The sequence below is a fragment of the Alligator mississippiensis genome, chromosome 2 (genome assembly GCF_030867095.1).
Source record: "Alligator mississippiensis isolate rAllMis1 chromosome 2, rAllMis1, whole genome shotgun sequence".
Classification (NCBI taxonomy): Eukaryota; Metazoa; Chordata; order Crocodylia; family Alligatoridae; genus Alligator; species Alligator mississippiensis.
In genome coordinates, this window is record NC_081825.1 from 72,901,157 (window position 1) to 74,054,589 (window position 1,153,433).

Below are 1,153,433 nucleotides of genomic sequence, written 5' to 3' on the forward strand. Positions count from 1 at the left end.
AGACACATACACAGATATAGACACACACAGACATACCCGTACAAGACACGCATGCACACATATAGACACAGACACATATACTCGCTCGCAAACATCCACGCACACAGACCCGTACACACGCAGGCACACACATATATACACACTCGCAGGTACCAACGTACACGCCCAGAGACACACGCATATAAACACACACTCGTAAACGCGCATACATACGCGCATATAGACACAGACACACTCATACAGACCCACACACATGTACACACTGGCAGACACAAGCACAGAGGCAGACAGACAATTCCTCCCCCGCCGCTCCTCCTCCCACGACCCTGCCCCCGAAGCCAAAGGCCAGGAAGGCAGAGCAGCGCTCGCCTTGGCAGTGACACCCCTGCACGCCCCCCACACCCCGCGACACAGGGGGACAAGTCTGCTTCCCTCTTTCTCTGCCCGAGAGAAGTTTGCCACATGAAGTGTGAACCAGGCAGACCGGCTCTTTCAAAAGCTGAACTCTGCTCAAGTTCCCTGCTACGGGACGCTGATTTTTCCACCCCCATCTGAGATGTATCTATCACCACCCGACCTCATCATGCTAGAGGCACCCCTATGTTATCTTCGCACCCCCTAAGCAAGCCCCCTGTGCTCCCCAGATCGGAGATGACTGTCAATAGCGAGTAACCGGAGCAAGTCTGTTGCAGCTGTTGCTGCGACTTGTGATCCACCTAGCGAGTCTCTCTTCTGCAGCGTTTCCCCTCTCTGTTTCTCATTGCACTGGGGGAATGAGAGGCAGGGTATCTGGATAAGGACCCCCTATACATTACAGCAGGTCCTGCTCCAAAAAGGACCGATCATCTCTCTGCATGATCAAAATTGCAGCAAGAGGAATAGCCAAATCCACCTGATCCAGCCCTCCCTTACGTGGGCAGCCAAAGGGTCATTTCCGAGCAAACAGCAACCTACAGCAAACAGTCCCGGTATTTTCTAATAGAAAGGACTTTCTTTTCTGCTCTGGCCAAGTTGCAGCATTGTGAGCTAAGTGACTTTAAATGCCTCCAAACAGTTGTAGACAAGTTCGTGGAGGTACTAAAAATAAAGCAATGGGTCTGGAATGAATAATTTACCGCCGGCTCGGGTGCGGGTGGCGTTACTTAAATGGTGGGGATTTCAGGGTAAAAGGCAGGAAACATAAACATGTCTCGAGCAACAGTTCTCCAGGTTCTCTTTACACCCCTCCTGGGCTGGATCATTTTAACACTTACCGTGCAATGGGCTGTACAGACAATCCAGGAAGAGAAGCGAGCACTTTAAACCTGCATCGCGACTAAAACACATCTGGAGTCCCTAACAGAAAAGCAACCAGAATGGGGGGGGGAGGACTCCAAAAATGTGAAGGATGCTACACTGATTTGTTATCCAAGCATATTTGACATGTTAAACCCGAATTTCTAACAGGCATAGTAATTGCCTGGGTGCAGGATGAAGTTCAACCTTGTAGCTGAATTGAAAAACTTAAGGCTTTGGATACCATTTTTCTTGTTTTCATCTGTATTCTTCAACCGTGAAAAGAAAAAGGCTGTTCTCGCTGGTGTTGAGCCCACGCCCCTGTTAACATGCAAAAGGCACCCGGAAAGGTGACAAGGCATTTGCTCTGCCTTAGCCAAATCGACTTAGCTAGAACCCAGCCGAACTTTTTCTCCTCTCCTGCCCCAGTGAATGAAGATGTTGCCGGGCTGCACAGAGAGACACCGCAGTTTCTGCCTGGATCAAAGCCCAGCGGAAAAACAACAAATGTCAACTACTGATTAAGGCAGATTTGAAGTTCATAGTAAATTGTTTCTAGTACCCTATCTTTAACACTACCGAAGGAGTATTATTAAGCCTACTACAGTTTAATTAAATTTCAGCCTTCAGAGTTTAAACTAATTTAAGAAGTGTAAAGTCACATTTGTTTTAAATCTCTCTGGGACAGTATCCTTCTAATGTCAGCCATTAAATGTGACTAAACTTACTGAAATCACCGCCTAGCCTTTTCATTCCCCCCCCCCCCTTTTTTAAGAAGCTTTACTGTTTTAGGCTGCTAATAAGCTTTTAATTTTGTCGTGCAAGTGCAAGAGAATATGTACTGCCTCGATTAATTCAGCTGGGAGACGTCGTTTTATGGGACTATCAATAAATCCTGCTCCTTTCTGGGCTCTAGGTATTCAGAAGGGAGAGGGGAGAATGGTCTTTGACACAAGACAGGCTGGCTCCAGCACTAATCTACCAATAAAACCCGAAGAGGAGGTAAATTCAAGACAGTTATGCACTTTTCAAACTTGCTAAATTACTTTGTGTCCTTCTGCGTGCGTTAGCTCCGGCTTTATGCGCCGGGCAACAGCACAAAGCTTGGAAGCACTTGCTGTTTCTCCACTTTTTAAGATACTCAAGTGTCTGAAAGTGAAATAACACAAAGCCCCTTCGCTGTCAAATGCCACTGAAATACAGCTTATACAAGAGGAAATCGTTTCTAACCACCGATTTTGCTTTGGGGGTAAGCATCAAGATGCGGTTTAGGGCAGTTAGATCAGAGATTGCCTATATGGGATCTAAAGAGCTAGCTCTGCGCATTACTGTGGATAAGGATAAAGCATAGGGGGAAAAAAGGAGGGGGGGGGGGTGTTTCAGTCGCTCCATCAATCTTGTTGCTGACCATAATGTGACAGTTACTATTCCCATTTGTTCTTGGTACAATTAGCCTCATGGTTTGTTTGTTTGGTTTTTTTTTTATCCCTGTGTAGGATCAGGTTGATACTGAGTTAACAGCTACATAGTATCTTTCGAAAATACAGAGGAGTTGTCTCCTCTCTTTTGCTGCCCTTTTATAGTCTGCCTCTGTTTATGGGGAACCTGCATCACACAGCACTCCAGCACCACGTTTTCCCAAGGCTCAGAGAAGACGGCCTCTCGACTTCATAACCATACTTTACTGTTATTACTGCAGTCCAACACATTACCGAAATGAATATTTGTGGATCAGCCTGACTTAATATGCTCTGAATGTACCTTCTGCAAATGCCATCCTGCTCTAGAGCTGAAATCTTTCTTAGTGTAGGTCTTAAAGCAAGCTGTGGTGGGTACTGCATTCCTCAATGTGGACAGAAATACTTTTGGATTAAAGCAAAGGTTTAACACAAGCCTTATTAAAGTGACAACTCATTGTTATATTAGCAAACACAACACACATTATTCTTTGGTTAGAAGAGAATCAGATGGCCTAGACAGCTTAGAGTACCCAAGGTAGTTCAAATTTTTACAATAATCTATCGATACTGCATGAAGAGCATAGTGAGCACCAAGTAAAATGGACAAGTTGGATAAATTAAACTTAAACTATCCCCACAAACATCACTACTACAGGTTTTCATTAGCAGCTTTTACTGCCAAAAAATAAGCCAGGACATTTATTTTCTTTGGGTGTTAAATTGTGGCAAAATTGTAAACTAAATATTCTAATCTGATCACTGACAAAGCCATAAAATTAAATAGCTGTCTGCAGAGGGAAATATGTCTTAATTACCTTAATTAAGGCAAGATAGGGCCCTATATACATTCATTTTGGAGTCACTGAATATACTGATTATCATACAAATCAACCTTTAAATGGGGGTCATGCTTTTCCACTACATTAGTTTGTGTTCCACTGCATAAACCAATGCTATATGTGAAGCTGACCTTTGGTGAAAATGATGTGCTTTAGCTACACACAACTGCTGACCCTCTTTACTATGGTCTCATAAAAGAACCTGAAGGAGTTTGCATGTCATTTAGAATAAAAACGTGGCTTTCACATATTGCTACTACTGAACTTGGAACTATTGACTGAGGTAAGTTTATGGTTTTATAAACAACTGCATAATTATTTCCTAATCACTTTGTATTCCTAATTAGTAGCCATCAGAAAGTGCCTTTATTGTCTTCATTGAATCATGTATATTACAACACAATGAGAAATTTTAGGAGCATGCTGACTGGTACAACAATCTTCCATAAAATCTTGTACCCATGAATGCAAATGTATATTACTTATAGTCAGACATAAATTAATATACATACTTCATATATGACTACTTAGTTTTCTCCAGCATACATCCATTTTATGGGGAATTTATGAACCTCTGGTATTTTTCTGTGTAAGGAGAATGGGGCTTTGTTATAAATAAGACTCATATCTATAATGAAAGGGTTTTTTAAAGCTGTCTGATGATATTCTCCCACCTTGATCAAAACATGTTTGAAAGTAAACCTACTAATCATTACAACAAACTCCAGAAATTAACTGTTCAAACATAGCTGGATTTCACAAGAAATATTACTTTTGAAAGATTATAGCACTGGGGGAAGGCAATAAGTAGACAAAAGTTGTTACCTTTTTTTTTTCTTCGCTGCCCTCACCCCACCATAAACATATCACTTATAAATGAAGTCTGGAAAATAGTAAAAGCTCTGAGGGGACCTGGTGAGCTGCTGTTCAATTTTAATACATTTGGATGCTAATTGCTTTTTATCTGCTGTGTCTAAACTGAGATTTTAATAAAATATTACTGTTTTCTAAATTTCCTTGGACTGTTGAGAGTAAAATGCATAGTACTCAGGATGATTGCTTTCATTTCTAGAAGACAGGAGTTCAGGCAGTTTAGTGGCAACAATCTCTGTTTGTTCCTGTCTGCTCAGAAGAGCTGTTTCTAATTGATCTGGCATGGAATTTAGTTGGAGATGTGTATGTTGCAACCTAAGCACAAGTCCCTGTATGCTTTGTAAAGTGATCACCATATGGGCCTTATTTGAAACATTTGAGGTTTCTAGCCATTAACCTTCATTAAACTGTGCTGTAAATTCAACTCAAATATATATATACTGACCATTGTCTGATCTTTTTTATTTAGCCTGTGTGTGTATGTGCCTAATTAATAAGGCTAGTGGCTATTTAAAAACCTGAAATAAAGCTAAAAATGTCTAGGAAGGCATACTGTACAAAGTAAGTTCAGCGTATTTCACAAACGTTTTCAACTTATGCCATTTTTACTTTTTATTTTTTATATAAAAACCAAAGAAGAAATATGTTCAAAACTACTTCTATGTATTATACTGTATTCTTAAAATCACTCTGCTGTCATCATGGAGATTTAATTAAGAAAACTCAGCTGTGTGAAGTTCCTACTCACAGAAAAGTTTTAAAAAGTAGTTAATTTACTATCACATATTTAAGAACAGGAACAATCATCACTTTTAACCCTCCAAGATTCTACATATTGATATCTGCTTCCAAATTTAAAATGTCTGACTCTGCTTTGTTACAGTTAATAGTACTAAGTTATGAATGCGGATGGCCTTCTAGCGCGGCCTTAAATTACACTGAAAAAGATACAATTTCTTTAATTAAAAAAGATGCACCAAACTAATCCCTCTAGCTGAAAAAAGAAAAGTTTTAAGCAATCTCTTTCTGCTCTGGGAGAGAAAAGCAGACAATACCATAACAGATCAGAAACATAAGCTATAGTGTGCAGCCAGGAGCACAGCAGGGAACTGAATACTGCTCCGACTGTGTCATTTTTTAATCCCCCATCCCAGTTTTCCCCGTCTGACCTCATGCTGAGATGAAGTTATCACAGAAGACAGCTTTACTCTCACCAATGAATCCAACCCTGGATCTGTATTATCCTCAGCAGATCAAAACACCGCTTTCATCAAATAGCATTATCTGCATAAAAGGCATGCAATTGCCCGATAATTTCACCCAAACTATGCTATTCATTTAAAGGACAAGAAGAGAAATGTAATTCATTCCTTTTTTTCCTGGAAAAGCTAACTTACACTTCACTCATGGGAACTTTTCTATTTTAACACAAGATCCCAAGAAGAGGTCCATTAAAAGCCCTCCCCCCATGGGTTTAGCATTAATTGTTGGAGTATCTCTGTGCAGCTTGAGTGACAAAAGTGTAGTTATGCAGAAAACTGGCAGTGAGAATTCACAAAGCTTGCTGTAGCCATGATACTGATTCCATTAGCCATGCTTCCACTAACCCTAATAATCAAATCATATATGACATAATTTTAGAAGCTTAAAAATAAATACCAGCTAAAGATATTTCCAGGAGAAATATGGTGGTATGGCCCTCCATACAAATAGAAAGTGTGCTTCTTATCACTTCCATTTAGCATGGACAAGCTGCACATAAGATCCTGATATATAACTATAGATATGTATGCCATTTATAACACACATTCACATATATTAAAAACACATGCTGTCTTGTCTTCTAGAAATGTAAGAATAGGATGGTATGATTCAGATTGTATTGGTATGCCTTACAAGTGGCAAAGTTATGACTAAGGTAGATAGCTTATTCCAAATAAATGGCAACACAACTCCTATGCATTCTGACTATGCCACATATTCTGCAAAAAAACTTTTAAATATTATTTTTCATGTCCCTCTGAGTGTGAAGCTGACAGGCTTAGAATCATGTGTTTCCACCACTTGATGCTTCTACGACAGAGAAAAATTATGACTAATTCATTTTAGAAACTTCTAAAACATCAAAAATAGTTTTTCCATACATTTTTGTGTTGCAGTATAAATGCCCACTGTTTTGTGATTAAGGCTAGAAATAAATTTCTTCCATCAACAGAAACGCTGGTCCTTTTTTTCACAGGATATCCATCTCAACTGTTCAGAGACAGAAACAAATGCTAGTCTGTACTAGAAGGATGGGACTGTTTCCCTCCATTTCTAATAGTATAATACCTCTGATATATCATAAAGCAGTGTGAATTAAATTGGTTACTTATCGTAACCTGAATATTGCCTATCCTGTGCTTGAAATCAGTTAATAGTTTTTACTGAATGTATGGGGAAGAGACTGTTCCACATCTAAGGGAGAAACTTTTTTTTCCCAGCAGGGCTTTGATACTTTTTAAAATGACAGTTCTTTGAAGTTGCTCAGAGGTTTGGATTGCTAGAAGTAGTCTCAGAGGAGGTGGATTAGTGGGCACAGTACAGGTGAGGTGCTCAAAGGCACATGATAAATTTATCTCATGGATACAATCACTATATAGATTGTTTAATACACATACAGTATAAACTCTATAAAAATCAGACTTTTAAAATTCAGTTTAATCCAGAATGTCCATGTGCCTTCTCAGTCTGATGACAGAATAAATTGCTTTCCCCAATTTTATGGAAATTTTAGGTGTTCCACTAAATATTTATAAAATTTGAGCACAGTTATATGCATACACACCCTTCATTGGCAATACATTTCTCACTTTTTAAATAGAAAATTGGCTGTATCATATCTTAACTGTGGGACAATTGGGAATTTGGAACTGTTTCTTAAACAGTACTTCATATTTCCACTGAAGACTCTGAGTTTATAATGGGTTTCTACTATAATGGAAGATCGCTCCTTAGTGAATGACATCATTTGTTTATTTCACAGGCTATACTGTTAGGCTAGGGCAATCAGACCAAGTTCTTTGTGTCAAGGAAATAGCATTAGTAAGAAGTATTAAAATTCCCATGTGGGTGACCTATTATGTACATGTAAATATCCTAATGTGTGGTACCATACTCAACATATTGTTAATCATTTAGGGTCCCATGCTACTCTTCTGTTTATGAAGTGGGAGGCAGCAGACCTACCTGGAGACTGGAGAAGTAGGAGAGTACCAATTCAGCAGCATATTCCCTGTTCTTCCAGAATTCCAGGGGGCTCCTCCACTACTACTTTTGTGAGGGCTGGAGATTCATACTGTTCAGAGCTGGGCTCAAGGCAAGTGCAGGAAGAAATTATGTCTTTGTCATTCTGAGCTTCTTAGGATATGGGCAGAAGCATGTACAGATATGGTGCAAAGCAGGTGCAGTGGTATGGTTGCACCCTGCTTTTAGACCACACCATTGAAGCAGCAGTGAGGGACTTTTTTAAAGCCCCTGAATAGATAAGAATCCCCCTCTTCCCCTCTGTGCTCAGTGGCATGTCTCTTTCCCCACTCCCATTCCCACTTCCTTGCCCACAACTGCTGCTGGTCCCAGCTGCCCTGGGGATGGGAAAGCTCCACAGTCACTCCTACTCCACTCCAGCTCGGTTGTGTAGAAAGCCAAGGACAGCAGTAGTGATGGATGAGTTCCTCCTCTCTGTCCAATCCCCTGGGAGTAGGCTCAGAGAAGGCGAACCTGACTGTCACCACTGCTGCTGTCGCTGTCCCCAACTAAGCCCAGCTTCCCATGCTATCCATCTGGAGTGGAGCAGGAGTGGCTCTGGAGCTTCTCCTCCTTTAAAGGCAGCCACAGACAGCAGCAGAGAGCAGAGAACAGGGGAATGGGACGGGGGAGGAGACATACCACTGAGCACAGATTGGAAGGAGGGGGATTATTACCTGATTTTGGGGACTTAAAAATAGTTGCCACGTCCTGCTTTCGTGGTGTGGCTGGCACACTCTAGGAAGCTGGGAACAGGGGTGTAACCACTCCTATAGCACTGATCACTGCTCCTGTACAAAATCCTGTCTCTGCCTATGGACAGGGGTATCAGAGGGCTATTTTGGTGATATCTGAAACAGTAATGCTTGAGACTTTGCATCTGTATACCCATTTTGAAAGGAGTTTGTTTGGGGAAGCATGGGCAACTGGTGCCTCCCCCAGAGACCAGTCAGCTACTGGGGGGGTCCCCCCATGGTGCAATTGGCCATGGGGGAACTCTCTCCCCCAGTCAGCACAATTGGCCATGGGGGTCCGCAGAGATCACTTCTCCTGGTGCCCTGACTCCCCGGCTGGCACTCTTATGGGCAAGGCACCAGTGCTCTTGCCTGTCCCCCCGCCTGTCACCTAAGCAGGGAATGCTGCTGTCAGGGGGTGCACCAGCACTCTTAGGGAGTGTATGTGCACCCCTGTACACCCCCTGCATGTCACCACTGGAGGGAATCCTGCTCAATGGCAGAGGAAACAGCATGGATTAAAAGAGTAGCAGTCAATTTCTTTCCTCTGTAGAAATTGAGGGTTATTTTATAGGTGCTATGATTTCATTGGTGCATCTACACATACAATTAATGTGAAGCAATAAACTCTGGCACATATTGCGTTGGAGTTTACTGCTCCCAGGCACCACATTTACATGTGTGCCTGGGACTGCAGTACATTGAGCCAGGTCGGAGCAGCCCCAGCTGACAGGAGGGTCTGGGAGAGTCAGCCTGCCAGCCACGGGCTGCTCCGACTTGGCTCAGCATGCTGTGGAGGGGTTAACTGGGGCACAAGGGTGCTCAATGTGGGGATAGTTGGCAGGCAGCCCCCACACTGAAGCATCCTTATGCCCCAGCCAGCCCTAGTGTTTACACATGAGTTACAGTGCACTAAATAATGCTGCCGTAGGATAGTACTTGTGTTTACAACTATGAACGCATAGCAGCGTTTATTAGTTTACTGAAGCCTAATAGGGCTACACATGTAGACACTGAGACTTTACTGTAGCACTACCTAGGCAACTCCACAGTAAACATCTCGTGTACATGTGCCTGTACACTGCAGTTTTATCTGCAAAACTCTAATTGACCATAACTGGAATTATACACATGGAAAAATACACTGCTCAACAGACAAATTCTGCCCTCAAATAAAAGTTTTGAAAAGTTGTTATTTCAAATCAATCAATCCTTCTGCCCAGGCAAAAACATACAGCTACAGTGGACCTCTCTGCTAGAGTATGGATATCCTTGTGTGGACAAAATCACTAAACTGGAGGCTGTTTCTGCACTGACAGTAGATCACATCACATACACCGGACAGCAAAGGAACTTACACTCCCATTCTGATTTAGAAGAATGCTGTCCGGTATGATAATATTGTTTCAATAAATGCATACACTTTTCATACTAATATTTTAGTTAAAAGAATCTAGTGAGCTTTCCAAATTGGGCCAGGACTTATTTGTTGCATTTTAATTCAGTGTTTTACTCTCTGGTATTGACTAATGTGCATTATTTGTAGCAACATGAGGGCACTGAGAGTGCCTTTTAGTTATTTTAGGAATCTAAATATATATAATAATGGAATAAAATAGACAATGGGGGTGGGGGAGAAACAATTTTTCTTTTTTTTTATCAGTTTCAATTTGTGGTTCTCATGGTTAGCCTAATGTTGCAGTACTTGTGCTACTGAAATTCCCAGGCAACATTTCAATTGAATTGGAGGGGCTGATTCCATGAGACTCCCAATGAATTCAATGAGATCTGGATGAAAGCCACAACATTACAGTCACTGAAACTTATAAAAGGATAAGACAATCAGTCTTTTTAAATCTAAATTTGAGGCCTACCTAGCAGACTTTGATTGAGTTTGCGATATCACTGCAGGATACTGAATGCAGGGCTATGGGTGAAATCCTAGGAACCTAGGTCTTCAATTCAACCAAGTACTAAGTCCTATGCTTAAATACTTTGTTGAATCAGAGGTTTAGTGAGCAGAACAGTTTCCTGGCTTGGGAGGAGAAGCTGGGCAAGAGGGGGGAAAAAAGAGAGCAGCAGTAGGACCTACTAAGGCAAATCTAATCACATGCATAAGGATTTGGAAACTCAAGCTTTTGGGGGGTAAATGAAAGAGGAAACAATTTGCAGTTATTTCATTTAAAAATGCAAATAACTTGATAACATTTTAATGCATGTATCTGCAGTTAATCTTTCTAAAACATTCAGTGTTAGAAGGAAAGTAAAACTCATATGGAAGAAAACTTTTGCATTTTTACATTTATAGAAAATAAATGGTGCAGGAAATAGGTTTCCATGTATGTCCCACAGGTTCAAGAAGAGCTACAGGCTTGCTTGTAGCTGTGATACTTTTTTCCCATTACAGGATAGGAAAATTCTCAAAATAAACCTAGAATAAGAAAATTGTAATATTTGTCAAAAGAGATTCTATTATAGAAACTGAACAATTAGGCTGATGGTGTCACTGATACAGTCTTGACTGGCTCTCATGAATTTAGAATGCTGCCACAAAGATAATTGTTATAGCCTAATTGCCTTAGCCATGTCAGCTTCCTCTTCCCTATCACATCAAACATTGATTCATAGATTGTTAGGGCCTGGAAGGGACCTTGTAGATCATCAGGTCCAGTACCCCTCCCTAGGCAGGAAAAGACAATTGGGGTCAAGTGACCCCAGCGAGGTGACTGTCCAGTCTCCTTTTGAAGATTTCCAGGGTAGGTGACTGCACCACCTCTGGAGGAAGTTTATTCCACAGTCTGGACAACCTGAGTGTGAAGGAGTTTTTCCTGGAATTGAGCCTGAAGCAGCCTTCCAGGAGTTTGTATCCATTGCTCCTAGTCTTCCCCAGGGGAGCCCTGGTGAAGAGCTTTTCACTGAGTTTTTGGTGTACTCTCCTGATGTAGTAGTAAGCCGCTACCAAGTCCCTTCTCAGCCTTCTCTTCTGTAGGCTGAAGAGGCACAAGTCCCTCAGCCTCTCCTTGTATGGCTTGTCTTGCAAGTCCCTGATCATGCAGGTGGCTCTTCTCTGGACCCTCTCAAGTTTTTCCAAGTCCTTGTTGAAGTGCGGCACCCAAAACTGGATGCATTACTCCAGCTGTGGTCTCACTAGTGCAGAGTGCAGTGGGAGTATCACTTCCTTAGTTTTGCATAAGATGCAACGGTTAATGCATGCCAGCGTGTTGTTTGCCCTGCTGGGTACAGCATTGCACTGCCGGCTCATGTTCATAAGATGGTCAATCACTACCCCTAGGTCTCCTTCGGTCATGGTGCAAGTCAAATGATCACCACCAATGAGTTTTTCCAGGATTTTCCCTGGGATGGAGGTTAGGCTGACTGGCCTATAGTTGCCCGAGTCCTCCCTCCTCTCCTTCTTGAAGATGGGCACAACGTTGGCCCTCTTCCAATCCTCAGAGATCTCCCCTGTGTGCCAGGATTTCTGAAAGAGTTTTGCCAGGGGTTCTGCAATGACCTCAACCAGCTCCATCAGCACTCTCTGGTGAAGTCCATCTGGTCCTGCTGACTTATAACTGTCTAGCTTTTCTAGCTGGTTTTGCACCAGCTCAGCATCCACAGTGGGAAGGCTATTATTCCCACCATGCCCCTTGTGATCCTTATCTCGCTTGTTTTTCCCCTTGGTCCGGTGAAATATGGAAGCAAAGTGGGTATTCAGGAGTCCAGTTTTTTTCCTAAGTGTCCATTACCAGCTGTCCCAAGGTGTTAAGCAGGGGCCCCACACTTCCATTTGTTTTCCTTCTGCTCCCTACATACCTAAAGGACTTGTTGTCCTTGACTCCCTTGGCTAACTTAAATTCAGTTGCTGTCTTAGCTTTCCTAATCATTTCCCTACAGGTGCGGACCACTGTTGTATAGTCCTCCTTGAGGACTGTCCCTAGCTTCCACTGTGTGTACGCCTCTTTTTTCTTTTTCAAGGGGACCGTGATGTCCCTATTGAGCCAGGAGGGCTTGTCAGCCCTTCTGCTACCTTTCCTCTTCATGGGAATGGTTTTCTTTTGTGCTTCGAGGATCGTGTCATTGAGGAACAACCACTCTTCATGCACCCTATTCGCCTTCCATCCCTGGTCCCGCATTGCCTACCCTACTAATGCCCTGAGCCTACTGAAGTCAGCATTTTTGAAGTCCAGGACTTCAATCCTGCTAGTTGATTTGTCAAGCTTGCGGCAGACAGTGAACCTGATGAACTCATGGTTGCTGTTGCCCAGGCTACCCTCAATGTTCAAGCCACACACCAGATCATCTCTTTTGGCCAAGACCAAGTCTAGGAGAGCAGTACCTCTGGTTGGCCTTTGCACTTCCTGGGTCAGAGAGAGCTCCTCGAATACAGTTAAGAAGCTACATGACCGATCTGACCTAGCTGAGTGTTCCTCCCAATCTATGTCCAGGTAATTGAAATCGCCCATGACAACCAAGTCCTTTGCCCATGCGGCTCTGTCAGTTCTTGAGAGAACTCCAGATCAAGCTCCTCCCCTTGGTTCAGTGGCCTGTAGTAAATGGCCACAGTTAGGTCTCTCTCACTTCGCCCCCCCGCCCCACCAAAGCCTTACCCAGAGGTTTTCAAGCTGCTTATCTCTGGATTCAATGTCAGCCTCCAGAGAGGTGTACTGCTCCCTCATGTTATTTTTCATTTCTTTTATAGTCCATCCTGTCCCTACCAGTTATTGTTCATATGGTATCAAGAAGCAGACTCCCACATCAGATCAACTCTTGCTATCAGCTTCCTTCTCCCATCTGTTAAAATTTCAAACAAGCACCTTACTTGGACATATTTGGAGAAATTCCTAGTAAATAACTGCAAAATTACCTCATTGACCTTGTAATCCCTCCTTAAAAAGTCTTAATTTCTGTGATGCCTATTAAAAAAATCTTAGTTTGCCAGTGAATTGAGTTTACTGATTATCATGCTGACCAATATTTTTTTCTTATACTTCCCCATCAATCTGTTTGCAGAGCTCTGTTGTCTCTTGTCTTAGACTGTTAGCTCTTTGGAGCAGGGAATATCCTTTTGTTCTCTTTATAAATTCCCTAATACAATGAGGTATGGTCCTGGCCTGGGTCTCATTCTTAATATAAATAAATAATAATAAAAGCAAACATACTCAAGTTGATATGATAAAATACAGGAAGATATGGTATATGATGTCAATAGTATATGTTTTTGCTAACTGTATTTTTCAGTTCTGCAAACATGCTTTTCAAATGGCAGGGATAAAGGACTTATGCTTTACATATGCATTAGCATTACTTTATATCTCAAACAATAAAGGATGCTGGGTGCAACACGTGCAGTACTATAATAATGTATGTTTTATACCCCCAAAATTACCTTAGTGAAAGAATAAATGGTAAAGTCAAACAACCAAAAGCTAGAAAATGGTTGCTGGTATAACTTTAATTCAGTACCCTTGTCCTTATACATTATGATATAGTCTTTAATGATTACATACTCCACCTTTATTCAAAGAATAAGTAATTATTCAATATTTTTCTCCCCATTCAATTAGTACCTGTTAGTCTCAGTTTCTGTATGCTATTAGTATTCTTTACTGAATATAACATTATTAGTTTCTTCATGAATATTATCAGTTTCCTATACTGCTCCAATCACAGCATCTGATTGCTTCATAAATTTTAAAGAATGTATTTTACCAATACCTATTGACATAAAGGTGTATTACTATCCCCACTTTTCCGTAAACTGAAGCACAATGATAAGAGGCCAGCATTGTCAAAAAAATCCACTAGTTTTGGATGTTTAGTTTGAAACATATAGTCCCTGGTGATATCTATACCTTCAAGTACCTGGCAATATATATACTACATCAGTTGTTCAAAGCTCAGCTCCTGTTGACTTCAGTTGCAGTTGTGAGCATGCACCATTTCTGTAAATCATACGCTTGTGTCTCAGCATCCATGGAAATGTTGTCATCCTCAATTAGAGGCCAAAAGTCAAAATTCTGGCTTAAGTTATTGTAGTCTAACTTCTCTAGTGCTGGAAGCTGCTCAGGGAACTACTGTTTAGCCCTTGCACTGCTCATTGTGCTGGCAATACACTGCACCCTTCGGCTCTATGCCCTCTGCTGCATAGGCTAAATGGGTAGTGTGTTGTCCCGCACTCCCTGGCTAAATACAGACATTCAAAGAGCCCAAGCCTGAATTGATTCAGTCTTTGCAGGTTAGTCTAACCTGCATAGATTGAACCAACAAGCAAGTGAACAGATATTCTCTTTTGATTCTGGAAATGCAGCCACATGCTTGCAGTAGCTCAGGTTAGAAGCTGGGGGTGCTAGAGTGAGGCCCTCTTCCCTTCTGCAGTGGCTGGAAGGCTGGAGGGAAGCTGAGCTGAGGGGAAGAGGGCATGGCTAGGCCCTGGCAGTGTGACTATGATTAGGGAGGGGTTTAAACCCCCACCCTGGCCTGCAGGGACCCCAGCAGGTTGTGCCTGGAGGGGGAGGGGAGATGAAGGCCATGCTAGCCTTTTGGGCGGGGAGCAAATCCAGACCCTGGCCCCTGGCTGGCACCAAAGGGTTGAGCAGTGAGTACAGGGGCATGGCCAGACCTCTGGCCCCGGATCTGAGGTGAAGTGGGGGAGGAAGGGTGGAATCACAGAAAAGCATGGTTGGCAGGGACTTCCAGGGGTCCTCTAGTGTCTAGTCCAGTCCCTGCCTGAGCCCTGGCCAGGCTGTCCGGTACAAGCACAAGAATCAAAAGAGTGGAAGGTTTGCTTGCCAGAGGGGCTTGTACTGCTGGGGAAAAAAGCCACCAAGGGCATCCAGCAGCCAGTTTTCCCCCCCTGCCCCATGGCGGGGCCCAGCATTGCACCCCTCCAGCCCTGAGCCCTGTGGCTGATGAGGTGGAGGAGGGGGAGATCCCTGTCCACTGCAGTGGCTCCATGAGAGCCCAGCCTAGGCACAGGGAGCCAGGAGCAATCTGGGTGCACAGCTCCCACAACCTCAGCCCAAGTTGCAGCCTGCTGGGAGGGGTCCTACCCCCACGGGTTGACCTGGCTTGGCCCCACCATCCACCTGCCTCACCAGAGACTGGGGTTGCAGGGCTCAGCTGGGCTGGCCTGCAGGTGCTGGTGAGGGTGGGCATGGAGGGGTGCAGCACTGGGTCCTACTGTGGGGCAGGGGGTGGAAAACCAGCTGCAGGAAGCCCTTGGTGGTTTTTTTCCCCAGCAGTACAGAGCATCCTCAAGTAAGCAAACCCCCCACTCTTTAGATTCTAGTGCTTGTACTAGAGGGTCTGGCCATGGCTCAGGCAGGGGCTGCACTAGAGGACTTCTGGAGGTCCCTTCCAGCCCTACTTCTCTGTGATTCTCCCCTCATTCCCTTCCCCCTTCACTTCAGGCCTGGGAGGAGCAGGGTTTCCCACACCCACACCCTTCCCAGCCAGCCAGGGCAGTGATAGTGCTCTGGCTAGTGTGGAGATGGGTTGGGGCTAACCCTGCTCTGCTGGAGCAGATAGCACAGCCCAGCTTAGTCCAGCCCAGGGCTGCAAAGCATCCTGGGATGCTGGGGCACTGTGAGTTAACTTAAACCAGGAAGGGGTCTGGGACAGAAGTTTCGTAAACTGGTTTGACCTAAATCAGTTAAGTCTGATACTACATTCTACCAGGTTTATCCTAAACCAGTTTCAGACATTTTGAAAGTGGTTTATGCACCACCCCCACTGGGAGTCTATTCCAGAGTCTGGTCACATGAACCATGAAGAAGTTTTTCCTTATATCCAGCCTGAAACCTTCTTCTAGGAGTTTATGACCATTGCTCCTGGTTTTCCCCTGGGCTGCTTTGGTAAATAGTTGTTCACCTAGCCCCGATGCTCTCCCCTCAAAGATTTGTAAGCTGCCACCAAAGTCTTCTCTTTTCTAGGCTGAACAGTCCCATATCTGTCAGCCTTTCTTTGTATGGCTTGCTCTTCAGGCCTCTAGTCATACAAGTATCTCTTTGGATTCTCTCAAGCTTCTCCACATCCTTCTTGAATTTCTGTTCTGCTACAGGTTTAAACTGGTTTCTGATCACTTAAACCAGTTTATATGTAACTTCTGTCCCTAGCCCAGGGAGGGCAAAATGCGGCCTGGGGGCCAGATGTGACCCACCAGGCCATTCTATCTGGCCCATGGGGCCCCTAAAATAGTTAGAAAATTAATATTAATCTGCTCTGGGCTGCCTGTCACGTGGCCCTTGATAGGTTGCCGAAACTCAGTAAGCAGCCCAAAATAATAGCCAGCCCCTGCCCTAGCCCCTGTTATAGGGGCAGCACTGGCAACATGAAACTCACCCCCCACCCCTGTGGCCCTCAGGCCTTCCTCTGCCACATGGCTATGGGAAAGGGAGCAGTTGGGGATTGTGGGGCACATGTGGCTTGAAGGGAGCCAGTTTGACAGCTTCAGTTGAAGTGACTTGCCCTGCATCACACGCAGACACTGTATCAGAGACAGACACCATATCTAATTCTCAAAGAATCATTAAAGTTCCTTAACCATGAAGCCATGTTTTCTCTTTCTGCATTTGCGTGCTTCATTTGTACTTCTGCTAAAGAAGCTCTTCAATGGAAAAAAAAGGCTCCAAATCTTGCAACAAATTAAAAGGCATCCTAAAAGACACTATACATCCCTGATTAGTTCCTATTAAAAGTCCATTCCATGCACTAAGTGAGGCAGGTGTGAGAAAAAAACAGTATGTGATTATGTAATTAAAGAACGTATCATAATACAATTGGCCAGATACAAGGTGACACAAGAACACTCATTTTGTATTTCTTACCTTATATATGTTAATTTTACAATGTCCACACTATTCCAATGTAACTTTTGGCTATAATTTTCTAATTAAAGACAACTTATAAACAGAAATGTATCATGTTAGTCTGAGCGTTCATACCTTTCGATCCAAAGCACAGACCTTTATCACCAAAGCTACTACAGTGACTAGTGGCAAAGTTAGACTGGCAGCAAAGTTACACTGGCAACTTCTATGTGGACTAGAACTGTAACTTTTCAGCAAAAAAGAAATTTGCTTAAATATTAAGTTTCAGGGGACTGAAACCATTAGCTAATTCTGGCTAAATGCAGAAATCAGTTTCAGCCAAGGAAAAAGGCAGCTGGTGAATTAAAAAAGCAGGGAAAAAGTTTGATTTTTTTTTAAATGAAAAGTTTAGTTTTGGAAATGGTGAAAAGTTAAAATTAAGGTAAATTTGTTAAAAAAATGTACCTGAATTAAAAAGAAAGAAAAAAAATAAAAAGGTTCAATAACCTCAAAATGAAAGAATAAGTCTCATTTGGGGTTCCTATACATGGTCAGAGAGGCTGCTCTGATGTGCTGTACTTAGAGTGTATCGGAGCAGACTCCATTAATCGAGTCTGCTGAAGCGTGGTAGCTACTGCGCTCCAAGAGACTGCAGCGACATGTGTATCAGTGTCCCTGCACTGAAAAATGGTGGCAGGGCACATTAAACTAAAGCTTGTTTGACAAGCTTTAATACAAAGCGCCCCATCACCATTTTTCAGTGTGGAAATGCTGGTACATGTGATGCTCTGGGCACTTTAATTAGCATGGCTCTCAGGGTTGTACTAATTAAAGCACCACACGCCCTTGCTCTCACCACTCACCCTTGCTTCCACATCTATAAACACCCTTGGGGTCTAACAAAATGTTTTGGCTCGACCCTAAATGAAATGTTTTATTTCATTAAAAACATTTTCTGTTTTAGTTGAATGTCACCTAATTTCCCCCCCACCCAGTTTTTCAGAACTGAAAAAAGAGTCCATTACTTGATTGGTTCAGTGATTTTAAACCTTTTTTTTTTACACTCAAGGCATCCCTGTGGATAGACTCAAGGCACCGTTGGATAGACTCAGAAAATACTAGCTCTTAGTTTTCATTCTTGTGTTGATTAGAGAAAAACAACAGAAAAGTTTTTTTCCGTTGCAAATAAGTCAGAAAGACCACAACCATGAAAATAGAGATTTCTATCTGAAATCTCTATGAATTGTGTTTGCACACCTAACAGTGCTAACATTGTGGAGCAGCTTACACCACACTTGAAAGAATCTCAAAGCATGCCAAAGCACGGTTGAGAATCACTGGCCTGGCTTGTAATGTGGGCAACTCACTGGCTCCCTCCTCTCATTCTTCCTACTCCAATCAGTGAGCCTCTTCCTAGCTCCTGCCTCCCTCCACCTTTGCTTCTGTTCATACTTTTCCCCACCAGTTCCTGTCTCCTTTCCTTTCTGTTGCCTCCTACTGTCTGGCTCTTGTAACTTTTCTCTCCACCTCTATACATTTCATACCTCCAAAGTCAAGTTGGGATTTATCTTCTCTCTTTTTCTTTTGCCTTGGCACCAGCAGGTGAAGTACTCAGAGCAAAGGAGAGAGCCTGTTTTCTCTCAGTTCTGGTGCCCATTACCGCAACAACCATCAGCATTCAGGAGAAGGAAGTCCTGCTTTGACCCTGCAGTGTAGATGGGGGCACGTACTTAGTACAGATGGACACTTCATAGAAGTTATTTTCCAAGAGGCATGTCTGTCTACACTGTAATCCCCTCCCACTAGGGTAAAAAATCCCAGACTGGGCTCAGTGCTAATACACTGCTACCCGTATGTGAAGCAGCTAGTTTAAAGCTCATTCAAGTATCTCTATGCAACACTGCAATGACTGCAGTATAGACATACCCAATACGTCTCTAATTAGCATGTGCATATAGAGAGTTGTCAAAGGTTTACCATTTGGCCAAATCTGGGCACATTTTTAAGAAGACCTTTGACAGCAGGGTGACCCCCAGCCCTCACCTTCTCCTTTGTTCCTGCCAAATTTCAAGTCCCTGTTTTAAAGATTGGAGGCAACTCAGATTTTGCTTTTCCCTAATTTTAGTTTTGGAAATACTCGAATAATTTTATTTTCAGCTTTCAAAAACATTTTCTTTTGAGGCAGACACTTGGGATGGAAAAATAGCTGTCCAAATTTAGTAAGCCTAGTGAAGTTATATGTACCTGAAAACAAGATCTTATAAAGGCAAGGTTAGCTATAGAGATATCTGATACCAATATGTATAAAAGTACCATTTTTTCTTGCATATAAAGTGCATCTTATCCCCAAAATTAAGCTGTTGGAAACTGGCATGTACACTATACTTCAGGAAATACAGCTGCTGTCACTTAAGCCTCTGTGGAGGGGGGGGGTGGTGGTGGTGAGGGGAGGTCAGGGAAAGGAAAGTAAAATGGTACTTGCTGCACAGTACTGGCTGCAGACACTTTCCCTCCTGCTCATTGGCTCTGGGTCCATCAGGGTATCAAACAGAGCACATGCCCATGCCAGCCCCCTGTGTGGCATGCAGCCTGCCTTGCCCCACATTGCTGTGGGTCAGTTGGGAAGTACAGGCAGCAAGGAGAAGCCAGAAGAGTCAGGAAATGAGAGATGGGCTGGGGAAAGGCTCCGCATCTGGTTTCACCTTGCTCCCCATCATTCAGCTAAGCAACAGGGTCAGCAATTTAAAAGCCAGAGGGACCAGGACTTGCTCATGTGGAGGCTTTCCCCAGCCTCGATTCTAGCTCCTGCCTCTTTCTTGAAACACTGCTGCCCAGCAGGGTGGCAATTTAAAAGCTGGCAGCATCCCTGAGCTCTGTTCCTAACTGCTGGCTTTTAAATTGTTGCCCCATTGCTCAGCTGGGTGGCAAGAGGAAGCTAGCAGGAGCTGGGACCTGGGTTAAGGAGACTTTCCCAGAGCCCCACTCCCAGGCGCCAGCTTTTAAACTGTTGCCCCACTGTTCAGGAGCTGACAAAGCCCTCTGTCTGTTCCTGAAATCAGGGACTGTCTGGTTTTGGGAACGAAGGGGCAGGGAGCAGTGGCTGCTGCTCCCGTGACCCCTCAGTCTATTGGATGGGGAGGTAGCAGCTGCCCCCTTCTGCTTCTCAAAACCAGGAGCTTTTCCCCCAGCTCCATTCCTCCTGGTCCCTCAGGAGGACTTAGGCTGGGGGAGAGTGTACAAATATTCAGTCTCCTAGGAGAAACTCTCTTGGAAATAATTTAACCCTGGTTGCTGCTGGGATGTTTTTTTTCCTTCTGGAGTGGCAATTTTTGCTCCAGGAGAAAAAGCCTGAATGTCCATCTGTACACTTTTGGTTTCTACTAAAAGAACAGTAATTTTTCCAGTAGAAGCTGAACGTCTGTACCTGCCTGTCATATCAGCCCTAGGGGCTTGGGGATGGAAGGAATAGAACAGTGACTTACTTCCAATTACTGCCACGTGAAACTTGAGTTGGTCCTCTGTGGGTGTGTCTACAGGAGATACTTTACTGTAATCTACTCTACTGCACAGTAAAGCATCAGCATTTACATGTGTGCACCCTTTACTGCACAGTAAATTAGTCTACTGCACAGTTAGCTACTACCTGTAAATACAGGTAGTAAACTAACTGTGCCATAGCTACTGCGCAGTAGCATATGTGTAGACACTGCTGGGGACCAAATTTGCTCCCTGGGAACCCCCCAGGACCAGGGGAGTTCCCCATCCTCTGTGGCCTCCTAGTGTTGGGGCTGACCAGGAGCAAATTTGCTGCCTGCCAGCCCCAACGCTGGGGGACCACAGGGGATGGGGAACTCCCCTGGTCCTAATGCTACTCAGCTCCCAGGTCCCCCCAGAAGCTGGAAGGCAAGCAATACCAGGATGCGGTAGATCTCTGCCCCCAGGTTCTGGTGCTGCTCAGCTCCTGGCTTCCCACAGGTGCTGGGAGCTATGCAGAACCAGGACTCGGGAGCTCCCTGCTTCCCTGTGCAGACAGGGGCTGACTGAGAGCTGTCCTGCTACTGGGGCAGCTCCAAGGCATCTCTGGGCAGTGCAGGGGTTTTCCCGAGCAGCCTGGGGCTGGTTGGGCAGTGCCCCAGAATGGGAACAGATCCCGACCAGCCACAGGCTGCTTGCGGAAATCCCTGTCCAACCCAAAGCTGGCTGGGCAGTGCCCCGGAAGGGATAGTTCCTGGCCAGCCATGGGCTGCACAGGGAAATCCCCACCCAGCCCTGACTGGGAACTGCCCCAGAAGGGGCACAGTTCCTGACAGGCCCCGGACTGCATGGGGAAGCCCCTCTGGGCACAGGGTTTGTCCCTGTGGGCATAGGGTCAGGAGAGCTCTGCACATGTAGCTGTGCCCTGTGTTTGTTTTTAAATTGGGACTTCAGTGAATGGGCAAGTAGTCAGTTGTCCTGGGCTTGTTTACAGAAGTTATTATTAGTACTCTGTTCGTAGGAGGCACACTTTTAACAAACCGAGCACTAAAGAAATAATAATCAAGTTGTAAGAAAATAGCTGACTGGAATTTTACAAAAGCAAATATTTTTCTTGTGGCAAGTAATATTAAAAGTTGGCTCTGATTCTCTGTACAAAATATAGCTCAAATGCAGCAAAATATCATCTCTGGTTCTGTAGTGGCCATGACTGTTCCCAAACAGTTTTACCAATGCTTTTTCTCAAAATTTTCAACAAATCTTAAAATGACCTGGTTTCAGATTCTATATTCACTGAAGTCAGTGGAAGTTTTGTCATTGTCTTCATCAGAAAAGTAGAAAAATAAGGTCCTAGAAAAAAGATGGAGTGGCTCAAATGTGTTACATTTAAGTTCAGAGTTGTCCTCTTGATGCATTTTTCCAAATTAAATCAACCTGTACTTTTTAATCTAGTTTACTGGCATATACACATGCATATATTTCAGTACTGGCATTCATTGTTATTTCTGTTACCAAAATGTGTTAGATGCAAAACATAAAGGAAGATGGTTCCTGCCCTGAAGGAAAAAAAACAAACCTATTATGAGTGACAGGTTATGATATATAGGCAGAGAGAAATATGGGTGATACATAGCAAACACACTGTTAGTAAAGTTTCCAAGTTCTTTGGTTTTGCTTTCTGCTTTGTTTATTTTGCATAATCTATCCCAAGATGTGATTATGCCTATACATAATTAATTGGCTAATTTCTTGTAGGTGTCATCACAGAAACATACTTTCAAACGGAATCCAAATATGGAGAATGTAATGATCTTGCAGGCCAGCATAGAAAGTGGATCTATTTATAAATGGTTGCATGGAAATAAGCAGAAACCGTGTGAGACTGGATATTTAGTCTGTCATTATTTGCAGAACAAAGAGGGAAGGGAGACAACATCTTCCAGCCCTTTAAGCTGTGGATGGAAACCCAATATAACTGACAAGCCAGTGGTTCTCTCATAGTCTCAGGCAATTCCTGGATGGTGCTCTTTCTCTCCAAAGAGGCCAGGTGGCCAGAGTGGCTGAAAAGCTCTGTTTTCCAGGAGTTCTCATCAGCATAAGGCCTTTACAAGGCAGTATCTTAATGGCAGACTATGTTGGGTCTGCAGCAAACATGGACTGGAAAGCTACAAAGGACTTCTTTGTGGTTTTTCTGCTTAGCTGTGCCTAGCATTTATGATTGAGCTGGAGGTTGAATAAGTAGGTATGAGATTTGCTTCCTTGCCTGATACAATCTCATCCTTTGTATAAAAAGAAATAACCTATCTTAATGAAGTATAACACAAGTTAATCTTTATTTTGAAGAATTGAAGCAGTTTCAGTATTTTAAACAAATGTTACTCTATAACCCTTCAAGAAAGACTCAAATGGCCATTAGGTTGCAGTAGCTGATAATGTTGTTTCTAGCATTGGGAAAGATGAATACACATCATTACTGACCCTTTTGTGCATTCTGTTGCTTTTTATTTTTATGCTTTTTTTTTTCTCCTATAGCATGTAAAAATAGTATTAAAATGTTATTTTATTCTGTGGATGTTACACTAAAATATGAACTTTCAGAAGAGTGAGACTAGAAAGTTCTCAATTTTATCACACCATTTGCTTTATCCAAGTATTGATGTAAACACTATCATTGTTAATGCCATATACCTGTAACGTCAGCCTTTATACAAGACTAGAGGAGGTTGGAAATCTTTTATTTGATAAGATATATTTGTATACAAGTACAACCAGTTTTCACTATGTTTTTGTTTGTTTTATGGGTGATGTGCTACACTGAAAGTTGTACATGTTATAATAATACAGAAAAATATTAAAGCAATAAAGCAAGAGCAGTAAGGCAAAGAAGATTTACCAAGGATCTGAAAATTATTTGCATGGTAACATAATACTTCTTAGAAAACAAACATTTTCTCAAATTGCTGTTCCCCTGAAAAGTTGTTTTCCCTTCTCTCAAATATTTTTACCAAGCTGATGGGACAGCAAGAGTCACCTTTCTCTGATGTTATATTGCAATGTCATTTGCATTTGCAGGCTCTTCCATCAATGCATTAATAACTTGAGCATTTGTATGTTATATAAAACAACTTTACAATGATGTTAAATATTTTACTTGTACTTGATTTGTATGCATACAGATAATTGCAGTACTTGTATTTATAAGAATATTTTAAATGAATATTTTAAGTTACCACTTATTTTTAAAAATAATTGCAACTCAGAACAGTAATTGCCCAAAACAAAGAGATTGCAGACTGTGAGACTGTGCTCTTCACTGTGAATCTGGTAGGTGGTTTGATATCTGTTTTATTCTTTTCATTTTTTTGGTTTAAAAAAAAATATCAAGAAACTTTTTTTTGTGTGTGTTTTTTTTTTTTTTGGCGGCTGTCCTCTACACTAGCCAGTCCAGCAACTAGTTAATTTCTTCCTAAAGGGAATCAGGGCTCCCTGATGGTTTATTCCAAATCATTGCTTCGGACTTATGGATTTGTGTCTTTTGTTGGCTCTGCTATACCTTGGTCATCAGCAGGCAAGCTGTTGCCACTGCTCACTGAGGCAACTCTGAGGTGGAAGAAGCCTTTCCCAACTCAGGACCATCCTTTCCCTAGATTGGTCAGATATTTCCCCCTAGAAAAATCAAATTTACAAGACATGTTGCTCTAAGTCAAGCCAATCTTAAATCAGAATGCTTGCCTCTATAACTTCATTTACAAATCTATAATGTTCCCATCTATAGCTACATTCATATATATAGCCAATCTTCAATCAAAAGATTGGTTTGTATTTTGTGGCTTTAAAGACAACAATCCACAAACTGATATGTTGAAAATCTACGCTGCTGTAACATTTTAGATTTTTAAAATTATTTACCTTTTAAGAATCCCATAAACTTGTCATTATTTATGTTCTTTATTTACTGTTTGATCTCTTATAACTTGGACATGAAAATTAATCAAGAAAGTTTCATTTTTAGATTTGTTCTGGTGCAATTTTGGGGATTAGTACAGAATGGGGTTTAATAGGTAGAATATTTATCCAATAATAAACATTTCACTGGGTTGGCAAATAAAATATCAAATAAATATAGAAATATTTTGGGGATTTACTTTTGCAAAAGCTTTAAAAAATATATTTTTGTCTAGACTTACGTTGACAGTACCTTATGTTTGATAGGAAGCACACATATCTAACAAAATGCAAGTGTATATCAATCCCTGTATTACCCAATTTATTACAGTATTCCCACTTAATTATACGTGCTTTACTTTTGTTTAATTTTGTCACCAATTTTCATACGCCTAGCATCTACTCATACTGATCTCATATAGATGTTTTCCACTGATCAGGTCTATTGATGCATTCTATCATTTTAGTTATATTGTCGTACGTCCACTCACTGTCACATTTTTTCTCATTTTTTCTTTTGAGGGAGATGTGCCATGTGCCCCTCTTATCTGGTTGTTGTCTAAAGACTTTACCCATTTTATTTTCAATACTGAAAACTGAAGATTGATTTTAAGAATGGTAACCTATATCTGCCCAACCTTTTTTCTCTAATACACTCAATGTATAATTTTAATATACCCACTATACTTTTCTGTATAGGTTATCATACAACATTCATCATCATAGTATCTAATTTATGAGTTAACATACCTTATTTTTTTTAAATGCACAAATTTAGTTGACTAGCATTTAAGGGGACAACCCCACAATCACCAGCCCCCTAAGACAGAAAGTAATAAAGTAGCCGAACAAGAAATGTGGACTTAATTATATAACTGAGAGGGAACAAATTTTACAACTGGGTGCCTTTCACTGACAAAACACTGCCCCCAAGCATATACATACTTATGATTTTAAGTGAAATTGCATCAGCTGGGATTTTCAATAGTCACAAACAGTTACATTTAGAAGGGTAACCTTTCTGATAAACAGGATCCACACTATATAGGGGTTAAAAATCCTTAGCAAACCTTAAACTACACCAGAAACAAAATATATACCTAATGTTATCTTTGCAGCACTGGTTTTTATACTTCCTGTGGTTTAACACTAATAATAGACCACTGCATTCTGCATTTTACTTACCTTTTAAGCATTTAAGGGAAGTTTCATTTACAGCATATTACATTCGTTCAATTCAGAGGTCACAAGGGCATGAACTATGACAAGGTCCACATCACAGAAAAAAACTTTCATAGTCATTACCAGGGGCATGAATCTGCATACTGCTGTTAGGGGCTATAGCTGACTCAATTTGTGGTCAACAATATCAAAAGCTACTATTAGTTCCAAATAAATTAAATACGACTAACATTTGTCCACTGGTTGAAGTAGACTGTCAGCTAATAAGGTGAGGTCTCTATAACAAATCCAATTCCTAATTGAAAAAAATTGAATATTTGTCCTTTAGGTATTAATCCAATGTAGAATGAATTTTAGAAACAAACTTTCTGTATACATCAGTTCATTTTTCGCTCTCTTGGGGCCACAGGGGACAGGACAAGAAGTAATTGTTTTAAATTACAACAAGATTAGATAGTAGGAAGAACTTTCTAACTCTGAAGGGGGGTACTCTATGGACCAGATTAAGTAGAAAAATAGAAGAATCTCCATTCTTGGAAGTTTTTAAGAGCAGCTTAGAAAAATACTTATCTGGAATGGTTGATAGAGTTGATCCTGTCTGTGGTCCTCCTGAGGTTCTTTGCAGCCCTGCTTTTCTTTGATCCTCTGATTCAGTTTTTGGAATGTCAGGACTTGTGATTTATTTTGCCCTTGTTAATTTTTCTTGATTTATAACTTGTTTCCAAAGTGATGTAGTAGAAGGTACAGAGAGTCATAACAGGTTATCTCATGGGGAAAAAAACCCCAAGAAAAAATCAAGGAAAGTTAAACTTAAATTTATGGATCTCACTATATCTGAAGAGGTTGGTACATTTATACAGGGGACCTGAAACCTATCCACCTTCCAAGAAGAAGTGATTTTGCCCATATGTGGGCAATCAGTTTTTCACCTGGCCCTGGTTTATTTTTGACTAGCTAAACCACAGAATGTAAAAATTACCATATTTACCCAAATCCAAGGTGACTTTGAATTTAAGATGAACCTCCCCATAAGTAGATTCTAGACAAATTCTAGACAAATTTATTAAAAGTTTCTACATCTGGAATCTAGTTATTGGGGGGGTCATCTTAAATTTGTGCTCCCTACTATTGAGACAGGGATATGGCAGCAGGGGTCAGGCAATGGGGAAAGAAGAGGCAAGGGAGCAGGTTGTGGGGAAGCAGAGGTAGAGGTAACCAGTGGGGAGTGCTGGGGCAGGAGTGGGGGGAAGCAGAGGCAGGGAAAAGGTTGGGGGAGAAAGCAGGGGTGGGAGAAAGCAGGGATGGGGGAGCAGGCAGCCTGTCCCTCATCCCTTGCTCCCCTGGGTTTGGGACAGAAATTATACATAAATCAATATAAGGGATTGGCAACTGGTTTAAATCTGTAACACAACAGACGTTTAGTGCACATAAAACACTTTCAAAATGGCAAAAACTGGTTTAAGATAAACCTGGATAGATGTAGTATCAGACTTAACTGATTTAGGTTAAATTGGTTAATTGAACTTCTGTCCAAGATCCCCTCCAGATTCAAGTTAACTCTCAGTCCCCCAGGATCTTGAGATGTTCTTCACCTTCTCTGCAACCCCCTTGCAGCCTCGCAGGGTAGGCAGGCTAGTTTTGGCCCAGGCTGTCTGCTCCAGCTGAGCAGGGAGGTGTGCTCTAGTGCCTCCCAGCTTCTGGCCTGGGTCACATCAGGTATGTGGCTGCATTTCCAGAATCAAATATGAATGTCTGTTCACTTGCTTATCAGTTCAATTTACGCAGCTTAGACTAACTTGTGAAGATTGAATTGATTCAGCCTTGGGCCTTTTGACCATTTGTACTTAACCTTGGTAACTATTTCTCCGCCCCTTACCTCTTCCTTCCACTGCTTTCCCCACTAATCCAGGTACAGGTAGAACCCCAGAGACAGGAAGCACCTGTCCTGGGAGCATGGCTCTGCACCACCTACATTTCTTCTTCTCTGCACTGCTCCCCTTCCCTTTCCCCTGCCACACTGCTGGCTGTGAGCAGGCAGAGATGAAAGGAGGAATCTGCATGCTGCTGATGCTGTCCCTGCCCCAGCCACTTCTCACAACTCCAAGCTGCAAACCTTATTGATTCTAAGATGAAGCTTTGTTTTCCTTATGATGAATAGGGGGAAAATACCTCATCCTGGAATCAAGTAAATACAGTACCTATGAAGTCACTGGTACAACATCACACAGAAAATATGTGGCAGAGCTCAAAATGGAACTCTCCTTCTTGAATCCCAAACTGTTGACTTCAGCATCAGACTAATCTCCTTTTTGCACTTCAGCTACATAGCATGATGCTCAATAAAAAAAATAAAACGGTCAAACCAGATGACCTTGCAATTGTTATGAAAAGGGCAGCTGGTAACAGCCCTCTGAGGAGGGAGAACAAAAAGTAGGAGCTTACAGTTCATCATAGCCTGCTGCTGATTAGAGTTGGTTCATGCATTTAATTCACATACACAGCAGTGTAAATAGAGGTGGGAGGCTGCGTGTTGGTTTTGAGGGGGTACTAAAAGGGTGCCTTTGATATCTCACAGGCCCCATATTTTGCACATGCACAAAAATGGAGGTTTCACCCCCATTCTTATCAACAATTTAGTGACAATGTGCTGCAGTAAGGTGGCAGATTACTCAGATTTTATTATTTAAAAAAAATATATCGCAAGACATTTCTGAGCAACTATGAAGTATTATAAATAATTAAAACTAAACTACAATTGTCAGATGAACAACATACATTTTGTGATGCAGTACTCTTGCATTATTAGTGTCTGTTTGCATACTCACTAATTCATAGAATTCAATCATTTGCAATTGTTCCCCTAGTCATTAGTGTGAAGCAGTAAAGTTATACAGAAGAATCATTTACATCCTTGTAATTCCTCACATTCCTAACATTATCTCAGTGTCAAATTTACTGTTACATATAGAGCTAAACTCTTTTTATTGTTGGCTGGATTTCTACTAAGCTATTCATTTTCCACACAAAAGGACCACATTTTCCTTTTTTTAAAAAAACAACAACAATTTATCAAGTAGGTACTGTCTGCTTTCCCCCAACTTTTATATTATGAAGTGAATCTTTCACTCTATCCAGGAAAAGAAAACATAAAGTCTTAGGATATATTTAAAAACAAGAATTTACCATTATGCTAAAATAAATTCTGTCTGATTTGGGAAGACTAGATCCTTTTAATAAGAGACACTAAATAGTTTAGCATGGCCTTTTCTTTATGTTTTATTTAAGATGTTAATGGAGCATATCCATAATTCTGATAATTTATGTTTGAATCACTTTTCTCCAGAATGATGCATTGTGAGTACAGTAATATGAAAGCAAGTCCTCTTAAAGAACACGCATCAATTCAGTTACTTTCTGAAGCATACTGCAAATGCCCTCTAACAGGGCACAGTAACATTACATAAATCATCTTATATGAAAAATTAACATGACATCAAATATTTATAAATATTAATGTGTATGTTAATATAACCAAAGCTGTAACAAACAATCATAACCTTGCCAAGTTTCTTAGGACAGGCGCCGCTGATAATGATATCCATTATCTCTGGAGGAACACACAATTACAAAAGTATACATGGGATGCTATAGTCTTATCTGCTTTTAAATTCATCCATTAAATGGTCCACCTTATATTTGATATTAACCCTTACCTTGTCTGTGGTTAAAATTGTGCCCATGCTTATATTATAAAACCCTGAAATCAGAAGCTTCTAAAAATTCACTTTGTATTTAAACATGATATACATTAGGAGGTCTCAGTTTCAGAGCAAGTTTGTGTGGTAGTTAATGATTTCAAACACTTTTTTACTGCAATTTATATTAGACCATCAATGCCCAAAATACCTTAAAAAAAATGTTGAGCCAATAGCTCAAAAGTAACTTTGTTTTTCAAATTGATATTATGCAGGGTTTTAGGTTATGTATCTTAGAATAGTGACTACTAGAAATGCACAATAGATTGACCTGTGGAATTTAGCAAGCTGAATTGGAGCCAGATTATATATTTCATATTTACAATTTACATTTATATATTAATTGTACATGTATTAATCAAAAAGTGCAGGAGTGGTTTGTATATGTGAACTAAAATATGCCTGCAGCCCTTTTATTGTTGCAGTTGTCACTGGGAGAACAACTTTGCAAGACATATTCCTAGAAAAAAATAACACTTGTGAAATAAGTACCAATCAAATCTGGAATAAAATCTTGGACACTGTCAACAAGACTTGTCTGACATCAATGAAGTCAGTTATAACATTAATAATTTTAATGTGGTAACTTTTTTAAAAATTATTGCTGGAGCTGCTCTGGGGTATATTTAGATGAGTCCCACACAAGAAAACCAAAGTTCTTTTCAAGGAATAGTGAATTAAGATAAAACCCTGATTCTCTGGAAATGAACACCTTGGTTTATCAGATGGAGGAACTGAGGAACAAAAACGTTAAATGACTTGCCCGAGTTCAGAAAGAAAATACGTGGCAAAGTCAGCTATCCCTACACTACAGACTGCATCTCCAAGCAGTGATTTATGTGGCAGACAGTACTCATGTGTAGGTTTGGTAATTTTAAAATTGTATAACTAGTATGGGAAAAGAGTCTGCACTGTTCTTTGGTTGATTTCTACAGTCTTAAAATTTTGCTTGCTTACTTTTACAGTGCTTAGGTTGTTTTTTTTACACAAAAATACCACAAATCCATTCCCTGGATAAACTGAGAACTCATGAGATATCCAGACATTGTGGTTCTGGAACCAAAGTCACAGCTTCCCTAGCCCTCATTTGAGCTGGGAGGAGATACTTGGATTGTTTGTCATGTTACTAACACTAGTTCAGATGTATGTAGATGCACTTCTCTTGCACTTACTGCTATAGTATAACTGGAAGAAAAATGGAGTGTTTTTTGAATGAAAAGTAATAATAAAAATAAAAATCCAGATTTTTAAACAAATTCTGACTCAGATCTTCCTGCCTCCTCAGACAGGGTTACAGACTTTTGTGACCCTTATTCCAGTTATATTTTGCCTTCACTGAAAACCAGGGATGCCAAGACTTGATGTCTCTTTTCTGTTACTAAAGTAAAAGGGGGTGGGGAACCCAATTAAATGATATAACAATGGAGCAACAAAGGGCACAATCAATTTTCAAAGGCAGTTCACCTTTAAAAGGTCATCAACAGTTTCCTGAAGAATGGGGTTATTAGACTCCCAAGGCAATACTGGTAGATATGTTTTACATCTCAGTCCTTTCCTTCCTTAAGGAAAAGATAGTCCTGCGGTTAAGATACAAAGGTTTAGTAGATCTTGTTTGAGTTACAGGTGATATTTTACCCTTCCTATGAAACTTGGGCCAATCAGTTCATACCTCAGTTTCTCATCTGTAATATAAATGCTTCCCTTTGGCAGCATTGGCTTTTCAAGGCAGGGAATCTATTACTATGTATTTGCAGAGCAGCTGGTATAATGGGGCCCCAGTTGGGGTCTCTTGGCTCTAACATAAAACAAATAGTGATAGTACACAATAAATAAATAAATGCAAAGCCTAGCATCTTTAAATATCTACATAAATAATTAAGTCATTTGAATTCTGAAGTTCTGTAAGCGTGAACTTTATTTCTATGGTAAACCATTCAAAGTAATGACTGTATGTTAATTCTAAAAAGAAAGAATTAAAAGAATAAAATCTATTGTTGATTACAAGAAAGGGGAACAAACACAGCTACATGAAAATAACTATGGCACAAACCAAGCCTTTTAAAATATAGTCACCCAGGCTTCCACTCTGTCTCTGTTTTGTTTTGTTTTTATTATATTTTTGGGGTGCACAACTTTTGGTCATTGTTAGTTTAGATCACAACCATTCACTTACTGTCTTGATTCCTCTTGTTTATTGCTAGAAGGTGCCCTTTAGTGTATTTATAGTTTATGCACTAGAGATTTAAATTTCGGAGCCTATGTTATCTACAGAATCGGAAAAGTATATGCATACAGTGTGAAATCAGAAACGCATTCCCACACAAAGATGCCAATCTGAATAGGAAATTTATGCATCTGCAGTTTTAATTTTTATTTATAAAAAGAAAATCAATAGTTGTTGAGGAAAAAGTTACCCTTGATCTTTGCTAGCGAATGATAGTGCATTTTGCTTATATTATGTATAATTAACAGCACATTTTTTTTCCTGGCAATTACCTTTGTACGCTTCCACCCTCTCCTGCAACAATCTGTTAATGGAAAGTCAAAATATTTAAGTTATAGGTTTAAAATAATGTCTAATGCCTGCAGTTGCATAAAAGGACAAAAATATACTTGCTTCCACATAATTTATATAATTTTATGAAGGGCTATAATCTGCCTATTTAAACAATCTGCTGCTTGCTCTGTATTATTATTCTATAAAAATCAAAAAAGATACTTGTTCATTTGTTTGCTTTAATACAGCAGAACTCTGCCCCAAGTTTAAAATTTTTGGTCCCTATCTTCCTGTATAAAGTGGATATGTGATTTTTTTTTTATTTACTTAATTTACTATGTAATGGTTAGATGTCAGAATCTTTACAGTAATGTTTGAAGGTGGTAACAATGCAAAAGGCAATTTTTAAAATATTACCTAAAACAGATTTTTTTTCTAGAGTTCCCAATGTGAAGGTTCTTTTAAATGTCCAGTTAAAATACTATTTTATCAAAGAAAGCTATAGGGCCTTAAAACACCTCTTGGAATAAAGTATTTTTATTATACTTAGAACTTAAAAAAACCCTATTAAAATAGCTATAAAACGAAGTATAAAACAGTACGAAGCAAAGGTCTTATGGCACTTTGGAAACTATCCCTCAACTTACACTGTCAAGCAGAAGTGGTATCTTGGTTAAGTAAGCGCTTGTTAGACTTTACTGATCATTCAGCCATTAGTGTTGTTATAAAATAAGAGCAAAATGGAAGTACATTTTTAGGTTCCCTTAACAGATTGCAAATGTGATTCTTGCAGAGCTCATTTATCTATCACTGGAATAACATATTATTTGTAGCATAAGGGGAAATTCCATGAATTTCACTTGAATAAGTGGAGACACAGCTGGTCTACTGCCACGGTGGACTGTATTCAGCAGCCAGTGGGGACTGGGTTCAGGAATGAATGAGGATCCACGGCTGGAGGAAACTAAACATGTTGCCAAGGTGACATACTTCATCTTGGTGGGACAGCTGTATTATTATTACAGCATCCCATTTCAAATAATCCATGGTGTGCTATTACTGAGAGAAATGTCACTTAACTTCTCCAGTAGAAAGATGCTGCAGTATCTGTGCTATTGCAGTATGTGTTCACAGAAATAATTCAAGAAACAGAGGTAGTGTACATTTGGGGAATGAAGAGATAACAGTGGGGGGAAAAAGTTGAACACTGTAATGATATTTCTAGGTTATTATTTTTTATACATGCAGCTTAGAGGAGGCCACTTAATAAAGATTACTTGAGAGTTATTTACTATTTTACATTCAATATAATTATTGTCCTAATTGTAGAACAATGTTTATGGAGTTCTGAACAGTAAGGAACTAACTTCAAGAGGGAAGAAATGTTTTCAAAGTTGCACAAAGGGGCCTCCTTTCCTTGGTGTTACTCATGTTAGACAGAAGGGATTGCTATAGGCAAGAGAGAGCAGAATTGCTATCTGGAAGGTAGAGGCTTTCTTCAAGAGGAGGCTGTGCATGAACAGTGGGAGATCTCTGTTCAAAGTAAGACAGTCAAGAGCTCTATTCTCACTGATTAACATGTATAATAGCAATTCCCTGCTCATTTATTTTCAATTATATTTTTAAATTTTAGTTGTTGCATCTCATTAACAGAAGTCCTGTTAGGCACAAATGTATGTAGTCAAGTGAGGGGGGCCTTTCATCTACCTGAAGAAATAATGATTACATAAATGGCATGAGATCAGAATGGATCTTTTTTGCTTTTATTGTTCTGGTTTTTGTTCTTTTTTTCCTCTTTGTCAATATTTAACCAAAATTCCTAAGCCTTAGACTCTACTAAAATAACATCTAATATTTTCTCTCTCCAGGGATGGCCACCATTCTGGATGCATATGTACTACAAGGTGACTTTTGCACGCTGAGCCTGCTAAAGGCACAGAGAACGGCTCTTTGAACGCATGTTTCTGGCATATGAGCCATGAGGTGTGAAAAAGTAAACACAAGGCAGTACTTGACTATGACTTTCGAATTTGGTGGCTGTGTTTTTTGTTCTGATTGTAAAAATGGGCAAATTGCCAGGGATAGAAATGACAGCTCCAATAGCAGCTAGGATGGGTTTTTCTTGAGGTGGGGATTGTACAGTTAATGTGGTTTAGGATTTGGAATGCTCCAAAAATCAGTTTTTTCAGAATTTTTGTTTTGGGTTATTTTCACTATACATGATTCTATGCTCAGGCTAATAACATCAAAACCTCTCATTTTGTACCATTACTGATCCATATCTAAGTTAACAGAATTTGACCTGGTTACTTTTACTCTGAATTTTAGCCTAAGAGCTTACATCACTAGAGAGATATGCACAATGACCTCTTTATTGCAGCTCTTGCTTACTCAGCCCAGAAAAAAAAGTTCTTTTGGCTGCTGAGGCAGAGCTGGTGAGCTGCATAAGATTCAGCAGTTGAGTGTCAGGCTGGGAGTCTCCATTAATTGGCTAATACTGCTCTCCTATCTTGGATCAGCTTCCTTAGTCATCTATGGACTCCAGTGACTTCCCCATTTACTGGAAGACTATCATCCTCACATTGAGGGATCACTGATAGTGACTATCTGGCCATAAATTGACAAAGGTTGCATCTACACATTGCCCTACAGCGATGTTGTTACTGCATTGTGATTTTTGAAAGTACTAAAGCACAGCACAGTAAGTGCCCATACTGCGCCTTACGTGCAGCGCATGGTTATTTTGAGCAGCTACTTCGCCATAGCAGCACGCTATAAGGGGGGAGTGCGCTGCTATGATGGAGTAACTGCTGGTCACATATAGACATCCATGGATGCTATATCACTGTAGTGGTTTGCTACGGCAACATAGCATCACTTGTAGATGAGCCCAAAGAGAACAACTGGCTTTTATGTGCAGCACACGAAATGGGAGGCAAGTATGTACAAGAGTGAATTTGTCAGAGCCAAATTTGATCTAGTTCCTGCTCTCTTGGCCAGAACAAATTCTCCTTTGTAAAGGTCCAAAAAACACATTCAGAGTCCTAGAATTTTAGCTCTGGTCAGCAACATTAAAATTAACTAGATGAACCAAGACTGGTACTTTTGGGGACAGGGAGTGATGGCCACAGAAAAAACCCCAAGGACTACTTGTTTCAAACATGGAAAAAGTGATAAAATCAAATCCAAGGGCCTAGATCAGCTTAAAACTGCCATTCCTAGAAGTGAGCACTCTTCTGGGATATAGGATTTTCACAGTCTGCTCAACCCACAGTCTTAAACCTATACAGACTGTGTAACTGGCAGAGTACAGGTACAATATACAGTTAGCTTTTAGAAGCTGTGCAAGCAGATATTTAGGTACAGGTGTGAGTGCATATGAAAAACATATATTACTGAGTGTAAATGAAAAATGCCTACACTTTTAGTTGCTATAGTATTTATAGATGTAAATAGGTAGTTGAGGGAGAGAGGTGCTATCTACTCCTCCAAACACAGAATCAGAACTTTCTCAGTACAGCTCTGACATAACTCTCCCTAACTTTGGACAAATCACTTTAAAATTCCTTCCTTAGTTTCCCGATCAGTAAAAGGGAGACAGTTTTTACTTACCCCCTTTTCAGGCATATTACAAGAGTTAATTACAGTTTGTTAGGCACTTTGAAAGTAATAATTTCTGCAAAGTTCCATTGTTATACTACAACATAGTGTCTTATGCATATTCCCCTTTGAACAAACAATAGATCCATGCTCAAATTTGCAGCCGCAGTGCAGACACCCATATTTGTATATTTAGTCCCACTGATTCTGAGACTTCGCTAATTGCTAGTGTCTGGACAGGAATTGGCAGCTAGATTTTACAAACCAGCAGGGCTAGAAGCTAATTTTAAAATACTCCCAAGTATCTCATATGAGGAACAAAAGCATACAATAGCTAGAAAACAGTAGTGGTATTCATTATCCATTACTTTAAAACAGTAACACTGAAAAACGTCTTAAAGTTTTGCACCTATCAAAACTCAAGAAAATGGTGGGCTCAGCAGATCTGTACTGTATCAAGAGTCTAGAGTTTTTAATCTCTAAGCAATTTTTGGAGTCCAGAAGTATAAACCTGATCATGAGATGAATAATTCTTTAGACGCTGAATTCTGTTGGGACTATGTCAACCCTTAATAATTAAAAATAATTCTTCTGGTGGTTGCCCAGGAACAAGTTGGGCCCTGAGTCAATATTGCCTTTATGAATAGTGCAGCATATTAAAAGTACTCATTTTTAATACAAAGCAATAAACTGCATCTTTTCCCTAATGACACTGACAACTAATTTTATATAGATTTACACTTGGGACCCCTGGCTGAAACCCTTTAGTAATCAGTATAATGGTATATAAACAGAAAAGCTTGACACAGCTGTAAAAAAAATAAATGATACATTTATAGTCCCCTCACCACTTCCTCCCCCAAAAAAGCTCAGCAGTTTGAAACACTGAAGCTGCATATGAAGCACAGATAATATTTATCTATGCTTACATCTGAATTAACATCACTGGATAGGTCAACTTCAAACATCACAATGACCAAGTACAGGCTCAGTGTACCAAAGGTCGTGTAAAACTGTCCCTGCATTGAGAGCTATTTTGTCCGCCTTGTTTATTAATGCTGATCCATCTATACTAATGGATTTAGCATGAAGCGGGGTGGGGAGGGAATGAGAGTCACTATATCTCAGACTTCATCCTTCATTAATATTAATATTGTCTTCAACTACAGCATCTTCATTCCATAAATGCTAAGAATTTGTTATGGGGCAAATGCTTGACAGGTATATGTATTCATTTTCAAGATAAAAAACATCTATAATATGATATTATATTAATTTATTAACTGCAAGCTTACATGATAAAGATAAACCTTGCTTCAGTGCCATCTGCTCAGAGTAAATGGTCACTCTGTGTGCGATAAAATAACGCTTAACTTTCTACATGTTCTGGCATATTTTAGGCACAAGGAAAACAGATTTAGGGCACAGTCTTGAGTCCCCACCCTTGTAAAGTTCCTACTGCTGTCAGAGCAAGAGTCACTACATAAGCATGGACGAAACAGGGCATTAGGACTCATTTCTGCAGACCCTTCTTCACATGAGCAATCCTGATGCATGCAAGCAGTCCCATTAAATCATTGGAAATGCTCCTGGCTATCAGGACTACTCATGTGAATAAGGACCTAAGAACTGAACTGCTATTTTTGTAATTCAGAATAATATTCATATTAATGCAGCTCTCTGCATTATCATCATCACAGCTCAGCCACTGGCTGTACAGTTAGCTAAACCCTTGAACATTAACAGGGAGGTTTTCAAAGGCACAACTGGTGGTTAGACACCTAAGTCCCATTTAAAGTCCATGGGGGTTATGTGCTGAAATGTCAGTTGAGCTTTTGAAAAATCTCCTAAAATGCCAATTTGTGGAGGAAAAAGAAAAGAAAACAAACAAACAAAAAACCCCACTGATACTCATATTGTTTCATATCTCTGAGCAACACAAGGTAAACAAGACATCAAAATTAAAATCCGCTTTCCAGACTCTGAACAGCATTTAGGCAAAGGTTTTGTGTGTGCATCTGTGTGTTTTCCAGGAGAAAGAGGTTAATGAAAAAATCTTATTCGTTCATTAAGCAAAAGAAATGTATTACAAGGATGCCAAAACTGGAATCTTTTACAGCAATCTCATGGACGCTGATTGTTCAAATCAAAAGACACCTGGATAGAAACTACTCCTGATAGATACTTTTACAGTGTCTATCTAACAAAGTTCTGCAAAACCCAAAATATTGCTGCAGCTTTTCTTTCTCTCTTAAAGCAGAAATGTGATGTTAGATAGGTACAAAAGGGAACTGCTAGATCAAACAGAATCCAGATGCACTCACCACTATTATACTGCTTTTCCACAGCATATTTTTAGAAAAAAATGGGTCCATCATTGTTGAAAGTAATGCAAGAGAAGAGAAAATATTTAGATATGGGGTAAAAAGGCTGAATAAAAATGAGATGTTGCTACAGCTTCTTTTTCACATTAAAAGGTTTAATTCCTTGTCAACAGTCAAATTACTTTAATTATGCTTAAGGGCTTTTTTATCTCTTATTGGAACAATCAGGCCTGAGCTAAATCCCATGATATAATTTCCTATTTTTTTATTTCAACATTTTTTAAATCAGTGTTTCCTTCATTGTTGCTTCTTGCTATATACAACAAGCATTCTATTTTACTCATAGTCTTCATTATATTCAAAAGTGATTTTCTCTTATTGACAAGTCTAAAATGGTGATCAAGCCTTGACACTTTAACAAGGCTATGATAAAAACATAGTAACTGAATGGAATTTAAAAAAAAATCTTTTGCAAAACAAAAGTAAAAAAAATAAAAATTGAAACATGTAAAAAATAGCAGCTTTTAACACCACATACAACAATGCAATATATGTGTGGAAAATAAATGCTTCATATGAATTAGTATTTACATGTTTTGTAAGCTAAAGTAATATATGCTTTTCATTATTTTAGTAAAACTAAAGAATGGGTATTCAGCAGTATCTTTAAAATTTCATATTGCTCAAGCTAGTTTAGGCATGCCAAATCATTTTAGTATGATGAATTTCTACACAGCCACCATATGGATACTTATAGACACTGTAATATTTTTGTATAAATGTGAATTTAAGGAAAATATTAATAGATAGTTTTGTTTTTATGTAAGCCATTATTAGAATTTACTAACGAGAAACCAGATATACTATTTCCTACTGCTTTAATATGAGCTATATATTACAGAGTGCTTTTCTGTGTTATGTGGCATTCATTGGAGCAAAGGTAACTGCAGAATGTGGTAACAGCTCAGTGATTTGTGGGTTAGAGGTTGATGGCTTGTGGGGGTGGAGGGCATTCAAAGGTATTTTGACCTCTGCCTGGACCTATTATGATCTCAATAGAAGAAGGACCCCTACAAATATTTTTCAAGATATTCTGGAGGGCAGTAATTATTTTAGCATGAGACCTAAAATTTTAGGTCTTGTTTCCTCCCTGCATCATTCGTGTTTTATACCAATATAACTCCATTAATTTTAGTAGAATTTCACTAGCACAAAATTGAATGCTGTGGCCCTTTGAGTATGTGGTGCTCATCCCCTTGGTCAAACACAGAGAGGAAATAGCTTGCCTGGTAACAGTTGCTGGAATTTCAGAAATCATTTTGGAGACATATTATACAATTCTCTCCTCTCCCTTCATTAGAGGCAATCACTTGTATTCAGATTGAAAAAAAGAAACCTCCAAAAATTATTGTTCTCTTGAATAATTCCTCTATCTTTTATAGTGCACTGGTGATTCAAAAGTTGCTCTAAGTTTTGTGATCCCATTATTGTGTGTTATGGACTTTTTGAGCTGTTCAGTCTTTCCAGATATATTTTTTTTATCTTCCACTCAGTTTTGATTGAGGAATTGATGGAATTTTATCTGTCTAAAGAGGACTGATACGCACAAATGTCTCATGATTTTATATGAAGGCTTTTCTGTTTTAATAAGGAGTACACGTATGCATGTTTTTATAGGTTTCTAAGAAGCAGCTTTCAGGCTATCCATGTATATGAATGCATTCCATTTGAATAGAGTTTTCAGTGTAGGCAAGGATTCAGCCTAGAATTTCTTGAAGGAAAATATGAAGGAAATTCTTCATATTTAGTAAACATCATTTTAGATATAATCTTAAATAGAATCCTAGACTCTCACCATTAGGTAGAGAAATACTATCAGACATAAGATTTGCTTTCTTTTCCAATTTTTTTTTTTTTTTACCAGTCAGCATTAGTCTTAAACTCATCTTCAAGAAGGAAAGTTAAGAATGACTGCTACTAATTTTACAAGCTGTCCTTTTGACATGAGCCAAGTGAATGCTGTCGCGATAATCTAATCTTGAGACAAAGCAGATTTTGTTAAAGTGATTATTAAAACAATTGCTACCTTCTGGTGTAAAGTGATGTCAACAATGAACAATCAACTAATGCCCTTTCTTTTTGGTACAGTCAAGCACTCAAAGCTACCATGAAATAAGATTGGACAGGACCTTTCATTTCATATGAGAATTAATTCTCTAAGGGCAGTGAAGAAGAGGGTTTCTTTTTTTTTTTTCTCCAGCAAGCAGCTAGAAACGAGTCTGTGGGAGGCCATATTTCTTCCTGAAACACGACTATTTTTCTAAGGAAGGGTGATTTCGAAGAATTGCATTCTTAAGATAAAACTTCACATGGAACACATCCAATTTTGAGCATGGCTGAAATGTTATGCTGAGATGTTATTACAGTTACACCATCAGATTGTTTTCTAGAGCTGGAGAAAAGGTCACTTTCTTCTGCTCTCAGCAATAACTTCCTTTACACTTTGGACTGTCAGATAAAAGGGCATGACTCTGCTGTGGTGCTTACTCTGAGTTTTCCTAGGAAGAAAGTATTCATATGTAATTTTGTGGTTAGCCAAAGTACTATGTGGTTATACTATATGGAATCCTAGGGCTTTTATTAGTTTCAACCAAGTTAAGCGAGTAACCGTAAAAACCCAAAAAGGAACATGTACTGCACACTGCTGAAATCTCTGTACTATAGAACTGATGTTAATGTAGGACTTTTGGTGCTCGCTACCTTGTGTTGTATTTTTTTATTCTTGTGTATGTTGCCAACACTGAAATCTTCATAGTTTCTCCTGGAGGTGTACTTCCTAACACTTGATTCTCTCCTCCAGATTCTCAGCTGATATTATCAGCATAGCTCCATTAAGCTCCTTGGAATGAAGCCATCTTGCATCAGCTGAGGCTCTGACCCATTATTTTTAAAATACAAAACACAAAACTATGAGGTGGAGCAATGTGAGGTTTCTTTCAACCATATACAGACAAAGTCTTTTAAACAAATAATCTTTTTTATCTGTACTTAGTGCCAGATGCAAGCTGGAAATGATAATAGCATTATGATCCTCTTAAATTTAGGAGGAAAATAACTGAAAGTTTATTCTATTGAGATGACATGGAAATGAAGAAAGTATGATGATAAATTATATATAAATTAAAGGCATATAAAAGGATATTTCTGAATCTGAACAAACGAATTAAAATCAGTAGTGTATCTTTTATAATTTTAAAGCATCTCAAGAGCTAATTAAATGCACACACTGTTTATTACTTTGCTGTCTCTTGCTATTCCATAAGCCTCACAATTCTCCAAATCAAATGCAAAAGATCAAATGATAGTAAAGGCTGGGGAAACATGGGCACATATACTCAGACCATTTAATCTATATATTTTTGTTGCATCCCTGTTGATCCTTGGATCTCAAGATGATAAATACAGGGACCAAAACAAGTAACCATACAAAAAAAGTTCAATATTGAATATAAATATTCAGAATGATGCATAGTAATGGCTGAAATCCTCTTTTGTTCTAGTTCACTGAGGTTCTTTATATCTGACTGAAGTTATCACCTACTACGGATCTAACAGAGCTATTCTATGTATCCACTGGTATAGCAATTGAAATGAACAGTTTTAGATAATTTAATTAAGTTATAGGTCTTCTAATATAATTCAGTAAGTTGAACTTTTAACTTGTGTTAACTCAATTTCCTTATGCTTTCATTTACCATTTGTTGGGGACATTACAGTGATTAGCCAAAGTCCTTTCAGCTCTTAATGTTCTCAATAAATTCTGATTTAAATTGACTGTCATTTTCTTGCTATAATAAAGTAGACATTTGACATCTCAAAAGGAACCTGGATGGTGTCTATTACATTCTCTTGAAGCAAACCTTTCTATCACACAAAATCAACACAAAACTAGTTTTAATAAAGGCTGCAATAAGTAGCCATAGTAGCTAAGTGGGTTGAGCAAGTACATTTTCATAGGCAATTTCACACTTCTGTTTCTTTCTGGAATTAAAATGATGTGGTGTGCCTTTGATATCACAAGTTAAATAACACTATATTCACATTTAATTGTTGTGTTACTTAGTTACTATCAGTGTCTAAATACTCTGAGTAAAAACAAGTTGTTCAACTTGTCAGCATAAGAAACCTACTCTGTTGAGACACAAAAGCAACAGCTGTGTTATGTTTCAGTTGAGTTCAAAGATTAGCGTTGGCCAAGTGGTCTGAAAGCAAATCAAGCCCCCACACTTTCTCAGTTCTGGTAACTGTAAATGGCAAACGATGCAACCTTATACTGAAAATTCTGTGAACATGTATTTGTTCTGGAAATTTTTTCTGAAGTTTTTTTTTCATCTTAAATACAATGAAGTGATATTTATTCAGACAAGAACTGTTTACATTTAAAGTCATATTTTAGGCTTCTAATTCATTTAGTCAAGTAAATGACAGGGGTGAGATATGAGATGGAAGATGTGGCGTTCATTCCCAATAGCCTCTCTCAGGCTCCCTCCAGACATTACGTTTGTTGTAGGATATAAGCAAGTGTCCTGTAACAAATGGTAACATGCCCTGACATTAAAGGAATTTGTCCCACATTGAAAATACCAGGTCTGCCACAAAAATGGCAGATCCACAACAAAGAAGTTGCTGTTTAAACTTGCTGTATTGACCAACCCCTGTATCTTACAATCCTGGCACCTATACTTCATCGACCACAGCAACTTCTTTGTCAGACATATTTAATATCTGGCCAAGTAGGGGGCCTAAGAGAGACCTGGGACATTTACCTAATCCACTTGCAGCCTGGATGCCTGATCTCTAGTCAGCAGGGATCTGACTCCCAGTCTGCAGGTACACTGGGACCTTAAGCAGCTATGCCTCCTGCCTGGGAGCCTAATCAGTCAGTAGCAATATGGGCTTCTGGGCTGCATCTTTAAAGGGTGAGTGGCATCCCTCATTAGATTTGCAATCATCCAAGGCTCATAGGAAGCTCCGTCACCCTTGCCACCTGGCAGTAAGGGTTGAGGAAGCTGCCTACAGCCTGGGATCATTAAAGTGATGCTGGTGCTGGAATACCAGCATCCCATCAATGCAACAGGACATTTAAAGGACTCCAGGGGATTCCAAGACCTGCTGGGCTTTTGGGCTACCCAGGAGCTGGGCTCACAACCTTGGGGGTGAGGGCAGCTATGGAGCAGCCTTTTTCTGTCCCTTGGTTAGAGAGCTTTTGCTGCACTCCAGCCAGGGATTTTGGAATGTGTGACTGCCCCTAGTGCTTGTTATTTTTGTAGAGCTACAAACCTTGTAGTACTACAAAATAAATGTCTGGAGGCAGCCTCAGTCTAAACATTCTCTGATCACCTCATTTTCCATAAGTCCCTGTATACAGTGATGAAGATCCCACATATCACCTAAATGACACTCTGAATGCTGCACTCAGTAAATCATATTCTGCTGCTCTTCTTCCCTGACTGCTGACTCCATTAGATCAGATCACCTTGACCTTATCACAAAGATCTCCTGTGAGCACTAGGCTTACTCTATCTGTGTTCTTCTTCTGGAGCTAACTCCTGCTTGACTCTCCTTATTACAACACTTTTCCTTATGCCGTCTCATCTACTTAGATGCTGCTCATCTATTAAGTACAAAAGTTTAAAAAAATAGAAGCCTAAAGTTAGACTTCGAAATAAATATTCAGGTACCTAAATAAGTGTCCTGATTTCCAAACTGCTGACCTCAATGGAAGCTATTGAGTGCTCAGCACTTTTTAATATCAGGTCATTTATTTAAGTAACTGAATGTAGATTTAGGAGCCTAAGTTTAGGCTTCTGTTTTTTCAGGAAAAAAATGGCCTAAAGTAATTTTCTCTCTAATTTTTTTTTTTTAAATCTCCATTTTAGCTTAAGGCTATGTCTGACTAAACCTTACTCAACTGTCCATTTCCCATTGCTGAATTCTTTCCTTTTCTCCTCACACTCTGAATATTTTAACATTTTAGCATTTTAATAGTTTAAGACTTTTTGGTTTCATTTATATTTGCATCATTCTCCAGTCTGAGAATTACTATACTCTAAACATTCATCCTCTTTCAGTTCTAGCTCTCTCTGCAAAATTCTTCATGATACTTCATACGAAAGACACCAAAAAAAAAAGAAATGGGATTGGATTGTGTTAGATTATCTGTCTGTTTACAATATAATTCATTATATCATGCAAGTTTAAACTAGCAATCAGATACTGTGCAATGATGTTTGGTTCAAATGTCTTGTTTTCACAGCAAAATGATATGCAACTTAACAACTCTATGTTTAACTCAGCCTCAGAATACCAAGTCAAATTACATTTTTACCTTGTTCTGAGAGTGCATACTGTCATTTCTCTCTGTCCACCAGCTCTGTCCTTGTAATGTATTGTAGGACAATCTTACTCACTAAAGGCTATTTTGAGAAAAAAATGACTTAGGCCCCATCTACACATTACTAGGGACCTACTGAAATCGCAATATTCATGGAAACTGCAATTTTGGGTGGGCTTTGTGAAAAAGTGCATGCTCTGTAAAAAAAGCATGGGCTCACTGAAGGGGAAAAAATGCAAAAAAAAAAGGGGGGGGGGTGCAAGAACAGAAAGGTGTGGGAAGCCCTGGCATCCTGAAGCATGAGGGGAGTGAGTAAGGGTGCAAAGGGGGTGAAGGGGAAGAGGGAACAAATCCGAGGCTGAATTCCTGATGTAGATTCAGTCCAGGAGCCAATCCAAGCCAGCCAGGGAAGCAGGAGGGTTTTGGCGCTGGCTTTTAAAGCTCCCACAAGCATGCTGATAGTATCCTGCAGGGACCTTGCACGTAGATGAGGGCAGACTTTTCTGTACCTCCTGCAGTGTAATTTTGGACCTGTTCAGGAAAACCAGTGAACCCCAAAAGATTTGCCAACTGGAAACAGCTGTGTCAGCTGTCTGTTTAGTCTATGGCCGAATCTTCAAAGTGGCCGAATCTTTTCTGAAACTTTTCTGAATTGATTTGGATGCTTTGAATTGATTCAGAGCTTTTAATTGGTCTCCTGATTCAATCTGGATACAAAGCTTCGGTCCCCGAATCAGGCCAAATTTCCTCCAAATTGAATGAGCTACTGAAGCTTTGTACAGCCTTAGTAGGTCCCAGTCTGTCCAGCTCCCTGGTACAAATAAGATGTGCAGCACATAGTTGTCCTGAGATTTGGTGGCTTCATTAGCCACAGTGGAGAAGGAAACATACTCTGCCAAGGCAGCTTTCATGGACTGTATATGTGAAGCAATCACTGCAGGGAGATAGTTGTAGCGAAGCTTGCTGCCACGCAGAAAACTGCCAGCATTTGGCCTATTTTGGTTCAGGTAGTCCCTTAACTTTGGGTGATCAAGTTTCTTCAGCAGGATATTCACTGCCACAAAAGCCTCCACAAGGGAAAATGCTGCCTTTTGCTTTGCCAAGCTGCTTTCTGTGTTCCTTTTAAGCAGGGAGGACATGGTTGCTTACTTCTTGCTCTGACCTTCAGCATCTGCAACAGCCTTTCTCTTCATGTGCACCTCGGACTCTAAATGATAATCTATGGGGGAGGGAGGAGGGAAGGAGTGTAGGGGAGGGAGGGACTGGGGCTGGGGCTGTGACAAGCTGCCCAGCTGGGGCAGGGGGGCATGTTACTCAGGGAGGAGGGTGGGGTGGGGTGGGGCACAGGATGTGGGCACAACAGAGCTGGGAGTGGAGGCTCTGCCCTGCTGCTGCTTGCACAGCCGGGGCGGTGGTGGGGGAGGGAAGGATATGGGTGTACCTCACTCCAGGCAGAAGGGGGCAAGTGGCAGCAGGGAAGAGCCCCCACTCCCAGCACTGCCGCATCTGCATCCTGTGCCCTCCACACCAGCTGGCATGTGGTGGCAGGGCAAAGCCCCCACTCCTAGTGCTGATGCAGGTGCAGCAGCACTGGGAGTGGGGGCAATGTCCTGCTGCCACCTGGAGCAAGCTGTGCTTGCATCACGCCCCCCCCCACCCTGCACTGGCTGGGCAAGTGGCAGCAGGGCAGAGGCAGGCACAGCTAGAGGAGCAGCAGAAAAAGCCCCTATGGCTGCCTGGCCCAGCCTAGCCCAGCCTCCTGGCACTTAAAAAAAAATAAAAAATCCCTCCACTCACCAGCTCTAGCAGAGGCACTCAGGGCCTCTGAGGGCTCATACCAGAGTCCCGCCATGCAGCGCAGCAACAGTGAAAGACCCATGCCACTAAAAGTGCCGGTAGCTCCACAGGATACTGAGCCGCGGGGACATGGCGGTGATGGCAGGACCGCCACGCCGCCGGTAATGCCAGCAACCCTGCAGCATGTGGAGTCATGGGAAAAGGGCAGTGGGGACAGAAAAGCCACTCCAGGACTAGCACAGCCCCTGGGGATCCAGGAACAGGACGCTGGCAGTGGGTTTGTTGTGCTGCAAAACTTAGCAATGGCCCAATGGCATCCTTTGCTGCAGCCAGCTGGAGCCCAGAGGTGGACAAAGAAAAAAAGCCGGCATGGACATGCTTTGTAAGCACATGCTGACACCGATTTGATGCCTGGGGCAGAGAGATGATGATAAAAGCCCTGTGCGCTGGTCCAATGGCAGGACCAGAAGGAAGTCCCCAGCAGTCTAGGGCAGGTTGTGGGACAAGTGGAGAGGTGAAGGATGACTGGTAGTTTAAAAAAATCCCATGTGGGGAGCTACCTTCACACGCTGACTCAAAGGAGTTCACCAAAACATCAGAAGAGATGTGGGAGCCCTACTAGGGAGAGGGGTGAGAAGGACCAAGGAGGAAGAACAAGAATAATGGCCAACAACAACACTGTGTCCAAGCAATATCCAAGTAACAACAGGTTGGTGCTAGGTGGGATGTAGGGAAGGTGGAGCCCCAATATCCTTGCACTACCAAGTGACCGTAGCAGGACACCACTGAACTGGCATAACAACAGTCCCTGAGATAAAAGTTTTCATCAAACACGTGGCAGATGAGAAGCTTCAGTGGGTTAGATAACTGGTACTGGGGCAAACTGTCAGCCCACAGGACTGCAGTTGGCCCAGGATGACTAGAAAAGCCTAAGTGGGGAGCTCTGGACAGGCATGGCAAGTTGCAAAGTGCCGAATCTTCCGAAGTCAATTCAGCCGAATCGAGTCACTGTCCTCTGAATCGGCTGAATCTGAATCAAATACTTCCCTATTCACACAGACCTAGGACCTACCTGCTTGTGTTTCAAAGTGAGCTGGTCCACTTCACATCTGTCAGTTTTTCTACCATGCCTGAAGCCATCATGAACGTAATTGTCAGCTGTGGCATACACTTTAACAAGATCTCAGCATTCCATCTGACAGTGCCATGCACGTGCAAGGCTTTCTCTGATGTGCTTCAAGGAATGCTGCCCAACGCCGTTCACATCACCTGCAATGCACACATTCTAGTAAGTGACATCTGGCGTATGCAGTTCCCTGATGTGGATAGCCTGGTGTCTTCCTTCAGGAAAGCCTTCAAGCACTGTCCAGGTCATAAGGTCTGGTACAGAGAGTCTGTCGTCAGTCAAAATAGGGACTCACATGGTATTGTGCCACTGCCACCAGAGCATGTGCTCCCATGGTGGAATTCATGATTCAACATAGTCCATTACTATCACAAGTATATGCAGCTGTACCATCAATTTGTGAGTGAGGAGCTGGAAATCACACCCAGCACACAGTGCATGCTTAGGCTTCATGATCTCATAGAGTGAGGTGATGTTCAAGATCAAGTGATGTTTGTGGTTGGCAATGCCACCTGGTTCATGGAGCTCCTTATGTAGTTTGAAGGCTGGCAGGCTGTGATCCACCAGACACACCACGAGCTGATGGATTTGATAAGCTGGGTTGAAGGCAGGGCATTGCAAGAACTGTCAAACTGTCCTTGTGAAAACCAGCACAGAAGGGACCTGTTCCAGGTAATAACTGTAAAGCTGAACCACCACTACAGGTATAACCCATCACTGCCATCATAATTCAGACAACCAGCTGCCTGCTTCCTTAGTGCTGTTTGCATTTTGGACCCCAACCAGGTGCCTTTGTGGGACCCCTGGCTGCTGAAAGCAATCTTGGGATGGGAGAAAGAGCATGACAATAGATATGTTTGCCGCTTATGTGAACTGTTAAAGAGTGCCAGATGCCTGTGCCTGTTTTCTGGGACTCTGTCTGTGACCACATACTTGTGCCCTGGCAAGATGCTACTTCACCATTCCAATGAACTTAGTGGACATTGAACATGCCATCTCAGTGTATGGACAAGTATTCATCCCAGAGAGACAGAGAATGTCTCCAGTCACTGTGGCTGGGTGCAGCATGCTTGCATTTAATACCTAGCATAAACTGCCTGCCTCAAGGTTACCATTCAGTTTCAGTAAACTCTTTTTTATAATGTACTTTAATAAAGCGTATATAGTTTGTATTAGTTACAAGCCATGTTTGCATATCAGTTTAGAGTTAAGTGCTTAGTTGGTATTAGTTAATAAAGTGTATATAGTTGGTATTACTTGCAATTCATGGTATGCATAGCTTTATTTTAATAAGATATTTCATTTTGACCTTAATTAAGTGCGTAGATTGCTTAATAATGCATCAATTAATGGCTTCCATAGGCTTAATCCCCTGATTAAGCCCACAGAAACCATTAACAGCCACTTAGACTGCTTAATAAATGCATCAATGAATGGCTTCCATGGACTTAATTAGGGGATTAAGCCCATGGAAGCCATTAATTGATGTTACAATCTAAGTGGCAGTTTGGGACCATCTGGCAATCTGTGGGGAGGGGCAGGACTACCAGGACCACTTGGCTAGGGGCATGGGGGGACCTGCTGTGCTTGACCTGTGAAGATGGGTGCTGGCACCAGGATCTTCCTGCAAAATTGGCCAGCAGCCACCTCAAGTTTGGGAGACCTCTACACATTATGCTTAAAATGGGGTTAATCAGTTAATCATGCCTTAAGTGGTCAGCTAGCCACATGTTCAGTCAATAATGGTGTGATAAAGAGAGGAATAAGCTACAAAGTTATTCCACAAAATATGTGGAATGACTTTGTAGCAGCTTCCTATCATGCCATTAATTGAACTTGTGGACATGGGCCCCTGTGGCTGGGAACCCCTGTCAGCTGATTGGTGCTCCCAGTTGGGGGGGGGCATGTGCACCCCTCACCCTGCGAGCTCTCAGCTGACAGGGGTCCCAGCCATGGGGATGTGTGGTGCACTCCCACAGCTGGGAGACCACAGCTGATGTGATCTCCCAGCTGTGGAGGTGCACCACACATCCCTGCAACTGGAATACCATAGCTGATATGCTTGCTCAGGTGCAGGGCTGCCTCCCTGGCTGGGAGTTCTGTCAGCTGGAGGGGGTCTCCTAGCCGCAGGAGCTTGCTTGTTGCCAATGCAGGAGGAGCCTGGGATTGGGCTCTCTCTGCACTGGCGATAAGGCATGATGAGATCTGATTCATGATCCCACAATCACACCTCCTGCTATGTGCGCCATGGCAGGAAGTGCAATTGTGTGGATTACACATTAGATCCCAACATGTCTTTATCCATACATATAGAAGGGTCCTTAGGGGCTAAGTCTAATTTAAAAAAAATTGCTTATAAGGCTGTGGATGTCCAAACTTTTTTTACAAAAACTTTCTTTGACCCGTAAAGTTCTGCTATTGTGCATACCCAGAGCTGTCACCATCTTGGTTAAACTGAGTATCTTGGTAGCCATCTAAGTCAAAGCCTGTTCAGGATTTAGGGGGCAATTGGGCATTTTGGGGCCTAAATCCCCAGAAGGGCCAATTTCATTAGGCATTGTCAGAACACATGCGACACAGCCACATTCATTAAAAAATATGGCCAGGCGTTTCAACATTTTACGTAATAAAGTAGTGGTTAGCCTGAGAACTGAAAGACTTGGGTCCCAGGCCTTCCCCAGTCTGAAAAGGTACAGATCCACAACTCTTATAAGAATACTTTAACTAAAAGGCCCTAGGTTGGGATTGACATACTTTTTGTCCTTCACTTCAGCTCCCCTGAAGCTGGGCAACTATTTAAAAAAATTTTACTATTCCAAATTAATGATTTGTGCTGGCAGAGAGAGAGAACAAGCAAGATGGAGTATATCTTTGCACTCCAGTGATGAAGGCCCTCCTCACACAGGGAGGAATCCTGAGTTCTGGTTTTGATCTGAACACTGTTTATACATTTTGCATTAGAGTCATTAACTAAAATGCATAAACAATGTTGGCAGCAGGGACCCAGACCCAGGGTACCCCCTTCTCCATGGAAGGCTTTCATTCTGTGACTATAAAATCATGATTCTTCTTGCTTAATTTGTTCCCTCTAGCCTAATGAATCTCAAATGCTTTTTTTACACAGTAGCCCAGCTTCAACAGAAAGTGTGGAGGGTACAACACTGTACCAATCAGCGTTGCCAATTGGCTGTAAATTTACAGAAAGTCTGCAAAAAAAAGAATGAAAGCACTTGTCCGTAAAGGTTGGAAAAATATTTAGGTGTCCATAACGTTTATGGATGGTTGACAACCCTGCTCCCCAACTGCTGCCCACTGGTGCTTTTTGCTGTTTCCAGAAACACTTTGGATCAGGGTTCAAATTATGGAGGAGCTCAGGAGGATGAGCCCCCTCATAAGAGATGAGAGCCCTCCTGTAAGATTTGAAAATCATAACCTGAGGCAGGTCTCTGATTTTATTACAGCATTGTGATGGGCAGCCCAATTTTTTTTGCAGACCCTGCCAAGAGTCAAGGTGTAATGTGAACCAAGCTTTGGATATTGTGTATATGAGCCTGGGGATTCCTCCTCACTTGCTTTCAGGGGGAGGTTAAGGGTGAGGCAGATGAGGGCAGGCAGAAGGCATGTCTAAAGCAGAGGGCCTGGGGCTTGGGGTGTCCCCACCCTGTGCTTGGGTTCCCCTGACCCTGTCCACCTTGTGGTACATGTGCATCCTCTCTTCATTCCACTGCCTCCCTCCAGCCTCCTGCATACAGAGGTTTGCAGCAGCAAAAGGAAGGGGAAAATCTGGCTCTGCTGCAACAGATAAGGGAGTAGCTCATAGCAGAATGGGGTTACTCACAGCCTGTTCACAAGAGAGAAGCAATAGGCTTCTCTCTCCCACTTCCTTCAAGGGAAGGTGCAGTTAGGAGACCCTTTGCACCTCAGCCCTCCTCTTGGGCAAGCAAGCAGCAATTTGCACAAATTGGGATGGGTGAAAGCACTGTGAGGGGAAGTTTATTTGAGGAAAAACAGGTAGTGCCTGGAGCAGCTTCTAACTAAAGTAAATAGGTAGGCAGGCAACTACTAGGTGAGGTAGTTGGGAAAGTTGTCTCCATGTACACCCAGCATTGGATTTTACTGCTCCTACTGTCCTATGTCTAGGGGAGCTTTAGCTCTCACTTCTGGAAGAAAAGTTTTGCTTTAAAAAACCCAACAAAAATGCAAGTGTGACAGAAAATGTTATGAACTGCTCTACTGATATTAAGCATTTAAAAAAGTCCCTGCCTTCTGGGGGCACAGGGGAAGCGATTCAAATGCTTTCATGCCTATGAACTACACAAATGAAGTATTTTTGCACTTTGCACTCCTTTGTGTTATATAAGAATGATGTGAGCAAAAAAAGTTTGATGGTCTATAAAAGGATTGCAGGTTGTCAGCAAAAAAAAATACTGAGTTGGCAAATCTGCTCCCATTCCACCCACATCTTCTACGTTTGATCCCAGCCTTGCTTAATACCTAGTGGTTAGACACAACACTGGGAGATGGGAAATGGGTGTTTGGCACTCCAAAAGGTCTTTCATTTCTTGAATTAGTGTTCTAACAACTGAACGGCCCCGCCTTCCTGATCCCACGCTGCATGTGCTAAATCCAGGGAAATGAGGCAGTGAGGTTGCCCTGAAGGTGCCCTACCAACTGCTTCCTTGCTTCATTTTTGTGTTAGTTTGTGAGCAGCATGAGCTGGTGGGCAGGGCTGCTTAGCAGCACTCTATGGAGCATGGCAGAAACAATATATAAAAGGATATTTTATTGCAAGTGAAATTTTGGATGTGTCAAAGCTTGATAGTGTCCTTTAAGCATCATCTTCTCCTTGTTCCCTTTTCTCTACACCAATGGTCACCAACCCGGGGATTCCAATTGACAGGTAGATCCCAGAGTCTCTTTGGGTTGATCCTGGGTTGGGGGTACAGCTGAGCATGCGTACATGTGCACACCTACCGCCCACATTCCCAGCAGGTCAATCTGTTGGGGAGGGAAGGGGCAGGGGCCAGATTGAGGCCCCTCTGGTGAGCAACTGACTGTGCAGCCCAGCCAGGAGTAGGGGAAGGTAAGTAGGGCCCCAGCTCAGCCAAGTGGTGGAGGGTTGGAGCCCGGGGGGTTCCCTCCCCATCTTTGTGGAGGTGAAGGCAGCAGAGGCAGCTGTTGCTGTGCCTCGAGTCCCACTGCAGCTGGCCACATGCAGGCGCAGCTCAGCAGTGGGGACTCATGCGGGGACAGGCCCAGCCCAGCAGGGTCTGAGAAGATCTGGTCATCCAGGGGCATGTGGGGGGCTTCTGCAGCTGGGCACAGCATGGCAGAGGCCCCGGAGGCCCGTGCCCCCCCACCTGTGCTCAGGACACAGCAGGCAGCCTGCAGCAGCGGTTGCCTCATCTCAAGCACAGGTGTGTGGGTGTGTGTGTGTGTGGGGGGGGGCACGGGCCCCTGGAGCCTTTGCTGGGCTGTACCCAGTGGCAGGAGGCCACCCCAGGTGTCCCTGGGTGACCAAAACTTCCCAGGCCTGGCTAGGACAGGGCTGATCCCACTTGTGTGCCACGGCTATACTAAGATGCACCCACCCGGCGGACAGATGAATGTGGCATTGGGCCCTGGCCCAGCTGGGTCTGGAAGTCTCCATGGTCCAGGGGCATGTGGGAAGGGCTCCCGCCACTGTGCGCATTCCAGTGGAGACCCTGGGGGCCTGTGGCCCCCCCACTTGTGCTCCAGGAAGAGGCTGCTGCTGCTGTGGGCTGCCTGCTGTGCCCAGAGCAAAGGGTGGGGGGGCATGGGCCCTAGAGGCCTTTGCCAGGCTGAGCTCAGCAGTGGGAGCCCCCATGTGCCCCTGGGCCATGGAGAGTCCCAGACCCAGCTAGGCCAGGGCCCAACCCCACTTCTGTGCTGCCACTGTGCTGTGCTGAGCTGCACCCACCTGGCAGCCAAAGGAACATGGTGTTCAGCCCTGGCCTGGTGTGTGGGGGCTCGTACTGCTGGGTGCAGCCTGGTGGAGGCCTCAGGCGCCTGTTTCCTTGCCACCTGTGCTCTGGGTGTAGTGGGCAGCCTGCAGCAGCAGCAGCCTGCTCCTGGAGTACAGGTTGGGGGGGCGGGGGGACAGGACACAGGCCCCTGGGGCCTCTGCTGAGCTAGAAGCAGGAGCCCCTACCCATGCGCCCCTGGATTGTGGAGAATCCCAGACCCGGCCAGGCTGGGGCCTGACTCCACATTTGTATGGCTGCCAGGTGGGCACGGCTTATGGCACAGAAGTGGGATTGGGCCCTGGCCCGGCCTGGCCAGGTATGGGACACTCCATGGTCCAGGGGTGCATGGGGCTAGAGACAGGGCAGGGGTGGGGCGCGGAAGATCCTGGGTGCCCTTTACTTCCAAAAAGTAATATTCGCCATAAAAGTTGGAGACCACTGACCTATACCCTGAAGGACTCATACAGACAGTATGTTAGTTTTTACATTGTAATTTTGGTGGAGCCATGCAAGCCATTTTGAAAACGTTTGATGAATATAAAAATTACTATTTAAAAATATTATTTTAAATACCATGATCTTACTATGAAATTTACCCCAGAGGAAAAAGGGTATATTTGTCTCTTTGATTGCAAGTGAAAACAAGTTTGTGTCAATGAAACTTATTTTTTCTTTTCTAAAATGCTAATGTGTACATTTAGGTAGAAGAAGATATGAATGTCAAAGGTGGAACACAACTTGCATTTTGGCAGCTGGCACGAAGCTTGTTTACTCAAAGATCTCTCTCTCATCTACAGCTGTTGGAATAATTTTATAAAATCCTTTTTTAAACAAAAAAAATTAACTTTCCTATTGGCTAATAGTAATGCAATGTCTGGTCGTTCTAGAAAAAGGATCAGAAGATATCATTTTTACAGAGGCATGCCTCAACATAATCAAGGCAGTAGAGGAACAGATTAAATCAGACATGAGGCTTCTGCTCCAACCCATCTCAGATCCAGCAAATGAATCTCTACAGGGAGATCCCTAAATCTGTCAAAGAGTCAGATAGTCTACTGTGGGATGTTGTCTAATACAAAGTTCCACAGACACTGAACAAGACAGAAGTACTTGGGTTTTATCTTTCAATATGGTAATTGAGGTACATGACTGATAAAAACAAAAGAAACTCTAAATGATAAAATGTGACTTAGGATGTGGGTGTGCTACATAATTATTATGGAGTAATTTACCCTGTATTTTACACAGTAGTAATTTACCGTAATTATATTGTAGTAAGGAGAAGATCCACGACCACCTCTTCTAAGCTGGCAGTCTATAAAGGCTCTAGGTAGCAGCAGAATCATTGCATTCAGGAAAAGACTTCACAGGGAGGACACTACTCTGAAGAAAATATGTTGTGTGTCCATACTTTTATATCTTAGGTTGCTCAGCATTGAATGCATCAACACTACACTTGCTAAAAAGCATGTAACCACCCAAAGACAACCGGAGCTCATGGAAAGCTAAACTGAAAGCTTTAACCTGAGAGGTATTTGAGCAGCTCTTGTATCTTTGCAGTCTGTGAAAGATTCAAGAGCTCAGCTCCCTAAAAGTCTTACAGTAGTAATTAATTAAAATTATTGGGAGGTATGGAGAGAATTAAAACCATGTATGGGTGGAGGGATCTGCTTGAAACATTCCTGTAAACAAAAACTGATCCACTATTCATGGTGAACAAGTATCAATACACAGTTAACATGACTACTGGTATATAGAGTGAATTACTTTTTTATTGATATCTTCAAGATCCATGATGTATTATAAACCTAAAAATCACATAATTTTAAACTGTGGAAAAAATTACACACCTTTCCAGAGGCTTTAAAGGAAACCTTGCTAGTAAAATTAAGAAAAAGGAACTGTACAAGTTTAACTTGGAACCTTCTCAAAAACTGGGGGCCAGACACTATTTCATACTGCAAGTCTGTCCATGAGTTTGAGAGAGGAAAATCTCTTTCCTCAGATTACAATGAGCTGAAACTCTTTTGGACTTGAGCTAAAAATTTCCATTTAATAGCAATTACATGGAGAAGGAACAAGGTTAATAACGTCTTAATTGTAATGTCTACTGGGGGCCATAGAGGCAGGCAGTGAGGCAGGCAGCAGTGAGGTAAGCACGGGCCCCGGGAATGAGGTGTGCCTCCCCCTGCTTGAATCTTTCTGGCATTCCTCCCTGTAGGCAACTTCCAGGGCACAGGCTCCACTCACCCACCGCACATTAAGCTTCTGCCACGAGCGGCCTCAGGGAACACCTAGAGGTAGTCTCCTGTGAGCTACCTGCTGATGGTGCTGGAGTCTTTTCATTTCCAGCTGCTAACTTGGATTAAAAGACAGCTAAAATACATACTTTCTTAACAAAAGACCCTGTGTCAGGTATTACTGTGGCTGCTGCCAAGATGCTACATGGGAAGAGAGATGCAAATTGCAAATAGGAAGATTGTCAGGGAACAAAATATGTTCTACCTTTAGGAAAAAGAAAGTGTGAGGACCCTTGTGCTGCCTATTGGCATAATGACTGCTGTGTAAGCATTTACTGGTTGTCTCTTTTAGCCTTTATATTCCATTGTAAGAAGCAGCTTTCCATTAACCACAGACTACTTGAGAGTAAGTTCAGCTGCATTGCACTTCCATCCATCCATCCAGTCACACTGGCTCTCAGCATTGTGGTATCTGAGTGTTTTATACACTACTATATATACATAATTTGCAATATAGTTAATAATGAAAGCTATTTGACAATACTGATATATACTTTTATTTCTCCCTGTTATGCTAAAAAGGGTTGTGAAAGTATGTTCTCCATTTGTGGCATTTAATATATTTTTTTTTGTATTTTAAACATTTTTAACTGGCGCCACTATTCTGATAAAGTTAGAAATCCTGCAGCAGGATTAGTTTATTAGTCTATTAGTTTATTGCAGTGTACTAATATAAATTAGGATTCTGAAAAATAAATGAATCAGCACATCCTTAGCTGAGATGTTTTCCCATGTGGCTTATACTACTTAACTTTTTCTTCCTGTAATTCATTTATCATATTAAAAATTCCTTTTGAGTTCTGCTGCTTTAAGAAGAAAAACAACAGGCTGGTTGAAAATGTTCAATCATGGCATAAAAATAAGGCAACTCTTTGTTGTCCGTTATATGAAAGGGATTACAGTTAAGCACTAGTATCATAAAAAGGAGTATGTCATAAGGAATTAAGCTAAAGGCCCAAACCTTTATTTAGTCTGAAAAAAAAATAGTAGAAACCACCATTTTATTTTTTATAGAAGATATTGTCCAGTCCTTACCAACAGTGTTACATTTAAATTTAGCTAAGAATTCAAAACTTTGCAAAGCTGTTCAGTTGACTTCAGATTGGAAGGATCTTCTTGATAGAGCTCATCTTAAAATCACTTGGAGTCCAAAGTGTCTATGCAAAACCATTAATCTCAGAATGTGTCTAAACACTATCCTGGAGACAGGCTGCAATTTACAGTTCTCTGTGACAGACAAATAGCTAGTAGAGCTCTGTCATTTAACCCCAGCGATTTCTTTGGTAGTCATAGAAAGAAAGGTTTTTATATTGCCCTGTCATGGGAGGACTACAGAATCTGTCAACACTGTATAACTTTACATACAAAAGTAATACAATGCATAGGTATTTCAGTCATCATGAAAAAAATTCAGCAAGACAGGTTTTTAGATCATTGTCATTGACAGAAGCTAGCTACATGAAGTATAAAGAGAGCTTTTATGCTTGTAATAGAAAATATATGGGAATAAAACTTCTTGCTTGTTTGTCAGCTTTTTGTTCTCCACATTTTAAATGTAAGATGGAGCTTGTGTAGTTGTACAAGCCCATGTTATAGTTTCAGTCTCAGTTTATCCAATAGTGCATGTTTGATAGCAGTACAGCACACTAGAGCAACAGTCATGCTTATTTGCCCAATATACACAAATCCCATCAGAACTCTGTTACTAAGAAGAAGATAATGCTTTTTAAAGCATATATAGTCTAGTTGAATAATATTTAAGTGTCAATATATTTAATATGTGCTGCTTAAACATTAATCAGGCTGAAAAAAATCTATGCAAGAATCTGTCATTAAGATTTTCAGATATCTGCAAAATATCTGTACTCTGTAAGAATATAGGGGAATTGTAAAATGTCTACCCGTGTATCTACACAGAAACTGTTCAGTAAAATATCATAAGCCAAATTAATCCTTTTGAAACTGGCCTATTATGTATGTAAGTTTTTATTTGAACATTATGTTTTAACTAGATACCCAATTGAGATGCATCATCCTATTAATAGTGTTTATGAACGTACCACTTCAGTGCCTTTGAAGAAATGCATACTGTCAACACTAGCAACCATCTTAAAAGTTTCTGGACACTTGTCTCCTTTACCCTATGCCTATTTATATAAGACAGGCCTCCTAGAATTCACCTTATGCTAGTGTAGGGGCAGGGAATATACACAAAGGTAAGGCATTATAGAAAGGTTTTGATTGGTAAATAAGAACAAAAAATGAAGAGTCCTTTAAAGAGCGTTGTAATGATTTTTAAAGTTGTTCCACACTTTTTTTACCCGCAAGCTACCCTAGATGCTTTCTTTGTCTTCAGCTCTGTTTTAGGCTCTGCTAACCATTACCAGATCCCATCTTTCATCTTTTAATACCAAGCCCATGGGTAAAGATGACACAAGTCAGAATCCCCAAATCGCAAAATTCTTGGACTAAAATAATCGCAATTTAATTTTTGATGTTCTATTTTCATGACTCCCTCTCCCTGCTGCCAGTATGTGTATGAGAATTGCAGTTTACTGCCTAGTAAGATTTTGATCCTTGTTTCAGAAGCTTTCCTAACAATTTGAAGACTTTTTCCTTTATCCAGTCTTGGAGCAGGTGATTCTAGAAGTGTAAAGTCAGTACAGGGCCATGCATTACATTTCTCACCAACAAAAGTGTCACCTAAATTTACCCTGTTTGATTTACTGCCACTTCTGCAGATTTGGAAGAGAGGAATGCCATCATGTGAGGGATATTAGACTGTTCACTAATGAGAAATGCTACAAGTAGAGCTGCACAAAACTTCAAAAACAAATTAGGACCTTCTCCTTACTTCTTTGTGGGTCATGCTATTTCCCTTGATCTTAGAAATCATAGAGAAATATGGCAGCCTAGAAGGGACCTCCATAGATAGCACGACCATAAGGAAATCTGGGACATTCAGAACACTGATCCTCTTCCCCAAGCAGCGGCAGAGGCCAGCAGGCAGGGGCACAGATGCAGTCTGGTGGGGAGGCAGAGCTGCCTGGCACACCATGCCACTCCACCCGCCTGCTTGGCTGCACCCTGCACCCCTGAGATTCCAGGACTTTTGTTTTAATTTTCACCAACCAGTCGGGACTGGCCTTCAAAATCTGGGACTGGCCTGCCAAACCAGGACCTATGGTCACCCTATCTATAGGTCATCTAGTCCAACCTCCTGACTGAGGTAGGATCATCTCTATCCAAACAATTCTATACAAATCCGTAATATAACCTCTTAGTAAAAATACCATCCAACCTGACACAACACAAGACATAAAACCCTAATGTGCCACAGGTAAAGCAAGGGGACCATGGTGGCCAATGTCCTGTTGCTGTAATGCTTGTTGATATGCGCTCAAGAGATCCCAGGTAGAGGGCCACACCTCCCACTGCAGAGGAAGGCAAAAAACCCCACAGTCCATACTAATCTAACTATGGAGTAAAGTTCCTTCCTGATTCTAAACATGGTGATCATCAATCTGACTGAGTGGAGGGTCAAGATCTTTTCTTATGGGCCATGCTACTTTCCTTGATCCTGCAGGAAGCCCTCAATCAGAAGTGGAGGATGCTGGATAAGATGATGGAATCTTAATTTCCTGTTACAACTAGCTGGGAGAAGCAACAGCAGCTTGAACAGGATCATCCTATTTAAAGTAGCTGGAATGTGCAGCCACTGCAGAAGAGGTTCACTGAATTCCTTTAAACAACAAAGTGCGTCTGAGGGCAGAAGGAAATGGTCATGGAGATGGCTGAGCAATGGCAGTGAGGCAAAGCAGGAGGAAGAAGAAGGATGTAGTTTTTTTATCTTCCACCCCCAAAGTGAGAAAGGACTTCCCTTAGTTGACCTGTGTGTGTGAAGAAGAAGCTGAAGACTAGCTCTTGACTTAGTTAAATAGTGTTCCAGGAAAAGAAAAGCCTTTTCATTATGTTGAGGGATTACTCCTGTACAGGTGTGGGCCTTTGTGGGCAGTGCTTTTTCAGCTTTGCCTATACAAGGCCAAGTGTAGTGCTCGGGTGCTAAGGGCATGTCTATACTGACTCTCTGACAAGCATAGGACCACTGCTGAGAATCAAGCCACCCTCATTCATGCCCAAACCCAACAATCAGCCACCATAGATAATTTAGAGGATTTCTGAGGACACAAGTCCCAGACAGAGAGCCCAAGAGCCATCTACTCTGCTTATCTGCCTGGCTTGCTCACACACCAGACAGGAGTGAATGGGTTGATCCTGATTCTGCGTAGTGGTGTCAGGCCAGGCGGGGAGGTAGTACAGACACAGGCATGACTGCACCCTGAGTTAACTGGGTGGAATTAACAACTCTGGAGTTAACTGGGAATTCTGGGATTGAATGCTGGGCACTGGGACCTAGATCCAAAGCTCACTGAAATCAACAGTAGGACTAGCAAAGATTTCTCTGGGCTTTGGAATGGGGTCACTGTGAATAAATGACATTTTCACACAGTGGCATAATTGGTGGAAAATTTAAACTCTCTGATGCAGAGTAGAAAGCAAAGCAGATGCTATTTTTCCAGGCACTCTTTCCATAGTAGCCATACTTTGAAACAAAAATGTTCAACAAACAAGCAAAACAAAGAAAAAGACATATTCATTTGTGTCCTTCCATTCAAACTTACTTATTTAGAAAAAAAAACAGGGATGTCAAGAATATTAATTATAGCTATTTTTAAAATGCACCATGCTCCTAGTTAATAATCTGGACAATAATAAGATGGTGATCTACTGACCTTCAGTGCAGGTCACTAATATAGCACACTATTCATGGGAACTAGTAACTAATATCAGTTGAAAGTGCTCCTTTAAATTTTTAAACAATCAGTAGCATACATAATGTGGCATTGAGTTATATCATTTAACTTCTCACAGTGTGCCAGAATCAATGTTGTCCTTGCAAAATCGAAAGCTAAAGTAGTGGGTAAACATAATGCTTATTAAAGTGAAAGACTGATGGTACTGGTTAGAACCACACATCAGGCAGGTGGAAGCCCTGCAAATTTCTATGCCCCGTTTGGTCCAGGCACCTCAACCCTGATTCATTTTGCGAGTGAACAAATATCCAACAGGGATCAGGGCCTGAGATTCCTTTTCATCTAGGACTTAAGTTAAAGGCACCTGAGTTGAGAATCACTTAGATACAATCTACATTTAGAAAAGCTATGGAAGGTGCCTTGAGGCTAAAAAGCTTAAGAACCATTGATCTAGCTGGTGCCAGGTGAGGGTAGCGAGGGCAGGACCTAACCCTGCTGTGACCTGTTCTTTCCCCTGTTTGCCTCCTTCCTGTCCCAATTGCCAAGACTGCTTCTGTGGAGTCTCACATGCTGGCCACCACCCCTACAGCCCTTCTCACCAGTCCCCAGGAGCATGGCTGGAAGAGAGGAGATGAGGTGGGCTGCGAAGTGCCACTTTGGCCCCATGTCCTCCTGCCTAGCATGGGGGCAACACACATGAGGGTTGCATGCAGGACTGGGTAGGACACCAAAGGTGGCAGCTCTCAGAGGAGCAGCTGCAGGTGCCACTGAGCAGCTGGGGTAGATGCAGGATGCCAGACAAGGGAAGGACAGCATTTACATCCTCACAAAGGGATCGAATGGTGTGGCACCCTTAATGGGATCTTGGAGAATCCTAGGGTGCCACAGCACCCAGCTGAAAATCGCTGGCTTGAGGTAAAAGTTTTTTTGTGAAACATGTATTTTGTACCCTACGTAACTCTAGACTATTTATTCTGCTACTTCCTACAGCTTCCGCTTTTTGTGTGCATAAAATTCCCCACCTTAACCTTAAATATTCTATCCCTCTGGTGTTCATTGATGGTCTCTGAGGCTCAAGCTTTATTCTCCTTCAGGGTTCATTCTTCCTCTAAATACTCATCATCCATTGCATTCTATAAAGAGAGTTCCCAGCAGTAGTTTTTAAAATAAAAGATAAAATGTTCAGTATCTGAACATTTAAAGCCCTAGTGTCAGTACCTGGAATGCCTCCTGTTGACAATGATGGTTATCACTGGGGGCAACTGAAATCTGTTCATTCTGAACTGTCTTCAGAAATCAGCCTTATCTGATTGTTCTTTCAGATCAAAAGAAATAGGAAGACAAAGTAAGCCGTGCATATTCTTTCACTCTGCACTTCGTTGTTAAAAGGGGGAGGAATCCCACTAGGACCCATAAACTACTTTTAGATATTACTAATCTTTGCTATGGATTTCTATTTTTTCCATTTACTGCCAGCTGACTGATTAGGTTTTGATATTTTAATGGCACAGAACAACACTGTTAAGAATTACCTGTGCAATACATATAACAAAATTTAGACAGACAAAAGAACATTTATTGCTCTAAGGGAAATGGCATGTAATTCCCAGTATTTACAGCTGAGATTAGACCATTTTTCCAAGAGGTAGTTATGTATTTAGCAATAAGAACACTTGCCATGTCTCCAAAATCACATCTGGAGCTCCTGGATTTAGGCAGAGTTGCCCTATATTTTAGATACCCCTGGAAGATAGACTTGCATTGCATCTTATACCAAGTTCAGTTTCAATTACTAAATATATGACTACCTCTGTCTGCCATGCAGAGGGTAGATGAGAAGAATACTAGCCTGTTTTACCAGCAGAGCTAGCACTGTTGCAGGCAAATAATCTTCTACAGGCAGGGGATATGGCAAAGTGCCTGCCAATTCAACAGCAAGGAAAATAGCAGAGTAGTTGGCATTCTCCTTAAAATGCATTTCTTGTTGGACACAAGAAGTCACTTTACATTAAATTGGGATGCAACATAATGTAATGTGTCAAAGGCTTTGTTAAAAACAAATTGGAACTGAACTGCATATAGTACATCTCAAATCTCATATTTGCACTTTAAGAAACATACACACATGCAAAGCTTATAAATTCTATTAGTGGTGCAGTTTTTGGAGTGCTTCCCAAAACTCAGTGGGATCTTGGTAGGGACCCCTGCAAATATAAAACAACGTTTACCCCTGAGCAAAGTAATGATATGTAAACAAATGAACAGTTTGCTCCAGTAAAATTAAACCATGAAGCATTTGCTGAAGCATATCTTTGACTGTATTTTATGGTCTTTAGTGCTGGCATTAATCAGTGACTTAGATTTTTAATTCAAATTCTGTATCCTGAACCTACTTCTTGCCTGCACAGTGTAGTACTTCTTTGTATCAAGAGAGTGAAGTTTACACATAACTGGTTCTCTATTTCCCAGCTAGCTAGCTGTTCTGTTCTGTTTTTCGATGTCATTCAAATGCTCCCTCTTCTGATTTCTCTTTCACATTAAAAGACAATCAGACCTATGAGTCTGCCTTGCCTGACACCTTTGCACTTTTTGCTCACCTTGGGCAGGGTTTCCAAATCTAGCAGTAATGTTACAAAGATTCTTGTGAACAATTTAATGTGTACACTAGCCTCTAGCATGCTGAGCCACTGCACTGACTCTTCTAGGGAGTAGATGTTTGATACTGAAGTAAAGAACATGGATGACAATTCAGTATGACACCAGATTGCCATTGACTACAAAGTACAGAATGGCTGAAAATGCCCCCTGCTGTCCCTTTTCATTAGATGGAAAATGGACTCTTAAACCTGTTCCAAACCACACTAGGGTAGGTCTCAAGGTCAAAGTCTGATATAGAAGGGGAAGAACTTCTGTATTTTACACACTCCATCCCTTCCTATAAGAACAGTTGTACTTAGTGTGACTACAACTTGACACTCAAATAAAAGCTCTTTCATCACTGTACATGAAGTGTGCAGGTATTAAGCTTTTTCAACAAAAAGAGAGAATGTTAAAAAAACCCTTAAATTATCTGTTCTTGAAGCAAAAATTCTCATTGAGAGGCTCTATAAGAAGTACCAGCTCCAGGCTCTCTTGATTGCTATGTTGTCTGACTTCTCTTCCCCAGGCTATGTAGGTCAGACAGATACTCAACATAAATATAAAATCATAACACAACGTATCACAAATCGGTCTTAAAATAGTACAAAGAGCTCTTAATGGACCACATGAAAAAAGGTTTCCAACCTCTTGTATGGAAATAATAGCATATATTATGAGACCATAGTTGAAGTGTTTGAGAACAATTGAAATGGTATTTTAAAATAAATGCGTTTCAGCATTCAGGTAGCACTGTCAAAAGCATCAGTTGGACTACTTTTAGGCAAGGAGGTTGCTACTGTGCTGAAAAAAATAAGACTGACTTTTCATGATTTCTTATATATATATATATATAACTTTCTTTTTAACAAACAATGTGTGAATGCTTTTTGGTGCACAAATGATGTACAGTATGTGGAGAAAGAAAAAAGAGATTCTTTTGTAGAAGAACAAAATCTAGGCTTTTACACCCAACATGCTGCTTGATTGAAATCACCTTTGTCAGTTCAACTATGCCTGTAATATTGTGCAAACCTCAGCTTCTCTTTCTTTGAAAAATTTTGTCCAAAAAAAGTATATTGTACTGCAATGTTTTTTCCCTACCAGTGTTCCAACTTTACACATCAGCAGCAACACTCACTTTTTTGATCACACAGGACCAAGTTCTGTGGCTCTTAAGTAAAACTTCCACTGATGCCAATGGAATTTGGAGTGCAGAGCTACTGGACAGCAGAACTGCTGGCTGGCACAAAGTTGTGCAAGCCAGCAACAGGGTCAGAGAGACCATTATTGAATCTATGTATTGCCTGGATGTTTGCATACCCCTGGATTCATCCTTTTTCCAAAGCTGTACCTCCTGTACTATGCAGCTGCTTTGCACTAAAGAGGCAGGGGCCTAGATTTGAGTCACCGTGTCTGCCAAGTTTCTTAGTGAGTAGGTAGAAGTGAAAGGAGAACAACCATTAATTACAAAAAGGGCTCCCAAGGACAAAGACAAATGGCAAAGGAACTTTTCATTTTTTCAGATCTGATAAAGTCCCAGAACTTAAAGGCCTGTCATTTGAGGGCCTCCTCATTCCTATATAGAATGTGTCAGTATCTGGTTGACTGGAACTTAGCACAGGGTCTCCAACTGGTGACTTGCTGTGAACCTATGATGCGGCAAACAGTGTGCTAGATTTTAGCAGGGTCTCTAACAAAAACAGAGTGTTATAAGGGTGTACACAGCTGCACAATAGGAATGTATGAAGCCGGCCCTATTTGATTTGGATTCGGGCCAAATCAGGGACAGTGATTTGATTCGTTGATTCGGGTAACTGTCCCTGATTCTATTTGGCTGAATCTAAATCTGAAGATTCAATGCTGATTTGGAGAACCAGTGATTTGGACATAGACACAACTTTAAATATTTTTTCTACATACCTCTAGGTATCAGGCGGCTCATGTGATACTGGGGTGGATAGAGTGTCCCACAGGAGTGTGGTGGGGTGGGAGGCGAGGCCCTCCATGTGCTCGGCAGTGAACCCGGAAGTAGACTGCAAGTACTTTTGGTCCACTTCTGGGTCTTTCGGGGAGCACGTGGGAGGCCCCCCCGTGCCCCCTCAACTCAGCAATTAGCTGTGGGGGGACCCCAGGTGCCCCCCACAGACCCAGGAGGCACCAGTTGCCAAGCTAGAGGGTACCCCCTGTGCTCCCCAGGAGATCTGGAAGTGAACTGGAAGTGCTTCTGGCCACTTCCAGGTCTGTTACCGAATGTGCTGGGGAGCCCCCCATGCTTCTGTGGGACACTCCATGCACCCCAGCATCGCAGCTCTCATGAGCCGCCTGCTACCTAGAGGTATGTAGAAAAAACATTTAAAGCTATGTCTATGTGCTAATTGCCATATCCTCCCGAATCTCTCCAAATCATAGAATCATATCATAGAATCATAGAAATAGGGTTGGAAGGGACCTTGTAGATCTTCAAGTCCGACCCCCTGCCTGGGCAGGAGAGAAACTGGGCTCAAGTGACCCCAGCCATGTAGGCATCAAGCCGCTTCTGAAAGACCCCCAAATCAATTTGGAGGGTTCTGATTTGATTCGGAGAGATTAAAGTGTCCTCTGATTCAATTCAGATTTGGAGATTTGGTCACTGAATGGGGTCGAATCTCCACCAAATTGAATCAGAGACTGAAGTGTTGCACAGCCCTACTGCACAGCCCTCTGGCTGGAACACTGGTACCACAAAGGTGTTGTCTCCTGTCAGGGGGCATTAGGGGGCTGCTCCTTTGCTCCCCCACCCTCAGGGGAGCCTGTCAGTGAGTCCAAACACTGACAATCTATCCTCTCCCCTGCTGGGGAAGGGGCTGGCTATCAGTGATCAGTTGGAAGCTGCTGCTCCGGTCTGCTGCTTTCAGACCAGAAAAAGCAGCTGTCAAAGCACATCCAAGCCCAGGGCACTGGTAGGGGACAAGGCCCCTTGCCTTCCTTGCCCTCCGCCATCCCTGTGTGCAGGAGGGGGCTGTCTCTGACAGGTGCTGCTGTTTCTGGGAGTGGAAAGGGCTGCTCTCAGTAGGAGAGGGGGCAGACTGTCTTGGCCAGTTTTTTTTCCAGGACTGTGTCCCAGAACAGCAGATCTCTTTGTGGCCACCACCAGGCTGAGGCAGCAGCTCTTTGTGCTTCTGAGGCAGCAGTAGAGGGCTAGTGTCACTGCAGGGGCAGCAACACTGGTCTCTGGTAGCATGGTGAAAGCAGCCATGTCCCCTTGCAGAGCTGGTACTCCCCTGGAGCAGCAATTGCTCTCTGATAGCTCACTCTGGTGAGTGCAACCAGTGGCAATGAACAGACGGTGCATGGGGGTGCACATGCACCCCTTGAGAGAGCTGGTGCACCCCCTGACAGGCCGTGCTCCTCATTTAGGTGATGGACAGGAGGGGGCAGGCAGGAGTGCTGGTGCTCCCCCTGCGAGCACCAGCCAGGGAGTGGGAGCACCAGATGAAGCGCTATGGCCACTTCTGGGACTGCCAAGTTTGCCTGTGTGGGGAACCCCTCCCGGCTGGGCTGGAGCTCTGCTCCTCGCAGGCTGTCAGGAAGCCATCCACTCTCCCTCCATCCCCCTTGGAGGGAAGAGGAAAGTGGAGCACTATGAAATGCTGGTGGCCCAAGAACCCTACTATACCAGTACGTGTAACTGTACACACAGCTTGAAACAGGAACCTTTTTGTGGTGACTCAGCTATCTTTGTGGTGCTACAGACAGACTGAATGTATGCACACTCAGGTTTTGTAGCAATATATGGGTGTACATAAGCACTACTAATGTAATGTATGGCAAGGCCTAAGTTACTGTTCCTGCCAGGAACTGTAGGAGTGCTGGCAGGCAGTCAGTCAATGAAAGATCTTGCCAATGTGGTAAATAAGGAGCTACATATACAATATCAAGTCAGAGCAAGGAACAATGAAGCAGCAATATATTGGAGGGGGCAGGCAGTGGGAAGAGCAGGGCACAGCAGGGTGAGGTCTTGCCCCTACCATCTTTAAGTGGCACTGACTAGATCAGTGATTCTCAATTTTTTTTAGCCACAAGGCTCCCCTCTATATCTCTTCTGAATTTAGATCTTGGTGATGTTTAATTGGGGTGCTGCAAAATTTAGAACAGGAGACGGATGCCATGAGGCTAAAAAAGAGAACCACTGGTATAGAGACCAATCCTTTGCTGAATGAAAGATGTATTTGGTATAATTTTTAACAGTACATCTTAGTGCTAGTATGATTTCCTCTGGGAGGGGAATGGAATATGCTATATGTTCTGAACACACACACACACACACAGTTTTTGGGTGTAAGAGTACCACCAATCCTTTAATGGGTGCCACCAATTTTAATCCTGAAAAAAGTGTGCCCTGGGTACACTTGTAAATCTGGTGACCAACATGGAACCATCAACTAGTTGGATGCTAAGGCTCAGATCTACAAAAAACATTTACATGCCTAAAGATGGACTTGTACAGAATTTAGGCACCTAGGCTAAGGACAGGCATTACACATAAACTGGGTTAAGTGATCAGAACCAGGTTTAAACCTATAACAGAACAGATGTTCAGTGCACATAAACCAGTTTGAAAATGGCTGAAACCAGTTTAAGATAAACCTGGTTGAATGTAGTATCAGACTTAACTGATTTGGGTCAAAACGGTTTATACAATGTCTGTCCCAGACCCTTTGCTGGTTTAAGATACCCCAGACTCTCCCAGCATCCCAGATGTTTTCTGGGCTGGGAAGGGCTCTCTGCTCCACATCAGGGCTGGTCCCTCCCCTCTGCTCCCTGGCTGCAGCTCTGGCAAGACTGCAGGCTGCTTCCCCTCCTCCCCCTCACCACTCCCTGCTAAGCAGGAATCCCCCCTCCCATCTGCCTTGTGGAGAGGTATCTGTGTATTAGCTAGCAAACCACATGCTGGCAACAGTCCATGCTGAATCAACAGGCAGAATCAACAGGTAGCTGGTAATGTCCCTCTGTTGTTTTCTTAATGGGGTGATAAACACTGAGTTAGGGGTGATAAACAATGTTATCAATTCCCTGCTGGGCTAATCAGAGCAATCTGCTGGGGCCTGGCCATGCCCCACCCCCTCACAGCTCAGTACTGTACAAGTGAAGGGAGGGTTGCTTTAGTGGTTCCCCCCCCCCCCCCCCCCCCCAGCTTCTAGCCTGAGCCACTGCAGCCATGTGCTGGCATTTCTGGGATGTTTGTGCAGTTACAAAGTGATTCAGCCTAGCCAGGTTAGACTAACCTGCAAAGATTGAATCAATTCAGGCTCAGGCTTTTTTTAATGTTTGTTTGAATTTTTTAACTGCTAAGGAAAATGCAGTTAAAAAAATTCTTGCCTAATCAACTTGGCTCTACAGTGTGCATAGGTTCGTAAACCTTCAACAGTTTCTTAGGCTCTTTGAATGCTGCTACTGAACAAACTAATATTACTGACATTTTTAAGGGGTCCAATATCTTGTTGCCTATCTCCTGCCTACAGCTGTTTGGGCTTCAATCCAAATCTAGAGCCAATGGGAGACTTTGGTTCAATGTTCTCTTCAGGCTAAAGGGGTAGGAACATATATCTCCTCTCTGCTACATAGCACTAACAGACCATGCTCTAGGCTGGGATGTGGCATTCTCTACCTGTCCTGCTGAAACTGTGACCTTCTGTAACTGAGATGAAAGATTTGTGGCACCATACAAGCAGTAAGGAAGAGGTAGGGAGATCTAGAGCTTTATGAGGATACTCAGTCCCCACCTGCTGCTCCACCCATCTGAAAAGGACCTTAACCATGGGTCCCCCACTTCCTGGAGAAGTGTTCCAAGCACCAAGCACCATGCTATTATGTCAAAGTTGTGATGCCACCAATATCTGCTATGGTCTAGAAGAAGCAAGGGAGACAGCTCTCCATAGCCAAAGGGTGACTTAGGAAGGTATTCTGGGATGTGAAACAACTGAGTGCTGAAGGTTGGTGGCTAAGCTCTGAAGACAGACAGTATTTCAAACAGTCCCCTCCTTTCAACATTTTCTACTGGATGGGTTATGTATCCTCCTACGCATTGATTCAGCATTATGGATCCCATCTTGAGATATCCAGTTCAGGGTAGTTAATTCTGCTTCTGGAACTGGGTGCAGTTAAGTGTGGTGATACTGAGAACACCACATACAAATTTGATATTGCATCTTTAGTGGAACAATACACAGATGTATTCAGGGATTAGCAATGTTACAAGCAATCTATTAAATCTTACAGCAAGAAGTGCAGCTTGTCATACATGTAGCCTGGAAAGTATGCCACGCTTTGAGGGCTGACTATAGCCTGCAGCAGCTAGAAATCAGTAGTTTTTACTGAATTTTCAAAATCATGACTACACCACAGAACTTGCTCCATAAAGTTAGCTATGTCTGTCAATTTTTTCACTGCCTGGAATGACTACCCTTCATAATTAGCATCTGGAAATGGAATTTGGCATTGATCCCTACAGTAATAGTGGAAAGTATTCAAGTGCTATGTGACTTCACAAGTTGTATGTTTCTAGAAAAGATGATATGCTATTATACAGTGGTTCTCAACCTTTTTTAGGATCAAGATATCCCTAGTTAGACTCTTGACACCCCTCAGAAAATGCCACCCCTTAGTTTTCACTTGGTTTTTACTGAAATATAATAAAGCATTTCTTCTGTTCCAAAGAACTCAGGAAGACCACAGCAAGTCAGAATGTTTTTAAAGCTATGAATTTCTATTTGAAGGGTCTGGCTTTATCTTGTGAATCATGTTTGTACACCTAACAGTGCTAACATTGTGGCACCCCACAGCATCCTTGAAAACATCTTAAGGCACCCTGGCACCTTAAGACACCTTAGGGTGCCATGGCACCTTGGTTGAGAATTACTGCTATAATCTATATATTTTGAACAATAAACACAATCAATGCCTAACATGTACAACAGACATGACGGCCCAGATCTTTTTCTGTCTTTGAGACACCTAAGTCTCTATGTGTGATCCCACCCTGCTCAGCAGACACAAAGTCATTAAGACCTTAATTAAGTCATGAAGTCCTTAATGAACCTCTTTTTTGGCTTGAAAAGATCCCTTTATGAGTAGACTGGGCTATTCCACCTAGATACTTTGTTCCCACCTAATCTCCACTGCGATTCAATTTTGTCTGAGATGTGCATAAGTACATATCCACATAAATCACCAATTTCTGAGAAAATCCAGGCTCAGCAACTGGAAGAGAACCTCTCAACTTTATCCCAATGGCCGACAGTCATTGGACACATGGTCAGGAAGTGGTAAATATGGGTTTTAGGCCCTATTCAGTCTGAGGGGGTTTGAACCCACGTCTCCCACATCCCAAAGAACTGCTGTACCAACCAGGTTCTGAACTAAACAGGGCTGAGCAAAACCTCCATTGCTTTTGTTGCACTGGACTTGGCTGTCCAATGCCAGAATGTGCAGCCAAGAGCGTAAAATGAATGGAATCAGGAGAGCAAGCAGAAGGAAATGTAACTCTCTGGGAAGGAAGAGCCTTGCCTAACTCACAGCTTGGTAAGCAAGGCACTTTTTTGGTAAATGAGAGATGTTTCATACTGTTTCAGGGTGAGTGTGCAATCAGTTAAACAACTGGGCAACAGATGACCCTGCTCATTGCCTCATCCACCTCCTCCTTCCACTGAAGTTAATGCCGCTGTCAGGAACACTGCTATTATCTACCCTCAGAGTTAGATCCCAACATGATGGAAGCAATGTCTTGCAGCCCTAAGGCAGGCATAGGCATGGGGGTTCAGATACTTACCTGCACCTAGCATTTCCTATTGGCTATACATGTTTTGGAGGTGCAATTGAGACTAATGCCAGAATGCAAGAGCTACTCCCCCTCTAGAATGGAACAGAATGGGCTTCTGCAGGGATCTAAGCTGACCACTGAGAGAGAGGGAAAACTACTTGCCTCCCAGGGAGAAATAGGATTATATCCCTGAGACAAGACTTTTTTTGTGGATTGGCTTAGATGTCTCCTATGCAGAGGTGGATGTGGGCTGAAGTCTTTATATTGGATTGTGTTCTTCATAAAGTGAGCATATTATGACCCTATTTGGAATCATTTTTGTAATACTTCATGAAAGGCATATGAAAACGGAAAGAACAAGAGGACAGGAGTATAGGTAGCAGCTGTGTTGGTTTAAGGACATAGGCAGACAACGTTCTTTGGGTAAATCTGATATCTTTTATTAGACCAACTCAAATAGTTGGAAAAATCGTATTAATACCCGAAAGCTAGCAGAAAAGAATTTTTTCCAACTATTTGAGTTGGTCTAACAAAAGATATCAGATTTACCCAAAGAACCTTGTCTGCAAGAAGACAGGAGGTATTTGTAATATAAAAATGCTCGTGCTACAGAGTTCACTATTAGGCTACTATTAAAGGCTCAGCTGAAGCATGGGACATGCAATTTTCACTCTACAGAACAACTTTTGAGTGTCATTAATTTATTTTCACTCTAACTGCTAGCATGTAAACTAAAGGAAGCCACTTCAAAGTAGGTGATTTTAAAACCTGCAGCTATTTTTGCCATGTTTGGAAATCCAAAAAATAATGAGGAAGGACAACCAGCTTCCATGTGCTGGCATGCATTTTAAAAGGCACAAGCCTATTGCTCTGAGCATTGCTTGCAGTACTAATTTTCCACAATATAATGGACTGACAGAATGTGGAGCTAACATTTTTAAGAAATTGTTGAAAATGACTAACCATTCAATGGGAGCCCCACATCTCTGTGACAATTTGTGAGCTTTTTTAGCCACGTTAACCAAAACTGCTGAGAACTACTGCCAATCTACACTGCTGCAAACTATTGGAATTCCTTTGCACATCTACCTGAAGCAGAACCAGTGGGCTCGCTTGGTAATGGAAGTGATGGACACAACAAAAGAGCAATAAGCAGCAGCTGCACCGCCACTGAATCTCCAGCTGACTGGTCTGTTGCAACTCTCAACATGCACATAGTTCTGGAATAGCTTAAACATAACAAATCTAAGACTCGCTTAAAGTCATTGTGTGTTGGCAGAATGAGGTGTTGTGAATAAAAGTTTCAAATGATTTGTCTTATAAAACAAAAGTTAGGTGAATATTTGTTATATTCTTGTGTGAGGAAAAAAATGTACTCAGCATGAGGCTGCAGGAGTACCTTTACTCTTATGTTAGCTATCTGTATGAAATTACAGAATCAAAGTGACAGCTGTCCCTGTTTGTTAAATCGTTCAGCTGCTGCCACCCTACACTGAGTGGTACTTATTGCTGGTGGTAAGAATTCAGTGCAGCAAGGTACAGGTGAACCAATAGTAATTTTAGTAGTAAGAATAGGACCTTGAATAGGTCAGACTGGTTGAAATGTGAGGTGTCAAGTTGGGGCTGTTTGCAGTTTTGTGCTAGCATTTTGCAGATATATTCTCTTCCTACTCATCACTGACAAAGAAAAATGGTTTTTTTCTGGTTGTTGGTCACTGGATACCCAAACATAAAAAATATAGACCCTATGAAAACTTTCTTTTCTCTCAGGAGCACTAAGGAGCACATTTGAGTTTATATATTAGCCATTAAAGCCTAAAAACTTGTCCCATGTAAAAGAAGAGCATATTTCAAGGGACAAAGGAAGAGTTTGAAAAGAGAATATTTAAAAGACAGAGAAGGTTGATGCATTTTACTGCAGTAGTATTAATAGTTAGCTGTTTTTCTCAGGTGAAAAATACTACTCCAACGGGGCTAGAGAAGTCAAGGAGGAGTGCTAGCAGGTCAGTAGAATAAAAGTATTGCCTTTGAATTGCATATTCAATTATTCTTCTACAGCAAAAAGCTCAATTGATTACCATGTCAGCATAGAGTGCCTGCAATTAGGTTAATAGATTACTGTTAATAATAATAAAAGTTGTGCACATAATTCCCTGAATACTACATTGACTATTCTCTGAAAAATGTATATTTAACTGTATTATAACTTTCTCAAGATTTATCAGGTATAAAGCATATATTTCACTGAAAATCAAATAAAGTTGAGAGGCTGTCATAAAATAATTGTATTTAAAACACTGATTCTATATACACAAATTAGGGGTATTTCTATCATATGTTCATACCCAGAGCAGGATTTGTTTATTTTCGAAGGAAAGCTAGAGATGAAATCTACAATGGTAAATCATTAAAACCTACTTTATCTTAACCAGTGTAAGTCTTAAGCTTTGCTATGTTCTGAATACAAAACAATAAAAGAGACTTATACTGCATGCAGGATGTGCATACAACCCATCCATTCCTTCCAGAGCTTTATTTCAGTTTTGATTAATTACGCACAGGTTGGGTTTTTTTTTAAGGGCACATTATCACTTTTCTCCTAGGCCCCCATGGGGAAAAATAAAAGTCAGTGCCTGAGAGGGATATTAAAGAAACCCCTAGTGATCAGTAGTATTGTATGCAACATTTAAACCACAATTATCTTCTTGAGCAACCCTCTCTTATCTTCACACTTCCATGAGCAAGACACCCATAGCTCTTCTTATATGCACTGGATCTCTGTCAGATTTGAGGGGAAAGCTGTTGTTCAGGGCTTACTTTATACATTTAAAATTAAATCTGAAACACAGGTGAAAACAGAGGAATGGGTAAGAGTGTAACAAAGTGCCTAGCATTATGATGAGAGAGTGATGAATCTTCTAAACCATTTTTCCAGGGTGTTTTGTCTTATATAATAATAAAAAAAGTGGTCCATGAATGATCAGCACAAAAAATAAATTATGGTCAAGCAACTGAACTTTTCTGATGTGTAAATTGAATCATTCCCACACGCTGGTGTTTCATAATTAAAAGACCCTTTTCACTGTGGGAAATTTTACTGAATTTTGTATTAAAAGAAGAAACAAACCATCAATCAGGAGGAGGTAGGGAAACTCAAAGAGCTCAACCCATTAAACTTGAAGAGTGCAGTCGAATTCTGAATGATTTGCTCTAGGAAACTGTAGATCTTTTAAGGCAGACTACTGTACAAACATTAATGAGCAGAATGCTTATCAGATACGCTGCTCTAAAATCTTCTGTAGTTCCTAGTAGAACACACTTTCCATTTGGTGGAAAAGCCCCAGAATATGGTTTTAAATGAACCCTTTTTGCAAGGTTCACAAGCTTTAAATTACTAGGCTTTGGTTACCATTGAGAAAACTCACTGAGCTATAACCACAGAAAAAATTAACCAGGTACAAGTTCACTGTGGTTGCTATGTAAGTGCTGCTCAGGCAGATCAAGACTTGCTGAGAACAAGACTTTTGCCAAACAAATACTTCCAGATGGGCACGGGCAGTTAACATATCATGCTTATCATAATCTGAATGATTTCCATTGAGTTTGGGATCATGGCAACAATGAAACGATCAAAAGCTAGAGCGGGGTGCTGCTACCAACCCCCCACCCCCAAAACAAATGAAGATAAAAGCAATTACCCCTCCCACAAAAAGCCCATCTACCACAGTATAGCGTAAACATGTCACTGCAACTTATACTGAAAACACAAAAGCTATCGTGATAAACTAAGTTTTGCAATGTGGCAATGATGTATTATCTCATTCTTTGCCCAAGTGGGAGAAGGTGAAGAGGGAGCTGGAAACAGAGAAAAGCAGGAGAGAGAGAGAAAGAAAAAGAGATGATTGGTCAAATCCTCAGCTCACTGAAATAGATGTAGAACCCTTCAAGTCAAAACTACACAAATTCACATCAACTCTGTGTTTGGCTGGATATTAATTCTAGAAAATTAAGGTCATATTCACTGATCCAGCAGCAGACATGATTGGTAGTAAGAGAGTAATAATTGGGTAAGAGAGCAAAGTATTGTAAAGGAAAGAGGGATTGAAAGTTGTGATTCTGCTGTTATTGTATCAGTTAGGCAGATGCGTATAATTTAAACATATTCATTGCAATGTATCAGTTCCAATAGAACCTGAGCCCGTGGGATATTTTGCCTTACCTTTCTTTCTGTTTCCCCCGACCTCCGGTTTCTCTCTGATACAATGGTATTACTCCAGCTACACAGAGACAATCCAAAAATCTGTAATGTAAATAGATTACAAAGCCTGAATTTATCAAAATGAATTTATTTTTTTTTTTATGTATAATTACTTGTGTTTACAAAATATTGTAAGGCCTTCAATTGTATTTGGGCTGAAAATACTGGATGACAATCTTTTGCTGGAATATTATTTTTGTTTTCTTTTTAACAGGGATACATAATGTGCTTCATAAATGGAGATCTTATTTAAAAATCTAAATCTAGGTTAACTACTATAAAATATTATGGCTGCTCTTGGACTGACAAGCCATTACATTGTAAAAGATAATTTTAATTGTTTCTGCTCAGTGTGGCTATGCTTTCAATACCAAATGTAATAATGACATTTTGGGGGTCCATGTTTATGTTCTCTCTGCTTTCCATATTTTCTCAGCTCACCATGAAAAAAGGCGTTTTCCATATACTATCATTTAAGCTGAACCTGTATTCTGAAACTTTAGCTGTGTTCTTTTTGGCTTTAACAGTGTCAATAATAATGATTTTTCAATTGCAACTTAGCAATTCTGTTGATGTGTGAACCAGGAAAGATTCTAACTTACTCTCCCATAGCTCCAAAAAGCCAATATAGTCAACAGTAGTAAACAACAAACAAACAAAAGGTAATGCTTATTTTTCCTAAGAAAAGTTAGCAGGTATGATTCAAAATACATACAGAGAGCAGATCTTTTTGAGTAAGAAGCATTTTTACATACTTTCATTTCTGAACATAATCAATTTACACTGTTCAGAAGTTAACTGTAATGTGATTTTCTCTTTTTAAATATTCAGCAGTTTTGGGGTACTTCCAGTCACAAAAATAGAGCATTAATAATTAAAAGTGCTGTATAGAATCAAGCTTTACCCTATAGCACTAGCATCTGAAATAATGTTACATACTTTTCTCTCTCACTTTTTAAATCTGCTCAGTTTTGGTATTCAATACTGCCTAAAGAGGGTGAAAAAGAAAAGCATGCCATGCTTTTTAATTTTATATTATTTGCTTTCAGAACTTCTCTCCAAACATTAGTCCAAAGAGTCCACCCATTTTTCTTTTTATCTAGAAAATACTCTAATTTTCTATTATAATGAAATAGGATACCAATGGAATAAAAATTATCACCTTTATTTTAGTTATGCTAATGTATTTTAGGTACTATGCTTTATTTCAATATATTTTAAGCATCCTGCCACAAACATGCACTGTGAATGACAGTTTTTCACCAGAATTTTATTTTTAATTGAAAAGGTTAAATCCAAAAGAAAAAAATGTCCATCTTTCACAATTTTTTCTAGGTGTGCCAGGGTAGACAGATCAGAGAATGAAAATAATGGGTAAAAGCATAATCCAACACATAGGCAAACAACAGACAAGGACATTTTAGTGTTTTCTAGATTCTTTTTATAGGCAGAGGTTAAGAAATGTTGCAGGTATCATGTTTTCAATTTATGAGGAAGTGACAGTGCATATTACACTGGCTACTGATACTGAATAGCATTACTGTCTGAAAAAAATAACTCACTTGAGGGTTTGTGTAGCCAGATAAAAACAGAATCACAAAGGACAACGTTATCTGGTGATATTAGGGGCATGTCCAGACGAGTGTGAACATGTGCAGGGCCACAAACTGCACATGGAGAATGTGCAAATGTGTGCTGCATTGCAAATTTGCAGTCCAGTGCCACAATTTGATACTGGGATGTCCTGGTATTAAAAAAAACAAACCACTGCAAAAAGTGGTGTGGTGTATGCAGTAGCAGGTGGCCAGGATCCGTGTGGCTGGATTGGCACCAGTGCTGCCAGGGATAGCCACCCAGGACTCCAGGCTCCTCTACCCTACCCAGGACAATCTGGTGCACACCAGAGTGCATGTGCAAGGGCATGCCTTGGGGCACAAAATAATGACACAATTATGTGCTGTTGCTATTTGTACCATGGCAAGCACATGTCACTGCATGTGGGGATGCACCCTAAGTGCAGTTGGAGTTCTGGGTATTCTGCCTTGTAGCTGTGTGCTAGTTTGAAAGGCCAGTCGGGGGGATTCCTTCGGTATATAATTGCCTATAAATGCGGGGAACTGGATTCAATGGCCCAAGAGGCCACTTCCAATCGTTTGTTCCTATAAATATAAAAGTAGTTAATGGAAATCCCAAAAGTAGTGGCAAGCACAGACTCACTCAAGAGTGGCCCAATATCTCGAGACGTTGCCCAGGCTACAACACATGCTTGGGACAAGAGACAGAATATCATCATTCAGATGTTTTTCTATTATGAAACAAATTTTAAAATCTAAAATGGATAAACTTCATTAATGTATTCTCCCAACTAAATATCTGAAAATGCTGAACACTTAAAAAAAACCTGCTAATGATTACCTGAAGAAAGCTTAAGGAATAATGAAAAAATGTTAACTCTGTTCCATTGGTTGATGGTTGATACAGAAATAATTGATTTATGTATCAGTTGAGGACGTAAGATGTAACATAACAAGGGGTGCATAACTGAGGCACGAGCCCTGGGTCCTGATCATGGCAGAAGGGCACTGGAGCGCAGGCAGGGGGCTAGGCTCAGCAGGGGTTCACCCAGCTTCTGTTAGCTCCAGCAGAGCAGATCAGGTAAACCCAGCCTCACTCCACATACCCATGCTGTGCACCAGCATTAACCCTTTCAGAGTTGCCACTGATTTGAAGCTTTTATAGGCACAATTTATACATAAGTAGTGGCAGCTGTGAGAGGGTTAAACACAGTAGGGGGTGAGTAGGGCTCAGGTGGGAGTTCCACCTCCACTTTCCATAGGGGTCCTGTAGCCCCTGGGTGAGCCCCTGCTGTGGCAAGTAAGACTCAGCCTGCTCCCCACCCCTATTCTTCTACTCTCAGCATAATCCTCTCCCTCCCCAGCCCCCCTCTGTGCCCAGGGCGCAGAAATGACTAGCTACACCCCTGGATCTGTGTCTGTAAGTCTACTGTTAAAAGGAGGGGTTTTTTTGGTGTTCTTTCAGTTTGCTTCCTTTCCACTTACTGTTAATGGATTTGATGCTCATTTAAAAACTCCTCACATCTAGTTTAATAAGGTGTGAAAATTTCATAATCCTGTAGAGCTACTTAATGCTTTACTGCATGTCACTAACTAACATTACCGACCCTTACTTCACCTGCATAAACACATATTCATACGCATTTTTAAATTAATATCTATCATATTAATCATACCAAAGTATTCATCACAGAAACCACATATTGTAATGGGAAATCTGGTCTCCCTTGCCATAACAAAGCAACTACCTAAGCAACTATAGAGGTGACAGAGCATAAACTGAGTTCATAAACTCAGTTACTGGAACATGAAGAAAAGCTACTGATCTGTGCACAAAAGGAGGGGAGCTGAAATGGTAGTCAGCTTTAGCTAAGTAGATAAGCAGTGGAAGAGCATCCCAGTCCACTATCTTTCAAGCTACTCAGGGAATCTCCTCCAGTTTAACAAGATATGCAGAATGTAGTGCCAAATGCTGTTAATAAGGAGTCCTAGCACTTAGGAAACCTCCTTCAGTGGAGACTTTTACTTTAAACTTAAGAGAACCAGAGACTAACAAGCAGTATCAGTTTCAGAGCTAAAATAACTTCTACCTTTGCTCAAATTGCCCTCCAAAATAAAAAAAAAAATGACATTGACCTTGGTTCTTGCTCATCTCTGGAGCAAAACCAGGAACAAGATACATCATTGATTGGAAGTGATCTACATAAAGCCCCCCACTTTCAGAATAGACAGAGCAAGATTGATAAAACACTTTTGCTATTGAAGGGTAATTTTACTTGAAGTCAAGCCTTCACCTTTCCCTGATGGGTAACACATAGGAGCAATCCAATGATGCACACTGCATGTCCAGAAGCTATAAATATTCTGTCTCACCTTGCTTTATCAAACTCTACTTTGGCAGTTAACTCAATACATGGACATGTTGTCATTCATCAGAATGTAGTCAGGTTTGGATGGAATTATAAGGAGAAAACCTAGTAGGCCAGGCAATTAGAAACAAATTGGGAGACTCAGAAGTGTAACTTCATCTCCTGCAGAGTTAGTAGATCTTGAACAGTTTAGATTATCTTCATCCACCAACAGAGTTTAGTACTGCAGAAAGCCAAGGGCATAATAAATTTTTTTCACATGAGCATGTTGTTCTTTAGCTTTCCTAATAAAAATAGGACATTCTTGCTAAGCTTGACCTTCAGTAACCATTATTCAAAGAGAGTGAAATGTTAATATCAACCCAGACAGATTTGGGCACCTTATCCACTTTGGAAAGCACCTGATGCCAACTTCTGGATTCAGTTAAATGGGCATATGATTAAATGCTGAACAGATAGACAAATGCTGAACAGATAGACAATTTAATGGGAAAACATTTTGGTAGCTAATTAAGTCATGGGCTTGACATCAGCCTTAGTTAGTCCAAATGGATTTGCAGTCATTAGTTCCAGAATCTCCTAAGTCATTAGTTCTACAGAGGTAATTCTGGAGTGATATCAGATATGAACAGCCAAAGACTGCAGTATTGCTTATGCTAAGTATGAGATTAATTATGTCAGACCAAGTCAATCTGAATGAATGTTATGGACCTCAGACCCCTGGATCCCATAAGTTTGTAAGCGAACAAAAAAAATTAACACTCGTTTATTGCTTTTCTTATTAAGAACTAAGTCATTTTTCTTGAATATTTATTCTCTCTTCTCTAGGGCTAAGTACAGACTTTCAAAAAGCTCAAGCCTGAATTGATTCAGTCTTTGCAGGTTAGTCTAATCTGCATAGACTGAATTGACAAGCAAGTAAATAGACATTCACTTTTGATTCTGGAAATGTAGCCACATGCCTCCAGTGGCTCAGGCCAGAAGCCAGGGGGCACTAGAGTGAACCCTCCCTTCACTTCTGCAGTAGCCAAAACGCTGAAGGGAAGCTGACCTGGGGGAAAGAGGCAAGTGTGTGCCCAGGCCCTGGCAGGCTAAGCATGATTGGGGAGGGGACCCTCCCACCCCGGCCTTCAGGGACTCCAGCCTGGAGGAGGAAGCAGCTGAGTGATGGGGGAATGTCCCTGAGCAGCAGGGGGACTGGCCAATCAGTGGCCAGTGCAGCACCTCAGGTGAAGTGGGGGGGAAGGAGGGAGATTAAACCCCCTGCTTCCCCTTTCTCATTGGCATGGAACCCCAGCTGGGGTCTGCCCTTGCTTGTGGCTCAGCATGGCCCAGGACCCCCAGCACCCCCAGTGATCCCACTGCATGTTCCTAGCCACTGGGGTAGGGGTTTCACTTGGGGCAGCCCAGAAGCAAAGGCTAGATTGGGCAGAGGGAGGGGAATGAAACGCAGGTGGGGACATGCACAGAGCAGAACACAGAGAGATTGTGGTGGTGGTAGTGGTGGTTCCATCCTGGATGTGAACCCTGCCAAGCAGAGGGACCCAGGCAGGGTGGGGAGCAGGAGGAGAGAAGGGGCTTGAGTTTGTCTCCGTGCTAGCCTGGGGCACAGCCAAGCTAAGCTGAGCATGCAGCTGGGGGAGCAGCTCCTGCCTGGCTTCCCCTTCTATGCATTCAAGAGTGGCCCCAGCCCCAGCAGCGCCTGGAGGTGGACAAGAGCACTAAGAAGCTGGGTGGCGCGTTGCTGGAGGCTGAGCCAGGCCAGGTGCAGGGCTCCTTCACAGGCTCCAAGGCAGATGGGTGCAAGGGCTCCCTGTGTGGTCAGGAGCTGGCTGTGCCTGCCACTGCTGCATGGTACTCAAATTGCCTCAGCCCCAAGTGCTACTACCTGCCATCCCCTGGGCCACCAAGCACTGAGCTGGGCATGCCCTGCTCAATTTTCCCCTACACAGCACAGCCCTGTGTACCAGGCAACAGGCATAGGGCGATACCACTACAGCTTCCCTGCTACCACCGCCATCACTGGTGCCTGCCCTGGTTGTACTGGTAGGTGATGCCTGTGACTCTCAACTGTGGTCAGCCACTGGGCAGGCAGATGGTGGCAGCAGGTGCTGGGGCTGGGGCTGACCTAGGCGCTGCTCTCCAGTAGGTATAAATGGCTGCTGGGCAAGAGCGGCTCTCCCAGCTACGTGCTCAGTTCAGCTCAGGCTAGCATGGAGACATACTCAAGCCCTTCCCTGGGATCACCCCATGGCTGAAAGGGGAGCTCTGGGGGTCCCAGGTCATGCTGATCTGCAAGCAGGGGGGGAAAGCCATGAAGATCCCAGCTGGGGACCAGTAGGAGAGGGGAGGAAGGGGGGTTTAATCCCCCTCTGCCTGAACCAGATGTCCCATGCCTCCACCTCCTCCACTCCATCTGGGAAAAGTCTGGTAGAGTTGCTCTGCCCCAACCAAGCAGACCAGGCTGTGTGCCCAGCTGGGTTTCCCATCCTAATCCCCTTGCCAGTCAGCCCTCACTGTTCTGGCTAGACAGCAGAGGGGCAGGGCCAACCCTGCTCTGCTTGACCAGAAAGAACAGCCCAGCTCAGGGTTGCAAAGCACCCTGGGATGCTGGGGGACTCTGATTTAACTTGAACCAGGACGGGGTCTGGGACAGAAGTTCTATAAACTGGTTTTCACCTAAATCAGTTAAGTTTGATACCATGGGTGACTGGTGCTGCCTTAGTCGGGGGGAGGGGGGGCACATGCCCCCCAGTGACCAGTCAGTGACTGAGGGGGGTCCCCCCCATGGCTGATCCTGTCGACCAGGAGGGGCCCCTTCACAGCTGATCTCGCTGACTGTGGGGGAGAGGGTCCCCCTGCGCCTGATCGCTGCAGCCAATCGCTGCAGCTGCTTCCGGGAGTGACTGCGGCCACTTCTGCGGATGCAATGGTGCTCCACTCGCTGGCTGGCTCTTGCAGGGGAGGCACTGGCGCTCCCACCTGCCCCACTGGGGGTCTTCAAGAGGAGGTTAGACGAGTATCTAGTTGGGGTCATCTAGACCCAGTACTCTTTCCCGCTTATGCAGGGGGTCGGACTTGATGATCTATTGAGGTCCCTTCCGACCCTAACATCTATGAATCTATGAATCTATGAAACTGCCCATCATCTAAGCAGTGAGCACGGCCAGTCAGGGGGTGCACCGGCTTTCTCAGGGAGTGTATGGGGTACACGGGGGTGCTCACCCTGTGCACCCCCTACACATCGCCACTGTCTGATATTACATTCAACCAGGTTAATCTTAAACTAGTTGTGACCATTTTGAAACTGGTTTATATGCACTGAACTGTTCTGTTACATGTTTACACCAGTTTCTGATCACTTAAACTAGTTTATACGTAATTTCTGTCCCTAGCCTAGAAGCAAGCTTGAAACTGCACTTTGTCATGTTAAGTGCCTAATCTTTTGGTTCTTGTTCTGGAACTCAGTGTTCTGTACCAGCTCATTACTTCGCTTCTTCACCAACAAAACTGCATTTTTATAGAAAAATCTACGATCAGAATCTACACAAATACTTTCTTTTAAAACCTTGTCACAATAAAATGAAATAATATACTACAACAGAGCTACCACCTTCTACAGTAAGTGCTCCTAATTTTGATTTCATTGCAATTGGAGTATACTGATATGATCTCCATGGAGTCTTTCATGCTGCTAATTCATTTTGTTATTAACAATAGGGCACACCCACTCGAGCTACAGCTAGCCAGTACATTTCAATAACAATGGTTCTGGAATAGAGCATGGGAAAATACAATATTTTACCAGTAAAAAATATCATTAGTTAGAAATTCAGCACTTAGGCTTTTAATGAGTGAAACTGTTTTTTTGTGGCAGGTTGTCTGTGGTGTTCCTCTTCACTGAACATACTGTTTTTAAATATTATTTTCATTTTCAACAGGTAGAACCTGCTGAGATGTAACCTCCCATTTACAGGATGTCAATGATCTGTCATACATACTTAAAATAATTGGTATCATAGGAGAAGGCAACATTAAAGAACAGTCCTTCTTGTGATATAATCTGCACACGTTCAAGATGTATGTGAGAATCCAGGCACTACACCTTTCTCTTCTCAGACTGAACCTGCCAGTATTTAAACTGTTTGGAAGTAAGAAATTTCATGCTGTAATTACTAGTTTTAGTGATTCAAAATCCAGAGAATTATCTTCAATTAAATATTCACCTACATTTTCTAAACTTCATAATACTTCAGCCCATACAAAGACCCATGCCAAAAGCAAACAAAAATGCAAACAAACCATCTTTTCTCTATTAAATATTGATTGTATTCACACTAGCAGGAGGAAAAAGGTAAGAATACTTAGCAATGAAAAACGAGTAAAAAAGCATGTTTAAAAACAGGCTGCAATATTTTATTGCTTAAATTAACGTGAGCCAGGAGCAGGTTCCTTGCCACGTTTTTAGAGGCATTTCAACAAAGCTCTAAATAAGCTAAAACAAACAATACACCTCATCTTTTTGACCTAGATTACTGCTTAAACAGAGGTATGTATTCTTTATTTACATGAAATACAATTAGGTCTGCTGCTGACAGAACTGTGAAAAATGCACCTGCTCAAGGGAGGCTGTGCATCTAAAAAATATAAATATATTTTTAAAAAAGGTGAAGGATGATTTTGTGTGTGGAGACAATATTCACTGTGGGAATGTAAATACCATTCACAATTTTAAATTGGTTTGGGACTAAGGGTATCATTACTGGTGCAGTTGCTTGAAACACTTATTCAAAAGGGGTTTCTCAACCCTCCCTCTCTGCTCCCCTTGATCCCATATTTAGATTCATGCTGGACATTTGTATGTAACTACTCAGTATATCTGCATTGAATGACATAATAAAGAGCCTTTTTGTGCATATTTCGACTGTAGATTGCCTCTGAATGCTGAACAAGCTAAATTTGGGCCGTTCTGAGAGAAAACCAAATATCTCTGAACACCAGATGTTAAGGAATGTTTGTATTTGGATCTGAACTGTCTGCATAGTCAAATGTTTGAAGCTTTTAAAGGAACAGTGGCTCATTTTGTGCAAAGGTTCTTGGTGAATCAAGGAATTATTATTTTAAACACTCAAGTTTTCAAGATCAAATTGTGAAAACAGCAACATCAACTTTAACTGCATGTGAATGCTGCAAAGGAAGATTCAGCGAGTTAATACACTGAGTGCTCGCCATCCATGGTCATATTCTAAGAGCAGAGGATTTTTGTTTAAGTGGTCTTTGTCCACTGATTCCCACTTGCTGTCATTAATAAGTCTGAGTGAGGACTAGCACATAATTTTCCCTAGGTAAATCAAGGGACATTTTTGTATAAACATGCCAAAGATCCTTTTTCCTGCAGCTCCATCCCATCCCCCCAAATACCCCTTGATAGCTTTTGTCGTACATTCCAACAGGAAAAAAAAGGCTGTGATAGATTAAAATCTGGTTGGAAAAACTGCAAATACAATTCTTCTGCCACTGATTCTTGACCTGCGCTAAAGCAGTGGGGGCCAACCTTTTTGCCAGGCATGCCAAAATGAGCCCTGCACCCTACCTGACTCCAGTCCCCTTCCTATGTTGCTCTGCTTTCTGCTCTGAGCCCTGCACTCTCTGCCTACTCTGCTTCTCTGCGTCTGCTTCCTACCACGTGTGCCTTCTCTGATTTGTTGCTTTGCTTTCTACTTCCTGCCCTATCTGTTGCTGTGCTGCCTGTTCCCTCCTGATCAGCCATGTGCCATACACAGAGGCTGCACATGCCACTTATAGCACTTGTGCTGAAGACTGGCCACCCCAGTGCAAAAACAATAGCTGGAATCAGTTTGCTTTGCTATTTAAAACAGGGGTGTCAAATGTACAGCCCACAGGCTGGATCTGGCCCACGGTGCTGTACCATCTGGCCCACTGGGCTTCTTGAAGGTCTGCCAATTAGGGGGCAGGGTGAGCGGAGATGAGGCCTGGCACCAAAATCCAGGTGTGGACTCCCAGTGGGGACATGTTTTAGTGTTTAGTGCTGGGGGGAAGCAACAGTTGTGTTAACTCCACATGTCCTTGACACTGCTCACTCTGCTACTACCACTGCTGGAGGTAGGTCTGGTTCTGGCCTATGAGGAGTCCCAAGGTCCAGATCTGGCCCAAAGAGCTAAATCAGTTTGACATCCCTGATTTAAAACATAGATTTCTTTTCAAAGCAGTTTTGGATGATCACAGTCTTAATTCCTAGTACAACATGCACAGCCTTGGAAGGTGCAAATTTGCAGAATTGCATGGAAAGGTCCCTATAAAACCTGCCAAGAAACAAAACACATCCATACACTATAAAGGTTTTCAAAGACAATGATAATGTATAAGAATTTCAGTTATTAAAAAAAAACAACCCCCCCCAACTCTTCGTACCTTCTTACTCTCCCTGGTCTTTAGCATCTTATTGAGAGAAGCATAGATTTTCAAAAGTATGTAAGTATTTTTGTGTATCTTACTTATATACACCAATTTCACATTTGCATCTCCAAATCAGATACTTGCATATACAAATAGCTAATGAGATACCTCATTTCTGCGGCTCTTATCTTTCTTTTTATTTTACAAAAACTAAAATGAAGTATAATACAACCTAATACTTGGCAAAATGTAAAACCCCACTATAAACCCTGAGTACTTCATTCAAATGTAATGATAATTCGTTGGTTTTGTCTTTCAATTCTCATAGCAAGTGATAATGAAGGACAACTACTAAATCAGAGTTGATCATGTGGGAACCCACTAAGATATAATAACAGTAGGGGTTCTCTAAGAAAACTGCAATTGCGCCTCCAACAATTTGAGAACAGCAAAACCCTCAAAAATTTAAGATGAATTACACAGGATGGGCTGTATTTCTCTTAATTCTCTTTAACAATTGCCAGCTGTGAGCCTTCACTAACACCATGTGCAAACTGAGGCAAAGTTTTAGTTAGTTTGCAGATATTCAAGTCAAATCATGTATCAGATCTCGTTCACCTAAAACTAAAGATTATCACCATAGGCTAAACCACTATGTGGTTTTAGATGCACTGTTCTTTGCTCCTCTTTTTGAAGTTGTTTTAGAAAGGTGTGAAACAGTGAGAATGAGAAAAGAGAGGCTAAGTCTTAAAAGGTTTTGATGGTTTGCTCTTCAATATCCGTGACTGGATTAACTGAAAGAAACCAAACGAAATGTTTAAAAAGCTTATGCTGATCAGCAAACATATGCCTCAGGCTAATACTTAGAGAAATTGAGGGGATGTAAATTTTGTCTCTTCCTTGTTTTGGAAGAACTGAACATAGCAATGAAAGGGTGGTATGCCTAAAAATCCAATAAGTGTTTTGTTGGAAATCAGTTCCTTAGACAAGTATGGTGACTGATATCTGCTGGTGGGATATAATTGCCCTTGTCAACCTTGAACACACAGTGACTAAATACTAGGAAGATAAAATCAATAATACACCAACTGCGCACATAACTACAATGTTTCTACATTCACATGGAGAAAACAAAAATCAATTTATTGTTTGAAAACCTACAGTCTTTTCAGAATTGTCTGTCTACTGATCTATTAATACTATTGATTACACTGAATTTAACTTAAAAAGTATCAAGACTTGTCACTTTCAAAATTGTCAGTCATGGGTTATAGTTGAAAGATTTCATTTTCTTCTATGGGCTATATACTGCCCATTGATATACATAGGAGCTCTGTATGAAGGTCTATGCTTGAAGAAGAGGGAAAAAACTCCCACACACTGTTATACACAGAATCTTCCTTTCTAAGAACTCTGACAAGATGGACATGAAATATAATTGCAATTAGAGATGTGCTGAGCTACTAGAAAAATACATCTGGATACTAAGTCATGAGGAATACCTGCTGATTCCTGGGTAGTGTGGGTACTTAACTTACCTGCATGCTGTGCATCTAGTTACTGTTTGTATTTCACAGGAGAGATCCATTACCCTTATCAATAGTGGCCATCCAATTATAAACAGAGTATGTTATTTTAACTATCATAATATATAAGGTAGGAGAGCAGCAAAATCATGAAGATAATATATCATAATTACAACAGACTGATACCAGGTTATATGCCTGTGTGATTCATCAAGCCAGCAACACATTACATCCAAAAATCAACACCAGCTCTTCAGCTAGGCAGAGTGGGGTTTTTTAAGTTTCTCATATGGATTACAGTGACAGAAATACCACTGTTCACCTATCATACTGAACATCAAAGTACTAATGCTTCTGCTTTTGAATTATGATTTTTAGTGGCAGGATTTTTATTCCCATAATGGCAGGTATGTACTTTTCTTTTTACCCTGGAGGACTTCTTGTTGTTATGAGTGAAATGCCAATAGTATAGTAGACCAAGATGTGGTGTTTGTCTCAGTGGAAAACTTGCATCTATTTTGAAAAAGTTTGTTCCTAGGGTAGATCTAATTTGTGTGCCTTTATTGGTCTAGAGTTGTTTTAAGACATTCATATGTTTCCTGTAAACGAAAGCAAAACGCGATTAACTTTTTTTCAATATAGACTCAACTAATACAGGCAAGACTCAACTCGTTCAGCTGGAATGTGGGAAAACGTTAATGATGTTTCAAAGGATTTTTAGATAAGGTCCCTTATTGTTATGTGCACATTATAGAATTGTAAACTTAATACAGGTATCTGTGCACTATGGCATATGGAACATATATATTACTAAAAAAAACAATTACAGTCAATGCGGTGATCTGCTGTCCTTGATCAAAATAACCCCTCCACACCATGTGGAAGTAGTGTATAGTGACTAGTAAGCACAGTAAAATCCTAACAAAATATGAGGGTTTTTTTATTTTAACTGAAAAGCTTGTATTTTTGTTGGCTTGTTATTTTTAGTTCCATCAGAAGTAAAGGAGTCAACAAGAAATAAGCCTTACTATTTTCTTTTAGAACATTACATAAAAATATAAATGCACAGATAATACATATATTATTTTTATTATGAACCATAATTTATTGGCTGAAAGATGCCAAACCATCATACACACTATTGGTTTGATCCTCCACTATTGAAGTCAATGGGATATATGCTACTGGCATCAATGGGCACAGGGATAGGTCCTATGTTTGTAGTTCTAACTATCTGTACAGTGTTGACAGTGTAGTCATTATGGCAAAATAGAAAAAAAAAGAAAAATATTCCAGTTTCAAAGTTTACACACTCACAGATGCAACAAAGACAGGCCACACCAGGAAATCCAGAAGTGTAAAAAGCTTGATTTTATAGTTTGTGTTTTCCTCATTTCTTTTTATTCTTGCATTTAGCCTTAAAAGAATCTTAGAAAGTCTGTGTTTATTATCTATTTGCCCATAGTTATCCTGATGGGTTTAAGGGGTGGGAGGACTTCTGGGCTGTAACTAAAATTCTTGATTACAAATGGGTACACTTTGATCCACTAAAGCAGGGCTGAAAGTCACTCAGTGCCCCAGGCCATATCTGAACTTTGGAGTTCCTTGCAGGCTGGATCTGGATATGGCAGCAGCAGTGAGACTACTTGGAGACAGGGTGAATGGAGGAGGAACTGCAGGGGTTAACTCAGTTGCTGCCTGGTCTCACTACCTACATGCATCCCTAGCGGGGCTCTGTACCCCAGATGCCAACAGTGGATCCCATCACTGCTTCTACTCTTGTCCCCCAGATTCCCAGGCACTCTGAGAGACCCACAGGCCAGACTACATGGTTCTGTGAGACATACTTTTGATATCCCTCTACAAATTAACTAGTTAGTGAAATAAACAGGACTTTAGGGGAATAACTTGTAAGGAAGAACTCCACACTGAATGGGTTGAATAACCATGGTGGTTGTCATCCAAAGTAGATAGACTGTGATAAATGCAAAAAGAAAGAAAAAAAAGGCTGATCTTCAAGAATGATTTATCTTGATGGTGAGAGAGTATAGGCCTTAAGTGAGACAGATCAAATCCAAGCTGAGTTAGACCTTGCAAAGGATGATAAATAGCAAAAGATTCTTTAGTCATAGAAATAAAAAGAGAATATGAAAAAGAAAATTGGAGTTATATGAAGTGCAGATTGTGGTAAGTGAAAATTCTTCATAGCAATAAGAAATTCTGTATTAAAAAGGATGATGTTACTGAACCTACATGAAAAGACAGGCTAGCTAATGAGCATGATGGTATGGAAATAACCACAATCACGGTAGAAAAGTTTAGTGTATCCAAGTCATTCCATCCCAGAATTCTGAAAGAAATGATGTGAAATAGCAGGTCTGGTAGAAAAAGCTGTAAGGTACCTGTTGAATTAGGTATGTGGCACCATATGATTTGGGGCCTCGCAAATAAGGTACCTCTTTTCAAGAATGAGGGGAAAAAAGTTTTTACAACTAGAGAACTATTAGTTTTATGTCACCCATATGCAAAACTTGAGTACAAATTTTGAAAGAAAGAATAATTAAAGACATGGAGATAAAATGGAAATATGCAACGGGTTTAACCAAGATAGATTGGGCCAGACTAACTTAACATCTTTCTTTGACAAATTAACTGATTTTAGAGACAAAGGAAATGTGGTAAATATCATCCTTTTGGACTTCAGTGAAACATTTCAAGTGATGCTCCAAGGAAAATATTAAGCTGTTATTCACCATCCTGTGGTGCATAAATATCCAGCCAATCTGACAGAATGCTTGATTGAATTTTTGGATACATCTGAAAAATTAGTTATTACATCCTATCAGTCTACAGGGGTCACTGCAGTAGGAAAGGAAGCTTTAGGTGGCTTTTAAGTATAAACTACAGAACATAAGATTCATTGTTATTTTCTAATTTCTAAAAGTATATACTTTTCTAACATACTACAGGGTGTCCTGTACTCCTTTGGTTAATGCCAAACATCACAAGCCACAAAAGATAAGTTCTTGGTATCTCTCAAGCAATGAATAAAAGCACTTTATAACACCAGAAAGACAAAGGCAGAGAGACCTTATAAATATATGGCCTATGTCTTACAAATAAATGGGAAAGTTATCCTAGAAGTGATTTAGCCTCCTAAAGCAGTTTTCTTGGTGGTAATCACAGATTGTAAGGGGCTGGAAGGGACATTGTAAGATCATTGCGTCCAGCCCCCTCTATACTAGGCAGAAAAGACAACTGGGGTTGGGTGACCCCAGTGAGGTGACTGTCCAGTCACCTCTTGAAGATTCCCAGGGTAGGTGACTGCACCACCTCTGGAGGGAGTTTATTGCACAGTCTGGACTCCCTGACTGTGAAGAAGTTTTTCCTAGTGTTAATGCTGAAACAGTCTTCCAGGAGTTTGTGGCCATTACTCCTGGTTTTCCCCAAGGGTGGCCTCGTGAACAGTTGTTTCCTGAGCCCTTGATGTATTCCCCTGATATAGCGGTAAGCTGCTACCGAGTCTCCTCTCAGCCTTCTCTTTTTTAGGCCCAAGTCCCTCAGCCTCTCCTCGAATGGCTTGTCTTGCAAGTCTCCAATCATACGGGTGGCTCTTCTCTGGACTCTCTCAAGATTTTCCGCATCCCAGTACACCAGCCATGGTCTCACCAGTGCTGATTAAAGAAGAAGAATCACTTTCTTGGTTTTACTTGAGATGCATTGGTTGATGCATGCCAGAGTATTGTTTGCCCTGCTGGCTACAGTTTTGCACTGATGGCTCGTGTTCATACTATGGTCTATTATTACCCCTAGGCTCCTTTCAGTTGTGGTGCTAGTCAAATTGGTGCCACAAAGCCTGTAAGAATGTTGGGGATTGTTCATCCCCAGATGGAGCACTTTATACTTTTCAATGTTGAACTTTATCTGGTTCTGATCTGCCCAACTTGCCAGCCTGTCTAGGTCCTCCTGTACCTGCAGCTTATCTTCAAGCATGATGATGCTCTCCCATAACTTGGTGTTGTCTATGAACTTGGCCAGTAAGCTCTTCACCAGGACAATACAGATTCATTCATCAGAAATCTCTGTGTCCTACCCTGCAGTCAGCTTCCTACCCACCTAACTGTTGAGCAGTTAAGCCCACAATCCTCCAATTTTCCAATGAGAACATCATGGGATACCAGATCAAAGGCCTTTTGGAAGTCTAGGTATGTCGACCTACTCACACCTACAATGTTGACCTACTCACGCTTGTCCAGGTGGTGAGTTACCTGGTTGTAGAAGGAGATGAGATTGGTAAGACAAGACATGCCTGCAATGAAGCCATGCTGGCTGTCATTCAGAATCCTACCTTCTGCAAGCTTATCGGACATAGACTCCTTGATGGATTTTTCCAGAATTTTCCATGGGATAGAAGTTAGGCTAATTGGTCTATAGTTGCCCAGGTCCTCTCTCCTGTCATTCTTGAAGATGGGCACAACACTGGCCCTCTTCCAGTCTTCAGGGACCTCCCTGGAGCACCATGAGGTTTGGAAGAGTTTCGCCAGAGGTCCCACAATGACTTTGGCCGGCTCCTTCAGCACTCTTAGGTGAAGTTCATCTGGTCCTGCTGACTTATAAATGTCTAAGTTTTCTAATTGATCATGCTCCAGCTCAGCATCAACAGTAGGAAGGCGATCATTCTCACCATGCCCATTCTGAACCTCATCTAGCATGATGTTCCTCTTAGTCCAGTAAAATATCAAAGCAAAGTAATCATTCAGGAGTTCAGTTTTCTCCTGAGTATCAGTAACCAGCTATTCTGAGTTGTTAAGCAATGGCCCCACACTTTCATTTGTTTTCTTCCTGTTCCCTACATACCTAAAGAAGGACTTCTTATTGTCTTTGATTTTCATTGCTAGCTTAAATTCAGTTGCTGCCTTAGCTTTTCTAATCTTCTCCCTACAAGTGTGGGCCATTGTTGTATAGTCCTCCTTAGGCACTGTCCCAAGCTTCCATTGTCGGTATGCCTCCTTCTTCTTTTTCAAGAGGACCATGATATCCCTATTAAGCCAAGAGGGATTACCAGCCCTTCTGTTACCTTTCTTCCGCATGGGAATAGTCTTTGTTTGTGCTTCGAGGATCATGTCCTTGAGGAATGACCATATTTCACGCACTCCTTTTACTTTCAGTTCTTATGGATCTTTCTGACATTTTCCTCCTACAGTGGAGGTTCCCTGAGAGCTATAACTTGCAGTATTTTCCATTGGTTACTGCCACAATTTACTTCTCTATTTCACTGTTTTTAGTGATTACTCCTATACAATGAGTGATTTTCCTGGATACAAAAGAGGCCAGAATGGATTACAGTTCACAATAAAAGGTATAGGATGTTTAAAGTGGTGTGTGATGTATAATAACAAATTTTGAGTTATATCCTATTTAAAGAAGGGAGTTATTCATGATTAAGATAGTAGAATCATAGGGATAGAACAGACCATCCAGCCTCTTCCTGAAATTTTTCAGTGAAGAAGAGTCCACAGCTTCTTAAGTTAGCTTGCACTACTGTCCTACTGTTCTTGTAGTTAGGAAAGAAGTTTTTTCTCATATTAAGATGTTAGCGTTTGACAATTACATATCCTTTACAATATGAATTATATGTTCCAGATTCAGGAAAACAAACAAAACAAAACAAAAAACATTAAACCTACTCTTTTGACCTGGATTAAATTGGATAGATCTTCCCTCAAAAACTACAAATGCGTTGTGGGAGTCTTATATGCTTCTACTTCCTGTAGGATGAATTTTTTTACCCTAAAAACCACCCTAGATGAGCAAGTACCTCAGTTATTTCCTATACTCCTTCTAAATGTCACAAATTGTCTATCAACAAAAAGATGATGCCAGGATCTATTGAACATTTCCCCCCATTCCCTCATCATTTAAGCTCCAAGTGATTTTAGTCCTTTTCAAAGATTTCAAAATAGACAAGAGTGACAAGAGTCCTTATTTTATACTACAATCAAGTAAAGCAGAGACAACAGCTGTATAAACTTCCTCCTTTATGCAACAAATTGTATTCAGCATGGACCATATCTAACTATGACAAAGCAATTCAGTTTCTGTCATTTCTATGTTATTTCAGATAATCAGTGGGAATGCTAATTTGTATTATTTGTGGTAATGTGTTTCATTATGAACTGGGATTATCAAAATTTATATCAACTTTACTTACTGGTTATTTGCATTATGGCATTGAGCCACCACAGAAATGGACTGATCTTAAACTGGTGGAATGATTTTAAACCCAGAGGTAAAAAATTTTCTTTGATGTGCAATATGGGAAAAAGTTACCAAGTCATCTTGTCTGTTTCCAGAACTCTAATTTATCGAATTTTGAAGCAATGCTATATTTTGAGAGAATTTTAATACCTATTGCAGCTCTTGCAATCTATTGTGTAACTGTCCAAACAGGGCTCTATGGAATTATGGTAATCTGTTTAGGAGTGCAGCATATATACCTAATTGTAGTAAAAAAGACAGAGGTTGAATCAATTAAATCTTTGCAGATCTGTGTAGATTGAATCAATAAGCAAGTGAACAGACATTCACTTTTGATTCTGGAAATGCAGCCACATGCCTGCAGTGACTCAGGCCCAAGGAGGCATGCTCTGGGCCTGCAGGGGCCCAGAGCATGGCTTCCTACTGGGCAGGTGCAGACAGCTTTGGCCAAGGCTAACCTGTCCATCCTGCAGAGGGGTTTGTGGGGGAGGTGAAAAGCATCCTGAGATGCTGGGGGACTGTGCGTTAACTTAAATCTGGATGGGATCCTGCACAGAAGTTCAATATTCCAATTTAACTTAAATCAGTTATACCTGATACTACATCTATCCAGGTTTATCTTAAACTGATTTTGGCTCTTTTGAAAGTGATTTATGTGTACTGAACTTCTGTTGTGTTACAGATTTGAAGTGGTTTCTGACCCCTTATATTGGTTTATATGTAATTTCTGTCCCTTGCCTACAGGTCTGAAGAGAACCTGTTTATCTAAAGTGGGTACATCTATACATGCGATTTATTTCAGAGTAGACTAATTAGTTCCACAATAAAGCGTCACCATCTACATGTGCTCTACAGTATTAGGGCACAGTAAAATAATTAACTCTGCTGTAAGATAGTATTTTTGGGGACAGTACTATCTTATGGCAGAGTAGTTAACTGTGCCAAAACACAAATGTAGACAGTTACTGGGCAGAGGCCAGATTCCTGCCCACTGCCTAGCCACATGGCTCCGTAGGTGCATCACCCTCATGCCATGGCCAGCCCCTCCACTGCCACCTGGAGCTGACTCCCTGTGCCCCCTGCCAACCCCAGGCCTGCTCTGCCCTGGTTCAAATTGCTGCCATCCCAGGTGCATGTGTAGACACTGTACCTGGGAGCAGTATACTCCAGCTCAAACAGCTCCAGAGTTTATTGCTTCACCTTAATTTCACATGTAGATGCACCCAGTAATAGCTATTTTTCTCCCATTCTTTTCATTTTCTCATTTTTCTACCATCAGGCTCCATATTACAGTGATCTGCTTCTTATATAAATCAATCCTGTTCTGAAAATAGTGAGCTTGGGTTCTTACTCCAGCAATGCAAGGCGCAGCCTCTACTCCTTAGCATTGGTTCCATCTGGGGAAGGGGGAATTGGGTATTACAGAGACTGTTGTGTTATAGGGTAAGGTTTGGAAGGCTGAGCCATCATTCTTGGATACTATCATGATGCTTGCCCATCAATAATAATCCTGTATAGTTGAGAGGATTGCAATAAACCAAACTCAGCTCTTTAGACAAGTACAAGACTGTCACAAAAGGATTCCTGTAAAAGTTAATACCAAAATAGAAGCACTATCTTTCTGCTTCATCACTCACCACCACAAAAATTCCACTTTTCTTTTTACTTTATGGTTGTATGAGACATGGATTTCCTAATGTTCTCTTTATATCTGTTTTTGTGCTGTGTACTGACTCAGCTTGAGAAGTCACCAGGAATGTATGGATATGAAGCAATTTTGAAGGTTTTGTGTTATGTAGGAATAGTCTATGTGCAGAACAATTGCATGGTTGTTAGTTCCATTAATTTACATTTGATATACAGAATTATATTGTTGAGTAAGGAAAGCAAAGTTAGAATTTCTATGAGTGAGGAGAGAATTATTAGGTAATGATGGTTGGTTTTTGTACCTGTACATATATTAACAGCTGGGAGTACTGTTCTCATTTCTTGCACATTAGATCGCAAATTCAGTTCAGAAGGGATTAGATGCTTAGAAAGTCTAGTGTTTTTAAAGAAGGCCCAGCTTCTCTTTCAGTTAGTAGTCTGTCACAAACTCAACAGTGGTCTGGAAGTTCATGGGGGTGTCATGAATGTGTGTGTGTGTGTGTGTGTGTGTGTATGTGTGTTTTGATGCACTGATATGGCATCTGTGGTCTTGTTAGAAAACCCACATTAGGCTGTTACTTTTATCTCTGTATAGATTATGTTACGCTGACTTTATATATCTTTATGGTTTTGGATATGTTTTAGTCAAGGAAAGCGAGTGGGTGGAACTGCCAAATCTCCTTTGCTATTGTGAGACTATGGCAAGACAAAATGCCACACATACAGAAGCAGACATTACTAGGCCAGACACCTAAGGAATTATCTGTCTGTACTAGGAAAAACAATTTATCTGTAGAAAGGGCATCTGAGAGAAATGGCCCATCAGCTAAAGGAATTCTAGGTGCTTCAGGAGGAGACAAGAACTTTTTGGAGGATTTTGGGGACTTGTGAGTAGGGGTGGATCTAGATGGTGTGCGCTGGCATGACCCACCCCTCTTTCTGACCACGTGGCAAGAGCAGCAGCCTGGGACTTTTTAAGTACCCAAGAAAAGGTAAGAATACCTTCATTCCTCTCCCCTCTATGCTCAGAGGCATGTCTCCACCAGGGCAAACCTTGTTTTGTTTCTTGGGACAAGCAGTGGGACAACCAGGAGAAACTTAGGACTCCAAGTGAACCCTGCAGATGGGTTTGTGACATCCTGCATGGGTTGTAGGCCTTGATTAGCACAAAGAATGGCTGTGAACTTTGGTTAGGCTTAACATTTTAGTAAGTTGGTTAAATGCAGGACATGTTAGAATGCTCTCAGTTTCAACACTTTGATGGGGAAAATAGGCAGTATGCCTGTCGCTTTTGGCTTTTGCTAGGACAGTGTGCTCTTAAGAGTTATTTCATTTGAAGTTAAAGGTTCAAGAGGGGTTCCAGCCACTTGGCTAGAAGATTCTTATACTCAGTCTTCTGGCCATCAGCCATTTGCAATGTGAAGATGATAAATTAAGGCCTTCCACTTGGCAGAAGATGCAAGTATTAGAATATTTTTAAAAATTCAGGTGCATTAGTTAACTCCGTTCCAGAGAACACTTTGTCTCCCAGGCAACAATTGTCTCATTCTTACCCATAAAACTCTGGGATCGTCTAGAAATTTAAGGTTTTGTTGTTTTTTTTAAACAGAACTGTTCCTCAGATACTCAAGCGTGTTTTCTATTTCTCTCCTCATTGTGTAAGAATTCTTGTATTAGCATTTCTTATTGTTCAAGAAATAAACAATACCCATATTCCAAAATTTTGTTTTATTTAATGATCAGTGTAAACAAAACTAATTCAATTTCAATGACTAATCTCTGAATTTTACAGTGCAACTGAGAACAAAATATTATGTACCATTCAGGGGAACAGTGCACCCTGATTTATTCTGGTATCAGTTGTTTATGTGCTTTACCCCTAGCTCAACAATTTTTGTTTGAGGAAGTCACTTGAATCCTGCAAGCTACTAGTTAAAATTCTGCTTGGTATGACCCAGTTTTTTACTTTTTCCCCTCTGTTGATTTTTATTATTAGTTTAACAGTATGAAAATGTGGCACTGATGTTTGGGTCAGCACTTTTATTTTCTTATGTCAATCAGCAAGTTACTGGGTCTTATCAATACAAATATCTGCTGCTGCAAGATAGAAAGAAAGTTGCCTAATAAAGTTCATGCTGGGCTAACGAAGCAGAAACAACTGCTGAAATACCGCCTGGGTGGTGGGTTTCTTAGCTGAATTCAGTAGCATAGAAACCTGTAGCTAATCAGCTTCTTCTTTCTTCCACCAGCAGGTATGACTGTAGTGAGAGGATAATACTCCAGAGGCTTATAATAGTAGGCATAATTAAGTAAAGTCTCTAAATTTTCCTTATTATTTGTACAAAAAATGAAATTCTGATATATCTTTTATAATTTTGGTGTGGTAAGAATAATTTTATTACAGTTTTTAAGTACTATGGCCCTTTAGAGAAGCCGTGTAGAATTATATAAAAAGATCATAGGAAAGTAGACCTCAAGGCCATGTCTCCATGAGCAGGGGGGTGTGGTTGCCATGGGCAAAAAAGCAGTGGCACAAATTCGTGTTGCTACTTTTTGCTTTAGCACACACCCCTGCACATGGGGTTCATGTGGGGAAAAATGCTCTGGGTAGGGTACAGGAGGCTGGGAAAAGTAGCTTTACCTGGCATCCTGAGGACCTCCTTGGGCTCCAGCAGTGGTGACCTGGGTGCGCGGATCCTGCCGGCAGCCAGACCATGACTCTGGCTGGCTAGGCTCCAGTTTTGGGTGGCACATGCTGCTGCCATATGCGCTGCCCTGCTTTTTTCAAGCATGGATTTTTTTGACACTGGGCTCTCCTGGAGTCCAAAAAAATAAAAACCCCTGCCACGCTCCAAATGAGCAGTGCAGAGCACATTCTCATGTGTGGCATGTGTGGTTTGTGGCATTGCAGGTGGGTCTCCAAGTGCTGCAAACTATGTATACGCTCATCTGGATGTGCCCCAAGGGGTCATCTTGTTCACTCCCCATATCAAGGGAGGATTGTCCCTGACTAAACCATCCCAGGGAAGTGTCTGTCCAACCTGCTTTTGAAAATTTCCAGAGATGGAGATTCCACACCTTCTCTAGGTAGACTGTTCCAATGCTTGAGCAGCCTCAGAGCCAGAATCCTAATCTCCAACCTACATTTCCTCTGCTGCAGCTTGAGGTGCAACTGAGACCAGTTGCTTTTAGTCCTGCCCACTACAGCTATAGTCACAATCCTCTTTGTAATGGTCCTTCAGGTATTTGGAGATTATCATCAAATCCTCCCTCAGTGTTCTTTATTCCAGATTAAATACAGTAACCCTAGTTGTCAGCTTTCATTCATAAATCATGCTTCCCAGGTATCTTTATGAGATTTTTTTTGAAGTACTTCTATAGAGCTGGTTATCAACTTTTACTCTACTCCAGTTCAGCAAAATGTATAATCATATTAAGTCTCATTGACATCATGGGATTTAAACATTAGCTTAACGAAGTCTGTATTTCTATGTGACTGCTGAATCAGGGTTTAAATTTGTATGAACTGACTGGGCGCATCTACACGCAGCTGCAACAGCACCATGCTTTAGTATTAACCAGTGTCTGGTTAGATTCTGCCACTATGCTGCTGTAGCAGTGCACTAAAATGGGGGAAGTGTGTTGCTATGGCAACATAGCTGCCAATGATGTGTACATGATCGCTACATCACCATAGCACGCTATATGGTGACATAGCGCATTGCTATACATCGCTGTAGGGCAATGTGTAGATATACCCACTTAATATTAATTCATCATTACATTCTTTAGGTTTTTAGATTAATTTTTTGTAAAAAACAAAACCAAACATTTTTAATTCCTAAGTAGTTTTAACCTACTAAAGCTCTAAAGATCTGCAAGACTAATTTTGACTTTTGTATTAGAATTCTCTTTTTTAACCTTATGCATAACCCTGTTCTGCCCATATCTGTATCATTTATGTGTTATGGATTCTAGGAGAACCAGTGTGTTGCTGCTGGTTTAAAATTAAACTGCTCAGCGTAACAATCTAACACCTACATCAGTCTGTTTTTTATGTATTTCAAAGTGTAAATAAAATGTTTATATTAAACATCAAATGCATTTCGAAAGGTAATGGACAAATCAGTCTAACACACTGAAGCTTTTACAAGATGATATGGTGTTACAGTACAAAGTTTATGTTTAGTGAATGGAAATGTTTACTGAACATAAACATTTAAAGTTTATTAAGAAGAATAGGGCATTGAAATTGCCTCTTTTAAAAGCTAGAATGTCATCCATGGAGGCTTTTTAACTATTTGGGGAGTTTGGAAAGACACAGTGGAGTTAGGAAAGAAAGAGGTTAATTTGTTGATTGCACTGTATGTTTGTTCTAGCTATAGAGCCCTGGCACTTATTCAGGAATATTCTCAAGCATGAATCGAAGAGTCATAAGTGACTGTTACAAGAATCAGTTCATTAATTTATCTAATTTATCATGTCCAGACTAAAATCCCTTGCTACAGTAGATCCAGCAATGTCATTCTTTTATATAAAACTAGTAATTAATAAGCTGAAGTGAAAGTTGTGCAATATTTCTGATAAAATAACATAGATATTATTATTAACTCTGTCTGTAACCAACATCTGAGTGGAAAAGAGAGTATTTATGGAAAAGTCCAGCTGTGGGGCATCTAAAGGTATTGTGAACTGACCTCTTAACTGAAACTTAATGAGTAAAGTTTAACATCTGCACCTCAAATAAAAACTTATCAACATGCCTATTAACACAATGAGAAAAAAAACTAATTAAAGTAAATTAGCTTAATGTGCACATGCTGGATAAGACAGATTACTTCTAAAAATCCAAGAAGATAATAGTACCCATATGGGATATGTTTTTGGCATTTTTCATATAAATTGGACAGTTTTAGAGGATAAATATGGTACAAGAGTCCTTACAGGCAATTATGTCTTTACAATGCTGGTGGCTGACATCATAAAAGTATAATTTTAATTGCTATTAATTGCATTAAGTCTACTCTTATTGAATACTTAATGCCATCTTTGACAGTGGTACTAATTTATATACTTTAATGAAGCTTCTTGGTAGAAGTTTGGAATTACAGGGACATTTACACAATGTTTAAAGCAGCACATTTTTTCAGTCGGATAATGCAGGGTAGTAAGGCATTTCTTTTTCTTCTTTTTCCTGTTATCCCTGCATTATAAAGTAACATGGCACATTCTGTCACAAGGATTTTCTGAATGTTTCATCTGCATCAGAATTTACTGCATATCTCAACAAATATAGATTGTTTTGCCTTCTGACATGCTGCAGACAATGAAGAGAACACTTTATTTAAGGAGAATGTCACATATACTGAATGGCAATAAATGGTTAAATCACACAGAGTGATGTGAAGATTACCATGCCATTTGAGACTATACCGCTAGCAAGACATCACCTTGACATTAAATATTCAAATACAAATTCACCCAACGCATAATGTAAATGGATCTGTTACCTGGATGATTTTGGCCCTACATATTTATCTCCCAAAACAACAAAAGAAATGTAAAGTAACAAAGATAAAGAAATGATTCAGAGTACTTTTTGAACAAATTGAAAGATAAATAGCATTATCAACTTTGCAATTCTGTGCTTACGTTCATAGTCATTCCTTTAGTGCCACTAGTTAATGTAGGTCTTTGCTGTTAGTGTGATTTGCATTATTAAATTATGAGAAATTCATTCATCTCAATCAGTGCTAGTTTCAATATTTGTGAATTAGAAATCTGCCCAGTTGCACTAATGGGACAACACATCCATTATTGCTTTTTCAGTCTGTTTTTATGTTAATTTTTATTTTCTTACCTAGTCTATTTAAAATGGTAAAGGCATATACTCAAAATAAATTATTGAATGGGGTACAAATCTGCTTTAAAGAACTCCCAGACCTTTTGTAAATTCTAGACTGTTGCCAGAACTCTGTAAGGAATATTTAACAGAGTGAAAGAACAGAGGAAAAAATAGGCAAAACATGCCATTTATTTTTGTCTGAGCTATCAAAGCTCCTTATAATTAAGGTGATGCCCTCTTATGGATCTTGTGATGATGCAAAATGGTTTTAAGTGGTTTTGGACTGAGATTTCCATCCGACACAGTTTCAAAGACATATCAGTGTCAAATATAGCTGCTGGCTATCAGTCACTTCTACTCTGTTTTCTATGAATCATGTAAACCAAGCTAAAAGTTTTCAAAAAATACTTGCACATGCTTTACTCTATTCTAAACGTTACCTGTTTTCCACTGATCTGGCACTGAAGGCTTAATCCCTCTTCCCCCCAAGAAATTTCAGCCATTGGTGGGCAGATAAACAATGACCTTCTTTCAGATAGCACGTGGGAAGGGGGAAGTGTTTTTCAAGTCCCAGAGAGCAGGAAAAAAAAAGTTTGCTATTGGTTCTAATATTTTAGTCAGGAAAATGCATTTAAAACTATTCTTTTTTAAAAGGAAATACAAAGAATAGTTGTACTTAATTTTATAGACACATAATTAAAAAAAAAAAACGTGCTCTGCCTGTACTGCATACCATGGTTACCTATATGTGGGGACCTACCTAAAATGTTGTGGAAACTGCGGAAAACAGTGGTGTCTGCAATTGCTGGGAAAGCCAGCATTGGACGTGATTTCCTGTGAAATCAACCAAAAGAAGTGGTAGTGATGTAGACTGACTGACTGTGCTCTCCGTCAATCAGTGGCAAGCCGTGGGACTGCTGGAAAATGCCTGAGAAATCAGCTGTGTGTGCTGTGAGTGGGCTGTGGAAAACCCTTTGTCTCACCATGACTTAGGTAGGTCCCTATGTATATGGCACTTGAGGTATGCAATGTCTTGCATTAACTATACAGCTTTTGATTTTTTATTATGTACAGAAAGAGCCCAATCCTTCTTTCCCCAAGTAAGAGGCACTGCAGCTGATGTAAATGAAATCTTTGCTTACATCAGAATGGTAGCATTTGGTCCAGCTGGTCAGTGCCTGGTGGTATAGAACTGGTAAATTGGCTGGAGACTGTTCCATTTGAAAGAGTGAGGGGGGCAATTCTTCACCTTAATAAGTTTTTTATTTCATTATTTATGAGTCATTTAATAATTCAGTAGAGCTATTTGCATTTAAAGTGTCTCTTACCCGTTTGTACAGTATGCTACCCAGATTTGCTTTATTGTCCCAACCAACCCACTAAAAAATCTTCTTAAGATAACCTATACAGAAACTGATGCCCTCAGAATGCTATACATTTTTGTATGATAGAACTTTTTTGTACCAGTTGTACCATTTAAGAAAAGTGAAATCTTCAGATTACCTAAACCTAGGATAAGACTTATTTGTCAAGCAGCATGTGAGGAAAAGAAGTTTAACAATAGCTTTCAATTTGCTGAACATTTTTTACATTGTTTGAATAGAAATTTTATTTGAAAAAATGTCTGATTTCTCAAAACAACATTAATCAAATTTAGCAGAAATGGAGCAAGCTGCCTATTATTAAGCTTCCTTTCTTTTCATTCCTGGTTTCCATCTCCCTTTTACTATGATTGGGGAAAAGAAGCCCATCAGTTTTGGAACAGAGCGCAATTTGTCAACCAGCCAATGAAACAAAATAACATAACACGATGATGGGAAAGTGACATAATGTCTCTACAAATACAAAGGATTATTTCTGGATTGAATATCCACTTTCCATTCAGAGCGAACATGAAAGTAACCTAGAAGGCCAGAGAATAGCATGTCTTAAAGTATCTTCCAACTAGGAGATATGGTTTCCCAGACTTTTCACATTATTTACAAATAATTTCCTATGTCTCGGGACTATTAACTTGCAAACAAGCATTCCATTTAGTATCTCCCCATGCTACACTTCTGAAAGCCTGGGAAGGACAGGAAAACTGAAATGCTACATACGCTAAACAAATAAATTTTACATCCTGTAAAATTTTGAATTTTTAAAAAATGTGTCTTTTGACTGCATTGGGAAACACGTATTTCAATAGATAAAAAAAATGAGAAAAAACATTTCAATGGTCTTTTAAAGCTTTCTTACATTTAAGGTCCTTAAAGGACTAGAAATTAGAAGCTCATTTTTAAAATCACCACTGTAAAATAATCAAAGCAGTAAATCTTTTGTGTGTTTGGTTTCCCAACAAGCATTAACATTGCTATGAGGATATTGCTGGGTGATGGGAACCAAAATCTAAGTTCTATAACACTAAGTTTGTGTCTGGAGATGGATGAATGAGGTCAGGGAAAAGTGACAAATCTCAAAATCTACTACATCACAAACTCTCACACAGTTTTAGAATCCTGTTCAACACCAAATCTTATTTTTCCTATTCTAATTAGCCTTGCTGCTTTGTCTGTTGCTTTGCTTACCTCCAAGACTTCCTTTCCAAGACTGAAATTGTCAGAAATCTCACAAGAGAGCTGGTCTCATGATGATAAGAATGCCAAATTAATTTTGTACTCTAAAGAGTTTTTGATAAGCTTTGGTGAAGCATCCAGACTGATATTTACATGAACACTTGATATCCATACATATAGAGAGCTTTACTCCTGATGCACATGGTTCCCCATGCTGAAGAAAATTTGCTACATATCTATGCTCTTTGATGGGAGAGGAAAAGACCTTGGTGGGTTACAGGAAAATTGAAGGGGAATTTACATGATCACCCGCTCTGCACAGCATCTTCAGAATAGATGAAATACACATAGGCTGCATATTTTTTCATTGACAGTCTCTCAGGGGGTTCTCTTTGAAATGTCTTCCTTCAGGTTTTATCCAGAGAGTGAAGCTATTGAAACAAAATATGCACTCCCAAGGTCCTAATCTCCTCTTATTCACATGGGGTAAATTAGGAATTACTTCCTTGAACGGTCCTGGGTATGCCCATAAACTGCATCTGACTGAGGGCCTGGTCGCAACATGGTGGGGCTACTCATGGTAGCTCCTATAAAATACCACATTCAGAGTAAGTATCCAGAGTAAGGCGAGTATAGGGTGCCTCAAAGCCCTAGCCACCACTGCCTTGTGGGTATACCTTGGTTGGAGAAAGGCTAAGGGACATCACTCTGACAGAAATGTGCCCTGACAGAAATGTGCAGTCAGCAGGAGGTATTTTTGCTTGCTACAACCACTGAGGCAGCAAATGTCTGGACTCAGTGTGGTCTTTGGATTTTGTCCCAGTTGTCTAAAGGAGGGGGGTGGTAGGTCTTGACCAGCTCCACTCTTCCATACTCTTGCCTAGGCATACGCACTGAAGGTCTTCTTGTGCTGGTCACAGGGCTCCGTACAAGAAGAGGATTCATCAGTTTCCTAACTAGACCTCTTACACATTTCCCATGATCCAGAGAATTGACAGTTGCCTGCTTTCTTGAAGCAAACAGATTTACACTAAAACAAAGAGAGGAGAATCACGACCTAACCTTTTAAATTTAACAGCCGAAGCCAGAAAAAAAAAATCAAAGTTAAGGCTGAGAAACAAACAAAAAATGGCCCAACATAAAAGTTGTTATAATTTTTGGTTTATTTTGATTTAAATTTGGATTATTTTTCAAGCAAAAAACAATGCAATTTAAACAAGAAGAAAGAATTTAGGTAGCCAATCAGTTACACTTCCTATGCAAGGGGGAAAAGTAAAGCCTAAGGACTGGGAGGAGGGAAGTGCAAGACAAAAAAGAGAGAAAATGGTCCCCAGGAGATCTGACAAGATGGAAATGGCACAGGGGAGCTGGTGGAGGATCAAAACACAGTACAGAAAATTGAGAGAGGATTAAAGTGACACGAAGAGGCTTTGTGAGGATCAGAGTAAAATGAAAGGGGAGGAGGTAGGATAGACGAGTGGAGTAGCCATAGGAACTATTATACTATCAGTGGAAATGTCCAAAGTGATAAAACCATAGAAAACAGAAAAGGAATTAAATACCAAGATGTGGGTGACCTTAAATTCTGCCTGAAACCTAGAAAAATAAAGTAAATTCAGATTTCAGGAAGGAGTAGGTCTGTATCTGAGATCCTTCATACCAGTAGGTTATCTTACTCCATTCTTAACACACCTCATTGAGTTTTTGACTTCACTGTCATACACTGTGAGAAGCCAGGATTCACAGAAAGTTCATTATACTGAGAAATTCACTGTGGCTGTGTTTCACAGTATATCTATATCTTTATTTTTCAAATAGACAGAAAAGAACCAAGAGCAGTTTTTCAGGAAAGAACCTCGATCCCGATGGATGCAGATCAGTAGACAGAAAAGAGATATGTCAAAGGAAAAATAATTGACAAAATGAAAATCTATTTTAAAAATATAATCCTACACTGTTAGAATTTCAGTTTGTTTCTGCACATTTTTTTCTTCTTTTCTTTAAATCAACTAGTAAAAAAGCTTTTGATGACAATGGAGATTGCTACATGACTTGCTCAGTTTGGTCAATAGAGTTCTTATAATTGCACTTGGACAAATTCTGCCTCCTCTATTTCTGTGAAGGTCTCCAGATGCAGTGGAGGCTGTGTATAGGAACTGTACATAACTTTGTGGGGCTCATGCATAAGAATGACACTGTCTGCTCAGGATTTACAGATTCCAATCTCTTGAAGGTCCCTTCCTTATATTTGAAAGGAATGGCACTGCAAGGGCCAAAGAAAGGCATGGCCGAGAAATCTACTGCTATGGAAATCTAGTAGTCATTGCACATTGCAAGGTGGGAGAGAGAGAGAGAGAGAGAGAGAGAAAGAAGAGATTGTTGCAACTTTATTCCACTGCCATCCTGCTGCCTTTGGACTAGGATGTTAGTTGGCTAGGGAATGACTATTGGAGAGCACTGGGCAAATACCTGGAGAAAATACCTGGAGAAGAACTGGTTTATTCTTATTTCTGCTTCCATGGTGGAAATAAGCCCAAATGTTTATGACTCCTAAATCACTTCTATCTCATACTATTCCTGTTTTTGGCTAATTGACTATGATGCCTAAAGTCTATAACATGGATGCTAAATGAACCATAGTTCTACTTTAGATAACAAAATTATCATTATAATAAAGTTTCCTAGAATGAATAGTGCACCAAAAATCATGTTTAGGAGGCTATTTATTGGTTTAAAATTACCCCCAAACCCCCATAAACCATACTTTGGCCACTGTCCTATCTTTAAAGGTCTTTATACAGAAATAGACTATTCTTTATCTGATATCTTAAATCAATTATCCCTAACAATAGAAATATAAACAAACAAACACAAACAAACAAACAAATCCCACCCCGCAAAGATGCACAGCTTTGAGACACAAAAAGTATCTTGTGTGTAGCTAATAATTTTCCAAATTATTCACATATAAAGTCTTGTTTCTTGCTTTCTAATATTCTAAGAATTGCAGATGAAGAGATACATGGAATATATATATATAAAGGACTTAATTGAGCTCTTTCTTAAAAGGTAAATCAATTTTTTTGATCTACCAGGTTTTAAGAATCCCTTAGAATAATAGTCCAGGACACACTTGGCTCTACTACACCATAACTGACAGCAAGGAGAATTGTAAGCCAAATACAGGAATGAATACCAAAAGTCAAAGTCAATTACTGTCACCAGTAAACCTTACTGAATGTATTTTAATTGCAGGTTCCAGTTCGTATAAAAACCTTAATAATGTTTAAATTGGGCCATTAGTGTCAGTGAGTATATGGTTATAAAAATAAACAGATAAAATATCTGACTGGTCCACTGGGTTTCTAACAGGATTAAGAATCCACAGGGAAATAGAGCTGATTGGTTGAGTTCTAAATTTCTGCAAAAAAACAAAACATTTATTTTGTTTAAGTATGACAAAACATTATGGCAGTGTACCTAATAATGCAGCTAAGACAATATTCAAAGTAATCATATGAGTTTAATAATGCTCTAAAAATATTGTACATGACTCAATCAACATATTTTCACCAATATTATTTTTTTATGAATTTATTACATTAACTAGGCATCAGCTAGGTCCAATTCCAGCAAGATGAGCCAAAGCAGAATAGAATTTCATGAGATACAATGAAATTTTATTTTAAAATATAAATTAAACTGACCGACCCTCATATTAGCAAATATTTTTGAGAAGGAATCAGATTATAATTATGCTGAATCTTGACATAAAATATCTTGTTTTTCTTAAGAATAACAATTGTATTTTATGTTATCCAAATCAAACATTTCACAGAATAAGAGGAAGAAAAATATCACCCAGCCATCTACACCATTTTAAAAATAGAAGAATGATGGATATTTTAAAAATTTAAAAACCCCAAGAATTATTTAAGAAAAAAGTGCTATCAAAGACAATGGGTATGCATTTATTAATCCTGCTTGAAAAATCAAAGATCTAAATGTATCCAGATATATATAGAGGGGGAAAAAATATTCCTCATTGTCAGCCACCCAAAACCATTGATTTCAGTGAGCCATATCTCTTGGTTTGGTTTGATCTTTTTTTATCCAATCATTTCTTTTCGTGAAATGTGTAGGAATGTTCACTCTTCTTCTGACCCTGTTTCCCCTTATAACTTCTTCTTCTATTCCTTCTTCTTCTTTCAGTTCCTCCTTTTGCCTATCTGTGTACTGTTCCTATCCCTGCAGCCTACCCTTGTGTTCTACCTTTGCCTCCTTTTTTGTTCCCCGCACTTGTCTTCTTTTGTCCCTGTTCCTAAACCTTCTTCTCTGTTCTTTTTGTCAGAGATGTAACTTATTGTCACTGGTGCAGCTACTAGTTACCTCCTCAGACTTCCCCTCAGTGCTCATGCCTAGAGCCAGAGTGACCACATCATGATCAGTTGGAAGAACTGCTGTTCCTGTAGCCCTCAGGTATGGATGTAAATCCAGCAGAGCTGTAGGTATGTATGAAGGGAAGATCAAATGCCTGTGAAACTTATGTGCAGTGCATGCTGGGCAGGAATTATCTACATTGCATCAGCAGTGGGTCCCAGGAAGGATGGGCCTAATTATGCCCAATCCACCTCAGTTCACTGAAGCACTCCAGTGTGAGAAGTTCACCAAACAAGCTTCTCTAGGTTCTTATCCAATGCCAAGTCTCAAGCCTTGTTTCTGGCAGGCCCAAGAATGGTTGTGGAGGATGACTCTGGAGTAGCTTTCCTGGAGAACTTCTGGAGCTATAATATAAAAGCAGACTTGGTAGACAGGGTATGGGTGAGGCTTTGACATGGTATATAGCAAGCCTAGATTTTGTCGCAATTTCTCTATATATTAGTCCACTAAACTACATTTCTAACTTCCTTTTCCTTCTCCAGTTTCCTGTTGACTATAGTACTTTCTTTCTAGGTGCCAGAAACTTGCTAGATATACAGTTGTGAAATTCACTCTGACCAGTAAGCAGCACAAGGACAATGTCTGCACTACTTAAGACCCACTTCAACCCTCAAAACAGGGTGTAATTAAGTGGTGCTGTAAAATTTTCTGCTGGTTCACTACCCAGTAGTGAATTTAATCTGTATAAGAGAACCAGAGCTAGGCTAAAGGAAAACCATTCAAATCAGAGGTGTTTCATTACAGATTAAACTTTTGGAGGATCCATAGGAACAAAACCTTGTGATACTGTTGTCCTCACTTCTAACCTTCTAATCTGTAATGATTCTAATCTCCATGTGACAGAAAAATGGGAAGTACAAGAGGATGCCAGCCTGGCTTGACAGCAATCTCTTTAAATGAGTTGAAACTCTAAAAAGTGTCTTGTAAAAGGTGGTCATAGTACTAGGGAAGACTATAAGAGTATTGCAAGGGCATGCAGGTAGGTCAAGGCAAGATTTTAGATGCAACTAGCAAGAGACATAAAATGTAACAAAAAGGGATTCCACAAGTGTTAAGAATAAGAGGAAGACTGAAGAAACCCATTATTTTTTGGAATGAAGAAGACAATCTAATTATGGATAATACAGAGAAGGATAAAGTATTGAAAGACTTTTTTACTTCAGTCTTCACAAATAGGGGCAACTACCAGAAAATGAGTGCAGTTGGCAATAAAGATAGAGAAGGAGACAAAACAGCTCAGAATAGTAGAAGAACAGGATAGGACTTACTTAGGGAAGCTAGATGACTTCAAGTTGGCAAAGCAGGATGGGATGCACCCTAGAGTACTGAAGGAATTGGCAGAGCTAATTACAGAACCATTAGCTATCCTATTTGAGAACTTGTGGCGGTCAGGTGAGGTTCTGGATGATTAGAAAAGGACAAATATAGGGCCCATCTTTAAGAAAGGCAAGAAGGAGTAGCTCGGGAATTACAAATCAGCCACCCTGACCTCAATGTGCGGAAAGATCATGGAACAAGTCCTCAAAGAATCTACTGTGAAGCACCTAGAGGAGAATAAAGTGATCAGGAACAGTCAGCATGGGTTCACCAAAAGCACATTATACCTGACCAACATGAGTTTTTCTATGATAAGTTAACAAGCTCTGTGGATGGCAGGAAGATGGATATGATATACCTGACTTCAGCAAGGCTTTTGACATTATCTCTGATGACATTCTCATTAACAAGCTAGGGAAATACAGATTAGAAAAATGTACTGCAAGGTGGCTGGATCATCATGCTTAATGAGTAGTCATCAATAGCTCAGTATCAAGTTAGGTGGAGATATCAAATAGATTTCCCCAGGTGTCTGTCCTGCCTCCAGTAATGCACATCTTCATTAATGATTTGGATGCTGGGATTGAGAGCACACTTAGCAAATTTGTGGATGACATCATGTTGGGTACGCTCTGAAGTTGCAGAGACTCTGAAGGGCAGGGCTAGGATCCAGAAAGACCGGATCCAGAAAGGATCCAGATAGACAGGATAAATGGTTTACAATCAACCAGATGAAATTCAACAAGAACAAGTGTAAAGTCCTGCATTTGGGATGGAATTAGTTCATGCACATATACAGACTGGGGGATGACTGACTAGGCTGTAATACTACAGAGAAGAAGCTGGGGGTTACAGAGGATCAGTGTGTTCCTGTAAAGAAAACCCAACAGCCCATTGGGTTGTTTTAGCAGAAGTGTCATTTACAAATCAAAGGAAGTGATGCTTCCACTCTATTCAGCTTTGGCGAGGCCTTACTTGGAGTACTGTGTTCAGTTGTCGACCCCACATTGTAAGAAGGTTGTGGACAGACTGGAAACTCCAACACAGATTAGGGGCCTGAGAAGCAAGATTTGAGGGAAATCTGAAAGAACTAGGGCTATATAGTTTGGAGAAGAGACTGAGGGGGGATTTGGTAATAGTCTTAAATAGGACTGTATGAAACAGCACCATTTTGTCTCGACTTCCGTTTCACCATTTCAAAGGGACAGTGTTTTGTTTAGCTGTTTTGAAGCACTGCTTTGTTTTTTGTTGAAACTGCTTCACTGTTTCAATGCTGGTTCAATGCGTTTCAATGTTTTGCCCATAGGATATAATGGGGAATCACAAAAATGCCTATAGCTTTGTCATTTCTTGCTTGATTCAGATGAAAATTGCAGGGATGGTAGCCCCTTTCAAGGAGATAGGTTCAGGGGTTTCTGGGAAACTGCACCTCAAACTGTTCAAAGCAAAATTCACATCACTTGCTGGCAGCGGCAGCCTGCTATCATCCTGCATGCAGATCTGGGGGGCCCTGTGCCCCCTGGGAGTGCTGTGGAGCTGTACCAGACTCCTCCCAGGGGAAACAGGCCCCTGGATCTGCATGCAGGATGACAGCATGGTGCCACTGCTGGCTGGGGCCAGCACTACCCGAGTCTGCCCAGTGAGTGGCAGGCTGCCTGCTGAAACCCGGCATGCAGATCAAGGGCCTGTGCCCCCTGGGAAGAGCTGGGGAAATGATCAGTGAGCTGGGGGAAGCAATCAGAGAGCTGGGGAATCAAACCAGGAGTTAGATGTCAATATCAGAGCAGTCCTTCTCCTCTTGCTGATGCCCCTGCTGCTCCTAGGCACTGGCTCGGCTGCAGTCCTGTGCCCTGCAGTTGGTGCAGAAATTATGCTGCTGCTGCCACCCACACTGCTGCTAGGACCTGGATCTAGCCAGGCTGCAGTCCTTGGGCCTCTACTCCCTCCCACACATTTCCCCCCTGCCCCACAGCCTCTGTCTCCCCTGAAGCTCCTGCTCCTTCAGTGATTACTTTTGCTCCAGTGCCAGCAGGCCCCATAGCAGTGGTGCCAGGTCCATGTTGTTGCTATAGAGCCAGGCTGGGGCTGTGATCTATGCTCCAGGCTTGAGTGAGCCTTACAGGCAGAAAAAGCCAAACTCCATCCTATCAATGATAGCTCTCCAGATATTTGAAGACTAGGGCTGTGTGAAATTTTTACAGGTGTTTCATTTTGAAGCAGTTTTGACATGTTTCGAGCTCAAAACAGCAAAATTGAAACAAAATGAAAGGCTTCAAAACAGCTTCAAAATGAAATGAGGGCACTTGAAATGTTTCAAAAATTTCAAAACATTTTGAGTTTTGAACCCGGCTTGCTTGTAGCTAAACAGAAACTAAGGAAAGGGAGGAGGAAGAGGCGGGAAGGACTGCTCTGATACTGACATCTAGCTCCTGGTTCAATTCCCCAGCTCTCTGATTGCTTCCCCCAGCTCACTGATCATTTCCCCAGCTCTTCCCAGGGGGCACAGGCCCCTGATCTGCATGCCGGGTTTCAGCAGTCAGCCTGCCACTCGCTGGGCAGACTCGGCCCCAGCCAGCAGTGGCACCATGCTGTCATTCCACATGCAAATCCAGGGGCCTGTGCCCCCTGGGAGGAGTCTGGTACAGCTCCACAGCCCTCCCAGGGGGCACAGGCCCCCAGATCTGCATGCAGGATGACAGCAGGCTGCTATATGAGCAAAGATAAGCAGTAGATGAGATGGAGCAATGACTGGGGAGGGGCAAGGCTGTGTTAGGTGGTAAAGATGGGGAAGAGGTGGTGGTGGGCAGAAGCAGTGTAGGGAGGAAATGGTGGAGGGAAGGCAGAGGCCTGAGGCTGCAGGAGGAAAGGCATGAAGGGCAATAAATGCAGGGGGACAGGTGGCAGCTCCACCCCCCACCTCCCACCAACTTTCTGTCTCTCCACACCACCTATCCCCCCTACTGCCTGGGCCACACTGTCTGCTCTCCACTGCTATGCTACCACGTTCCCCCTTCACCATCTCTCTTACCACCTGTCCCTGCCATCCTCTCCACCTGCTCCCCCATGACTGCTTTCCTTGCTGCAGTGGTGTTGGGGATGGATTTAAGTCAATCCTCTAATATTTAGATTCTGTACAAGGAAGATTATTACACATTTATGGATTTTCCATGTATATCATCTAATTATTGGGGATTCATCTTGGATTTAGGTAAATATAGCATATTTTTGAAAAACTAAAGGATGACAATTTTTGCATGATTTAATTTAATTTAATTTAATTTAATTTCTTTTTTTGTGAAAAGACCAGATTTAGTAACACAAACAGCAATAGTTCACTACTGCACATTCATTTAACCAAATTCTCATGTTTAGATTCTGTAAGTTAGGACAAACATAAGCTTTTTTCCACTCAAACATCAAACATTTAAACATCACAAACCATACACATTCCAAAATGTAATTATTTCAATTTCCCAAAGTGAAATGTTTCAATAGAAACAAAGTTATTTTCTATCATTGCAACCACCTCCCCCCACAAAAAAATATGTTTCTGAATCAGTCTGAGGTGCTTTACATTTAAAAGCTGCCAACAAACAAAAAATCTGTTTTTTAAACTAGCTTTAATTCAGTCTTGGTTTGAAAGACCTGAGGTGGCAGTAAAGCCACTGCAATCCTGAAACCAGTATTTTTTATACTGTAATTAATTACCAAGAAATCTGGTAAAGGGAAGCAGTGTAGTACAGTAGCAGATGACCATACCCCAAGTCAGGAAGCCTAGGTACTATGAGCATTTTTAAAAATAATTTACTTTATAACTTTAAGAAGGTGAATTCTCTATCTACCTCAGTTTTCAGATTTGTAAGTGGGAGTGATAATGTTTACTCATTTTTGTAAAAGGGTTTGGCATGTACAGATAAAAATATTTTGTAAATGGAGTATTACCAGAATCTGATTATTAAATAACATATAGTTTTCAAAGCAGCCATTACTTTCAGAAGAGGTTCTTAGAAAACTCTTGGAAAATTTTTGCAAGAGAAGAGGGTGGAATTGGTAAAAATGAACTGGCAATTAGGAGCCCTTGGCTGCTTAATGGCAACCAAAGATTTGCAGTACAGTCACCATTCTGTGTTGTGATTACAGAAAAAAGTAGTTATAATACAATCTAAACCACCCACCAGATGTGAATGATTTATATACACATTTTTCAAAAGAATGTAACTCAGGATCCTCAGTCTGATGGTAAAAAGCAACTCCCTTTTTCCAACTGCTTGTATGTGACAGTATTGACTTATTAGCAGTAACTGCAATATCATTTTAGTTATGTTATGCATAGGAATCTGCCCAGCTTGAGCAGGTGGCTGGCTAATTTTGCAGGGAGATCACAGGGCTGGTCTCCACTTTCATGGGCTAATCACAGCAGAGCCCCCTTCATGCTCCTGGCTGGCCAAAGGGCCCAAATGGCCCTGCCCCTCACTGCTGATTGGTTTGGAGGGCTGTCCATCATGTGGCCCCATCCCTTGCTGCTGATTGGTGGGAAGGGGTAGTGCCAAGTGACAGATAGCCCCCTCAGCCAATTAGCAGCAAGGGGTGGGGGTAAAAGGCATGCTGGGCTCCCTTTTGTTTTGGCAGCCCTCTTACCCCTGGCAGGCTGAATGGCAGGGCTACAGCACCATGAGGACAAGTTACTCCCTCTGGGGTGCCAGCATTTTATTTTCAGTAAATTGTCTTTTTTTTGTGCATGGATTTTTAGGACATTGCCAACTTTCGCAGGCAATGCCTCATTTCACAATTTCCATGATTTTGGTATGTCTCTACTTATGCATATTCTACTTTATTTGTTAAAATCATTTTTCTAGCTTAGAAAACACAATCTGAGTAAAAATACTTTTATTTTTTCCTCCTCTGTCATATTTGTCTCTGTGACACTATAAATGTGACTGTTCTTTGAACTTATTGCGTATTCATAAATTAATAATTTCATTCAGTAATAAAAATAACTGACTTTAATGGTCACAGTTCCAAAGGACTTCTAACCATGAGTGTGGCATTTTATTTAATTCAAATCTATGTTCCATTTCTCAGCTAATGGTACACTGTACACTGTGAGTTACACAGTGATGAAGTTGTTGTAAAACTGGAATAGCGAGAGAAATCTCCTTTTTATGACTGACAGGGCTGTGTATGCCCCCTACAGCTGGAGAGCAAAGAAAACCCATTTTTGAAAAAATTAGCCATAATGAATTGGAGAAACAGAAATATTCTTTTTGTAGCCTGGCCTGATTTACTGCAATATGATCAGTATCACGAGTCATCAACACAAACAGGTAGGTCCTTAAATGCTTCCTTATTTTAATCTTTTCTTCTTATTTGTATTGCAGTACCTATTAGTGTGGTCCCATTGTGCTAGAGTCTGCACCAGAATTTAGCATTCACACATGACTGAATTGTACAGTCTAGATAAAACAGACAAAGGAAGGACTACTAACCATTTCTCAAAGAATACCAAAGTCTAAGGTTATATGTCTATTTGATAGGACCAACCTTAAGATCAAATGTCTACCTCATACCTGCTTACCATTTGTACTATGAACCCCTAACTCAACCCCTGGCAGCGGTTTAGTTTGATCCTGAATGCTTTGCTTAATCTCTAGGTGTAAGGTTGATCCAACACTCACTTGCGTTCTAGCCTTTCCTTTCAATAGTATGTTGGGAATTTACACATGCATTGTAAACCTTCAGCACAGGAAATGCACCCAGAGTTATCCTAGAGTTCCCTGTTCCTGACTTCCTGTTCTCCTGTACCCCACTTCTGTCTATTAGCCACAATGGAGATAAGCCAAGAAGGAGAGACAACTCAGTCTGGTTTCTAGAAGGGTTCTACAAATGAGTCTGGGCTACATTTTAGTGTTGTGTTTAAGAAATAAAAAGTAAATGTGGTCACAGGTCACATGTCTCAGGCTGACTGAGGATGACTAAAGGCACGTCTTAATTGCAGCAGCTGGACTATCATGTCCTGTCCAGTGATTCCTCCTTTCCCATTCCAAATCTAAGAAGATGCTGGTGAGGTCACTCTGGGGGTATCCCTTTTTGAGCTCCTTTCAAGACTCCATGTATGAGAATGGTATGTATGAGAATGACAACAGGGGGCTAGCCCTAGGACTGCCTCACAGGCATACTTCCAGGTTTGGAGCATCCAAGCAGGCCTGGGTGGTAGGGCGGCTGCAGTTGGGCTCATTGCCACTGCAGTATAAGTATACCCTAAATACTGACATAGATATTCCTGAATGACTTCCCTAGAGTCAGTTGGGAAGTCTGTAACTAAACAGAAAACTTTTAGGTCTCAGCCCACTGCACTAAGTATAAAACTATCTCTTTCTCTTAGCAAATGTTGATGGAAGAGTAATGTTGAAAGTTCAAAAGGGTTTTTTGGATTTACTTCTCTCTACATTTCTACAGATGGGGGTATCCAAAGAACAGTATTTAAGCAGGCATTTTTAAGCTTCAGCACTGTAAACTTACCCTTAGAATTCATTAAGGAGAAGAAATAATAAGGAACAAATTCAGGGGTTCCTAAACTGTGGTATGCACACCCCTGGGGGTATGCAAGACATCTCTGCAGGGTATGTGGGAGAAATTGTATGTAATAGTGGATTTAATTTTCATTATAATTGGCATTTAAGGGGTTAAAATGTAAAACATGCTGGTAGAGGTAAGCAGGCAGCTGGTAAATGTGGAAGGGGGTGCCCAATAAGAAAAAGGTTGAGAACCTCTGCACTAATTAGTTAATTTCAGTTAACTGCTTAAAATTAAACAAAGGTAAATTGAGTATATTTTGTCTTGGAACTCACTGCTTGAAGTCTAAAGAAAAGATAAACACATTTGAGTTTCTTTTGTTGTTGAGTTTCATCTTAAGACTATAAAAAAACAGTAAAGAGAGCTCCCAATTAGGTAAGTTTAGAATAACTTTGGAAAAGCAAAGATTCCCGTGATATCTTTCAGACACCATCTAATCTCCACAAGTTGTTGTAAAAGCCAAATAAAATCAGCCTGTCATCAATTCTAGCTCTCTCTGCTTTAAGGGGAAAAGATGCGCTTCCTGTGGTCTCTTAAGAAATGACTGCTTCTAAGAGAAACAATATATGTGGAACCTACAATATAGCTGACTGAATATCCCCTTGTATTTCTATCTGTCAGGATGTCAACATACTGAGTATAATAAACAATGCGCAGATAAAGACCCACAGTGACCTGCTGTATGTTTATGCTTCGGCACCTCAATTCTGCTATTATCCCTGTAAGAGGCTGTATCAAAGAATATCTCAAATCTATAACCTCCCAAATTTAATTGTATCTACCTGTAACTTCAGGACTTTCCTGTAGAAGCTGTATATCTACACCCAACAATCAGGATAAAAGAAAAAAAACTTCTGGACACAGACTTAAAACTTTAGCTCCCTGTGGTTTAACCTAAAAGACAATATATCTGCTTAACATCAAGCAGTTTTTAGAACTCTCCTTGAGAATTTTTCCTTTTTCCATGATTCATGGTATACCCTTTATCTGCTCACACTATGTTTCTTTTAAAGTTCAGATTTTTAAGTCATTTTTCTAATAGAGCAAAAGGCATGATAACTAATAACTGAAATAAAAATAAATGTGTTAAAAGAATACATTTGTGCCTTCAGACTGTGCATTTGTAGTCATACCTTTTAAATGGATGTTGGATAAAACAAATTCTGCAAACAGATATCCCACATAACAAAGAACAAAGCACACAGTCTCAGAGACATTTTAAAAGTAAAAAATAAAAAACCCCCAGTATTGCATCAATTCGTGTAAATATGATAGAATTTAACTACAAAGCTAGTTACTAAAGGGATCTTCTTTTAACTGTTGCCTTAATTTTGTGTGTCAGTTCAAGCAAATTTTCAGACACTACCAACTCCCCTCCCTGACTTCAATAACTATAATTCAATGCAACCTTCTTCTATCACCTGCCAAATCCAAACCATGCAGTAGTACAGTCACTGCCCATCTGCAGCAGCATCTGGTGAAGGAAAACAGCAACATTTTCCTTACCGTGCACTCAGAAGGCACATCTACAAGTGCATTAAGGCTCTTTTCCTAATGCGCATTAAATTTAATACCTCCAATGTGAGGTAGTAAACAAATGCACATTAGGCTACCTTAATGTGCAGTAACAAATGCACATGGTTTTTAAGTGACACAATGCACAGTAGCCTATTTTACTGAACATTAGCATAATAGCAGAGTTTTTTACATGATGCTTTAATACGCAGTAAAATAGGCTGATGTACATTAAAGCGCAATTGTAGATGTGCCTAGAGAGTACAGCCTATAACAGCAAAGCCACTTAGGAGAAACAGAACAATAGGAGACTGATACGTTGGTACTAGCAGATGTTGAACATCATCACAAAGCAAAGGATAACAGGTTCTGTTCCTAATGTGGCTTAGAGTGAAGTAGATCTGGGTTCAGCTCTCAATTTCTTCACAGAGTACCTTCATCATAATTAACATATCTTTTAATTACTCTGCTAGGCACCAACTGTAACATAAAGATAACTTCCTACTTGACAAGTTATTATGTAAGTCCACGGGATTCCTGGGGCTGTCGTAGAATCATAAACATCGTGCCAGAAGGGTTCTCTGAAGGTCATCTAGTCCAAGCCCTGCTCGTGACAGGATCAGCCCTATCTGAATTATCCTACACAAGCATTTGTCTAACATGTTATTAAAAACTTTGGGAATAACTCAGACATACAACTACCAGGCATAATGCTGGAAGCATCAAAAACACCCTTTAACTTACCACAGGTAAAGCAGGGGGACAAGGGCAAACACTATGAGTCATATATAACAAGCATGACTGGGGGGGTTGGGCGCACATAAAAACATTTCAATTTGTCCAGAGTGAGGACTTTGGACCTCCATTGCACATCACGGATATTAAGCAGCATTATGCATACAAAGATGAGCAGTTTTATAGAAATCTGCAGGACCTAGGAGAAGACAGGATGAGGTGCTGAGCTTCTGAAAAAAAATGAGTCTCTGTTATTTTTTTTAATTGAGATGGTTGTGTTGGAGGACTATCTTTACTAAGGTCCATACTGCTAACTCTCCTGCCAAGGACAGATATGAAATCTCTAGTAATATGTCTTCAGGTTCAGTGTTTTTGGTTCATGATAAATACTTTGACTCTCAAGATGAAACTTTGCTCACTACTGCTTCTTTTTGCTTTCTTGGTATTGATCCCAGGATTTATTGCTGTAGGTTCTGAGCATCTTGAGAAGGATTATGAGAATGTGACCTTGTCTTTCAGATGCAGAAGTGGCTACAATTATCCATGTCTCTTTCTCTTCCAGTTCTGACAACTGGAAGGCATCTGCGGTGTAGGCCTTATGATCATTCAGAAACTGAAAGTGGTAAATGTCCCACATGACTTTGTGACCCTGTAGTATATGAAATGTGCCAGCACTGAAGGGTTAATTGGTTCTGTGTCAAAGCTTATTTTGCTTGCATATGTTAATTTTCATGTTTTCCTTCTGAATGTTTTTCCTGTATCTATGTTTACTCTCTGACCTGTGGCTAATGCATGTTTTCTAGCTGAGAGCTAGCTGAGCCTGTGCTGGTACTTGTTATATGTTGACAATATTCAATAGTGCATGCAGTATTCAAACAACTTCAAACAGATAAGAGAGGGGAATGCATCAGTATTTAGAGTTTATCAGCAGAACACCAATCTTTGTACAGATATCAGGAGTAAGAAAGTTAGTGGAATGAAAAGCAATGATACTCTGCTTTGCAGACACATTAGTGACAAAAGAGAAAGCTGCAATAAGCAATTTCCTCAAACTGAATGGGTATCAAATAAAAATTCCAAAAAGAGCCATCAAACCCAAACAAGCAAACAAAACAATGAGGCCTACAACTAGATGCATGTCAAAGATAACTAGAGTGTGAAGTTTTGAAGGATGGTAAAAATAACCCTCAAGCTTCTGTTGGACATAGTGAATCTAATTTGGGCGGTCAAAGTTAAATTTTGTCCACACCCCTGATAAAGTTCAATCATCCCACCTAACCAAGGCAGTTGGACCTCTAAGATTGCTCATCACTCTGCTTCAAATAAATGAGAGTTACTACTCACCATGTTCATCTCCAGTGGCCATCTTCCTATATTCTTTAGCCATCACAAGTGTGTTAACAGATACTCACAGCTTATTTACATTCTCTGAGAGAATGTTTTACATATTATGTTCTTGTAAGTTTCTTTATATCTAATCCATGCTTCCAATGTCCTTGTATTACTTACTTTATGCCCCCAAATATACTTTCAAATGTGTTGTTTAGGGCAACTGGATCTGATTCTCCTCTACCTTACACCCTGAACAATTACACCTATGCCACTGGATGCAAAAGTCTACCAAATCCAAATAATGTTACATTGGTACAAATGGCAATAGAACATATAAGAAAGTTCAGACTCTGTTTCTCAGATCTTGGTTCAGAACAATATTCTGTTTTATTCATTTCCACATCCATTTAGCCAATCTCATATCAAAATGCTATCCAAAAATATAATGAACCATTGACCAAGAAAAAGTACTGAAAGCTTCATGCTAAAACATACTCTTCATGGTTATGATTTTTTAAAACAATGTCACTGATTAATATTAGTTCTTTAAAATTGATTTTGACATCCTTTGAAAATTAAGGGCCAGTGTGTATTTGTGTTTCTTAGAAACAGTGCAGAAAAGGAAACACAGCAAATATGTTTAGGAAAAGGTGGTCTTATTCTAATTCTGAAAACCTCTATTACATAAAGATATGGAAAAAAACATGCTATATCAAGAAAAAAATCAATTTTTAAAAAGTACTCAGAGGAAAAAAAAATCAATGCATGTCTAAGCATCCCGTGAAGGAACAAATTCCACTGTCTGAAGCATTAGAACATATCAAGAACAGAGGATTTATCAAATAAGCAGGAAGTGGCTGATTAAGATTTAACTTTGAAAAAAGAAACATCACCATAGCACAAAAAAGAATATCCATTTGGTGGTAGAGAGATCATTACTGATGTATTTGGATTTTTGATGTGTCAGTTTATTCATTCTGCCTTGCCTCGAGTCTGTGAAATAGTAAGATTACTTTTTACAAGAATACTGGCATTTAAATTAGAGATGAGATGAACTTGGCAAGAAGTCAGTGCCTCACAATTCAAGGACAGCAGTGGTGTCTTTATGTGTTCTCTACTCTGCCTTTTGGCTTTATTTTGGAAGCTGATAACAAGCATCTAATTCTTTTTTTAAGATGAAACATCACGAGGCACTCTTTACACTAGGTTATTTGATTCTATGTGATAGAAAGTGATGTACTTTAAGCTCTACAGCTGGACTCTTTTTGGCATAAATGTGACATATTATGTCCCAACCAGATTCCTACTTTTAATCCTTTCAAAGCAGGGAGACAAGTTCTCTTGGGAGATGCCCACTGCCAGCAACACATGCACTGAAATTGCTGGCACCACGCAGTTAACAATTAGATTACAGTTCTTTGTTTATTAAAATGGGTGGTGAGATGCAGAGATTATAGCCACTCAGCCAGATATTACAATATGGATCAAAATGTTAAGTCTAGTTTCTGTTTTTGTTGATTTTAATATGCAAGAATTTTGGCTCTAGCTTACTTAAGTTTTCATTTTTTTCTATCATCACTAGATATATGTTAAGGTTACTGCCAAATGAACAGAGAAAGTTGTGGGAAGAAAAGCTTTCTTGCCTAAATGGATCATTTCTGACCTCTATCCTGGCAACTCCCACTCAGTGTAAGATGACCCCTCATTTTGCTTTTAGATGGGAGAGCTTTACACAGCATGACAAGAACTGCATGCTGGATATGAGCCAGATTCTCCCAAAGGCTGTATTGCCTCCTGAAAGGGGCTGGAGCTTTATACAGCTTGTAACATCTGCTGCTGTGATGGAGAAAGTAAATATTTTATTTTTAAAGATTAATACTGTTGTAAATTCAAAAAAACCCAACTTGATGATATTATGTTCTAATTTCTAAGACCATAAACATTTGACATTTGTGTTTGGCATACATTGGATCTGGATCCTAAGCTAAATGAAATCAGTGGGAGTTTTGACATGGATTTTAACTCAGTGGAAATAGCCACTACCTTTTTTTTTTTATGTTTTGACCTTTTCTTACTTCCCTGCTCTTCCTCTTTGTATCACAAAACACTAAGCTACATTTTACAGGAATTAAAAGCAGCAATGTCAACTCTTTTGGTTTATTTACGATTAGATTGTGCAAAGTCCTAAATCAGCTGCACAAGGGAATTAGGATACACATATACCTCTCTGCCCCATGCAATCACAATAGGTCTACCTGGATAATGGGTCTCAATCTTCAGCACAACTTTTGTTCCAACTCAGTGGATAAGGAAGGAGCAGGATGGAGACGGGAACAGATAGAGTCATGCCTTGTAACGGGCTGAGGCAGCATCTTAAAATTGCACACACAAGCAATGGGAAAAAAAGGAAATGTGGAGCTGTGCAGCTGAAGCACAATGCCTTCTGGGGTGATGCAGTGGGCAGCGAATATAAAACCCAAATACCCTGCTCAGCCAGGGTAGGACCCCAGTGAAGCTCAGAATAGTTATATTACAATACCTTTTCTCCAAACCTTTTACAAATATTTACTTTCCCCATTAATGTCATCATCATTAAATATAACAAGGAAACCACAGCAAATTATTCCAAAAAAGAATGATTTACAATCATTCTAAATATAGGTATATAGTATATTAGAACTTCTTCTCTATAAGATACAAATATAATGTTTAAAAATATCTGCATTGCCCTTTTTACAGTTGGAAACACTGAGCACTTAATTCTAAACTCGCTGAATATGGTTTTCATTTCTAATTCTATTTGCAGATCAACTTTAAATTTGGAGGCAAATATCAGAAATTTGATATATCAAAACCATGAGCCATCAGAACCATGAAAATAAATCCTTGAAAAGCAGCACAAACCTACTTCATTGTTTAAACACCCTAAAAGAAAACACAGGCATTTTGCAGTTCTCGTTTCTATATCATTCAAATTCCTTTTTATCTGTTACTTTAAAATAATTAAAAAACAAACAAACCTAAACTATTGCAACAATAAGGCATCAAGACAAACTAAATTTAAAATAATCTATAATAAAGGCAGACATTAATTAGGTTATATTTAAAAATACCTCATATTCTCACTTGCTCTGAACTCCTATTATACATAAGTCAGTCTGGTTCACACTTGCTCTTCTGCCCTGCTTACAACGGGCACTAAAGTGTGGACAAAAGTTGACAGCAAGAGTCACTTTAAAGAAAATGCACAGTTGATCCAATTATTTTAAAATAGTGGGTGACTGAGGGTAATTGCTTACATTCCCCCAGCTAATTTAGATCTCAGGGCTCTAGAATGCCCTGTCCTAGTAAGCCCCTCTGCACCCTTGGGCTAGATCACACTGCTAGAATCATATTCATTGGCAAGGTGTTAGCATTAACAAGAAGTTTGAAAACCTGTCACAGAACTGTGTGAGCAGCAGGTGGTATGTTGCCTGACCATTTCCCCTATGTTGAGAAATTTAAAAAATATTGGGGGCAGAACAGAGTGGAGAGAAAGAAAAAGGCTTGATGAAGCAATACAGTGGTTAAAAAATTGTAATTTATCAACCCAAGTTTACAAGTCCTGATACAAACTGCTGCTGAACAATAATCACAGTAAGGCAGACCAATTATATAGAAACTTATGCCTTCTGTTAAGGCTACAGTTTGTATAAACTTATAGATGTTGGGAGACTTCCCCACTGTTTTGCCAAACATCAACCCTATTTACTTAAAGACACCACTATTTCCCTAGGCAAACTGAGTTTCCATGCTCAGTTGATTCTGAGCCTGTTTTGAGGAAAGGCTGCCAAGTGTGTCAAAATGTGCAGGGATTTTGTAATGTACATAGCATTTCCAGAGGATGGAGTTGAGATCACCAGACTCAATCCATTTGTGACTTGACTTGGATTTAAAGTGCATCTTCAGAAACGGTCAGCAGTCATAAAAATGCACGGAATTACTTTACTTTGAGATCAGTTGTTCCCTCTCCCTTGACCTCCTGGGCATGTGTTGCTAAAATCCTTCTGAGCAATTTTGAAAATGCGTTCTATTGTTAGAATATTCATTAAGTTAGTATAAAGGCAAAATAGTGCTCCGAAGTGGCGGGGCCATTTTAAGCAATTTGTTCTACTTGTCATTCTCTAAGAGAACAGATTTCCCTATAAAATTAATACTAAATAGAGGGAAAAGAGTACAAGGAAAACAGAAAATGTGGTCAAATTGCTTTTTAATTCCTCCTTTTCTGCTTAAGCTGATGTCAAGGATAAAACAAAATGTAACTACGGACTCTACAGCAAATGTTTAGGAAATGATGTCTAACAATCAAGTGAAGAAAAATATGTCATTCATTAGTTTTTCGTGTAAATATCTTGCCCTTGAACTTTATTTGACTCATTATCACTAGCTTTCAATATAAAAAATTCATGAGTTCTGAATTTCAGTGAAGGAAAAAGCTGAGAATTCATCAAGGTTTTTTGTTTTTTTAGTATAAAGAACAATAACTTACCTACCAGTAACTGTGATTCTTTGAGAAGTTGTCACAGCGGATTCAGCAGTAGGTGTACATATGCTTCACACACACAAGATTAGCAGCTTCTGAATAGCCACATCTAATATGACACTTATGTACCCTGTACCTCATTGATACTCCCCACACAAGGGCATAAAGAGTGGAGCAGCCATGGCCCTCCCTCAATTCAAAGTAGCTGAAAATTCCAAAAGCAGGGCTGGAGTATAGATCATGGGACTCACACTGACATCATCGCAGAGAACTGTTATCGCTACAGGATAAGTAACCACTTTTTTCTTCTTCAAGCACATACCAGCATGGCTCTCACAACAGATGACTGGCAAGACAGGAACTCTTTTGGATAATGGAATGAGCATTATCAGATTTATCTGCCAAACAGGGACGGTAGAACTGCTCTCCTGAGCTTGGCATCTGTGCTAGCAGTGAAGTGAAATGCATAATGCTTGAGAACAATTGCTCTATATTACCCTTTTGAGGATCCCAGAAACTTGGAAGTGGAGGATCTTGCTTGAGCTCTTGTTGTTAAGGACCCTTTTTGATGGCAGAGCTACTCCAGCTGCAATGATACTGGGCACCAGCCAATGTACAATTTATGATTTCTGGTTAAAGTTATGAAATTGCTGTATCATTGGATACCACCGTGTACATGGAATCATTGGATACCACCGTGTACATGGAATCAGATTTGTGCTGTCCTGGTTTTGTCATGAATTTGCCAGACAAGATACTATGGAGAGTACTTAAACTATGATGGCTTCCATTCAAGTGAAAGCACTTTAGGGCAATGGGAGGGCTAAACTCTAGGGAAGCCAATCCAGCCACATTGCCTGTATGGAGGGAGCTGGAGTCGTGGGATTTCTCCAGTAGCAAAACAAAAAAGTGATCTTTATATGCTGAGTCTTAAATGCCATATAGCCTAAGAGACCTACTCCCTGTGACTCAGAGCAAGAGAGAAATTGGGCAAAGAAAAGGAGGAGATGGCATGCTTTCATAGCAGGTGGGGCTAGTTTAACTAGAAGGACCAGATCAAGAAATAAAAAATTAGCTACACAGGAGTATGAAACTCCATGATACAAACTAGAAATAATGTGCAGGAGGAGAACCTTTAAGGTTTCTAAATAAAAGCTCAGGGGATATTCAAGATTAGTAAGAAAAGTGAGACAGGGAAGTGAATATAATAAGCTTTTATTATTGTGATTGCATCTATTATTTCTTCTGCTAATAATTGTAAGTATAGATTGGTTTTTGAACACTTACAAAGCCAAAATGTCTCTGCTTTCACTGTCTTGTATCTAGAAAAGATTAATTGTAAACCCAAGTTTTGGAGCTCTGGGAAGTTTGGACTGCTTTGGAGTCTAGGGCCGTGTGTAGACAAAATGGGGGCCATAAATTGAAGTGGTGGGCTTTTAAAAATACCGCTTCAATTTAGGGTGGATTAAACCCCTGTGTCATGAACACACCCAACTTACCTGCCTCTCTGGCAGCAGGGAGGGGAAGGCAAGCTGCTGGCAGGCAGAGCGGTCCCTGAGCTGTGTGTGTGTGTGTGGGGGGGGGGGTGGCAGTGCTTCCCTCCGCAGCAGTGGCGACCCTCCCACCAGGCAGTGCCTGTCCACAGACACATAGCTTAGGCAGTCTAGGGGGGGCACCGCAGTTACGGAGGGAAGCACCACACAGCTCAGATAGGCAGGCAGATTCCAGGGGGAAAAAAAAAAAGATGAGGCTCTCCGCTTTCCTTGGGCGGAGCCTGCCTTCCTGGGGTGCTGCCAGGCTGCCTGCAGGGCTTCCTGCAGAGCCCCTGAGCTGCATGGAGTCCGGTGCTTTGTTCTGTGGCCATAGGGTCAACAAACTAAAACTCTTCCTTGGAGTTTTAGTTTGCTGCTCCCCAAGCCATTTAAGGCGCATTACGCTGCTGAATTTCCTCCAGAGGCTGGAATTAATGCACAGTATGCCACTGAGGTGTGCAAACACCGACACCATTAAAATGGTACAAAAGCATTTAGCCCACTTTAAAGTGTCATGTGCACATGTTTCTCTTTTCATCTACACATGGCTTTGGCGCTGGCACTGCTACTGATTGGGGGCGAAGCAGCTGGACTGTAAGATCCCATCTCGGTAAAGATAGAACTGGGAGAGAACCTGTGCCCAGAGTGGCGAAAGAAAGAGCCAGTGCTGCAGCTTCTTTAGATCAGGACAGAATTAACAGCTCATGGGCACAGTGAGGTAGAGCTCAAACACAGCAGTTCAGACACTGCAGCTGGGGGAGCTCTATTGGGATTGTGTGGCACCAACCATTTGGCAACATAATGAGATTCATTTGTTATTATTCATGGATATGCCCTTTATGATGAGATAACCCATTCCTTAGAATGGTTGGTTATAGCCAAAAAGAAATGGGTTTTTTTGTAACCATATAATTGAAGTAAGGTTCTGGAAATATTCTTTTCTCCCAAAGTAAAGAGGGAATTTGGAATGGAGACAAGCCTGCTAACTGACTCAGATAAAGTCCTGAACCTTACTGGGAGCATATTTAGCATGAAGTATGAGTACCACCTGAAACACGATCAGCCATAAGCACTCAGAGCCCACACATTCTCCTGCCTGAAGTGAGTGAATGTAGAATGACTGTCTTCAGAATAAGATGAGGTGAGGAAGGAACACTCTGAAAGGGCATCTTGAGAAGTATTACGTATCTTAAGATGATGATGTTGAGGTTCTATGCAAGAACAGGTTCTCTGTTGAGTGAATAAGTCTTTAACAGGCCCTTGACAAATTTCTTGACATAGTTAATGTGAAGAATTATTTTTAAACGTTAAGGGGAACATCAGGTTGGATACTGTCTTGCTGAAATGGGCCCTGAGAAGGAGCTGAGGAAGGATCACATGGAAACAACAGGCAAGATGTGCATGAGAAAGGTATCCATCCGGGAGTCTGCATTCAAAGTCCCTCTGGAACTGAATGTCTACCACTTCTTGTTCTGATCTATGGCTAAGGATGTCCTGCAGGGCTGACTTTTTGACAGGCTGTTGGTTGTTGGAGAACTGCCTGTCCAGTTGATCTGCTAAAGTGTTCTGCAGACTGAAAAGATACAAAATCATTGTTGATTTTATTCAGAGTCCAATAGTTACAGAGGTGATTGGTGTCCTGACAAAATAGGAATGATTGTATTTCTTTCTTGTTGTCTTACTGCATACTTACATTGTAGATCCCTGAAGAAGAGGAAGGGAATCTGTTTTCCAAACACATGTCACTTAGAACTAGGACATTCATCTAGAGAAAAGCTTCTCAAGGAGACAATGATTCCTGACTTTTAAAGTAATGTAGATGAGTTCCATCTCCCACCTCACTGTGGAAAGGAGTCACATCTCAACAGTCTTGATAAGCAGAAGTATTAAGAAGGGTCCTTGACTGCACAAGTGATGAAGATCTTCCTGTTGTTTAAAAAGGAAATAACTCCTTGTGGGCCCATGAACATCAATTTCATATGACGTTCACAAGATAGGTATACTGATTTCACCTCTGCTTTCAGAGAGCATATGTGATATGCTATGCGACAAATGCATAGCTTCCCATGATCTTAGAAAGCAAGAGATGTTCTCATTGATTTTCTTCATTAGCTTGAATTTGATTGATGACTCTTATAATTATTTGGAATATGTATTGTGAAAGATAAACTCTCATTGACCTGGCATCTGACCACATGCCCATGAACTCCATGCACAGAGTTGGTCAGTTTGCTGAGGGGCAAGATCAGCCACAAATGAACACTGTTTGTCAAAGAACCTGATGTCACACTGTAAGGTATGGCTATATGCTAACATATGGATAGCCACTCAGGGAAGCAGATGAGACTACTCTTCAACATATTTCTTTCTCCTCCTTCCTTTCTCCCTACTTCTAAAAAAAAATAAAGTACAACCAACGTAACTAAGAAACTTATGTCAATTCCTCACCAGATCCATTACTTAGTGCGATGCATCCACATCCCCTACTATTTGTCAGAGTAGACTGTAAGCCCTTAGGGGATGGCTGTCTCTTTTCCATTTTTTTTTCAGGCCCAGAATAATGAGGTCCCCAGTTCTGACAGGACTCTTCACTGTTACCAACATAGCAATAAATTGGTGTTATTTATATCAGAATAATTTGTTAAAACAACTTCTTTGGTACCTATAAACCTTAAGAAATATTCCCTTGAATGCGGATGACATTTTTTAATATAACCTAGACAAATTTCATGGAGCAAACTGAAAAAGTTGCATGGGAGCAACCCTCCATCCATTTGCTCATTAGCAAATACAAACTAGAAATTATTCAAATATTCAAAATTATTCATAATTATTTTAAACCAGAAAAGGAAAGCTGTACTTTCATTTAAATGCACATCACTAGCACTTATCCAGCCCTCCCTCTCTGTCTGTATTTGGGCCAACTTTAGATTACAATATTTCATTTTATCAACACATCATTAGCATGGAGGTGGTCTCTTCCCTACTGAAAAGCAAACGGAAGTTTGGAAAATGTTCATTTTCAGATCTAAATGCCATGCACATAAAGAGGCAGATGTATTTTTAATAACATTTGTAGCACTAATTTGTCTGAACCAAGCCGTATGGTCAAAAGCCGATCATCTCAAATAATGAGCTATCATTAAATTTATCTTTGAATTCACTTGATCCTTTCTTATATTAATCTCCTTAGGAGTGGACAATAAATGATATAGCTGCACATGCTGAGAAAGGTGGACTAGAACAATCACTAGACCCTTTGAGTCAAGAAGGAATGTGTGACTGGATTTATAAATGAGGGACAGCATGGTTTTCATTTTTCATTTTTCCCACAGTGCTAAACACTATCCTTCTTATCACTGAAGAATGTAACCTCTGTGCTAGTACAATGTAAATTCAGAAAAAAAGTAATGGAGCTGAGTTCAGTAGAGTTTGTTTATGTTTCCCAAGGAAGCAAGTCAATTTTTATTTCTTTTGAAGAATGTCAGAATATGATAGGTGAAAAAGCAGTTAATAATTAGATAAAGTGGTAGGATAATCCCTGAAGAACCAATACATTGTATAAGAGATCTAGAAATCCAGCAAAATCTGATGATAAGTTAGAATCTCAGCTGGGCTTTGAACCCATACAGAGTATTAAAGCTGGAATGATTAGTGCACAGAGCCACTACATTAGCTTTGGCTATCATTCTTCATCAACATCCACATTTTTAGATAATATACCACCACTGGACTTATTTTCAATGGTTTCCCAGAGAGCAATTTTTACTGTCAGATGTTAATAAACTAGTGTCAGCGTAGTCATATGATTTAGATGTGCTTGGATTGTTAGGATGTTAGGGGTGTTTCATCACTATTGTAAATTACTGTAGTTCAGAGGAATGATAAATGTTGAGAGTCTGCTGATGTATGGGAACATTTAAATTAAGTTGCACTAACATATTTTTGTCTGCTTCAACAAGAAAGAAATTAGGAATCAAGTGTAATTAAAAGTTAAATATTTTGAGATACATAAAAGCAATTCTGTGATATTACTTTGTTCTTAATTTTTTACAAAACTAAACTGCACACGTTTCAGTGGGACTTGACCTTAATTAATCCTGCACTTTGTGATCCACTCTCTTACTGAAATAGCCTTATCAAAAAGAATGCAAACTATGGACAAAGATAACAATCGGTCATTAACTTGTGTGTGTGATGTTGGCTGTAGTCCACAGACACTGAATTCAAAATCCTTTGTACATAGCAATGTCCGGGGTTTAGTGCAATATGGCAAGGAGACAAAACAAACTAAAAAGAGCAGCATCTTTACACTGTCTACACAAAGTTACAAAACAGCAAACAGTGTAGTTCTTAAATGTTTATCTTGCAGCCTTCATTTTGGTGCACAGTTCCTTGTGTGACAGTTTACATAGGATTTAGAAGGTTTTGACAGTATAAACAGAAGAATAAAGTACATCTATTATGAACCATGATGTACAGTATACATTATTTAGAAGGCTATTTTCTCAATTGTCTTTTAAAAGGGATGTGGCAATATTTCTTTTATTTAGATACATCAGTATAAATAAATGCAAAATATACCTTTGTTCATTTTTTTTCTGTAGATTTATAGAAAGGAGGCCACAGGAAACAACCCTGATTTGATGCACAGGGTATCTACAAGGGATGTTTACAGATAGATTGAGTTTGCTTTCCATCCTATCTTCACTCCTTTTCCCTCTGTATTTCCGTGTTTGAGGTTTCTCCTTGGGATGTGCCTGGCCTTTCAGCAGTATTGGTCATTACAAAGAGGAAGTGGCACTGGGACATTTATAAAACAGCTCTGAAGAGCTGAAGGCTCTGCTCTTTTCCTCTTGCTAACAACGTGAGTTCTCCTATTCAGCTTCTCCTAGCACTGTCCAAGAATGTACACTTTCAGTATATTAATCAAAGTGATCAGCTAGGCTTTGCTGTTATAATTACTGCTTGTATTGATCTTTATTCATATAATCAGGGTGAATTTGATTCCAATAACTGGAAATGGATAGTGATTGCATCTTCTGCATGGCATGTTGTCCCAGTTAATGAATTAATTTTCCATTCCCTTAGAAATTTAGTGTAGGTTTTTTATTGTACCATTTAGTGGATCATTTCTTTCACCCTAGGAAGACTACTGGCTGGAACACAAATTGGAAGGTGTGGCATCATGTATGCTGAGTTGATGATTGGGTTTTCTGCTCATTTGCTTTTCTTTCCTAGCACTGTCTCCCTCCCTCATCTCTCTTTCTCTCTCCCCTCTACCTTGTCTTCTGTATTCTAATTTCTTTCTCTTTTTTATACTCTGCTTTCTGCAGGTCCTTTCACCTGCATCTGATTAAATGAACTTGGGTTCACAAAAGCATGTGCTGTCTCTCTCTATTTTATTAAGTAAGTCTACAAAGGTGCATACCTACCCTGCCTTCTGACCCCTAGTTAAGGACATTAAATGAGCCAGCTCCCCAGCTCTAGATTGTCTAGGATATGAGGTTTTAAAAAAAGTGCTATTTTTTTTTATTTCTTTTTTAAAGATAGCACAGGTACTTGATCAGGCTTCCTACATTATACATCAATAACAAGACAACATTGACCATCTAATACTAACCTTGTGCACTCTTTGAATATTGACTGAATAGAGAGAAAAAAAAGAGTCACCTATACTGAAATAGCAGTACTGCCTCCATCATACAAAAGATGCAGCCTAACCTTACTTAAGCTATAAGATCTGATGTGCAAAGCTATCAGGATTGTTCTCCTGTGTTACAGTACACATACTTTTGTTTAAACTTAAATAAAAAATTACTAATGGACATAACAGTAAACTTCTAATAGGTACATATTTGCATTAACTGCTAAGATATCACATATAGCTCACAATCTTTTTCCTAATCCCCCCATGTTGTCACTTATGATTTCTTCTTTCCTACACCCTAGTTATGATGCATGAAAACATCATTAGGCTGCTGTCATGAATTTTATCTTCCACACACGGCTTTTATATCACTTGAGAAGACAGGTAGAGAATTTTTCCCATTTGTTAATCTACTTGAAATAAAGCAACAAAAAACCTTCACTAGATTTCATAGTACACTTGAAATGGAGTGCTTATGCTAGTGCTATCAGAGAAGGCTAGCATTCATGAAAACCAAGAATGCACTCCTTGTATAAATGATGGGAAAGAAAGAAAGGTCCCAATTTAGAAATACTGTGTGATTCTGTCTTAAAAGAAAAACTGTAGAAATGGGTTAACTAAAAACAGCAGTTCTACAGATCACATCCATAATTACTTTCCTAGCTTAAAGGCTTGTTCTGCTCAAAAGTAGAGCTGTGACTACTATAGAATAAACTATGCTGAGATTTTAATGGGTCACCTTTTGTTGATAGATTAAAATGTCCATCAAGACAGTGAAATCTGGTTTTCCACTAACACTGTCCACTCATTAAATTACAGTTCCTCGAAAGAGTATAAGTTGCTAAGGACTAGTGGCCATTTCTGTATCTGATAGACTGAATGGGTGACAGAGGATTTGTAATGTTTAAGTATTTATTCTGTAGCTTTTGTAGGGGTTGGGAAAAGGGAGCCCCGCCTTACCTTGAACCTCCTCCCCCCCCAGCTACCCCAACTGGGGTATTAGGGGGAACTGCTGTCAAGAGTCTCTGTTCTTCATAGGATCATAAGAAAGGCTCAAGGCAGGATTCCTGAATAAACCATCCCAGCTAAGTGTCTGTCTAACTTGCTTTTGAAATCTTCCAAGGATGGAGATTCTACAATTTCTCTAGGTACCCTGTTCCAGTGCTTGACCACCTTCATAATCTGAAAGCTTCTCCTAATCATCAATCTAAATTTCTCCTGCTAAAGCTTGAGGGTATTGCTCCTAGTCCTGTCTCTGACGGTCATGGAGGAAAGCCAATTTTTATCCTCTCTCTAATTGCCCATCAGGTATCTGAAGACTGTTATCAAACCCCTTCTCATTCTTTTCCAGACTCCAGATTTCTCTTCTCTGTATGCTTGTATGAAGTTGAGAGTTTGGGTTTTAAGAAGCCACATTTCATAAAAATGGCTGCACAAATTGGTTGGCTTGTAGTTGGCAAGTAGAGCAACGAGTGCGGTAGTAAGGAGGGAGAGTGGGATGACTGCCCCAGGTGCTGAAGTGGGGGGGAGCCAACAGGTGCTGCCAAGCCTGGGCAGGGCATGGGATGGAGCCAAGAGTGGCTTGTCGGGGGGGGGGGCATGGGGATGTGGGGAAGGCAGCTCCCACCCAGGCAAGCATAGGGGGCCACATGCCCTCTGGATCTGTGCATGGGGTGAGGGTGGACTGCTGCTGTGGATTTGGCCCGGATGCCAAACTTATAGTTGGTAGGGTCGGAAGGGACCTGAGCAGATGATCAAGTCCGACCCCCTGCCATGGCAGGAAATAGTTTCATAGTTGGTAGGGGACTTAGATATAGTTGGTAGCAACTTCCTTGCTACAGTACTGAGGTCAACACTAAACTAACAATGTAGAGGTAATGTACTAAGGCACCAAATAGGGTACAAACTCAGACTCAACATACTGTGAACAGATTGAGGCAACATGACAAAGGAAGTCAAGACAAAACATTCTTCATTTACTTATGTACCAATGGCAAATGTCTGGATAACATGCAAGAAGAATTTGAAATTCTCATGTGCAAAAAATAAATACCAAATTTGCTCACATACCACATATAACTTTCCCTCCAAAATTTACCCTCCAAAATTTGCATATCTTAAGTGGGAAGTTGACTTTTATACTGAAATAAAAGCAGGGGGGAATAGAAGCATGGAGACGCTGTGTTCACATGGCTGCTGAAATGGCTGCTGCTTCTCTCTGGACTAGAAGGCAGCAAGAACAGTGTAGTGTTAAGTCTACCACAAGTGCTGCTGAACTGGCAACAGCTTTTGGCTGAGGAGTCACTGAGCTGGTTGAGGGTGAGTGAGCTGCTACATGCAGTCAGCTCTCTGGCATGACTCTGGGAAAACAAACAAACAACTTTTTTTTTTTTTTAACATTCTGCCTTTTAAACCAAGGTGCATGTCTTATTTGGGGGGGGTGTTATATGTGAGAATATGTCATTACAATTGGATTTGCTGAAACCTGCTGTGATGTTTTACATGGTTAGAATATTAAAAATCACTAGTAATAACCACTTTGGGAAGTACAGAATGGCTAAAAGTGGTGGGATATTGGTGACACGTAGCGGGTGCACGCAAGTGCACCCTTTGAGCTTGGCAGTGCACCCCCTGCAAAAAGCAGGGGCTCCCACAAGTGGCAACACTGCCAGTGGTGCCTGCGGGCGATCTTCACCTCCCCCCAACCCTTGCTGCCAACGTGGCTGACAGCATCTGCGTGTGGTCCCCAATTGCTGCTGGGGTTGGCACTTGCCACTCCCCCACCTCCACTGCTGACAACACCGTGGCTGCCTGAGGGAGCTCACTGCTCACTGCTGCCATGCTCCCACTGCCAACAGCACTGCTGCCACTTGTGGGAGCTTGCTGTGCCCCCCCCAGCCTCCAGAGACACCAGAGAGTTCATGTGGTAGAAAATAGCACTCAATATTGAAGTTTCCATTACTTATTTTAGGTTTACTCAGAAGTGTAGGATTTTGACTACATACTGATCAACAGGATAGCAGAGCTCAGGAGTTTGTTACAGACCACATCAAACCACAGAATAGGATAAGTAATACCCTAAATGCATGTCTGTAATGTGAAAAGAAAAACAGTTATACGCGTTACTTTAGTTTGGGATACATATAAAGAAGGCCTCAAGCAGTCAGTAATAAAAAGTACTTAGATTTCTTTTTAAAGTTACAGATAATTTTCTAACATAAAAGATATTGTGTTCAACATGAGTTAACTATTTTGGATACCATTTTGAATAACTCTCATTATGATGAATAATACTCATTATGATGAATAAAGAAGAATTAATTACTGAACAGGAAACTGGTGATTGCCTAGGGACTAATGATCATGACCTGATTACACTCAATAGGAAGACAGGACCAACCAATAATGCATACATGTTGTGCCTCTAAAGGACTAAATTCCCTAGAATAAGAGAAATTATGAACAATGATTGGAAGGAAAAGGCATAGAGAAGTCTGAACAAAAATTGGGAATTATTTTAAATGAGTTTAACAGGTGACCAAAAACATTATTCATCAATCATGTAATAGGAAAACTGGATAAAATCCTAACATGCTTCACAGGCATAGTGAAGGCAGCAATAAAAATATCAACACAAATTAAATATCAATATATTAACAAATGGAATCCAAGAGAGATGTAATTGATATAATTGGGAGCCTCTGAGGCATGTTAATTCAATAAGGGAAGCTGAAGACATTAAGGAAAAAAATCCATGGCTGGCAGAGCTATGGACAGTAAGGAGTTATTTAAGTCTTTGGGGAAGAAATAAAAACTTATCAATGATACAAGCTAGTTTCTAGATGAAGATGGTAACTTCTTTATTAAAGATGCAGATAGATACAGAGGAGTGTTCAGTAAACATTTGTTGCTTACTTGCAAAGAAGCAGGATGAGGTATTCATATCATGTAAAGGTGATAATGTATTTTCCAGCCCATCAATAACCAAAGAGGATGTTGGAAAAAATCAAGTAGGGATAAAGAGTAGACCCAGATAATTTGTATCCAATAGTTTTAAAATAACTGACTTGGGAGATTTCTGACTCAGTTATGCTAATTTTTAATTTGTACTACGAGGGAGATTCTAGGCAAATAAGAGTGCTAATATATAAAAAAAAGGGGGGGCAGGAATATTCAAATATTTTAAAAAGGGAAAGTGGGATGCCACACATGGCTTTAGGGTGATTAGTCTGATACCAATCCTGGTCACAATTACAGAAAAGCTAGTCATGACAATTTGTGGGAAAGAGATCTCATTAACCTGACTTCATTCTCTGACAAGATTACAAGTTTAGTTGATAAAAATTACTATGCAGATGTAATAGACGTAGTATTGCATAATATTCTGATTAAAAATAGCTTTTCATAATCTGAAGTGAACACTGTATAACCAGATTAAGAACCAGGTAACTGACATCTCAAAAAAATGGTTATCAGTAGGTCTGCCAGGATTCCTTTTTTATTGATGACATTGATAAACAGAGTTTTCACTTGACACTCACAGAAATTTATAAAAGGGGATGTAGTTTATAGAAAGGGGCTGTAAAATAAAAATCCGGGACAGGGGTAAGGAAATCCAGAGTAGGGGGCACTGTGTACACACACACACACACACACACACACACACACACACACACACACACACACACAGAGCAGCTGCTGTTAATGCTTTTAACAGTATACTGTCATTACTAAACTGTCTGCCCCTCGCATGCCTAATTTCATGCAATCCTAAACACTTTAAACGATAAAAATTAACGTTTGAAAAAAAAATAAAGTTTGATATTAGCTGTCAAAATTATAAGAAAATAAAAATTAACTTCTGCCAAGCCTAGTTATCAGTGAGGAATCACTATCATTCTTAAGGCGTTATTGCAGAGAACAGCAGAAGGTCAACTAGTCATCAACATTTTTATCATTAAATAAAAGTAAAAATAAATATCACAACCATTAAAGTGTGCATGTGACACAAGGACTGATAAAATGGTAACTAACTAATGAGAAAGACAGAGAGTTATCTAGAATAAACTGAACTTCTTGGTGACCTGATCCATTCAAATAAAATCTCTTTTAACACAGCCAAAAAGGAAAGTTAAACATCCAGGAAGAAGAAATATAGGTGTACTTAGAAAATGAGAGACTGTGCCTGGAAAGCAGTGACCTTGATAAAAATTTGGAGGTCACAGTAAAACAAGCATCCAAAGTAAAGGATAACAAGAAATTGTTTTTTAGATATATAGGGAGTAAAAGGAAGGCCCAGGGAGGAATAGGACCCCTACTAAATGGACAGAAGCAATTGGTGACGGACAGGGGGGGCAAGGCTGAACTCCTCAACGAGTTCTTTGCCTCAGTGTTCCTAAGCGAGGGGCATGACAAGTCTCTCACTGGGGTTGTAGAGAGGCAGCAGCAAGGCGCCAGACTACCACGTGTTGACCCTGAGATGGTGCAAAGTCACTTGGAGGAACTGGATGCCTTTAAGTTGGCAAGCCTGGATGAGCTCCATCCGAGGGTACTGAAGACACTGGCCGACGTCATTGCACAGTCACTGGACATTGAACGCTTGTGGCGCATGGGCCAAGTCCCAGAGGACTGGAAAAGGGCCAATGTGGTCCTCATTTTCAAGAAGGGGAGGAAGGAGGACCCGGGCAACTATAGGCCAGTCAGTCTTACCTCCATCCTTGGCAAAGTCTTTGAAAAAATTATCAAGGCTCACATTTGCGAGAGCCCGGCAGGGCAAATTATGCTGAGGGGGAACCAGCACGGGTTTGTAGCAGGCAGATCATGCCTGACTAATCTAGTCTCTTTTTATGACCAGGTTACGAAATGCCTGGACACAGGAGTAGGGGTGGATGTCGTATACTTAGACTTCAGGAAGGCCTTCGATATGGTATCCCACCTCATACTGGTGAACAAGTTAAGAGGCTGTGACTTGGATGACTACACAGTCCAGTGGGTGGCGAATTGGCTAGAGGGTCACACCCAGAGAGTTGTGGTGGATGGGTCGGTTTCAACCTGGAAGGGTGTGGGCAGTGGGGTCCCACAGGGCTCGGTCCTAGGACCAATACTCTTCAACGTCTTCATCAGCAACTTGGACGAGGGAGTGAATTGTACTCTGTCCAAGTTTGTGGATGACACAAAACTGTGGGGAGAAGTGGACACGCCGGAGGGCAGGGAATAGCTGCAAGCAGACCTGGATAGGTTGGACAAGTGGGCAGAAAACAACAGGATGCAGTTCGACAAGGAGAAATGCAAAGTGCTGCACCTAGGGAGGAAAAGTGTCCAGCATACCTACTGCCTAGGAAACGACCTGCTGGGTGGCATGGAAGCAGAAAGGGATCTTGGAGTCCTAGTGGACTCCAAGATGAACATGAGTTGGCAGTGTGACGAAGCCATCAGAAAAGCTAATGGCACTTTATCATGCATCAGTAGATGCATGACGAATAGATCCAAAGAGGTGATACTTCCCCTCTATCGGGCGCTGGTCAGACCGCAGTTGGAGTACTGTGTGCAATTCTGGGCACCGCACTTCAAGAGGGATGCGGATAACCTGGAGAGGGTCCAGAGAAGGGCCACTTGTATGGTTAAGGGCTTGCAGGCCAAGCCCTACGAGGAGAGACTAGAGAACCTGGTCCTTTTCAGCCTCCGCAAGAGAAGGTTGAGAGGCGACCTTGTGGCTGCCTATAAATTCATCACGGGGGCACAGAAGGAAATTGGTGAGGTTTTATTCACCAAGGCGCCCCCGGGGGTTACAAGAAATAATGGCCACAAGCTAGCAGAGAGCAGATTTAGACTAGACATTAGGAAGAACTTCTTCACAGTTAGAGTGGCCAAGGTCTGGAATGGGCTCCCAAGGGAGGTGGTGCTCTCCCCTACCCTGGGGGTCTTCAAGAGGAGGTTAGATAGGCATCTATGCTGGGGTCATCTGAACCCAGCACTCTTTCCTGCCTATTCAGGGGGTAGGACTCGATGATCTATTGAGGTCCCTTCCGACCCTAACATCTATGAATCTATGAATCTATGACTCTATGAAGCAACTCAACCTGTAGCACTGTGGTAAATGTCTAATGCAATCTTTGTATGTGTAAACATAGGCATAGTTAGTATGAACACAGCAATAATTTTACCTGCATATGCGAGACAGATACCAGAATGCCAATCATAGTTCTGCAATTCATATTTTAAAAAGGAAGTTGAAAAATTGGAGAGGCTGTAAATATTCACAATATTGGTTTGGAAGTTTTGATTCAGCTTTGGGTTATTTGACCCTTTTGCTTAACCTTTCTTGTGTAGTTTAGGTCCATTCATAAATGAAAAAAGTTGAACCATTTTGTTTCACTAGGAAATTATTTCCTGTATCCAAACCAAAATATTGCATTTAGAAAATGTCAGCAGGGAATATTTTGACATTTTTGAAATTTTACCATTTGTTGAGCCATTCACAAAATGTAACTTAAATTTGTGAATGGCTTCAGTCCCTGCTTGACTACATTTTTTGGAGAATTTATTGTTTGTTGAAACAGTTTTGCCCGGACATACTTAACAGTTCAAATAGCACAGAATAATTTCTCAGCACTCCACAGGCTGAAATATGTTCACATAAATCATGTGTCAAACAATTTCATATAACAAGCACATTTGTAAAAATCAAAGATGCTAATTGATCACTAGCAACGGTTCACTAAGCTCTAGTTGCTGACACCTCATGATAGGCCCTTAATATAAGGAAATGCAAACAGGCACTCCAAATGCACAAGAAGTGTATTTATTATATATCCTTGATGTTCTATATTCTTGCCATTTTATGTCTTCAACTTTTATTTTATATTATTGGCAACCTTCTAATATCAGCTCATAATACTACAAATGGAGTTCCCTGAGCATGTTCTTATCTCAGTGTCTTCTCACAAGCTTTGATAAAGTTTTTCACACTTTTAAAGATGCCTTTAGTTTTTATATACGGTTTGCAATTTTTTCCCCTGAATTGTTATATTCTGTTATGTTTATTTTTAACCTGTTAAGAAACTTGGGATTTGTCTTCCAATTCAGATCAGGGACTTTATTTTAAAACTTAACAAAATAAAATTACAACTGCATCTTAACCACATTTTTGCCACTAATCAATAGGCTCAGAGACTATTTATTTTTTTATAATGCAAGCACAGGGTGGCAGACAGAATTGTGATTTGTTTAGACCCCTGAGAGGCTGCAAGACTCCTGGGAGAAAAGAAAGTGAGAATTACTACTAGATATCCAGAACTGGAAAGCCTGTTTGAAGCCACTCTTCCTGCACCCCCATCTGCCCTGTCTTTTTTTGGGAACATCAACTGACTTTATCAGTTAGTACAGACTGTCCCATTGTGCCATGAAGTCACCCTGATCTTAATCCTAAAAGAGTCATTTGCAGTTCAGATTTGGGTTCTGATAGCAATCTAATTCAGACATTGAGGGCAAACACATGCACATCAGTAACTTTGGAGGCATCATTTCTGGATTTAGGGAAAGACATACATTTTTGGACAGACTCCAGCTTCTTTATTTTGTTAGCTACAATTTAACTGGAGTATGCACGTTCATAAATTCCTTGGCAAGAATTCTGCATGTGTGTGCAGGAGCACACGCATACATCTCAACAAAACAGAATAGCAGCAAAATAAAATATACCATAAAAACCACACAGACAAAAAATGCCACTGCTTCAGTTATTTGAAAGCAACCCAAAGAGACCAGGAATATTTCAAGAGGACAAGTTATAAATCAGATAATCCAACATAATCCAGGAAAACAGTGATCAGTCAAAGATGATAAAAAACTGGAAAACGGACCCTATTTTATCTCATTTTGTAACACACAGTGACCTGACAAGGAGTACTGCATGTGAAAGCTGGCTAGATACCATCATAAATCATTTTCATCAGCACAATAATCCCAAATTGATCTCTACAGTGTATAGGGTTAAAATGATACACTTTAGAATTAATCACATTTGAGGGTCTCTTGAACGGTGGAATCAATTAGGGCCATCACCCACTGCCATGCTATATACATTTGATGATAAAAGATTTAAAAAAAAAAAAAGATGAAAATAAGTCCATGTCTTGGCACATATTCAGTTTTGTAAAGCATAGCAAATATATTAAAAGGAATACTAGCTAAATGAAATGAGCTTTTCCAGAGAGCAAGTCATTATAACACAACAAATCCTACTCAGTAAAAGTAATAAAGAATTTTAAGATACTTACAACTTCAATAAGAAATTATTGGATTCCATAACATGGAATAGAACAAAGGAAACAGAGAGGAGAGCATCCCTGAAGCCCTTTGACAACGGGGTAACTGTAATCTAGTGCATTTGATGCTCCACTTTCCCAAACCTGTCAAAAACATTTTGAGTTGGGATAGGGGAGACACGTGTCAGTGGCTCTAAGAGAAAAGGATGAGCAGACCAGCAGAATTAATGGGAATCATCTTCTCATAACACACTCTTAATTTAAATCCACTGGATTTTCTGTCAGAATATCTGCATGGGAACTAAAACACCTGTTGGGAGGGAAACCTATTAGAAGAGTAACATTAGTCATTGGCTGCATTGATGCTAAAGTTACCTTGAGCCTATGTTGGGGAGGGCAGCATAGGAATCAAATAAATAAATAAATAAATAAATAATGGGGAAGCACCACAGAGGGTCAGCTTTACAAGTATGACCCAGAACCCCTTTGGTTATTATTTCTAACCTGACAAGGGTGAAAGCTGCTTCACAATCAGAATAAATGATAGCATATCCCTGCCACAGACATTCTAATCTGTATTAGGTATAATGGGGTTAGAGCATGGAAAGGAAGTGCCACAAAAGCTGTAACCTTCGGATTGGGTTTGGCTTGCATCTCATTAATTCCTAGTGGTGCTTGTAGATGTGCAGGACGCCTGCTCTGATGCACTGTAATTACAGTGCGTCAGAGCAGACTCGATTAATTGCGGCTGCTAGAGTGTGCTAATAAGCATGCTCTAGAAGCACTGGTGTCTCATGTATACAGCATCTCTGCACTTCAAAATGATGACAGTTTATTCAATAAGCTTTAGTTAAAGCACCCACACTGCCATTTTGAAGCACAGGATGCTGAATACACAAGAAGCTGTGGGCACTTTAATTGGAGTGGCTTCCAAGAGCTGCTCCAATTTAACTGCCCTTTCCCGCTAGCCCTGGAGCATATGTAAATGCCCTAGATGTCTTCAATTTTTTTTTTTTTTGTCAAGAGAGTTAAAATTCTATAATTAGAAACTGAAAATTCAGTTTAAATGTAAATCCTTAAGCAACTCTGTTCTTTTTACAGGATCACTGAACTCTTTCCTTAGGGAGGACAGTGCAGTCTAACTCTCCAAAGTTCTTGAGGTTTAGGAACAGTTTTTCTTGTGGTTTTCTTGCTGAAATCAGTCATTTCCATTCAAACACCGCATCACTTCTTCTGGTACATGATAATGTGGAAAGAGAAGGACTTTTGTGATGACTCCTTGAATGTCCTCCAAAAAGGGACGTGTGGTGAGCCTGAGTGGTATTCATCCCTTCCTTTCAAAACTTTGGGAATACCTCTTAATGAATGTCAGGCATTTGAAGTTCTGGGAAAGAGTGTCATTTAGTGTTATCTGGGATGTTACTGATAAAATCATTTTTCATCTGAAAATGTAGATTTGTGGGGAGCCCTGCAGGCTGTGGCTGTGCATGCATAGTAGGACCCAATCCTGGCATGCAGGGGTGGCACAAGGCCACTGGAGCCTGATCCTGACTGGGCAGGAGTGGTGCAGAGCCTCTGGAGCCTGATCCTGGTCAGGCGGAGACAGCACTGGAGTGCCTGTACACCGCAGGGTTCCTGTACATGAGTGCAGAGGTTGTTCTGATGTGCTCTACATGTTTCACTCGATTCATGCGGGTTCTTTATATGCAAATTCGCTCTTATGTGATGAGCATATTTAGACCCATAATTCATTATATGCGAGGTAAATTCACTCTTATGCAATCAGCATAGATGCCCCCTGCCCAAGCAGGCAAGTCTGTGGGGGGAGGGGAAAGGACTGTGGCCCCACTCACCCCAGCTCCAGCTGCAGCAACCCCAGGAGCAGCCGATTCCAGCTGCCTGCAGCCGCTGGGCTTCAGTGTGCTCCACCTGGCCCACACAGCTGGGCTCACCCCAGCTCGTGGTCTGCGCCATGCTGTGGTGCAGGCATCTGGTGTTGGCTGCTCCCAGGGCCACTCCAGCATGGGTTGGGGTGAGTGTGGACAAGTGGAGCCCTGGGCGGCACAGGGCACGGCATTCACCCCAGCCCCAGCTGCAGCAGACCCAGGAGCAGCCAACACCAGCTGCCTGCATCAGGACACAGCACAGCCCAGGAGCAGAGGTGAGTGGGGACAGGCAGAGCATGGTGCAGCCCAGTGGCTGCAGGCCGCTGGCACTGGCTGCTCCCAGGGCTGCTGCAGCTTTATGCAAATTCGATTTATGTGCCTTTCTCTGGGAATGCATGTACCACATAAATCAAGGGAAACCTGTAATTACAGCTTGATTAATTGAGTCTGCTGGAGTGTGATAGTTACCATGCTCCAGCAGCCTCCCACATCTCGTATATCAGCATTCCAATATCTAAAAATGGCAGCAGGGGCACTTGAACTAAAGCTTGTTGCCCCAACCACTATTTTTAACTGTGGGGACACTGAGGTGTTTTAATTAGTATTTACTGGTAGGGGGGCAAGCAGTAGGGGTCAGGTGGTGGTGGGGGTGATGGGAGGTAGGCAGCTGGAGGGCAGGTAGTGGGGCAGGTTGTGGCAATGGGGTCAGTCAGTTGGTGGGCACGTGATAGGGGGCAAGCAGTGGGGGAGACATTGGAGGGCAGACAGCTTGCCCTTGCCATCTGTCCCCCTCACACTTACCCTTTCTTGTTCCTGACTCCCGCACTCTCTACCCCCCACTGGTCCTGCACGGCCTCAGGCCTCTGCTGCCCGTAGCCCTATCTTCCCCAACTCTCCCCTGCAGCTTCCACCACCCCTCCTCCCTGTCTCACCCTATCCCTCACCCCTTGCTGTAGGTGTGTGGTCTTAGGCTGTGTGGGGACTAGCATACCCAGGGCCGTGCTATTTCAAACTTCTGCCCCCTGCTCTGATCCTGCTGCAGCCTGGGGCATAGAGTATGGCCCCAGCCCAGCCCTGTAGCAGTGGGGAAGAGCTGTAACTACTGCTATGGGGCTGGGCTAGGGTTGTGCTCTTTGCTCCAGGCTGAAGCAGGGACAGAGCCTGATGATGCCACAGCAAGGGTAAAGGGTGGAGGGAGACATTTAGGGCAGGCAGAAGCAGCATAGGGGGAAGATAGGGGAAGAGGGGCAAGGAGGAAAGATGCGGCAAAACCCGAGTCTGTGGGCAGGAGGTGGCATGCGGTGCAGAGGCAGCAGCAGCAGCTGTAGCTCTGGCTGCAACCTGGGCCATAGCAGCTGCCTGCTGCCTTGTACTCAATTCCAAGATGAGAGGCTCTCCCACATGTTAAATGGGGAAAAATCCTTGTCTTGGAATTGACTAAATATGGTAGATATATTTTGAGGATAATAAGGAGTTTTCTATTCAAGAATTTGCTGAGCCTGCGAGCTCTGCTGAGAAGTCGGCTGCACCCACACACTCTACACACTCTACTGTGTGTGCATTAGATCTGAGAAATGAAGCGATATAGCTACTATAAGGAGAAGCTGAGTGTGCATCTAGAGCTGCTCTCAGACTGTCTCAAGTGTGCTTATTGGCACACACTCAGGGCTGTTCTAAAGCCACTAAATTGCCTAATTCAAACAGGATTTGGGTAGGCAGAGTAAGAGTGAGTGTACTTCTCGGCATGTCTCCTGAGCTTGGCACACAGACAGTGGAAAAACACCCTAAATCTAAGTCCTATCAACAGGACAACATAAGTAATCCCTCAAAGGGATTACTTCTCACACCTGTTCTTGTAAAAGGTTGGCTCCCATTGCTTTTAATCTGGTCAGTCCACATGGTTGATTTCCTTTGTGGGAGTAAATGATGAAACCCTATGTATTTGTGAGTCCTGGGCTCTTCCCCGGCCCCGCCCTCCCCTCCCGATTAAGGGCAATAGTCCCTTTCACTGGAGACACTACTACACCTAACTTCCACTAAACATTAAGAATTATCCACGCGTGTTATCAAATTAGGCAGTTAATTCAAAGCTACTTCTTATTAACGCTCTATTATAGATTTTTTAAAGAAAACTGAGCTTAATAAGGGAAAGAAGCAAGCTTTTTTAATTTTTTTTTTTCTTCACATAACATAGATGGACTGGAGGCAAACAATACTACTGATTATAATAATCAGCTGCCCTGGAGAATCCCTTAAGGGCTAAAAGATTTATTTAAATAGTGCCTATAAAATAAGTATATGACTAATTGTAAACATTTGAAAACACAAAAAACCACAGGTCCAATTCTGCCCTTTGTTAAGCTTGGTCAACATCAAGGAAATCACTAAGATGCAAAAAATGTTAAAGACCATATTCCTTAGGAAAATCAAGTATTAGATGCTGGTCATTTCATAAACCTCCCTGTATCCCATGTCTTAGGGATACAGGGATTGTCCAATTCCATTTTTATTTGAATTGCTGTCTCTTTATCCCAAGTTGTTAACATTAATGTATTTAGCTCCAGAGGTCGCTGCTTCAGTCACTACTGTTGAACAAGATGGCAGCCTTCATATGAGCTCTGGCTTATTCAATGCACTGTAACATTCTTTCATTGTAACTATGCATGTAAAATACTGTATTCAAACTGCTTATGCTTTAAGTAGTATTTTTTTCAATGCTCATAATTCTGCTATACCAAAAACAGATGCCAAGCCTCACAGTAACAAGGTGTAAGGCCAATTTAACCAGTCCTCTGAAGATTGCCTTTGTAGACAAGGAATTATAAATGACATTCAACTGCTATATTAGCTCTATTCACCTACATTTTCTGATCACAGCACAGAGGGTTTTCTGAGGAGAAAGGACGCATTGCCAGGGCGTTCCTGTACTACATTAATCTTTGGCTTCCTGAATAGTCCAATTCTTGGATCTATGGCCATGCAAGCAGATGTTATATTAGAGGCTGACTCATACCCCATCAGCCAAAGGATCAGGGACATACAGAGGAGTTAAAAAATTCACCTCTGCTATAACAGAGAATTTAACCTAAGATGATTCAGTAATTTAAATAAAAAATCTGAAAACAGAATTGCCTACAAATGTATTTCAGAGTTCATACAGTCCTGGTCTAGACGTTGGTTACATTTAGCTGTGCTAGTATAGACCAGGGGTGGCATGTGCAGTCATTTGCTGCTCCCAGAAGCCATATGGGGACACTGGTGTAAGTAATTTAGGGTGGGGGGGGTGGGATTGGGGTGACCAGTGGATCTGCAGGTGGAATTGGGGGGGCTGTGGGCAGGGGAACTTTGCCTGGGTCTGTGGGAGGGAGTTGGCATAGCATGGCCCTGGGCCTGAGGCAAGTGGATGAGTTTTCCCAGCCCTGAGGTTAGCTGTGAATTCATACAGGTGTTGATGAGATTGGGTTAACCCTTTCTTAGATCAGGTTAATCTGATCTTGATCTAAATTAGTGCACCAACTGGTTAGGTGGATCTAAAGATATACCCTATATATACCCATAGGCTGCGTCCAGATATGTAGGCACATTCAGTTTAGGGGACTGCAAATCTCTTTACAGTGCCACAAACTGCAGATAAGTAATGTTAAAACATGCCCCACACTGAGAATTTGCAGCACAGGGACAAAAGTTGCTACTGGGAAATCCTGGTTGCAAAAAAATAGTGCCGGCTGGGTAAAAGAGTGACACGGTGCATGTGATAGGACTGTGTGCCAGAAGACATGGAGGCTTAGTCCTCCAGGGAGATGCTCTGGCTGCTGCCCAGAGCATCTCTACTCCTGCAGTTGTGCCCTGGCTTATCCAGCATGCCAAGAGCCAGGAGGAGACAGGCATGGGCACTTTGTCCAAAACAGGACAATTTGTCTCTCGCCAAAGGGGCACATGCAGGGACATGTGCTGCAGCAAAATGCAGCAGCAGAAACTTGTGCCACTACTATTTTTGCTGCTGAAAGCACATGCCCCTGCACATCTGGATATGGCCATAGTGGCCAGGTAATGACATTCAAAAAGCCTGAGGTGGAATTGAGTTATGCAGTTTTCTATGACTGACATAGTTTTGATCAGTAGCAAACAGAATACACAGTCATCCTTTGGTGGGAGGGGGTAGGGGAATCTTAGACCAGGTCCTGTCATTTTTAAACCAGTCTATGTATGCCGAACTTTTATTCTGTTACAGGTATAGATTGGTTTTGTATGCTGAATTTCTGTTCTGTTATGGATACACGCTGGTTTCTGAACACTTATACTGGTAAAAGCGTAATGTCTATACCTAGCCAGAGATAATACCTAGAAAGGATTCTAGCTTTCATTTGAGATAATTATTTTAATTTGCATGGCTGAGATTTTTTTAACCTTAATATTTATTATATTTTAGCTTGCAAAGAAGTTTTTAAAAAAATCATTGTTTTTAAAGTTCATTTAAATACTTAAAACATTCAATCTAAAACAAATCTAAAATTCTCATTTTAAGACTATTGTACTGAAACACTGGCTAGTAAAATCTATCATTCAATGTATCTATTTCAGTATATGCCAGATGTAGCATCACATCCCTTATTAAAAGTAGGTGTACTATTGTTTTTAGCTATGGTGTATTTCATGAAAAAAATTGAGGATGCTTAAATTATATGCCTACTTTGAACTTGTCCTTTAAGGTACCTTAAGAACAAATATAACAGTATCTTCATCACTATTTGATCCTTGGTCACATAAACATTGCTAGAATTCCTAATAATAATAGCAAGTGGTGGCTAAATCTAGTTGACTAGATATGCTTTGGGAATGAACAACTATTAGATGCTTTGAGCAAGTGCCAGTATATAGATGCAAATTGGCTTTATGAATCCTGCTTCTTTTTCTCTTTATCTGAGGCAATGTTTCAGAAAGGACAGATGCCCAGATCATTTGGAAGATTATTCTTCTTGTCCCCATGGCCAAAAGCAGATTCTTATTAGACGGAAAGGTTCTACTAATCCCCAAAAAGCAAATTGGCTGCTTTGGAAAAAATATTTCTCAATATGCATGCTATAATCATGCCTTGACCCAATTTTAGCATCGTTTTTATCATATAAAATCTTCCCATTATTTTTATTCTTACAATACAGAACAGTTTATTGCTCTTAATTGGCTGCAAACAGATGTCACATTTATCCTAGGATAAGCCATTTTATCTTGTCCAAAGTGCAACCAAACAAACATCTATCTCTTGTCCCAGGGAATAAGTTAAAAAGTTTCCTGGTTAGAGGTAGTAACAGTTTATCCCAGAATACTGGAAAGTATGTTTGTATAGTTATCCTGGGATTGCATCACTGAATTAATGGCACAAATGTAGCACTGCATTCAGCTACTCACTGATTAAAAGGTAATATGTTTATATGCCAATCCCAGGATATTTTTGTTTTGGAACAAACATAGGCACAACTTATCCAGGGACAGTATCTATTCCTAGCCATTCTACCTCTTTTCCTTCTCTTTTCAGGCTTTTTCAGTTCCAAATTTCAATTGTTATACTGTCCCTGATAACTGGCTTCTTTTACATATCTGTGTAAAATCCACAAAGCATTTAAACGAAAGAAAGACAGAAAGAAAATCTGACAGAAACTCTGCTTTCTTGAGCAGGAAGGAGACACTCAAACTATCAGGAGTCTTTCATAGATTCCTTGGAAAGGACAAAGTTGCAGCCCAAGACTTTCCTGGCAAAAATAAATGAATGTAAAACTCAATGTGCTTTTATTGTACATCCTTATCCGCTAATCTATTATTTCAATAATCTTGATATGTATGAAAGTCAATGCACAAAGAATATTTCACATAATAATCAATTTGTAGAAATGTATAGAATGATAAATTATTGGTTACTTTTACAACTTATATTTTGCGCAGAAGAAAAAAACTAAAATGAAAGCACTTCTTTTTACTAAGGTAAAACTGCATAAACATTCCATTTTTATTAATAGTCAAAACTATTCTAAAGGCTTAATTCAAACTGTATATTTGAATTAGTTATGGAGGTTTCTTCCTTCTCTTAGAAATTTCTTCCATGCTCTCTCTTTGTGTTTTTAATATTAGAAAAGAGTAGGACATATTATTTCTCTTTTCAACTTTGGCCCATCTTTTATTTACTATGTGTTACAGTAGACAAATCGTCATTTATTTTCTCATTGAGCTGCCATCCATAACAATAATTTAAAACCAGCTAATAAACATTATAGGTTGTTAGAACTGCTACCGATTAAATCTTAAGCGTCTAAAACATACAAATATAAACAGAATGTAAATAGTGCTATTTAAAGAACCCATTTTTAACTTAGATTAACCATACTTTCCATTTGCTAGGGATAAACACTCATAAATGAAACCCATTGCTGAACAAGAAGCAATTACTTCAGTTTAAAATATTAATACGCACTGCCTTTTAAAAAGCTGTGGAAAATCATTTATGTACTGTACAATACAATTTCAATTCATATTGGGAATGAAAATGGGATAGCATTCTGAGTTCTAAGTGAGCTGCAATCATCTTTGAGGTACAGTTTGTTCTTACCCATTTATGAGTCCATTAAACTATTTTCTTCAATTAGCAGTGCTCTCAAAATAATTTTCAAAAAATAAAAATACATACTTGTACTTTAGCTAAGCTAAGAACAAAAAAAGAGCACTTTGTTCTTGGAGAGAGAGTTCTCTCAAAATATTCATTCTTAGTAATATCTCAGACTGGCTAATAATGCAAACTAATAACTGACATATGGCATCTATCTAGGCAGTCTGGAAGGGAAATACTGCAGACTGTTGGCCTATCCCTAAACATACTTTGTTGAAGCACTGACCAAAAGCAACATATTCTATATAAATTTTAGAGTGGGTTTTGTTGTAATAGCTAGCCTTTTTAGTAGCTATTACTTGCAAGATGTTGGGAGATGCAATTTTAGGAAGAAATAGGTTAGCTTTTGTTTTGATAGTATTCTGACTAAAAAATTACTAGGATGCTTCCAAACATCCCACTAAGGTCTTGAAGGTATCATTTTAAAGCTGAAACCGCACAATATTGTATTGCTTCAATCAGACACTGAGGAAGATCTGCATTTTGCATTACCTTCATCTGTAGCTCTACTCTGTCAACTAGGGCTAAGTACAGACATTCAAAAAAACCCCTCCTGGCAGAAGCGCTCTAACTTACTACACTTTACTCAAACTGCTGTAAGTTAGTGTGGGAGCTAACTGAACAGACATTCAGTCTTTGATGTGGGGGAGGGTGCCTTCCCTGGAACGCTTTCCCGTAGCCCCACCATTCAGCCAAGTAGTTGCTTACTGCCAGGAAAAAGACCCTGGACCCCTTCCTCTGCAGCCTCCCCCTTTTTCTCCCAACCCCTTGGGCAGAGCTGTGGTTCACTGCAGGGCTGGGATGGCCTCCCACATCACCAGGCTGTGTGCAGGGCTGGAATCAGAGGCTGTCACTGCTTTGGGTCAGTGACAGCTGGGGTGGGTGAGACCAGCCCAGGCTCAGGAGTAGCAAACAAGCTGTACCTGAGGCTAGAGTGCAGCCCTACCCAACGCTACCTGGGATGGCAGCAATTGCACCCTAAGTTTTATCAGTATTTGCAAAGAGCTTGTAAGTGTAAAAGGGGCCCTCCCTGCCAGAAAGCCCCATTTCGGCTCCTAAGAGAGCCAAGTGAAGCTTACGCTACTGGGCACCCCAGGATTCCAACACTTGGATGTGACATGAGGGTAGCACTGTGTGCCAAGCTTACACCTTTATAAGTGATTGGAAACTGGTCTATATCTGTAACAGAACTGAAGTTTGTTATACACAGATTGGTTTAAAAATGGTGGAACCTGATTTAAGAGTTGCGCCACACCAAAGGGTGAACGTGTGTTTTGTTTGCTACCTATCTAAACTATGCTGCTTATAGAAATCCATATAACTTTGCTTGATTCTGCCTCGGGCTTTTTGAATGTCTTTGTGTGTGTGAGAACTTAAAAGGAGAGCTCATTTTCTGCATTTGTTTCTTCTTTATTGGCACTGTTTTGAGCAAACACCAAAGCTGTGATTCATATTTTTCTAGTTTTCACTAATTCCTCACTTTAAGTGGACAGAATTAATTGGCAATATTGTTTGGGAAATATTTGAAAGCTAAGAAGATTTAATAAATTGTTAATTATCCAAACCCTATAAACACAGTATTTTTATATTTATAATCAAGTGTATGGAAAAGGCAATTAGCAATCTAGCAGTGTGAATAGTAAATTATGTGTAATTACAGTGAAACTGCAGATGAATAGTAACATATTACTTGTAAATTGTAACAGTGTGATAAATTATAGCAATTATAGGTAAACCAATAATGTTATTTAATTAAGCATCTATGAGTGAGAATCTGCATTTTGCATTTCCAATAATGCATGACAAAGTTACATTTATTAACTTGTATTTAGATTGACCATATTAGGTTTTGTTCCAAAAAATGTTTCTAGTTCATTATTGCCATCCTCTTGGTAAGGCATTCAGTAATGTTGAAAATTAGATAAAATGAGCATGCTTTGTAAGCTAGATCACCAGAATGGAACTTTGCTCTTCAGGTTTTCCCAAGATGTTGCATACTACTATAATCCTGCCCCCACCCCCCGCCCCGAAAAAAACAACAACATGAAAAATGTTAGGTGCAAATGAGAATAAAAGAAACCCTAGTATTAAAGGAACAAATTAATACCTGTAACTTCAGCTATGGAACTGCAATAAAATTTAATTTGAAAAGCAACATGAAAAAACTAAAACATTAAAATTAAAAGTTTCACTTAAAAGGCAATTATCTCTAAACAAAATTTTGGATCCCTTTAAAAAACCCCAGAATAAACAGCACCACCAGAATTTGGAGCAAAGAAATATATGGTCAGGCTGTTTTTTGAGAAATGTGACACAAAAAACCTAGGGAATTTCAGAATTGGAAAATGCTCAGTATTCTAGTAATACCTTAAGCCGTATATTTCAAAAGTATACCCCACACAAGAAATTTCAGGTACAGAGGTTATTTTGACTGAATTGAAAGAGATAATTGAAATAGTTTTTTACAAGAAACCTAATTAACAACTTAACTATGGAAGAGAATATCAAATTTATAAAATAATGTAACTTCTTTAACTCATTTAAAAGGTTATTGTATTGAACATTGATGTGGCTAGTGATCATCATAATTCTATTAGTAAACTGCATTGTCTAAGGATACTCAACAGCAATTTCTACACTTCTGTAGCTACACAGTAAGTTTCATTGCTTTGATGCTAATTCCTTGAATTTTGTAGGCATAGATAAACCACACTATAAATAATTCATTCCCCATACAGAAGGATAATAGTTACAATTTACTTCCTGCTACAAGATAACTTTTGAGGCTAGAAAGCAGGAAGTACAAGAGTACTACATCTGTTGTTATAATTAAATACAAGACTTGAAGTTTAAATACTTTCAGAAGGTTACAACATAGAGAGAAGCACAGAAAAAACCCTGGATATTTAGTTATAGATGTCATTCCAATTCTTATTTGTGTCACTGAGAAATTAGATAAAATAGGCAAGACCTCAGAACTGGTATCATCCTAATACTTCATTAATATTTTTAAACTTTCCAAATAGCTGAGTAAAATTGTTGTTTATGAAAGTGACAGAACCACCACCAAGTAACCTGTTCCAGTGCTTCACTGCTTTCCTAGTGAGAAAGTTTTTCCTAATATCCAACCTAAACTTCCTTTGCTGCAACTTGAGACCTTTGCTCCTTGTTCTGTCATCTGCCACCACTGAGAACAGTCTAGCTCCAGCCTCTTTGAAACCACCTTTCAGGTAGTTGAAGGCTGCTATTCAATCCCCGCTCAGTCTTCTCTTCCGAAGACTAAATAAACCCAGTTCTCTTAGCCTCTCCTCATAAGTCATGTCCCTCAGCCCCCTCACCATTTTTGTTGTCTTCCACTAGACTCTCTCCAAGTTGTCCACATTCTTTCTATAGTGGGAGGCCCAAAACTAGACACAGTATTCCAGATGTGGACTCACCAGTACAGGATACAGGGGAATAATGACTTCCCTCGATCTCCTGGCAAGACTCGTACTAATGCAGCCCAGTATGCTGTTAGCCTTTTTGGCAACAAGGGTACACTATTGACTCATATCCAGCTTACTATCTATTGTAGTCCCCCAGGTCCTTTTCAGCAGAGCTGCTGAAAAGCTAGTTGGTCCCAAGCCTGTAACAGTGGCAAAGTCAATCTAACCCACTACATAAGTTACCCATCTCAGCAGCTTTAACTTCACATTTTCTGGTTCATATGTATTTTTGTCATAATCTTATTACAATGAAACCTATGAAAGAAACTAAATTTATTAGGAGCCAATATGTTATAAAAGACTGCTCTGAATCATCTGCCAATATAGAGAAGACAGTTCTGCTCTACTGTTATTAAAATGCTACCTCTGCAAACAAATTATTTTTGCTAGTTTTGCAATAGGGTCACTTACATGGCTTTCACAATTAATTTAAGTATACAGTAGTATTTAAGTATTCTTAAGTATTTAAGTTTCACCTTTAGTTAATAACTATTTAAAATAAAATAAACAGAATAGCCAAACTTTTTCAAGGAATGTTGTAAGTTGCATATTTTTTATGTACGCAGCCAGAAATATGTATGGAGAAGAAATACCTTACGTAATTAAATATGGTATCTAATGGTTTCTTAATATGTGGGATATTTGACCTAATTCTGTTGCCTGAACACTCAAAAGGCTTCTAGCTTTATTCTTTGTTCACAAGTGAACCTTAGTCTTTTCAGACTTTGGGACTGCTTGTGTTCAGGAAATGCTTCAAAACCACAACTCTACACAGCAACTTCAATCCATTATAATCTTTCCCCTGTAAAGGAGAAATAAGAGAACTGAGGGAACTGAAGACTGTTTGATGGTTTCTGAAGGTCTAGACAGAGAAAGCTGAGGGCTAGCTGGAGACAGAAGCAGGAATACTGACTATGTCTTTCAAGAGTTATGGCCTCAACATTTTCCGTATCAAATTCAGGTAAGGTTTGGATAAGTATTCAGCCTTTCTGGGCATGATCACCATATAGACTGGAAACAAACCAGTCTGCTGTGTAAGCCTATCAGGTTTTTTTTTCTAGTCATAGATTTTTCTAAAATCATAACATTATATGACTTTTCTATAATCATAATAATAGCTTAGGGCAAGTTGGAATTCAGGCAGTCCAACACTTAACTTTTAGGCAACTCAATTAATTGAGTCTGCTGAAGCGTTTTAATTAGCATGCTGCAGCAGCCTCCGTATCTTGTGTATTGAGCCTCCCCGCAGTTCAAAATGGCAGTGGGGGTGCTTTAATTAAAGTTCATTGAACAAGCTTTAAAGTGCCCCTGCTTCCATTTTGAAGCATTGGACACTGTATACACGAGATGCTGTGGGATCTTTAATTAGAGCAGCTCTTGGAGCCGCTCTAATTAAAGCACCTCCCCACACCCTAGGTGCCCAAAGTGGATTACAAAGTTTAGATTTATGTGCCTAATTTCTCTCTAAAATGCACAGGGAGAGTGAAACTTTTCAGAAACATGATACATTAAAAGCAGTACATGAAGCAAGGAGCCAGTAGGAAATACTAAAGGGTAGGTCTTCAATTCCACTCCTCTCTAGACCTAGGGTGTCACTCTCTGTAGGATGCATGTACATCAACCAGGGATTTTTAGAACTAAACTCTTCCTTGGAATTAGGCATCTAAGTGGCCTCTATCAAAAAATGAGACTGGAATGCTCCTTTCTTTTAAAAGCCACTGAGTCTAGCAAGACTAACCAGTCCTGGGCCTGGACAGAAACAGAACTTAAAGCCCCTAAGGTGGACAAAGACATTGCTCGATGTCTCATTTGTGCCACCATACATTTTTTTTATGAAGGCACAAATGCTGTGCAAATAGATATTAATAGCCTTTGCTGCACCACAAGATAGGAAAAGTAATGAGCAACAAACGTTGATAATACACTCTGTTCTTTATTGTGTCAAACATCTATTACCTCTGTTGCACTTTCCCCACTCAGCCAGACCTGGGTCCTGGGCCTGACTGGCTGGGGAGATCATATTGCCCCTTGTCTTGCACCATCAAGGGCCGTCAGCACCATCAACACATTGCAGCACAACTTATGTGCTTCATTCAGTGATGTCTATTTCTAGTCATAGAGCTCTTCCCTTGTGAAAGATTAGGACAGGGTCATCCAACTTTAGACTGGCTGGAGGCTACACACTGCACTGGTGATGCAACCTTACATGCCTCATGCCGCACAAGCCCCCTCACTAACACCACTGCATGGGCAGTGTGAGCCCTCAGTTTCACTGACAGTGTGAGCCCTGACCCTGCTGCTGTTGTATTAGTGGTGCAAACCCTTCCTGCTACCTTTGCTGGCCCTCTCCTGCCATGCTACCTTGCTCCAGAGACCCTGGCCACTGCTGGCCACTGCAGCAGCAGGAGGAACGGGGGGAGTGGTGACTGGGCGGGAGCCTGTAGGCTGCACATTATCCCTTTGTGGGCTGGCTACGGCCTCTGGGCTGCCAATTGAACAGCTGTGACTTGGGGCATGCAAAAAATCACTGTAAGATAAAAGAGATCAACAAGTTTTGGAATTTCAGTTGCTCTGTAGTTAGTGCCCATATTCATGCTATTATCTCATGGTAAATGAAAGCTAACCTGTGGTAGCTTAGCTAGCAGTGAAAGTCAGCTTCCATTTATTGCAGGGTAAGAATCAGTGGTGACACGTAGGGGGTGCATGTGCACCCCCTGAGAGCACTGGTGCACCCCCTGTCAGCCAGCATTCTCAGGCAGGGGGGACAGGCAAGAGCACTGGTCCCCCACTGAGAGCCCTGGCCAGGGAGTGGGGGTGCCAAGAGAAGTGGTCCCCCCATGGCTGGAAGTGCCAACAGCACGCTGTTGCCACTTGTGGGGTGGTGGGATCAGCCGCCTTGCCCCCCAGTCACTGACTGTTCACTGGGGGGGGAGGGGACAAATGCTCCTCCTAACTCAGGAGGCACCAGTTCCCATGGTAAGAATGTAGCCAAACTAAACAAGGTGCTCTCTGTCTTAGATATCTACATTTTGAATAAGTCCTACTTTAAGCACCATAGGTCTTTTGTTTATGTAACCCTTAGTGCTTTAAAGAAAAACCTCAGTGAAATCAATGAGCGAGTGACCTACTACAAATAAACACATTTTTCTTTATAACAGGCATATCACAGTGACCATAGCCCTCTACCCCCACACAATGTCAGATGGTATGTATTGTTTTCAGCTTTTTAAACAGTGTTCATTTCTTTGTAATAGGTTTTCCAATGTATACGGTATTTGTTCCCCAAAAAAGCAGGACTAAAATTAAGTTGCAGCTTAAACACTAAGGTCATGTAAAAAAATATAATTGCAAATATTGAATAAACCTGACATAAATCAGTCAAAATTTATGTTAAAAATTCTATTTCCAGAGTTTTATCCGGTTTTGGAGGAGTGCATCTTTCACATAGGTGAATCTTTTACACCAGAAAGGACAGTGCATATGATCATAGGAAAGTAGGGATGGAAGGGACTTCACAAGGCCTAGTCCAGCTTCCTGCTCAAGGCAGGATTTTAAATAATCCTAGCAAAGTGTCTGACCAAACTGTCCTTGAAAATTTCCCAGGATGGCAATTCCACAACTTCTCTAGGTAGCCTGTACCAATGCTTGGTCCCCCTCATAGTCAGAAAGTTCCAAACTAAACCTCCTCTGCTGTAGGCTAAGGCTTTTTCTGGTCCTGTTTCCTACAGCCATAGAAAACAGTCTAAATCAATCCTTTCTATAACCATCCTTCAGGTATTTGAAGACTGTTATCCAATTCCCTTTGGTCTTTTCCAGACTAAATAACCCTAGTTTTTTCAGCTTGTCCTTGTAAGTTATGCTTCCCAGGCCTCTAATCGTTTTTGTCACTCTCTGCTGGACTCTTTCCAATCTGTCAACATATTTCTTGAAGTGTGGGGCCCAAAATTGGACATGGTACTCCAGCTAAGACCTCAGTACTGCTGAATAGAGCTAGGCAATCACTACCTTGATATGCAAGTGATGCTCCTATTAACAGGGGTCAGCATACTGTTGACCATTTTTGCAACAAGAGCATGCTGTTGGCTCATATCTAGCTTCCAGTCCTCTGTAACTCCCAGGTCCTTTTCTGCACTACTGCAGTCTAGTCAGTCATCTGCCAGTCTGTATTTGTTTATGCAATTTCATCTCAAGTGCAGGACTTTGTACTTTGTCCATTTTAAATTTCATCTGATTGACTGCAGACCATTTCTCCAGCCTATATAGATCATTCTGGATCCCAACCTTACCCAAATCCACCCAGCTTGGTGTCATCCACAAATTCTTAAGTGTATACTCAGTCTCATCATCCAAATTATTAATGAAGATGTTAAAAATACCAGACCCTGGGTATTCCCATGGGCATACCCCTGGGACAGATCCCACTTGATACTTCCTCACAAGTAGACATTGAGCCATGGATGACTACTCCTTAAGCACAATGATGTAACCAGTCATGTATGCCAAAATAAGTCATAATGCTGAGTTTTCTCCCATACTGCACAGCCCCAGATAAAAAAAGCACTTTGCTTTTGGAAGGCAGAATGGAAGAAAAAAGATTTTTCCAGAGATATTGCTTTGGGTATGACATAGAGTAAGTCCTCCTGGAAACTATGTCCAAGAAGTGACCTCCCAGGAGTCAGTCTGGATGTGGCAGCAGGAACTTCCTGGCAGCAGGAACTTCCTGGTTAGGAACAGTAACAAGGTTAGACCCCAGACTTGTGCAAGGGAAGTAGCATGGCTGTTACTTTTTTGTATAAACAAGTTTTTATATAAGTTCCTGTATATAATAAAGTACTATTTCCACACCACAAGCCTTGTCAGCATACTACAAACTGCATGCAGCAGTGCATTCACCCTCAGCCAGTTCAGTAGTTTTTCAGCCAAAAGTTACTTCATCCCCAGTGACTCTGTGAGGTTTAACACTAAACTCTGTCTCTACTGTTTGCAGCCCTAGCCAGAAGTGGCAACCTTCTTGGCAGCCCTGAGGTAGTATCTACTTGCTCTTTCCATGCTGTTTCTAGTCCACTGAAGAAAAATGAAAATCTTTGCTTAAGATGTGCATGCCAGCTTTTTGGGGAAAGGTGCATGGGATATGCAGGTAAATATGGTAATTCATTTCTGTGATGCCACTCTAAAGTCTGAGTAGAAAACAGGTTACAAAGCTTTTCATCCCATACAGGTTATGAAGTATGAGTAGTGTGTGTGTTAGTGTAGCTTATCTGTAATTAGTATTGTAATATCAATCCAAACTACTGTGTTAAACAATACACGTATAATATTATATTATTAAAAATGTATAATACCTATGTATCTTATGTAAAAAAACATTTTTCAAATACAACAACTTGGCTGTCTGTTGCTCCTCTGTAATGTCCTTTCATACACTGGGCACAAATAACTGTTAAGATTACATTTAAAACAATAAAGTTGATTAGTGATTATTGCTATATCATACCAGACACTTACCAGTATCTCATCTAGGCAACTGATAAAACCCCACATCTGCTTTTACTCCCTCTTTGTTAAATTCATTCTTTTAACCTTTTTAAATCATGCTACACCTGATGATTCTTTTTTATTTCCTGTCTCTACCAGCATTGGCTAAATTACTAATGCCAATAAAGTCAGTAGGGTTGAACCACTGACTTCAGTGTGGACAGGATCACTCTCAGATGCTTCTGCAATTTTCTCTTCCCATCAGTTTTGAAATTGTGATAAATAACTCTGTTTTTTAATTTGACCCATTATTGGACTCACCAATTCTCAGATTTCTCTTTTATCTCTCCCTTGACTATCCCTGCTTATATTTCTCCTTTCTTCCACTGTCTGTAGCTCTCTCCATGTCTCTTAATCATTTACTCACTTTTTCCTCCTCTTCAACATCTCTTTTTTTTAGATCTTCGAGAAAAGAAATCTTAATTTTACCATCTTCTTACTCCCACATTTTCTTTGTCCTCAGAATTCTAGAATATGATACCTGCTACCACTGTTTCAACTTCCTGTCTTCCAATGTGTCACATTCAATTCAGCTGCTTCTTTCTCCACTAAACTTAAATTACCTTGACAGGCTAACCAAGTATCTCCTACTAGCTGAACCAAACCAATATTTCTGTATTTCAATTATTACTTTCTCTGATGCCCGTATACTTTTTCCTTTCTTCTGCATTTCCTTATATTAATTTATTTTCTTTACTTCTCCTTGCTTGCTGAAAAGTCTTCAGTACTCTTGTTCTTTATTCTTTCCTCTCTCATCATAGGTCAGCGTTTCCAAAAGTTCCTCTCTTTCTTTCTATATCTTATGGTGCTTAAACCCGCTGGCCAGATCCAGCTGATGGAGCCATGTTATCTAGACTGCAGGGCTCCCCACAGGCCCAGAAATGTAGTGGCAGGAGAGGGGTGGGCAGCACTGATTATTACTTCCCTTCCATCAAATTTCCAGATCCCTGGGGAGATATGTGGTCTAGAAAACATGTACCCATGGACCATGGACCAACCCCACAAGTCAACCCCATGCAAAATCTGGCCTACAAACTGATCCAGCACCACTCATCCTGCCTGTGGAACTGTAAGGTTGAGTGATAGTTTTATTTCATGATCTCATTCATTGTTGTGGAATGCCATGGACATTTAAGTGATCCCCCAAATATCTGCTCTAACTTATATCTCCATCTGTATCTAGAGCTGCAGTTTTATCTGACATCTTTCCTTGGAAATCCTGCCACTGGCCCAGAGTCTGGTTTTCCAAAATTATTATACTAGGCTTTTCTCAGTCGGACTCTCATCTTCTCTGTCCCAACTCCTCTGCCACCTTTGAATACAAAAAAGTCCTAATTATCATCTTTGGTGCCATCTTTGACTCTTCTACCTGTCATTTTCTCTTCATATTCAGTGTTTTACTACCCACTCTTCTTCATCCCTCCAGCTCATTAAGATCCCATCCATACCTTCGTCATTTATTACCTTCATTATCATAAATACAAAATAGGAGAAGTAGAAATTACATTTTTGATTAGCAAAAATATGCCATAGAATTTAAACCCTCTAATATTTAGTTTCAGATTATAAAAACTGATACCAAGGCAGTACAAAAGCCTGAGGCTGAATTGATTCAGTCTTTGCAGGTTAGTCAAAGCGGCAAAGATTGCACCAATAAGCAAATGAACAAACATTCATTTTTATTCAGGAAATGCAGCCACATGCCTGCAGTGGCTCAAGACAGAAGCCAGGGGGCATTAGAGCATGGCTCTCTGGCACATATGCCAGCATGGGCTGCGTGTTCACTTTCTCTTCCTGCTGCCCCCAAGGTCTCTGGGATTTGCAGTCCAGAATCTTACTAGCAGGATTCTGCAGGGTTACTCATCACTTCCTCTTCCTGCTTCCAGGTGCCTCTGGGATTTGTAGTTCACAATCACAGCCAACACTAAATAAGCATGGTAGGGCAGCTCCGTACAGGGGAAGGGAAGTTTAACCCCCATACCTGTCCCCAGACACCAGCAGGGGTTTGCCCCTAACCAAAATCAGCCTATATCCTTTTGTAAAGCATTCTACAAGTAGCCAGTTATTAAGCCATAATATCTAAATATAAGCCAGTCTTTCTTACCAATTTTAAGGAGTCATTACTTCCATGTTAAATGCTATTTTGTATCTGTTTTTTTCTAATAGCCCAGTATAAATAATCCCTGGGCACTTCTGTAAGAATATTAGAATCAGAAAATATATATTGTATGGATTTCTATATGACAGTTTACTACACAACATCAAAAAAATCAGTTTTTTTAACTTTAACTATAGCACAAATTATATCTATGATTCCCTCTCAGAGTCCAGTGATAGACTGCCAGCTGTTCCACATCCAAAAGACTTACACAGACAGAGAATAGGTTATATGTTTCATCATTTTAGTGTATAGGCACTTCTTTTTACATATAACCTGGCATATGCCACAAAAGGAAAACTCAGCTACAGCAGTGTAGGTTAGTCAGAGAAAATAGAAAAACCACAGTGGGTGTGTATTTGTGTTTGCTTCTATATGGCTATCACAGCTGTCACCCACCTTATTAATATATTTACTGACACAAGGTACAATCTTCACTGATACTGGCTATTGTTTCTTGACATTATCTGTGGATTCAGTTGAGAATGACTGAAAAGCTGGTTTTGTAAATATAAATGTACTGAGTAGAACAGTTTTATTGGCTAACTGACATAGGGGTACTTCTTTGCATGGCAGGAGATCCATCTTGCTTGTCTAGCATGGGGCAGGGAGAGCTATGAAGGCAGCATGAGGAGAGCCTCACCTCACAGAGGAAAGATCCTTTAGTCAATTAAAGGGTTTTGTGGATGGGCTAAAAGGAAATCTTGTCTTCCTCTATTACCAAGAGAATGAAATATGAGGAGGGGTACAAATGGAGTGTTTGAATTCTAATGGAGAGCTGAAGGGCAGCACCTTACAAATGTAGAAGCAGTACTGAACATATTAAACAAATGAATGAAATATTTAGTATTTTAGGAGATTAACATAAAAAGTATTACCAGAATTCAAGAACCACCTCAGAATTCACGAGTTAAACATATTTACAGACTTCAATTATCATTATAAGTTGATATCTTTTTTATACATGATACTATAAATAATACTAAAGACCGATTTGTTAGTTACATCTTACATATCACTCCAGTCAACTAATAAATATTGCTTTAACGAGAAGGTAGCACTGAAGATGTGAATAATATCCACAGATGCATTTTTTTAGATTATTAAGTTAGGGATAAAGAAACATTGTGAAATAAGGAAAAAGTTGAATTTGGATTAATTAGAGGGCCTCTACCCTGTAAACATAGACTCTGAAAGTCTCTTAAAAAGCCTCTTGTGTATTCTCAGTAACATCCTTAATTCACAATAATCTAAGATGTCACTTTTATTATTCTGCGTATTAGACATTGCTTAAAATTAAAAACATTAATCAGAAAATTGCTGTCTTAGCTAAAGAAAATATTGCCCAGTCTCAAATATGAATATTAAATTATTTAATTTGTAATCTGTGGAGTGCACAATATCTGCAATACGTTACACAGTATCTGTATATCACTGGATGTCTGTGTAAATATGCATCACAATGTGTAGAATGCATATTGTTGAACATTACATAAAATCCAGGGAAAAGATTATGAAATCTAAATAGAGCTCAAGGTATACATTTTAAAGTCCTATGATATCAGCTATTAAAAACCACCTGGTAACACGCTGTCAGCTGGAGAGCATTTCTGGATAGAGCCCTTAATTATCAGGATCCACCAGTTGAATTTGTAGAACATTTATACTCCTGGTGTGCACTCACATCCAAGTTTCAGGGTCCTGGGCTTCACTACCCAAGTAAATAGTTTATATGCACAGTTTCACTGTGTCGGTGCAGGCACACAGTCTTGGAGAATTTTTACTAGTATTCATCTGGTACATACGCACCCTGTAGGTGAAGTTACATGTTACACTTAGACCATGCTGAGGGCACTTAAAACGTAAGCACCCACATGGTAAAGCTTGTTAAATCATTCTAACTGCCCTTTGAGCATCTGAAAGTTATGCCACTTTAGGAGAGGGTTAACTCTGGGCCGAACTACCTAGCTCATGTTAGGGTAACTTCAGTCTGCTCCACAGAGATAAAATGAGCAATATGCAGTCCTTCAGCATCCTAGGCTGCACTGTTCCCAGTCCTCTCCCACGTAAAGCAGGGATAGAGTCCAGGTGTCCTGGTCTCCAGCCCTCTCGTGCAGAAGTGGGCAATTATTTGGGCCGATGGGCCACATAGGCAGTTTTGGGGAGCTGCTGTGGGCAGGTCAGCAACCCCCCCTCCCTGCAACAGCTCAGACCCTGCGCACCCTGTGGCTCCTCCCTGCCACCATCAACAGTGTACAGCCCTGACCCCAGCCCACCGTGTGCCTGCTCCAGATTCACTCTGGATGGACTGGACCACTGGAACACGCACACACAACCCTGACTCCGGCCTGCCCCACGCTTCCTTTGGATCAACTGCCCATGCTGAGGTGAGCAGTGGCAACAGCCAGGCAGAAGCTGCTGCTTGGCATGGGTGAAATGCAGTCCTTCCCCTCACCAATGCTGGGCTCTTGTTGCAGCTGCTCAGAGCCTGTGCCCAGGCTTGCCTGTGGCTCCTCTCCGCTGCCATCACTACTGCCTCTGGGCCACCCAGCAGGGCAGTGGTACCAGTGCAGAGGAGCCACAGAGCAGCCCAGGCGTGGGCTCTAGGTGGCTGCAGCAAGAGGGCCCAGCAGCGGTGAAAGAGAGGGGCTGCTTTTCCCTGGGTCAAGCAGCAGCTTCTACCCAGGTGCTGCTGCTCAGTGTGGGCAGGTGAGTCTGAAGCAGGAGCAGGGTGGGCTGGGGTTGGGGCTGTGAGTGCGGGTTTTGACTGGTCCAGAGCTGGTCCACTCCACTGGGCCGAGTCCAGAGCAGGCATGGGGCAGTACCATGGTGCTGGGGCCAGCAGCGGCAGCAGCCAGAAGAAGCCACCACCACTGGGTTTCCTATAAAGGCAGTTCAGCTGTAGAGCTGCTCCAGCCCTGCTGCATGTCCAGGGGGCAGTGGGACATGTCACAGGCTGGATGACACCTGGGCCAGGCAGGACTGAAGGATTTGCCACGGGCTAGACAAAGTCCCTCCATGGGCTGAATCTGCCCTGTAGACCTAATTTTCCCACTCCTGCTCTACTGGCAAGTCAGCACAGAGCTAATATTAACCTTTAGTGTGTGATTGCTCATAACACATTCTAACTGTAACATTACTTAGCATTCAGGAGACTTAGTATGGTCTAAGTGTAACGTGTAATAACTTCACCATTCCTTTCATGCTGCACATAAATGGCATAAAGGGCAATGCATACTACTTATTCCTCAAACTTCCTTTAATTGCATAATCTCATAGTGGCAGGCATTTTGAAGAAAAGAGATAGGAGGGCAGGGTGTGAACTATGCGTATCCATACCATCACAAAGCACTCCGCTTGTTAGTAGCAACATGTTTTTCCTTTTTTTCCTCGCTTTGGGGGGTTGTCCCTATACTCCTCCCATTGTGGACATTCCAAAGCAATTCTCATAACACTTGGAAGTGAGCCTCAGAGTCCCTGGGAGGAGGACTTCTTTGGTAACATGGTGTTTGACCTTGAGGCCTCAGCAGTGGCTCACTGTTCAGTGAAAGTGTAACAGAGATCCTGGTGGTAGATGTCTGCAATGAATAACTTCTAAAGGGAAGCTGCCAAGTTTGGCTGGGCTTTGGTGGAACAGTTTTGGATTACAGTTGGTGATTTACTTTAGTGATCCTGTAGTATACACTTTGACATATTTCATGATCCAAAGAAAGTGTTTGGCAGCAATCATTGTGTTTAGATCTTTCAGTTACAGAAACAAATAGCCAAAGAAATTTCTGGGAATGTATAGTCCTATGTAATTTTTAAAAAACCCAAAGTTTTTCTTATGTTAAGCACGTGTAGAGATGCTTCAGCTTTTGAAGATAAGACTTTGAGAAGAAAACTATAGATTGGGGCTGTCAAACTGGAGTTTTACAGGCTGCATGTGGCCCACAAGTAGTTAAGGTGCAGTTGAGTTCTCAACCAGACACTGATCCATGGACCACTCCAGCTGATGTCCAGACCTAGTCTGAAAATCTAGTCCATTTAGCCAGAAAAGTCCATCTGACAGAGTCTGTCTTGAGAAATGAGAATGCCTCTGATAGGAGACAAGCAGTCAGCTCTATCACATAGTGCCATACAGTATGCTGCATGTAAAGATGTGTAGATGGGTGAAATCCCTTTATTCCAGAAGAGCATATCCAGCAGAAGTGGTGGAATCGCAGAGCTCTTCTTTATTGATTGTGGTTCAATATGAAAGTTCATTTCTAGTCTATAGGATTTTTTAGAGCTGAGTGGCATACTTCAGGAAGTCTTGGAAACACTTCCAGCTTTCTATCTGTGGTGGTGAAGGAAGGAAGACTGCATTTTCAGGTGAGGAGCAAGATAACAGGTTAGGATTAGGAACTCCTCCATTCCAGAGCCATATTTTAGACAATACAAGGAGCTGAAGATCAAGGTCTGAACAAAGATGGCCTGCAATGCTGAGACAGATGACCACAATTCTGAGTATTCATCTGGAATTGCTTTTTGAATATGAGACCATTGGCCAGAAAGGCCACATATAGATGGAAAGCCCTTGTGGCTATTGATCTGGAAATCAAAAAGCAGGAGGTGGTAGTCTAGAGTTACTTAGATTCCTATGAAATGTTTCTCAGAATCCAGGGAAAATAGATGCAAAATGATAGCTATATTAGGAACTATGATCCTCTTTATAGTAAAAAAATAGTCAGATAAGAAGACCTCCATTAGCTGTGGTGGCAGACAAGGAACTGGGGACAAGTTCCTGGAGGAATAGAGCCGATGGGTGTGGGATCAGTGTAGAGGAACCTACGAAGGGCACTCAGAATTTCCATTCAGGGTATATACTAAGACCACTTGAAACTGTCAAATGATGCAGCACTACAGGAAATGCTTGAATATATGAGTGGGATGAAGGCACAGGAGATCACTTGGTGAGCAAGTGGCACCAGTGTGAAAGCCCTCAATGCCAGGATGGAAGGCCATGTTCTAAGAGAGCTAGATGTCAAAAGCAAAGCCAAGGAATGACTTTGGTACTTGTTTTTATGTCTTCTAGGCAAGGAAGACATGGAATTTTCAGAAACAGGCAACTTCTGAACATCTTTGGAATTTGCACTGGGCCATCAAGTCTTAGACCTGGAAGGGCAAGGAGAGATCAAAGAACATTTGCTGGAGGACCACATTGGATGTGATATTGAGAATGATCTTTGCGAAAGGAAACTTGTGCCCCTAGAGGCACTGCACCTAGACATGTCCTGCCCTCCAGGGTCTGAGGCTGACCCTAAAGATTTAGCCAAAAGGCACACTCCTAGAGTCAAAACTTTTCTTTCTTCCAAGCCTTGGAAATGAACAATAGCACACATCTCAGGGTTATGAAAGTCCCATAAAAGATAATGTAAGAGGCAAGGATTTCTTTGGGTTCTTTAGACCAACTTCATAATTGGGATAGAGTTAGACAAGCTTTCAAATGTCAGATTCCCTTCTTCAGGTCTTACAGTTGAAAGCTTGTCTAACTCTATCTCAACTATGAAGTTGGTACAATAATGAAATTCTTGCCTCTTACATAATTCCTGGACCAGCATGGCTACAACATCACTCTAAGACTATCTAAATATTTAGCATGCCATCTCTACATTCACAACTGCAGCATGGGACAAGGAAGGGAGGGATGGGGCATATCTTAAACCAAGACTGCCTCAGGGAATGCATGACAACTATTCAAGAGAGGCGTGGAGAGGATCAGGAGAAAAATCAAGTGTCACTTGGCTAAAAAAGCCCTGTGGAACAGGATGGGAGAGCCTCATACCTCACTGAAAAAAATGATGCAAGTTGGAAACAAAACTAAGAACAAGCAAAAAAAAAAAAAAGCAAGCTAAAGCAGTTTCAAAAAACATGTGTGTTGTATGGGTATTGATAGGGCAAAATTTATCCAGCCCAGAGTATATGAGATGCACACATAATCACAGTGGAATGTGCATATGGATAAGCATATTTTTTCCTTGGGGAAAGCAGACAGATTTTCATGGCGACAAAGTTAGCTACAAACACATTTTCACTGAAATGTAAATTAAATAGTAAAGGTTAGTTTGTCTGAATTCTGTACAAGCTATGTGAGGTATCAAGACATGCCTGATACTAAAAAGTCACCCAAGTGATGAAGCAGCAGTGAAAAGTAGAACTTTTCTTGCTTTAAAAAATCTGGGGCATATATTTAAAGGGACATGAACAAATTAAGTCCCATTCCTGCCTGCTTTTTAAAAAAACCTACAGTTGTTTAAAGTAACAGATACAAAAGAGTTTGGGGGAGGGGATTCTTCATCTTTTAGCTAGTTTTATGCATCTGAGAATAGTTTGTGGATAGTTATTTTCACTTATTCCCCTGTTGCATCAGGCAGGTGGGCAGTTTCTTGTTGGGCTTGACATTTTCCATGCAGCAATTTGTTTTCAGTTTAACTATGTTCCTGTAAGACTCTGAAATCCAGGACACCTTTTTATAAAGATGATATGAGTATTTATGAAGTTAAGAAGTACCTAGTTGCTGTTAGAAATATCTGTCTGTCCATTATTCAGTTACCTAGAAAAGCAGGCCATCCATCCATCTTGAAGACATTTCTCCCTCTCTGTGATATATGGCACCACAGAAAGAGTTTGTAGTTATTGAAGAGAGATATATGGGGAGAAGGATTTTTTCTTTCCAAAATAAATGATGGGGGAAGATGATCTGAAAAGCACGACTCATATATTGAGAGGCCAAGAGGCGAGAAAACAAGTACTGCATAGCAGAATGGTCAAAGCAATTCAAATTGTGTAATAATGACTTCCCTTTACTCTCAATCAGAAATATAATCTTGGTTGCCATTTAGCCAATAGGGGGATGGGAGAATCAAGAATACAAGGAGGGATCTCTGGGCCTTTTGGCTCACATTGAAACATTTCAGTGTACTTAGAGGAACAGAGATAAGATTAGGGAATAATGTAGTGGTTATAGAAGGGTGGGATACAGAGAAAGGAAAAGGTGTGAAAAGGCCTGGATAAGTGTCCAAACTGATCCTCTGGACCTTTTGATGTCCAACCATCCATGACTAAACACTTCCTTGTTTTCCTATATGGGCTTCTTTTCCACAGTTTTCTGTGTTTTTGGGAGGGAAGGATTTTTCTTTTCCTAGAGGGAACAGTTTTCCCTTCCTGTATTATTTTCTCATCATGAATTTCTTAGCCCTTTTGTACTCACTATGGGGACCCCAGTCTTTGTGGGGAGTCTTGCCTTGGCCAAACCATACTTTCTGTTCCACGTTATCTGGCTTCAGAATTGAATCGGATCTGCCCACCTTACCTACATGCTTATCATAATTCATTATAGAAATGTGTGTGTCCACATACTATGTAGTATTTATAGCATATGTGCAGTATTTTAAAGCAGGAGTGTCAAACATCTAGGCCTGCAGGCTGGATGAGTGTCACTGGGTCAACCTGTGGGCCAAACTGGACCAATTCCAAGTGCAGGAGGTCTGTGGGGTGCAGGCTGCATGCAGCACCCTGAACTGACCCCCTGTGCTGCCCGCAGCTTCCTGGGTTCAGCCTGTGTACTGTGTGTAGCAAGTGTGGTTTGTCCAGTCCTGTATGCCGCAGGCAGAACGCACCAGTTCTAGGACTTGCTGTACATGTTGGGCTGGCACAGGGTGCATGCTGCTGATGGCATGTGGGCTGGCCCTGGTGCTGTACATGGCATGGGGGGGGGGAGGGTCTGGGAAATGGGCTTCATGCAGTCCCCCACGTTGGTGCCTGTGCTGTGCACAGTGTGTGGGGCATCCAGTCCAGCCTGCGTAGCTCATGCAGTGCATGAGGCAGGGGCCAATGCATGGGGTTTGTCTAGCAGCCTACAGGCTGGATCATACGGTTCCATGAGCTGCATCTGGTCTGTATGTTTGCACCCCTGCTTCAAAGCATATGCATGTTAAAGTCTGTGCATGAGTGTGCATCTGTAGATGCATATACAAACATGGGCCAGATATAGACATTACACTTTTACCGGTATAAGTGTTCAGAAACAAGTTTAAATCCATAACAAGTACAGAACTTCAGTGCACACAGACTGGCTTAAAAATGGTGGAACCTAGTCTAAGATAGACCTGGATCAATGTGCACTCAAACAATCAATTTAGGTTTGACCAGGGAATTGAACTTCTGTACCAGATCCCCTATTGATTCATATAAGTGGTGTTTGCCAGCATCCCAGGAGTCTTTGCAGCCCCCTGCTAGCCCCCCCTTGCAGGAAGGTACACTATGCCTTGCTCTTCCTGAGTGTCCAGCCGGCCCCACCCCTGGAGCTCTAACAGAGCTGAGTCAGTACAGCAGATGGCGATGAGGAGGGATGGAGAAGCATGGGTACTTAGCTGTGCCCTGCAGTCGGCTTGGGCTCTTTGGGGCTGTGCATGCTCATGGGAGGTATGGGGGTCCATGGGTGGAGTCTTGGGGAAGGCATGCTCCCCCATGCCTGGCAACCAATCAGGGGTGGCTCAGCCACTCAACTGTGCTTGGCTGTGCTCAGCAGTCTCTGGCAGCCCAGGAAGCCTGTGGGGAGGCATGCAGGAGCGCCCCCAACCTGCTGGCCTTAGCCAGCACATGCAACCTACATGCCATCCCCCCCCCCGTCTCGCCCCCACCCCCCCGCCACCAAAGGGTGAATGTGTGTTCTGTTCACTCCTGAATTAACCTAAGTCACTTACAAAAACCCATGTTAGTTTGATCAATTCTGCTTTGGGCCTTTTGAATGTCTGTACTAAGCCACAGACACAGATGTACCCCCCATATTCAATCATTTGTGTGAGAACTACCATAATTTTTTACAGCTTACTTCTATTTTATTGCAAATTATTTTTCCCATTCTGGTGTCTCTATGACTTTGCTATTTTGGAATTGATCGTGTTGTTTAACACTTTAAAAAAAATTATTACAGATCAGGTCATAAGCAGAGCGATTCCTTTATGCTATTGTCAAGATGCAACCATTATTTGGCAGCCAGTATCAAGAAAATGGGGGCAGTGTGAAGGTAAATGTTGGCCCCCTCTCAATAAATAACCTAAAGTACTATATATAGCATGCTCAAGCAGTCTATTGTGTTTTCTCCAAGATCAGCCACAATTCTGTTTTAAATGTGTCTCTTTTCAACAGGGTGAAGGATTAATCAATTAAAATATTTTGACTGGTAGTTAAACTCTTCCAGTCAGTGGATATCAAAATAAGGACACAACCTAAAAATCCTATCACTCTGTAAATGGTCTGAAGGCAGAGAAAGACAGGGAGAGAGATTTTACAGTTCGGAGAGAATCTCAGAAAAAGCAGATCTCTGGCACTGCTTATTACAGAAGGAAACAGGTAGGGCATGAAAATGATGGATAGGTGGAAATACCGTTTTTTCCCCCCCACTAGTTTCAACAGAATACCCCAGTATTTTCAGTTCACTGATGCATACACAGAACCACCTATGGTGCTCTATTCTAAACAAGAATTCAGTCAGAAATTATTCCTCTCTCACATCAGATAGTGATGGTCAGGGAAATCATGTAGAAAAATATCATCAGTCAGGATGAAAGTACCATAGAAAGCAGGTGTTTAATGCTCACATTATTTCTAGTTTTCTTCAAGGAACGATATCTACAGTGACAGTTCAGCAACAGAGGTTCACCAAGGCCTTCCCTTCTCATGTAGTTGAGACTTACTGCATTCCTCCCCACCTCCCACAGATTGAGTTTCAATTCTACTTTCACTGGAACCATCTCAACAGCATCACGAGCAGTAAGTGTTTCTTGATGCGGATACTTCAGATCATAGTCACTTCCAGATTCTTCCCATATAATATTCTCTCTAAATCAACCTATAAAGGTCTGAATCAATCCTAAAAGGGCTATTTCTGTAACAGACTTTTCAAATAATTTAACTGATAAATGCCCTTTGGATCAGACTGTGCAGTTAATGCACAACTTCAGTGTTAGAGGGAGAACACTTAGAGGCACTTCACTTTGTGGGCATACTTTCTCAGAAAGTTGCTTGGCCATGCTCAGTAACACCCCACTCTCTGCATCTGCATCACTTCTTATGGGGCTAACATATGAACTGCCCCACCCAAACTGGGTGATGAGAGGGCCCTTGATAATGTTCAATGTCCAAACAGGAGGTACGCATATTAAGTAACGTTGTGTAAAAAGTTAGTGGCAAAAACAGAAATTGAACCTAAGCCCAAGATTTGGTTCTTAACCTTAAGTTCTTCTAGGCCACCTGGCCTGCGGACTATTGACTTACACTTCGAAGGGTGATAGGAAGAAGCTATTTCTACGGTTAGGAGAAAAGAATTACACTTGTGTTTCTTGGGTGGTGGGCAGCCCCTTGGATTTACTGATAGAATACTGACAGAAATCAAATTCTGCTAATTGTATTTACATACAACACATACTGAAGTTAAAGCATACAGAAAGTGAACAAAACATGGTCCAGAATGGGTATCTGTCAATGGCTAGACAGTAGAGTTTTATGAAAAGTAAACTGAACCAGGTAGTCACTAGTTGAGATGGTAAAAGAATCTTAAGACCTGAACCAGAAGGGTTACATTTTATAATGGCTCTAATGTTGTCAGTGCAGCATTTGGGTCTTATCATTCTCCAGGTTTTTTAAACCTGTGCTTTTGTAAATAACAAACCAAAAAATGGGGTGATACTTAAAAGACGATAAAAAAGAATGCTTGACATTGCCATGATTAGAAACTACATTTTTAAAAATATAGAATGTGCAGACACTTAAAAATGCATTTATCTAAAATATCTGTAGTGATTATATCTGGAACTCTGCTTTTAGCTCATATGCCATTACCTCATGTGTTTAAACTGAGATGCTTCAGCATATTAAGCCAAAGGCTTTTTATATGATGTAATAAAACATAAAAACTAGACAGTGTCAATAATAGTATACAGAGTTTGGTGTAGTGTCTTCACTGGTGTTTCTAATATTTTCACTTTTTATATTTGGATAGAAAAATGTAACTACACTTTCCAGCTGCAGAGTCTGACTCTATGCAAGTGAAAAAAAAGAGAGATTTTTTTCTGATTCCCTCTGTTTAGTGCCACTGATTGTGAAGAAGATGATTGGTGAAACTCTGTACCAGATTTCAGATAAAACCTTCCATTTATAAATATCAAATCTGCTGCTGCAGTTTTGGATTAAAGAAGCTGACCTTAAAAGAAAAAAAAATCTACTTCCAAACAGGTTTCTTCTTTGTAAATACGATAAACTGCTGGCTATTTGCTCACACACCCTGACAGGAATAGGATAATGTCACTCTTCAAATAAGTTCTTACTTGTTTGTTACATCTTTTGATGGGTTTATCTACTGCCAACCAATAATGGATAACTTTTCTGGTGAAGTCAGTCATGTCAGGCCTGTAAATGAGAGCATCATTGTGGGGAGTCTGAGCAACACAGCTAGGAGCCCATGATGTTGAAAGAGAGCTTTTTGAATTTTTTTAAAATGGTCTCTCCAAACCACAGCTGGAATAGATGGGAATCATTTTTATTTTCTTTTTGATTTTTAAGAAGTGTGTTTAGTCTATGAAGAAAGTTATTATATCAGGAGTTTCCAATAGGTCAAATGAAGCTCCAATTTACTGTATATACTGTAAAAACACAGTATAATACCTTCTATAATCTCTTCCACTTCAGTATAGTTTCCTTGTTTCTCATTTATTCTAACTGGTAACCTTAGAATATATACACATACAAAGCACTAAATATAGGCAGGAAAAGTCTGTAACAAAACTAATTCTAAATCAATGAGTAGGCAAATAAATACAAATTAAAATAGCCCTTATAATTACGTTAGCAGTTCATAAAATAAATTTGAAAACTTCACAAAAAAGAGAATGCTGTCTGTCAGCAATCTGTGGTCCCAATCTTGCAGGAAGTACTTTGGCAATTCCTTTTGCAAGATCAAAGCCAATGGGCCTGATTCTCTTCTTGGTTATGTTAGTTTTCAATTGGTTTTGACTGAATTACTGCCAATGTACAAGACTGGAGGAAGGTCAAACGTGATGTCTTTCTGTGCCGGACCCTGTGCTGGATCTGTGCTGGGACCTATTTTGTTCTACATTTTCATCAATGACTGGGAAATGGGGGTACACAGTGAATCTCCAAGCTTGCAGATGATACCAAAAACATACTGAAGAACATTATAAACTAGAGTTTCTAACACAACGTTCCTATATTCACACAAACAAGGACCTACTCTGCCAACTGTGAGCACTTCCTATTTTACATCAGCTTAAACAGCAAGCGTTTAGGGCTTGCACGTCAGGACACTGTGTACATACCAATCTGAGCTCCTATATAACAGCCTGATCATGCCCGCGTAGCATAATCCTCAAAAGCTAAGGATGCATGCGCTCAGCATCACACTGGGGTGAATATATGTAGAGCAGTAATCTTGGAAACTGGTGTAATGTGTATTAATCTATCACTGTTGGATACAGAGCAAGTTTACTCATTCAGAATGTTTATATCCAGCATTTTAGGATGTGGATGATATAATGCACCTTCAGGAACAAGTGTAAAAAAGCGTAAACAGAAATGAGAATGATTCATGGACCATAATAAAGAACTTCAGTGAGAGAGCAAGGGGAAAGAGTGAAAACTGTGAGGGAAGGGGTAATGAAAGTAATGAAAAAGAAAAAGAATTAATATGAAAAATAGGTTATGTTCATTTCTGTGGGGAGATGTACTGGACTTTCATCCAATTCATGAACAAGCTAGCATAAAAAAATAATGACAATAAACCCATTTTTGCCCAGTTAATTTATCCAGTTTTACTTTAGCTCAACTAACTTAAAATGTTTTATCCCTTAAACAGCTGAAAGTTTGCATTTATATCATCACTGCTTTCTCTGTTATTGTTTCAATAGCAAGTCATGTAGCTAACTTCTAAAGGTTTTTGCTGAAAACAAAGTTTCTGTAAGTTACCATGCCAGGCAGACATACTGGACGACGGTCCTGGCAGTTGCAATATGGCAGAGGGAGGGAATATTTAAATATATTGTTCTTTTGATTGAAAGTTTTGATTAGCAGTTTCTTTGACACAGAACCATTCTGGCTTTGAGAAGCTGCCACAATGCTGTGGTTGGCATGATCAATAAGCAATGGAACAAGATAACTGTGTGAAGTTAGCACAAGCCCTGGAATTCCAAGTCTGTGATTGAGCTCAACTCAGATGAATGCAGAGCAGAATATTACCATTCAACTAAGTTAAACTGGTTATATTTGAAATTAAAACACATAAAAAAGGTTTGGGTTACTTTAAATAGGAAAAAAAACAGGCACATTTCTCTAATACTCAGTGGGCACATCGACACATGCTATAAATGCAAAGCAATAAACTCTGGTGCATATTGCTCTGGAGTTTATTGCTCCCAGGCACTGCATATACACATGCTCCTGGGACCATCGCATGTTGACCCGGGTTGGAGCAGCCCTGGCTGACAGGGAGTCCAGGGGGTTAGCCTGCCATCCCAGGGCTGCTCAGACCCAGCTCAACATGCTGTGGAGGGGCTGGCTGGGGTACGAGGGTGCTCCAGTGTGGAGCTAGCTGGCAGGCAGCCCCCACACTGAAGCACGCTTGTGCCTCAGCCAGACTGGTCCCTGTCTACACGTGTTGCTATGGAGTACTTTACTCTGCTGCAGGGTAGTACTTCTACAAGTACTATTCTGCAGGGGAGTAAGTTAGTTTACTCTAGCTTAATAACATTGAACGTGTATATGCTATTTTACTGTGGAGCTAATTAGGCAGCTCCACAGTATCATAGAATCATAGAAGTGGGTCGGAAGGGACCTTGTAGATCTTCAAGTCCGACCCCCTGCCTGGGCAGGAAGAAAACTGGGCTCAAATGACCCCAACCAGGTAGGCATCAAGCCGCTTCTTAAAGACCCCCAGGGTACGAGCCAGCACCACTTCCCTTGGAAGTCGGTTCCAGATCCTAGCCGCCCTGACTGTGAAGTAGTTGCTATGGATGTCTAAACTAAACCTACTCTCCAACAACTTGTGGCCGTTATTCCTTGTTATCCCGGGGGGCGCTAGGGGAAACAAGGTCTCCCCCAAACCCTTCTGGTCCCCCTAGTGAGTTTATAGATGGTCACCAGGTCCCCCCTCAGCCTTCTCTTGTGAAGGCTCAGGTCCCATAGCCTGTCATTGTAGGGTCTGCCCTGCTGTCCCCGGATCATGCAGGTGGCCCTCCTCTGGACCCTCTCAATGTTGTCCACATCCCTCTTGAAGTGGGGTGCCCAGAACTGGACACAGTACTCCAGCTGTGGCCTGACCAGTGAAGCGTAGAGGGGGAGGATCACCTCCTTGGACCTACTTGAGATGCACCTGTGGATACACAATAAGGTCCAGTTAGCCCTGCCGACCGTGATCTTGCATTGTCGGCCCATGTTCATCTTGGAATCAATGATGACTCCAAGATCCCTTTCTGCCTCCATGGTCTCAAGAAGGGAGTTTCCCATCTTATTAGTGTGCTGCTGGTTACTACTGCCCAAGTGCAGCACCCTGCACTTGTCAGTATTGAAACACATCTTGTTTTTGTTAGCCCACCCCTGCAACCTATCCAGGTCTTTCTGCAGTTTTTCCCTCCCTACTAACATGCCCACCTCACCCCAAATTTTGGTATCATCAGCAAATTTGAACAGGTTGCTTTTCACCCCATTGTCCAAATTGCTGATAAAGAAATTGAACAGCGCAGGCCCAAGGACCGAGCCCTGGGGGACTCCGTTGCCCACTTCCCACACTAAGGGTGTGGGCAGTGGGGTCCCACAGGGCTCGGTCCTTGGACCGATACTCTTCAGTATCTTCATCAGTGACTTGGACGAGGGAGTGAAGTGTACTCTGTCCAAGTTTGCGGATGACACAAAACTGTGGGGAGAAGTGGACACGCCGGAGGACAGGGAACAACTACAAGCATACCTGGACAGGTTGGACATATGGGCAGAAAACAACAGAATGCAATTCAACAAGGAGAAATGCAAAGTGCTGTACCTAGGGAGGAAAAATGTCCAGCACACCTACTGCCTAGGAAATGACCTGCTTGGTGGCACGGAAGCGGAAAGGGATCTTGGAGTCCTAGTGGACTCCAAGATGAACATGAGTCGGCAGTGTGACGAAGCCATCAGAAAAGCTAATGGCACTTTATCGTGCATCAGCAGATGCATGATGAACAGATCCAAGGAGGTGATACTCCCCCTCTATCAGGTGCTGGTCAGACCGCAGTTGGAATACTGCGTGCAGTTTTGGGGGCCACACTTCAAGAGGGATGTGGATAACCTGGAGAGGGTCCAGAGAAGGGCCACTCGTATGGTTAAGGGCTTGCGGGCCAAGCCCTATGAGGAGAGACTGGGGCACCTGGACCTCTTCAGCCTCTGCAAGAGAAGGTTGAGAGGAGACCTTGTGGCTGCCTGTAAGTTCATCATGGGGGCACAGAAGGGAATTGGTGAGGTTTTATTCACCAAGGCGCCCCCGGGGGTTACAAGAAATAATGGCCACAAGCTAGCAGAGAGCAGATTTAGACTAGAAATTAGGAAGAACTTCTTCACAGTTAGAGTGGCCAAGGTCTGGAATGGGCTCCCAAGGGAGGTGGTGCTCTCCCCTACCCTGGGGGTCTTCAAGAGGAGGTTAGATAAGCATCTAGCTGGGGTCATCTGAACCCAGCACTCTTTCCTGCCTATGCAGGAGGTCGGACTCGATGATCTATTGAGGTCCCTTCCGACCCTAACATCTATGAATCTTCCCCCCAGGTCGAATATGACCCGTCCACCACCACCCTCTGAGTACGACCCTTCAGCCAATTCGCAATCCATCTGACCATGTAGGCACCAATGCCACAGTCACCTAGTTTTTTAATGAGGAAGGGGTGGTCGACAGTGTCAAAGGCCTTGCAGTTAAATATTCCCTCCCTCTGCCATATTGCAAAGGCCAGTAAACATCTTATGTAGACACACCCAGTTAAAAATAAGGTAACTGATCAAGAAAGCACTGATTTCTTCTCTGGAGGTAGATGTTATGTCTTAGTATAAAACTATTTGATGCCTGATATTCATGCAAAGAAAAGGCAAACTATTGTTGCTGACATTTGTAAATTGCTTAAATATGTAACTCCCAGGCAAGGCCCCTTTTACATGTTATATTTATGCCACGATTAACATGTTAGTCATGGCATAAGTGGCAAGGGTGCTACATGTGCACCCAATTCAAGGCACTATAACAAAGCAAACCACCCATAAACAATGTTCTACATATAATGTAGAACATTTATATAGCTGGATTGCACAGCACCTTAAACTATGTGTAACAGGTTTGGGCCTATTGTCTGCTCCAGCCAGAGACTACTAATTGTCCGCTGCAGCCAGAGACTGCACTGGGGTCTTGAACCAGCCCTTATGTAGTCAGGAGCTGTGTTGACAATCAGGTACTTTTTGGCTTTAACCAGGGACTGCACTGTAGTTTCAAACTGGCCCCATGGAGTTAGGGGCAGGGCTAACCATCAGCTGATTGTCAGTCCTCATACCAGACCTTCAGGATGAGGCAGATCCAGGGAGGGTGAAATGATGCAACTGCACATCTCCTTTCTAACTATGTAGCAGGAGCAGCAGCCTGGGACTTTTAAAAATACTTTCTGTGGCCAGAGGCACATGTTTTCCCTGTCCCCTTCCTTCCCATTCCCCACTCTCTTGCTTGCCATTGCTGGTGTCCCCCCTGTCCCAGGGGTAACAGGAACACCTGTCCACTTTGGCCAGGTGGCTGGGCTCTGCTTGGGACATGGGCAGTGGCAGGCAAATGGGTTTCCCTCCCTGCCTACTCCACCTGATTGTTCCCTGCCAGTCTAGGAGCCGCTGTTGCCATTGCTACTGCTGTTGTGCCAGGATGAGCCCAGCCTTCACACAGTCTGCCTGGAGTGGGACAGGAGCTCTCTTCACCCACAGCATAGAGTAGACAGCAGGTATGCAGGCAGTGGCAGGCAGGGGACAGGCAAATAGGAGGAGATGGAATGGGGAGATGAGATAATGTGCCTCTGAGCACAGAGAGGGGATGCTTACCTGCTTTGGGACTTAAAAGTCCACAGCTGCTGCTCCAGGGATACATTCTGCCCACCCTGCTGGGGAAGAGGGGAAGGAAGGGGAGGTAGGAAGGTGGGAGCAGGGATGCAACCACCCCTGCAATATCAGTTGCTTCTCCCATGCCCCCTTTGTAAAATCCTAGATTTGATTCTGCCTGTGGGCACCCAGCTTTCCACTTGCTAGTACAGATAGAGCCTGATATCACGTTCCTGGGCTCCCCCTACATTGGCAAGTAGAAAGGGCATGATTTGGCAAGTAGAAAGGATACAATTCTTGTTCTCAACCTGCTGGTGACATATTCCGTCTCTGGCCATGAACTAATTCACTGTAGACCAGATGGAATCACGTGTTTATACTCAATCCAAGCGTATGCCATTGGGGCTGATAAAATTAAAACATACTAAAGTTGGTAGCTTATGCTTTGTATTAACTCAAAATAGCTTAAGGTTCAAATTACTATATTCAGAAATTACAAATTTTGCTGTCCATGTTGCCATGATAGTAATCAGACAAAATGGGCCAAACCTATCCCTGGTTTGAGCTCATGGAAGTGAGAAGTCATATCATTACTACAGTAGTAAGTAGTAGTACATATTGTAGGTGGCATCTAGAAACCACAGCCAAATCAGGACCCTTGTGGAAGCCATTGTACATGAACAGAAATAGGATGACTGTTACAACAAGAACTTACAGTCAAATTTAGGACAATACCCAACACGAGATATGCACGAAGGACTAGAAGGAGTAAGGCAACACAAACAGCAAAACAATAATGTGTTAACATATGGCAATGCTGTGCACTGAAAGATCTTTTTTTCTTTCTTAGCTCTAAAAACATATGTGCAAAAATAGACTGGGCAGCTCTCCAGCTTCTATTGGTGATCTATTATAGATGCCACTGAAGAAGTCCATTCTGAAGACAGTTTTGAGGGGAACAGGATAGTAGCTGAACAACTAGGTCAGGAAGTATGTTTCATAAAGGACAGCACTGGAGAAAAGTGTAATGGTTTGAATGGGAGAAATGGATGCATGAGCAACTGGGGCTAACAGTTACTGCTGATGGAAAAAGATGCCAGAGGCAACAGAAGTGAACCATTGAACAAGTGGAATGATTAGTGGATGAAAACAGATGGGTGGCAGGTGGAGAGAAACATAATGGAGCAGAGAGGAAAGAGAGGTTGCATCCAGATATTAAATAGGCAGTAAGAATTTCTGACATGAGAATTTGTGTACTTTTTGTGTATAGAAAATTCCACTTAATGTAAGAAAACAAATGGAAAATAATAAAAAATGGCCTATTCAAACATCATTCTAACAGTGGGGTAACATGTCAGCCCAAGTAATCAAATGTATAACTCCCCTTAACAACAAGAACACTTTGAAATTCCCTTGCTTACACTGAAAATGTAGCCCAGCATATAAAAATGGGGGTGGGGGGTAGGGGGCGGGCGGGAAGTGTGGCAAATAACCACAATATTGTGCAGGCAGCAGTATCAGAAGTGATATTTCTGATTTTGAAGTAGTCAATATTTATTTATGGAGGATGTCATTGAGGGCATTACTCATTTCACTGACTCATGCATGTAGAGATGGTGTGAAGAGAAGATTAGGAATGTGGAGATGTTTGAAAGAAGTACACTATGATGCATTTACTTTACACAAAAGTAATCTCAAAGTCTCACTAGATATTCAAATACAAATCTACAAAGAAAGCAATAGAAACCTGTGGATAATTATTTTTAGTGGACACCTTATTTAAAATGTCAGTAGCAACTATCACCAAAAGAATGTCTGCATACATGAAGCTGAATAAGAAAATAGATTTCCCAACTGGTGACATGATTTCATGAAAACCCTTTTGGACATGAACCAGGCACCTCCTATACTGCTACACTGAAGACTCTTGGAGGAAATCTTGGGCAGAAAACACTTTCCCAAATAAACACCTTGTCTCTAACCCAACAATGCAACAACTGGGCTTCACCAAAGAGGAGTATACCTCCTCTGCTTGCACTTGTAGGGAGGCAGTTAGACGGGCCAAAGCTACCATGGAGCTGAGGATGGCAACCCAAGTAAAGGACAACAAGAAATTGTTTTTTAGATATATAGGGAGTAAAAGGAAGGCCCAGGGAGGAATAGGACCCCTACTAAATGGACAGAAGCAATTGGTGAAGGACAGGGGGGACAAGGCTGAACTCCTCAACGAGTTCTTTGCCTCAGTGTTCCTAAGTGAGGGGCAGGACAAGGCTCTCACTGGGATTGTAGAGAGGCAGCAGCATGGCGCCAGACTACCATGCGTAGACCCTGAGATGGTGCAGAGTCACTTGGAAGAACTGGATGCCTTTAAGTCAGCAGGCCCGGATGAGCTCCATCCGAGGGTACTGAAGGCACTGGCTGACGTCATTCCACAGCCACTGGCGGGAATATTTGAATGCTTGTGGTGCACGGGCCAAGTCCTGGAGGACTGGAAAAGGGCCAATGTGGTCCCCATTTTCAAGAAGGGGAGGAAGGAAGACCCAGGCAACTATAGGCCAGTCAGTCTCACCTCCATCCTAGGCAAAGTCTTTGAAAAAATTATCAAGGCTCATATTTGCGAGAGCCCGGCAGGACAAATTATGCTGAGGGAAAACCAGCATGCGTTCGTAGCAGGCAGATCGTGCCTGACCAATCTAGTCTCTTTTTATGACCGGGTTACGAAACGCCTGGACACAGGAGTAGGGGTGGATGTCGTATACTTAGACTTCAGGAAGTCCTTCGATACGGTATCCCACCCCATACTGGTGAACAAGTTAAGAGGCTGTGACTTGGATGACTACACAGTCTGGTGGGTGGCGAATTGGCTAGAGGGTCACACCCAGAGAGTCATGGTGGATGGGTCGGTATTGACCTGGAAGGGTGTGGGCAGTGGGGTCCCACAGGGCTCGGTCCTTGGACCGATACTCTTTAATGTCTTCATCAGCGACTTGGATGAGGGAGTGAAGTGTACTCTTTCCAAGTTTGCGGATGACACAAAGCTGTGGGGAGAAATGGACATGCCGGAGGACAGGGAACAGCTGCAAGCAGACCTGGATAGGTTGGACAAGTGGGCAGAAAACAACAGAATGCAATTCAACAAGGAGAAATGCAAAGTGCTGTACCTAGGGAGGAAAAATGTCCAGCACACCTACTGCCTATGAAATGACCTGCTTGGTGGAACGGAAGCGGAAAGGGATCTTGGAGGCCTAGTGGACTCCAAGATGAACATGAGTTGGCAATGTGACGAAGCCATCAGAAAAGCTAATGGCACTTTATTGTGCATCAGCAGATGCATGATGAACAGATCCAAGGAGGTGATACTCCCCCTCTATCGGGCGCTGGTCAGATCGCAGTTGGAGTACTGAGTGCAGTTTTGGGGGCCACACTTCAAGAGGGATGTGGATAACCTGGAGAGGGTCCAGAGAAGGGCCACTCGTATGGTTAAGGGCTTGCAGGCCAAGCCCTATGAGAAGAGACTGGGGCACCTGGACCTCTTCAGTCTCTGCAAGAGAAGGTTGAGAGGCGACCTTGTGGCTGCCTATAAGTTCATCACGGGGGCACAGAAGGGAATTGGTGAGGTTTTATTCACCAAGGCGCCCCCGGGGGTTACAAGAAATAATGGTCACAAGCTAGCAGAGAGCAGATTTAGATTGGACATTAGGAAGATCTTCTTCACAGTTAGAGTGGCCAAGGTCTGGAATGGGCTCCCAAGGGAGGTGGTGCTCTCCCTTACCCTGGGGGTCTTCAAGAGGAGGTTGTATAGCCATCTAGATGGGGTCATCTAGACCCAGCACTCTTTCCTGCCTAGGCAGGGGGTCGGACTCGATGATCTATTGAGGTCCCTTCCGACCCTAACATCTATGAATCTATGAATCTATGAACCTTCCACGGAGCACGTGGACAACCCTTAATAAGGTATGAATTGGACACGGCCAGTGTGGCCACTGATGTATAAGTGGCGCTTAAAAACTTCACCTGGCTGTGACTGTGGAAACCCTGACCAAACCATGGAGCACATAATAATATCCTTCCCCAGATATGAATTTGAGGGCGACAACCTGGAGTTACACTTGATTTCCAGCAGGGTATTGGTCTGGTTGGGGAATTTGGAATTAAATTTGTGATGATAGCTCTTGCTCCCAGAGCCATAAGAAAGACAGAAAGACCAAAAGAAAGAAAGACTGAAAGAAAGATCTAGATTATATGCAAAAATTTTAGGTATCCAGTCTCCAAAAATAAAAAAAGAGTCACCTTAGTGCATATTAGTTGAGGTTGTGGACTTAATGTTGAAGGTAACACCAGCTAGGCTGACAGATTTCTTAAATCATCCAAATTGCCTAACCCTTGATAACAGCTACATAGTCCTGAGATAGTGGCCACTATCTTATTTTCTTCCAGTGATAATGATGATACTATATGTAGTACAGAATGAGGACAGACTTTCAGGGCCTTTGAACACACAACAAAATTGGCCTTTAAAGCAGCTTAAATGCCCTTTTGTACCACTTTAATGGCATAGGAATACTTTGGAGACTGTTATCTAGGTATCCTGTGGTACTCTGGCCTACTGTGGGGAGCAAGTAAAGTTGACTGCTGTTGGCTACCTGCTGAGAGGAGAGAATATGCCTCGATTCCCTCACATCCTACTTTGTTTCATTTTAGAAACAGAATTTTTTTGGGGCATAGCCTGCCCTCTCTGCTCATAGACACTGATGCCCATCTTTACTGCGGCAAGCCAGAATACCTTTGAAGAGCCCAGAGGCAGCGGCATTCTAGGAATGATGGCACCACTTCTGTCCTACTCAGAACAGCAATCCATCACACGTCTACTAAATGGATGCTTTCCCCTCACATTAGTGGCATCTCTCAACAATGGAATACTATCATCACTCTATCATCAACATGGAGAAAATGGGAGGCTCTTTAGGGACTATATATTAATGCCAGGGGGTGACTTAACATGACTCCATCCCTTCCTTGATAGCATAATTTCTGTCACGCTAGCTTTTCCTCTGGAAGTACCAGCACTTTTCTGCTTTGCACTTCAGTGGAATTCCACTTTCAGTCAGAAGTTTACAGAAGTGGGGAATTAAAATGGTTTTACTATCTGAACTGCAGTTTCTAATGAAAGGCTTTTGCCACCGCTGCATGTCTTTAAAATTAGGAGCTGTCTTTTTATGCATATGTATAACACAAAGTAATGCAAACCTTCACACATTGCAATAGGAAGGAGGCAGAAAAATGCGAGACTAAACATACGCTGTCTGCAGCCCAAGTTTATTACAACAGACAATAAGAGAGTGGACAGTAAGCATTTGAAGTGTATGCAGTGTGCTGACTAGTCAAAGTACTTCTGGATACTTCTTCCATACATTTCCAGTTTCCACATTTCATTCATGTTGACTCTAGGGAGCATTCTCTCTATCATTGGAAAGGACATTCAGCGTAAGTCAGCCCCCAAGAGGAATGTCAAATATGATACTAAAAACTAAACAAAAAACTAAATAGAACAAAAATGGAACACAACAACAGTTTAGATCAAATATATGGCAAACTTTGTCTCAGGGATACTAAGTTTACGAGTGAAGGAAGATCTCAAAAGAAAAAAAACAGTTAATAAAAGAATATAAGTAATAACATGGGGTTTAAAAACAGTTTTTGGTTTACAGGTTATATTTGAGTTGTCACCTTAGATTGCACACATTAAGACACACTGTGTAGAACATAGACTAAATGTGAGAAACTGTATATAAAATTGGCATATAGAGCCTTATTAACCTTAATAGAGTATTTTAACCTGCTGTTCATTAACCTAGTATAAACAAAGGACATCAGATATGAAAAAAATGTAAGTAATTGAGTAAAATAAGTAACATAGGGGCATTTTGCAATGCTTATTAATTCATTTTCATGTTGGGTTGACATAAGTTTTAAAATTAAAAGCAGGGGATTCATCTTTCCTTTTATCCAAGAGCCTCATTGCTTTCAAACCTGCTTGGGAAGGCAAGCCTAAAGCAATATCTCTAGGAGGGAAATGCTGCAGGGAATTCCTGAAGCATGTTGCTTTGTATAATGTTGCTGAGATACAAAAAAAGGTACTAGGCAGAAAAACAGGTAATGGATTGCAATTTACTTCCACATTTTGGAATAATGGAAAACATTTTCCCCAGTTAATTTCTCCAACATTTTTAAATTATCATCATTTATTACTTATATCTGGTTAGCATCCAGAGACCCCAAGAAGGACTGGTGCTTTTTGTGCTAGGTGCTGTAAACACATAGAAAATGAGGGAATCTTTCTCTCCATTAGGCAGAGATACTTCTTTTTGTTCAATAATTTGGATACCTGATCACTGATAGTATTACTTAATTCAAGCAATACACATGCATTACTATTTTAAATTTCTCCTTGAATTTACTTTAACATTCTATACTAAGTGATTACAAAGAATTTGCTTCTAATTCTGGAAATAACCATACATGCTTTAACACTCTGATATGACTGAATGTGGATAATAATGTTACAAAATTCTCTTCCTGTGATTTTAACTCTATATAGTAAGTGTAAATATAAATTCTTCAATACACTCTATTCATTGTCAAGGATTTCTTAAGAACAGAACATCACAAATAAAAATATTAATATACTTGCTACTTCCATTTCTAATATTTCATCCCTTTCTAAAATATAGAACTCTACTGCCCAGGGAGGGGTTCTGGCACTAGGCTAACTCCCGGTTCTACCCTGGCGAAATATAGAACTCTACTCCCAGGCGTGCAAGCCTAAAATGATAGCCTGCAGAGCACATGCCAGTTAGCCAGGTTGCAGGGCACAGACTTGTCCAGGAGTGGGGTCCAGGAGTGGGAAGTGGGGGTGGAAGGGAACAAGGTAGAGGGCTGTATTGGGACCCCATGAGATGGGGATTTCTTTCCAGGGCAAGGGCAGTAGCTCCCACAAAAGCACCTTCCTTTGCCACTCCCACCTTCCAGCCACCACAGGAAGCATCCCACATCCCAATCCCAATTTACTAAAACATGAGGCCTTCCTTAATTTACTTCCTCTCCTTTATTACTTTTTTTTTTTTTTTACTTCTTTTTATTTTATCCTTCAGTGGCTGACATCTTTCATTTCATCGCGCTTCCCCACCCCCGTTTCCTTAACACCTCCCATTTCATTACCCACCCGCCCTCTAGAAGCAAGTCACAGGTGGGGGCAAGAAGGTTTTTAGCCTTAGATGTGACTGCTTCAAACTCAAGCTTACACTGATCAACAACTGAACAGCTAATAGTGCAAGGTTTAACAAGGCCCTCAGTGCTCAGTTAAGACGCCTGTATTATTATATCCCTTTCTACGTTCCCAAGTAATGATCTTTCAACATACAGCAGCCAGAAAGCATGGCATGGTAGCACCTCATGATGTCTATACATGCGCAACAAAACTGCTCCAATGTGCTGTAATTACAGTGCATCAGAGCAGACTCAATTAAGCCAGTCTGCATGGTAATTACCATGCTCCAGCAGACTCCAGTGTCACATGTATAAGTATCCCCGTGCTGAAAAATTATGGTGGGGGTGTGTCAATGAGCTTTAGTTAAAGTGTTCCTGCTGCCATTTTTTCAGCACAAGGGCGCTGATACATATGATGCTCCAGGTGCTTTAATTAGAATGGCTCTTGGAGCCATTCTAATTAAAGCACCCCCCCATACACTTCTGGTGCATGTGTATAAAGGCCCTTAGAGACTAAGTGGTTCAGAAAGGCACAAGCTTTCAAAGTTGACAGCCTACTTTGTCACATGCTCTAAATGGTCCTGCAGAAAGCAGGGGTTCTAAATAAAAGGGAATTCAAATTATTAGCCTTTAAGGGAAGAGAACCCAAGTTTTTCTGTTTTAAGAGTACAGGCGTGTATAGTACCAAAAGAGAATATTTAAGATCCACCATTCTCTTAGTGAATGAAATAACCGTAAGCTCTTGAACACATCAGATTTTATCCAGTGGATGGTAGTGCTACACATAATCAACAGCCAATGAATTATGGGCCATATCTTCAGCTATTCTTTATTAACTGAGCTTCACACAGTCAATGATGCTAGACTGATTTACATGAACTGAGAATATAGCCATAACAACAAATGTAAAAAAAATGACACTGCATTTAGTTTTTCCAATGAACCTACAGTCTCATTGATAGAAGCCCTCCCTCCCGTAACAGTGAATGTTTTGGATGGGGAAGCATGACAGCCAATTTGCATGCCTATGGCTAGCAGTGGCATGATGTCCCTACAACAGCAACTCAATAGCCAACTTATGCATTGCTGTAGGATGCCTCAGAACTGTTCCATTGTTCTTTAGCAATTTCAAGCCAAAATGTTTTCTTCAGAGGTAAGGCAGAAAATGTTTGCCCTTGATGTGGGCTATGCATTCAAGCCACTGAACCACTGGGACATTTCCATATCATACATAAAAGATGAGTTGGTTCTGGATCCATGTCACAACAAAAAATACCCATGTAGAGCTCTAGAAGGGCAGAACTCAGAACGTCATTCTAATAGTAAATCAAGGCAAGACAGACAAGATCTATACCCCAGAGCATAAGATGAGGCAGGACTGAAGATAAGGCACTAGAGATAAAGAGTTGCACTGAAAAATTCAGGGCTTGTCTGCGCTAAGAAAGAAGGCATGTTTTTTTCACCTGTTGGTGAACAGACGTAAAGCTGGCTGAAGGCAAGATGGTGTGTGGTTTATTGTCGAAGTTTGGTGTCTTTGCTCTTTGGGGTAGTACTTACTTTGACCTGCTAACGTGTATGAAAGCTAAAAACTATTTCTGTTTTTACTATGATTAGTTATCTGTGAGTTAAGTTTTTTACCTTGTATGGACACAGCATGGAAGCACCAATCTGGTAACTGAATCAGGGCTTCCAAAACAGCACCGATGAAGAGGCAGTGGATAGAAAAAGTGAGAATGAAAACAAAGCTCAAAAGAGCCAAGAAAGAAAAGAGAGATAAGAAGCAAATAAAAGATGAAAGACACAGCCAACCAAAGAAAAACTGAAAAAACAAGAAAGAGAAGAAAAATGGACAGAAGACAGATGACAGGCACTGACAGTGCCTAAGAGCAGCATCAAGGTATATGTGTGTGGAAGAGTCTTGGCACACAACATTTTCACAAAGACTCACATTGATAAAAAAAGGGTCAGAAACTAGAGTTTACAGAGAATTTGATCACTCTATTATCAAATTAGCTGCCAGAGAGGAATTTTATGAATTCCTGGTACTGAAAGTCTTTTAAACCTATGTTTGAAAGGGATATTTCTTTAAAAACAGTAACAAACAAAGCATTTTTATGAGAATATTGAGGTGCTTCTTAACACAAGTGGAAGTTTTGAAGATTTAAGATATTAATAGATTTTGTTATTTGATTTACAAATATCCTTTACACTTCTGAACAACTTTATCTTTCTTCTGGTTCTGATATTGAGAAGTGTTTACTATTTGTGTAGCCAGTTTGCTTTAATGAGAAAAAAATCATTAAAAAATTTAATTGCATTCTTGTTAAAACAACATCCTTTGGAGCTAAGTACCTTGAATGAGATAAAGAGGTTTAACAGTCATTTGTAATCAGGGCTATTAGGTAGACAGGATTAGTGGGGGTGACAAATTTGCTAACATTTAAACCAACATTTCAACTAATTCATTGTACATTTGCTTAGCTTGCATTACTGTCTGTTTTCATTCCTGGTGAATATCATAAGCATACTCAGAATTTTAAGCACCCTCGCTAGAGACACCCTCAGAGTATAAACACCCTCACTAGAGACAAATCTTAAAATCTCAGTCAGATGCATAGTTGTAACAATGACCTAAGCAAAAATCAGCCTGTGCTAACCTACTGTAACTGTAAACACACACACACACACACACACAAAAGGGGTGGTTGGAGTTAAGATTGTGCTATGTATAAAGGTTTGAATAACTGAAACTATGACACACTGAACTTGTGTCAAAGACCAGAAAGTTTTCTGGGAGGATCCAGTCATCTGAAGTGGTTGGAAGGAAGACCAGTGGGTACCAGGTGTGGCTTGTGAATGCTGCGATGGTGGGGCAGATGGAACATCCCACATGCCAATGGGTGGCACGCATTTTGGCGCACATAGTTAGCCAATTACAAGGGCTTGTGAAGTTTAAACAAATGTAGTCGTTGGGCTTGGCGGGCTTTTCACTGTGCTGGGATTTTCCACTGTGCCATAGGCATTTACTTAATGGGTTCTGACAGTGAGTAGAGCATTTATCCAGAAAGTAGGAAACCTGGGTTGTAAGCCTTTCCAGTCCAAGGGGATATAGGCCTATGTCCCAGAAGAGTACCACAACCACCGAGCTATACGATGAACTGGGTGGCAGCCTTCTTCAGCCTTCCTGTTGAAGATGTGCCATAGTACAGCCAAGAATATAAGATATGAGGTCAGAAAGAGAGCAAACCCAACATTGTAACCTAATAGTTATGCATTTTCCTCTGAAAAGGTGGAGACCTGGTTTTACCCCTTGCTCAAAGGACTGCTTATTAGGGCTATGCAAAGCTTCGGTTGCTGATTCGATTTGGTAGGGATACGGCCTGATTTGACAGCCAAATCTCTGAATCCAAATCAAATCAGGAGACCCTTTAATCTCTCTGAATCAAATTGGAACCCTCCAATCGATTCAGAGAGATTTGGAAAGATTTGATGATTCAGACATAGATACAGCTTTACATGTTTTTTCTACATACATCAAGGTACCAGGAAGCTCATGAATGCTGAGATGGTGGGGCAGATGGAGCATCCTACAGGAGCATGGGGAGGTCCCCAGCGCACTTGGCAGCAGACCCAGAAGTGGACCAGAAGCACTTCCAGTCCACTTCCAGGTCCACCGGGGAGCACCCTGGGGGGGCCCCCTATATCCCCCAGTTCTGTGACTAGTGCCTCCTGGGTCTGGGGAGGGCACCCAGGGTCCTCCTGCAGCCAATTGCTGAGCTGGAGAGGCATGGAGGGGGGCCCCAGTGCACTTGGCAGTGAACCTAGAAGTGGACTGGAAGTACTTCCGGCCCACTTCCAGGTTCATTGCCGAGCATGTGGGGGGCCCCCCCTCACTCCTGTGGGATGTTCCATCTGCCCCACCATCGCAGCATTCACAAGCCACACCTGGTACCCACTGGTTAGGTTAGGTTATTAGAGTAGGTTATTAGAGTACTTGTAGGTCACTACCAGTGACAGCAAGATGCCTATCCTTAGAAGATGACTTTGGATCCAAAGTGTACATAGGTGTCTAACGTGCAGCCCTGCATCAGGTGCCTAAGCTCTGGATGGTAAAAGTTCAGACATACTTCTGAGAATTTCCTATGGGCTAAGTTTAGATCAGCATGTGGATTTTTGTGTGTCACCTTTTGGAGTCATCTATCTTTTCTCACTGGCTATAGAGGAACCATAGACATCTTACTCCATCATCCTGAATCATCCTCTTGAGGTAGACATTTAGAAATAGATCCTTAATGGCAGTTACCTAGCAACATAGGTGCCATTTTTGGTACAGTTTGTGACTCTATTTCACCCTCTGGCTAAAACATGGGAGGCTCCTCCTATAGCTAACACATGCTAGTCATATTTTTTGCCAAGCTACAGTTTTGCCCAGCCTTCCATATGTACTTGAGAGCACATACAGCACTCCTTACCCACCAAGACAGAGTTCAGCCCTACTGCGCTCTTTCATATTCATACTGCATCTGGAATAGAACTTCAAACTGTGCAAAAGCATTAAAAATAGCATTTATGCTGTGGGGTAAGTGCCAGTTAAGTGTGTAAAGCTTAATAGAATCTAACCCCTAATTTTTAAGTATCGTAACACCTTTGTTTGAGGTGCCTGGCACGTGTGCCTCTCTCAATCTTACCCTGAGTCCCCACTTAAAAAAAAAAAAAAAAGAAAGGATTCAATAATCAAGAACTGGACTAAACAAAAAGTACCTGGAAAAAGTACAATGACCAGATTCCTAAATGCCAAAGAACAAAGACGTGGGCTATGTACTGAAATCAGAATCCTGTTCCTTAGGATAATGTCCCCCCCCACCCCCCCATCCTAAAAGGCATTGCAAGCCACCAATTAGGGTCACTTTGTTGTACTAATGAACCTAATATGTCACCATTTTATTTTTCCCAGCATATGTTACTATTTGTATCCGCTATTGCCAGTTTGTGTGTGTGTGCTCGCTTGCATTCATCTGCATATGTGTGTGTGTATGCTAGTGGTTCTCAGCCTTTTTAGACTCAAGACATCCTATGTTAGATTCAAGGCACATCCTGGGAAATGCCAACTCTTAGTTTTCAATTATTTAATTCATTTTATTACTACATAAAAATAACAGCGCAAATCTTCTGTTGCAAAGCACTCATAAAGAACACAAAACATTGGAATATTTTTTGAAACTCTGGATTTCGATTAGAAATCTCTGGGTTTATTTTGTGAATCATTTATAGGCTTGCACACCTAACAGTGCTAATATTGCACAACACCATTAAAAGTATCTTGTGGCAGCCTATGTGAGAATCACTGGTGTATGCCAACACATGCTTGTTTAGACACGCTCACCCTGTCATCCCTTCAAAAACTAAAGGAATAGTGTCAAGAAGTTTTTAGAACTGAATTAAGAATGCCTACAATCAGTAGTGTATTCTTTATTTATCTCTTAACTTTCTCTAAACTGTCCCTAATACAAACACATTGCTAGCTTCGTAACAAAAAACTCCAACACCTACCATCCTATTATGGCTGTTTAGTACATAGAGTAGCTTGCAAGGGTTTTAGAGAAAAGTTTTACTGTCAAGGCTAACCATCCCATTTAAAAGTCAACGCAGGTACCAAAGCATTTCCAATGAATGAGATGCATCTTGTTGTTGCAGTCAACTGTGCACAGTTTTTCTGCCTTGATGGTATGTTAGAGTTACAGTCACAAATGAATGTAGCAGGTTTTTGAATGTCACAAAAGGGGATTATTACAGCAAGAATGCATTAGAACAATAGATTATGAGAGGATCACGCAAGGCAATGCTTTTTTAGGCTGAGCTGTATGCCCAGTGAGAGAGAGAAATATATTAAGCTTCTGCCTGAAATATGTGCTGGCAGCAGCACTGAGGTGTGAGAGAAGTTCCTTTCCCCAAAGCAATTCAGTAAGGGGATGGCATGCATAGGGAGAGAGGGGGGAGTAACATGGACTAAGAAGGGAGCAGAGCAAGTTTCCTGGTAAGTTACAGATCCCCCCTAGCACCTGCTCTCAGATCTTCTTTGTGCTTTATCCTCTAGGTACTGCCCCTGCCCATTTCCTTCTGACTCCAGAAATTCATATCTTTTCATACCATAGCTCACCTTCTGCTCCCATTAAACTGGCTAGAAATTGCTCCTACAACACACACATGCACAGACCTCAGGTCCTTTCTTGTTGAACCAATATTTGCAGAGGTTGCATTGATAAGCCAAAAGTTTCTTATAAAAGACCTGCTTGAAACCTTAACCACTTCTGGATTAATGATTTGCCATCTTTAACACCACTTCCCTCCCAGCCCTGCTGACTGTTTCCACCCCAGAATGCCCCGCTTCTGGGATCCTGCTTCCTCTCCCCTGCCAATTCTCTGTTTCCCTTGCCACTAACTTTTTTCCCCTCTAGGTCCCTGCTCCTTACCCCTGTCATATACCTTTATGTTCCTGCTGCTTTCCCTTCCCAATCATACAGTTAGAATCATAGAAAAGTAGGGCTGGAAGGGACCTCCAGAGGTCACTTAATCCAATCCCTTGCCTGAGGCAGAATTGTTCCTATCCAAACCATCCTATACAAATTAATTGTCTACCTTATTAGCAAAAATACATTGTCAACCTTGATACAATCAGAAGACATAACACGCTAAGTTATCCCAGGTAAAGCAGAGAGACCACATTGGCGAAGAATCTTTGCACATGCTGCTGCAAAGTTTGTTAAAATACAATTGAGACATCCAGGGAGGAAGGCCATGCTCCCTGCTACAGAGGAAGGCAAGCCCCTCCCCCCCCAGACTGTACCAATCTGACCATAGATAACATTTCTTCCTTGCCCCAAACATGGTGATTAGTCTTACCCTCCTTCCTTGGCAACCATCACTCCTCTGTCACTCCTTTTCAGATACTTCTTCCTTGATTAGCACTTTTCCCTCCCACATTTCCCCCAACATCCTTCCTACATCTTTGCTTTTCTATCTCCCTCTATGCTTGCAACACTTGATAGTCTATTAGTTTGATTTTCCTCTTAGGCAGTTTTGCATTTTCAGCAAAATCTATGTAATATTGCTCCTTGAGGGTTACCTCAAATCACGAACGCCGTGTGGCCCCAGAGGCTGGGGGAGCACGGCAAGCTCCCACAGGCAGCGGTGGTGATGTTGGTGGTGGGAGCGTGGCAGGTGAGGAGCTAGCGCAGGCAGCTGCAGTGCTGTCAGCGGCAGGGGTGGGGGGGGTGGCGAGTGCGGCAAGCACTGACCAGTGGTTGGCGACCACCTGCAGACACCGCCGGCAGTGGTGGCAGCAGCTAGCGGTGATTGTGGACTGCCCGCTGGCTCTGTCGGCGGTGGTGGCGGCGGGGGTGGTGGTGGTGGTGAGTGGCAACCACCTGCAGGCACTGCTGACAGTATCAGTGAAGCCTTTTAGCAGGGGGTGTGCCGCCATGCTCAGAATGTGCACGTGCACCTGTGTGACACCCTGTGTGTCACCAGTGCCTCAAATCTTGGAATTGATCAGCTATAGCAGGAGTTGTTAACCAGGGGTACATGTACCCCGGGGGTACTTGAGAAGTCCCTAAGGGATACGCGCAGGTGGACAGGGATGGAGCACTGCCATGCAGCATCCCATGCTGCCGCGCAGGCACTGCCTGTCCAGCCTGACACAGGGGACAGTGGAAGATCACACGCAGTAGCAGCCGTTCCTCTACATTTGGCTGTGGGCCTCACCCCCACCCCTTTACCACTCCGTGTTCGGCTGCCGGGGGTACACTGCTCCACATCTGGCCACCAATGCAAAAAGGTTGAACCCCACTGAGGTGTAGTATTTACAAACTATCATATTCCATACACACAAGCTGAGAATAAGGTCTCACTTTGCTCAGTCCATCAGCTGGGCATATATACCTCTACATGTTCCTACTTGTAGCTTTCTGAAAATTGGAGAAACTTTACTGCTATTCAATGTTCAGATTTGTATATAGGAATTGCAAGATATTCCAATATGCCATATTTTTCACCTGTGTCTAATTTTTCGTTCTTGAGAAAATTACAAATTCATTTTCCATGGTGTAGACTACTCTCCCTGAAATGCATAGAGTGTTTCACAACATTTTCTACATATTTGCTGTTTCTGTGAGGTTTTTTTTTTATTAGTCTGTATTAATAAACCACCGTGCATACATAATTTAATGAGTTGGTGTGATTTTGTAAAAAATGAATTGCCTCCATTTCTTTGAAGAAATGTTACATTTCTTACATACAGCCAAGAAAGACAAGAAACAAGAAGTGCATGTAGCGCAGAATGTGGACTACAGAAAGAATATTCAATTGTTCTTTGCTTTTTGTGAAGTTAATGCATTTAATCAAAGGTTTAATTCTCTCTAAAACTACACTTTTGCCAGCTTTTCAGAGCACAATATGAGGGCTGAAGTGCTGTCCGTGAATGCTTTGCAAAATTCCATTGATACTGTAGCCATTTAAAATACTGTCCTTTCATTTCACTATCATTTCCTTAATACAGAAGAGAGCAACACAAAGTTAAATAACATCCAGCAATGAGGTAGGACTATGTAAAGATGTAGTGGCTATCACGGATCAGAATGAGAGTTTGGAGGTTCATTCAACAGTTATTGTTCATACTGCCCTATAAATGGCAATAGGCCAAAAATAGCTTTGATGTGTGACTGAAGGCAACCTCACTAAGTTAGGAGAGTAATGACTGGTTATACCAGACAGAAAGCTTAAATAATAGGAAGGGTCAATACATGATACTCTTTTCTATCAGTACAGAGGAATTTTGCTTTTATTAGACAGTAAATTAATACTGAACTAGATAAATATCAACAGTATTCTTCTTCATGAGCAGGTAGTAAACAGTCACAAATTTAACAAGAGTTTACTAAAATAACAGGCAACTATAAGAAGTTGATATATGAAAAGACATATACTGGTACTCTGTTGTGTCACTCTGGCTTGTCCTGATATCATTTGTAGAGCTAAGCAAGTCAAGTTTGCTACAAGGTCACAATGTTAAGTACTATCATTTATCAAGATATATTATGTACCAGAGATATTGTGACAAGCCGCAGCTCTTCACAGTCTTAAAAGGCATTAGGGCCAAGGATGAGGAGGTAGAACAAACTGAACAGATAAGTAGTGACTGTAGGGCTCAGCAATTTCTTACCATTCTCAGATTTTTGTCTACATGACGAATATTTCAGATACATCTTGCAATCTGTATATTCTTCACTGACAAGGAGACAAGATGCATTTTACATCTGTTAAAGACTCCTGATTGGCATATATGTTGAAAGACTGGCCCAAGACTGAAAGACAGAATGTTCTTCAAAAGCTGTAGCCATGAAATATTTATTCTTCTCTCCTTCATAGAAATGCACTTGATGACTATATGACATAAAGTGCTACTAATAGCTCTGAACAAAATTATACTGTTCCAAAACTATTAAACTATTATTCTTGGAAAGTTAAAAAGGTCTGATTTGACACACAGGATCAAAACAACATTAGGTAAATGTTGTTTACAACTTCCTCTAAGTAAGAAAATCTGGTATACTTTCAAGTGCTCCTGGACCAGAAAAGTACTGTCTGATAATTGTGACCCTGGCAATGTCAGCTGTATTACGTTCATTAAGTTCTATATTTCATTATTTCATTTCCATAAACTCTATAGCCATTTACTGTTTTAAAACATGAGTATAAATAAATACTAACCTGAGGCTTTTTAATAGCTTGTTTAGAACAATTTTTTTAGTTTTATTCTGAAGTATATAGTCCATAAGTCAAGTCAAAGGCTTGTGTACCTCCAAATAGTACTCAAATATTTTAAGGTAGCTGTATTAATTAATAATACATGGTCTGGCATCTTAAACTCTGCATTTTCTCCCTCTGACATGAATCATATGAGGAACCCTTACGCATGTTCAAATGGTGGAAGTTTTAAGAACGCTTGTTCCTCCATAAAACTAATTGTAATACCTTAGACTATATGTGGGGATTCTCACGTGAAAATGTGTAATCAGCAGGCAGTGACTTTGTCCTATAAACCTTATAATCAGTCATGGTGCCAAGATAATAAAATAACATAATATGGTCCATTAAAGGACATAATCTCAACATCCATTTACAACCATATACATTTAATAAATTTCCTCCTATTGCAAATTTCTTGGCTGTATTTGCCATTGAATTGTCTGTTTCTCATTATCAGTGTCTAACGAAATTTGATACATTCCTAACACTTGGTAAAATGGACTCAGAAAAAAACACATTCCAGAGAATCCTGTTTATCTTTTCTCTTCAAAGTGGTATCTGCTGTCTGACTTTCTTTTGCCTGAGAGCCCAATCAAAAGAAGGGTGAAAAAAAATCAAACTAAAGTAAATTAAGCAATGGCATCATGCCCAAATCAATCACAGACATCAGCTTTTAAATACTGAATTGAAACTAGCAGACTCTGGTCTAACAGTCACATGAAGAATTCTTATTATACAAAGTCACTTTGGCTAAAAGACTTTTAACATGCTATAGAAGGTCATCCAAGCCATGCTATTCTGAGAGGCACACAATGATAACTAGACGTGACTGTACCTGTTGAAAGAATGAAAATGATTGTAGTCCTAACCTTGGAAATGGAGTTGCATCCAACACAGACTAGACTACAGCATCCAATGCTGGCACATGTTGATCCACGATGGTCCAAAAGTCCAGTGTCTGAATAAAAGGCTCTTACACTTGCCATGACAAAACAGTTCTGTGGAATGGATACTATTTTGACAACTGTGAATTTTATCAGCCTTTTCTGATACTAGCTGTTCCGATTACTAGCCAGTATGGATACACATACCTCCTCCCAAAATACTTCATTAATCTGTTTTTATTTCTGCTGTTGTTAACTTTATATTTACAATACAACTACATAATTATAATGTATAATTTTGTATTATTTAATTCAAACTTCTGAGAGTATTTGCCATAATCATTATAAATAAAAAACTTAGCAAATACATGTAGAGATTTTGATTGTCCAAATATATTTCTAAACTAAATACTCAGCTGGCAGTAAACAGAACTATGTAGGTCATCATTTCCATGTAGAAAGGGTAAAACATGTATTTTTATTTTAGATTAAGGAAAACAATAGATGCAGCCAAGTATAAATCTTAGGCCGGTGTTCTGAAACAGGGCATCCTAAACCTCCTAAATCCTATATTTAGGCATCTAAATATAACTGGCCTTATTTTCAGAAGAACTTAGCAACTGCAAATCTCAACAAGCCAATCCCTCATTGTAATCAATGGCACTGGAATGAGGCTTCTGTCCTGTAGGACACCAGCGCCTTTAAGAATCAAGCTTTGTATTTGCATGTATAAATATAGGTTTAACAGACTAACTTCAGGCATTCCTGCTTTAAAAATTTGCCTTAGAGACAAACAAGGCTCTTCCTTAAGTCATTTCATCACCTCACTCCTAGAAGTCACACAGGATGACTTTGGTAATTAAATTTAAACAAAACAAAAACCCCCAAATTAAACTACAGACAAAAACTGAAATTATCTCAATATTTCATGGTATGTGTCTCACCTTAAACATTGATTTCAGTCTGTAATTAACTTCTGATAATAAGATACACTATGAAAAAACTCTTACAAATTATCCATGATTTTCCATAAGATGGGTATTTTTTTAAGGCTTCTGCCTTAAAAAAGAAAACTATTGATTAGTGCTCATATGTGCCAGTTTGAGAAGATTAATTTAAAATTTTAAATGACATAATTTTTCATTCATAATTTGTATTCCTTCCCACAGACTAAAGAACACCACAAACACTCAGGTTCATTGGACATAAAAAATATCTTTGCACCAGGAAAGAAGTTGTATGCTAACTTGGCACAACATTAACGCTGCTTTACTTGAATAGCTCAACATGGCTTGGATGGACAAGATATGTAATCAGGCTTAATGCTAGACAGTTGACTAAATAAACAACATTACTTCAGTATTTACTGTATAATTTATACGTTGTCACTATTAATCATATAGAATGCTACAAACATTAAGGGAAATATATCAAGGTCTCCAAGTCAAACTTGAAAGATGGTATAGACAATCACTTGTATGTGTAAATAGTGGGTATCCAGTGTAAACCTGCCAAGTCTCAGTGTTAGAATTTTTAATCAGCTTGCGCCCTTTAGCCACAAGTTCTTCTACCAATCAGTCTTTAAGGTGCTATCCCGCCCAGCTTTCCATGTGTGATGGGGAGCAGCCTTAAAAAATTGTTTATATACCATGAGTTTCCAGGTAGAAAACAGGCATGCAACTTTGTGGGAAGCACCAATCATTCATTAAGTTTGTTAGTAATGGCAGCCATGCAATAGAACAATACTTACAAATTTAGGAGCATAGTATTCAACATATTCATGATTCTGGGCCCAAAATATGTATTTACAAATATCAATTCTCTTGCTAGCACAACTCACAAAGAATATGAGCCAGCAATTTCATCATACACACACAGTAATCTGAAGTGGAACATTTGAATTTAACGCTAGTAAAGCCCTAATAGCAAGCGACACTACTGTTTGTAACACTCTATAAGCAGTACATAGTCTCAACTGTACAAGTTTTTGAGAATACATGTATGACTGGTAGCATCCACAGAAAGATGATTCCTACAGCATGATTTTCCATGCTGGCCTTTTTTATACAAAAATCATTACTTCTGTGAAGAGGCAAGGCTCAAGAATAGTTTACAATATGTGTACCATTCCTATTTTTAAGTTGCATGAGTTCTTTTTCTTACTGTCAAGAGGATCCTACTCTAAATATCAAGAACAATTTAGATGCCTGTATTGCGTTCCCAAACCCATCTGCGTTCCTCGCTACATTTTAATTAATTTGTGAGTCACTGTTTTGTACATTTATGAAGCTGCATGAACAAAACAAGGGAAATAGGCCTTCTTTTCAAAACATGTAACCTTTTTTCAGAATATGTTCACTCTCCATGACATATGGATTATGTATTAAAATACTATAGCTAAGGGGTTTTTTTTGATCACACGCCTAGTGCCTTAGCTTGTTTTCATAATATTTAATTTCTTATGTTCTTTCAGTATCTTCAATTTAGACTGTCAAAGCAACAATGCAAGCAATGTTGCATTGGCTCCAAAGTCAGTGGAAGTGTGTGGAAAATTTCCACTGACATCAAAGTAGCTAATCAGATACTATTATAATAGAGAGCTGATTCACTGGGAATAACTTGGTGATTCACAGAGAGGCAGCCAAGTCAAACTACTGGTGCGCTGATTTAGTTTATCACAAACAAAAATAAATCTATATACTCTGGTCTGCAATGTCATATTTTAGATTCGGAAATGTATAAGACTAGGACATCTATCACATCTTCCAAAATCAGTTATTTGTAGAGACCCTATTTGAGTTAGAGAATATGACTGTGCATATCTATGCTGAGAATACTTGGTTCTTTTCTCACTGCATCCAGACATAGCTGTTGATAGGCTTGCCCAATGTCTGGCATGAATTGGAAGGTCGATGAAAGCCAGATGGCTGAAACTTGACCCAGGTAAGCTAAGGTGATGCTCAATGGTTTAGGAAACACTTTAAAGGGATCTAAATAAATCTATCAGTGCTTCATCCATTAGGGGGATATCAGCTAAGTCACTGCCAAAGATGTCAACAATCTCAGGGTTTTCTCCTACCTTTCACTGTTTCTCTCAGTGGGTAAAAGCACTTTTTTTCTTCTAAAAACTGCAGATTTTGCCAAGAGTTCATGTGTCTAGCTCTTGCCCAAATCATCCATCCAGCATTATCTCTAGAGTCCCCTCCTATAATAATCTTTTCCTGAATCTAACCACAAAATATAAATGAAAGCATTAATGCACGTAGAATGCTTCTGCTTGCCTTATATATAGGGTAAGCTGGTGACACTACAGCACAGTTACAGTCCATCCCCAGTAGTAGCAGCTCATTGGCCTCCCTGTGAAATACCAGGGGTTAGGGCTTGATTTGGTTCCTACTAAAAGTTAGTGGAAGGGCTTTAGTAAGTCTTAAGTAGTTATGTTTCAGTTATCTAAGGAAGTATTTTTAATACATACAATAGTGGACTGCTATAAGGAATCCTTGGTAAGGGTACACAGAAAAACAAAAATGAAGAGAACAGAGGCATAATGTGTCTTAGTTATATGATTTTGTTCTGTTTTGTGAAATATACAGTTACTGCTTAGTATGGAAATGATATGTCATTTCTGATATATGATTAGCATTTTCAAATTTGAGAAGTAACTGTTGGTAATGTAAATTTAAGTTTTCATCTTCAAGTGTATAAATAATTACTTATTTACTGATATCATATTAAGTGGATAAGAACAATAATTTCTTTCTCTAAGAAAAAGCAGCTATTAGTAAATTACCATGAATAAACTTCTTAGCAGAATACAGGCAGTCCTTGGACTTACGACACAATTGGTTCATGAAAACCACGTCTTAAGTTCAAACGTTGTAACTTGGAACCAATTTTCTCATAAGAAACAATGTTATAAATGGGGGATAGGTTCCTGAACCAAAGCCCAATACCCTATTTTCACCAAAAATACCTCAGAATTTTGTACTCTATCAATTATAGATGAATAATATAGCTTCATTAATATATTTATATTGTAAATAGCAATCATATTGATTTGGAAGGACTTCTTTGAGGCAACTTTGCTGGACTTCTTGAAAGGCTCTTGGTTGGACATTTTGAAGGGTTCTTGGCTGGAGTCTTCTCAGGAGTCTTGGCTGCAGGATTTTCTGGAGCCTTGTCTGCTTTCTTAAAGAAAGTGTCCAAGGAAATTTGGACAGATGTTCTACAGGGAGATGAGCAATGTAGCCAATTTGTTTGCTGGCGTGGCATGGCGTGGCATTGCATTGGATCAAGCATTGTAAAGTCAAAACTGACATCATAAAGTTGAAACAGGGTGCCAATTTATAAATGTTGTAAGTGTGAAACATTGTAACTCAAAAATTTGTAAGTCGAGGACTGCCTGTACATGGAGTTTCTAACCACCCTCTTTCCCTTTATAAAAGATTTTTTTAATTCATTTTTAAAAACACTGGGTTGAGGCTGGAGCCACAGCCAAAATAGCTGCCTGCCCCCGTCCCCACTTCATACTGGAAAGCAAGGCAATGGGGTCCCCACCATGTTAAATGAGGGAAAAAAACCTTGTCTTGGATTCATGTAAATACAGTAGCATTAAAGGAGGGTGGGTCCTGCTCCTCTTGTCTTTTTGACTCACTCTTAAGGGTAATATGACAATACATTACAAAAGTTGATGGATATTCAGGACTTGAACAGGGTCGAATAAAATTGCACTTAGGCTTCCTATCTACTTAGATGCCTATTAGATGACTAACATATGGAATATTAAATACCTAATAGGTAGAATAGAATCTGGTCTCATGTCACAGCTAATTCGTAAAAGCATATCCTGTTTCCAAGTAGCATCACTTTGATCTTGCCCAGGGTCAGCTTGAACTAGGTGAACTTCATTCAACAGCTATATATTTTTGTAGGTATTCTGACCTTATGCTAATTCTGACACCATTTGAAAATAAAATATGTAGCAGAGTTAAAAACATAATGGTTGCAATAAAGGAAAGGTTTATCCTATGATAAATGTCAGTAGTATGTTCTCATGGGCCAGAAAAATTCTAGCATCAAAGAATTCTAGAGGGAATAAACCTACTGGATCATATACAATCCATTTACTGCCTATAGACAGACTCCTTTTACTCCACACTGTGACCTAAAGAGTTTGCAACTGCAAACATGTAAACATGATGGCGATGGCAGCTACTCTCCTGTTTTTCTCCATCTCATCTCATAATAAGCTACATAACATATATGCCAATGTGCTACAGGAGATTACAATTGAATGAAAGTGCACATATTTAATTAACAAGCTGGCTTTTTCGATTGATTAACACATAATGTTGGAAATACTGAAACACAGTCATCAAAAATGAACTTCTATATGAATTTGATCTTTCATGGACTTGTGCTATGTCTATTTATAAACACATGACAAAGAACTGAAGACAGTAACCCTAATTTACACTTCTAGTCTCTAGAAGGGCTAAGCTGTACAGACCAATATGGTGTTTGGCATGAAATGGTGGCCAATTAACCAGGATAAAACCCAAAATATTTTAGAAGAAAGAGATTCTGGTCTTATTACTCCTTCTTTTAACAAACTCACTATATCTGATTAACATTTTTTAACAATCTTGCTCTATACTCTTAAGGATATTAGCTATATCCTTTTTAATAAAGAAAATATTATCTTTATTCCATTTTGGCTTTTGTAACAATAAATACAAATGAGGTATCTAAGAAGAGGTCTTTTGATGATAGTACGGCTGCGAAGAAATTGAGGACTCGGGAGGGGCACACTCTATTCCTTGCTTAAGTGACTTAGTATCTCAGCTGCCTGAGCTCTGAAACAGTTACTTTCTTTGCAGTTCTTCTTGCCAGTCCTGCCCCTGTCTATTTAGATTGTAAGCTTAGGGCAAAGATTCTCTCTTAGTATGTAGCTTGTACCAGAGGTGTAGCAAAGCAGCCAGGCACCCAGGGCAGTGGGACACATGAGGACAGCAGTGACTTCTGGCTACTGCTATGCCACTGTCATAATTGTACAGCTGTGGCAACAGCTATTTTTCTGCAACCCCTCTCTTGTGTTGCTGCCTAAGGCAGCTGTTTCTGTCACCCCTCCCCAATTGGCTTTTGTACAGTTACAAGGACAGGGGGGCGGGGGGGGGGGTCTTCATAATAGCTTGGTCTTTTAGGCTCTACCATTCTTCATTATATATAATAACAATAATACTAACTGTAATCTTAGGTAATGTCATTTTATTAACTCATAATATATATTAATTGTTAATTTAAGAGGAAATTTGACTGTGGCTGCAATGGGTTATCACTTTCTATTTTAAAAAATAAACTTGCCTTTCTCAAGCAAATCCTGAGCATAATGCTGGATATTATATGGTATATCAGCTGGAGGTTGGCTTGAGGCATTGATCTCTAGTACTTAGCTCTGGATGCAGCAGAAGAAAAACAATTTCTTTAGAAATAAAAAGATCTAAAAAATAATTAACTCATGTCCTAATCCACAGCTTCAGATGCAGACAATCCCTTCCAAATGGTAAGGAACTAAAAATTAGAAATTTATTAACTAATAATACCATAGGGGGTCATTTGCTTGGGCTTTACCTATCTAAAATAACTATAGTTGTTAAATGTGTTGGGAAAAAAATGTAATACTATGTTGTCCCAGGCATAAATGTACAAATTAGGTTTCCTGTTACACAGATTGTTTCAAAGATGTAAAAGCCATTATGTCATGATTCAGCAACAATTTATTTGCAATTTAACAGTGTATTAAAGTTAGACATTATCATTTATTGCCAATTGGAAAGAAAAAATGTGAAATTCCATGCATCTAGGGAGAGATTTTGCAGTTTGGCACATTTGCTGGTTCTTAAATTAAAGTGCTTTGCCAATAGAGTTTGCCTAAGAGTGTGTGGTAGCCCAGTATTCTTTCAACTAATTTGGATTGCCTGAGGCCATGGGCTCATTGAGTGGTTCCATTCATGAACAGCAGATGATGCATGACAAAGCTGTAATGCTCTTAGGAGGAAGTTTTCTAGGAAGAGCTGTATTATACCAGAGGGGTTTTGATAAAACTTCCATTCAGGCTACAAATTGTAGACATTGATTTGAAATAAATTGTGACTGATGATCAGTCGATGACGATTTCCATAATCATTATGCCATCAGTAATGTATCAATGTAATGATATTTGTGTCCCTGATGTCACATTTGTTGTGCAACTAAGGGACTCAGGCACATGCTGTGATTTTTAAATGCCTTTATTAAGAACCAACATTTTTTTAAATACTTCCAAGAGTAAAATAGTCAGGGAAAGGCTGAGAGTGAATACAACATTTTAAAAATCCAGCCAGGATTGTAATAAAATTCTTTTGACAAAAATCTTATATAGAGGAAGGGGAGATCTTATGCTGGCAGCATTTTAATGAAATCTTCCTTATCAAGATGGTTCAGCATAGTTTGCCAATATGCTTTGGGAGGAGATATTACAACATGTTGGGTAAAGCAATCTGTCAGAGAACCTCTTCTTAACCCTACAAGAACCTTTTAAAAATGTTGTGCAAGTTAATTTCCTTTTGATTGCACTATTATCCAGCAACTGTGGATCAGTGATTTCTGGAGCGTTTCTTATGTTGTCATCAGGAATACACTACATTTAAAGTATCTTTATATTTAAAAAAAAATCTATTATGATATTCATTTTTCCTACAAATATTGCATAATATACTAATGACAAAATAAGCAGGTGATCACCTCAACAAGCTTTACATCAGAGATTTAGATAGATAAAATTATGTGTATATCAACAGTCTGAATCTACGCTTTGTCTTGAACAAGGTTTTTGCAATTAGTAGCATAAAAAAGAATAAAGGTGTCACCCTGTAGGCAACTCATTGCCAAAAGAGGCACTAGTGTGTTTCAGGCAGAGATGGTCTACCCATGTCAGAAAAGTCATGTTGCCACTCTGGCAAGTAGTGCATGTAGCTACCATATTGGAATCCAAGAAAGCTGCTGTGAATTAAAATTTTGGTTAATACTTCAGCCCCTGCTAGGATTACAAAATTAATTCCAATGACGAAACCAACATTAGATGAACTGAGGAGATCAACTGTAACATTTCCGTTGTAGTAGCCATATTGGATTTCAAGACGGCTGTGGCAAATTTAAAGGTTTGTTCATTATTAGATACCTAAAAGGTTTGCAAAATCGCTACATCAACTCTGTTCTGTTTCAGATTACCTTGACATGAAGACCTCTGATGGAGACTGTTGGCAAGAGACTTGCGCTTATTGCCTTTAAGCAGATGTTACAATAGAGCTGATAGCATCACTTAGCTCAGTGAAGCATGAGAAGTATGACTAGGAATCTACAAGATGCATCATGTGTTTTGAAGTAGGTTTGCAGTCAACGATTAGCCAAAGTATACTGGCTGGAATTGTGTGAATAAATGAGGCACTCGTTTAATATAGGACCGTTGCTGAATTTGATACCTGTTATGACAGTTGTGTTGATTCTTGACACGTTGTGTTGATCTTGTGATGCAACATTCCAAAAACCTCAACTGGTACCATTCTTGCTACAGTTCTTTAACACACACAAGGCATATCAAGAGACTATAAAGAAAGTTGCGCAAGGTAGAAGATGAAAGGGAAACCCTATAACAACATCAAGTGAAGCACACACTAGGACATCAAGCAGATTGTCTGCTCTGGCAGTTCACTGCAGGATGTGTATATTCCGCCAGAAACAGTCTAATAAGAGACTGAATCAAGTGTTGGTATTTTAATCAGCCAAAGTAATAGATGAGCTGGCAGAGAAGAATGAAGTGTTCCGTTACCAAATTGGTGTAAAAAATCTAATAGCTAGTGAAGCATGTTACCATTTTGAATACAGGTGGGAGGAACAACAGAAGTAACAAGTTTCTTGTTCCCATTTGCATGTGAAGATTGTGCAAGAAAATATTCTTCTCTGTTCTGAAGCGAGAGCATGGCATCAAATGACTGATGAACTAGATGCCAGTTTTGCACGGAAAAATGTGTACAGTGTGAAAGATATACTAGAAAGATATTGTTATTTAGTAGAAGATGAAAGTGGTGAATGTCCTCTGACAACACTGAAACAAATGAAGCATGAACTTCAGACTTACTTAGATATTCTGAATGCACGTGACAAAGGAAAAGAAACTGTGAACACCATTATCCATAAATATTGTATTGCAGATGCTACAGAGACCTTCTGTACAAACATACCCAAATCAAACGTATCCAAAATTGAAAACCTTCAAGGATATAAAAGTCAACTCTGGGATAGCTCAGCAAAATGAAACAGATACAAAATGCAAAGTACATCCAGCAAAGGCTACTTGCGGAGGTTGTAGCAGGTAGAAGGTTCGAAGTATGCTCTCACCTACAGCAAGAACTGTCTGGATACCGTTTGCCATTTTTTAAATCTAACAAATCACTCAACATGGCTTACAAAGCAGTCTTGTCATGGATCTTGATAGGAGATAAAGCAGTAACTATTCTGCCAGATGCTACTTCTGAGAAATCAGCTACTTCTGAGAAATTATCAATGGAATGGCTCTTGTACAGAGAATAGGAAAGCTGAAAACTGCACGAACATTTGGAGATTTGGCCGATTCCTGTGTGAAAGAAATGTTTTCCAACACATGCAATCAAGTTGATGCTGTCTTTGATCAATACATATCACCAAACATAAAGGCAGGTGCAAGAATATTAAGGACTCAAGCTACTAGGCTGATCACAGAATCATTAGTTGCAGATCTCTTCTGTTACCGGCATCATGGAGTAGTTTCAAGACCTAGTTAATTTTCTAAGTGAGCAGCTTCTTAAAGAATCATGCTGATGTTTCTGAAGTGAACAAGTGCTCATTGTTGGTGGCTTCACTGATGGAAAAACAGAGCACTCTGGCTCGCATAATATTTTGCAAATACATTCGCAGCAAGAAGAGGCAGACGCAGGAATGCTCTTACATGGCAAAAATGCAGTTAGTCAGGGATACTCCTTTCTAGTATTCTCTGGTGATGACACAGATGTACTGGTCCTTCTTTATGGCATAATTTTGCAGCTAAGGTTTGGATGAAGAGAAGCAACATAGTGAAATTAATTCCAGTTAATGATATTGTGTCAGAATTGCCTGAGCCAGTCTGTGCATCTCTAACTGGGTTCTACAATGCCCCTTGTTGTGAGACCGCCAGTCAGTTCAGTGGTTACACTAAGAAAACTGCTAGGAAAGAGTTAATTCAACATCCACATCTACTGGCAGGTCTAGGAAGTAGGCCTGATGTTGATAAGGATTTGTACAGTTGTGTAGAAAATGTTGTTGTGTTGCTGTATCAGCCGTCAACAACTCTGACGACCCTTCTGGATGTTAGGGTGAAATTATTTCATCAAGGAAAAGCTCTGGATAAAGTTCTGCCTACACATGACTCCCTTGTGCACCATGTACCTAAAGCCAATTATCAAAGTCTCGTTTGGCAACGTGTGCTTGAACCTAATCCACCATTGCTATCACCTGACCAGTCTGGTTGGCAAGGTGAAAATGATGGTTATGTTCCTATCATAAACATGCTTGAACCATTACCAGCAGAATACCTTTGGATAACAAGTTGGAAGTGCAAGATGGAATGCCAGGGACCAGCATGCTTGTGCAAGTAGGTTAATGTGCCATGTACTCCTGGCTGTGAGTGCTATGAGACATCATGTTGCAATCCATATAATAACAAGGATTCAGAAATGGATTCAAGTGATGAAGAGATCTAAAAAACTGCAGTTACTCATTGTATGGATATTATATATACCATTGTATTACTGTTATATTACCACTGGTTTAGAATATTGTATTTTCCCATTGCCATTGAGTTATGTATTATTAATATCAGACTTACCTGCATTCTGAAAAAAATGTATTGTCATATTCAATAGAACTCAAACAAGTAGGCTAGCCTGAGTTGTAATGTCATCAGTACTGTAGGCCTGTTATGAAATCTGTAGGGATAGAATTTGTGAGGTTTTAGTATTAGAGTACTGTTTACTAGGCTTTTTAATTACAATGAGTCAATATATACATACAAATGTGTCAGCCATCTTGGAAATGGCTACCACAACAGGAATGTTATGATTGATCTCCTTGGGTCATACAATGTTGGTTTTGTCACTGGAATTAGTGTTCCTGGTAGGGGCTGCAATATTGACCAAAACATGAATTCACAGCAGCCATCTTGGATTCCAATATGGCAGTTACACACACTATTTGTCAGATTGGCAACATGACTTTTTTGACATGGGCTGACTACTGCTACCTGAAACACATTGATGCTGCTTGTGGCAACGAGCTGCCTATGACAACAAAATCTAGAGACTTTATTGGTCAATTTATACCCTACTAAATGGACTTTTTGAATTTGAATGTAATGCAAGACTTCTGAACTAGTGAGGCTTCCAGTGACTTGAACAAATTTTTAAAAAATATTGTAGGGATTCAAAACCTTGGCCCAGCTATGCTGATCAATATTTTGTCTCCTTCTCTCTCTTTCAGCTTTCATTTTCCAGCAGCATGTGTCGTCTGATATTTTAGAACAGGAGGAACATATTCCTTTATGATCTGTGGCCTCCAAGCTCTCCAACTCCCACACAATATATACTGTTCTGTTGGCATAACTCCACGACACCCTTCAGGTTCTAATAGCTTTAAAATTAAACATAAGCAATACAGATCAATGACTTATTGTGGCCTTAAAAACAGTGGGAAAAACAGGCACGTGCTACAAAGCAAGTATCCTCTGGTGTTAATTATGCCAGCCAAAAGAGGAACAACACATTTGTTAATGCACATCTCCTTTTTTATTTAAATTTACACTCTTCAAAGCTTTTTATGATGGTGCACAATAAATATACTATAACCTTATAGAAAGCACTGGAAATGTTAGATTTGTTCATGCTGTGACATTCTGGGGTCAGTAACAATGTCAGCCCACCCATCTATCTAGGGCAGTCTGCCCATGTGACTCGTCTTTCACACCTTTGTTGTAAGTGGAAAAGTTGTTTCTAGGAGGGAGGCTGTCTATTTAATGTCCTGATACCTAGGGCATAATACATGGCTCCGACTTCCCTTTACCGTGTCCCATGCCACACAGATGGCATCCAGATCTGCTGTTACTCCCCCAGTCCCTTAACTGGGCCACACTCAGCCTCTGGCCCAAACTTGGCCTCAGGTGTCCTCAGACATGCCTTGGCCACATGCCCCCCACTGCGGCCTCTATTCTGGCTGGCCTATGCAAAGTCCTTTAGGTCTCCATGGACCCTACTCTATGTGTCCTTCAGATGCCATGACTCCGGTCAGCCTATGCACAGTCCTTCAGGCCCCCACAGACCCTACTCTATGCAGCATCTGGCTTTCTATCAGACACTGGGCCAAACTCAGCCTCTAGCCCCTCTCTGAGGCCACTGCTCTGCCCCTCACTGGACTGCTGGATCTTATGCCCCTTGGACCTCAGGTGTTTGTTGACATGCCTGGACGCCAAGCCTGTCCCTTCTATGGTGTAACACACCAGGTCATGGGGGCTGAGGCTATATGGCACCCTATCCTGTCCTTTCACTGGAGAGGCATAGGTGTGGCATTTCCTGGAGACTCTCCTCCCACAAGCAGCCCCACCACACCATTCAACCCTAGCAGGGTGTAGTTTCTGGTTTTACCCAGGACCAGGAACCTCCTCCATCCCCATAGTTCCTATCCTGACCTCCAAATGTTCTGGGAGCAGCAGATCTCCAGCTGGGTGATGTTACTTCAGAGACATCCCTGCAGCTATTGCCGGCTCTGCCCTCAGGGCCTGTTCTTATATCCAAGCTGCACAGCCCTGCACCAGTCAGGCAGCCTCCTGACTGCATGACTGCCTGATTAGGTCTGCCCTCACCTGTAAACTGGTCTGCCACCTGCTCAACCCCTTAAAGTGGCAGGCACCCAAAGGTGCTCTGCTATGCACGCCATTCTGTTTGCAGGTGTTAGTCATGCTGGGAATGTGTTAAATGATTTTTGCTGACTCACTAGTGCTGGTGCCTTATTAAACAGAAAGATGTAAAGAGAACATCTAGAAGTATGGGCAAAGCAGCTTTAAGAGAGAAACACTATAGGATTAGTTAAATTTAAGAAGAATCTTCGAGAGAAATTGTGTTACTTTGTTGTGCTCTCTAAATACAAAGCAGAAGTAGGTTTGGGTTGCAAAAATCCATAATCTGATTCCCATTTCCCACATTTTCAGAGGATAGGTTATCTGTGACAACCCAACCTGCACAGCTTGCTTCTCCAGCTGCACTGGCCAGCATGCTGAAGTAGGTCACAATCATTGTTCAGCTTACTCTGGTCCCTCCCCCTATGGGAGAGAATACAATAACCATGTTCTTTTTGCATGATGCATGCATCAGCAAATGCAGAAAAAGAAAAAACATTTTATGATGCTTTAATCCTTGGATGAGGAGTGCCGGCCAGATCACAATTTGTTCCTTATGTGCTAAGATTCACAGAATATGAAGAAAGCCTTCCAGAGGTTAGAACAGTCTACTGGATGTCCAGCTTATTTGAATGATCATTCTTTGGAAGATATGTTGGCAGTGATACATGATGCATGTTCGTGTGATCAAAGCAGTGAGGCATCAGTAGCATTTCAAGAAAGAAAGGATAGTTGCAGAAATTGCTTCATTGGCCTAACCAAAAATAGAAAGCTCGCTATGCTACCGATTTTTAGGATATTTCCAAACATTTGCTACAGACAAAACCAAATAGTCCTTCGTGCAAAGAACATGGATTATTTCCTCTCATCTCACAAAAGCACCAATGTTTAGCTTACAAACATAGGCTTTCATTTCTATGGAACAAAAATAAACAGTAAAAGGCTTACATTTTCTTAAAATGGGGGAAATATAGCCATGTGTTCAGTGGCTCCACTGGTGAAGATTTTTCCACAAAGCATTCTGTGTGACTCAGGTACCTTTAAACCAGGACCTTTAATATCTGTGTCATTTACATAAGTAATTGACATACTGTATTTTCTCACATATAACACACACCCAAATATAACACCCTCCTGTTTTTGAAAAGGCGGCACAAAAAAAAGAAAGACCTGAGCTTGGCTGAGTAAGATATCTTGGTCTGAGGCCATATGCCAGGTCCATGGCCACGGTCCAATCCAACATGCTGGGTCTGTGGCTGCATGCTAGGTCTTACGTTGTGGCTGAATCCAGTTTGCTGGGTCTTGGGCCACAACCCAATTTGGTGTGCCAGATCTGGGACCATGGCCCCAGATATGGTGTGCTGGGTTTTGGGCTACATGCTGACTTCATGGGCCAGCCTGATCTGGTACTGTGGGGCACATCATTCAGGCTACGTGTAGACATACAGGAAGGTTAGGGGGAGGTTAGAAAACATTAAAAATAGCCACCCGATCTAAAGTAAGTCAGGATGGGGATGGCTAGCGGGGGGGGGGGAGGGATGGAGGCTGGAGGGATTGGAGGGGCAAGCAGGTTCTGGGTGGGATCCATATGACGATTCAGGGCAGGTGGGGTTTTAACTAGGATCAGGGGAGCAGGTAGAGTCTGCAGGGGACAGGACTGGTGGAGTCTGGGAGGGTTTGTAAGGATCAGGAGGGCCTCTCCCCTTGGAACCAGGGAATATATTTAACTCCCTCATTCCCCCCCCCAAGACAAACTTACCCCTAGTGAACCTTCCCCCCATCCTCCCACCCTGCCCCCCACTCCAATTTACATCCTCAGCTCCTGGCATTCACATATGCTGATAAAACTGGCACCAGAAGAAGCTTGCAGGATAGGGGGGTTTGTTGGTTGTTGCAGGGGAGAGGGCCAGGCTGGTCCATGGGGAGGGTTATCCTTCTGGGGGTGGGAGCAGGGGCTGTGGAGCTAAAAAATAGCCTGGTGCCAGGGAGGGGGTAGGAAAAGTGTAGCCCTGGAGCTGGGGCCAGTGGCTGGGCTTTCCCCTGGGACTGCATTGGGAACTGTATATAAGTTCAGTTAGATCAGTCTTGGCAGACCCAAGCTAAGTAAGAGTACTTTGGAGGTGCACTTAACTTAGATCAGGTTGGCCATTTTTAGACTGATCTAACTGTCCTGAACTTGTGTAAAGTGTGCATGTAGATACACCTAACTAGTTTAAATAAATTGGGAGAACTAAGTTAGATTGGGTGGCCATTTTTAATATGATCTTATTTCCCACAAGGACAGGTACAGACATTACACTTCCATCAGAATAAGTGACTGGAAACCAGTCTGTACCCATAACAGAACAGAAATTTGGCACACAGACTGTTTTAAAAATGGTGGAACCCAGTTTAAGATGTTGCGCCCCCCCTGGGCGAATGTGTGTTCTGTTCACTATGGATCTAAACTATGCCACTTGCAGAAAACTGTGTCATTTAGATCAATTCCTCCTTGAGCTTTTTGAATGTCTGCCCCTACCCAGAATGTCTGTATGCAGTCTCAGCCTCCAGAGCTGTGTCCACATGTGTAGGAGCATTTGGTTCTCCGGGGACAACTAGAAGGGTGCACCTTGTGCCGCTGCTATTTGACCCTGGGGAATGCCAGTGCCACATGCCCTCTGGCACCTATGGTGTCCTGATGCAGAGTCTGGTTGGCAGGTGGAGTGCGACTCCGGCTGGCCAGGCTCTGGTTTTTAGTGGTGTATGCTGGCCCTGAGTGCAAGGCTCCACTTTTCTTTTCCATGCATTTTTTTGATTCTTGGATATCCAGGAGTCAAACCCCTCTTCCATGCTGCTCTCTTGCAGTATGGAGAACAACTGAACATTTAGTATATGGCGCCACAGACATGTTGTGTGCGCACCGCATGACTGTGTTCATCTGGATTTGGCTTTGGGGGTCCATATTTCCTTGCATAAAATGCCCATTCCAATTTCTACCAGCTAGTTTTGGGAAAAAAGGTATGCATCATATGCACAAAAGTATGCTAAGTGTTTTGTGGAACTGCACTTTTGGCTTCAAATAAGCTCAATGGTCAGACAAAATAATCCTATTACCTCATATCAGAAGTGGCTCTTTCAAACTCTGGTGCTGCAGTGAGTTCACTACTGGTAGAGCTTTGTATCTGCAGAAGGTAAATTAGTAGAGCTCTGTACAGGCAGAAAGAACTAGCTGTGCCCCTGTTTGCAGTATCCAGGTCCTTAATTTGGTGTTGGAAAAGTTTGCCTCTCCCAGAAGCAGGGGTGTTTAGAGTCATATTTTATGTTTTTATGTAACCGTTTGTAATTTACTTTAATAAGAGTCATGAGTACCCAGTTCATCTCAGAATCAGGGCACTATACTGTAGTTACAACATCGTACTTTAAGAAACCAGAATAATTTTTTTCTAATGCTGTTTCTAAAGGTTGTCTCTAAAGTTTCTCTTTCTGCAGTGCTGGACAACTTAGAAATGAACCAGACACCCACCACTGAATAATAAAGTAAACAGGCTTATGATTTAATTAAGTCATAATAAACCTCTTTCTGTTCTTTATGACAGAACAAAAATTCTTGTCTAACAGCCTGTGATCTAGGCTGGATACAAATTTCTGTGACAAATGCATGCTCATTATCTGTAGAGATTAGAAGCTCATCTAAAGAGTCTTTAAACAAATCAAAAACACCAGTGGGTTGACCTCTGCAAGAGATTGAAAGGTTTTCAACTTCAGCATTGTAGGTTGCATAACAATTTTAAAGCCTAGTAATGTCAAGGCAGATCTGATGAATAGAAAGGCTTGATGCAAAAGAAGGTGGAAAATACAGAGAAATAGCTTGTAAGGAGAGAAGCTTTCAACCAACCTCCCAACCAGCACAAATAAATAAAAGATCATTTGGCTGAGAACAGTCACCATTTTGGGCTAAGTCTCCTAGAAAAAAGTATACCAATCTGAACTTGGCAAATACTTTTGAAATGATCAGGTTAAAGTAGAGAATATGATACAGACTTGTAAATTTTAGTTGCTTTTTTCAACAATAAATGTGATAGATGCTAATTATTTGTAACTTAAATTCCCCAGCGGAATGCTCTTCTGTGAAGTTTTCTTCTTGATTATGATTTGACAGCTTGCTGGTTCCCCATGTGGTTTTGGTTAGAAGTAGCCTTTACAGAAAAATATTTTTCTTTAAAAAGCTAATCTCAAAACACCATAGTTATTATTTGATGATGATAATTCGATATACTGACAAAGACATTAAACCCACCTTAGAAATCTGGAGTGACTTTTTAAGCCTTTTTCCTAGGTGGAATTTCATTTCACTGTTTTAAAGCATATTGCATTAGATGACAATTTGCATTTAAAATTCCTACAACTGAAATTCCTTAAGTTTCAGTTCCTTCTACCCTTATAAAATAAGTAAGACCGAAACACCAGATGTTTTTGAGAATATGTCACTAATGAGATGTTAAGAAAGAGACAGGCATTTTTAAAAACAAAGTATACAAAGATAGATCAAAAATAGCTGAGGATGTTTTTGAGGCCTACCTAACAGTTCACGGGTGTAGTTTTTAAGCCATGCAAAGTTACAACTGCTATGCCTCTGTATCCAACAGCATATCTTAATGGTCTATTTGCAAATTTTCAATGATCATTCACAAAAATTCCAACCATGCCTGTGCAATGTCATACAGAAAGGTCTGGCAGAAGAGAACATACATCAGTTTGAAGGATGACACCATATTCCATTAGCTTGACTTCGGTTTGACTTTTTAAGTGGCTTTTAAAAAACATTTTTGAATTTTTAAACACATTAAAGAAACACCATAAATGCTTTCCAGAGTGTAAGTATGTAAAGTACATTTTTCTGTAGCATAATTGAAATCTAATTAATCTTTCCCTCTGGAGATCTTTTAAAAGTCGAGCGTAGTGACTATAATAGGAGGAAGACTTTGTTACAAGAGACATCTCCATTTACAAATATTTCACTTGAGGCCTGAATGGTACGTTTGGAAATAAGCTACAATGATTTCATTTCAATGCATTGGGTATGCACTGCACAGATCATTTAACCTGGCTTTTCCTCACTTTCCCCATCTGTACAAGAGGGATAAGAATATTTTTTCACTAGACTTAATGTTGTTTGTAAGGATTCACTTCTTTTTATCTGAACAGCATTTAGGAGGTGTTCTGTACTATGCATTTGCTATTATTAGCCACGGTAATGACAGATTAAAAAAAAACACTCAGCAGGCCCAACTGAAATTTTCATGAAACCCTGAGTATTCATTAGGGAAAAGAAAATAGCACATGAAAACTTATTTTATCTCTGGTTTTCTCTGTTTTTAATAAAGGATGTTCATATGTTATATCCTTATTTTCTAAATAACTTCCAGGAAGTTTAAGAATATTTTTAAAGTTACGATAAGAATGAGAGACTAACAATCTCAACTCAAGCCAGGGAGGTTATAATATTTTTCTTATTTTATGGTGTGGACAAATGGGGACCAGCATGAGATCCAATACATCTGCAGCTGTGAGCTGAGGCAGGATTGTAACCATAGAATGAAGATTTAAAAGGCCAGGCCATTTGTGTACTCCACATTATCAACAAAAGTTCTGAAGTTAAGACAGCAAAACAGATGCTGAAACTTACTGGTGATAAAATATATCTTAATTTACATGACCCTTCTTCTGCCTAAGCATAAATTACTTAGTATTAATGGGGCCAAGATAGTGGTGGTGAAATGTAAGGTTAGAATTTGTCTTAAAAAATGGATAATGTCTCATGCCAAAGTTCAGAGAAACTTAAGGAAAAAAAGCTGTTTCCACTATAGAGAGTATTTTCTTTATTTCCTTTTCAACTTCATCATTCTTTATTGTGCTCACTTGATAAACGGATCTTTGTTTCTTAAGAGTGCATGCTCCTAATGCATTTTGACCCACCCAATATACTTCTATTCCAGATGTAACGTTTGTGAAAAAATAGCTTTTGGAACAATTAGGCAAAAAAAGTTTTGCTAGATATGAAGAAATTAACAGTTTGCTTATTTACCTGTTTTCAAAAACTAAGGTTGAAACTGATTTTAATTGTGCCAACACATTTTCAATCACAAGGAATCATTTGGGAAGTTCAGTCTCTATAGGCTTTCTCTACAAAGCTTACTTCTGATTCTACTTATTTGCACCAACTACCTAAGGGATGATGTTGTTTATTCTTCAGTGCTTCAATGTAAGGCTGGTATATAAATTAGAGAGAGACAGAGATACACAGAAACATTATTTCACGTTTGGTAAAAAAATCCCTTGAAAATTCTTATATGACGTTTATCTTGCCGCAGGAAACAGCAATCTCAGACTTGTGAAGTCACAGCTACTTAATTTTCACATCTCACTAAGTACCCAAGAACCCCACATTATCAAAGTCACTTACTTCTTCCCGCATCATGTATGCTACAATTCCTGCCTCAGTGCTTCCAGTTGGTAGGCATTTGCTCTTGGGAAACACTCAAGCAGTAAGGACCATTTTGTCAGAGCAGTATTGTGTCTCAAAGGCTTTTTTTTCTCTCTTTCCACTTTTTTTACTCATTTTCCCCTCCGAGAGTCTTCTGAGCTCAAACAACAGACCACCACTTCACTCAATTCCCTATTTCAATCACTTGAGTATTAAAAGCATTACACATCAAAGTGCTACATCAATAATTAGAAAGACTTAGTTAAGTATGGGGCTGTTATTTTCAAGGATGACATTCCTATGAAAGAACAAAGAAAAATGTGCAAAGCCCAGTGAAGTCAATAGGAGTCTTTGGGCTTATTCAGCTAGGGGTTTGAATGTTTGTTCCTAACATGAACATTTTTTCCCCAAAGTTATCTCATGAGGCAAAGATACTGAAACTTCAATGCATTTTTACGCTGAAAAATTACCTAAGAACATTTAATGGCAGAGCAATACTCGCTCATTTATATCCTACGCAATTCACCATTTTGCATAATGTAATAAAGCCATTTTGCATGTGTTTGTGTTGACTGTGTGGTTTAAGGATGCAAGCTGAACTCATGAGACTTCCTGAGACCATCAGCTCAAGTTCCAGGAGAGCTGATTCAGTTTTCTATCCATCTGAGTTGGTTAAATATAATTATCAAGCAATTTACTGCATGGATTCTTTTCAAATGACATCTGAAAAACCAATGCCAACATTTTGCTCTGTTGGCTGCATCATCAGAGCTTGTAAGTGCCATCTCTTGTAGTGACAAGACTTCCATGCATTCTGAATCACAGATAATTTCTCACAGCATCCATAAGACCTGCCACCTGAGCTGGCAGAGTTTGTAAGTGGCTTCTATCTCTCCTCAGGACTTACAAGCGATGCTGGCTTTTTCAGAGGAGTTTGAAAATGTTGTGAACCGTAACTATGTTTCTAAGAGAACTTACAAGTTCTGCCATCTGAGCCTGCAGTGCTTTAAAGCATCATAATACGAATATGTAGATATTTCCACCATAGGGTTTACGAGCTCTACCAGCTGCATCAGCAGATATTGTAAGAGCTATGAACCACAACCATTTATCTCTCAGCACAGACTACTGAATTACCTTTTCACTCTTAATAATCTGTAGCTTTCTGACTCACTGCAGTTTTACATGCTTGTGTATATCCAAGTGCAGTAGATGTTCAATTTGCATACATCTGCAAATTTGCAGTATTTGCGTAAATTTAAATATGTCTTGTCTAGACTGGGGATTTGCCCCAATTACAGCTAACAATGCTGCTGAAGCGGTTGCAAACCTTTGTGTAGACAGAGAAAGCCACAGTTTTCACTGGCAGAGTTCTGGGTAGAGATTGAACTCCACCAGTGCAAAAAGTTGCTTTGCCTGTTTAAGGAATGCACTGCTTCACTTCATCCATCTATTTTCATGTTACACAGAGATACATGAAGACACCCTCCCATGAATTAATCTCTTGCCTCCCTCAGACAGAGGGAAACATAAATTAATCTTCCTTCCCAGACCTCAACACTAATTGTTCCCTCCACACATACCTCCTCAGATTCTGCTGCTTCAACTCCCGGCCTCTTTCCTTTACTCTGTTTCTTTTCCAACTACTCTGTCCCCTCACCTGTTTCTGGTGCTGGAAGAGAAGGAGAATGGGGACAGGGAAAAAGGAAGGGCAGTAGGAAGTTTCTTCACATATTCCTCCCCATACTACACATTTTTAGCTCAGTGATGATATTGCACTGGGTGTCAATGAGGAGGAGGGGTAATTTTAATTAAATTATGGGGGTTTTTTTGGAAAATTGGTGCCCAGTTTTACTGAGGAATAATACAGCATGCATCTGTCTGCAGGGCTTGCAACATATCAAAATTTTGATAGGCACCCAGTGGATCTTGTAAGCAGACCTGTCATCTGATGACTTTTCCTGCTTATGGCCAGGTACATACATTACACTTTTACTGGTATAATAAGTGATTGGAAATCAGTCTATACCCAAAATAGAATAGAAGTTCAGCACACAGAGACTGGTTTAAAAATGGCAGAACCCAGTCTAATACTGGCCTTCCCACCAATGTGTGTTCTGATGGCTACCAACCTAAACTACATCTCTTATAGAAAACCATGCAACTTAGATTGATTCCACCTCAGGCTTTTTGAATGTCTGTACTTAGCCTATGTGTCTACAGAGAAAACCTGTCTGTCCCCAGGGAAATCTCTGATAGACTCCTTCCTGTATTGTCTTGCCTCCTGGAAAAAGTCAGCTAATCAGACTACTTTATGCACTCATAGGGCATGCCCAGATGAGCACACATGTGGTTTGTGTTATTTGAAGTACTGCAAACCACACGTGATGCATATGCAACCATTTGCCATGCTGCTAATTTGTAGAGCGGCACCAAAGTTTGACAGCAGGAGATCCTGGTGTCAGAAAAAGCTGCAGCAAAAAAAGGCAGTGCAGCACATACGCTAGGGGCGTGCACCGGGAGACACAGAGGCTGGGTCCTCCAGGTAGATGTTCGGCTGTCAGTCAAAGCAGCTCCTCTTCTCTAGTTGTCCCCCAGCTCCTTCAGCATGCCAGGAGCCAGGAGGAGCAGGGAAATGGCATTTAGCTCCACACCAAACCCCACATGGAGGGGCCACTGCTATTTTTGCCACAGCAAGCACATGCCTCTTCATGTGTGCAGTTGTCTGAACATGTCCATAGACTTGTTCCTCTCTCAGCATATGAATAAGAACAGAGCTCTTTCTTATCCATTCTTTCAAAGTGTTGACTTTCTTCCTCATGTGCTCAGCCCTCCTGTTACCCCTCCTCATGAGAATTACATTTGATACATTTTACATGTTTTCACAAAAACAAAACTCAAAAAGGAAAAAGAAAAGAAAAGAAAAGAAAAGAAAGTCTCAAGATCTCAAGGCAGGCTTAAAATGTTGTCTACCCTAGTTTTAACTAGGGAATAACGAATTCCTGGATCCATTATTAGATAACTATGATCCACATTTGCTCTATGAAATTAATCTGGCATGAATATTAAAAAATTCAGTTATGTTCCTTAACTGTGTTCCTTAACTGTGATGAACAAGGAAGTCATCAGATACTATGTTCCTTGTTTGAATTCATGTGTTCATAAATTCATAGATGTGTTCACACACTATTGCACACACAAATTACAATTTTGTTTTATACCAACATTAATTCATCCATCTTGGTAATTCTTTTTTTTCCACTAAAATGTCCTCTGAATAAAGCTCAATTGCCAATCTTTAATGGAAAGTGGACACAAAAGAGCATGAAGACTGGTGAATTCAAACACTACACATCCATCCAAAATTCAAACACTATACATCCATTAGGACTTTTTTGTCTTTTTCTCTGAGGTTTAATCACCAATCATACAAGAGGTCATATGTAATCCTCAAGGGAAAAGGATTAAATATTTCACTGATTTGTGCTTTTTTTTTTTTTCTCTTAATCTTCTGAAAAAGGGCACTGAATTGAAAAATCCCCATAAGAATCTAAGTTTTGGTCGCAATCCATTAAGAGGGGAGAGAACTTTCCTGGGGGCATTTGGTATTCAGCTTGAACTCTAATTTTAAATTTGCGTATTCACATGCACAGCTATAGCACATAGGCAAAACATACACATCAGCATGCCATCGTTGAGATACATACAATAAGGCAATCAATCCGGAAGTGAGTTATTCTAAGAAGTACTGTATGCACCAATTACATCACTATTTTGCAACCAATAAATAGAAGTCACTCCAATCTGTACACGAATGGACAGAAGGTTGTAAAAACGTCTAGGAAATTCATCTACAAAATAAAACCTATGGAGTGGGTTGCCAGTATGATTTTCTTCTTGTTAATAATATGAATATGTAAACATAGTAGAGGGCTTATTGATCCCCAATACTTAAATGTTAGATCATATGAATAACACATGAAATATGATATAAAATATGCAAAATAATAGTACATTAGCCTAAATAACACTAATAAATTGCAAAGCTTAGCATGAAATTGAAAATCACTAATGGAACAGTGTGCAGTTTGTTGAAACAATGAGCAGTCAAAGAATCATACATAATGTAACAGTACAATTGCTAACAGCAGGCTCATAGAAGCCAATTTAAACGTATTTTTTATGGACAGGAGGAATTGATCTTTGAAGCGGTTCCTGAAGAGATTCTACTTAGCCCGAACAGCATCTTGGGAGGGTACTCCAGTTTACTTCTTGTATCAGATGCATATTTATAAGATACCCAGTAAGGACTCATTTAAATTACACATTAGGTTATGGTTTATGAACTTTAACCAGAAGAGGTGAAAAAGTAAGTATAACGCCACCATATCTGAAATTGGCCTTAAAGTGAGTAGTTTAGCCATGCTGTTCTGACATGCTCTACTGAAAGAGAGACCATGCACCAGAATTACACCTCCTTAAAAGTCAAAGGAGATACAAAAAAACATGATAAATAAGGAATATAAACAATGAAATCAAAGCAGAAATCGACGTACAATCTAAAATACTGTATCATCACCATCTCAGTTACACTGCCAGGAAAAACAACTCATGGTTAAAGGACCAATATAAAAAACAATCATAGAAAGGTAAATATGTTCATAAATGCACCTGCATTTATGAATATATCATAAACATTTCGTAGGTAAATTTATGATCGATAAGATCTCCCAAATTATTTCTTGACTAGGATTTTTTGCAGCAAAATATGAAATTTCCTGCCTCTACTGGATATGATTCCAATGTGGTTTACTTATCTCTTGGCAAAGCCTTGCAGTAGCAAAGATCTGATATGTTTTAACTAGGCTGCCATGAGAAAAGCGAAAAGGAGAGCAAAACGTGAACTCTTCATACCACAAAACAGCATATAGGAAAGTATCTTATTGTTTAGTAAAGACAATATTATATAAATATAGTCTTATAATATCCACTTGAGTTTAATTTCTTCCTGCTATTTAAAACAGTAAACATTTTTATAGCTATAACAATCTATCATTTTCTCTGATAGACATGTACAGAGAATTCTTTGAAAAAAATATATCCTATTTTATTCCTTTATTTCAGACTCAATGGTCCCAAAGACTTATGAATTTCTATCTCTGGCCTACCACCATGCTGTTTAATTAACCATAATGAAGAATGAGAATCTTGAGGAACAAAGGGACTTTCGTTTACCACTTTCTTTGGGGTTCATTTCTATTTTAACTTTCAATCCTGCAAGATTGCATGTTTCAAGAAGTCACGTAAGTCAAACTTATATAGAAATTTATAGTCACATCCCTTTCCCATGCAGCAAGGGTACATTTAAGCACTAGCTTTGGATATAACATAGCGGCATATAGCTTTTTGGATGGTAATACTGATGGTGATATTTTCCACTTTGTTTCTATTCTCTGCCAAACTGGGATGCATTATGCATTTAGATCCAAATCTGGGCCCCCTTCATGACAGTATATTACTGTAGCAGAAATCAAAATCAGATATTATGTGCAAACAATGAAAGGCATCTAGCCTGTAAAAGGTGTGGCTTCACTGTGTCCTGGGAAATAATTTATTTTAGCAAGGAGATTACTCAGATTTAATATTTGCACCTCTGACCCTTTCCAGCAGACAAAAACAAGCAACATTTTTAAATGTCTGGAAAAGGTAGGCTCTCTAGCCAAAATCGGTGTTTAAACTCCTCAAGTTGTGTAATATCATAACTGAATAGAGTAGTCAAGGTAAAGCCCAATCTACTCAGCGATACTTGTCTTTTTTTCAGTTGCTTATTTTTAGCCAATCTAATTGCCCTCCTAGCTCACTCTGGTTTTTTAAGGTCCCATCTTCTCTTCCTCAGGGTCAACAGAGCACGGTTGCATAATTTTCTTCCTACTAGTAGTTATGAACTGGTGAAAATGAATAGTGTTGTTTTTCAATAGTATGTGCCTCTTTGGGGATGGTCAAAATTTATTTTAACCTGCTCATTTTTCAAGCAGATGTCTTGCATTGTACTTTACAATAATAATTGTAACAGTGGGGATAAAATTTTCAAAAAGGGCTCTCTCAACTTCACCTTAGTTAAAAATTGTACTATGTTTTCGAACAAAGTGTTTCCCTGTTGACCGTGACAGCAAATATTTATCAATTTTTTTATCAAATCCAAAGGAAACATCCCCTGCCTCTGTCAAACCTATACATTCCATACCCTGATCCCAAATTCCACCTGGTCTATATTCCACATTCATTGAAAAAAAAAATCAGTCCCATATTCCTTTGCATACTATTAATCTATTAGATCTCATTCTTTCCCTTCAAGGGTACCTGATTTGCGGGCAGAAAGGAAAAGGAATGTCACAGTTTATTATACCTTCCCTGGATAGGAGGGAGGAGAGGTTCAGTGGTGATGATTTCCCCTGGAAAATGCTCAGGGTGGTGAAATCCTTGAGGAGGTGAGGCTCCAATGTTACTGGCAGTACTAACTCTTCAACCATGGTCTGGCACAGGACAATTCTAATTAGCCCGCAGAAGTGCTACACACAATACTGCTGAGTTCAAGATCTTATTAGGATTCATAGAATGATCAGACTTTTAATGGGTAATGAAATCACCATGATAGACATAAGAATGGATGAAAGGCATCTAAGTAATATAAACCCTTATTCTTTAGGATATAAGATACTCACTCAGGGTCAGATTTACAAAGGTATGTAGGCATCTCACTCCCTGTGATTTCAAAGGAAGAAATCCCCTATGGACCAGTTATTACATCATTGGCAGTTATGGATTTTCTTGCATCTTCCTCTGAATAGAAGTGATACTGGCCACTGGCAGAGATAAGACTATGATTGCATATGACAATTGCTAAATTTGTTTGCACAAGACTTGCCTAAAGATTGTAGGGAGGGGTAGCTACATGATTCTTTGGGTTACTCTCCAAACATATCTGACTATAGCTTACATCAAATATGCATGAGTGGAACAGACAAACTAATACAGAGAGATCACTTAGATTCCCAATGTCCTGCACCTCCCAGGTGCATGCTCCTTTTCGCCCTTACAGGCTGCGTCCAGATAAGCGTGGCTGTGCAGTACATAGTGCTGCAGACAAGTTTGCAGAGCTACATACATTCAGCTGTTCCCCATGATGCAAGGGAGCAGTACGGGGCTTTTTCTGACCCCTGGATAGCCAGGGGGCAAAAAAACCTACACAAAAAAAAGCAGAACAGCACACATGGGGGCAGTGTGCGCTGCTGAAAATGAGCCTGGCTGGCCAGAGCCACACTTTAGCTGTTGGCCAGGCTCTAAGTGGCAGGATCGCAACTGCTGTACCTCCTGGGAGGCCCCCTGAACCCTAGGTAAGGCTGCTGGGCCCAGCCCAGTGCTGGCCTCAGCCTCCCCTACCCCACTTGGGGTAATCTGCCGTGCACCAGAGGGTATGTAGCACTGGCATGCCCAAGGACAAATAGTGGCAGCAGAAGGTGTTCCACTGCTAACTTTCCCCGGGGAAACAGATATCCATGCTCGTGTGGACATAGCCACAGTGTATAGAAAAGTCATTAAAGTTGACTTCACAAGGAAATGTTCTTGCACATTTTTTGAAAGCTGTGATTCTCCCGCACAAAAATTACTCTCTTTTAACAGAGAGCTTGTGGCAATCCCTCCAGTTCATCAATGACCTCTAAAAATAGCTGAGCAAAAAATAAGTCTCTGCCACATTAGCTTCCTATTCATCTGCAAAAGCCAGTGATTCTCAGTGGATCAATCACAGAAGAGAGGGGCCTTATTTCAGGGGCAGAGCTTGCTGATTGGGGCCTATGTTGCAAGCCATAACATCTACAATGGCAGGGGGAACAGAAAATAGAAAGATCATGATTCACAGCCTCTCATCATCCCTAAGATAAGAGCTAAACACCAAAAAAGAAAGTAGGATCATGTAGCCATTACTTCTTACTAGCAACTTACCAAGGCATTTGCACGACTCCATAACCCTTTGATAATATCCATGAGAATTAGAAAAAATGAGTCTATTTTTGCCACCTATTCATGTCTAGATAATATGTTTTATTTTTCTAACAACATATTTTTCTTATAAAGTTACAAATTGTCAATTGTTACTTGTTCAGGATATGCTTTTGGGCATCTGAAAATGCTAAAATTCTGGTTATAAAGGTAATAAAAAGACTTATGGAAAAAAATCTAAATATAGAACTCAATTTGTTGTTTAGCCTGGATAAAAATCCTGGGGCAATTTTAGATGTGAAAAGGTTCTCTTTCTTTTTCTTCTGTGTTTGATTCAGAATTGTTAGATTCCAACAATGAAAAGAATTGTTAACATATGAGAGTTTCATTCCTGTGGATCTTTTTTTTTACTCTCAGCGTAATAGGACTATATAAGCCTAATTGATACAATGATATAATTTTCTGCTCCATAAAGAAGAGAGAACCCAAATTGGCATCACATATCAGCTTGTAGAAGTTCTGCTGTAACTGCAGGATATAAAGAACAGTACAAAAGAAGTTTTCTTTCTTATTAATCAGATTCAGAATATAGACACATATGAATATATCTATATTAATATATATGTGTATATGCCACTTTATGCTCCTCAGCACAGTGGACCCATAGGAAAAGTATGGGGACACTGCAAAATGACACACCTATTTGGAATCTCCAAAAGGATAGCTATTCCTCTAGAGTTCAGAATTCACAGTAATGAGGTGTGACATATTCATACTTAATACATTTCTTTTCTTATTTTTCTATTAGTACCTGCAAATTTAGTACCTGTGAAAAGTGCCAGACTGACAGCACTCAAACAGCAGAGTCCTGAATTATTCATAGCAGAGCAAGGCTCCCCAAATTCCACTGCCAAAATGCATCAACTCTGACTTTGAAGGGCTAGCTGTAATGGTAAGACAGTGATTTAGTTTATATACCCCAGTCAACAATTAGTCATTCTGCTAAAACTGAAAACAAAGGTATCAAAATTGTGATGTTAGCTTTTTTGATGTAGATACCTGCCAGTCAGGAACAAGATTAGCCAGCTCATTTCACAGAGAAGAATAGTAATCATCACACAATAATCTTCTTGGACTGTTTTCAAATTGGCAACCCAAACATGCAATGCTTGTTGTCCTATTTCTAATGCCAATTAGAAATAGTGCCATCCAGTCCTCCTAATTCTGTTCATATGACCATGCCACTAGTGCTTAATATTAACTACACTACAACATTATCTGATTATATTCAGATTTCACGGCCCTTTTTAATATTTTATCTTACCAGTTTTGTCCCTTATCACTCCAGAAGATGAACAAGTGCTATATACAGTAACAGCAATGTTCAAGACAGATCACTTTCCTCATTAAATACCCCCACACTGGATTATTGAGCCTACCACATTTCAGATTGTAATAGCAGATAGACTACCAATCTCAAGAAAACATTTTAAACTCATAAAAAGCAGCCTGGAACTGATTGCTTTGGTCACTAGAAGTAGTTGACTTCGCCTACCACTTATGGTAGCCCTTCAATGGTATGCTGGAGCCACATTATTCACATAATTACTGTAATTATTATGACATTAATGACTCTGTTGAAGTCTAAATGTGTGAAATTAAGTCACTAACAAGTGTAAATATCTCCAGCAATAAAGTCAATGAACGGTCACTGCAATACACACACCCAAATGGAAAAAAAGCAAGGATTTTATTCTCAACAGACAATGTGTAGTTGGCTAGTAGGGTACACTGATACCTATTCCAGATTTCTGATAAATATTTACAATTTCATCACATTTTTTCTTAAAGACAGCCCGAGCTTGACAGCCTTCCACTTCAGGAAAAAAGTTAGTCTTTTTTTGCTCCTACAAGCAATGGATGAAAAAGTTTGCCAGCACATTCTTGGGTCTGCATACTTCAGCAGAATAACACTTCTTATAACAGTGCCAGTACATCCAGCTTAGGTCAAAAGTACCTTATAGCAGTGGGACAGCTGATTTGCTTGGGATCTATGTTTGCATTTGATCAGTCCAACTAAAACCAAGGGTACAGAGAAGAAAGATCTTACCAGGTTGAACCTTTAAAAAGCTAAAACTTTGGGGAGATTATTTGACCTGGTCCTTGTTTTACTTCAGACATTACTGATATCACTACTTTCACCAGAAACAAGGTAATAGATGTATTATATTTTTCTTAATCAAAATGCTTAATTGTCTACAGTGCTTAACATATATATATGACACAAGGTCCTTGGAGCTAACTCTCACAGTGTAATTTAGGCAAATACATGAGACAATACCTTTCAGTGCTTTAAATGAAAGAAAATGAGGTGACATTGAAATGAGATCAGGCCAGAGAAAGCTTGAAGAAGAAAAGGATTTGTGAGAGAGATTTGGAGAGCCCTCAGCATTGGGAAAACTGAAGAGTAATTCTTCACATAAAGGGCTGCATGGAATTAAATGCAAAGCTAATACATAAACTTCTAGGAGAAAGAAGGGGAATAGGAAGGAGTAAGAGAAAACAGAAGAGGGACAGAAATTATGTAGTATTTACAATTTTTGTTGCAGGATCAGTAGCGCTGGGGATGTGACTGGCAGATACAGACATCACCTGGGGCCATTATCCTGTAGGATCAGGCCTCTATTGCTCCCAGGATGCAAATAAGAAGCATGGTCCCCTACTCTGAAGCATCAAACACATGCCCCACAATTGCCTGCCCAGGGTGGCTGGAGAACACAGGTTAACCCAGACTTGAGGGATCGTGCCATAAGCAAACAGATATCCTCCATGATAAGGCGCAACAAACTGTTACCAGGAATCATTGCACAAACATTGTTGGGCATGTAGGGCAAAACAAGGGGCAAGAATGTCTGTTTCCATTTTGTTCCACCTTAAAATTTTTTTCCAGCATGACAAGGGCAACATCTGCTTGCAACCTAAGTGAGCAATGAAGAAAAGTCAGGGAAAAGAATTCAGTACTGGAAGCAAGAGTCAGTAGCAGAAAGGAAAAATTTAGATGGAAAAAACTTTCCCAGAGTGAGGCCGATTAAGCTGTGGAATAAGCTATGAAAGCAATGAGGAACTCTTACCATTGGGCATTTAAAAAAATGCTACACTAAAACATCAGAAAAAACATATACTGTGGAAAATAATACTGTATTGATAGCAGGACCAAATTGACTGGACTGGAGGACCAAATTCATCTTTTCCATCTCTACTATCTAGGAGTCAATGGTAAAAAGAGAGAGGATACAATTATTATTTTCTCATCATCCTATCTTATCTAAATCACATTCACTCATTCTCTCCCTTTTACACTGGAGGGATTACACCAACTATTACACACTACTTTTCCTTTAAATACCATTTCAGAATGTTTTATGTCTGCATTTGTCTTTTTCCTATACCATTTCTTTGACAGGTATTCAACAATGTATGTACATCTGCAGGCATAAAACGCTTATACCACCTACAGTGGACAGCGCTGAATTATAGCATAAATACTGAAGGCCTGGGTTTAAGTCTCTGGCTTGTGGGATCATATAAAAACATCAAAATATCAGTTTCTTTTTTTTTTTTTTAATTATGTGCTTAGCCCTTACAGTTACAAAAAGAGCTTGAAAAAATGAACTAAGGAGTTGTTGCAGTGATGTCAGCCTAAGTCTGCAGACTGTCTGAGACTGTTATGTTGGGAGGTGTCAGCTGCCTCACTCATCTAAATTTAAAGTTTGCTTCTCCTATGAGGAAAGAGTCACTGTCCCAGAAGATTCCTTTGTTTCTAGGGGACCCTCACTGTGGTCATAACATTACAATGTTACTATGGCATTGGTAGAAGACTCAGACTGTCCCCACAGATCTCTCTGTAAAGATGGACTACAATTTCCCTTCTCCAAAAGGGACCTCACCAAACCCGAATATATAGGAGTGGTGCTAATAGGGGAAGTTTCAGTCTGAACACACCGCAGCAAGGGACTCATCACTAGACTAGCAAACAGTTTTTGTGGAGATTATTTTGTCCCTACTAATAGCCTTTCAAGGAAAAGGGCCTTAAAAGGGCCTTATGCAGGCACATGTCTGGGTTCTCAGACCCTTTTAATTCACTCCTTTGGACTGCTTTTGAAAAAGGAAGAGAACTCCTCTAGGTAGCCGTTAAAATCTGAATGGATGAGAAAGGGACAAAAAAGATTCCCCATCCTTTGTACCCGGAAAAGTCTTTTAGGACTCAAATGCTTCTGTTAATGTGGAGCTTTTTGCTTCTGGAATTACCAATCAAGAACCAATTATTGTTGAGGATTGTTTACCATGTATTCTCTCTTGTTCTTGTATTTTCTTAGCCTTATTATACAATTGTATTTTTACCATTGGCAGTTCTACAGCACACTGATGTTGAGAGGTAATTAACAAAATTCACTCTGACTTGACCTGTGGTCAGAGGGAATTTTACCAATTTCCATTCAGTAATGGGGGGAACTAGAAGCACAGTGGAGCTGCTGGACTACTCAACTATGCCAGAATAGACACTGTATTTTGACTGGTCTTTAGAGGTTTCAAATTATTTTAGTGAAGGGATCAGAGAAATGAGGTCAGTTGTAAGTCAAGCTCTTTATTACTTGGAGGAAATTCAGAGAATTAAAAAAATGATTAAGGGTACAGGAAGTAATGTATTAATAGTTGCATATTAAAGGAATGCATATCTTAGCGAAGGGCCACTTTCTCTCATGCAGCCACCCAGAGGAGAAAGACCTCGTCCCACTGTGCTACATACCTGCAGCAGGTCTTCCCTCACTGTAGGTCCCTGGGGGAAGAGAGAAAGCTGTTTGCTTGATATTCAAATACCTAACCCAAAACAAGTGGTCCTGAGTTGGGCAGATAAGGATAAAGAGTGAGCAGACCTTTGGCTTTGCCCATCTTTAACATACAAACCAGCAAATTGGTGCTGGCATAAGGCAGGAGGGGAAAGCAGGAAATATGTGATGAAGCTTACAGTACCTTACTTCCTCCAGGAGGAAGGAAAACAAGAATTTGGATCTGAATGTGTAGTTATTTATCCAAGGAAAAGGTAAAGCCACAGCACTTGAGACATTTAAAGAAGACAGGACAAAACACTTGGAAAGTTATTGTAAAAACAAGCCTATGCTGGCAGGAGGAAAACAATAAAATTGAGATGTATATTTTCCATAATACCTTGGACAAGCATGCTTAATTAGTTCTAATCCAAGGTGGTATAATTATGGAATAGCACTAAAGCTTATCAAAATGACTTCTGTTCATACCACTCCTGTGATATGATAGACTATTAATGATATTCACTAGAGAGTAAGAATGGAGGACTAGTAAACAGGCCAGAGAATATAATTGAGACTAATTCTAATTTCTCATGCTAGTTTTCACATAAAACTGTTAAAATTAGAAAAAATGGTAGTTCCAGGCATCGTTTTGTTCGTTGGCCTTGGGAAAATGAATGAAGGTTGTCAGTTCAATTCAAACATCTACGTCAGGGGTATCAAACTCATCTGGGACCGTGGGCCTGATGAGCTCTGTGGGGCAGTCTGCAGGCCAGATCAGGCTCTCAGACTCCCTTGCCCCCCACCATCTGTATTCACCACCTGTGGTACCCATTCTGGACACTTTGGGATGCATGCCATACAAAGTGCCCACTCCAGCCAGTGTGGGACTCACGTTGTGTGTGATGCTGAGGATGCTGCATGCATCCCAAACTAACTGGAGTGGGCGCCACATGTTGTGTGCATCCCAGAGCCAGAATGGGCATCACATGTAATGCAGTTTGCCTGGCATGAGTGCTGCATGTAGCGCAGGTCCCAGACTAGCCAAAGCAGGAACTGTGTGAGACCCTACATATAGCACCACTTCTAGAATCTGAGCTGCATGAGAGACACCCCCCACACCCCCCCAAGTTGATACAGGAGCATGCCACATGTGGGCACTCCATACAGCATGTGTTCTGGACCAGCCAGAGTGGGTGCTGTTTGCAGCATGGATTTCAGAGTGTCTGGAACAGATGTCACATGCAGTGCACATCCCAGATTCTTCCCATGGGGATGATCTAGCGTGCATGGTATGTAGGTCAACTCAGATCCAGAGCCAGCATTGGGGCTTGATGACAGAGCATCCCATGCTAGATCTGGCCTGTAGGCTATATATTTGAAACCCCTGATGCCGATTGGCACTTCTTGGTATAGACCCTTAGCATGAAGGGAAGTCTGGGATTGATGTGCCACTGTATTAGCTCTATGTTTCTAGGGAAGAAGAGTGGCTTCATGTCACCTTTATCTTCTTCCCTCCTAAGCAGCTAAAATGAGAGTTAGGAGGTAAGTTAGAGTATTCCCCAACAGGAACTGTAGGATATTTTTTTCCTGTGACAAGTGATGATAAATTTCCACTAAACATAGTTATGCTGTTACAAAGCATGTGTGTTTGCTAAATTATCTACCAAAAGAAATGTTCATTGGTGGAAATGTTGTGGTTATGTTATAAAAGAGACAGCCACAATGACAAAACTGAGCAGTATGTCAGGAACAGTTTGTATCTTAGGACTTAGTGAGTGTTTTGCAAAAACTAATCTGGAATACAATTCATAAAACATTACTAAAGTTGAAATATTTCATTTAAATACTGAATGATATATTTATGGAAATAATACAGCATTGAGAGTGATGAACCAAAATTTTATTAAATAAACTTAGGAAGGAACACTTTTCTATATTTTACGCTACTGTAATATCTCTCTTGAGTTGTTACATAAAACTCCCACTTCTACATGGCTGTCATTTTATACAGCAAGTTATATTTTAGCTATTATAACATTCTTTTCACCTTTCATTTACTACTAAGCATGAAAATTGAAAGGTTTGAGATGCCAGTATTTCTAAGATTCATTTTTTAAAAAACAGATTCCATTTTTAATAAAAGTTATTTTTGTGAGTAATTCTGTGCTAACGATCTCCAGAGGTAAAATTCAACAGCAATTTGTTTAAAGTAAGACAGACATTTTTAGCAATACAGGCACTTTATAAAAAGGAGTAAAGAATTTGTATTGTCATAGCAAAGACCTAACCTAATCTTTGCCTCTTATTTACTGAAAGGAAAAAAAATTCAGATGGTTCCTAATAGGATTTTGTTGCAGCTGTATACAGGTCTTATTGCAGAATCTTCTTTTTAAAATGTCTTGAAATATCTCTATTTAAAATGCGGCAGTCTACAAAATAGATGTTGCCTCACCATCTATACAAAAGCCAGTGCTTCAAAAGTATTTGATTAATCTGAGCACAATCAAGGGCATGTGAGATAGCTGCCATTTAGTTTAGCTAAAGCAATCCATGCCAACTGCAATAAACCCATCAAACTGTCATAGAGTCAAGCTGTGAGAAAGAGACTATGGTGATTACACGCAATAGTTTCCTTCACTGGTTTCATAATTTCAATTTTTGTAACATTTCAAGATTTCCAATACTTAAATAGGAATACTTTAGTATAGAATATTTTCCCTAGGAATTACTATCAACAACTTAGCCTATTGGTTTTTTTCCCCATCATTGAATCAAACATAGAAGCTCATCAGACAAGAAATACTGTGATTACATTCATATATAAATTATTTAAAGAGGTTCAGCCAATCAAAACAGATATTTAAGTATCTATTTTCTGTGATGTGTGCATATAACTCCCATTAAACGGACACAGTCACGGTTGAGAGGCCTGAAATTGAACCTATTCCTAAAAATAAAATTAAAAAAAATCTTCTTCCTGAAAGTCCTGTGTCCTTCAGCAGTGACCTTTCTTGATGATGAAACTGGGGACCCAACACCCATATATTGTGCTAGAAGATCTATTAAATGAGCAAAATGAGGTGATCACTGGGGCAAGTGAACAGAGATGCACATAAGATCAAGGAAGTTTAAGATACAAACTCTATTTTTAATTATTTTGCCCTAAAGCTTTGCATTATTTATGAGACTCCATCAAGCAGATGGAATTTTGTAAACTCAACGTATGTTTTTCTCTCCAAATATACATTTTAGTCATCACAATTGCTGTTGGGCATTTCACAACGGCACCGCAGTGCGTGCACCGCACAGCAAGTAGTAGGGGACAAGAGTGAATGATATGCTTCTCTACAAATTTCTGGCTGTGGAGATATGCTTTTTAAACAGAGGCCAGAATCAGATCTAGCATCAATAAAAAACTACTGTGAATCCAGAATAAAACAGTTGGTGAGGCTTTCCCATGTCACATCTTATCAGGGATATTATTTAGCAAACGTTTGTAACTGAAATACCTGCTGTATACTGATAGCCTGGAGTATTTCTGAAATACAGGCAAGTATATAATATTACTGCACTGTGTTCTGGGCTTTAAACCAGTCTCTGTAAATTTAAATGTGTGGGTCTCCCTCCCTACCCAACACAAAGACTCCCTTTACATTCAAAAGATATCTTGTTGCGTCATGATCTTCCCACCCTCTCAGACTGTATATGGGGGTACTGAGAAGAAGCAGAACAACAACTGGCAACTGAAAAATGTTTTGAAGAAAAATGACTTCTGTTTCCAGTAGAAACAAAAACAGGTGAGGATGGCTGGGTGACCCCAGTGTCTGGTCTAGGACCCCCTACAATATAACTACCATCCAGCTGCAGCTGACTGCTGCATCTTACTGACGCTCCTGACAAGGTAAATGCATGCCACATTTTAACAGAGAGAGAAGTCAAGTTAAAATTCCACTTCTGGTGCGCTTGTATCAGTTTTGCCACTAGTATTACTGGATGGGAAAGATGTGTGTTATGCCTTGATTCAGCAAAGCACTCCAATGTTTGAATAATACTGCTGGCTTCAAGGTGACATGCTTAAGTGCATTGCTGAACTTGGACCCTAGAGAGAGGGGCCATTTTATCTGGCATAACTTGTGTGGCATATTAGCTGTGAGAATGTGTTGCACCTTGCAAAGCAAGGTCATTTGTAGGCAAAACTAGTAAAGACCAAAGGCTGACATCATTCAGAAAAAGTGGCACAATTAGTATTTCAGGAAGACAGTAATTCTGGAGAATCCTATCATGACACCAGTTTATCATCATATTTTTGAGAGTATAGCAATTGCTTCAGAATTTGAAGGTGTATAGGGAGGACTACGTAGGTTAATGAAAAAGCTGGTGCTCATAAAATTAACAAATTAAAAAATCCCAAAACATTCTTGTTCAGTGGGATCTGAATTTAACTGGTCTTGTCTGCCACACCTCCACTGCATTCAGGATTTTGTTTTCATTAACAGCATATTTTTCTTTTTCTGACTCTGTTGCTGTTGCTGAGTTTTTTTTTAACTTGTTCTTTAAAGTGTGGCCAGGTTAGGGCAGTCCACTAAGATCTGTAAGTAAGCGTAAAGCCTGTAATTCAGCTATACAACAGTCTAATGAGAACTTGTGAGTGGATTCTTTGTACGACAAGGGCTGTGATAAAAAGTGCTTTACATATTCTGCAAAAAATGACCTCTAATTCTTTTACCTATCTCTGCCTTGTATTTTAATTTCTTTGATAAGTTTTCCTCTTACTTTATCTGGGATCATTCCAAGTAACACTATTTTCATTAGTTTCTCTTAGCTTAGTATTCATTATGAACATTATTTAGAATGCCATTTGTATCATAGTATTTCACTTGTATTTATCTGTACCTTTTGCACATAGATACTTAATACTGCACAATAATATGAGGAAATTATTCAGAATTCTCACATTTGTTCCCTTCCTCTTTCACTCTTACTTTGGCTACAGTTTTCTACATAGCAAATGTGTCCTGAAGCCTACTTGAGATAACATCTTTTTTTAGTCATGAATTTGGTATGGTTAAACTCAAATATTGACTCTCTTTGCCAGAAAATTAATAAAATAATGATAGACTTATATACTTCAGTTCATCATGGGAAAACTAGGGCTTTTTAATATTTGGCAACTACTTATTAACTCTGAAGATAGGAATGATATAAAGCAGGGGTGGACAAAAAATGGCCCGCAGGCCAGATCCGGCTGGCAGCCCATTCTACCTGGCCCGTGGAGCCTCTAAATATTTATAAAATTAATTTTTATCTGCTCCTGGCTGCCTGTCAAAAATGACAGGCAGCCAGCAGCAGCAGGACCCAGTAGGAACCTGTGGCTGAGCAGCAAGACCAGCCTCGCTCCACCCCACCCCCAGCCCTCCACTCCACTCCCTCCCTCAGGTCCCAGCTGGAAGCTTCTGGACTCATGAGCCTGGAACTGTTTCCTCCCCTTCCCCTCCATCCAAGTGGAAAGTAAGGTAAGATTGGAGGGGGGCGAGGTGGGAACAGCTCCTGCCACTCCCTGCAGCCCCCCTGCTGCAGCCACTTCCTTCCTCCCCTGCCTGCTGCTTTCTGTCCTGGCTCCAGCCTGGCCCAGGAAGCACCAGGGGGCTTCTGGCTGCTGGGGTGTTCACAGCGGTTCTCCCCCTCCCTCTGTCTGAGTGGAAAGTAAGATAAGATTGGATAGAGGGGGTGGCGGGGGGTGGGGAAACATTGTGAACAGCCCAGCAGTTGGGAGCCCTGTGGTGCTTCCTGGGCCAGACTGGAGCCAGAGTGGGAAGCAGGGGGTGGTGGGGAGCAGTGTGGGAAGTGGCAGGGGCTGCAGGGAGTGGCACGGGGTGGGGACTGGCAGGGACCCAGGGTGGGAGAGCAGGAGTGCAGAGCCTGGGTGTGGAGTCTGCCTGGCTGTATTGCATAAGGGTCACATGCAGTCTGCTAGAGCTGCATGTAATGGAACAGCAGCCCAGCCCCATCTTTCTCTCTCTCCCATCCCACCCACCATAACCCCACAGCCCCCACCCCAACCATATACCCTACACCCACCCATCATACACACACCCCACCACACACACACCCCCCCGCCACATACACCCACTTACTGCCCACACATAATGTACAGTAGAACTGTATTTTGAGCTATTATTCAGTAACACCTGGATACACTTTGTAAACACACAAATCAGTACAAAAATATTTTAAAATAAAATTAAAATAAGTTATAGTAGATGTTTGATTTTTTTCTATATAATTTGAGGGTTTTTTCCAGTTTCAGGATTGCAGTACCCTTCTTCCCAAAAGGAGTACTTCCGGGGCAAGGGGAGGGACTTCCTGTGGCAAAGGTCAGGGGTTGGGGGCAGGACTTCTGGTCCCAATATGGTGACCAGGGATGGGGAAACTCTTAAGGGATGGGGCTACCATTGCAGCCCTTTACAGCTACCCAAAACTTGGTAAGCAGCCCTCTGCCTGAAATAATTGCCCACCCCTGAAATAAAGGAAGAATTACTTTTTGCTTTATTTTCTTTTTCTGTCATTAATTGAGTAGTTTACAGTTGCTTGTATTAAACAACATTTAAAAAGAAAAAAATTAAAGAAAACCATAATATTAAATGAGAGAGGAATTTCCTTTAAATCATGTTTGCTTTTTATGACTGGTATTTATCATTCATGGATATCCCTAGTCTAAACCCTAATAGTTGGGGTACTGTACAGGGGTACAAACCACTGTTTATCACCTAGGGCAGAGGTTCAACCTGAGGCCAGTGAGACTGGATCTGGCATGTGGCAGCAGAGGCACCACCTCTGCCCTGTGCCCTGTGCTGCTGATACCTTCCATAGCACTGTTGCCTGTTGCCACCCCAGCCTTTCGTATGCTGTGCTAAAGGCCAGTCTCATGAATCCCTCTTACAGCTTCCACTTACCCTTGCCTTCAAATATGGCACTCCCCATCATCTTTGGTGATAGAAATCCCTAGTACTGGGTGATGAGGGTAAGCAGAGGCTGTACTAGGGAGTTGTGAGAGCAGCCCATAGCACAGAGCAGGGAAGGTTGGGTCACTGCAGGAAGAGGGATTTGCAGAGGAGAGCAGTGGCCTGTGGTTGTGGCTGAGGTGCAAGTGGCAGCCCACCATACTTAAAAGTTGCTAAACCCTGAGCTAGGGCTTGAAAGTCCACTGAAGTCTACAGCAGTCTTACTAGCTTTAAGGTCCTGCTTTGGTTCCTCATTATAATGTTACATAACTTTAGTTATGCCATTGCATTTACTAGTTTCCTTTCTTCTACATTCTATGAGCACATTCTTTTGCTAAAATATCCCCAAATACTGTGTAGTTTGTCATTGCCTTTAAAACTTTTTCTATAACTTGCAGGAAAATCTACACCTGCATTTTCTGTTCAGGGCAGTAAAACAAATCAATTACAATATTTTAAAAAAAAAGAACAAGAAAAATCTAAACCAAACCAAACAATACAATAATCCTTTAAAAAATAATCGTACCTATTTGATTCTTCCTTCTGAATCATGTTTATACTTCAACTTCTGTGGCAAGGATTTGTGGATAATACTTATCACCCTCTTAAGCATTTTTATGAATCATACTTTAAATAATGAACAAGAAAGATTCTTGTTCTTCAGTCTTGCCTACCATAGTTCTAGGATCTTAAAGCACAAATAAGAACAAAGGACTGCTAATACACTGCCGTATTACAGAATTCGGTCTGGCAAGTAATTTATCTCTTTCCTTTATCTGTTTAGAGTTTTTATTTCACTGTGCAAGCAAATTTCAACTGACAAGTATTTTCTGGAGAAAAGCCAAAGCAAAAACAAAGATGAAGAACATCTCAAGAATAGTATAGCTACTGTTTTTTTCTTCTGTCAGTCTATCAGAGGATGTTCCTTTGTTGTCTTAGTTTTTACGTGTTAATGCACAAAAATAAAGTATAATGGACTACTATGGCTAGGAGATATGATGCTTTCTTTGTGTGTGTGAGAGAGGGGAAGAGTGTATCTCTGCATATATATGTTATTCTACATAAACAATATGGTGGCTATATTCATGTGATAATTTGTATGGAATTGAGAGAGAGAGATTAATTGTTTTATATATGCTCTTCGCACTAGTTCTTTTCTGGAATGACTAACAAAGTTCGGGCTCCACGGGTGACTGTGGCACTCCCTGGTGCCCATGCAACCCTTATCCAACTCCAGCTGTAGGGTGTCTGTTATGTTTTGCTGTAATTGTTTGACTGGAAGGGAGGCTGCCTAATGGATCCCAGAGTGATCCCAGTTCCTCTAAGATGCCAGCTTCCTCTTCTGGGCTCCTTCTGGGCTCCACCCTGCCTTTGCTATGTACGCCCAGATGGATGGCCCATCAGTGCCCGTCTCCAAGGCACCTGTTAGCCTTAAGGCTAATCATGGCCTCTGACCTCCCCTACAGCCATGCCCATGCCTCGCAAGTGTTACCAATTAATGACTTGGTTGGGCACTTGGCCTCAGCTCAATACCAGGCTGCCTGAGGGGGCCTCAACCTTCCCAGCCTCCACCCCTTTTCTCTTGCTGGTTCCTTTAGCCTAGTCCCACTGTGCTGGGCCTGACTTCTGGGTCCCAGCTCAAGTCTCACCCTCTCAGGTTGTGCCCTTTTGGGGCTCGAGGCCACTGGCCTTGATCTCACCCCTCTAGGGCTGTCTGTGCCCTGCCTAGGGCAATAAAACCACTCCAGCTCCATCTGAGCCTCTGGCCCTGGTGTCACTGGCTCTGGGCCCCTGCCCTCTGTCTCTGTCCCTTTCATACTTAGGACCCCCTGGCTCTGCCCTCCCTGGGCACTCAACCCTGTTGCCATTGTTCAGCTCCTATACAAGCTAGGTTTTAGCCTTTCTTTCTCTCTCTCTAGGCTTCAACCTCTTCCTCACATCTAAGCCCTGAATCAAGGGCCCTAGGAGGGCTCTAAACACTGGCATACCTCTGGCACCCTGCTGTGGGTTAAACCCCACAGGCACTCCACCATGGCTTCTGCTCCATCCTCTTTTATTCATGCCCAAATCACTGGTCAAAACTGTAACCAAAGAATAAGGCTTCTGGAATATACAAACTAACCCCCCTCTGGGTCCAAACAGAAACAATAGCTACCTGCCTGCATAACAAGGCTTTCCCTTACCCCAGGCAATATTCCCCAGCAGAGCAGCAGCACACTGTTCACTTTCCTCAAGGTAGCCCTGGTACCAGCTAGGAGCGATACTGCATTCCCCTTCTCTGGACCTCTTGCCTCTGCAGGCTCCAGGCCAGACTGCCCCTCCTGGCTCCAGCTTTTGTTTCTATATCTCCCTGGCTCTGTTCCCTTTCATCTCTGACCCACCGCAGGTGTTTCCAGATTCAGCTTGCTGGCTTAACCCCAGGGTAACCTACTGCTGCTGGCCTCTGCTGTGCTCATATCTTATCTCCCATGCAGGGCTTTAGCCCAGGATGGGCAGCAGCACAGCTTGTTCTTCCGTGTTTGTATCAGGTAAATCCCCAGGTACCTATTCCCTGGCAGCTCATAATGAGCAGCTTTCCCTGCCTGAGGCTCTCCCTGCTGCTCCTTCACCCTTAAAGTAACAAGAGCCTTTGGCTCTCTGTTTACACTAACATCCAACCCTGAGGAACTTTCTGATATGTACTTTTGAAAAACCACCAGCCACAAAAATCCTGGATTCCAATAACTCAGGGAAATAGCAAAAAAGGCTGGCAAGCTTGCTTATCCCCCTGTGTATGCCATACATTGGTCAGGTTAGTGGGATTTGATGCTGCTTCCTGGAAAATAGCTGTTCATCAGGAATTTAGGAAAAGTCTGATTCACTACTGCTTTCCACTTTGTTTAGTCATTTAATCCAACATTTAGCAAAGTGAAAATGGTGTTAAAATCTCTCAGTCATGAGTGTCAAATGCTCCTATGGGCTAGGGACAGACATTCAAAAAGTGTGAGCCTGAACTGATTAATTCTTTGCAAATTAGTCTATCCTGGCTAGGCTGAACTGGTTTGTAACTAGACAGACATTATCTCTGAAATGAGGAAATTCAGGCACATGCCTGCTGAAAGGCTCAGGCTAAAAGCTAGGGGGTGAGGGGGCTAGAGCAGACATCCCTTCCCTTCCACAGAGAGCTGAGATGAGGTGGGGGTGTGGCCAGACCCTGGATTAGGGAGGTCTGTCTGCCGGCTGCTCAAGGGGCAGGGATGTTGCCAGCCCCCAGCCCCCTGCAAGCACTCTGAGGCAAAGGTGTGGAGGGGGGAACAAGTGCAGAGTATACATCTGCTGATGATACAGAGCTTTTCAATCTGTCTCCCTGCTTCTTTATACTGCCTGCAGCAAATTGACAGGCAAGCAAGCCAGCAGGGGGCTGATAACGGTGTTTATCACCCGATCGGCAAAACCATAGCTTCTCTCCATTAGTTCAAGCTCTTCTTAAACAGATTACTAGCTTTTCTGCTTTACCTGTTTTACTAGCAGGTTTGTTGATTAGCTCCAAAAAGCCCTAAGTGGTCACTGTTCTGTCTGCCTGTCCCAGTGATATTGGAGACATGCACACACAGATATCTCTCGGCATTAGCAAGTATACCACATGCCTAGAGTCTGTGAGGCTGGGGTCCATGGTGTGGGAGATGGGAGGGAGAGAAGAAAGGGAGACCCCTGGTTGTCCATCAAGCAGTGAAGGGGGGGAGGGGGGAAGTCAGGGGGAAGCCAGGCAGACTCTGCTGCACCTGCAGTCTCTGCCGGAGCTCTAGCCAGGGAGCAAAGCGGAGGGGCCAGCTCCGCTGTGGAGCAGAGAGCCCCACCTAGCCCAGACCAGAGAGCATGCCTGGATGCTGGGGGAACCCGGTTTATTTTAAACCAACAAGGGGTCTGGGACAGACATTGCATAAACCAGTTTGAGCCAAATCAGTGAAGTCTGATGCTACATTCACCCAGGTTTATCTCAAACTGGTTTCAGCCATTTTCAAACTGGTTTATGTGCACTGAACATCTGTTCTGTTACAGGTTTAAACCAATTTCTGATCACTTAAACCAGTTTATGTGTAATGTCTGTCCCTAGCCATGGTGTTTTACACCCAGATTGTATTCACTTTGCAGACTATGTGGTGTGAAATACCTTGACTATAAGTGATACTGGGAGACCAGGAAGCCCAACTCTTCCTGGCAAAATCTAAGAAGGATATAACTCCCTCTGTAAACATATATCTCTAACCTCTGTTTCCTGAATCACTATATTAATGTAACTCATTTTCAACAATAAAAGTTAAGGGATATCATGTTGCAGGGAATATGGATAAATGTGAGGCTGAAATGACATACTCCAAATGAAATATAGATAGCATATATGTAGAATATATATATGTTCTGAATTGCTGAGACGATCTGTCCCTTCTAAAATTTACTTGAGATATGTCAGTCATGCTTAGCAGTGGATTCTCCACAATGCAGAACTAATTTGCTTAATTGGAATAATGAAATGCATTTCTTCTGACAGCAAAACTGGAAAGTAGTGGAGGGAAGGAGGTTATCATCATCATCTGGTACAAACTGGTAGATTAGTTTATTTAATGTGGCTCCACAGAGGGTGATGACAGTGTCCTAAACTTTGGCGATTCCTAGCTGCTGGCTGGCTCCTCTGGAGCCATAAACATTAGAGTTCTTTTGCCCCTGACTCTTCTAATCTCTGGTAGTTCTGAACTGGCCCCTGAACTGGGAAGCCATTACTAATGCCCCAAGGTCATGAAAGAGATTATATGATGACAGTAGGACACTGATGACCAAGGATGTCCCTTTCACAATCTTACATTCTTAAACAGCAAAAAATCTGACCCAGGGTTTTGGAAAGGATTGATACAGAAGGCTGCAACATTAAAGTATTTATTGTTTTCATGAGCAGTTGTTGTGATTTCTTAATGCAGAATATAGCCTTGATCCTGAAATGATATATGCACAGATTGTGCCATATACTTGTGTGCCCACCAGTCTGCTTGACTTGCAGGATCAGAGTATATATGGGCGTAATTTTGCAAATTCTGCCCCAAATACCTGTTCAAGTGAAATACTTATTCTGATTTGTTAAATTGTAATTAACATCTAAATTTCAATTACATTCTAAATTTAATTAAATAAATTTGTTACTATTCAGAATATATTTCCATGTTTGTTGGCTCCTTTTAAGGTAAGTACAGACATTCAGGGAGGTTAGAGGGAGGTTAGATTGAGTTAAAAATGACCAACCAATTTAAGGTGAGTCAGGATGTGAGGGTCAGCGGGGGGGGGGGGGGGGGCTTGTGGGGATTGGTGGGGTAAACAGGTTCCAGGGGAAAGGGGGATCAGGAGGATTGGAGGGCAGGTGGGGTCCATGGTGGGGTTTGGGAGGGTTTGTCAGGATCAGGAGAACTTTCAGGTTCCATGGGGGGTGTTGGGGGATTAGGGTGATCTCTCCCCTGGGACCACGGGTGGTTTTAACTCTTTAACCACCCCAGATGAACAACCCCCTCAGTGAACCAACCCCCATCATCTCGCCCACCCTGACTTACTTCTGGCACTTACTTCCAGCTCCTGGCACTGGCAAATGCCAGTAAATCTAGCACTGGCAGTGGCTTGTAGGATGGGTGGGGGATTGTTGGACTGGTGGAGTGGGGGTGGAGCTGGCCAGTCTGTGTGTGGGGGGGGTTGTCTTCCTGGGAATGGGCAGAGGGGTGGGGGAGCTAAAAATAGCCCACTGTCTGGGAGAGGGTAGGAACAGCACAGTTCCAGGGCTGGGTCAGCAGTTGCACTTTCCCTGCCCTGGGGCTGTTCTGGGAACTGTAAAGACGTGCAGAACAGTTAGATCAGTCGAAACATGGTTAAACTGATCTAAGTTAGACTAATCGAACTGTCCTGAACTTGTGCAAAGTTCTCAGTTAGAGGGACCTAATTAGGGATCTAAGTGTAAGGTCCACATCTACGTGAACTACATTAGATTGGGGCATTTTTAACATGCTCTAACCTCCCCCTAACCTCCCTGTAACAGGGAACCCTAGCCGTGTCACCAGAAGACAGGTCCGCCCCTTTAAGGCTAGAACTTTTTGGACACAGAGTGCTGGTAAGGAAGGGGTTAAATGCTGAGCCTGGCCAGCTAGTCAGCTGACCAGAAGGGGCAGGCCAGGACTATAAAAGCCCCGGGCAGAGCAGCAGCCAAAGGGGAAGGTGTGCATCCCAGAGTTCCATGGAGAGGCTTGGTGAGTGATCCAAAGGTGGGAAGAGGGGAACTATGGAAGCCCCAGAGAGACAGCAGCCGTACCACAGCAAGGATTGTAGCCAACGGTGGGGAGCTGAAGCACGAACCCTGCAAATGTAAGCTGACCCGCTGCTTTCCTTAATCACATTTTTTTGGTGGCAGTTATTGCCCATGGATGGGACAGTTTATTTTTTTCTTTTGTTATTCTTATTGAATAAGACTGGTGGTCTGGGTGAGGTTATTAGGGGAAAAAGTAGGCCTCATTTTGGGGCCCACTATGAAGTGGGGACCCCGGCGCCAGTGAGGGCACAGTTTTGGGGGGCACAGACCCCAGCGCCAGCAAGGGCACAGCTTTTGGGGGCACATAGGCCCCAGAGCCAGTGGGGGCACAGGATTTTGGGGTGCACTGACCCCAGCGCCTGAAGGCATGATCTTAAAAGGCCAGGGAGGTCTGGTGCACCTGAGGTGCAATCTTACTTTATTTTTTTGTTTGGACTGAGAGAGTGCAGGTTTGAGGCCACCCCCTGGTTTTGAACTTGTGACCCCCTGGCTGTAGGGCCAGTGGCTGGGCCTCTGAGCCAGGCTCCAGATTGGAACAGGAAAGGGGGCCACGTGCCTCAAGGCACTGGAAAAGGCTAGAGCCTCAGAGTCAAACCCTGTTTGGTGGGTTTAGACGGGGAGGCCTAGCTAGAGAAAGACAGGGGTCAGACCCATGTAGGTGAAAGGCCCCAACATACAAAATACAATAGGCAGTCTCCTGCTCACAAGAATATCAGCATAATAATTTCCATCAAGACGTGGCAGGTAAGTAGAGGGTAGGTCATAAGGACTTCAAAGAAGACTTCAAGGGCGCCCCACGTAAGGTGCAGATGAACAGGGAAGATGGTGCTGGGGAGGGCAACCTGCTACACTCCCCAAATAACTGTATGTAAACTAATTATGTGTTGTTGGGTTTTTTTAAACAATAAAGACTTGTAGTCTAACTAATTTCTAGTAAGATTCCACTAACTTCATGGTGAATGTGTTTCATCCTGTGTATATACGTAAGGAATCAGAAAAGTCAGTGATGTTGAGAGATACCAAACTAATATTGGATTAGCAACTCTCAGATTTTGACAGTAGAATAAGAAAATAAGTGAAGTGAAATCAGAGGGTTTTAGTTTTTTTAATTAAATAAACCTTATTCTGTACCTCAGGAATTAGAAAACAGAAAATGTTCATGTAGAACAACAATTGTGTGTTCCTATTTGTACATGTTTTTATATTAATAGTATTTTCTTCCTCGGACTGTTACATGTTCTTAAATAAAGAGTTTCTACTTTTGAGAACTATAGAATTCTATGAAAGACAGCAGCCCTTTAAAAATTAGAAGGTAGTTTAAAATCACATCCACACATCTGGTTCCCTGGTTAAAAGAAGGCTCATCTACCAACATAGGATCTGAATGTACATCTAGATCCATTAATATTGAACTCTTTGACAGCAGAGTCCCATTACCTTCAGGTAATGGGGTATAATAGATGAACTCGGAAGCTGTCATATGTCAGGGCAGACATGGAGAGGCAGCAGTGCAATTGGGTACCTAGTGGGGTTTTTTTAGGTCAATAGCAATCCCAGGCCTCTGCTCAGTCAGACAAAAGAAGCTGTCCTGTGCTATCTCCTGACTGCAGACAGAGTGAAAGAGCGGAGTAGCTGCAAACTTTTCTTTCCTCTTCCCCAGGTCAGCATACCAGAACTCTGTTTGAAGTTGCATGGTTCTGTCCATGCCTCTCCAACAAATTCAGAAATCACAATTATGATGCACCTTTGTCATTACTCACATGATTTTTGGGAGAAGAGTATGCACTAAGAAACATAACACTGATTGCCCACATGATCTTTATTTGCCTGTGTGCCTAACTTAATTCTTATAGATAATCAGAAGCATGGTGACTAGCAAATTTCTACTTGGGGTATTTTCATGTTCACAGTAGTGTAAGGTGGAGTGGGTAAGTGGGGTGCCAACTAAGTGGGGGCACCAAAATGGTGGTCCCTATTGGGGGGGTCCATGCCATAGCAGAAGCAGCAGCAGCAACCCCATACCATTGATGATACATCATCAGCTGAGTGCGTGCACACCATGCTGCTGCTGAAGCAGGAACTGGGGTGAGCAGATCACACCACTGCAACAGTAGCCAGAGACTTATTTTTGAATCCCTGGTGCAGGTGAGAGTCCTCTCTTCCTTTCCCCCTTCCTGGGTCTCAATAATTCCTCTCCCCTCAGTGTTCAGCAGCACCCTTCCCCCCGGGTGTGCAGTGGCATCACCACTCTCTGCTTTTCAGCAGGGCTTGCCCAGGGCACAAAATGTGCTTGTTATACAGAGATTTGTAATGTGTTTCTGCACTAGTGAGGATGCATAATGAGAGCAAAGGAACAAGCAAAAAGATTTATGTGAAAATTAGGACAGCTCCCATTTTATTTGCAAAATAAGACCTCATTAAAAGTGTTTATTGGTATGACTAAGTTTTACTATTCTAGACCTATATTATGTTAGTAGAGGGTCCTTTCCATAAAATATTTTGTATTTTAGGAGAAAAAAATATTGTAAGTCCACATAAAACTTCCATACAAAAGGAATTCCAGAAAAATTCTGTTTCAGGACAATTCAAGTGGCTTTTTTTTCTTTGCTGCCTGCCTGCCCAGAAGGGTCGTTAATCTCTGTTTGCCCTTTAGTCAGAAAGAAGACTGTCAAGAGCCTCCGAGGCAGTAAGCCATCATTTAGATTCTACAGAAAAATCAACATTTTCATGTGTAAAACTTCAATTTTCTTACAAGGGTGCTGGCCTGCAGAAAGACATTCTCATTTGATGTTCCTGATCCTGACTTCTATTAGCATTGAAAAATGACGTTTGCTTTTGGGTTGCAGTGCTTTTCATCCCAACCTAATATCACTGGTATGGGCTCTAGGCTAAATCAGTAGGCTTCAGGAGCAACAGTTCCTTAAAGGTTCGGGTAACTTGAGTCTACCCAGCATGTGTGGAGGGGAAGTATCTTTCAATCTCCTATACATACACATGTCTTCTATAGAAAAAGGGTGTAAGAAAAATGGAAAAAAAATAGAGAGAGAAAAGAAGCACAACTCAAACTTCAGGGTCCAAATCTGGTCTCTGCACTCTTTTGCAATCTTCAGAAAGAAGTGATTGCCAGAATTCTGGGTAACCGTGGTCAGCATTTTCAGGAGCTACAATGTATTAACAACATTCATGACTCCTTACATGCCACTACAAGAATCATCCAAGAGGCTAGTCATTTCAAATTAAGTACTCCCTAAATACCCTTGTCTCACTACTTAGCTCCCCACTTCAGAAAAATACCAATTCTAAAGTCTTGCTTAAAATTTCTGTTGCAACAAAACAGAAAAGTAGATGAAGTGGTTATATAGCCTTATACACCTCACAGGGATGTTCAAGCACAAACAATGCTCACGTAATGGATTCATTTCTGCAATAAATATTTCAGTAAGATAAACCTGAAATGAATATGTCTTGCTTTCACAAATTTGGGAGCTGACCCTGAAAACATGCATGAGTGTAGCTTTAGCTACTCAGCCTTTACACAACTGGAATAAAATTCACATTTGGCAAGTACATCTTTACAGGGGAAAAACTGATGTATCTGGATTAGCCTTTGGCTGAGCTGAATCTGGCTTTCTTTTTATTTGCTATTGGAGAAGAATTAATTCAACAAAACATATTTGACCCTTTTTTCAACCTTGACCTTAAACAGTGGGCAGAGTGATGAAAATGCTGATGGAATAGGGTTGTAGTGGCACTGGAAAGGAATGCCCACAAAGAGTCCCAAATAGTCTGTGAAATAAATATATGATACAGACCTGGTAGATCCTTAGGGTACTATGGAAACCTTGACTAAAACTAAGGCTGATCATCCCTAGATATAACCACCTAAAAAGTTTAATCATGGAAATAGCACCTGCTTTCTTTAAGCTAAATTTGTCTTTATAGTATAACTTGGCTACTTGGCATAGTGACATACAATTAACTGAGAGAACTGACATTAGTAAACTATTTTGACCAAATTTGTCTACAACAAATATATAGTCTAAACAAGGTATCTTCCTACACAAGATATCTTCCCTCATGATCCTTGTGACATTTTGGAAGTGCAAGGTCTGATGTGGGCTAGCGTTAAACCAATTTTCATGAAGAAGGCCAGGGAAGGCAAAAACGACTAGTTTCATGAATGCATATTGGAATGCATATTGCATCCTTTCAAGGACAGCAGCAGTAACTGCATTCACAGAGTGTTTCATCGCCTCTTCCCCACCCTTCTCGGCTGCAGAGTATTACGTAAAGTCATTATCTAGCCTGTATTCCACAGCATAGTTATCTTTCTTATTCTTAATAATCAATATTATCTCTGTCTCCTAACAAAAGCATAGATTATGGGTGTTCTTATGAATCTTGTTTCCCCCCCTACAGTAAACTATATTATTTTCTCTAGCAGAAAAATAACCCAAAATAATTAAGGCAAACCCAAATACAGCTATATGAACAGTGCAACATTGTACAAAGCCCACATCATTTTAATCCAAGAATGTATTACTGTAGAAATGATGAAAGCTAGGATAAAAGGAACAGAAAGCCATCGCTTTTATTTAAGGATGATGTCAGCTCCAGTTAAGCTACAATGTCAGACCTATTGCTAGGAAATTAAAAGAAAACTGTTTGCTTAATAAAGGAGGGACGTAATTTCTCTATTTTTTGTTAGCTGTTTACCTATCAATAAAAAGTATTTTTCATTTTAATTTTGTGAAACCTGCTTAAGTAAAATCCAATTTACATCAGGACTTTTTGTTAAAATAATTATAAAATCATGTATTTATTATAATTCTCATACTATATGCAAGGGTACACTATAGAACAGATTATGTTTCAAGTAAAGATTTAAATTCTTACAAATATATATTTCCCTAAATTACTTAGGTCATTCTACTATTAAGGTCAGGAAATATGTGAGTTAGCATTATCTTATTTCAATGGCTCTCCATGTACATACCTTGTAATTCAAGACATACTAGTAGATTTTCATGCAATTTTAATCAGTATTTGTGGATAGATATTCATTTTTAAGTACCCAACACAAAACTATAATCTATTTCTGTAGAGAAGCAAAATATTTTGATATTGGACAGTTAACAGTGATGAAAACATGGGTTTTTATTTCATATTTCTGGATGTCCACACAGGGAACTAGAATATGCACTGCACATCATTAGGAACTATGCAAAAACATTATGAAGATTTAATATAAAATAACAGATACTAAAACTATACACATTTCCTTCCATCTTAGGACCTCAAAGTTTAATCTAAATATAAATTAAGCTACACAAAGTTCCCATTATTTAAGAAAGTACTGCTAGTACCAAGGGGAAAATTAAGTGATTCACCTGACTAAATAGTGAGTCAGTGATAGAGACCTTTTTAATCTAATTATGCCTCTGACCCCTGGAGTCCATTAATACGTACACTATGTTTTATCTCATAATTATTTGGTACCTTGTGTGAAGTGGCATATGATATTTTCTTGTTTGGAAATACTATATCCTTTGAGATGTTTTGATTTTAAAGTTAAGTTAAAGTTGTTCACTGTTGATTTTGTATAAAATATTTGAGAATAAAAACATAATTTTGTATTTATATAAGGGCACAAATAAAAATATGTCTTTTTTATGATAATATCAAAAGTTTCTTCACTAAGGTAAAAAATCATAAATTCTTTTGCAGGTTGGGGAAGACATCATGTAAAAACACATTCAGATTTTCTGTTGGCACTATTTCCAGTGTGATTTATTTTAATCAGTATTTGTGGATAATTAAAGGATAATTTGTGTATTACTAACTTCCATAGTAATAAACAAATTATTCTTTCATAATATAGAAGTAAGGAAGGAAGTGTCATACATTTCAAATGTGCCAAAATAATTTTAATGATCACTTTTGGAATTTATTGTTGAAAGGAAGTCACAGTGGCCGTGTCTACATGTGTGCTTTACTGCGGAGTAGACTAATTAGCTGCAGAGTAAAGCATAACTGTCTACACATGCAATGGTATTAGGTTGCAGGAAACAAATTAACACCGCTGTAGGGTAGTACTGACAGTACTGTATTATGGTGGAGTAATTCACTTGCAGCTAAATGCATCTGTAGACACTGGTTGTGAGTGTAAATTATGCCTGGTCTATTCAACCAGCAGGGGGCCAGATTTCTCCCTGGTGCCTAGCCACATGGCTCTGCACTTTCAGCACACTTATGCCCCAGTCAGCTCCTCTGCTGCCTTTTGCTGCTACCCAGAGCCTGGGGCAGAGCAGAGTGGGAGCAGACCTGGTGTCTCAGCCTCAGGTAAAATTGCTACTGTCCTGGGCACACATGTAGATGCTGTGCCATGAAGTAGTTTATTCCAGTTCAAACTGCTCCGGAGTTTATTGCTTTGAATTAATTGCACACGTAAATGCATCCAGTGTGACTGACTTCAAAACCTGACCACTATTAATATTAACCACTGCAAATATAATAACCAAGACAATGGTGTTTGAAGAGCTAATCTCATGCTTGAGAGTATCAAATGACAGCTAGTGGTGGTTAAGGATGTATTCTCCTGCCTTATCTTTGTCATCTCATACTACTTTCTTTAATTATACCAGCTTTTTTCCTTCTGCTAATGCAGGAATGGCCAACCTGAGACATGAACAGCCTGTGTATGCACCATCCTGGCAGATTGGAGAGGGGACAGGTAACACAGAAGCTGAAAGGGCAGGAAGTAGAAAGAAGAGCAAGAGATCAGACAGGGTGCATAGAGCATGAATCAGAAAACAGAGCAATGGACTGGGCAGAGGAAAGAGATCAGCAGAGTGATCCTTTGGGTGGGGAGGGGGGTGATCAGGGCCACTGTCCCAGGCCCCGTGCTTTGGGGGGCACCTGCGGACAACACCATTGAAATGTGCCACGGGTGCCACCACTCCACCACTCTGCGTGGCTGCTGTGTGCTGCCGGCTTTGTGCTCTGGTCACTCACGCCCCCACCCCTCCACACTCTGGTTACTTGCTCACCCCTTCCCTGCTCCCTATCCCCCTCACACAGGCTCTGCACAGGCTGATATGCCCTGGGCCCTTCACCCCTAGGGGCGGCTTTGGAGATCAGACTGTCATTTGGGGAGGGCACTGGGCTAATTTGTGGCATACCTGCCAAAAAGTTTGGTCCCCACTGTACTAAAGTATCAAGATCTTGGGTCTAACTACAGAGCTTGCATGCACTTGCAAATAAATTTAACAACATGACATAAAAATAGGAGCAGCTTCTAGATAGAGGAGTGTGTCTTGGCTTTCAAGGGTTTGAGTTAATTTAAGTTTAAAAGTCCAAAATATGCAAGTAAAATTCACATTATTAACACTCCTTCTGCTGCAGTCAAGCATCCTTCTTCATTTACCTCACTGCAAACAAAGAAAATAACCACAACTTCGTACCACACTGACATTTTAACACTTCCCTTGCACCTGATCAAATGCAGTGTGTGGGTTCCTTCCATGTTCTCTCGCTGTTAGATTCCACAAAAAAAACCAACCTAATCACTGGAGCCACTCATGTGATAAACTGGCAGTTGAAACACTCAAATGTCAAGATGTTTTCATCACTTCACCAGCAGGTCTTAGACTTAATCTTTTCTTGGTTTATGCCAGGGCTTTGCCTTAGTTTTGTTGCAAAACGTGGAATTGCCTTGTATGCTAATGTGAAATGCCTTCCCCATTAGTTCTCCAATTTCATCTATATTACCCTTCACCTGTTAGTGAACAAGGCAATGGTGCATATTATTCTCCCCTCGATGCACATCCCATTAGCCTTGAGAGGAGAATACACCCCCCTTGTGTGTATCCAAGATGAGATTTATAGAGATTTACATTTGTGTTTACAAAAGGATTGTTTCTCTTCTATAGCATAGACTTTTTTTTACGTTCATATAAGATTGGCCACAGACCCAGACTTCGGATTGGCTCCAAACTTCCAAAGTTCAAGGACATTTAGATCCATGGTTGTGGTTGAGACCCACCTCTAATTTATGCCAATATACTTTGGAATGCTCATATTCCTTACTGGTATTACTTTTTATCCCACTTACATATCAGAGTCTATTATGAATATCAAATACCACACATAGACATTATCTTATGTGTTGACATAGGATAATTATCTGCTTTTAACAAGTAAATGTATTTGCAAATAAAGGAATATCTATAAAATCTTTCCTAACAGAAGTTCCCTTGTCCATATCTAGAATGAAATTATATGGGTGTAATTAAACTTTTGGTTTAGATTTGCTAGCATTCCGATTAATAAGGTTCTAGCTGCTGAGTCTGTTCTATAGTTTAAATATTGCTGTGAACAAGCATTGTATGCTATCCAAATATCTTGTGTTATACAATCAGAAAAATAATTACATATCAAAATGGATGTATTATGTTAGCATATTCAGCAGTGAAATCGTATTTAGGTTCCATTATTTAGTGATAGCAGGATATAATTGAATAAATAAATTTCATCTCCTATATATGTAAGTCCATGAAAGTCAGTGATATGAAGAGATATGGCATATTGATTTTGTTATGGACCGCCTCTAAAATGTAGGTGGGTATTACACCAGCTTACATTTTCAATGTCATGCTGCAGCTTAGTAATATAAATCGTTATCTGGAAACCTCTGAAACCAACAGAATTATAATCAATTTTTTATCTGTGGTTAGACACTGGAAGTCATGGTAGATTTTCTGTCCTCATTCTGCAGTTCTCTTGTTAAAATATTTAGGTGGCTCCCAAGGGAAATACTATACTATACCTAGGTGGAACCTGTTTACATTAGGAAGTGAAAGTCTGCTCTTTGTATCCTGTTAGCCACATACATATCCTAGTCTCATACTGTCACTTCCCCAGAGGGTTATGGATGTCATTCTGCTGCAGTTCTTGAACGTACAAATACACAGTTAGTCTGAATGGCTACAGGGACTGCTTGTTTCATCCTTTTTCATCCTTGATTAAAGTCCGAATGCGACAAACATTTTTACATGGTGTAGTTTTTATTCTAGAGGGAAAATACCAACTGGGTAGGTTAACTACATTCCCAGTATAATACTTAGATGTCTCAGCTGGGGAAGAGGGGTGGGAGTGAGAAAATCCAGCCTTGTAAATGAAAGGAATTCATAACAATATATTCTAAGTGACCAGTGCACTATAAAACTGATCTGCACCCCAAAATGTGTGTATATCTTAGATGTAAAATTTAATGTTTCTGACTAGCATGAGTTCCAAATGTGCACTCAGTGTTATAATGCAATTTGCTGTATAAACCTTGCAGGGTTTGGTATTGTAAATTAACACAACTACTCAAAGATCCATTTTAATTTACAGTATAAGGGTGTACTCACTGTGAATTGCAGTACTCCTGTGTGAATCCTTTAAAGATGTCTTAATCTGAGGATTTATTTTTATAATAAAGCCATAAACATTCTGGCTAGGCATTTTTTTCAGATTTACAGACAAATTGATGTGTAATGAAAAATGACAACAAACTACAAGCCATTTGAAATGAAGCTTAAAGCTTGTTTCCCAGTGTTTGAATAGAATATTTTCTTCAGGCTTACAAGTATTCATAAGCCAAAAACATATCTAATGAGGCCTCAATGACCCAGAAAACTCAGTGTATGGGAACAGCTTGAATAACTGAGGTTTCTTTAGAGTCACAGAACTAGACAGATATAGATATCTTGTATGTGCATGTCTGTATGTGCACATATGTGCATGTGCACACATACACCCACATACTACATACATGTACAATACACACACAAATACAGATATTTTATATATGTGGGTATGTATAATATTATTATTTTCACATTTTAAAATGTGCGATGAATTAGCACAGGGCTGTCACCTGGTGGTCCATGGGCCACTTACAGCCTACAAGAAGTTAACTGCAGCCCTGAGGCTCCCATAGGGTTGCCAGCTCTCCCAGATTGGCCAGAAGACTACTGGAATCAACATCAGTCTACTGGTGACTATTGAAAGCAACCTGGGAGATTGATATTGTGAATAGGTTGAACAGTACAATTAAAGACATCACGTCATGTTGGAAAAAAAAAATCTCCCATAATAGCTTCAGTCAGAGTTGGCAACTCTAGGCATCCACCAGGCTGTTCCCAGGTGATGGGGCCATGCAGCATGGTAAAGCCCATCATGCTTGGGAAACCCATGGCCCAGGGCACCCAAGAGAAACAATGTAGCAGAGGAGCTAAGGGTAAGGCAGGGCACCCAGACACATTGAGTAGCCAGGCACATGGTGTAGCACAACTAGGAGTGGGAGGGGGAGCACCAGGGCATGCATTGCAGCAGGGCACATGCAGTGCAGTGGAGGGGTGCCAGGAACACAGTGCAGTGGGAGAAGCATATGAGGTATCTGGCTCCAAGGGTCCCATTGCCTCTACTAGGGGGGTCCGTGGGGTATGCATTCCTTGACTGCTTAGAAGTTGGGCAGCCCTGGATTAGGAAAACCATGTAAAGAAAATATTTGCTGTCTTACAAAGCACCTGTCCTTACAGGCAAACAGAGAATTTCCTTCTGCACTACCAGAACCTACAGAGAGAGAACCCAGCTCTTCACAATGAAGAATGGTTCCTTAGCATAGTAACTATAATCTTTCAAGATGACTGTCTGCCAAAATCCAGGATATGGGTTGTATGCCCACGAATGTGTGTTGCTAGATGTATGTAGGACATCAGTTCTTTTCAGGTATAGGGCTTCTTACCTTGATCAGATATCCCACAAGTTCAGCTATCAGGCCATATAGGCACTAGTACCTGTTTGCTGTGAATGAGCACCCTTATGTAAGGTTCAAACTAAAGGGCAATTCATTAGGGTTGGCACAAAATGTCACACACGGTGATGGACTATGGGATTTATTCTAATGTGTCATGTGTTCATATTGTTATAATGTTGTGTTCCCTAGTTTACCCATAAAGTTAGTACTCAGGGAAAGAATGGGTAAAGAGACAGTGAAGCAAGAGATCTGCCTAGTGTGGGAGAAGACAAGATGAACCTCTAGCATCAACAGAGACTTGAATAGCTTTGTTGACTCATGAACAATGTGGGAAGGCCTACACCCAGGGGGTTGGTGTGAAGGGACCTCTAGTTGGGTGGTCTCTGCCCCAGTAAATGCCTTTATGGCACAAGAGTTCATTTACTCTAGGCTGGCTTTGTGGGGCCTTTTCAGAAACCAGACAAGGCTGCAGTGGTTCTGAACAACTCCTGAGAGACTCTGTGAAATATATAATCTAGGCTCACAAGTTTAAACAGCATCAGTAATGACGAACAACTATATATCCTTGCTTCACCTACAGGGGCAATTCAAAGGAGTGTTGGGGGTCTCAGATCTAGTACTCAGGGAGTGTGCCTACACATTCATTAATGTGCCATAGTTACTGAGCATTAAGTTCAGTACTTGGTTAGGCAAGTACTAAATCAATGAGTAGTAACTTGTGCTACTGCACAGTAGTGCTGGCACGCGGGCTTTTAGTGACGCTTACTACACAGTAGCCTAATACTACTATACAATAGTATATTAGCATGTTTTTTGCCAGGCACGCTACTGCACAGTGTTATTAGGCTACTGTGCAGTTAGCATCTCATGTAGACACATTGAGGATATACTTTTTGGGGGGGGCCTCTTGGGGACTTTCATGCCAATCATGCTATTTTTAAAGTTGACTGATGATATTTTAATGCTTGGGGTTACTGATACTGGAGAAGGCCACTGACTGTACAAATATTGACAATATGAGGCTGGCTTGGTAGATGGTGAATATGGGGATGTTGTTGAGTCATGAAGCTGACTGAAAGAGATGCAGGAAATAATGAGGACAGTAGAAAAATTAAAAATTAAGGAGGGGAAGAAGAATTTAGGAGGAGGGATAAGCGTGCCCAGAAATATAGGAGTGGTAGCCGGGGGAGTGTACAACATAGTCTGGCAATGACCCAGATAACAGTTCCAATAATTTGATCAGTGATTCCAAACAGGGTAAATCCCTTTAAATAAATCTTTTAAAAATCTCCTTCTAATATAGGATGAGATCACACATTTGATACCTATGAATTTGCAACTCTCCCTGAGCTATGGAAGAGACTGGATTGCTGAAGTAAAACAAGTGTTCAGAAAGAAAACTGGGGCGAGGTCCTAACTCTTTATAGAAAACTTTCTATCACAAACAGCAGATAACCTTTCATTTGAGACCTCCATGTGCAAACTTTTCAGAATGTCTATGGAGTAGTTATAGGTGCTCAGCTTACAAGCCCAAAGGCTTAGGCTCAGGGACCCTGGGTCAGGCTGAACGCTGCTCCTGGGTTAGAAGGCTGAGTACACAGGGGGAACAGGACTGGAGGATCCAGTCCAGAAATCAAAGGATCAATCTTGACAAGCCCTGACTTAAATTGTAAGCAACATCTTATTCCTGCTCAGTACCAGGGGATGGGAGGAATCAGAAGAAATGCAAGGAAAATATCTAGCTACTGAGGAATACATGTTAGAGACTGAAGGCATTTTCCTACCCTGGAGCGGAATTAAATACTTAAGTTTTCAACACGGGAATGAAAAAAGCTAACAACAGACATTGCTGTATTTCTCTTTGTAGCCTACACTGGGCAGAGAGAATGTTCTCGTCTGGGGCTGTTTTGATTTATATATCATCAAGTGAGTTTATAAGAATGGAGTTAAAATGTAGGCAGTGCAGAACAAAAATTACCTTTCAGAAAAGTGGGAAGGTAAGTGGGATCCCACCTGCATAGGTGGGACCTAAGCAGACAGTTCTGTAAAAAGAGCTTTAGAAAAGGTATAGGACTAACAATTCAGAGAGTTGAGGTTAGCATTCAGGTACTAGGACTTCACGTCGGAACATTTTCATTTAATTCCATCATGAAAAGTCACCCAGGTTTCCCTAGCATTACTTCTGACATGATTTGAACACTGCACACATTATAACACACAGGCAGTGCATTTAAAGTGGTTGCCATTTTTTAACAGAAAAAAATACTGTCCTGTATATGGGTCAGATCCGAATTCCTCCAGGATAAGACTGTGCATTCAGTCCCATTACAGAACACATACAATCAGCTTGCATTTTTACTACATGAAGGCCAAAATGGCAGAAGAACAACTGTGCACAGCTTGGGAAATACTACTGAGTTATCAGTAAATATGATTTTGCTGTTTTACTCTTTTTTAATTTGAGTCAAAGGCCACAAATATTAAGGCATAATATTACATGCAATTATGTATATGTGAAGAGAGAGATAAAGAGTATGTAATGATGATTCACTTAATACCACTGAAAGTTATTATTGCCCATTCCCAGAACACAATAAAGGAAATCTAAAAATTAAAGAGGAGTGAAATTCCAACATAAATGGACCTGTTAAGAACAATCAGCAGCTTCTCTGAGATCAGAGAGTGAAAAATTCCTCCCAGGAAAATAAAGATAAAATTAAACTATAAAATCACCTTTTGGATTTTTTTTTAACTTAGTGTCCCCTGGAGCAGTAAAGGTAGAAATGGTCCTCCTGTAAAACTGATATCTAAAACTTCCATTGCTTTATAATAGTTGTGTCAAATTTGTATTTAAGTGGTTAATTTAATGTGGAATGGAATAAATCGCAAAAAGTGAGTCTTACACTGAGAGATGCAAAACACTGCACTGAGACGATCTCATTCAGCAGGCAGAAAACAGGTGTGGTAAGAAACAGTCTTAAGAAATACCAACACCAGAAAACCTACTTCGTTCTAGATTTTGGACAATTTCAGGATGATTCTTTAATAATAAAACTTCAGGAGATCGGATGCAAAACCTCTCCTTACACAGCCTGCCTCTTGAATCTAAGTGCTAGAGGTAAGGTAAGATACTAACAGTTACAAGCAGCCCTCTAATGATACAATAGGTTTTCATAGCCTGCATGGACTCTTGTGAATGCTGAGCTGCAGCACAATCTTTTCATCCTGGGAGGTTACATAATTCCTTTAGCAATGGCCAAGTACTACAGATTTATACATCTTGTCCACCTTTAGCAGAGAGACTTAGAGTCCACCTCACAGGAACACAATGGCTGTAATAGTACCCATCATAGAAGCTATTCTCCTCAATTGTAGAGGCACAGCGAAATCACGGAGCCAAAGCTGAGCCTTGAAGTGTTTGTAAAATTGCAATCAATGAGAAATTTTTGTGCCATAATTTAACAACCAAGCAAGGAATGGCCATCCTGGTGTCAAGACAGCATGTATATACTATCAAAACTAAAGCATCTCCCCTGGAAAAAAATGAAATGCTTTCATCGTAACACAACAGGCTACCCTGACAATTCTGGATACTTTTGTGTCATCTGGGACCATAACAGCTGAAGTACAAGATCAGACTTCAAACATTTAATCAAGGTCAAAACACCTACCTGGGAAGATTTCTGTGGGACAATTTTACAGACAGTTTCTGATACCTGCTGCAAAAATCTCTAATTAAAGAAATACAAATCAAATATGCATTTTAATTACAGACCTTTGTCAGGGCAGATTATGAGACCATGACACTATGATATATACAAATTATATGCATACCACTTAGATATAGTGCATGTCTCAATCTTGAGGATGGCTGGAAATACGGTTTTATGTGAAAAGCAGTTATAGGAGTTCTGTCTGACAACCTGGGCAAAAAAACACTAAAATCATGATTTTAGTGACTCCACACATTTCACTGATTTTTTTTTTCAAGCAAACTTCCCTCAACTAAAATCTTATGCTTCAGGGCATAAACTATTGGTAAGAAGTATGAACAATTCCTCCCTTTCTTCATGCAAAACACTGCTTGCACATTTGGCAAAGTGATTTTGTGTGCTTTTCTTTTACATTTATATATTGGTCAACGCTGGAGGGACAAAACTGCAGTTGATGGATCAGTGGTCTGATCTAATATAGCATACACTATGGACCAGACTGTGACCTACTCCTAGGCAGGGGCACTTGACAACTGCAATCTTTCTCTCTTCCTAGACAAGGACTGCTTAAGGATAGCATCTCCAAAAGGGACAAGGAGGTACACTGACCAGAGGATCTGGCTAGGCATGGAGGAAAAAAGAAGATACACACTTCCTATAGGGCACACAGCAGTTGCACTACTCAGCTGCACAGAGAAGGGCACAAATCAATGTCCTTTAATTGTAATTTCTGGCCTCATGGGCCATATGTAGGCTTTCAGCAACCATATTTCCTCCTAAAATGTAAGATTTGTTAAAAATCAAGGACCACTTGTACTTTATTTGATTCTCTTGATTTAATGAATGGTAAGTGACTTTATTAAGGTAGGTAATATATCACACTGGTTTGATGTTTCAGACTTTCCTAGGTTTCTTACACCCTTGGATAGCTGTATAAAACATTGCTTGTATACTTTACCTAATACAATTGTACAAATATTACCTATCAGATTTTATGGACATTTGTAAAAGGCATTGTCAAATAATGATTATGCTTTGATTAAATAAATATGCTATTGAAATGTTAGTTAGGACATAATTTAAATATGGCATGACTAATTTGTTAGCATATCTGTCCCCCCATCTCAGATATAAATTCTGGATACATTTGTTAAAAAGCCATCCTGTTTTGCAAATTTGACAGTGGTAGCTGTTTTCTCAGTGTATTTGACATTATTTCCTACATTGTTTTATGCCAATCACTTTTACTGTGAGCTGTGCTTATTACTTTATTGCTGAAAACTGCAACATGTATTTATTTAGCTTTTTATTTTAGAATCAGTAGGCTATCACTTGCTTTATTAATCAGATCCAACCTGGAGAATTACAGCCCCCAGTTTCAAGCTTATCTAATTGCTGCTTCTCAAAAAAAATGAGAAATCAGTAATGCAGTTGCATGAGCTCCCTTGAGGAGTTACAGTTCATAAGGACCATTTCTCCATTTATCATTGGAAAGAGGGGAGTTCTCTGGCCTTTTCAAACTGCAGATGGAATACCTGGTATGTGTGGTATTCGAACTCCTGGGTACAATAATTAGCTAAATTCTACTAAATGCAGAAAATGATATATTAGGCTTATGAATTAAATGCAAAAGAGTGGAGAAATGACAAAATAAAGGGCGGAGTTGGTAAATATCCTATAACCAGCAGATGATACTTGAAACATTCCCCTTTCACTCAGAGAGAGTTATTGATCACTGCTTTGGGAGACTGAGATAAAGGAGTTGGGATTTGCTTCTTTTGACAGATCCCACTCCCTTGTTGATAGCTTCTCTAACTCCATCTGGGTGCAACTGAATACACTAATACCTTGCTTCCTCTGTTCAGATTCCTCAGCAAAAGGATGGTTAGCAATTTGTCATTATGGGCAAGATAATGCAAGTGTAATATTGCAATATGGGAGAAACTACTGTATTTACCCAATTCCAAAACAACACTAAATTTAAGAAGAACACTACAGTAATTAGATTCTACACATAGGAAACTTACAAGTTTGTTATAATTTTCCATGTATAGAATATAATTATTGGAGGGTCATCTTCAATTGGTTCTACCCCACTTTGCTGCCATGGGGAAAACAGTGGCACAGGGGCAGGCAGTGGGGCAGCAAGTGTCAGGTGAGGCAGTAACGGGAAAGGGCAGTATGGGAAGGTCAAACAGCTTGCCCTTTGCCATGAGACCCTTCCACCACTTGTTCTCCTTGCTGCCTGCCTACTTTGTGCCTGACCCCCTGCCGCTTCTGCCCTCCATGCCTATCCTTTCCCCCTCTTTCCCCATTGCTTATCCTTGCTTTGGCACTGGCAGGCTTCATCCCCGCTGCAGCCTGGGGCACAGATCAGTAGCAGCAGCAGTGGCGTGGCAGCCCCAGCCCCAGCTCTGGTCCCTGGCTGGACAGTATGGAGGTGTGGAGGTGGAGGAAGAAGTTGTTGGAAGGAAGGTAGCAGGTGGGGCAGGCAGCAGCTGCAGCTCCAACCCTGAGTCGGGCCAGAGCTGGAGCCACTGCTGCTGCCTGAGCCTCTGCTGCCTTATACTCTATACCAAGCTGAAGGCCTCTCCCCCCATATTAAATTAGGAAAAAAACCCTTGTCTTTGAGTCATGTAAATATTGTATGCCAATTTCCATGTTAAATGGCTAAGCATGACCAGTGTAAACAGATGATTTCAGAACACTGAATAATGTCAGACTGAGACAGAGCCAATCCTATGCCTGATCAATCTATTTGGTGCTGGCTACATATTTTACCATGAAGAAGATAGGGCTACACTAATCTTATGCACCATTTTATCCTCTTGCCCCAGAGGCGTTGCTATCCTTGGGACTTATATAAATCAAAGCAGGTTCCTTCTGGCAGCTGCCTCCTTATTATAGGGTGCAAGCCTGATAATACAATATAATATTAATTTTCTTCCTACAATTTCAAGTGCCCATGTAGTATTCACTGGGAAGTAAATTGGACAATATTGTTATGCTAGAATGAAAAGTCTGGAAAGAGGAGAGAAGGAATGTAAAGATACAGACAAAGCCTAGTGGATACTCAAAAAAAAAAGTGTAGTAAATCAAAAGCCATGGAGTTAAACTCACATTTCTTCACATTACGTGTGGAAAAGATTTCCCACTTCTCTATTAGTTATAAAAGTGATAAGAAGAGCTGAGAGAAACCATTATTATTATATTCACTGATGCCAGAGACCATGCAAGAATGCTTCACGCAGCAAGTCTCAAAAATATGCTTGAATATGGTGGACTAAAGATCTTAATTTTCTCAGGTCTCAGCATTACAAAGCAAATGAAGAGTAAAGTGAAAAGCATTAGACGGGACTTTGCAGAGGAAGGAATTGAGTAGGCAATACTATTTACTGTTAAGCTTTTGGTTATTTTTAAAGGAAAGGCTTATATCTTCTGGGACCTGAAAGCAGCTTGCAGCCTGCTGGAAAGAATGAAGGAAGATAACTAGGTCCAAACCAGATACTTTGATTGACAACATGCAGACTGGTCCACAAGTATTAAAATTGTAGCTAGTACTTCATATAAAGATATATCCCAAAACCTAGGTTTACTCAGCCAGCTTTTAATTTGTTTGTGTATATTAAGAACAAATGTGATATGTAATTAGTGCAGTTTCTTGCTGTTTTTAACAGGATAGTAGATTATTGGGGAATGCATAATTATTCTTTGGAGTTCTCTTAATATCATTTGCTTTTAGAATATAAGACTTGAAGGCACCTCCTGGGCTACTGAGTCTAATTCATTGTGTTCATAGACAACCACTTGTTCAAAAACGGCCCACAAAGCTATCTACCATATGCCCTCTCACAGTCCCACAGGTCCCCATGGTGTGGCTGCAAATATATCGACAAAGTATTTTGTGAAAAACCCCTACTGGGTGCCACAGGTTAAGAGAAGGGGAGAAAAAGGCATGGCCAGTTCCTTGCCACTGCAAAGGAAGAGGGCCATGCTCTGTGCTAAAGAAGTATACATGTGTGCACACATATGCACGCTCACACACACATACACACACACACCTCATCACCACCAAAAAACCTCCCAATGACCTGTGACAAACTGACTTGGAGGAAAATTTCTTTCTGAACCCAAATCTAGTGATTTCTTTGATGCTGAGCATAGTTACAGAGGTATTTTTGCTGAATGACTTTGAGGTTAGAGTAGGTGTGTCCAACAAGTTCCAGTCTAAGATGAAACATGGGGACGCAGCCGCTAGTAGAAGCTAAAGAGATTAGGAGAAGGGAGAAAGAAATATACACTTGCAACTGCCAAGCCAGAGAGAAAGCTTAGCCTAGTGTTTACATTCTGTTAGCTTATATCTAGACCAGAGTTTACTGCCTATTAACCTGAACTAACTACCACAAGGATATGTACATGTGGATGCTCCACACACATTTGCTTTGGGACACTGAATCTTAACATGAACTATGGTGGGTGAAATTTAGTGAATTTTTTTATCTCTCTCTCTCTCTCACACACGCACGCACGCACGCACGCACACTAACTAGGGTGATCATACGTTCCCATTTGGATGGGACACTCCACAATTTTGTATCCCAGTCCCAGTGATTTGTTAAAAGGCCTGGGCTGGAGTTGGCAGGTAGGCAGAGTGACACAGTGCACCAGTCAGGCATCGCTGCTCCTGTGTGGGAGGTAAGGTGGGTGAACTGGAGCAGGCACCACCCTGCCTGCATGTGGCATGTCCTTGCTTCTGTGCAGAAGCAGAGGTGGCCTATCCGGCTGACTGCTTGTATGTATTGCCACGCTACCCCTGACAAATGTTCATCTTAAGGCATCATGGGATCTAAGCCGTGATTCCAACAATCAGACCTCCTGCCACACCACATGTGCATGGCAAGACATGCAATCTTGGGATTAAAGACTAGATCCCTACTACACCAGCCAGATAAGTCCAGGTGCTGGCAATGACTGTCAGTTGGGACCAGGACAGAACCGGGATCTGAAAGCAGCCTCAGCCAACAATCAGCTGATACTCAAAACCTCAGCTGGGGTTTTAACTCCACTTCCCAGTGTCACAACCCAAAGTTGTGATTTTTTGTTTGTGTGTGCTTCGGCACTGCTAAATTATTTTTCTCGCTAAATTGCAGCTTCTTTGCACGGTAGAGTTTTCTGCTGCAAAAGAGAACCCCGGTGCAATGGAGAATTTCCCGCCAATTTGAAGCTTTCTTTGCATGGTGCATTTCTTTTGCATCTAAAGAAATGCACGGTGCAAGGAGTTCCCACCATTTGTATGAAGATTTGTGCCACATTACTGGCTGATTCTAATACATGCACACGTGGCGGCTAGCGATTGGCTTGCTAGCCGTATAAAGGGCTTGCGTGGTTTCCGCCCAAGTTGGAGAGAGAGCAATTGGAGTTCGAGAGGGAGAGCGTGAAGATCTCTAAGTGCTGCGGATCCTTACGGACCCAACGCTTTTCTTAAAATGCAATAGAGGCCTGATAACCAAAGCCGTGGAGCTTCAACAACTCCGGGGAACAGAACGAACAGCCTCTAGCCTCTCCCCGTCGCCGATAAATTCCTAGACGTATCCCTTCCTGTACGAGAAACTACCGAACCCGCGGAGCTTCAATAACTCCGGGGCAAAGAACGAATTGTCGTAGTCCTCTAACGAGGATTTAAGCGGAGCTGAACCTGGAAACTGTCCAGCCTACACCATGACCATCTTTGGTGTAAGTAAACAATCTTTAAATCAACCACTACGCGTCTGTGACTAATTCTAGCTTGTCCCCGGTCTTCTCCGGCCCCGCGTGCCCGGGCTGCTGGCCACAGCCCGCGTGCGCAAAGACGGGCCCGGCTCGCCCCTGGCCCGCACACCCAGGACATGGAGACCCCTGGATCAGGCTGCTGCAGACTGATCCCAGGGTCTCCATGAGCCAGGGCTGAGTTAAAACCCCTTATGACACAGCTGTGTCCTCAGTCCTGGGGCTGCCTTATGCTAGATCCTCAGTAGCCTAACCTCAGCTGAGTATCTGGATCTGTCGTGGGCCAGCCCTAATCAGCCACACATTCAATATAAGGTGATGCAAACAAGCCACAAAGTTGTTACACATTATATGCAGAATAACTTTGTGGCTCGTTAACTGTGTTATCATGCCTTAAATTGATGTTAACATGTGGCCGGGCTACTATTTTAGGCATGATTAATCTATGAATCATGTCTTAAATGTAATGTGTGGGAGGGCCCTTAAGTATATAATTTGCATGTAAGAGTACATATTTCAAATAAAAATAAATAAATGATATTTTCTGAATAGTTTTAAACAATGGCTACATCTTCATCTGGTGTCAAATGGCAGTCCCACCTGAAGATCTTGCACATTTTTATCAACTTATGAACAGTCACTGACAGCCCACATGCTCCATGTCTGTAAATTATTCTTGTTAATTTAACTAGAGCCAGCAAGGTATTGCACCTTTGAGGAAAGGGCCCTTGATTCCCTTACAACATTCAAAACAGTTGGCACAATTTCTCCTTATATTCCCTTTGAGATCTGAATTCAGTTTCTTTTCTCTCTTCTTAGCATGCCAACGATTACCTAAATATAACAAATGCCGCAATCCCATTCCAGGTGACTTTATTAGAAGGCAGATGTAATAGCAAAATAAGAAAAGTTTATTAAAACAAAGAATAGCTCAATATAAAGACACCCCAGACTGATTCTGCTAAACAGACTAGATGGAATGGCAACTCATATTTCAGAAGTCTGCATAGTAACCTAAAAAATCTTACTTAGCATAAAGTGCTTGATTTCTCACACACAAGAGAACATTGTCTATTTTGACACATCTTCCTGGGTTGTTCTTATATCACCATGCCAGTATACATTTATGTTCACATGTTCTTGCCTACAGGGGGATTTACCTGAAATCCATCAATTGATGCAACAATTGTTGGACAGTCATTGATGCAGCTAAACCCCTAACAGTCTGCAGACAGGAAATGGCTGTATTAGAGCTAGTACAACTCTTGGGAAACAGATAGGAAGGGCAATGAGCCAAACTTTCCAGAACCTCAAAAACTGCAAAGTATTGAAGATGATTCAGAAAATTCCTAAGTGTACATCCAAGACAAAACTACTATTTGGACCAGTGGTTCTTACCCCTATTTGAAACTACAGGATACTAAAGTAAAGGAAACTAAAGTAGTGGATGGGTTGGTATTGACCTGGAAGGGTGTGGGCAGTGGGGTCCTGCAGGGCTCGGTCCTTGGACTGATACTCTTCAATGTCTTCATCAGCGACTTGGATGAGGGAGTGAAGTGTACTTTGTCCAAGTTTGCGGATGACACAAAACTGTGGGGAGAAGTGGACATGCCGGAGGGCAGGGAACAGCTACAGGCAGACCTGGACAGGTTGGACATATGGGCAGAAAACAACAGAATGCAATTCAACAAGGAGAAATACAAAGTGCTGCACCTAGGGAGGAAAAATGTCCAGCATACCTACTGCCTAGGAAATTACCTGCTTGGTGGCACGGAAGCAGAAAGGGATCTTGGAGTCCTAGTGGACTCGAAGATGAACATGAGTCGGCAGTGTGACAAAGTCATCAGAAAAGCTAATGGCACTTTATCGTGCATCAGCAGATGCATGATGAACAGATCCAAGGAGGTGATACTCCCCCTCTATCGGGTGCTGGTCAGACCGCAGTTGGAATACTGCGTGCAGTTTTGGGCGCCACACTTCAAGAGGGATGTGGATAACCTGGAGAAGGTCCAGAGAAGGGCCACTCGTATGGTTAAGGGCTTGCGGGCCAAGCCCTATGAGGAGAGACTGGGGCACCTGGACCTCTTCAGCCTCTGCAAGAGAAGGTTGAGAGGTGACCTTGTGGCTGCCTATAAGTTCATCATGGGGGCACAGAAGGGAATTGGTGAGGCTTTACTCACCAAGGCACCCCTGGGGGTTACAAGAAATAATGGTCATAAGCTAGCAGAGAGCAGATTTAGACTAGACATTAGGAAGAACTTCTTCACAATTAGAGTGGCCAAAGTCTGGAATGGGCTCCCAAGGGAGGTGGTACTCTCCTCTACCCTGGGGATCTTCAAGAGGAGGTTAGATAGGCATCTAGCTGGGGTCATCTAAACCCAGCACTCTTTCCTGCCTATGCAGGGGGTTGGACTCAATGATCTATTGAGGTCCCTTCCGACCCTAACATCTATGAATCAATGAATCTATGATACCACCAGTATAAAAAGCAGCTTCCCAAGCTAGCACAAATACAAGAAGGACTAACTATCAGTAGTTGCAATACAGGCTAATCTTCAGTCCATATAGAGTCTGTGTCTGTAATCCCACTCTTCTATGTCCAGAAATGGCCCTAGGAAAAGTCTCTCTTCTGAAAGACTTGGGTTTATTTTGGTAATTTTTACCTCAGCTCCTCAAAAGTCTTTGTGGCATAATTTCTGTCCCAAATCCATATAATTTCTTATCTTTTTATAGCTTTTCATTGCAAGTTATACAAATGCTTCCCAACAATTTTTGCTCCCTCTACTTTCCTGATACCCATCTGTAAAGGAATGAATCAGGACTTGTTACCCAAAGCCCCCAGCAGACATTAATTTATATGTACAACGATCTCCAGATCCCTAAAATTATTTTTTGCCACTGCAAATTTCAAGGATTTGGCATGGCAGGATGCACAATTTGGGGTTTTGGGATAAAATTCCTTGGAACAAATCATAGATTCATAGATGTTAGGGTCGGAAGGGACCTCAATAGATCATTGAGTCCGACCCCCTGCATAAGCAGGAAAGAGTGCTGGGTCTAGATGACCCCAGCTAGATACTCATCTAACCTCCTCTTGAAGACCCCCAGGGTAGGGGAGAGCACCACCTCCCTTGGGAGCCCGTTCCAGACCTTGGCCACTCAAACTGTGAAGAAGTTCTTCCTAATGTCCAATCTAAATCTGCTCTCTGCTAGCTTCTGAACATTGTTTCTTGTAACCCCCGGGGGCGCCTTGGTGAATAAATACTCACCAATTCCCTTCTGTGCCCCCGTGATGAACTTAAAGGCAGCCACAAGGTCGCCTCTCAACCTTCTCTTGCAGAGGCTGAATAGGTCCAGTTTCTCTAGTCTCTCCTCGTAGGGCTTGGTCTGCAGGCCCTTGACCATACGAGCTGCCCTTCTCTGGACCCTCTCCAGGTTATCCGCATCCTTCTTGAAGTGTGGCGCCCAGAATTGCACGCAGTACTCCAACTGCAGTCTGACCAGCGCCCTATAGAGGGGAAGTATCACCTCCCTGGACCTATTCGTCATGCATCTGCTGATGCATGATAAAGTGCCATTGGCTTTTCTGATGGCTTCGTCACACTGCCGGCTCATGTTCATCTTGGAGTCCACTAGGACTCCAAGATCCCTTTCCACCTCTGTGCCACCCAGCAGGTCATTCCCTAGGCTGTAGGTGTGCTGGACATTTTTCCTCCCTAGGTGCAGCACTTTGCATTTCTCCTTGTTGAACTGCATCCTGTTGTTTTCTGCCCACTTGTCCAACCTATCCAGGTCTGCCTGCAGCTGTTCCCTGCCTCCGGCGTGTCCACTTCTCCCCATAGCTTTGTGTCATCTACAAACTTGGACAGAGTACATTCGACTCCCTCGTCCAAGTCACTGATGAAGACATTAAAGAGTATTGGTCCAAGGACCAAGCCCTGCGGGACCCCACTGCCCACACCCTTCCAGGTCAAGACCGACCCATCCACCATGACTCTTTGGGTGCGACCCTCTAGCCAATTTGCCACCCACCGGACTGTGTAGTCATCCACATCACAGCCTCTTAACTTGTTCACCAGTATGGGGTGGGATACTGTATCGAAGGCCTTCCTGAAGTCTAAGTATACGACATCCACCCCTCCTCCTGTGTCCAGGTGTTTCGTAACCTGGTCATATCATGTGCTTAGACCTTTAAAAGCTCTCAATACAGCCCTGCACTGAAGTTGTCCCCAGTAGAGATGTGTAAAATGGGCTGTATTTGATTTGGATTCAGATTCAGCCCAAATCGGGGACAGTGACTTGATTCATTGATTCAGATCACTGTCCTGATTCGATTCATCTGAATCCGATTCTGAAGATTTGATGCTGATTCAGAGAATTAGAAATTTGACCATAGACACAGCTTTAAATGTTTTTTCTACGTACCTCAAGGTACCAGGCATGGCTCATGAATGCTGCGATGGTCGGCTGGATAGAGCATCCCACAGGAGCGCAGGGGGTACCCTGCGTGCTTGGTGGCGAACCCGAAAGTGGACCGGAAGTACTTCCAGTTCACTTCTGGGTCTGCCACCAAGCACATGGTGGCCCCCCCATGCCTCCCTGGCTTGGCAATCAGCCTGGTGGGCCCAGAAGTGGACTGGAAGTACTTCTGGTCCACTTCTGGGTCTGCTGCTGAGTGTGCTGGGAACCCCGCACCATGCTCCTGTGTGATGCTCTATTTGCCTCACCATCTCAGCATTCACAAGCCACCTGGTACCTTGAGATATGTAGAAAAAACATTTAAACCTGTGTCTATGCCCGAATCATCAAATCTTTCCAAATCTCTCCAAATCAATTTGGAAGGTTCCGATTCGATTTGGAGAAATTAAAGCATCTCCTGATTCAATTCAGATTCGGAGATTCAGCCACTGAATTGGGCCAAAACTGCTGAATTGAATCAGTGACTGAAGCTTTGCACAGTCCTAGTCCCCAGTACTAGGTTGCATGGAATTCCTTTCAACTTGCCAGTGCATGGGAAGCCCAGATCTTTAAAGCCACACTGGACATCCTGGCATTGGGGAAGAGTTCCTGATGCCAGGCTAAATAGTGCAGCTTTAAGCTTTCCAGTGTGCAGGGAGTGGCTCCCCAATCCCAGTATCCCTAAAAGCCATGATTTTTAAAGGTGTTCAGGCACTCCAGCTGTATACATGCCCTTTCAATCTACCAGCACTTGGAGTAATTACTCTGGGGGAGTCTCTCTACCTGGACTCTGCATGTATCCTTTTAAACTTGCTGGCACCTGCAGAGCCTGGCATTGGACCCTGGCTCCCAAGACTGATTTCCATATTCGGGCTCAGGAAGAAATGTTATTCCATGGTCAGATTAGTATGGACTGTGAGGGTTTTTGCCTTCCTCTTTGATGGGAGGCATGACCCTCTTCCTGGGATCTCTTAAGCATGTATTAACAATTTTTAGAGCAGCTGGGCATTGGCTGTTTTGGTGTACCCCCCCCCCCCCACTATACCTGTGGCAAGTTAGGCTGTTATGTTTTATGTTTTTTCAGGGTTGACTGCGTAGTTTATTAAGAGGTTAGACAAAGGATTTGTATAGGATGGTTTGGATAAGGATGATCTTGCTTAAGGCAGGAGTTTGGACTAGATGACCTAGGGAGGTCACTTCCAGCTCTGCTTCTCTATGATTCTCTTTGAAGTGCTAGGTTCCATGCATACCAGGAAATTTAAATGTGTGGCATCCCAATACTGGGAGCTGACTGCTGACCTAAGGTGCCTGGATGCTCTTTATAATGCTAGATGTTCAAATCAAAGCACAATACAAATGTGGAACATCTTTATGGCTGATCTGCCATTTTTTATCACCTAATAAATTGGTTGAAATTGTGGTATGTTATACATTAATTCTATGATAAATGCAGTGTTTGCCAGGGCTCCAAGTTTCTCACTGAAAACCTTTTGTACTATTTTAAAAAAACCCTGCCACAATACATTAATTAATAACAGATGAAGGAAATGGGGAGGACAGAAGTCCCGTCTAACAATGATTAGCATTAAATGGCATGGAGAAGCTTTGAAAATCACAGCTTATGAGAGTGGCGTACATAAGCTTATAACTTTGCACTTGTTCTTGTTCAGATGCTAAAGTGGTTTTGCCAACCAACAACATATTTCTTATCTTAGAAAATCTCTCCTTTTACAAAAGGAAAAAACCCCAGACATTTGATGTATCCTAATGATCTCATTTTGGCGTTAAAGCCCTTAACAATCCCTTTTTTCCTCTTCCTACACTTCATCTGGCATCAGCAGTTCCTGTGGGGATGGAGTAGGGTTGCAAACTGTTCATAAATTTACAGTCAGTCAGTACAAATTAAAAATTTGCCTGTCTGTAAAGTCTATAAACAAACTTGAGCTGTCTGTAAAAATTTTAAGCAGTCAGAGCTGATTGAAGATCTCTGGTTAGAAAGACACTAGAGATAGTCTTGAAGGACAGACAGAGCATGGCGGTGCCATATGGTTACAAGCAGGAGTGCTATACCGTGCAGAGTCTTCTCTGAGGGATTTGTAGGCCCCACCCTGACAGCCATGTGCTGTTGTTGTTGCTGCTGCTGCTTCCGAGTCCTATCAGCTGCCTCTAATACTGTTCGGTCATGGGTAGGCTTCCTTAGGGGTCTGTACCAGAAAAGGAATAGTAGAGACACTAGGGACATAGTTGGGAGGGCAGCATAGTGTTCAGGGGCATCAGGGTGGGGGGATGATAAGGGATCCCTAGGGAGTTGCAGCACTGCTACAGTCAAACAAGGCTGCCCCCCCAAAACAGTGTTGTGTTTTTCTACAGCAAACATTTTTACCCACAACCAAACGTTTTTACTATGGTTACTGTTAAATGCCTAAATTGGAACCCAGTCTTCCAACTTGGACATAGTAGCAGGGTGGGACCAAGCAGAAGAGTTACATTCATATTACGTAAAATGTAATGTTCGTATCAGCAAAAAACTATCAGTAAAACATTTGCAGACTGTCAGTAAACAAACAAACAAACAAACAAACATTGGGAGCCTTAAAATGGAGAGAAAGATTTGCCAAGACCATCAGATAAGATACTGGATTCTGTTGCATTAGCATGGGGCAGTAGTCCTCTTGGTTATCTCAAGATGACACTAATAGAGATGGATCTGCCAATTTATTCTGTATGCAAGGATGTAGGAGTGATGCACACATCAACCAGAACCATGGTGCACTAAGCCACTGCATTACTAAAACAACATTTTTGAAGGGGCATAGAACAGCCATTATGACTCTTGGGAAATAAAAAGGGCACTTAACCAAATACTCCAGAATCTCAAAAAGTTGTAGTTTCAAATTCAAAGTATTAGTGAAGGTTCAGTGAGTTCTTAAACAAATTAGTTCATCCAACCCTTATAACTAATACTGACTCAAGCTGATAATTCTGCAAGGTAGATAATTAGACACTTCTCATTGGTAGGTAATTGACTTTGCTGTTAGGCAACAAAATCTGTTTGTAGTTTAACGTAATAACAGTACACCCAGATGTGGAGTATTTTGATGAAGAAAACCAATTTGATTTTGCATCTGGCTTTTGTGCTGCTTAGATGAACTAAGTTTGGTGGTTTTGATTTAGCTGGTGTGTATGTTACAAGACTTAACATAGCCATAGATATCATTATTAGTTGTTCTTCCTGTACAACACGAGTGAGCATGAAAAGTATAGTTTGCTTTCAACACATGCCTGCAATTCCCATTAGTTCTAATGAGCATATGTCTGTGCAGCAAAAGCACACTACATACTCAGCTGTCTCATCTCTAGAGAAAGGAATATGCCAGAGACATATTACTGAAGATAAAGAGCAGAATAAGCACATTTTATGCCTTTATTTGTACAATTATCTTTATCCATTGCAAATGAGGGGCATTAAGTGACTTTTGCAGCCAGAGTCTGGCTCAGTCAAAATACTAAAAAAACAGAGAGGACTTCTTTAGCACTAAATCTTCATGGGTCCCACCTAAAATGGATAAAGTTTCCAGGGTAGCTCAAATCATATTTTTTGTAATCTCAGTACTCACAGCCATTGCAGGCGTACAACTCCCATGGAGACAGAGACATTCTGGGAAAAAATAGTTTAAAAGGAATAACAATGACAATCTAACTTTTGGTCATCAAATAAATTCTGTCTGACTCTAACACCGGGGCAAACCCAGCATTTTCTTCTTTGTGTGTATGTAGGGGAAAGCCTGTTCTTTTGAGAGTTCGAATAGCTAAGACTTCTGATTTAAATTTCAAACTCTTGGTCAGAGCCAGGGAGTAAATGTTTTTATCTTGGAATTGAAAATTGGGTTCTTTAGCTCTATAGCAAGTGAAAATATTAAGCATTTTGTTGTATCCACTATGTGTGCCAAGTTCCCCACTGTGCCTTCAAATCCACAGTGAATGAACCATATTTGGATCTGCTTATCAGAAGGAGACATTTAGAAAGACAATGAGTCTGTCCAGCTAGACGGAGACTCCTGATGCTTTTAGATAGGCCTGTGGTGAACTGCAAAATGGGGCCTAAAATCAGGCTGACATGGTCGCTTAACAAGCTGTGGTATTAGCTGTTGGCTCAGAGAATTTCTAGTGTCACCCACAGGGCTGATGATGGCAGCCATCATAATTAGAATGCATGAATCAAAAACACCAGGTGAAGATTTTGCCTTGGAAGAAAGAAAGACAGAAGGAGGGAATTACCATGCCCTTTGACTATTAAGCTGATGCATGCAGCTGGATCAGTGACCAACAGTGGCTGGCCGGATTATGCTATGGGGATGCTTTCTACAATCTTATACTTCCCACACCCAATGGCTGTCAAAGCAAACACTGTGAATTGCTTCAAAGAAAGTAATACAGCAGGCTGCAGGAGGAAAAAAATAACTCCATTAAATGTGAAAGAAATAAGATTCTATGCTTTCCCCCAGGTTTAGCAAACAATTTTGTCTGGAAGTTGGACTATTTTATTAATTCCATCACTCTAAATTAGCACCTAGAAATGGATAAACTGTAATGTTTGCTGAAGTGGAAAATCTATGTAATCTTAACTGATATGACCTTGAAAGGGATTTGTTGAACTTTTGTATGATTGGATTTTTTCCAACCTTTGTAGATTCTTGATTTTAAAATCTGCCTAACAAAAGCTCTGCCAGGAAAGCTGTTATTACAAAGATGCTTCTCAATAGGGAGAAGTGGGCTAATTGCAAGCTCTCCAGTGAAATAAAAGAAGGTTTTGCAAACAACTACAAAATTGACAAAATGTACCACATTGCTGTTAGCAGAAAACTATGGGGGAGAAAGATCTGAAATGGCAAAGATGTCTGATATAAATAGATGCTGTAAGACTTGCTGGAAGAGGCTATACAAGATTTCAGATAATTCATAAACAGTAATTGCTCATCTGACCTTGACGTGACTACAGAAATTCCATTAGCTCACACATCTTGACGTATAATTACACACTGAAAAATATTCTCCCATTTATTTTGACAGGACCTACAATAATCCTGTATTCAACTTTTCTCTATGTTTTCAGCTTTTTTTTTCTCTCACTGAAGTTTTGTTTCCCAAAGTCACAAAGAAAAGAACATATCATAGGGCTATAAAGTTGCGCACAATACTTGCTCTGTGTTACTCTTTCAGAAATTTGGATTGAGCTATTGTGTTGGAAAGAAAGGCCCAAGAAGATATGGTCCCCTCCATCTCTCAAGTCACGTAAGTGAAGTGAACATCTCTTAAGGTTTGGACTGTGGACAACAAAGACCTTTATAGCTGCAGTATATTTATTATTCTGTAAGAGTAAAATAATCATACCTGGAAACTACTATTTATGACAGCATTTGACTATGCCTAATATTTGTAAATAGAATTTGAAAAAAAAAAAAGGATGAAGACACAGCCAGATATTTCACCCATGCTGAAATTTAGTGCCACAAAAAGCAGGTATCCTTAATGAAGTCTAACTCAATATAAACTAAAGAGAAGAGAAAATCTGAATTTTCCTGTTCATGTATCCTAAATGTAATAGGTTCTATGGTACAAATGTCTGTATATTGTCTATTAAGTGAATGAATCTGCTCCAGAAATAGTAGATTTCTGTGATACACAAAAGTTCTAATTGTCTACTTACATTTTAGTGTTAGTCTAGTCAGTATAGTTCTTCTTTATCATTCAAGCTCATTTTAGAAGCAGTTAAAAGGGGGAGGGAGGGAAGGGAGGGAACGGGGAGTGCTACTGGGAAGCTGGAGCAGGCTCATGGTGCCCTATGCATGGAGGCACCAATGCTTACCTCCTCTCATGGGGGTTGGTCACCACGGCACCCTTTTAAGGATCATGCAGAACCTTAGAGTGCCACACCACCTTTGTCGAGAATCGCTAAGTTAAAGCGAGACTCTTCTCAACTAGCTATGGATAATGAACATCTGCAACCATGATAATATAAGGACACAGTGGGAAAATTTTAGGTTGGCATGGTTTACCGAATTATTTTTTCTATGTGTTTCATTTCATTTCTACTTTTCAAAATAGAATGTGTTTTAATTAACAAAAGGGGTCAAAATTACACGTAAAGAAGGTATTAATAAAAACACGGTTAAATATTTGTTCTTATAGACTATGACATGAAATAAAAAAGTTTAAAACTGAAATTTTATTTTCCCTCTACCTATCCCTCCTACTCCCTTTTCTCCCATGTTAACAGTTTTGCTTTTCTCCTTGTCTCCAAGACTATTCTTACCCCCAACCCTACCTTTTAGCTACTTGACAAATCCTGTTTCCCCATAATATCCCTAAGACATGCCTGTGTCTTTATGAACACACTGCCAAATCTTTGGTTCATTGCTTGATACGCTGTGTTCCTTGCCTTCTTTGTATTGGCCTCCTGTCACCTCCCATCTCTAATCTATCTGAAAATAACTTTACAGGCAACCCCTTCTTAACGCTGTTTTGCTTAGTGCTATTTTGCTATAACACTCATTTTAAATTGATACCTGATTTTACTTAGTGCTCAGCAAGTCTCACTATAATGCTCATGGTTGACATCTTTGATCATTAAAACACTTGTGATCGCTATCTTGGGTCGTCAAATACTTTCAGTTTCGCTTAACGCTTGTTTCGCTTAATGTTCAGTTTTTCAGGAACCATTTAAGAGCGCTAGGCAGGGGTTGCCTATACTCTTTCACCGCTTCAAGAAGTATATTTCTTCAATAGATTCCCATCTCCTTCTGTATTGGGTTCATTCTTCTCATTCTTCAAGGGTCCACCCAAACTTATTCCCTGGTTATATCCTTGTCTTATGCTCTGCATTCTGCCAGCTTTCTTCCCCCTCCCCCTTTTCTCTCTGTCATAACTTAATGCCTAAACAGCACATGTCTCCATGTGCACTAAGCTACTTCACTGTCCATTGATTAGTTTTCACCTTTGACACTGATGTTAGCAGTGTGTTCCCTCTCCTCTTTTTACTCTTCTAACTATTACAAAATCATAAAGCAAAATGGGGCAGATCCTTAGCTAGCATAAAATGGTAACAGCACTACTGATTTCCATGGTGGCATGATTATTTTCAGCAACTGAAGATCTGCTCCAAATTTTTTAAATAGCAACAACAGCTAAGAAATTGAATACAAAACTAAAACAAATTGCCTGATTTTATCTCATCATATTATGCCTTCTGATGAGCAATTTCTCCACAGGTTCTACTGTCACATTCCTTTCCACTCCACACCCCATAGTCTATTACCATTTCAGGCTCTGAATGCATAAGTATTCGGAAACTAAACTCCAGAATGTGATCAAGCTCTTAAATGAGGAAACTCCTTGGGAAAACAAGTGTGTCTTATTTGTATCCTGTTAGAAACACTGATTCTGCAATAGAAATACTATATTTTCTCACATGCAATACTCACCTTTTCCCCCAAAACTGGGGTCTGTGCTTTAAGTGGGAAAGCTGATTTTCTGACCGGGATAGATTCAACGTGCTTTGAATCAACTGGGATAGATTCAACCTGCTTTGAATCCTTCTCCACAGTGCAGCAGCTGTTGTATTCTATATTCAGCCAGGGAATCAATTGACTTAATGGTTCATTGTTCTTTACTCCAAAGGTCTCTCCTTTTTAATGATATCAATGTTCCACTAAAGTGAAGCTTTCTTAGGGCAATTTTGAAGGTTTGCTACCTGCTCATTCTTTCTCCACCTATTCACAGCCCCAGAAACTCTTTAGTTCTTTAAAAAATCAGAGGTATTTGGTTAAGTGCCCTTTTTATTTCCCAAGAGTCATAATGGCTGTTCCATTTTTCCATTTGTTTTAACCAAATACAGGCTTTGAGCTTTAGTTAACCTGGAACAAGAGAGTAAATCAGCTGAAGATTAGTCTCTGTCCTTTCTCTGTGCAGCTATTTCCAACCCCCCTCCCCTCCTCATATTCTGCCTTTCAAAAACAAGGTGTGTATTATATTCAGGGGTGTGTTGTATACAAGAAAATATGGTAACACTGTTTTGTGTACAGATGTGTTTTGGGACCAATTCTGCACCAAGGTACATATTTCATCCAAGCAAGTTGGTAATTATTTTTGCTAGTTTGGCTCATTGCATGTGACTGACTTTCTGAAATATAAGTGTTTGCTGAATTCTGTATTATGAGAAGGATCTCAGACCTACATTTTGCAGAAGACAGCAAATTCTTGTAATATAAAACAATTGTGTTGCTGACACATGCCATCTGAATTATTATGCCAGTTATAAACCAAGGTGATAAGGATCAAATAGATATGATTAGACTAGAGAGACAGATAAAAGAAGCCATGTGACTATTATTTTCTCACAGGTTTTGGAAGCAGATCATAGTCAGCATGGAAAAGGACACATGACTTCCTTTTTTTCTTCTCTTCATATCAATTATGGCATCTCTGGAGGGGAAGAGCATCCTCACAGCTTTTTTCATTCCTGCCTCCAACGTACTGATGGCTGCTGAATTAGCAACCTTTGCGCTGCCTGCTAGAAGAATGCGTCCTCTCCTGAGATTAGGTTCTTCTCTGCCTTCCTTAGCTGAGCACATCCGCAGGAACATATCACCTCCCCCCTCTTCAGAACAGAAAAATCACAAAGGAAATATGCCAGGTGAGTTCATCTCCCTACGTTTCATACTGGAAGAAAGAGACCTAGATGAAAACAGATCAGCAAATTTCCTTGCTCTTCCCAGTAGGCAGGTGCACACGTGGTCAGGCAGAGCAAGAAACGTGATTTCCACAGGACCTCAGGCAGCAGCCAAATACCACAGCAGGGGGTGGATTCCGTGGCCACTTCTGAGGCTGCAGAATTGAGCAAAACACTAGGCTTTCATTATAAGGTTGTACAATACTCTAGAGAATTTCTGCTGTTGCTATATTAACAACAAATGAATGGTTTGTACATGTTACCAGAGCCCTGAGTTAAAATTACTGCCTTGTGTTATGCACAGTAGTGCATGTATTTCATTTTCGATAACACATGGAGAAATCAAAAGAAAGAGGAAAAAAAGGATTTGTTGTATTAATCCTCTAGCTCCATGTGGAAGAGCAGCACAGCTTGTGACAGGCATCATGACATCACTGAATTGTACAATAAATGGAGGCTTGAGGTTCATCTTATTTTTCAGCTGGTATCTTATGTGTTTCAGAAGTTTCTTCTATTACTTTCATGTAATTCTTTAGTAGATTTCTATCATGTAGAGTCACTTTTAATATATTTGAATTTTTTTGATCTTCAATAAATTCCTCTCTCTTCCTCTGAGAAAAATCTTGGTTACTTTGAAGACATGTCTCTGCTTGCCTGCACTATGTGAACATCTTCTTAAAACAATAAGTATAAATTCACCTTATAAAAGTTGCCTTACACATTTAAATATGAGGTTATTTGTTATGCAATATAAAGCTATAAAACCCCAAACTGTAGGATTATAAATTATTTGATTATTCTTTTTGCATATATTAAATGTAAAGTCTAAGCTAATAATATAAGTACTTGGGTCTTTAAAAGGAGAAATTTACAAATTTGAAAATAGTTCTGAGCTGAATCAGTCGGGAGAAAGAATTAAACAAAAAATTGTGTGTGTTGACTGGGAAGACTTTAAGAATATTTTACTAGATGCCCTCAAATCCCACAGTCAAAAAAAGCTACACTACTTAAAAAAAACTGGGGAAGTGAAGCAGCTATAAAATATGTATACACAAGAAATGGAGAAAAAGGGGAAGTTAATAGCACTTAACACAAATCAGAAAGGTATAACAGAGAGATATATAGAAGAGTATTAAGATAGGAAGGGTACAAAATGATAAGGGAAGTGTTCATTAAATAATTTTATTATGTATATGGGAAGAAAGAAGATATTTAATTTATAACAGCTGATGAAGAAATACTTTCAGTTTAATAAGACTAATATTAACAACTATGAAAGTCAGTAATCTTTAAATCAACACACCTGCACAATTGACATGGATGAGTTTTGAAAGAGCTACCAAGAAGTTCTCTGCCCTACGAATTTTGATTTTCAGTAAGTGTTGGTATCCCTAGGAGTACTGTAAGAAAGCCAGTGTTGTATAGTATTGATTATAAAATGGGTAAAGGGGATGACCCATTTACTCATAGGCCTGTGAGATGATAATAATAGGCAAGTAATAGACTAGTATGGGGCGTGGTTAATAAAGATTTTAAAGAGTGAATGCTAGCCAGCATGTTTGTAGAGAATAACTCTTATCAAGCTATTCAACATGTTTGATGTTTTCACAAGTTTGGTTGCTAAAAATAATGATGGTGTAATATTCTTATTCTTATGTGAAGCCTTCATATGTGATAAAATCTTTGATTAATCAAACTTAAATTATAAAAAATACCATGTCACATATTAAACGTGTTAAAAACTGATAAAAGGTCTCAAAATGTAATCGTAAAAGGAAAATAAAGAAGAGTCTGCACCTCCACTTCTCCCAATTTCTATATTTATCAATTGGTATCACTGTAGAATGGGTAAGAACGATGATGATGATGATAATAAAGGTATTTTAAGTGATCTGATATTTCTAGATGAATGTTGACAAATCACTCTCAAAAAGATCCCACATACTAGATTACAGGGGTTCAACCTTTTCTACATTCTAAGGCTTTACATTCCACTTGACCACTATCATTTTTTAAGAAAAGTTACAAGTACAGTTATTTAATCAATAGACATCTATCTAACAGCTGGTTAAGCATCTATATTTTTTTTCATCGCCTTACTAGGTAAGGAAATGCATAATGAGATCCTGCACTCCTTTCCAGCATACATGTCCAAACCTTGTCAGGGAAAGATCTCACTGTTTAGCTCTGAAGCAACCACCATAGCGAAGTTGGAGGAAGGTTTCCAAAGAGCTTCCAGATCCTATACAGAAAGGTATGCTGTCTGTGATCTCCATATTTTTGTGCAGAGGGACTCAGACATTCTGCTACATCTGCTGTTTTTAGCATACTTAAAGTGTATTAGGAAGAAGATAGCCCCCCCCAAAATAAAGACTTTTTAAAAAAGAAAAACATTATCACAAAACATTTCTTCTACGTTGTAAAAATAGATGAAGGTTCCAGGGCTGGACATGTCTGTCTATCCCATATAAAGAGGATGCCATTATCTTTAGAAATATAATATAGAAATGGAAAACAAATCACTTTTAGAAGGTTTAATTGATGACTGAACTAAAAAATATTTTTTCCTCTTGTGAAGATGATGAGTAAAACTGACCTAACTAAACCCTCCAGCAACCAAGAACATGACAGCAAGAGAATCCAATCAAACAATTATGAGCTTTTTACATAAAAAGAGCTAAATTAAGCAACTATAGTACAGAAGCAGTTTCATGAAAACATATGAAATAGGTTAGGACGAAGGTCATTAAATCAAGTGGCTTTCATGCTCAGAACACAACAGCATTTCTCTGCCAAGATAATATAAAGCCAAGGAGGGAGGAAATGGAAAAATGGAAATGAGGAAAACTAAAGGAGATGGCAGGGTGGGCCAGTACCTTCTTCTCTCTTTCAAACTCTTTATGTTCTCATGTTTTAATTGCCCAGATAATTGTGACTACATCTCTTTCCATAAATATTTTATCTCCTTCTATCATATCATAATAAATCACTTGATAATGTTCATGTCCTTTGTTCAAACATAGCCAATATGGTAACGAAAGCATATTTGTAGCTAGCTGGAAGTCTTGGTTGTATGCTATCAAAATGCACGAACACTGTCCTATGCAGTTCAAATTGTTAGTCAATGGCATCATTGTACTTAAAAATTATATAATGCTTAGATAATGTACCTATGACACCTGTCCTCTTGATTAATGGACTTTATTCTTTGCCAAATCTGAACACAGAGGCTTTGTTCAGATACGCTGGAAGTTATTTCCAGAGATCAACTCCTTTTTTAAGCCTAGAATGGCAATATCTCATACTCTCTATTTTATTTTTATTTGGTGTCAAAATAGTAAGATTTCCCCATAAAGAAAAGATACAATGTTCTCAAAATGACAGAATGGCATTAGATACTTTTAATATTCTTGATCTATCCTTGATAATTAATTATGAACAGAATATACCTTTTTATTATTTTTATTTAACAAGATACAAATCACTGGGTGCCTTTTCCTTATACTGAGACATTACTGATATTAATGAGAGATAAAACGTACACTCCTGTACTGTCTACAGCTTTTAATCTGACCTGTCAGTTAGGAGTTTAATAAATTGGGAGGCTTTAACGAAGTGGGGAAGTCTTGCAGCTCTTTCTAAAAGTAACAGAGATGTGCTTAAAAGCATTTCAGCAGTATAAACAGGTACTGCTCCTAAACTGTTCTTATATACAGTGACAGTGTAGAATAAAATTAATTAATTTCCTGGGTTTAGTTTAATTAACAGAAAAACTAACAGCAATATAACACAAAGTTTAGTTCAAGCCCAGGTTTCCAGCTTTTGAAAACTGTTGGTGCTCTGGTGTAGTGCCCGAAGACTGGAAGAAGGCCAATGTGGTGCCTATCTTCAAGAAAGGGAGGAAAGTGGATCCAGCTAACTATAGGCCCATTAGCCTGACTTCTATCCCGGGGAAGATCTCAGAAAAGTTTATTAAAGAGGCCATCCTTAATGGACTGGCCGACGCCAACATCTTAAGGGATAGCCAGCACGGGTTTGTTGCGGGTAGGTCTTGCTTGACCAATCTCATTTCCTTCTACGACCAGGTGACCTATCACCTGGACAAGGGAGAAGAGATTGATGTTATATATCTTGACTTCAAAAAAGCCTTCGATCTGGTGTCCCATGATCGCCTCTTGGAGAAACTGGCCAATTGTCGCCTTGGGTCCTCCACGATCCACTGGCTGGAAAATTGGCTCCGGGGTCAGATCCAGAGGGTAGTAATTGATGGAAGTCACTCATCGTGGTGTCCGGTAACCAGTGGGGTCCCCCAGGGCTCTGTCCTTGGACCCATACTGTTCAACATCTTCAATAATGATGTGGACACTGGAGTCAGAAGCGGACTGGCCAAGTTCGCCGATGACACCAAACTTTGGGGCAAAGCATCCACACCAGAAGACAGGCGGGTGATCCAGGCTGACCTGGACAGGCTCAGCAAGTGGGCGGACGAGAATCTGATGGTGTTCAACGCTGATAAATGCAAGGTTCTCCACCTTGGGAAAAAAAACCCGCAGCATCCTTATAGGCTCGGCAGTGCTATGTTGGCTAGCACTATGGAAGAAAGAGACTTGGGGGTCATCATTGACCACAAGATGAACATGAGCCTGCAATGCGATGCTGCGGCTAGTAAAGTGACCAAAACACTGGCTTGCATCCATAGATGCTTCTCAAGCAAATCCCGGGACGTCATTCTCCCCCTGTACTCGGCCTTAGTGAGGCCGCAGCTGGAGTACTGCGTCAAGTTTTGGGCTCCACAATTCAAAAAGGATGTGGAGAAGCTTGAGAGAGTCCAGGGAAGAGCCACACGCATGATCAGAGGTCAGGGAAGCAGACCCTACGATGACAGGCTGAGAGCCCTGGGGCTCTTTAGCCTGGAAAAGCGCAGGCTCAGGGGTGATCTGGTGGCCACCTACAAGTTTATCAGGGGTGACCACCAGTATCTGGGGGAACGTTTGTTCACCAGAGCGCCCCAAGGGATGACGAGGACGAATGGTCACAAACTACTACAAGATCGTTTCAGGCTGGACATAAGGAAGAATTTCTTTACTGTCCGAGCCCCCAAGGTCTGGAACAGCCTGCCACCGGAGGTGGTTCAAGCGCCTTCATTGAACACCTTCAAGATGAAACTGGATGCTCATCTTGCTGGGATCCTATGACCCCAGCTGACTTCCTGCCCTTTGGGCAGGGGGCTGGACTCGATGATCTTCCAAGGTCCCTTCCAGCCCTAATGTCTATGAAAGTCTATGAAATCTATTTCTGAGGCCCCTGGCACATGCTCATCTAAACTATGCTGCTTACAGAAAACGATGCAACTCAGATCTATACCGCCTTGGTGTTTTTGAATGCCTGTACCTAGCCTTAAAGGCACCATGATATCTGATCCCCAGTCCCAACATTTGCATCTCTTGCTATGCCATGCATACACGTAGAATATTTTTATGGCTGATTTGCCATTTTATGGCACCTTAAATTGCATGCACATGTATTACTCCTGCCATTTATACCATAATTAACATGTTAATCATGGCATAAATGTAACATGTAGAGAGGGTCTACATTTTTGCTTCAGACACTGTTCAGTCCACAGTCTACATCCCTTTTCCAGAGAGAAGCATTTATAATTTTCTTATTTATTTATTTCTTATTGACCACAAGGAGATGTTATTTATCTCAGTGAGACAGAAGAAACACCTGAATAAAATGTAAGTATGATGAACAGTAGTTAGCAGGGTGCGGTAGTTATGCAAAAAGAGCCAAACCTGCTATCATGCTGCAAAGAATATGAGTTCTACAGGCTCAATACCAATAATACTGCCTCCAAGCTCTACAAGCCTTTGCTTTCCTCCTAAGAGGAAAAACATGTGAAAGAAGAGATTTTAAGATCCAAGCTTTTTCACTATATGTGAAAGAAATGTGCCCAACATAATACTAATATCTGAATGAAATACAGCATGAAAGTTAAAGAGTAAATGTTATTCTCAAAAAACTCACTTAAAAAGTAGAATGCCAAAGTAAGACATTTCTAACACCTGACAATGAGCATACCATATTCCAAAACGTGAAGTTTACTAACCTTATAATACATTTTTTCTGTTTATATAAATGTACTTTTCGTAATCACAAATATATATAACTTAAAAAAAAGACTTAAGAGCCTCAGAAATAAATTACAGGAGATTTTACAGGATAATTATATACTGCACACAAATCAATATTTAAAACATCTTTTTGTTCCACAGAAGAGAGTAAAGAGAAATGCCCAATTAGGTTTCTTAGAGTACTCCACATTTTATGTTTCTTTTTATTTTCTCTGTTGAAACTAAATACAATGTTTTTGATTTGTCTGTCAAAAAGACATTTAGTACAAAAAATCAAAAACATAAAAAAGTTGATTCAACATGAATTTAATATGCAAGGCGAAGATGTACAACAACGTTAGAATATTTTTCATATTATTCCCCGTGCAACCTAACATATTATTCACTTTTTTGACCTCTGCTACACATTAAGCAGACATCTTCATTGAGCTGTCTACAGTGATGCCTAGATCTTTTTTCCTGAGAGGCCACATCTAATTCAGAACTCATCAGCGTGCAATGTGTAGTTTAAATTGTCCCTTTCTTATGCTCATGTAGGCTGAATTTCATCATCCATTGTGCAGCTCAGTTTCCTGGATGTGTTAGGTCCTTCTGGACTTCCCTGCAATTCTCTGTATTCTTGACTGATCTGAATAAATTTGTATTACTGGAAAATGTTGCCTCCTTGCTATTTCACTCCCTCATCTAGGTAATAAAATATACCTAGAACAGACCTCTAACATATTCTATTGTTAACATTCTTTCAGCCTTTCTTTCTGGTTCTCCTTCTCCTTTCAGATAAACTTACACCAGTTTAAGACAGACTATCTGGATATTTTTCTTTATATATCTGCGTAATTACACTGAACAGATGTTACATACCCCCTATATTTAGTAAAACGTTTATGTATGATATTATTAATTCTCATGGTTCCATTCTTAAGGATGAAATATATAACATACATACAATTGCACATAGTTGATTTTGAATCTTCCCCCTGTCCCCACCTTTTGAATGCTATTTATCTTCCTAGCTCATGAATTTTTAGAGTAGGGACAAGAGCATACAGAGACTAGCTCCCATCTGTGAGGTACTACTAAAGAGACACTCTCCAGAGAGTACAGTAATACTGGCCATATCTACATGAGACACTTAATGCTCAGTAGCCTAATAACACTGTGCAGTAGTGTGCTGGGCAAAAACCATGCTAATATGCTACTGTGCGGTAATATTAGGCATAGTAAGTGTCACTAAAAACCCATGTGCCGGTGCTACTGTGCAGTGTAACTCAAGTTACTGCACATTTAGTTAGTACTTCATTAAGTACTAAATTAAATGCGCAGTAACTACTGTGGATTAATGCATTTTGTAGACATGCCCACTGAGTACAAAAATAAGGGAATAAATAAGAAACAGAACCAAGAAGCATATTTGTAATACAACAAGGGTGACACAATCTGGATTAACATAGGTCAGTCTACTACTGTTTCCTCCTAAGAAAAAGGGGAAAAAAAAATTGTAATACTGTACCTGCCATTTCTTTGATATGCATATGATATAGTGAAACCCTGGTACTACTGTAGTTATTTTATCCACAATCTTTACTTATTATATTATAAAATATTTACTATACACATTATATATGTAGAAAATATTAGACAGCCAAAATTACCCTGTGTCTAATAGGATGTACTGGTTATAAAGTCTATTGTTTGTGCTGTATCTAACAATTTTAATGGCACTCCTGATTTTATGGGACAGTCATCCTAGTTTGAACACAATCATGGAAAATCCTGTAATGTCAGCAAGAATTGCAGCAAACAATCCCTACTCTGCACATACTCTTATCATTGATGTCAGGCTCACACTGCTTTACATGGAGACTAATATAGCTTCATTGTGTACATTTTTTTTATCTGAAATGTCAAGGTAAAGAAAGCAATGCTTTCTGTGATGCTGTATAAGATGCACGTGATATACAGTAAATATCTTCTCTTATGTATGTGTCCACATACACAAATGCAACATACACTAACCCCACTCCTTCAGACCTGTATGCATGTTTACTGATGCCCAAAACACTTCTCTAATCTTGTATAATCTAGCCATCTGATACATATACTCTACACCCCCTCACTTCTTTGCAGACAAGAAAACATCAATTTAAATCTATCATTTTTTCCAGTGACAGAGCCCTTTTACTTAGAGTGAGACAAATTAAGGATTACCTATGACAGCTTCCATTTGCCAACCACTCAAAACAAAACTATCTTTAAATAACCAAATTGCTTGCAGACCTAATCTAAGAGTACAAACACCAATTTTTAACTAAATTTTCATTTGCAAGGTACACATATTGAAAAACATGGTACAAAGTATGTATTTTGTAACAAACACTGCCTCAGATTTAACCAAAACAGTGCCAGCAACTGCAAAGAAGACAATTTAATTCATTCCTCTCTAATCCTCTCAACCTCCATTCCCTTTTAATTACATAAACCCACCTCAAAAAATGTAAGGAACTAAAACAATGTTTGTTGGCATTACTTTGTTCACTTTCTTTCTGTATTACCATATATGCTTGAATACCATTCACCTTTTCCTGCAAAATCAGCCTTCCAAAATTGGGGCACTTTCTTAAGCAGGAAATGATTTTTCTTCACCGGAATACAAGCATGGAGACACTGTGTTTGAATGGCTGCCAAAATGGTTCCCACTTCTCTTTGGCCATTCCCTCTAGGGAGAAGAGGGAGAGTCCTGTATCAACTTTGTTACAGCTGCTAAAGTATTTGCAGTAGGTACTGGATGAACATTGTAGCTTGTGCCTGAAACAGCAATTGAGCTGGCTCGGGACAAGTGAATTGCTATATGCAGTCTTTATTAGTATTTTGATGGGGTTTGTGGTATGGGAACACCACTTTATCATTTACAGGAACTTATGTAAAGAACTGTTTATAGTAAAGAAGTAAATAGTTCTTCTTACCACTCCTCTTGCATTGCCCTTGCAAGGGTCTGGAGCCCAGCCTTGTTGATGTCTTGCCACACCAGGAAATTCCTGCTGCTTCACTCAGGCTGTCTCCTGCGATACCATTCTTAGTGGACACAGGGAACAGACAGAAGAGCAGCTCTCTGCTGTAACTCATAACGCTTTGCAGGAAGCATTCTGAGTTACAGTGATCCCCCAGACCAAACAGAAGTTCACTGTTGGGTGCAGGGAGAGAGGGGAGTTGGGGAATCCAGCTGCTGGCTGCAAACCTGAAGCCAATTTCCCCCACCAATGGCTTCTCCTCCCTCTCAGCCTGGGTGCTATGTTCAGAATGGCAAGGGGGAAAGGTGCGAAATGGGGGGTCCCCAGCCATTGCTGGAGGGGGGGGTGGGTGGGTTGGAGCCCTGCCCTAGCTGAAATAAACCCAGACTGTCCTCCCTCCATTCCCTTAACTCATCCCATTCTGAAAAAGCTCAGAGGGTGGGAGGCAAGCATATATTAATGACTGAAGATGCTTTGTTTTGAAACATCTTCATCTGAACCTACACATGAGGGTTCATATTTTTGCAGGATTGGATCCTTTTAAATTGCCTTGCAGCCATGCACTTCTGTTTGGTCATGGCTGTAGAGTGCTTTTAGGGGCCAGATCAGGTGAAAATTGTCACTTCTGTCTGCACCTACAGTTTTTAGTAGAACTTACTTTATGCTATGACTCTGGAATTTTTTTCTCCGTACATTCTACCTTCTGAAAACAAGAAATGCATCTTAGTTGGAGGTGTTTGGTATGCAAGAACATATGGTATTCCTTTTCCCTGACCTATTCTGGCTATTCAGGTTGTAAACTTGTAGGGATAGGGACCATTTACATCTCCATGTTCATGCAGTGCTGAGCAAAAAGGGGCTTAATTTTTGATCAGCCCTTAGGTGCATTGTAAAAAATATGATTGTAAAAAGGGATGATCTATGTAGACAATAAAAGGCCTGGTCATAATATAATAGCTAATTATTAGAGGACTACAAAATAACATTGTCATTCATCTTTACTGTGTGTTATGAAGGCAATTAAACAAGCAAACATAAAACATGGTATAATTTCCTGATGTGGTAATTGATCTCATAAAGGATTCCAAAACTACTGCACAAAAAAAACCCAACAGAAATTAGTTTGGTAATACAAGAGTCAAAGCACAGTGGCCTTCAGATTCTTCCATCTGCCTGCTGAATCTGACCCCAAGCAGTTGTCACTTTCTTTATGATGCTGTATTTCTGTGCATGTTCACTGGGTGTGTACTGTGGCATACCAAAGGCAGTGATGATTATTTTAAAATGATGCTATAGCTGCTTAGCTTTGCATGCATTACATTTGGCAATGTATTATAATGGTAAATACTTACTTTATGGTTATTCACTTGATAGATCATGTTTTAAGACCTATATAATATTTTTAAGGTTCACATTGTAAAAGCCATGTACTAGCCAAGATTTTGGATTTTCTCTGACAAGGTCAAGGGTAGAACCCAAGGCAACATGAAATAAATATTAGCACTATTTAATGTTTGATACAAGTACTATTTGAAAAGGTCCTGTGTCCCTTGATCTCTCTCTCAGAAAATATATAATAAAGTTACAAATGATAGGAGAGGTAGGAAATATCTTTTTGGTACCTAGTTCACTTTCTTTACCTGTTAAATTAGGATCAGGGAAAGCACTAGAGTGATGACCCACTGAAATCAATGGGACTTACTAGACATCAAAATACTGTAGAGAATCAGATTTTGGGCCTTGTAAGGCCTAGTCAAGATGGTAAGCACTTACTTTAATGGATGCTCAGTTCATTCTCAAAATCAGGTCCAGAAATCATTCATGTTACCAGAGGATAAATGAATATAAGCTTTGCCACAGCATTTCAGTGCCTTCTATGTAAAATGTATTAGCAATAATACAAATGTCCTTAGTGAACTTTATGCAATCTCTGATGTTTCTCTCTTTAGGACACAAAAATATCAACTTGTTCTAGTATTTTACTTTTCTGTTACTTAAATGGGTGCTCAGTCCATTAACTGCTTTGAAAATCAGGGCCTTAAACTGGTATTTGAAATTGACTAAAAACCAGTAGTGAAACAGGAGCATGGGCTTAACGTGTACATAGTAGATATATATACAGCTTTTATATTCAGCTTCAAACAGGGTGAATTACAGTAATCTAGTCTGGAGTATAGATCACCATTCAGCAAGGGATCACTTTCAGTGTGCAAGAGCCATTGCATTGCTTTCATGATCAATAAGACCCTGATTCTTCATGCCTTACTCATTAGACCAAATGGGTTTAGTTGAAAAAGAAAATGCTGGTCAACATGAATAAAGGCATGTCTGCACCATACATTTACTGTGTAGCCAGTGGCTCCTTATGGGTTATATCCTGAACTGGAAACGCTTGATGCAGCATATTCACCAATTAGAACTGTTACTTTTTTTTTCATTTAATATCAGAAAAATGGTAAGAAGTTTTATTTTAAAGCACTTGGAGCAAATCTCATTGAAAGCTGATGTTTAAGTGCCTTTTAAATGGGACTTGGGGGGCTTTTGAAAATTTTATTCCAGTTCTTTGTGAACCTGGATTCACACAGAATCTGATGTCATCTCCATTCCACTGTATAAAGAGTGATCTATAATGAGAACAGCCTAATGTTTGAACTGAATTTATACAAGAGAAGATCAACTTGTTATAAATGCAAGCATTTCAGATCCCAAAAGACAGAAAATGTAGAATTAACATGTGGCGCTTATTGCTATGGGATGTTCTGTTATATCAGGGGTGGGCATAATGGTGAATCTGGCTGTTGGCTGGGCTCTATTTCCCAGCAGCCCCTCCCCACATCACTGCAGTTGGTTTCCATGGAAATCTCAGGAGCTGTGACAGCATGGGGCCAGGGAGACCAGCCCCAGCAGCTCTGGCAGGGTGGGGGGATGGATGGGTAGCTGCACTGGGGCCGGGGTCAGGATCTTTCAGCGGTGGCAGCATGGTCTGGAGCCAGGACAGAGCCACGGTCCACTGCCTCCACACCCTTGCCTGGGGCATGCGGGAAGTGGATTGCAGCTCTGCCCTAGATGCAATCCAGAATACACTGTCACTGCTGCAAGATCCCAGCCCCTGAGCAGCTCCCTGCCCTGCTGCGAGCCCTGCCAGCGCTGCTGGGGCTGGTCTCCATGGAAACCCTGGCCCCGCACTGTCAGGGTGCAGCTGCTCCTGGATTCTCCATGGAAACTGGCTGCAGTGACACTGGCAGGGGCTGCTGGGATATGAAAATCACCACGGGTCCAATCCAGCCTGTGGGCCAGTCTTTGTCTGCTCCTGTGTTAGATGGATCACTGCACATGTCCTTTTTCCTTAAATTTAGCCAGATAGAGCCTGGAACCTTTAGCAAGCCGCCTTAACTTTATATAGGTGTTGGGGCAGTGTCTAGATTCCCTAAACACTGTCCCTTTATATGTTGCATCCCTGACAAACCCGTATATAACCTAACTGGTTTGTTCATGAACCAGGTGCTTAAATTGTTTGGTTTAGCTGAACTACATTACATAAAACATGGGCTTTTTATTCAGATAAAATAAAATTATGTAGACATTCTTTCCTGCCTTGACCCAGTGCATAAGGTGAAAGCTGGCATGGAACAGCTTGAGTTCTGCATCTTTGCCTATTCTCTACTTTTTAGGGCAAGAGCATGATTTACGTATTAAGTGCTGTCATTCTAGCTACTTAGCAACTGACCTCTGCCACTGGAATATCTATAAACAGATTAGCTGTTGTCTTGACCATATTTTTATGTAACATATATTTTGACACACTGTGAGGTCTGATTGTGTTACCTAAGCAACCACTGCAGAAAAACCTGTTTCTTTGGCAGTCACAGGTATAGGAAAGCCTCCATCTACATTTTTTCTGGGACTTGTGCCTGGTTTGTATGCTAAAGATACCAATAAAAAATATCAAGTGCAAAAAACAAAGGAGTGTCACTCTAGTACTATGAGTCATGGAAGAAAAAAAGCATGGTACTATCTTGTTTCTGTGTACTACTGGGTTGCTAATCAAAAGTCCCAGCAGTAAAGACCAACCTGCAGTACTTCATGTCTCTCCAAATATGGAAGCCCTCATAATAATCAATTTGTAAAAGGGGTTATGAACCAGGATGTCCCTTCCAATTCTGTTCCTATCTAGCTCAACTACACATTGTTCAACGCACATACATTTTACTTGCTGATATTAGCTAGTTGTTATTGTTTGTCTTCTTCAGCTTCAGAGAAGTTTCAGAAAGGAAAAGAGATCTCTAATTGAAAACGTCATGCAATCATATCAAAATATAAACAGCATAGCATAGCATTGTACATATGGGCACATGATTATTCCTACAGATGCCATTTGTTTAGGCAGCTAAGGGGCAATGTGAGAGCATTAAAGGTTTTCTAATAGATCAATATATCCAGTCTAGAATGTCAGAGTGACTCTCCCTACTGAATGTATGCGCCTATTTTAGAATTAAAGCACTGTCACTCTGCACAGGATTCATGCATTAATCCTGTGCTGTCAAGCTCTGCAATGTATTAATCTGGGACAAAGAAAAGTAGGAATACTGTTATTTTTGGCTGTGTTCTTTGTGGCTGTCCTGAAGTCAGGCTGACTGTCTGGTTATGGGCAGGGTTTGAGAAGGAGATGCCCAGTTCATATGTTTCAAAGAAAGCTTGACCTTATTTCTGCTATTGAGGAAGGATGACTGCTAGACTGATTATTTTGCAGAAGAACTTCATTCCTCTAAACAAACTGTTCTGCAAGAGTAAGAAAGACTTCTGCTGAATAGTAGCTCTATTAAAGTCAAATGTTTAAATTATATACATTCTATAGGTTTAAGAAATACCAACACAAAGGTAATTGACACTGAAAATTGTGTAAATTTTTATGACTATGTAAAACTATCAAATCTTGTTATAGTGTGTAGAACCTTATCAGGAATCTTAAATTTGATAACTGTAATTCACAGTTATGTTACCAAATAAAAGCTGCTTAAATGTTGACATGTTATATTGCAGAATCAACTGTTCTTCTTTCAGAGACTTTGTTTTTGATGACAGAAGTTCTCAACAAACAAGAGGCCTTCTTTCACTGGTAAATCACTAAGAGATCTGTTGCACATGCAGTACTGACACTATTTTTACTGTATTTACTCAAATGCAAGATGAGGTCCCCACATCCTTTCACCATGGGAGAAAAAGCCCATCATTCTGGATTTGAGTAAATAAAAACCAACGACCCCCCCCCCAAAAAAAAGGTGAAGTGGGGGAGGGGGGAGGGAAATGTAGGCTGTTGCAGCTCAGACTCTGGCTTGGTGACTAGGACAAAGCTAGAATCAGAGTCAGAGACACAGCAGCCACCTGCCACCCCTTCTGCCTGCCCTCTGCAGCCTCTGCCTATCCCAACTTTACTTTTAGGTGTGGCTCCAGCTCCAGCTTCATTCACTCCTGGAGAACAAGAATGGAAAGTCTATCACCTGCTCACCTGCCAGGCCAATCAGCAATGGTGCAGGTCCAGCCCCGGGACACTGCTGTGTGGCCAGATAGGGGCTATGTTTCTAAGTGCTCCATGCTTGGGAGGAAATGGAGCCAGAGCAGTATCTGACAGTAAGGAGGCGGGGGGAGGGGGCAGAGGCTGTGGGGAGCAGTGGGGGTGGGGGTGGGGAGGGGGAAGATGCTGAAGAAAGGCAGAGGCTATGACGAGCAGTGTGGAGGAGATTCTGTGGGGGGGTAGAAAGGGAGAGAGCAGTGCAGGCACTGCAGGCTTGGGTAGGGGTGGAGGCAGGCTGCAGAGGGGAGAAGGAGGAAGAGAGGACAAGGAGGCCACCTGACCCACCAGCTGCCTACCCCTCTGCTGCTTTTTCCACTGTAGCAATGGTAGAGAGGAAATGACAAATTTAAGATGAACCTCCGATAATTAAATTCTGTATTTGGAAAATTATAACAAATTAAACAAAATCCATAAATACAATCTAATTATTGGGAAGTCATCTTAAACCTCAAGTCATCTTGGATTTGGATAAATATGATAGTGCTTATCAATCATTGTGTATACTTGTTACGTAAATGACATAAATATCATATTAGATTGGGAACATACATTTATGTTAAATCTCATTCTTAAATGTCACAACCTGAACTTGCTACATGCTTTGTATTAAGGATCTGAGAGTTAATCCATTGTCACAATGAGCACTACATGGTTTTTTGTTTTAGCTATCAATAACTATGACAATATGCTGGAAGAAGAAGAATAATGAGGAGGCTCTTCTTTTTTTAACCATCTTAGTATAATTGACAGTAAAAAAATATCAATATACATCTGTGAGTAACTGACTTGAAAGATTAACTAATCATAATTTCTCAATGGTTTATTAACATTTGAATTCACTCTACTGATGGGAAATAGTACATTCTGGCCAGAAACTTCCATCATCTAATGATTACCTGAGATATCCAATCTATGTTTTGGAGGACTTGTCCGTCTGACAATAACATTGCTAGCAAGTTAGATAGAAGTTGATATCTCTGCCTACTGAAGTCAATAAGCAATTCCCCGGTGACTTCTGTGGGTGCAGGATCAAGTCCTTCTTTGCAGCAACCATTTTCCTAACTCAATTTTCTTAACTATAAGTGATGTATACCAGGCCCTTCACCTGTCACTGAGTTGGACTGTTTTTGTGCCTTTACAGCACTACAGTTGAAGTATTTTATCATGTTGCTATCACTTAAAATATTTAAAATACATCTATTCTCCAATACAACACCACAGAGAAACCCCCTCCAGGTATACAAAGTTATTGTATCTTGCTGGCACTATGGAGAGACCCAGATTACTTTCATATACTTTAGTACAGGGATTCCCAAATTGTTCCTTTGGGGTACACAAGACATCTCTGGTGGGTATGTGGGAGAAATTGTGTAATGGTGGATTTAATTTTCATTGCAATAATTGGCATTTAAGATGTTAAAATATAAAATGTATGCTGGTAGGTGTATGTGGGCAGCTGGTAAATCTGGAAGGGGGTACGCAATAGGAAAAAAGATTGGGAACCTCTGCTTGAGCATGTAAAATGAGTGATAACTCAGAGAGCTTTACTTTGTAATTTCAACATAAAGTTTTTGTATTAAATTCATTATGAAGTGGGTAATTCTTGAAGGAAAAGATAAATGAGACTGTTGCAAGGACTGGAAACAAAGCTTTTTGTGCTGTCTTGCTTTCTATGTTGTGTCTTTAATTAAATAAAAAAAGAACATTAAGTATATATGCAACAAAAATGAGATACCTGAAGGTGTCTAGGCATGTTGTATCTTTGTAATATACAAGACAAAGAGGAGAATTTGTAAGAAACAAAATGTCTACAAAGAAGAGAAAAAGGGATACAGGAAAGGAGAAGAAGTTGAAATAAGGGAAGGGAAGGAAGAGGAAGGTGAAGAACAGAAAGGATATTTCTCTTTTGATATTTAAATTTTAAAAAAATCTTTATGTTCAACACAGTATGTTCCAAACCATCAGCCTAGATTGTTTCTCTTTATGTTGAAATGCACTTTCTAAATGTTAGCAACTGTAGTTTAGATTTGCAGCTAAACAATATACTTGCCTCTTGCCGTGATCTCTTTTGCAAAAATATGTCCAGAAATTGTAATTCTAATTATTTTAAACACTTTGATTAATGTCTTTTAAAAATGTGTTGAATTGTATCCTATCCATTGTGTCATATGTTTGGCATGTGTAGTCTTTGCAGATAATAGACACTCAATTACAACAATGGACAGTATTTGTCACTTATAAAAATAATGGAATATTCTATGCTAATAAGTTAAATGCTGAAGTATCACCATTCTACCTACTGTGGTATTACGCTTAGTATTTTTAATGTAAAATTCTATAGTATTCCTTTATATACATAACCCTAAACAAAGCTATAAAAGACTAATGCAGTAATGCACATTTGTGTATTCATATTTGTATTTGTACATTCATAAACATGTGCAAACACATGCACATACAGGCATAAACAAGCACCAAACTCACATACATGGGGGAGGGGGCAGAATAGTGTAAACTAGATGTTTTTAATTCAAATGATCACTAAAGTTTTCTTCTTTGGGACTAGAATTAGTCTATGATTTCTTATAATCCTCAGAGACCAATGATATCAGACAAATAGGAAGGCAGTCAAATATTTACAAGCTGCACTTAGCTAGAAATCAGGGCTTGGCCAAATTATAATGACTGGTTTATTTATTAATATATTCTATTCTGCAAGGTACAATTATCCAGTAAACATATCATCCTAACATAGTTTAAAAAGCTAATTAGCTTCAGGCCTTTGGATGCTTTCAAGCATTTCTGCCGAAACTCATACAGTTCGTTCTGTACTCCCTTAGTTCTGCTTAACTAGCTGGCTGGGGGAATGAAAATCTTTGTAGATTTCACAAATATTTCAAATCACCCCCTCATCACCCTCATTTCACTTCATTTTCAGCTATGTGTAATTTTTCAAATGAATGCCACAAAATGATTAATAAGAGGCTGATAGTCTTATTGGTTTTTTTTTTAATATGACCAGTGTTGCACTCACGTCAACGAAGAGTAGAAATCTAGAAGTGATCGCTTTGATGTACTGCATTCTGCTTGTTTACTCAATACACATCTGATGCCATAATATGCTAAACAAATGTAATAGATTCTTGCTTATTTTATTCAAATCTCTCTATTGTCATATTCTGGAGAACACTCAAAAACTGAGCTGGGGAGAAGTAGTTAAAAACAGCAACTGGCTGTCAGTAGTGCAGTTTGTCATTGTTCCACAGACAAAAGGCAGACAGTCACAATAAACAGCATTTATTCATTTCAGATTTGTGGCTTAGGACTGGGAAGGGGAGGTGTCATTCGTAGTAATTGCAGAACACATAAATAATAACAGTAGCTTGCAAATCATATATCAAAGAAAACAGTGGGAGTTGGCAGTGATGGAGGCAAGAAAATGGATGCTTCCAGCACAACCTAATTTACTGCCCTTTTAAAAAAATATATTTTCCTTCATAACAGTAAAATGCAATATTTTGTGGTTCCTCTTTGTGCTGCGGGTAAGGAAGAGGGATCTTTTAAATCACACATTTAATGGCTTATTTTAAAAAAATTGTTGAGTAGCTTTCAAAAGCTATTGCTTGGTACTGTCACTTTTATTAACTTAATTTTACTAATTAGAAACCATTTAATATTGATATCCTTGTTGTTTGCACCACCCATTCTTCTGTAAAGAAGCAGCTTGTTAAAACAAATTATATTGCCACACAAAAATACTTTAAATTTCCTATAAGAGAGAACTCTTTTATCTCACACTAGTCAACAATTTAGAGTTAAGGTTGCTCATGTGCATGTCCTATAAATACAATCACTAAGAATCAAGGAGATTAGTAGATAAGACAACCATGACAACCCTACTAACCACAATTCGCATGCCTTCTCTATGAGTACACATCAAGAAATCCAAACACACCCTCAGAATTTTGAGTGCCCTAACAACTCCCTCTCAGGTCTCTTATACAATCACCCATCATGTTCATATTGCTTGTATCACACCACATCAAACATCAAGCCTTAACTTTGACCTCACAATTTTGTAGGTAGAAATAAAAAGAATATATTGATAAACAGCTTAACCCTTCGGAGGCTGGAATTAAGAGTGTATATGTTAGAATGCAGCTTTAGAAATGATTCTTCTATCTGGTGAACCATCCTACAGCTCACCACATGGGAATCCCAGTTCAATGACGTTAACGCAATTCATCACTTTGTGACTTCCACTGGCCACCCTTTTTAGCTCTATGACAAACTGGCAGGAGATATAGAAAAGCAGGGGGTGAAACATAGGTCCAGGTAGAGACCTTTCCCCCCCCCCATACTTCCTGACACAAACCCTACATCTTCCTCCCCTCTAACTGACCTCTCCAAGATTTCCATTAAACAGATAAAGTTAGCCAAAGAATGAAATATCTGGAAAAGAAAGATGGTGCTGAGCTTTTTCCTTTGATGAACAACACAATTCTCATCACATGGAGAAGGTACCTCCTGTGTAGCTTCCTTCTCAGGCAATTTCACCTGCAGATTATGCCCCCCTCCCCCCCCGAGTATGTCTCAGGGCATGAGGGCATATGAAAGAACATATATGCCTGTGAGGTAAAACTTATAGCCTCCCTTGTTTGGCTAATCTTAAAGAATTCACCGAGATAGAGAGATATGTCCTAGAATCAGAAAAAATAGGGCAAATGGGACCTCAGGAAGTCATTTAGTCCAACCCCCTGCTCAAGGTAGGCCCATCCCTATTTAAATTGACCTATAGAAAAGTTTGTTTAACGTAGTCTTAAAACTGCATAAACAACGGTCTTACACAACCAGCATCAGGCACTATGCCTGAAAATGTTGAAAAACACCTTAAATTAACACAGGTAAAGCAGGGGGACAAGGGTACTGTCAGTGTCCTAGCATTACAAGGACAGGAAACAGTGTGTTCAAATATGCTCAAGAGATCTAAAAAAGAGAAGCATGCTTCCACACACTGATATGACCATGACTTCTTGGTCCCAAATGTTGCAATAGATCTGACTCTGAGCAGAAGAGCAAGACCCACTCACGGGGAACCTCTGTTTTTTTCAGGAACGACAGTACACTCCAGTTAAACTCCCCAGCTATCGCTGAAGCCAATGCTCAATGCTTTGTAGGAAGGCAAACCCCCCCGCCCCCCCAAAACAAAACAAAACAAAACAAAACAAAACAAAACCAAAAACCCCACTCGGAAACCCATCTTGCACCTACAGATACAGGTGTATCATATCTATACTTTTACTACAAATTTTATCAAGCCTGTGGGAGGCTGGAGAGCCTTTGGCATATGAATTTAGGATTATAGGATGAGACTATGGCTGCTCTCTGTACAACGAGAATGGCCAGACAGCCAAATAACTGTAAATGAGTTATGAGGGCTAAGTTTGGGGCTAGGGAGTGGATAGAGGGCAAGGGAGTGGATGGAGGGCAAGTTTCCTTCCAGCTCATTCTGACTCCTTAAGGTGAAGGACTGGATAAATTTATCTTACATATCTAAGAATCAGAACAGAGTCACAAGGAGGCATAGTGCACAGCAGGTTCAGGGAAACAGTATCACAGAAAAGGATGTACATGGCTAATACCAAGATAGCTAGAGGTGGTTTTGGCCTAGATAAGAAGGTTACTGGACAACAAGGGACCTTTTTTATCTTTGATTTTAAAATTGAAAAAGTGGGTTATGTCTGGGCAGTTGCCATGTGTATGTATGTGTAAAGTGCAACTATAAGGTCAACATTTCAAAATGTTGATTGCTAGTCATTTCTCTGGGATAGTAAACTTTTTTTTCAATGAAATATGACAGAAAATGAAAATATCTTCAGAACAGGAGTTGTGTTAAAACCAAAAACTAATCTCAAATACTGAAGTATGACACACAAGATTTTAATTTTGTCATCAGGGAAATAATCCGTGTATCCATAGCTAAATTGGTGCTAATGAAGCTTTTTTAACTACCAACAGACAACAGAGACTGTTTTAGCTAATCTTGCTAGCAGTTACAACCATTATCCTTAGACTAAATATTTTCAAACTTGTGTAGAGCATAATTTATAGAAAAATCACTCATTTAGCACTGAAAAAGTCAGTTTATTAGGGTAAAAACAGCATTATCTGTAATTTTGTTTTGCATCTTTCAGCACGTCATAGTTTCTTTTAAAATTCCTCCCTGTTGCTAATCTTCCAGCTACAGATTTAAACACCACTATACATGTAGGCTAGGTACAGACATTACACATAAACTGGCTTAAGTGATCAGAAACTGGTTTAAACCTGTAGCAGAACAAATATTCAGTGCACATAAGCCAGTTTGAAAATGGCTGAAACCAGTTTGAGATAAACCCGATTGAATGTTAACTGATTTGGCTCAAACCAGTTTATGCAATGTCTGTCCCAGACCCCTTGCTGGTTTAAGTTAAACTAGACTCCCCCAGTATCCTGGCATGCTGTCTGGGCTGGGTGGGGCTCTCTGCTCCACAGCAGGGCTTCCCCCCCATGCTCCCTGGCTGTAGTTCAGAAGAGATTGCAGGCATCTGCCTGGCTTCCTCCTGTTCCCCCACTCCCCTTCCCACTCCCTGCTAAGCAGGGATTTCCCCCATTCCCTCTGCCTTACACAGGCACCTCTCAGCATTAGCTAGCAGACCACATGTGCTGTGGAAGATGGGGCAAAAGCAGAATCAAGAGGTAGCTGATAATGTTCCTCTGTTATTTTCTTAAGGAGTGATAAACACTGAGTTAGGGGTGATAAATACTGTGGTATCAATTCCCTGCTGGACTGGTCAGAAATGGAGGAGGGACCCCTCCTTAATCAGAGCATCCCGCCAGGGCCTAGCTATGCCTTCCTCTGCTCAGCAATGTGGAAGGGAAGGGAGGGCTACTTTAGCACCCCCCCCGGCTTCTAGCCTGAGCCACTGCAGGTATGTGCCTGCATTTCTGGGATGTCTGTGCAGTTACAAACTGATTCAGCTAAACCAGGTTAGACTAACCTACAAATACTGAATCAATTCAGTCTCAGGCTTTTAGAATGTCTGTCCCTTGCTGTAGTTTCAGAGTACTGGTCATCTTTTGGGTTTCAAAAACAGACTACAGTCTCAAACTTGACAGAACAAGATGTTCACAGCGAGTCACTTTCTCTTGAGGACTATCAGAATGTTAAATTTCCTTTTTCTCCAGGTAAAAACTTCTCTTCAGTCATAAAGAATGTCTGAAAAGATATGCAGACAAAAATTGGATTTTGTTGCACATGTCTGATTCAATCTTCACTGTTTTGGACACTGCTCCCCCTCTCTTCATGAAAGAAAATATATGTGCTCCAATCTTAGTTTCAGACAGGAACATGGCTGCTTCCTGACAGCTTACATGCAATTGTCCAATGTGGCTAGAATATGCAATAATTATACAGCAATTATAGGCTATACTTAAATTACATTAAAACACCATTAGTTTGTGATGGCTCTCTTCAAAAGAAAATAGGCTTAACCAGAGCAATACAGTACATACACAGAGTAACATTGTTTCTGCAATTATTCTCGCAGCCAGCACAAGTCAGTGGACACTAAATCAATCATATTATAAAGTGATCATGCTGTAGTTAGTGCATGTCACTACTTATTTGGGAGAAAATTTTTGGAATCAAAATTTGCATGGTCTAGTTGAAACTTCACTGGTTGATATATCTAACATTTAGCTTTGTAACAACAGTTCTGACAGTAGTACTGCTCACAGCAAACTGCCACTGTCGTTTGTTCTGCTCCAGTGCTGCTTGACTGTCACAGCCTGTCATGTAGGAAGAAAGCACCAGGTCTAACCCCATGTGACAGAGTTTAATCATTCCTATTACTCCTGTTGGCTGTTTATGCCACCTTGAAGGATATAACATAGAATTTTAGCCCAAAAAGAATTTTTCTTCTATATACCAGACATGCCATGTTATTAAGAAGATAGCTGGATTGATCCGGGCAGGGGCTGAAAATATAGATAACGCTGATTTGTAAAGATTTCCTAAATTAAACAATTTTAAAATCTCAAGTTCTTGATACACTGTGGCTAGGCTTTTCATCTCTTTTTGAACCATAAGTGATATGAAAACATTTCCTTTTCTAAGAAACTGTTTCTGCTGGGATTTTATTTTTTTGGGTAGATACTGTTTCACATGGCTAAATTCAGATTTTAAATTCTTTACTGCAGTTTGTATGCATATTTTAATATTCCCACTGAGGTACCTTAAACATTATACACTAATGATTTTTTAACAAAAAAACCCCCAATAGAAATAAGACTGTCATAGAATCCAGGGCTGTGCAAATATGCATCATGAACCAAAAATTAAATGAGGATTAAACAAATCTTGGTTTGAGTTAGACCATCACTTACAAACCAAAATTGATATGTTAGAACTGTGGGCATGTCTCAGAGCTGTTCAAAGAAACTTTGTGAAAACTTTGTGAAATTACAGACTCATTCTGTCTTGCAAACACTGCAGTTTTTGAGACTGCTGCTCAAGTCCTACTTCAAGTTTGAATCACAGAGAGAGGTCACTTGGGGCAAGTTGAATGGTACTTTCAAATATAACCAAAGACCCTCATGTTCTTAGCCACCTAACTAACACAAAGCAAAGCTGTACCCATGAACAAACAGATGCATTTAAAACTAAACTTAAGAAATACAAAGCCTTTATACCTATACTAAATGATTACATTTAAAAAACAGCTAACTAACATGATTCTAATGCTGTTCCATTTACTTACCCCAATAAAGTAATGAAAAACATTTCTGAAAAATCCCACAGCCAGTTCCTTGGAGCCACCAACAATGCTGGAGCTGGGCCCTCCAGTCCTGGTCCCCTCTACTTCTCCCTTCCAACTAGGAGAAAAGGGGATTTGGGAGTCCCAACTGCTCATCTATCCATGCTTTTCTTTCTTCTCTGGGTCTCTCTTCTCCTTTACTTCCAGTCCCTACAAGGGGAGGTGTGATGGGAGAACTCAGAGCAGAGCCACAGGTTGCTACAGCTGGCTGTAGTGCCCCGTGCTTGAAAGTAGAGGTGAATGCAGTGTTTTGAAACACTTCAGATAGGAACAACAAAGATGTATATTTGTGTCCAGAAATGGCTGGAACATTTCTTTTTGGAAGAGTTTCCAAGTGCATTTCACTTGGAAAAAAATCAATTGTTATGTGCATCCACACCCTATATTCATGTTATTTCAACTCACTTATGATTGAATAATATCACATTTCTTGTGATGGGCCAGACAGAAAACATATATTCTGATATATCTTTCAATAATTAATATTGGAACAAATAGACTTTCCTATCTAGGTTACCAATTTGGTCCAGGTTTTTAGTAATTATAGTTTGGTCATCTACAAGAAAAGGAATTTGTGGCCTCTTTCCAATTCCTAGTAAGTGTCAAGTCACAAAAACAACACCAGAGGTGGTAAAAATTAGCATTACAGCTGACAGTTTCAGCAAAGAAGCCAAAAACTGAATAACTATAGAGCCTTAATGATGTTCCTTTTCTCTCTAGAATATGGATACCTCAAGAAATCTTTTTAAGGGAATGTGAGGATGAATGCACTGCATGTGTTGGTGGTTCATTGGTACAGTGGAGAAAATGAATTCATTTTGTTTGAAAACTACTGATTTCAATTAAAGCTAAATACAAATTATTAAAAACCATTTTAAAAACTTAAAAAAGTTTGTGTGTTGGAGGATGATTTCACTGTATAATGGTTTTTAATTTTCAAAAAGGCTCCAGCTAACAGGAACTTCAGTTGGCTGTACTTACACAGACACTGTACAAATACTGCTTCTATTTCAGCATGCTTTATTTCCAGCCTAGAAAAATAGTGATCATGGTGAACTACCTTTTATACACTCTCCTGTCAGTTGAGCAAACTTAGAAGACTTTTACCTATATATTAAGGGATACAGTTCATCTGGCAGATGGTGCCATGTTTATATCTAATTTTAGCCCATGACTCTACTACCTGCCTGAAGATAAAGGTACAGAATTTGATTTGGGGTAATGTGGGGAGAGAGAAAATGAGAGCAATGCATCTGACTCAACTACTGACACTTATTTTTATTATTAATGCTAGAGGATAAATGCTATGAAACAATTGTGAGATCATCCAACAATATCTGATTACTAGCTAGCTAACTAACCAGCTATATACAGCTATATGTGGGCTGCTGCAGCTGATCCATCTGTAAAACACACTGCATGCCAGCTCTTGAATTATGGTGGGTTGGGAGGAGAATCCATTAGTTAAAGATTACACAACACAGACTCTCACTGTTCTCTTTTTATCTTCTCTCCACTTAATTTAACAGGATATTTTTCCCCTTTCTTCTTCAGTCTTTGGCAGTGATTCTGGATGCCAATGAAGCAGAAGGTAATCCTACATCATGCAGTCATTTTGGGAGTAATTTCTTTTAAAACTATGAACACCTGGGCCCCCATATCTGAGGTACAAGGGAGTTCAGGTTACCTGTGAAAATTATGGTAGCACTGTAAGCAGCCAAGCCACAATACTTTGTCTTTTAAAGGTCTACATTGTCAATAAAATACTCCCAAACTTTTGACTTCTGCTTTTTCTTCTTTAAATAGCCCTGTACATGCTACTAGACAAGGATATCAATATGAATCTTTGGATATGAATCATAATAGCAGATTTTCACATCAGGTATTTGATTCCATCTCTGAACTCTGAAGCTTCTGTGGTGTGAGTGGCAGCAGGAAATGGCTTTCAAACTCTTCCTAACAGATGGAATAAAATCTGCCAGGTTATTAAATTACCACATAACTATTTTTAGTTTCCATTTCTAAATCCTTTTTTCTTTCTTCTTTTGTCATACAATATGTCATTGTTAATCAAATCTCAAAACCATTTCTATTTTGGAAACACAGCAGCTATGACTGGCACTTTACTACCCTTTACCTTGCAAAATGTTCATTACTGTCTTATTTTTCTAGTAAAATTTGGGGTTGTTTGCACAATTTACTAATAGATTTCCAGAAGGGCCCAAGAGAGTAAAAAGAGGCAAAGAAGAACATATAGATAAATATGAAGCTTAAAGCATTACAATGTGAAGTGATACATAATCTAGGCCACCAATTGATCCAAGCACTCATCTCAATTCAAAGACACAGGCTGAAAACTATGGTAGCATGTGGTAATGCTTTTCTATTCACTGTAAAAGTAGAAAACATAGCCCAAACTTCTCAGCTGTCTGTACTAAAACAAATCAGAACTGACACACTTCATTTGTAAAGAATATGCCAGGAAAGAACGGAGAGGTCCTCAAATGATTTTAAAATTAACCATTAAAATTACAATTGTTTCCTTTTCTTGAACTTCTTTTTAGTGACAAATGTCCTTCATGTACTTAGAATCCTATCGGAGGAAAGACAAATTTGCTTGGTGAAGGATAGAAACACCCCTGTGTAACATGAACCCAGTGACTACAGTAACATCTTTCTAAAACTGTCTTAGTCTCTTTGTTCACCAACTGGACCTGAGAGAGCAAGCTCTCTGCTTATCACCACTGCAGCTGCATTACAGTATTAAAGACAATCTAATACAATGTTAACTGGAATAGGAATGCTAAAAAGTTGAAAGGAGACAAAAATGTTGAAACTGGATTAAGTTGACATGAAGTAGACATTTGAAATTTGACTCAAAAGCACCCAAACCCAATTCCCCCTAGGGCAGTATGGATAATTTGCCTGGAGCCTGATGACTACACCCAGTTTTCATAAAATGGAGCAGTTTGTAGGCACTTTCAAACTGAACACTGAAATGAATTGCACAAAACCTGAGTAACACAAAAAGTATTACTCTTAATACTTTTAAGCATTAAGAACCCAGAAAGAATTCTGATCTGAAATAGTGTTTTAAGGGTGGAATATATAGCTTCCAGCATTACATTGCAATATTAAAGGTAGACTTCTTGGATACACTTGGCTGTCCCCTGATTTATCAGAACATATGGAGTATTAAAGTTATAGTAATCACGTGGGGAAATGTTAACAATGAAAACAGAACCATGAATCTACTGTATGTTACTGTATGTCATACTAAAGGAGGAACATTTTTTTTGGCAATCATGAATAAAGTATCGTTGTTTCAAGAGCAAAGACCTCATATTGTTAGATAGTTAAGCCTATCTTCATTACAAGATTCTCCTTATCCTGCCAAAAATGAATTATATGTAAAAATCCCAAATCAGGTATGGATTTACAGACTATTCTAGCAAAATAAACTGGCATGGCGAAATACAGTGTGCATTAAAGCAAACCAAACCAAACCAAACCAAAACACCTACCTACTTGATATGTTTTATCCACATCAGATTTTATTATGCCGTTACACCAACAAAAGGACAGAAAATTTTACTAGGTCAAAACTTTTTTCAAAATGTTTCCTATTTTTTTTTTAAGTTGTACTGAATTTACGGCTCTGTAGCAGAAAAAGCGAGTAGGAGCTTTCACTTCCCTGCCATTCAGGTCTCTCCCTATTGACATCCTCTTGGATGCTGCCACAGAAAAGATGGGAAATTAAAAAAAAAACAAAAAAACCCCCTAGCCTCAGAGATGAATTTGAAGGACTTCACAAATGAGGGCCTTTTCAAAAAGGGAGCCAATAGGGAACAAGAAGAATAGGACCTGTTATTCTTTTTAAATGATACAGAAATAGTAATAGTAATAGCAATAATATGTTCTTCATAAAATCCTAGGTTTCTGAGAAAGGGACGTATACAAGGGTATGACTTAACTGCTTTTCATTAGTTAGCTCTGCCCAGTGAAAGACAAGACCTAACAGAAGCTTGATTCTTAATTTCGCTGAGCCATCTGTCTTCTACTTGTCTTAAGAAAAGTAGTATCAAAATAACATTCTTTAGGAATCTTCCATTAAGCAAGACCAGCTCAGTAGAATCTAATCACCATCTAAACCTAAAGAAAATAATCAGAGCAAAAACCTTTTCCCATTAACCTATGCTTTTGCAACACAGAATTTTTATTATGGGGGAATCTATATGTAGTGACAATTATAATTTTAAACATATTTAGGGTATTTATTTTTAACAGGATAATATTTTATAATTATTTCAATAAGGCACTGCAGGGTTTGAATTACAGCATAATAATTCATGCCTCCTGCATTCAGTGGCACTCGGCCTTTGGCCTCTTGCCTAACAATGCACTAGACAAGAATTACTATATTGTAATTCACACCCTGTCATGTCTTATTGCTTAATTAAAGCACAACCCTCCTCAACATGACAAGCAATTGAACTGTCACCATAATAGATTATTATCCCACCTAACATATTTTACCTTTACAAGCTCTCCTTCCTTTCTTTATACAAGGGTTGGAAAATATCTGAAAAAATTCAGATCTGCTTCTTTCTTCTTTTTTCTATAAAGCGTGAAGTGTGAACAGTGGAAAAGTAAATAGGAACAAGGGTCCAATTTATATTATGAACCCTTTCAATAACCTTCTAAATCTTTACAGCATTTTTCATTTGCAACTAATTGTAGGCACAAAGCCTAGGTTTCATACTTTTCATTGTTATTAGATACCTAAATAATATTTTTCCTTTTGGTAAATGAGAGTGCAGTACTATACCAACAATAGAGTTTTGGTTGTGGATGCTTTAAAATTCTTATGATCTGGTTGCAACAAGGCAGTTATGCTTTGCTCAACAAAACCTGCTTATTAACAAATGTTGCAGGAAGTTTTTTAATTGCTTTCTTAGTAACCATGTTTCATATATTGGCCTGATAACACTAAATAAGATTATTGATTATTACTAGGCTGATGCATCTGATTATTGGCATAAATACATTGAGCGAAAGCCAGTACCCATGGAAGTCAATGGCAGAAGGCATTGATTTCAACAGAACTAGAATTTGACCCATCAGGCAAAACACAAAAAAGTCACTTTGATACAGATGAATATGCTTTTTTACTCCCTTGTTACAGAGCAACTTAATTAATTTTAGTAATATTTTCATGGTGCCTAAAAAAAGCCTATTCTGCAAATATATAGGAAAAAATGGTCATTGCATCCCAAGAGTTTACAAAAGACAAATGAATGTAAGTGACAACAAAACTTCATGTCATACTAAATGCGCTGACAAGTGATAGTCTCAAAAAATACTTGTAAAAGGCAATATAAGCCAAAAACTTTACTACTGAAACTACATGTACAACACTTGATAGATGTACCATAGTGAACTTTCAGGTTCATGAACTATCAAGGTGCAATTTAATGAGAATCCACTGTACTTTCTATGTCTGCAAGGTGACTAGGATATCCCTGCAATTGTAACTCTGCTGTAACAGTAAAATGACTATGGTGTCACGGTGATATAACTGAAACAGCTGCAGCCTTTGATCATGTGCTGGCAGTTTATGTACAGATGCAGAATATGTAATAAGGCCAGATTTTATTAGCTTGAGTAGTATTCTGTTATGTTAATGGTTCCATTTTAGAAAGGGTAGGCTTTATAATATTATGCTGATTGTGCTTTATTATTGTAACCATTCAAAATGAAATATCTGACATTAATGCTTTAATTGCTTATCATAAGCAAGGAAAGTAAAATTGTCCTTAACTGGGTTGACACTCATTATTTTTTTAAGTCAGTTCTGCAGCCAAAATTCTGCTGTGGAATTGACACAACATACATTTTAACTACAGCAAGAACATCTGATTTTCAAGCAGAGTTAGCTGCCAACATTATGAACATATGCTTATTTTTTCTACTAATAAATACTTCCACAAATACTGAATCTAATGAATCTCATACTGAGCTATTGTCATTACATGATTGTAAATATATAAACTCTCAGAAGATGTGATCTCAAAGTTAGAGCACTTTAGACGATGAGGCTAGATTGTATTTTTATTTCACAGAAATTCTCTTAATTTGATTATACTGTAAATAATTTGATGAATGGGCATCCAAACGACCTCTATTGTCTTGTGAGGTGCATGTTTCTAGGGAATTAAATTAAACAGATTTTTAAAAGAAAAGTTATACAAATACCATTCATTCTGTTTTTAAGAGACAATGTACTAAGATACTAGGACTAGGACACTGTAGTCCTCATTAACACATCTTAAGTATTAGGAACTTTAACACAGCCTCCTTCTAGAATCCTGTACTGCTCTTAGTCAGGGAGGGATTAAAAAACAATCTGTGGATTCAAACCCTAAGATGTGGAAGGGCCCATGGACCCATAACATTTACATGTAAATGGTATACAGGACTAGTTGGTGCCTACCCCAAAAAGTGTGAGGGTCTGTTATCTGGATCTAGGTGCAAAAAGGGTATATTGACAAAACAGAGAACCGGGATTGTCCTGAGTACTTTGTTTTGCCATGGTAAACTGAATCTTGACTGGGCCCAAGTTCCATTTAGGCTTAACCAATCTGGCTTCTGGCTTTCTTTGCCAGTTCACAGTCAAATCTTGATAGAGGATCTATGGGAGCCTGTGTACTTCTCATCTCAGAGTTTGTCTATCACCTATAAGTTACTTCTGATTTCAGAATAATGCTTTGGTTTTGTTTTGTATAATCAATACATTTCAGTCAATTTGAAACAGTTTTTTGTTGTTGTTGTTTTTTAAATTTCCATAGGATTGGAACAATGTAGTATGTTTAGCTCTCCTCCAGCTCCCAAAAATGCATGCGGCTCATTTGGAGACAAGGTTCTTTGGGTAAATGTGATATCTTTTATTAGACCAACTAAATATTTTGGCATTCTTTGGGGAGATGGGGCACAGAGCATCTCCAGTGCAGTGACCCTACACCTAGAAGTTCAAAGACCAAAACAGTTTGTTCCCTCAAAGGATAAAGGTATGATTAAATTTTCACTTACCAAAATTACCTGTTGCATCGAGAATCCTGTAACACAGACTGGATGCAAACAATTCAGTCCTCAATGATCTCTGGTCTTCATTCCTATTCCCTTTCCTTTTTTTTTTTTTTTTAATTTTGTCCATCTTCCTCTCTTCCTTGCTTTCTATTTCTGCCACTCTATTCTTCAATCTATACTTTATTTTGGATTAATCTCTGCTATCCTTGAGGTACAGAACCTGTCCTGAATTTTTGTTGGGGGAAAGGAGGGCTTGAATTTACTTCCATTCAACCCCTTGGCAAAATCTGATTTCTTCATACTGCAGTTCATTCTGTCTCAGACCAAATGGTAATAAGAACATGAGAATTTAAGAGCTGTAGGGGTTAGTCCAGTGGTAGCTTTATCCCAGGATCCTTTCTCTGGCACTGGCAGTACTGGATGCTTTAGAGGGAGTACTAAAAAGAGCATATATGGTGATCTACCCCTCTGTTCATCACCTTCCCTGGCATCTACCATTATTGGTGAAGAGATGTCAAAAGATATATCTCTGATGGTTGTATTTAATAGCCATTAATAAATCTATCATCCTTGAATTTGTCTAGTCCCTTTTTTAATCTTGCTATTCTGTCTGTCTCTACAGCTTTAACTATCTGCTGGTAAAAAATTAATTTCTCTTGTTAATTTTAAACCTGTCTCCTGCTAATTTCAGTGGGTGCTCCTAGTTCTAGTATTCTGGACTTGGTGAAAAATCCTATTCATTTTGTCCACACCCTTCATGATTGTATAGACCAATGATTCACAACCAGAGTGCCGAGGCACCCTGGGCTACTTTGACATCCTTTAAAGGTGCCCCTGGGTGCTACTCAGTAATAGCACTGTTAGGTGTGCAAACATGATTCATAAGATAAATGCAGAGATTTCAAATAGGAATCCACAGTGTTAAAAACGTTATGAACTGTTGTGTTCTTTCAGAGTTCTTTGCAACAGCAGAATTGCTCTATTATTTTTCTGTAGTCAAAAAAGAATGAAAACTAAGAGCTAGCATATTCTGAAGGGTGCCTCAAATCTAGTGAGGAGTGCATTGAGTCTAAAATGGTTGAGAATCACTAGTATACACTTATTATATCCACCCTCAGCTTTCTTCTTTCCAGATTGAAGAATCCTGTGTTTTTAGTCTGTCCTGATATGGCAACTGCTCCATACCATGATCATCTTGGCTGCCTTTCTTTGTACCTTTTCTAATTCTATTACATCCTTTTTGAGATGCATAGATCAGAACTTCACACAGTAGTCTAGATATGGGTGCACCATGCATGTACCCACAGGAAAATGAAACAGTCTCTCACTCTTCTTGGAGGGGAAGGCAAAACACTAGATGTTGATGTCCTTCTCCTGTAAGGCCCTTGACCAACACCTGCCATGTTCTTCTTCTCCTCTGCCCCTAAATTCTTCTCTCCTTCAGCCTTTCTGACTAGTTCCTAACTGTGCTGCAGTGGATGAGACAGTGGATATAGTAGAAGTGAAGAGGAGAAAAATTATGAAAGAATTGTAGGTGTCTGGTATAAAAATACTCTCCAGTTGCAGAGAAAACACTGCCCTCTTCTTGCACCCAATTTTCATTGTTACTCTTTGAAGAAAGGAATTGTGACTGTTTTTCAACTGGTTCTTAATTCCCATTGGGCAGTACAAAATTAGGTAGATGCTGTAGTCTCTGTGGTGCTCTAGCATCCCACATTTCATAACAATCCCATGTGTTTCTCCTAAAGTGATCAGCAATGAAACAGTTAACAGTGCTTTCAGACTTGAGGATTAACATCCTACTGAGATGAATACTGTGTTTCACATTTTCAGAAGTGTTTCAGTGTCTCTGCCTAGATTCCGTAAAAGAAGGCTGCACTGATTCACTATATGGAAAACTGTCTTTATAATATCTATAAGGCTTATCCTGTTTTTTTAATGAAACATTACATTTGGAAGAATCTTGTCACAAAAGCCTTGTAAATATAACCAGCAGGCCAGATCCAGCTCATGGGACCTGATGTTCAGTATCTTAGAACTATCAAGTTTCTAGTACAGAAATTCTCAACCAGGGTGCCATAGTACCAGGGGATGCCTTGAGAGCCTTTCAAGGGTATCACAGGATACCACTTAATTTTAGCACTGGTAGGTGTGCAAATAAGTATTCATAAGATACACCCAGAGTTTTCAAACAGGAATTCAAAGTGTTAACATTCTGACTTCTTGAGATCTTCTAAGTTCTTTGCAGCAGCAGAGTTGCCCTACTATTTTTATGTAATCAAAAAGAGTGAAAATTAAGAACTGGCATTTTCTACGGGGTGCCTCAAATCTAAAAAAGGTTTAGAACCACTGTTCTGGTAATTTGTTAATGTTGCCACATCTCTGTGTGACATCTTCTCCCTAGCAAGTGTGTATGTAGAACCCTGTTCCCTCATAATTTGCTTTTCAGCTAAAATGCCAGAAGTTTCCATTATCAGTTAGGATTAAATAAGCATCTGGTCAACACATAAGTGTGGCAGGGCACTGGTAGTGCTGACACTTTAGGGACTGGGCCAGGGAGGGCCAGGCATCTGATGTGGGCAGCCATGTTAAGGCCCAGGTCCCTGAGCTGAGGGCATTTCATCATCAGCCAGCAGAGGAGAAACATCTTTCTGCTGAGCTCTGCCAGGAACATCTTGGAGGTAAGGGTGATGTTATGGGGATGGCTTGGAGGCCTCATTGGTCCAGGCCATGACCTAAAACTGCGCCCTCCCAGAGCAGGAAGACCTGGTGGGGCTGTTGGTGGCACTGCTGTCCCCATGTAAATGTCAGGAGTGATCACCTCCCCAGTGTAAGGCAGGTCAGGGTGTCTTAACTTCAGCCCCATCTTCTGGTGGGTTATATAATGCAGGGAAGGCCAGGGAAGCTTCTTGAAGCACCTGAGCCTGCTGGGTTGAGTGATCCTGTGGGGCCAGGCATGCTTTGCAAACCACCTGAGCCAGGAATAGGGGACCCCCGAACCCCGAAGCCAGGCAAGCAGCTTAGACCTCAGCTGAGGGACCCAACTGGTCCAGGCTGGAGCCAGGAACCAGAGAGGGGTCAAAAGGGCCAGGGGCCCACCATGAAGGATGCCCACAGAGCAAAGCAGCTTGCAGTCCTGAATGGCCTGAGATGGGGCCTAAGGAAGAGCTGAAGGTCCCAGAGAGGGGACCACAGCTAATGAAGCAAGGGAACAGCTGAGTTTAGCTGCTTGGGATGCCATCTGAGAAGCATGGGCCATAGTATAGGGGTGGAATGGGGCTGTGGATGCCCCCTCCCCCCATAACATCAGGGTTCAAAATGGGCAGCCTCCTGCCTAATTAACACCTCAATACTATTACATCAAGGTGTGCCAGGTGAGTGAGGTGGGCAGCTGGCCCATAGACAGGAGTCAGGCTGGTGCTTGCACCGGGCATGAAAGTCTGCCCCTGTCACAATAAGCACCCTTTCTTCTTTCACAGATGCATCGATTTGCATCTAGATACAAATAATTCTTGCTTCCTTGTCCAGGGGAAAGTAAAGGTTTGGTAGTCTATAAAAACACATTGTAATTTACATTTTTTCAATATGTATGCCCCCTCAAGGAAACCTTCCTGCACAACTCCCCCAGCACTGCATACACAGTCATTAGTTATTTGTCTGGCTTATATAACAATTATTAAAAAATATATTTTAGGCTACATAAATGTTTTACAAGCCATGAGTGCCCACATAGGCTAAGTTAAGTTACACCTGGTTAAGTGATCAGAAACCGGTTTAAAACTGTAACAGAACAGAAGTTCAGCACACAACTGGTCGAACTTGGTTTAAGATAAACCTGGATGGTTGTAGAATCAGACTTAGCTGATTTAAGTTAAACTGGTTTATGGAACTTCTGTCCTAGATTCCTTCCCAACTCAAGTTACATTACAGTCCCCCAGCATCCCAGGATGCTTTGCAGTCCTGGGCTGTGCTGTCTACTCCAAAAGAGCAGGGCTGGCCCCATCCCTGGACTGTCACAGAGCTGAGGCAGTAAAGCCTCCGCTCCCTAGCCTGCATCCTGACTGCATTTGTCAGCCCAGTGGGACAGAGCGGGAGGGGAACAGACCTCCAGGCTCCCTTAGCACAGTGTGAAGGAATGAAAAGTCCCCACTGTAGGGGCTTCCTGTGCGAGCCCTGCTGGGGGTACCAGTACTAGGCTGGGGGGCTGTTATCCCCCCACCTCTCAGAGAGGTGGGCAGCTGGTGAGGGGGCAGGGCGGGGCAATCCTAGCCCAGCTTGCTGGGCTGTGTGGGGATGAAAGCCCCTACCATACGGGCTTTCCTCCCCTGCACTGTGCAGACCCTGGTTGGTGGGGCCAGTGCTGGGTCATGGGAGTGTCAATGGTGGGCCAGGGGTTGTGCTAACCCCTTGCCAACCTGCCTTTCAGAGAGTGGTTGGCAAGGGGGTGGGGCTGGGGAGAGGTTATCTACTGGCTCCTTCCCTGTGGCTGACAGCAGGGGGTGGATTTGTGTGTTCAGCAGCCAGTCAGGCATGGACTGCTAATCCAATGGGCAGCCTTCGGCAATGTCTGACATGAGGGGTGGTGCATTTGAGCACCTCCAGGCTCCTGACCTGGGCCAATGCAGACTTCTTCCTGCCTTGCCTACCAGAATACTGAACATCAGTTCAGTTTGTTTATGGTTCAGTTTATGCAGCTTAGAAAAAACTGTGAAGATTGAATTGAGTCTTGGGTTTTTGAACCTTTTGTACTTAGCCTAAGTGATTTGGAAACTGGTCAATACCCATAACAGAACAGAAGCTTGGCGCACACAGACTGGTTTATAAAAGGTCAGAACCTGGTCTAAGATTTGCTCCCTGCACCAAAGGCGAATATGTGTTCTGTTAGCTACCGATCTAAATTGTACTGCTTAAAGAAAAACACCTAGGGCTTTTTAAATGTCTGTACCTAGCCATAATCACAGTAAAAAAATCATACACCAGGAAGATGTAAAAAAATTAGTACTAATATTGAACATATTTTTACTCATACAATTCTTATCATGAGTACTCAATTTCACTGTAATTTGCAATTTAGAGAACAAAAATAAACTTAATTTGTGAATTGAATAAATATTCAAAATAAAGAAAAAATATTTCATCTTAAAATGGGCTTCAGTTGTCTGGACCATCAGGTAAATTGGACAAAACCTAGTTTTCCCAGATCAAGTCAATTTTCTTTATAAACTAATATGTTACTAAAGCCATACAAAAGGGTTTTATGTTGACATGTAGATATGTTTTGGACTCTGTTCCATTTTTCCTCCTTGATTGCTTCTAGCACCTTCCACACTCCATTTGCAGTTTCTCTCCTCTGCCAAATATCTGCCGGATATGTTCCAGCACCCTCTTCAGTCTCTTTTTATCCACCCTGTTCTAACTGATAACTCCTTCTTTAAGTGACCATAAGTTTAGATGACCAGAGTGTGTTTGGCTCAATGACTACCTTTCAGCTGGCTGACAGTGTAATGCAATCTTAAATTAAATGAAAAGTAAAGTTCATTAAACATAGCCAAAAATCTTTTATCTTTAGTTCCTACAAATAAATGAGCCTATACTTAAATATAACTTGATCACTAATTGAGATTATGGGTCCAACATTTGAACAGAGAAATCTCTCCAGACAGAATAGGTAATTCATTTTTTCAAACCATACATTACTTGAACATTATTGAAGAGTACACAGACAGCACTTCTGACACTGATGCGAAATTCACAATACCCAGAATATCTCTCCATCTTTTTTTACTGACAAGAACTTGCAGTTGCTTTTAAATTAATAAATATACTCACCATAAAAAAGTTAATCCATAAAAATCTTTATATTAATTTAAAATGCAATTAATATATATATTAGAGAAAGATTATGGCAGGATCTTTTGAACCAAAACTTGGGACAGTAATTATTAGCTAAACATCTGGGGGATAAAATTTGGTTTTAAGTCCAAACAACTCCTGTTTAGAGAATGTTTGTGTTGCTATACAACATAATTTGGAATCAACAAATGTTTCCAAATTATTTTTGTATATAGTTATTGACTTGTAAGGTTTTCCTGCCAGTAGATCAAGAAGAGTGTGTGGTTATTACAATTTAAATGGCTACATTAAAAATACCTATTTATTTTTAATAATAAAACAGAAGCTAATTCTTAATTATTAAGAGAAAAACTGCTTCCCTGATAACAAATGTTCAGTAATCTGGCAAGTTTTCCCCCTTGGGAAAATATACATCATAGTGAAATAACTTTTTTTTTAATGTTGGTCTGCTCACCTACCTTCTCTGATGAGTTGGCTGTGAATAGACTGGATAGATGCAAAGCTCAATTAGTGTAATTTATGTATCCTTGGATGTCAATCACTACTGTTGAGAGGTGGGACTCACAGGCTCTCTGTGCATTAATTAAGAGCTCATCTCAGCAGAGTAATCTTTCCACCTAAGGACCAAAAAGTAAGTTTTAATTAGATTCTACAAGACAGTATGTCATATACATAGTAAAAGTAGTTCTTTAGCTAGTAAAAAAAAGAACAGTAAGAGGACATTATTAACAACAATGTAAAGGGCATCAGTCTCTTGCTCATATTTAACTACACAGGTGTAGAAGTATTTTCAGTATGTGCAGTGAACACTGCTTGAAAGACTGTCCATATCCTGTAACAGTATGTGGAGACAACTCAAGTTTTGACTGGGTTGTTTGGATGCCAACATTATTATTGGACCCCTGTCTAATTATTGATGCTGAGCTGATGTTGATAGAGTGCAATTACAATGCTGAAGTTAGACCATATTTCTCTCTGATGGCCAGCTTTTTGTTCCAGGCTACCTTCTAACTGAATATGCAATAGGAAAAACAATGCAAGTTCAGCAAAAGTGAGTGAATGGACTTGCGCAATGCATCAGTTTCACTGGCTGAGTGATGGAGTATGTATGCAATTGTTGGCTGGCCCTAAACGTACTAGGACTCAGGAGAGGTTAAAAACTAGCTGGGCTCACTAGTGTCAGCTGCTTGAGAGACGCCTCTCTCATGGAATGACTTGTGTTAGCACCATCAAATATTCTGCTTAGGACTCACTGGGGAAATAATATATAAATAATTGATTATATAATTTATAAATTAGGGAAAGGAAAACAAATTTAAAAAGCTCATCTGCAAAATAAATGTGTCAGCTAATAATTTGTGCATATGAAAAAGGGGGAAAATTGAGAGAAAAAATAAGTTTACACTTGAGAGAACAAGAACAAACTAGTTTGTCAATGGCTGAAACAAATATAATGGAAGAGTTAAAAAAGCAAACAAAAGAAAGGCTGCTGTAGGAAGGCTTGGAAAGAACAAATAAATGTCAAACTCCAAAATGAAAAATTGTACAGAGGAAAAACCCCAGAAAAATAGGATTTCAGTGTTCTGAAATGTAATAGGCAGCTGGGTACAGAAGCTAAAATACACTGCATACACATTACATGATGTAATTAATAATAATTATAAAGGAGGTTCTTGCATAGAAAAATAGCACAATAGGAAGATGTGTCAGAATGTGGGAAAAGATTTACTAACTATCCTAAAATAACAGAACACATGTTCTGGTGTTTTTCATTGCTATTATATTTCACAACCTCTTTACAAAAAGACTATGTTTGGAAAGTATAGCCACTGTATATGCTATAAATTTGCCATGTAACTTGTGGACCTGATGGGTACTGACTAACAGCAGCAAAGCTGGCAAAATAAACTGCAGATATTACAGGTACACAGTGTAAAACTGTTTACTTCAAAATAATAGTGGGTGACGAAACCATTACTACTGCATAAGAGCAAATGGTTTCTGAAATAAAGTAGGAAATTTTAGCCAATACTTTATGTTAATGTTTTCATAAAGATATTTTATAATCCTTTCCCAGATTCTCTATCACATATTTGCTCAGCCATTTATGTAGTGCTTACTATACAATAGGTGTACAAGCATTCCCCAAGGAAGCATAGGCTAGTAATATGACTCATTAGATTTGCCATACAAGACCCCTTAAATAAAATACAGCCATAATATACTGCATTACACCACTGACAACATTAATATCAGACATTTGCTATATTATTAGAAGTTCAACGTTCTTCATATGAATCATTAAGCTGATCGGTCACATGGTATACAAGAATTGCTACATTATATCCCTGAGCACGTGCATGTTTTTGGATCTGAAATCTCATTCATCTTTCCACACAGTTGTCTAAGTTTTCTGTCTGAGAATGATGGACTTTGGACAAGAACCAAATTAAATGTTCTCTAATACCTTAAGCAAATATTTTAAATAGAACCTTTGCTTTGTCATTTTACTCTCTTAACTGAGGCAAATTATTAAGTCTTGTTATCTACGGCCTCCTACTAGTCATATTTAGCACATTCCTTGTCAGCTGTTTCTCTTGATTAAGAGGATGACAAGGATAAAAGACACATTAAACTCTTGAACAGACAGTAAATCTTTGTTCTTGTAAACAAAGATATGAATTTTATAACTGCTTAATTTGTTGTTATTCACAAGGGACAATGTCAAGAACAGAACCAAAAGACTGCTAGTGAAGTATGAATTGAATATTAGCAGCATGATGTCTTCTTGGTCCTTTCCCTCATGTTTCTTTAGTTTGTTCTCTGCTGAACTCGCACTACTAGTATGCTGCTTTGGAAGCCAGCCATAAAAACAAGGCTAACTCAAATAATAAAATCTGGACAATATACTGAACTGTGACTGAGATTTGTGACCTGCCTTGAAGAGAATCAAATTCAGCATCAAAACTTCTTAGAAGCAGCTCTCACCAAGTGCCTGGCAGAATGTCAACACAGTTGTACTAAATATTCTAAATAAAACAGGCTGAGAACTATCAAATATGTGCTATTATTAAATAAATGTAAAATATGGATTAATTCAGTGAGATAAACATTTGAAATGTGAAGCCAAAAATTTTACTATTCTGATCTGCATTTTTTTAAAATATGTTGTGTGACAGCAGAGAGAAAAGGAAGGTTCAGATTTTCAGAAGTGTGTATACCCCTTTTAGGGGTATAGGTTGTAGCCATGTTGGTCTAAGGACATAGGCAGACAAGGTTCTTTGGGTAAATCTGATATCTTTTATTAGACCAACTCAAGTAGTTGGAAAAAATTCTTCTTTGCAAGCTTTCAGGCATAAACACTCTTCATCAGTCTGAGGAAGCATCTGTAGGTGGTCTGTGCCATTCTTGGATGGAATGAATAGTCCAGAAAGAGCACAGACCAACTGAAGATGCTTCCTCAGCCTGATGACGGGTGTTTGCAAAGAAGAATTTTTTCCAACCACAGTAAAAGCTCTTTTATCTGGCATGAGTGAGGAATGGGGGGTGCTGGTAATCTAAAACTGCTGGTTACCTGAGGCAGGGGTTTTTGGCTGAATGTGGTGTGGGGGGTGGGCAGGTATGGCAGTGACTGCACATGGAGCAGCAGCAGCACAGGGTGGGGGGTGGCAGCAGTGGCTGCCATGTGTGACCTTTCCCTGTCTGCCACCCCCGCGTCTGGGCAGCCGGCCAGAAATTCTGGTTAGTAGAGTGTGCTGGTTACTAAAATGCTGGTTAACACAGCTTTTACTGTATTTGAGTTGGTCTAATAAAAGATACCTGGATACCTTTAAGAGTGTTGTTATATTTGCCAGGGGATTGCAGGAGGGAATAGCAGAACAGTAGGCAGAGTATTGCTCTCTGAATAAACAAGCTTTATCATTCTGTAAGCTTAACTCATTGGTCTTTTGAGAACTACACATGGTACCAGGAGTGGGGTCTGAAGAAAGACCAAAAAAAAAAAAAAAAAAAAATGGAGCATCTCAGAATTCAGAGGAGTTAAAGCTGTCCAGCAATGCAGCAGAAAACTGGAAGATATTTAAGCAGAGCTTCACCCTACATATGATGGCCAGTGGAACTACAGAGAAGGAAAATTAACTCAAAGTAGCATTTTTTTTTTAAATATAGCAGGCCCAGAAGCTCTGTCTCTTTATAATAGCCTACAACTGTCAGAAGCAGAACAGAAAAACTATGGCATAGTAATAAAAAAGTTTGAGGAATATTGTATACCCAAACTAAATGAAAACTTTGAATGGTATAATTTCCACATGACACAGCAGAAAGAATATGAGACAGTAGAGGAGTTTGTTAAAGCCTTAGACTTCTGAGCCAGACATGCAACTTTGTAGACCTAAAAGAGTCCATGATCAGAGACCAAATAGTATTGGATATAAAGGCTACAAGCCTCAAGAAAAGACTGCTAGAGGATCCTAAGCTTAATTTGGAAAAGGCAGTTAGAATGTGACAAGCAGCTGAGATAACAAACGTCCATCTGCAGAAGCTGGAAGAAAAAACAGAACAAGCTGAACTAGACAGGATTACAAGACTGCAAAAATCTAAGGCAACATGCAAACAACACAGAAAGGAGGACCTCACTATGAAGCAGGCAAGTGGAGGCAAAAGAGAATTGCTTGAAGAAACAATGGTCAGCTGCAGATGCTGTGGGGGTTACCACAAACCCATGCAATCCCCTGCATTTGGTAAACTCTGCAACAGATGCAAAAGATGCACTTTGCAAGGGTTTGCAGAAAGGAACAGGATGCACCACACGAGAAACAGGAGGTGCATGCTCTATGGAGCAAGGAAAACCAAGAATTCCTTATTGGCACAATGGAAGAAGTTCATTCTTCTGAGGATTGGACAATCACTCTGGTCACCAATGGACTAATGGTAACTTTTAAATTAGAAACAGGAGCTGGCGTCAATGTAATACCAGAGTACATTATTTCAAAAGTGAAAACTGAATCTGTGCGCTATGAGAATAAGAAAGTGAAACTTATAACATATAATGGGAACATGATTGCAACCAAGGGTGTTTGTGCACTGCATGTAGACATAAGAGTAATATAGTATTAATTTAGTTACTAACAGTCCCAGAGAAACCAGTGCCAATTATTGGGTTGCAAATGTGTAAAACTCCAGGTTTAATTCAGAGAATGGATGCCATTGAGGGACTAGAAAGCAAGAACTTAGAAGAAGAGTTTTATGATGTGTGTCAAGGCATAGGGAAACTGTCAACTGGGTACAAAATAGAATTAAGAGAACCAAATACTCCCACCATACATGCTCCAAGAAATGTTCCCCTTGTACTAAGGGAGAAACTGAAAAAGAAATTAGAAAGATTAGTTAACATGGATATAATAGACAAAGTACAGCAACCAACTGCTTGGGTTCATTATTGGTCATAATAAGAAAAACAAGATGGATCCCTGAGATTGTGTCTGGATCCTAAGCAAATGAACAGGCATATCAAAAGGGAATATTTTCCCATTCCTACCAGGGGAGAGGTTTTTGGCAATGTGGCAGAAGCTAAATATTTTTCTACTTTCTGGGTTTTGGCAAGTTCCCCTAGAAAATGGGGAATGGAATTCAATGCAGACAAGTGCAAAGTGCTGCATCTAGGGAGAAGGAACCTGCAACATACCTATAGGCTGGGGAATACCCTTCTCATCGACACAGTGGCTGAAACGGATCTTGGAGTCATTGTTGACTCCAGGATGGACATGAGCCACCAGTGTGAGAAAGCAGTTAATAAGGCTAGCTGCACCTTGTCATGCATCTGCAGAAGCATCACAAGCAGGTCCAGGGAGATAATTCTTCCCCACTATGCGGCACTGGTCAGGCCACAGTTGGAGTACTGCATCCAGTTCTGGGTGCTGCACTTTAAGAGGGATGTGGCTATCCTTGAGAGGGTCCAGAGGAGAGCTACTTGCATGATCAGAGGGCAGTAGGCCAGGCCCTACAAAGATAGACTAAAGGGCCTGAATTTATTCAGCCTCCACAAGAGAAGACTGAGATGGGATCTGGTGGCCATCTATAAACTCACCAGGAGGGACCAGCAGAAAATAGGTGAGGCTCTGTTCCCCTGGGCACCACCTGGGATAACAAGGAATAATGGCCATAAATTGATTGAGAGTAGGTTCAGGCTTGGTATCAGGAGGCATTACTTTACGGTTATGGCTGCCAGGCTCTGGAATGGGCTCCCAAGGGAGGTGGTGCTGCCCCTACCTTGGGGGTCTTCAAGAGGAGGTTGGATAGATATCTGGCTAGGGTATTATGATCCCAGCACTCGTTTCTGCCCAGGGCAGGGGGTTGGACTTGCTGATCTGTTCAGGTCCCTTCTGACCCTAGAAACTATAAAACCTAGAAGCTATGAAAAGAATAGCACTAAATTATGTACCTTTAATACGCCCTTTGGACGGTATTGCTTTTGTAGGCTTCCTTTTGAACCGTGTTCTGCATCTGACGTATTTCACAGAAAGGTGCAACAAATTTTTGAAGGTCTTCATGGAACTATGGTTTATATTGATGATGTATTAGTTTTGGAAAATACTATGGAAGAATGTGACTTGAGGCTAAGAAAGGCACTAAAATGAGCACACAGAGCAGGTTTTGAACTGAACAAACAAAAATACAAATTCTGCATCAAAGAAATAACATATCTGGGAAAAATGCTCTCTGAGAAAGGAATGTGAATTGATCCTGCAAAGGGTTAAAGCCATTACAACACACCAGTCCCTACAGGTAAGGAAGGAGTGCAAAGATTACTGGGAATGATCCATTTTATAGGGAAATATTTACCTAACTTAGCAGAGCAGACCAAACACCTTAGATCACTCCTACAAAAGAATGCTCAATGGATATAGAAACATGAACATGAAGCTGACTAAAAACTTGAAGGAGAAATTAATGAAAGCTCCAGTACTAAAATACTATGACCCTAAAAGACCCCTTAAATTGTCAATAGATGCTTCTAAAGAAGGCACTGGAGCAGCTTTGCTTCAAAAATATCGGGATAGCTGGAATCAAATGGCATATACATCTAGGACACTCTCTAAGTCAGAGCGTCTATATGCACAAATTGAGAAAGTTTAGCTCTGGTATATGGCTGTAAGAAATGTCATATATTCATTTATGGGATGCTTGTGACAGCTGAAACTGTCATAAGCCTTTGGTAACTATAGCAAAGAAAGGGTTATCAGACATGCCACCCAGATTACAGAGACTTTTCTTTCAACTGCAAATGTATGATCTAGATGTACAGTAAACACCAGGAAAACATCTACTTATTGCAGATACATTGTCCAGAACATATGACATAATGGAAAATGACAGCATTACAGACTCAGACATAGTACACGTTAATTTAATTAAGAGAGAGATTCATGTCACAAATAAAATGTAGGCACTAATTGCAGAAGCTACAGCTCAAAACACTTCATTGCAAAAAGTAATAATAGCTATTTGTGCTGGTTGGCCTGGAAAACACATATTTAGCCCCTACTCTGTTCAAGGAAGAGCTGTCACTATTGGATAGCATTTTGTACAAAGGCTCATGACTTGTTGTTCCAGCAGTACTAAAGAAAGACATGTTAAACAAAATACAGAAGGGGCATCTAGACATTGAAAAATGCAAAAGGTGAGCAAGGGGTGCTCTATATTGGCCCAACATAAATAATGACATAGATGATGCTGTAAAAGCTTGTACAATGTGTCTAAAGTACAGATCAGTACAAAGAGGATCATTCCATGATGGGCCCATGATGGTCATGGAGCCTGTAGCTCCATGGTATCAAGTGAGCATTGACTTATTCATACATGTAGGAAAAAATATGTATTAGTGCTGGATTATTATTCTCACTATCCTGAAACTGCATTGCTTGAACACACAACAGCAAACCATGTCATAGCTCACATCAAATTGATTTTTGCTAGACGTGGGATTCCACAAATTGTGAGAACAGACAACCAACCTCACTTCAACTGTCTTGAATTTAAAGACTTTGCAAACAAATATGGATTCTGTCACACCACTTCAAACCCTACATACCTACAATCCAATGGTCTGGTGGAAAACGGTGTACAAATAGTGAAGAAATTCTTGAACAAAGCTACAGATTCAGACACCAATGTTTACCAGCCAATCTAAAATTACAGGGCAACATCCATGAAACATGGATTGTCCCCAGCAGAAATGCTGTTCAACAGGGAACTCAAAACCGGGGTGCCAAATCTTGTTGATTACGCACATCAGAATGAAAAGCAATATGTGAAAACATTAAAAAAAAATTGCTAAACTCAAACAAAAATGGTACTATGACAAGGGCTCCTGGGAGCTACTACAACTGCATAACAAGATATGGTACTTATTTTAGATGGATGAATGTGGAAACAAAAAGCACTAGTTTTCTATCAAGTAGCTCCCAGATCTTATAAAGTAGTCACACCAGAGGACAGGTGTTAAGAAGGAACAGACAACACTTGTGGCTTGTAAATCGGAGAAAAGAAGCAGCATCATGAGATTTACCAAAGAAAACAGAGCTAACATCAAAGCAATAAGAAATGACAGAGAAGATTGAAAATGACACAGAAGACTGACAATAACAGAGAAGTAGAGATATCTGAACAAGGAAATCAAACAAGAAGTGAAGCAATAAGGATTGAGAATGCAGAGAAACTGAAAAGATCACTTCAAGCTAAAAAGCCAACATAAAGATAACAAAGATATGTTAAGATGTGCTTTAACTATAGGTTGAACTAAACTTCCAATGTTAGCATTACATGGGGATATGTTACATATACATATAAGGGGGAAGATACCTTTAAGAGTGTTATGTACATATATGCTGTTACATTTGCCAGGGGATTGCAGGAGGGAACAGCAGAACTGTAGGCAAGGTACTGCTCTCTGAAAACAATGAGCTTTATCCTTCTATAAGCTTAACTCCTTGGTCTTCTGAAAGCTACACAAGAAGTGGCCACGAATTCTTAAAATTTTGACCATCTATTTTCAGATGCTTAGAATCCACTTTTCAGAGCTTCCAAGTATCTAAAATTTAAACTGAAATCCATAGGGGCTGTGGATGTTCAGTTTCACTGAAAATGAGGCCCAAAGGAACTAAAGATGGAAACCCATACTTACTGGCTACTTTTGAAAGTGTGGTTCTCATTAACAAGTAGAAAAATGTTAGTGATGAATTAAGAGAACACTGTCGTTAACTGCTATATTTTCTGAACTGGATCTAAAATGAACATATTTCTACTTGGAAAAAAAAATAGTAAATAGTTAAATTATTCCTTACAGGCCACAGCTTTTAAAAGCATTTAGATACTTAAATCCCACTGAAATGAATGAGAGTTTTGGAACCTACATTTCTTTAAGAATCTGGGTATATATAAGTTAGAGAGAATTTATAAACTAATTTAAATTTATGAACTATAATGACCATCAAAGCATTTGAGCAAAAAAGAATAAAAATATTATAGTGTCAGCCCTCTTTTTGCATTCTAGCTTATGGTGAGGATGTCTCAGCTTGGCTTCTTACTGGATGAAAAATCAATTAAGTAAAATTTGGTTATATTCTTACTGCAACTTCTTTAATTTACACAAAATAATAACAGTCATTGAACAGATATGTTTTTGGAGCTAATCAATGGCTCAGCTGGTAATGTCCCTGCATTCCTTCCTTTGGAAAAAGGTGTTTAAGAAGAGCTTTAATTAATGAGTGAGGCTTTGTTTTCTGATGGGGTGCTAAATGCTGATAACAAAGCTGATAAATGCTCTGTTATCAAGGGGTGTGGCTAGGGGGGTAGGAGAGACCCCTCCCTAATCAGAACATCCTGCTGAGGCCTGGACATTCCCTGCTTCAGCTCAGCCCTGTAGAAGAAAAGGGTGGGCTGCTCTAGCACCCCCAATCTTCCAGCCTGAGCCACTGCAGGCATGTGCCAGTATTTTTTAAGTCCAAAGGGGATGTCAGTGCAGTTACAAAATGATTTAGCCTAGCCAGGTTAGACTAACCTGCAAAGACTGAATCACTTCAGGCTCAGGCTTTTTGAATATCTGTCCCTAGCCTATATAACTAGTTTGCACAAACATTTAGAAACGTTTAGCGATTCATAATCGGGGATCCTGGCTTTCTCTGATTTAAAAACAAATCCTGAATTTTTGGATTTAAAAAAGTAACCCAAAATCCACATTTTTCCATGATTAAAATGAAACACCACTAATATACATATCTATATAGTGATGTTTCATTTTAATCATGGAAAACTGGATTTTGGTTTACTTTTCTTAATCTGATAATTGGCGATTTTTTTAAATCAGAGAAAACCAGGATCCCTGTTCATAACCCACAGCTGAGGAGCCAGTGCCATATTAAGAATCAAGAATACATTATTTGAGGGACAGAATATGAACCTCAAATTAAAGGCTGTATGGTAACATATCTAAATAAAGTGCAGAGCTATAAAATATGCATTAGTTTGCAATATCAGAGCTTTAAGATCTTAAATTATTTTAGAGGGAAGAATTTCTTAGAGTGGTATCTTTTACTGGACCAACTGTGTAGTTGGAATATAAAGTTAGATAAGCTTTTGAATGCAAGTCATTCTTTGTCAGGTCTCTCCAACACATTTTTTTACTATTAAAAATAGCATTTTTAATGCAACTTCAGAGGTTTTTGCTGTGGTGGTGATGATGGCTTTAGGAAAAAATAGACAGAAAATAAGTTTTTAAAAGTAATGGTAAAACAGGAACAGGGAGTAAGAATGAAAATGCAGCCCTATAGTTGTTGTTAACCTTTCTTCCATATAATAGAACCACACAAACACTCTCAACATGAGAGAAGTATAAGAAGAAAAATATTTGCCAAATAGTCACTGTTCTTGATAAATCGATGGATATTATTACAATGAAAAGAATCATGAGTACTTTTATATTTTATATGTCTACAGTAGCAGTTCAAAAGGAGGTGCCTGTATGTATGTGTGTGCACATGTACACACGCATGTGTGTTTGATTATAGACATACTATGTATAAATTCTTTAGTTCTTCTATAGTCCATCCCACTTTAGACATCCCCAAAAGATAAGAATTCTTCAGGTTCAGTTATTTATTGTAAATTAAAACACAAAACAAAACAGTATATAGAGATTTCTTTATGGTCACGGATTTATATAGATCTGACCCTCTTTCTCAAGTCTATCAGTTCATCATACAGCATTGGAGTCACTTTGAAAATGATTCCATTGCAGTCAGCAGCACCCAAAACACGAATGGAAGTCATAAATCAAGCAGCCATACAACAATGTTTTCTACTGTCAAGTCAACAACCATTGCTGACTCTAATGAATAACAGAGTTCATTTTAAATTAGGATGCACCTGTATGTGATAACTTTGGTTTCAGCATTTTGCTGCCTCAGTCTCCCCAATTATCCTGTCCATTTGTCACATCTTCCTCACCCAGTCTCATCTCAGTTTCTATTCCCAGATTTATTTCATGAGAACCTTCAATTCCTGATTTGAGAAAGCATTTTCTATAAATTGCAAACTTAAGAAAATAATGATTTATCCAACAAATAAGGAATTAGGGTTTGCTGGGGCTAGTGACGGTACCTTTGTTTTATTTTTTATTTTTTACTTATTTCAGTATTAACTACATAATCACTTGAAGAACTCAGAATAGTATGATGTCATTATAGTATGATATGTATTTTTCTATCAGGTTCATAGTGTTATAGTAGTGATGGCCTGGGGATTATGGAAGAAACAAGGTTTGTTTGTTAATACATTTTATTTGACTTTTCAGGCACATAGGCTTGTCTAACATTTCTCCCAACTACATAGTTGGTCCAATCAAAAATACTACCAAACAAACCTTGCTTCTTGCATGTCCTTTAACAATTCCGGAGGACAACAGATGCTTCCATATTATTTTTATGAATACTACACATACTTCAATTTATCTATTTAATATCATTCTAAGTCCATGATGTTCAATCAGTGGTTCTCAACCTTTTCAGACTCGACACTCCCCTCATTGGATTCTAGGCACCCTTTGTTAGACTTGAGGCAGCCCTCAGAAAATGCTGGCTCTTAGTTTTCACTAGTTTTTATGACTACAGAAAATAATAGAGCAGTTTCTCTGTTGCAAAGAATTCAGAAAGTCCACAACAGGTCAGAATGTTTTTAACACACTGGATTCTGTAACACCCTGACTGAGAATCACCATGTTAAATCAATGGTGCTGTTAGGCTGTACAAGCAATAAACTAAACCAGGGCTATCTAACTGGTAGCCTGTCCATCTAGACACCGTTCACTCTGGCTGCAGCAACAGCTAGGGTCTCCAGACTCTCTTGCCACTAGCTTTTACTTCCTGCCCCTGACACAAGGCGGTGGCAATCTATAATGCCAAAGGAGACCATGGACCCGGGAGCCTGCAGCCAGGAAGCTGAGGGTGAAGCCGGAGTATCAGCATACACACAGTGTGCTGGTGGAAGGAGGGTGCATCGTGCAGCAGGAAGCTGCTCGTGGCCCATGCAACTCTTGCTCATGTGGCCCACAGGGTATGCTGTCCCCGGCTGCTTAGCAGTTGAGAAGCCCTATATCAAAATATAACTACAAGGAAAGGTATCACCTAGGAAAATACTAAGGTTCGTTAAGAGAACACAGAGAAACTTTTAATGGGGCTTCCTGTCTGGCTCCAGTCAAGTTAACAGGCTATTTTCTATTCAGAGCCCTAAGATCAAGGGAACATTACAATGTTAAAAAGCCCTGCCTTGACAGGAACGGGGCAAGGACATAGCTGCTAGATGTGTGGTGTGCTTGGAGAGACAGGGCAGAGAGTGCAACACATTGGAGAGAGACAGGCTCTGTGGGATGTATTTGAGGCAGCTGGGCTGGCTTAAGCTTTGAGAAGGTGATGAGGTCACCAGAGATGACCTGAGCAGGGTGAGGGGCTTGGGGCAAATCAGCCTGCGTAGGGCCCTGCCCCAGGATGTGAGAAAGCCGATGGTGTATTCGGTGGGGGGGGGGTGAGGGGGGGGAGAGGGTGCTGTTACGCCTCAGCTCTGTATTCTTGGGCAACCCTGGCACAGGATGCAGTCTGTCTGACTCACAAAGGACTCACCCCCCCTCCCCTCCCTCCCCTCCTCTACCTAAACGAAACTGATTAAGATGCAGTGAGAGACACACCTAAGACCCTCTAGATAAGGGTGACAAGAGTGAATCAACTGCCCTAGGTCTCATTTACATCTGAGATGGAACCAGATGACCATTCATTTACATGAGAGATGGAGAACAGAAAGCCTGAAGCAGAGACTGCAGTGAATTCTGGGACCAGAGAAGCAGGGAAGCACTGCATGATGGGGAATCTGTGCTTCAAATGTTAATCAACCCATGTTCACACACACCCAGCTCAGCATTTATCAGACCAGTTCTAATCTGGATTTACTAAGGACTTTTCCCCCCCAGACACACACACACAGCTCTAAGTTTAATAGGCATCTCGGGCCGCACATTCCCAGGTCCCACTATGGCAGGCCTATTTAAACTTGATTGACTAAAACTCAGTTGCCGGGTTAGGGAATGCTGAGGCAAGAGACCGAGTCAGAGGGGGTATGGGCAACATTTGAACAATGGTTAAGGGTTCATCACAGCATTCAGCCTGCTGGAGCCCTAATCCCAGGTGTTGTCATACTTTTCCCAAGATGACTGGTGGGAGTCCTCTCCACAAAAGGTTATGAGCACCCCAATAATTGTCTTAAGTCTGTTAAAAGACTATAGTACAATCTGGAAAAGTCATGCTAAGCTGAGGCTTGTGCACAACAAGTAAAAATCCAAAATCCTGATGCTGCAAGCTATCTATTGTTCCTGAAGAAACCATGAGATATCCCATCAGTATATCTGCCATCCATAGGAATCTCAAGCTGGCTCCCAAGTATTTGGGTTACTCCCTAATCTTAAGTGTTTCCTGATCATCAATCAGTTTCCTGAGATGGTCCAAACCAGATAACCCCTTGTCAATAGAAAAGACAATGATTTACACTACTGAGGGTGCTTCCAAGCAGCTGAACTGAGGGTATAAAAATCTGTAAGTGTGTGTGCTTCAAGAAGAAGAAAAAGAAGAAGAAGCAGGAGGGAAGAAGGAAAAGGAAAGAAGAAGAAAACTCCTGTGCTGACACCATCTCCTGTCGTTCTTGGGACGCTGGAAGAACAGATCATCTCTCTCTTCAAGGATTGTGCTACGGACTGTGCCTGTCAGCTTTGCAGCCTGAGTACCTTGGACTAGGTGAGATCCCAGCGCTCACTTTCTTTCTCTCTCTTCTCTCCAGGCATAAACTTCTGAACCTGAACTGTATTAGTTAAGCTTGAGCTAAGTTTCCCCAAATACTTAGTGAAACCAGGGTAGTATTGTCATTGTTGGTGTTTGTTTTTCTTTTGCATGTCTATTACTACTAGTACTATTATATATTTCCTATGCTTAGCAATAAATAACTTTTATAGTCAAACTGGTAGTAATTGGGTATATTTTTCCTTCTCTGCTTCTCTTTCCTCCCGGGCTCTGCAGCAACACTTCTTTTACCTAAGCTAAAGATCCCTGTGAAGCCCAAAAATATTGTGGGGTCTGCTCATCAAGAGGCCAAAGATTGGGACGTGCTGAGTTTGAAACACATAAGGGGATCAGCTTGTACAGGCTGATTGACCCAGTTTGACTCAGACGTGACCTTATGAACTGAATGCTGGCCCATGAGGGTGTCAGCTGGACACCCAGCCGGATTCAGAGGGATTCTGTTCACCTGTGTGCTTGTGTCTGACTGCATTTTATTGTTACTCTTATGAACTGATTCTTGGCATATGAGGATGTCAGCCTGTCCATGCTGATCAGCCCGGCCAGGTCAGGCGTGTCACATTAATTTGTGTGTGTTTGTGTGTATGACTGATTTGGTGACTGGAGGAACCCAGTCCCATTGAGATTGAGTCCTGTAAGATAGTTCCACTGGGGGTGAGGGCTTGCAGAAGGGAGAAATACAGCTCCGTATAGTAACACAAGCAGCACATTGACAGAATCACCAAGACCCTAGAAACTATCCCTAATAAATGAGCACACCCCAAAGTAATGGGCAAATTTGGTAACAGTGCTGAGCAGCTGGATGTGCCAGATTCAGCAGTGGATTTGGCAGGGAGAAGGGGTGCCTAGTGGCCGGATGTGAAGCTGGCGGCAGTGCAGAGTTGCTGTGGCCGCTCCACCCAGCTCTGCGGGGCCCCAAAAGCATGGGGCCCAGGGCTGTCACCCCAATTTGCCCCCCCCCCCAGGGATGGCCCTGGAGGTCACCCAAGGATTTCCTTGCCACTTCCATGAACAAATGAAGCAAAGGCAGCGTGAGCAGCACACGAGCTTTGGGCATCCCAGTATGAGGGGCATCAAATAAAATGTGGCTCCAGTCATTCACAGAACAGGGGCTCAGTACACAGCTAGTGGCACCCAGCGAAGGCATTCAAACACAGTGTAGTGAAAGACACTGATCCCCAGCTAGCACTGCCTGGCTCCCCCAGCACTCAAAGCACACACCACTCAGCCCCTACATATGAAACACATAACACAATGTGTACACTTGGCACATGCAAACATGCAGCAGACAACACACATTGAAAAATATGCATAAAAACTAGGGCCGTCAAACAATTAAAAAATTTGATTGAGATTATAGTTGTACAATTAATTGCAATTTTAACTGCACAGCTAAAAACTCAAAATGATGCACAAAAAACCTCAAAGTTATGCAAAATTATGCAAGTCCTTTGTATGGTTAGGGGGTGTGTGTAGGATGTGTGTGGAGGGGTGGAATTTGTGAAGGTGTGGGGGGCTGTGGGGGTGTGTGGGGCATTTGGAGCCTGGGGAGGGGATGTGTGGTACTGTGGGTAAGGACTCGTGTGCAGTAGCAGGGCTGTAGGGGCTGTGGCTTGGGAGTGAGGGACAGACAGACACGCAGACACAGATACACAAACACAGGGAGACAGACACAGACACACACGTACACACACACACTGCCTAGCAGGTAAAGTGTGGGGGAGGGAAGGGGCATGGAGAAGGGAAGGGGCGGGAAGGCAGATCTCTGCTGCCACCACTGCCCTGTGGAACGGCCCAGAGGTGGAGCTGACAGCAGTAGAGTAGAGTCCAGGTGCAGATTCCAAAACCACTTGCATGATTAACACATTAAAAAATTAACATGAACAACAATTAATGTATTAATCGTGTATGTTAATCACGATTAATTGACAGCCCTAACAAAAACCCACCTGGCAGCATAGATCCAGGTACTGCACACAGTTCATACAAAGCCCATAACATAAAACAGGGATGGCCAACCTGCTGTACATGTGCCACAAGTGGCATGGGCAGCTCTGTGTGACATGTGTCAGACCAGGGAGTGAACAGGCACCAGTGAGAGAGAGAGCAGAGAGCATAAAACAGAGGAGAAGACTGGGCAGGGAGCACAGAGTAGGAAGCAGAAACACAGCAGCCAGTCAGACAGGGGAATAAGGGGATCACAGGGGCACTCGGGAAGGGTGAGAGGCTAATTTGTGGCATGCCTGCCAAAGAGCTTGCCCCACACTGACATAGTACATGTATATTTTTACACACTTCTCCCCCTCCCCAACAGTATGTATATGGGGAAACAGATCTTTCTGCAAACATGTGCATTCATGGGGAGATCCAGGATTTCATCAAGGAGGCAGGAGGACAGTGATTTGTCCTGCAAGTGTGACTGCACCCTGACTCTAAGCCTCTCCCTCCTCCCTGCCACAGTAGGGGGAGCAGACCATGCCACAGAAACAGCAGCGAAGGTCTTTTAGCACCTCAAGCACCTAAGAATCTTCTCTATCCCTTCATTCCTCTCTGTGCTCAGTGGTACATTCCCTTCCCTCCCTAGCCATTCCCACCTCCCTCCCCACAACTCTCAGCTGCTGCTGCTGTCCCTAGCTGACCCATGGGCGGGAGATGATCTAGAGCCAATCTTGTACAGCTCCAGCTCCAGGCTGTACATGGAGCCAGGCTGAGCTAGACAGCTGCACCAGCAAGTGGATTCCATGCTTCAACACCTGCTTGAGGGCTGGCAGGGAACACTGGGAGGGGAGCCGGGGAGAATGGGCAAGGAGGAGGGACCCACCTGCCAGCTGCTATTGCAGCTGTCCTTGTCTGAGCCCAGCACCAGCTGGAGTTTCTCCTTCCACTCCTCAGGACAGCTCAACTGTGGCAGTGGTGGGTGGGCCTGAAAGGGAGGAAAGATCAGGGAGGTAGGTGCCACGGAGGGGAAGGGAAGGATAATTCTTACTTGCTTCAGGGGTTTAAAAAAAGGTCCCTGGCTTCTGCTCCCCCAGTAGTTAACTGAAAAGGGGGTGCACCTGTGACACTGCAAACACCTGTATCTGCTTCTGCCTGCCTGCCTAATGCAGCTGCACCTCAGACTGTAGTATCAAAAGCTGTCTAATACAGGTACTTGCTAGGTCATATTATTACCACACTTCCCTGGCTGGATGCCACATATCCTCCCATGCACGTGGAAGAAAGGGCAGTGCTCGTACTCTCCACTGTACAGATGGGAGCTTGCCCAATGAAGCTGGGACAGAAGAAATTGAACACAGATACCTAGTGCCAGGAAAGTGCTCTAACCCCAGGACCAGACTTCCACTTTGGTCAGGACATGTGCCTCTGCTCTTCCATACTCCAATGCACACACTGGTCCTAATTCAAATACATATGTTCCAGCAGAAATGCAAGCTCCACTAGAGCACCTTCAGGCATTTCAACAGCCATCCATGCATAAAGCCACACTCATCCACCACCCCCATACATGTCAGGGTTTTTGAGCAACACGCATCTTTATATGTACTTAAGGTATTTCCATATTATGTCATGCAACTATTTTCATTAAAAAGTAGATAACACATAAGAAATTTTGTTATGTAGTAGTGCCTAGGGGAGCACTCTACGCATGACCTGTACCAGATGTCAAAATGCCTGGATATAGCTTTGCTACTGTGTTCCAGGGGTGGGCAAAATACAGCTTGTGGGCTGAATCCAGCCCACTAGGCAATTTCATGCAGCCCACGGGCGGATGCCTACCAATTCAATGATCCATTCCATCCCTGGGCTGCTCCTGCTGTGGTCACATGGAAGCAGTGCACACTGCACTCCCACCCTTGCCTGTGGGATGGCCCTGACCCTGGACCTGCAGGTAGGGAAACAGTGGTGGTGGGTGGGGGAAGGACGGTGGTGGCGGTGGTGCCAGGTGGGGGAGGAGCAATCGTGGTGGGCAGGACGGTGGAAGAGGCAGCAGCAGTGGCAGTCGGCAGAAGTGGCAGTGACAGGTGGGGAATGGCAGCAAGTGGGTGGGTGTGAGTGAAGGGGTGGTGTGGGGTCCACCTGGCTTCATCACATGGGGTTCCTTGGGGCTCACATGCAGTTCCTGGGTTCTCTGCCTGAGCCACACACCTTTGGGGGGAGCCCCATGTGATAGAGCCAGTGGCCTGGCCTGCTCAGTGCCACATGTAGGCCATGGGGAAAGGCAGGGAGCTCTGCACTATGGAACCGGGCTGGATCTGCCCTCTCCCTGCTGCCCCTGCTGAGCCTATGACCTGCACTGCTGGCTTCATCGTGCAGGGCTCCTGTGGTGGTAAGGGGCTCAGGCAGAGAGCCCAAAAACTGCATGTGAGGCCTATGGAATGGAGCCATCAGCCCAGCCTTGTGCAGTCCTGGGACTCGGTGGGACCACATGCTATGAGCACCTGCTGTGGGCCATGAGCAACCTGAGGGCTTGCTGCCTGTTGCTGCAACTGGCAGCAGGGGCTGTGCACAATGGAGAGGTTTGTATGAGCAGGCTGTGTTTGTAGGGGAGGCACACGTACCCACACCACTCCATGCACACCCCACATTCACTCCCCCCACACACCCTCCCCAGCTATACCCCTCCACACACCCCACAACCCTGCCCTACATGTATCCCCTGACATACTCCCCCAACACACACACACACACACCCTATACCACACCCCACATACACCCAGGAACTGGGAGCTGCCACCCTGGGGTAAAAACATAGAATTGCAGGGAGCCACCAAGACAGAGGAGTCAGTTTATTAGCTGAAATTTGCACTTACGGGGACTGCCCTGTCAGGAGTGCAAGTCAAGCAGATTAGCCTGGGCCCAGTCCTGTCAGGGACTCTAGGCAGGCAGACCAGTTCAAGCTAAGTCCTGCAGCAGCCATACCTGCGGTAAGCCCCAGCTAATGAATTGTACCCCAGTTTAGGAGCAGTAAGTATCCTGATTAGCTGCTGGGAGCAGTACATACCCATTTAACACCAGTTGGTGGCCTAGATCTGCAGGCCAGTCAACAGTTTTGCTGTTGCAAGTCTCCTCGTTCCCACCCCTGGCTTTCTGCTTATCTCTGAACTTTAGCTTTGGATTTCCCTGTGGTTCTGTTTCCTGGCTCCTGACCCCAGTTTGGCTCTGTTTTTGGAGTTCACCTTGTGGTTTGCCCTCCAGATTGGTACTTGGCATCTGACTCCTGTATCCTGCCCCTGGAGTGTTATAGGCTCTGCTTTGGAATTTGCCTCTGGCTTTGGTATTTGGCTTCTGCCCTCTGACCCAGTCCCAGCCCCAGCACCAGGCCTTGCTTCCCCTTGGTAGCCTAACCATTAGGAAAAACTACCTCTGTCCTGCTTTTTTACCTGGAGAAGCATATAAGGCACCACTTGTCTGTACATGTTATAGGACATTAGACTCATGGAGTGTGGGATGGTGATCTAGTCCCAAGTGGGGTGAACTGCATATGCATATTTCTCATTCTCGGAGAATCACTCAAAGCCTGCTGCTTGGAAAATGTGCCCATGGTACAGACTGAAGAAGAGATCTCAGGTGCAGCTTGCCCCTGAGCCATCATAACAATAAATAAGGTTATCTGTCATGATCAAGCCACCTGGAGCAGCACTTTATACTGTCCTTCCTAGATATTCCTCATATTTATCTAAGATTACAAACAAAAGCTTGATATAGCATATTGATGTCTTAGGAAATAGTTTGTGCTCCTATAATTAAAGGCAACACCATGCCGCAGATGCAGAATTAAGACTGCATGTTGCAATTAGCATTGTACATATCAAAACACTACTGGTTATGAGATAGATGATTCAACACTAGAGATGAGCAAATCACAGAGGAAAAAAATCATAAGGTCTAACCACTAGAACATTACACAGACCTCTCAGTTCAATGTCCCTTCTTTACCGCAAGTGTATCTCCCCACTGTAAAAAGTAATTATTGAACACACAGGTGAATGATACCAGTCATATATGAGAAAAATACTACTATGAGAAAATAATAAGCCTGAACAGCAGTAGAAAATATATCAGGGACTCTCAGTTTGACTCTCACAAGAGATGCCCTGCCAATTGTTAACAATATGTGTAACAATGTTTTGTTGACCTAGTAATGTATGGTGATTCCTAGTATCATGATGGTCCTTTGCAACAAAAGGCAGTCTGATATGTATGACTGAGACCACCTCTACATATGCAGGTAAAGACGTGATTTGATCTAATGTGTGACCCACCCAACTGCACTATCTGCCATGTTACACATGCATGGCAGAAGGCACGATTGTGGGATCACACATTAGATCCAATCCTGCCTTAATGCTGGTGTACGGGGAGGTATGTTGTGCTTCCTAGTGCCTGGGAGATTGCAACAGGTGCGGTCTCCACATAGACTACCTACATGTGCAAATTGAAGCTGGATAGAAATAAACTTTAAAGTTATTACACATTTTCAACTATAAAGTTATTACTATAAAATGATTACACATTTTCAAGTAATAATTTTATAGTGGATTATACCTTTTTAATGTGGAATAGTTAATTTCCATGTGTATCCAGTCTAAATTTATTGTTCAAGTAACTAGGTAATTGTACAATAAATATAACATGTATAGGGGGCCCGAGTACTGCTGCTCTTCTAGATGTGGCTGGGTGTCCAGGGCAAAGCAGAAGCAGCAATTTCTGTTCACTACCAGGATCGCAAACATGGGACTGGTGGCAGCAGCCATTTTTTTGTACCCCTCACAAGTTGGCTGTTGCCCCTATTGCCATTTCCCCAGGTACGCCATTGAGCTATAAGCTCCTTGGTCCAGGAAAGGAGCATAAAGATAGCCTCCTTTCCTCCCTAAACACTGAAATTTAGACACAGTCCAGGTTTGTGGGGTTAAAATAATATTCAGTTGAAGAAAAATCTGGAAAATTGTTTTTGGTTATAGCTACTAGGGGATTGAAAAGAACAAAGAATGAATTTCCATAGATGGGAGTCTGTATTTTTAAACAACCTGCACAAACATTTCCCAATACGCTACCATAACAGTTCTAAGGATGTGCAGGACTTGCTCCTTGAAGGACCTAGTTCATAAATTGTAAGTCAAAGTAAGGGTATGAGATGACAGGAAAAAGTAGTACAGATGTAATGTTTCTGCTCATGAAGCAGTTTCATGACAATCTTGCCCTTAGAGTAGTCACAAAATCTTCTCCTCTCAGTCCTAAGCAAAGGCAGCTGCTTCAATTGATAAGGGAACTAAAATCCAAACATGCAACTAGTCTTAACCAAGCCGCTCTGAATTTTGGAAAATTTCCTTGAAATTTCTTCAGGCATCCAGGGTGTGGGAAAATGTTCTCTCTCTTCTTTTATAAAATGTTTTTCTTGCACACAATATTTGAGGGAATATTCTAGATTTTTGTGGAGTGTGTGAATTGTAAATGGCATTTTTTCAGGTAATATTTATGACAGCTCAAGCAAAAGCTGACTAGTCCACACTGATTTTTAAAAATGTCAGTATTAAAATGTTTTACCAGAATTAGATTTACTTCTTTGCTCATTATTTATTATAGTTTGCTCTGTCTTATTGGGAACCTTGATGTATGGATTTACAATACTTTTGTATCCTCCGGTGAAATGCTATTTTGTGGCTTATAACAGAAGCACTCTTTAGTGAATCACAACATATATTCCCCCACTCCCGCAACAGCAGTGAAATAAGCAGGAGGGGGAAAGAAGGGGAGGTTGAGGAGGGCTATTATTCCTTTTCTTTGTCGGTGCATGCCAGCATCAAAAAAGCTTTGCTTTATCAATACTTTTTCAATAGCAATAAGTATATTTTTCGCTTACAATTTTTTTTAAAAGGTCAAGAGTAGCATTTGAGTAGTTGTTCTACAGCAAACCAGTAGTTAATTGAAGTTGTTGGAATCATTAAGAAAAAAAAAAATCAGAAATATAATTATAATATTAGGGGGGTGTTGTTTTTGGTAATATTTAGGTTTTTTTGTTTGTTTTCTTTGTTTTTTTTTAACAGATAACTACAGCCACAGCTCAAACACAAAAGCAGAAGCTGTCATTAATTCTTAAAGTCATGGAATTTGCAGTGAATGGGGAAGAAAGATTTTTATTGATGGGTAAGAAAAAAAAGGACAAAAGGATCATAGACTTAACCTTGCTGAATATACCACTGATTTTTGCAGTGGGATCTGAATTGTCTCAAATTCAACACATCAATTTTTTGTTCAGAGATTACACAAACTACATGAGTCATGTCTGGAGATCATATGGCTATGATCTCTGTTCAAATTAGTCATGTGGACAGAAAATACATACTAGGACATCAAGGTTATTCCCCTGTATGCAGTTTTTCATTTGTTTTTTTTCCCTATGCTTAGGCAATAAAATAAAAGGTCCAGTTCAGACTGAAGGTAGAAAAAAGTGATTTGAACAACTGTTGTAAAACTAACCTTTGAGCCAGGGTATAATCTGTAAGAATATCCACTACTACTGATCACTCAGAATCAAGGTGATTTACCTATTTATATCCTTGATTGCCAGTACTAATAGCATACTGGACAAACACACACACAACCATTTATTTGCTAGTCTTGTGAGACTTTGCCAAATCCCAATTTATGTTCCTGATTCTGCACACTTAGAACCAGATTCTCTCATTCTTCCTAATGTCCAGTAGTATAACTTACTCTGTCTTTAGCTCTACTAAAATGTAGGGTACTACTAGACACGAGGAGTAAGTTTAACAGAGACAACTAGCTTGAGGGCTACCCAGGCTTTGCCACAAGCCTGGACCTCCCTGCAGAACAGAATGGGGTGGGGGAGGAGGGAAATCTGAGAAGCACAGTTTCTCACTGACTCATCCTGGCATACAAGCAATGCATTACTACACCTTCTTCAGTGGCATAGCTGCTCTTGCAGACACACACATATGTCAGAGGTCTACACTTTCCTCATTATTTTTCAGCTTCAGCTAATGAACATTTAGGCAAAGGTGCAGAGAACACCTTTGGTGCCCCTGAGCAGAGTGGGATGGAGGGGTGCAATGAGGTATAGGACCAGAGGCATAGCTGGTAGGGTCTGTGCATTAGGCAGCTATAGGACACCATTTGGTGTCCAGGACCCACAGTGTAAAGGCGGGGGGGGTGGACACTAGGATCCCGGCAGCTGGAGGCTTCTGCTGCACTGAGAATGGGAAGGAGGCAGGGAGTAGAGCCGAGATAGCTCGTGTCCCAGCCAAGGAGTTACGCCTTTTGCCTGCCCCCCACAGATACTGCTGAGTACCATTCGGGGTGAAAATATAAAACCCCTAATTCAGTGGCAAGTTGAGGGGTTCTTCCCATCTCTACTCCCTGCTTCTCCCCACAAGCCTGTGGCTGCCAGGACCCTAGAGTCTCCCTGCCATCACTCCCTGCTCCTTCCCCTACTGCACACAGCCAGAGCCTGTAGCTGCCGGAGTAGCAGTGTCCATTCCAGTCCCCACTTGCCTACATTCTGGCACCCTCTACTTAATCACCAACCAGGGCTTGTGCTTTCCTCACCCACCCCTAGTTATGCTACTGCAGTTATGCAACATCTACATAAGAGACACAAGGGCACAAGGATGATTCTTACTTCTCCCTTACGGTCTTCCACAGATGTATAGCTGAAGAGGTAATTAAGCCTTTAGATAGGTGCAAAGCTTTGTTCAAAGTTCACTAGCTGTCTTAGCATTCAAAACCCTTTTCACAGACCAACATTTATATTCCTAGTTGCTGAGATAAAATTAGAAGGCTATTTATTTTTAATTAAGCACAACTGTATATGCAGAGCTTAATTTGAATAAACACTGTTTTTACTAAGCCATCCCTTCAGTTTAGAAAATGACAGATTTGTCTATCATAGTGATACCTCTTTTTCTTTTTTTAGCCATTACAAATACCCTTCTGTAGGCAATCTCCTTTTCACAAGATCAATAACTTTGGTACCTAGCTTTTGCCTATGTCTGTTTTATTTTTATACCATCCAAACGGTTGCCATTCACAGGAAAAACGTCTGTCCTGTGCCACTGAAGAAAGGTAGAACTGCTCTTGTCTTTTTTAATTATTAAAGGTCTTTTAAGTTAAACTGAGAAAGACTACAAGGGTATTCAGCACAGTGTTACAAGACAGAAAGGTACTGAATCAAAGACTTGCCTGCAGGCACCAAGGGCCCTTGTTACAGCAGTTCTTTTTTTTCCTTGCACAATTAGAATACTTGTTTGAGTCTGATAAGATTTTACTGCATATGGCATTTATTTCTATTTTATATTTATATCCCGTGACAGCATTATTCATGTAGAATGCACAGGGCTAATTTACTCATGTCCTAATAGGAATGAGTTGGTTGATGTCTCTTGTGATAAACTGTTATGCATTAGAATTCTTTCTGTATATAAGGTTGTAATTGTCACAGTGAGAGAGGACGTTGCTAAACTCCTTAGACAAAGTGAACATCTTGTTCCTTGTAAATGTGCTCTGAGAAAGATATCATCTTCAGCTGGAAAGGGAGCAGTGTACAGAGGTTAAAAGAAACAGAGAATTTATTTTATACAAATGCAAATGAAGAATCTTAGACCTTCCTGGAAGAATTATTTCTGCATATAGTAAAACAGGCTTTTATGTAGAGTAGTTTTAGCAGGTGAAACACGGTGCCTTCATATATACCATATACACAGAATGATTCTTCCTAAACATCACTAGAGATTTTTCTCAATGGGAGGGGTGGTTATTATGTTATTACTTATGGCAGTTCTTTAACTGTGATCAATTTTCCTGGCATATTTATATATATGGTTGTTAAGAGTTTTAAGCTTGATGAAAACTTTTTACCTATAATGCATCTTCAATTGCAAAGCAGAATACGCACGTAATGTCTGTGACACAAAGGTGAATTAAATCTACCCTAAAGGTGATCTAGGGATTTCCTTCATGAAAGGCAATCCCTGGACTATACAGGACTTGCACTCATGACTTTGCATTGTTCTTAATTCATAGCACACTGATGGGGATGCTGGAAGAGGGGGAGAGGGTAGAAGTTGTGGCCTCTTGAATTTTCATTGATGTAATTATCTATAGAAATCCATTACAAACTAGCACAAACCAGAACTACCTTGAGGCTGCTCTAATCTGTGCACCTGCCCAAACTCCCTGTTTGTCCTGAGGATCACATAAGAATATCATTGCACCAAAGGAGAGAGAAAGAGTGGAAAATTGCTGCTGTGGGCTCAAAGATTTAAAAAAAATATATTAATGGAACATTGTGTAAGGAAAAGATACTGACTGTTTTTCAGTGAGTGCACAACACAACTTCCTGACTGCTTTGTTTGTTTGTTTTTTTAATTTTGAATAGTCACTGGGTACGTCTACACATGTGCTTTACTGCAGAGTAGACTAATTTTCTGTGCCATAAAGCATCACCATCAACACGTGTGCCCATGTTAGAGAGCAGTAAATTAACTCCACTGTAGGATAGCACTGTCCAGGACATGTATTATCCTATAGTGGAGTAATTTATGCCTCCGCAATGCAGTGTAGACAGTGACTGAGGCATGATAGTGTTAGTGTTGCGGGATGCCTGCCAGCTCCTCTGCTGCCCTCCACTGCCACTTGGAGCCCAGAGTTGACCCTCCCTGTCCTCTGGCCTGCCCAGAGCTGCTCTGCCCTAGCTTAGTGTGCTGCAGTCCCTGGTGCATGTGTACACATTGCACCCAGGAGAAATAAACTCTGGTGTGAGCTGTGCCAGAGTTTATTTCTTCATCCTAAATATACATATAGATGCACCCACTGTGTTCAAATTTAGTTTTACTAGCAAGAACTCATGGAATAACCCATAAAAACATGATAAAAGAGGAATTTGGGATGTGGCAGATGATAATGATCATAAGGAGCTGGAGTGGGCAGAAAGAACAGGAGAAGCTAGATTCTATGGTGAGCATGACTTTTAGGACCTGCATGGATTAAATTAACTTGGCTTCTGAAATAGATATGCTTGTCCTGAAAGGTGTATGTGGAGAAACTTGTTGAGTATAGCAAGGTAGGGTGGAAGATATGGAAAACATCACTGAGGCACAAAAATCCTTGTGGCTGGGCTCAGCGATCCCTGCAGATGCTTGGGGTCTGTGATAGAAAAGCTTCCCCAGTTCCTCCTCTGGGCTAGGGACAGACATTACACATAAACCGGTTTAAGTAATCAGAGACTGGTTCATGCACATAAACAAGCTTGAGGACGGCCAAAACCAGTTTGACATAAACCTGGTTGAATGTAGTATCAGACTCAGCTGATCTGGCTCAAACTGGTTTATGCAATGTCTGTCCCAGACCCCTTGCAATTAAATCAGACTCCCCCAGCATCCCGGCATGATCTCTGAGCTGGGCAGAGCTCTGTGCTCCACAGCAGGGATGGCCCCTCTCCTCTACTCCCTGGCTGCAGTTCCAGCAGTCTCTGCAGGCATCTGCCTGGCTTCTGCTCCCCATACCTCCTCTCCCTACTCTCTGTTAAGCAGGCATTCCCTTGTCCCTCACAGACATTTCTTAGCATTAGTTAGCAGACCACGTGCTGGCTACCTCTGAGCTGTGGTACACGGGACAAAGGCAGAATCAACAGATAGCTAGTAATGTCCCTCTGTTTTCTTAATGGGGTGATAAACACTAAGGGGTGATGCACATTCCCTGCTGCACTGTTCAGAAAGTGGGGAACCCCTCCCTAATCATAGCGTCCTGCCAGGACCTGGCCATGCCCCCCTCAACTCAGCACTGTGGAAAGGAAGGGGGGCTGCTTTAGCACCCGCTCCAGCTTCTAGCCTGAGCCACTGCAGGCATGAGCCTGCATTTCTGGGATGTCTGTCTGGTTACAAAACTGATTTAGCCTATCCAGGTTAGACTAACCTGCAATGATTGAATCAATTCAGGCTCAGTCTTTTTGAATGTCTGTCCCTAGCCCTGCAGGTTTCTAAAACCTCACCTCCAAAGGGAGTTTCTGAAGACAAAAATGTTGCAGAGGTTCCTGAATGCATTGACTGCATATTTTTTCACGGCAGGGTACAATGTGGCCCTTGGGGACACAGCACATGCTGCTCCCGCAAACTATTGAAATACAGAAACCCACTTTCCAATCTACAGTTTTCATAGGTAAAAATCACAGATAGCTTGTCTCTATGTATAACTATAAGTAAATTTGCATATATACCTACCTACTACATCATTCATATAACTCCTAATATATGATCTAGCAACAACTAGAATGTATGCCCAACACTGAAATAATTATAAGAATGCTGTTGCCTGCATAAATTCCTATTTACTTAGAAGTCATCAGGCAACCTCCAAATTCAAATTTACACATTCCCGGACGCATGATGTGTGTTGAGGGATCAGAATCAAATCAAAGCTCTAAGACTCAGTCTCAGGAATGGCTAACATGCAGGGTATGCTCTGCAAGTCTGTTTATCCACCAAAGTGAGGAAGAATGCATGTTAATAATCCAAACCTTAAGGAAACATCATCAGATATAGCTTTGTTTTGAAAGAAAAGTTGTACATGGTATTATATCAGCTGACAATGAAAAGCTACTTCTAATATAATTTTAATGTTTATACAATCTGGCTTTACATATTTTTCTGTTCCCTTTCTAATAAGCTGTGAATGAATAAAATATACCTTGTGACTACAGTGAAAGCTCTTTAAATCACACAACCCTCAGAGAACTCTGAAAGCAAAACTGGATGCAGATACTCTGTTTTATTTCTACTGTAATTAGAGTAATTATTGTACTTGGTACAGTAATATAACCATATTTAAGTGCCATAGTTGAAGTGAGATCTTAGATAAATAAAGGCTATCCAATGAACTGACTGGATACATTATTTATTTTTACAAGTTATTGATGACCACATAACTCACAAATGGTAGAGAGAAGCAGAGGTACAAGTGAATTTGTAAAAGACATCAATAAAGCGTGGAAATTAATAATGTATCCAGGTGCAGACCCACCGGATACTTGTTTTATACAGTACTGCTTTTAAATATACAATGCATATATATTGCAATCTATTTTAAATATACCATATATATTAAAAACCATTACCATTATATATATAAACTGTTATATACCTGTGGGTGTTTTAGAAATTAATACCAAAATGGCTGCCATGGGGGGAAAAATGTGTTTTTGTGACAAAGTGGGAAACTATACAGCAGTGGGGAACACTGATGGCAGCACTGTCAAACACAGCCATTATTTATAACTACATAAAGAAGTGATGTGGTCTAGTACAAAATAGTTTTATTTCAAAATTTCTGTTAGTTTTTGAAACACACTTATGTATGTGCATGTGTGTATGCATATATATGTGTACACAGACACAGACACAAAGGTTACTTGAATTTTAAAAAAATATTGTCACACAAATCTATAGTCTTGGTATATATAAATCAGCTATAGTCTTGATATATATAAATCAGATGGATCATTTCTCAAGTGATACACTTTTTCTGCATATCGTGATGTTCCATTTCAGTCTCCTAATGACTCTTCACTTCTGAAACAAGCAGAATACTTATCTAACATATAACTTAAAAACTTGGCTTTACAAGCATAAGCATGGAAGGAGAAGGGGAGAGAAGTGAGCACTTGACTAATCACGCAGGAGTTTTAGTAGTTGCAGTGGCAATATCTACAGCTGCTGCCCCAGCACAAGCTTCCTGAATGCAGGCTGCTGCTATAGTGGCAACAGCACAGGTTCCCAGGGGGTTGCCATTCTGCTGCTGCCTCTGAAACAGTGCCCACAGCTGGTGTCCTACTTTCTGTCCCTTCCCTTCAAGTTATTCTACTGCATACAGTACTTGAAGTGTAGTGTCCGTATGACTTCAGTAATACTAATCCCATTCCTGGAGATAAGCATGCATATAACATTTGCAAAGTCTGTTCGTAATCTTCTTAGTGGTTGCTATTAAAAATTAATGACTTACCAGTAATTTACAAACTATGGCAAGAAAAGGCTGTAGCATTTCTGTGACCACAAGAATAATTGCAGTAGGCTAGTACCACCAGGTGTTAACTACCAGAGTGGTTGTATGGGTTACCTCTTAAAACAAGGTTCATGAAACTTTAGTCATTATGATCAGAATCACTAATGAATACCTTTTCCTTCAGACACGCCTTTAACAAATTCAAAAATGAAATTGTGAGTGCTCCCATTCTGGAAAATTCTTCTTTTAATAACTGAAACAGTGATGTCCTCTACCTGGTTTTCTATAGAGAAGTCAGGAGACATCAGAATGCATATATCCTCAAACAATATAATGTTTGCCCTTATCAAAACTGGCCATAAGTGATCATTCCTTTCTCCTCTGGGCCTTGTATTGAAGATGCCCTACTTGCAGGAAAGCAAACTGAATTTGTATTCAAAATGTGTTCAAGTGTAGAAGACATAACAGAAACTGGATCAGCTTCTTCAATTCCCTCCTTCAAACCTAATATACAAAGGTTGGAGTCCAAGGATTTATTTTTCAGGGGCTCCAGTGCAAAATTACATTATCTTGCTGTAAGGTATGTGAAAGAGGCTTTCATGTCTGGAGATCAGTTTTGATTTAATCCTGCTCCTTATAAATCTTAACTTATTCATTTTTATTCTTTGTATAGTTTCTTTACATTTACCTGTTGTCAGCACAAGTACAGCAAACTTATGATCTGCTACTAAAACAAGATTATATATGTATGGTCCTCCTTTCTTCATCTGGACCAAGAAGTCTTAAGTCTACTTACAGTGAAAGCAAAAACTGGCATTTATATTTCAGCTGGCTGCTATGGCCTCTTCTGCCCTCATCTCTCCCATTCACCATCAAGTAGACAGAAACGGTAGGATGCTGCTGCTTTCTTACAACATTTGGTAAGTGGAATAAGGAGGAAAATTTTTTGATTTTTCAACTCTTTAAAGGGTAGCACATTTTGATTAAGGCACTGCATTTTGGGATATTGCATATACCAGATGGGGTGATGAAGTGAATGATGGACATGTCAGGAGACCCTGGAGATAGAGTAGCTGGGATACCACAGCAGGAAATACTCATCTAGGGGAACACATTTTACATATATAAATAACAAATTATGCAACTTTGATATTTCAGCAATCTGCCAGGCCTACTTAGACTTTAAGAGTGTTTATACATGTGCTCCGGGAGTGTGCATGGAGGTGAGGGTGCTTTATTTAGCGTGGCTCCGAGATCCATGCTAATTAAAGCGTCTTGTGTATCAGTGTCCCTACACTTAAAAATGGTAGCAGGGCTGCTTTATCTAAAGCTTGTCAACTGAGCTTTAGATACAGTGCCCCCATTGCCATTTGTAAGCATGGGGGCACAGATACACAAGACGCTGGAGACTGCCGGAGCACAGTAACTATCACGCTCCAGCAGACTCAATTAATCAAGTCTGCTCTGACACGCTGTCATTACAATAGCCAAATAGGAGCCAAATAGGCTGAGCACTACCGATGTGGTACAGATGCGTTTTTTATAGAAATGAACACATATATACTACACAATACATGCAAAAACCACAGAGCAGCTAGGAGAAAACAGTTCAACCTGGTTGTGGCCCCTCAGACAATGCCTCAACACACTTGTTAATAAAAATAATATTTTAAACTAGTGTCTAAATTCTAAGTGGCAGCTTTACGTATACAATAATATGAATAAGAACAATAAAGTACACAGTTTGGGTTTATGTAAATGTTCATCTATCTCTACAAGCATTCCTTTTCTAACTGGTACCATATATCCAAGAAAGGCATATATCTGATAAGTCAGGACAAATGAGCAATCAAGACACTATGCAAACAAAAGAGGATATGCTCCTATTGACATCTCTGGATCTCTCAGTATAAAAGAGCCTAAAAATAAATTAAACATTTCTTTAAAAAAAAAACCCTAAATGAATGACTGTTAGCCTTCAGCAACTCCCCCCTTCCCCCCATGTAATATACCCACCCAGAAGTATGATTTTACTGTACATCCTAACAAAATTTCTTGCAAGTAAACTCAGGATCTCTGTAACTTCGACATACACCCTTTTAAACAGTAACTCTTTTTCATGTAGTTTCTGGCTAAGCACACATGCAGTAGATGGGCAACCTCTGGATCTCCTCTTCTGCTTTTGTAGAATGAAAGTCACCTCTGTGCACACAGGCCAAGAAAGATCTGACTGCTAGGTAAAAAATAGGTCTAAGTCTAACTTAAGCAGTTCACAGGTCTAGTGCTGGATCATTTCGAAGATGGAGCTTAATCAGTTTATGAAGGGATTATATGTTGTGGTTGCCTGTGATAAGGGACTCAACTCAATGACCCAAAAGTTCCCTTCCAGGCTTATATTTATGTTTTCTTATGAGTTTCTAGTTAGTCTCTGATTCTCAACTATGGGACAATTTCTTTTTATAAATGCATACTGCTTTAAAGACATTTAATTTTTGTGTCCTGATCATTTCACTTTATTACTAAGACATCAGTGTGCAAGAGTTTGTAGCAGGCTTGCCTTTTGGAGCTTGGGTTCAGTCCCAGGCATGAAATCTTGCTGTTTTGATTGGTGGAGCTCATCCCCCAATCAGGAGGCACCAAGAGGAGTGCAGTCATGCCCCTTTCCTGAAGGGAGGCGGAGAGGACTCCCCCCCCCGTGGACCTGATTGAAGACTGCAACACTCAGGTCTGGAAGACTTCAGGGATGGAGTCCTGGAGCATATAAAAGGAGCTGTGTGCCCAGCATGAGGAGAGCACATCCAGAAGAAAGAACAGCAGGGCTTAGAACAGCTGAGGAGAGCTGTTCAGCAGGGTGAAGCAGTAGCCCAGAAGGGCCCCTAAAGACTTCCATCAGCGGGGAACGGCAGACAGTTCCAGCAGCTAGGCTCTCAGTGTGCAGCACGGCACACGGCATCCAGACCCTGGGAGCTGTGTAAAGTGGCTCGGGTCTGCAACCTCTGGCGTGTGGCCAGAGACACGGTGCACAGGACGCTGCATGGAGTAGGGCCTTTAGAGCACTTGGGTGGCTCAGGTCCTCAACCCCCTGAATGAGGCTGGGAGCTCAGTGCAGGAGACGCTGCATCAAGGGTCTGGGAGCAGACCGAGCCTTATGCTGCACGAGGCAGCCCAGACCTCTGACCCATAGCAAAAGGTTGAGTCTAGAGAGCCAGACAGTGATCGGGCTAATGAGCCAGCAGACAGGGCCAAGCCAGAGCCCCCAGAAGCCCTGCATAGAGGATCCCTGTTCCAGGGCACAGTGACCCCCCCTGAAGCCCACTGCAGGCAAGAGAGCAGCTTGGCACAAAGGACGAGGACCACCCTCCAGGCCTGGGAGCGGTGAGTTGCAGGGAAAAGAGGATTCCCACAGGGGAGAGGGAACCCCCCCCCCCGTTAGTTAAGGGCTCCTGAAAGGGGAGGGCCCACTGGGAGGGCCCCGCTAAAGTTACCAGTTTCTTTGTAGGGCTTGGGAAAAGCCCAAGGGCATTGGGGTTCCCCCTCAGGATTAAGTTTATCTTTGGGGTTTATCTGTTTCAGATCACATACTTACCTGTGACTTAACTGTATCTGGTGCACTGGTATAAGGTTTTATGTCATTTACCCAGAGGGTATTGTTTATATTACTGGTTTAGACATCATACATATATATATATATATATATATATATATATATATATATATATATATATATATGTTGTACTTATGTTTATATCCATGTTCCTTTCCCTTGTGATAAGTTAATGTAAATACATTTGTATATAGTTAAGTCCCCTGACTGTCCTGGCCTGGTTCTATAGGGACAAAGGGAAACTGAGCTGTCTGCATTTCCCCCACAGCACACCTGCCAGCTAACAATCCTCTTCAATTGGAGAAGGGGAGTATATACCCAAGTTACCTGGGCTACAAGTTCAAACTTACAAATGCTTCTAAGTTGATTACGGTGAAATGGTGAGGAGGAAATACAAACTGTTACTGTCTACTGCAGGTCATTTGCAATGGAATACAAAGCCAGTACTGCTATAAATAAATAAATAAATAGACACATACTATAAATAAATATATAAATAGACACATGCTGGTCAATGATCATCCTTTTGGCATATAAACCGAATGCCTTAATTTTTATATTCATTCTTTAGCATAGCAATAATTACTTCTGAGCTGGACATTCTCAGCAGGGAATAATCAGAGATGACTCAAAACAGCAGCCAGTAACCTTTGCAAGCCACAGACTGGCACAACTCAGCTCCAATCCTATTCAGGCTGGATGGCCTCTCTGGTATGTTAGCACCTGGGGGCTCTGCCTGCACCTGTGCTAGGGCCAGGTAGCTGGGAGTTGTGCCTGTGTTGCCTCCACTTCTTCTAGACTCTCACTCCTCAGCTTATAAGAATTGCTTCCAACGGGTGGGGACATGCCAGGGCTAGGCAGCTGGAAGTTGTGTCCATATTGAGGATGCTTCTGTGCTACACCTGGGAGATGAGAGGGGATGAAGGGAAAGGAGGGAGGAATGGCAGCAGTATGGATTCAGCCTCTAGCTGCCCAGCCCCAGCACAGCTTCTTGCTGTCCATATCACAGCTGAGGAGAGGCTAGAGGGTAGAGGAAGAAGCAGCAATAGCAAGGGCACAGCTGGAATTTGTTGTGGTCAGTTCTTGTGGCTCTGTGGGCTGGCCATTTGTTGCCAGGCCTTGCTTCACAGGGTTTCAGTCCACTCCTTCATGAAGTACAGGATTTGTATGCTTAAAGTACAAGTACATGCTTAATTGCTTTGCTGGAGGAGGTTACTTAGTTCAAAAGAAAATATTCATGCAAATAGATCCAGCAAAGCAAACAGGACAGCATATGTAAGGATAAACTGCTCATATGCAAGGACTGCAAAGTTTTCAGGACTGGGATACGTATAATTTAAGAGGTCTTGAATTTGCCCTCAGAACTCTACTCCCCCACAAGGTCAACAAACATGAAAGGATCTCTAAATCAACCTTTTAAAATTAAGGACATTAAAATATTATGAAGTAATGACCAATGAATCAAGGGCAAAGTGAGTTAGTCATGTATTGTCACATTGCCAATTAACTTCCTTATCTCCCGCCTGTTTTGAAAAATGGTTTCTGAGATCTGTCATATAGTTGCAAGCTTAAGAATTTTATAAAAAATCTTTTTCTTCCTTCACACAAATAAAGTAACCATTTTCTGGATGCTCTTTGATTGTTTTCCTTACAAAGTCTGGCATTCAGCTCTAAGGTTATCTATGGCTTCCTGAAAGAATGTGAGTAACGCTTGTAACTGTGTGATAATTTATGAACAATTTAATGAAGCTCTGTACTTCCAGATATAAACACCTATCCCCAAAACAGAAACAAAGGCAAATCATGCAATGATCATGCACTTTAATAATGGAAGAAGCTAACACACAGGCACCCGGCACATCTAGAAGAGATGTTTACTGCAGAGCTGCCTAATTAGCTCCACAGTAAAGTCTCACTATCTAAACGTGCAGGCCTATTAGGCTACAGGAAATTAATTAACTCCACCATACCACCATAGGTTAGCACACCTATTTTACAGCAGCATTCTTAAAGTGTGTGTAGATGAATCGGGGGCCCTAAACTGAAGCAATGGATTTTAAAACACACCACTTCAATTTAGGGGTGATTAAACCTCCATGTCATGCACACACCTTACCTGCCTCTCCAGCGGGGAGGGGAGGTCAAGCTGCTGACAGGTGGAGTGGTCCCTGGGCTGCGGGAGGGGTGGGGGGCTGGTGCTTCTCTCCATGGCAGCGTTGGCCTCCCCCCCCAGGTGGCACCCACCCACAGGCATTCAGCTTGGGCAGTCCCAGGGGGCACTGCAATCATGGAGGGAAGCACTGGGCCCCCATGCAGCTCAGGCAGGCAGGCTCGGGGGAGGGGGGGGGGCAGATCAGGCTCATTGCTTTTCTTGGGTGGAGTCTGCTTTCCTGGGCTGCTGCCAGGCTGTCTACAGGGCTTCCTGTAGAGCCATGAAACCCGGTGCTTTGCTCCATGGCTTGAAGGAGTTTTAGTTTGCTTCACCCCAAGTCATTTAAAGCACATTTTGCCACTGAGTTTCCTACAGCAGCTGGAATTAATGCGCAATACACTGCTGAGGTGTGCAAACACTGATAGCATTAAATTGGTGCAAAAGCATTTAGTCTGCTTTGCACACAAAGACTCTGACAGGGGTGGCTGGAGCATGAGGGTGCTTCAGTGCAGGGGCTGCCTGCCAGCTAGCCCTGCAGTGGAGCACCCTCATGCCCCAGCCAGCCCCTTTGCAGCATGGTGAGGTAGGATGGAGCAGCCCTGGGCTGGCAGGCTAACCCCCCAGGTCCTCTGCCAGCTGGGGGCTGCTCCAAACTAGCTCAACATGCTGCAGTCCTGGGTACACATGAAGACACTGCCCCAGGGAACAATAAACTCTGGTGTAATATGTGCTGAAGTTTATTGCTTTGCATTAATTACACATGTAGACCCACCCACTAACAACTATTTTAGGACATGCTTACTTTTGCATTAAATGGTAGACAGAAAAGTTAGCAAATTAGACTTCAATAGTAGATGGTATTAAAGTTGGGAATCTGACACTGTACTGGTGTAAAGACTGGACAACTCTCAAGAATGCTTCAGCACTCTCAGACTTACAATGTGATATTTTGAGTTCTCAAGTCTGTCAGATTACTGCTTTACCAGACTTTGATAAAAAGGCTTACATTTTACCATGGTTTGATGGTAGGAAAGGAAGAGAGCTTCCAAAAAGCAGCAGTAACTCTAGAAAATGTGCAAAGTCATCTCAATTACTCAATGGCAAAATATTTGAGTAAACTGTATTAAATACAGTATTTTCTCTATACTTCTGGAATTTTTTGCATGCAGGGGATGTATTAATAGGAAGCTTAATAAAAAGTGCAGCTCTTTTCTCATGTAACAAAATGTAGGATTTGGTTTTGTTTAATGCCATTGCTCATATTAATCGTGCAGATTTAATAACTCAAGGTTAAGTACAATATGTACCTGGTAAAAGTATTAGTTGGCATATTTTTTCCTCCTTGCAGTAAAAAAGATTAAATTTCACATACTGACCATTTATTAATTTTATAAGCTGAAGGTCTTGGTGTGATGGTCACAAAAACCTTTTGTGTGTACACCATGATCCAGAGGATTGATGGTTGCCAAGATTAACATTTTTCTATGGCACTCACTGAAGAATGTAAACACCTTACCATTTTAAATGACTTCGCACACACAAAACCTCTGTGGATTAATGAAACATTTTGGTTTCTGTTTTTAGGAGAGGAAACTGTAGCACCTGGTTCATGGTATTATCATTATTCATATTGCAATATATTCCTAAGGCTTAAATCAGGATGGAGGTTGCATTTTGCTCTGTGAGAGTCAGAAATATAGCTCTGATCTCCAGGTTTTCAAGTCAATGTTTTAATTGCATGACCATGCATCCAGTTTATATAATTGCTCACTTTAAAAAAAACTCTTAAAAATAATTTGCTATATGATGGCTGCTTTCTGGGACCATACATCACTATTTATTTTCCAGTGAATATAATCAAATAATAGTAGTCCAGACATATCCACAGGTCTTTCTGTCTCATTTCAAATGCACAGTAAGTTGTGGAAAGGTGGCCCTGCTATAAACACACATGTTATATGCTTGTGCTTTAGGGTATGGGCTGTCAGGGTAGAAAACTTTCAGCAGCTTCAATAAATTTCTGGAGTCATTGCACCTTCACTCGGTTTTCACTTCCCTGTGTAAATCAGAAGTAACTCTCCAGAAGCCTATGAGCTAACACTATTTGAAAAAATCTGCATAAAAACTCAGTGTTCACTACAAAGTTTTCTGCAATATTGATAGTGGAGCTAAAACATCCACACTAAAACTCTAGTTCATTTTGTTGCCCTATTCAGGTGATTTTTTTTTTCTGAGGAAAGAGGTGACTCGGAGCTAGATTTTATATAAGGATAGCAATGAAATTCCATTCAGTTAGTATGCCAGTGAATTGATAATCAGAATCAAATTCTGATGTCACCCTTATCTACTCAATTTCCAAGAAATTTATTTATGGTTCCAGATCTGTACTTGAAAGTACAATCTGGCCAGTGTTGTAGTAAAGTAACAACTCTGGATAATCTTTTTAATAGGTAAAAACTTATTACTGTAGAGTTACAATGGACTATATTCCAAACTGAGTTAATATTACAGCGTAATTTGAAAACTGTAAGCAGAAATCACACTAAGTTAGTTCTAGAAATTTCGTTTGAACAAATGAATTGATTCCAGAAATATGTGGAAATGCCTTGCAAATCAAGTTCTTAATGAAATATTTATCCCAAATCAGCATAAACTACATGAGAACAAGTTTTTCCACCATAAATGCAAGTGTTTCATTTAGTGCACTTTGTTCTGACCTATGGCAATGTTGCAACAGCTTAACATTATGAAAACTGACTTATTTCAGGATCAGACAATTTATATAGAATGCACCCTTGCCATTCAGGTAAAAGCACTTGCCCTTGGCTATTACTTAGCCTGACCACAGGGCTTTCGGGAAACAGCAAAGCGTTATAAGTGTCAGCTCATGGCTAAATCAATGTTTATGCATGATGTACCTTTGAATAGCAAACACTTGCTGCCTGCAAGCTAAACAATGTTTTTATCTGTTTGCCTATTTCTGGTCCTTCAACCACAGCACAGGGTGTTGCAAATCGCATTTAGTAACAATTATCTGCTGGAATTTCATGAAGAGGAAAGTAGCATGATTAATGAAAAGTGACACACACAGATTACTTTGCTATGCCAGTCTCCTTGGTGAACGGGTGACTCGGTTGAACTGAAGCTTGACCTTTGTTACCTTTAACAAGGTCAACGTGAATGCTAAGTGCTTGAAAGATTAGCTACTACAAATGCTCCAGTATTACTTAATGATGCTGCCACTAATGAACTGCAGGTAGCCAATTAAATATAATGATACAGTTTTCACCTCTGAAACAAAGGTTGACGAATAAAACAAAAGATGACATGTTTTCTGTTGAGGTCTGTAGAACACAAACCTTGACATGCTGCTACAGTGCGACTTCCCCACCCACAGGTAATTAACAGTTCAGCCAGCTCCTGAATTTGGGCAAACCCAATTGTCCTGTTTGGAAGGAACTTTGTTCCCAATTCAGTTCTGAATTATTGCTCTGCAACTGTAACCTATCCACCTAATTTTCATTCTAGACTGGCAGCATGGCTCAACATCTTGCATCTTGCTATGATGGTGGCTGCTGATGTTATTACAGGCACTGAAGTTTTTAAAGTAACTTTATTGTGGCAGAAATAGTATCAGGTTGCCTGTAGCAAAGCTGTATGTGTGAACAGTAAAACATGGGAAGTGTGTGGGCAGAATAAATACTAGTCAGATTAAATAAATCTTCTCTTAAGGTTTCACCGACTCCCCCCTGCATTTGTCCATTAGAGTGGACAAATGAACAAACAAAATTGGGAGGATAGGGAAGATTCTGAGCAGGTTTTGAATCATGGCTTAAAGATACAGAATCCTGAGGTCTTCTTCATAGAACTTCCACCAGTAAAATACAAACTCAGGAAGGTAAAATAACCCATTTTAGGTTTGTTTGCTTTGCGTTCACTGCTGTTGGACTTTTCCTTTTGCTGCACATTGGAACCAATAATCCTCTCTGCTTACCCTAAAAAGGGTCAATTTTTAACCTTTTGGGGGGCATTACTATTCCCTTCTTGAGCCTTGCTAAGATTATTCCCTGCCATGAGACTTTATTAAACATAGCCTCTTTTTCTAGAGAACACCATAATGAAAAAGCATGGGCAAAAAAAGAACGACAAATTTGAAGTAGATAGCACACATTGTGTTTCTGTATATTTATAGGTACATCTGTAGCTGCTCTGAGCTTTTCTGATAGGGTGAGATATACATCTAAAAAATAACTAAAATGAATAATAACTAAACCTAGGGTATCTCACACAGACTTTTCATACACAGTATTATCATTTAAATAAAGTTGACCCAAACCAGATAGCCAAAACCTACATTCTTATTGTAATACTGGAGATTGTGGACACAGAGCCCAAGAAAACCCTCCACAGTTTCCCTGAAATGTGCCCTTCACTTGGACAGGGATGGGGAGGTCCAGAACTCAGTAAAATAATTAAAAAACCCTCCTGCCTTAATTACGCCAGCCCCTCATGACTACTCCTCCTCAAAGGCAATGCAACTCTAGACTATTCCTTGTTTGCTCTGTCCCCATGAATTACCAAGATCCAAGACTTGTAGCACTATTAATTAATTAACACTATTAATTCCCACTCACATATTTGCTAGAATTACACCATCACATGGCACTGCTCCACCTTACCCTGAGCCTAATACTAAAGCCATATTAAGTTCCAGCACTACAGATTTCAGAAAGAGCTGTTTCATAAACTAAAGTGATAGGCTGTGGTGTTCAAAGAACTAAGTAATTTCCTCTTCCTTGTTCCACAGCTCAGTTCTGTCAGCGCTTTTAATGTTTTCTACATGCGACTGTGATGGAAAATGTATAGACCAGAGTGAATATTACACACGACACATTCTTGCTTTGCAGCTAAGATAATCATTAGGTCCTGTCTTACAATTTGTACCTAGAATTATCTTTGATATTAGATTGCAACATAAGCAGTATTTCTTTACAAGTTTAAGAAACCAACATGCACATCTTCTCAAAATTTGCATACTAACAATCACAGCAAGTCAGGAAATATGCCAAAGTTCAGGTTCCAACAGCACATTACATCAGTCATCAAATATGTGCTGCCCTATCACAAGTATCTCAGAACAATGATACAGAATATTAATCAAAGCTAGTCTGCATGGCAAGTCTGCAAAGTCAATATTGCTGTTGAAACAGCTAAAGAGATGCTACCAAATGAAAAGTCACACATCTGCCTAAAAATCATTTATGTCTTAGCTAAAGTTTTAGGTAAAATTACTACAAGTGAAAAAGTAAAGAAAACACCTTTCTTATTGTTTTTCAGCATTTTTATATTGTGCACAGATTTTGTTATTTTATATATTAGGTGTTTGGTTTCCCTGATACTCCCACATACATGTTTTCCCTTTTTTTGAATATGTGGCTCCTTCCACACAAAGACTTTTGTTTAATTTAGTAAATGTGACTTTGAAACCACATAAAATGTCAGGGGAACCAAGAAGTAGGTTTTGTACCTTGGAATATTTTTGCTTCTTTTTTTTTTTTTTTAACTGACAAGAATAAGAGTACGATTGTCTCCTCAGATATAGTTGTGTATGCTATCATTACAGATCCAGATGCAACTAGTGGAGTTCCCAAGGTGCATCCTCTGTATAAGACAGCATACCGTTGCCTAACAATGCCCTTCCCCACTGTGCTAGCTCCAGTAGAAGAGCTAGGCTATAGCTATAGCTGAGATAGAAGTCCACCTTTGGTGTTACTAAAATCACATTGGATTCTGAGAAGTATACTGTTCCATAGACCAGTGGCACTCAAGCTTTTGGCCCTGTAGGCTAGATGAGTGGATCAGAGCCTGCATGCCAGGATCAGGCCCCAGGGCTGGACTATCCCTTCCCTGCCTCAAGTGCCAGGATTGGGCCTTGGTAGTTTGGACACTGGGGGCCTGATGTTGCCCCCTTCCACTGTCTCCCACAAGATTTGGACCCTGGGGCCTAGCACTGCCTCGGCCCAACTTTGTATACTGGGATCAGGCACCTGATCCAGTGCATGGGGCCCAGGCAACCCAGAGATTCATGGGAAGCTCTGCAGGCTGGGTGACATGGCATTATGGCTTGAACCTGGCCCATGGGCCTGGGGTTGAACACTCTGCCACAGACTATCAGTAACATGCTAGCTTCTAGGTCACTAGTACAGGGTCAGTGCATGGGGATGGATAGCATGGGGTCAGTCCACAGGTGCACTCCACGGCTGTGCCTGCTCAACTTCTTGATCTTTTCCCTCTTGGTCTACAGTAGGGAAGAAGTATGGGGCCTGCATACCCTTGTGCATACAGAACTAATGTCATCAGATCTGGATGGCCTGCAAAGGGTTTAATTCAGCAACTGAACAGGCATAGCCTTGGTTACATGTGCCCAGCAATATGTAAGGAAGCACAGCTGAGGTGGTGCATGGAGTTCTCGTAATTTGTTGTCAGTTCAGGCAAGCCCTTCTTAATTACCTCTACAGTACCAAGAATTAATTTATACCTCAGAGGGTACCTCTCGGGCAGTAGTGAGGGGCAGATGAGTGGCTCAGGATCAGTCAGTGGGTCAGATCTGGCACATGAGGTTCGTTTGTGGGTCTAATTCAGCACACAGGTTCAGCCCATGGGTCCAATCTACTACATAAGGTTGGTCTGAGGGCCCAATCTGGTTCATAGAGCCACATCATCTCACTCACAGTGCTCCATAGAGGTCTGGACATTAGCTAGTGGGGGACCTTGCTCCTGGAGCAACAGCAATTATTTCTGATGGCACCTGCCCTGCTGCACATTTCCAGACCCTGGGGGAGCCCTGCAGGCCAGATGACATCGCTCTACGCTTATATCTTGTTCCCTCTGCTTTAAGGCATTATTTTTCTTGGAGCTCTTCCTGGCACAAGGTACTTTATATTTCACCCCTTGCATTGTGGTTAAAAATACAATCTGAGTAAAATTCTTAAATCTTTTAAGATCTATTTTTTACAAAAAAGGACATAGGAACCCAAATTCCAAAGATATATAACATTCAACTAAGTTATCTAGGCACTTTTAAAACATTAATCCCCAGTGTTAAACTCACTGCAGATATATGGGCATTGCAACCATGTATTTATTCATACACTTATAACTGTATATTTATAAGCTTTTCTGCATTTTCCACCATATTAGCTCACAGTAAAACGCCATAAAAACCCATTTTTGCTCAAAACCATAGATTCATTTTCATTTTTGCCTTTTGTAACTGTAGCTTTGACTAATGATAAATTTCAAGTAAGAACTGATTATGAGCATTTTAATCCAAGTGATAAGTTCAAGTAAGAACTGATCATGAGTATTTTAATGTCCTCTAGAAAAATAGCAGTACTTAAATGCAGGAATAATAATGAAAACAATTTTCAAACAATCAATGTTAGTGACTGTTACTGAGCAGGTATTATGATGATGCTTTTTACATACTAGAATGATGAAGCATAAAGCCATAATCTATAATAAAAATTAACTGCGTATACTAAACACTTATTCAACATTTATTCTTTTTTGCACACTATTTGAGTATTTTATTTGAGAAAATTTTACATTGTTGATTATAACTGTGATATCTTTCCTCTTAATACATTTTACAATTTGTATATAATGGTTTCAAGGGAACTTGTAAACCATAGTAAATCATAAAATTCATTTTGCTTTGCATCAGTTCATTCATCCATGCTACAACTAATCACCTCATTTCAAAATTCAATAAACCTAAATACCTGGATTTATGATGCTTTGTCAGAATTAACAAGGGAATATCAACAACATGGAATTAGAAGTCCATTGCAACTTAAAGACAAGCACCTAGTTGAAAACAATTAAAAAGACTCTGCAGCAATAATTATATCCACAGTGTTAGCAAATAAAATAAATTAAAACTGATTTAATTTCTGCTCTGGGAGATTGTGGGAAACACTAAAAAGCTTTAATTTAGTCACTTAAAACAATGAAGTTGTTTTGAAGTAAAACTTTAAAGAGAATGAATTGGGCTTGCAGTGCTAAGTGTTCTTAATTGCACATAAAAATGCGCATGCAGGTGTATTTTTAAAAGTATATTGTTCTGTGCATTGTGGTATCATTATAAAAGATTTCAAGGTTTCTATTTTTTCCTTGAGAAAATTTAAAGGTAAAGATCTTGTAGGATTTTATTTAGTAAAGGCCAATTACTATACTATTTAAATCTAGAAAAATAATGTACAAAAATCATTTTAAAAAAGGAGAAGAAAAATGTATAGAATATGGAACCATTTGTGAGGAATCAATACAAATTTAGAATTTACTCTTACTAAACTGATTCACTTCATTAAGGATTGATAAGCCACTACTGTAGAAACACTGAAGGTTACTTAAAATTGTATAATTATATTTACCTTTTTATGTCTAACTTTATAGATATTTTACTCTTATTTGGAAATAAATCTATGACAAATTGTCAGCTATCTTGATTTAAGTGCAACTGTTGTCTTCCATTGTAGGTTTAAATTAACATCTAGTTTATGGATGATTTTACTGTAGATTCTTACTTCTACAAACTACCTATCCTATAAGTATTAACTGGATGAAAAACATGCCAAACATGCTCTTGAAAGTATACTACAGTTAGCAAAAATAAAAGTTGTATATTTTCTTTAGAAAGGCATAAAAAGCTATTCAATTGTTACAGTCACAAAAAGCTCTACACATTTCTGTTGCCCCTTTAATTAAATTCTTAGAAGTAATCAGATGCAAAATGACAAATGGTAAGAAGAGAACATGCCATGCTGAATAATTTTATCATTTATTTCTATAAGCGTCAATCCACGAAGGGCTATTTTTTATGTGTCACCTAAATCATAGGAGCTAGTACCTTCTCCTGTGATTCATGTTAGCTCTATTTTATGATTTACTGCTGAATTATTTCCCTTCTCTTTGAGATTTTCTGATCTCGTATGATTAATCTCTATGATTTGAATGAGAAAAGCTTTCTGGATGAGTATCACAATTTTATTCAACATAATTTGTTTCCAAGCACATATATACATGTTTTTTAAATGTTCTTAGAAAGACAATTATTAGTTTAAATCCTTGCATACAACTTCAGGTAGATATTTTCAGCTTTCTCATTGTGAATGAATATCTTTCTCTGGGTAGACATTGTAATGTTGGTGATGGAAAGTATTATCATAATAGTAGTGCTTTGTCATAAAGCAAATTGCACTAGTTTGAGTGCTATAATACATCTTTGCTTCTAGTTTCCTTTTGAGGCTAATGCTAAATGGCACCTTTTCCCCCCTTCAGTTCCTATTTCAGGCATTCTGAAATTGTTTTATATGCATTTAACTAACAGTATCAAAATCTGATTTTTTTTTTTTACCTTCTTTATATAGGGAGCAGATATATCAAACTGTTTTAATGCGATCCATCAAATAATCTGACACTGCACTTGGGAGTTCCATTGAAAACGAAGGAACACATACCATGATAAGATTAATTTTAGGATTGTAGATTATGACAAAAGGCAACAGTTTCATCAGGGCACTACCCAATTCTTGCATGTTACAGCAGGATCTGACTCTTGCTGTCCCAATGCACTCATTTGACTATATCACAACTGGTAGCTATACCACAAAAAGTAATTTTCTTCTAATATTCATATTGAAAATACTCTTTTGTTAATGCTACTAATTACTATGAAAGATTGGTCTTAAAGTTATTAACATTTTTTGGTAGGAAAAAAAGGGACTTTAACACTCAGGCTGTTGCCCCATTTGTGGGGGCAGATTCTTAATGAACTTACAGGGCAATCTTCAAGTGGTGTGAATTGACATGTTTAGAAAAAGTAACTTTCAATTCTGAACTGCTCAATTGTTCCTAGTGATTAGTGGCATATTATAAATTGACATTCCATTGATTAAACATGTAAAAGAGCTGAGATTTGGCAAGGAAGGCATTAGGTAAGAGTTCAGTTATACTGACTGATCACCAAGTACCAAACTCGCACTTTGTGTATAATCACGGGCTAGCACAAGAAAGATATAAACAGGCAGTTTTTGAAAAAGTGAACTGTTGTCACTTTTGTCCCTGTGTAAAAATGGCATCTTTTCACTCAACTGATCTGGTTCACATGTGTATTCAGAATCATGTCCATTTACTTATTCTATAAATTGTATCTCCATCTAGTGTAGCTAAATGATGCAAGACTGAGCCAGGTAATTTTCTAGCTCCTACTTTAAAAGAATCGTGAACTTTGGGTCTAATCCAAAGCCACTGAAGTCAATGATGTGATTGAAGTGGACTTATTACTGGTGATGATGCATGGCCCATAAAGAATACAACTTGACTTTTAGATTGCAAAGTGCATTTACAAGGCAGGAAGTTGAGTAAAAGGTGCTTTTGCTAAACAGAGAACATTTGATATGCAGTCATCTAAAGATAACAAACCTGTACTTTTTATCAGACCCTGGTGAGACTTGTTCTCCCATCTGGGCAATATTTGAAAATACACAGTCTGTGCCAAGAGCCATATTAACCCTTTATCCAGCAGAACATTGCCACAGAAATCTTAATGTTAAACATGGGAACTCCAAGTGAATTTAAAGTTAGATGCCTGCATAAGGGTTGGCAAAATTGGGGTCATCTTAATTTTCAGTTTTCCCTATTTTCCCAGGGATAAAGTTCAGCTTTTGCATTGAATATTAAGATGCTTTAGATTCCATGTTTGATACCTGAAATTGAATGGAATTAGGTAATGGGCAGTCCAGTGCACAGGAATGGGACTATTACTATTGCTCATTGTTCAAGGGCAGCTTGATGTGCCACGCAGCTGGACATACCTCCACTATGAAGCACATCACTGAGCTATTGATAGAGAGCAATGAGGATAGATTCAACCCTATGAAAAGGAGAAGTAGTGTGGAAACAGAAATGATAATCCTTGTGTTTTTCAAAAACTGTCCAGCAACTTTGTTCCTGTGATCTCCTGTTCAGTGGCTGGTGACATGCTTTTAAATCCCAAGAGTTGCAGTTTCTCCTGACTGCACACACACACACATATGTACACACACACACACACACACACACACACACACACACACACACACACACAGTCACAGGTCTCTCCTTCCAAAAAAAAAAAAGTGTTATCCATTGTCCATTTTACAGCAGGAAATGTTGAAGTCATGATGCTCATTGGACCAGGATGACATTTATGGGTCAAGATGCACATTCAAATGCAAGCGGATTTTCACAGCAGGGATGTGAGGCACAATGACACCCCTAAGCAAACGCCTAAGCACTGATTCTGAACAAGCTCCATTTTTTCCCCCCACAGGCAACAGCATATCAATTTGTTACTCCTGGGAGAAAAAAAACTTTACTTTTGGGGGTTTCAAGACATGGCTGGAATGAAAAGGGAGATGACGGTTTTTGATTTCTATCATCCAGTTGAAAGAGTCTTGAAGTTTTATTTGTATTATTTGTACAGTGAAGGCAAGATGCTCAGAGGGAGTCAGCCTCTTTCTGACCTATGCATCCAAGCTTGGGAGCTCTCTGCCATATGCCTGTTAAATTTGTGTCTGGTTGCTTAGCCCTTTTCTACTGTATGAATTTATCTGATCACCTCATTCTTGCGTGACAGACAGATCGCTGGTGACACCATCTTTGAAACGCCTTGGTCTGTTCCTTAACTAACACAGTTACTTGAAATCAAGAAAGAAGGTACAGGTACAGTCAGCTTACAAGAGGCACAGAGTTGCAATTTTTAACCTTTTTGTTATGCATAATTTTAAATTTTTTTTTTCCAAAAAGACAAAAATGAGTGTGGGGATAAGAATTTCTGAAGCTTGTAGAGAAAGGAAGGTTACCAGATGTATTTTGATATAACATTAAAGGCAAAAAGGCTAATTTTGTAGAAATGCAAAACAACCTCATCTACAATCTACATGAGAAATTTAGACGTGGCATTGAGTAAGCTTACTGCAACAGAGAGATTGTTTTATAGAAAACTTCAGGCTTTATCCTACCAAGATTATAACCATTTGGTTATTTAGCAGAGAAAGACAAAGATATGCATCATAATCCAAAATCATTTTCTCTCTCATATTGAAACAGTGATCCGAACAGCATATTTTCTAAAGGGTTTGACAGCTTTGCTGTTTATGTAGTCATGATTCTTTTCTTCTGAGATCTTATTTGACTTCCTAATGCAACAGTTTTCCTTTGAAAAAATGAGTTAAAGCAATTAAAAGAATTTGTAACAAATTTATCCAAAGAAATTAGCTTCCTTCCTGTTCGCAAAATATCCAAAATAGAAAACCATTTCTTTTAATTTATGTTATGTTTGGTGAATATAAACATTTCTATAATATTCCCAATTTTCTGTGAGCATTACATTTCTCACTACCATTATGGACAGTATGAACATTTTAATCACCTGGTTCTTTTTCTGTTCAAGATTGCAATAATTATGCCAAATTTTATTTATACCCTTTTCAAATATATCATTTGAAAATACATGAACGTGGAATATTGCAACTTACTTTTAACAAATATTCACGGTAAAGAAGCTCAATCTTTATGATGCTCATGCCTGCCAATGTGAAAGGACTAGAAAATGGTAAAAGCAAATTCACTTAACAATTCAAAGTTCCTAGAAAATTATTGGATCAACTGCATAGTTAGGATGGAGTTAGGCAACTTTTCAAGTGCAATATGTCCTTTTTACCAGGGATCTTATGAAGAATGTCTTGCATTTGAAAGCTTGTCTAACTCAACCCCAACTATGCAGTTGATCCAATAAAAGATATTCTTGACTCTGTCATAATTCCTAGATTATCAAGGCTATGCTACTAACACCAGAAAATTATTTGGATCTGACATTCACATCCAAAAAATTATATCACTTAATACTACTTCCATTATAGTAACATGGCTGAATGACTGAAGGGCAGTTTTTCTGTTGCTAAAGCAGGACTTTGAGTTAACAATTAGAACCTTGAATTAGCTTCCCTTTCCAAAACGGATCATATGATTATTTTTCCTAAAGGAAGCATATAACATTTAGCAACTCCCTTCAGATAATTATATCAGCAAATGAGGGGTAATTATACAGACAATATACATTTTTTTTCTTTTAGGGTAAGTAAGATGTCATATGGAATACGCTGCCAGATAAATTACATTATAAAATGGGTGATGTACCTGTATGAATCTACTGTAGAATCCTTCACATTGCAAAGGCCCAAGTATTTGCTTTAATAATATATTACCTGAAAAAAATCTCTTTGTATAAACACTTGTTCCAGTAAAAAAAAATTCTTAGAGGTAATGGCAAGTTCACAGGCTTCATGAGAACATTTCTTAGCAGAACAAAGTTGGCCATTGGGATCTGTACTGCCGACATTTCTGCATAATGCTTATTGGTATTTGAGTCATTTTACCATTAACAGCAGCTGATTTCAAAAGCCTGGCTGTAACAGTAGTCTTTATTGTATTAAGGTGCAAGGACAGTAAAATGTGTTAGTCCTAGCACAGGAAAGGGTAGAGTGATGCAGAAAAATATGCATGCTGATTTTACTTGGTTGATTTTCCTTTGTTACCCTGTTCTTTTGTCTCCCAAACAAAAACTCTCAATTACTAAAATGTCAGGACAAGTAGCAACACCCTGAAAACAATGTTTTAAAAGTTAAAATTAATCTGAGAAACACTCACTAACAGATGGGGAAATGTGTATAGGATTTGGATAGTTGCTTTGTATGACACACACATCCTCTGCAAAAGAGCAAAACAAAACACTATATATTTTTAGAAAACAATTCAATTTACAGTAATTGCACCCTGCCTTTTAAGTGAAGTGTAATCATGCAATGCAGAAAGGTACATTCTCATATCCACACCTGAGCCAGTCTGATATTATATGCATGAAAATGTTACCTGATTTGGTTAGCTTGCCACACATTTCATGGCAAACTCAATACTATGTTGAAAAGCTAATTTATAAGGTTGCCTGATTACCAGTTCTTTAAAAATGTAAACTGAGTATAGGTTATTGGTAAATTAAAAGAAAAGAAAAAAAATCCCAAAGAAAAGTCCATTTCAGCATCAGTGTAAAAAAACCTCATAGAAACATACAACCCCCAGTCCACTCCCTGCCAAACCTCCCTCCCCCAAACTCTGGCTCATCAGGTTTCCTCATACACAGAAAAAGGAGCTTCAAATACATCTTATCTCATAATTTCTCTAATGTAGGCAGTCTTGCATATCTGCCAGATCTTTGTCCCAGTAGCTGGAGGTGGCAGAACAATGAAGGGGCCAAAGAGCATTGCTCAGATTTGCATCAGGTAAATGCCTGAGAATACACAATGCAGACCAAGAATATAACTGTCTCAATGTGGAGATGCCCTGTGCTGCTAAATTATTCACAGGTTCCCTTCAAAATGGCAACTAGAAACCCTTGGACAGTTACCACAAACAGAGATAGTGTGTGAGCTGGAATGGCCTTCTCCCAGCTGGAGGTAGGTGGGCAAGCAAGCACCAGGACCCTGCCGCTTGTCTCCCCAGCAGCACAAGGAAAATGCCCATAGCAAGCAATTTTCCCTACAGCAGTGTGGGGAGAGGCTGTGACCTGGATCCAAAGGTTCCAGGGATTGGATCCAGCCTGTGGGTCATAGGATACCGACCTCCAATATAAAACACGGTAGCACTTATTGAATTAAATTTCTGTCCTAATTTCTATATAGTATTCCAATTCCTATTTTCCAATGGTGATTAAGGTATGGGATATACTCTGATCACACTAACCCCCTTTTATGCAAGCACAACAGGAAGAAGAGTATTGGAGTTATTCCTAATTAAAACCTGGGAGAGATCAATACCTGACCTAAGCTACTTTTGCAAACTGGTAGCTCCTTAATGTTTTTCAAACTCTAATGACACAAGACATTTTTGATATATTTGTAAAACAGACTTAATTTCTGCTGGCTACAAGGATTCACAAACAGATGTTATTTGATTGTGCATAAAGATCCCTTCAGGGAGCAGATTTTCTGGATGCTGCAACTTAGGGGCAATAACTTGATGAACCTATGGTCAAATCCTGCCCTCAGCCTGCAAGAACAACAGACTCAAATCCTATTCCCTGGTCCATTTTCCTTGGGAAATCACAGTTTTAAGGAAGCTATAAGGGGAGGGTGGGGGGCAGAAATGATGTTTAGGATGTGTTCTGAGAGAAGTGGATGGTTCTCTATATCTGTTATTACAGCAGTTTCAGGATGGAAAGTGTCCAGATAATCTCTGTGATCTCATCCTTCTTCTCTGCAACACCAATAATTGTTGGTGCCTGGCAGTTCTCCCTGGAAAAGGTGAGCAGGGATCAATGTCTATGGAGGATTTTAAAATTTAATGATATTTTTTTAAGAAGGAGCTTGGCTAGTCTGGGGTGGGGGGAGGAGGGGTGCTGCAGGATGGGCTGTGACTTTCATTCTTTACTTAGGAAAAGCTACCAGTGTATTAAATGGGAGTACCATTTATAACACTGCATTAGAGACTGTAGGATTAGGCAGGAAAGAAATAGAAGAAAGTGGAGGACTAATATTTTGACTCTCAGAAAAAATCCTTGAGAGCAAAAAAGCATTATGGAAGTGAAATGGATGTACCAAACTTCCATCCCATAGTGATAAGGCAAACATCTCTGCCTCAGACACAGAAGTTGACTTATCTCCATATGTAATTATTTGCTTACTGTCATCTATTAGCATCTATGTGGTATTTGTATAGTCCAGTGAGTCTCAATAGGGGTGCTGCAAGATTCTTATAAGGGTGCTGCAATGTGTGAGGAAGTAAAAATACTGCTTCCTTCCCCCCTCACCAGGTACCCCACCCAAGCATGCTATGAATGAGTGGCAGTCACAGCTACCCCACTTCACCTCCCGGCAGCCTATGCACCAGATATTATGAGCAACATGCCCTGCCACAAGCAGACAGACAGATCAGAGGGAGGGGGAGAGCTGCGCTTTTCAACGTGGCTCATTCTCCCTCTCCCTGCATGCTCCCATGCTCCCAGGAGAGGTGGCTCTGGTCCCCAGGGTGCAAGTCCCTGAAGGAGCAGGGGCTATATTTGTCCCTCAGGTACAGACTATGGGTAAGGAGGGGGTTCACATCCCTCACCTTTGGGTCTTGCATTCTGTTCTCTCCCCCCTTTCCAATTTGACCCCTCAGTGCTCTTCACCTGCCATGTGTGTTGGCCCACAGCTTGTCTCTGCCAAACTTGTCTCCAGGCTGTGTTTCAGCCCCAGAGTTGAAGTGATGGGGGATCACTGTGGGAAAACTAAGAGCACAAATTGGCTTGCTAGTCCCCAGTTCCTAGCAGTGACATGAACCTGTAAGTCCAGATACCAGCTAAGAGCAAATGTACATGGGGCCAGGCAGAGACAGGGGATCTCCCTAGTAACAACCTGAAGTGGAGAATGTATTATTAATATTAATAATACATTCAGTAATAACACACATATGTTTATATTATAATATTCATATTAATGTGTCCTGGGTATGACTGTAGACTACATCCAACTAGCGGGCCTGGTGGCAACATGGTGGGGCTACTCATAATGGGGTAGCTGCTATAAAATACCACAATGTTACAGCCTCCAGAGTAGGGTGAATATAGGGTGGCTAAAAACACTATTCCTCATGGCTTTGTGGGTACTCCTTGGCTGGAGAAAGGCTAAGGGACAGAAACATGCCCTACCTGAGGTGTTAGACAGTCAGCAGCAGTTCTTATCTGTTGCTCTCTAGCAGAAGCTATAACCATGGAGGCACTGAACATCTGGACTTGGTCTAGCCTTTGGATTCTGCCTCAGTGGCCTAAAAGGGGGATGGTAGGTCTTGGGCAGCCTCCATTACTCTGTACTGTTGCCTAAGTGTATATGTCAAAGGTCTTGGTGACTAGGTCACTTATGTGTACACCATGATCCAGAGGACTGATGGTTACCTACTATTTATATTAATTTATTTAAATGGGGAGCCTTGAATCTGAAAAAGATTGAGAACTACTCGTGTGGTCATTGACTGCCATCCTAAAGTGCTTCTCATAGGAAGCCAAGTGACTAAAAAATGGGATTTTTTCTCCGTTCAAATTGAGATTATCTTTTGCTTCAGTTAATGGATAATTGTCATTTTCTGAATTTTGCTAAAAAGTTAGCTTACTTTTTAGGTGCCTTGAACTAGTTTAACCCCCAGTCTATGCCTGCTCCTATTAGTGCCAGGGACAAAAGTTTAGATCCAATACAGGATTTAAGTGCTTAACATTAGATGCCTGGCCCTCAGAATAGAATCCAGAAACCTGGCCGTGGTGCCAAGGCTGCCAGCCCAGACAGTGATAGGGGAAGAGTCAGTCACCTCAACATTGCAGATATAAAAAAATACCTGTTATGCAGTGAGGCTAGGTACAGATATTACATATGTCGGGCATTAAGCAGGAAGCAAGTGCTCTAAACCTGTAACTAAACAGATGTTCACATTTCTTAGAGTGCTTTAAAAATGGTGGATTGTGGTCTAAGTTAACCCTTGATGGATGTGTACTAACCTAAAGCACTTTCTGCTAAAATACTTTATTGAACGTGTGTGCCAGGTCCCATTGAGCGTGAACTTAGTGTGATCGCCACCACCCCAGGTAGTATTGGGCAGGGCTCTGCTATAGCTAGGCTGTCCCTAGTCAGTGATAGACTTTGAGCTCAGCCTGATGTGGGAGACGGTGGGGGTTGGGAAGGAGGTTTCTGTCCCCACAGGTGCTCTGGAGCTGTGGCATGCCACAGCCTGGCAGGGGGCCTGCAAGGGATGGGATATAGGGTCTCTCTCCCCAACAGCCATCCTGGTCTGCAGTGGTGAACCTCTGTCTGGCCAGGGGGATGCTGTGGGGAGTCGGTTTTCAGGTATCTCTCTCCACAGGTGCCACTGCTGAGCTGTGAAGCAGTGCATCCTGGACAGGGGGGTTGTGTGGAGGGAGGTCCAGGATCTCTCCCTTCCCCCAGCCACTGCTGATAGTTGCGAGCTGTGAGGGAAGGCAGGTCTGGGGAAAGGGGCCACTGTGACAGCCTCCTGTTGAATGAGAGGCATGTGTGAGCAGGCTCCAAGCCCATACCCGACTGAACAGCAAACATCTGTTTGGTTCACTCCTGCTCTAACTGATAGTGGTTTAAGTAAAATGTGATATTAAAGCACTTCTGCCAGGGGCTTTTTGAACATCTGTACATGTACACAGCCTGGGTCACCAAGTACTTTATATTCAATAGACACTGGATAAAATGCATAAACCATCCTAAAGTGGTGCCTGGAACCTAGGATTATCTCTTCTTAGATGAATATCCTAACCATTAGGCTATACTCATGCTCTCCTTCACTCACTCTCTTTAGCCCCAGATATGGTGCATTCCTTTCTCCAACTTCAAAAGGAAGGGTGGGGTGTGCCGCAATGCATGCCTCTAGACTGATGACTAGGGTACTTTCCTGGGCTTGAACATTGTGGAAGGCTTATTGCCAGATCACTTCTTGGGGGGAACGTCTTCTAAACAGTCAGTTTTCAGTTCTCACTGTTAAGTGAAGATAAACATGAGATTGCTCCTAGTTGGCTAAGGAACATAACCCTCGGCACCTCAGGTATTTAATGTTGAAAAGGCTATGTCTACACTGTATAGTGCAGTGCAGTGCCATGCACAGCTACCTGAACTAGCTCCAAAGATATTGGAAACAGGATAGAATTTGTGTTGTCTTTGGCCTATATTCTGCTTTCTATTCAGAGCAAATTAAGACAGGTGGGGAATACCTGGCAAATGTGGCTATAGAGTTTATAGTACCTAAGCTACCAGGTATCTCTACATGACACAGCAGCGTATTCTGTAGGCATGCCCCGAGTGAGTTTTCATGCCTGCAAGGTAAGGCAGCAACCAAATGAAGGATTTTTGGATCATAATTTTGTGCTTAGTCATCTCAGTTCTGCTTAAGTCCCCCTCCTGGAGCTGCCTAAGCCCTTTATTGAACCTGGTTTAATGTTTGCAAGCGGGGAAAGAGGCAGCTTAAGAACACATCCACATCATCATTTTACATCTGGACATTCATAAGTTTTATCCTAAGCAATGTTGGCTATGAAGGGAGAATAGCTATGATGGTTAGCTATGTGTGCTCAAATTCAACAGCTTCCTGCAGTGGCTCCCACCCACCAAAACCCTATGAAACTCTGATGTGAGCTTACTGACTCCTGTTGGGAGGTCCAGTGGATGAAGCAGCAACTCTCCACACTGGCTCCCACACTGAATCATTCCCTCCTGGACTTTGGTGAAGAAGGAGAGTGTACTTGACACATCCCCACACTAGCTTGGCACGAATGCTGTTAATAACAATTCAGTGCATACAACTTCTGAAGGTATGATTGAGCCTAAATACTGTCACAGCCCCATCCCATCTGTCCAGCAATGCATGTCTTTTTAAAAAGGTGCATTTGTATGAAGTTTAGAGTAAAATTTTCTTTATATTATTATTATTAGACTTAATGACTTGGTCCCTACAAAACTAATGAGAGAAAGAGTGTGTATGTGTGCATACACAGTTGCCATGTAAGTGGTTTTGTAGACAAGTAAGAAAATGCGTTTGATTTGTGGACTCATGAGAAGTCACTAGGGTGTCAGTTATATTCCAGCTAGCTTGCACATTCTAGCTAATATCACCATGTAGTTAAAACAGTATCTTCTGCACAGTAAAATAAACAAACACTGGAGCATACTGCACTGGCTAATCAAGGTTTTCATTTGAAAGTCATTTATGCAGCAGGGCTAGTCCACCTAAGCATTAAAGAAAGAAGTGCCACTCAATGACAGCATGAATGTTCTACTTACATCTCAGATATGTTTTATGTATGATTAATATGTATGGCTTATATTATGTTGGGCTCCACTGTACACAGCTGATTTAGTCAGTAAACTCCTGGAGCAATGACATTTTTCCCCATTTTTGTTTTGTACAATGCTGAGAACATTGTTGGTGCTCAATAAATAATAACCAACCAACAATCCAATTCTGAATAGCAAGCACAGTAGCTGGATAATGACATAGTTTGTACAGTACTCTGCCAAGTATCCAACGCAGCAATGGCCATGCTACAGCAGTAAAGGCTTTTCATACAAATATACATTTGTATACAGCAGTGGTTTTCGACCTCAAGGCACCCCTTGGAAAATGCAAGCTCTTAGCTTCTTTTAAAAAAAGTAGAGCAATTCTTCTGTTGCAGAGAACTCAGAAAGACCACAACAGGTCAATGTTTTTGATACGATGGATTCCTATTTGGATTTATTTTGTGAATCAAGCATAGGTATTAAGGGTGCAGCACCCCGTGGCATCTTTAAAAATTTGTCATAACACCTCTGGGTGCCACAGAACTCTGGTTGAGAATCAATGGTATAGGGCAATTTTGGAATATAAGGAGGGTGGGTTATCAGATTTTTGTAAAGCAAATGTAACTATCCTAATTAAAATAGCCATGATAATTAAAAATAAAATGAGAGACATGAGACAATACTGTGATTTTGTTTGAACCATTCAAAATATTTCTTGATTCGTAGGTTATTTAATACACAAAAGTGCAAATCACTTTATATATGGCCTTTCTGTCAACTAGTTTTGTAAAATCACTGTGTTGTCATGATACTGGCAACTTCTGCTCATAGTTTGGCTTCTATACTATTGTACCACATTAGTTTCTGCTGTTGCATACGTTAGTCAAACACAGTGTCTTGGCATCTTCCCATTCAGCAGAACAAAGAGAAGACGACAGCTCCAAAGTTATTCTTTTTTCTAAAACAGCTACCTTTCTTCTAAGACTTGATAAGAAAAGAGTCTGAACACAATAAATTGAAAAAAGTTTGAACTAAACACAAAACATGTTTGAGCTATCACAAAACTCCATTTCCTTAATCTAAGGCTTATAGGAAACTTACAAAGAGGACATTCTCCTCCTGTTATGCCTGTAATTCCCATTACCATCAATGGGGGTTATGTGCATGTCATGACAAAGAAAAAACCCTTGTGTGTTAGCACAGCCTGTGTTTAACTGCATCTAAATTCATTTGCAATGATTTGGTGGTTTTACTTTAAATATATTATGACTCATTTTAAATTCAGCCTTCACTTAACTAATGAAAGATTACATTTTAACCCTTCTAATCAGGGCTTTGTAAAACAGCAAGTGGAGCCTGACCCAAAGCCCATGGAAGTCAATGGGAAACTTTCAACGGACTATCATGGGCTTAGGATCTGACCCTTAATGAGAAAAGCACACCAGAGAGAGAAAAAGAAGAAAAAGTTTCTGTAAAGAAAACAATCTTGTCTTGAAACTTTTTTTCTGGCAGATCAGAATGCCTTTTGAAATGCCAATTTGGAAAGAGAACTTCCATTTCCATTCCTCCGTGTTAAAAAAAACAATGAAGTGTAAACCGTGTATAGTCTATAGGCCTACTTTAAACTACTTATAGCTCAATGTGCAGAAGTTATATTAGAGAACAAAAGTAACAGTAGAGAGAGATTTCTATGTGGTGCCAACATTTTCTTTCCCTATTCCACCATCTCCAATTAAATTCCTTCTTGCCCCTACCCCCTACCACATGAAAAATGAAAATATATCATTATGCTGGTATGTGAACAGAAAAACAAGGTTTATGGTGAGAAGTATATTTTGTTGCACTACTCTTTCCCCTATATTACATTAGCATTTGTTTCCACTACTGTGATATGAAAGTCTAATCACATTAGTAACTTTGAAATCATATTAGAGAAAACTAATACTAAATGTGATATATTACTTTGCTGAAACAATAGACATTTGTGTGGTAAGCTATTTGTATTGTAGTAATGACAATGTTTTACTCTTCACTGTCCTTTGTTCCCAAGTCATTTCCCAAAGTGTCTCAGAGAAAATGGCATAAAGAAAAATGTGGCTACACATTCATCTGATTTTAGAATAAGGCCAATTTCCTACTAGAAGGAAAAGTCTGCTGCTTTTCTAGTGGTCTTAACCCCTGGATTGTCCACATATTAACACCTTAAACTAATTTTAAGCACAGTTAGGTGACTTAAAGTTGTGTCACTCCATGGCAGGTTCATTTATGATCTGTGTTACCCAGCTTGTGTTCCATTAGTATGTGGCTACTCTCCACAGATAAGCCACCCAAATTGCAGTCCTCCAGCATCCCAGGATGCAGTGTTCCCTTCCCCACCCCCCTGTTCTGTATGGACAAACTTTCTGCCCCATGAACTCTACTATCCAGGGGTGGTGGTGGTGGGGGGGGGTGTTCTGGTACCAAGCCAACTTCCCCTCCTGCCCCTGAGGGTGTGATCTCCCCAACCCTAGAGGTACAGCCCCATGCAAACAGCCTGCAGAGCACATGACAGCTATTCAGACTGCAGGGCAAGGATGGTTCTGGAAGTGGGGTCTAGGAGTCATTGTGGAGGAACAAGGTAGGGGGGCAGACTGAGTCCCCATGAGCTGCTCAAAGTGCAATGTGTAACAAGGCCCTTAGAAACAATTAAATTAGGTAACATGGTTCTCCTGTAGCAGCACAGCCACACTGACCATGTTTGATAGCTCTAAAGCAATGGTGCTCAAACCTTTTCCCTGGTGGGATGAAGGAAGAGTGCTCACTATTTGCAGGCCAGATCCAGCTGGTAGCCCAGATCCAGCAGGCACAGTGGGGTCCCATCTGGCCATGTGGTGGAGGTGGGGGGCAGCCCTAAGGGAAATGACATGGGAATTTGGCAGCACGGGAGGGTGGTGATATTAATGACCACTGCTCCCCCACCACCAAATTTCCCGACCTATAGGGAGCCCCATGTGCCAGATGCCACAGCTGCATGGACTGCATTTGGCCTGCAGGCCAGAGGTTGAGCACACCTGTTATAATGCACTCACCAGACTTAACATTCTGATTTTACAAACATTTATACCCAAACTTGAATGATTTGGGAATAGTTAAATAGGATTTACCGAAGACACTTCACTTGCATCACTGAATAGAACATCGTTCTGTAAATGTAGAGGCATATTATTACCATCTGAAAATGAAATGTTCCTTTAAAGAGAAACAAAAGAAAAACTATTTACTGGGTGGAACTGCTTTTAATTTTCATAAAACATGTGAAGAAAACAAAAGTTATTTTGGTAAATAATATATTTTCATGACTTTTGCCAGTAAAGAAGTATTTTCATCTGAAAGTCTTATTGTACTATGGATTGAGTGGCTAAGGTAATAAAAAAAAATAATAAAAAAATTAATAAAAAAATCTTTATAATAGTTCTCTGGCTAGGAACTGACATAGCTTGTTCATGGGCAAATTATGTCTTTATTTGTCCCAGAACAGAAATATCCTGGGATTGGTATATATACATATTGCCCTTCTAAATGGGGTTCAGTGAGTGGCTGCATGCACTGGCACTTTTCTGCCATTGATACCACAGTGCAAACCCAGGATATCTGTATAGACACACTGCAATATCCCAGTACAAACTATTAGTACGCCTTGTCTCATGAATCTTATTAGGATTTATCTTGGGACAATGTGCATGGATGGCTGAATGATTGAATTTTGTCCCAGGATAAAATGGTTTATCCCAGGACAAATATAACATCTGTTTGTAGCCTTTGTAATTTTGGACGGCATCTTCAGCAATTAAAATTCATCTGAGTTGGCTGATTAGAGTCTGAGAGCCACTGCTCTACAAACTGCAGACTTAAACAAAGGTGGAGCTGCTATCAAGTAACACTGGCAGCATTTTGCATTTAAACTGGTATAAATGGCTACAAAAAGAGCAGGCAATGATGAAGCAAGCTCTGGAACTCTTGTTTTCTAACTTCTGATACAATTTAGGTCCAGGTTCCAAAGAGAGAGTTACACATTTATCATGATTTAGGGGGTAGATTCTATTCCCAATAGTTCCCTTAATAAAACTTGATTACAGGGGAGGTGAAACTTCAATTTATGTGAAGATGCATACAAAATCTACAAATACGTACTTTTTCTCAAAAGATCCTAAATAGCATACAACCTTGAACACAGTCAGTATTTCCAAAATTACAATGGTATTAATATTTCTATATTAAATGCTCAACATTACTTGCCATTTTATGGTTGAACACTTTTTACTTTACATAAAAAGCACTGCTATACCTTTTTTCATCAAATAATTAAAAACTTCACTCATTGAAAAAACATAAATTGAGACCTGTTTTCCTACAAAATGTATATCAATATGTGTCTTCAAAATACATCTTCTGCTTCGGATTTAGTTTAGGTACCTGCTCCATTACTTTAAAAACTCTCTCGTTTGCCGTATTTCTTTTCATAGAGAACACTACCTACACATGTCGGGAGATCACTTTCTATAAATTATGTACAACAGGAATAGCAGTGTATAATAGCTCTACTTAAATAAATATGTATTATTTATAGTGTCACAGGTGAAGTACTGAAAGAAATGATACAGTCTGCCAAGAATCTTTTTGCAGGAGTAAGTTCCCCAGAACAGTGAACATGTGCAATACTGGCTTTTTCCCCCTACTATTTAGATATTTTTAGTAATAAATATGTTATAATAAAATATTTCAAATAAACACTGCATTATTAATGTACCTTTTATTTGCCCTAGGGCAGCTAAGACATAAATGTTTCATTTACATTCTGTGCTCTTCCTGCAATACATACACTGGAGCTGATCCTGTCTCAGTTACTTCACGTTAACACCAGAGTAATTCCACTGACGGTTACAGATTTACACCTGATTTACGCCAATTGGTATGGCAGCAGAACGAGGCTCAGCATTTCTAAGAGTTCCCTATGTCAGGGCTCTTGGTAACTTTATTGTTTCCATTTCCACTTCAGTGCTGAAAGCTGAGGTAGCACCTGCAGTATTTAATGCTCTAAAATGAATTGCAATCAATATGTTGTGCCCTACATCTCTGTTGAATAACATATGAGGACTGAAACAAAACAAGGTATTTTCTCTACCTCTGCCAGTAGTTCTCAAAAAGAAAATGTATCCTGATTAATCCATCTCTAATTACACAAATTCTTTATAGTTTCAATACTTGTCTTTGTATGTGGTAAAAACAACAGGATCAATCAACGGAAAATGGGACTAAAGTACATGGTTCTTAAATTACATTATAGATCTCTTCCCTGTACAGAGGGAATTAATATATCAGTATCACTTTGTAGTTTGAGGCATTAATAAATGAGAATTACCAGGGAAGAAAACATGGGAACACATTGGTCTCTTTCTTTAACGAAGTCTACCAAAAAGGTAAAACATTTTTAAAATTCACGTCTTATAATGTGCCCATTAAACAGAGTCTAGTGGTTAATTACAAATTACAGTACTACATTCATTCATGTAGTATCAATCAATAACTGCAATCAATTTACCTTAAATTAGAGAGCAAGACATCAGCTCTCAACAACAGTGAAAAAAAATATTTTCTTTTAGCTTTCCACATTTTTATAGTCGAACAGAACATATTTGAATACCTTCTCTGTAATAAACTACAGCAGGCAAGTGCCAGTGCTATGTCAAGATACAGAGATTGAATAGTAAGGCAAAGTTACAGTTTTGTCTGGTTCTGTTGACAAAATCTCCTTCAGTTAACCTGTTCTCTGTTGCCAATGCCCGTAAATACAAAAGGGCTCAAGGTCTGTTGTAGAAATATGCAGGTACCTCCAGATTGTTGGCAGGCTGCATGCAAACAAAGCAGTGGAAATCAATCCATGTGGAGCTTGATGTGCACATCTGTCTGTTTCCAGATCTGTCATCTTCAGTGTTCAGCCAATCGCTTACCCAATATCTGTGCCTGAGTTTAAAATCATGTTATTGGTTCAAGGTGCCTTATTCTAGATGCCAACTACACAACAGGGAATTTGGTTATTTTCCAGCCCAATTTTCTCAGGACGTTCTCATACTTAAGACCATTAGCTGAAGCACATTTATAACTATACCTGGAGACTGGGAGACAACAGGTAACTTGAAAGAATGCCCACAATGGATTATCCAGATGTTTCAGAACTGGTAACAATGTTACCATGATCTAAGATCATGCTATTCTTCTGCAATGCCCTCCATCAGATATATGCACTGCCACTTTTTCTTGCTTTCATGCCAGTTAAGGGGACATAATGTCTCCCCTTGCTTTCATGCCAATTAAGGGGAGACATTTGCTTGTTTCATACTGCCTGTTTCATGTCACTTATCGTTTCCAATTAAATTGTGTTATGCAAGATGTGAAACACTAGTGAATGTTAGCCTACCTTAATGCCCTTATGCCCAAACAACTGCCACCTTTCTCCCACAGATTGGTGGAACAATTTTAAAAGTAGTAAAAAGAAAAGTAAACCTTTTTTTCCTCATTCCAGAAGTCGGCATTTTTTGAAAGACAATGCAAAATGACTACGTATACATTTCTGAGTTTATTCATGCTGAGAGGTGCTGCTTCTCTTCTGAAATTTCATCATGCTGGTTTGAGAAAACAAGTACATTTTAACCTTTAAACAGCGTGACTCATGCTGTATGGCAGCAGAATTATATCTGTGCTACGCTGCCAAAAGTATTTCCTTGAACTAAAATATTTAAAAGATTGTTCCAGATCCATGCTGTATTCTTGTGAATTAATGGCAACCCAGGAATCTTTATATTAGCAGATGCATGTGCTGAAAAATCATATACAATTCTACAATAAATAATGCCTCTGTGTCAGAGAGGACTGGTATATACCAGATTGCCCACATATCCAGCTGAACTAGCCTTCACTTACTCCAGAGACAGAAAAATAAAATTCACATTAGAAATGTTAGAATAAAAATAAAAAAGTCTATCTGGGTACCATCTATACATCCTTTTTTTGAGACCCATTAGTGCATAATAAATTAGTCCTATTTTGTAGCTTTTAATGGCTGAGACAACACCATATACCAGATGTTCTTTGGATCCATCCCTTTCCCCAGCTACCTGTATGCCCCCATCATCCTCTAGCTCACTCTATTTCATATACTCCCTCTAACACCTGGCATTTGCCCCATCAAGGCTGGGGAGAAGGGAGGGTGGGAGCCTCCACTGCTCCTCACTCTGCTCTAGGATTGCCTAGTTTTTCTCTTTGCCATTAGTTCCTTGACCTCCTCCACCCCATTCTTCATCTACATGAGATTTCAGAGTTTTTCATTCCTCCAAATTTGTCTCCTTATAGATTGTATGTGCACCCCTATTACACTCTCTCTCACCCGAGAGAGACTGTCAGTCTTCAATTTCTCCTTCCCTCCCTTACCAGGAATTTCCATGTGCTTTTTTTTCACCCTTCTCCCATATCAAGGTCTCTAAGTTTTTCTCCCCATATGCAAGGCTGTGGGTATGTTATTAATCTCCAGCTTCCCCTTTGCCACACAATGTCCTTTCTCCTCATTTTTATTATTCATCTAATCTACCCTGGATAGAAATCATTCTGTGTATTTACATGTGAAATTCTGCTGGGAAGCAAGGCAGAACTGAGAGCTGGGTACTGATATGTTGCATAGATTAATGAATATGATCAAGCATTTCTTTTATTCCATTGACAACTGTAAAGGTGCTTGAAGATGTGACACCTCTAAACAGATGGCAAAGGTACCAGCTGTCCCTTACTTGCTTCTTTTAGAGCTTCTGATTTCACCCAAAGTCAATAGGCTTGGATCCATTGAAGTCCTGAACATTCCCTGAAATTCTGGAATTGATCAGAGGTGGCATTTACAATTTGTTCTGTTACATACACACGGTGAAATGTAGTTGAGTTGAGTGTTAGGACCCTGCCATCTCAGTCAAAGATTTGAGTTGAAGAAAGTCAAGCCTGCTTAAGAGCAGCATACTGATTGGGGTTTTCTGGTGCCTTGTTTCACAATTAAAAAAAAAATCTGTAGTTAATGTTTCATATAAATTTACCTTCTGGAGATGAAAATAGATGGGTAAGCTTGCATGAGTGAGTGGAAGAGATGTCTCTATCCTTTTGCAAAAGCAGCCACTAGCCACTCCTGTTTGATGTCTCACCCTGCAGATGCTGAGTTTTCACTGTATTTTCTGAGCTGAAGTAAAACAGATTTCCCTACATCTTTGTCTAGGCCTCTAGTGGACAGCCAAAAAATAAGCAAAGGAGCTTCTTTGGTTGAGAATATTAATACTTCTTTGGTTGAGAATATTAATATTAGAATATTTTTCAAGAAAGGGGGATTATCGCTTTATCTTTCTCCCTCATGCTAACTTTGGTGAGTAAATTTTAAACATGAAGAGGTAGCAGAAATATCATAGCCAGATACTAAAGACAGTATAATTCTCCTGAAATATGAATGAAATATCACCAGGAGCTGAGTGTTCAGGTTGAGAAATCTAAGGTATTACCTTGCAGAAAATATGACTTAAGGAACTATATTTTAAAGTCAATCTTACTACTTCTAGGGGCCTAACTCATGATTCATAAACAACTGTAATCAGCAATACTGTGCTTTCCTTTTCTCTATAACACAGTGGTCATTGTAAAATATAACAGCGTAAAAACATAAGAAGTGTCATACTGGGTCAGATCAATGCTGTCTCTAGACTAGTATCCTGTCTCTGACAGTGGCAGAAGTGGATGCTATATAGGGAGAAAACTGAACTAGATATATCTAGAGCGATTTATCCCCTATTCAATACCCTCCCTGGCACCAGAAGAAGCCTCCCATGACAGCTGTAGTGAATGCTGGCCTTCTATAGGGTATGTGCAGTTTTAAACAAGGAAAACACGGAGGAACAATACTACAGGAAAGAGAAAAAAAGACAGTGCAAAATGAATTGATCTGGATGAATGTATATGACCCTTCCTATTCAATGAAAATAAAGCAGCTAATTATCTATTGTTCTAAATGCCTTGCAGTTTATAGCAGAAATGAGCCTTTATATGGCTCCACTACAGTTATTCATCACACTGAGATATGAAAATTATTCATACAAAGCACCCATTACATTCTTAAATCACTGCTTGGTGAGCTAAGAGATTCTTTCGTCTATATTCTGGCAGAGGTCATGAAGTAAAAGCCCACACTAAGATTCTTGGGCTCAACTGCCTTTTGTAAAAGAAAAGCAGTAGAGTACTTAACATACTCTGCAGCCATAATAAATGGTAAAGGACATAAAAAGTATGAATGAAATAAAATGTTACAGGACATACAAGCAAAAATTAGAGCTCTATTCAGTAGAAATGTTATGCCATCTTTTAGAGCACAGAATGATTATCTGTTAAAGGAACTGAAGCCAGTACACTTGTACCCTTTGTGGTCTAGTTACATAAAGTGATCTCAGTAAAAGGCAGAGCTTTGCAATTTCAAATGGGGCACTCCTCCCCCAAATCTTCTATCGAATCCTAAGGGACTAATAGTGTTAATAATAAATGTTTTAAACTACTTTTTTTTTTTAAACCAGGTTTAAAAAATGAGTAGGAACTGCAACTCCCCTGCCAATTTTTGAGATGGTGTTAAGCACTTGGTGGTTGTCTATCCTTAGAACAAGCAGAGCTCCTTTGTAGCTAATCAGAAAATATAACATGAACTAAAAAGTTTAAACTTATGCTATTAAATACCTGCAGAGGAATCCTTTACCAACTGGAGTGGGACATACTGAAGTTGTTAATGCGAATATGAAGTTGAGAGTGCTGAGTGCTTTATCCCCCTTCCCCTAACAAAAAAAAAAGAGGAGGAGGAAAGGTCTTTATCTAGCTGACAGAGTACTGCTACAGAGGTCTGTAGTGTTGTTCAAATTGTGAATCTGAATGAAAAATAAGAGGAAAAAAATCTTTTCTAATGTTTTATTAATTCTAAAAAAATAACAAAACCTCTCTCTCCTTTCATTAAGTATGTAAAAGCTTCATTAATATAGAAACCACATCAAGTTTTCTGGCCCCTATAACATTTCTCCCATGACAACAATAGTGGCATATCAACAATCAGTATTCTGCATTTTAATGGTGGTTTTCAAGCAAGCCTCATAGTTCAGATGGGGGCAGTAAAAGCTTACACTATCCCTTTAAGGTTTGCTTGATGTCTTTTGGCGCACTTTTATAATTACAGCTTTTACTGTAAGCATCGTATTGGAGGTACTCTGCTGCAATTGAGTCCTGTAAAATGGTTTCAGCAAAACAGTGTGAATGCTACTTTTTTTAAAAAAACAACAACTAAACAGGAGAACATTTGACTTCCTTTTTACAACACAAATGCAACTAGGACAAATATGTAATTAACTATCAAAGAGAATGTTGGTCTTGGAGATTTGGGCAATTTCCTGTTGAGTACTTAGCAGATTAAACACATACAAACAAACAAACAAAAACAAAACAGTTTTTCTTTTGGCAGCTCCAAAAAATAAATGAGAAAAATGTCACCTGCTATTGTTTAGCTATTGAAATGCTTGTCTTAAAAGCTATGAACACCTAAAATATTAGAACAGCATACAGAAAAGTATACCTATAATTCCTCAATGGGTAAAATGTATTGAATGAGGGTTTGCCAATAAGACAGGAAGAATTGAGCAGATGTGCTTTGTACCAAATGATTTTCATATTTCAATGTGACAAAATAGATGAGCCACATAAAGCTTAATTTCAGTTGCAAATTGCAAGCTGGAATAAGTTCCAGAATAGTAAACAATTAGCTGCTTTATTTTCTTTTTAATAAGACTAAATTACCAGATAATATCTACTGGCATCAACTTGGCTAATAAAAATCTGCTTAATAGGATTTGCCATTTTTCCAATTGCTATCATGATCAGCTTTGCATTTTGATTATCTCTAAACTTTGCCTCAATTTTCTCATAGAAAAGCTCTCAGTAGTAATTGCTTTAACATTTATTCCAGGTCAAGTGGTTAAGTATGAATAATGATGTGTCAAAAATGTACAGTAATGCTGTCAATAGAGCAATTACCATTTAGCTGGAGATTATTATGGCACAAGAGCACATTAACTGGGCACAATAAACAGAACAACAAAGAAAGAAGGGGCAAAGGGACCGACCGTTTTCAAAACCTGCCAGTGTTATACAGTATGGGTTACTGACAGATATTAGTTGTTGCATAAGAGCAATTAACTTTACAATGGGCTTCACAATGTAATACCAGATTAGACTTTCCAATTATAAACAGGAACAGAAAAAATCCCACATTGTTATAATCTCAAACTTGTTCTTGTTCCTACGTTTTTTATGTAGTTTCAAAATGTCTGTGTTTTTTCCTTGCATTTTGTTTAGCTTTGTGAGAATGTTAATCAGCAACTGGCATTACGTTGATATATTTAACAAATAACTGGGAAGTACTCTAATAAAGATACAAATGCTTTTGGCTTTAGTCATTAGCATAACTGCAAAAGGACAGTTTTTTAATTCAAAGTGATTTTTGGTGAAGGGATGTTCTAATTTGAGGTTGGCTGCTACAATGTAATGGCTGCCTGACTAACTCCAAAAATATTTAACTGGGAGTCACATGTTAAGAGGTCCTCCTTCCCCTGCCACAAACTCTGATAATTGATGGTATTCTATTCTTATTCAGTTTCCTTGATGCAGCACAAATACTACATAAGTCATTTTATAAATTGTATTTGTTCATATATGATTTTAGATGGCTATACTTAATGCCACTCAAAAATCAAAGTTTTGGTAGAACTCAGAAGCATGATCCAACCAAAGCTTTCGCCTTTAAGAGTTAATGTCATTTGAGTTTTGGAAGGTACTCTGGCTGCCTGACGGCCCAGTCCAGTAAGCTACTGAGCATACCCTCAAAACAATCCCAAAAGTTCAAAAACAGTGAGTTAACTCTGCTTCTAAAAACAAGGAAAGTGAACAAAAGTGGTAGTTTATATTAAGTCCTATTTTTGACATATCCCCTGATTTTTCTAAGGGTATGGATAGTAGAAACTGCTGGTGTTCTTAAAAAAGTTGCATTTGGCAATTTCTTTTCTCCTGTGGCAATATCTGACAAACTCCTTCTCTGATAATTATCTTTTCTCTAGCAAGGAAAGCAGCCAAGCAACTGTGACATGTCTATTTTCACCTTCAGCAAGTGCATCCCTTCTTGTCCCCATAATTTCCTTGAAGACTCATGCAGCCTCTCCCAGCTAGGGGAGGAGAGATCGTGAACAGTGATTCAAATTCACAAGTCAAGGGCCCGCAGCTTGCAATATTCCCGGACTGGCTGAAGACACAAATTGTCATTTAAAAATCAACTGAGAAAAGAATTCTACTATATATGACTTATTGCCTTTCCCCACCTGATCCCATTTATATAGCTCACACTAGTGATGATGGACATTTGGTGGGAAAATGGCTTTGGGCTTCCCATTAACTATTGTAATCACCAGCACTGAAAATCAATGGAAGACAGATTTTATTTTAGCAGTTGGAAATCAACGAAAACAATTTTCACTCGGTTACACTTACTATTTTTATTCTGCATTACTCAAAAATATTAATAAATTTGAAAGCTCAGTCTTTTGTTCAGTCTACTGGAAGGTAAGAGTAAGAGAAACTTGAGTGGAGGCACCTGCAGTTGGAATGAGGCCTGCATTCAAGAGGAAAGGCACCCAAAATATGCAAAAATTAAAAATAGGCATAATCCATATTTTGAATAAAAAGAAGTCCATATCATTCAAACATCTGTAAATGTTTTGTAAATTGCATTTAAAAAGCCATCAAACATTTAAAAATGTGTTTAAGTCTATAAACAGTCCTAATGACAACAGTGATGCACTCTCCTTGTGGAGTCAAGTCCAGCCTGTCAAAATGATAGTAGTTTTGCATCTGAAATTTCATATATTTACTTTAGAATAATTCAACATCTGATCAATGGGAAAGAAAGAGGTAAAAGAGAGAAAAGACAATGAGTTTAAGCCAAAGGATTAGAAGCTCACATAACAAAAGGTGACGTAGGGCTGGGATATTATATTGCAGAACAGTCTTGCATGATGGCTCCTATGTTAGGATTTACTGATTTAATACCTACTTAGATGCAGCATGAAGCTCAAGAACGGAATGTAGTAGATGAACCACCAAACAGGTTAACTAAAACTATATTTGAAATACTAGCAGTGTCTGGGGAAGTTACATCATTAAAAAAAAAAAAATCAAAATAAAGCCATCATCCTTCAATCCAGAACAATGATAAAATACATATTTACTTGCAGAGGTTATTTCTCCTGGGAATTTATATCTTCTACCTTTGCATTCTTGTAAAATGGTTTTTACTTGAGAAGCAATGGACAAATGGGTTACCATGCGATTTCAAATTACATGCATTGCCTTGAGACTCCTCTAGCTATTTCAGGATTTATACCCTGATGTTCCCTTCATTAGTTCTCAAAAATTTATATTATGGAACTTGGACTATTTTATTCTAGTTAAACCAGCAGAAGTTTTTATTATGCAAGAATTTAATATTAAACATAAACTTTAATCTAAACATTTTTTTCAAAATATATTGGATTATACGAGAAATTCTTCTAAGGAATCTGAACTTCACAAAGTATTCTCATCTCCAGCAGCAGTTCTTTAATATACCCTACTGGGCAATGACAAGTACTTATGCATAGATATGTATGGAATTTGACATATTACTTGACAGTGTTATCACAGTAGAATAAAGACTCAACCACTGGTTATATATGTTGTAGAAACAGCATAGATTCTTAAATTACTGGCTGAGTCAGTGATATTTACTGCATTATTTTCCTTCAAAACACAAACAACAGAATGCTTAGAGACTGAAATTGCCCTTTGTTGTGTAAAGAAACTAATTCTTCCAAAACATAAAAGCTTTTGTGTTAAAAGTCTGGTATATTAAACTGTCAGAAATTGTTCAGTAGAACATCTTGTATACAAAATTGCACATAACAAACAGTATTAAGATTGCAAAGTTAAGCACTCGAATATTAGGAAATGCCAGAAATAAGGTGGAAAATCATGTTATTTTAAGGTAAGATAGAACATGGATTTTGTGTCATATAAAACATTTTAAGATTTCAAAAACATTTAATTCCTATCAAAAAAGTCAATATTTCAAAATGTTTCATGAAATGAAATGCTAAAAAATAAGTACTAAGACAATTTCAATGTTTCATTTTTTATTAATTTTTTTTAATCCAAATGAAAAATTAAAGCTTTCCAGCAGGAATTTCTTCTACTTTTCATTTTTTTTCAAAATGGAATTATAGATGTTTGGGTCGGAAGCAATCATTGAGTCCAACCTCTTCCCCTGGGCAGGAAAGAGCGTTGGGGTTAAATGACCCCAGCCAGGTTCATGTCTAGCCTCCTCTTAAAAACCCCCAATGTAGGGGGAGAACACCATCTCCCTTGGAAGCCCATTCCATATTCTGGCAACCCTTACCATAAAGAAGTTCTTCCTGATGTTTAACCTAAATCTGCTCTCCGTCACTTGTGGTCATTATTCCTAGTTACTCCAAGGGGTGGTCTGGGGTGGTCCAAGGAATAGGAGCATCTCCTATTCCTTGCTCCCTTCCACTCCACCCCTTGCACCTCCAATGAATTTGTAGGCAGCCACAAGATCCCCTCTCAGCCTTCTCTTGTGGAGGCTAAAGAAATCCAGGGCCCTCAATCTCTCCTCACAGGGCTTTGCCTGCAGGCCCTTAACCATATGAATAGCCCTCTTCTGAACCCTCCTGAGGCTGTCCACTTCTCTCTTGAATTGTGGCACTCAAAACTGGATGCAGTATTCAACTTTGGCCAGACTAATGCCACATAGAGGGAAAGTATCACCTCCCTGGACCTGTTTGTCATGCACCTGCTAATGCATGATAAAGTGCACTTAGCTTTACTGATCACTTCGTCACATTGACTCTGGTTCATCTTGGTGTCAACAATGACTCCAAGATCTCTTTCTACTGTTGTGCTGCTGAGAAGGTACTTTCCCAGCCTGTAAGCATGCTGGTGATTCCTGTAAGTGTGCTGGTGATTAATGCAATTTCATGAGAATTTGGTTTAATTAAAATGGAATTTTTTTGACAGGAAAATTGTTCAATAAATATTTTCTATCCAGCTCTCATTATAATGTATATCCACTAGTTTTCTCAATTAAAGTTGCACAACCAATCCAAATTCTGGCATTTCTTAATTTTTGAGATCTTGACTTTTCACCCTTCATACGATTTTTCACACTGATTTTTCAGGTGTTATTTCCAAGGTTTTTTTTTTTTGTTTTAAAAATAATGTGAATAATAATAATAATAATAAACTCCACCATAGTATCATTCAGACACTCATATGGATCATCATCAGGATTAGAAGTTTTAGATTACATTCCCAAACTGTTTAGACTGAAAGCACCCCCAAGAAAACTCCAGCTCTTTAAAGTCTTATATTTTTACTACAGAAAAATAATATAGCACTTTTGCCCGTGGCAAAGAACACAGAACATCTACAATTATGGATTTCTATTTGAAATGGATGGATTTATCTTTTGAACCACGTTTGCAAATCTAAAAGTGTTAATGTGTTGCACCCTGCAACACCCTTGAAAAGGGCACCCCAGGGACAATGGCACCCTGGTTGAAAATCATTGCTTTAGATGCACAGTACAGATCTCTACTACTCAAAGTGGAAGAATTAATGAGAGCAATATCTGACTGTAATTTTCTGTGTAAACAAGCACCAGATATTTGTTGGCAGCAAGGAATTGGTGAGACTGAAAAACTGGGATTCAGTTCCAGTCTCTGAAGGGGTGTGTGCTAACATAGACAGAGAGCCAAGCAGGAAACCTGCACCTTTGTCTTATGCCAATTTCTTTTTTCCCTGTCACTCTTTTATTCCCTATCTCCTTGCTTAGCCAATACGAACCATCATCAGCCTACAGTGCTTTACCCAGCTGTTCCTAGACTTATCTCCCAAAATCCCAGCCTCACCTCTCCAGGCTCTTTGTCTTAGTATAATTCCAGAGAACAATCTCTAGGCACAGCTGTTGTGCCTACCATCTTTGAATCAGACAGCTTTCCCCATTTGCTCTGCTTTTGCCCCAGCAAGAATGTGGGGAAGGATTTGCAAAAAGGATGTAGTTCATTGCAAGTATGGGAGAGACATCTTCCCTGCACTCAGTTCTACAGTCTAGCCTTCACAGCAATCATCTCTCTTCAGCCTTGACTGGAACAAATGCAGAATGGACAAACCCTTTGGGGAACTTAACTGCCATGTTTTAGGAAGTCTCAACTAAGCATGGGTGCACTGCCCTCACTCACAGCATCATTGAACCTGCTCTTACTTCAAAAGTTTCCAATTATTAGTTTTGGGCCAAATCTTAAGGTTTCTAGTCAAATGTTTTTCTCCCTGCCACAACTGACACTTAGGCTATGTGCAGATGTTACACTTATTTTGCATTAAATGTTCAGAAAGTGCTTTACAGCTGTAACAGAACAGAGGTTCACGGCACATAGGGTCTTTATACATGTGCTCTGAGACTTGGGGGGAGGGGCATTAATTAGAGTGGAACCAAGAGCCCAGAGCATTAATTAAAGTGCCCAGAGCATCTCATGTATCAGCATCCCCCTGCTTAAAAATGGTGGCAGGGGCACTTTAACTAAAGCTCATCAAACGAGCTATAGTTAAAGCACCCCCCCTGCCATTTTTAAGTGTGGGGATACTGATACATGAGATGCTGGAGTCTGTTGGAGCACAGTAATTACCGTGCTCCAGCAGACTCGATTAATCTTGATTAATCTTGAATGCTCTGACATGCTGTGATTACAGTGCATCGTAGCAGCCTTGCTACTCATGTATAGACATCCATAAAGCTCTGTAAAAATGTCAGATCCCTCTTTAGGGCACAGACAGAATAATTTTCACCTGATCTGGCCACAGAAAGTGGTCTATAGCCATGACTATACACAAGTGCATGGCTGCAGACCACTTCAAAAATGGCCAGCTGGGAGAAAATCTGAACCTCCATTACATGAGGGGTCAGATGAAGGCATTTCAAAACATAGCATTTTAGTATCTTCTGTCTGTGCTGCCTCTGTTTTTGCATAATATAGCTTTCCTTCTGTGTTTGTTTTAAATGAAGAGCTCAGCAATGTTTTGCTAAAATAATATTTTTAGGTAAGCATAGATCAGGCTTGTGAGAATGAATAACTGGGTATCTAGAGCAGCAATGATTTAGATATACATGAATCTCAAACTCTCATTCTGAGCTGTAATAACTAGTCATACAACTGGGATGATGAGGTCATTTTAAATTTCTAGGTATACCCAAGAATAATGTTAGTTAAATGCAAATTATAATAAGTACATTTCATACTGAATCTGACAATGAAGTATCCAGTCCAGAATTCTTCCTGAGCTTTTATAAAATACCCTTACACAATAGTATACTGTATCAAGAGAAGTTCCTACTTGAATCCAGCTGATGATCATCAGTGTATGCCGAAAACCTAAGTACCGATAATCACTGTAATTTTATTATGTTAGGGTACATGTAGATGTTTGGTGGTGTTGGTAGTCATGCTGGGGACCTGGTGTGAGTAACTTGTGGTGGGGGAAAGGGTCGGTGGGATCAGGGAGGCTAGCAGGTCCATGGAGAAGGGAGTTAGAGGCATTGGAGTGGGGCAGACAGATCTGTGAAGGTAGGGTGTGGGGGAGGTTGGTGGGTCTGCAGGGGAGAGATGATCCTTCTGGGGCTGGGGAGTATTGGGGAGCTAAAAATAGATTGACGGAAGGACGAGCACATCCCTGGGGCTGGGGTGAAGGGCTGGGCTTTCCCAGGCCTGTGGCTGTGCTCCAAACATGTGCAGATGGTCACTACACTGGGATAAATCATTCCCAATCTAAATTATTTCATCTCCTCAGGTGAACTAATTTAGAGTGGGCCTGCTATTTTTGCTATGTGCTTGTACTTTGTGTTTCTCAGTTTTGACAGCTAAAATCAAAGTACCAAGTTTTATCTTGGTTCACATACAAGTGCTAATTACATTTAGATTCTCTTGTCTGAAGAAGCAAGTGTGGATAATGCAATAGACTGGGACTGAAGAGACCTAACCTTTCCCACTAAATTGCTGTATGGTACGTCTTTACGCCTCTTGTTTCCTTTCCACTTTGCCCCTCTCGTCTGTTTAGATTACTAGCTCTTTTTTATGCATTTATAAAGTGCCTGTTGCAACAGTCTCAGCTGGAACTTCTGGGCAGTACTACAATTATTACTGTAATTCTATGGAGTAGTTGAGGTTTGCACCCTAGCTCATCTAACACTAGCTTGTTCATGCAGCCATACCCTTCAATTCTGTAAAAGACCTAAAGGTGGGACAAATGTGACTTGGTGCAATTTTTATACTTATTTGTTGAAAACAAAACAAAACAAAACAAAAACACTACTTCATTTGATCTGTTATAAATCTGTTGTTTATTAATATAGCAGAATGCCTGCCTACTCTTGCCTGATGGGTAACAGGCACCCAACTATCACTGTGTAAATCGTTTGGCCCATAAAGCTCCCTGTTGTGGGTCTCAAATTGAACCTGCATGCCAGACGAAGTGCAAGTTAGACCAGCCCCATGCGCTACATGCAGTACACAGACAAGCTCCAGCCCCATGCTCTGCATGCAGCTTGCATTAGATCTCCTCACCACAGACCTAGAGTCAAAGCATGCACTGCATGTGGTGTATGGGGCTGGTCCAGAGTGCAGGCTGCATTCAGCACCAGGGTGGGGGGCAGTGCAGGGCACATGCTACATGCAGCACATAGCATGAGGAGCCAGTCTGTGGTGTGCATTGCATTCAGTGCCTGCACTAGACTGGCTTTGCACATAGGGCTGATCTGTGGGTCCCATTTGGCTCCCAGACTAGCCCTATGCCCTACATCTGGCCTGAGGGGCCTGATGAGTTTGATTCCTCTGGTGTAAATCGTTCAGAGCCTCATAGTCTTTTTTTTTTTTTAATCCTGGTACTCCTTGAGTATTCCTGGTCTTTTTTACTGAAACTTTAAGAAGTGTAAAGGTCTGTCTATACCTGTACTGCTCAAACTTTTGGCTTCAGGCCAAATAAATGGTGCACCCATCTATGGACTAGATTGGGCCCTAGGCCATGATACCACCCTCTCCCTGCCCAACATGCTGGAACTGGGCCTTGGGATCTGGTACCACCCCCTTCCACTCCTCCACATACTGTGATTGGGTCCTGGGCCCCACCACAGTTCCCTCCCAGCCCCTGCACATTGACATAGACCCCATGGGCTTGGCACTGCCCTGGCCTGGCCCTGCTTGCTGGGATCAAGTGCCGGATCCAGAGCACAGGCCCCAGCGCACCCCTGGGCCAGAGATTTTTCAACAGGGGAGCGTTGGCATTGCTTCCCTGCTGACAGATTTATGGACCTGTGGGGAGCCCCACGGGCCTGGATCTGACACACATGCCAGAATTTGGGCACTCCTGATCTAGAAAATGTACCAGTGGTCATTTCTGTTACCTACCACATATATAAATTTGCAAGCTACATACTTTTTATGAGGTTATTTATTTTCTATTAAGGAAAGGGCACAATTGTGCTGGATTTTAAGTTTTGCCAAGAGAATCATGTAGTTGGCAAACCCAAGTTTCTTTTTAAATTTCTGTCCAATATAACAATTTTGTCCTTTGTATGATTATCTTTGCACACAATGATCTAGGATTGCCTACCAGCCTACTAAAGATCTGTCATCATTCTGTAATGAAATTTAAGATGTGAGTGACAGGTCTTAGTATCCTAGAGTATGCTAGGGCAATTTCTCTCAGAAGTCCATTAGAATCAGGATCTGAGACTAAATATCAATGAGAGTATGGGCGTGTCTACACTGCAAATTTTAGCAAGAGCAGAGATACCAGGAAAGCTTGAAATGAGCTAATCCAGGTATTGGTAGCAGTCTAGCAACACAGAATTCTGCCTGGTCAATTTTAACCTGCTGAAACAGTGATTAAAACTTCATGATGCCATAGTTGGTGTCTGAGTTAGCTCGTTTAAAGCTGACTCTGGTATCTCTACTCTCCACAGCGATATGCAGTATGCACAGACTGTTGGCCTCCTTAGTTAACTTAAGATAATTAAAATGTTACCCTTAGGCTTCTAAGTGGCATGTATTGAAATTTTTACACAGAATTAAGACCTGGCTTTTATTATCTACACACAAATACAAATATCAGACATATAGATAAAGGTTCCTTTTATACTTACGCAGATTCTAAAGCATGCATGCTCTTCTAAGTATAGATGGCTAGTAGAAAAATGTTATCAGATATTCATGCACCTATATTACCTTCAAGCACATTATTTTTAAAAAGTATAGTACTTTTTGGAATATTCATAGCATTTAAAAGGAAACAATAAACCTGTAAACACCTACGGGCACCAACAAAATTTTATTACAGAATATCTGCACCATTTCTTTTGAGTAATGAACCTTGTATCTATTATTACAACTTATACTACCTAAGCATTATGAATATATTTCTGTATAAATGAAAATCTCTCATTTTGAAAGGAAAAATAAATGAACTGAGAAATAAGCTAAGGTGCCTACCATCACACATGTAGTTAGAGTACACATTCAGTGATGGTGGTAGTTTTATGGCAGACTAACAAGATCCCGCAATGCATACGCCTAATGCATTCAGCATTAAGTGCTTTGAATCTGGAAAACTTCCCAGTTTATACATCTGCCCTTCTAGTTGCACTGTGGAGGATGAAACTAGAGAGAAGACAATAAAAGAAAAGACTGGAGAGCTACCTCTAAGTAATCATACGAATATAATTTTAATAAGAATAAAAGCACAACAGCTTGCAGCTTCTAATAAACTGGGAAGAGATGATTCATAATGATGCATTTCAATACCAGTTAAATACTGTCTACCCAACCTCAGGGATTACTTTACTGTAACTTCTGATTTTGACCACTCTTTCTCCATTTCACCTTTAAACAACAATTTATATATTTTACCCTTTCAAGTCAGCCATGTCAGTTAATTATATGACTTGATCTGCATTCCAATTGGTGAAGAATTGGTGGTGGGTATAAGAGGCAATGGAGCATAGCAACTCTACAAAGTAAATGCAGTAGAACAAGCAATAACTATATACAGTGTATCTTAATACCTTTCTGAAATATAGTCTAGTTTTTGTATCTTAAATATCACCTCAACAAACCACAGAAATATTAAACTATGGAAAGGAAAGGAAAAGAAAACAAAAGGAAAAAAAGTAGAAAAGGAAAAGAAAAGAAAATAGAAAGAAAAAGACTGTTTTTTCCTAACTATTACTCTTCACCCTGCTTGCAGATTAGCTTGAAAAATATGTTTTGCCTAAACAAACTGATTTATTTTTCTTTTTGCTGATCAGAACTCAAGATGGGGGTTTCTCTAGGATCCAAAAGAGACAGTTTTGATATACATAAAAATGATATCAGCAACTTAGTTTATTTTGCATTTTGTTTTCCAGTATCATTAACTAGTTATCTAGAACTGGATGCTTTCAGAAACCTTAGTTCTGAATTAGACTTCCAAATCTCAAAACATGATGATCATATAGAAAATATTCATAATGGTCAGGTACAGACACACACTGGTATAAGTGACTGGAAACTGGACTATACCTGTAACAGAAGTGTGGCACACACACACTGGTTTAAAATTGGCAGAACCAGGTCTAAGATCTGCCCCTCCTCCTCCACCAATGGCTAAATATGTGGTCTGTTCACTACTGATCAAAACTACGCCACTTACATAAAACTGTGCAACTTAGATTGATTCCTCCTTGAGCTTTTTGAGTGTCTGTACCTATCTATACAGGCTTAAGTATTTTTCTTTGGAAAAATATTTGAGTTTCTTATTAGTCTAGTGTGACAGATTGGCAAAGGCTATTACCCTTGTCTGATTACTTATGTCTCCCTACCACACTGATCTTTTAATATTTTTTTCAAGAGGTCAGTTTAGAACTGGGTAAGTAACAAACTTCAACTACTTCCATCTGCCACACTATCCTCAGAAAGATAGCCCATCTGAATGACACATCATTATTCATAAGTAGTTTAAGTACTTTATTGTGAGAGCCTCATTCATACTTTTAGAAGCGCATTAAATAATTTTGAATTGTGAAACATATAGAAAGAAGCATAGTGAGTAAAAGTTAACCTATCTAAATAAGTAAGCACTGCATAACCCGCTCTAACATTTAAAAGTTGGCAAGCTTTGTCTAACTATGGTAAAAGACATTCATAGATTGAGATAAAAAATCATCTGTTTCTCCTATTGCCTGCCACAATATCATACAAGCTGAATTTTCAGGAGTTAACACTTGTTAACACTTGTCTTGTATAACATGATCTAAAAAATTGAAAGTTTTTAGGGCACAATTACAGTTTCTTATGGACATGCATTGGCTAAAGAAGAGAAGTGTGTCAGTTCTTATTAGGATAAAAGTGACGGTTAAATGCCCAGAACAGCACCTAAATGCTAAGGTAATGGGTGTTATGTAAATGCAGATAGACAGTTTTAACTAAAGGCAACTAAACCGTAAACTTCTCAGGACTTGTAGCATGTTTTCATTAAAAATACTACACATATAAATATCTTGAAAGATCTTTATTTAACAGTTCCAGGATCTGATCCTGTATTCATGTAAAGTCCCTTGTAGAACTGGAACACCAACTGCCTTGCTAGCACGGGAGAAGAACGTTAATTGAGAGCAGGTCTGGACCTCTAATGTAGTTAAATGAAACTACAAATGAAACTCCTATACCTCTAATTTGGGGTAAAAAATCTTTATTTTGCCCAGTGAAAAGTGATCTGAATTGGAAAATTTGTTTTATGACTGCAAAATTTAAGGGATTCTGTTGGATATTGTGAGAAAATTGGTGAAACTACACTGAAAACAACCTATGTACATCACTATATAAAACCAGAAAATTTCCACTTCGTCAGCTGTAAGATGGAACTGAAATCAAGTTGTGGGGAAGAGATGACTTTATCTGACCAATGAACAGATCAGGATCAGTTACTCACACCTAAATATATTAAACAAAGAAAGGGTTGGAGTGTTGTTGTAGCCGTGTTGGTCCTGGAAATGCACTAGGGCCAAGGATTTTTGTGATAGCTCTTATTAGACCAACTGTAAAGTTAGAGGAATTGTTGGGAGCGCTTTCATATATCAAATGCTCTTCCTCAGAGGTACTTGATGCCTGAAAACTTGTCTAACTCCTCTCCCAATGATACAGTTGGCCCAATAAAATATATCACAAAAGTCCTTGCACCTTAAATAAACAAATTAATTAATTATAATTCAATCACAATGCCTCTTTAAGGGCTTAGCTTGTAAATGCTGAATGCCCTAAACTCCCGAACATGACAATGGCAATTGATGGTACTTGGTATTCTGAAGGTCTATGAAATGCTTTGAAAAAGATTAAAGTCCAGGTGTTAAGCTTAAGCTAATTCCAAGCTAATACCTGGAAATGCATATAATACATTGGACTGTTCCATGTTACCATTACATTACTCTCATTAGAAGCTGAATTTGCAGTATGTTAAGCTCATAGTAAACAGCCTTGGTTCCTGCATGCCTTATAGTTTGCAAAACTCCTGCCCCCAAGTTTAACTCATTCAAGACTTAGATTTACCTTATATTAACATGAGATGACATTATGACTTCTCTATCCAGTGGTTTTCCCCTAGAGAGTGTCTTTCCATACCTCTTGGGGAAAGAAGAAGTAAGGCATTTCATTCTTGCCATCTCATCCCTAGGCCCTGCATTACAGCTAACACTTCCTTTTCCAGTCAATTAGAACTGAAGCCCTCCTCTCTTTTCAACATATCATCAGTGAAGGCATCACTGCAGATTAATACAAGGCAGTCTCTTTACTAGAGGTTGAGTTCTTTGCTGTTATACTGCTTCCAGGCTCTGTTGGCCCAGAGAATCAGAGACTGAATGAAGAAATCAGATCACTCTCCCTTTGAAACAGTATCATTGATGTTGATCAAAATAATGATCTTTACAACTAATGTGAGAAAGCTACAGATTCAGTTTAATAATACAGGCACCATAAATCAACACTTGATAATGGTATCTAAGTACTATATTTTGAGTAGAGAAACCATGAATCAATTAAGAGATTAATAAATAAGTTCTTCAGGTATAAGCATGAAGGCACCCTTTTGATATGACCTTTGCATAACTACAAAATGTCAATTATATACTTGGAAATGTTATTGTAGCAATTAATTCCTTTTCCTTATATAAATCTAATATATAGGTAGGTACCTGTTCTCCAAAACAGTAATTCAGAACACTTCAAACCAGAAATCCCAACTTTGACTTATTTTTTTTGCAATACTGTTTATATTTTAAGTGGGTTTGTGAAATATAAATAGACTATGCGTGTGTAGATCTACTGCATTCCAAATAGAATATAAATATAGATTGAAATTACCAAGTTTTCTGCAAAGGTATAATTTTCTTTTCAGTTATGTTAAAGAAAAGAAAAAGAATTGTAGAAAGAGGTTTGTGAGGCACACTGCCTGTGTTGAGCAGTGCAATGTGCCTGAGAGGATGACTTTAAAATACTCCATAGCTTGTTTACGGTTCAGTTTTAACAACACTCAGCAAGCTTGCTAGTTACTTTCTCTACACTGTAAATACAAAACAGTAGATGTGTGAGAGTCATTTACTGTATCTGTATTGCTGCTGCTACTGTTGCTAATGTATGATGTAAATGATTTAACAATTACTATCAACATTAGGGCCTTAGGGAGCAGTTGTCTAACATGTTTCCCTCCGTCGATAGGCATCTATCCTCCTATTGATGCATGGGGAGCTTTAACCAGATGCGGCATGTCCCCTCACTGATACTGATAATGTTGCTGACCTGTAGAAAATCCCACATGTATCAACTGGAAAATAAACCCCTTAAATTACTGAGATAATTCTTATGCAGTTATGAAGCCTCAATTGACTAGTGCAGTCTACCTCATGGACCATGGAAAAATATTTTTTATTTTCCTATGTCGCTGAATGTTTCTTCCCTTCTGCTACTATTATTTCTTAACTCTTTAAAGAATTTTGGGAAGCAGGGGATGTATCTACACATGTGCTTTACTGTGGAGTTGACTAGCTCTGCAGTAAAGTGCTACTGTCTACACGGATGTAGGTTGTGCACTGGTATTAGAGTGCAGTAAATTAATTAACTCTGCCATAGGATAATACCACTGGGCCATGAGGGTGCTAAAGTGCAGGGGCTGCCTGATGCCTAGTCTCACACTTTAGCACCCTCATGCCCCAGTCAGACTCTCCACCTCCAACGCTGCCAGTCAGAGCATGGGCACCAACTTTTATTTTTGCCAGGGATGGGGAGGGCCTACGATGATGGACATATGGGAAGTTTTACACATTTCAGGTGATAGCCCTTTTCCTGAGAAGGGGAGGGCCCTCAGGCTCCCATGTACTTGGCACCTTTGACCCAGAACCGGGGGCTGAACCCTGAAGCCCCCTGCAAAACTGTGGCTGCTCAAACTGCTGTGGTCCCAGGCACATGTGCAGATGCTATACCTGGGAGCAGCTAACTCCAGTGGAAACTGTGCTGGAGTTTATCAGGTTGCTTTAATGGCACATACAGATGCTCCCAGGGTATGTGAAGCATCATACAGAACCTAGGCTATACTGTAAACCAATGCAACTATTTCTCAGATGCTTCAAAAATATCACTGTTTTGTTTTTTTCCTACCTGTTATGTTGCCTGCAAATACTCTCCCTTCCCCCTGGTGATAAAGTGTTAGTTAGAGGTAACTAATATTTTATAATAAATGTGAGTTGTTAAATAGCATCAAAATCTAGAATGAATTGTTCTGCAAGTAAAAATAATCCCCAGTATTTCTGCTAAATTAACAACTGAAAACAGATATTGATCAATTATTCTGTAGCAGTCATTGTGCTTATAATAGTAAGTAGGAAAACATCCAAATTAAATAAATTACTATTTTGATACTAATTATGACCTACCTATTAGAGATGACCAGTCTCTCAGCATATTAACCTAGCATAGAAAGAGGAACATATGATGATTTCCTAGGAGAGAAACTTAAAATATATGCATCTTTAGCCTGAACACAGCAGCAAGATCAATCAACCAGAGCATATGGTACCTTTAATACAAGATACCTGGGAAAACATATGGGTTGTATTTACAAGGCATACCATCTGAAAAGATATTTCACACCTTCCCATTCAATTTAAATGGGTATAAAGAAAATAAATCCCCTCCTAAAAAGAGCTGAATTGAAATTTCAATACAGAAAAAATTAATAAAATAGTTCAAAGAGGAATCATCTTATCTTAAAGATCATGAAAAGCTGGATCTATATGAATAGCAGATTTTGTTAAAATCTGTGAACTCCATATTTTATTATACTGAATTTTAAACTGAGCCTGGTTATAGAATAACTAAACCAAAGATTATAAAAAAAGAATAATTTCCATCTAGGATATAAAGGATATTCTCAAATATGTCACTGTATTTTAGAGACTCTTAAAGAGAATCAGTACAGTGAAGTTATTTAACTCTTGCAACTAGTGTTCTTTAAGATACATTGTCTATGCATGGTCTATTTCTAGTGGATGTAACCCACCAGTTGCAGATCAGACCATCATAACCAACACCAGCTTTTGGCTATACCTGATCTCTACTGACCTTGAGTCCCCAGTGCTTCTCTACCGTTAGGTGCACAGAAGCAGTAGAGCAATCAACTCACTCAGCTTTTGCAATTCAAGTCACTTTTAAAAAATATGACAGCAGGCTGAAAAGGAAGATGGGTTGAAAAAACATGCACAGACAATCTATCATGAAGAACTCTAGCCACAACATTCAAATGGCTCCCTTTAAGTTTTGGTCTATAGCTGTCCTACTTCTGATCACTTGCAAGCAATTTGTTAGAAACAGAGGTGGACATTGAGAATATAAATAGAAAGTGACTGAAATGAAGGTCTGCCAAATCAGACATCTCACTGGGATGTCTGAACACTCAAGTCATGCTTGGTGAAGGCATAGATGCTACTCCAAGTAGCAGTTTTACATCTGCCACTTAAAGAGGCTGCTGAATCTGTCAGTGCCCTAATAAAATAGAACCTGATACTCAGCAATGAAAATAGGGTGTTTAGGGGAAAGTTAAAATCCTTCCTTCTACGTAAGGAAAAACTGGAAACCAAAGGGCATCTGATTTGTATAAGGCGTCTTTCCTATTAGATGGAAGTGGATTGAAGAAGAATGCAAAAAGATGACTAGGTTTGTTGAAATTACAATTCTGACAATCCCTTTGGAAAGATTTTAGGATGTGGTTTGAATAAAACGTTATGAAAAAGAATTTTGAGAGAGGTGCTGGTACTAGGATTCGTGTTTTACCAATTTTGCATCCTGAAGCCATTGCCAAATAGAAGATTGCCTTTATACATATGAATGAAGTCATGGACATGCCCATTAGTTCAAAGGAAGATTCTCTAGTTTGATGTATAGTGTACTGAGATGTCAGGAATGTGATAGTTCTTGTACAGAGGAAAAGCTTTACTAAGTCCTTCAAAAATGTTGCTACTAAAGGTGCCAGAAAGGTTTAGTAGTAACCTTCCTGAATTTCTAAAAATAAGTTTTCTCTATGTTTGTTAACCAGATTCAAGTACTGGGTGACAGAGACACCTATTGTTCTGACTATCAGTAATCCCCAACTTGCTCAGAGAATTAGGAGACACTGATAATTTCCTGAGTTCCAGTTCTGGTATGGTTTAGACAGGGATAACCATGCCTTGAATTGGTCTAGACTAAACTCTTAAGCTAGGGACAGAAGTTACACATAAACCAGTTTAAAGTGATCAGAAACTGATTTAAACCTGTAGCAGAACAGAAGCTCAGTGCTCATAAACCAGTTTCAAAATGTCTGAAACTGGTTTAAGATAAACCTAGCTGAATGTTGAGTATCAGACTTAACTGATATGGGTCAAACTGGTTTATGAAACTTCTGTCCCAGACTCCTTCTTGGTACAAGTTAGAGTCCCCTGGTATCCCAGCATGCTTTCCAGCCCTGGGCTGTCTGCTCCAGAGAGTAGGGCTAGCCCCACCCCTCTGCTCCTTAGCTGGAGTAGTGAGGGCTGGCCCCTGGGGGGGAGCAAGCCTGGCTGGGGATGCAGCCCAGTCTATGGTGGGGGGGAATGCCCGCCCCCGCTCCAGCAAACCCTAGCTGAGGTCTGGGGCCAGTGAGGGGGTTAAAAACCCATTCTCCAGCTCAAACTTACTGCTGGCTGCAACTGTGGTCTACAAATCCTAGAGGTACCTGGAAGCAGGAAGAGGAAATGATGAGCAAGAGAGCACGCAGCCAGAGAGCCGTGCTCTAGTGCCTCCCTGACTTCTGGCCTGAGCCACTGCTGGCATGTGGCTACATTTTCTGAATCAAAGGTAAAAATGTCTGTTCACTTCTGTTTCAATTTAATCTGTGCAGTTTAGACTAACCTGGAAAGACTGAATCAATTTAGCCTCAGGCTTTTTCACTGTCTGTACTTAGCCTTGAGATGAACAGGGGTTGGAATTGATTTACCTCTTATAGTCTCTTCCTGTTCTGTAATTCTACACCAGTACTGTCTGGGCTACTAGAATTTTCTTTGCTCTTTTTTTGACCTTTGCCAAATACTTGCCAAATTCACCAAATACTTGTTGAATTTAAGGGACTGGAAGGTGGGCATGTTATAGACTGTGAATCAATGAAACTGAAAAAAAAATTCCTTGAGAACCTGGAGTCTGTCCCTCTCTAGAGCAGAAGGTGTTGCAATTCCTGTTGTCCTCTGTTTCAAACAGATGTGACAGCATTTTCATCATGCTCAATGCTTTAATGCTCATTTATGGTTTTGGAAGATATGTCTGCTGAGACAGTCTGCTAGCATATTTTGGAAGTCTGGGAGATGAACTACTAACATAAATATGCTGTGGCAAATGCACCCATTCCATTAAAAATGTCTTCCTTACGCAGAAAGGGCATTACCCATCCCTGTTTATATAAAACTTTCCAGAGTTTTTTGTTCATGATTTGAATCCTTTGCACTTTTATAACTATCTCTTTACAAGTAAAATGAACTGTTCTGACTAACAAAATGTTGATGTGGGGATGATCTGACCTCTCATGACCAGTGGCTCTGCAGGGTCATATGTTTAAGCTGTGCCTCACATTTCTGTGTTGTTGAACTGTTCCCTAAGGATAACGAGGGAAGCAGTAGGGCAGTCTATATGGGGTACCACTACCTGCTATGGTATGTCTAGTACACTTACCCTTAATATCAACATGCCTTCATAAGAATTCCCTTGAATGTCTTCTAGCACAGGTGGATCCAAGGGGCTGTGGTAGTGTAGTTGTACCCCCTTCTACCACTGTTGCTATTGTTTCCAACTGACTTGGGCACAGGGGGAACCCTAGAGATGCTCCTATCTTGCCAGGTTCAGCAGGAGACAGCAGTAGTAACAAGCAGGTTTCCTCTTCTTGTACCTGTTCCCTACTTCTACCTCACTGCTGTCCCTAGCTAATGCCACTCTTGCTCTGCTCCAGCCACAGGCTACAAGGAACAACTGTGTATGGTGCTGGGTATGGCCAAGGACAGAGGTGACAACAAGCAGGTTCCTCCTTATACTGTCTGTACGAGCCAGCAGGGGGAGGGGTGGGCAGGGAGCAGGTGTTGGAAGGAGAAACCTGCGTACCACCACCACTGCCAATGACCACAGCCAAGCCTAGCACCTCATGCAGCCACTCCCCACAGCCCCAGCTGCAGCTGGGCAGGAGCAGCTCTGGGGCTTGGCTGCCCTCAGGGTCAACAAAGGACAAAAGGCAGTGGCAGGTATGGTGACAGGCAGGGTCACCCACCCCTCTGTGTGAGCCAGCTCTCTGTGTAGCTCCCTGGCATCTCCCTCTGGCCTGGGGGCTCCAGCCATGCCTTGATCCTGTCCTCTCCATGGTTTTAGGGGTAGTGCTGTACCTCCCTTTAGCAAATCCTGCATCTGTCCATGCCTTCTATGGACCCCCTCCACCAAATGAGAGATTTAAAAAGTTCCAGTGTAATGTGTACTCTCATATCTATCTTGTACATATATATGCAGCCTGATGTAGGTGATCATTGATGTTCACGAGGCCATATGAATCAAAGAAATATTCTTCTGTGGTCTATGGAATGAACTAAAGCTGCATGATCAGATTTGGCCTCTCTGTAATAAAGCATATTAGAAACTCTGTTTTCTGAGTTGAGATTGGATGTGATTTGTCCATCCATTTTAGTAGATAGAGGACATACTGAATACTCTCTGTAACTTGGAGGGGACAGGATCTTTGTACTAATCAATCATCCAGATACCAGACATTTAAGGACATTTCTTGTTCTGCAAAGTTTGGTTACTTGTATAAGTGCTTGGAGCTGTCGAAGACAAGGTTCTTTGGGTGAATCTGACATCTTTTATTAGCCTAACTTAAATAGTTGGAAAACAAAATTCTTAGCAAGCTTTTGGGTTTAAAAACCCTTTGTCAGGCTGAAGAAGCCTCTGCTTTTGGTGTGTGCTCTTCCTGGATGGAAGCCTGAACAGCAGCACTCTTTTGACAGTATAAATTGTTCACTGCAAAATACCCAAACTGTCTGTGTACCAGATTGATGAAAATGTGAAAATATATATCTTGGATATTAAGAGCTCTGAACCAGTTCAGGGGATCTAAGGAGATAAAAATAGAGAAGGGAGTTAAAAACCAAAACTTGAACTCATATCCCTCAGATCTAATTCTGGACACTAACCCCCTGACTATGAACAGTGAAAGTAAAATTTGTAAAAACCAGGCAGGAACTTCCTCCATTGCTATAAGAGATGCAAGAGAATGAAACACTTATTGAAATAAATTCTCTAGTGGGTGAAAACATCCTGAACAGAAATAGTGATGGTGGTAGAACAGGTAGTGAATCAAGTAAAGTTTGGAACTGAATCAAGTAAAGTTTACATATTAATTTCAGTATCAAATTGTCAGTAGTAACATAGTTTTAGGCTTCCTGGAACTAATAAAATGTTCCCCCAAGAGAATGCATATAAGATCCTGAGAGTTTGGTTGGCAGCTCTTAATATGAGTATCAAGATCACTGCTTGAATGTAAGTACAGGGTGATTAAAAGCTGTGGTTACAGCAAGAATAGTTTTTTTTTTTTCCCCTATGATGCTATTTCTTTTTAAAATAGTCAGAATAAGGTTGATAGGTACAGTATAAAAGGGAAGCTATAGGTTGCCTCTGTTGTTGACAAGGTGGCTGTATTTTCATCTGTGGGGAACAGAAGGCTATATATGGGGTTTTTTTGTTTGATTTTTTTTAAGTGCAAGACCACATTTATTGTAAAATCATATTACTCCCACGAAGAGGAGGTTCTTCTGAAATGGCTTGGACTTCCTTTGGCAAACCAGAGGATAGTAACCAATTGTAACTTTTATAATCACAGACCTTAATGTAGTATCTACTGTGGCTACCGCAGCATGTAGAATGTCTCGGGTATAGCAAGGGCAGTGCTGAAGTGGTGTTGTTGTCATGATGGCACAGGCAACTAGTAGGGAGGATGGGGGGGATATGTGCTTCCCCAAGATTGGTCCCCAACTTGGCACTGCTCAGGATGGTGCAGTTTTTTTACAGCATGTTTGGGTGGGGTGCACAAAGCCAAGGGTACAGAAGTATAAGAATGGTTATGGGGCTTTTGGCCCACCTACAAATGATGTCCCCCAGACTCAGGAGGCACCAGTCACCCCTGCATGATCGTGCAGAAATATGCAATGCAATAATTCTTATGGGTGATATTTTTTATTGGACCAGCTGTATGATTGGGATAGGCATAGATAGAAAGACTTTATTGGACCAGCTGTATGATTTGGGATAGGCATAGATAGAAAGAAAGTACCCTTCCCTCAGGTCTTTGCCTTAAATTTCCAATGTTCTCCTGCACAGTTTTGTGGCATATTCACAGAGACCTGAGGAAGAAGGATACTGTGATACCTGAAAGCTCTCCTATGTCTATACCAACCATGCACTGGTCCAATAAGGATATTACGCACAAGAAGTCTTGCCTCTAACCTATAGTAAATATTCTGTAATCAGTGCCTTAAAGTTATCCCTGTAGCCAGGATAAAGTTATTTATGAATCTAGAACTTTTAACACAGTTTAGATGGCTATATTCCAACCAAAGAGCCTGCTGGTTAGCTAAGTGAAATTGAAAATCTGTCAAAGAAATAGCTTCGGTCAAGATCCTCATTGGTAATGCTTGTAAAAGGTAGTTGTGGCTCTTTTTAAGAAGTACCGAAACAAAAAGTATAGTCTGAGCAGGGTGCAGAGCACATCTTTTCTGTCAGAGGTAGAAGCTGAACCAGAAGTGGAACACATGTACTGTACACAAGTGCTTGAAAAAGAATGCGTAAGTGCATAAGTGCCACAGGGAAAAATCACCTAATGCCCACCTTCAATATTTTAGGATTATGTTTTAACAATTAAGTTGGAACATGTTAATGAATGGAAAGCCTGTTCTCTTGACTATAATAAATAATCTTAGCACTTGACAATCACAAAGGTCTGAAGAAAATGCTTAAGAAAGAAATGAGAATCAGAGGTGTATATACTGCCTTTATAGGAGCCATAAATACAAAAACAATACTCTATTTATATGGCAGTTTTCATCTTTCACATCTATTCACCGTCTGTTGATCTCACCTTTTGAAAAAGCTTGGTTTTATAATATCTAATTTAATCTCAATTTTTACCTGACAGCATCCCATCAACATGTTTAGATAAATCTAATCTTCACTGTGTCAGTCAACAGATCTTTTAGTATTTCTATTTGCACCACATAATAGTTGCTTTTGTGAACATCTTTAAATATTAAATGCATTATCATTAACAAGCTTTTGCTGGTTTGATCTGTATGTGTTCACTGAAGGTTTACATTTATGTCACTTTTCCATAGAAATGTGTCTATAACAAACCAGAATCAGAACTCATAGCAGACATGATATCTTTTATTAGATCAACTACATATTTGCAAAAAAAGTCTTTATTTGCAAGCTTTCAGACAAATAAATAATTTGTTTTTGCAAATAATAATAAAATTGTTGGTCTAATAAAAGATATCAAGTCTGCTATGAGTTCTGATTCCATTTGCCTGTAGACCAATATGGCTACAACCTGTATCTCTATAACAAACCTAGACTCCTGTATCTTAGGACCTGGAAACCCTGTAGCTCCACTGATTAAGGAGGGTGTTTGGAGAGCAACAGCACAGTAATTGAGGGTGCAGACAGAAGTGCAGCTCCCTGCTGTAACTCATGGAGCTTTGCAGGAAATGCGTGAGTTACAGCTGTCCCCAGGACTCAACAGCTGTTTACTGTTGGGTTCTGGGGGTTGGGAGAGCTGCAGTTTAGAGCTGCTGTGTCTTTGCAGCTGCCGTCTGCTAGAAATGCCCCTCTCCCTTCCCAGCTCTGGTGCTATTTTCAGAAAGGGAGGAGAGAAGGGAGCAGCGGTAGCTTGTTCTGGGGGTTGCCCAGCTGGTGCTGGAGGGTGGGGCAGGCAACTTGGACTGCCTTCAATCCACCTGCCCCACCATCTAGCACGAGCTGGGCAACCCCCAGAATGAGCTCTATGTGATTCCTTCTCCCTCCGCATTCCAAAGACAACTGAGCGCTGCTCCTGGCCGCGTTGACAGACATTAATAGTAGGGCTGTACTAAGCTTCGGTTGGTGATTTGATTCGGAGAAGATTCATCCCAATTTGGTGGCCAAATCTCCAAATCCAAATTGAGTCAGGGAACCAATCTAAAGGTCTGAATCAATTAAAAGCTCTCCAAATCTTCGGAAAAGATTTGGAGAGCTTTGATGATTTGGGCAGTCCCCAGTGGCTGCAGCAGGGAGCTGCAGCTGACTCTAAGCTGCTAAGTACTAGGGGCTGGGGGAGCGGGCCACGGGGAAAACCTTTTTTTCATTTTTTTTTCTTAAAGGGCCAGAGCTGTCCCAGGCAGGGCACCCGTGGCAGGGCTGGGGGAGTGACGGGGGGGGTGTTCAGAGGCTTGTGCAGAGCCCCCCACGCAGCGTGGTGCAGTGGGGGGTAGTGGGAATCACCCCTCCCGCTCCGCAGCACCTGCTGACCCGGGGCTTTTTTTTTCCAAGTGCCAGGAGCTGGGACAGCCATTGCTGGGCTATGAGAGGGGTGGGGGATGGGCCTGGACTGGCTGATTCAGAGATTCAGTTGAATCAAATTGGGACAGTGATTCAAATCACCAAATCAAATCACTGTCCCCTGAATTGGCTGAATCTGAATCCAAAGTGAATACTAGCTGCTTTGCACACGCCTAATTAATAGTACTTTGGAGTACCCTCATATAATGAGGGTTCAGACTGTCATGGGATGAGGCATTTTAAAGCAGTTCTGTCAGTTCACAGCTATAGAGCGCTTTCAGTGGCCAAACTGTGACGTTTGTCAGTGCCTTGAATGTATGAGGTCTAGTTCTCTCTAGAGTGTATTATTTGAAGCCAGATGGGGCTTGTGACAGCAACAAAGATTCGGGTTAGCAAAATAAAGAAATTTCCCAGGATCTGTGAAGAATTGAATTCTGCAATGATAACTTATGCTAGTATCTATATCATATTTATAAACTAATTTAATCTGTCAAATCTAAAGTTGTTTTTGAAAGTCTCAATGAAAATTGTGGTAGCCTGGGGTCAAAGTAACTATGTTTGCTTTTGAAAATATCTTGCCTCTGCTAGTTGCACATTTAAACTCCAGGGAATAAAATAAATAAGTGTTTGAAATACATACAAAGTGCCCAGATCACTGAATAATATATAAAAGATCTCATTAAATATTGGAGTTACAACCTTAACATTTTTAAAGGTTATTAAAACTGACCTCAGTCATGAGGTACCCTAAAAGGAAAACTGAACTTTTCTAAATTATTTCTCAGATGATCTGTGTGACTATGTGTGCAACTGAATTTGTTCATGAATAAGCAGCTAGCCCTAGGTACTGGAAATAAGGTTAGAAAAATTCACATAATTTTATTACAAAGCTGCCTACTATATAAGGTTATCAAAGGGGACCAAAGCACTGCTGTGCTGAGCACTGCAACATTTAACCTTTCAGGCATTTGGCACTTGGCTCCTGGCATGGAATCCACAGCCCTGAATGAGAAACCTAAGCTCACCTATATTCATAATATGCCTGAGGACTCCCAGGTGCCTCACAGTGGGCTTCACAAAAGCCAGCATGCTACACAGGAAGCCAAACAAGGTAGCCAACTGGAAATGTTGAGTATCAGTCTATGCATTAAATTTCACCTCCTTCAGGAGTTTACACAAATCCCTAGGCTGCAGGGAGAGCTAGATCAGTATTCACAGCCCAAAGTCCTCCTCACTTTGACTCCTAATAAGTTGCTCATTTGCAAATACTCAGCAGACTTTACTGTTATGAACTCCCATGGAAGCAGAACAGTTCTGGGGTTTGTGGAATATTATGTGTAGATACTTTCTTCAGTTAGGTTTACTGATACAGTGCTTGGTCTCTCTTTGTAGCTAATGTTAAGACACATTTAACTTAAGATGAGAGGCAAGGAGTGTTGTGGTTTATACTGAACCAACTGTGTGGTTGGAACAGACTTAGAACTGATTTCTAAATTTTTTTAAATTAAAAAAAATCTTTTACATTTTTCTTTTGGTTTAGTTTTTAATCATTTCTATGTTTGTATGAACCCCCATATTTGATAGCTATGTATTTTTGCATTTTGTAATATGACTGACACTAGCTAGTTATTACTGATTAGGTGTTAGGGCCAGATCATAAGTATTCACAACTAAGATGAATAATGCCTGCTGGTGGGAAAAAGTACTCTGAGAACTTGCATTTGAAATGGCTATGGATACTTGTCAGCCAAGTGCGGGGAGGGTACATAAGTGAACCAAAGCCAATCCCAATGGTGGTTTATATTTCAAAGAGGGAAGCGGTTAGTTGGAAGGTGTCTGATCACAGACTGGTATTTGCCATGCTAGAATAGAATAAGTGAGAGAATATATCTCCCTGGACTAACTGATAGTAAAGGATATTGGATTAACAGTATATGTCTGAAAGGATATAAATATCTCCTAGATATAATTGGATCAAGAATGACACCAGGATTGATAAACAGATGCATTACTGGGAAGAGGAAGTTATCTACACAATACATGCATTGCTTCCTGAACACTGAATAGAAGAAAGTAGATGAATGGATAAGGAGAAAGTAAGGCATATCTTGAGAGGCAAATGCTTGTCTAAGGCATGGAGGCTAAGTACAGATGTTCAAAAAGTCTCTAGTGCAAGTGCTCTAACTATTGCACTTTACTTAAAGTGCTATAACTTAGACTGGTTCTGTGCAACGGGGGGGTCCCTTCCCTCTAACCCCAGTTCCTGTTGTAGTGAAAAGCCAGCTGGGAGCTCCATGCTGCAACTGCTGGCTTCAGCTATCAAGAGGCTTGGGCAGGGCAGGGAAGGGAGCCTCTCTGCTGTGTGGAACCAGCCCACTCCCCTCCCCACCCCCCATGACCCCAGCAAGCAAGCTGTGGGGGAGCAAGATCACCACAAGAGGCTCTCTTCCCCCAGTCCCTGCCCGGCTACACAGGGAGGAGGCAGAGCCTTTCCTGCCATGGGGTTCACCCAGAGCAGATGTATAGTGATGAAAGGCTAACAAGCTGCCTAGTGAGGGGCCCCTGGGATGCAGGGGGAATGTGACCTACCACGAGTTGCAATGCGATGTGGTACAAAAGTTCTGTAAAGTGCTTTAACTTAAAGCTCCTTAGTCTGATACTGCATCCATCCAGGGTTAACTTAGAGCAGGATCTGCCATTGTTAAAGCACTTTATGTGCTGTGAATATTTGTTCTGTCATAGTTGTAAAGTGCTTTCTGCACACTTATGTGTGACAAGTGTATTGCCTGTACCTAGCCTGGGTGACTTAGGGCCTTGTTACACATTAGACTGTGAGTCACACTAATGTTGACTGGCATGTTGTTAGCTTGATGTCACACTTTCAGTTTGAGTAGCACATCTGTGGGGAGTGGCTGGGTTTTGCAGAACAGGAACTGGGTTATGCAAATCAAGAGATAATCCTGCCCTGGTGTGGTGTAACTTTGATCCATATAATGAGTGCTTTAAGCCACTTAAAGGTGTTAAGGTGCCAACAATCTAAGTGTTAAAAGCTCCAGGAGCTGCCTCAAATTCACGTGTAACAAGGTCCTTAGTTCCCCAGGTGGCAGAAGCTGGGTAGTGCAGGTTGACAAGCTGCTTGCAGAAAACTCTGACACATGTCAAAGGCAGAAGCTGCATTTTATTTGAAAGTGTAGGGTAAAATCAGAATTAGATCCAGGGGATGCAGCCACACCCACCTTTGGCAGGACAGCCCATGTGCAGTGGACTTATCAACTTGTTGAAGCAGCTCTGGAACCAGAGGGTGAATGCTGCTCCTACTTCTCATCCTGCTTTTCCCCTTCTGCTGAATTCATCAGTGAGAAAGGGGATGGGAGCGTGAGAGACAGCAGCATGCACCTTCTGGATTTCAGAGCTGTGCCAGTGCAGTCTTCAGCAGCCGCACTGACAAGCCAATAAACTCAAGATCATATCTAGTTCTTATATTTATTTTCCTTGTGTTTCTGTCTGTTTCAACATATGGTTAGCTTTTTTATTTCTCTTGTTTATGCAATAAATCCTTTTTTGCTATTTCTTCTACCTTATGGATTGTCTATGTTAATTGCAATTTCATTGCAAATGATGACTACAGGCTGGTCATTTTTATGGAGGTGAAGTCCTATAATATTTTACACAAGCTGGAAAAGGGTGTGAACTTGAAGCTGACTTAGACTGTAACAGGTGGAGCTGAGGTTCACCAGACTAAAAGGATGGCCTAGTGGCAAATCTCAGTTTGTTTTGAGTGGTCAAGCAGCAGAACACTGAAGGGAGGTTTGGAGCTGAAGGTGACAGCACCCCTGAGTGTATTGCAGTCACACCTTTCTTTTAAAACATTGCCAGAGGAGGAGGACATCCTCTGTCCTTGTTTTATCCAACAGATGAGTGGTTAAAGCAGCTCTCCTATGGAAGGCCTGGATCCAATGTCCTTTTCAGCTCACAGGGGCTTAAAACTCACATCCCCATCTCCCTAAAGAGTGTCCTAACCACCATATTATAAAATATACTGAGCTGGGTTGACTTTTCACCCCAAAACAATTTCAAAATATACTGGATCACAAAGGGAGCCAGAAGGAATATGACCCTCTGACCCACTGATTTTCACTGTTCTGCAGTAGGAATTAAGCCATCCCCCAACCCAAGTACATTCAACCTTCTGCATTTTGCTTCTGCATCAGCTGTGGAAATTTCCATTAATTCCCAATGAAAACGTCCACACAGGTTTTAATACATAGATTCATAGATTCATAGATGTTAGGGTCAGAAGGGACCTCAATAGATCATTGAGTCCGACCCCCTGCATAGGCAGGAAAGAGTGCTGGGTCTAGATGACCCCAGCTAGATGCTTATCTAACCTCCTCTTGAAGACCCCCAGGTAGGGGAGAGCACCATCTCCCTTGGGAGCCCATTCCAGACCTTGGCCACTCGAACCATGAAGAAGTTCTTCCTAATGTCCAATCTAAATCTGCTCTCTGCTAGCTTGTGGCCATTATTTCTTGTAACCCCCGGGGGCGCCTTGGTGAATAAATACTCACCAATTCCCTTCTGTGCCCCCGTGATGAACTTATAGGCAGCCACAAGGTTGCCTCTCAACCTTCTCTTGCGGAGGCGGAAAAGGTCCAGGTTCTCTAGTCTCTCCTTGTAGAGCTTGGTCTGCAGGCCCCTAACCATACGAATGGCCCTTCTCTGGACCCTCTCCAGGTTATCCGCATCCCTCTTGAATTGCGGCGCCCAGAATTGCACGCAGTACTCCAACTGCGGTCTGACCAGCGCCCGATAGAGGGGAAGTATCACCTCCTTGGATCTATTCGTCATGCATCTGCTGATGCACGATAAAGTGCCATTGGCTTTTCTGATGGCTTAGTCACACTGCTGACTCACGTTCATCTTGGAGTCCGCTAGGACTCCCAGATCCCTTTCGCCTTCCGTGCCACCAGCAGGTCATTCCCTAGGCTGTAGGTGTGCTGGACATTTTTCCTCCCTAGGTGCAGCACTTTGCATTTCTGCTTTTTGAACTGCATTCTGTTGTTTTCTGTCTACTTGTCCAACCTGTCCAGGTCTACTTGCAGCTGTTCCCTACCCTCCGGGGTGTCCACTTCTCTCCATAGCTTTGAGTCATCTGCAAACTTGGACAGAGTACATTTGACTCCCTCGTCCAAGTCGCTGATGAAGACATTAAAGAGTATCGGTCCAAGGACCGAGCCCTGCGGGACCCCACTGCCCACACCCTTCCAGGTCGAAACCGACCCATCCACCACAACTCTCTGGGTGCGACCCTCTAGCCAATTCACCACCCACCGGACTGTGTAGTCATCCAAGTCACAGCCTCTTAACTTGTTCACCAGTATGGGGTGGGATACCGAAGGCCTTCCTGAAGTCTAAGTATACGACATCCACCCCTACTCCTGTGTCCAGGCATTTTGTAACCTGGTCATAAAAAGAGACTAGATTAGTCAGGCATGATCTGCCTGCTACGAACCCGTGCTGGTTTCCCCTCAGCATAATTTGTCCTGCCGGGCTCTCGCAAATGTGAGCCTTGATAATTTTTTCAAAGACTTTGCCAAGGATGGAGGTGAGACTGACTGGCCTATAGTTGCCCGGGTCCTCCTTCCTCCCCTTCTTGAAAATGGGGACCACGTTAGCCCTTTTCCAGTCCTCCGGGACTTGGCCCGTGCGCCACGAGTGTTCAAATATTCCCGCCAGTGGCTCTGCAGTGATGTCAGCCAGTGCCTTCAGCACCCTCGGATGGAGCTCATCTGGGCCTGCCGACTTAAAGGCATCCAGTTCTTCTAAGTGACTCTGCACCATCTCAGGGTCTACTCATGGAAGTCTGGTGCCTTGCTGCTGCCTCTCTACAACCCCAGTGAGAGACTTGTCATGCCCCTCGCTTAGGAACACTGAGGCAAAGAACTCGTTGAGGAGTTCAGCCTTGTCCCCCCGTCCGTCACCAATTGTTTCTGCCCATTTAGCAGGGGTCCTATTCCTCCCTGGGCCTTCCTTTTACTCCCTATATATCTAAAAAACAATTTCTTGTTGTCCTTTACTTGGGATGCCATCCTCAGCTCCATGGTAGCTTTGGCCCGTCTAACTGCCTCCCTACAAGCACGAGCAGAGGAGGTATATTCGTCTTTGGTGATCTCTCCCTGTTTCCACTTTTTATGTGCTCCCCTTTTGGCCCTTAGGCTACCCTGGATTTCTGTGGTCAACCAGGGAAGCCTCCTGGCCCCTTTCCCTCTTTTACCTCGCATGGGGATCGTCTTGCTTTGTCCCCGAAGGATCATTTCCTTAAGGCACAGCCACCCTTCTTGGGCTCCCATCCCTTCAAAACTCCTACTCTGCAGTGCGTCCTTGACTAATCACCTGAGTTCATTTAAATCATCTTTCCTAAAGTCTAGCACTTTCACCCTACTAGTTACCTTACCCACTCGACGTCTTATGGTGAATTCTATTATTAGGTGATCACTGTCCCCCAGATGGCTACCGATCTGTAGGTCCCCTACCATGTCATCCCCCATTGCCAATACCAGATCCAGTATGGCATTCCCCTAAGTGGGACCATGTACCTCCTGTGTCAGGTGGAGGTCCTGTACACAGGTTAGAAACCTGCGTGAGCGGTGGGACTTTGCCGTCTGTGTCTCCAAGCAGATGTCTGGGTAGTTTAGGTCCACCATGACTACCGCCTCTTTAGCTTGTATGGTCTCCGAGAGCTGCCTCAGGAGCCCCGCATCTATTTCTTCCCCTTGATGTGGGGGTCTGTAGCAGACCCCTACCACCAAATCCCTTTCTCCTTGCCCCCCATGTAGCCTAACCCACAATCCTTCTACTTCCTCATCCTTGGATCTTAATCCAACATTTTAAATAATCTACTTTAAACTCAAACCTTTGATCAATTTGGATTAAATTCCTTCTCATACTCATGCAGGACAAGCCCTAAGGTGTGAGGTTCAATGTATCAAGCTGAAATAAGCTGGAGGCTTTCCTGCTTCACGGCATGCTTCAAGGACACCTTGGGCTTGGTGGAGGGCACATCTCTGTGGCAGGGAGCTTTGCTGGAGTTCACCAGTGACTGAGTTTTGTTGTCTGCTCTGGAATTCCTATTCTTGTTCTTGTATTTTATATAAAAAATGCATTGAGCTTAGAATAGGTGCCTTTTTGGATTTGTAAAAATCATAATAAAAATGGATTAAGATACATTATATGGGACAAAATTTAAGGAAAATAGTCCAGAGGAAATTTTTACAGTTACTAAACGCACACACAACTGTTTAATTTAAGAGATTTTTGCATTTTCCTCTGAAACTTCTGATATCTGTCAGGGTTGCAGAGAGAGTACTTGATTAGATGGAGATGACCAAATAGGAGAGTTTCTGAATTCATCACTACATTGATATATCAACTCATGTTTATTTGGGAAATCACTCTATGTCAGCTTTTGAATTCATGGGTGGTGTATGTGGAATCCACTATTTTCTATTAGTACCGTGACACACTTTCTCCAGACCACGGTTCATGGAGAATTGCTAACAATAGGATTTTCATCACCAAAACAATGAATGTGCTAAGGCGAGTGCCCCTATAGGAAAACCAGGTCAATTGAGTTTATATCAAAGGAGAAGGTGTTAGAACTGTAGTGGGAAAAGCAGCATCAGGGGGGTAAGTAGTTTGATCCCTCCCCTTGCTGGCTGCCCTCTGCCCACCCCAATTACTTGCTCCTCTGAGGCACCTCTCCTCCCCCACTTGCTCTCCTACTTCCCTCTGGCTGCCTGCCCCCTGCTCTGTTTGGTCCACCCTGCTGTCCACTCCACACCTCTATTCCCCTGCTGTGGCTACTTACCCTTTGCAGCTCTGGTTCCAGCAGCAGACTCACTCTGGCTGGAGGCAGAGAACATGTACCCCATCTTGACTCCAGCTGCAGCCCAGTCCAGCCCAGCCACACAGCAGCTGGCATGGCACTGGCAGCTTCAGCCCTGGCCCTGCAGCCAAAATCAGAGTTGCTGCCGCTACTGTGTAGCTTGGCCTGGGCCAATGGCAATATGCGTTGCATGGCTCATTTCCACAGCCAAAGAGGGACCCCAGCAGGAGCGGAAGCTGTAAGGGGAAGGTAAGCAGGGATGGGGAGCAAGGACTACAGGGAGAGCAGAGGCTATGGGGAGCAGATGGCGGGGTGGAGGTAGCAGCTGGGGCTCCAACTGCAACCCCGGACTCAGAGCCACTGCCTATGTTAAGGGCCTTTTTCCCCTCCCATGCTGAATGGATGAAATATGGTAGTAATTCTAGGCTTCTGGTTGGCTGATGGGCCAAAACAGGTACAACCCCCTTTTCTTTTGGACACTGGAGAAGGGCACACTAGAAATGTCAGAATTTAACACTCCTCCACACAGGGGACAGATCCATTCCATGGATTCTAACTCCTGTGGATTTAACATTTTCACATACCCAAATGTTAATTGACATTTTTTGATGAAAAATGGTTCTGTTTTCCAACACTTTTTATTTCTAACCCTCTCTGGAAGGAGGGGCTGAAGCTGCTAAGTTTTGTGCAATTCCATAAAGAATATTTCTTGGCAGTCACTCTCTGATATCTCACAGGGGTACCTCTAAGCAACAAAACAAGTGCACGGAGGAAGCAAGAAACTATACCTTCCACCCCAAACCAGCCCCAAAAGGAGTCAATGCAGAGGAAATATAGCTCAGCCCCTGTAACCCAGCTGAATGAACAAGTTTTAGTAGGGTTGCAGGCAAGTATAATGACAGATAAGGACAAATATATGGCACCTGGCAGCCTTGAGAGTGAAGCAGCTAACAGCAACACTGCCAAAAAGTTATCTATGTTGTCAGAAAAAAGGCAGCCCTGGCTTACACAGCCCTGAGATCAACAATGTTAGGACTGAGATTATACAACGGTTTTATACTAATAAAATATATCAGATTTACCCAAAAAACCTTGTCTGTTTATGTCCTTAGACCAACCCAGCTACAATCAACACCCCCCAAAACATGGTCATTTTCCTTCTGTGAGTTCTTTCACTTTTCCATTCTGTGGATTCTTTGTGGTATGGTTTTTGCCTTCTATAGGTATGCAAAGAAGTGACCTCTTGTAATTTTCTTTAGCTATCTGGATAACCTTAAAATTAAAATTGCATTATAGGAAGTCATGATGAAATGACTATAACTGATATTTAAGCCAAGTTGTTACTATTTCATATTTTTCTGGTTTGGTTTTCTGTCCTATACTGTAACTGCAAATATGACCATTCTGTAAAACATAGCAAGAGGCACAAAAAAAAATAGTAGTGTCCTTGTCCTGGTCACTGACTTGAAATAATAAAAGGCAGCGAAGATTTTAAGTGTTCTCTGATCCCACTTTCACATCTTAACCAAAGGATCTTTGAGATCTCTAAGCTGTTTCTAATTAGTTGTTAATAACCTCAGAGTTTTGCCGGTTTAGCATCTTCTGCATCTCATTTGATTTCCCCCTTGGGCTAAAACAATATCAAGAGGGCCAAAATGAAGATGAGATACACCTCTATGGGCCCTGTGGTAACTGGATCAGAGACATATACACATAGAAGTCCAGGGGGAAAGAACATCACTAGTTCTGTAACCCATACTAACAAAAATACAGAAGTGATATTACTAAAGAGTATAATCCTGCACTCTTTAGTCAAGCAAAACTCCAATTCAGCTCCACAATTAAGTATGGACTGCTTGATTCACTCTACCGTGTCTGGAAGGAAGTTCTTTGAACTCATGAAAAAAATTCTGAAAACAGCTATAGTTTCTCTAAAAGATTCAGGGGATATTAGTTAGCTCCACCATAAAGAAGAAGAATAGCTCAGCAAGATCCAATCTCAGGTGGGTTGAGGGGAAAAAACCCCCAAAATATACGGAACTGATCTGTATTTTCTCATCATTAATTACCATTTGCTACTATGAGTAACTTTGTAGTTTAGAAAGTTATACGAGTATGTATGAAAGTGGCGCCCAATTTAGAAAATGCATAAAAGCCCCCAAGGCTTCAAAGGTAATTAGTTAAAAATATAAAACTAATCAAACTGCTGAATTTATTAATTTAATGACTGCAATATTTGTGCAAACTATGGCTATATACCTGTTTCCTATTTGTGAATAAATGAAGAGAGGGTAATGTTAGTCTTTAGTAATCCTTAGTGCAACATTTTTTATTTGCTTTTTAAAATTTGGACTCATTATAGCTATATAATTGGTTATATATCATACTAAGAACTCATTCAGTTGTAAAACATCTCCACATATTTTAACTAAGAACTGCCTCAAGGTGATAAAATAGCAGCAATACAAAATTTCAGTGTTGTAAAGCTAGACAGAAAGTCTCTTTGAAGAGCTGTTAAATCTATAAATCTCACAAACACTCTAAAATATATCTTAAAATAAAGTGACCAAAGCTTGTCATTGAAAAAGAAAAAATACTGACAATATGCTATTAGAGCATATTGACTGAGAGGCTAAAGTCACCATGATTAAAATGGAGCAATTCACTTTGAACTAACTCTAGTTGACTCATTTAATGTGCCTGAGGATTGTCTGTGGCAAGCCCAGAGGAAATCTTTTGTGCTTCAGTTAGCAATAAAGCTTGCAAATCATTATTCTTTCAAAGACTAGCATAGATAACTGAGGGTACCAGTAATGTTTGGGCTTTTGTTTGCACTTTAGCCCCTAGGTGTCCAATATACTGTTTAAACACAGGATGTTAAAATCTTAGATTTTTTTTATAGCTGTGTTAATTGAGGCTACATGTCCTTCATTACTAGCCATTAGGATTATGTAAATGAAAATGTATAATTGTTTAGAAATTCACCATATACCAATAAATGTAATTCACAACTCAGACTGTCTGCAAATCCACCAAAGACCATCATTATTAATCAAATCTTCAGATCAACTGTTCTCTTTGTTGTTTCAAAGGGATTGGCCACATGGTATTACATTTTTTGTAATGTTTTGTGGAAATACCAAACAATCTGTTACGAACAGATGTTTTGTAATCCTTTGGTGGCAGAACAGTGGTGGGATTAGGAAGCCCTTGTGATTCTTGTACTTCTTGCTCTGCACTGATAAACATGTAACTTCCATTACAAGTATACAGCTTGATGACTGCATATCTGGCTACACATACTGTAAAAAGCACCTGAACAGTCTATTACCCCTTCTAGGGAAACAACTGCTGTTATTTATGAGGTATTCTTACAGTGTATTTCTACACGTGAGTCATTTTCACATTCCTCACTTTTACAATTTTAAAATAGAGAAATGAATTTAAGAAAGGGGTGGGGTGGTGGGGGAGAAGACTAAATTGTTTCTTTGTTCCCCCATAGGATAAACTCCCACATTTCTAGGCTTTCATACCATTGAATTAAAAACAGTGAATTAAAGTACATAAAACTCGGGTAAAAAGCCTAATATAACTACAGTAGGTTGAAAAATCTGGAATTAAAATTCAGTCATTCGTGCCAAAGTGTAATAAAAGAATGAAAACGTATGTTAGGGGTCATTTTGACTATAATGGCACCTTTGTGCCATGGAATCCAAATAGCAACAGTCATCTTATACACACCTCTCAAATGAAATAACATTAGATTTCTAGGAACTCACTTGCACACAACAAAGAATGAGGCCTATACGCATGGATTTATTGCATGCAAACACTGGGCTTGTTGAGGCAACTTATCAGTCAAAGATAGTACTCCATTTAAAGCTGCTGCAACATTAATGCTGTAGCTCGTCTCTATTTTTCAGCTAAATAGAGGTTTTCTTTTTCACATCACATAAAGTCTTCAACCAGCTCAAGCCTTCTAACAAATTGCAAACTCTGTAACAGTATATCTTCTATTATGCTGCTTGTTACTTTACTAAGACAGGAAATTAAAGCAATAAAACACTTTCAAAATGATAGGGCACACTCAGGCAGTCATTTTTCTTATGTTCTAGTATTATTCTTCAAAAGACCTTTTATGATACTAATATTAAATTCTTTGAAGTTGGAGGAATCTGTTGAAATGGTTGGATTTCTAAGATATACAGCTCAAATATACCATCTACTCATACATTTATTAAAAATGAATATGTGGTACCAAATTGAAATACACACACACACACACACGCACACACACACACAACTAAATAATATATGGCCTGATACATTTGAGATCCACATTAGAGAGTAAATTGTGTGGAAATTTGATTTAAAGCTAAGGAAAATCTATTTTGCTTTTGTCTCACCTTACGTGGCCAACTGCACACCAGATGTGGTCATTCGTATAAAACGTTGGTAGCTGCAAACTGAAGCACAGAGAACCAGACAAATACTATAATGGTCACTTATGCAGCATGTTCACATAAAGGAAATTGAATCAAGCTTATGAGGCTGTGCATTCTTTATTAACCCCATAGAACAAGGTCATACAGACTGATCTTTTAATGTATGAACACTATCTGAAAAGGTTGAAAGAGATCATGTAAAAGAAAAGCAAGCAAAGTAAGACCTCAAAATATTTTAAAGAAATGTTATTGCAAACATCACAGACAGTGATACACAAAGTGAAAAAGAAACACTTCAACGACTAAGTGAAACATAAAAAGCCTTATCTTATATTTAAGAATTAAATCGTATGAGACCTCTAGCAAAACACACATAAGGTCACAGAAACTGGTTCTACATCTGCTAACTGATTCAGCATGATGATTTAGCCAATGGAATCTCTTTCTACTATATATATATTATTCTATCATGCTGTGCTAAGCCATAGTGTGATACAGAGTAGCCCCAGAGGAGAGTAAATGTTCCTCCTCTATAATCCTGATTTCTATGGGATTTTAAGTTTCTCTCTCACTTGCTAAGCAGCTAATTGGGGGAAATTCACCCTCTTTCATTACAGCAATCAATGCCTTTACTGTTCCAAGTCTTATTTGGTTTCTATCGTGTATAATTTTAAACAATTTCCTGCTCAACAGGTGAGAGTGTTCCAATCCAATACCTAGACCTTTTAATTTATCGCACTACAACAACATGATACTTTTAGACGCTGCACACCATTTGCCATTCTGATTAAAGTTTACAGCTTAAAATTAAAAACAAAGTCTTCTAACCTTCAGCCTTAGCTATATACAGACTTACCATGAAAATGAAAGTGTTTTATATACACCAAGGGAAGTCAAATTGGCTTTTTACTCTGTCAATTTATTTCAGTTCCGCACCAATCACTTTTTTCCTCCCTTAGCACCATCTTTGCTATTTTTCAAACATTTTTCATAAATTTCCAACTATAAAATTAACTGGTCCAAGTCTTAGGTATTACCACTCAATAATGTATGTTTCTCTTCTTGTTTTGACACATTTCTTCTCTGTTGGAATTCCAAAGCAATCAACTACCTGGGGATATATACTTCTCCAGAGATCTCTCCGCCACTATATCAATTAACACAAAAGCAATTTTAGACACCCTCCAATACATTACCTCCATCTGGTCTCCCTTAAACCTCACATGCTGGGGAAGACTTGAATTGGACAAAATGATGCTAATTTTCTAAATTATTTACAAATTAAGCATGCTCTCATTCTGTTTCCCTCATTCACTTGGTAAAGAAATCTCTTGGCTACTTAAACTCCTGGGTAATCACTAAATACCCATGACAGGTGTCAAAAAGTCCAATCACTCAGATTCATGCATGAGTCAATATTCCAAATCTATCAAAGTATCCCTTTATTTCACTTTCCCTATGAGACTAGCTTTTCTGTCTTATTTCAAATAGGTTCTTATACCACACTATCACTGTACCATCCAAGTGTGCTAAGTAATGTGACTCATATGTCACAGGTTTGTTCTCCCCTCTGCCTCCCAGGCACAAAAGCATATGCAGCAGAGTGTCCTGTTTTGGTTTCTGGAGGTGGCATGATTTTTAAAATATACAGCACAGACATTTAGATTTGAGAAAGCAAGATGGTTTAACATTCTACTGACTAACTCCATGACTCCCTATTGCTAGATGGATCAGATTTTTCACTTTTCTTTATTCCTAAGCTACAGTTTAGGAACCTCTTCATGATCATCTAGCCTTAAAAGCCAATGTATCAGATGTGATCATAATAGAAAATCTGACAGAAGATTTCATAAAATGTCATTCATAAACAAACAAACAACTCTTCCTCTAGCATCATGAGTCACCATAAAATATTAAGGGAGGAATTCTTTCCATCTCAGCTGCAGCTACTACACACCCTGAGATTGCATACCGGGCTTGGAAAAAATCTCTAGCCAAAATGAGAAATCAGTTGAGAACAAGCAAGCCTACAGCAGCCAAAGTCTGTCCTATGTACAGGCCCTTCTATGCCCAAGCATAGGGGATTGTGCTTGTGGGGAGGCCCCAGGAATCCTTGAAGTGCCCCTATTCCAGCCTGGCCAGAGTTTCTGTAGCTTAGAATGCCAGTGACTGCTCCAAATTATGCCATAGGACATCTGAAACTGGACTGGGGGAGTGCAAAGGTTAACTCTGCATCTCTTCTCCTGAGATGTTTTGTGCCCTCCTTTACTGTCACTGAAAAGTTACAACCACAAAGCGCTACCCATTGAAAAGGAAAACCATTTCCTATCAGGTTTCACAGACATGTAAGATACCACTGGTCATTTTCAGTTGTTATGACTGTTTGGTAACTGGTTGTAAATACTGATCATTGGAAGGGTTACTTATAACTGAATTTTACATTATAGCAAAATGAGTGCTGCTCTATATAATCTTATTAAACACAGACCTTGAAAAGAAAACACTAAAATAGAGCCTGTGACCTACAAACCCAGATTTGAATACACACATCCTAAAGACTAGGATGGGTTCCAGTGTCCCAGATTCCACTTGCAAAATTAAAAAAAAGAAGCAAAATTATTTGAAAACATTCAGAAAGCAAAGCAGACATTATGATACATGTATTTTTGTTTTGCTAAGGTAATAAGGAAGCTGAGTAGTTTAGTGTTTAGAGCAAAGGGCTTCGGGCAAAAGGATTCATAGTTATAATCCCCACTGAGTCAACCTCAGGCAAGTCATTCAGTTTCCTTCTGCTTCCATCAATCCAGCTTCCATCAATCCAGCTTTAAAACTGAGTAAAAAACAGGACCTCACTGAAACCATATGATGCAAGATATGCCAAGCTATCTCTTGGGTAAACAAACTACAAAAATATATATATATATGCATGAACCACAGTATGTAAAGGAAGGAAAATAAAGGTTCTTAATTGTTTGAGAGAGGTTGAATGGAGGCCAAATACACTGTACTGCTGACAAAGAACATTTCAGAACAGAATATAAGACATTAGATTGAACTAGGTTCATTTGCTATTTAGATTTTTCACTTAATACCATTTTGTCCAACATTACATTGCATCGTATTTAAACAATAATTCAATAATTAAGAAATAGGATTTAGGACCCTTTTGGCCTCTGCAGTGGAAAACTATTCTAAGGTACTTTAGCAACTTAGTATATCATCACTTTTAAAATAGAGAGAGGTTTCTTTTCACATAAAATTAACCTACAAATCACAGTTGTTCAGTGAATTCCCCTACGCCCTGAACATTTTGCTAAATGGATGAATATGAAAATAGCATCAGCAGCTTTAGGGTGTGATACACAAATAAGAGATAATGAAAACTAGAATTAAATTCATGGGCTGCATTTGTTTTCTCTGCATGCTTAATAGAGTCTCCCATTGTTAAAGACTCTGTAAGTAATCATAGATTTCTTATTTAGTCTGTTTGAATAAAAAGTGAGGCACTCAGTGGATTAAAATGCTACCAATTAAAAAAGTAGATAAAATATACATATATGGGGTATCAGCTTGGAATTCTTTCTGCCAGCGTGTAAAAATTACAGATGTGCTAAACATTCCAGAAATCATTCAACTTGCAGAATAAGCATGGGGTTGTCATAGGTAGCCACAGAGCTTTCTTAATATCTATCAAATGTATAGCTTAAAGTGAATGGATGGATGCATTTACTCTGCTTCTTACATGGATATATGCAGGAAACTTTGAATCCTGGAAAATTTATTCTTCTTGTGAAAACAATACTTTCTATAAGCTCTCTTCCTTGATGCTACATATATGAAATAGCTAAAAAACAAAAGTAAAGGGAATTGAAATATATACGGAACATAGATAATGTTGGTATGAAACTGAGTAACATGCATTCAAAATATAGAACACTTGAAAATTATTGGCTCAATAGATTTGGCTTGATGGTCCTACTGGACCCACCATCTCACTCTGAACTAAGGTGGGTTCAAAGATCTCCTCAAAACGTTTGCAGTCCTACCAAAAGAAAGAGTTTTCCCATCATTGTGACTCTTGCAGGTGGCATAGTGAATGGGGGTGGTTGAGAGGGAAGTCGCCCAGTCACCTACCCACCAGCTTGCACAGAATTGTATCAAGTGTTGTAATATGCCCGAGTTGTTATTAGACTATATTTCCACATAGGAACTTGTGAAATATAAACTAAATAGTAGTTAGTGACAAACCTAACTTGCAAGTGATATAACGTAAAGGAAAGACAGTCTTTTCTCATTTTTTGTTTCTGAATGTAAAACTGGTAGCAAGAAAGACTTGCTTGTAAGCACATGCGGATGCCTGGCATGGTAACCATTTACTGAAATCTGGAAAAGTTTAAAATATCCTCTACTCTGAACTGGTGAAGCTGAAAGGGTTAAAATGAGTGAGAACAGTGGTAACTTTCTTATTTCTAAGCCAAATCTTTTCAGACATGTCACATGCACTTGTTTTCATCAAGGATTAACTGCATGACAAGTTTGAACTTTTAACACCAAGCCATTTGAGTTATGGGAGAGCAAAAAAAGGTCGCAACACTTTCACAAAACTGAAACATGTAAATTTTTCACAGCAGCAGAATTCAGAAGTGACTTCCCTTATTTTGTTCCAACTTTCCAAAATAATTAACCATTGGTCCAAGGCTAGGAACAAGAAATTCCAGCATAAATGCTTTTTTCCCCCTTGGAAGTTAAAAGGAATGAAAACAGGGCTTAGAATGCAATGGTTCATGCAACCTTGACTCTGGCTCTGCCACCCATAATACAGTTTAACACGCTGCTTAATTTGCATTCAGCTGTGACACAGGACATCTTGGAAAAAAAGAAAAGGAGAGAGCAGCTATCTAACTTCTCCAGTCCCCTCATTGAACTAGATATAAGAATTTGAACTCCTTATTCAAACTGTTTCCAGGTGATTATTTTGTCAAATTAATGGAATACCGCACCAGACTTATGAGGTAGAAAAACAGGAATATTATATGATGTTGTCTGTCAGCATCTGAATCACAGGCAGAACAAAATTATTATGAATAGAAATACCTATTAATTGCCAATTAATTAAGTTTGCCAGTGTTCTGTTCAGTTTAGCTTTTTTCCAGGAATGATTTGAGCTGGTAAAGAAGCTTTTTGTTGGTTAAAATGCTGTTACAATCTGATTCTGAGACCTGCAGATAAGCATCGTTTGTGGAAGCTGCAGGTTTCTGAATCTTGTAGGCCTTTTTAAATTAAATTTGTACTCTTTATATGTTCCATTTGTTTACTGATTTCAGAGGTTAAGTGCTATTTCTCTGGGCTCAATGTATAGTAACAAGTTAAGACTGAATTTGTTAACTTTTAAAATTCCTCCTATTCCTGCTCAGCTTTCCTCCCTTCCACCTAAAAAAGTTTTTTGAAATTTTAAGTACAAGTATAAATGTTACAAGGAAATTGAGCTGTAAATAACATGAGAACAAGTGGAGACAGCCTCTTTTAAAAACGTCAGCAACATTTTATAAACCCAAGAGATAGCTCAGATAAGCATTCAACATTAGGGATTTTGCCCTTTGAGGCTTGGCAGTCACTGGATTCTAGATAGATAAATGTGTCTGCACGTTTTTGAGAGGTTACTTTCTTTCTGTGCTTTTCTTTTGGGTAAAGCAAGACAGTTACCTACTATTAGGTTAAGTCTAGGGGTATGCACAAAGGTAAAAGAAAGAAGAAAACATTGGGTAGCTGGGATCCCTATACTCCAAAATTTGATCTTCTCCCCAAAAACACTGCCTTAGACTTAGTATCTTTTGAATGTATAAAAGTTGACAAATATCAGTTTTTCATCACGTTGCATTTTTACAAAAATAAAAAATGTGAACTTCAGAATAATAGGTTATCAATGGTCTAGTAGAGTAGATAGTATGGTAAGCAAATCTGTGAATGATATGCATCTACAACGGATCTAAAATTCTTTCAGAGAAAGGACTGAAACACACTATGATCTTTCCTTTGGAAATGAGCTAGCAATATTTTAATGATATTTTACTGGATATACATGGCAATGTTTCTCCTGACCTTTTGAGGGAAAAATGTACTTTCCCAAGCTTACATTACTCTAATCTGAATTTCAGATTGTATATTTCATGTTAATAATGACATTTTATCTTTATCTGGTTAACATTACAAAATACTTTTTATTTACCAATTAGTGATGTTTATTCCTACATGCAATAATTAACTGTATTTCCTTTAATTCTTATATTCCTGTGCACTATGTTTCTATAATGGGTATTGCACCCCTATATCCGTAATCACAAATTTTGACATTTCTGACATTTCTATGTCATTACTGCATAGCATTATTATTTATAGTATTAAGAGAAGACATGCTCTGAGTCAGGGTGGTTGAAGTAATCCTTTAAGGACTGTTTTGAGAGAGCTACTCTTGTTGCCTCTGCACCACAAAAGTGAGGGATTGAGGTTCCAGCACTACAAGGGGGCCTGAGTGGCTGTCACACATGCTCTCAGGCTAGATCTGGCCCACAGAACCATATGGTGAGGTCTGTGAGGCTTGGAGAGGGGCCAGGAGCTCAGAGGTATGTCCTGCCTATGAGATCCAGGGCACAAAGAATTACTGATAGTGCCTGCCAGTACCATGGAGGCAAATGACAGCTGTGTTAACCCCTACCGCTGCCACTGCCACCATAGAAGGATCTGGTCTGTGAGAAGCCCCACATTCCAGATCTGGCTTGGGGGCAGGGTGAGTTTGACATCCCTGCTCTAAAGAATTATCTTCAGTCTAATGTTCCGAATTTATAATGTATAAAGTCTTCAGTAGATAGATGATACTTACTCCTGAGTATCATTTTATTTCCTTATGACTTTTTTTTATTAACACTGTCCCTGATGGATATAACACCACTGCTTCCATTTCTCCTAATGTTGTGCTTCATTTAAGCATGAAGTTATCAAGCAGCTTGCACAGTTATAGCTTGAATGATAATCGCTGGTCTCCTTAGCCCAACTGCTCTGAGTTCTCACTTTAGTTTTGGGCATGATGTAGCAAGTGTGTGATAGGCAATTTAGTGTAAGGGTGACAGAAAGATGATAACACCAGCAACAATCCTGTCAAAACACAGTACTATCTTGCAAGTGCACCTATTTCCTGCCTACAGAAAACAAATCCATTAACATTTGCTGGCTAGGAAGCCTGTTTTCCTGGCCTCTATTGATACTTAACAGTCAGAAGACTAAGGTCCTTCAACAAAAAGCTCTTAATGAGAAGTCCCCAGCTCCAGTAATTCTGACAAGGTGAGACTCTGGAGAAGGTTGAGTATTTCCTGTACCTTAGAAGTGCTCTCTTGCAGAAGGCTGACGTAGATGAAGAAATCCAACATTACGTCAAATGTGCAAGTGCAGCCTTCAGATATCTGAGGAAATGGGTGATTGAAGATCATAACATCAGATCTGAAACCAAGCTCATGGTTTATTAAGCAGTTGTGATTCTCACTTTACTGTACAGAGCTGCGACATGGACAATGTACAGGAAATACCTCAAGTCTCGTAGGGAAGTACCATCAAATCTGCCTGTGGAAGATCCTTCAAATCTAGTGAGAAGATAGATGAATCAACGTTAGCGTCCTCTTGCAAGTAAATACCACAAGCACTGAAGCGATGGATGAACATCCAACATCAATGTTGCTTGGCCAGCCACATCAAACTGACTCCAGATTCCCAAAGCAAGTTTTATTCTCCCAGCTCAGTCAACACACATGCTTGACACAAGAGGGCAGAGAAAGTGCTTCAAGGATATTGTCAATGCTAATTTTGAAACCTTACAGCAATAACAGGAGATGGAAAAGTGGAAGTGGCAGAAACAGTATGTCGTGGACCGAATCCAGAATCTGGAGCCATCCACCCCAGGAAAACATGTGCCTGAAACATGTGCCTGAGCTGCAACACACACTGTCAATACCTGATCAGCCTCATCAGCTATCTTCAGACCCACAGATAAGACGATCATAGAAGACAATCATCCTTGACTGAGATTGCCAAAGAAGAAGAAGATGAGAAGCTCTTCCCCTTGGATGCTATACTTGATATTTCAGAAATGTAGAACTGGAATGGACCGCATGTTTCATCTAGTTCAACTCCCTAAAAGTGTGGCATTCAAAGTATGACTAGAATTCAGGTTTGCTAATATCTAGACCTACCCCATAGACTCTGATGGAGCTGCTATCATATTTCAATCATATAGGACTGCCACACTGAAATTTATTAGTTCTTTAACATATCTGCATCAGTGAGAGTCCGTACATGAGGAATTCTGCACCTTGAAGCTTTGTGTGATCTGTCCTAAATGTGACGTGGAAATGTCAAGAATGATTCATTTTTAAGTATGTTCATCAACTGAAAGCAGAGATTTAAATTTCCAATTACACTTCCTTCTCTTACTCTCCCTTAATTCCAGCATAAAAACACAGCCAGCAGCACTGGCACAGTTCCATCTTACGTATACTCTACTGAATAGGGAGTTTTATGTAAGAAGACAATTTTCTGCCCATTTCAGAGGCAATATCTTCAATAACAATTTTGTCTTTGCTCTTTAAAGATGTTCATTTGATTAGCTTTCTGAGACTCTCAACATATGCATTGCTCATACTGTGATACAAGAATCCTATAAATAGCAAATAACAACCAACCTAAATGTATGTTTCAGAGAGACAAATATCACTATAGATATCTCATGCAAATAAAGTACATTCTAATCTGATATCCTCTTCACATATTACATTACTATAATGTAGTCTCAATATCTGAACTTAAAATAGCAATTTCCATTAGAGGACAAGTTCTTACACCACTATGCTAACACTTGGCATCTTAATCAAATCCTGCTCTATAGGGTGAACTTACAAGGCTGGCTGAGAGTGGAGGTTTCTGCATGTGTGTTTCTGCATGTGTGTTTAAGATGGCAATTCAAAATTTGTGAAAATAATGAATTTAATTCATACGGTTTTTACAATCCTGCTAAATGGAGTGGCAGGAGCTCCAGACACCCATGCAGTAATCAACCCCTGATTTACTGCATTATGTAAATAACCACAGGCTATTCATAAAGCACTTGGAGATCTTCAAATGAAAGGCACCACTATTCAATGCCTGCTATTAAAAGTCAACATTTGCCCAGAGTTAACATAAAGGGATATCTAAGACTCTCAATATTTCAGGTTTTAAGTATAAGAGAATCCTGGTTGTGGTAAGCCTGGGGAAAGAGATTTTTTAATGACTGTCATTGTAAAAGAACACTGCTAAAGGCACACAGACCTGCTCTACAGAGAGTCAGCATCTTTACTCTTAAGATTTTTACAACTTCTGTTTTCAAGCCATCGCTCTGCTGTTTCCCCTTCAGTGCAAATTAGAGCTGCCCTCTACAAAGAGGGTTTTTCCACTCACCAGGCTCTGTGGGAGTCACCTGAACTTTTGTGCAGCTTCTCTGTGTGACTGGTGCAGGGGACTTCAGAGCTGCAACACTCCTTCTTGAAGCTGTGAGTTGCACTGTCTTTTAACTCAAACAAGCAAAAACCGGGAATTCAGCCATCCCTGATCCACCATGTAGCTCCTTCACCCCCTCTGACTTGCTGGCCCTTCCTTGACCAGTAATTTCTACTTCCTCCATCCAGACCCAGTTTCCTCACTCCAAGCCAAGTATCTCTTCCAAATCAGAACTGGCCTTCTGAGCTCCTGAAGCCTTTGTGCAAATTTCCCTGCATTCCTGTGAATGCCAATACTAACATTTGGCCTGTAAATGCCAATTGGCCTGTGTATGCCAATATTAACATTTTCAATTATGGTTTAAAATAATTTTATGAGCTGTTTTTGGTTCACAGGCAATTCAAAATGGTTAAAAATAATTGCATTTTCACATGGAGATTTTCCAGAAGGAAAAGAAAGAAAAAGAAAAAGGGTAGGGTGGCAAGGGAGAGGAAAGCGTGAGATTCCCCACCTCCTCCCATTCACCCTATGCCTTCCCAGGTCTAGCCATTGGAGTTCAAGAAATTCAGGACACTGGATTTGGGGGAGAAGGAGTGCTGTACCAAAACAGATTTTGGAGTGGCTTCAAACTACCCATGTGTGGATCTAGAATTTTGAAATGGGTGGTGAACAAGGTGATGTGCGTTATGAGATCTAAAACAACACATATTTTTCTTCAGTTAAAAATAAACTTTACTAATATGCTAGGGGACTAGGGCCATATTATTCAGTTTAAGATTGAAGCAAAGACAAATATAACTTTATTGGAATCACTTAAAAACAATCTGCAGGAGAAGCTAATACAGGGTGGGCAATTACTTTGGCTGGAGGGCCAATTACTGAGTTTTGGTGAGCTGTTGAGGGTCGCAAAGGTAGCCCACCCCTTGACAAGTGCCCCACCCCCTGGTCACCATTTTGGGATTGCAAGTCCCACCCTTAACTCCTGACCTTTGCCACTGGAAGTCCCTCCCCTTCTCCCCAGAAGTACTTCTTTTGGGAGGGTTTCCATTTTATAACCAGAAAGAAAGCAAAACATACTCAAAGTCAAACACCTACTATAACATATTTTAATTTTCTTACAAAACATATTTTTGTTATTATTTGTTTTTGTGTAGTACACATAGAGGTGATTGCATAATAGTTCAAAAATAAAGTCTTAGTCTTGTATATTGTGTGTGGGGTCTTGTTGGGGGTATGTGTGGGGGTGTGTGAGAGGGTATGTCTGTGTGTGTGGGGGGGGTATAGGGCATGTTGCCGTTTTGTATGTATATTGGGAGGGGGGTTGTGGGGGCAGGGAGGGGATAGGTGCAATTTTTGGGATGTGAAGGTGGGGGGATGAGGACCCCTCCCACACATTTCTCGCTATGGTGCATAGGCCCCGCCGATGGTGGCAGCAGGAGGCAGCAAGCCCTAAGGGAGCATGTGGTTCATGGAAGCACTGCTGCCTGGTGGCGCACATCTCCAGCCAGAGCTGCACATGGTGGCAAAGGGTGTAACCAGGCCACCCTGCATTTATTACATGAGGCTCCCTGTGGTGTAGGTGCAGCTCCTGGCACTTGTGCACCATAGGGGAAGCCCCACGCAATGAAGCCAGGTGCTTTCTCTGCTCCCTGATGCCACTGAAGCAGGGAGTGGAATCCCAGCAGCTGCAGGTGGCAACAGGGAGTGAGGAAAGCAGCCAGTTCCATCTTGTAGGGAGCATGCGAGTGCCAGGAGCTGCAGGTGCACCACGGGGAGCCCTGTGCAATAGAAGTGGACCAACCTGGCTGCAGCTGTGGCCAGAGATGTGGGCCACGAGTTCCCTGAGGGCCCACTGCCTCCTGTTGCTGCCGCAACTGGCAGTGGGGGCTGTGTACCATAAGAGGGGGAGCGTGTGGGGGGGAGGTCTTGACACTCTTCCTCACATCCACACCCTGTCCACCTGAGCTCCATATTCTCGTCTCCCCCCTGGGCACGGCCTCCATGTCAATGTTCCATCCAAGCTGCGCACGTGTGCAGCCACGCAGGATTTAAAACCATGCCATGCACAAACTTATTAATGCCGTGCACCCACCCAGAGAGGAGCTGGGCTGCAGCAATGAGCTGGGTGCAGAGCGTGGTGCACACACTGAGGCCAGCACGAGATACTCACCAAAGGTAAACTCAGGCAGCCACTGGGGCTGGGGAACTACTTCCGAGCCCCGACACCATGTGCCTCCCCACTCCCAGAGGTGAGGCGGGGGCTGGGGGCTGCAGCCGGAGAACTGCTCCGTTCCCCAGCCCTGACACCATGTGCCCTTTGCTCCTGGAGGTGAGGCGGGGGTTGGGGCTGGGGCTGGCACTGTCCGCTCCCCAGCCCCTCCAGCTGCATATACCACCTGGGCAGCTCATCTATTTCCTTCCCTTCACCCCTCCTGTGGGATAGGCAGCCTGGCTCCCCTCCACTGTGTAAACAACACCTGCCCCCTCTCTCCCTCCAAACAAACCACACACCATTCTTGTTCTAGTTTAATACTCACCATTAGTTTTACTCAAAATCCATTATTGCAAAATCCATTACATGAGGATACTTGTCTATTAGGCTGAGTGTAGTCCAGATCCATGTAATGGATTTTGTTCCTTTGGGTATGTTAGCTGTTAGGAAGAAGCTGTGATCTTCCCCAGGGCAGTGTTGCAGGGGGAGGCGGGACCAATCTGGAAACAGACCAAAGCGACACGCTCATGGACCAAAGCAGCACGGTATGCTCAAGGACCAAAGCAGCATGCTCACAATTTGCTACACCTTAGAGGGAACATTACTCCATGCTCCCACCAGACCCAGCAAAGTTCCCCACCCCTGTTCAGTTGCAGCTCCCTCTGCCCCCACTGCTTTCCTATCTGCTTCCCAGAGCGAGACTTGCAGCAAGGAGATGAGGAGCCACTGGACACGGGGGAAACCAAACAGGTCCCCCAGCAGCTAGAGCAGCATCCCCGTCCAGAAGCTGTGTGCTGGCTGGGCCAGAGCCCTTCTGCACATAAGGGTGGGAGCGAGGTGTGTGGGCTGGGTGGGGTACAATTAATTGGTGGGTGTCTGAGGGCTGGATGAAATTGTCTGGTGGGCCAGATGCAGCCCACAGGCTGTATTTTGTCCGCCCCTGCGCTAACAGATGACAGAACTGCAGAACAAAGGCTAAGTATATCATCAAGACCATTAAAAAGAAGAAAGGGTCATTAATACCTGTGGAGTGAATAATATAGAAGGTAGAAGGTTTAGGTAGATTATAATGAACCATGAAGTCAATTGACTCCTCTGTACTGCATAACTAGAAATACTGCTGCCACTGCCAGGCAAGTAGTTTAAAACTTTGGGTGGACCTGGAATCCAAGTGGGGTGCAAATGCACCAGTTTATCACCCTGCCCACCAGACCCACCCCTAAGATTATCTACTGCCAACGGTAAGAAAACTCTTGCCAGCTCTTCCCTAGCCACTGGTTAGTGACTGTCAGCCCTTCAGATGAGTTCCTGTGCTGCCTCTCCTCACGGAGAAAGACATATCAATTAGGTGAGAAGGAGAGTCTAATCTTGATAATGTAGACAACCGTATCCTCTGGATCATGGTGTGCATGTAAGAGGTCTAGTCAGATGCCTGATGAGTCTGTTTGTGGCCGACAAGACCAATTTGAGAGCAACGCAGCTTGTTACAAGTTTTACAGATCCATTTGTCTGATTTGGAGTCCAGGTTTACAGCATGCTGCTTTCTTCCTTCTTCCTTTGTTTCTATCCTCTGGATAAAAGCCACTTCATGTTGAGCAGCACCCAGTGCCAGATGTTCCCCCTTCAGATTGGACAGGATTCTGCACATTTCTCCCAGCTTTCTATGTTAACATTGAATGATTTCACATATTTTTGCACACATTGTGGTATCACCATAGAGGGTGATGCCACTTTCTAGAGCCCTCTCAAATCTCACTATACCAAATATTCTTGGGGATAAAGTGTCTTCCCAGTCTCCTAACATGGCCAATCCATCATAACCTCCTCCTTCTGATAGTGTTTTCTAAGTGTGTCAGTCCTGCATACTCCAGTACCTCTGCATTTGGTATTCTGTCTTCTCACTTTATTTTCAGGATCTTATGCAGACAACCCAAGTGGAAGCTGTTCAGTCTATTGATGTGCCTAGCATACATAGTCCACTTCCTGTTTGTGGATGATGTGGTCTTGGTTGCTCACAGTGAATCTTTCCTGCAAAATTTCTTGGGCAGATTTCTGAGTCATGCAAGAGCTTCCGGATAGCAATTAGTCTCAATAAGATTGATAATGTACCAAGGGGTGGAAGAACCAATACTTGACATCATTCTGGAAGGTAAATCTCTTCGTGCTTTTGACAGTTTTTGGTACTTGGATTCTACGATCAGCAGGAATCTTGACTTTCCGACTGAACTGACTAACAGAATCAGAAAAACAGCAAAGAATTTTGGGCTATTACAGAAACATGCATGGAATAAGAGTAAAATATCAGCTAAGGTGAAGATGGGAATCTATGAGACTTTCATGCTGTCATCCCTGCTTTATGGTGCAGAATCTTGATAAATAACTAAAGAAAAAGAAACACATAATATAAAATTCACAGAAAAGCCCACAAGTTACTAATGGCTGCATCCTGTGCATGCAATATTCTCTTAAATCTTCATGTTGGTGATTTTGCTTCTTTTACAGCAGGGGATGTAGAAAGCCAAAGACCTCCTTTAAAGGAAGTCAATTAGTACTGGAAGGCTTCAAAAATCATGTTAGTGATCCTCTTCAGAGTCCAAACATGGGTCCTGTCATTTTCCTTTGATCATAAAGGATTGGAACACAGAAGGCCTGAAAAGATTCTTTCCAAAGTACAGAACAAAATACTGAAAGAAGAGTAGGGGGTCTTTGGGCTCATGAAGTTAACATTTCCATGGATTAGTATACCTTTTTCCAGATCCAAATCATAATCCTGGATCAGGCATACACTACTATGAATTTTGCAGAAATTTTCATCTGGCCTACCTATCTTACTAAAGAAACCAAAATGATCCACAAAAATAATTAATCTTTGAAACTTTCAGTGGTTAGTATTTCCTCACTGATTTTCTCTGCATGTAGATAGGCTGCTTTTTTAAGGTGAAGTAAAAGTTTTTATTAAAAAAATAATATTATATTATATTATATTATATTATATTATATTATATTATTAAAAGAATATTTGATTCTTTGCCCCTGCCATACACACACACGCACATCATTATATTTGCCATGACAACAGTATACTGTAATCTAAGATAGCTGAATATTAGTTCCTTCTTAGTAAGCTCCAATGTCTTCAGTTAATTTTGTATTTGGATTTATATGTCACTGAAGTCATCAGATTTTGTAAGTAACATACACAACCTTAAATTCCAGCCTTAGAAGATAAAATGTTATTATTTCACCTCTGGCATCACTCAGTTCACTGAATAAAACACACAAGGTTCAGAATGAGGTACGGACAAACAGGATGCTTATATGGCCTAGATTATTTTTTAATTAAAACTTTTAGGGTTTTTTTTATTAAAAAAGAACTTCCAATCAATCCAATTTTCTCTCTCTCTTTGTCCTTCGATTTAGTGTTGTTGTTGATGTTTGTCTTTTTTTGTGTGTGTGTGTACGTGTTTTCCTTTTTAAAGAAAGAGATGGTAAGTGAAGTGCAAACGCTAATCACAGTTTAAGAGGAAACTCATGGTGGAAGAACCTCACAAATCTCTTGGCTGAATTTGTTGTCAAATTCTGTTGTACAATGATCAGTTCTTTGACAGAACATCTGCTCATTTCATCCTCTGCAAATTAAAATCTATATTATGTCACTGCTCTGTCTTTAGGATAGACTGGCTTGACATATTTTTGGCTCTGCAGTCCAATATACTGTATCAAGAGAAAGACTTCTATATTTGTCTGTTGCTGTTATGAAGTACCCATAGAATTGATCTTCCATACAGATTTTTTCCTATGTGCTATTTCAAAACCTGAACTGTCTCTGTTGTGCACAAAGCATCCAAGTCAACTCTGCAGGGTTGCATTTACCAGCTACAACACCACTTTGAAAATCTGTAAGCATAGACAAGTTTTTTGGGTATTATCTGAACTAGTACACTTGTGGCATCCAAACAGACTTTAGGAATCAGGGTCCTACAAGTGGAAAATGAAGACTGCTAACCTATTATCATTTTAGTTCTCCAATCCTTGTCTATATATTTTTTTCAGATTATTAATTTGTTTCAGCTAGACGGGAAATATTTTTTCCATACCACAAGATTTTTCAATAATTTTTTCCCATTCAGACAAAGGTTAAAAATGTTTAATCTCAAAACTTTTCATAAAGTAATAATACACAAAAATTGGATTGAGTCAACCAAAATGTTTAATTTTGAATCTTTCAGTTCCTTTCCATTATCTTTATATTTTTACAAATACTAGCATGTCCAAAAAGAACTAATTTCAAACTGAAAATGAAAATTAAGCCAATGAAAACAAACTTTTTGTTCTGAAAGGGGAAATTTTAATAATTTCAGAACTTATGTCGAAGATTTTTCAGATCTGTAGATGCACTGAAACGGACCCTTCCCTGTGAAATATTTCTACATTTGTTTTTGCAGAATACATTCCTCATTCTGATGTAAAACTGTCAGAGAGAGGAGATAAAGAAACAATTTTTTTAGCACATAACACTCCACACACACATGAAGAAACAAAAAGACCAATTCATCACAATGGACATTGATAAGATAAGAGTGATGAGCTACAGATGAAAAATAATGAAATTATCTTAGTGGATACTAGAAATAAGATTGTTGTTAATACCATGGTCAGACATCAAAACAGATCACTAATCCATAATGTCCCTGGCCTAGGGAAATATTAAATACTTTTTGTAGGAAGAGATGAAGAAGGTCTGTTTCTGCTTCAAGGCAGGGGCTGAACTAAATAAACAAGGAAGTCTTTTTAACTGCTGCTATTTGTTACTCTTCTTAAACAAAGGGCCAAATACATTTCTATCATAATTCCACCCAAATCAATAAAACTGCAAATTTGCCTTAACAATACTGAACTTTACTCCTCATTCCTTGCCACTTTCTTGTTCTCTGTATCCATTTCTCTGCCATTCTGTTTTCCCCTCAGGCTTGTACCCTTAGGGCATGTCTAATGTGTAATTAATGGACCTGAATTTTCTTCACTGAAAATTCAGGCACATTAAACTGTGCTCCTGTACGCATCTAAACATGTGCTTGTCAGGACCAAATTTGCTTCCGATGGGAGCAGTTCAATGTAGGGTTACTCCTGCCCTGCTCTGCTCTGGGGGAGTTCGAGGCTCCCGTGTATGCCAGCTCTGGGCTGGCAGCAGGCATGGGGGCTAGTCCCAATCTCCATGGGACACAGGGGAGCTGCCCCAATGGCTAGGCAGCTACCTGACAGCCATGTGGAGATTGGGACCCAGCCCAATCTCCATGTGGCTGGCAGGCAGCTGCCTGGCAGGTGGGACAGCACTCCCAGTCACATGAAGATCAGGACCCATCCTGATCTCCACATGGCTGGCAGGTAGCATCCCGCCAAGCTGGAACAGCTCTCCCCACCCACTGTGGCCCTCTGGTACCTAGGCTGACTGGGAGCAATGTGTTCCTGATCAGCATCTACCTGCATGCTTTGGCACATCAGTTTAATGCACTGATTTCTAGTACCTGTATTTACAGGTACTAGAATATGGTGCATTAGATTAATCTAGCTCACAGTAATCACTGCACAAGTGTAGATGGTGACACTTTATGGTGCATTAGTCTAATACGCTGTAAAGCATCTCATGTAGATGCACCCTCAGGCCACATCTACACAAGCATGGTCATTTGGGTCCCTGGGGAAAACTAACAGAGTTTGTGCTGCTGCTAGTTGTCCCTGGGGAATACCTGTGCCATGCACCCTCTGGCGAGCAGCAGGTTACCCCGAATGGGGTAGGGGAGGCTGGGGACAGTAACTGTGCTGGCCCCAGCAGCCTTAGCTGGGATCCTGGGGGCTATGGAAGCTGCAGCTGCATTGCTCTACAGTTGGGAGCATGGCTCTGGCCGGCCAGGCTCCAGTTTTGCATGATGCACGCTACCTCCCTATACACTGTCCCACTTTTTTCTGCATGGGTTTTTTGACCCTGGCAGAAGTAGCAAAGTGGAAAATGTCTGAATGTGTAGTGTGTCTGGAAGTGGGCTCAGAGTTCTGCTTCCTCTTAAAGCCAGAATCCTTATGTTCTACAACTTTTCTTCAATAAAGTTTTAATATCTACCATGATGCTGCCATACCTGGTGAAATTTTATTCTTTGTTTTCCCAAATCCTCCCTTCTGTAGATTAATTTGATCTCACCTCTCTTTGTTTTGCTGTATGCAAAATCATTGCTTTTGAAGCCATCGTGACATGGTTATTTAACCCTACAGGATCTTAAACTCCACAGACACCTCCATTTCCAAAATTAAAGTTTTCCAGGCACCAAAAGTTCTTATTCTGTATTCTCTTAGAAGTACCTCAGTATCTGACACTGCAGGGAAAAATAATAATGACCAAAGTTTTTAGTAAATTATAACCAAAGGGACAAAAATATTGCTTAATTTCTGATGCATATATTCCTGAAGATGCATGGGGTATGTTTTTCAAAAATAAGTTTAACAACTTACTTGAAGATGGTGAAGGAAATGGTGGCTTCTTGATGAAGGACATTTTATCTGTTAAGCTACAAGCATATCATTATGTCACTTCTGAACCTCATGTAAGATCACATATATATCCTGACTGAGAAAAGGAAAGGCCCCTGGCCTTCATTTTCTTCCTACAGAAATCTTCAAGGAATTCATTGACTTGTGGTGTCCAATTTTGACCAAGATATTTAATATAATCATTTTAGAAGGCATTTATCTAAAACACTGGAATGAAAATGTAATAGCTCCAATGTTTAAAAATGGTGATAAGAAAGATCCTGCATATCACTCTGTTAGCCTTATGTATATTCCTGTCAAATATTTGGAAGACATTTATTTTTCATTTTTAGATGTGAATTTCTGAAAATAATATTTTGGGAGAAGAGCAAGCTGGTTTCAGAGGAGGCTATTCTTGCATGGACCATTGCTTAGTGCTGCACTCTTCAGCATTTGAATACAAAATATGAAATATGAAAATGAAAAAGGCAAAATCATTAGTATGGAGCCTTTATAGACCTAAAGGGAGCTTTTGACTCCATAGACAGATAAACATTATGGAAGAAAGTAGCAATAACATCAATGGATAAAGCACTTCTACAATTAATCATTATTTACTATTTATATACAGCATCTGGGGTGTGTTATGGGATTGGTGGTGCCTTGTCCAATACCTTCCAAACTGACAAACAGGGATGTTTGCTTGCTCCATTACTTTTTAATTTATTCTTGAGTGACCTAAAACAGTGCTACTAGGGAATCAGTTCCATGCATCCACGATACTGAATGAACCTATCCCTGTTTTGCAGATGATGCATTAATAATTTCACAATCTCAAATCTGTCTCCAAAGACAGCATTAGGGCACCTCAAATACTGTTTTTTGGGAATGAGGAAATGAGTTTGGTTTTTACAGGACAGGAAAGTATAGGTGATATCTTCTTTTAAATACATTGGAATCTACTTAAGCAAAACTCTTAGCTATAATCAGCACACTAAAAATGTAATACTAGAGCAGTGGTTTTCAACCTATTTTCATTTATGGACCCCTAAAAATTTCAAATGGAGGTGCAGACCCCTTTGTAAATTTTGAATGGGGGTGTGGACGCTTTTGAATTATAAGTGTGGCTATTCACATACTTCTGATTGATTATCACCATCTTTCACAGACCCCTTAGACATAATCTGCAGACCTCCAGGGATCCACAGACCACAGGTTGAAAAGCAACGCACTAGAGCAAAAACAAGCGTTGGGTGAAGTTTTATCCTTTTACAGTAAGACAGGCAGAAAGACTAAAGGTCTATAGATCTAAGGTAGAGTTCGTTTTATTGTATGAAGCAGAACTCTGGAGTGATAACCCTATGATCCACTCAAAAACAAAAGATTTTTCTAGTTACTTTTTAAAGCTGTTTTTATCTCTGCCTAATTTTATGATAAGGGGGAAGGGGGGCTCATGCTAGTTAAACCAAATTGATAAATGTGAGCAATTTAGCTCAATTACAAACTCTAAACTTCTATATGAAAATTAGATCATTTACACCTACCAGAAGCCCTAAGAAGTACAATCTAGAAGCTCCACTTTTTCCAAATAAAACCTTGTTTTTATGGTTAAATAATATGTATATTCTCCTCCAGACAAATGGCTTGGGAAATGTACTGAGAGTTACCTGCTCAATATTTCCTCAATATTTAAAACAAGACATATTTTGAAGAATTAAAGATACCAGCAGGCAGACAGAGTTGTTGCCAATGAGACTTTTTTAAACTTCCCCTTTTTTAAGATTAACAAAGCACTCCTTAGCATAGAAGCCTACCTGTCTGCAGTGCAAATCTACTAACAACAAGAGGCCGTTACTAGACTGAGATTCACTCTAATGAGATCTGCAGTTGTCGTGGGCAGGTGGTGTTGGACCCCATACCCGGACAGAATATATTCTTGTGGGGAGAATAAGATAGATGACTTAAATTGCTATTTGTGGTCTTGTTTGTTCTTTGAAGAAATAAGAGGGAAATGGATTTCTCCATTAGTGGGAAATTTTAAATGTTGGGCTAATGAAAAACAAAACAAAACAATCTGGCTTCTCTCTAACAAACCGGAAGCCTGTCCTATCCTTCTTAAGAGTATTTGAATGACTTACACAAAGAATAAGGGCCAAAATCAAATAGGATTCCCCTGTTTTGTTTTACTGTCCACTGCTTCATTTGATCTTATCTGTTCTTTTTCATTTTGTGTAACTGATAGAAAGATAATCTTACTGTATGCTTTCTGCAAAAAAATATTAATTATATACATGTTATTTTATTATATACATTTATTGTTCATTTTACTGTATTGTTTTAGCAAAATCTGTAAATACACTATTACTACTATGTCTGACATGGCTGAGTAGTTCAGCACTTATCTCTGGCTTAAGCCTAATTTTCTGGATTCCCTACTTTTGTTCCCTGAAGGACTTAATCCAGTAGGTGTTCTCAGAACATGCCTAATTTATTGGGATCTGTAGAAAATACAGTGATGGCTACAGCTTCCTTTTAAAACATACCTGGAGGAGGAATCCCTACCTCACCTTCTAATAGCTCAGTGCTTAGAACACCTACTCAGGAAGTGAGAGATTTGGATTAAGTTCTTTATTCTGCCTGAGTAGTGACCTGCACTAATCTCCCAGTGACCTGCACTAATCACCAGTCTCTGGGCTATTCTGGGGTCCAGGCATCCTTAGATGTTCTTGTTAAAGTAGCTCTATTTTGCTGGCATACTTAAATATTCATTGGGTTAAAGAGAGACAGCTCAAATGAGCATGCCTCTTTAAATTCAAGCATTCAGCTGGGGATGGGTTGTCTTGGGTCCCAGTGTCAGTTTCAATGATTCTTTGTGCACGTTACATTAAAATTTCACTGGATAAAATGCATGGAGAATCTTGGAAACAGGAACTGCAACTAAAGAATCCTTCTACCAAGGTGAGTGCCCTAGTGATTACTCCCCATGGTAAGGCTCATATGCCTACCTTTTCTCTGGCTCAGTGAATCTTTAATTCTTTAATTCCAGTAGGAAAGAGTGAGAGTATTCCCACCCAAGAATAGCCGACAGCATCCTCCAACATACAAGAGAAGACTAAAAGAACTTAGGATGAATCTTATTTCACTTCTCTAGGCAATGAAGACCTAGTAGCTGCTCACGTCACATGCATGTGTTAGAATTCAAGAATAGGATCCCATTCACCCAATGGGCAGCCTTGTGTGCACTGAGAGGCCAATCCTATTCCATCAAAGAGGATGGATAACTCACCCACTCTGGCTATGCGTCGGGACATAGTTAACTTGAATTGAGATGAAGCCATTTTTGTGACTTGTTCATGGCATGAAGGGTTGATTTCCTGGTCGCCCTGACCCTTGCTGCTGACTGGCAGAGTGTTCCCACCATCATGGCAAGCAGTCAATAAGTCTTAAGCATGTGAGAGTGCTGCAGGGATTGTTGCATTGTGTAAGTATCATGGTAAGAATTGGAAGATTCTAAAGCAGTGTATTATATGAATAATATGCTGGGTGTTTTGGTTCTTTTTGAGTTGATTTCATGGGAAATCACAGCTGGTGGAATATTTCCCAGCAATCATGGATACTGCTGGCTTTCACCATTTCTGTTAGGTACCTAGCTAAGGGGAGCAGGCAACCTTGTGTGCTTTCAAGAAGTGACTTTACCTGCACAGTTGGATGCATGCATATTCTGTTTTGCGATATGCAGATCAATGCACATTTATCTCGGGATCAGGGTTTGGACCCAACTTGCTAAGAAAGGAGGCGCTGATTGAGATCCAAGTCACACAGAGGATACTTGTGGCAATGAAAATAATACCTGCCTTTTGTCCAAAGATGGTTAAGGTACCAACCATAGGACATGGAAGACTCACCTCAAGGATCTTTTTGAACCCAGAAGATCTGCTTAACCATCAGGCCTGTTGAACTTGGCCCAGCGAGGTAGGCAGTATTTGGGGAAGGAGGGAGGCCCCTAGTTCTGGTCCCTAACCCAATGCTTTTTTCTCTCCCACTAATGATTTAATTAAAAACACATATGTAGTCTTAGCAAGAAGACCAGGAACACAGGACTCCTCTCTCTCAGCTGGGTTCCCTAACAACTGAAAGGCTATTCCCTTTTGCTTGCTCCCTGGAATATTTATTCATTTTATACTACACCAGGGTTCACCAACATATGGCCAGTGGGCTGCATCCAGCTGACAGAGCCAGGGGGCAGGGGAGGGGGAGCTTTTCCTGTACTCACACCCATGCCTGTGCCAGGGCCTGGCAGCAAGTTTATGTGTGGGTGCCAGGCAGCTTTCAGCTGTGCCCATGCTGCTGCTTCTTCTTCCACCCTCCTGGCTCCTGTCTGATACAGGCCAGGTTGTTTTGGTAGTATGTCAGTGGCATGGGACCTTGGCCTACACCCATGGCAGAGGCAGGCAGTTGCCATTTTCTCCAGCCCCTGGCTTCCTGGTTGTGATGCAGGTGCAACTTTCAGCCTGTGGGGAGCTGTGCCTGAGCTGGGCATCTATAAACTGTCTGTGGCGCAGCCACTTCTCACCCCCTCCAGCTGTGTCATGCACATAGCTTCCAGTCAGTGAGGAGCTGTGTTGGTGATGAACTGCAACTGGGGAAAGGGGAAAGAAAGCAAAAAGTGGTGGCAGCATGGACACAAGGGCTGTGCAAAGCTTCAGGTGCTGATTTGATTTGGAGGAGATTTGGCCTGATTCAGCAGCTGAATCTCCAAAGCTGAATCAATTCAAAGCTCTCTGAATTGATTCAGAAAAGATTCAGAAAGCTTTGGAGATCTGGGCAGTCCCCACTCACCACCGCAGGGAGCTGGACCCAGACTCCGGTAAGTAGGGGGTGGGGGGCAGGGCTGGAGGAGGGACTATGGGGGAACCCCCGCCAGGCCCCATCTCCCACCCACTCTCCAAGGCACCTGCCCCCCATGGCTACCCCGCCCAGCCCCAGCTCTGGGTTCTTTAAATAAAGCCCCACACTCACTGACTCCTGCCAGGTGGGGGGGGGGCAATCTTCACTGCCCCCCACTGCCCTGCACTGCATGGGGGGCTCTGCCATTATCCCCCATCCCCTGCCCACTCTCTCAACCTTGTCAATGGCTGCCCCACCTGGCCACAGCTCCTGACTTTTTTTTTTTTTTTTAAAGCCCTGCACTCACCGGATACTGCAGTGGCTGTTGGGGCCTCATGTCAGAGCCCCCAATGCAGTGTGGGGTAGTGGAGGGCAGCTGGGATTGCCCCCCCTGCCTGGTAGGAGCCTATGAGTGCGGGGCTTTTTTTTTTAAAGAGCCAGGAGCTGAGGCCAGGCGGGGCAGCCATTGACGGGGCTGGGAGAGAAGGAGGGGGATGGGGCTTGTTTGATTCAGAGATTCAGCCAATTCGGTGGCGGCTGAATCTCCAAATCTGATTCAGTCGAATTTGAGTATTCGCTGAATCCAAAATGAATACTAGCCACTTCGCACAGGCCTAATGGACGCAGTTTGAAGATACCTGGTCCCAGCACATCTCCCCAGCAGCTGGAACCTGCACCTGCATCGTAGCTGGAGATTGTGAGGCTGGAAGAAGTGGTGTGACACAGCTTTCAGCTGCCTCACTTCAATGTGGGTGTGGAGAAACACTTCTACTGCTGATGTGCTTCTAAAGCCACCCAACCACTGTTGAAGTGAAACCAGATTGTTCTGGCATGCAGTTTGTAAAATGTTGCTGCCCCCTGCCTTAGACTGGCAAGCTTTTCTGGCAGCAGGCTCGAATGACCCAACTTGGTCTGAGATAGGTCAGCACTAAGGCCCAGCTGCTACCTCTACTGCTTCTCTGCCACCCAGCTGTGTTATGGGTGAAGCTCACCTGTGGCAGCACAGACAAGGCTCTGTACTGCCCAACTCAGCAGGGTTGAAACTCCCCACTCCAACTCCAAATGCCACCAAAGCTCCCAGGATCCTTGGGCCAGATCTAATAGTTCTGCAGGACACAAGCTGTCAACCCCTGACCTAGGCCTAGTGGTTATGGACTATCCTGGGAAACAGGAGGTTTGAACTCATATCCCCTAGACTGATGACAAGCAGAACAAATACCCAGGTAAGCAATGCTCATAGTATGAGGAACAAGCAGGAGGAACTTACCTTCCTGCTAGCTGACACCAACCCAGACATAGTGGGGATCACAGAAACATGGTGGGACCCAACACACAACTAGGCGGTGAATATCAAGGGCTATAGGCTGTACAGGAGGGATAGGACAGGAAGGCAAGGTGGGGGTGTGGCACGCTACGTCAAGGAGGAATACACATCCTCAATGAGTAGCACAGGGTCAGAGGAGGGGCACACTGAAGTGCTCCGGGTTAGAATACAAGGAAGTCGAAGGGAAAGGGACTTAACGGTGGGGGTCTACTACAGACCACCCAACCAAGGGGAAGAGCTAGACCGGGAATTCTTAAGTCAGCTCACAGAGGTAGTTAGGTCAAAGGACATGGTCATCATGGGTGACCTGAACTTTCCAGACATCTGCTGGGAAGAGCAGTCAGCCAGGTCTGACTGCTCACATAGGTTCCTAGGTAAGATACAGGACCTCCATCTAACCCTGGTGATGCACAGCCCCACCAGGAGAGATGCCTTGTTGGACCTGGTCCTGGCCATGGGCGACGACCTGGTGAGGGGTCTGCAGGTGCTCGACCACCTGGGCGACAGCAATCATTGCCTGCTGGAATTCACCATCCAGCGCAAGGTGGCAAAGGCCTGCAGCAAGGCAGCAGCCCTGGACTTCAGGAGAGTGGATTTCAATGAGGTAAGGAGAATAGTTGGGGAGGCACTGAGGTCCTGGAGGGGAGAGGAGCCGGGGGTCCAAGAAGAGTGGTCGTGCCTTAAGGAGACTATCCTCCAAGGGAGGATTATCCCAACATGGATCAAAGGGGGCAAGAAGGCGCAAAAGCCCCCATGGCTCACCAAAAGCATATGGGAATGTCTCCTGGCTAAAAGGGAGGCATACGATGGAAGGAAGGGGCCATCACCAGGGAGGACTATACCTCGGTTGCTCAGGGCTGTAGGGGGGCATTCAGGAAGGCCAAGGCAGAGATGGAACTGGGACTAGCTACTTGGATCAAGGACAACAAGAAGTCCTTTTTTAAATACATAGGGGGTAAAAAGAAGGTACCGGGTAAAGTGGGGCCTCTGCAAGACATGCTAGGAAATCTGGTCATCACACCAGATGACAAAGCTAACCTATTTAACAATTTCTTTGCCTCCATTTTCCTGAGCAAGGACCGGGTCACCCCCCCCACCACCGGGACCTCCGTAGGCCCCAAGGGAGGCGCACCCAGACCTAGGGTCAGTGAGGATCTAGTCAGGGAACTTCTGGAGGGACTGGATGTATTTAAATCAGCTGGTCCTGATGATCTCCACCCCAGAGTGCTGAGGGAATGAGCAGAGGTCATTGCGAGACCCCTTCCTTCAAAAAAGGGAGGAAGGAGGACCCAGGAAACTACAGGCCAGTTAGTCTTACCTCGATCCCGGATAAGCTTTTTGAGAGAATTATCATAGTGCATATCCATGAGGGGCCAGCAGGGGAGATTATGCTTAGGGGCAACCACCACGGGTTCATTACAGGCAAGTCCTGTCAGACCAACCTGGTAGCCTTCTATGACCAGGTCACAAATGCAGGGGTAGCAGTGGACATAGTCTTTCTGGACTTTAGGAAGGCCTTCGACACTGTCTCTCACACCATTCTCAGTAAAAAACTAGGGGACTGTGGCATCGACACCTACACAGTCAAATGGGTCACTAACTGGCTGGAGGGCCACACCCAGAGAGTGGTGGTGGATGGGTCATTTTCAACCTGGAGGGACATGGGCAGTGGGGTTCCATAGGGCTCAGTCCTCAGGCCCGCGCTGTTCAACATCTTCATCAGCAACTTGGATGAGGGGGTAAAAAGCACCCTGTTCAAATTTGCAGATGACACTAAGATGTGGGGAGAAGTGGGCACACTAGAAGGGAGGAATAGACTGCAATTGGACCTAGACAGGTTACAGGGGTGGGCGGATGAGAACAGAATTGGTTTCAATACTGACAAGTGCAAGGTACCGCACCTGGGGAGGAAGAACCAGCACATACCTACAGGCTGGAGAACTCCCTTCTCGTCAGTGCAGAGGCAGAAAAGGATCTTGGAGTCATTGATGCCAAAATGAACATGGGCCGACAGCGTGGGGACGCAGTCAGGAAGGCCAACCGCACCTTCTCATGCATCCACAGATGCATCTCAAGCAGGTCCAAGGAGGTGATCCTCCCCCTCTATGCAAGACTGGTCAGGCCGCAGTTGGAGTACTGCATTCAGTTCTGGGCGCTGCACTTCAGGAGGGATGTGGACAACATGGAGAGGGTCCAGAGGAGGGCCACTCACATGATGGCGGGCAGCAGGGCAGGCCCTACGAGGAGAGGTTAATGGACCTAAACCTGTTCAGCCTCCACAAGAGAAGGCTGAGGTGGGATCTAGTGGCCGTTTACAAACTAGTCAGAGGGGACCAGCAGGCATTGGGGGAGTCCCTGTTCCCCTGAGCACTCCCAGGAGTGACAAGAAATAACGGTCACAAGCTGGCAGAGGGTAGATTTAGACTAGACATCAGGAGGTGCTACTTGACTGTCAGGGCAGCTAGGATCTGGAACCAACTTCCAAGAGAAGTGGTGCTGGCTCCTACCCTGGGGGTCTTTAAGAGGAGGTTAGATGAACACCTTGCTGGGGTCGTTTGACCCCAGTACTCTTTCCTGCCATGGCAGGGGGTCAGACTTGATGATCTGCTAAGGTCCCTTCTAACCCTACAAACTATTAAACCCTACACACTATGAAAGAAACTCCAGAATGCAGATCCTGTACCATTTGTGAAAGAACTAGGCGACTGTGCCATGGCATCATTTAATTTCAGTTTCAGTTGCTAGGCGTGGTTTTTATTTTAATAGGATTTGGGGTCTTTATGTGAATTCCCAGACAAAATACTGCTGCAAGAGGGCATATGTGATATTAGACACCTAAGCGACCATGTTGGGTGATTTCTGAGCATGCAGTGGCCAAATATACTGACTAGTCTCATACAGAAGTTACTTGTTCAAAAAATTCGCTATCATTCAACTGTTGTTCTCTTGGAAAAAAATTCTTGCAGATGTTTAAGTGTCACTCATCTAAATAAAATAATAAAAAGTTGAAAGCTTTAAACATGATGCGTCACTAAATTAAAGCATTATGTGCATCAACACACTGAAAAAATGAGATAGCTAAAAACTGTGGCTTGTCTGGTAGAAAATATGCTTTTTTGGATGGATTTTTTATTGCCTTTGCTACGAAGATTACTGACAGGAACATCTATTAACTGCCTAATTTGCATAAACCTTCTGCAACTTAAGTTCAAGTATGCCTTAAGCATTTAATTTGGAATCATCCTATTCAGTATTTTTCAGCACCGTATTTCCTATTCAGTTTTCTTTTCTTCCCCCCACCTCCCTTTTTCATAGCAATTGCCCTAGAACACTGGTGGGGACTATCCTCCATGAAGTTTTCTAGTGATTGAGGTAAAAATAAAAATGTTCTGATATTTTCCCCCAGGAGAGTGCTTGTAGTTTCCCTAGCTTAAATAGGCTTTAACTACACCCCACAGAGAGATGCTTCATAGTATATTATTAGTCTGATCAAAAAAGGATGTTACTAGGAAGAACTGAGAACCAGCCCACATTAAGTATTATTATGTGTATTTCTCATCTAAGCTTTCCATACAGTGGAGTTCCTATGCACAGTCATTTCTGCAATACTTTGGTTAGTGTTTTGTTCTCTTTTTATGAATTTTAGTTATAGGATTACATACAAGGCTGGCATATGGCATTTTCAAGTCTTTCATACATTAAGCATTAAAAGAAACATGAATATGAATTTGCAGATTCTTTAGGACTAAACTGGACTCCAGCCACCCTATATTGCTTCTGCCAAAAAAAAAAAATAAAAAAAAATCATCTATGGACCCTGAGTATATGATTAAAATCTATTAGCAAAATAATCCTAAACTATTTCTGGCCTTCTGGCCAGTGGATGATATACCTAACCCTCCCTCCCTGCCCCCCCCCCCCCCCCAATCTAACAAAAAACCAAAACCAAACAGTTGAGTTGGCTACTGTTACAGCTCTGCAGAAAAGTAGTAACATTCTGATTAAAAAAGGACTGAATGAATAGAAGATGCCTCATGGTAGCTGTGGTGTTCAGGTTACATATTTACCTCAATTTAAACAAAACAGCACTCAGTACTAGAGACATAAGTCTCTATAACCAGAACAATAAAAATGAAGCAGGGTACCACTGGCTTGAGAGCTGGGGAGGATAAAGCTAAAGCATGAGTATATTTTATTGCAACTTTTAGACAATTTCTCTGTCCCCAGATTTTCCACAGTGGCTCAATGTCTCACAATAATCCTTCTTTCAACAGTCTCACACAGTCCAATAATCCATTTTTGTTCATTACCAAGCTTGATTTCTTGTGGGATTATTATTACAGATAGTTCAAAGGACAGAATTATAGGCTTAGCAATTGTGTGTGAAATTCTCTGGAGTATCTGGAAAAAAAAATTTGGCCAAAATTATCCCTGAAATAACTCCATTGATGTCGCTGTAGTCACTCCAAGGATGAATTTAGCCCTTTCACTTTAGGACAATAAAGCATCATATCAATCCACATACTCAATTATTGTTTGTAATGACAATATGACCTGTGGCTAACCAGCCTCTGTTTATACATCTTTCTTGTTGTCAATAAAATCGCTGAAGCTATCTAAATTGTGCCAATCCCATTCTAGCATCTAATCCAGAAAAATGAAGGGTGACTTCATTGGGACTGAAATGTTAAATGTGCTAATATTTTATGTAGAGTTCTGCTTCAAGGCTGATCAAAAATGTTACTTTATGCTGTTCTATAGTACAACTACAACAGAAGTCAGAACATATTTGGGACCTTAAGATATATTTCGTCCTTATTCATAGATTCATAGATGTTAGGGTCGGAAGGGACCTCAATAGATCATCGAGTCCGACCCCCTGCATAAGAAGGAAAGAGTGCTGGGTCTAGATGACCCCAGCTAGATACTCATCTAACCTCCTCTTGAAGACCCCCAGGGTAGGGGAGAGCACCACCTCCCTTGGAAGCCCGTTCCAGACCTTGGCCACTCGAACTGTGAAGAAGTTCTTCCTAATGTCCAATCTAAATCTGCTCTCTGCTAGCTTGTGGCCATTGTTTCTTGTAACCCCCGGGGGCACCTTGGTGAATAAATACTCACCAATTCCCTTCTGTGCCCCCGTGATGAACTTAAAGGCAGCCACAAGGTCGCCTCTCAACCTTCTCTTGTGGAGGCTGAAAAGGTCCAGTTTCTCTAGTCTCTCCTCGTAGGGCTTGGTCTGCAGGCCCTTGACCATACGAGTTACCCTTCTCTGGACCCTCTCCAGGTTATCCGCATCCTTCTTGAAGTGTGGCGCCCAGAATTGCACGCAGTACTCCAACTGTGGTCTGACCAGCGCCCTATAGAGGTGAAGTATCACCTCCCTGGACCTATTCGTCATGCATCTGCTGATGCACGATAAAGTGCCATTGGCTTTTCTGATGGCTTCATCACACTGCCGGCTCATGTTCATCTTGGAGTCCACTAGGACTCCAAGATCCCTTTCCACCTCTGTGCCACCCAGCAGGTCATTCCCTAGGCTGTAGGTGTGCTGGACATTTTTCCTCCCTAGGTGCAGCACTTTGCATTTCTCCTTGTTGAACTGCATCCTGTTGTTTTCTGCCCACTTGTACAACCTATCCAGGTCTGCCTGCAGCTGTTCCCTGCCCTCCGGCGTGTCCACTTCTCCCCATAGCTTTGTGTCATCTGCAAACTTGGACAGAGTACATTTCACTCCCTCGTCCAAGTCGCTGATGAAGACATTAAAGAGTATCGGTCCAAGGACTGAGCCCTGCGGGACCCCACTGCCCACACCCTTCCAGGTCGAGACCGACCCATCCACCACGACTCTTTGTGTGCGACCCTCCAGCCAATTCGCCACCCACCGGACTGTGCAGTCATCCACATCACAGCCTCTTAGCTTGTTCACCAGTATGGGGTGGGATACCATATCGAAGGCCTTCCTGAAGTCTAAGTATACGACATCCACCCCTCCTCCTGTGTCCAGGTGTTTCGTAACCTGGTCATAGAAAGAGACTAGATTGGTCAGGCACGATCTGCCCGCCACAAACCCGTGCTGGTTTCCCCTCAGCATAATTTGCCCTGCCGGGCTCTCACAAATGTGAGCCTTGATAATTTTTTCAAAGACTTTACCAAGGATGGAGGTGAGACTGACTGGCCTATAGTTGCCCGGGTCCTCCTTCCTCCCCTTCTTGAAAATGGGGACCACGTTGGCCCTTTTCCAGTCCTCCGGGACTTGGCCCGTGCGCCACGAGCGTTCGAATATTCCTGCCAGTGGCTCTGCAATGATGTCGGCCAGTGCCTTCAGCACCCTCGGATGGAGCCCATCTGGGCCTGCCGATTTAAAGGCATCCAGTTCTTCCAAATGACTCTGCACCACCTCAGGATCTACGTATGGAAGTCTGGCGCCTTGCTGCTGCCTCTCTACAACCCCAGTGAGAGATTTGTCGTGCCCCTCACTTAGGAACACTGAGGCAAAGAACTTGTTGAGGAGTTCAGCCTTGTCCCCCCTGTCTGTCACCAATTGTTTCTGCCCATTTAGCAGTGGTCCTATTCCTCCCTGGGCCTTCCTTTTACTCCCAATATATCTAAAAAACAATTTCTTGTTGTCTTTTACTTGGGTTGCCATCCTCAGCTCCATGGTAGCTTTGGCCCGCCTAACTGCCTCCCTACAAGCACGAGCAGAGGAGGTATATTCATCTTTAGTGATCTCACCCTCTTGGTATCTACCTTCGTAAAGGAATTCATCTGTGATTTATTATAATTTTGCATGTATAGCACAGTGTTAAATCATTCTGTATAAATATTTTTGGTGATACTTTTATTCAATTCAAAGAGAATTGTTTCAGAGTAAAACAACATGCTAGCATGGGATTTCATGTGTTGACTTTCATTTGCAATAATTAGCAAATGGAATTTTAATAGCTGTGGTTAGTTCAGTGGGATTTTTCTACTCCAGAGTGTTTGTTTACATTTTGCTTTTGAATGCAAAAAATGTGCATATGTGCAAAGAAGTGACAACTGATGATTGGCAGTATCATATATTGTAAAGTATTATTGTACGGATATATTATCAAATTTTATTTGCCTGTATTGAAGACATTTTAGGCCAACAACATTAAACTCACCAAGTTGGTAAGAGGTCACAAGCTTTTCTCCCCTATTTCCCCCTTGCTTCTCTTTATTCTGTCCTTCCCTCCACATACAATGTCTCGCTACAATTTTAAATCCATTGCACTTATAAGCTAGTCACTACAAGGGAGGCTGATTGTGTTTGGATTTATAACCTGTCCCTACCATTTCTTCACTGATCAGGAAATGAAGTGTGCATGCTCCTAAATGTGGTGCTATTCCTGTATCATAGAATCACAGAAAATGAGGGTTGGAAGGTACCTCAGGTCATCTAGTTCGAACCCCTGCTCAGAGCAGGACCATCTCCAACTGGTTCATCCCAGTCAAAACTTTTTCCAGCTGGGTTTTGAAAGCCTCCAAGGATGGAGCTTCCACCCCCCTTCTGGGTAACCTGTTCCAGTGTTTTACTACCCTCCTAATGAGAAAATTCTTCCTAATATCTAACCTAAACTTCCCTTGCTGCAACTTGAGACCGTTACTCCTTGTTCTGTCATTTGCTATCACTGAGAACAGTCTAGCTCCATGCTCTTTTGAACCCCCTTCAGCTTGTTGAAGGTTGCTATTAAATCCCACCTCAGCCTCCTCTTCTCTAGGCTAAATAAGCACAGTTCCCTCAGTCTCTCCTCATAAGTCATGTGCCCCAGCCTCCTCACCATTTTTATTGCCCTCTGCTGGACTCTCTCCAATTTGTCCACATCCTTTCTGTAGCGGGGTCCCAAAACTGAACACGGTACTCCAGATGTGGCCTCACCAATGCTGAATAAAGGGAAATTAGAACTTCTTGGCAACAAGGGCACACTACTGGCTCATATTCAGCTTTGTGTCCACTGTAACGCCTAGATCCTTTTCTGCAGAGCTGCTGCCCACCTTGTCAGATGCCAGCCTATACCAATGCATGGAATTGTTCCATCCTAAGTGTAGGACTTTGCACTTATCCTTGTTGAACCTCGTGCAATTTTTTTTGGCTCAATTCTCCACTTTGTCTAGGTCACTCTGAATCCTAGCCCTACCCTCCAGTGTATCTAATACTCCCCCCAGCTTGGTGTCATCTGCAAACTTGTGAGGGTGCACTCTATACCATCTTCCAGGTTGTTGATGAAGACACTGAACAAAACAGGCCCCAGGACCAACCCCTGGGGCATTCCACTTGATACCAGCTGCCAACTAGACATCGAGCCATTGATTAAAACCCTCTGAGCCTGATGCTCCAGCCAGTTTTCTATCCACTTTATGGTTCATTCATCCAGCCCATACTTCCTTAGCTTGCCTGCAAGAATGTTGTGGGAGACGATATCAAAAGCCTGGCTAAAGTCAAGGTACCACATCCACTGGTCTCCTCACATCCACAGAGCCAGTTTTGTCATCATAGAAGGCAATCAGGTTGATCAGGCATGACTTGACCGTGGTGAATCCATGCTGACTGTTTCTAATCACCTTCTCCTCCAAGTGCCTAGAAATTGATTATTTGAGGATCTGCTCTGTGATTTTTCCAGGGACTGAACTGAGGCTGACTGGTCTGTACATCCCTTGATCTTTTTTCCCTGTCTTAAATATGGGCGCTATGTTTGCCCTTTTCCAGTCATCCAGGACCTCTCTTGATTGCCATGAGTTTTCAAAGATGATGGCCAGTGTCCTCTCCAAACTGTGCTGCTTGGTGCAGTAGTCTGGGAGCTGACCTTGCCTGGAAAGTCTGAGGCCAAAAGGCATTGAGCACTTCATCCTTTTCTGCATCTTCTGTCACAAGGTTGCTTCCCCCATTCAGTAAGGGAACTGCACTTTCCCTGATCCTTCTCTTGCTACTGAAATACTTGTAGAAACCCTTCTTGTTACCCTTCGCAACCCTTTCTAGCTGCAACTTAAATTGTGCTTTGGCCTTCCTGATTCATTCCTGCATGCCTGAACAATGTTCTTATATTCTTCCCTAGTTTATTTGTCCTAGTTACAACTTCTTATAAGTTTCCTTTTTGTGATTTATTTTACTGAAGAGTTCCCTGCTAAGCTAAGCTGGTCTTCTGCCATACTTGCTAGTCTTCCTGCACATCGGGATGGCTTCTTTAAAGGACAGCTAGCTCTCCTGGACTCCTCTCCTCCTTAGACTGGCTTCCCAGGGGATCCTGCCCATGAGTGCCCTGTGTGAGTTGAAGTCTGCTTTTCTTAAGCCCAGGGTCCTTACTCTGCTGCTCTCCATCCTTCCTTTCCTGAGGATCCTGAACTCAATCATTTCATGGTCACTGCTGCCTAACTTGCCATCCACTACTACATTCCCCACCAATTCTTCCTTGTTTGTGAGAAGCAGGTCAAGAAGAGCCTGGCCTCTAGTTGGATGCTCCAGCACTTGTACTAGGACGTTGTTCCCAACACACTCCAAAAACTTTCTCCTTTCCCTATGCACCTCTCTATTGCCCTCCCAGCAAATGTCAGGATGATTGAAGTCCCCCAGGAGAACCAGGGGCCTGTGATCGGGAAACTTGTTTGAAGAAAGCCTCATCCACCACATCCTTCTGGTCTGGTGGTCTATAGCAGACACCCACCACAGCATCACCCTTGTTGCTTTCCCCTCTGATCCTAACCCAGAGACTCTTGACAGGCCTATTTCTGGCTTCATACTGGAGCTCTGAGCAATCATACAGCTCTTTTACATAAAGAGCAATTCCTCCTCCTCTTCTCCCCTGCCTGTCCTTCCTGAACAGTCTGTACCCATCCATAACAGTCATGCAAGCTATCCCATCAAGTCTCTGTTATTTCAGTCATGTCATAGTTCTGTGTCTGTTCAACAACTTCCAATTCTTCCTGCTTGTTTCCCAGGCTCCATGCATTTGTGTAGAGGTAACTAGTTGATTGCCCACGAAATATGAAAGCACCTCTCCTGTTGCCCACTCCTGCTTGCTCTTCTTCCTGGTCTCCTGTTTCCCCACTTACCTCAGGGCTTTGGTCTCCATACCTTGGTGAACCCATCTTAAAGTCCTCCTCACTAGGTTAGCAAGCCTGTCTGCAAAGATGCTCTTTCCGCTCTTCATCAGGTGGATCCTATCTCTTCCCAGCATTTCTTCTTCTGGGAAAAACATCTTATGGTCAAAGAAGCCAAAGCCCTGCTGGTGACACCACCTGTGCATTCAGGTGTTCATCTGCAGGATGCATCTGCCTGGACCCTTTCTCTTGACCAGAAGGATTGATGAGAACATGACCTGCGCCCCAGGTATGCCAAGGAATATTTTGTTTTCATTGAGGGACTTACTATACTTATGTTTATAATACATTATATATGTCTTCCAGGAGCAAGATATATCTACATTGTCCCAATAAGTGGGACAAGGTTTTAATGATGCAGTCTAATACTTGAGACAGAAATGGAAAAAGAATCACAATTACTATATTTACTTGCAAAACACACATACACATTCCCCCTCAAAAACATTCCCGTCAAAATTGCATCAGCAGGGAAGATCATTTTTTGTCACTGGGATGGAAGCATACAGACACTGTGCTCTAATGGCTCCCAAAATGGCTGCCACTTATCTCTGGGCCAGTAAGCAGAAGAGGCAGAATCCTGTATCAGTCCTCCACAGCTGTAGTAGCTATGGGCTGAGCACTGTAGATTGTGCCTGAAGGATCACCTGAGCTGGTTTAGAGCAAATGAGCTGCTGTATGCAGTCTGTAGTATCTTGATGAGGCTTGTGGTATGGAAACAGCATTTTATTAAAGTGCAACAGAACTTACATAAAGAACTATTTACAATAAAGAAGGAACAGCCTTTCTATTGCTCTTGAAAAGTTCTGGGGCCTACCCTTGTTGCTCTCCTGCCACACCAAGAAGTTCCCACTGCCTTACCAAGGCTGTCTCTTGGGATGCCACACTTCCTAGATACTGGGTGTGTACTGTGCATTAAACCATCACTATAAAATTGTTTTTTAGATATATAGGGAGTAAAAGGAAGGCCCAGGGAGGAATAGGACCCCTACTAGATGGGCAGAAGCAATTGGTGACAGACAGGGGGGACAAGGCTGAACTCCTCAACGAGTTCTTTGCCTCAGTGTTCCTAAGCAAGGGGCAAGACAAGTCTCTCACTGGGGTTGTAGAGAGGCAGAGAAGGCACCAGACTTCCATGCATAGACCCTGAGATGGTGCAGAGTCACTTGGAAGAACTGGATGCCTTTAAGTCAGCAGGCCCGGATGAGCTCCATCCGAGGGTACTGAAGGCACTGGCCGACGTCATTGCACAGCCACTGGCGGGAATATTTGAATGCTCGTGGCGCACGGGCCAAGTCCCGGAGGACTGGAAAAGGGCCAATGTGGTCCCCATTTTCAAGAAAGGGAGGAAGGAGGACCCGGGCAACTATAGGCCAGTCAGTCTCACCTCCATCCTTGGCAAAGTCTTTGAAAAAATTATCAAGGCTCACATTTGCGAGAGCCTGGCAGGACAAATTATGCTGAGGGGAAACCAGCACAGGTTCATGGCAGGCAGATCGTGCCTGACTAATCTAGTCTCTTTTTATGATCAGGTTACAAAATGCCTGGACACAGGAGGAGGGGTGGATGTCGTATACTTAGACTTCAGGAAGGCCTTCGATATGGTATCCCAGCCCATACTGGTGAACAAGTTAAGAGGCTGTGACTTGGATGACTACACAGTCCGGTGGGTGGTGAATTGGCTAGAGGGTCTCACCCAGAGAGTTGTGGTGGATGGGTCAGTTTTGACCTGTGACTTGGATGACTACACAGTCCAGTGGGTGGCGAACTGGCTGGAGGGTCGCACCCAGAGAGTCGTGGTGGATGGGTCGGCTTCGACCTGGAAGGGTGTGGGCAGTGGGGTTCCGCAGGGCTCGGTCCTTGGACTGATACTCTTTTATGTCTTCATCAGCGACTTGGACGAGGGAGTGAAGTGTACTCCGTCCAAGTTTGTGGATGACACAAAGCTATGGGGAGAAGTGGACACGCCAGAGGGCAGGGAACAGCTGCAAGCAGACTTGGACAAGTGGGCAGAAAACAACAGAATGCAGTTCAACAAGCAGAAATGCAGAGTGCTGCACCTAGGGAGGAAAAATGTCCAGCACACCTACTGCCTAGGAAATGACCAGCTGGGTGGCATGGAAGTGGAAAGGGATCTTGGAGTCCTAATGGACTCCAAGATGAACATGAGTCGGCAGTGTGACAAAGCCATCAGAAAAGCTAATGGCACTTTATCGTGCATTAGCAGATGCATGACGAATAGATCCAAAGAGGTGATACTTCCCCTCTATCGGGCGCTGGTCAGACCGCAGTTGGAGTACTGTGTGCAATTTTGGGCATAGCACTTCAAGAGGGATGCGGATAACCTGGAGAGGGTCCAGAGAAGGGCCACTCGTATGGTTAAGGGCTTGCAGGCCAAGCCCTACGGGGAGAGACTAGAGAACCTGGACCTTTTCAGCCTCCGCAAGAGAAGGTTGAGAGGCGACCTTGTGGCTGCCTTTAAGTTCATCACGGGGGCACAGAAGGGAATTGGTGAGGTTTTATTCACCAAGGCGCCCCCAGGGGTTACAAGAAATAATGGCCACAAGCTAGCAGAGAGCAGATTTAGACTGGACATTAGGAAAAACTTCTTCACTGTTCGAGTGGCCAAGGTCTGGAACGGGCTCCCAAGGGAGGTGGTGCTCTCCCCTACCCTGGGGGTCTTCAAGAGGAGGTTGGATATGCATCTAGCTGGGGTCATCTAGACCCAGCACTCTTTCCTGCCTATGCAGGGGGTCGGACTCGATGATCTATCGAGGTCCCTTCCGACCCTAACATCTATGAATCTATAACCATGCACAGCAGCTCCTGTGCATTAAAATAGGGTAATGCATGGTTTTCTACTACCTGTAAATACAGGTAGTAGATTTGCTATGCATTAACTAGTGTGCAGTAGCACATGGTTACATAGCTGGCTAGGAAAAAATTGCTCCTGGTCAGCCCAGGCAGCAGGAGCCTACTTCCCAGAGCCCACTCTAATCGACACTGTCCCAGCCCCGGGTCTGATCTTGGGATCAGGGCCCAGCAGCTGCCTGCTGCTGGGGCAGGGGACAATGTCTTAGCTCTAACTCCAATCTTGGAGCAGGAATTAGGCAGCAGGCAGCTGCCAGGCAGGTGTCAATGTCTCAGCCCTGACTCTGGTCTTGGAGCAGGGTTTGGGAAGCAGCCACCTGCCTGGGGTAGAGGTGCAGAGTGGGAAGCAGCTACCCTGGAGGCAAGACAGTTCCCTCTGCCTCCTTGGAGCCCAGGCTTGACTCCATGGCTGCCATATGGTAGCAGAGCAGGGCAGGAGTAGCCCTGTCCTGAACTGCTCCCATCAGAAGCAGATTTGCTCCTGATGGTCACTTGTGTAGATGTGTTGCTAGGTAAAGCTTACTGGACAGTAAAATAGTATTTTACTGAGCAGTAAGCTTTCTCTGTATTAATTGCACATGTAGATGTGCTCACTCTAATGTTTCCCAAATGATTTGCTCTGTCACACAGTCACCCATGACTCTGAAAACAATCTTTTTTCCTACAATTTGTTTCTAAAAAACAATATGCACAACTTATTTGGAGGTGTGTGGTATGCAAGGAAATGCAGTATATAAACAATTACCATTTTGTATGATATAAAGGAAGGCTGAACATATAAACAGGTGCATATATTGTGTATGGAAAATCTATATGAAGCTATTTTACAGTCACAGTTTATTGGACTATATGTAATATTTCTCTATCTTTTGCCTTATTTTTTGGCAAATTCATTTATGTAAGAAATTAAATAAACTTGATTACAAGCAAATATTACAATTACAAGAGGTTAATATTTCACCAGGATTATTTCATATATATTAGAAAGGCAAGCAATGTCTGCCAAAAGTGCTAGGAGAATAAGATAACAAATGCAATTTTGTACCCAGCATGTTTCACTTAAGAGAGGGCTTGTAATTTTCAACACTTTCAAGTATCTTTAATCTTAAAATGATACTATATGGCAGTGCCAAATACCTCCTGCAACACAGCAGATGAGGCTCCTCTGGTAATGGTGTGATACCTGCTTGACACAATTTTATAAAATATACCGATTAGTAAATTTAAAAAATCTAATAGGGACTCTGCATTTCCAAATTCATATGGCACATTATTCACAACTTATTTGCTGTAGAAATTCAAAGGGTCTCTCTCCTCTAACCTCTCTTATGCCCTAGTGTTACCACCTGGTTATCCAGCAGGTAAAACAATGCTAGACTCAAACTGGCTGGGAGGGCAAATGCTACTAAAAAATTCTATGTCACCTGGCAATTCTCCTTCTTAGTAGTAGCCCAGTGAGCTGAATATCTAGCTGCTTCAAACTACTGACATGCTTCAGAAAGCCAGAGTACACAGGAGAGTTTAGCCTACTGGCTTCACTGGAATTATACTGAAGATAAGAATCTGGCTCAAAAATTTTATTGGACTTCCAAAATATACGGTCTATTAATCCTGCTAGATTAAGCCATTATGTTTACTCTTAAAATCTTATTCTCTCCTGTTTTGTTACTTCTCAATTACATTTTACTTCAGTCACTTCATTCCAACTGTTCTCCATCCTTCCCTAGATTCTGGACTGATGCATAATCATCCACTAGCACAAGTGTTTCAAACGGGAAACCTTGTTAAGTTGATGACGCACAGTTATAAAGCAGAGACATCTGCATTAAAGTTTTACGTATTTGTTTACCAGCAGAATAAGATGAGATAAACAGAACATACAGCAAGGAACTGAGGATTTAAAAAAAAAAATCTCTCTTGAGACAAACCTAATAACTTGCTCCAAAAGCTCTCATAAATTATTAGCTTTGAAATCACTCAAAGTGTCTGCAACGTAGTAAGTGTCACTGATGCACTTGAAGTTCACCAAAGAAACTGTATCAACAAAATGTGCCGACAAAAACTGCCAGGAGCTACGCCACCTTGCAATCAATCACATATCTGTTTCAGAGTTATAGAGTGTCTGAGAGCTATAATTTCATCTGCTGCTAGCTGCATACATTTAAAACTTAATATTTTTATGGAAGGAAAAAGACCAAAAACATTTGTCAGCTCCAGTTCCCCCCATCTCATTATCTGTATTTCTTAAGGAAGCCTTAATCTTTTCTTGTAAATTAATAAAGTATGTGGACAGTGATTTTTTTTTTAATTTCACACAAATTTATGGTTTGTGACAGGTAACAACCCCAGAAACGTTCATAATTTGTTTAGTCCAAGAAGAGATACACCATGGTAACACTATAAGCACCTCCATATTGCCTGTCCATGAGGTCCCCAAAGATTTAATGAATGAATCACTTCTAAGAATATAATTCAGTCTCTATATTCATACAATGTATTTCCATACTGAACTGTCCACTAATGTGCTAAAATTGTAGGAGTGATACCACATATACTAATTGATTCATAACAATAGTATGTTTGTCTAAGTGGTTGGTGAAAAAGAACTCTTATACATATTTTTCAGTTGCCTCCAAAAAAAATAAGTCACTGGTAGATTCTTAATTACAGGCATTTTCAGTCTGTGCAAGTGGGGTATGTGCAGTCATAGATTCATAGATGTTAGGGTCGGAAGGGACCTCAATAGATCATCGAGTCCGACCCCCTGCACAGGCAGGAAAGAGTGCTGGGATGACCCAAGCTAGATGGTTATCTAACCTCCTCTTGAAGACCCCCAGGGTAGGGGAGAGCACCACCTCCCTTGGGAGCCCATTCCAGACCTTGGCCACTCTAACCGTGAAGAAGTTTTTCCTAATGTCCAATCTAAATCTGCTCTCTGCTAGCTTGTGGCCATTATTTCTTGTAACCCCCGGGGGCACCTTGCTGAATAAAACCTCACCAATTCCCTTCTGTGCCCCCGTGATAAACTTATAGGAAGCCACAAGGTCGCCTCTCAACCTTCTCTTGTGGAGGCTGAAAAGGTCCAGGTTCTCTAGTCTCTCCTCGTAGGGCTTGGTCTGCAAGCCCTTAACCATACGAGTGGCCCTTCTCTGGACCCTCTCCAGGTTATCTGCATCCCTCTTGAATTGTGGCACCAAGAGTTGCACGCAGTACTCCAACTGCGGTCTGACCAGTGCCCGATAGAGGGGAAGTATCACCTCCTTGGACCTATTCATCATGCATCTGATGATGCACGATAAAGTGCCATTGGCTTTTCTGATGGCTTCGTCACACTGCCGACTCATGTTCATCTTAGAGTCCACTAGGACTCCAAGGTCCCTTTCCACTTCCATGCCACCCAGCAGGTCATTTCCTAGGCTGTAGGTGTGCTGGACATTTTTCCTCCCTAGGTGCAGCACTTTGCATTTCTGCTTGTTGAACTGCATTCTGTTGTTTTCTGCCCACTTGTCTAACCTGTCCAGGTCTGCTTGCAGCTGTTCCCTGCCCTCCGGCGTGTCCACTTCTCCCCATAGCTTTGTGTCATCTGCAAACTTGGACAGAGTACATTTCACTCCCTTGTCCAAGTCGCTGATGAAGACATTAAAGAGTATCGGTCCAAGGACCAAGCCCTGCGGGACCCCACTGCCCACACCCTTCCAGGTCGAAGCCGACCCATCCACCACGACTCTCTGGGTGTGACCCTCCAGCCAATTCGCCACCCACTGGACTGTGTAGTCATCCAAGTCACAGCCTCTTAACTTGTTCACCAGTATGGGGTGGGATACCGTATTGAAGGCCTTCCTGAAGTCTAAGTATACGACATCCACCCCTCCTCCTGTGTCCAGGCATTTTGTAACCTGGTCATAAAAAGAGACTAGATTGGTCAGGCATGATCTGCCTGCCACGAACCCGTGCTGGTTTCTCCTCAACATAATTTGTCCTGCCGGGCTCTTGCATATGTGAGCCTTGATAATTTTTTCAAAGACTTTGCCAAGGATGGAGGTGAGACTGGCTGGCCTATAGTTGCCCGGGTCCTCCTTCCTCCCCTTCTTGAAAATGGGGACCACATTGGCCCTTTTCCAGTCCTCCGGGACTTGGCCCGTGCACCACGAGCATTTGAATATTCCTGCCAGTGGCTCTGCAAGGATGTCGGCCAGTGCCTTCAGCACCCTTGGATGGAGCTCATCCGGGCCTGCTGACTTAAAGGCATCCAGTTCTTCCAAGTGACTCTGCACCATCTCAGGGTCTACGCATGGAAGTCTGGTGCCTTGCTGCTGCCTCTCTACAATCCCAGTGAGAGACTTGTCCTGCCCCTCACTTAGGAACACTGAGGCAAAGAACTCATTGAGGAGTTCAGCCTTGTCCCCCCTGTCCGTCACCAATTGCTTCTGTCCATTTAGCAGGGGTCCTATTCCTCCCTGGGCCTTCCTTTTACTCCCTATATATCTAAAAAACAATTTCTTGTTGTCCTTTACTTAGTATGCCATCCTCAGCTCCATGGTAGCTTTGGCCCGTCTAACTGCCTCCCTACAAGCATGAGCAGAGGAGGTATATTCGTCTTTGGTGATCTCTCCTTGTTTCCACTTTTTGTGTGCTCCCCTTTTGGCCCTTAGGTTGCCCTGGATTTCTGCGGTCAGCCAGGGAAGCCTCCTGGCCCCTTTCCCTCTTTTACCCCGCATGGGGATTGTCTCGCTTTGTGCCCAAAGGATCGTTTCCTTAAGGCACAGCCACCCTTCTTGGGTTCCCATCATTTCAAAGTCAGAGACATCCCTAGGGGTGTGTACAGCCCGGGGCATATCAGCTCATGTGGGGCCAGGGGGTGGCAAACAGCTGGAGCACAGAGCCGGCAGTGCATAGCACCCATGGCAGGGCCTGTACGGCACTATCCACAGGGCCCCCCAAAGCATGGGGCCTGGGGCAGTCACCCCAGTTCACACCCCCTAGTGACAGCTCTGTATGCAGTTTATCAGCTTTTCATCTAAACTTCATGATGATCTTCATTTCTAGATACCAGCCTGAAAGTACATGGCTTCATAATGGTAGTAGTTCCAGAGCTAAGTCATACTCCCATTACAGCAATGGCAAACTCTTACTGATTTCAAGGTTGCATTATTAGGGTGGCAATATGTTGCCCATACTTTGATCTCCCCCCACTTACACTGACCTGTCCATCTCCTCACCAGTACCCATCTAACACTTGCCTAGATACACACATATGTGCACTACCCAAGAAAAGCACCAAAACAAGCTTTGAGAAGTACTTTGTAAACCTCTCATTATTGCAGCCCAGAGACTACTCATTAATTTCGTGATGGAGTGTACTGGCCTTGCATAAAACAGGAGCCTAAGGAAGGTGACAATATAAGATACTGCAAGGAAGTTTGTTTTACTTCTCCCCATATGTTTTACTCCTCCCCAATTTGCAATGTTAGTGTAGAAGAGAGAGGTAGTTAGCTATGTTAGCTGGAAGTCAGGCAGAAGTCAGGAAATGGTATTACCTTAGGGTGCAAACAAGTGTTTGTAGGACCCAGTTGAGGTTTATATGACTTACTTTAAGCCACCTAAACCTGAACTGGGAGCATCACATGCAGGCATTCACCTCTGCTGGGAATAGTATGGGAAGACGGAGGAAAGTAAGTTGTGGAGGAGAGGGGCTAGTGCGACCTGGGGGGGTGGGTGTGCAGGGAGCTAGCAGGTTGGGGGGTGGGGTTGGTGGGTCTGTGGGGGTAGAATAGTTGGGGCAGGGGGGTGGTAAAAATGACCTGTTCGAGGTTGGGGAGGGTAGGAACAACACAGCCCTAGAGCTGGGACAAATGGCTGAACTTTCCCAGTCCTGGGGCTGCATATACATACAGGCATTCACTAGACCAGGTTAACCCATTTTAGATCAATTAACCCAGGTCAATCTAAACTTAGTTCCCCTCAAAGGTGGGGCTGCATAAACATATAGGCATTCACTAGACCAGGTTAACCCATTTTAGATCTGGTGCATCATGTTTAGGGCTATGTAAGCTGTGAATGCCTGCATGCCCGGTTAAATGGATCTAACCTTGGTTAAATGGATTTAATGCTGCCACCCTGTTTTGCTGCCTTAGTGCAGAAGGTGAGGGAAAACACAGATTATGTAGCTGGGATAGGGAAGACTGGGAGATGAGGCAGACAGTGCTTAGTCGCTAGCTGATCTCAGGTGAAGGTTTGAAAAAAAACCCAGCAAAAAAAGGATTGGGAACAAATACCCTATCTAAAACCAAATGCTTACATAAATAAAACTTCCTTTGTAGGTGTCTGCCTTAGAGCCTACCATTTGGTCGACACATGCAAAACAATACAAATATGGGTAATGGGTAACAAGAAGTAAAAGGAACAATGTCATCAGCCTGATCCAGCCTGTATAATGGTGAGTAAAGTGCTTCATTTTTATGTTGAGTACAATACGGGAGAGTGAGCTATGTAACCTATGCATGGGATTTCTTTCTTTCCCTTTTTTTTTCTTGCCCTGACTCTTTCCCCCTCCCATTTTTTCCTATGAATAAAGAGCACCAAAGTGCTTCTTGTTCTGAGCTACAGGACTCATGCTGGGTGTAGCTCTTGAAGTGAGCTCAGCAAGGGTTGGGAGTAGGCAACACTGTGAGCTAATGGAAGAATAATTTAAAGTGAGCTTGGGTGGTTGAAAAAGAAGGACGCACACATAGTGGTAATAAGGCTTGCCTTTCTTGTTTCTGTTAGGAGCTGTTGATAAGTTCAGACCTTTCCTTTCAAAATCTATTTCAAATCATGTCTGGAATAGAAAAGTATGTTTAGCTCTTATCTGTCACTTTTTGATCATTTCTATTAACCTTGCTCTCAGAGTATTGATGATAACTATACAAAGACTAATTAAATGCTGTTAAGAACAGTAATTTGGAATATGTAAATTTATTATTGCAGAGATTTCCATATATTATTTGAATTTTTCTTTTGTAACACAGAATACAGCATGCTCTATTTCCTGATTGAATCCAAGTTTTAATGGCCTTCCTCCCCCGCCTTTCTTTTTAAAGACATTCCAGGCAAAATCCTATTTTAGTTTAAGTACCTAAATGGCACTTACCAAGCTGTGGAACTACCATTTTTGGCCCTGAAACATAGTTTGTAATTTTGTTCCATGAGCCCTGTAGATATGTAAATGTCCACACAGCTACAGAGCATCTTTAGTAGGCTGTGCTCTGGCTGGGTAGGTAAATAGCTCCACACATGCAAGTCTGAGCAAAACTGTAGCCTGGCAAAAGTAGCAATGGTGGGTGGGGGGCATGTTTTAGCCCAATATTTGGGTACTTAAGGCATTTAGGCAGGAAGCTAAAGACTCAGATTCCAGACCCTCCATCCTCCAGAGGAGCTTAAACCTACTTCTCTTCAACTTCTCTACACTTTGCTCTAACCACTAGGTCAAAGGGTAGGCATCACATCTATTCCCCTCATTAGGTCCTTCTCTTGAAGCTGAGTCAATGCACCTTGTATTGCGTTCTATGGATGGAAAATAGTGGAAGTTTTTGCCTTTTTGGGAGCAGGCTAGAACCTAGCCCTGTTCCCTTCCGGAGCAGAATCCTTCTCAATGAGCCACACACTTTCTAGCTTGTCCTTTTTTCCTGGCCTCATATACCTCCCTCTCTTCAATGCTGTGACAGATTATAGTTTTATTGTAATATTTCTTGTTTAAATGTGTTCATGCTGTAATAGTGTTACATGCCTCAGTTCCTCTGACTAATTTGTACAGGGAGAAAGAAAAGGGTCAGGAGACACTGAAACCAGAGACAGAAGACTCATCCATTAACAAAAGAGGATTGGAAAATAGCTTTGTTGACACTTCAACAAAGTGGGATTGGAAAATACCCTTTGGAGGTGGTACCTAGGAGGCATTAAGGGAAGCAGATGGAGATAAACTGGAAGTAATGGATGATGAAGCAGCTTGAACAGGAGGGTGTTAGCCTGAGAGGTACAGGAGAAACAGGGAACAGCCAAGCTAGCTTTTGCGTGTGCAGGCTGGGCTGGGGACAGAGGGACTGCTTAACCCTTTGGAGTGTATGAGTGTATGTGGACTGTTGCCCCAGTAAATACCTTCATTGAAGAAGAGCTCTTTGTTTTACTACTCAGTACTTCAAAGTGCTCTCTCTTTCTTGTGGGATCTGAAGTGGAAGGTAACTTCCTGAGGCAAGGCAGCTTACAGACATGAAAATATAAAAACCCAGTGTTTTACTTGCAGTTTGGCACACACTAATGCCAAGCACAGCCCATGTCCAGAAGAGGCATCATATTAGTTTGACCGGGCTCACCTAATGTCTGTATAGATCAGATGCTTCAGCGGGGCTCTTTGGCATTTTTATCTAATAGCTGATTGAATCAGCCTGCGATAACGATACCAAAAAGCCCCACTGAAGCACATAATCTATACAGACGCTGGGGAGCCGGGTCAAACTAATGTACTTCCTCTTCCAGTAAAATGCTGTTTGCTTTTTTTTTTTCTTTTCATTTCTGTCAGCAGCAGGGTCTGAAAGTCTAAAGTCTCAGATTTGTAAGGAGAAGGGCTTTTCCTACTCTAGAAGCCAAGCCTCCAGCTGGTTTCAGGGGATAACAGAGACTAGACCAGTGGTCACCAACCAGTGGATCTCGATCCACCAGTAGATCTTGGAGCCTCTTGCGGTAGATTTTGGAGCCTCTTGGAGTTGATCTAAGGCTGGGTTGGGGGGCTGAGTGCCCCAGCCCAGCACGTCAGTCTGTGGGTGAGGGAAGGGGCGGGGGCTAGATCGAGGCCCCTGCAGTGAGGGACAGTGCTGCAGAGAGAGGAGGAAGTTCAGTGGGGCCCCCAGCTGGGGAGGCATACCCCCAAATAATTTTCTCTCTGCCTCAATCTGCGCCCCACTTCCCTCCCCACAGACTTACCTGCTGGGGAGGCAGATGGTAGCAGCTTGCAGTAGATCTTGGGTTGCTTTTAAATGCGAAAGGTGTTTGCCTACTTAAAAAGTTTGGAGACCACTGGACTAGACAATGGCAAGAGTCCCAAGTAAGCACTCCTTGGAAGAAGTAATAACAGATTCCCAATGGGCTAAAAAAGAGGCATGCGAAAAGGAATGAATAATGCATAGTAATGCCCACAGAACATTGGGCTAAACCAGGGGTGGGCAAAATCTGGCCAATAGGCTGGATCAGGCCTGCGGCAAACTCCATTTCACAGGAGCTTCTGCCCACATGGCTGCGGCCAGTTTCCATGGAGACACCAGGAGTGGTGGCGCCGTGAGAGCATGGGAAAAGGATTTCCATAGAGACAGGCCACAGCAACACTGGCAGGGCATGCAGCTGGGTGGGAAACTCTTGCCCAGGGCATGCAGCTGGGTGGGGAACTTGAGGTGGTGACAGTGTGGACTGGAGTCAGAGCTCAGCTGTGATTTGTTGCCCACACACCCTGGGCAAGGGTGTGAAAGCAATGGATTGTGGCTCTGCCACAGCTTTGGACCATGCTGTCACCACTGCAAGACCCCAGCCCCGGCTCTGGAACAGCTCCCTGCCAAGTCATGCCCCTTGCCAATGCTGCTGGGGCTGGTCTCCATGGAAACCTTGGCCCTGTGCTCTCATGGTGCTGCCACTGCTGGGGTCTCCATGGAAACCTACTGCAGCAACATGGGCAGGGGCCGCTGGGAAATGGAGTCCAGCTGCAGCCAGATCCACCATTTCAGCCCCCCCCGGGGTAAACCATGGGAAGGTCTTCCTTGTCTGTCTAACACTTGTTGGTTATAGGTTTTTGCCCTGCTACAATTTTGGGACTTACACTTGTTCAGTTATGCACATATAGATTCACATCCTTGCCTAGCAGCCTACTGTACATCCACAGTGCTTGATCATCCATATTACATATGGAATAGGATCACAAACTGTGTATATGTGCCAAAACCAGCAGTTGTTGGGTTGGATAATTGCCATTTGGGTGCCTAAAGTGAAGCAGTATTCTGTCCTTCCTGTATTCATCAGCAGCCTAAAAGTATAGCTTTTCCAAATAGAAAAATGTTTGTTTTTTTCTGGTGTGATAATATAGCTAGTGTGTGATGCTTGTTTACAAATTCCAGTAATTGCATTAATTAAGAATTTATGTATCTAGCATACACCAGGATACACTTTTTAGCTTTAGAAAATCAATGTGCTAATATAGATACTGAATAGCTACAAGAAAATTTGAACCCTTTTCTCTAGTTCCTAACTCTTTGCTGTAACCCTTGCACTAGAGTCAATACTGCCTTTGTGTGCTTTCTAAACCCTTATTATTGAAAAAGCTTTTGTAGTTTTTGCAGTAACTCCAACAGTTGAGTTTGTTACTGTTGCAGCTGTACAGACAAACAGTAGGATTCCGATTTAAGCAAGGACCGACTGAATAGAAGACCTGTCATGGTACTTGTGATGTTCAAGTTGCCTATTTACCTCTTGATTTCTGCATTGGATTATTTTCCTTATGAAATCTTTTGGTGTAAATTTAATGCTCCTGATGCAACTGTGCCAGATTACTTAAGTCCTGTGTTGGTAGGCAAAGTTAAAGTAGACCACAGACCTGAATTTGACTGATTATAAGGGATGACATACAGAAACAGGGATGGGACTGTAGGACACAGGATCTAAATGAAGGATCCAGAAAGAGACACCAAATAAAGAACATTAGACACCAACTTCTCTAAAATAAAGAAAGAAATAGTCAAGGACTGTGAAGACACTGCTCAGAAGAACTCTCCTTGCATTCTCTCACAGATGATAGGGTGGTAAATGTCACAAGTGTCACAGGGAACCCCAAACCCCAATGAACATCTTCCTCCTTGACTGAGGGATGGTCATCTTTGGCTGCTGCTAAGAGGAAGGTGATAAGATGGTCTCAAGACTGTAAAGTCATGGACGTAAGGGCCATGGACATGGTGTATGTATAAGCATTGGGAGACATGTAGTTCATGCCTTCATAAAAGGTTTTCAAGAAGGTTGCAGAGGCATTGCAAGTTGGTGAACCGCAGGTAGGCATGCACCAGGATCTCCATTCTGCAACAAACAGGGCAGATGATGGGGGTAATTATTCAGATTTCCTTGCTCATTTTTATATCATGGACCTGTCATTAGTTGTGCAAGATCACTTGGTCACAAGGACAAGTCTATCAGAAATAGGAATAAAACCAGGTTCCTCTAACAGTTCAGAGCACTCTAAATATCCACTGAGGGGTTACAGTACCTGCAGTAGCACTTCAGTCTTCCCCACACTGTTCTGTCAAAGTACCTCAATCCTGATCTTGAGGGAATCACCTGTAAGGGAGAGAGAATACTTTAATTATTGACTTTTTTTTAACAGTCTGACAACAAAGCTATCAATTAGTTCCAGTGTTGGTTGCTTTATTGATGTGAGCACTTCTCCCAAAGGAGCTGGCTTGAGACTGAATTTATTTTAAGAAGTAATATTCAGTTTACAGTGAACAGACTACTTGACTTGGATTCTCATGGCTACCTATAAAATGACTCAGTTATCCCAAAATGATTAAATTAATTGCCTTCCTGAGGGAAAACACCTTGACAATATGAACACAAGGAAGTTGATGATGGTCTCCATGAACTAAGGAAGTAAGATTTTGGAATCATCTATTAATCCACATAATTAAAATATCTTTTAAATGGCCAAACTTTTTTTTTAATATGCAGAAAAGTTTGGCTTAGATTCATGTCACTCAGAAGAGATCTCAGAGATGGGGGGATGGAAGAGGATGTTCTCATTTTATTAAAACTTGTTAGCCTGTTTCTAGTGAACATGAGTGTGATGCACTGTCAGATTTTATTGAGTCTCTTGTAATACAGATCAAAAATAGCATGAGGTTTCTATTTCATTTTACTGATTCAACTCCCAATCTTATAAAAGTAATACTTCCATCTTTTTTCACAACTTCCCCATTGGTTTTGAACTGAATCTGTTTCTGTTCTAATTAATAGTTATGTGGTAGTTAAGTACTCTATCTTAGGTTAGAAGCTGGTAGTCTTCTAGTAGATTTTCTTTTTTATTCATTTACTTATTTTACACTTAGCTTATGATCTGAAAAACATGAAATACTCCTGTAGCAGCCTTAGGATAAATGCAACTGAACATATGCAAACCACAGAGAAAAAGGATGCTTATTTTTCCCTGTAAACAAAAATTACCCTGAGAGATATTCAAGAAGGTCATACTTTGGCACTGGGATGGCCAGATCCTGGTGCTCACACAATACTGCACACACATGTAGACCAACATTAGGGCAAGCATGACCAAGAAAATTTGGTGTTGGAAACACTAGACTACCCTAGTGGATTTACATGCAGAATCAGGTCCTGAATAGGTAACCATCTAAATGAGAATCCTTCTCCCTCATTTAGGGTTAGAACATTTAACGGTGATTTGCCAGCCTTTCCATATAAAATAGCATTTGGGGTCTCAAAAGTCAATGAATATATTTGACAACAACATTTTTCCTTTCTAGATCAATAAACATTACAGATCAACTTCCTTTTTTATGCTTACACCTGTAGTGAGAATTTTTCTTTTCCATTATTTTAACTGAACACAAAAAGTAAGAAATTACATCTTATTGCTATTTAGCGAGCTGCTGAGTGTCCTGTTGAAAGCCCATTAGCTGTTGCTTGGATTAGCAAGTTGTTTGCACTGTAGTAGAGCCTGGAAAAAAGTCTTTTGATAGGCTGCAAGTAGGGTATGCCCAGGGATCAGTACTCACTTGTCTAGCTCAGCTGCATATGATTTGATTTAAGAAAATAAATACACGAAAAGTAGACCAAATGAGAGCACAGCTTGGTTAGTACGGCTTTAAACAATACTCTAGCAACCTCTTCTTCACTGTGACACTTATTGATGAGAGATCACTTCCCAAGATCATTACTGGAAATAAGTTCTCTAGTAAGAATTAATCTATTGGTGCCCATATAATACAAGATTTCAATTATTCATTCATCTTATTTATTACCTAATATGTGTAAGGCTACTTAGTCATCTAGCTGTCCTGATTTTAAGAAGTATGTTCTCTGAGCACAGAAATAAAAAATAGTTGAATACAATTTAGCCTGATAGTTAGGATGCTGTTTTAAAAAAATGTAATTATTGTTTCTTTCCTAGCCACTGCACAAATTAAGAAAACAATTGTACACAATGTTTTTTTTCAACTTGCCAAGGTTAGTGAACTATTAAAGAGAACAACGCTTAATGTACTAGAAAAAGTAGATGCATGCAATTCTTTAAATTACAGTAGCATAAGCTTTTTAATCCCTTTTGCTGCATTCCAAAATTTTATAGCCTTTGGGTCTCACCCTTGTTTTAGCTAGTCATCAGGACATGAATTCTGGCTCCTATCTTGTTCTCCATACTACAGAAACAGTATTTATTTTGCTTCCACAACTTCAAGGTAAGATGAATGTCATTTTCTGAAGGTTTATGCCCTAGAGGGAAGATGAATATCATCCAAACCTACTGTTCTCATTCCTGTCTCACTGAACTGGGATTAACAAAAGTTACAAAAATATCCCCAAAAAACATGTTTTAAGGATACGCAACTGTGTGGCTTCACATCATGCACTGATACAGGTTCGTAAAGAGTACCCATTAGCTTGATATCCGAGCACCTTGACAATAAATAGTATTTTGGGCTTCATTGTCAAAGATTTCAAGCCCCAGCAAGTATGGCAAAGATAAAACAGTTTGTCTTGCCAATCTGCAATGAGCTTAAAAGTTTAGATTTAAAAAAGAAAAAAAATCCATAATGTTGGCTTGTGTGTTCTGTTGAACCGTCATGCAGTTTGATACTGTCAGCACTGTCAGTTACAATTTACATTTACTAAAAAAAGAAAGACTGGGAAATTTTTCAATATATCATTTTGGATAAATTTCACATCCACATCTGCTAAAATAAGACAAGTAGAATGAACATACTGCCTCAGAAAATACTTCTGGTTAACAAGCAGTATCAAGGGTGGCCCTTTACATGAGAGACATGCCATCTTAAGTAGATTACTGTTTTTTATTCATCTCAGTTTGGGATCTGGACTTTATCTTTTTTATTCCTTGTGCATTTTCCATACTCTTTTCTAGTGTAGGTGGGTTTGCATACTTTTGAGCTCTCATGGTTTACCTGCAAGATTAAACAGTAACTCAAAAATGCCTAACCCTTTTTGTTTTCTTTGAGTTGTATTTTGAGTCATTTCCATTTTTGTTAGAGGATGTTCTGGCTGTCCTTTTTCTAAGACTCTTTAGTTTTTTTTCTTATTCTTTTTTCCCCCCTTTGTTTGAGGTTAAAAAGTATAGTTTGATCCAAGGCAGGCAGTTATGCACAAGAGATTTCTCAGTACTAAATGAGAAACTTTCATGCAGTGCATTTTTGTCTCTTGATTGCTAGAGTAAGGGTCTCTGATTTATTATTTAGTAACACTTTCACACACTATGTGAAATTTAAAGTTTTCAAACATAAAAATTCAATATTATGTGATTTCGGTCATAAATAAGATACACGTGTAGCCATTGCCATCTGAAGACAGCATTTTACTGCCCTGTCCTACATGCCCTTTTATGTGAATAAGCATGTGAAATTTGAGTCACCAATTTACACCATTACAATCAAAGATTTAACCTAAAAGTTGGAGCTATATTTGTTCATTCACTTAGCTTATCAAGAAACATACCACATTTTAGTGAGACTGACATCATCACTACTAGGGAAAGATTCTCCACTGCCTTTTACCTTGCAAACGACCTTCACGGGTCATATACATCTGTGTAAACTGCATGCAAAATAGATATAAAGTATCCCCAAAGTCAAATGGGAACCCTTGACACTCACTTTATACATAGACACGCACTCAAAACAGTGGAGAATCAGGTGTTTTTGTTTCTCGAATGGCTAATGTAGTTTAAGCGCCTCATCAATAATCACAGCAACATAATAGCATTGGGTTGTACCATTCTAACTAGAAAAAAAAGAAGGTTTAGATACCATCTATACATTTTCACACAGAAATTATTTGATTTACCCTCATTACACATCTCTGTGCCAAAAGAACTGCATGGTTGGTAAGTGACCAGGGACAGTGAGACCACTCCATTTGACTATCTCCACGATGGTGCACACACGCACACATCTTATTTTTTCCATTTCTTGCTGCTCTACTTCTGTAACCTTAGTCTTGTAACTCTCTCAAAGAAAAATAAGAAGTGGAAGCAAGTGCTTGTTACTCTGTTAAAGTCTTAATTTAACAATTTAAAGCAGTTTTCTGGATTCTGGCTACATCTTCAATGTTTATCCTGCTGAACTCCAGTAGGTTCAATTTTTATTTATAATGAAGCCCCTTTACATTGCTGAGCTAGGCTCAAACCCATGTACACACTCTTTATGCTCTTTTACAGTGAAAGAGCAGTGTAAACCTGAAGTGAAAATAGGACTCATGCTTTAATGTAGTGCTGCTTTGTTATTACTGCTAATTTATATAGTTTAAAAAGGGAGATCAAAATGCTCTCAGTACCACAGTAAAATATAACTTAGATTGATTGATTTTTTCTGGTATTTTGTAGTGGCAGATAGCACTGGCAGGGAAAAAATGTGGGGGAAAAAAAAAGAAACCAGGAAGGGTGTTTTTTACTCTCCGTTCTTCACCACAAAATAGAAAAACTGACACAAGGTATACACTTTTGAACAACTACACAAAGAGATTTAACAAAGCAGCTGGTTTCACAAGCCTTTCTTGACATGAATGTTGGAGTTCCATGTTTGAACAGTTTAAGAGGCAAATGTGCAACTTTGATAACAATAGGGGTCTGCCAAACCGAGTCACGGTAATTATCCATACACAATCAGCTGCTTTTCAACCCTCCTACAAGTCAAAGGCGCATATGCTTGAATACTTTGCTTCCCGTTCTCTCCTCTATTCTAGACCAATCTTTAATTAACAGTTACAATGTTTTGTATTTGATGTGCTACATGAAAACAGACTTTACAGAACATCGTGCAATGCACAACTGGTTAAAGCTTGGATTGTAAGGGCAGGATTCAAATTTCTGCTGAACAGATGATGTTGGGAATATACCTATTTAGCTCTAAATTTGAGCTACATGAGCCACTGAGATACCCACCACTTGGAGCACCAGAATGAACAGTGTTAAACCTTCAAGGTTTGCCAGGTCTGCAGGGCTCCCAATCCAAACAGATGGATTGGCTGAAAGGAGAGCTTTTTAAAATTCTTGCTTAAAAAAGCATACCCCCTGCTTCGTAAACCAGCCTCCCAGCATAGAAAACAAAAAATATATATATATTTAATGGCCCCCTGTTCTGTTTCATTATTTACACCTCTCACATGTATTACGCCAACTGAGTAATGCTCTTTGATGATTATATCTCCAAAGAACATTGCTGTGATCATGTAATATGCTGTAGAACCATAGATAATCAATCAAAATGAGAGAAACAGAGAAGGCAACTTTTTTACTTTTTTTTTTTAAGTGAATTTAATTCTCATGAAAAATGCCAGATTGACAGCTTCTTAGATTGAAGGCATTTTTTCCAGAAGCTTGAGCACTGCATGTGAGCTTAGAAAATTCTTCCACTTTGCTGCAGCCCTGCCCTGGGCTTTTAGAGGCAGAGGGATTGTATCTCCATAGTCCAAGTGGTCAAGTCTCTAGTGCCCCTCCTGAGATCTTCAGCAAGAACTACAGTATGGCGATGAAGATATCTGTAGCTTGGGAATAAGACTGAAGCCACCAATGTATTTCTTCTTCTGCAAGCCAGGAGACTGTTACAGCTCTTGGTCATGTCTTAGGCACATTCAAACTAGTGACCTACTGTACTGCAGAGATTAATGGCTTTGTATTTTAGGCATTTGAGACTTTCAGACTTTTTAAAAAAAATATTTCTAACTAATTTCAGGTTTGAATGTCTCAGGATAAGCAGCTTATGCTCTGTGAAAGATGCTTGCATAGTTCTGTGGAGGAAGACTGAAGTGACAAAATGTATTCTGGCATTCAGAACCCTTTAAAGAAGATGCTTTATATGACCAAATCTAGTATAATCTTGGCTGTGTATGGGGGCTGAGATATGAAGGTGTAAGAGAAAACTGAAAGACCTTTGGTGTATAAAAGCAGATTATTAATGATTTATTTTGTTGTTGAATAAAAAGGTCTTTGGAAGTGAATAAGACCACATATGCTACTGTTTATACCTCTGAAAGCTATTCCACTGCTGTATAACTCTAAGTATGTCATTCAAACAAAGGAAGTGTACACTTTTGAAGATTTAAAAGTACTTTGCAGTGTAGTGTTCTGAGGGTGTGTGTTAAGATTTTTGCTTCAAAATAAAGAGTTTGTATTAGGAATAACAAAATTGGAGGTCAGATTGATACTGAACTGTAAACAGTACAGAGGAGGACAGAAGGGAAGCCATATGGTGTGAATCACTACTACAACAATTCAAGGGAGGAGAATAATAAAAGTAAAGTTTCAGGAAAATATTCCACATGTAGCCTAAGTAACTTTAGATTCACTATTGTAACAAAGACAACAACGTATTGAGTTTCAGTTAATGAGATTTATGCTGCTATTGGATATTTCTACTGTTGTCGGTGCCTGTTTTTTTTCTTCCTTTTTTGATTCTTGTTCTCCACGCCGCCCCTTTAATTGCACTTCAGTCTTCATCTTGTCATGAGGATTTAGTGCTGAAAAGCTGCAGCTGCAGCTGTACCATGATCCAAGAACAACGTGGTATGTTAGTAAAGATGTACTTCTAATGTTGGATTCAATTTGTCCAGTTGTTACTCATGTGTTATCATGAGCCTTGTAGCTTGAAAAACATCATCCTTTTACACCCCCAGAAGTGACATAAGATATTCTGGGGACAGACTTTTAATAATTACTGCAGAGGGGAAAAAAAAGCAGAATGTTCCTAACAGATTAGTTCAACAACAGTGTGCCCTGCTTGTTACAAACTCTTGTAATAGAATCACCTGCATATTAGAATGAAAATCCCAAAACCAAATACTGAAAGCATTGTGCTATGTGCATTTTCCACCACTATTTATCATTTTGCTCTATAGAATCAGCCGCTGATTAGAATAAAAATTTTAAACCATAGTCTATGTTTACAAGCTTTTTTTTCTGTTGGTTCCTGGATTCGGATCCACTTTAGTTCACGTTGCCTGTCTGTGTATATTCGCTATACATCTAAGGAGTAAGTGAATGAAACAGAATGAAGTACCAAAACTGCATAGAGGTTTTCTTGGGCAGGAATCTGCCCAAGATCTTTATTTCACTCACTTTGCTTTGCTACCACTTTTCAGAGTTGCCAGTTATTAGAATCAAAAGAGCTCTGAGCGATGTGATTCTAATAAGCAGAGGACATAGTAGTAGGGATACCGCACACTTTTTATCCTCTTATGAATCACAGGCATAGACTTAAATAAAAAGTGACAGAACAATAAAATCCTTGTTTCATTTTTTTTTTGCCTTGTTTGTAGAGTGGGGAATGTGTTCACCTTTAGGCTAGGGACAGAAGTTACACATAAATCGGTTTAAGTGATCAGCAACTGGTTTAAATCTATAACAGAACAGAAGCTCAGTGCACATAAATCAGTTGCAAAATGGCTGAAACTGGTTTAAGATAAACTTGGTTGAATGCAGTATCAGACTTAACTGATTTGGCTCAAACCGGTTTATGAAACTTCTGTCTCAGATGCCTTCCTGGTTTAAGTTAAATCAGAGTTCCCCAGGATCCCAACATACATTCCAGCCCTGGGCTGGGCTGTGCTGTTTGCTTCAGAGAGCAGGGCTGGTTCCTCCCCTCTGCTCCCTAGCTGGAGTAGTGAGGGATGGCTGACAAGGGGCAGCAGGGGAAAGCCCGACTGGGGATGGGGAGAAGAGAGGAGGGAAGGGACAGCTGGGGCCGGGGGGGAGGGCGGGATTAAACACTCCTTCCCCACTCAAACTGACTGCTGGCTGCAACTGTGGACTACAAATCCCACAGGCACCTGGAAGCAGGAAGAGGAAGTGATGAGCAACCCTGCAGAGTCCTGCTGTTATAATTCTGGACTGCAAATCCTAGAGACCTCAGGGGCAGCAAGAAGAGGAAGTGAACACATTGCCAGAAAGCTGTGCTCTAGCGCCTCCTGGCTTCTGGCCTGAGCCACTGTAGGCATGCAGCCACATTTTCTGAATCAAAGGTTAATGTCTGTTCACTTCTATTTCAATTTAATCTGTGCATTTTAGATTAACCTGCAAAGATTGAATCGATTCAGCCTTCGGTTTTTTGACTGTCTGTACCTAGCCTTAAGGTACATCATTGCAAGTTTTGCATGACTCATTTTGATATAAAAATCACAATCAATGCCAAGGTTGGACAACAACAAAAATCAGATGGGCATTAATGAGTGCACATAGATAATTATGTAGGTAACAGGACTGGCAATAGGCCATACTTTCTGAATACTATGGGACATTTAAATAATTTTTATGCATCTCAGTTTACTTTTTTAATCTTGTTCTGGAAATTAGAAAACAAAGGGTTCCAAATTAGCCTTATTGAAGAAGGTTTGGCCAAGACAGCAGAAGGACATGAACTCTGATTTGGTGATCAAGCAATAGGCATTTAGAGAACCAAGTAAACAAAAGGAATATACCTAATGTCCTTAAATGACTTTGACCTAAGGTCAAGAGTGCTTAAGGATGGAGAAGAGAGCTAAACCCATTCATGTTTACATCAGTATAACCCATCTATACTCCGGTGTGCATATGCCATACATCAGTGTAATTTACTGGAACCTGGTGTAAAGCTACAGCAGGAGCAAGCAACTCTAAAACTATACCTGTATTAAGTACACTGATATAGTTATTAAGGGTCCACAGTTATCTCCAGAGTAGCTGTTTGATTCACAACACTATTGCTTGCTCTCCTGCCACCTTGTTGGAAATGTGTTGTAATATTTTTTATTCCAGCAATTGCCTTGCGATAACTGGATGCATGCCCCTTCTGGATCCCAATGAAATTTACATTAATTTATAAAGCATTTAAATTATACCAATATTAATGTTTCATATATCCTTGAGGCAGGGAAGTATCTGCAGGTGTTCATTACTCTGTCTTAATCTACAGATTTCTTATGTTAGTTAAAGTGAAGAGTATTTATTCTTTGACACCTTTACAAAACCTGCATAGGTCCCTGCTTCTTTTATTCTCACATTTCTGAAGAAGTTAACTGTAAACCTAAAGTGGTCACATGGGTTGAGGTCTGGAATGGGTTTGCTTAACATACAACAGAGTCTTGGTGGAGTCAGAAAGTGAGCACTGATCCTTGGTTTACAGCTGCCAAGTCATTTAGTCCCATTTCAGTGGTTGAGTAAAGACAAAAGGCATCTATACACATGCTCCAGGTTGTGGGGGGAGGGGGCACTTTAATTAGAGCAGTGCTCAGAGCTACTCTAATTAAAGCACCCACAGCATCATGTGTATTCAGTGTCTTGTGTTTTAAAATGCCAGCAGGGTAACTTTAACTAAAGCTCATTCAATGAGCTTTAGTTAAAATGCCCCTGCCACCATTTTGAAATGTGTGGAAACTTGAATACACGTGATACAGAGGCTGCTGGAGTGTGTGCTAATTAGCATGCTCCAGAAGACTTGCACTAGACTTTGACATGTGCTAATTATCATGCATTGGACCAGAGGTCCATCACATGTAAGTTGCCCAGATAGTCTGTAAATCAGGAAATATGTCAGATACGCTAGAGCCTACCTGGCTGCAATGAACCTTAAAGCAGCTATGGTGGGACCCAAGCACAGCAGCCTTGTAAGTGTAAAGCATCTGGAAGCTCTACCAGAATTGTGTGACATGTTAGATACAATACGATACTCCTTTTATATTTCTATTACCTAGAATACTAAAAATATAATAAGGGGTGTGGGTGCACAAAAAATTTACCGTAGGATAAAAGCACATCATCTGCTTCATAATACTCTGGGTGTACATGCTTATCCTGCAGTGGATGAGAGCTAAACCACACAAGCTTAGCATGCTTTTACTGAGGGCTAATTTACCACTTACTAGATTCTATTTGCCATAAGATTAGTATATGCACATGGGCAATTGTAATGGATCAGGTGATGTGTGGTAAATCCCTGCCCTTTTTATTATATACTAAATCTCTTGCATGTCCATGCCCTAAATCTGAACAGAATATTATATCTATTTAATTGAAGAATATTCAGAACAGTTTTCTAACACTGGGCCTTGTCACACACTGATTTTAACAGCAGCAAATCATTGAAGCATTTTATTAAAGTTAGTATCTATGATGGGGGTGTCACATGTTCACTTGTAACAGTCATAGAGCTATAGAATTTAGGTTGAAGTTACATGTTACACGTAGACCAGTGGTTCACACCCTTTTTTTGCCGTGACCCGCTGCTGGGAGTGGAGTGCAACGATGGCGGCAGCCCAGGGGAGGGGGAGGTCCCACCACACGGTGCGGCTCATCCTTTGTATGCAGCACTGCTGGTATTGCCCCTGCAACCCTCATTCAGGCCACGATCCAAGGTTGGGAACCGCTGACTTAACATTCAATAGATTTAGTATGGTCTAAGTGTTAAAGTTAGAGAATGTGCTCTGATCTGTTGCGTGTTAAGGGTTAATATAATTTCTTGCCTGCACAGCTTCAACTTGCCACTAGAGTGCAAGTGAGCAGGAGTGTGTCTAGAAGCTAGGACACCTTGGCTCTATCCTGATTCTGGGTGAAGGTGGGGGGTGGGGGGCAGGAGGGTGGTAGAAGCAGTGCATCTTGAGATGCTGAAAGACTTTTAATTCCTCATTTTATCTCCATGGAGCAGACTGAAGTTACTTTAACACAAGCTAGGTAGCATAGCCCAGAGTTAACCCTTGCCTGAAGTGGCATAATTTTGAGATACTCAGAGAGCATTTAGCATTAGTTAATGAGCTTTAATGTACAGACTTTTATGTTAGTATGGTCTAAGTGTAAAGTGTAGTTTCACCTTTAGTGATGTATTCAAGTTAGTATATGTTATGAGATAACCCTCACCTAAAAGGGAAAAACTTTGTAATGTCAAGAGACCACTTAACTGCTTTAAGGTACATCTGCTTGCATTTTAACTATACTTAGTAACTGTTATGCTGAACATGTGACACTGTCCACTGATTTCAGATGCATATGACTATAATCACTGAAGTTTGGTGAAGGTCCCAAGTCAGTTAATGTTTTTTTTAGTTTGGGAGGGAGAGGGGGAAATGAATGCAGATTTTTTCTCTCCTTTGATTACATGTACTGGCATATAGCTTTACCCTCTTCTGAATCAAGCATTTCAAAATGTTATAAGCAGGGATCCGGGTTTTCCATTTCCCACAGAAAAATGGAGTAAACAGCAGATTTTACCTTTTGCCAGAGGCAAAAATGGATTTCTTGTTTTACTGGAGAAACCTGCAGATTTTCCAGTTTTGCAATGAGTTCCCAGCAGGCAGTATGGGGAACAAACAGGAGGAACTTGCCCTCAGAATAGCCAGTTCAAACCCAGACATAGTAGGGCTTATAGAAACATGGTGGGATTCATCCCACAACTGGGCAGTTAGCATTAGGGGCTATAGGCTCTAGAGGCGGGATAGAGAAGGAAGGAAGGGAGGAGATGTGGCGCTCTATGTCAAAGAGCAATACACATCTTCTGCCAGCAAAATGGGGTCAGAGGAGGGGCAAGCTGAGGTGCTCCGGGTCAAGATACAAGGGGTCGTGGGGAGAGGGATTTAACGGTGGGGGTCTACTACAGACCCCCCAACCAAGGGGAGGAGCTGGACTGGGAATTTTTGGGCCAGCTTGCTGAGGCACTTAAGGCAAGGGATGTAGTTGTCATGGGTGATCTAAATTACCCAGACATCTGCTGGGAGAAGCAGTCAGCCAGGTCGGACCGTTCCAGGAGGTTCCTGATTGAGGTACAGGACCTCCACTTAACCCAGGAGGTACACAGTCTCACCAGAGGAAATGCCCTGTTGGACCTGGTCCTGGCCAAAGGCGATGATCTGGTAAGGGGGCTCCAGGTCCTTGACCACCTGGGTGATAGTGATCATCGCTTGCTGGAATTCATCATCCAATGCAGGGTGTCAAGGGCCTGCAGCAAGGCGGTAGCCCTAGACTTCAAGAGGGCCAACTTCAACGAGTTGAGGAGATTGGTGGGAGAGGCACTGGGGTTCTCGAGGGCAGGGGGACTCAGTGCCCAAGATGAGTGGTCGTTCCTTAAGGAGACGATACTCAGGGCCCAAGGGGTGACGATCCCAACAAGAAGCAAGGGGGGCAAGAGTGCCCAAAAGCCTCCCTGGCTCACCAAGGACGTTTTTGAATGCCTGGTTGCCAAAAAGGCAGTGTACACGTGGTGGAAGGGGACGCTATCTCCAAAGAAGAGTATACCTCCACTGCTCAGGCCTGTAGCGGGGCTGTTAGGAAAGCTAAGGCAGACATAGAGCTAGGACTGGCATCCAAGATCAAAGATAATAAAAAGTCCTTTCTCAAATATATAGGGAGGATGAAGAAGGCACCGGGAAATGTGGGGCCCCTGCAAGATGCGCTGGGCAATCTGGTGGTTGCGCCAGAGGAGAAGGCAGACCTCTTTAACAAATTCTTCACCTCCGTTTTCTTGTGCAGGGACCGGGACTCCCCCACCATGTTTCAAGACGGACTCAAGGGGAATGCCTCAAGACCTAAGGTTGAGGAGGACCGGGTTAGAGTACTTCTGGAGGGGCTGGACGTGTTCAAGTCAGCAGGTCCAGATGCTCTCCACCCCAGGGTGTTGAGGGAGCTAGCAGGGGTTATTGTTGGGCCCTTGGCACAGCTTTATGAGTGCTCGTGGTGCTCAGGCCAGGTGCCAGATGATTGGAAGATAGCCAATGTGGTCCCCATCTTTAAGAAAGGGAGGAGGGAGGACCCGGGCAACTATAGGACCGTCAGTCTTACTTCAATCCTGGGGAAACTCTTTGAGAAGATCATCAAGGAGCACATCTGTGATGGGCTGGCATCGGGGATGATGCTCAAGGGCAACCAGCATGGTTTCATTAGGGGCAAGTCATGTCAGACCAACCTGATTGCCTTTTACGATCAGGTCCAAAAGCATTGGATGCAGGTGTCGCCGTGGATATAGTCTTTCTGGACTTCAGCAAGGCCTCTGACACCGTCTCCTACCCCATCCTCATTAAAAAACTAGGTGACTGTGGCATCAATGCCTACACAGTCAGGTGGCTTGCTAATTGGCTGAAGGGTCGTACTCAGAGGGTGGGGTACTCCGCTGCCCACTTCCCCCCAGGTCATATTTGACCTGGGGGGAAGTGGGCAGCGGAGTACCCCAGGGCTCGGTTCTTGGGCCCGCACTGTTCAATTTCTTTATCAGAGATTTGGACGATGGGGTGAAAAGCAATCTGTTCAAATTTGCTGATGATACCAAAATTTGGGGTGAGGTGGGCACGCTAGTAGGAAGCGAAAGACTGCAGCAAGACCTGGATAGGTTGCAGGGGTGGGATAACAAAAACAGGATGCGTTTCAATACTGACAAGTACAGGGTGCTGCACTTGGGCAGTAGTAACCGGCAGCACACTTATAAGATGGGAAACTCCCTTCTTGAGAGCACGGAGGCAGAAAGGGATCTTGGAGTCATCACTGAATCCAAGATGAACATGGGCCGACAATGCGAGGTCACGGTTGGCAGGGCTAACCGGACCCTATTGTGCATCCACAGGTGCATCTCAAGTAGGGCCAAGGAGGTGATCCTCCCCATCTGCACGACACTGGTCAGGCCACAGCTGGAGTACTGTGTCCAGTTCTGGGCACCCCACTTCAAGAGGGATGTGGACAACATTGAGAGGGTCCAGAGGAGGGCCACCCACATGATCTGGGGACAGCAGGGCAGACCCTACAATGAGAGGCTACGGGACCTGAACCTGTTCAGCCTTCACAAGAGAAGGCTGAGGGGGGACCTGGTGACCGTCTATAAACTCACTAGGGGGGACCAGAAGGGTTTGGGGGAGACCTTGTTTCCCCTAGCGCCCCCCGGGATAACAAGGAATAAAGGCCACAAGTTGTTGGAGAGTAAGGTTTAGATTAGACATCCGTAAGAACTACTTCATAATTAGGACGGCTAGGATCTGGAACCAACTTCCAAAGGAAGTGGTGCTGGCTCCTACCCTGGGGGTCTTTAAGAAGCAGCTCGATACCTACCTGGTTGGGGTCATTTGAGCCCAGTTTTCCTCCTGCCCAGGCAGAGGGTCGGACTTGAAGGTCTACAAGGTCCCTTCTGACCCTACTTCTATGATTCTATGAGGAAACTGCTGGGGAGCAGGAGGAAGGCAGTGAGACAGGGGGTACCACGTGAATCTACATGCACATGGCCCTAGGCAGCCTGAGAGCACTCCCACAGGTAAGTGTGGCAGGCAGAGAGAGGGGATTGAGGCCCCTTTAAGGATGGAGGGAGCTGGTCAGGGCTGGGGGGTGGGGCTTGGGGTCTGAGGCCTCAATGCACAGGGTCCCAGCGGGGAGGGGATGGGGCCCCAGGCAGCTTGTCTGGAGGGTGGGGGTGGGGGGGCTGGCTTCCCACTGTGGCACTCGCTCCCAAGAAGCGTAGGGGGAACCTGTGACCCCCAGGTCTGTGCACTGGGCAGAAGTAGGCTGTAGACATGGGCTCCTGCCCTGCTGCCCTCCCCTGGGGCCTCTACAGCCCAGTGGGTGTGACCCAGCACAACAGGGCACAGTGGGACCACACGAAGAAGCTGCTCACTGCTGGGAGGTCCCTACTGTCCTGGCCATGTACCTCCTGCACGCAGGGCTGCAGTGTGGGCAGCAGCACATGGTTGCGCCCCTCAGAGCAGCCCTATGTGCAGGAGGCACGTCGCCAGGGCAGTGTGGAGCTCGCAGCAGCAAGCTGCTTCTTTGTGTGGTCCCGCTGTGCCTTGCTGCACTGGGTCACACCTGCTGGGATGCAGAGGCCCTGGGGGAGGGAAGCTGGGCAGCAAGGCACAGCGGGGCTATGTGGAGAAGCTGCTCACCTCTATGAGCTCTGCACTGCTCTGGTGATGAAGCATGTTGCCAGAGCAGTGGGGTGCTCCCAGTAGTGAGCAGCTTCTCCATGTGATCCTGCTGTACCCTGCCACACTGGGTTGCACCTGCCAGGGTGTGGGGGCCCTGAGGGAGGGCAGCAGGGTGGAAGCCCATGCCTACAGCCCGTGCCTGCCCCATGCACAGAGCTGGGGGCACGGGTTCCCCCCCCAGTTCCCTCAGGAGTGTGCACCATGGTGGGGAGCCAGCCTCACCCCCCCTACCCTCTGGACAGGCTGCTTGGGGCCCCATCCCCCTCCTGCTGGGGCCCTGCAGCTGTTCCTTGGGGCCCTGGGCCCCAAGCCCCACACTGCTCCCCCCCAGCTGGGCAGCAGCCTCAGCCCTGCCCCCCCCTCTTTACAGGGGCCTCAATCCCCCTCTCTCCCATCACACTTCCCCCTCAGTCCCCTCCATCACACTTACCTGTGGGAGTGCTCTCAGGCTGCCTGGGGCCATGTGCATGTAGATTCACGTGGTGCCCCCTGTCTCACTGCCCTCCTCCTGCTCCCTCCCCCCCCCCAGCAGGCAGCAGACAGGAGCAGGGGCAGGGGGCTGCAGACCCAGGTTCATAGCCCTGGCAGCTGGGGTCCCTCTCTGGTAGGGCTGGGGGAGCAGGGTCTGTGGGTGAGGGGCGAGGGGCACCAGCAAGGCTATGGGGGGAATAAGAGGCATGAGCAGCGCCGAGGGAGGGGGGACTCTGGGGAGCCTTTAATTTTAATAATGGATTTATTAGAGAATTGGTGATTTTTATTTTTTTATCAGAGAGTTTGGGATTTTATATCAGGGAAAACCAGGATCCCTTGTATAAGCAACATGATTGCAAACAACTGTTACACATAAAAAGGTAATACATATGTGGTTTGTATAATATCTAGCAAATAAACACAAAAACTACCTAATGACTTTTGTAAGAGAGATTTTTGCTCAAGGTAGAGAGCTGACATGCAGTCATGGTTTTCACAAAAGGAGTAACAAAAAACAAAACAAAAACCATCTGGAATAAGCAAGCTGGTACAGTTCGACAAGCACACATGAATATAATTCACAATAGCTCCTATAGGATGCAGCTCAAGCACTGTAGCAGGCACTCAAGCAATGTATCACCAGGGTCACAGATTTAAAGAGACGAATCTCTCTTTGGCCCATGGCTGCTCAGATTGTGCCTTTTGATTTAATCTGAAGCATTCAGATAAAAGGCCCTGGTGGCATATGCTTTCCATTGAAGCAGCCTATTTTTCTGAGATGTTAAGAACTCCAGAGAGACATGAGTAAAACACAGGAACACATGCAGCCAATCCCTTTGGGATTTTCTCTTTCATACATGCTAATGAAGATTAAAATATAAGTACAGGCATCAGTTGAACAGATAATTAATGAAGACTGTTTTATTTTTAATTTATGTTGCAAGTCTAAGTCAGGTAATAATTGCAGAGACTAGAACACTTCCTTGTTTACAGGAAGTTCTGGTGTTCAAAATGCACTTGTGTAAGTTTAGTGTAAAAGTAATCTTTCATGTATACCAAGTTGTCAGCATGAGAAAGCAACAAAAAGTCTATTAGCATTTCATACTAATTTTCACTAACGTAGCCATAGAGAAGCAGTAATTTGCTTGCAACTCTGTTTTACTACTTCAGCTGTACTTTTTCTCCTTCACCTTTACCATTGCTGTTTTCAGTTCCAGCCAGATTACCATTTTCCTGCAACTTAATACACATAAATTCGGTTGCAGCTACTTTTTTTTCCCAAACACTTCTAAATTACTTGCTTGATCATATCACAGAATATTCTTATTTTGAGATTTACCTCATCACCATCAGCCTAATGGTGAAGTAGAGACTGTAGTTTCTCATGGGCAGAAACATGTTAAGAAATAGACCATAGATCCATAGAAGAAAGTGTATCAGCAATTTTCCTTTTTTGCCTGCACAGCACAATGTCATTTTTTTTGTTGGTTGTTACTGTGTTTAGGCTACTACTGTGCATGTTGTGCATCAGCAAAGACAGTGTTAAGCACCATTTCAAAGCTTGTGGCTGTTCACAACTGTTAAATTCTTGGGGGCATCAGTTGCTTCACTGAGTGATTCTTTCTAATGATGCCAAGTACATCAAGTTATTAAGTAATTGCATTTTTAAGACTTATGGGCAGGCTTTGGTCTACAAACTGGTAGCCAGCCATTTGAAGAAAATCAATTAGTAGAATCCCAATTCTAGTGGCTGCATTGAAGGTGCCTATACATGAGCAGTGAGGCTGCTCTGATGTGCTGGAATTTAATCATATTGAGGATATTGCATTGGCCTTTTGCATCAGGATATCTTGTTATTCCCAAAGGGAGGAATTTAAGTAAAGCAAATTCTGAGGCAAGTATAACAGATTCTTCAGTCACAGCCATGACTTCCTTTTGGCTCCTTTGGTGAAGATTCAACTTTTAGACAGTGGGGTCCCAAACCAGATTCATCACTCTTCCTACATCCTACATGCTAACCCGTACACAGACAGGTATGGTACCACGCACACTCTCAGGGCACTCCTCTGGGAGCTGCTCTAATTTAAGCACCACCACATATCCTGTATTAGCATCCCTGTGCTTAAAAATGGTGGTGGGGTTGCTTGAACTAAAGCTTGTTGAAGCGCGCTGAAGCAGACTCAATTAATCGAGTCTGCTGGAGAGTGGCAATTGCTGCACTCCAGCAGTCTCCTACGTCTCATATATCAGCATCCCCAAGCTTAAAAATGGCAGCAGAGGCGCTTGAACTAAAGCTCAAATAAGCTTTAGTTGAAGCACCCCTGCTGCCATTTTGAAGTGTAGGGACACTGATACAGGAGACCGCTCCTGGAGCACGCTAATTAAAGTGTTAACCCTCCACACCTGGAGCAAATGTTCAAGTGCCCTGAGAGTGTTCATGGATACCTTGTCTGGGTTTGAGTGCAAGTTAACATTTAGGCTTACTAAGAGAGTGATGGATTTGGTTTGGGACCTCAGTGTCTAAAACCTGAATCTCCACCAAAGGAGCCAGAAGGAAGTCATGGCTGTTACTGAAAAATCTGTTATACTTGCCTCAGAATTTGCTTTACTTGTTATTCCCAAAGGGAGGAATTTATCCTGATACAAAAGGCCAATGCAAGATACTCAATATGCTTAAATTTTGTATTGTGGCTGTCCTGGGGGACAGGCATTGAGGAGGTAAAGAGTCACTGTGTGGAAAGTATCATGTCATGGGGTCGCTTACAGAAATACTTAAAGAAAGTATAGAAAATCACAGATATATTTAATCTATTTACAGAATCAGAAAACTCCATCCCTGCTATAGAATTCTACATGATGGGTCAAGATCTATAGAAAGGATCTATTTTCCCTATTATATTTTTAAGACTATAATTTATATAGAACTTTATTTGGTTTTTATCTCAAATTCCACAGAAATTTTTTACAATGGATCTCTGATTAGGCAGAGAACATGCGATTGCTATTCTAAATCCACATGCTTGGAGGTAGTGGGACTCTACTGACACCTTTACCCTGCCACTGCATTGCAAGGGGTGGATTTTGCCTTCTCCCACAACATTCTTTATTTAAAGAATGAATGCAGACAAAATTAATTTAAACTTAAATGGTGCAGCTGAGTAAACAATTTGCAGTAAACAATTTATTTAGCAAAAGTAGCCCTTAATCCTGGTTGCAAACTGTCCAAAAAGAAATTGCAACTGTTACAAATACCATAGTTGCAATTCAGTTGTTTGGCAAATGTTTCACATGAACATATTGCAGACCATGCATTTTCTGTAAATTGCAAGGGTGCAATATTCATTGTTCAATATGGCAACTGTGGCATTGTCCGCCCACCCCCCACCCCTCCATCACATGGCATTTTTCTCTACTTGCTAATGTTTTTTACACTAGTTTCACTAGTATTTGAAACAAATGCTGTTTCATAAGTAAATGGATCTCAGCTTTAGGTCTGCTATTTGCCTTCTATGAACATGTGCTTATACATACTATTTAGGAGAAAAAATGGGCAAAGATTGTTGAGACATATTTCTCAACTAGGAGAAAGCATTTTCAGATACACTTTCTCATAGCTATTCATTCCACTCTGCTAAATACAGTATGCTTTTAATACTACTCATATTTGCTGTTCTTTGAAGTATTAAGTGCAGTTGAGTACAGATGGGTTGGCTGATATTATTATTGCAAGGAGGAACAACTCTTTTGTTTATCAAGAACACTTCGCATTTAATGTTCCAGTCAAAAAAAGAAAAGTGCAACATAGTTGTAAGAGTATAAAGAGCTGGGTCTTATTCCTGACCTCTAGGCTCGGGACAGACATTCAAAAAGCCTGAGCCTGAATTGATTATTCAATCTTGGCAGGTTAGTCCAACCAGCCTAGGTTGAACTGATTTACAAGTGAACAGACATTCCCTCTGGACTCAGGAAATACAGGCACATGCCTGCAGTAGTGCAGGCTAGAAGCCAGGGGGTGTGGGAGCACCCCACCCTTCCCTTTCATAGTGCTGAGCTGGGGAGAGGCATGGCCAGGCCCTGGTAGGATGCTCTGATTAGGGAGGGGTTTAACTCCCACCGTGCCTGCGCAGTCCCAGGCTTTTCCCTGTTCACTGCTCAAAGGACAAGAGTGTTGCCAGACCCCAGGCCCCAGCTAGCATTCTGAGGCAAAGGGGGGAGGTGGAGGAAGGCTTGCTTATGTGCAGTGCATGCATCTCTTGATGATACTGAGCTTTTCAATCTCACCCTCCTTGCTTCTTCATACTGTCTGCAGAAAACAGGTGAGGGAGCCAGCAGGTAGCTGATAACACAGAGTTTAGCAGCCCATCAACAAAACAAAAGCCTCTTATTAGTTCAAGCTCTTCTTAAACAACTTTTTTCTAAGGAAGGAATGGAGGGACTTTACCAGCTGACCTGTTGATTAGCTCCAAAAAGTCCTAAGTGGATACTGTCCTGTCTGCCTTTGTCCTGCCCCAGTGAAATTGGAGACACACACACACACACACACACATCTCAGCATTAGCTAACATACTACATGCCTTGGGTCCATGGGGCTAGAGCCCATGAGATGTGTGTGAGGGAGAGGAGATACTTGCTTGAGCAACAAGCAGTGAGGAGGGTGGACAAGGGGAAGCCAGGCAAACCCTGCTGTACCTGCAGTCTCCACCAGAGCTCTGGCTAGGGAGCAGCAGGGTGGGGCCAACCCTGCTCTCTGGAGCAAACAACCCAACCCAACCCAACCCTGCCTCCACCCCCCCACCCCCCCTGCCAGGGCTACAAGTATCTGGGATGTGGGTGGGGGGGAGGGGACTCTGGTTTAACTTAAACCAGGAAGGGGTCTGGGACAGACATTGCATAAAATGGTTTGTCCCAAATCAGTTAAGTCTGATACTATATTTAACCAAGTTTACTTTAAACCAGTTTCAACCATTTTGATACTGATTTATGTGCACTGAACTTCTGTTCTGTTACAGGTTTAAATCAGTTTCTGATCACTTAAACTGGTTTATATGTAATGTCTGTCCCTAGCCCTACTGTGTCTGTGTTACTGGGCAGGTTACTTAATCTCTTCATACCTCATTTCCTTCTGAAGTAAAATGGGGACCTTCCTCCCTTGTAAGAATAATGTCAGGAAGCTTACTAGAAGATTATTTAAATGTAGGATTGTCTTATAGGTATAGACTATTATAACATCTGAACGTTTTCTCATTGCACATCATAACCTCTGAATGTTTTCACAAATTTGTCACACAATGCATTACTTTGATTTGATTTCTTTAAGCCTAATGTTCCTAATCAAGTACTATTTTAGCCATTTTATTATCCTACTCCTAATAATTCAGTTAGGCTAAATTAATGTTTGCAAAATATGCTCGTATCCTTTCTTCAAAGATACTATGGAAAGGTAGAGTACAGTTACTATTACTGTTGTAATAGTACCAAGATTAATAAGCATCTTTGAGATTCTCTAAAGAAAGCAAGCATAGACTGCAGGTGTGGAGAATATTATTATAAACCAAGAGGAAAAAAAAACAGGGCCAATTATAATATGTCCAGTGCAAAATGCTTTCCTCTAATGGATAAGGAATTTTGCAAAACATCATTAATACATAACTCACATCTAAAAAAAATTACTGACTTGTTATTTTTTTCCCTCTTTTGGATTTCTATAAGAAAGACTAAAGCAAAAATAATGATGAGGATCCAGTATTCAAAAGAAAACAAAACTAATTTATAAGGCAAGATCCACTATTTCAGTATCAACATAATTTACAATAGCCAAATAAGGAAAGATAACATTTTAACTTCCTGATCATAATTGTGTGTGTGTGAATAATTTAACTTCCTGATCATAAGAATAAGTGTGTGTGTGTGTGTGTGTGTGTGTGTGCGCAGTGAGAGACTCGTATTTTAAAGAAAGTTCTCATTTCTCCTTCAGACTAATGGTATAAGAATCTAGTGCTTGTAACCCCAGATACTGCTAAAGAATCACTGATTTAAAATTATTTTCTTTTTAGTTCCTTTCTTTGTTTCGGTGACATTCACTGTGTACTCATTCACCATATCCTGCTGGTACAAATAAGTTTTCACAGTGTGGAGGTGGTTTGCCACTGGATGTGCTTGCCCATCTGCAGTTTTCCAGTCTAAATATCTGCTTCAACCATCCTTTGGTATTTCTAGCAAATATTTGATTTCCTGGTATTTTAAATGTGTGATATTTTCTGTTAGTCTGTCATTTTAAACTCTGCAAACTCCTGTACTAATTCTATGTCACATTCCTCCTCCATAAATGACTCCTGTTTAAGATGTTACATTTAGATTGACCTAACTAGGGATACATTGATCTAAATGTCCATCTCTGTGGATGTTCAAGATGTTTAAAACTGGGCAGAAATGACTGTGGTGAATTTAGATCAGGAATGGGTTAACCCAAACATCTGCACATGTCCAGAGTGCTGCCCCAGGGCTGGGAAAGCCCAGCCACTCACTCCAGCCCCAAGGCTGTGCTCTTCCTACTCCCTGACCAAGTTATTTTTAGCCCCCAGACCTTCCCACCCCTGGACCAAACACCTGCCACCCTCCCCACCACACACTGTGGATGCAGCAATCCTCTCTGCAGACCTGTCAGTCCCTCCTGATCTTGCCAATCCACACACCCTGGACCCACCAACTCCCTCTGTGGATCTCCATGGATATACTCCATTCTTAAACTGCCCATGCTGAATACAGGAAGAAGGGAACTTGACTTGTCTCCCATATCAGCTATAAGGACTTACCCTCTGTAAGACACAGAAAAAGGTATGGGTAGGTGCCTCAAAGCTGGAAAAGTTGGGTTATGCAGGGTTAGGTAGGGAAGACAGCCTAGCAGCAGTTCAATTGGCTTTTGTGTCTTTCCCGGAATTCAACTGCACACATATCACATGACCATAGACTAGAATCAAGAAAAGGAAGCAATGTAGGCAGTTAGCTAGTGAAGTCAATCCTAGGCAATGCACGACTTTTGGAATGTACTTACTTAGACATCTAAGAATTAAACAGAATGATTGCTGTTTTTCCAAGGGCATTTTGCTAATATACACAGTATTAAATAGCAGTATTTTTAGTGTTCAGTGCTTACTGAGCACCCCTGTACCTGTTTCTATTATTCATTAACAAGCAATGTGTAAAGATAGGAGTATGTTAAGAGCAGTGCCCTAATATTCATAAAATGATGCCTTGAGTAGAGTGTTGAATATGTCATTTTGCCAACTGGATATGTAACATTTGTAGTCAAATTCCATGTCTAATTATATTTTAAAAGACTTTAAAACATTGACATTTTACATTCCTTAGTGAGGAATACCCAGTTTGAATTTTTACCACAAAAGCTAATGACCCTATTAACTCTAATTTGTTTACTCACCAGTCTGGAACAGTTTCTTCCACAGGTACCTCTTTGATGTTCAAAATTAAGCTTCCTAGAGGCTTGAGAAATTAAATGCTAAAGGAGGTCAATTATCCAACAGTTGCCTTAAAGATAAGGCCTGCCCTCCCCCCTCCATTCCCCCCCAACGCATTGTTTTAATTTTTTTTTTGGTGAACACTTGAATACAAAAAGATGATTGCTGCTAAGTATGTTGTGCCCTCCCACAGGCTTGCATGGGTGTAATGGAATGCTCTGAGTCTGGCCATTGTGGAGAGTGCCTAATTATATCAGTTAAGATATAAGCTCGATTGCTTGTGTTTAGATGCAATTGGCAATCAAATCACAAATGCAATTAAATATTCATCCATAATATTTCTAAGTTTGGAACTTACATAATCTCAGACAGAACCTGCAGTAGCTGTTGGCTAGCAACAAAGTTATCACAGCATGTTTACTACTGAGCCTGCAGACTAAGAATAGATTTAAAATGGATTATGCATTCCATGTAGAAGCATGCTGTACTCCACCTAGCAATGCAAATAGTGTGTGTTAGAAGAGATGTCCTATATATGCAGAAACTCTAAAATTGTGGCAACCTAACCTGGGGATGTAGTAACATGCGAAGTATTTGCAACATAACATAAAGTTAGAAAAAATGAATTTTTGAGTCTTTTATTAAATACTCAAATCTCAGCCCATGTTTGCAGAACTTGGCTGAGGTTTAGAAATTTTACAATTATGAACCATGTTTTCCTCACAGTTTCTCCACAGCAACATCTTGCTTCCAAGTGCAAACCTTCTTGACCTTTACATCTGGGTGAGTTGTATAGAAGACTCCAACACTCTGCTACTCTTCCTTGAAGAAAACAGTGCTAGTCCAAATTTAGTAAAATTGTTAACATTCTCCCACTTTTGCAAAGTTCTCCAAGAAATATTAGATAGCTACTTCCATTTTATCCCTTTGTGTCTAGCCCTGTTATTCCTTAATCCTGCTCATATATTTGATGGACGTGAAGCTCCCAGTTTTTTCATCATTTGAGTTAAGAGAGTGAAGGGAAGGTCTGCCTTCTGACACTACCATAAACTGGTTGTCAGGGATAGTCACTTATCACTTCTATCACCTTTCTATAGTAAACTAAGTTATAATTTAGAGATACTCCCTAACAGAAGACTAAGGAAGCTAGGAATTGAAGGCATCTTTACATGCACTCCGGGATGTGGGAAAGGGATTTAATTGGTAGGTGTTCAATGAGCTTTAGTTACAGTGCCCCCACCACCATTTTGAAGTGCAGGGACACTGAATACATGCAACACAGAGGCTTCTGGAGCATGCTAATTAGCACACTTCAGATGTCTCGATTAATCTTGATTAATCTCAAAAATTGAGTCTGCTTTGACGTGTTCCAATTAGAACGCACTGTTAGGCACATGTATAGGTGCCCTGACAGATGGTCCCTAAGCTAGGGAGCAGTTAGGTAGCGAGCCAAGTAGTCAGAGACAAGGGGTCTGCAGAGGTTGCCTACTTGTCCACAATTAAAGGTTCTTGTTCAGATCTTGTCATTCATGCATGCCTGTTTACACTTGCCTTCTCAGCATTTTTCTGAATCTTAACCCAACTGCGGTTAGTCGCTTGAAGAGCCTGAGACCTCATCATCTCACTGAGCAGATTTTATCTACCTCCAGGAAACTGAGTTGCAGATAAAGAAATACCAGGGTTAACTCTTACCCTACTCAAACCCTAACATAGTTAACTGGTGATGGAAGGAAGGAAAAGACTTTTCTGCACCATTACTATTTCATTAGGATTAAATCAGGTTGTGTCCCTCTAGCATCCAAAAATTCTTGGTAGGTATGGGAAAGGTAACAGTTTTCTAGGTAGATTCCTCAATTCAAAGATACAGCTTTGGTATAACTGAGGAAAAACCCCTTCAAATCTTAAAACTGAGGTAAGCTAGTTTTGGGAGATGAGAAATTCATAAGGATTCAGCTCAGAGTTTAACATCAAATTTAAAACACACAGGAAGCCTCAGTCATCTATGAATTTTTGTACCAAACTTTTAGACATATGGAACCTGTTGGGTTTATGAAATTAATGTGAAATTGCAAACAGATTTTCTCCTGCATTACTAGTATAGTGCAGTAAACTTATGTAAACAGTATATCTGGTGAAAGTAGAGTTTTACATCCAATGCATCTATGAGTACAGAAAGATCATTAGCTGTGTTAGTCTGAAGCAATAGTGGAACTTAAGGAAAGAGAGTGACCAAGGCAGTAGGGGTGTGCAAAATGGGACCCCTTCAATTTGGATTTGGCCTGAATCAGGGATAGTGATTTGATTCATTGATTTGGATCACTGTCCCTGATTTGATTTGGCCGAATCTAAATCTGAAGACTCAATGCTGATTCAGAGAATCAGCTTTTTAAAGTTTAAACCCTTTAAAACTTTTTCTACATACCATGAGGTAGCAGGCACAGCTTGTGATTGCTTCGATGTTGGGGTGGATAGAGCGTCCGACAGGAGTGTGGGGGGACCCTTCTCATGCTTGGCAGTGAACCCAGAAGTGGACTGGATGTACTTCCGGTGCACTTCTGGGTCTGCTACACTCCTCCCCCAGCTTGGTGATTGGCCACATTGGGACTCCAGGTGCCCTGCCAGACCCAGAAGGCACCAGACACTGAGTTGGAGGGGCACAGGGGGCCCCCATGTGTGCCCCCTAGCAGACCTGGAAGTGGACTGGGAAGTACTTCTGGTCCACTTCCGGGTCTGCTGCTGAGTGCGCTGGGGAGCCTCCCTGTGCTTCTGTAGGACACTCCATGTGCCCAAACACTGCAGCATTCATGAGCCCCTGCTACCTAGAGGTAAGTAGAAAAAACATTTAAAGCTGTGTCTATGTCCAAATCTTTCCAAACCTCTCATAATTGATTCAGAGGGTTCTGATTCGATTTGGAGAGGTTAAAGGGTCCTCTGATACAATTCGGATTTGGAGATTTGGCCACTGAGTCGGGCTGAATCTCTGCCAAATTGAATCAGGGACTGAAGCCTTTGCACAAGCTTTCCCCATGCACCTCTTTTGTGTGGGGGGGTGCAAAGGAAGCTGTTGCTGCAGTGGCAGCTGATTGCAAACCAGATGGTAGGAACTGGCACTACCCCAGGCACTGTGCAACTGCCCCAGGTACAGTGCTGCACTGCTATGCCTCTGGTCTGATGTCAGGAAGGCATCTGAAGAAGTAGGCCAATGCTTACAAAAGCGAATGCATATCTGAACAGGTTGTTAGTTTATGAGGCGCTACACTGCACTAACTTCTATCCCAGGCTCCTGTAATATATTGTGTGATGTCCAACTGAACTATCTGGTTGGCTGCTAAGGCTCAAACTTGCATTTGCATCATGAGAACTGTGAACAAGGAAAACATTTTGGTTAATCACATGCAAAGTGGTACACTGACTGCAGCATAATTATTTTAATGTAATTGTAATAATAAACACAAATTTAAGTGCCACAATGTGCATAAAGAAAGCTTTTATTCAGAGTGGCTTGAAAACTGTATATTATTTTGCTTTGGGTATTTTTCAATTCTTTAGAAAAATGTGACCATGTTTTAAAATGTGTTTTAAAAAGTGACTCTCTGTTAGAAGTTCAAAAAGCTCTAGCAGGCACATGTTCGCTAAGGAATAACAAGAACTGCTTCTCACTGCTCCCATTTATCTTAATAATAGATTTTACCCATTGGAGGATATAAAAATGTCTTTTTAGGGGCTGATTTGGCTAATGCTCTGGAAATACTGAAATTTTAAGTCTGAGTAGAGGCAAAAGACTAAACACAGAATAAACTGAAGGGGAGATTTGCTTTTTTCTTGGTTACAGCTTCAGTTCATTCCACTCCCTTTTTCAGTTCAAGGAGGAAATAAACCAATCCTTAGTGTGCCATCTTTTGCTCTAAGCGTCATAATACAGTATGTCCTAGACTATTTGTAAATTAATCTAGACTTACAAATTGCCTCACATTATTGAATTGCATGTGTAATATATTGTACAGAGAACGGGAAAGTAAATCAATATTGTGCTAGAGGAGTAAGGAATGCTTCACTGTTCTTTAATATTTTGTATTTTTATCTATAGTTACTAAGTAATAAAGGCTTCAAAATGCACATTTCCTGCCTTCACATCATCCATATATTTGGTTTCAGAGAGGTTTGTGACTGAAACACTTTCGCTTGTCAATGTGTATCTAACAGAAGAAATAATTTATGTTTAAAGACACTAACACATGTTTAGTACCTTAACCATGGTTCATTGTTTCCTACTCATTATGATAAATATAATTACAACAGACAAGCCATTCCATAAGATTTCTAATTTGTATATGTTCTAGTTTAAAGTGCATGTGGAAAGACTGACGCCAACTGTGTAAATAGGATCCTGATACTGTAAAATTTTGACAGAGTCCACAATGTAGTTAACATACTGTCGGGACCGAGGGTCGGTCTGAGGCTATGGCCAGTAGCCCGGACCGTCAGGTGGGGTTTTTCCACGACGGAGTAGAGTTAGGCACGGAAGCATATTGGTTTTATAAAGAAAGCTTTACTTACACTGCCGATGGTCACGTGCAGGGAGGAAACTTGCTTGAGTTGCAGTTGCACACAAACAAACACAAATGAGATCTCTTCCGAACTGCACCGAACCGAGATGAGTCGTCAATATACGACTCCACGAGCGCTTCACACAGGGGATACGTCAAATTCACACTATGATGGGGAGTGGCTAAGAGCTGATCAGGCCTCTCTGTCCTCCTCCAAGACACACGCAGAGTTTGCTAGGCTCCACAGCGCGCTCAGAGTTCCCCACGAGATGGTTGTGGAGTCCTCCAACTTGAGCAGAAACTGCTCTAACCTTTTATACGGCTAGTGAGCCAATTGCTAGCCATCACATAGGAATAATTTAGAATCAGCCAATAATGGGGTACAAATTTGCATGTGTGTGGCGGGAACTCTTTTGCACCCGGGATTTCTCTCTGCAGCTGAGAAATCCACCGTGCAAAGAAAGCTCCATGTGGCGGGAAAAGTCCAATGTGCCGAGGCACTAAAAATCATTGAGTTATGACACATACATGTGTTTATTTCAGTCGCCAAGCTTTCCAATAAACCTAAGCAACTTTACTGTGCAATATAGCAATTGTATCTTCATAGGCATCAGCCATGGTTTAGACAAAAATAATAATATGCTGTGTGCTGCATGTTTCATCTTTGAAATGAAACTCTTGGCATTATTTACACTCTGCCATATGAATACTAGAGCATCACACCTTACTAAGAAGCCAAAGGAACTTAATAGTTATCACTTTGTTATTTCTTGCAAGATATCTTAAACCAAGTCCTTAAGTACAGACTTTTCTGCCAGTTTACATTTTAAAATTAAGTTGCTTAAGTTCAAAATTAAGTTTAAGATTAGGTTACAGCAAAAACGGCCATATCACCCCTTCACTTCAACTACTCCCACACAGGGAACAGGAAACACTCACTTGTGCTTGAAATTCCCTACACATTTCTCCTCTTGTGTTGCCCCACACCTGCCCCTGGCTGCACAGACAAAGCAGGCACAGACCAGCAGCTGCCCGAGCAGCAGAGGGATCTGTTTGGAGCAGTACCCCAGGGCACGGAGTCCCCCTTGTATCCCAGCCAGTGTTCACGGCTTCCATTCCAGGGAGCCAGCAAGCGCCAGGTCGTGCAATACGTTTATAATGAATTGTCAGCAAATGGGTAATTACTGAATGACCCCCTGCGAGACTGGAGAGGGATTAGGGAGCAGTAATGAGGTGCTGCCCGGGCCGGCTCTGGCCATGCCCCAGGTCGCATGAGCAGCCAGCAGGGCAGAAAACCCGGCAAATCCCAACTGGGGTCCCTGTGCCAGTGGGAGAGAAGGGAGATGGGGGATTTAATCCCCCTCCGTCCCTTCACCTGAGGCTACTGCTTGACCAGGCTCTGGCCACACCCGCTGCTGCACAAGCAGTGAATGGGGAGAAAGCTGGGGCCCCCACGCCTGTGCCCAAGAGAGGAGGCCAGGGGGTTTAATCCCCCTCCCTGCCCCCCTTTACTTGAGGCTGCTGCCCGGGTGGGCTTTGGCCATGCCCCCCTGCTGCTAGAGCACTGAGCAGGGGGAAAGCTGGGCAGACCTGGGCTGGGGTCCCGAGTGGGTAGGAGAGAGGGGAAACAGGAGAGTTTAATCTGCCTCCTGCCCCCCTTCACCTGAGGCACTGCCCGAATCTGTGTCTGGCCACATCCCCCTGGGACAAACCTGGCAGGGGCTGCTTCCTCCTTCCCCCTCCAGGCACACCCTGGCTGGGGTCCCGGCAGGCTAGGGTGGGGGTTTAAATCCCTCCCCAATCATATTTAGCAGCCTGCCCAAGCCTGGCCATGCCCCCTCCCCCTCCCAAGCTCTGCTTCCCTCCAGCTTTGCACCTACTGCCAAAGGGAAAGGAGGGCCCACGCTAGCGCTCCCCAGCTTCTAGCCTGAGCCACTGCAGGCATGTGGCTCCATTTCTGGAATCAAAAGTGAACATCTATTTGATTGCAAATCGGTTCAATCTACGCAAGTTAGATTAGCCTCCAAAGTCTGAATTAATTCAGGCTCGGGCTTTTTAAAATGTTTGTACTTAGTCTATATGTTACTTTCTTCAAAACAGAGGTGCAAGTAGTCAGTACTGCAACCAGCCTACCCTAGTCCTGCACCTTTCTCCTTCCCTGCTCCACTATCATTCCCACTCTTGCTCCACTGATAAGGACAGAGCAGCAACAGTGGCACTGGAGCAGTGGCCAGAAGTTCACTGCTGCTTTGAAAAACATCATCTCCTTTTATTTGCCACTGACCTGTGTATCAAGAAGCCAAAAACCCCACCAGTTTTTAGTGGTAACAAAGGTGGTGACATCTCTCCTGAGAGCAGTAAATTACCAGCCATTTTTCCTGCACTGCATGCCATCGCTGCTGGAGCCACTGCAGCTAGGGCAGGGGAGAGAGAGGGTATGGGAGGATAAAGCATCCCCTTACCAGTAGTCCAGTGCTGAAACCCTCCCAGCCCCTAGGCAGCACCAGGTTTGTGCTCCACTTACCCACCCACTGTTATGGTACTGCTCTGAATCCCTGGATCCAGGAGGTAGGGAAAGGAGGGATTCCCTCAATACTGAAAGGGACAGTGTGCCTGTTAATGCTGGTAAGATCAACAGCAACTTATCCTCTGAAATTTTCCTTCAAGGATATAGATAGGAGGCAGCAGCTGTCCATTCAACCTGACTCCATCCTCTGCCTTTCATCACAGCACAGTCTGAATCTTCTGGCTCCCCCAGCACAGGCTATGGCAGGGTTGGAGAAAAAATAAATGAAGAATGAAAAATGTTTTCCTTACCCTAAGGGATGAGATTTGTTTCCTGTATTTAGAAAGAAAAAGGAAACTATGTACACCTACATGACTGAACATTTTTTTATGTGTAGTGGAGGAGCTGCATCTCCCCCCTTACTTACATAACTGAAAACTTTTGGGCATGAGCAATGTCAGTCCTCAAAGGATCCTTTTTTTCTGCGTGTATAATAAGTAGAAATGGATAAAAGTGGCGTTTTCTTTTGATTTTGCAAAACCTTGCTGGTTGTGTTTTCATTCTTTAGAGACCAAAAAAAAAACAAAAAACACCAAACCAAAAAACCCCAGTTCAGAAAAAGCTCCCATCTAATTGCAACATTCTGTTCCAGTTCCTAAATTTTGGGTTGCATTTTGGTGGCAGCAAAAACAAATGTTTTAAATTTTTGGTTCATCTCCTGTTCTGCCTGCAATGAAGGCACCTCCTCACAACAGAAACTATCATGCCACGACTCTTCACTTAAAGAAGAAAAAGACATTGAGATCAAAAGAATAAAATAAAAGGTTAAAAGGAAATCAAACTTGAAAGAAGGGCAGAGAACAGTTAATTGGAGGGTCCGATTCAGATATATTCTGCAGTGCTTGCTCCTACTTTGCCACCTACAGCTCATCTCTGCACAGCAGAATAACAGGAATCCCACTGACTCATTTCCCTCTTGACTGTACCCCCCAGCTCAGTTCTGCACTGCAGTCTTACAATACTTTCCCCAGCTCACAGCTCCTATTTTGAGCGTTCGGGCCTTTACACACTCAGTATCATTCCCTACAATTTTAGGATACCGGACTTGGATGCAGGCACTCCCGACTTCAGGATCAGAAGATTGTATACAGCAGGGTTTTGAGTTCATTTCTGTGAACTCCCTCCTAACACTAGGGAGATACTTGCACAGACATAAACAAAGGAGACATCCTACACAAAGAAAACATGGAATGCAAACGGACAAATCGGGGAGCTTTAGATTAAGGCCAGCATCAGCTAGTTTTAAGGTCCCTCAACAAATTACAAAACGTACAGACGAAGAGCTCAGCTCCCAAGTAACTCATTAACTTTTGAAATTTTTGGAATAGCAGGAGATAAAGCTACATTCATGAGGAGGACTCTAATTCAGAGATTTGTTTCACACAGACCAAATTAGAGTCCGTATTACTGCTTTGTTGAATTAAGCAGAGTCTATTTCATCCCCTTTCAGCAATTTTAGGCTTCAGGTGCTTTACATCTACTTACAGAAAGACTTCCCAGACAGTTGATTTGAGGAACAGCATTATTGGGTTTTTTTTCCCCCGTTGTCGCTCCTCCTTAAATAAACAAGTGAGCACAGGGCACAAAATTCCCATTTACCCCCACAGCCTCTTCTTCCTGCATATTTTCAGTTGACTGCTAAGTGTCTCATTTCCAGGGAGGGGCACGCAATTAAAGCTAACACAGTTTAAACAATACAGAATGCACTGACAGAAAGAATAAAAGATCAGATTGCTCATGCTGATCTAACTTTGTCTTCAATTACTTCTTCCCTCTGTTTATTGTTATACTGTCCAGAAAGGTGTGCACGTAATCCCCTTGACTGCCCTTGATGTCAAAGGTGCTTTATGATTCAAAAAGACGAATATGTTAGCTGCAAGTGATGTGAATAAGTAGCAGTTTGACCTTCCTGATATCAGCTGGACTACATGAAGACAGAGTAAGCTGCATGCACCGTGGTAAAGACAGAGCAGAAATGGTACAGAATCTGGGATACTGCATTATTTGTCATCATTTAGATTTCTCTCTTGGGGCCATTAGCAGCCTCACATTATCCTAGAATGTCACCTTTCCTACCAGGGTGGACATTATAGCACTGCAAAAGAGGAGTGCATGGCAGATTAAATGTTATGCCCCACAGGTTGATAAAATCCTAAAGAGTGAATTAATTAAACAACAAAATAAATAAAATCTTATTCCTTCTCAACACTCGTCCCACAGTCAACCTTAAAATACCTCATGTAAGGCATAATGCCCACTTCAGTCATGCCGGCTGCTGATCATTAATTGCTTCAGAAAAAGACAATATTTTATCCATCCTCTTTGGAGTTCGAGTATGAATGGTGAAGCAAAAGAGAGCGAAACTGAGTGAAACATGAAAAGCTTGATTTGTTAGGACCCCTGCTGTCTGAAAAGAGATCAAAGCTCAGGAGGAGGCTGTAAAACAGCCGAATGCACTGCACAGAAACATGGCCTGTGGCAGCTGCTCTGGGCACGCTCTCACAACACAGGTGTACCTCCAACTCCACTTTGCCAGCTGAATCATGGGAGCAGGTTACCTCTTCCCTTCCTTCATTATTTCAGCCGCAGTCACTGAGGAGATGCGGGCTCCATCCATCACAATGCACAAATTCACAGTGCGCAGATTCAGCACAGGCCTAATTAAAGCTTTTCCTTTCATTTGTGGAGATAATTAGACTTTCATCTCACCAGGAAGCTTCAGAAAGATCTATTTCTTTCTTCAATAAAAGCTACATCAAACAAAAGCAGATTTTAATCGCTTTTTCTTTGGGGCATGAGTCAATAATGAAAGATGTCATGGGTAACAAAAATTGTATGCAGGGGGGAAAAAAAAGGAGGGAAAAAAGCCGAAGCAATGTTCTTTAATTAACATCATGTTTGCAAACACCATTAATTTCTCTCATTAAAATGATTTTTATCTGCAACTGATTGTTGATAAAACAATCGATTTGAGCATCTCATCTGTTTCACCGCTATGCAGGAACCCATCTGCTGTGCTGTAAAGCAGTAATCACGCAGACTGTTAAGCAACATGTGAGAACAATAAAAAATGCATATGTGTGTCTCAGGGATTTGTGAGGCTGACTGCAGGGCAAGGGCCACCTTTCCACAGAACATGTATAAAAAATGACTTGGTGGCAGGCCAAAGGACAAAATGTCACAAAGATCAGGAGTGCATAAATAACAAATGAATTAATATGTGCAGGAGGAAAGGGTTCCATCTGTGTTGAGGAAGCAGTTATAAGTAGGTTCGGAAAAATAACACAGAGAGAATTTAGAAGTATTTAACACTAGCCTATTAGCTGTTGTGATGTAATACCAGATGACAAATGTGCAGAGCTTGCTGCCTGCTTTTCAAAATTATTAGCATCAAAGCACAAGCATTCTCTTGTACCACCTTTCCCACCGGTGCAGTAGGGAGAGCATTTTTTGGCTCTGGGACAACTCTGCATTATTTATTTATTTAACCATTTGACAGTGCTTCTGAATGGATTGGCTGGCACACAGACTTACAAATACGGTGCAGCTGACGCCCAGGGGAATTGAATCCTGGCAGTCTAGAGGGCAAATAAAGCATTCCTGCACCCGGAGGCTTAAAGCAGCTTCAAAGAAATACTAGGTTTATTTCATAAGAAAACTTTAGGGTAGCATTAGGGCAGCTTGTTTAAATACCTCTGTAATGATTCTGTTTTCTTTGCAAGGAGAGAGGGGCGACAAAGTGTTTTTAATACTGGATACTAAAAGTAAAATGAGAATCCCCCATGCCAGTTGGAAAGCACGGCATCCGCCTGGATTGGCCCAGAGGGGTGATGCAGCTGTCTGACCTGGTTCTCCATCACTGGCAAAGACTCACTAAACCTAAAGGTTCCAAAACCTGAACACAAATCAAAATAAACTGCAGAAGGTTATTTCTAGCTTGGGTATAAGCCATGTTCTCAGCATGCATGACCCTGAGAATCAAATGTGCAGCACTGAATGCAGGCCTGTGCTCTGGAAAACTAAGGAAACTTAAAGGGGAAAATAACCCAAGCAGATGAATAGATTTGATGCTGCTCCTGTCTCAGTCATGAAGTGTTTCTAACCACGGTCCAGCTGCAGCAGACCCAGTCAACCTTGCTCTGTTGTTTTTTTTTCCAGAACCAACTGATTCAGTTTCCCTTGGGTTTTTTTTCTTAACCCTCTTAAAGCTTTACACCGAGAGCTCTTCAGAAATCCATCAGCCCCCAAATTAGATTACAAGTAAATTCAGTTATGTGGTTACTGGGAAAATATAGCAGCTGCACTTCTTTCTAATGGAGGTTACAATTCAGTATTGCATGGGCTATGCCAAGAATCCTGTATACTATAAACATGTACAATAAGAACGAACCACCCATTCATGAAGGATATTTATATCAGCCCGAGTCATCACCCCTATTTCAGAGACCAATCCTGTCACTTGTATGTGGTGCTAAACTGTCATTGGCCTGGAGATCAAAAACTGAATCCTAGGTTCAATTGTTGCCAAATCTTGCAGTATAATTGTAAGTGTCATGTTAAGCATTTTTTTTCTGTTAGGGCCCTGTTCCTAGAAGCATGAGACTGTAAGAAAGTGTCAGTTTTCAATTTTTTAAACTTCAGGACCTTATAGTTATGGAGAAAAAACTGTAAAATATGAACCCAAAAGCTAGGTACAGACATTGCACATAAACTGGTATAAGTGATTCAAAACCAGTTTAAACCTATAATAGAACAGAAGTGCAGTGCATATAGACTCGTTTAAAAATTTTGGAACCTGGTCTAAAATAGTCCTGGATGGATGTAATATCAGATTTAATCAATCTAGATCGGTCTATTGAACTCCTGTACCAGATCCCCTTCCAACTAAAGTTAGGTTCCCAGTCCCCTTGCATCCTAGGATGCTCCACTAACCCCCACCTCACAGGGCGGGTGGGTAACTTCAGCCAACGCTTGTTTGCTTTGGCTGAGTGTGGGCTGATCCCACCTCCAGGCTGTCACAGAGCTGAAGCAGTAAAGCTGCTGCTTCCCAGCCTTGCATCCTGCTTGCATCTGTCAGTGCAGCTGGGGGCGGGGTAGGGGAACAGAGGCTCCCACCCTGGCCACCCCAAGCAGCACAGTTGGGGAGCCGTGCAGTGGGGCCCTTCCTCCTCCCCCCACTGCCTGTCCTGAGCCCCACCAACTGAGCACCCCCCAGTCAGCAGTCGGGGTGGAGGGGTCCCATCATGTGGACCTGGCCATGCCCAGACTGAGCCAAAACATCTGGAAGGAGACTTAATGGCAGGGGTCTCTGCTTACTCCCCTCCTCCTGACCACTGGCAGGGGGCAGAGCTGGGAATAGAAGCCATACTGGGTCAGGCAGCAGAAGAGGGGGGAAGCCCCTGCTGAACTGCCTCCCCCCATTGTTCTGGGGCTGGAGGGCCAGTTCCATGCAGCTGGGGCCTCTGCTTTCCCCCTGTTCCCACCCTGCCACTAACAGCTGGGGAGAGATATTGTTCTGGTTCCTCCACTTCCTGTGGCTAACAGCAGAGGGTTGGGGAAGTGTGCCCAGCAGCCAATCAAGGGTGTCCCGCTGCTTGGCTACATTTGCCTGCTCTCTGCCTCCCAACATGCTGGAGACTGCTTGCAAGAGTGCCCCAGCCTGCTGCCACCCCCTCCCCCACCTACCCCCTGGGCAAATGTGTATCATAGATTTCATAGACATTAGGGCTGGAAGGGACCTCGGAAGATCATTGAGTCCAGCCCCCTGCCCAAAGGGCAGGAAGTCAGCTGGGGTCATAGGATCCCAGCAAGATAAGCAGCCAGTTTGCTCTTGAAGGTGTTCAATGTAGGCGCTTGAACCACCTCCGGTAGCAGGCTGTTCCAGACCTTGGGGGCTCGGACAGTAAAGAAATTCTTCCTTATGTCCAGCCTGAAATGGTCTTGTAGTAGTTTATGACCGTTCGACCTAGTCATCATCCCTTGGGGCGCTCTGGTGAACAAGCATTCCCCCAGATACTGGTGGTCACCCCTGATAAACTTATAGGTGGCCATCAGATCACCCCTGAGCCTGTGCTTTTCCAGGCTAAAAAGCCCCAAAGCTCTCAGCCTGTTGTTGTAAGGTCTGTTTTCCTGACCTCTGATCATGCGCGTGGCTCTTCTCTGGACTCTCTCAAGCTTCTCCACATCATTTTTGAATTGTGGAGCCCAAAACTGGACGCAGTACTCCAGCTGCGGCCTCACCAAGGCCAAGTACAAGGGGAGAATGATGTCCCGGGATTTGTTTGAGAAGCATCTATGGATGCAAGCCAGCGTTTTGGTCGCTTTACTAGCCGCAGCATCGCATTGCAGGCTCATGTTCATCTTGTGGTCAATGATGACCCCCAAGTCTCTTTCTTCCATAGTGCTAGCCAACATAGCACTGCCGAGCCTATAAGGATGCCGTGGGTTTTTCTTCCCAAGGTGGAGAACCTTGCATTTATCGGCATTGAACACCATCAGATTCTTGTCCACCCACTTGCTGAGCCTGTCCAGGTCAGCCTGGATCACCTGCCTGTCTTCTGGTGTGGATGCTTTGCCCCAAAGTTTGGTGTCATCGGCAAACTTGGCCAGTCCGCTTCTGACTCCAGTGTCCACATCATTAATGAAGATGTTGAACAATATGGGTCCAAGGATGGAGCCTTGGGGGACCCCACTGGTCACAGGACACCACAATGAGTGACTTCCATCAATTACTACTGTCTGGGTCTGACCATGGAGCCAATTTTCCAGCCAGTGGATTGTGGTGGACCCAAGGTGACAATTGGCCATGTTTCATGTTCGTGGTTGCTTCCAATTCAAACTATGCAGCTTAGAGAAACTTGCAAAGATTTGGTTGATTCTGCCTTGGGGTTTTTGAATGTCTGTACCTAGCCTAAGGGGCTAAACACGTAAAAGAGAAATAAATAAATAACCCCCCCCAAAACTTTATTTAAAATAAAAAATTTGGGGGGGGCCTGACTCATGACCTTTTAATGCTTATGGTTGGCAATACTGGCATATGGCAACTGCTTTGGGAAACTGAGATTTCTAAAAACTTTGCAGACATTCTTTCATGCTGCATTCAGCCAATTGCATCCCTAATTAATATTAAGATTTTAACAGGGTTGTATAAATCTGTGGTAGAGGCTGGAAAGTTAGAAGCTTTTCTAGTTTGGGTTCATTTTGCCTTGGGTCTCAGTTCACCCATAGCTCATTCATTAAAAAAAATAAAAAATAAAAAAAGCCAAATGTAAGCTTCTGGACACCTTGCTCAGTGAAGCAGAAGGTAGCTTCTGTCGAAAAGAGACTTTTTTGTAATAGTGTTTGAATTTGGTAATTAAGACAAAAATGTATGCACATTTCACTGCATTGATTTAGTCTTCTAGGATATTCTCACATGCTGAAAAAACTGGATTCAATACAAAGTAGGTGGTTTAGTAGAAACTTTTGTAAATTTTTTTAGAATCACTTCAATAAAAAATAAAAATAACATTTGAGTCTAATTATGCTTCAGTTGTTATTCTGATTGTCCAAAATCTCTGAATTGCAATTTGAAACTCAACCTCAAATTGCCATTAATGTCATTTTTTCCCACTGATTGCATGGGAGCTGATTCTGGACCCTACTGGGATAACAGAGCAGGGTGGGGCAACTCCAAACAACAAAGCAATGGACAGCAGCCGTGGGGACATCACTGGGAAAAGAAAAATGGAAATAATCATAAGAAGTGATCCTCTCTAACGACACAGAGATATTACTGGCAATATTTCTTTTTGTTGTTGTTGTTTATTTATGTGCATGTATTTCTGTGGTCGGTTTACTTGAAAGGTAGCAAAATCTACCCTCCTTTTGTTTAACAAGCATTTTTCTAGGCAGGGAACTTGACTGTAAAAACACATGAACAATCATGATTTCTGCCATGTCTATCAGGGATATCCATACCATATAGGAAACTCCTGTATTTTTTACATTGTGCATCTAACTGTGCTTTTAGAGTCATGTGTGATACAAAGCTGAGGACAAGAAACAGACAAAAATAGAGATATTACTGGAGTAGGACAAAGATGGCTTAAAACAGGCTTCTGTGAAACTAACAGCTGGAAGCTAAGCATCCTATCATCCCCACACGTACTATAGACCTGGCCTTTCTGTCTCTCAAAAAAGCAAGCATAAAGTTGTTATTGAGAACAAAACTGATGAGGTTCTGTTCGACTCTAGACACTAAGTGCTTCAAAACACACAATAGGCCCGTTCCTCTGCTGAGATAAATCAAAGTATGTCATACTATCATGCAACCAAAGGACTTGGCATCTAAGAGACCTTGAGTGCTAGATCAGGCCAGACCCTCAATTGGTATAAACTGGCAAATGCAGCTATACCAATGTAAGCATCTAGGGATTTGATGCAATTTAACTAGTAACATAATAGAGTGTCTCGTGGATCATCTTAGATTTCAGTTCCCTTCCTTTTATGAATGCATAACTGCCATTCCAACTGGGTAGTCTACATTTTTTAAGGCAAATACTAACTGCTGATTTAAATAATGTAAATTGAGTACTTGTTACAGGTGCTGTCAAGCAAAGATGCCTACCATGTTATTATTGTACCTGCCAGAACTAAACAAAATTGAAAGCACAGGTTGGTTTAATAAATGTGACTTAATAAAGCCTGTGACTGGTTGTAATACAGTTAATCTATTGAGTTTTGCTTGGTTCCCTGTCTTATTTTACTGAGTAAATCTGGTCTGGCATTCAGGCTGGGAGGCTAGATAGATGCAGGTATGTTACTTGAGGCTGCTTATACATACATAAACTCAGCAGCTGAAGGAGCTTAACAAAGAAAGATGGGATCACCAATGCTGCTATTCATAATTCTCAGCAGCATGTGCTAATGAATCAAGAAGACACAAATGCTGAAAATAGAAGAAACGTGTTTACATTCATTTCTTGTCTTTTGTGAGACTCTAGATAGCCAGAGAAAACTTCCTTCCTTCTTTGTGTCCTTGTGACAAGGTATTTAGCAAAGTTCGCAGATTGACTGGAATCTACCAGGCCACACCGTAACTTCTACTATGGTCTCAAACATGTGCCTTAGCACCTTTGCCACCTCAGCCCCTGCCAGAGAAAACTAAATTTGTGGGGTTTTGTGTGCAAAGGGTCAGGGTAAATCCTCCTACTGTGTCATACCTCAATTTCCACAGATCAAGACATAACTAGGATGCAGACTGTATTGTAATCAAGGCCCTACATGTCCTCCCGTGGTAAGTGATAAAATATCTGTTGCAATTTTCTTCACATTAGATTTAAAACAATATATATGGAAGATTATATGTCACAATGTATTATTTACCTAGTTATACAGGAGATTGAGGGAAGAAGTGAGTGATAGGGGCTCCTTTTACCACCCACTTGTAGATGATAGTAAGAGCCAGAAAAACTCCATAGCTAGGCATTAACTTCTCCTACAGCCCCTTCACCAGATTCTCTTGTCTGGGGAGTGCTCACTTTACCAGTCAGATAGGAGGGGGCTTTGATGCCGTTTAACTTCAAAAAGACAGTGAAAAGATGACAAAGGACAAACTCTTTATCTGTCTTATGAAGGGGGGAAAGAAAAGAAGAAGCTGTATTCTCCTACGAACCCCTTATTTGATCCTCTGCATCGCTATAACTTTAGCAGTGCTGTTGGCAGGAAGGTAAAGAAATGAAGAAAAAGTAATATGTCCTTGCTTCAGTGCTTTTTTAAGAAATGCAGAGTAATGTTTAGTTCCCAAGGAGCTTGTCAGTCTTTTTGGGTACAGGACTGTGTAAGAACACAGCCGTTACTAATGAACAGGGAGGGAGAAGGTGGATAGGATCTAAATGTTAAGAGCCTGGCACAAAATAATGCAATGGGTGAAAGGCTCATTTCCTCATGTATATCAACATGCTGTCATGAGGCCGTGTGGCAAGGACAAAGCCCACTTCTTTTAAAATGGGGTTAAGTGGCCCTGAAATTACACTTACTAATGCCCCCACCAAAAAGGAAAAATAAAAAGCAGCAATTCTTTGCAGCCCATTGAAATCCACCAATGAGACATAATCTAATTAGATTTGAAGTATTATGGATAGAACTGAAACTCTTCAAAGATTTTTTCCAAATAGGTATTACATTTAAAAATAAGATTAATCAGACTTTTTTTTTATTTCAACTGAACTTTTGAGAGAGAAATGTTAATGTAAGACTGTCTTACAGATCCAAATGGACTTGGAGTAAAAATATAAACTTATGTCAAAGAAATTATAGAAAGACAGTTTTCTACAGTTATGCACCAAATCAAAAGAAAAGCTGATGACCAAGGTAATCAAATATAGTGGTATAAACAGTACTTAAAACCTGCAGACTAAAATGGCAGGAGGGCTGACTCTCCCCCTTGCATTTCTGTGATAAAATAAATCCACTGCAGTTTTTTGTGTACAAGGGTCTCTTGGGTTACCATTTAAGAACAGCCATGTAATGCATTGATTATCAGAGCCCATTAGACTGTTGTCATTCTCCATAACTGTGTGATATATTGAGTTCTGACAGGCTGCTGTTGACTTCTTCCTCACAGGTAGATGTATTTCAATAATGTGTTAAAATTTATATTAGGTGAATGATCTGGGATTCCTTGGAAATGTTTTGTATAAAATAAATAATATCTATTAAAATATAATTTACAGAATAACATCTGGAAATAGAGATATGAATTCTGTCATTGGCCTTTGCTGAAAATATCTGTTCCTGTACAAGTGATTTCCCTTTGGAACAGCAAACATACATAAATACAAGTATGTACAAACATAAAGGGTATCAGCATGTGAAGAATATGAGATTTGTGAGTTTAAATTTGATAACAGCAAGTAAACTACAATATATGACTTCATGTTTTCAACTGCAGTTTCTCAGTGATACATGATAAACACTTGATTTATAAAATGGAAGCCATGGCAATTTATAGGGTATAAATATCTCAAGTGTAAAAACAGTTGATTGATGATCTAGCTTTACTACCCTGACCAGATATGCAATCTCAGAAACTGGAGCCACAAATTTTAGTGACTCTCTATGTGTGCAGTCTACCAAGATTGGCAGTATCTGCTCCTCATGATAAAGGAAAATGTACGACATACAAGAAATAGTATGTATACAAAAAGGAGTATTTCTAGGTGCAAAGGAGATTTCAAGAGAATGTCTGCCATAATCTTATATTTAAAACAGTGTCAAGTCATTCACAAACTCTAAACAGGGACCACAAACCTGTAAACAACAATATAAATTGATAAGAGTTTGTTGTGAAAAATATGCTTAACATTTGAAATTCAAAGCATATGATTCAGGAGTCAAAACTGCAGTCATGCATAAACCTCCAGTTTAAAGTTAAAAATAAAAAATATTTGATTTTGAAGAATCCTTATTTAATTTGTTAGGTCCAATCCAAAAATCTATTGAAATTATTTGGATACTTCCATTAAATGCATTGGCCTTTGAACTAGGCCCTACATAAAATATTTGGAGGCATCATTTTTATAGTAAAAGTATATTTGTAAATAATTATGTAAGAACATTAATAAATGATTAATAAATTTTCATAATATCTAACAGGTTGCTTATTACCACCTGTAATACCTTCTGTTACTTTTCTTATAATCATTTCTAACACATCCCACTCATGTCTGTAATATGCTCAAAATTCTTTTTATTTATTAACTCATTATAAACAATTTAGGGATGTATCTTTAACTTCAAATATAAAACACACATTAAGTGAGAAAACTGCTAATCAAATGCTATTGTTTCTCTTTCCTGATTGGAAGACTGTAACTCATAATCAAAGACAGCTTGAAGAATTCACCAACACACTGAAACTCTCAGGGAGAGAGAAATTTTTTAAAAAGTTTAAACCTTTTCATTACTGGGCCACAAAGGCTCTAACTAAGGCCTCAGTTTGTGTCAACTGTGGTTCCTGTGCAGTTTTTCAGCAGAGTACTGTTAAGATTTAAATTTTTGCTTCTCATTACATACTTGGAAATAAATCATATGGAGTATATTGCTCTAGCTCTGAAAGGTGTGTCTAATCTTTGTCTGGTTTAATTTCTGCTATACTAGGGCTCTCCAAACAGCATTTGGATATACATTATATGGCTGTGTCTATTCCACATAATATGCATCACTTATAGTAGTATACACACTTAGAAATCATTTTTGATCTGTCCATGTAAACTGCATCACTTGATGTCTGGAAACATCAAATCTAAAGGACTAAAACATGAATAAAGCCAAATTCACTATAGACTCAAATGGATACTCTGAATATTTGCTTGAATGTTGTTGCAGTCATTCTTATACAATGAAAAACTAAGTAGTCCATAGGCACAGATTCAGGTTTTGTTTCTTATGAGAGTCTTGCTTTTATTTAGTTTTGAATCTCTCCTGATTGATGCACAAGGAATGAAGTGATATGGCTTAGGCTACCCAGCAAATCAGGAAACTGATTGAATTTAGAACCCGAGACCTGTCTTATTTTCTGACATTTTCCCCCACGGCAATTAGAATGAAAATGTATCTTATCACTGCATGTGCAAGAGAGAGGACATGTGCCCAACCAAACAGTGGTCAACCCTACCAGCTGTTTCAGATGGGCAGAACTCTGTTTCTTACAGAACTATGTGGCTAGTGAGGTCTGCCTGCTTCAAACATTTACAGGACTAGGGCTTATGTCTTATTTGGCGGGGTGGAGGAGGGAGTGGGGGGGAAGCAACTAAAAGATGTCAAAAACTATTTTTTGCAACAGATTTCGGCATAATAAGGGTACTAACTTGTTGAGAAATTAGAGTGTGAAATTGTTTCTTTTTTTGTGCTAGGTGGCATTTTTCACACAAAAAAGATAATACACAGAAGATAATTTCACAGAAGAAAAGATAATACTTTATCTTGCACTGCCTAATTAATGAATATTTTATGATTTGTAAAACCCGTTACATGGGACATGTTACTCTGATTCTTGCTGAATTATAATCCTCTCAAATCAGGGTACACTAAAAAGGTTGGACAGATAATCTTGTATTACAGTTTCCTGGCTGTGTTTAACTTGTGGATAAAAGGAAAACATTTGTTTCTAACAATGGTGGGCTTTTGACCTTCACAAACTTAAATACCAGAGTAACAAGCAAACACAAACACAAACAAAATAAAGGAAGATTGGTATATCCAGACTGGCATGGACCCACACTTAAAAGTCAAGCGCACAATAAATTTCCTGATAAAGTCAGATGTCCTTCTAAAGGATAGAATTCAATGGTGAAACTCTGAGTATATGCCAAGATTTAGCTCGAGACAGTTTCTACTCTGAATGCAGACTTCCAATGCAAAAAAAACAACAAAAAAAGTATTTATGGCTTTTCAAACATCTCAAAGACTTTAAAGTAACGTAAAAGAAATGATGCAGGTCTAATTTAAGCCTAAAATGACTTTCCTAACAGAAAACTGGAAATGAAGATGCTTTTCCAGCATCCAGGTGTTGATGAAATTTAAGTGCCCACCAGATTGCTGGCCCACCCATAGATTATTAATGCACAATTAATCTACTAGTGCAACTGTAGAGTGTCATTTAACTTCAGAGCCCATAAGTATAAAACAGCAACACACTGTGAAATTAATGGTAACACTTAAAGGTCCCATTGTTATTAATTCATTTGACATTCACTGTAATCACACCAGTCTTAATGAATTCATTTGCTATGTGAATATTGCATGTACTTTCAAACACATTTCACTGAAAATCAGTGCTAATTAATGCCCAAGATTCAAATAGTCTCTTTTGTTAGGAATACTATACATTTTTTTAAAGCGTCTTCCTGAAGCCAAAATTTGTCCCATTGTTCAAGCTCAAAAAAAAGCAATTCTAAGAATTAGATTTCTCTTAGTGGTACTGACATATAAAATTAAATTGCAGACACAGGACCAATGGCAACATGGGGTGGCATAAAGGTTCACTGCCCCTTTAGAAGTTCCCACAGACATAGCTCCTGAGGCATGCCCCATGTATCTGGGAGCACAACAGAGAGCTATTGCTTCTTTGGAAAGGGTACAGTATGTTTTCTCCCTCCTTCAAACTGCCTCTAAATGTCTTTGGCTGTTATGTTAAAAGTACTGGTGCCAAAGTCTTGGTGTCACCATTGGTAGTTTCTACCGCTGAGTACAATGAGTATAAATGTGCATGTCCTATGCTCACAGGTATATAAAGTAGAAGTTCTTGCATCTCCCCCACCATTATATTCTTTGTACAGGATATAGACAGACACTACCTAAGCCATTCTCACATACTTAGTGCCTGAGGATTTCCTTCCTCTGGCCAGTCATATAAAAATGCAATGATGGTGCCAGCTAAGCAGTTATGATATTGCCAGTCTTTCTTTCCAGGGGTGTACATGGAAAGTTGAAAGACTGGAATAAAAATTTTCATCATTTTAGTCATCCATCAATCTAGACCTACATGTCAGAAACATAACAAGCACTACTTCAAGGAACTGTGGGGTGAGGAGAGATTTCCTGTTAATGCCAGATTTGATTACTCACCTAGTTCCAACAAAGGAAAGGCTTTCCAGATGGCTGCATGACATAATTCTACTCCTAAAGCTTTTGTTTCAAACATAATCCTCTAAATTGAATTGAAAAGTTGTCTCACACCAGTAGATGAGGTGACATTATACATGTAACTTTCTGACTGCATTTCCTTAGATATCTAGCAACTGTCTTTAGATAGCCTTGCCTCCCAAAATAATAAGATGTCAAACAAGCCACAATAACCTGATATCAACCATTTCCTAAATCCTTTCTTATGTCTCAGGCATGTTATATTCAAGAAATTTTATATTTCAATCTTACAGTAGATGAAGGGATGGGTGGGGGGGGGAGGTTCAATTGTGACTTGTACTGTAAGAACCTTTATATCCATCCTTAAAGAGAGCAGGCACGTTTAAAAAAATGATACTCCTTTCCTTTTTGTGCAAATGCAAATCCTGTGAGCGCATCTCCACAATCAACACACCCCATGTCAGAATCCACATATCCTAACTACATCTATAACTAAATGTGATATACCCCGCTCAGTGCAACAAATGAAAGCCCCTCTCGTGGAAATGATGTGGATGAAACTAACCCACTGTTCTCTAGAACAAACTTACACAGAAAAATAAAGAATAGAAACATCCAATTATCAGTGAGAGGACACGTTACAAAATAATTACTTCATCTGATCTCTTTGACCTAAGGGGAAGCCTACAAAATGTCTTCAAACAATGGGTCTAGGATCAAACTTTCATAATTTTTCTGGACATCAACATGGATTTAGACAATGGTTTTACGACTCATCAACATTTATCTGCTCCATCTGGAAGATAACCTGTCTGTGGTCCACAGATACCAAAACCTCCCTCTTTCATTTTGAGTGTTCTTATTCCTTTACATGATTAGGTTTCTCTTTTTCAAGTATACTTTACTTGGTCTGTAACTACTTTAGATCAAAGAGAAGTTATCCACATGTTTACCACCCACTTCCATTTTAAGTGATCACTTGCAGTTGCATCATTGGGTTAAACAATTGTAATTGTTCTGAGTGGAATTCAGCTCAGGCTAGATGTGCATCTTTCACAGACATAAAAATAGGCATTTTGGGGGCAAAATCTTGTCTAATCTCACTGCCAAATGTAAAGTTGGCATGAAAAAATATATTACCCAACACATCTCATTTCCTGCATTTTTCAAAGACCATCATGACTATAACACTACCACAATCCTTTTGCCTAAATTAGTCATTTTTTAACGTTTTGGCCTAATACTACACTTCAGATGTCCATACTTGGTCCACTCAGGTGAAAACTATGCAGGTAATTATGTAGATAACTCCTTAATTCCAATCACTGACGTTAGTAGGACTGCTTATTGAGTGAGGTACTTCCAAAAGTGAAAAAAAATGGTAGAAACTGGTCTTATATTTTCCAACTGAAACCTTTCATAGGAAGTGTTGAGTATTTTCTATTTAGTGGGGCTTTTTCTGAGAGAGGACATTGTTTAAGACTGTACTGCACACACTGCATAGTGCATAGGATGAGGAACATCAGAGATTTTTGTCAATTCAAGATGCAGAATCCCTTAAAGCAGTAAAGAAAACTAGTTAACCATGTTAGTCTGAAGTCAGGCATAAGACAAGGTAGATTTGCACCTTACAGACTAACTACATCAGAGATGTATAATATAAAAGCATTTATGATTCTGGGCTCACTTCATCATATGAACCTAGTGAAGTGAGCTTAGGCTTATGAAAACGTATGCTCTATATCTCTGATGTAGTTAGTTTATAAGGTGCAAATCTACCCTGTTTCTGCCTTAAAAGAGTAAGAATTTTTCTGGAATGATATCTCTTATTGGACCAATTGTATGGTTGGGATAAAGTTAGACAAGCTTTTAGATGCAGTGTGTATTGTATTCCAAAGCTTGTCTAATTTTATTCCAGCCATGCAGTTAGTTCAATAAAAGATACCACCCCCCAAACATCATTGTGTCTCATGTAATTCCTGAACCATTACAGCTACAATATAACTCTAACACTACCTTAAAAAAAGTAAATAATCTTGTTATAGTTACTTCACAGGAAAATCCCTGACTCCAAGACATGACTGTCCTATTCACTCTCTCCCTGCTGAAAGACAAAATTTTCCTATGATTTGATTGCCAAGCAAGGCCCATTAAATAAAACTATTTTAGGAGAGGAGATAGACAGATGAATCAGAACTGCAAATCAAGAGTGTCTTGCCATGAGGTACTGATTAGAGTTAATAAGGATTTGTCTTCCTTCGGTTTCTTTAACACATTGAGAATGATGAACAAACTGTAAATGGAAAGAGACACACTGATTTCAGATTCCTCTTCATTTTTCACTAATGTCCTAGAGAAACAGAACATGTAGTAAGGTTCAACTATATGTTATTCCATTTGGCATGACCTGATTTGAACAATGACTGAGCTCTGGTGCTACCTATTTGAAAAGCTTTCTGCCTAATTTAGTTATTTTGTGAATGTCTTTTGCAATACATTATTTGGAGGAAAGTAGTTAATGTTTCAAAATGCTATCAGTTTCTTTCATTAAAAAGCCTGAGGCCTCAAACTTCAAAAAAAAAAGGAAAAAAAAAAGAACGTCTTGTTCTATATCAGCGCAGGAAGTAACACATGCAGATAAGGCTGCCCAACGTTTTCCATTATAAGACCGTATTGTCAGATGATTATAACTTTGCCAAAATGTAACTGCTCAAGCTGAAACTTTTCATGCCAAGTGTCTGCCTCAGGCAGAATTTTTTTTGGAAAGATTCAGCTAATACACTTAAGCCATTCCCAAAAATAACGTTAAGGGTAAATACAATGTTTTGTCCATAATACATTCTTACAATGGTTTCACTGAGAATTCTAGCACATATGTATTCTGGATCAGGGACTTGAAATCTGGGTACCAGGGGATCAAAGGGTGTTCTTTGTTGTTCCTGGATGTTATGAGCGTCTCGAAATGTTGAAGGAACATAGAACTGGAAGAGAATACCCAGGTGATACAGTCCATTTTCCTTTAATACCAGGCAACAAGGTAATAAATATATCTGTCCAGGAGGGTCACTGTCCACTGCCAAACATCACACACAAAAAAACCAAACCAACAACTAAAAATCTAAACCAAAAGGAAAGGAACAGGAGTGGCAGGAAGCACCAATATCTTGGGCTCTAATTTGTTAGGTAAAAGATGTTCAAATGACCATAGGAAGCAGATCACACACCACATTACAGAGAAAGCAAAATGCCCAAATAGTCCTTGTCAATTTGACCTGAGGCAAATTTTCTTTCTGAGTGCAAATCTGGTGATTGGTTTAACCTTTAGCACAACCCACCAGCCAGGTACCTGAGGTGCCTCTTAGTACCATTAGGAGCACTAACTACCCCTTTAGGCAAATTAGAAGTGCTGAAGTATGGGATTATTACAATACAATATAATACAATTATAATGTAAGCATATAAAACATTTAAAAGGCTGGAGAATGAACAACTAAATAACCCAGGCTGACCCTCCTTACATGTTCACAAAAAAGCCCACAGAATTCCCTGTAATCTAAAATAAAACATTTCTTCAAAACACAGTTGCCTCAAGAACCCCAGGATATTGCAAGAACCCCAATGCAAAACTGCTCTAACCAGCAAACTGCATCTCACTCTCAGACCACTCTCTGTAGCTTCAACTTCTGCCTTCAAATCCTTCCCTTATGCCAGCAAGATCAAGCAGCTCTGTTCCATCAGATACCTCCAACATATGGCAGGCAACCTACAAAAGTAACAGTTTTATTTCAACCTCCATGTGGGAATATTGACTACTCTGTTAACTCCTCTAAGATCACTCCTATCCTATCATACCATCCCTTCTATGTCAAGCTTCACCATTCTGATTCAACAAAAACCGGATGCGTTTCAATACTGACAAGTGCAGGGTGCTGCACTTGGGCAGTAGTAACCGGCAGCACACTTATAAGATGGGAAACTCCCTTCTTGAGAGCACAGAGGCAGAAAGGGATCTTGGAGTCATTATTGACTCCAAGATGAACATGGGCTGACAGTGCAAGGTCACAGTTGGCAGAGCTAACCGGAACTTATCGTGCATCCACAGGTGCATCTCAAGTAGGGCCAAGGAGGTGATCCTCCCCCTCTACATGACACTGGTCAGGCCACAGCTGGAGTACTGTGTCCAGTTCTGGGCACCCCACTTCAAAAGGGATGTGGACAACATTGAGAGGGTCCAGAGGAGGGCCACCTGCGTGATCCGGGGACAGCAGGGCAGACCCTACAATGAGAGGCTACGGGACCTGAACCTGTTCAGCATTCACAAGAGAAGGCTGAGGGGGGACCTTGTGACCGTCTATAAACTCACTAGGGGGGACCAGAAGGGTTTGGGGGAGACCTTGTTTCCCCTAGCACCTCCCCCCCCCGGAATAACAAGGAATAACGGCCACAAGTTGTTGGAGAGTAGGTTTAGATTAGACATCCGTAAGAACTACTTCACAGTTAGGGTGGCTAGGATCTGGAACCAACTTCCAAGGGAAGTGGTGCTGGCTTTTACCCTGGGGGTCTTTAAAAGGTGGCTTGATGCCTACCTGGCTGGGGTCATTTGAGCCCAGTATTCTTCATGCCCAGGCAGGGGGTCGGACTTGAAGATCTACAAGGTCCCTTCTGACCCTACTTCTATGATTCTATGATCTAGCTCTTTCTTGAAGCAATTCAGTTCTTTGTCCTTGTTACCTTGTTTGCAAGACCTGACTAGAACTTTTGTTTGCATAGGGTCCTTAGAGACTGGTGAATGGCTTGGCAGTAGAGCATGCTATAGCCCAGGGATGCAGGAGCTCACTCACTAAGAGTTCCCCTGAAATTGCTTCTCTTGGCAACTGGGGCTAGCTGTGGCCTCTGGCACAGGAGCAGAGAGCAGAATTCATTCAGTGAAAACGACAGGGCAGTACTTTGGAAATGAATCAGAGTTATACAGTAAGCGATCTTATTCTCTGTAAAGCTTCTGGCTTATTTTGTGTAGAAGTTGGAAGGTTTGCAATATATCAGGTATGTCAAACTGTTGGCACTGGGACTGCCTGTGGCATGTAAAGAGATAATTTTCAGCCCTTGGGCTCCCACCTGGCCATCCAACACTCCCCCCATTGCTCCGGCATCTCTATGTTCCCTCTTCCACCTCTGGCTCTACTTCCTGCCCCTACCCCAGGAGAAGAAGTGGTATGATGCAGCTTAGAGTTCCCATGAAGCATGGTGTAGCAGGGGAGCCCGTGGCTGGGGAGCTAAGGGTGAGGCCAGAGTGTCCACATGGCAGCCAATGGGCCTGTGGCTTGTACTGATGCAGCCTGCAGGGTGTGCAACATTCATGAGATGTGGCCCCCTGCCACCTAGAAGTTGGACAGTCCTGCAATAAATGAAATGGGATTGCAGAAGGAAAACATAGTTTCATAGCTTTGAAATGTAGTGGCTCACCTCGACAACTGGATTCTGACCCTCCCTTTGATTTAGAGCTCATTTGTGATTCCCGGCCTGTCACTTATACTAAACTTAAGTGCCTCTAGTAGCGTATGCTTATTTTGTGGGCACCTGGTTTGAGAAGTCTGAAGTTTAATGTGAAGAAGGGCTAAACACTCACAACTGCAGACAATGTCAATGTCCTATGAATATACAAACTGATAATAAAATGCGAAGTTCTCTGAAAAATCAGGCCTTGTGAATCTCAAATCAGGCACCCCAAGTCTGTGCATTTTTGTTTTTCTATTAATGTCACTTATGCCTCAGTTCCCCGTTAGCAAAACAGAACTATAATTCCGTTTAATCTCTCATGAATATTAGGAAGACAATTTCATTAATGTTTACAAGTTATTGAAGATACTCGAATGAAACAGAAAAATACATGAGGAAATTAACAGTCTAATATTTGGAATAGGGTTTGGATGGTGTATATCCAAATCAATAAGGCATGGGGACACACACTGAATAATGAGGATAACATTGAATATTTTATGGATACTTATTAAGTAAATTCTATGTCAGCAGTAAAGTAAGGATCTTCTGAAAAAGAAATATGTAATAAAATAATTGAAGACCATCAAAGTATACATATGTGGAAGCCAAATCAAGGCTACATAGGTTGTCTTAATTTAAGGATGTCCAAATATTTGAATATATGACTTGACAACTTTGATGCGCTTTTAATATACTTATTTTTAAGATAGATCGATAGATAGATAACTTATGTAGACTGTGCTTTAATCTACGAAATCAACTTGCAGATGAAAACTGTTCCTATCTAATGTTTGCTGGGTACATCTGGAGTTTCCTTGATCATGGTCTAAATTCGAAGTTTAGACTAGCATCTTGTCCTGAAAGAATGAAGAACAAGCTTTTTCTAACTTTTCACATCACTTGAAATGGAATTCCACAAATTTTTCTCAAATAGTTTCTTGGGTAGTGATTGAATGAGCAAAAAACTAGATAAAACTTTAATTTGCTTTTTCTTTGAACAGAAAAATTGGAAGTAACCAAAATATGGTATTTACCTCAGGCATGAAATTTACACAAAATATAACCTCACAGACAGTGAAAGACACGCACTTCCAGAAATCAACCAGATATGATAATTATATAAAATTCAAACAGAGGAATACAGCATGGTAATACTTTCAAGCTTGCTCTCAGCTGATACGGAAAGATGGTCACAGATGAATGAGATTATAAAATGGATTTATGAAGTCTTTTGTTATCTGAATGCTTATCAAAAACTTCTAAGTTTTTAAGATTGCATACCTCTGGGAATGCACAAAGTATTCTACATGAAAGGAGAATCAACTTTGATATCTGGGTGGGGGGAGTTGGAGTATATGAGAACTTAGACTCTTCAATGGTAGAAACCTTCCTTGTTCGGGTAGAAATTCTTCCATGGCTAGCTACTGTCTTCCAAGAATGGCTATTTTTGAGAGACTTTGGCTGCACCCAAATAAAATAACTCCCTTTAACCACAGAGATGGCATCATATCTAGTTATTCAAATCTGCATAAACATATGAAAAGCAGAGAAGAGGTTTGGATTTTAAGATCTACTGTTTTGGCTCATGTCTACTGATAGAAATATTCACAAAGCAAGAATACAGTGAACTGTGAAAATAATTTATCAACCTATAGAATGTCTAACAGGATTGATGGCAGAATGTCTAACAATTATTTTAATTATTATTTTTTTGTGTGTTATGGTAGCACTTCAGTACACTAACTAGAACTAGTGCTCAGATTTCTGGATGTTGTAGTTTGACACAAATAATATCTTTGTTCAAAAGAGCTTACTGTCCAAATAGATCAGACAGACAAAGTATGGTAGAAGGAAAGTTTTACAATTCCCATTTTACAGATGAATAATGGAGGTACACAGAGATGGAGTGACTTGTCAGAAGTCACTCCGAATTTCTGCAGCAGAACTGAGATTGAACCCAATTCTGAAGGGTTTTAAAACTGAAGTACGTGTGCATGTGCATGTGCATGTTCGTGAGAGCGAGCAAGAATGTGTAACCTTAATACACATAATAAAACATCAGGTTGTTCATAATTTAGTATAACATACAAAGATGTCAAGGTTTCTTCCCAACAGAGACAAACTCAACCTATCAGATTCACATTGATTAGAATAATCAGCCTAAACAACAATTAGAAACAATTAATGGTTAAAATGAAATAAGCTGGTTTCCAAGTTAATGATAAAAAGCTCTGACCCCTTTTTATATACTATTTTCCTAGGAAATAATATCTCAGTATTGTTGAAAGAAGGAACATTTTTCACAAAATAGATGTCACTTTGAAATAGTCTAGGGAGCCATTCCTGTAGAGATAAACCTAAAGCATACCAGATAACCACTGAGTTTATAAATGATCTGTAATTTAATGACTTACTCAAACACTCAGCCTTTGTAACTCTCAGCTTTTCACATCTTTTCATTTCAAAAGATATTTTCATCCCCTTTCCAGCTTAAGTAATTTTGACTATTTAAGAAAAATAATTTAAAAATATATTTTAGGGTTCACAATTAGGCAAGGTAATGACCAGTGCAGACAAAAGCTTTTGCTGGGAACACTATTTTTTGTTTAAGTTGAGATGAATTTCCCATACGTTCTGTGTAAGATACACTTACAGTTTGACAGCTGTACTGCTGCAGTCCTGAAAAGGGAGGTAATATCTGAAGGCCACCTATTGTGAATTTTTTTGAGGGCTGCAGCAGCAGTACCAAAGGCCACCTGCAGCAGCAGACGGTGCCTAGTTATTTGGGCTAAGGAGTCAAAGGTGGCTGAATGCAATTCTTTTCATCACTTCATTTTGAGCCACTGGCTAAAGCAGTGGTTCTCAACCAGGGTTTCAAGGCCTTGAGATATTTTCAAGGGTGTCATTCAATATTCGCACTATTGGGTGTGGAAACATGATTCTCAGGATAAACCTAGAGATTTCAAACAGGAAGCCATAGTATTAAAAATATGTTGACCTGTTGTGGTCATTCTAAGTTCTTTGCAACAGAAACATTGTTCAATTCCCACAATCATAGAGAAGTAGGGCTGGAAGGGACCTCCAGAAGTAATCTAGTTCAACCTCCTTCCTGAGGCAGGATCATCCCAATTAAAACCACTCAATACAAATGATAATCTATATACTCTACATAAGACTACCATCAACACTGACAAAACACAGACCTAACAGCCTAATCTGCCACAGGTAAAACAGGAGAACTATGGCAGTCAATGTCCTGTCAACTTCTATGAAATGTTGTCAATATATACAAAAAAGCTCCTGGGTAGAGGACCACAGCCTCTACTAGAGGAAGACAAAATCCCCACCAGGTCCATACCAACATGACCATGGAATAAAATACCTTTCTGACCCCAAATATGGTGATTGGTCTGACCCTGTATGGAGGGGCAAGACCCTTTAGCCAGGAACCTCCAGCCCTGCAGGAACATTAGCACACCCCAGTCAAAATCCCCAGCCTTGGCTGTAGCCAATACCCAATGCCTCTGAGGAAGGCTTAAAAACACCCTGACACATGTAGCAGAAAGGGGGGAAGGGAGGTGAGATGGGGACAACCAGCAAAGAGTGGAAAATACGCACAGCAGAACAGAGGCATACCTCTGCCTAGATCATCCCTGCTGCATATGAAAACTGTGAAAGCTTGGACAGTAACTCTTGGACAAAAATGCAAGGCAAATGCTAGGGCAAGACTGGATTGTGGTAACAAGACTGCCACAAGAAAAATCAAACTGCTAATGACTTGCAGCCCATTAGGCGTTGAGACAGTGGAGTGTTTGCGATACCCAATACCAGACCCATGTCAGAAGATAATAAAAAGTGATGGTTAAAATTGTTGGCAGAGACCCAATGCACTCATCACATGCATGTACCTAAGAAAGCCAAAGAAAAGGCTTCACCAGTGTAGCCAATGAAGACAAGGAAATGACATAAGCATTTCAATTGACCTAGCAGCTAAAGAAAACAAAAGACTAAATATGCATCTCAAGAGAAATCTATAAAAGGTACAGCAAGAATGCCCTGTATGTGACATGCTAACATTTCTCCAAACAAGCTAAGGTGTTACAAATGTCCCAACTATTCAATATATGTCTGGAGTTTGGTAAACCGACCATCACCGGTACAAGCTACTGCAAATATGCCTCGTTGATATACAAATCCCCAAAACACTTCTAAGCATCCTGTTTGACTACTCCAGGCTCATCACTTGTAATTAACCTATAATTTCAGAGGCTACAGAGAAATACAAGTCTTCACACCTAAACAAATCCAAAACAGGAGCCAGACAGTTTAACAGTTGTGATATTATGGTAACCCTTTTCCTCCCAGTTTTGTTCTGACTTTAATTGGCCAGCTATCAAGGAAAAATGCTTTGAAGCTATACAATTAAACAGTATAAAGCAAGACAGAACTGCCAGTGAAGTGCGTGCAGTCCAGCAAAGACCAAGGCCGCGTGTAGACAAAATGAGAGGCGTGTGTGCATGATGCTTTCAAGCAGGCTAAATGCTTTAATGGTGTTGGTGCCTGAATGCCTCGCCAGCATATTGCACATTAATTCTAGCCACTGTAAGAAATTCAGCAGTGTAATGTGCCTCAAATGACTTGGGGCACAGCAATCTAAAACTCCTTTGAGGAGTTTTAGTTTGCTGCTCCTACAGCTGTGGACCGAAGCACCGGGCTCCATGCAGATCCATGGGTCTGCAGGAAGCCCTGCAGGCAGCCTGGCAGCTGCCCAGGAAAGCAGGCTCCACCCAAGAAAAGTGGCAAGCCTGATCCCCGCCCCCGCAGCCTGCCTGCCTGCCTGAGCTGCATGGGGGGCTGGTGCTTCTCTCCACGGCTATGGTGCCCCCCGGGACCACCCGAGCTGGGTGCCTGTGGGCAGATTCCACCTGGGGGGGCCCCACTGCTGCTACAGAGGGAAGTACCAGCTCCCGCCGCAGCCCAGGGACTGCTTCACCTGCTGGCAGCTCGCCTTCCCTTCCTCGCTGGAGACGCAGGTAAGTCAGTATGGTGTGTGCATGACACAAGGGTTTAATCAGCCTTAAATTGAAGTGGTGTTTTTTAAAAGCCACCGCTTCAATTTAGGGGCCCCGTTTCATCTAAACATGACCCAGCAAGTCATCCTTCCACCCAGCTGATAAGCAAAGGATCCACACTGTGACGCTATACAAGAACTGCTTCCTGCCTCCATTGGGTAAAGATCTCTTTGCAACTAAGATAATACAAGGACTAATAGCTCATGGTATATTGAGAAAGAGTTTTTTTCTGTCATTTAGTTTTGTAGATTGTTGATAGTTATTAAAAAAAGCCTTTCTGCTATTCATCAACCGAGTGTTGTGCCAATTCTCAGATCACTAGGTTTAAAAACACACTTTCTAAGTGCAACAGTCCCCAGTGGCTGTTCAAACTCTTCTTGAGTGACGGAGAACTCACAACTTCCCTAGCCAGTCTATTCCTCACTCTTCTCACAGTCAAGAATTTTTTCTGGGAATCCAATTTATACTTACTTTGCTGCAACTTAAAGCCCCTGGTCCACATCCTCCTCTCTGAAATAAGAAAGAAAAGGTGCTTTGCCTCTTCTTTATGGCAGTCCTTCAAGTATTTGAAGACTGCTATCATGTTCCCTCTAAAGTGCCTTTTCCACAAGCTGAACATGCCTAGCTCCTTCAGCTTACCTTCCAAGCCCTTTATTATCTTTGTTACTACCTCTGGTCCCTTTCCAACTTTACCATGTCCTTTTTAAAATGTTGAGCCCAGAACTGCACCCACAACTCCAGATAAAGCCTAACTCATGCCAAGAAAAGATGTACTACGATCCCCTGCACCAGATGCTTCTATTGATGTATCCCAAAACTGCTTTGGCTTCTGTGTGGCTGCATCACACTGCAGCCTCATATCGAGTTTGTGGTTTACCAAGACTCCCAAGTCCTTTTCCATAGTCCTGCTATCCAGCTACTTCACCCATTTTATATTTGTGTTTTTGATTATTCCTCCCCAGGTGCAGCATGTCGCATTTGTCTACATTGAACTTCATCTTGTTAGATCTAGCCCAACTTTCCAATCTGTCAAGATCTTTCTCAATTGCACTCACACACTCCAATGTATTCACAATCCTTTCCAGTTTTGTGTCATCTGCAAACTTTCTCAAGAACCTTTCTATGTCAGCATCCAAATTGTTAATAAACACTTTGAACATCAGTGGGCCCTGTGGGATTCCACTCAAAACCTCTTGACATTCTTACATGGACCCATTAATAATTATCCTTTGCTTGCAGCTATTGAGTCAGTTCTCTATCCGCCTTTTTGTAGTTTTTTCCGGACCACATTTATCCAGTTTGTTTATGGGATGGTCGTGTGGGACCTTGACAAAAGCCTTGCTGAAGTCCAGATACACTGCATTGTTCCTCTACAGCATTCCCTTCATCCACCCAACTAGTTACTTTGTCAAAGAAAAAATATTAGGTTTGTTTGACAGAACTGTTTTTCATAAAATCTATGCTGGCTGCTTGCTATCAGTCCTTCCTCCTCCAGATGTGTGCAAATTGCCTTCCTGAGGATATGCTCCTGACTTCCCAGGTATTGAGGTGAGGCTAAACTCCTTCTTCTCTTTTTTTTTTTTTTTTTAAAGGGCCACTACACTGGCCCTTTTACAATCTTCTGGTACCTGGTTCATCTCTCTCAACTTCATGAAAGATCACTGCCAAAGGCTGCAAGATCTCTTTTACCAGTTTTTTCAGGACCCTAGGATGAAGTTCATCCATCCCTGCTGACTTGAAGTCATTCAGACCCAACAACAGCTCTCTGACCATCTCTTCTATTATCTCCTTCCTCAGCTTGCCCCCTTCTTTATCCAGATAATCGTTGTTGGGTGTCTGGCTGCAATTTAATTTTTTTGGTGAAGACTGAGGCAAAGCAGCTGCTCAGTAGCCCTACCTTTTTTGTATCCTTGGTTTAGGAGTTCCCCCTGGCTTGATAACATGAAACACAGCTTCTTGGTCTTTCTTTGCTGTCTAACATACTTATAGAACCTCTTGTTGTCCTTAATCTTCTTTACCAGGTAAAGCTCATTCTTAATCTTTGCCTTCCTGATTTTGTCCCTTAAGGTTCTTGCTATTTACTGGTACACTTCCTTGGTGAGCGGCTCATTCTTCCATTGCCTGCATGTTTTCCTTTTGCATTTAAGGGATTTTAAAAGATCCTTGGGCAGCCACATGGGTCTCTTGCCATTCTTCTTATGCTTCCATCAAGTCAGAAAATTTTTTTGTTGGGCTTCCAATATTTTGCCCCTTAGAAGCTCCCAGCCCTCCTGGGTGCCTTTATCTTTCAGTCTGTCCTCAGATGACACCATGACTATTTGCTTCTTGAGTCAGACTAAATCCATCTTTTTGGAATCTAATATCCTAATTTTGGTGACCTCAGGTGTTCCCTTGCTCAGGATCTGGAATTCTATCTTATTGTGACCACTTCCCCCCAAGTTACTCATCACCTTCATATGCTCCACTGATTCTTTCCTGTTGGTCAGGACAAGATCCAAGACAGAGGAACCACTCATTGTATCCTCCACTTTCTGGAACAGAAAGTTGTCCTTCACAGCTGGGAGAGCCAAACCAGGGCTCTTGTACATGCTTGCACGCACACACACACAGACAGACACACTATATGCACAGTTTCCTGCTCTCTTAACCACGTGTGCCTGAAAATCTGGGCTTAGTCACAGCCTTAAATTATTAAGACTTTTTACTTGAAGTAGTATAAGATAGATTTTCGACCTTTTGACTTGGGAATATACAACTACCTTTCTTGACCACAGAATAGGACCTAAGCGCTACTGGCAAAGGCTAACAAACTTTACCCTGAAGTAGGTAAGTGTCAAGAGTGGACAACCAGAGATATGCCAGTCCTAGAATTTGTAAAATTATTAAGGCTGATGATTCTTCTTATATTAGTAACCAAGTGTTGCACACTTGATACAAGCACCTGAAAAAACTGCTGAAAGACCAAGGGCCAAATGCATGGGGTGGGAATGCTTGGCAAGTATACATTATTCAGTAATGAAGTACAAAAACCATTGATAAGTACCATTAACACCCTAGTTTTACTTAAAGCAGAATTGTATATGGAATATATTTTAATGCTATCTTGGGATAGCAGACCTTCAACAATGATTTATTATAAAAATAAGCACTTAGAGCCTCTAAGTATGAACCCAGATTCTTTCCTTGAATTATAGATATTAAAATATCTTTTTTTTTTGCTGTGATTCCACTCTAAAAGCAAATCTACTGGAAATATATGAAAATATAGTACTGTCTCTTGTGGGAAAAGTATGGAAAAATGCAAAAAATAGTTCAATAGCTCTTGAATATTAGCATAAACTGTACAGTGAGCTGCTGTGAAGTATTTCTGCCTTTTTTTCTACTGTAGGTGAATTTAATGTTCCACTGTGCTGCTTCTACCTCAGGTTGGCCCATAAACTGTTTAGCCTCTCTTGTTGCTATTGGAGCAAAGAAAATTTAGGGCAGCAGTAGCAAAAAATTATAAATGGAAACAACATAATTTTATGAGACAAATTTCTGGTCCCATAAACAGCAGAAGTTCAGTGATCTCATAGAGATTTTATACCACTTAATGTAATTGTGGGATGGTATGTACTTTGACTTTTAAGGTTAAAGTACTCAGATATTGTCCTTTTTTCCTGAATGGGAAAAAAATCTCTCAGAAAAAAGCAGTTGCCTATTCACAAGCATTAGCTATAACAAATCTACCTGGCTACACCCTAAAGGGAAGCACCTTAACCTTTCTCTTCAAATTTCCTGCTCTTGAATCACCCTGTGATACAGTTTTTCAAACATCATTTTGCAGCAGAGAATGGCATGTTAGTTTAATTATAATATTTGATAGTGTCATTAAATCTAATGACAACAAAAATCCCCTCTCAACCATTTTCCAGGATGCAGACAATATTATGACATCAAGGGCACTCCACTTAATGAACAGTGGTAAAATTCGAAATCACCACGGATGAAATTGCATCAACCTTGAATAACAAGTTCCTGTGTGCATGAAGGCCCTGAATGGGAGAGTTATTGCAGTATTAGGAACTTGAAAACCTTTAGCATATACAAAGTAAGATCTTGATGTGAGAAATTCTAGGAAAAGAATTTCACATGTGAAAAGTCTTTCACATTTACTATATTTTTCCTGGTCAGCATTCTCTTTCTTGTGCAAATTTGAAAATAAATAGTGCATTTTGGGCAACTTCAGCTCAAGGAATGGAGGTTGGAGGGAACAGTACCAAGATTTTTAGCTTTCTAAGTTTAAAAGTTTTGAAGATGGGAACTCCTTTTGAGAACATAAAAAACGTGGTAAAAAAACAAAAACATGGACCAGGAAATTCTAGCCCTTGTAATCTGCTCTTGCAGCATAGGGGCATCAAAAGTTAGCCTGAGGCAGCCAAGGAAAATTTCTTTCAGTAGAAGAACATCAACAGGATGACAGAAATTATACTGCCCTACCATCATATCCTGGCATAAGAGGCCAACACATGCAGTTTCTCTCAGCCTGAAACCATTCATGACTTCAAGCCCAGTTGGCTGAATAGTTTTAGCTGAAGTGATTATTTTCAGGCTAAATCCTCTTGCAAATGATGTAGAAGACCCAGGTTCAATTTTATCTACCACCTGACAGACTGTGAGCCCATATCCCCAGCCTCTCAGCAGAGCACCCAAACCACAATGGCACAAGGGTGCTCTGGTAATGGTTGATCTCAGTCTCTCAAGTTAGGGCTGTTCTGCTTTTAATAAAATACTTACTCTATCATTGGAACAAAGACTGAAACATACTCTTCCCAGCTCTCAGGCAAATGCTAAAACTGAAATGGGTTTCCCACTTCCCTGTTGGAGCTTTACAACTTGCACGGAATATCAGGTATTCATTAATCCAGCAAGTGAAAGTGGAGGTTGAGACACTCCCCTGGGAAGTAAAAGGCCTGGATTCAAGTATTTGTTCCAATGAGAATTTAAGGTAAGTACTTCATACTTACCAAAGAAATAGAGAGTAGACCATATTAGGATCTGTTAAGCTAGGACATGATTCTTGAAAAGTGGATGTGATTTCAAATTCCTTAGGCAGAGGAGGGAATTGAGCCTTCTTCTCCCACCTTGGTTGACTGCCCTAATCTCTGGAATACTGGATAAAGGCAGGGTAATGGTGATAGGTTTTCCTGCTTCCTGATTTTGTGAGTAGTGACTTATTTTTCATTTTTGGTCTTTTGCGCTTGATTTTTTGGTAGGGCTTCCAACACATCTATTAATCACTTAGCCCTACATTTTGCCGCCACCAACAGTTTGAAGCTTGGGGTTTCCAGTGGGGCATAAATGCACTTTTGCCCTCAGCTATGTATTCTGTGCTGAGTCTCTCAGGGGCACAGCAACAAACCTAACACACCTTATTGACAGTAAGGGCCTTGTTACACCTTATGCTGTGAGCTACGGAAATGCTGATGGCTGTCAGTGCTAGCTCCATAGTACATTAAGCCACATAATGAGTGCTTTAAACCTGTGACAATGTGCAGACAATCCAGGGGTTAAGAGCTCCAAAATTACCACATAAAGCTCATGGGTGGATCCAGGTTTTACTTAAGGGGACATGGCACACTGCTTCTCAGATCATGGAGGGATTGGGTTGAGGTATAGCTGGAACCCTGGTTAGTGGGGACCCCGGGGAGTGAGAAAGGGAGCAGGTGTGCAAAGTGGGGTGGAACCCACACCCCATCAACACTCTGCTGTTCCTGACCATCCTGGCTGCAGCGGGGAGAAGAGGCACTCCTGGCCCACCCCACCCGGAGGCTGTGGGGACGGGCTGTGTGGGGAGCCACGTTCTGCTGGGTAGAGGGACGCAGTTTCCTCCTTCCAATGCCTGCTCCCTGCCCATGCACCCTCCCGTCATGTTCCCCACTGACTGGGAGCAGGGACTGAAAGGAGGAAACTGTACACTGCTAACCTGAGCCATCAAGCCTTTTTGCTTGCACAACCACTCCCTGCAGCACAAGGCAGGAGCAGCTCTGGGACCCCCTTGTCAACAAGGGGCATCAGCTGTGGCAGGTTGGTCTTTCCTCCTAGCAGTTGCTCTCAGTCAGCAGGGGACATCAGCTAGTGGGGACTGGGAGCATGCACTAGATGAAGGACCCTGGGCACTGCCACTTCCACTGTCCTCTGCTGCACCTGGCATCCCACACAGCCATAGCCATTGGAGCAGGTCAGCTTCTGATGTTCCTCAGCACCTGGGTCAGCCAATGACAGTGGTGGCAGTAGCAAAAGGAGGATGCGTTCAGTCCACACCACTGCACCCCCGTGGACAGTAAGCACCGAGCCATGCAAAAGATTCATAGATTCATAGATGCTAGGGTCGGAAGGGACCTCAATAGATCATCGAGTCCGACCCCCTGCATAGGCAGGAAAGAGTGCTGGGTTCAGATGACCCCAGCTAGATGCTTATCTAACCTCCTCTTGAAGACCCCCAGGGTAGGGTCTTCAAGAGAAGACCTCCCTTGGGAGCCCATTCCAGACCTTGGCCACTCTGACTGTGAAGAAGCTCTTCCTAATGTCTAGTCTAAATCTGCTCTTTGCTAGCTTGTGGTCATTATTTCTTGTAACCCCCGGGGGTGCCTTGGTGAATAAAACCTCACCAATTCCCTTCTGTGCCCCCGTGATGAACTTATAGGCAGCCACAAGGTCGCCTCTCAACCTTCTCTTGCGGAGGCTGAAGAGGTCCAGGTGCCCCAATAAGATAAAGCCTATTACTTTCTTTAATATGTTTTAAATATTGGAAAACAAAAATTCTTCTAATATTCACTTCTGATTCCAATTCAAACCATTTTTTTGCAATATATACTTTTTGTTGTAGTGAATAACCTGCAATATTTTTTGCATTTTTAAGAATGAAGTAACAATAATTAATTCTATTAGATTTATATTTAAACCTATATGTTTAAACTCCTAAAAGGATATTAATAGCCAAACTGATTTTCTTAAGTAATAAATAAATAAAGGAATTTTTTGTGCTGGGTTCTTTTTAACCCTGAGCAAATGTTTATGGCCCAATTCTATTCCTCTGAATATAGTGGTTTATAATGAAAACTATAACACAACATTAACTACACTGCTATAGACAGCAGGGTTATAAACTTGCTCTGCTGGGATGAATATGGTACATTACGATGAGAAGTATGCATGTCTAGATTGAAAGTTCATAAACATTCAATGAAATCTACTTCTTCTAGTTTTATTTCAGCCTTTTTGCCATACATGCAATAAGCCTAAATCAATTACTACTTTCCATGCACAGATCTAATTTAGGTTTGGTTTCTTTATATACCATGAAGATCCATAGTCTACAAAATAATTTGATGGGACCTGATTTGTGTATCTGCCATGTGAGGTCAGACTTTGGCCCTAGCACAATAGACCACATTATCTGGACCAGCCAAGTTATATTAATTACAAGACTGAAGGTACGGCATGGTTACACTTTAAGAATTAACTGGTTCAGAGGTGTGTGCTTTTGTAGGCAACAACCTACCTGTTTCATCAGATGCTATGAATGGGGCTAATGAGTGTTCATTAATAGTATCTGATGAAGTGTGTTGTTGCCTATGAAATCATGCTTCTCTGAACCAGTTAGTCTCTAAGGTCCCCTCTACCTGTTATATCTATTGTGCAATTACCTTGTTAACAGCACAATAAATTTAAACTGGCTACACATGCAAATTACCTTCGGCATTTTCAAAAGGTCCAACCAGCTATAAAGTTATTACTCAAAAGTGTGGAATAACTTAATAGCTGGTTTCTATTGAGCTTCAATTTGCATGTTTAGGCAGCCTGTGGAAGGGAGACCACACCTACTGCAATCTCCCAGCCACAATGCAATCCGGAGTCTGAGAGAACCCAGCCAATGTGGTCTCCCAGCGGCAGGGCAGTGGAAGCACTTCAGGCAGTGTCTGGGAGATTTCAGCTGCTGCAGTCCCCCAGCCATTGTGATCTTCCAGCGGTGGGGTGCTTCATGAACCCTTTGCAACTGGGAGACTGCAGGCATGGGGCTAAATCCTGCAGCTGATGGGGCTCTTGGTCCCAGCTGCCCATGGGTTGCAGTTGGGACTGGGAATCCTGTACCTGACAGGGCCCTCGGTCCTAGCTGCACCACACTTGTGAGACTCTAAACGAATCATACAAGTCCTCTGGGATTCTGTTCCCCATCTGTAAAAAATGGGGATAATAATATTGCCCTATTTTATCTCCCTGTTGCAAGGCTTAATTTATTAGTGACCATGCATTGCTGTTATATTACAGTGATCTGAACTGGGCTCCTCTGATATGGCATAGCAGCTATACAAAGGGGAATGGAAAAAGCTGGTGAACCCTTCCCGCAGTCATATGATCCTCAGTGGTCCATATATTGATGCCTCAGAGGTGACATAAGTCATAATTTCCCAACTCTTGAGCAGCGATAACTAGGTTGGTCTCTCCCAAGAGTTCTTGGACCCAGTCTGTGTAGAAGCAGACAATCCTCCCCTCCCCCCAGGCTAAGACTTAAAACAAAAGCTCCTGCAACTGGCAGAAGGGAAATTAAAATAAAAGATAGTCAGGTCTGTCAGGTTTTCCAACAAGCCTTATCCAACAACTAGGTTTGTGAAAAACACCCTTATCTAGGGGAACAGCTAATATTGGTACCTGTGTGGCACAGTTGTAAATAATGGAGTTTGTACTCAGATCACTACAACGAGTTTGGTATAATTAGGAGACACCAGATTACATTCACTTGTGCAATCTTAATTTGGTCCCCTTATGTATATGCGTTATGATATCACACTTAATAACATGATCACATGCTAGGTTTCCCACAGAATTCCTGGCTCATCTAGTGCACAGAACACAGGCACAACAGGACTGAATTAAAGTTGCATGGAAAATTGTAGGTGTGGCTTTTGAGTGCCTAGCAACCTTAATTACATCCTTAATTACCTCTTGAGGATCACAACCTTTCTGTAATGGAGAGCTTTTTTGCACTACCAATGACCTGGAGAGTGATGCCACCTGGAGTTTTGTATTTATGGTAGGGTCACCCATGGTGGTATGGTTGACCGTGAGGTTTCCAACCTAACAGTGATCCAAACAAAGAAATAAAAGTGCTCAACAGAAGATCAGGCAGATGAAGAAAGAACAGTTCATAATGACTGCAAAGGCAGATAAAGGCTGCAGCATAATAGAAGCCTCCAGTCACCTACATTTTCCTTGCTGTCAGATTAAGCTTTCCTTCCTGTGAAGTACTCTTGGCATTGCTAATGTGCAATAGTATCACTACATTAAAAGATGACATAACCAGATGAAGAACAACAAAGCATGAGGTCCTGAAGAAATACCAGCTGAAATTTATAAGAAAGGTGGAAAAAAAACCTCTTTCACCAAGTAAATATAGTTATTATGAAAATCTGGAACCATGAACAGATTCCCAGTGATTTGAGAGGTGTCAAAATCATTATCATGTTCAAGAAAGGAGATATATTGGACTGCAGCTATTATCTTGATGTTACAGTCCTGTCCATAGCAGAAAAAATCCTCACTTGCATTCTCCTCAAAAAACTCACTTTCATCACTAAGGAGATTCTAACACAAATCCCAGTGTGGTTTCAGACCACTCAGAGGTCCAATAGATGCGCTATTTATTGCTATACTACTACAGAAACCCTGTAAACACCACCAAGATTTTTGAACAGCCTTCATTGACCTGAGGAAGGTCTTTGATTCAATCAACAGGGAGGCCCTGCAGAAGATCCTTATGAGATTTTAGGCCTGTGCGAAGCAACTAGTATTTGCTTTGGATTCAGATTCGGATGATTTGGGGGATTCGATTCAGCCGAATCTGATTGGGAGATTTGGCTGCTGCTGAATCTCCGAATCAGCCAGGTCAGGCCCATCCCCCGCCCCTCTCCCAGCCCAGCAATGGCTGCCCCACCCACCCCAGCTCTGTTAAAAAAAAAACCCTGGTGCTCACCGGATGCTGCCAGGTGAGTAGCAATCCCCGCTGCCCCCCACTGTCCCTTGTTGTGTGGGGGGTTCTGCACAAGTCCCCTGACCCACCCCTCGCTCCTCCAGCCCCCCCACAGGGCCAGCTCCAGCCCTTTAAAAAAAAAAACCCAGGGCTCACCGTTCCTACCAGTGGTGGGGGGTGGGGGAGTGGTGTGCAATCCCTGCTTCCCCTCGCTGCCCTGCACCATGTGGGGGGCTCTGCATGAGCCCCTGAAGCTGTGAGGCTGCACCAGGAGTGGTGAGTCCCGGGGCTTTTTTCGGCTTTTTTTTTCTTAAAGGGCTGGAGCTGGCCCAGGCGGGGCACCCGTGGGGGGCCAGAGGAGTAGGAGGGGGCCAAGGGACTGATGCAGCAGAGCCCCCCCATGCAGCGTGGGGGCAGTGGGAGGCAGCAGGGATTGCCCCCCAACCCAGCAGCATCCGGTGAGCACTGGGGCTTTTTTATAAAGTACTGGGAGCTGGGGCAGGGGCAGCCATTGGTGGGGCTGGGGGAGCAGGGTGGTTGGGGGGCTGGCCCCTGCCCCTGGCCCCTGCCCCATGGTCCCCTCCTCCAGTCCCCCTTCCCCCACCCCTAGTACTTACCAATTTAGAGTCAGCTGCAGCTCCCTGCTGCAGGCACTGGGGACTGCCCAAATCATCGAAGATCTCCGAATCTTTGAATTGCTCCCCTGACTCAATTCAGATTTGGAGATTTGGCCACCGAATTGGGCCAAATCTCCTCTGAATCAAATCATTACCCGAAGCTTCGCATAGCCCTAATTTGGATGCCTGCCAAAATTACAGCATGACAACACCCATTTTATGCAATGGCTCAGAAATGGGCTCCTTCATAATTATAACTGGAGTCAAGTAAGGATCTGTAATTGCATCAGCACTCTTTTCTATCTATATCACAGTTTTGCATCTCATTGCTAACAGACTTCCATCTGGAGTCAGCATCCAGTACCGTATGTATGGGAATCTTTTTAACATCAACCAATTACATTCCAAATCTAAGATAACCAACCATAAATCTAGGATAAACAACACCTCCATTACAGATTTTCAGTATGCTGAGACTTGTGATGTGTGCCTACTCAACTGAAAAGCTTCAGTGTACTCTTTATTGCTTCTGTGAAGCATATAAACTGCTTGGACTCACTGTCAGCTTTATAAAACCTAAGATCCTTTACCAACCCACCCCCAAACCAACCAGCTGTTCCTCCACATATTACAATTCAAGGACAGTCCTTGGAGAATGTAGAGCATTTTCCCTACCTGGGTAGCCATGTTTTAAAAAAAGTAAATACGGACAATATTCAAAACAAGATAAAACCTGGTAGTGCTGCCTTTGGACATCTCCTAACTCATCTCCTAACTCAGTGATCATGATATTGGGACCCAAAAAAACCTTCTTGTCTACCAGCCTGTTGTTATCCCTACCCGGTTGTTTGGGTGTAAAATTTGGATGACATATCAGAAGCAGCTGACAGCTTTGGAATGTTACCATCAGTGATGTCTTCAGAAAATCCTCTATATCAACTGGAACAATAGAAGAACAAACACCAGCATTCTGGGTCAAGCAAATACCACATTCATTGAAGCCATGTTTACATGGCACCAGCTTCATTGGACCTGTTATTAAGGATGTCTGTAATCAACTCCCAAAACACGTCCTCTACTGCCAACTCACTGATGGTCCCATGATAGAGGTGAGCAAAAGAAAAGCTTCAAGGACACCATAATGGTCAATCTCAAGAAATGCAATATTAATACCAATACCTTGGAAACTCAAGCACTGAATTGTCCTGAATGGCACCAGCATGTATATAGCACCAGTGTATACTCCAGTGGTGTACAACAAGGTCACCTCATCATGGAGGCAGATACATGAGACAGACAAAGAGAAAGAGCTGTGACCTGAAATCACCAGGATCTACTCTTTCCTCCCAGAATTATTTATCACATCTGCAGTTGAACCTGAGGATTTTGGATCGGCCTCCTCAGTCGTCTACAGACTTGATGATGACGTCCCTATTTACTGGAAGACTGTCCTCCTCCTACTGAGAGTCTACAGCTGATTTAATTAATTAGGAAGACAGGCATTGCTAATGGTAATAATTAGAACTACTTTTATTTTCTCTTCATTTTCAAGAGGGTATCTTCTGCTGATAGTCATCTATTGTTTCCATTTCTTCTCAAGAAAAATATTTCATAAGAAAATATCATTGATTTAATTTTTATAACTCTTTAAATCAATATTTTACAGAGGTGGGTAATCATTTCTAGGATCTTAGCATGGCTATACATGAGATCAGGCAGAGTAGGAAATTACTTTCATTACTGCTTCTTTCTCTTATCCCTTTCAAAGACTAAGAAATTAATTCATCTGTTAGGCTACATGTAAAAAAAATAGTTCTGATCTTTATATAGTAGTTTAATTTAAATTAGTACCTGATTCACTAAAGTCCACAATTTAGGACAGCACAGAATCTACTGCAACAACTAATTAAACACTTACTGTAAGGTTAAGTTTTTCATTAAATCAATAGGCCCCTAGTGTCAGTTACAAAGCCCTAATTACTATGCAGTAAATTTAGATTGAATTTGAATTAAGGACTGATTTCAATCTAACCGCAGCATGTAAATATTGTAAATTACCAGAATTACAGTTCAATAAAATTGAATGGATTTCACTTTAGATAAACCAAATGCAAATGAGCCAACAAGACCTGCACAAATTTTCCAAACATCTTGGCAACTCTTATACATGCAGCTTACAGTATATTGTTTTGGCAATAAGCGTGTCAGAACTCGATAATGCTGCCACCGTTTACTCTAACATGTTTTAAATATTTCATTATCTCTTCTGAAAATGAATAAATTTAATCTCTCCCAAGTGATCAAGCAAAATGATGGCTAATGTGCCCACTTACTGTGTTGCTTTAGTTTGATGACTGTATTGTTGTGCTAAAGCACAGTATGAAATCAGGTTATCAGGTTATAACTGGCAGGGATAAAAAAGGCAAATGCTGGGAAACACAAAACAACCTGTTTTCTAGGCATGAATCATGCACTTTGAAGATTCAAAAAAAAAAACCTGGAAAAATTACAGACAATAGCACTCTAATCAAACAAGTATAAAATTGAAAATAATTGGAAGTTTGTGAGGCTTTCGCTTTGCTTCAAACAAGTAGTGTATCCACAGGATAATAATAAAAATTAGAGAATCGTACAGTATGTTAGGTTACACTACACAGAAAAATCTGAAAAATGCCTGCTTTGAGGGTCATGTATGCTATTACAATAAGCTTACTGTTCACCTGTTTACAGTATTTCAGTGTACTGCATTAAAAATTCTATTGTTATAATAATCTTAAGAAGTCCCAAGCAAGGAACATCTAATTCCTTAACATGATATCCTTTATTCATTCAGTTAGCTAAGCCATACAAATTGAAATGGCAGAATAACAAAAGTCAAAATTAAGATGAAAAAATGTATATATTAATAGTGTAATGAGACTCAGAAAATACGTGTATTAAGAAGATGAATGGTAATTATATTCATTTTATGCCTGTCAAATGAGGAATATAAAATCAAAACCAAGGGAAAAAAGGGATAAATATTAAACGTTTAAAAAAAAAGTTAGGCAGGAGAAAGTGAATGTCCTTTATTTTTATTTCCAGCACATATGCAAGTATACTGCCTGGTCTTTTAGCTATAGCCAGTTTAAAACAAAATTAAAAACAAAAACAAAAACCACAACTTACTATATGAGTCTTTGATTTGTTCGTTCCTTGGAAAATTATATTGTGCCAATGAAATTTGCAGGGCACATGCTGCAAGTCTGGTAATAGCCACAAAGACAGTATCATGGAGTCAAAAACTCTTAATTCCTGGGAATATTAAAATTACATCTAAAAGTAAAGTATTCCAGCACCTGCAACTCTGTGCCATCAAGAAATGTAATACTGCCCAAACACCCTTTATCAGCTGAGCATGGAAGGTACAGGCTCAAAACAGTTAACTATGCTTGCATTGACTAGGCAAATCACATTAGGAAATCAAATCATCTTGTGTGTGACAGGTCACCAGACCCCCAATGTGGCCCACTGGTGTGCTAAATTAATCATTGTTTAGGGCATGTTTCTATTCTGAACTCTGGAGCTGTGTGGGGGTGCACAGGAACCAAGTTGTAAAGAGTCCCAAGGAATTTTGGTAAGTTAGATTTCCACTTGGGAGCTTCTGATCAGGTGAAGTCATAGCTCTGTGCCCCACAGGGAATGTGTAGTATACTGCTAAACATGCCATGTGAGTCAGAACCAATGAGGATTGCGGTTAGAATCAGTCCCCTACCTCTTACGGTGATTTCTTCCATACAACTGTCTACCTACAGACAGTACAACCAATTATACTTGATGATGGGATTCTGCCTATTCTGTGCCTAAAGTAAAGTATTCTCCTTCTTGCACTTACATCTGTATATGGAGAGGTTGCAAAAGTCTAAGGCCAGGTAAAGACATTACACTTTTACCAGCATAAGTGATCAGAAACCAGTCTATATCTGTAACAGAACAGAAGTCTGGCACACATAACTGGCCTATACCTGTAACAGAAAAGAAATCACACAGACTAGTTTAAAAATGGCAAATCTTAGACTGGTTTAAACCTGGTGTAAGATTTGTCCCCCAAAACCAAAGGGTGAATGTATGTTCTGGTTGCTACCAATCTAAACTACACCACTTACAGACAACCACCTAACTGAGGGCCCAGACAGAAGTGACAATTTTTGCCCAAATGTGGCCACAGAAAGCTGCAGTTACAGTGCACAACTGCAGACAGCTTAAAAAATGGCCAATTGAGTTAAAATCTGATCCCTCATTACATAAGGGATCAGATGAAGATGTTTAAAAATGTAGCATCTTCTGTAACATGTGTCTGCCAAGCTCCCAGCCTGCTGCTGTTTTTGGAATGAGAGGTGGGAAAGGGAGTGGAGGGAGTTCAGTCTGTGGTTTTATTCAGCCACCTCTGGGGTGGGTGTATTGGGTGGGGGGGGGTTCCAATTCACCCACCTCACCTTTCAGCACCAGCTGAAGAGCCCCAAGAATGAGATCCTTCTGCTGACTTTCCCCATTCTGAAAACAGCGAGCACTGGCACAGAGCCATTGCTAGGGGAACCTGGCTGTAGGCTCTCATCCCACAGCTAGATTACACTCCCCCACCCCTACCAGAACTGACAGTGAACTTATGTTTGGTCTGGGGTAATGCTGTAAATCAAAACACTTTGCAGAAAATGTTCTGAGATACAGCTGGGAGCTGCACTTCTGTTTGCAACATTGGATTGATTCTGTCTTGGGTTTTTTGAATGTCTGTACCTAGCCTAAATGTGTGATAAATTAGTTGATTGCATAATAGTTTAGATTTGTAGTACAACATGGTTGTCAATAAGACCAATGCAGTTTGGCTCTTCATATACGAAGCTACCAGATCACAAAGTAAGCTGGGATTTTCCACTGTCTTAAAGTTATCCATATGTTTACATGCCTGGATGAATTAGGAAGAAAAAATGCGTAAAACTTGGAGAAACATTATCTTTTTATGTTTTACTAATACGGCTATCATCATGATAGGGCGGCTAGGATCTGGAACCAACTTCCAAGGGAAGTGGTGCTGGCTCCTACCCTGGGGGTCTTTAAGAAGCGGCTTGATGCCTACCTGGCTGGGGTCATTTCAGCCCAGTTTTCTTCCTGCCCAGGCAGGGGGTCGGACCTGAATATCTACAAGGTCCCTTCCGACCCTACTTCTACTACTTCTGTGATTCTATGATGTCATAGGAAGATTGGATTGGAAATGTTCACTGGGCCATCAAGTTCTGTCCTTTGCATACATGGGCAGTCCTAAAATTTCCCAATTCCAGTCCTTCACAAACCACAGTCACAACGCATGTTATGAAATCAAAACCAAAACTATAATGCAAATCACCACAACCTGCCATAGCGCAAAAAACTGATGCTGCCAATAATCTGACACAAAACAACAACAATCTACAAATATCTGCTGGGTGTACATGCCATAGACAGAATGGGACTGTCCCAGATATTCCAAGGGTGTATAATACATAGCAATTAGGGCTCTGCGAAGCTTCAGTCCCTGATTTGATTTGCCAGAGATCTGGCTCAATTTGGTGGCTGAATCTCTGAATCCAAATCAAATCAGGAGACCCTTTAATTTCTCTAGATCAAATCAGAGCCCTCCAAATTGATTTTCAGAAAAAATTGATGCTTCAGAAAGATTCAGCAATTCGAACATAGACACAGCTTTAAATATTTTTTCTACATACCTCAAGGTCCCAGGCGGCTCATGAATGCTGAGATGGTGGGGTGGATGGAGCATCTCACAGGAGTGCAGGGAGCTTCCTAGCATGCTTGGCAGCAGACCCAGAAGTGGACCAGAAGCACTTCCAGTCCACTTCCGGGTCTGCCGGGGAGCGCATAGGGCCTCCCTGCACCCCACCTTGCTTGGTGACTGGTGCCCCCTGGGACTTGGAGGGGCACCTGTGGTCCCCTCATGGCTGACTGCCAAGCCAGGTGGGGGGGAGCAGGGGAGCCCCGCAGTGCACTCCCCGGCAGACCAGAAAGTGGACCGAAAGTACTTCTGGGGGTTCACCGCTAAGCACACGGGGGGCCCCCCCCCGCACTCCAATGGGATGCTCCACCCCAACATCGCAATGTTCATGAGCTGCTCCTGATACCTCGAGGCACGTAGAAAAAACATTTAAAGCTGTGTCTGCGGCCAAATCGCTGATTCTCCAAATTAGCATCAAATCTTCAGATTAGGATTCGGCCAAATTGAATCAGGGACAGTGATCTGAATCAATGAATCAAATCACTGTCCCCGATTCAGGCCAAATCCGAATCTGTATCGAATACAATTCATTTCACACACCCCTAATAGCAATAACATGAAATTAAAATTGCAAAATATTAAACCGAGTAACTTGATAGTGAGTTCTCTTGAAATAACTAATCAGAAAACTCCTATTGTGTTTAGGATTCAAAGCAACTTCCTAACAATATATTCTTAAATCATTTGTGAACTTCATTAAAGGAATGTATCACAAAACTGAAGCCTAAAAAAGTATGATTGATGGCCGTTTGTCTGGATGGGGAAAAAATAGGTATGTAAGTGGCAACAGACTGCCACAGTTGTGTTTCATTTGTCAAGTACAAGATTGTACTCAGCAGTCATAGTGAGTTGTATATTTATTAACAGAAGAAGCCCAAAGTTCTATTTTTAGGTCCCTGCGACTAAATACTGAAATCTTACTCACAGATAACTTATTATTTTGCTTTGTTATACTCAAGTGAATTCTGTGCAGCTCTGGAAAAAAAGATCTAAACCTTCAGTGGCAAGTCAGCAGATACAAACATTATCCATCATTCCTGATAGTATCATGTAAAATACTTAGAATGGCTTTTGAACATGTTACATGAAAATATCACTATATAAAAGAACAGTCTGAGATAAAGGTAACAATGGCAATACCATATTTTGCAATGAAACAGCAGTTACTTTAAATCTGGATGAAAATATACTTAAAGAAAGGCATTAATTTGGCATGCCGGCAACAGATACATTAGTGTGATCTTTGCTGTCAGCTCTGGGTTATCTGTGCATTTTAGCATTTAACTTCGCTGCATGAAAATCTAGAAAAGAAAAATGTGCATAAAAATATACAGGGCATTACTTATTTATATGTAAAACCTTTATTCTATTTTGTTATTTTAGATTAAATCCTGTTTCAATTCTATTCTCTCAGGGAAGCACTAACAGTTTGAGCTCAGCATGAAAGCCATCAAACACTTGAGCTGAAATTTAGATTGGGCAATTTTGCCTGGTGAAGTAGAAAAGGACATGTGGAATGGCAGAGAACAGAACGGCTTATGGAAAGGCAGATGTTTTAATAACATGTTGTCTCGTGGGAGCCTCAAATATCTAAATTTAAACACTGTAATATATTTTAAGGAGTTATTTTTGGAAAGAGCTAGTTATCTTAAGAATCACTGTAAAGGTGAGTATTTAATGCAAGCATGGATTCCAATATGGACTTTAAATGCAGAGTTAAATTCAGAAATAATTGTAAGGTGTTAATAGAAATGTGTATGAACTATAGAATTTGGATTGAACCTGCACCACAAAATACCCCATACCTAGAGCTTAGGGGTGCCTTTGACTCCCTGGGCTTTGATTTGGGGTGAATGCATGAATGAGCTGATTGTATATGTGAGATCTCTAGCTGCTTTGTTTCAGTTCAGATTGTTAATTCACACAGGGCTGAGAAAGCGTGAGCCTTAGTGCGTTGCTGAAATCGTATACTAAGCTTAGATAGTAAAATATCCAGAAAGAAGCTAGGTAGCTCTTTGGTTAACATCTTTATGAAAGAAAATCTATAAAAGACTGCAACTACTGTGGGTGGAGAGAGGTTTAAATCTAATTCATTCAAATAATTACATAACATGCAACCTGGCAGATTTAAGACAGTTAAGGAAGAAAAATCATATTAATAAGCTGCAGGCCAGCCTCCCATATGTTCACTAGCAACTGGGTCCTATTAAAGGACAATGAAGGCCTTGTCACTTGATTTTAGGAGGTATGACTGTAGTTTTTTGTTTTGTTATTTTTTATAGAGTGCTTGGTGAGCTAGGCAGTGTCTAATTGACACTACCTTTCATATATTTCATCTGATGTTCTGCACTTGAATTCCATGAATACTAGACTGTGTATTTCTCATCAATATGAAAATGTATAATATTTACCAAACATAAATAAAAATTAAAAGTGCTTTTAAAAAGGTACAATAGCTCAAGAGCCATGGAGCAAATGCTTTGCGTATGTGAATGATCAGTTGCTGGTATGTATAAAAACAACATTGAGAGGAAAATGTGTCTCTATAGGCATGACTGTATAAATATAATGATTTTTTTGTAATATTCTAACAAAGGTTGCTGATTTGTAGATATGGTTAAAAGACTTAACAAGGTCACTAATTGTGCTGCTGATTTGTCATTATATTGTTACTAACTGCAGAGTACCGTAATAAGGCAGTTATTGAGTAACTGAAGCAATAAAAATACTCAGTGAAGTCTTGCTAGTCACATTTTTCAGCATGTTTTCTTGTATTTTTTTCTGAAGCTGTAGAAGACAGAATACAAGTGAAGGTTTGCTAGATATGTGCTCTTGGGGGATTTGAGAAGGGAAGGCCAAGCCGATAAAATAATGCAAGAAAGTACATTTAGATCAGGAAGTTGATTAGAAAGTGAAGAAGAGTCTATGCAAAGGAGCCAGAGTAAGCTTGAAAAGAATAAAGTGGATGAAAAAGATAACAAATGAAGTCAAGACTAGAGAGATGGGGGGACAGCTGTTTTGGGAGCCCTAAACATATTGCTAGTGGAAATCCTAGTAGATCTAAAGTACACTATTAGTGGAAATACTGTAAAACCATTATATTATAAACAGACCCATCTTAACTTTTCATTCAAGTGGATATGACACACAGCACCAAATTTGCTTGAAAATCTCTTTTTAAATACAGGCTATGTGTTCCATCTCTCACAACAGGCATAGCAACATAGGAGGGTTGCATGCTGCTAGAATTGTTGCATGATGCTTGCTGTGCATACTGCACAAAAGCTGAAAACAGAAATATGATGCATCTTAAGCTTGTCCCCTTATTCAATTATTTCTCTTTTGGGATTGGACCCCAAATGCAGAAATTGTTATAAATCATCTCATTCCTAAACTTTGTAAGTCCAAATCTCCAGTCAAAATTGGCACTGCTGATCAGCCCATAAAAACAGGGAAGCCAGACAATTATGACAAATATTTTGCTATAATCATATGTTAAAAACACCCCTGATAAACTGGCTCTGAAAAGAGTTATGACTGCAGTTGGAACCAGCTAGAATAACATCTGCCCCCCTTATCTTCCATTTCAATTCAATATTCGCAGTGTTAGTGGTGCCTATATTATCAATGTCAAAAAACTAAAAAGTCTTATCTTCAACTTTCATTCCAATGCTTCAAAAGAGCTTTGAATTTGCATCTTACTCTAGGGAAGATGTAGTTTAAAAACATTTTTGCCCAGCTTGCTCCATTAATTTCTGAGGAAAATGCACCTACTGCTGTGAATATGACAGTTCTCAACCTTGGTGTTTTTACAGGATGTCCCTCCCCAGGGAACAGCCAACACCATTCTGACTTACCCTGCTGGAACTGCACCTCCTGCTGGGTAATCAGCTACTGCAGTACTAAGGGAGAGACCTCAGTATGATTAACTGAATGCCCCTTGTGAATGCTAAGAAAAAGGAGACGGCAAGTTTTCTGGGGGGCAAAAGTGCTTTCAGTAATCATCTATTTTCAATTCAAGAAGCTAATTTACAGTTGCATAGAGTTGCTCAATTATCAGCAGCACTTAGTATTTTATACATCCCAGTAAGCTTTAACTTTAAATAATATTCATCACTCTTTCAAATATTTTCCCTCAATTACTTCCGTGAGTCAAGAACAAAATTCATTTTGTAATGATTATCTGACTCAGGTAAAGCTGATTTTCTATTACTCTAGGCCAAAGCCACTGACAAGGGCACAAAAAGGATTATTTTTCAGCAGTTTTCAACTCAGCTAAATCAGCAGATAATGCCATCTATGATGCAGAGTGATTCTGACCTAAAGCCCTCCTCATTGTTAATATTTCTCACATCTCAAATATGCCACAGTGGCAAAAATATTCTATAGACCTCTTCCCAGTCTCCCAGGAGAAAAGAGACTGTTTTAGGATTTCTTGGCTTTTATCGTTTTACTCAATTAACAGTATTTTCTCAATAGAATTCCAGAGTCCTACCCCATCCTAAATTGCATTATCACACAGAGAAAGTGCATCTCCTGATACAGACAGTGGTGGTAATCCATCCGTACTGCTTTATCATACACAGGACATCAAATGAACGCTCCATCTACTCCAAGAAAAATGAACACACAGTGAAGAAAGCCACACTAACTGTCAAAGGGCAGAGTGAGCTAAAGCTCATGGTTATTGGCTGCTATTCAGATAAGATGTGGTTTCTTTTTAACACTAACAGAATAGTGTGTAGATTTCTTTTCCTGCTGAAAGTTTCCTTTATTGTTAAATTTATTGTTGGAATTTATGTGCCATTTTTAAACCATGGCATTTTAAGCGAATCCTTCTTTTGGTTTAAGAATAGTTTTGTCATCAATTCCTTCCTTCTTACAGTAAAAATGCATATGATTTTTATAAGTACGAATCAATCACTTGGGTGCTTTTTGGGTTCTGTCTCTTCTGATCAACATGTGTGTTTCAGAAACAGTATGCATGTTCTATGCATCTAGAAAAGTATACATACCATCAAATATTCTCCATCTTCAAGCAATAAGTTGCATGTTCATTTTACTTTGTATAGGTTTTACAATGGTTATGATCGTACCTCTGCTCATGTAACAAACATTAGTGGATTCATTCTCACAACATGCCCTTAAGTTAGGGAAATATTACCATCCCAGCTTGCAAAAGTGATTTGTCCAGTATTACATACAGACCTTGTGGGAAAGCTGGGAACAGAAGTCAAATGCTGATATAATTACACCAGAGTGAAACCCTTACAGAGATGCTTTACAGGCATATAAACAGGGACTGCTGCAACTTAATCCTGATAAATCCTAGGAGTATGTGGTTAGTGCCTAGCAAAAAATGCTATAAAGTAGACAAAGTTAAGATCTTTTGATTCCAAGTTCAGTGATTTAACCGCATTATGGTTCTTGCTCTTCAGTTAGACTGATACATAAATGAGACTTAGTTTTAACTGATGTGGGCTGCATGTCATCTACTTTTCTCTTAATGGGCAATATATTCTACCTATCTTCCACTTACCTGGTGAAACTACTCACTATGGTGAGTCCCTTACAGCCACATATCATTTTCAGGAGATTTGGAACTTGAGTGTAGAGAAAATGGGCAAAGTTCTGCTAATAAATGGGAATTAGATAGTAATTGTAGGTACTCCTTGTACAACAGCTTGTGGTAAAGATAAGTTATAGTGCTAACCAGTGATTTTCTAAGACTAGAGTTCAAGTTCTTCGGTTGGAATCAGAACCTGAATCTTGGTCTCTCATGCTGCAGATGTTTAAAATAATCACTGGAGTGAGGGCTTTTCCAATATAGACAAGGGCTTTGTCTCTGTTCTTCCATGAAACATTTTTAAAAAGCCTTTGGTTTATCCCCATGTAGAAACAAAAGATGTCCGTCTTCTTTTCTCACCATGGAGCCCACAGAAAAATTAGAGAACAGCTCTTGCCTCATTTTCCCCTCATCTGTATCTCCTATCTGCTACTCATCCACCCATCCAGGTTCGTTCCACATCTCCTCTGCATCATAGAATTCATACTCCTCTTATTGTCTACTTCCTTCCCTCTACCAAGTCCATTTCCCCATCCTCGTTATCACCACCTTTCTATAATTCTACACATTTTATCTAGTCCTCTATTAACAGTTCTCAACCTCCCACAAGAATCTACACTGCCTTGATTCCTCTCAGGCTACCATTCCTGATCTCACACTCCTCTTTTCCCCTCAACTTATCTTCCTGTCTCTGAAACACCTATTCTATCACTAGAAAGATCACATACACCCATGTTCTTATTATATTCCCTCTCCAGCTCCTGTGTTTCATAAAAGCTCACCTAAAACTTTCCCATCAGCCTTCTTTGAGTTAGTTTCCTACCTGTCTTTCTCTTCCTGTTCTCACAATCTCTCAACCTTTCCCTTCCCATCTGCATATTTTCTTGCCCTTGATCCTTCATTCAATTTGTAGCTGCTTCACTTTCTCTCATCTTAAAAATGTCACCCTTAATTCGATTTGCCTCTTGAATTACTGCTCCATCTCCCTTCTGCCTTTCCATCATAAAGCTCACTGAATATACCATCTATAATCACAGTTTGGCATCCCACTCCAATTCCATCCTCGACTTTCTATAGTCTGGTTTTCTTATCCTTGCATGCCCCTGAAACCAGTCTTGCCAAATCTCTAGCGTCTTCTCTTCATAATCAAAGTTACTACCAGTACTCCATCCTTATCTTTGGTGATGTGTCAGCTGCTTTTAACAATAGCAACCATTCCTTCTGGAAATCTTGTCCCCTTTGGCTTCCGTTACCCCTTAGTTCTCTTTCTACTTCTCTAATGACTCTCCCAATATGTCTTTGGGAGGAGCTCACTCTCTGGGCAGGTTCCACAGGACTTATTCTTTTCTTTCCCTGCTTTTTGTATTTCTGGAATGTTTTGTACAAACACAAATTAAATCTCCATCTCTATGATGACAACTAACACATCTACCTCCATGGCTAAGTACAGACAATCAAAAAGTCTGAGGCTGAATTGATTCAGTCTTTTATTAGTTTAAGCTGCAAAGGTTGAACCAATAAGCAAATGAACAGACATTCACTTTTGATTCAGGAAATTGAGCCACATGCCTGCAGTGGCTCAATCCAGAAGCTGGGGGGGCGGGAACTAGAGCATGGCTCTCTGGCATGTAGCCAGCATGAGCTGTGTGTTCACTTCCTCTTCCTGCTAACCCTGAGATCTCTGGGAATTGCAGTCTAGAGTCACAGCAGCAGGACTCTGCAAGGTTGCTCACTACTTCCTTTTCCTGCTTCCAGGTATCTCTGGGATTTGTAGTCCACAGTTACAGTCAGCACTAAGCAAACAGGGTAGGGCAGGGCAGGGCAGGGCAGGGCAGAGCAGCTCCATACTTGGTGGGAGGGAAGTTTAATCCCGCTCCCTGACCCCAGCCCCCAGCAGGGGTTTGCCTTGGGGAGCAGAGGAGCAGGGCCAGCCCTGCTCTCTGGAGCATACAACACAACCAACCCAGCCCAGCTCAGGGCTGCAAAGCATGCTGGGATGCTGGAGGACTGTGATTTCACATGAACCAGGAAGGGGTCTTGGACAGAAGTTTCAACAGAAGTTTCATAAACTGCTTAGACCTAAATCAGTTAAGTCTGATGCTACATTCAACCAGTTTCAAAATGGCTGAAATTGGTTAATGTGCACTGAACTTCTTTTCTGTTACAGGTTTAAACCAGTTTCCGATCACTTAAACTTTTGTTCCTAGCTCATTTGTGCAAACTAGATATTTGGCCTCTCTGTCTAGTCCTCAGCCTTACACTAGCTAAAACTGTTCTCTTAATCTTCCTGCTTCTAAGCCCTCCCTGCCATCTCTTTTTCTTGATTGTTGCACACAACAGTACAATTCTGCTTCTCACTCTAGCCTTGAATCTAAGTGGCATTTTTGATTTGATCCTCCCTCAAGGTTCTCGTATCCAGGTTATGTCTAAATCTTTGATTCTTCCTGCATAACATCTCTAAGCTATGGCTTCTCTTACCCAGCTACACATCTAAAATGCTCGCTCAGGCTCTCATCATCTTGTGCCTTAATTACTGTAGCATCCTTCTTTTTGGTCTTGACAAATGCAAACTTACTCTACTCGTATACCCTTAGGATGCTGCTGCTAATATTATTCTTTTAGTCAGTGCTTCAACCAGGTCATCTTTCTTTGCATTCCTCCACTGGCTTCTTCTATTCTGTAACATCAGACATTAACTACTTGTCTTCATTTTCAGGAGCCTTCATGGCCCGTTTCAACCCTATCTATCATCTCTCATTCACTATCAAGGTACTAATTTCCCCTTAAAGTGGTCTATACCAGTCTTATTACTCTTTTAAGAGAATGCCTTGAAGCTCCTTCCCCTGCTGACCCACATGTTTCCATAAGTCCACATAAGTAATGCATTGATCTCCTTCAAAATCCTCCTTAAAATTAGCTATTTATGCATCTGTGATGCCAACAGAAAATGACAATGATCAGGCAACTGATGTGGTAAAGCTGTTGTCTGATATACTGACCACTGTTGTGCCATTGTTTCCTTGTACTCCCCCAACTGCTTGTATTCATCTGTCACCTCTTGTCTTATACTTAGATTGTAAACTCTTTGGGGAAGGCACCATTTTTTTCATTCTGTGTTTCTATAGCACACTGGTGTCCTAGACCATGATTAGGATGTTTGCAAAGGGAAGAGGAAAATAGAATTATGTGCTAAGTATCAGTACAAATCTGGAGTCAGAGTGCACATCTAAAAGAACAGCCTACAAGAGGTGAAAGTGTGAAAAGTATTTATTTTATTATACTTATAAAAACTGAAGTTTCAGCAGCTACAGTGATGAAAGCTTTGAGGGCCCTCTTTAGTGGATTGCCAAAGAATCTTATAGGTGTCAGCCATCTTTGATGTGGCCTCAGTACAAAACCTCAAACTACTTGACATACTTAAAAAGAAATCGCATACAGTACTGTTAGTAATAAAAGGTCCATAGAGCTAAGCAGAAAAAAGCAGTACTACAGAGTCTGAAAGAAAACAATATAAAAAGGTACAATTAGTTTAGTTCTCTTATAGAAAAATCCTGCAGAATTCAGAGGACTGTATATAAATATATAATAAAATTATATAGACTTTCTATAACAACCTATAACATTTAACTGAAATTTTGGCATTTTTATTGGATTTTTGAACTGTACTATATAATTGCATACCAGTGAAATAGATTTTTCCCCCTCTATAGAGTGTCTCAAAGAGAAACAATCACAAGATTTACATTCTCTTTTAAATTCTTTTAGCCTTTTTTCACAAAGCTTTTTCAGACAAACTAAACAATTATGAGGCTACTATTTCCATTACAGATAATTGAGACACAAGTAGATAGTCCTTGCAGTAGCTACTGCAAAATTTTATTAAGAACTCCAGTGAATGCAGAGACACTAAAGTTCTACTACAGCCATCTATTGGCAACTTGGCCCAGGGCTCAACTCAATAACTTAAAATTAACTTAGCATTTCTAAGGCACTGTCACACAGAATATACAGTCCCTTTTAGAAGACCTCCAAAGGGCTTGGTCAGAGTAGACAGCAGATCACTTTCTGTGATGTTGATGACATCAGACCCTGATAGCTGTGTTTTTTGGTAAGTTAAGAAACTACATATTTGTATTAATATCTCTCTTAAGTCTTTTGGAAAGCATAGCCCTACCACAGGGGGCTTTGAATAGCTTTAATGTCCTAATTACCTTATGTAAGGGAAAAACTAATTGGCTACTACTGTGTAGTATGCATGTACCTGAGATCAAGTCATACACATACATCCCATATAATTATTTGGGATTCTCTTATGCACAATGTACAAATTTAAACTTGATTTTATCATCTCTCTGGGACCTCATGTCTTATGACAGCCTTTACTGTGCCCTGCAGGTGGGCTGAAGTTGGGCTCAGCGCATCTAGCATTGAATAGGTCATTAAAGATCTTCACATTTGAACAGATTTTGGCACAGCATTAGGTAGGGGTATTTTCTACATGAAACCAGCTTTTTGTAATTTCTCTAGAGCAGGCTAGGATCTAAAGGAATGCAATTTATCCAGAAGCAAAATACCAAGGTGTTTAAAGTGCTAGAATTTAAAAACTGAGGAGAACGCACAAAGGCAAAGAAAGCTTGTGGAAGGAAAGAACAAAAATCCAGGCTTCCTTCCCCTCCAGAAACTTTTCTGAGGATCAGCCATGGTCAAAAGAATCTGGCAGGAAACAAGAGGGACAGATACCATGTTGCAGAGGAGAAACCATAAAGTAAGGGAGAAGAAAGCTGGAACCCTGAAAGAACACTGACCTACATCATAAAAGCTCTTCAGAATAATGAGAAAACTGAGTCAAGAAATCGTACCTAGGTGCTTTATGATGGGTTTGAGGGATGGGGGGAAGAAGGGTTTGGAGACTATTTTTTTTTATGCTGGCTAAAGTAAAAAGTAATTGGTTTGGAAGGCCTGTGTTACATGCTTCACTTACCACATACCTCTGGAGACTTAAACTCTAAAATAGAGATCCTATAGGATTTGTATAATGAACACGGTGTTCAATAAATGTAGGCATATGTGAATGAGACCAATGACAAGAAAACAAACTTTAGTTGTAGAACTGTAAGTAATCATTATAGACCTTTTTTCTGTTTCTCACACCAGATAACCTGAGTCAGGGACCATCTTCCAGTTCCCAACTTGTGTAGTCTTCTTAGTTGGGGAACAAAGTATCTTTAAATTACAAATTCTATCACTGCAGTTAGAACTTTGGAAAAGAAAATACTTAGGCCATTTGTAGACAACACTTTAAAGAGGGTTTCAAGTGGGTCAAATGCCTTTTGCACTGCTTTAATGGTGTTGTTGTTTGCATGAGGTTCAAATGTGCCAGTGTATTGCATGTTAATTCCAGGGGCTGTAGCACATTTGGTGGCGTAATGTGCCTTAAATGACTTTGGAATGTAGTAAATGACTTTCAGGTGCTGCAAAGTAAAATGCCTCCGAGGATTGTTAGTTTCTTACCTTACAGCCATGGAGGGAAGCACAGGGTTCTGTGCAGCTCACAGGGTCTGCAGGAAGACCGTGTAACCAGCCTGGCAGCAGCCTGGGAAGGCAGGCTCCACAGAAGAAATAATAAAAAAAGCAGCAATCTTTTTGATTTTTTTCTCCCCTCCCCCACCCAAGCCTGCTTGCCTGCCAGAGCTGCATGGGGGCCTGGTGCTTCCCTCTGAAGATGCAGAGCCCCCAAGGACTGCCTGAGTCCATGATCACTGCTAGCCACCAAAGTACCTCAGTAATTAAGGCCATTTGTAGATGACACAGGGGCTTCCTTTGCCCTAAATTCAAGCAGGTGCCTGGGAGTGGGTGCTGCCTGCAGGGGGAGGGGGCATCACTGCTGTGGAGGGAAGCACTAGCCTCTCCCCCCACCACAGCTCAGGGACTGTTTGGCCCCCCAGTAACTTGCTCTCCCCTCCTCGCTGCTGGAGAGGCAGGTAAGGGTTGGGCTCCGACATGGGTGTATACGACACAGATGTTTACTTCGCCCTAAACTGAAGTGGTGTTCTTAAAAAAAAAACATTTCAATTTAGGGCAAAGGAAGCCCCTGTGTTGTCTACAAATGACCTTAATTACTGAGGTAACTTGGTGGTTAGCAGTGATCATGGGGCCTAAAACAGCTGGACTGAAGGCTTCAACTTAGGTAGGAAAGGAATAAACTGACAGTCTGTTTAGAATTTGTCTCCATTTCAGTGAGAAGTTGTGGATTCATTTGAAGTCATGGCGGATAGAGGTCCTCCACATCACAGAAACAGAAAGAACAGAATAGGGTCCCTGTCTTTCTTCAAGGTACTGAAGGACCAGGAAGCATGGCAGGGGGGCTGAGGGGTCCAATTTGTCACCCTTCCCAATTATTTGTGTAATACTTTGGTCCTTAGGCTTCACCAACTATGCTAGCTTCCATCATTTCTCTGTCAAAACTGTTACATAGATTCATAGATGTTAGGGTCGGAAGGGACCTCAATAGATCATCAAGTCCGACCCCCTGCATAGGCAGGAGAGAGTGCTGGGTTCAGATGACCCCAGCTAGATGCTTATCTAACCTCCTCTTGAAGACCCCCAGGGTAGGGGAGAGCACCACCTCCCTTGGGAGCCCGTTCCAGACCTTGGACACTCGAACTGTGAAGAAGTTCTTCCTAATTTCTAGTCTAAATCTGCTCTCTGCTAGCTTGTGGCCATTGTTTCTTGTAACCCCCTGGGGTGCTTTGGTGAATAAATCCTCACCAATTCCCTTCTGTGCCCCCGTGATGAACTTATAGGCAGCCACAAGGTTGCCTCTCAACCTTCTCTTGCGGAGGCTGAAAAGGTCCAGTTTCTCTAGTCTCTCCTCGTAGGGCTTGGTCTGCAGGCCCTTGATCATACGAGTGGCCCTTCTCTGTACCCTCTCCAGGTTATCCGCATCCTTCTTGAAGTGTGGCGCCCAGAATTGCACGCAGTACTCCAACTGCGGTCTGACCAGCGCCCGATAGAGGGGAAGTATCACCTCCTTGGACCTATTCGTCATGCATCTGCTGATGCACGATAAAGTGCCATTGGCTTTTCTGATGGCTTCGTCACACTGCCGACTCATGTTCATCTTGGAGTCCACTAGGACTCCAAGATCCCTTTCCGCTTCCGTGCCACCAAGCAGGTCATTTCCTAGGCAGTAGGTGTGCTGGACATTTTTCCTCCCTAGGTGCAGCACTTTGCATTTCTGCTTGTTGAACTGCATTCTGTTGTTTTCTGCCCACTTGTGCAACCTATCCAGGTCTGCCTGCAGCTGTTCCCTGCCCTCCAGTGTGTCCACTTCTCCCCGTAGCTTTGTGTCATCTGCAAACTTGGACAGAGTACATTTGACTCCCTCGTCCAAGTCGCTGATGAAGACATTAAAGAGTATCGGTCCAAGGACCGAACCCTGCGGGACCCCACTGCCCACACCCTTCCAGGTCGAGACCGACCCATCTACCACGACTCTTTGGGTGCGACCCTCTAGCCAATTCGCCACCCACCGGACTGTGTAGTCATCCACATCGCAGCCTCTTAACTTGTTCACCAGTATGGGGTGGGATACCGTATCGAAGGCCTTCCTGAAGTCTACGTATACTACATCCACCCCTCCTCCTGTGTCCAGGCGTTTCGTAACCTGGTCATAGAAAGAGACTAGGTTGGTCAGGCATGATCTGCCCGCCACAAACCCATGCTGGTTTCCCCTCAGCATAATTTGCCCTGCCGGGCTCTCACAAATGTGAGCCTTGATAATTTTTTCAAAGACTTTACCAAGGATGGAGGTGAGACTGACCGGCCTATAGTTGCCCGGGTCCTCCTTCCTCCCCTTTTTGAAAATGGGGACCACGTTAGCCCTTTTCCAGTCTTCTGGGACTTGGCCCGTGTGCCACGAGTGTTCGAATATTCCTGCCAGTGGCTCTGCAATGATGTCGGCCAGTGCCTTCAGCACCCTCGGATGGAGCCCATCCGGGCCTGCCGACTTAAAGGCATCCAGTTCTTCCAAGTGACTCTGCACCACCTCAGGATCTACGTATGGAAGTCTGGCGCCTTGCTGCTGCCTCTCTACAACCCCAGTGAGAGACTTGTCATGCCCCTCACTTAGGAACACTGAGGCAAAGAACTCGTTGAGGAGTTCAGCCTTGTCCCCCCTATCTGTCACCAATTGTTTCTGCCCATTTAGCAGCGGTCCTATTCCTCCCTGGGCCTTCCTTTTACTCCCAATATATCTAAAAAACAATTTCTTGTTGTCCTTTACTTGGGTTGCCATCCTCAGCTCCATGGTAGCTTTGGCCCGCCTAACTGCCTCCCTACAAGCACGAGCAGAGGAGGTATATTCATCTTTAGTGATCTCACCCTGTTTCCACTTTTTATGTGCTCCCTGTTTGGCCCTTAGGCTGCCCTGGATTTCTCTGGTCAGCCATGGAAGCCTCCTGGCCCCTTTCCCTCTTTTGCCTCGCTCGGGGATCGTCTTGCTTTGTGCCCGAAGGATCGTTTCCTTCCATGTAACCCCTTTCCTACCAGATATCCTCCATGAAAGATTCTATAAGGCCACTTGTTTGTAATCATTAAAATCCCTGATCCAGACCCATTTTTACTGTCATGTGTAACAGATAATTGCTACGTATGCAGTCAGTAAAATGTTTTGTTATTTATTTGGCTCATAAGGCATGGGAAAGAAGTTACACACAAACTGGTGATGAGAAATTGGTTTAAACCTATAACAGAACAGAAACCCAGTGCACATAAACCAGTTTCAAAACAGCCTCCGTTTTAACATAAACCTAGAGGAATGTAGTACCAGACTTAACTGACTTGGATCAAACTGGTTTATGAAACTTCTGTCCCAGACCCCTTCCTGATTCAAATTAAATCACAGTCCCCCAGCATCTCAGCATAATTTCCAGCCCTGGGCTGGGCTGTCTGCTCCAGAGACTAGAGCTGGCCCCACCCCTCTGGAGAAGTGAGGGCTGGGGCAGTGAAGGCTGGCTGACAAGGTTGGTGGGGGGGGTGGGACAAGCCTGGTTGGGGATGCAGGCCAGTTTACAGAGGAAGTCTGGCCCCTCCTGGCAAGCCCCAGTTGGGGTGTGGGGCCAGGGAGCAGGGTTAAACACCCCTTCCCCCTCTCAAACTTACTGCTGGCTGCTACTGTGGACTACAAATCCCAGAGGCACTTGGAAGCAGGAAGAGGAAGTGATGAGCAACTGTGCAGAGTCCTGCTGCTGTAAGTCTAGACCGCAAATCCCAAAGACCTCGGGGGCAGCAGGAAGAGGAAGTGAACACATAGCCAGAGAGCCTGCTAGCCCCCCAGTTTCTGGCCTGAGCCACTGCAGGCATGTAGCTGCATTTCCTGAATCAAAGGTAAATGTTTTTTCACTTTTGTTTCAATTTAATTTGGGGGTGTAGGTTGTAGCCTTGTTGGTCTAAGGACAAAGGTAGACAAGGTTCTTTGGGTGAATCTGATAGCTTTTATTAGACCAACTTAAATAGTTAGAGAACAATTTTTAAGCAAGCTTTCAGGTTCAAAAACCCTTCATCAGGCTAAGGAAGTTTCAGCAGTTGATGTGTGCTCTTTCTGGATGGAATAAGAGCACACTATTTAAGTTGGTCTAATAAAAGATATCAGATTCACCTAAAGAACTTTGTCTGCCACTTTAATTTGTGCATTTTAGAGTAACCTACCTGCAAAGACTGAATCTAATCAGCCTCAGGCTGTCTGTACCTAGCCTAAAAGTTACCTCCCAATCCATTATTTTTTCCCTTAACCTTTCTCTCTTGTCTCCTCTGACCATTTGTTATACTTACTTATTCCATCTGGTCTTAATGTGATTTTAACATTTACAGGGTAAGGACACCGTTATCCCCATTTTTAGCCAATTTCTAGCACATAGAGGAACCTAAGATGGTGAGGATCACCAGGCATCACTTTAATACCAAAACTGTAATCTAGTGTTAGCTGGGACACAAGGTTGGGAGAGTGTCAGACACTGATCATGTACTCCATAGTAATTCAGCAATCTCCTTGCAAAGCTAATGACTTAAAAAAAAATGTCCTGTGCCAGGCTGTTAGAATAGATTAATTGAAAATCAATTCTTTGCACAAAAATGAAGAGCTAGATCTTTCCGTCATCAGAATACGTGAAAATACATGCAAGTTTGTTGCCAAGACATGATCAGTAGGACTGTTTTTTAGTCCTGTGTAGACTTTCCCACTACAACCACATGTCCTGAAGAACACTGTCATATTACATTGCATCACAACATTCAATTGTAATTTATTCTACCAGAGACTCATCTATCTCCTACTTTTTCTTCAACTGAATGTCATCTGAAAAAATTAGACAACTTCAAATCAGGATGAAAACTGAATTGATTGTTTTCTCTTTCCCTGATGTCCAGAAACATAATATTTGCTGCAAGCTGTCAGTCATCTCTGGGTCAGTCAAAAGCTAGCTGACCTGCTCCAAGATCTCCATTAAATTTTTAAAAATGTTTACTCATTGACATCAAATGGAAAAAAATAATCAGTGAGCAGACAAGGGTAAATGTTTGAAATTAAAATTTCGGGTTGAGATGAAAACAGTCTGACAGGAAAAGAAATTATGGCCTTTAACGTTGTATCCTTATGTTATTTTGCTGTTAAGGTGATTATCCATCTGTGAAAATGCTGATCATTTACCTTTAATGAGAAGAACATTTATGATTTAAATAAACTCCTTGGTAAATTATCATTTTCTCATAGCAGCTTTTGGATTGGTTGTGTTTTTTCCCCTTCATTAGTCTATTTCAAAACAGAACCTCTTTTGATCTTAACTTTATTCCAGTTAGCCAGTAAGAACATATGTTGATGGAAGTCAGCATTCTTCAAAACAGATTGTTACTTTACCCTAGTGGGATTAACCCTTTTGTATACCTGCAGTATTCTAAAACTTTGTTTCGCTGCACATGGCCCCAACCTTAAGCAGAAGGAAGTGTGATGGCATTAGACAGTCATGTGCCTACATTCTCCATGTTACCAATAAATTAAGTCAATCAAAAAGGACTGAGCAACTGGATTAAAGATTTTGAGATCCCTATAGAAAAGGCTGAAGATTTAGGTACAGATATTTTGACTACAAGCGAAAAATAAATGCAGAGTGGATAATAATTGAATTTAAAGGAAACAAAGTAGGTAGTAAAGTAGGAAGGGATTAGAGTCATGGCAGAACTGTCAATTTATTAGCAGAGTTAATAGAAGGATGCCATATTCAAAGGCAAGAAAAAATGCTAAAAAGATTTTTAAAGAAATAAGGTCTAAATGATAACAATAAAAGAGAACAAGCCTCATGACAGTCATGACAGCTTTGGCAGTAATAGAGAATTAGATGGTTATATAAAGTCACAATTTGCCTGTCTGTAGATGAGAGGACTGTAAAAGTAAAAAAAAAAAAATTCCAGCACTTAAGTTTCATATTACATGTCCTTATTCATAAGTGGCAGATAAAAAAACCCGAAAAGAAGTTTAATAGGGTGCTAGAAGTGGTGCAGATGGTGCCCACATCAAGCATGATCTGCTATGGCTTAAGTTGATTTTAAAGCCCAGTTGGAAATAAGCTTTGATGTATGAGAAAAGTTCATGGATTGACTCAGAACTACTTAACAAAATGAGTACTGAAGGCTGGATCTGCGCAAGCATTTTACACTCAAAGCAGCCCTAAGAAATGCGATCTTTTTGCTAATTCTGAATCTTGAAATATCTAGTATCTTGCACATACTTTTTTTGACAGACGTAAAAAACATTTTTCAGAAGAACAAAGAGTGATCCTAATCCAGCTTCTTACTGACACAAAATTTGCTTTTTTATTTCAAAACGTTATACCTGAATGATTAACTTTAAAACGTGAAAACACAACATACGCAGCTCTACTGAAAGCAGATATTTGATTAATTAATCATTTTGAGAAATAAAAAGATTTTTCTAGAGCACCTCTTTCATGTAGCCCCATCTTAATTAATGTGAGAGGGAAGGAGAAGATAGTTCATACTAGATCTGTTTGCAAAGGAAAAACAGGAAGCCCCTACCTAACATTTATCTACAGAAGTAAGGGAAATAATAAAGGACAATAACAACTGTACCTCTATTATATCCACAAGTACATACTGACATTTTGAATGGTGAATACTAAATAGAAAATCTAAAATACTATCTGAACACTATAATGTTGTAAGCAAATATTTAAATAAAGTAAATACTGAGGTGAAACAAACCCAGTAGAATTAGGAGAAAGAGGCTGGTTGACATCTTGAGTAACTTGTTGATCTGAAAACAGATCTGCCAAGTCTGTCACTTTTTCTTATAGCCTATCACTTTTTGGCCTTTTTTTATCAGTTTTGGAAAGCCTGATCAAGCTATTGCTTTTTGCTGCCAGGTTCTGGAGAAAGCAATTCCATATAAAGTCAGTGCGTGTGTTAAGAAACAGTGATGGCATTAAAATATTTACAAGTAACCTTCTACCTCATTGACCCCTCTCATAATTTAAATAAGTATTCCCCACACTCTCTGTGGGTAATCTGACCAAAATCTATCAATTGTTCTGCATCTTCCTTATATTTTAATATTTATATTACTTACATGATCATTCTTATTTTGAAACTCAATATGTGAACTTCCTGGACTTACTACAATATTACAATATTTTCCATAAGAAAGGAGAAACAACTCTCACAGAAGCAAACAAGCAAACACATGAGAATGCATTTTTTTTTTTAATTTCTGACTTCCCCATGCTCAATCTCCAGATGTCTTTTCCAATTCTTCTAAGCAAATGTATAAATAGTTGGTGAAAATGCCTTGACTTTGGCATTTCCCTTCCTCTCTTTGAGTTATATCAGTAATAATTAAATTAGGGGCAGTATTAGGAAGTACTTTTCCCCATCTCCCATCTTACTGATGACTGTTGCATAAAATATAGTAGAGGAATAATATTGAAAACATGGCCTTGGAAAGCATGCAATTATCTTCCTTATTAGAGTTTTGTAGCCATGCTAGTTTAAGGTAGGCTGTGATAAGTTTATAGCGTTTTGTACTAGATGTTATATAAACATATGATAATTTATACATATTTACTTGATAGGTCAGAGATAAGGAAGGACATATATAGTTAGGAGTCTCCTGAACTTGAGGAGGTGGCCAGCTGATTTTGTGGGCACATACTGGGGCTGGTCACCATATTCGCGGGCAGTGAGATAGCAATGAAGTTTGGTGCTTGGGGCAAAGCCCAAAGTGGTAGCTTGCCCTCACCCTGCGCATAGATCCAGGGGGCGCACACCCCTCCATGCTTGCCTGGGAGTGCACAGAGACTGCCAGGATCTTGGGGAATAACCAGGAGGAACTCGTCCTCCTGCTTAACACAAATAATTATGACATCATAGGGATAACAGAGATCTGGTGGGAATCCACCCATGACTGGATCATGGGCATAGACGGCTATATCTTGTACAGGAGAGATCGAGTAGATAAAAGGAGCGGGGGTGTAGCTCTCTACGTTAAGGAAAACTACACGTCCCTGCAAGCTGATATTGGTGACCAGGGTGGACTGGAGACCCTCTGGGTTAAAATCCATGGTGAACATGGCACAGGGGACACAACGGTGGGAGTCTACTATAGACCTCCCACCCAAAGTGAAGAGCTTGACCAGGAGTTTGCCCAGGAAATAGCTGAGGCCACATGCTCCAGGACCATGGTTGTCATGGGTGACTTCAACTACCCACACATCTCGTGGGAAGATCACTCAGCAAAATCCAAGCAGTTGCAAAGCTTCCTATCATGTGTGGATGACCTCTACCTGACTCGAGAATTCTACAGGCCAACAAGAGGTAAAGCGCTGCTCAACCTGGTACTGGCAACTGGGGATGACCTAATCAGCGACCTAGTGATTGATGGGAAGCTGGGTGACAGCGACCATGAGCTGATCACCTTCACCATCCACCGTAAAGCTGGTAAGTCAGTCAGCAACACTGAAGTCCTTGACTTCAGGAAAGCCAACTTTGACAAGCTCAGGAGGCTTGTCAGTAAGGACCTAAGGGACCATGACCCTAGGGGGAGGGGAGTTCAGGAAGAATGATTGCTCCTCAAGGGAGCAATCCTCAATGTACAAGCTATTTCTATTCCATCTCGGAGGAAAGGTAGCAAGAGGGCACAGCAGCCCCCCTGGCTCTCCAGGGATCTAGCAGACCTCCTAAGGCTAAAAAGAAAGGCCTACAAAGGATGGAGGATAGGATTCACCTTCAAGGAGGAATATTCTGTACTGGTTTGGTCCTGCAGGGAGCAAACAAGGAAAGCCAAGGCTGCAACTGAACTCCAACTAGCTTTGAGCATCAAGGACAATAAAAAGTCCTTTTTCAGATATGTGGGGAGCTGGAAGAAAAGCAAGGGCAACATTGGACCACTGCTAAACCAGATGGGGCAACTGACAACTGACGCCCAGGAAAAAGACAACCTATTAAATGGGTACCTTGTGTCAGTCTTTTATCAGTCCCATGGAATGCCCATGCCCACTACAGGACAGGGAGGTCCAGGTGAGGGAGAGCTCCTGCCCTCCATGAATGCTGACCTCATGAAGGAACACCTTGAGAGGCTGGTTACCTTCAAGTCAGCTGGCCCTGACAATCTACACCCCAGGGTACGCAAGGAGCTGGCGAGCATCATAGCCCAGCCCCTGGCACAGATCTTTGAGAACTCCTGGCACTCTGGTGCAGTGCCCAAAGACTGGAAGAAGGCCAATGTGGTGCCCATCTTCAAGAAAGGGAGGAAAGTGGATCTGGCAAACTATAGGCCCATCAGCCTGACCTCTATCCCGGGGAAGGTCTTAGAAAAGTTTATTAAAGAGGCTATCCTTAATGGACTGGCCAATGCCAACATCCTGAGGGATAGCCAGCACGGGTTTGTTGTGGATAGGTCTTGCTTGACCAATCTCATTTCCTTCTATGACCAGGTGACCTATCACCTGGACAAGGGAGAAGAGATTGATGTCATATAACTTGACTTCAAAAAAGCCTTCAAACTGGTATCCCATGGTCACCTCTTGGTGAAACTGGCCAATTGTGGCCTTGGGTTCACCATGATCCGCTGGCTGGGGAATTGGCTCCGTGGTTGAACCCAGAGGGTGGTAATTGATGGAAGTCAATTGTCATGGTGCCCTGTGACCAGTGTGGTCCCCCCAAGGTTCTGTCCTTGGACCCATACTGTTCAACATCTTCATTAATGATGTGGACATTGGAGTCAGAAGCGGATTGGCCAAGTTAGCCGATGACACCAAACTTTGGGACAAAGCATTCACACCTGAAGACAGGAGGGTGATCCAGGCTCACCTGGACAGGCTCAGCAAATTGGGCAGAGGAGAACCTGATGGTGTTTAACACTGAAAAATGCCAGGTTCTCCACCTTGGGAGGAAACACCTGCAGCATCCTTATAGGCTCAGCAGTGCTACGCTGGTTAGCACTATGGAAGAAAGAAACTTGGGGGTCATCATTGGCCACAAGATGAACATGAGTCTTCAATGCGATGCTGCAGCTAGTAAAGCGAGCAAAACACTGGCTTGCATCCATAGATGCTTCTCAAGCAAATCCTGGGATGTCATTCTCCACTTGTACTCATGCTCGGTGAGGCCATAGCTGGAGTACTGCATCCAGTTTTGGGCCCCACAATTCAAAAAGGATGTGGAGAAGCTTGAGAGAGTCCAGAGAGGAGCCACACACAGGATCAGAGGTCAGGAAAACAGACCTTACAACAACAGGCTGAGAGCTTTGGGGCTCTTTAGCCTGGAAAAGCGCAGGCTCAGGGGTGATCCGATGGCCACCTATAAGTTTATCAGGGGTGACCACCAGTATCTGGGGGAACATTTGTTCACCAGAGCGCCCCAAGGGATGACGAGGTCGAACGGTTATAAACTATTGCAAGACCATTTCAGGCTGGACATAAGGAAGAATTTCTTTACTGTCCGAGCCCCCAAGGTCTGGAATAGCCTGCCATCGGAGGTGATTCAAACACCTACATTGAACACCTTCAAGAGAAAATTGGATGCTTATCTTGCTGGGATCTTATGACCCCAGCTGACTTACTGCCTTCGGGGGTGGGGCTGGGCTCGATGATCTTCCGAGGTCCCTTCCAGCCCTAATGTCTATGAAATCTATGAGACAGAAGACACCCTTCCCCCTTCCCTGCACTCCCCCAAACAAGCCACTCATGGCTCCATCCCACACCTTGCTTCAGCTGGGCAGCACCTGTTGGCACCCCTTCACTTTGGCTCCTAGAGCAGTCACCTCATTTGCCTCCGCCCTTTGCTACGGCATTGTTCATGGGCCAAGTGTAGCAGGGCCCTCCATGCCCTGACAGTCTCATCTCTCCCTACAGATTGCCACATGCTCTGAAACCACAGTTTAATTACCCTGATTAAGCCAGGGGAAGCCATTAATCCATGTGTTATTAATTCCATACATGGATTAATGGCTTCCCTGGGCTTAATCAGTGTAATTAAGATGCAGTTTTGGGCTGTTCCCAAGCTGCAGCTTTGGGCCACTTTTGGTGGGCTCACAACAAACAAACAAACAAACAAACAAACAAACTTACTGACAAAGAGAAAGCATGCAGGAAGCCCTACAATCTTGGAGCAGGGATGGGGGGAAGATGGAGGGTGTCCCCCTGTACCTCCATTCCATTCCCTGCCTCTTTGCATAACCCTGCTCCCTTCCATAGCCCCGATCCTTCATTTGCATAACCCCACCTCCAATCCCACCCTCCCATTGCTTTCCCCACCTCTCATTCGATTATTTGTACAACCCCACCCATGTTCCATCCCCTCTTCTTCTCTCTTTGGGAATCACTCTGCCTCCCTCTGGCCTCATTCCATTATTTGCATAACCACACCCCCATAGAGATAACTCCACCCCCCCCATTCCTGTCCCCTCTCCCCTTCTGCTCTCCCCCCTCTGCCTTCCCTCCCATACTTTAAGATTGCAGGGCCTCCTGTGCACTTTTGTCCTTCCTGGTAAGTTTGTTTATTTTTTGCAGTAAGTCCACCAAAAGCAAAGAGCTAGTGCTTTTTCATGGAGCCTCCCTGAAATCGTGGTTTCCATGAAAATAGCACAGTTGTGATTTTGGTAGGTCCCTATATATAGTGGCTCACGCACATCTATGAGAAAACTATAGCATAGTGGTTGGGTACAAACCTTCAAAAAGCCTGAAGCAGAATCAGTCTAAGTATGAAGTTTTCTGTAAGTGGTGTAGTTTAGATCAGTGGCAAATAGATCATACATATGATCTTTGGTTGCAAATCTTAGATTGGGTTCTGCCATTTTTAAACCAGTCTATGTGTGTTGAAGTTTTGTTCTGTTATGGGAATAGACTGGTTTCCAATCATTTATACCGGTAAAAGTATAATTTCTGTACCTCGCCAGTAGCACAACTATCTATGGTCTGAAAAGGAGAAGTGTTTCAAGCAGAAGACATTACTTATGCTGGGAGGTTAAGGAAGTGAGTACACTTGTGTTAGAAAGTGTGGATAATATTAAATATAAATGAAATGCAGAGGCAGCTTAGGGAAAGGTGGTAACAAGCTAGAAGCAAGAAAAGATGTGACAGAAAAGAGTTCTGGGAATGAAGAGCAACAGAAGTAGAAGAGACAAATAGGTAAGCTGACAGCAAGGAACATTTAGGATTGTAAATGAGCTTCACTGAAAAAGAAGAGGAAAGTTCATTGGATTGGAACCAGTGAGTGACAAGGACAGAAAAGAAAAGTTTGGAAGGAGGAATAGCATGATGTACGACAGCAATGGTTTGAAGAATTCTAGAAGAGAAAGATTTGTGTCAGTGCTGTTCAGACTGGGACTTGCATAGGATCAAGAATATAGACAAAAAATGAAGGAAAAAGCTGACAGAGTCAGAAGAAATAGAAAGAAAGAAAACAAATAAAAAGAGGAGCAACTTCCCAGTATTACACAAAATGTTTACTCTTGAAGGACTTCACTATTATAGAAAGAGAGCCTGGAGAACTAAGAAAGCAGTACACAATTACAAGCTGTCAGTTTTAGTACATACAAGGTATCTATGGAAAGACAACAACATTGATGACAATTGGTATGCATTCTGTTAGACAGAATAAAACTGAAGAACAAGAGCCTAGAAGAGAAAGGAAATGTCATTTTGGTTTTAAGAGAAGAAAACCTCATATTGAAATAATATTGACAGGAGAATGCAACAAGTAACGGCTCACTTACAAAGGCCGATATAGATAGTGTCTGGGAGTTGGCTACAAATTCTTTCAAGCAGCTATAAAAGTTACTAGAGTAATAAGGGGAAATGATGGAACAGGACCAAAACATGCAAAGGTGGATAAGGAAAGAGGACTGATGAAAATGCCTATTGAAGCTGAATTAAAATAGATCTCTTCACTCATTTTGTGTAACATTGCACCAGCAATCTCAATAGTGCAGCAGGTGAAGTAGAGCCATAGGCAGAAATTAGCATGACATTTCAATGATAAGTTACACCCTGATGAGAGGGGCTGGAACTGGAATATTTTGTGAATAATGTACATTTCTGATGGATCCTTACTACTTAGCCAAATGTAATCTAACTGTGTGCTGAAAGGCAAGGCGGGGGAGGGAGGGGTTTGTTGTTTTTTGGGGGGGAGGTTTGGGTGTGGGCTTGTGATATCTTTTTATTGGACCACCAAAGGTGGTTTTATGCCACTTCTTTGCTTCCTCATTCCAGGACCACCTGAGTGTCATTTTGGTCCCTAGTGGCTGTTCTAAATTATACTTGCACTAATGGTCCCTGAAGTGACTATGGCCACATCCAGATGAGTGTGGCTGTGCGGTATGTGGTGCCACACACCCATCTGCAGTGCCACACACTGCACATTCAGGCATTTCCCATGCTGCTACCTTGTAGCACGGGGAGTTTTTTTTGATCCCGGGAAATCCTGGGGTCAAAAAAACCCTGGTGGAAAAAAAGCAGGGCAGTGCACATGACTGTAGCATGCACCACTCAAAACTGGAGCCTGGCTCACCAGAGCCATGCTTCAGCTGCTGGCCAGGTTCCAAGCTACAGAAGATCAATGACTGCAGCTTCCTTGGCCCCTAGGACCCCAGATAAGACTGCTGGGGCCAGCATACTTGCTGGCCCCAGCCTCCGCTACTTCATTCGGGGTAACCTGTCATATACCAGTAGTCACGTGGCACAGGAGTTTCCCGGGGACAAGTAGCAGTGGCACAACATGTACCACCGCTTCTTGTCTCTGGGGAACCAAACATCCATCCTCATCTGGACATGGCCATGCAAAATGGTTTCTGGCCATGTACTCTCCTTACCTTTATAAATGGGCCTCAGAAAGCCAACATATAAATTAATACTGCTTTAAAAAAAAAACCAACACACCACTACTCTAGATTGCATAGCTGATGATTGGAGGAGATGGATTCCAGCCTCCTTTTCTTGTATGTTGCACTGTGGTAAGATAGAAATGGGTTAGACATTTTCTTACATGGCAACTAGCAAAACTGTTCAACAGCTTTCTTAAAAGGTAGAAATCTTGTTCCTCCCATTCTATATTTAGACTTAGCATTGTATTTTTGTGCAATTATTTTCATAACCTCCCATCTTAAAAGGTGTAATAATGTGTTTAATCTCAACCACAATGAAACCAGAAAGCCAAATAAAATGCATAAAATACGTAATTGAATAGGGCTTGTTTTTTCTAATGTAAAACAAGCTGAGTGAGTTTAAATAGTCTAAATAGTCATTACAGTCTGACTGTGATGTGCTCTTCCCTCCACACTTGCTGAGGCATTTCTTGTATTATTATAATGGTTTCTAGAGCAATAAATTACAGACGCAGAACCAACTGCTGAAAAGTGTAGGCGGCTCACACAGCGTGATGCAAATCACACTGTGGGATACTATTTCTTTATAACAACAATTCCATTAAGTTCCATGATATTCTGCCCACCATAAAACAATTCTACTAGACCAGTGGTTTTCAACCTTTTTTGTACCAGAAACCATTTGTAAACATCGATGGCTAGTCCTGATCCAGCTCCCTGGCCCTGCCAGTGCCCCTCACTCCCAAGTCACAGACCCCTGCCTGTGCAGCCCTGCTGGAGGAGGCTCTAAGCTGCCCCCATCTCAGTTGAGCTGCAGCATGGTGGCTGCAGGCAGCTCTGGCTCACGCAGGCGGCAGCTGAGTGAGTCTGGCCCTGGCATGGGTTGGAGGGAGGAAGGAGGGAGGAAGAGGGAAGGCCTATGGCTCCCCCCCTGCCTTGGGTTGGAGCTCCTGTGCCACACCAGGCAGCGTGGTCATGCCCCCCTTCCTGCCCCCCCCCAGCAGTGTCTCCATGCTGCCCTGCCCCTGAGAGTACAAGCACCGGCCCTGGTGCCACCGGCCAAGCCATGCAACCCGCCCTACTGGAAGTGCAGGTGCCTTCCCCTCTGCTCTAATGCAGCCTCAGCACTTGGCCACCTTCCCCCAGTACTGGCAGGCACCTGAACCCCCCTCACACACCTATCCCCTCCACATACGTGCACACACACCTGGACAGTCACCAAGCCCTGGACCTCCAACCCCCACTCCCCAGACACTTATCTGCATCCTGCTGCTGGGGCTGCTCCCATGCCCCTGCCTGGCTGCATGCTAGCCACATGTACACCCGCTGTCTCCAATTGCCCCAAGTAGCTCCTTGCAGGCTGAATACTGCCAGCCTGCAAGAGGAATCCCATGCTTTCCCACATTTTTCTGGGACTTGCTTGTGACCCTTTCAATATTTTTGTGACCCACATTTGGGTCATGACCTATGGGTTGACAAACACTGTACTAGACAGCATTGTGGTTGCTAGGGCAATCATTTGTCTTGCGACTTGGCCATGGAAAATAAAGCCTTTCATTTCTAAAACTCTGACCCTGCCAACCCCTTAAGCCACATGAGAAGCTCTTTGCGATCTATGCCATGCCTTTTGGTCTACACGAAAGTTATCTATAGTGTGTTTCTTGAGCACAACACTGAGATGTATCCCAGATTCTCTTGCAGAGAACTTCTAGAAATCTGTCTTTGGATCTTCTCTCTCCTTTAGGCTGGTCTCAACTTACAAGCAGTAGAGAGGGAGTTGGGTCAGGAGGGCTAGAAAGCAGAAACAGGGATACATTTTCTATTGTGTGCCAAGAAAATGCATTTTTACCACCGTAAGTGTAAAAAAAAATGAAAATATAAAGATACCTGAAATACAACATTGTTTTAATAAATCAACACAAATGTAATAATAAAAATTAAACCTAGCTTGGAATTCAGGATAAAGGTTTTATAACCACTCAGATTTAACATTTTGGGATTCTGTGAGCTAAGACAAAAATGGAACTAAAAGGAATGTTACTCAAAATGTAAAATTTGGTGGCTACATATTGATGTGGAAGAAAAAGCAAACAGACTGTGCAAATTCATCTGGAACAAATTTTCCTTTGAAAAAATACAGTCTGTAACTGCCCATAAAACTTTTTATTTTATAGTACCAGAAAAGGAAATGTATCATGTGTTGCACACTTATGTTCAAGACCAGGGCAGGTAGAACCAAATATAGCAAAACATGTGGCTAGGGGTGTGGGAAAGGACACTGGAGTCCCAGTCCAGCTTACACAGGTGGAAATGAAAGCAGACCGTTTACTATTTGTGCTCCAGTGCCATCTGTTATGAAGCACAAGTTGCTGCACACAGGCAGGACTCTGTGAAGATAACTGTAATGAAAAGTATGCACATTTCATGCATTTTGGTTCCTTTGGGAAAAAGCCTTTTTGCACTACCCTCCAGACAATAAAGCAAACCTATGAGGGAAAAGTTTATATACTGAATCTGGGGCATTGGTCACAAGGGGCCCTGTTAAATGGTTTCACATATGAGCCCAGGTTTGTCTGAACTGGTCCTTTTCAAAGTTCATGTATTTACTAATAGGTTTTAGTTCAGGACACACAGCCTTATGACTGTTTCTTCTTTCAAGAGAGTTCTTTCTATCCTACCAATTGAGTTTGCAGAATTTTACAATAATAATTATTCTTCCATGTAACACATGCCACAATTACCATAGCAAACTTATAGTCCTGTGGCAAAGAAAACCTTAACAGGCAACCCTTAAATCAGGGCTGTCTAACTAGCAGCCCAAAAGTGGTTCATCTGCAATTCCCAGGATTCCCACCTAGCCACCACTCCCCTGATTCTGGCTGCAGTAGGAGCCACACACTCCTGGTTTCCCTTCTGGCTTCTGCTTCCTGTCTCTGCCCCAGGGGACAGTGGTCTGTAGGAGCTGGTAGCTGGTGAGCTGTGGGATGGTAATGCCTGCCTCTGCATGTGTGCATTGGAGTAGCTGTGCACACACACAGTGGGAGGAGGTGGGTACAAACTTGCCCATATGCCCAGTGGTGTGGTGGGGAAGGACTGCCCATGCATGGATGCAGCATTGTGGGGTGCTGCCCACATGCAGCGCTCATCTCATACTACTGTGGCTTGTGCAGAGCATAGCTTCAGGCTGCTGAGAATTTGGCTAGCTTTGTCTTAAACAGTCAATCAATATGTCAGCATTTTAAAAAGTTAGGTTAATTTAAATGATAATAAACACAACCCCCCTGCCCCCCAGACTAGGATTCAGGGAAAGAGTACCGACAAGGCCCACCTATTTACAATAATTTAAAATGATTATTCATTTTTTTCAATAGTTTTATTTTAATAAAAGCCACTTCTTGTTGTTTTGTTAGACATACAAACTTAGTGTTTGGAGGTTTTCCCCAATATATTGCACTGTTAGTCACAGGGTTTAATACAAAGGAACAGAGAGAATATGATCAAAACCCTCAGTGATGGCTGAAAAGGGATAAGGAGACTATACATGTAAAAGTGACCTCTGTATTTTCCCTGTGCTGAGTCTGCCATTGGCCCCATCATGTAATCTACAGGTGCCTGAAGATTACTAAATTTATGCTGACTGCTAACAGATCTAAAGGACCAATATAGCACCTGGAGATGACCAAGTCATAAGCAGGGATTTGGGTTTTCCGTTTCCCATGGGAAAACAGAGAAAACCACGGATTTCCCGATTTTATCCAAGATAAAAATGGATTTTCCATTTTAGCAGAGATACCCGTGGATTTCCCACTTTTGCAAAGAGTTCTACAGGCTGGCAGACATCCAGCCTGTAAGAGCTGATTGCAAAAAGGGCAGGAAACCCCCAACCCTGCCTGGAGTGGGACAGGAGGAGTGGGGGGAGAGTGGGAAGGGTACCTAAGGCTTTGCTCAGGCTCACTGTTTTTCCTGGAGCCTGTGAGGTAAGTGGGGGTCCCCTCTGGCAGGGCTGGGGGATTCTGGGTCATGGCTGGGGGGGCACTGGCAGGTGGACCCACTTCTGCCCAAGCCTGCAGCAGGCAGGCAGCAGGGGGGAGCTGGCTCGTACTTCTTCTGCTACAGCAGCCGCTGCCTTCAGTTGGAGGCAGGGAGCTTTAGACCTGGGTCCCTGGTCCCATAGCCCTGGCAGCGGGGGGAGAGGGCCTTACAGCACGGATGAGGGGCAGGGGCTGTGGGTGGGGGGCAAGGGGCACGAGCAGGGCAGGGGGGCTGTGGTGGGAGTGTGAGGGGCACCAGTAGGGCTGGGGGGCTGTTGTGTTGGGAGTGAGGGGCACAAGCAGGGCTGGTGGGATGGGGTTGGGGGAGAATGAGGGGCACCAGGGGGACTGTGGGGGGCCTTTAATTTTAATAATGGAATTTAGAGTTTTGATGAGAGAATGATTTTTTTTTTTATCAGGGAAAACCAGGATCCCTGATCATAAGGAGTCTCCCTTTTAACCCTCACCATATTGATTAAGCCAGCAGCAAGGAAAGATCTCTTTTAGGATTTGCAGCAGTGATTCTATGGAGCCAAATGATCCTCTTATGTTGAAGTAACCATTTTTTGGGCCAGGTACTCTGGCTTTAGGGCTGTAGCCTGCAACTGATTAAATAGAAAATGCCTGCCCTGATCTGGAAGATCTCTTACTATACTGAGGGTAGTAAAACCTATATAGATATTATACACACACACACACACACACACACACGTACACACACGTACACACAACCATGCACCTACACACTTTATTTACTCAAATCCAAGACAAAGTTTTTCCCCCATTCAAAAAAGGGGAAAAGCTCCTTATTTTGAGATTTGAGTAGAAGAAGGGAAGCGTCTGCTAAGACTCCGACTCCAGCCCCAACCTGGGCTCAGGTACTTCTGCACCCCCTCATCTTTTCCCTGCTCCTGCCCCCTTCCAGCTCTTTCCCCCCTCCACCTGTCTCCTGAAGCCTCTGCTCCCACCTCCACCGCCCAGTTTACCATCAGTCACTGCTTTGGCCCCAATTCCAGCATGGAGTACAAGGTAGCTCTGGTCCCTTGTGGCAACACAGCAGTGACAACAATGGCCCAAGCCAGAGCTGCTGCTACTGCTGCTGCATGGCTTGGCTAAAGACAGAGCTACCATGGGCTCTATACTGCAGGCCAGCATGTGGGCAGAGCATTAATTGATGGTAAGTAGCAGCAGAAAGAGGCTGTGGTGGGCAGACAGAGGGCATAAGTGATGGGACAAGCAGGGAAGGGGGTAGGCAGCACAGAGGGCAGAGGTAGTGGGGGCAGACAAAGGGTGAGGCAGAAGCTGGGAGGCACAGGTTGAAGCAGGTGGAAGGGGATAAAGGCACTGGGGCACATAGGCATGGAGCAAACCACAGGCAGAACAAATGGCAGCTTCGGGCAGGAGGCTGGGGGTAAGGACACTTGCCCTCCTGCCACCTGCTCCTGTGCTTTCCCTACTGTAGCAGTGGGACACACACACACAGACACACACACTTAAGATGACCCCCCAGTAGATAGATTCTATACATGGAAAATTATAACAAATTCATAATTTTTCTATGCATACAATCTAATTACTAGGGCTAAGTACAGACAGTCAAAAAGCCGGAGGCTGAATCGATTCAGTCTTTACAGGTTAGTCTAAAATGCACAGATTAAATTGAAACAGAAGTGAACAGACATTTACCTTTGATTCAGGGAATGCAGTCACATGCCTGCAGTGGCTCAGGCCAGAAGCCAGGGGCACTAGAGCACAGCTCTCTGGCTGTGTGTTCACTTCCTCTTCCTGCTGCCCCCAAGGTCTCTGGAATATGCAGTCCAGAATTACAGCAGCAGGACTCTTCATGGTTGCTCATCACTTCCTCTTCCTGGTGACTTTGGGATTTGTAGCCCACAGTTGCAGCCAGCAGTATGTTTGAGAGGGGGAAGGGGTGTTTAGCCCCCCTTCCTGGCCCCAGACTCCAAATGGGGTTTGATTGTGGGGGTGCAGTACACCCTCCCCCCCACTCGCCCTGTAGATTGGGCTGCATCCCCAGCTGGGCTTGCCCCCTCCCCCACCAACCTTGTCAGCCAGCCCTCTCTGCTCCAGCTAGGGAGTAGAGGAGCACGGCCAGCCCTGTTCTCCAGAGCAGACAGCACAGCCCAGTCCAGCCCAGGGCTGGAAAGCATGCTGGGATGCTGGGGGACTGTGATTTAACTTGAACCAGGAAGGGGTCTGGAACAGAAGTTACATAAACCAGTTTGACCCAAATCAGTTAAGTCTAATACTACATTCAACCAGGTTTACCTTAAATGTCTTTAAGCCATTTTGAAACTGGTTTATGTGCACTGAGTTTCTGTTCTGTTACAGGTTTAAACCAGTTTATGATCACTTAAACTGGTTTATGTGTAACTTCTTTCCCTAGTCTAGGGGCCGTCTTCAAAATTGTTTTGGATTTGGGTAAATAGGATATATATATTTAATGCATATATACACATACACACACACAGAAAAAAATGAAAAGCAGTTTAGAATTTTACATGTGTAGGTATGTAGGGGAAATTACTTTGTGAGAGGAAAACATTCTGGGGAGGATATCTTTTATTGGACTCACTGTATGGTTGGTCCAACTGCAGATCAAAGGAAGGATACTGTGATACCTGAAAGCTTGTCTAAATCTATTCCCACCATGTAGCTTGTCTAATAAAAGATATCACCTACAAAAATTCTTGCCTCCCAGATATTTCCTGGACCATTAGTAAATTACTTTGTCACTTGTAATAGTGTTTATGCTATTGAAGAATAGTTAGCATTATACAATTTTAAGCAACTAAATTTTTTATTTGCATAAAGTGTTACAAATTGCAAAAGGCAAAGATTGATTTGGTGATATCTTTTATTTAACCAACTGCATAGTTAGGAGAGATGTCAGACAAGCTTTCAGGCACAAAGTATCCTTCCTCAGGTTTACTCAATGGTGCATTAAAAGATACCAACAAAAAAATCTTTTCCTCTTGTATATTTCCTGGAACAGCTAAAACAATACTCCAACCTCATTATTATTACAAAGTAATTCTTTAGGATTAGGAATGGAAAAACAAAAGAAAACAACCAACCAGAAACAGACAAAACCACAACTGAATCTCTATATTTTATGAGTACTTAAATCTGATATATTCTCTTTATCATGTTTTTATTTGGAAGACAGCAGAAATAGCAACCACATATTAACCTCTTAACCTTTCTTGAGAGCAATTCACTTAAGTAATTAAAAAAAACAACCCTGCCTATAAAGTGTCACAGACTAAAATCTAGCTAAGCCACTATAATGTTGTGAATTTTCTCAAAAATGATAAAACTGAAACTAAAAGCCAAAATACCAGGGAATGATTTAGGACCCTATCCTATTGAGGCTGCTCCAATGTGTTGTATTTCTGCTGGAGTGTGATAATTATTGCGCTCTAGCAGACTCAAGAGTCTTGTGTATCAGTGTCCATGCATTGAAAAATGGCAGTGGGGCCACTTCAAAGCTTGTTGAATGAGCTTTAGTTAAAGTGTCCCCACCACCCTTTTTCAGCACGGGACACTGATCCATGAGACACTCCAGGTGCTTTAATTAAAGCAATTCCTCCCCCACCCCATCACTGCCAGAGAATGTGTATATATGCCCTTAGGCATAAAACTAGAGATTTCTGCTTTTCTCTCTCTTGCTGGCCCAATTAATCTTGGTCTACACAGTGGCATAGTTTAAAAGGAGGTATGGCAAACCCCTATCCCCATTCTCCATCTGTCAGCTAGCCTAGTAGACAAGGCATGCTCTAAGGAAGATAAGAGATGTTGGTCTGAATCCCCTCCGGTATGAAAGGAATTGAAACTAGGCCTCTTCAAGCTTAAGCAAGTATAAGTACTCCTTTCTATAAAAACAGGGTGGCTTCTCCTCAAGCTTGGTTTTGTTAGACAGCTGCAACTGCCTCTCCATTTCAGAGGAACCTGATCCTTTCCCTGTGGGTTGGGTGCACTCTGGGAATGCTTCAAATCAGTTACACAAAGGAAATATCTCATTTCTAGATCCCTATCAAATGTAGGCATGTGCTAGTCACCAAGCTGCTCAGACTGAAGCACTTTTTGGCAATCAAGAACAGAGCTTTAGGTGCCCAGGGGATTTAAGATAAAATCTGATGAAGTTGCCTCCAAGCTAAGTAATTTTAGATTTTAGGGCCTACATTTTGCATGAGACCAATTTCAGGTACCCAAGTCCTTTTTTGGATTTGGCTCTTATACTAAGCTGATTTGGGGCAAGAAATGTGCTTCTGATGATATTTTTGTAGAGACTAGTTGCTTGCTTCGTTTATAGAGACAACTAGAATAGCTTCACCTCATATAGTTAAGATGAACTACAATTATATCTATGTGGAGCCTAAATTTTATCCTCGGATACACCTATTCACCTCTCTGGCACTTCATTTAAAGCTGTGTGAGAAAAATATGGAGGCAGAGTTTGACCCAAGTTCTGTTATTGTCAGATGCTACCCAGACACCTCTAAAAATGCCAGTGCGGGAGCATCTCAGTTGCTTAGGAAATGAATACATATTTTCATTTATGGATAAAGCCTTTAGGGGTTTCAAACCACAGTTTGGTAGCATGGTGTCCAGAATCTCACCTTATCCACTGTCTCCCATGCATATCAATTAACAGTTCACTGCTAACAAAAGTGTGGAAACACACAAGGCATAAGATAATTTCAAGTGGCAGATTTCTCGCTCCAGGGCTGTGCATGAAAAATTGAACATTTCTTAGGTAAACATCTATCCTAAAAAGCACTTTTCTTTGGAAAGGTTATGACTGAGCAGTAAATATCCTTTTCTAATTTTAGGTCCTGAATTACATTTTTTATTATAACATTTCATCATCTTTAGTTGCATCTAAACTCGAAAACATCAACTTTTCCTAATACAGGTTGTTAAAATATTGCTTCTGTAATATTCAGTTTATAGATATAAAGATCTGATTTTTTTCTGTCATTTAGGAGATATGCTTTGGTTATCAAAAAAGGATTAATTGTGTTCTGTATTATGATGAGAGTTATTTTATACCATTGAAATACTTTCATTTTTCACTCCAGAAATCATATTACTTTTTCACACATTAAGGATATATATATTCTTTACTATTATTGTCACATTAATTTATAGATCTGTTGATTTAAGCTCTGAAGAGGTACAGTGGTAGTAATTCTGCAGAACAGTAGTCTTTGCCATCTCAATTTGTGACTACAAAATTCATGTTCAGCACTGAGTATCTAAATAAATATATGTAAGTACTCATAAAGTGAGCAGATACCTAGTCTTTCAGTATGTTCCATTCACTTTGATGTAGCTCTAGATAGAAACTGGATATGGTACGCCTGTGCAGTGTTTCCAGAGCTTTGGAAACCAGATATGTGGAGGTGGATATATGGAGGTTGCTAGTACAGAACCTTGCTGGCCCCACATAGGCTCAAGCATTTAACCTTATGGACTGGATTTCAGGATCAGAGCAATGGTAATTAAAGCTCTGATTCAACAAGGTACTTAAACATGAACCTAAATCTAACTTTAAGCACATGAGGTAAGTGACATCCAGCCAGCAGGCCAGGTAACTCAATCCACTGAAGGATTATACATTATTTCCCTTTCCTATGCATTATTACTATGAAATATTTTATACATCCATTTAATAGATGATCTTCTGTATATGGTTAAGTTTTTCCAAGATTTTCAAAACTGTCTTCACAATTTAGGTTGGATAGAAGTTGTGATTCTAGGTGTTCTAGACTGCTTTTAAAATACCTTTAACTAGGATGCATATATATGTTCAGGGAGGTTAGACCATATTAAAAATGGCCACCCAATCTGAGTTCACCTAGGTGCGAACCTTACACTTAGATCCTTAGTTAGGTAGATCTAAGTGTGAACTGTAAAGAAGTTCCATGAAGGTTAGATTGGGTAGGCCATTTTTAGACCAATCTAAGTTACAGTACCTCTGAGGTAGTCTGACAGAGTGGGTTGGCTGTTTTTAGGCCAATCTAACTGTCCCAAGCTTCTGTACAGTTTCCAACACAGCCCCAGGGCAAGAAAGGCACAGCTGTTGGCTCCAGCCCTGGGGCTGCTCTCTTCTTACCTGCTCCCCTTGCTCTGGGCTATGTTTAGGCCTCTGGCCCCTTGTCCCAACTTCAGATGGACAACCTCCCCTACCCTCCCCCGCCACACAAGGACCAGTCAGCCCCCTGCCCCAGTCCATGAAACCCTGCATCCTGCAAGTTGGTCCCACTGCTAGTTTTATCAGTGTCTGCCAATGTCAGGAGCTGCAGGAATAAGTCCCAATGTGGGGAAGTGGGGAGAGAGATGGGAGTAGCTTCACAGAGGAGGCAGTTGTTTATCTGGGGATGGGGGAGGTCAGGGGCTAAAAATAGCCTCTGGTCCTGGAGGTGCAGGAAAGATCTCCCCCATTTCCCCAAGCCCCTCTGTGGATCGTGCAAACCACCACCCCCATCCTGCCAAACCATCCCAGAGCCCAGCAACCCCTCTGTGGAACCTGCCTGCCTCCCTGATCCTCCTATCCCCCACCACACCCTGCCTACCTTCCTGATCTCCCCAAGCCCTCCTGTGGACTCTGCTTCCCCCCACCCCCCACTTCCCCAATCCTCCCATGGACACCCTCTTTTCTTCAATCCCTCCTGTGGACCCCATCTAGCACCCCCCCCAATTCCACAATCTCCCCCATGGGAGATACGTGAAGTATTCACCACAAATGTTATACTTCTTCAGATATGTTTTCTTGCAGATGTATATTTTATCAACCAAGAAAACACAAACAAGAGTGACACAGTTATTAGATTCTCTGTGTTACGCAGGAACAGCACATTTAAGACAGAAAAAAGACTTGAGAGTACAGTGTTTTTAAATATTTCTCAGGAAAAGAAAACTCTTACTACATATTTCTGACTTCAACAAGCAGAATCATAGAAATTAGAATTTCTAATAGAATAGCTCCCTTTATCAGGAAAACACAGATATCAATTTACTGCAATATAATTGCATGCTAGTTTTTAAAACCCTCTATTTCTATAGATATAGATGCAGCTGCAGGTTCAAATGATGACTGCTAGAACAGCTTTAGCCTTTATTTCCTGATAGGTTTTAGTTTTCTTCTTCTCATGCTTAAAGGCGTGCGAAAGTCCATGGCAAGGAGCTTTTTATTTTGATGTTGGTGAGGAATTCCTTGCAATGATTTTTCTCAAACTCTGCCATACAGGAAGTTGGAAAAAAAGACAGGGCATCATGAAGTTGTAATACTTGAAACTCCTCACCAGACCTCCTGGCTCTCAAACATCTTGAGATATGATCTACTGAAAGGGATATGATCTACTGAAAAATTACCACATCAGACTGTAGTAATTTTTCCTGTTATCACCTGTGCTAGAGAAGAGGTGTTAAATACATGGCTTGAGCCTCAAATCCAGCCCATGGAGCCCTATTATCTTGCCTGTGATGCTGCCAGTGGGTCTTGGACTGGTCCCCTGCACTGCAAGCAGCATGCATTGACCACAGTCCTGTGCACTGCCTTCTGTATGTGGGACTGGGACCGGCATGTACTGCATGAGGTGTGTGGGGCTAGATGCGCGCAGCACACCGAGCATGCAGGGCCAGTCCAGAGCACATGATGCATATATGGTACATGCAAGCAATGTGTGGGACTATCCAGTCCATGAATCAGCCCATGCCCCTCATCCAGCCTATAGGGCCAGCTGAGTTTGATATCCCAGTGCTAGGGGGTCTTTTCTATATATTTTACAGCAAAATCCTGTTTACTGGTGAAAAAATTTCATAATTCTTATGAATTATCACTAAATCCTTTGTTTTCAAGCAGTAATGTAATGCCCAAAGGGCGCATCTACATGAGTTTACTGCACAGTTGACTAATTAGCTGTGCAGTAAACATTGCATGTCTACACATGCACCCCTATTAGGCCAGAGCAGATTAATTAAACCCTGGCACACCTAAAAAACTCTACAGCAGCGCATGTGTAAGCACTGCCCTGGCTGGCTAGCCCCACACTGGGTGCTTCGGTGCAGGGGCTGCTCGCTAGCTAGCCCCACACTGAAGCACCCTCATGCCTCAACCAGTCCCTCCACAGCACGTTGAGCTGCGGGAGCAGCCCTGGGCTGGTAGGCTGACCCCACCAGGTCTCCTGCCAGCTAGGTCTGCTCCAACCCAGCTCAAAGTGCTGCGCTTCCAGGCGCACATGCAGACATACAGCCCAAGAGCAATAAACTCTGGGTTAATAAGTTCCGGAGTTTATTCAAACATCCTAATAGCATGTGTAGATGCATCCAAGGTATTAATGCGTGCACCTGCACTGCCATTTTGAAATACATGTTCAATGTAACCTGAAAGTGTATGTATGTTGCCCTTTACTCTTGGCTACTTAGCCTGTTGGGTAATTCCTGGAATGGATACTTCTTTCTTATGGTGAGCACAGACAAACTGGCACTATTAAAAAAAATTATCTGTGAAATTTAAATGTTGCAGGCTCTACATTTCAATAAAAAAGGTGTTTGGTTGCATCATCAAGTTTTAATAGAGGTGTTAACAAATGATAAGGAGTGATCTTCCAAAAATTATACATAGCTTTTAAGGTAATGCTAACTTTAGTGTAGTATTAGTAATCTCATCATCTTTTTGGTTAGGGAAGAATAAGCTTTTAGTATGCAAATTACTAAGAAAAACGTTTTGCAGAAATGGGTCAGGTTAGAGATGGAAATGAGGCCTAAAATGTCTCATTAGGTTTTGAATTGCCTTTTTTGGTTGTTTTTCTTTTTCTTTTTGTTTTGTTTTCTAAGCATTATAAATCTTGCAGGCTTTTGCGGTAATTTTCCTGCTTGACTAAGCTACCAAGGTCTTTTCCAATAATAAATGAACTAAGTGCTTCTCAAACCCAATTGTGCCTCAAAAGATATAGCAAATTGAACAGAACAGTATTGTTTCCTTTATAGAAAGTTTCTCGCTATTGTTACCTAACATTTCTCAATAATAAGCCAAAAATAATCATGTGGGCAAATTTTGAAGTGCATTTGGGATCACTGCAGTCTTCATTATATATAGAAATAAAGCATGTAAAAGTTAAATTTTATGGACATATACGTCTGTACCCTTCATAGCCACTGTAAAAGGAATATTAGAAAAAATATTTTTTTAATGAAAGAATTTCCTGGGAATTTCTTTAGTATAAAGTCCATCCAAATTACTGTTTTGATAAAGAATCCTGGTGAAGGTGTTTTCAGATCAAATATAATATAAATTCATGTGTGGAACAGCATTACTTGACTTCCCAAAGTGAAATTGCCTTTATAGATGAAAAATGTTGCCATATATCAGCATCACATCACTTTCACTATGACACTTTCACACCCTTTTTTTACCACGTTGGTTACCATTGTACAAACTTTATATTGAATCAGTCTCAATTATCCTATGGAAACAATATACAAATTGTTTAATCTCTGTCACAGTATTATACAACAGCTCTATTAACTTTAGAGCACGGTTTACTATGCCTTTAAATCCTTAGGGAGATTTTGCTATTTAGCAGATAGGAGAGAGAATTTTTCTTTGACAGACAAAGTCCAACTGCATTATTGTTTTTTGGTTCCATAGATTCAACCCCCTCCATCCCTCTCTCTTTTCTTCTGAATGCCTACCCAAAAGTTTGAAGGAAAAGAAAAAGAGAGAGAGAAAAAAAGCAAAAAAATAAATAAAAGGAAATTACTTTGGTGACATGGGGACATACAGTATGCTGAACCTATTGTTGCTGTTGTTATTATTTTAGCTAATTGCCCGTTTCCAAAGAGACAACCTCCTCCAGTGAAATCCTTGTTATGGGAGCATGATGTGCAAGGGAACTGGAATAATACTTTAGCCTCCAAAACAATTGGAATTGATTATCATTAAATTGTCATAGCTGCATTGACATGGTTCTGTTGTATCACTCTTTTGTGACTTTATCATGAAAACCACAAGGTCAATGGCTGTACCACATAACATTATGGAGTACAAGATTTTAGGAAAGTAAATTATTCTCTTAATGGTTTTAGAATGAAAGATTCAAACTGAGAAACAATCGAGATATACTTTTAAAAAAGGAACTCTCCTAAGTGCACAAAGAAGCCTACGGAGTCCAATGGCAGGCTTAGCTGTACCCAAATGCCAGGAGCATGGGGAAGAAACAGGAGGAACTGGCCCTTCTGCTAAGCAATAACAAATATGATCTCATAGGGATAACAGAGACCTGGTGGGACTCCACCTATGATGGGACCACAGGTATAGATGACTATACCTTGTACAGGAGGGACCATGTTGGGAGGAAGGGCAGGGGTGTAGCTCTCTATGTCAAGGAGCAGTACCCTTCCCTACAAGCCAACACTGGCACCCATGGAGGGCGACTTGAAACCATCTAGGTTAGAATATTGGGAAAATGTGGTGAAAGGACTATAACTGTAGGAGTCTATTACACACCTCCTAACCAGGAGGAAGAGCTTGACCATAAATTCTCTAGGGAACTAGCAGAGGCTGCATGCTTTTGGTGCATGGTTGCTATGGGTGACTTCAACCACCCTGACATCTCATGGGAAGAGCATTCATCAGCCAAATCTGATCAGTCACAGAGCTTCCTCACTTGTATTGATGAGCTCCATTTGACTCAAGAAGTCTGTGGACCAAAAAGTGGTAAGGCGCTGCTGGATCTGGTCTGGCCAAAGGGGATGATCTAGTGAGTGACCTGAGGATTGAAGGGAAGCTTGGTGACAGTGATCGCAAGTTGATCGCTTTCTCTATCCGTCACAAAGCTGGCAAATAAGTCAGCAATGCAGAAATCCTCGACTTTAGGAAAGCTGACTTTCACAAGCTCAAGAGATTGGTTGTCGAGGCTCTGAAAGATCATGATCTGATGGGGAGGGGTGTCCATGATGAGTGGTCACTTCTTAAGGATGTGATCCTAAAAGCACAAAGGAAGTCCATTCCAGCCCGTAGGAAAGGTACTCATGGACCTCCTTAATCTTAAAACAGAAGCTTTTAAGGGTTGAAAGATGGGAAATACCTCTAAGGGGGATTATTTATCACTGGCCCGCACCTGTAGGGAGTGGACCAGAAAAGCCAAGACTGAAACTGAGCTCACAGTGGCTATAGAAATCAAGGACAATAAAAAGTCGTTCTTCAGATATGTGGGAAGCTGAAAGAAAAATAAGGGAAAACTGGACCCCTGCTGAACTAAACGGGGCAGCTAACAACTGACACCCAGGAAAAAGCTAATCTTCTCAATGATTACTTTGCATCAGTTTTCCACCAGCCTAAGGGGATCACCCTGCCTGACAGGAAACAGGATTACCAGGGTAAGGGTGACCATCTGCCTACAATTGGTGAAGACCTTGTGAGGGAACTCCTTGAGAGGCTAATCATCCACAAGTCAGCGGGCCTGGATGGAATGTACCCAAGAGTGCTAAATGAGTTGTATGACATCACAGCACAGACAATGGCAAGGATATTTGAGAACTTGTGGCACTTGGGAGTTCCTGAGCCTGACCAACCTCATTTCCTTCTATGACCAGGTGACACATCACCTGGACAGGGGAGGAGAGGCTGGTGTCATTTACTGGGATTTCAAAAAAATCCTTTAACTTGGTCTCCCATGATGTCCTCATGATAAAATTGGGGAGCTTCAGCCTTGACAATCTTACAGTCTGATGGCTGTGGAACTGGCTCCGTGGTCAGACCCAGAGAGTGATTGTTGGAAGAACCAAGTAAACTTGGTGCATGGTGACCAGTGGCATCCCCCAGGGTTCAGTTCTTGGACCAGTACTCTTTAATATATTCATAAACAATCTGGATTCGGGTGTCAGAAGCAGACTGGTTAAGTTTGCAGACTACACCAAATTATGGCAAAGTATGGCCACTCTAGAGGATAGGCTGGGGATTCAGGCCAACCTGGACAGGCTTGCAAGGTGGGCAGATCAAAACCTGATGTCATTCAACATAGAGAAATGCAAGATGCTCCACCTCAGGAGAAAGAACCCACATCATACCTATAGGCTCGGCAGTGCTACATTCACTAGCGCCATGACTGAAAGAGACTTGGGGATCATGACTGACCACAAGATGAACATGAGCCACCAATGCAATGCTGCAGCCAGCAAAGCAAGTAAAATCCTGGCTTGCATCTTCCAGTGCATTGCAAGCAAGACCCACTATGTCTTCCTCCCACTTTACTTGGCCTTTGTGAGGCTGCCGCTGGAGTAATGCATCCAATTCTGGGCTCCACACTTTAAAAAGGACACGGGGAAGCTTGAGAGAGTCCAGAGGAGAGCCACATGCATGGTCAGAGGTCAAGAGAGCAGGCCTTATGAGGAGAGGCTGAGAGGCATGGGACTCTTCAGCCTGGAGAAGCATAGGCTCAGGAGGAACTTGGTGGCAGCCTATAAGTCCATATGGGGTGTGCATCAGGATCTGGGAGAACATCTGTTCACCAAGGAACCCCAAGGGAAGACAAGGTCAAATGGTCACCAACTGGTGGAAGACCATTTTAGACTGGACATAAAAAAAAATTCTTTATTGTCTAAGTTTCCAGAGTCTGGAATAGTCTCCCCCCAGAAGTGGTGCAAGCATCTACTCTGGACATGTTCAAGAAGCGTTCGGATGATTATCTTGCTGGGGTCATCTGACCCCATCTGACTTCTTGCCCTTTGGGCAGGGGGCTGGGCCCAATGATCTTGCAACGTCCCTTCCAGCGCTGTTTATGAAATCTGTGATATTGAAATTTGCTGTTATTTGTTACTATGTTGTGAAAGCATAAAGAAAGCACTATGAACTATTTAAGCTTCTTCTGTGAACTTCCCAAATTTATTTCAGAATACAACTTACAGGTCATAGACCTCCACCAGGGGACCTATACACCAATGCAAAACCTCATTTGAATGAATGGGGTCAAAGTTCCTGGTTTCCATAAATGAGAAGGCCTCTTTATATTACTAAGGGACCACAAAACTAGTGCTAATGCAACAGCTATCTGAAAAAAAAAAAAGAAATAGATGAGATCAGATTCCCACCTTTAACAATTTTTTCTTTGACCTAAATCATAATTTTTCCTTGTCTGAGCTAAATGACTCCACTTCTATCACAAGGAGTAATTTGTCTTCTGTTTCTTTTGCTAAATCAGAATGTTCTTGATTCAAAAACTTTGCTGGGTAAATTAATTGTTGTAACAGTCCATGACTGACCCTTCCAATGATCTCATCAGTGGTGAGATGCTTGTTGATACTTCTTTTTTGGATACTGCAGTTCATATTAATTTGTAGATTTTTTTTCTCCATGTAACCTTGATCCTCTGAGGTCTGGATGCTGAGAATTACTCAACAACAGAGGCGTAACAGAGCAGCTCTGTGCCCTGGGCAGTAGCAGCATGACCAGCTGCTAACTGCAGTGGTGGCCATTTATACCTCCTAACCACCTCCACAAAGGGTGCTGCCCCAGTCATCCCCTTTTAGTTACACTACTAGTCAACAACTTAAATTCCCCTTCACATTAATGGGAGATGAAGTTACCTAATCTGTCTCAGCTGGTATTAAGCACCTTGCAGGATCAGATCCCATACAGATTACTTGTTGCAGTGTACCTATTCCTCTTTGCTAGTATCTAACGTGTCTTTGTGAGTGTTTAGTTTTCTATAACAGTAATTCAGATGCACTTTGAGACTGTTCAGTTTGTATATTTTCCACTGGCAGCCAAAAATAGTTCTTAGAAGTAGTTTATTAGTTATTTTGAAGAGAGATTTTGTTGTTTGGGTTTTTTTGTAAATCACTGGCAGACAAACTTTCTGGTAGGCATGTCATAAATTAAGGCCGTGCCCTCCCTGAGTGCCACTCCAATCTCCTTCTCCTGCCTCGTGCTGCTCTGCTTTCTGCTCCATGACCTATCTGCTGCATGCAACACACAGAGGCTGTCTGTGTCACTTGTGGCAAGCGTGCTGCAGGTTGTCCATCCCAGCTTTAAATGATAAAAAGATGGGTATACAAGGGCTCTCAACACCTTGAAACTTATCTGAATGTCCCAAGATAAAATTCCAAATAACATAAATATATAAACTTTCAGTTAGAAACAAAACTCACCTTGCCAGCCAGCCAACCACAAACATAATCCTTACTATACCTCCACTGTCACAGAAAGGTATCTTCAGTCCTTTTCATAAGGGAAAGAACTCAGAATCTATGAACTACCCACAGAAGTTACACATAAACCCAGTTTAAGTGATCAGAAACTGGTTTAAACCTGTAACAGAACAGAAGCTCAGTGCACGTAAACCAGTTTCAAAATGGCTGAAACTGGTTTAATATAAACCTGGTTGAATGTAGTGCCAGACTTAATTGATTTGAGTCAAACCGGTTTATGAAACTTCTGTCTCAGACCCTTTCCTGGATCAAGTTAAATCACAGTCCCTCAGCATCCCAGCATGCTTTCCAGCACTCGGATGTGCTGTGCTGTATGTTTGAGGGAGCAGGGATGGCCCTGCCTCTCTGCTCCCTAGCTGGAGCAGAGAGGTCTGGCTGACAAGGACAGGGGTTGGGAAGGGCAAGCCCAGCTGGGGATGCAGCCCAGTCTATGGGTGGGGGGGGGGGGCGGGGGAAGGAGTACTGCCCCCCTATCCCCCAGGCAAACTCCAACTGAGGTCTGGGGTCAGGGAGGATGGGTTAAACATGCCTTTCCCCACTCAAACTTACTGCTGGCTACAACTGTGGACTACAAATCTCAGAGGCACCAGGAAGCAGGAAGAGGAAGTGATGAGCAACCATGCAGAGTTCTGATGCTGTAATCTGGACTATAAATCCCAGAGACCTCAGGGGCAAAAGGAAGAGGGAGTGAACACACAGCCAGAGAGCTGCACTCTAGTGCCCCCTGGATTCTGGCTTGAACCACTGTAGGCATGGGGCTGCATTTCTTGAATCAAAGGTAAATGTTTACTTCTTTTTCAATTTAATCTGTACAGTTTAAACTAACCTGCAAAGGCTGAATCGATTCAGCCTCCGGGCTTTTTGACTGTCTGTACCTAGCCCTAGGGACCAAATGGTATACTTGCACCTCTTGGCTGTAGCTCAGCTGAATGTCTGACATTCTGGCCAAAATCAAAGCAACCATAAAGGCCTGTCAAATATGTGAACATCTTACTAGATGCGTGACACTTGGCAGCCCTGTATGGATCCAGTTTTGAAACTCCATCCTGTAAAACAGACTGTATTTTCTGCCTTTAGTGTTCTGAGGTAGAATACTATAACCTTTTCAAATACTGTTGAAACTACTAGCCAGCGACTGCTTGTTCCTCAGTCTAGAGGAAAAACTCTCCTACAGTTATGCGAGTATATGCTTTCCTGTTACCAAATTCATAGCCCAGGATGGATAGGATAATAAGATAGAACAGGGCAGGATAGCATAAAGTGGGAGTGCGTGGATGAGAAATACGGGCACTTCCCAAAATGTAGGAAGTGAAAAGAATGGTAATGTTTTCTACAGTGGAGAGCAGGAAATTTGTCTTGTACCGTTATTAAACAGATATTTTCAGTTGTAGCCCCAACTCTTGTATCCCATATTTTTCCATCACAGCCTGCACTTTGGTGACCTTCAAATTGTATGGCAGAGTATATGCTCAATGGGATTTGGGGGTATAACTTCTTGTTTGGTTTCTATTCTGTTTTGGGAGATTTTGGTCAGGCATGAGTTTATGAAGGGCAGAATTTTAGGAATACTGTAATGTTGTGGTTACTTTACACATTCTATTTGTACATACAATAAAATAAATATTCTAATAAGTAGGTAAAACTTCTCTGCATATCTATACTATTTAAAGTTGTATTAGGGAACACAGTGACGATGGTTTGTTGTATTTTGGGTCTTACTTGAACTGTGAGGATCAGTAAAAGACTCCATGGTTTATTTTAGTGTGCTTCTCAATATCCTAATTGTATTCTTAGTTTGGTAACTATATTTGTAAAATCCCAGGCAGTTTCAAATAGCTATATTAATGATATAAAAAATTCCTAGGTGCATAGTGTTTCAGTAAGGCTATGGAACCCCATGCCTACTGTGTATGACAATCACACTTCATAGTTTCTCTTCTTTATGCTGCCAGGGTCTGCCATGTTATGTGCTGTTTTTAACTTGTCACATCACAGCAAGAAATCTCAGACTTGAGTGTTTATTAGAATTGCCAGCTCATTGGTTCCAGATCACTTTTTCTACCTCTCCACTAGTATCCATCATTTTCAAGCCATCAGCTCAAAAGAGGAAGCTTATACATCTCTGCCCTTGCTCAGGAATTCACCATAAACTATTCTTTTATCAGTATTTTCAGTGAATAACAAAGCATTCTCATAGATCCCCTCTGTGTGTATCCCAGGTGCTTCTTTTCAATTTCATCTCTTGGGTATATATAGAATGTCCATCATTGTGTCTAAGTGTCAAAGCTCTTCAGTTCTAACTTTCACTGTAAATTTAAAAGTTAAACTGGGGAAGTGTAACATTCCCAGTTTAATTCGTTAATATTAAACTAATGCAATTATACTATGCTAGGTTGAGACTTCTTTAAAAAAAAGAATATTTACAACAATGATTATTTGTACATGTTGCTGCAGTTGAAGAGGGAGTGAATATATATATCACTGAAAGGATACCAGCATTTAGGCACACCATCGTAAGAAAATACATTACATAATGTTCACATTCAAATTTCACAAGCTACAACCTACTTGCTCTGTTTCTGTAGAATCTTAGGCAAGTAGGGGTAGAAGAGATTTCACAAGGTCACCTAACCCAATCCCTTGCTCAAGGCAGGATCATCCCTGTTTAAGGCCAGGAGCAGACATTCCTTTCTATTGGAAATTTTTCCAGGTGAGGGAATGGACAGCTTGCAGCTGCTTCCTCTACCCTTCTCTTTGTACTTCACCAGATTGAGACCCCAGTCTGGGGAGCAGGCAGTGAGCTAGAAGCAAAGCAAGGAAGCAACAGGTAACCCCCCACCCACTCCCCTAACTAGAACTCTGTCTGAGAAACAAGTCTGTATGGGCAAGGAGTGGCAAAACCCCATGGTTATGATCCTAGTCAGGGGAGCAGTTAGGAGCTTTGCTTTACTGCTACAGTCCTTTCCCTGACTAATCTAGAGAGACCTGAAGCACCAGGGCAATGTACACCATTCATTCTTCAGCTGGGCAATCCTTGATCTGGGGAAACATGGGAAGCATCGTACCACTTCTTCACTTCCCTCCTGAACCAGACTGAAGGAAGCACGTAAGTGTTTACTTTTGCAAGAGAAACTCCTGCAAGGGAGATCTTCCAGGTTGACATCTGGAAGATCTTTCCCCTGGAAGAGGCATGTTATTCTTAGGAGAAACTGAATGAACACTTGTATATTTGTCTTTCTACTGGGAGAACAGCAGTAGAAATGCAATACCTGCACATAGCCTGTATTATTCTGGACAAGTGTTTGTCTAACCTGCCCTTAAAAAAACTTCCAAGAATGGAGATTCCACAACCTTTGCATAATTCATGCCAATGCTTAAACACCTTCACAGTGAGAACGTTCTTCCTAATAGCCAGTTTATATTCCCCTTGCTGGACAACTGTTACTCCTTACCCTGTCCTCTACAGTCACAGTCTGTTGGTATTGTCTTTATAACCACACTTTAGGTATTTAAAAATTGTTATCAAATCCCTCTTCCCACCCCTGAAGTCTTCTCTTCTCCAGACTAAATAATCCCAGTTCTTCCAACCTCTTCTCATAAATCACATTTCCTAGATTGCTAATTACTTTTCTTACTCTTAGCTTGTAGATTTCTAATTTGCCCATGTCTTCCTTGATGTATTCCCAAACTAGGCACAGTATTCCAAGTGATGAATAAAGTAGCCATGATGAATAAAGTAGAAGACTCTCTTAATTTGATTTGCAAGCAATGCTCTTTTTAACTCTGCCCAGGATTATTTTATTTTACTTTACTTTTGGTGCAAGAGCACACTGTTGCTCCCAGGTCCTTCTCTTCAAAAGTGCAACCTAGTCAGCCGCTTCCCAGCCTGTGCATATGAACTGTGTTTATAAAAACTGTGTTTTGATCAACTGTAAGAAGGAGGATCATTGTTTTGTGGGTTTCTGTGTAGAATAGAGCACTCAGGGTCTATCTTGTTCCTTACCAACTTCTGACAGGTCTTACTTACATAACCATCAGCTTTCCGTCTTGCCAAGCAGTAGGGCTGCTAAAACTTTCACCTAATGCAGGGGACAAATAAGATCTTTGACACCTTCATTGCTGGTACCATATTACATATGGACAGAAAATGAACAAAAATGATTAACAGTTAGCAGGAATTCACAAGGCCCTTGGAGAAATGGCCAGTTGTTTCGATGGTTATGGGAGCTCTATTATGGGATTTGACAGTTGTATGTAGCTTCTCAGTTTATGTGAATACAGAGTTAGCATAGACCTAAAGCCTGAACAATGATCCCTTGCTTGATTAGAAGTTCTTGAGGAACTAACAAAAATAGTGTAAATATTATACTAATATTTATATTATCAAATATTTTTTTACTCCCTTAACCTCAAGCCAACCTTTAATTCTGAACACTGGCCTCCTATAAAACAGGTATCATAGTCTCAAGTAGAAATCATACAATCAAAAAATGGCCTATATTAAGTCCCTAATGTAGTGCCTCCTGAGAGGTGAGTTCTTGGCATCTCCCACGAAAGCAATGATTTCAGTGGGAGTTATCGGTACTCAGCAGTTCACAGAAAATGACTAATTGCCTCCCAATAACAGATTCTCCAAGATGAAAACAGGACAGGGTATGGGGTCAAATGTGAGGCAATTATGTTTTTTTATTATTATGTGCAAGTGTTTTTGTTGTACTGTACAGGCAATTCAACATGAATTTTCTTAATATGCACTTTGCCGATGTAATTCTTTGCATTGTCCACTTCAATTATTGTACAGCAAAGGGCAAGCACTTGCTATTCAAAATAAAAAAGATTTTGGTTTAAAAAAAAAAAAAAAAAAAAAGTGGAATGAAGATGTGCTTGTAATGTTTTGGGAAGTCCTCTGTTTATTTGAAAAACCTGCTTGAGTGCTTTATTTCCCCAGGAGCAGTGGGATTTATTCCCATTTGTTCTTTCCTTTACTTTTCACTCAGTAACAGTGGATTACCCAGCGCCAAAAACTGCAGGGGTACTATATTCAAGTACAATCTTGACCCTCACAAGACAAAAATACTACCTGAACCACAACTATAACATCTCATGTAAGGTCAAAAATATTCATATATAACAAGCTTTCTTTGAGGCTAGCTTGATGCTGTCTAATGTACCTGCTCAAAACGGCAAGTTTGAAACAAGATATCAAATTGATCATTGAGTCAGTGGAAATTGGACCTTGTAAAGTAGAAGCACAGTGTCTCTCAGGAAGGATTTTGGCGGTTGCATTCATAAGCACCCCTTGCTGGTTACAGTCAGTCAAGAGCTTGTCACTTGCTGTAAAAGCAGGTTACTTAACTGACACCATCTCCAGCAGGGGAAAAAATGTACTGATGGCCATTCTCAGAGGACAGTAATGTTTTTAAAAATATTTAAAAATAAATAATACAAGAAGTCCTCTGATGTAAAGTGTCAAACGATTTCTGAAGGGAATGAAGATTCAAAGCAGAAGACTTTTTGTTTCTTAAGCTTTCATTTTGATGTTCTGCTGATAAAACTTGTATTAAGCTTTATCAAAGAATCACATCCAAAAATCTCAACACTAGCAAAAACAACATAATGGGGTATAGATAGATCTCTGGGAAGAGGAAAAAAGATGTAACGGTAGAACAGTTGTTCAACTGATTAATTCAATCCAATCTGCGTAGACTAGTTTCTTAATGCAATACACCACATACAAGTGGGTTAGAGTACCACTTGAAACTTGCATTTTAAAAAGTTACCATTTATTTGGATGTCTTGTCAAAGAAAAAAGAATTCTTCAGAAAAATTCTGAGGTTGTTTTCACCAGAATAACTACTCTGCCAGTGCATTCCTACAGATAGGGCATTGATGTAGGCTCAAGAGACTTGGGCTCTGTTCCTGGTCTCCCACAGAGTTGCTGTGGTAGCATGATCAAATCACTTTACAAATGTTGCCTCTGCTATCTGTTTGTATACTGCCTGGTTTAAAGAGCCTTTGTGACTAGAGATATGTAATGCTGGTACTATTAAAAATTAAATGTTTTGTATATTGCAATGTTTATGGAAATAGAGTCTGAGAGACTGCCTATCAAATTCTAACCCCATTTCTCAGGCCAAAACATTTTTGTGCCCTTTGAATATCTGCAAGGGCAACAGGTGCAGGCCTCTCTCAATCTGGGAGAGTTTAAAGGAGAACCTCAGCTTTCATTAAAAAAAGATAAATTTGACCTCTTCAACTTAGGAATAATGCTCTGAAAATGTAAACAGATACAGACTACTTATGAGGACAGAAACTTAGTTATTCATAGATCACAGGTTATTCACAGTTCTTTTACAGCTGAACAAAACTAGCTTTGGGGACTTCCCTTAAGTTTTGGAAGATGTCAGATCAGTTCACAGTTATAGGGCAGAAGTGTACCAATGTTGACAACAATGCCACTGAAAGATCCTTATGGCGTGTGAGTATGCAGGTGATGATCAGGGCTCCTGGTTTTCCCTGATAACCACCCCCCTCCCCACCTTATTATCAGATTTTAAAAAGTAACCCAAAATCTATATTTTTTCGTGATTAAAGTGAAATACCACTAATATAGAGAGATATATATAGTAGTGTTTAATTTGAATCATGGAAAAATGTGGATTTTGGATTACTTTTTTAAATCTAGAAACTGGAAGGTTTTTTTTCCTTTTAAATCAGAGAAAACTAGGATCCCTGGTGATGAGCCTGAGAAGCCAGCTTGTCCTTTAGGTGGAAGGACAGCTTTTTCAGTAGCATGAGAGGAGCATGTTCTTTAAAGCCAAAGCCTGGTCTATATTTAAGTTTTGCTGGTGTATAGCAGGGCCAGGGTTATTGCTAGGTCAAATAGTCTATATACGCAGTTCATAAAGGAATGACTCACAGTCCTGGGTTCTCTTCCCTGACCCTGAGAAGGTGCTGCTGGTTTTATGCTGCTCCTTCAGCACTGCAGTGCAATCTTCCTTCTTGCTGTCATGTGAGTGCTCTCTTCTGGTCTTAGAGGTGCCACTTGCAGCCCTGGGTCTTTTGCCAGACCTAGAAGAGCCCTTGGTACACTGCTGTAGTCACAAGCCAAGCTTGCTCGCTCACTCACTCTGTCTGCCCCACAGGCTCCCTTCCCTAGGAGTCTCTCTCTTCCTGTGGCCAGCTTCTAATCTGTGTCAGCTGCTCAGTCCTCCAAGGCAGCCTGCAATCAGGCTTTTCTGCCCACAGCTGGGCTGTAGTCCCTGCCAACCTGCAGGCTCCTACAGTTGGGGTATGTGCAGGCTGTTGCAAGCTTCTGCCAGCCAGCCTGTTATATGGTGTAACAATATCAATTGAAGACATAAATTTCTACTGAAACAGGTGCATCAGTACAAGACTGATGTAATTGCTTCCACATTAATGTAAAATTGACTTATACTAAGATAGATATTCCCCTTTACATACAAGAAGAGCTGTACTGGTATACAGTATGCTTATAAGTGGTCTTGCTCTGCAATTTATATCACTTCAACTATACTGCTATGGTTAAAATAATACAACAACTTTTTATTGTAGACAATTTTAAGAAAGGGTCTGAGAACAAGGGACTAAGTTCATTTCATTTGGCCTTTATCAAATCACTCTGGAATCAAAGGATGAGTGGGCGGTGGGAGAGATGGGAAAGCAGGGTAAAATGGGAGGGCCAGTGTGATTAAAGACAAGAATGGATAAGTAGAAAGTTTCTAAAAGAAACAATTCCATTGACAAGCTTTTGGCAAACACTGTATTAGCTACCATGGATGTCACATCTCTGTACACCAACATCCCCCATGAGGATGGATTATAAGTCATAGGGTATCTATAGATATTCAAGGAGTTTAAAGGGAGGTTAGATCAAGTTAAAAAGGGCCACACAATCTAAGATAAATCAGATTGGGGGGACTAGCCAGCAGGTTTGGGGTGGATAAGGGAAGCTAGGGGGGTCCACAAGGGAATTGGTAGGGTGTGAGAGGGTTTGGTGGGATTGGGGGGCTAGCGGGGTCCTCAAGGGGCTTGGAGGGATCAGGGGGAGTAAGCAGAGTCTGCAGGGGTTTTGGGGGGTCCAAAAGGGTTTGGCAGGATCAGGGGGGCTAACAGGGTGTCAAGGGGGTGGGCTTGGAGAGATGGGAGGGGTTGGTGAGGTTTTCACTTCCTAGACAACAAGGTCTGCAATGGCCATATTGCCACCATATTGTATTGGAAAACTCACCAACCACCACCACTACTTTCATACCACCAGCTTTCATCCTAAGCACATCACTAGATCCATCATCTACAGCCAAGCTCTATGTTACAAAAGTATCTGCATTGAACCCACTGACTAGAATGCATACCTTAAGGCAGGGGTTCTCAAACTTAGTGATATTGTGGCCCTGAGTGCTGGATGGTGGTGCTTCCCTGCGCCGCCGTGCACACCCCTTGGGAAGTTTGCAGCCCCCTTTTAAGTTGCTCACAACCCCCCAGGGGGTCATGACCCACAGTTTGAGAACCCCTGCCTGAATGGTCTGGAGCAGGGATTTGGACAATTACAATACAATCCCCAAACTAACCACTCATATCAACAAAACCAGACTGAGACCTCTCTCTGAGCTGCTACAATACCAACCCTAATACAAAGATAACATAATTCCTTTGGTTGTCACCTGCAGCCCACAGATTGAATATTTGGACACATCACTGATGACCTCCAACACCTGTCTCAAGGAAGTCACAGTGCATAAACCTGTCCTGGCTTGTAGGCAGTCCCCTAGCCTCAAAAAAAACCTTTCAAGCAACAAGCTACCTAAATCCTGTTCTCATTGAGACATCAGGCCTTGCGATCAACACAGATGCAAGCTGTGCTCCTTCATCAATAAAGACCACATCATCAATGGAAGAAACAACACGAATTATAATATCTGAGGTTCATTCACCTGCACCTCTACCAATGTCATATACACCACCACCTACTTACAGAGCACCTCTATTGTCTATACTGAACAGATAGGGTGATCCCTATATATAAAAATGAATGAACACCATTCTGACAAGCTCCAGAAAGGCACACAACCCTGTGGAAAACATGGACATTCCACCATTGACCTCAGGTTATCTGTTCATAGAAAACAGAACTTTAAACACTAATTTGACCATGAAATTTCAGGACAAGAAATCATTTACAGACTGGATTGTGTTAAGTATGGCCTAAGCAGGGGCTACAGATTTTTATCCCATTACCTGGATTAGCTTTTATGACCCCTTTGCTCCTATGGGTTTATTACCTGCTTGCCTGTTCAAGCAATGCTTCTGTCCCCTGTCTTTCCTTCTTTTCCTTCCCTGTCTTTTATATTCAAATCACTACCTCTATTTGATACACTGCTCCACACAAGTTTTTTTTCACAGCATCTAATGAAGTAAGCTCATGCTAATGAAAACTTATGTTATATGCCTCTGATCTAGTTAGTTTATAAGGTGCAAGTCTATCCTGTCTTCTGCCTAAATAGGAAAGGTCAGGGCCATGATGCATCAGTTATGTTTGGAACATACATCAAAGCACAGGGATACTAACCACCCACAAAAGCCTCAGTCTAGCCCTGTGCACAGGGGTGGATCATAATGGACAGAAATTCTTGACAGTTATTTATTCTTTGAACTGTGGCAAAGCCTAACAAGCTCCACTAAGGTTGGGACCCCATTGTGCTAAGCACTGTACACATACATAGTATATGACAGTCCCTGCTAGAGAGAATTTACAATTTAGTTGAAGTCAAGATGTAACAGGTGAATGAAATAAACAACTGTAGTGAAGGGAGGACCAATATCACTAGCTATGCACTTTTTCATTAACTGGCTGAATGAACATTTTTCAGCAGTTAAGGACGTTTTGGTTGGGTTTGGGGGGAAGTATTCCTTAATGGTGACTGGAATGGGTTGGTATATGTCTGCACAGGGCAATCAAAATGCATTCTTCATTTGACATGGAAACTACCATTTTGAATACTGAGGGCGTATCCCAATGAGCGTGCACATGCAGTTTGCAGCACCTCAAACCCGTGTTTACTGCACGAGGTTTTTTCTGACACTAGGAGATCCCCGTGTCAAAAAAACTTCAGCTAAAAAAAAAAAGCAGCACAGCACACACGGCAGCAGTGTACGCCACCTGAAATGGAGCCTGGCCAGCCAGAGTCATGGTTTGGCTGCCAGCCAGGCTCCGAGTGGCTGGCTCAGGACTGCTGCTGCCCCAAGAGGACACCAGGACACCAGGTAAGGTTGCTGGGCCAGCATCTGTGTTTGTTGGGATGTGCCCCGAGAGTGCTATTTTTGAGTTGGATACTGCAGCTGGTTAGAGAAGTCAAGGGCCAGCTTATTGCCATGCCAGAACCACCCTGAATGGACTGACAAAATAAGTTTCAGATTAACCTGTCTTCAATTAAAAAAGGTTTGCCTTCAGAAAAATGGGCTCTGCTAACCTACGCAAGTAGGAACTGCAAGCTGAATAGTGGCTCTTAGTTCTCTCTCTGCCTCGCCAACCATTCACTGACAACAGAAGGATTGCAGGAGGCAGAGGATAGGGGAGTCTGCCTGCTTCACATGTGGTCTGGACCTAAGAACTCAGAAGAAGATGGGTAAGGGAACAGGTTTGTGGGCTTTTGTTATTTTACCTGAAGATTTATAACTCTCATATGCTTTGATATCAAATGTTATTGTAGTTGTAGAAGCTCCTATACCAAGTCCATGTCCCTCACTTTACCTGACACATTTTCCAAAACAGTTAAATTATTAGTCAGAAACACATAACTGAAGGAAGCATTCATAAGTGACTAGGGTGTCTTTGGTGGTCATAGCACTGGTTTTAAAAGCCTATGACAGTTTGGCTTCAGAGTACCACATCCCAGTGAAGAGGGCAGACCAATATGCATGGAGGAGTGCATCTTCGAGGGCCAGAGTTGGAAAGGGCCCAGGTGGATACTCCCAGTACCCAGCTGGCTTGGAACCACATGGGAGCTAAAGATTATGTTCAGTTATAACTGATGGACACAGTCAACTACATATCATTGACAAGAAACAAATCAGCTTACAATAGACCTAAGTTTTATCTGCTGGTGGTGATATGTTTGGTAGAAATGAGGCTCACTATGTGTTTCGAAAGAGGATAATATTTTGAGAATTATTTAAGGCAGGAATTGTCTAAATGCTACCATGGAAGGAAAACACAAATTGGGTTGTGGGAAAGGCACACAAACGAGGGAATGTTTGCTATCATTGGCAAACAGAAGATAACTGACTGAAAGCACAAGAAAAGAAAGGTTAAGTAAGGCAAAGCTAAGTCAACAGGAGTCTTGAAGGTAAGGGGAACAGTTTGCACTGGGTGGAATGGACAGGAGGATTAAAAGGAAAGATTCTAAAAGAGAGAGGGGATGATTTAGTAAAGACAATCAGGACAGTTGGGAAGGTGACCTTACAAGTAACATTTAGAATAGGAATAACATTCCTATCTTATACCAAAGATAAGTGTCACGGCGGGGTCCTTGCGGAGGGCCGTGATCTCCTTAAGGTCCCTCGCTCCGTGTCAGGCCGGCCCAAGACACCCTCTAATTCTCACCCGCCACGTCTTGTTGGTCAATATAATGTTGGGAGGCTGCCTTGTGTCTTCCCTGGGCACGGCTACTCGGGACCTCTGTCCCCGCGGTTCTTCCGGACCCCCTGGGGGTCTCCCGATACGGTGGGTGTTCCTCAGACACCCTAGCCTTATGGGCTATGCATGGCTCCTACCAGCCCCTAATACCACGCCCCAAGCCTCGCAGATGTAATAGATGTTGTCCGGTCTGTACGCCCACTTCCCGGGCCTCCTCTCTAATGTGGCCCACTCTGGGCTCCCTCTCTCATGCCCAGCCTCTTGCTGAGACTCTCGTCTAGCCCACTCTGGGCCTCCCCTGCCGGTGTGGTTCCGCTCAGGGACTCTCTAGCGGGCCTCCGGTCCTGTGGGCCAACCGCACGGGCACCCTCTCTGACCCTGGCTCACCGCGCTGCTACTCCCTGTCTTCTCGGGGCAACCGCAGCGCCCTGCCTCAGTCTGAGGGGTGTTACCGCACTAGCCTGCGGCCGGGCTCGCTATGCCCGTCTCGGGCTCCTCAGTAATTGCCCCTCTCTCTAGGGCTCCTCAGTATGGTGCTCCCCCTCTTTGGGGCTCGCCGCGCCCCCACGGGGCTTCTCAATCATATACAACGGTGCTCCCCCTCTTTGGGGCTCGCCGTCCCCACACGGGGCTTCTCAATCAGATCGCCCCTCTCCCTGGGGCTGGGGTCTATGTACCCCGCATGCAATCCGGGGTCTCGGTCCCCCGTCTGCAACCTACCGGTTGTGCCCGCGACCCACTGGCCGCGCTCCTCGCCACCAGTTGCTCACGCCCTGGCGTGCGAGCTGCGCCTTCCCTGGTGCTATGCAAATAATGCGCCCTCTTGGTGCTAGGGCACCCCACACTCTCTGGGGTCCCTATAATTGAGGCCTCCTCCAACCCCTACAGCCTCACCCAAGCCTCCGGGTGTAATATACAGAGCCAAACGTAAACTAGAGCCTCCTGGCTATAACACAAACATAAAGCCCCCTGGCTAAACCATAGTGCCCAATCCTCTCAGGACTATCATGAGCCGTACTTGCCCGTCGGGCTTCTCCCCATATCTCGGCTGAGGGAGCTCCTGCCTCTCCGGCTGCTGGCAGAGAACTGCTAGCCTGGCCTCAGCCCTGAGCTTTATAAGGGCCAGGCCCTGCCTCCTACAGGCAGCTGGCTCCGCTTGGTTGCTCCGGCCACCCACAGCTGCGCTCATTACCTTAGCAAGCCTCAGCTGGGCTCGTTATGTCAGGCCAGGGCGCGCTCACTCGCTCCCTGGCAGTTTCTCCACTCTAGGAGCAGGGGCACCGAGGTGCCCTGCGACACCTCCCCCCCCCCAAGATCGAACTCACCGAGGGAGATCTTCATTCTTGTCACATTCAGTTTGACTTGGCGGCTCTTCTCGGCCTTTCTTCCAGCACCCGGCGTTTTCTGCATAAGTGGCGGAGGTTTTCAGGCGCCCCCTGCTCGCCTTTTCCCCAGGGTGCACCGCGTGGGATTTCCTGGGATTTACCCTGCCAAAGGTAGTCCCCCGACACTAGCTTTTCCCTGGTAGGGTGCAAACTAGGCCTCTGTCCTCTCCGCCTTTGTCGCCTCCACACTCTTCCTGGTGGAGCAGTTTTCCCTTGTTTGGGGTATCTGGTCTCCTCTTCCCCATCTCGGCCTTAAGGCTCCTCCTCTGTGTTCCCTATAACCACCTCTCCTTTCTGAGGTCCTCTTGGTCTCCTGCCAGTCTTTGAGCTTTCCCCAAAGCTCCCACTGCATTTTAAGCGCTCGCTGGACATTTTTCTCTTCCCAGAACTCTATCTTTCCTTGACCAGTGGATCTCCCATCCGGTCCTGTATATACCTTCATGAATGCTACTCCTCCAACTCTAGCCTCAACTATTCTCCTCAGGGTTCTCCATTTGATTTGTCCTGGGAGATTGTTAACATATACAAAGGGCCTCTTTCTCTCCTTTTGCTCTCTCTCTGATCGAGTTACTCTTGCTATTGAGGGTCTACTAGCCTCCTTAGCAGGGCCTGTAGCCTGCACTCAATCCGTTCTCCGCTGTTGCGCAAGCCCAGACGTCTTGCCCTTAAGGTGGAGTTTGTCATCTCTCTCTCCTCCCCGCTTAAGTTCCTTGGGGCTTTGGCCCCTTTTATCTCCCTCAGGCCTCTGGACCGCTCTCTTATTTTGCAGTTTTGTTGCTCCCTCTCCTGCGGAAGCTGCACCTTGCCTTGATACCGTCGATCTCCTAACATCACACAAGCCTGCACCTTTATCTAGTTTTTCCTTCAGGCAGTTCATTTCTTGAACGTACTGGCTCGCCCACTGACCCCATCTCCGATTCAGGCACTCCGTGACTATGGAGGTGATCTCTTCTCTCATCCTTGAGTCTATCCCGGAGAGTGCCTCCAGCTTTATATTCTTTTCCTGCTGCTCTGGTTCCCCCTCTTCTCTAGGGATTTCTAAGCCCACCTCAATGGACTGTTCCTGATTTCTCAGAACCTTTAGAAGCAGGGGCTGTGCAGTCTCAATCAGTCTTTCTGTGTCTATTAGGGTCTCTTTCGAGCCTTTAGACTCCTTAAGGTGCTCTTCGCATCCTGCCTTAATCATGGAGGCATGTTCCTCCAACAGGCTGCTTATCATGGTCAGTCTCTTGCTTTGTATCTGAGCAGCCGGTACTGCTTGTTGTTCAATCCTCTCTTGGCACGCTAGCTCCCTGGCTGTGCTCTCTTTTAATAGGGCCTTCAGGGACTGTATCTCTTCCCTCAGTTGGCCTTTTTCCTTTTCTACCCTTTGCCATTGGGCCTGCAACTGTGCACACTCCTGTGTTCTGGCTTTTACCTCTGTCTCCAGGGACTGCTTCTGTTCTTCTAATGCCTCATGGTTGGCCATATATTCTCTTACTTTCTCTATTTCCTTTGTTATCGCTTTCCCCGCTTCTTCTGCCTGGGCATAGCTCCCTATTAGCTTTTCTCGCAGTTCTTCGACCTGGTATTCTGCTTGTAAGCAACGCTCTTGCCAGCCTTCCAGGTCCTCCTGCACTGTCCCTGTTTGGGTTGCTGTACTTGTCACCTCTGGACCCTCCAACTCCCTAGAGTCTTGGCCCTTTGTAGCCGTCTGACTGCCTGCTGCTCGTAACGTTTTATTTGCTGCCTCTAAAGCCCGAATCTGCTGCCTTAGGGTCAGCCTTTGCAGCTGCGACTGCTTTCTTTCTGCGTTACTTGTTGCCTCTCTAGCTGAGTCGGCTTCTAGGTGGGTTTCAAGGGGCCGTACCTGTTCCTCCAGGTGTCCTTTTTCCACCTCCATGCTTCGCAATTGGGACTGTAAGTCCTCGTTCTCTCTCTCCCCAGTCTCTAACTCCTTTTCCAGAAATAGGTTTCGTTCCTGGAGCGCATTGTATCTTGCCCTCCATGCTGACATTTCCCTCTGCATGTCTTGCAGATTCTCTTCTCTCCGTCTGCTCCTCTTGGCTTCTTCTGCCATGAGCCGCTCTAGTGCTCGAGTCCCTTCTGATTCTACTGCAATCAGGCGCCTAATTCCTTTAGGACCTCCTTCCTTTCTCCCTGCTTGTACCCACTGTTCCAATCCAGCGGCCTTTGCCTTCGCCTGCTCCTTCTGGGATTGGGCTACCTCCAGCTCCCACTCTAGCCGCACAATATCTTCTTCTAGCTCACTCACTTTTAATAGCCAGGTGAAATTCTCTTGTTTCAGGCTCTCCATGTCCTCTATACCTGCCATGACTCTGTTCTCAGCTTAAACCAGCTTAAACCAGACCCAACGTCCTCAATCGCTCTCAACTGGCAGTGACTCTTCTGATCTGGGCTCAATCTCGCTGCCTTGTTGATCTGTAAAATAGCCCTAAGGTTCGTTTCCCTTGTCAGGGACACGGGTTCTTTCCCCGTGCACGGCCGTTTTCCCGGCCAATGCACCAGTGTCATGGCGGGGTCCTCGCGGAAGGCTGTGATCTCCTTAAGGTCCCTCGCTCCATGTCAGGCCGGCCCAAGACACCCTCTAATTCTCACCCGCCACGTCTTGTTGGTCAGTATAATGTTGGGAGGCTGCCTTGTGTCTTCCCTGGGCATGGCTACTCGGGAGCTCTGTCCCCGCGGTTCTTCCGGACCCCCTGGGGGTCTCCCGATACGGTGGGTGTTCCTCAGACACCCTAGCCTTATGGGCTGTGCGTGGCTCCTACCAGCCCCTAATACCACGCCCCAAGCCTCGCAGATGTAATAGACGTTGTCCGGTCTGTACGCCCGCTTCCCGGGCCTCCTCTATAATGTGGCCCACTCTGGGCTCCCTCTCTCATGCCCAGCCTCTTGCTGGGACTCTCGTCTAGCCCACTCTGGGCCTCCCCTGCAGGTGTGGTTCCACTCAGGGACTCTTTAGCGGGCCTCCGGTCCTGTGGGCCAACCGCACGGGCACCCTCTCTGACCCTGGCTCACCGCACTGCTACTCCCTGTCTTCTCGGGGCAACCGCAGCGCCCTGCCTCAGTCTGAGGGGTGTTACCGCACTAGCCTGCGGCCGGGTTCGCTATGCCCATCTTTGGGCTCCTCAGTAATTGCCCCTCTCTCTAGGGCTCCTCAGTATGGCGCTCCCCCTCTTTGGGGCTCGCCGCGCCCCCACGGGGCTTCTCAATCATATACAATGGCGCTCCCCCTCTTTGGGGCTCGCCATGCCTGCACGGGGCTTCTCAATCAGATCGCCCCTCTCCCTGGGGCTGGGGTCTATGTACCCTGCACGCAATCCGGGGTCTCGGTCCCCCGTCTGCAACCTACCCGTTGCGCCCGCAACCCACTGGCCGTGCTCCTCGCCGCCAGTTGCTCAGGCCCTGGCGTGCGAGCTGCGCCTTCCCTGGCGCTATGCAAATAATGCGCCCTCTTGGCGCTAGGGCACCCCACACTCTCTGGGGTCCCTATAATTGAGGCCTCCTCCAACCCCTACAGCCTCACCCAAGCCTCCAGGTGTAATATACAGAGCCAAACGTAAACTAGAGCCTCCTGGCTATAACACAAACATAAAGCCCCCTGGCTAAACCATAGTGCCCAATCCTCTCAGGGCTATCATGAGCTGTACTTGCCCATCGGGCTTCTCCCCATATCTCGGCTAAGGGAGCTCCTGCCTCTCCGGCTGCTGGCAGAGAACTGCTAGCCTGGCCTCAGCCCTGAGCTTTATAAGGGCCAGGCCCTGCCTCCTACAGGCAGCTGGTTCCCCTTGGTTGCTCCGGCCACCCGCAGCTGCGCTCATTACTTGAGCAAGCCTCAGCTGGGCTCGTTATGTCAGGCCAGGGCGCGCTCACTCGCTCCCTGGCAGTTTCTCCACTCTAGGAGCAGGGGCACCGTGGTGCCCTGCGACAATAAGATAAGAGAAGTTTCAGCAAACAATTTTTTTTTTTAGCAAACCAAAAATGCTAAGGCTGGCAGTAGTGTGAGGCTTTCAAACAAATGAGTATGAACAAAGCAAATAATCATTCTGACTTCTATTATTAAGCACTGAGAAAATGTCTGTCAGAACTGATACTTGAAAACAGCATTGTTACTAAAAAATGTTAATTGATTTGTGAGGAGTATACTGCGGCAGATTTATCCACACACCAGTGTTGTATGGTGCATTTTCTTGACTGTGTCTGTTATTTTAGCTTTCTGAAACTTAAACTGATCAACAACTACACAAGGTCTTCCAAGTGTCAAGGAACACTCAAGATTAGCATTAGAACAGGAACTGTCAAAAAGCCCTTAGTACGACAGTCTGAGAGACTAATTCATATGCACAAAAATCAGAAGAGTCTCTCAGAAACTGAGCTGCCTGAGTTTGAGTTGCTCTAAATGTCTGCAACAGCCTGAAAGCAGTTCTACTTAAAAATTAACATAGCTTATCTATAAGAGAATTGGACTTGCAAGGTTAAAAGGAAGGACATTTTAAGAGGAGAAGAGTTCACAGTGTCAACTCTGAACAGGATAATACCTAGAGAACAGAAAAATCCTTGTCTGCCAGGGCTGCATGTTACCCAAGGTATTTACTGAGCCTGAGAACATATTAAATCATATGACTTGAAATTGAAGTATGATCATGGTGGGACACTGCACATGTTTTTTGTTTTCAGGGACTTCCAGGGGTTTTTGTGGGAGTGAGAAAAAGGTATGGTAAGTGATATATTTGCAGGTCTAAAATTGCTAAGTCCTCAGCCATAATATTGAGCAACTGAATTAATAACTAAGTGACTTAGTTTTATAGATAGGGAAACTAAGGCATCACATTAGTAAGCTCTTTGAGATAAGCATGATGGCAAGCAAAAAGTGCAGTTAAATCTCACTAATTTACACCATGATCTTCTGAGACCTACTGAATTTTGCAAATTAATATGGGCAAGGATAAACAATAGAAAAGGCAAAAATACTACATCATTACATGGTCTTTGTTAATTTACTTCATGAATTATCGATCAGTTTTCATTATTTGTGACAAAACCTTACAAGTACTAGAAAATGGTCTGTAATATATCTGGTAAGAATATGAGATCTTACTACAGTATGAGTTACCAAGTCTGTGCTGTATGGTCAGAAAAGACAGCAGTGTTCTGTGCGGATAATAAATGGTGTGGATTATCATGTACAGAGGTAAAGATGATCTATCATATTAATAAATCACCACAATTATAAACTTCCTTATTATTTTGCTAGATAGAGATCCGGGATCTTTAATATTAATTGAAATCTGCAATGTAAATAACTAAACATTTTAGAAAATGTTCTAGATAGAATTCTAAAGTCCAAGACACTTCAAAATCAATGTAGATATAGTTATAAACTTCCAAATATGTTCACTTACTGACATGCTAAGTAAATGCATCTTTTTTAAATGCCAAACAATTATAATAACAGAACAGAATAAGGTATACCTTAACAACGTGACCAACATTTTCAAAGCCTGTATGCTGATGTTCTAAAGGATGTTGTTAGTAAGCACATATGAACATATTTCCGTTTTTAAGTTGCATTGGAGGTGGAAAAGTAAATTAAACTTTTTTCCCCCTCAGGCAATAATATGTTCTACAATTTGCAATTAAAAATAAATTAGGCACAAAATCTTAAACAGATTGGTTATAAACTTTCAGTAAACCTCTTGAGTTATGCTACAACATATAGCACGGTAGCACAAATACTATGGCTGAAATGAGTTCTTGGCATATGAGGTAGAACTATGCCTTCAATCTACAATAATTTAATTTACAGCTTAGCTGATTGGATATAGCATTTTAACTCCATTTTGGAGGTTTAAGAACTGCAAGTGCGATAATCCTCTGGGTATTTTGATCACTAGCACACAAGCATGTAACATACTTTGTGTTCAAGGGGAACCTTTATCCAGGATGCAAAGCTGGTGCTGAATTATAATCACCTTCAAAAAGATTGCAAGCCTGTGGGTATTAAGCTTTGCACTCACCAACTTCAGCCAAGAAGATTTATGCAATCTACTCTGGGACCTGAGACTTATTCATACAGTTGATCTGATAAGAGCACTTTGAGACCTTGAAGTTTATTTTCATCACAAGTTTTGTATTCAAGGACTCAGCCATTAGACCTTTTTAGTGCTGATCAAAAGTGCTTCATTACAAGCTCAAACACAGACACCGTACAGGCATATAATATTCGTAAAAATAAAAATATAAAAAGAATGAAAAAAGAGAAAAAGAAGCTTTTCATTTCTTAAAATAAAAGTATATCTTGAAGACCTAAGAATAACTTCTGATGTATTAGATGGCATTCAAGATTGTCTTTGCTTTGACTTGTATGGAAACGGTTTGTCTGATGTGTACACTTTTCTAACTTCAGATATATAGCTGATAGAGATCATCTGTATCAAAAGGCAATACAATAATTTTGCTGAAGGTTTTGGTAACTAGTGAATCAGTGGCTTAATTCTGCATAAGATGGTACCACCACAATAAAATCCTAATAAATCATATAAAGTCTAAACTACAAGTGAAGCAAAACTTTATTGCGACATCTTGCATGGATAACAATTGTATTCTGTGTGGAATTAATTTCAGTAGATTTTTTTTCTAATGAGCATAGTGTCTCTTCCTCTCTCATATCTAACGTTATATACAGAGCTTAAATTTAAGCCTCTCATGACATGTTTTAGCAATAATGATTTACATTCTTTCTTTCCCTGATGCATCAATGCATAAGTACTAGTAAGACCAGCCTATTTTTCCCCCAGTTAATTGATTCTAGTTTGCAAATCTATTAAACAGTCTACTCAGAAACACAGGCTTTTCTCTTCCAAGTAAAATGTCCAAAATATTCTGTATCTGAGTAGACCAATCAGACTCGCATCACTCTACAACCCTGAGCAAAGAAGTTTTTAACTTCCCTTGTCAGTGCACTCAGAAAAGGCTCTCAAAACGTCCACTAGGAAAGTATAAAGCAAATTTCCTAGTGCATCTACACATGCCCCCCACAGCACGATTGTTACTGCGCCATCATTTAGTACTTGCTTTAGGAAGTACTTAAGGATGGCACAAGGTTATTTTTAGCAGATACATTGCCATAGTGATGCACTATAGTGAGGCAGCTTGTTGCTACGGCGATATAGCGTGGGTGTCATTGCTTGTGCTCGGCGACATAGCGTCACATGCAGATGTGTCCTCTAAGAGTATGGCATATATCAGTAGGAAGGTCTCACTATTCTGAACCAAGAATAGAGGATATCATATCATTTTAAATGAAACCTTGAGATTTGCCTCTGCCTTTTCATTTCAAGCCTCCATTTTCAAGCCAAGAGGTAGTGCACCTCTTTTCCTTTTCAGCATTTGTTGCTCTTCCTGAAGCTGAAAGAAAGAAGTCCGTGAGCAATATTAGCTCATTCTTGAAGACGGAGAACATCATCTCATCTCATCATCTCACCCTATTACACTCAAGTCAGGGAAGAAGAAACTCAGTATTATTATTAGATTTTGTGAATCAACATTAGACAGTATCTATCAGTTTAGTGGGATTCTATAATCTAATCTTGAAACCCAAACATTCATTATTTCTGTCAGATGCTTATTTTGAGAGTTGTTCTTTTTTTTTTCTCTTTGATCTATGGTGCTTGTAATCAATGTTTTAATTCTTTGATGTTTGGTGAAATCTGGCAGTTGTCTGGCCACTTAAATGAAATACAGTTTTGATGAACCGTCTTCTAAATGAGTTTTATACAACGAAACCTTATGATTTGTATTAAACATTATTTTTTTCCAAAAGGAGTTGATTCAATATTAATGAAAATAACAGCTAGATCACAAACCAGCAAATTAATGAAAAATAACAGGTAGATCACAAGCCAGTTCAATTTACAATTAAATTTGGTCAAACAATCATTTTTAATGTTTTTTTTTTATTAATCATTATTGTGAAAACTAACTCTCATGTTTGTTTTTTACCAGCATACTGAAGTAAGTGGTCTGTCGCCATGGTAATATAGATGTAACATGGAGCATGTTATGTGTTCTTGTGCATCATTTACAAATGCCACTCAAATAAAACAACTCCTTAGCTGAGTGTTAATTGATTACAATGACAAGCCAATTATCATATTTGCTATTATAACTGAATGGCATTTAGTTGGATGTGCCCTACTAGCTATATACCGATTCTTGAAGAGTGAAAATACAGAACTGAAATCCATGGCCATTTACTAGGCAATGCAAAGGAAATGCCTTAACTAGTATTTAAAGTTATGATCACCAATTCTCAAAACTTACCCTGTGGTAACTTAAGTCACTGGTTTGCAATGACAACCTAGGTCTCTCAGCATAGATAAAGACTGTGTGAGGATGTGTATCTATCTATCTATCTATCTATCTATCTATCTATCTATCTATCTATCTATATGAGAGAGAAAGGGAGTGCGAGTCTCTACTTTTACATGTCAGTTTGCTATGGGCAATTTGTGTCATCTGATTAACTGCTGATTTTTTTCTGTTTATTTGGGATAAATATATTTCAGACTTACTCTATGTCATTCTTACTCATAGATTCAAGGTTAAATTCAAACTTCTGTATTAGTGTGCACATGTAATATTCCTGTGCAAATATATGTTAATAAAGGTCTGTGTTTCTTTCAATATCCTGAAAAACTTCACATTTCACATACAGAGAGAATTTGCTAAATCACTTTGTGCAGGTGATGCAGTGTGCTTCTTGCCTAAATTATCTCATTTGCAGCAATAAAAGAATGCAATTTGATTAACATGTCAGGGGTGAAAGTTTCACAAGTCAGATAAGCCCCTCTTCCCCCCTTATCAACACCTGTTTAGCTACTACTGTAAGCAGGACTGAACATGTTTAATTTTAAGAAATAGTCCTATGTTCAAGAAAGCCAGTTTTGGAATTGTTACATTCCTACCTCTCAAAAGGGAACGAGCAAGTTCCCTAAGGGAAAAATCAAACCGAATTAAAAACATTCAGATGCCTCATTAACCTTTCTCTGTGATGGTGCACATGAAAATACCAGACACCAAATCTGGAATATCAAAAGCATAGGGCTCAAACCAATGATGCATAACCAATCAAGATCTGGTTTCCATGGGATTTCTGAGTAGAGCTCAGAGTCTCAACCAAGGTGTTTGATACAGAGACATAGTTAGGACTACTTCAGTTTTTTCCCCACCAGGGCCTCAGCCAGATGTATAGGTAAAGGAGGAATAGGGTTTGATGCACGATCCAAACAATCACACCTCCTACAATGCCACAGATGCCACAGGAGGCATGATTGTGAGATCATACATCGGAGCTCATCCTGCCTTATTGTTGGTGCAGAGGGAGCCCAGGATTGCGATGCCAAGCTTTAACTAGCATTTAAACTTAGTTGGGATAAATACATTTGATTAGTTAATTGGGATAAACACATCACAATCCTGGGCTCTTCCTGCACCTGCAAGTAGCAAGTTCCCATGGCTGGGAGCTCCCTCAGCTGACAGGGCTCCCAACCATGGGGATATACCATGTGCCTCAGGCTGAGAACCCACAGCTGATGGGGCTCCCAGACATGGGGGCATACTTGGCCTCACTTTCAATTGATGGCATGATGGGAATCAGCCACAAAGTTATTCCATATTTCTTGTGGAATGACTTTAGAACTGATTCCTCAGTTTATCATGCCATTTATTGATTGAACACATAACCATGTCACAACTTAAGACATGATTGACTGGTTAATCTAGGTGCAGGCAATTATTTCAGGTGGAGGGCCACTTAGGTTTGGTGAGCTGTGGAGGGCTACATGGGTATTACTGCCCCTTGACTGGTGCCCTGCCCCACTCCCTGGCTGCCATCCTGGGACTGGAAGTCCCACCCCTAACCCCTGACCTTTGCCACTAGAAATCCCTCCCCTTGCCCTTTGGAAGTACTCCTTTTGGGAGGACAGGGTTGCCATCTTAGAAAAAACAAATCATACACTAAAAGTTGAGCACCTACTACAACATATTTTAATTTTATTACAAAAAAATATTTTGTCATGATTTGTTTGTGTACTGTATAGAGATGATTGCATAATAACTCAAAATAAATTCTTAGTCTTTTATATTGTGTGGGGGGTGTGGTTATGTATGTGTGTGGGTGGTGCTTGGCAGGGTGTGGGTGGGTATGGGGGGTATGGCAGTGTTTAGGGTGGGGTGTGGAGGTGTGTTGGGGGAGTTTGTGATGGGGTGTGGCTGTGTGGGGGGGCATAGGGTATGTTGGGGGGTTGTGTGGTATTTGTAGGGTGGGGGTGTGCCTCTGGATCACACTGTCCTCTCCTGCAGTCAACACTGGTGTGTGTGTGTGCATGGTTTGTGAAGTGTAAGATAGGGTGGGAAGGGTGCTGGTCAGAGCTAAGCACCAGTGCCCCCACACTTCCCTCATTGCACAGCAGCAGGTGGGGGCACTGGTGCTTAGCTCTGGTCAGCATTACACATTTCAGTGAGGAGCACAGCCCCTACTGGCCATTTGTTTCCATGGCACTCCCTATACTCGTAGGGCACAGAAAGGAAGCCATAGGTGCTGGAGCCAACTGCTTTCCCTGCCCCAGCCCACTCCAGTGCCTGGGGATTCCCTCCTGTGCCCTACGAGTACAGAGAGCACTGGGGAAACAAATGACCCGGGGAGGGGGGGTGGGGAGGCTGCACTCCCTGCAGCACTGGCCAGAGCCAGAAGCTAGGCACCAGCACTGAGCAGAATGTTCCCCTGCTGCTGCTTCTGCCCCCGCTGCCTGCCAGTGCTGTGTGCCATGTCAGGTTGTAGGGGGGTCCCCACACCCCTTCCTCCTCACACCCACACCTGCCCAGTTGAACTCTGCACTGCTGCTGCCCCCCAGGGCACAGGCTCCACACTGCAGCCATCCCCAGCCCCAAGCTCTGCACTCCTGCCCAGCTGCAAACCCACCGCATACCCTACTTGCTGCCTGGAGGGAGTGGGACACTGGGGAAGCCTGCAACAGCAGCCCTGCACCTTGCTAGAGGGGCCAGCCCCTCTACCCATGAGTGTGGGAGTGAGGCATAATAGGATATGTTGTGGGCAGGTGTAGACACCTTGCTCCCATCCTCATGAGTGAAAGGGCTAGACAGGGCAGAATTCATTGCGGGACACCGCGGGCCAGATGAAAGTGCCTGGCAGGCTAGATGTGGTCCAGAGTCTGTATTTTGCCCACCCCTGGGTTGGTTAATCACTTCTTAAGTGTAAAGTGTGGCAGGGGCCTAAAACATATTTCTCCTGATGCCCAGTAGACTACCACTAGTCCAGAACACACTTGCAAAAAATACATAATTATTTAAAGCTTCTTGACTTACTCTATACAAACTTCATTTGAATAAGCAATAAACTGTCTACAAGACTTGATACTATTCTTTAGAACTTTAAGTAAAACAAATAACACATTAATATTCCGGAAGGTGTGAGCTTAATTGTAATAAAACAATACTCTGAAAACATCCCAGATACATCATTCTTTCCTTTTACTGAAGAAAATAATCTAAAAACCACAAAAGCAACATCTCCATATGGAGCTGAAATGTAGAGGTATGAGGAAAAGGTGAAGGACTATGTTAAGTTTATGCATTCACCTCTCCAGCACAGATGACTGTGATCTCGTAAAATACTTGATCAAAGAAAATACAACTGTGTCACTGTAAGTGTGCACTTTCATGTTACCTCTGATTGCTATTTTGTATGTTATTGTACAAGCCTGTTTACTTGGTCTTTAAGTATCATGTAATTTCTTGAATAATTCATTTTAAGACATAGCATATGATATTATCTTATTATAAAAACCATACTGAGGTTCAGACAGAGTTTTTTAAAGGGTAGATTATCAAGCCTTCAAAGACACAATTGGAGTAGTAAAGGAAAGGAAGAATGTGACTTGATATGTGAGGCTCCTTTGATAAATCTAACATTTTTCTTCTCTTGTGAGAATGACTTCCATAAAACATGGATTTTATGAAAAATAATTGTATGGTGAAGTGGCAGAGTGTTTAAATCATCTTGCTATAGCTCTAGCAGTGTAACTTTGAACCCTATTCCACTGAGGCCAAATGGGAGGAAACTTTGGCATCACTATAGGGCTAGGGACAGAAGTTACACATAAACCAGTTTAAGTGATCCAAAACTGGTTTAAACCTGAAAGAGAAAAGAAGTTCAGTGCACATAAACCACTTTAAGATAAAGCTGGTTTAAGATAAAAGCTGGATGGATGTAGTATCAGACTTAATTGATCAGTTTGTGCAACTTCTGTCCCAGATCCCTTCCTGATTCAAGTTAACTCAGTGTCCCAGAATGCTTTGCAGCCCTGAGCTATACAGTCTGCTCCAGGGGAGCAGTGCTGGCTCCTTCCCCAGCTATCATAGAACTAAGGCAGTGTTTCCCAACCTTTTCCATCCCATGGCACACTTACATGAATAAAAAAAAAAATCAGTGGTGGGAGCAAGGTGGTGCAGCACTTGAATCACTGGCTGGAGCCATGCTCCCCGCCTGCTGCTGCTGCAGACAGACAGACAGACTGGGGGTGTGGCTCCCCAAAATTCCACATCACACCTGTTCATGCCTGATGGCACACCAGTATGCCATGGCACGCCAGTTGGGAAATGCTGAGCTAAGGCACTGAAGTCTTTGGTCCCTGCCAACCGAGCAGGACAGGGTGGGGTGAGGGAACAGACCACAGATGCCCCTAGTCCTTGTCTATACAGGACAAGGGGAATCAGAGCCCCAGCAGTGGGGGCTTTTCACCCCTGGCGCAGCCAAGTGAGCAAGGCTGGCATCAGCTCAGCCTCACCCCCTCCCCAGTATGGTGGGGGGGTTGGGCAGAACAGGGGGAACACACTGGCACAGCCCAATGGGCATTGGCTAAGCCCTGCAGCTTCCCCAGCCCCCAACCTCTGAGAGGGGAGGTGGGAAATGCAACAGTTCAGCCTGGCACTGCCCCCCCCCACCCCCGCCAGGGTCTACCTAGTGTGGGTAGGAGGGAAGCTCCCACTGGGGAATTTTCATTCCCCTTCAGCCCAGCTCACTGAGCTGGAATCAGCTCAGCCCCACCCTCTCCCCAGGCCCTGCCTGTGAGAGGCAGAGCCAGGGATAGGGTTGAATGCACTGGCGGCCAACCCAGTGAGGATCTGCCTCGGGGGTGGGGAAGACCCCTCTGGGGGCTTTTTGCTTCCCCGCAGCCTAGCTTGCCTGCCCCTTTCCATGGTGGAGCCAGTGTTACATTTGGTAACAATAGACCACCTTTTTGGAAGTTTGGCACTCCTCAGCACAAGATAGGATTCAGGGAAAGAGGTGCAAGTAGGACCCGGAGGTAGGATGGAATATGGAATCTGCAGAGAGGGTCAGAATGAGGAAGGTCATGATTCCCTCCAGACAGAGGTCTGCAAGAGATTGACGTCTATGGGGAAAGACAGAGACAAGTGGAATGGGGTTCCCACTAATGCACTGATGAAGACACTGGTAGAGCTCATTCGGACAGAAGAGCTAGCAGAAGGAGCAGAGCCAGACCCACATTGGTCAGTTCAGCCTTGCCTCCTGACAATAGAGATGCTCCACTCCCCAAGTGCCCAGGGGGCTAGTAGGATGAGTCTGCTTTGACTACTGGGGGCACCCAACCATTCAAGTTTTAGTGAATGGAATGTGAAAACCCCCCAAATGCTGATTGATATTGGAGCCTCAATCAGTATTTTTCAACAACGATGGGTTCCCGATGGGGTTTTAATAGACCCCAATCATTTGCAACTACAGTCCTATACTGGAGAGTTAGAAGACTCAACAGTAACCCAACCTTTTGTGACTCAAATAGGAAAATGGAAGTTTAAGGAGAAATATGGAATACAGAAGGGTAAGCCAGGAGAAGACAGTGAGAATGGAATTTTAGGAATGACTGCTTTGCAACAGGGAGGAATACTGCTGGATTTAGCTAATGGGTGTCTGTGGAAATGGCCAGTTGAGGAAAAGTGTGTGTTGATTTCTGCAATGCATCAGTGTGCAGCTATCAAGGCTCCTACTGTAACTGATGAAGTTGATCAGGATGAGTGGATGCAGGCATTTTCAAAGGTTTGGGCAAAGGATAAGTTATAATATGGCAAGATACAGGCCTGTGTCTTAATTAAGGGACCAGACCTTCTGCCACTGAGGCAATATAAATATCCATCAGAGGATGAAGTGGGATTACAATCCACAATAGATAGTTTGTTGAGTCAGGCAGTGATAGTACAGATGTCTAGTGTTACAATTTCCTGATTTGGCCTGTTCTGAAAGCAGATGGGAAAACATAAGGATTAACAATAGACTTCAGAGCTTTAAATGCAGTGACTCCTGTCACAGCTCCTGTTGTGGCAAAATACCCTGAAATTCTGGCAGCCATAGCAGGGGGTGTGAAATAGTTTTCAGTACTGGACTTGGATAATGCATTTTTTGCCATTCCCTTAGCACAGGAATGCTGGTACAGATTTGGATTCACATTCAGGGAACAACAGTATTGTTTCACTTGAGTATCCCAAGGATATCACAATGCCCCAGTGATATGCCATGCACATGTGGTAAGGATCTGGGACAAGCTTTCTCCAGATAGTCAAAGTTATGTGTTGTCATACATAGATGATGTACTGATACATGGATGTGATAAAGAGCAAGTAGTGAATGTGACAAGGGAAGTATTGCAGGTGATTGAGGAAACAGGATTCAAGGTTAATAGAGCTAAGGCGCAGTTGGTAGTCAAGGAGGTGAAGTACCTAGAAGTCACGTTTGGACAGGATGGGAGAACTCCAGATAGGCAGCGAGTAGAGCTGATAGGCAAATTGCCAGCTCCAACAGACTTATCATCCCTGCAGACATTGTTGGGAACACTGAACTTCTCACAGGACTTTATTCCCATGTTCGCTGAGAAAAGTCAGCTTCTTGTTAAGCTACTGAAAAAAGGCTGAAAGTGGGAATAGGGCCCAGAGCATCAAGAAGCATTAAGTCCGTTAAAAAGGGATCTGGTACAAGCTCCTGCATTGGCTTACCCAGATGAGACAAGACCATTTGCCTTGCAGCTGGCAATTACTGAAAAAAGCTATCGGTCTTACCATACTGCAGGGGAAAGGAAAAGAGCAAAGACTAGTGGCTTATGCCTCAGGAACCCTTGCAGGACCTGAACAGGACTTTAATCCATGCGAAAAGGAGTGTTTGGCATTGATTTGGGCATTGAGAAAGTGGGAATACATTGTAGGAGGGTGAGAGTAATAGTCCTGACAGCCCACTCTCCTCGAAAGTATAGTATATTTGGGAAAATTCAAGAAGGACATGTTTCAAGTCCCAGATTGGCTCAGTGGACTCTAGCTCCTATGAATCGTGACGTTGATTTTGAATGGCAGCAGAAAATACCAACTGTATCATACAGTGCCTTGCATGAGTGCCCTTTGCCAATGTATCAAAGGCTAGAATGGTCAGCTCAAACACACTTAACTGTGGAGAAGGCAGAATCAGAGGACTGGAGCATTTGGTTTGTGGATGGACAAAGTTACTACAAAGAGGGAAAACCATACACCAGTTGTGTAGGATTAGGGCAAGATGAGGAAGTGTTTCAGCAACAAGTGACTCCTCCTTCTGCACAAGCAGCAGAGGTACAGGCTGTTAAGGCAGTGATTGCAGTTGAGCCATTAGGACAAAATGTAGCTATTTTTACAGATTCAGATTGGACTTGTAGGGCACTGACTACATGGTTGCCCATCTGGGCAAAGAACCAAATGTATTCGGGAGAAGGAAAATTAGTGGCTCATTCAGCTTGATAAGAACAGGTGTATCAGCTATTGTTAATAGATCAGGAAAGACTGTAGTCCAGCATGCCAGAGGCCATCAGAAGACAAAGAGTAAAGAAGGAATAATTGGGTAGATGCACTGGCAAAAGCAGCAGCCAGAAAGGGAAAGCAGTGCCAGCAGGTGGCAGTGCTTATTTGGCAAGCTCAAACAAAATCAGATGCAGTGAACCTAGGTGATTTAAAACAATTGCAGGAAAATGACAAAAGACTTGAAAAGCCTTCTAGGCAGAGATGACGTGATACAACTAGAAGGTGTGACTTGGAGAATTGAACCAGCTACTCAGGCTAGACAGTAGGTAGTTCCACAAGAAGTCAGAGATGAGTTAATACAGTTTGTACATGAGAAAGGACACCTAGGGTGGAAAAAGACCATGGAGATAGTCTCTCAAACAGGATAGTGGCCCTCTGTAAAGCAAGATGTCAAGAAATGGGTAGACAATTATTTGCCATGTTCTATCGTCAGTGCTGATTCTAGTAAAAGAAAGGTATAACTGAGGTATCAGAGGAGTAATGGGCCTTGGTCAAGGATAAAGGTGGATTACATCAGACCTCTGCCTATTACTAAGAATGGAAATAGGTATTGCTTAGTAGTAATAGATCCCTTTTCAAAATGGATTGAAGCCATCCCAACAAAGCAACTGTTTAACATTGTGTTCTCATGGTGGGGAATACGTAAAGAAATAGATTTGGATCAGGGACTTCATTTTGTTGCAGAAGTTATGAAAGAACTATGTTCCACACTAGGCATTAAACAGAGGTTTAATATTGCTGGGCATCCTTAGAGCTCAGGTCAAGTAGAAAGAACCAACAGAACATTAAAGGAATCATTGGCTAAAATGGCAAAATGTGATGGAAAGGATTGGGATGAAAAACTACCAATAATTTTTATGGCACTTTGAGCAGCTCCAGCACCTCATGGGTTTCCACCCTTTTCTGTCATGACAGGCAGACAAATGCAACTGCCATAGCAGTGGTGGACCAATACAGACTTACCTAATTACCTAGTTCCTTGGGTTGTAACAGATCAATGGGTACAGGCTTTAATATAACACATCAAGGATATACATGTCAGGGTGCCTCAAGAATTAGGTCTAAATGTCAAAAGAATGGACAAAAGATTCGGGCCTAACAAAGATCTGACAAAATGGACCATAGATGACCAGGTAATGTACCGAAAATGGGAAGATAAAGAGAACAGACTGAATGTTAAATGGAAGGGACCTATATATGTGGTAGACAAAGCAAGTCCAACTGTTTACCTAGTTGAGTTACCATAAAAAATGAGGGCAGATAACTTTTGAGATGCACAAAAGCACAGAAGACTTATAAAAGACACACCCCAAAAATTGCAGTGCTGTGCATATTGCCACTGTGCATGTTAGCACTGTAGATATAAATAATATCCTACTGCAAGGAATTTACTGCGACAAGTTTGTTTATTTTCTTTGGCAGAAATCCGTGTGAAAATTTGATCCAGTGGTGAAGGTGATAGATGGACTCAGAGGCCCAGGTGTAATCAGCAGGGTCACCGGCAATTTCCCTATTATAACCATGGCTCAGCTGCTATAGTGATTGTTTTGTCTGTTTTGTCTTGGTGTGTGTTTTGGTTTGGCTGTTCAGACTTTAGATACCAAAACATTTTGTATTTGATGTTGTTTTCTGTCAATCAATGTTTTTGTAATGTTTCATCAGTTACTGGTTGTGAATTTATGTATTTTGTGCCTGGGTGGACTGTCCAGTCTAGCCAAGTTAAATCATGGCTGTATCAGCATATAACCCCAGTGCAGATGGGATTGGATTTCCCCCTTGTGCAGCAAGTTTTGTCTCACCCTGATCTACATCCTGTACTCCAATCTATTAAGAAATACAATCAAGAAACCATGGTTCTGATCAAACATAACAAAGAAGAAGTACTGACAGTATTAGAAAAGGTCCGGAATGCTGGGCAGCATTATTGGTGGGCAATTTTGATTGGATGGAGTCCAAGTGCTCCAGGATTTTTTAATCGAATGTTACATCCTATAGTTATTTTGCTTGTCTTCATGATTTTATTGTGTTGAAAAATGAAACGGCTATATTTTAGACTAGAAAGCTATCAAGCTCAGCAACTGCAAGAGTTATATTATGATATGCTCCTTCAATAAGGGGGATGTCAGGCAAGCCTGGGATGATATGATCACTTGCTGCATGAAGAGCTCAGCTGATGGTTGCAACCCATACAGGCCTTGAGCAGTGGGGGCTGGGAGTTTCATTACCAGACTGACTTCCATGCAGTGATGGCTTAGGTGAACCTAGCCATCAAGGAGCAGATTGTTAAGGTAGCTGGTCATATTTTATGCATCTGTTGCATCTGTTTATAGAGTGGTGAATTATAGTATTGTTTAAAGTTTTCTTTTACATTCAGCCTAAAGTTCTGTATAGCCTTATTGTTATCTGAACTTTTCATTTTGCTGGTGTTTGCAATATTAGCTGGCCTTGCCTCTTGCAAGCCGCTTGTGGCCTTGAGTTTGCTTACATTACATTTCTTTCCTTTTCTATCACTGAGAAGTTTTCCTAACACAACATAGTAATAGTTTTGTTACTAGCTCAAATTAACTGAACTTGGCACTAACCGGTTTAATCAGAGGGATGAAATGATTGGATATATTAAGGAAAGGCAATAAAGGAAACCAATGGACAATGCCCAAAGTAAGACACTGGAAAAAAGCCAAATTAAGAGGTGTACTCATGATGGATCTGTTGAACAAAGGAATATGCTGACTGCAGAAAGACCAAATCAAAAGCAAGGAGTCAAAGGAGTCAAGTTAAAGAAAGGCATAAAAGGGAGGGAGCAAGAAAATTAAGTGTGTGTTGTCTTCATCATCATCATCATGAATCCAGCTTTCAACACCTGTCTCAACTGTCCCAGCCAATGATGCAACTTTTGCTTCAGGAACTGAGTGGCCGTCTTTTCTGTGAAGCAAAGTAAGATCTGGGATTGGAAGAGATGATTGTACTAAGTGCTTTTCTCTCACTGAATATAGAAACTGTTAAGATAATACTTGTTGTACTAATAAAGTTAGACTTTGATTTTAGGACATGGAGTTGTCTGTTTTTGTATTTCACGTTCCATTTAAAGGTTAATTGTGCTTTAACGATCCTTAAGCACTATCTGGTGGACAGTGGTGCTAACACCAGGGCTGAGCAGATCTCAGCCTAGCTTGCTGGGCTGTAGGGTTACAGAAAGCCTGCAGTGAGAGCTTTCACTTCCCCAAGCTGGGCAGACCCTAGCTAGGGGTCTGGTGCTGTGCCGAGCTGGGCTAGTGCATTCCCCTCCTCACCCTCCCACCTCTCAAAAGCTGGAGATTGGGGAGAAGGCAGGGCTGAGACCATGCAGCCAGGCTGCAGGGAAGCAAAAAGCCCCTGGCGGCGTCTCCTGCACAACACAGGGCAGACCCCAGCTGGGGCAGGGGGTGGGCAGTACCTGGCTGAGCTGGTGCATTTGCCTTCCCCACTTCTCACAGGTGGTTGTGGAAGGGGTGGGATTGACCTGATCCCAGCCCAGTGAGCTAGGCTGTGGGGGAGTGAAAACCTCCGGTGGGGGCTTTCTCACATGCCAGGCAGACCCTGGTTGGGGCCCGGTGCCAGGCTGGGTATATGCATTCTCTCCCCTTTCACAGGCATGGAGCTGGGGAGGAGCAGGGCTGAGCCAATTGGAGCCCTGCTAGCCAGGCTGCAGGGGAAGAAAAGCCCCCCCAAGTACCGGGCTTTTCCCACACCAGGCAGACCTCAGCTGCGGAGCCAGGGCTGGGTGATACGTTCCCTCTCCCCCGCCCATAAGAGGCTGGAGATGGGGAGAGATTTTCTGTTGGCTCTCCCCTCTCTGCAGTTGAGAGCAGGGGGTGGGGATGGCATGTATCCAGCATCCAGCCAGCCCTGGCTTGCCACTGGGCTGTGTTTAGCAGCCTTAGGCAGCTGGCCATGAGGGGTGATGCACATAAACATCCCCAGGCTCCTGGCCTAGACCAGTGCAGGTTTGTGTCTGTCTTAGCTACCTGAACACTGAACATCAGCTCAGTTTGTTACCGGTTCAAGCTACACAGTTTGGAAAATCTGTGAAGATTGAATCAATTCCACCTCGGGCTTTTTGAACCTCTGTACTTAGCCAAAGGGGTCTCTCAGGCAGGGAATGAATAGTAGATGAATATGATACTAGCCACATCACTCGCCTGTGTACTGATGGCCTCTGAAACTGGTGTACCTTAACCATGTCAGTTCTATGTGCTATAAAGGTCAGGAGGATCTTGACTTACATACATCATTGAATGCTCCCTTGAATCCCTAAGAGAGCAGGGGGAAGATGTTTTTATGTATCACAGAAGATAAGTTTTCAGATTATTGCAAACATTTATATATTACAAGTATGTCAGTGGCTGGCTAAAGGGATTCAATTTTTTTCTTAGTAAAAGATGACACTAGATGAATGATTAAACTGCTCATTTAGCCCATAATGATTAACATTATATTTTATATAATAGAGTAGTAATGGAGAGATTAGCCCTTTGACAGGAATTCTGTTAAGAAGCTAAAGGAAAAGGAAAGTTTTGGATCAACCTAAGCAAAGAGATTTGTAAGAAACCAAACCACCACAGAGTTTAGGAAAAACGGTGATTAAGTGAAAATAAAAAACAAGTATTGAAATAGAGGAAAATGGTTCATGTATTTATTTAACTGTGTTGGTATTTCATCCTGCTAGAGTTCTCTATGCTAGAGGACATGGATGATATTAGACTATTGTACAATGGACTTTGCAAGAAAGATATAACAATACTAAGTAGAATGGGAGCTATGCAAAGTTAGCCTGGCAATTATGTCACTGAACAGACAAGCATCAAAAGGGTGGCAAAGATAAAATTTAATACCCCCCTAAACAATAACTGTTTGGAGATGTCACCAAAATGCTACACTGCATTCAGCTGTACAACTGAGGGTGAGTGCAAGTTTTGGCTGACAGACTGAGAGACATGACAAACCTCTAGAGCCCCAGGTCAAATCTGAACTATGCAGAAACTGAAGCACAAATTAACTAGTCCTGCTTCTGGTAAGCAAAGGCAGTGAAAAGCAAGAAAAAAAAAAGAAAGATAAATGCTATGGTACAGCCACATGATAGAGAGCATGTGTTTGTGTTATGTACTACAGCAGAGAATTGTTTTACAATTCTCTCTTGAGGTAAAAGTTCCATGGGGAGTTGTGAAGAATATGGTCCAATTTAGCTTAATGATCAGAGCAGTCAATTAAGTGCCTACACTTATGAGAGAATGACTTTTATGCCTGGTCATTTTCTTAATAAATGTTTCACTTAAACACTGGATCACTAGCATTTGGGAAATTTGAATAGACAGCATTCTCTTAATGACTACTAGAAATATACATATTTTTGGTCCAATAGCAATAATGCATCAGGAAATTCAAGTGATAATGTAGAGTAATGGTAGTTCTTTATTTTAGATGTTTTTCTTACAAAGATAATTTGTATTGCTGTCGTAATTTTGACCTGTTCAATAAATGAGACTATTCCATTTTGTAGACGAAGTACAATCTAAATTATATATATATTATACTTTGAGTTGTTTACCTATACCTCTTACATCATTTAATAAGAATACACCAAAAGTATGTTAAAAGAATGTTATTCAAGATGCAAAACTGAGCACTCAGAAATTAGGAAATGCTGGAGTTAAAGTTGCCAGTAGAAACTTACATTATTACATGCATTTCCACACAACCTCTATATTTCCTAACTTTACAGTGTTTGAGGTCACGACCTAAATAATGGTTTTTAATGTTGTTCACTGTTCATGTGTGTGTGCATGAGAGAAAGAGTGGAGAGAAAGTGTGTTTTTGTTGAACTTTTTAAACCTTTATTATAAAAATATATTTTTTTAAAAAGGTGAAAGTAAAAAAAAAGTGTGGCTTTTTTAGGGGCAAGGAAGGGAGACAGAGAGATTTCCTAGGTCTGTAAGCATCAAGCTTACAGACCTAGGAAATGAGAGTCCTGGGATGGGGGAGGGGGGGGGACGAAGAAAAGAAATTCTGTGTGTAGCATCATACTGATTTTGTATTAACAAAATTAGACCAGCATCCCTTCCAGGGTTGCTCCTCCCATCTCAACTTCTCTATGTTTCTCCTATCTTTTTATATGAGTATCCAGCTGCTGCCAGTCTTCACTGAACTACTCATCTGATCCCTACTTTCTGGCTTCTAGTCTACCACAGCTATCACTTCCTTTTCTGGATGCCAGCCCCAGTTACCTGACTAGCCAGTCCTAATTTTCCACCGACGTCCCAATCATCCCCTCTTCTCTCTTGCCCGTCTTTTCAGCCTTCAGCCTTTCAGGACCTCCTTCTCCTTCACACGCACCAGGACAATTGTCCTACACTATTCTTACTATCCTCAGCAGGCTCTTGTCTCTTCTGTATTTAGTTCAGGTAGCTTTCTCCTCCATGCCACGTGGGCATCAGCAATAAGGGAAACTGAGAGCAATAAAACAATAAGTTCCCTTCTATCAATACCGGTGGCAAGACCTGCCTGGGCCAGAGCAGGTAAGAACTGTGATTAAAGAGAAAAATCTTGGTTCCCAGCAGCCCAGTGCTGGAGATTTCATCTGTGCAGATGAAATCTTTGGTGAATTAAGTAATAAACTTTTTGTAAATCCCAATAGTCCATGTATATGGCCAAATTTGCAAGGATTTCTCAGGGATGAGAAAATGCACATGCCTGATATTAAAGCTATCTTTCTTCCAAGTTTCATGCCCCCTGCTCCCAAAATAGGGATAGTAATGTTTTTCAATGGCAATATTTAATATGTGCAAAACATGTTTTTACCTAGTGTTACTTTTAGAAAAAACAGAATTATCTTGAAAACATTCTGTTTAAGGTGAACACATTGTAAAGAGAAATTCAGCTCAAATGGTTAAAGTTAGGCAAAATTATTTTCAAGCAAAACCTGGGACAAGTATTACGACCACACACTTTTGAAAGCAGAATTCTCCCCCTTTACAGTCCCCTGTGGTTTTAACACAAAACTATAGGTGGCAGAAGGCTGGGGCTAATGGGGCTTAGACCCCCCCCCCCAACTTTTTGTGGTGTTTGGCACACAGCAGCCTCACCACGGTGTTGCCATCCCACAGCACCCAACGCAGCTCAGTGTACAGCTGCTCCTCTGCCGCCGCATACAGCACCAGTGCGCACTGGCCCCACAACAGCCCTGGGGGAGGTGGGGGTCAGGCGGGGCTTATCCCCCAAATAATATTTTATGCCACCACTTATGCACAAAACACAGTGTTTTGTCAGTATTTTTTTTAATTGTTGCAAAACTCTGGCCAGTAACTGCTAGCAACAGCTTGATTAAAAATGAAAATCACGGTGCATCTCTATAGCTGGGAGTGCCATTAGCTGACAGCTCCCAGCTGTGGGTAAGTATGATGCATTCTGCCAGCTGGGATCCCCGTCAACTATGGGAGTACATCGGATGGCTGGGAGCCCCAACCTGACCACTTGTTTAATTAATGACATGATAGGAACCAGCCACAAAGTTAGTACTCATTTTTCATGTAATAACTTTGTGGCTTATTTCTTATTTTATCACTGTTAATTGCATTATCATGTGGCCAGGTAATAACTTAAGATGTGATTAACTGGTTAATCACTTCTTAAGTGTACAATACGTCAGGGGCCTCAAGGGCCACCTGTGAAAGTTTGATTTTGGTGACCTTGGTGACTATGGCCTAGGAACTGTTTTCAGCAGCAGTGATAGAATCCAGCTCTCCATGGCGGCACTCAATTAACATAACCATAAAAGCATCTTTTCTCATTCTGCAAATCGCTGCTTATCCCTGCAAGATTTTATTGAATTGAGTAAAACAAAAGATTTTTTTCCCTTAAACTCATTCTTGGGAATAGTGGAAGTCTCCTTAAAATGATTTGGCCAGGGGGAAGAAACTAGCCTGAACAGTTGAAGGAAAGTTGCAAGCAAATGAAAAAAGCAGTGTCAGGCCATCTTAGCTCTAGAGCAGGAGTGCCAAATGTACAGCTGGCCTGCAGATTAGCTCTTTCTGGCCTGCCAGGCTACTGGGTGGGGCACCCTAATTTAAAAGGCACAGGCGGTAGCAAGTAGCCCACTGTATTATTTGGGTCCTGGTAGACAGGCAGCAGGAGGGTGAGCAAAGGCTGACATAGCCTCAGTTGCCCTCTAGCTGCTTCACTCATCACCACTGCTGAAGCCCCAGCTCTTTGCCTGCTATGCCCACCACTGTGTGCCTTGTGACCTGTGTTAGAGCTACTGCCATAGCACAGGGCATGCAGCAACGACAGCAGCTTTGGCATGGGGCACTTGGTGGGAGCTGGAGCTGACCTGTGCTGTTGTGCCGCTGACCTAGGCTGAAGCTGGAACTTTTGCTGCTGCCACCACATGCTCAAGGTCAGACAGGAGCCGCTGTTGCTACGTGCCCTGGGCTGGATCCAGCCTGCAAAGAGCCCCGCAGTCTAGATGTGGCCTAGGGTACAAGGTGAGTTTGACACCCCTGCTCTAAAGTGTTACCTGCTCTGTGTACAATAAATAAAGTTATCAAGTTATCCAAACATTAATAAATCAGACATTCCCTAACAGGTTCCTTAAAAAGAACCTCCTCCTCCTGCTTTCCAAATATACTTTCTCTGAATGCAGGCAGGAGGGAGATGGGAAGTATCCTGACCTTAGGTGTGAAATGAAGAAATGAGGACAGAATTTTCTTCTCTTTCTCACTTTTACAAAAACTTTCCTTTGCACACTTTCCTTGGCAAAAATGATCTCTGTGCTTCAATAACAAGGGTCTTTCTTTGACACTGAAAATGTAGTCATCCTATGTAAAGGTGAATACTCTGTTTATAAACTATACATGTCTCCGCAAATTAATAACTGATTTTATAAGTAACTTTGAAAACTACTTATCCACATACCTGGATCAGAATGGGATCTCAGAGTGAGTTTATTATTATGCTTTCTTATATCTTGCCAACAAGTGTGGGTAATTTGATCATTGTTACTTGACTTGCGTATATGAATGTGAATTGTCTCATTAAAGTATACAATACAAGACAAACCACTTACTACCATACTACAGAAGTTCAATGCAATTTTGAAGATAATCCACATATAGAACATGAAAGTGGTTTTTAAAACAATGGGAAAAATCTTTTTTTCTTTTGATCTTATGAGAAGCACTCTCAGTTACATACTTTGAACAATAATAAGAATTTTAAACCCAAACAATAACATATTTATTTTATGAATATATTCAATTTCAACAAAAGAATAAATATTCTTCAGGAAAATGAATTTCACTCATTAGCACTTTTTTCATTTGAAAATGATGAAAAATCAGCAAGCTATTGTTTCCTAATAAGACATTTAGATGAACTGCAACATTGCGGGAGACATGTCAATAAATATTAAAGCATTCAACATAGGAAAATAAAAATGATATTGAAAAGTTTTTAGCCTAATGAAACTGTAACAAGTTTTGTATTTTAACATTCTTAATAGAGAACATTATTCTCCTATATTATTATTTGGCCACACTAGTATTTTATTTGAAAAGATTGTGACAGGATAAGTATCTGCAGTTTCTTGACTTCTGTTGGATTTTCAGGGCCTTACATTGAAGAAAATCACCTGTTGATTTAGGGCCGTACTATTACCATGTTTCCCCAGCAAACTGAGTCTTTGTGCCACTGCTGTAATAGCACATAAAAATATAGAAATATGATTGTGCTCAGCCCCCAGATCTAATAAAAGATATCAAATTCACCCAAGGAACCTTGTCTGCCTATGTCCTTAGACCAACATGGCTACAACCTACACCCCTGCAGCCCCCAGATCAGCACTTTAAAAATATGTATATAAAGAAATATATATGCAAAAAGAACATGTAAACATTTTTAGGCAGAAAAATAGGGGGTTAATAAATGTCTGGCAATTGGACTCCTCGAAGAAGCATTACCCTTTATTGCTTGTGTACAAAGAAAACATAATAATAAGATGAGGGTGAAGTTAATAAATAGATTGGATGTGGTAACATTCAAAATACCATGATGCCTTCCACTCATGTCTAAGCCATAGTCTCTGACTCAAAGTGCTGATATTTTGAGGTCTTAATCCTGCTATTTTTTGCTGGAACAGTAATTTGCAAGATCAAAGACTAAAGGTTAAATGAAGTAAGTAGGGGATAATGGTAAAAGGCATAGGTAAAGATGTCAGGTACTACCTATGTTAGGTCCACATCATGTTCCAAAAACATCTTTTAATGTAAGAAATATAGACTAATTCCAGGAATCTGTATCAGAGCCATAATCAGCATGGATTCCCTAGGGGCAAGTCATGCCTGACCAACCTGATTGCCTTCTATGATAAGGTGACTGGCTCTGTGGAAGCAGGGAGATCAGTGGATGTGGTGCACCTGGATTTTAGGCTTTTGATATGGTCTCCCACAACATCCTTGCAGGCAAGCTAAGGAAGTATGGGTTGGATGAATGGTAAGGTGGAAAGAAAACTGGATGAAGCATTCGGCTCAGAGAGGAGTAATCAATAGCTTGATGTCTAGTTGGCAGCTGGTATCAAGTGCCCCAGGGATTAGTCCTGGGGCTGATTTTGTTCAGTGTCTTCATCAATGACCCGGAAGATGGCACAGAGTGCACCCTCAGCAAGCTGGGGGAGTAGTAGATATGTTGGGGGGTGGGGCTAGAATTCAGTGACCTAGACAAACTGGAGGATTGGGCTAAAAGAAATCTCATGAGGTTCAACAAGGACCAATGCAAAATCCTGCACTTAGGATGGAACAATCTCATGCACCAGTACAAGCTGGGGGCTGACTGGCTGGGCAGCAGCTCTGCAGAAAAGGACCTGGAAGTTACAGTGGACAAGAAGCTGAAAATGAGCCATCAGTGTGCCCTTGTTGCCAAGAAGGCTAATGGCATACTGGGCTGCATCGGTAGATGTGTTGCCAGTAGGTCAAAGGAAGTAATTATTCTCCTCTATTTAGCACTGGTGAGACCATGTGTGGAGTACTGTGTTCAGTTTTGGGTTTCCCACTACACAAAGGATGTGGATTAATTGGAGAGAGCTACAAAAATGGTGAGGGGGCTGGAGGACAAGACTTATGAGGAATGACTGAGGGCACTGGGTTTATTTAGTCTAGAGAAGAGGAGACTGAGAAGGGACTTAATAGCAGCCTTCAGCTACCTGGAGGTGAGTTCAAAAGAGGATGGAGATAGACTGTTCTCAGTGGTGGCAGATGACAGAACAAGGAGCAATGGTCTCAAATTGCAGCAAGATAAGTTTAGGTGAGATATTAGGAAGAATGTTTTCACCAGGAGGGTAGTAAAACACTTGAACAGGTCACCCAGAGAGCTGGTAGAAGATCCATCCTTGGAGGTTTTCCAAACCCAGCTAGACAAAGCTTTGGCTGGGATGGTCTAGTTGAGGGTGGTCCTGCCTTGAGCAAGAGGTTGGACTAGATGACCTCCAGAGGTCCCTTCCTACCCTAACTTTCTATGACTATATGACTCTATGATCAGATAGTCAGTTTTATTGAAAAAGGTTAAAAAGGCCAATATGACTGGCCTGGAATTGTTTATAATGATGTGGAAATATAAAAGGGAATCAGATGAAAAAAGGAAAAATTAAAGGAAGGACACACATGCACACACATATCTTCACACAGAGGGGAGGGGAAGAGAAACAATGTATCCAGTAGAAAAATCAAGCAGCAAATTAAGGCACACAACACTAAGTATTATGCGTTTATTAAAGAGCATAAAAAGGGAAGCAGACAATATTTTATGAGGCCATAAAGTATAAGAGGAATACAAAGAAAGTCGAGAGGAAACATATGATGTAACGTTAGTAGGAAAAGGAAGACATTCTAAATAGCTGCTTTGCTTCAGTCTGTACTAAAAGCATAATAGAAAGTGGCTTCTTTTTCTTATAACAACAGTTAATGAGGGAAAAAGTCATGAGGAAGTCTCAGGAAGGACATTGGGTTAAAGACTATGTAGATAACTTAAATGTATTAAAATCAGCAGGGCCCAATGAAATCCACCCTATTGTGCTAAAAAGAACGAGCATTAGTAGCATCCAAACCATTAGCAGCTAGATGAAGTACCAGATGATTGAAAAATGGCAAATGAAAGCATCAGCTGTTAAAAGGGAAAGCAAACACACAAGCTAAAAATCACAGATCAGCTTCCACTCCCTTGTAAATTGCAAGGCTAACAAAGTCATTTTATAATAACCCAAACAAAAGTGAAAAACAGTAGAGAATATTGGTTTATATAATGTATATTGTACAAAAATGTGTTATTTCTTCTTTAAAAAGATAAAACTACTTGGAAAAGCAAAGTCAGTTTCTTAGAGTTTAACTTTGGTAAGGCATTTAAGGCTCAGTTATGTACTACTGAAGTCAATGCAGGTTTCCTGTAGCCTCCTAATAGTTGCACATATGTAAATAGATTAAAAATAAGACCTACCAGCTGAATATATATTTGATTAAGCTTCACACAGATTAGTAATTAATTGTTCTGCTTCAAGTTGAGAGAAAGCATTTCAGGGAGCTCTACAGGGGGCAATTCTGCATCCAGTACTACTCAATATTTATTCTTTGTTAACAAACTGGGAGATGGGAGGATGCTATGCTAATCAAGGTCTCAAACAATACAAACCTGAGAGTGATCACAAATGCTTTAAAGAACAGAAATAAATAAGAACTTACCCTGTGAAATTGAGATATGGACTGAAATCAACAGCATGTGAGTCAAGGAAAACAAATGTAAAGCTGCTCACAGAAAAAGGAATAAATTAATAAATACACAACACAAATGCCAAGAAGTGTCTGGCTGTTACAGTGGATAATAAACTCCTGTGCCATCAAATGACTAGATTTGGTTGTAACATTGGCTACAAAACATGTCCTAACTATGCTGTTGGTTTAGAAGCTTGCATTTCTCTCAGCATTGAAATGTAGGGTCAAGAAATATGCATTTTATTATTCAACTGGAATAGAATTAGAATAACTGACTCACTGAAAAAGTCAGCTTAACATTAGGAACAACACTGTAACTAAAATAATAGCTTGGTCATTCCATATTGCCTCATTGTTAACTACACTGGACACTGGAAAAATGATCAACTTTGAAAAAAATTAAGGAGTGGTGTAGCAAAAGAGGAAAAAAGCTGAGAAATGATCTCCTCCATCTCAGTTAACTTAGGCTACATCCAAGAAAGGATGTGGATGCCTAGAATGGGACTTGGGGATTTTAGATACCTGGATCTAAAACTGTGATCCTTTAAACCTCCATTCAGCTGCTACGTAACCTTGGAGGTGACAAACATCCATAGGTGTCACACTTCTTGACTTCAAAGTTCTCCAAGTGCCCAGAACAGAGCATCAATACAGAAAGAACATTTAACGTCTGTAGGGCATGATTTCATGAAAAATGTGGAAGCAGAGGAACCGGTCTGGAATACAGAAACAAGTCTGGAAATAGTAACTATTACTCTAGACGTCTCTATTTCAGCTAAGTGCCCTAACCACTAGATTAGAGAGTTATGCTGTATTTTGTACTTTTTTCCCACATTAATCCCAAAAGGTTGGATTATTTTCTGTATAGTGGAACAGTTTCAATAAGAAGGATGGAGAGCCTGCTTTCTCCTTGCCCCAAATAGTATATAGTGTGGCAGTTAGGGCTCTCTTCTGGGAACTAAGATTTTCCTCTTCACTGTTCCTTTCCTCATGATTTGCTTTATTATACGGAAGAAGGAATTTATAACCTCTTGTCTCTGAGATCCTGGAACTAACTATCAGGCTATTATATAAAAGAATGGTATGACCCCTTCCTCCTGCTTCAGTTTTTGACCGAAAAGTTGTGTGTACCTTCAATGGTTTTCCATTTAGTGTTCAAAGTAGATGGCAGATCTCTGACATCAGTCTGAGGCTAGGTTTAGAACTTGTCCCTGCTCAACATTTCCCTAGTGGCTTGTTCCTGGCAGCTGCCCAATGAGCATGCTGACATTAGGTTGCTCCCTGCTCAGGATATTGGATACCTTTCTGAGGTGCCTAAATCTCCTTATGTTCTGTAGAGGGAGGCAGGGCACCTGAATACTGGTTATACATTCCACTCTGCAGACTAAGTACCTAAAAGTGTTACAGTACTTAATGATAGCTAGAAAATGATATTTAGAGGTTTGCTTTTAGGAATTGGCTTGAAGGCAAAGTAGATTAGAACTAAGGGAATGGCAAGGGTTAATTGGTTTCTAAAAGCCAGTTTGTGACAAAGTTTTCTTCAACAAAGACGGTGTTATTTTATTTGCCTTGCCTACATTACTAATATCTGCTATCACTGTGTATCAATAAAATTTGCCTATTACTGAATGGAAGAAATTGTGGTCAGTCTGAGGGCTTGGGCCCGCCCAGAGCAAGGTATCGGGGTCATAAATCCAGTGCTAACACTTAACTTTAGGCACTTAAGTTATTTATTGGTTCTGGCCCTTTCTACCAAATTACTAGGTATAGGTAATAATGAGTCAGTTTAAAGATAATATGTCTCTTGAATTTTACTATTTGTGGTAAGTGCTGAGTATAAAACTTGCAACAGATTAGTAATATCACATAGCATTGCAAATATAAATTTTATTCAGTACCTCCAGCTTCATCGTCTTAAACTCCGCAGAACACTGTATTGGTCTATATCACCACCTTAAGAATTCTGTCCTGGTGAGAAGGTGGATCTTTAGATACATAGAGAAGTAGGGCTGAAAGGGCCTCCAGAAGTCATCTAGTCCTGAGGCAGGATCATCCCTCCCCCAGTCACCCCATACAATCATAACCTAAACTCTAAAGAAGACTACAACCAACCACAACACAACCTAACATCTTAACCTGCCACAGGTAAAGCAGGGGAATAACAGCAGTCAAGGTCCTGTGTCTATAAAATGTTTTCAAGATACACTCAAAAGGGCCTGGGCAGAAGGCCACCCACTCTCAAGCAGAAAGGTAGGCAAACCCCCGCACAGTCAATACCAATCTGAACATGGGGTAAAATTCTTCCTGACCCCAAATGTGGCTATCAGTCTGATCCTGAGCAGAGGTGCAAGACCTTCTAGCCAGGAACCTCTAGCTATGCTCCTAGCAGAATTAGTAGAATTGGCACATCCTAATTCAAGTCTCCCGTCTTAACTAGTCAACACTCAATGCCTCTGGGGAGGCTTAAAAAACCCCTGACACATATAGCAGGAAAACAAAGAGATGGGGGGCAGGGTGGAGGCAACCAGCAAAGCCCAAAGCATAGGAAATACCCATGGTAGAAAACAGGCATAGCTATGCCTAGATCATCTCCAATCAGTGGCTGTCTAACCTCTTCTTGAACACCTCCAGTGATGAAGAGTCCACAACTTCCCCAGGCATTCTATTTCACTGCCTTACTATTCTCACAGCAAAGACGTTTTTCTGGATATCCAGTCTAAATTTACTTTGCTGCAACTTCAAGCCATTGGTCCATGTCCTCCTCTCTGCAGCAAGAATGAAAAAGTGCTTTCTCTATTCTTTATGGCATCCCTTCAAGTATTTGAAGATGGCTATCATGGCCCTGCTTAAGCACCTTTTCTGCAAGCTGAACATGTCTAGGTCCTTCAGCCCCTCCTCATAGGACCTGCCTTCCAAGCCCTAACACAACAGGTCAGAATGTTTGTGACACTATGGATTCCTATTTGAAATCTCTGGGTTTATCGTGTGAATCATGTGTAGATGTTTTAACACCTCATGGTGCTAACTTTATGCAGCACCCTGTAGCATCCTTAAAAGGATCTCACATCACCTGGTTGAGAATCACTAGATTAGAGGGATAAGGGAAGTCTCTGGGTGGCGACGCTATACCTGGAGGCTATTTCTATGTGAGAAAGACAATATTAGAGGTTGATAAAGGACATATATTTTGGCATTAAAGGGAATTTGTACATGTGCTGCTGGGGGGGGGCTTTAATTAGTGCTGCTCCAAGGACCATGCTAATTAAAAGTGCCCAGAATGCCATATGTATTAATGTCCCCATGCTGAAAAATGGTGGTGAGGTGCTTTGAATTAAAACTGGTTGAACGAGCTTTAATTTAAAGTGCCCCACCACCAATTTGCAGTGCAGGGACGCTGAAACACATGACACTGCAGGAACACGTTAATTTCCATTCTCAAGCAGACTCGATTAATTGAATCTGCTCCAATGTGTGTTGGAGCAGGCTCCCTACATGTGCATAGGAGCCCAAAGAGTCTGGGACCTGCCCAGTCAAATGATCTTGAAAAAAATTACATCATTGGATACAATGCGCTCATTGTATCCTTTGCATTGCCTTAAATAAAGGGGATCTTCTTGGATGCCTTTATTGCTTTGGCTCCTTATTGCAGACTGAAGGGACATGACTGCAGGTACAAATTATTTAAAGCTAAGAAAGGAGGGGTAGAAGGAGTGAAGATTAGTAGTAGTAAATAGAATGGGAGAGTGGGAGCTCATTTTCCTAAAATTCTCTTCCCTAACAATTTTTCTACTCTTATAATCAATAGGTCTCAATTTTTGCTACCTTAAGAATTTTTGTTTCAACAAGTCTTGAAGAGAAGATGAATTGAGGGTGGTAATTTATGGTCTGAAATATCCCAAATCACCCTTACCTGAAGTAGAGGTAAGAAGGGAAACAGAAAAGAAAAATTTAATTCATTATTGTATTTTGAAAATTGTGGTTGCAATTTACCAGATCAATCATTTAAGAGGAGCGATGGTAAAAAAAAAGAAAAATTGCAACATTTGAAATAAACTAAAGGTAAACTAAACTAAATTGTATAGAGTCTGAGATTTTGGACATATTTTGGAGATATTTTTATGAATAAAATATTTTGGAAGAGTTTTCATTTATTAAGGCACTTTTAGATGAAATTTAGTACAAATTATGTATCCCTGGGTGGCGAATTTAGGGACAGAAGCACCTAGAGTTAGATTCTGACAATCATTACATAGTTTGAAGTATATCTTATTCTGTGGAAACTTCCTTTGATTCCATTAGAACTACTCATTAAAAGAATGGCTTCCATTAAAGGAAGTTTTCCTTGATTTTGAGTATCTGACCCTTAGTTGTTTTGTGTAGGAACATGTTATACTTTTTGCATGAACTCTATTAGGTGATGTTGATCCTGCTGGAAAAAGGGTTAAATGGGTTCTGTTTGACTCACAAAAGGTGGTGGCTACTTTTACCACCCAGATATAATGAACTAGGAGTGATTTTTATTGTGAGTTAAGCAGGAAATTTGGAAAAGAACAAGCCAGTGGGAAGTTGGGCCGATTAAGCACGATTGTATTATGATGATTTTTTTTCTAATGAATCTAGACCTCAAGAAAGGGACAGGATTTCAGATTTTTGACTCTACAAAGTGAGGAGACATTGTTCAAATGCTGAATGGGAAAGGCACATACACACAATAACTTTTGTAAAAGCAATGAGACTAAATTAATCTGATATTTTCTTCTATTTAATATATGATTAATAGCAAAAAAACGACACTTGTATAAGAACTACTGCATATATTTCATTAATGTGCATGGCAAATAATTTTGCCATGGAAATACATTGAAATGAATTATGCATAAACTGCAAATTCTCAAGTACATCTAAATATAGTCCCTTGGTGATTAAGAAATGAAAGCAGAAACTATAGTTCTATAACATACAGGGAGGAAAAAGATTATATCCTTGTGAAGAAAAGCTTAGATGGCTCATTGCAGCCTGGTAATATTGTTTCTTTTTACATCATTTTGTTGTAGTCCTTTCCCTTTGGTGTCAGGCTTTCATTGTGGCAGTGCACTGGGTAATAGACACCTCCAGCTGTTTCTTCTGTAATGTGTTTTAATTTAGAATGAATAAAAAACATTGTCCAAGTCCTGTCTGTACGTATTATAAAGCAATAGAGATAAAATTGTGGAGCCTTAATTCTAATATTGAGGGAGGCTCTATGGGTCTTACCCTGTATGGCTTATGCTCTTGCATCTTGTTTAAACTTAGAGACAGCAGAACCTTTCAAATGGAATATAGGTTTGGAATGAACTCTCTTCTCCCCTCTCCAGTCCCCTCTCACATTGTTCTTCACAGCAGTTTCTGTAACATTACCCTATCACACTGAATTCATATTCATTCAATTTCAACCACAAAAATCCCACCCCCACTGTAAGATTTATTTTTACTTTTGAAAAATGTAAATGTGATCATTAGCTTGGCACATAAAATAAACTGGGGGGAAAAACACAACTGTCCTGCTGTTTGCCAGAATGTGTAGAAACTGCTCGGGCTTCCTTTCTTCTCTTGCTTCCATGTAATGAGAAAAGACAAGAGATTAGAAGTCTCAGAGGATTGAATTTTTTTCTCTTATTTGGAAGAAAGAATTGCATTTTTAGTATCCAAAGCAGACAGGGTTGGAAAGCCTATAAAATGGACCTCAGTGTGTTTTGAACAAAGTGACCAATCTAAAGCCAACAGGGAAGATAGACTGTAAACTTGTGATTGATCTCACTCGTACTGGGGGGACAGGTCTCTTGCTGCTTTCAGCATACTGCTGAAAATGCATAAACATAACTTTCTCATGCTAGTGCTCTTTCCATTACTTTACAATCATGAGTTTATGTTTGCTTCCTTATTTTAAACAGAATTTGAATGAATTATCCTGCTTGCTACTGTTAAAAATACAAATTACATTATCTTGAGGGCTTGCCTATAAAGTTCTCTTGAAGAGGGAAGCATTCACAATATAGTACAGCTTTAAAACAGACAGCAAAAGCCCTCAATATTATTGCTTGAAACAGTTACAACAATAGGTATTAGGAAAATCAAAGAAAAGAGGCTCAGCCAACATGTTCTTTTGTCCTTCAGAAAAACATGAAGATGCACTTCACTAAAAAGAGAAGATCATTTCCTTAGATTAGTACGGACCCCAGCAGGAGAACAGCCGCCGGACCGGACCCGGAGGGGACCGCCTGAACCGCCCCCCTCCGCAACAGACGGACCTTCGCTTCAAGAGGACTCATCAACGACGGACGACGACCCAGCGCCACCCGAAGAGGACCCCCGCGATAGACTATATCTAGACTGAGACACTTCATCTTCGACCACTTCTTCCACCGTTGCGGACCATTGTCACGGGTATGTGTGTTTCTATCCTCTTTCTCTCTCAGCGTCGCGAAACCCCCCCTCCCTCCCCCTCCCCACTCCCCTCTCCCCTTACCCCCGGGCTTAGTTGGCTAACTTTGTATCGCATGTAACCTAGGTGCGTTCCCAACCTCACCCCCATCCTTCTATTGTTAGTCCCTCGCCCGGGCGTTCTGTATTTCCCTATCGGCTTTGTCATCTTTTTTTTGGATTTACCATCCTTACCATTTACTAATAAAAGTCAATCTGTTGTTGCAGGGCCTGATCCTGTTGTGATTGTATTCAACAAGAGATTTTTCTATTCACTTCAAAATGCACAGGGTGAAGGCCAACTAGCACACACGGTGGTGTGGCACAGCATGAATATTATCTTGTATAAAATACTTATGAATTACATGAACCTTCTATTTTGTTTATTTTCCCTGTCTCCTCAATTGTTTAAAAAAATATACCAAAAGAACCCCTTGATTGTATTTCTGGGCAGACTTTGCATATATAAACTTGAATAAAACTCCCAGTATAAACAGTTCTCATAAATGTCATTGAAACTTCTTAGATAAATATAGTCATACTGTAGACTTCAGTGATTTCAAAAGGATCTAGTCATTCCAAGGCCATCTTCTCAATATGATGTGATGCATGATATTTTTGAAGAAGCTTTAAAAAAAAAAAAAGAAGGCATTGCCTGAGGAAGTAAAACTGAGTCACTTTTCACACAGGTATGCTATTTCATGACTGTCAGGTGGAAACTCTTCAGGATTAATGCTTTATAATTCTCATATGGCTGATCCTTTAGAACTTCAAAGTGCAGTAGAACATTTCAAATTTTCTTCGGCCCATGAGGGAAAACCTTTTCATTGAAAGTTGCTGTCAATTGGAACTTGCATTTAATGCTATACAACGACTACACATTTTATGAAGATTAAAATTATGCCCAATGCAAGAAGAGATGTCCTGGCAAAGCAAGTTTGGTTCAGTATTGAAAATGCCCATGCTAAGGCTAAAAATTATGCACAGTTATTTGCCACAGCCTTCATTTTTCCAAAGGAAAGCTCTTCTAAACCATTCTTAATTTTAAAACAGGATTTACTTGTGTATAATTATGTTTCTTTTAAGCAGTAAATAGAAAACATACCCTTGATTGAAAAGACAAGCAATCAGTGGGTATTATGAAGAAAATGACATGAAAATCAATATATGGTTCCTGGGGAACAGACTTATACACTTTTAATTTGAAATCTAACAGTGGTAAGTCATGAATATAGAATTTGCTTCTGTAAAAATAATCTGTTTGCTATAAAACTGGAACCATCCGTAGTTATCTAATACTTCAAGAAACAGTGTATTAGCACCCTCTCTGAATCTGTGTGAAGCTGGCCCCCTTTGGCAACTAAAAGAGCTCTTTGAACCATAGAACAGATGTAATGAAAATTGGTTCCATTAAATGCAGCTGGCAAATTACAAACTGAAAAATTAATGCACCATACCCATGACTCCAGGGGCTAGAATGAATCAAGGTGTGGTTTCCAGATGCTAACTTTTCCCCCCCAAAATAAAAATGCAGTGGCTTATGTACTTGCACTAAAACAACAACTACATGTACACATAAATATTGAAATTAAGCCAACAAGAATGAAGAAGTTGAAAGGAATAGCCATTGTTTCATCCTTAACCTGTGCACTATATGGAAGAATCTGAATTTCAGCAGGATTCATGACTACTTAATTCTCATTCTCAGGTGCACATTCGTTCCCAAGCAGACACATGGGTCTCCGTGTTAGCTCAGTGCATTAGGCTGAACACTGGGTGCTATTGACAGAGGGGCAATCTTAATTTGCCATGCTTTTGTTTGGTTTAATCTCATCAGGTTTTTACCTGCAGTACATTATTTTGTGAACAAAAGCAAGTGTATACAGAGAAAGAGAACAAGCAAATCTAGCTCTGTACAAACTCCTCCACAATTACAAACTTATTGGAAACTGGGGTGGCAAACCCCAATATTTCTAAATTGTTGTCACTATAATTTGGAACAAAAATTTGAAACAACTGAACACTGCAATAGACTGAAAGGGCAGAAAAAGTGATTCTGAGGCACAGAAATTATTTGGTTTGAAATTATTTCAACATGCGTATTTAAATTTTGGTCAATTTTAATCTCCACATTGCCTTATGAGTGTAATAGATTTTTCACACTGCACTTTCTTGCCATGAATGGGAAAATGTTTCATTTAAACTCTTTTGACCAGTCACAATTGCAACAAGCAATGTAACTTCCATTGCCTAATCAATCAAAACTTTGGTAGTATATTTTTTGTTTTAATTAGAGAATCACACCAAAGATACCGGTGCAAAAGCAAATGGGTATAAAATAAATTTAGGCTAGAAATTAGAAGGTGTCCAACCATTAAAGAAGTGAATTTTAACAGCTTTTAAATAGGAGTAATGGAGACACCCCCCCCCCCAAACAAACCCGTATCAACTTTTAAGGTAGAGACCAGTAAATTTATTTAAGTGATTATAGGAGGTAGTGCCTAGAGGCAGACACAATGATCCATGAGGTCCCTTCCAGTCCTACGTTTCTATTTGTTGTAATTACAGAATTATGTCTTTAAGTCCATATAGAGAAATGTGAGCTCAAGCTTTGATTATTTAAATGAGGAGCAGGCACCCTAAACCAGTGTATTCTGTCAACCATGGTAAAATAGAAAATAAAGGAAAAAAATGCATTTGGTTTATATTTTTCTGTTGTGCTCTCACTTGTTCCTGCTGCTGCAGTGCACCTAAGATGACAACTGCTTTTATAATACATAAAAGCATATGCACTTAGTAGTCCTTTTTTCTTGGAGACATGCATGCAGACTGACCTTTTTGCTTATGAAACTTCCTGAGAGGCATGCTGGAAATCACAGGTAGTGGTGGGGTGATTACAGGAAGAATAACACTCTGTGTATGCATGTCATACATACAGAGCAGTGAACCTCGCTCCGTGGTCTGCAGAACTGTTTCTATCACAATAGGAAGCATCTGTCAGTCTATAAGCAGTGGTGTTTCCTGCTGGTTGTAACCTAATCCAGGGCTCTCTCTGGATTTTCAGAGGGTTTTTAGACCAAATCAACTTTAAATATTATATTTTAAATGATAATAAGATATGTGGTGATTTGCACATCCTCTTTACTGAAATCTGAGAGAGAGAAAAATCCAGTTGGATATAACCAAGCTGCAGAGTAACTGTGGAAGATCAGAAAGGAGAAGTTTACAGGTAATGACAATGTTGGGTTTAAGCTGAACTGCTATCAGAACTAATCTAATCAAAGGGTGCCCCCAACAAAGGCAAGATAGGAGTGTTACCAGTTTGTGCACTTTTGCAGCTATATGTCTATCCCTACTTCACCATTTACCCTCACTGCAGGCTGAGATGCCTTTCTTTGCCTCCATTTCTCTCAGAGCCCTGAGAGAAGTCTGAATCTCTTCCCTTCTCAGTTTGCCAGCTCACACCAAATGAAAATCTAGATCAATATTTCTAAAGACAGGGGACAGTAACTCATCTGATCACTTAAATTGTCCTTTCAAGGGAGGAAAATGTAATGCTTACTACTTTATTTCTAGTTCTATTGTAGGTATGTTTGTCTCAGTTTTTGTCTTCTCAAATATTGACATAAAGCATATTGTATCACCCATGTTCACTGAGAACACACAGATAACCTTGGTCAAGAGTATAGCAGACAAGTACATTTTGTAAATAACCCTAATGGATTTCCTTTTGACTCTTTCCCATTACAAACATCACAAATCCTGTGTTTATAGTACTTCTAACTTGAATTTTGATACTTGTAATTTACATTCTTTTTTTAAGGTGCCTGTTCTCCACGTACCAATGCAATGCTATAACTTAAGAGTAATTAATCAAATCTGGCAATAATTATGTAAGTCATATGTTGACTTTGGAGCAATACACCAAAGTGAGGCCAGATTGTGGCCAATCTTCCTGCTTTATATTTATCTTTATCATTGGTGCATGCTCAAAGGTGAACCAATCTGTAAATGTTTCTAAAATTAGATTGGAAACATACAGTTAGATTAAATAAACTGCAGAATAACTACGAAATATTAGAAAAGTAAGAAAGAAGAAAGAGAGAGAACTATCTTGTACCTTAGAGGGACATTCACTGTCTCAAGTTGAGTGATTATCCACTTCTCAATCTGCTCTGGGATAGCCCACCAACGTACTGCCCCTACTCAAGAGGCTTATAGCAAAGCTGTGACTAGGATGTTAAAAATCCCTCTTCTAAACTGTTATCACTAATCTTTGAAAAGCAAGGCATAAAAAACCAGTACCGTGGTTCCTAAAAAAAATTATAAATAGTATTGTGAATATGGTCAAAAGAACTATTTCTACTACATGATGCTGTCGGTTGTATTAACTAATGAAAGCAAACTAATGAAACCCAAGTTCATTCCCAGGGATATAACGGCCTGTAATTCAGCCTCAATAGGGCTGATAAGAGGGGGTGTGATTTAAGTGAAATTCTCCTGAAAGTGCTCCCACGAGCTTGTTACATGGTAAAGGGAACAATATTAAAATTTTTCTTAATTAATAAAAGCGGAATGAGTGTTTGAAAGTGCCCAGGGCCAGGAAAAGCTGCAGTGTTTGCTGAAAAACCTAAGCTGTCTTGAGACCCAGTCTACATTTACTGGTGGCCCAATGGGGCTCGCATCCCACCCTGTCATGACAAGTGCAGCACAAAACTAGCTTCAATTCACATGGTATGTAAACACAAACAGACGTTAAAAATAATGACTCAAGTCTTGTACTGAACGCACTGTTCATAGGAGGTATTAGCAGAATATTGTGCTACTTGTCTCATGAGGGATTGGAAGAAAGTATTCCATGGAGTTTTCTAAGCCTTTGTCACCAGCCAAAAATCAAAGTTTAAGAAGCTCTTCACACTGACAATAATAATTTTGAGGATTGCCTTCATTCTTCTTCTCCTGTCAAAATTAACTTTATTCTGACAATTGTTAAAGGTTTAGACAGAGAAACTCTTTTAAGAGGCCAACTACATATTTATCTAACTTGTCAGTGACTCCAAAATAATATATTGCTCCCTCGCTTGCCCCACTTTAAGAGCACTTATTTCTCAGTGGCCCAGCTTTGTGATCAGTAGCTAAAAAGTGTTACAATTATTTGCAAAAGGCCCTTCAACATTCTCAAAGAAACAATGGCATTCAGTGAGTGAGGAACTCTAGGCCTCTAGTTTAAAAAACAAAAACCAAAACTCTACAAGAAATGGATCTGACTCTACAAGAGAGGACGTAAGAGAAAAATTGAAGTATTCCGCAAATTTATTCATGTGTTTGAGTAGATAGTGACCAGAGATTACATGCCAGAGGGTATCAGGAAAAAAGGGTATAACCATGCACCAGGGAAAAATGTTAATATAGATACACGCGGGGGAAGATAGGAACGTTGCCCTATCCCCACCAAAAACCACACAAATAACAACAATGATAAGAAAACCCTACCATACCAAGGAAATAACCCTTAGCTCTATCAAAGGTAAGTTTCTGGTGGTGGAGAAATTCACTGGCATTTTTAAATTAGTCTTCTGCCACTATTTAGTTCACAACAAGAATAATGCAATAGAACTGATAAAATACTCAAAGGCTACTCAGATAAATACCAATAGTGACTTATGTTTTACACAGGATTCAACTCTCCCTTGAAAAAGATGTTTACAGCAAATGCAAAATACGGAAGTATCGTATCCTCCCTAGCATTAATATCTAACAGAACCTTGAGCGGGTGTCACCTACAGTCTCATTACAAACTCCTTCTGTGCTTTTGATATTTGCAAAGTGTTATAGATTTATGGGGAGTGCATAGCTTTATGAGGAGGACAGTTTACAACAGAAACCTTACTAGCAGATTACTAGAGGAGCAGAAGAGTATTTTCCATTATTCTGAAGCCATTTTCCTCTGCTTCTGTGATTTAATATAATTAACATTTACTAGTTATATGCACGAGTGTCAGAGGGACAACTCAACAGACCTTCACAAAATTTTTTTCATGAGATCATTATGTCCTTACAGTCTTATATCAAATATTGTTCAGCATTTACCATAACAGACTCCAAAGAGGTTATAAAAGAAAATAAAACCCTCACAAAGCCTGACATGAATACTTTCTTTTATGAAATTCAATCAAATGTGTCATTCCATTGTTTTCATTTTCATCAAAATGTCTGAACCTTAATGTTGAGGGATAAGCTATGAGAGGAAAGGTAAAACAGAACAACAGTGATAGCATTATTTAATAATAAGTAGCTGCTAGGTATTGTATAAGGTAATAAATAATGCTTTCAAGGTCATTCAACAAACACCTGAATGGTCACTGGAAAGATAATTAAAATGTTGAACCTTACATTTCCAAATCCAAGTGCAGGTCCAAATCAGAACTTAATTGCAATGGTCAGATATGAGCTTTTTATAATTATTTTTGTATAAATCTTTTAAAATCGCTAATGTTAACAAAATGAATTATAAAAGCAGACTTCTTATTTTTTCTGCATTCAGTTGTTAACACTGAAATAGGAATTATAATAATAATTCAGTCTCTATTGCCCTTAGAATATAGCATTAATAGTTCTACTTACCATACCAAATTACCTGGTTTGGGCAAAACAAAATACCTGTATGCAGTAAATTTTTTCCTATAAATAGGAAGCATTTACTGCAGGCCTAATTAATTTCACATAACTTGCTTCAGGTTTTAAAATATTTAAGTATTATACAAGTCAGTGATTATATTGTAAATGGCTTCCATTAACTTCTGAACATATCCTATAGGCTTCTTTTGTGGGGAAAAACAATTGGAAGGCCTTTATAAGGTATTTTGTGAAATAAACAGAATAAACCTGGTTTATTGATAAAGTGCAATGATGTAATATAACCTCATATTTTAATGAAATATAGGAGAAAATTATACTATGTAGGGTTTAGGAACAGCACAGAAGTCAAACCCCCTTATACTTTGGGAAAATTTAGATCCAGTTCTAAATGTAGGACAAAATCTGAGCAGCCACTCACAATCCAGAGAAACTATGTATGCAGAAGATATTGATATATTCAGGCAAGGGGAGAGACGCTTTCATCCTCAAGACAAGGATCAGCTACAAAGCTGTTCCATGGTGGCTACTGGAGCCCTAAGGCAGTCTCAAAATGTTCCCTTTGCTGGGAAGAAGACTGGAAAAATATGCATAACACTAGATTCTCTGGTTTCTTCACAGCCATTCCCATGGCTTTGCCCCTTCCTAGCTCCTTGTTGCACAAAAAAATGTACACAGGTGATGTAGCCACAAAAATAAAGTAAGATTTGTTCCTTACTGATTTAGGCCACTCTCTATTTTTTATATTATTGAATATTTGGTTAGTTCATAATCTGCATTGTACTTTTTTCAGTTCCAATATGAAGCTGAGAAACATAATTGGTCTAGTGAGATAAAGAACTACAGAACAGAGACGTAAAACTGTAAAAACATACAAAAATAACTGGAGGGTAAACTACCGTTGGGATGCTTCTTTATATCCCAGTTAATATTTCTGTGCAAAATCTTCTTAGGAACAGCTTTAATGAACAGAACCCTGATCTATCAGTTCCATTTGTTATTCCGGCTCTGGAAGTGACCCATAACCAATACTTCATAGGAAGATAAAAGAGCCGATTATATATTTGGACTACTGTGTAAGACATTATCAAGAGGGAGGGAAGGAATTCTTCCTCTATCTCTGTTGCCAATTTGTAAAATTGAAAATACTTTTCCTTTCCCTAAACTAACCAGTAGGAAAATAAAAGCTATCTCTAGTCTTCCCTCCCCACTCAAAATTCCTATTGAATTGTTTTTGCCCATAATGTCCTACAGGAAAAATTCAACAGGTCTGTTACTGTATGTGTTGTAGTAAACAGACATTTTCCTTTTCATTTTATTATTTTTTATTTTTATCTGTAGTTTTCTCATTCTTACAGATGAGAGTGGACAGAATTGCTTAATTAGGCTTAAAATAACATTAATTATTTTATTCCTCTCTGTGATATCCCTTTATTCTTTCCAAATCAAACAATTCCAGTCTTTTAAATCTTTCCATCTTTCTCTGATCAATGAGTCTTGTGGTAATTAGGCCACAAAATGATCACAAAGGCAAACCTAGGAGTTGGAATGAGAAACTAGTTATACATATACCACTAACATTTAAAGCAGTATAAAATATGTTTGTTGATTTTCATGGACCCCTTCATTATTTTTTGAAATACAAGATACACTTTTTTTTTACTAAAACACCTCAGTCTTTTGGAAGTGGCTTATGAACAAGAAAGTAATTTGAAGGATTATGGATCTTGTTCATGTATCTAGCTACGTAAGTAATTAATACATGTTCAAACTGCACCATTTTAAGTTGAGCACTTCTGGATCTATGCTGTTCCTGGCTTCCTGTGATCAGAGACCTGATGAAGAATGTCTTGCTTTCAAAAGCTTGTCTAACTTTATCCTTATAAAAGATATCAACCTAAAAATTCTTGCCTCTTTTATAATGACTACAGTAATTCACCTTGTGTGCTTTAACATGATGCATTTCAGAACGATGCCAAGACCCATAACAAAATGATCTACTTTAAAAGTTCAAATTGCCTTTCTGATTCTTTCATGCATAATACAGAAGCTCTTTAAATGTTAAAAAAGGATTTAAATTATTTTTTTAAAGCTGTTAATTACACTGAAGAGGAATTAGCAGTGCAGAGCATGCAGTTATGATTCCTATTTACATTAACAATTAACATTAACATGAGTGTGACACCTGATTACAGAGCCACAACAGCCAAACTAATTGACCTTTTCTTTTTTTCACAAAAGATGTGAAAACTTTCTTTAAATATCTCATTGAACATCTTCGGCTCAACTCAGTCTGACTACTGGAAACTATATATATATTTTAGTGTTGCTGAATATTTGGGTACACAATGAGAAAGATAATATTGAAATGACCTCACATTTTCTCACCAAAGGAAGATTTATGCATATTCAACAGACCTCTTGGACCTAATAATAATAATGAACCTAACTAAACTAAAGGGATGCGACACGTTCACTAACACTTGCACAAGAGGCACTACAGAAAACTCTTGCCACTCCCCAAGATACTGACCACGGTGCACAAGACAGCATATTCACGTGGAATGGCTGGTGTGAACTCCAAAAGAAACCCACCATTGCACATGTTGTATAGACTCTCATTATAATGGAGGACAGAGTATTTCCAGTACCTTAGGAATGTGTGGCTAATTTCAGTTGTCAGAAGAAGAGCTGTAAGCTAATGAATAAGGGGGAAAAAAACAAAGTTATGATGAAAGCAAATGTCACATGTGTACCTTCTATTAGAATCTGAATTTTATCTTGCATAGATCCTAATTAAAGTAGCTTGTTAAATTCAGTTTACATAACTGGCAGCCTTAGAACACCTTCCTTCCAACCTGGAAAAGTTTTTGTTTTTATCAAAGCAAAACTTTAGAATACAAAATGAGAAGTGTGTGTGGGGGGTGGGGGGGACACAAAAAACCCACACACAATGACAGGGAATGACTGCAGTCTGCAGCCAGTGTCATTTTTCTGCTCCCAAATGGCAAAGAGTGTTTACTTGGTTGGTCTAATAGACAGAATCACTAACTATACACACGTGTGCCGAGGAAGAGAGAAGTCAGTCACACAGAACAGAACAATCCACTGGGAATGTGAGTCACATCTAGTAGTGTGGCAAAAAAATAGAAAAAACCTCCGTCAGGTTGTTGTGAGGTGAAATAGCCCATGCCCAAGAGGACTCCAGTCAGTTTTACATGACAGTGGCCAAACCCAAATAAAACATAACTCTCAGGCAGTTTGATGAGCTTTCTCCTAAACTGATTTATTTTACTATTATAAAATCCTTTGATAATCACACACTTTATTAATGGTATCACCTGCCATGGACTGGACTTGCCATCTGGACATCTTGCACTACAGCTGATACTTGAACCATAACCTAATTAGTGTGAAAATGTGATTAGTCTTAATTCTCTTCTGCCTCACATCTTGTCCTAGCATTTTTCATCTGCAAAATGGGTGCAAAAGTCTCTCTAGAATTCTCTACTTATTAATAACAGTGGTAACATTCTCCAGTTTCTTTTAACCATAATTTATGGATAAATAATATGCAGGACAAAAGAGAATGAGACTCAATATATATATGCCCTAGTTAGAACTATTCCAATAATAATAAAAATGCAATGTAAAAATAAACATGAAAAACCTATAATGGCACCAAAAGTAGAGGATTTTACTGTAAGAAAAGCCTATATTTAATGTATTTCCCAATTCTTAATGCATTTGTGTATGATGAGGTACATATAATCTGTAGGTGAAAAGAGTATTTTTTCAGTGTTTTTCCCCATCTTCTCAATATTGTACATGCTGTAGGAAAGATCTCAATAAACCAGTTTTCACATTGTTTTCTATTAAAACAGACAGTTTCAAAAATGAAAAATGACAAGCACATCAAGTAATGCATGTATCAACCTGCATGGTGCAGAGGTTGTGAGAGGGAAGAGTTTGAAATAGGCACTATGGGTTTGCACATGGTCCTCTCAGATTATTACTTAGTAGGTGGTATGTGAAACATAGTGGCACTGGGCCCTCAACAAAAAAGTAAAGCAATACCCAGAGGCAGACAAAACAGCAGCATGAAGGATTCAGACCACCAAAAAAGCTAGAGCTCTAGACAAAAGACTGCACAACATCAAAGTGGTAGAAGCCAGGACCAATAAGAGACTTGATAGCTTTTTAGGTAATGAATAACCCTACAAGACAGGGCCCTTCCTTTTGGATGGGGTCTCTGCCTTTAATTGGCCAACTAGAGGGATATGGCCACCTATTTATTCTCCTTTATTAATTAAAGCCTTGCCCTAGCCTTTTGGTTGTTTTGGATTAACTAAGTCTGTATACAGAGCTGATCATCAGGGATAAAGATGAAAAAAATTATCAGAATGTGTTTTTATTTTCTCACTAGGGAAAAGAATGAAAATGCTGTGAACCACTGTTGCCAAGAATAATGACCCCAAACAGTGGAAGAGCTGATAAGTGTTTGATGAGTACTGCTACTCCAAACAGAATGAGACTGCTTTTTTTTTTAACCCAGAAGAAATCAATGGAATATATACTTGCCTTAGCTGAGAATCCTGTCATCCCCATGCAAATCTGGAGATAAGCAACATTCGCTGTTTAGAGATAGGATTGGTTGTGAAGCAGATGACTCATATTTATGGGAGAGATTGTTTCAGGAAATCAACCTAACCCTAAAGAAATAACTCCAAATAAGAGAGCAGTTGAACTAAAGCAGTGAAACAATGATGGCCACGACAGCAGAAGGTATACATAACACAGGCTCAAGTTAAATGAACCCAAGGAGCTGAGAATGCCTGCATCTTGGATCAGGGAATAGACAGTGGAAAATAAACTCAAAAGGTAGAAAACTAAATGCTTAGCCTATATGTAATGGTATAAGGGCTATGCCTATGGAATGAGGAATAGTATTTAGGAAAACAGTGACTTCGAAAAAAATCTAGAGATTATAGCAAATGATCCTGTGGTTAAGAAGGACTAATGTAATCCTGGATGTATTAACTGGGGTGCAGTGAGTAGAAGTACTGGCCTGAGTTCATCTCTTTATGTGTAGCTGAGGCCAAACAAATTAATGAAACAATTTTTAACAGTGAGATTACTCAACCACTGGAACAAACCACCAAAAAGAATGTCTTCATCTCTTGATATCTTCAGATCAAGACACTATGACATTCTGGAGGATATACTTTAGCCAACCCAAGTAAAAATACTCATTACAGGGATATCTGAGTTAAATTTAAGGATCACTACCATAGAACAGATGAATTTCAATGCTGCAATGTCTCTTCCAGCCTCAAATTATGAAACTACAATACTACACTTTCTCAGTGACAATAAAGCGACAGTATAAACAACGAGAGAGGAGGCAGAGACCTCCAGTGAAGAGGCTAATATCAGCAGTGCAAATTTAGCAGATTCAAACATTCTGGGGACATGCACTGAAGGCTGCTGGACATTCCACAACTATATCTATAGTTATGTTATTAGAACAATGATTCTAGCTAGACTGACCAGATGCTATATATCCCTACAACAATGGCAAATAGCAGTATTAGACTGGAGAATTGTTACGAATTGCTGATGTTTAGTTAAACCATTCTGAGGCCAGTTGGTAAATACAGGCTGCCAATAAGAAACCCATTAAACATGAGTTATCACTAGGAGTTTCCACTAGTTGACACTGACTGCTGGACAGAAGGCAGTATGACTCTGGATTTGATTGTTGGACAATCCCAGAATATCCCCAATTTGAGAGAGAGGAAGGAGATTAGTCATCATGGCTATGGACAGACATTCAAAAAGCCTGAGCCTGGATTGATTCAATCTTTGCAGGTCTAACCTGCAAAGCTTGACCTTCCCTTTTTATTCTAAAAATGTAGGCACATGCCTGCAGTGGTTCAGGCTAGAAGCTGGGGGCATTAGAGAAACCTTCTCCTCGCTTTACAGTGCTGAGCTGAGGTGGATGTGGCCAGGTCCTGGCAGGATGCTCTGATTATTTCCCCCACTTCTGAGCAGCCCAGCAGGGAGTGTTTATCATCCTTAACTCAGTATTTATCAACCCATTAAGAAAACAGAGCTTCTCTCCAAGCTCTTCTTTAACGGCTTTTCCAAGGAAAGACATTAAGCTACCTGTTGATTAGCTCCAAAAAGCCTGTCTGCCTTTGTTGTCTCCCACAGTATGGACTATATATAGCCAGCATGTGATCTGATAGCTAATGCTGAGGTGTCTGCTTATGGTTGGGGGGGGGGGGGGGGGATATTTCCTGCTTAGCAGGGAGAAATCAGGCAGACACTCTGTGTCTGCAAGTTTCTGCCAGTGCTCCAGCCAGGGAAAAGAGGGGAGGGGCCAGCCCTGCTGTGGAGCAGAGACCCGCCCAGCCCAGAGAGCATGCTGGGGATGTCTGGTTTATCTTAAACCAGCAAGGGGTCTGGGACAGACATTGCATAAACTGGTTTGATGCAAATCATTTAAGTCTGATACTAGATTCAATCAGGTTTATCTCAAACTTGTTCCAGGCATTTTCAAACTGGTTTATGTGTACTGAACATCTGTTCTGTTACAGGTTTAAACCAGTTTCTGATCACTTAAACTGGCTTATGTGTAATGTCTGTCCCTAGCCCATGTGCCCTGTCCAGCATTATAACAGAATATAAGGGCTGGTTTTCAAGGAGACTGATGGCATGCTATTCAAGGAAGGTAGAGGGCACATGGAAGTTGGATCTCTGTGTACAATCTGTGAGACTAGCAAAACACAATGTTCTGTTAGGCCTGAAATAACCACTAAAATGAACAGGCAAACTTGAAAACAAAGAACAAAGAAAAGCTTTAGTTAAATGAAACTGTGCATTGGATCTAAAACTAATGAACAGAACACTGCAAAGAGGTCATTATCCACTGCAAATATTTGCTGGCACATTACTTGATTATTCATGATATTAACAACTGGTGACACCAGGTCTAAGTTCTGGCAAACTGAGGAAGATGAACAATATAACATCTCACAACCTATACTGCACGTTTGGCAAGTACTGTTTTGTCTGAACGCTATGGGATCAGTTTGGCTGTGGAAGGTATTTCAAAGTAAGCTGAATCAGGCAGTAGAGAGACCTCTGAAACATCAAGATGATGACATTCTTATTTTAGGAAGATAAAACCTCAAAGAAATAGAAGTCCAAGTCCCTGGTATCCGGCTGTAACAACTCCTAAACCAGTGTCAGGAATAGAACATTAGATTGAATACAAACAAAATGAAGAGAAAGAAACAGCTTTGCATCAGACATTTGTTGATGTATGAGCACATCTGATCATAGAATCAAAGAGAAGTAGGGCTGGACACAGGCCCTCACATAATCCAGCTCCCTGCTCAAGCTGGATCACCCCAGCCAAGTGTCTGCCTGTCCTGCTCTTGAAAACTTTCGGGGTGGAGATTTCATACCTTCTCTAGGTAGGCTGTTCCAGTACTTTACCACCCTCTTAGTTAGAGAGCTCCTCCTAATCTCCAACCTAAATTTCCCCTGCTGAAGCTTGAGGCCATTGCTCCTAGTCCTGTCACCTGTAGCCACAGATAAAAGTTCATCTCCATCTCCTGTATTATACTTCAGGTATTTGAAGACAGTTATCAAATCCTCTCCTTAGTTTTCTTTTGTCCAGTCTAAGTAACCATAGTTCTTTTACCATTCCCTATAAATCTTGCCTCCTTCACTCTAATTACTTTTGTTACTCTGAGCTAGACTCTTTCCAATCTGTCAACATCCTTCTTGAATTGTGGGGCCCAAAACTGGACAAAGTATTCCAAGGGACTGGATGTTAAGAAACTTAGAATAATTTATGGATGTTCAACCCTTGGCCTATGGAGCCATATTATCCATCCAAGGATCTGGAAATTAGAATTAATTGCTGCTCCTCTGATGCCAAATTTCCTGACATGTAGGGAGCCCCACAGGCCAGACAAGGTAGCTCTGCACATAGCTGGATCTGGAAGGTGGGGAGCATGTGGCTGGATCAGAATGATGAGCAGTGTGTGGCTAGATCAAGACAAGGCTGGATCAGGGTGTCATGGAGCTGAATTGTGGCAGACCAAGGCTAGATTGGGGTAGCATGGTGGGGGCTGAACTTACTGATTGGAGCAATGTGTGGTATGAGGCTGGATCAGGGCAGGGCACATCCAGATCAGGTCAGTAGGCAGTGTGGGGCCAAATCAGGGTAGTTTGGTGTTGGATGGGGTTGGCAGATGGCTGGATTGGGGTGGTGTGGAATTAGGCCGGTAGACCAACCCTGTGTGGGATCAAGCCCATGGACTGATCCTGCACTACTAATCTGGCTCAGAGGACCAGAAAGTTGGGTGCCACTGATTTTAGAAATTCACAGACCAAAGAATATGAATGTAGTTGAAGTCTGAGTCAATTAAACATCTAGATATATAGATACTTGTCAAAACTACTTAGGTATGTTAAGATCTTATTGCTGTGCAGGTCTTCTAACTCATGGAATATTCCCTGACATACTCATTCCTCAGGAAATCCTCATTGTATCTTACCTTATCTTGTCTTAATCTAGAGGAGGCTTATTATGACAGGACAAAGCACTTCAGGACCCAGTCAAAGATTAAAAAGCATCTATATGCTGTATACTTACCAGGAATGGCAAATACCCAAAAAATAGTTGCCTATTTAACAGTTAAATTGTCAATTTGGGAATTTGAGCTTGATGCTTATTTTTTAGATATTGATTTGGGGAAAAATATACACATGCAATATATTTCTACTTAAGACCATTTAAAGCAAATATAAGATGTGATTTCTTGTTTGTAGAGTTAAAGGACACTTGTGAAACTACTTTCCTTCACAAAAAAAGTTCATTCTTTGTATTAGATAGTGTTGATTCTGTTCATACATAAACACTTCATCTGAAGGAAAGCACACAATCTACTTGAATATTACAGAATTCTTCACATATTTTATTAAGTAGAATCTTTAGGACTTAAAGCAAAGAAATGTATGTGGTAGAAAGGAGTTCAAGAAATGCCTTGCTGCTTTAGCTGAAAATCTCTCTGATGGATAATATGTAGGTCTAGAGGCAGGAAGGGTCACAGATGACTAAGGCCATGCCTTGAACCCTCATTTATCCCAAGGCTTCTCCTGATTAGTGAAAAAGAATTGTCATACATGTCAGAAATGATAGGAAATCATGCTCATTGGACCTCAAGTTTAATTCTGGGTCAAACATAGAGGAGTCTGGATGGAAGAATGATAAATTTCACTTTTAGAACTGTTAAAATTTTCTCTCAACCATACTATTTCAAAAACTTCGGACAAGCATGAATTGGAGTGACAATATAGAGTGAAGGATACAATTCATATAACCACTAATACACACATCTTTTTAATCACTTGCAAGATTTGAAATGGGTTATTTGAAAACTGTCTAATGATAAAGTAATTTTTAAATGTCTCAAGGCCAGTAATAGGCAGTATACAATCTTTTATAGTTTTATAATCTTTGTGACATGGTGCCCTCCAGCAAGCACAGAATGGGTCCTATTTCAGTTGTTTTAAAAGACCAGAATGAATCAGAATAAAGTTAGTCTCAGCATGTTAAAACAGCATGAAATACATTCCTTTGCAAATTGTTTACAGAAAAATGTGTTTATGGAAATGTATCACTGATTAAAATTACTAAAGGTAAAGGATCTTCTCTGACTCTTTTAATTGTATTTTTTCCTAGAGTATCTCTAGTAAGGATGACATTCAAAACTCCTACCATGTCAATAAATAACAAAGAATAAATACTTTGGGAAAGCTGAGAATTCAATACTTTAAGAAGCCGATGGTTCAACTAATGAAGAGAATTCCACTCTACCCCTACGTTAGAAATCAGTTGAGAGAAAAAAAACACAAATCTTGTACTCCCTGTGAATAAATCCTATTTTAATTAAAAATCATCTAATTAGGACAATAATGTTTGACTTGCAGATTGATTGATGTTGTGATCACAATGTTACAAACAATGAGTGTATAAAAAGTTAGAGCAAAATGGCAGACAAAAAGTTCCTCTAAATTCTTACTGTGACAGGCTAACTACAGGCATTCAAGAAGCCAGCAGCAGAGCACTCTGATTTTAGAGATTTACTTTAAGCACCCGCTTAGGTTGGGAGGAAGCAAAACACATTAGCTCTTGTGTGTGTGGAGGGGGGGGGGGAGAGTGGGGGAGCACTAGGAGCCTGCCTGCATAGTAGGTTAAAACAGCATACTTCCCAGCACACCCCACAAGCCACTGAAATCTCTCAAGCAGAACCAAATAGCTGAGGCATCCCTGATTGGTTGGTGGGGACATCATGACTGCCCACCTGGGCAACAGTGGCTTGTCATGGCCATGAGCCATCAGCTGGCTGTCTCACACATCCCCACCTGGTGTACGCTGTACCCGCCAAGTGCGTGTATATATGTTCTAGATGCCTGGGTTCTGTGTGTGTACATGTCCCCAATACCTGAGTTGCGTGTGTCCTGGATGGCTGGGTTGTGTGTGTGTGTTTGTGTGTTGCAGGTGCCTGTATTCCTTCCTGCTGATACTGATGGCCTCAGACCCACACTGCAGCAGGCTGTCCAGATTTGTGAAGCCCTGGCCAAGAAGATCTTCATCTAGGTAGACTGGGAGCCCTCCCTGGATGAATAAGGCCAGAGAGTTTCAAATGCCCCACTCTGATACAGACGATGGGTCTTGTGCCCTGGGCTCCTCCTGCCCTGGTTCATGAGCACTGGTGCCCACAGCCCACACCAGCCCTCTTCCCCTCTCCCTCCCCAGGGGTATACACCAGGGTGCAGGAAAATGAGGTGTGAGGAGAGACATGCCTTGTTTTAATCAAATGTTGAAGCTACCAAACTTTTAGTGTGTTTATTAAACAAAAGCTGTGCAAGATTGGTTGCTCCAGAACTTGGAACTTTCTTCTCAGGTAACATTAAAAGAGTGGGGAAAGACCCTGGCTGCATTGGGCAATTATGACATTGAGGAGGAGAAGGGGGTGGTCATATGTAGGGGCTCAACTTAACAAAACACAAAACCTTGAGGAAGTAGGGGGAATGCCACATCCAAAACTGCCACCCCTCAGTTTAATTAAATGTTGCAGCTGGCAAACTTATTGTGTGTATAATAAAGAAAAACTGGAATGTTGCCCACTCTGCAACCCAGCCCAGGGGGCTGCCTATCTTCACAGAGGCTGTGCCACTTCTTTGCAGCAGGACCTGAGCCCAAAGGGGCCTGTCCCAATGTGTTGGCACGTCCCCTCCTCCCGCCCCTTCCAGAAATGGCTGAGAACCTCTTTGAGGCCCCTCACGTATGCCAGCAACTGCCAGCAGCTAGGGGTAGGAATTTGGCCCTGGAAGGTAGGCAAACTCAATGCCAGCCCTGGCACTGGCTTTTGGGCAGGCTGGTCCCCCTTCCCCAATACTGATCACCAGAGCAGGCCCTGACAGATGCTTTCCTGGCTCCTTGGGCCACAGGTCAGTGGCTACCACATGACAGATCTCTTGTTCTGGGCCCCTCGCCAGTCCCCTGCATTTCCTAATCAATGCCTGGTATGGAACAATCCCCTTCAGTGTCCATCCAGGCCTCCCCTCATGGGACTCTGAAGCATGTCAGCCCAGGGAGGAGTACTTGAACTGGGCCTCTCCATGGTTGGGGGGAAGGGTGGGTGGCAGCCTGCCCCCACCATTTCAGTCTGGGAGGGCAACTGTCTCCCCATGGGAGGTAGTGATGATGCCACTCAGGGATGTCATAGCTGGATCCCAAGTAGTCTTTGACCCTGTGCATAAATTTCCTATCCTGGCACTGTGACTTTCTCAGTTCCATAGCAGCATGTGCAGCCTCCCTCAGACAGTGAGTGGCCATCCATAGACCTCATTTTGGACCTTCACAGAGCATTCTGGGCCTGGACAGCTCATACAAGTACTGCAGCACCACAAGCACAACCAGTTGTCAACCTGTCCATCCTAACGTCCATATCAAAAGTCTGTTTTGGTTCTCATGTTGCTGGTGCCAAATACACACATCTGTGGCACTCTACAGGCATCTGGGTGACCATCCTGGACCCAGCATCTTGGGATACATGATCAGGCCTCCCTCACGCAAATGTAGAGCCTGCAGACAAGGGAGACAGCAAAGGACTTTTCTTAAGTCCCCTATCTGGACCCTTTCCCCCACTTAGGGCCAGAAGCTATGCAGCTCCTTATAACCCAGTACTGACCATGGCACAGAATGCCCATGTTCTGCCTCCCATTGGGGAAAACGCAGCTACCTGGTTTCCATCTCCCTGCTGTGGGATCTGGGAGGGCTAGGAAACCCAGGCATCAGGACCTGGAGGGATGAGCCTTCTCTAGAAGGGGTGGAGTGGGGGGTGGGGGGAGAAGTTACTAGGGAGAATTCCCCTTTCCTGCTGCTCCATACCTGCAGCAGTGCTTATGCATAGCTGCTCTGCCAAACAGTGCCTGAAGGATTTCCAGTGAAAGCACTCAGTTTTGCCTGTTGGTTACCTTAGATGTGGGGCCCAAAAAAGCTTTCAGAGTGTATCAGGGTCTGTCTGGGTTAGGGTTGTGCCAGATGTATCCACGTAAACACACTAGCCTCTCTCAGGGAGGCAAAGTCATACTTTGCTTAAGTGACACTTGAGGGATGGGGCGGTCAGTTGTCAGTTACCAAAATTTTTTGGCCCCACTCAGTGTAACACAAACTGATAAGCCCCCAACAGCAGTAGTTGGGGACTGAGCCTGGTGCCATACCTTCATTCTAGGCCAGTGGCATGGGGGTGGTGGGGTGGGTGTGTTTGAGAAGCATGAGGTCAATGAGGAGCATCAATAAATCATTATCAACAGTCTTCCATATGGACCATCATTGAGCCAAGAGCATGTGAATATGAGTAGGCAACTAGATCCTTCCCCATGAGCATACCACAGTTTACCAAGTAGTCACATTAGACCATTCCCTCATCTATAAATATCACATTAAGAAGGTTAGAAGTAAAGTCTCTCCATGAGTATTTGCCTTAATACATTTAAGCAGCACAACATAGTGTGCCAACTTCAAAGTGTACAGAACCACTGTACTTGCAATGGCATTTGCAATGGCAATCTGTCCCATTTTTCCTGGGACAGTCCTGAATTTTGGATTCTGGTCCTGGACTTGGGACACCCAAAAGTACCTCTAGACCAATGACAGTTTCTCCCTTTGGTTTGTTTCCTGTACAATTCCTGAACAGTATAGTTACTTTAGAGCTGGGGAAATACTGTGCTAAACTGCATATCCTGGTTGAATGATAATGAATCTTTCTAACTTCATCAAATAGATTAGCTGGAAAAAACTAAAAAAAATTAAAAACTGTGACCATGTTGTTTTTATATTTTTTTAAATTAAACATTTCAAATTTTTTTTATTCAAGGTGGTGTCTTATTTTTAAGATTTTAAAAAGGGACAATGAAAATAGAGTGAAAATGAAACCAAAGAATTTTACTGAATTAACATTTAAAAAAAATGATTCGGACATAATTTGTACAGCTGTAACTAGATTACCTTATTTTAAAAAATTCTGTGAATTCTTTGACTTTTTAAAACACTTTTTTTAAGTATTTAAGACTTATCTGTATTATAGTATGGGTATCGTCTATACAGTAAAGGAGTGTGTATAAGGAGGGCACACGATGAGCTATAACGGGCTCATCAGAGTTATTTTGTTCTCGTCATTAAAAAAATATACTGCCATTCAGAATTCGTAAAAGTCTTAATGAACATGTAAACAAGATATAGAGAAACACATACAAAGTATAAAATATGCCATGTGAGTCCAGAGTAGCAGGATTACTGTGGATTGAAACTAATTTATAAGTCTTTCTTCTTAGTACTAAGACATTTACAAGTAAACTACTAAATATAAAAGATTACAAGTTCGCTGAATCAGAAGAACCCAAGCTTTTGGTATGATTAAGTTTTAATTGTATTTCTCCCTAGGGATCACTAGTAGCTAATAAGCTCATGAAAATAGGTCTTTAAATAGCGGAAGTAGTAAAAGTCTCTCCATGCACTATATTTTGATATGCTTGGCTGCGTAAGGCTTCCTACTGCCTGCAGTTTCTAGTGTTCACTTTTCATCAATGAAATATCTAAATAATACTCAAAATATTCTTATTTTTGAAATGACAGCTCCCTGGTAAAGCTTCAGCTTATCAGATGGATATGGCTTTTGTAAATCCCAGATATGAAGCTCCTATGTCTTTCTAATTCCATTGAGGTTTATTTATTAGAAATACTTATTTACAAGCCACAAGTTCTATAGCATACACTTCCCAGCTTTAAGGATAAGTGTCTTACTCCTCCTAATACTATTAAACCTTTGGTCCTGTACTTTTAAGCTTTTGAAAGGGGCTTAGTTTTTCCAATGAACATTGACTTGCATTTTAAGTTATTTTTTGACTATGTGCAGGTCTGCTACTACCCCATATTTTAGTAAGGATCAAGGTAAATTTGGCTAGACTCTAGGGAAAAAGAACTGTTTCCAGAATACAGATGGCATACCCAAGAGATATTCCATGCACTAGCCTCAGAACACCAAGGTCAGATGCGAAAATACAGCACTCTCCAGAAAAAAGCCCCAAATACCAGTGTTGGGCCTCTATTCTGCCTCTGGTTCCTATTAGCTAACGGGAGAAGTGAAAGACTGGCAGCTGATTGATTCTTTTTTCTTGCCCTCTTCCAACAATTTTGAACTGTTCTAGTATGGCAGGAGCTTTGGGCTGGACCCAATTAAATCTCCAGTAAATAAAATGTGTAATTTAAAACTCTGGGAATATTTTGCATTAGAAAATTATTTGAATATTTGTTTTAACATACACACATGTGCATATCTGTGTTCACAAATATATAGCACTATATGTGTTTTATACACACACACACACACACACACACATATATAGGTGTGAGATGAGTGTAAAAGGTATGGTACATTTCCTAAATCTCTGAAGAGGTAATTTAGATTACAGTACCGTTTTTAATTAATCAATTATTTTAGAGTTTTAGACCCCCATAGCAATTAGGTTTACTCTATCATTAAACTGATACTGGCATATGACAATTGAGAAGCCGAGGAATGATTTATGGAACATCAAGGCCAAGACTTTATTAAACTCATGGAAAAAAAATAATGGCACCAGTACATTTAGCCAGTCTTTTCTCAAACAGAATTAACTAAATTTCACAGACTTGCCAGGACACAAAAGCCCTGTAACAGGTGTGACAATAATGTACAGAACAACTTGAGGGACTTATTCAGCCAATCAACTGGGAACTATGCAACTGTTGATGAGAAAATGAACTGTTAATTAACAAATACTAAGACCCCGACCTGTCAAGTAAAATTAAACTCAAGGGATGTAACATGGCTGCCCATGAGAAACTAAACTATCAGAATCTGAGCAGGGCAAAAGTGTTGAATATTTTTCTCAAAATCTGGAAGAAATCATTTTTACCAATTATTCACCTGTGGTTTTGGAACACTGACATTTTGTCTTCTATGAAATGTAAAGACCTCATGGGATTTTTTTGGCAGGCTGTATTTGTAGATTTATTTTTTCCCATGGAATATTTTTATTGCAGACATTTATGGTAATTTTGTTCAGATGAGAGAAGAACGAGAGACAGTGTGCCAACAAGTGGGCCCTCTCTAGATTTAGATGGCTTACTTTAAGCTGCTTAAACCTAGACTGGGAGTAGCATGTACAGTCATTTGTCACTGCTGGAAGCCTGAGGTAAGTAATTCAGGGTGGGCATGGAGGGGTGGCAGATCCTGAGGGGTGGTTGGTGGGTTTGGGGGATGAGGGATGTTGCCTGCTTGGGAGGGCAGGGTTGGGAGGATGGGGGTTGGGCGGGGCGTGGCATAGGAATAGCAGTCCCAGGGCTGGGGTAAGCTACTGGGCTTTCCTAACCCCAGGACTGTGCTGCTGCAAATACATGCAGAAGTTTTCTAGATCAGGTTAAATCTTTTTTGATATAAGTTAGTGCACATCCTGAGGTGAACTTAGATCAGGTGCACCATGTTTTGGGCTGAAACAAACCCTCTGAATGCCTGCATGAGTTGGCATGTAGGTCCACCTAACCCTGGTTAGGTATATCTAAATGTAACACCTGCATGTACCCAAGGAGGCCATGCACAGATGTTTTTTTTTCTACAGGGAGGATCACCACTTTCCTAGTAGAAACTAGGAGTGTACACATGTTCATTCCATTTCTCCTGAAGAAAACATACCACTTCTGAGAGAAAGATCTTCCAGGTTGACAGCTTGAAGATCTCCCCCCATAAGAGAAACTCACTCATAAGAATGAACCCCTGAGTCTTGTGCTTAACTCCTCAGTGATCCAGAGGAGTCAAGCAGCAGCTGCCCCTGTGCCTTTTCTAGACTATGGGACTCTGGTCTTAGACCATAAGACTCTGGTCTGAGGAAACCGGGGGTAGAGAACATTTCTTTGAAGTCTGACTCTTCCCATGGAGGAGTTGAACTGCCCCTGCCCAACTAGCCTTCCCAAGACTGGGAACACACTGGTCTTAAGAGGCATGGGAGACATTGCCAAGAGGGGTTTGTCCCAGGTCTGGGGAATGGAGGGGGCATTGTCCCATTGCTTCACTCTCCGTCTTGTGAGGGGTGTGAGATTTGCGGGAGCTAATTGACATGCACAGCAGGTTTAAAGCTAGGGTCCTCAGCCCCACCTGTGCACAAGACTGTAGGTTCCAACATTGAATATGCTACACAAGGCAGGCAGCACCTACCCTTTGCAGCACACAGGGCATCAGGAGCTGGCTTTCAAGGTTTATGGCTCCTCGCTTGCTCTCCAGGCCAGGGATTGAAATTTTACCACTAGAAATGAATATCTGTTTGATAGCACAGATAATTGCAAGCATTTACAATGATTTTTACTTGCAAATGTCTATATGTGCCCATAATATGATAAAGATGGAAGCAGCTGATGTCATTTACTATCTAATCCTACACCTTGAAATAACACTAAAAATTCTTGAGATGTCCGACTTTAAAGCAGTACTGTGGATAACAAGAGCAAGGGAACAAAATGTTTGAAACTAAAGATATAATGATGAAGCAAAGATAAACCCTTTTTTCACTAGAAACTCACAGGATACTAAAAATATTACTGTTTCTCATAACCCATACACTATGCCTCAACTCTGAAATGACAGCTGAGTAGGAGGGCCCCTCAACAAGTGCAGGTCCCCATTAAAACTAATGAGGCTCCAAAGTGGCCCAGGGATTCATCTTCATATATCTCATTTCTGTATAGAGTCCTTTTCCTATTATGCAAATAAAAACTCACAAACACAGCACATAGAGCCAAACTATACACAAAGGGCACCTATACATGAGCAGTGAGGCTGCTCCACTGCACTGTAATTACCATGCTCCAGCAGCCTCCTGCGTGTTGTGTATCAGTGTTCCCACACTTAAAAATGGCAGTGGGGGCACTTTATTTAAAGATCATTGGATGAGCTTTAGATAAACCACTCTTGTTGCCATTTTTAAGTGCAGGGACGTTGATACACAAGATGCTCCAGGTGCTTTAATTAGAGCGGCTCTCGGAACCGCTCTAATTAATGCACCCTCTACCTCCTCCCCACCTCCCAACACATACAGCTGAAGCATGAAAACCTCAAAAAAAGTTCGGAGTTTGGATATGAATTTGAAGAAGATCCCTCCCTCCCCCCACCACTAGACTACCTAGCCTTCTCATAAAACTCTCAGAATCCAACCCAGGGTACTTTCACATGAGGAATGTTAACTGGGGCCTAGTGACTTATGATCTTCAACTCCTTGGTATTCACAATATTTCCACAATCCCAGTGAATCTTCAGGCATTTGCACTGATCCTGTGCCTTTAGCTGGTTGCTTCATCTTTCCAGTTTTAGGACAACGAAGCTTTACTGGAGTGGGACTTATGAGGTGATAGAGAGATGAAACAGTTCTTTCCCATTGGAAGGTCACCTTCTTACGCAGATGTCACCAATATAATTTAGGCCCTGGTTGGCACTGCCTGAGACTGCATGCTAAAAGCTAAAATATGGAAAAAGTTGTTTTCCTGGTATTTCCAGATTGATAGGAAACAAAATACTAGCAATTCCATTCAAAAGCCTATGTTTTCAAGATTTCTTCTGATTTTAAAGGTTCCATAGGCATAGATAAAAATCTGAGTTGAAAGCTAGGCTTTATTCAAGTCAATAAACTTTTGCAACTGACTTTAGTGGGGCCATGATTTCACTTTTTGTCTCCCAGATGCATAAACTCTTAGAAATTCATCCGTCATGTTGGCCCATTTATTTTATTTTATTTTTTTATATTTATCATCTAATATCTTTGCTGCTCAAGCTTAATGGAATCAAAATAAATATTTACTAAGTACAAGCTTGGTTAAAGGGAAATATCAGAGGCTATTTCTATTCTGACAATAAAATATAATACACACAAAGCTGGACACTTTTTATAAAAGTTCTACTTTGTTAATAGGTATGATGCTAGACTGCATCCTATGCTGAGAGTGAGATACACTTATTGTTAAAAGGAGGTACCATTTGCTCTCTACTTAGGAACCCAAATTTTCCACTTACCTGCCACTCTGCTTGATATATTGCCCAGAGCACCACAGAAAAGCAGTGGAAGCACCATTTACAACTTGTACAAGAGGATAAGGATGATTTCTTCATGTTCCAGCAGTGAATATTATTACAAGAAACCCTACCCTTCTTTCTCTCTGAAATGAAATAATTTTGAAGACTGAAAATGTGCAAATTTGTGGCAAAATTCACTCACTATAGACTGTAAGGCCTCTAAATACATCTTATTTCCTTCTGCCTTTGACTTTTGTGATTAGCAACTAGCTGACAAATTCCATTTTGTATCTCTGAAATTACCAGAAATAGAAAACATTGCTTCCACCAAAGTGAGCTCAGATGTTTGATAACTGAGGAGTGCTGGCTTGCATTCCAAACACTACACTTCACTGTGTTCTTTCCCTGGGCACTTCTGAATATCATAAGATTATATAATACTATACAACTGTTCCATTTTGTTTTACTTTTAAGTTACATTTGGACATGATGGAAGAAAATTAAATGGGTTATTGGCTTTATATTTGACTAGGTATCTGGCCCAGTGATATTTCAGCAGCTCATTAAGTGGCATGCTTTCTATTTTCCAGAGGAGACTCAAGCTGGTACATAAAAACACAATAACTTTTAGGCTTGCTTCCAAAATGCTTGACATTGAATTGCTAAGGGTGAAGAGAGAGAGTGCCTTAAAAGATGTGAAGGAAAGTTTAATAGATTTTAATACAAATGCATTCTGGAGAAACATGCCTATGGCTAGAAACTATAAGACTGCATGCATTCCCACATGAAGGCAAAACTGAAAATTTTTGGAATTTTTAAAAATCATATTCAGCAAGCAAAAATAAACACATGCACATGCATTTTTTGCTGTTAAAAACCTCTGCTATATGATGAAAGCAACAATAAAAGAAAATTGATGTGTTATTTAGATACCTTCAATTATAAATACAAGGCCACAAGACAACAAAGGCTGGAAACTGACACTGCATTAATTCACAGGCTAAGTATCAGACAAAAAGTTACAAATGAGCTTCCCCATAATGCACTGCAAATTATGTCAATAATACTCATCTGGAGGCAATGCTTCTCTCTAGTTATGAGAGCCAATTCAGTCCTTACGCTAGCTCAGATCTGGGTCTCTCCACAGCAGGGAATGACAACTGTGCCAAACTGTGCTGAATTAATTGTGGTTATTTGGCTGCATCTCCCGCTACTTACTAAAGTAGAAATGAAGTAGTAAAATCATGGATGTTTTCCTCTTTACATCCTATGTACAATACCACCTGCATGCTCACTAAAGTCTTGAAATCACTGATCACAAGGACACCTATATGACTATAGTAGAAAACAATTAAAAGTTTTTCTTTATCTGTTACCACCTGATATAATGATGATCACTTTTGGACTACAGTAAGCATCTGGTTCAAATGATAAGGAAGCTTTCACATTTACATTTCCTTACATGGAAAAAAAAAATCCCATTCTTTCCATGTATAAAGTAGCACAATTTGGCAACAGTCAGATCCTTTACATCAATAAGCATAGGATTCACTGAGACAACAGCATTGACAACACATTGAACACTCTGATTTTAACTTGACTGTATGTGATCCCATGTTGCCTTTTATCTCAATGTTTATATCTACAAGTGACACCAGAAAAAGACTCTGTTATATTCTTTGAAGGAAGTGTCTTTAATCAAAGTAGGAATAGTAGAATATATCTGAATTAATTTCAGTTTTATTTTCTCTTTTTCAGGTTACCTACAAAATTCCATCTCTTGAATAATTTTGTGTTCTTTGAATATGAAAACATTGTATTTTTGGAGGACATTTTTAAATCAGGCCAGTTTCTCCGAAGACTGTCAAAATAGTGTGCTGAGCACTTCTTGGGCAAGTGCTATCAAACTAAAATTTTAGCACAAGTAAACTAGAAAAAATGAAGAAAATGAACAATGAGCAAGGCAGCAAAAGAAAAAAACAAGCTAAAGGCTAGGATTGCAGGTGAAAGAAAAAAGTAGAGGTACTCACATAAAGAGAGAAGTGAACAATAAGTGAGAGAATGCTTGGACGAGGAGATGGGCTACTGCAGAAAATAAAAAAAATTCTAGGAACAAAGAATCACATCTCTCTTTCTGTTCCCTGAACAGATGGGTACCTAACCCTCACATCCCAGCCATGTGGCACAGAAAGTACGAGCTAAATATCGACACCCTGGTTTTCTTGTATTCCGTGGAAGTCCCTTCTTGAAAGAGGACAGAGCAAGTTGATGATGCTGAAAATATATTCACGTGCAATCTATCTATTCACTGAAAACTTACAGTGATAGATATTTGCTGCTGCTGGGAAAGATGGCATCAATTCATAGGGGAAAAATTATACAGCAGCTTTTTCATTTGCATTGGATGAACACTTGTCAGAAATTGAGCATTACAGCAGATGAGTTTCTATTTACTACTGAGGTGACTAGGCTACAGAACATATTGTGTAAGATTGGTAGACCTCAACCCTCTAGCTCAAGCTAAATGGAAGGAGAAACAAGGTAAGGATCTCTATTAAGCATGGGTAAACCAAACAGTAGCAGAATAAAATAGAATAGTATATTGATGTTATTTTCTTTATGGAGAGTTCTGAAAGTAAACACATATGGTTTGCTGAATAATTTTATCTCCCACAGAACATCAAATGCATCTACACTCATAATTTTTAGCATGTTTATGCATTCATTTGCCTTCAGAAACTGCAGGATACTTAAAATAAGAAAAAGAAAAGGGATTAAAAGTATTTGCTGAAAGCCCAGCATGCTGAACACTACATATGTTCAATTCAATTATTAAATTGCAAATTCTGTTCTGTTAGCTGTTTTGAAGAGATAAGGCCAACATTATCCAATCTGAAGTTAGATACCTACATTTGCATGTAAGCAATTAGATAAGTGGCCTGATTTTCAGTTCTGTATAGAATGCACAACAACTCCTAAAGCCAAGTGGGAGTTATAATCTGAGATGTAACTGGGCACTTGAACACCCCAGGAAGAAGCTGTGCATGGAGCAGTGTCAGTGTTAGTGGCTGTGGTAGCAATGCTGGCAGTGTAGCTGCTGCTCTTTTTGTGTCTCCACAGGATTGGTGTCATGCTTGACCCTGCTTAGCTGCACAACTGGTTATAGTCACTTAAATAATTGACTAAGGTGAATGTAAGGGTCTAATTCCAGAAATATGTTGAATGTTTGGTCTTAACATTTTAAAGATGGGTATCAAAGAATCATAGGCTCCCTCTACATGTGCAGCTAAAGGGGCAACAGGATCTAATTCACACAGTCATGCCTCCTCTGCCATGCCACATTTGCATGCAGGAGGTGCAACTGTGGGATCATGGATTAGATTCCATCATGCCTTATTGCCAGTGCAGGGGAAGCTTGATCTTGGGCTCCTCCTCCACAAGCAAGAAGCAAACTCCTGTGGCTGGGAGCCCCACATACCCGAGTTGAGGGGCTCCCAGCTGCGGGGTTGCCTCGTTCATCCCTAGGGAGGGGGATCAGCCCTGTGGTGATCCTCTGGCCCTGAAGGTTTCCTGTATCTCTGGATGGGAGAACTGCCCCTGCAATGATGCTCACAGTCCAGGGGTTTTATGCCCTTCCAGGATGGGGAGATGGTTGCAGTGGCAATCCTCCTACCTTGGGGATTTGCAGGGAGGCACACCATGGGGACCCAGTGTCAGTAGCGATGGGACTCTGGGTCCTGGCAGCTGTGAGGTTCTCAGCAGTTGAGAGTCCCCAGCAGCTGCGAGACTCATATTCCTGGCTGGGCAAGGTACACCCTTGTGGCTGGGAGCCCCGTCAGCTGACAGAGCTCCCAGCCATAGGTGAGTCCCTGATATACATGCAAATTAAAGCTCAACAGCAACCAGCTATAAAGTTAGTGCACAATTTTGAGGTCTAGCTTGATGGCTGTTTGGAGCTTTTTATTGTGCGATAAGTACTTTGCACATGTTCCTGGTCTCAAGATAATTGCACAGTTAACCAGTAAATTACATGATACTGGTAACTTGTAGAGGAAGCTAAAGAATCATAGAGAAGCAGGACTAGAAGGGACCTTGAGAGGTCATCTAGTCCAAGCCTGAGGCAGGATCATCCCTCTATAAACCATCCCATACAAATCTAATGTAGGTAGGTTTTCTCAAATATCATTGCAGGTTACAATCACCTAGGCTTATGAGACTTTAGTGTACTTATAACCAATTCCCTCACACAGGCTGCCTCTTTCCTCCCACAATCCTATTGTCTCAAACTATGTCCTTGTTCCTTTTTCTCATATGCCTGATAGCATCAGTACCCCCACTCCAGTTGCCAAGTGGTGGAGAACTATCAGATTTAGGGTTTTCACCCAGATAGTCAGATAACTGGGGGCTTTTTCAGAGTATAGCTGGACAGATTGAAAGTCTGGGAGAATTGGACATCCATGCTCAGTTGGAAGCAGGGCCCCAGTTGCAAAGAAAATCCCATGCTGGAACTCAGCCTGGAGTTGTGAGTAGGTGGCAACAATGAGGCAATATCATCCATGCAGGTGCTGTACTACTTCTGGTATGTGTGCACCTGCAGTGCCCTGGCTTCTCCACAGAACAGTGGAGATATGGTGAGTCTTTAGTCTGGCCTGGCCCCAGAGCCTAGCTCTCCAGTGGCTACAGCATGGTGGTCAGGTGGTGGCCAGGAAAGTGCAGCTCGGGCCACAGGTATTTTAAGCCTTGGCTCCCTGGCCACAGGGGGCTTTGCCAGAGACCCAAAACCAGTTGGGTGATTCTTGAGAAGATGGAACTAGGAGCATGGAAAATTCCCTGCTCCATGGGGCTTGCAGCCTACAAGGAAGGAACCCCTCTATCCACATTTTCTACTATGTAACATCTCAGTCCTGTCCCAGAGCTGGATGCTGGGGAAGCTAGCTCTCCTGAGTGCTCTTCACTTCAGTCACACTCCTGTTGTTTCCCAGATGTGTGGCCCCTTGGCAAAATAGGTATGGGGGTCAGAATGGCTATGGAAAAAGGTGGTAATGTTAACAGGACAGCTCAGGTTGAAGGGCAATCCAGTATGCAATTTATTAGCAATGTAATCAGGGAACACTGCACCTGTGGAATTAAAGAATGACTGTTTGGCTGATGCCGGACAAGGGTAAATTTGTAACTTTGCAAGTCAACAAGGGTAAACCACTGTTTTTGGTCTTACTATTCTGCTATATGCATTTACATATTGTGTATGAAAATAGGAACCAAGAAAACCATTTACACTGGTTAGTATTTTTGGAGGAATTGAGAGTACATAGATTCAAGACAAGCTTTTACATTTTATTTTGGTATTAGAGGAAGTTTGCTTTTATATTCTTGTGTACTTTAAAGGTCTTGAGTTATTTACCAAATACTTAGTATGGAAAAAGTGACTATATGTAAAAAACAAAAACAATGCAAATCATTTCATTTAGGGCCATCTGATGACTTAGAACATTTTGGCTTCTTACATTTTGGCTAAAGAATGGCTTTTCTTGTTTTCTGAAGAGCAAATACATTCATTTTGTGTGCAATTCTGCAGAAGTTAGTTTTTAGTAATGATTTGAGACAGGAGAAGGCTGCATATTTTGTCAGTATATGTATTTTGAAGGCTGTAGGCAATGACAGTTTCAGATAGGCATACCTCTAACTGTAAGTTATGCATTTAAGCCAATGTAAGTAAGGGCTGATAGTTTGTAATACAGTATTTTTAAATGGATGGTCAAAAAATTACAGTTTATATTTCTTCATAATATACTGTTGGAGGAAGATTTAAAGTAGTGTTCTGAGGAAAATAGTTTGAAACTCAAAATAATTTGGAGGTAATTTACATTATACTTTATACTATATAAGCATATTTAAATTAACCTGATTTTCATTAATTGAGTAGTAAAACAATGTTAAAGGACAGGGGAATAGTCCTTGACAAGTAACTATTGTACTTTTGGTACTTTTCTAGATTTGCCAGCATAGGCATCTGTCATCTGAACTTCCCCTTACTCCCCAGCAAATGGCCTGAATTAAATTCAGGAGGGAACACCATAGCTGTCAAGTAATACAGCAGCTATTTATGATTATGCAGAAAACAAATAAATATACGCACAAGTCTTTACATATTTTTAAGTGAAAGCAGAGTAATAAGTTTAAATATTAAAGGACTTTTCACAGTTTTGCCTGTAAAGAATTGGAGCAAGAATTTTATAAATAAAAAGAGTACCATAGCGAAGAAAAAGAATCAGTTCTGCAGATTTTAAAAAAATCTTATTTCTGTTGATTTAAAGATTAACACAGAAATATGAACTTCCAAAGAAGTTGAAGGACACAGCCATATCTAGTAGATTTCTCATAAGCAGTGCTCAAATGTCAGAACTGTACAAGGACTAGGGAAACAACTTTCTAACATCTTATATAAGGGATTTTGGGCACTTCTAGTGCTAGGGCTCACAAAAAGAAATACTTTTCTTGACTTTTCACGATGTGACTATCTTGTATCATAAATAGTGACCCCAATGAAAATAAGTTCAGCCCTTGAAGCAGGAGGAAAACTGGCACACACAAACTTTTAGGAACTCTGGGCATGTGTAGACGAAAGAGGGGCCCTAAACAGAAGCGGTGGGTTTTAAAAACACCTCTTCATTTTAGGGTTGATTAAACCCCTGTGTCATGCACACAGGGGTTGATTAAACCCCTGTGTCAGCACACCTGCTGACTTACCTGCCTCTGGTGGGGAGGGGAGTGCAAGCTGGCACTGTGCAGAGTGGTCCCTGGGCTGCCAGGGGGCTGGTGCTTCGCTCTGTGGCAGCAGCAGCCCCCCTCCATCAGGTGGCACCTGCCCGCAGGCACCCAGCTTGGGTGGTCCTGGGGGGCACCACCACCACAGAGGGAAGCACCAAGCCCCTGCACAGCTCAGGCAGGTAGGCAGGCTTCGGGGGGGGGGGGAAGGGAAAGATCAGGCTCACTGCTTTCCCTGGGCAGAGATGCTTTCCCAGGCTGCTGTGAGGCTGCCTGCAGGGCTTCCTGCAGAGCTCTGGAGCTGCACAGAGCCTGGAGCTTTGCTCCGCAGCTGTAGGGGCAGCAAACTAAAACTCCTCGAAGGATTTCATAAATTTCATAGACATTTAAGCTGGAAGGGACCCTGAAGGATCATGGAGTCCAGCCCCCTGCCCCAGGGGCAGGAAGTCAGCAGGGATCATAGGATCCCAGGAAGATAAACATCCACATGCATCTTGAAGGTGTTCAAAGTGAGTGCTTGAACCACCTCTGGCAGCAGTCTATTCCAAACCTTGGGGGCTCAGACAGTAAACAAATTCTTCCTTATGTCCAACCTGAATCGGTTGCAGTGGAGTTTGTGACCATTTGATCTTGTCATCCCTTGGGGCGCTCTGGTGAACAGACGTTCCCCCAGGACCTGATGAACACCCCGGATAAACTTATAGGTGGCCACCAGATCGTCTCTGAGCCTGCACTTTTCCAGGCTGAAGAGTCCCATGGCTCTCAGCCTCTCATCATAATTGTGGATCCCAAAACTGGACGCAGTACTCCAGCTAAAAAGGAGTTTAGTTTGCTGTGCCCTGAGTCATTTAAGGTGCATTACACCGCTGAATTTAATACAGAGGCTGGAATTAATGCTCAATACGCTGCCAAGGTGTGTAAACACCAACACCATTAAAGCACTGCAAAAGCATTTAGCCCGCTTTAAAGTGTCGTGCGCACATGCCTTTCACTTCATCTACACACGGCTTCTGGCACAAACTCTTGTCAGAAGTATCTCAAATCAACAGTAATGAAATCAAATTTCTTAGACTTGGCATGAAGACTGACTGCTTAAGCACAAACTATGGATACACAGACATTCGGGGAGGTTGGATTGAGTTAAAAATGACTACCTGATCTAAGGTAAATTGAGATGGGGGCTAACAGGAGGTGTTGGGGGGGCAAGTGGAGTCTGTGAGGGTGCTTGGAGATTCTGGGTGGGCAACTGGGTTCTGAGGGGGGAATGGAGGACAAGGAGGGACAAGCAGGGCCAACTTGGAGGGATTGGGGGGCTGGAGAGGTCTGTTGGCGTGGTGGGGTAAATCAGGGGGACTGGCAGTGTCTGCGGGAGGATTTGGGGGGGATCAGGGGAGCAAATAGGGTTCATGGGGAGGTTTGCCAGGATCCAGGAGGGTTTGGATCAGGGGGAGTTTGCAGAGTCTGTGTGTGTGGGGGGAGGACGGGGGGAGTTGACTGAATTGGAGGGCAACGGTTGGCAGGACTGGAGAGGCTCTCCAATCTCACCAAATTCCCAAGAACTGCCCCCCAATGCCATTGAACTCTCCCCAATCCTGAAAGCAGACTTCAGGCTGGGGCCAGCAGCTGGACTTTTCCAGCCCTGGGGCTGCACTGGGAACTGTACAGAAGTTCAGTTACATTGGTCTAGCCAGACTCAATTTAAGTTAGATTACCTCTAAGGTAGGGCTTATTTAGATTGAATTGGCCATTTTTTAGACTGATTTAACCTTCCTGAACTTCTGTACAGTTCACACTTAGATTGACCTAACTAGGGATATAAGGGTGCAGACAGAAGTGCAACTCCCAGCTGTAACTCAAAATGATTTCTGCAAAGTATTTTAAGTTACAACATTGCCCTAGACCAAACAGAAGTTCACTGTTGCTTCCAAGGGGGAGGCGAATCTAGCTGTGGCTAGGAGCCTGCAGCCAGGTTCCCATAGCAATGACCACGGCTCTCTGCCAGTGCTCACTCTTTTCAGAATGAGAAGGGGGAAAGGCAAAGGAGGGAGCTTGTTCTTGGGGCTCTCCAGCTGGTGCTGAAGGGTGGGTTGGGTGAACTGGAACCCCCTCACCTCAGGAGGAGACTCCAATACACCCTCTCCACCCTCCAAGGGGGCTGAAAAACTCCCAGACTGACTCTGCTCTCTTTCCCCCCTCCCACTCTGAAAACAGAAACAGGCTGGGAGCTCCACAGACACAAATTACAGTAGATGCTACATTTTGAAACATCTTTATCTGATACCTCATTGAATGAGGGGTCAAATTTTCACCAGATTGGCCATTTTTGAAGCTGTCTGCAGCTGTGCACTTAAGTTTGGTCATAGCTATAAACTGCTTTCTATGGCCAGATTAGGTGAAAATGGTCACTTCTTTCTGCACCCTAAGTGTAAAGTCTGCACCCGGGTGAACTAAGTTAGATTGGGTGGCGATTTTTAACATGATCTAACCTCACTGAAAGTCTGTATCTAGCCTACAGCAGAGACATGAATGCTGCATATGTCTGGAAACAAAATTGAATAGAAAAAACAAGAGAAAAACAGCACAGACAATGACAAGGTTCAAGAGGTTATTTAAACAAATCAGCCATCCTTCAGAAAGTAGAAAAACAACCTTAATGAAACTTATAGAAAGAAACAGAAATGATGGCAGGTAAAAAGCAAGATGAAAATTAGGTATGCCAGGATGGATTTTAGGAGGAAATGGATAAAAATATAAAACTGAACATCAAAAGTTTCTTAGGCACATCAGAAGCAGCATGTATCCAAAAGAAATGGCAGGGATTTTGGACTCCCAAGTTGTAAAAGGATCAATTAAGGAGGATAATGACAATGGAGAGAAGTGAAATTAATTCTTTGCATCACCTCCTCAAACAGTTTGTTGGAGAGATATTTAGTAAAGTTGTGTGAATTGATTTTTTTGGTTCGGTAGCTAAATAGAAATAATAATAATAAAAACAATGTTTCAGGATAATGTGAAACATTTCTCTTTTTTTTTTTTGGTGGCTTGCATTATAAGTGAAAAGTTAATTTAAAGTCTGATAAAATATTTTATTTTAATTTTAGGCATTTTATTTTAACACAGAAGCACAGGAAATTAAAAGTTTGATACATGATGGGACTAACCCCCATACATAAAACTGAGAAAGGTAGAGGAGCAAGACAGGGGATGATGTTAATTTTTTAGCCTCCTATCCAATGTTTAGGGCACTCACCTGGAGAGTGGAAAACCCAGATTCAAATTCCCTTTCTGCTCGATAGGAAATTATTTGGGCTGGAGGGCCACTTAGCAAGTTTTGGGGAGCCACTGAGGGCCACACACACACACACACACACACACATATACACATGTGTGCACATACACACACACTCCCCACAGCTGGGCTGGAGCTGGCACCAGAGCAGAAGTGGAAGCAGGAACATAAGCCAGCATGTCCTGGCTCGCCCTACCCTCAGCCAGCTGCATCTGCAGTTCGCGGGGTGTGGGAAGGAACCTTTTGGTGGACCTCCACACTGTCCCACCCTGCCATCAGGGCTCCTGGTGTGCACGTGTATACACACCCACCCTGACCCTGCAGCTCTCAGAAGCCCTGATGGTAGAGTGGGACAGGACAGCATGGAGGCCCGTAGCCAGGCTTCATCCTCTGTGGGCAGAGGCTGGTGTCTGCTGGTGCTGCAGGGGACACTGGGCAGAAGCAGCTAGTGCCCTCCTGGCACTGCATGACAGCAAGAGCCACTGGGGCCAGCATGTGGCTCACTCAGGACCTGCTGTGCAGTGCTGGGTCGGTGGGGCTGCTTCTGCCCAGCGTCCCCTGCAGCACTTAGGAGATGCAGTCTGGGCACTCAGGCCTTGGGCATTGCCCACCAACAGAGGCTGAGGCCCTAGCAAGACTCACCCAGGGCCTGTGGGGCTGGACTCAATCTCCCAGACACCACAGGGGACACTGGGCAGAATCAGCCCTCCCTGCCCATCTGGCACCACTAAGTGGGTGAGGCTGCTTCTGCCTGGCATCCCTTGTGATGCTTGGGAGATGGAATCTAGCCCCACAGGCCCTGGGCAAGCTGGACTCCATCTTCCAGGTCACTGTGCAGTGCCAAGTGGGCAGGTGAGTGGAGCTGCTTCCACCTAGTGTCTCTCACAGTGCCAGCAGAGGCAGCTGCTGCCCACACTGCCCACCAGCAGAGGCTGTGGCCTGAGCATGGCTTGCCCAGGGCCTACCTCATGGCACCACTGCCATTTCCACCTACCCAGGGGCCAGATAAAACCAACTGGTGGGCCAAATCTGGCCCACAGCTATATTTTGCCCACCCCAAAGACCAAGAACTTGGAGGCCTCCCATGCTAAGGTGAGCCCATGAGGCGATAGATCTTCTATTTCCTCTCTGTCTCTTCCTCTCTCTCTCTCTGACCTCATGACTATTTAATTCTTCATATATTAAGTAAAACACCTTCAACAGGAAAGTGTCACAGGGACCCACCCCAAAAACCCTGGAGACCCATACTTAAGGCATTCTCCTGAGATGCAGGGGACTGAAAATCTGAATCAGGCAGAAAATGTATTTGGATTCTGGTCCTCCATCTCACAGATAGGAGCCCGAGCTTCTCAATCAGAAGCAATAAACTGTATTAGTATGGTGCTCTGCATGCGCTACTTCAATTCGTTTGTCAACAGTATTTACTAACCTATCCTACCACTGAAGTAATATGGCTACTGCTTCCAGTTCAAGAGCTAGTACAGGTACTTCTGCATGGTGTTGCCTTGAATTGCTTAGTTGTGCTGTGAATCACTACTTAATTTAGACCTAAAAATGAAGAGAGTTCATTTTGAAAAGGCCGAAATGAACAGTTTAAACATTTTAGTTTGTTTCTTTTTATTTTTGGAATGTAGATGTTTAACAAATTCAGCCAAAAGTCACATATATTTTCCAATGCCCTGAAATGGATTTTTTTTGTGAGAAAATAATTCCTCCCCCCCAAAAATGTTCAACTCACTCACCACTATTACCCAGCTTGGACATACCATTATGTGATAATAGATATGAAATATTTTCAGAGAATGAGGTGTGAAAAGAAAACCAGAAAAAACAATTGTTAGCTAATCATTTTATCCCTGGTTATTTGCTTTCATTTAGTCTAACTCTAGAACAACAAATAGCTAAGGTCATATAGAACTAAAGACTTAAAGAAATTAAGAATGAAATAACTGAATTGCTAACAACGATGTATGCTCTCATTAAAATCACTATGATGGTGAGTGGAAAATTAGTGCTTATCTTTAAAAACAAATGTTATAGATAAACCAAGGATTTATAAATCAGCAAGTCTTACTTGATAATTGGTGGGAATGAGAATTAAGGGACTTACTCAGGAAGTGAAGTTATGTCATTTATAAAAAGTGGCTAAGGAACAGAAAACAAATATCAAATATAAAATCTCCAACAAGGCAAAAGCTAACCTGAATCATCTAAGAGTCTATATTGAACAGTAACAATCCTAAACAGATTTCCTAGTGATTTGCTATGGAGCAGGAGGGGTATATTTCTAATAGTCTCCGTATCTCTAGGAGTTTGAATCTTTTGGGTGAGAAGCTGAGGTAGGATAGGGCTTTCACTAACTATGAATTAAGTAGTAATAATGGGGCAATATGATATAAGTACCCTGAAGATATAAATCTATAATTTATCTTGAAGAATCAATGAGCATGAAGATATTTATTACATATATGATTAATCCAAGTAATACATTTTATTGTGTGTATATTTATACTAGGAATTTGGCAATAACAATAGGGGTTCCTTATGTGTGAGAGGAAATATAGAATGGCTGGAGTTGTAGAAATTTGGAAGGATGTGCCTTGTGACTGGAATCTTAAAATGAATGGTTACAGTTTATTCCTTAAGGAACGAATGTGAAAAAGGGGAGGGGAAGTGGTGCTTTACATCAAAGACACCATTACCTGTTACAGAATCATAGATGATTCTCAGACACAGGACTCTGAATGCTTATAGATTAAAGTTTTAGCTAGTAAAACTAAGGAAGATCCCATGCTGTTACTGATGGTCCTTTGTAAAAGAACACCAGGATGAATTACTCCTTAAACATCTGTCTGAAGTACGTAGGTAGAAATACCATGTTATCATGGGTTGTGGCATCTTCATATGCTTTGAAAATGCCTTATTTTGAAGTGCCTTTCACCTCATATCGAACAACATCTAATGCCAGAATGAGCTGGATTTAGGTCAGGCAAGTCCTGCACTAGCCAAATACTAAACATCACCCAGCATATAGAAGATGGATTCAAGAAAGGAAGTATAACAGGTTTGTAGATCTAGTGGCACATGACACAGTAAACCACTGAAACCTGCTTGCCAAAGTCTATGATATGATGCATGACTACCACCTAGTGCAGCTCAACTGATCGCTTTTGGAAAATAGACATTTTATGTAGAACTGTGCAAGAAACAGAGCCACTGGAAACAACAAAATGGCCTCCCACAGGTTAGCATGCTAGCACTGATCCTTTTTAACATATATACCAAGGACCAACCCATACAGGGTAATATGAGGAGCTTCATATATGCTAATGATCTATGCATTATGTTGCAAGAGGACTTTGCCACTGTCGAGCACTGAAAAAGCTCTCAGATTAGTACAAGAACCAAGTTCCCACCAAACCAACGAAGACGCAGGTCACAACTTTTCAGTTATGCCATAGAGAAGTCAAGCAGAAATTAAACATCACTTGGGATGGAATCCCACTGACTTATCACCTGAACCCTGTGTATGACGGGGTTACGTTGGAATGAGCACTTACCTTCAAGGCACATGTAGGGAAGAAGAAAGGGATAGTCAGCAACAACATATTTCAAAAGTTGGTCACCTCAAAATGGGAAGCAAGCCCAGCTACATTACGAACCAGTGCTATTGCCTTGGGCAACTCCACTGCAGAATATACACGTCCAGTATGGGAATGACCAGTTCACGCCAAGAAGTTAGACCCAGTTCTAAATGACAGCTGTTGTGCAACAACAGGATGTCTAATACCAACACTAAAGGATAGCTTGTACTTTTTAGCTGGCATTGCACCACCTGATATCAAAAGAAAGGTAGCAAACCTAAAAGAAGGATCCTGGCAGATGGAAGACCTCAGGCATCTAATTTATGGTCACATAGAAATAACTGAACAGCTTAAAATGCAAAAGAGGCAGTGTTGCACCATTGGCCACAATGGCTGACAGGGAGCAACTGAGGTTATGGAGGGAAAGATTATGCATAATTGGGTACTCTGAAATGAATCTGGAACCCCAGAAGGACCTTCACAGAGGGGCTGATCTAGACTGGCTAACATGGACATTTCCAAATCACCTGCGCCTGCAAACTGGAAGATCAAAAACAAACATAATCAAATGGGGCTACTCAAATTACACAAGTATATGTGTGTCTAGTGAAGTGCACATGATTGAGCACCTGCTTATTTGGAGACTCCTCAGTAAAACCTGTATGAAGGAGGACCTGCTGCAGCAACAGAAAAAGCCATCACTTGTGCACGATTCCAGAAAAACATCTAGTTTATGACAAGGACAGAAGAAGAAGATGGGTGACTTAAATGTGTGAGTTATTGATGGACATCTCCTGAGGCTAGTAATAAAAGTTCCTAACTTCAAAAAATAATAATAATTATTATTTCTTAATACAAAAAGTCCTAATCCAATACAGGGTAAGCTCAATATTCAACCACATTTTAATGGATAAAGATTTAGAGCTTAATCATATTTCAGTGTACATGCCTAAATGGCACTTAGCCAGCTACGTAACTGCCATTAATGGCACTTACACACAGTTTATATTTCTATTCCTTGTGCAACGTAGATGTGTAAGCATCCACATGGATACTGAGCATGCTCACTATGCTGTATTCTGGCCAGACAAAGTTCTGTACTCGCTTACATGGGTGAGTATAAATCCAGAAACAGATCACTTAGCTAATAATCAGAATCTAACAAAATCAATTTTAGTACTGCCAAAGGCAATGTAATCTATCTTCCAATTTTCAGTCTAAATTTGCTCATAATCAGTCTGTAGGTATTTTGATCATGTGCTTATATTTCTCTTTATGTTAAACAGCCCTCCTCCCTCTGTGATATTCACGCTGGAAATCTATTTATAAAAAGTAAATGGTTTCCTGTCAACCTTTGTTTTGCTAATTTAAACATGCCAGCCTCTTTTATTCTCATCTTGGAAAATAGGTTCTCCATTTTGTGAGCGTACTGAACCTTCTTTGTACCTATTTCAGTTAATAGCAGTGACTGTCAACCTCAGGGCCACTCTCAGGGGCCCTAACAGGCAGCCTAGCCAGGAGTAATTGCCCTAGTTGGTCAAACCTGACTGAGGCTCTGGCAGCCTTGCCTTTGCTGATAAATCAGCTGACCTCTGTTAGGACTTCCCAATCAGCTGCAGATAGTAGTCTCCTCATTTTAGTCCACCTGTGGCAGCTGACCATAGGGCAGCGAGGAGTTCTACTTGAAAATCTGCTGTGGTAAGCCACCCTGGATCCTGTAATCTTGGATTTCTGACTTTTGACCCTGCTTGACTGTTTCTAGATTCTGGCTTTTTGGAAATTTACCTGGACTTTGGTAGCTGATTTGGCCTGTGACTTGGATGCTGCTTGTGGATTTTCCCCTTGGCTGTGGTAATTTGGTCTTTCACTCCAGAACTCTGCTCCAGGAACTTGGCTTGGCTTTTAACTTGAACTCTGCTCCTGGAACATCCCTTTGGCTTGGGTACCTTGGACTCTGCCCTTCCCTGATGGCCTAATCACCAGGCCAAGCTGCCTAAGTCAGCATAGCCACAGCATGCTGGGGTGCCATGAGATCCTTGTAAGGTAAAGCCAGATATTTGGAAAAGGAATCCAGAGTGTCAAAAACATTCTGACCTTTTGTGATCTTTCTGAGTCCACTGCAACAGAAAAAAATACTCTATTATTTTTCTGTAGTAAAAAACAAGTGAAAGGACAGATCTGGCATTTTTCAGGGGTGCCTTGAGTCTAACGAGGGGTGTTTAGAGTAAAAAAAGGTGGAGAATCAGTGGTTTATAGCAATCTCTTTTTAAATACAGGTGACCAAAACTACATACATATTACTTTCTCATACAATACAAGAGCAAGGGAAACTCCACTAAATAGAAAAGCAGTTAATTTAAAGCTCACAAAACGGAATTTATTTTTTACCCTTTATGGTAAAGTGAAACGTATTATTAGCCTGTGGAACTCACTACAACAAGACACCTTAGAGGCCAAGAGTTTTAATAAGATTCAGAGAAGAGCATCTACAGTTATGTTATTTCCTTGATGGCCGAGCATGATTTTTTCACTTGACACTTTTCAGGCAGCAGGCAGTGGATGGATTTTAAGCAGAACTGGTCAACTGGATAGATGCTAACCAGCACTGAATTCCCCTCGCAGAGATGAACATTTGATAGCTCAAAGCTCACAGAAGTGGCAGAACTGTCTCTCACAGTAGGAAAAAGGATTGCTTTAATTTGCAACCAATCCTTAGCTATCAGAGACTGAGAGAAACTTTCCCCTGTGGCAGGCATTTGATTCCTTAAGTGTGAACTTTGGAGGTTATTGCACTTTCCTTTGAAGTATCTGGTACTGGTCTAGGTAAGAAGACTGGACTATATGAAACACTGGGCCAAACGATTCTGCCAATTGCTGTGTTTCAGTTCTAAAATATACAAGTTAAAATGTAATAAGATGAACTTGATTGCTTTGGAGGACCGTTGATTGGGAAAGAAATCTGGAGCTAGGAAAACAATCATGACCATCATCTTAAAAATATATAATGGGAACCTTAACATTCGCAGACTAGCAAAAGCACAAAGTCTCATTTTTAAAGCCTTATCTAAATTCCCCAAGCCCAGTAAACTGCATAAAATTGATTTAGTGCACCTTGGGAGGATGGACAGCTGAGCTCAGGCCCATTCAAGGGACAAAATCTGGGGGAACATTTATTCCTGCTATATCTGTTCCTTGGACATAGAACTTGAAACATTTTCTACTGCAGATAATTTGCCATCTTTTTCATTAACAATTGATTAAAATACATTATACAAAAAGTTTTTCTAAATATACATCCTTAGTACCAAATTAAAAAGAATCAATTAAAGGTAATATAAGATTTTAGATCACTTATCATGAGTTTTCTTCAGCAGAGCTAGCTCCTTGTTTAGTATTCTATTTAATTACGTTTTTAAAGATAGCTTTCCAGCTGTCTGATTTTTCTTTGTGTTGAGTAATTTCAATGCTCTTCTAATGGCACGTATCAAGCTACAATTACAGGTTGCCTTACAAATACCATATAGATTTTCTTAATGGCAATATATACATATCTGTGTATATGTGCATGTTGGGGGATTTTTGGAAGTAACATATAACTTTTTAGAACTGTATTCCAAAATCAATTACCTTTGTTGGAAAACAACCACAGCATTAGAAGACAAACTGAAACAGCCCCTGTTTTCAGTTGGTACTGTGTTACAGTAGTACAATAAAATGGAATAATAATATTACACTTGGGATTGTTATGATACATAACACTTACAGATATCAAAGTATCAGAGATGGTTTATTTTTACATGAATATTTGGTTAGTGGCATGTGATAAGAATATTTCTGCATGAAAGAACAGGAGCACATCTGATTATTCATTGTTAATTATTTTTCTATTTAATCATTCAATAAAGGAGCAGAAGAAAATGGTATCTGTCTTAGGGTATGTTAGCACTAGGGTCAAAGGTGTGACAGCAGCTCATGTTGAAATATGTCTTCCAGCTTTAAACTGAAAGCAGAAAAGAGGTGTGGCTAAAGTATAAGCATATTCCATGGTGCACTGAAGTCAGAGCCAGCCAACATAATTTAGAGCAAAAACAAAATTGCTTAAACTAACTTGAGGAGCAAATTGATATAGAACTACTCTTAGGGTACTTGTATGCATGAGGGGGGTTTAGATCCCCTAAACTGAAATGGCGGGTTTTTAATTGCAGTCCACCATTTTAATTTAGGGGTTTCCATCACAGTGATGGAATAGTGACAACCTGCCATCAAGTCACCCTTCTCCCCCTGCCATGGGCAGGTTCTGCTGGGGGTGGGGTGATGTGGTGAGGGGCCCGCTTTTCTTCCCCCTCCCCCCCCCCATCTCAATGCCTACCAGCAGCTCACTCCCCAGCCACAGGAGAGGCAGGCAGGCCAGGGGGAAAAAAAAGCAGGCCCTTCGCACCTGCCCAGGCGAGTGCTTGCTGGGTGGCTGCTGCCCTAGGTCACAGGCAGGCAGCACCTAGCTTGATTCAACAATGCATGGGATCTTCAAAGCCTGGGCATGCTTGGGGAAGCTAGGGCTTGGTAAGCTTCGAGCACCCCATGCATCATCCCTGCCACCTTCTCCAGTTGCCTGGGACCATAAAATGGGTTGGCTTGCCCCTGGGGCTGTGCGGGAAGGTGGCAGGAGGGCACCTGGGTGTGCTGGCAGCCGGAGAAGGTGAAGTGGATTGTGCACAGGGTACTGGAAGCCCACCAAGCCTGAGCTTCTGTAAGCCTGCCCGGGCTTCCAGCTCCCTGTGCACTGTCCCACCAGACATGAGGTACATGTGCCCAATTTTTTTTTTTTTTATCCACAACAGGACAATTTGTCCCAATCAAACTAAAACACACCAGAGGTGGTCTAAGTGTCCATGTTCAAATAAGTTTTTACATGAAAAAAAACTTGTGTGCGCATACATGGTGACACCATTACATTAGACAAATGACAATTTCTCGTCACTTTTTGTCACGTATACATGGCCCCACCATCACACGTGCAAGCACCATTAAATTCTCTCTCTCACTATCTCAGAATCTTATACTGGATACAGCTTAAAACAAGAATGAAAAAATAAATTAATAGAAACTAGAAATCATTCACTAATTTGCAAACAGGTAAAAAAAAGTTATGTTTTTCTTACAGTTAATTTGCAATGAATAAAATTGCTCATTATAGCATGTTATTCCCATTTTACAGATATGAAACTAAAATCACAGTGGGATTAGATAATTTCCTGGGTTATGCTGCAAGTTAATAGAAGGTTCAAAAGACAAGAACCCAGAACTCCTGTCTCCCATTTCTATATCCTTGTGATTGTAACAAACTTTCCAAATAGGACTTAGGAAGGAAAAGGATACCACAAATCAGTCACTAAATTGACAAGCTGTTTTAAAATAAACTGAATAAGCTACATGCAGCAGAGAGGAAATTACTATAGAAGAAAACAGCATATAAACCAGTCAGAATATTGCAGAGCTTTCTTTAAGAGCCAAAGGATTATAATTTAACACCATTAAATTGTGACTTTGTATGATAAGGGATTAGAAATAATCAGATAGTTTATTTTTATTTCAAAATGTACCTAACTAGTACAGTTATGTTTTAAAGGATTTAAGGGCTGTTCTAAAAGATTTAAACAGTTTAAAAATATAAATACAGAATCCTCTCTTAGCTACAGAATTATATTGAGGAAGTTATTAGGGGAGATAGAGACCAAGAATTGCACAGGAATTTACAACTGGTACCACAAGGAACCTCTCTAAAGAACTATATTATGGTCTATATTATGGAACAGAGTCTGCAGCTGTCTGCAAAAACTAATGTTTTTAGTGTAATGTATGCTAATGTCTTCTGAAGGTAATTGTCCTATTATATTTGGATTTAATAGTTATCCAGATTTATTAATATTATGTGATGCAAAGATTTTAGCTAGGTGATCCACTTTTCTTCACAGTAAGATACTTTAGGTTATGTTCTTTATTGACTATCTGAATTGCAATAATGGGACTATCATTGAATTTTGGTGCTCCTGTTGGTTAAAATATTCTTCTACTGCAGGGTTGAGCTACTACAATAAAATTCTTATAGCTACTGACCCTCATTTAACAGAGTTCGATTTGGTGCACATATATTCTTTCCCATAGCACTTGCAATTACTGAAGCAAAAATACGCTGTTTGGTTCTTCAGTCAACGTTTGTTTTCATTATGTAGCAGGCATATTAGAGTAGCGGTTGGCAGCCTCTGTTAAGCATGCCAATACTTTAGGTTTTTATGGCTTATATGGAAAGCTCTGTTCAACATTAACCATTGAATCAGTAGTGCTCCTCCCCAAGGATGGTTTAGGCTCATCTTTGATCCTTCAGGTCTAACTGAAACCAATGGGGATGAGGGTGCCTAGCCCTTTGCAACATCAGGTTCAGACTGTGCTGGGCACCAGTGATCACTGATGATATGTGATTTCCCAGCTGATTGTCTATACCCTGGAATCTAATGTTCCAAAATTGTCAGTCATGGAAAAAATTGCTTGGGGATCAGAAAATACACAAGTAGAGCTAGGCTGAAATGCATTAAGGGCACAATGAAGAGGGTGCACGTAGCTATGACACCCTAGACATTTTTTTAAAAAGGGATCATGATTTCACAGTGGAAAAATCCCCCCTTCCTCCCTAGATGCTTTTTGCCCCTGAGGTATACCAGTAACAAAGAACTTCTCATTGTACGTCACCTCAATAATCTTGATTTGACAGACCCAAAAATGTTGCCCATTTACCTCTTACTCTGCTCGCACTTTACTCCACAGAGCCTGATCTCCCACAAGCTAGAAATATGCATCATTAGCAGGAGATGTTTTTTCCTCTGTTTAATCTTGGGAGAGGGCAGGGTATACAAAAGTACTAATTTTAAAGAACAGACAAGTGTGGTCATTAGTTGAAATGGTCAAGGCAAGGTCGCAATTTGTAAATTTGAATTCGTATAGTTTTGCTACTTTGCTTTAATACTCAAAATGCTCACTGGCAGAGCATCAAGGAGCTAGGTTGAAAAAGAAAAACATTAAATGTTTTAGAAACATAGATTTTCAAGAAACATTTGTAAAAGTGTCTGTCAATTATGACAAGAGACTAGAATGAACTACAACTGAATGCGTGTTTGTGTGCCTCATCTCATCTCCCTCAGCTCATGAAGAGTTATACAGTGAGTGGAAAATTTAGCAGGATTCTTAGAGTCTGAAAGCAGTAGCAATACCCAGCTTAGCTGAAAGGAAGCTATAACTGAACTGGTCACAGGGATATTGTGTTTTGGTTATTTTCACACTTACCATACTTGTTCTTTAACCTCACAGTCAGCAGGTGATAATTCCTAAATATTTCAATTCATATTTTATCTCTGTCCCATACATTCTGATTACAAAGATCTCTGTTCAATACAATATTCCTTCCTGAAGGTCATAGAGGCATTTGGAAAACAGGATGGCAGGGAGAGAAGAAAGAATATTTGTCAAAAGGAAGTGTAATATTTGTAAGACTTTGTATCTAGGACAACATAGAAAGAGAAATGTATTTCTGCTTAAGGTCCTATTCCCAAAGGAAATACTTGTACATGCAAATGTGAAAAGATGCACTTTGTATTTGTTTAGTCTCCAAGTGATGCTATTGCTTTTATTTGTAAGTATGTAGCATAACCTAGCAACTGTCTAAATGCAGGAAACCACTAAAGGAAACTTATATGAAAAGCAAATATAATATCATTATAACAAAGATATAGAGCTAAAAAAATTTCCATCCTAAATTTTTTAATATACCACATTACATGAAAGTAACATTTCATTTAATCCTAACATTTTGAACTGGTTTTGCATTTGTCCCCTGAAAAGTCATTTTCCAAATATGTCATGGATTGGGACACACTATCGCTTCATAAAGTCTGACCCATCATATATAAATAATCATCTCATTACTTTTTTGGAGGCAAAGTGCCTGGAATTAACTTGCATGTGCTTTTAAAACAAAGGAACCAGAAGTGGAAGAAAAAGTGTATAAAGGAGAAAGTGAATAAGAAGTAGAGAAGAAGGAAGTATTTTTTTCAGGGAGGATGACAAGCGCCACCTGAGTTATAGGACAAAATGCATCAGGTTTGTTCAATGGTAAAGACTCTCAAACCCATATACTAAGAATTCTGACCCTTTCATGCTCTCTTCCAGTTAAGCTGTTCAAGTTTGAGGCTTAAGTCTTCTCCCAAAGCTGCTGCAGGTTGATTCATGTGGTGATTACAGCCACAGCTGCAGACCAAAATGTCAAAGATAAACAGTAGTAAGTTTTCAGTGTTTGTCCTAATTTAACATGTTTTGAACACTCTAATAGTTAACACCTTCACAAGTTCTGAAGGAAAACCATGATTAAATGGAACAGGGAATCTCAGTTTTAAACTGCAATACAAGTCACACCTGAAATCTTCCTAATTTGCATTAGATGCTATTACCTCCTTGCATATAGTAAGTAATATTACAGAACCAAAAGTATTTCCTGAACAATAGGAAAAACCTGCATATTTTAAAATGTGGTCACTGTTTCTGTTACTGCTTGAACATATGTCAAAAACATATTATTTTGCAAAAAAGAGGTTCTTAGAATCATAGAAAATTAGGGTTGGAAGGGACCTTTGGAGGTCTAGCATAACCCCCTGCTCAAAGCAGGACCATCCCCAACTATCTCATCGTAGACAAGGCTTTGTCTACCTGGGTCCTAACCACTTAAGTCCTGACACAGAGTAAATATTTCTACTGTATGAGACCTCTCTGTCACATTCAAAGAACATGTTATGAGGGATATTACAGGATGGAAGGAATTATAGCTTGGAAAAAAACTCAGTTCTTTAACAATGATGTGGCACCTGTAAGGGCTACAACAGCAAGGGACACAACTTGGGACAGCAGCCATAAGGATTGCTCTAACTTTTCCAGGTGCCAGACCAAGATCCCAGCATTTTGTGGAGAAAGGAGTCCTGTGCTGTCCCTAGAAATAATAGGATGAATTTGCCTACAAGACAATGACATGGTATAGTGATCAAAGCAGAGGATTTTAAGCCAAGAACACACATGTTCTAACTAGATCGGTATGAAAGCATTGTGCCTTTGTTTGCAGAACTGTAACTTCCCTCCTTTTTTTTAGCAGTTGTAAACTTAGATCTGATGCACAGAACACCTGGGCTAGGGACAGACATTACACATAAACTGGTTTAAGTGATCTGAAACTGGTTGAAATCTGTAACAGAACAGATGTTCAGTGCACACAAGCCAGTTTGAAAATGGCTGAAACCAGTTTGAGATAAACCTATTTGAATGTAGTATCAGACTTAGCTGATTTGGGTCAAACCAATTTATGCAATGTCTGGCTCAGACCCCTTGCTGGTTTAAGATAAACTAGATTCCCCCAGCATCCTGGCATACTTTCTGGGCTGGGCAGGGCTCTCTGCTCCACGGCAGGGCTGGCCCCTCCCCTCTGCTCCCTGGCTGCAGCTCCAGCAGAGACTTGCAGTCACAGAGCATCTGCCTGGCTTCTCCCTGCTAAGCAAGGATTATTCCCCCCTCCCCTCTACCTTATGCAGACACCTCAGCATTAGCTAGCAGACCATATGCTGTCTACAGCTGTGAGAGACAACAGGCAGACAGGAGTTTTGGAGCAAATCAACAGGTAGCTTAATGTCCTTTCTTGGAAGAAGTGTTTAAGAAGAGCTCCGTTAGTTAATGGAGAGAGGCTTTCTTTTCTTAATGGGGTGATAAACATTCCCTGCCAGGCTGCTTAGAGGGTGAGGGTGAGAATAATCAGAGCTTCCTGTTGGGGCATAGTCATGCTATCCGTCAGCTGAGCCCTGTGGAAGCTGCCCTAGCGCTCCCCAACTTCTAGCCTGAGCCACTACAGGCATGTGCCTGCATTTCTGGGATGTCTGCATGTCTGTCTGGTTACAAAACTGATTTATCCTAGCCAGGTTAGACTAACCTGCAAAGATTGAATCAATTTAAGCTCAGGCTTTTTAAATGTCTGTCCCTAGCCTTGAAGACTTAAAGTACATTTGTGCTGCTTTGGTATTGGCTCTGTGAAACAGACTCTACTTCTGCCTGGGTTGGCTAAAGTATTGTGAAAGTTAATTTAGTTAATGGTTCTCAAGTGCTTTTAAAATATGTAAGTTCTAAATATTTATTATTACAATGTGTTTTCATTACTGTGTTTAAACATACTCAAATGTCCCATAACTACTGATAAGCCAAGAGGAAATAGTTCCAGTCTTCTATTATGCTTGAACTGTACTCAAAATATAGAAGAGGAATGGGTTCCAGAATCTAGTTCTAAGTCCCAAATTAATACAGCTGTGCAAACTGCAGCAAGATAAGTCTTGGTCCAATTTTCAATTCTATTCCAGGGAGAAGGCAGGAGGCACATAAAGTGGATACAGCGAACTAAAGAATCCTGTTCAGTGACATTTGTAAGGGCAAAGCAGATAAGACCTATCAGAAGAATAGGTCAGTGACATTCCTGTAATAGTTTTTGGAAACCTAGGGCACATGTTCATTTAATGGTGCAATGGAATCTGATCTTTGATTCCAACACATGTGCACAGCAGGTGATGTGGGTTTGGGACTGGAGATCAGAGAATAATCCCAGGCTGTCCTTGCACTTGCAAGTTCAAAGCAGGACGCTGTAGCTGGTTGTTGGCCCCAACCAGACAGTTCCTAGTTTGGTTTGACACCCAGGACTGACTGGGGACTAGGTTTGAAAATCAACAGATCATCAGCCCCATCTCTGGACAGTTTTGGGTCTGGCTCACCTAGGACTGCCAGAGCAGACAATCAGCTGATTATCAAAACCATGAGCAAGGCAGCTCTGGCTAGGCTGCTGGTACAGTGAACCAGAAGTTTCTAGTGTGGTGAGAGACTTCCCTGGTCAGGGGATTTAAACCCTATTCTCAGCAGGTCTGGCTGGGCTGCTGGGCATGGGGAAATCCCAGGGCTGGCAGATGTGAAATTTAGTCTTCACTGGGTAAATCCCTTGGGCTCCCTTCCCCTCTCACTGCAGCCTTGGGTCAAAGATCAGCTGATTGTGGGTCCCAGAGCTGTTCCAGACCCCAGTGAAATTTGAACCCTGAGTCTGACAATCAGCTGATTGTTGGCCCTGCTAAATTTAAGGCACCATACAAACCAGCCATAAAAATGTTTTACATAATATGTGGAACATGTTTATGGCTCATTTCCTATTTTATGGCATCTTAAATTGTGTGCATATGCAGCACTCTTCTCATTTATACTGTGATTAATGCATTAATCATGACATAAATATATAATGTAGGTGGGACCTAATGCTCAGGTGCTCCTTAAAAAATATTTTATACAGCTTAGCATCTAGGTCCTATTACTGAGAATAAGGTGTAGGACAGATATGGTACTGGATAATTGGTTCTCTAACATAGAATAGTACAATTCTCTACATTATTTTATTTAAAACGTTTTAAATTACAAAATGTTTTTCTTTAAAACAGAAAAATTAAATAATCATAACAATCTATGTTAAATAGACCATATGGATTTGCTTAAAATGAAATAAGCAGTTTTTTTCCTCTAAGTTCATTTAACAGAAGATTTTTATTTTATTACACATTAGGTCAGGTGGGTAAATAGTGCAGAGCACTGTTAATCTATTTCTCCACTAGTTTTCATTAATGCTTAGCTTCTCACATTCTTTGAGCTCGGATTACTTTACATGGGTATTGCTAAATCTATATTGTCATGTGAGCACCTGTAGTAATAACTGCTCTGGCTATATATTCTTCAAAAAAGGACCATATGGCTTGCCACTGAAGAGCTGTTGAAGGAAACTCTGCAACATCTATCAGAAAAACGTAATGTATCTAAAATTAAATTTTAATGACATTTAAATTACGGTTTGGCAAGTTCAAGGGAAAATCCTAGTAATCCTTCATACACAAGGTGCAAACATCACAAATATAGCCCAGACACAGTATCTGACATTGTAGTGGAAATGACACAAAGCAGAAGCTGTGGTTGTAGTAACCTATTTCCGTTTGTTCTCTTTGCAGCTGTTTATGAATAAGTAGAGGTAGGTCACAGGCCCAGCATAATTAAAAATTATGAAACATTTCACACCAACAGAAAATACAGAGTAAAAAGCTACATAGGCCAGACCTGGAAAGAGTCAGCAGCTTTGACAAAGTGCACCATGTCAGAGACATCAGGAACTCCAAGACAGTTGTACCTTGGAGGCTCTTAGTGTAATGATATCGGGCCTACTTGACAGTTATTCTGGTAACATGCGAATGTGTGTTTTAGTTTTTTGATTGGTTATTAGAAGGCAGAGGTTAAAAATCATAAGCCTGTTCACACACAGGTGTGAATAAGGACATAATCTTTGAGAGAAACCTTTTTGTGGCTCTGTCTTCTTTATATTGTGTAAAAAGGCTGAAGCGGCCAAAAAAAAGTTCATCAAGCCATGATTCCCTTCTGTAAAAGGATTTATTTGGTATAAGCACATTGTAGGAGATGCCTTCTTCTAAGATGTGGCATGGTGGAGAAGCCAGAGATGGGACTGGGAGTAGGAGGAATACAGGAATAGAGCCATTGCAGTACTTTATACTGAGATGCCAGAAAGCACTGTATCTCTAGGGTATGCTTACGTAATTAAGAAAACCCTGCCCTCCCCACTTCCTGCCATCCTGTCTGAATTATGCTGGGAGCATCTGGGGAACTCACAGCAGCCCAGGTTTGAGAAAACAATGATAGCTTAAAGCCACATCTACTCTGCTCTCATCCAACTGCTGTTGTTGCAAGCATTACATAGAAACAGTATTAGGCAAGTTCTTTTTTCACTGAGTTAAGAAGTTACAATACTTTTATTAGACGAGGTTCTACAAGTTATTTTTAAAAACCTAAAAGTGGGTCCCAAACTGCCTGCCACTTGTAGAGGTACCTCTTTATATGTCCCTTCTTACAGTTTCCAATAAAGCAGTGGCTAACAGAACCCCTCTCTTTTGCAGAGGAAGGAAAAGAGAGAAGCTGAAGAATTGTAAGATCCATTAAATTACATGGGGAAAAATCCCACGTTCCTTTCCTTTTCCCTATAAAGGTGCAAAATTATCATAATGGTAGAGGAATTCTGCTTTAAAAAAAATAAGGCTTTACTCTGAATAATACATGCTTTTGCTGTAATCAAGAAATCCTTGCGGTTCTATTCTCTTGGCAGAAAGCAGTGGGGATTGATAATCATGTGTGTTATAGTTCAGCGATTATTAATAAATGGATGAATGAATATGATTTATTGTAAATGCAGGTCTTCCATTCTTTCTGTACTAGTATTCTGGTATTTCACAAGTTATATCTATCAAACTGTCTTACGTCTTCGTGACATGAGTATCCAAATGTGGTCATAGCTTCCAGGACTTTATCAAGTTTACTTTCACATGCTCTCTACAGGCAGCCTGAGTTGTGCCATAAATCGTTTTGGTGCACCAAGAGCACCACATCCTAAAAATGATGAGAACGAGGAGGGAATGTGTAATGGGGAATATCTTCCTTTTGGAAAGAGAAGCCTCAAAATAAGAAACTAAGGATGAAAAATGTATATCTGGGCCTTATCCTATCCTGTTCTAATTCTTTTACATCACTTCCATCATGGGCTATTCACAAGATTGTATGCTTCAGCACTACTACCTGTTTTTGTTTCTAAGACACGGTTCCCTTTTAGACTAAATTTTCTCATAAGGAAGGAAAACATTGGAGCTATAACATACAGCCATGTAAAATTCAATGAGTTTTGATTCTTTTGAGCCTTGGAACCAAGACCAGTGGGCTGGATTCATTTGGTTTTGCAGGTTCTGGTGTTTGAATCAGCTCCAGAATCCCAAGCAAATCTTCATTTTGACTGTTTTTATACAGCTTGTGAAAGCCCCAAACTTCACCATTCTCTAACCTTTTTACAAAGAGGCTGTTAACAATGGGGTGGGGAAATACCATGTGTATTGGTTTGCTATTCTTTCCTTCTGTCTCCTCAGGTAGGCAAGCAGCAGAATGAGTTTTGTCATCCTGCTTCTTTAAAAGGCTATCCCTCTAAAGGATAGGATTTTAGGGGGAAAACTCTGTCCAGTACTTCTTTGAGGGCATTCAGTTTCTCTCTGGCCAATTCTTGTATGTTGAAAATGGAAAGGCTCCTCCTCTGATTCCTACTGCTATGACTGCACTGATTGCTTAACACCCTGGGGCTCAGATACTTCTGAGTGCAGCACATTGTTGGGGAAGTTTAGTGACTGGGGCAGAGATGGGGTGTTGTGTTTCATATCCAGTGGCAGAAGCAAAACTAGAAAAACTTGTTCTGGCCTGGCATTACACAATAAAAAGGACAAGTGGAATTAAAAAGGTGTTTTGGCTCTGTATTGTTTCATTTATTTCCTAATAATCCCTGCCTATGCTTTACTATATTTAAAAAACTAAACCAAACAAAATAACTAACCATTTCCTTTAGCAGGAAGAAAGTTTTACTTTTTCCAGATAATTTAAGATCAGTTGTACAAGTTTGTGAGAAATAATTTTTCATTTGTTTTTGTTTGTCTTTTCACTGAAGATTTCAAAAAATTCTCCTTTTTGGTAGGGAGGAAACCTTTTCAGAATTCAGAACAAAACAAAACAAAGCAACCTCCCCCCTGCAAGAAAAAAATAATGGTGGTATTGAGGCTTTGGAAGTGTTTCCATGTGCCATAATTTATATGGATTTTTAATAACCATTTGTCATTATGGTTTTGTTATATGGAAATCCATATTATTGTTAATATTGCACATATTCACAGCTAATAGCATCACAGCTCCAAAGGAGCAATTATAGTATGCGAATGTGTATAAAGATTAATACACAAAACTCTGATAAATCTCAACTGGCCCATTAATGTGTAATGGGCCCTCAGGAGCCCCAAATCCCACAGTATATGAATGGCACATTTCTTCCCCCTTCTCCTTCCCTCCCCACTTTATTTTATACATATAAACTACTATAAAACAGAAAATTAAGCCATACAAAAATATGTTCAAACAATGTCAAGGGGCCAATCAAAAGACATAAAGCACATTCTTTTCTTATTAGAATACAACAGATTTCAAGCAATGCTAAGGATGTGACAAACATATAAAATCAAAGCAATACTGAATTAAGGCTCATATTTCTTTCTCAGCCCTCTCCAGTGTGTCTAGAGTTCGAAGGGATTGACAAGCATTGTATGATCTTACATTTCATATCACATCCTGACAATATCTAGGTATCACAGGCAGATTAAAGATAAACTTTCAGTCTTAATTATAAATCATATGTTTTCTTTTTTTTTATTGGTTTAAGTCAAACTCCTTGTCATTTCAATTAATCTTTTTTTTTATTTTAGTAAGAAAGAATGTGGAAGCAAATGTTCCCTTTGTTATGTAAGATATGTTTTACAATACCACTACATGGTGACAACTTCTTGTCCTCCTGTCACATCCTGTCCTTTAGACCATACTGCAGAAAAGCAATTTTCTGCCTCAAAAGCACTCTATTTTTTTTTAAAGTTTGTCTCTGGGCAATTTTCAGGTCTACTAGAGCTGCACAACTGTATACAGATGCGAAAGACCCAAAATAGGGCAATTTATTTGATTCCTCTTCTTCAAAACATTTAGCTGAGATTGCATATCCAACAGAGAAAGCCCAACAAGAATATTCAGAGATGACCTGCAGTGACACACATCCTCTTAAAAAAAAATCTGCATTAAACATCTTCTCCAGATTCTTAAAATATTCTAGATTTGCCTTTTGTTTAATATAACCTTTAACACCAAAATTTCCCAGGATGTTAGCAGCTAACTTCTATTTAAAAAAAACAAGCCCTAAGTACCAGTCAATTAAATATTGCACTTCTGGAGGTTTTTTTGGAGAAAGAATAGTTTCATTTTAAGTTGTGCATTCATTTGAATCTTTTTTTTTTCTTGGTAAAGAGTAATGGATAACTTAATGAGTAATGAATAATACATTATCCCAAAGTTCAGCTACTGATAACTTAGCATTTATCGATGCCTGAAGCTGGTGTGACCTCAGAATCCTCCTGATAGAGTTCTGCCCTAATGCAATAAGGGCATTCCCCAAAAGAGCTAAGACCTTGCCTTTATAACTGTCCACAGCCTGGAAATGATTTTACCAGAAGACGATTTACTAAGAAACTATTATAACTTTAGAATTTGGACGTCATTTCACTTTTTTAGGCTCAGTTAACCTAAGATGTTATTTAAAAACATTTGATAAGACTTTTAAAAGTGCAAATCAATAGAACTTGGGCTCCTTTGTGGAGAAGAGTTTTCAAAATGGGACTCAGATACTTTTGGAAGTTTTAGCTCAGCTCAAGGATTCATTTATACCTAACACCTAAAGCTTTTTTAAAGTATTTTTCTAAAATAAGAAGGCATGCACTTTTGACTTTAGCTTAGAACTTTATACTGGAACATACACTGATCATATATTCAAAATAACCTAATTTCACTGAATTATTAATCAAAGATTCTGCCCTCTCTTCCCTAGCCCCCACATAACAGGAATCTCTCTATGGTACCATACACATTCTCATGTTATCTTCCAACTTCCTGGCACTAAGGACATAAAAAGGGCCATGCTTTGTCTAGCTGAACCTTGTCTGCTAGATTGGTTCATGTATCTGTGAAAAGCTCCAAACAACCTGAATCATGCCAGGCATAATATTGTAAGAGGTCAGGTCAGGCAGGTACCTGTTGAATCATCAGGTACCTGCCTAACTTAACCTCTTACATTCTTTTTTCCCCTCACCTTTTCTCCCCTCCCCTCCTTTTCTGCTCTTTGTCTCCCTGATTTCCTACTGTTTCCTTCTTCACTGAGAGCCTCTTTCTTGCCCTGTATTATAACCTCTGTAATGTTTCCCTTTGGCCTTTTTCCTCACCTTGCTTTCTGCCCCCTGCCCCCTCACCCCCTGTTTTACTTTTTGTTTCTCCTTTCTACCTATTTATATTTTCACTACATCCTCTCACACTTTGAGGTTCTCTCACTCCTGTTTTCCTGATCTCCAACTATTTTTTTCACTGCAATGTCTCCCTCTGGCCTTTTTTTCCCCTTGCTCTCTTCCCCCTCCCCTCTCTGCTTTACCTTTTGTCTTTCTAATTGCTCTCTATTTACATCCTGCCACACTTTAAGCTTCTTTCATTTTTTGGAGTCTCAGAACAGCAGAGACTCCCTATGCCTGATGAAGGGTGACTGAGCCTGAAAGCTTGCTAAGAACTTTTTTCCAACAACTCAGCTGGTCTAATAAAAGATATCACATCTACTCAAAGAACCTTGCCTGTCTATGTCCTTAGACCTACATGGCTACAACCAAAAACCCATCAAAATATTTATGCACGTATTGAAGTGTTTTTTGGCAGTGCATGTAAGCACATGTTTAAAGTCATACTGAGGTTCTGTGTTGGAGGCAGGGACAGGTGGCTGACTCAGGGCTGGGTGGAAGCTCAGGGGAACTGGAGCTTCTGGCTTATTGCATTTACTAACAGAATAATAGAAAATTAGGGTTGGAAGGGACCTCAGGAGGTCACCTAATCCAACCCCCTGCTCAAAGTAGAACCATCCCCAATTATATCATCCCAACCAAGGCTTTGTCTACCAGGTTCTTAAAAACGTCCAAGGGTGGAGATTCCATAACTGACCTGGGTAACCTGTTCCAGTGTTTTACTACCCTCCCAGTGAAAAAGTTTTTCCTAATATCGATCCTAAACTTCCCTTGCTGCAACTTCAGATTGTTCCTCCTTGTTCTGTCTGCTGCCACCGAGGACAGCCTAGCTCCAGCCTCTTTGGAACCACCCTTCAAGTACTTGAAGACTGTTATTAAATCCCACCTTCATCTTCTCTTCTTCAGACTAAATAAACCCAGTTCCCTCAGCCTCTCCTCATAAGTAATGATCCCCAGCCCTCTAACCATTTTCACTGTCCTCCTGTCTCACAAATTTGTCCACATCTTTTCTGTAGTGGAAGACCCAAAACTGGACACAATGCTCCAGATATAGCTCCACCAGTGCCGAATAAAGGGGAATAATCACGTCCCTTGATCTGCTGGCAATGCTCTTACTAATGCAGCCGAGTATGCCATTAGCTTTCTTGGCAAAAAGGGCACACTGGGTATTTACACATGAGCTCCAAAAGTGTGTGGGGAGGTGCTTTAATTAAGGTATCTGGAGAATCATGTGCATCAGCGCCCCCACACTGAAAAATGGTGGTGGAGGTGCTTTAACTAAAGCTTATCGAGTGAGCTTTAATTAAAGTCCCCCTGCCACCATTTTTCAGTGCAGGGACACTGATACACAAGATACTGGAGTCTGCTCAAATGCACTGTAATTACAGCAGCCTCTGTGCAGGTCTATAGGTGCCCACCGTTGGCTCATATTTAGCTTATTATCCACTGTAACCTCCAGGTTTTTTTTCTGCAGAGCTGCTTAGCCAGTGAATCTTCAGCCTGTACCAATGCATGGGATCATTCCATCACATGCACTTGTCCTTCCTGAACCTCATGGGGTTTCTTTGGTCCAGTCCTCCAATTTATCAATGAATTCTTGCCCTACCCTCCAGCTTGGTGTCATCAGCAAACTTGCTGAGGGTGCATGCCACCCAATTTTCTAGGTCACTGATGAATATATTGAACAAAACCAGACCCAGGACTGACCCCTGGGACACTTCACTTGATACTGGACCCAGAAATGACAAAATGCAAGAATGACAAAATGCAAGAAATGACAAAAATGAAGCAAGCTTCAGCTGGGAGTGTCATGCAACCCCATGTGGGGCTCCCAGTCACAGGGGTTCCCCATGTGTGTGAAACCCCCAGGGAGGAAGGATTGCTGCTGCAGTAAATCCCTGGGGTGGGGATGATTTCCACAGCAGTAATCCCTGCTACCCTGGGGGTGTGGGAAACCCTCAGGAATGAAATATGGCCCCTGCAGCAATCCTCTGGCCCCAGGGATTTCCCACATCCCTGGGATGGGAGGGATTGACCCTGCAGTGATCCTCCAGCCCCAGGGATTTTTCACACCCCAGAGACCTAGGGATTATTGTTGCCATGATCCCCAGAGCCTGGGATTTTCTTGCGGGGCATGGTGTGCTCCTGTGATTGGGAGCCCTATCAGCATACGGGGTTCCCAGCCAGTGGGGAGACCATTCTACACATGCAATTTAAACTTAGATAGGAGGCAGCTATAAAATTAGTACATTTCTGAGGTTGGAGCTCATTCTCAGGGTCTAACTTTATAACTGGTTGGAACTTTGTATTGTGTGATAGCTCCTTTGCATGTGTAGCTGGTCTCCAGTTTAACCAGTTTATTGAGCAATACCTGTAATATGTAGAAGGGACCAAAAATTAAATTCCTAGGGTTTGGTCCATAAAAATCTTAGAAGAACAAGTGTAAATAGTAGACCCAAAATAGGAATAAAATTTTTTAGGAATCAAAATTATGTTAAGAGCTGGAGCTGGACAGGAAAAAAGAGAAAGTAAATTATTTTCAAGACTGTCTTCGTTCCTCATGCCTGATTTGGACTACATGAATATTTAATTATTCAAGGAACTCATTAATGTATCCCTCTGTATGTTCAACTTGCTACAACAAACCTTCAATTCCACTGTTGGTTGCTGTCAGTTGGTTACAAATCACTGACTGTTTTAAGTACAACTCCAGACTGATGCATTCATTTTGGTTTCTTTAAAAGTAGTGCAATGGCTGTGTCAATCAGAACTTATCAGGAATAAAAGCAAAGAAACTGGTGATGCAGAAATCTACCTGGCCTGAAATCTTTTGCTTTTCAATTTCCTCTTGTATTTGGATCATGCAGGTATGGTTTAATGTTATATAATATAAACTAGATTGATATAGTGTTAGTTGTGCCAAAATATCTTGAATAGCCCTTCACAATAGGGCTGATTACAGTTCATAGAGTATGATTTAGATTTAGTTACTCTTTTTAAAATGTGGAAGTGAGCTCTAAACAAACATTTTGAGACCCTTTCTTTCAATCATGAATGGTTGCTATGGTTGGAGAAAAACGTACACAGAAAACTATGCTGAAGGGACTGCATGCAGAAGTGCAGTAAAAACTTTGTTCTTAATTCCACCCATTCAGCTGAGATATTGCAGGGCATAACTTAGGCCTCATACAGACATTCATTTTTTTTCCTGGGAGAATCACTTATTTCCCAGGAAAACCATGAGCATACAGATGTTCACATTTTTTCTCCCAGAGCTAACAGAGAAAAATAACCTGGGGAAAACTAGGATTAGATCACTTCCAGGGAGTTGTTCCTGGGACAGCAAATATATGTATATATCATGGCTTTTCTCAGAAATGAACATAGTCCTCTAGCATCTCCCCATCCCTGCCCCAGGGAGACAGTGTACTACTTGTTAGACTCTACCGCTGCAGATGGGAGTAGAAATTTCCCCCTTCGCAACCCCCACATTGTGCTTCAGGGAAACACAGGCTGACCATGGGTGGTCTGAGTCAGTCAGTCAAGGCTGCCCTATGCACTGCTGCCATCTGTCACCAGGCAGCCTAAGGAAATGTGAAGGAATGCTGTGATGTAGGCACAAGAGCTCACCAGGCTGCGAAGTGTCAGCACTGCAAGCTCTCCACTTTTAGGCCCTCAGCATTCAAATGTCTGTACATGAAGTACTGGGTAAGTTTCTCTATCAGAAGAACAAACCCAGGGAAATTCCCCCAGATTGTTTGAATGTGTATACATAGACTTACGGTTTACAGTCATTTTTTGTACTGCATAGGAGGAACGCATTTTCAAAATGCACTTGCTTGCTTCTCTAGGTTTAAGTGTACAAAATACATATCTATACAAAACACAGAGATTTCTATGTTACTAGTATTAAAATAATTTTGTTTAGCTATTACTTTCTTCTGTCGTGTGAGAGGGCACTGCTGTTAGTTAAAATACAAGTTATCCACTATTTAATGCAAAATGTATGAACAGTTTGGGGAATATGAACTGGAAACCAGGTCTCCCCTCTCCCAGGCAAATGTCCTGATCATTTGACTACATTCGTGTTCTCTTGATATTTTTCTGTGGCCTAAGAAATCTCGAATTCTCTTTCCAAAAAGCCACCTCTTCAACAGAATTAGGGAATGCTCCCTTCACCACTTTAAAACACCTCATAGCCAGGGTGTTAAAGGTAAGGTCTTCATCATTGCATTTCCAGGTTTGGAGTTTCAAACCAGTGGCAGTGGATGGGTGGCATGTGCCTGGAAGCAGCTGTAACAGCCATAACAGATTTCTGATATAGTACAGAAATGCACTATTTTCTGTGTGCATGGTATTAGGGAGCGTAAACAGCTAACTCAGGGCAGGAGTGTCCACTTTGAAGGCCAGGTGCTTGAAAGTTAAACCTCCAAAAGTGCAATGCTCAATACTAAGTCCCTCTGTAGATCTACCCCTAAACTTTAAAAAGCAGAAATACCTTTCACATTCCTGAACTGTTTCTCCTATTAAAAAAAGATGTCTGAGAAGAAACCATTGTGGAATAAAATCTTGTTGGAAGGGGACCTATACTCTCAATGAAATTTGACCACTGAGCCCCTCTCGCCTACTCCTATAGGAGAACTGCACATAACTCTAAACTAAATTAAAATTAAATTAAACCCACATAAATTACATGAGCAAAGCAATAGAAATAGAAAGGAAAAAATCTTGGGATTTTTTTAATTATTCATGAAATTAGACATATTTCAACACCACCAAACTACTATAGCAAAGCAATAAGAGTATATGCACCAACTCCGTCTGGCCTGGAAGCTTGAAAAAATGAGACTGCTACTTGCATACTTGAAGTGTTGCCCCACGATCATCTAATTTTTGTATATACTGTAGCTCAGAAATTTTTAGTGTAAAATCACTCAGTATAATATGCAAAAAGATATATGTAACACTAATTTTAGAGATTCGTTTTTTAATCAAACCAAAAAAAATTATAAAGCATTTATCTGAACAAGGGACAAGACTTTTCATGATTTCCATAGATTAACCTTATTCTTCTTTTTTTTCTTTCTAAATATGTTTCCAATAGAGATAAATTATATCGTAATGATTAATCTGTTTAATTTCACCTTTTTGTGTTCTTCAATTATTTACCAGTAAATTGTTAAAAACTCAATGCATCAATTTTTCATAATTATTTGCCAGTTTCCTTTGTGAACAATTATTCTCAGCCATAATTATTTGAACTTTACACTCAAATAATTCATGGTGAATATTCTGTGTTTTCATTGGTTAGTTGTGTAGTTCACATGGTTTATATAATTAACCAATGTCAGCTGTGAATTTCAAGATAAGACATAACTTACAATTTACTTTAAGAGAATGTTTTATGTTGAATATTTAGAGTTATTTTTTTCTTTGACACTTAATTCCTTGCACTATAGTTGGGAGATCAAATAGAGGTAGTGAGTTTAAAAAATATGACCACAATACATCAAACTTACATTCTAAATGAAATAGATCATTTAAAAAAAGCCCTGCTTGATTTATAATGTGGCCACACAGTAAGAGTAACTGAGGGAGGGGGCATATAATTGGGGCAGTAGCCCAGGGCACCACCTTTGCGAAAGGAGAAGGAGAGCACAAAAATTGCTGCTGTAGCAATGGTTAGCAGTTGCTGTTGGTAACATGACTGCCAGTGATGCCTTGTGAATTGCTGTTGCCCAGGGTGTGGAGCCACCCTGCTGTGCCTCTAGGGCCACATGGATCATGATGTAGACCCCACATCTCTTCTTACTGACATCATGTTTTCTGGATTACTCCTCTTTTTTCACCATTTTATCCATTTATTCAAAACTGAAAGAGTGTAATACACTCATTTCCATCATATTCCCATCAATTTCCAAAGGTATAAGAGAAACAAAATCAACACCTGAGAGAAACATTTTAGACTAAAAAAAAAAAGAAAACTTCAAAATCTCATCTAGCAAAATCCCTTACTTAATTTTAAGGGAGAAGAATGCTGTTTAGTGTCACAACTCAAGGGTGTGATTTTTTTTTTTTTTGTGTGCGCTTTGGCACTGCTGAATTATTTTCCCGCCATTTGTAGCTTTCTTTGCAGGGTGCATTTCTTCGTTGCAACACAGAAATGCACGTTGCAAGGAGTTCCCACCATTTGTATTTAAATTCGTGCCCCACTATTGGTCAGTTCTAAATTATTCCTACGTGGCGGCTAGCGATTGGCTTGCTGGCCATATAAGAGGCTTGAGTGGTTTCTGCCCAAGTCGGAGAACTTTGAGCATGCTGCAGAGTGCCTCTAAGGAGATTTGACTTGTGGCTAAGCTGATCGATAGACTGATCACCTATTGATTCTTCTCCCCGTCGCCGAACGATCCCTCGACGTACCCTTCCCTGCGCGCAAAGTTCCACGGAGCCTCGAAAACTTCATGCGAGTGAATCAGAGCTCTTTCCGAGTCCTTAAACTAGGATTTAAGCGAAGTATTCCTGGAAACGTTCCAGCCTACACCGCGACCATCTTCGGTGTAAGTAAACAATCTTAAACAACCATTAAGCGTCCGTGCCTAATTCTAGCGCACCGCCTGCCTTCCCAGACCCGGCGTGTCCAGGCTGCTGGCCACAGCCTGCGGCGCAAAAAAAGGGCCTCGGATCGTTCCCGGCCCGCACATGGCGATGAGGATGGGATCAGGAGAAGGCACACTGGAGCTAGACTTAGTTCAGAACTGTCCTTGGCGCAGTGGAAAACGCCAAGTAGAAAACCTTATGGAACTGGAGGCGCATATCGCTTACCACCAGGCGGACGGAACGGGTGAGGGATTTATCAGCGGACGTCTTTCACTGAAGGGAGAAGAGGGAGCTTCCAAAGACGGAGCCCCAAAAGAGAGGGAAGTGTATTTGCACCCCGCGGCATTCGGGTGTATGATGAGCGATGAGCAGGTCCTGTTCAGGCCCCTCGACACTGTGTCCCTCGCCAGAGTCAACCCGGTGGGCGAAGTGAACCTGACCCTCACCCGGGAGTGTGCCCGTTGCCTAAGATATGCTCGGGAGAGTGAAGAACTGGTGCTGATCAGCCGGTTCTCCCCCTTCATGGTGGCGTCTAGATTAAGGGGTCGCGAGCTTCCATCTGAGCTCCGCAAAGATCTGGAGATGGAGCAATGCGCTGCAGATGAGAGGGTGACCCCACAATACGACAAGGGGGGAGTGTTAACTGCAACTTTTCGTACTATAACTGATTTAATGCAAAACAATTTAAGTTTGAAAGCCCAGCTGCGTATGGCTGTTCGAGCGGTCAAAGAAGCGGCTGAGAAAAAGAATCCTGAAACACCAGTCCAAGATGGCGCCGATCAAAAGGGAGACCGCGTGGAAGAACCGGAAAAGAAGGGTGGAGCTTCGGAGGAACCCGCGAGAGTTCGGTCAGCGACTCCGCCCATCGACGCAGCGTCGTTTCCGGCAACCCCGCCCATTGATGCAGTGCTGTTTCTGATGACCACGTCTTCCTGCCGACAAAAGGGAGAATCAAATGAAGGCGTGCATCCACCCCTCCTGCTTGAAGCGATAACAGCAATGACTCCCACAGCAACAGTTCAGCCTACAACCACAAATAACTGAGTTGCCACTGCCTACTATGCTCGTACCAGAACTGAACTACAGGATTTATGCAGAGAATCAAGAATCCAACCTGAAGAAACTCTAGCTGTATGGTTGGGACGTTTGGTCGTGGAACTTGGATCCGACCTGCTGAACCAGGAAGAAGCAAGCTTCTTAGTCAGACAAGCTTCGTGGAGTAGAGGACATGTCACTGACATCGACATGGTAGCGGTTAATGTTCACTGGCCTATTCCACTGCCAGCGCTTGTTGCAGGACTGATCGGTCAAAAAGCCCACATATGGCATGACGGACGGCCAGAACATACCGGCGCAGAACATCTCATGCTAGCAATCATCGGAGTCTCGTACTGTGCCTGGAACCCCAGAGCATGTGCGCTGGGACTGACATCACTCCAGCAAATAAGACCATGGCCTCACCGTCATCTATGAGATCCTGGAACCGTTCCAGTGACCGTTCACAGCATAGATAGTTGTCTTGAGGTTTATGGGCGAAAAAACATTGTAGTCCTCCGGATTCTGCTCAACCCAATGGTGAACCAGCCTGTGAGTAACCTCCTTCGTCAGTTGTCCTGACTGCGTATCCTGATGGAGCCAAGATTATCCAGTGATCGGGAACGTCAACACCCGACCGAGATTCAAGGCACAAAACACCGCGAATCCAATCTTCCATCATTGCCACAGAGAACACCAGAGGAGCGATACATGTTTAGATTTCTCCTACAGCGTTCTGAACTCAATAAGCGGCAACTTCAGATTTTAGGGGACGCAGGCCAATGGCAACTGGCCTATGAGTTAGGTTTCCATTACCTAGAAGAATTAGATGACGGCTCCTTGACGATTTCATCTAGTTGAGTGTGCAAGAGAGGGTAGTTTAAAGAAGCAAACACCTGTATTATATGTTTTAAAAATGATAGTGTAGTTCCATGGAAATTTTGTAAATATATTGAGATGCGTTAACTTATTTTTTTTGAGAGTTTTGTTTACAGATCTGGAATTCAGAGTGCATGGTGAAGAGAAGCCCCAAGAAGGATAACATCATCGAAGAAAGTGAGGGCCTGACGCGCGACTTCGCCATAACGCCCACTGAAGCCCTGATCATGCAGTTTTTTGTTATGTGTATATGTATTTGTGTTGGTTATTATTTGATTCGATCCCTGGAGGACGAACTTCTTATGTTAGCAAATTTTGTGTTTATTCGTTTTGTTCGATGACTCGTGATAAGAACTCTTAATTACTCGAATAACGAGCGTGCAGCATAATTCAGCTATGCCTTCAGCAAGGGGGGATGTCACAACCCAAGGGTGTGATTTTTTTTTTTTTTTGTGTGTGCTTCGGCACTGCTGAATTATTTTCCCGCTGTTTGTAGCTTTCTTTGCAGGGTGCACGTCTTCATTGCAACACAGAAATGCACGTTGCAAGGAGTTCCCGCCATTTGTATTTAAATTCGTGCCCCACTCTTAGTCAGTTCTAAATTATTCCTATGTGGTGGCTAGTGATTGGCTTGCTAGCCCTATAAGAGGCTTGAGTGGTTTCCGCCCAAGTCGGAGAACTTTGAGCATGCTGCAGAGTGCCTCTAAGGAGATTTGACTTGCAGCTAAGCTGATCGATGGACTGATCACCTATTGATTCTTCTCCCCGTCGCCGAACGATCCCTCGACGTACCTTTCCCTGTGTGCAAAGTTCCACGGAGCCTCGAAAACTTCGTGTGAGTGAATCAGAGTTCTTTCCAAGTCCTTAAGCCAGGATTTAAGCGAAGTATTCCTGGAAACGTTCCAGCCTACACCGCGACCATCTTTGGTGTAAGTAAACAATCTTAAACAACCATTAAGCGTCCATGCCTAATTCTAGCTTGCCGCCTGCCTTCCCTGAACCGGCGTGTCCGGGCTGCTGGCCACAGCCCGCCGCGCGAAAAAAGGGCCTCGGATTGTTCCTGGCTCACACATTTAGGACTGAGGATGGTTTATGCTACTGGAAGCTAATGCAGTATGCACAATCAATCAATATTTGAACCAAGCTGTGAGGAAGTGTCCTCATTAAGCCTCCATGTATATATAGTTCACAGCCTCAGGCTTCAAAAGGGTAAATTTATCTTTAAAGCTTTCTGTGTAGAACTACACTGGATTTTCCCCAAACATCTGAAAAATATAAACTTTTAAATAAATAAAATGATAAGCAGTGATGGGTTAACGCTATTCTGTTGTAATTGGTTAAGACCAGCAGTATGCTCCCTTTTTCTATAGAATGGTAGGCTGTTAAAGAATAGCTCTTGACCACTCTTGAGTACCTTTGATATTGGTGCAAATTAGTTAAATAAAATATTACATACACATGAAAATGCAAAGGAAGCTGCAACCAAGGAACCACCTTCTAGATCACATTAAATATTTCATTGAATCAAACAGAAATTAAAAATGGAAAACAAAACAGGAAATCATCATCTGGATGCTATGTTACTTCTGTCTTTTGACAGCTGAATGTCGACACAGGACATTTTGTATCCATCCACAGGTAAATTAATCCCCGTATTTTGTGAACTGATTGGCAGGTACCAAAAATATCATGGATACTACCAGAAATGAACAAAATAAATAATACATGTACTTTGTTCCCTTTTGTTTGCATGCCACCTTCCACTAAGCTGCTCTATAGTCTTAAAGGGAACTTTTAATTAGCTGGAAATGGAATTATCATGGTCTCTACAGGGACTACAATCTGCAGGGTGGGGGTTGGCTGGTCTGCTGATTGTCTGGTTAGGAGCAGAGTTATGGGGGTTAAAAATGGCCCAGTTGGGAGAGTAGGAAGAACACAGCCATGGAGATGGGGCAAGTGGCTGGTCTTTTCTATCCTTGCCTCCTCAGGTTAACTCTTTTAGATCATGCCCACCATTTTTGCTTGATTTAACCACTCTGAACTCCTGCGTACATGGGCATTTAGACTGACATAACCCCAGTTAAGTTGATATAGATGTCATGTCTGTACATACACATAGACAGGGGAGTTCTATACACGTGCTCTGTCCTGGAGGGAGGGTGCTTTAATTAGAGTGGCTCTCAGACCACCATGTATATTCAGTGGCCTGCACTTCAAAATGCCAACGGGGCCATTTTAACTAAAGCTCATTAAATGAGCTTTAGTTACAGTGCCCCCACTGCCATTTTGAAATGCAGGGACATTGAATACTTGTGGCATGGATGCTGCTGGAACATGCTGATTAGCACGCTCCAGTAGACTTGCAGCAGACTTGATTAATCGAGTCTGCTCTGACATATGCTAATTAGCATGCATCGAAGCAGAGGTCTGTCATATGTGTAGGTGCCCCCTGAGACATACCAGCTGTGTCTGCAAAGCTCCAAGCAGTGCTGGGCAAAGATGCTCAAGCTAGTTCTTTAAAGACTAGATCTGGAAGTGGAAGCAGTATAGCTTTTAGAACCTTTCCTCTTCTTGCCCTTACTTGAACCTCAACAGCCCCATAAATTTTAATGGGGTTAAATTAATTTAAATGAAAATGGAAATGTTTTTCTAAATAAGTACAGTTTCCTGAATTGTGGCTTAATTCAGGATAGGTAATATTTCTTTATTTTATTAAGACTATCATACAGTAATCTAGTTAAGGCTAACACAAACTTTTTTCTCTAAACTTTTATAAAGGTAAAATCACATAGGTGATTTCAGGTGATTTCAAACATACTTAAAAATAGTGTTGTTTGAAAAAAAATAGATACTGTAAGCCATGTGTAGATGAAACAAGAGGTGTGTGTACTTGACACTTTTTAAAGCGGGCTAAATATTTTTGCACTGCTTTAATGGTGTCAGCGTTTGCACACCTCGGCAGCGTATTGCTTATTAATTCCAGTTACCATAGAGTGAAGCACCAGGCTCCTTGCAGCTCTGCAGGAAGCCCTGCAGGCAGCCTGGCAGCAGCCCAGGAAAGCAGGCTCTGCCCAAGAAAATTGGTGAGTCAGATCTTCCCTTTCCCCTCTCTCTGGAGCCTGCCCACCTGCCTGAGCTGTGCGGGGGCCCAGTGCTTCCCTCCGTGGCTGTGCTGGCCCCTGGGACCACCCGAGCTGGGTGCCTGTGGGTGGGTGCCACCTGGGGCGGTGCTGCTGCTGCCGTGGAGGGAAGCACCAGCCCCCCTCTGAAGCCCAGGGGCCGCTCTACCCGATGGCTGCTCTCCCTCCCCTCCCCTTCCCACCTAAGAGGCAGGTAAATCAGCAGGGTGTGTGCACGACACAGGGGTTTAATCAGCCCTAAATTGAAGTGGTGTTTTTTAAAACCCACTGCTTCAATTTAGGGCCCCTGTTTCATGTACACATGCCCATAAGTGATAAATGCTACCTTATAATTATTTTATTGTTGTCTGCAATGGTAGATATTTGTAATAATGCAGATAACAATGAATGGTAATGGTGGGTAAATGTGGTCTCTCTTAGGGAAATCTCTAAAAAATTATTCATGTATAAAATCAATATTACTTACGCACATGAACATCTGTGGATTTAAAGCTATCCAAATCTTTTCAAACCAGGCCAATATATATTTATATTAATATACCATTAACAACTATGGTTTATAAAATGTGAAGTGCTTTCTTTCATGAGTTGCAGACTTGATCAATTATACTCTCTCTCCTTCTCTATCCATTAGATCCCAGGGTGGAATTGCTTGTTAGACACTGGATAAGATTTTGTGCTGAGCTTCTTGACAAGGAGTTAGTGGAGCCCCCCACACCACCCCACTCTACTAGGATGCTCTGGGACCTGGACTGGTTCTTGACATACTTTAGACAGTCATGAGATGCTGTCCAAATTGTCATTCCTTCTGGCCCTCAGAGCTGAGTCTGGCATCCCCCAACCCAGACACATTCCCTATACTAGGACTTGTGAACAGGGCATCAGAAAGCAGTTTGTAGCTGATGTCTATAGTTCCTAGACTGCAAAATCTTTTCCCTGACAGATTCATGACTTCTGCACCATTGTATTCTGCCATTTCAAATCTTTTATCTAACAAAATAACTGGAATAGGGCTGTGAATCTCATCCATTATGTGGGGATGGGCTTACATCACAAAAGTATTCTCACGTTGATTATTTCTTACAAGTTTGGTATGTAATGCAGCCCAGAGCTCCATATATTCTCTTGCATGTGAAGAAATAAAAAGGTAGTTAAATACATCATGCTATTTTTAAAACAACAAATATACCCTGTACATATTTTGTATAGATACTTTCCCTAATGCTTATCCTAGGAAAAAATGCAGTTTTAAGCAATGAAGTACCCTTGGGTCACAACAGTTTGAAATGAGCTCCTTTGCACCAAGGAACAGCTTTCCCCATGTGGTCACTCACCAATATTTACAAGGGAAGGTCACTTTGAATGCCATCAGCAGATGAACAAAAACAGGAAGAAGTTTTTTTCGTCTTCACTGAGCTGGCTGATTCTGCCAAAGTGATAGCCGACATTGACATTACACTGGGGAAAGGCTGTCGTCTCTCCCAGTCCCAGCTCTGCTGTGGAAACAAAACAAAACAAAAACAGAAAAGGAAAGCATATTATGTACTTTTCATACGAAGGTAATGCAACAGCGTTAAAAGTATGATCTTTGGAATATAAATAAGGCTTTAATCTTGGCTTTGAAAACAGTTATCTGAAACTTTAAAAATTAAGATTTAAAAAGACCCTGAAGAAACTGAATCTCCTTCTATAAAATTAATCAATCGCTTTGAGGGCTTAGTAGAACGAAATGGCTATAAACATCTTATGTACCCAGCTGGTGGTAGAAGTTAGACAGAAATGACAATTTTGTTAAAAAAAGGGAAAAGCTGAGATTTGTAGTGACGATTAAATTCTACGCATACACATACGTGCACACCCAAATGGCAGGCAGTGACAGCATTTTATAGTTACATGTGGCCTACGGAGAAGTATAAGCAGGGAAAGGTGAAAGATTAATGAGGGATTTTTATTTTATTTATTTATTTATTTATTTCATTTTTCTATCATCTATGTGAATTATTACCTATATGCCTGATATGTCCTAAAAGAAAAAAAAAACTGTGATGAATAAATAAACAGCTCTAGAAATCTTCAATAGGGTGCTTTACCTTGCAGGGAATATTATCATTGGCTTTTGATACAATTTCTGCTGCAGGGAAAGACTTTCAAAGCTCAGAATGCTGAAGTATTGCCAGGCGCTCAAAGACCCCCCGCTGTGCACGTCAAACTAAGAAATCTCTCTGAACTTGTCGAATTAAAAGTCATCTCTCTCTCTCTGCAACCCCTGCATGAGCTGGGAAGCTCTGTCCTCATTTTTTTTTTAGGCCTTCCATGATAAACAAATGGAGCCTGGAGCATCTTTATTCTTTTCAGGCACATAATTAAAATTCTTTAAAAAATGTAATTGAAGACAATGAATTTCAAAAGGAGGTTCTAGTTAACAATGAGACTAAAACTGTTTGAATAGGCCACATTACTTTACCATTCAATTGTGTTTCAAAGGTAAAAGCAAAACAGCTTGTTAAGATCCTGGGTAAGTGTCTTTTTTATTTTGTTTGTACATCAAGAGGATGCTCCAGACTTAAACATCTCAGCAGGATTTATGCTTTCTGGAATGTCTTAAGACTTAATTACTGAAACTGCAAAGAGGAGTAAACTATTAAAATATGAACAAAGCCAGATAAGATCCCTCGATGCTGAAAATCATTATTTATATATCCCCCACCAAAATTAAAGAACTTTAATTCATGTTTGTGTTTTATTGGGAATACTCTTTCATTCATCCAAAACGGTGCATGTATTCACAACCTTGCAAACATTTTCAAATCTGACAATGCCCATAATGTTAATTTGCTGTGACTTTTATTACTGGGAAACCCTGCAGTGATTGGCTGTAGTAAATTCCTGTAATGATTTCCTCTCTTGCCACCCCGCAAAATTAGCAAGGGCCAATGTAAAATAGAATATAAAAATGAATGGAAAAATACTTAGGCTAGGTATACACGTTACACTGAGTGTGCAGTAAGTGCACAGAAAGTACTCTAGAGCCATAATTGAACAGACACTCATGGCACAGAACACTAAAAATGGTGGATCCTGATCTAAGTTCACCCTGGATGGATGGGGTATCAGATTAAAATGCTTTAGGTTAGAGCACTTTATCAAACATTTGTACCAGATCCCATCACAAGTCAAGGTAGGTTGCCAGCATCCCAGGGGCCCCCTCCTGGGTGAATTGTTAACTTTGGCCAGTGCTCGTCTGCTCTGGGTGAGCTGCCCCCAGGCTGTCACAGAGGGAAGACAGAAAAGGCTCAGTCTCCCCCCTGGGTGGCTAGGCAGAGGGATGGGGTGAATGGAAACCCTTGTTATGGATTCCCCCCTACCCCCAGATTTCTGGCTCAGGTCTTGGGGGAGGCAGGTCTGGTCTGCATTGCAGGAGAAATTTGTTCCTCCCCTGCCCACCCCAGCCTCCTGACAGCTGCAGCTCAGAGCTGCACTGAGGCTTATCACTGAGCTGGGAACTGCTGGTGGGTGGGCAGAGAATGGAGACCCCTGCCACATAGAGCCCACCTGCACCCAAGACCTCAGCCAGAAATCTGGGGGAGCCCATGCAGCAAGGGGGCTCCAATCCCTCTGCCCCAGTTCCCTGCACAGTGAAAAGCCAGGCAGTTCTGAGCTGCAGCTGTCAGGATGCTTGGCAGGGGTGGGAACAGAGCACACTTAGCCAGCTTACTCCCTCACCCACCGAAGACCCCAGCCAGCAAGCTGGGAGGGGTTTCTGTGAGGCAGGGAGGTTCATTCCCACCATCACTCCCCAGCCACCTATGCACACAGCAGCTAGCTGGCCTTGGGAGCGGGGCTGGGGAGAGGGGCCCTGCTGGCCACGGAGTGGCAGTTGCTTCTCAGCTGGGCTCAGTATTCCCTGGCAGCCTCCTGTGGGGTGTGTGGGAATACCCCCAGTGTGCTGGCCTCTGAGTCCCAGCCACCAAACAGTGAACATCTGTTCTGTTCCCTCCCAACCTAATCTCGAGTGCTTTGAGTACAGCGTGATACTAAGAGCATCTGCACCTCAGGCTTTTTGAATGTCTGTACTTTGCCTTAAATGCTAGGGAATATAAGGCAGCATTTCATACCTAAAAAGGCAGTAGAAAGACTGAAAAGTATTTCAAAATGTGTCCTCAAGGGTGACTGTCTGGAGAGCTTCAAAGCTAAATGTAGCATTACAGAAAGTCCCCTCCAGGGTGACTGTCTGGAAAGCTCAAAGGATGCAATTTATTTCCAGATTGAGAACGTAAATTGGTGCTATTGACTACAAAAGACTATACTGAATTTGTTCTTTTTCAGGTTTTTTTATAGACAGATTGGAGACGGGAATATTTTCATGGCAATCACTTGTAGCAATAATCTAGATAGAAGGTGATGCACAGATACTGTGTCCATCAGATGTTTTGGAGCCATTGTTACTATCTGATACACTGTGCTTCTAGGAACCTTGAGATAGTATTCCCATTTGCCATTCTTGGACGTGGATTAGCACATACTCCTCATGAGTCAGATCAACTATCCTCACTGGTAAGGAAATGGAAATGAGACCTCCTTAGTCCTGTCTGGTGAAGCCAATGCCACAGTACATGAAGCAGAACCTACTCACTCACTGCAGAAAGGCACAAATAGGGAAGGCTCCTTACACTCTTTGACTCCTACACACCAATATGCTGAAAACAATTGAACTCTTAACCCAACACAGTTCATTTCAGTGAGTCTTGAAGTGATTTGTGAAAACTTTATTTAAGAAGTTATATAATAGCTTAATGTAATGATGACAAAACCCACAGATAGATAAAGAAAACAAGTGGAAATTAAAAAAACCCCACACTCCATTTTCCCTCTTGTCTAATAATATCCATGCATTAAATTAACTAATTAACAACCAACTAGCCATATCCCTAGTTTTCCTTTGCAGAATGTGAAAAATAATGGGGAAAAGTACTACATCTGACCTGCCCTTAGAATACTAATATGTATGGGGATAGGTAAAGGCTCTAAATTAATTTGTTTTTACTGGGCATTCCCTGTAAAAGGACATTTAGTATCTTGGAAGAATTTTTCAGTGAAAAATAAAGTCTAAGAAGTAAAAGAGAAAGAGAAGTTGTGAGGAAATGTAGAGAAAGTAGAAGGAAAGAAGGGAAGTAAAGAGGAGTCAAAAGAAGTGAATGAAGAGGTGGTGAAAAATAGATACCGGTGAGTAAGGTAGATTTATGAGAGTCATTGGACCAGAAATACTTGGCTATCCTATTTGACCAACATTTCTTTCTAGTTCACTAAAAATAAAAGAACAACATCCCAGAGGAGATAAGAGACTCCATTTATTGTTTGGTATCTGCAAATACTTCCTGGAATCTATACTGAATCAGTTCATATTAATGTCCCAATCACTGCAATGTACAGGTTCCTTTTGTTTGTTTCCACTTTCAGGTTGACAAAAGCTATGAAATCCATTATACAAATACAATTATACAACTTGTTGATCTCTTAGCCCATTTCTGAAATTGAGAAAATCTCTTTTGATCACTCAAATCAATTGGGAGGTTAATATTTGCAAGCACACCATCTTTTAAGATATTTGCTCTTTATAAGTACCCACACGCTGAAACTTCAAGAAACTAACATCAGATATTAAATAAAGATTTCTTGGTGTAAAAGTCCTTAAAACACAAGTTTTTCTCTTGATTGGAAAATGTCCCTGATCAATTCAGAGCATCATTAGCTGAGGCTAGGATTTTATTGGAGTAGGCTTGTTGATTCAAATAGCTTACTTCTGTTTTAGAAGTAGTAAAAAGGGACAGAATAAGTGAATGAATGATCACAAAACAGCAATTAAAACAAGGAACAAGAAACTCAGCATTTCCTCAAAAATGACTGGTGAACTGAATTGTTCTGATTTTTTCAAGAATAGTTTTGTTTCCCTAAGACAGTTCAAGATGCTTAAATGGTATAAAATGAGTGTATCAGCACTAGCCAGATCATGGATATTTCCCCAGAAATCATAATGTTCTTTCCAAACCTTGCTTCTTGTGTCTCAATAAGACAGTTTTCTATGAAAGAACAGTATAAATCCTTGCCCTCCTTGGTGAAGCCTTAAATTATGTATTCTGTGATCATTGCAAACACCTAACTTGTTATTACTCATTACATCTGGGCCAGAGTAAATAGAGTGAGCAACTCAAAGAAAATTGATATAGGCAGATGAAACTAGATCCCTCTAGTGGTCAATTAAAGCAGTGTCATCATTTTTGGTTTATGACTACTAGTATTTACTTCAAGGTTCCATTTTGAAGTAGTAATAATGGAGTAACTTTCTAAAACATTTTAAATTTAGTACTGCATTGCAAAGGCACAGGGAACCAGATTCTTTCATCCCATTTAATACATTCTCTGGGGTATTTTACTTACTACAAATATCTCTTAACACATATCTTGATTGGAAAATTAGGAATTTGCTCCAACTGAGCTACATATCAGGGGTGTAACAAACAGAGCTGGTACCCAAAGCAAACCGTGTGTGAGAGCTTGGAGAGCACACAATCCCAAGAATGGGGAGGCGGAGGGTCATGGGCTCCAAAAGTGGGGGTAGTGGGTGCAGTTCCAGGAGCAGGGGTGGGGTATGCATGGGTTCTCAGAACAGAGACAGTAGACTTACCCATGCTGGGAACCCTTAAGCAGTCCCTGGCTGAGCTGCTGCCACTGATGAATGCTCTACCTGCCCCATCTGTTGCTCTTTTAGCAGCAGCAGCAGCAGCAGCAGCAGCAGCAGCAGCAGCAGCGGATTCTTTTTGGAGTTCCCAGAATGGGTATGCTGCCAGGGCATGGTCTCTGAAGAGGGGAGGGTTTGGTCGATTGGATGGACAGGGATCAAATCCAGTGCCCCTCATAACTTGGCACGTGGGACAGGTGCTCCTTCCCACTTTTGGTTAGAATCAGGGAAATAACAGGTGCATCTGAACTAATTATTAGACATAGGTCACAATTAATTACAAGATCGCCTGGAAGATAGATTCAGGGCCTTAGCCTCTCACAGGACCGACTTAAAGGATAGATGAGAAAAAACCCCAACAAAACCTGTACCTGAACCTCTCTTTATCTTAACTGCAGAGGATCTGGCAATGCCAGACTTGTGTCACTTCATGATATTGAAGTGTTACTGACCTGAATCTTGATCTGAAAGTTTCTGGAGGGGGTACTACAGCAAAAGTATCCCAGTGTGAAAGACGGTAGTAATGCATACTGAGAAACAGGCCAGTATGACACCTCAAAGGGGAAGAAAGAAACAGAATACTGAGGAAAAGGGAGAAGACAACAGAATACACCGAACTGAGCATCTAAGTAAGTGGAGAAAGACTATAGGAATAGCACATACGAAAACAGAAGCAACTCTAAAGGAGAGAGGAAGAGACAGGAAACCAATGACCTCATCCCCAACCCCCACAAAAATCAGAAAGGTCTGTCCTCTAAAAAAATAAAAAAGCATTTGGGCCTAATTTTCTTTCTTCTATTAGGCCTCTAAATGGACTTATTTGCCTAAATTTGATTGTTTCACTCTGCTTCTGTCCCTACAAAACTGCTAATATAAAAAATGTATAGATCTTCCCCCTTGTTTCTTGGTACCTGAGGCCCCATCTACACATACACTTAAGACATGATTAACCAGTTAATGGCCGTGTCTACATGAGACACTACTGTGGAATAGCAACGAGCTACTGTGCAGTAGCACTAACCATGGGGGGCATTAACCCTGATGAGATGCTACTTTGCAGTAGCTCATTCCTACTGTGTGCTAGCATCAGAAAAAACCTGTGTAGGGATGCTACTGCACAGTAATGCCAGTTATTGCTCAGTCATTTAGCACTTGGTTATGCAAGTACTAAATGACTGTGCAGTAACAACTGCTCATTCCACAGCTCATGTAGACATGACCAATCACACCGTAGGTGGTCATCCAACCACAGTTTCAATCAAGTAATGGCATGATAAAATGAGGAATAAGCTACATAAAGTTATTCCACATATTTTGTGGAATAACTGTTGCTGCTTCCTATCATGCCATTAATTCAACATGTGGGCAGGGACCCCTGTGGCTGGGAGCCCTGTCAGCTGATCAGAGCTCCCAGGTGAGAGGGCCAATGCAAACCTGAGCCTGGGATCTCCCACTTGATTGTGGTTCCCAGATCCCGTGGCTGGGAGCCCCATCAGCTGAGAGGGCCCCCAGTCACAGGAGCATCTACTGTACTCCCATGGCTGGGAGACCACAGTTGATGTGATCTCCCACTTGTGGGGGCATCCCACACACCCCCACAGTTGGGATATCACCATTAATGTATGTTTCCAGCCACAGGGGTGCTTTGCTTATCCGCATGGCTCAAAGCCTGCATCAGCTGTGGTCTCCCTACCACAGGGACCCATGGGAGCCTGGATCAGCTGAGGAGGCTCCCCTGTACTAGCAATAAGGCATGATGGGATCTGATCCAGCCATGTGCATGTAGAGGGCCTCTTAACCTTAAGCGTAAGATGACAGTATATTACAAAAGTAAATGCATTAATTAATTTTTCAGGGCTTGAACAGGGTGGAATAGATTTATACTTAGGCATATAAATGTAAATCCATACCTAATAGGTAGAATATTATTGGCAGTTATTGTCCATTCCACCCCGAATATGATGTTTAAAGAAAGTCAAAGTGAATCAACAGGAAACAGTGAAAACTAAATGAAACACTCTACCAAATATAAAATAAAAAGAAAAAAAGTATATAAATAAAGACAAAGACAAGAAAACCAAAGATGATGTCATATTTCTTTTGGCACTAAAGTGCTTCAATAAATTTTAAAAGGAGAAGACCCATCAAAAACCCACACAAGGAATTCAAGACAGTAGTAAATTAGTGTCTCCATTAGGATCACCATTAGTATGTATTTTTCCTCTCTTCCCTTTCTTAATTTAAGTTTGATTCATTTCCTAGGGATTTGCCATTGGATCCCACTGGGGAGGACCTAAGCAGATTTACACACCATTATCTAATGGCTGCTTTGTTATTCTTCCTCTGAATTTTCTGGCTGCATACATCAGTGCTTCTGAAGCAGCCAACTTTCACCTCCCTGAACAGGGAAGGAGCTAGTTTCTAAGGCAGGTTCTGCCCAACCCATGGAAATCAACAATTTAAACTTCGGTTTAAAATTAAATGGCACCAAATGCAGACTATCAAGCACAGGGTGATATAGTCTTCATGCATATATTATTAAATAAAAAGGTTCTATATTTGCTACAAAATATCAAAGTGTGGTACATATAGAGCACACTGTGGTAATAAAACCCTGAAGTGACAAATGCAGATCTTGCCAGGCACAAATGAAAGCACTCTTGGCAACTGTTGCTACCTACACATCCGGCATCAGATGGAGATCAAACACAACCCCCTAGGTTGTGTACACCTGCATAACAAATGGCACCAAGCTCCCACAACTGAGGTCACTAACATTGTCCCAAGAAGTCAGCAAACATATCTATCATCTTTTCCAAAACAAATGAAGGCAATATATAATGTTCAAAGTAGTGTTGTGTCTAACAGAAGTTCTCACCTGTTTCCCTGTGGATAACCACTGGAGTCCAAATGCTAGGAACCCATAATTATTTTTCAAAAAATTGGAAGCAAACTAGAAGCCAGTAAATCTTGAACAATCTTTTTTAAAAGGCCTAAGGTCTGTAAAATAGAAAAGTATGTTCTGATTATGATTCTAGCAAGGTTTTGGTTTATTTATTCCTCTGTTGTATTCTCTACTAGTTTTCCAATACATTAATGCAGCTGATCACACTCTCAGATTTGGTGTTTTCTTTTTTCACAGAATTATATTTTCTAATGTCTTGATCTTGCTATTATTTTTTTATATGAACTTGTCTCCCCTTATTGATTCTCCATTCACATTGATCTCTTTCCTTACCCTTTGCTGCCTATCCTCAAATGCTATTTCTGCTCTGACTTCTAGTTTCATGATGTTCCCTTCCCCTTATCTGGAAGCTTTGCAAATCAGTATCTGTCCCTTTGTTTTGGTACAACAGTCTTCCACCCTTCTTCAAAAAACTGTCACTGTCGTTTCATGCTTTGGTTATTATTTGCCCAATTAGGTGTCATTCACCTCTTTTCTTAATGTTCACCATGTGACGGAGAGTGATGGAGCTCTGGCACCAACTTCTACATCTCCTCTAGGGTCATACACAATACTTAAGTGCTTAAAGATAGGACAGAATATCCCTACAGACATAATTTTGCACCCCTTGTTTATTAAAGGAGACTATGTTTCTCTTAAAGAGTTTGGGGTCATCGTGGAGCTGGGTGGTAGGGCAGGCCATTTTATTCACTGTTATATCAATCTATTGGGACAGCAAGCTTCAATTAGGGCAGAAAGAAATAAGTGGCTTGAATCTCACTGATTGGAACAGAATATGCTGAAGACCTATGTTGTAGAATAAGAACATGCCAGTGGATCAGGAGTACTCCATCCTGTCTGTCAACCTTAAAGACTCCATAAGGTCTGATTAGCTCAAGCTTTGTGCAGGGAGGTAAAATGTTGCTCTTGTGATATAAGTATCTTTGAAATGGTAAATATCAATTTTAAAACATTCTTGCACATGAAGTCTTTATACTGCCATTCATTTTCACAGTCATAATGTGGGAAAACAGAACTTATAAAGACAACTGATATAAATCAAAATGTATCTGTACTTTGTTCTTTTCATAAATACACACACATATTAAACGAAAGTTGTTTTTAAGGTAAGTTTATAATTGCAGTATCTTTTTTCCTTAGATAATTCCAACTGTTTTTCCTGTCAGTTGAGGAATTCTTTGAATAAACTGCATTTGCAGTTCCCTCTTTACAATTCAAGCTAAACCAATGATTGCATAATCTATATTTGTCAAATCCAGCACTACAAGCAAAGTACAATGAAGAGGGGCTGACACAGCTATAATGAGAAGGCATGCTACACTGGCAAGGAATTGTTTTTTGTTGATTCTTGCATATTGTTAGAAAGATTCACAGTGTCCTAATGCTGCATAATGCATGATAAAAAGATATAATAAAATAAGTTAGTAATAAACATGTTGAATTCTAAAAGATCTGTGTAGATGGGGACAATCCTTGAAATTATTTAGAAGAAATAATTAAACAACCTGTAAAGGTAAAACCATTTTGTATTGCAATAAATTTTTCCCCTTTAAGAAGCAGCACTGCACAATGGTTTTGTCAGTACATAATAGACTAAAGTTTCATCTTTTAAATATAAAATTCAAAATATGTGGCTTTTTTGTTTTGAACTAATAAATAACATTTAATTTGCTCTTTCTCATAAAGTGTTCATCATCATCAACTGGTAAAATGCTTTACAAAGGAGTTTAGAATCATTCCCATTTTACAGGTGGGAAAACTAAATGGTAAGCAAAGGAATGGGAATATGCTTCTATGTAGTAGGTAAATTAGAACTTTAAAGTAGAGCTGTGATTTGTGAAGTTATATAATGTTAGATTTTTTTCCATTTATGTAATCATAGTGTTAGTGCACTATGAAAAACAATAAGGAATTTCTTGATCAAAAATTAAGGCCTGCTGCTCGTAAAATGCCAATATTTTTAAAGGTTTTGAGACATTGCTATACTCAGCATTGCAAGCCATAAATGACTTAGCTATTAAGACCCATTTTCATGTGCCTAAGCCACCTTTAGGAGTCTTAAAATATATCTACATTGTAGCTCATTGACAGGCAGAAGAGAAAAAGAGGAAAAAGCAAAAAGAACATCAGAACATCCAGTGCAACAACACAGTGCCCATCCCTCCTGGAAACGCCTGTCCTCACTGCAACAAGACACTTGGATCTAGAATTGGAGGCACCTGTGGACTTACTATTAAGATCCTTGGAAGACAATCTTACTCATTTGTGAGTGATCGCCCATCATCATCACATTGTAGACATTATTGCGCTAGCACTCTGACTGCTGTGTAGCACAGAGATACTCAAGCTAGCATTTACCTGGTTATCTGTTACCAGTAGCAGTGTAGCTGTAGCAACATGGAGTTCTGTGGGTGCATCTACATGAAACTTTTATTGCACAGTTGACTAATTTGCTGAAAAGTAAATGTCTCAGCATCCAGATGTGTGCCCCTATTAGGCCTGAGTATATTTATTTAGTCTTTACCAGGATAGTACTTGTAAATACAAGTATTACCCTGCAGCAAGACAGAAAACTCTGCAGCAGTGAATGTGTAGACAGTACCCAGCTGACTGGGGCATGAAGGTGCTTCAGTGCAGGGGCTACCTGCCAGCTAGCCCCACACTAAAGCTCCCTTGTGCCCCAGCCAGCCCTTCCAGAGCACATTGAGCCTGGAGGAACGGCCTTGGGCAGGCAGGCTTGCCCCTGGAGCCTGCTACCAGCCAGGACTGGTCCTCCTGGCCTCCATATGATACGCCTGAACAAACTGCGGAGCTTATTGATCCAGAGTTAATTGCTCATGGGTGCAGGTTCAAACAGCAAGCCCAGAAGCAATTAACTTTGGAACAATAAGCTCTGCAGTTTATACAGATGCCATACTTGCACATGTAGACATGCCCTGTGTGGACTAATTTCCACCAAATCTAGGGTTATCGCTGTACTATATGATTATAGTGTAAATATCTCCTTGAGTCTCATTAGGCTCTTAAATGTCCAAGTCACAGATGAAGATGGGACATCATATGGTTTAAAGGACCAAATTTGAAAACTTTGTAAAAGCCCAACATGCACAGAATGCCTATGGGGATTTTATAAAAAGCACCTAATCACCTAACTCTGCTTATGAAAATTTCCCCAGGTACTTTCTGCATTCTAAAAAAACTGGTCTTTAGGGCTTTCTATGCTGAGTGGAGCAATCCCTAAACATCTTTAAAATTGGGACCTAAATTCTTAAAAAAAACCCCAACACCAACATTTTAACTGCTACCAGGAACTTTTCATTTACAAACTTGAAACTCAGGCCAGGTTCCTCAAAATGTAAGATTCATGCAATTTTGGGAAATGTAACAACTTTAGAACCCTATTCTGCTAGATTAGACATGAATTCACAAAGATATATAAAGGATGTTAATATCTGTTCCTGGAGTTGGTGCACTGTAGGGTATAACTAACTACCTGCCATTTGTGGTAGTTATAAAAGCACACTATTACTGCCCTTATGATCCACAAGTTACCTGATCTGGAGTTTAATGTCAAGAAGAAGTTTCAGCATTGTTTGGGGAGCCTATGCATGTGAACTAGTGTTCACCACACCTGGACCAAATTTAGGCAGCTTACATTAAAATGCCCAAACCTAGACCAGGAGCAGTGCATGCAGTCATCTTTTGCTGGCAAGAGAAATGTGGGCAGTCTGAAGTACCTTGAGGTGGAAGGGAGGGCTGGCTAGATCAGGGGTGGGGATGGCAGATCGAAGCAAGGTTGGTATATTTGTGGGGGACTTGTGGGCATGTGGGAGAGTTGGTTGGTCTTCAGAATGGAGTTGCCCAATCGTGGGGAAGTTTTGGCGGGGGGGTTAGGGGTGGCTAAAAATAGTCTAGTCAGGGTTGGGGAGAGTAGGAATAGCACAGGGTGGGGAGAGGTGGGGAGAGTAGCAGGTCTTTCCCAACTCTGAGTGAGGCTGTGTTCGGAATGCATGCAGGTGTTTGCTAGATTTGGGTTAACCCTTTTTCAATCTAAATTAGTGATCTTCTGAGCTGAACTAGCTTAGATCAGGCACTCCATTTTTTTTGGCTGATTTAAACCTTCTGAACACCTGTATGAGGGGTATTTAAATTGATTCAATTGTAGTTAGGCAGATTTAAATGTAATGTACCCTATATGTACAAATATAACACTGGATACTTGTCCTTTGTTCTTGCAGGGTCTATTGCTATTTCATTTGGCAAATTTTTCAGTGCAATTCTTTCAGCTTCAACCATCTTCTAATTAAATGCACAATTCCCTCCTACAGTTTCTTCATCAAATGTATGGATTTTCAGTCCTCTATTCAGTTCTAACCTATCCTCTAAACTTTATTATTGAATTTTCTTTAAAGCCCTGAAATTGTCTTTCTTTTCACACTCTTCAGTTTGCCTTCTGGCCTGGCAATTTTAGCATATTAAATTTGCTGGTAATCTAGTGAAAATCTCAACTACATATTCAGGGCTTCTCCCCTGTATTAGTATCACCATAACTTGGTTTTTATCTTTTTCCTCCAGGATATTGTCTTTGATCTCAGACTAAACGTCTTCCCAAAATCTTCCCCACTATTTGAATATACAATTTTTATGTAAAGGGCAGCATTCTGGTCCTTAAAATTTATTTTAAGTGCAGTGGGAAGGCAGAGAGCAGCCAGCATGTCCTTTCATCTCATCACTACACATCTGTATGGTAAGAGTATGAAGCTACTTAGGGGCTGGGAAAAGTAATACAGGGCCCAGTGCAGATAAGCTACTTAACCATCTAGAATAGTAGAATAGACTCCAGTGCAGATAGATTAGTGGAAAGAGCAAACAAGAAGTTGACTACAACAAAGAGTGAATACACTTTACCTGAAAGTGCTTCAGTTTGTTATGTGGCTATTACTACCACATCTGACTTGCACTATATTCATCACACAATAACTTACACATACAATGAAAGAATATATAAATAGAAGGGTACACGTGTTGCAGTGAGTGACCAACAGTTTACTTGTTCATTTTCCTCAACTATCCTTTTGTAGTTAGAGTGCCATTTCCTCTGTGTTTGGAGAGATATGGCTGTTACAATCTGCCTGATTTTCAACACATGCATATCTTTATAGTCCCAAGTGTTCCAACAGTTTGTCAGTGCAAAGTATAAATAGCTCTGAAAATCAGATTTGGGGAGAGAGCTTTATAGCATTCCAGTGTGTGCTAAAAGTTCTGTTTTTAAGGGTTTGTCAGCATGTCTATTGAAAATATTCTGTTTAGATGATATTCCAACCAAATCCAATCTGATTAAGCTAAAATGCAGTACACTCACTCAACGGGACTTTTATCATACTTCCTCTATCTTCTCAAATTTGTTATTCTCTTTAGGTACAGATGTATTCAGGATATTAGAGATAAGAAAAATTAAGTCATCATTTCAAATTCTGTTTCATCTCCAATCTCTAAGCAAAACTTCCTTAATTTTAGGGAGAATCCTGAAAAGTTGTCACCAGCTTTGACTAGAAACACTGATACCTTAAGATAAATTAACTGTTAACAAGTTCAGATAATTCAAATTGAAAACTAGCCACTATCTGCAATGTTTACTTTTCATAACACTGAGCTTTTTAAAACTAGTGTAATTGGAAAAATAAGCCTAGCATGAATATTTTCATTTTCGATAAGGCCAGTGTGTTGTTTAGCCATGATGGACTAGGAATGTACAAGTAGAGAGGGATTTTTGTGACATCTTTTATTAGATCTGTAGTTGGTCCAATAAAAGATACAACAATAAACGCTTATTTCTTATTTTTTGTGATTTACATCTTGGTTGTTTGAAACTGCACTCTTCCAAAACACTGTATAGACAACAAGAAAGGAAGGTGTAAATTAAATTCTATAAATAAAGCACACAAGATATGGGTGAAGCACATTTGTCACTCATTAGATTTCACAGTGTTTAAGTACTGTCTGGAGCTATGCTTCTCTGCTACTTTTTATGCTGTCAACTCTAACTCATAAAAATAACTTTTGGTCAGCATTCAAAAGGCTTAGTTGGAGTCATTACCAAAATACTTGTGCTTTTCACAGTAACAACAGATCAGTGATATACTACCATCTTCTCCTGTATTTGTGATATACTAGGAGTACTAGAAACCTGCTGAAATTTTTATATCTGTGCTCCATGGAGTTTATAAATTACCCAAGGTATAATAAACAAATTCTGAGGGTGAAAAATCAAAGACATAAAAGAAAATGGTATAAAATGCAATATGGGTTTAACAGGTTGATTATGACAGGTTGTTATGATACTTTGATAAAATTAATATTTTTAATATAAGGGAATGTAGTGGTTTAAAGCTCTCTGGACTTCAAGAAACAACTTGATATAATACAATATAGGAAGTAAAGTAAGATAGAGAAGACAGGGAACAGTACAAGAACTGCAATGCAAATAATCAATTGGCTAATGGGATATGATATGGGCTGTGTTGAAGGGGAATTGTCTGAGGGGAAGTTACTAGTGGACTTTCTCAGAGATTGGTCTTGGATTTATCTTATTTAATATTTTCACTAACGACCTACACCCAAGTATGAAGAATGGATCAAGTCCCTCATGAATACTAGAATACTGTGGGCAGTTCTGTCTGCCTATGTTCAAGAAACATAAATTCAAATGGAGAAAAATGAAAAGAAGAGCTCTTAGGATGATCAGGGTCATGAAAAGCATATCTTATAAGAGCAATTTGGTTGGTTTAGTCTACCAAAATAAAGGCTGTAAGGGAACTGCTGTATATAACTACACCAGGGAGTTACTAACAGGTGTGAAAATGAAGTATGAGGTTGAGACCTTAGATACAAGAATAAATGGTTATGAACTGCTGATAAATAAATCTGAGTGGGAAATTAGAAGGTTTCCATCCATTAGAGCAATGAGGTTTTGGAACAGCATTCCAACAGGAGTAGTAGGGGCAAAAAGAAGGGGTTTTAAATAGATCTTGATAAAATTACAAATAGGATTGTGTGGTGTGACTGCCTGTTGGTATGGCCATATCCATTTGGAGCCAGGAACAAAATAAATGTAAAACTGCTCCAACTTCAACACTGCTTTATTCATTGTTAAAGCTGGAGCAGCTTTGCTACATTTGTATTGCCCCCCAGCTTGTCCATATGTAACAATTTGAATAAAATGACTGCTGCCCTTCTGCAACATTTTCTCTTTGAAATGGCTCAGAATGTATGTGTGTTAGTGATGACGAGTAACTGGATGATATAATCCTAGGGATCCCCTCCAGTCCTTTATTTCTCATCTCAGGGTACCATCATGTTTCCTTTCTTTGTATGTGTAGGGGTGTGTCAGGTCTCAGAAGTCCATCATTTCTGAGATCAGCCACTGAAACTGTAACCACGGTCATGCTTGACCACCAGATACAGAACAGCCCTGTTACCCCTGTACTTTCAGAACACCCTTTATGAATTCAAAACAAAAAAATTCACAAGCATGATGAGTTGCATGATCCCAGAGTTCTTCTGTGCTCTAGGGCTGGTCACCAGAGCCAGTCTCCCTTATCTTGCCTTTTCCTTGTCTTTCGCCCACGAAGTGAACTCTTTCTCTCTTTTAACTTCTATGTTCTGGTTTGACACAGACTGCAGATTCAGTAGAAGGGGCTGACTGTAGTCACCACAGTTTATTAATGCTGGCTGTGTGTGGTTTGTGCATGCCACCAGAAAGCCTTAAGGAGCAATAAACAGTTTTCAGTTGGTCTCCATTTTTACAGCTTAGAGTAAATTCTGCTGTTTGGTAGCTGAAAAAATAATATGTAATTAAATGTGTTTGGGCAGTCTACATGCACATTTCATACCATAAAAAATCTTTAAAGTTTAAAAATGTTCCTGATAAAATGCTGACATCTTTACTTTCATTGGCACAAAAGGCCTGAACCAAAGCCCACTGAAAACAAAAGGATTCTTTCAGTTGACTTAGATAAGACTTTAACTTGGTCAAAATCCTGTTTCTGGTTGCTGGAAATAATGGGGGCACATTTTGCACTCAATGAATTCAAAGGAAATAGAACCATATTTTTTAATGGAATTAACAGAATGCATTTAATATCTTTATGGCCTATTAAACTCATCATGCTATTTAGCGGAAATATAGACGATATCTATGTAAGAGAATTTAGTTGGGGTTTCAGTTAGAGTAAATGAAGGATTCAACAATACCAATCCTAAACAAATATAGACTAAGCCAGAAAAAGCATGCATTCAAAGCACCATGAAAAAAATGATATACATTCTTGGCTTGGACAGTCAGAAATATGGGGTTGGAAGAGACCTCTGAGCTCATTGGGTAGCATCTTGTACTATTGTAAATCATTACATACCATCCCTTTTATATATTGATCAAAGTCCCTCTCTAAAGTAATTGGGTTTCTGTCCTCAGTTTTCCATTTGCAAGGCTACTCTACAATTAAGAAAGCTGTCATTAAGCTGTAGTCAGAACCTTTCTCAAAAAATGAATTGTTGATTTTGAAAATGACTTAATCTCAATTTCCATTCTGAACAAGCTCATAAAGTGAGCACTAGCAGGCAGAATCCAGCAATACCCTACTTTATATCTAATCAGGCATCAGATTGGGATTTAGGATGGAAAAAGATTAAATGAATTTTTTAAAGAGTTTCAGAGGTCAAATATCCATGTTAATTTTGATAAAGGACTTAGAACACTCTGCATGCATACATACATACATACATACAACAATCCATATTCATGAATTGCTGCTCAACCACCTAGAAGACTTAATGGATGTAATAAGATAGGGCAGTCCAACATCTAAATGGCCAGAGGTTACTTGTTCTGGGGGTCTGCATGCCACAGAGGCTGTACCAATACAGTTCATGGGCCCCTGTGGCCACATGCTGTGTGCACACCCCTTTGCTGCAGCATACCATGTGGGCTCTCCCTACTGCCTCACTGCATTGTGCCATGCAGGCACACCTCATTGCACTGTGACATTCAGGCACACCAGCTCTCCAGTTGCAGGATCCTCTGGCACTACAGGCTGGGCTGCTCTGTACCACACTGTCCCACTTTACTCCCCACAGCAAGGCCAGGAAATAGGAGCCAGAGAAGGAAGGAACAGCGCAGAGACCCCAGCTATTGCAGCTTGAGTGACAGGGAGAGCAGCAGCTGAGTGGGAGTACAGGGGCTGCGGGTTAACCTCTAGTTTATGGGGGTCAGGGCCTCTAATCAGGCATACCTGGCTGGGTCAAGCACAAGTTGCTACACCTGCCCTGATCCCTTGCTAATGTGATTTTACCAGTTTCTCTAACTGGATTGTTGCTGAAAGTGCCACTCACCTTTATAAGCACACCTTCACATAGCCTCAGTCTGTCTTGGCAAGCCTCACATTTGCTGCTGTCTGGTTCTCCTGACTCAGCTTTGGCTTTCCCTGACCCCCATCTTCAATCTTCCCTGAACCTCAGCACTGGACCTGCTCTCTGATTGCCCCAGCATCCCGACCTGGCTTGGCTTCCTTGACCCTGACCTTGAATCTTCCTTGGAACTTGGCACCAGTTCTCTTGACTCCTGGCTCCTGACCTCAGCTTATGACTCAGACAACATCACTCAGATCTCCCCTCTTGCCTCCCCTGGAACTTTGTATGTCAATCCAGGCCCCAACCTGATGCTCTGGCAACATGTTCCCTCACCCTGCTGACCTTCAGGTCATTCCTAGTGGTCTGCCACAGGCCCAGCCACCTATGTCCTGGCCAAACTCTCACAAGAGGCTACCAGTTGGATGGTCCTGTAATAAGAATAGGTTGTTCTTTTGAATAGAAGTTACAGAGTAGACAGGTGGAATCTTTACTAGAGCCTCACATCTTATCACCCCTTTTATTCAAGAGCTATGTGGTGCCACTAAATACCATAAGCTAAGACAATGAGTTGAACACCCAATTCTGCATCCACTTCAGATATGGACAAGCACCTTCTACCAGATACAATGTGCATGTGAAGTGACTGAGTTTGAGTGGATTTGAAATGCCTTAATATACATTAATCCCTAACTCGGATAGTATTTATGTAGCTATATTAGTGATTGCCCCAAAAGAAAAAGGGAGAATATGTACCAGTCACATTTCTATGGAAGCAGTTTTATACAATGTGTGCAAGAGACCACAAATAAATCACACCAGAATTGTCATTTCTAGCTGCCGTGTATGTAGATCTCTGATTGACTGTGCTGCGAGTTTTGTGGGCAGAATCTTGTAAGGCTGTCACAGAGCGATGTTACTTTTCAAAAGAACAACTAACCATTTATAGGATTGCAGTATAATGGGAACTTTATTATTTATTATTTGCATTACAGTAGCAACTTGAGTTGTATTGAGTGAGGGATTCTACATAGGTACACAATGCATAAAAATTATTTATGGTTTTATTTTTTTTCACGTATGCAAATGTATACCATTTGATTACATGTGAAGTAGATTCCATGTTCAGACTTTTATTTAGATCACTTGCAGCTGAAAGACTAATCTAAAATATGTGGAAGAGGGGAGGCTATGTTATAGTCCCAGCTCTACAGGACATGATCAATTATGACTCAGATACTGAAAGAAACAGACCTGTGTCAGACTTATTTGTTCTAAGTGACTACACAGAAAAACACATCCCAGATACAAGTGAAAAAATCTGAGGTATTTCATATTCATCTGCATAATACAGTAGATTGCATTAAATATTGATCTCACCATTTGATTATGACTGTATTCACTTGAATACCACATATACTAGTCCCTGAAAAATCAGCACTCCCAAAACTGGGGTGTTTATCTTAAGTGGGGAAGCTGGTTTTCTTCACTAGAATAGAAGCATGCAGGGATAGAAAGATGGAGACACTAGAACAGCTACCACTTTTCCCCAAGCCAGCAAGCAGAAGGAACAGAGTTCATTTTTAATCCTCTTAGCCAAAAGTTGCTTCCAGCTTGGCAGTGGCTGTGAAAGGGTTAATACTATAGCTTTTCCCTGACAGCCAGGGAACTGGCTGAGGGTGATTAACTTGCTGTGTGCAATCAGCTCTCTTGGCCATGATTCTGGAAAAATCTTTTTTTTCTACATTCTGTTGTGCATGTCTTATTTGGTCGCATGTGGTCTACAATGCATATATTTTCTACTGGAAAACTTTAATTTAGTGCTACTAGGTCCAAAGTTGGAGGGGCACTTGCATAACTGATTTCTGAATGTAAGAACTAATGCAGGTGGTTCAGAAGCCTTTTATCATCTGAATGGTTTCCATTTGAAAAAAACCAGCTGCTTTGTGATATTATTAGTCTTTTGAACACTGGTTTATAATTACTTAAACTCTTCAAGTAGAACACCTGACTGAAGATGCTACAAATATTTATTCTAAATATGGAAGTAACTTTGCAGTGGCATAAATAATAAATATACATATGTTTATTGTATGCCTGGATATGTACACATGAAAGATATATTCTGGTCCCTATACTAGGAAAAAGTCCTGAAAAATATTTACAATAAAAGAGGAAATCACAGTAATCAGGGAAGTAGCAATACATACTAGTGTGAAGCAATACAAAGAATAAGGAATACACAGCACAATCTTAACTTATGTGTGTAAGCAGCCACTCTTGTGGTCTCAATGACTACAGTGTGAGTTCTCATTTAAATACAGTGCCTGACAGCTTGAGTAAGGCTAGTATAATCTTGCCCTAAGAATGGGATTTTCCAGTGTGCTTCCATTGAAATCAATGGAGGTTTTGCCACTGACTTGATTCAGAGGTAAAAGCAAGTGTGTGTGAAAACTCTGCGATTCTGGTGTTTAAGCTAACATCATCCCTGTGGAGAACAAAAATTGTACGGGCTTTGATATCTATTTACCACAAGAAGAAAACTAAATCCTTAGGTGACTAACAAAACATTTTCAAAGGGTATAGGAAGATGTTATATCACTAACAAAGGAAACATAATACACGCAGTTGGGATGCAACGGTTACATGTACCAGATTCTGTAAGGATGCAACTGTGGCAAAACTACTGCTTTCAAGGTAAACGCTGGGGCAACACAACTTGTATAACTTGCTATGGGACCGTGCACATGTAATGGTTTGGTTGCAACAGCAGTGAAGTCCTGAGCAGCATACCCTTTCCATTTAAACAGGCTAAACTGTATGTTTGTCCATACCCAGAAGCAGGAGCCTAAGGCTATGTCTCCACAATGTCCCGGCAATTCTCAGGGAGGGATGTTCTCAAGCATGCTCTACTGACTACTCCCACTGAGACACACCAAACATGGAAATACAGTGGTGAAATTGCTCCAGAGGTTTCTCTCCCACCTGTAGCTACTTTTAAAGCCTGTCTCTCACATGCCAGGGAACAACCTTAGAGGATGTCCTAGAGTAGTTTTGCTGTCACATTTCTGGGTTTGGTACTTCTGAACAGGTGGGTGACAGTATCCTTCCTAGAGAGGGGAGACATTCCCTAAGCCCCATAAAAAGTGAAACATTCAAGCTCATGCACCACTTGAAGATTTGGACAAGACTAACTTTGGACAGTCTCGGCAGAATTTGGTTTGAATTATACAACAAAATGGCAGTTATATAGATGGATAACTGCAGGTTTGGGCACTTGCACATGATTTGCTATTCAGCTGTGGGCTTCCACACACCTACTAAACATGCTCGTTAGGGCTTTGTTAGCCCATTACTAAACATGCTCATTAGGCCAGGCAGGTATGTGGTGCCACACGCTCATCCAGGTATACATGTAAGCATGCACAAGTACCCAAACTGTACCTAAGCAAAACCCCATGACTAGTGGTGTAAGTGAGGAGAAGAGCCCTGTGCTTTACTCACCAACTTTAGTTACACTATTGTATTTAAGCACATAAAGTGAAACAGGATTCTGTCTTTAGTATATGTGGTATGTCTATAGTATATATGGTGTGTACAAGGCAGTGTTGTCTGAAGATACTCAAGCTAGACTGTGTTCAAATAATTAGCCTAAATAGAGTGTCATACTAATATGGTTACTCTGATTCCACCACTTTGTTTCACTTGTTCAGAGCTAGCTTGAGTATCCTTGCATGGCACTGCACTGTGTTTTATAGGCATGCTCAAAACTAGAGTTCAGCTATTAAAATCTACATCTTCTGACTTTCAGTCCCAGGTTTGCAACATCTTGCAACATTTAAAAAAAATAAAACCATTGTTTTTTTTTTTAATTAATCCAATTACAAAGCAACACCAGCATTAAAGCACTCGGTTTTATTTCAATCTGGTTTCCCAAGCTGAACTCTTACCCCTTGTCAGCTCCCCTCATTCAATTAATTATATCCAGTGGAATGGGTCATTTTATGCAATGTTATTCATTACAATAAACAGAGCAAGTTGGAACCAGAAAAATGATTCATAGTGGTGATTTTCAACAGCTGGCTTTCTTTTTATGTGATTATCATGAAACAGAATTTTTAAGACTGAAATCTTTTTATTAATCTGACTATAAATAATGTCTTTGAGCAGTCACTCATCTGATTCTGATTTTTTTCTATTTTTCTTCATTTAGAGAGAGCTGAAAGACAGTATTAACTCTTAAACAGAATACAATGTCAAGTATTCATTAAAAGGAATATACTGCAATGTAAAATGGTAAACTTCTGGTGAAATCCCTTATAACCACCATTTCACACCTTTTTGAAATCACTGTTGGTTTTGAGTGAATTTCATTTTTGGATCAACCCCCTTTTGTTGCTATTATTGTAAAGCTGTCAAGATACAGGTAATACAGGAAATATCCATGACAATGGATGTGTGTTACATTTGTGTAAAAAAAAAAAAAAAGCCTTTTTTCCATCACAAAAAGCGAGCGTACAGGCATTCAAGTGGTCTTTCAAAGAAAAATATAAGGGTCTGTAGAATCCTCAGTATCCCATAATACACTGCTCTCCTTCCTCACCTCCAAAAGGGACAGAGGGAAGGAGGCAGAGACAGTGGCTGGCTCATGATAGCCTCCTGCCCAGTCCTGCTGATCAGCTGATTGGTGGGAGCAAGCTGTGCTGGCCCTGTCATTAGGGCTGTGTGAAGCTTTGGTTGCCTATTTGATTTGGAGGAGATTTGACCTGATTTGGCAACTGAATCCAAAGCCTTGGAATTGATTTGGAAAAGATTAGGAGGGATTTGGAGATTCGGATCTGCTGGACAAAGGCAGGCACAGCTGGGTGGCTGCAGGTTCTCCCACAGCTCCTGAAGCTGTGCCTGCCTCTCCCTGGGTGGGGGGAGCTGTGGCAGAAGCCTTCATGGCTGCCCTGCCTGGCCCCATCCCCCTGCCCAGCCCTAGCCTCCCGGCACTTAAAAAAAAATTTAAAAAGCCCCACACTCAGCTGCAGCAGCAGCGATCAGGGACTTTGAGGGCTCATGGCAGACCCCCTCTGCACAGCATGGGGCAGCAGAGAACAGCAGGGACAGCGTGACATGGGTGCAGCGTGGCTCAGCAGGGCGGTGCATGCTGTCTGGGAGCTGGGGCCACTGGGGCTGAGCACTACCAGGCTCCGGGTGACTGCTGGAGCTGCCCCAGCTCCCAGACAGTGTGTAGCACCCTATCAAGCTGTGCTGCACCCACCCTATGGGGCAGCTGCTGCATAGGTGCCAGGCAGGGGGACCCATCCCCACTACCCAAGCTGTGTGGGGGGGGGCTCTGCCATGAGCCCTCATAGGTCCTGATCACTGCTACTGCAGCTGGTGAGTGCAGGGCTTTTTTTTTTTTAGTGCTGGGAGGCTGGGGCCGGGCAGGGGATGGGGCCAGGCAGGGCAGCCACGGGGGCTTCTCCTGCAGCTCCCCCCACCCAGGGAGACGCAGGCACAGCTGGAGGAGACACAGGAGAACCTGCAGCCACCTGGATGTGGCTGCCCCTCCCCACCCGATCCGAATCTCCGAATCAGCACCAAATCTCTGATTCTGATTCACCCGAATTGAATAGGGACAGTGAATAGACCAAATCTGAATTGAATATTTTCCTATTTTCACAGTCCTACCTGTCATGGATCAAGGGGCTGCCCCTTGCCTGGTCCCACTGGTCAGTTGATCAGCTCTCCTGGCTCTTTGAGATGTCTATTGCTCTCCAGCCAGGGGTGTGGAATACTTGTCTACCCCCTTCTTATCATGTTTTCCTAATGCTGAAGATTTTTCCCAGAAAAACTCAGCATTGCAATCAAATGTCTGTCCAGAATGGCAGTATATAAGTCTATCTCTATGTTTCACTTTGAGGTCAAACATATGTTTCATTTTCTGGCAATACAGGTTAAACAAGCAATCACTTGTAATGAAAATATCCCTCTTCCCCTGAACTGTAGGAGTGTGCTAGTGTATCTAGACTCAGTGGGTGCATCTACATGAGATGCTTAATGTGCAGTCGATTAATTCTACTGCGTATTGGCGTGTCACAGCAAAAACCCTGCTAATGCACTAATTAGTCTACTGTGCATTAAGTGTCAAAAACGACTGTGCACATTTGCTGCTGTGGATTAGCACCACTTACTGCACATTTACGTAGTACCTCATATTAGAGTTACTAAATTTAATGTGCGTGTAGATGCGCCCAGCAATGCCTATACTCGGGTGCCAAATTAGGACCATAGTTATGAAAAACTAGACTTTGTAGAAACATAATCAAAACGTGACGGTAGAAGGTCTGCAATTGTATGGTCCATGTCATATATATGAGAGATTTTCTTTTTAAATTCTGCTTATGGTAGCAGCCTATATATACATTAGAGTCCCACATTAAAATATAAAGTAGTAAGATACCCTGGCATTTCAAAATAAAGACTGATTATGTCATTAACAATAACCAGAATTGTGGTGCACAGTAAAACAATGTATTGAAAATAAATAAAAACATGCCCATGACATCAGCTCCTTGCTGATATTTAAATCCCACAGCTTTCTCATCTGGATTCTTCTACAGGCCACTCTGCACATGTGTGCAGATACACGTGCGCGCAAACACAAATATTGCAAAATATTTTTTATTAATATTCTTCTGAATGTTTAAGCAAACAGTCACTTGAACTGTATTTACAGTCCTCTGAGCTAGCTGTTCAAGACTATTCTACCAAACAGGATAACTGATTGTGGACTCAGGTGCCTTTACATCCCTGGAAGCTCCTCCTGCTGCCACAAGCCAGTGGGACCAGCTGCTTTGTCCAAAGGGGTTGTGGGACACCAAGTGTGCCCCCTCTACTCCACCAGTAGGCTGAAAGCTGTGCTTAATGGCCTGGTTACTACCCTGGTCTGTGGAAGGGGTGCGGGACATATCCCCTCAGTCAGTTCCTCCCAGGACCAGAGGAGTTGAACTTCACAGAAATGTTCAGCTCTGGGTTTGAATTCCCATCCCTAGCTAAAGTCACTTTCTAGAGTATGGGGTTTTGAATGCCATTTCTTAGGTTTCTTTTTGTAAACATGCCTCAGTGACTTGAATACTTGCATTTTCCTTGCAGAACACAAAACTGCTCTACATAGAATGGTTTACATAAAGTATGACTTGTTGGGGTGTTCAGGAAATGGGACTTACAATTTAATTTCTAACTGTAACATCAGTTTTCCCTAGCTGCTGTCTCTTCCAGATCAATACATACTTTATTTGTAAAGATATATTACTACATACTATTGCAACAGAGCCTGTCGATCCCGGATTGGTTTTGTCAGCCATCTTCAGACCCACACATAAAGTAATCATGGAAGACAATCATCCTCGAGTGCAAGGGTTTGCTGATATATATATCTACTACTTTACTCTTTTCCTCTACTCAATGAATTCAAACTTAAACAAAACATATCTATCTTCACCTAAACACGACAACTCGTTTTAGAATACGTGACATCTTGTAGAGATCCATAGGAACTAGAAGAGCTTTCAGCTTGTCCTTTCCTTTGAATAACAGTTGTCTTTTTGTTCTACATAAAACACAATCTTTAATATACAACTGTTCAAAATTATCAGGTAATACTTTAGAAGTACTCCATGCATCACATTGTTGATATTCTTGAAAAAAATTGAAGAAGGTACTTATCTCAAATGCAACACATTCCCTTTTATACAATGTAGTCATTTCATATCATCTATCACCTCTGTCACAATTTTCTTAAGATTTCTAACCTCTCAAACTTACTCCTCTTATTACAGACCATATGATTTATGACTACCGATAGCTGGAGAGACAGCTGTGAGATTAGCATTGTAACCTATCCTAGATCACCTCAGGAACAGTTTCTTCTGAAATGTACTGTCATATTGAAATGGAATTACAACACATTTTGGAGTAATTGTTTCAGATACTTCCAAATTAAGTTGCTCAATTGCCAAAATAAATAAATAAATGCTTAAAATGTATGTATAAAATACAATAATAGTCTGTTTTTTTAAAATGTATATATTTCTGGATGGTGAAAGATAATCTCTCAGCACTGAGGCTTAAAATGTAATGCGATTTATTTATTTATTCAGGGAGATTATTATGCAATCCTTTTTTTTGTTGTAAATATAAGTATATTCCTTGCAGGAAAATTACTTTGGTCATTAAGTAATGCTTTAGGTTTAAAACAGTTATCCCTGTATCAGATATGTAATGCATTCTTCTGAAAAGCATTATGAGATCCAAGGACATTGTAAATTCCAAGAAGCAATGAAGCATGACACTACATGTGTTGCTCTGAGATGATACTGAGCTTCAAGTACCACACATTACGAGGCAAGATGCGAGGATGTGTCCTTCTCAAGGACCTAGAAATGGTGCTATCCCAGTAAAGCATGTGCATGAATATTTTTTATTGTAATTACAAAACATCTGAAGTGTTCAACACTTTAAATATATATTCTGATCTACTCTCCCAAAATTTATTCTTAAGTCAAAATTCAAAACATAGTTTCAAATAATTTTATTATGGCTTTTTGAATTATAGGCCCTTTAATGTGGTTATTTTGATTGCCTTATCCAGCCTGGGACATGCTAGAGTTACAGGGTTGTAACTTACTAAGGCTGAATCATGGCTTTTATATTGTGCGTCTGCACATAGACAGTCACCCTGGAAGTTTTTGTACTTATTAAAGACTTAGCAAAGTTAATCCTAGCATTAGTACAACAACCAGCTAATTGAGGTAAAACACAACTCATCTTGTGTATCCTAGGATTTCAAACTCTGTTAGTTATGACACCACTGGTATCCCATCATAAAAATATGCCTTTGTTTTCAGTATAGCTAAGTTTCAGTAAAGGGCTATGGCACAGTATGGCATAATGGCTACACTTCTAGTCCTCTACAAAGATCTCCCTTGTAAGAATAAAACTCAGCCTTTTATCTTCAAAGGAGAAATTGTAAGCAATTGTAAGCATAAGAGGTGAAGTCCTTCACCATTTACAACAGTCTGATTTTATATGCATCATAAAACATAGCAAAGTGGCACTGAGTAGTTAGTATTGCCTCTCAGCTAATCTTTGTTTTTTTTATTTCTGAAAAAACAGTATACTATACACCAGGGTTAGAAGGTGTTGGTTGTAGCTGTGTTGGTCTAAGGACACAGGCAGACGAGTTTCTTTGGGTAAATGTGATATCTTTCATGAGACAAATTGATTCTTGGAAAAATTATTCTTTACAAGCTTTCAGGCATAAGCCCCCTTCTTTGGGCATAGGGAGAGTTTCTATGCCTGAAGAAGGGTGCTTGTAAAGAACAATTTTTCCAACTATTCAGTTGGTCTCATAAAAGATTTTATATTTACCCAAAGAACCTTGTTCACCTTTATTTTGCCCTTGGAGACTTTTCTTTAGTCCCCAAATAGCTATTTTCTGCTGGACAGAAATGATATTATTTTACTTGCTCTAATACAGGCATAAGCAGATCTAAAAGGTACCATCAGAGCTTTACAGGAATGAGATCTGTTTGCAACAACTTCAGGGTACTGGTTTCATTTTCAATCAAGGATGGATGTATATAACCTTCTCTCATTTCCTTTAAATATTCATTGTATAGAAATGGAATAGTACTAAACTGAAGATATATCCTGTCTCAGATCATTAGAAAGAGAATTTTTATGTACCATATTTACTGTATCCAAGACAACACGGAATTTAAGATGATCCTCACAACATTAGATTCTATACATGGAAAATTTATAACATTTAGAACTTTCCATGTATGAAATCAAATTATTGCATGGTCATCTTAAATTTGTCCCCCTCCCCACTGCTGCAGTGGGGAAAGCAGTGGCAGGGGGGTAGGCAGTGGGGAGGCAGCAGCATGGCAGGAGGTGGGGAGGCAGTAGGGGGGGCAATGGTGAGCTGCTGTGGGTGGCACACAGTGTGGGGCAGGGTATGGGGGTAGGTACTGCAGGGACAGGTAGTTGGGGGGGACAAACAGCTTGACCCCTGCCCCTTACCCTGCCCATGCTTCACCCCCTGCTGCTTGTCCACTTCTGTCCCTTGCCTCCTCCATGTCTGGCCCATCCACAGCCCTGTGTTCCCCTTACACCACCCCATCTCCCTTCCCTCCACAGCTTCTGTGCCTCCCAGACCTGCTGCACTGCTTACCTTTGCTCTGGTAGGCTCTGTTTCTGGCTTCAGCATGGGGCATGGAGAATGGTTTTGCTCCAGCCCCATACTGGCCCCGTGGCAGTGGCAGTGAGCAGCAGCATGGCAGTTCTGGCTCCAGGACCTGGCCAGAGTTGCAGCTGCCACTGCTCTGGGGCCATGCTGGGGCTGGAGTGAACATATGCACTGTTCCCCATGCTGGAGTAGGCATGGAGCCTGCTGGAGACAAAGTTGGAGCCAGAGCAAGAATAAGAATTCATAGATTCATAGATTGTTAGGGGCTGGAAGGGACCTTGTAGATCATTGGGTCCAGTCCCCCTGCACTAGGCAGGAAAAGACAACTAAGGTCAAGTGACCCCAGTGAGGAAAGGGAGCCACTTGGGGTAGGTGGGTGGGGGAGAGGCTGGAGGGTGAAGGGAGACAGGAGGGAAGATGTTGAGGGGAGAGGAGTGGGGAGAGGTGGTGGGGGAGGGGTATTCTGGATGGGCAGCTCAAAGAGAAGCGAGGGGGGGGAGGGCAGGCAGCTGCTGCAACTCTGGCCCCAACCCTGGGTCAGGACTGGAACTGGAAACACAGCAGCTGCCTGCTCCCCACCCCACTTCGTACTTGAATCAAAATGAGGGGCTTTTCCCCCCTCCATGTTAAATAGAGAAAAAAAAATCTCAGCTTGAATTTGAGCAAATACAGTAGTTCTATATTTGACTTTTTGTACAGAACATGCACCTTCAAAAAACAAACATGACTATGGTTTCTAGAACCTCACTGTAGACTCACCAGCTCTGAATATAAGTCTGTAACTTACAACTGTATAAACTATTATATCAGCACCTATAGAAACACATAGAATGCATATTCGGCTAGTTCTGTATTATCATTCCTCTTGTTCAATATTTATAAGCTTCAGAGACATTAAAGATATTCTGGGCTGCAGTGTCATCAGCCCGCTGCAGATACTTAGCTCAGTCTTTTAATTTAAGTCAGATTCCAGAGCATCATTAGTCTCCTGACAAAAATCAGGATACAGATGGAAGTGAACAGGTCGAGCCTAACTTCTGACCAGATGGAAGTCCTGCTTGTTGTTGGACAGGGAATATGTAGGAGGAGTATGTTATATTTTGTGTATGCAATCATTTTTCAGCTACAGGTCTTACTACTTATTTCCTGAATGATAGCAATAATGGTCCTTAGTGACTTACCTATGGCTGACCAGGATGTGCAGTTTTCTCTCAAATGCAGATCTAACAAGAATCAATCATACATTTTTTACTTCCAGCTTGGATTATTATAATTCCTCCTACTAAAGCAAACCCTGTAGACTACCAGGAAATGCAAGCTAGTTCAAAACACAGCTGCTACTTTCTGAGAATTGTGGGCTGGCACAAACAAAACTCACGCCTAAGTATCTCTACTCTAGCCTTATGTTCCCATATAAATAAAAATCAAGATGTTGGTGATGATTTTAAGAATTTTGGATTGTCTGGGATACAGATAATCTGGGTAACAACTTTTCTGGACCAAAATTTACATATTTATTGTGTGTCATAAATATTGTCTCTGAGATACAGTGCTATAAGCAAAATGTCAGAGCAAGAGGGTGATAACCTTTCAGAAAAAAATATAACAAAGCAAAACCTCTCCCTTTCCTTAAAATTTGACTAAGTGGTACTCTTATATTTATTGTTTTATGCTGTATCTGCTGTAATGAAAGCAGCTAGTTACCATGGCAATGGGCAAAGCGCTGTATGGAGCCAGCACTGGCCTACTAGCTAGGCTGATAGAGCATCATTATTTTCCTGGTGCCTGAAAAGAGATGTCAGTTCTGTTCAGAGCTCTGGAAGTGACCAGTTGTATGATCACGTACAAACCACTACTCTTCTGTGACTATATCTACATGTGCAATTAACACATAGCAATACACTCTAAATGCAGTTTGTGCTAGACTTTATTGCTCCCAGGCGCAGCGCTTACATGTGCACCCAGGACCAGCACATGTTGAGCTGCGGTGGAGCAGCCCCAGCTAGCAAGGGATCCTGGGGCATCAGCCTGCCAGCCTGCAGCTGTTCCACCCTGGTTCAATGTGCCGCAAAGGGGCTGGCTGGGTCACAATGGTGCTGAAGCGGAGGACTAACTGGCGGGCAGCCCCTGCCCTGTTGCACCCTTGTGCGCCAGCCAGCCCTGATCACCATCTACACATGTTTCAGGTTACATAACTACTCTGCTGTAGGATAGTACTTGTCCCAGACAGCACTATCCTACAGCAGAGTTAATTTACTGCATCCTAATTCAAGCAGACATGTACATAGCGATGCTTTACTGCGGAACTAATTAGCTTGCAGTAATATGCAAGTGTAGATGCATGCTGTGTGATTCTGTTTCCACCCCCCAAGACACACACACACACACACACACCTCATCTTATGCACCTTGTCTATTTAGACTGCAAGCTGTTTTAAGGTAGACAATGTCTTACTATGCTTTTATACAGAACCTAGTTTATACAGGACCCCTTCTTGGTGCGGGATTTCAGGTCCCTTCATAATACATCTGTACGTTAGTACGGATTTTCCCATTTTAGTCTTGAATTGTGAATGTATGGTGATAGAAGGTGTTATGGTAAGAACACCTATTTTTCCTCTAAGGCATTAATTTACTTCTTGTTTGTATTAAAGGACGCTATGGTGTGAGAGGAGAAATACAATCAAAAGTAGATTCAATAGGAATGTTTTTACAATTGAAAATTTCAGTTCTCATTTCAAGCACTGGAATATGCTGATATGGAAAAGTAAGGCTTACTCACATATGCTTGTATTAGTTTAAACTAAGATATATGCACCAAAACTGAACCTTCAAGTTGGATATATTCAGTTTTTAAAGGAAAGGCCATTTATTGGTCTGGATACTGTGAGGGGCACACATGTCACCATACCTGTATTAATTCCACAAAAATACACTCAGAAAGTAGTAGTAGCCATAGTAGCAATAACAGAAAAAAACACTGGTTATACCATAGGGTCCTGTTTCCAATACACTAAACTAATGGCATGACAGATACCGGAAGTAAAGGGGAATATGTAGAACAGGATGGGTTACTTTGGAGTAACAAAGATAATAAAGATTTAATAATAATACTGAAAATAAATGTTGTAATATAATTTTAACTTCTTTTGGCACCATGAATAGTGAATCTGCTCCCATTTCAAGTACTGAAAATACATTCTGAATAATACTGTATCGACTGACTTTCATAAATGTTTCTCCTGGTTTTCTTACTTGTCCTGCAAATTGTCACTTACCCTACTGAAAATAAATTATTCAGTGATTTGCTAAAAATATTTCTTACAGTCAAGTAGAAGATTAAAAAAACGAGAAAAATATTTGTATGAATTCATTCATGAGATTGCTTATTCAGTAATTGTAAATGAAGCAGAACAAATACAGCACATCGCTGATAATTTTCTTTTGCTAATCTGTAATTACTATTTAGTACTATTATCGAACTTTCTCCCCATACACTGAAAGACATTACCATGGGGCACTAACTCTTCACTTAAGTCTTTCTCTGATAGTTCTTTTAAGTGTGCTTCTGATGTAAAGCTATTGAAGCCTGTCATAAAATCCTGTTGATAACCCTTGCAGTACCTCATTAGCCCATACTATTCCTTGACTCCCAACAAGAGAAACATAAAGGGGCATTACAGTGCTTCTCTGAATGAGACCTTTTGTGTGAAATAAAACAAAGATATATATTTTTAAACTCTTTACAAGTATTTGAAGACATTGGTATGAATGAAAACATATATGTACGCCACCTTAAGGGGCTCTGGATCAAAACTCTCTCAGGGTTTTGGCATGCTTCTTGAAGTTCTATGACCAGCCATCTTTTTAGTTGATCTTTTATAATATTGGAGATTTTTTTTAACAACTGTAGGGAAAAAAAATCAGCTTCAAAAAGGTCTGTAAAGACAATGGTATATCTTCAAGTATCAAAAGATAATGTTTGAAATGGCTTCCTCTAGCAGAAAATGGCTACTTTTCTTCATTATATTATTTTTTACAAAATCTTTTGGATAGAATCTTTTTAATAACCTCCTTCCACTCCTTGTTACAGACAAGCTCTAGCAATATGGTCCCTCAGGCTTATAGGGAAAATACTATGGCAGTACTTTAAGATAAAAGCTTCTTTTTAGAAAGAAATAGTTGGAAGCTAGAATATATACATAAATGTTCAACCTCCCCCATAGCAAGTTATGTGCGATGCCAAGCACTCAGAAAAGGCAAATGTCTAAACACACAGCATGTAAAAAGAAAGAATTAAATCCCAAAATGCGTTTAATTTCCTAAGAAAAGAGAAGAGGCATCAGACTGAACCCATTTGCTTTGTTCATACAGCACACAGAATATATGCAATGGAATCCTCATTTGCAAATGTTTACTCTATCAAAAGCATCATTAGGCTATACTTTCTAAGCAGCACACAGAGTAAACTAATGCACATCCAGACTGCAGGTGTTGATTAGGCATTTCTGCTCAAAATGAGAATTACACAAACACTGCTACATCTAAATTGTCCCTTTTATACTCTAGAAATAGAGTTAATGAATTCCATAGGGATGGTGAAATACAGAAAATCTAAACTCCACTGAAAAATAGACTGGAAAGAAAGAAAATGGAAACAGAGAGGCACTACCTGAGCTTATATCAAATCCTGTTTTCTGTCCCAATCTGAAGCAGGCAAGTCCCTTTAGGTTACTTACTGTAAATGTAAAATCAAAATAGTTTTTACAGAACACCTTGTATAAACAAATATCTGGGTTAACTGACCAAGCTACAAGCTCAGTATCCCATGATGCTGCACAAGTCCCTTTGGGTGGCTTGCAGCAATTCTTAATAATACAAATAGACATATTTTATTTTTAAAAGTACTATAATTGGTGAATTAAAGAGATTACTGAAAATTAAAAGTCCTCAACCCTTCTCAAAGAATAACCCTTGGTACAATACATTTTCCTCCAGCTTTGACAGGATAACCTTTGTATAGAGAAGACACTCTTCTGAAGTTACTATTGTGTTGAAGCTGTCTGAAGAGATAATTTTTTACTGCATTGCTCTGCTTAAAGAAGGAAACACTTCACAAGGGACTGAATCATCCCTGGGAGCATTATGCTCACTGGTGTTGTCTACTGACTGCAAATGTGTATTAAAAACATCAACAATAACCAAGCTAAAGTTTTTCACATGGTATTGGAATCAAATTCATGCTTTCATTTCTTATTCTTTTAATTAGTTTATTGGTTACCTCATTTTAATGATTAACTGCTTTAACAAGCATCAATAAGCTAAAAAAATCCAATGCAAGATTACTTAGTGCTACAATACCGTTATAGTTCTAGCGTATACTAATTCTCTCACTCTAGCCATCAAATGACATCAGTTTTCAATTAGGCAAAACTTTGAAGCTAAAAATTAACCTAGCTGACCTTTATATAACAGGATTACAAAGACATTTTTAATTTAAAAAATAAACTTTGAAAATCTTCAAATGTTGAAAGCTTAACAGTATGCCACAAATCCACTCCAAAACTAACTTGCCTTTGGGGTTCACCATGTGGCATATGTGGCTATTCTTCCAAATTAGATTTACTTCTGTAGTGTTTCATATCTATTTATACCTAGTATTAAGCTGTATTCAATTTTATCATTTTATGTTTATTTGTATGGTAGTATTTAACAGAAATGTACTTCGGCAATTTCATAATGCAACTGGAAGATAGACAAGAAAGATATTTACCAAACACCCAAGGGATATCCATCTTGGGCCAGACAGGATGGTGACAATGTGTAGTTAAAAAGCAATAGGTACTGTAACTGCAAGTCAGGTGGGGTAGTTAGCTCTTCCTACACCTGAGAGGGACCCAGTCACTAGACCACGTAGAATGATGATGATGTATGTTCATGGAGCAACAACGACTTCCATTCAGGGAATGCTATGTTTGCTCCATGTATGGATTGAAACAATGGCTAAGTAAATTGGCCCAAGAGCTTTTGTCTGAGAAAGTGAGGGTAGAGGCACCCTTTCAGTCGCATCCCATTGGGTGGAGAGGGAAGGGTCATTTGCATAATATTCTTTCTCCCCCAAAACTAAGGGAAGATTGGAAAGGTATAAAAGGATATGCCTTACAACAGAGGGATGCAATAAATCCCTAGGTAAGAGAGAGATATTTTGGCCCTGGTTTCTGAGCTGGTAAAAAGAATAGATGATCTTGAACTTGGGGAATCCATCTAGGGCTCAGCTGAGAGAGTCTATGAACTGGGAGGACACTAGCTAAGAAAAATCTGTCTCAGAGATTGCTCCGGCACTCTTTCTAGATAGAGAAGCAGGGTGAAAACTTGCATTTTTTACTTTTTATTTTAATTTTACCTCTTTCTCAAATTGTAGTTACATTTGTTTCATGATATATTATTTCTGTAATAAATCCTTTTTCCTGTTTTGCCTTACTGGTTTTGATACTTCAAGTATAGGGTGATAACCCCAAAGAAAGGCCTAGTGTTGTCTACTGGAACAGTGAAGGTCTGGACTGGGGTGAGGGATACTAAGTATGGATAGGAGCAAGAGCAAGATTTGATCTATCCTCCAAGACATGCTTCAGAATGAAAAAGGAGAAGCTTGTGTTTTGGGCTTACCCCAATGTCTTATCAACATGGGTTTTGTCATGCATTGTGATTATCCAAGATATACTACCAGCATGCAATGGCATTTATAGTTCAGAATACCCACTGCTGCTCCTCTGACAATTATAATTTTTGTGGAGATGGGCAAAAGACAGCACCAATTCTTGGCTGTTTAGATTGGGTGATAGACATTCAACCAACTGAGACTGGTCTACCACAAGCTTCCTCCAGTCCAGTACTCTAAGTTAGTGGTGCTCAACCACCTGTCCATGGGCCAGATCTGGCCTGTGGAACCATGACATCTGGCCTGTGGGGTTCCCCACAGGTCCAGAAATATGGTGGTGTGCGGAGCAGTGGCAGCATTCATTGCTAATCCCTTGCTGCCAAATGTCTGGACCCCTAGGGAGTCCTGAAGGTTGAATAACATGGAGCCAAATGCTGGATCACACTGGCATACAGTCAGATCAATGCACGAAGGTTCACTCCATGACCAGATACAGGCATGCAGGTTTGAGCCTAGACACTGGGTCAGGCCCGTGCATGCCAGATCTGGTGCACCAGGCCAGGCTAGTACTCTGGATCATACCCACAGACCAACCCCATGCAGGATCTCATCCACAGGTGAACTCAATACCACTAACTTGGCCTACATTGCCAGAAGGTTGGGCTCCACTGGTCAAAGTCAGTGATGAGGGGTGTTACCCCATTTGCCCACCTCAATATAGGCTACTGGATCTTGACACAGTTATCAATGCCTTTGTTATCACCAGGCTATAGTACTTCAATAGCTTTGTTTAGAAATGTATGCTGAATCCATTCAGAAACTGAAACCTAATGAAGCCCAAGATTAAGTTTGATACCTGGAAAGATAAACATAAAATCCATTAATTGATTTCTAAGCCTCTATAGGATAACAAGGTGAAAGGAACAGCTAAAGGGATGTGTCAAAAGCAAGTTATGTTTAATCAATGTGATTTCCTTCTAGGATAAGTGGATGGGAGGAAGGGGTAGGGATCAGCGGATGTGATGTACCTAGAGGATAGCAAGGCTTTGATTCTGCCCCTAGGAACACTGCCATAAATAAACTAGGGAAATAGAATGTATATGACAGTACTAGGATGAGTGTAGCTAACTAATTAGATAATCTTGCTCAAAGATTAGTCATCATTAGCTCAATGCTTCACTAGGAGGAATTATCAAATGGGTTCTTCTAAGGCTCTGGGTCTGGTACAGTTTAACTTCTTCATTAATACCTTGGAGAATGGAACTGACTGTTCATTTAGTAAATCTCTGAATGGCATGGGAAGATAGTAGATTTTATTTTATTTTTAAAAGCCTTAATAAATTGGGAAAATGATCTGAAATAAATCAGATGAAATTCAGTAAGGACAAGTGCCAGTAAGGACAAGTGCAAAGTACCTTACTTAAAATGGAACAATTGAATGAACAAATACAAAACACAGAATGACTGGCGAGGCTGCCATACTGCAGAAAAGGACTTGAGGGTTACAGAGAGCTCCAAGATGAAAATGAATCAACAGTATAATATTGTTGCAAAAAGGCTGTATAACAAGAGTGTTACATACAAGTCAGAGTAAGTGATTCTTCTTCTAAGATATTCAGCACTAGGGAGGCTCACCTGAGCTACTGTCCAGTTTTGGACACTGCATTTCATGAAGGACATGGACAAATTAAAGAGTACAGAAGAGAGCAACAAAATTGATTAGAAGTCTAGAAAGCATGACACATGATCACATCTTGGAAACATTAGAATTATTTAATCTGAGTTTGAGGATGCTGAGCTGTAATTTGGTAACCATATTCACATTCATAAAAGTTAATTAAAAAAAGAAATTGTTCTCTGTGTTCATAGGGAACAGGACAAGTAGTTATAGGCTTAAATTAGAACAAGTGAGATTTAGGTTGGATATTGAAATAAATGTTTGACTATAAGGCCGATACAGCAGGTGAATAGATTACCTAGAGTAGGGATGGCCAGTTTGTGGCATGCATGCCACAAGTGGCAAGGGTAGCCTCTGTGTGGTGGCCTATCATAAATTGGGGAGGGGACAGGCCACACAGATAGGGCAGGAAGCAGAAATCAGAGCAGAAGATCGATTATGGAGCACAGGGCAGGAAACAGAAAGCAGAACACCGAACAGATCAGGCAGAAGAAGGGGATTGGAATGGAACTCAGGCAAAATACAGGACTAATTTGTGGCTTACCTGCCTAAAAGTTTGCCCCTCACTGACCTAGGGACAGTACTGTAGCAAGGCCAGTGCCAGGAGTGCACTGGCACAGAGCACCCTTGCACTACACTGACCACCAACTTGGACAGGTGGGCAATAAAAAACAGCTGCTGTTAGACGCAACCAGAAGTCATTGCTGTCCCTGTGCGCTGGATGTCTGCTAGAAATCTTAGAAGAGTAAACTGTTTTTTTTTTTCAGAAAAAAAACAGAGGCAAAGTGGGAAGGAATGTAATTACTTCAGTATTATACAGATGGAAATGTGTTAATATTGAAATGGCCATACATAGAAAAAAAAGGTGTTAGGAGGATTTGGATGTCATAAAGTCAGTGGCAAATGGAAAAATCACTTTAAGAACAAAGACTTGATTGAAAATCAATTGAAGGTCAATGGTACTTTGGCCCCTGAATAAATCACATGCTTTGAAAGTTTAACTCAGAAAAGCTACGGGGCAGAAGAATTTATTCAGGATCTTGACTTGGAGGGGGTTTAAACTACAATATGATTTCACATGAGAAACTCTTGCTCTATACTTAATTAATTTCCTTTTTTTACCATGAGTAACAACACATTTAGATATGACTATGCGTTCTTACTATATTGAACATCTTATTAAGTCAAAAGGCCATTATAAAGCTATATATATATATATTTGTGTATATTAAATAGATAGGGAAAAGTGAGTGAAAATTAAGTCTTGGACCCTGATCCTGCAAGTACTTACATAAGTGTTTCACCTTAAATGCACACATTTTCAGGACTTCCTGACCCCACTGAAGTCCAAGGGAGTTTTCCATTGAATATTAACCTCCAACTGACAGCTGGATTGCTTGACTTGCACTGTCAACATAGTACAACCAGGAGTCAAGTTGGCAGCCTCTTAAAATGAAAAAAGGATCGCTGGCACAATGAGATCTCAGGGCTAGATGGAGCCCCTGATACTTCTGCAATAATAAATACTAAATAACCTGTCCTTTTCATTTCATCACAAAGTAGTTCTTACAACTGCTTAACAGGGGCATATATTTACTTTAAAAAATAATTCTAAAATGAGAACATATGAGAGGGGGCAAATCTTACTCATATTACTTATTTTTGAAACATCAGTGAACAAATACATTTTATTTTACCTGAATAATTAGAGATAAATTAGTCACTATCCACTGTATTTTTCTCCTTTCACATGATTTAATGTTTTACAATTAATTATATTTTGATTTTATTCAAACAAAAGATTAGTGATTTATTTACATTTTGACCAATTTTTGCAACTTATATTAACCTGTCAAAATCATTTAAAAAATAACCCCATTGTTGAAAAAAATGAATGTTTTAATATTTGATTTATTTAAGTGTGTCATTTGGAGAATGCATTAACATGCTATTTTAAAAATAAGTTACTGGAAATAGAGGCAGAATGTGAAAAAGTCAGCTTTAATCTGACTAACCTAAGGACAATGACAGCCCTTGTAATGATGTTGAAATTGTAAGTATAACTTTTGAAACTATAAGTATATTCTTTATTACGCTGACAGATAGAGATAACAGGATTTAGTCAGGGACTAGGATGCACTAATCCCATGGCACAGTATTATTTTCCCCAGTGTGAAAATAAATACTTCTAGATAAATGCGGGGGGGAAAATACATATTTCTTCATACATTCCTTTTTTAAATGCTTTTTTATGAGTTGTGTGAGCTGAGTAGAATTCAAGGACTGGTGCCAACCACGTAATTTTTATTAGTTATTAAAGTCAAAATGTTATGTTGTGTGCCTACTTTTGGGGGAAAAAAACACCTTATATATGATTAATAACTATTTGTGCATTTAGATTTTTTTTTTAATCTTTCACAGGTCTCTGTTTGGAGTGCACACTGTAGCCTGAAAGATTCTTGTCACTGACAGAAGTTGCCAATTGGAGGATGGAAAATATAGAGATGTACTGCCAGTATATTTGCATTGTGATAACTCTTTATTAGTCAAAATCAATGCTAACAAACATTATTTTCTGCAGTTTATTCAATTTATATACAACCCATTCTCAAGCTAATAGGGTTATTTTAGATTTGAAAAGTGGAATATTTAATTTAGGAAAGAAATAAACAGATGACAGGCATAGGACTAACAAACTATCTCATCTACCTTTAATTATAAATACACAATTCCTGTTAACATAATTTTGAATGGCATTAATAATAAAAGTAAAAGAGGTCAGGGCACATGGAGCTGCAACAAAATGTTTACACATCTAATTGCATTCAAAATTCTATGTGATGTGTCTTCTTTGAGAAAAATTGTGAGCAACTACTGACCATGTGGTCCAAAGCCAGGCTTTTTGCCTCCTCTCCCAGAAATGTGCATATCCCTCTAAGTCCTTTGTTTACTAATGCAACTTTTCTCATACAACGTTATCTCAAACACTTAAAAAAATATTAAATGTTATACTCGCTGGGTGTACCTACACGTGCAATTAATGTGAAGCAATAAACTTCAGAGCAGTTTGAGCCACAGTAAACTACTTCCAGGCACACCATCTACACGTGTACCCAGGACAGCAGCAGTTTGACCCAGGGCAGAGTAGCTTATATCAGGACCACTTCTGCTCTGCTCTGCTCTGGGTGGATGATAGAGGGGCTGGCTGGGGCACGAGAGTGCTGGAAGCGCAGAGCCATGCGGCTAGGCAACAGGCAGAAGTCTGGCCCCCCTGGCTGGCTGGGCTTACTGGGAAAAATTACTGCTGATGGTTAGCATCTACACATGCATTTAATCACAGTAAATTACCCTGGCATAAGATACAGTATCTTCTTACTTCAGTGTTAATTAGCTTACTGCAGCCTAATAGCATCTCAGGTATAGACAATGATGTTTTGCTTCACATGTAATTAGTCTACTCTGCAATTACATGTATGTGTAGACATGGCCTCTGTGTGCTTCATCCATGTTAGAGTATACTTAAACTGATGCCCTTCCTACTGGGCCATGAAACCACCTTCTCCAGGATTTTCTTTGGAAATGTCTGTCCCTTGATCATAGATTGTTTTTATTTATATATACAAGCTCCTGCTGCTATGCTCCCTCCCACAGTTAGGTTGCAAATGAGTGTTCAACTCGTTACTTTAAGCTGTCTAAACTTAGACTGGGAGTGGTGCTTGCAGCCATTTATCACTGCCAGAAATGGCACAGGCATCCGGAGGTGGTGGGGAGGGGTTGGCATGGGTCTCTGACAGTGAGGAGAGCGTCTGCAGGGATTTTGGTGGATCTTCACGGTGAGTGTGTTCCAATCTGGGGGGCTAAAAATAAACCAGTTTGGGTCAAGGAGATAGGAACAACACATCCCCAGGCTGGGGCAAGGGGCTGGCATGGGTCCCTTGCAATGAGGAGGGATCCATACTCCCCAGGCTGTGCTGCAAATTCATGCAAGTATTCATTAGATCAGGTTAACTTCTTTCTAGACTGGGTTAACTCTTCCTTGATCTAAGTTAGTTCACCTTCTGAAGTGAACAAACTTAGATCGGGCATGCCATTTTTGGCCTATTTAAATCCTGCAAATGCCTGCATGAGTAGGCATTTAGATTGACCTACCACTAGTTAGGCTAATAGCCCTAATGCTTGTATATACCCATAGATTACTGAGATTCATTTTTTTTCTACCTGTGCCCCTCCAGAGGCCCTAGGTGCTGGTGTATGAGTGCCTTCTAACCACTCCAAGCCTCAGTGTAGGAAATTCAGTACCATTAACACTTACATCCCTGAAGTCTAGAGAAGGCTGCTGAGGACCAATGTTTCTCCCTGGTGCCTCTTGCGTTTCTTTTCCTGAAGGAAGTGAATACATCTGGGGGCCACATGGGACTTTATGAATCACATGATTGCAGGAATAACTCTACCTTTGGATCCCTTAAAATTAAATTATTCTGTGGGCTCTTGCTCCTAAACTTCCACCCAGTTCTTTTTTTAACTGTATCTCACCTTTACCATAGCTATAACAACCATCATTTGATACAGAGCTGAGATGTTAAGTGACTTCCCTAATACCACTGGGGGGTGTCAGTATTAAAAATAATATTAGAAATTGGGAGTTCTTGGTCAGGCCGCAGTTGGAGTACTGTGTCCAGTTCTGGGTGCTGCACTTCAGGAGGGATGTGGCCAGCATCGAGAGGATCCAGAGGAGGGCCACTCACATGATTGGGGGCAGCAGGGCAGGCCCTATGAGGAGAGGCTATGGGACCTGAACCTGTTCAGCCACCACATGAGAAGGCTGAGGTGAGATCTGGTGGCTGTCTACAAACTGGCCAAGGTGGACCAGAAGGCACTGTGGGAGTCCCTGTTCCCCTGAGCACTACCAGGAGTAACAAGGAATAACGGCCATAAGTTGACTGAGAGTAGATTTCAGGCTAGGTATCAGGAGGCACTACTTCACTGTCAGGGAGACTATCATCTGGAACCAACATCCAACGGAAGTGGTGCTCGCTCCTACCCTGGGGTCTTCAAAAGGAGGCTAGATTGACACCTTGCCGGGATCATTTGACCCCAGCATCCTTTCCTGCCCATGACAGGGAGTCGGACTTGATGATTTGCTCAGGCCCCTTCCGACCCTAAAAACTATGAAACTATGAATTCTATGCTAATAACCACACTCCTCTCTTCCTGTATGACAACTCTGTATCCGAGAAACTTCCTTTCTCAATAAATCTGATTTCTCCACTCTGTCCACAAATCTTCTGCTCCTCCTTTCTCCCCTCCAATAACATTTTTCTTTTAGCCTATCCTGATTTTTTGTTGTTGTTTTATTACAAGTTTTAATTGTATGCTTCCAGTGCTGCCAAGCCACTTCTCCCCCACTGTGCTGAATCGACACTCCAGAAAACAGGGCCTCCTCTTAGCATAGGACTGCTGACTTCACAGGTGAAAAAGGAAGCTCTGCTTCCTTAAGTGCTGATTCAGCACAGTGGGGGATAGACAAGCCAGAGGCAGCAGAAACAGACAACTTAAATTAACTATAAAAAAGTAGAAAATTGCAGATCATAATGAGAAAAAATATCATAAAATCCCATGATTTTTTATTACAGATGTTATTTTCTTATGACCTTTTTATTAATGTCATGCTATCAAGATGAACGTTTCTCTATAGAGGCTAGGCTAAATACAAAATTTCAAGCACTTTACAAGGAGCATGAGACAAAAGTGAAGGGAAGATTGTGCCAAAGCAAAATAAAAGTGTAAAAATTCTTTAGTAGTTTTTGAGTTAGAAGAACCTATTTCAAACCTCGGTGGAGCATATTTTTTAATGATCCATATTTTGCTACTATAATTCAGTTAGTATATGTAATAACCAGTATCATACTATAGCAACAAGGCTCAAGCTGTAGCTACTGATGCATGCCTTGGATGAATTATTTATGGTGAGGGCAAAGGTCAAGTGTCTTCAACCACTCAAGAAGTTCACAAATTGCCTATGATAAATACCTTGTTATGACTTACTGCTATCACAGTATGGATTTTTAAATTTGAATGTATATTAAAAACAAGCCAGTTAAAAACCTGGTTGAAGGATGAGGGACATAACATTTTATCTCTCCTCCAGAGAGAGAGATTGCGCTTTTGAAAGAGCTATCTGGATTCCATGTGAAGAATTGTGGCAGTACAAAAAGAAAATTCCCATAAATTGCACACTGTTAGTTATGACATACCGTCCTTCCCTGGAACTTATATGGAAAATCCTTAAATAACTGCAACCCATACTTGAAGGACACCCACTTCTTAAAGATATCTTTCTAGAATCACCCATCCTAGCCTTTAAACAAGCACTGAACCTTGCCAGCCTCATTACCAAAACCAAATTTCCTATGGCCCAAAGCATACCACATGGATCCAGACCATGCTGGGGAAAGACATGTAAAACCTGCTAACCTATCTCCACCAGTCCTACAATAACTACACCCCACAATAGAACTATCACCATTCCTGGATCTTACACTTGAACCTCCAGAATTGTAACGCATCTTATCCAGTCCACTGAATGCCCTGATGGAAAATATGTACGAGAAGCCAAACAACAACTGTGTTCCAGAATGAATGCACACTGAAAATCTATCAAAGTAAAAAATACCCAATTACCTGCGTATACACATTTCTCACAAGACAACCACTCTCTCTCTAATCTCTCAGTTCTAACCCTCAAAGGGAATTTACAAAACACCTTCTGTAGATGAGCCTATGAACTTCACTTCATAAATCTAGTAGATACAAACAATCATGGACTAAATATAGACATTGGATTCCTGGCACATTATAACCTTCCTAACAACTGATAAAACCTAAGTGACCTCTTTATATTTTACCAAATACCTTCTATCACGAGGCCAACATTCCCTGCTTTTCCCCCTACCTACCTGTTCCATACTTATTAACACACATCCCCTCTGATCTTCTGTCATGCATTTGCATTCTCACAGACCTGAATTTTGCATACTGGCTTAAGCTTCTATTCCACCCAGGAGAGCACACAAACACCAGCAGGCTCTCCCTATGCCTGAAGGTATATGTGCCCAAAAGCATGTAAAGAACAATTTTCTCAACAATTTAGTTGGTCTAATAAAAGATATCACATTTACCCAAAGAACCTTTTCTGTCTATGTCCATATACCAACATATCTATAACCAACACCCCCTTATATTAACTTAATATTTTGTAATACTTTTCTTCTCATTCTATAGTTAATTGGATTTTTTTCTAGAATTTACTGCCCTTATGACTATCTGTATTTTTCAGGTTCATGGTAGTGAACATTTTTTATTCATTTTCTATTGTGAAAGTATGATTTCAACTTGGAGAACTTAAGAAGAACCTCGTGGTATGAAACCCCAGCTCTTAATAAAGTCAACGGAACTATTGCCACCATTCTTTGGAGTCAGGACTTCACCACTGAAATACACTGTTTCTAGAGTTCATAATTTTTTAAAAGAAAGGAATTATTTTTACTTTTGCAGTGTTTATATTGATTAATATTTATTTTTCTAAATGTTTTTGCATTTATTAAATAATTATATCAACTGTAATATAAATTGTTTTAGAAACTTTTTGTGCTCTGAGAACTGGGAGCAGAAGTCTCTTCATTTTACATGCCTAAATAGCAGCTATAAAGTCACAGAATTGCTATTCTGGCATTTACACACAATTTGCAAAATGGATGTGAAATTATTCACATGGCTACCAAACATGCACAGTAGGCTGCACCCTAGCTTTACAGGCACATGGCTTGTGTTTAAGTCACAAACTAGCCAGCCAAAAAGCATAACTAGTGGGTGTTAGACACATGGGGAGGGGAAAACCTTTCCACATTTTAGACCAATAGTCTTGTAGTTAGTGCCTTCACTCAGCACACTTGAGACCTAGGTTCTAAGCCCTCCTCATCCAGAAGGTTTTGAGCCCACATCTCTCTGAGATCCCAACACAGTGCTAGAATCATAGAAAGTTAGGTTTGGAAGGGACCACAGGAGATCATCTAGTCCAACCCCCTGCTCAAAGCAGGACCATCCCCAACTGGAGTATCCCAACCAAAGATTTGTCTAGCCGGGTTGTGAAAACATTCAAGGATGAAGCTTCTATCCCTCTCTGGGTAACCAGTTCCAATGTTTTACTACCTTCCTAGTGAGAAAATTCTTCCTAATATCTAAGCTAAACTACCTTTGCTGCAACTTGAGACCATTACTCCATGTTCTGTCATTCGACACCACTGAGAACAGTCTAGCTCCATATTCTTTTGAACCCCCCTTCAGGTAGTGGAAGGCTGCTATTAAATCCCATCTCAGTCTTCTCATCTCTAGACTAAATAAGCCCAGTTCCCTCAGTCTTTCCCCAGCCCCTTCACCATTTTTGATGCCTTCCACTGGACTCTCTCCAATTTGTCCACATGCTTTCTGTGATGGGGTGCCACAAAGGGAACACAGTAATCCAGATGTGGCCTTATCTGTGTTGAATAGAGAGGAATAATCAATTCCCATGACCTCGTGGCAACACACCTATGAATGCAGCTCAGTATGCTGTTCACCTTCTTGAGGAGAAGGGCACACTGCTGGCTCATATTCAGCTTATTGTCCTCTGTAACCCCCAGGTCCTTTTCTACAGAGCTGTTGCCCAGTCAGTCAGCCCCCAGCCTGTACTGGTGCATGGGATTGTTCTGTCCTGAGTGCAGGACTTTGCACTTGTCCTTGTTGAACCCCATTTGATTCCTTTTGCCCCAATCCTCCACTTTGTCTAGGTCATTCTGAATCCTAGCCCTATCCTCCAGTGCATCTATTACTCCCCACAACTTTACGTCATCTGCAACCTTGCTGAGGGTGCACTGTATACCATCTTCCAGGTCACTGATGAAGGTACTGAACAAAACCAGGCCCAGGACCAACCCGTGGGCCACTCCACTTGATACCAGCTGTGAACTAGACATTGAGCCATAGATTACAATTCTTTGAGCCTGATGCTCCAGCCACCTTTCTATTCACCTTACAGTCCATTCATCTAGCTTGTATTTCCTTAGCTTGCTTGTGAGAATGCTGTAGGGGACCGTATCAAAAGCCTTGCTAAAATCAAGGTACACCACATCCACCAGTCTCCCCGCATCCAGAGAGCCAGTTACCTTGTCATAGAAGGCAATTAGGTTGGTCAGGCATGACTTGCCGTTGGTGAATCCATGCTGATTGTTCCTAATCAACTTTTTCTTCTCCAAGTGTTTAGAAATGGATTCTTTGAGGATCTTCTCCATGATTTTTCCATGGACTGAGGTGAGGCTCACTGGTCTCCAGTTCCCTGGATCCTCCTTCTTCGCTTTCTTAAATATGGGCATTATGTTTACCCTTTTTCAATCACCTGGGACCTTTCCTGATTTCCATGAGTTTTAAAAGATGAGTGTCAATGGCTCTGCAATAACACCAGCCAACTCCCTCAGCATCCTTGGGTGCATCTCATCCAGCCCTGTGGACTTGTACACATCTAGTTTTTCTAAGTGGTACCTAAAGTGTTATTTAAGCACTGGTGGCTGCTCACCTCCTCCCAAAACTGTGCTTCCCAGTGCAGTAGTTTGGGAGCTGACCTTGCCTGTGAAGACTGAAGCAAAAAGGCATTCAGCACTTCAGCCTTTTCTAAATCCTTTGTCACAAGGCTGCCTGCCCCATTTAGTAAGGGACCCACATTTTCCCTGATCCTCCTTTTAATACCAACATACTTGAAGAAATCCTTCTTGTTACCCTTCATATCCCTTGCTAGCTGCAACTCCATTTGCATGTTGGCTTTCCTGACTTCATCCCTGCATGTCCGACCAATGCTCTTATATTCTTCCCTAATTATTTGCCCAAGTTTCCAATTCTTATAAGCTTCCTTTTTGTGATTTAGTTTATTGAAGAGTTCCCTGCTAAGCCAACCTGGTCTTCTGCCATACTTGTAAGTCTTCCGGCACATCAGGATAGTTTGTTCCTGCACCCTTAGTAAGGCTTCTTTGAAGTACAACCAGCTCTCCTGGACTCCTCTCCCTCTAAGACTGGCTTCCTAGGGGATCCTACCCATGAGTTCCCCAAGTGAGTCAAAGTCTGCTTTTCTGAAGTTCAGGATCCTTACTCTGCTGCTCTCCATCCTTCCTTTCCTCAGGATCCTGAACTCAATCATCTCATGGTCACTGCTGTCCCAATTGCCATCTACTACTACATTCCCCAACAATTCTTCCCTGTTTGTGAGCAGCAGGTCAAGAAGAACATGGCCCCTCATTGGCTGCTCCAGCACTTGCACCAGGAAGTTGCCCCTAATACTCTCCAAAAACTTCCTGGATTGTCTGTGCACTGCTGTATTGCCCTCCCAAAAGATGTCAGGGCGATTGAAGTCTCCCATGAGAACCAGTGCCTGTGATCGGGAAACTTCCACTACCTGTTTGAAGAAAACCTCATCCACCACTTCCTCCTGGTCTGGTGATCTATAGGAGACCGCCACCATGACATCACCCTTGTTGCTCTCCCCTCTGACCCTAAGCCAGAGACTATCAACAGGCCTATTTCCAACATCATACCGGAGCTCTGAGCAATCATACCCTGTTCTAGCCATCAGGGCACACATTAGGCATTGTTCAGCCCTTCACTTGAAGCTGGACACCTGGGCAGCTACGTAGGGCCAGGAGGAAATGATCAAGCTAGAAAGTATGGCTCAGTGAAACAGCTGATTCTCTGGGTTCAGGCCTGTACTCTCTCTTCCCCCCAGCTCTTCATCCCTTTTATCAAATGAAAATTAATTGCAAGCTGTTGGCTTAGCTCCAAGAGGAGGGCTGGACAGGACAGTGGATAATGACTGTATGTCTACACTGCAATAAGGGTGCCAACTGGGCCATGCACAGGTATTACAATTTAACCAGGAGAGCTGGTCTCATATGTTCATTCTATTTCTTCCATTTCTTTCCACTCTTCTGAGGAATGTGCAGTGATTTACCCCATCATTTCCTCCACTCACAGACTGGGAGTGGAGCAGAGAAGCTGCTGCTTACTGCTCCTCCATCTCCTCAGAAATTTCCATTAAAAATGAATGCCTAGTTGTATGCTGTGTGCAAGTGCCAAATGGCAAAGGAAGCATCATTTAGGCTCACAAAGTGAAATAGGATTCTGCCATGGGAATCGGGTAAATAAAATGCAAAAACCATAAAAAAAATCAATAATAGTAAAAAAAAAATTTAAAAAAATCAATAATTGTTATCTATTTAAAAATTTGCTAAATTTATTTTTAAGTATTGGAAAAAATAGATTTTGCTTTTTCGAAAAGAATCAGTTATTTAATTTTTTTAATTAAATGCCTTTTTTACTTGAAAAAAATTGTCATCAGCTGTAGTAATATCTATATTGGAAAAAAAAACCTATTTAGTGGCTATGAATATGGGGATAGTTACTTATACTCTTGCTTATTCTCCTTCATATTGCATATATAGTTGGAAGTACAGCAGAATTGTTCTATATTCAAGTTCTCTGGCAAGATATGTATTGCCCCCTGAAAAATTAGTCTTTGTCTCCAGCAATGATTTTCATTCATTAAAACTTAAACTGGCCACTTACTGAAAATATTTTCATTCCATGCAAAATGTTCAAGGATAAATATAGCATCCTTCTCAGGCCCAACTTTTACAACCCATATTTTTACATTAATACAACAGTCAATGGCAAGTGTAATACCTGTCTCTTAAAAAATGCTAGCTACTCAAAAAGTGAAGTATGATAACTAACCAGGTTGAAGCAAAGAGCTTCTCTGAATTAAAAAAAAAAGTATGAACACTTTGTTTGTTGTACTAAACATACTATGGCTCCAGGATCAGCCGCCTTAGCCATCAACCCTTTACTTGATCTATGAGAGTGATCTGCTGCCTGCCACTGGTGGTGCCAGCAGGAGAGGATTGGAAGGGAGAAGTAGAGCCCTTCACTCCTGTGCCAGCCAACCCCCACGTCAGCCCAGGTGGGGGGTGGGGGAAGCAGCAGGTACTTCCCCCCTTCTCAGCTGGTTTGGCCATCCCGACCACCCACTAGGCTGCTGGCTGTCAGTGCCAGTGGGGAAGTGGGGGGGTAAGTGAGGACCTTGCCATGTAGACACAGTTCCCCTGAACCCAGCTAGTAGAGCTGGGGGGGGGGGGGTGGCACACAGTGTGGGCCTCCACTCCTCCCCTCCCCCACAGGGCTGGGGATCAGAGGCTTTACTGCTTTGGCACTGTGATAGCTTGGGGGAAGTACTGGCTAGGTGCTTGGCTAGAACAGCCAAGCTGAGTTCCACAATTCCATGGGCGGGGGTGGGGGAGAGTTGGGGTGGGTACCTGAGATGCCGGGGGACTGCAACCTAAGTTGAGCTGGGAGAGGATCTGGTACAGAAATTGGATGTCAACTTAAACTGATTAAGTCTGATACTACATCCATCCAGGTCTATCTTAGACCAGTTCTGCCATTTTTACGCCAATCTGTGAACACTGAACTTCTGTTCTGTTACAGGTTTAGACTAATTTCTGATCACTTATATTGGTTTATGTGTAATGTCTGTACCTGGCCTTAGTGTAGATATTATAGAATCATAGAAGTAGGGTTGGAAGGGACCTTGTAGATCTTCCCCCTGCCTGGGCAGGAAGAAAACTGGGCTCAAATGACCCCAGCCATGTAGGCATCAAGCCGCTTGTTAAAGACCCCCAGGGTAGGAGCCAGCACCACTTCCCTTGGAAGTTGGTTCCAGATCCTAGCCGCCCTAACTGTGAAGTAGTTCTTACAGATGTCTAATCTAAACCTATTCTCCAACAACTTGTGGCCGTTATTCCTTGTTATCCCGGGGGGCGCTAGGGGAAACAAGGTCTCCCCCAAACCCTTCTGGTCCCCCCTAGTGAGTTTATAGATGGTCACCAGGTCCCCCCTCAGCCTTCTCTTGTGAAGGCTGAACAGGTTCAGGTCCCATAGCCTCTCATTGTAGGGTCTGCCCTGCTGATCCCGGATCATGTGGGTGGCCCTCCTCTGGACCCTCTCTATGTTGTCCACATCCCTCTTGAAGTGGGGTGCCCAGAACTGGACACAGTACTCCAGCTGTGGCCTGACCAATGTCACGTAGAGGGGGAGGATCACCTCTTTGGCCCTACTTGAGATGCACCTGTGGATGCACGATAAGGTCCGGTCGGCAGGGCTAACTGTGACCTCGCATTGTTGGCCGATGTTCATCCTGGAGTCAATTATGACTCCAAGATCCCTTTCTGCCTCTGTGCTCTCAAGAAGGGAGTTTCCCATCTTATAAGTATGCTGCTGGTTATTACTGCACTTGTCAGTATTGAAACGCATCCTGTTTTTGTCAGCTCACCCCTGCAACCTATCCAGGTTTTGCTGCAGTCTTTCCCTCCCTACTAGCATGCCCACCTCACTCCAAATTTTGGTATCATCAGCAAATTTGAACAGGTTGCTTTTCACCCCGTCGTCCAAATCGCTAATAAAGAAATTGAACAGTGCAGGCCCAAGGTCCAAGCCCTGGGGGACTCCGCTTCCCACTTCCCCCCCAGGTCGAATATGACCCGTCCACCCCCACCCTCTGAGTACGACCCTGCAGCCAATTTGCAATCCATCTGACTGTGTAGGCATCGAAGCCACAGTCGCCTAGTTTTTTAATGAGGATGGGGTGGTCAACAGTGTCAAAGGCCTTGCTGAAGTCCAGAAAGACTATGAGTCCATGAAAGAGGGAAGGTATATCAATATGATGCACTTTGCACCCTGTCACTTACATGTGTAATTCAGAGGTAACTCCACTGAAATCACTGGGAATTATATAAGCGTAAGAACAGAATCAAGCTCAAAAGATTTATTTAGGCAAGTAAGACTTTACAAAATAGAATTTAAATTAATCATGTTTAAAACAGCTAGCTTCTTCTTAGCTAGGAATAGCATATCACCTCTTTCTTATTGTTGCAATGTTAGGAACACTGAAGTGATTTACTTCCATGGCTGCAGGATCGGGCCCTATACTTTTCAAGTTATTGAATTATTCATGTGTATTGTGTTAATCTTTTAAGCTTTGATTCCCAGTGGAACATTTTTATCTTTTGTGGGAAAAAAGGTTTGAGGAAAATATTGCTAATAAAGAATAGAATGAAATGGTCACTTCACACCTCAGCAAACTTCCTAGCCACAACCTTATAGCAACTTATATGCCTTTAAAATGCAATTACTGTTTCTGAGATGATTCATAGAAATGATTCTCTAAAGTGAGACAAACCATGACTTGGGTGAGATTGTGTTTAACCTCATGAATAATAGCAAACATACACGGTAGTAATGCTAACATGGTATTTAACCTGTCAGGTAAATCATAAAATGCAGCATACTAGGAAGTAAATTGTCTGCCTGGTGCAGGAGGATTTGGGTACTTAATTTCTTTTAGAATCAGTAGGAAAAGTTTCCCAGCTAAATTCCCTACACAATGAACAGAAGATACACCTCTGTGGCTATAGGGCCATCCCCTCCAGGCATTTCTAACACTTACTGTGCTAAAGAAACTATGTGGAAATGGCTTCCAAAAATAATTCACATGAAAGACGAAAGGTAATATGTATATATTTTACAAATATATAATGATTGCTGAAAATAATTAAATGCCGTTGTCTTTTTGGAATGGAAACAGAATTTATTGCTCTTAAAAGTCTGCATACTCTTATGTAAACTACACTAAATAAATAAAATTGAAGACCAAAGAAAAGCAACAGTAAAGCTGTACAGTATATCTAGACTGAGCTGTCAGAGGAACTTGCTGATATCTTGGACATTTAATGTTGAGTGGTTCAAATCTCATCACAATTCTTTTTCTCTCCTCAGCCTTTAAGTGAAAAGCTAATAATAATGTGTTAATGGGTAGGAAGGAAAGAAAAAAGAAAATTATAATTTTTCTTTTCATGATGTTTAATGATTTTCAACAGCTATGCTGAGGGAGAAACTAGAGGTTTCTCTTCAAAGTAGTACTGTTAATGCTTTCTGAGGCAGTGCTCCCTAGTAAACTTGTTCTTTCTTGCAGTTAAACTGCAGGCCTTAGCGGTGCCTAAGAAATAAACCCACTCATAGTAACTGTGGTTATTCAAAGGGACCCAACTGATAACAAGAGGCACTGCTAAAAGTGGGGCATGGAGGAGATACAAGGTGAAGGAGAGAAAGGGACCAAAAAAAGACGAGTAGTTTTAAATGGGCGTGGTTTTCTCAATTAGTGATTTTGTCATGCTGGCCACTTTCAATTACTGTAATCTGTTAGCTACTTAATACTACCAATTTACTATTTGGAGCAGTAAAATAATACAGTATGTTCACTTGGAAAAACCACATTTTTGGGCTGACAATGTCAAATTCAAACTAGCAAACATTTGTGCAGAAAACAACTCTTCAATCATGAGTGTCCTCTCTCAAATGGTGAAGTTCTGTTCTGTGCAAGTGGTACAGCTGAACCATGAGATGAAGAATATATCATTGACGGGTGAAGTAGTGTGATACCTGTTCAATGTAACTGTGTCATCAGGGGCTTCTCATGTGTATGTAATTACATCCACTATACATGTATAAGATTGATTTCACTATACAGATAGTCCTCGACTGTACAGCATTGGAGTGCTGATGAATGGCATTTACAACATTTATTAACTGACACCCTGTTGTGACTTTCTGACGTTGGTTTCAACTTTATGACGCTCGATCCGATGCCATGACCACACCAGCGAACAAGTTCACTGCACCACCCATCTCCCTGCACTGATCTGCCAGGCGGCCCATCTCCCTGACTCAAGATGCTCAGTTGCTGATCCAATGCCATTTTTATGTGGTGAATCTTTATGTTTCCAAACTTTTTCTTAAAATTTATTGGTTTTTTTGCCCATAATAATGGCAGAAAAGCATAAATCTGGTGCAAGTGATGTTTCTAAGAAACGTAGAACAATTACTATTGAAACAAAAATGGAAATAATTAAAAGGTCCAAAAACATGAGACACCAACAGAAATTGGTAAAGCTTTGGATATACCCCAAACAAGTATTGTGGAGATATCCAAAGACAAGGTAAGAAGTCAAGAATATGGTAAGGGCTCAGCTCCTATGCAATCAACTGTGATAACTAAGCAGCGTGTTGGACTTATTGCTCAGGTTGAGAAACTGTTAATCATTTGGCTGGAGGATTAAAATCAAAGCTGTACTCCTGTAAGTTTAGGCATAATTCAGGAAAAGACTAGGAGTCTTTATGATGATCTAAAGCAACAATAGGGGGAGAGTTCTAATGCTGAGCCTTTTACTGCAAGTAGGTTTTAAAGCCAGGGCCAATATGCATAACATCAAGGTCTCAGGTGAAGCTGCTAGTGCCGATGAGGAGGCAGCTCATGTGTTTCCTGAGACATTGGCTGACATGATTGAAGAGGGTGAGTATTGTGCTCAGCATGTTTTTAATGTTGATGAAACTGGGCTCTTTTGGAAAAAAATGCTATCGAGAACCTAATAGGAGAGATCCATGCCAAGATACAAAGCTGCTAAAGATAGGTCCACTTTTTTGCTTGGTACCAATGCTGCAGGTGACTTTAAACTTAAACCTTCACTTGTGTGCTGACTGGAAAGCCAGTCCTAAGGCATGGGTCAATAAGAATATTTTTGAGGATTGGTTTAATCATCATTTTGTGCCTAGTGTCAGGAATGATTGCAGCAAAAACAATCTTGTATTTAAAGCACTGTTAATCCTTGACACTGCTCCTGGTCATCCAGTCATCCTTGATGACATACATCCTGACATCGAAGTGGTGTTTCTGCCCCACAACACCACCTCATTGTTGCAAACCATGGACCAGAGGCTAAGTGCATCCTTTACAGCCTACTATTTTAGGTGCACATTCGCGCAGGCCATTGGGGCAATTGAGAAGGAAGGTGGACCAACTCTGAAGGTATTCTGGAAAGGCTTCAACATTTACCATGCAGTTAAGAACATTGGTGGGGCATGGAATGAAGTCAAGCAATCAGGTTTGAATGGTTTTTGGAGAAAACATGTGTGCTGAGTTTGTGTCTGACTTTCAAGGCTTTACAGACACTGTTGAAGATGTGACCAAAAATGTTGCTGAAATGGGCAAAGAACTCAACTTAGACTTGCACCAGAGGATGTTGATGAGTTGCTGGCATCACATTCTGAAGAATTAACTTATGAGGACCCTCACTGAATTGGAACAGCACAAAAGTTTAAGAGGAAGAAGAAGATGCACCCACCGTTGAAGAGACTCCGCCTCATAAAATCTTGACAACAGAAGTGTTGACTGAGGCATTTCAATATTTGGAAGCTGCCATGTCCCTGTTTGAGGAACATGACCCCAACATTGAACGCAGTGCATCAGTGAATAGGGAAATACCCAACATGTACAGCTGCTACAGAGAAATTTACAAGCAAAAGAGGAGAACATCTGTCCAAACTTCCTTGGACACTTTCTTTAAGAAAGTGACAAGACTCCAGAAAAACCTGCAGCCAAGATGCCTGAGACGACTCCAGCCAAGAACCCTTCAAAAAGTCCAGCAAAGTCACCTCAAATAAATCCTTCCAAATCAATATGATTGCTATTTACAATATAAATGCATTAATGTAGCTATAGGCAGACAAGGTTCCTTGGGTGAATTTGATATCTTTTATTAGACCAACCCAAATAGTTGAAGAATAGTTATTAAGCAAGCTTTCGAGTTCAAAAACCCTTCATCAGGCTAAGGAAGTTTCAGCAGTTGGTGTGTGCTCTTCCTGGATGGAATGAATAGTAAAGAAGCCAGGGGCTGGGCTGGGCTGGGCAGTCAGTTGCTAGGCAGATTATAATGTATCAAAAATCCAATGTCTATGTGTAGTCCATGATCTCTAGTATCCAGGAGGTTGATGAAATGGGGCTCATAGGCTCGTCTCTGGGAAGTGTTGTGTAAATTTCCCTTGAGGATCAGGACTGAGAGATTGGAGAGAGAGTGGCCCTCCTGTGCGAAATGTGCCCCTACCGGTAATTGGGTATTTCTTTCTTTGATAGATTTCCGGTGTGCATTCATGTAGCTATAATACTCATGTATAATTGGTTGAGTACAAAATTCTGGGTTATTTTTGGTGAAAATAGGGTATCGGGCCTTAGGTCAGGAACCAATCCCCCATTTATAACATTGTTCCTATGGGAAAATTAGTTATGATATTTTGACTTAAGATGTGGTTTTCAGGAGCCAATTGTGTCCTAAGTCTGAGGACCACCTGTATTACTTTGAAGTGCAGCTTTGCTGGCTTACCTACACCAAAAACCGAAGTACTTTGAGGGTACTGTACCAATATTACTAGAGGAGCAAAGCACTCCTAGCATAGACATTGCCTAAAACTCTCATTTATACACATACCTTTTGCATGTGGTTATATAAGTAGCGAAATGCACATCAGGCCACAGAAAATGGTGGCAATGTGCTTTTGAACTAAAACACCATTGAGATGTTTTAGTTCAAAAGCACACTGCCACCATTTTCTCAGTGCTGACATGTATTCTGCTACTTATACAAGTGCATGCGCTGCAGTGCTGGGCACTTTTAAAAGTGTCCGGTGCTGCAGCACAAACAAATGCCTTCCTTACTAGTGGATATCCTGAGAATATACTCAGCTCCTTCTTCCAAAAATTCACAATGGACTTTCCATGAGGTTGCCTACCATTGATAGTACTTATTTGAATTTTAAATTTATGCACACCGGAAGTTAGGACAAAGGACTCCTCCAACAGTAACAAAGAATCCTTTTATCAAGCTTTAAGGTGGTAGCATAATACAGTCTCTGCTTCCTTAATAAGCTTAAAATGGATTAGTGAAGCTAATTCCGTTAATAGAAAGGTGGTGTCAGTCTTAAATGCAATTTAGTTTCCAGTTTCTCCATTTGCCGTTCTCTCCTCCCCACACTTTTTTTCTCAATGGAATTTCTTTTATGTAGAGACATCATGATAATATATTAGTCATACGGAAATGTAATGCAGTGCAAGTATATTCTCAAAACTGTCCTCTAAAATCTCTTCTGTTGGCTGCAAAAATGAGGCAGTACACAAAGGAGGAACAGAGAGGAAGATCTCTGATTTGCATACAAAGGATTCTGTTTTCAAATGGCTCAAAATAAATATTTACACTGCTGGTTTTCATTTACAACAAAATGAACCTACAGTAAGCCATGAAAGTCATTTATATAATTATCTCTATCATGTTCCTACACAGTATTATGTACGCTATTGATAACAGTAAGGCCTTGACTACTACCTGCTGATAAATAGATCATACCAGCATTACCGTGACTCTTGCAAAAACTGTTGTTATATAGATTTGTCTACAGGATTCTCTGAAGGCTGAGGAAAGTATTCTGATATGACAGTAAAATTCCATTGGAAAGATTACATTATATAGATTATCCAGGAAGATGAAGTAAGGCTTTCTGATTTGGAATAAGATTTTTTAAAAAGGTAAGACAAAAAAATTGAATGGTCAGCCAGAGACTCTGGCCAGGTGAAAATCGTCACTAAAATAGCCACAACATTTGAGAAATATCCAGAGATGTGTACAGGATTGCATAAAGGTAGATGAATTTGTAATGCCAATTACCCTTCCTTTGTCTCTGAGCAAAATGAAGACTTTTGTGATATTATATTTTATAATTTATGCATCATACTGCAATAAACCGTGTGCTTACATGATCAATATTTGTAAATTTGTTCCCTATTTTTAAAAATGTTATAAATATATTCAATGCCAATGTTTACTCTGTTTTATCTGATATTCTAAAGAGTAAATACAAATCTTATTTACACTTCTACCAAGGTTATGATGTTAGGAAATGGTTCTTAGGAACAGATCTAGGAACATATAAGAACTATGCTGTTAATAATCCTAGCACCTTATTAAACAGTATATAATGAAATCCTGAGCCAAATGTATCCTGCTTGTAATTCTACAGACCTGCCATTTGTTGTTTGTATCCTAGTAGTAATTAAAGTTCCTAATAGGTTCCCATTCACAGCTAAATAATTAAAAAATAGGTGTGTGTTATTGTTACCTCATCCTCTCTTGCTTTTTTCTGTGTTGAATCTGCCATTCAGATAGCACAGAACTATTTTTGCATGTACTGTCTTTTTACCATGCACGTTCAGCGTTGTGTACAATAGAGCCCAGAATCACAGCCCTCCAGGCACTACAGGAATATAAACAATGTAATAATAAGATCGAGACTATATTGTGCTAGTCAAATAACAGGACGTTAGAGTTACAGTTCCAACCTGAAAGAGCTTGGGAATTACACAGAGGATAAATTTGACCATCTGAATTTCATTTTTCTTAAGACAAATTCATAGATGATATTCTAAGACTTTTTTAAAAATAAAAAAAGCTGTGACATTTAAATTTGCCTGTTTTCAATGCCACTTTTAAGAATCAACTATCATCAGAAATAAAAGTTATTACTCATTTTTTTCCAGCAAAGCTCTTATAGCACATACCTAACTTCAAGTATGCCAGTAGTCAAATTGATTTCACCTAAATTATTCCTTTGCTTCAAAGTATTTACATAAGTGTTCTGCTGGATCAGAATCATGGAACCTATGTGAAACAAATTCAGACTGTGCAGGTGTTACATTATTCCAGAGATTATTTGGGTTCTGCCAGTAAAATTGATTTTGTCTATTTTTTGTTTAAATTTTTAATACACACATTGTACCAATATGTAGTACTACTTTAGTTATTGTCCATGTTGGTCCCTAGCTATTTCTCTGACATAAACTGATTTTGCCCTATAATTATAAAGAATGTCATATTAGGTGAATATGTGGCACTCCCTCCTAAAAATTAGCCAGTAAATCAAATAATCCCTTGACATATTTAAGGACTTCTAAACAGGAATATTTGTTCAGACTCCATTCAAAAGAATGTCTTTTGAAATGTACTGAGTTGTTAACAATACCTTGGATGAATTTCTTAATGGGTTTTGATGTGAAAAGATTTGTGTGTTTAACCAATTCCATAGAGAAAATGAAAAGAACTCTTGCAAATAGACATCCCCAATGTGTCCCAAATGTCATCTGGGAAGAGATTAGATCAGGAAAAAAACACTTTGAAGGGTTTGACATAGGTACCTATGATTATCAGTCTATGGTTTGATTTTGCTTCATTTTTTTGTTTTGTGAAACTATTTTACTTTTATAAACCTTTTTCTATTGCAGGGTGTCCCAATTACACTATTGTGTCTATTAGTGTGGGGATACATTGTGCAATGAAAAAAGGCAGCTGACTTCTGATCTAAAAAGAGAGGAAGCAGCAAAATAGAAATAATGGCTTGAAAGCTCAGTCAGTACATGGAAACTGAGTGACTCCACAGAAAAGAAATGGAATTGGTCACTGCAGTCACCGGAAGATAGTGTCCTCATGCTTTTAATTACAGTTATTGAAAATCTAGAATCATCAGAAAGATTTGGGGGGGAGGGGGGGAAATCAAATCATTTTCTCTGCTGTATTCACAACACTTTTTTTTTTTAAATGAGTATAAAAAAGAATTCAATATATTAAGAACAATTCTGAAAGGCAGACATCCATCCTGACGATTAAAAGCAGGGCTGGGATCCCCATTGGCTACACTATTGTAAAAATACTTACAGTTTGCTGAAATGTAGGTGCTTACAGTGCAAACACTTAAGTACATGTGAAATTTTATGCCTATAAAGCAGGCTGAAGTCAATGATCCTACGAATGTACAAAAATTTGGTGTGTATTCAAATATTTTAAAAGTAGGTGTTTATATCTCTAAGTTTGATCTAGCATTCTTTTATTTTAAACACAGTTTAAACTCTACAGGAGGAGAGAGAGCATGCCCTGAAACTGCTTCTACAGCAAACCTAGCAAACATAATAAATAAAAAATATATTGCAACTGGCAAACAGTTCACTGGGGTTTTAAGCTTAAAAATAGCATGAATAACCAGATTTGGAGGAAAAAAATATAGGATACTTTTTCTTTGAGCTAATCAGTATAAGTGTCTACTCAGGTATTAAAATTTTTGCAACAGATAGGTGTAACTTCTTAGTAATGTAAGTGTGTTGCCCAGCCTGCTGGCCTCTGCAGGAAGTTTTGACTCCCTGAGGAGCTCCTCAGCCACTCTTCCAACTAAAACAAAAACTGTGAGCAGCAAGCAAATAGAGAAACAAAACCAGACCCTCATGTCCTGTTCTGGGCCCTAGCAGGGGAACTCTTTAGGCCTTTGTACACACAACGAAATTGACATTTAAAGAAGCTTAAATGCTCTTTTGCACCACTTCAATGGCATTGCTGTTTGCAGCGTAGTCTGCAAACATTCAGCAGTGTACGTTCTGTGTACATTTGGCAGCATATTCTGCTTTAAATGACTTTGTAACGTAGCAAGATAAAAGACCTCTGAGGTGTTTTAGTTTGCTACCTAACAAAATACAACAGTGCACAGGGTGATGGAAGCTTACGTGCTCAGAGAAGCTTGGGCGTGGAAGGCTTCCAGCGCCCCATGCACCATCCCCACTGCCTTCTCCCACTGCAAGCACATCCAGCCACCCTCCTGCCACCTTGCTGCTCTGCCCCAGTAGCAAGCCAGCTGTTCCTGGGCAGTCCCAGGTGGCAGGGACAGTGCAGGGGTGCTGAAGCTTATCTGCCTCTCCTGCCGGGGGGGGGGTGGGGAGGGGGAAGGGCTGCACAGTCCCTGAGCTGTGGGGGACCCCGTTACTTTCCTCCAGAGCAGTGGCACCCCCCAGGCAGCATCTGCCCACTGGCACCCGGCCCAGACAGTCCTGGGGGGTGCCACAGGTACAATGGGAAACACCAGGCCCCACTCAGCTCAGGGCCTGTGTGACCCAGTGGCAGCCCATGCAGGCAAACTTGACTAAAGAAAAAAAAAGCAGCCAGGAGCCTTATTTTTTTTCCCTCCCAGAGCCTGCCTGCCTGAGCTGCATGTCAGCCCGGTGCTTCCCTCCATGGCTGTGGGGGGCTGGTGCTTTCCTCCACAGCTGCAGTGCCCCCCAGACTGCCTGCGCTGGGTGCCAGTGGGCGGGTGCCACTTGCAGGGCACTGCCACTACCACAGAGGGAAGCACCAGTGCCCCCCCCCCAATAGCTCAAGGACCACTAGGCCTGCTGGCAGCTCATCCCTCACCTTCCCCATCCCTGCCACCATAGGAAAGGCAGGTGAGCTCTAAGGATCAGGCCCCCATGCTTGTGTACATGCCATGGGGGTTTAGTTCGGTTTAGTTCTCCCTAAATTGAAATGGTGGAAACAGCAGGTTTTTAAAAACCCACCATTTCAATTTAGGGAGAAATAAACCAAATTAAACCTCCATGGTGTGTGCAAGCACCCTTTGGCTCTGGTCCCAGCACAGTAGTGGAGAACTTCTTTGTAGCAAGCTTGCAGAGCTCACAGCTTTTAACTATCCCCTTCTGCTGTATTTTCAGGATTTTTAGGCTCCCTGTGGGACATTCCTTCATTATCTAAATGCCCCACATCTGGGCTTCCTCAACAGAGCTGACTGTTCCCTCTTAAAGGTCCAGACCGCCCTGTTACAAATCTCACAGTTTGGGAAATAATTTTCTGTTCTTTAGAGATTATTAACAACATGGTGGCGGGTAAGTTACATTGGCAAGTTAAGATCCACTGGGATTTTAAATAGTGCTTTCAGTTGTTCTCCTGAGAGAAGTGCAGTGTTACATTTTCCTTTCTTTTCTTTAATGTGATCACTGATAGAGCATCTCAGACTCCAATTGATGAAAACCAGAAGCAATAAGGTAGGTCTAATTTAGTTCCTAACAACCACCTCTGTATAGTAGGACATTGTCAAGCTGTATCAGCACTGACAAGTTCAAGATTTCTGAAATAATACTGAAAGAAAAAAAAAAAGAAAAAAAAAGTAAATTCTTAAGCCACCACTTCTCATAAAGTTCAGACAATATACTCAGCTATACAAATATGCTGCTCTCTTTAGAAGAGTTTAGCTGGATACAGGTTCAATACAAATATAAATATAGGTTCCCAATTTTACAAAAGCAAATGATGTCATGTATATTTTAATGTATGCATTTTACTTAATCTGTTATATTTTTTAAAATACATTTTTTAAAAACATGTCTTTGTATACACACTAGAAATTCATTGTATCTGTTCAGCTAGATGCAGAATGCAAGTGTTCAGCTACTACCATATAGGCAGGGATAGTAGACTGCTTACATCAGGGAAGTCTCCTACCTGTGGAGCCCCATAATCAGGCCCCTAGTGCTGCCCTGTTTACCAACACACTGTACCAGGCTTGACCCATATGCAGTGCAAGGGCAATGCCCCACCAATGCTACTGGTTCAGGCCAGCACTCTGAGTAATGCCCCACCAGCAGCACCCACTAAGCATTGGTGTCCTGGGCTGCACTTCCCATGGCGCTTGTTGGAGCCAATGTCCAGTGCTGGCCATGTGCAAAGACATGCAGGTTGTGGGGATTGTTGGTCTGATGCAACCTGTGGACTAGACCCATACCATTCTTCTGGCCTGCAAGATGAGAGAAGTTTGACATCCTTGACTTACATAAAAAAGCGGAGGAGATCAGAGGAGTGAGAAACAGCTATGTTACGTAATATCTAGTGATCTCATTGAAGATCTTTAGCAGCATAAACTACAGATTGGACCTCACTGGGCGCATCTACATGAGATGTTTACTATGGAGCTGCCTAATTAGCTGTGTAGTAAAGTCCTGGCATCTACACATGTGGCCCTATTATGCTGCAGTAAACTAATTAACTCTGGCATAGGTTAGTACTTGTAAACACAAGTACTATCCTACGCCAGTGTTCTTCAGTGTGTGGCAACATACATGTAGGTGCTGGTGGGGCTGGCTGTGGCATAAGGATGCTTCAGTGTGGAAGCTGCCTGCTGGCTAGTCCAGGACTGGACGTTGAGCCAGGTTGGAGCAGCCCTCGGCTGACAGGCTGACCCCCTGGGCCTCCTGCCAGCTGGGGCTGCTCCAATCTGGCTCAACGTGCTGTGGTCCCAGGCACAAGTACAAATCAGCACCTGAGACCAATAAACTCTGGTGCAATAATTTCAAATGTAGGCATGCCCACTGGGTCAAGAGAGTGGGATTCTGTCCTCTAGTTTTGGAGTTGTCTTCCCTGTGCAAATTGAATAGTAAAAATAATGCTGACATGCCCTTGACTGAGTTTCTGAAAAGGATCTGGGCAAACACAAAGGAAGATGGACACTGCATTACCAAGGGTAATATGTTGACCCTGCTATTGCAGAGGGCTTAACGTCCACATGAAAACTTGTTCTCAGCTAGATTCACTCTATCCTCTACAGATGTCCCATGTCAGACGGATTTCAAAATAAGAGACTTAGAGGTCAAAACTCAATATTCTCTTTAACTGAAATAAGAACCCCCCAACAACAGGATCAAGAAGCTCCACACACTGAAATGTCTACACAATCTATGGCAGTTTAGCCCAATATAATTTTGCTTTGACAAAGATTTAATGGATTTTAATGGTTCCAACTGGCCATTTGGGGGACAAATTTCACAAATTTTTATTATGAAATTTTAATTTTGATGGAAAAGAAAGTCAATCTGATAATACACTTGAAGATTATTACAAAAGTTAGAGCAACATGAGATGCACCTAAGGAAACTTTATGAAAGAGGACTTTACTCATTGCTTGGCATCAACAAATGGATTTAAAGTGAATCCTTCCTCACATAATATATTATGAACCTGTCACATAACATAATTCAAAAATCTGACACAATACACAGAAAGAGAGGAAATGAGAGTGACAGAGAGAGAAATTCTTTATCCTAAACAGAAGCTATTAATTTGCAAGAGACTTGAATTCCAATTTGTCTACATGACATTTAAATTGAATGAAATGAATGTACCCTTCCCAAATCTATTCCACTCAGAAGTATACAGTGTCCTAAGTAGAACACCTCTGTCTAAGACACAGCCTATTCTCATTAAAAAAAATTCCCTAAACACTCTATCATATTGTTATTTGAGTCCGATGAAATCCAAACCAAGGCAATAACTCTGATCTTACTCATGCTGAGGATTAGTTTAAAGCAGTCTGGTTCTTCCTTGGTTTATTGTAGAACCAGATATAGGATTGTTTGGGATATAACAGAGATTGCTTTTCTATTTTAGTAATCTGCTGTGGTTGCTGTATATTAGCAAAAACAACATTGGTATAACAATGTTTTTTTTTCTTCCAACACAGAAACTATGAAATTTGAAAGTTTACTATCACAGGATCTTAGGATGGTTCTTTATTAACATATTTAACTGTTGATATATCTATTACCATACACAAGAAATAGACTGCAAGTCAGGTATCATAAAAAAATAAAAAGCTTGTATTAAAAAAGGTAACATTTTGATGGAACACAAAGAAACAAATATAATCATTTTTGCTCAATATGAGAAACTTAGTTTTATTGTGGAGTTAACACAAAACAAGGGGAACTGCTTGAACAGAATAGGTCATTTTATCAAAGAAGCCTGTGGTGAAAAAATAGCGACCAATAGGAATACAGCATAATAACTTTCAATATCAATGATACTATAAACTGATTTTAGATGTTTGTCTTTAGCGGTGATCTTTACACCTCTCATACAATAAAATATCAGTTGTTTGCAAGGTGTTATGATTTAATTGTAATATACTGACACATTAATCTTTCAAGGTTTATATATATTAATTCTCCTGAAAGAAGCCAGATTAACAGCACTGATAACTGCGGTGTTTTCTGCACAAAATTGGTTACAAGGGCAACAATAATAAAAGCATCCTCACATAGTACTAATGATCTTGCAAGCTAAGGGAAGTAGTTTAGACTTCTTGCTTACACAGTCCTTGAACTCTCTTCTGTTATTGCCAGCAAGGGTGACAATTAATGGTAGTTGCATTGGTGCTTTTTGTGACATGTATGCTGTGAATTGGATTAAGACTAAGAACACATTTCTCATTGACTGTAGCACAAAAAGCTTAAATGGGACTTTAATCAATGCTAACACCAAATGAAATTTAGATTAATTTTGGTCCACACTGAACTGATAGTAACCAAAATGCAAAAGGGCTAAAGGAGGATAATAATGTTTATACCTTACTATGAAAATGTAATCACTGTACTTAAGTGCATTATCCATGGAACAAAGTTAAAGGCTCCATATCTCAGTGCAAATTTCTAGGCTATTGCTTATAGTCACTTATGTCAATATTCTTAACTAAACACATGAAGTAGAGCTATTAGCTTGGACCATACACTAAAAATCCATGCAAAGGGAGGAGGACATTCTGCAGCATGATCCTGGATATCCAGATCTGCTGCCAGTGGTGAGGTGAGCAGAATTTAAGGAGCTAAGAGGGTTAATGCAGATGTTGCTAACCCCTCTCCACCAAAATGTGCTCTCAACAGAACTCCATACATACACCACATTTTGGAGGCAGGCCCCACCCCTGCTCTCCCTGCCCCTCCAGGAGCCCTGTGGGCCAGATTACATGGTTTCATGGGACACATGTGGCCCACAGCCTGTATGTTTGATACCTCTGCTCTAGATCATGCAATGCCTCCCTGTGAGGTTCAGGGACTGCAGTAAAAGTGGTGATGAAACGTGACCAAGCAAATAAAATGCATGTAGGGTGATTACTTTGTTCTCCCTTTGGCTCCATGCAGTTGTTGTCTTATCTTGTTTTCAGAGCTTCCCCACTCTAAATTTCAGGGCAGGTGCAGGTGGAAAAGCCCTTGGTAACACAGCTCTATTGCAACTGAGCTCTCAGAAAGTTGTTGGAGTAATAGGAAAGGTATTGGAGTCAGAATTAGATCCCAGGGTATCAACTCCAATTGGAAGCAGGCTCTGTGGTTTCTTTTTTTTTTTGTGGATGGAAAACCTACCCCCTTACTCTGTGGATACTCTGGGAAAGTCTTTCTAGAAGTGATTCTCAGGCAGGGTGCACCCCAGGGGTGGATCCAGGAGTTTGCAAAGGAGGGTGCAAGAGCAGTATCCCAGTCCACAGGAGTGGCTGCACCCACCACTCCTAGCCTCTCCACTTCTTGCCTCCCCTACCCTCTGGTGCAGGCTGACCAGGCAGGGACAGCAGGGACAGCCTTCCAGAATTTTTTTAAGTTCTGAAAGCAAGTAAGAACCTTGCCCCTTTTCCCTTTGTGATCAGAGTCATGTCCCCTCCCCACATCCTCCTCTTTCCTTCCTCCTCATCCTTCTGTTACTTTCCTGGTTTGCTGAGGGCAAGAGAATCTCCAGAGCCACTTCTGCCCACTCTACTAGTGCTGCACTGGGATTGGATCAGATGGGAAAACAACAGGACAGTGGCAGTGGCAATGCCACTGTTCCTATCCCAGCTGGAGTGGACAGGAGAGTCTCTGAAGCTTCCTCCACCCTTCTGAAGCTTCCTTCAGCAGCATCAAGAGGAGAGAGGGAAATGGAGGGGAAGGGGCATAACTCTGAGCATGGAGGTTAAAGGGAGAGGGCATTCTCACCTGCTGTGGAGACTTGAAAAAAGTTCCTAGAGGCTCCTGCAGCATGGTCCAGTCCAAAAGTGGGGGTGCAGCTGCACACCCTGTGGATCCACCCCTGGTGCACTCTGAGGTGCCTTGAGATCCCTTCAAGGGTGTGAGAGGGAAGCCATGCAATGTTAGCACTGCTTGTTGTGAAAAGATGATTGACAAGATAAACTAGGAAATTTCACACACATTTTGACCTGTTATGGTCATTTTAAGTTCTTTGCAATGGAAAAAAATCCTTTATTATGTTTCTGCAATTAAGAAATGGGTGAAAAATTAAGAGCTGACATTTTCCGAGAGAAGCCGCAGGTCTAATGAGGGGTGCCTCAAGTCTAAAAAGGCTGAGAACCACTGCTTTACAGGAATAACCTGAAATCGCTGTCTTGCAGGCATAGAAAAGGATGGGCTGATCTATTATTGTCATCTCATCTTTGATGAATAAAAAGATAGTTAGCTGGGTTAATCTGAAGTCAGGCAGAAGGGAGAGCAGAGAGGTACCGAATAGACTAACTAAATCAGAGATGCGTACGTTTTCATGAGCAAAGTGAAGTGAAGTTGGCTTCACAAAAGCTTATATAGCTCTGATTCAGTTAGTCTACAATGTGAATCTCCACCCTGTCATCTGGTTCATTTTTTATATTATGCTTTAGAAGAGAATATTAATTTATGGCACTAAGGCGGCAGAAGACTTGAATGAACTGATGTTTTCATTTATTTCAACATATATCTCTACTTACTTGCATGTACTGTACCCACAAGCTCATATGGTATCCAGGTACTGTGAAATACTGCATCACCCTGTTATTTCTCAAAGCATTTCAAATTGGGTGTTCCTTGTCCAAATGTTTGTAGAAACTAATGTGCTGTTTTCCCCAGGCAAGATATTTAAACATGCAAAATTAAATTTACAATTTTGGTCCTAATCTTGCAGATATATGCATGCAAAATCAGTGAGACTACTCATATATTGAATATGTGTGTATAACTCTTTGCAGCAATTGAGCCATAGTACCCAGTAATGTGGATCAAGCTTGGGGAGCGAGGAAAAATTTATAGCAGAGTTACTGTTGGTATTCACTGTTTATTAAGGGTTGGGATGGTGACTGCAGAGATGGTTTATCTAGTCTGTGCCTTGTGCTGCATAGCTCTGGGGACTATTTAAATTGGTTTTCACCACATCTAGATTGTATAAAATTTATCTCTTTGTGTCTACCTAGATAGGATGTAATATCACAGATAACTACAGTGGCAGAGAAAAATCTATATTTTCAACTTCTCTGACTTTACAATCAAAGTTCAGGTACTTCATATAACACTCTTGCCAAAATCTCACATCTATGGGAAGACATAACCTCACAGTGTTTCTCAAGACTAGTGTTGATGCCAGCTGTCAATAAAAGATGGGTTTTCTAGTTGTAAAATACTGTAAAAAGGCTCCCCATCCATTACTCTGGACAGATCAAAAACCTCTCCTGGGAAGCCTATAAAATCTAGTGTAAAGTTATAAAACTCTAATATACTATAGGGAACAATCCTGTACTGGCAGGAGGATGGACAAGATGACCTAATAAGACTCTTCCATCTATAATCTATGATTCTTTTTTGAAGCCATGTTCAGGCAGCTACATCAGGTTTGGCTGTGTCTTTTCCTTTTCTATTTTAGAATGCTATCGTTCTTGTAGTACAGAGATGGATCATGCTGTAATAACCTTAGGCTTTTCTGTAGTTGCTACAGTGCATAAATATTTTACAATTCATGTGGGGATTATGGTATATTATCAGTATTCCATACCATCAGGCAGTGCAATGGTGTTTTGTTGCTAATAACTACTTTATCTAAAGCAATGCTGACTCACTGCAAAGGAGATTTTTCTTTCCATGAACACTGTAATGATACCATAAAATACACAAGATAAATCATTCCTGGTTACTGAAAAGCAGACAGACAACAGTGCACCTATAGGCACTAGGAAGTTTTAAGAAAAAAAATGTTCACTAGATTGTACCTACAGGGAGTTAATATTTAATATCTTTAAAAGACGTGAAACCCCATTTTCACTTTTAGTTTGTCAATAAAGAAAAAGTTGGATGTGTGGCTGGGAGAGAGAAATTGTGATAATTTGCATCTTCAGGGTCAGCACCAGTTTTGCTGAGTTTAGCCAAAAGCCAGCCCTGTATCTACCTAGCTCTTTTTTCCACTTAATTCTTCTACTCAGCAGTAGAACATGTATACTTCATCACAGATTAACAATGAAGCATAATGCTTACAATTATACCTTGTTTTTAAAACTGAAAGCAAAAATATGAAAAGAAATGAATATCCTAAAGAACTGAAGCTGATTAAGAAAAAGTTAGATAAGCATAGTCATAATGGATTAAGCTCAAAATGTCTTAGACTGGGAACAGACACTAGATTTGTCCCTGGACAAATTGTACCTCTGTTTGTCCTGGAACAGAATCAGGTGTCCTGAGATTGGCATGTGTACACATCACTTTTCTAATCAAGGTTTAATGAATGGCAGAATACCCTGCCACTTTTTTTAAATTGATTCAATGATCTTGAGAATGACTGTTCAGATGCATTTTGCAATGTTCCAAGGAAAAATGTAGGTGCTTCTTGACCCATGACACTTTTTAGGATGTATCCTGGTATGACAGACATGGATTTAGATGAGGAATGGGTTGGATGAATGGACTGTAAGGTGGATAGAAAGCTGGCTGGATTGTTGGGCTCAATGAGTAGTAACTAAAGGCTTAATGTTGATAGTAGGTGGCAGCTAGTATCAACTGGAGTGCCCCAGGAGTGGTCCTGGGGCTGGTTTTGTTCAATATCTTCATTAACAATCTGGAAGATGGGATGGATTGCACCCTCAGCAAGTTCATGGATGACACTGACCTGGGGGGGTGCAGTAGATATACTGGAGCAGGGGCAGGCAAAATACAGCCTGTGGGTCAGATCTGGCCTACCAGGCCATTCTATCTGGCCTGTGGAGCCTTAAAAAATTTCAAAAATTAATATTTATCTGCTTCTGGCTGCCTGTCAAAGATGACAGAGCCAGGGGCAGTGGGACCTGAGGGAGGCAGCAGCAGAACCGAGCAGCCCAGCAACAAGACCTGCCTGGCCTTGCCCCACTCCCTCCCACTCCCACCCCCAACTGCAAGCCTCTGCCTAGCAGAGGCTTCTGGCCTGGTACCATGGGGCTGTTTCTGCCTCCCTGCACTGGAGAAGGAAACTCAGATAAGAATGTGGGGCGGGGGAGGGAAGGCAGGGGAGGACTGCAGGCGATCCTGCATGTGTATGTGATGGGAAAGAGAGAGAGAGAGTTTGTATGGTGAGTCTCACATGCACATCCCACCATACACATTCAGTCACACACCCCCGTGCACTGCCATACACAGAGGCTCCCACACCCATACCCCTTTCTGGTTCCAAAATGGCAAAACCCCTTGCTGAAAGGAGTACATCCAAGGGGCAAGGGCAGGGACTTCTAGTGGCAAAGGTCAGGAGTTAGGGGGCGGGACTTCCAGTCACAAGATGTCAACCAGGGGGCAGAGCACCTGTCAAGGGGTAGACTACCCATGCGGACCTTGACAGCTTGCTAAAACTCAGTAAGAGGCCCTCCAGCTGAAATAATTCCCTGCTCCTGCACTGGAAGGTAGGACTAAGATTCAGAGTCACCTAGACAAATTGGAGGAATTAAAAAATCTCATGAGGTTCAACAAGGACAAGTGCAAAGTCCTACACTTAGGACAGAATAATCTCATGCACCACTGCAGCCTGGGGACTCAGTGGCTAAGCAGCAGCTCTGCAGAAAAGGACTTGGGGGTTATAGCGGACAATAAGATGAATATGAGTCAGTAGTCTGCCTTTGTTGCCAAGAAGGTTAACAGCATACTAGGCTGCATTAGTAGGTGCATTGCCAGCAGATCAAAGGAAGTAATTATTCTGTTCTATTCTGCACCGGTGAGGCCACATCTGGAGTATCATGTCCAGTTTTGGGCTCCCCACTACAGAAAGGAGGTGGACAAGTTGAAGAGAGTCCAGCAGAGAGCAACAAAAATAGTTTGGGGGAAAATGACTTATGAGGAGTGGCTGAGGGAACTGGGTTTAGTCTGCAGAAGAGAAGACTGAAGGGGGATGTGGTAGCAGCCTTTAACTAACTGAAGGGTGGTTCCAAAGAGGATGGAGCTAGATTGGTCTCAGTGGTGACAGATGACAAAACAAAGAGCACTAGTCTCAAGTTGTAGCAAAGGAGGTTCAAGTTGGTTATTAGGAAAAACTTTTCAGTAGAAGGGTGGTGAAGCACTGGAATAGGTTACCTAGAGAATTGGTGGAATCTCCATCCTTGGAGGTTTTTAAAGCCCAGCTTGACAAAACCCTATCTGGAATGATGTAGTTGGGGTGGGTCATGTTTTAAGCAAGGGGTTGGACTAGATGACATCCTGAGGTTCCTTCAAACCCTAATTTTCTATGATGTCTGAACCACCGTACTTTGCTGCAGGATAAAATGGTCTATCCTGGGGAACAGGCAACATCTATTTGTAGTCTTAAAAAACCCAACCAACCAACCAACCAACCAAACAAACAAAATAACCCCTCCCCCCAAACCTTAATATTCATTTGATTATTAATAAGAATACCCTACTGTTGTGGCTGTTGACTACCAATTTGTTTTGGAGTTAATTATTACATAACACTGCAATTTGTTCTAGTCCAAAGAGCCACAAAGGGCAATTGTCCAGCAACAAATAAAAATTAAATCTAAGCCTTGTTCATGAACACCACAGAGAACAAAAGTAATAAAAGTTGGTATCAAACAAAAACTAACAGCATAAGATGGCCATGAATGGTTTTAGCATAGAAATTAGAAGGTTTCAACGTGAGAGAGGAGCAAGTTCCTTGAGCAGCCCTTCAATAGCAGCGTTGGGCAGTCTAGAGGTTGTCTGCCTGTAATACTGTCTTGCTAAGGTTCCAGCAAAATGTCAGCGCAGAAGGGCATCAGCTTCTAGTAAGCTTTCTTTCTTTGATCCCCACTCTTCCGAGTTTAATGATACCTCCGCTTTGAACTAAATGTTGTCCCTCCATCTCCTGTTCTGAAAGATACTACCTGTCTCAGTAGGGCTGCCAAAATACAGTTAGCAAGGAACTTCTAGGCCATTGTAGATCACATCTGGAAGATGAAAAGTTAAATGACATCTTCCAGGATGATAGGGAGGTTTGAAGGAAGGTTCAACAAGGGAACAACAATTGGTACACATATCAGAGCAGTGAAATAGGATACACTGTATGTATACTAGATAGGTGGAAGATTCAGTTTCTCAGCTCCTCCTCTTACAGTAGAAGTACCTTCCAGATAACCTCAGTACATCCTGACCTAAGAAACTAGAGATTCAGTTCTGGCCAGCTACTTAGATCTCACTTCCATTCAGGGGGGATGACATGCTACTAAGAGAGAGTAAGGTGATTATATCAATTGAAATGAACAAGGCAGTTAGCACCTGGAGGTTCATATCATCTGACAAAGTAGGTTGTTGCCTATGGTAGCTCAGGCCTCTCTGAACCAATTATCCTCTAAGGTGCCACCTTGCTCTTCCTTCTGCCCATTTTCAAAATAACAGAACTAACCACCTAGCTATGAGCAGGGAAAGCTTTTAATTCACTCCAGCTCTAGTTTCCCCACATTCATCCTTGCCCTTTTTAAATTAATTTTCCATAGGCTGCTACTGAAAATCTAGATATGACCTTGAGATGAAACAAATTCAATATTTAAGCATCTTGGCATAATCTATATACTCTTCTGAATGTTAGAAATGTATATCCCCTCTACACATTACAGATATTGTGCAATTAATGGGTTAATTGTGCAATCACCTTAAGAACAACTACACACAAAAACAAAATTGGTGCAAAGTAGCTATCAAACAGTAAAAAGCTCCAACCACCTATAAAGTTAGAACTTGAAAATGTGCACTAACTTTATAGCTGGTTGCTACCGAGCTTTAATTTGCACATGTATATGGGGGGGGGGGGGGGCGTGAAAAAGCCCCATCTCACCTGAAGCTCTGAGTCTGGGCCAAAAGCCTTGTTAGTTGCAGGGCTCTCAGCCCCACCTATGGGTGAGGCGCAGCTATGGCTGAGAGTCCTGCCAGTTGTAGGGCTCTCAGTCCTGGCTATATGTGAGGTGCAGCCAGAGCCAAGAGCCGCATCAATTGTGGGGCTCATCATGGCTGGGAGCCCCTCAGCAAAGAGGGCTCTCAGCTGTGGGAGCCTTTTTTGGCAATGCAGGGGGAGACTAGGATCAGGCTCCTCCTACACTGGCAACATGGCACGATTGGATCTAATGTGCAATTCCATAACTGTGCCTCCTGCCTTGCACATGTGGCATGGCAGGAGATATGATTGTGTGGTTCACATATCAGATCCAATTGCACCTTTACATGTAGAAGGGGCTATAGTATAGGAATGGAAGCCTTGCTATGTACTACAAAAGTCTGTCAATATCAGAAAAGTATTTAAGACACAGTATCTTAAATAGGCATAAAATCATAAGAAATGCTCAAGGAAACAAGTCCCTTAAGTTGCACTGATTGATGAACAAATAAGACAGACTTAAAAGTCTGAATTTTTCATTTTCAAAACTACAGCAGGATTTTTCACCCTGCTATGAAACTATAAACCATTTCTATTTTTTTGAAAATTCTATGGAATTTTCTATTTCCATTTTCATTCTAACTCAAAAAATTAATGAATACATAAAAAAAAGGACAATATAAATGGATTATTTCACTTGTCTTCAGTGCAGCATTATCTTCTGGCAATTAGAGTAAAGATTCCTATTTACCTGGTTATTAATTGCATTCTTATATAAAAATTAACAGGAATCTTGGGGTTAAGTTTAATAACTGAGGAGAGAAAGGGTGATGGGGAAGACAAGGAGGGAGTGCCTGAAAAGAAGAATGAAATTTAAAGTAAAAAACCCAGAAAAATACAAAGAGAAAGGAAAAGGATGTTGGGGCTGGAAATATACACATTACAGGAAAACAAACTTGGAGGGAATAATGAGAGAGGAGAAAAGAAAACAACGAGTGAAGCAAAACTGGGAGGAAAAACAGACCGAAGGTCTCACGTACCTAGTTTACAACTTACTGGTAACTTAACTTCTTGATTCCTTCCCATCTCCCATCCCCACTTAAAAAAGAGGAAGAGGAAGAGGAAGGCCATAATGAGCAGGGCTGTGTTCACAGGACAATTTGCTAGGAGCTGCAAATGTCTAGGAGCAACAGTAAAAGAAAGTACTAGAAACATTATGGAAATGATAATGGCATAAGGTTTCGAGCTTATTTTTATACTAGGACTAACAGCTCATTTCACAAAGTACACCAAACAATCTGCAGACAACTTTCAGGTACTTCACCCTCTTAGTGGGTCTAAATTTAACTAATTTAAGATTACTAGAAAGCAGAGCTGAAAGGGACCTCATAAGAACTTTAGTTCAGCCCTGGCTCAAGTCAGGATAATTCCTGACTAACCCATCCCAGCCAAGTGTCTGTTTAACCTGCTCTTAGAAACTTCCAAGAATAGAGAATCTATTGGTTCTCTAGGTAGCCTGGTTCAATGCTTGATTACAGTCATAGCGTGCCTACAAACATTCAGGCCCTCGCTCTAACTCATGGTCCCTTTATAGGGGGCCATGGACCATATAAAGTGGGTCAATCCTGCCTGCACTGGGCCTCCTGGCCATCAGCTTGGGTCACTGCAGCATCCTCTGAGGAGGCTGCTGAACCACCCCTCTTCTCCACATGCCCCATTCCCCCAGCTCTGGGGCTGTCAACAGGGAAGGAAGAAGTGAGCAGCATGGAGCTGCTGGCTGAGCTTTGCCTGACCTGAGGTGGAGGGTTGGGGGGAGGGCATGGAACAGAGTCCCCTTGCCTCATGGGCCCCCCCCAGCTATGCCAGCTGGGGTACTGGAGGGAGACAGGGCAGGCCTGCAAGGCAAGGAGGCTCTGTTCCACCCCCACCCCCACCCCTACCCTGACGTCTCCAGGTCAGCTGCTGCTGTCAAAAGGCCTGGAGGAGCTGGGGCAGGGTGTGCAGTACAATGGCCATTTTAAAGAGAAGTGCAACGGAAGGGGAGAAGCAGGGCGGCTGGGGGGGGTGGGGTGGGAACTGGGGGGCAGTGGGAGCTTGAGACTGTAGAGGAGGAATGGCCATGGGTGCAGAGGTAGTGTGGGGCAGACAGCAGCTGTGACTGGCTCTGGCTCCAGTTTAGGGCTGGGGCATAGCTGGAGTTATAGCACTCCCTGTCCCCTGATGCCTTGACCCCTGATGCCTTACAGTCCCCTGACTGTAAGGCAAGGGGCATGTTCTCATGCTGCCTTGAATATGCCCATCGTAGTACCATTATATTTATTCACAGTGAGTGTGCAAGGTTAGACACATACATAAATCTTTGTAGAATCAGGGCCAACCTTATGAGCAAAATAAATAATTAAAAAATCCCAACAACCCAGAAGGTTATTTCTGTTCCTTAATTTGATAAATAGTTGAAGTCATTTCCTGTAACCAGAAGAAAAAAATTCTAATGGAAATTTTTAAATTCTATATTATTTACTCCAAAAACTTCTTATATAAAATACCAAGTTACTTAAAGTGATACCCATGAGAATGCAAGTTACTTTGCGTGATACCCATGATGTAAACAATGAAAACAATTGAAAGATTATAAAAAATAGTAAAATGGTTAATAAATTAAAGGACAGAGTGTCATCCTTTAAAGCAACGACGGTATACGCAGGGGACCAACAGTGATTGAAACACAAACATATTTTCACATCATCATCCTACAGAGAAATTTACAATATGGAATGAGTTTTTTAAAGATGTATTTTCAAAACCCTCAAGAATAATAGTTTGCAATGCCTTTTCTTTTTTTTAACCTATGGCAGTCCTAGTTAGTGTTGTAATAACAGAGGAAATGGTATGCCTGAACCATTCTTTTCAACTTAACTTAAAAGGAGGTTTTAAAGGATTAATAGTTTTCCCCTTTTTGAGGAATTATTCTAATATGTTCTAACATCTTTCAAACTGCATTATCTGTGCTAGAGATTAAATTATCTACATGAGCTGAAGCTTTGAATGCTTGTCTTACATTTTCCTAAAACAGCAGATTTTTTTAAAAGAAGGAGAAAATAGTTTGACCAAAGTTTTTATAGTTTCTAAACAACATTATACTAGTGTTTAGTATAAGGAACAATATAAAAAGTTCATATATGAATTAGAATACATTATCCTGTGTAAATTATTTGATAACACCCATTCTATAACTGTATACTTCATTTTAAATATCTAAGACACTGTCTCCAAAATACACTACTACTACTGCACACTGCATCCAAAACTCATCAGGGTTTATTCCCTTCCCAATGTGCGTTCTTCACATCCATTACTATTAATAGCGGTAATGCAGATATCAAAGAAGACTAGACCCCATTATCTTCCAATTAATCATTCAGTCTTTCTTTTTTGTGCCTAAAAGTGCTGTAGGAAAAAATAGATTAAATTATGCTTTCAGCCAAAAGAATATATAAAAGTATGTTTAAGTATTGGTTTAAATTTAGTTAACGAAGCAAAAGCTGTCATACAACAAAGAAAGGAACTCTAAATTAGGAGTATTTTAAGACTTGGGCCACAACGTGTGTAGACATAAAAAGACACTGTGCTACATAGACTGCATGGAGAGATCTGGCAGGTAGAATTAAAAGGTTCCCCCTAGAAATATGAGGAACCACATTGAGTAGCGTGGTATGTGAGTGGAAATTGCATGCAATCAGATATTTTATCAGTAGCCAGTATAACTTAACAGGTGAATCATGGATTTTTTTTTATGTATTTTAAGAAGTATTTTTGAAAGCTGAACGTAAAACCACTTACCTTCATTTATGATTGAAGCCCCTGCAACAGCGCAATCAAGTCTGACTATGACAAGACAAACAAACCAACCAGCCAGCATGACAGCAAAGGCCTTAATCAACAACTCCTTCATTCAAAAAAAATAAAGTGTTTTTCAGTAGCTCAGAAATATAGCTTACAAGACAATTTAGAATGACAATCTTGCCCCCAAAATAATGTCTTGGTGTGAAGAAAAACTCTCTCAAAGACAACTACTTGGAAAAGAAAGTACACTTTGCAGAGCATCCTTAAGTCTCAGAGATTCTCAGAAAAAAGTCCAAGAATAGTGGGATGTGTCTAATGAATAATGTTTCAGATGTTGTCAATTAAGTGAAAAGAAATGTTCACAAAGTGCCATGGAAGACTGCAGCATATCAAGCCATCATTACAGGATACAAAACTAACTCAACAGCATCAGATAACATTGCTAGAGTTTTATTTTCTTGGCAAGAAGCCTGCATCTGTTGGCTTAAAGCCTCTCTGTAACTATTTACATATCCTTGATAATCACTTAAAATATAACTTCTTTAACACCTGCATTGAAGTGATTTCTGCTTTCTGACAATGGTTTTGGAGAGAACACTATAACAGAAAGACACTAATAATACAAAAAGATACAGTTTGGAACATTACACCTAAAGTTACTCAGGGCATTGGGCATGGGATAGGATCAATCATGGGTGGATCTAGGATTTTGAAAAGAGGGGTGCAGATGGAGCTGCACATCATCATATATAAACACAATTTTTTTCTCCTGTTAAAGCCAAACTAGAAATTTTATTGCTATAGCAGGGGCTTACAGCTATATTATTCAGTTTAACTTTATAGCACTGATTTGCTGGATTAAACAAAGTTTAAAAAGCCTCATCAAGCAAGGCAAAATAACCAAAAGAAATTATTTCATAAGTTCTGTAGTTATTACAATTAAATGTGCAACTCTTACCAGATTTGTAAAACTAAATCTAGTCTTCTTGAGCATCTTGACAGTGTATCCAATACTTCACTATCAGTCATTTTCACCCCTGAGTTAATGTTCACCTGGGTTAATATTACCACATCTGAGTTATGGTTTTTAGCTTCAGCTAAAACCAGTCCACAGGACAGTAAAATACAAGAGAGATAGTACCACAAATGGCTAACAGCTCGCAAAATTGCAGATGATAGGATAGGTTGATTAATGGAACATCAAAACCATTAAAAAGAGGGAGAGTCATTAACACTTATAAAATGAAGAGAGATTAGTGGGGATGAGCCATAAAGTCAATTGATTCCCTCAGGGCTGCCTGAATATAAACACCTCTGCCCCTCCTGGACAGCTGGTTTTAAAATTGGGTGGAGCAGGAATCAAAGGGGGCAGGGGGTGAAACTGCATCGCTGCACCCCCTTGGATCCATCCCTGGAATCAATGCTGAAAGGACCAACCTTGGCTTATTATGTGGTCATTTTCTGTGTATTCACAAAGAAAAAAATATTGAAAATCCCCAGACATGGAGGTGAAGAAAACTGCCCTGCTATTCTTAATTGCCAGTTCACCTCCCTACTTTTCAGCATGGCAGAAGGTATTTTTCTTGTAGCGGCATGTGGTTCTATGGAAGACTCCACAGGCAGTTATACTGTGAGTTTTGGAGATTCCTTTATATTAGGATATTGTTCCTGCTACTGTGTAGGATTATATAGGCGATCTTAACTACCACTGCAACATGTTCTCTTTTTTCTGACACTGAATTCAGAAGACACTTTACTTTAAAAAAAATAAAAAGGTATATACAAGTCTCATAAGATACTGTACCAACAAATATGTTCAAATATTTTATTGGTATAGGCTTCTAGCTCTGCTGAGTTAAATATATTCTAGATTTTATTATTATCTGAAGATTGAACCAATCAGATTCTCCTGTAATATTTAAAATTTTATTAGTTTTTCTCCCAGCTGCAAGTAAAATAGAATCTCCCAAAAATGTTCTTGGTACTAGCTACTGATTTAGTGAGCATTGGTTTCTTTGTGTTCAAGAGGAAAGACTTGGAAAAAAAAGATGATCAGGTATTTCAAGCTGAGAACAGACAAACTAAAGTATAAAGATAAGAACAAGGAAAGGGAAAGGGAAAGGGAAAGGGAAATGAAATGAAATGAAACGAAACTCCGTGGCCATTCTTGGTGCTAAAATACAATAAAACTGAAGTGGAGTCTACCTCACTGTACATAAAGCAGTGTTGGCATACATACATTTATAGGCATGTACACTATGTCGCGCTTCAGATTCTCAGATGGAGATGGTGTATGAATTTTAATTCAGTTGAATAAAACCTCAAAACACCTATTGAAATGATAAACACTGCTGGAAAGTCACTGCAAGTAATATGGGATTAAAATGTATTTTCATTTTAGGAACTAGTATTCAACTTTACTAAAACCATAATAATATTTTACAGATATTTGGCTTTTTATGTCCAGGTGTCCAGAGAGACATCTGAAGATAACTATATATTCTGATAACTTCTCACAACTGCAAAGGAGCAGAAGCAATATTTTTTTCCAACCTTGCAAATACAAACTAACAAACAAAACCTACCACCTTAGCTCAGGCTGAGACTTTCTATGTTGAGTCTCCTCCCTGAAGATACTGGTTTATAATGGAAATGCCAACACTGTCTTAACTACAGCATGCTAGCAAGTACTGATATTATTCCAGTCTTCCTCTGCTTCTTTCCATTTCCAAATTGAACCCATGAGGACAGATACGGGTCTGTTGATCAGGTTTCTTGTGAACTGCCGTTTTCAGACAATTCAGTCTGGATTTTCAGACTGACAATTTCATTCTGTGGTTCCTTCTGTGTTTTCTGCTCCTGTTTTAATTATCACTTAAAGTAAGTGCACTGGATGTATACTTATCAGCTCTTCATTTCCCCTGTGGACCACACTGTGGGTTACAAAATACAATTTCCATTTTATCTGCTGATGGCCTAAATAAGGCACACATGAAACAACAAGGATGGGCTTCTTAATTTAGTGGATAAAATGTTCATAAAACAGTGGCTCTGGGGGTTAGATTAGAGGGGTGGAAGAAATAGATTCTACCTCAGTGGAGTTGGATAATTTCTAAAAGATTTAGTGCAGTGAAGCTGAGCTGTCTAATGATATCAGCACATACAATTTGAAGAAATATTTTCATGCCTCCAGGTCAGCAAAATATCCTGTTATGCTCTAATACCTACTTTACAAAATTACACAGTTTTTATCCCTTTTTAAAATACTCATGCACAACTTGAGACAAGGGCCAAAAATCCTTGAAATTTAGTGAAAAGAAAGTCAAACCCAACATACAGTAAGTTACTTAATTGCATGGTTTTTGGCTGTGAGGGTACATACACACTGAAAATGTAAAATGTGGCAATATGTACTCTTCTCTAATATATATTATTCTCTATTTGTGAAAGCTTTGCATTTCAGCATTGCTACTTTTTGAACTTGTAATTAGGACACGTTTGTCTTTTGCTAAACAATTTCACTCACTCATTTTGATTATCTGTTTTGGATTAACCAAAAATAAGACAGGAGCAAATCACAATACTGATATTTACAACATCCTTCCTTCTCATCTTTTATTTACAATGAATCAAAATTCTTAGAGCGGGGCCAGATGATCTCTTGCAATTTTAAAAGAGTAGTTGCAATATTTTTCCAATATTGCAAATAAAAAAAATGCAGATGTTCAGGTGAAGAAATCTTGAATTGAGAAAAATCCTTCCAGGCTAGGCAATGGAACAGTTGATATCCCATTGTGCAAAAACTGTGCCTCTATGTGCCCTCATGATGGGGTTGGAAAACAGCTAGAACAGTACAAACACTTCAGCTTTGCATCTTCTCTTAAAAATGGCAACCTCCAGCACTGAGTTGAGGCATTATTTCAATACTGACCCATGCATGCAAGACTACCAGAAGACTTTCACAGGAGAAACTTACTTGTAGGTCTCCTATCAAAGTCCCATATGATCAAATTCCACATTAGCTTTTTACAACTTGCAGGATTATTGTAGCAGGCAACAGGATTAAAGGCCTACTATTGGTCCCTGTTAATTTACAATGTAATGAAATACGATGTCAGAGCCTTTATTGTGTACTCCATTCTGTTTATCAACAAAGAATTGATGGGCATGTAACAAAATCTGGGTTAGCTCTGGTGACTGCTTTGTTCCTATGGGTTTACTACTTGTTTGCTTGTCTCTCCCAACAGTGCCTGCTCCCCTCTCACTCTTTCCTGCCCCTTTTCTCTCTCTCATAGGCCTCCAGTCTTTTGTATTCGAATTTCTCTTTCTAATACTCTGCTTTCTCCATGTCTCCATGTCCTTTCACAGCACCTGATGAATTGAGCTTCAGCTCACAAAAGCTTGCCCTATATCTATCTATCTATCTATCTATCTATCTATCTATCTATCTATCTATCTATCTATCTATCTATCTATCTATCTATCTATCTATCTATCTATCTATCTATCTATCTATCTATAGACAGATAAAATGTTTATATATAAGCTACTTTGGATAGTCTATATGGTGCAAGTCTACCTTGAGTTCCACCAACACAAGAGAAACAGGGGATGTCTACAGCAGGTAGCCAGCTAACTACTATTTCCTCATTCCAGAAAACCCAAGTATAAATACAATAAATTAAATCAGAATCCGTGCGGGAGCAGTAGCTGTCTTTGGAACCTGCAAGTGAGCCTGTGTAGGCACCCCTCTTTGACACAAATTTTTGCTACAAATTTTAGACCCAGATCTTATTTCACAGCTTAAACATCTAATTGGTACTTATGCACCTTGCGTAAAGGGTAGATATTAAAGCTTGTGTAAAGGGTATATCTTATACACAATATATATATATATATAGTGTAAAGGGACGATCCTCTAAATCCAGTGGGACGATATCAGGGATCAGTGCTTGGTCCAGAACTTTTCAACATCTTTATCAATGATTTGGATGTTGGGGTGAAGAGCTCACTAGCCAAGCTCACAGACGATACCAAGTTATGGGGAAGTGTGGTCACACTTTAAGATAGGCTGCAGATACAGGTGGATCTAGACAGACTAGCAAGTTGGGCAGATCGGAACCAGATGAAGCTCAATATCAAGAAATGTAAAAAGTGCTCCACCTAGGGACAAACAACCCCCTACACACCTATAGGCTTGGTGGTGCCAAACTGACCAGCATTATGAATGAAAGGGACCTGGGGGTAATGATAGACCACAGTATGAGTACGAGCTGGCAATGCAACTCTGTAGCCAGTAGGGCAAATAATAGTCTGGCATGCATTCATTGATGCATCTCCAGCAAAACCAAGGAAGTGATTCTTCTACTCTACTCGGCATTGGTGAGACCACAGCTGGAGTACTGCATCCAGTTCTGAATGCCACACTTTAACAAGGATGTGGAAAAGCTTGAATGAGTCCAGAGAAGGGCCACCGTACGATCAGAGACTTGCAAGCTATATGAGGAAAGACTGAGGGACCTGAAAGTCTTCAGCCTGAAAAAGAGAAGGCTGAGAGGGGACTTGGTAGCAGCTTACCACTACATTGGGGCAGTACATCAAAGGGCTCGGTGAGCAACTGTTCACCAGAGCACCCTTGGGGAAAACCAGGAGTAATGCCACAAACTCCTGGGAGACTGTTTCAGACTCAACTTTAGGAAAAACCTCTTCACAGTCAGGGTGTCCAGACTGTGGAATAAGCTCGCTCCAGAGATGATGCAATTGCCTACCCTGGAAAACTTCAAGAGGAGACTGGATGGTCACCTTGCTGGGGTCACCTGACTCCAGGTGTCATTCCTGCCTGGTGCAGGGGGCTGGACCCAATGATCTTATGAAGTCCCTTCCAGCACAAATCAGTTCTGGGTCTTGGGGGCCATCACCCAGAATTCCTTCTTCTAATGATTTAGGAATAATGCATTGGTTTATATTTTTTTTTATGGTAAACCTTGGACAAAATTTAAGTTGAAATGTGCTTTTAAGCTGTTATTCTTTTATTGCATTAAACAAAACAGTAGCATTATTTAACATTTCTCTAAATTTAATTAGTAACCTGGTCAGCCCTTATGACAACATAATTTTCTCTTGAGATTCTTAGCAAGCATAGTCTTCTAATTTGTAAATGCTTCTCTTATTAGGCCCTTAAGATTTACTGGTTCACCTGAAAGATTGTTTTATTAGCAGACACTTCATATAGAAATTAAAATTTAGTTTTTCCTCCTTCCTTTCTTCCCTTCCTCTACAATAAAATGTTTTCAGCATAAGAGCTACCCTCTGATTATAGCAAGATTGCGATACCGCTGCAGGATCCCTACAGCAGAGCCTTTCCAAAGCCCATAACTGATCCAGCAGCATTTGTCATCTCTGCAGTACACTTGCTGTAATTCCCCTCCTCTGGTTTTTCTTTCAAAAACTAGATCAGACACAGTCTTTGAACAAAAAGAGAAAAACACAAACTGCTATAACAAGGAAAAATATTACTTAAAATACTAAGTAATACAGACAATTTAATTTTCCTTCCACAAATATATATTTTAAAAAGAATTATTTATCACTTGCAAATATCCTGTAATCTTTTTCATATTAATTTGTGTCGATCTATCAGAAAATATAATCCTGTAACCCAACAATACATGCTCCTTAAAAATTCAATGCAGAGTATTCTTTGGCCACCTTTGCAAAATAACTACAGTGACCTTCTCTTTTAAGCCTTAATCAATTCCTTTTTTTTTCCCTCTTAAAATAAGAAATAGAAAAAAAAAAACCTAAAAAATAAAAACAGAAGAATAGGCAATGGGGTTCCAACTAAGAAGGGAAACTAAAAGCCTTCTTTTTTCTTGGGAGACAGTTATGGTGAAAATTACCAGATGGAGGAAGACACTAAGCACATCCACATTATGTTTTATATAATCATAAATTCTACTGCCTACTAGAGTTCGTTGTCCTCTAAAATAGGATGTCTATAAAATGAAGGATTGTATTCACAGGTGATACCTACATGACAACTGTGTTTAAAGATTTATTTTTCCTCTTAGTGTATATACACATATGGATAGGAACCCAGGCCCATTTCCTTGAAGTCTGCTGTAATACCTAAAAGCTAAGGTTCTAAAGTATAAAAAGAATATAAGGAGGAAGTTCTTCCAAAAGGGTAGGAACAGATGTTGCATTTATTTCTGGGCGCATTGTGCCTATATTCATTCCAGAACAAAAGTGTCCCAGGACTGGCATACAAAAAACTAGAACGCTTGGTTCCAAAATGATACCTTGTATTAGACCAACTGGAAAATGGCAAGAAAATTGTCCTTTTCTGCAAGCTTTTGGGATCGAAGTCCCTTCGTCAGGCTCTGGGAAAAGTGTAGATGGTACAAGATGATAAAAAGTCCTCATAGGTGGGAAATAAACTACTTTTTTGTACAGAGGGAGCTGAAGATGGAAGTCTGTCCCTCTGGGTCCATGAGAGTGTCTTTGTGATTGGCATGCACGCACATTGCCTCTCTAATCAGTTTAGTGAGCAACTGAATGAGCTGCTGCTTTTCTGTCATTGATTCGATGATGCAATCCTGGGATAACCATTCGGATGCACTTTGCAATGTCCTGGGATAAACTGGTAGTATTTTTTATCCCAGGAACCATTTTAGGATTTATAAAATGGTTTGTTCCAGGACAAATGCAACATCTGTTTGTAGTCTAAGGCTGCGTCCCAACTAGTGGGAACATCCAGTGTGCGGCACCTCAAAGCCTTATAAGGCACTGCGAAATGCATGCAGCACTTCTGATTCTGTTCATTGCACTGCACTGCATATTTGCAGCACAGCAGCAAAATTAGATACCAGGGAATCCCATTATCTAAAAAACCCACAGGAAAAAAAAGTGGGGAGGTGCATGTGGCTGCAGCATATGCCACCTGAAACTGGAGCCTGGCTGGCTAGAGCCATGCTCCAGCTCCTGGCTAGATTCCATGTGGCTGGATCACCACTTCTGCAGTCCCAGGAGGCCTCCAGGACCTGAAGTAAGTCTGCTGGGGCCAGCCCAGGTGCTGGCCCTAGATTCCCCTACCCCACATGGACCAATCTGCCAAGTGCCAGAACACGTTTACAGAGGTGGGCCCAGGGACAACTAGCAGTGGCACAAATGTGTGCTGCTGGTATTTATCCCCAGGGAAACGCACATTTCTGATCATGGGGACATGTCCTAAGAGTCTATTATTCTTCATGAGGAAATCAAAGGTGATGAAGACCACTTGAAACATCTGCCAGTTCTTAGCTCAGAGCAGAAATTATTTTATCAGATGCCAAATATATGGAGGATGGTCAGTGCTTGATTTTCAGGGCCTTACACAGAATGTGGCTTATTTAACCTATGTAAGACAGCCAGAGTTCCCAGTTCCTTAGAAGTTGCATTCTAGATAATCGGGAACACCAAAATGACTGACAGTGATATAAGGAAATTGTGAAAATAAAATCTAAAGAATGCCCTGAGGAACTGTTAAAATATATAGATAGCACAATTAAAAACATAGGAACCAAATGTTTCCCTTGGTTTTTGTACAATATTTCATTATTTTGAACATCTCTGCAATTACCTGTGCTGTAAATCAGGTCTTGCATAAACATTTTTTCCTTTGCACTGGGCCCTATTTAAATGTTTTTATTATATAAAAAAAGAGTCCATAACTGAATAATAGAAGGAAAAATATCACTGCATTAACCCTAGTAAAATAATAATTAGATTCTGCATTCTCTTCTCAGGGAGGTATGTGGAAAGAAAAATCATTTGCTTTCACCCAATCTGCAGGTAAGGAACAGAAGACCTGACATCACTGGCCCTGCTTCTTTTCACCATCATTTCCCTGCTTATTTTGTGTCCTCACTTATCTTCACTTTATCCAAATGAGATGACTGCTCTATTGAGATGAATTTCTCTCTAGCATGTGCACATAGGAATTGCAAACTGGGTGGAATGACATTCAGCACATTTCTAGCTGATGTTGCAATTTTACCAGGTTGAGGGAGAACCTGAGATTTAATAGCAGCAAGTGCTATACAAAAGTCAAAGGAAAACACAGGCTTACTTCAAGACCATGACTGGTTCCCATGAAAGTGATGCCCAAAGAAACATAATGGTGCAAAAGACTTAAAACACCAGCTAAGGCTTGGGGTCCCAAATCATCTCCCAAGGTACATTTCTTCTGGCCTTAAGAATGTACACCTGCTAACTATGCTGTCATAAACAATTCTTATTATTAATACTAAGTAAGAAGAGTTGTCAAAAGTCTTCCCAAGCTAAACAGCCCAAGATAGGATTGTTAAGCTACACAAGGGGTAAAGCAGTTTACATCACATACAGCTAGCTGCCTTTGAAGCCCAAATGACCCACTTACAAGTGGACAGACTGGATAGCTTTCAGTATGCGTCTGGCCCCAAACTCATGCCTCTGGGCCTATGGCAGATAACTTCCCCCTTCTGCCACTGCACCCTAGCACTAATAATTAAGTAAAAGAAGACTGCTCTCAAAATTTACACTGCACTTTGATGTTGTACATAGAGGACATTTTGCTCTGCACATACATCATTACACGAGTACAGATTTGGATTTTTTTTTTCTTATGATTAACTTGCAGTCAATGCACCCATCATTCTACTCATAGGGCAGAAAGAAAGAGATAAGGACTAATAAATCAATTACTTGTGAAAAGAGCTCTTAATTGATAATTGTTCTAAATAGCCACTTCATATATATTGGAAATAATAATACACAGTACCAATTTGAATACTAACGGGATGTAATTCAATTTCAATCCCATATTACCACCACCATTTACATACAAGTACATTCACTTTCCATACTTAATGATGTCAGAACAAAATCTTAGTGGAATAACAATGTTGGACTTAATTTGAGGATAATATTCTATACTTTAAAAAAAAATATATAGTGATAAAGAAATAAACTAGTGCACCAAACATAATGCAAGTGCACACCTAATGAAATTCTTTTAATTAGCTATTGTTAAAATATAAGCCCATTTAAAAAAAATCAGAAAGACTTCCACAGAATGAGTTGAGTTTGAATTGTTTGCTTGCAGCTTGGGTTTCAAAGAGAAGGACAAATAAAGAAATAAGGAAGTTCATTAAGTTGCTCACTCAGGCCTTTTTTCTGATCCAAGTAAATCATTGACTTCTCCATAAACATTCACTCAGGGTAATACTAAAATACCTGCATATTTTACAGACTGCATGTGGGAAATGGGTACAAATAATTTAAACTTTCCTGTACACAAATTGTGACCAACTAAGAAAACATTGTTTTATTCTATAATAATAATAAAAAACCCCACAGCTCTAATTACTACACTTATACTATATGAAGAAATTAAAGTGAAACTTTGCTACTGATAATTCTCAAGGGATGCATCTACATGAAACTACTGTGCAGTGGTTACTGTGCATTGATTTAGTACTTGGTTATACAAGTACTAAATCAATGCACAATAACTGGAATTACTGTGTAGAAGTGCTGGTGAATACCTGTTTAGTGATGCTACTGTGCAGTAGCCTAATAATATTGCTCGTTGATGTTGGAGCAGTGATGCGCTACTGCACAGTTAGCATCTCGTGTAGATGCACCCAAGGAGCAGAATATCTACAAACAACTAGGTATATGAAATGTGTGACTACTATTGGATCAAGTCAATAGTAGTACACATTTCAATGGCATTCTTTAGTTTAGCAAATTCAGTAAACACTGGGGAGAGGTAGTAGCATGGCAAGACTACACCCTGTCTTAATTTACCTGGAAAGGAATAGAGTACTAGAGACATTTACTGAGGTACTGTACATTAGAAAAAAAAAAATAGCTGATGCTACTTTTCCATAATGTAAGAATAAAAGTATAGGAGTAAATTTGGGATAATGTCCCAGACAAATAGTGGTAAAACTAAAGACAGCATTGCACAGATACACCTCTTTTTTAAAGTCTTAAAAGAATGCTTTAAAGAGTGATTGGCACACAAGATTCCTTGGGTGAATTTGATATCTTTTATTAGACCAACCCAGAGTGATTAAATTTTTAAAACCATCAAAATTCATAGTAATAGAATTTATGAAGGAGTGGTAAGAATGAGATAGGTTGAGAGGTACAGAGTTACTGCTTCTGCCTGAGGTATAAAGACCACATCAGATACAAAGGTCTGAGAAAGAAGACTGCTGGGTTTTGGAAACCTCCAAAGAGAGAATTTTAACAAGAAAGATTCTTTACTCTATTCCCTAAAGGTCCTGGGCAAAACGGTGGTAAAGAAGGAAGAAGTATTACTGAGAACATGGATCCCTGTGACAGGCAAGCAATCCATCAGCTAGTTATGCCTAGATCAGAAGCTGAACAATAGTCAGGCCCTGGTGTTGCTGCAGATTATTCCATATCTGAAAGGAAAAAAAAGGAAGGCTTCCTTTAACCACACTATCCAAGTAAGTGGATGAGCTTTTGGCAAATCTAAGTCTACTCAATATAGATAGCTCTACAAATCCAAATGTTGACCTTTTCAAAGACACTTTTTTTTAAAAGAGAAGCATTGAGCTCTCTCCCTCCCATACTTTACCACACACACAGGCTTAAAGTACCAAAAGAAGACTTATTTGACCTCCAGAAGTGAAAGACTCTTTTCATAGATGTATTTAAATTAAATGCTGTGCTTACATTAATATACAAATCTTAACACTACCATCTTCTTACATAAATGCAGACTATATAATTGTAGAAATAGCACAAATATAAAATATAGAATAGAATGGAAATTTACTGAAGGGTCTACAATAAAACATTTTAAAGGCTACAAAAGGTTTCTGAAGTGTTCTACATTTTGCTGAATGTACTCCATTTGACCGAAACCACTACATGCTCTTTCTTCTTTGAGGTAGGAAATGAGGAGTATGCATGTACTCCTCATTTCCTACCTCAACAGTGATACTAACTGTAGTCTGTTTATGCTTTACGGCAGAAGGCAAGGTCAAGATGCATCCCTATCTAACTCAGAGATACATAAACTTAAAGAATCCTGAGCTCTCAGGATCAGACAGCATCTTATGAACTGAGCTTGGGATAACAAAAGTTTATGAACCTCTGATTTATTTAGTCTATAAGGTGCATTTCTATTCAGCCTTGTGTCTGACTTTAGACTAACACAGTTAATTACCTCTCTATGCCTTGTGGCATCAACGTACACAGAATGCATCTTCTTAGCTTGTAAAATCAATTGGGAATGGGACAAGAAAGTACTTCAGGAGAGACTGGGAGGAGCAGTGAGGCAGCAGGAAGCTGCAAAAGCTCTGAGGGGAAGAAAGCGCATTCAGATTTCAGAATGAGCTAATTAACCAGTTGAAGAAAAATACTGCACATTCTGTAAATCTTTTTTCTGATATGAAAAGCTACTTATTAATGTCAAATATGCAGATTTTGTAAGTTGTTGCAAAGAAGTCACAAAATGATCATTTTCATTGGACTGCTTGCATAGTGGTATATCCGCATCATCATTATCAGAAATGATGAGTTTTGGCTTACCAAAGTTGGGGTTCTTGCTAAAAAATTCAACTTCCATTATCTGAGGCATGGCAGGAAGTAGTATTTGATAGCTTACGGCATTTTTATGTGGCATTAAAATCTTCTTAACATGTCCCAAGAACTTTCCACTAACAAATTACTGGTGCCAGCAATGGAAAATGGATGAGTACTGGGAAAATCTTAAGCCCCAGGAAGAAGCTCTGTGTCTCATGTAGGGCCACATAACACAGACAGAAGGTGTAGCCAGAAAGGTGTAGCTAGGCTAAACTCTGGCTGTTCAGAGAGAAGGTAGAATACTTGAAAATTCTTCTGAACTTCTGAGAAATAGATTCACAGATACTGGTATTAAGGTCAAAATGGACTGTCTGAAAACATTATCTGATCTGTGTGAAACAGCACAAATACCTGGCAGGGCAGCCACTATGATCAAACACATTTGGGGTGGCATGGCAGAGAGGCCAGCAGGAGCATGCATTTAAAGGCTTTTCTATCTTTGCATATTTTTTCTTTAACAATATATATCAAACCAATATTTTTGCCCAGTAATAAGTTCTTCAGGGTAGGTAAGAGTAGCTTCAGGAAACCTTGTCCTGTATGCAGGAAGGGAAATCTATCATGGTAAAAACTGTCCTTTAGATTTAGCACACATTTTAAGCTTAATGAATTGCTACCACTCTGAGTGCATAAATGTAATTTGCCTGCAGGGGGTGGATTAACCCACAGGGGGGAAGAAGCATTTGTGTATTTCCTGAGAGTCAAATACATCGTGACTGGGCATCAGTTCCAGGATGTTGTAGTAGAACCTATTTTTTGGTGGCCATGGTGGCTGCCTCCGATCTGCTTTGGGCTGTGGTCTTAGGTCCCCATGGCAGGGAGTAGGACCTGAGTATTGGTGAATAGTGTGTCCACAGGATATGCTCTAGGAGGGAGAGCAAGCTTTGGGGGTCAGCTTTGGGGTGTCATGCTCTAGGGAGAGTGTGGGTTCCAGATAGAGAGAGAGAGACTGAAAATGAGGTGGCTGAAACCAACTGGAGGGAGAGAGACCCTGCTTAGGGGAAAGAGTTAAAAGATTAGGCCAGACTGAAGCCACCACGTGATGAGAAGGTGGAATGCGGCACTTAAGGCATGGCAGACAGGATCAGGGTGGTACTCTGAGATGGGGTGAAAAATGGGATTAGTGGCCAGTAGGGAACATCACATCTACCTTAGAAGTACCTTAGAAGTAGGTCCTTTCACAACCCGATATATGAGAACAGCTTCCTTTATTAAGCATTCATTATCTATCTCTGAAGTGGATCCATCTAGTACACAGAATGAAGCAGGGGTCTCTCAGAAAAATATAGTATATTATCTTGTAATTAACATATATAAACAGGAGAATGAATACATTGCCAGAGGCAACCTTAATTCTGATATTTCCCAACTTTTGAGTCCTTGCCACCATTAGCAATGTTTTACTGCAGTTGCTTTGTGAATAGTGTGCTCAATTTTTCAAAAGCAAACAGCAAAAAGCACCAATTCTATCAAATAGAGTGATATTAACACAATTATGAATAAGCAAAACTACATCTTGTAGATTTACACAGTGACCTCTGCCACTTGAGCTAACAAAATAGTTGACAGCAACACTATTTTGTTACCCATAGTGAACTAGAACTAGATAAGATAAATCTCTTTGCCAGATGGATTAATGGATATTTGCTGACAGGAACAATAAGACCCAATAATGTACTTTCTGAAGAGAACTGGGTCTAGTGGGCATGCCCTTCTGCCCATTTCTGTCAAATATAGCCCTTTCTGACCCAAGACATCCAACCTGATCCATCTGCCCCAGTTCCTTATCCCAATCTCAGTCACCACCTGGCCAATACTCTCTAGTCTCTAGACTCTCTGTTCCAGGTGCTGTCCTTTTTCAGTCGCAGACTATTGCCTTTCCTTCTAGTCGCATTTTTCTGGTCCAACAACTTAGATCTTCATTGTCCACAAAAAGTCCCAATTCCTTTTTTCTGACTTCTCATCTAATATCTATTTCACTTCCACAGTGGCCTACAAATGTCACCTACATCTCCCATTACAGCTGACCAAGAAGTGGGATTTCTAGGAAAAACTTTTTTGGAAGGTGGTTTCAATCTTAACTGGTATTTTTTAAACAGATCATGCTCCCATGATTCTGCAACTACTCAATATATATAATTGGAAAATGTCTGACCAGCTCTATTCCCTGCCACTGGTTGCCGATCTCAGTCTCATATACCAGACCTCTTGTTCAATCCCATTTTATCCCCCTATTACAAGGACAAGGAACAAGACAACTCTCTTTAGCCAATCATCCTGGATTCTTAAGTTCTCTCCATCTTGCAACCCCATATGCACTTACATTGCTAAGCCAGTTCCTCCTTCACTTTCTCCTCCAGTTCCACGCAAACTTCCTAGCCAGTCCCCAACTCCCATGCCTCAGCTCTTAAACCTTGTTCACTTCTGCCTCTCACATGAGTCTCCAGTCTCAGTATTCCTCTCCTGAAGCTCCTCATTCTTGTGCCCCACTTGAGTTCTGACTCTTCTCCATTCTAGTTATGCAGACTGTCCTCCATTCTAGTCTTCCTCATCCACGCTGTGTGGGACCAGCAGGACATTGAGACTAGGGACAGAAGTTGCACATAAACCAGTCTAAGTGATCAGAAACTGGTTTAAAACTGTAACAGAACAGAAGCTCAGTGCACATAAACCAGTTTCAAAATGGCTGACAAAAGGTGGGGGGGCAAGCCCAGCTGGGGATTCTGCCCAGTCTGTGGGAGGGATTGCTGGGGTCACCTTCTCCCAGCTGGGGTCTGGGGCCAGGGAGGGGGATTAAATACCACTTCCCCCACTCAAATTTACTGCTGGCTGCAAGAGGCACCCGGAAGCAGGAAAAGGAAGTGATGAGCAACCCTGCAGAGTCCTGCTGCTGTAATTCTGGATTGCAAATTGCAGAGACCTCAGGGGCAGCAGGAAGAGGAAGCGAACACACAGCCAGAGAGCCTGCTCTAGCACCTCTCAACTTCTGGCCTGAGCCACTGCAGACATGTGGCTGCATTTCCTGAATCAAAGGTACATGTTTGTTCACTTCTGTTTCAATTTAATCTGTGCAGTTTAGACTAATCTGCAAAGACTGAGTTGATTCAGCCTTGGGCTTTCTGACTGTCTGTACTTAGCCTGAGAGCACAGAGAAATCAGTGTCTCTTCTCTCAGCTTCAAGACTAGTCCCAGCAGGTCAAGTTTACAGTGGAAAGACCTGCCCAGTCCCAGGCTCAAGTATGTTTAGTGCAGATGGAATCTTTGGAGTTCAGAGCTCAGAAGCTCTCCTGAGCATGTACAATCTCTGATTTTTCTAAAGGCTAAAATAGCCTGGTGAAATTACTGTTTGTTTGTCATGAGGCAAAGGTATACGCCTGACTAAAAGGTTACAGCCTGCCAAATTTCAATTTGCTGCTACAAAGCATGGAAGCCGTAGTACTTTCCAAAGAAATGAGTACCAGAATTTTTTACCCTGAGAAAACAATAGATATTTTACTGTAGCCTTATTCTTTCTACTGGACAAATAGTAAGTAATTCACATTGCCTTTTTAGATCACATTTTGAAAATCAGTTTTTAAAGTGCCATCTATTTGTTTTCTCAAAAATTGAGAAGGAATTTTGAATAAGCCAGAAAGTTATTTTCTCCCAAAGTTATAAGCAAGCATCCGCACATTTTCAGGCAACTTTGCTTATATATTTTGAAATATATGTAGTGTGTTTTTGTCCCTAGTTAACTCATAGTTTCAGTAAACATACAAAAAGAGCTCCCGCCACAGCAAGAGTCCTGCAGAAGAAACAAAAAGCCCTCATGCTGTTTTTAAAATCGCATTCTCCCGTTCTCTAACCATGAAGAAAAAAAACTCTAGTGATGGATATGAATTGGCATTTGTAATCACTAACAAGGAGCGATAGCCAAGCGACACATAATAAGAATGAATATATATTGATTTCTTTTAACTTTAACTATTTTGCTATAAACAATGATTGAAAATTGTTGTTGAATTGCAAACAATACATGCTCTACATCAAATAAACAAAAATATTGTAAAGCCAGTTATAAAAGCAGTTAAGGTATTAAGTTTGTGCTATTTGATTTACTTTACTGACATAAGCAATTCAACACATTGCATTTATTTGCAGTTTAAGTGTTATCTACACCCCTGACATATTCAATATTCTAGATAAATATAAGTATACAAGATTCTTCCAAGGTGACTAAGCAATCCTTTGCCTTTCTATTAATTTAAATAATGTACATATGCATATATGAGAAATTGATTGCATTGTGTACTAGAGAAATTGCTCCTCTAATGGGTAACATATAAGTACTTCTGCTGTCTCTTTTACTCTGTTCAAACTCTTTCAGGAAGTTCAGATTCAGATGTCAAAATAATTTTCAGGACTCTAGTTGACAATTTCTTGTTAGTAATAGGGTAACATCAATATTAAAAAACAAACAAACAAACAGCTGTTTAGTTTTGACCGTATCAGCTTATACAGAAATGAAAAGTTGTCAGTGCAGCTAGTTTAAGTACAATCTACAAGAGAAAAGAGGTGCTAACTGGCTCATTGGGTCAAAATATATTAAATTTTGAGATAAGCAAAAACTGTCTTTTTGAAGGACATATGACTGACATGCAGTATTATAATTCATGAAGATTTTCATGAATTCATATGTTTATGAAGATGGTGTATATTAAAGGTGAGCAAACTGAGAGGAGAAAATTTGTAAAAAAAAAAAAAAAAATTTCTTCTCACATAATATCCATAAGTAAACAATATTTATTTGTCTCAAAATTGGTTGCAATTGAAAATAATATAATGACTTGATTGTCTATGGTTAGATTATTTGAATTAACTGTAGAGTTTTCTTTGAACAAATCTCCAGCTGCAGAGGCACAGGGTCTGCTCTAAACTGTGCTGGCCAGAGCAGGGAAATACAAAGATATTTTTTAATCCTTCCTAGTTCCTCCTACCAGGGCACAGTGTGGTAAAAGAAGGATACAGATTATGGTTTTATGGTAGGCTATAAGAGTAGTGGCTATCCATTGTTGTCATTGATGATAGTCAACAATTTCTTCTCTTCATTAATTTTGCTTATGGGTTCTCATATGTCTATCAAGTAGACGTTTTCACCTATAATTCACCCTTCTGCTACACCCCATCATGGCTGAGAAGCCTGCAAAGTGGTTTGGGCTGGAGTGGGGGCGGGGGGGGGGGATGCTGGGGTGTAGGGGGAGAATGAATGGCTTGTTTTTCCCTTGCCCCCTCCCTCCTCTGCTGAAGCCCAGCCAAGGTGCTGGTTTCTACCCCCTAGTCTTGGGCACTTACAAAAGCATGTGCCATTCAATGGGATCATAAATCCACATCTTTGACATAGTTTCATAGTTTTGTAGTTTGTAGGGTCAGAAGGGACCTGAGCAGATCTTCAAGCCCAACCCCCTGCCATGGCAGGAAAGAGTACTGAGCTCAAACGACCCCAGCAAGGTGTTCATATAACCTCCTCTTAAAGACCCCCCAGGGTAGGAGCTGGCACCACTTCTCTTGTAAGTTGGTTCCAGACATGTCCTTGCCATTTCTGTTAGGGCTATACTGTGCTCTATGGGAGATTTGAGCCTAATCACAGATACCTCAAGCACTTGCGTATAAACAGCTCCCCTCCCACTAAGGCACTCTTGGAAAGGGATCTATAGTGTTTATTGACCTCATCAGGCAAAAGGGTAAACAGCAGGTTTTTTCAGAGAGTGCCCCTAGGTCAGGGACAGGAGATACCATGCAGCTACATCTTACAACTGCAAGAATGAGAAAAAATTGTCTCCTTGTCACAAAACCCCCAGACCTCCATCCTTCCCTGCCATTCCTGGAAGAGAAACATGATGACAACCTGAACAGGCTGGCAAGCAGCCCAACAACACTTTTTCCCCGCCCCTATGATCTGATCTATGGGTGAAGGCCAATGGGTGCCGGCTGTTTCCGATTCTCACGGCACAGGTTGTATTGACTCCTCGGGGCAACCCCAAATCCCCTCCCTGTGATCATGGGCCCAGACTTCTCCCCCCACGCTGACACCTGCAGGCTAAGCAATCCCTCCCCTTTTTCTGTAGGCTCTGCTTCTTTGTGTGAAAGGCCAGATTGCAGTGGACAGCATTGTGAGTACAGGACAGGTGGCTGAATACTTGATGAGCAAATGAAAGAGGTGTGTAATGAAGCAGAGAGGATATTACAAGCTCTGGTCAGTCTCTGAGCTCAGGCCATGCACCATGGATTCCTGTCACCAGGGGCTGGGAGCCTGACTGGGAGAATGAATTGGGCCTTGTACAGGGGAAATGGACAGACTGTGGAGTGCTTACACTTGGAGTGCCATTTTGCTTGACCAGGGACTCCAGATGGCTACCCACTGTTTGGAGGAGACACCCTGCAGCACAGCAGAACTGGGAGAGTTGCAGTGCCAGGATAGGGAGTTAATGCACACAGTCTTGGACTGCTGCCAGTCGCTCCATGGGTGCAGGCCCAACACGTGGGTCCAGGCCACTCTTGAAGGGGTGCAGAAGTACTGAGAACATGTGGGAGAGTGCAGCCCTTGAGCCCACTGGGCCAGACAGTCACTGGGTCAGCTTCTGGCAGCAGAGCCTAGAGGCTCCAGCTTATCCAGTACCCTGCCAGGAGGCCCAACAGGGAACTCTTCCATTTACCATAGCCCCACTCCTCACCTGGGTCCCACTGTTGGGGAGCAAGGCAGCCTTGGCAGATATAGGCAGTTTGTCAGCTTCAACTTTAATTAAAATGAGGCATGTCTCTTTTTCATACTGCATTCCATTACACTCTTGTGAGTGCCCCCTGGGGGTGGGGGTAGAGAGGTAAAGGGGAAGGGGAATGATGTGGGTTGTGGGTAGCAGAGCCTGTGATGCAGAGTCAGAGAAGCCCATGATCAGAGACCAATGGCCTAGGGCCGGGGCATGGGCACTCGACATTCTCCAGCCCTACTCATCCAGGGAGGGCTCCTAGTCCATGCAGGTGAGGAGACAGTCAGCCACGGCTTTGTGGATCTGGACATCCAGCCACAGTGCAGGGCTGGGGCCACATACATCAGCAGGGGGCTCACCTTCTTCCATATGCCTGTGCCACATGTGATCGCAGTGCTAGGCCCAGTCCGTAGTTGAAGTGCTCCTTCCTGCAGTCCATGTGCCCCCTCCTAAGACCTTATAAGCCAGGGCAGGAGTGGGTAGGCTGGCCCCTCAGTGAGGACTGGAGGGGTCAATGACATCACCAATGATGAAATCAAGGACCCTGGGAGCTTAGTGCCTGCTCTCCATCACCCTGGGAAATGGGGAGTTGCACAAGAGGTAGACACTGTCCTCATCAGCTGTGTGAAACCTGGTGGCCAAGTTAAGTCCTGGATGCCTGGCGTGTGTGTACATGTGTGTGTGCATGTGCATGCATGTGTGTCCACGTGCAAGATGCCTGGATTCTATGTCTGTATGTGTGGGGTGGCGGGTGGGCATGTGCACACACGCGCAGACACACACAACCCAGGCATCTGGGGCACAACACACAAACCCACACCCAGACCCACACAACTCAGGTGTCCAACACACATTTACATACTTACATAGGGTGCACTGAGTGGGAATGAATGTGGCTTGTGGCCATGAGGACACATGCCATGATGAGCTACATCAGGTCCTGGTGGGCTACCATGATGTCTCTACCAGCCAATCAGGGGTGGCTCAGGCACTTGACTCCTCTCAAACAGGCTCGCCGCCTCTCCTGTCACTCCCCTGCCACTACCTACTAGGGCTAATGTTCCCTCCCTACCTAACCTTCCTTGGGCACTTAAGAGTAAAGTTCAAAAGTTCAAGCACCCTTCTGTGGACTTCTTGAATGCCTGTACTTAGCCTGGAAACATGGGCTTCCCAGTAGTTCACCAGATGAACTGGAAGGAAATCAGGCAGTTTTCTGTCTGTGTTTCTGCAAAAGTTGTCATCATAAAATTCTTAACCAGCTGTAGACACAATGATATGTACACCATGCTGGGACAGTGCTTCAAAACAACCATGACTAACAAATTAAATAATAAGAGAATATATACAGTATGAACTCCATGCAAAATGCAAACATTTTGTCTTGTCAGGACCAATTTATGACCTGCTAGAACATTTTTTCCCTCTGAACAGATTCTTTGCAAGATTCTTATTGTTATTAACAAACTGACTTGACCAGAAAAGAGAAGACGTTTGTTATTTTGTACAGACAAGCTGGCATATGCGGCATGTGCCATATCTCTACTCTTTGTTACTTGTAGCTAGTCTCTTCTTTTTTGAAAATACCCTCTGGCAACAAAAAGAGAAAGACCTCAGGCAATCAAGAAAATATGAACAAGTTAAACAAGGTAATCATGAAGAGAAATAAGGAGAAAAAAAGCACTGAGGGATCAGAAAGGAAAACTAAATACATTGGCTGAATGCTGCATTATTTTCTGCACTAGAACGTCTTATTCTGTTATCCACTTCCCCTACCTTTTTTATATGTATAAAAGACCACATGAAAAGGTCCAGGAGAGTTTAAATTTTGTGTTGATAGACACAAGGTACAGGGATACAAGGGCAAAAGCTGGATTAATTTAAGATACACTTGCAATACTCTATTCCAAGGGGAAAAAGAGAGGGGGAAAAAGTCAAGAAAAGGGAGTGTTGATAGTAAGCACATTTTCAGAAAGGTAAGAAAATATTACAGCAGATAGGCCATGTTGCTGTTATAAGCAGGGTCCATCAGAAAGAGTGAATGACCTATAGTAGGATTAGCCAAGAAAATAAATGATAGTGACTGAAAGATTAGGAAGACATTCAGTGTGAAGATGGTAAATCTCACTTCCTTCATATTGTCCCAAGTACAGAATGAACTCTTAGATCAAATTGGAAATAACATCACAGAAGAGAAGGCAGCATGGTAGATCAATCTTTCATTCCCCTTTGCCCTTCTCAAACTTGACATCCGGTTTTCCAAAGGCTGGGGTCTAAATTATACCCACAAAATTTGTGCGTGGACCTGCAGTACATGCCATTCATGTGACTGGACAGTCACCTTGCTGGGGTCACTTGACCCCGGTTGTCTTTCCTGCTTGGTGCACGGGGCTGGACCTAATGACCTTCCGAGGTCCCCTCCAGCCTTACAATCTATGAATCTATGTACAAGTATGGGCAAACAAAAGCAAATGGTTATTTTTGCTCACAGCCATCTGGTTTACATATATACAATGCTACTTTAAGCAGCAAATGATGTAATATGCTTTAGACAGCAAATGGAATAATCTGACATAAGAACAGTCTAATCACAGCTCCCCTCTTCCATGCAAAAAAGGGAGCATGAAAAGGACATAAATATCTTGCAAAGCATTTGTATTGTGTTGAGTGCAGAGGTAACTAATGATAGCTTCAGGTTTACTTACTCAGGTTGACTCCACAGAAATAAGATCTTCTCTTTCATTAGCTTCAACAAAAATATGAATTTTTAAACACCTGGCAAACACTTAAACAGGGCATTCTAACTGCACTTCAATTGGACAAAGAATTAAGAAAACTCTAGAGCAGAATAAGCAACATATATACCACAACATCTTTTTAGTTTTAATTTTGATATCTGCATCACAATGGCAGTTACATAATCCATACTTATTTTAGTATGAATTATTCATCGTGTTGAAGGAAAGAAAGATTTACTGTCTCTGCTTTGGATATTTATTTGATGTAAAACAAATTCCATAAAATCCAAAATTCTACTCTCTGGGTACATATTACTGCTTACAAAATTGAATTGAATCTCTAGGTTCTGTACTACACTATAAAATACACAAAAGAATGTTCATTCAATAAAAATATGATATGAAAGGAATGGCTATTATTTAGTAGTTTGTAAGTTTTATAATTGAATTCTGTATGTTTTGGGGTTTTTTTAAGATCTGTAGATCCTAAGCATTTCTCTTTTGACATCATGGAGCTTAGGTCAGGTACAGACATATTTTTTCTAGGTTAGGTGGTTGGAAACTGGTCTGTATTCAGAACAGAAGTTCAGAGTGCACAGATTGGTTTAAAAATGATGGATCCCAGTTGAAGATAGACCTGGATCAATGTGGTATCAGACTTAATTGATGTAGGTTAGTCCCACCGAAACAAACTTTAGTACAAGGTCCACTGGCAAACTAAGGTATGTCTTTTTTGGCCAGCATCCCGGGTTCCTGATGCCCTCCACCCTCCCCTTCTTGAACGGAGCCACACAGGGCGCAGATGCCTCTTACTGATATCATCTTCTGGGGGGAGAGGAAGGGGCTTGGGCATGCCCAGTTCTCTGGCACTGAGCCTGCTCAAATGACCATGGAGGTGCTTGCATGGGTGTGTGGGAGCCCATCAAGAGACCCACATGGCCACATGAATAGTCACAGAGTAGGTAGCCAGGCACAGCTGAGCCCCTCTTTCCCTCCTCTCCCCATTAGCAGTCAGAGTCAGTGACAGACATCTACAACCCATGTGGCTCCTTGACAGTGTGCTGGCTCATAGGAGTGCCTGGGTAAGTGTGTGGGAGACCCCCATGGCCACACAAGTTGGTGCACAGCAGAGAGCAGTGGGCTGGAGATGCCTGCCACTCACTCAGTAGCACCCAACAGTTTCCAGCAGCCCTAGAAATTTGTGGTCATGCTGAGAGGCATGTTCAAGAGCCCCCAACCTGCTGACTTCAGTCAGTGCAGTCAGTCTCATACCTGCCCCCACCACTGAAGGGCAAACTTCTGTTCTGTTCACTCCCAACATAAACTATGGTGCCTACAGAAATAGGTTTGAGTGTTCAACCTTGCACTTTTTGAATGTCTGTACCTAGCCTTAAAGACTAACTTATGCAGGTAATGTAGGATGCCACACTGCCCTGCCTTCTACCTTATTTTTCACTAACAGGACTACTTCTCTCTTCACAAATATGTCTAAAATTTGCTAATCCCCTTTCTTAATTAAAATGAAGAAATAAAAAAAAGTAATCTTTCTGGGGAAGAATATCTACAAATTTAAGTACTGCTTCTACTCAACCAACCCTGGCTGGGATCATGTCAAAGAGACTGTCACATTTGGAACTCAGTGAATGCTTCTACATGAGATGCTAAATGAGCAAAAGACTAATTCTACTACGCATTAGTGTGTCAGGCAAGAACCATGCTAATGTGCAGTAGAATTAGTCTACTTCACATTAGGTCCCCCAAAAAGCATGCACTGGTGCTATTGCACAGTAGTACTAATTATGGTGCATTAAGTTAGTACTTGTTATTGCAGGTACTAAACTTAATGAGCTGTGATAATAGCATATTAATGAACATGTAGAGAGACCCAGTGTCTGCATACCAAAAAGTTCTAACATTTTTTATCCACACTTTCAGACCTGGCACTTTGCTCTTTGAACAATTCCTTATCCCTAACTCTCATCTTCAGCATCAAGTGTAGGGGAAAGATATCACCTGCATGTCTATTAGACTGATAAATAACAAACTAATGAGATCTTCCCTGGAATATATGTGGTCTTCCTCCAAGAAGCCTCAGTCTTCCTCTTAATATTCTGAGGGCCCTTCTATTTCATTTTAACTGTAGTTCTTTATATTCTTTATTCCAAATAGTTCTAAATATACAGCAGATACATACCACTACTAAGTTTAATATTTATTTTTCTGAGGTTTTAGTTAATATCCAAACTTACCATATGTTGCACAAAAGCTGATAAATTCCTTAAGATTAAAGAGAATACCAAAGAAAATTGTGCCTGGAACCCCAGGAAAATTCAACAATAACTTCTTCTAAAGATATGTATGAGTTGCTTCTTGTTCTGAATTGCCAACACAACTGAAAACACACTTTACAATAATACTTTCCCAGTTCTTTTGGAAAACATTATTATGATATTCTTCTAGCCACCAATATATTCTTACTAACAAGAACCGCATAACCTTAGTGATCTGAAATCCATTTTTGGGAAGGCAAGCAAGTTGTGCCTAAACTATCATCACCAAACAAAGGATTGTTCATAGAACATGAGCTCCATGAGAGAGAAACTTCCCTTTACAAAGTTTTTCTTCCAAGAAACAAACAGGCTCTGCAAGCTACTTGTTTACTGTACACTACTGCTTTAACAAAAAAGTTGTGCGTTTTATGGGCAGGCCTTGAAGATAGTGCTAAACTTTCACATGCAATAAGTTTTGGTCTATGCAACTGATTTAGATGTATATATTTTCATTGTTTTTCCTTTTGAAATGTCCATGTTTATAGTGACAGAAACCAAATCTTTATTCTCTTTCATTTTACAGTCTCCCTGTTATTTTCAGGATCCATTTGTCCTCCCCATTTATAAGACACTATGTGGACAATATCAAAGGGTAAATGCTAAATTTATTTAACCTTTAATTGTCCATGCTTTCTTAAGAGGTTAAACAAAAAGAACAAGCCGTAAACTCATTCTCCTATATTCTATTGACATTCTAAATTCACATCACATACAAAGAATTATTTTTACAAAGAATATATTCCAACTTGGTAAAGGCATTAATGATAACAAAGATGACTATGGAAAAGCATCATTAGTCTCTATAAATGAATGCAAATCCTTAGTAAAATAATTTATCGCATACAATAAAATTAGCTTATTCTACTATGAGTGTGTTGACTATGATTTCATAAGCATTTTGTTTCCAGTGGAAATAAGAGACTTTTACTGCAGGAGTATCAGAAAGAGGAACTCATCTGTTATTCTAATACCCTATAATAACTAAAATAAGTAAGATTTATCATCTCCACAGGACTGGAATTTATATCCTGCATGGAAATGACAAAGTATATTATTGGTGCACCCCTCTCCTTTTCCTGTATTTCCTGATAGAGTTGTCATGCTTATTAGGCATTGAGTATAAAAGCATATACACTCCTGTTTTTCTAGCATGACAATTACCTGCTATTGCTGATGTTACATATCTAAGGATTTACATGTATTTGACAGTATGAGGAATATTTTTTATTTAGTTCCAATTCAGAAGCTTTTAAAAGTATTGTTGTTTGCATCTGAACTTACTAAGCAATCAGTTCTGATAATAAGAAGTAACTCTAAATCTGCCAGACATTTTGAAGCTTTAGGGTATGTATAGATATTTGTTGAACCCAGTCTGTGATCATGCAGCTTACTTTAAGTTGCATAATCATAGACTGGGAATGGTGTATACAGAAATTTATATCCCAATAACATGCACTCTTTCAGGGGCCTAGCTACCCACGTTCTTCTGCTCAAGATTGCCTTTTGCAGTTAATCCAGTAATTATTATATTGTGGTTGATCTGATGACCAGGCCACTATCACTTCAAATGACCATCTCCCTCATTGACACATGACTATCCTATGTCCACAGATGCATTTGTTATTCCCTCACAAAGTACAAAGAGACAACTGGTGCACCCGTAAACACACCGGCCCAGGAGATTCTTGGCTCTTGTGGAAGCATCAGCTGCCTGTCAAGCAGAAATTCATAGAAAGAAAGCAACCAAGAAAATGTGTGCAGTGCAGGGAAAGAGCCTGGGGAATCATGCACGGAACCAGGTGTGACTGCTGGATATTGTAGCTGGGTTTAAATCTATGTGGGTTGTTTGGGGAGACAGCAGGGATTTGGCAAAAAGATGGAACTAAGGGCTCCCACATAAACACATCATTTATTGCATCAACTCAGAAACCTGAAAGATTCTCTGGAAGAGCCTATTGCTGTTATGAGCAGACTGGACTGGAGAAGGCACTCACTCTACGGGTATAAAAGCCCTTTTGTATACTGGGGTTGAAATAAAAACAAAATAGTTATGTTTTTACTTTAAGTTATATAGTTTGAGCTACTGTACCAAGGATTTCTGCAACATTTCCCTTTCTTGCACAGACATACCCTTTTACTTCAGCCAGGTACCTGACTGTGTATTTGGACCTGCCATAACTAGCACCTATAGCAGTGACTAATACTGACAACTGAAGCATCTTAGTACTTGCTTCTGAATTGTGGCACACCAGGTCCTCTACTATTACTATACTGGTTTGGTATGATACCACAGCACAGAGCAGCTATAATAATTATACCACATTTAAAAGAGCTTTGTTACTGGAACATCTGGAATCTGAAACTGGTTGTTAGAGACCAAAATAAGTGTATGTTTATACAAATTACTCAATGCTGCTTCAATCAGGCATGTTTGTTCCTGGTCTTTAATTTTCTTTTCATCATGTTCTTGGATTATCATTACAGAAGTAAAATTTAAAATTCACAGAATGATTAATTCAGTGTTGTATAATTTTGGATATAGAGAAATATCTTTATGTAAAAGAAGAATGTACATATCAGGTAACAAATGCACTTTATAGATCTTTAGAATACAATACCTAGATTATTGAAAAAGGGGGCAAAGACAAGATGGCTAATGAGAATAAGAATATAGAAATGGAAATGATCACCTCTGAGGTAGAAGCAAAATTCAAGAGCTAAATGTACTTAAGTCAGGGGAACTGGATGATGTCCATGCTAGAATCCTGAAAGAAGATGCACATGAAATGGTACATTTATACCAAATATATTTTACAAATGTATCAAGTTGAGGGATGCTATCGTATAATGGAAAACACCAGAAATAATGCCTGCATTTTAAAGGATTTAAATATTGCTCCATGACTATTAGTTTGAGCACAATGGTATGGAAAGATTTTAATGCAAAGTTTGAAGTGAAGAATAATTAGTGACAATAAATGGAGAATGAGATGTAATAAAAGTTCACCAAAGATAGATCGTACCAGACTGACCTCCAGTCTTTCTACAGTAAGATCTAAAAAGGGAAAGGAAATGTAGTACATCTCATTTACCTGAATTTCAGTAAAACATGTGATATGATGCCTCATGGGGAATTATTAGGCAAACTGAAGAAGATGGAGAAGAAGAAATATAGGATGGCTGTCAAATTTACCAAAAGAGAGGTGACAATGGGTAGTACTTGAAGTGGACTTCAAGTTGGGGGGGAGTGCAGATTGAAGCAGAGGGATACAAAATTATTTGGGGACATGCCTCCCCAGCAGGTAAGTCCCACCCAGCCGGGGCCCCACCCAACTTACTCCTGCTCCTGCCTCTGCAGTACTGTCCCTCACCGCAGGGCTCTCAATCTAGCCCCCGTCCCTTCCCTCTCCCACTGACTGACCTGCTGGACTGGGACATGCGTGTGCATGCACAAGGGCACTCAGCCCCCCACCCTAGCCTCAGATCGACTCCAAGAGGCTCTGACATCTACCGGTGGATCAAGATTCACTGGTATAACCACTGTTATGTAGGAAGAATTGGGTGAATAGAACAGCATAGACTAGAACTGGGATGAAATTCAATATTACAAATTGCAAGGTCACTTACTTAGGGACTAAGAGTAAGAAGCTCATGAGCTGGAAATGACTGAGGTGAAGAAAGGCCTGAGTATATCAGATGATCACAAGATAAGTATCAGCTGCCAGTGTGATGCAATGAAAAAGGTAAATGTAGTACAAGGCATGCAAGGCATCAGGAAATGTTTTTCAAGTAGAGAAAGAGAAGTATTAATATCATCATACTAGGTGAGACTTCTGTGAAATGCTGTGTTCCATTCTTTTCACCCATGTTCAAGAAAAATGAACTCAAGTGAAAGAGGTACAGAGAAGGGCTACCAGGATGAACACATGAATAAAGAGACTGTCTTACAAGAGAAGACAGAGAGCTTGGTTTGATCAGCTTAGCAAAAGGAAAGCTGAGAGGGAATTTGATTCCTGTGGATGAATATATTTGGCAGGTAAATGCCAAAGAATGATAAAACCACAGAAAAAATAAGGCTGGAACGGAATTCAGGAGGTTATCTAAGTCCAACCGCCTGCTCAAGAGGTTATCTAAGTCCACCAAAGGAAACAAATTATTTTCCTTCTGTGCTAGACTACAGAGGAAAAAAATATTTTAAACTATAGGGCAAAGTTGGCATAAATATGAAAATGAGTACAAATTGGCCATGACTAAATTTAGGGAGGAAATAAAAGCCGTTTTTCTACATCCAAAATGGTGAGGTTTGGGAACAATATTCTTATAGAAGTAGTTTAGGCAAAAGACCAATTGGATTTAAAATGAAACTTGATCATTTTATAATAAGGATTACATAGTCCAGTTGCTTGTGACAGTGGGATACTGGACTCAATAAGCGAGCAAGTCTTATGTTCCTATGGTCTAATCAACCCCCAAAATGCACACTAAGAAATTGTTCCATCTGTAAAACCCTTGATAACTGGTTCTATATGTTTTATAAAGTGTAAATTTTATGATAAATGATTAAAACTTAGGAAAGAATTTTTGTGGAGTGGTTACTGTATATGTGGGAAAGCATACAGAAAGTGCTTGTTAACTGGCCCATATTAACTAAATTCCATAAGCATGTCCAGAACTAATATGGTATTTTAATTATACCGTTGTAAAGGTGCAGTTAAAATTTTAACAAACCTAACCATTAAAATCCATCATACTTATGTAATTCTTTTTTTCTAACTCAAATGCATGTAAGTCTAACTTATCTTTCACCTGTATAGTTCATCTATAAGATGTCAATAAATATAATCACACTGACATTCATTTCTTAAGTGTTTGAAATATATGCAGTAAAAGAGTTGTATTAATAATGCAAATTACATGCTTATTTTTCCATATCCTATCTAATAGCCTATAATATCATTTTCAGTCACAGTTCAACAGAGTTAAATTTAAAGCATAATATTAAAGTCAAGGTTTCTTCACATTTAATTAGGCATCAGAAACAAATGTGGCCAGGTCTGTATTGTGTTAAATATATGCAAATCAATCCTCAGAGATGGGTAGGAACAGTTTAACACTATTAAAGGCAAAAGTAACCCGCTATAAACATGGGTAATACATTATCATAGTTTTACTTTCAGCATTGTGTAGTATGATTCATAGATTCACAAGGGACCTTGGAAGATCATCAGGTCTAGCCCCCTGCACTAGGCAGGAAAGACAACTGGGGTTAGGTGACCCCAGCAAGGTGACCATCCAATCTCCTCTTGAAGATTTTCAGGGTAGGCAATTGTTCCACCTCTAGAGGGAGCTTATTCCACAGTCTGGACACCCTAACTGCGAAGAAGTTTTTCCTAATGTTGAGCCTGAAATAGTCTTCCAGGAGTTTGTGGTCATTACTCCTGGTTTTCCCCAAGGCTGCCCTGGTGAACAGTTGTTCTCTGAGCCCTTGATGCACTCCCCTGATGGAGTGGTAAGCTGCTACCAAGCCCCCTCTCAGCCTTCTCTTTTTTAAGCTGAAGAGTCCCGGGTCTCTCATCCTTTCCTTGTATGGCTTGCTGTGCAAGTCTCTGATCATATGGGTGGCTCTTCTCTGGACTTTCTCAAGCTTTACCATGTCGTTGTTAACGTGCGGTGCCCAGAATTGGATACAGTACTCCAGCTGCAGTCTCACCAATTCTGAGTAAAGTGGAAAAATCATTTCCTTGGTTTTGCTGGAGATGCATCAATTGCTGCATGCCAGAGTATTATTTGCCCTACTGAATACGGTGTCGCACTAATGGTTCATATTCATACTGTGGTCTGTTATTATCCCTAGGTCCCTTTCATTCATAGTGCTGGTCACTTTGGCTCCACCAAGCCTGTAGGCATGTTGAGGATTGGTTGTCCACAGGTGGAGCACTTTACATTTCTTGATGTTGAACTTCATCTGGTTTCAATCCACCCAACTTGCTAGCTTGTCTAGGTCTGCCTGTATCTGCAGCCTATCTTCAAGTGTGACCACACTTCCCCATAACTTTGTATCATCTGCGAACTTGGCCAGTAAGCTCTTCACCCCCACATCTAAATAATTGATAAAGGCATCGAAAAGAACTGGACTAAGCACTGTCCCCTGATGGACACCACTGACCACTTCTCACCAGGATGACATAGATCTATTCATTAGAACTCTCTGGGGCCTACCCCACAGCCAGTTTCCTTCCCACCTAACTGTCAAGCAGTTAAGCCTGCAATCCTCCAATTTTCTCTTGAGAACATCCTGGGATACCAGTTCAATGGCCTTTTGGAAGTCAAGGTATACAACATTAACCTTCTCTCTCTTATCCAGGTTGTAAGTTACCTGGTTGTAGATGATTAGACTGGTAAAACAAGACCTGTCCACAATGAAGCCATGCAGGCTGTCATTCAGAATCCTACCTTCTGTAAGCTTATCACACCTAGACACCTTAAAGAATTTTTCCAGGATTTTCCCTGGGATAGAAGTTAGGCTAATTGGCCTATAGTTACCTGTGCCCTATCTCCTCCCCTTCTTGAAGATTGGCACAACATTGGCCCTCTTCCTGTCCTCAGGGACCTGTCTGGAGCACCAAGACTTTTGGAAGTTTTGCCAGGGGTTCCATGATGACTTCGGCCAGCTTCTTCAGCACTTTTAGATGAAGTTCATCCGGTCCTGCTGACACATATATGTCTTTTTTTTTTTTTTACTTGATCATGCACCAGTTCTATGGCAATAGTAGGAAAGTGGTCATTCCTACCATGCTCATTCTGTACCTTATCTGTCATGATTTTCTCCTTGGCCTGGTGAAATACCAGAGCAAAGTAGTCATTCAGGAGTTCAGTTTTTTCCTGAGTGGTGGTAACCAGCTGTCCTGAGTTGTTCAGCAATGGCCCCACTCTCCCATTTGTTTTTCTCCTGTTCCCTATATACCTAAAGAAGGACTTCTTGTTGTCCTTGATTTCTGTTACTCATTTAAATTCAGTAGCTGCCTTAGGTTTTCTAATTTGTTCCCTACAAGTGTGGGCCATTGTTCTATAATCCTCCTTGGGGACTATCCCAAGCTTCCATTGTTTGTACACCTCTTTCTGCTGTTTTAAGAGGACCATAATTTCCCTGTTTAGCCAGGAGGATTTCCCAGCCCTTCTGCTACCTTTTCTGTGCATGGGAATGAACTTCCTTTGTGCTTCAAGGATCATGTCCTTAAGGAATGACCACTCTTCATGCACTCCTTCTGTGCATGAACTGATATTTCAGTGCAACATTTAATGTACCAGGCTTGTCTCATGGTTGCAAATATTCACCAAATCTTGAAACACTCTATGCTTAGATTAATTTTTTTAAAATTATGCCAACATGTCAGGCAGTTCAACAAAGCTCCTATCATTTGAGTATGGCTAACACCACTGTGAACTGGTGGAGTAATTTATTTTCAGGATCGCAGGGGAAAAAATTAGAGAACATTTTGCATGTTCTATGAAAACCACATACTTTATAAATAAGTTTTCATTCTAGAACACTAGGAACACTCAACCCCTAGCCCAAAGGCAAAATCTTGCCTCCAGGACCAAGGTATCTGGCCCACATGTCTTCCCATGGGTCAAGGAATTTGGAAGCTGGGGAGCAGTAGCAATTAATACTGCTCCCCCCCCACACACACTTTCAATTTCTTAAGCCCTGTGCAGCCAGGGCTAGGCAACACTCCTCTTGCCCTCCCAATCCCCAGTGGCTGGATCAGGACCAGGCAATGCTCCTTTCCTCCATGTGGCTGGACTGGGGATGAGCCATGTCCCCTTCCCTGCTATGCAGCTGAATCAAAACTGGGACATGCCTTCTTCCCAACTGCATGGCTGGACTTGGGCCAAGCCATGTGTCCTTCACTGCCTCACAGCTGAATTAGGGCTGAACCATGCCCCTTGACCACCATGCAGCTAATCTGGGTCTGGGCCATGCCCCTCACCTGTGTGTGGCCAGATTTGGCCAACTGGCCATATATGGCCTGCAGACAGACCAGGCACTGCCCATCCGACCTGCGAGGAAAAAAAAAGTTGAGTACCACTGTCCTAGACCTTGTATTTTTCTAGTGACATTACTACTAGTGGCTTTACCACATAGAGCATGTCACTGACAAAGGAGGTGGATGAAAATTTTTCTGCTAGTATAGCAACATAGACCAAGAATTCCATTATATCCATGTTTAACTATGTACGTTTGTTATGACTTAAACTATATTGCTGGCTATATCATAATGCAGTAACAGATGCTCACATAAGCAGAAAAATTACTTGTGCTTATACGTGGAAAAATATCCACTGGAATTTATTCAAGTTTTAACGTGACCTTATTTAAAATTAATCTAGTAGCTACTTAACTTACAAGGGCAGGAGGCCTTTTTCCTTCAATTATTAAAACATATATAATCGTCTCATACTGGGGCTAATGAGACCGACCAGACATTCTGTTTGACATCTCATTGGTCTTCTCAGAATGGCCCTGGAAACTGACTCATTCTCACTTTTATCCCCTCACATAAAGTTTTGGAGACTTGGGCCTGGGAGTATATAGAATTCTTTACTGAAATTGAGCTTTTCTGTCTACAGGGCTGTAGCCTAAGCACTACTAGCAAGTTTACTATGAAAGCTTTTAGAATATTTAATCCCAACATGTGTCTAAGTTAGCTTTTTATTTTAGTCTAATTGAATTTTTAATGTGTACCCAAAACCCCTTTGGTAATGATGGGACAAGTTTGTTGCTCAGACTGATAGTCATCCCAAGAAAGAAAGAAAAATAAATAAATATAGAACAGCTGTATCCAACCTGGGGTTGCTACAAAGGTGCAGAGGATGATAGAAGTCTCCTGAACCTTAATACCCCAAAAGGCACAATCCTAGTACTGTCAAAACAACGGCTCAATAAACTGTTTATTGCACTACTGCATAACCAGTAATATCACTGCATAACTACAAACAAAACAAAACAAAAATGGCCATTTTCAAATCAATATATCACTTTCATTATTACCTCCATGGGGAAAAGTTTAAGTGAAACAAGCTCTAAAATGCCTCTTAAAATTCCAAAATTGAAAAATGGCTTAGTGGTTACACAAGCCGGCCATATTATTTTTTTGTAATTCAGTGCTATCACAGATATGAATGCATTACCTCATATGTGTTATACAGTATTGCTCAGAGAATCAAAAAGGGTCATGACAACATTTTAGTGATAATATTGGGAATCTTTTCTTAGATAAAATAAATCAGTCAACAAAAAGTAACATTTTAATTTCTAAAGATAACAACATAATCCTAGTTAGATGGACTGTAGGCAGGAGTCTGCACATAAATTGCCATGTCATTGAAGTTAATTTTTCAGTTGAAGCATAAATGTATTCTGATTTAAAACAGAAATTGAGCTTGTGACTTTAATGTTTGTAAGGACAGCTTTGAATATATGACCAAACTATTACTGATAATAAATTTACTTAACTAACATACAACTTACAACATTAACTCCATTGGATATGAACTGTTTCCAAATAAGGCCACCCAGAATCTATGATTTCCCCTTGAATTTACACATTTCAAGGGGAAAAAGTAAATTGTGGAGCTAACTGATCACTGATAGCAAACTTATATCCATGCATTTATTTGCCATTGTCAGATGTTTATCTGACAAATACTACAGTGAGAAACAGTGGGCTAGCCAGTTGCCTGTTGAATTGCTGTGGAAGGGAGAGAGGATTCAATCTTCCTCCTGTCCATCAGATTCCAAAGTTGCTTCTTTTATTGCCCACCTGCTCCCTTTTAATCCAAGAACCTTCCAATTCCCAAAAGCTGAAACACATTTCTTGCTTTTTTGGGTGTCAAAAGGACCAGCTGTCCATGCTCATCAGAAAAATATTCTGCCTGATAATTCTGTGCAATAAGGCCAATTGACATTACACAAAATCTCAGTGCAATGATTATTTAGAAATTTGGCAACTTGATGTCAAAACTAATTGTGGTAGCATTATGCTGACCAAAGGAGGTGGAAATGAATGGGAACAGGGAAGGCTTGAGAAGGGGCTGTGCTGCAGAATCCAGGGTCTGCGTTATAAAATATAGATCCATTGTACCACACAGGGCATTCCAGGAGACTTTTTTAGGAAGCCTTCTAAAAGATTATGTAATGTGATTTGTCTTTCTCTGGAAATATACAAAGACAGTCCTCACTATAACAGGTAAAAATAAACACATTTTATCCAGAACCACTAGAAAAGCATAATGGACACAGATGAGCTTGCTTGACAAAGCACCTGGTTGTTTTGTTGTTGTTGGGGGTTTTTTAGTATTATGAACTCAGTTTTAGTATGGTATGCTGCCTTTTCCATTTTTCAAATGAACAGACTTCCAGTCAGACCAATACTGTAAAGGATGAACATATTTTATAAAAAATATCTTTTGATTTGCTACAAGGTAAGTTCATTATGAATATATAATTTTTATTATAATATAAAAGTCCAGCAGTTTTTCTTGAATATTAGGACTCATTTTAAGAAGATTACAATTTTCATTATTTGAGATTATGCTTATTTAGACTAGTATGAAAATGAAAAATGTATATTTCTGTGTATAACTGGCATGTGCTAAACTGCTGAAATATAATTTCAGTAGATGGTAAATCTCTGCTGGCACAAACGTGAGGAGACACTGACCAGAAAATTCTGTCTAGGTCTCTCTCAGACTGCGGAACAGATCTCCTATCAAAGAAATAGAAGACAAGTGTCTCACTAAAATCCTAGTTGTCACATTAGTATTATATTGGTGCCTGCTAGCAACACTATGGTAAGGCATTGTTAAGTGTTTCTATTGTAAATACCAGTTTTTGGAGGACTTAAACACAGGAATAAATACTGATTCTGGGCTAAAACATGGCACATTAGGTATCTGTTGAAAAACAAATCCTTTAGGTGCTTTTTAAGGTGCTTTTACCCAAAACCTAACCCTGAAAACAAATCCATAGGTATGGGATAGATTCTTCCATGACTGTTATCTGTGCACCCAGGATATAGCTTGTCTTTGCATCCCACTAGGAGGTGTAATTTTAAAAGGCTCGTGGTTTTCCCCACTTTTACATAGGGACCTACAAGACATGCCAATTATCTGACCGCAGTCTTCCCATGCTCCTTCTTCTATTTTAAACCACAGAAATCTAACAAAGTGACATGCAGAGTCCCATTACTGAAGTTTTCACTACTTTGTTCCTTATGCAAACGGAAGATTCATAGAAATCTGTGAATTATGCAAATTCCAAACCCAAAACAAAACAAGCAAACAAACAAATAAAAAACCCAATAAAATATTTAATGTTAAAACTGACCAAATCACTTGGCTGATACTTCTCAATAAGAAATGAGTGAAAAGCAATGTATACATAGGACTTTCAGTATAGAGTTATATTTAAAAGTAGGTGAAGTTAGCCCAGATAAAGTACAAATTTACTAGACCTTTTGTCCTTCTCTCAAAATAAAGTGAAAAAGATAGATTGTTTAACAATACTTGTTGTTTTTAAGAGTGGCCTGTGTCTATCGCTCTACAGTATAACCTCAAATCTGGCATGCTTGGGACCAAGCACCTGCCAGAAATTTGAAAATTCTGGATTTTTAAAACTGGAGCAGTGGCCAGTCGTAGAGTGGGAAGGGGCAGGGGCAAGGTAGTGGTGGCCAGTCCTGAAGTAGTGGCTACATGCGGAGTGGCGATGCGGGGTGGTGGATGGCAGCACGCCGCATTCAAGCTTCCCCCTCCGCTGTGTCGGGACCAGCGTCCGCTTCCCTCTCCACTGCCCTGCAACTGACTGCCACTACTCCTCGATGTGCCAGATTTTCAAGAATTCCGGATTTTTGATATCTGGATTTATGAGGTTATACTGTAGTAGGAAACACTGTAGTGAGACCCAGCCACGGGCACTGAGCTGCAGAGTTGGCAGGGAAGTGGCATGTTTGCTCATGAGTCCACAAGTGATTTAATTCAAAGCTAATGTCATCATCCTACTCTCTATAGGAAATGCACTTTGTAATCTGTTAGTTCCTTCTTTTTAATGGTGTGCGGGCCGGGAGCGATCCGGGCCCTTTTTCGCGCCGCGCCGGCTGTGGCCAGCAGCCCGGGCACGCTGGGTCAGAGAAAACAGGCGGCACGCTAGAATTAGTCACGGACTAGTAATGGTTGATTCAAGATTGTTTACTTACACTGAAGATGGTCGCGGTGTAGGCTGGACAGTTTCCCAGGCACAGCTCCGATTAAATCCTCATTTGAGGACTACGACAAGCTCCGGTCTCTCCCACGGAGTTGTTGAGGCTCCATGGATCCTTTTGCGCGCAGGGAGAGGGATACGTCGAGGATTGCAAACGGCGATGGGGAGAGGCTAGAGGCTGATCAGACCTCTTTTGCCTGCTTGAAATGCGCTGGGTCCGATAGGCTCCACAGCACTTAGAGATCTTCACACAGCATGAAGATCCCTCCTCCTGGTGTTCGTGGAGTCCTCCAACTTGGGCGGAAACCACTCAAGCTTTTTATACGGCTAGCAAGCCAATCACTAGCCGCCATGTGTGAATAATTTCACGCAAGCCAATAATGGGGCTCGAATTATCATACAAATGGCGGGAACTCTTTGCAACGAGCATTTCTTAGCTGCAAAGAAGAAATGCACACTGCAAAGAAAGCTACAATTTGGCGGGAAAATAATTCAGTGGTGCCGAAGCACACACAAACAAAAATCACACCCTTGGGTTGTGACATCCCCCCTTGCTGAAGGCACAGCTGAATTATGCTGTACACTTGTCATTCGAGTGATCCAGAGCTTTATCACGAGTCGTCAAACGAACAGACAAACAAACAAACATAAAATTCCCCAACATAAGATTCGCTTTCCTGGGATTGAGTTGCACAATAACGAACACAAATACACATAATCAGATTTATAACAAAAACTACATGATCAGGGCTTCAGTGGGCGTCATGGCGAAGTCGTACATCAGGCCCTCACTTCTTTCGATGATGTTATCCTTCTCAGGGCCTCTCTTCACCACGCATTCTGAATTCTGGATCTCTAAACAAAAACTCTCAAAAAAAAATAGGTTAACACATCTCAACATATTTATAAAGTTTCCATGGAACTCTACTATAATACAAGTGTTCACCACTCTAAACTACCCTCTTTTGTACACTCAACTAGATGAAATTGTTGAGGAGCCGTCGTCTAGCTCTTCTAGATAATGGAAACCTAACTCATAGGCTAGTTGCCATTGACCTGCATCCCCTAAAATCCCAAGTTGCCGCTTATTGAGTCCAGAACGCTGTAGGAGAAATCCAAACATGTATCGCTCTTCTGGTGTTCTCTGTGGCAATTATGGAACATCGGATTCATGATGTCTCGTGCCTTGAATCTCGGTCGGGTGTCAACGGTCCCGATCAATAGATAATCTTGGCTCCACCAGGATACGCAGTCGTGACAATTGACGAAGGAGATTACACATGGGTTGGTTCACCATTGGGTTGAGCAGAATCCGGAGGACGACGATGTTCTTTCACCCATAAACTTCAAGACATCTATCTAGGCTGTGAATGGTCACTGGAACGGTTCCAGGATCTCGTAGATGACGATGAGGCCATGGTCTTATTCGCTGGAGTGATGTCAGTCCCAGAGCACATGCTCTAGGGTTCCAGGTACAGTACGAGACTCCGATGATTGCTAGCATGAGATGTTCTGCGCCGGTATGTTCTGGCCGTCCTTCATGCCATACGTGGGCTTTTTGACCGATCAGTCCTGCAACAAGCGCTGGCAGTGGAATAGGCCAGTGAACGTTGACCGCTATCATGTCGATGTCAGTGGCATGTCCTCTACTCCACGAAGCTTGTCTGACTAAGAAGCCGGCTTCTTCCTGGTTCAGCAGGTTGGATCCAAGTTCCACGACTAAACGTCCCAGCCATACAGCTAGAGTCTCTTCAGGTTGGATTCTTGATTCTCTGCATAAATCCTGTAGTTCAGTTCTGGTGCGAGCATAGTAGGCAGTAGCAACTCGATTAGTCATTGTTGTAGGCTGAACTGCCGCTGCGGGAGTCACTGTTGCTGTTACTGCTTCAGGCAGGAGGGGCGGATGCACTCCTCCGCTTGACTCTCTCTTTTGTCGGCAGGAAAGCGTGGTCAGCAGAGGCGTTGCCGCGTCGCTAGGCGGGGTTGCCGGAGACGACGCTGTGTCGATGGGCGGAGTCACTGACCGAACTCTCGCGGGTTCCTCCGAAGCTCCACCCTTCTCTTCCGGTTCTTCCATGTGATCTCCCTCTTGCTCGGCGCCATCTTGGGCTGGTGTTTCAGGATCCCTTTTCTCAGCCGCTTCTTTGACCGCTTGAACAGCCATACGCAGCTGGGCCTTTAAAGTTAAATTCTTGTTCCTTAAATCAGCAATTGTTCGGAAAGTTGCACTTAATTCTCCCCCCTTGTCGTACCGTGGGGCCACCCTCTCATCTGCGGCGCGTTCCTCCGTCTCCAGATCTTTGCGGAGCTCGGATGGAAGCTTGCGACCCCTTAATCTAGACGCCATGAGGGGAGGGAACCGGCCGATCGGCATTGGCTCTTCACTCTCCCGAGCATATCGTAGGCATCGGGCACGCTCCCGGGTGAGGGTCGGGTTCACTGTGCCCGCCGGGTTGAGTCTGGCGATGGACACAGTATCAAGGGGCCTGAACAGGACCCGCTCGTCACTCATTATACACCCAAACACCGCAGGGAGCAAATACACTTCTCTCTCTCTCTCGGGGCTCCGTCTTCAAAGGCTCCCTCTTCTCCCTTCAGCGAAAGGCGTCCGCTGACAAATCTCTCACCTGTTCCGCCCGCCTGGTGGTAAACGATATGCGCCTCCAGCTCCTCAAAACTTTTCACTTGGCATTTGTTATCGTGCCAACAGCAGTTCTTAACTAATTCTAGCTCTAGCGTGTTTTCTCCTGATCCCATCCTCGTCACCATGTGCGGGCTGGGAGCGATCCAGGCCCTTTTTCGAGCCGCGCGGGCTGTGGCCAGCAGCCCGGGCACGCTGGGTCAGAGAAAACAGGCGGCACGCTAGAATTAGTCACAGACTCGTAATGGTTGATTCAAGATGGTTTACTTACATCGAAGATGGTCGCGGTGTAGGCTGGACAGTTTCCCAGGCAGAGCTCCAATTAAATCCTTGTTTGAGGACTACGACAAGCTCGGGTCTCTCCCACGGAGTTGTTGAGGCTCCATGGATCCTTTTGCGCGCAGGGAGAGGGATACGTTGAGGATTGCGAATGGCGATGGAGAGAGGCTAGAGGCTGATCAGACCTCTTTTGCCTGCTTGAAATGCGCTGGGTCCAATAGGCTCCGCAGCGCTTAGAGATCTTCACACAGCGTGAAGATCCCTCCTCCTGGTGTTCGTGGAGTCCTCCAACTTGGGCGGAAACCACTCAAGCTTTTTATACGGCTAGCAAGCCAATCACTAGCCGCCACGTGTGAATAATTTCACGCAAGCCAATAATGGGGCTCGAATTATCATACAAATGGTGGGAACTCTTTGCAACGAGCATTTCTTAGCTGCAAAGAAGAAATGCACACTGCAAAGAAAGCTACAATTTGGCAGGAAAATAATTCAATGGTGCCAAAGCGCACACAAAACAAAAATCACACCCTTGGGTTGTGACAAATGGCAGTATCTTTGCTTTTATAGAGAGAAGACATTTATGAGTAATTTAACTACAAAGAGGTGACTCATAAGGAACAATAATTATTTGTAAGTAATCACTCCTTCGTATACTGCTCATTCTAAATATCCACTTTCTTCATTAGCAGCCTCTATACATTCCCACTCATGGGAGATAAGCAAGCTGTGCATCACCAGGATGGCAGTGGGTGAAGATTTCTGGTTAAATATGAAAGACTGAACTATACTACAACTCTCTCCGCCCAGGTATTAGAGAGGAAATATAAATTCAAGAGGTAATGCCTGATGACAATATGTGTTCTGAAATTTAAGTTGCTGCTTAACATTTCTCGAACAATTTGAAAATACCTTAGGGACGTTGGTACCTGATAAGGAAGAACCAATTAAATAGCTAACATGTTGCAATACTTTACCTATCTCTTAATATAGAGAGGAAATTTTGTAGTGGGCTGTCCACAACAATTCTACTCAAGCACTACTAATCACACATGAGAGTTTCTAAAGGGTTTAGCCTAGGTATGAACAAAAGACCTTCTAAATCTAGGTGATAGACATGAGTTCTCTTGGGTGAAAACTGTGTTTGGAAAACAGCATGCAAAGCAAACTACACTGAAGTAAATGTAAATCTAAAACCTCTTTATACATGTCTAATAGTGTCTTCTGTGAAAGCCACAGTATAAGGTGGACCAACTTCAAAATGCTGAGTGCATTCACTCTCCTGATAGATGTAATTGCTATCAGAAGGGCCATTCTGATTAATAAGTATTTGAGAGAGGTTTTTGAAGAGGCTCTCCAGTCTTACTGGAACAATATTTAGGTTCCACAAAGGTAGGGGTTTCTTAATGGGAAAAATGGATTCATCACTCTCTTAAGGAAACTGGGGAAGAGGGAAGAGGATTTTGACCTAAACATAATTGAAGTGAGCAGATATGATTGCCATATCAGCTATTAGAGAGGCTACAGCTAAGTTCTGAGAATTATACTGTAGAAGGGATCCAGCTAAAGATGCAGTGAATTCTTTACTAGTGGCCTAAATAGTAAACTGTTTGCATTTCTTTTTATAGCACATTAGCATGGGGCCTTCCTAGATAGCTTAGACCTTGAGAGGGAAGAGCCAGTTTACACTAGTTTGTTTTAATAGTCATAATCATTTATACTACAAGGTAGGAACCATGGGGCCTTCCTTTGCTGTTGAGAAGAGAAATCTGGGATGAAGGCAATGAATACTGAGACTCCAGGCATTTATATACATGCCTTCTAGTTCTCAGATGTGTTGGAGACCTGCCACTTTGGAGCAGATGCAATTAACTGAGTCTGCTCCACACAGGAGCTGATACATACTGTGCTGCGCCACATGCAGTTGTGCAAGCGGCAAAATGCACGTCAGCACGGAGAAAATGGCAGCAGTGTGCTTTTGAACTAAAGTGCCTCTGAGGTGTTTTAGTTCAAAAGCACACTGCCACCATTTTCTTTGCACTGATGCACATTTCCCCACTTAAACAACTGCAAGCGTTGCAGTGCTGGATGCTTTTCAAAGTGACTGGCACCGTGGTACTTGCACATGTAAAAATGCCCTCTTCTGGCCAGCTGCAGTCAGTCCGACTACTAATGCTGAGGGATCTATAGATTCCCCTGTAAAATGATTCAGATTTTTCCAGTTTTTCTCTTTAAAAATGCTTAGTGTGCTGTAATCACCAAACCAGAGATAACAGATTAGTTTGATGTGGTCCATAGAGTTAGACAAGGATGTGTTCTTTTTCCTGTGTTGTTTGGTATTGTCATTGACTTGCTGTGCACACACATTCAAATAATCTGAGAGAATACTCCCAGGTTTGTTCTCCTGGCAAAGAAACTTACCCAGAGCTCTGTGTAGGGTCATTTGAATGCTGAAGCCCTGAGGAGTAGTGAGCTTGCAGTGCTGACTCTGTGCAGCCAGGAGGCCCCTCTGCACACACATCTCAGCGTGCTCTGCAGGCTTTGCTTCCTTAGTCTGCCTGGCAACAGATGATCACCTCATAGTTCTTCCTAATCTCCAACCTTTGCTGTAATTTGAGGTCTTAACTCCTATTTCTGTCTCCTATGGACAGAGAAAAGCCCATCTCCATCAAAGGATGCAATTACCCTTCAGGTATTTGAAGGCTGTTATCAAATCTCACTCAGTCATTTCTTCTGTAGACTAAATACTCCTAGTTCTTTCAGCCTTTCCTCATAATTTTTGCCTCCCAGGCCCCTAAACATTTTTGTTGTTCTGCATGGGACTCTTTCCAAACTGTCCACATCCCTCTTGAAGTGTGGGGCTCAAAACTGAACACAGTGCTCCAGGTGCTGAATAGAGCAAAAGAATAATAATAGCCCTTGATTTGCAACCTAGGATGCTGTTGTTTTTTTTCTTTGCAACAAGACCACATTGTTATCTTATATTCCTTTTTATGGTCTACTATAAGCCCCAGATCCTTTTTTGGAGTACTACAGCCTAGCCAGTCATTCCACAGTCCATATTTGTGCATGCAATTATTTTGTCCCAAGTGCAAGCCTTTGCATTTCTCCTTGTTGCATCTCATCTGATTGACTGGAAATGATTTATCCAGTCTATTCAGGTCATTCTGGATCCTAGCCCTGACTGCAGAGTGTCTTCAGCTCTACCTATCTTGGTGTCATTTATAAACTTATGAAGCACTCAGTCCCATCATTCAAATCATTAATGAAGATGTTAAACAGTACTGGACCTAAGACAGACACCTGAGAAACTCCTTCCAACTAGACATTGATGACTACACACTGAGCACAATTATCCAACCAATTATTTATCTACCTTTAAGTACTTTCATTTAGTCTGTAATTCCTTAATTTGTTAATGAGAATATGATGAGAGAGAGTGTCAGAAGACTCCTGATGGACTTCCCATTCTTCTGTCTTCATTCTATTGCCTTCCTACCTTCCTCCCCAAGGGTCTTAAACGTAATCATTTTGTGGTTACTGTCTCCCAAGTTTCCTTCCTCATGTACATTTTCAAACAATTCCTCTTTATAGAATCAGAGAATTGTAAGCACAAAAAATAGGGGCGTAAAGGACCTCAGGAGGTCCTTCTAGCAAGACAGTTTTTTCCTAATATCCAACCTAAACCTCCCTTGCTGCAACTTGAAACCGTTGCTCCTTGTTCGGTCATTTGTCACCACTGAGAACAGACTAGCTCCATCCTCTTTGTAGCCACCCTTCAGGTAGTTAAAGGCTGCTATCAAATACCCACCCCACCAGTCTTCTCTTCTGAAGACTAAATAGGTCTTCACCCTCACCCTCTTCTTAGAGGTCATGTGCCCCAGTCCCCTAACCATTTTCGTTGTCCTCCGCTGGACTCTCTCCATTTTGTCTACACCCTTTCTATAGTTTGTGGGGGGGGGGGGGGAACTGGACACAGTACTGCATATGTGGCCTTACTAGTGCCAAAAAGAGCAACAAGTTGTAAGTAGCAAGTTGAGAAGAACTCCTCCCCCAGTTGGACTTTTTACCATCTATATTAAAAAGTTACACTCAGAAAACTTAAAGACTGCTATGTTTCCCACCATGTCACCCACCACGACATACCCCATCCTGCTCTTCCATCTGACCTTTACTCAGAGGCTTTCAATAGGCCTACTTTCCATTGCGCACTCTAAACATTTAGGGAACTATCCTGGAGATAGAAGGGGGTCTTTGGATGCCAGACTTTTGGAAAGTTCAGGTTCCCAGCAGTCAGGATCAGCAGGATCTGCAGGTAGAGTGATCTCTGAAATATTGGAAGGACTCTCTGAAAGGACTAGGTTATAATCAGGTAAGAGGGTAAGGAACTTTACTTATCTTTTTTTGTTCTGTCTTCAAACTTATTGTTAGTTTTTCTTATATGATTATTTTTCCCTTATAATAAATACTTTTGTTGCTTTGTCTTCTTACCATTTGACTGTGGTACAGTGCAATCTCAGGACATTAAATATTTCAGGCTTTCCCATTCTAAGGAAAGTGGGACCTAAAATTATTTCACAACCCAACAGTAAGGCATGTGGAGCGGCAGAGATTCCCCTGCTGCAGCTGTAAGGCCTAGAAAAAACAGTGGAGTGGAGGCTTTTGGTGATAAGAAGTTATCCCAGGACAAACCTTAACCTGTTCTCTGGGACACTGCAAAGAAACTCAGGGCTCTGGAGATGGGGTACCTATCACAGACTTAAAAGAAGAATTCATTTTATACTGGAATAAAATGAGCAGATTTATTTAGATCCAAATAAAGCTTATGAATCAAGTTTTAGGACTGAGGGTCACATCATAGATTCATAGAAGTTAGGGTCGGAAGGGACCTCAATAGATCATCAAGTCCGACCCCCTGCATAGGCACGAAAGAGTGCTGGGTCTAGATGACCCCAGCTAGATGCATATCCACCCTCCTCTTGAAGACCCCCAGGGTAGGGGAGAGCACCACCTCCCTTGGGAGCCCATTCCAGACCTTGGCCACTCTAACTGTAAAGAAGTTCTTCCTAATGTCCAGTCTAAATCTGCTCTCTGCTAGCTTCTGGGCATTATTTCTTGTAACCCCCAGGGGTGCCTTGGTGAATAAAACCTCACAAATTCCCTTCTGTGCCCCCGTGATGAACTTATAGGCAGCCACAAGGTCGCCTCTCAACCTCTTGCGGAGGCTGACAAAGTCCAGGTTCTCTAGTCTCTCCTCGTAGGGCTTGGCCTGCAAGCCCTTAACCACACGAGTGGTCCTTCTCTGGACCCTCTCCAGGTTATCCGCATCCCTCTTGAAGTGCAGTGCCCAGAATTGCACGCAGTACTCCAACTGCGGTCTGACCAGTGCCCGACAGAGGGGAAGTATCACCTCTTTGGATCTATTCGTCATGCATCTGCTGATGTATGATAAAGTGCCATTGGCTTTTCTGATGGCTTCATCACACTGCCGACTCATGTTCATCTTGGAGTCCACTAGGACTCCAAGATCCCTTTCCACTTCTGTGCCACCCAGCAGGTCATTCCCTAGGCAGTAGGTATGCTGGACATTTTTCCTCCCTAGGTGCAGCACTTTGCATTTCTCCTTGTTGAATTGCATTCTGTTGTTTTCTGCCCACTTGTCCAACCTATCCAGGTCTGCCTGCAGCTGTTCCCTGCCCTCCGGCTTGTCCACTTCTCCCCACAGTTTTATGTCGTCTGCAAACTTGGACAGAGTACACTTCACTCCCTCGTCCAAGTCGCTGATGAAGACATTAAAGAGTATCGGTCCTAGGACTGAGCCCTGAGGGACCCCACTGCCCATGCCCTTCCAGGTCGAAACCGACCCATCCACCACGACTCTCTGGGTGCGACCCTCTAGCCAACTCGCCACCCACTGGACTGTGTAGTCATCCAAGTCACAGCCTCTTAACTTGTTGACCAGTATGGGGTGGGATACCGTATCGAAGGCCTTCCTGAAGTCTAAGTATACGACATCCACCCCTCCTCCTGTGTCCAGGTGTTTTGTAACCTGGTCATAAAAAGAGACTAGATTAGTCAGGCATGAGCTGCCTGCTACGAACCTGTGCTGGTTTCCCCTCAGCATAATTTGTCCTGCGGGCTCTCGCAAAGGTGAGCCTTGATAATTTTTTCAAAGACTTTGCCAAGGATGGAGGCGAGACTGACTGGCCTATAGTTGCCCGGGTCCTCCTTCCTCCCCTTCTTGAAAATGGGGACCACATTGGCCCTTTTCCAGTCCTCCGGGACTTGGCCTGTGCACCATGAGCATTCAAATATTCCCGCCAGTGGCTGTGCAATGACGTCGGCCAGTGCCTTCAGTACCCTCGGATGGAGCTCATCCGGGCCTGCTGACTCAAAGGCATCCAGTTCCTCCAAGTGACTCTGCACCATCTCAGGGTCTATGCATAGTAGTCTGGCATCTTGCTGCTGCCTCTCTACAATCCCAGTGAGAGACTTGTCTTGCCCCTCACTTAGGAACACTGAGGCAAAGATCTCATTGAGGAGTTCAGCCTTGTCCCCCCTGTCCGTCACCAATTGCTTCTGCCCATTTAGTAGGGGTCCTATTCCTCCCTAGGCCTTCCTTTTACTCCCTATATATCTAAAAAACAATTTCTTGTTATCCTTTACTTGGGATGCCATCCTCAGCTCCATGGTAGCTTTGGCCCGTCTAACTGCCTCCCTACAAGCACGAACAGAGGAGGTATACTCCTCTTTGGTGATCTCTCCCTGTTTCCACTTTTTATGTGCCCCCCTTTTGGCCTGGAGGCTGCCCTGGATTTCTCTGGTCAGCCAAGGAAGGTACAGGTATCTCACAAACCAATTTAATGAGATTTTGGCCTTAGATGGTAGGAATGTGTTGAGTTAAAACACCATGACAAGGGCTGTCGCTGAGATTTTTGTGACCTCAGAACTGAAAAGAGATTTCTTCTAGTTCTAGATTCAGCTTGCAAACAAAATAGCAAATTCAGATCTGAAGATTCAAAATCAAAGTCATAGTAGCACCTTGACATATATAAATTATATACACGCATACATATACAGACACACATGCATATAGACATATATATATATGTATATGCACACACACATTTGCATGTGTGTTTGTATGTGTGCCCTGCTGAGTTGTGCTGCACCCACGTGATGCAACAGCTGCTGTGTGGGTGCCAAGTGGGGTTGGGGGGGCAATCCCCACTACCCGCTACTGCTCTGTGCTGCACAGGGGGATCCTCTGCCATGAGACCTCAGAGGCCCCGATCACCACTGCTGCAGCCGGTGAGTGCAGGGCTTTTTTAATTATTATTATTATTTCTTTTTAAGTGCTAGGAGGGCTGGGCCAGGCTGAGCCAGGCAGCTATGGGGGCTTCTGAGGCTCCTTTTGACAGGGCAGAGGCAGACACAGTCAGAGGACCTGCAGAAGATCCTGCAGCCACCCAGCTGTGCCTGCCTCTCCCCAGCCAATCCAAATCTTCGAAACAGCATTGAAACTCTGAAACAGATTTGCCCTAATCAAAACAGAACAGTGATCCAAAACACCAAAATGAATCGCTGTCCTCCAAAATGGCTGAATCCAAAATGAAACACAGCTGTTTTGCACAGCCCTAATAACCTGCCTTTCCTTATCTATAATTGTAAAAGTAAAGTGTTTACTTGAATCAGGAGTGGACTTCTCTTTTCCAGTTAATATCTAGAGAGAGAGAAAAATTTAGAATGCTATAAAAAACCCAGTTTTCCTTGCTCCCCCTAATCTATAATAGAAGAAGAGGAACAGGTAATCAACTGCAGCACTGGCAAATGGTTTCTATCTGAAACATTTATTTTTTCATACACATCCCAAGCATGACCTTTATACAAGTGTGAGGCCATCATCCTGAGATAGGTTTGGAGACTAAAGACTGTGACAGGAAAATAATTCAAAGCTGGAAAATTACTTAATTATGCATGAGAGAGAAAATGATAGTCAGTCAGTTGGTATACTGTTCAATTTCACACAGAAGTTTTATGTTATAGATAAGCATTTCCCAATCTTTTGGTTCCAGCAGCACACTTACTGGGCTGCTCCCATCCTGTGGCACACTGGCTGAATGCAGACTGGAGGTGGGGGAGTGTTGGTGAGTGGTCAGGCATGGACCAGGGTGAGGGGAACAAGTAGCCGGGAGTGGAGTGGGGCGGGGTGGTGTGGCTGAACACAGTGTGCAGAAGCAAATTAGTGCAGGGGCCATGCCCCCTGTCTGTCTGTCTGTCTGCGGTGGCAACAGGTGAGGGGCTTGGCTCCAGCCAGCAGGGGCATGGCTCCAGCCCAAAATTCCGCAGCACACCTGGATATGCCTCACGGTACACCAGTGTGCTGTGGCACACTGGCTGGGAAACACTGCTATAGATTAAGTATGATTTATAGGCTCTTCTTGAAATGAGAAGGCAAACTGAAGAACAAACAAGTGTGGAAGCTACAAACTGACAGTGAAGTAATGATAGACAACTTTTTCTGGGAATGCTTTTGCAACTATTAGGACAAAAAAATCATGTGATGTGATAACACATATCTGCTCTGGAAAGATACTGTAATTGGTACAACTGCTTCACTTATAATGTACCACTGCATAATCACAATTACTGTCAATCATACCTTTAAAAACAAGTTCATTTTTCATGCATATATTGTTTCTCTTAAAAAATAAATTTTACAAACTTGGAATAGATTTTTAGCCCCATCCCTTCCTTTCCTAGCACTGGTTTTCCTTTATTTAGTTCTGCTAATACATCAAGGATCTTTCTAAAATACATGAAATGCCCTGTTAACAGGCTATGTCTCCAGATGTGGTGGTGGCAGCCTTGTTGACTGAGTAGCTCCACTCTGGTTCCCTAAGCTCCCCTCTGCTCTCTCATCTGCCACACCTTGCTAGAATTATTTTACTTGGGAAAAGGGAAGCTATCCAGGCCCCAGAACATCTTCTAGACCACTGCTGGTCAGTTCACCAGCAACATTAGCCTTATGGGACAATTGTGTGGCCTCCAACCTTCTCTCTAGCAATGCTCATGTCTCACAGGTGTGATCCATTAATGTTCAAATGGGCCCTAAGCCCTAGTCCAATATATAGCCTTCTCCAGCCTCTGTGTCTGAGTTCCAGCAGGCTTGTAGCCCCAGTTCAAGATGTGGCTCTGTCAAGCTTCTGCCTTTCCTATGCTAAACTGTTGTTTGTACCCTTCCTGGGCAGGCTCAAGCCTCCTCATGCCTTCCTGGCACTACTGAGACCTGACTTCCTTTGCTAGTCCCAACCCAGTCTGCACATCATAACTACAATGAAAAGGCAAGCCCTCCAGCTCTAACTCAAACTAGAAGTGCCCAGGCTACCCAATGCAGTTTGGCTGTTGGTAGACCCCCAGTTCCTTACTTTCAGTCATCAGGGCAGTGGCGTTCCTCCAACCTTCTTTCAGCCACAGTCACCACTACAAAGAGCTCTTTCCCTTGTAGCGTTCAGAGCCTTCCTGCCCCTCCAAACTCAGGCTGGGTTATACAGCCACCAAGACATGCCCCTGGGAGACATGTGCTTTCCTTTGGCCTGCTGCAGGTGTCCTTTATTAAGTCTGCAGACTGGGCAAACTGTACTAGCAGTTTTCCTCTTCTCCAGGCTGAACTCTGTCCTATAGTATTATTGCTGTGCTACCACACCACAATAAGTACTCTGCTGCCAGGGCCACTCTGCCCTATTGGCTTACTGCTGAGTCTCTTGTTCTGCACTGGGGGCCTACAGCCAATCATCCCTCTACTGACCAGCCTCTCCTGGCTGCTGGTAAGCAGTTCCCCACTGGGGCTCCCTGTAGCTGTTGGCCATTCTTCAAGTAACAGGGAGACCCCAGTTCCCTGTTATAGGCCTCACTTCTGCAGCTGGGTCTATGCTAACTGACCCTGGTGTGAGCACAGAGCCCTATTGATTTCACTAGGGCTCCACTTAATCACAACAGTCCATTAGCACTGATGTGGTTATAGGATGAGGGACATTCTCAGTATATATTTCTGTGCTTTAAAAATGCAATAATCAGGGTCTGTCAGGAAAAAAATATACTTAGAAACAAGTATGGATGCTGTAAAAAGTTAAGGTTTTTGGAGAATGGTAAAGAGAAGAAAAGTCCTACAGAGTGACTGTAGCACCTCAAATATATATCAAGGGACAGCTAGAAAGAATATCTGGGTGAAAGTCAATATTATGGGCACATAATACCAGAGAACATGGAGCCAAACTCGTAAGGAACTATAGCATCCAGTGAACTAAGGAACTGAATCAACATACAAGGCCAGATGGGCCAGGGGCAAATTACTACCAATCAAGCAAGGGAAGATTCGGGGGAGTCATGTTTGACAGACTGAGCCCTGTATTATTGCACCATTATGCTTCACTGTGTAAGCAGAGAGTAAAATCAGACTCTGGCCCCAAGACACAGATACAAATCAGTATTATGAATATGGTTGGTCATACATATCCCTCAAAAATAGAAAAAGCTGCTTACAGTAAAGAGTGTTACCTTACAGTAAGACATTGCAGGTATAGCAGCTGCCATTCTTGCATATCTTTTCAGTGAATGATTAGGATTGGTAGTCCAGTCACCCACACTTTATTAAGTTACTGGTCATAAATATTTGTCATCTCCATCTTATTGTTCACTGTAGCCCCCAGGTCCTCAGCAGGAAAGGACCTGGGGATTACAGGGGACAGTATGCTGAATATGAGTCAACAGTATGCCCTTGTTGCCAAGAAGACTAACAGCATACTAAGCTGCATTAACAGGAGCATTGTCAGCAGATTGAGGGAAGTGATTACTGTATTCCCCTCTATTCAGCACTGGTAAGGCCACATCTGATGTGGAAAAATTGAAGAGAGTCCAACAGAGGGTAATGGAAATGTTTGGGGGGCTGGGGACATGACTTCTGAGGAGAGGCTGAGGGAATCGGGCTTATTTAGTCTACAGAAGAGAAGTCTGGGATGGCATTTGATAGCAGCCTTTAACTACCTGAAGGATGGCTACAAAGAGGATTAAGCTAGACTGTTATCGGTGGTGACAAATGACAGAACAAGGAGCAATGGTCTCAAGTTGTACCAACGGAGGTTTAGCTTGGATATTCATAGTTTAATAGTAGCTAGGGTCAGGAGGGACCTGAACAGATCATCTAGCCTGACCCCTGCCACAGGCAGGAATGAATGCTGGGTTCACAAGACCCCAGACAGGTGATCATCCCACCTCCTCTTGAATTTGCCCAAGGTAGGGGCGAGGATCACTTCCCTGGGAACTTGGTTTCAGATTTTGGCCACCCTAACTGTAAAATATTGCCTTCTGATCTCTAACCTAAACCTATTCTCCATCAGCTTATTACCATTGTTCCTTGTCACCCCAGGAAAAACTTTCTTACTATGAGGGTGGTGAAGCACTAGAATGGGTTTCCTGGAGAGGTGGTAGAATCTCCATTCTTGGGGGTTTTTAAGGCCTGGCTCAACAGAGCCCTGGCTGGAATGATTTAGTTGGGGATGGTTCATTTTGAGCAGGGAATTGGACTAGATGACCTCCCGAGGACCCTTCCAACCCTAATTTTCTATTATTCTATGAGTCTATTAAATGTGGTGATTTATGTAGAAAAAAATAGCAATCCTTACCAAAATTTGAAAATAGATTATTTTTTTCTTGTTATTTTGTACTTCTTTTAAATAGCTCTGTGAGTTCATATCAATGCTAGAGATAAAGGCTGTTAAAGGAATGGTGTGGAAAAGTACAGCAGACAGAACCATAATCAGCGGAATGGAATATGTACCTAACAAATCAGTAATAATCCATAAGGAAATATTTATATAGTACTTCTGGGCAGCCCTACCATCTGATCTTAACATGTGAAATGGCCACCAAAGGCTGATGATGCCAAAAGCAAACACATGGAAAAGGACTCATGTGGAACACCCTTTAAAGAAACTTTCACCTAGGGACTATTACAGGACAAGTCAATAGGACAGTCTATATGGTATGACCAGGTACATAAGTAGACTAGATTTTATCAGTTCTTTGCATTGTGAAACTTTGGTACACAAAAATGTCATCTAGAAAGAAATAGAAAGTTGCCCATTTGATAGGAGTGTAATGTACTGTCTACAAAATAGAAAAGTTCACTTCAACACTAGAGTGACAGAAGCCAATTTCAGTGAAGTGTGACCTTACAGTAAGAAAAAACATCCATAACGGCACTTCAAGGAAGTACCAGGCTCTGAGTTCAATCAGAAAGTAACAATATATAATACATTCACCAGATATAAATCTCATTTTTAGCTATCCTAACCCATATATAATAGCAGACTAGAAGTTGCTTTCAGTGATTCTTAGCATTTAACATGTGTGCATTTACATTTAAATTATTAAGAATACATTTAAAATATAACCCCCCCCATAATTAACCACCTCTAAAAATGTGAGAAACACATTCATTCTAAATATATTTGTCACAACCCAAACTTGTGATTTTGTTTGTGTGTGCGCTTCGGCACCGCTAAATTATTTCCCGCCATTTTTGTCGCTTTCTTTGCATGGTAGAGCTCTCTGCTGCTAGAGAGAGCTCTGGTGCAACGGGGGATTTCCCGCCAAAATTACAGCTTCTTTGCAGTGTGCATTCCTTTTGCATCGTAGTGATGCTCGCCACAAAGAAGTTCCCGCCATTTGTATTAGAGTCCACGCCATGTTATTGGCCGACTCCTAATTTAGGCACACGCGGCGGCTAGCGATTGGCTTGCTAGCCGTACATAAGACTTGGGTAGTTTCTGCCCAAGCTGGAGGAGAGAGGAGAGAGAGATATTCCGTGTGAAGATCTCCAAGTGCTGTGGACCCTCACGGATCTGGCGCGCCTCCCCTAAGCAGGCAGAGAGAGGCAATAGAGCCAAGCCTACGGAGCTTTCGCTTCCCGCCTCTCCCCGTCGCCGAGCGCAATCCTAGACGTATCCCTTTCCTATAATTTTGGACCCCGCGGAGCCTAGCAAACTCTGGGGAAAACTTATTGGACCTGCGGAGCCTGAATAGCTCCGGGGAAACTTTTCGAGTTCAACTTAACCGGACCCGCAGAGCCTAGCAAACTCCGTGGGAGCAATCGTTTTGTCAGAGTCCTCCAACAAGGGCTCAAGCGGGAGCTGTGCCTGGAAAGCTGTCCAGCCTACACCATGCCATCTTCAGTTTAAGTAAATAATCTTTTCAATCAACCGTTACGCCTCCGTGACTAATTCTAACTTGCGTGCACAAGATCATCCCGCGGTTTCTCCCACCCCGCGTGTCCGGGCTGATGGCCACAGCCCGCGTGCACCGGAGACGGGTCCAGTACGACCCCAGTTTGCCCCCGGCTTGCCCATGGCGGCCAGAATGGGATCAGAATCACTGCCGCGCATGGTGACGAGGGCGGACTCGGGGCCCGGCCCGCACAATATTATTGATAAATATATAATGAGCACCAAGTTAAATAAGAGCTAGTAAATGAAGACTGCCAGACTCTGAGAACAGTCCTCTCTTAACTAGTAATACACAGCCTTCTTGTGTCAAGCGATAGATAATTATGGCTGTATGTGACGCATGCTATGCCAGGGGCAGGGAACAAATGGCCCACCAAGCACTTTCATCCAGGCTGTGGTGCCCACCAATGAATTGTACCCCACCCAACCCTTCAGCCCATGAGGGTGGAAGCGAGGTGCCCCCCCTCAACATACTCTATTGTGCCTCACTCCCACCCACCCTTGTGGGTGGAAGGGCCCAGCCTGGCCAGCGGGCAGCTTCTGGGAGGAGCTGCTGCTGCTGCAGTCCCTAGGGACCTGCTCCACTTCCCCTATCTCCAGGTCACTCCTGGTAGCAGATAGGGAAGCATCGGGGGTGGCCTGCAGCTTGGCGGGGGCAGGGAGCATGGGGCTGGGGGCTGGCAGCAGTGCAGAGCAGAGGCAGCAGGGAGCTTGGGTGGGCAGTTTGTGGATGTGAGGGAGGGTGGGGGGCATGGGCAACTGGTGCCTCCTGAGTCAGAGAGGCACTTGCCCCCCTAGCAGCCAGTCAGTGACCGGTGGGACCCTGTGGCCAATCATGCCAACTGGGGGGGGGGGGAGCGACATGCCTGGAAGGGCCAGGGGCACTTCTCCTCGCGCCCCCACTCCCTAGCTGGCGTGCTCGGGGGGGGGGGGGTGCACACTAGCACTCCTGCCTGCCCCACCAACCCATTGCCTAAGCAGGGAATGCTGACTGTGAGGAGATGCACCAGTGCTCCCACCCTCCCTCACACCTGACAAACCCACACCCCCACACCTTGTCTCATACCCCACATACCCCACACACCCACACCCCACCCCCACATATACACAACTCCACAACATACCCTATGCCCCCACATATAGCCACACCCCCTCGCAACTCCTTCACCCCCCCACACCCACACCACCATGCACACACCCACCATACACACACACACACCACCATGCTAAAATGGCAAACCCCACTCCTAAAATGAGTATCTTCGGGCAGCAAGGGGAGGGGCTTCTGGTAGCAAAGGCCAGCAGTTAGGGGGTGGGAATTCTTGTCCCAAGATGGCAGCTAAGGGGTGAGGCAACTGTCAGGGGGCAGGTCTACCTATGCAGCCCTCAACAGCTCACCAGAACTCATTAAGCGGCCCTCCACCTGAAATAATTGCTCACCCCTGTGCTATGCCATATCTTGGTCTCTGTCCACTGCTACTGAAGTCCTTAATGGCAATATTTACCTTATTGGAAAGGGAGTATGGACTTACCATATTTACTTGAGTATAATATGAATATTTCTCCCCAGCCAGCTCCTCATCTTACGTTCACATACAAAGGGAAAAAATCTCCTCATCTTATATTCACATATAAAATTTCATTAAGTACTTTGTTTGTCATTAAACTGCTGCCAAACTCTGTAATGGAAACCCACTATGAAGTCAATTAATTGTAACCAACACTGAGCATGATTACAAAAGAACACATGGCCCATATTGGACAAACATACTGATGAGAACCTATCACAAGAATAAGTTAGTGCAGCCCATCTGAATAAGATGTATGGTAGTAACCATTGCACTCACTCTGTCTTAGTGCTGACTCTTTTTCAAGTTGTAGTGAGCCACTATACTGAATACATTTCAACTTCTTCACTCCAACAGCTGAGCTGTGCCTTTTTTTCTCATTTCCAGTAATTCTTGTTTCTTCACAAGCCCTAAATGTCTGGCAAACATCACCAAATCAGTCCCCAAACAGTTTACCCAGAATCCCTCTCTCAGCCTGCCACGTATAATTAGTGTGGCCCTGCCCTCCATGAGATGAAGCCAGACCAGGTTGCCCTGTGCCTCATCTGTATATAAATTTTTGGATGATCCCAGGACTCATGACAAGAATACCCAATTCCCATCATCAGTGGGAGGCTAATCAGGATATAGATTCTTTGTGTGGGTATTTGGAGTACCCATACATAATGAGCGGTGCTGAGCTATGGGGTCACCGTGGTTTGGAACAGTGTTAATTCTGCTGAGGCCCAGTCCAGTGAGCTATATGATAAATCATGAGACTTTTGGCTTTGGATTAATATCATGCATACTTATAAATGTATAAGTAGGTATAAAAGTATTGATTTAAAGTGTATTTATGGAGTATCTGTGCTAAAAATTGCCAGAGTTTCAAATAAGGTAAAATGCATCAATTCTAGATGAACTAAGTCTACGTGTACCCATAGTAATTGGACTATATGCACATTTCTACAAGCATGTTTATTTCAAAGTTAATGTTTTCAAATCTGGCCCTCATTTCCATGGATTCTGGGACTCTAGGGACTGGCAGTAAGTAGTGTGTGTGTGTGGGGGGGGGGGGTGGAGGGGGAGTACAGAAGAAAAAAAGTTGTGGGGCAGGGAGACTACTTGACTTTCCCTCCCGCCCTCCCAATTTTATTTTCCCTGCTGCAGCAGTAGAAAGGAGACAAATTCAAGGCAAACCTCCAATAATTAAATTCTTTACCTGGAAAATTATAACATACTTACAGTTTTTCTATATACAAAATATAATATGGCAGGTTGTCTTATATTCAGGTCTGTGTTATATTCCAGTAAATATGGTAATTCTTTGTTTTGTTTTGTTTTGCTTTGTTTTGTTTTGTAGATGTCTGGTGGCATACAAAAGTTAAGTTAAGTTAACCTCTGGATCTTTGCTTTTTATGGGATTTACATATGATGGGATTTACAAAGTATATCTACCTTGCTGTGGTGCTGGGAAGCTTAATACTTAAATGTTGGTGAGGCACAGAGATTATCCAATGTAATGTGGTATAGAGATAAGAGAGTATTATTATGTGATAATAATATTGAAGGTATATAAATAATTTAATCATATTTCTAGGTTATCATACTAAGCCTTTCCAAATCATGGGACAATGCAAGATGCTGTAACAAATCCATGTGCTGCAAACAATAAAAAGTTACTGGATGAATCAGACCTATCTCTCCACTTAGGGCTAGAAGCAGAACTCTTGTTTCTCAGTTCCATAGACAAAGGACTCTTATCCACGAGTTAAAGTCTTCCCTGAATGGAGAGTAAAGCCTCCAGCAGGCAACAGACATAGATATTACTTATGTTCCTTTGTTTGTTAATGCTTTTTGGCTTCATCTTGTACTAGCAATATAGTAGCAACATTCATCACTATAGCATAATCTATTCTGTTTTACTGATTAAGTTATCATGGATCAATATACAACTGTAAATATGGAATCTCTTTTAAAAGGTCAACAAGGGGCTTCTAATATGAAATGTCTTATGAAATTCTAGAGGGTTTCTTTGAAGCATTCAGTTGTACTGATCAGATCGAACATAACTTGTTTTAAAGCTTTTAAAAAGAAATAACATTGCTTTATAATAGCTTTGTGTGGTAACACTTCATTTAATATGTACATTAATTATTGCTGAATTACAATGGAGTTCCTAAAAAGACATATAATGTTCACATTAATACAAAATGAATTCATTATGATCAGTGTAATTACAATGAATACTAACTAAATTAATGGTAGTTAGACATGTTAGAAAAAGTGTCATCCTTGTACTTGAAGTGTTCCAAAATGAATTCATTTGATTCTTCATTTGTAATTGTGTGGATAATGCAGTGCAATGATGTGTTTATCATATTTTCTTTCCGTGTTGTTTAATTGTCAATGAGCAATTATTTATTTACTCTAGGTTTTTCATTTACAATTCTCCTCTTAAATTAGAAAAATATTCAAGTCCAAAATCAGACTGCTGTTTCTATTTCATATTGAACTGGGGCACTCTGTACAATGCCTAGGTCAGTGGTTCTCAACCTTTTATATTTGAGGCACCCCTCAGAAAATGCTAGCTCTTAGTTTTCATTTATTTTTTGACTATGGGAAAAGAACAAAGTAATTCTTCTGTTGCAAAGGTCTCAAAGATTGCAACTGGTCAGACTGTTTTTGACTATGGATTCCTATTTGAAACCCTTGGGTTTATTTTGTGTATTATGTATAGATATGTACACACCTAACACTGCACAGTATTCTGAAATGGATCTCCTGGCAACCCAGGGAATCCTAAATGAGAACCACTATCCTAGATATATACCCAAAATACAGGAAGGCAGGAAAGAAATTGCAGATTGTAGCTGCCAGTCCCCGCTTCTGATATCCAGAATCCAGTTATGCATGTTATAAGTGCTTTGGGAGAGATCATTCCCAGGTAGGGGCTGGTGTCAGCTTGTACATTTAGCATATTTTGCATTTCTACTTGCTGACCTGGTAACCTATGTCTTACATAAACAATTTGTGCCTGTGGCAAGAGTAATCTGACCTAGAAGCTGTATCTGGAGCCATAGTCAGATGTCACATGGGTTCTTTTGCAGTACTAATTTGTACCAATTTCAGGTAAATTGCTAAAGGACTCAATTTTGCCCCTATAAAAAATTAGCAAAGACAAATAAAAAATCATTTTAGCAGTTAAATTAGCTATGTTTCAGAATTAATTAAAAAAAAGATAAAAATAGACAAAAACAAAGTCTAAAGTTGTTAGGTATCAGAAGAGACTAAATAGTCTACTTACAATGACCTTTCAGTCAACAGAATAACATTTCTGCACCAACCTGGAAGAGAAAAAACAAAGCAAAGAAAATATCATTCTACAAAATCCATAAGAAACAAAGAAATTATACAAACTGCTATACAATTTAACAGTATATACTCGTATATTACACTGCTAATCAGAAACTCAAATAACATCACGTTCTTTCTTCCATAATGAAATCCAGATGTACTATCTTCCACAGAAAACCTATTTTTATACTCATACTTTACATATTACAAACTATGAGTGTTAATTCATCTTTTCTGAAAAGGAAGAACTAATGGGTTAATAAAGCAATAGAGTATTAGTGTCAAAATGAGATGCTGAACAACCATCTAAACATAATTAGATGCGTGCTTTCAAAGTAAAAACACAAAGAAAAAGTAACATCACTTAACTTTTTTGCACTGTAGCCTTCTGGCAATCATTAATGCAGTGTTTGTATTCTGTGTTGAGATTATGCACTTGGGTGCTGCATTGAGGCTGCCTGGGCTATTTTGACACCATAACCACATGCTCCACTTTTGCTTCAGTGACTCAGACCAGAGTCAGAATGCCTTACAGCAATATTGAAAGAGGTAGGTCTCAATGAAGAATTATAGGACACAAAAGAAGTGCTTCTAAACACCTAGCACTAGTATTGAAGTGACTCAGGTGGCCTCAGTGTGACATCCAAGCAGGCAATATTTCATACAACAACGACTGTATTGGGCACAACTTTGGTTGGATATAAATTTACCTCCCGTGTTTATAGAAAAAGGAAATACCCAGAAGCTACATAAAGTAAGTACTTGTTAGATAAATAAATACATCTGTAATATAGAAACTTACAAGGAACTAAAGTCACATGAAAGTGTTAAACACTTTCCCACCAAAACCAAACTTTAATTGCCAGCCAATTCATGACCCAAAACATTTGCTTCTCATATGATTACACCAAGCACGTTTCAATTGTGTGCTGCAATGCCAGCAGAACAGTCTGTCATGGCTTTCAGTTAGTGTCTACACTTCTGAAAGCACAAGTTGTGAATAAAACAATGTGATGTGTACCTAGAAAGAGGCAGACAGTGACATGTGAGACTGATAGAGTATATGAATATTCTATATAAAGGAGCTGCATGATGATTTGAACAAAGATGGAGAGGAGAGTGTACCCATAGGTAACTCCAAATTCCAGCAAGGAACTCAAATAGAAAAAAAAAATTACACCCCTGCTTTTATCAGTGGTCCCAGAACAGCAGGAAAACCAACCGTCTTGTAGAGCGTCCCACCTTGTAGACATCTCTTTTCTGCTTTTGGTCAATTATAAGATTTTCCTCTTTTTCCCTCTTCCATCAATTCCTCTGTTCTCTTTTCCACATTCGTTTTGCTTTGATTTTCACTTTCTCTTTCTTCTTTTCATATATATATTTGCCCCACTCCATCTTCACCTCTCCATCTCCTCTACTTTTTTGCAGGTATTTATTTGCATCTCACTTCTGTTGATTGCTAGCCTCCCCACTGTGTTGAATGGGCACTTCAGAAAAAACACCCCTCTTAGTGTGTCCTGCTGATTTCATATGCTGAAAGATTAGATTTTGTTTCCTGAAACCCCCCATTCAGTTCCACAGGGGAGATACAGCCCAGCTGCAGTAGTACCACAACTTTAAATCTTTTTTGTAACAATGAATAATCTAGAACCAGTACAACAGACGCAGAATCCTCCATACTAAAATGTCACTGTATGACAATAAAACACAAAATACAGTCTGCTGTTTTGATCTCCACATCTCAAAAAGGATGAAGTAGAATTAGAAAAGGTACAAAGAAGGGCAAGCAAAATGATCTGCAGCATGGAGCAGTTGACTTACCAGGAAAGACTGAAAAGGCTAGGACTTTTTAGTTTAGAAAGGAGAAGCCTAAGGGAGGACACAATAGAAGTCTATAAAATCATGAAGTGCATAGATCATGTGAACTGGGAACTATTGTTCACCAAGGGCTGGGATGCTGGGGCCAGGTGGGGAAGCCACTGATGGGGCTGGGAGAGTGGACAGGGGATGGGGGTTGTGGCAAGGCCCTCCGCACAGCATGAGGAAGGCAGTGGGGATTGCGCCCCCCTCCCCCCCCCCCCCCAGCCTGGCAGGGGGGCAGTGAGTGTGTGGCTTTTTTTTCCTTTTGTTTCCTTTTTTTTTTTTTTTAAGAGCCGAGACTTTGTGGCTGGGCAGGGCAGCCATTGATGGGGCTGGGAGAGCAGGAGGGGGATGGACATTTTTTTGGCCATTTAAAGAGTAACAGAAAGACTAAAATACAGAGGACAAATGCACACGTTCACAGGACTTACTCTATGATCACACAGCTTACTTTAAGGCACATGATCATAGACTGGGTCCTGCTTGTGCACACATTTGCCAGTGCTGGAAGCCATGCTGGGAACCTAATCCAAGTAGTTGGGACGGGGTGGGGGGAGGAGCAGGCAGATCCACAGTGGGGTTGGAAGGCTAAAAATACTCTGGTCAGGGTGGGGGTGAGTATGAAAACTTCAGTCCTAGGGCTGGGGAGAGCAGCTGGGCTGTCTCAGCCTTGGGGATGCACTTCAAATATGTACTGGGCACAGGTTAGCTTGATGTACTTAATGCACCTCCTCAGGTGAACTAAGTTAGATTGGGCTGGCCATTTTTTGCCTGATCTAAACTCCCCAAACATATGTACAGTTCAGCACTTAGACTGACCTAACCCTAGTTAGGTTGATTTAAGTATAACATTTGCATGTACCCAAAAACTCCCAAATACATTTGGGATGTGCAATCTTCAAGTACTGTTTAGATTATTTTGTATTTTTAAGATGACAGAGAACTAGAAGAAAACACAGATGGCTCCTACTGCCTGCCAAGTCCTAGATTCATATATTTCTGACAGAATTTGATAGGCATGTGATGTCAGACAGAATCAGAAGAATAGACACTAAAATTTCCACACTTCGTATTCCAATGGAAATAAAAGAGGACTATCTTGTAAGTGTCTAAAAATAAATGGCTCATAAGGGCATATATCAGAGTATTTCTAGATTGAGACAAATCTTCTTCCCTATTATATTTTTGTCATAAGATGACATATATTTGTTCCTTAGTAAAGAAAAAAACACAGATATCAACTTACCATTTAAAGTACGCTTTATTGTTCCCTAATTAAAAGCTATATAAAATAAACAATTTATTTTCTAAGTTTTTCAATAAATTGGTAAAAGCAAAAATCATAATTTTTTCATTCACTTTGTTCAATAGTTATAACAAATTTACTTAAAAAGTATTTTGATTTAAAGAAAACCCTATATTTCTCCAATAAGAAAAATCACAACAGAAGTGAAATATTTCATTTTTTTATCAGTTTCATTTATATATTTTTGTCTGATGTTAGAAACATCACAACAATTAAGACAAATTATGTTTATAAAAAGTGGAGATCTGGAATGATGCTTCATTATAGATATCTGTACACAAAACTGTTTTCCAAACTTGCTACATTTGAATTTGATGATCTGGAGTAGGATTAGTCCATGGACAGGGATAGACAGCTAGGAGCATTTTGCGAAAAGATCTGAACAGTGAAACTCTAGGAGCTGTCAGCAAAAGAAATTCAGATCTTAGCTGAGCTTGCAAATTAGGGCTAAGTACAGACAGTTAAAAAGGCCAAGGCTGAATCGATTTGATCTTTACAGGTTAGTCAAAGCTGTGTAGATTGAACTGATAAGCAAGTGAACAGACATTCACTTTTGATTCTGAACATGCAGCCTGCAGTGACACATGCCAAAGGCTGAGAGGAACTACAGAATAACTCCCTGCTCAGCTGGAGTAGACTGCTTGGGCCAAGCCTAGCCTGCCCAACCTGCAAAATGGGACTGGGGGGTGTGAAAGAGGTTGTGGGGGAGGTGCACAATATCCTGGGATGCTGTGAGATGTGAGTTAACTTGAATCTGGAAGGGGTCTGGGACAGAAGTTTAAAAAAATAATTTAACCTAAATCAGTTAAATCAGATACTACATCCATCCAGGGTTATCCTAAACTTGTTTGGTCATTTTGAAAGCCATTTTTATGTACTGAACTTCTGTTGTGTTACATATTTGAACTGGTGTCTGATCACTTACACCAGTTTATGTGTAATTTCTGTCCCTAGCCTAGGTGACCTGGGTTATCCAGGTCAAAACAGACATTGTGAAATACCAATACAATAAAAAAGGACAGCCTCCATGTTCTCAAAATTGTTCGTCTGATATAGGCAGAAAACTATTGTATTTTGAGTCACCTGGAATTTCCAAATCCTCCTTGAGGAGCTGTCTGAGTATTTTTGCACAGGTCTGAACACTGAATATGTCATTTAGAAATGCTGTATTGCAAAGAAAATAAGTTGTCAAAGACAAAGCTCATATTGCCTTAATGGAGGATAAAAGTGCTATCTTTCAAAGTAAGTCTGGAGTATTGTTGTAGTCACGAGGGTCCAGGAAATGTAGGAAAGGCAAGGATTTGGCAAATGGCACCTCAACTAAAAGTCAATATGTTTTGCCAAATAATTGCCAAATAATTTATTAATAAAATGAAACAGGCTTGTCAACCATTCTCACGGATGGCATTGCAGATTAAAAAAAAATGTGAGCTATGATGGTTACTCAGGATTATGAGCAGAGAATTAAGAACAGGAAGGTTTTAGATTCAGTACCAAAATTAAAACATCACAGAACTTATTCTCTTTATTAAGTCGAGTATCCTTCAAATTCCATGTCACTAACCATGGGTAAGCTGAGCAGATTGTTCATTAAAAGACTGTCTGTATATGAATTGTTGTTTTATTTTGTCCCCATTTTGAGAAAGTATCAGTACTTCTCTTGCCAGACAACTGGAATGGATTCCCAAACATGTCACTGCCTAACTGGCATATCATCATATATGAATACATTTAATGCAAAACACTCACACTCGTCACTTCATGGATACAACATGAAAATTTGAAGTACACGATATTCAAATAATGCCATGTGTAGATTTTCAACTGCAAAGTTTTCATATTAATCCAGATGTGCAAAGATTTTTGGCATACTGCTGTTGTCTGTGAATCAATTCCCTGTAGTTAACAACTTTGAGAAACATTTTATTCACCAACTGAATGTGTCTGATTAATACACATAGTAGACAGACAAGAAGTGCAGTGTCATCCACCCATAATTATTATATGATTTTGTTATTAGTAACAAAATTAAGAAAATTATCTAACTGGGAAAGTATTTTAACCAAATGCATGTAAACATCAAATCAAAAGACAATACTACACATTCATCAATAATAGGTAAGTACTTAGAACACAGTGATTTTTTTTAAACTGTCTCACTTATGCCAAGTAGATAGTTCTACTTTTCATTAAGCAAACTGCAAAATCACTGAAGCATAATTCTCCTCTTTCGGGAATAGTTCCAGAATATTTTTCATATACCATGCATCTTTCCCCTTTATTTTCAGAGGAGGCTGCTTATCTTAAAATGTCAAGTGAAATGGTGTATCATTCATAGTTATTTGTTAGGCAATCCCCCTTCAACAATGAAAATAATTTTCTCAAATGCAGTATGGTACAGTAACACCCAGCACAGTTGTGTTTCTTCACATTATATGTCCTATTTTAAAGGGCTTTTAACTTGGACAGTAACTTTTATTTTACTGAAATTGGCTAGTCATCTTCATTTGTGAAATGACAATATCTCCATAAAGTAGAGGGGACAGTATCTCCTTTAAGAAAAGCCAATAAATGACTATTTTTGTTGTTATAATGATCATCATTTAAATGCATGGACACACTGCTTAGACCCAAAAGTTTAAAAAAGAACAAAAACCAAAACTAGTTATACTTTTGGATTATGTGGCTTTAACCAGGATGGCTCAGGAAGCATCTGATATTGGCCGTTACTTAAGAAGGCAGATCTGACTAAATGGGCCAATTGGATATAGTATGATACTTTCTATGTCCCAAGAAAATAGTAGTTAATTAACAGAAGAACATGCTTTTATCTTGTTTTTGGGCTTTGTGGACTCAGCACAAGATGGCACAGTTATAGAAAGAACCACGGGTTTAGCCAAGCTTAGAACAGGATTTCTAGTGGCTTCTAGTACTGTAACTGCTGGAGTAAACTGTAAGAATACAAAGCACACAATCGTATCTTGCACAAATTCCCAGAAAAAATAAACTTTGGACTAAGAGGAGGCTAGATGAACACCTTGCTGGGGTCGTTTGACCCCAGCGCTCTTTCCTGCCATGGCAGGGGGTTGGACTTGATGATCTGTCAAGCTCCCTTCTGACCCTACAAACTATGAAACTATGACAGTTTTTTGTAAACCAATCACATATAGGTACAGGAAAAACTGTGATCTCTCAAGGTTTCTGGCCATAAGATTTTTAATGGGAATCATCTTTCTACCAGAAAAACAGACTGCTATATTTGTACAGGAGAGGAAATACGAACTCTTGTGGTACTTCGTAGACAGTCTGAAACATTTTTGGGGGGGAGGCGAGGGAAAAACTGGTAATAGATGAAACATCTGAGCAGTTGATCTTGAGAGTCTTCTTTGGAGAAAGGACTATGAAACCATGTCTTAAATGGCAAAATACTCTATAGCCAGGACTATGAAATTCTCGCCCTACGTAAAAAAGAAAAATCTAGAAACTGTACAGATCCAGAGCCTGCCCCCTCCACTTGCCAGTCTGGCCTAATTTAAATCTCTGTAAAGGAATACGGAGTTGGAGAAATTCAAGTAAGGCTTTGGTCAACTCCTAAATAGACTTTTTTTTAAACTGTGGAGTTCAAGAAATACACCATTGTAGGGTTTAGGTAGGAGGAAAGTATAATATAACCTCTGAACTTTGCTGTCCCACAGGTTTGTGTTTTCTTCTTCATCCAGACTTGGGTTATTTCCTTGAGTGGGGACTGCATCTTTCCTGACTAAATTTGAATGGGGAAGTAAGATCAAAGGGACTAAAGCATAGGGCTCCACTGTTCTGATCCTGTTACAATTAGCACTGAACAGAGGTATAATTATATGGTCAGGCACCCGGGGCAGCTGCCACACAGGGGCAACAACAACTTCCGGTTGCCATCATGCTACCAGCCTGACTGTGAGGCTGTGACAGCAGCTGTTTTTTCCTGCCCTTCACCCAGGGTGGTTCTTGGGGTGGCTGCCCTGGTAGCACCACCTTAATTACACCACTGCCACTGAACGAAGGGATAATTTTGCACTGAACTAGTACTCAAAAAAACTAAGTTCAATTACTGAACACTGTCTGACTTTGAATAGGTCATTAAATCTCTCCAAGCCTCAGTTCTCCTACTAAAATGGAAATACATTTTGGAAGTGCACAATTAAGGGTAGGTACTTTTTTTAAATTTGTCTTATAATGAGTTTTTTTCTGCAAATTCACTTGTTTATTTTGTGTACTGTCATGCAAAACTTGTCCTTATTTTGAGGCATGTTCACTGGTTCCCCAGACACCACATCCTTTAGAGGAAGTGGGTTCTTTTCTCTTGAGTGAAAAAAACAGAGTTCTTCCATTTCTAGTAACCTAGGTTAAAAGCAGCATTGGTAGGTCCTAGATGTTCTACCAAGGCCCATCAGTGAGGAAAGATTAGGTCAATATGGAACCTTGAGCAAAGACAGGAAAACAGAAGCTTCGGATTAACAGAAACTGCAATTTTGGAGAATAAAGTGTGTGTCTTATGTGCCTACATATTTTTCTCTACTGATAACCCAGGAACCAGGGCTGGGGTGACTGCCATTTGGGAACTAGAGTTGCAGTAGAGGAGTTGGAGGGGCCCGTTGGTGGTGATATAGAGATACGAAATGCAAGACAAAACCTGGATGTAACGTCTTAGGGGCAGTCCAAAGTGATGGTAACTTTGAATTTCTTTGATGCTGTTGGCTTATGTCTGACCCTTAAAGTTGTTTAATATAATAGTTTATATTTAAAATATATTAGATTGCTTCCAAGCAAGTCTGAATTTGGTTTATAAGCAAATAAATCATTATATTCGATTTTGAGGACTATACCAAAGTTTCAGACTAATTGTTACCTTCACTGACTAGAGACTTAGCTTGCTTTTAACCCCGAGGACTGTATGTGGATTTTGTTTTCATTTATTTTTTGAATGGGGCATAATTATTTTTTTTCCATTTATGTAACTTTATTTAAATCCTTTTTGCCCTTTCATTGCCAGCTGTCTCATTAGTATACCTTCACATTTTTTTCTGATGGCATTCTAAGCCCCAGGGATATCATTGACCAGTTAATTGGATATAAAACTTTCAACCAAATATGATCTCAATAGCCAAAACTTGATAAGGAGGAAATCTTAACCTACAAATACAGGATGGCTTTGAGACAAATGATAAGATGTTGAAATGCTGAGTTTAGAAGTGGGATTTCCAACATAATAATATCATAATGATCATGTTTTAATCTAGTATTTACATAAATATTAAATGTATTCAGAAATATTCAAGGGTAATTAATTCCTAGTTAAACATCTTCTTTTATGCATCACTGAACTACTACACACTCAGTAAACCATCCAAAGTTTATCAATCACTACCCAGTTCTCACCAAAGACTTAATACCAGATAGCTGTAGTTAGGTTACATATTACTAACATTCCTTTAATTTTGTAATATTTAGAACTTACTATGAAATACAGTATTACATCATTAAAATTCAACTCTAGTTGTTAAAACTGAATAAAGCAATAATATACCCTCTTTTTTATACTGCCTGTTCAGAACTCTAAAACAAATTATTGGCTAGAACTAGGTAAATATTTTTAGTTAACATTTTTCTTCTAATTAAAACAAAATGCCAAATTTCGAAATGGGCCAGATTCTATTCCACATATTACATGTTTAAGGTGACTTCGGTACATAAGTGTGACTCTATTCCACCCTGCTTGCATCTCTGCAAAACTACTACAAAAAGAGATGCATTCTTGGATTTTCAGAGATTTAAACAGTGTGGTGTACAATCTATTCCATTGTTTGTACGCATTTGTGAAAAATTAATTTTGTCCTCATAATGGGCAATCATTGCAAGTGAAGAGAGAGGTCCATGAGGCGGAAGTTATAATTGCTCACTTACAGTTTTTATGCAGGATTAGTAAAGAAGAACAATAGACAGCAGTTATGAGAATAGACAAGGAAACACAGAATAGGAGAGAAAAGGCTAGTCTTCTGAGATGATTTAACAAGGGTATCAAAGGGTGCCTATACACATGCAGAGAGGCTGCTCTGACACGCTGTAATTACAATGCGTCCAAGAAAACTTGATTAATTGAGTCTGCTGGAGCATGGTAATTAATTACTGTATTCCAGCAGACTCCAGTGCTAAATGCATCAGTATCCCTGCACTGAAAAATGGCAGTGGGGGTGCTTTTACTAAAGCTTGTTCAATTACCTTTAAAGCACCCTGCCACCATTTTTCACTACAGAGACACTGATACACGTGATGCTCTGGGTGCTTTAATTAGAGTGGATCTTAGAGCCCCCACCTCCTGGACCACATCTATAAACACCCATAGTGCCAAATATAGTTTTCGTGGATGCCTGCCCACCAAGAACTAAAAAGATGCCATTGACCTCTAACATAAATTACTATATACTTGGCTTTACTGACCAAAACTGGATTTGAACTTTTGTTCTGCAGGTTTTCACTAATATAAACAATATGCTGAACTATATTTTCTTCCAAACAATAATATTATATTAAAATCCTCCATTAATTAAATATAACATTGCTTAAAATATGAACGCAAACTAAGTCACTTAATATGTCATCTTGAAAGGCACTTCAAACCAAAATACGTTAATGCATTGCACTGACAAACTAACTTGTATTTTCCTTCTCCTAGTCTGTTTGAAAATAAAACGTCCATGGCAACATAAGTCAATCAGTTGAAAGTTTTTGCAGTTTTATATGAGATTATTTTATTTTATTCCTCTTAATCCCCATACCCTTATACCTTCAAAACACTGTAAACCACTTACCTTTTCATATCTGCCCAGCATGTTGCCTTGACTTGCTGAAATCTGAACAGTATTAAGAAAGACACTAGTTAAATGCAAGGGACCCAATCCTTTTTAAAAAAAAGAGGAATGTCATTATTGACTTCTCCGGGACTGGGTCCATCATCTTAAAAGACAGGAAAGGGACTGAAATAGACCTAGTCAGACACATGTTAAGCTAATAGTATCATGTAGTTCAGTGAAACACTGTGTTCACTTTCTGGTTTCTAATGCTCCCTTGTTAGAAGTAAAAAAGACAAAATAAGAATTTACTGACTTGGACAATGTAAGAATATACTAGATTCTTCTATAGAAATTAATTCAGAACCAATGCAAAGCAGAGGAAGCCAATTCTTATTAGCTAAAACATAATCAGTAAAAGATATAATTAAAAAATATGAGCTAAAATCATGGGTGCCTGGGTACTATAATGCACAATATTCATGTCTAAAAGTGTTGACTAATTTATATAAACACCAAAGTAACTAAATTGTTTCTGGGTTATTGGTCTCTTAATCTTGTATATTAATTCAGGTAATGTACCACTACCACTATCTTCTATTTAATTATTTTTATTTATGTACCATTAAGCTCCATTTTCATTACTTTTGTTGTGGAAAAAAAAGAAGGATGAATCCACTGTATTTGTATAGTGCTGTCATCTCATTTGCAATTCTCAAAGGCTCTTTTTTCTTGCTGGAGGAGTATTCCTTGTCATTCTTTAAAAGCGGTTTTTATTTCTTTAATTAGGAGTTTCTAACAGGACGCTCTCTGTGAACTCTTAACATTTTAATATACTTCTGCCTCACTACCCCAGCTGATTGTTTCAGAGTTTGTGCAGAACACATTCCTGATCTGCAAGAAAGCTGCTTTCGAGGCCTTTCATATTCTGCCATAATCCCTTGGTAATTACAAAAGCTTCTCTCTGCAACAATAGGCAAATCTGAGGGGAATTTTTGTGGCTCTGCATCACACATGAAATTGTACTTGAATGTTTCAGCTAAATTTGCTTCCCAGAAGCCTTAAAGTTACACAACAATTCTCTGAAATGCCAAGACATAGGGCCTGAAAGGTTATAGAGACAGTGACAATGTCTATGCAAAATACCGATTAAATAAAGTATAAAATGTAAAGTTCTGATAAAAGCATTAGTTTAAAAGTGGTTAATTCCTCATTATAAAAGCAAAGATAACAGAGCTTAAACACATTTATTTTACAGCTGATAACCATTAATCATCTTCACTGATTTTTCCCCCATAGGATTTTTAGATCTCTTTTGTATGTTCCCCTGTAATTATTTATACATTGCACTTTTTACTGAACATGCACCTCTTTTCCTTTCCCCTCATTAGTTGCTGTCAGAGAGAGTCCCTGCCAACTTTGTGACTGAGCTGCAAATACTGCTTCAAATATATGACCTGTAAGATACTACTTGACAGACCAGCCTGCACCTTTCTAGCTACTGTGCATATATTAAAAAAGTTACAATACATAACTTCTTAAGTGCAAAAATCACCTGTTCCTCCACATTTTCTTTCTAGTGTTTTTTTCCTTTTTCCCTCTGTGAGATTCCCATCATGTAAAAAAAAAAAAAAAATACACGACCAATTTCATGTACGTTAAGATTTCCTTAAAGCACTTAGTACAGTTAGGTATTTTTTTGCAAATATATAATTGGTCTAATAAAATATATCACCTCTGCCATGAGTTCTGATTCGTTTTGCCTGTAGACCAATACAGTTACAACCTTCATACCTGAAACCTAGTTCAGCTCTAAATTCTGAAGAGGAATTAAACAATATACATATATATCCAAAATACTGCGGTGCGTTGGATCTACAATTCGATCAAAATTAACATTAGTGATTGCCACTAATTCCATCCCATTTCTTTCATTTTGTCCCAGTACCAAAAGGCAGAAAAAACAACCAAACCAAACTAACAAACCAAACCAAACCAACCAACCAAACAACCAAACCAAACTACAACAGCAAAAAAACCTCCCAAAACAAAACAAAACAAAACAAAAAAGCCATTGCAGTAGAACTAAAAAATCTGATTAAAAAGTGTCATCTAGAAAACTGCCCGATTACCCCTCTTTTGAATGGACTTCCCTCTTCTTGAAATCTAGGCCATTTAAAAAGGAGAGAGAATGGTGAAAGTGAGCCTCCTCTTAATGCCTTGCAGTGTTAAAATAATTTTTCCTACTTTTTCCCTTAAAAACAATGTTTTGACTCTGGTGTGTGAACGTCCTCCACAAAGAATAGGACTCGTCCAGCCCTCTGCTTACTCTCTCATTCTGTTCATGCATGTGGGCACTAATGATACTGCCAGAGTTAACCCTGAGCAGATCAGAAGTGACTACATGGCTCTGGGCACAAGGGTGAAAGGGATAGGGGGCCCAGGTGGTGTCCTCATCAATGTGTCTTGTCAAGGGTAAAGGACCAGTCAGAGGCAGACACATGCTGGAAATCACAGACACAGCTGCAGAGATGGTGTTGCCAGCAGACTTCTTCAACAGTGGGGTGATGATCTAGGAAGATGTAGAAATGTCTGACCCAGAAGAGGTGCGTGGGCAACAAGGTTCAGTCCCGTTCCCAGGCTGCTGCACCCTTGGCTTGTGCTGTTACTGGCTTTTTGACAGATTCTCCAGATACCTGACCCAGCTTGCCCATGGACCCGGAGTCTGGCCTGACCCTTTAGATACTTGACCGATTCAGGTTTGATTTCCTGGATACTTGACTCAGCTAGCTTCCTGACCCTGCGCTCTGCCTGACCTTTTGGATCCCTGACTCAGTTTCCCAGAAGGATCTTCTGGCTCTCTGGCTTCCCTACACTCCAACTTAGTACACTTCCCTCAGTCTTGATTGCTTCTCCTGACACTGAGGTAATTCCCTGACCTGGCTCCTTATGACTTAGCATGAGATTTCCAAATTGCAAGCCTTGGTTCTCATAAAGGGCTTTAAATACTGAGACATCTGCTGGGAGGGAAACACAGCAATGCATAAGCAGTCAAGCCAGTTCCTGGAGTGTGTTGGGGATAACTTTTCAATTCAGATGGTAGAAAGGCCAGTGAGCAGGGAAGCCCTTCTTGACTTACTGTGATGCTACAAAGGACCTGGGGGTTACAGTAGACCATAAACTGAATATGAACCAACAGGTGCTCTTTTTTCAAAAAAGGCCAATGGCATGCTGGCCTGTGTAACAACAGGAGTGTCACTTGATATGAATGAAAAGAAGTGATTCTTTCACTCTGTTCAGCACTAGCGAGGTCTCACCTGGAGTAGTGTGTCCAGTTTTAGATCCTACACTTCAGGAAGGATGTGGAAAGTTTGGAAAGAATCTAGAGCAGGACAACAAAGGGCCTGGGAGATGAGACTTATAAAGAAAGGTTGAAAAAGCTAGGGTTATCTTGGAGAAGAGATGAATGAGAGGGAATTTGATAAAAGTCTTCAAATACCTGAAGGGCAATTACAGAGAGGTTGGAGATGGGCTTTTCTTTGTGACTGTATGGTACAGACCTAGGAGCAACAACCTCAAGCTGCAGCAGAGGAAATTTAGACTTTCTGACTATGAGGGTGGTTAGGCATTGGAATAGGCTACCTAGAAAAGTTGTGGAAGCTCCATGCTTGGAAATTTTCAAAAGCAAGTTAGACAGACACTTGGCAGGGATGGTCCTGCCTTGTGCAAGGGGCCAAGCTAGATGACCTTATGAGGTCCCTTCCAGGTCTTCTCTCCTATATTTGTTCTTAATTTAATCAGTGAGAGCTGAAAACAGTAAAACTGAAAATAGGGTTATGCAAGCGATCTTTCAATTTGATGGAAAAAATTTGAAGAGAAATTGCATTTGGATCAAGCTGAAACATGAAAGTGTTTCTTTCATTGAAACGGAGAAAGTGAGGAAGTAGTATCCTACCAACCCGAATGTGGGAGACCTGGTTTCACTTCTCTCCTCTGCCTGAGTGGACTGGAAAACATATCCCCCACCTCCATAGAGAGAACCCTAACCACTATGCTACAGGACAGGGGTCCTCAACAGGTGGCTAATGGGCCCTGTGTGGCCTCCAAAGTTAGCATGAAGCCTGCTCAGCTGCCACTGCCCCTCCTCCCTCCCACCCTGAAAGTTGTTCCTACCTTAGGCCCCAGTGGCTGGGAAGGGGCAAGAGTGCCTCAACTGCATGCACAGCAAAGAAGAATGTTGGGCTGCCTGCCAGCTGGGTTGTGTGTGTGGCCAGCAGAAGAGAGGAGAGGAGAGGAGAGGAGAGGAGTGCTGCACATGCAGTTGGGAGGGAGCTGGGCTGTGGGGCCAGAGGGAAACTGCCTGTGCAACGTGGGGCTGATGAGGAGTGCTATATGTACAATGCAGGAAAACTGGGCTGCATGTGCTGTGGGGAGCTCAGGATGGGCCCTGCAAGGCTAGAAGAGTGGGCAGCCAGGCTGCTCCCATGGTGTAGGGGAACTGGGGAGGGGCACGCACTCTCCCCCAGGGCACATGACCCCTGGGTCTGTAGCTTGCATGGTCTGAGACCATCTGCTTGGGAGTTGGACAGTCCACTCTATAGCCCCTCTCAAAATGATTTTACTTTCTATAGTATTTATATAGTCTATGAGCTAAATAGAGAATGTGAAAAGGTTTCTATTGTCTGGCAGTTAGAGTATTTACCAAGGACATCCAGATTCCAATCTCTGAGCTGATGAATACATTTCAGCATTTTATGTAAATTGGAACAATATGACCAAGAGTGACTTGACCATTCCATTACACTACACCATGATGACCACTGGGTACGATCTTGAGAGGAGATATTGTTTCAAGTTCACTCTGGAGAGCAAGGTCTGAATCTTAGTTAAGTAACCTATAACCAGGGCTCTTGGGTAAAAATGACTACTACCTCTTGACCCAGTTTTGTCAATATAGCTTCCTCTTCCCTCCTCCTCCCCCACCTGCCTCCCCCCAATTAAACTACTTGTTGATTTGTATCTGAATTTAAAAATAGTTTCAAGTCAGCCAAAAACATATTTTTTTGGTAAATAAATTATTCACGATATAAAAAACCCCCCAGATATTCTCCCCGATTCTTTACCTAATGCTGAATACAGAAAATAAAACAAATTTTAAAAAGAGGGGTTTTTTTGCTATCTGATCTCTTTCATTTACAGTAATCTTAAGTCTTACAGTTGAAAGTGTTACTTATAACAATAATAGATAAGAATTGTTCAAGGAGAAGTGTGAATTTTAAGTTGACAGTGTCATTCTAACTCAGAGAACTACAACCTTGAGTGCCTCCAATCATCACTACTGCGGTTTCATCACACAAGAAGAAAAGTGACTTCTCAATTGACCAGATCCAAAATTATTTAATGTTTTATAGGTCAAAAACAACACCTTATCCTTATGATAAAATATGCTGTGGGAAGCACTGCTTAACAAGTCATTAGCTACATTCTGTACTGATTTAAGTTTCTGAAGTAACTTTAAGGTACAACCCCCATGCAGAGTACATTACAGTAGTATAAACCAGACCAAGACATTGGTAATAATAATGTAAAGAACACAACTCTGGAAGAACCCCCACCCCCACTAATTTTATCATAAAACAGGGATGGGGAGAAAAGTGATCATGGTTGCAAAATTTCTTCAAGGTAATTAAACCACTCTCAGGGCTGTATATATTTTGAAAAAAAGGCTTTTTTTTTGGATAAAGAATAAAGACCTAACATGACCACTGTTTCATTATATCGACAGCCCCAATAAAATACCTGGCTCTGATTACAGAGATAAACTGATCGTTTTATATCCAGATATTCTGACAAGACTTTGATATTGTCAAGCTCTGTGGCAAGGTTGATAAAGAACTGAAAGTACTTACCAACAGAATGGAAGAGATGGTTAATACCAAAGTACTGAAACCCAGCGATCAAAGACATCTATATCAATATCAATAGAATCAAATACTAAAAGATCTTCCCACGATCTTTTATAATGGGCCACAAAGTCATTGGCTATGAAGTCATGGTCCATTATAATCTGCCTAATACTCTTTAATCTCTGCACTTCACAAATGATAACAACCCTCTTGAAGGGTGTTGCTCTTTCACTTATCAGGTTTCTGCTCTGTCTCCTGTTGTTGGCTACCTCATAATTTCTCTTATAGCTGCCTTTATTTACTTATGGAGTTTTACATAAGCACTTGTTCCATCTGCTATTTAGCTCTGCTGCAACTACTTCTCTTCCAGAGACCTGAGGAAGGTTTACTTTATAAAATCTGGCAGTAGCAGAAACTGCCTTTGTCTCATATAATTGATGTTGTCCCTTTGTGACTGACCCTGAATGAACATATAAAACCAATAGCTATTACCTTAAAAGGAATTCCTTTCCAGATCAAAGAGAATGAATGTCTTCTTGATGCTGAAAAGCCAGAATTCTTGTCCTGGATTCCAATGGTTAATATAATTATGGTAACTGACTGCTTCCTATAGATACTCATTTTTTATTACTTTATGTATCAAGTCAATTGTTGCAATTAGTACAGCAAAACTAATCTGGTTAAATTCTTGCAAGTTTTCACCAGATTTCCCTGGTGAGTCAAATGTGACTGAATAGGTCAGCTCAGACAAATCCAGAATTCATGACATGAGGTTGGACTTGGTAATCATTTTAAAGTATTTGGAAACAGGGTATGTAAATAAAATGATAAGGTAAAATGCTAAAATGCCATTGTTATACAGACCAAATTTCATCTGTAGCCTCCTTTTTGGCAAGAATCAACACATTTACTAATTTATTTGTATATTTGAGGATGAGTCTTGCGGTATACTGCTGAGAGGTACAAAGAGATGCATTGGCTGCTTTACAGAGTGTTTTTTTTCATCTTTGGTGTAATTTGTTTATTAGGCAATATATCATATAATATTTATAGTTCTGATTTAAGGCATGATAGTAACAATAATAGCTATTATTATTTTTTTTTAGCAATTGAAAAAATATAGGAGATTATAAAATAAAAGTTTTGAAGGAAAATAATATGCAGATTTTTTTCCCTTTAAAAATGGTGATTACCACTTATTTAGAACTGCAGGTGTTTGGAAAACTATAGATTAGGGTGCAGAGAAATTTTGAAAATTTCTCTGCCTGTTAAACTTCAACATAATTGTATATTCCTCAAAAACAACTAATTAGGACAACTAATTTTTTAATTTAATATTTATTCAAGATAAGCAAATATCCGGCATAAGTTTTTGCAACAGCATTTTGTATATAAGGTTCTAAAAATGTCTTAATAGTTTTAAACATACATTCATCTTAAACTAAATATTTACCTGAAGGTAAAAATGAAGCAGGGAATTATTGGACAAACATATACTTGAAAAAAAAATTCACTTACATTATGGCAGCACTTCAGCCACAAGGACAAATCTCAGGTGAGATATTCTGTTTTTTGTTAAATTACACAAATCTTAGATTTGCTTTATATAAAAAAAAAGATATGTAGGATAAAGCTGTGGCCCATTAAATTCAGTGCCAAAACCCAAATTGACTTCTGCTTGACTATCATTTCATCCAGTTTTGTTAATAAAACAGCACAGCTAATATTTGTATTGATCAAACTAGATTTATGAACTGGATTAATGAAGTAGATTCTCTTCTCTTAAATTCAGAATCAGCTTTGTACTTCCACCTTGGTGAAGGCTCTGCAAGGCTAGTGAATTCAATAGTATTGTTTTGCACTTAAATTTGGGCATATGCTTAGGTACATTGCCTAATCAGGACCTAAAGCACCTTGGAAGGGTGGGAACTGTTCACATTTTTTCTTTCTTTCAGCACTCCATAAATGGCTTCCTTAGGCTTATGCACACAGAAAAATAAATTGTTTGGCTGCTGCTGGATGGGGTAAATCTTGCAACACAAACTTGCTAAACATTTTTCTGAAGTCAGCAGTACCTCAAGTATATTAACCATTATCTTGTGTAATCTAGTTATCAGCACTTGGTACAAAACGAATGAAATAACTATATGCATTTTACACACAAACACACGCACATGTATGTGTGCATGTATATAACACCTAAATGCATTTTAACAACAAATTACATATATACACAAACTCAAACACATGCACATACAGATAAATATTTTTTTAGAACAGGATACAAATAGTTAGCTCCATTTATTTCTGTTTTAGGGTTTAGATATTCTTTCTAATTTTCTGTGCTCTTGTGAATCTGAAACCTTAAGGGAAAAGACAACATACAAATGCTATTACAGTACACATTTCTAAGCAGCAGGAAGTCTCTAGTAAGTGTCAGACAGATCAGGATTTTATTTTATATATAAACAGCCACTATCAGGTAAAGTATGTCAAAAGGTCATATATGCATTGATATCAATTTAGATTTTCAGGAAGCCTCCATGGAGATTAAAATATTGAAAACCTTAATTTGAAAGGTATAATTTATCTTTAAAATGGAAAAACAATTGCATTTGTACATATCTTCCAAGGGATTGGATCTGTGACTGTTTTCAAATGTGCGTGTGAAATGACAATCTATGGACTTTCTAGAATAAAGGAATCTATTTACATATTAAATATATATACACAGATATAGGTCTCTACTTATACAAACACACATTATGAAAAATACAGGTATACCATCCACCATGCACAATTATAAATGGTTTAAATTTTAAGAGCATGTTTATAATTATTAATAGTCTATGAACAGAACGCAAACTGAAGTTCTCTAAACATAGAACCACGTGATTGAAATTACGCTGAACTTTTGGGACCTTGAAGAACTTAGGCATGTTTCAAGGACTTAGTCATGTTTCCAAGAATTTAGGAAAAAATCATACCAAATACATTATAAATGACAACAACAACAATAGTAATAATCATTAGCATGATGATGATGAAAGAAAGGAGGGTTAGAATGGATTTGAAGATGTGTTATCATAATAAAACTAGAGCACACACACACTACACTATGCCTCCATTTCCTGCTTCCTCCCCTACTATGTCTTCATTTTGTTTATTTTGATAGCTGTTACTTAATAAGTAGCAACAAGTTAAAACTAAATGATATTCTGAGCCATACAGTGTGACATTATCCTCAGATGTGGGGACTTATTCTGACATTTGTCATAAACACTAGTTTAATTTCCTTTCTTAGTTGTTTTAAAGAAAATACTTTGTGCAAAACATAAATGAGCAAAATTCTTCAATGGGTGAAGAAAAGAGCATCAAGGCAGGGGAGATATACTACAAGCCATGTGGCACCAGATTCCTTGACAATCCCTAGTTACCTCGTATTAGAGTGGATCCACAGGGTTAGATGCAGAAAGGGTGCATTGGCACAGTTGTGCTCCCTTTCAGATCATTCAGTGGGAATGGGAGTAGCAGCCAGGGACATAAATATTTAAGTCTCTGAAGCAGGTAAGAATCCCCTTCTTTCCCTTCCCCTCCATGCTCAGCAGTATGTCCCCTCCCCTCCCATTACCTGCCATCCTGCCTACCACTTCCACTGTCCCCAGCTGCCCCAGGGGCAGGGGGAGCTCCAGAGCAATCCCTGCCCTGCCCTAGTTGGGCTTAGCCAGGGACAGCAGTGGTGGCAGCAAACAGGATTTTCCTCCTTGCTTGGTCCCATCAGGCATTCCCTGCCAGCCCAAGAAGAGACGCATGTAGGGGGAAGCTGTCTGCTACTGCTGCTATCCCCAGCTGATCCTGGCTCCCTGCACAGCCCAGGTGGAGCCTGTCAGTAGTAGCTCCGGAGCTCCCCCTGCCTACTGGCCAGACAGGGACTGTGGCAGCAGTGGGCATTTGAGGGGGAACAGGAGTAGGGTCGAGGTGCCACTTAGCACATAGGGGAAGGAGAAGGTGCTACAAGTAGATATAGGGGTGAGTGCAGAAGGGAGAGATTCCTACCTGATTTGTGGACTTAAAAAGTCCCAGGCTGTTGCTCCTCTTGGATGGTTTTCTTCCCCAGTTGTAAATGGCGGGGAAGCCTGGGAGCTGGGGTGCAGCCATTCCTGATTTGCCAGTTGCTGTTCCTGCACCTCCCTTTACAAAATCCTGAATCTACCTATGTACTGAAATACTGGAAGCATGATAGTAACTGTATCTGTAAACAGACTTAGACTGCTTTGGGCCACTGCTTTAAATATTTAGGGCCCTTCCATTTTCTCCCCCATCTTTGTATATTATTATTAACAGAGCCTTTTTCATAACAAGACTTCTCTTTGAATGGACAAAGAAGAGAAAAGAGTGGGAAGCCATCATGTGCTGGAAGGTGCTCATACACCTCAGGTATATAAGGACAGGCTATTGATTTTTTGTACTCAATTTCTGGAACAATTACTCATAGATTCATAGATGCTAGGGTCGGAAGGGACCTCAACAGATGGAGTCCGACTCCCTGCATAGGCAATGCAGAGCTTTAGTTATGCAGATGTTGAATTTGTATTGGATAGTTTAAAGTTACGATAGGGAAATTCCATGATGTATGTAATGCTGGAATACCACCATGAAGGTGGCTGCAGTATTAGGTCTTTAGCTTAGAAAGGTCTCATGTGTGGTACCATCCAAGCATGAAACAACCTTCTGATATGTAATTATTAGTTGTAAGATGCAGGCAGTTTACAGCTGTAAAATAGTTCTAGGTACTAAAACCCTCTGTATACATTGTAGGTATTACACAATTAACTGGTTAACTGTGCAATTACATGGAGACCAACTACATGTGCAAAGTAGCTCTCATACAATAAAAAGCTCCACCAGCTATAAAGCTAGACCTTGAAAATAAGTACTAACTTTATAGCTGGTTGCTACCAAGGTTTAATTTGCACATGTAGCAGGGTCTCTCCTGTAGCTGGGAGCCCCATCAGCTGAGGTGCAGCTAGGGATTGGGGCTAATATCCCAGGCAACTAGAGATCAGGGAAGTCACAATCCCCAGGGTGGAAGAGGAGTAGGAATTGCCCTGAGGCAATCCTCTGGCATCTTGGGTTTATCCACATCCCCAGGGCAGGGGGATCACCCCTGTGATGATCCTCCAAGCCCAGGGGTATGTGCGGTGTCCCAGCAACTGGGATCCCCTCAGCTGGGGTGTGTGGGGCTCCCAGCTATAGAAACTTCCTTTATGCTGGTGCAAGGGGAGCATGTGCATCATGGCAAGAGAAGCAATTGTGTGAATTGCACATTAGATCCCATCATGCCTTTACCTACATGTGTAGAAATGGCCTCACAGATCTTTTGAATAGAATGGGCAAGGATATATTAGTTGCATTATATTGCAGAGGGCAAAGTCCTTTGAATCACAGAAGCAATTTCCACAAATTCACTTTAACACTTGGAACATGTACATTACCTGGAAGCAATATCACACATGTGCTGGCTGTTACTATGACATTCTTCTGTCACTGCCTCACACAAATCATGTGAAAATTTGTCTTCCTGATAGAATGTCTGTCTCTGGCAATTACCTTGATGCCCACCCAATATTCACAACACTACTAACATGCCAATATATATTTCTTAAGCCTTATGATTCAAGAAAGAATCATAAAATTTGAATCATATGAGTCAAATGTCTTCAAATTACTTGCACCCATATTAGGACTCACTGAATCTGAACTCAGTGAGACAGCAAAAGTCACAAAAGAATTAAAAAAGGTGAAGAGACTGCTATTAGGTAGCATAAAAGTGGGTCGCTGCTTTAATGAAAGCATGGCTTGTTCTTTATCCATTTAAAACCAAGTCAGACCATTGAATGTTAGAGATGCCTTTGAATTAGCAACCCTTTCAGCATTCAGGCTTCTTGGAAAGAGATACTACTCTATTCTAACTTGCTAGATTGAAGTTTCTGTTATGAATATAACCAAAACAATAAGCGAACCATCATTTTTCCTTCCAGCATTTCAGAGGAATATTTTAGTTATAGGCAGGCAACTAGTTTTTAATCTTTAAGTTCAAGATGAAACCAAAAGATCTATTTGCATTTGGGTCATCGTTCTATATAGTGGAAATTCTTATTTGTTTTTTTCTAAACTGGGCTTGGACCTCTAGCCTTTGACTCAAACGTAAAAAAATGCCAAAAAACTGATTGAATCCCACCCACTTCTTAAATTATGTCACCAGCATCTTGATTAAAGACTGGCATAAATTTAACAGTTCCCTTGGGGATATCTAATTATAAAATAGGAAATACCTCCAAGTATTTAACAAACAGTTAGATTTTTCAGTATACAAAACTTAAAGAATTAATATAGCATACAGCTAGATCTCAGAAATTCATAGACCTCCAAGCCACTGCTGAAAGTACTACTTTGTGGGTACTCAAAGTAGTATTCATTAAATGAACTTTCAAACCATTCAAAGACAAATTATGTTAATACAAAATTAAATTTCAAATAAGAATTTTCTCTTAACTGCTATTTTTTCCACAATGCAGTAAGTAGGCAATATAAATCCAAAGAAAACAAATATAAAATAGATTGCTTTTGAAAATGATAGTCTTCTCTGCTTGAAGACTACTCATAACCCCTTTTACTTTGAATGAAAGTTAACCATGCACAGGAAGGCAAGAATACATTCTCTGTATGCTAATGATAACTTGGGAAACCCTGAATATTTCATTTTACTAAATATATTTTTAAAAGATGTCTAGTTTATCAGAACAAAGGATTCTGTTTCTGTTTCAGAATTACTGAGGCGCAAGATAAGACCAGGAAAGTTCACCCGGCCATGTATATTTTACTACAAACATGTCATTTTAGACATCTTTCAAAGATGTATGTGGAATATGAAAAGCAATCCTACTGAGGTATTGTTTGCCACTTCTCATTGACATATTCATGTAATGTAAAATCAATCAAAATGAAAGAAGTATTTTTTAAATTTAACCCAAAAAGCCCCATACAGATTTTACTGTATATAAAAACATCAACATGCTGCACTTTGTTATTTTTTAATTTCAATATTAAAAGGAAATGAGAGTAAATGAACTCATGATATAGTTCTAACATATAAGCTCCTAAATGCCCACAAGGATACATTTAGTTGATTTGGTTTTGGATCACTTTTGTCTAGCTGAATAACTATCAGGATATCAGAAAACATTGGACTGAGAAAACAGGTAAGTTCTGGTAGGAAGGGAAGATTTTGCAAGGCACATAAAGGATTTAGGACAGTGGTGGCCAGCCTGCAGGCACATGTCACAAGTGGCATGGAAAGACAATGTGTTTGGCATGCAAGTTCTGGGTGATGAGTTGAAGGAGGTCCCACAATGGGAGCCAAGGTGGCACTTGTGGATGGAAAGGGATCAGAATGGCATTCAGGGATAGGGCCAGAGTTGGGAGTTGGTGCTGGCTCAAGGGTTTGGCCCCATGGGAGCTGTTGAGGTGGGTGCCGCTTAAATCAGTTTTGTTACATCCCTGTAGCAATAGGATTTAGTTGCACACAGGCCATACTGGTACGTGTGCCCCTGGTGTTACACAAGACATCTCTGGGGGATACATGGGAGAAATTGTGTAACGATGGCATTATAATAATAATTGCCATTTAAGGGATTAAAATATAAAAAAGTATGCTGGTAGAGGTATGTGGGCAGCTGGTAAATCTGGAAGGGGGTACACAATAAGAAAAAGGTTGGGAACCTCTGCACTAGGCAATGGTGGTGGAGGATTGTTAGAGTGACACCTCATACTTTGGACTTGCAGCATACTTTCCCAAAAGGTTGACCATCACTGATTTAGGAACACAATTCTAAAATCAACAGACTTTCATAAAAACTGTGCTCATAAATTCTTCAAATGATTTGAAAATAATTTCCTTAAATGTAAACTACAGAACTTGTATGGGTCTTCAATCTAAATATTTTTTTGGTTTGGACATTTTATTTATTTATGTATTTAATCTGAAAGTATTATCACATATAAATCTTTCCAAGAAATCACTTTCCTGTCATGTATTAATTCAATTTAAAAATATCTAATTTATAGTGAAAAATCACTCTGTATTAGAGAAAATGAAATATTTTGAATAATGATTTTTGAAAATATAAGAAGATGCCACGCACATTAAAATAGCATGCACAATTTCTGAATTATGACTCTAGAGAGTCATAATTTATAATATTATCAGCAGGAAGGATAATGTTTAAGTTTGTTCATTACTGAGATTGTTTAAAGCATATGGCAAATATTAGCATACAATAACTACGTTACTATATCTGTATATAGCACACAATGTTATATAGTATTATGAGTTTGTGGACAGGTAGCACTTAAAACATTATAGCTATCATATGAAAGTTTATTAAACTTGTATTTCTTTACTTTCTTTCAGTATCTGCAATGTATCAGATGCAACAATATTTTGGCAGCCTAAAATTACACTATTCTGACCTTGACATTAGTATTCAACAGCACTGATGAAAGAATGACAGCTTCTCCATCCTAGTGGGTGATCTTGCAAGCTTTTACCTTCATGACTGTGGAGTTTCTGTCAAATGTGCTTCCAGCCGAATGATCACATTCTTTTGAATTATGAAGTGGCTGCAAACTGTGCTAATTGGGTCCATATTGATGTCATTCATAAGGATTAAATAGTCTTAATATTCTTAAATGTTATATAAATACATTTATACTTTGCTACACATTACCTGTAACACTTATTCACTTTGGAAGTACTAATTTAATGGTCAGAAAAATGTAAAATATTATTTGATAGTATTTGAGTAATGCTGCTATCAGTGAGGGTCCAGGATATATGCAAAAAGCAGGGAGAATCTGAAGCACTTCCTAGTTTAGTAAAGAAACAAATCAGGAAAACAAAAGCATGTATGTATTCTCTAAAGAGTTTAGCCCAGATTTTTACTTAGGTATTATATGCTTGATTTCTCTTCTCCCATACTTATCCCCAAAACATCCAAAAACCGAAACATCTCTTTCAAATTAAGTGGTTCATTCAATCTGGGCTAGTTATCATAGGTGCAAAAAGGATGTAGAGTTCTTCCCTAAAGGTCTGAATCTTTCTAGGCAGAAGCTTGTATTGACCTCCAAAATTGAAAATGGGAAAGAATTTTCCTTCAGGACATACTACAAGGAGGAGGAGGAGTTGGGTGTTTCTTTCCTTTCCTTTGCCCTGAGCAAAGTTTATTACATGGATCTGATATATGTGTATGAAGTGATCAGGACTGGAAGGGGCAGGCATTGTTGGAATAAAGTCATAGATTCATAGATGTTCAGAAGGTCAGAAGGGACCTTAGTAGGTCATCGAGTCTGACCCCCTGCCCTGCGCAGGAAAGAGCACTGGTCAGATGACCCCAGCCAGGTGCTTGTCCAGTCTCTTGTTGAAGACCCCCAAGGTAGAGGAGAGCACCACCTCCCTTGGAAGCCCGTTCTAGATTCTGGCAACCCTTACTATGTTCTTTCTAATGTCCAACTTAAATTTGCTCTCTATCAATTTGTGGCCATTGTTCCTAGTTACTCCAGGGGAGTAAATAGAGTATCTCCTATTCCCTGCTGCCCTCCCCTGATGAATTTATAGGCATTTATAGTCTTCTCTTGCAAAGGCTGAAGAGATCTAGGTCCTTCAGTCTCTCCTCATAGGGCCTTGCCTGCAGGCCTCTGACCATAAGAGTGAGTTCCAGCAGGTGGCGGCAGCATGGTCAGCAGCTGGAGTGTGGTGGCGGTAAGTGTGGTGCTGCCGCAGGCTGCTGCAGTGCTATCAGCGGCAGGAGGTGGGGGGAGGTGGTGAGTGCCTACCAGTGGTTGGTGACCACCCGCAGATGCTACCAGCAGCATTGGCAGTGGCCAGCAGTGATCACGGACCACTCACAGACACCGCTGGCAGTATTGGCAGTGCCTTTTCATAGGGGGTGCACTGACATGCCCATGTGCACCCCCTACATGTTACCAATGCCTTCCAAGATTCTCTGCATCCCTCTGGAAGTGCAGCGCCCAAAACTGGACACAATAGTCCAACTGCGGCCTTACCAGTGCTGCATAGAGGGGAAGCATCACCTCCCTGGACCTGTTCATCATTCATCTGCTAATGCATGATAAGCTGTGGTTAGCCTAGTTGACCACAACATCACATTAATGACTTGTGTTCATCTTGGAGTCAACTATGAATCTAAGATCCCTTTCCACTGCTGTGCTGCTGAGAAGGTCATCTCCCAGCCTGTAATTGTGCTGGTGGTTCTTTTTGCCCAAGTGCAACACTTTGCACTTGTCTTTATTGAACTGCAACCTATTTCATTCTGCCCATTTTTCCAACCTGTCCAGATCCACCTGGATCCATTCCCTACCCTTTGGTGTGTTAACTTTGCCTCATACTTTGGTATCATCTGTGAACTTGGACAGGGTGCTCTCCACACCCTTGTCCCAGTCACTGATGAAGACACTGAATAGCACTGGTCCAAGAACCGAGCCTTGTGGGACTCCACTGCTTGCATCTTTCCAGATTGATACCGACCCATCCACCACCATTCTCTGGGTGCAACCCCTAAGCCAATTTGCCACCTGCCTGACCGTGTAATCATCTGCATCACAGTCTGTCAGTTTATTTACGAGAACAGAATGAGATACCGTATTGAAGGCCTTCTTAAAGTCTAGGCAGAGAACATCTACCTTGATTCCTGCATCTAAGCATTTTGTGACCTGGTCATAAAAAGAAACAAGGTTAGTCAGGCAGGATCTACCTGCTATGAACCCGTGCTGATTTCCTTTCAGCATTATTTCCCCTGCTGAGCTCCCACAAATGTGATTCTTAATGATTATTTTCCAGAGTTTTCCCAAGGATAGAGGCGAGACTAACTGGCCTATAGTTTCCCGGTTCCTCCCTCCTTCACTTCTTGAAAATAGGTTACATTCAGTTTCTATTTACTTATTGTGCTTAGGAACTTACCATGCAGGCAGTCAAATAGAAATCACTGAATCATGATAGTGGAATACTTGTGCTGAAAAGTATTATTGATGTGAGGAAGGGAGGAAAGATTGCAGCTCACAGCTGAGCAAGACTCACAATATTTGCACTCAGGTTCTTTTAAAAAGTGAATATCACCCAAGTTATTTTATGCATTTTATAATTTCTTTAGAAGTAAGCGTGCATATCTATAGTACCAGTAAAATTTCACCTCATTTTAGGTAAAATGAGCTAGCTGTTGTCAGCTATGTTTGATCCCACGTGGTATAGCATTAGCACAAATAATTTGCACAATAGGTAGCATGCATTCTAAGGATACAAAAATACTGATTGCATTTTTTCATGAAGCAAAGAAAGCCCACAGCCAATTTACCTCAAATGTATACTTTGAATCAATAATATTGTATTTCCTATTAGTGTCTGCTCACCCCCCCCCAACACCCCCCCCCAACAAAGAGCAGGGAGAAAATTCTTTTCATATTTCTGAAGAATAAGAGAACAAGCTTAGGATAAAGTCAACACATTAAATACTCATCCATCACACTGAGAGGCCCCCCCAGGTATAATGGGAAATACAGACAATGGAACTTTGCCTTGACAGTTGGATAAACAGTAATGTCTCAAGAGTTACCAGTATCTTAATATTAAGAGAAGGAAAATTTGTATTTTCCTTTTAAAAATCTTGAGAAAAGGGAGGTAGGAATGTATGGGTTGAAGAGTTAGGTTTGAGATATGAATTTATCCATTCCTTTGCTTACTTTTTGGACTACTAAACAATTAATTCTGCTGCTATTCATTTTTTTATCATATTAAGTGCCTGAAAACAGAAGGTGCTGTTACTGTGGGGGGAGAAAGAGTGGCTGGGTGGGTGCCTCTTGGGATGCTGGAGGAGTGCTCCCATTCCCATTTTAGGCCTGTAGAGGCGGCCAAAAACTAGTTAGAGATAGTCTTCTAGGGAAGAGGGTTATATCTAACAGCACTTTTATACGTGCTCTGGGGTAAAGAGGGCAGTGCTTAAATCAGAGTAGCTCCAGGAGCCGCTCTAATTAAAGCTCTGCCACTTTTCTTGTATCAGCCTCCCCATGCTTCAAAATGGTGGCAAGGGCACTGGAACTGAAGCTCATTTGATGAACTTTAATTCAAGTGCACTGACTGCCATTCTTAGGTGTGGGGCCGGTGATATACAAGATATGTATCACACACAGTGCGGAGGCTGCTGGAGTGCAGCAATTATCATGTCAGAGCAACCTCTGCACTTGTGTATGGGAACCCTAAGATGCTCAGAGGGCCCTTAGCATCTGTTTCCCTGCCCAAATATTTGGACACATCTGATTTAAGGATCATTAACACATATTTAAGTTAATGAGTAACAACACTATTAGGTGACTAAGTCCTAGCTCTTACTCCATAACTGCAAACTTGCTGTGCAAGGCACTGGAGCCTTCAAACTTGATGTATGGATCACTGTGTGTTGCCACCTGAACCACAAGTAGCATAGCTGAGTCTGTGGGGCACAGAAGGTGGGCTAGCTGACACCAATTGTCACTGCTTCCAATCTGGGTAGCAGCACACATGGAGCCAGGCAGTGTGTTTGAGGCTGCTACTGCTGGGCATGGTAGGGCTTTTGTCCAGATATGGCCAGAAAGCATGCTACTTCTAAAAGTTAACTGAATGAGCTTCACTTAAATTAACAAGATGTTCTTCACATCTTATTAGTTTCTCTTTCTCTATGCAATAATCAGCCTTAAGTTTTTCTCTTATTATCTCAATGAGATGGCTTGATAACTGGATAATTTGTTAATGACATAATTGCTTTTTGTAAAATCTGTCAAATCTGCAAACCTGTAATTGGTGCTTTTTGCAGCTGATTCTAAAACCAAGACTCTTAAGAGATTATATTGATTACGGGAAGACAGCCAGATGTTGCGCTCACTGAAACAGTAGATGGAACTGACATCACTACATGGATGGAAACGTAACTGGCTTAACAAAATATGGCAGACATTTCCTATTTATTGAAAGATTTTCCTAACAATGAATTTCAAAGATTTATTCTTAGCTCTGTTTAAATAACTAAATTAGATCTACACTGAAATTTGAAAACCTGTTATTAGATCGTGGCATAACCAGGTTTCCAGCTACATTAAACCAGGTGATTTTAATATGCATGTGGAAAAACACAAATTAAAACAGCAATAATCATTTTAAAACTAATTACTAATGAAGCAGAATGTTTTCAGTGAACATTAAGCAATCTATGGTTTAAAGCAGACAAATGATTAATGAACAAATCAATAAGTATCTTAAATCTCATATTTTGTTAAGATGACGTCTAAGTATCCCATCTCCTGTCAATGCTTGCTGTACACTGTTCAGTTTAATACTCAGGCACAAAAGGACTTGACATCAGGAAGTACATTTCTTAACCTTTCAACAGCTAATGATGATCCTCACCCCTCCCAATCACACTTTTTTCATTCATACAGTACAATGATAAGATTTTCTGCTCAAAATCTTATTACTAGTTGGACTTACAGTAACATTATGTGGTAATTATCACTGTAGTCAAAGACTTATTTTTTTATGTCTTTAAACAAGTTTTAGAATGATAAGATGGTAAGGGTAATAGCTTCTTTACTTTTAAAATAAAACAACAGAAATCTGCAATGATTTCAGTGCAAACAAGGTGAAGTTTCAAATATTGTTCAATAATTTTATGGCAAGAATTTACACACTGCTAGAGTGGAGATACCTAAACCTTACATAAGAGGAACTAGATAATTTAGAAATGCTTTCTTACTGAATTGTTTGTTTTCAAATTCTTATAGGGCAGAAAAAACTCTATTCTTACACTACAAAAGACTAAGACTAGTCTGAGAAGTAAATAGATTTCAATAGAACATATTTATGAACACAAAGGACTGAATCTTGTTACCCTTTAAGCAACCAGATGGCAGCTTTCCAGTTGTGTAAGTGGCATTTTTGGCACTTAGGCAGAGTTTGTGATTCTATCACGTAGTCTAATATTTTATTCTGCTTCTAAAATTTTTGTCTATTATTTTAAGCTGCCTTAGCCTTTCTGGGAAGCATTTAAATCAAATAAACTAATAAATATTACTCAAGCAATGTGGATGCATATATACCCATACTGCTACTGAAAATGAGTAGTAGGTTATGCATCAATGGACAGGTCAGTGGCTATGTATGCGCAAACTTGAGTGTAAGTCTTAAAAAAAATTGGGGAGGAAGAGTTTTTTATGGTTTGGCCTCTGTGAGTGGCTAGAGTACTCAGCCAGAAAGCAGATCCAGATTATAGACCACCTTTTCCAGAGGGTTTAAACCTACAGCTCTCTGGCCCCTGCATGTTACACTTAAAACATGATTAACTGGTTAATCATGTCTTAAAGTACTGACCTGGCCATACTTTCAATCAATTAATGGCATTTATAGCCACTTTTAATAAAATAAAAGACAGCAATTCTGCAAAATGACATGTTCTAAATATGGATGTATACAGCATTTTCTAGTTCATATTTCACCTGCATACCCCAAATGTCACTATATGGTTCTGAACAGTTTATGACTACAGATCATGTAAGTAACTTTCCTCCTTATTAGGTAGCTAAAATAAATTAAAAAAAAAGATGAAGAATTGTTTTAGTAGAGATACCTGTATCTAGGGAAGAAATATCACACAGGTGACCAGTTCTGGCTACACTGCTACCCAACTGCTAGAATCCTTACCATTATCGCCATTGGTTTATATGTTGGAGTCAAACATCTAGATATTTATTTGACCTTTTATCACTACCATGCAATAGTAATTTAGTAATTGAGTACCTTGCAAACATTACAGAGATATGTCATCTATGCAGGCTAGAGCATTAGCAAAGTATGAGGAAAGGAAATATTATTATTCTCATTTTACAAAAAACTAAATATAGAAAGGGTGCAAATAGAGATCTCCTGAGTGGCAGTACAGTGTCATAATCATAAAGCAATATTCTCCTTGGCTACAGACAAAGAAAACAAACAAATGAGAATGCAAATGATTCTCTGGATGAGAATGTAGTGACCTGACCAGGAAGAATGGGTAATTGATATAATAATTCTTTTATGATGCTACTTAAATAGTTGTCTATTGCCTTTGGTCCATTCTGATAAGCATCTCAACCCCAGAATCTTCCAAGAATCTTCTTTTTGGCTTAATTACGCTTTTTAAAAAATTATACCTACTCCATGAAAAGCCCCAATCACTGCTCCCTCTTTCACTAGAACACTGAACCATATTTTCAAAACTTTTAGATTAGTTCACTGGTTTTGCTTAAATGCCTGTGATATGTTATGTTTCCTGCTTAGTTCTTTTGAAGAAGGTCTTTGTAAGCAAAATATGGCATTGCTGTAAAGTGAGGTGAGTAGTGATTAAAGCTAAGTGGATCTTGGTAATTCAGCAACACTTTAAAATAATTGAACATGAATAAAATGGTAAATTACAACAAAAATCCTATGGGAGAACATATGAAATCCACATTAATACCACATTAGTTCATCATGACTAACATTATTATAGTTAATATGAAATGATAAAATAATGACTAGCTGCTTATTATAGAGTTACTGTTATTTCCATTCTTTTTACTAGGGAGAAAATAACTGCCTTTCTGGAGAAAAAGTAATCAAATTTTTCCTTTGTAAGTTACCAAAGTTTTTTTTTTGTTTTTTTGTTTAAGAAGAAAACTTATCCTTTTCTGTTGATTCAGACTGCATTTGGTTTCTGCATCTTGGAAACAAAAGCTACAGTGTGAGGTGCAAATGGATAACAATTCTTTTTTTCTAGCATTTATTTATGTTAGAACTCAAAACATAAAAGGTACATTCTGTTCTTGCCATTTAAATAAAATGGTTAAAAGTAAATTGGAAATATGATTTTATATTTTCATATAATATGGATTTTGCTTATTAGATAGTTTCATTTTGCCTAACCCCAGAAATGTCTGACAATACCAGTGCTTTCCAAACTTCTGATACCAGATGTGCACTGTTTTTTCTGGACTAAAATTGATGGCACACTTCATTCTTACACTCAAAAAGATGTTATTTTTCCTGTTACCTGTTATATGTTTTGAAATGTATATATTTCAAACTGCATACTGAACACTGGGCTATATATTTCAAAACATAACATATACCATTACCCTGCCAGAGGAAACTGTACCAGTGATGAGAAGATGTACTATTAAAGAGGAACTCTACAACTTGTCTGAACTTGGAGCACTCCTGTTGAAAATCACTGAGATGGATCTAAATTCAGCAAAGATATGGAGGGGAACCTTGAGGCTAAAAAGGTTTAAGTGCCCATCTTGTGGGTGCTAATTAAGTGTGGCAGGGGCCTCAAATTGCTCTTTTCATTGTCTGACCCCTCCTGACTCCTTGTCTGTACTTCAGAGTACAAGGCAGCCCTCATTGCTGAAACTGATCCTGGAGGGTCTCTCACACCAGCAATCACCCTTGTCACAGCCCTGGGAAAGTAGCAATGGAAGGGATGAACTGGGCTGCAAAGTGTGGCTCTGTCTGTTCATCTGCCTGTCTGCCCACTTGCAGCAGAGTAAACTGTTGGGAATGTGTGTGCGCGTGTGTGATGGAGGGTGGTACAGGGGCTGCCAGAGGGGAGGGAAGGCCTCAGCAGTGGCCGGAGGAGCAGCTTCAGGCACTGCGGGAGTAGCACGTGCAGGATGCTGGATGGGAGAAGAGGGCACTTACCTCCTCAGACAGGGGATCTAAATATTGTCTATTTTTTTTTAATGTTTATTACCATGGTACCTTAGGGTGCTTGTACATGTGACAATGTTACCATCTACACGTGATGAAAATTTCCCTTTGTGTGGCTTAATGGCAACACACTTCACACATACACGAGTTTGGGGGTTTTTAAACAAGTTTGCATCATCATCAACCAAACCACATCCCAACGTAGTTTAGTTTGCAATGTTGCAACCTGGAATATTGCAGCCATTAATCTGTCAGCTTGCCCCCCAGCCATGGGAGAGGCAGGCAGTCTGCACCAAAAAAAAGGATCAGGCCTCTTGCTGCTTCTGCCTTCAGCAGGTGTCTGTGGCTGCCAGGGCACTTGGGGCTGCCTGGAAACAGGCTGGCTTGCCTCTGGGGCAGCTTGGGGAGGCAGCAGGAGGGTGACTGGTTGTGCTGGTGGCCAGAGAAGGTGGTGGGGATGGTTCACAGGTGCTGGAGACCGGAGAAGGCTTGGGTAAGAGTGGGATTGACTGCTGACAAGCTGGGGCAGCACCTAGCTTAATAACAGCTGGTCTAGGCTTCCCCTGAGGGCACTGCCACCACAGAGGGAAGAACCGGGGCCCCTTTCAGCCCACTGGCAACTCACCCCACTGTCATGGCAGAGGCAGAAAGACTCTGCTGGAAAAAAAAAGGATCGGGCCCCTTGACTGTTGCTTCTACCTTCAGTGAGCACTTGTGGCCACTAGGACAATTACATGTACACAATAACAACAACAACAAAAAAAATTAAACCCATTATTCCAATTAAAAACTCACCATTTCAATTTAGAGGAGATAGAATGCAACCCTGAAAGACTAAACCCCCATCATGTATACAAGCACCCTTAGGTTCTAACTAAGATCAGGGCAGCATATATTATACAGGATGTTATAGTCCCAAAGCAAAAGATAGCATCCTCTCTAAGGAACAGATGGTCAAATACACAAAAAAGACGCATTGGAATTTCAAATTTTATACACAGAAAACTGAGGCAGATTTTTAAAGGTGGATGGGTACCTAATTCCCATAGGTTTAATGGGAGTTGTGGCCTACTTTGCAGACCTGCCAAGACATCTGAGCTAGATTTACATACAATAGGCTCCAGAATTGAAAGCAATATAGCAATGTTAGCATGGTGCTATGCCCAACCTTGTTATAGCTGAGAAGCTTATTAGCCAAGTTCAGCACCAAGCTCTAATGACTGTATTGATTCTGATTCAGGAGGTGACACTTGCAGACCTACGGCAGATCTCCCTGCAGGCTGCTGTATCGTGTCATGCCCTAAACACTGCTAAAATATGGCCATAGGGTCATGCCTATGTTACTTCTGCAGCACTCTGGGAAACACCATCAATAAACAAGTTCCCCACCCCCGATGCTCCTCTTTCTATGTGCCAATCCCAGAACTGAAATGAAGCAAGGCAGCATTACAGACATATTGCTGGGATTGATGCACACAGAATGGTATGGCATGGAATTGCTCTCAGCAGTGCTCTCACAAGCAGTATTAAAGCAGCACAGACATGCCTTACATCAGAGCTGTTCATCTTCTATGAGGCCAAGGACCAAATGCCCTGCAGGCCACACCAGCAGCAACTGCATGGTTGTGGGTCGCACCAGGGCAAGCCATAGCTTGCAAGTGGCACAAATGCTCCCCCATTAACTGAATGCACACCACACCCCTTCCCAGCACTCCAAGGTGCAGCCCCAGCTTTACTCTCAATTCCTTGCACCATATGCCCCACCCCCTGGGGCAGGAGTAGGAAGTGGAAGCTGGAAGAGGAAGGGGGAGCCTAAAGACTCTGGTTGCTGTTGCAACCTCTGCAATGGGACAGGGGGTGGGAGGAGGGCATCAGTGGCTGGACCAGAGCCAAAGACTACAACTTGACACCTCATAGGCTGCAAGTAGCCTGCAGGCTGCCAGTTGAACAGTCCTGCCTTAAGTGACTTGACCAGTCACACATACTGTCTATGATGGAGCCAGGAACTGAACTCTGATCATCCAAATCCTAGCCTAATTCAGTAGCCACAACATTCACTTTTTGCATATTCCTCTACTTCTCTTAATGAAAGACCATGGCTTTATATTAGGGAAGGCCAGCCTTGTACAAACAATTTGGGTATAAATAAAAGGCTGATTCATTTTGACAGTTCTGTCAAAGAGATTCTTGGAGGAGGGAACACACAGCTACAATAGAAGAGAACAGAAAAGGAAGGGATGGCAGCTTTAAACTGTCTGTGACTATGTATTGGGCTGATGACACACTCAGTAACTGGACACACAAAGTTTATTTGGTTTAACTAGCTTTACACCATTGAAAACAAAGTTTGGACAATGCAATAAACAACCCTAGGCTGGTGTAAGTTAGATGAATGTGGTATTTAAAAAAACCCTGGGGGTAAAGAAAACAGGGGTAAAATTACACACCTAAATAGTTCACTCTATGTCTAGTTTGAGACATTTGCTCAAACTGAACAGGCAATACCTGTTTGCATGCCACTTAGTGGTAAAGCCCTGTAATAGTGGCTAGAATAGCTGGCCATCTGTCAGCTCCAGATTCTGTTACAACTTACATCAATGAACAAAACTGATGTAAACTACACCCATATAAATGCTTCACATGTCCAGGCCTTAAAAGTTGAATTCAGGTTAATTTTGAAAGACTCTACTGGGTTAACAGTTGCACAGGGGTATTTCAGATTCTATAATTTTATATGCTCTCTAAAAGTTGTTATATTGATGAAGAAGATGGGAGAGCACTGAAGTTAAAGTTAAAAATAAACCAAGGTACAGTTCTGAGGGAATTGTTAATCTACATATTAAAAATGACAACACTGCATGATTAATCTGTCAACATGACAATCAACAGTTGGTGCTAGTTCTTTATTCTACGGTTTAGATGGCTTAGACTGTTGGAGGAAAAAATTACTTGAGTGCAGCACAATGGTTAATGATCATGATTCTCAGTGTCTTTGTGTGAGATATTACTTACCATGACATATTTGGGGCAAGAACTGAGATCCAAATTCAAATACAGGTCACTGCTGTTTGGTAAACTACTTTAAACATTAAAACATCTTCAGTAGTAACACTTCTAATTCCAAGACTTTTCACACATGTATGTGTCTGTGCGTGGTATTCAGAGAAGGTTTGGCTCTTAAGGATGCAAGCCCTTCAAATATTTTGGAGTGACAGCTGTCTCTTTACAGTTAAAGTAGCAGCTGAGTTTCCATTACAAGCTTGATTGAATGGCTTTTTTCCATAAAGAAGTAGCCAGAAGAACTCATATCAGCCTGCAAATTGGTAGGTTCAATCTGAAGATGAGAAGCTTCAACTGCCTGAGACAAGGGGCTTGCTAATTATGACAAGCTAAAATAAGCACTGTCTAACAGTTCCCATTTTTTTAGGACACTTTGTAGTAAACAGAACAAAGGCAGTTAAAACATCTTCACAAGACTTGTCTAGTATCAAGCTAACATCCAGGAACAAAATACAATGGTTACAGTGAAATTAGTGAAGTTATTACCCATTTTTTTTTCAATAAAAGCATAAGGGAATTCCAGCTCCAGTTAGCAACAAGTCTGACAGACCTAAGTCTAGATGAAAAAACCTCTGTAGTCTTTTTTTCTTGAAGAGAGATGTCTCAAATATAAAGTAATTATTAAGGATTGATGGTGTTGACAAAAGGTTTTTTCCTGCCATGAAGGTTCCTGAGCCTGGGCAATGAGTCACTTAGGCTAGGAATAGATATTACATTACACATAAACTGGTTTAAGTGATCAGAAACTGATTTAAACCTGTAACAGAACAGATGTTCAGTGCACATAAACCAGTCTGAAAATGGCTGAAGCCAGTTTGAGATAAATGTGGTTGAATGCAGCATCAGACTTAACTGATTTGGGTCAAACCAATTTATGCAATGTCTGCCCCAGACCCCTTCCTAGTTTAAGTTCAACCAGACTCCTCCAGCATCTTGGCATACTGTCTGGGCTAGGTAGGCTATCTGCTGGAGCAGAGCAGGGTTGGCCCCACCCCTCTCCCTCCTAACCAGAGGACTATCACTGCTCTGGCTGGCTGAGGGACTGCAGCAGCTTCCATGCTTCCCCCTGATCTATCTGCCCCTCCCCTCTGGCTACTCAGTCAGGGATCCCCACCTCCCACTTCTCTCCCATGGCTGGAACCTGGCATCTGGCCATGCCAGCTAATGCTGAGAGGTGTCTGTGTGTGTCTTCAATTTTACTGGAACAAAGGGAAGCTAGCTAGTGGCCTGCAAATGCAAATGCACCCTGCAGATAAGAGCTTGAAACTAATGAGAGTGATGTTTTCTTTTGTAGGGCTTGATGGGCCAATAAACAATCTGCTGGGTGCAATCTGTCAGTCTTCAAGAGGGGACAGAGACAGGTGTTAAAAATGACCTGGTTTGCAGGCAGTCTGAAGAAGCAGGGAGACAGAGACTGAAAAGCTCAGTATCAACAGATGCAGGGTTTGACAACACTTTTATCCCTTGAGCAACAAGAAGGAAAAAACCTAAGATTGTTCAGGCAGGGTGGGGGATTTACACCCTTCCCTAATCAGAGCATTGTGCCAGGGCTGGCCATGCCCACCTCAGCTCAGCACTGTTGAAGGGAAGGGAGGGGTGCTTTAGTACCCCTCAACTTCTAGCCTGAGCAACTGCAGGCATGTGACTGCAGTTCCTCAGTCCAGAGGGGATGTCTGTCCAGTTACAATCTGATTCAGCCTAGGCAGGTTAGACTAACCTGCAAAGATAGAATGAATTCAGGGTCAGGCTTTTTGAAGGTCTGTCCCTAACCTTAGAGCTCTTGGTGGCTCTCTTCTTCCCAGTTTTCCTCAAGTCTGCTGCTCTTGTCTAGTCCCCATCTCTCTCCTGAGACTCATGGAAAGTAAAACTGTTCGTAGGAATCATGGGGAACCTACAGGCACTAAAATGCACGTTGAATTGGAGGTCAAAGGGAGAACTAAAGAGGGCCATCCCTTCTTTCTGCGGACATATTACAGTCAGCTTAAGAGGATAAAAAAAACATTAGAAGGCTCAATCAGCTTCTTACCTGTCTCATTGGAGATTACATATTTCACATGAAACTTCATGCACAGCTATAATAGTTACCAATTAGCTAATTTTTGGCCTATTGGAAACTCACAACTCTATATTCATGATCCCAGTGTTTTAACTATGTTGCAAGTATATGCCTGCCTTTCTTGCTTGCTTTATGATAATTGCACATGGAATTAAAAAATGGAATGGAGATTAGTGCACTGTTTCATTGCTCAGAAAATATCAGAGCAATTTTGTAAATTAGCAACTGAGTTTTGAGAAGACAATCACAGAATCAATAATGTAACTTGGAGGTGGGGCACTGGAGCACCAACCCTAGGCACTCATACAAAGGTGGTGCCAAAATGGCATAGCCTTGGAAGTCTGTGCTACCCCCATGGCTTTTGCTTTGCCTAAGCAGCAGCAGCAGCCTGTCCTACCACCGCTGCCTCAGCCTAAATGAGGAAGCTTCACCCTTCCCTTGTGACATGCCGAGCACCACAGTTTACAGTTTAAAGTCACACTTTTGCACAGAGTGAGAAACTTAACTGGCCTTGTTCCAAAGGTCTTGTTGAAAATGATATTCTCGATCCTATCACGAGCTTTTTCTTTTTGTTAGAAAAAAATAGCTATGGTTGAAAGCTATATTAACCAGAGTTTGAACTATAAAACATTTCCAGTGCTTGTTGTTCTTAGGATATTTTGCCTGACCCCAGGAGGCAGCTATTCTAACCCCTGACCACTCCCCCAACCTCTTCTCAGATGCATTAAAGGCCTCAAACTGTACTGATTTGATGGGATTTTTGACCTACACAGCATCATAATCAGTTAATTGAACCACAGTTCAGAGCTATTGGCTTTAAACCACAGGTGGCTGAGCTTTAGAAGAAAAGGATCTCAGGCTCCTATTAGGTAGCTCTTGAAAGACTGTACATACATTCTGACTTGAATTAAACCACAGGAGATAGTGGCCAAGCAAATATTGTGCTCAAGGCATAGGGGTGCTTTAATTATCCTTAAATTGCCATGGATGAGGGAAAGGCAGATGTGCAAAAGAACAGGCAAACATTAAGGAAAATACACACATCTATATATATAATTGTTGAAATCAAATATATAGACAGTTTATGCAGAGCAAGGGATGACAAGGGAAAGGAAACCATTTGTTGGGCTGTTCAAATGTGGATAGATGTAAAGGAGACCATTATGAAGCACTAACAATGCTAGAAGGAGAAACTCTAATTCTACCTCTGAACAATAATTGCTAAATTGGAAAGCAAGATACAGCAAATAATGAAGAGAAAGCAGTCTGGTGTAATTAATTTACTTGCAGGAGGGAAAGACTGTCCACACTGCTCTGTTTCATCCCTGATCCTCTAAACATAAAAGCTGGTCCAATATGCCAAAAATGTTCAGAATGCTTGAGAAAAATATACTGGTACAAAGGCTTCCAAACCTCCATATACTTCAGCTGTACATTAAAGGCCCTTTTGTACCCAGCACAAGAAGCAGAAAATCTAGCTGCGCCATCTAAAAACATGAATGAAATTTGAAAAATTGAAGTAAATTCAGTAGTCAGACTTTCACAAAGAAGCATAATGACAATTTCTTTTTAGAATATTTTAGCCCTGATACATGAATTGTATGCCACCTGCACTAAAAAAAAATATTTTAAAACAAGGGACCACGATGCATGTAACGGACATAGATTGTAAAGATGCCCAGGTATAATTGTTCCTCCTCTTTGTATTATGAACTCAAATAGCTAACAAAGGCTGCTTTGTAAATCCCAATTAGGCCTCTGAGTTAACATACTGCATGGATGAAGCAATGAAATGTAGTGCACACTTCTTAGAGGTATTCTTTTCCCAGATGCTGCAGGTTTCACTACATTCCTTTATATTCTGCTCACATTTGAAAGGTTATTTTTTGCAACCTTAATAGTTAATAACTGTTTAAAAAAAGAAAAATGACCTTAGATTCTGAAGCAGAAATATAGTTACCAGGAAGAAAAGACCAGAAAACTGAGCTGCCAGAAACTGACCTAATCTAAACCCTGACCTTTTGAACACTAACAACACCCCCACGCAAAAAAAGCCCCAAAAACAAAAAAACCTAGGTAAGTGAAAGGAACTAAGCAACAGAGAAAAGCCAAAACCTACATTCTGGAGCAAGCAGGGTGTATTTGATATGAATGCATGGATGCAAACTTTGCAAATTAATTACTCTTTTTTGAGATAAACCCTGGCAAAACTGAACGTCAGTGGACTTGGGCTCACCTCCTCAAAACCGCTCTACCCAGTGGGAGTTAGATGCCCAAATACTTCGGAGGATCTGGGCGTGTGTGTTCAAAGTCTACACAGAAATAGCAGGAGAGGGTTAAGTCCTTTCTTCACAGAACTGTCATCACACTCCTCCCAACCTGCTGCATAATGAAGCGTATGAGATTTCCTCATTCAGAGACACTTCAAGTTTATTCAAATAGGATGATTACTGCTCTATCAGCTGTCATGGAGAGTGAAATAACTAGAGGACCTGCTTGGTTTTTAAACATGTAATGGTGGCTCTCATTCTTTTTGTATAAGGTAGATTAAAATGACTAATTTGTTTTCACATCTTGGGAATGGCATCAATGGCTAACATAAAAAGACAGCACAGTATACTTTTAATTTTAGACCATCATTACAATTCATAAATCCAATAATTGTTGCTAAATGGAACCATTTTAGTTGGGTTACTGAAGTAGCAAACTCAAGAGATAGTCTGTAACTGCTGGGTCAAGTGGTCATAAAGTTCCAACATGTCAATGAGGCAATTGGCAGTTCTGACGGACTTGCTTTGTGTTGACTTAGTGAGTTAGGGGAAGAGATCAAGGGCATAAAAAAGAAGAGATGGAACGAACGAAGGGATACAAACTTCCCCTGTCAAAAAGGGTTCTTGCCATGATAGCCATGGATAAGAATGAAACACTACAAAGCCTACAATGGTAATTATTGTCTCATCTTCAGAGATAGTCACTGTGAACTTTAAATTATAAATGATCTATATATAATTTCAGGGAGAAGATGAATAAGGGTTTTGTGAAGGATGGAAAAAAAGATGCAGCACTTTGGCAAGCAGAATAGCAAAGGATGCTCTATTTGATCAAAGTGGGAAAAACACTTATGCCAAACTGTCTGCTTTGTTTACAGTCATTGCCATTCTCTCACATCATCTGCCTCTTTGCATTATTGTATTGTCTACACTTTTTATTCACTGTTGGATGATCAGTGAATCAGTGTCCAAGGCATTTTTCTGTGACAGATTTATTTATATTTATTGAACTTTTTAACATTCTGCTTACAGCAACTACCATAATCTGTTTATGAATGCTAGTTCCTTCACTCATAACCAGAAATGGACAGCATATAAAGAATAACAAAATTATAAGCTATGAAAAGGATTAGGAGAATTCCATGTCAAAATGGACAAAGAAAAGCTAGTATTATGCTGTAAAAAATAATGGCTTTTCTGTCTCCTGGGCAAGGAGAAATAACTTTTCCACCACATAATAAATTTATTAGCCTTCCTGACCTCATCATTCCCACCTTAACTTAGATACAGCATCAAAGACAAGAACATCTGTTTGACAGCAACATTTTCAAATTCAGCTTGTTAACATTCACAGTTGATACATTATGAGCTTAAAAGTTACTGCTTGAGCACCACCTTGTGGACTTTTATATACATTGCTAAATCTATAACACACTAAAACACTCCTTTTTGACTCAAGACACCCCCTGGAAAACCACAGTTCTAAGTTTTCACTCATTTTTTGACTACAGAAAAATAACAGAGCAATTCTTGTGTTGCAAATAATTCATAAAGGCCATAATAGGTCAGAATGGTTTTAACACTATGGATCCCTATTTGAAATCTCTGGGTTTATTTTGTGAATCGTGTCAGCCGACCTAACAGTGCTCAATATTGCATGGAAGCTCACAGCGCCCTTGAAAGGACCTTATGACACCCTGCCACATCACCCTGCTGGAGAATCACTTTTTTTCAATAGTATTATATATACACTGAAATATACTCGGAGTGGTCAAAAGTCTTTGCTCTAGAATAGTGCAACTGAAATATGTAAGGAAATGTGAGTTATGACAGATTTTATAATATGTTATGGCAGTATTCATATCATTTAAAATAGTAAACTAAGAAGAATAAGCTGCTACATTCTTTGAGCCCTAATGTTCATAATTACAAATTATTAAACTTCCCAGTTTAGAAGGAATAGGATTTCTTACAGTTTCCAAACTCTTTCTATGACACCATAATTCTGTGTGGCTACCATGTTGCAGATTTCCTGCAGATTAGGTATATTTTTTTAATATTACCGTTTCAAGTACTATTTTCACTTCCTAGATTCAAGGATCTGCACATTGACCCCTGAATTAAGGAGAGGCTCCATCAGAGCCATGAATTGTTTTATATTAAGATGTTGCTGGAGCCCGAATACAATGACAGGGAAATTAAATAGAAAAAAGTAATGGATCATAGACTTTCTTTCTTCTTTGCATGCAGACTTTTCACCACATCTCTCTCTACTTCAGTTTACTGCAACTGCTTTTCACTGCTTGCTGATTTTTACAAAAATCACTACAACTTGGGACAATGAATGTGTATGATCAGTTTTCACTGGGATGTTAAGAACGTTTTATCTACCACTTCCATTATTTGTCTAAACAATAATGGACTCGGTTCTAAATTGTATAAGGAATGAATAAATCAGGGCCTAACTATGACTGCTAAAATCAAGCTAAACTTGATTATCATCTTCAACATGTGCTGTAAGGATTTCCAAAAAAAAAAATATTTTCTATGGAAGCAATGATAAAAAAGTAATGGATACATGTCCCAGGTAGACTCTCTTTTAACATTGTAAAAGATAAGGGTGGGGGGGAGGGTTAGTCTTGGAGTGCCTATATACATGTGCTTGGGGGTTGGGGAGGGCCAATTTAATTGAAGTGGTTCACCAACAGCTGCTCTACTTAAAACAGCTCACCATTATGTGTGTTAATTTTTAAAATAGCCGTGGGGGTGCCTTAATCAAAGCTCATTAGACAAACATTAATTAAAGTGCCTGAATGGCCATTTGAAAGTGTGCATGTGTGGGGAGGGAGGGGGGCTTAATACATGTGAAGGTGTGGTAATGATGGAGTGTTCCAATTAGAATGTGGAGCAGACTTGATTGAGTCTGCTCTTATGTGTTCTAATTAGAACGTGAAACAAGTCTATAGGCAGCCCAAGTTACTCTGGGGACCTTGCAATGAAGATTAAAATTTACCTGGTAGACCCCATGGCCATATGTCTTTTATAAAACCCTCAAATAGATGTTAGTTCATCCATCCCTACTAGGCATTAAAGACAAAGATGTAGAGGAATCAGAATTTATACTTATTCATTGCAGGCAACCAGCTACTTCTAACATCCATAGTTTAAAATGTGGTTCACTGGGGTTGAGCTTTACAAACTTTCATGCAAAAAAAAAAAAAAGAATAGACTGGAGCTAAAGGAAGTTGGACTGTCAGAATTATTGCATTTGTTTATTTAGCAGAGCCTTCTATGCTTTTTGGTACCTTCAATATTTTGCAATGCCCCTCACTTTGTCTATGTGCCATTGAAAATTAAGCCTCAAAGTTCATATAAAATTGAGTTGTTTCTCTGCATTCTTCTGAAACACATGCCCACAAACTAAAATGTTCATATTATCCATAATATAGCTGGTATCCTTTATACAAGGACATAAATATATTGATAATTTCAATCAACAATTCACTGAGTTTTTCCCTACTGAGGAAGCAGCCTGAAAAACCTGAGAGCAATTTACACAGACTAACGCAAAGATGACTTTGGGCTTTCCTTGCAAATATTCTAATGTATAGTTCAAGAAACATGCCAGTCTTTAAGTCAATATGAATATTATGTACATCATTATAACAATTTCTTGTAATTTACAGCAGGAGGCAGGGCAGGGGTCACCTTAAAGGCTAATTCATTCAGAAAAGCATAAACTTTCATAGGCGACAGCCTACTCCATCAGAAGCTAAGAATGGTCAATGGCATTTAACCTCCTTTGTGCTTTAGGGGCTTCTGAAAATATTAACCCAATCCACATCCTTCTCATATTGCAAAGAGATTTTGGAATTCTTCTAAATTCTCTGCATAGCATAATTCCCTTCCCCCGCAAAACAGTTATATGGGTTACATTCAGTTTTCCATTGGAATGTAATTGGCAGAGATGTACAGGGAGCCATCTCATCATGTCTATTAGTCAGGAAGTATTTCTATGGAAAGCATCAGCACTGCTGTGAGAGACAACCTCTATAAGTGCATCTTTGCATGTATATTTCATTATGCATTTGTTTTTCCCCCCGCATTTTTGTGCATGTTATAATAAAGCACTACTCAACTTCAAAGTTCTGTAGAATCCTGAAATTAACATATCTTGTAATTTTGCTACCTGGTACTTCTGTTCTTGGCCTTATCAAATGTGTTTGTTTTTACATGAAGCAAATTAATAAGACCTGAAAGATATATCTAAATGTAGAAATATTTGAATAGTAAAATCTAAAAAAAGGGTTGGGAACTAATAAACTATTTATGTTGCTTTCACTTTTGAGATTATTTCTCCTTAATTATTTCTCACCTAACATCACTTGTAATGCTGGGGGTGTCAATATATAAAATCATTAATAATTAGAAATCATATGTGAGGGTGTTGCATATGTGTACACACACACACACACACACGTATGGTCCCCTTCCAGCCCCCCATTCAGACAGGAACAGTAGTTCCGAAAACTAGCCCTGTTATACTACATATGCGATAGAAGCCAAACAAGCCTCTCATTTCTGTATGCAGATTATGCAGTTATAGGTCTTCGTGCACATCTAGGACATTTCTGTCAAAGAACCTATTTGAGCAACTCATTTTTATGTACAAATGTAAACATGCACACAAAATTGGAGGCCATTTTCAAAAAACAACTCCAAAGTATAATGCTGTTGCAGATCATATATGTGTATACTTGTGTGTGAAAAGGGAGAAAGGCACATATATTACTGAAGTCATTTGGCAACCAATTTATACACAGAACAATCAACAAAATGGGTTTTTTTGTTCTTTTTTTACAGCACTGTTGGCAAGGGCATTACAAAAGGAAATACAGTAGTGTTGTTACTGGCTTAGTAACAGTTCTATGGACAGATCAAAGTCATGTGTCAGACAGACATTCTCAGACATTCTAACAAGCAGATCAAAGACATTATTAATAAGGTTTTTGAACAAGGCACTTTTTAAACATCTTTCAACTTCCAGAAAGTGTAGTTATAGGCCATAAACAATGCATAGCAACTGTTAAATTGGTTCAGTAAACAACAGCTCAGTGCAAAGTCATGAGAATGTACTTTACATTTTAGGTTTATGCCACCTAATTTTCCAGGCTTTATTCTACACGGATGGATTATTTCTCTTCTAAAACATTTCCCTCAGCCATTTAGGCTTTAAAACAAATCAAGTCATAAAACTACTGATCAGCTTCTTTGTTTAAAGTTTGCTTCCGATAGTTTTGAAGCATAAAATATGTTTGGAATAAAGATGTTCTGGGTTAGAACCCTCTGCCCCTGCCTGCCCACCTGCCTCCTACCCCTACAGGGGGTGTCATTTCTGAAAAGCGTTTTCTGAGATATCCAGCACTTCATTACCATCTTTCAAACAATGTGATGTGTTTCAGATTTTCTCACTAACATACTCCCAAAGAGCTGAACTGTGACATTAAAAAGAGAATTATGGGACTAGTGGGTGGCAGATATCCAGGAAGTACTGTAATTCAATGAACCTTCTGGCACATATGACCAGTACCATACCTAGACTCTTGGTGGCCCTGGGTGAACTTTTAGTATCAGGTCCTCCTTCACCAGAGATAATGATAATAATTAGGGGTGCACTGATAGAGAATTTGGGGCCGATATAGAAAGCCTATTTTTAATGAGCCATATTGGCCAGTACTGATCCGATTGACAATATGCAGCCTAGCAGTATGGAGAACAGCACTGCACTGGTAAACAGAGGTGGTGGAAAGTGGGGGGCTAACAGGGCTCGGGCCCCCCAAATGCAGGGGGCAGCAGGTATGGCCAGAGGGCAGCCCAGCCACAGGCTGCTGCAGCAGGAGGAAGGGGCATGTGCACTCAGATACTCTGCGGCATGCAGCCAGCCCAGCAGGCAGGTAAGTTTCTTTTTTAATCTGGGCTTGGAGGGGGGTGGAGGGGAGATTGAGACCCCCACAGTGCAGGAGGCAATGGGGTAGGGGCAGGGACAAATCATTCACTGCTGCATCTGCACCGCGCCCTGCTGCACTGTGGGGATTGTCCCATGACCTGGTGTGGAAGCTGGGAGCAGGCAGAGCCCAGCTTGCAGCTGCAAACCACCCTTACGCTGTGCAAAGATCGGGAAGGGCATGTGCCTCTCCCCCGCACCTTGGCTTGCCAGCACTGTGCCTCTGGAGGAGGCACTGGCTCTGACTGTCCCACAACCTGGCTCAGCCAGGGCCCCATTCAGGGGCATGGGGCGGGGGCAGACTGAGGTACCTGTGGTGAGAAAGGGAGTGGGGCAGGGGTGGGTGCTACCAAGCTGGGGTAGGTCGGGGCACAAGACAGAGCCATGAGCAGCTCATCTCGGAGTTGGGAGGGTGGGTCATGCTGCTATGCACATGCCTGGATCTGTGTGCGGGGTAAGGGTGGGCTGCCGCTGCAGGCTGAGGCCAGGGCTGCGCTGCACTTTTCCTGGTGGGGGGATTGGTTCAGGCTGCACTCAGGATGGGCCATGGGAGTGCTGGAAGGAGGGCTATGGAAGGTGCTTCAGCTACCCCAAAGTTCACCATCGACCCCTCAACCCCTCCCCACCAGTGTCGCCATCACCCACCCTGAGTGCAGCCTGGCCCAGTCCTACCACCAGGAAGAGCTTGGTGCAGCCCACAGCAGCACTCTGCCCTCGCCTCACGCACAGATCCAGGGGACACATGCTCCCTATGCTCTTCCAGGGTGCGCATAGTGGCAGAAGCCACCCCACCTCCCCATGATCTTCAGATGAGCCACTTGCAGCTCTGTCCCATGCTCTGCCCTGCCCCAGCTGGGCAATGCCTGCCCCTGCCCCACTACCTCCTTCACCATAGGGGCCTTAATCTGCCCCCACCATGTCCCTTCCCTCCCCCCCCACAACAGACTTACCAGCCCAATGCTACACTTTATGCTGCTGGGCTGCACTCCTGGCGACATTCATGGGGCATTTATCGGCAACATCATCAGCCTAAACAAGTCGATTGCCAATACTGTCAATTTTCGTTATATCAGTGCCAACCCAATATGGGACCCATGCATCGCTGGACCTCTAATAATAAAAATAATAATAATAATTATAATTATAATAATAATAATAAATTACCATTTTTGGGTTCCCTTTCTGTCTGGGCTCTGGATGGATGGTGAGTTCGCCCATGGCTGTGTCCAGCCCTGCATATGACAAGTAGATGCACCTCTCTGTAACATGTTACAGGACACTCAACCCTTTGTGACTTTCCAGCTGTTCTGGCAGGTGTGGGGAAAGGTCTAGGTTCTGCCCTGAATCTTCTGGCCAAAGATACTATAATTATCTGAGGTATGGTGACAGAGTGGTTCAAATATCTTGCCACAGAACCAGAGGCTGCCACAGAGCCAGAGACTACCTTTATTTGACCCAGTTGTCATGGACCCTGTTATATTCTGAGGGTTTGTGGGATATCAGGAATGTTTTCTTCTGTTTTGCTGTACTGATAAAAGGCCAACCAAACCCCAGCCTTTAGATAGCTCCCCCTCTCTTCTCCCCCCTCCCTTCCTGCATACAGCACTGGAGCTGGGAGGGGGAGGATGGGGGTTGGGAAGAGACTGTAGGCAGGCCCCTTTGTTTGATCAGCTCTGAAGAGGAGCTTGATCCACCTCTCTTGACCCAACAGACGAACATCTGTTGGGTCAGGGGATGCGCCCTAACTCATGGTATTTTATGTAAAGCACCATGAGTTCAAGTGGGGGCCCACACATCTGTTAATGCCCCAGATTATGCACTTCTCCACTCAGCTTTTATCAGGACAGACTAGTAAACCCAAGTGTAACAACTACAGTAACGTAATAGGTTCTTTTGCTATAATCCCACAAGGTAGCTGCATTAGGCTGGTAGACATGCTCTTTTCTAATACAATTAGATACAACTTCACATGAGGGCAAAGCATTTTCTTTTTTCTTCAGTTTGTCACAGTTGGACATACTTTCCATTATATGTGGTCACTAGTCACTGTTACATCTATCTATGTACAATCATATCATTGTGCCTTTCTACTACATACCACAAACTGAGGCATAATTGTTAAGAAACCCTCTTTTATCAGGAGGCAAGAAAACTGAATTACAGTTCTGTCCACATCCCTTTTCTTTTACCAGATCAAATGGTAACCAAAATGTTATGCCATCTAAAGATCATTCTCAGTGGCCCAATCCAATTAGTGTGCAGTCTCAATTCAGTGTGTAAACATCAAAATTACCAGGACTGCTACTAAAACTGCTACTAAGTGGTGTTTTTATTAATAATTTAGAGCTGCTAAGGACTACATGAGTATGAAAACTGAACTACCTTGTTACATGTCCTGCACAGAATTGAGGTTTCTGAGTAGACAAAGGACACCCTGCAAAGCTAATAACATGCTTTCTACCTGACCTGTGGATAAATTCATTTCACACTTTTCTGTAGCACTGAACACATGTATGCATGTACACGACACAAAACACCCCCTATATAATTATTCTGTTTAACTTTTTGTTTTTAAACATCAGCTGCCTAAAAAGTTTCCTGAAAAATGTGGTAGAAGTATTAATAGCAATGATAATAATTATAACATTAATAACAACAGCAACAACAATAGTAAAAGCTGCTGACTCTCTCCTCCTTATTGCTCATGTAATGCTTTCACTAAGAGGCTGCTTACGTTGAAGTATCAGGAACATTTATTTTCCTCAAAACTGCAGCTTCCCAATGAATTGCTGCACTTCCCAGATACTTAGAGTTTTGTTCTTTTTATGTTCCATTTTTGTTAAGAGTTGTGTACTTTACATTGTATTTATTGTGCGCTTTTTAATGTTACTAATATTTTATTGGGACTGTTCTCCTTCTGTGTTGGTTCTATACTAATATCACACAAAATGATGAGTTGAAGTTATTCTTTTCTTATTTGCAGCCCTCTAATTCCAATGTGTCTCACTCAAATAGACCCCCTCACCCATTTGCAACTGTAAAACAGAATCAGACCTTTTCTTGAAATGGCAAGTGAATTCAGCCAATCATGTTGCATAGCTAGATTATAGCAAAGCTGTTTGTTTGCTATTGTTGTTGGGGATTTTGGGTTTGGTTTTTTTTTTAGTACTGTCAGTTTACAGCTCCTATACTTGTCTCAGACACATAGGAAGAAAGATTAGTCAAATGGGATATAGTTTAATTAGGTCAGGACTTCATTAACCCATCCTGGAACATTACCCAACAATAAACCATATTGTGCAGATCTTTATGCTTTCTTTGACCCTATGCCCTGCCTCTTCCTACAATGGTTAACCGGGGGAAAAATGAGTGGGATACCTTCTTGCTTTAGCAGACATACCCAGATGCTCCAGTCAGTCTTACTGTGAGAAAAAAAATTGTGGAGTTGCTTATGAATGGTGAATGACCATCTTAACCACAAGAAACAGGGATTTCTCTCTGGTTCAGCCTCCACTGCTTGATGACAAATTGCTTACACTTACCAAATGTATTCAGCTCCTGACTAGATGATAGAAAAGAGGATTTAAAGGAGCTGTAACCCATTTTCCTTCTGCTAGCAAGACAAAGCTTTCTCATATATAAGATGTGGAGAGCATATGCAAACTTTAAAGCTCTAAGACTTTAAGATAACTTAACAATCTTCCCTTAAACTCTAGATTCCAAACCCAATTACCATTGCTGCCCATATAGGGAATGGATTATCCTATTTTCACCAAGAAGATCTATAGGAAATACATGGAGGTCTATTAAAATTTCCACCTCAACTGCTCTGAGATGATGTAACATCACTGCAAAATTACTTTGTGACACTGTCACATTTTCATTATAAGATCTTAATGACTTCATTGCAATTACTGCAATCTTAGGGGTTAACCTGTCTCACAGCCCATCAAGTGAGAGTGCCCTGAAGTCAAGATTCAGAGCTATAGGTACCATTTCATTCTCTTGTTATCTAATTAGAAGGAGCTGTGGTTCATAAAGTGACATAATTCTGAGAGTTACAAATATTTGTAAAGTTTGAGCCTAAGAAGAAAAATAAGCAGTGGAAAAATACCAAGATAAACTCTCTTCATTTTCAAAGATTAGCTTATAAAAATAAACTAGAGGCAGGTTACCAGCATTTATATGAAAACAAGAAAAGAAAAATCCTGTATCATAGGTTTGGTTCTGTGCACAAATAGGTTTGTTCTCATCTAATATGGATGAATAGAAACCTTACAATGTTGACAGCCTATTCCTTATTTAAAGATGAGACTCTTTCTTAGGAATGCAACTGTACTCAGATTAATTCTAATTCATAGTGGATTTCTATCAGCACTGGCTAGAGCTAATTACAATGAATCAAAAATGGTTAAGTATTATGAGAAGGGGGTGTAATTAACTTCATTGTTTTCCTGAAAATGTTGCCTGATGAGTTAGACATGATGAGATGTATTTCTTCTCTGTATTTTGGCACTGGTGACACATAAGGGGCCATGCACCCCCTGGAAATGCCAGCCGTGAAACTGTAAGTGCCAACAGAAGTGCACTTCCAGTTTCACTGCTGGCTTGGTGATCGGCTGCTGGGGGACCTTCCCCCCTCCAATTGATTGGTCACTGGAGGACCCCTCCCCCCCAGTTGGTGATTGGTCGTGGGGGGACTCATCGGCCCCCCCCATGTATTCTGGGAAACGTAACATTAGGGAACTTTTTGGGCCATGCTCAAAAAGAAATGTATAACTAGCCCTTCAATGCATGTAAGTTAAGTTAGTGTACACAATACGGTAATAAAGCAATTTTCATGCACAAGCACTGTCTGTTATCACATTTGTGTGTCAATGCATATTCTTATAAACTCTAGTATAAATTTGGTCCATCAGGCCATTTCCTCCTTATATTCCGCTCTTTGAGCCATTTCCAATCAATATTTTAAATGGGATGCTGTACCTATTAGAAATCTTTAGAATACAAATTAAAGAAAATAAGAAATGACATGGTCCAACTAGTCTAGTATCTTGTCTCCAATAGTGGCAAAGTTGATGCTTAGGAGAGCCTTGAACGATATATACCTAGACTGATCTATTCCCTATTCATTACCAGCCCTGGCATTCACCATTATTGGTTTAGAAATGCCAGGGGAAAACATTTTGTTCAACACCTATTAACAGATCTATCATCTATGAATTTGCCTAGTCTCTTTTTGAATCTGGCTAGGCTAGCTGCCTGCACCACTTCCTGTGGCAATGAATTCCAAGAGTTAACTAACTATACATTGCATAAAAAAGTACTTTCTCTTGCTAGTTTTAAACCTGTCAACTACTAATTTCACCGGGTGCCCCTTATTTCTAGTACCTGAGGTTCACCAAGGTGCTAGAAACAAAGGAATAAGAGATGTATAAATCTGCACTCTTCATGATTTTATAGACCTCTATCATATCATATTCCCCCTCAGGCTCCTCCTTTCCAAACTCAAGAGTCTCAGGTTTTTAGTCTCTCCTGCTACTGCAGCTGTTCCATACCCTGATCATTTTGGTTGCCCATCTCTGAAACTTTTCCAATTCTACCACATCTTTTTTGAAATTCAGAGACCAGAATTTTACATGGCATTCAAGATGTGGGCATACCATAGATTTGTACAATGGCACAATAATGTTCTCCATGTTGATTTTAGTTCCTTTCTTAATGATGCCCAACATTTTATTGACTTTTTGGTTGCTGATGCACATCGAGCTGACATCATTTACAACAACTCCAAGCTCTCTTTCCTGAGTCCACCAGCTAGTTCAGTACCTGACAATAACCAGATGTACCATGTAGGTTCTGCTGTTATTATTATCTGAATTCTGTCCTCAAATCTTAAGGAAGATAAATACATGGATGGTTAAAATGACTTCTGTTTCCTCATAACTTGGGTACTAGTTATCTATAAGGGAAAAAAAGTTAAGATTGTACTGTGCTTGACAGATTTCTTGAACTGAAAGAGAGTATCAGTTTTGATGCGATAAAGTAACATTTTTCTTATTTATGTGAAACCAGCTATTGGTATTCCTTAAGAAGATGATAGTGATTTTTAATGAAACTCTTTACAAGCTTTGCCAATTATAGTTTTTGGCATCATTGATATAAAAAATCCACAAAGCAATTTAAGACTGCAGAATGCAATTTTTTAGCTGAAATTCTGTTTGTTCTCTCACTTGAGAGAAACAAGGTTGTACACACCTTGGGAAAATGAAGATTGCAAATAGTTAATTCAGCTACTAAATCCATATGCAGGTTCATTTAATATACTCAGTTGGCAGTTTGTGCCTGCAATTATGGAAATTGAAAGTGCTTTTTCGTGCATATGTACTTTGGTATACAGATATATGCATGTAGTTTCTGAAAATATACACCATAATTATTTATCATGATTACATGAATATAGGTGAACTAAACTATCTGTGGTAGTAACAGCTTTAGGGTGCAGTTTTTTTCTATTTCATGGTACAGAACTGGAGGTATAGTGAACAGAAACAAATATTAATATGGAGGTGGGGGAAGGGGGAAAGAAGAAAAGTAAAAAAAGCACAGTATAGGTATATATGCACATTCAAATACTCTGGGAGAATTTTTATGATAGAGAAACTTATTCAGAACCACATGTACAGACCTTCAAAAGCTGACTCCCTGAAGAGTGGAGAGTTAGGAGTTCTGATATGTGTGGCTGGGGGTGGGAGGGGAGGCACACATCTCAGTATATTTGGCAGGCTTTCTGGCTAGTCCACCTGGCAAGAAATAGCAGCAGTGCATAGGGCAGCCCTGATGGGCTAGCCCAGGCTCACCTGGGCCAGCCTGTGTTTTCCCTGCAGCACAATGTGGGGATTGTGAAGGGAATATGATCTGCAACCTGATAGAGCAGCAGAGTCCAGTGAGTTACACACTGCCCCACTTTGCAGGGGGGTGGAGGGGTGATGGTGGACTAGCTTCTTCTGAAAAATGCCACAACATGTACAGACATTCAATCTCCCAGGAGAGTTTGGGCTAAATTTGCATTCCCCTTCTTGAAACAGTATCACTTAAGAGCTTAACAGAGGTCTTTATTTACTGGATTTCACAGCTCTTTAAGATGGATATGGGGAGCCTTTGAACCCCTCACAATCTATCCCACACTGCTTCTTAGGAAACTTGTCTGAGGAGCCAATATATTCTGCTCCTTTTTTGTGAGTTCCACTGGACAGCTGCTCTAAATTCTAGCCAGGGGTGCTTATTAGTCCCCAGAGCAGATACTCCTTTTGGAGAGGATCTGAATGATATAGCTAAAGCTACCCAGTTTCCTTGTAGTGCTGTACTGGATATCCCAGAGCTTCCCATGGGAAGGGAACTGGAAGCAGCTCGTGCTGCTAACCTCTGCTTCTGGTAGACATTAAAGGTGTGGTGGCAGCAGAATATTGCACAGAACACAGCCAATACGGAAATAATGTTAAAAAGGTTGCAAATTCAGGAGCTTCAGACTTGGAAAATATTCATGTAAACCTTGTGTCACAGAAAAGGCTAAGTAGACTGGAAGATTTAATCTGCAGTTTTAGTGTGGAACACACTCAATGGAAGCATTTGTTGATGCAAGAGGCAAGGATTTCTTCCAGTGATATCTTTTATTGGACCAACTTCTTAGCTGAGATGCAGTTAGACAAACTTTCTAGTACAAGACATTCTTGCGGCTCGTGGATTTTCTATACTACCATAACATGGAAGATATTAAAATCCACTGCCAATGGAAAATCTATAATTTAAAGGAAAGAGAGACCTGAAGAATGTCTTGCAGTCAAAAACTTGTCTGACTCTTATCCCAACATGCAGTCGGTCCAATAAAATACTTCACCCTAAGAAATCCTTGCATCTAAGAATTTTTGGACCTTCACAGCTACAACATCACTCTACGCTGCCATATGTTTATGTAAATAGCTGCTGTAAATAGTTTCGTAAGTGAGAACCTATCTGACTTTTTTGCAACAGGAGGAGATGGCTGTCTGGGAATAGTAGCAGTGCCCAGAGACTGCTCTGTGATGGGTTTCCCATGACAATACATTTCCTTTTATTGGGCTAGTGCTCTTCCCAGGTTAATACTATAGTTTTGTAACTGTTTGATTGCAAGTGTGGCTGTCTGTGCCCGAGGTGAAAGACTGAGGCCCTGAGACAGCTGTAAGTAGAGAAATAAAAGTAGGACAGAGAAAACTAGAGTGGAACAATAAAGACTTTCTTTTGAAAGAGTCTGCTGTGCTATTTGGGGTGTCAGCACTCTGACCCCTCCTCTTGGAAGAGGAATATACCATCCTTCCCTGGAGCTGACCAAAAAAAGAAGCTCTCAAAGCAGAGGGTTCAATGGATTACTGGGGAATCCAGGCACTGAGAAGACCCAGGGTATCCAAGCCCGAGGCTTGCCCCTTGTGAAGCCATGCCAGGGCTGGAAACTGAATAAGGCTGCTTCCTGGAGAGTCCTGAAGCACCTTGAAAGTGGTGTCAATTCTGTGGCACCTTATACATAAGCAATGGGCACATCTATACGAGATGTTTACTATGGAGTTGAGTAATTAGCTCTGCAGTAAAATGTCACCATCTACTCGTGTGGTGATATTAGGACAGAGAAAACTAATCAACTCTGCTGTAGGATAGTACTACCCAACACAAGTGCTATCCTATGGCAGTTATTTACTCCACAGCAACGCATGTAGATGCTGATCTGGCTGGGTGGGGCAGGAGGGTGCCTTAGTGTGGGGGCTGTTTGCCAGCTAGCCCCACACTGAAGCACCCTTGTGAGCCAGCCAGCCCCTCCGCAGTACACTGAGCTGGGCTGGAGTGGTTCCAGGCTGGCAGACTGACCCCAAAGTGCTGCAGTCCCAGGCACACATGCAAACATGGTGCCTGGGAGCAATAAACTCTGGTGTAAACTGTATTGGAGTTTATTCAGCCACATTAATTTCCATTGTATCTGTTAATCATTTCTTTTCTTTCCTCCCCTTTAAGACCCATGACCAGGGCTCAGGGAATGAACATGGATTACACAGTAAATGAAAATTTTCTTCAGGGCTCCTATCATGTTTACTACAAAAACTGGGAGTGTAGAGTGAGATAAGAAAATGAAAGAAGAGAGAAGACTCACTTGCATCTAAGGCAGTTGAAATTTACTATGCAATAGTGGGGGGGCAGGTTACTAAGTCCAATATTTTTATACACCAACATGCACTGAGTGTTACTTAATTACTTGTGACTTAACTTTAAACAAGCAGGGTCTGATTTCCAGACGTGAAGTGCTCCCCAAATCACTATTAGTTGGAGTGGCAGGTGATCAACAACACTGAAAAAATATAGTCCTTGGTGCAGTCATATGAGAAATCAATCACTCAGGAGCCAAAAAATAATTACTATATTTTTAGTAAATTAAATTGATAAACTATGAAAGGCACTTACATATTATAATGTGAAGCACCTTATAAAGCCCATGAGGACATTAATAATTCTTTATTCAGTGGGGTCTTTGACTGGTATACAGTAAATAAAGGCTGTGGCCAAAGAGAGAATGAGAAAAATAATAAGAAATACTGTTATGCTCTGGTATACATTGAGTACCACTGCTTTTATATATTGAAAGAATCAGAGATACCATAAAAAAAAATCCAACCCCAAACCCAACAACTTGCCACCATGCAATTTAAGTCTGTATCTACATGCATCCAGAATTAGGCTCGGGGAAACGTACATATTAGAGATAATGAATATTTTTCTATAGATACATGCATATGAGGACTGTAAATTGATTTATAAAAGAGATAACTAATATAACATTATATACCCAATGGGCATGTCCACACATGCAAGCATGTGAGCTTGCAGCAGCTCAAATAGAAGCAGTGCATATTTGAGCTGGGACTTTTTGCCTCAGCGCACGTACTCGGACATGCACTTTGTTGTGGGGGAAATTGTGCCACTTGGGGCAAAATAACCGTACCTGGCCCCTCCTGAATCTGCAGCCATAGTGAGCTAGAGCCTGGGGCCAGCACCTGTGCTTTCCCCACCAATATAAAAAGCTGCCCTGTCCTGGCCCCATCAGTACAGAAAGCCTCCCAGCACTTAAGAAAAAAGAGCCTCATACTCCCCAGCAGTAGCAGGGGCTGTGGAGCCATGTGGAAGAGCCCCCCACCCATGCAGCCCCCACTCCCTGATCACCACTGCCTGACCCAGCAGTCTGGGACTCAAAAAAACAAAAAAAACAAAAATGCCCCGCGCACTCACCAGCAGTAGCAGCTGCCATCAGGGTCACTGGGGCCTTATGGAAGAGCCCCCCCTGCCAGCATGGGGCAGCAGGGAACAGTGGGGCCCAGCACCAGCCACCCGCACTGCCACTGGTCCATTGCACAGGTGCAGCCAGGGTTGGCAGGGCACTGCCAGCTCTGTGCACTGTCAGGCAGCTGGGGTCGCTGTGGCTGTCACCTGGGCCCCATGCTGTGTGGTGGGGCTCTGCCACAAGGCCCCAGTGACCCCAATGGCAGTTGCTACTGCTGGTGAGTGAAGGGCTTTTTAAAAAAATTGCTGGGATACTAGGGCTGAGCGGGGCAGTGATCAGGAGGGTTCAGGGGATAGGCAGGAGCTGGGGCTGGGTGGGGCAGCGATTGGCCTGGGGGTTGGGGGAGTGGGTGGGGGATGGGGACAGGTGAGGCAGAGATCAAGAGAGCTCAGGAGGCAGGCAGGGGATGGGCCTGGGTGGGGCAGAAATCAGGGGGGCTGGGGGAGCGGGTGGGGGGACTGGGGCGGGGTGGAGCAGTGATCTGGGGGGCTGGGGGAGTGGGCAGGGGATGGAGTCAGGTGGGGCAGCAATCCAGGGAGCTGGGGTAGTGGTCAGGGGATGGGGTCAGGTGGGGCAGTGATCCAGGGGGCCAGGGGAGCATGTGAGGAATGGGGCTGAGCAGGGCAGCAATCAGGGGGGCTCAGGGGGTTGGCAGGGGATGGTGCTGGGTGGGGCAGTTATCCAGGGGGCTGAGAAGCAGGCAGGGGATGGTGCTGGGTGAGGCAGTGATCTTGGGGTCCTGGGAAGCAGGTGGGGTATGGGGCTAGGCAGCACAGTGATCCAGGGGGCTGGGGAAGCAGGTGGGGTATGGGGCTGGGTGGCACAGTGATCCAGGGGACTGGGGAAGTGGGTGGGGTATGTGGCTGGGCAGCACAGTGATCCAGGCGGCTAAGCAACTGGGCGGGGCTGGTGGAATTCCTCCCCCCAGTTGTCCCCTCCCCTCTCTTCCGGCCCCCCCACCCCATACTTAATGGCACAAAGCCTGGTCCAGCTCCCTGCAGCTGGCACACTGCCTGCCCTGCACAGGCAGGCAGCGTGCTTCAGCACCAGGGCAAGGGCCAGTCATAGAGATGCTCTGCCTGGCTACCAGAGTGGACTGAGCCTCCAGTTGCCTCTACAGACAACTGAGCCTCCAGTTGCCACAGGGCACAGTCTGGTACTATGCCCTGACCCACTTTTTTCTGCTGTGGTTTTTTTGACCCCTGGATATCCAGGGGTATGATTCTGCCCCCACACTGCAAATTTGCTAGGTGGGGAACTTTTTTTGTTCCTGCACAAGCCTCTCACAGCGTCTCAAAGGGCTTTGAGATGCTGCAAGATGCACATGTGCCCTCGTGTGAACGCGCCCAATGAAAGCAGAAATATGAATCATAGGGGAAACAAGGAACATCTCAAATATTCAGGTTGGTAATATTTTCCATTAGAATATGACACTAAGAAGATCTAATGTCTCCACTGTTTAAAGCAAGCCTGTGAAATTCTGCTTGGGTCCTGAGTCTAAAAAGTGTTTTTGCTTCCCTATGATAAATGTCTTTTGCTTGGTTCAAGTTTGGTTGATTTATACACTGTTAAACATTGTCAGTTTCTTTTTCCCCTTGAAGTTCTTAGGTCTGCTGATAGCATGCCAAAATAAAAATGGAACATGAACGTTTGAAAGCTGAGTCTAGACCACTGCCAAATCTAGAACAGCAGCACCCACTATATTTGGGATCCCTGGAAGCTATACTAAGGGAGGAAGAAGGGTGTGTTGCATGTTTAATGTAGTTTTTTTAGTATTCCATTTTATACTAAAAGTACAATGTTGCAATACAGAAAAAGGATGGAAGCTTTGAGTAAAAGTTCAACTGCGAAGTACAATTAATAGTAACTGCTTTTAATCCACAGAGGTCAAAACCAAGTCACTACTGGGCAATTTCTTGCTTATAATACATATTAAATTATTCATAAAGTATCAAAGGATAGCATTTTTCTTCTGCATAGCTGTTTATACTTCTAGCAAGATGGTACTGTTTTTGTTTGTAAATTAGCTATCAAAGCCATACAGCACTATACACTGAACCATTGTTTCAAGTTAAGTACATAGTGCTTAACACTTTGTCAGGGAGTCCATGTATCTGGTCATAAATCTTTACATTAAAAAGTTTATAGCATTTAAATGTTACCAATTTAAAAATACATTTGTTGTTGCAGATTTTTGTCTGCAACTTCTCTTTCTGTTCATTGGCTCACATTTTTAAAAGTGCTGCATGTAATGCTTTTGTCTCCATGCAAAACTAATCTGTAATCCACCTCCCTGAAATATATTTCTTTAAATTTATATTTAGAAATCACCCACGATTTCTGTAATTTGGAGGACATACAAAATTAAACAAATTATTACCACATTTGTTTTGCATATAAAAAATAGGAACTGAATGTGAACAAAAGGTTGTACATTATGCATGGATACCAAGTGTTCCACGATGTGGGTCTGGTCATATCTCTACTATGCATCCTACACTTCATAACACCCCACCCTCCTGCCCTGTAGTGGTGCAACTGGCCACTCTGGTACAGTCAGACCTCTACTGTCACATTATTGCCCCCTTTTTCGGCACTTTATCAATGAGTTCCATTGCATTGTTTGTTCCAGAAAAGCTATATTTCTAACAAACAACCATGTTTTAATTCCTACTAAACAACGTGCCCCCAATCCCTTGAAAGCCCAAACCATGGGCCACTAGCCATCCCAAGTCAGGCAAGCATCCTGCAGACTTTGGTCAGTTGTAGGCTACTGAAGTTTATTAATATCAGCCACCCGCTTGGCTCTCCAAAGCATATGTGTATAAGCACTTCCCCATTCCTCCACTAGAAAGCATGCTGTCCTGGGTACACTCTTACCCAGCAGTGTCAGAGCCACAGCACTTCAGTGCTTAAAAAGTGACCATTCTGTTTGGGACACTAGGGCACTCTATGTGTGGACACCTCTGATCCACAGAACTATAGAAAAGGAGGGCTGGAAAGGACCTCATGAGATCACTTAGTCTAGCTCCTTATTCAAGGCAGGCTCACCCTTCACTAAGCCATCCCAGTCAATTGTCTGTTAGGTCTTACCTAACCTTGTAATCTAAAATGCTAGATATATTTTATTGTGTATACTGCATATATATGAGTCCTGGTCCTAAAAACTTTAATCATGTTGATTAATATTTATTGGTTCAGGTAGCCACACTTACATAGAAACAATAGAGTTTGTGGAGAACCCCTTAATTCCACCCTCCAAATATGCAAAATACTAAGCTGTAAGGCACTAGTTCTTAATGTACAGAAGTAGCTGCCTTCCAAGGCTTCCACTTGCTTTGCACAGTAGGTATTAATTGTATTCCATCAAAATAGGGTCTCATTTTGTCAGTTTTAGGGCACACCACTGGTAGTACACATGCAGATATATAAAATACCATCCGAATGTATTTGACTTGTCCATGTATTCACATAAGACAATATTCAAGGAAATAGCATTTTAGTATGTTGGAAATAAATAAAACAAAACACAATACTTTTCACTGTAATGTTTTTCCTTGACTTTAGCTTAGTAGCTCAAAAATGGACATTTTGATAGAGTAAACATGAAATCCTCATCTGCAGGGATTGAAACAGAGATAAAAGAAAAAGCCTTGAAATATGAATCAACAATAGGCATATGCAAAACTACATGGGTCAGGTTTAGATGGTTAGGCACTTTCTATTCGATAGGCATGCCTGCACATCACCCTACAGTGACAGAGTGGTATGCTATGTTGCCGTACGGTGCACTATGGCAGTGTAGCAATCACATAGGTCTACACTGCCTACAGCGATGTAGCGGCAAAACCTAAAAATGAGCCATGCACACAGCACGGTGACCACCCCTACTGCGCCGTGATTAAGTACTTCTAAAAGGAAGTACTAAAGCACAGCACCGTAGCAACGTCACCATATGGTGACATGTAGATGCACCCTATGTGACAAAAAGTCACACAAAAACATAGCTGTAAATGCTTTTAGCTTATAACATTTTGTATATAAATTATATTTCTGTTCTCTGAAAAAGATTGTTGTTCAGTAGGACTGTGCAAAGCTTTGGTAGCTGATTTGATTCGGCAGGATTCGACAGCTGAATGTCCGAATTGGAATGAAATTGGGAGACCCATTAAAAGTTTCAAATTGAATCGGAAGCCTCTGAATTGATTCAGAGAGATTTGGGGATTTGGAAAGCTTGCAGCAAACAGAAACTGAGAAGAGGGAGCAGGATGAGGTGATCTTCCATATATGAGAAAGGCTGAGAGGGGGTGAAGACTGCTCTGATAGTGACATCTGTAGCTGGCCAGTGACTGTGATCTTTCTCTGAGTTCCCTTCCTTAACACATACAAGTGATACAAGTTTTGCTTTCAACAGTTTGAGATGCACTTTCACAGAAACCCCTGTACCTATCTCCTTGACACTTGGCAGGCTTCATGCCCTCAGAAGGGGTTACCATCCCTGCTGTTTTCATCCAAATCTACAAAAAAAGACAAGATTATAGGTATTTCAGTGATTCCCATTATAGTCTATGGCTGAATCTCCAAATCAGTGTCAAATCTCCAAATCCGAATTGACCAAATCGAATCGGGACAGCGATTCGAATCATTGAATCAAATCACTGCCTCTCCAAATTGGCCAAATCCGAAGCGACTACTTGCTGCTTTGCACAGGCCTAGTGTTCAGTACTCTGAAGGGCACTTTTGATTCCTTTGCAGTCAGAAACTGTTGGATAACAGAATTTCTTAAGTGAGAACGATCACTATAGGAAGAGTAGCTGGATTTAAAGCAGACTTTCAATGGCAACAACTTTCTCCTACTTACTGAAATAGTAATGCCAAATATTAGTCATCATTAAGGCATACTCTAACAAAATGATAATTTTATGCCAACGATACCCCATGCTGGTACCAGGTGCTGATCCTGCGGGGAGGAGGTGAAGTGGGTTCTGCTGAGTCACAGAAGCAGGTGGATTATTGCCTCCTTTGCATGCGAGAGAGGGGCTTTCTGGAGAGCAACAAAATGTTAAGCTGTAGAATAAGCAGTCATATATGGGAAACCGAGGTATACTCTGGCCTAGAGAGAACTCTTAAGCAGCACTTCATTATTGTTTATTTATTTGTTAACAAAGCCTAATTCTCAAGAAGGGGGTTAATAGTTATACTACATAGTTTGTAGATTTTCCTTTAGAGCAGGTTCATAAAGACACCTGCTCACACCAATTCATAAGTAAAATCTAACTGATTAGCATGGAGATTTTATCAACAAAATCTGCTTGGGATATATTTACAATGGGGACCATTACATTCTAGATTTCCCTCTTCAGTTACAATGGGTGTGCATTTCCTAGTATTCACCATTTTGATGTAACCAATTCCATAAGTACCACAACAGTTATAATTATTTCTGAATTTATTATGTTCTGGTGATGTGGTAAGAGCTGAGAGACAAATGCAAGGCAAATCCTGCTGCCCCCAGGTGCTTACTATCTAAGGATAGAGAAGATAAAATATTCAGTTAAAATGTCATGATTTTTAAATGACCTTACTTTTCTTCCACATCTCAGAAATCTGCAGAGTAGGAAGTTTGTGACTGGTATGGATCAGGAACAAGCGAGTCTTAGAAGGAGGATGAAGGTTTCAGGATGTCCATACCATGATTAGGAGGTATGATTGCATTTATGGTGTACCTAGGTTAGCTTTGATTAAGTTAGCTCAGGAATAGTAGCTGTAAAAGTGTGTGACATGAGGTTCAGCTGCCCAAGTAAACAGTTAGTGCATGTCCACACATGCAGGCATGTGTGCTTGCAGCAGCTCAAATAGCAGTGGCACAAATTTGTGCCAGAGATTTATGCCTCAGCACACGTGCCTGAACATACACATTGGTGTGAGGCAAGTTGCACCATTTGATGAAAACTGCCCCTGCCCAGCTCCTCCCCAGATCTGCAGCCAGGGAACCTGTGCTGGCCCCAGCAATATAAAAGCTGCCTTGGTGAGCAGCTCAGAGCTACTTGCTCTCAGGAACTTCTGAGACCCATCCAGTTGACATATGGGGACACTAGCCCCCTGTGCTAGCTGGACTGCTGAAGCCCCATGTCTGTATGCCTGCCAGACCTAGACAGAGACTGCACAGCCACCTGGGTGATAGCATCGGCACTGCAGCAGAGCCGTCTGCACCTCTGGGTCACTTGCCAGTGGGTCGTGGCTGCATAGTGGGCCTTTGGGCGACACTACTGCCATATGTGCCCCTGCCCTGACATCTGGGCAGTTATCATCTGGAAGATGTGCTCAGGGTAGTGGCCTACTTTGAACTGTTAAAGCATGTCCTCCTGGCTCCAAATGGCCAGAAGGTCAGCTACCTTGTTTGCCCTCAGCTGGCTCCCCAGTGCCAGCCCTGGGCAGGCTCCTCTGCCTGAGTCTTGCCACGGGTTTCACTAGCAGGATTCCTGGTTTTCCCTGTTTAAAAATGGCAAATTCTCTGATTAAAAAAAAATTAGAAATTCACTTTTTAAAATACCCATGTTCTTCCACAATTAAAATGATATACCACTATATCTCAAGTACTATACCACTATTACTCAAGGAGCTGGCGAGCATCATAGCCCAGCCTCTAGCGCGGATCTTTGAAAACTCTTGGCGCTCTGGTGTAGTGCCCGAAGACTGGAAGAAGGCCAACGTGGTGCCTATCTTCAAGAAAGGGAGGAAAGTGGATCCGGCTAACTATAGGCCCATCAGCCTGACTTCTATCCTGGGGAAGATCTTAGAAAAGTTTATTAAGGAGGCCATCCTTAATGGACTGGCCGACGCCAACATCTTAAGGGATAGCCAGCACGGGTTTGTTGCGGGTAGGTCTTGCTTGACCAATCTCATTTCCTTCTATGACCAGGTGACCTATCACCTGGACAAGGGAGATGAGATTGATGTCATATATCTTGACTTCAAAAAAGCCTTCGATCTGGTGTCCCATGATCGTCTCTTGGAGAAACTGGCCAATTGTCGCCTTGGGTCCTCCACGATCCACTGGCTGGAAAATTGGCTCCGGGGTCGGACCCAGAGGGTAGTAATTGATGGAAGTCACTCATTGTGGTGTCCGGTAACCAGTGGGGTCCCCCAGGGCTCTGTCCTTGGACCCATACTGTTCAACATCTTCATTAACGATGTGGACACTGGAGTCAGAAGCGGACTGGCCAAGTTCGCAGATGACACCAAACTTTGGGGCAAAGCATCCACACCAGAAGACAGGCGGATGATCCAGGCTGACCTGGACAGGCTCAGCAAGTGGGTGGATGAGAATCTGATGGTGTTCAACGCCGATAAATGCAAGGTTCTCCACCTTGGGAAGAAAAACCGGCAGCATCCTTATAGGCTCGGCAGTGCTATGTTGGTTAGCACTATGGAAGAAAGAGACTTGGGGGTCATCATTGACCACAAGATGAACATGAGCCTGCAATGCGATGCTGTGGCTAGTAAAGCGACCAAAACGCTGGCTTGCATCCATAGATGCTTCTCAAGCAAATCCCGGGACGTCATTCTCCCCCTGTACTCGGCCTTAGTGAGGCCGCAGCTGGAGTACTGCGTCCAGTTTTGGGCTCCACAATTCAAAAAGGATGTGGAGAAGCTTGAGAGAGTTCAGAGAAGAGCCACGCGCATGATCAGGGGTCAGGGAAGCAGACCCTACGATGACAGGCTGAGAGCCCTGGGGCTCTTTAGCCTGGAAAAGGGCAGGCTCAGGGGTGATCTGATGGCCACCTACAAGTTTATCAGGGGTGATCACCAGTATCTAGGGGAATGTTTGTTCACCAGAGCGCCCCAAGGGATGACGAGGACGAATGGTCACAAACTACTACAAGATCGTTTCAGGCTGGACATAAGGAAGAATTTCTTTACTGTCCGAGCCCCCAAGGTCTGGAACAGCCTGCCGCCGGAGGTTGTTCAAGCGCCTTCATTGAACACCTTCAAGATGAAACTGGATGCTTATCTTGCTGGGATCCTATGACCCCAGCTGACGTCCTGCCCTTTGGGCGGGGGGCTGGACTCGATGATCTTCCGAGGTCCCTTCCAGCCCTAATGTCTATGAAATCTATATCTTAATAGAGAGAGAGCAAGAGAGCGAGATCAGTTCGACAATGTTTTATTGATGTATTTACAATATTAAAGTAATTTGGAAGCCTACCAATGCCTCCATCATCATAATATCATCATAATAAAATTAATTCTAAATATGTATATGCTTTGGTGCTTGCTTTTGGTTTTTTTATCGTAGAAAACTCAGAGCTCCCCCTGACCCCTTCGCTAACCAGGATGTGGGGACAGCTGCCCCTGTAGCCACAGCTCCTACCAGCAGGTTTGGCAGCTGGGCATGCAGGGTATAAGATGTGGTGGGGATTTGTGGTTTGCAGGAAGGGGGTGGGAAGGGGCATGTGGGGTGTGGGTATAGAGGGGATGTGGGGTTTCTGGGTAGCTGTGTGGGGGTAGGGGTGATGGGGGTAAGGTGTGGGGTGGATGCAAGGGGATATAGGGCGTATGTGGGGTTTGTGGGGGTGGTTGTGGGGGACTGCCACATGCCCAGCCCTCACCCCCTATGGTACACAGCCCCTGGTGGTGGCAGCAGCAGCCAGCCAGGCCATGCTCACTGCAGCACAGCCCCACAGTGGCACGGCAGAGCCTGACCTGTGGTCTGTATATGGTGAATAGGCCTGGCCCAACCTGGCCAAGCCTGCCCTGCTAGTATGCCTTTGGACAGGAGCGGGACAGCTCCTGTCTTCACCCACAGTTCCTGCACTTGTTCATTCCTAGTGTGCCTCTTGCGGCATCTCAAATTGCTTTGAGGTGCTGCAACAGGCACATGCTTGTTCATATGGATGCAGCCCAAATGTCCCTGTAGGACTGTAGCACCTGCAATGAATCTCATGCTGCCACATCTTCACTCTCATTGTTAGCTGAGCTAACTTGATTAAAGTAAGTGCAGGTGCATTCACTGCACTGGTTCCTTCTAATTGTTTCATAGACTGACTCCAATTTGGCTTGGACAGCTGTTCCATGCTTGGAGGCAGCATGGAGAAAATCATGAAGATGGAAACAAATGAAATCAGAGAAGAATTATTGGCAGAGGGAGAGGAGAACACACTTTGAGACACAGGTTTTGAGATATAGGCTGGGGAAAAATCCATGGCTGCAGATCACAAAAATCCTAAAATAGGAATGAAAAGTGATAAATTCAAAGTTTTAATGATGCCAGTCCTGTTACTCTTTGTCTTTAAAACACAGCAGCATTTGAAGTATATAAAAATTGGCATAATCTACTTAAAAAGATAAAAGTTCTTCAGATAAATCAGCTTAAAACAGTTCCAGTTCCAGCTTTTTCGTCTATTCAGAAATGGCCAACGTAGACATCCTTACTGAGAAGGAACCATATTATGAATGGACCAGCTCAAAAAGCTAATAAATTATACAGTTTATAAAACATACACAAATTAAATAACCATTTGTCCTATATTAAAATATTTCATTGACACACGAATAATGTGTAGGCAAGGGCTGGAAAACTAATTACAAGGGAATTACTTTTTATTTAATTACTCATGTCCTCACCTCTGCTTATGGGTATTTTTGTTGTTTTTTTTTTTTATATTGTGTATTGTTACTTTTCCCCCATTCTTCTGTTCTGTATAAGCAGTATATTAGGACGCACTCTACAATAAATGCCCAATAGCTTCTGGTCTTGAACAGCTTATTTGCCTAATTGTGCATCCCTCGTGGATTTTTCATAATACTTTACAGATCTAATTTAAATACTTTTACAGATTCATCAAATACATTCTCTGAGGCACATTTACTCAGCTTACTTTTAAAACTTCTAATGAATTCTCCCGATATGTAATTTTATACTCAGCATCATGATTTGAATTAAATTTTATTGAATAAGGTGTTCGTTATTGGAGGTGAATTATAATTAGAGTGATAGGCAACCTCAAATATGATAATAGTTTTATTCATTTTCCTTGGGGACTCCTAGTTTCCAATACTTCCAAACTCAAAATCTGCTATAAAGGTAACAAATAAATTAAGTACTGTTAGTCCTAGTTAAAACGAGTTTTATTTTAACTCTTAAAAAAGTAAACATAGTTTCTCACATACCAAGCAATATAAGGCTGGCTGACCTACTGCACACACAATTTAGCAATTCCCTGATACTATGAAGTGACCTAGATTTCCCAAGCACTACATATAAAACTAGAGACTGATTGCCTTACTCATCTATTTATCATCAGCTTTGATGGATTCACAGAGTACCGACTGCAAAGAAACTTAAACCACTGACAGATTCTCTCCTAAAACATATTTAGAATGTAATACTATAAAGAGCAACTATATTCAAGCAATATATATTCATTTGAACCTTTTAATCATCTTAGATAATCAAGCTGATAACTTAAATACTATCACAACTATAGCATGGACCATATGCCATTAATACAATTCTTTGTGGGTTAGAACACCCAGTCTTGGCATGTGTGTACACTATGCAGATATAACTGCATATTTTACAGAAACAATTTTGTTTCAATATGCCTTTTATGTTAGCTATATCTAATTTACATAAAAATACATCAAATGGGACAGGGTCTACTTAACAGGGTTTATGTAGTGGACATGCAAATAAAAAACAGATAAATGATAAGCCATTTATACTTTCTACACAGTTTCTCATTATGCTGATAAAAAATGTAGAATTAAGTTACATCTCCCATTCCTTCTAAGGCACTGAAAGCTATATTTTGATATAGTGACTATTATATTCTTGCAAATCTCCATCCACATGGACGTGACTTATCACCATTTTTTGTTTTATATTATACTACATTTCTAAAACATTATGTCTTCTGATTATAGATTGGGTAGATACCCTAGATATTTAGAGGGCCTAGTAGCATTGTTTTAGACAAAAGTTTGCTCAGGGCAGACAACTCCTAGAATCTAGTAAACAATTTCTAAAATGTGTCCTTTAATTTTAGTTAATTAAGTTTCACCATTATTTGCTTATATTTTATATTTATGCTTAGAACCATATGATTCATTACCATGATCACTGGGATACTAACCATTATTCTATGTTATGCTCATACATAGGAAAGAGTTTGGAAATAGCTTCTTTGTTAAATTGAGATACAGTATTCCATTACTTCTAACAAGGGAACTAAGTAAAATCCTCTTGTCACCTTAATGCATTCAGGAAGACAATCTTCAGAGACTCTAAGTTACTCCCTGGGACACATCTGAACATCCAAGTGAAAAGTTACTCCATGAAAGGTAATGGGGCTAGTCAGTTAATAGTGTGAAGAGCTTGTAAACCAGTTCTAATGACACTTTCTGTAGAAATCAAACTTTTCTTTAATCTAAAGAACTACAATGCAAGAGGAAGACTGAATTGTGAACATGAAAGAAAAAATAAGAACAGAACAACTTTCTGCAATAACACATTTTTTTCCAGAATAATATATCAAGCAAAGTGCATGGTATTATTTTAATCAAATTTAGACTTAAGAACAACGTTTGTAATGAAATATCTTCTGTTGAAATTAAAGGGTATTGTTTGCTAGAGCTGTAATCTCCAGGAAGATTTATAGTCTGATTCAGTAAAGTGCTATGCGTGTCTTGGGAATTGCTGAGCTGCCTCAGCTCTTAGTAAAGCCACTGTGAACAAAGGAAGCTTTGCACCTTATGCACCTTACAGAATCAAGCCGTTCAGAACTGTGATACAGGCTAATTACAACACTGTTTCTTTTCCACTGTGCACACTGCTCTCTCTCTCACCTCAGTCCCCTCCGTAACTCAGATTACCATCTATTGTTATCATAATCTATTATTATTATTAATTATTTAAATGGCAAGAAAACCCTACATGTATTCCCCTGTGGATGTTGTTTTCTGATACTTCCATTTATTTTTCACTCCGTATGATAAAGACAGTTGAAAGCTAAATTTGTAAAGGTAACAGCTAACAACAATGGGACCTGCAAATGAATTTGTTACATAATGCTGATAACACCTTCATAGAAGCAAAAGCCTACAAATTGCTTACATGTCCTACATTTTTGCTGCTTGGTCAGGCTGGAGTTACTCTAAGTGACATAACAACTCTGATTTGTGATGTTATGGAAAATAAAAGTACCAAATTTACCCAAATCCAGGATGAGTTTGAATTTAAGATAACCCTCCAATAATCAGATAGTAGACATGGAAAGTTATAACATCTTAAAATTTGTCCTCCCACCCCTTCCCCTACTAGTGGGAAAGAAGTGGCAGGGAGGCAAGCAGCCTGACTCCTCACCGTTGCTCCCCCAGTACCTGTGCCCCACTGATGCCTGCTCTCCCTGCCCTTTACCCCGTTATGCCTGCCTCCCTACCACTTGTCCCCACCTCCCCTTTCACTGTTGTCCCCAGTTGATCTGGGCCCAGAGCTTTTCCTGTCCCATGCTTCAGGGAGCAGCCATGCAGGGAGCTCAGCTGGGGAAAATGGTGGTAGTGTGCAGGTGCTTTCTTCCTTTCCTAGCCCCCCTCCCACTTCCCATTTCCACAACTGGCTGGGATAAAGCTGGGAGGAATCTATGTACTGGCACAGCTCATCCTTGAATTGCAGGGCTGGAGCAGATCAGGAACGGCTTTGGGGCTTCTCCATGCCTGCTTCAGATGGGAGTTGGACTACTCCAGCTGGGACCTGTGGGGAGCAGCTGTCTGGGAGCCTGACTCAGCTGGGGTTGGCATCAGATTCCTCCTTTGCTGCCTGGCTCCCTGTCAGCGAGGGGTGGTGGGGAGGAGCTGGAGCAGATGCTGGAAGGAGGAAACTGCACACCAGTCCTGCTGTCTCTGGCTGAGACAGGCTCCCTGCACAGCTGCTCCTCACAGCTCCCAAGTGAAACAGCCTGACTGGGGAAGCCCAGAGGTGTTCCTGATTAGCTCATGCCTCCTGAAGCAAGAGCAGCTCCTCAAAGCTCCCAGCTCTAAGATTAGGTCTGGCTTCCCCATGTTGAATGTGAAAAAAGAAAACAGTGTCTTGGAATCAAGTCAACATGGTAACTCATACTTTTCAGCCTGGGAAGTAATCAAGTTACCTATCATAATTTGACTTAAAAAAAATCTTCTTATTAAAAGAGCACTTTATTCTCTTAATGAATTTGGTGCTCAGAAAGGCTAGGTAAAGAAATTACACAAGCTGGCACAAAGGATCAGAAACTGGTTCAAATCTGTAACAACAGAAGTTCAGTGAGCATAACTGCTTTCAAAATTACCAAAACCTGGATGGATAGACTATCAGACTTACCTGATTTAGGTTAAATTGGCTTATTGAACTTCTGTCCTAGATCCTCTCCTGATTCACATTAATTCATAGTTCCCCAGGATGCTTTGCACCTCCCCTGCAAACCTCCCCTTCACAGCATAGGTGGGCTAGCCTTGGCCCAAGCTGTCTGCTCCAGTGGAGCAGGGAGGCATGCTCCAGCACCCCCCAGCTTCTGGCCTGGACCACTGCAGACATGTGGCTGAATTTTCAGAATCAAAAGTGAATGAACCGATAAGCAAGCAAACAGACAACCTATGCAGCTTAGACTAACCTGCAAAGATTGAATCAATTCAGCCTTGGGCTTTTCGACTGTCTGTATTTAACCAAAGTGACAGATTGAGAGCCTTAGAGCTCTCATAAGCATGATGCTGTGTGCTTATCTGTAGAACCAGTCAGCACAAACAGCAGTAACATTAGATATTTTGGTGATGAGAGCCCTGAGAGAAAGTTGCAGGAAGAAGATTCACTAAGGTGTCCTGCCAATGTGCCTCAGTCTTATTGTGGGGGCTGCATTTGTAGGGAGAATATAATTTGGTTTTCTTCTATTACCATATAGATTTTCATGGCCAATTAGACACTGAAAGAGGAAGATAGCTATCTAGTGGGATTTTCAAAACCACCTAAGAAATTTAGGCCTTTCTGAAAATCCAGTAGGACACCTAATTGGCCCCTGGACTTTGGTTTGTTGCATGCTATCAATAGGGATATCAAACAATTTGCACATTTTTCTAGTGTCTCAGAGATTAAACACTTTGCATTGTATCATAATGTGATCTTGTAGTGACACTGTGCAATAATTTTTATGATGAATTTATGATAAGATAGAACTACTCTTTAAGTACACAGAGATTCTCCCACTCCATACTTTTCTTCCAATTGGCATCACTACAGGATAGAGTTAATGTTGCTGGCTGCCCAAATTGCACATCCTTTACCGTAAGGTATTTTAAATGCAACTTTAAAAACTGATTTTTCCTCAGCTTCTTCAGCTTACAATGCTTGCTTCTGGTATTATTACAACATGGTCCCCACAGTATGTGTGTTGTGTTCTGTTTTGTTGTTCTTACCTTTATACCACAGATATATATTTTCCAGTTTAACAAATATCTCTCATGCTAGGCCAGTCAATCTACCATTGAAACCTTTTAATAGGTGTGCATTCTCCCTTATAACATGGAATAATTGTGTCAACAAGATTGCTCCATGGAAATGAAAGATAAAGGGAAGGGTGGAGACTGAGTTATTTTTAATAATAACAATTAGATAAGCAATCATATTGATAAAACATTATGGGGATCCAATGTTTTCTTCAGTAAATTTTTACTATGTGAAGTTTCAACTGTCTGTGTTATTCCTTCCGGGCATAAGATCATTTGGAGCAAAGAAATAATAGACACAGATGCTAAATTTCCTAAATAACACAAGTTTTAATTAATTTTAACTCTGAATGTTCTGAAAATGCATTTTGCACTGAAAAAAATCAGTGCTGTAATTTAGGGAGGAATATATTGTGTAGGTCATGGAAAATAAAGGAAATAAATCACTACTCTGAATGCAAACCAGGATTTACTTATTGAAATGTCTTGATCATAACATGAAACATTGAGTTTTCTCCAGAAAATATCTGAATTTATATATCACACTTACAGTTTTGCAATTAGCAAATTTTGCAATAAGCTTATTAAGGAAAAAAAAAGAACAATTGTTTTCAATTACAAGAAAGGTATTAAAAAAGATTTCAACATTGAATTTCAAAAATTAAATTTTCTGTTTCTGTGGTAGCACTAACTTTATAGCTGGTGGGCTTTTTCTGTAGTAGACCATCACTTTTATATGATAATTACACACTCAGAGGTCAGGGAAGCAGACCCTACGATGACAGGCTGAGAGCCCTGGGGCTCTTTAGCCTGGAAAAGCGCAGGCTCAGGGGTGATCTGATGTCCACCTACAAGTTTATCAGGGGTGACCACCAGTATCTGGGGGAATGTTTGTTCACCAAAGCGCCCCAAGGGATGACGAGGTCGAATGGTCACAAACTACTACAAGATTGTTTCAGGCTGGACATAAGGAAGAATTTCTTTACTGTCCGAGCCCCCAAGGTCTGGAACAGCCTGCCACCGGAGGTTGTTCAAGCGCCTTCATTGAACACCTTCAAGATGAAACTGGATGCTTATCTTGCTGGGATCCTATGACCCCAGCTGACTTCCTGCCCTTTGGGCGGGGGGCTGGACTCGATGATCTTCCAAGGTCCCTTCCAGCCCTAATGTCTATGACATCTATGAAATCTATTACTTTGAACATGTGGCTGGTCTAAATTTATTGTGTGATTAACCAGTTAATTGTGTGATGTGTTTTACATGTAGCAGGGGCCTTAGAAATGTACTCGAGAGTACCTAGGAAGCAGTATAGGCATGCCCTCTGTCTCATTTTCTCCTTTTGGAGCTGTTCCACTCAGTGTAAAATAAATACATTTCATCAAGAAATTTACCCTCACCCAGTGCACAAGAGATTTCAGGTTCAAGTCCTCAAATAAATATTTCATTATTTATACAAAGCGGAACAGCTCAGAAAAGTGAGACTGAGAAATCCACTCCTCTGAATAACCAGGTGATTAAAACATTCTTAAAGATGTGGGAAATTAAGGTAAAAGTCTGAATCCCATTCCACGTGAGTGTACTGAGGTTACTGAGCAGGCTTGCTGCCTCTCATTCCTTTGAAATGTTTCATTTTGCCCCACAGCAAACTGGGGGGGGAGGATGGGGGGAGGAAATCAGAAGTTTTCAAAAACATTTCCTACCCAGCTCTATCTCATAGACACCCAGAACATAATGGAATATCCCAAGGGAAGCAAGCAGAAAGACTGTGGAAGTTTGCAGATTAGCAAGTATGCTTTGCATAGGAAGGCAGAATTCTGTCAAGTCTAGCCCAATGTGGAATGCAAAATGTAAGGTGCCCTTTCCATGCAACCATATCAGGAATAGTTTGTAAACAAAAATATACATACTAAATTAATGCTACCAAACTTCTCTTTCATAAAATAATGATTACATTTTCTCGATCTGTAATTTTTGGTAAGCAGCTTCCATTCAGAAAAGCATCTTTAAACATACCTTAAGTATACTACTAGAAGGAATGATAAAATGATGCTAGAAATAAAATGTGGTTCAGTCACTAAAACTAAACTGAACCCACCAACATAACTGAAGTTAATAGGAGCGGTAAATGGTTCTTTATATTTTGAGGAAATGGTATTATATTTATTAATTGCTGTTATGTTTGGCATTTATAGATGTTGATTTTCCCTTTTGGACATCACGCATAAGGAATGTGTCCTGTCTGAAAGACTCACAGTAGAATCCAACATCAAACAATATTTTGACGGCTGAACAATTGAATTCTGCCATCTTGTTAGCATCCTAGCCTAGTACAGACATTGCACTTACTGCACTTTAAGCATGAAGAAAGCACACTGAAGCTATAACTGAACAGACATTTTCATGGCTCTTTGAGCGCTTTAAAAATGATGGATCACGCTTTAAGTTAACCCTTGATGAATGTGTACTAACCTAAAGTGCTTTCTTTAAGAGTGCTTTATCGACTGTGTGGGCCAGATTCTATCAAGGGTTAACTTAAAGCACAACCGCGACAGCCCCAGAAGGTGTTGTGCAGGGCTGCGCTAGCTCTCTGCACGGTCTGAGCTTGAGTCCAGCCCTGCCCCATTGGCTGTCACTTATCTCAATCAGTGAAATCCTCTGATCTCAGCCCCACTTCCTCCCTCTGGCCAGCTGTAAGTGGCAGCCTGGCTGGGTGGGAGAAGGGGTCTGTGGTCTATGTTCCTGCAGCAACCCTGACATGCCACTGCCTGGATGGGGGCCTGCAGAAGAAAGGATGCTGTGGTCTCTCCCCCCACAGCTGCTGCTGACAGTTGCCACCTGGCATGGGGGGCAGTGCTGGGAAGAGGAGCCACTCTAGCAGCCTCCTGGGAAGTGTGCAGGATGGCCCCAGCAGCCAGTGTGGGCAGGCTCCAAGCTCCCCCTGACGAACAGTGAATATCTGTTTGGTGGGCTCCTACTCTAACTTATAACGCTTCAAGTAAGTTCAAGTTTTACTAGGGGCATTTTCAACATTTGTACTTCACCCTAGGTAAACAGACACTGAAATAGCAATTTGCTAATGAAAAATAATCCTTTTGTAATGATTTAAGGTGATTCTTCCTTTGTGTAAGACAGTTGATCATTCCTCATTTACTATAACCATCATCCCAGCATGTTTTAAACAGCATAATAAAGAAGTACTTCATGAAAAATATTAGCAGCCATTACTAGTAACTTAATCATAACAACATAGTGGTGCAACATGCTGTTTTATTTTAACAGAGATTGTTCCTAGGGCCAGAACCATTATAAATTTCATCTTAAACAGTGAATACATGCAACTACACCTAATGAAATCACATCTAAACCACAGCTTCATGGATGACTGTGTATAACAGCTAGAAAGTTCTAGGCCTTTTCAATAGCTACAGGCCTTCTGAAAAACCCCAAGCCAGAGCTTAAAGTCAGGTGCTGCCATTTACAAAACAGCAGTTTACTCCAGCTATTTTATACTAATAACTAAGTTCTGAAATGAGTCAAACAGAGATAGAGTGCTGAACAATTAAGATTCTCCCCATAAGCCCATCTCTATCATTTTATTAAAGGCAACTGGGAAAACCCTTACTGAATAACTAATTCCAAATTATATTCGAAGAAAACAAATTAATGTAATAATTTTCTTTCTGAAATTAATTTAAATCTCTGTGGATGCTGCAACAAATTTAGTCTTTACTATGCCTACAAAGAGTTATGAAAAGCCTTACTGCACTGCTTTAGGCAAAGATTCGTTGTTTCATAGGTAATGGTAATGACCGTTATTCCCACCTAGCAGACGTGCTTTAAAAATCACACTCCCCCCCCCCCCCCCCGAATTTATATAGAAAATTCTGAGTATCACTCAACTGGTTTTGTTATACAAGAAAAGCAGATCATGGTTAGGCTATCAGATTAGCTAGTTTAAGTAAACCATGCAATTCAAAGTTCGTTTTCCACATTTTATAAACCATCTCCAATTTCCTGGAATCATGTTGCTAGCTCCTTACAGTCCTTCTGCACCTGAAGTGTATCCTTCTTGTCTAGGCACACACTTCATCTCTTTGATTCTGCGTGAAAATCATGTATTACCTGTACTTGTAAAAGTGCATGCCTTTAAACCCAAATCAAGTTGAGAGGGAGCATTGTCTAATGAACCCAGTAACAGTTTGGAGTGTAGTGACTCCGCCACTCTAGTTTCAGCTCTCCTCCCAACTAGCTATTTGGAGATGGGCAAGTAATTTTGGTCTCTTTATCAATGCTCTCCAAATGTAATATGGGGATTATATTATTTTCTTATGAATTTAATATGGAAATTGTGAAAATTAATATTTTACACCACTTTGATTATTTAAAAATACGTGTATAATATGAATTAGAAGAAAAATCTATACACATTTTAAAGTTGCGATTAAAATAAAATCTTAAAATTATGCTTCCGAATAATTATACTCTAGAAAGTAAGTTCATATTGCTTTATTTTAAAAAGGAAGATAATTGAAACCTCTATAACAAAACAAAATAATACTGTAGGAAAAGATAGGGTCACTATTCTTAATAAAGACTTTAATTTTATAGCTTTAGTAAGAAAAAAAAAAACAGTGATTAAAGATGTCCAAGTACAACACACATAAAAGGATATGTAGAGTATGTAAATGTAGTGACCAAAGCAATTTCCATACTTTACATATTTGAAGAGAAGTCTGATTATTTATACTACACTGCTATTATAGTGCAGTAGCTTGCCCTCTGCACTGCTTGCTTTTGTTGCCCTTTGTTTAGATTACTATGGCATACCCTAATCCTTAAATGACCAGAAACAGAAGCCATTGAATAAAATTTGGCAGACACATCTGAAGTATGGTATTGTACTGGGAGAACATGGAACACTTGCTCCATAATATATACAACTGCCCACTGTTGCCAGGTAAAGTTACTTGTGTTGGTGTTTCTCTACCAATCTGTGATGGCCTTGGGATATGTCTTCCTGAGATAGCAACTGTCCTTGTACAATGCTGACAGAGCATTCAGGAATGGTAAGCAAGCATAAGCATTAAAAAAAGAAAAAAAGGGAAGTGTAGACTGGATATTCGCTAGCTGAGGCAGCCCAGAACTTAGAAAATTCAGAACTTAGAAAATTCTTGGTCCAAAGCAGTACAAATCTGCTCAAGATGCACATATATACCTCAGTCTGGAGGGAGGGATGGAGGAACACAATACAGGCTGTTATTTTGGGGTGAACTGGAATATTGCTTAGATTTGATTTTTTTTTTTTGCTTTCTAGTTTTGGTGGGAGAAGTTTGCTCATTTTGTCTATCAAACGTTGTCATGGTGTGGGGTCCCCAGGGATGGCCATGATGCCTGTAGAGCTCTGTGACTGTGTCAATTCTGCCCTGTGGGCACCTTCTTTTCTTTCCTGCCATGTCTTGTTGGTATAAATAAATAATAGGGAGGCTGCCCACAAGTTTCTGCACAGTCATGGTCCTGTTGGACCCCGCTGAACCCTGCGGGTTGTTGGACCCTTTGCAGGTTCCCACTCTAAGTCGGTGCTTCATGGCACACCCCAAGCCTTAAGAGCTAGATCCGTGGCTCCAACACCTCCCCTTTACCATGCCCCATGCCTCACAGGTGGTATATCAATATTGTCTCCTGATAAGGTCTTGGCCTAACTTGCCCACCTGTTGTCACTAGGCTCTAACCCTTGGCTCACTGCAGCCCTGTAGCTGTGCCCTCTATGGTGCTGGGGCTCTGCACAATAGTGTGCCCCATGAGGCCTCCTCCTCCCCTATTAGCCTCTTTCCAGTCCACCAGTATAAAAGACAACAGAAAAACAAGCCCCTGAGCTACAACATAACAGTAATAATGGAGATCACACTCTACCCCTTTAAGAAGACAAACTTCTCTCTTATTATTGTGTGCCTCCTAGTCCCAGGTACCTTATGAGCTCGATTAATCTTCCAGGCAGCAGCCCAGTCCATCAAATGTCTCTAAGTAGTTCTTTCCTGCAAGAGCTCCTTCCCCTGGTGGATGCCAGAGAACTAACCCCCTGCCAGCCCCCGGCCTGGGGCTTATACATGCCCAGGGCCCTGCCTCCTTCCAGTCAGTTGACCGGGTGTATGTGCCAGCTAATTCCCTCTTTAGCCTGCTGCTTAGGCAACCTGCAGGTGTGGAGCTCAGCTTCCGCTTGCTGGGGTCTCTAGCTAGGCTATTTCTGTACTTAAAGAAGCAGGATTGCCTTAGTGCCCTGAAACAAATGTATTGTTATATAATTGATCTGAAAGGTATTAGTGAAGGAACATCTTGAGAAGCTGGATACCTTCAAGTCAGCCGGCCCTGACAATTTTCACCCCAAGGTACTCAAGGAGCTGGCGAGCATCATAGCCCAGCCTCTAGCGTGGATCTTTGAAAACTCTTGGCGCTCTGGTGTAGTGCCCGATGACTGGAAGAAGGCCAATGTGGTGCCTATCTTCAAGAAAGGGAGGAAAGTGGATCCGGCTAACTATAGGCCCATCAGCCTGACTTCTATCCCGGGGAAGATCTTAGAAAAGCTTATTAAAGAGGCCATCCTTAATGGACTGGCCGATGCCAACATCTTAAGGGATAGCCAGCACGGGTTTGTTGCGGGTAGGTCTTGCTTGACCAATCTCATTTCCTTCTATGACCAGGTGGCCTATCACCTGGACAAGGGAGATGAGATTGATGTCATATATCTTGACTTCAAAAAAGCCTTCGATCTGGTGTCCCATGATCGTCTCTTGGAGAAACTGGCCAATTGTCGCCTTGGGTCCTCCACGATCCACTGGCTGGAAAATTGGCTCCGGGGTCGGACCCAGAGGGTAGTAATTGATGGAAGTCACTCATCGTGGTGTCCGGTAACCAGTGGGGTCCCCCAGGGCTCTGTCCTTGGACCCATACTGTTCAACATCTTCATTAACGATGTGGACACTGGAGTCAGAAGCGGACTGGCCAAGTTCGCAGATGACACCAAACTTTGGGGCAAAGCATCCACACCAGAAGACAGGCGGATGATCCAGGCTGACCTGGACAGGCTCAGCAAGTGGGTGGATGAGAATCTGATGGTGTTCAACACCGATAAATGCAAGGTTCTCCACCTTGGGAAAAAAAACCCGCAGCATCCTTATAGGCTCGGCAGTGCTATGTTGGCTAGCACTATGGAAGAAAGAGACTTGGGGGTCATCATTGACCACAAGATGAACAAGAGCCTGCAATGCGATGCTGTGGCTAGTAAAGCGACCAAAACGCTGGCTTGCATCCATAGATGCTTCTCAAGCAAATCCCGGGACGTCATTCTCCCCCTGTACTCGGCCTTACTGAGGCCGCAGCTGGAGTACTGTGTCCAGTTTTGGGCTCCACAATTCGAAAAGGATGTGGAGAAGCTTGAGAGAGTACAGAGAAGAGCCACGTGCATGATCAGAGGTCAGGGAAGCAGACCCTACGATGATAGGCTGAGAGCCCTGGGGCTCTTTAGCCTGGAAAAGGGCAGGCTCAGGGGTGATCTGATGGCCACCTACACGTTTATCAGGGGTGACCACCAGTATCTGGGGGAACGTTTGTTCACCAGAGCGCCCCAAGGGATGACGAGGTCGAATGGTCACAAACTACTACAAGATCGTTTCAGGCTGGACATAAGGAAGAATTTCTTTACTGTCCGAGCCCCTAAGGTCTGGAACAGCCTGCCACCGGAGGTCATTCAAGCGCCTTCATTGAACACCTTCAAGATGAAACTGGATGCTTATCTTGCTGGGATCCTATGACCCCAGCTGACTTCCTGCCCTTTGGGCAGGGGGCTGGACTCGATGATCTTCCGAGGTCCCTTCCAGCCCTAATGTCTATGAAATCTATGAAATCTAGAGCTTGGATCATGTGCATGCTAGATGCACACATACACGAATTAATAGAAACACAATGTAAAATGTAAAACTGTCCATAAGCAAGATGGCTCAGTTTTTATCTAATTTTGCATTTTATGGAATTAGGTCTCATTACACTTGTGTAAGTGAAGACAGAGGTATGCTAATTCACTTTTATGCACTGACTCAGCAAAATATTTTTATATGTGTTTAAGTTGCATTGATGACAATGTTTAACGTTTTTGTAAATTATGAATGGGTTTAAGCAGCTATTAAAGTGTTCTGTTGAATTTGGCCCTTAGGTAGCTGTAAAGTACCTTTTTTAATCACCCATGCAAATATCTGATAGAATTTTTTTTGTGTCAAAAATACAATATATATAGAATCTATGGTCTCAGCTGATTCCAGTTTTACCTAATGTTAAATTTTCAGAAAATCCATCCCCCAAACTGTTTACTAAAATCTTTAGGTTTTTTCCAACTAATTTTATCCAGAAGCATCAAACTGAACAAAATTTTAAATGATAGGCTCTTTTCCTTTCAGCGACCTACAAAGGAAAGGTTAAATCTTCATTTTGAGGGGTTCCCCCCCCCCCCCCCCCCCGCAACACATAGTGGAAGTTTACAAAAATTGACGTGGAAAGTAATTATTAGTAGATGAGTATTAGGTCCTTCCATGCTATTCATAATTTCCCTGCACTCTTTTACTTGTCTATGCACCGTTGTTTTTTTGGACTGTAAGCTATTTGGGGGTCATTTTTTTGCTTTAAGCTTTTTTGCTTTAAGTGTTCTTGGGATTTTCTTTTTTTTTTTGCTCTGTATTGGTACTATGCCTAGGAGAATGAGTTCTGTGGAATACCTGGGTGCTACAAGCATAGCAATACAAAATGCTATATTTATGTATGCATTTTTCAGAAGCATTAGGAAACTTAGAAGAAAAAACAGTTCTTTCAAAACTTTACTGAACAAAAAACAAGTGAAAACAGAACCTGGCTTTGTAGCCTACTGGTCAGGGTTCACCAGGGTTCTGGTCTGCCTAAAAGATTATTCTTGTATTCTGTATTTAGAAGTGGATCCAAAATTTTGCAAAGGGGGATGCAGAAGCAGTGACTGGTGCTGTGGGAAGCTACAGTGGAGGACTTTAAGTGCTCCTCTTCCCCTCCCAGATTGGAGGCACATCCCATCCTCTTTCCTTCCCCCCTCCTCCATCTGCCACTGCCAATGTCCTTGCTGTCTCAGGGGCGAGAGGAATTCCTGTCCTTCTTCAGTTGAGCTATGAAGGGATGGGCTCAGTCTGGGGCAGTGATGGTTTTGGGAAGGTTGGTTCCCCCTCTCTGCACCTGCTCCTGGACTGGCAGGGAACACCCACAGGGGGGCATTAGGTAGGAAAGGGGAACCCACATGCCTGTCATTGTCACTGCCACTGTCTTGGGATAGGTCCAGCCCCCATGCAGCCTGGTTAAAGAAGGAAGGAGCTCCTCTCATACATGTAATACCAGCAGGTGCAGGTGGTAGGGGGAGAGGATGGGCAATAGGGGTGACAGAGAGGGGTGGGGGTAGGATGTGCCTCTGAGCACAAAGGGGGAAGGGAGGAGGAGATTACCTTCTTCAAGAACTTAAAAAAGTCCCCGGCTGCTACTCCTGCCATGTGGGCAGAAAGGAGGGTGCAACCATAACAATATGCTCCTTTTGGATACACTGTTTATATTAGGGATGGGTATTTGATTATACAATTTTGGTCTATTGACAGGCGACATATCAGTCAAAAGTTGTAAATAATTGTCAATATATCCATATAACACACAGAAAAAGCACAAAGAAATGTGTCAGAAAACAATTTAAAAACAAATTTCTATCACTAAAAGTCCAAAAAATGTAGGGTTTTGTTTGTTTGTTTTGTAAAATTGCTATAATCTTTGACTGATCAAAAAATATTGAAATTATTTGACTGGTCAATTGACAGCCTTTGGCTAAAATACAGAGCATGAACTATAACCCAATGATCCTCCTTCCCTGGGAAGTGCTCTAGCCAGTAGGCTTTTGTTCATGCTCTCTCCATCACCAATGAATCTTGAGTTCTTATATGTACAGTGGCCCAGTTTCAGGAATGGGAGTGAGCAAGCCCTACCTAGAATAGACTGTCCAGGGCACTGTCTAGGGAAGTAGAGATGTGGGTTTGAAGAAGTATCCCATATTCTGGTCAATTAACTATTGAATAGTATACAGTAACTACTAACATATTATAAAAAAGCTGAGGGACCACTATCAGTGAGGAGCCTGATCCTGCCAGTTTATATGCTATGAGAACTGCTACCAGATCCAGTCTCTCAAGGGATACAGGTAGAAGGATTTCTAATTACTGCAACCCAATGGGGCTTAGATAGGGAAAAGTTGCAGAGATGCTTAGATGAAGGTAGCTCCTGCCAAAAAAAAAGCCACCTGGGAACTTCATAGCAAAAGAGGGAGACAATGAAGTCAGGTAGCCGGTAGGGTTTGGGCACTGGTAGCTCAATACTGTTTAAATCCTGCCTGCAAGATCCACAGTGAACCACTACAAGTATCATAAAACCACAGCAGAGCTATTCAAGAAAAGTCAGTTAGGCATATCCATTTCCTATATTATTAGAGGGAAACTGGCACCTCCAAAGTATGATCTACAAAAATGCATGCATCAAACTTGCTAACAGGAAACACTGAGTACAGGAGAGTTTATGAACTCCTTCCCTTCTCAGGGGCTTAGATACCCCACTTGGTGCTTCTATCAACTGGAGACCCAGAACCTAGAGTCATGTCCTTAGCGGTCATGTACACAGCTGAGCACAGCTATGGTAGCACATACCTTTCACATTATACCTCAGCTAGTTAGAACACTCACCATGAAGTAAGAGAACTTGTGTGCAGGCCCTTTTCAGTTCAAGGGGATTCAAACCCACATTGCTTATTTCTTGGGGGTTCCCTAATTATCATCTTGGGTGTATTCTATATTAGACAGTCATTAGATAAAAATCAGAAATAGTCCTTAAATAAGGTCCAAAACTCAGGGCCCTCCCAGATGAGGGGGTGGGGAGGGGCTGTCGGGGGAGAGTGAGGGGCACCAGCAGGGCTGGGAGGGGCTTTGTGGGGGAGTGAAGGGGACCAGCAGGGCTGGGGGTGGCTTTGGGGGGTGAGAGGCACCACCAGTACTGGGGGATCTTTGTGGGGGGAGTGAGAGGTGCCAGCAGGGCAGGGAGGGGGGCTGTGGGGGGCCTTTACTTTTAATTGCATATTTTGGGGGTTTTATCAGAGAATTTGCACTTTTTTATCAGGGACCCTGATAACAGCATTTATCAGTCCATCAACAAAACAAAAGCCTCTTGTATTAGTTCAAGCTGGTTTTCATAGATTTTCATAGATTCATAGATTTTTAGGGGCTGGAAGGGACCTTGTAGATCATCAGGTCCAGTCCCCCTGCACTAAGCAGGAAAAGACAACTGGGGTCAAATGACCCCAGTGATGCGACTGTCTTTTTGAAGATTTCCAGGGTAGGTGACTGTACCATCACTGGAGGGAGTTTATTCTACAATCTGTACATCCTGTGAAGGAGTTTTTCCTAGAATTGAGCCTGAAGTAGCCTTTCAGGAGTTTGTACCCATTGCTCCTGGTCTTCCCCAGGGCTGCTATGGTTCACTGAGTTCTTGATGTACTCCCCTGATGTAGCAGTAAGCTGCTACCAAGTCCCCTCTCAGCCTTCTCTTCTGTAGGCTGAAGAGGCCAAAGTCCATCAGTCTCTCCTCGTATGGCTTGTCTTGCAAGTCCCTGATCATACAGGTGGCTCTTCTCTGGACCCTCTCAAGTTTTTCCAAGTCCTTGTTGAAGTGCGGCACCCAAAACTGGATGCAGTACTCCAGCTGTGGTCTCACTAGTGCAGAGTGCAGTGGGAGTATCACTTCCTTAGTTTTGTATAAGATGCAACAGTTAATGCATGCCAGCATGTTTTTTGCCCTGCTGGGCACAGCATTGCACTGCCGGCTCATGTTCATATCATGGTCAATCACTATCCCTAGGTTCCTTTTGAAGTCAAATTGTCACCACTAAACTTGTAGGTATGTTGGGGATTGTTTGCCCCCAGATGGAGCACCTTATACTTCTGCGTGTTAAACTTCATCTGGTTCCGGTTCACCTAACTCTCCAGCCTGTCCAGGTCTGTCTGCATCTGCAACCTATCTTCTGCCATGACCACGCTCCCCCATAACTTGGTGTTGTCCACAAACTTGGCCAATTAGCTTTTCAGCCCCTTTTCACCCCCACATCCAAATCATTGATAAAGATATTGACAAGCACCAGTGCAAGCAGAGACCCCTGAGGGACACCACTGGCCACGTCTTGCCAGGACAACACATATCTGTTAATGAGAACTCTCTGGGTCCTACCATGCAGCATTTTCCACCCACTGTACTGTAGAGCAGTTAAGCCCACAATCTTCCAATTTTTCCACAAGGATATTGTGGGATACTAGATCAGAAGCCTTTTGGAAGTCTAGGTATATACTGCTGACCTTCTCTCCCATGTCCAGGTGGTGAGAAACCTGTTCGTAGAAGGAGATGAGACTGGAAACACAAGACCTACCCACGATGAAGCCATGCTGGCTGTCATTCAGAATCTTACCTTCAACAAGCATATTGCACATAGATTCTTTAATGAGTTTTTCCAGGATTTTCCCTGGGATGCAGGTTAGGCTGATTGGCCTATAGTTACCCAGGTCCTCCTTCTTCCCCTTCTTGAAGATGGGCACAATGTTGGCCCTCTTCCATTTCTCAGGGATCTTACCTTGCCTGCCTGCAAAGCTTGCCCTGGAGGGTTTCAAGCTGCTTATCTTTGGAGCCAATGTCAGCCTCCAGAGGGGTGTCCCACCAGCATCCATGATCTCTATCAAGTCATATTGCCCACTAGAGAGCAGGAGAGCTAGCTCCTCCTGCTTGTTCCCCATACTCTTGGCATTGGTGTACAAGCAGTTGTAGACATTAGGGGCTGGAAGGGACCTTGTGAGATTATCAAGTCCAGTCCCCCAACCAGAGGCAGGAAATCTATGGGGTTGATCCCAGCAAGATAAACATCCAAATACCTTCTGAATGAGTCCCGAATAAATGCTTGCACCACCTTTGTGACATTAAAAAGCATTACTTTGAGACCTTGGACACTAGGACTGTAAAGAAGTTTTTCCTTATATCGAGTCTGAATGAGCCTTCTAGAAATTTGTGGCTGTTAGTCCTAATTATCCCTTGGGGAGCCCTGGTGAACAAGTGTTCTTCCAGATCCTGATGCACACCCCCCCCCCCCCACTTATATACTTATAGGCAGCCACCAAGTCCCTGAAGCAGTGGAGCTACAGTGAATTTTGGGGTGGCAGCAGCCCCCCTCCCACCACCGCGACCCATGAGGGGAAGAGGCCAGTGCTGCTGCTGATCCCAGCCTGCTTTCATCCTGCCGCAGGCTGCTGCCCACCTTGAGCACCAGGAAAAGCCCAGTGCTGGCCCTGCTGCAGTCCTGGAAGCAGTGGACACTGTCTGCTTGCAGCTGCTGGGCTGCACTGTGCCCCTCTCCTCACCCCTTCCCTAGCCCCAGCCTCACTCCCTCCCTCACTGCCATGGGAATGCATCCCTATCTGTTCCATTGTAAGCTGGGTTTTCAAACTGCAAATTCAATTTTTGCGCCATTCTCTGGGAATGCATCTACTGCATAAATCACGGGAAACTTGTATACAAATATATAAGGTATTATACACACACACATACACACAACTTTATAGTACAATATATATAGTATAAACTTCCATGTATATCTTGATCACTTAAGAAGAATCTGCCTAAATGATAAAATATTTAATTTTAGCTATGTTTACATCAGCCTGCTGTAACATAGCTTCAGGGGATGAAACCTGGTTATCAGCAGTAATATAAATGTGTGTACCTAGCACTAACATTTATTTTCTACATGTACAAAGCTTAAGATGGGCAAAAATCTAAATAGGAATTTTGTGGGTGATTTTTTGGGGGGTTTACTGCAGAGTTGGGCTAAGAAAAGATATTAAAAATCCTTGCCTCTCATGTATTTCCTGTATTATCACTGCTAAACAACTTCCCTAAACTATTCAATCAATCTGAAGAGCCAAGTGCATCATGGAAATAAATCAATGACCATTTTATATTATTAAGCTGAATGCTATCAACACTATTAATATTTCACTAAGTATAAAAAGTTTGTTGAAAGTCAGCTGTAGAGGTGACAAATTCAAACTCTTTTGTTAATATTAATACTAGCTTGTTTTAAATTATTCAAACCAAGCCTGCATGCTGATCTTCATTGAGATGGAAATCTTGATAATATAAAAATACAGGGATCAACTAAGAAAATAATCACCCTTTGAAGATGGAGAGCTGTCTCTTTGAGGTGCATTAGGCTTACTCCAGCTTATATGAAGTAGAATGTTGATAAAGATGGAAAACAATAATGGGGCCCAAACTGTCCCCTCGGAGATACTTTTACTCATTAGACTCCTGTGGGTAACTGAGTAGAAATAATATTCTTGATAACAATCATTCTTAAGTTATTACTAAATATTAAATAAACCAATTTGTAACCCTGTTTTTTAAGACCAGGTGCTTTGTAATACTAGATAAGAAGCATAACAATAAAAACTAAAAGGCATGAGATAGTTCAGAAATTATAGAAAAGGCAAAGCTGAATTAGAACCCATTTTTGTCTGAGTCAGTACCCATTTGTCTTTGTGGTTTTTTAATTATCTCACAATGAAAGACACTAATCCTATCCAATGAATTACAAATGTTAATTTCTATTCTCACAACATTGGTTACATTGCATCACTTTATTAGGCAATAATGCACAAAGCTATTCCTTCCACTAACTACTCTTAGTATTGTTCTTGGGCCTCAATTATCTTTGAATAGAGATAAGTAAAATGACTGGAGAGTTGAAAACCATTGCTGTACAGATACAGAGATCATAACTGATCTCTATGGTTTTTAAAATGGAAAAGGCTAAAAGACTAACAACAACAAGTATTCAAGATAATCTAAAGTACTTACTAAACAATTTTTCATGCCAGATTGATGCAAGGCTGGAGATCAGAGCTTTTAGCCTTATACTTGCCCTAACAAAGTTCAATATGTAAGACCTTCCTTATTTTGATAAAGGGTACGGCTTAACTGGATTAAAAATGTGTTAAACACAGTAAATCATACATCTTTCTCTAGGGCTCTTCTGTATACATAAGCTTGTACTGTATGTTTTGTGTACCTTAGAGAGAGACTGAAAATGATGTGCAAGCTGACAATAAGAACATCTGTTATTATTATGTGTTAAAGCATGCTGGTTTGCAATCTTATTGAACAGATGAAATTGTTATGTCATTAACTATTGATGGATATACCAAATAGTCAAAGACATTTAAACCGAGAAGGAAAAAATCCAAGACTCAGGTACTACACCTGATATATTAATATCAAATCTTAGCCAGACAATTTACGTTAGTTTTACTTGGAATTACATATTTCACCTTCTTTCAAAGTTTTTAGGTACTGCCCTAGAGAATTTGTTCAAATGTGAACAGTCGATATGTTCTACTATTTACTCAAAGCAGGGAATAAACTGTAGCGGTAGACTAAGAACCAAGTTGTGACTGACAGTCATGATTTAGTGCTTCATTCTCTACTTGCCCCAAGGGAGAAAAGTTCTGTGCTAGCCAGTCACTATGACCATATATAGATGTTCAGTTTCTCTTGGGAGAGTTGCTTCTCTCCCAGGAGAAAACACAACTAGATACATGTTTAAGATTTTTCTCCTAGAGCAAATATGGTCATTTTGAGAGAAAACAACCCAGGAAAAACAGGATTAAATTACTCCTGGGAGAGTTTCTACTCGAGAGTGAATGCTCATATACATTCTCTTCCAAGAGATGTCACAGCACAGTCCTCCAGCATCCCAGTGTGCTTTGCTCTCATCTTCTTCCCCTCCCCAGGGAGACACTGTATTGCTTGCTGGAAAATACTACTCTAGCCAAGCAGGGAGAAGAACATGCCACCTTCTAAATCCCTATGTTGTGTTCTGGAAGGAGAGAGAGGCTGATCCTGAGCAATCTCGGTGAGCCAAGCAGGACTGCCCTGTGTGTTGCTGCCACCTTTCTCCAGGCAGACAGAGGGAGTGTGCAGAGTATGCTAAGATGCAGGGCCCCCTGGTTGCACAGTGTCAGCACTGTACACTCTCTGCTTTTTAGGGCCTCTGCTTTTGAATATCTATTCAGGTGTTTCCAGATAAGTTTTTGTTTTTTGTTTTTTTTTGGGGGGGGGGGGAGGGAGGGGAGGGAGTTGCCAGGAAAACAAACCCAAAAACATTTTCTCAGATCATTTGAATATGTGCTTGTGTAGATTACTTACATTTCTGTTCAAGTTCAGGAAAGCTGACTGGCATGTTGCAGCAGAGACAAGATTCTAAATACTCGTGCCTTCCCACCCAATCTTACAATAGCAGCAAGGGCTAGGAGTAGTGGCATTTGAGAGGCTGTTCTTCCTCTATGGTGTTGCTCAAACCCCAATAGCCAACACAGGAGAAGAGTGAGTATTTTAAATACCCGTTATCTTCCCTAGTAGGAAATGAAAGGAAGTCTGCTACTTTAACTCTGAACATCACTCAGTGCATTTCTAGTTATTTAAGTAGAGCATCTTACCTTCATGTGGTAAGATTAGATCATTCATATTGGTGTCTTTCTCTGATTTTCAGAGCTGGTACAGAAGTCCAGACTCAGGTAGAAAACTAGAAAGTCACTACAAAAAGTATGTGTATACACACCATTCAACATGCCTTTTGCACTACTGTTAAAGATAACATCTCCTTGAGGTGCCTCCCAGCATCTACATGTACACCCAGGACAGCAGCAACTGGAGATGGGGAAGACCAAGCCTTGGCCGGCAGGGGCACAGGGTGTCAGCCCTGGGCTACAGGTGGCAGCATCAAGTGGCAGAGGGGTGCTGACCCTGTGGAGCAGTGCAGCCAGGCAGCAGGTAGGAGTCTGGCCTCACATGGTTACTGTCTACATGTGTATTTCAACATGGTTAATTACTCCACTATAACACAGTCCCCTTATGGCAAAGTTAATTACCTTACTGTGCCCTAAAACTGGTGCATGTGTAGGTGGTGATGCTTTACTGTGAAGCTAATTAGTCTACTCCACAGTAAAGCACAGGTGTAGATGCATCCAATAAAGCCAAAAATACTTGACACAAGGGTATGGCTATATGAACTGGTCTAGGAGTGTAATGTTACATTCTTCCTCTTGCTTCTCTTCAACATCTGAACTTAGCTTCATATATTTATAAAGGCAGACTACTTGTGTCACAGCAGTATACAGATGCTGCAGCATATCTACACAAGCTTTAAATTTCTTATTCCAATAATATGATTACATATACATATATCATAATTTCTAAAATTATGCAAGTATAAAACCTTTCCTGATAAGAGTACCTTCAACTTATCATACATGAATAAGATTTATCAACAGTTCATCCAGTCTGAAATTGTTTGCAGTCAACCAATTAAAGTGAGTCAAATTTGAGAAAATACTTATAATTTATTTCTGTTGAAATCTGACTCATAATTTCCATGAAAAATTTGCAAAGTCTGAGAAATGTTACTGAAATATGAATACTACTTGATCCAAATCAAATACAGCCTCTGTTATTATGCAAATATTTGAAAAAAAAATAAAAGCCCGGTGGCAAAATCTTTTATTATAATTGCCATGGGTCTATTGTTATAACTGTGTCCATTGCAATTTATGGCAGCTGAAAAACTATCCCTGTTATAAAGTGCAAGAACATACAAAATAGATTATATTTTAAGATTAGGATGTAGGGTGGAAGTAGTAGTGGATGTAGTGCTGAAGAGGTGAGGCACTAGGAGGAAAAAAACAACAACAAAAAACCAAGAAACATTGCATTAGTTGGTCCTTGATTCACACTATTTCTTCATTAAAAAGATAACTTATCTTCCAAGAAGCCCCAAATGCTCAGCCTTTTCCTAACTGGTCATACTGTTGTATTATTATTCAAAAGGAGACAAGCAAATATTTTGTGCTTAACAAGGTAAATTTATGAAAAAAGAAAGACACGTAATTAAAGAAACAACAACCTAGCAACGAAGGCAGATACTACTTTTCTAGCTGTAGTACTAATACCTCAATTGAGCAAAACAGGATATCTTTGCCAAATAAAAAATTATTTAAAAGTCTGAACTATTATATAGGTTTCCCCTATTAATTGTAGATGTACATATTTATTTTTAATGTTTAATGATTTACAATGTTTGCAATGTAGTAATAGCTGAACAGATGGTCTTAATTACTTAACTAAAATGCAACAAAGCATTCAGAAAGAATTCAATATATTTCATTGCAAGCAAAATTATATTTTTCCCATACTATTTTCCACACAACAAATCCTTCAAATCTGAAGTATATTGGATAGAGCTGTCTTATGTGTTATGTAGGAACAGATTGCAAAAAAATAATATCTTAACCTTAGAGGACTGCCAAAATGTTCTCGTCTTGGAGTGTCTCATAGGGAAACAGGGGCACTGTTTGCACCAGCTCTGTAGTGAGCGAGTTGCTATTTCTGAATTGGCAGAATGAAGAGACATTTCTTATGAAATCTCATTTTCTGTATTTACAGAACAACTTTACCACAATCTTGTAGATCCTGGATTGAAGCCAGAAGCCCCCTTCCTGTGAATATCTCAATGGCAAACAGTATTATCTGAAAATGACAAAATTAATCCATCCTAATTTATGCGACATATTGTTTATAAGGCTCTCATAGCAAACTTTCTCCAATCACAAAAACACTCCTGCATACCTATTATTGGCAGCCTAAGTTGCTCACAAAGGCTTTGTAAATTTTTAATTAAAGTAAATGAACAGACTTACAATAACAGTTCATTATAGCATGCCAGAATTCTGCACTTAAGCAGTTTGACTTCTACTATTTATGCATGTTTACCCTGGCCTACAAGGCAGTATTTCTTAATATCTAACTCAGTGGGCAAACTATCAGTATGTGAGAAAGCCAGCATTATAACAGTGATTTGAAACAGTAAAGACAACATAAAAATAGAACTGAAGGACAATTTATACATGTTGAAATGCCTTAAATATGTTAAGATGCAGGGAAAGGAGTCTAGGATTATTATTTACTGAAATATTAACGGTGCCTACTGACAAAAATTAAAGAACAGTTTGAATCAGAATGGGTTTCCTGGAGGGAAAACATGTAAGTTTGTTTTATGATTCATATTCCAAATAGTAGTGGGGATCCTAGGTACAACTTCAATGGCTAGTGTGACTCAGAACAATCTGAGCTACACTTTAATGATTAAAATATAATATAAAACAATATATTAAAGGATATGTTAACAACTTTGATTATATGGCTGTTTAAGAGTAGCAATCTAGCAATAGTTCTACTTACAACATTTGCACATTCTTCTAGACCAAATATATCAGCTTATTAATTAGTTTAATTAATATTATGTTTTGGACCTGGCTTAAATATGGATGAAATAGTGCAAGGTGATTTAAGGAGCAATTGGATTAAATGTTTTTATTTTAAAATTGAACTACATGGATTTGGGGATGTTTTAATTTTAGTTGTTGATAAGTTTAGTAGTTTAGTAGCTCAGACATATTATGATAGTGTGTATTTCTAAGTGATATCTTTCTACCATATTCTATCGCATTGCCATGTTCAAAGTCTACACTGATTGACAAACAATATAGTGACTAGTGAACAGCTCATGGCAACAGTGAACGTTTTGGGCCTTTTTTGGTTGTTTTCATGCAGGTTCCTGACAGGTGATTCCCCAGGCTGTTTCATTTTGATGCTGGTAGAAGATACTCAGTGGCCTTTTAATTCATTATTTTGTCAACAGTGGAGGTGTTGCGGGGAAGTTTGGTGCTCTCTTTCCATTTAGCTAATAGAGCAATGCTACCAGCAAACAGTGTAGATTCTGCAGTAGCCACCACGTGGTAACATTTTTACAACTGGAGATTTTCAAATTAACCCAGATGTTTGCCACAGGGATTCAGAGAAACCAAGAAATAGATAACAGCTTCATTTGAAAATCAAGTACAGAGAAAAATTTTAAACATTAATTCAAACAGCAGTTTAGTTCACATAGGCTAGAAAGTGATGCTATACTAGACAAACCATGGTTTAAATTATTTTTTACATATGAAATAGAGCAATGTTGTTAGGATGGTTGATTTCTAGGTCAGGGAGTGATCAATTTAAAAATACTTAACTATTTGAAGAGAATTAGACACAAAAAGATTAAATAATTAATTACACACAGTATGGAAAATAAAGCAGTGAAGATGACACATGGCAGAGAGATGGGAAAGTGGGGAAAGATGTGTATGCTAAGGAGCTTATCTTGTAAACTGTTTTGTATTGGTATCAGTGGGTATCTGTTTCCATGAAACAGCTGGCAGGATTGGGGCCTTAGACCTGTTTGTACATACTACAAATCAAACTCGTGCTGATGATGTGCAGTAGTTTCAGCTGCCCTTCAAAAATAGCTGAATTAATTTGAAATAAAATATATCTGGAAAACAGCCTTGTGTCTGGCACTTGCTTTATTAAAACCCTGCAAATAAATTTTAAGCACGGTGAAAAGTGCATTTCAGCCATCAAGGAGAGCTTGTACACCTTTAGTGTGATGAAGGTTCAAAAAGGTCACTAAATGGAATCCTGTGGCCTCTATTCTCCAGTACAGACAATCAAAAATCTAATATTCCTTTCTAACTCCAAGCAGCTGAACCTCTATGAGAACAAGTCTATAACTTAGCATGGGGAAAATTAAACACCAATGTTCATCTAGATTTCCTTTGAATGTTTTTCAGACAAGTGGGCAGAGTGATGTAAGAGCCAAAAGGTGCTACCAGCTAGCCATGATATTATACAGGTTTGAGAGCAAGTAATTGCTTTTTCATCATACTCGATTGTTTTATAGTTTAAATTTTTAACCAGTTATCTTCAGGTGCTAAGTAGTATAACATTTAGGGTATTGCATATATCAAGCAAGCACTCCAAAGATTCAAGAAATATAGTTGCATTAAAAAAACAAAGGTATTAAAAAAAAAAGGCTACCAGAGGAACCAAAATCCTATATTTATAAGACTATAAAACAACGAAACAGCTAATAGAACCCCAGCTGTACTTCATTTTGATACAGCACAAGTACTTGATTTTTCTTTAATTTTACCTGTTTAAATATAAAAATTATCTAACACATTTTCAAGACTTCCTAATTAATTACTTGAGGTCATTTAGTACAATTTCTACATTTAAAAAAAATCTAATATGGTTGGCAATGGTATTATGATATGTAAGTTAAATTCTCATTTTAGTCTATAAGTGCGGGTTTTTTTCCTCATTTTTTGTTTCCAGCAAGTGTATGGCTATATGAAAAAAGCCCAAGCATGTATCAATTTAATCTTTGCAGGTTAGTCTAACCTTTGTAGATTGCACCAAGAAGCAAGTGAATAGACATTTAGTTCTGATTCTGGAAATGCAGTCACATGCTTGCAGTGGCTCAGGTAGAAGCTGTGGAAAGCTAGAGTGAGCCCTCCCTTACCATCTTCAGTGGCCAGAAGACTGGAGGGAAGCCAAGCTGAGCAGGGGGGGCATGGCCAGGTCTCAGCAGCCAGAGTATGAATGGGGTCGGGTTTAAACCCTCACCCTGGCCTGCAAGGACCCCAGTCAGGGTATGCCTGGAGAGGGAGGGGAGAAGCAGCCCCTTCTAGGCTTTGGTGTGGAGGGAGCATGGCGAGCCCCAGGCCCTGGCTGACACCAAGGGGTTGAGTAGAAAGAATGGGGGCATGACTAGACCCTGGCTCCAGACCTGGGACAAAGGTGGGGGAAGGTGGGAGGAACCACAGAGAAGTGGGGTTGGCAGGGACCTCCAGAAATCCTCTGGTCCAGCCCCTGCCTGAGCCCTGGCCAGAACTTCCGATATAAGCTCTAGAATCTAAAGAGTGGAGGTTTTGCTCACCAGGGTGTCTCTATTCCTGGGGAAAAAAGCCACCAAGGGCTTCCTGCTGCTGGTTTCCCCCTGTGGTTCCAGCTCCCCTGACCCCAGGCCAAGCCACAGCCAGCTGAGAAGGGCCCTGTCCCTGTGGCCCAGCCCAGCCCAGCCCCTCCATGCCCAACCTCACTAGCATCCACAGGCTGTCCTGGCTCAGCCATGCAGCCCCAGCCCCAGGTGAGGTTGGTGAATGGAAGGGCCAGGCTGGGCTGGGCCATGAGGGTACGGCCCTTCTCAGCTGGCTGCAGCTTAGGCTGAGGCCATGGGAATTGAGAAATTGTCTTGGGCCAGCCCGGCCCACAGCCCCGCTCCAGCCCTGGGTGAGGTGGGTGGATGGCAGGGCCAGGCCAAGCCAGGTGGTGGGGGCAGGGCCCTTCTCAGCTGGCTGTGGCTTGGGCTGGGGTCACAGGAGCTGTGTGCCTGGATTGCCCCTGGCTCTCTATGCCCAGGCCAGGGTTGTCATGGAGCTGCTGTGGTGGGCAGGGCTCTCTCCCTCCTCCTCCTCCTCCTCCCTCCTCCTCCTCCTCCTCTCCTGCCGTGAAGCTGGGGGGTGGGGTGGGCTCTGTGAGGTGCTGCCTCAGGGCTCAGAGATGGAGAGGTGCAGTGCTGGGCCCAACTGTGGGGTGGGGGGGGTGGGACCAGCTGCAGGAAGCCCTTGGTGGCTTTTATTCCTAGCAGTACAGAGCCCCCCAGTGAGCAAAACCTCTGCTCTTTAGATTCTAGTGCTTGTACTGGAGGGTCCGACCAGGGCTCAGGCAGGGGCTAAACTAGATACTAGAGAAGCTCTGGAGGTCCCTGCCAGCCACATTTCTCTAATTCCCCACTCCCTTCCCCCTTCACCTCATGCCTGGGGCTGGTGTCTGGCCACACCCTTCACTCTTGCTCCCACTGCTTGAGTGGTGAGTGGGGGGAAAGCAAGGAAGACCCTGACTGGGGTTCCCTGCAGGAGGGAGGGGGGATTAAACTCCCACCTCAGGTTACCAATGTCTGACCATGCCACCCACTCCTGCCCTGGAGGAGTGAGGGGGGTACTCCGGAGCCCCATTTCCCATCCCCACCCCCTTCTCAGCCATCCGTACCAGTGATAGTGCTCCAGCTAGGAAGGAGAGGGGTAGGGCCAACCCTGCTCCCTGGAGCAGACAGCCCAGCCCAGCCCAGGGCTGCAAAGCATCTTGGGATGCTGGAGGACTGAGTTAACTGAAACTAGGAAGGGGTCTGAGACAGAAGTTCTGTAAACTGGGTTGACCTAAATCAGTTAAGTCTGATACTACATTCAACCGGGTTTATCTTAAACTAGTTTTGGCCATTTTGAAAGGAGGTTATGTACCCTGAATTTCTGTTCTGTTACAGGTTTAAACTAGTTTCTGATCACTAAAACTGGTTTATGTATAACTTCTGTCACAAGCCTAAAAGTATGTAAAAAAAGAACCAGCCCTTAGTTTGCTTTAAAGGAAGAGTGAAAACATATTAGCATGGTAGGTTACTTTTGAAAATGCAGACTGCACTTGTAAGAGTGTTTCAGTCCAAGTTCAAATGTTTTTGGAGGGGTCTAAACCTTTCCCCCCTCTATGGGGAGGGGTAAAATTCAGAAAGATTTGCTAAAAGAAAAAAAAATGGATCTACCATTTACTATCTCTCCTAAGAGAGCTAAAAAAGGAAGAGATACTATGAAATGATTAGGTAGCAGGTTTAAAACAAATCAAAGAAAGCATGAAAATTCATACATTAAGCAATGAGGAACTTGTGGCTGTAAGATGTTGTAAAGACTGATCATTTAACTAGCTTCAGAAAAGAATTGTGCAAATTCTTGCAGGATAGTGGATATCAGTGGGTATCATGCATCAGTGGGTATTAAACAAAATAATTTATGGAATTATAGAATCATAGAAAAATAGGGTTGGAAGGGACCACAGGTCATCTAGTCCAACCCCCAATAATTGGGGTCCAGCCTTCAAATTAGGACTTCCTTGGCCCCTGAATGCTGGAAGCTATAAGGGGAAAGTGGCAAGGGACACATCAGTCTGGATAGGCTCTGCGTATCCAGGGCTGGATAGGTTCTTTACCTTAGCAATCAATCTCTGTAGATAGGCCTGTGGTCAGAACACTATTACCCTTTCCCCGCCCCCCCTCCCCCCCCCTTCACAGCTGGGGCACAAATACAGCTTTTAAATGGTGGGGAATTGAGTTGGAGTTGGGACAGGGGCTGGGGCTGGAAGCTGTGCCTGTGCCGCCACTGCTTCTCTGTTCTCCCCCCCTCACCCTCCCCCAAGGTAGCAAGGAGCAAGGATCTGTAGGTACAATTTCAAGCTCCCCACATCTCCTTGTTGCCCAACTCTAGCATGGGCAGACAAAAAGCCCTCTGGCCAAATCCAGTGGCTGTGGGCTGTATGCTGCTGGCATATGGAACATGTGATAGAACCGTCAGACTGAAAATAGAGAACCCAGAAAGGTCAGGAACATAAGTCCAGTATACAAAGTTAAATGTAGCTTTGGAAATAACAACCCTACACATAGGACAGTCACGTGGCAGAAACTTGTGCTCATGACAGTTCCCACAGGCACTCCCAGCCTGTAGAACATTGAAGCAGATGTACCACTTCCTCAGGTTGGGCAATCAGACAAAAGGGTTTCATTCCAGAACCGCTGCTGTGTATTCTCCTACACATCCCCAAGGGAATGACATCCTTGGACTGTCAATTGTGTGAGGGCTGGGCTCAACTGGGAACAGTGGAAGCAGCATCAGCAACAATGAGACGGGTAGTGGATTCCTCCACACTGCCCAGTCCCCAGGAGCAGGAGTGAGGGAGGGAAATTACCCAACCCATTGCTGTGGCTACTGTTGCTTCCAGCTGAGCCCACCTCGCTTTTTAACTTTTCTTTTGCTATGCAGCATTTCTATACTAGTGCTAGGATTCCACTATACCTTTCACTCAGCTACTTTAAGTACAAAATGAAAATGGATATTGTATTTACGTGTATTCATGTGTGTGTATATGCATACATGTGGTCTACAGGAGGGGGAGGAAGATTTGTGTGTTGATCTTATGAGTCACCACAGAAGCATCCAGAATATTGCCAGGAGCAGGCAGAGAAGAGTGGGGATGTGTGTTTGAGCATGGAGGGGAAAGGAGAGATTCTGACATGCGTGTTGGCAGGGACGATGCTGGGAATAGAAGGTGTGTTCCACTTTGCCAAATCCTGGACCCATCTCTGATTGATGTGCAATTTAGAACAGATCAGAAGTTTCCAGGCTAAACCTTTTGCCCCCCTCCTGGAAAATGTTATTTTGCTAAACAATTTTTTCATAGAAGCACATATATTAGTTTCAATAGGAAAGCATTCTGGAGTCTACAACGAAACTTCCTATTAAAACTAGAAGGTAGTAGCAAGAATAGCCAAGGCCTCCATTAAGGCACTGAGCTCCAAGTCCCTGTTCTATGCATTTTAGACCATGGACTTGAACCTGGATCTGCCAAATGCCTGGTAAATGCCCTAAGCACTGGGGTAGCCTAGAATAAGATTGCATGTCCTGTATGTCTCCATGTAGAAAAGAAACATTCCAAAATGAAACCTCAAAGTGTTGTGGGATCTCCTATATGACTCACACAGGAAGGGTTAATCATCAGAGGACATTGTTTTTATAGAAATTAATTGCCCTCACCAATTTCTGTGAATATTTTTCTCATATTAGCATAGCAATGTTAACAATTTTCACTGTACCATTATATGAAGCTATCCAAATATATCTTGCCATGGACATCATGCATGAATATGCATGCTTTCCCTTGTGACTTAAGCTCCTGTATTAGATAGTTATAGTGTAAAATATTTGCCTCAAACTTCAGTTGCACAAGAAGCCAGAGTTTTGAGGCTCAATGGAATGAGAAGTACAAATGTCATTACTTAAGGCAGTTTGGTGAATACCAACTTATAACTGCAAGTTATTTTCATAGCTAGGTGACTAACAAGCCACACCATCTTCCCTCACTTCCCCCAACATGCCCTATAACCAACCCTTCAAAACTTTGATGTTTTCAATGGGTCCCAAGACTTGCCAAGACAGGTGGTACAACTTGGAAACTGGCAGAGAGGGGCCAACAATATGGCACCTTTCTCTTGCACTTTATATTCAAACACCTGTTTCCACATTTAGCTGTAGGTACTGGGTTACTTTCAGACTCTAGGGAGAAAATAGCTGGCTTTAGTCCATGAATTCCTTTTTAAGTGACTTGCTTCAGGGTAGAAATAGACCACTGCATATACATTTAGGGTAATGTTTAGGTTGTACATATATTTATTAATAATTTTTAGTAAATATATTTATAAAGCACTACATGCTAGGCATAATAGCAGACCCTGAATATATCTGCACCTAAATAATTATTTTAGTTTGTCAGCTTGTTTATAAAAATAGTATTAATTAGCACTTCCATGGAATGAGTACTCTCTCTATATAAACTAAGAATCCAGGACAGCATGAAGGCAAGCTGATGAATGTTTCCAAAAATAAAGAGCCAATCGGCATTCAGAGAGAAAAATTATTTTTATGTGAAATTGCTAATAAGATATCAATCCTATTACCAAGTATTATATAGCATATACATCAGACTTTTATGTTTCTGTCATATGCTTAGTAGCTCATATTACATTTCAGATACTGTTTAATTAACTTCTAACATATATTTGATATGCTCATACTTCAGACTCAACTATTAAAAAAGCAGCAACCTGCTTTTTAGTTTTCTCAATTCCCTTGCGGCTTGTTGCCGAAACTTTCTGAGTGCAGTGACTAAGATCACGTTGGTTACTATTTACACCATATTGTCATCTATAGTGTGTTCTGCTGCTTTTTGCTTTTATCAATTTTCAATTTCCTCATTTGGTCAGAGAGAACATTAGGTGAGTTTGGTCAAAGGGAGAAGAGAATGAGGTAAAAAGAAAATAACACAATAGTGAGAAGGGTAGTGGAGGATAAGGAAGGAATATGCATGGGTGTAAAAAGAAAGAGAGAAAAAAGATTCTTGTCATAAATATCCTACAATCATCCAGAAGACTAACCAGATTTGGAAGCTAAAGATGTCTAGAGGCTAAACACACTCAACTAACCACATAAAATATTCAACATGAAGGCTGTGTTACTCAGGAAAAAACAGAGAAAAGAGGCACTACAGGAAGTGTTCAGAAAAAAATGTTAAAACAGTAAACATTGTAGATTGCAGCCAGTCAAATTCACGTACTGCATTTTTCTATTCTACAAAGATGTTTTTCTCATTGCTAAAATACTACACTAACCTTCTTTATTGCCTTAATCTTTCTGGATTTACTAGAATCTTAAATATTTTCCAAAGAAGAATTGACCTCCCTTGAAATATCAAAATAGCACCTAATCAATTTCTAGAAGATGGAAATGACAGCTGACTGACCAAATTAAAATTTAGTTAGATCAACAGAATAACCTGATTTAAGAATAAGTTGTACCATTCTCTTCGATGCCCACCAAGCTTTCTAGATCTTGGTTGCTTAAAAAGAGCTTTGGGCATATACTACAGAAAGAAGTGCAGGGGATGATTCAGTGTATTACTAAATTATCAGAAAGTGTCTACATTTTCCAGCAGGCTGATCTTTCAGTTTCAAATAACTCTTTGCTTTCAAGTTTCCTTTTTTTTTTTTTTTAATTAAAAAACCCAAATAAAAAAAAAACAAAACAACAGAATCTAAAGCATGTCTTTTCAGGTAGAATGCCAATTCCATTTTTTCTACATTTTCATTAATTGATATTTTAAAATTCTGTTGACCTGAGATGATATTTTAAAAATATTTTAGAATTACCACAAAACCCAAAAAATGAATTCTTCACACACCTGCCATCGTGAATTTTGAAAAAGTAATCCAACAAATGGACATTAGCATTGTCATGATTATGATTCCACAATAGCAATGAAACATTAAGCTATGACATTCTCACTAGTTCTGTTTTATATAGAAGTTTAAATTCATAATTTTATTTTACTCAGTTTATCTCAAAGTAATTTTAAACCAATGTAGCAATACAGAGTGAACAGCCATTGTGGATTTCATTTCCAGGAGTGCTGAGCACCCATAATACCAGATAAAGGAAACGGGGGCTAGAGAAGCTAAGCAGCTCTGAAAAGTCAGATCCTTTGTCCATTAATTTGTACAGAGATTTGAAGAGCAGACTCAATTTTATTTTAAGAAATAAAAATGTGGCCAAGGAAACAGGCTGTACATAAAAAAATATGGATGTCTGAAATGTGTGCATCTCACACTCTCTCCATTCAAAAAAAATGTTCCAATAATGAATTCATATCCCATAGTCACAATTTTCCATAGATTAACTTTTAATTTTCAGCCAATGATCTTACCTACTGTGGGTCTTAATACTGAGAGTAAACAGTAATTCTGATTACAATGAAATGCTATGGCAATATTTCATACTGGGATCACTTCTGCAGATGTTTTCACATTATTTTCTGTTTACTCAGCCTTAGTGGGGACCCAGTATTAGCAACATACATGATATGATTTAAGATTTCTTGTAGACTGAAGAAATCATTTGCTGTGGTATCAACAGCACTCAAGGTTAATGTTTACACTATCAGAGCCCCATGGACCATTTACTCTGAATGAAACGAAATCATTTGCCTATAGACTTAGTAATTGGTAGAAGAAATTGTAACTTCTTTCTGGGAATGTCAATGCTCTAGTGCTAGTATCTCAATAATAGGAACTAAGTATAATTTTCGGGTCTATTATACGTTAATCGCTCTAAATGTTGACCCCAACTATTCTCAATTAAAGTAACTGCCTGCTTCTGAAATGTCCGCGAGGTGCTTTTGTTTAGGGGGTGAGGTTAGGGGTCTTTGAAAGTGTGTTTTTGTGGGTGTGTGAAAAAAGACAGCAATGTCAGGAGCATTCATACTAAGAGGAGACAGCATATAACTGAAGACTTGTCTGTCTGTCTATATCTATATATATAGATATTTGTATATATAGCTATAGGTATATATGTGTATATGTCTCAAACAAACTTTACAGCAGAGGAAATAATGCACCTACAAGGTTTCTTAGACAGAGAAGGATCTGAGATGATGCCCCTTTTAGGGATCCTCTGGACATTCAGGTAAAGGAATTAAAGGGTCCGATGCACATTTCACACAGTCATGCCTCCTGCCATGGGACACGTGCATGGCAGGAGGAATGACTGTGGGACTGAGCATCAGATCCTATCACTCTACTGCCAGTGCAGGGGGATCCCAGAATCCTGATCCCAGGCTCCTCTCCACTGGCTCATGCTTCTGTGAGCCTGGCAGCTGAGGAGGCTCAAAGCGAGGACAGCATTCGACCCACTGTACCTGTTGTGAGCCTCTTCAGCTGACAAGGCTTGCATAGAGCAGCATGTGGAATCCTGATTTTGCTGTGAGACTTGCCAGCCTACAAGGCCCACAGCAGGCCAGCTCATGGAAAGCTGCCCCCAGCCTCAACAGCTGACTAAGCTCTCAGTTGGGGCAGTGCATGCAACATTGGCCCTGCTACTACCCCATCAGTTGTGGGGCTGTCAGCAGGTGGTGCACCCATGACTGGGATCCCTTCAGTTGATGGGGCTCCTGGCCATAAGGGAGCATCTGGCCACACATTTAAATGATGTTATCATAAAAATGAGCCACAAATGTATTGTACTTTTTTTCCTCATTTTATGATACCATTCATTTATTGAACACACAGTTGGGTCACAACATAATGCTTGATTAACTGGTGAATCACACCTTAAGTGTAACGTATAAATGGTACCTTAATATCTTCTTGGGCAAATGGAATGCAAATACTCAGCCTGTTCCTCATTTACACACAATATTTAAAAAAATGGAACGTGTTCCTCTTGAATTCAAAATATTTCATCATTGACATCTTAACATTGTAAAAGGAACAACAACAAAAAAGGAAATCAAGGCAGCTAGTAAAGCCCTGTTATCTCCCTACTGGCAAGTATATGATCTTCTAATTTATTAAAGGCTTGTAGTCTCTTCATTTTAGGGCTGGGAGTCTGGAAGTGTATATTTTATACTCAATTCTGTCCTAGGCCCCCTGAAAATCACCACCTGGTCACTTCTCTTTTGCTCTCTCCAGCTATGTACACATGAGCGTGGATGTTTGTTTCCCCAGGACAACTAGCAGCTGGACACCTTGTGCCACTGCTAGTGATCCCCAGGGAATGCCTGTGCCATGTACACTCTGGGACGTGACAAGTTATCTCAGGTGGGGTAGGGGAGGCTGGAGCCAGGTGCTGCCCCAGCTTGGGGTTGAGGAAAAGTTTGATAAAACCAGGTGCTGCCTCCAAGCTGGGGCAGCACCCAGCCGCTAGTAGCCTGCCTGGGTGGCCCTGGGGCGTGCTGCTGCCATGGAGGCAAGGGCCAGGACTCCCCACAGCTCCAGGCTGCTCAGCTTCCCAGGAGCTTGCCCCACCAGCCATGGGCAGGCTCTGGCTCCAAAAAAGGATTGGTCTCCTCACCATAATGAGACAGAAAAATGTAATTGGTTTAGTCCTCTGGATTTTATTCTATGCACCACCATCTCAATTTAGGGGAGGAAGCATGGAATGAAACCCTGAAGACTAAATTCCCACCATGTGTACAAGAGCCCCTAGTGTCAAGGCTCAGTACTACTTCTTCTGAGAGTTATAAAAGAAGTTTGAGTTTAAAAAGTGTTGTAAGTAAAATATTGAATGAAATCCTTTCTCCAGTAAATCCTGGGTGTCTTCACTGTAATGTAGACATAACCAAGTTAGCTTTAAATGTGCTAGCTTAGGTATTGACACCTATCTAGTTGCAACATCATGGAACTCTATGTAGGATAACAAACTAAATACTTTGCTCAACTTTGGGGGTGGGTTTTGTACCCCAATTTGAGGACTGTGCTACTGGTGCTGCTAAGCTGTGACAAGGGCTCAAGCTAGCTTATTTAAAGCTACCTCAGGTTTGTCTACTTCAGTGTTTGCCATACTGTGGAGTGAGCCCATCGTGGAGTCACAAAATGTTCAAGGGGGAGCATGTATGAATCACACAGGCAATCTCCAGACCCCCTTACTTCAGCTGCTACCACTTCTCCCACTACTGATTAGTGGCATTGGGCAAGGATTGTTGAATGGCAGCAGGAAGGATCAATAGGGGCAGGGGGAAACAGAAGCAGGGGGAAGCAGCAGTAGAGATAGGAAAATGGAAGTGAGGAACGTGACGGTGACCGCTGAAATAGGGGGTTGTGAGTGTGTCTGATTTTACTACAGTGAAACACAAGGTGGGAAACAGTCTACATTATTCCAAATAGTGACTCTTAACAGCTATACTCTCCTCTAACTGAATTTTGAGTACTATGCTTACACAGTGATTGCAGGATATCTAGTAATTCAAGATATAACTATGCAACATACAAACATTGTAAGACACTACAATTAATTTTAGAACCAAAATATAGTATCAGGTGTCCCCCTTCACACCCTCTTCCCAGCACTGATGAATGTGAGAAATTATTACAAATCTCAAGGGACATAAGTAGTTTCCTGTCTTTAAAAAAAATGTCAAAAGATGTTTTTGGAGATAGAAACATTTCTTTGCTAAGAAGCTCAAATACCAAAACATTTTCCTGAGACACAACTTTCAGAAAAAGATCAGTCATCTAGTATCACCACCCAAGAAACTGAAAGGAATACAAAAAAGTCAAAATAATAAATGACTAAAAGAGTTTGTTTTTAAAATTCTATCAGCTTAAAAAAATTAAAGTGTTACTGTTTAAACAGGTACTGCAGGCAATTTGTTTTGTTGAATAGGATTTTTGTTTGACATTTTCCCTGTTCTGCTGGAAAATAATCATTTTAATCACCATGCAGTTCAAATATTTTTGCTCCCTCCTGCCTAATAGAGATTATAAAACAATCTGCAATGATCTGAAGAAAATATAAATAAGAAAAATGTCCTCCAAATCCATACTTCAGGATTATTATCAATTGTTTTTCTACATGTTTAGATTACCTTTTTCATATTTTATACTTTACTTGTCTATGCTAAAATGTCTCATTTATTTTTAAACCACATTCATCATTATTTTCAAAGCAATGTTCTAGCTCTGTGATTAAAGTTACATGTTATGACAAGGTTATTCTCAGATTTTTCCATCGCAAGTATTATATGGGCATACAAAGACCAAACAATTTATCAATAACTTATCTGCATAACTGTACTATATAGATGATACCATTACAGCTAACATTATTTGAAATTATATTGTTACTGCTTCTCATTTGAAGGTTTCTTTTTCTGTTTGTGCAAGAAACAAAAAAAAATCTCATGCATATCATATATGGCTTCGTTAGCAAACAGTGAAAAGAAAAATAACTTTTTATCTTGGTGCTGTATTTGCTGAGGAGCTCTTTTAAGGCATGAAGAGAGCAGGAACCATACAAGCTCTGATAACTGCATCCCTGTCCCTTATTAAGCCAACTGTTAATGGGAAGTAACTGGTGTGAATTTTGGAACGAAACGGCTTATACTTGATTTGTAGAACAACTAAGGGGAAAGTGAAGTCCATTAAAGAGAATAGATTTCAATGAAGTTATGCACATCTCAACAGAATATTTTGATTTTTGTATGTTGAATTGTTCAGGTTTTTACAACCCAGCTGTATGCTTTATTCATGGGTGTGCCAATTAGTAAACAAACATAACACTTAAATATACTGCATATATCTTCTGTTTGTGGTTAGTAACAAGGTTGCCCACGTGAATTTGTCATTATGGCTAGGGACAGAAGTTACATGTAAACCCATTTAAGTTATCATAAACTGGTTTAAATATGTAACAGAACAAAAGTTCAGTGCACATAAACCAGTTTCAAAATGCCCAAAGCTAGTTTGAGATAAACCTGGTTGAATGTAGTATCAGACTTAACTGATAGAGGTCAAACAGGTTTATCGAAATTGTGTCCCAGACCCGTTCCTAGTTTAAGTTAAATCAGAGTCCTCCAGCATCCCAGCAGGCTCTGCAGCCCTGGGCTGTCTGTTCCAGCTAAGCAGTGTTGGTCCCACCCATCTCTTCCCTAGCCAGAGAACTATCACTGTTCTGGCTGGCTGAGAAAGGGGTTGGGGTGGGAAACCCTGCTCTGGAGGGCTTCTGGGTCTTCCTGGCAAAGGGACAGCAGTCCTTGCCAAGCATCCCCAGCCCCCACCCCCCTTGCTGCTCAAGTGGCAGGAGTGGGGGTGGGGCCAGACCCCAGTAGCCTGAGGGGAAGTGGGGGTTTAATACACATGTTGCAGGGAGGGGAGCAGCATGGGCACCCAGAGGCTCCCTTCATGCACTCAGGGCCATGCACCCAGGGCTGCAGCAACTAGACACCAGTAGCCTGAGGGGAAGGGGGGTTTAATCCCCTATTGCAGGCAGCAGTGGTAGGGGCACCAACACAGCACCCTGGGCTGAGTCCCTCTGAGAAGCAACCAGCTGGCTGTGGGGAGTGGGTGCGGAGGGAAGATGCAACTCTGCTGCAGGGGAGAGGGGAGCTGGGGCTAGTTATGGAGCCAAACTTGCTGCTGTCTCCTGCTGTGGTAGCGTGGCCTGGGCAGGGGCAGCCCCATGGGGTGGGGGGGTTAGTGCCCACTGCCTCCCACTCCAGCCCCGCATGGGGGCCATGGTTTCCTGGTGGGCTGTAGCTGTGGCATGGCTCCCCACACCCCTCCCTCCCCCAATGGCAAAGTGAAGCATTGCAGCATGCAGAGATGAGGCACCTATCACCTGCCATGTGCTTGTGGTGGCACTGGGCACTAATGGCAGGCTGCCGCAGACCAGTTGCTGCCTGCACCTCTGGGCCATGGGGCCAGAGTGGACCAGGCTGCAGCAGGCCATTGCTCCCCTGCCCTTCACCACTGCCAAAGCCCTTCACCTGCAGAAGCCCACCCTGAGCACCTGGTGCTGCTGCGAGTAGGCAGTGGGTGACAGGTGCTTCTACTTTGCCCACTGCAGTAAGTTTGCTCTGCCACTGTCAAGAGAGAAAGGGTGATAGGGATCCATGCTGCAGCTGCAACCTTCTGGGAAACTGCAGTCCCTGTGCAGGGCTGGAGGTGAGAAGCTGAGGGTACTGACCCCCACCCCTGGGGCCACCCCAGCCCAGGCTGAACTGCCGCAGTGGGAGGCAGTGGTGAGTTGGGCTCCATAACTAGCCTCAGCTACTTCTACCTGCAGCCAGGTCAGATCCTCCCTTCCCATAACAAGATCACATCTCCCTCAGCCAAGGGCTTGCTCTAGCACCCCCTGGCTTCTGGCCTAAGACACTGCAGGCATATGCCTGCATTTGGGGAATCACAAGTGAATGTCTGTTCAATTGCAGATTGATTCTATCTATGCAGGTTAAACTAACCTGCAAAGACTGAATCAATTCAGGTTCCAGCTTTCTGAATATTTGTCCCTAGCCTATAGCCTTATCTATAGAGGGGCTGAGCAGCTTTCATTGGTTTCTATAAGTACTCAGCACCTCACAAAATTGTGTCAGAATGTTGTAATCTGAAGTAAAGCCTTTTAATACTATTCAGGTCAGAAAACAAGGTCAAACTTCTATCCACTAATGAGAATTCTGAATCCTGTTGACTACTATCATTGCCACAAACAACCAAAAGCATAGCACAACACTGCTTTCTTTTACTGCTAGTCTTGAAGGGGAAGGATGGGACAGCAAACAGGGTGCTTGCCCAGGACACTGAAATTTGGGGAAAGAGATGAAATTTGAGCACTTACTGTCAGTGTTAATATCTGTTTTATTCAATCACCTGCAGCTTCCTTTGCCGTATTTCCAGGATGCCTCAAGACTTCTCGCTTCAAGGCTGCATCAAGACATCTTGACACACACTGGAAGTAGGGTGCCTCAGGGCAGCCTTGAAGCAGAGAGAAGCCAGTCATGAATAAATAAATGAAACCAGAGAGAAAAAAAACTAATAGCAAGTGAGTGGTGGGTTGGCAGGGAGCAAGTTGATTCCTAGTGGTATCAGAGGTAAATTTTGTGTGGCTAAGGACAGAATTTGGACTTGCCTAGAGAAATGTCTAACCTAAGGCTAAGCTTACCAATAGGGCAAATGTTACTCATCCTACACATGGCTGAATTCAGTTTATAATTTAGTCTATCTTTGAAGACTTTTTTATTATAGTTATGTCATGTCTTCAGGGGCCTTGATCTGCAACACCACTGTCACAAACCCCATAATATTTTAGGGATTTGTGCCGTATCGTAAATATAATGAATATTTTCTTGCATTTTGTTGTACTGATATATCGTGTAATCTTATTGAAGTCTATGTTATGCTGTATTAATTTATGTCATTTTTATCACTGTATGTTATGTTGTTTATATATATCTTTACAATTCTAGATGTAGTTCAGCCAAGGAACTGAGGCATGCCTACTTAAATTGCCATTCCCAGAAGGAGACACCATCGGGTTGGGCATCCCAGAGAATTGTCTGTTTGCAGTGTAGAAATTGTCACAACCCAGTGATTTTGGTGCCTCGGCACGGTGGAATTTTCCCGCCACATGAGAGCCTCTTGCAAAGTAAAGGTTGTCTGTTGCAGCAGAAAACCCCCGGTGCAAGAGAGTTCCCGCCATTTCAATGCAAATTTGCATCCCGCTATTGGCCAGTTCTAAATTATTCCCGCGTTGCGGCTAGTAATTGGCTTGCTAGCCATTTAAAAATTAGCGCGACTTCCGCCCAAGTCTGAGAACTTTGAGCACACTGCAGAGTGCCTCTGGAGAAATCTGACTCGTGGCTGAGCTGATCGATAGACTGATCACCTATCGATTTTTCTCCCCGTCGCCGAGTGCAATCCCAGACGTATCCTTTTCCCTGCCGGCCTGATTTGTAGACGAACGTGCTGGCCTGAGCCCCGCCAGCTGGAACAACTAACGTAGTTGTTCAGACGACCGGACCATTTTCGTCACAACCACAAGCGACGTAAATAAAGTTTTACAACCATAAAGCTTTCTCAGCCTCAGATTCACCAGCCCCCCCGACGAACGAGCAATTATTAAATCACCTCGAGTCGGCTTTAGCCGTCCGAGACAGAAATCAACTCCACAATAGAGAAAACTGAGATAAATGGTCTTTTATCCATAGGGGTGCCAAGTGTCTCAGGGAGTCAGTACATTACAGGATTCTGGTGACTCATGACTAGAATAATGGTGATGGGTGGGGTCTAGGTTTCCAGGCTTTTTAGATTTTAGCTATGGTAGAATCATGGTCTTTTGAGTCTGAGCTTTTGGAGGTTCAAAGTCCCTAGTGGTTATGGCTGGCAGAAGGTTGAACTCTGGAAATACTGGCAGGATTCTCAGGATGCCTAAATTATAGCCAGAGAAGAAGAAAATTTTACTTCTTTTGTTTTCCTCTATCCAAACTATTGTCAGTTTTCCTTTTAAACTTATTTTCTTCCACATATGGTAATAAATTCTTTTGCTGTTTTGTCTCCTTACTGATTGTTTGTGGAAAGAGTGATTTCAGGGTGATTGATATTCCAGGCTAGTCCTTTCTACAGGAAGGGGAGCCTAATTTTTTTTCCACAATACAATGGGGAAGTCACCTAAGCTGGCAGCTGTGAGGTCCAGGATAAGGGCAGTGGAACTGAGGCTGGTTGGGGTAAGGAGTTATCCTAGGGCAACTTAACACACATAGGACATGTCAGCACATTGGTGTGAAACTCAGGGCTCTGGGGGCCTACTAGATGTGTCTGTGACAACCACAAATAGTTTGTTACTGAAAATATGGCCGTATTATTTTGAAACAGCATGCAAACTTAGTGAATACACTTTATGCGACTACCAGCAGAAAATAATTCAATATGGATGCAAAATTGATCAAGAAGCTTCTATATACATACTCATTCTATTAATTTGACAGTGAATAAGAGCTATTTGTTATCAAAGCAGAAGAAGAACAAGAGGAGGATCAGAGAAAATGTGAGTCCTTTACTAAATGAGGGAGGCAACCTAGTGACATCCTTAAAAAAGAAAGAGGGGATGGAAGTAGGATCCAGGGAACTACAGACCAGTCAGTCTCACCTCAGCACATGGAAAAATCATGGAGCAGGTCCTCAAAGAATTCATTTCTAAGCACTTGGAGAAGAAGGTAATTAAGAACAGTCAGAGAGTCATGCCTGATGAACCCGATTTCCTTGTGCAATGAGATGACTGGCTCTGTGGATGCAAGGAGACCAGTGGATGTGATATACCTTGACTTTAACAAGGCTTTTGATAGTCTTTCACAATATGGGTATGGGTTGGATGAATGGACTGTAAAGTGGATAGAAATCTACATGGATCATTAGGCTCAGAGGATATTAGTCAATGGCTTGATGTCTAGTTGGCAAGCAGTATCAAGTGGAGTGCCCCAGGGATCGGTCCTAGGGCTGGTCTTGTTCAATATTTTTATCAATGACCTGGAAGATGGGATAGAGCACACCCTCAGCAAGATAGAGCATACCCTCTGAAGATGAGGGTGTGCTGGGGAGAATTGTAGATATGCTGGAGGGTAGGATTAGGATTCAAAGAGACCTCCACAAATTGGAGGATTGGAGCCCTTGCCCCCAAAAATAGTTTCGTAGTTGGTACGGTCGGAAGGGCCCTGAGCAGATCATCAAGTCTGACCCCCTGCCGTGGGCAGGAAAGAATGCTGGGGTCAAACGACCCCAGCTAGGTGACTGTCTAGCCTCCTTTTGAAGACCCCCAGGGTAGGAGTGTGTACCACTTCCCTTGGAAGTTGGTTCCAGCTCCTAGCCACCCTGACTGTAACGTAGTGCCTCCTGATGTCTAGCCTGAATCTACTCTCAGTCAAATTATGGCCATTATTCCTTGTTACCCTCAGTAGTGCAGAGGGGAACAGAGACTCTTCCATTGCCTGCTGGTCCCCCTTGGCCAGTGTATAGACAGCCACCAGATCCCAGCCTCCTCTTGTGGAGGCTGAACAGGTTCAGGACCCTTAGTCTCTCCTCATAGGGCCTGCCCTGCTGCCCCCTGATCATGTGAGTAGCCCTCCTTTGGACCCTCTCGAATAAATCACATGAGGTTCAATAAGGAGAAGTAAAAAGTTATACACTTAGGACAGAACAATCCCATGTACCAGTATAGGCTGTGGACTGACTGGCTAAGTTGCAGATCTGCAGAAAAGGACGGTGAGGGGGGTGCGGGGGAGGGTTGTAGTGGGCAGTAAGCTGAATATGAGCCAACAGTGTGCCTTTGTTGTGGAGAAGGCTAAAAGCATACTGGGCTGCATTAGTAGTAATGTTGCCAGCAGATTGAGGGAATTGATTCTTCCCCTTTATTTGACACTGATGAGGCCATATCTGGAGTACTGTATTCAGTTTTGGTCTCCCCACTACAAAAGGGATGTGGATAAATTGAAAACTGTCCAGCAGAGGGCAACAAAAATGGTTAGGGGGCTGGGGCATATGACTTATGAGGAAAGACTCAAGGAACTGGCCTTATATAGCTTGGGGAAGAGAAGACTGAGGGGGGATTTAATAGCAGCCTTCAAGTATCTGAAGTGGGGAGCTAGACTGTTCTCAGACTGGGGATGAGAACTAGTCTGCTAGATACTACTGTTTCTGTTAAAAACAGAACAAGGAGCAATGGTCTGAAGTTGCAGTAAGGGAAGTTGAGGTTAGATATTAGGAAAAGCTCTCTCATGAGGAGGGTAGTAAAACACTGGAACAGGTTACCAAGAGAGGTTGTGCAATTTCCATCCCTGGAGGTTTTTAAGACCCAGCTGGACAAAGCTTTGGCTGGGATGATCTAGTTGGGGTTGGTTCTGCTTTGAGCAGGGGGTTGAACTAGGTGACCTCATAAGGTCCCTTCCAACCCAAATTTTCTGTGATTCTATAATTTTAAGAAATATTCCTTGAATTACGGACAGCAATAGTCAAGGCCTAGAATGAAAAGAGTAGTATTCTGAATGTCACATTAGATTTAAGTTGTTATACCGAGTCAGATCACTGGTCCACAGTGGGTGAAATGACCAATTCTTAATATTTTGACAATAAAAAACCTCTAGTGGAGGAAAAGCAGCAACAGCTTTTTCCTGAATATTAAAACTATCAGGAAAACACAGAGAATTATTTTATTCTTCAAAATATCATTAAAGGTAGTCATTTGAATTCCACATTAGAAAACCTTTGCAAATATTAAGATAAATCTTAGAAAAAAGCATTACAAACAATCAGAAAACTTTCATTTTAAAGTTCCATGCATTAATCTAAGAAATGGTCTATCCTAAACATAGCAAATTTGAGTTCAAAACTAGTTTTTGTAGAGGAAACTCCATTGACTACTACTGTATATGACTTGAGTAATGATAAGAAAATATTACGCTTGAAAAAACAGACAAAATAAGCTAACATTCACAGTAACAAAGCAGAGATGGGGAGAAATGATAAAGTAATTTTTTTGAGTTCATGGAAAATTCATTTAGAAAATAATTATGTATGTGATACTTTCAAATATTGAAGGAGACGTTATTGTTCATTCTAGAGGAAACCATTATAATAGCAAACGCCAGATCTAGATTTCTCTGAAAAAATATTTCCAGCCCTGCCTCCAGTAAAAATGCAAATGAATGAATGTAAATGATGAATGCATAAGTTCTAGTTATTCCAGTGTTAGAATAACAGAAGTGGGAAAGGAGTGGTGGAAATAAAAATTGTAATTTGTTACAATGTAAGCTCTTCTAGGCACGGACTCTGTCTTCCTACTTATTTGCAAAGTACATTGCACACTGTTGGTCTATATAAATTAATTATTAATATAAATTAATAATAGATTTAGAATTTCCTAATTAAACAATTCATACTCAGAGCATGAAATGCAATGTTTCAGCTAAGATATATGCAAAAAATTATAGAAAAAAAATTAATGTACTACCTGGAAAATTCTGCTAATATTTAAGTTTATAGAAGTAAATATTTATAACAGTTTATTAATTCAACATGTTTTAAAAAAGCACAAAAACCAATGCAGAACCAGTATTGTGATCAATCACAAGAACCTCCTAACTGCCTCTCAAAAATATGATATCATTAAAAATCAGGGCTTAATGAATGAAAAAAAGTTACAGCAACAGATTCTTCACAAATTGTTTATAAAAGGGCTTCACAAAACAGATACTTTTTATATCAACTTAAACTATGTTACACAACTCAAAATTTCAAGTGTGAGATGAAAATTAGGGCTGTGCGAAATTTCACCGTCTGTTTTGATTCAGCACTGTTTCGACTCATTTTGAACTCAAAACAGTGAAATCAAATCAAATCAAATCAAATCAAGGGGCTTTGAAACAGCCTCAAAACAAACTGAGGCTAGTCAAAAAGTTTCGAAGCAGCCAGCAGCGAGGTGGTGGGAGACAGGGGAGAACCAGGGCTGCACTCCCAGTAGCAGCTGGGAGCACAGCTCTAGCTTTCCCCATCTCTTGCTACTGGGCTGCGGGGAGCTGATCACAGGCAGGGGAAAGGAATTGAGCCCAGTCTCAGTTCCCCTCCCAAGTGCTGTAATCGAGCTGGGGAAAGGAACTGAGCCCAATGGCTCAGCTCCCCTTTCCAGCCCTACGACCGGGCTGGGGAAAGGAACTCAGCCCAGCTGGGCTGAGTTCCTTTCCCCAGCGTGATGGTTGGGCGAAACGTTGAAACAGTGTTGAAACAGTCTCACTGCTTCAGCGAAGTGAAAGAGTGAGCCTGCTTCGATGAAGTGAAAGAGTGAGGCTGCTTCAACTCAAAATGAAATTCAATATAAAACACTGTTCCATCCAAACCTCGAAACTGAGGTTGAAACAGAACAGTGCCATTTCACACAGCCCTAACAAAAAAATCCAGGAGTTAAAACTCTAAAGCAACTGCTCAAAATAGGAAATGATATAAAAGGCTCCAAGTTTTTGGATGACTTTGGGGCTTGATTCTAAAGCCTACTGAAATTTAGATGGAAACAAAAAAATTCTGTAGTAGCACAGTACCATGAAAAATTAGAGACTAAGTGTACTGCTTGCAATGGGTTCTGCGTGTTTATGACAGTGGGGAACTTGGCCCCATATGTTCAGTGTCACCGATTATTCAACACTCCACTGGCTGTATTTAATAATACACAGGAAAACACCTTCATCTGCTAGGCAAATACCCCATGATAGAAAAATACAATTTTACTTTCTTTATTCAAACTATTTTACTTCCAAGTGCTATTATGGTGCTAAGAGAGCTTATTAGCTACTATAAAGGTGAAAGCAATCTACTGCACATATATATTTGTTATAGCTTTGTGCTAAGTGGAACAGTCCCCTAAGACCACAACATAGTAAATATAGGAGTGAAGAAAGTCTCATTCCAAAAGCCAGTTTACCTTTTCCCTAGGAGGGGTCCTGCACTGGTATGTTTGTTCCTTTACTGCCAACTAATCAGGAATTATGAGGGAAATGCAGAGAGACACTTAATAAGAAGTTTCTGTACTCTCATCAAACAATAAGTATGACGCCGTCAGATTTTCAAAAATGTTATCCATCACTTGATATATTGGAAGTTTGACGATTTAATAAGTACTTGGAGTATGTTTTAACATTCAGATTCAACTTTTTCCTCAACAGAAACAGAACTTTTCATTGAAGCCATTACAAATGTGGAGAACACCTTACCTACCATATCTATTAAATACAAAGTTTTAAGAAGTAGAATTATAATGTTAACATAACCACAATCTCAACAATTTGTGAAGAGAATCACTTGCAAAACAAAAATGTTGCCAGACAATTAGATTACCCAGGAGCTGGGTAAACTGTAATATTCAAACAGTATTCAAATTTGCACTCATAAAATGTCCTTCACTCTTCATAAATTCTCCACATTCAAAAAACTGTTTTTTTCAATCTGGTTTTGGGACTTCAAAAATTATTGGGTAGGAAGCCCTATCAGCTCTCGTATTAGTATCCAGACCTCTGAACCGATGGACCTGATCAACTACCGTCTTTAGAACAAATGCATATACACACTCATGCACATACACACAAAACTAATATACTGAGACCTGCAGTCTTGTGTTCATAAGCATTTCTAAAATAATTTCAAGATAACAACAACAGCTGCTGCTTAATAATATTCATGTATGAAAGAAAAATATCTGCTTACTCTGTTTATAATGCATACAAAAGCCCTGTTTGTTCTCTAACATCCAGATGCAACCATGCAAATTCTTGTCACTTTTGAGCTTCTCGTTAAAAGTAGAATCATTAATAAAGTAGCTTGCCCAGCATGTTAACAGGAAAGAAAAAACCCTCAAAACACTCTGGTTCACCACCTGATTATAATTAATCATGAAGAATATTACATTTTCTGGCACATCCTACTTCAACAGAGATGAGCTTTGCCTCAATACACAGTGAAAAGAAAAGGAGTAACTGGTTGTCCAGTTGTCTACTTACTATAGGCCAACAGGATGTATTGCTCACTCACTCTCTCCTTCTCCAAACTGCCTGTCTCCTCGAACAAGCTTTAGTTAAAGCATCCCCATCACCATTCTGAAGCATGGGATGCTGAATATACAAGATGCTGCAGGAGTTTTAATTAGAGCTCTTGGAGCCAATCTAATTAAAGTGTCCCCCTCACCTCCCCTTCCTCCCAAAGCACATGTAAAGACACCCTAAAAGAGGATATTACTAATGCAAATAAAATAAATAAATAAAAGTTACTAAGGTCAGGGTTAAACAACAGAATTATTGAAAAACAAAGCTGGAAAGGATATTGAGAACTCATAGGGTGCATCCAAATGAACATGGCCACGCGGTATGTGACACCACATACAGGTCTGCAGCGCCACATAGGGCAAGGCTGCCTGTGCGTACACTGCTTGATTTTTTTCCACGTGGATTTTTTTACCCCCAGGGGTCAAAAAAACCCATGGGGAAAAAAGGAGCAGCACATGCATGGGCAGTGTGTGCTGCTGAAAAGCAGAGCCAGACTACCTGGAACTGTGCTGTAGCTGCCAGCCAGGCTCTGCCAGCAAGATCACCATGGCTGCAACCTCAGGAGGTCCCCAGGACTCCAGGTAAGGCTGCTGGGGCCAGCACAGTGCTAGCTCCAGCCTCCCCTACCACCCTCAAGGTAACTTGCCGCACACTTGGGGACAAGTAGCTGCAGCACAAGATGCACTAATGCTACTTGTCCCTGTGGAACCAAACTTCCGTGCTCATCTGGATGTGGCCATATAGTCTAATCTGCTGTTCAGAACAGGTTCATTTTTTTTCTAAATAATCACAGACAAGTGTTTGTCTAACCCATACTTAAAAATTTCCAGTGATGAAGGTATGATAGTCTTTCTTTCTATGGTAAAGAATCTACCCCAGTGTTTAAGAACTTTCCTAGTTAGAAAGTTCTTCCTAATACTGAACCTAAATCTCCCTTGTAATAATTTATGTTCCTTATCTATTATCCTGTTTCCTTAAGAAAAAAGTATAGTTTATCAACATATACTTCTACACAAAATTTCATTTATTCAAAGTTTTAGCTATTTCCTCTCAGTCTTTTCTTCTCCAACCTAAACAATCCAAATTCTTCCAACAATTCCTCAAATGCCTGAAACCCTGTACAGCTTAATGTCTTTATAATTCAATAGCGAATGCTCAATTCTATCACCCACACTATTAATAATAGTACTACATGTCTGAAGGACTCCTGGTAAACTCCACTTGATACCTCCTTCCAGTCTGACATGGAACCCTTAAAGACTACTCTTTAAGCATGATTACTCAGACACTCACTTTCTTATAGTAGACTTATGAAAAAGTAAGCTTTCTTTGCTTACTTATGAAAAACGCTTTGGAAGGCTTCATCAAAATCCTCAACAGAGTCAAGCTATATCACATCCTCTTCCCCCCTTCCACCATCCAAAAAGCCTTGTCACAAGAGAAAATTAAATTCATAGTTTCATAGTTGGTAGGGTCAGAAGGGACCTGAGCAAATCATCGAGTTCGACCCCCTGCCAGGGCAGGAAAGAGTACTGGGGTCAAATGACCCCAGCTAGGTGTTCATCTAGCCTCCTCTTAAAGAACCCCAGGGTAGGAGCCAGCACAACTTCTCTTGGAAGTTGGTTCCAGATCTTAGCTGCCCTGACAGTGAAGTAGCACCTCCTGATGTCTAGCCTGAATCTACCCTCTGCCAGCTTGTGACCGTTATTTCTAGTCACTCCTGGTAGCACTTGGGGGAACAGGGACCAATGCCTGCTGGTCCTCCCTGACTAGTTTGTAAGTGCACACTAGATCCCCCCTCAGCCTTCTTTTGTGGAGGCTGAACAGGTTCAGGTCCCTTAGCCTCTCCTCATAGGGCCTGCCCTGCTGCCCCCTGACAATGCGAGTAGCCCTCCTCTGGACCCTCTCCATGTTGTCCACATCCCTCCTGAATTGTGGCACCCAGAACTGGACGCAGTACTCCAACTGCGGTCTGACCAGTGTCGCATAGAAGGGGAGGATCATCTCCTTGGACCTGCTTGAGATGCATCTGTGGATGCATGACAAGGTAGGGTTAGCCTTCGTGACCGTGTCCCCACACTGTTGGCCCATGTTTATTTTGGCATCAATAATGACTCCAAGATCCTTTTCTGCCTCTGTGCTGATGAGAAGGGAGTTCCCCAGCCTGTAGGTATGCTGCTGGTTCTTTCCCCCCCAGGTGCAGCACCTTGCACTTGTCAGTATTGAAACCCATTCTGTTCTCATCCGCCCACCCCTGTAGCCTGTCTAGGTCCAATTGCAGCCTATTCCTCCCTTTTAGCATGCCCACTTCCCCCCACATCTTAGTGTCATCTGCAAATTTGAACAGGGTGCTTTTAACCCCCTCGTCCAAGTCACTGATGAAGATGTTGAACAGCGTGGGCCCGAGGACTACTCTCTGGGTGTGGCCCTCTAGCCAGTTAGTGATCCATTTGACTATGTAGGTGTTGATGCCACAGTCCCCCACTTTTTTAATGAGAATGGGGTGAGAGACAGTGTTGAAGGCCTTCCTAAAGTCCAGAAGACTACATCCACTGCTACACCTGCGCCTAAGGATTTTGTGACCTGGTCATAGAAGGCCACCAGGCTGGAGCAAGAGAGTTATGTCTCTTTATCTGCAGGTAATGCTTGTATGAATACAGCCCAGTACATTATTGGACCTTTTTGGAACAAGAGCATAGTGTTGACTTGTATTCAAGTTATGGTCCATTGTGGGTTTATCTTGGTTCTTTTTTCTGCAACAGTGCAGCACAGCTAGTCATTCCTCAGTCTTCATTTGTTCATTCTGTCCAGAATGCCAGACTTTGAACTTGTCCTTGTTGCATTTCAGTCAATTGCTTTTCCCTTTTTCTCTAGCTTATCCAGATCATTCTGTATCCTAGCCCCACCATGGTACAGTTTCTGCTACTCTACCCAACTCAGTGTTCTCTTTAAATTTGCTAAATGGTCATTCAGTCCTATCCTCCAAATAGTTAATGAAGATTTTAAACAATACTGGACCCAGGAAAGATGCCTGGAGAACCCCAACTGATACTTCCTTCCAACTGGACATTGTGCTATTCATAACTACTTACTGGGCATGTCTACACATGAAATTAATGTGACACAATAAACATTGCTCCTGGCCACAGAGTTTACTTGAGTGCTTGGAACCATATGTTGAGCTGGGTTGGAGCAGCCCCAGCTGGCAGGGGACCCAAGGGGTGAGTCTGCCAGCTTGGGGTTGCTCCAACCTGGCTCAACATGCTACATGCTACAGAGCAGCTGGCTGGGGCACAAGGGTGTTCCAGTGTGGGGCTAGATGGCAGGCAGCCTCTGCAATGAAGCACCCTTATTCCCCAGCCAGCCCTGTTATTGTCTACAAGCATGTTGCTGTGCATTAAAGAATGCTGCCATAGGATACTGCTTGTGTTTACAAGCCCTAACCTATGGCAGAGTTAATTAGTTTCCCATGGCCTAATAGGACTGCACATGTAGACACTGAGACTACTACGGAGCAAATTAGGCAACTCTGTAATAAACGTCCCATGTAGATGGAGCCATTGAGTACAATAATCCAATCAGTTGTGTATACACGTTATAGTACTTTCATGCAGTTGGTATTTCCTTAGTTTAATAATCAAAATGTCATGGGAGACAGTGTCAAAAAGCTTGTTGTCTTTCTTTAAAGATGGGTACTGTGTTGCCCTTTTTCAATCTTTTGGAATCTCACCTTATCCCCCATAAGTTTGCTCGTATAACAGCCAAAGTTTCTACTATTACTTCAGCCAGTTCCTGCCATCAGGCAGCTAGCCCTTTTTCATGAAGACTTAAGGTTAAAAAAAAAAAAACAAAACATTAAAACACTTTGGCTTTCTCTGCATTATCTATTATGAGTTTCTTGGTTTCTTGTCTCCATTCGGTAAGGTATATATATATGCCTTGATATTTTTCTTACTCTTAGCAGATTTATAGAATGTTTTTTGTTATCTTTGATGTCCCTTGCTAGCTACCTCACATTTTTTTATCTTGTCCTTTCTCATTTTCTATATACTACTTCTATATACTTACAGTCATCCTTAGTAATATGGCCAAGTTTCTACTTTTTGTAAGATTCTTTTTTAAGTTTCACTAAGAGCTTGTGGACTAGCCAAGTCACTCCTTCCACTTTTCCTTCACATTGGGATAGCATGCTCTTCTACCCTTAATTTTTGTCTTTTTAAAGCACAGCCAACTTCCCTGAATTCCTTTTCCCCTTAGAGTCATCTCCCATGGGATGCTGCTTACCAGTTCTCAGAGTTAGTTCAAGTATGCCTCTCTGAAGTCCATGGTTTTTATTCAGCTATTCCTCTTCCTTCCATTCATTAGGATTATCTATCATTTCATTTCCTGATCTATAGTAGACACTACTCTGACATTGCCCTTGCTGTTTTTTTCTTTTATCCTAACCCCAACTTCTAACCCTTATTTCATTCCAGACCTCAAAGGAAATATATATACCTTACATATAACTCAGCCTGTATATATCCATTACTGTTCTTCCTGAGCAGGTTATACCCATCCATATCAATCTTTGAGCTGAGAGAATTATCTCACCAAGCCTCAGTTATTCTAATTACATTACAATTTTGGCTGTCTACTAAATCTTCCATTCTATCTGCTTATTCCTCATACTTCTTGTATTAATAAATAGGCCTCTAGGGGGACTAGCAGGCTGCCCCACTAACTTCCCTTATATCAGCTCATTAAGACTTTTAATATTTTCTCCTTTATAAAGTCTCTATTCAGGTTGTCTTGTCTCAAAGGTCAAAATATTAAATAAGTTAGCATTAGCATTGGTATTAAGTCATCAGTTTAGTCAAACCATCAAAAACAATATAATAATGACTTCTTAGTCCTAAACAATAATTTCAAGGAAAAACTGGTTCATTTAGCTACATGTCATAGCCTCAAAACTTTTACTTATTGTGATGACCCAATTATTTTGCTGAGTGATTATTTGTGTATCAGATACAAACTAGGATTTATGACTATATTGCAGTCTCAAAAATCAGCTGTTCCTTTCCTCATTAAAGTTCACTACTAGATATAGGGACTCATGTGTTTTCCTCCCTAAGCATAAGCACAAAACAGACTTTATTTAACCTTTGGTAAAGGGGAGTTTCTGGCAGCTTTCTTACTGAACAATGACAGCTTTGTTTCTATGGAGACTTTCACAGATGTAGAGCAGACAAACATTAATAATTTTAAGGCAAAGTTTAGGACTTGCTTAGGGAATATTCCTTAGTACTTTCCCTGGGTGGTCTTAACAAACTCATATATCTATAAGCATCCAATCACACACTCATTAAAGGAAAAAGAAAAGAAAAATAATGGATGTTTGAAGTTAAAGTGAAAATAAAATACATAATCTGAAAAGACATGGTAACTTCTTGGTTTTATACTCTTTAGACCCATGTGGTATACTAAATTAACGTCTTGGTTTTATGCTCTTTAGAGTTATGTGGTATACTAAACTAGAACTGCAGTCATTGTTCTTTACTAGACCAGCTGGGAAGAAAAGCAGCAGATCAAGCAGGGAGCAGAAAACACAGAAGCAGATCAGTCAGAAACCACAAAGCAGGAAACAGCACAGAGCAGATGGAGCCAGGAGAGGGAACTGGAGTGGATGCAGAGTTAATTTGTGGCACTGAGAAACATAACAAAGATCTACTGATTATCACTAGGTAACTTTATGGTACAAAACCATGATCAAGAGGTCTCTAACAAATTGCTGAAAAAGAACTAAAAGGAAATGATACTTGATTTTTTTGAATGAAGATTTTTTTCATTGAAAAAATTAAATTTTTAGAACACAGAAATTTATATAAAATAAGATTTTTCATGAAATTAAAAAGAATTTAGTTTTTGTTCTTCAAATTATACCCCTAATATTTTTTCTTCCCTCTCTTCCCCTTCTTCCTTTATTGTTTCCTTTCCATCCCCCTTTTCCATGGCAAAATAAGGAAGAGAGGGAGAGGGATAAGGGAGGAAAAAGGAAATAGAAGAAAAGAGGTTGAGATAGAACAAAAATGAATCAGTGCATTTTGAAAGTTTTCAAAATAGAAACTAATTGATAAAAATATTAATAAACAAGTCACAAATTTACTTTCAAAACCTGCTGAATAAAAATTACTGAATACTTTTTCAAATTTTCCATTTTCTCCAAATTGTTGATTAACTGTACAAAAATACGTGAGCTACTATGGACTATGGCAGAATTCTGATGACAGTAATACTGTTTGCTTGAATCTAAGATGAGGATTTTTTCCCCCCATTAAGCATAGGGGAAAAACCCTCATCTACAATTTGAGCATGGACCAAGCAAGCAGCTGTTATGGCTCCAGACAGGTCAAATAGCACGTAAGGAATCTATTGAGTGGGGGAGAGCAGGGGAAGGGGCATTCAATGAAGTGGAAAGTGGGGGGGGGAAGAGGTGATTGGTGCTAGGGGGAGCAAGGAGAAGGGGCACATAGTGTGGGGGCAGCACAGAGGAAATGGTGGTGGGGTAACACTGGAGAAGGGACATGCAGAGCAAGGGGAGCACAGGAAAGGGGTGTGGAGATAGACTTCAGGGGAAAGGGCATGCGGTGCTGGGGGGGAGCACATGGAAGGGGTGAACTGTGTGGGGGGGGGTGCACAGGGGAATGGGTGAGGGAGGGAGTGTAGAGCAAGAGCCATGAAAAAAAGTTCATGAAAAAGGACATGTGGGAAAGGGACATGTGAATTAAGGGGAGCTTGGGAAAGGGAAGGGGAACATAGGTGGTAGAAGGTTGAGACTAATGGAGCTTAGCCCCCACAAACATGGGGCAGTGGTGGCAGCTCAGAGGACTGTAGGGCAGCCTGGGTGTGGACTCTGGGCAAGCTGCAGTACCGGGTGGGGAGGAGGGGGTGCACACAAACTCAAACACGCAGATCTTTGTTCCAGGTATCATTGTCCACTAGTCACTCATTAATAGGGGGAAGTATATATCCAGCTGCTAGAACCTAGCACCTAAAATTGGAATGCTGGGAAACAATAAATGCCTAGCTATGTCCATGGACCCCTCCTCTATTAGAAGCCCACAGTCAAGACTTAATTCCTGTGAAAAAAATACAACACTCCAATATGTGACTGCAAAAATATGTTCCCAGACTCATCCATGTGGTAAACTGATAAAGCTGCAATCACCAGCATCCATATGAAGAAATTCAATCTCTTGGCTAAACAAAAAGGATCTAAAATTGTAATAAGTCCCAAAGAACCCAGTATCTTGTAGGCTCTCACCAGATACTCAATAATACAACCCAGTTGGCCACAACATGAAATGGGGAAGGGACTTCAAGTTCAGTCAGAAAAGAACCTAGGTTTATGGGAGGCATGGGCCTTAGGAAGTACTGATCTCACTTCATATAATAGGTCACAATAATTTCCAAGTGAACCCCTTCCTTTGACAGAGAAAGTTTTCTCCAGCTACTATGCTTTCCACAAAGAAATTTCATCTGTCTTCCTAAGTCTCTAATGTGTACCACTGTAACATATAAAAAGGGCATTGAGTATGGAAATTGTCATAGATTACTTAAACATCTCTGGAAAATATGCCTAGCTCAAAAATGGTGAATATTGTACATATCAGACGGAGAACTTTTTTATCTTTGTGAGAGCCTCAGAACAAGGAGAAATGATAAGCAATGAAAAAATACTAGAGAAAATGGAAACCTACCATACAAATACATAGAATGAAATTTCACTTCATTGGCCACTATTTTTATATAATAAAGGGCTTATTCCATCTGTCTGTCTGTCCATAATGCTCTTGGAGCACTTTGATTGGTTAGTGAAACAACCAATCAGAGTGCGGATTGCCGCCATGACGATGGGAATGGAGGGGACAGAACAGGGGGGTGAAGCCAGTGATGTTGGTCTCATCCCCTCACTATGTCCCTGCTGTCATGGTGGCACTCTGCTGCCTCCAAGAAGCAGGGATGGGGGGAGGGGGCGAGGCCAGTGGCACTGGAGGCAGCAGTGGGGCAGGGTCCTGGTGGAGGGGGACAGACAGGATGGTGGGTCAAGTTTCCCCTCCCCCCTGCTCCTGGGAGGTGGCAGCAGCATGGGGTGGCGAGTGGTGACACTCTGTCCTCCCCCTCCCCATCATTCTTGATGGGCAATTGGGTAGTAACTTAATAAGAACCAATTAGTGAAGAATATAATCAAAGCTCTCTAATGAATTCTGCAGAAAAATTAATGAATGTGAAAGTCTCTACAAGCACATGATTTGCAGCAGGTGAAAGCAACATTAGCAATACTGGATATAAACTGGTGCTTCTCAAACATGCTAATTCTCAGAATCTAAAAAAATCCACTTCATGGAAGAACATGAAAACCAGTGTTCCTTAAACTAGGCTGTTCTCCATTGATCAAGAGGATTTATAGTGCATGAATAAGGTTCTACCCAGATCTGTTTAAATGCCACTGGTAATTTTGATGACAGAAAAGGTTATTCTATCTTGCCAATTTTTTAAAATTGTGAATTAGTTGGCTAAAGGGGTCCTGAGAAATTTGAAAAAATAACTAAGAAGTGCAAATTAATCAAAGCCTAAGAGAAAGAAAAGGCTAGCTGTTACAGTGGGAAGGCTAAAGCCAATCACAAAGCCAAAAAGGAATGAAAAAAGGGTCAGTGAAAAGGAAGAGAGAGAGAGAGAGATTGTAAAGCAAAGCCAAAGTTAAAACACGAGAATAAAGGAAAGAAACTGAGGAGCTAGAGAAGAAATGTGATTTTTCTAGGTGTGGTAAGATACTTCTAACCTTCCTCAGATTACCTGAAGATCCTCCTCCCCTTGTGGAAAGGTTACGGCACAGCAGAGAACAGAAGTGAAGTAAAGCAGTGTCAAACATTAATAGTTTGCTAGATAAATATAAGCAATATACTATGCTTAGTAAGCTCTGACATTCAGGTATCCTGTCTTCCAGATAAAGTTTATATTTGGAATCTCACAATATTAGCAAACTTTAGAAAGCATGAGTTTTAAAAAAATATTTGGGAAGGGTTGTTGTGGAATGAAAAGCAAGTTGTGCAGGGAGGGATTGTAAAAGAGGTAATAACACAGGGTACAAACAGAAGTGCATCTTGCCATTGCAATTGAGAACAATTTGCAGGAAGCATTGTAAGTTACAACAATCCCCTGTACCAAGCAGATGTTCACTGTTGGTTCCAAGGGGGAATGGAATCTAGTTGCTGGCTGCGAGGCTGTAGATGGCTTCCCTTAGCCATGGCCCCTTCTCTTTGCCAGGTCCCTGACAGCCAGTGCTGTTTTCAGAATGGGAGGGGGGGAAGGGAGCAGAGGAAGCTCATTCTAGGGCAGGGGTGGGCAAAATGTGGCCCACCAGACCATTCTATCCAGCCTGCGGGGCCCCTAAAAAATTAGAAAATTATTATTTATTTGCCTCTGGCTGCCTGTCATGTGGCCCTCGATGGCTTGCCAAAACTCAGTGAGCATCCTTCCACATGAAATAATTGCCCACCCCTGTTCTAGGGGTTCCCCAGTCAGCCTGGGGGCATGGGGTTCGGTGAATTTGAACACCCTCACCCTTGGGGAGGCTCCAATATACCCTCCCCACCGCTAAAAAAACCCAGAATAAACTCCCTCCACTTCCTTTCCCCCTCCCATTCTGAGAAGAGTGACAGGCTGGCAGGCAGCACAGACACAAGTTACAGAAGATGCTATGTTTCGAAACTTCTTCACCTGAACCTTCATGCAATGAAGATTCAGATTTCACCTGTTCAGTCATTTTTGAAGTGGTCTGCAGCCATACACTTGTGTTTGGTCACAGCTACAAACTGCTTTCTGTGACCAGATGGGCAAAATTTGTCACTTCTGTCTGCACCCATAGGACAAACTATGTCAAGAAGTAGCACTATCCATCTGGATCACTTCTGAATTAGTGCTAAAAGAATACGTTGCAAACCATAATTTCCTCTTTGTGCTTCTTTCTACTCTTTAATATGATGGTTTACCTGATTAGCATTATACTTTTAATTTTTTCCCAATTTTCATGGTCAGACACACGAATATAGCATGCCGTGATATTCTTTTCTGATAAGGGATAGTAGGGCCAGATCAGCTAAGTGGAAACATGCTCAAAATATTTGTAGTATAGTACTGAAGAACAATATTTCTTTTTGAAGATACGATAGTTCACTGTGCTTATGGTTCAATAGATGGATATAAATTGACATAATTTTCAAAACCTACATGCAGGGGGAAATTACAAATTAACAAGAAAGCAAAATTTTGTGATGTGGTTAAAGCAGATTCAGTCTAAAATAAGTATTAGCAAACATACCAAAATATTTAAATAATACTTTATCAAATCATGATTTTATAGCTTTTAGATGAGACAAATTTTAAGTGTTTAATGGAAACAATGTAGAACTGTTTTTTCCTAAGAAAAAAAAGGACTCAATGTTGTCAATGCTGTTACAACTCTCATGGAAGCCTAACACAACATGGACATATATCAAAATTATTTCAGATGAACAGAACATTTTTGGTCTCTCTTACCCTTCAAGAAACAAGGGAGATCAGACAAATCATGGTTGAAAACTATCATACCCATTCAATTCCTTTAAAGCATTCAGCTATGCTTTGAAATGTTACACACAGAAGGTGACATACAGTGGCTTTTAACTAGCAGGAACAACCCACCAGAAGCCAATTTTTTTTTTCCTGTATATAGTATTATACGACAGCCTCCTTAAAAATAAAAATAAAATTCTATTAATGTTGCTATTTGGAAGAGAAACATATTCCTATCATTTAGCAGTAGTAGTACATTTTGCTGGACTGAGCATAGCTTTACTCTGGTTTTAACTCTGATAACATTTGATTTTTTCATTAACTTGTCTGATACTTTAGGTAAGGTAAACTCTCTCTAAGGTAGCACCAGCCCAATCTTCTGCCTGACTTTAATCTAGCATTATTAACTACCTCTAATGCTTCAGAAACAGCAGGACTTGCTTTATAATAAGGTTTTACTTAACTACAAATAGCAGTTTGGTTCTTGGGTCTGCTCTTCCCCTGAGAATATCGATACATAATTTCAAACATTCGTGCCCTAACTTTTCTTTCTGATAAACTGTCTTTTTTGGCTAGAATATATCATTTGCTGATAACTGATTTGTTGAATTCCTATCAAATAAATTATTTTAAAATGCAAGATAGGCTTAATCATATCTTTAACAAAATAACAGATTAACTAACAGATACCATTGCAGCAGTAGAAAAAATAATATAAGACAGGTAATCACTTTAGGAAGAGAAGGATAAAAGATTAAGTATGAAGATGATGTTGAAAGATGCTGTATAGGTGGGCTTTTGAATACTGACAACTATGTGGGTTTTGGGAGGTTTTTTTGCAGGAACAGACACTTGAATAAAATGCATTATGTTTCTCTGAATGGGGGATTCTCAAAAGTTACCTGGGATATTTTGGTTAATTTTATTTTATATTTAGTTCTCCCTATCAATAGTATATTAGCTAAAATAATTTTGCTCGTATGTTATATTGGAACATACCTTGTGATAAGGCCAAGCACATTCTTTGAAAGTAATCCCAGGTATAAGGATTAAAAAGATAACTTTAAGCTGCATTTCTCTTATTTTATCACATCTTTGCTCCGTCACAGAAGCAGAAACGATAAATGCTCTATGAAAGAACAATACATTCCTGGCACAGATATCAAGGCTGCATTCTTTTAGATCATTTGATGGAAATCTATCTAGGGGAACCTGCATTTTCCCCACGTTCAGCTATAATAGTTCTTACAGCCAAGAAACTTGCTAGGAAAGTCAAGACAGTTAGGACATAAAGACCTATACAGGACTGTGTGGAGGTGGTTGTGGTGGTGAGGCACCACCACAGGCTCCTGAAGGGGAGAGAGTAAATCCCATGGGCTCCGTACCCCAGAAGCAGAGCCCCGGCAGGGATGGCTCACCTCCCACAGGGCAGCTGGTACAGGAGCCACGACCGCAGCTGCAGCCACATGAACCAGCGTTATGCCGGCTGTTTAATCAGCTGTATCCAGCGCGGGAAACAGTTGGACGAATCCTGGCGGCTGTACCGGCCGCCGGAGGAAAGTTTAAAAGCCCCGACAGAACTAGGGTGGGGAGAGAGCAGGAGAAGGAGGGAGCGGGCCAGCAGCTCACTGGGCTTGCTGCGGCTCTGGAGCAGGAAGGGAGCGACACAGCCTGTGCGGCTCCCACAGGCAACACCAGGGAGATCTTTAAATCCCCTGCTGGAGGCAAAGCAGAGACATCCCTCCAGCTCCCAGTGGAAGCGGAGGCCAAGGAGGCAGGGGAGTCCCTTGCAGACAGCAGGAGGGAGGAAGCATTTGAGCCCCCTGGAGAAGGCAGGGGTAGAGAAGGCAGCTCTGCAGCCCTCTCCTCCTCAGGGGAATTTTTTTTTTTAATTAAGATAAACCTTGAGAAGGGGGAAAAAGCCACCACAACCAAGAAGGCAGGCCCTGGGCCACCCTACAGGGCTGACGATCGCTATTGATAGACATCCAGCCGGTTGACAAATGGACAGGGTGTAGGAGAGGCGGAGCCCCATGGAACATCGCGCCAAACAACTGTAAGTACTGCTGGCCGTTGGGAGAGCCCCCCCGGAAGATCTCCACTAGGAAAAAACCCCTCTCCTACTCACCTGCCACTTCATCAAAGTCGTGGCAGGTGAGTCGAGGGGAGGGGCTACACCCCGACAGGCGAGGCGGCACAAAGGGCATAAAACACCACAGTGGTCATAAACATTGATAAGAACTGCCTATGAATTGTATGAAGGTGTCAATGTTGGATGATCTTTTCCTATATTTCACTCTTGCAGTGGATTCAGTTCTTGAAATATTAATTAGATACATTTTCTACTATTTGTACTTAGATTTTAAGTTCATATTAATTTCAAATATAATATATTAAATGTTTGTAGTAATAGCACCCTTTATCATACTCACATCAATGTGACACAGGAGTTTTATTAATTATCTCCCTTTCCCCACCAAGTTGTTAGTTATCTCCATGACAACCCTGTCTGAATTGTTTTTCAACTATTCTGAATGAACCATAGATGTAGTAGACTTTCATATTTTGAGTATTACATTTTTTACCAGTAATAAAAATGTCAATGACACTTTTGCACTGTTAACAAATCCAATATCATCAGTTTTGGAGAAGTCTGCATTAAGAAATGTGGGAAAACATTTGAAGTATTGATCCAAAGCTTTGGAACTATGCTATGATAACCTTATGGATACTAAGCAGAAGATCATTCCAGTGCAATTATCTTTGCAGGTAGCTGCTCACCAAATGCGAATAAGTGGTTCATAATGTGGCCCTTGATAATTTGTTACAAGGCAAAAACAGTGAGGAATAGGATACCTAGTAGTCAGTAGCATCTCCAGGATTTACTGTGAATAGCTAATTCTCTTTCACGTAGATTTTCTGGAGACAAGAAAAATGTATTAATAAATGATGTTTCTGATTATTTCGTCAAATACAGACACTGTATTTTTCCATAAACATTATTTAGCTATTTGAAAGACACCCTGTATATATCTAAGTAATTTAGCCAGGGTTTAAACAAGTGTACTACTGAACTATAATAGTTGTAAAGATATAGAAGTAAAGTGGCCTTCACACCCAAAGATATAGCTGGATAGTTTACAGCTATAAATGAATTCACTAGTAAATGTTTTTTTGAGGAAAGTTACAGTGAATAGGATCAGGTATGGGCATTATACTTTTACCAGTATAAATGATTAGAAATTAATCTATACCCATAACAGAATAGATGTTCTTTACACAGGCTGGTTTAAAAATGGTGGAACCTGGTCTAAATTTGCTCCCCTCACCCAGAAAGGGTGAATGTGTATTCTGTTCATTATTGATCTAAACTACGCCGCTTACAAAAATCTGTGTAGCTTAGATTGATTTGACCTTGGGGTTTCTGAATGTCTGTAGCTAACCTAGGAATCAGGCAAATAAATCCTTTCCAATTATCCTTGGGGACAATCCAGAAACTAACATCAACTCATCCATGGAACTTAGATAAAAAATAGTATTATTTCTATAGATGATTCTTCAGAACAGCTGAGGCTCAAATCAGTTAGACAATGAAAACATACTACAAAACTGAGTTAAAAATATGTTAATTCATAATATAATAATGATACCTAGCCTTTCTACATGTTAGAGATAATTTTAAAAAATCCAGAATGGTTATGCTTGATGCATTACAGGTCTGTTCATGTAATCTCTCAGTGGGAACTTTACCTGTATAACAGCTGATGCCCAAATTTTGATATAAAAACAGAGATGGACCAATTCTTTAAAATATTTTAAATGCATATTTCAGGAAAGAACCTGAATTTGCTTTGACTTTATCTGGGACAAATATGATTAATTTTCTGCAAGTAGGATTTTAAACTAGTTTTTAAACACCTAGTTAGTTTGATCTAAATGTAATGCCTAACTAATCCCATCCTTCAGGTACTTGCTAAAGTATCTTGCTGAAACAGGCCTGGAATTATACCCTGTGCTTCTAGGTAACTCTAGGTATTATACCTGCAATTTATAAACAAAAAATAACATTATAATACAATTAATAATATGCATATGCACACACATACAGGTACACACACGCATGCTTATTTTCTGAAGATTTATTAATTATTTTTTTAATTTAAAGTTTCCCTTAAGCTTCCAAACTAGAAGATATTTTTGTGAGTGTTTTTAAATGTGTATATATATACATATATATATATGTATGTGTATATGTATGTGTGTGTATATATATGTGTATATATATACACACACACATACATACATATATATATGACATATAGGTACTTTCACTCTTCCATTGTCTAGGTTTAAATTATATGTGTTTTATTTTCCGTTTTTATTTAACATTTAATGAAAATTTCCTATGGGAGTATATATCTCAAGTTATCAAATCAGTGATGTTTAAATTCAAACATTTGGAAAATAAATCAAGGATGAGCAGTAGAGCAATGAAATATAACTAAATTAAAATTCTTCTCCAGTTGTTAAATAAATTTTTATCTGTAAGTATTGTGTCAATAATACTAACTCATATCAAAGATAAAAAAAAAAAAAATCAAAGACAAGCCACATGCAGTGCTTATTTTGGTCTTTTGTTTCAGACATATTATTATTTACCACCCAAGAGGTAATTATCCACTTTTTCCCTTTATTTCAAGCATCTATTCACCACTCTAGAGAACTTTATTTGCATAAAGGAGCTCTCCTGGGAGGTTTGGTTCTATCTTAAAAATCATGATCAATTTCTGCGTAATCCTGCTGGATATGAAGTGAGATATGGCACACAGATGAGTAGAAATGCAAGAGGCACCAAAGCGTGAAAGAAAGTCACCTTGAAGGGCTCATACTGCAGCATATTTTGCCTAAGGGTCCTAGCTTTGTTACATATGCATACTTTGAACATCTACTGACTGACCATACTATATGAAGCGGCACCTAAGAAGACAAAGATGACCGGAGTGTATTGGTGACCATTTAAGGTTTAAGTCCAGGCATATCCTTTTTTTGTTTTTAATTCATTTGAAAAATATACTCTTACAGATGGGCCAAATAAATTTGGATAAAGCAGGTTTCTCTCAGCAAAGGAGAACATGCTATATAGGTAGCTCATATGTCTAGTGCCCAGTACCACAGCTAATCTGCACATTATGAACCCTGTTTGAGCCAGCTGCGGAAAATATGAAAGCAAAGTAACTGAAGAGTACTAAACTGTGCATATTTTGTGACACTATTACTGCCCCCTGTTACATTTTCCTGTCTTCCTTCCCTATTCAGGCCACAAACAGGCATTCATTTCTACCAGTGGAAATTACTGAAAATTTCAGTGGTAGAAATCTTTCTGGGAAATGGAGCATACAGGCATTCAGCCTAAAATCCCACTTTCCACACACTCACTCCCTCCCTCCCTCCTCCCTCTCCTGCTCTCCATGCCTTCACCATACTGGGGTGATCCCAGTCTGGGGACAATACAGGAAGCAGTGTCTGTCCCATTCCTTTGGGTCCCCAGGGGGAGTGGAGTAGCAGGGAAAGACTACCCAGATTTCCTCAGTCTGGGGCCATGTAGTTCTGTAGAAAGGACACTTCACTCCCCTCACGTACCCTGTGGGTGGGTACTGAAGCAGCAGGGTCAAGGCCTTGGTCCAAGGAGCAGGTAGAGAGCAAGGAGAAGCTGCTTATCTGATTGACTCCTGGGCTAGGGACAGACATTCAAAAAGTCTGAGCCTGAATTGATTCAATCATTTCAGGTTAGCCTAACCTGGCTAGGCTGAACTGGTTTGTAACTGGACAGACATTCTCTGTGGACTGAAGAAATTCAGGCATATGCCTGCAGGGCCTCAGGCTAGAACCTGGGGGGTGCTAGAGCAGCCCTCCCTTCCCTTGCACAGTACAGTGAACTGAGGGGGAGTGTGGCCAGACCCCAGCAAGACCTCTGATTATGGAGGACTGCCTGCACCATCATAGGCTTTTCCCCACTCGTTGCTCAAGGGGCGGGAGTGTTGCCAGCCCCTAGCCCCCTGCAAGCACTGAGGCAAGGGGAGGTGCAGTGCATGCATCTGTTGATGATACTGAGCTTTTCAATCTCCCTCCCTGCTTCTTTATACTGTCTGCAACAAACTGACAAGCAAGCCAGCCAGGAGGGAGCTGATAACAGTGTGTATCACCTCATCAGCAAGACAACAGCCTCTCTCCATTAGTTAAAACTCTTCTTAAACTCCTTACCAGCTGACTGGTTGATTAGCTGCAAAATGCCCTAAGTGGTCACTGTTCTCTCTGCCTGTCACAGTGAAATTAGAGACAAACATAGACACCTCTCAGCATCAGCTAGCATACCACATGCCTAGGGTCCATGGGACTGGGGTCTGTGTTGTCAGAGATGGGAAGGAGGAAGGGATTCTTGCTCGAGCAGTGAAGGTGGGGCGGGGCAGGGGGAAGCCAGGCAGACCCCGTTGTGCCTGCAATCTCTACAGAGCTGCAGCCAGGGAGCAGAGGGGAGGGGCCAGCTCTGCTGTGGAGCAGAGAGCCCCGCCCAGCCCAGGGAGCATGTTGGGATACTGGGGGAGTCTGATTCATCTTAAACCAGCAAGGGGTATGGGACAGATATTGTATAACCCAGTTTAGTCTAATACTACATTCAACCAAATTTATCTCAAACCAGTTTCAGCCATTTTCAAACTGGTTTATGTGCACTGAACATCTGTTCCATTACAAGTTAAAACCAGTTTCTGATCACTTTATGTGTAATGTCTGTCCCTAGCCCTGGTGGCCAGGGGCTGAGCAGAGTGAGAAGTGAAGGAAACACCCTGCACCCACACCCTGCTCCTTAGATTGGGGACCCCAGTTTAGGGAGTAGATAGGGGGCTTTACCCTGCTGCTGCAGTCCCTTTCCAGACTGGACCTGGAGGGGACTAGAAATGCAGAGCAGTCCCCAATCTGAGAAAGTCTGGGTAGCACTTCTTCGCTCTCTTTCTGGATCAGATGAGGGGATTATACAAGGGTTCACTCTTTTGCAAGGGAGATCTTCTAGGATCTTTCCCCTGGAAGGGGCTTGTCTCCCTCTGAAGAAACTGAGTGAATGCTCGTATGCTTGTCATTTTTACCAGGAGAACAGTGATTCTCCTGGTACAAATAGAAGGCCTGTACATGACCTAAGTGTCCTTCTCTTTTGTGGTAATCATTTGAAGAGGACAAAGTTTAGATGATTTTCTGCTTAAGCCAGCGACAAATTCTTACACTGTGGATATATTAGAGTAATATGATTTACAGCAGTTTAAAAGCACACAATGGGCAGGATGGATCCAAGATGGAAAATACTAGTTCTGAATTGGGATTCCTGATTTTAGTTTGCAGTGGGCAAAAACTGTTGTCATTATGAAAGCTTTGTTACCCATTATAAAATGACTAATCCTCCATTTCATAAAAGAAAAATATCCATAACATAAAAGCCATCTTAACAACTGGCACTAATATACTCTGTTATATTAATCAAAGCTAAAAGATAAAATAGATTAAAAAGATTAAATAAGCATGGAGAATGAAATGGTTTATCTGTAGTAATAAGAACAATGGTTAGGCACTTTGACAGAATACCATGAAAAAGCTTATATTGCTCTTGTAGTTCATCTTTTCTCCCATGGGTCACTAGTACCTTTCACATGCACTAAAATTTACTTTTGAAATGATGGGAATTAGAAAGCAAGATCAAAAGTAATCCTAAAACTAGAAAGGGCCATCATTCACATGAGGATGAAGTCTCTGGACCGAGGACACTATACACTTTTGCAGTCTTGTCACCTAGAAGAGTACTGACATGAGATACCCTAGCAATATTCAGTTACCAGGTATAAGGGAATCAAACTTGGAGTCAATCCAGTCCCTGAAATGTATTTACTACAAGCAATATGTACATTAATATGTGCAATAATTTTAATCCCTTTATGACTATCTTCAGCTACTCCACGCACTGTCCATTTACTACAAGGTTCATTTGAAAATTAGTCTTGTTCTTAAAACCTGCTATGAAGAAATCATTATTTGTTATTTCTATTTATTTTGAGACAAAGCACTGGGTCCTAGTGTTATTGTTGTGTTCTTCACTACTTTAATATGTGGGATTTTGGATATCAGTTCTCCAGATGGAACTGAGAATTCTCAGTGAAACATCTGACTGAAGAGAAGTTATGAATAGGAGAGCACGTGAATAAAAGATGAGGTGACTGCATGGGCAGTGTATAAGTAGCTGTTTATCAATATGGGAAACATCTGGGATGGTCTTCTGAAAGTAACGAACATGGGCACATTGGGCACCCAGGGATTTGGAATGGGAAGCTCTGCAACCCAGGTGTGAAGCATCTGAGACCCCCAAAAGGACTTTGAAACCTGGATGAAAAGTCAAAAGGAATAACTAGGGAGCCAGTTTGAGTATTTGTTAATAAATCAGATGCAGAAAGGGACATTTAAGTTTGCAAAAGTACCAGTGTAGGTACGAGTATCTCCAAAGTACAAATGTAAGGGCAATGGAAATAGAAGGACTATTGTTACCCATGAAACAGCAAATGTAGAGGACCACTGTTGTAAAGCAAAGAATCTCATTGAAACATATCCATTTTAACCCATGCAGAAAGGAACATTTTGATTTCTTGTTTCAAAAACACATTTTTTTTCAAATTAAACTATTTTTAAAATAGTATAGACTACAAAACAAAGAAGTTGAAATATCATTTCTGTGGGGATGAAGATGATTTTGTTTCATAGGAAGTTTTTAAATATTTTTTCTAGACCAGGAGATTAGAAACTGTGGACCTTTCCTCTGGCTTGGAAAATCAGCTTCTTGCCTAGCGCTGCAAGATCCACATTACTCTCCACTTCTATCTCTTCTGAAAAAAAACCAGCTTTGTCTTCTGTGCTTACATAATTGAAATGATGCATATTTTGCAGGAAGTAGAAAACCATATACAAAGCAGACTGTGTCAATTTTCTTTCTGGCTTAAACAGGGCACATCTACTTTCAATGAACTGCAGGCTCAGGTTTGTTTTTTTTCTCGTCAGAAATGTGATTTACTTTGGTTTACAAAAACAAAATATGTTTTGTAATGCTACTTAGAAACATATTGAAAAGTTAAAAAATCCTAAACACATAATAAAATTACATCTTAGTATGTACAGTTATATTTTTTAAATCTCCCACATTCCCTCCCTTCCACTCCTTCCTTTCTCTCTTTCAAGGAGAAACACACTATCAAGACTATCACTAAGACTGTATGACAATGTCTTGTTCTACTATAATGCCTTTGGAGAAATGTCAACTGATAACAGGAGCCAGTAGGGGACCTGACAGTTCCAATGTATTAACATCATATAAGTTAGAAAATAAAAATTGCATTACTCCCAAGCATCTGCTGTACACATACCCAAACTACGTTCTTATCACCGTTTCCTTTTCCCCCTTCCCCACCATCATTCCTTGTGATTGTTTCTAATTGCAACTTCCATATCTATAATATAGTGGGAGACTACTCAAGAGAAAAGAGCAGCCAGTGATTTACTAAATCAGGTGAGGTATGAAAAGACAAATGGACTAGTGGCACAGTTTCTTTTTAATTAAAAAAAGGCATAAAAAGGATGGCTACAAACATGTCAAATTCAAACTGACTAAAAGCCAGCAAGAATTACCCTATAGCTTTTTTTAGGGTTCTTTTTGAAAGAAACTGAACAAAGTATTTTCAAACTTGTTATGGATTTAGAAGAGGGGTGAGCAAAATACAGCCTGAGAGCTGGGTCAGACCCACTAAGGGATTTTATCTGGCTTGTGGCAGGTCCCTCATCCCACCCAGCTCAGGTGTGCTCTGGCCCAGGCTGCCTCCCCACATGTGACTGGTAGCAGGGCTGGGGGGAAGGGTCTGGTGACTGGATTCACTTTCTGGGAGCCCCGGTGGTGGTGGCAACTCCTTCCAGCTGCTGCTGTCTAGACCCAGCCCTGCTGCCTGGGCACCCCGACCCATCTATCCTTCCCCACTACTGGGGGCAGGACCTGCATGGGCAGGGTGTGTGGCCAGGTGGATGGGATTGGGCCACAGGTGGATGGGAAGCAGCATTCAGGAGCAGGACAGGTGGAAGGAGCTGGAATTGCAGGACAGTTACAGTGCAAGGCCTAGGGCATAGCTGTGATCTGCTGCCCACATGCCCTTGTGATGGGCACCAGTTCCAAGACAGGAGTCTGTGGGGAGCAGATCATGGGTCTGCCTCAGGCCTGTGCTGTCACCACCCCAAGATTCTGGACCCATCCCCACCCACCTATCTTGCTCCTGGATGCAGCTTCCCCTCTACTTACAGCTCTCTCTCATCTACCCAGCCACACACCTTGCCTGTGTGGGGCCTGGCTGGTCTACATGGAGACTCTGGAATGGTGGGACAGTGACAGTACGGGGCCAGGGCCCAGGTCAGAGCCCAGTTCTGCTCCCTGCACGACCCTGCCTGTAAAACTAGTGCCCACTGTGGCAGCATGCGTGTACCGGACTGCAGCTCTGCCCTGGGCTCCAGCCCCTCACTGCCATGGCTCTGTAATCCCAGGGCTGGCCCTGCTCACCCATATTCCTTCTGGATGCCACTCATATGTGTGGCCCTGTCCCAGCCAAACATGGGACAGAGCCACTTAGAGACTTTTAGTGAGCTGTTGCATTGGGTGTGTGGGGGGGGGGGTGCTGACTCGGTCCACAACAAATCACCAAGTGCCATTAAGTGGCCCTTGGGCCCAAAGTATTGCCTGTCACTTGTTTAGATGGACCAGGATCTGTGACTAGAACATGAGATTCCATTCTGTCCATGTCTAGCATGTGCAGACAGATCATGGATTACCAATGCTGAGCCCATAGACTCCAACCACAGATACCAGTTCCAATGTCTGTTTTACATTTCACGAAGAGAAGCATTTTCATTTCCATTTCAAGTTTAAGGATTTCTGTATAATGTGTGAGGGTCAGCATGGTACCCCTGCATGCTGTGAGGTTAAAGGAAAGATCTCACTTAGCAGAAGCAAAGGTGGTTATGTAAAGAACATAGTAAATCAACAAGAGAATAGGAAGAGGACAAGGTTCCATTTTTAATTAATTTTCAGAGGTTGAGCACTTTGTTGTGGGATTATCCTACCAGGACAGATGGAGTTTATTTGTGGAATAGATTTTGGCAGGATAGATTTTTTGACAAGATAGCACTTGAAGGAATGAGGTGTCATTTGGGGGCAAATCACTTGAAATCCATTACAGAATTTGGACTTGTACACAGGAAAAAAAATATGGTGGACGTGACTGCTGTCAGAGTAGTCAGGCCCTTTCCAGATCTACCTAAGAATGTCCCTCCTAGGTATAGTAACCTTTAAAAAGAAAACCTATGAAAGAGTACAGCATTATCAGCAATTTATCTTTCTCCTGAAGATCCTCAGTAATTGGTAATACAGACTCTCAGTTCTGTTCAGTTCAGTATTCTTTGTTTGATGCTACAGTGACCATCATTGGAGAGTGGGATTAAGGATTTTTCAGTGAAATCTGCATTTCATTCACTCTCTGTTCCATTTCATGTGAAGCCAGAGGAAGACTGAATGCAATTTTGGACTCTGCTGTAGCGAGAGAAGTAAGCCGTCATCAAGTTGCACTTCTCTTTGAACATTTTCCCTTTGTAGAAAAAGATGGGTGTGTTCACCTGACCCAACTACTAAATACATTTTAATAGTCATTACAATACCTAGAGAGCCTTTGCACTGAAATAAAAAAAAACAAAAACATAAAGCTCAACTAAAATGTGAATATATTTGGGAATCAACTTGAACACAGTTTAGGCCACAGGGGTGGGCAAAGTCTGGACTATGGGCTGAATTCAGTCCATGGTGTATTCCACTTCTGAGCAGCCCCTGTAGTGGCATCTCCTTGTAGCTGCCACCATTGGATCCAGATCCACTGCCTGGATACCCTCGTCCACTCTTTACCCACCGCTGGGGGCAGGACATGCACAGGCAGGGTGCGTGGCCTGGCAGCTGGGATGGGGCCGTGACCAGGAGCAAGAGGGGCAGGGGACACCCCTTGGTCCATCCCCATACTGTCACAGCTCTTCACTGTCATGGCCCTGTGCTCCCAGGATCTCCATAGAGACTGAGTACCAAACAGACAGGGTTTCCTAGGAAATGGAGTTTGGCTGCCAACCTTAGTTTAGTGTACATTTCAGCTACCCATGGAAAAACTATATTTTTGAAAAACTTGAAAAGAGCCAGACAAGTTATCCTAAGAAGATTTAGGTAGTCATGGGAAATTTAAGCTTTCCAAATTAGGTGGTGGCTCTGCAAGTAGAACATTCTGAGCCCATTTGGCAGCATCCGCTTCCAGAACCAACAATTTTGTCAGAGTAGCCAAAGAAATGAAGGGAAGATTTAGAGGTATGAGGACTGTTCCTTGAGCAATTTAACAGGGAATAAATCTGGTGATGTGACTGGATAGCATGAACAGAGATTCAGGTATAATCTAACACTTTCAGTGGAGTAGATTTTGCATTTTCAACGTACCTTCATAGGGGTATGCAACCAAGGTATGGGATGGCTTACATTATTGCATGGAACATTAGTTTAATCAATTTTCCCCTGGAATACTGGTGAGAGACCCCATAGGTGCTGACTGTGGGCATTTTCTCTTCCCTCAAGCAGAGGTTCCTACTGGAGAAGCTGCTACTAAGTTACTTGTTGCTACTTACCAGTATTTTTAAAGAAAGATCTTTTATTCTTCATCATGCCTTTCAAAACCAAGATGCATGTCTTATTTGAGCAGTGTTATATGCAAGGAAATATGGCACTTACTAGGGAGTTTATATACTAAAACCCACATAACCTGGTTTAGGTAGTATGGTCATAGAAGGCATCTCTACCACATGATCTTTTTTCAGTGCAGTGTATATTTCTGCTTTGGAAACTGACACCTTCTATTGTCCAACTTTTACAATGACCAGTTCCAGAAGCATTACTTGATGCTTTACTTAAAATAGTTATGGAAAGGAAACAGTTTCTTTAAAGCAGAATTCTCTTTATCGTAGTCTTTTTGGTGAACGTAGAGTTAATGGATGGATACCAATAACGACTGGGGACAAATTCAGGCCTACAATAAAGTTAACAGATACTCAGTTTCTGCATGGACGACAGTCTTTGCACATCAAGTATTCAAGAACAGGTAAAACTAGAAAGATGGATTTGTCTATATTAAGATCAAGTTTAGAATAGTGATTTTCAGCCACTATTCAGGGTGCTTCAGAACATCAGCATACCATGAGACCCTTCCAGGGGTGCCATGTGGCTAGGTGGGTCTGTCCTGTGCGCCTCCTTCAGAGCCAGATTAGGAAGTAGCTGAAGTATTCACTTTTCACACTGGCCTTCCCAGTCCCACCCCACATCCTCCCTAAAATGGAAGTGCACCAGGCATATGGGACTGCCTCTTGCTGCTCTGTTTCTAGGAGAAGCATTCAGGGTCAGCCTGGGAACAACTGGGGCTGCATGGCCAGAGGAGTCAGGTTGGGCTGTGAACATCTCTTTATAACACCTGACCGAAGAGGCCAAGTGCAGAGATACAGGGGCAACTAAGACCAACCTCTTTCCCTCGTAGGGTATGACACTCATTAGTTACACCTCTGCTTCTGCATGATTTAAATAAGATAGCCCTAACACATGAAGAGTGCAGCAGCACCCTGGTTGAGACACATATAGGATTACAGGCAGTTCAATCTGTCAACCAGGGTTACCGCCAAATTAAAAAAAAAGGCTTTGGAGGGGTGCCCTGAATCTAAAAAAGGGTGAGATCCACTAGTTTACATAAGTGGAACTTGGCAGGCTTTGTGGACTCTCCAGGGGCTACCACCCCAGCAGTTTTCACCCCCCTGTGGTGTAACACATAGACATGCCATGAGTTATGCTTTTAAGAATTTGGGGTGCAGTTCCCCCTGAACCCCTGCACTAATCTTCTTGAAACTTAGCAGGCTTCATGGCCTCAGCAGAGGCTACCACCGCTGCAAGCTTCATCCAAATCAAACAAAAACAACAAAGTTATAGATATTTCATTGATTACCCATTATACCCTATGGCCGGATCTCTAAAGCGCCTCTGAAGTGGTTCAAAAAGTTTGAATCGCTTCGGAAAGCCTAATGAAGCCAGCGCTTCTATCCGGACATGCTGCTTCAGATGTCGAAGTGTCTGAAGCTTCTCCGGATCTGAAGCACAGTCCGAAGCCTCACACAGACCTATTGACTATCTATACTTAGCCTAAGGGAGGATTCAAAGTCTAAGGCATTGGTTATAGCCCTACAATGGGAGTAGGGATGCATGGGACATGATGGCAGGAGATGAAAATATACACTTGGTTCTGGCTGGGCTTAGCAAAGAGAAAAAGAAAAATTGCACTTTTGGGAATTTGTGGGAACAGTCTTATATATATTTATGTATAATGATTAGGTAATTTGTTTCCTGTGCAGGATTAAGTAGGGTTTAAATTGTTGCATGCCAGAGGCAGGATACAACACAAAAAAGCAATGGACAGGAGCAAGGAAGGCTTCTGTGAGACTTGCAGAAGTATACATAAAGCGTTCTACATGGAGGTCTAGCACTGTTTTTTCCTGCTTTTCATCAGCTGCATGTAACAAAAGGGACCAGCTTAGAAAAGTGAATCTGCTATCTATGCAGGTTCAAAACTACTGGCTACAATGGAAAGTGTCTAGAAAGGAAAGAATGAAAGTTCAGAAATTTCTCAATACTAGTGTTTTGCGAAAATAGAAAATGAATGAAAAACATTTCAAATGTATTACATTTCTTTCATTATTCAAGTCCCCTGCCCCTCCCCCCCACTACAATAGCTGAGGGGATATTTGAAAAGAACCCCTCCCCCTGAAAAGAACAAGAGCAAAACCAAAAAAACAAATAAACAAAAAAGGTCACTGAGAAGCATTCAGTATTAATGCGAGCAGAAATTTTCACATCCAAGAAAGGAAAACTCCTAAATTTGCACTGACTTCTTGTTTTTAGCTAGTTTAGATTTTTATAAAAAAGAGAAATTGGATTTATTGACTCAACAATTCTTACTATACCAAAAAGAATCACTTTCATTTTTTCTTAAGTAGAGAAAGGTATGTTGAATGTTTATGAGATAATAAAACAGAAAAAATATTAATATTCAATGGACATGTGTATTCATAATAAAATAGCTTGGAATCTGCTATTTTGTATACGAGTCCCCTTACCGATTAATCAAACTGAGTGAAAACCACATAAATAGTAATGCAGTAACAGAATGATGAAGAGATATTAGTGTTTACAAGTTTTAACACTTACTAAAACTTTAATGATATCTTGACAGGTTAGTTAGTTTGTAATATATAAATATGGGGCGTGATCATCTGGTTCTTTTTGAAGAAATCAAGGAATTCTATGGGTCTTAGAAGTATGAAAATCAGATCCCAATACTTTATCTACAAGAGTTAAAATAACATTTTTTTTCTTGTCAATCAGTACAAGATTGCAGACTTTCTCTGCAGACTGCATTCTTCCCAAAGTGCATTAGATGCAGAGGTACAAATCACTGAAGCAAGGTTTATCATGATCATCTATCAAAAGCTCAAACAGCTAGGCCCTCATAGATTTTGTGCCATTCTGATGGACGTCACTAGTTAAACATCACATTATTTCTGTGCATTAGGAAATGCCAGCCTAATCTTTGGGTTCATTTGCCAAAGAAGTGAGAGTTGAAGGCAGGTCTATTCTAATGCACCACAGGATAACAAACCATTTGTTTTATTTTTTTATAAATGAAAAAGAATGGAATACATATAAAGTAAAGTAATGTGTCCAAGAAATATTAAAAGCACAAAACCTTTCTTTTACTAACTATAAGCTAGTATTATAAACAGATGGCTTTTTAATAGACATTACATTAATTGAGAATAAGTTGAAATTGGGAATAAGTACTAAAATTGAGTGAGGGTTTCCTTACCTTGAAATTCAACAAAAATGCAATTCAAAAGTCTTACATTTGTTAAAGTTATGAAAATATCTTCTAGGTATCTCCTTCACTAAGCATTTTTAAAAGGAAAATCCTGTGACATCATACCTTAGTTTTTGCCAGTAGGCAATGTACACCTTATTTGAACAATACCCTGAGGATGTGAGACTATGGAAAAAAAACCCTCACATGTTTGCAGCTGTCATTACAAACTCAAAATTCAGATCAAGGAAGCCTGGGTCCAGTATCAAAGAACCCTTTCCAGTCCAGCTTTGCACTGGAAGTAGGCAGTTCACACTGAATTAAGCTATATCTTTCTGAGAAAATATAATAGATTAGCAGGCATCCTCATGGAACTGAAATTCATGAAAGATTTACTATGAAACCCCAGATGTATGACACCTAAAGTTTCCACATGAATTATGCCCACTTTAACAGATGTGAAGCTCTTACTAACCCCACTCCCACAGAATATAATGCACAGTTTATCTAAAGTTATGCATTGGCATATTGTTAAAGCAAGCGAAAAACTGGGGGGAGAAGGGACCTGAAACTACTTTTTTAGCCTCAGTATAAAACTATTTCTGATAAGGGCATGGGAAATGGATAATTTTGGCAAAATAATTGTGTGGAAAGTTTTCAATGTTTTTAATGAAAAAAGGCTGAACTGCATGTTTTCTTTGTTCACTACTACATCATTATGATGCATTATAAATGAAAGGTTAGATTTGGACTACTCCGTCACCTTTTCATGGGAATATATTATGGAGTAAAGATCTTCATAATCTTTTGCATGCCCCGAGGTTTTGTTTTTGTTAAGCTGAGCCCCCACAGCTTCCCACTCCCCTTCCCTCCTCAATATCATAATCACCCAGGCTCTTTTTCCACTCTTTCAATGTTAACTCAGCCAGGGCTTTGCAGATCTGACACACATACACAAAACACAGAAATCCAGGCATGCACGTGTGCATGCACGCACATGCACACACACGCACGCACACACACACACACACACACACACGGTAAGTGTGGGGTATTCTGGGTGGGCATATGTGGGATGGTTGGTTGAGGGCTTGTGGCCATGATGAGCTGCTGTCACATCAGGCCCAGGTGGGTGGCTGTGATATCCCCACCAGCCAATCATGGGGGCTTGGCTGTGGGGCTCTGCTCAGGAGTCTTTGGCAACCTGGAGAGCCTTCAGGGCATGCTGAGAGGTGTGCAAGTCTTCCTAGTTCTGGGCTTGGGCCATGTAGGCAGGTTCTGTGCCTCCCATCCCACTCCCACCACCACAATGGCTAACATGTTTTGCTTTGTCCCAACCTAACCTTGGGCACTTAAAGGTCAAAAGTCAGAGCACTCCTGCTATGGGCTTCTTGAACACCCGTGCTTAGTCTGAAACTAGATGTGAAGTGAACACTCCTTGCCGTACATGTGCATAATGTCCAGGGCCCAATCTTACGCAAAGTAGATAAAAAGGACAAACACTTTTAAACTATCTTCTGCAGGCTGAAGATGACCTGAAAGATCACTTTAGGGCAGCCACTGATATTAGGGACAATTTTTAGGAATAATCAACTCTTACCGATACAGATCCTATCAATTTAACTGTCAGGAAATTACAGTATTTTAAGGAAAGATTCTGTATATTACAAAGCATATTCTTTACCATGTAACGAGTATATGAAGAAATAAAAATTCTTAAAAACATTTCATTTGTAACATGTTTAATTGCTATAGAATAAAAGTCAAATAACTCTTTGGCTATTTATAATATATATTTCTCTAAGGAAGGAACATTAAGGGGAGGTGAAATGATGCAATCCAATTTATGACTCCTGGATGGAAGCTTTACTGTGGTAAATCTCTGTATCTTCATTTAATGTGAAGTTCTGAATAAATAACCAGAATGTGTTTGATCTGTTTCTGGACAATGTTATCTTGCATACTAACAGTTTTCAAAACATCTTTTAATCATTTTGTACTAATGACTGTGGGTTACTGTTTTAAGCTTGAAATCTTTCTTCTGATGATTTATTTACCTTTTTCCCCTTCCATTTCTCTCACAACCACCGTTTCAATATAAATGCCGAGGCTAAGTAAAGGCATTCAAGAAGCCTGAGGCAGAAGCACTCTAAATTTTGAGCTTTACTCTAAACACCCAAGGTTAGGTTAGAGCAAGCAAAACAGATGTTAGCCCTTTGTGAGTGTAAGGCTTGAAAACTCTCTGCATGGTAGGGAGGTTCTCGCACTCTCCCAGCATGCCCTGTGGGCTCCCCAGGCTGCCAGAGACCTGCAAATGGAAATGAATGGCTGAACTACCTCTGATTGGCTCCTGGGCATGAGCCACCACATGCCTCTGTTTCCAGGCCTGCATGACAAAGCAAGCAAGGAGACCCAGGAGCTGCTACAGGCATGAGTTTTGCTGGAGGCTTCAGGACATTATGGCCACCCAACTAGACTGGATGCAGCAGTGGCAAACCATGGGATGTGCCATCATGGCCATGAGCCACCAGCCAGCAGTCCTACACATGGTTACTTAAGTGCAGATATACCTGCAAAGTGCATGTGCATGTCTCAGATTCCTGGGTTCTATTCATGTCCCTGAAAGACCTGTGGCACGAGTGTGTGTGTGTGTGTGTGTGTGTGTGTGTGAGTGAGACAGAGAGAGAGAATGCATATCCATGTCTGCTCCCCAGATGCCTGGGTTCTGTGTCTGCATGTGTGTGTCCCAGATGACTGGATTCTGTGTGTGTATATCAGATGCCTGGCCTCTGTGTGCATGCATGTGCACATCCCCAGGGTTGCGTGCACATGTGGGACACGCATGCACATGCATGTCCCTAGGATCCCAGGGTTGTGTGTCCAGGAGGCCAAGAGGGGATGTGCGTGCGTGTGCAATTGGAACACCAGCATCCTTGTGGCCAAGGAGGTCGATGTCCACTTCTGTTCCCTAGGCTGATGGAGAGCAGGTGCTATGCTCCCAGGGTCCCTTATTTCATCATTGGCGATGTCATCATCTCCACAGTTCTTGTTGGGGTCTGGCCTACTCCCTCCTGCCCTGGCCTGGCTTATCAGTCCTCAGTCCTAACTGGGAGTAGTTGAACTGCCGGAAGGAGCACTTGAACTATGGATGAGGCCTGGCACCATGAGCACATGTGGCATAGGGACGGGGGGGATGGATAGCCGTTCACCGATGTTGGTGGCTCCAGGCCTGCACAGCATCAGGCTACCTGGATCTGCAAATCCCTGGCCAACTACCTCCTCACCTATGTGGACCAGGAACCCGCCCCAGAAAAGTAGGGTCAGGGGGCTTTGAGTATGCCCACCCTGGCAACAGGCCTGGGTCTGTAGCCCTGACCTCTGGGAGCCCCAGGTCCTGGGCAGTACAGCCCCCAAACCAGAATGGCTGGGCACCATTCCCCTTCCCCTCTCCTTTACCAACATCCACTATAGGCACACACTAGGGTGCAAGCTAAATACAGCCTGAAAAAGAGACTTGCCTCATTTTAATCAAATGTTGAATCTTCAAAATTTTAGGATATTTATTAAACAAAAACTATAGATCATTGTCTGCTCCAGAACTTGGAACCTTCTTCTCAGTTAACATTGAGATAGGGGCAGAAAAAACCTAGCTGCAGTAAGTGATTATGACATTGGGGACAGGGGAAAGGGAGGTAGGTAGCCATGAGGGAGTCAACTTAAATAAGAAACATGAAAAGTTTGGGGCAGCAGGGGAAATACAGGAGTCAGTGGGGAGCATCAATAAATCAGTTTCACTAGTTTTCCACCTGTACAATCATCAAGCCAAGAGCATGCTGAATAACAGAGTAGGCAATCATATGCTTTCCTATGAGCATACCCCAATCTAGGTGTTACATTAGACTGTTCCTTCACTTATAAACATCACATTCAGAAGGACAGTGGTAAAGTCTTTGCGTGGGCAGCTGCCTTAAGATGCTTAGCTAGCATGACACGGAATGCCAACTTGGAAGTACTCAGAACTTATTGCAGTTGCAATGGTATACGACCCAGAAGATTATTGTGCTCCTATATGGTCCAGAAGTTGTCACATTAAAAAGCTCAACACTGTACTTAACAGTGCATAAAGACTCCTAAAAGAGGCTGCACAACTTACATACAGATGTACTCCCTGTATTCTTGGTCTCATGTCATTGGTCTAATGACAATAGACCCTAACTACTCCCCTACTACTAGGTTTCCTGGCCTGTGGAGAGCCTGGCAGGCCAGGTAATGTGTCCCTGTGTGTTGTGCTAAATTTAGTTAAGGGGTGGGGTGAATGGAAATGAAATGATTAGTCAAACTAAACTGGTCTGAAATCTATTTCTACAGCATTTTATACCAATACCAAATGAGTCCCCCGCTGGGTATGATCTTGACAGAGAAGTGTGGGTCAAGCTGAACAAACTGAGATCTGGATATGGATGCTTCAAAACAACTCTGTACAGGATGAACATCTTGAATAGCCCCCTGTGTGAACATGGTGTCCCACATTCAGTACAGAACTTAATCTTTACAAATGTCCAGATGGGATAAATGGAATCCACATACTGAGTAGTAATTTCAGAAAGTGTCTCATAGATTTGGAAGTTGGTATCTGCTGCCATACAAAAGGAAAAGTGGGACCCTGGATCTGTTGGCCAAAAAAAAATATCTCATACCAAGTGCTCATCGGCCAGGAGTGCCAGAGCTGCAGAGGTCCTGTGGTCATCTCTGCACAGGCCCAGGCCTGATATTCTGGCCCCTTCCAACCTGAGCCAGCAGAGGCTAGCCACCCATACCAGGTCCTGCTAGGGATGGGGGGCTAAGCTGGTATCCAACTGGCAGGATGCCTGGCCCCATGGATTGCCTTGGAGGGTGTGCTGGTGCCAGGGCCTGGGTCCCATGGTGCTATGCACGTGTATGGGTCCCCTTTGTCTGGAAGGGTGTACCTATGCCAGGGCCTGGATTCTGTGGAGCTGTACCTGCACATGGTAGGTTCTCCCAGTCTCATGATCAGGTGTGTTAGTTGCTTCATGACAGGATGGTGGAGAGGGGGAAGGTCCGGGTACCCTGGTGTCAGGGCTGGTGCTAGGACATGGATCCCTTCCATTAACCCCAATCCCGACTGTAGGTCAAAGTTGACTGGATGGAACAAGTGGGGTATGGGGTTGGAGATAGAGACTTCACTGTCTCAGGTAAGTGAGAGCCTTGGGGTGGGGCTGGCTTGGTGCTTGGGTGCTCTACCCTAAGCTAAAGCACCACCTTGCAAGGATGGGTGAGTGGGGTGCTGCAATGTTCAATGGAATGCAGTCTACTTTGACTTGAGATGGGATCTGGCACAGATGTTTGATACAGCAACCTAAGGTACAGAATTGTACTACCACATCCATTCAGTGTTACCCAAGCAGGCTCCTCCATTTTTACGCACTCTATGAGCCATGACTATCTGTTCATTTATGGCTGTAGACTGCTTTCTTTATGCTTGCCATGTAATGAGTGTAATGTCTGTACCTGGCCTGAGTATTGGAAAGGCTTTAGTGAACACAGAAGTTCTTCTAGCTTTGACGTGAATATTATAAGATGAATATCATATACTGGCAAGCATGACAGTTTGAGAATACTATGTAATCATTGATCTTGAAAATTTCAGCTTATTTGACAGGGTGTGGGGGAGGGGACTTCTAAAAATGTCAACTTTTTTTCAGATTGAATAAGTCAAAATTCAGCAGGACCTATCCAAATACCGTGTTATTTTGTTTCTCTTAAGTAATGCATTTATACCTATAGTACTGTAAGAAATGTTTAGACTAAGGCTGTCAATTCATCTCAATTAACGCATGCAATTAAAGCATTAATTGGTTCTTGTGTTCATTTTTTAATGTGTTAATTGTACACATGGCTTTGAAACCTGCACCCGGGCTTCGCTCCACCCTGCTGCTGTCACCACCTCTGGGCTGCCTAGCAGTGCAGTACAAAGGAGCTGCAGGTCACCCTGGCAGGGGCTCTGAGCAGCGAAAGCAGGGGGTGGGGGGGTACATTCATAGATACAGACACATACGAGCAGCCGCAGCCTGCATGCAGCCAGGAACATGAGCAGCCCAGTGGCAAGCAGAGCAGCACCCTACAGGTAATTTTGTGGAGGAAAGGAGTATGGGGGAGGAAAGGGTGAGGGGTAGGGTGCAAATTGAGCCCCCTGCCATGGTAAGGGAGGGAGTGAGGCAAGGGCAGAGGTTGGGGTGAATGGAGACCCAGGGTCAGGCCGGGGGATCCATAGGATGGAGCTGCATGCAGCTCATCCAGGGGCACAGGGGGGTGAAGCTCCCCACTGATGTGCACAGCCCTGGGGGAGACATGGGGAGCATGTGCCCCCTGCATTTGTGCATGAGGCAGAGGTGGGCTGCCCACTGTGGGCTGGGGCTCTGTGCCCTGCTGCCTTTGTTCTGGGAGCTGTGTGATGCCATATTGTACATCCCACAGCCAGGTGAGCAGGAGATTAACAGCATGGTCAGCATGCAGATCCTCGGGCAAAGGTCACAGGGATGCAAAGCCCCAGCCCGCAGCACACAACCTGCCTACACCCCACGCACAAATCCAGGCATGCCTCCCCGGGGGTGTGCGCAGAGGTGGGGAGCTGCTCCCCCTCCTGCACCCCTGGATGAGCCACTCACAGCTCCATCCCACAACGCACCCTGGCCCTGGGTCCCCATTCATCCCAGTCCCTGTCCCTGCCGCACTCCCTCCCTCCTCTCTGTGGAGGCCTCAATTTCCACCCCACTCCTTCCCTCTAGACTTACCTGCAGGTCACTGTGCCTCTCTGTCACTCTGGCTGTGTGCGTCTCTGTTGCTGTGTCTGTCCCCCACTCGCAAGCCACAGTTCCGCCAGCCATGCTGCTGCCTTCCCTCCTGATCCACAGTACCCCATGTCCTGCTAGGGGAAACCCCCTTCTCTAGGCTCCAACCACCCACCACACACACACACACCCACACCCCCCTACACCTTCACAAATTCCCCCACACCCCCCCAACACCCCCCAAACAAAGTACGTGTATAATTTTGCATAATTTTGAGTTTTTAGCTATGTGATTAAAATTGCAATTAGTTGTGATTAATTTTTTAAATCAAGCAACTAATCGCAATCTCGTTTTTTAATAATTTGACAGCCCTAGTTTAGACCTATTTAACCAAGTTTTGATAATGGCAGCTGCTCTAATGCTACTGTTGTAAGGGTTACATAGCCCCATAAATTGAAAGAGAAAAATTATTATGCTTACAGCAAGTTTGTTTGGTTTTTGCCAATGCACATAGAACTTTACATATATGTGAGTTCTAAAATGAATGCCTAAAAATCAGCCACAGATCACTTTAAAATGACTTCAAATATAGAAATTGCCACATTTTAATGTTAAATGCTCTCTGATATAACTTGACTCACCTGAACTATTATGATGACAACCCACTTCGAAACTATGCACATGAAGCAGCAGAGTCTCCCAATACCTGAAGAAGGGTGTTTGTGCCCGAAAGCTTGCAAATAACCTTTTTTCCAGCTACGTAGTTGGTTTAATAAAAGATATCATATCTACCCAAAGAGCCTTGCAAGATATATCATCTTTCCAAAAATAAAAAATCTTCCTAGATGTTTATGGAGCTAGTGCCTTTTTACATAAAGGAGTGTTGTAAAACATGTATAAGATAGAATCAAACTTTTCTAACTTGAGTGCTGAAACTTAGGTTGTAAAATGCTGTTATTAAACACCTATATTAGTGGACTGATTTATCAGAAGTGCTAAAAGCCTCCTCCTATAGATTCTCCACAGAAAATAATTTGTAGTACATGTTTTCAAGAACATGAAACTATATATATACTGAGAAAACAAATTAGGGAGCAGGTTGGACTACAGCCTTCTTTAATATGTGACGCCAATTCAAATGACAAATCATGTATTGTTAGGCCAGTCACTAAGGCTAGTGGTATTAGCAGAATAAAGGAATGCTCTTTAAAAATGACTACTGAATGAGATAAAATGTGAACTATAAAAGCCTTTTAAATAATGAGTTCCTTGCTGTTAAAATTTTCCATAGTTAGATAGCAAAACAATTACATTCTGTGACAGATTGCAGGAAAAATGGAAACATGATTTAAACGGTCGGCAAATTTAACAGTTATTTTTCCTTTCTTGAAAAAGGTCTCTTTTCTACTGTCATGCTATTCTTCCAAATGAATGGCTGTTAGGACTTTTATGATTATCTGGACCATAATGATACAGTACCAAGTGACTACAATATAATACAAAATGTTTCCATACAGTGAAACACCAGCTCACACACACAATTGTTCTGCTATTTTTTATAAAATTCTTATTAGAGCTGATCAGGAAATTATTTTTTTCTTTGTAAAAACCACCAGTCTCCCTGCCTTGAAATTCCTTGAAATTCTGGGAAAGAATATTTTCTTTTATAAAACTTTCTTCCTCCCTTTCCCCCCCACCCCCCACCCACCAATTTCACATTTCTTTCACTATGAATATCTGCTTTTTCAATAAAAGACCTCAAAATTATGTAGTCTTTGCAAAAAATGTTGTGTGATTGACAATATGCATGCTATGAACTGTTTTCTACTGTGCAAGAGGGATGGGAGCATATTTTGATGGTTTTTATTTTACTTGCTGTAGTTCTTGAAGGTAATATTCTGAGAACAAGCATAACTATGACGAAAAGGCTAATAATTAAAGCATCTCCCACAAACTACACAATAATGTATTTGGGAACAAAAAGAAACTTTTCTTTACTTTCAGACACAGTAACCTTTAAGGTATCACAAATTCTTTTCCCTCTAAAATAGAGTTCTTTTGAGACCAATACAGAAAGGATCAAGCTTTCAGAATATTTTTGTGAAACTGCATGAACAAAAGGCACAGGAAATGCCACATACTGTTAAGGGGCCTGTTCAAAGAAACTGAATCTTGAACTTTTTATAAATACAAATATGCTGCAATTGTGAAAATTGGGCATCATGAGACAAAGGTAAAAATTCACTGTAGAAATAGGGAACTTAGAAACACAGGAAGACCCATTAAAAACTAGGTATTTGCTACAGTGATTGCTTTATTGATATTACAGATTTACTACAATTATCTCTAATGATGACTATTAAGAAGTCAATGGCAATGATATTTTGGGTAACTATATATTTGATACGGTTGTGTACTTTATCCCTGTTTAAGAGAAATATAAGCATAGTGGCCATGAAGAGCCTATACAGCGCAATAGTGGTTAAAGAGTCATAGAGAAGTAGGGCTGGAAGGGCCACCAGGAGTCATCCAGTCTAAACCCCTGCCTGAGGCAGAATCATCCCTATCCAAACCATCCCATACAACCATAATCTGAACTCCACATAAGATTACCTTCAACCCTGACACAACACAGACCTAACACCCTAACCTTCCATTGGTAAAACAGGGGAACCATGGCAGTCACTGTCCTGCTTCTATGATATGCTCAAGAGGTCCTGGGTAGAGGGTCATGCCCCACCACTACAGAGGAAGGCAAAAACTCCCACAGTCCATTTGGCACTCCCCACTCAAAGTCCCCAACCGTGCATGTAGCCAGCACACAATCCTGCTGGGAAGGTTTAAAAACACTCTGACACCTGTAGCAGAAAAAGGGTGGGTAGGGGCAACCAATAAAACCCAGAAGCATGGGAAATACCCATAGTAGAACATAGGCACAGCTATGCCTAGATCATCCCTCACCAGTGGCTGTACAACCTCTTCTTGAACACCCCCAGTGATGGAGAGTCCACAGCTTCCCTAGGCAGTCTATTCCAGTGCCTCACAATTCTAGCAGGGAAGTCGTTTTTCAGGATATCCAATCTAAACTTACTTTGCTGCAACTTCAAGCCTATCGTCCGTATCCTCCTCTTTGCAGCAAGAGAGAAAAGCTACTTTTTCTCTTCTTTATGGCAGCTCTTCAAGTGTTTGCTCTTATGTCCCCTGTTAAGGACCCTTTCCACAAGCTGAACATGCCTAGTGGTGTCATGCCTATTATCCTCTAGGTTGGGGGTGTGCCTAAAGCAGGGCAAATGGGGCAACCAGCTGGGTGCCAACTTCATGGGGTAAGGGAGGGGAATGAAAAATAGCTACTGATGGAAGCTGTGTGGTCACAATTGTGATTGCTGTGGCAACTGGAAACCTCCACTGCCTCCTCTACACTGCTGGGTCAGCAACCTAAGGCTCACAAGTGGTAGCCCATCACTCTGGAAGGTTGGTGCCCCCTGCTTTAGTGTGACCCTGTTCACTGACATACCATAGAACTTGAGTAGTACAATTTACACCACCCATCCCCACGTAATTTACAACATTCATCTTGTGGATATGAACTGAGATTTAATCCAAACATAATTTCTTTTTAAGTGGCTTTAAAATTTTGTAAGTGTCATAATCCCGCTACACAATGCTAAAAAAGCAAAGAAGACTGAGGCTGTGGAAAACATCCTTCGCATTCCTTACTGCCACAAAATGTTTCCACTGGTTGTTACATACTGGAAATAATCAAGGAACTTTTCTCTACCTTCAAAAGAATAAATAAAAACACTTCACAAAACAATCTATTCTCCCTCAAAAACCTCTTAATTCCATTATTGTTCATAAATAATGATGGTCTCTGACTCTCCCTCACCACCTCTGCCTTTATCTATTGGAAACTACTTTTACCCAGCTGAAATGAAAAACTTTTTTTATTATTATTATTATTATTTCAAAATCATGTGTCCAATCAAGGAAAAGTGTTGCAAGAAAATATGTGATTCTTCTGAAATTTTTCACTGTGTACCTATAATTCCTCTCCCCTGGGAACCTGCTTGCTGCTCCTCTACTAAATGAAGGTTTCCAATATAAATGACATTACAGTTTCATGGCCATAAGTCATTAAAAGTGTAGCTCTCCTCCTTGAAGCACAGAAAAGAAAAACCCACAGGGTAAGTACAGGTACTTTTCAAGTGAGACAAGCTCTCACATTTATACAAATGAGGTGAAAGTACAATTCTATCAAAACTGCCCCCTCTCTGTATGAAAAAGCACCCAACTAGGAGCCACAAGACCACAAGCCCTTATTACTGAGAAATGTTGTCTACCCCTTTCACAGAAATAGTAAAACAACATAATAGTTTAGCAGACCTGGAATCCAGATGTGTAAAATGCAGGCTCCTAATACTCTATATTTATTCACTAGCTTTGGTCTGTAATCATTGTGTAATCGTACAAACAGAACCTAGAAATCCAGTGCCATCTTTCTACTGCAGTGTAGTTGATAGGCATGTTACCCACTGGAAAAGCATGCGTGTTATTCCTCCCTTTAGAGACTGCTCCATATAAATAATAATTGCTCCAGCAGTCCAAGCAATTGAACTATGAACTGTAGGCTTGAAAGCCCAGGGTGTAAACCTTGCTGACAAGTTTTGAGTAATGGGTTCCTGTAATTGGACATTATACTGGCTTTCTTTTTATTTATTTATTTTTAAAGGTGCTCTGAATTTGGAGAGATTTCTTTTTTTAAACAGAAAATATCCAAAAAAATTTTTTTACACATTATCTTGGCTTGTGTCACATACTGATAGGTCTGAATTTTGAAAAGTGTTATAGTAAAGGCATTAATGAAACCAGGGAAATAATATATAATATAACAAAGTTAAAAAAGGTTCACTTACTTAAATTGGGAGGCAAATTCCAGAATCTTTCACCATTAAATTCACAATAAGACTCTGGGGTGACAGATCCTACTTGAAGGAATTAATAAAAGTAAAATTGAAAGACAGAGCCAGATTCTTACTTGGTATATTTAGGGTTCTGTATGAAAATCTGGCCTTGGTTGAACTACACCAGTGTAAATCAGCTGAGAACTTAACTTATCATTATTATTCTAATTATTGTACTCTACTAAGACCAGCAACCCATCAGTATTTCCAGTAACTGATTTAAATGCGGATACTAAATATTAATGGTATATTATTCTGCTTACCCCTTGTTCATTCATTACTCTTCTTGGAAACATGTTAAGACAATATAGAAACTGCAGAAGTAGGTAGAAGTCAAAGGTGAGAATGAGAAGGAAAGAGAATACGAGCTCACTGACAAAAACATCCTTCAGATATTCTCCTTCAAGTCAGAAGATGAATTATTATTTATTCTTTATTGGTTATTATTAAACACTGTGGTTGGAAGTGTGTGTACAAATACTTTCTATTCATTCTTTGAAGTTATGGTGTGTGTCGATACCAACCTCAAAAACTACTTAAGGATGCATCTTTTGTTGGTTTTCCTAATCTGAAAAAAATATATATAGTTCTACATTGTGCTAATTTTTATGATTAATTGCTTCACCACCATTTTATGGTAACAGATTTTTACACATCTTCCATACTTTGCCAATGGATAACATGGGATGAGGAATCTCTGCTCTCAGGGATTACAGAGGCACTGCAGGGGATATAGAAAGAGACTTCTTATTTGACTGCCCTTTAGCACACGCTGGTAAAACCAATTTTAGGGGTATAAAACAACAACTCTTTGGAAAGTAATATGCTAACAGTATACAGGGTATTCAAATTGTACTGCTGGTAGCCTCAGGCTCTTCCATCTGTTGTTCACATTCCAAGCATGGTGAAGAGTTAATAAGATTTTGCATATCAATGAAAAAGACACATGAAGCATAAAATACAGGAAAAAGAATAGCAGGAAATGGAGGAACAAGGAATTAAAACTAGACAAGTATGAATTGAAAGATATTAAAAAGGTAGAGAGAGTTAGGCAACAGTGATGAGAAAGAGAAACAGAATCATTTTGCTATCATTAATTGAAGTTTTTCTTTTTTTAAAGCATAGTTATTAATTAAAAACATGATTCCTCTGCACTGATTTGTTTTGACATATCTAGGCCATTGCTCAGGTGTATTTGGCCCATTTAGGTTGTAAGCTACCAATATAAGGGACATATTTAGATAATACTCATAATTTGGCTAGGAAGTTAGCTTTACTCTAGTAGAAAATGAATAGCATGAGGAAGACTTCCTTCTACAAAATAATTTTCATGCAGCAAGAGGTTATAGCATCAAGAAATGAGACTGAAAGCTACTTGTTACAGAACATACCCTAGCTTGAGTGATTAACAAAGGATGTTCCAATCTCCCTTTTGCTTGAGAGGATTTGAGCCCATATCACTACCTTCCAAAATGTGAGACTGTGATGGACTACAGGTTTTATTGCACTATTTCTGTGTTAACTGTTTCCACGTTGTTAAATGTTGCATGCCTGTTTCTGCACACACCTAGGACATGAGGAAGGAAACAGAGATCTATCTCTGGGACAGACATATTGAGCCTTTAGCTTCAGCAGTCTTGAATAGCTTTGTTACGGTACCAGTGATGTTCCTGGCACCCAACAGGTATTCAAATGAGACTGAGATAAACTTGGGAGAGCAGGCTGAAGAAACTAGTTGTCAGCTGCTGGAGGGAGAGTGTGGAGACTGAGAAGAGTGAGCAGTTCTGGGTCTCTGACCCTGGAAAATCTTAAAATAGGAACAGCTGAGTACATGGAGTACATGAGCACATGCAGAGTTGATCTCAGAGCTCTTGGCAATGATCTTCACAAAGTGGTGACAAACAGAATAGGTACCAGAGGACTAGAAAAGGGCCAGCGTAGTGTCCCTCTTTTAAAAAGCAAAAGGGAGGACCTGGAGAATTACAGACCAGTTAGTCTCACCTCAACAAATTGGAAGTTATAGGAGCATATTGTAAGGAAAGCCCTTTGCAAGCATCGGGAGGAAGGAGGACTGATAGGAAGCACCAAGTATGGCTTCATGAAAAAGAGTCAAACAAAACTCGATCTCCTTCTCTGACTAATTACCTACTTGGGCGGATGAAAAGAATGCTGTGGACATAGTGTATCTGGACTTCAGCAAGGTTTTTGACAAGGTCCCGCATGATCGTCTCATAAGCAAATTGGAGAAATGTAGGCGAGATAAAACAACTATAAGGTAAATAGATATACTGGCTCAATACTTGCAAGCAAAGGGTAATTATTAATGGGTCCAAGTCAGAATGGCAAGAGGTTTCAAGGGGAGTCCCACAGGGGTCTGTCCTGGATCTGGTACTTTTCAATGTGTTTATTAACAATTTGGATGCTGGCACAGAAAGCTTCTTGAACAAATTTGCAGATGACAAACCTGGGAAGGTTTGCAAACACATTGGAGGTTATAAACACAATTCAGAAGGATACTGACAGATTGGAAGGCTGCGCTACAGCTAACAGGATGAAGTTCAATGTGGACAAATGTAAGGTGCTACACCTCAGGAGAAATAATCAAAAGCACAAATATAAAATAGGTGACGCACTATGAAAAAGGACTTGGGAGTCTTGGTAGATCACAGACTCAAGATGGACCTGCAGTGTGATGCAGCCACATAAAAGGTGAATGTGGTTTTGGGCTGCATCAATAAAAGCATTAGATGCAAGACATGGGTGATGAAAATGCCCATCTACTCAGCACTGGTTAGGGTTACTCTGGAGTACTGTATGCAGTCCTGCCCTCCACATTTTAAAAAGAGTATGGGGAAGTTAGAGAGGTCCCAGAGGTAGGCAACAAAGATGATCAAGGGCTTGGAAGGCAAATCATATGAGGAGGGGATAAAGGAGCTAGGCATGTTCAGCTTGAGCAAAAGGTGCTTAAGAGCGGACAAGATAACACTTTTCAAATACTTAAAAGGCTGCCATAAAGAGAAGAAAAAGTACCTTTTCTCTCTTGCTGCAGAGAGGAGGACACAGACCAATGGCTTGAAGTTGCAGCAAAGTAAGTTTAGATTGGATATCCTGAAAAAACTTCTTCACTGTTAGAATAATGAGGCAGCAGAATAGACTGCCTACAGAAGTTGTGGACTCTCCATCACTGGAGGTGTTCAAGAAGAGGGTAGTCAGACACTGGCGAGGGATGATCTAGGCATAGCTATGCCTATGTTCTACTAAGGGTATTTTCCATGCTTCTAGACTTTGCCTACTGCCCCCTTTCTGCTACATGTGTCAACTATTTTTAAGTCTCTCACAGAAGCACTGAGTATTGGCTACAGCCAAGGCTGGGGACTTCAACTGGGGTGTGCAAATGCTCTTGCTGGAACCAAAGCCAAAGGTTCCTGTGTAGTTCCCAAATGACCAAAGAGTTAAGCTTATAGAACTATAAAGTTTGTTTCTTCAGAGAGCAGTGCTGTTGGCCCCTTCAGTTCCCTCCAGCAATCCCTGGACAAATATAACAACTTATACATAACACTCTTAAAGGTATCCACACAGTTCCAGTAGGAGGTCTTGCCTCTCCACTCAGGGTCAGACCGATTGCCATATCTGGGGTCAGGAAAGAATTTTATCCCTGGTCAGATTGGTAAGATTGGTATGGACCATGGGGAATTTTGCCTTCCTCTGTAGCGCGAAGTGTGGCCCTCTACCCAGTTCCTCTTGAGCATATACTGACAACATTTTATAGAAGCAGGACATTGGCTGCCATGATTGCCTTGCTTTACCCATGGCAGGTCTGTATTGTGTCAGGGTTGACAATAGTTTCATGTAGAGTTTTATTTTATGGATTATATAGGGAGGTTTGTATAGGGTAGTTTGGATGATCCTCCCTCAGGCAAGGGGTTTGACTAGTGTAGTATTGCAGTGACTAATTGCTTTAATTGCTTATTTTGTTATTGACTTTAACTGCTTTGACTGTTAATTTTGTTACTTTTTTTTTATATAAGGAAAATATTTAACCAGTAAGATAAAGTTAATCTTGTTATGATTTACTTTTTACTATAATTTGATCAGTCATTATTAGTGCTTGGATTTAACCATCTATTTTAAATTTCTTATTGCTTGGCATAAATGTATTTGACATTTTGGTCTCATGATTTTAGACATATTTGACTCATAACTTAAGAACTTAAATTCAGTATAAGGAAAACGTTTGTGTAAGGGTTTGCAGTATGTCTGGTGTATGTGGATATGTCTGGTTTATGTGGAAAGAGGTAACGAAAGAGTGAATAACGGACATATGTGACAGCAACAGAGAAAGACAGGCCTCTTGCAGCAGGTGAAAATAGCCTTCTGTGGTTTAACAGTTAAGGGCTGTAGCAGACATCGAGTCAGCAGTAAAGGATTACCAAACACTAAATCATGCTCCATCCTGATGGCTGAAGACTACAAGTGATGGTCCCTGAAAATTACAGACCGCAAAGCCAGAAGATCATGACCTACCAATCCCAGCCTGCCAACAGGACAAGAAGGATGGCCTTCACATCTGACTCAGTGGAATCAATAGGCTTCTATAGACAGCTATTACTATAAAAAATGAACACAAGACAAGGCTTTAGGTCTTTTCCACCTGCAAGGAGTATTGGGCACTTCCAACAAGACGTGACTCCAACCCTCTTGGTCAGCCTGGCTGGCCACCAGACTGACCTTGAATAACTTTAAGAACTTGTTAACAAATTTAAGAACTTTGCAGGACTGTCTAACTATCTGTGTGTGTGTGTGTGTGTGTGTTTGTTCCTTTGTATGGTTGCATGAATGAGTAAATGAGTATGCATGGGAATAAGTAAAGCAAATAACCTTACTGTTCTTTATTTTTTTCATGTTGCATGTTTTATGTTTTGTGTTCCCATACATGCGGCGTTGTGCCTTATCCCCTAATAAGATTCCTGCTTGTTTTTAATTCACGCTGCATGCCCTGTGTGCACAACACTAGATGACTCCTGGAGGTCCCTTTTAGCCCTGCTTTTCTATGATTCTATGCGTGGATCCAGGATTTACTGAAGGGTAAAAGTCAAGGTTTGACTGGAGTCCCCAAGCCAGCAGGATTTGGGCAGGGAGCAGGCACACAAAGGCAGGAACCCACCCACTGTCACTGCCATCCTTGTCTTGCCTGGGCACAGGGCTCCAGACATGTTCCTTCACCACTACTGGAGCTATGGGGAATAGCTGCACAGGATACCACACACAGCTGGTGGTAGCACAGTGGTTCACAGTTCCTTTCTCTCAGCACATGCTGCCTGACCAATCCTCCCTGCACATGCTCCCTGCTGATGAGGAACAGGCACTTGAAAAGGGAACCCACCCACCACCAGTTGACAGGCATAGAGGGAGCTGCAAGGATGGTTAGTCTGGGTTCCCAGCACAGCTGCTCCCTGCAGCCTATGTCTGGAGCGGGGCAGGAGCAGCTCTGGGGCTCTCTCCCATGCCATGCTTTCCATGGCAGTGTTAGCTTGGGAAAGTGACAGCAACAGAGGTCATATTCCTCCTTCAAGTGCCTGCTCCTGGCCAGGAGAGGACATGAAGGGCAGGGTACAGGAAAGAAAAACTCTGCCTACTGCTGTCCCCAGTCAAGCCTGGCACCCTGCTGCAATCTATGGTTGGAGTGGGGCAGGACTGGCTCTGGGGATCCCTCTCTGTCTAGGTCAGCAGGGGGCAGTAGCAGCAGCAGCAGGGTTCAGGAGGGTGTGTTTGCACCACTGCATCTTTGGGGGTGCTCTGTGCTGTGGGTGCTGGAATGGGGACAGAGGAATGGTTTTACCTTTTGAAGGAGGAGAGACCTTCTGGCTGGATGGCCTTTGCCCCAATAAATGTTTTTACTAAAGAGACTGTCTACTTTGCTGTTTAGGTTGCTCTCAGTTTCCCCAACAAGAGGCAACGTGCCTTTTTTCAGGAGCAAAACTGGATGCTAGCTCCTTGAGCCAGGGCCACAGAGCACCAGGGAAGATGAGACGCTGAAAGGCTGGGGTCTCAGAGTGGAAGGACGGATTCCTGGGTTCCCCTCTAACTCTAGAAATCACACCACAATGGCTTCAGGGGACTGTTTCAGAGACTAGACAAGGCCATAGTGGTCTTGCACACACATCCCCAAGAAGGCACTCTTTAACAGATTGCCCACTGAACTATTATTTCAAGGGCCCAAAGTTAAAAATTTTAGAACTGTTGAAGAAATGACCATTTAAACATTGCCAAAATATTTTCATTTTAGCTAACTGCATTGCATACACAGTGCCTTGTTTTTTTCTTTGGGACTAAAACATTTCCTCTTTGAACTCCACTGGTATTCTTTCTAATACTCCCAGAGTTAAAAGGGAATTCATTTCTTGTTTAAACATTATGTTATGAGAGGGGTCCCTGAAGACAGATGGGGACTGAACATGGATTGATTACTTCCCATATAGTAATTCTAATACACAGGAGCTGGAGGAAATTTGACTCCTGGCCTGTCAAAAGAGGTGGAAAATGGGTAAGAATTTTCCAAAACATTTCTGAATAGTATTCCACAATAGCATTAAACTCACTGTATCAGGGTGACCATATGTCCCAGTTTGGCTGGGACAGTTCCAGATTCCATAGGCCAGTCCCGGCTAGTTGGGCAAAAGTCCTAGGCTGAAGTCCAGCATGGAGGTGGAGTGGCATAGTGTGCCAAGCAGGCGGGACGGAAGGCAACAACAGCACTGTATGGGAGCAAGGAATGTAGGGACCTCAAAAAGAGTATTTCAGATAGAGTGACCATACATCTACCTGACTTGCTCCCACAGGGTGACAGCAGTGACTGCACGCCCACCTGCCTGGTACATCACATTGCTCTGCCTCTTCACCAGATTCTGGACTAGGACTTTTGACCAACCAGCCAGGACCAGCATATGGAATCTGGCAGTCTTAGCCAAACCTGGATGTATGGTTACCCTACACTATAGTATCAAGAAAGAGGAAGAATCAAAAGGCATTTGCTCACTGGGGCCTGTACTTTTTATTCAGTATCTCTAATAATCTGTGTGAATTATAATACCAAGGTTGCCCTTTGCATTATGATGCAGGTGTGCAGATTCCAATCTGACTGTTAGGAAATAAGTCCATTGATGCAGGGTTCATAATACGTTTTTTTTCATGATTCAAATAGTTCTTCATTAACGATCATGATAAGCATCAGAAGAATTGTAGAATATAGAATATCTAGTAACTCTTTCTTGTATCACCTGCACATGGATTTTTAAAGTGACTACTGTATAGCATTAACAGTCTTGTAATAATGTAAGGTGTTGTGTTGAGTAGCAACAGGAATAGGACTGAGTACCTCTTTCTTTGGTAAATAGAAACTGCAAGATGGTTGACCTTAGTTTGGCTTTTTTTGCTCTTTTGCTGTGCTAGGACATAGCTCTTGAGTGCCATGGGCCAATGGAATCTGATCTTGCACATATGAGATACATGAAGACCAGAAGTGAAATGCAGACAGAAAAATACCTGAAAAATAATCTGTCAGAGCCATGATATGAGAAGAATATATTAGAAATTAATAGTAGGAATTAAATTAAGTAAAGTAAGGACACTTCTACACATTGCTCTATGGCAATGTTGTTACTGCGCCATGCTTTAGTACTTCCTTTTGGATGCAGTAGCCACCTGTGCCAGGCTCGTGGCTGTATGTTGGTTCAGGCAAGTTGCCAATAGGCCTTGGAGTGAGCCCTAATACCAGTAAGTTCCCATTGTGTCTCCTGAGACCCTGCTAACCTTGATCTAGCCCTCAGGCTTGGTAAGTCCCTCTCAGCCTGATTAGGCCCCTGTAGAGCACCAAGCACCTTAAGGGAAAATTGTGTGGCTCCACCTCCCCTATACCACACTCCAAGCCTCTTTGTTCTTTCTCTTTATACAGTTGGCCCCTTTGGGCCCTCAGACTTCCTGGTCCCTCACTCAGTCTCCCTCAGCACTTTTGGACCCTCAGTCCTGCATGCAGCCCCTCCTCCAGGCTCTTGGACCCTCTAGTCTGGCTTGGTGCACTCTGGGTTCATGTACCCTCTGACCCAGCTCCAACTTTCCCTGGGCTCTTGCACTTTTGGGTCTCAGCCTTTTTCTAGGCTCCTGGGCTCCTCACTGGGGCCCAGTCTCAGTCTGAGGCTCCTGATTTCCCAGTCCTTTAAAGAGGCCTTGAGCCTACCCCAGCAGGGCTCATGGCTAAACAACCAGGCTAACTTAATTAAACAAGGAACATCACTACCCTCTGGCAGATGCCTCTCCCATCTACGGGCTTAACATAAACAAAGGCCTGTAAACCCAGTCTTTTTTAGCCCAGGGGACTTGCCTCAGTCTCCAGACCTGCAAGGTTGTCCCTCAATACCCACTCCCTTCAGGAGCCCTGCAGCCAGGAGCTCCTCACTTTTGGTTGCTGGAAAGAGACTACCTGACTAGTGCAGACTCTGCTACACTACCCACACTGCGCAGTACACATGTTGCACTGTTATTTTTAGCAGCTTTTTTGCCGTAGCGGCATGCTATAATGAGGGCGTGTGCTGCTATAACAAAGTAGCTGCTAGTCACGTGTAGATATCTGTGGACACTACACTGCTGTAGTGCATCACTATGGTGACTAGCGTCATGTGTAGACATGCCCCAAGAGTCCCAAATGCCCATGGCAGATGGAGCTTTTGGAAGCTGAATTAAGTTTGTATTTTATATGATTTTAAGAATGATGAAGACTTAGGATTCTTGGAATGACAGAGATACAGAAAACTCAGAACAGTAATCTATCCATACGTATGGAATTGCATGGGAAGAAACTCAGAAAAAATTAGTTGCGACTAGATCTAACTGAGCCAATAAGGGAAATACATTTTTGTTGTCAACCCTGCTGAAATATTGCTTTTAAAAAAAAATCTGTGGAAAAAGCTTGCGATCAATTCTGTAAGTTGGTATGTACTATGAACTCACAGTGCTGAAATATATTTATATTTGATACTTATGTCATAATTTACCATTTTTGATAAAGTTGATATACAGTTTCAGGAAAGGCAGAATAAATACTTATATGACACTAATTTATTTAAAGGAGAAAGGGCAGCAGCATGCTTTGCTATTATGAGATTTTTCCTTAAGACTGACCTTATATATTTCTTTTTAAATAAATTCAATTGCACGCGTCATTTGTGTTTATTTTTTTCATTGAAGTCACTGATTCCTTTTGATGATGATATTAAGTCATTGTGAAATAGACTTTACTGATTCCAACTGATTAGATTAGAACTTTCATTATAGTTGGCTAAATATCTGACAATACAATCCCTAAATGTTTCCTATAAGGTTAACAATGCATTTAAACTACCCATTAATTATGTTTTAAAAAAGCGTTTTCTTGGACCTGTTTTATAAATGGATTGAATTGTATGTGTACAGAGCAGGAAAAAACTATTTCCTATCTAAGACTCAATGTACTTAGACATTTCTTTCAAGAATAATTTTCTACCCAAGGGCAAGTACAGAGAGAGGAGTCTTCAAGTAATTCTCTGCTACTATTGTAATTTTGAAATTCACAGCATTTAGCAGCCAATGTCTCAAAGGAAAAAAAGACTGCTTTCATTTTTGCCTCCCACAGCCATTCCAACAGGGAGAGGTCTGGTCTCTGAAAATGCAGCTCATTAAAATGAAGAATTTTTCAGACTTTGGTATCTGCAGTTCACTAGGGATCTACTACCTGTGCACAGAGCTATGTTTAATAGAAGGCAGCTGCACAACAGACTACACCTTGATTAACCTGTTTTAATCATTAGGTCCCTAACATTTATATAATACAGTAGGATATAATCTGGGCATTCTAGACATTATTTCAAAAGTATTAAATGTTTTCCATCCCTCAACTAATCTGTCAAAATGTTTATCAACTCCAAAACTTAGAGCCAAGCAAGGAGATGCATTCTGTAAAGCACACACCACTTGGTCTTTTTCTATTTGTTGAGTATTTTTTCAGCCTACATTCAGAGAAGTTTAATTAGCTACCCTTTTAAAGAACACTTAACCTTGTAATTACAGAAGAACATACTTCATCTTTTTCCTTTTAGTAAAGCAAATGATACCTGCAGGCAACCCCTTGTTTATCTAGCTATACTGTTTTTGAAGTTTGATGTCTTCAGCAATACCACTCACTTTCTCTTCTAGCTTCTCTCTCTAAATTGACTTCTATCTTGTTGGTTCTGAAGGCTCCTGTAGTGGTTATTCATGTGCTCCTTATCCCTTATCCATTGTCTCTAAGTTTCTTCAGTTTTTATTTCACTTTTATAATAACGTAATTTAATTTCATATTCTTAACTGCAGTCATTATGCTGACAATATTGAAATCTACTACCCAAGTTTTCTCTTACATTAGTAGATCACTTCTTAGGTTGCTTTATAACATTATATTTTCATTTCACTGTTGTCACCTAAGATTCTACTTTTCATCCTGATTTCTCTTTCTGCTTCTCCTTTATACCTCAGTTCATACCTCCTCCATCTTTCCTCTGTTAAAGGCATAGAACTTGCATGTAATCTATATTTGATTTGCATGTTTCCTTCTCTTTATGTATCCAATCTCTGGATATTACAAAAATAAGATTAAAATCAACATTTTTATTTAGTGTATCTGTAATTAAAATCTTTCTCTATGTATTTGTTACCTTTATCTTGATTAACATAACCTTGACCATGGCTAGACAATGACAGTAGCATGCCCTGGTCGGGACATCCCTGGGCATGCTTTACCTACCAGATTCTGCTTGCATACACAAAACCTGCAAATGTGCTAGTGGGATCAATAAGGGTACCCCTGTACAACCACTCTCAAGACTTCAGTATCCAGCATGATTAAGTTCAGACAGTGGGAGCAACCCTGGAGTGGCCTCACTGAACTATTTCCCAGTTTGTTGTACGCAAGTAGGAATGAGTAAATGGGTCATGCTCAGGAACATCCTGATAGAAGCACACTGCTAGCACAGTATACCTAAACCCTTTGTTATATATGAGTGCCTTGTTTTTCACTTCTTTCTGATACCCCTCCACCCTGTCCATGTCCTTGTTTGTTTACAGTAAAGAATGTTAACCTTTGTAATAATTTATCTGGTAACGTGATGCATTTTCCAACACTTTACACCTATAAATTAAGATCAGGTGTCTTTCAGAAAGATATTCTTAGCCTCAGACAGATGTTACAGACTTGAGGCAAGAACCATGAAATGCCAGTTTTTGTCTTTTTTATGGAGAAAGATAGATGGTAACAGTCCTTTCTCTTTAAAAATATACTATCTTTGAAAAGTGCTTTCTAGTAGTTCTAGGGCGAACTATTTTCACTTCTGACTCAGAAAGATTTGTGAACTAAGATCATAATTTTGCCATCTTTTTACAGTCAAAAAAATCCTAGGACTCAATTTTTTTTTTTCCCCTTAGTATGAAGGTCAGGAACCTGATTTAAGTCTAGCATAGAGAAATTTTCAAGGAAACCTAAGTATAAACTGTGGGCGAGAGTAAATCCAGAATATATTTCAGATCTAAAAATGTGTTTGAAGAAAGGTTTTTTTGTTGTTGTTTTTGTTTTTCCTTTAAGTTAGCTTTCATTTCTTCAAATGCTGTAGACTGGAGGGTAATGCTACTAGACAGATTTGATGGGAATGGTACGTCACAACTACAATGCTAGAAACAAAACACCTCTTTACTCATCTATCTTCTTTCCCTGGAAAATGTTTCTATATATAAACAAGCTAAGAAAAGGAAATACTAATTTTCAATTAAATCACCCCTGGAAGAGCCCTGTCACTGTACAGTTAATCCATAAGGGTTTTTTCTTTTCTTTTTTTAATCTTCATAATTCTTTCCATAGTGCTTCTAGTAAAGGTTAAGAAAACTATAATTGCAACATGAAATATTTGTTATTAGAAAAGTGGATGCAAATAAAATATAAACCTTTTTTGTCATTTCATTCATTGAGGTCAGACATCAGCAAGAAACCAACATGTGAAATATACAATGAAAACACTTAAAGTTAATTGTCTAAACATTATTTAAGACAGGTAGAAGCATCTTAAGAAGAAATATCAAAATCTAGATCTTAAATGCTAGAAAAAAATTACCACAAAAAGGTCAGGAGTGGAAGAGAAATAAAATACATTGCAGTAGGACTATTGGGATATATTTTTTTTAAAGTATTCTTGAGATCAGTTGGGGAAGGATTTTGCAAGATATATATTGCTACCTCCCTTCAGGAAATACAAACAAAACAAAAAAACGTATTTTGAGGTCTATAGATTCCAGCAAATTTGTTTTTGCATAGACCTGGGTTTTATGGCTCAAAGAGTCTCAATCACTTGGCATTTACCTTGGCTACTGTATGCTCCCCTATATCTTTCATGAAGGAAAATGGAAAATAAGATTCAAAATACAGAGTCCAGCACTTTGCAGAGGCATGTGCTTATCAGTTACATGTTAAGTACTGTATATTATAACATGCTGACAAAGTAACCCAAAGAGTTTATAGATTCACCAGAGCTGGGTGGCTCCAGTGAATCTATATCTGGTCTAGGTCTGATATATACCTAGATTGTCAATCTGTATCCTATACTTAGTTGAAATCTGAAAAAAAGAAAAAAAAAAGTCTGTAGGCATGCTACTAAAAGCCACTAAAGGGGAGTATTTGGAAAAAAAGGTAAGCTGATACAGCAAACTTCCTACGGTCCAAAAATGGTCTGGATCCAAATGGATCTAGACTATACCATGACAAGAAATGTAAAACCTGCCAACATATCTCCACCATCTCCACAATAACTACACCCCACAACAGAACCATCAACATTCCTGGATCTTACACTTGCATCTCCAGAAATGTAATACATCTCATCCAGTGCACCAAAATGCCCTGATGGAAAATATGTAGGAGAAACCAAACAACAGATGAGTACCAGAATGAACACGCACCAAAAATCTATCAAAGACAAGAATACCCAATTACTTCTCTCACAGGAAAACCACTTTGTTTCCAATCTCTCGGTTTTAATTCTCAAAAGGGAATTTACAAAACACCTTTTGCAGATGAGCCTAGGAACTTCACTTCATCAATATACTGGCTACAAAAAATCATGGACTAAATATAGACATTGGATTTATGACACATTATAACCTTCCTAACATCTGATATCCTTGGTACTTCTCTATTATTTACCAGCTATATTTTTATCACCTGGTCTACATTTCCCCCCATACCTCCCACCTGTGACTCACTCACTGACTGTCTCCTTTATTGACTGGCATCCTTACATGCGTACTGGCCTCTGGCTTCTATTCTATTCCACCCAGGAAGAGCACAGACCAACTATAGATGCTTCTTCAGCCTGACACAGGGTGTATGTACCCAAAAGGTTGCAAAGAAGAATTTTTGTAACTATTTTAGTTGGTCTAATAAAATATATTGGATTTACTGAAAGAAGCTTGTCTGTTTATGTCCTTAGATGAATATGTCTACAACCTATACCCCTGAAACTTGGTACAGCAGATAGTTCAGGAAGGCCTTCAAATTGTTCTTTACAAAAATTAAATTAGGGGAAGGAATGTAAGGGTTAAGTAGAAATAGAAGGGTTGTGAAACGAGGAGGTGGCAATATAGGTTATAAGTCTTGCAGAGTACTTTAAGTCAGGGTGCAAATCCTTTTTCCCTGTAACAACTGAGAGCTGTGAGACCTTGTCTCTTGTGGAAGGAGTTGGGTCTGAGCTCTCTGGTGGACTCTGAGCTTCTCTTCTTTTTCAGAGCCCTGAGGAAAGGTGAAGAGAACACTCACTGGGGGGAATCGAGTAGGTCACATAGCTCAGGGCTATTGTTTCAGGCTGTATTCATGGAATGTCTCAGATGAATAAGAACATTTTATTGAGAAGAATAGAGGCTCTGTCTCACTGGGGATGACAAAACTTTTCGCTCTCAGATTAGCTGGGATACTGGGGAGCACTGAAATTTACGTAAATTAAAATCTGTGTGATGGTATGGCTCTGTTACTGGCCTGCAGAGAGAGCAAAGGCAAGTCTCTTCATCATATGCAGACTTTTCCCTATGTGTTAAATAGGAATAATAATATAAATGGTTTTGAGATCTTCTGAAAAAATATCTTCTATTTAAGAATTGGCTGTATTATCTAGACATAATAATGTATTAACATAAAATCTCCATGAGAATTACCATTGCTTAAATGGCCTGAATTTTTACAATCAATATCACTGTCTGTTAAAAACAAACCAATCCTCTAAAACTCCTTAATCCTTACAACTTTCCTTCTAGCAAGATACTTTCACTTACCCATCATTAAACCAACAGACCACTCATGTCCTAAGTGATTGCTGATAATCCCCAGGACAAGAAAACCTGCTACTGCCATATCCTGCAGAACTGATTGCTAAGGTAAGGCATACTGAAAGCCTCAAGGTACATTTTCGTTTTTTTACTGTACATGTACTCAGAAGGCTTTAGATTAATTTAGAAGTACAGGAACTCACAGATTTCTTGGAATCATAGGGTTGGAAGGGATTCTCAAAGGCCCTTTAGTCCAGGACCTGGATGAATGCAGCATGCACTATTCCTATACCATCCCAGACAAATGGTTATCCTACCTCCTTTTTAATACTCCAATGAAGGAGTGTAGTAGGGACCCGGCCAGGCCCTGCACTTACCAGTCTGTGAACTCCTGGGCCAATCCAGAGAAGGGTGGAAAGCCTGTGGGCCGACAGCATGCCCCTGCCTGCCCCCGTGCACCTGCTTCCTAGGTGGGGCAGGCAGACAGCAGACAACACGCTCCCCATGGGCCCATCTCCCAGGCAGGACTGAAAAGCTGAGCTCCACCCAGCATGGGAAGATTATAAGCAGCTGGTGCCTCTCGTGCTGCCTAGAGCCTGGAGGCTGCAACTGCAGGAGATGAACCCCTCAGGGGCTGTCGGCACTTGGTGGCAGCCACAGGGCATTTTGGATCATGCATGAGTCCAGGTTGGCAGAGGCTGACGTGGAACTTCCTTTATAGGGTAATGCCAGCCTCAGACACAGGGAGGCACTAGTGTAGGCACTGGCTCACGCTGCTTCTATCCATCGGAGCCAACCATGTCCAACTTAAGACCAGCTTGACTGACTCCCTCTGCAGAATCCTGACCACCTTGCAGACACTGGAGGTCAGGTACCTACAGGGGTCTCACAGGGGTTTTGTAAAACCTGTGGCCCCAGGCTACCGAAAGAGTTTGGCCCAACACAGGCCAACCCATTGAAACTAGGTTTGCAACAGAGGGCGAACCCTGAGGAGCCTTGACCATCTGAAGAAAGGTGACCACGTGCTGCAAGGTGAAGGTGAGGCCTGAAGAAGACACAGGCACTGTTATTTAGGTTATATTGGTTTATTTGTTTTTACATGGCCTGGATGCCACTGGCAACAGACCCTTATCAGAATCCCCAGGCTCAGTCAACTCACACTGATCCCAGTCTGCTTGCTTTTCTTCTTTTCATGGACCTTCCTACCTAGCAGATGAGGTCAAACACCTAGGAAGCCCAGGCATCTACCCTGATCACCAATGGAACATCCAAGTGGAAAGGGATAGGGTGTAGAGGAAGCAAAGCACCACGTCAAGACCCGAGCCTATCTCAACAAGCCCTATACAGTCAGGTACTACATCCTGATGTTCTTTATAGTAGCATCAAGTCATGGCAGGCAGGATACAGAAATAAGAGGAAAAGAAACCCATTGAGAGTGTGGCACTTGGGCCCCACCCTGGTGTCTCAGCCCAGGTTCTACTTTAAGGAGATTCCACTATTGCTCTCACTGTAAGGAAGTTTTTCTGATATCTGATTTAAATCTGTTTCACTGTAGGCTAAACACATTGCTTTTTTTTTTCTCTGTGGCAAAAGGGAACAGCTGATCTCCTTTCTCTTTATCACAACCTTTCAAATATTTGAGAACTGTTATCTTGTCCCTCCTGAAATCGTTTTCTCCAAACTGAACATACCTAGTTCTCTCAGCCTACACAGCTTTCATTCCCAATCATATTTATCATCTTTGTCTCTTGTCTCTGAATCTCCTTCAGTTTCTCTACAGTCTTATAAAATGTCAAGCCCCCCAAAAATGCACAAGATACTCCATCTGAGGCCTATAACCTTCTGTTTCTTACATACAATACTCTTGTTGATTGGTGTTTGAAGGAACACTTCTTTTTTTTAGATTTTTTTCTTGAATCTGCATTACACCGTTGGTTTATGTTGAGTTGGTGATCTACCCGAACACCAAGATCCTTTGCAGCAACTTACTCTCATTCTGCATTTGTTTTTCCCCCCTTAGGTTTAGAACCTTTCAATTATCTTTGCTGAATTTCATTCTGTTTAGGGTCCAATTCTCTACTTCATCAAAATCCTTTTGAATTCTAATCATATACTTCATAGTGTTTGCATATCACAATCACTACGCTTCCATGATTCTCAATCTAATCCTTAGATTGCATTGTATGACAATCACAATTTTGTCAAGCTGCTCCAAATAATCTCCTTGGTCCCCTACTTAGTATTGCTAAAAGGCACAGTGAGCAGAACTGGATTAAATGCAGAAAATTAGCAACTCCTGCCAATTTTTAGGGTAGGGAGAGTTGATAAAATAAAGGTGTCTTGGTGTATTCTGTACCTAACATTTCTTGGCTTCCATAAGTTTGAGTGTCGCTGAACCTAACGTTTTGCCACAAAAGAGGAAGGTTGACTCTGAAATAACGAAGTTGCATTTTTGTGATTTAAAACAAAAAGGCTTAGCTATCCTAATTGCTTCACAACTGCTTATACAAACCATATCTGACTCACACATGAAAGATTAGGAAAATGAAAATGTAAAGATACCCAACGGTGCTTCCATCATTACCAAAACCCCTTAGACTACATACTAGAAACCTATACTCATGTAAAGAAGGGTAAACTGGGGACGACCTTTACAGATTACTTCCTGCTCAATACTACTTATTGTATGTTTTTAAGGTAGTCAAAGAGGATAGATAATTCGGTAAAGAGAAGATGCTAGAAAACTGGCACCTAAGGAGCATGGGGCTGGGGCTGCATTCTATGCACTGAATGAAATAGGACCTATATAAAAAAATAGCACTTGATCTTGTAATTAAATATTCTATCACAAAGTACAGGCCACTTCAGTCATGATGTCTCCTGGTCAAAATGGCTTGGAAAAACTACAGCGTATATACTTTCTCTCACTCAAGAAAACGATAGTGGGGAGAGAAGTAAATAGAGGTTGGTATGATGGGAGGACACCAGATGGCACCATTACACAATATTGTGAATTCTTTTTCTTAACTGTGTGAACAAGTCTGTAGTTCTGGCAGAAAACGTGGTAGTCTTGGCTTCCTAATGAAGTGTCTTTGTAGGAAATCTAGCAAGTAACAAAAGGAGTGGCTTACTGCACTTCCTTTTGAACTAGTGCATTTTAGGCAGAGCTACTCTTTAGGAATCAGGCACTGGAGCTTGGTCTCCTGTTCCTTAGAGATACTTTGCTACTTGTGTCCCAAGACTGGACTATACATTGAATATACTCTGAATTTCTATCACAGATTTCTCCTCCAAAAAGATGAGGATTTGAAAGTTTGTTGCTTCTCAAAAGAAAGGCAAGATTATTAATTCATTTAATTTTAACAATCTAACTTACTATGAAGAACAAAAGAAACTTCTAAAAGCATTAAAAGTAAGAACATTTCTCTTGTTAAGAAATTTTATTTTTATTTACTCTGTGTGATTTTCTCAACTGCTAAACTGCATTCCAGCACCACCTGCTGACTTATAGTTAAATAGCAACAGAAGCAAGTTTATTTCAACACTGTATTTTGCTTGAATCGAGTAACTATTTTATGCCTTTACTGAAAGACTTGGAGTAATAGAAAAAACTTTGTCTCCAAGCTATAGCATACAACACCACTGCTGATCTTTAGAGTCTAAATTAAAAACTTATCTATAAAAGACCCCACTTTTTAGGCTAGTAAGTAAATCTCTGGTTTCCTCTCCCTCTGAGGAAAGGTGGGAAGAGAGGATGCATCAAAACTAGTTTAGTGTCATGTTGCTGCTAGATATGGAGTAGGATTACAATACTGGAGGAATCTGCCTGCAAGTACACAAGTTTGGGAAAACAACTGCAATTTCAACTGGAGTAAATGACTCAAATGCAAGTGCAGCAGGGTCTAGCAGGTAATATAAGCCGATTCAAGAGCATATTTCAGAATTAGAAGAAACCCATCTTTACACTGCACAGCACTTTAGCATGTGATTACTACTCATGAGAATCATCCTGTGGAAATCAATGTGCATTGGTTTCAAGTTACAAGTAAGCATATGCTAAAGTGCTTTGCTGAATTAGGGCCAAAATGAGCAAAATCATCACAATATCCTGTCAACTCCATTATAGCAGGTAGAACTCAATAACAACAGGTAAAACCCACAGTAACCATGAGGGCACTGACTGAAGAATGCATACTGGGCAAAGTACCTTGTATTTTATGAACAGCTGCATATTAAAGGTCTACACATTTGAAAGGGTAGGGGAAGAGTTGCCTTTCTTTTTGACACCTAATATTCATTTGACGCACACTATTCATTTATGTCCTGATTAATGCATACAGATACATTGATCAGGACACACTTGTAAAACAAGAAAAATGAATAAGACCAGCATACTTTCTTGTATTGCAACATGCTGGGATTTCTGTAGTTGCCTGAACTGGTATTTTACTTCCAAACATCAAGATAAGATGCTTCTAAAAGCCAACACAGGATATGTTCATCTAAGTTTCCGCTCCCTAAAACATCTTTTATTTGCAATAAAAATGAAGCTTGCATATATTAAATGGATTTAGGGATTATTTTTCCTTACTAAAATATGAAATATATTAGTGTCACTTACCTTAAGGTACTGATGAAGAAGCAACCAACCAAATCACTATTTCACATTGTTCAGCCTTTTCTGCAGCTTGTCATTCCTCTCTTCCATAAGCACTGCTATACACAGTAGTTTAAAGCCAATGGGAGCTTTTTAAGATTCTGTATAGTCTACATAAATTCCCATAATTTTTTAGCTACTAAAAAGCACTAAATGAAAATTACGCCTTTTTTTTTTTCATTTAATGTAGAATGTTTGCCTGATGTTCTTGTGCCTCAGGGTTCATCAAATTGGAAGCTGTTATATAAGATCTACGAACAAAAACATTTCTAAGACCTAGTAACTAATTAACAGCAGTAATAGTACATGGCTTAATACTTGAAACAATTTGGCTGGATCAGATGGCTCCTTTGTTTTTTCTGTTAAACTGTGTCAATGAAACTTTTATTTAAATGGCAATAAAAGTACATGGACTGCAGAACTTGAAAGAAAGTGTGGATAAATCTGTCAGATATTATGTCAGATACTGTGGTGTGCTTCAAATATAAACAGGCTGAACTGTTATTTTGAGGGAAAACCCCCAAATGATCATCAATATGTTAATACACCTCTATCCAATTAATATCTGAAATATAATTAATATAAAATATGTTAAATGTTTATGACTGGTGACGAGATGCATCTTAAAGCTGTGCACCAAGTATTGCTTGATAGTACTTTAAGCAAAAGGCAAAAATATCCATCATATATCTTCAAACTATCAAAGACTGCAGTGTCAGTGGAGAGCTCTAACAGAAATGAAACCATTCCTTGAACAAATATTTAGAATAAATACCCTGAAGAAGAATGTGCCAAACTGAAAGGCAATTTTAAAGCTAGTTGCAGTAATAAATAAGAGAAATGCCAGGATACTTTATCTATGATATATTTGTGTTCTATCAAGCAAGTGAAACATCTGAAGTTCAAGATAAAGAATTAATCAAAGTAACTACAAAGCAGGTAAGGAGAAACACAATGTAGTTTCACAGATGAATCACAGATGAATTGTGCAAAGAAAAGGAGTTTGATCTTGAATACTTTTGGCAAGAGAGATAATAAACATGTCCTAATGAAGGAACTGCTTTAGAGGCTTATTTGTTACTTCTTTAAACTTAATCCAAATTATCCAAAATTCATCTCTAACAAATGAATGCAGGTATTTACATTTATATTTCAGATTTACATCTATCTGCATAACGATTATTAGAAAACCCACAGTTTTCTTTTTATAAAGCTTCAAGCACTTACTGAAGTTTAAAAAAAAAAAAGTCTGATCAGAACAGGGAAAAATGTTTAAAAGAAATAGTCTCTCATTATTTTTAGTTTTCAAAATTTCTCTTGTGAAAATTCCAGGATACAAATATGGCCAGTATTTTCCTACAGCAGTTTGGGAAGTCAATTTCTAGGTTAAAATCTCACTTTGGCCAGCATTTTTACTCCAATCTTGAAACTAATAGCAGGTATGCAGACTCTTGTGCCAATCTTTGGCCCTGTTAATGGATGTCAGTGGCTCTGTAAAGCAATGAAAAGTTTGGCTGAAGTACCGCCGAAGTACACACTCTTAAAATGAAATACAAATTCTCTCAAAAAAAGAAATCTCTTTTTCTGAAATACAAAATACAAAAGACAGTATTATTATGTACACTTCTTCACTGAGCATTTCCCTGATTAGGAAAAGGCCAAGGTTTAGTTAATTTCTGCATGTCTATTTGCATATTAGGATCTCATTTCCTGAAGGGTGGTGCAGTATTCCCTTTGTTAATCCAACTTGTTAGATATATTTGGACAGTATAATCTAGTCATATTTTTACAATTTCATTTAATTTATTCTTAGGCAATAATTTAGGTCTAGATTTCAGTCTCTCTGACCAAAGACAAGGTGTGTACCTTGTTTCTTATCTCTTTCAACTTCTGACCTGATCAACTTCTGACCTGTCATGTTAATAAGGATGCATTTTTATCCTTTTCTCGTTATTCTTTTTAAATTTCATATGGCTGGACCAGAATTTAACACCTAAATATTGACTTCTCCTTGCATGTGCAATTTGGATTATTTTGTCCACTATTGCTGTTAAAAATTCAGTAAAAAAAAAAAAATAAAATAATACTATTTGCTACTATCATCATAGCAAAATAGTCTCTATTTTGCTCTAGGCTCCATTTAATACACTAGGATATACAGGTGTGTCGTATCTTACACAGGGGTTAGGTTTCGAGGTCAGCGTGTAAGGTGAAAATTGTGCATAGTCAAATCGCCAGCGATTTGACTAGTGGCGACTGCCTCTGCCTCCAAAACCTCCCACCACTGCCGCAGAGCTGTGCTTGGAGTTGTGCAGCCAGCGGCAGTGGTGCAGCATGGGGTGGAGGGTGGGGGGGGGATGGCTGTTTGCCCCTGGACCACCACCATGCTGCCAAAAACTCCCACTGCCGCCACAAACTGAAGCAAACTGAAGCCCCGCCCCCCTCCCACCCTGTGTAAAGTTGAATTCATGTATGACACGACTGTACTGTAATTTCTACATATTGCATCTGGATAGCATCCATTTGTGTTAGTTGTATGCATATAGAGCATATGATAGTCTTATTTCTGGGTCTAAGCAACCCCTCCAACCTCCCCCACACAAACTTATGGGTAAACATATGTAGGGACTAAAGAAGAACAGATAAATCAACAACAGTAACCCAAATATTTTTCATTTGTGTAAATTCATCAGCACTACTTTCTAGAAGAAAATCTATCTTCTCATCTAGCTTTTCAGATGAGAATTAATGCCTCATTGATTTTATACATATCAGCCTGAGAACACTACTGTTTTGGATAGAATAATGACCAAAATTATACAGAACACATTCACCAATTAGTCACTTTGCATAATTACACACACCCTTATTACACTGTGAGGAATTAAGAAACCAATGAGACAGAGAGAAAGCAGGATAGATTAGGGATAGACTAGCAAATGCCCAAAAAGAGTTTTGTTTTTTTTTAATCTTAAAAGCACATAACAGATCTTATACTTGCTAGATCCTTAGCTATATCACACTTCCAAAACAAGGAAATTCTCATAACAATAAAATCAATCAATCAACCAACAAACCAACCAGAATTTTGGCTGTGTAATGAGTGCAGGGACACCGGAGTCTAATAGGATGTTAGATTATATTGATAAGAAATGAAATATTGCTACTAAAAATTCCTGTACATTGTTGCACAGCATAAAGCACAGGTGTGAAAGATATGGCCCACAGAGCCCTGTCATCTGCACCCCCAGTGCTGCCACACAACAAACAGAGCATGCAGGGTCTGAACATAGTGTGAAGTATCCCGTCTGCCTAGTCCATAGTGGACATGATGCCATTCTGGCTGGCTCAAGATTCCTGATACCTGCTGTGCATGTCTGTCTGTCTCCCATATCCCTCCCTGATCCCCAGCTGGTCTGGGATGTGTGCCAAAATAGCACCTGTCCTGCTCCAGCTGTTCTGTAACCTGGACTGCATGTGGCATCTGCAGTGCTGTGGCTGGGCTCACCTTGAACTGTCCCGGGAGTCCCAGTCATTCTCTACTACCTCCCAAATATGTTCCTGGGTGGAAGTTTGTAACTACTGTGGCAAGGACTCCCAAAGCTTGGGAGTGAGCAGAGAACTATTCTGGTAATTCTTATATAGTTGTAATATAACTAATGTAGCAGGTGACATTACATAAATGAGTTGGAGGTTTGGAGTGGTACTGAACCATCAGGACAACAAATGATGCCTGAGAGCCAAGTATTTTTTGTGATATCTTTTATTGGACCAACTGTATTATTGTGAGAGCAATTGACCTAAGCTATCTCAAGCTGTGGACCAACGTATCACAAAAAAATGTGCATTATAGAAATCAATGTATTTCTCATACAAGTGTTTCTCACATAAGTAACTGCTGTCCATTCATTCAAGATGGGTCAGGGTTACAAAAAGTGATAGCCCTTCATAGAATCATAGAATCATAGAAGTAGGGTTGGAAGGGACCTTGTAGATCTTCAAGTCCGACCCCCTGCCTGGGCAGGAGGGAAACTGGGCTCAAGTGACCCCAGCCAGGTAGGCATCAAGCTGCTTCTTAAAGACCCCCAGGGTAGGAGCCAGCACCACCTCTCTTGGAAGTTGGTTCCAGATCCTAGCCACCCTAAATGTGAAGTAGTTCCTGCGGATGTCTAATCTAAACCTACTCTCCAACAACTTGTGGCCATTATTCCTTGTTATCCCGGGGGGCGCTAGGGGAAACAAGGTCTCTCCCAAACCCTTCTGGTCCCCACTAGTGAGTTTATAGATGGTCACCAGGTCTCCCCTCAGCCTTCTCTTGTGAAGGCTGAACAGATTCAGGTCCCATAGTCTCTCATTGTAGGGTCTGCCCTGTAGTCCCCAGATCATGCAGGTGGCCCTCCTCTGGACCCTCTCAATGTTGTCCACATCCTTCTTGAAGTGGGGTGCCCAGAACTGGACACAGTATTCCAGCTGTGGCCTGACCAGTGTCACGTAGAGAGGGAGGATCACCTCCTTGGCCCTACTCGAGATGCACCTGTGGATTCACAATAGCCCTGCCGACCATGACCTCACATTGTCAGCCCATGTTCATCTTGGAGTCAATAATGACTCCAAGATCCCTTTCTGCCTCCGTGCTCTCAAGATGGGAGTTTCCCATCTTATAAGTGTGCTACTGGTTACTACTGCCCAAGTGCAGCACCCTGCACTTGTCCGTATTGAAACGCATCCTGTTTTTGTTAGCCCACCCTTGCAACCTATCCAGGTCTTTCTGCAGTCTTTCCTGCCCTACTAGTGTGCCCACCTCATCCCAAATTTTGGTATCATCAGCAAATTTGAACAGGTTGCTTTTCACCCCATCATCCAAATTGCTGATAAAAAAATTGAACAGTGAGGGCCCAAGGACCGAGCCCTGGGGGACTCCGCTGCCCACTTCCCCCCAGGGAATATGACCCATCCACCACCACCCTCTAAGTAAGACCCTTCAACCAATTAGCAATCCATCTGACTGTGTAGGCATCGATGCCACAGTCACCTAGTTTTTTAATGAGGATGGGGTGGTCGACAGTGTCAAAGGCCTAGCTGAAGTCCAGAAAGACTACTTCCACGGCGACACCTGCATCCAATGCTTTTGTGACCTGATCATAAAAGGCCATCAGGTTGGTCTGACATGACCTGCCTCTAATGAAACCATGCTGGTTGCCCCTGAGCATCATCCCCAATGCCAGCCCATCACAGATGTGTTCCTTGATGATCTTCTCAAAGAGTTTCTCCAGGATTGAGGTAAGACTGATGGGCTTATAGCTGCCTGGGTCCTCCCTCCTCCCTTCCTTAAAGATGGGGACAACATTGGCTATCTTCCAATCATCTGGCACCTGGCCTGAGCACCATGAGTGCTCATAAAGCTGTGCCAAGGGCCCAGCAATAACCCCTGCTAGCTCCCTCAACAACCTGGGGTGGAGGGCATCTGGACCTGCTGACTTGAACACGTCCAGCCCCTCCAGAAGCACTCTAACCTGGTCCTCCTCAACCTTAGATCTTGAGGCGTTCCCCTTGAGTCCATCTTGAAACACAGTGGGGGAGTCCTGGTCCCTGCACTAGAAAATGGAGGTGAAGAATTTGTTAAAGAGGTCTGCCTTCTCCTCTGGCGTGACCACCAGATTGCCCAGCGCATCTTGCAGGGGCCCCACATTTCCCGGTGCCTTCTTCATCCTCCCTATATATTTGAGAAAGGAGCTTTTAAATATCTTTGATCTTGGACGTCAGTCCTAGCTCTATGTCTGCCTTAGCTTTCCTAACAGCCCCCCTATAGGCCCGAGCAGTGGAGGTATACTCTTCTTTGGAGATAGCCCTCCCTTTCCACTGGGTGTACGCCGCCTTTTTGGCAATCAGGCATTCCCGGACTTCCTTGGTGAGCCAGGGAGGCTTTCGGGCACTCTTGCCCCCCTTGCTTTTTGTTGGGATCGTCACCCCTTGGGCCCTGAGTATTGTCTCCTTAAGGAATGACCACTCATCTTGGGCACTGAGTTCCCCTGCCCTCGAGAACCCCAGCGCCTCTCCCACCAATCTCCTCAACTCGTTGAAGTTGGCCCTCTTGAAGTCTAGGGCTACCGCCTTGCTGCAGGCCCTTGACACCCTGCACTGGATGATGAATTCCACCAAGCAATGATCGCTATCACCCAGGTGGTCAAGTACCTGGAGCTCCCTTACTAGATCTTCACCTGTGGCCAGGACCAGGACCAATAGGACCTTTGCCTTCACATGGCAAAGATCAATATACACCTACTCCAGGAGCTACTGCTGTACATACTGATAGACTTCTTATACCCTGTGTTTTGTTTTTTGGTGGAAACACAGTGATGGGGAAACAAATTAGGGAAACCCAAGAATTGTGGGAAAAGAGCATAAAGTTGAGGAGATGACCACTGGAGATGGTATACAAACCTGTGGGGAGGGGGGGGATATGAGAAAGCAGGGGTAGGAAACATTTTTGGCCAGAACATCAAAAAACCCACAATATCTACCTTATAAGGTGCCAGATTGCCAGCATGTCAGAAAAACAAAACTGGGGCAGGAAATACATGGCAGGAAGCACTGCATATTAATATAGTTAATAATCATAAATGTTGCTTTTTTCTGTTTGTTTGGGGGGGGGGTTTCTACAGTAACCAGGTTTTCTACAAATTCTACACCTGGTGACAATAAATAAAACTTCATATACTACCTTTATGGTTGTTTTATTAAGCATGTTGTGATGAAAGAAGAAAAAAGAGAGGAAGAGAGAAAGAAAAGAAAAAAGGAGAGAGAGAAAGAGGGAAAGGGAAAGAAGAAAAGAGAAAAAGAGAAAGAGAAAATAGAGAGAGAAAAAAAAGGAGAGAGAGAGAGAACACCAGATACACACTAGGGCTATGTGAAATTTCACCAGCTGTTTCGATTCGACGCTGTTTCGATTCATTTTGAGCTCAAAACAGTGAAATCGAATCAAAATGAAAGACTTTGAAACAGCCTTGAAAATGAGGCTAGTTGAAACATTTCAAAAGTTTCGAACCATTTCGAGTTTCGAAGCAGCCAGCAGTGAGGTGGTGGGAGACAAGGGAGAACCAGGGCTGCACTCTCAACAGCAGCGGGGAGTGCAGCCCTGGCTCTCCTCATCTCCCACTGCCCAGCTGCGGGAAGCCAATCACAGTGCAGGGGAAGGGAACTGAGTCCAGGCTCAGGGGAAACGAACTAAACCTGATCACTCACTTCCCCTCACCAGTCCTACAACCAGGCTGGGGATGGGAAGTTAGCCCAGCTGGGCTGACTTCCCACCCCCAGCCCGATCTAGTGCTGGGGAGGGGAACTTAGCAATCAGGCTCAGCTCCCTTCCCCAGTCCCAAGCAGCAGCACCAGCTTACCTCCCTCATCTGGCAGGGACATCAGCCCACAGCCCTGATCTGCCTGCCAGATGAGAGGCTGTTTCGAGCTTCCCCATTATGGCTAACAGGTGAAATGTCAAAACAGCATCAAAACAGCCTCACTGTTTCAATGAAGCAAAACAGAACAGCTGTTTCAAATCAAAATGAAATTTGAAACGAAACACTGTTCCATCAAAACCTTGAAACTCAAGGTGAAATGGAACAATGCTGTTTCACACAGCCCTAATACACACATGTGCAAACACAGAGAACCAGACACACATGCACATGCCCAGAACCAGACGTGTGCACAAAGGCGCACACAGAACCAAACACACATGCAGACAGAAACATGCAGAACCAAAGATGCCCATGCAGAGACAGACAGAACGAACCAGACACACACATGCACACTTACACATACACATGCACGTGTATACACACAGCCAGGCTGCTGGGCTGCAGGACAAAGATCAACCCGACAATGACCCAGGCCCACCACAGCCCCTGTGCTTCCCTGGGGAGCAGATTCCTGGGCTGCAGCATGGCCCACTGAAGACAAGGCCCCAGCCCAGAGCCCACCCATCACATAGCTGCCTCCCCCCTGAGGGAAGGTGGGGATGCCATGCTGGGCCAGACAGGGACCCCTGCCTGAGGGCTGTGGGCACACTGTAGTGCAAAGGAGGCAGCACAACATGCTGAGAGGGAAGTGGGGCAGTGCAATCCCAGTCCCACTGCTCTCACCTTGGGTTCTCCTCAACCAAGCAGCTCTGATGCAGCTGCAGCAGCCGCAAGAAGCTGGGGCAATGTTGCTGCTGTTGCTCCTTGCCCAGGGGCAGTGCTATGGAGGGTTTTTTTTGGGGGGGGGCTATAGCCACCCCAAAATTTGCCTTAGCCCTTCCATAGCTACCCTTACCAGTGCCATCATTACTGCCCACCCACCCCATGCAGCTGAGCCCACAAAGGCATACACTTCTGTTAGGGGCAGTCCCACCCTGTTCCTGATGGGGGGTAGCTGGGCTGGGTTTGGAGTGAGTGGAAACAGGGCAGACTCAGCTGTACAGGGCATGCAGGTAGTGGTGTTGGGAGGGGTGGGGCCTCCTGGCCCAGCCCAGCCCAGCCCAGCCCAGCCCAGCCCAGCCCAGCCTGATCCCAGCTCCCCCACCAGCAAGAGGCTGGCACTGCCCCTGCTCCTCTGACATCAGTTCCATCCCACTGGTAGGTGTACACACCCCTCAGAGCAGACAGCAGGAGAGGGGCTTGAGGCAGCATAACCTTGGCCCCTCCCCCGCTGTCTGCTCTGAGGTGTGCATGCACCTGTCAGTGATTTGGAGATGATGATGGTGCTCTGGAGCCTTGTGCAGCCTTTTGCAGCCTCCCAGCTACAGCCGATGCAGCCTCTGGGTAGGTGCTGCCAGTCACGGAGCCTGGACTCCTTGCAGTATGGCTTGTAGCCTCCCAGCCACCCGCTGGGAGCAGCCTGGGCTCCATGGCTGGCAGCAGCTGTCCAGAGCCCAGGTCAGTGGTGGCATGCCAAGCAAAATGGCCTCATTTGCCATACTCAGGCATGCATGCCAGGGGTTGCCAACCTCTGTAATAAAGTGAGATTAGCTTGAATGAACATTCAGATTTTGGGGTGATATTTTTACACCACCTCCCCACGAAACATTTAAATTTTCTGCATCACAGATTGTCTTGGTTTCTTTTTCACAACACATGTAATAGGGTTTATAACTCATAATGGATGAACTGATATTCTAATGTTATATCTGTAAATTCTCTCATTTGAAGAACTAGTAGAGAACTCCATATAATTCAGACAATTCTTCTAAATCCCCATGATGCTTCTCAATTTCTTTTGTAACTGCTGTAGAATATCAACAAAAATATGCATATAAAAGAAGAGTTCTTCCAAATGTTCTTTACTGCATAATATAAACTTTATTTTTGCTACAACGGCAGCATGTTTTATGGTAATAAGATGGTAATCCAAATGGTAAAACACAATACAGCAATCAAAATAAGTACAAATAATTAGAACCACCTCCATCATGTGGAAAATAACCCACTTGGTACCACTGAGCATTTGGAGTTCATTCACATTCAAATATACTCTTCTTGCAGACTAATCCCTTAATCAGTCAAATCACAACTGCTGTGAAATGTATCTAATGGGGGAGAAGTTAACATATCTTTTATATATTTTTATTGGTATTCTACATGAATCATTTAAGATACTATGCAAAATGTATGAAAGTCATAAGGAAAGATCTGCTAGAAAATAGCTTGGACTTAAGTCTATTCTTGAAGAATTTTTCAAAGTTGAAATAAAGCAGACACAAACAAGTCAAACTGCTTCCAAGGACTATGTATTAAGAATTAAAAAACATTGCCTTGCAAAAGCAAACCACACATAATAGTTATGTGGTTTAGGATCCAATCCTGTTTCATGCTGAGTTCCTCCTAAAAAAGCTGACAGGGATAACTAGCACCTTAGAACATTAGCCCTTAAGGAAGATACAAGATTTTCTCCTAGGTTATAACATATTCACTCCAAATAAAAGGAAAGCCTGGGTTAAGGGTACAGTAAGCCTCATCCAAAGCCCATGTCTTCAACAGGCTTGGATAGAGCTATATATTAGTACTGTGTGAAGCTTCAGGTGCTGATTCGATTCAGAGGAGATTCGGCCTCATTCAGTGGCCGAATCTCCGAAGCTGAATCAAATTGGGAGACCAATAAAAAGGTTCAAATCAATTTGAAGCTCTCTGAATCAATTCAGAAAAGATTTGGAGAGCTTTGGAGAGATTGAGAAATTTGAGCAGTCCCTGCTCACTGCCGTAGGGAGCTGGACTGGTAAGTAAGGGGCGGTAAGTAAGGGGCGGGGTGGAGGGAGCTGGAGGAGGGGGTAGGGGACCAAGCAGGGACCCCTGCCAGGCTCCATCCCCTGACTGCTCCCACAGCCTGCCTGAGCGCCCCCTTACCCCCACCTGCTCTCCCAGCCCGCCCCGGCAATGGCTAACCTGCCTAGCCCCAGCCTCTCGGCTCTTAAAAAAAAAAGAAAGAAAGAAAAAGCCCTGCACTCACCTGCTGCTGCAGTGGCCTTTGGGGCTTCGGGAGGGTCATGGCAGAGCCCCCCCACACAGCGTGGGGCAGTGGGGGGCAGCAGGGATCACCCACCCACCTGACAGCAGCTGGTGAGTATGGGGCTATTTTTTTTTGTTTTTTTGTTAAAGTGTTGCCACACTGGGGCTGGGCGGGGCAGCCACTGACAGGGGCTGGGAGAGTAGGTGGGGGATGGGAGCTCATGACAGAGCTCCCCATGCAACATGGGGCAGTGGGGATCACCCCCCAGCCTGGCACGAGCTGGTGAATGCAGGGCTTTTTCTTTTTTTCCCAGCAATTGCCAAATCTCCGAATCAGATTCGGTGGAATCAATTTGGGACAGTGATTCGAATCACCAAATCACTGTCCCCCGAATCAGCCAAATCTGAATCCAAAGTGAATAATAGCTGCTTCACACAGACCTACTATATATAGGGAGGGAGCAATCATACAGATCAATATAGAGATAAACACTAAACTTTAGTATGTTTATGTATAGAAAAAACATATACACTAAGGGAAGGAGTAATTGTTTGTGATGTGTGATAGCACTACATTACTTGGCGTTTATTAATCTTTTTTTTGATAGATTGAGCAACAACATCTATTTTGTTCTTTCCTCTGTTGTTGTTCACTTTTCTTCACTATTTTTTCCTTAGCCTTTTTTGTGGGGACTTTTCTTCTATCTGTGTAGTACTCAAATATGGCTCCCTCTACAGCATGTTAACATGATTCAGGAATATAATAGAGTTTCACAGGGCTAACAAAATTACTCAGTTCCTGCCTCAGGATGATCCAGAAAAATACTTTAAGAATGGATTTTATGTTCCAAATATTTAATCTGTTTTACATAAAGGTGAAGATGCCCTTTGTCATTTTTAAAATGAATACAGGTATATTCTATACAGCCCTTTCTAATATTAATTTCTACTGTTTGACAACTTACAGGAATACTAGTTGCCTAGAAAACTAAGTAATTTTCTGTACCCTGATGCATATACAAGAAAAGACCAAATAAATTTGGGTCTGATTATATAGGAAGGGAAGAAAAAAATATTCAGAGGGAAGCAGAGAGCTTCATATTGTTAAGAAATTAGATACCTTGATCTTAATTAGAATTAGAATTGATTTAAACATATGTGAAAGGTGAATAGGGTCCATAAGTTGTTTTCTTTTTAAGTCTGTAGTCCATATTTTATGTTGGTATTATAAATTCATACCCTCTGGCTACTTAAAATTCATCATTTGCATCTAGTATTAATATATCAGCATTTACTCAAAACCCTTAAAAAAGTTATGTTTATAAAATAAACTGGACAAAATGTGTAACCTTACCCATGAATATGGTTATGTTAGCTGTCAAACTTTTAAATCCTTCCCTTTTAAATGGAACCCCTGAGGATTCATAGCTGGGAATATTTTAAAGGTAGGATTTAGACATCTCTGTTTAAACAAAGAAATTAATTGACAAAGTTTCTAAAGAAAATCATGTTTCTTCCCAATAAATATTGCTACCTAGGGACACAGAGTCGATGGAGGTTTTAGCAAGAAGTTTCTTTCTTTAAAAGAAAAAACAAACAAAAACTAACAAACAACCCCCCAACCCAAAAATACCCTGCAAGTAATGTGTTACCATCTCATTTTCCTTCTAAATCCTATACAAATATAATGAGCCTACTTATTAAATCTCTCTCAACTAATAGATTTCCAAAGCATTTTTTAAAAGCTGCTTCTTATTGAAACTCCATAGGGAAATACTGAATGTATAGTTATATGTAAAGTGGAACCCATTTATAGTGAAATCACTACAGGCAGAGGCTCACTATAATTTGAAATTATTAATTGAAGAAATTCAAGGATTTTCATTATACATAATTAAAAACTAAGTATCATTAGACCCAAGTTTACCGTGAATTTTATTTTATCCCCTGAATAGCAGTTATCCCAAAGCAAAATATGAAATATGTATTTAAAAATATAGACTGATCTTTATTAATTTTTGTATGAGGCAAAGTGGTTTCATGCAGATACACAGAGCTATATTTACCAAAATCAGCAATAATTCCTCTCAGTCAGTCCCAAATAGAACAAAAAAATACATTTGGTCAAGAGCAACCTAAGACATTTTTTTAAAGATAATATGTGCTTAACGCTGGGGGTTTTTTTGCATTGACTTTCTCTAGAAAGCAGTATGAATGTCTGAACTACTTAAAAAGAAGGTCAATTGCTGTCTAATTTATTTTTGTCAAAGATAGTTGAATCTAATTACTTCTACATTTATAAGTGTAATAGCCATTAGCAAACAATTTTAATGTCAAGTTGTGGCAAGTATGAATAATGTTGTCCAGACAGTTTTGTTTCGTTCAGCATATTGTATGATTCTCACATACCTAGACTTGATACACATTCTAGCACTAATTCTGACACAGAATACTCTCTGCAGCATGCCTCACTCATTAGCCAAACACAGAAATGAAGCCATTCTTGGTGGTACCTTCCTCTCCCTGATCACTCTCAAGTATGCTGGAGGCAGAGATATCAGGAACTGGAGGTACAGGAAAGTAAAGGCACATCCCTGGTGAGGTTTCAACAGTTTTTTTTTTCTGGACTTGAGACATGAAAGCAGGAAGTTGAGTGGGGCACGCTCAAGAACAATGCTCAGAATAATTACTGATAACACAATATAGCTGTACCTACTGAAATGAATGGGAGTTTGGATTTCACTTCTTGTTTTTCTTCTCAAACAGAAAAGCAGACTTTACTGTTCAATACATCTGTCTGGAGTTACTACATAGCACAAGCCAGGGAAGCACTGCATCATATCTGCATAGACTAGAGGTAGTAGAAATTAAGCAGGCAAGAGATCAACATCAAATATAGGGCATTTATATAAAAGGTCAATATATAATAATTGGAAAAATCCTCAGGACAAAAGTAATAATTGCAAATAACATGTGTAGTACACACAGCCTTTTCTCAGCTCATGAATCATTTGCAAGCTAACCCTGAAGAACTGTCAATATATTTGTTAAGTTAAAGTATTTGATGAATAATTGGGGGGCTGGGGAAGCAGCCTATGGGCTTGTTGCAAACTGTTTGCTTCAGTTAGTTGCTGTTCAAGAGATTTTTTACTGAAATGTTGATTGATCATATAACCACAGGTCACTGTTTCCAGACTGTGATTCTATGACTAACTTTTAAAACTAAGTAATATCCAAAGGAAATATGAAAGATGATTAGTGAACAACTAAGGTATTGTTTGATACCATATTTTTGACAAATATTCACCCCTGCTACCATATATGGAACATTCAAGTTTTATCAACGCATTTACAAAAAATACCCAGAGGTTCTTCAAGTACTTGTTATTAATAATTAAGACCATCCTGAGAACAGTAGCAAACAGTTCTTGATTTGATTTATAAAACTGTCCTTGAATTACTTGATAATCAAGTTAACCCACTCTAGTTATGTCTATGCTACTTATAAATGGAGAAAAACACCCACTATCATTTTAAGAGAAATATAATACTTTTATTTTATGGGGATAATGGTTTTCATTACCTGTGCATGTTTTTGTTGCTTACCACATGTAAAAAATATGGACCCACAAAAATTATAAGGATAATGTTAATATAATAATATATATAACAATAATAAGATTGCTTGGTCTGGATATACTGATGCCTTATCTTGTACATATCTATTTTTATGGGGACCTTTTTCTGTGGAAAATGATTGCATCTATTTCTGTGTACAGCACACATCATCAGCTTAGCATTAATAAATGAATGCCTATAAAAGACTAAATAATATATGTACCTATGCTTGTCCAAGATTTATTTAACCTTCATTTTCAAATTCCAAAAACCATTCAGGTTGTTAGGCAGCAACTTAAAGAAATATATAAAGTCACGCAGACACTACAGAGACCTACTTTAGAACTCCTATGATCAAACTCCTGCTCTGAGACTTAATTATACCTGCTGAAGGATGAGTTACAACTGGGCAAGGCATTCAAATGCACATAGAAGAGAAGAACAATGAAAGAGAGACTCTCTCAGCAAGGAAAACTGTAGAAAGCCTTTGACAAATGAGTCAGAGGAAGTCGAGTCATAACAGTATATTTTTTTAATTTCCATAGTTTGATAATAACTATACAGAATTCACTGTAGAAGCATTCTTAATGAGCTCCTACTTTTCCATTAGAAAAGAATTTTGCTTTGGACAGAAATGCATTTCCTCCTCATCAATCCCTCGAGAAACACAAGTGTTGGTAATTCTGTTGTATTGCATCTTCAATGAAGAATTAATACCATAGCTGCAAAGTTTACAGGTATAGAGGGCACTGGTCACTAACAATCAATAATGTGATTTAATATATCAAGCTAAAAATATATCTCTAGGTGAATTTGGATTATTGAACATCTCTCTCCTTAATATCTGTACTCTTCCTATTTCTAACATAGATACAAAATTCCAATACTGTTTTGCCGCAGAATCAAGTTGTAAAAACTGCTGACAGGCCCTGACTTCAATAAGCTTTTCATCAGACCCTTGGAGAACACTTAGGGTTTCCACCACTATCACTTCTACAAACTCAAAGTGGACAAGCACTCACAATGCTTTGCGCGGACTAAAAATGGCACCCATGGTGTAAATTTAAATCCTGTTGGATAAGGCAGTCTAGTTTAGTATGGATTCTATTGGTTAAATTAATGCTTGTACACCATGACTTGGCCACAACTCCACTGTTCCTACCTAGCCACATACCAATCCCCTCCCTTTGTGATCCCTGGAGCTGGGAAAGCCCAGCCCCTCTCCCCAGTCCCAGGGTTGTACAGCTGCAAAGCCCCTGTCCCTGAGCAGGCAAGGAAAAGTCACCCACCAACATCCCTTGAACCTTTTTGTTGTCCTAGACTCCCAGAACCCTGACTAAAAGGCCAGTCTCTATTGTGGTGAGGGCGGGTAGAGGTGTTACAGGTCTTCAGAAATAGCAGTGGTCAAGGGGTAACTGGAGTTTGGGTATGGAGGGTTGGGTCTGATGGCCGTGTCCCCCCCTGTACACAAACAACATTGAACAACATCATTCCAGGAGCCCCTTGATCTCCCACTACCAGCACAGACTTGCGCCTCAGTTAGGGTCCAAGAGGAGAGGTAAGGGGGCTACAGGAATCATGAGGGATGCACCAACATACTGTGGGTAAGGGGCACATAGCCACCAGAACCTCACCCCCCCGCCATCCAAACTGTATTGACACTTACCATTCCCAGAGGCCCCTGATCCCTCTTCCCCAGTGGAACTGGATACTCCAGCCCTAGCCCCAACAACAGAACCAGGCCGTCCCAGCCCAGCACCGTAAGCACCCAACACCCTAGACACCCAACACCCAACCCTAACCAGACTCACCTGACCTGCACTGGAATTGGGTCTCAGATCAAGTGGGCAGTTGAAGAGGAAACTGACAGACTTGAAAAGATAGCAGACCTGTTTTGGGTCTGCTGTTCAAGTGCCTGGCAACTGAGAAGTAGGGGGTCATAGGAAGGGGCCAACCAAACCATTCTGATCTGTGCCCTCAGGTACTGTCACCTGTTTGTAGGCAGACTGGAACCTGCAAAGCATACATCCCACTGTGTTTTGGGACTTCCTGGTTGGGTACCACCAACAACGCTATCTGCACTAACTGCAGAGCACACAGCCAGCTCCACAAACACTGAGAGCGTTTTATTGATAAAGCTTCTAACTGCTCAAATTAAGCAGCTTAACTTGTACCAGTTCATTCAGTCAAGGACAATGGTAGCCATTTAGTCTTACCACAGTAGCAAAGCACGTAAGATGACAAGAATTATATATGTGGTGACTCATAGCCAAAGCCTTCTAGCAGCATAGTAGCAATAGTTTGGTTCCCTGACCCTCAGTTATGGGTTTCTTTCCTTACATATATGAAAAAGATTTTAAGTAATGCCCTGTGTTGTCCTCTGGTGCACACTGGACCTACTACTGCAACACATTGATGAAAATTATAGAAATATTAAGTGTGAGTATGGCAATTTTAGCTTAATTTTAAAAAATGGCTTTGAATTTAATAAATTATGATAATGACCAATACAAACCTTATAATACAGTTTCAAAATATGTAGACACCGTCCTGAAAAAAATCCCTATCTGAAATTTTAAAAAAATTCTCCGCTTTAACATGTGTGTGTTGGAATTAGTGGAGATATTTTGTGTCTAAATGCATCTACCTAAAATTCTGCTCTGGATAAAAATATTTTCAAATTAAAAAGTAAAACAAATTAATTTTACTGGATCCAGAGCAATCCCTACACACATCCACACCTATTTTTTTTAGAATTAGGAAAAACAAAAGACAAACAGTGTAAAGCTGACTGCAAGAGGGATTATTATGGCACTATATGTAAATTTATCCCACACTGCCAGTGTAGGTTGACAGCTGTGCTAAAACAATCAGTAATAAAATACTCAATAATGACATTTAAGGGATGAGATTAGAGCATCATCATTACACTGGGAGAAATTGTGGCTGTACCTCTACTGATCTGACATTTCATTCTGTGTGCAGATTTAGCATGTAAACATTTATATCTGGTCTCATTTATTTCAAATGAAAACTAAGACTTAGCGGAAATTGATGGGGATGCTATTGGGAAAACTTTGTCGCATACTGGAGTATGTAATGGCCCAACATAACTGCTGAGAATATACATTACTATGTTGTGACTGTGTGTATCTGATTTCAGAAGGCAGGAACAAGGCCTTAAAGAAGTTGTGTGCACAGATTTTGGGAAAACAAGCTGTAAAGAGTTGAAAGAGAAGTTCTCAGACTTCTCAGTGTAACTTGCCCCCATCTAATTTCTAGCCATACTCAATTTACTGAGATGCTCCAACTACTGTGTTATTTTATTTTTTGTTCCACTATATCTTGTACCCTGCTGGCCAAAGCTTTCCATACTGCTGTGCAATCATTTCTCCCGTTACCTGCTTGTGATGGGATGTATAAACTGCAGTCTGAAAGAAAAAGGATTGTTTGGAAGCTCAGCCGGCCTTCCTTGCTGTTTCTGGAGTGGGGCAGATAATTGAATTATCTGGCATATCTGCAGAGGAATTAAGTTTCCTCTAAAAAGCGGCAGGAAAATCTCAGATGGGAGGAGACTCCTTCTGAGTAAGGAAAATACTCAATTAGGAGGAGATGAAACAGGTGAAGGCAAAAGCCATGTCCAATCATGTAGCAGCATGTCATGCTGTGACATCCTTGCACACACTATTGTACTCCACAATTCTCTCTATTTGTGGAAGTAAACATATTTTAATGGGTATGACATGTCATTATTATTCCTTGTATTTTGATCTCTGCTCGGTACCTTCACAACAGTCAATAGAGGGTCACTTATGTAGTATGGAACTATGGATTTCTGCCAACCTATATCTTGGGTGGGTGCTGCTGTTGATCACATTATTGTCCTCACATGCCTGCAACTCTTTGTTCTAAGATTATTCCCTTAAATAATGGATCCTCCAGCTACAAGTCCCAATGAAATAGGACTATCGGCAAAAAAACAATAAGAACAGTTTCTCAATATACTATTTCTGCAGTAAATAATCCTGATGATAGTAAAAAAAAAAAAGATAGGTTTGTGGAGGATAAGTATATTAGTCCAAAATTGGGGATTCTTGGGATGGAAAGCATGTGAAGAGAAATCAATTAGTCAGAAACACAAAAGGAAGCAAAAGGATACCCTAAGGTTTCTGGGCATATAAAAGTGTTGGCTTTGTTGTTTAAAGAAATACCTTCATAACATTTTATATATATATACTACATCACACACACACACACACACACACACACACACACACACACACACACACTAAAAAAAAGAATGTGACATTTTTTCTTATAAGAACTTTTTGCATATTGGCTCTGATGGACCAATTCTTAGCATTGCTAATAATGAAAATAAAATACTTACTGGTTATTTTTTCTTTATATATCAGAACTACTGAGAGAAGGTATGGCTTTTATTTAATAAAAGTATGTTTTATATTTCTAGCAAGAAGCAGTCTTCAAAAACAAATGAAGACAAATTTCCATACAAATTATATGTATGGGTTTCAACATTTTTCAAATACTACTTTCTCATCACAATTTGCTGCTGAGACATTAATATACTTGTATGTAACTTCAATAAAAACAAAAATTTCACCCCATCAGTAGAAAAAAAATAGACGACCATCATGTCATTCTTCTATGCTGATATGTGGGTTTGTCAATATGTGGGCCTTCAAAATTTTATTGAAAGGATACTGTTAATGACAAGAGACATCTTTAAGTAGTATTCATTCTACATTTCACACCTTAATCTTATGTTTGCTCACCTTACTCAGTAAAAATGTAGTACTTCTGCTGCCCTCTGCTTTTCAGGGTCTATATAATTTGGGAAAAATATTTTTTAATCTTCTCATATATAAAAGAATCTAGCAATACTCAGATAATGGTCTTGATTTATTAGTTTTTAAAATTTTTAATAGGAAGGGAAAAAGATTTTTGGAAGGACTCTGTCAGTACCTATGGAAATATTTTAAAAGAATATTCTTAAAATGACATTTATATTTACTAAGTGAGTAGACAGGTATCCTCTTTAGACAGTTGCATTAAATGGAATAATTTTGCATCATTGATATATTCCTCATACAGGTAGGAGGACCTCCTGAAAATTACTTATTTATATTTGCTTTTGGTAGTGTAAGAGGAATGCTGAAGCTGTGACAGTGCTGAAATTATGTGAGGAGGCAAGGAATTCCTTGTGTGATATCTTTTATTGGAGGGGTGGATTCCTTTCCTTCTGCATGCAGCCAGGAAGGGAGCAGACCCCTTGACAGCCATTCCACTATTATCATGCCTCTGTTCTAGTAGAGATGATCAGCTTTCTTGCTTAACATACATCCCAATTTAGGATAGCTAATGGTGGGGGTGAGAGGAAATGCATGTGGTATATGAGTAGAAAGTGATAATATACATTTTCTCTCTCTTACAATTCTATTTAAATATATAACAGTACTTTATCTAAAGAACCCAACCTAAATTTTAATCCCTTTTTTCTCAGCGAACCAGAAAAATTAGTTAATACTTTCAAAATCTGAGAAATGAATTTGGGCTATGATATAGTTTCAATTAAGTGAAAATCCTTCTATGGGTGTATATAAACATAATTAGACATGTATTCATGAGCTAAAATTTTTCATACTTTAGCCATAGCATCTTAAACTAGTTTATATTTGTGATACAGAAAAATACATTAAGAAAAATCCTATTTTAAAAACGTTGTAATGTCAGAGTGATGTTGTAGCTGTGATGGTCTAGGAAATGTGCAAAAGCATGGACATTTTGACATTATTTTTCTATTGGACCAACTGAATAGTTGGAAAACTCTGGCTTCTGGTCATAAGGTACCCAAGGAAAGGGTAGCTTGTGCCTGAAACCTTGTCTTAGATCTCTGCCAACTAAACAGATGATTCAATAAAAGAGATCACCTCAAAAAAATCCTTGCCTCTCATTTAAAAAATGTACTATACTGAAGTGAAACACACTCTCTTGGCTATTCATAGATTTTTTTGTAGTTCATCCTGGTCTACTGCAGTTGTCAACATAAGAAAACTTTCCACTGAAAGTGGATTAAGTGTTGGATTTACTGGGAACACCAAACTAATCCCTTCTATACTTGCCACCAATTATTCTTCGTTTACACATTTGTAGGCCCACTAATTATACCTTCTGAAAAATACATCCCTATACAAGTAAACTAGACAAATATGGACAATATAATTATGTAATTACTATAAAATGGATACATGTCTGGCCAAATAACCAAAGAGAGTCAACATAAATATATCTACACCACAGTGGCAAGAGGTTTCAAGCGGGCTTCAGTGGGGATCTACTCTGATTCTGATGGTGTTTAACACTTACTAATGACTTAGATTAGATGCCATAATAACAGTCTTCCTGAGCAAATTTGCAGATAACATGAAAATAGGAGGGAGGGGAGTCAAACACTTTCAAGTGGATAGGACTAGAATTCAAAAGGCTACTTGACAGCCTGTTGAATTTCATTCTGTTGGCTACTACTGAGTCCTCTAAAGACAAATGTAAGGTACTATACCTACAAAATAAAAAATAAAAGCACAAACAATGCCACAAAACCTATCTGTAGGGATCCCCTAGAGCTTGAAGTTTCTCTATACTGTCCTACTTTCTCAAGGAACAGCCTGAGATTTGTCCTTGGTTAACTCCTTAGCCCCACAAGCCTCACCTCCATTGCCCTTATATTGGACCTCCTAGCTGCAGTAGGGGAATCTTAGGTTGTGAACGACATTTTTAGGTCCCACTTGCCATGGAATGAACTAGCCTGGCATATCACTCACCCAGTAATCATTCTTTCCACAGGCCCACAGGCCATCAGATAACAAAATGATTTATTATGTTGAAGGAAAGAATACAAGCAAAACTGACCAGAGTTTGAAGACAGAACAAAAATACAAGTAAAGATTTTTTACCCTTTTATCTGGCTACAACCTAGCCCTCCCAAGAGATCTGCCACTGTTTTCAGAGATCAGCCTTCCAGCTGATTCTAAAATCTGTGATTTCTGAGGCAATAGACTCTCCAAAGCCTAGGATCCAAACACTCTGATTCCATCATAAACAGACCCTAAAATATGTTCCAGCCAACGTCGTCATCAGCATAATTTTAATTGCTCTTGATTTTCCAGAACCCTCCAGAAACTTATCCCCCTGGAGCATCTGGCATTCTTTTGGCTGATGGGTCATTTCTCTCTGATGCCTTTTCTACATAGAAGGTAATTTCCCCATTGCAGGGAGACTATCTTTTTCTTAATTATGCATGCCTCAGTTATGACCAAAAATATAAAGACATACAGACAGCATAATATTATCTATACAGTAACAACAGCAACATAAATGGATATGCCATAACATGCAGTGGTGATGCATAGGAGGTGCATGTGCACCCCTTGAGAGCACTGGTACATCCCCTGACAGCTGGCAGTCCCTGCTTAGGTGATGGGCGGGGGGAGAGGGGGCAGGCAGGAGCACCTGTGCTCCCCCTATGAGTACAGGCTGGGGGGTGGGGGCACCAAGCACCAGGAAAAGCACTGCTGGCACTTCTGTGATTGCCAGCACACTGTGATTGCCAACGCCCCCCAGTGAGATCGGCCATGCGAGACCCCTCAGTCACTGACTGGCCACTGGGGGGGCACTTGCCCACCCTGACTCGGAGGCACCAGTCACTGTAGATAGCATGAGCTTTTCCACAAGATCACACATACTGACTGCATCTACACATTTGCATTCGTATTAGGGCATAGTAAACTAATTAACTTTACTATATAGGATAGTACTGTCAGGGACAGTACTGTCTTATGGCAGAGTAATTTACTGCACTGAAATATACATGTAAACAGTGACTTGGAGGGGGACATACTCCTGCCTGCTACTTAGGCACACAGCTCTACAACGTCAGCACTCTCATGCCTCAGCCAGCCCCTCTGCCGTCGCCACCACCTGGAGCCTGGGGCTGACCCCCATATTTCCTACCAGCTCAGGTCTGTTCCACCCTGCCTCAAATCACTGCTGTCCCAGGTGCATGTTTAGACACTGTGCCCAGGAGCAGTTTACTTCAGTGCAAACAGCACCAGAGTTTGTGTCACCTTAACTGCACATGTAGATGCACCCACGGTATCCAAAATAAACATGAGAAAACATTCCTGACACCCCATGAGCTATCAAAACATAACAGAATTAATAATATACAGAATGGCAAAGAATTGGATAGGCAGTAGCATTACTGAGAAGGATCTGGGTTGGTGGAGCACAGACAACATGAGTCAGAAATGTGACGCAGTCACCAAAAAGAAAATAAAAAATGCAATTTTGAGCAGCATTAAATAAGAGCATTGTATGCAAGCCCCTAGCAGATGTTATACTTGAGATGTGATTAACCAGTTTATCTGGTTAATAAGTAGTAACCTGGCCAAACATCCATGTAATTAATGACATGGTAATGCAGGGATCAGATCCATCACACATTTAATTGAACTTCTGCCAATTACTTCAAATAAAGAAGATAATACCACTCTCTTCAACTACAGCAGCATCACATGCAGTTCTGGGTTATGTATTATAAGATGGATATAGAGAAACTGTAGAAGATCAAGAGGCAGGGAACTAAGATGATAAAGGGATTGGAGATGCAATCATATGGGGAAAGGTTTAAAGAACCTGGTATGTTCAGTTTGGAAGAAGAAGATTCAGGAGGGACAAGATAGCAGTTTTCAAATATTTGAAAGGTTGCCATAAAGAAGAGACAGATGAGTTGTTCTTCTCCCTTGCCACAGAGGGCAGGACACAAAGTAATGGGTTTAAACTGGAACAAAGCAGATTAATCTAAACCTCACAAAAAAAAATCTTCCTTACTGCCTGAATAAAAAGACAAGGGAACAAGCTGTCCAGGGAAACTGTGGATATTCCTTTATTGGAAGCTTTCAAAAGGAAGGTTAATATAGGCATTTGTCAGGGATATGATAGGAATAGAACATCCAGCATTAGCACAGGGGGGTGGGCTAGAGAAGCCTTGAGGCTTCTTCCAGATTTATGATTCTGTATGTGGTTATTTCATGCATCTCTCCCAGGTTTTGTTTTTTTTAACTAAAGAAAAATGTCCAAGTTAGAAATTCTCATTTTTGTCTAATGTTTCTAATATCCTATAAGTTCAAAAGCACAGTTTATTCATCTTAAAAACATGTGTATGGGCAGTAATTTCTACAAAATGAGTTTTAAGCATGCAAAATTATTGAACCTTGTTGTGTATGAACAATTTGCCCTTGGGAAGCTGATTACAAAGACATGGAAAACATAATGGTCTTTTAAAGCTATGAGAGATTTTTCCACTAAAATATGAATATGTCACAGGAACTAAAGGACAGGTGTTCTAGCTTGATCTATTAAAAAAATTAAACTTAGGTGTCATAGCTGAATTGAAACCTGCCAATAATGTGTTCTGTGTGACACCTGTAAAGCAATTGTTGGGGATATGTGTTTATATTTTATCTAAAATATAATGTACTAAAATAACATTGCTAAGCTTGTAAATTAAAACATCTGAAAGTTAGGAAATGCCATAACCTGACCTTCCCTCACCTCACGTGGGTTACAATTTTTGTTGCATTTTATAACTTTTGGAAGCTTAAATATGTATCCTAAATAATATTATTTAAATGTACGGGGTTTGAAAGGTAACTTCCTAAATTTTTAAAGCGAAAACTGGGAAAACTCCTATAAAATCTAACACAGCAACTCGCATAGGTCATTAACAAGATTGAAATGCTTAGAGGTACCACCCAGATATTTACCACTTGAGCTAACCCATTAAATGATAGGTAGAAGACAGGCAGAGTGGCTACAGAGAGAATCAAACTTAACACTTGATGAAGTAAACTGTTGCTTAAGTAAATGATAGTTACTGATATCAGGTTTGTCGCATATTATGTAGATCAGTACCAGAGGGGAATGACATGGGCAGTTTAGGATCATAGGAAAGTAGGGCTAGCAAGGGTCTCTCATGAGGATTGTTCCTGGCTAAACCACCCCTAAATCATCCCAGTCAAGTGTCTGCCTAACCTGCTCTTGAAAATTTCCAAGAACGGAAATTTCACAACTTCTCTAGGTAGCCTGTTCTAATGCTTGTTCGGCCTCCTAGTCATATAGTTCTTCCTAACAGCTATCTTAAATTTCCTGTGCTGTAGTTTGAGGCCGTTGTCCTAGCTCTGTGCCCTATGGTCATAGCAAACAGTATATTCTCATCTACTTTTTAATCATTCTCCAGGTATTTGGAGGACTGTTATCACATCCCTCTTCAATCTTCTCTTCCCCAGACTAAACAATGCTTGTTTTTCCACCTTTCTTCAGAGGTTATATTCCCTAGGTCTCTAATCATTTCTGTTACCCTCCACTGGACTCTTTCCAGTCTTCTGCCTATGTCTTTCTGGAAGTGTTTGGCCACACAAAACCCCTGGGGAGTCCCAGATTATACCTGTTCTCAACTAGACTTTGAGCCACTGATGGTTATTTGTTGAGCATGATGCTCCAACCAGTTGTGTATCTACCTTACAGTGTTTTCACCTAGCCTGCATTTTTTTAGCTGAGTGTTCAGCAACCTTTTAAGGCTCTGGGCCAGACTGACCCAGTTCAGATCAGAGGCAGACAATGGGTGGGTGCTACGACATGGCCACCACTGCCACTTTTTGTTCACTGTTGGCATAGAGAAAAACACTTGCCCCTTTTCTCAGCACTGGGATGGGGAATGTGCCAGCTGCTGTTGCTCTTCCCCATATCTGTTTCTCCCTATGTTGGTATAAGGGAGGTTCCTCCACCGACACAGGGAAAGTGCCTATTGACATCCCTTTTCCCTGAGTCTGCTGCTGCCACTTCTCCCCACGCTGATATGGAGAAGGCACCTGCTGCTACTACTCTTCACTGAGCCAGTACAGAAAAAGTGACTACTGCCAAAGTCCCCAGCCACTCAATGCCACCAAAGCCCCATGCCCATAGGCCATATTTGATCTTTGAGCTGTAGGTTGCCAACCACCACCTTTTCTAAGAGCTTGTGTTAAAAGCCTTGCTAAAGTCAAAATAGATACCATCCAGTTTGTTAATGAGTTTTACATATATTTTCTGAGACTTGGGAGCCTTGCAGTTCTATTCCAGGTGCTAGAGGTTGAGGAGGGTGTTTTAAGGGACACAGCATGTTCCCACCAAAACTGACCCCTTCTGCTTCTCTGACCTGCCCCTGTCTAAATCCTGTTGGTCTCTTTCCTACCATACCAACACAGCCCCCATTTTTCCTCAGTACCAATATCTATTCTTCAGGATTTTTATCTTACCATCAGTGTCCTTGTGCCACCAGTCAGTCTGCCATCTGGCTAGCTCTCTAAATCTCAATCTTTCACAAGATACAATCAGATTCTCATACATTTCAACTTGGACTCACATCCCATGCCCAACCAGTCCAGTTCATCCACTCAGACAGCCCCTGCTTCACCTCTATTCTACCTAACAGTTGTATTTCTATTCACTCCATTATGGTCTCAAACTTCTTAGCATATATTTTTTCCTTTCCTTTTTCCCTCTGGTGCAGATTTTGTTCCACTGCATCCAAATTGGATGAATTCCACCATCATCTTATCAGGTGCCAGGATGAAGATGTAGGAGAAAGTTTCCCAATTTCCAGTGCTGTGCCATATGCAAGCCTGGAGAAATCATAGAGAGGAATTGCAAAGAAAATTCAGGTTTTTCCCTTCTGGGGATTGGACCACTCAGCTGCTTTATGGAGCTGGGGAATGAAGATTTTAGAAACAGACTCTATGAAGTCTCTAGAGAGGAGCAGGTTCAAACAATGACTTTTCAAGGGCTTATACCCTTGCCAAAAGTAGGCAGATTTTTAAAAAATGTGGCATAATATGCTTCTCTGAAACAAAGGGGAAAACCTTGCCAAATTTCAAAAACCCACTTAATAGCATACTGATGCTAGAGCTTGTCAAAGAAAGGCTCACCTGATCTTTACACAGGCATGAACATGCACACTCACTGGCATGCATGTGCACGCACACAGACGCGTGCGTGCATGCAATGTTTTCTATATTTGTCTTGGTCACATTTAACAATAACTATTTTAACTAAAATTAGAATTAAATAAATACATTGAACATAATGCTAATACCAACATAGACAAGTTCAGCAAAACTGTTCATGTTTGGTAAAGTTATATGATCCTGTTTTCAGTCGCGTATAATGGAAAGTATCAGACAACTTTAATAACAGGCACTGCTACCAGCTGTGCCTATAATTAAGTCAATCTAAAATGAAGCGATTAAAGGAACTAGATCACAAATCGATTGAGGTACATAGGTGTGAAATGAAATAGCACAGAAGTGACATCTTAAGGCTGATTCAAAATGTAGTCAAGTCAAGGGAGAGGCTCTTGCTGATTTCACCAATTTACTATATTTCTTTGCTAATATTTAAAAGTATATTTGCAAAAAAAGTATATTATTTGAAGTAAATGGTGATTCTGTTAATGTTTGTTTCATCTCAGTAACCGCTCAATATCTAATCAACAATATTAAATGATTGGATGAGGGGATATGGATCCTTTTCGTGACAAGGGTTCCAGGTTTAAAGACTATTCAAGTTAAACTGCATTTACACAAAGTGCTGCAATTTAGCTCAATGAGGTAAAAGTTACAAAACTAGGTCTCTGTAAACACCAAAGGAACATTCAACTGTTAAATGTTAAACGCAGATTTTTACTTATTACAGAGCAGCAGGAGAGTTTAGTAAAGGAAGGATGTTATATTCAACATTTAAGTCCTTATTGTGTAGAAATCTCAATGAAATGGGATAATCCAAAACTAGAAAATCTGAGCACTATTTGAATCTTTCTTGGTAGTTTGCTTAAAAAAAGTGAACTAGCACAGAAAGTATAACGAAGGTTTAAAAATCAACTTGAGGCATTTTTTTCCCCATTGGACTGTCTCTCTTCTGTTTGTACTTCTTTTGGAAGAAATCTATAAGACACTGGCATCTATTCCTTGGCCACGCTACTGCCCTTTCTGTGCCAATTTGTAGAAAATGCATTATTCACAGATAGGCAGACAAGGTTCTTTGGATAATTATTCACAGATAGTTTTTCTGCATAATATTTTAACAATTCTTGCCATATAGAAAATATATGTACCAAATGAACCCATGGCATTTTAGTCTAGTGATATCTTGTATATTACTCATTTCAAAGAGACTTCTTTTTTAAATACCTTCTTATCCTACGGGAAAAGATCCTAGTGTTGAAAGAGAGACGATTAGAGGCCCATAACCTCATTTCTTTGAAGTGCTGTTTAACTTCCCATACAATTTACTATTGTAAAAAGCTATACACTCCATACTAGGAGACAAGAAAAATGGTCAAAATAAATAAGGAGAGAGTTTAACTCATAGTTCTTACAGGAGGCAGCATCCAGATTTCTAGCATGACAAATTTTTATCCCATATGCAGCACAACTCTACCTTTACAGAAGACCTAAACCAATTTGGATTATCCCACTATAATCACCTTAAATCACACTCCTCTCCCCCAAGGCCCATGATAGAATCTAAGAATACCAATCAATACTTTTCAGTTCTGGTGGTCACTGAGCCGCTAGAAAACCCATTGAAGCTTGTAGAAAGAGACACCCAGTGACACTCTTCATCTTTGTGACAAATATAAAATGATCTAAATTGTTGTACAGATAGATTGTCTGCCATGATTTCATGTGCAAGTGAAAAAATGCATAACAGAGTAAGAATTTCATGGGACTGTCATGAGGTACTACAAGTAATATTTTTTGTTTATTTGTTCTACAAGAAACATGAGTTCAATTAGTAGCCAAACTAAACTATAGCACGTGGTCATTTTTCATAATCAAAAACGTATATACACATTGGTTTCTTTCTTCTTAAAAGGAAGGACACTGATAGACATTTTGAGGGAAGTATGGGGGTGGGGGTTGTTATTATATTTAAGCAGCATGAAGGAAATCAGTGACTATAAATTACATCTTTCATTAAATTCTGTTTTCCAAGCACAGAAAAGGCATAAAGAACACATCAAACTTTAATTAATCTAGCCATTACATTTAAATTCTTTAGGTTTTAATGTCCTTTTCCTATTTCCTTTTGATTATATGAGAAACCTTTTACTGTATTTGTAGCTGTCTATTCATACATTTGGCCCACTTTAGAGGCAAAATGCAGTACAAATAACCATAAAAATCACAAGGTTATGAAGAGGATGTCACTTTTTTTTCTAATAGATGACTTACACACTTTCTGACACTGCTTACAATAACATTTTATTTTAAATGTCAACCATATATAAATTCTGTCCTGCTGCAACCATTGAGATGCTCAGAATTGTCTATGTGGACATGAATTTCTTTTGTTTTTTTAATAAAGGAAGCAAAAACCATTTACATTGAAAAATGCTGTAAAATGATAATCTGTTGCAAAATGTAACAAAAAAGCCTGGCAATAAATCATGTAATGCTTCATAAATTTGGAAATTAGCTACTGAACAGCACAATGCTTCTGAATGCTATGCCAGCACAGGAGGACAAAAAGAGATCCCCACGCCACTACATTATAAAAGAGAATGAACAGACAGATCAAAATTTGTACACACAAATTAGTGCATATTAGGCAATAATAAAATAGAAAAGTAATTAAGATATAATTATCTCCACAGTACTCTACTAAATTGTATTCTATGATTGCATCAACAAACATGTCTATCTCATTTTCTTTTAAATGAAATGCAAAGCCCTTTTTCCCTGTTATAACAGTTTTAATTTTACCACAAGAGTTTCCAGCCTCCAGCATAAAAGGAAGAGTGTTAATTAAAGGAAGAAATAAACCAATACATTTAAAAAAAAATTAGTTAGTCTTGAAAAAAATCCTATTTTGGACTGCAAAATAAAACACTTTTGGTTTACCAACTTAAGTAAGCTACTAGCACCTAATTTTAAAGTTAACACTTTAGAAATCTTAAATTAACAGATTCACAAATAGTAATATACTGGGTGTGGTTTAATTGCTGATGAATTTCTCCCATAGGTTTTTGAAAGGCTACTTCCCATCGATGTATATTCTCTGAAATCAGCAATATGTTTTGGGTTTTATAGAAATTAATGCATTGAAACTGTGTTCTGTGATTTCCCTGCTGGGGGCAATATCACTCCACTTGTTGTCAGTGAATGATCAGAAATTACATAGGTCCAAAAACTCAAACCAGTATAAAACACCAACTCTGAACCTCTAACACAAAACATGGGGAAGTCTCAAATATCCTTTAATGAAACATATCAGCAACTATAAATGTAGAAAGATGCTTAAGATGGCAGAAGGCCTTCCCAGGACTACTACTACTAATTATTATGATCATTATCATCATCATTACTACTCATATGAGAAGTAGTAGTAGAGAGCCATAGGAATGAAAGAATATTGATATAAAGAGTGTGGCACACACTGGATTTATATATTTAAATTGTTGTGCTATACATAAAATAATTTTGTAGCTTGTTACAGAAAACTGAATAAGAATGTATGCACTCCTAAATCATTTATAGGACAACAGTGAATACACTTTTACAGTTATCATGATATAATCTGGACTTCTCTGACCTAAAACAAATTGCACAAAACAAAAAAAAGTGCAAGAGTTAGAGATATAAAATTTATGATCCAAGATGAATATTGCAAAAAAACACTGACACCTTCTAAGATACAGTAGGAACTGTCAATAGGGTTTGACAGAACACTAGCTTTTTTCATTAGAATACTATTTTATCTCATCTTTCACCTTTTCAATAATAAACTATTCATTTATATTTAATGAGGAAAATGCTATAACTTAAGGATAGTAGCTGAGGAAAAAAATACTAGACAGGTTACAGGGGTGGGTGGATGAGAACAGGATGGGTTTCAACACTGACAAGTGCAAGGTGCTGCACCTGGGGAGGAAGAACCAGCAGCATACCTACAGGCTGGGGAACTCCCTTCTTGTCAGTACAGAGGCAGAAAAGGATCTTGGAGTCATTACTGATGCCAAATGAACATGCCCAACAGTGTGGGGATGCGGTCAGGAAGGCCAACTGCACCTTGTCATGCATCCACAGATGCATCTCAAGCAGGTCCAAGGAGGTGATCCTCCCCCTCTATGCAGCACTGGTCAGGCCGTAGTTGGAGTATTGCATCCAGTTAAGGATGCCGCACTTCGGGAGGGATGTGGACAACATGGAGAGGGTCCACAGGAGGTCCACCCGCATGATCAGGAGTCAGCAGGGCAGGCCCTACAAGGAGAGGTTAAGGGACCTGAACCTGTTCAGCCTCCACAAGAGAAATCTGAGGGGGGATCTAGTGGCCATTTACAAACTAGTCAGGGGGGACCAGCAGGCACTGGGGGAGTCCCTGTTCCCCCAAGCACTACTAGGAGTGAAAAGAAATAACTGTCACAAGCTGGCAGAGGGTAGATTCAGGCTAGACATCAGGAGGCACTACTTCACTGTCAGGGGGGCTAGGATCTGGAACCAACTTCCAAGAGAAGTGGTGCTGGCTCCTACCCTGGGGGTCTTTAAGAGGAGGCTGGAAGAATACCTTGCTGGGGTCATTTGATCCCAGTACTCTTTCCTGCCATGGCAGGGGGTCAGACTTGATGATCTGCTCAGGTCCTTTCCGACCCTACCAACTATGAAACTATACCAAATAGAACACAAACTCTTCTACGTGGTAGTGAAATCATCTTTCTCTATTCAGATCCATGTATAGCATTCTTTTCATATTTCTGCTTATAACAATCTCGAGAATACGTAGACTTACCAAGAGATTCTGATGCCAACTCTATTTAATTCAGTATATAGAATCAGTGTTTAAGCTATAGCCTGTCTTCAGTTTGATACTATCAGTCAAAGTTATCATGTGTGTGTCTGTACATACAGACACACGCGTTTTTCAGTTATAACTTTGCAATTCATACCAAAGGTTTCCATACCAGAGGCTACCTCATGTTATATTTTGGAAAGTTCATTAAAACATTTCCAAGAAAAGGTTTAAGGAAAAATAGTCATTTTGTAGTATTAAAAGTCTTACACTATCAGCACTATAGCGTGTAGCCATCTAGACCAACACAGCTACAAACTATATCCCTGTAACATGGAAGATACTGTAATTAGCTATTTGCAAAATGTTAACTTCATTGCTAAACAGGAAATAAGCAAAATTAAACTGCTTGCCTGGCATCTGACACCTTCAGGGAAGAAACCTGCTGGACCTTTGTCTCTGCCTAATATGTATATTCACAGAGCAACTTTTTCACAAATGGACTTTGAAAACCAGGAAAACCCCACCAATCTTTACCTCCCCTGTGGAAGATGAAAATTCAAAGATTATAAAAGTTCTACCAGGCAGAAAAGAATCTTCCTCTGCCTGAAGAAGGGTGTTTGGACCTGAAAGCTTTCAAAGAAAGTATTATTTTTGCTACACTTTAGTTCAGGGGTGGGCAAAATGTGGCCCATGGGCTGAATGCGGCCCACCAGGCCATTCTATCTGGCCTGCCTGTCCCCTAAAAAAATTAGAAAATGAATATATATCTTCCCCTGGCTGCCTGTCACGTGGCCCTCGATGGCTTACCAAAACTCAGTAAGTGGCCCTCTGCCTGAAATAATTGCCCACCCCTGCTTTAGTTGGTCTAATAAAAGATATTGCCTCTGGCCCAAGAATTTTGTCTGCCTTAAAGTATCAGTGTGCTTTCAAGCAGAGATTTGGAAAATACCAGCAGTTGTCTAAACCCAGATAGATGCTCCTTGGTGTTACTCCTATGAAAATACATTCAACTCTATCTGAGTTCAGAACTTCTGAAAATCATGAAGTGCAAATGTGCAATGAAGTTACGTTTTTTTCTAGGAAGCCCGCAGCCAAATTCTGAAAATGATTTAGCTATGTAGCCCAGGTATACTTGGGTATCTACTCTCTTCTCCAACTGGAAGGGAATGTTAACAGAGCCGGTGTGCTGTGGGTGCAAACTGCAGGATGAGCACAGCTTCCCTCCATTCCCTATAGAGCCAGGCTAGGACAATCTGAAACTTAACCATATACAAATTTATTAATGTATACAGATCAAAAAGATAAATACACACACACACACACAATATGACTATAAGCCTTATTCTCTATCTATCGGATCTTCTACCACCAACGCAGATACAGGTAAGTTATAGGTAAGCAAAACGAAAGGGTCTCAACCAAGGTCTCAATAAGGTCATTGTAATAATAATCTCTATTATCAGTTAAACTCACAAATCAAGAAATTAGGTTGAACAAAATATGAGGTGTTGTTTCACATAATATAAGGTGCATGAACATCAATCATAATTTCAGTGTTAAGGGGGAAGGGGGGCACACCCCAAACCCAAGTTGTCCTGAAGCTGTAGCAATGCCCCAAGAGGGAGGTGGCGGGGAGCAGTGGGCAGATCCCCAGTGCTCCTCAAGCCTTCCCTGGCCTGGTAGAGATCCTATCTTGGAGGGGGGGGGGGATTTCCTCCCCCATGAGAAACCCTTTCTCCAGTAACTCAAGACTCTGGGGGGCCTAGGGAATGGGCCTCATTCCTTCAGATGAGTCTTCTCCTTGCTAGTGGAGACTCGGGTCCTCTGGATCCTTCTGAGCTGTCCGCCCACTCGAAGCTCTGTGCATCACTGCCTTCTGCTCAAGGTTGGATGCTCGGGCTGCCTTATGCAGCTCTGAGGTCTAGGTCCCCAATTGGGACCAGCTGTGCACTGCCTGTGCACCGAGTTTTTGGCCACATGCCAGGGGTGGAGGACCCGAGCTGCCTTGAGCAGCTCCCAAGGCCTTGGTCCCAATTAGGGTCCACCATGCCTCGCTTGTGCACCGAGCTCCTGGCTGCATGCCAGGAGTGGAGGACGTGAGCAGCTCTCAGGGTCTCGGTCTCTGCCTGGGACCACTCTGTGCTGTGCTGTCAGCACCGAGTTCCCTGGCTACTTGTCAGGGGTGGTGGACCCAAGATGCCTTGTGCTGCTCCCCAGGGTCTCGGTCCACTCCCAGACCACTTTGTACACTGGGTTGTACACTGTTGCCGTGCTCCTCAGCTGCGAGGCTGGGGTCGCAGTTGCTCACTGCTCCTATCTGATGAACTGGTCTTCAGGATCTTTGGGGCAACATCTCTACCCCACTGGGTAGCTCTTGACAGCTTTTCTTTTCCCATCCTCTTCTCTGTTTCTTGACACAGCCGCCTGTGTGCTGGGCATGCTGCTCTTTTTATATCCTCTGGAGGCTCCGCCCCCAGATTCCAAATGGACTAACCAGAGTGAAGGGGCCTGTAGTCCTCACCCAGGCCCTGACTCTTTCCCTTGCCCCAGGTAAGGGCAGGGCAAGCACTCCTCCAGCCCTTACCTGATTGGTGGAAACATCCCACCAATTGTTCAAAGCCCTTTTCGAGCTGGTAGCCTGGCTGCTGCCAGCAAGCTCACCACAACTACATTAATCAAAGTACTTTCTCTGCAGTTATAGCATCCATCTGCTAAGAGTTACATAGTAGTGGAGGAAAACATAAGACCAGTATTTCTTGAGACCCAGCCAACCTGGAAAAAAAGTAAGAAAGCTACTTAACTAAAATTGAGGCAAAAAGAACAGATTGGGAGGGTGGCCCCAGAGGGATCTGAATGTTAGAATCATATATTCACAAAGTTGGAAGGTATGTCAAAGGTCATTTGGTAAGACCCGCTGCACAAACGGAGAAATGCTCCTCCTATATCATCCTTGCCTAATGATTAACCAAACTCTTCTTAAAAACCTCCATGAAGGATTCTACAGCTACTACTGGCACTCCATTCCACTGCCTTACTGTTTTAACAGTAAGGAAGTTTTTGTAAAGTAATCTAAACCCTCATTGCTGCAATTTAAAACCCTTTCTTTGTGTCCTACCTTTTAAAGCAAAGGAGAAAAGTTGTTCTTCCTCTTTTTTGGCACCCTTTCAAATATTTGAAGACGACTACCATGTCTCTTTGAACCACCTTCTCTATGAGCTAAACAGTCACTATGAGCTAAATAGCCCTTACCTGGGGCAAGAGAAAGAGTCAGGACCTGGGTGAGGACTACAATCCACTTCAGTCTGGTTGGTCCATTTGCAATCTGGGGGCAGAGCCTCCAGGGGATATAAAAAGAGCAGCGTGCCTGGCACACAGGCGGCTGTGTCAACAGGAGCGACTATGAGCTAAGATAACAAAAAGAATGATGAGAAACAATATCTGGATAGAGACGTGTGGATGGAAAAATACCTTGACTTCGAACAAAGACTTGAAATCCCTATAGAAGTGGGATGCAGCAATGCCACAGTGGGGAATTCACACTCTGCAACCTTCACTGGAGCACAGGCACATCTGTTCACCCCCACTCCCATCACCCTCAGTGAACCTGGGCTGGCCACCCAGTGCTAACATTGAGTAAGCAAGCTGGTAACTATAACATCTCCACAGAGTGTGTTTGTGTGTGAATGATGAGTGTGCTTGCCCTTGTGTTTGACTCCATGAAGTCTTTGTATGTTATTGTTTTATGGAGTCAATAAACATGGCAGCTTGCCTTATAAAGTCTCGCTTGTGATTTGAGCATTGGCAATTTGTGTAACATTTCCTTGTACACCTTACTTTTCAAACTCCTTACATAATTTTTATTCACCTCCCTCTGAGGCTTCTAACTTCTTCATGTACTTCTTAAAATGTGAAGTCCACAATTCTACACAATATTCCTCATGTGGCCTTGCTGCTGAGTAGTGGCACTAGCACCTCATGTCTTAGGGTGCCTACAGACATTAAGGGGCCCTGCTCCAACTCATGGCACTTTACATGTTGGCCTGTCGGGTTGAGCCTGCCTGCACCAGACATGGCTAGTAGGTGCAGGTGCTCCATCAGCCTCCAAGGAAGCTGCTGAACTGCCCCTCTCCCCAGCCCTGCCCCCCTCCCCCTCAGCTCTAAAGTTGACAGTAGGTTAGAAGGACAGAGTGGGAGTATTAGGCAGCTGCCAGCTGGGCTTTGCCTGGATGGAGCTGCGGGGAGGGGGGGAGGTGGAACAGAGTCCCCTTGCCTCATGGGTCACCCAGATACTCGTCCCTCCAACCCCAAGGGAACACATGTTCCCTAAGGCACTCTGCTTTAGAGCACCTTCATCTAAAACCTGATTTAATAAAGGTTAATTCTTTTGTATGATCATCCATTTAAAAATGCGCTGCAGCTGTGCACGTATGTTATGGCATGTTTGTAGAGCACTTTCAGGGGTCTGATTATATGAAAAATGTAACTTAGGTCAGCACCTTTACACTTCATATTCCTGTTGATACCACCCAAAGCCACTTTAGGTTTTTTTCTTTACACTTGTAGCATACTTTTGACTCATGTTGAGTCTGTGATCTACTAAAACTCAAATATACTTCTCAGCAATGCTACCACCCAGCCAATTACCACCTATTTGTGCTTTTAGTTATTCTTCCCTACATGTATTTATCTGCCCTGAATTTAATTCTGTTATCTCTAACCCAGCTCTTCAATCCATCAAAAACCTTCTGAATTTTACTCATATCCTCTACAGTATTTGCAATCCAGCTTTGTGTGTTATGCAAACATGGGCCAAAAAGTACAAGCTCGACTGGATTGCCACTGTAGCTGACAGGAGCAGGACCTCTGTGGCAGGGTTCTTAAACTGATACACCTACAACTGATTGTACGGCAGACTAGTTTTCCATCATTTCATATCAAATCATGTTTTTAAGGTAGGATATACACATGATGACTTTAAGGTTCTATGGTGAGGAGCCTACAACTTAAATTCCATCCAAAAATGCAGCATCAATACCCTTTTACCAAACAAATTAGCCCATCCCTTGATTTTAGTAATTATATAGCTTTACTGCTGAATTTATATATGTTTGAAGGCATGAATATTGAAGTACACAAGGTCAGGGGGAAATGCTAACAGGGTAATACCACTAAAGACACAGCCATGCCAACAATTACTGCGGTATCAGAGTGAGTGCAATTATGTCTTTGTTTTAGAAGCAATTTAGGCCAGTCACCCCCAGAGCCCCTATGCAGCAGGAAGGAAGCATGACCATGTTTGCTTGCATATATGGGGTGCTAGGATGAAGCCATCTCTGCTCCTCAAACCCAAACTGAAGTTCCACTTGACCTATTTGGAAGATTGGCTTTTGGAAGGCTCAGGGTTCTTTTCCCATCCTATATTTAACATTTATAAATCATCTTTCAGAGACGGATTTTAATGTTTCTTTGCAAATATGAGTTGTCACAAAATTACTGAGACAAGCATTATCCCTAGTTTATTGAGGAGGATACTATCTTACATAAAGCCACATTTCATGAAGATTTGTAAGAAACCAAAAAACTCTCAGGTGAGACTTTGAATGCTAGATTTCAATCCAGAAAACACTTTTTATTACCAAGTTATAAACCTCTGAATAATAAGGTTCACTGAAAAATTGGATTCTAACACAGACAATATATTATTGTTACTGAGAGCCATGTAATAACTCCATGCAAAAAATTCTTCAAAACCTAGTGTTAAGGCAACATTAAAATTTGTGACAAATGCCTCTATTTTAAATAAATTAAAATTTATGTGTAGTTTTATCTCTGTGTTTCATTTGATAAAGAAACTGCAAGATTCTCTGTGAAGAGAAGATTAGCTGGATGAGAGCCCAATGGCATACAAAAAGAACTGGTGAGCACCAAGTGTTTAGCCAATGGGCCCTTGGAAGGTAAAAAGATTCCTTTCAGCTGCCTCATATATTATATAACTTCAATATAACAAAAGCCTTTCAAATGACTAAATAGCTCTAAGGAGAAAGGGTGTTATAAGATTAATCAAATGCTGTAAAACAGTGGATTATGGACAGTCTGACTTCTAAAACAGACTGATATTTTAGATTCTGGCTCAGCAAAGTACTGAAGAACACAACTGAGTTAAAACAGAATGAATCCTTATGATTTTAATATGGCTGTCTATGTGCCTAAAGTTATATATATATATGTAATTACCTTATAGAAATGAATACATTACATGGAGTTTTGACATTTCAATTCTAAGGTAATAAACGGAAGAAAAGTCACATGATAACATTTGGGAAAATTCACTGACACGAGCTGAGAAAGAACGAGTGGCTGTTAGGCCATAAAAAAGATAGGAAGATGTTGCGAGTTCCAGACTGAGGAAAACTGAACTCAGAGTCTAATGGATAAACGAACATTTAAAACTACTGTCCTTAACTTCCCTGTTTAAGTCTTAACGTCTGTGTGTAAGGTTTTTTTTTCCTTAGCAAGTCATCAATTCTATATTTATATACTATTTTTTAAAGTGTCTTTTATTCCCTTTACAAATATATTGAGATACACGTGTAATTTGGATCAATAGTGCTGGAAAAAAGCCTGACTGAACAAGACAAGAACACTCCAAATCACAATGAAGAATCTCTCTCACACACAATCCAAAGAGGTGTTGTAAGCAGCAGTTTGAATTCCCACAGACTGACAATCCAGATGTTAGAATATAACCCACATTCTAAACAGATTAGCTGGATACTGAAAGCAAGATAACTGCATAAGTGAGGTTTTTCAACTTGGGCTGATTTACTACACAGAAGGTAAATTAGCTTGAGTGGAACACCCTGTGAAAGCAATTAGTTTGCTTTCACTACCGAGGCCAGCAGCACTATTCTTACATGGAGGTATGCCTATGCAACAAATGTAGTTCAAGTGACAACTTATTCAATACATTGCAAATTGAGTATGTATGCATACAGACAGATTAAAAAAAAAACAAAACAAAAAAAATGCACACAAAAATACAAAGAAAGAAAAACTTTGCACCTTCCAATATCTCTACTTTTACCAAGTTTGCACAATAGGTTTTGGAACAAACAATTAAATCATTTAGTTTAAGAGTTAAAATTTCTTTCTGAAAAAAAGATTTCTACCCTAACCAAAGTAGTCAATGTTAGAAGGATATAATAGCCCTTTGAAACTCCTTTAAACAGAAAGTAAATGTTTCTGAGTGGACATTTGGCATAATACTGATGAAAAGAAGACTTACCAAAATATTCCTTGAGAGAGCCATTAAAAAAAAAAGTAGTGGCACTACTAAGCTGCAGGGAAATTTTACAACAATTTTCTCAATGATGTCTAGGCCTAGTGAGCAAGAAGAGCATGAGTATATAAACTGAGGATGTATTGTACAAGGTCATAAATAAATACTGACGGGTATTGCAGATAATTCAAAAGAGCATCACACAGATTACAATGTGAATGGCTGGTTAAGATCATAAAGCTCTAAAAATGTACGCCTAACAAACAATTTTAGAGTATCTTTAAACTTTTGTGAATTTCAATGTTGCTGATGTAGCTAAGATTTATTCTGAATCTAAATCTGCAAGACAAGCCTTTCATGGGGGGGAAAGGGTTGCATAGGGGAGTAAAGTCAGGTGGCTTCTTTCATCTATACGTTCCAACATTTCTAGTAGATTGGCAATTTCATTAAAAACTGAATGGCAGAGAGGTTTGAACATGCTGTTTAGGAATGGTTTGGAGAATATAAACATTACATACCTGAGAAATTATCCTTGGATCTATCTAAGCTATGATACCATATTCTAGTGTCAACCTAGAACCAACTAAATCAATCCCTTTTTAAATTATATGATTAGTAGATTTCCACTAAAAATGACACAAAGGTTCATGGAGTACAATTGAAAGTTGTATAAGATAAAAATGATCCCAGAAGTAAGATGGATAATTCTGGCATAGAAAACAAAAGACAGAACAGAGCTATTAAATATAGAACTACGGTGAAAAGCACATGGTCACACCCCAAAAATCGTTCTTTTTTGCCATCTTCTTTCAAAAATGTAGAGACAGAATGGGATTTACCTTAAGCTGTACTGTCAATTTATATTAGGATCTCTATTTTGTTCTGCGTCTTGGATATATATCTAAGTTCACCCACAGCATGTTATTCTATTGCACTCCAGATAGGTAACTCACCCAGGTACAATTTAACAACTCCTTGAATGGCCGCCGTGGACCACCCATCAAAATAGCCATCGACTTCAATTATATCATAACCACTGGCCCACACCTTAGAACATTTTTTTCCTACACACCAATCTGCATGGGGAAACAGGACAAGCTTTCTACCTGAGCATTAGGGCTGTGCAAAGCTTCACTTTGAGATTTGATTCAGAGAAAATTCGGCCCAGTTCGGAGGCTGAATCTCTGAATCTGAATCAAATTGCTAGAAGTGTAAAACTTTCTGTATTGATTTGGAGCCTCTGAATCTATTCAGAAAAGATTTGGAAAAGATTCAGAGATTTGGGGGAAGTCTTTATGGGGAAACAGAAACTTAGACGAGGGAGAGGGAGGTGGGGTGGGAAGGATCGACATCTCTAGCTGACAAGTGGCTGTGACTTCTCTCTGACTGCCCTTCCAATTACACTGTTCGGGAGGAGGGGGCATAGAAACAGCATAAAAGCCTTTGTCTGCAGGCTTTTCTGTCCTTTTCCTGAGCTGTTTCTGCCTGAGCAACAGCGTCTCAAAGGTACTGTGGCTACTGGCCTGGCTACCTAGTCAGTAGCATGCTATATTTTGCTGTTAGAAAGGATTGGATAGGATATAGCTTAGTTTAGCTTAGCATCTGTCTACTTCCAATTAATTTCTTTCAATTTATATTTGTTTTTTTCCCCTCAATATTTCTCAAAGAAAAAGCTCAGTGTTTTCCCTGGCAGTGTGATCCATCACTTTGCAGGGAGATAGACATTGCACACGCATGCACGCACGCATGCACGCACGCACACGGAAGAAGAAAAATCAGATATTCATAGAAGAGATTCAGATTATATATAGTAGTTATTAATATTATTATAGTTAGCTTACATACAGACTAAAGACAACACAGAGGAAGTCAGATAGAGATTCGGGTTGAGAGATTAACATACACAACACAGAACTCAGAGTCCAAGAAGAAGGAGAAATATTATTTTAGGTACATTACACAGAAGAAGAACAAGAAGTAGTCACACATTCACATTAATAGCACATCACAGAAGAAGACACCATATATAGTTATTATTAAGAATCATAATCAGGAGTCAGCATACCAGGCTCCTGTACACACACACACCACAACACAGAGAGTAAGCAGCAACAGACAGAAGTCACATAGTCACACTGAATAGTCATATAATATCATAGCTCAGAAGAAGAGAAAACACATCAAATATTTGTATAGAGTTATTACTAAGAATCATAATCAGGAGTCAGCATACCAGGCTCCAGTACACACACACACACAACAACAACACAGAGAGTAAGCAACAGATAGAAGAAGTCACACAGTCACACACACCTTTTGCAGCATAGGAAAGATTAATATGAAGTGTGCTGGAAAGGCAAGTGCCAGGTCTTCTGACAGGGGAGGGAGAGGGGGTAGGGGGAGAGCTAGAGTTGCAAGTTTCCCTTCCCCACCTCCCTGCCCCCCAAACATAGATGCATCCTCTTCCCAAGCAGCCATGAGGCTTCTGCTGCCAGTGGAAGCAAGGAGGTAGGAGCAGTACCTGTACCTGATGTCCCTGCACCTGCACCACTTCCCCTAACTCCAGAAACAGGCACCAGCAGCAGAATCACTGTCTCCTCCACTCTAATGTCATCTCCCAGTGTGAGCCTCCCACTGCCAGAGGAGCTGGAGATGGAACCAGGGGACCTGAGCACCCTGGCTCAAACAACACTGGGGAGTGAGAGGGAATCAAAGTTTGTGCTCCACACCCCTCAAAGTTTCCCTTGACCCAGGTCTCCTTCTCTGGAAAGCAGCGCCTCAGAGGAGGTTGAGGTTGTGGAGGCTCAGGCACGTGGCTCAGCTGAGGCAGCTCCTCCTGCTGTTGTGCTTCAGCCGCCTGAGGAAGGGGATAAGGCAGCATCCCCACTCTTAACCCAGAAGCGGGTGAGTAGCATAGTGTGGGAGCATTTTGAGCTGGCAGGTGATCCCAGGTTTGCTATCTGCCAGCACTGCCAAAAGCAGGTCAGTTTCACCACACTTCACCACCACGGTGATGCTGCTGCATCTCAAGAGGCAGCACCCCCTTGCCCTTCTTCCTGCTCAGCCTGGCACCAATGTGAGCATGCCCAAAGGGAAGTTCCCCACTTGCTCCAAAGCCCCTGTCCCCCCAAAGCAGAGGCAAACCACCCTGGAACAGTGGGGGAAAGGTGGACAGAAAGGGGGGCAACTTGCAAAGGCGAGAGAGATCACTCAGACCACTGGGGAGATGCTTGCTCTGGATAGCCAGCCCTTCTCTCTAGTTGAGTGGCCAGGGTTCAGGTGGCTAATGGCGCTTGTGGCCCCATCTTACCAAGTGCCCACATGCACCACCTTTAGCAAGATGGTGGTGCGCTCTCTGTATGAGACAAACAGGGAGTACTTGAGGGCGGTGCTGCACAAAGCAGGGCCGCAGATAGCCTTGCTTTTCACCTCAGACATTTGGAGCAGCCGGAGTGGCAATCACACCTACCTCTCCCTCACAGGGCACTGGTGTGATCAGTCAGGTCATCGGTGGGCTCTCCTCCACCCTAGGGCATTGAGGGAATTGGCAGGGGTTATTGTGGGGCCCCTGGCATGGCTTTAAGAGCACTCCTGGTGCTCTCACCAGGTGCCGGATAACTAGAAGAGGGCCAATGTGGTCCTCATCTTCAAAAAAGGGAAAAGGGAGGACCCGGGCAACTATAGGCCCGTTAGTCTTACTTCAATCCTGGGGAAGCTCTTTGAGAAGATTATTAAGGAGCATATCTGTGAAAAGCCAGCAGCAGGGATGATGATTGGGGCAACTAGCATGGTTTCATCAGGGGCAGGTCCTGTCAGACCAACCTGATTGCCTTCTATGATCAGGTCACAAAATCATTGGATGCAGGTGTTGTGGTAGATGTAGTCTTTCTGGACTTCAGGAAGGCCTTTGGCACTGTCTCCCACCCCATTCTCATTAAAAAGCTAGGCGACTGTGGCATTGATGTCTACACAGTCAGATGGATTGGAAATTGGCTGAGGGGCCGAATTCAGAGAATGGTGGTGGATGAGTCATAGTCGATCTGGAGAGATGTGAGCAGTGGAGTCCCCCAGGGCTTGGTCCTTGGGCCCACACTGTTCAATTTCTTTAGTAGTGATTTGGATGAGGGGGTGAAAAGCACCCTGTTTAAATTCGTGGACAACACCAAGATTTGGGGTGAGGTGGGCAGGTTAGAAGGGAGGGACAGGATACAGCTGGACCTGGATAGGTTACAGGGGTGGGCAAATGAGAATAGGATAGGATTCAATACTGACAAGTGCAGGGTGCTGCACTTGGGCAGTAAGAACCAGCAGCATACCTATAGGCTGGGGAACTCTCTTCTTGAAAGCACAGTGGCAGAGAGAGATCTTGGAGTCATTATTGATTCCAAGATGAACATGGGCTGCCAATGCGAGGACATGGTCAGTACAGCTAACCGCAGCTTGTCGTGCTTCCACAGATGCATCACAAGCAGGAACAAGCTGGTAATCCTCCACCTCTGTGTGACACTGGTCAGGCCACAGTTGGAGTACTGCATCCCGTTCTGGGTGCTGCACTTCAGGAGGTATGTGCACAGCATTGAGAGGGTCCAAAGGAGGGCCACTCACATGATCTGGGGACAGCACAGCAGACACTATGAGGAAAGGCTACGGGACCTTAACCTGTTCAGACTTCACAAGAGAAGGCTGAGAGGGGACCTGGTGGCCATCTATAAACTTACTAGGGGGGACCAGCGGGGAATGGGAGACACCTTGTTCCCCCAAGTGCCTCCTGGAGTAACAAGGCATAATGGCCATAAGTTGTTAGAGAGCAGGTTCAGACTAGACATCAGGAGGCACTACTTCACAGTCAGGGCAGCTAGGATCTGGAATCAACTCCCAAGGGAAGGAGTGCTGGCTCCTATCTTTGGGATCTTTAAGAGGAGGCTTGACGATTACCTAGCTGGGGTCATTTGAGCCCAGTTTTCTCTCCTGCCCAGGGCAGGGGGTCAGACTAGAAGATCTGCAGGGTCCCTTCTGACCCTACATCTATGAATCTATGAACCCATGAATTCATGGTGGCTATGAACTGCACGGTGCAGGGGTGTCTCGTTGAGCAAGCTGAGCTCACCCACAGGCTCATGGTCACCGACAATGGGGCCAATATTGTCAAGGCTGTCTGTGATGTCAACTTTGTTGGCATCCACTGTGTGGCACACAGGCTGCACCTCATAGTCAAGGATGCCGTGGAGGGGGACAGGGCTGCCAGTGATGGTGCTGCCACCACTACCACTACAAGCCAGCTGATTTCAAAGTGCAGGAAGGTCGTGGGCTACTTCCACTGCAGCATCAAGAGGGGCAAGATACTGTGGGCGAAACAGGCAGAGCTAAACATCCTGCAGCACAAAATTATGCAGGATTTGGAGACTCATTGGAACTCCACATACCTGATGCTTGAAAGGCTGGTGGAGCAACAAAGGCCATCCATGAAATGGCTTTGCTTGGGGAGATTGGGATCAGTGGTCCCCTGAACAGAACTGAGTGGGGTACAATGTCCCAGATCTCAGTAGTCCTCAAGCCCTTCCTCAAGGCCACCAAGACCCTTAGCACTGGCAATGCCCTCCTCATCCAGTTGATCCCCATAGTGAGGGAACCTGAGAACCAAATGGAGAGCTTCCAGGGGATCAATGTTCCCCTGGCTGGGGTAGGTTGCTGTCACCAGACGTGCAGGCACTGGTAAGGCAGGTGAAGGAGGGCATCAGGAGATGGCTGGATCCCTTGCAGTCAAGTACAGTCCACATACTGGTGGGCACGTGCAACCCAAGGGTGAAGGGGAGCATGTGCACTGGCAGCACCAAAACCCTCAATCACTGGATGCAGGTTCTGATCAATGAAATCAGGGAGGCTGAAGGGCAGAGGTGAGGTGATATGGAAGACGGGGATCCACATTCCCGTGCCAGCACTCCCAGCACCAGCACCAGCACCAGCCAGTCTCGTCCACACCAGCCACTGCCAATGTGGGTCAAGGGCATGGCTTTAATGTGGGGGTCCAAACGCACCAGACCCCAGCCTTGGGCAGGTAGTGCTGAGGCTTTGGTGGCTACCTATCTCATTGAGGATGTGGAGCCACTGGGCAAACCACAGCCAGATGTGGCAGGATCTGGCCATGGTTGCCTGGCAAAACCTGTCCTGTCCACCAACCAGTGTTCCAAGACAGAGGGTGTTCAGCATTGCTGGGGATGTTGTGACACCCCATTGAATCTGCCTGGATCTGGGGTTGGTGGAACAGCTGGTGTTCTTGAAGGTGACTCTCCCATTGCTGGGGTTCCTCAAGCTCCACCTGCAGACAGACTGTGCGCCACCCTCCTTGCTCAGTCTGCACCAATTTCCTTTTATCATTTTTTAAAAAACAAGTTAATGCCCCGCTCTCAGCTGGAGGGGGCACTCATTGCATCACCAGCCAGCAGGGGAAGAACATGTCCCTGCTGAGCTTGCTCCCCTACAAGGACAAACTTGGAGGTATGAGCTGGGGCTATGGGGAAGGAGGAGGCGCCAGGTCTTGGGCATGACCACTAAAACTGTACCTTGCCAGGGTAGGAAGGCCTGGTGGGACTGCTGGTGGTGCAGCAGCCCTGTAAGTGCCAGGACCAATGATCCCCTCATGAAAGGTGGGTAGGAGGTGCCATAAGCTCCAGCTAACACATGCACATGCACAATTCTGGCTGGGGAAAGCCCAGACCTGTCACATCTTTGACAGGCCTGATGCTTGCTGGCTGCAGTGCAGTTGTGAGGCTCCTGGTGAGCTCAGCTCAGCTGCCTGGGATGCCAGCTCTTGCATTGAGAAACCTTTTGTCAAGCTGGGAAAGTACCTGTAGTTAGTGTATCTCCTGGTCCTGGATGGAAGGAATAGTAAAGAAGACAGAGGCTGACCTGGCACACAATGTAGGCAAGAAAGCCAGTCAGTGAAAATGGAAATGGAGGCATCAGGGGGTTAGAGACAGGCTGGGGTGCAGGGTGGGGGAGAAAGGGGGATGTAGCAGCACACGTGAAAGTGCAGAGGTACCTGGGGACTCAGATGCCCGGCAAGTTGCAGTGTGTCAGAATTCCACTGTCTAATCTATATTGAGTCCATGAGTTTCTGTACCTAGTAGGCTGATGAAGTGATGTTCATAGGCCTGGCTGTGAAAAGTTGTTTGTAATTTGTTCCCTCTCAGGATCAGGCCTGAGAGCCTGGAGGCAGAGTGTTTTTTTCATGAGGAATGTGCCCCCACAGGTAGTTGGGTTTTGTTGTCTTTGATAGATTCTTGTGTGCAGTTTGTGGGGGTACTGGAGATAGTTGTCAGGTTTTGTATTTTGAGCTGTAGGAAGTTGGCTTCAGTTCTGGTGATGAGGTTAGGTACTTGTTTGAATGTACAAACCAGTTTTCAGAGATGGGCCTGTGAACAAACCGCACGTCATCAGCCTCCTAGGTATTAGGTACAGAAACTCATGGATTCAATATACACTGTGGAATTCTGGAACACTGCAACCTGGCGGACATCTGACTCCCCAGGTACCTTTGCACTTTTACCTGTGCTGTTACATCCCCCTTCCCCCCCCCCCCCCCCCGCCCCGATGCCTCCATTTCCATTTTTACTGATTGGCTTTCTTGCCTGCATTGCATGCCATGCTAGCCTCTGGCTTCTTTACTATTCCTTCCATCCAGGACCTGGAGACACACCAATTGCAGGCACTTCCTCAGCCTGACAATGGGTTTTTCAACCCGAAAGCTTCCTAAGATATATTTCTCTAACTACTCCGTTCTTTTTCCCATAATAAACATATAAACATAAAAACACAAGATAAGCCATCACACACCACAACTAACATATATCCAACACAACATCTTTACTTCTTGCTGTCAATTCCTTTATAAAAAGAAAGGCTCTATGACAGTTCAGTTTGGCTACCTTAGATGCTGCTGGTGCTGACTGCCAAGTCACCTATGTTATTTTTACCTGCTGTCATTTACAGTGGTGGACCAGGCTGAGGCTGTAGGAGAGGAGGAGACCTCACTGGGGCACACTGCCATGTTGTGCAGAGGCCCCAGCACCAGGAAAGGTGTCACCCACCAATGTCACAAGTTTTGCCTGCCTGTAGCCAGAGATGCAGGGCCCCAGAACCCAGACTCCCCCTGCACCTATCTCCTCGACAGCTGGCAGGCTTTGTGGCTACAGCAAGGCCTAGCAGCCAGGCCTGCAGTAGATTTTTGCACTCCCCTGTGCCCCAAGACAGACAGTTGCACAAGCACCCATGTCATGATTTTTGCCTGTTAGCAGCCAGAGGTGCAGGGCCCCAGAACCCAGACTCCCCCTGCACCTGTCTCCTTGACAGCTGGCAGGCTTCATGCTACCACCCCTGCAAGCTGCATCTGAATCAGGCATGTGCAAATAACTGAGGGTACTTGGAAAGTATGACATAGTGGCTTCAGGATCTGGAACAGTTGGGCTGCTGAATCCAGTGTTCCAAGTGAAGGTATGAGAGCAGAGGCTTGTGGTTGTGGATTTAGACCTATGAACAGTGACAAGGCTTAGACCAAACCCAGACCCATAGGTAGATTAATACATAGGCCAGCTGGGCCCAGGCTCAGGGGCCACCACATGCCTGGAGAGTGGGTACGGGGGGGATGGAAGGGACAACAGCTCAGTGGAGACAAAACTGGCTGTCAGGCCAGGCTGGGCATGTGTGATGTGGTGGCTCATGGCTGCTGGGTACTGGCCAGGGCACGACTGCACCAGAGTCCTGGGAGTGGCCAGAGCTGCTGGCGGCAGGGAGTGGAGCTCGGCGTGATCCATGGCCAGGACCTGTTTGGAGGGGGACAGCCCCAGTGCAGCTGGGATCCTGAGCATTGGCCAAGTGCTGCTGCAGACTGCCACAGTGGGGCAAGGGGCTGCTCTGGGAGCTCGGTCCATGCCACATGCACCCAGTGGGCAGTGGCTCTGTACCCCTGCAGAGCGACGTTGTGTGGGATCGTATGTGACTGGCCCTGGGCTCCAGCACAGACCTGTGGGTGGCCATGGCTACTGCCCCAGGCCTGCTCATGTATCACAGAAGTGCTATGTTAGGGCCTGAGGGGTGTGTAAAATCTTGTTATTTAACAGATGGAGTGACATAAAAGTTATTTAAGTGGCTGTTACTGAGAGAAATATTTAAGAGGTCAACTACATGTTTTATGGGGTAATCCAAAATACAGATTTGCAAGAAGTTACTGATTATGCTAGTGTTGGCTGACGGAAAGCCACTTTTCATTTCTATTGCAGCAGAAATACCTTGCAATGGGAGTTATTCCCATAGCATAGGGGTTTTCAGTCTGCTACAGGCATTGTCCCATTCATGTTTTTTGGGATTAGGGAGAAATTTTTCCCTCACTACTAGACTGACTGGAGAGAGGTTATTTTTCCTTACAAGCTGGGACTTTGTAGATTGGAAGGATAGATGAATTTCTGCCAAGTAAGTGGATAAGATCTGTGCAGTGCAGATATTTATTCTATAAGACATCTTGTTCTCTGATAAACAGAAACTGAAAGAGATGGCAGAGGGAAGACAACCCATAAAGAAGCTAGGGAACAGGACTGATGCTCTTAATGTCTGCTATGGCCAGAAAGTCACCTTTTTATCCTCATCCCTTTTACCCTATATGAGAGGACAGCAATGGGGTGTCCACAGCAGACTAGCAACTAGCTGCAGAAAACTGGATTGATAGCAGGCTTTTATCACATGAAAACAATTTAAAAAAAGAAGCATGAATGGTACAGTACAAGTTATTGCAGGCAGTTCCCAGACCAGTTATGTTAATAAAGTTGTGATCTATTTAAACTTCATCTCTCATATTTTGGCTTTTTGCATATCTAGGTCAATGATTTATGAAGACTTTCAATAAACTCTAAAAGATGTTCTTATATGAACTGTGGTACAAATGAAAGTTTGTCATCCAGGAAAACAAATGTATGCCATGCTTGTAACAGCTCTAAGGGGACAGTTGAGATTTTTCTATAGTTTTGTGAAGATAAAGTATGGACATAGGCAAACAGTTTCATTGCATAGTTGAAAGCAATCATATAATCACATTTACATCAGAGAAACAGAACAGGTCAACTCTCAGAGAAATAAAGCAAGTCTTCTGCAGGGAGATGAAGAAGCTAACAGGTGCAACTGCTAAGAATACGAAAATGTTAGTTAGCAGGCCTTTTAGTGACCAGAGGTGGATCCAGGGGGTGCAATGGCATGGCTGCATCCTCCTTTGGCTGCCACATGCACAGAACTCACAGAGCTCACCAGCATGTTAGTTGAGCTCCTGCTGGGAGCTGTCCATGTGCTGGGTATGAGCTCACCAGCTGGTCTGCCCAGAGGTTCTGTTTTCCAGAAGCTCCAGATGCTGCTGCTATTTCACCTGCCACTGCCTTCTTACCCTCTCCTTCCCCCCCTGCTCCCCACCCCTCCCCTTACAAAGTCAGCAGCAGGGGAAAAGGAGAGAAGTGACATCAGCAGCACTGCTCAGCTTCTGCTTTCAAGAAGCCCAGGGACTGCAAGTTCGTTTTCCCTTGCTGCTTAACTTGGAGGTGGTGGGGAGGGGGTACACAGAGGAAGGGAGTGGAGAAGAGAGAAGGGAAGACCAAACAGCAGCAGGCTCCAGAACTGAAAGCAGGGACTCCAGGCAGACCCTGTGCAGATGAGCTCAGATTGCTCAAAGCACATACGGAGCTCTGGCAGAAATTGCATGGATATGCCAAGGAGCTCTGAGAGCATCCAGAATCACAGCAGGAGACTCTGGGCACACCCTCTTTGGCTGTGTGGCACATGTGCAATGAGCTGGGTTTACTATGCATGTGCCACACAGAGGATGGGGTTAGCCACCACCATGATCCTGGATCTGCCCATCAATATCTTTACCAAGATATTCCACATTCTCTCAAGTCACTGGTCCGGATCCAGGCTGCAGGGCTCCTGGTGCAGTCAGGAATTCAGGAATGAGTGGAAGCAGGGCCCACTGCTGAATTCTGGTGAACAGAGCACTAATGGGGATGCATCAGTGGTGGGGAGGCAAGCAACAGTAGCGTTAATTCCTATGGCTCAGGAACCCATGGTGATTAATGCTATTGCTACTGGCTCTCCCTCTGAACCTGAGTCTGTATCCAGCCCACAAGGCTGCTTGCAGACTGTATCTGACATGCAAATAGCCTTTAGGTCTAGATGCAACTCAAGAGGCTGAGAGTTTGCCACCTTTGCCTTAGGACAATGAGGAACTCCTGCATGTTGAGTATGGGAAGCAGAGAAAGGATGGCAACTGATGGTACAGAGTGAATGGAACAAGTAGAGGTACCATACTGAAAACTGCCCTGACAAAAATTTTTCCTACTGGAAAAATCAGTAAAAGTTTGGGTATACTAAGACTGGCATTTCCCTACTTGCTTCTAACCCCCAGTGCCACCCTGTACTCCACCCTCCTATCCCCCACCCAAGAAAAAAGAAACCCATAAGGCCAAGAACCCCAACCAAGCAAAGCCACACAAAGTAGAACTTGTCTGAAAAAGCAAATTCCAACATGAAAACTAAAATATACTGAAATGCTAAAACAATTAGAGTAACTGCAATGGGATAAAAGGTACAAAGGAGGCCTCAATTTATATTATGTCAACTAAATGAACTTATTAGGAAAAATGTTGCATTCTGGGTTCTTACTGACTGGTTTATATACATTAAAGACTTCTCTTTGCATTTTGCACATTACTGTCATGATTTTAGTTTGGAAACAAGCTTGTCAATCTTTGCATTTCTAATGCTAATGACTTGCACAAAACATTGTACAAATTAAAACTCCTGTTATAATTTAAGATTTTCAAAATGTAATTGTTCCCATTCCTTACACCTAAAAAGGTAACTTGCATATATGTTTACAATTAATTATGGCTATGCACTATGAGAAAAAGTGAAATATTACTAATTGATTGAATCTATCTTAAGAAAACACAGTCACAAGACATTAGCAGTCAGGAAAGAACCATTTCTGTGTAATCATACTATTTTCCCTAATCATAGTTACATTTTACTGTTCCTGGTTAACCCCCTCCCCCCCCCCCCAAAAAAAATAAAAAAAAAACAAGAAGAAATAGTTAAAAATTAAGTATAATACAAATATCATGTACAGCTGTAAATAGAATTAACCAGAAAATGAAACACTTGCTGATCCAAAGAGTTTGAAGCCAACACTTGTAAATGTACAGCTGTAAATAGAATTAACCAGAAAATGAAACACTTGCTGATCCAAAGAGTTTGAAGCCAACACTTGTAAATGTGGGTAAAAAAATACTATCCAGTAGTATCCCCTCTGGAACTGGGAGTTGTAGTATAATGACTACTATAACTCTACATTGTAATAAAGCATGGATCAGAAGTAAATTAGATGAAAAGTTGCACAATGTTGTGATATGTTGTCAAAATGTTTAAAATGTTCTTTGTGCTTAGTTTGAACTTGGCTTGTTTGGCTTGAGTGGGGACAAATTTGATTTCTATGAAATTACTTTTATAAATAATTTTTATTTGCTTGAAGGTGGTTGCAAGATTAGAAAAAAAAAGAAAATGTAATAGTATATTAATTGTGAAGTGCTCCTTCATGAGAAAGCAAGTACTGTACCCCAAACTTCCAAAATGGAAGCAAAATTTCTGCATTAAGATGCATACGGTGAATTTCTAAAATAAATGGAAAGATAAGCATTGGAGGGACACATTTATGTGACATAACAAAACAGTCACATTTTAATTTTTGGCATTTCCAGATACCAATGCCTGTAAGACTTCTGGTTCTTCTGCATTTATGTCAATTGATCTCAAAAGCATGGCATAACTTTGCAAAACTGATGGTTTTAAGTAAAGGCCTAGTTATGTTCAATTACCTAAAACAAGAATGTAATAGGTTAGTTTTGTAAGTGTAAACTGAAAGACAAAAATATGGAGATTCAGGGAAGGTGAGGGACCAGAAGGCTGGGGTCTCAGAGTGGGAAGGCACTCAGGCTGCTCGCTTGCTCTAGAAGACAAACCTGAGCTACGTTGAAGGGATACTCTCCCGTGAAGACCAGACAAGGGTCCAACAGTCCCAAGTAAGTAGTCCCCTGCAGGGCACTCTGACACAACCTAACTAGAGCATACAACCAGACTCTTGGTTGCTCTCCTCTGAGCCCATAATGTCTTTCCCTTGGCTTCCCATTGGCCTAGCTTCAATAGCAGAGGTAGAAGATGCTCTCAACCTAGCCTAGTCATAGCCTGGTGATTTGGAAGCTGTTTTGGGAAGGGGATGGTCTAGATTCAAATTCTCTCAGTGGAGGTCGGCCTAAAACCCAAATCTCCCACTACTTGGCCAGCTGTCTTAATCACCAAGCTACTGGGCAAAATATGGGCACCAGCACTCCTAGGCAATGGTCCCTTACTCTCTTTGGAGACTTTCAAGGTTGCCCACTGCCAGAATGGAAGAATGAGGTGCAGTAGAACCTGCCTGTGTAAGCACACTAAACTGCCCACAGAAACAGTAGAAAAGCTATATGCTTCCTCAAGTGGAACAGGACCACGCAAGTGTGATAAGTTATTTTGGGATGAGCTGTGCTAGAATAGGATCTGGGCTTTTGCCAGTTTGTAAATAAAGGATAGAACCTCTAATATGAACTTGCCTTCTTTGAGAACATAAAGTATATTCAAAGATATTTCAAAGAATGCCATCTAAATCATTTTCCATAAGATGATGTCCATTTAAAACCTACATTTAATTGTTTCTTAATGGTCTGCAGTGGATGATTACTGCATTTTTGGTAGTGTGAAAAATGATTTGGGAGAATATCCTCATAATGAGCATTCATCAGACAGTTTAAAATGTTGTTAATAAGCAATTAAAGTATCTTTGGTATTCAGAAGCTGAATACATTTGCAAAGTATACATCAGTTTTAATGCCTTAGAGGGTGCATTATATCTTCTTCATTCTCATTCTAGGAACTAAGCCAAAACTCTTTCTGGAAAAAGAAAAAAAAAATTCCAAAATCCAAACCACACACACAATGCATAAATTTTGCCTTGAAACCTGTTAGAATAAATTATGATTGCTGAGGCATAGAAATTAAAGAAAAGATGGGAAAACTTCAGAATCTTTACCCATTCAGAAATTTGTTTTCAGTCTCATTCTCCACAAAATTTCTCATAGATCCTCCATAAAAATATTGTTTTTGATTAATGTAGCACAGAAAAAATAAACAAATTCCATTCAAATCTATATATATAATAGAATCACAGAACAAACAAGCTACATTTTCATAGAATCATTGAAGTAGGGTTGGAAGGGACCTTGTAGATCTTCAAGTCCAACCCCCTGCCTGGGCAGGAGGAAAACTGGGCTCAAATGACCCCAGCCAGGTAGGCATCAAGCCACTTCTTAAAGACCCCCAGGGTAGGAGCCAGCACCACTTCCCTTGGATGTTGGTCCCAGATCCTAGCCACCCTAACTGTGAAGTAGTTCCTACAGATGTCTAATCTAACCCTACTCTCCAACAACTTGTGGCCGTTATTCCTTGTTATCCCAGGGGGCGCTAGGGGAAACAAGGTCTCCCCCAAACCCTTCTGGTCCCCCCTAGTGAGTTTATAGACAGTCCCCAGGTCCCCATAGATGGTCCCCAGGTCTTCTTATTGGAGAAAATGTATACATACAATAAATGCTCCTGGGAACATTTTTAATTAAAAAAATACATTTTGGTTATAACAATTTTGCAGAACAGAGCAGAAAAGTCTAGTACAAATTCTGAACTTTTCATTCTGCCACATGGAGGGGAGGGCATGCTTACACAGCAACCCCCAAAACCTAAAGCAAAACTGACTGATTTAAAAAACTAGTTCTGTACAATATTCCTGATCTCATACTCTCTCAGAAGCACCTTCCCCATTTCTTTAATTGTTTCAAAGAATTTAAAAAATATATTTTGCTCTAACGATGCACTGGTTATCTTAAAAGAACAGGGGATTCAGCTGGTCTATCATTCCAGTACATTACTGCCCAGCTACAGGGTAGTTCCTGAGGTAGATCTTAAGCCAGAATGGAGCTGCAGGAGACTGGGTGCACCATTTTGAAGTGTTTGTGGAATATCAGGCATGTTTTCTTGAGTTTGTTTTACTGATATGACATGTGCAGTCTCTATGCAAGGTAGCATCAAACTTTAATTAGTATTGCTATCATTATATCTATATGAATTGTGGTACTGGATATGAATATATTTTTTTATATTTCCCATTTTGGCCAATATTCTTCTTAGTAGAGCAATGATTAGCTTAAGCATCGTTCACCTATCCACACTTGAGAGAAGTAATCAGTGAGAATTAGCATCTGACATGGGTATGTTTAATGACCAGTCAAATAGACTATTGTGGCCATGATCCAAGGTACATGAGCCAGGCCCTTACAAACAATAGTGATTTTTAAAAAATGAGGCCAGTAGTGAGAATGACACTTTGGTTTTCAGAGAAGGACATTTTACACATTGGAAAAATTACATGAGGCAGTATCTTTAAGCTATTGGATTAGTAATCTTCATGTTTGAAATATTCTCCTGGATCAGGTCTGGTAAACAAATATATCACTGAGGTTATAGGGAATGACTTTAGGCCCTCAGCCAGCAGGTTGGGTATTTTGGCTGTTAAGAGAAGTTGCAAGGAGTCCTGATGGGAAGGTCATAGGCAGGATATGCTTTCTAAACTGTTAAACTGAGTGGAAAATCCATTAAAAGCAGAGCAAAATGCAAGGTAAAAATCACATTATTGCCCTGACATTCCTTTTGTTTACTTGAATACCTTTGTTTGTGTCTCAATGTACAATAACTGATTTCTTGGGTCTGTTCCTCTTTCTTTAAAAAGTCCTTTTGTTTTCTTTTATACCTTACTTACTGTCAAAGGCTAAGTGTAATTTCAGAGTATTTGATCATACAAGAAAGCATCTTCCAAGAAAGGGATGTATTATTTCTGAGCTCAAAACCAAACAAGGGTGCGATTCCTCTAGCTGGCCAAATCACCTCTGCTAAGAGATGGTGACATGTAGGCGGGGCAGGTAAAGCTAAGGTGCCATCAGTCAGTTTGAGCCATTCAGAGCACAAGAAAAGAAATGTCAATCATGTGGGAAGCATAGAGAGCCCTAATGGATGACACTAAAGATGACAAAGTACAAAAGATGGCATGTTGGCTGTCAGGCTGAGTCACATGATTCAGTTACAGGGAAATCTTGGCGAACAGGCTGAGGAAGGCACTCGTGTTCCGAGGGCTATGAGGTGGAAAAATCTCCTGGCTAGATTTCTGTTCCTCACTTGAAAAAGCTGAAAGCTTTATGCCAGTTCCAAAAGGCACACAAACACACACTTGGCACATCTACACATGAAATTAATTCAATGCAATAAACTCTGGCACCATTCATGCTGAAGTTTATTGCTTCCAAAAGTGCAGCCGTTACACATGCGCTTGGGACTGTAGCACATCGAGCCGGAGTGGTGCAGCCTGAGCAGGCAGAGGGCCTGGAGGGTCGACCTGTCAGTCTGTGGCTGCTGCTGTCTGGCTTAACATACTGCAGATGGGCTGGCTGGGGCAGAAGGGTGCTACAGTGCGGGGCTAGCCACCAGGCAGCCCTACTCTGTAGCACACTTGTGCCGTAGCTAGCCCCAGTCACCATCTACGTGTGCATTGCAGTGCACCAAGTTCTACCATAGAATAGTCCTTGTGTTGGGCAGTACTATCCTACAGCAGAGTTCATTAGTTTCCTCCAGCCTAATAGTACCACTCATGTAGACAGTGGCACTTTACTGTAGAGCTAATTAGTCAACTGCAGTAAGCTTCTAGGGTAGATGCACCCACTGCATTTTAATTAAAATCATTTACCAGAAAAAAGAGTCTTGAAGGGTAACATAGAAGAAACAACATAGTTATATGTACATGGTAGAGTGGAAATATTTTTAAAGTAGCAGAAAATATTTGTATAAAAGTCCAACATTTTCTAATAGCTTTGTTTTAAAATTTAGCTTAAAAAATGTCAAATATTATTACAAATAGTTTGGTTGTTAAATAGGTCAGTAAAACTAGTAAGTTGTTCCTAAAAAATTGCATTCTGTTCTTAAGGTGATTGGAACAGCTAGTCTGGATCCTAGGCAACATTTTCAAAGGGGAAGAAATCTGTTAAAGTGGTAGATATTCAAGATGCAAACAGGAAAATTACTGTTAATCAGTTAGAAAGAAACAAGAATCTTGAACAGTGGGGGGGGGGGGGGAAATCACACACTGCCTTTTAGTTACTGATTATAAATAATATGGAAAAACAGCTAAAAATTCACACTTCTCTAAGTACAAACTCACTGCTTTTTATATGAGGAGTATTGACAGCTGGGGTGCAGAGAGTTGTGATAATTAAACTCCACTCCAGGGAAGATCCTATAACAAGCATCTGTAGCTGGCCTGATGAATTTCTGAAAAACAGACAGACATAGTAATCTAATGTACATTTCTGTAGAGTTCAGTGTTATAAAGAATTACACAAAGAACTGTGTTTGTTTGTCTTTCCTAATATCTGTATTAGAAGTGAAGAACAGCAGCATTGTTTCTTACAAAGTAGCTTTTAAAAAAATTCAGCTGTCTTGTAAAGGACAGCTAGAAATTAAAATTATCCCTTGAAAGCATATTTATTTTCTACTTTATGAAAAAAAAGTCATGCCACTATGTTTGGGGAGAGGGGACAGGGGTGGTGGCAGGGGTGGGGGTGGGGCTGGTAATGAATCATGGGGTTTCATTCATGTGTTCTTAAGTTAGTTTTACTCATATAATGTGTGTAGTCTCTATGTATAAGTAACACCAAGCCATATGTAGTCTTACCATTATTATGTCTCATGAATTGTGGTATTTTATATAAATGTAATTTTGATAAAGCTTTATACATTTTTCCACCTTGGCTAAAGTAAGTGTTCCTCACCTAATTCACACTTGGAAGAAGTAATGGCTGAAAATTAGCATTTGACATGTCTCTTTCCTCATCACCCTTACAGATGTGATCTGAGGCACATGAATCTAGCCCTTCCAGACAATGATGAATTTACATTTTAAAAGAAATGGTCATAAGAGTAACACCGGGCTGTTAAGACAATTGTGGGAAGAACATTTTTCAGAGGAAGATAATTAAATTAAAAATAGGTCTTTGGAATATGTCTAAAAGGATACAAATATTCTCCCAGTCTTCAATCAGGAAAGCCTTTTAGTCTGGTAAAATGCATCTTTGTTGGGGGGACAGGAGATGGGAAGTTGTATGCATAGTATAGGCTCCCCAAGAATCCAAAGGATAATACATGTAAATGAACAGATAAGAAACCATATTTAAGTTTTGTCTTTTGTCTTCCTGACCATAGGGAAGACTGAAGGACTTAAGCTAGCATGCTGAGTAACCTGGTGATGGGAGAAGAGGCAGGGGACACTGACAGCACTGAATAGAAGGGAATAATCACTTCCCTTGACCTATTGGCAACATACCTACCAATGCAGCCCAGTACGGCATTAGCCTTGGTGGCAACATTGGCAGTGTGCTGGCTCATATTCAGCTTAGTGTCCTCTCTAACCCCCACATCCTTTTCTGCAGAGCTGCTGCCCAGCCAATCAGCCCCCAACCTGTACTGAAGCATAGGATTGTTCTGTTCTGTCTGAAGGACTTTGCATTTTTCCTTGTTGAACCTCATGAGATTCCTTTTGCCTCAATCCTCCAATTTGTCTAGGTTACTCTAAATCCTAGCCCTACCCTCCAGCATATCTACTACTCCCCACAGCTTGGTGTGATCTGCAGACTTGCTGAGGGTGCACTCTGTGCCTCTTCCGAGTTGTTGATGAAGACACTGAACAAAACTGGCTCAAGGACCAACCCCTGGGGCACTCCATCTAGTACCGGCTACCAATAACTGAAGGCATTTAAACTGGATGTCATATTTTGGAAATAATTGAACATTCTTACAGTTTACTGTATCTCCAGATAATCGATGGTCATAAGTGATATCAAATCTACTATTGAAAAATTGCACTAAGGGGATATTGGCAAAGCAATTTTATGAAGAACTACTTAATTTTTAAGATACATTTAGACAAGCACCATATTTTTTTAAATATCTAGAAAGGTTATGGAAACAGATACTGTAGAGTATTGAATCAGGCACTTTTAAATAATACAACTAGATTTCTAAGAAATAATTATTGTTACAATTTCCCCCACCCCCAATGTTTCTACTGCAATAGCCTCAAATTATTGAGACTCTTCCTTTAAGTGTTATGTTTAAGATTAATTTGTAAGAAGGTTAAAGAGTTTCACTTTGCACCATAGGAAAACAATAAAATGCAAAAATTGTGCCATTAACCGGAATCATTTTCCTTGGAAGAAAATGTTTTTTGTTATAACAGAGATCATTATTCATTTCTTGTGGAAACAAGGCTAATCAAGGATCAAAAGCAGTAAAATGTAAAAAAACAAAACAAAAAAAGTTTACATTAATTCTTGTAGCAGCAATGTACTTTAACAGACATTAGAGTACCCAGTCTTTTGCTATTATTCTGGTTTCTAATGAAATCCACTTCGGTAGATTATTTTAAAGAAAATTTAGTTATCTAATAAAAGCACCTAATTTCTTTAATTTACTTTATCTGCACTTTCTCTCAGGTTGTTAATGACAAATGCATTACAGTTATTTATTACCAATAAATTGGAGGTGTCAGTGTGGTTCAACTGACAACTCTCACACTTTGCAACTATAAGAAGCTGGGCTCCTACCCAGTGCTGACACAGCAGTACACTTTATGGAGGCTCTCCTTGCATTGACCAACAGAATAAATAATAATACATTACAGCTACAAAATACCTTTCAGTCTACAGAACCCTAAACTGCTTTCCAGTGTTAGAAAAGGCAGAGAAAGGCAACCAAAGTGATCAGGGGTACGGAGCAGCTGCCATACCAGGAAAGACTAAACAGGCTGGAAATCTTCAGTTTGGAAAGGAGAAGACTGAGGGGGGGAATGATAGAGATCAATAAAACCATAAAGGGTGTGGACAAAGGCTAGGGACAAAAGTTATACATAAACTGGTTTAAGTGATCAAAAGCTGATTTAAACATGAAACAGAAGTTCAGTGTACCATAAATCACTTTCAAAGTAGTCAAAACTGGTTTAAGATAAGCTTGGTTGAATGTAGCATCAGACTTAACTGATTTAGGTCAAACTGATTTTTGGAACTTCTGTCCCAGACCTCTTCCTGGTTTAAATTAACTCATAGTCCCTCAGCATCCCAGGATGCTTTGTAATCCTGGGCTGGGCTGTGATGACTGCTCCAGTGGAACAGAGTTGCCCCCACCCCTCCCTAGCCAGAGTACTATCACTGCTCTGGCTGGCTGAAAAGGGGTGGGGGTGAGAAACCCTGCTCTGGAGTGCTGGTAGCCTAAAGGGAAGGGGAGGGTTTAATCTGCTGCTCAGTCCCCTCTCCCACCAGCATGGGATTCCAGCTGGGTTCTGCCTGGATGGGGAGCAGCAGCACTTGCCAGGTGTCCCAGCCTCCCCACCATAGGTGACGCATAGCGGGAACACGGGGGGGGGGGTACGTGTCCCCCCTGAAAGCATTGGTGATGCCCCTGACAGCAAGTGCTACAGCTGTTTCCCCTGAAATTGGCTCCACTGGCGGCGGAAGTGCCAGCACTTTTGCTGCTGCTGTACTGCATGTGGAAGTGCCGGCACTTCCATTGGTGCTGTGCCGCCAGCATGTTTGGTGACTGGCTGCTGGGGAACCCTCCCCACCAGTCGCCAGCTGGCCACTGGGGGACCTCTCCCTCCCCCCGGGCATGCCCCGCTGGTGCCCCCCCAAACTCAGGAGGCACCAGTCGCCCATGCTCCCCACCCTGGTCACTGCTCAAGCAGCAGGAGTGAGGGGAGGAGGTGGAGAGGACATCATGCTGCAGCCTTTTGGATTATTCTTTCAGTGTCTTTAACAGCTCTTCCCTTTGTTGCATCTCTTTAGTGAAAGTTTTGCATGTCAATAGTAACCCTTCCAGAGCGATTTGTTTCTTTGTCTTTTAATTTGCCAGGGTGTATACCCAGAGGCAATCTGAGAGGACTAGTGGTCACAAAATTGTACAAATGCACCTGGTCTACACAATATTCCCTTACTCCAAAAACCTTGAGCTGTTTTTTTTTATCACCCACCCATCCAGTTCTGGCAGCTATTTTCTCACCAAACCTGCCATATCAAGTCAATCCAAAAAGGCAGAAAGTTCCTGAATTCCAACTGAATCTGTGCTCCCCTCCCTTGCAAAACCAGTTTGGCAAGTTTAAGAGACTGAGCCTCCAAACCCCTGGAACAGATTTTGCAATTCTCAACAGCTCTAAATTCAAGCAATCTCCAATTTCTAAGTCCAGTGTTCAACAAAATTTCCAAGTGCTGTGCATAATGAAGTCTCTCAATCCAACTAAATTCAGTAGTGCCCACCCAGGGAAGGGGGAAACTCAACCGCTCCTCCAGGAAGCAGGGGTGGGGGAACTGGGAACACATGGCAAGGGCTGCTGTCCCCTCTTGACTCCAGGCACACCCCAGCTGGGGACTGTGTAGGCCAGGGTGGGGGTTTAAACTCCTCCCCAATCATACTGAGCCTGCTGGGGCCTGGCCACTCCCCTCCCCACTCCACCTCAGCTTCCCTCCAGTCTTCTGGTCACTGTCCAAAGGGAAGGGAGGGCTCGCTGTAGCACCCTACAGCTTCTAGCCTGAGCCACTGCAGGCATGTGTCTGCATTTTCAGGATCAAAAGTGAATGTCTGTTCACTTGCTTCTCAGTTCAATCTACACACGTTAGATTAACCTGCAAAGACTGAATCAATTCAGACTCAGGCTTTTTGAATGTGTACTTAGGGAACTGTTGTTTGGTGAGTTCCAGATTACTAGAACTAGGAAGCACCTACTGAAATTAGTAGGTAACAGGTTTAAAACTAGTAAAACAAAGTACTTTTGGTAGTTAACGTGGATTTCACTGCCACAGGAACTGGTAGAGGCAGATTGATTAGTCCCTTGTTGAACCTGGCTAGGCTAATTTATGGATGATAGATCTATTAGTGGCTGTCAAACAGCATGGTTGGAGATGTTTTCCCTGGCATCTCTAAACCAACATTGGCAGATGCCAGGGAAGGTAATGAATAAAGGATGGATCAGTCTAGAGATATCCAGTTTAATGTCCTTCCTTTAGCATCTGCTCCCGCTACTGCTGGAGACAATATACCAGGATAGATAGACCACTGATCTGATCCAGTACAGCACTTTTTATGTTGTTACAAATTAGTGCCTTGATTATGCAGGCAAATCCATGTGGGAACACCTTTTCACTCATGGTGGAGCACAACCAACTTCAATGCGACTGCACATGCAAAAGAGTCCACCAGAACTGCAGACTGAATTCAGTGCAAGTGTCAGGGTGTGGACAGACATAATTAAAATGTTTCAAATGCCTTTGAAATGTTTCAGAGGGCCAGCTGTATTAATGTACAAGCCCTTTGAAATGTTTTAAAGCAGCTGAAAAAATGTTTTTATATGAAGTACCTTTTTGGAAATTTTTATTTTTTGTTATGTCTGTACAGGATCAGTGTCATGCAGGAAAGGAGAATGGATGGACAATGTACCCTGTTTCAGTTGTTACCTCCACAACAGTTATAATGCAGTCTTTCCTAAGTTTAAGGGTAGCAACCATCTGGTAAAAAATTGAGAGCATTTCTGAAGGACAGAACACAAAAGAGCATTCTTGGTTGTACAATAAGAATACTTTTTCAATATCTACAAAGAGAAGAAGAGGGCCTCTGTGGTCTTTCCAAAACTGTATAGAAAGTAAAATGACTTGTCGACCACAAAACTGTGAAAAGATATTTTGATTCCACTGGGATTCAAAGTCTATAATTGCATTCAGAATCAGTATTTTAGAATAAGGAATTGAGAACACTATGACAATCCTTATAGGAAGGGCATTGGATCAAAATACAATAGGCTTGTTTCTTGCATATTTTCTTGAGTTCTCCTTAGAAAAAGAACAGATGAGAAACATCAGCTACTAGTGATGGTGTTCTTGCCAATATAGTTTGGAAAAATTTCATCATGAGATCATTAGCAGCAATGAACATAGAAATTCTGCAAGAGGCATTACCAAGCATAACAAAAAATCCTAATGTGTTGGGGATGTTCCAATACTAAAAGACCTGCAGTACGTGCATTTTATCTAGACAGATTGACAGTTCAGTATTCCATTAAGTACTCAGATACCAAAGGAAAAAAAAAGGTTACTACCATATTTATCCAGATCCAAGACAACTTTGAATTTAAGAAAACACCCCCACCCACATTATATTCTTTACATAGAATAAAATTATAAATTTCTTACAATTTTACAAGCAAAGAATCAAGTTGCTAGAGAGTCACCTGAAATTCTTACCCCCACCAGAGCAGAGAAAGCAGCAGCAGGAGGGGCAAGCAGTGAGGATGCAACTGGCAGAGGAAGCTTGGCCCTAGACCCTTTCCCCCCTGCTACTTGTCCATGCCATTTGCTTCCCACCTCCATGCCTGCATACCCACCCACCTGCACATTGTTTCCTGTGCTTTCACCTATGTGTCTGCACCCCTCCTCCCACATACACGCAGGACCCAGTGCACAGGTAGGAGCCAGAGAGCAGTCTGAGATGCAGCACTGATTCCCTCAATATTTCAGGCTTTCTGTTGAGCCAGAGAGCAGTGAGGGAATCAGAAAGCCAGAGCCAGAGCCAGAGCCAGGAAGCTGGGCACCTAGCACCAATTCTCTCACTACTCACTGGCTGTATGCTAAGTCTTGAACTGCTCTCTGGCTCCAAACTGATTCTTCTGCTGCTCCCTGGCTCATCAAGGAGCCCAAGAGTAGCACAGAATCCAACTGTGCCTGCACCTGCACCTGCACCTTCATTTTCCCCATGATAAATGGGGGGGGGGGGGGGGAACCTCATCTTTAAATCTAGTAAATAGAGTACTTTATGTGCCAATACAATGAAGAAAAGAAAAGTATGCTTACAGTGCAAACAAATTCTAAAGGGTATTTTAAGCAGTCACTGGCTGTTGCTTCTTATATGTGGCTTATTTTTAGTTATTTATCTCAAGTGCCTGTGAAACAGATGGCTTGAACTAAGATAAAGGAGAGAGATGAGTGAGAAGGTAGGCTGTTGATAGCCTGTAAAGTAAAATGACTAGTATGAGGAGGTACTCATGCTCTCAGGATCATAAAATCATTTATGCCTCACTTTTGCCATAGTTATTAATGTTATAAAATAACATAGGCTGTATTTTTAACAGTTTGATTATATTGAGTGAAACTGCAAGTCAATAATATACACACTGAAAATCATCATTGTAAAAGAACATAGCCTATTTTTCACCCAAATGTAAATGCAGACAAAATATTGAGATAATATATTGCATTCTGCTCAATTATTCAGAAAACCTCTAGTCAGTTTAACTATTGTTTAAATAAACCAGGTATGAAATAATGGGTTCATAAAACATCTGTCTCTGTTAAAGCAGAAGAGAGAGCTGCAGGATAACAGATAATTTAATACAGGGATATTTTTATGAGTGATTAAACTGTTAGAAAAAATAGGCAAAGCCAACAAGGAACATTTGTTATGTGAATGCTGCACAGCAAGAAAATGCCCTGAACATCCTACCTACAGTATACTAGGCTTTGATTCAGAATTGTTCCATGTTCTTTTTAAAGCATTTTTGTATGAGCTAGAAGGATAATTATATTTAGGATCAGTAGGCACATATAAAGTGCTATATGCACTAGTGATCCACAAGTATGATGACATTACATTATCCTGGTTTTAAACACTATTAACGCTTATGCTTGCAGGAACAAATCATATCTCCCTTGAAATCAATGCAAGTTCTCTCACCCCGAGGAACAGGATTTGGCCAAATGTTTATGATTTTGTTCCATCATTGAGAGCTGCTATAGCATTTTCTTTTATTATGTATTTGAACACCTATGTTTTGCAGTTGACTAACACTACTGCACCTATTAGGCACACAAGTTGACTTGGGTATGTAATTGAGACGTTGGCCCACCCTACTCGAGTCCCTGAGAAACAATCAGTGCAAAAGGTGGATGGGTCTTCCTCCTTTTTGCTACACTTTTTGGGAATAGAAATCACACAGACACAGTAATTGGAATACAGCCTGGCAGTCCCACAATACACAAACAATGATCAGTAAGTACCAAAATTTAGAATTCATTTACACCCATAAAAAGACAACCTGTAAAAATCTAAAAATGTCGTGGTTTTCCTTTTGTGATGCACTGATCTATCAGGAAAAAAAACAAAATGTTTTAGAATTCCTAAATTATGCACCAACCTTTTCACATACAACATTTGGTGTTGTCTTCTTACCCCTTTTGATGCTATAATGCTGTGATATTATTTGTCCAGTTTTGGGGATGGCGAGTTCTTTATCTTTACCACAGATAAAGAAAGAAGGCACCAATCTCCCAGCTGCAAAATGTTTCATCCTCACTAACCTGGCACTTGTACTGGAATTCTAGTACTGGGAGAAGTTCTTTTAGTGAAGGAAGGGCTTCTCCGTCATATATACTAGATTGGCTTCCAATTCCCATGATTTTTTAATTTTTTTATTTTTATATCCAAGCCTCCTCACCCCAAACTCCATGTTGTGTGTGATTTTGAACAGGGGTGCATTATAATTCATCTTACCTCACAGAACTTCTTCATTTGGCTAGATGATTACATTAGAGAAATCACCTGTGCAGAGCTTGATCTAGTTATAGGAGTTTTACATTTCACAACCTGCTAACTGACTCTTCTACTTCCTTTTTCTGCCCCTGAACCCCCTAATGAACCACTATGACCAGCACTGTTTGGATGACTACAAGATACTCCATAGAAATGGACACAAGCAAAATATGAATTAAAAATAGGTAAATAGAAGTACATTCCTTACTAATGTAAAATTATATTTACTATACAAAACACGTTGTTTAACATTTCTCTTAAACAGATTATTTGCTAGACAGCAAGGCAGCAATCCATTTTTTTTGGCAGTAATACACATTTAAACCTCCAAGTACTTGCATCTCCACTTAACTGATAGAAGGTCCTTCATTCTGCAAAGTTGTTTCTGTTCAAGGACTTTATTACAGACAACACACATTTGCAGATTGAAAGGATAAAGTTTGTTTATTAACCAGCCAAACAAAACAAACATAATAGCACTTTTATGATAGAAAATGGTTAACACTACTTTCTTTTCAAAATTTGCAAAGGTTCATTCCTTCCATTTCCCCTTTCAGGATATTTGTACTAATTAGTGTACGCTTTATACAAACAAAAAAGAAATAAAAAATTAATATGAGCTAATGCCTCTCAATTTTAACCTTATACTCATTCAAATTGATTCCTTATCCTTAAAGATTATCTCCATCTTTCAGAGTATAATCTTTCATTATTCTATCTGTAAATAAAGAACATTGTGAACTGTGACAGTTCGGAAAGTTTTAATTTAAAAAGACAGACTTTAGTTATTCTCAATAACTAATCAGTGAAACGGTCTTAAAACCATCCCTTCATTAATCTCAATTTTGTTGGCAGCTCCTATGATAAAAGCAGAGAGGCTAGGGATTTAAGGAGGAGGAAAAACTTTTTCCCTAGCTGTAAATGAAAACCTTTTAAATCAGTGATGCTTAACCTCCTAGGCCTGCATGCTGGATGAAGGGCATGGGGCTGGCCTATGGGCTGGATCTAGCATGGGGTTGATCTGTCTGTGTATCATGGGGTTCCTATCCTATTAGCTCTAGCACAATGTTCCAATCTGTTAAGAGCCTTCTGAACTTTGCTTGCATCCCCCAATATTTTTGTAATCCTTTCCAATTTCATGTTGTCTGAAAACTTGCTCAATAAGCTTTCTATGCCAGCATCCAAATAATTAATAAACATGTTGAACAGTACCAAGCCCAGGACAGACCCTTGTGGGACTCCACTTGAAACCTCCTGTCAGTCTGACATGGACCCATTAATAACTACCCTGGCTATTGAGCCACTTCTCTGTCCAACTTGTAGTAGTTTTATCCAGCCCACATTTCTCCAGTTTGTTTATAAGAAGGTTTTGCAGACCTCAACAAAAGCCTTGCTTAAGTCCAGATACACTAGATCCACCTCATTCCCTTCATCCACCCAAGTAGTTACTTTGTCAAAGGAGGAAACAGAGCTTGTTTGACACATCTTGTTTTTCATAAAGCCATGCTGGCTGCTTGCAATCAGCCTTTCCTTCTCCAGATGCTTGCACATGCTCTTCTTTAGGATATGCTCCAGTACCATCCTAGGTACTGAAGTGAAACTAGCTGGTCTGGAGTTCCCCATGTCCTTCTCTTTGCTTTATTTGAAGAGGGGCACTACCTTGGCCCTTTCCCAGTCCTCTAGTACCCGACCCATGTCCATGTCAGAGTTCATGAAAATCTTTGCCAAGGTCTCCAATTATCCTCTGCCAGTTCCTTCAGGACCTGGTGAGGAAGCTTAATTTTTTTGTGAAGACTGAGGCAAAGTAGCAGTTGAGTAGCTCCACTTTGTATCTTCAGTTAAAAGTTCCATGTGATTTAAAAGCTGCCATTTTCACCGCTTCATTATTAACATAGTAATCTAAAAAAGATTTAGTCCTCTCAATTTCTAAGCCACATATTCTAATGTTGCCATATTATACCTTATCCTTCTTAATAAATTAAGCAACACAGAGACAATTTGTTTTTACTGAGAAAGTCACTGCACCACAAGTATACAGATGTTCAGGATTTCTCCCAGAGCAAAAATGACCACCCCAGGAAAAAAATAACCTGGAAACAAGCAGGCTTAAATCACTCCCAGGAGAGTTTCCCATGCCCCACACATGCAGACATTTGGTCTCCCAGGAGAGTTTCTCCTGGGAGACCAAATGTCTGCATGTGTGGGGCATGGACAGAAGAGAATATAGACCTCCAGCACTAAGTTGCTGCAGTGGTTAATTAACCTGAGCTGTTTAATTCAGTTTAGAGTAAAAACAAAAAAATAACTTGGGAGAAATCTGAGTTAAAACACTCCTGGGAAAGTTTCTCCTGGGAAAGTGAATGCCTGTACAGTTACCCTCCTGAGAGAAGCTGTAGTACAGTTCTCCAGCATCACAGGGTGCCTTGCTCATGTCCTGCAAGGAGACTGTCACTAAGGGTGGATTCTACTGCTCTAGCTAAGCAGGGATCAGAGTATGCCCACTTCACAATCCCCATATTGTGCTGTAGGGAGACAGAGATTGACTCCAAGTAGTCTGGGTCAGTCAATCAGGGCTGTCCTATGCAGTGTTGCCGTCTGTCTCCAGGCAAGCTCAGGGAGCCTGCCAGCATGCTGAGATGCGTGCATATCGGCTCCTGGGCTGTGCAGCATCAGCATTACAAGCGCTCTGCTCTTCAGAGGCTCAGCATTCAAATTTCTTTTCAGGGATCTCTGATTGAACCCAGGAGAATTCTTCCCTGTTATTTGAATGTGTGTACATAACCTTATCTAAATCTGAAAAGCACAGTTCTTTTTGTGTGACCAGGCATACATGCTACATACCTAAAATGTATTAATGGGTAACAAATACATATTGATATGGTATGAAGTGTTTATGAATATGGTTGCAACAAACAAACAAAAGAGTTAAGGAGTACAGGTAAAATCATTATGCTTTGTGTATGTGTGCACTTCTTTGCATTTGTGTATGCAGGCCATATTTCTTGTACTAGATCTAATTTACAAATATTTTAGAATGTAAAACAAAAAACTATTTGGTCTGTTTCTCAGATCTCTCCCCCCTCCCCCCCCGACTCAAGTTCCATACTTACCATGAGTTCAAGCTTGTAGGGTTTAAAAGGAAAAGGAAAAATAAAACCAGTCCATGTTTACTACCTCACAAAAGTAACCTATAATAGTTTTTTCTGTATATTTGAAAATGACATAACTGTTTCAGGCCTTCTAGGACTAGCAGTTTGTTCTGAGTCCTTCTGGAAAGCTAAGGATCCTCCCATTTCTGGTGACCTAAAAGGTCCTAATTTCTGAGGCTAAGGACAGACATTACACATAAACCGGTTTAAGTGATCAAAAACTTGCTTAAACTTGTAACAGAACAGATGTTCAGTGCACAGTTTGAGAATGGCTGTAACTGATTCGAGATAAACATGGTTGAATGTAGTATCAGACTTAACTGATTTGGCTCAAACCAGTTTATGCAATGTCTGCCCCAGACCCCTTGCTCGTTTAAATTTAATCAGGCACCCCCAGCATCCCAGCATGGTCCCTTAGCTGGGCAGGGCTCTCTGCTCCACAGCAGGGCTGCCCCTCCCCTCTGCTCCTTGGCTGCAGCTCCAGTAGTCTTTGCAGGCATCTGCCTGGCTTCTGATCCTCACCCTTCCCTCCCCACTCTCTGCTAAGCAGGCATTTCCCCATCCTTCACAGACACTTCTCAGCATTAGCTAGCAGACCACATGCAGGCTACCTCTGAGCTGTAGCACAGGTGACAAGGCAGAATCAACAGATAGCTGTGAATGTCCCTCTTGTTTTCTTAATGGACTGATAATCACTGAATTAGGGGTGATAAACATTCTGTACTGGGCTGCTCAAGAAGGGGGAGAACCCCTCCCTAATCACAGCATCCTGCCAGGGCCTGGCCATGCCCCCCTCAGCTCAGCCCTTAGGAAGTGAAGGGAAGGCTTCTCTAGTGCCCCCTAGAGAAGTGGCTTCTAGCCTGAGCCACTGCAGACATGTGCCTGCATTTCTGGGATGTCTGTCTGGTTACAAAACTGATTTAGCCTAGCCAGGTTAGACTAACCTGCAAAGAATCCTCTCAGGGTCAGGCTTTTTGAATGTCTGTCTATAACAGGTCACTCTTCCGAGCGCCATCTTTCTAGTACTCCGCACCTTGTGTGGGGCGCCTTTGGATCGTTCTTTAGGGTTCTTAGGTCCCACCCTATACTCGCCTGCCACGTCTTGATGGAAATTATGATGATGTTCTTGTGAGCAGCAGGCTGCCTATTGTAATGCCCCGATGCCAGGGGGCGCTATCTGCGGCTCCGCTTCCTCTCCTACACTGCAGTCCACGCCTCACCGATGTAATGGACGTTATTCTGTCCCTCTCTCTGTCTTCATGCTCTCTCTGGCACTTGGGCTCTCTGCAACCCTGTCTCTCTCTCTGTGCCCCCTCTGGGGCTCCTCAATAACGTGGCCCTCTCTCTGGGCCTTCTCAGTAATATCGTCCCCTTCTCTGGGGCTCCTCAATAATGCCGCCCTCTCTCCGGGCCTTCTCAATAATGCTGACCTCTTCTCTAGGGCCTTCTCAAGCACTGCCCCTTCTCTGGGGTTCCTCAAGCACTGCCCCCTTCTCTGGGGTTCCTCAAGCGCTGCCCCCTTCTCTGGGGTTTCTTCAGTAACGCCGCCCTCTCTCGGGGCCTTCCCAGTAATGCCACCCTCCTCTGGGGCTCTTCTACACTGCTGCCCCCCTCTCCAGGGCTCACTATGCCCACACTGGGCCTTCTTAGCAATGCCCCCTTCTCTGAGGCTCCTCAGTAATGCTGCCCCCTCTCTGCGCCTCACTGAGCCTGCACTGGGGCTCCTTAGCAATGCCCCCTTCTCTAGGGCTTCTCAACTGCCCCCCCTCTGGGGCTGGGGTCTGTGCACCCCCAATGCTGCACCCTTGCTGGCACTGGGGTTCCCCACACTAGTGTGAGTCCCCTATGAGGCCTCCTCCAACCCCTAATAGCCGCATCCAAACCGCCGGTTTAACAAATAGCAACACACACACAAGCCTCTTGGCTATAACGTAAACAGAAGCCGCCCGGCCATAACCACGTTCAATCCTAACAGGGATCCTTTCTCTCTCCACAGTATCAGAACATGGCTGAGAGCTCCCTCCTCCTTGGCTGCTGGTAGGGAACTGCCAGCCTGGCCTCAGCCCCTGGGCTTTATAAGGGAGCCCGGCCCTGCCCCTTTCAATCAGCTGACTGCCGGCAGGTGCGATCTCTTGCTCCCTCCAGTTGCCCTGGCAACCAACAGCTGGGCTCCTTACTCACTGCTAGGGCTCTTTCCCTAGCAGTTTTCCTTCTTAGGAGCAGGGCACCTAAGTGCTCTGTGACACTGTCCCTAGGCTAAAGGTCCTGTTACATCAAACTAAAACACCACAAGTCCTAGATTAAATTAGAGCTTTGCTTGTTTATAACCAGAGGCTGGAAGAGCCTTACTATAAATTAACTGATCCTTTGAATCAAGACAAATTAGTTATAACTAACCATTCTTAACCCATTACCTAGAGAAGTGGTGCTCAACCATCAACCCATGGGTCAGAAGCTATGTTGTCAAGCCTAAAGGACATTCCATAGGTTGAGAAATTTGGTACTGCTCCCCGACTATCAATTTTCCAAGCTGTGCAAACCAGATGCCGTAGCCCCATGCACCACATGGGGTTGGTGTGGACGCAATTAAGTACATGGCAAGGCCAGGGCTTGGGCAGCAGTCTCATACAATCATAGAAAATTAGGGATGGAAAGGACCTCAGGAAGTATCTAGTCCAACCCCTGCACAAAACAGAACCTTTCCCAGTGATATCATTGCAGCCAAGGCTTTGTCTAGCTGGGTCTTAAAAACTTCCAAGGATGAAGAGTCCACAACCTCTCTGGGTAACCAGTTCCAGTACTTTATTACCCACCTAGTGAGAAAGTTTTTCCAAATATCTAACCTAAACTTCCATTGCTGCAATTTGAGATTATTGCTTTTTGTTTTCATCTACCACCAGTTAGCTCCATGACATTTGGAACCACCCTTCAGGTAGTTGAAGGCTGCTATTAAATCCCCCCCGTCTTCTCTACTCCAGATTAAACAAGCCCAGTTCCACTACCCTCTCATAGAATCGTAGAAAATTAGGGTTGGAAGGGACCTCAGGTGCGCATCTAGTCTAACCCCCTGCTCAAAGAAGAACCATAAGTCATGTACCATGCATGAAAGCAGGACCATAAGTCATCTCCTAAAAGTCATGTGCCCCAGCTCCCTATTTTTGTTGCCTTCCACTGGACTCTTTCCAATTTTTCCACATCCTTTCTATAGTGTGGGGCCCAAAACTTAACACAATACTCTAGATATAGCCTTATAAGTGCTGAATAGAGGGGAATAATCACTTCTCTTGACCTACTGGCAACACACCTAACAGTGCTGTCCAGGATGCCATTAGCCTTCTTTGGAACAAGAGTACATTGTTGACTCATATTCAGCTAATTTCCCACTGTAGCCCCTAGGTCCTTCTCTGCAAAGCTGCTGTGAGCCAGTTGGTCCCTAGCCTATACCAATTGGACTGTTCTATCCTAAACGCAAGATTTTGCACTTCTCCTTATTGAATCTCATGGCCAGATTCAGACGTGCAGGCACATGTGGTTTCTGGTGCTGCAAACCTCTTTGCAGAGACAGAAACAACAAGTGTTGCATGCTGAACTGTGCATAGCAGCACCAAGGCAAAATTTCCTACTCGAATTTTCTGAGGGAATCCTGAGGGATTTGATTATTAGTCTAGTATTGTACATGTATTTCAAACCTCTTAATTAATAACAGAAATCTAATACAGTACTAGATCTATGAAACAAACTATGTCACTTGCCACTAGTGTATTATCTACTCACCAAGCAAAATAATATGCTTCCATTCTTCTTTAAAAAATATATTACAATAAGTAAACACATTGTTCGCTATAAAAAATTAAAATTTAGATTAAGAGATAATCCATTGATTATAAAAACAACCAAGGAAATTTTGGGTTTCTCAACCTTTTCCTTGTTTTGCATAATATTCTAATTCCCTGTATTGATTAATTTAATAGACACAAAGAACTGCACGCTGCCAAACAGAATACTTAGTGTACTATCGTACATATAATGCATATTTATTTTTCCTCTTCAGGTTTTATTCTGCAAATTAGTAAAGGGCCTTTTAGAAGCAAACCAGTACCTTGAATATTGTTTTGATTTTGTACCTTAACTAAAACCAGATCGGCTGCATTTATTTACTTTTACTAAATATATGTTTAAGAAAGGAATAAAGATAAGTCAGATTTATCATGTCTACCAGGTTTATCACCGTGGATGCATAAACTGAAACATTTCTTTGCTTGTTCTTTCCATTCCTTTGGAAATTAACACCACCACAACTAACCCACAACTTTAAACATAACTATCTGAATATATTTTAATTCATATATTTCTGAAACTTTCAGGGTTCATTATTAATACCTAAATAAGCTATTATTTCTTCTTTGCCTTGTTTATATCTCTATGCTGTTCTATAAAATGATAACAGAAAATTTAAAATTATGTTCACTACTAATATTGAAAGCCATATTTAATTATGTTTATACAGAGACTTGATGAGTAAGCAGAAGACTTCACTTGTTAGTATTCAGGAAGTCAATAGAACAGAATCTTGACTTCTTGAATTCAGTAAAGAAACTTCTATTGTCTTCACTAGAAGCAGAGTTAAGGGAAAATTATGCTTGGTGACAGAATTTTGCAAGTAATGATAACTTTCAGTACCTAGAATCATTATTATTTCCATTTTATTATTTCACATCAATACAGTAATGATTGTTTTCTCCTCTACACATATACGCACACACATGAGCCCAATTACACATTCTAAAAGCTTTTTTTCAATATAATATCTTTAACCAGAAAACAAAATTAGAAATACATTAGGGTTATGTCCACCAAGAGTCTCACACAATGAGAGACTTTATGTAAAATAGACAAAACATTTCTTCATAATATTGTATTCAATATACTGATAAAAATGATAAAAAGTGTCCCATACTAATTTAAGATTAGTAGTGAACTCATGACCTAATGGAGTGGTGTTCGCTGCTAGTCTGTGGGCTACGTGTAGCCTGTTAAGGCAACATCCACACATGCAGGCACATGAACTTATGGCAGCTTATGTAGCAGCGGCACAAATTTGTGCCAGAGATTTGTGCCTCAGTGCATGTGCCTCAACATGCAGTTTGGTGTAGGGCAAATTGTGCTACTTGAGGCAAACTGACCCTGCCCAGCTTCTCGTGGATCTACAGCCAGGGGTAGCTAGAGGCTGGGGCCAGCACCAGGGTACTTTTGTTTATACTTCTGGGGCTAGCACAACTGCTGGCCCCAGCAGTATAAAAAAAGCTACCCTGGTGAGCAGCTCAGGCTACTTGCCCTCAGAAGCTTCTGAGGCCCCACAAGTTGGTACCTGGGGAAACCAGTCCCTTGTGCCAGCTGGACTGCTGAAGCAGCCCTGGCCTAGAGTGGACCCTGTACCTTCTACCCACTGCAGCAGTCAGGCAGTGGTGGCTGCTGCCTGGCTGTGGCCTCCTGGCACCTGCAACAGCATCCACGCCCTTGGACCCATGGCTGTGTGCCTGCCAGACCCAGACGGGGACTGCACAGCCACCTGGGCTCTGGTACAGGCACTGCAGTAGAGCCACCTGCACCTCCAGGCCAGCTGCCAGTGGGCGATGGCTACACAGTTAGCCTTCGGGCAGCATTGCCGTCATGTCTTCTGGTGTCCCCACTCTGCCATCTAGGTACCTACTGCTCAGATATGCTTCATGCAGCAGCCTGTTTCAAACTGTTGAGGCATGTCCTCCTGGCCCCAAATGGCTAGGTCAGCCACCTCATCTGCCCTCCAGCTGGGTCCCTGGTGCTGGTGCAGGCTCCTCTGTCCCAGTCCTGCCACTTGCCTCACCAGCAGACATCCTGGTTACAAATTGCAAATTCTCTGATAAAAATCCCCTGAATTCTTTCATTAAAATACCCAAAATCCATGTTCTTCCATGATTAAAATGAAATGCCTCTATGTAGAGAGATCAATTCAGCAATATTTTATTGATATATTTACAAGTGTAAAGCAATTTGGAAGCCTACCAGTGCCACTATCATCATAAAACAAATTCTAAATATCTATACATTTTGGCATTTGCTTTTGTTTTGTTTTTTTTATCACAGAAAATTCAGAACTACCCTTGCCCCGTTTGCTCACCAGGATGTGGGGCACTAAGCAGCACTGATATGCCGGTGCCCTGCCCCTTACTTCCAACCCACAGACTTGCAAATGCTCCTTACTCCTGACCTGCAGCCCCTGCCTTCCCCCACTAGCCCTGTCCTGGAAGCAGCTCCATCCCAGCACCAGGACATGAGTCCAGCTGCATCTGTCCCACTGGCTGCATTGTGGCTCTGAGCAGTGTCAGCCCTTCCTGTTCTGCTCCCTGTGCCTGTGCCAAGGCCCCAGTGATTTCCATGCTGTTCCTGGGACTCAGGGACTGGACTGGGCAAGCCCCTCCCCTTCCTAGCCAGCCTCCCCCTGCACAGGCTACTCTAGGGGAGCAGGGGGGCTCGAAGCCCGGCTCTGGCAGACTGTACTACCCAAAGTGCTACATCACCCAACCCTCTTTTCTCTCTCACACCTCCCCTGCTGCCAACTACACCCTTCTCCCCAGCCCATTACCCCCCACCCCAAGTGGTTCCAGGAACCAGTATCCCCCACAGGCCAGGGCCCCATGTCCCAGCCCTGGTGTGGGCATGGGGCAGGGCTGTAGTGTGGCAGTTGCCATTGCAGTTACAGCTCCCACCACCAAATCCTTTCTCATCTGGCAGCTGGGCATGCAGGGTGTGTGATGTGTGAGGGGATATGAGGCTTGGAGGGGAAGTGGGGTGGGGAGTGGGTGTAGGGTTTGTGGGGGAGAGGCTTGTGGGGGTGGTGTGAGGCTTATGCGTGGGTTTGTAGGTGGAGGGTTTGTGGAGGAGCTTGCTTTTGTGGGAAGACTGTGTGGGGTGGGGAAGACTGCTCAGAAGGGGTGGGTCCCCTGCCAACCCCCCATGACAGCAGCCATCCAGGCACTGATGCCTGCTCCTGGCAGAGACCCCTGGTTGCACGGGCCACCTCAGACTGGTGGCTGCACATGGCACCAGCCCAACCTGGCCCATACACACTTGGCCAGAACTGGGCCAGCTCCTGCTGTCATCCAGGGCTTTCAGCACTGTAGGCAGAAGCCGCACACCCTCAGACTGGGCTGGGTCCTTCCTGCATGTGCTCTACTGCTGCCACTGTTGCAAGGGGGGAGGGCTGTAAGGGGGGGCACCCACCCCTCCTGAGCAGTCCTTCCACCCTCATGTCCCTACTTACTGGGACAGTGCCCGGGTCCAATCCCATCCATCACTGCAGCCTTGCCTCATTCCTATAGGCCCCAGCATGCTGAGGCAGTATGCTATAGCAGCAGGGCATGGTGCAGCCATAGAGACACTCTCCCTGGTATGGCCCACGGATATGTAATCCCCACGGGCACAGTCCACAGGCATTTGGCCTCTGGCCATTTATATGTGGAACAGCCCTGACCTAATACAATTATTTCAACTTTCTTTTTTTTTCCCCCCAGGTAAATTACATTAACACACAGTAGTTAAATAGGAGTTAGCCATTTAAAACCTGCCATTTCTGGCTAAGTTTGTTGAGCAGGTCTTAACAAACAAGTCAGAAAAGCATTCAGCCCAACATGTATAAATATTTACTTAGCTATTGTGTTTACAGAAAACAGCATATGATCATAAAATAAAGGGTTTGTAAAAAGGCATAAAAGCCTTGCTTCATTATTAATAGCATGAAAGATATAATGTATCCCTAATACAAGAGAAAGTAATATTTCTTTTGTACAACATACAGCACTGTTTCTGTTCTATGGAACAGAAGCCAAACCCTGCTGAATGAGGCAACCAAGGGCAGAAACTAGTTTAGCAGTGAAGTAATCGACTGAAATCAAATAATGCTTAGTTCTAATCCATCACTTTTTATCAGCAGATTGCAGAGCTTTACAAAAGAGTTTATTTACAAATGGGAAAACTGAGGCACTGTGGCTAGGTGCAAACATTTAAAAAGCCTGAAGTGAAATTGATCTGTTATATGGTTTTCTGTAAGTGGCGTGCTTTAGATACATAATGAACAGAACACATATTCACCCTTTGGTGGTGGGGAGGGAAGGGGGGACAGGGTAAAAATCTTAGACTGGGTTCCGTTATTTTTAAAACCAGTCTGTGTGCCAAACTTCTACTTTGTTAGAAGTATAGACCAATTTCCATTCTGTTACAGGTATAGACTGGTTTCCAATCATTTAAACCAGTAAGAATATAATGTCTGTACCTGGCCAAGGAAGCAAAGTGATTTGTCCACAGCCATCCAGATGGCAAGGGAAAAAGCCAGGTTTACAACCTTGTTCCAAGACCCATACTACCATTTATGCACAGTGTTACACTGCCTTCCACGTAGAAGTGGGGAATTTTATTTCTTCATCTTTTTTTATTTTTGAGAGGTGGAGAAGTATAACTTGCAGTACAACTGTACACAAAAAAGCCTCATCTTACTACAAAAAAGGAAAAATAATTTTATTTCTGAAAGAATAAAATTACTTTCCTCATCTCTAACAAATAGGCAAGTGATTCACTTTCTTAAGCAGCCATATAAGCATAGCTCCCAGCCACCAGACCCAAGTGCAGCTCCTCACTACTTGGCCATAGAGAGGGTGTTGACAAAGCCACCAGTGGTGACTGGAAGCCATGAACATGCAGCCAAATCCCTCTGGTTCCATGGGTGAGATCCAGAGGCTCCATGGGCTTGATCCAGCCTGTGGACTGCGTGTTGCTGACTCCTGAAAAAGAATGTATGCCTTTCTAGTTTGTCCATGCATTTTCCAGGATAAAGCCATTTATTAAGCTTTTTCACAGATATGAATAAAAAGTTTGACCTTATCATTGATGGCTAGAAAATTATATTTAAAGGCTTGCTTCTAGGAACTTGTATGTAGGTAAAGTAAAGTAGATATTGCATTAGAACAATGATATAGGGGAATGGCAAGGGTTAATTAGTTTCAAAAAGCCTGTTTGTGATGAAGCTTCCTTCAAGGTCCAATGTGTCTGGAGCAGGCATAAACAGGCTGGGAAATTTGAACAGTGTTTCATAACAAGAGAAGGTGGAGGCAGGTCATAGTGACCAGCTGCAGAGCCCTTGGGATTTCTGATTTTGGTGGACAGATCAAATTAAGGCACTGCTAAATGACCAAATTTATCAGTGTGTCCATGCGATGGGTTTGTTGGAACAAATGAATGTGCTGACAGGACAGATCATGGACAGAATAACAACTACAGGGAGACCAATCAATGATGCCTGGAGATGAAGAGGCGTCCGAGGAGGAAGAGAATACAAAAGGAGGGATTTCAGAGCAGCAAAGGGTTCCTGAGGGGGGAACCTGAGGCCACCATGGACAAAGGGCATACCACCAGTCCATCTCACCCACCCCAGTGGGGGGGAGGGGAGGGGAGGGAAGGGGGGCGGGGGGGAACACACCCTCATCCCTTGACCTCCAGGCTGCTCACATCTGACATTCAAGGAATAATCACACGGTGAAGCTCAAATACAGGCCAGATGTACCTTTCCCATGTGACAGCCCTAGGACTGGTAGATATAGAACTCGGGGGAAGGGGGTGTATTTTGTTTGCCTTGCCTGCATTGTTCTTATGTGCTGTCACTGTGCATCAATAAAATTTTCCTGTTATCGAATGGAGAAGACGACAGGCTTGGGTCCACCCAGAACCAGATATCCGAGTCATAAACCCAGTACCAACAATTGTCATTTTGATTTATTTTTAAAACATCATAGATGAAAAACAAAATCAAACCAAACCAACGAACAAAAAGAAAACATACCATAAAAACCCCTCACAAAACACTTCTACAACGTAAGTTATGGAGTCCTATGGACTAGAACAGTGGTGCTCAATCTCTGGCCTGTGAGCTGGATTCAGCCCATGGAGTGTGTCATCTATGGGGTCCCCACACATCTGAAAATGTATTGGTGGGGGAGCAGTACAATGTTCATTGCTTCCAGAGCTGTGGTAGTTAACATTGATACCATTCCCTGAAATCACATTTCTAGACCCACAGAGAACCCCGCAGGTTAAATGACATGGCTCCATATACCATATTGTGCCATGGGGTTGGATCATGCTGGCAGGCGGTATCTGGCCCCAGACTGGTCCCACATATTGCCTACCATTTCCAGGTCATCCATCCAGCCCACAGGGTTCAAGAGGGTGTATACCACTGCATTAGGGTATTGCAAAGTGAGTAATAATGGAAGCTCCAGCAAGAGTTATGATACATTTAACATTGCTCTTGAATAACTTAATATATATTACTTTTGTCTCCCTAAATCAGCTAATTTTGGGCCAGATTCAAAATCCACTGAATCTGTAGAAATATTCCTGTTAACAGCTTGGTGTTAGGTCATGTCTATTAGTTCTGTTAAAGCATTTACACATATTTTATAAAATTTTCACTTTCTTAATGCACATATTTCTCTGAAGAAAATTACCGAGAAACATGGACTCCACCTGTGGACAAATGTACAAATTACCTTTAGTTAAAAAGGAGCAGGAACTCATCACATTTTATTTGCTCTGGGATAACCATGTATATGCCTCCTTTTCATAATATGTTAAAAGCGAAGCTACATTAATTTAGCATTCTTTAAATGAGAGTGGGCATACAGTTACCAGGGAACAAAAACCTTTCACCAGTCAGCTGACATATAAACTGTATATCAGCCAGAATCTCAGTTTTTCTTTAAAATAAATAAATAAATAAAAAGGTTGTGAATACAGCATCAAAGATGTAAGCTGACAGACTGCTGCATAAATTACCACATTTTGCAATAGCTTTAAGAGTCATGACCTGTGTCATTCACCTCAATAAAAAGCCTACGCTAGTGATGATGATTAAAGTAGCAGTGAATTATTTTATTCCTCATGTAGGAAAGGTGAAAGACCATCTGCACAACTTACTGCAAGTGATGTTTCATTTTTGGTAATGAAAGTAGATAACTCCTTAGAGGACCCACACTTTCATCAACATTAACAATGATGCATCCATCTGAGCAAGGACTGCACATATTTATGTTCATTCCTGGAGTACTATATTTAGTCACTAGTTAGGCCTGGATAACACATTTTGAGCACCTGCACAATTTACTTAGATGAGAAAAGGAATTGAGGGATTTTAGAATTACACATTTTGTTCTCAGAACACTCATCTCTCAGATAATGTTTTCATAGACTTCCCTTCTGACCAGAAGTAACCAACATAAATGCAAAGGGAACAGAGACAGATAATGAATGGAAGATTCCATGGTTGTTCTCAGGGAATTTTGCAAGGAAAAAATATTCTTCCTTCACATTGGAAAAAGGTAACCCAAAAAATCATGGAGTGTATAGGGGCTGTGGTTCTGTGTGTAAGTTTAATGTCAGGATTTTTTTGTCCAGGAGCTGATTGTGTAATCTTGTTCCATTTCACTAATAAAATATCTGAAGTTATATTTGCTACTACTATCCAAACCTGTGCCTCCAACTTAGCTTGGTTTTCCTAAATGTAATTGAAACCACATGCACTTTACTGAGGAGTACACTAATTAGCTCTAATTAAACTAATTAATTCTGCTGTGAGATAGTACAGTTGGGGACAGTACATCTTACGGTGGAGTAAGTAATTTTGCTGAAATGCACGTGTAGACAGTGATAGGGGCTGGCTGGGGTACAAGGGTGCTAATATACAGAGACTGCCTGGTGCCTAACTACACAGCTCTTCACTTTTGGCACTCTCATGGCCCAGTCAGCTCCTCCACTTCCCAATGCTACCACCCAGAGCCTGTAGCTGATGCCCCCCCCCCTCCCCTCCCCCCCCCCCCCCCAAAGCCTGCTGCCAGTTTGGGTCTGCTCCATCCCAGCTCAAACTGCTGCCATTCCAGGCACACGTGTAGATACTGCACATGGGAACAGCGTACTTTGGCTCAAAGTGTTCCGGAGGTTATCACGTAACAACAATTCTCATTTCAACTCTTAAAAGCCGTGTGTCACTTCTTTGGGGGTAGTGATGTTTTGCTAATTCCAGTAGCCTCCTCTGACACCTCATCTTGCAGTGCAGAACAGAAACAGCGTGCCTCTTAACTGTTTTTCGGTTCATGCGGTTGTCAGAATTAGTTCTTTTAAAACCCCCTAAACTCTTGATGATAGAAATGTCTTCCATCTGTGACAATTAAATTTAGCTAGGTTGTAGACCTTTTTTGCTTCATCTGATCACAGATAAGCAAGCTCCAGGAGACTGTGTCCCCTCCTGCCAAGGTAAATATACTACATTGCAAGAGATACTTCTGGGAGGGATATTATCAATACAACTAACAGCTGGAGGTCCCTGAAAGCCTCAAATCTTGTCTCATAAGAGTGTGTATTAAATCCTGTATGACAACCATTGCCAAAAAAGTGTCTAAGTATGGAGCATGGGCAGCTGCAGGTAGAAGTATCAGCAGGAGATGTGACAGCTCTACAGTAGTACCAATAGCCTAGGGAGAATACACTTAAAAAGATGTTACTAAAATCACTCTGAGGAAGTAAAATTTAACAGCCACAAGTATCAGGGAATAGAAGGTGCTATTTCCTATATAGAAACAAATAGGACTCTAACCCTTACGTTTACAAAGCAGATAGTTTATTTTAGTAATGGGATTAAGTAAACAAAAACACAGAACATATACCTATGAAAGATTTGAACTACATGCCTCTCCCAATTTTATTGCGCTTGTCTAAATCATCTGTTGTATTCATGTGAAACACCCACATTTCTTCTATTAGAAGATAAAGTTGCCCTCTCAAGAAGCCCCATCTGGCAACATTTATGCAGCAATCTTTATACCTTTTTTGAAGTGGTCTAATTTACCTGTAAGTAGGTACAATTTAGCAAAATAATTGGGTTTCCACCTCCATTCCATTAGTGAGTTAAATATACCCACTAACAGCAGACTAAGGGATCAATTCTGAACCAGCCCTGTGCCTTTGTACTAACTGCACAGCTGAAAATGGCTCAGAAGAACCTAGACCTTTTTTAGCTGGGTTTGTTCAATGAAGGTCAAACTTGCTAGGGCCATAAAAACTGCACTACTGGACCAGAACTCTTGTCCACTGTTTTCAGTAACTGGTCTCTGTCAGCAGTCAGCACTAGATATTTCAGAGAAAGGATGAAAACTTTAGAGTGGATGATTGCAGAAAAACATGCATCCATAAAACATTAAGTGTTTACCCTTTACTTCAATACTTCCTTTGCATTAAATGCAATAGATCTGGATATATTTATTTTCCACATAAGCATCTATCACCTCTTTTGGTTTGTAGCAAGTTCTAAGTCTGTGGGCATAGAAAAGGAAAAATAGTACTGATCTAACACCACTTAGTCCATTTGAATTGCCAGAATGAGACATCATTCATAACAGATTGTTGGATTAAAGCTCACAAGAACAAAAATCTCTTAGGCAGGTGCTTATTAACTTTGCTTATGTAGACAAAAATGCTAACTTTAGCAAGGCTCCCATAATGCTTGTATTTCATAGTATGGTAAGTGGATAAAATTTAAATTCGCATGATATGGCAGTTGCTAAGAATGAACCTAAGCAAGGTCCATTTAAGACTTGGAAGAAGTGTAAAGAGACTGGAAAACATAAGCAGGAAAAGTTACTCAAACTGTACAGAAATGTAAAGTTCTTCAAATAATTAAGTATGTAATTTTTTTGTGGAATTGTATAAGAAATGTTCAAAAAGAGATTGGATAGTTCATATAACAAAAAAGATTCAGACAAGATTAAAAAAGGGAGATTTACTATTTGCATGTTTATTATACACTTACACATGCGCACATCTGTACACACACAAAGGCTACACCTGAGTAACCAGAGAAACATAGGGGCCCATAAAAGAAACCATAGACAAGATTTTATGATAACAAACAGCACACTTTCTCCCCAGGCTGGGAAACTGAACACTGCTCAGTACTGCTCTACTGACTATTATACCTTTGTAATTAAAGGTCACAAGGTATGTCCTAAAATTCTATCAAATAAAAGCCGTTTTAATTAAATAAGCTTGCCAGTTGGGTGTGGACAATGCCTTCTAAGACTGAAATACTGAACAGAGAATTATGCAATTGTGCTAGTATCTTCCAAGTAGGCCTTTCTTCAGTGGGCTTTATATTAGTGCTGTGCTAATGATGGAATGTTTTGTTTTAGTAAGCCAAATGGAGGGAAGAAATAGTTTCAACTCAAAATATATTTTTCAGTATTTTCAGCAAAATAAAAACACCCCAAAATTTCAGTTGAACAAAAACATTTCATTTTTCCCAAAATAAAAATGTGTATGTTGTTGTCAGGCTATTCTTAACCCTTTTATTTTCATTTAGAACTAGGCCTAAATTTAAGTTTAATTTTTTAAGTAAAAGGCCAAATCATGTTGTTTAGAAAAAAAATATTAAAAGAAGGGGGGTTGACTTCTTCAAAAATTTCTCTTTTTGTTTTTTTTTTAAATACAATTGAATTTTCTGAATTTAATACAATTTTTTCCTTCAATTGAAACAAAATTTGCAATTAATTTGAGACCCATTAAAAGGCATTCTGCAGTAAATTCATTTTTAAAACTTATCTCCCGGGTTTAGTATAAATGTTCCATTTCTCTATTCCATACTTTCATAAGACCTCAAATAGTTAACTCTACTGATATTTCAGGCAGCATTGGACATCTGCATTAATACTCATTAAAATGATACAATAGAATTCTATATTCTAGGACCCAAATTCTGCTTTCAGTTATACTTTTTCTAGATGCAAGACCCAAGAGGAATTCTTTTGTGTCCTTCTAAACATAGCCATAAGGTCTTCTATCTGTTGATCCAATCCCCCCAACCCCCAAACATATTTTAAATAGTGTATCTTGGTGATTTCTGTTTTCAGGTACTTCGGGTTTATAGTTTAGAGCCTTATATTTCAGAGCTACAACTAAAAAGTGTGATATGTACAAGAAGCATTTCTTGATATTCCCCTTTTGCATGCCCTTTTTATGAGGCTCAAAGTGTAATTTTAAGACTGTAATGAGAATGGGCAAAACTGTCGTACATTGCATCACATTAAGGAACACACATTACAGTGCATGCTCTGTTCTGTTCTTATTACAAACTCTGCCAGAAGAATGAGATGTCAAAATTTTATTGTCTGATATACACTGTGCATTAGAATTATATGCTATGTATCTCTGACCTGCATCCACATTCTGTCTTTTGATTGGCTGGCCACTGTTTTCCTCCTCCTTTATGGTTTTATTAAACCATGGGAAAGAGGTGGTGTAGCTTACTAGTCAACATACAAAATTCTGAAAAGATCTAGGCAGTAAGCTAGGCTACTATATTTCACAGACTATGATGCACTACAATACTGATAGCTCAATCTCCTGAAAAGATTGCAATAGGAACAGGAAATGGCAAAACATATTTGCATAAAGAGTAACAGAAATTGAAAAAACTGTGCAAATTTAGCCCATTCAACATATAATTGTAATTTTAAGGCTTCTTTCAAAACATTATACCCTTGAAAGAGTTATTTGAGGTCATGATATTAGTTTGCATTATCATTCATGTGGCAAATACATTAAGCCTGTTTTAAAGAAAAAAAAAAAAAACCGCAAGCTATTTCAGGTCTGTCATATTACTGAGTTGATATCAAATCACAGATTGATTACAATTCTCTCCAGCTGTTTTCTGACAGAGGTCATATTGATTTGCTCTTGGCAGCATGGCAGAACTCTGCAATCTATTGTGACAATTTGCAACTTTCCTCAAGATATAAAGATGCCATACTGGATAGAAATGCATTAGATGTGCTACTGATTTTTGTTTACCATGTTTGTTCTTTGCATATGTTAGTTTAAAACTTGAAGGTGTACCAAGAGCCTTTTACTTTCTCCATTTTGTGATAGAACGCTCTGGTTGATATGTAGTAGATGCATTTGGCGAGCAAGAAATCTGAACTCTAATTCCTAAGTAAGTGGTTTCATAGGGCATCTTTACGTGTGCTGTGGAGGCTCTCAGGAGCTCTTGCAATTAAAGCGCTTGCAGTGTCTCGTGTATTCAGTGTCCCACATTTCAAAATAGCAGCCCTTACTGACAGTCAGTTGATGGTCAGACAGTGACAGTTGACAGTTAGACAGTGCATTATTTCACTGGTTTATTTTACTCCTGGTTTTGAATTGAACAAAATAGTGAACAGAAGTTCATATGACATTTCCAATATCTTAAGCTAAACCTATGTAATGTTCTTACAAGATCTGTTGCACAGAATTCAAATCCTAATCCAAAAACTTTATCTTGAATCCAAAGCCTAAAATGCAAGTGAACTTGGAATAGAATATAATTTCTTCAGCAATAAGTGCTGATAGAGCCAAAATAGAGTAGGTAAACCAATGCTAGATTCAACTGTGTCTTCAACTTTCCAGGTTTTATTATAGTCTACCCTGACATGAACAGCAATCATTAGGTTTAACAATTTACAATATTACTTTAAAATATAAACACCATCGCCCCATAATCACAGTTCAAGTATTTCAGATAAATATGCTGTACCTTAAATCGCTCTATTATGCCTTTACCTAGGATCTCCTGTTCTGTTGGAACAGATTTCACGCTTTAAAGAGGGAAGCCAAAATGCCAGCAGGTAATCAGGTAAAGCTTTTCAAATAACATGGTGAAAAGCAGGATAATGATAGTATTACAAGTGTGATAAACCACACAAGCTCACATGCGGCTGCACTTAAATTTTAAAAGGTATGATTACTTCCCCTCCCCTCCCCTTCCCTCCCTTCGTTTTTTAGCTCATATGCATCCAAACTTCTGCTCACAGAATAAAAATAAGACTTTAGATCTCCCTAATTAAGATTTAAAATCTTTGCTTTCTGATAGCTTATTAATCTTGTTTTCTTCTATACTGAACTCAGCTCTTAAGAATTTTCTTTTTCAAAAGGGAGGGTATTGTTGGACCTAAGTCTTCATAATTCTTGTAATTTTTATGGGATAAACCTACTTTTTTTGTTCCTTTATTGTATTGTATTTTCTGTATAATATAGTTGCTATTAGCAAATAGCTGTTTGAAGTTAACAATTTACAAATATCACAAGAACAATGTAATTAATAATAAAAATTGAATTATAGTAATATTTCCGATCAACTAAAATTACTTGAGTAATAAATTTCTAATAGATAAATTACAATAAAACATTTAGCACATGCTGTATTTAGCCTGGTATACAAGCGTTCTGCAGGGCACTAGTATTATTTCCTGGGTCGTGTTTAATTTTCATTTGGATAAGCACTATCATGGAAACAATTCTTTATTATTAAAGTTTGGTTACATAATGACTACTTTGATGATATTTCTCATGCAATTAGGTATTTTTTGAGTGAAATGCTTAATAACCTTTAAAAATCTGGCCCCAAATGTTCAAAAGTATCCACTAATTCTGCTTGGTGCCAAGTTTCAAGTGTCACAATTTATTAAGATCTACATTTCTCAAGAGATGCCTATCCAAAACTTGATATGTCCCCATATAATAATTTTGACCCCATCTAAATCACCTAGTCAATGGCAGACAAAAGCAAAAATGACACATGGATACAAAACACCCCCCCCCCCACAACAAACTGGATGAACAAGAAGGCACATGACACTGGTAACCCTACTAGTCTTTTTATTTTAGGGAGTTCAGTAGTATTTCCCTAGTTTCCTTTCACAAAGGCAAAATATGCCAGTTATTTGGATGATTTTCCTAATTTTGAGAGAGATTTTTATAAAGCTTGCCCGCAATGAAGCAGGATTAAGTCAGGGAGCACATATGTTCAAATATGTGCAAGTTAATTCATGTTCCCTTTTAAGTGAGACCAAAGAGTTGGTACTATAGCTGTGACAGTTCACAGGTACACAAGTTCAACCGTCTTTAAAGGGGGAGGGAGGAAACAAACAAACAAAGGAACTATGTAAAAATTAATAATGGGACAAATGTTGGTGCTGTGATACTGCAGACAGAGAAAGACAAAACAGATGTAAACTGAGAGCACAGATATACTGCCTATGTAACAAAACACACTGTAACTAAACAATAAAACACCATATATATTTTAACAATACACTTACAAAATATCATGTTTTAAACACAGCTTTCAAGCACTAGAAACTCATATTGATAAAGCAATACAGCAAGGAAAAATATGGCAGGAGAACACAGAGAAGCATATTAATTTTTTATTAACAACTTTCAGGGCTAAATACTGCCTCATAACACTTTTGCATTCTAAGAACAGGATTTAGTATGCTATTTAGAATCTTGCTGTTGGTGTTCCCATTAGCTCTCCATGATGCAAGTATGAATATTTGCTAGTATGTGATATCCTACAGGAGAATTATCAGTGCTGGACAATGATCCATCAAAATTCACCAGCTCAATATTATAAGGTCATTCTAATTACCTTCTCCACTTCTCCCTTCCCACTTAGGGCCCTAGTAATTATGAGGATTCAGAAATGCTATATTGATTTATTTGAAATATGTTATCTATAATACTGATATTGCAGGTACTATGTGATGGATAATTGCTGAGCTTGGTCTTTAAAATTGTTTCCTGCATACCCTGCATCAGGCGATTCCATTGATGTGACTACTGCAAGAGAAGCAGCATTTCACGTTGTCTGTGCAGAAAGATTAAAACAACATTTTGAAAAACTAAGCTTTGGAGGTAAATCGAAGTCCCAACCCTCCTCAGAAGTTCAGTCATCATGGACTCTCAATGCCTCATACAGACCCAGCAAAATCAGTGGGTACCAGTATTAGCATTGATAGCAATCATTAAAATGGCTATTTTTAACAACCTATGTAAGATGGGTAAGTTGGCTAGCATTTTTGGCAATTCTGTGCAATGCACTGTACACTCTCTAAGAAAACAGATAAGATCTATATTTATATACTATATAAATCTAAGCACATTGGTTAATTTTAGCAGTTTTAAATTCTAACAATTTAGTACAGCACCATTCCTTTTGTGCCCCTGCACAACCAAGCTACAGCACTAAAAAGCAAGAACTCTAATGATTAAATGGATGGGAGAGAGAGGCATAAAAATGGATGGAGCATTTCCTTTCAATAATAATATAGCTACCTGGCACATTAGGAAATGTGCTGTATCAGATACAGACTTGGCATTTTAAACCTTACTTGCTTACAAGCTCCCTCTCTCCCCTTTCCCTGCTCCCATTCTCAAATAAGGACAGGCTGGGAGACAGGCAGGCTGTTGCCAGGGAAAACTGGCTGCAGGCTCCCAAGCAGCAGCTACATTCCCTTCCGTCCTGGAACGAAAAGTGAACTTTGTTTGGTCCGGAGGATTGTTGTAACTGAGAACGGTTCCTGCAAAGTGTTCTCGGTTACAGCAGGGAGCTGCACTTCTGTCTGCACCCATAACTGCCACCATACAATGGAGACTCAAGAAGGACAGAGGCTATTAATGACAAAAAGATTATTACTTAAACTGCCAAATCATGTATTTCCATACTATGGGGAGATGCTTCATCTCAGGCTCAGTGTAATATTTATTTTGTGCTAAACAGCATGATGCAATGTAAGTACATATCAGTGTTACATTGACATTTTATAATTATTATGTCTTCAAATTTCATATGACATTGAATTCTACAGTCAGCAATAGATTTTGATAGTACAGGTAACCCCTGAGCAATCCTTCAATAACTATGAAGCATCTCCCAACTCACTGTTAACTTTTTCACAGAAACAGAAACTGGCAATACTTTGTATTATATACTGATGAAACCTGTTTAAAATATGCTACTGGGCAAACAATAAAGTCAATCTGTAACAATTTATTTATATGAAAAGAAACAGATATATTCTATTCTGCTCTATCTCTATTAAAGCTCAATTTGCTGATTAGGACTCAATACCTTACAGAAGGCAAATTAATTATTTGGTAGTTTAATTCCATCTTTCTTGGTCAAAATCAGAAACAAAGTTAAATGAGTATTATTCTGCATTATGGAATATTTCTCAATGTAATACAAGCTTGCCACTGTTGGAATTATTTTATTCCCAATAATTAGGGCATTTGATGGCTTACAGGCAATCAAAATGCATCCCCATTCTCATTTAAATAAGTGATCACATGAACTTAAATGCCACCTCAGAGATTGTACTTTATCAGAAGACCACAATTTGGAAAACAGATATTTTATGATTCCACAAATTTTTCCTGAAGATATTATATTTCAAAGTTAATACTACAGGAATGCTTACATTTTATATTTATATATAGTCCCTGATGTTTGATTTACCTTTATATAAGCCAGATATTTGCATTGAAGATGCCAGAATGAGAGTTAGCTAACTACGTTAGCTCTGTTAGAACCTCAACTCCAATTAAACAGCCTAAAGCTAAAAACCACATTTTATTCTCAAAGAGTGAACTGAATTATTTCTTCTCATACATGTTAGTATATCCAAATATCAAACCAGCAACTTTTAAAAAAAATCTGGCATCACTGGCTACAATAATTAGAGGTACGCATGAAAGTAACACAGAAAAAGAAAAAAAAAAAAGAAAAGATACTCAAATTTAGGACAAATGATACTATAAGAGCATTCTTTTTTCTACTTCATTTTCTTTGATCTGCCAACATAGGCTTTTTGTTTGTTCTTCTAGTTTAATGCATTTTCTGCTAGCTGAAGAGCTTTTAGTTCTGACCCTCATTTGTACAAGTTACCCTTGAAATTATGGCTCCCAGACTATTCTAATCATTTGAGTCCATGTTTGCATGTTAACAATGGTTCCTTTTTAGCTAAAAAGATTAATTATTTTACAGCTTAAAAGTTTTGACTCTGTACTCATTTGGTTGAATACTATTATATAGAGAGTCATAATTCAGTTATTGCTTTAAAAAAATTCCTTTTACCTATACAACCATGATGTGATTTTACACATAAGAGTGATCATTTCAACATGAGCATATTATTAAGTTATTGTAATTTCATACCAAATATATTTGGGGGGTTTAATTATGGCCTTGTCATTATGCAATAGGTTTCTGAATTATGCAAGCACCAGCAGAAAAAGACAAAGACAATCTAGTTCTGTGGAAGACTGAACCTTGATTTAGATAAAAGCATCAGTTACAGAAACAGACAACTGAAAAATTCACTGATCCAGCCAAAGTCTTAAAAAGCCTCCAGTGAGGAAGCAAAATCTTGTTAATATTTAGATTGAGAAATACACTAATTCTCTGGACCTTTAAAATGAATGTTTCTTCTTACTGTTAACACACTTTTAATTTATAAATGGAATGATTTTCATATCATACTTCTGTTATGGATACTATTTTCCCACTTTATAGATAAGATAAGACAATAAAGGTATAACTGTATCAAGATGCTCAAAAAGGCACCTAGCAAATAGCTGGGTAAATCAGGAAAAGAAGTAATTTATAGCCCCTTATGTTATTTACCATCTATGCATGCATAAAATCCCCACCCCTCCAAAAAAACCCAATAAACAGATTTTGATTTAATAGGTCAATGCAGCCATGAGTCTGGACAAAAAGAAAAATAAACACATGTCAGTGGGCATTTAAAAAATGAATAATAGAAAATACAGACCAAAAGGGATTTATCAAACCATTTACAGCAATGCCTTGTTTTCTGCATAACTGCCCTATGCTACTACTAGCTTTTTCTTCATTCTCAATGTAAGCATCTCAAATGCATTGGAGTGTCTATTATTTCCTTCTCTTTACAGTTCCAGTACCTTAAGATGAAGGTGTTTCTTTCTCTCTCCACCTGAAATATTCTATTTTCTCTAAATCTCTCTCCAGCACTCCTGTTTGCTTAATTTAAAAAGATCAATATTACATATGGGGAATGACTAGATAGCTGGCTGTATGCTACTCTCTGCCCTTCCTCCTCCAAGGCACTGGGAAACACCTGAATAGAGGGGAATAGCTGCAACAATGGGTGGAGCAATCCACAGGGGCTCTCTTGAATCAACAATTTAAAGAAGTCAAGTTCCACTACTTAAATAACCTATGATGGGATGGGCCTAGAAATGGACTGACAATCAGGGAAATAGAAAGATGACTAGGGTTATGAACAGACATAGGCCACATAGAGACATTCTTTTTTTTTCTGGAAGAGTCACTGCTTTTCCAGGAGAAACCATGAGTGTACAGATGATTATGATTTTTCTCTCAGAGCAAAAATGACTACTCTAGGAGAAAAATAAGATGGGAAAAAACAGGGCTAACTCTCCTAGGAGATTTTCTCCTGTGAGAGCTAATGTCTGTATATGTTCTCTTTGGAGAGGAGCCACAGAACAGTCCTCTAGCAGGTGAGGGTGCTTTACTCCCATTCTCTCACAGGGAGACAAAGTCAAGCAGGGAGAAGTACATGCCCCCTTCACATCCCACTCTTCAAAGGGTTATAATCTGAATGTCTGGTCAGGGCTAGGGCAGACATTCAAAAAGCCTGAGCCTGAATTGATTCAATCTTTGCAAATTAGTCTAACCTGGCTAGACTGAATCAGTTTGTAACCTTAAGACATTCCCTCTGGATTGAAGAAATGAAGGCACATGCCTCAAGTGGCTCAAGCTAGAAGATGGGTGGGGTGGGGTGGGGGGGACTACAGCAGCCCTCCCTTCCCTTCCACAGTGTTGAGCTGGGGGGTGGGGGGCATGGCCAGGCCTTGGCAGGATGCTTTGATTAGGGAGGAGTTCCCCCCTTCCCCCTCAGTGTTCCTGACCAGTTAGGGACCTGGCAGGGTGTTACAAAGCATTTACTTATACAGCAAGGAGCTACTCAGGGAGTTGTTAACATTTATCAGCCCATCAAAATAAAACAAAAGCCTCTATCATTAGTTTAAGCTCTTCTTAAACAGATTTTTTGAAGGAAGGACATTACCACGGACGTTAGCTGTTTATTAGCAGGGATCCTGGTTTTCTCTGATTTAAAAAAAAATCCCCAATTTTTGGTTTAAAAGAAGTAACCCACGATCTATATATTAGTGGTGTTTCATTTTAAATCATGAAAAATGTGGATTTTAGGTTACTTTTTAAACCAAAAATCAGGAACTTTTTTAAATCAGAGAAAACCAGAATCCTTGTTGATTAGCTCCAAAAAGCCCTAAGCGGACACTGTCCTGTCTACCTTACACACACACCTCTAGCATACCACATGCTGGCTACAGTCCATGCTGTGGGAGACAGGGAGGAAGGGGATCCATGCTTGAGCAGGAAGTGGTGAGGGAGGGACAAGGGGTGTGAGGGAGGAGGAAGCCAGGCAGATGCTGCTATGCCTGCAGTCTCTGCTGGAGCTCCAGCTAGGGAGCAAAGGGGAGGAGCCAATCCACCTCTCTGCAGCAGAGAGCCCTGTCCGGGCTGCAAAACATCTGGGATGCTGGGGGACTCTGGTTTAACTTAAACCAGCAAAGGATCTGGGACAGATATTGCATAAACCACTTAGACCAAAATCAGTTAAGTCTGATATTACATTCAACCAGATTTATCTCAAACTGGTTTCAGCCATTTTCAAACTGGTTCAAGTGCACTGAACATCTGTTCTGTTGCAGGTTTACACCAGTTTCTGATCACTTAAACTGGTTTGTGTATAATGTCTGTCCCTAGCCCAGGTGTCTTCAGGTAAGTTTTTGTACCAGAACAAACCTGGGCGAATTCTTTCAGATCATGTGAACCTATGGCTGCATACATATCTTTCAGCCAGTTTTAAAGGAGAGGTACTTGCTGCTTGAGATTGCTATTATGATATAACTTGTTAGGTGTTTGTGTTCCTAAAAAGAGAAAGTAAAGCATTATCACTGTAACTTAAACCCCATTTAATTCATGGTTACACTGTAACAAATTATATTGGTATCGTTTGACACCAATGTAAATGTGTATATCTGTCCACTAGTCATTTATCCCTTGACTATCTTCACTCTTAGCAATCAACCCTTAATGTGTTCCAATTCTGATTTATTTTAGATTTTTCACTTTGAATGTTGTTTTATTTTTATTTCCTTAAGAAATGTAGAAAGTGAAAGAGGAAATCTTTTGCCAGATATTTTCCTAATTAGTATCATTTAGAGAATATCAGCTACCACTGTGTTTGCTTCTGTTTGTGAAAGCTCTTTAGTTCACCATCTTTGTCCCATTTAGTAAAGGAGTTAGCAGCTCCACATCCCTTTTCATTAGAAATCCTGAATTAAGGCTAAATGAGTAGCTTTGTAGGTAATTAATAATATTGCTAGACATACTGGAAATTTGATCCTGAATTTATTTCAGGACTGTATCCTCTCTGTGCACAATTCACTTGATTTTTTTTCATTGGGAATTACGGATCTCCAGATGTCAAATTTAAAATTCAGAGTTTTAGAGGCCTTATTGTTTCTAGTAAAAATGCCCTTTATGGAGAATCTCTTAACTGCAAACTCCACTTACATAAGAGCACAACTAGTACATTTGCCTTAGAATGACAATGTTACATGATTTTCCCATTTCACTTCAAATTGTTTTAATGTTTAGTTGGATTCAAGAAAAACAAACAAACAAACAAAGGAGCATATTAGAAAGTAGGGATGAATACAACTATTCTTTGCTACATAACAGACAAAGCCACCTGGAGAATTTAAAAACCAGAGGTGCTGAGTTTTAGGAAGTGCAATAATGCATTCATTTAAAATTAACACCTACAAGACAAAAAAAAGTCTACAGGTACTAAGTACAACAGAGTTATTATAAATTCAGACAAAATTGTGGAAAAGGTTTAGAAAGGGAGCAGAGATAAAGAAGAATGATTGCCTGATTTTATTTCTAACTTTGTCTAATCCCATCTGTTGGATTTATGAGAAGAATGGTAATGCTTTTTTTTTTTTTTAAATCTTGGTAGATATAGTTCTAAAAAACAGATATTGTTTTATTCAAGTGTGTCACACACATACACACACACACAAAATCTGAATAAAGTGCTCCAAGTCCAGCTTTATTTAACTGTTTTAATATTCAATAATATTCTTGATAACTACCATATTCAGAGGCATGAGAACAGGACAATTAGGAGTCAATTTGAAAACAACTTATCAAAAGTTGCCTGTTTTATTACACAGGGGGAGGGTTATATTTTAGGCACTTAAAATCCTTGTTACTTGGATGTTTTAATACAGGTAAATACTACCAAATCTTTCAGAACTCTCTACTTGTATCATTTTGCTCAGAGATTTTCCCTAACTATAGCATCCCAGCTGTCAGAGAGTCTCCTTCTGCCTGTGGCACCCTTCTGCCACCCTTACTAACATACCACAGATCTACAGCTCCTCACTTCAAAAACTCATTTTCACTATACATTAATAAAGGAAGAAAATTCAAAACTGGTTAAAAAAAAATTATAAAAAGTTAGTTAAGCCATAAACATAAATAACATTTTAATATATCCTGAATGTGGAAGCAAATTAATATTAGATTATTATATTCAAAAGATATGAAACAGGCTTCTTTCATATCCAGTATAAAACTCATTGAATTTGTGGGTAAACACAACATACTGTTATGCCACACATTTTTAAGCATAACTCTTCACTAAAACCAACAATTATGTCTGAATAAAAACTCAGTTTCCATGCGACCCATTTTCCTATTCTTATATGACTGCAAATTTCAACGTAAATATATGTAAACCCTGGAAATAATTTTTTTCTGTATTGGTATTTCACCTTATTTCAAAGGACATCAACAGATAGCACTAATCAGTACTTTTTATCCAATATACAAATACATTTAAATTGCTGGACTAACATCACCACTTGAAATATAACTAAAACAATAAATGCTTTATTCATAATCATATTAACCTTTCCCATTCATTTCTAAATAATTTTATTTTGAAAACCTAATAAAAATAATCCAATGTAATAAAAGCAAATGTAATATTTAATGCATTTTAAATCAAAATTGTGAATAAAAAACTTTAGTATTTTGTCCTCCTCACTAAGTGATCTTAAACTTGGGCACTAAAATTCCTAAGAAAAAGCCTTCTGCAGAGTTGGAACATTTGCTTTACTAAGGTAATCATATTATCTTTTTAAGAAACATTTACACAATAATGGAGGGTGTAAGCATTTAAAAAACACCACAAACTTATAATACACACATAAACACTTACTGTTGTTTTCTTGCAGCAGAATATATATTCTCAATGCAAGCTTGAAGTTATTGCCTGTTAAGAAGTCACAAAACCAGGAATATGTTAATTTAAAATACAATAAACTGTGAATTGCAACAGCTAATAAGAATCATTTCATATCCATAAATAAGAAATATAACAACCATAAAATCCCCATTTTAGGTTTTTTTTTTTTCATGAATTAAGAACCACCAAAGCAGGGCAAATGAAAATTATGTCTTAATACAGATATTGTCTTAGGAAGAACTAAGAAATGCCTCTTAGGGACCAGAGGAAATATTTTAGCAACTGCACAAATGAAAACCTACTAAAGTGAAAAACAAAAGCTTAACCCCTTCTAGTAGCATAAGAGAAAAAACAGAAGCTCACAATACTGAGAAACATATCTTATTATTGCTAATACTAAATTTAGTGCCAAATCTTCAGCTGTCATTGATTTGTGTCAATTTATTAACTTCTTGACTTTGATTGCTGAGGATTGGGTCCTTGGAGTTTAAGTTTCGATAGCTACCTTCAGCTTAGGAACATTATTCAATAATTTAACCAATAAAAATGGAGGGGGTATCTTGTGAAAGCACAAGCATTGATCTGCTAGGTTTGGAAATATTAGAGGTATGTACATATGTGCCTCTATGCGACATTGGTCAGGCTGCAGCTGGAGTACTGTGTTCAGTTCTGGGCACTGCACTTCAGGAGGGATGTGGACAGCATTGAGAGGGTCCAGAGGAGGGCCGCCCGCATGATCCGGGGACAGCAGGGCAGACCCTATGAAGAGAGGCTATGGGACCTTAACCTGTTCAGCCTTCGCAAGAGAAGGCTGAGGGGGGACCTGGTGGCCATCTATAAAATCACTAGGGGGGGACCAACAGGGTTTGGGAGAGACCCTGTTCCCCCTAGCACCCCCCAGGGTAACAAGGAATAACGGCCACAAATTGTTAGAGAGTAGGTTTAGACTAGACATCCAAAGGCATTACTTCACAGTCAGGGCGGCTAGGATCTGGAACCAACTTCCAAGGGAAGTGGTGATGGCTCCTACCCTGGGGATCTTTAAGAGGAGGTTTGATGTGTACCTAGGTGAGGTCATTTGAGCCCAGTTTTCTCTTCCGCCCAAGGCAGGGGGTTGAACTTGATGATCTACATGGTCCCTTCTGACCCTGCTTCTATGAATCTATGACATTCATGGGAACTGATCTATGCTCATTCCATTTATTTTAAGCTGCATGATCATAGATTGGGCCCCACTTGTGCAGATGGTTGCCAGTGCTGGAAGCTGTGCCAGGAACTCCATCCAAGTAAACTGAGGCAGTGGGAAGGGTGGGCTTGCAGGTCCACCTAGGGGCTAACAGTAGCTTGGTCAGGATTGGGAATGGGAAAGTAGAAAAAGTACAGTCCCAGGGCTGGGGGGACCGGTGGGGCTTTCGTAAGTCCGAGGCTATGCTCCCAATGAGTACAACAGACATTCAGCAGATTGAGCTAACCTGTTCTCAGTCTAAATTTATTTTACCACCTCAGGAGACCCAAGTTCAATTGAGCTGGCTATTTGTTGCCTGATCTATCCTCTCTGAACATCTGTATAGATTGGAAATTAGATGAACCTATCCCTAGTTAGGTCAATCTAAATGTAACCTCTGTACATACTCTGGAACAACTTTTCGTTGAAAATTTCTGCTGTTCCAGTTTAGGTATATATACACAACAATGTATAAAAGAGAAATATTTCTTAATTACAAGTGTTCTTTATCCATGGTAGTTGTATGACTACTCTTCAAAATATTAAGCGATATTCTTGATATTGATTACAAAAATCAGGCTCTTCACCTCAAATCCAGCAAAACAGTTAACTTTATAAAATGAGTAGGCCATATTTGTGGCAGGGCACTGGTAGTGCCTGCCATTTTAAGGACTGCGCTAGGGAGGGGCAGGTGCATGATAAAGGTGGCGATTTTAAGACCCAGCTCCCTGAGCTGAGAGTAGTTTATGAAAAGAAACATCTCTCTGCTTAGCTCTGTCAGGAACACCTTGGAGGTAAGGGTGAGGCTATAGGCATGGCTTGGAGGCTTCATTGATCCAGGGCATGACCTAAAGCTGCACCTGAGATGGGGCCAGGGCCTAACAGGGAGCCAAAGGTCTGAGAGAGGAGATCACAGCTAATCAGCAAAGGGAACAGCTGAGTTTAGCTGCCTGGGATGCCATCTGCAAGGCTTGGGCCACAGTGTAGGAATGGAACAGAGATGTGGATACCCCCTAAACATTGGGGTTCAATATGGGCAGCCTCCCACTTTATTAACATCCTTATATTATTACATCAAGGCATGGCAGATGAGTGAGGAGGGTAGCTGGCCCATAGACAGGAGGCAGGTCGGTGCTTGCACTGGGCATGAAAGCTTGCCCCTGTCACAACATTCACTAAAATTAAATGGGACTTTTACAAACTTAAAATTAGGTATATGCTTAAGTACCATGCCAAATCATGGCCTAAATGCTTTGACAGATTGAAACCATATCAATACTATAAAAGAAATAAGTAAGATAAATATTATTCCCAATAAAGTTGTACATTTTAGTAGACTAAAATCTCTTTAAATATACATTTAAATTATATACATTTAAGTTATATTTGCATCTATTTAGACATTTTAAACATTTACTTTATTTCAACCACCATTTTATGGTGGTCTCTAAATGTATGTTTCTAGTAGTGGCTTTCAATAATTAATATAAAATCTGAAAATTACAACTTGCTAATAAAGTTTGATGCTTCATCTACTGCAAAAGTTAATATTTGATGAAAAATAACTGCTTTGATTTTTGTCTGCCAGAACCCCTTTATTTTTGAGTTTGCTGCTAGTATAAATGAAGCCTACATAGTACTGAATAATGCAAGTTTTTTCACCCTCTAAAATTTAGTTTGCAAAGACAAATTGAAAGTGACATTTGGAATAGGATTTGTCTTTTAAAATTAATTTAATTTTAAGAAGTATTAGACAAATACTTTTTATTATTTTGATTATATGCCTTCTTTAAATAGGGCATAAATAATAGAAAAATGATGGCCTTCATTACACCAGTTCAAAACAGCAATCAACTGACCTCTGAAGGGGCACAGTGGTTAACACAAGTGAATATCATTGCAGGGTGAGAACCTATGTTTGCATGGGTATAACAAAGGACAATTATCTTTATCAGCAAAATAAACTGGGATTTTTGGAGTGGAAGTTGGGCTGAGCTATAAAACAGCTAATTCAATTTAATGGTGTTCATGCAGGAGCCCTCTTTCCCTCCTTTCCACCCCATATTTCCCCCCACCAAACACATTAAAATATGACATGATGAAACAGGTAAGGAGAACAAACAAATCGGGGAGTTCAACAGGTAGCAACAGCATCAAGTTAAACATAATTAGCAAGTTAAACACAGCAGCAGTCATGGCACATATGCTACGTTTTCATTAAAAGTGTTCTGTAAATGTTATAGCAAAACCTTAAGGGACAGATTTGGAGGTAGGAAAAAGTGTGGTGGCATTACAAGGGATGATTTTTTCTTCTTTTAACACAGAATGCCTTGCATGCATGTCAGATGATATGGGACAAAATACAAAAATGTCCCCAACTGCACATTCCCAGTTCTAACTACCTTTCCATGGAAGAAAAGAGATTATTTATATATATATATATATATATATATATATATATATATATATATATATATATATATATATAAAACATGTATATATTTTTTTTTTAAGAAGAAAATTTGCCACAACTTTCAAGGCACCTTCAAACTGTTCATGCCATTCATAGATGTTGCTTACCTAACTGGAGCGCAATTCCTGACATTTAGCAGTCCTGTTATATAGCCTCATACCTCAACTGGATTCTTCTTTAAAAAAACAGCTTGCAGGCAGCCACTTGTCCTCCTCCCCAAGATTTCCTGACATCCCAGACCATCACTTCATCAGTAAACTCAGATACTCCAATAACTTGGAATGCCACATATTCTATCAATTCAGACACCTTCACTTCCTAGTCCCATTCAGGCTCTTCTAAGCATGCTGCAATTCAACAAGTACCATCACCCTCCTTCCCTCATCATTGTTTAGGCTCCATTCACCCTTGGTGCACTGGCATCAACTCTACCACTACACCCAACCTGCCAGTTTTGTGCAACTTTGTATCCCACTATTGCCACTGCTTGTGTTGAGAGGTTAAAATGTATGGTTGTTTGCATATATTTTGCTAACATGTAAAGTACTGTATATCCTGAAATACAAGACTATTTTTTTTCTCTAAGCAACATGGGGGGGAAGCCCCTTATCTTACATTCACAAACAAGGAAACCTTACTAAACTTATTGTCCATTGTTAAACTGCTCTCAAAGGCAACATATGCTCAGTAATGGAAACCAACGCTGAAATTAATTAAATGCAGCCAACACTGAGCATCACTCTCAAAGACATGGCCCATATTGGAGAGCCATACTGCTGGGAACCTGCCATGAGGATAGGTTAGCTCAGCCTATGTAAATAAGATATATGATAGCGCCCACTGCACTCAGCCCCCACTGTGCCAACTATTTCAAGTCATGGTAAGCCACTACATTGCATACACTTTCACTTCTTCTTCCTTCCCACAGTTGACTTGTGCTTTTCTCTTCCATTTTCAATGATTCCCATTTCTTCACCAGCCTTAAATGTCTAGCAAACATCACCAAATGGGGCCCCAAACCAATCACCCAGGATCTTGTTTTTGCTCTCTCAGCCTGTCACTTATGATTAGTGTGGCCCCTCTCTCTATGATATGGAAAGTATGTAAATATGGAAACTACCTATTTTACATACATCGCACGTGCAAAGTGGTTGCTGTGTGAGAATTTACGCTGCTCAGCAATAGGCCACTGATTAAAGGACTTGTAGGACAGGCATTTTTTCACATGAAATAGAACAAGGGTACATAAAAAAATTGAATAGATAGGGACAAGTAAGACTCTAAGTACCTAACCATACAATACCCGAATCCAGAACAGGGTTAGAATAATAGAATCATAGAAAATTAGGGATGGAAGGGACCTTGGAGGTCATCTTGTCCATCTATCTGGGTCTTAAAAATCTCCAAGGATGGAGACTCCACAACCTCTGTGGGTAACCTGTGCTTTACTACCCTTGTTGTGAGAGTTTTGCCTAATAACCAAACCTAAACTTCCACTGCTGCAACTTGACACCATTGCTTCTTCTTCTGTTACCTGCCACTATTAGAGTAGCTTGCCATATCTTATGCATTAAAGTTGCACCTGTTAATAGAGTGGTGAATTAGAGTATTGTTTAAAGTTTTCTTTTATATTCAGCCTAAAGTTCTGTATAGCCTCACTGTTATCTGAACTTTTCTTTTTTCTGGTGTTTGTAATTAGCTGGCCTTGCCTCTTGTAAGCAGTTTATGACCTTGAGTTTGCTCGCATGATGTTTCTTTCCTTTTCTATCACTGTGAGAAGCTTTTCTAACACAACATAGTAATAGTTTTGTTACTAGCTCAAATTAACTGAACTTGGCACTAACCAGCAGAGGGATGAAATGATTCAATATATTAATGAAAGGTGAAAAAGGAGACCAACGGACAATGGCCAAAGTAAGAGACCAGAAAAAGGCCAAATTAAGAGGTGTGCTCATGATGGGTCTGTTAAAAAAGGGAATATGTTGTCCATATTTTATCCTGTCAATATGCTGACTGCAGAGAGACTAAACTGAAAGCAAGACGTTATCAAAGAAGTGAAGTTATAAAAGGTAACAGAAAGAAAATTAAGTGTTATTGTCGTGATCATCATCACTGTAATAATGAATCCGGCTTTCGACACCTATCTGCACCATCCCAGCCAACAACACACCCTTTGCTTCAGGAACTGAGTGCCCATTTTCAAGAAAGGGAGAAGGGATGAGCCGGCTAACTTTAGACCAGTTGGTCTTACCTCTATCCTGGGAAAATACTAGAGAAAATAATCAAAGAACACATTTGTGCAGGCCCAGCAGGGGAAACGATGCTGAGGGGAAACCAGCACGGGTTTGTCACAGGTAGATCCTGCCTGACAAACCTTGTAGACTTCTATGACCAGGTCACACACTGCCTGGACGCAGGAGCCAAGGCTGATGTCATCTTCCTGGACTTTAGGAAGGCCTTCGACACAGTTTTGCACCCTATCCTCATTGGGAAGCTAGCAGACTGTGGAGCAGATGCCTACACGGTCAGGTGGGTGGCCAAGTGGCTTAGGGACCGCACGCAGAGAGTGGTGGTGGATGGTTCCTTCTCGGCCTGGAGGGAGGTAGGCAGTGGGGTCCCGCAGGGTTCGGTCATCGGACCAACGTAATTTAATATCTTCATCAGCAATTTGGACGAGGGCATGGAGAGCACCCTCTCCAAGTTCGCAGATGATACCAAGTTATGGGGTGTGGAAGAAGAAAACCCCAAACCTTAATTTCTGCTGACTTCTTGAGTTAGTGCACTATTTGCTAATGATTGCTTTTTCCCCACCTATTTTGCAATCTGCTTTCTCCTGCCCTTTTTCCCTTGTTGAGCTGAGTAGACCTATGAGGTCAATAGGTCAAACTGCAGTCTATGCCCTCTTGCAACTTTCTGGTTCAAACCAGTTTTTCTTTGACTTGTTATATCTTGTGTCACGTGACCTGAATTGAAACATATAAAAGGCTTATTTCAATTGTCTGTTGGGGGGGGGGGAGGAGGGGGAAAGCATGCGGGACTGATAAGAGGAAGTTCTGTCTGTCCAGTGCTCTCCCCAGTAGCTGCTTGTAAATAAAGTTCTCTGACAACTTTGTGACCAAACAATAGAGTGAAGCCTGTTTCTTCCACAGGGGCAAAGTAAGTACACCGGAGGACAGGAAGCAGATTCAGGCCAACCTGGACAGGTTGGATCAGTGGGCAGAGAGAAATAGGATGCAATTTAATAAAGATAAATGTAAGGTACTCCACCTGGGAAGGAGGAATCTCCAGCACACCTATAGGTTGGGGAGTGTCCTTCTCAGCAGCTCGGAGGCAGAGAGGGATCTTGGAGTCATAATTGACTCCAAGATGAACATGAGCCAGCAGTGTAACGAGGCCGTCAACAAGGCCAATTGCACCTTGTTGTGCATTAGCAGGTGCATGACTAATAGATCAAAGGAAGTGATGCGCCCCCTCTATGTGGCACGGGTCAGGCCGCAGTTGGAGTACTGTATCCAGTTTTGGATGCCACACTTCAAGAGGGATGCAGAGAATCTGGTGAGTAGACAGAGAATCTGGTGCACGTGGGCAGGTTGGAGGGAACCTTGACCCCCAGGCCCTTCTATGCAGAGCTGCTGCTTAGCCAGTTGGTCCCCAGCCTGTATCAGTGCATGGGACTGTTCCATCCCAAGTGCATGACTTTGCACTTCTTATTGAACCTCAAGAGATTTATTTTGGTCCAATTCTCCAATTCGTTGAGGCCTTTCTGAATCCTAACTGTACCCTGCAGCATATCTACGACAGAGGAGGGCCACTCGCATGATTAGTGGCCTTCGTGATAGACCCTACAGGGGGAGGTTGAGAGAGCTGAATCTCTTCAGCCTTCACAAGAGACAGCTGAGATCTTGTGGCCGCCTATAAATTTATTAGGGAAGGTCAACAGGGAATATGGGACGCGCTGTTTACTAAGGCGCCCCAGGGAGTGACTAGGAATAATGGGTGTAAACTAGTTGAGAGTGGATTTAGGTTAGATATCAGGAAGACATTTTTCACAGTAAGGGTGGCCAGGATCTGGAATGGGCTTCCAAGAGAAGTGGTGCTATCACCTAGCTTGGAGGTCTTCAAGAAGAGGCTGGATAGTCACCTGGCTGGGGTCATCTTACCTCGGTCCTCTTTCCTGCCAGGGGCAGAGGGTTGGACACAATGATCCATTGTGGCCTCTTCTGACTCAACAATCTATTAATCTTTTCTGTTGAGCAAAGTAACATCTGGGATTGGGTGAGATCATTGTACTAAGTGCTTTTCTCTCTCTGAATATAGAAACTGCTAAGATAATACTTGTAATACTAATAAAGTTAGACTTTAATTTTAGAATACTGAGTAGTCTGTGTTCATATGTCATGTTCTATTTAAGGATTGATTGTGCTTTAAGAATCTGTAAACACTATCTTCTGGACAGTGGTGCTATCACCACTACTGAGAACAGTCTATCTCCATCTCCTTTGGAACCACCCTTCAGGTAGTTGAAGACTCATATTAAATGCCCTCTTAGTATTCTCTTCTCTAGACTAAATAAGCCCAGCTCCCTCAGGCTTTCCTCATAAGTCATGTGCCCCAGGCCCCAAACATTGTTGTTGCTCTCTGATGGACTTTCTCCAATTTGTCCACATCCTTTCTATAGTGGAGGGCCCAGAACTGGACACAGTACTCCATATATGGCTTCACCACTGCTGAATAGAGTGGAAGAATCACTACTGGCAGTGCTCCTACTAATGCAACCCAGTATACAATTAGCCTCCTTCACAACAAGGGACTACTGTTTGTTCATATTTAGTTTATTATACACTATAATCTCCAGCTATGTTCCCGTTAAGATGTAGCGGTCCAAGAGCATGCTGTTTCCGTCCATGATGCACCGCTTTGGTCCCGCCTCCCCCTTTTGGTGCTCACTGCTTCGGTTTGCTCCACAGCACCCAAAGCACCTTGTCTGCCTATGCCTTTAGACACAGCTGTAATTAGCACTCCCAAACTCAAGATTATACAGTTTAGGATTCTTCTAAAAAAAACACCATTTGCAGCTCCTTTTTGTGTTTAATACTTTTAAATCCAAATGCATAAACAAGTGACAATAAGGACAAAGCACTAAATGGCTAAAAAAACGGTGCCAACCTCAGCCCCCACCTCCAGGAGCTAGGAGGCAAATGGCATCGGGGCTGGAGAGTGAAGCAGTTTCCCAGTGCCAGCAGAGTCCACACCAGCCCCCAGCCCCAGCCCCTGTATCACCTCCAGGAGCAGAGCAGTTTTCCGGCCCCAGCCCCAGCCCCTGCCTCTGGGAGTGAGGAGGCACATGGCGTTGGGGCTGGGGAGCAGAGCAGTTTCACGGTGCTGGCAGAGCCTGTGTCAGCCCCCAGCCCCAGCCCCAGCTCCTGCCTTGCCTCCAGGAGTGGAGAGGTTTCCCAGCCCCAGCCCCAGCCTCACCTCTGGGAGCAAGGAGGCACATGGCATCAGGGCTGGGGAGTGGAGCAGTTTCCCAGCACCAGCAAAGCCCACACCAGACCCCAGGCCCACCTCACCATGCCTCAGGGAGTGAGGAGACGCATGGTGTCAGGGCTGGGAAATAGACATGGCCTCAGGGAGGAGCCACTGCCTGAGCTTATCTCCAGTAAGTGCCCTGTGCCAGCCCTGGTGCCTCTGCCATTTCTCTCTTCTAGAGTCACTTTTATGCTGTGCCTCTCCGGTTGGGTGCACAGCATTAATAAGTTTGTCCATGGCATGATTTTAAAGTGTGCACGGCTGCGCACTCAGCAGGTTGGAGGGAACCTTGACCCCCAGGCCCTTCTATGCAGAGCTGCTGCTTAGCCAGTTGGTCCCCAGCCTGTATCGGTGCATGGGACTGTTCCATCCTAAGTGCATGACTTTGCATTTCTTATTGAACATCAAGAGATTTATTTTGGTCCAATTCTCCAATTTGTTGAGGTCTTTCTGAGTCCTAACTGTACCCTGCAGCGTATCTACTACTCTCCCCAGCTTGATGTCATCTGCCAACTTGTTGAGGATGTGCTCTACCCCATCTTCCAGGTTACTGATGAGAACATTGAACAAAACCAGCCCAGGACTGACCCCTGGCACACTCTACTTGATACCAGATGCTATCTAGACATTGAGCCACTGACTACTAACCTCTGAGACCAATGATCCAGCCAGTTTTTTATCTACTCTACAGTCCATTCATCCAATCCATACTTCCTTAGCTTGCATGCAAGAATATTATGGTAGATCATATCAAAAGCCTTGCTAAAGTCAAGGTATATCATGTCTACTGGTCTCCCCAGATCCACAGACCCAGTAATCTTATCATAGAAAGCAATCACATTGGTCAGGCATGGCTGGTTGAAGTTGAAACAGAGAACAAAAATTATAACTGCTGGCTCATATCTCTAGCCTTATATTGGGAGCAGTAGCATTAATGCCTTCTTGACTTCATAATGGCATTCAAAGCAGTGAAAGTTTTACATTGTTTGCTTTAAAAATACTATACTAAAAATACTACATTGCTATTTATTTGACATGATAAAACAATCTATTTTTTATACCTTATTTTAAATTCAAAGAATTAATACAATTTAAATTTCAATAAATTGATCTTTCCCTTTAGGCATACTGTGAATCTTCCAGAGTTACAGGAAAGTGAAAGGAAAATGAATGTGGATTGCACAATTGAAATTCAGAATAAAAATGTCACTTTTGAAATACAAAGCAAAAGCTGAAATTAGCCACAAAGTAACCAGAATTAAAGCATAATTTTATGACAGAATCATGCCATTATTGTCATTTGCTCAAAATGAGGGTGTCAAAGCCTTAAAAAGGTTTTGCACAATATGGTCATGTCATTTAAGCCATCTAGGTCTAATACTTATGAGTGCTTTATGCTTTGAGACTCTTGAATAGCTATTAAATAAAAATTAAGAAAGCATTAAATGTTGAGCTACTCAAAACTAGGAAATTCCAGTAGTGAGTTTTACCAAGCAATATTTTCTCCAATTCACTTGTTTATATAAAGAAATATAAATATGGCCTTTGACAGGTTAACAAAATATGAACTAGGAACATCATTTCCATGTCTATGTTACCATAAGCTTTTTTTTAAATTGTTATATTCACCACAATTTTTCATCAGGTTTAAGGAGTTAAATATCCTAGTTATTTTTAACTTGCAGTGAAGGCAAACTCTAAAATAAACTGTGGTAATTCTGATACTTTTGGCATACTGGTAGGTAGCTGGTTTCATCTGTTATATAGATGTGCTCTGTAACACTATACAAAAAAAATCAGCAGTCAGCAAGTTTCTGGAGGCACAGGCCAGATCAACCTGATCCGAGTCCCAGGCAGGCTGGTGCCTCTGATTTCCCTGCTGCCGATGCTGCTGCTTCTCCCACCTGGCTGTTGGAATGTGTAAGTCCCTACCAACTACATGGGCCAGATCTAATCCACAGGACATACGTTGTCAAGCCCTTGGAAAAAAATATTTCCCAATCTCCCCAAACAGTCAAATTGGTGAGTCTACAACACGAAACAGTATTTCAACTATAAGAGCAGGGCAACAAGACAGTCCCGGAGCTCCTGATTAGGTGTTAATATGGGAGCAGGTGAGGGGAGGAGGGTTTGGAAATTTGATGGAGAGGGGAGCAGTAGCAGCATTCATTTCTCCCAGAGCCACGGCAATGAACATTGCCACTACTGCTCCAGTGCCACAATTGCAGATCTATAGGGAGCTCTCCAATTGAGATGACATGCCCCACATGCCAGCTTTTAGGGTCATTCTGCATTCAGATTCAGTGCATGGGGTCACACCATAGCCAGATAGCACCCTCAGACCAAATCTATACATGGGATCCATCCCATAACATTCATCCAGGCGACAGGGCTGGAAGGTTAAGTATCACTAGAACAGCCACAGCACTACTCTCTGAAACTGGTATGGTTTTGTGGTCCTTTTGGCATCTTTGTAGCAGCCTGAATGGCCATAGTGCTTCAGAAAGCATATGTACAAGAATGCTAATCATGTTAGAAATATAAAGCTTATCCATAACCTAGGTTCACCATACTGCACTCTGTCTCCCGCCATGGGCTGAGCTCCATCGGGCTGTGGAGCTGCTCGGAGTGCAAAAAGCTGCTCTGGATCTACCCTGCTTCCCTCCATCAGGCTGCTTCGAAACTCGAAATGTTTAAAAAATTTTGAAATGTTTTGGAGTACCCTCATTTTGTTTTGAAGCTGTTTCAAAGCTTTTATTTCATTTCAATTTAGCTGTTTTGAGCTCAAAACGTGTCAAAAAAGCTTTGAAATGAAACACTCAGTGAAATTTCATATAGCCCTATTACCTATGGCTTCTTAACAGCTGACCCTCCCTTTACAATGTCCTTAGAGTTTGCGATCTATTGTGTCAGGGCTCTGTTACATCAACTCAGACTCTGATGGGCCCTTCCATCAGAGTCTGAGTATCTAATGCCTTGTAGCTAAAGCAGGCATAAGATACACAGCTGGGAAAAAAAATGTTTTTACTCTAAAATGAAATAAACAGCTCAAGGTAATTAACTACTGCAGCAACTTACTGCTGGAGATATATTTTCTTTTCTGGTGGATGCCCCACAGATATGTACAGACATGCTTAGGAAACTAGTAGGAGAGACTGTCTGGAAAGAAGGACTGGAGGGGAAGGGCGGTCATTACTCAAAGGAATGATCCTCAGAGTGCAGGAAAAGTCCATTCCTGTATGCTGGAAAGTTGGTAAAGGGGCCATGAATCCTTCTTGGTTTACCAGAGAAATCAAGGAGTGCTTAAAAAAAAAGAAAAAGGAGGCTTATAGACTATGGAAAAAAGGGGTGGTCACCAAGGAGAAATACACAAGTATAGCCTGTATTTGTAGGCAGGGGATAAGAAAGGCAAAGGTGGCAACCAAGACCAGGTTGGTGACTGAAATCAAATAAATAAGAGGTCCTTCTTTAGGCATATAGAGAGCAGGAGAAAGACCAAGGGAAATGTAGGGTCCTTGCAGAATGGGATAGGACATCTGATAACAGGCAGTCTGGAGAAAGCTGAACTCTTTAATGAATATTTTGTGTCAGTGTTCCTGCATGCAAATGGTGGTTTCCCACCTGGTTTCAGATACTGGATAGATGCTGGGGGGTGATTACCAACCAATGGTCAGTTTTGAACTGGTGAGGAAGCACTTAGAGCAACTGCATGTCTTCAGGTCGGTGGGACCAGAAAAACTACACCTGAGAGTGCTAAGAGAATTGGCTGGAGTCATTGCAGGACCAGTGGTGAAGGTATCTGAACACTCGTGGTGCTCATGAGAGGTCCCAAAATACTGGAAGGGCCAATTTGGTGCCAGTCTTTAAGAAGGGGAGGAGGATCCAGAAAACTATAGGCCAGTCAGCTTGACCTTGATACTGGATAAAGTTTTGGAAAAAAGTATCAAGTGCATTTGAGAAACTGGCAGAAGGCATAATGCTGAAGGATAGCCAACATGGTCTCATTGAGGGCAGGTCATGTTTGACCAACCTCGTCTCCTTCTATGATCAAGTAACAAACCGCTTAGATGTGGGTTGATGTCATATACTTGGACTTTTAAAAAAAGCCTTTGATATGGTTTCCCATGACACACTTATAACAAAAACTGGGGGACTGTGAGCTGGTACAGTCCAGTCAGGTGGGTTGGGAACTGCCTAAGGGGTTAAACTCAGAGACTTATTTGACAGGTCTGGATCATCTTGGTGGGAGACGGCCAGTGGTGTCCTGCAGGGTTCAGTTCTTGGCCCTGTGCTGTTCAACATCTTTATCAACAATATAAATGAATATGTGGAAAGCACTCTGGTCAAGTCTGTAGACGATACTAAATTATGGGGAAAAGCAGACATCTTAGGGGATAGGATGCAGATCCTAGCAGATCTGGACAAGCTGAAAAGGTGGGTGGAGCAAACGTTCTGATGCAGTTCAATAAGGATAAATGCAGAGTGCTTTATTTGGGGAGGAGTAACCAGTGACATGAATATAGGTTAGGAGGAGATGTCCTGGGCAGCATGATGGCTGAAAGGGACCTCGGGGTTATGGTTGATCACAGGATGAACATAAGCCACCAATGCAATGTCACAGTCAACAGAATTAACAGCATACTGGGATGCATTAGCCAATGTATCATGAGCAGGGCTAAGGAAGTAATACTTCCCATCTACTTGGCATTGTTGAGACCCCAGCTGGAGTAGTGTGTCCAGTTCGGGGAACTGCACTTCAAAAAAGACATGGAGAATCTTGAAAGGTTCCAGAGAAGGGCCACAAGAATGATTAAGGCCCTGGAGGACAAACCTTATGAGGGGACTGTTCAGTCTGGGGAAGAGAAGACTGAGAGTGCACTTGGTGGTCATCTATAAGTATGGAAGGGATGAATATCTGGAGCTGGGAGAAAAAGTGTTCACTAGGGCACCCCAGGGGAGGACAAGGAGCAGTGGCCATAAACTGTTAGAGGATGGTTTCAGGTTGGATACAAGGAAGAACTTCTTTATGGCAAGTCCCAGAATCTGGAATACACTTCCCAAGGAGATGGTGTAGTCCCCATCCTTGGAAGTCTTCAAGATGAGACTGGACAGATACCTTGCTGAGCTCATTTGATCTCAGCAGTATTCCTGCCCAGAGCAGGGGGGTTGGACTCAATGATCTTTCAAGATCCCTTCCAGGCCTTAATTTCTATGATTCTATGACATTTGTTGTCCCAGAAGAAACTCTCCTGGGAGTGAATTAAACCTGGTGGTTCCCAGGGGGGAAGAGGGGAATCTAGTTGTGGCTGGGAGCCTGCAGCCAGGTTCCCATAGCAATGGCCAGGCTGTCCACCAGTGCTCACTGTTTTCAGAATGGGAGGGGGGAAAGGCAGCAGAGGGATCTCATTCTTGAGGCTCCTTGTGCTGAAGGGTGGGGCGGTGGGGGAGGGGTGTGCTCCCAGCAGAAAAAACCCCTCACAACAACGGAAGATTGGGGGGGCTCCAATTCAACTGCCCCACCCTCCAGGGTAGGCAGAAAACCCCCCAGACTGAACTCCCTCTGCTCCCTTCATCCCCTTCCCATTCTGAAAACAGCAAAAGTCTGGGAGCTCCATAGACACAAGTTACAAAAGATGCTACATTTTTTAACATCTTTATCTGATACCTCATGTAATAAGGAGTCAGATTTTCACCCAATCGGCCATGTTTGAAGCTGTATTCAGCCATTTACTTGTGTTTGGTAATAGCTACAAACTGCTTTGTGTGGCCAGATCAGGCAAAAATTGTCACTTTCGTCTGCACCCCAGGTTATTATTCTTTTCTCCTGGGGTGGCCATTTTTACTCTGGGAGAGAAAGCCTGAACACTCAGGGTTTCTCCTCTGAGAGCAGTGAGTCTTCCAGGATAAAGCGAATGCTTGCACAAGGTTAAGTGATGCGGTAGATTCACTATCACTTTGATTGATCAGTAGTGGAGATTTTTTTCTAAAGAGGTATATTCTAGGTCAATCACAAGACGACTCATGTTAAGTAACATATCAGCCTAAATTTTCATATGGTCCCTTCTGACTTTATTCACTGATTCAATTCCCATGGCATCAGAGGGCTTCAGAATAAGATGGCAGTATTAACAGATACTGGCTGTACAGTTGTAATGTTTTTTTCCCCCCTGTAAATATGAACACACCTAAGGCTTGGCATGAATGTTCTACCAGTCACAGAAGTTGGGGAATAGTTAGGGTGGCCATATGTCTCAGTTTGGCCAGGACAGTCCTGGATTTCATAGGCCGGTATGAAAATTAAAACAGAAATCCCTGAATCACAAGGGCATGGGACACAGTCTGGAGGGGAAGCAGAGGGGCATGGTGCAGTAGGCAGGTTCCACCTCCCTGCCAGACTGCACCCCATATCCCTACTCAACTTCCTCTGCCTGCAGCAGCACTGCTGATTTGGAGGGAGGAGGCAGTGTCCCAGATTTCTTTAGAAATAATATGGTCACACTAGGAACAGTGGGTAGTTTGAGGCAGTCTATTAAGAGTAGCAGGAGAATTTGCAATCTGCCTTAATCTTTTAGTCAATTCTTGATACCTAGTTGGTCCTTGAGGCTGTTTCCAACTACCCCAATGCATCTTTAACATCTAGAATATAAAATAAATCAGTTGCATAAAAAGCATAACCAGACAGCACATCACTGATTTATTTATTTTTTTAAGAGAACAATGCCAACAAACAGCTAGCACATCACAGCAAATTTTTTGGTAGTAATGCAAATAATTTCTAAACATCCATTAATGAAGCCCTTGCGAATCAGAATAAATGTTATGAACACATTATACAGATGAATATACTCTGTGCTCACAAATTAGAGAAGAAATATTGAACTTAAGGTTCACATTTCTGCACACAAATTCTTACATTGGGATCTCCAAAAAATGCACACTGTGCAAGTCAATAAAATAATACTAGGATGTTTTGGCAATAAACAATCAGTAAGAAAATCAGTTTAGACCTCAGTGATGAAATTATTAAAAAAAAGAGGAGGGATGCATGAACTGCAAATGTTATAAGCAAACAATGTTGTTCTCTAGTACTTCTAAGTTCTTCACAAAATTATAACGTTGAGCATAAAGATTACATTTTTCTCCTTGAAAACAAAGTAAAATGGTAACTTCATTTAAAATCTGGTTTATCAGCACTAGGAATATCAATAATCAAAATCAGTAAGGGAGATATATTTACTGCAACAACTGAATTTATGATTTTTCCTAAATTACTCAAACTCTTCATTTTATTTAAAGCAAAGAAAGAGAATCAAATTCATATTTTCCAATTGGCACATATTTTATTCATTGTCTGCCCCCACCCCCATGTTTCTCACTACATGTGAATTGTGAGATAAAGGCATAGCCAAATTCTATTAAGCCTCAAACACTGGATAGGCTTAGTAGCTTGGACATCATAGAAGGAGAAGCCAAATGCTTCAAAACTTTCAGGGTACAGTTTTGATGGGTGCTTTTTTCATTCTCTGGCCCATAAGCCATTTAAATTTATTATTTTTATTACAGCACATGAGTAAATATTTATATTAGAGCACTGAAAGCTACCAGCTACTGCAGCATTAGATCAAAGGTGGAAATTCAGAGTATGGAGTACTGCTTTTAGGCTCTGGTCTTAAAAAGAATCAAAGTGGGTAGGCTGTTATACCTACACAACTTAGTCAGGAATCAGAAGAACAGAAAGTTGAACTGTAGGAGTTCATCCTCTCTTTGCTGACCCATGTTTCTCTGCGCTTACAACTCTTGCATTTGTTTTATATAAAAGTTATTGTGGGAAGACCATGTCTGAATATTTCAGTGTTGTACAACAGGACAGGTAAAGGGAGAAAGGAACCATTTTCCAAATGCCATTTTGTTTTAAATACAAAAAGGGTCTATTTTTGTTAAACAACATAAATAATACTGTAAACCAGAAAAATACAATTTACTTCCTATTGCTTGCTGCGAATATGAACTTACAGTAGGTTGGCCTTTTAGGCTGCTAGTCAAATAATATCAAATTATATTTAACATTTATTGAATCTTGGATGCATATATGTATATAAAATGCACAATATCATGCAGAATAAGCATAAATTCACATGTGATTGATAAAATTCAAAAGGTTATCAATAGTTTATTAAAATCACATACTTAAGGGATATTAAATATTGTTGAGAGATCTGTAGTAACCTATGACAACTACATGAACAGAATTAGAAAATAAAAAAAAGATCATGGGTTGCCTTAGGAATTATTTTATTTATATGCCTTCAAGTTTACATACCTTAAGCCATCTCTTCTATGGTGTTATTTGCACAAATTTGTCTGTTATAAGTTTATGCATATACATATAGAAACAGGTTGCTTGCACAACATCTGTTGCCAGATGTTCGTTTTTATGTAGGATGGTTTGAAGTCTAGTGGAAGTGCACGAAAACAAAAGGACTTCTAGATTCTATTAATGACTTATCATGCGACACTGACTTGCTAATGATGCTTCAGTTCGTTTTTTTATTTATCAAATAAATCTCTCTCACTGGAACACTGTAAGGTTTAATTTATGTTTGTAAAAACCTTTGGTAGTTGATAAAAGCTAAAAGTTACAATGCAATGCTCCATTATGATGAAGTCGGTTGAAGTTACTGGAGCATAATGGATGCTCTTTTTCAGGTAGAATGTATAAAGCAGTTCAGCTATTGAGGCAGTGAGGCAGATCACATGGAATATCAGTCATAAACCAAGTTATGTGGATGGAGGGGTTTTGCTGGATACAGACCACAAGAGAGCCTGGAAATGTGACACAGAAAAAACTAAAGAATCAGAATCGCAGAATCACAGAAAAGTAGGGCTGTAAGAGACTTCCAGAGGTGATTTAGTCCAACCCTCTGTCTGAGGCAGGATCATCCCTATCCAGATCATCCCATATAAACCATAAACTAAACTGTACATGACACTTCCGCCAATCCTGACAACACAGACCTAACCCCCTAGCCTGCCACATGTAAAGCAGGGGAACCACAACAGCCAATGTCCTGCTTCTGTGAAATGGTGTCAATACACGCTCAAGAGATCCCAGAGAGGGCCATGCCCCTCACTACAGAGGAGGGAAAAAACTTCCACCAGTTCCTACCAATCTGATCAGAGGGCAAAAGACTTTCCTGACCAAAATCTGGTGATTGCCTGACCCTCAGTGGAGGAACGAGCTCCTCTATCTAGGAACCCCTGGCTTCGGGCCCAGCAGGAGCATTTGCACACCCTAATTTAAGTCTCTAGACTTGGCTGTAACCAATACCTAGTGCCTCTGGGAAGGCTTAAGAACACCCTGAAATGTATCAGAGCAACAAGCAAAGCCCGGAAACATGGGGTATACCCAGAACATAGGCATTGATGGGCATGTGTAGATGAAAAGGGAGCCTGAAATTGAAGTGGTGGGTTTTAAAAACACTGCTTCAATTTAGGACTGACTGATTAAATCCCTGTGTTGTGCACACACCCCATTGACTTACCTGCCTCTCTGGCAGTGAGGGGAAGGTGAGCTATCAGCGGCGAGCGGTCTTTGGGCTGCAAGGGGGGGGGGGCACTGGTGCTTCCCTCCATGGCAGTGGCAGCCCCCACCCACAGGCACCCAGCTCAGGAGACCACAGGTTGGGGGGCACCACAGCCACAGAGGGAAGCACCGGGCCCCCACACAACTCAGGCAGACAGGTTCTTATGGGGGGGGGGGAAAGATATCAGGCTCACCACTTTTCTTGGACGAAGCCTGCTTTCCCAGGGTGCCTGCAGGCCTTCCTGCAGAGCCCCTGACCTGCACAGAGCCCAGTGCTTTGCTCCACGGAGTTTTAGCTTGCTGCACCCCAGGTTATTTAAGGCACATTACACTGCCGAATTTCCTATAGCAGCTGGAATTAATGCACAATACACCACCAAGGCATGCAACCACTGACACCATTAAAGCAATGCAAAAGCATTTAGGATGCTTTAAAGTGTCATGTACACACACCTCTCATTTCATCTATACATGGCCAATATGCCTAGTTCTTCCTTGACCAGTAGCTATCCAAACACTTCTTGAACACCTCCAGCGATGGCAAGTCATAGATTCATAGATGTTAGGGTCGGAAGGGACCTCAATAGATCATCAAGTCCGACCCCCTGCATAAGCAGGAAAGAGTGCTGGGTCTAAATGACCCCGGCTAGATACTCGTCTAACCTCCTCTTGAAGACCCCCAGGGTAGGGGAGAGCACCACCTCCCTTGGGAGCCCGTTCCAGACCTTGGCCACTCGAACTGTGAAAAAGTTCTTCCTAAAAGTCCACAGTTTCCTTAGGTAGTCTGTTTCACTCCCTCACTATTTAATTCTCACAGTGGAATTTTTTTCCAGATATCCACTCTAAGCTTACTCTGCTGCAACTTCAAAACCTTGGTCTGCATTCTTCTCTCTCCAGCAAGAAATAAAAGTGCTTTCCCTCTTCTTTATGACAACCCTTCAGGTATTTCAAGACTGCTATCGTGTCCCCTCTCAAGCACCTTTTTCACTAGCTGATCAACCTAGCTCATTCAGCCTCTCCTTGTATGACTGGATTTGTATGATTAACTCTTAATCATCTTTATTGCCTATCTCTGGACCCTCTCTAAACCTGTCCACATCCTTTTTAAAATGGAAAGCACAGTACACCACACAAGGTCTAACCAGTGCTGAGCGGAAAGGGATTATCACCTCCTGTGTCTTGCACCTAATGCTTCTATTGATGCAGCGCAAAACAGCATTCACCTTTTGTGTGGCTGCATCACACTGCAGGACCACGCTGAGTCTGTAATTTGCCAAGAATCCCAAGTCCTTTTCCACAGTAGTGCCATTCAGTCAGGTGTCACCCACTATATATCTGTGTTTTTGATCATTTCTCCTGAGGTGTAGCACCTCGCATTTGTCCACATTGAATTTCATCCTGTTAGGTCTAAAACAACTTTCTAAAGTGTCAATATCCTTCTGAATTGCATTTGTATCCTCTGATGTGCTTGTAATTCCTTCCAGTTTTGTGTTGTCTGCATACTTGCTCAGTAAGCTTTCTACAACAGCATCCAAATAGTTAAAAAAGCAAGTGCCCAGGCCCAGGACAGACCCTTGTGGGATTCTACTCAAGACATCCTGCCATTCTGACATGGATCTGTTAATAATTACCCTTTGCCTATGGCTATTGAGCCAGTTATCTTTCCACCTTGTAGTAGTTTTATCTAGCCCACATTTTTCCAATTTGTTTATAAGCAGGTCATATAGGACCTTGTTAAAAGCCTTGCTGAAGTCCAGATATACTGTATTGCCAAAAAAAAAAAAGTGTAATCATTTTGTGGCTTTTTCTTATCATGCTGTTAACTGAATATGTGGCCATAAGTACCCCCAAAGCTGACAGGGCTTCCAGTCACAGAAGCTTGCCACTTACCAGTGCAGGAGGAGCCCAGGATCATGATTTCCATCTTCCCTTGCATCAGCAATAAGGTGTGATTGGATCTCCTGCTAGATCTCACAATTATACCTCCTGCTATGGACCCATGGCCTGGCAGGAGGCACTATTGTGTGGAGCATGTATCAGATCTTATCATACCTTTACCTGAATTTCTAGAAGGACCCTAAGAACTTGCTTTTTCCATTAATTCCTTCTCTTTAAGGAAACAAACTACAAGCCTCTGAATATTGTTTATAGTTTTATTGTTGTTTTTTCAGGTTTTTAAGATGTCCTAACATTTTACTGCATGGAGGAATAATAAGATTGTAAAATGGAGAATGAAAACAAGCCAGCCTTGAGGCAAAAGATGGGTCTATTCCTATCTGATTTTCAACATTCATTGAGTCCATGACCAGTCGGGAAAGGTTTTTGAGACTGCTGTGGCTGAACAACTGTTCAAGATTTTCTAGATTAAGAAAGACTGTACAAGAAGTCTGTTCATCAATAAAAAAAGTTGAGCAGAAACAACATTAACATGCTACAGGAAACACCCAAAAAATAGTATTGTAGTATAAACATTAGGACTAAGCTCTGGAACCCTAGAAAATATAAGAATTAAGGTTCTTTGAAATGGACAAACAATACACCACCATAATACACTGCAAAGTATGCAAGTGTTCACCAAAGATAGCCTCATTTAAGGCATCCAATGCAACAACTATTTTTGAACTCTTCTGTTATTTTACTATCTACCACATACACACACAAACAAGTTTTTTGGGTTTTTTAAAATATTTGAGAAGTAAGGATTGAATTGTTTTTAAATCTCTGCACTATGACCCACATCAACATGCAATTTCTAACTTTGCGATGTTACCTTGGGAAAGTTTTTTTAGTTCCTTAGCCATAAACATGATGATAATACTATTTCATGTCTCCCAACCACCCCATCTCCATCTGTGAGGAGACAGTAAAAACTTTGGGGCAGGGTCTCTATTTTACTCTGTCACAATAGGGTCACTTGCAGCCAGTAAGTATAACAGAACAGCATTCAGTACATCCTCAGTCATTCAATCTCAGCACAGTTTTCTTTCCCCTTTTTATTCTTTGCCTTCTACAGGATACTGGCCATAAGCCAGTTTTCCTAAATTGTTAATATTTCTCTTATTCTCTCTCTTGCTACATCAAGGAAAGAAATAAGGGAAGCCTTAGGAAGAGCAAAGTTCTCAACAGAAAGCAGCTTCTCTCAAGCAGAAATGAATAGATCCTGTTAGGTCCCAAGCACTATGAAGTTTAAGACTTAAACACACTTTTTGAAAGCCCAGACAAGCTTCTAAGGAAACTGGTTAACTTAAAAACAAAAGAAAACAGCTATGAATTGCATGTTACAAAGCTGCAGAGCGTGTAATCTAAAATAGTGTTATAACAGAAAACCATTATCATTTTTAGTGACAATTAGGAACTCAGAATGGGAAAGGGCAACTGATAATATTTTAAAAGCAAGGAAGAAATTAAAGAAATGTCAGCCGTTTGAAAAGTGAAACAGGAATTTCAAAGCTTGCTCCTATCTGCTTTACCAAAGGGCCCCATTTTCTAGTGATTTGAGTCTTCAGCAAGCTTCCCGATAAAAGAAAAATACTGAAGTGATTGAATCTCAGGTCCTTGTCAGTTGTGTTTTTAAAGTTGCTCAAACAAAAAGTGGATTCTGAGTTTGTTTATTTTATCCAAACTGTGTTATTTCTAATTGCCCTTGCCAATCATATTTCCCATTAATGTTTTAATTTGTGCTTTCCACTTCAAACATCTCCCTGTTTAAACCTTCCTTTTCCTCTGTACCAGACAAAAAAAAAAACTCTGTCAAGAGGCTCTTACCAGAGATAGAGTCATCAGCTTCTTCTACAGATTAAGTCCGCACATATTTAGTTAGGGCCTGGACTCACCAATCACTTCAGTGTAATCCCAAGCCTCCTGCAAAAACTCCCATGCACTAGAACAAAGGTGAACATTACTCTTAAAAAGCAGAAAAGCAAAATTTAAGGCTGCTGATGGCCCTTCACAACTTTACTCAGGGATGGTCCGGAATCCATTCATAACTTATTTTAGCTTAGCTTGTTTCAATTCTAGGATCTACCAAAGGATACTAAAGAGTTTTGCCACCTTCAAAGACAAGAAGCAGCTCTAGTAAAGCTGAAGTGAAATATCCTCCTTTTGATCAACTCATCACAATACTGTGAAAAAAGTTAATCATCTTTTTCATTCAAGTTGTTGCTCATACTTCTGTATAAACATTTTAGCAGTATTGGGAGCACCTGATGGAACCACCAGCCTAAATGTAAGAAATGCTGCTCTAGGTCTTTAAACAGAGCAGAATAATGCTGCTAATCACTGGGAGGGAGAGAGATGGGAGACATCATATTGCAGGCAGACATTACTAAGCAAAACTTAGGAGGAGTAAGAAGAGAAAAAGTATGCACTAGAAAAAAGGCACAAGTGAGAAGAAGCTACCAAGGAAGGAGAAACTGAGGATGAAATTTAAAGACAGAAGAAAAGGCCAGTGACAAGTGAATAAAGCACAAAAAAGGAAACATGCAAGAATAATAATGGGAAGAAAAAGTAGTAAGATTAGGATAGCAAATTCCACAGAAACCAACTAAAGGGTTTTGTGGTTTGTTTGTTGTTTTTTTTTTTATAAAGGAAGGGTACAAAGCAAGTACTGGCATAGTAAAAGGATATAAATGGATAGGAAATTGGTACATTACAAACAGGATGGCAATCCACAAATGAAAGGAACTTTTGGGTAATATAATACCCAAGCAACAGCAATGCTCTCAATGGAGGTTTGGAGACAGCCCCAGTTCAGCTCTCAGCTTGGAAGGGCCAATTTATAAGGTATCCCAGACTGATGATTTGGACATAGTGGGTGGAAGTAAGCCGATTCCCGCAGCTTACCTACACTGCCTAGAAGAATAGCTTTGCTTTGGGTGACTTCCTGCAGCCACTCCTAACTACCCTAATAATGCAGTTGGTCCAATAAAAGATGTCACTCTAAGAAATCCTTGCCTCTCACACAACTACTTCTGAGTAGTTCTTATAACCCCTCCTAGAGTCTCATCTTCCTAGTCACAAACTGGCTCTTCAGTAGGATTGCAGTGCACACTTTCATCATAGTCAAGTGCTGCAGGGTTGCCTGCATCCTGACTCACTTCAGGTACCTGGAGCTTTCACAGCTCTGTGAATAAACTACACTCTTCTTCTATCTTCAACTGTCTTCCTCATTTGCAAGACCCCACATTTCTCAGGACCACCCTTTCCCTAATGTCTCCAGGCATTTCTTTAGTCCTACCTCCACAACACATCTCAAATCAAAACTTCTTCCTTTGTGATGGGCTAACACAGGGGTTGGCAACATTTTACAGCCCCGGGCTGAAGCTTGCACCCTGCTCCCACAGGAGAGTTCAAGCCCACCTGCATTTACCCTTGCTGCAGAGGAGCAAAGTAAATACAGGCACCAGAAAGGAGCAGGGAGAACTGTTAAGGAGGGCAATTCAGTGCGGGGAGGAAGCTCAGGTACCGCTCAAAACTTTTGTGATTCCACAACCTGAGTCAGACTGTTTTGTAGGTTAGATCTGATTCAGGGGCTGTGGGTTGCTGACCCCTGGTTTACCTAACATCATACTTAGGGGGTGGGCAAAATCTTTAAATGGATCTCAAATGCCCCTACAGCTGATATATTTTCACACACAATTACTCCCAATTGATACTTTTTTTTTTTTTGCATGTGGGCATCACTAAAAACATTTGCATGTGTGCATCCAGGTGTGTGTCACTGAAAACATTACCAAGATATCCCTGCTATCCCAGAACAAAATACAGCTTTAGGGACTGAAGTGGGGGGAGGAGGAAAGGACAGTGATCCTTTTGAAAAGTCTTCATCCAAGGTTACTTCAGAGTGCCTAGTCTGATCACATCCCTAGAATCCCCAGGTTGTGGTACATACTCTCCTTGCCTTCTGTAGTGGGGTACTTATTCCCAATGAATTAGGGTGCCTCTTACATCAGTCCTAGTCTGACTAAAACATTTGCCCTCATTTCAGGATACAAGCCAGACTGCTTGTTTCTTGAGGTGTTACAATTCCTGCACCTCCTCTCCAGAAATGGTCTCACTTCAGCCACTCCAGAAGCCCCCTCCCTGCAGAATACTAACCACTTGCTCAAATGCATGGAAGGAGCCTTAAGGGTCTTCTTCCAGGCCCAGCATCCCCATGGCCAAAAATTGGCCTGTTCAGCAGGCTTCACACTCTGTAGAATCTTGGGAGCTATTTCTCCAGTTGTTGCAGGTCCTGGACAGCAAGCAGCACTACCCGCTGTATTTGATGCTGTAACAGGAGTTTGCTAAGATTATTTCAGAATTGGGCAGTACAAGCTCCTCCATCTTTTCCCCCTTCACAATAACAAACTCTGCCACTACCCTAATATTACCTACCCCACCCAAGATGTTTTTTCTTTCCTTCTGCTGTCTCAGCTTCCTCTTCATTCCAGAGACCATCCATATACCCATCTTCTCCATCAAATGTAAGGCTGCTGGATTGCCTCCCCAGCTCAGGGCTGAATGATGCACGTCACCAAGTCTATCAAACCCTTCCATTCAGGAAAAACATTCTTAATTAATCTTCTTTCTCCCCACAATGTCACATCCAAACAAAATGATCACTCTGATCAATGCAAGTTGCCCAAATCCAGAAGACTTTTGTTCCATGCCTGTGCTCATAGAGAGATCACAAAAACTGAAACTTATTCCTTCAGTTCTCTGCTAATTGCGTTCTATTTGCCCTTTATAGGCATCACCTGACCATCTCCTTCCCTGCACCTTCTTCCCAGCTAGACCTGAAAACAGAACACAGCTAGCTGAACCCTATCTTTCTGTGCCATTTTTTTACATGTTTAATTCAATTAGAACTATATCTGATTTTTTTAAATTATGCTTTTAAGGTAAAAATATTTTAGTGCCACCTCTTGTGGCCAGTTATTGAAGATTTTTTAAAATTATTTTTAAGAATATAAATACACATTTGTAATGGGAATAAATAACAAACAGAAAGTGACATAATTGTGTGAATCCAAAGCATATTGTGTTACCCTAGTATATATTCAGGATTACTAGGACCCTTCCCTTGTGGCTGTACTTCTCCCCAACTCAGGAAAGATATTCTGGAACCAGCCAGCAGTGGCAGCTTGTTAAAGTTTTATTCTGGAAGGTCCTCCTCTGCTAACTTACTTCATCTCCCTCATGCTGCCTGCAAGTCTCTTGGTTTCACTCAAAGTCCACCTGCCAATGTTCCTTAGTATCTTTACCCTTCTTTCCCTTCTTTTCTTTCTTTCCTTTTTCTCCTTTCCCCTTGTTTTTCCCTCTCTATTCTCCATTATATCAGTCATTTTCTAGTTTTCTCCTCATGCAAACAAACAAAAAAATCCAAGCAGAAGTATTAAAATGAAAGAAAGACAAAGCAAATATGATGTCTGTAGGTCATATGCCTCTCTCATCCAATGCCCGTCTTCTCTATTGTTCTTTGTATGATGCCCAGCATAACATAGCCCTAATCTTCACTGTAGCTTCAATGTCCTATTGGAATGATAAATCTAAACATACATATGCAACACTGAAATTACTGAAGTTCACCTATCTCTGTGGGTGTTTTCTTTCTAATAGAAATACTGGGAAAGATGTATGCAATACCCATATGTTTATTAGTTTGTTGCATATCCCCAGCTACACCTTTCCAAAAAAGGTAAAAATTAAATTGAAACAATAGAAGTCCAGGTTACTCCTAAACAAAGGAGGAATTTTCTGAGTTCTGAAAGTACTCTAAAACCAGCAAGGGATAGAAAAATACACAGAATAAAAATGCACAGACTATGCCTAAAGATGTAGGAACTATGTAGCTTAAGGGAAATTGTGGAAGTGATAGATCTAGAAGACAGAGGACTACACTGAAATTTTACTCATGATTTTACTCATGAATTTTACTCATGATTTTAGTTTTCTAGAAGCTTTAAATTCTCTTGAATTATTCACATACATAAAATGATTTCAAAAGAGAATATCTTTCTCTCTACATATATATGATTTTCCAATTCTCTGAAAAGCTAAAGCATCTAAATTATCTCTGTTTCTGTTTTTCCAGAACTAAACCAGCCAGACAAAAAGAATGTGCTGAGCTCTACAAGTCCTAGAATGTCTGCTCTGATTATAAGCCAACGAGGTCATACCTGTTTTTAAAGGGCGAATAGTATGCTTTTTAAATACATAAAACACTACAGCCTTCATTGTTCATAAAGACTATGGTATAATATGTATTAGCACTGAAATGTGCATAGCAATGCCATATACCAGTTAAGTTATAGATGCCAAAAATATACCAGTAAAGGATTCAATTAAAAAAGCTGTGAGTTTAACCTGCCAAACTTCTACATGTAATGTCTGCATGTATCCATGATTTCACAGACGAGTCAAGTTGTCAATAACTTTGGTAGCATTTCTGTCTAGTCTGAAAGTGGCTGCAAAGGTTTTGGAGATGATATTCTCTACTTCTGAGGGAATTATTCCAGTTTATGGTATCCCAGGGACTTGCCCAGGTCAGTAAGAGACTTCTAAGGAACAACTGTGTGCTTTACATGCTAGGGTTTCATAGTTTCATAGATTCAGAGTTGGTAGGGTTGGAAGGGACCTGAGGAGGTCATCAAGTCTGACCTCCTACCGTGGCAGGAAAGAGTACTGGGGTCAAATGACACCAGCCAGATGTTCGTCCAGCCTTTTTTTAAAGACCCCCCAGGGTAGGAGCCAGCACCACTTCTTTTGGAAGTTGGTTCCAGGTCCTAGCTGCCCTGACAGTGAAATAGCACCTCCTAATGTCTAGCCTGAAACTACCCTCCGCTAGCTTGTGTCTTTTGTTTCTTGTAACTCCCGGGAGTGCTCGGGGGAACAGGGACTCTCCCAATGCCTGCTGGGCCCCCTTGACTAGTTTGTAGACTGCCACTAGATCCCCCCTCAGCCTTCTCTTTTGGAGGCTGAACAGGTTCAGGTCCTTCAGCCTCTCCTCATAGGACCACCCCGATCATGCAGGTGGCCCTCCTTTGGACCCTCTCCATATTGGCCACATCCCTCCTGAAGTGCGGCGCCCAGAACTGGACACAGTACTCCAGGTGCAGCCTGACTAATGGTGCATAGAGGGGGAGGATCACCTCCTTGGACCTGCTTGAGATGCATCTGTGGATGCACGACAAAGTATGGTTGGCCTTCCTGACCGTGTCCCCACTTTGTTGGCCCATGTTCATTGTGGCATCAATGATGACTCCAAGATCCTTTTCTGTCTTAACACTGGTGAGAACAGAGCTCCCCAGCCTGTAGGTGTGCCGCTGCTTCTTCCTCCCCAGGTGCATTACCTTGCACTTCTCAGTGTTGAACCCCATCCTGTTCTCATTGGCCCACCCCTGTAACCTGTCCAGATCCACTTGCAGCTGGTTCCTTCCTACTAGTGTACCCACTTCACCCCACATCTTAGTGTCATATGCGAATTTGAACAGGGTGCTTTCTACCCCCTTGCCCATGTCACTGATGAAGATGTTGAATAGTGCGGGCCCAAGGACCGAGCCCTGGGGAACCCCACTGCCCACATCCCTCCAGGTCAAATAAGACCCATCCACCACCACCCTCTGGGTGCCGCCCTCCAGCCAGTTAGTGACCCATCTGACCATGTAGGCATCAACACCACTGTCTCCTAGTTTCTTACTGAGAATGGGGTGAGAGACCATGTCAAAGGCCTTCCTGAAGTCCAGAAAGACTATATTCACTGTGACACCTGCATCCAAGGACTTGGTGACCTGTTCATAGAAGGCCACCAGGTTGGTTTGACAAGACCTGACCCTAATGAACCCATGCTGGTTGCCTCTGAGCATAACCTCCCCTGCTAGCCTTTCCTGGACATGTGCCAGTATAATTCTTTCAAAAAGCTTCCCCAGGACCGAAGTAAGACTCACGGGCCTATAGTTTCCTAGGTCCTCCTTCCTCCCTTTTTTGAAGATGGGGACCACATTGGCCCGAGCGCCATGAGTGCTTGTAGAGCTGTGCCAGAGGTCCTGCAATGACCCCTGCTAGTTCCTTCAGCACTCTGGGGTGGAGATCATCAGGACCTGTGGATTTAAATACATCTAGTCCCTCCAGAAGTTCCCTGACAAGGTCCTCATTAACCCTAGGCCTGGGTGTGCCACCCATAGGGCCCTCAGGTGTGCTAGTGGGGGAGATATCCGGGTCCCTCCTCAGAAATACGGAGGCAAAGAAATTGTTGAATATGTCAGCTTTACTGTCAGGTGAGATGACCAGATTTCCTAGCGTGTCCTGCAGAGGCCCCACATTACCTGGCACCTTCTTTTGCCCCCCTATGTATTTGAAAAAGGACTTCTTGTTGTCTTTGATCTGGGTTGCTAGTCCCAGCTCTGTTTCCGCCTTGGCCTTCCTGACCACCCCACTACATTCCTGAGCTACCGAGGTATAGCCCTCTCTTGTGATGGCCCCTCCCTTCCAATGGGTGTACATCTCCTTTTTTGTTTGGAGACGTTCCCGGATACTTTTGGTGAGCCATGGGGGTCTTTGTGCCCCCTTGCCCACTTTGACTCATGTAGGGATTACTTCCCTTTGAGCTTGGAGGATCGTCTCTCTAAGGAACAACCACTCCTCCTGAACACACAGCTCCCTCCTGCTCTGGGACCTTAGTGCTTCCCCCACGAGTTTTCTCACCTCGTTAAAGTCTGCCTTCCTGAAGTTGAGGGTTGCTGCCTTGCTGGCGGCTTTCACCACCTTGCACTGGATAGTGAATTCCAGCGGATGATGATCGCTATCACCCAGGTGGTTGAGCACCCGCAGACCCCGTACCAGGTCATTTCCCATGGCCAGGACCAAATCCAACAAGGTGTCTCCCCTGGTGGGGCTGTGTACCTCCTGGGTTAGATGGAGGTCCTGTATATCAGTTAAGAACCTGTGTGAGCAGTCAGACCTGGCTGTCTGCTCCTCCCAGCAGATGTCTGAACAGTTTAGGTCACCCATGACAACCACATCCTTGGACCTACCTCTGTAAGCTGACTTAAGAATTCCTGGTCTCGATCTTCTCCTTGATCGGGTGGTCTGTAGTAGACCCCCACCATTAAGTCCCTTTCTGGTTGATGATTTTTTTAGGTGGAATTCTTCCCCCTGTGTCAATAGAGACCCAACACCAACACAACTTTAGTGACATTGGGCTCCTTCATGAGTCCCTTCAAAAATCTTTTGACTACAGGAAATTATTAAAGATTCCATGGTACATTTGTAAAAGTAGCCTTAAATTTGTTTGTGCAAATTCTGAATTGAGCATTATGTTATATTGATTTAAACTGGGGTAAAAATAGCTGCCTGATCTAATTCAGTCATCAGATAGATGCTGGGAGGCTGAAAGAAGGTAAATTGGGGTCACGGGGAGTAGACAGGATTAGGAAGCTAGTAAGACTGTGGCGGAGGCTGGCAGAACTGGGGGGCTAACATGGTCTGCAGGGGGCTTGGTGGGAATGAGGGGGCTTGCAGGGGCCACAGGGGGAGGGGAGTTGGTAGGGTCTGGGAGGGCTTTGTGGAATCAGGGCGTGGAATCAGAGTGCTAGCAGGGTCCACAGCAGGTTTTGGGGAAACGGAAAACCCCAGTTCCTTGATTTTGTTGAACCATCCCTCATCCTGCAAACTGCTCCCAGTGCTGGTTTCAAAGAAGTTCACTGGTTCTGAGAGCCCAATTGAAGTAAGTCGGGGTGGGGATGGAAAGGCAGATAAGATGAGCTAGGGAGGGACTGTGGGGAGGGGGCTTGGTGGGATGAGGGGGCTAGTGTTGCTGCAGGGGTTTGGTGGGGTCCAGGGGCTTGGCAGGATCAGCGTGGCTCTCTCCCCACTGAGGGCCATTTTTAGGTTCCCCCAACCCTCCTCACCTTCAGAGGAGCAACTGCTGTCTGCAGACCAACCCTCCCTACCACAACTTACTTCAAATGGATTCCCAACACCAGCAAATGGCAGTAAAATTGGCACTGGGGCATGTTTGTAAAAAACTGCAGCCCTAGGGCTGGGGTAAGTGGCTAGGCTTTCCCAGCCCCAGGCCTGCACTCTGAATATGTACAGATGTTCAGTTAGATCAGTGCAACTTTGTCCTATCTAAGTGCTGCTTTTAGGTGAACCAATGTGAAATCAGTCTGGCCATTTTTTAACCAGTCTAACCTTTGGGGAATGTCTATATATTTTGGCACTTAGATTAACCTAAATGAGAATCTAAGTCTAAGGTCTGGATGTGGGTGAACTAAATTAGATCAGGTGGCCATTTTTTTACCCAATCTAACTTTCTGAATGTTTGTAAATACACCATGTTGCTGCCATGTTGCTGTGCATTCAACTATACTTCACTTTGCTTTTTCAATTCTTTTTTTAAAGATTTTTTTCATGTATTCTTCCTTTGATTTCTGCCAAATTAGATGGTCATAAGGTAAATTTTTCCTATCAATAGAAATTAATTTCTTGCATGAACATGTATATCATTATTTTGAGTTTCAAAAATATTTCTTCCCACTACTATCTTTATTTTATTTTATATGCAGTAAGTATAAAGACATTATAGAATAGTATAGTGACAAAAATAGCTACTCTATGTGTATTAGTGTTTGTCACTTGTTACATACAAGCAAATTATAATAGTTCATATGAGTAATAAAACATTCCTCAGGGAAAAAAAACCCAAAAATGTCAGTGTCTGAGCCATAAGTATAGGTAGCATTTTTCATTGTAAGTTTAAGGAATAAAATTATACCACTTTTGAATCCAATATACTCAGTTCCTAATATATCACAAAATAAATTATTTTGTGTTGTTAAGCAGCACAAGTTATGAGTCAATAATATACTGGTTGTATTATATAAATATAATATAGCTTGAAGAAATATATACAATAAATACTGCATTAAGCATCAGTTGCATTCCTGTTTGTATTAAACAAAAATGAGAGAAACAACTAATACTGTATATTTTGTACATACCATATTTTATCCTAATACACAGTTATAAGAGAATTTGGGACTTTCTGCAAATACAGTGTTTGACATGAATGTTTGTTTGAAAGGTTGTTTAATCTTAAAGTAGACAGTTATGAATCTTTATATTATTCACAGCTACACTGCATTAAAATTTTTCAGCTCTATCTTATGGGGGTTTTTTCAGAGATATCTGAATGTCCAAATTTTTTTCTGTTGCTTAGGTGCACATTCTAGATATACCTGGAAACACCCCCTTTTTGTTCTCAAAAAGGAAACACCCCCTTTTTGTCCTCAATTTACAAATATACATTTATTGTAACTATTACTCCAGCCACAAATATGGGGAAAAGTGGTCCCAACTACCAACTATACCAACTACCAACTACCAATTTTAGATTCACACATGCACATTCATATCACAGATAGAAGTAACTGATTCTGCTTAACAAAAGTCTACAGTATCATCAAGTAAGATAATACCTTCTTTACCAAAATAATAATACCAATTCCACTATGATGAAGTTAACAATAAAGCCACTGACTTCCTGTCCCAAGTGGTGGCAAGGACTGACACTCACGCTGCTATTAGAAATGAATGCATTTTTTCAGATGAATATTTTATTTACTGAAAATTTCAGTTTTATAGCAACTGAATCCATTTAGGCAACCATTTATAGCAACTATCCATTAGGTCAAAATCAGCAAATAGTTTTGTCTGGAAAAATTCATTAAAGCAAAACTGATTTCAGTATTTTCAAAATGATTCTTTTTTCCCCAAAAGGATATTTTTCTTTCAAAACCTGTCAATTTTCTAAAGGTTCAAAATATCCATATTGAAAATGAAATATGTAAAGCAATACAAAACAATTATTTTTATTTAGTTAACTAGCCAGCCATTTTAACTCCATATTCGGGAGGTTGATTTGAAGTGAATATTTCTTGTAATATTTTTGGTTTGTACAGTAAACTAAGAAAATCAAATATTCAGGAAGCTGAAGCTTTTCTTTCTCTGACAAGCACTTCATTTTTCCTTATCTTTACATGCTAGAATATAGAGCTGCTGCCCATGTCTTTATATATGAGCATTTCTTACCATGTACAGATATACTAGGTATTGAGGGTATTGTATTCAGGAAATATGTTGCCTATTTATACATTTTTCCCCACAAAATGTGCCTTTCCATTCTAGCACATAGCCTTGCTGCAAATGGGTGATAATTAATTTTAAATTAGGAAAGAGTAAAACTCTTCTTTTGATAATAAAGTGAATGCTTGGAATCTAACATTGTATAATGTCTTTGGAAACAAAAATCTAGATATCGCTCTTGTTACCATGTATAAACCATAAACAGTCTCTTTTGGTCAGAACAGGAGAAAACTATCTGAAACCATTTCTTCCTTCTAGTATTGCTAGTTTCTCATATTCTAAAATATACTATCCTAAAAAATGCTCAATACCATTAATACTTCTGTACAGGCAGCCACTTTCTCAACAGACATAATCTTTATATGGGCCAAAATTTTTCAAAATGAAAACTTAAAATTATGCAGCCATCCACGGTATTTTCAAAAGTGCTTAAGAGATATACGGTCAGAAATCCCATTATCTATCTTTATTATCTGACACTTTTTCAACTATTGCCAATTAGAAAATAGTGAAAATAATACTTCTCCCTTTTAAAAGTGAAAAGTAATACTCTATCAATTTTTAATTTTTTCCCATTAATTTCCAATTCTCTGGGTGAGAGAAAAATCAAGCTAAAAGAAATAATACTTTTGTTTTCACAAAATACTGATTTTTTCCCATAACAAAGTTTTTATTTAGAATTTTCTCAAAATTCAGCTTTAGGCAAAAATCCCATTTTTAATCTAGTCTATTAGACCAGCTATTATGTAAAAGAACTCCTGCAAGTCTGAGTACCTGACCAGAAAGAAAGCGCAGAAACTATTCAAAGTAGTTCACACTGACTAGCTTTGTTAACATTATTCCTGTAACACAGTAGTGTTCATTGCGCTTAGTTTATCTACTCAATTTTTTGATCTGCACATGTGCAGTTGCACCCTTGATTTTGTATATTACTAGGTAGAATAGGATCAGTTATACATGTTTTTCTGATTTAATTTGCTCCTCATTCCCTTGTTTCCTTGTTCATATATATTTATTATGCAAGGCTACTACCATGCCTGCATAATTAATATACAATATACTATCAAGTAAATAACCCTTACCTAGGTTATGATTGGGTTGGATTGGGATCCTTCCTTTTTAATGGTCTTAATGTTCCACTAATGAAGCTATACTTTCTTCTGTGGTTCTGCTATCTGTTAGTTGTTCCTGGCAATGTAGCTCCTGTTTCACAGTCCTTCAGGCTGTTTTTAACTCTAGCTAAAAACATTAACTCAGGTATGGAATTAGCTTTCAGTGAAGCACTGGATACAGTGTCAAGATTCTCAAGAAGACTTGCTTTTTTTATGAATCTAAAAGAGATGGACCTTTGATTCTAATGACTATAGGACTAAAAAACCCCAATATATTTTAATTATTTTAGCCTACTTTTTGTGCTTTTAATAAATACTGTATTATATGGTAAATTAGCACACATTCCAATAAAGTATTTTTTGCTTTGACCTTGGACAGAATAATATAGCTATAGGTCCCTAGCATTTTAGTAAAGCTTCTAGTTTCTTTTTACCTGCATAAAAATGTGTGTTGTGATTTCTCTGATGATGTACTGTACCATCTGTACCATCCTTCTTAAAATCCTCGGTCTGGCCATGGTTATGGTATTGCACTACATGCAGAAAATTCAGAGATCTTGCTCTTCCTAGGAAACTACATGAACAGTCTGTATGTGAATGATGCCTAAAGTACTTGGTGAATGTTGCCCTTACTCAGCATCATTTCCAGTAAGTTTTTGGTAGTGTTACAGCATTCAGTCTTTAGCCACTTTAAGTCCAGCAGTCAATAATGAAGAAGGATGGTCAGACCTATAGTAATTCTGCTTTCATTGTAATTTAGTATTGCTCAGGATGACAAATTCAGTTCCTATTCAACATCCTTAAAGAATCCATTGAAACAAGTAAAAAAACATCTCTTCACTGCCCTCCCTAGCCCTGAAGATTTATGCAGCCATACAAATAACATGGAACATAACTTTGAAAAAATAATTTATTTTCTACAATTGGTATTTTCTAGTATTGGTAAGGTTAGCAATTGCCACTCTAGTAATATCACCTTATACACTTGACAACAAAACTTCTCTTTACAGTGAATAATGGGAGAACTGAATGGAAAATTTCAGAATGAAAGCATGTATTATCACCAAGCTATTAAAAGTAGTCTTCTGACTCATTTCAGGAGTGTGTTATTTTTAATACTCTCAAGATTTAAGGGAGATTTAAAAATGACATAATTGTCTAGCAACAACCATTAATGTCTCCTTTGTAATCTCACTCTGATCTTTAATGAAAGAATACATGGTTAGGATTTAGTTTATAGAACAAATGGAGAGATTAGTTATGTAATTTTGATTTAGTTATGATGGAGATGCACACTGACAGCTCTCCAAAGAACTCCTTTTATTTCTACCACAAAAAGTAATAATTTGCTTTCTAAAAGTTTTCATAGTTCCTGAAAGAAGAAATCCTAACAAGGAGAGAGGAAAAAAACAATAAAAAGAAAGAAAGGGGATTTGAATGACAGGCAATACCTACAATAAAAGCCTTTAATACTGGGAAATTCAGGAAGTGTGAACTTTTATGGCATACATTGCAGACCCAGCACATGAACTACAAAATGAAGAAACCTGGGGATTCGGTCATACATCCCAATCTGCAGACCTGCCACCAAACCATTACTATATGTTCAGCTATTCTGTGGGCATGTCTACATGTGCATTTATGCCATCTTAAATTTACTGTGCAGTAAGTTACTGTGCAGTAAGCAGGAATAGGCCCACATCTACACATGCAGGTGTTAAAGTGTATTAACACTGTGTGTGGACTGACTTGGGACTAAAGATACTCCACACACACAGTGTTACTGCTCAGTAAGGTATCTTTATGTAAGTTACTGTACAGTAACTAATCAGGCTTAAATTTGATACCTGCATGATGCAGGTATCAAATTTATGCTAAGTCAGCATAAGTCACCATATATACTGCATAGTACAGGTGTGTACGTGCAAACGTATGCCTGAACTGTGCAGTAATTTTGGTTACTGTGCACCAGTTTAACCCTTCTCCAGTTTAACCTTTCTCCCTAAAACCTCTTTCTTCAAAAGTGCTCTATGGATCTTGCCTGACACAAGGGATTTCCCTAGGCTCCCTACACACACTCTCTCCTGAGGTTTTGTTCTTATATAATAACTTGAAATTATACCATACTGTATTTTCTTCCATGCAACGCCTACCTTTTCCCCAGTAAATTAGTGCCACAAAATTGTAATGCATGTTTTAAGTGGGGAAGCTGATTTTTTCTGACCAGGATAGAATTAATCTACATTGATGCCTGCTCCACAGTGCAGCAACTATCACAACACTATTCAGGCACCTGGGGGAGTCAACTAACTTAATGGCTCATTGTTCTTCACTACAGTTTGGGTTAACAAACATCTTTCCTTTTTAATGGTTTTGATGTTTCACTAATCTACCCTAATGTTTCTTAAGCAATTTTGTTATCTGCTAGGTACTTCTGGTCTCTCTGGCCCCCTTTTTGTCAGGCTTAGTGACTCTTCAGCTTTTTTCAAAATATCAGGCTATGGCCTAGAACTTGGGGCCTCAGCCCAGCCAATGCAGGCCTGCCACTTCACAGCTGACCACCCAGACAGGGCAAGGCTGGCCTGAAGCTGCAGCAGGGCCTAACCCTTCACCTACTTCCTGTCGCTGGAGTGGCCTGTCAGGGTCAACTGACTGTCTACTTCCTCTATATAAACCCCTGTTCAGGAATGGTAGTGTCCGGGCAACAAGGTTCAAACTGACCCAAGGATACTTTGCTGGTCCCTCCAGCATGCTTTCTGACCCTGCTCCCAGCTTGACCTCCTGGCTTGCAACTCAGCTCACTCCTAGACCCTGTTCTTGGATTGACCTCTTGGCTTCCTGATCTAGCTTGTCCCTGGGTTTTGCTCACCCTTCCTGACCCTGATTAGCACCTCAATCCCCAAGTACTGACTCATGTCTCCATGTGACACAAAAATCACAGATTTACCTATGGTGACCAGTTTTTAGTAGCAGCTAGGTTTTAAGTGTTACTTATGCAGAAAAGGTAAGGCGAGTAATTTGAAAACTAGGCTTTGTCTCTGTTCTATATACTCATAAAACTGAAAAAAAACCACCATTCTGCCTTTCAAAAGCAAGGTGCATAATACATTCTGGAGCACGTTGTATGTGCAAAAAATATAATAACTTTACAGGTATTGAGTAATGCAAAAATTACATCAGTAAGTATATATATTTTTGCCTTTATTCCATGGAAGAGAAAATAGTCCTCCAATAGCAGAATTAAAACTATCTTTGGTAGGTGTGTGTGTAAAGTTTTTGGAGAATCAATGTTTTCATTTTTGCTTTATTAAGCACAGAAGTGCAAATTTTATATTATGTTGATAATTATTCCTACCATATAAAAACATTACCTTTTGAATGTCCTTGTACAATCTTTTGAAACATTCCCAATCCTGAATAGGACAACAGTCTTTATTCAGATAACCTATTATATGAGTTTTGTTCAAGTAAACACTTGGAAAACAGACAAGACTACTTTTGAGCACACTGCTTAAAACTTTCTGTATTCCACGGCAAGGGAAAAGATACTCAATATAATGCACGGCAAGTCTGTTCCATCAAGTACTTTTATAAGGCAGCTAGTACCATTGTACTTTGACCACATGACCTTTTTAAAAGAAAACAATTTAGATAAAGACCTGGATCTAATTATAATAGCATTTATTCTACCTTATTCAAGAGGATTCTTATCTGTATTTTAAAACTATCCGATTACCAGTATATGGACATAAACTCCATGAGTAAGGATTGTAAGTTTGTAGAAGGCTTATGCTGAATCATATCTTAAGGCAAAAATTCAAATATTATCTTTATTATTTCTCAGAAAAATTTTGGAGCATTTGTCAGATAACACAATCAATCACCAAAGGATTCAATGTCAGGTCTGTCTTTTTAAATACGAATTAGGTGCTTAAAAAGGTTCCAGACTGTCAACTCTCTGACAGTGAAGAAACTAATTTGTCTTCATGATACCAAGAACAGGAACATTAGGGATGCAGGCCCCTGCACCAGTGCAACTGTCAAGAAACACCTTATGATGATTCTTCAGAATTGATGGCAGATGGGGGTCCCTGCCCACCTTGCATTTGGGAGCTCCTTCAACAAATCCAGCAATCAGAATGTGTCCGTCTTTCCCAAAATACTTTTCTGTCTGTATCAAATCACTTTCTCTGTTTAGGCCCAGATCCTTTTCTACCTCTAAGGGGATTTTTTTAGCTTTTAAGTAACCGTGCAATGACCAAAAAAAATGAAGAAGTTCAGATTCCTTATTCACTTGCATTTTGGTCTAAAAAAATTCTCAGTGGCAAGATTGAGGTACTGTGCATTTTAAGAGGCCACCTAGATATTAAATTCCACCTAAACTCTGTTGTGATGCAGTTCCAATTGTGGCATGTGATCTCCCTTATCCTGGAAGACTTGGGTTCTAGGCTGTACTCACTGGGTGCATCTACATGTGCATTTTACTCAGCTGAATACACTCTGATGCAGTTCATGCCAAAGTTTATTGCTCCTGGGGGCAGCATTTACATGTGCACCCGGGATTGCAGCACTGAGCCAAGGTGGCACAGCCCCATCTGGCAAGGAGTCCAGGGGGTCAACCTGCCAGCCCAGAGCTGCTCCCCCTCCAGCTCAGCATGCTATAGAGGGGCTGGCTGGGGCACAAGGGTGCTACCATGTGGGGCTAGCTGGCAAGCAGCCCAGCACTGTAGCACCCTCATGCCCCAGCCAGCCCAAATCACCATCTACACATGCACTGCAATGCATTAAATAACCCTGCCATAGAATAATACTTGCATTGGGCAGTACTATCCTATAGCAGAGTTAATTCATGTACATGTAGTTTACTGTAGCCTAAAAGCACTGCATGTGTAGATGGTGATGCTTTACTGTGGAGCTAATTAGTCAACTGCAGTAAAGTGCATGTGTAGGTGCCCCCAATTATAGGGGAATTTGAAGCCATATATATTCTGCTGCACAGGTCACTGCCACAAGCACCAGGCTATGACCTAGGTGAGGCTGGCAGGAAATCTTCCATTATTTCTGTGGCAGCTGGGAAAGGGAATAATGGTTCTGGCTGCTGTTCCAAATGCTATTTATGCATGTTATCCAATAATTATTGTATATAAAATTTGTAAACAGCATTTGCACTTCTGAGGGAAGACAAAACCTTTTTAAAATGAGTGGTGGCAAAGACTTCAATGTTTTAGAGGTAAAAAAGAAATCTAAATATCAGGATTCCTTTCCTTTTAGGGGTTTGACCAAAAGCAGAGGGTGGTAGATCAAAAACTATGTCTCCTTTGTTGCTTTGAAAAAAATAAGCAAACACTAGTCTTGCAAGCTGAAACAAATTGCAGTTTCTAACCCCTCCTTTCTGAAGGTATGATTAAAGTCTTTTTAGCAAGCAGAAAGAGAACCAATCTATGAATAACCTTTAGGAAAACAAAACAAAAGCAAAGGAGATTTAAAAAAAACCTCTAATATCCAAAATGTTGTTAGGGAATTACGACCTGCTTAGAGTACAAAGAAGACCACCTCTACATTTAGAGGGCCACCTCTCCATAAACTCAGCTAATTTTCTCTCCTTAGCTAGACTTAAACTGTTTCCCAGTCCTGTTTTATGAACCTTTAACTTCATAGCACAGAATCTGAGAGATCTGTGGTCATCAGTCCTACCCAGGACCCAAAGGGATGCTATTTGCTATCATTCACAGGAAGGTTATATGACTGCGATACTTGCTAAGGTGCTGCTCATTAAAAATGCAGTTTAGTTCCTTTGCTTTTAAATCCTTATCTTCTCAGACTGCAGTCAGTTAAATGGAGTGAACACTTGTTTATTGGGGATTGGATTGAGACCACAAGCCCAATTTCAATAAGCCTAAATGATGATGTCTTAGCTTTGTTGCCTGAATCATGAACCTAGAAAAAAAATTATACAAAAATCTCAATTACTTAAAAAAGAGAAAGGGGGAGAATTATCATTCTAATTTTAAATGATAGATGTCATATTGAGCTTGATAGGCAGAGCTTGATAGGCAGAGTATGATTTTTTCCTCTGAACTCTCTGAGTGCCATACAGATCACTGTCTCCATACCTAAGACTCCCTTGAATAAAAATCCATCCTTAGATCTAGACCTCAATGCTATAGGTAGGACTTTCAAAATACCTTCCCTAGTGGGCATCTTGGCTATTCCAGTATATCCCTATATTTAGTAGTAACTATTGACAAATCATGAAGATTTAATGGTGACTTCTGCATGCTTTAGAACACATAGTACTTTCCCTTCCCGTTATAAATTTTAAACAGAGTAATTGCTTTAAAAAGCTTTTTTACTTAACAAATGAACCATATGTATCAATCTGTCATGAATATGCCACAGGTTTTGGCATAGGTGCAACATATGATGGGCACCCTGCACCCATTTCTTCTTGTCTACAGGATGTAACATATGAAGTCAGAGAAAAAACAAATATAAAAATGGAGCAACAAAAAAAGAGAAAAAGGAAGAGCATAATGAGAAAAAAAAAATAGAGAACTAAAGAAGGTAATAAAATAAATCTATAAGGGTAAGAAACTGAAATAAGAGTAGAGATCCAAAGTAGGCAGAGAATAAGGAGAGTAAGAATTAGAACAAAGCATTAAAAAGAAGAGATGATATAAAATTGAGATTACATCACAAAATAGAGAAATAAAAATATAAATACAAAAGGAAGTAATGAAAGAGATAGAAGAGGTGATGTGGGATAAGGGTGGATGACTATATATGCATGTCTTATGTTTTTAAAGTAGGATTATTGTTAAGAAATAAAATCAGGACAACTTGACTAAAGCTGAATCTTGGAAATAATTGCTAGAAGCTTTTTGGTTCTTCCATCCCTAACATTCAGTTATTCTCCTTTGATAGCTTCTCACAGATTGAACAGATGATACAGTATTTCAATAGCCAATAAAAGTACTATATGGCCAGAAATAAGCTATCTTGACTGGAGCAGGAAATGCTGAAGCAATTACTATAATGACTCATCATTAAAATTATTCTTCTTTTCTAAAGTGGTCATGGCTGCAAACAGCTTATGATTATCTGAAAGTAGCCAGACTTCAAAAAGAAAGGGCAAAAGTATTTTTGTTTAAGAAGCCAATTGAATGCTCATTGTGCCTTTCACTATTAGCCTTTTCCTATTGCAAAAGTGTTATTTCCTCCTTCGTCACCTCATTTATATTCTGCAGTATAAGATTCATTGATTACAATCAAGAGAAGAAAAAAAAACTTACAGTGAAGTGAATTATAAGTTTTATTCACAATGGCCTCTAGGCCTGAAGTAAAAGTTGCAGATAATATCCCTAAGGCTTCTGAGATACAGCATGGCAGAAAATTGCTTCATATTGCTTAATTTAGAAACATTAACATAATGGAATACAATCAATAGGCACTAATAATTACAGTAAAACCACATAATTCCCACAAGTAAACATGTGCTTTATGTGGTATACAAATTGCTATCCTGTAAAATGCATAATTACATTCTCTGTAAAGCAATTCATCAGGAAACACAACTATCTTGTTATACTCTTGAGGGCATTTCAAAAATTAATTCCATAATACTAGCAACACCAAAGTTAAAACAACTTCCAAACCAAACAATAGCTAACAGAAGCTATTGTGAGAACTGTCTACAAGAGTTTGAATAATGTAAACAAATGTCAAAAAGGAACTGCAGATGTGGCCCTAATTATTAGTAACTGTAATGATATAAAATTAAGAAAAGGATTGTTTTGGCTTTATGCTTGGGGTGTCCGGTGGGGGGGGTGTGGTTGTAAAAACCCATAACAGTTATAGCTATTAGATTGTGGAGAAGTTTCCTGACTGAAGTGAAGACAGTTTTGAATCGATGAAACTTAGACTTTCGAAACATACAAATGGGGAAAATCCTACATTGGAAAAATGAAGTAACAGATAATCCACCAATCCCCACCCCCCCATCTCAGAATTATTTTCCTTTTTTATCTCTTCTCTGGAAATATTCTTAATTGTATGTCTATACAATGGATTTATTTTTTCTATTATAACAAACACAGATTTGTGTGTAATATTCATTGTATAAGAAAACTATAGTAGAGATGTTTGTGTCAAGTATTTTAAAAATCAATAAAAAAATAAAAGTAAAGTGGAACTAGAAGTTTTTAGCTCTACTTTACTTCTTAACCTTAATATAAGTATAACAGGAGAACAGAACCTAGTAAGAGAAATTCTATTTTTTTTCTTTAAAATAAAGGTAAGCAGTCAATCTAATTCATGTACATTGCAGAATAGCATTCCATACGTGTATACAGGCTAAAGTTTAGTATCAGAATTCAACCACCATCACCACCACCAATGCCCAGAGCATACAGCCCCAGCCTCAGCCTTGGTCTGCCCCACACCTGATCCAGACTTGCCCTGGCCGGAGCAATCCAGCTCCAAACCAGCCAGGACCTAAGTGCGCAGCCCCAACCCTGGTCCTATGCCTTCTGCAGACCAGCCTGCTCATGATGAGCGGCAGCAGCAGTAGCGTTGGATGGGCAGAAGCTTCTGCTGGGTGTGGGCAAAAGCAGCCATCTTCCTCTTGCCATTCCTGAGCTCTTCTTGCTGCAGGAACCCAGAGGCGCCTGCCATGACTGCCCCACTGGGTGGCCTGGAAGCAGCAGTGTTGGCTGCAGAGAGGAGCCACAGGAATGCCTGAGCTTGGGCTCTGGGCAGCTGAAGGTCCCAGAAGCAGTGAGGGGGAGATGGCTGCTTTTTCCCTGCACCCAACAGCAGCTTCTGCCTGACCATCACCGCTCATCATGGGCGGGCAGTCCAGAGCAGGTACAGGGAGGGCTGGGGTCAGGGCAAAGTGCCTGGGTCCAGTCCACTCTGGTTGAGGCAGATTCAGAACAAGCATGGGGCAGGCTGAGGTCATGCCAGGGCTTTGTGAGCAGGTCCCTGCCAGTACCATGGGCCTGGGAACAGTGATGGCAGCAGCTGAAGGGAATCACCACCGCTTGGGCTGCCTAGAAATGCGCACCAGCCACGGAGCTGCCCCAGCCCCACTGTATGCCCAGGGGTGGCACAACACATCATAGGCTGGATGATGCCTGAGCCAGGTGGGACTGAAGGACCTGCCATAGGCAGGACAAAGTCCCTCCATAGGCCAGGTCTGGCTTGCAGGTTGTATTTTGCTCATCCCTGTCCTAACCCTTTTCTGGTTCCTCCTTCACTATGTTGTCTGTCCACTAGTGAGAGAAGTGAAAGACGTGACACTGAGGGAACCTACAATGCTAGCTCATGTACTAGAAGCAGTACAACCATATTGTTTATTATTCTATCCAGAGGCATTGTGTTGGGTGGACATATCCACAAAAGAACAAATGCAAATTCCTAGTAAGCTCTGAAACCCTTTAAGACTTTTTTGCTTGTTGTGTGTGGGAATGGCACATGTGCAGTCTGTTTGATATGTAGGAGTTGCGAGGGACTGACGCATTCTCTGTAAAGATGGAATCTTGGGAGGACTACAGAACAAACTAACAAAGAGCAAATGTGCAGGCACTGAGAGTTTTAAATTTAGAACAACCTAATTTAGGTGAATTTGTATGGCGGTACACATGTTCAACTTAACACTTTCTAGGGCAGTTAAAATGTTAACAGACATGTTCAAGCAGTTTAGAATGTGTTTAGTGCCCTTGTGGTGTTGCAAAGTTGCTTGCTATCAGGCAAATATTATCTTCTAACCTGTACTATCTTTAATAGGTCACTACATTCAAAAGATTTGTGACTTTTACAAGTGAATGTGTGATAAGGGAAGGCAAAAGAAACATCCCTCACACAATTGTACCCACTACAAATTTTAAAGTAGGGTGTTTGGGCAGTGATCCATAGACAGTGGCTTTCAGGCAACATATTGCTCATTAAATTTTCCACATTGCTTGTGGCCAAAATAAAACTGAGGTCAACAGCAACAGCAAAGTCTGGTGTTCCTATGTTATGTGCTCTGTATTGCTGGCCAGGGACCAGCAAAGGTTTCAGACTTAAGAGAAAAATGTAAGAATATTTAATATAAGAAAACAAGGCATCTTTCTCTAAATTTTGTTTCTAGAACAGAAGAAACTTTTGTCTTTGAAACTTTCTCAAAAATATTCAGCCTGAGTCAGATGCTTGTTATGGAAAATTTCAGTCCAAATGGTTACAATGTTGCAACCAACTAACAAGAGTCATAAAATAGAAAGTGTTAGGCAACATTAATCATAGATGTTGTCATCACCTGATTCTAGAAAAAGCAAATGAATGCCTGTTTATCAAGTAATCCAATACAGATTGAAGTACATTCAACAAACAATATCCCAAGAATACCTTTTAAAAGGTCTAAAAAGGAAGAACAAGGATTTTGTCTACTAATCTCGTAAAAATTCAACAGGATTACCAAACTGTCAGACTAAGATGTCTGAACTGATCTCCCAAAGACTAGGATCAGTGGGGCCACTATGCCAGGACTACCAACTTTCTGAAGAAGGTTTTCACTGCATGTACAAGACAAAACAATTACTTTTTAGCTATTTCCAACTCATCCATTATGTACCACCCTGTTCTGAACTTTGCATAGATATTCACATCATGGAGGTTCTCTACCTCAATAAGCTATATACAGCAATTGGCCCAGTACTACCCAATTTCCTCTCTTTCTCTTCTCATCTCTCCCCATTCCCTACAGTATCCCAATTTACCACTGTAACACCGTAATATGAACATCTAATGTTTTATATAGTTCTATGCCCTGCTGTTCTTACTATGGTGAAATTCCATTTGAACTCAATGAGATTTTTGTCTAACTAAGCACTATAGGACTCTGCCCTTGATTTATAAAACACTAATCACCACAGCATCTAGGTACCATTTCTAAAATTTAAAAACAGATTATATAAAGCTACTCATAATGGATGGTGTTACATAGACCTACTGTTACCACTAAGAATATATTGGTAACCCTGGAGCTGGTAACAGGAAGAACATTTGATTTTTCTTCTTTTGTGATTAACCTCAGTAGGGGATCCCCCCTTTTTTTGTAGGTATGACTATTTTACAGATTTCTCATTAATTAACAAGAAGATTGCTGAACAGCAATCTCTATAGATTTATTCTTCAAAGCACAGTAAAACTTAATTTAATCACAGCTTCAAAATATCATATAGTAAAATTAATTTAATTACACTTAGCAATAGCCACTAGTCTCATTAAAATGTTAATGAGGCTTATAATTATTAAATTGCTTAATGATTGTTAATAGAAATAAATGACAAAATAAAGCTTAAGCGCAAAATAAAATTGCCCTCAGGTAATTTCTCTCAGTAGCAGTTTCATGGGGCATTGTTACTTTGCAGGATTTAAGGAAACAAGGTTGAGATATATAAAAAAGGATAATGAGGGCTGATAGGAAACAACCAACCTATTTCTATTCTTAACATTTAAATAGTACCAAAATTTACTTTCTCTTGTTAGAGTCTTCAGTGTAGAATTAAAGATCAAACATGTACACATATGCTTAAAACATGGAAATCCAAGTAACAAGAGCATGTTTTAGATAAGAGGGCCAGATATCTGTTAGTCAGTTTAGCATCTATTTTTGATCACCATAACATCATAATGTGGCTTATTTATTGTTCACTGACAGAACTAAAGCTCTATAGCCACATATTATATCAACATTTTTATAAAGTATAGGCCATTTGATAATTTTTACATATTTACACAGAGGAGTGAGTACTCATCCCCAGGGCTTGGAAGAAAGAAGTGCCATCTCTATAACAGCATCTTTAAAACTGGCCAAACATGTTCACTGAAGTGACATTTTAAAATATGCTGCTTTGCTGAAACCAAAAGTATAGAGATATATGATTTTTGACAAATTGTTGCTGAAAGGTTGGTAGGAGACAAAAAAAAAGAAAACATACTCTATGTCTTCATGTTTAGGTAGAAGATTCGAGTTCAGGTTCCAGCTCTGATTTGGGGTGATTGAAACTGGAAAAAAAAGTCTGTTCTCTCTTATACACACTCTCTTGTGTTTGCAAAAAAATCAAAACTTTGCTTTTTTTTTAAGTGATCCAAAGAGGAACAAAATAAGTTTCAAAACTTTAACATGAAACTATCTTCCTTTAGGCCAGTGATTCTTCCCCAGGTTGCTGTACAACCCTGGAGTACCATGAGATCTTTTGAGGGGCACCACAAAGTGTGAGGAGATAAGCAGGTATGATGGGATAAGTACAGGCTCAGATCCACCCATGCTTGGCTGCTGGAAGTAAGCATTCTTCAAGGAGGTAAGCAGTGTAATAAATTAATTAACTTTTGAAATAAGGTGCTACTCAGTTCAAATTTATAGAGGGATGTCTTGAATCAAATGAGGGGTGCCTTGAATCTAACAAGGTTGAGAAACACTTCTCTGGGTAGTTGTAATCACTCTTCCCTTTTCCAGTCCCATAGAAGCCATTTGCGGAATTTAGGTTCCATGTGTGACAAAAAAGTGGGATCAGATGCATCTTTGTATGCTCTCAGTTTCATTGTCTCTCCAGATCACAAAATCAGTCAGTCTTAACTTACTCATTTTCTCCCTTAACATTATGAGATGCCCAACTGGTTAGAGACAGAAAACCCAAGGTGGGCTCAATCTAAGTTACACAGTGTTCTGTAAGTGGCATAGTTTAGATTGGTAGCAAGCATAACACACATTCACCCTTTGGTGGTGGGTGGGAAGGGGGAGGTGCAAATCTTAAGACTGAGTTCCACCATTTTTAAACCAGTCTATATATGCTGAAATTCTGTTCTGTTATGGATACAGATTAGCTTCTGATCACTTATACCAGTCTGGACCTGCCCATTAAGTGGAGTCCTAGGGTAACAGACAGAGAGAGAACCTCTGTTACTAGCTACACTAATAGTCAGGATAAAAAGTGAATGGTCATGCACATATGAAATCCAAGAACAGCTGCTACTCTGGGTGGGATAAACAAGCTAAACCTTACATGCTGCATCCATGTGAGCACAGGCATTTGTTTCCCCAGGGACAAGAAACAGTGATACACCTTGTGCCATTGCTACTTGTCCCCGGGGAATGCCTGAGCCATGTGCCCTCTGGTGCATGGCAGGTTACCCCAGGTGGGATAGGGAAGGCTTGAGCTAGCAGCTTTATCTGGGGTCTTGAGGGCCTCAGGAAGCTGCAGCCCTGGTGCTTCTGCAGCCGGGAGCCTAGCAGGCTCCTGCAGACCAGGCTTCAGTTTTGGGTGGCATGTGCTACCGCCATGTGCACCACCCCACTTTTTTAAGGATCTCCCAGGGTCAAAAAACCTCCCATGCTGCAAGGCAGCAGTGCAGGAAATGTCTGCATGTGCAGTGAGTGGCACTGCAGTCAGGTCTGTGGTGCCACATACCACATATCCATGCTTGTCTGGATGTGGCCATACTGGGAGAAAGGCTGGGTTTCTTAATTTCTAGAGGGGAATAAATAGCCCAGATAGAGCATGATTAGTGTGCAGGATACTGTTCTAATACCCAGTGAAAGTTGAATCAGGCAGCAAAGGTATGTACCATTCAAAAACAAATAGAAAGAAAATGGCCACTATATCAGCGCACAGCCTGAAATAAGAATGACTTAAACATATATGAAAAAAATTAAGGTTAATCAATTAAAACTTGTTTCTGTTTCTATGCCAAGTAAACCATCATGAAAAAAAATAGAGTGGACCTAAAGAAGATTTATGCCAAATTGTACGCTAGGCAAGAAAATATAGAGGAATACTGTACTGTATTTGATCTGAATCAACCAGAGCCACTTGAACTCAGAGGCCTTCTTCAGTAATGAGTTGTTCAGTACAGAGCACATGCTACATACGACATTTGCGTCTTATTTTTAGAATGCTCAATACAGGGAAAGCGCTCTAAATCTGCTTATGTTTCTGTAAATAAAATACTATCAAATATTCAAGTACAATTCTCTTCACAACATATTTTTCTCTTTGAAATTTTATTGTGCTTTCTAGAAATTATGAATGTCCTATTATTAATATTACATATTTGCCCCTTCCATGCTGATAACACCAACCATTAGTTACATTTATATTTAGATATATATTTTCTAAGTGGTCATATATTTTCTAAACCTCAGACTTTGGTATAAGTCAATGTAATCTTGGTATTAATAAATAGCTCTCAAAATCCAATATGGCTGTAGAGTAGATAAAATGTTAGCTACTAAGCAATAACTTGTAAATAAAGGCCAGCCCTCTATACAGCCTTTACAAAATATTACAAGAATTAAACATCAGTCCTGTTCCTAAAGTAGGAGTTGGTAACCTATGGACTATCGAACCATTGCATCTGGCCCATGGATGTGGGGTTTGGCAGCACTTAGCTCTCCCCATGTCACCACAGGGACAAGCCACAGCAGCAGCCAGGTCCTAGGAGATGCCCGCTTGGCTCCAATCTGGGGTTGGTCATTCTTGCCAACAGCTAGAAAAGGTTGGCCACCCCTGCAATAAAATGCTTAATATATAATAGGTTCTACAGATAAGGCTTTTGCTAAAACAGGCACTATTGCTAGAGTATCTGCTGCATATTTCTCAATGAAAATCAATTACATTAACTTCCTTTTCAGAGAATTTCAAATTGAACAGGTCATTTTAGGAGAAACTCCAATAATCTGAGTTCTTGCCTCTGCAAGCAACATTAACTTCCCCAAAAGCTCACATAACTAAAACCTGGCAGCAAGAGCCAAATTACTTTTCCACATAGCATCTCCCTCATCTAAACAATGCTACCTGCTGCTGGTCACCAGTGCAAAGAACCGTGAAGTCACTCACATTCTGTTGTTGCCACTTCCTTTTCTGTCAATGGAGTATACAATGGCAGAAATCAGTATAAACTCTAGAATAGCTATTTCTCCATTTTCCAAGCAACTTAACCTGACAAAGAAAAACTGACACAGAAAAATAAACCTAGATTACAGAATTTTCTTAGCTAAAGAAACCTTCCTCCTTTGGAACATCTGGATGTAAGCTGAAACTATCAGTAATTCTTCATGCACATAAAAATGCCCATCATTGCTGTAATGCATCCAATCAGATTTCAAGTTTAAAGGGCAACACAAGATACTAGCATGGTAAAAGAGGAGGGAATGCAAAATTGTAGAAAGTATCCTTACAAAACCCAAACTGGGTAAAACAATGTGCAGAATTCATCTCAGCAAACCATGTCACTGTGCATTCTGTGAAAAAAAGATCAACAAGACTGCAGATTCCAACACTTCTAGGACACTAGCCATCTTATAGTTCAGAATTGTAGACTTATTTTCCATCTTGGTCACTATATGCTCAAATCTTTACTTTTCCCTTAATTGAGTGCTATATTTTCAGGACTAAAGAAACAGCTTCTACTTTCTGAGATCTCTGCACTGTGGCATTCAATTTTCAAATTTTTAATCTCAATTAGAGACAAATTTAGACTCTCTTCATGCTTCTCACTGCATCTTGCCTAGGGCGGATGCCCAACTTGTAGATAGTTTGGTTAGTACTGATGATCAGCTTGAACCACCAGTGTTCTTTCTAATGGGTACATCTACACATTTAATTAATTCAAAGCAATACACTCTGGAGCAGTTTGAGCTAGAGTAAACTACTTCTAGGCACAGCATCTACAAATGTGCCCTGGACAGCAGCAATTTAAGTCATGGTAGAGCCAGATCCAGGGGCATGAGAGGAGTCAGTCCCCAATTCTGTGTTGTGGAGGGGCTGGCTGTGGCATGAGGGTGCTGGAAGTTGAGAGCTATGCGCTTGGCAGCAGGCATGAGTCTGGCCCCCTGCTGGCTGGGTTCACTGGATGCAATTTATGCCAAAGTCAGCATCTTACCATGCATTTAATCACAGTTAATTACCAACTGTAACATAGTACTAATCCTGACATTAATATCTTATGGCCATGTTAATTAGTTTATTGCAGCCTAATAGCATTACACATGTAAACAGTGACACTTTACTCCTCAGCTAATTAGTCCACTCTGCAGTTAAGCACATGAGTAGACATGGCCAGTGTCTATCAAAAGTCTACTTTCAAAACAAAACAAACAAACAACATAAACAAAAAAGTTCCAGAAATAGCTTTATTTTAGTTGTATGAAGAAAATGTGAGCTAAGAATAGTGCATAGGTAATTAAAACAAACAATCTGAACCAAACATTCTTTTTCATAAGGAGGGTAAGAAAGCTCTGGAACAGGTTACTGAGAGAGATTGTGGAATCATCATCCTTGGAGGGTTTTAAACAAAGCCTAGGCTGGGATGATCTATTTGGAGACGGTATTGCTTTGAGCAGGGAGTTGGACTAGGTGACCTCCTTAGGTCCCTTCCAAACTTCTTTTTCTATTATTCTATAAAACATCCACGCAGTCCCAATAACTTACAGATCACGTTGCCTGACTGACTGAGCCATTGGCATGTCCTTCTCATTTCATAATTATGTTTCTTTTATTTACTTGTCAAATGCTATGACACTCATTTGAACTATTAAGAATGTTCTGCCAAGTGTGGGATTTCCAAGTGCTTCTACAACTAGAAATTTGCTGGTGTATTCACAAATGTGTTGGAAATATATCCCTCTGCAAGAGGATGTAAGTTAACTCTCCAGGCAAATTCATGGTTTGCCTCTGCACTGCCACAACAATAAACATCAGACCAGGCTTCTAAGTAAATAAATGGGAACCTGGCAAAGGAAGAGATTCCAGCTCTTCTATGTCCATTCAAGTTTGTTTGACACCAATTCCTTTTAGCTTCAGAAAAGCCATTTTTATTAATTCTGCACATAGCAGCCATTATTATTTTTTCTAACTAGTGTAAAAAGGTCTGTGTGCACATGCCTTAATAGAGTTGTTAGAATTCCTTTCTGGAAGTGCTAAAATCCAGATCAAATTTAAACAACCCTCACAGGGAGGAAGGATTAGTTAATGAAGTTTTTTCTTGGATGTCCTAATGGACTTTGAATAATTCACTTGCTAAATTTGTTCATCTACAGCAGTCCTTGACTGGAATTGCTGTGCCCTCCCTCCAGCAATTCATCTGCAGAGAGAATTCATTTATTCTGTTGGCCAGAAGTTATCAGCATGTTTAAGATATCTGAGGTCATGATTCCTCAGGCAAATGTTAAGAAGCAGTTTTCTTGGCATGTCTCAAACAGTTCATTACATTAAAATTGAATAAAAAAGCTCCAGCCACTCTTTTTTCTGGCTAGCTGCCCAAACAAAATCTAGAGATCTGCTGAGTCATATGTTTCATTCAATTCACAAATACTTTATCAAAGGTAGGCAAGATATATGTTTCCCTTTGCAAAATTTCTAAGGAAGAACTGCAGTATGTCTTCAAACATATTTATCTGGCATTACATCTAGTTCCTCTGACTAGAAAAGAATGGAAGTAGAAGTGGTTCCTAAGTGGATGGGAAGAGATAGAGGAAGAATGGTGAAAAGGTTACTGCATTAGGTAGGTAGGCTGTGTAGGAGCAAACACTGATAAAACTTTTGTTTTCAGTACAAATGCAAGCAGGCAGTAGAACTGTAGTCTAAATACTTTTGAATCTACAACTAGAAAGGCTATTTCAGCTAAGTCAAAATAATGATACATGAGCAATTAGAACAGATGATAATTGTTCTTTGTGTAGGTGACAATTCAAGGTCCTGATGATATTTGAATTATTTCACAAAAATTAATTCAAATCATGTCCTTACTGAAAAATAAAAAAATGAAAGAGAGAGTGGCTTCTTTCTTGTGCTTCTTTCCCTTTATCCAGTTAAAGTGTCCAAGGCCAGGTACAGACATTAAACATAAACCGGTCTAAGTGATTGGAAGTTGAACTAAACCCATAACTATACAGAAGTTTGGTGCACAGAGAGTGGTCTAAAAATGATGGAACCCAGTCTAAGATAGACCTGGATTGATGTGCACTCAAACTTAATTTAAGTTAGACCAGTGAATCTAACTTGTATACCAGATCCTCTACTGATTCAACATAGATCACTGTCCTGCAGCCCCCGCTGTGGTCACCCACAACCACCCTCAAAGGGAGGTGCTTTAGCACTCGGCCTGTGCTGGCTTCTCTGGTGAGCAACCAGTGGGCCCCACCCCTGAGATCTCCCAGAGTCCAGCCAAGACCATTTCTGCACCTCTGCCTCCAACCATCTTTCAGCTACAGGCAGGCAGAAGGGGAGGAAGGGAGGTGTCTGTGTCCCCTGCATGAGCCCTGAGCTCCCATGTCCCCCTGCATCCCATCACAAAGCATCCCACAATGTACACACATACCTGACACAGAGTCCAGGAGAACTCCCATACGTGGACGGTGTCCCATGGACCATAACCCTCGCTCCTGCACACCCAGCCAGGGACTTCCACATCCCTATGTGTGGGCACAGCCCCACAGACCACAATCCTGGATCCCACACTCCACATCTCAGTGGCCAGAACTAGGCACTTTATCACCCAGAACCCAGCATGGACTTCCCCAAACAGGAGCCAGTGTGGGTGGCTCACAGTGGAAGGTGGCTAAACATCAGGACTGTGCTTGAATGGAGGCAACCCTGTGACCTCTGTGGCTTGGCCTTTGCTGGTAGGTACCTAGGCCATGGGCACATGGGGGCCTGCAATGCCCATAGCTACAGGGTCCTAGAGTACTAGGGTGGGGAGGGGTGTGGAGGTAGGCACTGAGCATCCATGCCCTTGGATGCCCCTGGAAACTTCAGGAGGAGATGGAATGTAACCAACACTGCTTGACCATGCCTGGGACCCAATCAGGGGTGGCCTGGGCACTCAGCTCTGCTCAGTGGTCTCCAGAAGCCTAGGGATCCTGCTGGGCCTGCTGAGAGGTGTGCAAAAGCACCCCCAACCTGCTGTCCTCAGCATTGCAGGCAGCCTGCATGTCCCCTCCCCACCCCATACCAAAAGGTGAACATGTGTTCTATTCACAACTAATCTAACCTAGGCCACTTACAGAAAACCCCATATCTTAGATTGATTCTGCCTTGGGCTTTTTGAATGCCAGTACCTAGCCCAACTGTTTACTTCCCACCCTCCCTGTGCCACAGTAGTTCTCTTTCATTGTGAAGAGACCACTGGTATACAACTTCCCTTTATTGCCTAATAATCAATTAGGAATAAAGTAGGGTGAATTATGGCACATCTTCTGACTGCACAAGTGTTAGTTCAATTTGTGTGTGAGTTCAGCCTTCTGGAAAGATATTGTTCGCAAAGGGTATGCTCAGAGCTGTAACCTTAGAGCCATATGGAGATATTATACACACACACACACACAGAGGTACTCCTCACTTAATATTGTCCCGGTTAACGTTGTTTCATTATTACATCACTGATCTATTAGAGACCATACTGATTTAAAGTCACACAATGTTGGGTTATAAGATTGTTTGGCTGCCGCCTGCTAGTAGGTAACTACTGTGATGTAACTGGATTTGCTTAACATCATTTTGCTTAAAGTTCCATTTTTCAAGAATGTAACTATAATGTTAAGCGAGTAACTGTATATTTATATATTTGTCCTATGAGAACTTTATGACGTCAAAAAGATTCCATTCTGTATTAGGATGAAGTGGAGACCTTTCAAAATTATTTTAAAAAAATGAAAAGAGAAATCATAGCTCATTACAATCAGTTGCTAAGTGGCCGTGGCATTGAATGGGATGCTGAAAGCCTAAGAGCAGCTTTTCCATAGTTCAAGTGTGCCTCGCGATAACCAGAATGTGGAGACAGTCTCTGTCCCTCTGGCTGCAAACATATGCCACATTTATCCTGGGATAAATGGTTTATCTCAGGACAGTACACCCTTGTTGCCAAGAAGGTTAACAGCATAATGGGCTGCACTGGTAGGTGTGTTGCCACTGGGTCAAGGGAAGTTATTATTCCCCTCTATTCAGCACTGGTGAGGCCACATCTGGAGTAAGGTGTTCAGTTTTGCCCCCGCCCCCACCCCCCCCCCCCCACTACAGAAGGATGTGGATGAATTGGAGAGAGTCCAGAGGAGGGCAATAAAACGGTGAGGGGGCTGGAGGACATGACCTATGAGGAAAGACTGAGGGAACTGGGCTTATTTAGTTTAGAGAAGAGGGGGACTTAATAGCAGCCTTCAACTACCTGAAGCAGGTTCAAAAGAGGATGGAGCTACACTGTTTTCAGTGGTAGCAGATGACAGAACAAGGAGCAATGGTCTCAAGCTACAGCAAGAGGAGTTTAGATTAGATATTAGGAAGAATTTTCTCACTAGACGGGTAGTAAAACACTGAAACAGGTTACCCAGAGAGGTGGTGGAAGCTCCATCCTTGGAAGTTTTCAAAACCCAGCTAGACATAGCTTTGGATGGGATGATCTAGTTGGGATGGTCCTGCTTTGAGCAGGGGGTTAGACTAGATGACCTCCTGATGTCCCTTCCAACCCTAAATTTCTATGGTTCTATGGATTCACAATCATACAGACATCCATATCCATTGTTTGGAGATATATGCTAAAAAAGATAAGAGATAGTAACACTTTATTTTAGGATGTTGCAAAGTAGGTCTCTACAATAATCCTGGGATCATCACTGAATTAGTTGCTGAAAAGTAGCACTACATTGAGATGCTTGCTAAAAGGCAATGTGTGTACTTGTCAATCATGGGATATTTTTGTTCTAGGATAAATAGACAACTTATCCAGGAACAAATGCGACATCTTGTTGGATCTGTTCCACTTTGTTTAAATTAGGGGCGCAAAATTAATTTGGCCCCTGGAGCTGGATTGGGATTGCAGGGTTCCCATAGGGGCGCCTCTGGTAGCAGGGGAAGCAGTGTCAGGAAGCCACAGATGTTAATGTAATTGTTGCTTGCTTCGCAGAAAGTCTCCTTACCCTAGAATTTGGCAGCAAGTCCTGCCCATGCTTGCCCCTCCCCCAAATTCCTGACCCCTCTAGGAGCCCTGCAGGCCATACGACATGATTCCATGGGCTGGATGTGGGCTACTGGCCAGATGTCTGACACTTCTGGTTTAAATACTTAAATATTAATTCAACCAGAGACAGACTGATTCTGTTGTCTAGTTCCAGTGGAGTCTCTTGAAACAGGACAGACTGAGAGAAATCCACTCTTTAACAATCACTAGAATATTGACCACATTTGGGTGAAGTCAGTCAGATTTTAATTCCCCTCAACCTGATTTTTTTTTTGTCTAAATTGCTGTTTCACAGTAAAATGTTTCGGTTTGATGAATAGACATTTTCTGTTGGGAAAAAAATTGTTTTCTAAAAGAAATTCTAGACCTGCTGTACTTAAAATGAATAACAGCATAACTATTTTTAGTGGAATACTGTTTTTAGTGGAATAATAATTATTATTTTTAGTTTTAGTTTCTAGTTAAATAATTCCTCTCCACATATACACAGAAACAGACTGGCAATGGTTGATAATTTTTTTGCAGCTAGGCCCTTTTTTCCTGCATGAGTCAAACTTCATCTACATTGTTACACCAAGATATTATAGCAGATGCTCTGAACCAATATATAAAACTAAAACAAACAAACAAAAAAAAAAACCCTTTGCATCAGTGCAGGTTATTCTAGTTTGCAAAGAAAAGGTACTACAGATAAAATCTGGGAGTCAAATGGCAGCAAGTATCCCTTTGCACAGGACAGAAAGATTCAGTTAAAGACAAAAACTGATAGTGAACCATAAGTCACAGAATTTACTATTTTGTTGTAATCATTATTGCCAGTGTTCAGATGTGTTCTAGAAGTGTAAGCAATATTTTTCTTTATGTTCTGTCAACCCATAAAATGACAAAATGACAAAGAAAAAAAGAATGTGGTTTTATAGGTTGTTCTGTTATAAAGAAAAGGTTGCTTTTAAGATAAATGTTGATATAAACTTTTCCCTGAAGCTAGTTACATATTACAGGCAAAGATTTAGAGAAAATAAAAACATACAGAAGTTTTGTAAGAAAAGGAATGGACAAACTATAGTGAGCAATGATTAGGTATGGGCACCAGAAGAAATACATTTTTATGTGGAAAGGTGATTTCCAAAGTTTAAAAAAACCTGAAAACAAATACCCTGAAATTTGGGCCAGGAACAGTTGCTATTTGTATGGCTTTGTGAGGCAGTAGCATTGTAATCTTTTTTGTACTCCAGTCACTATGTAGATAAGATTTATTACCTTGAAAATGGATGGCTGCAAGTAATCTGTACAAAGAATAATCAAATATATCTTAGTGGTGCGTGCCTAATCAAGCCTGTAGGATCACCAAAAAGTAGAACCTTTTTTTTCTTTCAAGTGTTTTTCTCTCTGTTTTTTCTTTCTTTGCATGAAACCTCAATAGAATATAACAGTGACAGTCATGAAAGGATCATTCTAAGGATTCACATTCTGAATATTTAATGTTAAAAGCTTCTTTCCTAAGAATCTTGCTTGGGACAAAGTTCATCATGCAATGAGAGACTCCTACAATTCTAGGATAGGCCTGCTGCCTTGGAAGATATAAGAATCTTGCACCTCTATCACAGTTCTCATGAGATTGAGATAAAAGCCAGCCAATAATTGCAGTTTGTGTCTGCTCTGAAAGTCTGCATAAGGATTCTCATTTATACTTGACCTCAGCGCTGGACAAACTCCAAGAGGACTACCATAAAACTTCTAATAAGCTAGAAGTACAAAATAAAGCAATGGGAAGGGTGTTTTTTTTTTAACTACCCCTCCCCCAAAATGGCCAGATCTGTAGATTTTTTCTCATTCTCCTACCATACTACACATATAAGTTCATTTTATTATTAAGATCTAGAAGCCTTGTTTTTTTTCAGTAAAAATTAAAAGGTTAATGACATAATGCCCCAAACAAAAAGAATGTTTTATTCACCTTTGTTTTGCTTGTCATATCCAAGGACTGAGCATTATTTATTTCTTGTGCTATTCAGTTTTATTGGCATGTGTATAATTACTTCAAGGTCTTACTGTAGCTTTACCAACTTCATATCACCTTCACTCCAGGAACCATTTACAATGAGGAACAGCCAAGGTATCACTCATGTCATGATCTGAACGCTGATGCAGATACTGTATTAGTTCTGTTGCTTTAGACTTCACCCTCAGTTCTGTCAGACAGGTATGAGCAGTACAGGCTATACCAAATATTCTCCTAGTTTGTCAAAGCAGTAGGCATTTAAATATTGGAAATGCAAATGGTCTCTCCCTCATTACGTACTATGTTCATTTTTTGTAGTTAATTGCTAACAGTAGACAGAAAGAATGTTACTAGCAGTCATTTAACACCAAGTTATTTTTATATAGACCCTCAAGTCAGGTGGCGATTAATAGTGGAATCTTCTTCACCCTCAATTTTAACAATGGATCATTTAATATAATGGATCATTAAGGACAAACTTACTCTCTTACAGATAAGACTGATGAATGCCAATAATAATAATAATAATAATAAACAACCCCCAAAAGCTCTTGAAGGAGTTTCTGGGAAGAAAAGCATGTTTCTAGGCAGAATAAAGTATGCCAATATACCTCCAGTGGCTAGTGACCAGGAGAGTGTCTCTCTCCCAGAAAGCCTAGGAACAGGTGGCAAGTGGGTTCATAATTAGAGGACTGGGTAGATTACACAAAAGCAAGCTGCAGACCTATTCTTTATGCTGCTAAGGGGAGTTAGGAGGAAGAAAAATTAGGATAAAAAGTAAGATTATGGGGACACCAACCTGGAGGGGAGTCAGGACTGGAAGCATGAAGCCTGAGAAATAGATTGTGAAAGCCTGAGTCTAACAATGGAGCTGCATTCAGGATGTTAGTTAATCTGAATAAATCACAGCTAAAGAAAAGGGAAATACTGTGTTTAAAAAAAACCCCTCTGGATGAGAATGGATTTTTCCTAGAGCTCAGGGGGAAACTGGGGGTGCCTGAAGGGCTATCACAGGCCATGAGGGGTATTTTGAAATGTCTTCTGTCTACAACACAAGTGTTTTCATCTACAGAATTCTCAACAAGGCAACCTACTTAGAACCAATTTATGTTCAGTTTTGTTTGTGACAGGATTGCCAATAATTGAAACACTGCATTTCAGGGTTCTCTTTGTTGAAAACAACTTACATGTTAACTCACTTCACATTATTTAACTCTTTTATTTTGAAAATGTCCTTACAGCAGAGGTCTTAGGTCAAAGCCCCTGGCAGTAGTAACTAAAGGGGCTAGAGGGATCAAGGCAACAGCCTTTAGGGGAGGAGATGCTAAATTTAAAGCCACTGCTATTGCTGGCTACCTGTGCTGCAGGCAGTCAAAATGCACAACCGGCTGGGGCACTGAATTGCCCTGTTATGCCTGTGGCCCTGGATGACACTTCACAGGATATAGATTCTTTCATAGGGATCTCCTCCCATGAGAAAGAGCAAATGGAATGACAGCCTGAGTAAAATATATGGAGGTAGATCAACAAATCTGCACGGAACCATTAAAAGCCCCATGTAATCCCCATTCTGAGGGCTCAGGTGGGATTTAGGTAATGCACAGGCCTTTTGCAACTCATACTTTTTGCTGAAACATACTTAAAATCACTTCTGTTTTTTTTTATGTGGAGGGGAGGAGAGGAAAGAATAGTAGTCATGTAATTATTTCATGAAATAAAGTAAATTACATTAAGTAATTGACAAAAACAGTAGATATCATACAAAACTGGGAGATTCTAAGCTGTGTTTTCCCAAACTTGATGCCTGGGGCACAATTCTTTCTAGAATTACAGTTGGTGGCACACTTCACTCTTACAAATAAAACAGGTGGGTGTGTGCATGTGCGAGCCATGTGTGTTTGGTTTACATGCATACATCCGCCCCTGCATTTTTGGGTATAAAAGTATATTTCCATAACACATAGCACATTCCATTCTCCTGCCAGAAGAAATCATGATATTAAAAAAATAAAATGACACCAAATAGATCTTTCTTTAGACAAAAGCTCAGTGGGTTTTATAATTTAGAAATTCTTAAAATATTATTATTAAGGGAATTTATACCAGTGGTTCTCAACCTTATTTAGTTTCAAGGAACTACTCCATGTTTTACTGAAACTTGTGGCACTTCTGTTGAAAATCACGAAGATAAATCTAAATTCAGAAATGATAAGGTTGGCCTTGAGGCTAAAACGTTGCAAGTCACTAGATCTAGCTGGTGCCACTTAAGGGTGGCAGGGGTAGGACCTAACTCTGCTGTGCCCTGCTCTTTCCACTGAATGCCTCCTCCCAACTCCTGGTCTGTACCTCAGGGGGCAATAACAGCCCTTGTTATTGAGGCTGTTCCTGTTGGGTTTTATATGCCAGCGACCACCTCCAGGACCCTATTCACCGCAGGAATGTGGGAGGAATGGAGGGGATGAGCCAGGCTGTGAAGTGCCAGATGGTGGGAGGAGTGCATTTACACAGTGGGATCTCATGGCACACTTCTGTCACTCTCAGGCACACTAGTATATCACGGCACACCCTTTGGGAATGAGTTCTAACAGTACGTTCCTCAATATTATCAGTATCAGATGCAAATAATGAAGCAAAACTAGCTTTAGCAAATAAACTTACAATGAAGCCTAAGAGGAAACATTTTAGAAGGGCTTAGATTCAAATATGTGTACAAAATAAGTCTTTTTTTTTCTATTTGAAAAAGAGGCATATGGAAAACTTTCATGTGATAGTTTTTGTTTTAATACATACCTTACAATGACTGCTTTCCAAATCAAGTGGAAAAGGAATTTATAAAATGTTCCCCTCCCAACTAAGCCAACAATTGCAATATTTACCAAAAAAATAAAAAAAGGATAAGACAAAATGAATGTTGTAGAAGAAAGAGTAAAATGTGAGGAATAATCTTAATTCCTATGGATAACCTTAATTCCAAGGCTATTTATTGATAGGGCATCTATTTAAAATGTTTTCATAACTAACATGTTTTCCTTTAAATAAGGCATGTTCCCCACCCACCCCAATTTACTCTTAAACTTCATATCTAAATTTTACAAAATTAAAAAATACCAGATAACTGAAACTGGAAACCAGTAATTTGAGGTTGAAACCGGAGATACTAGTGAGAGACATTATGTCCTAATAGGGAAAAGAAAGGAGCCAAGGGTGTGCATGGCAGCAATAGCTTCCATGTGTTGGGGTAGCCCTGAGATATGCCAGTGTCTGTGTCTTACTATGTTACCACATTTCCACCGAGGAAAAAAGCATGGAGGGTGAAGAGGGATGTAATAGCCCACTGCCGATCTTCTCCCTGTGCCCCCTGGATCAGTCTTTGAGGTTCACCATCCCTATCTCTTATCCTTGGGTCCAATGTAGCCTCTGCTCCCTCCTCATGGGTGGCCTGGAGATGCCATCTCTGAGTGTATGGGAACCCTATGCCAACCCCACCTGTAAGACTAAGAAGAAAGAGGGAATGTAATTGTTTAGGATCCTCTTCAATTATATCAGAGACAGCCAAGCTAATTACTGGTGCTTCTTCATTACAGCCTATTCTTTCTATAAAGGGTCCCTGATAAATCAGAAATGGGAGTGAATTAAAGATATGCATAGAGCAAAGAATATGGGATATATATGGACTTAGTGCTCCTGGCTCCTAATGTCTGCTACAGTAAGGAGACAATCTCATTTCCTCAGTCCATTAACCCTCATAAAACAAGAGTACAATAGTGTTCCACCAGTAGGATGGGTGTCACAAATGTACAATGTTTTGAAGCCTTCGTGGAAGGTCATGCATGTTTTATTGAGTTTGTTTTACTGATACGGTATGTGTAGGTATCATCAAGCTGTTTTTAGCCTTATTATTATGCCTGTATGAGTAGTGGTATTTGATATGAATCTAATTTTTATATTTTGGCCAAGGCTGTTTAGCAGGGCAATGATTAACTTAAGTTCCTTGCCTGTTCACACTTGAAAGAAGCAATCACTGAGAATTAGCATCTGATATGGATATGTTTAATGCCCTTTGCAGACATGGTCTGAGGCCCTCCCAGACAATGAGGAATTTACATTTTAAAAAGGGAGGCCTGTGGTGAGAAAGATACAGAGTTATTCAAGGACATTCAAGGACATACTCCCAATGGGGAAGTTAAGTGAGAGACACTATCTTCAAGATATTAAATTAGTTATCTTTATGTCTGAAAGAAAGTAAATATTTTCCTAGTCCTAATTAGATCACAAAAGAATTATGGTCTTGTAAACAAATATACCATTGGGAGGCAGGAAGTAACAGGCATAATATGCATTCCTCAAAAATCCAATAGATGATGTACATAAATGGCCAGACAAACTATATGTAAGCTTTGTTTTGAGAGCATGTGTCTGTTGAAAGGTTCCTGCACATAAGGTGCTTTGATCCTTCATCCCTTGGGCTGAGTATTCTGGTTGACAGAAGTTCCAGGGAGCCCTGACAGAAAAGTCAGAGACAAGAGCTGCTTTCCAGCCTATTGAGCAGAGTAAATGCTCCATTCTTAGGTTTAAAATACAGAGAAGGATCAACACGTTATTGTTCTGATATTTCCTTTAAAAAAAAAATGTTATATCTCCATCTGTATCTTAGCACAGGGTTACTGATTTCTTGTGTGCACTCTTGTTTTTATAATAGATTTCTTTGTATTCTTTTATAAAACTTACTATTGTCAGCGGTAAAAGTGACCTGAAGCCACTTGAGCATAGAGACAAGCCTTTTTCAAGAAGGGGTGGGAATTATCATTTCTGAGCACATTTTGACAAAGCTGTGATTCTTTTAGCTAGAAAAATCTCCACTGCTTAGAACTGGCAGAAGCTCCAACTTGAACCAGTCAGGAAGGTGATTTTTGGAGCATCTCAGTCCATTCTCAGTGATCAAGCAGCAGATAGTAGACAACATCTTGGAGCTAAAGGGCACCCATGGAGTGTGAGAACACCCCAGAAGCATCTCTTAAAGGCACACCTGACTGAATCCAGTGTCAGGGCATGTCACACTGAGGACCAACTGTGAAAAAAGTATATTTTTTTAACAAGTATAGTAAGGTAGGGTAGGGTTGTAGTGTTGTTGTAGCCATCATTGTCCAAAACAACATGAGAGGTAAGGATTGCTATGGTGACATCTTTTATTGAATCAACTATATAGTTGGGAGAAGTGTTATAGAACCATAGAAAATAAGGTTGGAAGGAAACTCAGGATGTCATTTTGTCCAACTCCCAGCTCAAAGCAGGACTACCTCCAACCAGATAATACCAGCCAGCCAAGGCTTTGTCTAGCCAAGTCTTAAAAAACTCCAAGAATGGAGAGTACACAACCTCTCTAGGTAACCTGGCCCATTGTTTTACTATCCTCCCTGTGAAAAAGTTTTTCCTACTGTTTAACTTAAACACCATGCTGCAACTTGAAACCACAGCTCATTGTTCTGTCATCTGCCACCACTGAGAACAGCCCAGCCCCATCCTCTTTAGAACCCCCCTTCTGGTAGCTAAAGGCTGCTATTAAGTCCCCTCTCAGTCTTCTCTTCTCCAGACTAAATAAACCCAGTTCCCTCAGCCTCTTTTCATAAGTCATGTGCTGCAGCCCCCTACCATTTTTGTTGCCCTCTGCTGGACTATTTCAAATTTGTCCACATCCTTTCTATAGAGGGGTGCAGATCTGGAACCACTACTCCAGATGAGGCTTCACAAAGTGCCCAATAGAGAAGAAGAATCATTGCCTTACAGCTGCTGGCACCACTCCTACTAATGCAGCCTAGCTTGCTGCTAGCCTTCTTCACAACAAGGGCACACTGTTGGCTTTTCTGGGAATTAGTAATTTTGGGTTTCTGACTGGTGCTTGAGTGTTTGCCCAATACCTGGTGCATATGGGAGAGAGGGTGGGAGGAGATGCATGCATGCATTTTCCTCCTCTTTCCTCCAAAGTGACTGATTAGCAGTTTGCTTTGTGTGAGGCTAGTTTAGCTAACTGAGGGGTGAAGCTAGGCTTGGCAGCCTTAAAAAA

At 41.1% G+C, this 1,153,433-nt stretch overlaps 1 long non-coding RNA gene across 1 annotated transcript; it reads right to left on the minus strand.

Annotated features, from left to right (window-relative positions):
* Positions 1 to 75,120: 75,120 nt before the first annotated feature.
* LOC109280802 (uncharacterized) lies at positions 75,121 to 693,269 on the minus strand. Its single transcript, XR_002087225.2, has 4 exons — positions 693,115 to 693,269; positions 461,125 to 461,195; positions 311,068 to 311,226; positions 75,121 to 75,203 (listed from the first exon to the last, which is right to left on the minus strand). It is a non-coding gene; the product is annotated as an uncharacterized LOC109280802 (long non-coding RNA).
* Between the last annotated feature and the right edge of the window lie 460,164 nt (positions 693,270 to 1,153,433).